The 1,153,433-nt window shown below is 46.2% G+C and overlaps 7 protein-coding genes, 2 long non-coding RNA genes and 1 pseudogene across 21 annotated transcripts; 5 read left to right on the top strand and 5 right to left on the bottom strand.

The window, feature by feature from the left end:
* Positions 1–144,181: 144,181 nt before the first annotated feature.
* On the bottom strand, positions 144,182–209,201 carry HDX (highly divergent homeobox). Of its 4 annotated transcripts, none has more exons than XM_073589907.1 (11): positions 209,064–209,201; positions 208,326–208,435; positions 204,773–204,919; positions 199,493–200,596; positions 197,902–197,955; positions 193,248–193,394; positions 187,304–187,505; positions 168,118–168,200; positions 167,670–167,750; positions 145,379–145,501; positions 144,182–144,606 (listed from the first exon to the last, which is right to left on the bottom strand). In XM_073589907.1, the coding sequence occupies exons 2-11, from the start codon at positions 208,392–208,394 to the stop codon at positions 144,481–144,483; spliced, it is 2,136 nt and encodes a 711-aa protein (XP_073446008.1). In that variant the 5' UTR covers positions 208,395–208,435; positions 209,064–209,201; the 3' UTR covers positions 144,182–144,480. The 4 variants fall into 4 exon arrangements, with proteins under 4 accessions (XP_073446008.1, XP_073446009.1, XP_073446010.1 ...); XM_073589908.1 differs by lacking the exon at positions 209,064–209,201 and adding an exon at positions 208,683–208,702; XM_073589909.1 differs by lacking the exons at positions 208,326–208,435; positions 209,064–209,201 and adding an exon at positions 208,021–208,235.
* Positions 209,202–264,459: 55,258 nt separating this feature from the next.
* Positions 264,460–266,381, bottom strand: LOC141101078 (uncharacterized). The gene is made up of 3 exons (XR_012234881.1): positions 266,024–266,381; positions 265,780–265,939; positions 264,460–265,660 (listed from the first exon to the last, which is right to left on the bottom strand). It is a non-coding gene; the product is annotated as an uncharacterized lncRNA (long non-coding RNA).
* A 28,382-nt stretch (positions 266,382–294,763) lies between these two features.
* On the bottom strand, positions 294,764–295,653 carry LOC141101091 (zinc finger CCHC domain-containing protein 3-like; annotated as a pseudogene).
* A 46,599-nt stretch (positions 295,654–342,252) lies between these two features.
* On the top strand, positions 342,253–869,532 carry LOC141101075 (connector enhancer of kinase suppressor of ras 2-like). Of its 4 annotated transcripts, XM_073589903.1 has the most exons (26): positions 342,253–342,956; positions 593,923–594,086; positions 675,315–675,517; positions 678,971–679,009; positions 681,689–681,776; positions 715,004–715,045; positions 730,936–731,055; positions 745,805–745,864; positions 749,929–749,997; positions 776,904–777,050; positions 781,904–782,037; positions 783,359–783,570; positions 788,258–788,344; positions 792,749–792,996; positions 815,388–815,422; positions 818,159–818,207; positions 828,291–828,339; positions 828,469–828,644; positions 833,289–833,362; positions 835,939–836,010; positions 860,319–860,389; positions 861,642–861,745; positions 862,001–862,508; positions 863,883–864,082; positions 864,974–865,067; positions 865,630–865,800. In XM_073589903.1, the coding sequence occupies exons 1-26, from the start codon at positions 342,893–342,895 to the stop codon at positions 865,656–865,658; spliced, it is 3,138 nt and encodes a 1,045-aa protein (XP_073446004.1). In that variant the 5' UTR covers positions 342,253–342,892; the 3' UTR covers positions 865,659–865,800. The 4 variants fall into 4 exon arrangements, with proteins under 4 accessions (XP_073446004.1, XP_073446003.1, XP_073446002.1 ...); XM_073589902.1 differs by lacking the exons at positions 678,971–679,009; positions 864,974–865,067 and having other exon boundaries at positions 342,257–342,956; positions 861,645–861,745; positions 865,630–869,532; XM_073589901.1 differs by lacking the exons at positions 678,971–679,009; positions 864,974–865,067 and having other exon boundaries at positions 342,257–342,956; positions 865,630–869,532.
* On the top strand, positions 603,589–608,827 carry LOC141101076 (uncharacterized). The gene is made up of 5 exons (XM_073589905.1): positions 603,589–603,840; positions 603,915–604,013; positions 605,796–605,994; positions 606,845–607,004; positions 607,105–608,827. The coding sequence occupies exons 1-5, from the start codon at positions 603,778–603,780 to the stop codon at positions 607,853–607,855; spliced, it is 1,272 nt and encodes a 423-aa protein (XP_073446006.1). The 5' UTR covers positions 603,589–603,777; the 3' UTR covers positions 607,856–608,827.
* On the bottom strand, positions 754,864–756,883 carry LOC141101077 (uncharacterized). Its single transcript, XR_012234880.1, has 2 exons — positions 756,750–756,883; positions 754,864–755,748 (listed from the first exon to the last, which is right to left on the bottom strand). It is a non-coding gene; the product is annotated as an uncharacterized lncRNA (long non-coding RNA).
* Positions 869,533–889,456: 19,924 nt separating the features above from the next.
* On the top strand, positions 889,457–903,161 carry APOOL (apolipoprotein O like). 2 transcript variants are annotated; one of them, XM_073589898.1, is made up of 9 exons: positions 889,457–889,610; positions 895,262–895,366; positions 895,472–895,591; positions 896,000–896,054; positions 898,246–898,344; positions 899,049–899,140; positions 899,334–899,450; positions 901,655–901,790; positions 902,937–903,161. In XM_073589898.1, exons 1-9 carry the CDS (start codon positions 889,599–889,601, stop codon positions 903,032–903,034), a joined length of 834 nt encoding a protein of 277 aa, XP_073445999.1. In that variant the 5' UTR covers positions 889,457–889,598; the 3' UTR covers positions 903,035–903,161. The 2 variants fall into 2 exon arrangements, with proteins under 2 accessions (XP_073445999.1, XP_073446001.1); XM_073589900.1 differs by lacking the exon at positions 902,937–903,161 and adding an exon at positions 902,061–902,517.
* A 112,405-nt stretch (positions 903,162–1,015,566) lies between these two features.
* Positions 1,015,567–1,037,025, top strand: LOC141101073 (uncharacterized). Of its 2 annotated transcripts, XR_012234879.1 has the most exons (8): positions 1,015,567–1,015,707; positions 1,017,507–1,017,612; positions 1,021,202–1,021,396; positions 1,021,734–1,021,824; positions 1,021,919–1,022,007; positions 1,029,845–1,029,983; positions 1,032,902–1,033,031; positions 1,036,739–1,036,877. XR_012234879.1 is itself a non-coding variant. In XM_073589897.1 (7 exons), the coding sequence occupies exons 1-7, from the start codon at positions 1,015,641–1,015,643 to the stop codon at positions 1,036,871–1,036,873; spliced, it is 813 nt and encodes a 270-aa protein (XP_073445998.1). In that variant the 5' UTR covers positions 1,015,567–1,015,640; the 3' UTR covers positions 1,036,874–1,037,025. The 2 variants fall into 2 exon arrangements, 1 of the variants encoding a protein (XP_073445998.1); XM_073589897.1 differs by lacking the exon at positions 1,029,845–1,029,983 and having other exon boundaries at positions 1,036,739–1,037,025.
* Positions 1,037,026–1,037,500: 475 nt separating this feature from the next.
* ZNF711 (zinc finger protein 711) lies at positions 1,037,501–1,070,484 on the top strand. 2 transcript variants are annotated; one of them, XM_073589891.1, is made up of 9 exons: positions 1,037,501–1,037,718; positions 1,053,204–1,053,307; positions 1,053,445–1,053,972; positions 1,059,580–1,059,741; positions 1,061,481–1,061,627; positions 1,062,239–1,062,376; positions 1,063,856–1,063,900; positions 1,064,409–1,064,546; positions 1,065,849–1,070,484. In XM_073589891.1, the coding sequence occupies exons 1-9, from the start codon at positions 1,037,711–1,037,713 to the stop codon at positions 1,067,024–1,067,026; spliced, it is 2,448 nt and encodes an 815-aa protein (XP_073445992.1). In that variant the 5' UTR covers positions 1,037,501–1,037,710; the 3' UTR covers positions 1,067,027–1,070,484. The 2 variants fall into 2 exon arrangements, with proteins under 2 accessions (XP_073445992.1, XP_073445993.1); XM_073589892.1 differs by having other exon boundaries at positions 1,037,502–1,037,962.
* POF1B (POF1B actin binding protein) lies at positions 1,070,462–1,153,057 on the bottom strand. 4 transcript variants are annotated; one of them, XM_073589893.1, is made up of 20 exons: positions 1,152,914–1,153,057; positions 1,149,441–1,149,658; positions 1,136,405–1,136,473; positions 1,135,561–1,135,623; positions 1,117,912–1,117,971; positions 1,109,182–1,109,241; positions 1,108,451–1,108,537; positions 1,106,347–1,106,451; positions 1,105,013–1,105,069; positions 1,096,054–1,096,187; positions 1,095,952–1,095,976; positions 1,095,598–1,095,672; positions 1,095,178–1,095,270; positions 1,094,574–1,094,687; positions 1,094,058–1,094,210; positions 1,093,764–1,093,883; positions 1,078,592–1,078,720; positions 1,078,303–1,078,367; positions 1,073,422–1,073,530; positions 1,070,462–1,073,335 (listed from the first exon to the last, which is right to left on the bottom strand). In XM_073589893.1, the coding sequence occupies exons 2-20, from the start codon at positions 1,149,642–1,149,644 to the stop codon at positions 1,073,330–1,073,332; spliced, it is 1,728 nt and encodes a 575-aa protein (XP_073445994.1). In that variant the 5' UTR covers positions 1,149,645–1,149,658; positions 1,152,914–1,153,057; the 3' UTR covers positions 1,070,462–1,073,329. The 4 variants fall into 4 exon arrangements, with proteins under 4 accessions (XP_073445994.1, XP_073445996.1, XP_073445995.1 ...); XM_073589895.1 differs by having other exon boundaries at positions 1,152,934–1,152,956; XM_073589894.1 differs by lacking the exon at positions 1,152,914–1,153,057 and adding an exon at positions 1,149,747–1,149,879.
* Between the last annotated feature and the right edge of the window lie 376 nt (positions 1,153,058–1,153,433).

The raw sequence follows: 1,153,433 nt of genomic DNA, 5'->3' as shown, positions 1-1,153,433 counted from the left end.
GCACTGTGGCGTAGCTTGCCTCTACCTGGTGCTGACCTAAGAACACACTCTGTCACCAATCGTATTATCCGAGGGAAGGGGTTTCATAATGAGTCAGCCACCAGTCCATGCATCCGTCACCATTCACACACATAGCAAGATAAGTCTACACTAGCGCATCGCCGAGCCGCCCTGCGGGCTTTTTATAGCGATGCGCTTCCGGAACCTTCCATTAGCTTGGGAAGGACCAATCAGATCCGACGCAGGACCTGAGCATGTGACCCCTGCTCTCCAGTGAGAAGTCAAGTTGCGGGCATGCCCAGTAGCACGGCATGAGGACTTAGCCTCAGGAGCGGTTCCCTGCAAAGCAGGTTGCGCTGCCATTGCTGCACCAGAGGTGGCAGCAATATCCAGGCTGCCAGAGCGAGTCTGAGTAGCAAGCCTGGCTCGCCGTGTTTGCTGAGCAACACCCAGAGCGGTCGAGGAAGAATGGGAGACCGCAGGATGTCTGGCTCTGGATTCCTGCTGTGCAGTGCCAGGAATCCGATGCCTAACATTACCCCCCCCCCCAGGGCCCCCTCCTCACTGCGCTCAAAAGCTGCGATCAGGAGCGGTGCATGAATGTTCTCCACCGACTCCCAGGTCCGAGCCTCGGGACCATGACCCTTCCAGTCCACCAAATAAAACTTTTTGCCGCGGACAAACCTGCGCCCCACGATGGCGTTAACCTCAAACTCGTCAGACGATAAGTCTGATGACCCGGTGGATGGTTCAGAAAACCGGACCATGTGAACTGGTTTGAGGAGGGACACATGAAACACGTCCGATATGGCCAAATGTGGAGGAAGAGCCAGGCGGTAGACCACTGAGCTAAGTCGCTCGAGGACCTTGAACGGTCCAATGTAACGTGGTGTGAATTTGGGAGACTCGACCCGCAGTTTGATATTCCGGGTGGAGAGCCACACCATGTCGCCAGGGGAGAAGCTTGGTGCGGGTCGCCGATGCGTGTCGGCAGACGCCCTCATCCTTTCTTTAGATGCCCGGATAGCATCCTGCGTGCGATCCCAAATGTCCCGGGCCTCCACTGCCCAGTCTGCCACCCTGGAGTCAGCGGAGGACACCGGCATTGGGACAGGGACGCGAGGGTGTTGACCATAATTTAGGAGAAAGGGCGTCTGACCAGTGGAATCGGCCACCGCATTGTTTACGGCAAACTCAGCCCAAGGCAGCAAGGATGCCCAGTCATCCTGCCTGGCAGAGACAAAATGTCGTAGATAGGTGACCAAGGTCTGATTGGCCCTTTCGACCAAGCCATTCGTCTCGGGATGGTAGGCGGAAGACAGATTTAGCTCGATGCTGAGTAAGCTGCAGATCTCCCTCCAAAAACGAGACGCAAACTGGGGACCTCGGTCACTTACGATTTTGTCCGGCATACCATGTAAACGGAATACATGCTTAATGAACAGGACGGCCAGACCTCGGGCGGAGGGTAGGCGTGCGAGTGGCACCAGATGTACCATTTTGGAAAAATGGTCGGTAACCACCCAGATGACCGTACTGCCACTGGACTTGGGCAGGCCAACTATAAAGTCCATGCCCACCATTTCCCATGGTCTATCCGCTACTGGCAGGGGAAACAAGAGCCCTGCCGGCCTCTGTCTAGAGGGCCTGTTCCGGGCACACGAGACGCATGCTTTCACGTATGCCTTGACGTCTCGAGCCATATGCGGCCACCAATATGACCTTGCCAGGAGTTCGGTGGTCCGTTTATTACCAAAATGGCCACCTAGCCTGGAGGCATGTGCCCAGGCAAGAACCTCTGGCTGTAGCCGAGGGGGCACTAAGGTCTTGCCTGGCGGTACCGACTCGAGAGCGATAGGAGCCACGGTCGTAAAACTCTCCGGAGGGAGAATTAACCGAGGCTCCGCTTCTCCCTCCTCCGCTGAGACCACCGAGCGTGAGAGAGCATCTGCTCGGACGTTCTTCTCCCCGGAGAGGTAGTGTAGGGTGAAGCGGAAGCGAGAAAAGAAGAGCGACCACCTGGCCTGACGGGAATTCAGGCGTTGGGCCGTCTGAAGATAGACCAGGTTTTTATGGTCCGTGAAGACCTGAAAGGGGAACCAGGCTCCCTCCAGGAGATGTCTCCACTCGGAAAAAGCCAATTTCATGGCCAGCAGCTCCCTGTCGCCGATGGAGTAATTTTTCTCCGTCGGTGAGAAGGTCTTAGAATAGAAGAAGCAGGGATGCTTCCGACCTTGAGCATCCTTTTGGTAAAGGACTGCTCCTGCACCGACGGAAGAAGCGTCTACCTCAAGGATAAACGGCTTATCCACATCGGGACGGTGTAAAATGGGAGCGCCTGCAAAGTGGGACTTTACGGAGGAAAAGGCCTTAGAAACCTGTTCGGTCCACACCTTAGGATTAGCTCCTTTTTTCGTGAGAGCAACCAAAGGAGCTACCAGGGTGGAAAAGTGGGGTATAAACTGGCGATAATAGTTAACGAACCCTAAAAAGCGCTGCACCGCTTTAAGAGAATGGGGTTCCTGCCAGTCCATAACCGCTTGCAGCTTGGCCGGATCCATAGCCAACCCCTGGGCCGAGATGACGTAGCCCAGAAATGGCAAGGACTCCTGCTCGAACTGACACTTCTCCAGCTTGGCGAACAGGGAATTCGCCCATAGGCGGTCAAATACCCTGCAGACATCTTTCCGGTGGGTGGGCAAATCTGGCGAAAAGATGAGGATGTCATCCAGATAGACCACCACCGAGGTAGAAAGCATGTCACGGAAGACGTCGTTGACGAAGTCCTGGAAGACGGCGGGCGCATTACAAAGGCCGAAGGGCATGACCAGATATTCATAATGGCCATCCCGAGTATTAAAAGCTGTCTTCCACTCGTCTCCCTCGCGAATACGGATCAGGTTGTATGCCCCTCGTAGATCTAGCTTAGTAAAGAGTCGTGCCCCACGCAACCTGTCGAACAACTCGGAGATCAACGGGAGAGGGTACTTATTCTTTACCGTGATGGCATTGAGACCCCGGTAGTCGATTCAAGGGCGTAACTCTCCGCTCTTCTTCTGAACGAAGAAGAAGCCTGCCCTGGCCGGTGACACCGACTTCCTGATAAAGCCCCGTGCCAGGTTCTCCCGGATGTATTGGGACATTGCCTCCGTCTCCGGGAGAGATAATGGGTAAACACAACCTCGAGGAGGTTCTGTGCCTGGCAGGAGGTCAATCGGGCAGTCATAGGGACGGTGCGGCGGGAGTGTCTCCGCAGACTTTTTAGAGAAGACGTCCGCATATTGATGGTAAGGTTCAGGGAGCGTGGAGAGGTCTATAGGCAGCTCCGTAGACGCTACCTGAAGACTGTCCCTGAGACACCTACCCTCGCAGTCCTTGCTCCAGCCCAATTTTCTCCCCGAAGCCCAATCAATGTGAGGGGAGTGACAACGAAGCCAGGGAACCCCAAGGAGTACCTGATTGATGCCATGAGGCATAATAAGCAAGGACAGGGTCTCCCGATGTGAGGGGGACATGGCGAGACCGAGTGGGACCGTCTGATGGGTCACTCGAGATGGCAATGGTGCCCCATCCACCACCCTGATGGTCAGAGGTTGTGGGAGTAATACCAGAGGGATAGTGTGACTCTGGGCAAAACTCGAGGACATAAAGTTCCCCTCGGCCCCGGAATCCAGAGTGACCTCTGCCTCCCAGGTGGAGGAACCGTTATCTAGGGTACCCCGGAATACCGGCTTAGGCGAAAAGGACTCCATCTGGGACTGGCCACCACCTACAACCATGGAACGGGGTCGTCCCTTTGGCCGCTGAGGACATGTGCCAGCCGTGTGGCCAAAGTGTTGGCAGTGATAACAGCGCACGGAGCCCCGCACCTGACGTGGCTTAGTGCCGGTGCGAGATACCACCATGGGCTCGGTGGAGGGAGACTCCTGTGCGGAATGGCTCAGCGGTTCGGTAAAGGTGGGAGCCAGGTTAATTTTACGTCTGGATAGAGTCCTCTCCAACCCGCGCTCCGTGAACCGGAGATCAATACGGGTGGAGACGGCGATCAATTCCTCCAGAGTTGTGGGAATATCTCGGGTAGCTAGAGCATCCTTGACGTGCTCAGCTAGGCTTCTCCAGAACACTGGGACTAATTCTTTGTCCGGCCACTCCAATTCAGAAGTCAATGTCCGAAACCGGACAGCATAATGGCTAACCGAGAGTGACCCTTGTGTTAACGACAACAGTTGGAGAGCCGTATCGTGCGTGACCCGTGGTCCTAAGAAGACCTGCTTCAGAGCCGCGAGGAACTGAGCAGGCCCCTGAACCACAGGATCATCACGTTCCCACAATGGCGTGGCCCACTGCAATGCCCGGCCAGACAATAAGGAGACAATGAAGCCCACCTTAGCCCGCTCTGTAGGAAACCGTGCAGCCAGCAACTCCAGGTGAATGGAGCACTGACTGATGAATCCCCTACAGGTGGCGCTTTTACCCGAAAACTTATCGGGGAGCGGGAGGGAAGAGATTGTCGGCGAGGGCAAGAGTGTGGGTACACGTGAGACGGCCTCAGCGTCCGTCTGGGCGGCAGCTAGCGCAGCATTCGCAGCTGAGTTGGTGCTCTCGATAGCCGCCAACCTACTCTCCAGCTGCCGAATGTAGCGCTGCAGCTGCTGCACGTCTGCCATTGCCAGCCAGACCCTGGCGCTAGTGTAATGTTATGGTCAGCGGAACGCACCAGATATAAAATAATAAGAGGTGCGTTCGCCGCCCGGGGTCCACTGTGCGGTAGTTGGTAAGACCGCTGCTGGGCAATGGCAGATGCACCAGAAGGTGAAGTAGTGCGCACGGGTTAACGTCACCCGAACGCTAGGAGCGGCTCTGTTCAGACACAGAGTCGCTTGCCAGAAATATATACAAAGGTGCTGGCTCTGTTATTGTCACAGGAGTCAGTGTGTGGCGTCGCAGCCGCGAACACCAGTAGCTGCTGTTAATGCAGCGCAGCGGCAACTATAGCCGCAAGCGTCGGCGCCGAGGACCGGGCACCGACGGACGCTAGTGTGGGCGAAGGAGCACTGTGGCGTAGCTTGCCTCTACCTGGTGCTGGCCTAAGAACACACTCTGTCACCAATCGTATTATCCGAGGGAAGGGGTTTCATAATGAGTCAGCCACCAGTCCATGCATCCGTCACCATTCACACACATAGCAAGATAAGTCTACACTAGCGCATCGCCGAGCCGCCCTGCGGGCTTTTTATAGCGATGCGCTTCCGGAACCTTCCATTAGCTTGGAAGGACCAATCAGATCCGACGCAGGACCTGAGCATGTGACCCCTGCTCTCCAGTGAGAGGACAAGTTGCGGGCATGCCCAGTAGCACGGCATGAGGACTTAGCCTCAGGAGCGGTTCCCTGCAAAGCAGGTTGCACTGCCATTGCTGCACCAGAGGTGGCAGCAACATTCAGGCTGCCAGAACGAGTCTGAGCAGCAAGCCTGGCTCGCCGTGTTTGCTGAGCAACACCCGGCGCGGTTGAGGAAGAATGGGAGACCGCAGGATGTCTGGCTCTGGATTCCTGCTGTGCAGTGCCAGGAATCTAACACCTGAGCACGTACTGAAGGTCATAGGAAAGAGCGCAAGGAAAGTGAAGAATGTGGACTGTATGGAACACTATGCTAATGTTGTGTCTAATAAGGATGTGCTGCGAAAATAAAGAAGTAAAGTTCTACATTTTAAGTTGCAACTGGACTGTGTCTCTGTGCACAATCGTCTGGAGCGGATCTTCAGTAATCCAGAAGAGATCCTGAAGGTGCAGAGCGCAGAGAGGCAAGTACACTGACAAAAGGACATTGTTTGTATGTGACGGGAGGGCCAAGGTGCGCAAGAGCCATTAGTCTCAGCCATGACTATGGCCCTGGCGCTCCCTCACAGCCCCTATACTCAGTCAACCCAATGTTTCCCAACCCTTTGTTGTGGAGGTTGATGTATCTGAGGTGGGAGTTGGGGCTGTATTGTCTCAGGGTCCATTCCCTGGTAAATGGCGTCCATGCGCTTTCTTTTCTAAAAAATTGTCTTCAGCTGAGAGAAATTATGATGTGGGTAATAGGGAGCTTTTGGCGATTAAATTGGCATTTGAAGAATGGAGACATTGGTTGGAGGGGGCTGTTCATTCTATTACTGTTATCACTGACCATAAGAACCTCTCATATCTTCAATTGGCTAAGCATCTCAACCCTAGGCAAGCTAGATGGTTCCTGTTTTTATCTAGGTTCAATTTTGTTGTCACTTTACAACCAGGGGTCAAAAATGTCAAGGCTGATGCTTTGTGGGTCGCCCTCACACCCAGGGCAGCGGGGTACTCGGTACTGGGTCGGTGTCAGTGGGACGGTGTGTCACAGCAGCGGTGACCTGGCCCGTGGCCCTGGGCCCCAATATCAATGGTGGTGATGCTGATAGTATAGTTTATATGGATAGTAAAGTTCATGACGCCACCCATGGTGTTTGGCAAGTAAGGTGTTAAGCCAACGCTGCTTGCAGATCCACTGGGACTGATGGTGTGGTGCAGCCAAGATGGTATAGCTCCCCACAGGTGGAGCTGTAGCCCCAGGGCAGTGTATAGGTGCGATGGAAAAGTAGGGGCACCGGATGGTGTCGGTGTTAATACCCAGGTGTAGCGGTGCTGACGCGGGAATCAATGGAGGACACCAGGGCTTGCAGTTTCAAAGCTTTACTCACAGTTCGTAGTGCACACTGGTGCCCGCTTTGGTACAGTGTCCTCCGGGACAGAGGCCCAGCCAACCTCCAGGCAAGATAGGGCTCTCCCTGCCAGCACCCCTCCACATGTGCCTTTCCTGAACGACTCCTCTATTGCGCCTTTTAATGTGAAGATCTCCAGTACCATGGTTCCCTGGAGTTCCTCCTGTCAGATGTTCCTCGAACCTCACTTGTATGACAGACAGCTGTAGCCTGCTTCGGGGACTCCCTTCTCCTGAATCCCGGCTCTCTATCCGTTTCGTTGTTGTGTCCCAAGTCTTTGATGGGAGTAGTGCATTTACAGCCAACTACTTCACCGGTGTCTGCTGCAGAACCATAAGTGTCCATACAACCTCGGGGAACGGGCCCCGGCCTAGCGCTGAGAACCTATAGGCAGGGTACTCTCTCTCTACCCACAACTCCTCTCTGTTCTCTTTCTCCTTTGTTCCGCGCTGTTCCTTCTCTCTCTTATGGAAGCTTAGGTTGCAGGTCAATGTCTTTCTCTTTCTCTTCTCCTTCCCGTGCCAGCTGGCTCAGATCACTGAGGCAGCTGCAGCACTCTTTCTAAACTGAACTCAAACTGAACTTAAACTTAACTTCAGAACTGAATTCCTTCTCGCCTGACCTTCTGTCAGACTCCTCTCTCTGGGACTCTCCCCAGACTGACCTGTAATTCTAACCTTTCCCTCTCTTTTATATAACTACACCCACCTCCCAGCACATCTCGTGTTACAAAGCAGGGTTCCACGAAGGGTGCTCTGCTACCCCCAGCCTAGGTGTCCCCGCTGAACTATCCTGTGTGTGGGATGCAGGTGTTGGAGTGTGGCAAGGAGTTCCCACCTTATCTGGATGGTGGGGCACCACACCTTAGGAGAAGGTGCAATACCTCTGTGGCGACCGAGCCTCAGGGGCGACACATTTGTGCTGGATCTTCCCTGGTGGTAGTGACCATGAGAATCCTGCCCCGATTTTGCAGAAGGGGGTAGTCATTTTGGCATTGTACCCTGAGCTGGAGGGTGAGGTATTGGAGGCCCAGGGGGATGTCACTGTCTCCTGCCCTTCAGGAAGGCTATTTGTACCATCTAATCTGTGCCGCAAAGTAATTAAGGAACATCACAACTCTGTGCTTGCTGGTCATCCAGGTGGTAAGGCAACTGCGGACCTCAGGATGTGATTGAACACGTGTCTACTTGTAGAATCTGCGACCGTTCTAAAGTATCACATACCCGTCCGTCTGGTATTCTTCTGCTACCTATTCCTAGCAGGCCATGGACACACTTGTCCATGGATTTTATTACTGACCAACTGGTTTCTGCAGGCAAGACTGTGATTTTTATTATTCAAAATTTTTATTGTTTTATAATACACAACAAAAACAAACATATCAACAGGTTCAAACGAATACACCATATGGCATAGTAACTACGGAAATAGAGAATTGTTTAATAACATGAAAACAAACCATTCCATATTGTATAAACAGTAGTTTGCAAAAGACAATTGACAACCTGTTAAACTAAATAACAAGAAGAAGAAGAGAAAAGAGAAGAAATATTTATATGGACCATAAGGACAGATCACTAAGGCAGACAGAGTATGAACTATGATAGCGGCATATCAAATATCGTAAAAGGTAGCATTTATCTTAGCATATTTCAGTATATTCGATGAGGATAAGAAGAATTCCCAATGAAACCATTTTGCAGCCACTTTATTAGCTCCCTCTTGTGTATGGGCTATCAAAGATTCCATCCAGTGAACTCTAACCACTTCACCAAACCATTCCTCTAGCGAATGCGGGTCTAAGGACTTCCTGTTAGGGCTGGCAGAATGCAACAAATTATAAAATAATAGTAGGTGCTTTCGCAGCCCGGGGTCCACCGTGCAGAGGTGGTACACTGCTGCTAAATAATGGCAGGAGAATCTAGTAGTGTGAAACCAGTCACACGTGGGTTATGTCACCCAATGTGAACAGGGGTGAACTCTGTTAATGCACAGAGCCGCACAACCGCTGAACGTACAGTAGATGCCGGAGCCTGTTAAGCTCACAGAGCCCGGCAAAAAGAGCGCACAGTGTACGGCCACAGAACTCTACCCCAAGGACACGGGGTTAGAGTCCTTCTAGGCCCACTGAACACGAGGCATCTCTACCGCGAACACCGCTATAGACGCTGGCTATGGAGCACGTGCACTGAGGCGTGCTGAGTCCCTGGTGAGGACAGATGCCTGACTCAAACTCTGTCCTACCTACACCTAAGCCTGGGCGCTAGCAGGCTAGGCTGCACAACACATGCGTACCAAGAGTAGGGGTTTCTTAATGAGTCATTCACCAGAGACAATCATACGTGCATACATCACTCACTCCACATAGTCTGTAAATACAGTCTTATCCTAGCGTGTGGCCGAGCGGCCATGCGAACCTTTTATAGCCGCGAGCGTCCGGGACCTGCCTGGCTTCTCGGATGGGCCAATCCGAACAGGAGCAGGACCTGAGCACGTGACCTTCGATCTCCAATGGGAGATCACTCCACGGGCATGCTCAGTGGCCCGACATGGGGACTTAGTCCCTGGGGAATCTCGCTGCTGAGCAGCATGTATTGCCATAGCTGTGCCAGAGGTGGCAGCAGCAAGCAAACCCACGGAGCTGGTCTGGGCAGAGCGCCTAGACCAACGAGTTTTCCTCTGCAGCTGGAGAGGAATGGGAGACCACAGGAAGTAAGGCTCGGGATTCTCGCTGTGCAGCGACAGAAATCCAACGCCTAACACTTCCAGTGTCGTGGAATTACCACTATAGCAGCCTGAAGAAGGTGCCTCACTAGGGATTTCTTAAAAGCATTCGTAAGCATGGGAAACATAAATAGTAGAATTGCTTCTGGGCTTTTAGGGATTGTCATTAATCGCTTTAAGAACACCTTACCAGAAGGCTGCCAATGCCGGGCACGTCCACCTTATATGCGACATCGAACCCACATGAGCCCCATATCGCCAGCACAAGTTGGATACTCCCAGGAACCATTTATATAAGGTCACAGGAACACGATACCATCTAGATAGTATTTTATAACTAGTTTTCTGAGCTTTAGTGGCTATGTTATAGTTATGAGAGAGATGGAAACATTTATACCATTGTTCCTTGTAAAGGTTTGATGGACCTCCCTTTCCCACGCCTTACAAAAAAGGGGGAAGCATATCCGGATCACTATCTAATAGAAGCTTATAGATATCGGAGATTGCATGCCCAGGATTAGTGGGAGCAATACTTAGGGATTCAAATGAAGAAAGGGGGAGCACCCATTCTAAATGATTGGCAAATGTAGAGAAAAAATGCCCTAGTTGAATATATTCAAAAGAATATCTCGCTATCTGTGGACAATCACCTAGAATAGCTGAGAGGGGAAGCAATACACCCTCAGGGGCCACATGATATAGATGCAAGGGGTTTTTCTTGGAGCTACCCAGAAACAGGCTTGAGGAGACACTGGATGGGAATTTTGGGTTATCTGTTATTGGGGATAATGGTCCTATTGAGACAATTAGAATTCTATTTATACTGGGAATGTGGACAGTTTTGAGTATTTGCCTGTGACAAAATGGAATAGGGATGTTATTTCAGGCCAAAATAGGCCAAGTCCATGGTAGAGTGGAAACTGATGTAAGACAAGACTGATAGGCCATACGTACCCACAGTTTAGATTCTCTACAGTGCAGAATGTCTAAGATTCTTGCATGTATTAAGAGACTCAGCACTCAACTTAAGTGATCAGATAATTTAATGTTGTCCGCACTAGTAGTAAGCAAAACGTTTCGGTCTTACATCAGGCCTTTATCAGTTACAGAATAAAGAAAGTTTATTAGGTCAGGTGGACCAATAATCTTGCCAGCTCAGACAACACGAAATGTACCAAGGTATGTGGATTAGTTAAATAAACTAGCAGGTCATCAGCAAATACAGAACACTTATTCTCAGAATCCTCTATTTTGATTCCCCTTATTTCAGGATTAGCACGTATGGCCTCCATAAGATGCTCCATTATCAGGATATACAACATTGGGGGGAGGAGGCAGCCTTGTTGAGTACCACTCTTTATAGTAAAGGGGGCCGAAAAGGAGCCGTTAATTTTTAGCTGTGCTGTGGGGAAGTGGTAGAGGGCTAAGGCTAAGTGCACACATAGCAGAAATTTTCTGCTGAAAAACAGGACTCCCTTCCCAGAAACCGCGCATTTTTACAGCGATTTTTGCGCAATTTTTTGTGTTTTTTTACGCGCGGTTTGTAGACACATGGAAAAAGCCAGAAACGCGGAAAAAAACGCGAAATTAATGAGCATGCTGCATTTTTTTACCGCGATACTTTTTTTCACGGTAAAAAACGCATCAATGTGCACAAAAAGTGCAAAATGCATAGAAATGAATGGGAAGCTTCTTTTTCGCGTTTTTCCAGCGGATTTTTTGGCAAATCCGCGGGAAAAACCGCGAAAGAAACGCTGTGTGTGAACACAGCCTAAGATTTTTGAAGTAAATACAGGACTCAAACTGATGTGGCTCAGTGTTTGTAAGAGAGAAGACCATGAGATCCTACCAAAAGCCTTTTCGGCATAAAGCGATAGGACCATTAAAGGGTTTTTTTGAGTGTGTGCATGATTAATAATATCTATTGTTTTCAAAGTGTTATCTCGCACCTCTCTTGCTTGAACAAAACCCACCTGGTCTTGGTGTATTAAGTGAGGGAGGTGGGATTTAGGCTATGTACCCACATATGCAGAAAAAACGGACTTCTTTCCAGGAAAAACGCACTTTGTTATGCTTTTTTTTGCGCTTTTTTTGAGTTTTCTAGGCTGGTTTCACAGTAGCGCTTTTTAGCGCTGCACTTCTTGCGCGTCCATGTGCATGCGTCCTGCGCCCCTATCTTTAACATGGGGGCGCATGGTCTAGCGTATGCACGCGTTGGTATGTGTTTTCGTGCACATGCGTTTTTTTGTAGTGTGCGCCTAGGCGCTCCAGACGCAACCTGTTGCATTTTTGGTCCGTTCGACCTGTATAAAAAAACACATGCGCACGCTTGTGCACGGAATGCGCAAAAAAACACATTACAGTCTATGGGAACGCAGGCATGCGTACCACTAGTTAACCCCTTTAGTGAAACCCTTAAAAAAAAAACAAGGCAAAAAGCCATGCTTTATCATCATACCGCCGATTAAAAAGACAAATATAAATAAACATGGTACAGCTGAAAACGTCATCTTGTCCCGCAAAAAACGAGCCACCATACAGCGTCATCAGCGAAAAAATAAAAAAGTTATAGCTCGCAGAATAAAGCAAAGCAAAAGGTAGGTACATCAGGGGCTCTCCAAAGGCAACATGACACCGCAGACCATTCCATCAAAGTCTGCATTTCAAAACGTCACTACTTCCCTTCCGAGCCCCGATGTGTGCCCATACAGTAGTTTTCTCCCACACATGGGGTATCAGCGTACTCAGAACAAATTGGTTAACAACTTTTGGTGTCCAATTTCTCCTGTTACCCTTGGGAAAATAAAAAAATTGGGGACTAAAAGATCATGTTTGTGGAAAAAATATGATTTTTTTATTTTCACTCCCGGGCGTTGTAAACTTTTGTGAAGCACTTGGTGGTTCAAAGTGCTCACTGCTATGACTAGGTAACCGAGGAGGATAGCAGGGGATTAGACTAGGCAACCAGATAACCAGAGAGGTTGGTAACTTAGCGGATTGCAGACCCCTAAACTGACGACACAACTACAATTAGCTGTGGGACGTACCTACGATGCCCTAGACGCCTCGGGACACAGCCAAAGAATTAACTAAGCCTAAAGAGAGAAAAAGGAAAGCTAATCTGCCCCGGAGTAGAACCCCAAAGGAATAGATAGCCCCCAAACATATATTGCCAGTGAGACAAGATGAGGCACAAAACACAGGCAGAAAATAGAGTAAGCAAATGATGGGGCCCAAACTGTCTAGATAGAACAGGACAGGAAAGGATACTGTCTGCAATCACGCAAAAAACCCTAAGAAAAAATCCAACATGTCTGATATGCAAAAATACTGAGGCCACACGATCTCTCCCCCACTAAATCAGAACTCTGGTGTGAACTGGATGCAAAACAAAAGATACTGATATAACAGGGGATTAGAAATACTGAAAAGACTGACATGAGCTGTGGCATATGGAACAGAGTCCAGCACAGGTCCCAGCAGGGGACAAGGCTGAACTCACACCAGCAAAGCAGAAATCAGAGGAAAGCAAAAAATGGATCAAATACAAAAAGATTCAAGCAGACAAATATCTTATCTGAAAGATGCAGGACAAAGCAGGAGGCAAGCAGACTTCCAGAATGCTCAGGAAGAAAACCAAATCACCAGCAACAACTGAGGGAAGGTTGCTCACTTAAATCTCTCCAGTCTGTAACACCTGACCTCCAATCATCCTCCTCAGGTGATTGACTTCTGTCAGCCAGACCAGCTCCATTACCAGCAGCAACCACCAGAGGGAACCCAAACTCAGAAGCCAGGTCAAAAGTGTTCACAACAGCTCACCACACATCTAGGTCACTTGTGGGGGGTTTCCACTGTTTAGGCACATCAGCCCCTATGCAAACACGACATGGCGCCTGATCTCAATTCCAGCCAATTTTGCATCTAATGGCGCTCCTTCCCTTCCGAGCTCTGCCATGCGCCCAAACAGTGGTTTGCCCCCACATATGGGGTATCGGCGTACTCAGGACAAATTACACAGTAACTTTTGGGGTCCTGTTTCCCTTGGGAAAATAAAAATTGGAGGTGAAAAGATCATTTTTGTGGAAAAAATATGACTTGTTAATTGTACAGCTGTACGTTATAAACTTCTGTGAAGTCCTTGGGGGTTCAAAGTTCTCACCACATGTCTAGATAAGTTCCTTGGGGGGTCTAGTTTCCAAAATGGGGTCACTTGTGGGGGGGTTTCCACTGTTTAGGCACATCAGGGGCTCTCCAAATGTGACATGGCGTCCGATCTCAATTCCAGCCAATTTTGCGTTGAAAAAGTCAAATGGCGCTCCTTCCCTTCCGAGCTCTGCCATGCGCCGAAACAGTGGTTTCCCCCCACATATCAGGTATCAGCGTACTCAGGACAAATTGCACAATAACTTTTGCAGTCCATTTTCTCCTGTTACCCTTGGTAAAATAAAAAAAATTGGACCTGAAGTAATTTTTTTGAGAAAAAAGTTACTGTATAAGCCGACCCATGTATAAGCCGACCCCCCTAATTTTGCCACAAAAACTGGGAAAACTTATTGACTCGCGTATAATCCTAGGGTTAATGGTGGTCCAAGAAGATACTCCATAAATACCCCAATATGTTGCTGCACAAGGGTTAATGCTGCCCCATAAGATGCTCCATAAATACCCCCTTTTGCTGCTGGACAAGGGGTAATGCTGCCCCATAAGATGCTCCATAAATACCCCCCATAATATGCTGCACAAGGGTTAATGCTGCCCCATAAGATGCTCCATAAATACCCCTTATTTGCTGCTGCTGCCGCTGCAATAAAAAAATGACATACCTATCCGTCGCTGGGGGCCAGGTGCCGGTGTCTTGAGCCCCCGGCACCGGCAATATTTACCGGTCCTGGTTCCATGTCGTCCACCGTTGTGTCTCCCGGGTCTCTGCAGTGACAGCAGAGGGTGCACACTGACTATGTCAACACGCTCTCTGCCGTCACAGCAGGAGGACCCGGCGACACAGAGGTGAACGGCGATGGAACCGGGACAGGTGAATATTACTCTGCCCCCTCATACTCACCTCTCCTGGCGCACGGTCTTCTCTGCAGTGGCAGCCCCTGCTTCTACCTCTGTCATCTGCTTTCTGCATTCAGCTGGTCACCTGGTACCGCTCATTAAACTCATAAATATGCGCATATTCATGAGTTTAATGAGCGGTACCACGTGACCGCTGAATGCAGGAAGCCGACGGCAGAGGGAGAAGCAGGGGCTGCAGAGATGTGCCAGGAGTTGTGAGTATGGTCTCTGATCCCCCGCCCACCCCCTGGTATATGACTCGCGTATAAGCTGAGAGGGGGACTTTCAGCCAAAAAAATTGGCTGAAAATCTCGGCTTATACACGATTAAAAAGACAAATATAAATAAACATGGTACAGCTGAAAACGTCATCTTGTCCCGCAAAAAACGAGCCACCATACAGCGTCATCAGCGAAAAAATAAAAAAGTTATAGCTCGCAGAATAAAGCAAAGCAAAAGGTAGGTACATCAGGGGCTCTCCAAAGGCAACATGACACCGCAGACCATTCCATCAAAGTCTGCATTTCAAAACGTCACTACTTCCCTTCCGAGCCCCGATGTGTGCCCATACAGTAGTTTTCTCCCACACATGGGGTATCAGCGTACTCAGAACAAATTGGTCAACAACTTTTGGGGTCCAATTTCTCCTGTTACCCTTGGGAAAATAAAAAAATTGGGGACTAAAAGATCATGTTTGTGGAAAAAATATGATTTTTTTATTTTCACTCCCGGGCGTTGTACACTTTTGTGAAGGACTTGGTGGTTCAAAGTGCTCACTGCTATGACTAGGTAACCGAGGAGGATAGCAGGGGATTAGACTAGGCAACCAGATAACCAGAGAGGTTGGTAACTTAGCGGATTGCAGACCCCTAAACTGACGACACAACTACAATTAGCTGTGGGACGTACCCCCTGGTATATGACTCGCGTATAAGCTGAGAGGGGGACTTTCAGCCAAAAAAATTGGCTGAAAATCTCGGCTTATACACGAGTATATACGGTAAATGTTCATTTTTTTTAAACATTAAAACAATTCCTCTGAAACACCTGAAGGTGTTGAATGTGGTTTTGAGTACCGTTAGAGGTGCAGTTTTTAGAATGGTATCACTTTTGGGTATTTTCTATCATATAGACACCTCAAAGTGATTCAAATGTGATGTGGTCCCGAAAAAAAAATGGTGTTGTAAAAATGAGAAATCGCTGGTCAACTTTTAACCCTTATAACTTCCTAATAAAAAAAAATTTTGGTTACAAAATTGTGCTGATGTAAAGTAAACATGTGGGAAATGTTACTTATTAAGTCTTTTGTGTGCCATATCTCTGTAATTTAAGGGCATAACAATTCAAAGTTGGAAAACTGCAAAATTTTCAAAATTGTGGCCAAATTTCATTTTTTTTCACAAATAAACGCAAGTTATATGAATGAAATTTTACCACTAACATGAAGTACAATATGTCATGAGAAAATAATTTCAGAATCACCGGGATCCATGGAAGCGTTCCAGAGTTATTACCTCATAAAGGGACAGTGGTCAGAATTGTAAAAATTTGCCCGGTCATTAACATGCAAACCACCCTTTGGGGTAAAGGGGTTAAATCTACATTTAATAAAGATATAGGCCTATAGCTACTACTTAGTGATGGGCGAGCACTAAAATGTCGAGGAAATTGGAATGCTCGGGTGCTCGACCCAAGCAACGAGCCCAATGTAAGTCTATAGGAAAGTCGAGCATTTTTCCGGCGGCCCCACCACCGGAATGCAGAGGGACTAGAAATTGCTGAAATCAATGGGAACAGTGCTCAAGCATTTCTGACTCCCAGGTCACTGCTGTGAACAATGTTGTCAGAGTCTTACGTCACTTTTACAAACTCACAACAAAACATACAAAAACAAATCCAAAATGGATTTTCCTGGGAAATATGTTAAGGAACATCCTTTCCAGAGTAATGACTTGTATATAAGGCAAAATAAAAAAAAAACAAAAACAAAAATGCTCCTCCACACCTTGGGCAATGTTCACACGTAACGTTTTTAATGCGTTTCTGAACATTAGGATTGCTTTCAACCAAGACAAATGCATTCACTCAGAAATGTCATTTTAACATTTTACAATTAGAGTTGAGCGACTTTAGTTGGATCGGGTTTCATGAAACAAAATTGTTTCAGATGAAACTGGTCCGACTAGGGCAAAAAAAGTCGGAGTTTCGTCCGAAACCCGACCCCAATGCAAGTCAATGGGAAATAAAAGTCGGCATTGAGCGGATGACATTCATCCACTCAATGCCGACGTTTATTTCCCATTGACTTGCATTGGGGTCGGGTTTCGGACGAAACTCCGACTTCTTTTGCCCTAGTTGGACCAGTTTCATCTGAAACTAATTTTGTTTCATGAAATACAATCCGACTAAAGTCGCTCAACTCTATTTACAACCTTATCTTGCCATATGGTGTGTGACACATTATCAGAAACATCCTGTTTCATTTATGAAGGAGGAACTCTGAAAGTCACAAAATTTGGACGCACCCCAATACCCCTTTGACGAGATGTACAGGAGGACCTTCTGAAAACAATGTTCCCATTATTAGGAAGTGGGTCTCCCATACTGTTTGCCTATGCAGTGAATGCAAGGACTGCAAAAAATTTGGAGGCACTCCAATGCTTCTTTGAAGAGCCATAGAGTAGGCCCTCTTGAAAACAATGTTCCCATTACTAGGACATGGGTCTCCCATAGTGCTTGCCTATGCAGTGAATGCAAGGGCTGCCAAAAATATGGAGGCACTCCAATGCCCCTTTGAGGAGCCGTAGAGGAGGGCCTCATGAAAAAATGTTCCCATTATTAGGAAGTGGGTCTCCCATACTGTTTGCCTATGCAGTGAATGAAAGGGCTGCCAAAAATTTGGAGGCACTCCAATGCCCCTTTGAAGAGCCGTAGAGGAGGGCCTCATGAAAAAATGTTCCCATTATTAGGAAGTGGGTCTCCCATAGTGTTCACCTATGCAGTGAATGCAAGGGCTGCCAAAAATTTGGAGGCTCTCCAATGCCCCTTTGAACAGCTGTAGAGGAGTGCCTCATAAAAAATGTTCCCATTATTAGGAAGTGGGTCTCCCATAGTGTTTGCCTATGCAGTGAATGCAAGGGCTGCCAAAAATTTGGAGCCACTCCAATGCCCCTTTGAAGAGCCATAGAGGAGGGCCTCATGAAAATATGTTTCCATTATTATGAAGTGGGTCTCCCATAGTGTTTGCCTACACAGTGAATGCAAGGGCTGCCCAAAATTTGGAGGCACTCCAATTTCCCTTTGAAGAGCTGTAGAGGAGGGCCTCATGAAAAAATATTCCTGTTATTAGGAAGTAGGTCTCCCATAGTGTTTGCATATGCAGTGAATGCAAGGGCTGCCAAAAATTTGGAGGCACTCCAATGCCCCTTTGAAGAGCCGTAGAGGAGGGCCTCATGAAAAAATATTCCCACTACAAAGGAGTGGATCTCCTATACTTGTAATGCCCATGCACTAAGTGTATGGGCTGACAAACATTTAGCCCTGGGGGGTATACATGAACATACAGTATATCCATTTTTTTTTTATGGGCATCATAAACACCCTTTAAAAAAATTATGTGGGTGTTTCATCATGGACCACGGTCACCCTAGTGATATGGTGGTGGAGGATGAGGAGGAGGACAACAGCAAATAGCCTGTAATGATAATGTAAAATATCATGTTTGATTTTCCCTATTAATTCACATGCCTCTCTAGAACTTTCTGCTCCCTTCATAGCTGCAGACTCATGCCCCTTCCCCTCGTCAGCAGGCTGCTCTCCCTAGCTTTTTCACTCACAGTCTGTAACATGAGACTACAGCTCTCCTCACTCCTTCCTGCTCTTCCCCCCTCCCCCTCCCCCTAAGTAATGCTAATTAACCAAGAATGTTCTTTGTCTAAGCCCATGTGCTTGCGTATATGTGTGGGAAATATTAAAAAGGCCATAATTCGGGCCCCGTCCGTGACAGAAATATGAAATTACATATTTGGAATGTTCTTCGACGGGACTATTTAGCCGGTGTTTTTCCAAATTCTAGCTTCAACGGAATCCGAGAAGTGGATTCCTGTGCAGCCCGACGCCTCGTGTTTGGTTTTGAATAAACGCCAGTGACAAGCTGAATAAGGTGATACTATGTGCATTTCTATACGAGGTACCCTCTATGAGATATGATTATTATAATCTTCAGAACCAGATCTGTAACTCTGAGCAGGGGGAGGACTGTCACAAGCCAGCCCCTTTAGTGATATCACAAGCCCAGAGGTATATGGTACCTGCATGCAGGACAGCGCTCATTCTAGACTGGGAAACTGCTGCATCCAGACCCCTCAATGCATTGTGACATCTGGCTCCGCCCACCAGCATAGTTTTGCCTGAAATGATCTAACTGACATGTGAGTGCCTCTTCTGTTAATCCCTTTTTTATTTGTAATTGCTGTGTACATAATTTAATTGTCTCATATTGTAAAATCTTTTTATACCTTTTGAAAACACTGCCTACCTTTTGGAGTAAAATATAAAATTATTACTAGTCGTTCTCTATGTTCTATGACGAATTCACGTGCCTAAAGGTTAATTACGCTACTAATTTGGGTTGGCTTTGGAACCCCTGTATTAATTTAAAATATTAATATAGAAATCGGAAGCTGGTGGCAGCAATGTGTGTTTTGGCTAGGTTCGTAGCGCTGGCAGTGACGGAGTGGGATTTATAAGCTGATTGTTTGGCTGCGGCCAAAGCATTTATAATTCCCTCGCTGCAGCGTGCCTAATAGCCAGCGCACAACAAGTGGCCAATCCGGCAACTAATTATCCTAGGTGCAGTTCCCTGACTGACCTGAGGGTAAAGGGGGCGCCGGAGGGCTGCAAGTTTCAAAGCGGAACTGGAAAGTGGGATATACATAAATCCCTGCAGTTCGTGACATATAGCGGAGAGCAGTGGGATAACTCCAATAAACCCCTGCGGTAAATTGTTAGGGCAAGAATAGCTTGCAGTTTTTCATCACATTGTGGCAGCGGTGGAATAACTAAGATAAGCTTCCCTGCACATGTGATAGCCATGTGCTGGCCAAAGGTCAACATATCCCCTATCCCTGACATAGCCAAAATCAGAAAGCGTACACCCATGTGTGGGTGGGAAGAGGTGCATAGGAATAGGCCTTCCAAAAAAACCACTGGATTTGAGTTTATGTTACGCTGCTATCATTCGGTGATGTAGGAGCTGAAATACATGATGTCTGAACTGAATGTACTCCTATCATCTGTAATGTGAAGTGATGACCCCATGAGTGGCTACATGAATTTCTGAGGTAATATTAATCCCATACATGATGTAGGAGCCAGCTATAATGTGAAGTGATAAACCCCCAGTATTATACTTCCCTGTCTGATGTCTTCTCCATTTCATCTGGGGAAAGAAAGAGGTAGAAAGACAATTTAACTCCTCTATATAAACCCCCACCCCCCTCACAGAGAGATACCAGCCCCCCACCATCCTCACAAAAGAGACAGTTACCTCACCTAAATACTGTAAGCCCACCTGTTGTGAATTCACTTTCTGGCCTGCCTCTGGTTGCTAGTGAAGGTAGTGGAGCTGGTTGTATTGACAGAGGAGTCGCGAGTTCTCTTTCCGGGCTCCCTCTGGTTGTTGCAGGAGGTAATGGAGCTGATCTAATTGACAGAGGCCTGCCACCTGATAATGAGGACAACGATTGGACATCTGGAGTCTCTGACTGGATTTAAGACAGCCGACTCCCTCTATCCCTTCTGGTGATTTTTCCTGCCTCCTGAGGTCTTTGTTTCCAGTTCAGTCCCTGCATGCTCAAGCTAAGTGTTCTTTGCTATTGTTCACATTTGATTTGGTTTTGTCTATTCAGTTTTGTGTGGTCAGCCAGCCCCGGCTGGGGCTGTGCTGAATTTCCATCCTTATGTTACTGTTTGTGTCAGTTTGTTATTTGTGCCTTATTAGATTGGCCTCTTTTTGCTCTGCTTTCAGAATATGCCAGAGTGCTGATATAGTGGGAGAAGTCTAGTGACTTCAGAGTTTTTGCTATCAGAAGAGTTGGACATTTTTGCAGGGTTTTTTGCGTGATTGCAGACTGTGTCTTTCCTTTCCTGTCCTTTCTAGTTAGTGTGGGCCCCATCGTTTGCTCAGCCTATTTTCCTACCTGTGTTTGTGTTTTCATCTTGTCTCTCCGACATTATATGTTTGGGGGCTGTCTATTCCTTTGGGGTCTACTCTGGGGCAGTTTAGATTTCCCCTTTTCTTGCTTTAGGCTTATTTAGTTCTCCGGCTGTGTTGAGGCGTCTAGAATCATCGTAGGCACGCTCCACAGCTACTGCTAGCTGTGTGGATAGGATCAGGTGTCTGCAATCCGCTTAGTTACCAAACTCTCTGGCTTTCTGTAGCTTAGCTTGGTCATGTTTTCCTCCTTGGTGACCCAATCATAACACCTACCCTTCTCACTGTGGCACACCAGGCACAAACTCTTGCTTAAAATCTACACCGCTATATACACAAAACTGCAGGAGTTAAAAGATCTGCCCATCCCAAAAGGTATGCCCTCCTGCGCCTATTGCTTCGGTGGTTTCTCTCTCTGGGTGGTTCAGTACCTGAAAGAATAGCTGATGTGGATGTAGCCTTAGCCAAGGTCAGAAAAGCACTGAGGCGTCACAAAGTGGCAGAACTTAAAAATAAATATCCTCAACAGTGTAGTATTCCAATCTGAAGAGTCAAGTTCTGACTCCAGAATTGGGTACTGCCTCCAGGAATTCCAGACCCATTCTGGAAAATTAGTTTAAAAGGCTACCAAAAAGGAATTAAATGAATTTTCAGCCTCTTGGCTAGTGAGAGGTCAATAAAATTATCTGCATTTTAGAAATTAATGAAGGCTTGTCCATAAACTCAAAAGAACTGAAGTAAATTACCATTACCAGTTTGTCTTTTGCAGAGGTGATCCCTCCTTTTTTGCCCACGGCCTGAATTTTCACTGTTTGTGCTTGAGTTTAGAATAATCTATACGTGTCAAGCAGTGACTGTACATGAATAGGGAAATGGGCCCTGAACCGCTATGACTGGGCCCTAACTATCCCTGTTCCCAAAGGTGCCTCTAAAGGTGAGAACTGAGAAGGTTTGGGCCATCAGTCTTACTATTCTAGTTATTCCCTAAGCTGTCCCCTCTCAATCCCACAAGGAGGCCTGGGACAGAAACACTCACCAAAGGTAGTGAGTTATATAGGGAGGGATTGTAATGGATCAACCAAATGGGAATAGAACAATGAGGAAAGTGTAAGGAGATAGACCGGACCGCGGCTACCTGAATGCTGGGTCTGGAACTGAAAGGGCTGCATCCTCTGTTCCCGGGGGAAGCCTGAGAGAGGCGTACCTTCCCTGGAAGCCTGGGGAAGCCCTAGGGAGATGAAGCTTCCTGCTGACAGGAGGGGGTGGGGTGAGCCAGAAAAGGGCACGCAGCAGCAGGGGGATAAAAGAAAAAAGCGCGCAAAGGACTGCAGTCCAACAAACAAGACCTGGAGGACACCACTAATAGGGATCTTCTGTTACATGCTAGAGTAATGCAAGACCAAAAAACAAGAAGAGTAGCATGCAAATCACAGGGATCACCAAATAAATAATATCAAAATCTTTATTAAAGTGACAACACAACAACACTGCAAGGTTAAAAGCATTTTAAAATTGCATGATGCAAAAGAACAAAAAACCATACAATGACCCACAATAGGGCCAAGGACTGCAGTCTGGTGCCAGCGAGGAACAGTGCAGAGAGCAGCGCGCAGAGCAGTGAACAGTGCGCTCTGCATCCCCCACCAGAGAGGACTGACTTGGTGACGGGCTGTATGGAAGTAGCCCCCCTTGTCTGCAGAGCAGAGTTGTGTCAGCAGAGAGAATCGTCCAGAGCCGTGCCAGCAGAGCAGAGCTGTGCCAGCAGAGAGAGCTGTGTCAGCAGAGCCGTGCCAGCAGTGAGAGCCATGCACCCAGAGCGGAGGCAAGCCAGGTGTTGCAGCAGACCAAGAGAGGAGTGCTCCGGCTGGGAGTACCAGCGCCAGGCAGACCAGCATCGCCCACCGCCAACAGCGGGGACCAGGGAGAGTGGGACATGCGGTGTGTGTCCAGTGACAGCCAGAGAGTACCAGGTGCCGTACACGACGTGACCGTGAGTACCGCACACACGCTGCCTAAGAGAAACCACATAGGACTGACACTCGCACCCTGACGTGGACACAGAATGGTTCTCCTGAGCTTTGTGACCTCACTACATCAGTTAAAACAGTTAAGGAGCCACATTGGACTCGTATCGGTCTGTGGCCTGTGCCTTTAATAGCCAGAGCAGTATATAGACAAGGGGCAGTGAAAGGTACCGTATACCGACCACTGTTACCAGAAGACGGGGTATTGTCATCTACCTGACCCCACTAGAAAGGGCACAGCACCAGCCGTTGCACAGCAATTGAGTATTCCCCTGTAAGTAAACCTGTTAACCCTTGCTCTACCTGCATCCCGTCTCTGAATCCCACGTTCCTGCTCGTACTCTTACAAAAGCATGCACCCAAAACAGAATGCAACAATCTCCATTATGAACAACTATCTCCAATTCAGCACAGTGTCTCCAAGGAGCTAGGAAGCAAAGCGTTCACTGGAGGAAGGAAGACAAGGTCTGACAAGATTTTATAGGGAGAGGAAATGGCCAGATCAGGAACAGCTGTGAGTTGGAACTGCAAGATTCTAACCAGCATTAACATCTTCAACACCAAAGGAAACTAAATCCATTTATTATGAAACACAAATATCGCTAAATGGAAGATCTGCGACTGACAATACAGATTAAATTTTTAACCCCAGATCTCCAAAGATGGGACAATATGAGACTGATCTTTTTCATCACAATCTAGACAGAATGTTTTAGTAAGGTGACGGCATCTTTTGGCCAGTGATAATTTATTCTAACCAATCTACATGGGATCCAGTATGGCCTTCAGATTTTAACGCCTTCACCCCCAAGGGTAGTTTGCACGTTCATGACCGGGCCAATTTTTACAATTCTGACCACTGTACCTTTATGATGTCATAACTCTGGAACGCTTCCATGGATCCCGGTGATTCTGTCATTGTTTTCTCGTGACATATTGTACTTCATGTTAGTGGTAAAATTTCATTCAAATAACTTGCTTTTATTTGTGAGAAAAACGGAAATTTGGCGAAAATTTTGAAAATTTCGCAATTTTCCAACTTTGAATTTTTATGCCCTTAAATCACAGAGATATGGCACCCAAAAAACTTGATAACTAACATTTTCCACACGTTTACTTTACATCAGCACAATTTTGGAACCAAAATTTTTTTTTGTTAGGAAGTTATAAGGGTTAAAAGTTGACCAGAGATTTCTCATTTTTACAACACCATTTTATTTTTACGGACCACATCACATTTGAAGACACTTTGAAGGGTCTATATGATAGAACATACCCAAAAGTGACACCATTCTAAAAACTGCACCCCTTAAGGTGCTCAAAACCACATTCAAGAAGTTTATTAACCCTATAGGTGCGTCACAGGAATTTTTTTGAATATTTAAAAAAAAAATGAACATCTAACTTTTTTTCACAAAAAAAGTACTTCAGATTCAATTTTTTTTATTTTACCAAGGGTAACAGGAGAAATTGGACTGCAAAAGTTATTGTGCAATTTGTCCTGAGTACGCTGATACCTGATTTGTGGGGGGGAACGACTGTTTCGACGCATGGCAGAGCTCAGAATGGAAGGAGCGCCGATTGACTTTTTCAATGCAAAATTGTCTGGAATTCAGATTGGACGCCATGTCACGTTTGGAGAGTCCCTGATGTACCTAAACAGTGGAAACCCCCTACAAGTGACCCCATTTTGGAAACTAGACCCCCCAAGGAACTAATCTAGATATGTGGTGAGAACTTTGAACCCACAAGGGCTTTACAGAAGTTTATAACGTACAGCAGTACAATTAAAAAATCATATTTTTTCCACAAAAATGATCTTTTCACCCCAATTTTTATTTTCCCAAGGGTAACAGGACCCTAAAAGTTATTGTGCAATTTGTCCTGAGTACGCTGATACCCCACATGTGGGGGTAAACCACTATTTGGGCGCATGGCAGAGCTCGGAAGGGAAGCAGCGCCATTTGACGTTTTTGGCTGGAATTGAGATCGGACATCATGTCGCGATTGGAAAACCCCTGATGTACCAAAACAGTGGAAACCCCCCACAAATGACACCATTTTGGAAACTAGACCCCCTAAGGAACTTATCTAGATGTGTGGTGAGAACTTTGAACCCCCAAGGGCTTCACAGAAGTTTATAACATAAAGCCGTACAATTAAAAAATCATATTTTTTCCACAAAAATGATCGTTTCACCCTCAATTCTTATTTTTCCAAGGGTAACAGGACCCTAAAAGTTATTGTGCAATTTGTCCTGAGTACGCTGATACCCCACATGTGGGGGTAAACCACTATTTGGGCGCATGGCAGAGCTCGGAAGGGAAGCAGCGCCATTTGACGTTTTTGGCTGGAATTGAGATCGGACACCATGTCGCGATTGGAAAACCCCTGATGTACCTAAACAGTGGAAAACCCCAACAAATGACACCATTTTGTAAACTAGACCCCCCAAGGAACTTATCTAGATGTGTGGTGAGAACTTTGAACCCCCAAGGGCTTCACAGAAGTTTATAACATAAAGCCGTACAATTAAAAAATCATATTTTTTCCACAAAAATGATCTTTTCACCCTTAATTCTTATTTTTCCAAGGGTAAAAGCACCCTAAAAGTTATTGTGCAATTTGTCCTGAGTACGCTGATACCCCACATGTGGGGGTAAACCACTATTTGGGCGCATGGCATAGCTTGGAAGGGAAGCAGCGCCATTTGACGTTTTTGGCTGGAATTGAGATCGGACACCATGTCGCGATTGGAAAACCCCTGATGTACCTAAACAGTGGAAACCCCCCACGAATGACACCATTTTGTAAACTAGACCCCCCAAGGAACTTATCTAGATGTGTGATGAGCACTTTGAACCCCCCAGTGCTTCACAGAAGTTTATAACGCCCGGGCGTGAAAATAAAAAATTTGTATTTTTTCCACAAACATGATCTTTTAGTCACCATTTTTTTTATTTTCCCAAGGGTACCAGGAGAAATTGGACCCCAAAAGTTGTTGTCCAATTTGTCCTGAGTATGCTGATACCCCATATGTGGGAGAAAACTACTGTATGGGCACACGTCGGGGCTCGGAAGGGAAGTAGTGACGTTTTGGAATGCAGACTTTGATGGAATGGTCTGCGGGTGTCATGTTGCCTTTGGAGAGCCCCTAATGTACCTAAACAGTGGAAACCCCCCACAAATGACCCCATTTTGAAAACTAGACCCCCTAATGAACTTATCTAGATGTGAGGTGAGCACTTTGAACCCCCAAGGGCTTCACAGAATTTTATAATGCCAGGGCATGAAAATAAAAAAATCGTATTTTTTCCACAAACATGATCAATTAGTCCCCAATTTTTTTATTTTCCCAAGGGTAACAGGAGAAATTGAGCCCCAAAAGTTGTTGTCCAATTTGGCCTGAGTACGCTGACACCCCATATGTGGGAGAAAACTACTGTATGGACACACGTCGGGGCTCGGAAGGGAAGTAGTGACGTTTTGGAATGCAGACTTTGATGGAATGGTCTGCGGGTGTCATGTGCGTTTGGAGAGCCCCTGATGTACCTAAACTATTGAAACTCCCCACAAGTGACCCCATTTTGGACACTAGACCCCCCACGGAACTTATCTATATGTGTGGTGAGCACTTTGAACCCCCAAGTGCTTCACAGAATTTTATAACGCTCGGACGTGAAAATAAAAAAATCATTTTTTTCCACAAAAATGATATTTTTGCCCCCAATTTTTTATTTTCCTAAGGGTAACAGGAGAAATTGGACCCCAAAAATTGTTTTGCAATTGGTCCTGAGTAGGCTGATACCCTACATGTGGGGGTAAAACACTGTTTGGGCGCATGTCAGAGCTTGGAAGGGAAGGAGCACCATTTGACTTTTTCAACTCAGAATTGGCTGGAATTGAAATCAGACGCCATGTTGCATTTGGAGAGCCCCTGATGTGCTCAAACAGTGGAAACCCCCAATTCTAACTCCAACCCGAACCCCAACACACCCCTAACCCTAATCTCAGCCCTAACCCTAGCCCTAACCCTAGCCCTAACCCTAGCCCTAACCCTAGCCCTAAGCCTAACTCTAACCCTACCCTAACCCTAACCCTAACCGTAATGGAAAAATGGAAATAAATACATTTTTTTTATTTTATTATTTTTCCCTAACTAAGGGGGTGATTATGGGGGGTTTGATTTACTATTTATGGCGGTTTTTATGTTTGGCGGCTGTCGCACGCTAAACGACGCTTTTTATTGTAAAAATAGTTTTTGCATCACCACATATTGAGAGCTATAATTTTTCCGTATTTTGACTCACTGAGTCATATGAGGTCATATTTTTTGCGGTGCGAGTTGACGTTTTTATTGGTACCATTTTCGGGCACGTGACATTTTTTGATTGCTTTTTATTCCGATTTTTGGGACGCAGAATGAACAAAAACCAGCGTTTCATGAATTTCTTTGGGGGGGGTGCGTTTACACCGTTCCGCGTGCGGTAAAATTGATAAAGCAGTTTTATTCTTCGGGTCAGTACGGTTACAGCGATACCTCATTTAGGTTTTTTTTATGTTTTGTCGGTTTTATGCAATGAAAACTATTTTATATAAAAAATAATTATTTTTGCATCGCTTTATTCTGCGAGCTATAACTTTTTAATTTTTTCGCTGATGATGCTGTGTGGCAGCTCGTTTTTTGCGGGACAAGATGACGTTTTCAGCGGTACCATGGATATTTATATGCATCTTTTTGATCGCGCGTTATTACACTTTTTGTTTGGCGGTATGATAATAAATCATTATTTTTTGCTTCATTTTTTATTTTTATTTTTTAAGGGGTTCGCTAGAGGGGTTAACTAATGGGACAGTTTTATAGGGCGGGTCGTTACGGATGCGGCGATACCTAATATGTGTACTTTTATTGTTTTTTTTTTTTTATTTTCAAAAAATGGATTTATTTGGGGGAATATTTTTTTTTTTTTTGTAATTTATTTGGCGATTTTTTTAAAATTATTTTAACACTTTATTTTTATTTTATTTTACTTTATTAAATAGTCCCAGGTAGGACATCACTGTTCTGTGACAGATCGCTGATCTGTCACATCACAGATCACTGTGACAGATCAGCGATCTGTCACAGGCAGTGCACAAGGCTTCCTCATGCCTGCGCTTTGCAGGCACTGAGGAAGCCAGCTTCCTGCAGGCCCCCGAAGGCCCCCGTCGCCATCTTGGATTCGGGGGCCTGCAGGAAAGGAGCCCCCGGCAGCAGCGCTGCACATTGCGCTGCCGTGGGGGGCTCAGGGAAGCACGGAGGGAGCCCCCTCCCTGCCGATGCTTCCCTTTAACCCCTGGTACACCGCGATCATGTTTGATCGCGGTGTGCAAGGGGTTAACGTGTCGGGGGCGGTCCGTGACCGCCCCTGACACATTGTGCCGGGTGTCAGCTGTGATAATCAGCTGACACCCGGCCGCTGATCGCGGTAGACGTACTATCCCGTCCATGGGCATAGGGGCCCGGGTCCCATGGACGGGATAGTACGTCGGATGTCAGGAAGGGGTTAAAGAAGCTCTAAAATGTAAGACACAAGAATCCTGAGTTTTTCCCTTCACATCTCAATAAATGTAAGAAATCAGGTCGTCTAGGGAAGACGGTCTCTACCTACAAGTTCATCTTTAATTTGGCTAGAGGGATCAGAAAATTGTCAGAAGAGTGTCATTGTTCCAGGCCATGTCAGCAGGGTCGCACTGGGGTGCCTAGGGCCCACCAGGGGAATTGACTCTAGGGGCCCACCCTATGGCTACCATAAAGGGTTTTATTACGTGTTCATTTTTTGGGCTCTCCCACTAAAACATGTGCCATTTAGCAAGCTGTACAGTGTACAAAAGAGAACGCTCTCAGCCGCCTATATCGTACACACTGCACTCTTGGCATCCTACAGCACATACAGACCGCACTCTCAGCCTCCTATATATCGTACACACTGCACACTTGGCATCCTATATCACATACAGACCGCACTCTCGGTCTCCTATAACAGATACTTTCTATAAGAGGCTGAGAGTGTGGTATGTACAGTATATAGGATGCCGATACTGTGGTATGTATGGCATATTGGCCTCGTATATGACATGCAGACTGTCGGCCTCCTATTACGCCCCCTATAAGACAGAGTGTCAGCCTCCTATTAGGCCCCCTATAAGACATACAGACTGTCGGCCTCCTATTAAGCCTCCTATGAGATATGCAGACTGTTAGCCTCCTATTAGGCCCCCTATAAGACATACAGAGTGTCGGCCTCCTATAAGACATACAGACTGTCGGCCTCCTATTAGGCCCCCTATAAGACATACTGAGTGTCGGCCTCCTATTAGGCCCCCTATAAGACATACTGAGTGTCGACCTCTTAGATACTGTACAGACCGCACTCTCTGCCTATGTACGGCATACAGGAGGATGATAGTGTGGTCTGTACAGTCGGTATACAGGCCTCATATGAAATACTGTATTAGGCCATTTAAGAAGTGTGGGGTGTGTGTATCTTATATAGGAGGCCCTGGCAGAGATTGTGATCTGTGATGCTGCATCATGTCATGTGTATAAGCAGGGCCGGCTTTAGGAAAAGTGGGGCCCTAGGCCAATTTTAAAATGGGGCCCCAAATGCTAACATATTGCACATCACACAGAAGCATTTCGATTGTAGATATATGCGCTGAGTTCGGAACGCTAAATGAGTGTGATCGACAATATTGAAGTCGTTCAACACTTGTTTCCCGGCCTCTTTCCACCGTCTGAGAAAGAATGATGGGGACAGAACAATCAATAATGGATCAATCTGTCCCCATACAGTATCATGTTATCAGCAGCACATCTACAGTTTACACCCCATAGTCCTCCATATAATATAATGTCCCCATAGTCCTCCATATAATATAATCTTCCCCATAGTCCTCCATATAGTATAATACACTCCTCAGTCCTTCATATATTAAAATACACTGCTCAGTCCTCCATATAGTATAATACACTCCTTATAGTCCTCCATATATTAAAATACACTGCTCAGTCCTCCATATAGTTCAATACTCTCCTCATAGTGCTTCATATAGTATAATACACTGCCAGTCATGCATGTAGTACAATTCACTTCCCATAGTATAATGCACCCCATAGTTTTTCATATAGTATAATGTATTCCCCATAGTCCTCGATACAGTATAATGCAGCCCACATATAATATAATGCAGTCACCCCATAGAGCATAATGCAGCCACCCCACAGAGTATAATTCAGCCCTGCCATACAATATGTAATCCCAATAGAATATAATGCAGCCCCCTCTGATAGTATGATGCAGCCATCCCTTAGAGCATAATGTAGCCACCCCACAGAATACATTGTAACCCCCATAGAATATAATGCAGCCCCCCTCGTATAGTATAATGCAGCCCATCCATAGAATATATTGCAGACCCTTATATAGTGTAATGTAGCCCCTCCATAGAATACAATGTAGCCCTCCTCATCTAGTATAATGCAGCCCCAATAGAATATAATGTAGCCCCCTCATAAAGTATAATAAAGCCCCCCCAACAATATAATCTAGCCCCCCATAAAATATAATGCAGCCCCCTGTAGAATACAATGTAGCCTCCTTAGTATAATGTAGCCCTTTCATGGAGTATGATGTGATTACCACCATAGAATATAATAAAGATAATACAGCCCCCCCATAGAATATAATGTAGCCCCGAATAGAATATAATACAGCCACCTCCCCATAGAATATAATGTAGCCCCCATATTATATAACACAGCCTCCCCCATAAAGTATAATGTATAATGTACCCCCCATGGTATATAACACAGCCACATAGTATATAACACAGCCCCACATGGTATATAGCACAGCCCCACATGGTATACAGCACATCACCATGGTATACAGCACAGCTCCCCATTGGTATACAGAACAGCCCCCATTTGTATATAGCACTGCGCCATGGTATACAGCACAGCCCCCCATTGGTATACAGTACAGCCCCCCATTGGTATTCAGCACAAGCCCACATGGTATAAAGCACAGCCCCACATGATATAATGCACAGGCCCACATGGTATAAAGCACAGCCCCACATGGTATATAGCACAGCATCACATGGTATACAGCACAGCTCCCCATTGGTATATAGCACAGGCCCCATTGGTATACAGCACAGCTCCCCATTGGTATACAACACAGCCCCACATGGTATAAAGCACAGGCCCACATGGTATAAAGCACAGCCCCACATGGTATATGTCACAGCATCACATGGTATACAGCACAGCCGCCCATTGGTATACACCACAGCTGGTATACAGCACTGCCCCCATTTGTATATAGCACTGCGCCATGGTATACAGCACAGCCCCCCATTGGTATACAACACAGCCCCACATAGTATATAACACAGCCCCACATGGTATATAGCACAGCCCCACATGGTATACAGCACATCACCATGGTATACAGCACAGCTCCCCATTGGTATACAGCACAGACCCCATTGGTATACAGCACAGCCCCCCATTGGTATACAGCACAGACCCACATGGTATAAAGCACAGCCCCACATGATATAAAGCACAGACCCAGATGGTATAAAGCTCAGCCCCACATGGTATATAGCACATCATCACATGGTATACAGCACAGCTCCCCATTGGTATATAGCACAGCCCCCATTGGTATACAGCACAGCTCCTCATTGGTATATAACACAGCCCCACATGGTATAAAGCACAGGCCCACATGGTATATGTCACAGCATCACATGGTATACAGCACAGCCCCCCATTGGTATACACCACAGCTGGTATACAGCACAGCCCCCATTTGTATGTAGCACTGCGCCATGGTATACAGCACAGCCCCCCATTGGTATACAGCACAGCCCCCCATTGGTATACAGCACAAGCCCACATGGTATAAAGCACAGCCTCACATGATATAAAGCACAGGCCCACATGGTATAAAGCACAGCCCCACATGGTATATAGCACAGCATCACATGGTATACAGCACAGCTCCCCATTGGTATATAGCACAGCCCCCATTGGTATACAGCACAGCTCCCCATTGGTATACAACACAGCCCCACATGGTATAAAGCACAGCCCCACATGGTATATGTCACAGCATCACATGGTAAACAGCACAGCCCCCCATTGGTATACACCACAGCTGGTATACAGCACTACCCCCATTGGTATATAGCACTGCACCATTGGTATACAGCACAGCCCCCCATTGGTATACAGCACAGCCCCCGATTGATATACAGCACAGCGCCATGGTATACAGCACAGGCCCACATGGTATAAATTTAGAACCATTCTTAGGGGTGCACGCATGTGGGGGTGCACGCATCACAGAAGCAAAGCGTCACGAAGATAAGCATCGGGATACAGCAGTTACTACATGGCAGTTAGTCTGGGCTGGAGTCAGGTAACCCACACTCTGCTGTCCCATTTATCCATGTGCTTTATTCCTATCCTCCTATGTTCTCTTGCAATCCACTTTCACCGACCAATCCCCCCTCCATCACGACTCATACACATCAGCTCCTCTCTCTTTCCTTCTCCCATGTACAGCTCCCATGCACTTCTCTCCTTCTTAAACAACCTCAGCCCATCTTGCCCTAACACACTGCACAAAAAATCTTCATACAATTCCAAAAACTACTTGCTCTTTATCTTCCTGCTCCTACTGATTTCAGGGGACATCTCCCCCAACCCCGGTCCACCATCCCCCAACCTCAACCCCTACCCTACCTCACATCGAAACCTTAATAATCTTACTAATATCATTTGCACTCCTTCATCTCCTTCTTTCAATTGTGCCCTTTGGAATCCACGGTCTGTATGCAACAAGCTTCCTTTCCTACACAATTACTTTCTGAAAAACACTCTGAATCTGCTGGCCCTCACGGAAACCTGGATTCAGGATTCTGACACTGTCTCTCCTGCTGCCATTTCCCATGGTGGCTTACAATTCTCCCATTCCCCGAGACCGACAAACAGACCTGGTGGTGGAGTCGGCATACTCCTGTCCCCACAATGCACTTTCCAGGTCATCCCCACAGTTCCATCACTCTCATTCCCTTCTTTTGAAGTCCACACCATCAGGCTCTTTCGTCCCCTCTCCCTCAGAGTAGCGGTCATATACCGGCCCCCAGGCTCACCCACCCACTTCCTGGACCATTTCTCTGCCTGGCTGCCGCACTTCATGTCCTCAGAACTACCAACCCTTATCCTGGGAGACTTCAACATCCCCATTAACAGCCCCACTTCCACATCTGCATCCCAGCTTCTATCACTAACCACTTCTCTAGGCCTCTCTCAGCTCTCAACCTCTGAAACACACAAAGACGGTAACACCCTGGACCTGGTTTTCGCCCGGCTCTGCTCAATCTCCTACCTAGATAACTCACCGCTTCCCCTCTCTGACCACAACATTCTCTCCTTTACACTCACAAATCCTCGCTCACCCCAGCACCCTCCTACCTACCATTCAGTCAGAAATCTACAAGCCATTAACCCTCATACACTTTCAGACTCCCTACACTCATCATTGTCCCCAATCTCTTCTTTGTCCTGTCCTGATCTGGCTGTACATCACTTCAATGACACTCTTAGAAGCACCCTTGACCAAGTAGCTCCCCTCACCCTCAGAACCTCCAAACACAGAGTGAAACAGCCCTGGCTGTGCTGAACGCTTATGGAGGAAAACACGCACACCAGAAGACTTCATACACTTCAAATTTATGTTAAGGACATATAACTCTGCCCTTCACCTCGCCAAACAGACCTACTTCACCACCCTGATCTCCTCACTATCCAACAACCCCAAGAAACTTTTTGACACCTTTCACTCCCTCCTCAGGCCAAAAGCACAAGCCCCTATCACAGACATTTGCGCTGATGACCTGGCCTCCCACTTTATAGAGAAAATAGACAATATCCGTCAGGAAATCCGCTCCCAATCACCAAGTTCAGTGACTCCCATCCCTCCCTGCATTTCCCCCGGCTCACTCTCCACATTTGCTCCCATCACAGAAGAAGAAGTCTCCAGGCTCCTCTCCTCTTCTCGTCCGACTACATGCACAACCGACCCCATTCCCTCACATCTCCTCCAGTCTCTCTCCCCAGTCGTCACAACTCACCTAACTACAATCTTTAATCTCTCCCTCTCCTCTGGCATTTTCCCCTCCTCCTTCAAACACTCTATCATTCCTCCATTACTAAAGAAACCCACCCTCGACCCATCCTGCACAAACAACTACAGACCAGTCTCCAATCTCCCCTTCATCTCTAAACTCTTGGAGCGCCTGATATACTCACGCCTTACCCGTTACCTCTACACTCACTCCCTCCTAGACCCTTCACAGTCCGGTTTCCGCCCCCTACATTCGACAGAAACTGCACTCATCAAAGTGACCAATGACCTTCTGACAGCAAAACGTAATGGTGACCACTCTCTGCTCATTCTTCTCGACCTTTCTGCAGCTTTCGACACTGTTGACCATCCTCTCCTACTCTCTAGGCTCCAGTCACTAGGCATTAAGGACACTGCTCTTTCCTGGTTCTCTTCCTATCTTTCCGACCGCTCCTTCAGTGTTCTGTTTTCTGGCTCCACTTCATCTCCTCTTCCTCTCACTGTTGGGGTACCTCAGGGCTCAGTCCTTGGCCCCCTTCTCTTGTCTCTCTATACGGCCCCAATTGGACAGACCATCAGCAGATTTGGCTTTCAGTACCATCTTTATGCTGATGACACACAACTGTACACATCATCCCCTGACCTTACCTCCGCTGTACTACAGAACGCCACTGACTGTCTGTCTGCAGTCTCCAACATCATGTCTGCTCTCTATCTGAAACTCAACCTCTCCAAAACTGAACTTCTTCTGCTCCCACCATCTACTAACCTCCCTAAATCTGACATTTCCCTCTCTGTGGGTGGCACCATAATAACACCCCGACAGCAGGCGCGCTGTCTGGGTGTTATGTTCGACTCCGATCTCTCCTTCACCTCCCATATACAATCTCTTGCCCGCTCATGCCGCTTACACCTAAAGAACATCTCTAGAATCCGCCCTTTTCTCACCATGGAAACAACAAAAACTCTCACTGTCGCCCTGATCCACTCCCGCCTGGACTACTGTAATGCTCTATTAATTGGCCTCCCTCTCACTCGACTCTCCCCTCTCCAGTCTATCCTTAATGCAGCAGCCAGGGTTGTCCATCTGGCTAATCGTTACTCAGACGCGTCCGCTCTTCGCCAGTCGTTACACTGGCTGCCAATTCATTACAGGGTACAATTCAAAGTACTTGTTCTCACCCACAAAACTCTCCACAGTGCGGCACCCCTTTACATCTCCTCCCTCATTTCTGTCTATCGGCCTAACCGACCACTGTGCTCTGCAAATGACTTTCGACTAACCTCTGCCCTAATCCGTACCTCCCACTCCCGACTCCAAGACTTCTCCCGTGCTGCGCCAATCCTCTGGAATGCTCTACACCAAGATACTAGGACCATCCACAATTTGCATAGTTTTAGGCGCTCGCTCAAAACACATTTGTTCAGAGCGGCCTATCACATTCAGTAATCAAAGTCATGTTTGTGTGTGTGTAGCCCATTCACTATCTCCATCTAACCCCCACCCCCTGAAGATGGCTGGACCGTCATTGTAAATACATCATTGTAAATACAAACCTGTGCTTTGTATCTCCCCCACCTCATTGTAGATTGTAAGCTCCACGAGCAGGGTCATCTTATTTCGCTTTAATTATTGTATTGTTAACGATGTTACTTATAACTGTTGTGTTTGAAACTGTTCAACTGTAAAGCACTGCGGAATATGTTGGCGCTATATAAATAAAGATTATTATTATTATTATTATAAAGCACAGCCCCACATGATATAAAGCACAGGCCCACATGGTATTAAGCACAGCCCTACATGGTATATAGCACAGCATCACATGGTATACAGCACAGCTCCCCATTGGTATATAGCACAGCCCCCCCATTGGTATACAGCACAGCCCCCCCATTGGTATACAACACAGTCTCACATGGTATAAAGCACAGGCCCACATGGTATATATCTCAGCATCACATGGTATACAGCACAGCCCCATTGGTATACAGCACAGCCCCCCATTGGTATACAGCACAGCCCCCCATTGGTATACAGTGCAGCTGGTATACAGCACAGCCCCCATTGGTATATAGCACTGCGTCATGGTATACAGCACAGCCCCACATGGTATAAAGCACATGCCCACATGGTATAAACCACAGCCCCACATGGTATATATCACAGCATCACATGGTATACAGCACAGCCCCCATTAGTATACAGCACAGCCCCCCTTGGAATACAGCACAACCCCCATTGGTATATAGCACCGCGCCATGGTATACAGCACAGCCCCACATGGTATAAAGCACAGGCCCACATGGTATAAAGCACAGGCCCACATGGTATAAAGCACAGCCCCACATGGTATATAGGACAGCATCACATGGTATACAGCACAGCACCACATGGTATACAGCACCATGGTATACAGCACAGCCCCACATGATATACACAGCACAGGCCTCTTCCTCCTCCGGACCCCTCTGGCCTCCTCTTCCTCCTCCGGACCCCTCTGTCCTCCTCTTCCATCTCCAGACCCCTCTTCTCTCCTTTTCCTCCTCCGGACCCCTCTGGCCTCCTCTTCCTCTTCCGGACCCCTCTGGCCTCCTATTCCTCCTCTGGACCCCTCTGGCATCCTCTTCCTCTTCCTGACCCCGCTGGCCTCCTCTTCCTCCTCCGGACCTCTCTGGCCTCTTCTTCCTCCTCCGGTCCCCTCTGGCCTCCTCTTCCTCCTCCGGACCCCTCTGGCCTCCTCTTCCTCCTCCGGACAACTCTGGCCTCCTCTTCCATCTCCGGACTCCTCTTCCCTCCTCTTCCTCCTCTGGACCCCTCTGGCCTCCTCTTCCTCCTCCGGACACCTTTGGCCTCCTCTTCCTTCTCTGGACCCCTCTGGCCTCCTCTTCCTCCTCCGGACCCCTCTGTCCTCCTCTTCCATCTGCGGACCCCTCTGGCATCCTCTTCCTCCTCCGGACCCCTCTGGCCTCCGTTTTCTCCTGCGGACCCCTCTGGACTCCTCTTCCTCTTCCGGACCCCTCTGGCCTCCTCTTCCTCCTCCGGACCTCTCTGGCCTCCTCTTCCTCCTCTGGACCCCTCTGGCCTCCTCTTATTCCTCCGGACCCCTCTGGCCTCCTCTTTCTCCTCCAGACCCCTCTGGCATCCTCTTCCTCCTCCGGACCCATCTGGCCTCCTCCTTCTCCTCCGGACCCCACTGGCCTCCTCTTCCTCCTCCAGACCCCTCTGGCCTCCTCTTCCTCTTCCGGACCCCTCTGGCCTCCTCTTCCTCCTCCGGACCCCTCTGGCCTCCTCTTCCTCCTCCGGACCCCTCTGGCCTCGTCTTCCATCTCCGGACCCCTCTTCCCTCCTCTTCCTCCTCCGGACCCCTCTGGCCTCCTCTTCCTTCTCCGGACCCCTCTGACCTCCTCTTACTTCTCTGGACCCCTCTGGCCTCCTCTTCCTCCACCGGACCGCTCTGGCCTCCTCTTCCATGTCCGGACCCCTCTGGCATCCTCTTCCTCCTCCGGACCCCTCTGGCCTCCTCTTCCTCTTCCGGACCTCTCTGGCCTCCTCTTCCTCCTCCGGACCCCTCTGGCCTCCTCCGGACCCCTCTGGCCTCCTCTTTCTCCTCCAGACCCCTCTGGCATCCTCTTCCTCCTCCGGACCCCTCTGGCCTCCTCCGGACCCCTCTGGCCTCCTCTTCCTCCTCCAGACCCCTCTGGCCTCCTCTTCCTGCTCCGGACCCCTCTGGCCTCCTTTTCCTCCTCCGGACCCCTCTGGCCTCCTCTTTCTCCTCCGGACCGCTCTGGCCTCCTCTTCCTCCTCCAGACCCCTCTGGCCTCCTCTTCCTCCTCTGGACTCCTCTGGCCTCCTCTTCCTCCTCCGGATCCCTCTGGCCTCCTCTTTCTCCTCCGGACCCCTCTGGCCTCCTCTTTCTCCTCCAGACCCCTCTGGCCTCCCCTTCCTCCTCCGGACCCCTCTGGCCTCCTCTTTCTCCTCTGGACCCCTCTGGCCTCCTCTTCCTCCTTCGGACCCCTCTTCCTCCTCTGGACCCCTCTGGCCTCCTCTTCCTCCTCTGGACCCCTCCTCCGGACCCCTCTTCCCTCCTCTTCCTCCTCCGGACCCCTCTGGCCTCCTCCGGATCCCTCTGGCCTCTTCCATGGAGACTCTTTGTTCCCCCTCCTCTCCAGGGACACAGATCACCCCTCACCCACTCTCTAGACTATACCCTCCAGACCGGAGCAGAGTAGGAGCGGGAGCAGCAGCAGGGAGAGCAGAGCTCGGCGGCGTCCTCGTCTCACAAGCAGGCAGCACAGCCCCCATTGGTATATAGCATTGCGTCATGGTATACAGCACAGCCCCACATGGTATAAAGCACATGCCCACATGGTATAAAGCACAGCCCCACATGGTATATATCACAGCATCACATGGTATACAGCACAGCCCCCATTGGTATACAGCACAGCCCCCCATTGGTATACAGCACAGCCCCCATTGGTATATAGCACTGCGCCATGGTATAAAGCATAGCCCCACATGGTATAAAGCACAGGCCCACATGGTATAAAGCACATGCCCACATGGTATAAAGCACAGCTCCACATGGTATACAGGACAGCATCACATGGTATACAGCACAGCACCACATGGTATACAGCACCATGGTATATAGCACAGCCCCGCATGATATACACAGCACAGGCCCCTTCCTCCTCTGGACCTGTCTGGCCTCCTCTTCCTCTTCCTGACCCCGCTGGCCTCCTCTTCCTCCTCCGGACCCCTCTGGCCTCTTCTTCCTCATCTGGAACCCTCTGGCCTCTTCTTCCTCCTCTGGACCCCTCTTGCCTCCTCTTCCTCCTCCGGACCCCTCTGGCCTCCTCTTCCATCTCCGGACCCCTCTTCCATCCTCTTCCTCCTCCAGACCCCTCTGGCCTCCTCTTCCTCCTCCGGACCCCTCTGGCCTCCTCTTCCTTTTCTGGACCCCTTTGGCCTCCTCTTCCTCCTCCGGACCGCTCTGGCCTCCTCTTCCTCCTCCAGACCCCTCTGGCCTCCTCTTCCTCCTCCGGACCCCTCTGGCCACCTCTTCCTCCTCCGGATCCCTCTGGCCTCCTCTTTCTCCTCCGGACCCCTCTGGCCTCCTCTTTCTCCTCCAGACCCCTCTGGCCTCCCCTTCCCCCTCCGGACCCCTCTGGCCTCCTCTTTCTCCTCTGGACCCCTCTGGCCTCCTCTTCCTCCTTCGGACCCCTCTGGCCTCCTCTTCCTCCTCTGGACCCCTCTGGCCTCCTCTTCCTCCTCTGGACCCCTCCTCCGGACCCCTCTTCCCTCCTCTTCCTCCTCCGGACCCCTCTGGCCTCCTCCGGATCCCTCTGGCCTCTTCCATGGAGACTCTTTATTCCCCCTCCTCTCCAGGGACACAGACCACCCCTCACCCACTCTCTAGACTCTACCCACCAGACCGGAGCAGAGTAGGAGCGGGAGCAGCAGCAGGGAGAGCAGAGCTTGGCGGCGTCCTCGTCTCACACGCAGGCAGCACAGCCCCCATTGGTATATAGCACTACGTCATGGTATACAGCACAGCCCCACATGGTATAAAGCACATGCCCACATGGTATAAAGCACAGCCCCACATGGTATATATCACAGCATCACATGGTATACAGCACAGCCCCCATTGGTATACATCACAGCGCCCCATTGGCATACAGAACAGCCCCCATTGGTATATAGCACTGCGCCATGGTATAAAGCACAGCCCCACATGGTATAAAGCACAGGCCCACATGGTATAAAGCACATGCCCACATGGTATAAAGCACAGCCCCACATGGTATATAGGACAGCATCACATGGTATACAGCACAGCACCACATGGTATACAGCACCATGGTATATAGCACAGCCCCACATGATATACACAGCACAGGCCTCTTTCTCCTCTGGACCCCTCTGGCCTCCTCTTCCTCTTCCTGACCCCGCTGGTCTCCTCTTCCTCCTCCGGACCCCTCTGGCCTCTTATTCCTCATCCGGACCCCTCTGGCCTCTTCTTCCTCCTCCGGACCCCTCTTGCCTCCTCTTCCTCCTCCGGACCGCTCTGGCCTCCTCTTCCATCTCCGGACCCCTCTTCCCTCCTCTTCCTCCTCCAGACCCCTCTGGCCTCCTCTTCCTCCTCCGGACCCCTCTGGCCTCCTCTTCCTTTTCTGGACCCCTCTGGCCTCCTCTTCCTCCTCCGGACCCCTCTGACATCCTCTTCCATCTCCGGACCCCTCTAGCATCCTCTTCCTCCTCCGGACCCCTCTGGCCTCCTCTTTCTCCTCCGGACCCCTCTGGCCTCCTCTTCCTCTTCCGGACCCCTCTGGCCTCCTCTTCCTCCTCCGGACCCCTCTGGCCTCCTCTTCCTCCTCTGGACCCCTCTGGCCTCCTCTTTCTCCAAACCCCTCTAGCATCCTCTTCCTCCTCCGGACCCCTCTGGCCTCCTCTTCCTCCTCCAGACATCTCTGGCCTCCTCTTCCTCCTCCGGATCCCTCTGGCCTCCTCCTTCTCCTCCGGACCACTCTGGCCTCCTCTTCCTCCTCCGGACCCCTCTGGCCTCCTCTTTCTACTCCGGACCCCTCTGGCCTCCTCTTCCTCCTCCGGACCCCTCTGGCCTCCTCTTCCTCCTCTGGACCCCTCTGGCCTCCTCTTCCTCCTCTTGACCCCTCCTCCGGACCCCTCTTCCCTCCTCCTCCTCCTCCGGACCCCTCTGACCTCCTCCGGATCCCTCTGGCCTCTTCCATGGAGACTCTTTGTTCCCCTCCTCTCCAGGGACACAGACCACCCCTCACCCACTCTCTAGACTCTACTCACCGGACTGGAGCAGAGTAGGAGCGGGAGCAGCAGCAGGGAGAGCAGAGCTCGGCGGCGTCCTCGTCTCACACGCAGGCAGCACAGCCCCCATTGGTATATAGCACTGTGTCATGGTATACAGCACAGTCCCACATGGTATAAAGCACATGTCCACATGGTATAAAGCACAGCCCCACATGGTATATATCACAGCATCACATGGTTTACAGCACAGCCCCCTTTGGTATACAGCACAGCCCCATTGGTATATAGCACTGCGCCATGGTATACAGCACAGCCCCACATGGTATAAAGCACAGGCCCACATGGAATAAGCACAGGCCCACATGGTATAAAGCACAGCCCCTCATGGTATATAGGACAGCATCACATGGTATACAGCACAGCACCACATGGTATACAGCACCATGGTATACAGCACAGCCCTACATGATATACACAGCACAGGCCTCTTCCTCCTCCGGACCCCTCTGGCCTCCTCTTCCTCCTCCGGACCCCTCTGGCCTACTCTTCCTCTTCCGGACCCCTCTGGCCTCCTCTTCCTCCTCTGGACCCCTCTGGCCTCCTCTTCCTCTTCCTGACCCCGCTGGCCTCTCTTCCTCCTCCGGACCCCTCTGGCCTCTTCTTCCTCCTCCGGACCCCTCTGGCCTCCTCTTCCTCCTCCAGACCCCTCTGGCCTCCTCTTACTCCTCTGGCCTCCTCTTCCATCTCCAGACCTCTCTTCCCTCCTCTTCCTCCTCCGGACCCCTCTGGCCTCCTCTTCCTTCTCTGGACCCCTCTGGCTCTTCTTCCTCCTCCGGACCCCTCTGGCCTCCTCTTCCATCTACGGACCCCTCTGGCCTCCTCTTCCATCTCCAGACCTCTCTTCCCTCCTCTTCCTCCTCCGGACCCCTCTGGCCTCCTCTTCCTCCTCCGGACCCCTCTGGCCCCCTCTTCCTTCTCTGGACCCCTCTGGCTCTTCTTCCTCCTCCGGACCCCTCTGGCCTCCTCTTCCATCTACGGACCCCTCTGGCATCCTCTTCCTCCTCCGGACCCCTCTGGCCTCCTCTTCCTCCTCCGGACCCCTCTGGCCTTCTCTTCCTCCTCCGGACCCCTCTGGCCTCCTCTTCCTCCTCCGGATCCCTCTGGCCTCCTCTTTCTCCTCCAGACCCCTCTGGCCTCCTCTGGCCTCCTCTTTCTCCTCCAGACCCCTCGGGCATCTTCTTCCTCCTCCGGACCCTACTGGCCTCCTCTTCCTCCTCTGGACCCCTCTGGCCTCCTCTTCCATCTCCGGACCCCTCTTCCCTCCTCTGGCTTCCTCTTCCTTCTCCGGACCCCTCTGGCCTCCTCTTCCTTCTCTGGACCCCTCTGGCCTCCTCTTCCTCCTCCGGACCCCTCTGGCCTCCTCTTCCATCTCTGGACCCCTCTGGCATCCTCTTCCTCCTCCGGACCCCTCTGGCCTCCTCTTTCTCCACCAGACCCCTCTGGCATCCTCTTCCTACTCTGGACCCCTCTGGCCTCCTCTTTCTCCTCCAGACCCCTTTGGCCTCCTCTTCCTCCTCCAGACCCCTCTGGCCTCCTTTTCCTCTTCCGGACCCCTCTGGCCTCCTCTTTCTCCTCCGGACCCCTCTGGCCTCCTCTTTCTTCTCCGGACCCCTCTGGCCTCCTCTTCCTCCTTCGGACCCCTCTGGCCTCCTCTTCCTCCTCTTGACCCCTCTGGCCTCCTCTTCCTCCTCTGGACCCCTCCTCCGGACCCCTCTTCCCTCCTCTTCCTCCTCCGGACCCCTCTGGCCTCCTCCGGATCCCTCTGGCCTCTTCCATGGAGACTCTTTCTTCCCCCTCCTCTCCAGGGACACAGACCACCCCTCACCCACTCTCTAGACTCTACCCACCAGACCGGAGCAGAGTAGGAGCGGGAGCAGCAGCAGGGAGAGCAGAGCTCGGCGGCGTCCTCGTCTCACACGCAGGCAGCACAGCCCCCATTGGTATATAGCACTACGTCATGGTATACAGCACAGCCCCACATGGTATAAAGCACATGCCCACATGGTATAAAGCACAGCCCCACATGGTATATATCACAGCATCACATGGTATACAGCACAGCCCCCATTGGTATACATCACAGCCCCCCATTGGTATACAGCACAGCCCCCATTGGTATATAGCACTGCGCCATGGTATAAAGCATAGCCCCACATGGTATAAAGCACAGGCCCACATGGTATAAAGCACATGCCCACATGGTATAAAGCACAGCCCCACATGATATATAGGACAGCATCACATGGTATACAGCACAGCACCACATGGTATACAGCACCATGGTATATAGCACAGCCCCACATGATATACACAGCACAGGCCTCTTCCTCCTCTGGACCCCTCTGGCCTCCTCTTCCTCTTCCTGACCCCGCTGGCCTCCTCTTCCTCCTCCGGACCCCTCTGGCCTCTTCTTCCTCATCCGGACCCCTCTGGCCTCTTCTTCCTCCTCCGGACCCCTCTTGCCTCCTTTTCCTCCTCCAGACCCCTCTGGCCTCCTCTTCCATCTCTGGACCCCTCTTCCCTCCTCTTCCTCCTCCAGACCCCTCTGGCCTCCTCTTCCTCCTCCGGACCCCTCTGGCCTCCTCTTCCATCTACGGACCCCTCTGGCATCCTCTTCCTCCTCCGGACCCCTCTGGCCTCCTCTTCCTCCTCCGGACCACTCTGGCCTTCTCTTCCTCCTCCGGACCCCTCTGGCCTCCTCTTCCTCCTCCGGATCCCTCTGGCCTCCTCTTTCTCCTCCGGACCCCTCTGGCCTCCTCTTTCTCCTCCAGACCCCTTGGGCTTCTTCTTCCTCCTCCGGACCCCTCTGGCATCCTCTTTCTCCTCCGGACCCTACTGGCCTCCTCTTCCTCCTCTGGACCCCTCTGGCCTCCTCTTCCATCTCCGGACCCCTCTTCCCTCTTCTGGCTTCCTCTTCCTTCTCTGGACCCCTCTGGCCTCCTCTTCCTTCTCTGGACCCCTCTGGCCTCCTCTTCCTCCTCTGGACCCCTCTGGCCTCCTCTTCCATCTCTGGACCCCTCTGGCATCCTCTTCCTCCTCCGGACCCCTCTGGCCTCCTCTTTCTCCACCAGACCCCTCTGGCATCCTCTTCCTACTCCGGACCCCTCTGGCCTCCTCTTTCTCCTCCAGACCCCTTTGGCCTCCTCTTCCTCCTCCAGACCCCTCTGGCCTCCTTTTCCTCTTCCGGACCCCTCTGGCCTCCTCTTTCTCCTCCGGACCCCTCTGGCCTCCACTTTCTTTTCCGGACCCCTCTGGCCTCCTCTTCCTCCTTTGGACCCCTCTGGCCTCCTCTTCCTCCTCTTGACCCCTCTGGCCTCCTCTTCCTCCTCTGGACCCCTCCTCCGGACCCCTCTTCCCTCCTCTTCCTCCTCCGGACCCCTCTGGCCTCCTCCGGATCCCTCTGGCCTCTTCCATGGAGACTCTTTCTTCCCCCTCCTCTCCAGGGACATAGACCACCCCTCACCCACTCTCTAGACTCTACCCACCAGACCGAAGCAGAGTAGGAGCGGGAGCAGCAGCAGGGAGAGCAGAGCTCGGCGGCGTCCTCGTCTCACACGCAGGCAGCACAGCCCCCATTGGTATATAGCACTACGTCATGGTATACAGCACAGCCCCACATGGTATAAAGCACATGCCCACATGGTATAAAGCACAGCCCCACATGGTATATATCACAGCATCACATGGTATACAGCACAGCCCCCATTGGTATACATCACAGCCCCCCATTGGTATACAGCACAGCCCCCATTGGTATATAGCACTGCGCCATGGTATAAAGCACAGCCCCACATGGTATAAAGCACAGGCCCACATGGTATAAAGCACATGCCCACATGGTATAAAGCACAGCCCCACATGGCATATAGGACAGCATCACATGGTATACAGCACAGCACCACATGGTATACAGCACCATGGTATATAGCACAGCCCCACATGATATACACAGCACAGGCCTCTTCCTCCTCTGGACCCCTCTGGCTTCCTCTTCCTCTTCCTGACCCCGCTGGCCTCCTCTTCCTCCTCCGGACCCCTCTGGCTTCTTCTTCCTCATCCGGACCCCTCTGGACTCTTCTTCCTCCTCCGGACCCCTCTTGCCTCCTCTTCCTCCTCCGGACCCCTCTGGCCTCTTCTTCCATCTCTGGACCCCTCTTCCCTCCTCTTCCTCCTCCAGACCCCTCTGGCCTCCTCTTCCTCCTCCGGACCCCTCTGGCCTCCTCTTCCTTTTCTGGACCCCTCTGGCGTCCTCTTCCTCCTCCGGACCCCTCTGGCATCCTCTTCCATCTCCGGACCCCTCTAGCATCCTCTTCCTCCTTCGGACCCCTCTGGCCTCCTCTTTCTCCTCCGGACCCCTCTGGCCTCCTCTTCCTCTTCCGGACCCCTCTGGCCTCCTCTTCCTCCTCCGGACCCCTCTGGCCTCCTCTTCCTCCTCTGGACCCCTCTGGCCTCCTCTTTCTCCTCCAAACCCCTCTGGCATCCTCTTCCTCCTCCGGACCCCTCTGGCCTCCTCTTCCTCCTCCAGCCATCTCTGGCCTCCTCTTCCTCCTCCAGATCCCTCTGGCATCCTCTTTCTCCTCCGAACCCCTCTGGCCTCCTCTTCTTCCTCCGGACCCCTCTGGCCTCCTCTTTCTCCTCCGGACCCCTCTGGCCTCCTCTTCCTCCTCCGGACCCCTCTGGCCTCCTCTTCCTCCTCTGGACCCCTCTGACCTCCGCTTCCTCCTCTTGACCCCTCCTCCGGACCCCTCTTCCCTCCTCTTCCTCCTCCGGACCCCTCTGGCCTCCTCCGGATCCCTCTGGCCTCTTCCATGGAGACTCTTTGTTCCCCTCCTCTCCAGGGACACAGACCACCCCTCACCCACTCTCTAGACTCTACTCACCGGACTGGAGCAGAGTAGGAGCGGGAGCAGCAGCAGGGAGAGCAGAGCTCGGCGGCGTCCTCGTTTCACACGCAGGCAGCACAGCCCCCATTGGTATATAGCACTGTGTCATTGTATAGAGCACAGTCCCACATGGTATAAAGCACATGTTCACATGGTATAAAGCACAGCCCCACATGGTATATATCACAGCATCACATGGTATACAGCACAGCCCCCATTGGTATACAGCACAGCCCCCATTGGTATACAGCACAGCCCCCATTGGTATATAGCACTGCGCCATGGTATACAGCACAGCCCCACATGGTATAAAGCACAGGCCCACATGGTATAAAGCACAGGCCCACATGGTATAAAGCACAGCCCCTCATGGTATATAGGACAGCATCACATGGTATACAGCACAGCACCACATGGTATACAGCACCATGGTATACAGCACAGCCCCACATGATATACACAGCACAGGCCTCTTCCTCCTCCGGACCCCTGTGGCCTCCTCTTCCTCCTCCGGACCCCTCTGTCTTCCTCTTCCATCTCCGGACCCCTCTTCTCTCCTCTTCCTCCTCCGGACCCCTCTGGCCTCCTCTTCCTCTTCCGGACCCCTCTGGCCTCCTCTTCCTTCTCTGGACCCCTCTGGCCTCCTCTTCCTCTTCCTGACCCCACTGGCCTCCTCTTCCTCCTCCGGACCCCTCTGGCCTCCTCTTCCTCCTCCAGACCCCTCTGGCCTCCTCTTCCTCCTCTGGCCTCCTCTTCCATCCCCGGACCCCTCTTCCCTCCTCTTCCTCCTCCGGACCCCTCTGGCCTCCTCTTCCTCTTCCGGACCCCTCTGGCCTCCTTTTCCTCCTCTGGACCCCTCTGGCCTCCTCTTCATCTTCCTGACCCCGCTGGCCTCCTCTTCCTCCTCCGGACCCCTCTGGCCTCTTCTTCCTCCTCTGGACCCCTCTGGCCTCCTCTTCCTCTTCCGGACCCCTCTGGCCTCCTCTTCCTCCTCCGGACCCCTCTGGCCTCCTCTTCCTCCTCCGGATCCCTGTGGCCTCCTCTTTCACCTCCGGACCCCTCTGGCCTCCTCTGGCCTCCTCTTTCTCCTCCAGACCCCTCTGGCATCTTCTTCCTCCTCCAGACCCCTCTGGCATCCTCTTTCTCCTCCGGACCCTACTGGCCTCCTCTTCCTCCTTCGGACCCCTCTGGCCTCCTCTTCCATCTCCGGACCCCTCTTCCCTCCTCTGGCCTCCTCTTCCTTCTCCGGACCCCTCTGGCCTCCTGTTCCTTCTCTGGACCCCTCTGGCCTCCTCTTCCTTCTCTGGACCCCTCTGGCCTCCTCTTCCATCTCCGGACCCCTCTGGCATCCTCTTCCTCCTCCGGACCCCTCTGGCCTCCTCTTTCTCCACCAGACCCCTCTGGCATCCTCTTCCTCCTCCGGACCCCTCTTGCCTCCTCATTCTCCTCCGGACCCCTTTGGCCTCCTCTTCCTCCTCCAGACCCCTCTGGCCTCCTTTTCCTCTTCCGGACCCCTCTGGCCTCCTCTTTCTCCTCCGGACCCCTCTGGCCTCCTCTTCCTCCTCCGGACTCCTCTGGCCTCCTCTTCCTCCTCCGGATCCCTCTGGCCTCCTCTTTCTCCTCCGGACCCCTCTGGCCTCCTCTTTCTCCTCCGGACCCCTCTGGCCTCCTCTTTCTTCTCCGGACCCCTCTGGCCTCCTCTTCCTCCTCCGGACCCCTCTGGCCTCCTCTTCCATCTCCGGACCCCTCTGGCATCCTCTTCCTCCTCCGGACCCCTCTGGCCTCCTCTTTCTCCTCCGGACCCCTCTGGCATCCTCTTCCTCCTCTGGACCCCTCTGGCCTCCTCCTTCTCCTCCGGACCCCTGTGGCCTCCTCTGGCCTCCTCTTTCTCCTCCAGACCCCTCTGGCATCTTCTTCCTCCTCCGGATCCCTCTGGCATCCTCTTCCTCCTCCAGGCCCCTCTGGCCTCCTCTTTCTCCACCAGACCCCTCTGGCCTCCTCTGGCCTCCTCTTTCTCCTCCAGACCCCTCTGGCATCTTCTTCCTCCTCCGGACCCCTCTGGCATCTTCTTCCTCCTCCGGACCCCTCTGGCATCCTCTTCCTCCTCCGGACCCCTCTGGCCTCCTCTTTCTCCACCACACCCCTCTGGCATCCTCTTCCTCCTCCGGACCCCTCTTGCCTCCTCTTTCTCCTCCGGACCCCTTTGGCCTCCTCTTCCTCCTCCAGACCCCTCTGGCCTCCTTTTCCTCTTCCGGACCCCTCTGGCCTCCTCTTTCTCCTCCGGACCCCTCTGGCCTCCTTCCTTCTCCGGACCCCTCTGGCCTCCTCTTCCTCCTCCGGATCCCTCTGGCCTCCTCTTTCTCCTCCGGACCCCTCTGGCCTCCTCTTTCTCCTCCGGACCCCTCTGACCTCCTCTTTCTTCTCCGTACCCCTCTGGCCTCCTCTTCCTCCTCCGGACCCCTCTGGCCTCCTCTTCCATCTCCGGACCCCTCTGGCATCCTCTTCCTCCTCCGGACCCCTCTGGCCTCCTCTTTCTCCTCCGGACCCCTCTGGCATCCTCTTCCTCCTCTGGACCCCTCTGGCCTCCTCTTTCTCGTCCGGACCCCTCTGGCCTCCTCTGGCCTCCTCTTTCTCCTCCAGACCTCTCTGGCATCTTCTTCCTCCTCCGGACCCCTCTGGCATCCTCTTTCTCCTCCGGACCCTACTGGCCTCCTCTTCCTCCTCCAGACCCCTCTGGCATCCTCTTCCTCCTCCGGACCCCTCTTGTTTCCTCTTCCTCCTCTCAACCCCTCTGGCCTCCTCTTCCATCTCCGGACCCCTCTTCCCTCCTCTTCCTCCTCTGGACCCCTCTGGCCTCCTCTTCTTCCTCCGGACCTCTCTGGCCTCCTCTTTCTCCTCCGGACCCCTCTGGCCTCCTCTTTCTCTTCCGGACCCCTCTGGCCTCCTCTTCCTCCTCCAGACCCCTCTGGCCTCCTTTTCCTCTTCGGGACCCCTCTGGCCTCCTCTTTCTCCTCCGGACCCCTCTGGCCTCCTCTTCCTCCTCCGGACCCCTCTGGCCTCCTCTGTCTCCTCCGGACCCCTCTGGCCTCCTCTTCCTCCTCCAGATCCCTCTGGCCTCCTCTTTCTCCTCCGGATCCCTCTGGCTTCCTCTTCCTCCTTCGGACCCCTCTGGCCTCCTCTTCCTCCTCCGGACCCCTCTGGCCTCCTCTTCCTCGTCTGGACCCCTCTGGCCTCCTCTTCCTCCTCTGGACCCCTCCTCTGGACCCCTCTTCCCTCCTCTTCCTCCTCCGGACCCCTCTGGCCTCCTCTGGATCCCTCTGGCCTCTTCCATGGAGACTCTTTGTTCCCCCTCCTCTCCAGGGACACAGACCACCCCTCACCCACTCTCTAGACTCTACTCACCAGACCGGAGTAGAGTAGGAGTGGGAGCAGCAGCAGGGAGAGCAGAGCTCGGCGGCGTCCTCGTCTCACACGCAGGCAGCACAGCCCCCATTGGTATATAGCACTACGTCATGGTATACAGCACAGCCCCACATGGTATAAAGCACATGCCCACATGGTATAAAGCACAGCCCCACATGGTATATATCACAGCATCACATGGTATACAGCACAGCCCCCATTGGTATACATCACAGCCCCCCATTGGTATACAGCCCAGCCCCCATTGGTATATAGCACTGCGCCATGGTATAAAGCACAGCCCCACATGGTATAAAGCACAGGCCCACATGGTATAAAGCACATGCCCACATAGTATAAAGCACAGCCCCACATGGTATATAGGACAGCATCACATGGTATACAGCACAGCACCACATGGTATACAGCACCATGGTATATAGCACTTCCCCACATGATATACACAGCACAGGCCTCTTTCTCCTCTGGACCCCTCTGGCCTCCTCTTCCTCTTCCTGACCCCGCTGGTCTCCTCTTCCTCCTCCGGACCCCTCTGGCCTCTTATTCCTCATCTGGACCCCTCTGGCCTCTTCTTCCTCCTCCGGACCCCTCTTGCCTCCTCTTCCTCCTCCGGACCCCTCTGGCCTCCTCTTCCATCTCCGGACCCCTCTTCCCTCCTCTTCCTCCTCCAGACCCCTCTGGCCTCCTCTTCCTCCTCCGGACCCCTCTGGCCTCCTCTTTCTTTTCTGGACCCCTCTGGCATCCTCTTCCTCCTCCGGACCCCTCTGGCATCCTCTTCCATCTCCGGACCCCTCTAGCATCCTCTTCCTCCTCCGGACCCCTCTGGCCTCCTCTTTCTCCTCCGGACGCCTCTGGCCTCCTATTCCTCTTCTGGATCCCTCTGGCCTCCTCTTCCTCCTCTGGACCCCTCTGGCCTCCTCTTCCTCCTCTGGACCCCTCTGGCCTCCTCTTTCTCCTCCAAACCCCTCTGGCATCCTCTTCCTCCTCTGGACCCCTCTGGCCTCCTCTTCCTCCTCCAGACATCTCTGGCCTCCTCTTCCTCCTCCGGCTCCATCTGGCCTCCTCTTTCTCCTCCGGACCCCTCTGGCCTCCTCTTCCTCCTCCGGACCCCTCTGGCCTCCTCTTTCTCCTCCGGACCCCTCTGGTCTCCTCTTCCTCCTCCGGACCCCTCTGTCCTCCTCTTCCTCCTCTGGACCCCTCTGGCCTCCTCTTCCTCCTCTTGACCCCTCCTCCGGACCCCTCTTCCCTCCTCTTCCTCCTCCGGACCCCTCTGGCCTCCTCCGGATCCCTCTGGCCTCTTCCATGGAGACTCTTTGTTCCCCTCCTCTCCAGGGACACAGACCACCCCTCACCCACTCTCTAGACTCTACTCACCGGACTGGAGCAGAGTAGGAGCGGGAGCAGCAGCAGGGAGAGCAGAGCTCGGCGGCGTCCTCGTCTCACACGCAGGCAGCACAGCCCCCATTGGTATATAGCACTGTGTCATGGTATACAGCACAGTCCCACATGGTATAAAGCACATGTCCACATGGTATAAAGCACAGCCCCACATGGTATATATCACAGCATCACATGGTATACAGCACAGCCCCCATTGGTATACAGCACAGCCCCCATTGGTATACAGCACAGCCCCCATTGGTATATAGCACTGCGCCATGGTATACAGCACAGCCCCACATGGTATAAAGCACAGGCCCACATGGTATAAAGCACAGGCCCACATGGTATAAAGCACAGCCCCTCATGGTATATAGGACAGCATCACATGGTATACAGCACAGCACCACATGATATACAGCACCATGGTATACAGCACAGCCCCACATGATATACACAGCACAGGCCTCTTCCTCCTCCGGACCCCTCTGGCCTCCTCTTCCTCCTCCGGACCCCTCTGTCTTCCTCTTCCATCTCCGGACCCCTCTTCTCTCCTCTTCCTCCTCCGGACCCCTCTGGCCTCCTCTTCCTCTTCCGGACCCCTCTGGCCTCCTCTTCCTCCTCTGGACCCCTCTGGCCTCCTCTTCCTCTTCCTGACCCCGCTGGCCTCCTCTTCCTCCTCCGGACCCCTCTGGCCTCTTCTTCCTCCTCCGGACCCCTCTGGCCTCCTCTTCCTCCTCCAGACCCCTCTGGCCTCCTCTTCCTCCTCTGGCCTCTTCTTCCATCTTCAGACCTCTCTTCCCTCCTCTTCCTCCTCCGGACCCCTCTGGCCTCCTCTTCCTCCTCTGGACCCCTCTGGCCTCCTCTTCCTTCTCTGGACCCCTCTGGCTCTTCTTCCTCCTCCAGACCCCTCTGGCCTCCTCTTCCATCTCCGGACCCCTCTGGCATCCTCTTCCTCCTCCGGACCCCTCTGGCCTCCTCTTTCTCCTCCGGACCCCTCTGGTCTCCTCTTCCTCTTCCGGACCCCTCTGGCCTCCACTTCCTCCTCCGGACCCCTATGGCCTCCTCTTCCTCCTCTGGACCCCTCTGGCCTCCTCTTCCTCCTCCGGACCCCTCTGGCCTCCTCTTTCTCCTCCAGATCCCTCTGGCATCCTCTTCCTCCTCCGGACCCCTCTGGCCTCCTCTTTCTCCTCCGGACCCCACTGGCCTCCTCTTTCTCCTCCGGACCCCACTGGCCTCCTCTTCCTCCACCAGACCCCTCTGGCCTCCTCTTCTTTCTCCGGACCCCTCTTGCCTCCTCTTCCTTTTCCGGACCCCTCTGGCCTCCTCTTCTTCCTCCGGACCCCTCTGGCCTCCTCTTCCATCTCCGGACCCCTCTTCCCGCCTCTTCCTCCTCTGGACCCCTCTGGCCTCCTCTTCCTTCTCCGGACCCCTCTGGCCTCCTCTTCCTTCTCTGGACCCCTCTGGCTTCCTCTTCCTCCTCCGGACCCCTTTGGCATCCTCTTCCTCCTCCGGACCCCTCTGGCCTCCTCTTTCTCCTCCGGACCCCTCTGGCCTCCTCTTCCTCTTCCGGACCCCTCTGGCCTCCTCTTCCTCCTCCGGACCCCTCTGGCCTCCTCTTCCTCCTCCGGACCCCTCTGGCCTCCTCTTCCTCCTCCGGATCCCTCTGGCCTCCTCTTTCTCCTCCGGACCCCTCTGGCCTCCTCTGGCCTCCTTTTTCTTTTCCAGACCCCTCCGGCATCTTCTTCCTCCTCCGGACCCCTCTGGCATCCTCTTTCTCCTCCGGACCCTACTGGCCTCCTCTTCCTCCTCCGGACCCCTCTGGCCTCCTCTTCCATCTCCGGACCCCTCTTCCCTCCTCTGGCCTCCTCTTCCTTCTCCGGACCCCTCTGGCCTTCTCTTCCTTCTCTGGACCCTTCTGGCCTCCTCTTCCTCCTCCGGACCCCTCTGGCCTCCTCTTCCATCTCCGGACCCCTCTGGCATCCTCTTCCTCCTCCGGACCCCTCTGGCCTCCTCTTTCTCCACCAGACCCCTCTGGCATCCTCTTCCTCCTCCGGACCCCTCTTGCCTCCTCTTTCTCCTCCGGACCCTTTGGCCTCCTCTTCCTCCTCCAGACCCCTCTGGCCTCCTTTTCCTCTTCCGGACCCCTCTGGCCTCCTCTTTCTCCTCCGGACCCCTCTGGCCTCCTCTTTCTTCTCCGGACCCCTCTGGCCTCCTCTTCCTCCTTCGGACCCCTCTGGCCTCCTCTTCCTCCTCTGGACCCCTCTGGCCTCCTCTTCCTCCTCTGGACCCCTCCTCCGGACCCCTCTTCCCTCCTCTTCCTCCTCCGGACCCCTCTGGCCTCCTCCGGATCCCTCTGGCCTCTTCCATGGAGACTCTTTGTTCCCCTCCTCTCCAGGGACACAGACCACCCCTCACCCACTCTCTAGACTCTACCCACCAGACCGGAGCAGAGTAGGAGCGGGAGCAGCAGCAGGGAGAGCAGAGCTCGGCGGCGTCCTCGTCTCACACGCAGGCAGCACAGCCCCCATTGGTATATAGCACTACGTCATGGTATACAGCACAGCCCCACATGGTATAAAGCACAGGCCCACATGGTATAAAGCACAGCCCCACATGGTATATATCACAGCATCACATGGTATACAGCACAGCCCCCATTGGTATACATCACAGCCCCCCATTGGTATACAGCACAGCCCCCATTGGTATATAGCACTGCACCATGGTATAAAGCACAGCCCCACATGGTATAAAGCACAGGCCCACATGGTATAAAGCACATGCCCACATGGTATAAAGCACAGCCCCACATGGTATATAGGACAGCATCACATGGTATACAGCACAGCACCACATGGTATACAGCACCATGGTATATAGCACAGCCCCACATGATATACACAGCACAGGCCTCTTCCTCCTCTGGACCCCTCTGGCCTCCTCTTCCTCTTCCTGACCCCGCTGGCCTCCTCTTCCTCCTCCGGACACCTCTGGCCTCTTCTTCCTCATCCGGACCCTTCTGGCCTCTTTTTCCTCCTCCGGACCCCTCTTGCCTCCTCTTCCTCCTCCGGACCCCTCTGGCCTCCTCTTCCATCTCCGGACCCCTCTTCCCTCCTCTTCCTCCTCCAGACCCCTCTGGCCTCCTCTTCCTCCTCCGGACCCCTCTGGCCTCCTCTTCCTTTTCTGGACCCCTCTGGCCTCCTCTTCCTCCTCTGGACCCCTCTTGCCTCCTCTTTCTCCTCCAAACCCCTCTGGCATCCTCTTCCTCCTCCGGACCCCTCTGGCCTCCTCTTCCTCCTCCAGACATGTCTGGCCTCCTCTTCCTCCTCCAGATCCCTCTGGCCTCCTCTTTCTCCTCCGGACCCCTCTGGCCTCCTCTTTCTCCTCCGGACCCCTCTGGCCTCCTCTTCCTCCTCCGGACCCCTCTGGCCTCCTCTTCCTCCTCTGGACCCCTCTGGCCTCCTCTTCCTCCTCTGGACCCCTCTTCCGGACTCCTCTTCCCTCCTCTTCCTCCTCCGGACCCCTCTGGCCTCCTCCGGATCCCTCTGGCCTCTTCCATGGAGACTCTTTGTTCCCCTCCTCTCCAGGGACACAGACCACCCCTCACCCACTCTCTAGACTCTACTCACCGGACTGGAGCAGAGTAGGAGCGGGAGCAGCAGCAGGGAGAGCAGAGCTCGGCGGCGTCCTCGTTTCACACGCAGGCAGCACAGCCCCCATTGGTATATAGCACTGTGTCATGGTATTCAGCACAGTCCCACATGGTATAAAGCACATGTCCACATGGTTTAAAGCACAGCCCCACATGGTATATATCACAGCATCACATGGTATACAGCACAGCCCCCATTGGTATACAGCACAGCCCCCATTGGTATACAGCATAGCCCCCATTGGTATATAGCACTGCGCCATGGTATACAGCACAGCCCCACATGGTATAAAGCACAGGCCCACATGGTATAAAGCACAGGCCCACATGGTATAAAGCACAGCCCCTCATGGTATATAGGACAGCATCACATGGTATACAGCACAGCACCACATGGTATACAGCACCATGGTATACAGCACAGCCCCACATGATATACACAGCACAGGCCTCTTCCTCCTCCGGACCCCTCTTCTCTCCTCTTCCTCCTCCGGACCCCTCTGGCCTCCTCTTCCTCTTCCGGACCCCTCTGGCCTCCTCTTCCTCCTCTGGACCCCTCTGGCCTCCTCTTCCTCTTCCTGACCCCGCAGGCCTCCTCTTCCTCCTCCGGACCCCTCTGGCCTCTTCTTCCTCCTCCGGACCCCTCTGGCCTCCTCTTCCTCCTCCAGACCGCTCTGGCCTCCTCTTCCTCCTCTGGCCTCCTCTTCCATCTCCGGACCCCTCTTCCCTCCTCTTCCTCCTCTGGACCCCTCTGGCCTCCTCTTCCTCCTCCGGACCGCTCTGGCCTCCTCTTCCTTCTCTGGACCCCTCTGGCCTCCTCTTCCTCCTCCGGACCCCTCTGGCCTCCTCTTCCATCTCCGGACCCCTCTGGCATCCTCTTCCTCCTCCGGACCCCTCTGGCCTTCTCTTTCTCCTCCGGACCCCTCTGGTCTCCTCTTCCTCTTCCGGACCCCTCTGGCCTCCTCTTCCTCCTCCGGACCCCTATGGCCTCCTCTTCCTCCTCTGGACCCCTCTGGCCTCCTCTTCCTCCTCCGGACCCCTCTGGCCTCCTCTTTCTCCTCCAGATCCCTCTGGCATCCTCTTCCTCCTCCGGACCCCTCTGGCCTCCTCTTTCTCCTCCGGACCCCACTGGCCTCCTCTTCCTCCTCCAGACCCCTCTGGCCTCCTCTTCCTCCTCCGGACCCCTCTGGCCTCCTCTTCCTCCTCCGGACCCCTCTGGCCTCCTCTTCCTCCTCCGGACCCCTCTGGCCTCCTCTTCTTCCTCCGGACCCCTCTGGCCTCCTCTTCCATCTCCTGACCCCTCTTCCCTCCTCTTCCTCCTCTGGACCCCTCTGGCCTCCTCTTCCTTCTCCGGACCCCTCTGGCCTCCTCTTCCTTCTCTGGACCCCTCTGGCTTCCTCTTCCTCCTCCGGACCCCTCTGGCGTCCTCTTTCATCTCTGGACCCCTCTGGCATCCTCTTCCTCCTCCGGACCCCTCTGGCCTCCTCTTTCTCCTCCGGACCCCTCTGGCCTCCTTTTCCTCCTCCGGACCCCTCTGGCCTCCTCTTCCTCCTCCGGACCCCTCTGGCCTCCTCTTCCTCCTCCGGACCCCTCTGTCCTCCTCTTCCACCTCCGGATCCCTCTGGCCTCCTCTTTCACCTCCGGACCTTTCTGGCCTCCTCTGGCCTCCTCTTTCTCCTCCAGACCCCTCTGGCATCTTCCTCCTCCGGACCCCTCTGGCATCCTCTTTCTCCTCCGGACCCTACTGGCCTCCTCTTCCTCCTCCGGACCCCTCTGGCCTCCTCTTCCATCTCTGGACCCCTCTTCCCTCCTCTGGCCTCCTCTTCCTTCTCCGGACCCCTCTGGCCTCCTCTTCCTTCTCTGGACCCCTCTGGCCTCCTCTTCCTCCTCCGGACCCCTCTGGCCTCCTCTTCCATCTCCGGACCCCTCTGGCATCCTCTTCCTCCTCCGGACCCCTCTGGCCTCCTCTTTCTCCACCAGACCCCTCTGGCATCCTCTTCCTCCTCCGGACCCCTCTGGCCTCCTCTTTCTCCTCCGGACCGCTTTGGCCTCCTCTTCCTCCTCCAGACCCCTCTGGCCTCCTTTTCCTCTTCCGGACCCCTCTGGCCTCCTCTTTGTCCTCCGGACCCCTCTGGCCTCTTCCTCCTCCGGACCCCTCTGGCCTCCTCTTCCTCCTCCGGATCCCTCTGGCCTCCTCTTTCTCCTCCGGACCCCTCTGGCCTCCTCTTTCTCCTCCGGACCCCTCTGGCCTCCTCTTTCTTCTCCGGACCCCTCTGGCCTCCTCTTCCTCCTCCGGACCCCTCTGGCCTCCTCTTCCATCTCCGGACCCCTCTGGCATCCTCTTCCTCCTCCGGACCCCTCTGGCCTCCTCTTTCTCCTCTGGACCCCTCTGGCCTCCTCTTCCTATTCCGGACCCCTCTGGCCTCCTCTTCCTCCTCCGGACCCCTCTGGCCTCCTCTTCCTCCTCCGGACCCCTTTGGCCTCCTCTTTCTCCTCCAGACCCCTCTGGCATCCTCTTCCTCCTCCGGACCCCTCTGGCCTCCTCTTTCTCCTCCGGACCCCTCTGGCCTCCTCTGGCCTCCTCTTTCTCCTCCAGACCCCTCTGTCATCTTCTTCCTCCTCCGGACCCCTCTGGCATCCTCTTTCTCCTCCGGACCCTACTGGCCTCCTCTTCCTCCTCCAGACCCCTCTGGCATCCTCTTCCTCCTCCGGACCCCTCTGGCTTCCTCTTCCTACTCTCAACCCCTCTGGCCTCCTCTTCCATCTCCGGACCCCTCTGGCCTCCTCTTCCTTCTCTGGACCCCTCTGGCCTCCTCTTCCTGCTCCGGACCCCTCTGGCCTCCTCTTCCATCTCCGGACCCCTCTGGCATCCTCTTCTTCCTCCGGACCTCTCTGGCTTCCTCTTTCTCCTCCGGACCCCTCTGGCCTCCTCTTTCTCGTCCGGACCCCTCTGGCCTCCTCTTCCTCCTCCAGACCCCTCTGGCCTCCTTTTCCTCTTCCAGACCCCTCTGGCCTCCTCTTTCTCCTCTGGACCCCTCTGGCCTCCTCTTCCTTCTCCGGATCTCTCTGGCCTCCTCTTCCTCCTCCGGATCCCTCTGGCCTCCTCTTTCTCCTCCGGACCCCTCTGGCTTCCTCTTTCTCCTCCGGACCCCTCTGGCCTCCTCTTCCTCCTCCGGACCCCTCTGGCCTCCTCTGTCTCCTCCAGACCCCTCTGGCCTCCTCTTCCTCCTCCAGATCCCTCTGGCCTCCTCTTTCTCCTCCGGATCCCTCTAGCTTCCTCTTCCTCCTCCGGACCCCTCTGGCCTCCTCTTCCTCCTCCGGACCCCTCTGGCCTCCTCTTCCTCGTCTGGACCCCTCTGGCCTCCTCTTCCTCCTCTGGACCCCTCCTCCGGACCCCTCTTCCCTCCTCTTCCTCCTCCGGACCCCTCTGGCCTCCTCTGGATCCCTCTGGCCTCTTCCATGGAGACTCTTTGTTCCCCCTCCTCTCCAGGGACACAGACCACCCCTCACCCACTCTCTAGACTCTACTCACCAGACCGGAGTAGAGTAGGAGTGGGAGCAGCAGCAGGGAGAGCAGAGCTCGGCGGCATCCTCGTCTCACACGCTGGCAGCCAGAAAGCAGCCATCAAAAACAGCGCTGTCGCGCTGACGTCATGACTCATGCGGCAAGATTCTGTGACTGCGTGAGTCATCAGAGAGAGTCGGAGCCAGAGCCAGCAAGGGGGTTGCCCGATGTCACCTCAGCGCCTCAGACGGGGGTACGCCAGGCCCGCGCCGCGCACTATGGCATGTACACGCGCACATCCCTTCAAATCATGGAACGCGCTTTTAAAGGGCCCACGCACTTAAAGGGGCAGCTTTTTTAAAGGGCTCCCAGCGGCCCCCAGAGTCCACCGGGCATTTACCCGGTACCCCCGCCAGGCCAGACCGAGCTTGCATGTCAGGATGCAGAACTGGATGGTGTTACATTCCACAAAGTCCCTTGTATAAACTGGAGGGTAGAATCAGCAGCAGAATGGCCCTGACTTGACTCATCAAACACTCTATAGAATATAGAATGCAATTGTTCGGGGGCCAATTTAATGCCCTGTGCTCTTTGCATACGTCACTGGTAGAATGTCCTATGGTGTGAAAATATGTTCCTGAAACAGTATATTTCATATGTCGTGTAATATATATATATATATATATATATATATATATATATATATATACTAGCTGAAGAGCCCGGCATTGCCTGGGCATAGTAACCAAGTGTGGTTAGTTATAACAAATTATAATGATTATATTGCACATAAAAACCGTGCATCCAATCCTATCCTGTGTGATACTGACTGCTGAGCCGTGTATCTAATCCTATTCTATGTGATACTGTCTGATGAGCCATGTATCTAATATTCTGTGTGATACTGTGTGCTGAGCTGCGTATCTAATCCTATCCTGTGTGATACTGACTGCTGAGCTGCGTATCTAATCCTATCCTGTGTGATACTGCCTGCTGAGCCATGTGTCTAATCCTATCCTGTGTGATACTGACTGCGGAGCCGTGTATCTAATCCTATCCTGTGTGATACTGGGCTCCCCCTGCAAGTCTGTGTCAGAGGGTGGTCTGTGTTGGCACGGTAATAAATTGTGTTATGTCCAGCTTTACAGAAGGACGATAACACCATAGAAATGATAAGAATAATAGGCCTCTGTTACCACAACTGTCTACAAAGAAAACTGTTGCTGATAGCAACCAATCACAGCTCATTTTTCATCTTTTAAACAGCTCTGGCACAGTGTGGCGAGTTTTGAGTGGCGACTTTTGTGTTTCGACTTTTATGTGGCGAGGTTGGTGTATGTGTGGTGAAATGTGTGCTGAGGGTGGTATATGTGTTGAAGCACGTGGTAGTGCGTGGCGCATTTTGTGTGTGTGTTCATATCCCCGTGTGTGGTGAGTATCCCATGTCAGGGCCCCACCTTAGCAACTGTACGGTATATACTGTTTGGCGACATCGCTCTCATTCTTTAAGTCCCCCTTGTTCACATCTGGCAGCTGTCAATTTGCCTCCAACACTTTTCCTTTCACTTTTTCCCCATTATGTAGATAGGGGCAAAATTGTTTGGTGAATTGGAACGCGCAGAGTTAAAATTTCGCCTCACAACATAGCCTATGACGCTCTCGGGGTCCAGACGTGTGACTGTGCAAAATGTTGTTGCTGTAGCTACGACGGTGCAGATGCCAATACATACACTTTTTCCCCATTATGTAGATAGGGGCAAAATTGTTTGGTGAATTGGAACACGCGGGGTTAAAATTTTGCCTCACAACATAGCCTATGACGCTCTCAGGGTCCAGACGTGTGACTGTGCCAAATTTTGTGGCTGTAGCTGCGACGGTGCGGATGCCAATCCCGGACATACATACATGCATACATACAGTACATACACACCCACATTGAGCTTTATATATTAGATATATTGTATAATGTATATATATGTATATATATATAATGTATTGCAAATGTACATTATAATAATAATCTTTATTTTTTACCTATGTTCATGTGTTGTATAGATATAGGGACTATAGCCCTATAAGGACTTGGCCCTGTAGGGGGAGCACAATAGAATAGAATAGGGATTAGATACACCAATAGGACTAGGTTAGTTAGGAGGGGCTAGAAAGAAAGAGTAGTTGGGGAGCTTCCTTGAGTTAATCAGTGTGAGCCAGGAGCAAGGACCGGACAGTCTTGTCCGGGGTGGGGGAATGCCTTACTACCTACAGTGCTAACACCCAGGGTCCTTGTGTCCACCCTGACATAGAACTACATGAATCCAACTTACCAGATGTACCTAGCACTGTTCATTAATGTAAATGCAGCATGGATCAGAGGATACCAGCAATAAGATGATAAGTGGTGTAGCATGTGTGTGTGTGGGTCACAGGCAGGGCCGGACTGGCCATCTGGCAATTCTGGCAAATGCCAGAAGGGCCTGTCTGGTCGTGGGCCACCTTGCTTGCTATGTTGTTAAAAGAATCGATACTATTAAGACACCCATACTGTTAAGAGTTGTGAGAAAGCACAAAGTGGTTGACTCCGTCACTTAACTCAACAAGCCATGGGTATCATTAGAAATATTGATCTTGTAGTAAATCTTGCTTTTCTTCCTCCAGGATAATATTAGTAATATATCCCATCTGGTGCTTGGGGACAGGGATGGCATGGGCCTGTGCAATTTCAAATGCCAGGGCTGAATTTCAGTCCCAGTCCGTACCTGGTCACAGGGACTCTTCCATAGGCACCAAAATTTATGGTGGTGCAATATTTTTCACTGTCAGATCATCCAGCGATAAGCACTGATCTTTCTTGGAGCGACTGTGCCTGCCTGGTGGCCAGCAAGCTAAATGAGTAAGGCATCCAGCTGCTGCTTTGTCATCTCGAGCACTGCTTCCAGTACATATGCAGACCACGACAGTCAAGATGAATTTGTCTTTGGCTGCTGATGTCTAAAAAGGCAGTGACCCAGATTACAGAGGCTGAGCAAGATGGTATTGAATCATCTGCACTGCACATTCTGCACTGTGCTCTCCCACAGATTCATGCCTCTCCTCACTTGTAATTGTGTAAGATAAGAGATTGAGAGCTGTCTGAAAAAATAAAATCAATTCTCACCATAAAAACATCTCCATATAACATAAATAAATAAAACACTAACATAATAACAAATTCTCTTTTTACATAGCTTTTCCATCCCTAAATTGGGCTAGAGTTAGGATTGTGTCTAGGGATGGGTCTAAGTTTGTGATTATGGATAGAACTAGAGTAATAAAATAGTTCTTAAAAATAATGCATATATATTAGGTACACATGTATATATTTATATAACAACTAGATGGAGGCCCGATGCTATCGCATCGGCAGGACGGTAATGTCACGATGGGGGCACACTTTGCAGCATTGAGAATCTCTCCCCCTATGTGCTCACCCACCTATCCACTCTCTCTTTCCCCATGTGCTGACTTCTCCCATCTGTGCTCTCTTTTTTGACCTGTATATACCACAGCTCCTGGGCAGGGAAGGAAGCAAAAGACATTACTGACATTACAGCAGGAGATCGCAGAGGATACATTTTGTGAGGTAAAATATTGTTTAAAAACAGTCAGTGAAATATTTTATCTCAAAAAATGAATCCTCTGTGATAACCTGCTGTAATGTCAGTATTGTCTTTTGCTTCCTCCCCTGCCCAGGAGATGTGGTATGCTCCGTACGGTCAGACACAGAAAATTTTTAAAATTAACTTTCGTTTGTGGGAAAACCCCTTTAATTTTACCGGCTTCCTCTGCCTGTAGGCACGTCACGCATCTGCCGCCGGGATCAGCCGAGTGATTCACTGTGCCTGTGCGGAATTCGTGCAGGTTCAGTAAATCAGACCGCCGCCATCTTTGTGCAGACAGAGTGGCGGTCACATTAAAACTGCGCATGTGCTCCTCCTGTACAAAGATGACTGCGGTCAGTGAATCATTCAGCTGATCCCGACCGTGGCGTGTTCGGCATATACAGTGTATGTGTGTGTGTGGTGCGTACGTCATATACAGAGTGTGTGTTTGTGGTGCGTACGGCGTATACAGTGTGTGTATGTGTGGTGCATATGGCATATACAGTGTGTGTTTGTGTGTGGTGCATATGGCATATACAGTGTGTGTTTGTGTGTGGTGCGTACGGCATATACAGTGTGTGTGTGTGTGGTGCGACGGTGTTCCACTGGTGGTACCGCACAAGAGGCTGGTACCACCAGCAGTTTCCATATTGAGACACCCATCACTTGGGTGTCCCAATATGGCGGTCGGTGAACTTCCGCTGCTCGGAATTCTGGGATCCGGAGATATCTGAACGGAAAGGATGTGAAGACATTTCAAGGTAATTATATATTAGATGTATATATTTTTTTATTTCCAAAATCAGATTTCAGAAAATAAAAGAAAATAATAAGATGGTCAATGGGCAAACTATACTTCTGTCTGTATTTTCTTAAAATACAATATATGTGTGTGGGAAAAAAGGGTTTCAATTTTGGGCTGATGGAAGGAACTCAGGGATAGCATGCGATACAAAATGTAGGGGTTGCAAAATACTTACCTTGCACTGGGTAGTGGCAACGCATGCTACACTTCTGAAGCATCCAGAAAATTACCCCAATGTGGAAACTGGGAATCAAATAATATAGTAATATTGAAAATTAGAATGACTCCCCAATATATTCGCTTAGGGAATGAAACAATAACACTGCACTTTAGCTTCTTGAAGACGCGTTGATTTTTTTTCTTCCTTGCTTCTAGAAGGCATACATTTTTAATTTTATGTCGACACAGTCATAAAATGGATTGTTCATTGCGGGGCAAGATGTACTTTTAAATGACGTCGATCATTTTACCATACAATGTACTGAAAAACATGAAAACAATTCAAAGTGGAGAGGAATTGGAAAAAAAAAGCAACTTCAGATTTGATTTTCGGGTTTTGACTCATTTTGCAGTAGAATAGACATTTTCATTTTTTTCTATGGGTCAATACAGGTTTGTTGTTACGAAATTTCTATAAGTTTTTATGTTTTACTTAAAAAAAAAAACTAAATGAAGAAAATGATTTGTGTCACCATATTCTGAGATACATAACTTTTCTATTTTTAAAACAGCAGACACAATTCCAGGAATTTTTGTAAAAAAAAAAAAGGTAATTCTTTATTCAGTCGATTAATAACACATACAGCCTTGTGCTGCAGTCAGAAACTTTTTTAATGAATTACCATTACTCCTTGGTCCAGGGGTTTCCATGCATCATAGAATCATAGAATCGTAGAGTTGGAAGGGACCTCCTGGGCCATCTGGTCCAACCCCCTGCTCAAAGCAGGATTCGCTAAATCATCCCAGTCAGATGTCTGTCCAGCCTCTGTTTGAAGACTTCCATTGAAGGAGAACTCACCACTTCTCGTGGCAGCCTGTTCCACTCATTGATCACTCTAACTGTCAAAAAGTTTTTTCTAATATCTAATCTGTGTCTCCTCCCATTCAGTTTCATCCCATTGCTTCTAGTCTTTGCTTGTGCAAATGAGAATAAAGTTGATCCTTCTACAATGTGACAGCCCTTTAGATATTTGTAGACAGCTATTAAGTCTCCTCTCAGTCTTCTCTTTTGCAAACTAAACATTCCCAAATCCTGCAACCTTTCCTCATAAGACAGGGTTTGCAGACCGGTCACCATTCTGGTCGCTCTTTTCTGAACTTGCTCCAGTTTGTTGATGTCTTTTTTAAAATGTGGTGCCCAAAACTGGACACAATATTCCAGATGAGGTCTGACCAAAGAGGAGTAGAGGGAAATAATGACTTCACGTGATCTAGACTGTATGCTTCTGTTAATACATCCTAGAATTGCATTTGCCTTTTTTGCTGCTGCATCACACTGTTGACTCATATTCAGTCTGTGATCTATTAGTATACCCAAGCCTTTTTCACATGTGCTGTCACTTAGCCCTATTCCTCCCATTCTATATATGCTTTTTCCATTTTTATTGCCCAGATGTAGTACTTTGCATTTCTCCCTGTTAAAAACCATTCTGTTAGTTGCTGCCCACTTCTCCAGTTTATTTAAATCTTTTTGAATCCTCTCTCTCTCTTCTCTAGTATTAGCTATCCCTCCTAGCTTTGTGTCATCAGCAAATTTAATCAGTTTACCCTCAATTCCTTCATCTAAATCGTTGATAAAGATGATGAACAATACAGGGCCCAGGACAGAGCCCTGTGGTACCCCACTTGAGACATTCTTCCAACTGGATGTGCAGCCATTTACGACCACTCTTTGGGTCCGATCACTAAGCCAGTTATGAATCCACCTAACAGTTGCCTTGTCCATTCCATACTTAATCATTTTTTCAATAAGGATTGTATGAGAGACTTTGTCAAATGCTTTGCTGAAGTCAAGATATAATATATCTACAGCATTTCCTTGATCTACCCAATCAGTGATACCGTCATAGAAGGAAATTAAGTTAGTCTGACATGACTTATTAGTTACAAACCCATGCTGACTCTGTTTAATCACTTCATTCTTATCCAGGTATTGACATACATGTTGTTTAATAATTTGTTCAAAGATCTTTCCTGGTATAGAAGTCAGACTCACCGGCCTATAGTTACCTGGGTCCACCTTCTTCCCCTTTTTGAAGATAGGAACAACATTTGCTCTTCTCCAGTCTTCTGGCACTTCTCCTGTTCTCCAAGAATTTTCAAAGATTATAGAGAGGGGTTCAAAAATTTCTTCTGCTATCTCCTTCAGTACTCTGGGGTGTAATTCATCTGGACCTGGAGACTTGAATTCATTTAGGCTAGCTAAGTGTTTCCTCACTATCTTTCTGTTTATAGATATCCTGGATTCTTCTATTCCCTTAATAGGACAGTGAATAACAGTTGATGTTACATTTCCTTTCTGAGAGAAAACAGATGCAAAATAGGAATTTAAAAGTTCAGCCTTCTCAACATCCTGTCTTACCATTTCATCATTTTCATCCTGTAAAAATCCTATAGCATCTTTGACTTTTCTTTTACTTTTGACATATCCCCAAAATCCTTTATTATTGCTTTTGACATCTCTTGCAAGCCTCAATTCATTTTCAGCTTTAGCTAATCTGATTTGTGCCCTGCAGGTTCTGCAGACAGCATTATATTCTTCTTTAGATATGCCTCCCTCTTTCCATTTTATAAACATTTTTTTCTTCCTTTTTAGCATGTGCTTAAGTTCTGTGTTCATCCATCCTGGTTTCCTTAACTGCTTCCTATTCTTCCCTCTTTTCGGAATTGTTAACAACTGTGCTTTGAGAATTTCATTTTTCATGATTTCCCATCCTTCCTGGACATTTTTGTCTTTAAGGATATCCAGCCATTGGATCCCTCCAATTCTCTTTCTGAATCCCTTAAAATCTGCCTTTCTGAAATCTAACCTTGACGTCTGAGTCTTCACAGGTCTTCCGCCTCTAGTTATCCAAAATTCTAAAATAGCATGGTCGCTACCTCCTAGGGTCCCAGCCACTTTTACCTCCTCAACCATTTCCTCCCTGTTTATAAGGATTAGATCCAAGGTAGCAGTTCCCCTTGTTTTCTCCCTTACCTTTTGGAAGATAAAGTTGTCAGCAAGAGAGGATAAGAATTTCCTTGACCTGTTAGTTTTGCCTGAGAGAGATTCCCAACAAATGTCTGGATAGTTGAAATCTCCCATGACAACTATGTCATATTTTTTGGAGAACTTGGCCATTTGATGCATAAAGAGTTCATCCATAGCTTCAGCTTGCACAGGCGGCCTGTAGTAAATGCCTACAATGGTGTCCTTTCCATTGTTCTGTCCTTGTATTCTTACCCAAACAGTTTCCACAGAACTCCCAGTCTCTGAAGCTTCAATCTCTGTGCAGATATACGCGTTTCTAACATACAATGCGACACCCCCTCCTCGTTTATCAAGTCTGTTTCTTGCAAATAAGTTGTATCCTTCTAGTCTTGTATTCCAATCATGTGTATTGTCCCACCAAGTTTCAGTGATTCCAATGACATCATATTTCTTTTCCTGTGTTAGTAGTTCCAATTCTCCTTGTTTGTTGCCCATGCTTTGTGCATTAGTATAGAAACATTTTAGTTTGTGATTGGTTTCTCTTTCTCCAATATTTTTATTAATTAGATTCTTTCGTCTTTGTTCTTCCTTTCCACTTCTAATAGCAGAGTTCTCAATAGCATTTGTCAGGTGTATGGCTTTTTCTGGTCTTTTGCTTCCCTTCCCATGTTGTTCTAGTTTAAAGCTCTCCTTACAAGTGTAGCAAGGTGACTTCCAAATACATGCTTACCAGTCTTCGTAAGGTGCACCCCATCTCTAGCAAGTAGTCCATCGTATACAGTAAGTAGTTCACTCCGTGATCCAGAAATCCAAATCGTTGCTGACGGCACCATCGACGTAGCCAGTTGTTCACCTGCAGAATCTTATTCCACCTCCTTGTTCCATGGCCATCCACTGGGAGGATGGAAGAGAAGACCACCTGCGCTCCCAGTTCTTTCACTTTCTTGCCTAAGTCTTCAAAGTCTCTGCAGATGGTTTCCAGGTCGTTTCTTGCAGTGTCATTTGTCCCCACATATAGTAGCAGGAATGGGTAGTCATCTGTAGGTCTGAAGAGTCCTGATATCCTGTCAGACACATCTTTAATTTTTGCACCTGGAAGACAACACATTTCTCTTGAAGTTATATCCGGTCTGCAGATAGCGGCCTCAGTTCCTCTCAACAGGGAATCCCCCATGACCACCACTCTCCGTTTCTTCTTCACAACATTTTTCTTTCTCCATCCAGGAGGACTCTGAAGGCGTACAAGGTTGCTGCTTGTTAGCAAAGTCTTATCCTGATGTATTTCTTCATTGTTTTCCTGCGTGAGAGCCTGGTACTGGTTTCTGAGCAGTATGGGTGCTGACTGCCTCCTGATCCTCCTGCTTCTCTGGGTCACATGTCTACATTTCTCTGTTTCTTCAGGTGCACTTCGAATTTCTTCTCTTTCTGTAACATGAAGAGATAATTCTGCTCTGTCCAAGAACTCTTCACCTTCCTTAATGATCTTCAACGTAGCTAACCTCTCTTCGAGATTTTGCAACTTTTCCTCCAACAGGGACACAAGCTTGCATTTGTGGCATGTGAAGTTTGGCTTTTCCACTGGTAAGTCTGTGAACATGTAGCAAGAAATGCAGCTCACCAAATGGCTCCTGGCCTCTTCCATCTTGAGATTTCTTAAAAACGATGAAAGATGAGCCCAAATTTCCTCTTTTCAGCTGCAACGGCCAAAACCCAGTGATCGTTGAGCTCGCGGAGACTCTTCACTTATCCCAGAAGGCACTGGGAATATGCAAATGATCTCCTCAAGACTCTTCCCCTGGTTTTCCGATTTCCTCTTTTCAGCTGCAACGGCCAAAACCCAGTGATCGTTGAGCTCGCGGAGACTCTTCACTTATCCCAGAAGGCACTGGGAATATGCAAATGATCTCCTCAAGACTCTTCCCCTGGTTTTCCGATTTCCTCTTTTCAGCTGCAACGGCCAAAACCCAGTGATCGTTGAGCTCGCGGAGACTCTTCACTTATCCCAGAAGGCACTGGGAATATGCAAATGATCTCCTCAAGACTCTTCCCCTGGTTTACAGGATTACAACTCAAGACCTTTCAACACACAAGCTGCTAGGCTGGTAAATTTTATCACCAGTCTTCTTTATTCTCAGTTGATAAAGTTCTATGAGGACGTTTTTTTGTGTGATAACAGCAGTTTTTATCTTTAACATTTTGGAGACCATTTAACCCCTTCACAAACTTGGGATTTTCCATTTTTGCATTTTCATTTTTTTGCTTCCTTTCTTCCCAGAGCCATAACTTTTTATTTTTTCCCTCAATATGGCTGTATTTTGTGGGTCGAGTTGTACTTTTTAACAACACCATTGATTTTACCTTAAGTATCGGAAAGTGAGGTGAAATTGCAAAAAATGCTCAATTCGACAATTTATTTTTTTTACCATGTTCACTAAATGCTAAAATGGACCTGCCATTATGATTCTCCAGGTCATTACAAGTTTGTAGACACCAAACATGTCTAGGTTCTTTTTTATTTTCGTGGTGAATAAAAATTCCAATGTTTGTAAAGAAGAAAAAAAGTTTGTCGCCATTTTCCAAGACTTTAGCCTCTCCATTGGGTTCTAGGGCTGAGTGAGGGCTTATTTTTTGCTTGCTGAGCTGATGTTTTTATTTATATCATTTTGGAGTAGATACAATGTTTTAATCTCCCGTTATTGCATTTTATTGCATTGTTGCAGTGACCAAAAAAACGTAATTCTGGTGTTTTGATTTTTTTTCTTGTTATGCCGCTTACCGATCAGATTAATTCTTTTTATATTTTGATAGCTGGGGCATTTCAGAACTCAGCGATTCCAAATATACTGCATGTATTTTTTATTGATGTCTATAAGATGCACCTTTTCTGGCACTTATACTCTCTATTCCCATTGCCCTGTAGCGGTGGCTAATGGGTTAGTATTAATGGGTTAATGTCATCTTGCAATTGGAAGGTGACATTAAGCCGACTAATAATGGAGAGGTGTCAATTAGACACTTATCCGTTATTAACCCTAGACTATTAAGGTACTGTCACACTTAGCGATGCACCAGCGATCCTGACCGGCGATATGACGCGGTCAGGATCGCTGGTGCATCGCTGAGTGGTCGCTAGTGAGCTGCCACACAGGCAGATCTCACCAGTGACATAGCAGGGGTTGGGGGTCGCTACTTACCTGTCAGACGAGGCGATCCTGACATCCTCCCGCCCGCGTCCACGCGTCGCTCATCGGCGCCACAGGAAGCCCAGCAGGAAGCTGACGACGAGAAACGGTCCAGGAAGTTCTTGTGTGATCAGCGATAACCAGCGGGGGAGCTGGTCAGAGGTAAGTATCAGACATAGCGATATCGCTAGCAATATCGCTATAACGTTACAAAATCAGTGACGTTATAGCGATATTGCTAGCGATATCGCTTAGTGTGACAGGCCCTTAAAACGGTTAAAGACACACACAGACCTTAATTAAAAATTATTTTAATGAAATAAAGACACCTAGTTTTTGACAAGATTTATTGCTCTCGTAATCCAAAAATAAATCATCGACCTGTAACAAAAATAAAACAAAAAATCAACCATATCCTTACCTAATGCGACCAGCCCCATGTAAACCACTGCCAGAATGAATTATTTCATCTCTGCGCAGCCTCCCTGGCTGCTCTGAGATGAACTAATGAGTGTGGGAAAGTTTCTGCATTTTTTCCCACGCTCATTAGTTCACCTCAGGTCAGCCAGTGATGTCAGTGAGGCTGCGCGGAGTCCTGGACGGGTAAACCGTTCTGCTTTTTTGCTGTTTTCTACTTTCAAAACAGTAGCAATGATACAGGATGTTGCATGCATTATATGGAGGCTGAGCAATACAACATACACAGCAGTAAAAGAGAAAGAAATATCTGAACAACTTATGGCTGCCAGCCTTGCATTCACTGAACAGAGGATGCATATAACTAACATGCATTGTAATAGCATTACAGAAGCTGAACATGTATTGCAAATATCATAAGGCATGCACTATGGCCAGCTAACACAGATGCATAGCATATTTACATAAATGCATTAAACCCTTACCGGAATCCGCTTGATATAAGCAGTGGTTTTGCAGGGAGTTGAGCACATGTGAACTCCTCAGAGATCCGGCAGAAATGGTTACATGTTGTTGACAACGGAAGGAAGAAGGGGCGGTTCCGAAAAGATGAACCATATAGGGGAAAAGATTCCAAACACATGAATAGGAAAGAGAAGGGCAACTATGACATCTAATGGCCATAGCTGAAACAGCGCTTAAGAAATGTCTTGCTGCTCAGAATGGGTAGAACACTCCCCGTTTGGCATCAACAGATGCCACTATTTGGTTCTTTTGGTTGAGGGTGGTAAACGCATGCTTGCAGTGATGCCATCCTTTACAAGATCAATGGCTTGTAGGTGATGCTGACTTGTAGGACTGGGCCACATGAAGTAGACAGGCTATGGCTCGAACAAGTGACTTCCAAGGTGACAACCTGCTGAACCGATGAAATTCCAGGTGATGGCTTGAAATCCCTGTATGCAGAGCAGACACTCGAGGACGGAGCTTTTTGTCGGCATCTGGATCCACTAGTTCGAACGTATCTGGCCTGTTGATGTGGGGCATCGAACGGTACAAGGAAGCAGGGCCTGTGAACCATGTGGTGTCATTAAGATGACTTGGAGCAACGGATCTAGTCGCATGGTTCGCAGGATTGAGGTGAGTAGGCACATAGTGCCACTGATTAGGGCAGGTGGATCTTCTTATCCTCAGTACCCGGTTGCTGACGTAGACATAAAATGTCGCGTTTCGTTGCAGATGTATCCTAGTACCACCTTGCAATCGTGTAGAATTCTGCATCTTTGATCTCCAGATTAATAGCATCCGAGATAAGCTCGGCCAACTCGACTGCGAGGACAGCAGCACAGAGTTCCAGTCTGGGTATCGTGTGTTCACGGAGTGGTGCCAGTTTAGTCCGGCTCATCACAAACCTGATGTGGCTCTTTTCATCCATGTCTATGGTTTTGAGTTATGCTACTGCTGCGATCACTTTGACTGATACGTCACAGAAGATACAAAGTCTTTGTGTCTTGACTTCCGTGGATGGCACAGGAGTATGCGGTCGTTTCACACGAAGGTTGGTCAAGGCCTCGAGAGAACTCCTCCACTCTTCCCACTGGTCTGCCTTTTCTGCTGGAAGTGGATCATCCCAATTAGATGTGTCTTGGGTGAAGTCTTAGCATCATCTTTCCTTGGATACTTACTGAAGCTACGAATCCCAGGGGGTCGTATAGACTATTCACGAAAGAGAGAACTCCTCTGCGCGTGAAGGGTTTCTCCTCTTTGCTGATCTGGAAGTTGAAGGCATCTGTCTTCAGATGCCAAAGCAATCCAAGGCTCTGCTGCATGGGAAGGGAGTCGATGTTTAGGTCTAGGTCCTTTAGATCGCTGGAATAGTCGAGAGGGAAAGGCTTTCATCAACTCTCGGCTGTTGGAGGAAATCTTGTGTAACCTTAGGTTAGACTGAGTGAGCATTTCTTGAGCCCTTTTTAGTAGACTGATTGCAGCCTCATTTGTCGGTGTGGACTTCAAACAGTTGTCTACGTAGAAATCCTTTTCTATGAAGGATCTGACATGTGACCCATATTTTCTTTGCCTTCTTTGGCGGAATTTCGGTGGCCATAGATAGCGACTGCTGGGGAAGGGCTGTTCCCGAAGATGAGCACCCTCATTCGATATTCTTTGATGTCTTTGTCTGGATTGTTGTCACGGTACCAGAAGAATCTCAAGTAGTTTCTGTGTTCCACTTTGACGAGAAAACAGTGGAACATCTGTTGTATGTCAGCCATAAATGCCACTGTATCTCTGCTGAAAGAGAGTAGTACTTCCAGAAGTCTGTTGTTGAGGTCTGGACCCAACAGTAGGACATCATTTATCGAAACATCTTTGCATTTGGCACTTGAGTCGAATACCACTCATATTTGACCTGGCTTCTTAGGATGGTATACTCCGAAGATGGGCAGGTTCCAACACTCCTCTGAGGGCCGAAGTGCAGGTGCAATCTCTGTGTGGTTGTTCTGGAATATCTTCCCCATGAAGGTAAAGAAGTGTTCCTTCGTCTCAGGTGACTTCTGAAGCTTGTGCCTGAGGGAGATGAATCTTCTGCAGACCAGTTCCCTGTTGTTGGGTAGGCACCTTCTCTGAGGTCAAAATGGTAAAGGTGCGACCCAACTGTTCAATTTGTCTTTGACTATTTGTGTATCCATGATGTCCAGGAACATCCTATCTTCTATGGACATTGCTACCTTGTCGTCTTCCTTTGTCCTGTGGAAGACCGTACATCCCATGTGGTCTTGTTCACCTTTACAGGTGTGGTCTTCGTTGGTAGGTACTGAGAAAGGGCAAGGTAGTGGAGTGCTGTTTGGCAATTCCTTTACCAACAGACAATTGTGACATGGCCGGAAGAGAGATGGACGTCCATTTTCTAGTGTGCTGGTAAGCGTACTGTTGACTGAGGCTGGCTTGTGTGCTCCTCCTAGACAGACGTCTCCTATGATGACCCATCCAAGGTTGAGCCTCTGTGCTTAGGGAGCGTTTCTGGAGCCGTTTATACATTCTCTAGTCTTGTGGACTTGTAGTATATATCTTCCCAGGAGTAGAACTATTGGGGTTCCTGGATCTATCTCAGGTATCAGGTGGGCTATACGCTTTAGATGGGGGTGATGTGTCACCACCTCCCGTGAAGGTATCTCTGACCTGTTGTCAGGAATCTGGTTGCACTCCAGGATGGTCGGTAACGATAGGCAGGTTTGGCCATCTATGGACTCCACCTTGTATCCGGTTGCTTCTCTCCCCGCCGTCCCCGTACCTGAACACGTCCATAGGGTGTAGGGAAAACCAGCGCCTATAATGCTGAAGTTGTCAAAGAAGATGGACCTGGCTAGAGACCTGTTACTTTGGTCATCCAGGATTGTGTATATCTTGAGGGCTTTGTCCTTGCGGCCTGCTGGATAGACTAGATTCGGACAAGGCAGATTTTTGAACATGAACTTCCTCCTGTAAGTCCCTTACAGATCTCCATACATTTAGTGCTTACCTCAGGGGTGTCTTTGTCAGTGTCCTTCTGCTTCCCATCGTGCTCCTCTGCTTGCGACAACACTCGTGGAGGTGATCCAGGGTGCAAGGCTGTATTGTGATCCGTGCTACTGCATCCTGCACACTTCACGATAGCGTTGCAGTTTCTGGCGAAGTGAGAGGTTGTAGCACAACATTTGAAGTAGATGTTGTTCTCCTTGAGGAAACCTTTGTGATCCTTCAAAGTCTTCTCCCTGAAGGCTCTGCATTTTAGTAGAGGATGTAGTTTCTTGTGTAGAGGACAATGTTTACTGACATCCTGAGGCTTGTTCTTGTCTGGAGGGGGTTTATTCACCTTGTGATGAGGGCCTGTGGAAACAATGTTTTGTGGACTGCCACGGGTGTCCTACAGGGTTTGGCACCGGGGGCAGTGGAACATGACAGAGTAAAGTCAAAACTAGGTTCATTTCTAATCCTAGATTGTTTGGTGACAAAATCAACAAATACAGTGAAAGGAGAGAATGGTACACTATGACTTTGTTTATACCGAGAACCACATGGGAGGCTGGTTTCACATTAGCGCTTTTTAAGCGCACGCACGGCCGGGGGTAGCTCCGCCCCCGAGCTGGCTCTCTGCCCGGCGTGCCCGCCCCTTGCTTGTAGCGCCGCCTCCTAGCGCACAGCGGCGCCTGCGATCGGCGCACCCTATCTTTAGCATAGGGTGCGCAGATCGTGCGCAGGCCGTGCGCTAGTTGCGCTTTGACCTGCGCTGCGCACTTTTGACGGTGCGCCGTGCGCGCCAAAATCCGAAAAGTTTGATTTTGGCGCGCACGGCGCACCGTCAAAAGTGCGCAGCGCAGGTCAAAGCGCAACTAGCGCACGGCCTGCGCACGATCTGCACACCCTATGCTAAAGATAGGGTGCGCCGATCGCAGGCGCCGCTGTGCGCTAGGAGGCGGCGCTACAAGCAAGGGGCGGGCACGCCGGGCAGAGAGCCGGCTCGGGGGCGGAGCTACCCCCGGCCGTGCGTGCGCTTAAAAAGCGCTAATGTGAAACCAGCCTAATCCACTTTTTTTGTAGGTTGAAAGGAAGTTTCTGTACTATCGGATTGACACCCTTAGCGATGTCTGAGAATGCCAATCCGGGCAAATCTCCCTCTTCCTGAGCAACCTGTAACTCTATCAATAAATCACTTTAGATAAACTTTAGGTCCTATGTTAGGAAAATCATCAATTCTTTTATATAAAGCATTCTCTATGACTTCTACTGTCCCATAGCATTCATCAAGTCTTTCCCACACTTTACGTAGACCTATGCGTGGATGCTTTACATTAATGTCTCTCAGTCTTTTGGCATGCTCGACCGATTCACTTCAGAACCACTTTACCAGGAGATCTAACTCCTCACTACAAGAAAGGTCCAGACCATGAATGGCATTCCGAATGAGGCTCGCCATGACCAATAGTTCTCGGATTTATCAGTGAACTTTACAAGTCCCTTTGTAACCAGTTCTCAATGGGCAAAGAACTTTGCAAAGTCCATGGTGGCTCAGTCCGTGCTACCACGAGCCGGTGTGTTATAGTCATGTCTAGTGTGTGGTGTATCACAATACCTGTAAGATGCTTCTGACTCCGGATACTCTGTGCGGTACCTTGTCGGTGAAGAAGGTGTTTCTTTAAGGCGGGATGGGAGCTGTACCTTCTGCACAGTGGAACGGTAGCTGTGGTCGAGGAGAGCTGGACGTCTCCTCGCCTATGGTAGTGAAGCTCGGGGTTGGATCGCTGGTAATCGGCATGGGCTGATCGATATGATGCCTCAGAGCTGTCATCAATGCCGGAATGTTGACAGATGTACTCTGCGACGCGCTGCGCTGGATCTTGCTGCTCTAGATCTGGTCCGAGAATGCTGCTGCATCTCCCAGAATCAGGATTCTTCATAGCTTCCAAACACTCAGCCTTAGCTATTGCAGCTGCTGTTTCCTTGTCTGCTGCAAGTCTTTCTAGCTCTGCCTGCAAATGTGTAGTTTTGGCTTCTCTCTCTGCCTGCAAACGTGCGGTTTCGGCTTGCAGGCGTGCAGTTTCCATATCTTGATCTGCTTGTCTCAGCTTTAGATACATCTAATTGATTCCTGCTTTGTTCTGTTCCTGTTCTGTTATGTTTCTGGAATCCCTCTGTGTTTTGAGCCTCGCACCCAGTGACTGAGTCTTTTGTAGCCGGTGTTCCTGCTGAGCATCTACTACCCTGTGCTCTGACTACCATGCAGTGCTCGCTCCATGCAGGCCCAGCAATCCTGCAGTTCTAGCACCATCACACTTGAGTTCCTTCCTAGGTCCAATGCCTGGAGCCTGACGACTGCAGTCTGGAACCTGATGACCGCTGCCTGATGCCTGGAGCTTGATGACTGCATTGGTGCCTGTAGGTCATGTCGGATGTCCAGAACCAAACGACTCCTGTCTGATGTCTGCCGGTGACTCTGATGTCCTGTGGGTGATCCTGTTGTCCAGCCTGTGTCCTGATGTCCAGCATGTGTCCTGAGGTCCTGGTGTCCAGCCTGTGCCCTGATGTTCAGCCTGTGTTCTGATGTCCAACCTGTGTCCTGATGTGTGTCCTGATGTCCTCATATACCCTTATGTCCTGTCTGCATCCCGATGTCCCGCCTATGTGTGCCTCGGTGATCCGTTGGTGCCTTGAGGTCCACTGGGTGGTACCCTTCTGGGAGGTGTGGAATAGGGAACCTGGCATATCTCTGTTTCGTCTATGTACTGTTTGACTTTACTTTAGTAAACTTTACGTTATTTATACCTGAAGTTGTGTGGTGTGATCAAGTCCTATGTGTCTTCTCCTTGTCCACATGCTTAGCTGCCACAGAATCCCGGTCGTTGCCCTTCCCCAGGTTGGGTAGGCTCGGGTCCCCCTCTGTGGTATAGAGGATCCATATTGGGTCCCCAGGGGACGCCTGCCCCCTCGCCGTCGGCATGGAGGTGCCTGCTGGCTGTGTCTGCGGCCGCAGTTTTCGTGACACTGCTATTGATGACCTGCTAGAACTTGCTCATGACCTCGTTTTGAGTGAGGATGTGCTGTTTTGAGACAATGTGCGTTTAGTTGCATACTGCTGAGTGTATTGGCGGGAAACAGTCTATGGCCAGTGGGCTTCCGTGTGGCGGGAATGATGTAGCACTTGTTGGTGGGCTGCACTCTCCTTCTGCAGCTGTATGGCGGCTGCTGTAATACCCATATGCGGTGCAGTCTGGGTGATAGCGGTCCCTTACAGCCTGTGTAACTACCGCCTGCAACCGGCGGTTCCGTTTTTACTAAGCTCTGGGATCTTATTCCTGCGGATGTATAGTGGCTGCTGTAATACCCGTATGCAGAGCAGTTTGGGTGATAGTAGTCCCGTATAGCCTGGGTAATCACCGAGTTCAACCAGTGGTCCGTTTTTACTATTCTGCCTTCTTCCACGTATGATGCTGTATGGATTCCAGCATACAACTAAACCTTTCATCCACTCCCAGTAACAAGACTGTATGGGTGCTTAAGACTATATTTATTGGGATGATATGGACAACAATGGGAGATGATAACAGATGGTATAATAGATGAAATTTGTGAATACAGTAGTAGATGAGATCAGAGGTTGTACAAAGTTATGGATGATTCAGAGATTGTTCTACACAGTTATGGATGATTCAGGTAAAAACTATAAGAAACAGATAATGCAGCATGTTAGTACTGACAGACAATATCAGAGCAATATAGGGTACTATCACAACAGTAGCAATGATACAGGATGCTGTTATATTGGTAGCATGCATTATACAGAGGCTGAGCAATACAACATACACAGCAGTAAAAGATAAAGAAATATCTGAACAACTTATGGCTGCCAGCCTTGCATTCACTGAACAGAGGATGCATATAACTAACATGCATTGTAATAGCATTACAGAAGCTGAACATGCATTGCAAATATCATAAGGCATGCACTATGGCCAGCTAACACAGATGCATAGCATATTTACATAAATGCATTAAACCCTTACCAGAATCTGCTTGATATAAGCAGTGGTTTTGCAGGGAGCTGAGCACATGTGAACTCCTCAGAGATCAGGCAGAAATGGTTACATGTTGTTGTCCAGGGAATGAAGAAGGGGCGGTTCTGAACAGATTGACCATTTAGGGGAAAAGATGAATAGGAAAGAGAAGGGCAACTATGACATAAAATGGCCATAGCTGGAACAGCACTTAACAAATGTCTTGCTGCACAGAATGGGCAGAACACCCACTTTTCCTCATTAAAAATAGAAATAAAAAACTAATTAAACAAATATTCGGTATCGCCGCATTTGAAAAATTCTGCTCTATCAAATTATTTAACCCTAGAGTAAATGCGCTCATGAAAAAAAAATGTTGAAACCCTAGAATCAACACTTTTTGGGGTCTCTGTGTAAGGGGTTCGGGGGGCTAGTTTAATGCCCTGCACGCCTTGCATGTGTTCCTGGTAAAAGCGATATATTACACATGTCGTGTAATGTTGATATAGTGTGTATTGCATTGTACCTATGTTTATGTGTTGCGAAGATATAGGAATAGTGTAGGACTTAGACCAGTAAGGGGAGCACAGCAGACTAGGATAGGGATTAGTTAGACCAATAGGATTTGTCTGGTTAGGAGGGGCACCAGGAACGGGCGCAGTTGTCCTCACGTTCACTGCCTGTTGCATGACCGGGCTCTGTCTCTCCCCTGTTGTTGACGCTGGGGGACATGAAACCTGCGGTGGTATCAGAACTACCATCACCCACTGGAGCACGGGCGCGGAGCCCGATGTGGGACAAAGCGGCATGGAACGTGTGCTGCTGGGACAGTGACTGACAATGACCACTTGAAAGGGAGAGTTGTGCTTATTGCACTTATTGATAAAAAAGGGAGAATGGGACTGTTCCGCGTCCCTGTGGACAGAGGAGCCTGGTGCGGAGTTGAGACCGGTGTGGCCACGGTTGAACGTTAATGTGGAACATTTTTTTTCCCCTCCCCCAGTTCTGTTGCGCCCATTGTGCCTCCCCTTCTGGATTGCAGGATTCTGACCCTGAGGGGTTACGTGCACGTGGATTAAAAATGGACTATACGTGGCTACTGCAAAGGACTGTGTTTTAGCTTGCTATGTGTAACCTGAACTTTATCCCTAGGAAAGAGCAGCACGCATACGTTAAATGGCCATACTCCGTACAAAGGAGGGAGGGGAAGAACTCAACCAGGAAGACCTGATGAACGAGCCGGGTCAGGTCCTAGGGACAAAAAGAACCGGAACCAATTGGATTTGTAGTGTTAGCTGGACAACCCGAGAATCGTGCCAGGTCAAGGTGGACTGTAACCAAGCGCCTGCCCAAAGCATATTGCTGGCCAAAAGGTCAGAGGTGACCGTAAAAAAAAAACGGACTCTCATGTAGAGAAAAGAGAATTTTATTATGGTTAAATACGTTTAAAAAAAAAGTTTCTTATGTTGTGCCAGCACTGTATGATCGGGGCGACCATATTTTGGGAGGGAAGCGTGTAAGGGGTACGGGGGGCTAGTTTAATGCCCTGCACTCCTTGCATATGTTCCTGGTAAAAGCAGTATATTACACATGTCGTGTAATGTTGATATATTGTGTATTGCATTGTACCTATGTTTATGTGTTGTGAGGATATAGGGATAGTGTAGGACTTAGACCAGTAGGGGGAGCACAGTAGAATAGGATAGGGATTAGTTAGACCAATAGGATTTGTCTGGTTAGGTGGGGTTAAGGAAGGGTAGTTGGGGAGCCGGGAGCAAGGACAGTACAGTCGTGTCCGGGGGAACATTTAAGCAGAGGAGCCAAGCGGTCCAAGGCCTAAGCAGGTGGGGAACTCCTGAAGCGGGTTAGTCTGACCGGGAATCTGCAGTATCGGCGGATATGGTACAGAAATGTGATATTCCTGGAGGGTTGAGGGACAATACAGGAAACAGAATGGTTATATTCTGCGAAGAATCTTATGCTGTTTCTGTGACTAAACTGGACGAGCTAAGTAAAGTTGTTTTGCTGAAAATTAACTTGGTCTCTGACTATCATTGTGTGGTGCTAAAAGAAAAGGAGCCCTGGCAGTTTGGAACGGACCCTGATGTACAAGTGAGAGGACTACAATGTGGCGGGGAGCCAGGGTGTGCCAGTACTGCCACCGTCTGCCACGACTACCCCCCTGGCCTCCGTTTCATCTGCACCAATGCAAAAAACTCAAGTAATCAAAACATTGCTGGTGAAAAATGGTTCTAATGGAAACTACAGGTCAGTATGTAAAAATCCAAAGCAACACCAAGCTCAAGAAACATAAAGTTAGGAATCTCATAAAATGGTGACATGAACCAATTGTTTTAAAATAAATTTGGATTTTTTTTTCACCACTTAACTAAAGACGTTTAGTTACTCCATAATTGTACAGACCTGAAGAATCATGTTTGTCAGGTCATTTTTACTGCACAAAAAACACCATAAAAGCAAAAAACATACAACAATGGCAGAGTTACATTTTATTTTTCATGATTTCACCCAACTTGGAGTTCTTTTTTCATTTTTCAGTACCTTATATGGTTAAATGAAAGGTGTCAATCAAAATTATAGCTTATTCAACACAAAAAAACAAGGTCTCCTGGCTATGTATGTAAAAAAAAGAGTTACTGGAAGAAGACAGAAAAAAAATGAAAAAGCAAAAATGAAACATTTTTCGGTCAGGAAGGGGTTAAGCATGCAAAGATATCAAATACTTTTTATTACTATTATTTTCTAGTTTGTCCTATTTACGTTGTGAGAAAAGAGGTGTGATTTAAATGTTTATATATTTGGTGTTTTTTTTATTTTCAAAAAATATTTTCAACTTTTTTTTACATCTTCTATTACTCACCCTTGGGAACTTGAGCCTGCAATCACAGTGTATGGAAATGAGACTGCACTCAGATGTCATCCGAGTGCAGTCCGATATTTCCATGGACTCATTGGTTTGCATGGCTGAGTGTGGTCCGAATGTCGACTCATACTCAGACATGCAGAGATTTTTCCTTCGGACAGGCTATGTCTGATAAAAAAATCAGACATATGCACGGCCCCACAGACTACCATTGGTCTTAGTTGCCGAGTGCAAACCAGTGTTTTGTCGGATTGCACTCAGACCAATAATATGGCAAGAGACCTTAGTCACAGCAAAATAAAAGACGTTTCAAAACTGATCGCACCATAAGGCTGGGGTCACACTTGCGAGTGCAATGCGAGAAATTCGCACGAGTCTCTCGCTTCAATACCGGGTACTGCCGCCGGAAATCAGGACCGCAGCGTTCAGCTGCATAGAAATACATGCAGCCGCACACTCCAGTCCCAAATGCCGGTGGCAGTGTCGGGTATTGAAGCGAGAGACTCTCGCGAGTTTCACGCATTGCACTCGCAAGTATGACCCCGGCCTAAGAAAAGTACTTGTATAAAGCCAGGGAAAAGGAGACAGACAAAAAGTCAAGCTTGCCGCGTCCTTACTCCACCCAGTATTGATTGATTGACATCCCTGAGGCAAGGCACATTGCTCCAAGCTGTTGCCTGCTTCTGGTACATGCACTGTAATAACGTGCAGATGCTGAGGATGTCACCACGGATCCGAGACAGACCAAAAGTTAAAGGGTTTATTTACAGGGGAAAATATCTCCTCGCAGGGGAAAGCAGTGGGGGTTAAACTGACAGAGTAAAAGTGATTTAAGGGTATACTAAAGCTAAGCAGAGTTATCAAACAGTTAAGCAGAACAAAAATGGTTAAACGGGTATAGTTGCAACTTATCAGTCCGATGAAGCCTTGATTTAAGGGTCGTCTTCTCCAACGTAGGCACCATCAACAGCGACACTTGTAGTCTCTGTAGTCTCACTCTTGTGACGGGAACTCCGGGGTTAAAGTGGTAGGCAGGAGGATGCTGTGGAACTGGGTCTCCCCTGTGCTGAGTCTCTGTTTGTCAAACTAACAGTCTCTCCGCAGGAACGATGCTGCGCCCACTGATAAGTCTCTCAGCCACACGCAGGGGCCGATACTGCTTATATCTTTTCATATACTGAAGACAATGCCCTTAGGATACTGTCTGTCACTCCTGATGAGAATTGGTTTTTAAATACACCAACTGTTGATATGCTCAAAAAAAGATTTGAGTCTGAGAAAATGAGACTAATTTCTTTTGAGCTGCATGCCACTACGCTCACAGAATATTAAAAAGTGCGCAGAATCCCTCGTGGTCTGCGACCGCATCTGCGACCCACGTTGCTTTCTGATAATGTACAATTTTGTACTCAGTTTGAAGCAACTACTAATACATTTTCATTTGATCTGATGCTCCAGAATATTGAATTCCTCAAAATGGAGATGGAGTCCGTCAGGAAGAGTGTGGATGGTTTGGAGATCCAATTGACAGCCCAGATGACGGCACAAGAATTGGAGAGTTTTAAAGCCCAGTTGGAGGCTAACCTTACTAAATTCCGTAGTGATATAGAGGTAAAGAAGCGAACAAAATGGTTTCATGACACTGAGGATTATAAGACTGGATGAGTGTTTTCTTGGCATGCTGGTGTCCAATCCTCCCACAACAGGAGGTATAAATCTACTCAAGCAAAAAAGTGGAGAAAACAAACTAATAGAAATGATCAACATTTTGGCTTTACTACAACTGAATCAGATTCCACTTATGACTCTAGTGCGTCTACTAGTTTTTTAGGACAGGAGATTGGAGACTTAGGAACCCTACCAAATAGAGGAGGCGCAGAGGCGGCAGGAAACACAGGTCACCCTCAGAGACTGACACGCAATTTTTCCTTGAGGACGCAGAACATGGACTTGAAACAGAAGGACAATTAGATAATGATAATGAAAAAGAGTTGGTGGTAAATATATCATCTTTTGCATTGACAGATATTCAATATGATGTTTTGGCTAGAGGGTTGTCGTTTTGTCCCTCCAACGTTCCAAATTGGTTTGACATTGAATGTCATTTGTTCTCATTTTTCAGGAGGTTATGACTAATAACTTATTTTTCCGAGAAAGAGGGATGTACTGCCGTATCATCAGTGAATGAGATGCCATGTTTTACACTTAGAGGGGCAGGTCTTTTCAATAAAAGTAATTTTCAACCGCCCTCAAATAATCATTTTGTTGAATCATATGTACATTTGATGGAAAAAGATATGGCTAAATTGAGAAATAAATTTTCTGTTAAGGGTGGTCATAACCTCTCTCTTGAAGAAAGAATTTGTCTAATAATACCACTATAACAATTAAATAAGCCGAAAAAGGCGGGCAGTTGTGATTATGGATAGTGACAAATACAGGGAAAAAAATTTAAATCAGCTTGCTGATCAATCTGTCTATGAGAAATTATTGTCTGATCCAACTATACGTTTTCAGAGGGAGCTACAGCTTATGATTAATGAGTCCCTTTTGGATGGACTGATTGATCAGAAATTGTCAGAAAATGTGATGGTGGAGGCCCTTTTGTTCCTATACTGTACACACTACCAAAGATCCATAAGGATTTGTTAAATTCTCCTGGGCGCCCCATTGTGTTGGGCAGGGGTTTCCTGTTCAATGGTGTTGCCATCTTTTTGGAAAATGTGTTGCGTTGCTTTGCGACATGGGTTGAATCATATATTAGAGATACAAACAATTTTTTAAACAAGATTAGTGGAGTTGAAGTGTCAGAGACGACAATACTGGTATTGTTTGATGTCGTCTCGTTATATACCTCAATTGAACATGAAAAAGGATTGCATGCAGTCGATGTGGTGCTACTGGGCTTGGATGTGGCTCCAAGATGTGCACAGCTGGTCCTCACTCTGCTGGAGTTCATCCTCAGGAGGAATTATTTCTTCTTTGGGGATGACTACTACTGGCAGAGGCGGGGTAACGCCATGGGGTCCAACGTGGCCCCCACTTATGCTAACATCTACATGGCGGTATTCGAGGACCAGTATGTGTACAAGTCCATCTATTGGCGCCATGTCTGGGCTTGGTTGCACTACATTGATGATGTGTTTGTAATGTGGGACGGCAGATATGAGGATCGCCATTGCTTTCAAGAAGAGATTAATGGGATTTTTCTGAATTTAAGATTCACTCTAAGTAGTTCTTCTGAAGAGATACAATTTTTGGATACATTGGTATACAAAAAAGATGGATTTTTTGGTACAGATCTATTTGTCAAGGACACCGATAGAAATAATTTACTGCTATATAACAGCAATCATCCTAGGAGCATGGTGGACTCCCTTCCTTGGAGTCAGTTACTTCGGGTCCGGAGAATAGTACCAGATGAGGATAGAGTGGACCATAGGTTAAATGAAATGTGTAAACAATTTATGATGTGAGGATATCCAAAAAAAGAAGTTATGAGATATAAAGATGAGGTAAGAAATATACCGAGGGAGGCAATTTTTGAGAAACGAGTTGATTCTGCCCCTAAACGGGAACCTTTTGTTTCTACCTATGGCCCTGCCAGTAGGCAGATTGGTAATATTCTGCGACGTCATTGGGGTTTACTCCAAAAGGGTTTTCCATACAGTATATACCGGATTTTGTTTCTTCTCCTATTCTTTCATATAGGAGGGGCAAAAATTTAAAGGACGGATTGGTGAAATCAGATGTGGGATCTTTGAAAAGTTCTGTTCAGACTACTCTATGTTCTCCTAGATGTGGGAATTTTCCCTGCTTGAGCTGTGCGTGCTGTAGCAATATGCTAAAAGGTGCTTGCCTTTTTCATTCCCATGCTGGTAAGAAGTATTATATCAGAGATAGCTATACATGCACCTCGAATTTTGTGATTTATTTATTGGTATGCCCATGTGGGCTTATGTATGTGGGAGAGACGACGATGGAAGTTAAATCTAGAATAAGCAAGCACAAGAGCACAATAAGGACTAGGTTATTAGATCTACCTGTATCAATACATTTTTGCGAGCTTAGGCATTCTGTAAACCAGCTTAGATTTAGGGTGATAGACAGTGTACTGGTACAGAGGAGGGGTGGAGACAGATTAAAGATTCTTAAGAGAAAAGAGATGAGATGGATTTCCACTCTTGATACATTGTAGCCAAGAGGATTAAACTTTGATTACAATTTACAGGTTTGCATATCACATGATCTGTCGTCCCCCTTCCTCTTAGGGTGTTTTTTTATGTATATGTTTTTTGTTTTTTGTTGTTGTTGTTTTCTAATTTTTGTTTTTTCTGTGTTTCAGATATCTTCGCCTTCTATGGGGAGTGAGGAGCTGACATGGGGATTTGGAACCTTGGAGGAAGACTTAGGATGATATTTTTTTGTTTTACCCCATGTCTTCTTTTCTCTCCAGAGTCATCCGGGGGTATAGGGATATGAATTGGTTTTACTAAAGAATTTGTTTTGCATCCTAATGGACTTACCCTTACATTGGTTATTTGTGTAATCTAAATTGATTCTCCAATTCTTTAAATTGTAATAACTCTATATTTGGGAAATAGAGAAATCAGTATAACAGGGATATGGTCAATTGATTACATCACTATGGAAACTTCTTGTTTCTTCTGCTCTGTTTAAAGTTATGTGAATTGTCGTGCCGGAGAGCGGTCATGTGACTTGATCAGGTGGCTGCCCTCTGACGTTGGCATTTTGTTGTGCATGCTTGGTACTGTATATGCAGGAAGTGAAATGGTGAGCGATGAATAGCATTTCCTGCTAGCTGTCAGGCGGTGTCTGGTGATGCCACCGCTTTAGTGTGCACGTGCCATGGGCGCAGGTGATCACATTGTGAGTATCGAATCATATCCACTGTTAAGGTTAATATAGCAGTGTCAACGATTGTGATTTGTCACAGATCCTGGCGTTTTAGGAGCCAATGGGGAAATGGTTGAGGATTGGTTGCAAGCATAAATAAACTATATTGGGGGAGGCCTTGATTGGACTATGGTCTCTATAGCAACAAGACTGGCCGCATTATCTGATTGGGTGCATGAGATATGTTGTATATTTTGTATGCTATTTTTTCTAATTATGAGAAACTTTATGTACATTGTTAATGGTTTTAACAGGTAAATGTAATCTTTGAGATTATTGTGATTTTATTATTTGTATATGATATAAGTGGGTGGTATCTTGTAAGTGATAGGTGTGCTTGTGCCACCACACTATATAAGGCTGCCATTGTATGAATTGTATATGCTTGACAAAGACCTATAAGGGTCGACATTGCATTATGGCAGAATAAAGTCTTCAATAAATTTTCAATCACCCAGATGGAATGTTGTTCTTTTCCTGGTTTGATGGTTTGCTCTCCAATTGGGTTATTGGACTCTGAACTTGCATTCAAATATTGAAGTACTGTTTGCTGTTTCTTCTCTATTACACTCCGGGGCTCTGACCTGTCACTGTGGGCACCGGGGCTGCACAAACGGGTCACCGACTCTGCACCGTCAGGGGGAAAGCCTCCTCTGGTCAACGAGGCTTCCACGTTCACTTACTCACAGACAGCGCTGTCTATGTCACGTCCTTCTGTCTCAGTACTCTGACTGGGAGCCCTCTCTCATCTGGAGCGCGGTGCTGCAGCCTGCTCTCTCCATGGTGCGTGCTGCTCTGCCCCTGACGTGCTCTTCTTTCGCTTCCTCAGCCTGCACCGCTTCCGGTCCACTGCCCCTTCTCTCCCCTCATTGCTCCTGATGGTCACATGGTGCAGTCGGTCCAAGTCCGTAAGTCTTCCCCGCGGCAACCCTGCTGCCCAGCTATGTGGTTCCGGACACGGAGCAGGGGAGGTAACCCCCTTCTGACTCTTCTTGCTCTTCACCCCCTTACATTCACCCTCTCTTTTTGCTCGCCATTCGACAGGCCAGAATTTCTGTAGTTCTCTTTGACAGTCTTCCAATCTCTGCACAATTTGCTGCCAGACGAACTGGTCTTGGTTATAGCAAGCGAGGGGTACACCAGCCGTTGGTCATTCAGAGCATCGCAAATCAGAAGGGGCAGCAGTGTCAGCTGTTGCGGGAGGAACAGGAGTCGGGGTTACTCCCTCTGTGTTGGTAGTTTCAGGCACTAGCCCTGTTTCCGTACCCCCTGGGGGAAGTTGGGAGTCTTCCTCGTCTTCAAAATCAACATCTACCACTGGAACGGCCTGTGAGGGCGCAGGTACTACTTGTACTGGATCAGGATCTCGAGACAAACATAGCCGCAACATATTTCGATGCAGCATGCGAGTGGGGGCCTCTTCCTTCATTTCTGGCTGAACCTCATAGACTGGACCTTTAGCGCTAAGTCAACGCTTCACCCTGTATGGGCTTTTCTCCCACCGGTACTCCAATTTGTTGTGTGGACGTTTTTCTCTCACCAAGTCTCCAGGCCATAGAGCTGTCCCCTTTTGAGGAGTGACTTGAGGATGCTCCAACTCTTGTAGCACTATTCAATGGAGAGTCAATAGCCGACGATGGTGTTCTCGAACCCAGGAGTACACCCCCGTCCATGGGTAGTCCTCCTCGGGCTCTAACTCCAACTCTGTCAACTCTTTTCCGGGCTGTCCGAAGAACAGAGAGTAGGGTGTGAAGCCGGTGGTGCTGTGTTTCCGATTGTTATACACCCATACCAACTCAGGGATCAATTCAGTCCATCATGCCTTCTGGTCCTCTTCCAGGGTTCGCAGCATTTGGATCAAGGTGCGGTTAAATCTCTCGCAGGCTCCGTTCCCCTGTGGGTGATAAGGTGTTGTCCGGGATTTATTGATCTTAGGCTGGGTTCACATTACGTTTAGCAGCCCATTCAACGCATAGCGTTGACGGGCTGCGTTAACGGTATAGCATAATGCGATCGCGTTATGCTATACCCGCTAGCGCAGATGAATCATCTGTGTTAGCACAGATGATTCATCTGCGCTAGCGGTGATGGAGCCTCAGACGCTGCAGGCCGTGTCCAAGGCTTCGTCACTGAATGACGGCACATCGCGAATGCGTGCCGCTTTACGACATGCGTTGCGATGCGCCCAACAATGGGGCTCAATGGCAGCATTAACGGACTGCGTTACACCGCATTATACCATGGTGTAACGCAGTCCATCAAAGGACTGCCTAAAACGCAGTGAGACCCCGGCCTTATACAACTGGTGTAGCTCCTCCATCACCTTTCCAAGAAAACAGACCCCCTGATCGGAGTGGATACGCTTGGGACTCCTGTACACCTGAATGAAATGCTTGCAGATGGCGTGAGCAGCAGACTTGGCAGGTTGGTCCCATGTGGGCGTCGCAATGGCAAATTTCGTAAAGTGGTCTACCATTACTAAGCAGTGCTCATAGTCTTGATGCGCTGGCCCGATCGTCAGGTAGTCTATGGCCAGCAGATCCAAAGGTCCAGATGCCTTCACCGTCTGTGTGGGAGCCCGCTGTTCTGGTGGTTTAACCAGTTCACAACTCCGGCACTGCTGGCAGACTCTTACCACGACATTCCTCAGATTGGGATGGTAAAACAGGCGCTGCAAACATTGGAAGGTTTTTTCCGGACCAAAATGGGCTCCTTTTTCATGAGCTTCCATAGCCGCCTGGTCCACCAAGGACGAGGGAATCACCGTCTGCCAGACAAGACTGAGTTCTGATTGTAGAAACGTCTTTCGATACAGGATGACATCTCTTTCATGAACTCATTTTCTGCTCCACCAGTTGAGAGTTCCCCTTCCGTTCTCCCTCTGGTGGTGACAAGAGGTAGTGCAGTTGGTTTAAGTGGTAATGATCTGCCACCTGATGAGGAAGATAACGATTGGATCTCTGGAGTATCAGACTGGATATAAGACAGCCAACGCCCTATCCAGGTGCTGGTGATTCAGTCTGCTTCTCAGGTCCTGGACTTCAGCTCTCTTCCAGTCTTCTCAAGTTAAGTTTGCTTTTTGCTAATGTTCACACTTGCGCTTGTTGGTCAATTCAGTTTTTTGTGTAATCAGCCTGCCCCTGCTGGGGCTATGCTGAATTTCCACTCCTATTAATCAGTATTTGCCAATCTGCTTTTTGTCCCTTATTAGATTGGCCTCTTTTTTGCTCTGTCTCAGAGTGCTGATATAGGTTTAGAAGTCTAGTGACTTCAGGGTTAATTTTGCTATCAGAAGTGTTGGACAATATTTTTGTAGTTTTTTTTGGGCAGATTGCAGACAGTGTCTTTCCTTTCCTGTCCTTTTTTAGTTAGCCGGGCCCCATCGTTTGCTCAGCCTATTTTCCTGCCTTTCTTTGTATTTTCATCTTGTTTCACCGTCAATACATGTGGGGGGCTGTCTTTCCTTTGGGGTCTGCTCTGGGGCAGTTAGTTTTCCTCTTTTCCTGCTTTAGGCTTATGTAGTTCTCCGGTTGTGATGAGGCATCTAGGATCATCGTAGGAACGCTCCACGACTGCTGCTAGTTGTGCGGTTAAGATCAGGGATCTGCAATCTGCATAGTTAACAACTTCTCTGGTTTTCTGAGACTTAGCTTGCTGTCTTTTTTTCCTCCTCGGTTACCCATTCATAACAGAATCACCAGCCATACCACAGATTCTAGGGTACTCAAAAGCAGGAAAGAATTGTTAGAGAAAGAAAAAAAAAAAGTGTCAGAATTTATTTTCTTTTTATTATGTATTTTTTCCTCTTTTTCTCTGGGGCCGTAGGAGGATTTTTTTCCTAATGGAGATTAAGCAACTGTCTGATGTGTGGAGCAGCTTGCTGCTGAAGTACAGGGAATTTCCCTACCTTATTCAGTCACATGCTGCTGAACCCAAGATTCCTACTCCTGATGTGTTTTCTGGGGATCGGTCTAAATTTCTGAATTTTAAGAATAATTGTAAATTATTTGTTGCTTTGAAGCCTAACTCATCGGGGAGCTCTGTGCAGCAGGTTAAAATTGTCATCTCCTTGCTGCGTGGCAATCCCCAAGATTGGGCTTTTTCTCTGACACCTGAAAATCCTGTACTGACTAATGTGGATGCATTTTTTCAGGCCTTGGGGTTGTTGTATGATGAACCTAATGTAGTTGATCAAGCTGAGAGAACCCTGTTGGCATTAAACCAGGGTCAGGATCCTGCAGAGTTGTACTGTCAAAAATTCCGAAAGTGGGCGGTCCTTAATACATGGAATGATAGTGCATTGGCAGCTCTCTTTTGGAAAGGTTTGTCAGAGACCGTAAAAGATGTTATGGTGGGATTTCCTGTTCCTTCTGGTCTGGATGGCTCTATGTCATTAGCCGTTCAAGTTGATCGGCGTTTACGTGAACGTAAAACTACACGGGAGGCGCTGCCACCTTTTGAACAAATGTCTGAACCTTATGCAATGTGATGGGGTTTTGTCTAGGGCGCAACGCCCGGAGTTTAGAAGGCATAATAAGCTGTGTTTTTTCTGTGGAGACGCCCCTCATACTATTTCTGTCTGCCCTAAACGAGAGAAACGTTTTGCACACACATTTGCTGTGGGCAGTATACAACCTAAGTTCCTTTGGGCAATTACTCTGATCTGCTCCTTGTCCACATTTTCCACTAAGGCTTTTGTGGATTCAGGAGCAGCTCTGAATCTGATGGATTTGGACTTTGCTAAACGTTGTGGTTTGTCCATGATGCCTCTGCAGACGCCTATTCCTTTGAGGGGTAATGATGCCACTCCTTTGGCAGAGAATAAACCTCAGTTTTGGACCCAGGTGATAATGTGAGTTGCCCCAGACCACCAAGAAAATTGTAAATTTTTGATGCTGCATAATTTGCATGATACTATTGTTCTGGGATTCCCCTGGTTGCAAACTCATAACCCAGTTTTGGATTGGAAATCTGTGTCTGTGGTGAGTTGGGGTTGTCAGTGTGTTCTTAGGGACGCTCCTGTTTTCTCCACCTCTCCTCAGTCTCAAGATATTCCAGATTATCTGGCTGATTTCTCTGATGTTTTTAGTGAGAGAAAGTCTGCGTCTTTGCCTCCTCATAGGAGTTATGACTGTGCAATTGAGTTGATGCCTGGGTGTAAATTTCCCAAGGGTCGGCTTTTCAACTTATCTGTACCCGAACATGATGCTATGTGATCCTATATTAAGGAGTCGTTGGAGAAGGGTCCTATTAGACCATCCTCATCACCGTTAGGCGCTGGTTTTTTTTTGTGGCCAAGAAAGATGGTTCATTAAGACCGTGTATTGATTATCGTTCCCTTAACAAGATGACGGTTAAATATCAGTACCCGTTACCTCTGATGTCTGATTTATTCTCCAGAGTTAAGAGTGCCTGCTGGTTTACTAAGATTGACCTCAGGGGATGTATAATCTTATTCGCATCAAGCACGGGGATGAATGGAAGACGGCGTTTAATACTCCAGAGGGACATTTTGAGTACCTGGTGATGCCTTTTGGGCTCTCTAATGCCCCTTCTGTCTTCCAATCCTTTATGAATGATATTTTCCGAGACTTTGTGGATAAGTTTTTGATCATCTATCTGGATGATGATATTTTGATCTTTTCTAGTGATTGGGATTCCCATGTGGAACATGTCCGGACTGTGTTCCGGATTTTGAGGGAGAATTCCCTGTTTGTTAATGGATCAAAGTGCCTCTTTGGTGTACAGAGGATTTCATTTTTGGGATTTATCTTGTCTCCATCGACTATTGAAATGGACCTGGCCAAGCTACAGGCCATTTATGATTGGGTTCAGCCTACTTCTTTGAAGGCTCTCCAGAAGTTTTTGGGTTTTTCTAATTTCTATCGTAAATTTATAGGTAATTTTTGTAGTATTGTCAAACCACTGACTGATCTGACCAAGAAGGGAGCTGATGTGCTGAATTGGTCTCCTGAGGCTGTCTCAGCATTTCAGGAGCTTAAGCAGAGATTTACTTCAGCTCCAGTTTTACGGCAACCTGATGTCTCACTTCCATTTCAATTGGAGGTGGACGCTTCTGAGATTGGTGCAGGAGCTGTGTTGTCTCAAAAAGACCCTGTGACTTCTAAGATGAATCCCTGTGCCTTCTTTTCTCGAAAGTTTTCCCCATCTGAACGCAACTATGACGTGGGGAATCGGGAATTGTTGGCCATGAAATGGGCATTTGAGGAGTGGAGACATTGGTTGGAGGGAGCTAGACATCAATTTGTGGTCCTCACCAATCACAAGAATCTGATTTATCTGGAGTCGGCCAAACGCTTGAATCCTAGACAGGCTAGATGGGCCTTGTTTTTCACGCGTTTTAATTTTGTGATCTCTTTTCTTCCGGGCACTAAGAATGTTAAGGCAGACACCCTTTCTAGGAGTTTCTTTGCTGATTCTCTTAATGTGACCGAGCCTACTACTATCCTAGGTGAGGGGGTAGTTCTTTCTGCCATTTCGCCGATTTGAGACGCGCCCTAGAGGAATTTCAGGAGGATAAACCTGAGCGTTGCCCTATGGGAAGATTGTATGTTCCGGACCAGTGGAGAAAGAGAGTGATGTCTGAAGTCCATTGCTCCGCATTGGCCGGTCATCCGGGTATTTTTGGTACCAGAGATTTGGTGAATCGGTCGTTTTGGTGGCCTGCCTTATTTTGTGATGTCAGGAATTTTGTACAGTCCTGTGGGACCTGTTCTCGGTCTAAACCCTGTTCTCGTTCTAGTGGGTTGCTGATGCCCCTGCCGGTACCCAAGAGGCCATGGACCCATATCTCAATGGATTTTATTTCTGATTTTCCTGTCTCTCAGAGAATGACTGTTATCTGGGTGATTTGTGATAGGTTTTCGAAGATGGTCCATCTTGTACCACTCCCAAAGTTGCCATCTTCCGCTGAGTTGGTGCCCTTGTTTTTACAACAGGTGGTTCGGTTACACGGGATTCCTGAGAACATTGTGTCCGATAGAGGGGTCCAGTTTGTTTCCAGATTCTGGAAAGCCTTTTGTTCCAATTTGGGAATTCAGTTATCCTTCTCCTCCGCGTTTCATCCCCAGACCAATGGGCAGACAGAGAACAAACCAGACCCTGGAATCTTATTTAAGATGTTTTATATCTGCTGATCAAGATGATTGGGTCTCATTTTTGCCCTTGGCCGAATTTGCGCTGAACAATAGAGCTAGTTCTGCCACTCTGATGTTACCCTTTTTCTGTAATTTTGGGTTTCATCCTCGATTCTCTTCAGGGCAAGTGGAATCTTCGTGCTGCCCAGGTGTGGACACTGTGGTTGTGAGAATGCAGCAGATATGGGACCAAGTGGTGGATAAGTTGTCACTCTCTCAGGAAAAGGCCCAGCGTTTTTCCAACCAGCGTAGGACCATTGGTCCCTGGTTTAAAGTGGGTGATATGGTTTGGTTGTCATCTAAGAATATTCCTATGAAGGTTGCATCTCCAAAATTTAAGCCAAGATTTATTGGACCTTATAAGATTTTGGAAATTCTTAATCCTGTTTCTTTTCGATTGGCTCTTCCAGTTACGTTCAAAATCCATAACGTATTTCACAAGTCACTGTTGAAGAGGTTTGTTGAGCCAGTAGTTCCTGTGGCGGCACCTCCTGATCCTGTATTGGTTAAAGGCAATGTGGAATATGAGGTAGAGAAAATATTGGATTCTCGTTTGGTTAGACGGAGATTCCAGTATTTGGTCAAATGGAAGGGTTATGGCCAGGAGGATAATTCTTGGGTCTCTGCCTCTGATATTCATGCCAATAAATTGGTTCATGCTTTTCACCGGGCCCATCCTGATTGGCCTGGTGGCATGGATGAGGGTTCGGTGACCCCTCCTCAAGGGGGGGTACTGTCATGATCTTATTTTCTGCTCCACCAGTTGAGAGTTCCCCTTCCGTTCTCCCTCTGGTGGTGATAGGAGGTAGTGCGGTTGGTTTAAGTGATAGTGATCTGCCACCTGATGAGGAAGATAACAATTGGATCTCTGGAGTATCAGACTGGATATAAGACAGCCGACACCCTATCCAGGTGCTGGTGATTCAGTCTGCTTCTCAGGTCCTGGACTTCAGCTCTCTTCCAGTCTTCTCAAGTTAATTTTGCTTTTTGCTAATGTTCACACTTGCGCTTGTTGGTCAATTCAGTTTTTTGTGTAATCAGCCTGCCCCTGCTGGGGCTATGCTGAATTTCCACTCCTATTAATCAGTATTTGCCAATCTGCTTTTTGTCCCTTATTAGATTGGCCTCTTTTTTGCTCTGTCTCAGAATATTTCAGAGTGCTGATATAGGTTTAGAATCCTAGTGACTTCAGGATTAATTTTGCTATCAGAAGTGTTGGACAATATTTTTGTAGGGTTTTTTTTGGCAGATTGCAGACAGTGTCTTTCCTTTCCTGTCCTTTTTAGTTAGCCGGGCCCCATCGTTTGCTCTGCCTATTTTCCTGCCTTTGTTTGTATTTTCATCTTGTTTCACCGTCAATATATGTGGGGGGCTGTCTTTCTTTTGGGGTCTGCTCTGGGGCAGTTAGCCTTCCTCTTTTCCTGCTTTAGGCTTATGTAGTTCTCCGGTTATGATGAGGCGTCTAGGATCATCATAGGAACGCTCCACGACTGCTGCTAGTTGTGCGGTTAAGATCAGGGATCTGCAATCTGCATAGTTACCAACTTCTCTGGTTTTCTGAGACTTAGCTTGTTGTCTTTTTTTCCTCCTCGGTTACCCATTCATAACACATCTCACAACTGAAGCCTTTCCCATTGACGCAGCATCCACAGCATTCCAGGTGATGCAGTCCTCCTCTCGAGATGGCTGGGCACCTGTTTAGAAGTGACCCACCATTTCAACTGGGCTATCTCCTTATCCTCCTGCTGCTCTCAGACCCACTCATCGTGGGGTTGCTCCAGTAAACTCACACGAGTCTCCTCCTGTTCTGTTTCCCGCATAGCCACCACTGTCCTGGCAGTTTCTCCAAACTCTGGTACTTCCACAGCTTCCAGATCTTCATCCCAAATAGGCGCTGGTTTGTGGTAATTCACTTGAGAAAGGGCATCAGTATGGGTATTCTCTACTCCCTTCTTGTAGGAGACCCTGTACCGGAACTTTGCCATCTGGGCGACCCAGTGTTGTTCTAGGGCCCCTAGCTTCGCGGTCTCTAGATGAGCCAACGGATTGTTATCTGTACGCACGTGAACTTCTGAGACAGCCAGATACTCCGTAAAACTTCTCAGTCATTGCCCACACCAGCGCCAACAACTCCAGCTTGAATGAACTGTAGTTATCTGGATTCTTTTCTGAGTCATGTAGGGACCGACTGGCGTACGCTATGATGCGCCCTTTCCCATCCTGCATCTGTGACAGTACTGGTCCAAGCCCCTGCAGACTCCTATCTGTGTGCAAGATAAACGGCTGCATGAAGTCAGCGTAGGTCAGCACGGGGGCCTCCGTCAAAGCTTTCTTCAGGGCTAGGAATGCTTCTTCCTGGCGCTTTCCCCACTGTATCTCCCTGTTTTTTTCAGCAACTCAAGAAGAGGATTTGCGATGCGGGTAAAGTCTTTTACGAAGCATCAGAAGTATCCTGTGAGTCCCAGAAATGCGCGCACATCTTTCAAGGTCTTTGGGGTCGGCCACTCTTGTGGCAATTTTCTCCTGAGAAGGCCGCACTCCTTCAGCAGAGACAATGTGTCCCAAATACTCGGTCTGGGTACGGAAGAGGTGACACTTTCGAGGCAGCACGGTGGTTCAGTGGATAGCACTGCAGCGTTGCTGCGCTGGAGTCCTGGGTTCGAATCCCACCAAGAACAACATCTGTAAGGAGTTTGTATATTCCCCCTGTGTTTGCATGGGTTTCCTCCCACATTCCAAAGACATACTGATAGGGAATTTAGATTGTGAGCCCCATCGGGGACAGTGATGATAATGTGTGCAAACTGTAAAGCGCTACGGAATATGTTATCGCTATACAAAGATTATTATTATTCACTTTCAGCCCATACTTCTGTAGCCAACTCAGAACCTGCTCCAGTCTCTGCAGATGTTCGTCAAAGGTGGGGGCAAAGATGATGATATTTTCCAGGTAAATCAGGGTGGCTTTAAAGTTCAGGTCCCCTAGACATCTTTCCATGAGGTGCTGAAACATTCCCGTGGCATTGGATAGACCGAATGGCATGTGGTCAAACTCATAAAATCCCATCGGAAGGATGAAAGCTGTCTTGGCTCGGTCTTGTTCGGACATTGGTACTTGCCATTAACCGCTGGCCAGATCTAGCATGGAAAAGTACCTGGTATTCCCTAACGCTGACACGGTGGACCCTGGATACACCGCCTCCAGTTGGGCGAATTTAAATAAGAATAACATGCAGCTGGATACGGCGCCTCCAACAGGCGAATTTCGGAAATACACATATGTCTGGAAACCCCGCCTCCAGTAAGGCGAATTTAAACAATAAAAGGGGAAAACCTGGGTAACAATAACAACGGTGGGCCCTGCGATAGGGAACGGGGGGTTGGAGACCTCCTGCACTCCCCTGAGTCAGTGTCCCTCACACTCCTAGTGCTCCCTATGCCGGTTCCACACCGGGCGCTGCTCAGGATACCTTTAAACCCTAGCTTGCCCTGCACCTACCCCTTTCTAGTGAAGTGGCCGGTGCGGAAACTAATCCCACCACTGCACTAAACACACATAAGGAAAAGAGACAAAACAGGGGAAACACCACTTAGCTTTGCTCTGTTGCTTACACTCTCAGCAAAAGAGCCCACCACCTGCGTGCATCTTTTCCTCCGACCGGGTCCAACACCATAATGCAGCCTTGGATCAACCAGAGTCCACCACCTGCATGCAGCTGTCCAGAGACAGAGTCCAGTAAATGAGTCCAGCTTTTCTGCCAATGAGTCCAGCATTTTGAGTCCAGCATCGTGAGTGCAGCTCTACACCATAACTGCTACTCCACCAAGCCATGCAAGCACTCCTTGCTGACACCATAGCTGTGACTCCACCAAGCCATGTCAGCCCTCCTTGCAGACACCATAGCTGACACTCCAGGACTCTCACTGAGCTGCCTGTGACTCTCCATTAGCTCCATTCTTCCCCCAGGCTTGCTTGCAAATGAGGAACTATCACCAACAGTGATTACCACACCTGAGACTCTTATAGCAGAGCCAGCAATCACACCTGTTTTAATTACGTGCACAAAACTAAAGAAGCAGAGTGCAATGACGCTCACCACCACCGGGGGGGCAAATTTAGAACAAAAGACACCACAGTGCAATAATCCTAACGGCCACCGGGGGCAAAAACCAAACTTTGGCACACAGCCAAAGGAAAAAGAAAAGGTTACTTGAGCGTTTTCTCTGTCATATCCAACCTGGATCATGACACAGGGACTCCTCTATCCTCGGCATTGAGACGGTGGTAGTCCACACAGAAGTGTAAGGACCCGCCCTTCTTCCGCACCAAGACTATGGGGGCAGCCCACGGGCTCTGACTCTCACTATTTACTCCCTTCTTCAACATCTGTGACAGCATCCCCTTCACCTACTGATGCATTTGTGGGGGTATCTGCGATACCATTCCCGGATAGGTGCCACATCCCCGGTGGGTATTTCGTGGGTAATTGCTGTGGTGCATCCAAAGTTGTCTTCGTTTTTGGGAAACACTTCCTGATATTTTCCTAGCAAGGCCTCCACCTGGGGAATCTGTTGAGGGGTCAGTTCCAAGAGTTCCACCCGCATATGTTCCAGTATCCGTCGCCCTTCCTGCAGCAATCTGGGGCTGCTTTAGCCTTTGCAGTCACCAGCCATGGGTCTTCTGGCTTTGCAGTCAGCTGTACTGTTTCAGATGTAGCCAACTCATCGGGCATGCCTAGGATGTGGGCTACTTCACTCCTTGGGGACAAAGTTACGTCATTTTCCCCCAAATTTACACAGCGCACGAGGACAGTTCCATCTCACACAGTAGCCAAGGTCCTTGCGACTAATATCCCTGATGGCAGCTGGTCAGTCTTGCTGGGTTCAACTTGTACCTCCACCCCCTCCAGGGAAATACCAGCTCGGACAGGCAAAGGAAGCATGGTCTGCCAGGGGGCAGCACTCGATTGACAGAGGCTGGTATATTTACTTTGCCGAGTGCCTTCCCGTCGCTGTATGTTTCCTGGACCTGGGCTGTCCGTATCAGCTGCTGGAAGACCTTCCTTTGAGTGGTTTTGTCGCTCCATTGTTGCAGGAACTGTTCTGGGGACTCATTGAAGAGAAGGCTCCCGATCTTTTTAAACACATTCATGCCCAGGGTTACGCTATGGTCTTTAGCTGCTTCCCCATCCACCAGCACTACTCCCCTTTTCCCCATATCTTTACCACAGACCTCTATGTTCATCCATACCACCCCTGCGACTGGATTGGGTAAGTGGTTGGCTGTCGTGAGTTTTATCACTGGGCCTCATTCTGGCTGCAGCGCCTCCGTTAAGTGTCGGCGGAAATATCCTTCAGGCATGGTGGTAACCTGTGAGCCGGTGTCTACCAGGCAGCGCACTGCTCTTCCATTTATTTTGGCCCAGACCAAGGGGCACGTGGAAACGAGGCTGGTGGTACTTTTGATACTCCTCCAATTTTCACCCTCCGGGCGGCGTCCCTCGGGCTCGGAGCTATCTAGTTTAACGGATGTCGCGGGGATGGTCGGCTCCACCGGGGGCACCACTGGGCAATGTGGCCGGGTTCTCCACAGGTATAACATGTAGGTGAGCCTCTTCTCCCGGTGGCACCAGTCTCACGTCAGGGGCTCGCACTTGCGAGCCGGACTCTACAGTCGGGGTTCTCTTGACGCTGCCATTTCTTCACAGACCTGTCTAATCTCCTTCTTCAGGTCTTCTACACATTGAGGGGTAGCGTCCATGGTGGCAGTTACCTCCCTGCTCTGTACCTTCCCCACTGGCACTATCACTCCCTGCTCTTGCTCGCGCGTGCGTGCCTCACTCCCAATTTCAGAGAAAGTCATATCTGGCTTTACGTGCATGTGCTCTCGCAGGGCCTGTTTCATCAAAACATCACGCAAGCCCGTCACCAGCTGGTCTCATAGCACAATGTAAATTGACCCTATGCCTATGCTGCCATTCCATATGATGGCAGTATGGAGCTCCAGCAGGGCATTCCTAAACTGCGTCACGGCCTCCCCCTCTCTCTTTGTACCCGGTGAAGCAGTCACATGGGCAGTTCTCCTATGTCAGTGGGGTCTCCATGCGTCTCCTCAAGTATGCGTAGAACTTTATCCAGGGTATCTCTCGCCCGGGGTGACCTAAGTATAACAGAGTCCGTGCCTCACCCTCCAGGGCCATCACTGCAATCTCTGCCTCCAGTGCCGGCGTCATGGGATGCATCCGCATCATTCCCCTCATGCGGTCTGTTCAACTCCACATTACATTGCTCCCAGAAAACTTTGGCAAATTATTTAACATGGCTCTGAGGGAAATGCTAGACCTGGGGCCTCCCCCAACTGCTTCGTCTGCCCCCTCTGCGCCGTTGTGTGACATCCTGCAGACTATGCCAAGTGTAATAACATGTAGGTGCAAGTGTCAAAAGCTTGAGAAGAATACTACAGTTAAAAGAAAAGGCTTTCTATGCAAAACCGATGTGTGGGATAAAAGGATAAACCAAGATGGTCAGGCTAAACATCCCAATGGTGGGTTCAGTATACATGGAAGACAAGGACAAAAAAACTCCAAAAGACAAAATGGCCTTAAAGACATCAGAAATAATATTTAGTCCAAAGAGTTCCAGGGATTTTAATTTGTAAATCCAGTACACCTCTTTCCTATTAAGTGTCTGGATTCGATTTGGTGTATTGTCTGGTATCTGTTCAATGGGGTAAATAGTCAGTTTCTTGATGTCACGACCATGTATAAGGTCAAAGTGACGTGACAGACCATGCTTCTGAAAGCCAAGTTTAATATTATGTCGGTGGGAATATAGCCGACAATGAAGTGCCTGGGTGGTACGTCCAACATAGATTTTGGGACAAGTGCATGTAATAATATAAATAACGTGTGAGGACAGACATGTGAGGTGATATTTAATAGGAAATTTTTCTTGAGTGATAGGATGTAAAAAAGTGATAGTCTGATGTGCAATATTGTGACAGCAACTACATTTAGAGCTATGACATTTATAGATGCCAGGGGATAAGGAATTGTTGTGCTTATGAGATGGAACAGTGAGCCTGCTGGGTGCCACTGTGTTTTTTAATGATTTAGCCTTCCTGAAAGTTATAGCAGGTTTTTCTGGGATGATTTTGTTTAAAATAGGGTCTCTTTTGACGATATGCCACAGACCTTCTATGATGTTCCTGATAGATTTGTGTTGTGAACTGTAAGTGGTGATAAAATTGGTACAGAATTTATCACCTGAGGGTTTGGGGGTGGGTTTTCTAGATAATAAAAGATCTTGATTAGAATTTTTATACACATTCTCACATGTGGAAGAAACTAATTTTCTAGGGTATTTCTGACTTAAAAACCTCTCTTTTAAAATGTTAGCCTGGTTAATAAAATCAACATCACTGTAATGATACTGTATGGCGGACTATGAGGTGCCCATAATACTGTATGGAAGACTATGTGGGTGCTCATAATACTGTATGGAAGACTATGTGGTTTCCCATAATACTGTATGGCGGACTATGTGGTGCCCATAATACTGTCTGGCGGCCAATGTGGGTGCTCATAATACTGTATGGAAGACTATGTGGTTTCCCATAATACTGTATGGCGGACTATGTGGTGCCCATAATACTATATGGCGGACAATGTGGTTTCCCATAATACTGTATGGAGGGCTATGTGGTTGCCCATAATACTGTATGGTGGACTATGTGGGTGCTCATAATACTGTATGGCGGACTATGTGGGTGCTCAAAATACTATATGGCGGACTATGTGGTTTCCCATAATACTGTATGGTGGACTGTGTGGGTGCCCATAATACTGTATGGCGGACTATGTGGTTGCCCATAATACTGTATGGCGGACTATGTGGAGCCCATAATACTGTATGGCGGACTATGTGGTTGCCCATAATATTGTATGGTGGACTATGTGGTTGCCCATAATATTGTATGGCGTACTATGTGGACCCAATCGGCAGAATGTGGAGCTTTTATCCCCATTAGACTGGAGTGGCATGTCTGACTTGATCACTGATCCATTCATTCCCTCAGTGGCTGAACTTGTTTTTTTATAGAAGCCCCAAACTGAATGAATGGAGCTTCAGTCAGATATCCCACCTGCCGCTCCATTTTAAAATGGGGATAAGTGTCCTATCAGGGATAAAACTTCCTCATTCTTCCAATCAGTGCAGTTTCTAATGGTTGGACCTAAGTGATCACCTATCCTGTGGAGCCCATGGATCGGTGATAACTTGTTTTAACCAAAGAACCCCATTAATGTAAGCTACTGTAATTATACATCCCACTTATGGGGGCGAACAGTAGATGTGCAGGAGCCGCCTGTGTTTTACAGCCGATGCGCCACTATTATGGGGATAACGACTGACAGATATTTGCATATAACTGTATGGTGAGCCCCTAGAGTCCATTCCCCTGGTGGGCCCCAGAGACCCCAGTCCGAACCTGCGCCCACCAGTCAGGGCGTGAGCGTGACAGATAGCATTCAGGCATGACAGAGGCTGATATCAGTTCTGGGCTGGCAAGCTATTGTATAATGGCAGGTACAGAGCATGATAGGAAGGAAAACAGGTAAATTCCTTCAGCTATATTGTAGGCAGAATGCTGATGAAGAAAACCCACATACTTAAAAAGAAATAGATGATGATTTACAGAGTGGGACTATTGGGACTTTTTTCTGGACATATTAGATTGGTATGTGCACCAAAACCAGTTTAACTTGTGGCAACAAGACTATGAGTTCATTTTGGTTTTGGATGAAAGGACTGGTGTATCTCAGAAGAAACCCATCAGATCTGAGAGCAGTATGAAGTCAGGATTGGTTTTACCCACTGAAAGTAAGAAAAATGTTTCTGTGCAAAGTAAGCCTAGGTTCACACCTGGGTCTGTTAGGAGGCTCTGTGGCAAATTCCATCATTATTTTTGCTGATAAAATAATACACTTTACGGGAATCCAAAATACCCTATAATAGTCAATAGGTGCCCGTTTGGCACCATTTGTGTCTGTCATATGACATTTCTTTACTGTATGAGTTACGCTCTCTGTTCCAGTAATGGGAGAGATAAATGCCAGTGTGGCCCCATCCTATCCAGAGATCTTACAAATGTTGACAAACTGGAACAAAGTATATTCTGAGGCTCCATGCTTTAATTCCATACTGATTTATTACACAGACACTGTAATCATGCGGCATCGGATCAGTATTTTGCATCTTGAAACAAATTTTGTCAATTATTTATTTTATATTGCGCATGTATTTAGGATCCAATACAAGGTTTAATAAAGAGAAGCAATATACTGATCAGCTATCCTAGTGTTAATGTCTTTCCCCAACTTCTGACTTACATTAGAGCTCAATATCTCAAAACTACAAAAAGGAAACCATTTGTCTGGTCAGCGATAACATGAGATGTACATGTGAGTAGGAAGTGGCCTCGGATCACTGCGTCTCACACATTTCCCTATGAAAAGACAGAAGACAACGCTGGGTAGATGGCCATATGCTCCAAAATCTGTTGCTGTCAGGAAAATATTGATATTTAACACTGTCATTTGTAAATAATATTTTCCGTTTTGGAATGAAACACCAGATACAGATATTGCAGTCCTGGGGAAATGCTGAGTTGCTAGCAAAGGGCCTGTTGATCGGATTGAGGTTGGTTAAGGCTTAAGCCCCTGTTACACACTGCGATATCGCTAGCAATATCGCTGTAAAGTCACCGATTTTGTGACGTTGCAGCGATATTGCTAGCGATATCGCTGCATGTGATACTTACCTCCGACCGGCTCCCCCGCTGGTTATCGCTGATCGCACGAGAAGCTCCTGGACCATTCCTCGTCGGGCGGCTTCCTGCTGGGCTTCCTGTGGCGCCGACGATTGACGCGTGGACGCGGGCGGAAGGACGTCAGGATCGCCGCGTCTGACAGGTAAGTAGCGATCCCCGACCCCTGCGATGTCGTTGGTGAGATCTGCCTGTGTGGTAGCTCACTAGTGACCACCTAGCGATGCACCAGCGATCCTGACCGCGTCATATCGCTGGTCGGGATCGCTGGTGCATCTAGGTGTAACGGTACCCTTAGTGCGTGATATAGGGGGGACATCACCTAGTGATTGCCTCAGGTGCCAAATTTTACGGGGGAGCAAAGTTTCACCCCACCTCGCCATGCGCTTTTTCTTCTCAGAGCAATACAGTGTGTTGTCTCCAGATACTGTCTATGCAGAGCGCAGCAGTAAGGATGAGATGGTAATCAGTGGCTGCCCTCTGCATAGGTAACGACCGAGATGGCAAAGTTCTCAGTATAATGAAGTGAGCTGTCATCTAAGTAGCTGCCTTCGCAGAGTGCAGTGGATGATGAAAACCTCATCTCGTCTGCTGCGCTCTGCATAAGCAATGATCAAGATGACAGAATATTAGCAGCCATTGAATGAAGACAATAATCAGTCATGTGTTCTACATCTGATGTAATAATGCTGTGTTCCCCTACGTCCACAGCAGCACAATATGGGGTTACCATGCCCCTGCTGCGCTCTAACGGGACAAAGTAGAATATATAATGATTTTTAGTAGTCCCACCCCCTCATCTCCCCCAGGATAAAGGGGGAAGTATCCCAGAAGCCATCAGTTTTTACTTTGTGTGCCTCTGGCGGCGTGAAAGCGACCTCTGTAAGGGAGGGACAGGACTGTAGTCATGACCTGTATTACTGTAGCAGCTGTGTCCAGTCCTTCCCCTACATGAAACAATAATCTTCTCCTCGGCATACCTGCATCGTCAGATTCAGCTTCACCTGGGCACTTCCCAGGTCATAACGGTCCTTCTTCTAGGCGACCCCCATCAATGGAGACACAGTCCGAGTCAACTTTAACACTTTCTTTACTTAGGATTTCACACATTACATCTACAGTTGGTACATCATAACATTTGCTTGCTTCCTCATCTTTCCCTTGCTTGCTGTCACTTCTGTGCAGTACATGCCCATACCGGACCGTGTTAGACTGCTTCCCAGTTCCTTCCTGGCCTGACCTAGCTATAATGATATTTCCTTCAGCCTGTTTCGCCCCAGACACGAATTAATCAGTCGCTATGTTTGGTGGCCCCTGGTGAAGCATCCAGCCCGTCTGTACCAATCTCGTCGAAGCTCCAACTCCCTTCATCTCCTTAGTCCAGCCAGCTTCTGCCCTAAAAGCATTGGCCCAGGCGATAAGATGCCACATCTTTCCTTTCCTGTTCTGACCCACTGCTAAGTCACACAGTGGCCGTGGTTAACGTGGGCTATAATGACTTAACGTTACGTGGCTGCCGAGCTGTCCGGGCCTATAGCCCATGTGGACACTTGGGCACCCTGGCCCCGTCTGACTAAACTACTCTGAAGCACTAACCTTAACTCCTAGCAGCCCCTCCTACACTTAACCCTCTATGAACATCCTATCAGGCCCCGCTAGTATGCCCCCATCTAGTGGCCCTCAACATAATTACATCTACCCGGTCTATGGGGGAACTATGTACTAAGAGTGCCCTCCTCTAATGTCCCAAGAAGGATGCACTAGCTTACCCTAACTATACATAGACAACAGACACATAATATTATACAATACACAATGGTAACACATACATGTGGCAATACCATTAAAGAATGGCAATAATACATATTTCTATGTAGCAGTACCGCAGACGTTAAATCAGAAACATTATAATGCAGCAATATATACATAGTAACATAGGATGGACAACTCTGAGGAAGGAAACAAGAAAACATCACATTTCACTTCCTTACACCTCCAAAAGACATCACCTGGAGTGTGCTTCCTGCAGTCTACCCCTCCCGGATGGTTGGTCTGGGACCATGTGCAATATCTGCATTCCCAGTACTGAGGAACCCATGATTAGAGACTTAGTCATCTGGGTAAAAGACCTAATAGGTGGCTCCGCAAGATCTAATACCTTACCTTCCAGGGCTCGGAAACGTTCCAGACGTTCCCCCTTCCGCAAGGAAGTGACTCCCAGTCTGAAGACCTTATGGTCATAGATGAGATGAGATCTTCAGCATCGGATTCTGAGGAAGAATTGTGTAAGTAAACCTACTTTCCAGCGGAAAAATCAGGCAGGCTTATTAGAGCTGTGCAGAAGGAACTTCACCCATCAGAGCTGTCTACCACCTCTAAAGTGACTAGAGCCTTTACTGTGGATGATAAGGTCATGGACCTTCTGAAGGGTGAATGGCAAAGACCAGAGAAGGCACTGTTTTAATCTAAACGGTTTAAAACACTCTACCCCTTGTATGAGTCTCAGTCTAAAGACTGGGGGTCTCCCCCTAAGGTAAATACAGCAATCGCTAGATTGTCCAAAAAGACTATTGTTCCTTCCGAAGATGCTGCAAGTCTTAAAGATACTATGGACCAGAGGATTGAGGTCTCCTTGAAGGGATCACACAGTCCTCCATTGGAATCTCAGCCCATGAAACATCTAGGCCCCTTAGACGGTGGCTAGCCAGACTGGAAGAGGATATTGAGTCCGGGGTCTCCAAACAGGATCCACTTAAAGGGTTTAAGCACATGAACCTAGCTGTGGATTCTCTGTGTGATGCTTTGGAACATGATAAAGTCGGCGGCTAGGACCATGGCCCTGTCCACTGTGGGGAGGACAGCATTGTGACTTAAGCCATGGTAAGGTGACGTACCTTACAAATACCATCCCTGTAATCTAAAATATTCTCCAGGAAGGTTGTTTGGCCAGAAGTTGGATTCAATTATGGATGACCTAGCCGATAACAAAGGCAAGTCACTTCCTCAAAGACGGTCTTTTCGTGGCTTTGCCTCGTCCCATTGGGATCAATCCCGTACTTCACCCCCTAGATTTAGAGGAAGATATCAGTATGGTGGAGAAAGAGGGGGAACAGCATCTTCCCATCGGGGAGCTTATAGAAACCCCAAAGCAATCAAAAAGACTCCTGACGCCAAAAGGTTACTGGTGGGGAGGAAGGTTGACACCTTTCTTGCAAAACTGGAAAGATTGGTTATATAATTCCTTTAATTTCTTATCCCCAAGAAAGATATTTGGTGTCCAGAACTCTTCTTCCCTCCAGGCAAAAGTTTTTATAGAAGGAGATACAGGATTTAATTCTTCTATCAGCCTTGGAACCTGTTCCAACGTCCCAGGTTGGAAGAGGCGTATGCTAACCTGTCTTTTTGGTTCCGAAACCATCAGGCAAGTGGCGTCTGATAATCGAACTAAGGCACCTGAATCAGTTCATTCAAAAGGAAAGGTTCAGGTTGGAAACTGTAAAGTCCTTCAGGGTCATTCTGGAAAGAGGCGATCTTATGGTGTCCATAGATCTGAAAGATGCATATTTTCATATACCGATACTTCCCTTACACAGAAGATACTTAAGAATCGCAGTCATTCTCAATGGAAACCTTCGACACTTCCAGTTCAAGGTTCTTCCCTTTGGGATAACCACCGCACCCCATGTCTTCACCAAGGTGGTATCTGCGATGATGTCCAGGCTCTGTATTCAGGGCATACGAATAATTCCATATCTGGATGATTGGCTGATTCTTGCAGCATCTCGCCCTCTCCTTCTGGAGCACCTACAGATTACTCTGGACCTTCTTACAGACCTCGGCTGGATAATAAATATGGAGAAGTTGGATCTGTTCCCAGACACCTCCAAATCCTACCTGGGGTTTGTAATCAACTCTCTAGAGGTGAAATTGTATCTCTCTGCCCAGAGGAAGGTGCGTATTCTCAATGGAGCACATTTTCTCTCACGGTGTCACAAATTCCCAATAAGGACTCTCATGAGGTTCTTAGGGGTAATAACTTCCACTGCCGAGGCTGTTCCTTGGGCTTTAGGCCACATGAGAACCCTTCAGACAGAAGTCCTAAGGGCATGGGACAGAAGTCTTTCCAACTTGGATGCCATGCATGTCCTTTCCACGGCAATGAGACAAACCCTCTCTTGGTGGCAACAGCTTCCGGATGGCATGAGTCTGGAAGAACCAACCTGGATAATTCTAACGATTGATGCCTCAGGAACAGGTTGGGGAGCCCACTTAGGAAGCAGTACCATCGCAGGAGCTTGGTCCAGTACCGAATGCCTCCTGGCCTCCAATATAAGGGAGCTAAGAGCCATTTACCTTGCTCTTCAAAACTTCACAGATTCCCTGAGAGGTCAAGCGGTGATGGTCCACACCGACAATATGGCCTGTGTGTGCTACATAAACAAGCAGGGCGGCACAAGATTTCCCCTCTCATGGCAGAGGTGGCTCGAATTTTCCAGTGGGCAGAGTCAACGGTAACCAGGTTATCGGCTACTCATATCCGAGGGAAGCAGAATGTCCTTGTAGACAGATTCAGTCGGAATCTATTTATTCCAGGAGAATGGTCACTGAATCCAGAGGTGTTCAGACTGATTTCACTAAGGTGGGGTCACCCAGAAATCGACTTGATGGCGAACAGGGAGAATGCCAGGTGTCATGGGGCAGTAGTGGGAAGACAGGGGACGAGGAACCTGGGCCCCTGAACTGCCCTTCAGGCTAAGGGGGTGCCCTGACTTTCCTTAACTTGGGGGTACACTTGATGGTAGTGAGGCCCAAGTCACCGACCTGTCCCTATCTCCTGTTTAGCCCTGAGCTAAACCCCCAACCCCCTCCCCAGGAGGTGATAATGGAAATAGGTGAATTGCACCAATATAATAAAAGGAAAGATACGACAGACACCTCGGGGTTAAAACAACTAAACAACAAAACTTAGCTTTCTCTGCTGTAATTATTATTATTAATATTTATTATATATATATATATATATATATTATTTCTCTGTTGTAATGCACCGAATGGCAGAGTTAGGCACCAGATGAAGGTTATAGCTGAAGTTCACCGCACACAGCCAGCTCCTGACTCCAGCTTGGTTGGTTTCTAAAGAGGAAGAGTGTCACCAACCATGAGCTGCCATGAGGCGTCCCCCTGTGTCATTACACTCACTCCCCCACAATGCTCAGAAGGAATCCCCACCCTCCTCTGACCCCTCCTCCTAAGAGTACTCCGACAGCCAGGGTTAGCATGTAGTGAGGGTAGAGACTTGCCCCTACTCCCTGGCAGCACCTCTGCTGCTCCCACTGTAGTAGAAGGGGACGGTTGTAGAAAGACGGCAGAGACAGTAGCCCCTGGGCAGCAGCCCTCAGACGACTGACCCCAGCTGACTACTTCCCTGGATCGCCAATCTATCACCAGGTTGTGTTTTTTCAACCAAGGGAGGCCTAAAACGATGGGTGTTGGCATTCCCCCCAAGACATAGCATGGCAGGGACTCTTCATGATGAGTCCCTATACGCAGATGTAAATTATCCACGACTTGGGTCAACCTCCCCTGGCTAAGTGGAACAGAGTCAATGGCCTGGACGCTTAGGGGTTTAGCTAGCGTCCTACACCTCAGGCCATGGGTCTGGACAAAGTGAGCATCCACCAGATTGATTCCTGCTCCACTGTCCACAAGTACCGGTAAACCCTCAGTTTCCACGCCAAGCACCACTTCCGCAGACAGGGTTCACTGAGGGGCAGAAATGGAGGTAATATACACTCACTAGTCGCCTCCCTCCACACGAGCAGGGGGACGCAGCTTCTTAGCTGGTACAGATGATTTGGCGCGTGCTGGGCAGACTCCAATGAAATGACCAGTCTGCCCTCTGTAAAAATGCCCCCACACCACGGCGAACCACAGGCAACCCCGTTTGGGAGCCAACTACTCCCACCTGCATGGGTTCGTCCATCAGCACCGGTGTGTCCTCCTCCCTAGCAAGGACTACAAGGGGCACATTTGGTGTATGCCTCTCCCTGAGGCGTCTATCCACCCGGATGGCAAGGAACATGGCGGCCTCCAATGACCTGGGGGCAGCGTACTGCACTAGAGTATTCTGCAACTTTGGTGACAGAGCCTGCACAAAAGGACTCCTAAGGGCAGGGTCATTCCACTGTGTGTCAGTGGGACACCTCCTAAACTCTAAGCTGTACTCCTCAGCAGGCCGGTCCCCCTGCTTGATCTTATGGATTCGGGTTTCCGCCAGGGAGACGCCATCAGGATCTCCATACACAAGCGCCAGAGCTGCAAAAAACCCGTCCACCGACCGTAAAGATGACGAATCGGTTGGCAGGGAGAAGGCCCAGGATTGGGGATCACCCTTGAGAAGGGAGACAATAATTCCCACACGCTGTTCCTCACTCCCTGATGAACGGGGGCGTAGCCTGAAGTATAATTTACAGTCCTCCTGAAAAGCCAGAAATGTATCTCTCCCTCCAGAAAACCTGTCAGGGAGAGATATCTTGGGTTCTGGTTGTGCCTGCACCTGAGCCGAGGCGCAGAACCCCACGAACCGCTGTAGTTGCTGCACCACCTCACCCCGCAGCACCTTAAGCTCATCGGTGAGGGTTTGAATCAGTTGGGCAAAGGCCTGCATTTGGGCCATGGCTCACCAGACAAAATTCGACAGTTGGTGATAATGTCATGGGGCAATAGTGGGAAAACGGGACGAGGAACCAGGGCCCCTGAACTGCCCTTCAGGCTAAGGGGGTGCCCTGACTTTCCTTAACTTGGGGGTACACTTGATGATAGTGAGGCCCAAGTCCACGACCTGTCACTATCTCCAGTTTAGCCCTGAGCTAAACCCCCAACCCCCTCCCCAGGAGGTGAGACAGGGAAAAAAGTGAACTGCACCAAAAAACAAAGGAAAGATAAGACAGACACCTAAGGGGTTAGCTTTCTCTGCTGCCAATGCTCCGAGCAGCAGAGTAAGGCACCAGATCAGCATTCAGTTGAAGCACCACTGCTCCTGATAAGCTGAACCACCACTGCACCAGATAGCTCCAGTCTTCACCACGGTTGGTATCAAAAGGAAGTGTATCATCAACAGTTAGCTGCTGAACCTGGTGACCTTTTAAAGGCAGATGGAAGTGGTCACCAGCAACATCAGCAAACTCACCTAGCAATGCAATTACACCAGCGGCCACCGAGGGAAAAAACTGATATTAACCCCCGATGGCCTGAAAAGAAAAAAGGTTTAATATGCAAAGCAAAATCTGCCACAGTTTCAAAAATGGATTGTGACACCAGGACTGTGAATTTCTTCTCCCTATAACTGGAGGACAACCCAATGGCGGTAAACGCCATGACAATTCCATGGAGTTTCAGACTGGCTTATATTTATCCACCAACTTCCATGATTCCAAGGGTATTGATGAAGATCAGGCAGGATTAAGTGTTATGAATGGGTCACCGAGGAGGAGAGCAATCCCAAGCTAAGCCACAGAAAACCAGAGAGGTTGGTAACTAAGCGGATTGCAGACCCCTCATCCTATCCCCACAACTCGCAGTAGCCGTGGAGCATACCTACTGTACAATGATCCTAGACGCCTCGGCACAGCTGGAGAGCTAACTAAGCCTAAAGCAAGAAAGGGGAAATCTAACCTGCCCCAGAGCAGACCCCAAAGGAATAGATAGCCCCCAAACATATATTGTTGGTGAGACAAGGTGAAAACACAAACGCAGGCAGGAAAATAGACTGAGCAAATGATGGTGCCGACACTGACTAGACAGGACAGGAAAGGAAAGACGCTGTCTGCAATCACGCAAAAAACCCTGCAAAAAGTCCAACACGTCTGATGCAAAAAACACTGAAGTTGCACGACTTCGCCCACTATATCAGCACTCTGGTATATTCTGAAAGCAGAGCAAAAAGAGGCCAATCTAATAAGGGACAAAAAAAAAAACTGGCACAAGCAGTAGCATATGGACGGTGATTCAGCACAGCCCCAGCCGGAGATGCCTGACCAACACAAAATTGAGATAGACAAAACCAGATCAAATGCAAACAGAATAGCAAATGAACACTTAGCTGAACATGCAGGGACTGAGCTGGAAACATCAGACCTCAGGAGGCAGAAGAAAATCACCAGCAGGGATAGAGGGAGTCGGCTGTCTTAAATCCCAATCTGAAACCCCAGATCTCCAATCGTCATCCTCATTATCAGGTGGCAAGCCTCTGTTAATCAGATCAGCTCCATTACCTCCAGTAACCACCAGAGGGAGCCCAGAAAGAAAACTTGCAACCCCTCTGTCAATCTGACCAGCTCCACTACCTTCATTAATAACCAAAGGGAGGCTAGAAAGCGATTTCACATCAATTAAGTCTGTCATAGAAATCCTACCATTCTGGCAAAAGAAATCGTGGTTCACTCTCCTCATGACAATGAGCCAGGGCCAGTTCTGGAAGCTCCCCCTCCAACAGAACCTGATTTCACCGGGGCCAGTTCTGTGTCAGACCCTGAGAGCTCTCAGTCTGACAGCATGGAGGTTGACTTCCCCCTATTGAAAACTAAGGGTTTTTCAAATAGGGTGTTGGATATGCTAGCTCAGTCTAGGAGTGTTGAAACCAGCTGGTCCTACGCACGGATAAAGAAAATCTTTTCCTCTTGGTGCTCATGAAAAGGAGAAAGCAGTTTGTTTGATGCAGTGAGTAACCGGAGACAGAGAAAGGGTTGTCAAGTGTTTACTAAACATTCAATGACAGTAATACTCCTCCCAGGGAGATAAAGGCAATGGCAAAAGACTATACAAGATAAACGTAACACTTATTGGTTGAAGTTCTGACAGAGGGAAGGCTGGAATATCTCCAGGCAGCATCTCAAACGGTGCACAAGTCTCTGGCTCTGTTACGAAGAAACAAATAACACTGTCGCCCGACAGTGCCAAAGGATTCAGTCCTCTTTGTAAACAAAACAGTCGTTTGCTTGAATGTCCCAGAAATGGCGCTGAGCACAGGTCGCGAGCACGTGCACTAGCCGCAACAATCCGCGGTCGTTCAGAGTAGTCCTTAAGTTGTTGTTCCGATATCTTGGGTAAAACAGGAACAGTCAGCGGTACAGTTACAGACGGTAATTCAATAGCGTCAAGAGTATTCTCAGAGTCAGCACGTGGAGGTCTGGGAACAGAGGAGTCGTCAGTAGGAGCTGTGGAGAGGGAGTCAACCGTCTACTGTCGCCTTTCCACCAAGTCTGACGCGTTCCCGCGCTCAGGCCCCCTTAAGTACCCTGTGCCCCCTGCTGTCTGACCAGATGGTTTCTCCCTCTCAGAGGAAGTCTCCCCCCCCGCTAGCAGTGGTGACAGCCCCGATAATTCCTCAACTCCTTACACCCAGAAGATCCATCAACCCACGGGAACCATCCATCCCACAGATCTTGGAAATTTTGCAGGATGGATTTCACAGAGGACTTAAATGTAGTACCATCATAGTCCAGGTTGCGGCTATCTCTGCTTGCCTTAAGGTACTGTCACACTTAGCGATGTACCAGCGATCCCGACCAGCGATATGACGCGGTCAGGATCGCTGGTACATCGCTAAGTGGTCGCTAGTGAGCTGCCACATAGGCAGATCTCACTAGCGACATCGCTGGGGACGGGGATCGCTACTTACCTGTCACACCAGGCGATCCTGCGTCCTCCTGCCCGGCTCCACACGTCGCTCGTCCTCACAGCAGGAAGCGCCACAGGAAGCTGACGACGAGAAACACTCCAGGACGTTCTCGCGCGATCAGCGACAGACAGCGGGGGAGCCGGTCGTAGGTAAGTATCACACACAGAGATATCGCTAGCAATATCGCTATAACGTCACTAGTTATAGCGATATTGCTAGCGATATCTCTTAGTGTGACATGCCCTTTAGAAGACGCCTTGCAGAATCTCCAGAGATCAGGGATTATCTGAAGGCCATTTCAAGAATAAGACCTCGAATTTCTAAAGCAGTTACCCAGTGGGACCTCTGCTTGGTGCTCAAACAGTTAACTAAGCCACCATTTGAACCCCTCATCTCAGTAGAATTGAAATTCCTGACCCTCAAGACTGTAAAAAAAGAAGGGGAGAGGGCGCACTACCATATGTAGAAAAAAAATGCAAATGTAACAATGGAGAGGCAAAAGACCAACCAAAAAAAATGGTGTGCACATCCACATAATGACTAAAAATAGAAATCTTTATTTAGACACCTGAGACACAGCAAACATTAAAGCCACTTAAAAAACATGTATAAGAACATGGAAAATAAACCCCACCCCTGAAGGTGGAATAACGAGGGACATAATAAACAATGAACCAGATGGACGAAGCAATGAGAAACACATATGGTATAAATAAACCACAAAATATCCACAATATAACATGCAAAGCGAGACATACACATTCACAAATGGGGCATGATGAAGATCAGAAATATGTCAACAACAAGTATAATGACAAGTATAATGAATAGACTGAAACATTATTCTCCCAAAAATATTAAACCCAAAATTGCAGCACATGCTCCGAGCATATGTGAGATTTAATGTGAACAGTGGATTTAAATCCAGACCACAAGGCATGTGTATCTCTCCAGGTCTGAAGGCCTGGTTAGATGTAGATTGTAAGAATTCCCAAAACTATATGCAAATTGCCTCTTCAGAAAGAAAGAGGACTTTTACTCTACAGCGCCACCTATTGGTAGTAGCGATCCTACAAGTCACAATCAACCCTTTAACGAGTCTTGTAATATGACTTAGGATAAAAGCCAAGCCAAAACTATATGATGTATACAACCTGTAATGTATAATCTGAGGTTGCAGCACAATGCAAACGGAATGGTAGCTGGCTGTATAGTGATGTTGCGGCCGCCTGGTCAGTTCAAAAGAGGCTCATGTATAGAGCCAAAATAAGTATAAAGTCCTAGTGAGAAAGGGGTGTGGGGAAAGCCCCATGCATATCGCTGCTGCAAGCAGCTTCGTCAGCCAGACCTTTGCCAGATCTATTCTAGACTCAGAAAAATTGTATTAAGTAAATATACACTGGCACTTCACCCTAGAAAAAATAGTAGACAGATGGAAGGTGAAAAACTTAAAAGCTGCTGGTGAGTATACAGGTTCTGTGTCAAATCCTGCTAGTGAATAGTGCCTGAAAAAATAGTGTTCTGTCTCCGACATTTAATTAATAATCCCTGATTATCTGCTTGTTAGTGTTTACAGTGTTTTCTGGCTTCATCTAGTGACCAGAGTCATAACCGCAGTGTTATTGTGTTATACTTTCACTTTTCTATTTCCCTCCATTTGCAGTGCATTCTGGTAAGGTTGCAATGCACCCTGCTGGCTCTTTACAGAGGATTATGGTTAGTTCAGCTCAATTTTCCCTCCATTCCACCATTTTCCTTCTGCCTGCATTCAGGAAGCATCTCATTTCTCTTCTCCCCTTGTGACAGCATCGCTGGTAGGTATTTATGTTTCCTGTATCCAATTCATGTCTCATATTAGCCTGCTTAGTTAGTTCTCCCCTGGTTAGCTATTAGTGCAGATGATGTATTATGTATATATGAATCCCTGATGAACCCAGTATTGATTGTATGCATATATGTTTTTGTTTGTAGCTTCACCGCGCCAATATACCATCACGTTCAATAAAGCACAGATTCAACCTACAATCTCATTATTGGACCCTGGTATAGCGGTTTAGCTGCCTGTATAGCTATGTCAAGTCTGCTTCATTTAGTAAGGACAGAACAAATAGATTTAAACACCGTGCTAGAATAAGTTTAAGAGATAAAGGGGGAGGATACCATGCATAAAACAATGGATTTGTTTCAAGGGAGTAAGTAGTGTACTCACTTGCGTAGCTGCAGGTGATAGGATGTTAGATGCATCCAATGCTCATGAGATAAGTTGATCGATTTGAGGGTTATAGATGAGATGCGAGATTATGAACTGATGCTGCTTGTAGGTAGCATAGTACCTTGGTACCTGAAAAATATTAAATAGGTTCAGTGTATTGTCTTGTTAGCATTTAGTGAGCGTGTTTGTACACTTATTTAATATGCCAATTCTGATAGCGTGCTTAGCTGTGGATCCACTGAATAAAAAGTGGGGCCGTAGGTTGCTCGAGACTTAAGATGTCAAGCGTGTTAACCGTGGTTGGTTGATCCTTTGTTGTCTGAAATATAATCAACCAACCGCTGGGTGATATACAAAAAATAAATAAATAATGTGTAATAATAATGATGATGATAGACAACTTTATGTGTTACCCAAAAAGAAAATGGGAGCATATAATTGCATAAATAAATTTGCTAAATTACTTACTTAGGCTGACATTGGTGATGCAGTGTGTTCTAATCCCGGAGGATTGTAAGCTGAAGCAAAACTGAGGTCAGCTGTTGATGCTGAGAAGTTGCTCGCAAGGAGCACATCAAGAGTGCTATGAGCCGCTTGCAGAGAAAGGGGTAGGGTGCCATCTGCCGTGGTGAACTGAGAGCTGCCACTGGGCAGAGAGAAACGCCGGTGCCTCGCATGCTCCGGCTGGAAGTAACTCTGAGGTTCGGGTGAGAGAGGAGAGGGAGGAGCTAAGCGTGACATCACAAAGCTGGGAGGACGGGTGCCAGTGAGATCAACTACCAACGCGTTTCAAGGGACACGTTCCCTCTTCGTCAGGGCTGTGACTCACCAACGCTCTCCGTCCTTATATACTGGCGTCATACCTCATTAATGATTGTGATGTTTGTGGCTGTGGACCCATACATGTTTGGAGGTGAATGCCAAAAAACTGTTGTTCACTTAAAATAACACTTATTTGGCAAAAATGTAATGGAACAATATAAATAAATAAATATGCTTAAAACCAGGTATTTATTAATATTAGTTTAAAACATGTTCCCATAAAAGGGTAAAAAAATCAAAGATAATGATGAAAGGAATGGAGTAGGTGTAGAAAAAATGTTCAATATTTATACTATTTTTAAAAAAAATTAAAATCAAAACTTAAAATCACTATGGTAAATATAATAAATATAATAAATATGTTAAATATAATAAATAGGCCCTCGATGTAGGGGGTTGGTTCTATATACACTTGTTTAAATTGCTCAATCTGTCCAAAAGGCAATATCAGGAATGCGATTGAAATTATGAATTCCTTGATATTCACTTATATATACGGTTGGTTATGCCACCCTACTGATTAATTGAATGCATAGAGGTTTACTTCCATCCCCCTTGAATGGTGAACACAGTACCCCTTTTACTGACGCGTTTTGTTTTGCTCATCAGGGGAGTCAGTTGGGGACAAAATAGCAGTGCATTCTGGGTGGCCATTTCATCATGTGGCAGCTCTGACATGAAACGACCACCCGGAATGCATGGCTATTTTTACCCCAACTGACTCCCCTGATGAGCAAAACGAAACGCGTCGGTGAAGGGGTACTGTGTTCACCATTCAATGGGGATGGAAGCATACCTGATTCAAATCCCGCAAATTGGTGAGACCGTTCCTATACATATGAATGCCAAAAAAGTCTTTGTGTCATGAATATCACCTCTAATAAGAGGAAATGAGGTGTTTATTGCTATTATGAGATATATGTGAATACATCACTTCGACTGTGACACTAATCAATACCTGTGACACTAATGAATATTTGTGCATAAACCAATCCCCTAGGAATCTGCAGAAAGTATATAACTGGGGTCCAAAAGGGTTAAGCTGGTCTGTGGGTTATGGCTTTGTTGTCATAAGTCCGCTATTTTTTTCAGTACACCGATTTGAAGCTAGGGCTATACCAATTGAGGTTTTGGATAGACCCATTGATATGCTTGAGATTAAATACCATGAGATGGATTAATCCTGATATTTTGAATCACAATATTTGATATTAGGCATCCTGGTATAATAGATTTGGTTCTACACTGTATTACTGATTAAGGCCTGTTGGCCAATCTGCAATAATCAGTATCAGGGTATCACTGGTCTTTTGGAACTAAATGTGTATTTGGACCCGATACTTGAGAGGCAGTAGCATTATACAGGACAATGGAATGCAGTTGTCTGTCATAAGGATATGTGATAAGACGGACACCTTCGGTCAAGATTGAGTGGACCGATGCTTTATTACACCAGCTTTCTTTGTTTTGTTATCTGTTTTGAGCACCTTGCACTTGAACCCCTTCGTGATTGGGCCAATTTTTTAAATTCTGACCAATGTCACTTTATGTGGTCATAACTCTGGAATGCTTCAACAAATCCCAATGATTTTGAGATTGTTTTTTGTGGTAAATTTAGATTGATATATTTTGTGTTTATTTATAAAAAATATCAGAAACTTGACAAAATGTGAAAAAAATTGCAATTTTCAAACTTTGAATGATTATCCCTTTAATCCAGATAGACATACCACAGAAAAACATTAATAAACTAGATGAGCATTTCCTGAAGGAAATAAATGGTGCTTGAACAGCGCTGCCAGCTTTACAGCAGTGTATCAGGTGTCGACTGTAAGAAAGTAAAGTTAGAATATGAATGTTGTGTAAAGCCACTTTGGCACATTCGGCTCCTCAGTAACCACTTTGGCCACTTGGTAGCCACTTTGGCACATTTGGCACCTCAGTAGCCACTCTGGCCCCTTGGTAGCCACTTTGGCCACTTGGTAGGCACTTTGGCACATTCGGCACCTCGGTAGCCACTTTGGCCACTTTGTAGCCCCTTTGGCACACTCGGCACCTCGGTAGCCACTTTGGCCACTTGGTAGCCACTTTGGCACATTTGGCACCTCGGTAGCCACTTTGGCCACTTGGTAGCCACTTTAGCACATTTGGCACCTCGGTAGCCACTTTGGCCACTTGGTAGCCACTTTAGCACATTTGCCACTTTGGCCACTTGGTAGCCACTTTGGCACATTCGGCACCTCTGTAGCCACTTTGGCCACTTTGTAGCCACTTTGGCACATTCGGCACCTCGGTAGCCACTTTGGCACATTCGGCACTTCGGTAGCCACTTTGGCCACTTGGTAGCCACTTTGGCACATTCGGCACCTCTGTAGCCACTTTAGTCACTTGGTAGCCAGTTTGGCCACTTGGTAGCCACTTTGGCACATTCGGCCTCTCGGTAGCCACTTTGGCCGCTTGGTAGCCACTTTGGCACATTCAGCACCTCAGTAGCCACTTTGGCCACTTGGTAGCCACTTTGGTACATTCGGCTCTTTAGTAGCCACTTTGGCCACTTGGTTGCCACTTTGGCACATTCGGCACCTCGGTAGCCACTTTGGCCACTTGGTAGCCACTTTGGCACATTCGGCACCTCTGTAGCCACTTTGCCCTCTTGTAGCCACTTTGGCCACTTGGTAGCCACTTTGGCACATTCGGCCCCTCGGTAGCCACTTTGGCCACTTGGTAGCCACTTTGGCACATTCGGCTCCTCAGTAGCCACTTTGGCCACTTGGTAGCCACTTTGGCACATTCGGTACCTCGGTAGCCACTTTGGCCACTTGGTAGCCACTTTGGCATATTCGGCACCTCGGTAGCCACTTTGGCCACTTGGTAACCACTTCAGCCATGTTGACACATGCTGCCACTCTGCCTCGGGGGCCACTTTGGTGCTCCGGGCCCCTCAGGGGCCACTTTGGCACACTGGGCTTCTAAAGCCACTTTGGCATCCGACTGCAGTGATGGCGAACCTTGGCACTCCAGCTGTTGGGGAACGACAACTCCCAGCATGCCTCAACTGCTGCAGGTTGCAAGGCATGCTGGGAGTTGTACTTTTACAACAGCTGGAGTGCCAAGGTTAGCCATCACTGGGTGGGGCTTTTCAGAAGCCATTGGCGCGCTGCGCCTTTAAGACCTTGAATCAGCGATCTGTCAGCTTCTATTAGTTAATATGGATCATGTGTGGAAGCTGTATTTGCATAGCTGCCATCTTTGTAAGGTCACTGCACCTGCGCTGTGGCTTCAATCCTTGTCAGTTGGGGGTCATGGAAAGGTCGTCATTAATTCCTATGGGAAAATTTTGGCTTAAAATGCGATTTTGTAAAAAACTACAAATCGGATCAACTCCAAAAATACATAGCACACCTGTCCCCACCAAGGGCTTTGAAACACCGCCTGAATGGGGTCTCTGCGCCGAGCGGTTCAGGACGCATTAATTGCAGAAAACGCAGAGAAGAAGAAGAATAACTAGATGTGTATTTCCTGAAGGAAGTACAGATAGTGCTTTGAAATGGTGCCTGGGCTGCCCCTTTAAGAGAGACTTGCCTGCTGCCCCTGTAAGACTTTCAACTCAGTATCCGTTTTAACTGTGTGTGCCTCTCAGGGGCCACTTTGGCCTATTGGGCCCCTCAGGGTCTGATTTGGTGGGTGGGGCCCCTCAGGATCAGATTCGATGGCCTGGGCTCCTCAGGGCTTGAATTGGTGGATGGGATCCCTCAGGGTCCGATTTTGTGGCCGGGGACCCTCAAGGTACGATTTTGTGGGTGGGGCCCCTTAGGGTCTGATTTTGTGGGAGGAGCCCCTCTGGATCCGATTTGGTGGGCGTGGCCCCTCAGGGTCCGGTTTGGTGGGCAGGTCCCCTCAGAGTCCGATTTGGTGGGCGGGGCCACTCTGGGTCCGATTTGGTGGGCGGAGCCACTCTGGGTCTGATTTGGTGGGCGGGGCCGCAGAGAGTCCAATTTGATGTGCGGGCCACTCTAGGTCCGATTTGTTGGGCAGGGCCCCATAGTGTCCGATTTGGGGGCTGGGGTGGCTCAGCCTCCGATTTAGAGGCCGGGGTGGCTCAGTCTCCAATTTGGAGGCCGGGATCGATCAGCCTCCGATTTGGAAGCCGGGGTGGCTCAGCCTCCGATTTGGAGGCCGGGGTCGATCAGCCTCTGATTTGCAAGCCGGAGTGGCTCAGCCTCAGATTTGGAGGCCGGGGTGGATCAGCCTCCGATTTGGAGGCCGGGGTAGCTCAGCCTCCGATTTGGAGGCCGGGGTGGCTCAGCCTCTGTTTCTGCGGCCGGGGTGGCTCAGCCTCCGATTTGGAGCCTGGGGTCACTCAGCTTTCGATTTGGTGCGCCGGCCCTTTAAGACTCATTTTGGTGCACCGGCCCTTTAAGAATCACTTTGGCGCGTCGGCCCTTTAAGTGCCAGTTTGGCGCACTGGGCTTCTAAATCCACTTTGGCGCACATTCTCTCTCAGGGGCATGCGTTATGTGATGAAGCTAGATTTGCATTTGTGCTGTGGGTTTCGCTTTAAGAGCTGATAGTATCTGGCAGAAACTCTGCCCTGGTGGGGTCATGTAAAGTTTGTAGGCGTTGGCATAGTAACTGGGTGTGCCTGCGCATATCAATGAGCTTAATTGCCACCTCATGACTGCCCCATGTTTTCCCTATGGCAAAATTTTCCCATTGAAATGCATTGAGACAATGCATTCCAATGACGGGAAAAGGTTTTTTCAAACACAAATTGCGCAAAAACTACAAATCCGATCAACGCGAAAAATACTTAGCACACCACTCGTGAACGCTGGCTTCGAAACGACGCCACAATGGAGTCTGTGCGTGTAGCGGTTCGGGCCACATTAATTGAGGAAATCAAGTGAACAATAAGAAGAACTAGATGTGTATTTCCTGAAGGAAGTACAGATAGTGCTTTGAAATGGTGCCCGGGCTGCCCCTTAAAGAGAGACTTGCCTGCTGCCCCTGCAAGACTTTCAACTCAGGATCTGTTTTAACTGTGGGTGCCTCTCAGGGGCCATTTTGGCCTCAGAGTCTGATTTTGTGGGTGTGGCCACTCAGGCTCCGATTTTGTGGGTGTGGCCCCTCAGGGTCCGATTTTGTGGGTGGGGCTCCTCAGGGTCCGATTTTGTGGGTGGGCCCCTCAGGGTCCGATTTGGTGGGTGGGGCCACTCTGGGTCCTATTTGGTGGACGGGGCCACTCTGGGTTTGATTTTGTGGGAGGGGCCACTCTGGGTCCGATTTGGTGAGCGGGGCCACTCTGGGTCCAATTTGGAGGCCAGGGTGGCTCAGCATCCGATTTGTAGGCCAGGGTCGATCAGCCTCCGATTTCTTTAAGAATCACTTTGGCTCATCGGCCCTTTAAGAGCCAGTTTGGCTCACTGGGCTTCTAAATCCACTTTGGCTCACATTCTCTCTCAGGAGCATGCGTCATGTGATGAAGCTAGATTTGCATTTGTGCTGTGGGTTTCGCTTTAGGAGCTGATATTATCTAGCAGAAACTGTGTCCTGGGGGGGGTCATTTAAAGTTCGTAGGCGTTGGCATAGTAACTGGGTGTGCCTGCGCATATCAATGAGCATAACTGCCATTTGAATCGCCTCAGGGCATGTTTTCCCTGTGGCAACATTTTCCTGTTGAAATGCATTGAGGAACATGTTTTTTCAAACGCAAATTGCGCTAAAACTACAAATCTGATCGACCCGAAAATTACTTAGCACACCACTCATGGACGCTGGCTTCAAAACAACACCTCAACGGAGTCTGTGTGTGTAGCGGTTCGGGCCGTATTAATTGAGGAAAATCAACTGAATAATAATAATAAGAAGAAGCACTTTGGCCACTTGGTAGCCACTTTGGCACATTCGGCACCTCTGTAGCCACTTTGCCCTCTTGTAGCCACTTTGGCCACTTGGTAGCCACTTTGGCACATTCGGCCCCTCGGTAGCCACTTTGGCCACTTGGTAGCCACTTTGGCACATTCGGCTCCTCAGTAGCCACTTTGGCCACTTGGTAGCCACTTTGGCACATTCGGTACCTCGGTAGCCACTTTGGCCACTTGGTAGCCACTTTGGCATATTCGGCACCTCGGTAGCCACTTTGGCCACTTGGTAGCCACTTCAGCCATGTTGACACATGCTGCCACTCTGCCTCGGGGGCCACTTTGGTGCTCCGGGCCCCTCAGGGGCCACTTTGGCACACTGGGCTTCTAAAGCCACTTTGGCATCCGACTGCAGTGATGGCGAACCTTGGCACTCCAGCTGTTGGGGAACGACAACTCCCAGCATGCCTCAACTGCTGCAGGTTGCAAGGCATGCTGGGAGTTGTACTTTTACAACAGCTGGAGTGCCAAGGTTAGCCATCACTGGGTGGGGCTTTTCAGAAGCCATTGGCGCGCTGCGCCTTTAAGACCTTGAATCAGCGATCTGTCAGCTTCTATTAGTTAATATGGATCATGTGTGGAAGCTGCATTTGCATAGCTGCCATCTTTGTAAGGTCACTGCACCTGCGCTGTGGCTTCAATCCTTGTCAGCTGGGGGTCATGGAAAGGTCGTCATTAATTCCTATGGGAAAATTTTTGCTTAAAATGCGATTTTGTAAAAAACTACAAATCGGATCAACTCCAAAAATACATAGCACACCTGTCCCCACCAAGGGCTTCGAAACACCGCCTGAATGGGGTCTCTGCGCCGAGCGGTTCAGGACGCATTAATTGCAGAAAACGCAGAGAAGAAGAAGAATAACTAGATGTGTATTTCCTGAAGGAAGTACAGATAGTGCTTTGAAATGGTGCCTGGGCTGCCCCTTTAAGAGAGACTTGCCTGCTGCCCCTGCAAGACTTTCAACTCAGTATCCGTTTTAACTGTGTGTGCCTCTCAGGGGCCACTTTGGCCTATGGGGCCCCTCAGGGTCTGATTTGGTGGGTGGGGCCCCTCAGGATCAGATTCGATGGCCTGGGCTCCTCAGGGCTTGAATTGGTGGATGGGATCCCTCAGGGTCCGATTTTGTGGCCGGGGACCCTCAGGGTACGATTTTGTAGGTGGGGCCCCTTGGGTCTGATTTTGTGGGCGGAGCCCCTCTGGATCCGATTTGGTGGGCGGGGCCCCTCAGGGTCCGGTTTGGTGGGCAGGTCCCCTCAGAGTCTGATTTGGTGGGCGGGGCCACTCTGGGTCCGATTTGGTGGGCGGAGCCACTCTGGGTCTGATTTGGTGGGCGGGGCCGCAGAGAGTCCAATTTGATGTGCGGGCCACTCTAGGTCCGATTTGTTGGGCAGGGCCCCATAGTGTCCGATTTGGGGGCTGGGGTGGCTCAGCCTCCGATTTAGAGGCCGGGGTGGCTCAGTCTCCAATTTGGAGGCCGGGATCGATCAGCCTCCGATTTGGAAGCCGGGGTGGCTCAGCCTCCGATTTGGAGGCCGGGGTCGATCAGCCTCCGATTTGCAAGCCGGAGTGGCTCAGCCTCCGATTTGGAGGCCGGGGTGGATCAGCCTCCGATTTGGAGGCCGGGGTGGATCAGCCTCCGATTTGGAGGCCGGGGTGGCTCAGCCTCCGATTTGGAGGCCGGGGTGGCTCAGCCTCCGATTTGGAGCCTGGGGTCACTCAGCTTTCGATTTGGTGCGCCGGCCCTTTAAGACTCATTTTGGTGCACCGGCCCTTTAAGAATCACTTTGGCGCGTCGGCCCTTTAAGTGCCAGTTTGGCGCACTGGGCTTCTAAATCCACTTTGGTGCACATTCTCTCTCAGGGGCATGCGTTATGTGATGAAGCTAGATTTGCATTTGTGCTGTGGGTTTCGCTTTAAGAGCTGATAGTATCTGGCAGAAACTCTGCCCTGGTGGGGTCATGTAAAGTTTGTAGGCGTTGGCATAGTAACTGGGTGTGCCTGCGCATATCAATGAGCTTAATTGCCACCTCATGACTGCCCCATGTTTTCCCTATGGCAAAATTTTCCCATTGAAATGCATTGAGACAATGCATTCCAATGACGGGAAAAGGTTTTTTCAAACGCAAATTGCGCAAAAACTACAAATCCGATCAACGCGAAAAATACTTAGCACACCACTCGTGAACGCTGGCTTCGAAACGACGCCACAATGGAATCTGTGCGTGTAGCGGTTCGGGCCACATTAATTGAGGAAATCAAGTGAACAATAAGAAGAACTAGATGTGTATTTCCTGAAGGAAGTACAGATAGTGCTTTGAAATGGTGCCCGGGCTGCCCCTTTAAGAGAGACTTGCCTGCTGCCCCTGCAAGACTTTCAACTCAGGATCCGTTTTAACTGTGGGTGCCTCTCAGGGGCCATTTTGGCCTCAGGGTCTGATTTTGTGGGTGTGGCCACTCAGGCTCCGATTTTGTGGGTGTGGCCCCTCAGGGTCCGATTTTGTGGGTGGGGCTCCTCAGGGTCCGATTTTGTGGGTGGGCCCCTCAGGGTCCGATTTGGTGGGTGGGGCCACTCTGGGTCCTATTTGGTGGACGGGGCCACTCTGGGTTTGATTTTGTGGGAGGGGCCACTCTGGGTCCGATTTGGTGAGCGGGGCCACTCTGGGTCCAATTTGGAGGCCAGGGTGGCTCAGCATCCGATTTGTAGGCCAGGGTCGATCAGCCTCCGATTTCTTTAAGAATCACTTTGGCTCATCGGCCCTTTAAGAGCCAGTTTGGCTCACTGGGCTTCTAAATCCACTTTGGCGCACATTCTCTCTCAGGAGCATGCGTCATCTGATGAAGCTAGATTTGCATTTGTGCTGTGGGTTTCGCTTTAAGAGCTGATATTATCTGGCAGAAACTGTGTCCTGGGGGGGTCATTTAAAGTTCGTAGGCGTTGGCATAGTAACTGGGTGTGCCTGCGCATATCAATGAGCTTAACTGCCATTTGAATCGCCTCAGGGCATGTTTTCCCTGTGGCAACATTTTCCTGTTGAAATGCATTGAGGAACATGTTTTTTCAAACGCAAATTGCGCTAAAACTACAAATCTGATCGACCCGAAAATTACTTAGCACACCACTCATGGACGCTGGCTTCAAAACAACACCTCAACAGAGTCTGTGTGTGTAGCAGTTCGGGCCGTATTAATTGAGGAAAATCAACTGAATAATAATAATAAGAAGCAGAAAAAGAAGAATAAGTTAGCAGTGTTCGGATTACATGATAGTGCTTTCTTCAAAGCACTATAAATATAAGAAATCGGATTACAATATGTTGCTTGAACCTAGAGGTTCAAGCACCATAATAACATTTCCCTTACATCAGCACAATTTTTAAAATGCTAATTTATTTTGTTAGCCTTTTAGGAGGTTTAAAAATGTAGCAGTAATTTTTCATTTTTTCAAGGAAATTTACAAAATTTATTTTTTTGAGGGACCTATCCAGGTTTGAAGTGACTTTAGGGGTGCTATATATTGGAAAACTCCAAACATGATACCATTTTAAAAACTGCACCCCCTGACATATTGAAAACTGCTCTCAGGTAGTTTATTAACCCTTCAGGTGATTTTCAAGAATTAATGGAAAGTGGTATAGCCGGAATGAAAAAGTGTTTGTTTACCATCTAAATGTCACTAACTTCTGAACTGGCCGCTGTAGCCGGGAGACTCTAAAGCCCCCGTCACACACAGCGATCTCGCTAGTGAGATCGCTGTGTGTGACGGGGATCAGCGACCGCCCCCCCCGCTGGGTATCGCTGATCGTTCTCTATCGTCCTGGGCCATTTTTTGATCGCTGGTCTCCTGCTGGCCAGCACGCATCGCGTGTGGCAGCGAGAGACCACGATCAGCGACACTGGGAGCTGGTTTCCAATGTAAACAGCGGGTATCCAAGAGCCGCGGCTCTTGGATACCGCTGTTACCTTGGAAAACAGCGTACACGCTGGTTTCCAAGGTAAGTAGCGGGGAACATATCTACAGTAATAACGCCGCACACAAAGAACCCATATTGTGGCGCCGCTTTATTGATGATATCCTATTCATTTGGGATGGTCCATCAGCATCTTTAAACTCATTTATTTCTGATTTAAATCAAACTAACTATGGTATGGAATTCACACCATCCATCAGTAACACCAGTATTAATTTCTTAGATCTAACGATCTATGTAGAAAATAATAAATTATTGACCAAATGCTTCCGTAAAGACGTAGATTCAAACAGCTTCATTTACATTACAAGGTGTCATTTACCAGTTTGGCTAACAAATATTCCCAAAGGCCAGTATTTGAGGGTCAGGAGAAATTGTACAAATATCAAGGACTATTACAGCGAAACTGATAACCTAACTGCAGAATTTGTAGAGAAAGGCTACCAACTATTGGCATTGGACAAATCAAAACACCAAGTTGAAAATATATACCAGGGAATTTCATTGTAACCCTGACCCATCTACCATCCAAAAGCAAATATTACAACTTCCTATAGTCACACAATTCTATTCTGGATACAGTAAATTTAAAAGTATTATCTACAAACACTGGCCCATTTTACAAGGTGACAAAAGCATTGGAAATCTGCTACCAAACCATCCAAAGTTTGTATATACAAAGGCTCAGAACCTAGGCCTTCGATTAAAGGGGGTTTTACACTAAGCAATATCGCTAGCAATATCGCTAAAACGTCACTGGTTTTGTGACGTTATAGCGATATTGCTAGAGATATCGCTATGTGTGATACTTACCAACGACCGGCTCCCCCGCTGTCCATCGCTGATCGCGCGAGAATGTCCGGGTCCATTTCTCGTCGGGCGCTTCCTGCTGAGACTTCCTGCTGTGACGACCAGCGACGCGTGGAGGCGGGCGGGAGGACGCAGGATCGCTGTGTGTGAATGGTAAGTATCGTGCGCTGCGTCGCTGCTGCATCGCTGTGAGATCTTTCTGTATGAAAGCTCACTAGCGATCATTTAGCGATGCACCAGCGATCCTGACCGGGTCGGATCGCTCGTCGGATCGCTGGTGCATCGCTAAATGTAAAAGGGCCTTAACTCCAACCACGAAGCCAGTTATCTCTAATGTGCATAATAACCAAAGCCTCTCCCTGCCCAGTGGCAGCTCTCAGTTCACCACAGCAGACGGCACCCTACCGCTATCTCTGCAAGCGGCTCATAGCACTCTTGATGTGCTCCTTGCGAGCAACTTCTCAGCATCAACAGCTGACCTCAGTTTTGCTTCAGCTTACAATCCTCCGGGATTAGAACACACTGCATCACCAATGTCAGACTAAGGAAGTAATTTAACACATTTTTTTACGCAATTATATGCTCCCATTTTCTTTTTGGATAACACATAAAGTTATCTACAGTATCATCATTATTATTACGCATTATTTATATATTTTTTGTTCATCACCCAGCGGTTGGTACCCAGGAAAACCCCTTGCAAACACTCCTGACCACGGTCTTGTTCCTAATTTTTGGATCATCAGCATTTCCATACCATCTATAGTGATTTAAGTAAGTTAATTAACTAAGGTGAACCCACTCTTGTTAGGAACATACAATAAACAGGTTGATTATATTTCAGACAACAAAGGATCAACCAACCACGGTTAACACGCTTGCCATCTTAAGTCTTGAGCAACCTACGGCCCCACTTTTTATTCAGTGGATCCACAGCTAAGCACGCTATCAGAATTGACATATTAAGTAAGTGTACAAACACGCTCACTAAATGCTAACAAGACAATACGCTGAACCTATTTAATATTTTTCAGGTACCAAGGTACTATGCTACCTACAAGCAGCATCAGTTCATAATCTCGCATCTCCTCTATAACCCTCAATCGATCAACTTATCTCATCTCGTGCATTGGATGCATCTAACATCCTATCACCTGCAGCTACGCAAGTGAGTACACTACTTACTCCCTTGAAACAAATCCATTGTTTTATGCATGGTATTGTCCCTCTTTATCTCTTAAACTTATTCTAGCGCGGTGTTTAAATCTATTTTTTTCAGGCACTATTCTAGACTCAGCTTCAATCCCTCCCAAATAAAGAATACATGCTAGATCTCATATTGTGCTGCTGTGGACGTAGGGGAATATTGGATTATTGTGTTAATCTGTTTTCCCCTAGTCCAACAGCAGCACAAGATTCCCGCCCTTTAAATTACGTGTTATTAATCTCATGCTATTAAACTGATGGCTTCTGAGATGCTTTCCCCTTTATCCTGGAGGAGATGAGGGGGTGGGACTGCTAAAAATCACTCAATATTCCACTTTGTTCCGTTAGTGCCCAGGAGCATGGTAACCCATATTGTACTGCTGTTGAACTAGGGGAAAACAGATTAACACAATAATCCAATCTTCATTCATCACTAAGGGTACTGTTACACTTAGCGATGCAACAGCGATCCCGACCAGCGATATGGATCGCTGGTGCATCACTAAGTGGTCGCTAGTGAGCTGCCACACAGGCAGATCTCACCAGCGACATAGCAGGGGTCGGGTGTCGCTACTTACCTGTCAGACGCGGCAATCCTGACGTCCTCCCGCCCGCATCTACGCGTCGCTCGTCGGCACCACAGGAAGCGCAGCAGGAAGCACCCGACAAGAAATGGTCCAGGACGTTCTCGCGTGATCAGCGATAGCCAGCGGGGGAGCCGGTCGGAGGTAAGTATCAGACATAGCGATATCGCTAGCAATATCGCTATAACGTCACAAAACCAGTGACGTTACAGCGATATTGCTAGCGATATCGCTTTGTGTAACGGGGGCTTAAGACCTTTAGGTTTCTTACACTTTTTCTAACCTTAATTAGGGTTAGGAATAGCACTACGTTTAAGGATAGGATTAGGGCTTGTGCAATAAAATAGTTACTTAAAAGATGTAAAAGAAAAAAATATCACAAAGTATACATTTTTATTTTTACAATTTTATGTCAGATTTTCAGTAAAAAAAAAATAGAGAGTAAAAAGGGAAACGATAATAACATCAGTATTTATTTTTTTAACCCCTTCATGACCTGGCCATTTTTTGCAATTCTGACCAGTGTCCCTTTATGAAGTAATAACTCAGGAACGCTTCAACGGCTCCTAGCGATTCTGAGTTTGTTTTTTTTGTGACATATTGGGCTTCATGTTAGTGGTAAATGTAGGTCGATAATTTTTGCGTTAATTTGTGAAAAAATCAGAAATTTGGTGAAAATTTTGAAAATTTTGCAATTTTCCAACTTTGAACTTTAATGCCCTTAAATCACACAGATATGTCACACAAAATACTTAATAGGTAACATTTCCCACATGTTTACTTTACATCAGCACAATTTTGGAACCAAAATTTGTTTTGTTAGGAAGTTATAAGAGTTAAAAGTTGACTAGCGATTTCTCATTTTCACACCACTTTTTTTAGGGACCACATCACACTTGAAGTCACTTTGAGGGGTCTATATGATAGAAAATACCCAAAAGTGACACCATTCTAAAAATTGCACCCTTCAAGATGCTCAAAATCACATTCAAGAAGTTTATTAACCCTTCAGGTGCTTCACAGGAATTTTTTTGAATGTTTAAATAAAAATGAACATTTAACTTGTTTTCACAAAAAAATTACTTCAGGTCTAATTTTTTTTTATTTTGACAAGGGTAACAGGAGAATTTGGACCCCAAAAGTTATTGCGCAATTTGTCCTGAGTATGCCGACACCCCATATGTGGGGGGAACCACTGTTTCAGTGCATGGCAGAGCACGGAAGGGATGGAGCGCCGTTTGACTTTTTCAACACAATAGTGGCTGGAATTGAGATCGGACGCCATGTCACGTTTGGAGAGCCCCTGATGTGCCTAAACAGTGGAAACCCCCACAAGTGACCCCATTTTGGAAACTATACCCCCCCAGGGAACTTATCTAGATGTGTGGTGAGCATTTTGAACCCCCAAGGGCTTCACAGAAGTTTATAACGTAGAGCCGTAAAATTAAAAAATCGTATTTTTTCCACAAAAATAATCTTTTCACCCCAATTGTTATTTTCCCAAAGGAAACAGGACCCCAAAAGTTATTGTGCAATTTTTCCTGAGTACACCGGTATCCCATATGTGTGGTAAACCACTGTTTGGGCACATGGCAGAGCTCGGAGTGGAAGGAGCGCAGTTCAACTTTTTCAACGCAGAATTGGCTGGACGCCATGTCACGTTTGTAGAGCCCATGATTTGCTTAAACAGTGGAAATCACCCACAAATTACCCCATTTTGGAAACTAGACCCCCCAAGGAACTTACCTAGATGTGTGGTGAGCACTTTGCACCCCCAAGGGCTTCACAGAAGTTTATAACGTGGAGCCGCAAAATTAAAAAATCATATTTTTTCCACAAAAATGATCTTTTCAACCAAAGTTTTATTTTCCCAAGAGTAACAAGACCTCCAAAGTTATTGTGCAATTTGTCCTGAGTACGCTGATACCCCATATGTAGGGGTAAACCACTGTTTGGGCGCATAGCAGAGCTTGGAAGGGATGGAGCGCCGTTTGACTTTTTCAACGCAAAGTTGGCTGGAATTGAGATCAGACTCCATGTCGCATTTGGAGAGCCCCTGATGTGCCTAAACAATGGAAACCTCCCACAAATTATCCTATTTTGGAAACTAGACCCCCCCAAGGAACTTGTCTAGATGTGTGGTGAGCACTTTGAACCCCCAAGTGCTTCACAAAAGTTTATAATGCCCTGGCGTGAAAATAAAAATCATATTTTTTTCCACAAAAATGATCTTTTAGTCCCCAATTTTTTTATTTTCCCAAGGGTAACAAGAGAAATTGGACCCCAAAAGTTGTTGTCCAATTTGTCCTAAGTACGCTGATACCCCATATGTGAGAAAAAAATTACTGTATGGGCACACATCGGGGCTCGGAAGGGAAGTAGTGACTTTTTGGAATGCAGACTGATGGAATGGTCTGCAGGTGTCATGTCCCATTTCGACATGTTCCTGATGTGCCTAAACAGTGGAGCCCCCCACAAATGACTCCATTTTGGAAACTAGAACCCCCACAAGGAACTTGTCTAGATGTGTGGTGAGCACTTTGAACCCCCAAGTGCTTCACAGAAGTTTATAATGCCCTGGCGTGAAAATAAAAAAAATCAATTTTTTTCCACAAAAATGATATTTTTGCCCTCAATTTTTTATTTTCCCAAGGGTAACAGAAGAAATTGGACCCCAAGAGTTATTGTGCAATTTGTCCTGAATACGCTGATACCCCATGTGTGAGGGTAAACCACTGTTTGGGCGCATGGCAGAGTTCGGAAGAAAAGGAGCACCGTTTGACTTTTTGAACGCAGAATTGGCTGGAATTGAGATCAGAGGCCAAGTCGCATTTGGAGAGCCCCTGATGTGCCTAAACAGTGGAAACCCCCCAATTCTAACTCCAGCCCTAACCCCAACACACCCCTAACCCTAATCACAACCTCATTCATATTTTTTTATGTTTTGCCGCTTTTATACAATAAAAACTATTTTATATTAAAATAATTATTTTTGCATTGCTTTATTCTGCGATCTATAACTTTTTAATTTTTTTGCAGATGATGCTGTATGGCAGCTTGTTTTTTGTGTGACAACATGATGTTCTCAACGGTACCATGTTTATTTATATCTGTCTTTTTGATCGCGTGTTATTACACTTTTTCTTCTTCGGTATGATGATAAAATATTGTTTTTTGCCTCTTTTTTTCGTTTATGGTGTTCACTGAAGGGGTTAACTAGTGGGACAGTTTTATAGAGCATGTCGTTACGGACCCTGCGATAATAAATATGTGTAATTTTTTTGTTTTTGTTATTTACATGAATAAATGTATTTATTGGGAAATATTTTTTTTTCTTTATTTAGAATTTTTTTTTACAAAAATATTTTTATACATTATAATATTTTTTTTTTACTTTATTAAATTGTCCCAGACTGGGACAATGCTTTATAAAGTCAGGTCGCTGATCTGACAGTTTGCATAGCACTCTGTCAGATCAGCGATCTGACACGCAGTGAGGAAGGCTTGCCGTTGCCTGCTCTCTGCAGGCACTGGGAAGCCACCTCACGCCAGGACTCTGAAGGACCCTGAGGCCATTTTGGAGCCGAGGGTCACCATGGAGACCACAGGAACAACACGATCACATCACGTTGTTGCGGTGGGCGCGTCAGGGAGCCTCCTCCCTACCACGATGCTTCTCTATGCCGCTGTCACTACTGACAGTGGCATCAGAGGGGTTAAATGCCCGCGATCAGTGAAAGCACCAATCGCGGGCATTACTATAGGTCCCCACGTACCTTCGGATCGGGTGACCTTTCACTGACCCAGGTCACCCGACCCGCAGGAACCCGATCAATTCATGACGCAGCGTATGCGTCACAGGTCGAATTGGCACCGACTTTCATGATGCATACGCTATGTCACAGGTCGGGAAGGGGTTAATACGATACATATGCTTGGGGAACAAAAAACATCCCAGGGGTTAGGTACAATTTGTGTGGTATTTCCTGAAGAAGAAGTCATTAAGACTTTGAAACGCATTGAATAAACCACCATTCTCTTTATGAAACGTCACATCGTTGGATTTACTATTTATCTGCAGCGCGGACTGTATCCACATTAACCCCTTCATCTATCTATAGTACGGTCAATAGCTGACCCGTGGATCTGCTGCAGTGGATATTTGTACACGCTACACAATAGCTTCATCTGGTGAGTATATTCCCTTTTTTATCTCACTGTACATAGGATAAGACCCTATTTGTGCTGATCTCTCCAGTTTCTTCGATGGGTTAGGTGGCAAAATACCTGCCTTGCCCCGGGAGCTAGTAACTGATGGGTCGCTTAGTCTTCTGTAAGTAAATCATTGTATAGGGAGAAGTTCTGCAATGTTCTGATGTACATTGTGTTTCAATTTCTTATTTTCTAGACAATTGCTTTCTGTCAATGACCGTAAATATACTTGTTTAACTATAGTTGAAGGTCTGTTACAAAGTAGCAGCTGTTAATACTCTTAAAGGGAACTTGTCAGCAGGATTGTGCACAGCAACCTACAGACACTGTCAGGTCGGCGCTCTTATACTGAATAAAATGATACCTTGGTTGATTAAATCCATCTTGTTGTTGTTCTTTATTTTTAGTTAATGATATGCTCATGCCCTAAGGAGGGGTTCATGTATGTTGTGCTCTGATTACCTATTCATAATGCAGACTGCTCACAGGTCACTGATCTCTCACTGACCTGCCCCTAGTTTGCATAATGAATATACTAATGTGCGTATTTGAAAAAAAAACATGTTACTTTATCAAAATGGCAGCGCCTGCGCACTTTCTCTTATTGGTTAGTGCCTATTATCTTCATTTGTTTTCAGAGAAAGAAAAATCATTGTCAATATGGCACCGTCAGGTGCACCTGCACATTAGCATTGATCGTGTTCCGATAGATGCTACTGCGCAAGTGCCGCTGCCGGCTCCTTGTCGATGCAGCCAAAAAAATATACACTACAGCAAAATGGCATTGGCGGTGGCGCTTGTGCAGTAGCATCTCTTGGTACGAGATAGATGCTATTGCGAATGCGCCGCCTCTGGCACCATTTTGTTGTAGTGTAAATTTTCTTTTTCTACTGCAGCGACAAGGAGCTGGCGGAGGTGCTTGCGCAGTAGCATCTATCGGGGGCAGGTCAGTGAGGGATCAGTGACCTATCAGCAGTCTGCATTATGAGTTGCAAATTAGAGCACAACATACATGAACCTCGCCTTAGGACACGAGCATAATATTAACAAAAAACTGAAAATAAAGATTAAGAAATAACAAGACGGATTTCATCAATCAAGGTATCATTTTATTCAGTATAATGGCTTCCACCTGACACTGTGTGTAGGTTACTGTGCACAATCCTGCTAACCGGTTCCCTTTAAGAGCTAAATATAGCCAGAGAAAGTCTGTCCTTTTTCCTTGACTTCAGGTTGATACATTTGACCTGTGCTTACACATCAGAGGAAACTTTAGGAGAGGAGAGATATTTCTTCTTAGATGCTGATGTGGCAGAGCATGGGCAGACATACCGCCTGTGCAGCCTGTGCAGCTGCATCAGGGCCCAGAGGCTCCAGGGGGCCCCTGCAGGCTAAATATGAGGGCAATCTGGCCTGTTTCTCCGGGCCCGAGGCTTCGGGGGACCCCTGGCCAGATTGCCCTCATGTGCGGTGTGCAGGGAGCGATCCCAGCAGCTCTGCTGCCTGCAAAAGAAAATAGCAGGAGCGGAGCTGCAAGGATCTGTCCTGCTTCCTGTCCGGAGCCAGTGTGGGGAAGGTGACTTGACGGACAGACGTGACTGGCAGAAGGAGGGGACGGTTTGTGCACTAGTGGCAGAGATTGACAGGTTAGAAAGGTAACAGCAGGGAAAGACAGAAAAGGGAGTTCAGTACCGTGAAATGACCACAAGATGGCAGGGGAGAGTAGTACAGGACTTAACATCAGCTTAGGAATCCGCTTAGTCATGGGGGGCGGGGAGATAGGAGCCCGGGTGGGAAATTCCCCTGTGAGAGAGGGCATAAATAGAAGAAGGCGGGGCTCCAGGAGAGTTTAGTCCCGGGAGGAGCTCAGAAGAAGACAGAGAAAGTGAGAAGAGCTCGGCCAGTGGGACGGATCAAGGAAAGACAGTCGGGGGGTGGCCCTGACCCGACGGACTGCAGGACAGGCAAGGAGAAGAGGCAGCCAGGGGGGAGACCCTGACTCAACGTACCGCAAGACAGACGAGGCCCCGGGGGTACCGATTGGAAGACGATCTCGGGCAGGTGAAGCGCTGGGGGTAGATTGGTCTAGGACAGCCCCCAGTGAAAGATCCACGAGGTGCGTTACTGTGACTGGAGCTGAAGAATAGGTACCCTGGCCTGGTGATACAGTGGTGTAAAGAAGCTGCGGTGCGTGTTTGGTGGTCGTTAGGAGGACGACAAATAAATCCGGAACTGTTACAAGTGGAGACTGTCTCCGTCTCGTCTTTGCCTCGTCTGGTAAGCAGTGGTCCACCCCCCTAGCCCGGCCCCCCACCACATTTGGCTTAGTCGGCAGGATCGCCGCCGCTAATACGACACCTTCCGCGGCAGGCCTGCGTTTGAAGAACCTAGAAGGACTTGGACTGTTCGTCTCTGGATTACAAGTGCCTGTTGATTACAAACACCTGTGGATTACAAATCTTTGACCTGTGGATTATAAATTGGAGACTTTGTTCCGGATCACCGCTGCCATCAGAGGATCCGGACCGGGAAAGAAACTTCGCAAGATGGAGCCCGCGTGGCATACCAATTGGGGCTGCATTTGGGATCACCAGAGGAAAACCCGAAAAAGGCACTGTGCCTCTCCAGCACTGGTGACCGCCGGGCAGGAGGAGGTTGGCGCTGAATTGGACTACTTAGGGCTGCCGCTGGAGGAACTGTTACTGACCCCCTCTGCGGAGCTGTCGGGCCTGGAGGCTGGTCCTGCCGGACGGCGGGATGAAGAACAACAGCGGACCTCCAATGACGGGACCGGGAGCTGCGGAGGAGCCATGGAGAACAGTGACTCCCCACATCTCTCCCTGGGAGAACGATGGGACGGCCTGGACAGAGCTGCGGCGCCGGGGCTGGTGAGCGTTCCCCCGGCTTGGCCGGCGGCCCCGCAGGCAGGTCCCGTTCCCCCACTCCATGCTCCCGGAGACTGTGCGGCCCGCGCAGGGCCGACCAACGCCCTCGTCAATAACCCCGAGCCGCCGCGTCCGGCGGCACCCTGTCCCACGTCACCGGCGCGGAGCAGACTAGCGGCCATCCCTGCCGCTCTTCACCCCCCGGCAGCGGCCTACCTGTCTCGGCCTGCCGCGACCGTGCTCCAGTCCGCCGCAGAGGCTGGGCCGTTTGTCGCCGCGGCCTCCTTGCTGACAGCCACTGTTGTTCCATCAGCTCCTCCATTAGAAAGGAAGCTTTCCCATGCTCCATCAGCCATTGTTGCATTATACAGCTAACAAGACAGGACGGTATGTAATAAAAAACAGGGCTCTATATAATCCAATATGTAAGGGTCGATACTGTACATAACAAGAGAGGGCACTGTATAAGGGACAGCAATATACATAATAATAGGAAACTATGTAATATATATACATGTATGTGTGTGTGTGGCTATATATGTAGCTTTGTAGCCATAAAAGGAAGGGGGCTCAGACATTTCTTGCACAGGGGCCCCAAGCTGTCAGTGTACGCCCCTGTCGCAGAGTATTGTGTGGACCGATTCTTTGTAACTAATGTAATGCAGTGCTTACTGCATGTGCTGGGGACACTCGCTTGGCAACAGGATTAAGGCACAAGGGACTTTTTTTCACGCAAACAGCCCATGCGGTTTATTGCACACTTATAAACTACTTGAGGCCATGTTTTATGTATCACAGGCTTAACACATAGTCCATAACACTTCTTAGTTCACGGCTTTAATTCACAGACAATAAACACGCCGGACTACTCTTTGTCCAGTAACCGTGGGCGACCGCACACCATGCCAATGTCTCTCACAACTTTACTCGACGACACATGACATTAGGTTGCAGTCTCTAAACATGCTGGCCCTCACTTCGTCCAGTTACCGTGGGTGACCGTACAGTTCATTAACACCCATGGAACATAACAAGCACCAACAGTCTGTTCCAATGGCAGATATTTGTCTGCCCTTACTATAACCCCCATTGTCTGGAGTTACCTTACAGGAGCTCCTGCTCGACGCGCTGACTTCTTGTCAGTCCTAGCTTCTGGAAGCTGCCTGAGATCACCGTCCCATGCGATGACTTGTACCACAGGCCAAACCCGACAATCCAGACCCTCAGAAGGATGGTAGCTTCCCCAAAGCAGTGCCGTCACAGACTCTGCAATTACGTGGTCTCACACTGTGCTATTCAGGAATCCAGTTCACCCGCAGGACCTTCCAACATAGCGACCATCCAGGTCCACAGTCTCTCCATGTGCTATTCAGGAATCCGGTCCACACACAGGACCTTCCAATACAGAGACCTTCCAGGTCCACGGCCACACCATGTGCTCTTCAGGAATCCGGTCCACTCGTAGGACCTTCCAACACACAGGCCATTGTTGTGAACTCATTTTCTGGTCTGCCTCTGGTTTCTAGTGAGGGAACTGTTTGTGCTGACAGAGGAATTGTGAATTCTCTTTCCGGGCTCCCTCTGGTGGTGGCAGGAGGTAATGAAGCTGATCTAATTAACAGAGACCTGCCACCTGATAATGAGGACGACAATTGGACATCTGGAGTCTCAGACTGGATTTAAGACAGCCGACTCCCTATTCCCATGCTGATGATTTTTTCCTGCCTCCTGAGGTCTTGGTTTCCAGCTTAGTTCCTGTCTTCTCAAGCTAAGTTTTCTCTGCTAATGTTCACATTTGATTTGGTTTTGTCTATTCAGTTTTTGTGTGGTAAGCCAGCCCCGTCTGGGGCTGTGCTGAATTTCCACTCTTATGTTACTGTATGTGCCAGTTTGCTTTTTGTCCCTTATTAGATTGGCCTCTTTTTGCTCTGTTCTCAGAATATGCCAGAGTCTGATATAGTGGGTGAAGTCTAGTGACTTCAGGTTTTTTGCTTTCAGAAGTGTTGGACATTTTTTGCAGGGTTTTTTGGCGTGATCACAGACAGTATCTTTCCTTTCCTGTCCTTTCTAGTTAGTGTGGGCCCCATCGTTTGCTCTGCCTATTTTCCCACCTGTATTTGCACTTTCATCTTGTTTCACCGTCAATACATGTGTGGGGGCTGTCTATTCCTTTGGGGTCTCCTCTGTGGCAGTTTAGATTTCCGCTTTTCTTGCTTTAGGCTTATTTAGTCCTCCGGCTGTGACGAGGCATCTAGAATCATCGTAGGTACGCTCCACGGCTGCTGTTAGTTGTGTGGTTAGGATCAGGGGTCTGCAATCCACATAGTTACCAACCTCTCTGGTTTTCTGTGACTTAGCTTGGTTTTGTTTTCCTCCTCGGTGACCCAATCATAACAGGCCATGACCTCATACAGGACCTTACAACCTCGACCATGTGACCCAAACCACGTTCACATTATGTACTGAAGCTGTAACCACCCCCATAGGTGGGAGTTGTGGTTTGCCAGTCCCGCCCAGCTGTCCGGCTAACCCTGTAAGCCGCCCTTTATAAACAAAACAAAGCTCGAGGCACTACAGGTCCCAGAGCAACATTTCAGGCTTACAGCGCAGAGGATCTCTTCCTCTGCGACACATACCGGCCATTTACAACAATGCCAGCCACTGTCTCACACTAGTGATGAATGAACGTGGTCAGATAATGTGCTATCCGAGCATGCTCGAGTGCTAATAGAGTGTCTTCAGTGTGCTTGGATACTATGTTCGAGTCCACAAGGCTGAAGGTCTCAAGGCAGTTCAACAGCCGCAACACATGTATGGGTTTCCTGTTTGTTAGGCAGTTTGTTATCTGTGTTGCAGCTGTTGAACAGCAGTGAGACATGCAACCACGGGGACTTGAACATAGTATTTGAGCACACCACAGGTATTCTGTTAGCACTCAAGCATGGGCAGATAACGCATTATCTGAGCATGTTCGCTCATCACTAATTGTAACAAACACTCAGCTGTGTGAACAGAATAGGTATCTGCAGTCATTGACATCAGGCAGAGATCTCGAGTGAGACGAGTTTAGGGCAGGGATATGATCAAGGGAAACGAAAAGCAACACAACTGGTGGGTGATGGGAATCTCTGGTTTCTTTGAATGTTTCATATCTTGGTGTCACGGGGGCTTAGTTCAACTAAGGCTGAAATACCCGGGGCCCCTGTGGTGTCCCTTTTACTAGGGGAAACCCTGTCTGACCCTCAACCCAGGGTTTTTGCTGAAGGTGCAAATGCCTGAGCCTCCGACCTTTCCTTATCTCCTGCTCAGCCCTGCACTTAACCCTCCACCCTCCACCCAGTGAGGAGTCACACCACCAAAGCTCCCACACAAATAATGACAGACAGGGAGAACTTAAACTGCACTGCACACACACAGGAATAAACAGTAATGTGAACAGGGAACAACTAAACACAAATATGGGAAGGAGAAAGGATAACGACGGATCATACGACACCAGATATGAATCTCTCTCTCTTGAACACCTCCACTCCAGACCGGAACCACTTGGTATGAAACACAAGCTATAATCGGCGACGCCCATATGCCAGTATGACTATTTAAAGACCGTGGGCGTGACTAACCTTCCAACCTGGTCTCCAGCAGGATTAACCCCCGAGAGCCTGAAGATTAAACCGGCGCCACTGAGGCTATAGTGGCTGGAGGTGGAACTACCTCTGCCTGCCGGATGCTGTGGTGTGAACAGCGTCCGACATGACAGTACCCCGTCTTCTACGAGGGACCCCAGGGCCCTCAAGACTCATAGGACCCGGCTTGTCCGGATGACGACGGTGAAAAGAACTGACCAGCCGATCCGCATGTATGTCTGAGGCTGGAACCCAAGACCTCTCCTCTGGACCATACCCCCGCCAGTGCACCAAATACTGAAGAGTACGGCGTACTACTCGAGAGTCCACCACCTTGGCGACCTCGAACTCTAACTCGCCATCCACCATGACTGGAGGTGGCATCGGCGTCGTGTCCACCAAGCCTACCACCTTTTTCAATAAAGCCCTGTGAAAAACGTTACGTATTCTGTACACCGCAGGAAGTTCCAACCGATAAGCCACTGGGTTAATGATGGCAGAAATCCTAAAAGGCCCAATAAACCTTGGACCCAGTTTTAAAGATGGGATTTTGAGTTTTATGTTCTTCGTAGCTAACCACACCCATTCACCCACACACAGGTCCGGACCTGGCACGCGTCTACTGTCAGCCACCCGTTTGTACCTGGCACTCATGCTCAACAAACGCTGTTTCACCCGCCTCCAGACTGATGACAATTGGGCTCCTAGCTGATCCTCCTCCGGGACACCCCCGGAGTCACCCTGACGTAAGGTACAAAACTGAGGATGTTGACCGTACACACAAAAGAATGGAGACTCTCCTGATGACTCTTGGCGGTGATTATTTAATGCGAATTCGGCCAGAGGAAGGAAAGTAGACCACTCCTCCTGGTTGTCGGACACAAAGCATCGTAAATACTGTTCTAGATTTTGGTTCATGCGCTCAGTTTGTCCATTAGACTGTGGATGAAACGCCGATGAATGTGACAACTTGATCCCCAACCTAGAGCAAAAAGCTTTCCAAAACCTCGCCACAAATTGCGTACCCCTATCAGATACTATGTCAGACGGTACTCCGTGGAGTCTGACCACCTCCTTCACAAATACCTGATCCAACGTCTTAGCATTGGGCAAAGAGGACAACGCCACAAAATGCGCCATCTTTGAAAAACGGTCAACCACCACCAGGATGACCGTGTTCCCTGCCGAGGCTGGCAAGTCAGTGATAAAATCCATGGAGATTTCTGTCCATGGCCTATTGGGTACCCCCAGAGGCTGTAGCGTGCCAGCAGGACGGGTTCGGGGTGACTTAGCCCTAGCGCACGTGATGCAAGCTGCCACGTACGAGACCACGTCCTGCCGGATTTTGGGCCACCAGAAACGACGCGATACCAGCTCTAAGGTGCCCTTCACCCCTGGGTGACCAGCCAGTACCGAATCGTGGTGTTCCTTCAACACCTTAGGCCGAAGATGCAGGGGTACAAATGATTTGTTGGTGGGAAGTCCTGGTGGTACCTCCTCTTGGGCCTCGGCAATCTCCGCCTCTACCTCAGTCGTGAGAGCCGAGACCACCACCCCTTTCTGGAGGATGGGTACCGGCTCTTCCCGAGGTTCTCCCCCCGGAAAACACCTAGACAAAGCATCCACCTTGGTGTTTTTAGCCCCGGGACGGTACGTCACAAGAAAATTGAAACGAGTAAAAAACAATGCCCAGCGAGCCTGCCTAGGAGACAGACGCTTGGCCGACTCCAGGTAGAGCAGATTCTTATGGTCGGTGATAACTGTGACCTGGTGAGCCGCCCCCTCCAAGAAGTGTCGCCATTCCTCAAAAGCCAGTTTGATGGCCAACAACTCCCTGTTGCCGATATCATAATTCCGTTCGGCCGGCGACAGCTTCTTGGAGAAGTAGGCGCATGGATGCATCTCGCTCAAGGACGAGCCTTGAGACAGTACTGCCCCCACTCCCACCTCCGACGCATCAACCTCTACCACAAAAGGTTTAGACACGTCTGGTTGCACCAGAATGGGGGCTGAAGCAAAACTATTCTTCAGACGCTCAAATGCACGTATAGCCACCTCAGGCCAGTTCGCCAGATCGGCACCCTTCTTTGTCATGTCCGTGAGCGGTTTGGCGACAGTCGAAAAGTGTTTTATAAATTTCCTATAATAATTCGCAAACCCAAGGAACCGCTGGAGTGCTTTCAGACTCTCCGGCCTCTCCCATTGCAACACCGCTTGCACCTTAGCGGTGTCCATTTTAAAACCGGCTGCGGACACAATATATCCCAAAAAGGGCAACTCCTGGACAAAAAATAAACATTTTTCCAGCTTAGCATAGAGCTGGTTCTCCCGGAGCAACTGTAACACCTGCCTAACATGCTCCAAATGAGTGTCCCGATCGCTAGAATAAATGAGGATATCATCCAGGTATACAATCACAAATCTCCCCAGGACATGAGCAAATACATCATTAATAAAATGTTGGAAAACGGCAGGCGCGGTGGTCAACCCAAACGGCATAACCAGACTCTCAAAATGACCCTCAGGAGTGTTAAACGCCGTCTTCCACTCATCCCCCTGACGGACCCTTATGAGGTTATACGCCCCCCTGAGGTCCAGCTTGGAAAACCATTTCGCCCCCGCTACCTGGTTGAACAAATCCGGGATCAACGGCATTGGGTAGGGATCATGGATAGTAATCTGGTTTAACTCTCGGAAATCCAGACACGGGCGTAACCCCCCATCTTTCTTCTTAATGAAGAAAAACCCCGCGGCTACAGGCGAGGACGAAGGCCGGATGTGACCTTTGCTCAGACTCTCCGCGATGTAGTCTTTCAGAGCTTGTCTCTCAGGACCAGAAATATTAAACATCCTGGCCTTAGGTAATTTGGCCCCGGGTTTTAACCTAATAGCACAGTCATAGGCTCTATGTGGAGGCAGTTCTGAGCAACCCTTCTCAGAGAAAACATCCGCGAAATCCTGCAAAGCCTCCGGCAGGCTGGGCGTCACGGCGGACACACATGTGGCCAAGCAATTGTCTTGGCAGAAACCACTCCATTGTACTATGTCCTGAGTTTTCCAATCAATTACCGGGTTGTGCCTGGACAGCCATGGAAAACCCAGGACCATTTGAGCTGGGAGATTACGGAGGACCCTACATGTAACCGACTCAGAATGTAGGACCCCAATGTGGAGTTTCACCTCTGCCACAAACTCAGTAATCTCCCCTTGAGGGAGGGGAACAGCATTAATGGTCACCACCTGTATGGGGTGAGGAAGTTTTTCGATCTTAAACCCGGCGGTGTGTGCAAACTCCTCATCTATGAGATTGGTGGCGGAACCGCTATCCACAAACACTGATATAGGTAGCTCTCTGCCGGCGATAATAACCTTGGCAGGGAGCATACATTGAGATACCATCATGGAGGATATGCATACGCTCAGTTGGGTCTCCTCCATACCCTCTGAGCTTAACAGTTTTCCGCCGGTGTGACCCTCTTAGGTAGTACCGGGCAAACGTTAACATAATGACCTCCTTTACCACAGTAGAAACATGCTCCGGGCTTCCGGAATCCCGGAGCGCGAGGCTGAACCTGTGCCACGCCAGCAATCTGCATAGGTTCAGGGGACTCATCTACTTCAACCACACCTGCACCTCTGTTTTCCCCCAGAGGTAGCGTCTCCTGTGCCCCCTGACGAAAACGGCGATCAATACGTATCACCAAACTCATGGCAGACTCCAATGATGCCGGAGTCTCATACATCAGGAGGGCTTGTTTCACCCTCCCTGATACCCCATGAATAAACTGGCTCCGCAGTGCTGGGTCATTCCACTGTGTGTCTACAGCCCAGCGGCGAAATTCCGAACAATAGTCTTCTGCCAAGCGCTCCCCCTGGCGGAGGGCGCGGATTTTAGATTCCGCTAGAGCCAGTCGGTCAGGGTCATCGTAAATGAGCCCGAGGGCAGAAAAAACATTATCGACCGAATGAAATGTAGCAGAGTCAGCTGGTAAGGAAAATGCCCATGCTTGGGGGTCACCACTCAGTAATGACAACACCAGCCCTACTCGCTGGGCCTCATTACCTGAGGATATTGGCTGCATGCGGAAGTATAATTTGCAGGCCTCCCGAAATACGACAAATTTGCTGCGATCGCCTGAAAATCGTTCTGGCAGCGGAAACTTCGGCTCTGCACCGATACCTGCAGATGCCGTTTGCACCTTTGCTACTACCAGGCCCTGCTGCTGAACTGCCCCTTTCAACTCGGAGACCTGTATGGACAGCGCCGCCAACTGGCGGGTTATGGAATCTAATGGATCCATGGACTCCTGAAAAAATGTGGGCCGATTATAATGTCACGGGGGCTTAGTTCAACTAAGGCTGAAATACCCGGGGCCCCTGTGGTGTCCCTTTTACTAGGGGAAACCCTGTCTGACCCTCAACCCAGGGTTTTTGCTGAAGGTGCAAATGCCTGAGCCTCTGACCTTTCCTTATCTCCTGCTCAGCCCTGCACTTAACCCTCCACCCTCCACCCAGTGAGGAGTCACACCACCAAAGCTCCCACACAAATAATGACAGACAGGGAGAACTTAAACTGCACTGCGCCGCACACACACAGGAATAAACAGTAATGTGAACAGGGAACAACTAAACACAAATATGGGAAGGAGAAAGGATAACGACGGATCATACGACACCAGATATGAATCTCTCTCTCTTGAACACCTCCACTCCAGACCGGAACCACTTGGTATGAAACACAAGCTATAATCGGCGACGCCCATATGCCAGTATGACTATTTAAAGACCGTGGGCGTGACTAACCTTCCAACCTGGTCTCCAGCAGGATTAACCCCCGAGAGCCTGAAGATTAAACCGGCGCCACTGAGGCTATAGTGGCTGGAGGTGGAACTACCTCTGCCTGCCGGATGCTGTGGTGTGAACAGCGTCCGACATGACACTTGGGTATCACTCTTGAAATGATCGAGATTTCATTCAATGCCCAGGAATTCTCTAAATATTTCCTACATAAATAAAAGAACAACAGTAGCTACAGATTGTCCACATGTGAATCCTGTTGAGCCTCGCACAGCTTCATTGACACATAAAAAGTTTTGGGGGAGTCACACCCTTTTCTCAATTTCCTATGCATGATTATGGTGAATGGAACAGGATATCCGTTCAGTCTCAACAGACGAACAGCTTTAAACTGATGTTACTGATCAGTGATCATCAACTAGTATAATTTCATCCTAAGGCCAGGGTCACACTTGCGAGCGCAATGCGAGAAACTCGGGAGAGTCTCTTGCCTCAATACCCGGCACTGCCGCCTGTGGTACGGACTGGAGCATTTAGCTGGATAGAAAGACATGCAGCCGCACTCTCCAGTCCCGAGTGCCGGCGGCAGTGCCGGGTATTGAGGTGCGAGTTTCTCGCATTGCACTCACAAGTGTGACCCTGGCCTAAGAAATCATTTCACCCAACAAACAATCCTTATACTCATGTGTCAGGTGTTGGCAGTGTGTTTAGACATGCCAATTATCATGAGCGCTCATTCCCGATAATCATTTAGGCTGCACTCACACATTGCACAAGGCAATGTTTTTAAAGGACCACATACTTGTTGTTGACTTTTGAAAATTGTGGTAAGAAGGAGCAATGGAAAAAACACAATTGCACACAATGTGTGAACACAGCCTAAGATTTGTGGTCACCAACAGAAGGCCCTAATTCATTAAAGCGATTAAACGCTTGGAAAAGTAGACACATTTTTGAAACTTTTTGCTTTTTCTCACAAGCTTTGGGCAGTTCCGTTAAAGTTGGGGGAGCTGGGGCAGGATGGGGGTGCAACAGGACATGGTGATACCCGTTCATCAAATTCATGATGAGCTGCGACGTGCCTACAGAAATATTTGTGGTGGGGTGAACGCCACTTTTCAGATGTACCCAGTTCATTAACAGACATGTGTCTCTTAGGCTGGGTTCATATTGCAATTAGGGGGTGCGTTTAACGCATCCGTTACATAGCGGCATTAACGCTATGTAACAGATGCGTTAACGCACCCATACACTGCTATAGACGAGCGCATTGCTAACGCATGTCATAATCGGCATGTGTTAGCGATGTGCCATCAATCTGTGCAGACCGCGTCCGAGGGTCCGTCACTGCTAGCGCAGATGAAGCATCTGCATTAGCGCGATCACATAACTCGATCGCGTTAGGGAGTAGCGTTAATGCAGTCCATCAACGCTTTGAGTTGATCGGACTGCATTAACGCTATGTGAACCTAGCCTTAGTGAATGAGGTGCCCCTGACTCCAGGACGTGAGCAATGCTGGTCATGATGTATCTGCGCCTTTAATTATTTTCAATGCGTCCTTATTGTGGTTTGAACATAGGACCCAATTAATTACCACTCTTCCATTAGATTTTTGCCATGAGTACCTCTCAATTTGCACCTTTTTTCACGAAGTCTTTTGTGGTTTACTTTTCTGCTTTTTATGCCAAATGTGGCTTTTCCAGATGTTTCAGACTGATTGGAGAAATGTGAATTTAAAAAAAAAATTGGTGTAGCTCTACTCCAGAGAGATTTTATGTAAAGTGTATAACTGTTTGTGACATTTTGTAAAATGTGTGAATCACAGGAATTTTTTTTTATGAATGTCGCGTCAAAAAAACAAAGGCAAAAACCATCAGTTAAAAATGAAAAAGTGGCTTAGAAAACCCACAAATGATGGATCGGACCCTTCGTTCATACAAGACCATGAGCACCTGACAAATCTTACCTGTGCAGTGCAGGGAGAACGCTATAAAAAGATGATGATGCCTAACATAATCGCTAGCGTGAGAAAATAGTTGTCATGGAGAAAACAGCCACAAACTGCAACAGCGTAGAAACCAAAATTTCAAGGATTTGGATTAAAGGGTTGTTTGACGTTTAGGGGAGTGGGGAATGCTGCATCTTTATGTAGGGATCTAAATGTGTGTGGGGGGGGGGGGGGAGTATTAGCAGGTAAACTTAAGAGATTTGCTGACACTTCTTTCAGAAAACAGATACAAGTAAAGAAATGGACAGAAGACAAAGACACCACAGCTGATAATTAATGTAAATTTTTGGATTATTGGGAAAAATGTTCTTAAAAGGGACAAATACATTCAAAAACGTTTCATTGTGATCACTGATTGGATAAACGATTCCAGTGATCACAGATCTGCCTGTAAATCTACGGACGCGTTTCCTCAATGCGATAGGTTTATTTCCTCTGTGATTATATTTCCATGATGCAAAATAGATTCTATTTCCATTTGATGAAAATAAGTTAGGGATTTTTTTTTTATTTTTTTTTTATTTCTGTAAAATCCATCAGTTCTTTTGTTTCTGGAGTGTCAGCGTTCACACACTGTCTGGGTTGTTCTTCTCAGACATGGAGGAAATACTGTATGAGGTATCGTCCAGATCGGGAGATGTGTGGCTGTAATCCATTTCTTCCAGTTCTAGAGGAGGCTCTGTGACCAGAATCTGCATTAATAAAGAAAAAGATGCAAGAGCTCAATTTTTAGAATATTAATGAATAGTCGCATTGGATTGTTACAAAGATCCTCAAGTTCCTCATACCATCAACAGCTCTGGAGTATAATATAGGATGTCACTCAGAATCAGTAATCTAATGTATGTACACAGTAACTGCACCAGCAGAATAGTGAGTGCAGCTCTGGAGTATAATACAGGATGTAACTCAGGATCTGTAATGTATGTACACAGTGACTGCACCAGCAGAATAGTGAGTGCAGCTCTGGGGTATAATACAGGATCTAACTCAGGATCAGTAATGTAATGTATGTACACAGTGACTGCACCAGCAGAATAGTGAGTGCAGCTCTGGAGTATCATACAGGATGTAAATCAGGATCAGTAATGTATGTACACAGTGACTGCACCAGCAGAATAGTGAGTGCTTCCCTGGAGTATAATACAGGAGGTAACTCAGGATCAGTAATGTAATGTATGAACATAGTGACTGCACCAGCAGAATAGTGAGTGCAGCTCTGGAGTATAATACAGGATGTAAATCAGGATCAGTACAGGATCAGTAATGTATGTACACAGTGACTGCACCAGCAGAATAGTGAGTGCAGCTCTGGAGCATATTTCAGGATGTAACTCAGGATCAGTACAGGATAAATCTTGTAATATATATAAACAAACTGACAAACTCTTATTTTCGAGAAATCAGTGCAGCCCAGAGCAGTGTCAGGAGCTGAGATGAAGGTAACTTGGGTTATGTCCCTACCTGTTGTTGTTCCCGGTCGTTTGATTTGACGGCACATATCAGGGTTCTGGTGAAGGCCTGCAGCTCCGCATACTGCTGCTTGTATCTTTCCAGCTCGCTCTCCATGTATCTCACTTCTTCATTCTGCATTGACAGAGGAGACTGAGTAAACTGCACCATAACCAGGCAGATCATTGTAACTTAGGACTAGAGATGGGCGGATACCTAGATGTTTGGATCCGGCATCTGCAGTTACAAAGTTTGGATTCGGGTACCAGAACAGTACCCAGACCCGAACCCCATTCACATGAATGTGGGGCCCGAACATCCAGTGTTTGCTTTGCTGTCATGTGCATGACAGCGCAGCAAACACCGCTTCTGATCGACCGTGAAATCATCCCGCCGGTCAGAAAGCCACGGTACCCATTGTCAAAAAACAGCTTGAGCGCGCAGCTGTAATCGGAGGTATAAAGTTTACCTCCGGTCACTGGTGTCAGTTGATAGGAATACTGCTCCCATTAGGCGATGCCTGCTGCCGCTAATAACAGTGAGAGCAAGAGTGGCTGATGGGAGTATTCATCAGCCGGCTTCTGCGCTGTGAGAAACTCTAACGTTGCTAGCGGGGATCTTCCCGAGGTCACCACAGTTCAGCCTGGCTGGAACCGCAACCTCAGTAACCAGAAGTAATCTTGATGACGTCACAGTCGGTCACTGAGGCTGTGCCGCAGCAGCTCATTCAGTTCTTAGCCTAGACGGTCGCATCTTGGCACCATTTACGGCGTGAGACAGAACGACGGACAGGTGAGGGATATGGTTGTTTTTTTATTTTTGTTTTATTCCATGACAACGAGAGCTTTGGTGGAATAGGTGTTAGGTGAGTATAACTGTATTTGTTATTTTTAAATAAAAAAGTAAAAGTGTGTTTAGCTTTATTTTAAATAAAGGGCTTTATTCTGGCTGTGTCTCTATTTACCATGTAACTATATGATTAGTAATGGATAAGTGTCTTATAGACGCCTCTCCATTACTAAGCCATGGGCTTGATGTCACCAGACAATACAAAGGTGACATCAACCCCACAAATATGAACCCCACTTGTCACTGCTACAGGGTAAGTGGGGAGATCCGGGCAAAGTGCCATAATTGGCGCATCTAATGGATGTGCCTTTTCTGGGTGGCTGGGGGCTGCTATTTTTACCCTTGGAGGGCCAATATCCATGGCTCCTTACCAGCCTTAGAATACCAGCCCCCAGCTGTCAGCTTTAGCTTGGCTGATTGTCAAAAATGGGGGGACCCCACACTGGTTTTTTTTAATTATTTATTTACAATGCAGGTGCCGGCTGATGAAAACTCCCATCAGCCGCTCCTGCTCTCGCTGTTATTAGCAGCAGCAAGCTCGGATGATGGGATCAGTAGTCTCATCAGCTGACACCAGTGACCCGAGGTAAACTTTATATCTCCGATCACAGCTGAGCGCTCATGCTGTCTTTTGACAGCATGGGAACCATGGCTCTCTGACCAGCGGGGATGATTTCACTGGCAATCAGAAGCGGTGCTGCCGCGCTGACATGCACATGACAGCACGACAAACACCGGGTGTTCAGGGGGGGAGGGGTGAACCCGAACAGTAACATAGACTTCCTGGTGAAGTCCGTGTTCAGTATGGACACTGAACTTTATTGTTTGGGTTTGCCCATCTCTACTTAGGACACAATTAGCACACAAGTAACAAGCTTTTTTGTCAAAATTTTACAAAGGTTGCAATGACAGATCCAACTACTAGTAACAAACATGTAGGAAAGCCTTCTTTATAAATAATTTCAACCTGACTGAGCCTCTGCGGGTTCACCTAAGCAACTTAGAATTTTTACTATCTCATTCTGTGATTCCCCATATCAGAATTACCACTTGGTGAAGTGCATCACACATGACATGGATGGCAGAAGTGTCCATGATAATTGCTGGCCACATGTTTATCGGACCCCAAAAATCAACAATTTCTCTAGATTTTTTTATTATACCTCTCGATTTTTTATTAAATCTATTTTTGCAAAGCCGTGATATGTTTCAGTGCTGTCACCTAGTGGCCAAACAGGATACATTACAGACTCTACTGTAGAATAATCTCACTTTACAGTATGCAGTGAAATGGCGTGTTATTACCTTATTATTTCCTGTTAGGTTATTGGAGGTAAGAGAGGGTCTACAAAATTCTTCTAACTTGTAGAGCATCTGCTGCACAGAGTAGAGAGCAGCTGCTGCTTCTGCACAGAGTAGAGAGCAGCTGCTGCTACTGCACAGAGTTGAGAACAGCTGCTGCACAGAGTAGAGATCAGCCGTTTCTGTTGCACAGAGTACAGAGCAGCTGCTGCACAGAGTGGAGAGCAGCTGCTGCTGCACAGAGTAGAGATTAGCTGCTGCACAGAGTAGAAAGCAGCAGCTTCTGCTGTACAGAGTAAAGAGCAGCTGCTGCACAGAGTAGAAAGCAGCAGATTCTGCTACACAGAGTACAAAGAAGCTGCTGCAGAGTAGAGAGATGCTGCTTCTGACACACAGAGTAGAGCTGCTGCTGCACACAGTAGAGAGTTGCAGACAGTAGAGCGCTGCAGACAGTAGAGAGCTGCTGCACAGAGTAGAGAGCTGCAGACAGTAGAGGGCTGCTGCAGCAGAGTAGAGCTGCTGCTTGCTGCACAAAGTAGAGAGCTACTGCTGCACAGAGTAGAGAGCTGCATACAGAAGAGACACGCTGCTGCACAAAATAGAGCTGCTGCTGGCACAGAGGAGAGAACTGCTGCAGAGAGAGAGCTGCTGCAACTGCACAGAGTATAAAGCTGCTGCTGCAGAGTAGAGAGCTGCTGCAGCTACACAGAGTAGACAGCTGTTGCTGCACAGAGTAGAGAGCTGCTGCACAGAGTAGAGCTGCTGCTGGCACAGAGTAGAGAGCTGCTGCTGCACAGGGTAGGACCTTGTTCTACAGAGCTAATGTATTGCATGGAACACAATGCTTTGGGTGGATGCCATGCAGGCGACATTCACACTAAGCATTTGATCAGCAGTTTACCTAGGTCCGATAGTGCACGCTCCATCATCCCCGTAAATTCTATTGCTGAAAGCTACTCAACTTAAAGGAAATACCGTAATCAGTTTCCCTTTTATTTGCTACAGATTTGATAAAGAGAAAATGTAATTAATGCAAAATAAACATTGGACTGAAAACCTCAGATTTTTTTCCAGTAAATTTCATATTTATTTGTTTACAATAAAAACTTCCAGAAGGAACTTTATCTCAATAATTTACAAGTCATTTCATTATCACCAGAAGTGTAATAGAGTGATTTTATAAACCATCTGAGGAGCACACGATGTTTGGTAGAGGAGTTCTGCACCAAAAATAACCTGGAAAAATCAGTTTAAAATTACTTTAGAGTCTCCACTTATTCATTTCTATTGCAAAACCACTTTACTGTTCTCAAGTTCAATGTCTTGAATTTTGGGGTTTTGAAAATAAGCCTGATTGGATAAAAGAAAGTGTATGTAACTTGTTCAAAGTGGTGTGAAGGGTTAAAACTAAAATCAAAGCTGAAGTTTCGTTTTGTCCATTCTCTGAAGGTTTCGTTTCTCCATTTTTGTTTGTGTAAGATAAATTTTTGTAATTGGGATGGGCTGTCATGAAACCAGACTGTTCCCATCAGGTGCAAGATAAGGGAACCGGGGGTGTGCTACTCTGAAGAATATGCCATTATACTACTTTCTATTTGGATACGGACATATATGTAGTTTCCGGTTTTCTTGCAATATTATTGGCTTATAAAGTGAAATGATGTTATTGGTAGTTGAGAACTTTGCATAATTAAGCAAAATGTTATAAAAGAAGTGACTAAAATAAAGGGGCTTAGTGATCTGTCTCGATCCTCCCGTACAGAGACCCCCGTCTCCGTGTGGTCATTTGAGTTGCTAGCAACACTCTGTGGAATAATTTGGACATCACTGGCTCAAACGTGAAGGGTTAATTTAGCCCTCCCTCATTAGCTACCCCGACAGCTGGCGCCCAACGTGGGGCCCCCGAATAGGGGCGCCTCTGCCCCCGGAGGACAGCAAGACAAAGGACCCTCAGAGTGGACACAGGTGCTGGAAAATTGGGACTGATCATCCCCCACAACAACCACGGTAAGTTGGCAGTTATATTGTTCAGACTGACCATTGGTGTGGTTTTCCTGTGCTTGATGCTGCAAAGAGGATCTGAGGTTTGTTCCCGTGGTGGGGTGATTCATGTGTGGAATCATATAGAGGTGCAGTCCCGTTGGGGGCCCAGTGCTCGAACCGTAACTCATAAGGGACGGACACCCCGGATTGACCAATGATTGTGGCTCTCTTTATAGTCAAAATATCCAGAAATCCTGAATTCACTTTCAGAGTCAGGCGTGGTGATGTGATCAAAGACTGGGTAGGATACGTAACTTAGGTATATATAGATATATATAACCAGAGGTGTCCGGAGGGATAGTCTGAGACGCCCTCCTCCTTTCACTGAGTACCGCGTTGAATTTTGGGCAATCCCAGAGAGGGATTATTGACCCTGTGGAACAGACTGATACGGCCGCTCCAGAACTGTGCACAACTGAAGTAAGGATATTTAGCACTAAATGAGAGAATCCGTGGAAGGAAAAGAAGAATTTTGTGGCTTGGCACATGAATTGTGTGACGAAGGTGTTAGGAAGAACAGAGGAAGTGAATTCTGATTGTTTCTGTTACTGCTATGTTGAAGAAGGAAAAATTGTCTATTATTATGGCAAGGACTGGATGTACTGTGGTTCAAGAAAGTGACTGTGGTGTGAGAAAGTGATTGGTTAAGAAGGAACTGAGATTGATACTAATGTGTCAGGCAGACAAATAGTTAAAAGTAAGAATTTGAGGTCTCCCTGCTAGATGACAATTGTACAAGGAGACCGGGAGTAGCAGCCCCCACCTTTGCTGATGGTACCTATTATCATCCGCCGCCAGCCTTAGTCCCCGTTATGCCTACTATTGCTAGTGGTTATGAGTATCCACCCCCTTCCATTTCCCAGATCCAGAGAAAAAAAAAAAGTTTTCAGAAGACTGTAACCCGCTCTGTTCAGCAGAGAGAGAGGAAAAAAAAAAAAACAAGCTAGCAGCCGTAGCTGCTCCAGCCCCCTCCCATCGCCCCCACTGCAGCTGTGAACACACAGCTCCCCCTCAAACTCCAGCTCCCGCGCTCCAATATCTCTTCCAATCCTATGACTGGGAACCCTGCTAATTCTCGTCAGCAATTCTGGCGCTGTGCCCGATTCGGACACTTTCAGAGAGATTGTCATACAGGCCGCTGTTTTCATCGGGGTAGATGGCAGACCCAATTAATATACTTTTATAAACCTCATAAAACCCTTCCCCGAGGTTACTATTCAGTTTGTAATCTCTCCCACATGTCCTGTAAATTTACTAGGAGCAGATTTATTATCACAGTTCCGCTCCAGAATACAATTCCAAGATGATGGTCAGATGGCTCTTACGTTATATAATCCCTATGTAGATGAAGACAGTGAGGAAATCTGTATTTTTCATGCCTTTCCCACAGATGCCACAAGGGGCCCAAAACAGTCCCAACCAGTTTGCAAAAAAAAAAAAAATATGAGCAGGTGTCTTTTGCCATTGTTGCCACTGTTAGCCTCCTCAAGCATCTGGCAGCACTGAACTGTTGGGTTTCGGCCTCGAGACTTCAGTTCTGCCTTGGTCAAGTGATATTCTTGGGTGACTGTCTCCTTCAGGGTGCCAGACACCTCGCAGAAGAAAGAAAAATAGCTGTCAGCTCCCTTCCTTTCCCAAAAGATGAAACTAGATGAAACTGAACTCCAGCGTTTTCTTGGACTATGCACTTATTTTTGTCAGTGGATACCGGATGCATCCTGCATAATGCAACCCATTTACAATGCCTTGAAAGACAGTATAATGAACTATAAGGAAAGATGGCACTGATGAGGATTACCTCCAACATGATTGTTCCCAACTTTTGACTGAAGAAACAGCTACTCCACCGAATGTCAGTGAGAATCCACTCCCAAATCCTGATCTGGTGTTATACACGGATGGTTCAAGATATGCTGATGAGTTTGGTAGATTCCACACGGGATATACTGTTACCACAGAGGACACTGTAGTGCACGCAGCTGCACTCCCGCCCTCACAGTCAGCACAAGAAGCAGAACTCCAGCCTCTGTCTACTGTATGTACTTTGGCCAAGAACAGACGGGCTAATATATACACTGACTCACGGTATGCATTTGGTATTGCTCACGATTTTGGGGCTCTATGGGCCAATCGAGGGTTTATTACTACTGCTGGAACCCCAGTGAAAAATGCTGAAGCTGTTAAAACCCTCATGGACTCAATCAAATTACCTACTCAGGTGGCCATTATCAAAATTAAGGCGCACGGTCCTAGGAACAGTCCACAGACTGTTGGCAACACATTTGCGGATATGCAAGCAAAAGCCGCCGCTCTTTTACCCGTTGAACCAACCATACCAACTGTGGTGACCACACACTCTCAACGTAAACAGTTACAAGAAGCATTGACCCTACAAGAACCTGATGATCTACAACAGACTGAAGTTTTCTGTCGGACCCAGCGAGACTGCTTAATGACGATGCAGAGAATGTCTCTAAAGGAAGAGGTGAAGCAATGGAAGACTGATGGGGCACAAATGGATAATGGTCTCTGGAAAAAGGACCGACTTGTGTATCTCCCTAAGCGGATGTACCCTGCTATTGCCATATGGGCACATGGACCTATACATCGAGGAAAGAATCAGGCCCTCGAACTGGTGCAAAAATTCTACTGGGCCCCGGGAATTTCCACAGTTTTGACAGCGCTCAACCGTGCCTGTAATATCTGTCAGACTTGTAATCCCGGTCAACTTCAACGTGTACCCCCGAAGCATCTTGCTAAGCTCGACTATCCTTTCCAAAGGCTCCAGGTGGACCATATCACGTTACCTAAGTCTGGAAGGTATGAATACTGTTCTCCAGTTGGCCGGAAGCATTCCCTGTTACCAACATGACTGCAAAAACCACAGCGAAGAAACTGGTGATGGAAGTCATATGCAGATATGGGGTTCCAGAAGTTGTTGAAAGTGACCAAGGCCCGGCCTTTTCTTCTCATGTGTACCAAGAAGTTCTGACAATGCTTGGATCCACTGTAGCCCTCCATACTCCGTACCACCCACAATCCAGTGGGAAAGTTGAGAGGTTGAATGGCACACTGAAGGGACAATTGACCAAAATGATGCAGGAGACTAAGGCTCCATGGCCAGAGCTCCTACATATTGTACTATACCACATTCGTACTACCCCTATTGCAAAACATAGCCTGTCCCCATATGAGATATTGTTTGGTACTAGGCCCCCAGTTGCAAATTTCCAACCTCAGCAGTTATCAGAAGAGACTGACCGTGCTGTTCAATATGTTATTCAGCTTAGTAAAAATCTTGCTAACACCTACTGTATGTTCTAGTGTTCTTTTCTTTTCCAGATTCAGCAGAAACCGACACATGTCATAACCTGAAGCCTGGTGATTTGGTAGTCGTGAAGAGGCATGTCAGGAAGCACGGACTAGAACCCTTGTATGACGTTCCCTATCAAGTTCTCCTCATCACCCAACAAGCCAATAGCAAATGAAGGGAGCATAATGTTTTGGTTTTCCGCATTTTCCATATTATTATTGGTAGAAGTTAAAGTTAAAGTTAGAAGATATTCAAAGACTCAGAGAGCAATACGATAAAGACAATCATCGTAATAAGGACAGTTGGTGGTCAGACACCTTCTCCTTTCTCAATCCAGCCAATTGGTTTAACGGAATTGGGGGCTGGATAGCTGGGATCTTACAAAGCTTGTTACACATTGCTGCCTGTATCCTTGTTGTATATGTGATACTAAAACTTGTTTTTTGGTGTATTTCTGTATGTATTAGGAAATTCTGCACTATGACAGCTAATGATGATACCAAAGATGTCGTTGCCCCTGCTCTTCTCTGCACCGATCTCAAAAGGCTACTTGATGAAGATGTTGAAGCCAAGCACATGGCTACCTACAAAAGATCTCCACCACCGTCATCAAAAATTGTTATTCGTGAACTGCAGTATACAGGGGGGACGGGTGCGCCGCGACAGCCATGACTAATAACACAGCATCAGCCATGTGAAGACCAGTACCCCTCAAGCTGTTAGCTTGGGATAGCACCTCTGATGCTGCATGTGTTAAAAAAAATTATCTAGGGGGAGTGTGAAGGGTTAAAATTAAATAAAGGCTGAAGTTTCGTTTTGTCCATTCTCTGAAGGTTTCGTTTCTCCATTTTTGTTGCTGTAAGATAAATTTTTGTAATTGCGATGGGCTGTCATGAAACCAGACTGTTCCCATCAGGTGCAAGATAAGGGAACCGGGGGCGTGCTACTCTGAAGAATATGCCATTATACTACTTTCTGTGTGATACCGTGTGCTGAGCTGTGTATCTAATCCTATCCTGTGTGATACTGTCTGCTGAGCCGTGTATCTAATCCTATCCTGTGTGATACTGTCTGCTGAGCCATATATCTAATCCTCTCCTGTGTGATACTGACTGCTGAGCTGTGTATCTAATCCTCTCCTGTGTGATACTGACTGCTGAGCCGTGTATCTAATCCTATCCTGGGTGATACTGACTGCTGAGCTGTGTATCTAATCCTATCCTGTGTTATACTGGCTGCTGAGCCGTGTATCTAATCCTATCCTGTGTGATACTGTCTGCTGAGCCATATATCTAATCCTATCCTGTGTGACACTGTCTGCTGAGCTGTGTATCTAATCCTCTCCTGTGTGATACTGACTGCTGAGCTGTGTATCTAATCCTATTCTGTGTGATACTGACTGCTGAGCCGTGTATCTAATCCTATTCTGTGTGATACTGGGCTCCCCATGCAGTCTGTGTCAGAGGGTGGTCTGTGATGGCACGGTAATAAATTGTGTTATTTCCAGCTTTACAGAGGACGATAACACCATAGAAATGATAAGAATAATAGGCCTCAGTTACCACAACTGTCTACAAAGAAAACTGTTGCTGATAACAACCAATCACAGCTCATTTTTCATCTTTTAAACAGCTCTGGGACAGCGTGGTGAGTTTTGAGTGGCGACTTTTGTGTTTCGACTTTTATGTGGCGTGGTTGGTGTATGTGTGGTGAAATGTGTGCTGAGGGTGGTATATGTGTTGAAGCACGTGGTAGTGTGTGGCGCATTTTGTGTGTGTTCATATCCCCGTGTGTGGTGAGTTTCCCATGTCAGGGCCCCACCTTAGCAACTGTACGGTATATACTCTTTGGCGCCATTGCGCTCATTCTTTAAGTCCCCCTTGTTCACATCTGGCAGCTGTCAATTTGCCTCCAACACTTTTCCCCCCATAATGTAGATAGGGGCAAAATTGTTTGGTGAATTGGAATGCGCGGGGTTAAAATTTCACCTCACAACATAGCCTATGACGCTCTCGGGGTACAGACGTGTGACTATGCAAAATTTTGTGGCTGTAGCTACGACGGTGCGGATGCCAATCCCAGACATACATACATACACACCCACATTGAGATTTATAGATTAGTTTATAGTCTTGTACATAGGAGCAGTATTATAGTAGTTATATTCTTGTATATAGGGAGCAGTATTATAGTAGTTATATTCTTGTACATAGAAGTATTATAGTAGATATATTCTTGTACATAGGAGCAGTATTATAGTAGTTATATTCTTGTACACAGGAGTAGTATTATAGTAGTTGTATTCTTGTACATAGGAGCAGTATTATAGTAGTTGTATTTTTGAACATATGGGCAGTATTATAGTAGTTATATTCTTGCACACAGGAGCAGTATTACAGTAGTTATATTCTTGTACATAGGAGCAGTATTATAGTAGTTATATTCTTGTACATAGGGGCAGTATTATGGTAGTTATATTCTTGTACATAGGGGGCAGTATTATAGTAGTTATATTCTTGTATATAGGGGCAGATATATTCTTGTACATAGGGGCAGTATTATGGTAGTTATATTCTTGTACACAGGAGTAGTATTACAGTAATTATATTCTTGTACATAGGGGCAGTATTATAGTAGTTATATTCTCATAAAATCCTTATTGAAAAAAATGACTAAGTATGGAGTGGACAAGGCAACTGTTAGGTGGATTCACAACTGGCTTAGTGATCGGACCCAAAGAGTGGTCGTAAATGGCTGCACATCCAGTTGGAAGAATGTCTCAAGTGGGGTACCACAGGGCTCTGTCCTGGGCCCTGTATTGTTCAACATCTTTATCAACGATTTAGATGAAGGAATTGAGGGTAAACTGATTAAATTTGCTGATGACACAAAGCTAGGAGGGATAGCTAATACTAGAGAAGAGAGAGAGAGGATTCAAAAAGATATAAATAAACTGGAGAAGTGGGCAGCAACTAACAGAATGGTTTTTAACAGGGAAAAATGCAAAGTACTACATCTGGGCAATAAAAATGAAAAAAGTATATACAGAATGGGAGGAATAGGCCTAAGCAACAGCACATGTAAAAAAGACTTGGGTATACTAATAGATCACAGACTGAATATAAGTCAACAGTGTGATGCAGCAGCAAAAAAGGCAAATGCAATTCTAGGATGTATTAACAGAAGCATACAGTCTAGATCACGTGAAGTCATTATTTCCCTCTACTCCTCTTTGGTCAGACCTCATCTGGAATATTGTGTCCAGTTTTGGGCACCACATTTTAAAAAAGACATCAACAAACTGGAGCAAGTTTAGAAAAGAGCAACCAGAATGGTGACCGGTCTGCAAACCCTGTCTTATGAGGAAAGGTTGCAAGATTTGGGATTGTTTAGTTTGCAAAAAAGAAGACTGAGAGGAGACTTAATAGCTGTCTACAAATATCTAAAGGGCTGTCACATTGTAGAAGGATCAACTTTATTCTCATTTGCACAAGGAAAGACTAGAAGCAATGGGATGAAACTGAATGGGAGGAGACACAGATTAGATATTATAAAAAACTTTTTGACAGAGTAGTTATATTCTTGTACATAGGGAGCAGTATTATAGTAGTTATATTCTTGTACATCGGGGCAGTATTATAGTAGTAATATTCTTGTAAATAGGAGCAGTATTATAGTAGTTATATTCTTATAAATAGGAGCAGTATTATAGTAGTTATATTCTTGTATATAGGGGGCAGTATTATAGTAGTTATATTCTTGCACATAGGGGCAGTATTATTGTAGCTATATTCTTGTACATAGGGGCAGTATTATAGTAGTTATATTATTGTACATAGGGGCAGTATTATAGTAGTTATATTCTTGTACATAGGTAGCAGTATTATAGTAGTTATATTCTTGTACATAGGTAGCAGTATTATAGTAGTTATATTCTTGTACATAGGTAGCAGTATTATAGTAGTTATATTCTTGTACATCGGGGCAGTATTATAGTAGTAATATTCTTGCAAATAGGGGAAGTATTATAGAAGTTATATTCTTGTATATAGGAGCAGTATTATAGTAGTTATAGTCTTGTACATAGGGGCAGTATTATAGTAGTTATATTCTTGTACATAGGGGGCAGTATTATAGCAGTTATATTCTTGTATATAGGAGCAGTATTATAGTAGTTATATTCTTGTATATAGCAGCAGTATTATAGTAGTTATAGTCTTGTACATAGGGGCAGTATTATGGTAGTTATTATTGTAGAGGCGAGCATGGCTTCACGTAGGCTTATTGAGGAATCATCTGTGGATTGGTGTTTTTCTTTGATAGTTTTATGATGGATCAGGAGCAGATAACAAGCGTCCAGAGTGACATATGTGATGGATTGTGTATAGCTCTTGTGTTTCTGTCTCCACCGATCTGTAATGCCTCACTATAAGGTTGCTGGCATATCACGATGATGGTCTGGGCACACATGGTGGCATTACAGAAGAGATTTCACCAGCCTGGCAGCACAAATCTCTAGCTGCTGTTACCATGACATCCATTTAACTTGGTTTAACAAAGAATGAAAACAGATTCTCCCGAAACGCTCGTTATGTAGAAATTTCATCAAAGAAGCGTCCAGCAGCCCAGGAACGCCGCACAACGCCCGAACCCACAACCAGCAGCCAAAAGACGATCGCAGCATTAAGTCTCGTCCTCTAACGTCTGAATATACAGTTTTGCAGAATAAAGACTTTTAGAAAATAGCAAAGAGCTGGGGACTATCAATAATTACAAACGATTGGAGGACTCGTATTTATCACGGGTGTTTAGATTTAGCTGGAAAATTAAGACCATAGATGACAACAGACGTGCCGTTGGAGGTGGCATCTTGTGATTTGACATCGGCTCGGAGTTTTTCATTCGTGTGTCCATTTTTGATTGCTACAACAGAAATTTTGTATACATTCTGGATGTAATTTTTATATGCTTTTTTTTAATATCCCACACCACAGAAATAAACCAACAAGAAAGATGTTTGAAAAAATATCTGTTCAAAGTTTGGATGTTTTTGGGAGATACAGGTCATGGAGCTGATCATTTTGTCTCCCTGATTTCTTCTGCATTTTTCACCCCGACGTCTGAATCCGATTATGTGTGCTACAATATTTTTGTTACTGGAATCCGATTTTCCAATGTTTCCGATTCCAAAACTGTTGGTAGGAATAGGACTGAGAAATCGGTTCTGCAACTAGGTCTTTAAAGGAGAGCCCCACTTTTTAATGGCAAGTAATTAAGTGGCATTGTATGATGTGAACCCATGTCCATGTGCCCCACTAAAGGGTTTAGGGAATTCCTGCACGACAATATAGAACATGCATAGCAAGTCATTTGTGTTACTAGTACCCCCCAATGAGAAAATATAGTGATGGAGGGCGCCATCTGTGCAAGAAAACTCCTTTTCCATAAATTGTAGTGATCTAAGTTTTAGGCTAATGTGCCCACATTGATTTTGAAGCAGAAGATTCGATCGGTTTGTTCCCTAAGGAGTCTTTTCTGATATCTTTCAGGATGTCTTTTGTGACCACTTTGCTGACATTTTTTTTCATTCAATATACAGTGGCTAGCAAAAGTATTCAACCCTCTTGGGATTTTTGTGTTTTGTTACCACACACCATGGAATTTCAGTGTGTTTTTTTTTTTTGCGGGTTTGCATCAGTTCATATAAGGCTGGGATCAGACTTGCGGGACACTCGGACGAGTCTCGCACATCAATCCGAGGCACTGCCACCGGCACTCAGATCGGAGCGTTCAGCTGCATAGAAATACATGCAGCTGAAAGCTCCGATCCGAGTGCCGGCGGCTGTGCCGGGTATTGACGTGCAAGACTTGTTCAAGTTTCTCGCAAGTCTGACCCCGGCCTAAAGAACATTCTGACAACTGTGAACATTTGGTTTTCTTTTTCTTGTGAAGCAAACGACAAATAGGACAAAATAACTGAAAACTTCAGTGTGCATAACTATTCACCCCACTAAAGTCAGTACTTTGTAGAGCTTCCTTTTGTGGCAATTACAGCTGTAAGTTGCTTTGGATAAGTCTCTAGGAACTTTTCATATCTTGCCACTGGGATTATTGCCCATTCCTCACGGCAAAACTGCGCCAGCTCCTTCACGTTAGATGGATTTCTCTGTTGAACAGTAATCTACCAAGTCTGACCACAGATTCTCAACTGGATTAATGTCTGGGCTGTAACTCGGCCTCTCCAAAACATTTACACGTTTCCCCTTAAACCACTCGAGTGCTGCTTTAGCACTATGCTTTGGGTCATTGTCTTGTTGGACGGTAAACCTCCATCCCAGTCATAAATCACTGACAGACTGAAACATGGTTTGCTCACGAATATCCCTGTATTTCACACCATCCATCTTCCCCTTGACTCTGACCATTTTCCCTGTCCCTGCTGCTGAAAAACATCCTCACAGCATGAAGCTGCCACCACCACCACCATGTTTCACTGTGGGGATGGTGTTTTTGGGGTGATAATCTGTGTTGGTTTGGCGATAGACATAGCATTTACCTTGGTGGCCAAAATGTTCAACTTTGGTCTCATCTGACCACAGAACCTTCCTCCATACATTTGGGGAGTCTACCACTTGTCTTTGGCAAACTCAAAATGAGCCTTAAAATTTGTGTGTGGAAGCAAAGGTTTTTTTCTGTCCACTCTTCCTTAAAGGCCACTTCTATGGAGTGCATGGCTTATTGTAAGGAAAAAGAAAAAAGGTCCAGCTTTGCAAATTCAAGTCCAATTTATTGTTAAAAACAAGTCCAAAACAGAGCAAAAAATGGTGTGTTCACATGAGTAACAAGTAGTAGATTACGCGTTTCGAACAATCGCTTTGAGAAAGAACAAGTTATTGTTCGAAACACGTAATCTACTACTTGTTACTCATGTGAACACACCATTTTTTGCTCTGTTTTGGACTTGTTTTTAACAATAAATTGGACTTGAATTTGCAAAGCTGGACCTTTTTTCTTTTTGCTTGGTTACTGCGTGAAGACTGCACGTGGTCCGGGCTATCCACTACACATGCCTTCAGGTGAGCTGGCTTCTTTTTCTCTTTTTTCATGGCTTATTGTGGTCGTATGGACAGATACTCCAGTCTCTGCTTAGGAACTCTGCAGCTCCTTCAGGGTTACCTTTGGGTCTGGGCTGCTTGTCTGATTAATGCTCTCCTTGCCCGGGCTGAGGGTTTTGGTGAGCGCCCTCTCTTGGCAGGTTTGTTGTGGTACCATGTTCTTTCCATTTGATAACTGTGGATTTGATGGTTCTCCAGGGGGATCATCAGAGATTGGGATATTTTTTATACCCCAGTCTTGACTTGTACTTCTCAACAACTTTGTCCCTGACTTGTCTGGAGATCTCCTTGGTCTTCATGGTGATGTTTGGAGCTCTTCCTGGTCTTCATGGTGTTTAGTTAGTGGTGCCTCTTGTTAATGGTGTTGCAGCCTCTGTGGCGTTTCAGAAAAGATAAAGTGTATATACTGACAGACATGTGACACTTAGATTACACACAGGGGGACGTCCTCTCACTAAGCATGTGACTTATGAAGGGAGTTGCCTGCACCAGAAATTTTTAGGGGCTGCATTTCAAAAGGGGTGTGTCATGACCCAAACCGGGTTTTGAGTCCTGTCTTTCCATGTTCCCGGTCTGGTCATTTCAGGGATTAACTTTTCTCAGCCTCAGTCTGGTTTCAAATTTGCTATTTAGCTCTGCTGTATCCTGCAGGCGGTGTCAGCTTTATTTCTGCCTTCGGCATGTGTATCTGACTCTGGTATATCCTGATTTGTCCTGCTGTGATCCCTGACTTGTCCCGTGTCTGTTTATTCCCTCTGTCTGTCCTGACTCAGTGTTTCCCTGTAAGTTTGTTGACTCCCTGGTTTTGACTTGGCTTGCATTCGGACCTTCTGTCTTTGTCTTATCCACTTCCGACTGTTGCTGATCCCCTGGCTTGCTTCTGACCACGTGTACTGCTGTAACCTCTGGGACTTCTGCTCCTGTTTCTGACTCGGCTCGTCTGACCACTCTTTCACCAGCTGGTGGTGCTTGTGCAGCTGCTCAGTGTTGCTATGCAGTGTGTGCAACCTCTCTTCCCTCATCAGCACCCCCTGGTCAAGGTTGCACTATACTTCACTGCAGTAGCATGACATTGTGAATACATATGCACATGTCAATTTTTAGTTACAGTTGTGGCCAAAAGTATTGACACCCCTGCAATTCTGTCAGATAATACTCAGTTTCTTCCTGAAAATGATTGCAAACACAAATTCTTTGGTATTATTATCTTCATTTAATTTGTCTTAAATGAAAAAACACAAAAGAGAATGAAGCAAAAAGCAAACATTGATCATTTCACACAAAACTCCAAAAATGGGCCAGGCAAAAGTATTGGCACCCTCAGGCTAGTTTCACACTTGCTTTTTTTTGCAGCGCGTTTTTCCCGCAAAAAACGCATTGAAAAAACGCATACAAACGCATACAGATGCTGCGTTTTTTTCAAGCATTTTTATGAGCATGCATGAAAAAAACGCAGCGTTTTTATGCGTTTGTATGCGTTTTTAGTGCGTTTTTAGTGCGTTTGCGTTTTTTTCCAACATTAGGTGGCCCCTCACACTAACCCAAACCATGACTTTACTAACCCTAACCCTAACCCTGACCCTAACCCTTAACCAAACCATACCCTGATCCTAACCCTAACCCTGACCCTGACCCTAACCATGACCCTAACCCTTAACCAAACCATACCCTGATCCTAACCCTAACCCTGACCCTAACCCTGACCCTAAACCCCCTTAACTAACCCTAACTCTAACCCAAACCCCTAAATTCCATTGTCTAAACTAATGGTAAAAAAAAAAAACGCATGTGCAAAAAACCGCATACATAAGCATGCCAATGCGCACATATGCTCACCATAGACTTATAATGGGTGTCTTGCTGTAAAAAAACAGGTTGCATTTTGTGCGCCCGAGCGCATACCGCAAAAAAACGCATGCGCGGAAAAACGCGTACAAACGCATGTGTATGCGCACATAAGCGCATCCCATGCAAAGTATAGGAAAAAAAAACGCATGCGCTATTTAGCGCTAAAATACCGCGAAAAAAACGCAAGTGTGAAACCAGCCTCAGCCTAATACTTGGTTGCACAACCTTTAGCCAAAATAACTGCGACCAACCGCTTCCGGTAACCATCAATGAGTTTCTTACAATGCTCTGCTGGAATTTTAGACCATTCTTCTTTGGCAAACTGCTCCAGGTCCCTGATATTTGAAGGATGCCTTCTCCAAACTGCCATTTTTAGATCTTTCCACAGGTGTTCTATGGGATTCAGGTCTGGACTCATTGCTGGCCACCTTAGAAGTCTCTAGTGCTTTCTCTCAAACCATTTTCTATTGCTTTTTGAAGTGTGTTTTGGGTCATTGTCCTGCTGGAAGACCCATGACCTCTGAGGGAGACCCAGCTTTCTCACACTGGGCCCTACATTATGCTGCAAAATTTGTTGGTAGTCTTCAGACTTCATAATGCCATGCACACGGTCAAGCAGTCCAGTGCCAGAGGCAGCAAAGCAACCCCAAAACTTCAGGGAACCTCCGCCATGTTTGACTGTAGGGACCGTGTTCTTTTCTTTGAATGCCTCTTTTTTTCTCCTGTAAACTCTATGTTGATGCCTTTGCCCAAAAAGCTCTACTTTTGTCTCATCTGACCAGAGAACATTCTTCCAAAACATTTTAGGCTTTTTCAGGTAAGTTTTGGCAAACTCCAGCCTGGCGCTTTTTTATGTCTCAGGGTAAGAAGTGGAGTCTTCCTGGGTCTCCTACCATACAGTCCCTTTTCATTCAGACGCCGACGGATAGTATGGGTTGACACTGTTGTACCCTCGGACTGCAGGGCAGCTTGAACTTGTTTGGATGTTAGTCGAGGTTCTTTATCCAACATCCGCACAATCTTGCTTTGAAATCTCTTGTCAATTTTCCTTTTCCGTCCACATCTAGGGAGGTTAGCCACAGTGTCATGGGCTTTAAACTTCTTGATGACACTGCGCACGGTAGACACAGGAACATTCAGGTATTTGGAGATGGACTTGTAGCCTTGAGATTGCTCATGCTTCCTCACAATTTGGTTTCTCAAGTCCTCAGACAGTTCTTTGGTCTTCTTTCTTTTCTCCATGCTCAATGTGGAACACACAAGGACACAGGACAGAGGTTGAGTCAACTTTAATCCATGTCAACTGGCTGCAAGTGTGATTTAGTTATTGCCAACACCTGTTAGGTGCCACAGGTAAGTTACAGGTGCTGTTAATTACAGAAATTAGAGAAGCATCACATGATTTTTCGAACAGTGCCAATACTTTTGTCCAGCCTCTTTTTTATGTTTGGTGTGGAATTATATCCAATTTGGCTTTAGGACAATTCTTTTTGTGATTTTTCATTTAAGACAAATTAAATGAAGATAATAATACCAAAGAATTTGTGTTTGCAATCATTTTCAGGAAGAAACTGAGTATTATCTAACAGAATTGCTGGGGTGTCAATACTTTTGGCCACAACTGTATCTGATCCCATAAATTTAATTTATACCTTTATTTTTCTCATTTCACTAACTTATACTATTACACAGGTTGCCTATTGTCCTGTAACCCATCCCAGCCTTGTGCAAGTTGTGACAAAGTCATTAGTAAATTGCTGGGGTGGAGATACGTTTCATTGAGGCTATTATCTTCAGTGATTTAAAGCCCAGAATTTTGCTCCAGCACACTATGTGTTGAGAGGGGTTAGTCGGCCATTTTAAGGGCTGGGTTTTTGTGGACAACCATAGAGCGGGTTTGAGGTTGTGCACCTTACCTCCACCCCACAGTGTGGTCTGGGGTTTAAATAGTCGGTCTCATGAGGCATTCAGCGTTCTTTGGGTCTGGAGAGGATAATAAACCAGTGAAGATCTTAAAGAGGCAGTGTCCCCGTGTCTACCTCTGTGTACAGCTGAGTGAGCCGATCTACCACAATGTCTACAATTTTGTCCCTGGTGACGTTAGACAGCTCTTTGGTCTTGGCCATGGTGTATAGGTTGTACTGTGATTGAATGTGTGAACAGGTGTCTTTGATACAGGTAACGAGGTCAAACAGGTGCAATTAATACAAGTAATGAGTGCAGAGTAGGAGGCTTCTTACAGAAAAACAAACTGGTCCGTGAGAGCCAGAATTCTTGCTGGTTGGTCGGTGATCAAATACTTATTTCATGCAATAAAATGCAATTTAATTATGTAACAATCATACAATGTGACTTTTTTCTTTTTAGATTCTGTCTCTCACAGGTGAAGTGTACCTATGATAAAAATTACAGGCCTCTCCAGTCTTTGTAGGTGGGAAAACTCACAAAATTGGCAGTGTATCAAATACTTATTTTCCCCACTGTACCTGAAAAAGCAGCCATGTTTACATACCCTTAGAACCATGAGTAGTGACCAGATGCACTGGTTACAATCCACTCTGTTTTACACTCTGAACACCTCCAGAGCTGCATTCACGTTACTTGCTGCTTTCTAGTCACCAGTGCAGTGGATTGTGGGAGTTTAGGTGACCAGCTATTCGGTCACAGGTCAGACAGTGGCGATAATCCCTGTTTCCAAAAACTGCAATTAGGACTGTGCTTGCAGATCCGGATATGTTTGGAGTATAAAATGTGCATCAGTACACATTAAGTAAAGCAAAATATCATCATTACTCTCCGCTTTACACAGAGATGTTGTAAAAACAAAATTACACCTTAATTAAAGCCTTAAAAGCAGCAGTGGAAATCGTAAATATAAACTTTGTTATTGTATCCTAATCCCATAATCTCAGCTATAAAATCACAAGTAGTAAAGTCTTTCCGAGAATCATCCTTCCACGTCTCAGGCTGCCTGCAGGGAATCCGGGCTGTACTGTGATTTAGGTGGGGACTGATGGCAGTCGGCAGTAATGCGGCCAGGCGACTGTTATTTACCATCCTATCCATGTGATATTAACAGGTGGGTGATGTGACCTTCAGAGAAGCCGTTCATGCCGGGTTATAGTCATCTACCTGATATTAATATTGGCGAAAGCAAGCCGGCGCGGATGTGGCACTTTTCACGCAATGCGACTTGGCAGCCATTCCTTTGTTACATATTTATATCTAATTTAATGTATTAAAACGAAACACAGAAAATAAAGAAAAAAAATATCCCAGCACTCCTACATTTAAAACTGAGAGAACAAAAGAACCTTCTGTATGTTTCTCAGGAGCTCAACCATTTCTCCCTCCTTTCTGTTTCTGGCTGTTAGACAACTGTTTGCAGCAGGAGCCTCCGCCCTCTGTCCAGTCTGCAGCAGGAGCCTCCGCCCTCTGTCCAGTCTGCAGCAGGAGCCTCCGCCCTCTGTCCAGTCTGCAGCAGGAGCCTCCGCCCTCTGTCCAGTCTGCAGCAGGAGCCTCCGCCCTCTGTCCAGTCTGCAGCAGGAGCCTCCGCCCTCTGTCCAGTCTGCAGCAGGAGCCTCCGCCCTCTGTCCAGTCTGCAGCAGGAGCCTCCGCCCTCTGTCCAGTCTGCAGCAGGAGCCTCCGCCCTCTGTCCAATCTGCAGCAGGAGCCTCCGCCCTCTGTCCAGTCTGCAGCAGGAACCTCTGCCCTCTGTCCAGTCTGCAGCAGGAACCTCCGCCCTCTGTCCAGTCTGCAGCAGGAGCCTACCCCCTCTGTCCAGTCTGCAGCAGGAGCCTACCCCCTCTGTCCAGTCTGCAGCAGGAGCCTACCCCCTCTGTCCAGTCTGCAGCAGGAAATAAATATTACTAAACTGCTGAAAATAGATTAACCCTGTGTTCTCTACAGAATTTCTAAAATCTTTACAATTAGTTGGGGTGAGATTATCTCCCTTTCACTTGTATCATTACAAGGAGGTTAAAACCTAGATGAGAAAGTAACAATAACAAGTAAGAATTCACAAATGAGATATAAAATTCAACAATACAGCGTCATAGTACTAGATAATATAGAGTAAGAACTAAGTACCGTATATACTCATGTATAAGCCGACCCCCTAATTTTGCCACAAAAAACTGGGAAAACTTATTGACTCGCATATAAGCTTAGGGTGGAAAATGCAGCAGCTACTGGTAAATTTCAAAAATAAAAATAGATGCCAATAAAAGTAAAATTAATTGAGACATCAGTAGGTTAAATGTTTTTGAATATCCATATTGAATCAGGAGCCCCATATAATGCTCCATACAGTTCATGATGGCCCCATAAGATGCTCCACACAAAATACACCCCATATAATGCTGCACAAAGGTTAATAATGGTCCTATAAGATGCTCCATAGAATATGCTGCCCCATAAGATGCTCCATAGATTATGCCCGCATGAGATGCTCCACAGAATATGCCCCCATAAGATTCTCCACAGATTATGCCCCCATAAGATGCTGCACAGATTAGGCCCCCATAAGATGCTCCACAGAATAGGCCCCCATAAGATGCTCCACAGAATAGGTCCCCATAAGATGCTCCACAGAATAGGCCCCCATAAGATGCTCCACAGAATAGACCCCCATAAGATGCTCCACAGAAAAGGCCCCCATAAGATGCTCCACAGAATAGACCCCCATAAGATGCTCCACAGAATAAGCCCCCATAAGATGCTCCACAGAAAAGGCCACCATAAGATGCTCCATAGAATACTCCATAGAATAATCCCCATATGCAGCTGCTAATAAAAAAAAATGACATACTCACCTCTCCTTCGCTGCTGGCTCAGGATCCCAGCACTGGCGATATTCACCTGTCCCCGTTCCCTCGCTGCTTGCTGCTGTCTGCCAAGTCGTCTCTCAGTGACGTTCAGGCAGCAGAGGGCGCGGTGCGCACTAACTACGTCACCGCACCCTCTGACCTGAACATCACAGACAGGACTCGGCGACGGCAGGCAGAGTGGGAACGGGGACAGGTGGATATCGCTATACTTACCCCCTCCTGGCGCGGTGTCTGCAGCCCCGTTCTCCCGCGGCCTCCGGCACCTGCATTCAGCGGTCACGTGATACCGCTCATTAAAGACATGAATATGCGCATATTCATGTCTTTAATGAGCGGTACCACGTGACCACTGAAGGCAGGCGCCGGAGACCGTGGGACAAGCAGGGGGGCTGCAGAGACCACGCCAGGGGAGGGGTAAGCATGATCTCTAACACCCTCGCTCTACCTCCCCCGCCGACTCCCGGTATATGACTCGCGTATAAGCCGAGAGGGGGACTTTCAGCCCAAAAAATGGGCTGAAAATCTCGGCTTATACGCGAGTATATACGGCTGAGTTATACACCAGCACTGTACAAAAAACAAATATGTAACGGAGCCATAGAGCTGAAGTACTCTTCACTGCACCAGGAAGAAAATACCAAGAATTTACATTTAATCATATCTAGAAATATAGAAGAAACAGCAGCAAAGTAATATAGAGAGTCATAAATGCAGCAAATGTGGAATCCCACGTAAGAGGAATATCTATGGATTTTGTTACGGATTCTCGGCCCCAATAAAAACCAATATAATAACACAGTTCAATAAGGTGACGGACGTTTCATTTACGGTAAATGTGCTAGAGAGGAGCCACGAAGCATCACACGGGACCGACACAACTGGAATGCCACCCTGCTTATTCTTATGGATGAGCCCCGTCATGGTACCAGTGCCATCCGCAGGACATGGCGTATTGTACGGGTTTTCACAATTTTACAAAAGCAATAAACAAAAACCACCAATACCTTATAATCCAGGAGCGATCGCATCTGCTCTATGTCAAACGTGCCCAAGGTGTCGCTCATCTCCTCCGGAGCTTCCACTTTCTGAAAAACACCGAAGAACATCAGGTAAAATCAGTGATCGACTCCAAACAAGGTGGATGCTCAGCTTTGGCGGCTTTTACGCTCTGATCAGTGACTGCAGCTCATTGGCACTGTATATGCAAGAGTCTGAAGACCACCTCCTATCACAGCAGAGGCTGCTGCTCTGCATTTTCCCCATGCTTTACACTGCTGCTCTGCTTGTTCAGATTGCCTGCTGAATAAAAGCTCCATCTCCAGGCACACACATTTCTCCCCAGACACTACGCAGGTGGGAGTCCATCTGACAACCCACTCATAGCCTCCTTGCTGTAGTCATGCAGTGGGGGAGCTGATAAATGTGAACTTTTGAGGTTTCCACGGTACTCACCACATTGTGTGGCAGCACCATGTCCGAACTGTCTTCCTTTATGCTCAGGTCCTCGTTGCGCCCAATCTCGTGCACATCGTCAGCTGCAGGACAAGAACAAGATGTGGTCTTATTTTGGCAGGATATTCGGATACATTTATGTCTTAAAGGGAATCTGTCACCTGGTTTTGGCGGGCGATGAAAACGAGGTCGGTCCGGTCCGATGGGCGGTGTTCCCGATGTGTGCCGCCTCCCCATCCTTGGCCGCCGTCCGCAGTTTTTTGAGGAATAGGAGTAGGTGTCCGCCAATTGTTGCGCGTGTGCTAAGCATTCTTGGCTAGCGCATGCGCAGTATGCTTTGCCCAACTGCGGGCAAAGCCGAAAAGCCTGACTGCGCATGCGCCGGTTAACTAAGTCCCGGAACACAGCAAAATACTTCTGGGGCTTAGTTAACCGGCGCATGCGCAGTCAGACTTTTCGACTTTGCCCGCAGTCGGGCAAAGCATACTGCGCGTGCGCTAGCCAAGAATGCTTAGCGTACGCGCAACAAATGGTAGACACCTACTCCTATTCCTCACAAAACTGTGGATGGCGGCCAAGGATGAGGAGGCGGCGCACATCGGGAATACCGCCCATCGGACCGGACCGACCTTGTTTTCATCGCGCGCCAAAAGTAGGTGACAGATTCCCTTTAAGGAATCTCCACATATCCCTGCGTCCTCCCACACAGTGTGTGTCTGACCTCCTCTCCATCACTCCATACAGCCATTGTTACACATCACTGCACCTAAAATCTCCATTGTCTGCCCACATAAGTGTCTGACACCCTTCTTGTGTCATTTCTCTTTACATGTGCACGAGTTGTCAGAAGCATGCAGTTATGTGACAGTTGGACTTGACACATAGCAAATAAACAGAGAAACCATTGTATTATTGTGGAAGGTGCTGAAGGCTTCTTTTTATATCAAAATCCAGAGCAGAATGAGAGGTTGAAATGACTGCTTCACCCTGCCTGCTGACTGACTTCACCCTGCCTGCTGACTGACTCCACCCTGCCTGCTGACTGACTTCACCCTGCCTGCTGACTGACTCCACCCAGCAGTTCTGCTACGAATAAACAGATACGTTCTTTATCTTTCTTACTTAGTGTATCATTTGTAACATGTCATGACCTCAGGGGTTTTGTTACAAATAGATCCAGTCTATAAAGTCTGCGAGATAAATATATTGGGACAAAACTGTCATGTCCGGATCGATACATTCTATCTGCAGCCCAGAACTTGTATCAGTCTAGAGAATCCTTTATGATCTAATGTGACAAGTTATCAGAATAAGGCTGGAGTCACACTAGAGAAAAATACGATTAATGAGTGCTATGCGAGAAAAAAAATCACATAGGACTTGGACCAATGTTAATCTATGGGGCAGCTCCCATCATGTTTTTTTCTTGCCCGTATTATACATGCGGGTGAGATTGCAGCATGCTACGATTTGCACCGTATTAAGCCGGAGACTCGCCAAGGCAAGTCTATGGATGCAAGAAAAAAAACAGATTACACACGGACCATGCGTGTGACTTGCGAGAAATACGCACCGGTGTCCTTTAGAAAAGCCGGCAATTCAGTGCGCTGTACTGTAAAATCACACTGACATGTTAAAATAGGAGAGATACAATACATGTATACACATAGAATAGGTATATATAATGTATATTTATTTATATTTCATAGAGATATAGATAGCAGAATAGGTGAAAATTCAATTGTCGGCATCTGTAAAATCATTACAGAACCCAACAGGATATGAGACTTGGTTTACATACAGTAACCCATTGCATATCCGTTAGATTTATATATCTCCCTCACTAATAATGTTAGTAGTGTATGTGTGTTAAATTTTGGAGCTGTAGGTGTTAAAGAATTCACAGAAAAAACTGGCATGGGCTCCCGCGCAATTAAAAACTGGCATGGGCTCCCGCGCAATTTTCTCCGCCAGAGAGGGCAAGCCAGGGACTGAGGGCAGAAATGAATAGCCTAGAGAGGGACCATTGTTTTTGGTCCCCCCCCCCGGCTAAAAAAAAAAAGTGCCCCCAGCCACCCCAGAAAAGGTGCATCTGTAAAATGCGCCAATTCTGGCACTTACCCGCTGTCTTCCCATTGCCCTGTAGTGGGTGGCATATGGGGTAATAAGGGGTTAATGTCACCTTGCTATTGAAAGGTGACATTAAGCCTGGATAATAATGGAGAGGTGTCAATAAGACACCTCTCCATTATTAATCCACTAGTCTGAAAGGGGTTAAAAAAAACACCACACACACATTAAGAAAAAAGTGCAGCCTGTTTGGCCACTAGATGTCACTGAATTTATTATTAAGATGTGAAAAAGAAGAAATTAAGAAAAAAAAACCTTAAAAATGAAATAAGAAAAACACTTGCACTGCTGTAATAGAAGGGACAATGTAAAACCAACATGGCGATGCCTCATCTTCTTTCCTTGCAGTGTGTGCTTCACGTTTATCAATCGGACAACATTCACAATTGATTTTTGGGTAAAGGGTCCAAGAAAAAATAAAAAGTCCATCAGTCATTCCCCCGAGTACCGGCAAATTCAATCAGCTGCTGGACGGCAGACAGAATAATCTGCGCGGCGTAATGAAGAGCGCTCATAAGCGAACACGGGAGACATCTGTCATTTTAATTAGTAACGAGTAAGTGATCCGGGCCGCGCCTGATTTCCCTGTACAATAATCACAGCGCAGAGATGCCCGCCATGGTGCCAACATCGCTGTGGGCGCAGGTGAGAGATACCAGACCTCAGCCTCCAGTACAGGCACTGCCGGACCAAGACTTACATTAGAAGATGTCAGTGTCCGCTCCGATGCCGGACAAGCAAGGAACACTTTCAGCATCTCTGCTTGCTGTCATTGTATGGGGATAACCCCTTTTCATATTCAGGCCCAAAACCCATCCTGACCGAATGCTTCTCCCTGCTGAGGGTTTGCTACAAGTAGCAGCACAGAAAATCCCATCAGCTGCATATATCAGCATGGCTAATCTGATGGCTCGTTACAATGTTTCAGCGCTAAATATTTAGCCAAGAGAGAATTGTCTAAACTCAATATAGCGTAATTCCAGCAGATTCATGGACAGAGCAGGGGTTTCATGTACAGAAGTCTGCTGCCCTCACACAGATCTGAGGGGCTGATACATTGTAACAGACTATCAGAACAGGAGGGAGATTTGTGCTGCCTGTGAGCTTACTTTACAGGACAGGACTACATCATGGTAGTATTTCAGGACAATTTAAAAAATACGTCTATTCACTGACAGCAAGCAGAAATCTCAAGGCTATATGCACACGTTGCATTTTTAACTCTCGGAATGATGTAAAATATTAATATAAGTAATGCCTTTCCGCTCCCTGGGTCGACTGCTGGTCTTTGTCCTTCTTGCTCCGTCAGGGCGGACACGACTATTGTAAGCGGCGATGAACCTGTCACAATTCCATAAAGACGTCAAAAAAATAGAGAAATTCAGAACAGGCAGCACGTGGGTGAGAAGGGATTGGTTGGGTCTGCAGTACTTATTTTAATACATTTATAAGATTCGGAATTTCTTTTTGATAAATGTTTCCAGATAATTCCTTTAAAAACAAAATTTAGTAGGAAATTTTAGTCCTTTTCGTTGTACAAAGGTTTATGCGTGGTTTCTACATCTCTTGGCAGAAAACGCAGTGGGAAATCCGCCTGTTTTTGATGCATTTTTGTTGCCGATTTGTATGCGTTTTCGTAAATCCATAGCACTAAATAAAGCTATATTATTTAAAAATAAAAGAATTGTGATGTCATTTCCTTGTTCAACCTCTTCTTTTTCATTCTCCATTGAAGACCATAATATCATTACATATCAAATTTATAATGTTTACACACACAAAACAAATATAAGTGAAAAAAAAATAAAAAAAAAATAAATAATATATATATATATATATATATATATATATATATACACACACACTAAAATGGTACATAAAGAATTAAATGAAGACACACACAGCACGCGTGCCTACGTAGGAGCATTAACATAATTAACCTACATATGCTGTAACAAAACAACAACAGTCAGAAGTCTGCGTGAAACGCATTATCTGTTTATTTTTCAAAAAATGCAAAAAAAATAAATAAATTGCGTGGGTTCCCGCATAATTTTCATAACCAGCAGAGGGAAAGCCAACGGCTGAGGGCTGATGTTAATATTCTGGGAAGAAGCCAATAGCCATAAGGTTCCCAGGCTATTAATATTAGCTCACAGCTGTTTGCTTAGCCTTTACTGGCTAGTTTACTGGGGAACCCCAGAAAAAAATTTACATGGGGTCCCCCTATAAAATTGAACCAGCAATGGCTAGGCAGAGAGCTGCGGGCTGATATTAATAGCCTGGGAAGGGGCCATGTATACAGGCACCCTACCAGGTCAAAACATCAGCTCTCAGGAGCACCAGAAATGGCGCATCTTACAGATATTGTATGTCATTATGTCAATGTTTTGATTTTTTTTCACAATTGAGCTCAGGCACCAGTTGATGAGATGATTCAATAACCATCTTAGGCCTCTTTCAGACGTCAGTGTGTCCGGTACATACGGTGACAGTTTTCACATGCTCCAGAGACATTTACACGCAAAGAGACATTCAAGTGAATGGTTCTTTGCACATGTCAATGTGTTTCCACAGACCGTGTGTCTGTGGGCAAAATACGCCGATATGTCAATATTTTTTTAGCAGCAGCATGGGTCACAAAACTTCCCATACACATGAACCCGAATGACACCTCTGTGTCATCAGTGTGACACGTACCGGCGCCTGGGAATCAGCGGTACTGTTCACGCTGGTGACAGCTCACATCATTGTCCCCTGCTCTGACTGCGACCAGCTCAAGCATTTCGTGAAGCCATTGTCCCCTGTAAACAAAACAAATAACAACAATATTCTTCACCTGTCCGAAGTTGAAACTTTACCTCCGGTCACAGGAATCGCGCTGATAAGAGCGACAGCAGGTGGCAGCTGATGGGAGTAGTCATCAGAGAAAGAAAGAAAACGGCATGGGTTGCCCTGTATTTTTGATAACCCGCCAGGCAACCCTCAGCTGTCAGCGTTAGCAAGGCTGGTTATCAAGAATAGTGGGGTCCCCCCCATTTTTGACAACCAGCCAAGCTAAAGCAGACAGCTGAGGGCTGGTATTCTCAGGCTAGTAAGCAGCCATGGATATTGACCCCCCCAGACTAAAAATAGCAGTCCACAGCTGCCCCAGAAAAGGTGCATCTATTAGATGCCCCAATTCTGGCGCTTTGCCTGGCTCTTCCCACTTGCCCTCTGGCAGTGGCAAGTCGGGTTCATATTTTTGGGGTTGATGTCACCTTTGTATTGCCCGGTGACATCAAGCTCACAGCTTAGTAATGGAAAAGCGTCTATAAGACACCTATCCAGTACTAATCCTATAGTTATATTGTAAATAAAGACAGCCAGAATAAAAGACCTTTATTAGAAATAAAAATAAAATGCACTTTTACATTTAAAAATAACAAACAATTATACTGACCTAACGACCATTCCAATGAAACCCTCATCTCCTGTAGAAAAATAAAAAAACAACCATATCCCTAACCTGTCTGACGTTCTGTCCTACACTGTAATCCATGTCTGGGGATAAACAGTTTTAAATCTGGACTGTGCCAAGATGCAACCATCCAGGCTGAAAACCACTGAGAAGAATGAGCTGCCTCGAGGGCATCAGCGGTGATGTAATCGAGGTTACTGCTGGCCTCTGAGGCTGCGTTCCCAGCCAGGCTGATGAACCGCAGTGACCTCAGCAAGAGCACTGCTAGCACTGTGAGAAAAAGTCTCACGGTGCAGTGCTGACCTCAGAGTTCACCGCAGTTCACCATGAGGCCCGGTCTCGGCGAGTCATTCTTCCCTGTTCTTCAGCGTGAGCAGTCGCCTCAGGCCACGGCTCATGCTGATGAACAAATTTCGCACATAAAGATCATGGTGTGGGACGCGATGATTTCTTTCAACTTCGGACATGTGAGGGATATTGCTGTTTTTTATTTTTGTTTGTTTACTGGGTACAATAGTTTCAGGGGATTAGGTGTTAAGAGAAGTATAATTTGATTTTTTTAATTTATTCTTAATTTTACACTCTCAACATTGTCTCCTGCTCGGGCTGATCACAGGTAGAACATGGGGCAATGATGTGTCTTCAGCATCTGTAGCCTGAGAACAGCACGAACTGTGTCAGCTTTTCTCAGGCACCGATACGTGTGATACTGGTGCAACACACGGTGGCTAGCCGTATTGAAACAAATATACACATGGACATCTCCGGTTCTGCTTTTTCCAGTACTGGAAATATCAGGACATGTGAAAGATCCCTCAGACAAATGTCTGTCCAGCCTCCATTTCAAGACTTCCACTGAAGGAGAACTCGCCACCTCTCGTGGCAGCTTGTTCCACTCATTGATCACACTCAATGTCAAAAAGTTTTTTCTAATAACTAATCTGTATCTTCTCCTTTTCAGTTTCATTCCATTGCTTCTCGTGTTTCCATGTGCAAATGAGAATAATGATGATCCCTCTACACTGTGACAGCCCTTTAGATATTTGTAGACCTCTTAGCCTTCTTTTTTTACAAGCTAAACATTAAGCAGACTCTGTAACCATTCCTTGTAGGACATACTTTGCAGTCCGCTCACCATCCTGGTCACTCTCTCTCTCTGAACTTGCTCCAGTTTTTCAATGTCTTTCTTAAAATGTGGTGCTCAGAACTGGACCCAGTATTCCAGATGAGGCCTGACCAAGGAAGAGTAGAGGGGGATAATTACTTCACGTGATCTAGACTCTATACTTCTCTTAATACATCCTAGAACTGTGTTTCCCTTTTTGCTGCTGCATCACAATGTTGACTCGTGCAGTCTGTGATTTATTAGTATACCCAAGTCTTTTTCACACGTGCTGTTGCTTAGTACTATTCCTTCCATTATATAGATGCAATATTTGTTTTTCTTGCCCAGATGTAGAATCTTGCATTTCTCCCTGTTAAATACCATTCTATTAGTCGCTGCCCATTGTTCAAGTTTATATAGATCCTTCTGAATCCTTTCTCTGTCTTCTCTAGTGTTCGCTATCCCTCATAGCTTGGTATTGTCTGCAAAATTGATCAGTCTACCTTCAGTTTCCTTATCTAGATCATTTATAAAAATGTTGAATAACAATGGGGCCAGGACAGAGCCTTGTGGTCGCCACTTGAAACACAATTACAATTGGATGTGTAACCATTTACTCTTTGAGTACGATCACTAGTCAGTTATGAATCCACCTAACCGAAGACCTGTCAATTCCATTCTTGGTCATTTTTTCAATAAGGATAGTATGAGATACTTTATTAAATGCTTGGTGAAGTTGAGATATAATACATCTACTGCATTTTCCTGATCCATCCAGTCAGTGATTCCATCGTAGAAGGAAATTAGATTAGTCTGGCATGACTTGTTTGCTACAAACCCACGCTGGCTCTGGGTAGTTACTGTATTCTTATCCAAGTCCTTACATACATTTGTTCAAAGATCTTTCCTGGTACAGAGGTAAGGCTCACTGGCCTGTAATTTCCTGGCTGCATCTTCTTTCCTTTTTTGAAGATAGGGACAACATTTGCCCTTCTCCAATCTTCTGGGACTTCTGTTCTCCAGGATTATTCAAAGATTCTGGCTAGTGGTTCTGCAATTTCCTCTGCTAACTCTTTCAGTACCATAGGATGTAATTCATTTGGACCTGGAGGTGTACCATATTTTTCAGATTATAAGACGCACCCCAAATTTTGAGGAGAAAAATCGGAATTTTTTTTTTTAATAAAATGGTGGTGCTTCTTATAATACATGCGTATTATTGCTTACCGGAGGTGATGGCTGCGGTGAAGCAGGTTCCCAGGGTCACTTATGAAGGAGGCAGGAGTGGGGTGATGCTGTAGGCCGCAGACTGGGATGAGGGGGTGTTCCAATGTGCGGTGCGCCGCTGGGGTGTCTGATGCTGCGGGTGCCCGGCGGTGCTATGGGGGTGTCCGGTGGTGCTGCCCGATGCTGCTGTGGGTGTCTCCGGCACTGCCGGGGCTCTGCCGACATTTTATGAAAGGCCAGAGCCCTGGCAGTTCCATGGTTTCCTGTGCGGTCTCCGGGTGCATGCGCAGATGGAGATCTTGGCACCAAGATCTCGGGAGATGAGATTTCAGCAGAGATCTCCATCTGTGCATGCGCCGTCCCCGATGGCCATTTTCCCAGAGTCCACCGCTCAGGAAACCATGGAACTGCCGGGGCTCTGGGCTCTCACAAAATGTCGGTAGAACTCCAGCAGCACTGGAGACACCCGCAGCAGCACTGGGCAGCAGCGCCAGACACCCCCCAAACACAGCCAGGCACCCGCAGCACCGCCGGACACCCCCTCATCCCAGCCTGCGGCTTGCAGCAACGGTACGGGTAAGGTATATACGCATTATAAGACGCACCCCCATTTTCCCCCAAAATTTTTTGGGAAAAAAGTGTGTCTTATAATCCGAAAAATACAGTAAATTCATCTAAATTAGCCAAGTGTTCCCTCACCATCTCTCTGTTTATGGGTAGTGTGGATTCTTTTATCCCTTCGATGGCACCATGAAGATCAGCTGATGTTACCATTGCTTTCTTAGAGAACACAGATGCAAAATAGGAATTTAAAAGTTTGGCTTCTCAGCATTATTTTTGACTACTTCACCCTTTACATACTGTAAAAATCCTATAGCATCTTTGACTTTTCTTTTGCTTTTGACATACCCCCAAAATCCTTTTGGTCTCCCTTGCAAGCATTACTTCATTATTGGCTTTATCTCTTCTAACTCTTGCCCTGCATTCCCTTCAGACATACAGTAATTATATTCTTCTTTAGATATGCCCCCTCTTTCCATTAATTACACATTTTTTTCCTTTTTAACAAGCGTTTAACCCTTTCTGACATCTGACGTACTATACCATCCATGTGACCGGACACAATTTGACCATGGACGGTATAGTACCATCATAGCGATCAACCGTGCACACGGGTGGGTATGCAGCCGATTCTCACAGCTGACACCTGGCACTAAGTGCCAGGGGCGGTCACAGACTGCTCCCAGCACTTTGACCCCCAGAGTACTGCGATTTAACACGATTGCAGCATTCTGAGAGCAGGCAGAGGGTAGACAGCCTCTGTATTTGGATCGGAGATCCCGCGGCGTGACGCAGGGTCCCAATCGATGCCATGGTAACCCGATGTTGCTATGACGATATCCAGGTTACCAGAGCTAAGAAACTTCTTGGTCATGCACAGTGCGGTCACAGACTGCTCCCAGCACTTTGACCCCCGGAATACTGCGATTTAACACGATTGCAGCATTCTGAGAGCAGGCAGAGGGTAGACAGCCTCTGCATTTGGATCGGAGACCCCGCGGCGTGACGCAGGGTCCCAATCGATGCCATGGTAACCCGATGTTGCCATGACGATATCCAGGTTACCAGAGCTAAGAAACTTCCTGGTCATGCACAGTGCATGATGAGGAAGTCTCTCAGGTCAGTGTGCAGTAAGTGCAGCGCTGATAGCTTCTATAGCATGCAGGTGCCGCTTCATCTGCATGCTATAAAAGCGATAAGCCTGCAAAAAATGATCGTCCCATAGTGGGACAAACTGTAGAAGTTAGAATAAAGTAAAAAAATGTTTTAAAATAATAGTAAAAATATTAAAAAAAAAATAAAAAATCAATACTTATTCTGTCACTAAATAAATATTTGAATGAAAAAAAAATCTAAACAATGAAAGTCGACATATTTGGTATTGCCACGTCCGTAATGACCCAACCTATAATACTGTCCCACTAGTTAACACCATAAAAAAAAAACAAGGCAAAAAACAATGTTTTATCATCATACCGCCGAACAAAAAGTGGAATAACATGCAATCAAAAAGACAGATATAAATAAACATGGTACAGCTGAAAGCGTCATCTTGTCACACAAAAAACAAGCCCCCACACAGCTCCATCACCAGAAAAATAAAAAAGTTATAGCTCTCCGAATAAAGCGATGCAAAATAATTTTTTTTAAATAAAATGGTTTTTATTGTATAAAAGCACCAAAACATAAAAAAAATTATATAAATGAGGTATTGCTGTAATCGTACTAACCCGAAGAATAAAACTTCTTTATCAATTTTACCACATGCGGAACGGCATAAACGCCCCCCCCTCCAAAGAAATTCATGAATTGCTGGTTTTTGTTCATTCTGCGTCCCAAAAATCGAAATAAAAAAGTGATCAAAAAGTCATGTGCCCGAAAATGGTACCAATAAAAACGTCAAGTCGTCCCACAAAAAACAAGACATCACACGACTCTGTGGGCAAAAATATGGAAAAATTATAGCTCTCAAGAGATGGTGATGCAAAAACTAATTTTTGCAATAAAAAGCGTCTTTTAGGCCGGTTTCACACGTCCTGATATTTCCGGTACCAAAAAAAAGGGTACCGGAGATATCCGTGTCGTGTGTCAATTTTTCAGATTCGTGTGACATCTGTGTGCTATTCGTGTGTAACATCCGTGTGCTGTCTGTGTGTCTGTGTCCGTGTATTGACACAATTTGCTTCAATGTTAACCCTATGACTTTTTAAACGCACACGGATGGCACATGGAGGCCATCCGTGTGCGGTACGTGTTTACACGGACCCACTGCCTTGTATGGGTCCGTGTGATCCGTGCTGTCGCTCAAAAACGGACATGTCAGCGTGTTTTGCACACGGACACATGGTCCGTGAAAACACGCTGACATGTACATAGACCCATTCATTTGAATGAGTCTACGTGTGTCAGTGCCTCCAGTACGTGAGAAAACTGTCACCACACGTACCGGAGACACTGACGTGTGAAACCGGCCTTAGTGTGTGACAGCAGCCAAACAGAAAAACCCGCTATAAGGCCTCTTTCACACATCCTGATATTTCCGATACCGGAGATGTCAGTGTCCATGTGTGTAATAATTGCCAGCTGCTGAACACGGCTCTCATTATTTTTCCCTGCTCTGCTGGTGATCGGCACAAGCAGGGGAGAATGATGAGAGCCATGTTCAGCACCTGGTGCAGGGGAACAGCGCTTACTGTAACGCTTCTTCCCTGGTGCCGATGCGTGTCACATGGATAACATCCATGTGTGTTATGCGTATGCACGTGAGCTGGATGTTTTGTGGCCCGTGCTGATATTAAAAAACGGACATGTCAGCGTGTTTTGCCCTTGGACACACGGTCCGTGGAAACACACTGACATGTGCACAGACCCATTCACTTGAAAAGGCAAATAGCGCTCCATTCCTCCCAAGTCTCTCCCGCATGGCTGCCCAATGGTATCAAATTCTGTACACACCCATGGTGTCAATAAGATCACTGCACCCCTAGACGAATTCATTGAGAGGTGTAGTTCATAAAATGGGGTCACTTATGGGGGCTTCTGCTGTTTGGCACCTCATAGGCTCTCCCAGTGAGTCATGGCACCTGCAAACCATAACAGTAAAATCTGGCGCTCCTTGCCTTCTGAGCTCTGCCATGCGCCCAAGAAGTGGTTTACTCCTACATATGGGGTGTCAGCATACTCAGAACAAATTGCACAATAACTCTTGGGGTCCAATTTCTTCTGCTACCCTTGGGAAAATAAAAAATTGGGGGCGAAAAGATATTATTATTTTATTTTCATGGCTCTACGTTATAAACTTCTGTGACGCATTTGGGTGTTCAAAGTGCTCACCATACATCTAGATAAGTTCCTTAGGGGGTCTAGTTTTCAAAATGGTGTCACTTGTGGGGGGTTTCCACTGTTTAGGCACATCAGGAGCTCTCCAAATGAAACATGGCATCTGATCTTAATTCCAGCCAATTTTGCATTGAAAAAGTAGAATGGCGCTCCTTCCCTTCCGAGCTCTGACATGTGTCCAAACAATGGTCTACCTGCATATCTGGGGTATCAGCCTACTCAGGACAAATTGCACAACAACCTTTGTGGTTCAATTACTCCTGTTACCCTTGGTAAAATAAAAAAAAATGGATCTGAAGTTATTTTTTTGTGAAAAAAAGTTAAATGCTCATTTCTTAAACATTCAACATTTTCAAAAATTTTTCTCAAATTTCCGTTTTTTTTCATGAATAAACGCAAATAAGAAAGAAATGTTATCACTATCATGAAGCACAATATGTCATGAGAAAATGTCAGAATCACCGGGATCCATGGAAGCGCTCCAGAGTTATTACCTCATAAAGGGACACTGGTCAAAATTGTAGAAATTAGCCTAGTCATTAACATGCAAACCACTCTTGGGGGTAAAGGGATTAAGTTCTGTATTCATCCAACCTGTTCTCTTTAAATGCTTCCAATTCTTCCTTCTTCTTAGTATTGTTACCAATTGTGCAGTGAGAATTTAACAAAATCTCCCATCCTTCTTTGACATTTCTGTCCTTTAGAACATCCAGCCATTGAGCCTTTCCTACTTTCTTTGAGTCATTGCTGCGCTCCTCTTGTAATCCTAAATTTGAGGATAGCATACGATCACTTCCTCCTAATTTCCCATCCACATTTACTTCCTCAATCATTTCCTCCCTGTTGGTAAGAATTAGGTCCAAGATTGCAGATCCTCTTGTTCTCTCTTCCACCTTTTGAAAGATAAAGTTGTCAGGAAGAGAAGATAATTTTCTGGACCCAGTACTTTTGCCTGAGAGAGATTCCCAACAAATATCTGGATAGTTAAAATCTCCCATGATCACTATGTCATACTTTGAGAATAGAGAGACATCTGAAGTAAAAAGAGTTCATCTACATCTTCAGTCTGTCCAGGTTGCCTACAGTAAACACATACAATAGTGTCCTTTCTGTTCTTCTATCCTTATATTCTTACCCAAACAGTTTCTACAGAGCTACCAATCTCTGAAGCTTGGAGCTCTGTGGAGATATACGCTTTCCTAACATACAATGCGACACCTCCTTCCCTCTTGTTAATCCTGTTTCTAATTAATAAGTTGTAGCCTTTAAGGTTTGTATTCCAAGCATGTGTATCATCCCACCTAGTTTCAGTGATGCCTATGACATCATATAGTGAAGGAAATAATTATTTGATCCTTTCCAGATTTTGTAAGTTTGCCCACTAACAAAGACATGAACAGTCTATAATTTTAAGGGTATGTTAATTTTAACATTGAGAGATAGAATATCAAAAATAAAAATCCAGAAAATCACATTGCATAAACTATATAAATTTATTTGCATTTTTCAGTGAAAAATAAGTAGACTGTACATGTCTTTGTCAGTGGGCAAACTTATAAACAGTGGGCAAACTTATAAAATTAGCAAGGGATCAAATAATTATTTCCTTCACTGTATCTCTCTTCCTGTGTTAGCAGCGCCAATTCTTCTTGTTCGTTTCTCATGCTCTGTGCATTTGTACAGACACATTTTAGTTTGTAGTCGGCTTCTCTTGCTCCTCTATTTTCATTCAGAGATTGTTGTTTTTAGTCTTTACTTCCACTTTTAATATCAGGTTCTCAGAAGTATTCATTAGCTGTATATTTCGTCCTGACCTATATTTCCCTGGCCTAAAACGCTTTGGAAGAATGTTCTCTGGTCAGATGAGACAAAAGTAGAGCTTTTTGGGCAAAGGCATCAACATAGAGTTTACAGGAGAAAAAAAGAGGCAGTCAAAGAAAAAAACACGGTCCCTACAGTCAAACATGGCGGAGGTTCCCTGATGTTTTGGGGTTGTTTTGCTGCCTCTGGGACTGGTCTGCTTGACCGTGTGCATGGCATTATGAAGTTTGAAGACTACCAACAAATTTTGCTGCATAATGTAGGGCCCAGTGTGAGAAAGCTGGGTCTCCCTTAGAGGTCATGGGTCTTCCAGCAGGACAATGACCCAAAATACACTTCAAAAAGCACTAGAAAATGGTTTGAGAGAAAGCACTGGAGACTTCTAAGGTGGCCAGCAATGAGTCCAGACCTGAATCCCATAGAACACCTGTGGAGAGATCTAAAAATGGCAGTTTGGAGAAGGCACCCTTCTAATATCAGGGACCTGGAGCAGTTTGCCAAAGAAGAATGGTCTAAAATTCCAGCAGAGCATTGTAAGAAACTCATTGATGGTTACCGGAAGCGGTTGGTCGCAGTTATTTTGGCTAAAGGTTGTGCAACCAAGTATTAGGCTGAGGGTGCCAATACTTTTGTCTGGCCCATTTTTGGAGTTTTGTGTGAAATGATCAATGTTTTGCTTTTTGCTTCATTCTCTTTTGTGTTTTTTCATTTAAGACAAATTAAATGAAGATAATAATACCAAAGAATTTGTGTTTGCAATCATTTTCAGGAAGAAACGGAGTATTATCTGACAAAATTGCAGGGGTGTCAATACTTTTGGCCACAACTGTATTATACTATTTGGAGGACTATGAGGTGTGCATTTTACAATATGGAGGACTATGTGGTGTATTATACTAAACAAACAAAATGCTGCATATTCATTGAGTGATTGGATTGTTTATGCCAGAACAAAAATCATTGTTCTCAGCAGCACATCGCCGCTGTAAACTGTAGCTGTGCTGCTGATAACATGATACTGTATGGGGACAGATTGATCTAATAGTGATTGTTCCGTCCTCATGATTCTTCTTCAGCCGGAGGAAAGAGGCCGGGAAACAAGTGTTGAACGACTTCAATATTGTCGATCACACTCATTTAGCCATGAAACCACAAAAACACTAGTGCACGCCCTTATCATCACCCGCCTCGACTGCTGCAACCTCCTACTCTCTGGCCTCCCCTCTAGCACCACTCCAGTCCATCCTACACTCTGCTTCCCGACTAATCCACCTGTCTCCCCGCTATTCCCCAGCCTCCCTCCTATGCCAGGCCATTCACTGGCTTCCTATTGCCCAGAGGCTCCAGTTCAAAACCCTAACCATGACATACAAAGCCATCCACAACCAGTCTCCTCCATATCTGTGACATGGTCTCTAGGTACCTACCTGCACGCAACCTTCGATCATCTCAAGATCTCCTTCTCTACTCCCCCCTTATCTCTTCTTCCCACAACCGCATACAAGACTTATCCCGTGCTTCCCCCATACTCTGGAACTCTCTGCTGCAACACATCAGACTCTCACCATCAACGGAAACCTTCAAGAAGAACCTGAAGACCCACCTGTTCCGACAAGCCTACAGCCTGCAATGATCCTCGGTCTACTGAACCACCGCATGACCTGCTCTACCCTCTCCTACTGTATCCTCACCCATCCCTGTAGACTGTGAGCCCTCGCGGGCAGGGTCCCCTCTCCTTATGTACTTGTGTGTCCCTTGTCTTACACATGTTTATTAGACTTGTCTATATTTCCCCTTTTCATATGTAAAGCGCCATGGAATAAATGGCGTTATATAAATGCATAATAAGAATAATAATAATAATAATTTAGCGGCCTGAACTCAGAGCATGAAAATACAACCGAAATGCTTGTGCGTGATGTGCAATATGTTAGCATTTGGGGCCCCATTTTAAACTTTGCCTAGGGCCCCACTTTGCCTAAAACCAGCCCCGATTGTACCTTTTCCTCTAACAGAGTCACAAGCTGCATTTCTGGCACATAACAATAATAATAATAATAATAATAATAATAATAATAACAACAACAACAATCATCATCTTTATTTTTATATAGGGCCAACATATTCCGAAGCGCTTTACAGTTTGGACACATTATCATCGCTGTCCCCATTGGGGCTCACAATCTAGATTCCCTATCAGTCTTTGGAGTGTGGGAACAAACCGGAGGAAACCCAAGAAAACATGGGAGAACATACAAACTCCTTGCAGATGTTGTCCTTGGTGGGATTGGAACCCAGGACTCCAGCGCTGCAGTGCTAACCACTGAGCCACCTTGCTGAATAAAGTTTGTCTTTTCCTCAGGCAAGTCTGTAAACATACAGCACGGCATGTGGGCGATCTTCTCCATGTGGAACCAAACAAATTTCTATGTAGTCACTGTAAAGATTTTAGCACTGTCAGGGACGATCCAGCTAACCCAAAGATCCTCAGACTTGCGGCGACTCCTAACTCTTCCCAGAATGCACCAGGAATATACAAATTATCTTCCTCGAGCTTCAATTCCTGGTTTTGAACAGTAGTAGGCGAATGGTGCAATATATTTAATGAAATCCAGAATAGGTAACAAACTTCCAGTAGGGAGAAGCATTGATTGCTGGGGGTCCGACTGCTGGGAGAACGAGGCACTTTTATCCCCTTTAGAATAGAATACTTTGCTTGACCACCATAGGAAAGCACTGCGGTCGGGCGTACAAGCTGCCAATCCTTTTTGTAATGGGGATAAAACTGCCACAATCGGGATAAATATTCTGAATTCTGACGATCATGCAGGTCTCAGCGCTCAGACTCACACAATCAGTTATCATCTATCCTGTGGATGGAGTGGAGATATCATATATTTAACTCTTATAAGTTAGTTTCTCCCCGGACTTGGGCACCGATGTGGCAGCTTCTCCTGCCGGGCTTTGGATACATGTGACGCTCCAGCTTTGTGTCACTGCTTTTCACTCTGCATCTCCTGTATTCCTGCCCCGGTGATACACTGTCACAACTCCCCTCCTGTCCTGGACCACGGCTTCCTGACATATAATGAAATGGAAATGTTGGAGGGTGGTCTGGATAAGGGATGGTCTTGTAGAGGTTCCACTATACATTGTGTTTGTATCATTGGTGGAAACGTAAGGAAATTTGACAGTGTGGCGTAGTGACCAATGTGTCCTCTAGGGGGCGCTGTGTGGATGTCCTAGGAGAGGGGATGAGTGGCAGAGTCATGAATGACCATTATGTATCTCAAGGTGGGTGGCCTTGAGATGGAGACTTATGTGTTGATCAGCATCTGCTGACGTGTTGTTTCAATGTGTCAGGGAGAAGTCTCCAGGTAGCTGGGGAGACAGGCGGACCCAGTTACCTACAAAGCCACCCAGGGGGTGTGTTTAAGAACGCTATTGCAAAGTGTGTGTGAAGGGTTCAAGGACCTGTGATGAGGTCATAGCCATGTGACCGGTGGGCGTGGCTACGGACCATGTAAGGTAGCCAGGGTAGGTCTCATGGGGTGAATGCAGGGACCCGGTTGGTCAGTTTGGAAGGTCTCGCTGGGAGATGTGTCTGCCTCCCTGAAGTGCCTGTGTGTAATGGCTGCACGTGTCTGAGAATTCCCAGAGGAGGGAATGGACGTCTGCAGCATGGAGAAGCAGCCATGAGGTAAAACCCTGACGGGGTGAGAACTGTGAGGCTAGAAAGCCTGCGCAAAGGACATTGCATATCCTGTGTGAGTACAGGATAATCAGAGTGTCATGGACGCTATGCCGTTTGATATGAACTTTATGTTGCTGGTCATGGTTTATGATGCGTAAATAAACTGCTTGGACCGTGATTGTTTTATGGAAAACCTGTGCCGGATGTGATTTATTGGCTGCCAAGCGAGTATCCCCTACCCGAATGACAGCGCTATCTCACAACAGCTACAATGATAGAGGTTGTTGAACTCTGTGGCTGCTCAGAAATAGTGAGACTACACCACCCACCATCCCATGACATCCACACGCTGCAGGTTGTGTTCTTTCAAATCTTCACAAAAAGTACCACCCCAGATTATAGTGGGTATGTCGGACTTTTTGCACCCAATGATGCAAATTGGTAATATTTTAGTATTCGGCATCAGAATCGAAGGATTCCTTAAAGGGCCGGTGCACAGTCTTATGGAAATAAAGCTTAAAGATTTTTTCCACTTTGAATGAGACGCTACACACAAGACCAGTTACGTCACCGCTAGTTACTGAGCATGCGCTGGATGCTTCCCATTCATTCCCCAGTAGTTTACAGTCAGAGGGGACGCATAGCAGCGCTCCGGCTGTAAACTGATTAACCCCCCCAGATGGATTTACGCCGTGGGACTGACTAAGCCGGACAAGTATGGATATTGTTGGTTTATTATTTTTTGTTTGTTTTTTTTTACAGGAGAACAATGGCTTTGATATGGGATGAGTAGTATAATAAAGATTTTAAAACTGCATAGTGTATTCTTTCATTAAAATACTTTGTTCTTATTGTGTGTTTATTTAACCCTTGAATATCTCTAGGATTAGTAATGGAGAGGTGTCTAATTGACACCTCTCCATTACTAACCCGGGCTTAATGCCACCTTACAATAGAAAGGTGGCATTAACCCCTTATTACCCCACTTGTCACCTCTACAGGGCAAGTGGGAAGAACCCGACAAAGCTCCAGAATGGGCGCATCTAATAGATGCGCCTTTTCTGGGCACCTGGGGGCTGCTGTTTTTAGGCTGTGGGGGGCCCCTTACCAGCCTGAGAATAGCAGCCCCCAGCTGTGAGTTTTGCCGGGTTGGTTCACAAACAGAGGGGGACTACACGTCAGGTTTTCATTCATTCATCCTCTCCTGCTCGCTGTTGCCGGCAGAGCAGGAGAGAAGAATGACAGCGGCGTTCAGCATCAGCCACCAGGGAACAGCACTTACTGTAGCTCTTCTTCCCCGGCTGCCGTCCGTGTGGTCCTGATGCGGCACACGTGCGGCACACGGTTGCCACACGGATTTATCACGTATCCACGAGGACCTGGATAGCTCCGGGACCGTTTTTTCTGGTACCAGAATTATCTGGACGTGTGAGACAGCCCTAAAACTTGTTATAAGACACTGCATGTAGCAAAATTTCAATGTTCACATTGAACCTGACAATGCATAGACAGAGGGTTTGACCACAGCCCTAGACATAACGGGTATAATAAAGTGTGAACACAGCTCTGGATGTGACTGGAGTGTAGAAAAGTGTGAACACAGCTCTGGATGTGACTGGAGTGTAGAAAAGTGTGAACACAGCTCAGGATGTGACTGGAGTATAATAGTGTGAACCCAGCTCTGGGTGTGACTGGAGTATAGTAAAGTGTGAACACAGCTCTGGATGTGACTGGAGTACAATAGTGTGAATAAAGTTCTGTGTATGATTGGAGTATACGTTGCAGTCCGTTACGCAGACAAGCTGCGTGCCGCCATTGCATTGTGTATTTTCGGGCTCAGACTTCTTACCTTGAGAACTTTCTTCAGAAAGGCAGATAGACACTTCATCGTGCCGGTCGTTTTCTTCCACCACCCCAGCCACAGGATCCTCCGACGGTGTCAAGGAGGAGGCAGATTCCAGCTGTTCAGGGAAGGTGGCGGGACCCCCGCGTGGAGGGGGGACCTCGATGCCCATTAATCGATATTTTCTTCTTCTATTCCCGATCCATGTCTACAGAGATAAGACACTGATGTGACTCCGAGAGAAAGGACAGAAGTCCAGCTGTGCTTCCTACAGACGTGGTTTTATTATTACCGTATACTGTGTCAGTATCAGAGGGATCAGCAGCACAAGGTGCAAAAGGGAGCAATATGGATGGCAAATGACGGCGCACGAATCACTGCGTACAATCCTATCCAGACAATGGTCCCTGCCGACACATACACCGTGCCATACAAGTGTGCCATGGTCCCAGAGCAGATGATGACATGCTTCACCTCCCCATAGGTGGCCGCTCTGCTGACCTGCGCCCCCTCAACCAATCTCAGTCCCCTCCGACGATCTGCGCCCCCGCCAACCTGCGCCCCCCCTCCGCTCATCTCCGTCCCCCCCGCTCATCTGTGCCCCCGCACCTGCAGCCAGCACTATATTTAGCAGCACTGACAGGATGAGTAAGTAGTTTACCAGGATGGTTATTTATTATACAAGACCAAAAATCTATTTCAGGCCTCGCTGGCCGGAGCCTCATACAATATTAACGGCTTTTCTTGGAGAAAAAAAAAATCATGTTCAGCTACAAATCTTCTTTATGTTCCCCAGAGTTCACCGCAGCCTCATAAGCAAATTCCTGCTGTAACTTTCCCTGCGTCCAGACTCCTCAACCGGGAAATCTGCAGCCTGGACATTTACTGATAACTCGAACTATATATTTACCTCCTGCAAAAAAAGAGCAGCTTTATTGGTGGCGTACAGCAGAGCCGACTCGGTTCTGAGTGACCCAAAAACAATGTAGGTAAAACCGAATCTCTGCAATGTCAGTCTTATCTACTGTATATACAGTATATAAAACTCAAAAGCTGTAGTAGCCCGCTCTATACTAATCCACAGTTCTCGCCCGATTTGGGTGAAATTTGGCACGCCCCCTCTCCACCCACAGGAGCAGAATACTGCGCATGTTACATCTCGCTAGCGTCCCCCCCCGTCATGAGATTGAGGCCTCCGAAGTTAGGCCCTATACATATAATGGAGAAATGTGAAGGTGAAAGTAAAAGTGCTGAGGGGAAAACAACAGTTGTGACTGACAAATTGGTAAAATGCCAAAATAATACAAATTTAAAGTAGAAAATTTTTTTTACTGGAGCACTCCGAAAATGTCAATTTCAGGGAGACACTGAAAATTACTTTAGCTACCATAACCAACAATTTAACATATTTTTCAAGAGCGAAGTAGCTAATAAACTGAAAACTGTATAAAATGCAGGAAGCCTGCAAGCATGATGTCTGATACAATACAATAAGCATCATATATACAAGTCATGGACAAAAGAATTGGCATCCTTGGAATTGTTCCAGAAAATAAAAGTACTTATCTCAGAAAATTATTGCAATTACAAATGTTTTGTTATACACAGGTTTATTTCTATTGGGTGCATTGGAACAACACAAAATAACAGAGAGAAAAATGGGCAAATTGCACATAATTTCAGACAAACCCCCCAAAAAATGGTCCGGACAAAATTGTTGGCACCCTCCTTAATATTTGGTTGCGAACCCTTTGTTAGAAATAACTGCAATCAATGGCTTTATAAAATTGTGGATAACTAACTTTGTTCCCAGACTGTGATGTTTGTTCACACTCACCTGTGGCAAGTAACAGGTGTGGGTAATATAATAATAAATAATAATCTTTTTTTATATAGCGCCAACATATTCTGCAGCGCTTTACAGTTAAACAGTTTCAAACACAACAGTCATAAGTAACAACGTTAATAATAATTATTATGCAATAATTATTGCAACATGGAAATCACACCTGAAACCAGATAAAAAAGGGGAGAAGTCGATTCAGTTTTTGCATCGTGTGACTGTGTGTGCCACACTAAGCATGGAGATCATTAAGAGGAGAAGAGAACTGTCTGAGGACTTGAGAACCAAAATTGTTGAACAAAATCAACGATCTCAAGGTTATGAGTCCATCTCCAGGGATCTTAATGTTCCTTTATCCACGATGCGCAACATAATGAAGTTTACAACCCACGGCTCTGTAGCTAATCTCCCTGGACGTGGACAGCAGATAGAAATCGATGAAAGGTTCTTAACGAAGGATAGTCCGAATGGTGGATAAGCCCCAATCAAGGTCCAAGGAAATTCAAACTGTCCTGCAGGTTCAGGGCACATCAGTGTCAGCGTGAACTATTTGTCCACATGTGAATGAAATTAAACACTTTAGGAGACCCCGGAGGACCCCACTGCTGACACAGAGACATAAAAAAGCAAGACTGCAGTTTGCCAGAATGTACACAAGTCAAAATCCTTCTGGGAACGGGTCTTGTGGACAGATGAGACCAAGATCAAGCTTTTTAGTAAAGCACATCATTCTACTGTTTACTGAAAACAGAATGTGGCCTACAAAGAAAAGAACACAGTACCTACAGTCAAATATGGTGGATGTTCACAGATGTTTTAGGGTTGTTTTGCTGACTCTGGAACTGGGAGCCTTGACTGTATGCAAGGCATCATGAAATCTTAAGATTACAAATGATTTTGGATCACAATGTAGTGCCCAGTGTCAGAAAGCTGGGTTTGTGTCCTAGGTTATAGGTCTTCCAGCAGGACAATTACCCCAAACATACTTCAAGAAGCCCCGGAAATGGATGGAAACAAAGCGCTGGAGAGTTCTGAAGTGGCAGCAATGAGTCCAGATCTAAATCCCATTGATAACCAGTGGAGAGATCTTAAAATTGCTGTTGCGAGAAGGAGCCTTCACATATGAGAAACATGGAGCAACTTACACAAGAAGAGTCCAAAATCCCAGCTGAGAAGTGTAAGAAGCTTGCGATGGTTATAGGAAGCGACTGCAGTTATTTATTCCAAAGGGTGAAACCAAATATTAAGGCGGGTACCAACAATATTGTCCGGCCAATTTTTGGGGTTTGGCGTGAAATTATGTCCAATTTGCATTTTTCTCTGTTTTTTTGTGCTGTTCCAATACACACAAAGGAAATAAACCTATGTACAATAAAATGAGTGTAATTGTGATCATTTTTGGGTAGATATACTTCATTTTCTAAAACAAATTTCAGGGTGCCGACACTTATGGCCATGACTACATAACTACTATAATACTGCCCTCTATGTACAAGAATATAACTACTATATTCTTGTACCCAGGAGCAGTATTATAGTAGTTATATTCCTGTACATAGGGGCAGTATTATAGTAGTTATATCCTTGTACATAGGAGCAGTATTATAGTAGTTGTATTCTTGTACATAGGAGCAGTATTATAGTAGTTGTATTCCTGTACATAGGAGCAGTATTATAGTAGTTATATTCTTGTGCACAGGAGCAGTATTATAACTATTATAATACTGCCCCTATGTACAAGAATATATCTCCTATAATACTGCTCCTATGTACAAGAATATAACTACTATAATACTGCCCCTATGTACAAGAATATTACTACTATAATACTACTCCTATGTAAAAAAATATACCTAGTATAATACTGCTCATATGTACAAGAATATAACTACTATAATACTGCCTCCTATGTACAAGAATATAACTACTATAATACTGCCCCATGTACAAGAATATAACTACTATAATACTGCTCCTATGTACAAGAATATATCTCCTATAATACTGCTCCTATGTACAAGAATATAACTACTATAACACTGCTTCTATGTACAAGAATATATCTCCTATAATACTGCTCCTATGTACAAGAATATAACTACTATAATACTGCTCCTATGTACAAGAATATAACTACTATAATATGTCACGTTTCCGCCAGACTTAGGGCCTGCTGTTCCGGTCGCGGCCACTAGGAGGCGCCGGACCGCCACTTTATTGTCAGACTCAGGGACGGCTGTTCCTGCCTCGGCCACTGGAAGGGGCCGTGGTTCTGTCACGTCAGGCTCAGAGCCTACTGTCCCGGCTTTAGCCTCTAGGAGGCGCCGGTCTGTCACGTCGCCGTTAAATTCTGGGTCTGCTGCTCCTGTCGCGGTCACTAGGAGGCGCCATGGCTCGCCCGGGAGTTATGGTGCTGACAGAGTAAGGGCACCTGCGCAGGCATCTGGTGGACGCAGGCTCCACCCCTCTGTCAGTCATCAAGAGGTTACTGCATCTCCATCTGGCCTGGTCCTGGGGGCGGTACTGATGACATCATCAGTCCAGGAACCTATGAGGGGTGACCTGATCCCTGAAATACCTTGGGACTGGTCTTGCAAGCCGCCGGATATATTCTTGGTTCCCCTGTGTGTTGCTGTGTGAATTACTTTCTGACTGACTGACTTTGACCTGGACTTCTGACTCTCCTTCTGCCTAACGATTCTGTACCTCTGCTACTCTCCTGGTTTATGACTTTCGGCCTGAATCTGACTCTGCTTCTGCCTAACGATTCTGTACCTCTGCTACTCTCCTGGTTTATGACTCTCCGCCTGAATCTGACTCTGCTTCTGTCTACCGTTTTTGTACCATTGCTGCCCGACTGGTTTAGACCCGCATATCTCCACGTTTGTGTCCTGTATTGGAACACCTTTCTGACGACCGTCCTGCTCTGGTCACTGCTCCTACTCAGACAGCGCCTCCTGGGCTCTGCTATAAATCCAGATCCCTGTATAGGGGTAAAGGGTATCAGTGTTTCTCGGGGTGTTGCCTGGCTGCAGCCCAGACCCGCAGGCGGACGTCACATAATACTGCTCCTATGTACAAGAATATAACTACTATAATACTGCTCCTATGTACAAGAATATAACTACTATAATACTGCCCCTATGTACAAGAATATAACTACTATAATACTGCCAGTATGTACAAGAATATAACTACTATAATACTGCCCCTATGTACAAGAATATAACAACTACAATACTGCTCCTATGTACAAGAATATAACTACTATAATACTGCCCCTATGTACAAGAATATAACTACTATAATACTGCCCCTATGTAAAAGAATATAACTACTATAATACTGCCCCTATGTACAAGAATATATCTCCTATAATACTGCTCCTATGTACAAGAATATAACTACTACAATACTGCCAGTATGTACAAGAATATAACTACTATAATACTTCTCCTATGTACAAGAATATAACTACTATAATACTGCCCCTATGTACAAGAATATAACTACTATAATACTGCCAGTATGAACAAGAATATAACTACTATAATACTGCCCCTATGTACAAGAATATAACTACTATAATACTGCTCCTATGTACAAGAATATATCTCCTATAATACTGCTCCTATGTAAAAGAATATAACTACTATATTACTGCCCATATGTACAAGAATATATCTCCTATAATACTGCTCCCATGTGCAAGAATATAACTACTATAATACTGCCAGTATGTACAAGAATATAACTACTATAATACTGCCCCTATGTACAAGAATATAACTACTATAATACTGCTCCTATGTACAAGAATATAACTACTATAATACTGCCCCTATGTACAAGAATATAACTACTATAATACTGCTCCTATGTACAAGAATATAACTACTATAATACTGCCCCTATGTACAAGAATATAACGACTATAATACTGCCGCTATGTACAAGAATATATCTCCTATAATACTGCTCCTATGTACAAGAATATAACAACTGTAAAACGGCCATATGGGTAAGAATTTGGTTTGCTTTGGTGAGCGTAGTGTAATATGTTGCATGTATAAGAGGGATATGTTGACATATGTCTTAATCACTTACCCTCACTATTTCACAGTCCACGTTCAGGTCGGAGGCCACGGCTTCGATCTTCTCCCGGCACACAGACCCCAGACTCGTCATCCCATGGTCCCAGTACTTCTTCAGTTGAGCGAGGTCGTGGTCACTGAACTGAGTGCGGTCTTGGAGCTGAGGAAACAGTGGAAGCTCCTATTACATGACAAGTGAGATGTTTTATATTCTAGACTTTGAGAAATCTTCATCCTCATTTTCCTTCTGGTCACAAATCAGATTTCAGTCAGACAAACATAAAAACTACATGACATTTTCCGCTCACTGCAACATTGTAACAGAGCATGTGATATTATGTATCCAGCATAAACAATCCTCTATGTGCTGAGAAGTCTGGTGTATTTTACTTATCTCACGCTGTAGCAAACCCCCAGCTGTGAGTAGTAATCAGCTTGCGCAAATTTGTCAGCATCTGAATGTAAAAGCAATAATGTTTCCATTCACTGGCAGCAAGCCGAGACTTTGAAAAAGGTGAAGGAGTAAAACACAAAGCAGCCAACACATGATGAGGGCTTCTCGCTGATCCGCATTATATTGTAGCGGATGTGACAGTCACGTGAGCTTGGACAATAAAGGCGTCGTTGTGTTCCCCGAGCCCTAACTTTCGGCATTTTTGTGCTCCTCTGTGCGGCTGGATTTCCTCGCTCATCCCACACTCAGCAGAACGTCTGGCAGGGAAATAAGAGATCAGCGGCTGATTGTTCCTGGATAATACACCGAAGCAGCGGGAAGCGTTCTTATGTTGTGGAGGAGCGAGCGGCGGCATAATGGAAGGTGGTGAGCTCGTCTACAACCTGAGACTAATCTGCCTAATCAATGTTTTGCCTCCTGTCACAGTATTTTCCCTTGTCCTCAGTTATTTACACGGATCAGCGGCACTTGAAAGGCAGCCATTAAGTCAGGCGGCTTCCTGGGCACATCGCGCCCGCGTCTGCCACTGCATTTCGCTCGAGCACAAGACACCTGGAGAAATCGACCTCGGAAACTTTCATTGAAGGAATCTGTACCAAATAGTGCATCTATAACATGCAGAATATTTGTTGCATAAAGTTCCACCACGTGTAAATCCATCCTTCTCTTCCACCAATTTTCGTTTCTATCTTGTCGGCAAAAATGGCGCACTTTCCGCCACAGCTATGTTGTTTGCAGCAGTGAAGGGTGACCGCCCATGTTCCTGGAGTAGAGCATTGGACCCTCATCTAATCTGTGCCATGTGTAACAATGGGGTTCACGGCTCCAGGATGAAGCTGCCGCCTCTGCACCAGACAGGTGATACGATATGGCCTCCGTTTCGCCTCATCCCCAGCTCATTTCCAGGTTTTTATTCATGTTAAGGGTAGATTCGCATCCACGTGATTGTGATTCCTTCTGCTGTAAAATTGTTACACTAATTAACTATAAATCCAATATACCCCTCCACACATTTCCTGAGCTCTGATGCAAATATTGGTCATGTCATGTGTCCGACAACACAAAGGGCGACTTCGAACACAGTAGACATGGGCAAATCCAAGGGAAGTCATTACTTCTAGGAGTAGGAAGACACTTTCTAGGAACGGCAGAAGCTGCACATCTGATGTGATATCCATAGTCCTGCTGAGGTGCCAGGATGTGGAGATATCCGGACGCCGCTCACACTGGGGAATTATGGGACTGAGGTCAGGTTTGGGGGTATGCAGAAGATGTAGAGCACACATGACAAACTCTGGCCCGCGACCCAGGGTGGGCACGCCAAGCATCGCATTTTCAACTGTATCAGCATTCTGGATGTTGAGTGAAAGCAGTGATGGAAGAGGGAAAGTCAGCTGATGCACCCTCCGTCATCATTCTCCCTCTGGTTCTGAGGTCTCAGCGTAGCAGCCTTGATGATGTCATTACAACGCCCCTCTGTGCCGAGCAATGCAGAGGATCAGAAGATGTGCTGCAGAGACCTGACGCAGCACGGGACCGAGGAGAGGCAAGTTATTTTTCTTTTTTCTTTTTTTATGTGGGTCCCATTACATTGTATGGAGGTTTATGTGGTGCCATTATACCGTATAGAGTACTATGCGGTGCCTATTGTAATGTATGGAGGACTATGTGGTGCCATTATACTGTATGGAGGACTATGTGGTGCCCATTATACTGTATGGAGCAATATATGGGGCCACTATACTGTATGTAGCAATATATGACATGGGGCCATTATACTGTATGGAGCACTATGTGGGGCCATTATACTGTATGGAGCAATATATGGGGCCACTATACTGTATGTAGCAATATATGACATGGGGCCATTATACTGTATGGAGCACTATGTGGGGCCATTATACTGTATGGAGCAATATATGGGGCCACTATACTGTATGGAGCAATATATGATATGGGGCCATTATACTGTATGGAGCACTATGTGAGGCCATTATACTGTATGGAGGGCTGTGTGGGGAATCATACTTTGTGGGGGATCATAGTATGTTGGGGTCACCATACTTAGCCAGGATGGTTGAGGGTTGCAGTAGGATCATCATACCGTGAATGTGGATGGTACTGTGGAGGAATTCACTGTGGGGATATCATACTGTGTTTGGGGGGCACCTTTGTTATTATTACATATTTATATTAGGCCACTGGGCCATTTGCTTTTTGTTGTTCTTACATGGGACAACCCCTTCAAGTTTGTTTCCATATGAAAACTTCGTTATTTTTGATAAGGTAAAACTTCCTAAATTGTAGACATTTTTATATAAATAACAGGGTTGGCTGTAACATTGTCCAATCTTTTAATTTTGGCCCTCTGTATATTTGAGTTTGACTTCCTTCCTCTACAGGGAGTCATCCGTAGCAGAGGTGATGTTATACTGAGCTGTCCCAGAATCCCCAGGACCGTGATCAGACAAGCGCCATCAGTACACAGCACTCGACATGAAAGTGGGCACTTCAGGGGGCATCTTTACGTCCCACCAGCCAACAAACAAAAATGATGATGAGCCGAGAATAGAAGTCTGAAGCTAAGCGAGAAGCACACAGAGGCCTATAAGACAAAGGCCTGGGCACAGAGGCCAGGAAAAGGGCCCAGAGAGCACGGGCACAGAGGCCAGGAAAAGGGCCCAGACAGCCCAGGCACAGAGGCCAGGAAAAGGGCCCAGAGAGCACGGGCACAGAGGCCAGGAAAAGGGCCCAGAGAGCACGGGCACAGAGGCCAGGAAAAGGGCCCAGACAGCCCAGGCACAGAGGCCAGGAAAAGGGCCCAAACAGCCCAGGCACAGAGACCAGGAAAAGGGCCCAGACAGCCCAGGCACAGAGGCCAGGAAAAGGGACCAGACAGCCCGGGCACAGAGGCCAGGAAAAGGGCCCAGACAGCCCGGGCACAGAGGCCAGGAAAAGGGCCCAGACACCCCGGGCACAGAGCCCATGGAAAGGGCCCGGGCACAGAGGCCAGGAAAAGGGCCCAGACAGCCCGGGCACAGAGGCCAGGAAAAGGGCCCAGAGAGCACGGGCACAGAGGCCAGGAAAAGGGCCCAGAGAGCACGGGCACAGAGGCCATGAAAAGGGCCCAGAGAGCACGGGCACAGAGGCCAGGAAAAGGGCCCAGAGAGGACGGGCACAGAGGCCAGGAAAAGGGCCCAGACAGCCCAGGCACAGAGGCCAGGAAAAGGGCCCAAACAGCCCAGGCACAGAGACCAGGAAAAGGGCGCAGACAGCCTAGGCACAGAGGCCAGGAAAAGGGCCCAGACAGCCCGGGCACAGAGGCCAGGAAAAGGGCCCAGACAACCCGGGCACAGAGGCCAGGAAAAGGGCCCAGACACCCCGGGCACAGAGGCCAGGGAAAGGGCCCGGGCACAGAGGCCAGGAAAAGGGCCCAGACAGCCCGGGCACAGAGGCCAGGGAAAGGGCCCAGACAGCCCGGGCACAGAGGCCAGGGAAAGGGCCCAGACAGCCCGGGCACAGAGGCCAGGGAAAGGGCCCAGACAACCCGGGCACAGAGGCCAGGAAAAGGGCCCAGACACCCCGGGCACAGAGGCCAGGGAAAGGGCCCGGGCACAGAGGCCAGGAAAAGGGCCCAGACAGCCCGGGCACAGAGGCCAGGGAAAGGGCCCAGACAGCCCGGGCACAGAGGCCAGGGAAAGGGCCCAGACAGCCCGGGCACAGAGGCCAGGGAAAGGGCCCAGACACCCCGGGCACAGAGGACAGGGCACAAAACTCCAGGAAACAGCAGTCCAGATACGTCGTGTTCAGCTGATAACAGTCGACAAAAACCTCCATTTCGTAAAAGAAACCTGTAGCAATGAAAAGGCAGCCTGACCTGAGACAGCAGGATAATGGGCAGAATTATATGTATTTATAGTGAAAGCTTTAGAATAATGTGTATTTTATACAAATAAATGTTAATCCTGAGCTTAAGAGTCCAGTTGGCAGTCCTCATCAGTGAATGGCAGCCATCTCTTTGCTATCATACACAGGTGGTTATCGGTCATGGATTAGGAATGCCCACTGGACGCCTAAGCACAACATGCCGCCTGCAGAGCAGAGCCATATGTGATGTGACTTTCCCCCTCCATTTCTGCTTTCCTGCTACCTCCAGGGTCACAGCTCTGATCTGTTCATTATTTGGGGAAATCTCCGAGATAAACTCACTCACTGTTCTTTTCCGCGAGCACTCTGTAATCCAAGGCACGGTGAGGTTTCCTGATATCTGCGGGGAGAAAGGGGCAAGTTACAACCTCCAGACATGGACAATGTTACATAGAGGACAATCATTAGACCAATTTTCCTCTCCTAAAATACTCTGTGATCCTGTGATGACCTTCCTCATGTCACAGGGCAGCATGGTGGCTCAGTGGTTATCACTGTACGGTGGCTCAGTGGTTAGCACTGCATGGTGGCTCAGCGGTTATCACTGTATGGTGGATCAGTGGTTATCACTGTACGGTGGCTCAGTGGTTAGCACTGCATGGTGGCTCAGCGGTTATCACTGTATGGTGGCTCAGTGGTTATCACTGTACGGTGGCTCAGTGGTTAGCACTGCATGGTGGCTCAGCGGTTATCACTGTATGGTGGCTCAGCGGTTATCACTGTATGGTGGCTCAGCGGTTATCACTGTATGGTGGCTCAGTGGTTATCACTGTACGGTGGTTCAGTGGTTAGCACTGTACGGTGGTTCAGTGGTTAGCACTGCAGCCTTGCAGCACTGGGATCCTGGGTTCAAATCCCAAAAAGGACAACATCTGCAAGGAGTTTGTATGTTCTCCCAGGTTAACAAGGGTTTCCTCTGGGTTCTTCCCACACTCCAAAAGACTGATAGGTAATAAAGATTGTGAGCCCCATTGGGGACAGCGATGATGTCTGTAAAGCACTGTGGAATAAATTAATGGCACTATATAAGCAAAAGCATAATAAATAAAATAAATGTCACCGTGCAGCTCTCAGTCTAGGACCTCCCACAGGATCATCTAACTCGTCTCTGAAAATACTCTGTACTGCTGGAGACCGCATAGTGCCGCTGTATAACCAGCCAGTCTGTGACCTCACACAGAATTAGCATTTATTTCCTGACATACTCTGTGCTGCTGGGGAACCCTGCTCCTTGCACTATGTAACTGGCAGTGTGCCACCACCCACTTTTCATTCCACTCCTTACATCACGTCATTTCCAGCACAACACCAGTGCACCCCTCTCCTAAAATACTCTCTACTGCTCGCAGGACTCAGAGCAGAAGTACAGTGATTCTGAGGGCAGAGATTGAAAGTTACCTTCCAGACAAAGCAGGGTCCACAGCAGCACAGAGCATTTCTGGAAACATGATCCTTCGGGAAGTTGAGTTATATAATGGATAGAGGTGGATCCCAGGAGCACAGAGTATTTCAGGTCTTATAGGAGTCACCAGACAGACCGTTACATAGTGGAAGGAAGAGTCCCCAGCAGCACAGAGTATTTCAGGGGGAGTGTACTGATATTATGAAGGCTCACAGAGTTATATAATGGATAGAGGTGGATCACAGGAGCACAGAATATTTCCGGAGCGGTTTGTACTTAGGTCACAGAGTTATATAACACTCACTGACATCAGCACAATATTCTCCTTTAATACTCTGTGGTGTTGTGGATTTTTTAGAAATAATCAGTAACTGGAGACCAAACTAAAACCCGCATCACAACCTCAAAAGGGACTGCACCGCGCCCATGGCAGCATGCTGTCAGCCCCGCTGCTTGCTGGCTCTGGGCCCCTTACCTGGTAGTTGTTTGGGGTGGGCATCATCCCTCCGGGCTGGGCGGATATGCTGTAGTGTCGGTGCTGGCTGCTCCGCGCGGCGTTGTGCCCGGGGTATTGGGTGCTGCTTGTGTTGTGTGCTGAGGTATTTGGGGGCATGTAGAAGTCACTGCTGTGATACATTGTATTCTCGGCTGGGTCTCTCGTGTTGGGTTGGTGGATTTTGGCACCTCCTGTCCGTACAGGGACCGGTGACAGCGCTGACTTTTCGCGTGGTGAACTGTTGGTTTCCCTAAACCTTGAGCAGAGCTGGTTCTGAGCCCCCATGGATGCCAGTTCTTCCTCGCGGGCGTATTCGTCATTGACGTCTCCCGTCTCCATAGCTATGGAGAAGCAGTTACTCTCTGGCGGACGGGGTCTCTCCTCTAGTCCTGCACTCAGCGTTCTGGAGGAATGCTCACCAGGCGCCAAGGAAAACACTTCCCGGATCTCCAGGTTCCTCAGACCACAGGCTGAGTCCCTGGGCCGCTGCCCGGTGGACAACTGAGGAATGGGGCTCACATTTGGCTGCTCGGGTTTGTGCAAGCGTTGCCCCCCAGGAGCCTCTACTACATTTTTAACCGACCAAGTCATTGTTTTTTGAGGGGCAATTCTCTCGATCACCTGACTAGAGCCCCCAAAGTTTCTCTTGGCAGAATACATGGAGTTGGTTGGATTTGCCACATTTTGCAGACGAGGCAACATCACAGTCTTTTCCGAGATCGGCTGCATTGGGGCTTTGACCACAGGAGTTGGTCGCTGCACCGGAGCCTGCAGCTTGTGATACTCAACCTCAGTTCTCACTGGCGCCCTCTGCAGGGTGGGCTTCAGATCAGCCTTCGGAGCGGTGGTCTGAACAGTGGTCCCTGCTCTAGAAGAGCTATTTGGACTGTACACACAAGTCATGATGAGGTCCCCTCCAGAGGAAGTCCGGGGGGGCGGCTGACTACGGGCGATATTTGGTACAGTTCTCACAGTGGCCTCTTGGGGACGTGATGGTGAATTAGACACAGAGCCTTGTAACTGGCCTCCAGTCTCCACGTAATTCTTACTGCTTAACTTCCTCCGTTTGTTGCCCACCCAGGTCTGGAAATAAAGGAAATGGGACTGTTATGTGACAACACGAGAGACATAAAATATAGTCACCAAACTATGGAGACATTAGTGATGGCGCCACAGTGCACTGTAGAAATGTGCAATTACATTACTTATTCTGTACTGACCCTGAGTTATACCCTGTACTATACTCCAGAGCTGCACTCACTATCCTGCTAGTGTTGTCATTATGTAAATACATTACTGATCCTGAGTTACATCCTGTATTATACCCCAGAGCTGAACTCACTATTCTGCTGGTGCAGTCACTGTGTACATACATTACATTACTGATCCTGTACTGATCCTGAGTTACATCCTGTATTATACTCCAGAGCTGCACTCACTATTCTGCTGGTGCAGTCACTGTGTCCATGTATTACATTACTGATCCTGTACTGATCCCGAGTTACCTCCTGTATTATACTCCAGAGCTGCACTCACTATTCTGCTGGTGCAGTCACTGTGTATATACATTACATTACTGATCCTGAGTTACATCCTGTATTATACTCCAGAGCTGCACTCACTATTCTGCTGGTGCAGTCACTGTGTACATACATTACTGATCCTGAGTTACCTCCTGTATTATACTCCAGAGCTGCACTCACTATTTTGCTGGTGCAGTCACTGTATACATACATTACTGATCCTGAGTTACATCCTGTTTTATACCCCAGAGCTGCACTCACTATTCTGCTGGTGCAGTCACTATGTACATACATTACTGATCCTGAGTTACCTCCTGTATTATACTCCAGAGCTGCATTCACTATTCTGCTGGTGCAGTCACTGTATACATACATTACTGATCCTGAGTTACATCCTGTATTACACCCCAGAGCTGCACTCACTATTCTGCTGGTGCAGTCACTATGTACAGTCATGGCCAAAAGTTTTGAGAATGACACAAATATTAATTTTTACAAAGTCTACTGCTTCATTTTTTCTAATGGCAATTTGCATATACTCCAGAATGTTATAAAGAGTGATCAGCTTAACAGCAATTACTTGCAAAGTCAATATTTGCCTAGAAAATGAACTTTATCCCCCAAAACACATTTCAACATCATTGCAGCCCTGCCTTAAAAGGACCAGCTAACATCGTTTCAGTGATTGCTCCATTAACACAGGTGTGGATGTTGATGAGGACAGGGCTGGAGATCAATCTGTCATGATTAAGTAAGAATGACACCACTGGACACTTTAAAAGGAGGCTGGTGCTTGGCATCATTGTTTCTCTTCTGTTAACCATGGTTATCTCTAAAGAAACACGTGCAGTCATCATTGCACTGCACAAAAATGGCCTAACAGGGAAGAGTATCACAGCTAGAAAGATTGCACCTCAGTCAGCAATCTATCGCATCATCAAGAACTTCAAGGAGAGAGGTTCCCTTGTTGCCAAAAAGGCTCCAGGGCGCACAAGAAAGACCAGCAAGCGCCAGGACCGTCTATTAAAAGTGTTTCAGCTGCGGATCGGGCTACCAGCAGTGCAGAGCTTGCTCAGGAATGGCAGCAGGCAGGTGTGAGTGCATCTGTGAGGCGGAGACTTTTGGAGCAAGGCCTGGTCTCAAGGAGGGCAGCAAAGAAGCCACTTCTCTCCAGAAAAAACATCATGGACAAATTGATATTCTGCAAGAGGTACAGGGAGTGGACTGCTGAGGACTGGGGTAAAGTAATTTTCTCTGATGAATCCCCTTTTCGATTGTTTGGGACATCTGGAAAACGGCTTATTCGGAGAAGACTGGGTGAGCGCTACCACCAGTCTTGTCTCATGCCAACTGTCAAGCATCCTGAAACCATTCATGTGTGGGGTTGCTTCTCAGCCAACGGAATGGGCTCTCTCTCAGTCTTGCCTAAAAACACAGCCATGAATAAAGAATGGTACCAGAATGTCCTCCAAGAGCAACTTCTCCCAACCGTCCAAGAGCAGTTTGGCGATCAACAATGCCTTTTTCAACATGATGGAGCACCTTGCCATAAAGCAAAGGTGATAACTAAATGGCTCAGGGAACAAAACATAGAAATTTTGGGACCATGGCCTGGAAACTCCCCAGATCTTAATCCCATTGAGAACTTGTGGTCAATCATCAAGAGACGGGTGGACAAACAAAAACCTTCAAATTCAGACAAAATAAAAGCATTGATTTTGTAAGAATGGACTGCTATCAGTCAGGATTTGATCCAGAAGTTGATTGAGAGCATGCCAGGGAGAATTGCTGAGGTCCTGAAGAAGAAGGGTCAACACTGCAAATATTGACTTGCTGCATTAACTCATTCTAACTGTCAATATAACCTTTTGCTACTCATAATATGATTGCAATTATATTTCTGTATGTGATAAAAACATCTGACAAACACACATAAAAACCAGAGGCCAGCAGATCATGTGAAAATATAATATTTGTGTCATTCTCAAAACGTTTGGTCATGACTGTACATACATTACTGATCCTGAGTTACCTCCTGTATTATACTCCAGAGCTGCACTCACTATTCTGCTGGTGCAGTCACTGTGTACATACATTACTGATTCTGAGTTACATCCTGTATTATACTCCAGAGCTGCACTCGCTATTCTGCTGGTGCTGTCACTGTGTACATATATTACATTACTGATTCTGAGTTACAGCCTGTATTATACTCCAGAGCTGCACTCACTATTCTGCTGGTGCAGTCACTGTGTACATACATTACATTACTGATCCTGAGTTACATCCTGCATTATACTCCAGAGCTGCACTCACTATTCTGCTGGTGCAGTCACTGTGTACATATATTACATTACTGATCTCATACTGATCCTGAGTCACATCCTGTGTTATACCCCAGAGCTGCACTCACTATTCTGCTGGTGCAGTCACTGTGTACAAACATAACATTACTGATCCTGAGTTACATCCTGTATTACACTCTAGAGCTGCACTCACTATTCTGCTGGTGCAGTCACTGTATACATACATTACTGATCCTGAGTTACATCCTGTATTATACTCCAGAGCTGCACTCACTATTCTGCTGGTGCAGTCACTGTGTACATACATTACATTACTGATCCTGAGTTACATCCTGTATTATACCCCAGAGCTGCACTCACTATTCTGCTGGTGCAGTCACTGTGTACATACATTACATTACTGATCCTGAGTTACATCCTGTATTATACCCCAGAGCTGCACTCACTATTCTGCTGGTGCAGTCACTGTGTACATACATTACTGATCCTGAGTTACATCCTGTGTTATACCCCAGAGCTGCACTCACTATTCTGCTGGTGCAGTCACTGTGTACATACATTACATTACTGATTCTGAGTGACATCCTATATTATACCCCAGAGCTGCACTCACTATTCTGCTGGTAGTATTGGAATCAGTCAGTAAGCTTGCAACCATGCACTCTCCTATGAGTTTTGCTGAGCTCCTATAATGTAAAGTGCACTTGCTAAAATGCAAATAATTTCCGCATGCTCCATGCCTTAATGATGACGTGAGGAATGCTGGGATATTACAGCTCTGAAGCCATACTGCTATGGAGTATATTGTGGGCTGTACGCTCAGTAAAGGGATCTAGCTCAGTAATGGGATCTATTTACACAGAGTCTGAACTGAAAGCTTAAATAAATAATTGGTCACAATATTCACTTATTGAATAACTTCACATACACAAGAAATAAACCAAACAATGGCACAAGATTCTCCCTGGCCATAAATAGGAGGTGGAGTGAGTCCCGGCTCTGGGGTGCCACATGTACGTGTCTCCAGCCACTAACATATCTACAGCAGAGGAAAGCGTAAGAACTAAGGGCGGGGAACAGACCATATAGGAGACAACCAGTGTCAATATGACCCAATATTCACCTGCAGCGGATTTGTTACAGTTGCAGCAGTCTTCACAATATTCTGCACTCCAGAATGATACTATGTATCACTGAATGTAGAATGTAACACAGCATCAGGTCAGAAGAGGTTTCCCTCACAAGAGATTGTCTAGAATGGATACAATTGAAACAAGCTCTCATCTGTGATAAGCACTAGATCTGGATGTGCTAACTCTGGATGCAAACAAATATTTCCATTCATTGACAGCAGAGCACTTTGATTTGGATGTACTGGATATTTAGGGTGGGATTGTTCCGCCCACCTTGCCCCCTCTCCAGCCACTTACCCTGACCACACTGAAGTCCAGCTTTGTCTCCTGTGCACACTGTAATATCAGCTGGAAGCAGCTCTTGCTCTGGTTCGTCATACCCTTTTCATAATATTGCTGCAGTATCCTCTGCTGCTCCGCACTGAACACGGAGCGCAGGTTCATCTGTAACAGGAATACAGGAAACTAATGGACCAGCAAAACTGCAGCGGACAATTGCCCCCCCCCAAACCTGCAGCTGTACATCACACAGCAAAGTCCAATCATTTAAAAAAGTTGTACAGAACTAGAAAAACATAGCAAAAAATAGCGCCACCCTGGGTCATAGGTTATATGTGGAATTGCAGCTCAGCCGCGTGCACTTCAATAATGCGGCGATTCTTGGGCCAAATTCACATTACATTCTGGCCATGTCAATGGCTCCTTCAGGACTTCTATCTGAAGACATGAAAAATGGGATTTGGGTGGATCTGCCAATGGGGCCATGGACTTTAGTGAAGCAGATGGAGTCACTTTCTGCTCTGTATAACCTCATTTTTTATAATGTCTGTTTTGTAGAGGCACAGAAACGCAGTCCATCACATTTATGTGCGCACCACAAGAAGACGGACACTGCCGAAGAAGAGAAGCCCTGACGGAGCCGCTGCGATCTGGCCATCTGTCACGCGGCCACAAATAGACAAAAGTTGCACCAAAAGGCTGCGTTTTTTTGACAAGTCATTTTGTGGCAATAAAAGGGCACTATGTAGAAAAGGAAAGCGTTCCAGCTCCTTAAAACTGAATTTTCGTCTTCATTGATCCATGTTAAAAACAGAACAAGTGGTAACAGGACCCGACAGCAGTGCATGAACATAAGCTTCATATTAAAACGCTCTATAGAACTATGCTCTGCGTCCTCACCTAGTTTGCTATCCGATTTCTTTTTCCTGGGAGGAGGGGGGAGATGGAATTTTTTTATACTGTTAGGTCCATATATATTTGGACAGAGACAACATTTGTCTAATTTTGGTTCTAGACATTACCACAATGAATTTTAAACAAAACAATTCAGATGCAGTTGAAGTTCAGACTTTCAGCTTTCATTTGAGGGTATCCACAATAAAATTGGATGAAGGGTTTAGGAGTTTCAGCTCCTTAACATGTGCCACCCTGTTTTTAAAGGGACCAAAAGTAATTGTACAATTGACTCCAAGGCTATTTCATGGACAGGTGTGGGCAATCCCTTCGTTATGTCATTCGCAATTAAGCAGATAAAAGGCCTGGAGATGATGTGATGTGTGGTGCTTGCATTTGGAAGGTTTTTTGCTGTGAAGGAAACATGCGGTCAAAGGAGCTCTCCATGCAGGTGAAACAAGCCATCCTTAAGCTGCAAAAACAAAAAAACCCATCCGAGAAATTGCTACAACATTAGGAGTGGCAAAATCTACAGTTTGGTACATCCTGAGAAAGAAAGAAAGCGCTGGTGAACTCATCAATGCAAAAAGACCTGGGCACCCACGGAAGACAACAGTGGTGGATGATCGCAGAATAATCTCCATGGTGAAGAGAAACCCTTCACAACAGCCAACCAAGTGAACAACACTCTCCAGGAGGTAGGCGTATCAATATCCAAATCTACCATAAAGAGAAGACTGCATGAAAGTAAATACAGAGGGTTCACTGCACGCTGCAAGCCACTCATAAGCATCAAGGATCAAAAGGCTAGACTGGACTTTGCTAAAAAACAACTAAAAAAGCCAGCACAGTTCTGGAAGAACATTCTTTGGACAGATGAAACCAAGATCAACCTCTACCAGAATGATGGAAAGAGAAAAGTATGGCGAAGGCGTGGTACAGCTCATGATCCAAAGCATACCACATCATCTGTAAAACACGGCGGAGGCAGTGTGATGGCTTGGGCATGCATGGCTGCCAGTGGCACTGGGTCACTAGTGTTTATTGATGATGTGACACAGGACAGAAGAAGCCGAATGAATTCTGAGGTATTCAGAGCCATACTGTGTGCTCAGATCCAGCCAAATGCAGCCAAACTGATTGGTCGTCATTTCATACTACAGATGGACAATGATCCAAAACATAAAGCCAAAGCAACCCAGGAGTTTATTAAAGCAAAGAAGTGGAATATTCTAGAATGGCCAAGTCAGTCACCTGATCTCAACCCAATTGAGCATGCATTTCACTTGTTAAAGACTAAACTTCAGACAGAAAGGGCCACAAACAAACAGCAGCTGAAAACCACCGCAGTGAAGGCCTGGCAGAGCATCAAAAAGGAGGAAACACAGCGTCTGGTGATGTCCATGAGTTCAAGACTTCAGGCAGTCATTGCCAACAAAGGGTTTTCAACCAAGTACTAGAAATGAACATTTTATTTACAATTATTTAATCTGTCCAATTACTTTTAGTCCCTTTAAAAACAGGGTGGCACATGTTAAGGAGCTGAAACTCCTAAACCCTTCATCCAATATTAATGTGGATACCCTCAAATGAAAGCTGAAAGTCTGAACTTCAACTGCATCTGAATTGTTTTGTTTAAAATTCATTGTGGTAATGTCTAGAACCAAAATTAGAAAAATGTTGTCTCTGTCCAAATATATATGGACCTAACTGTACATACGTTCTTTACAAGTTCTATAGAGAAGAAGCCTATGAGACAATGCAAAGATAAAATGCCCCGACCCCAATGTGCTGCCAAAAAAGTCATGTCCAGTGCATCTAAAAACGCAACAAAAAAATCTAATCAATAACGCCGGCAGATTCCGGATGCACGGTTCGTGGTGTTTTGGTGACTGCAGTAAATGTCTGTGCAATTAAAAAAAAAAAAATCATAAAACACAATACTAAAAAAACATCCAGGGTAAATTCAACAAAATGGAGGATTTTGTTTTTAAAGACATTTTCCCATCGGCTTCTGCAACATATTTAACAACGCCTGTCTAAAAATACAATAAAAGTCATATATGAAGGAAAGTCTAACGTAGCCCAAACATTAGCGAAAACTCGCCCAATGTGGCCGATCTGAACCAGAAAAATCGACTGATCTCAAATGCCAGGGCTGAATTTCATCCCCATTCCGTACCCGACCAACAAACGTGCGTTATGGTTCATTACCCCATCGGCATGCTGGATTTTTTCTGACAATGAGAAGAACTGGCTGCAACCATTGTAAGAAACAAACCCCAATCAGTTTCTACAGTGTAAGGCTCCATTCACACATCCGTATGAGTCGTCTGTGCGCCGTCCGTTTTCTTCCCGGACCAATCACGCACCATCAGTTTGCGATCTTGTCCTATTCTCGTCTGTATTGCAGATCAGTCGGCCATTGAGGGGTCTCTCAGCACAGACTGATCGCCCGCTGCATCATGGCGGCCGATCACTTCTGGACACCTGCCCCCTGCTGGCTTCCCCCCCTCTTCTTTGATTGACAGCTGAGGCTTCATAGAGCCGGAGAAGGGTGGAGGCAGCAGGTGGGAAGGTGCGGTGACATTGCGGCTGCCATGACAGCAGCGGCACACATGAGCCATCGATTCCATGGAGGTCTGAGCGTTTCCAATCATACTGGGAGAGTTCCCACCTCGGGCTGATACCCCTGAGAGCCGGTGGAGGTGACTTCCCCAACGTTCGGGGCCACAGCTCCCTCCATCCTACGCTCGGCTCAGATCTCCTCGGGGAACTTCGGCCGCACTGATAAAGAAGAACAAAAAGAAACTTCAGTTAATTAAGTTATAGATATGGAAGGAAAAGAAAAGTCAGAAACAGAAGAGGAGCCAGAGGGGTCACTGCAGGGTTTTATATTCATGACGTCACTACTCTACACACTGCAACGTGCACATGACGTCACCAATGCAGATATGTAAATAGCCGGCACGTGACGTCACATCCGTCCAGCCCCTCCCCCAGTAATGACGTCCGCTGGTCACGTGCGCAGTACCAGCGGCGGGTCACGTGCTCCGGATACTTTGCATCAGAGCAGCCGGAGACAGGTGCAGCGCTGCAGAGGAGGCACGCTGTGCGCATGCGCGGGCAGGGGGAGGGGAGACGTGATGCCGCTCCCCCCCACACTGAGGCCGGGGAGGGGGGGAACGGATGAATTCTTATTAACCCTTGCGCTGCTGGAAAGCCGCAGGACGCGCAGATGGCGGTGCAGGGGCTACAGAAACCCCGAGCACCAAGCTCTGCTGGTATACAATGTGGAGGAGGGGGCGTGCGCGACCGCTGAAGTTCCCCAGATCCGCGCGTCCGCAGCCCCCACGATCCCCGCTTCGGCCTGTGGTGCCCGCTCACCTCCCGGAGCTCCCCGGCCTCCACCTACCTCCCCCCGCCGCCGGGATCCCCAGGCTGGGCCGGGTCCGCGCTGCTCCGGCTCCAGACAATGAAATCAGCACGTCCGATCATCAATTCTCATCATGATTGTGACGTCACGGCAGACAGCGGCCAATGAGAGGCCGAGATCAGGGGCTGACATGGGGGGATGGTGATCTGTGACTAATGAGAGCCGCACGGCGACCCTGCCCCGGAGAGCCCCTCAGACCCCAAAGTCCGGCCCTGCTCTTGGACCCCCGAGGGCTGCGTACAAGTGGGCATTGTATATCCAGGGGACTGTGCACTGTCCTGAGAGCGACCACCGTCTTTATATACAGTAATACACAGCCTGTAGTGATGTCACCCCTCCTATATATATATATATATATATATATATATACACACTATATCCGGCCTGTAGTGATGTCACCCCTCCTATATATATACACTATATCCGGCCTGTAGTGATTTCACCTCTCCTATATATATATGCTATATCCGGCCTGTAGTGATGTCACCTCTCCTATATATATATATACTATATCCGGCCTGTAGTGATGTCACCTCTCCTATATATATATGCTATATCCGGCCTGTAGTGATGTCACCTCTCCTATATATATATATATATACTATATCCGGCCTGTAGTGATGTCACCTCTCCTATATATATACTATATCCGGCCTGTAGTGATGTCACCTCTCCTATATATATATGCTATATCCGGCCTGTAGTGATGTCACCTCTCCTATATATATATATACTATATCCGGCCTGTAGTGATGTCACCTCTCCTATACATATTTATATATATACTATATCCGGCCTGTAGTGATGTCACCACCCCTGGATATATACGACTTGTAGTGATGTTACAACTCTTGGATATATACTATATACGACCTGTAGTGATATCACCGTTGCTGGATATATACTATATACGGCCTGTAGTGATGTCACCGTTCCTGGATATATACTATATACGACCTGTAGTGATATCACCGCTCCTGAATATATACTATATACGACCTGTAGTGATATCACTGCTCCTGGATACATACTATATACGGCATGTAGTGATGTCACTGCCCCTGGATATATACTATATGCAGCCTGTAGTGATATCACCGCTGCTGGATATATACTATATACGGCCTGTAGTGATGTCACCGCTCCTAGATATATACTATATGCAGCCTGTAGTAATGTCACCGCTCCTGGATATATACTATATACGGCCTGTAGTGATGTCACCTCTCCTATACATATATATGTATACGGCCTGTAGTGATGTCACCGCTCCTGGATACATACTATATACGGCCTGTAGTGATGTCACCGCTCCTAGATATATACTATATGCAGCCTGTAGTAATGTCACCGCTCCTGGATATATACTATATACGGCCTGTAGTGATGTCACCACTCCTGGATATATACTATATATTGCCTGTAGTGATGTCACTGCCCCTGGATATATACTATATACGACCTGTAGTGATATCACCGCATCTGGATATATACTATGTACGGCATATAGTGATGTCACCGCTCCTGGATATATACTATATATAGCCTGTAGTGATGTCACTGCCCCTGGATATATACTATATACGGCCTGTAGTGATGTTACCACTCTTGGATATATACTATATATACTATATACGACCTGTAGTGATGTCACCGCTCCTGAATATATACTATATGCGGCCTGTAGTGATGTCACCGCTCCTGAATATATACTATATGCGGCCTGTAGTGATGTGACCGCTCCTGAATATATACTATATGCGGCCTGTAGTGATGTCACCACTCTTAGATATATACTATATATAAATATATGGCATATAGTGATGTCACCGCTCCTGAATATATACTATATACGACCTGTAGTGATGTCACCGCTCCTGAATATATACTATATGCCGCATGTAGTGATGTCACCGCTCCTGGATATATACTATATATGGCCTGTAGTGATGTCACCGCTTCTGGATATATATTATATCCGGCCTGTAGTGATGTCATCACTCCTGGATATACACTATATATGGCCTGTAGTGATGTCACCGCTCCTAGATATATACTATATCTGGCCTGTAGTGATGTCATCTCTCCTGGATATACACTATATACGGCCTGTAGTGATGTCACCGCTCCTGGATATACACTATATACGGCCTGTAGTGATGTCACCGCTCCTGGATATATACTATATCTGGCCTGTAGTGATGTCATCTCTCCTGGATATACACTATATACGGCCTGTAGTGATGTCACCGCTCCTGGATATACACTATATACGGCCTGTAGTGATGTCACCGCTCCTGGATATACACTATATACGGCCTGTAGTGATGTCACCGCTCCTGGATATATACTATACTAGCTACTGAACCCGTTCTACGCCTGGGTGGAGAGCATTTATATTGGTCTTCATCCTGGTATGTGCTGCTTCCATCCTGCGCCCTACTCTTGTCATATGCTGCTCCCATCCTGCGTCCCCTTCCTGTCATGTGCATCCCCCCATCCTGCACCCTCAGCCTATTTTGTTTGCCTCCATCTTGTCATATGCTACTCTCTTCCTGTGCCCTCATCCTGTCATGTGTTCCTATCCCGCGCCCCAATCCTGTCATGTGGTGCTCCTATCCTGCGCCCCCATCCTGTCATGTGGTGCTCCCATCCTGCGCCCCCATCCTGTCATGTGCTGCTCCCATCCTGCGCCCCAATCCTGTCATGTGGTGCTCCCATCCTGCCCCCCATCCTGTCATATGCTGCTCCCATCCTGCGCCCCCTTCCTGTCATTTGCAGCCCCCATCCTGCACCCTCAGAATGTTTTGTGTGCCTCCATCTTGTCATGTGGTGCTCCCATCCTGCCCCCCCATTCTGGTATGTACTGCCCCCATCCTGGTATGTGCTACTCCAATTCCGCGCCCCAATCCTGTCATGTGGTGCTCTCACATTGCGCCCCCATCCTGCCATGTGGTGCTCTCATCCTGCATCCCCATCCTGTCATGTGCTGCTCCCATCCTGCGCCCCCATCCTGTCATGTGCTGCTCCCATCCTGCGCCCCCATCCTGTCATATGCTGCTCCCATCCTGCGCCCCCATCCTGTCATGTGCTGCTCCCATCCTGCGCCCCCATCCTGTCATATGCTGCTCCCATCCTGCTCCCCCATCCTGTCATGTGCTGCTCCCATCCTGCGCCCCCTATATTCAGTTAAAAGTGGTTGGATTGCTTCGCTGACGTATTTTCTATATATATATTCAGTAGAAAGTGGCTGGATTGCTCCCCTGACGTATCAATAAAAATGGCGCCGGAAAGCGCGGACTGCGCATGCTCCGATTCCGGCGCCATAACGCTCCCTCTCCTGACATCACGGCCTTATTTCAATAATTTCCGTCCACCAACAAAACGGCGCCTGAAGTGCGCTATACGCATGCGCCATTTCCGATGGAGGAGTCATGTTCCGGCCTCCAGCCTGAAGAGACCCCGCGGCAATACCGGATAGGTAAGTTGTTTTGCATATGCATACCACTTTCTCCTGGGCCACAATCATTCTTGGATGTGTATCTCTGTGGTGTCCAGACAGCGCAGGCGCGTTGCGCTTGTGCAGTCTATAAAGGCTTTGGACAGTGACGCTCCTAGCATTATATTATAACATGCAGCCTGTAGTGATGTCACCGCTCCTGGATATATACTATATATGGCATATAGTGATGTCACCGCTCCTGGATATATACTATATGCAGCCTGTAGTGATGGCACCGCTCCTGTATATATACTATATACGGCCTGTAGTGATGTCACCGCTCCTGGATATATACTATATATGGCATATAGTGATGTCACCGCTCCTGGATATATACTATATGCAGCCTGTAGTGATGTCACCGCTCCTGTATATATACTATATATGGCATATAGTGATGTCACCGCTCCTGGATATATACTATATATGGCATATAGTGATGTCACCGCTCCTAGATATATACTATATACGGCATGTAGTGATGTCACCGCTCCTGTATATATACTATATACTACCTGTAGTGATATCACCGCTCCTGAATATATACTATATGCAGCCTGTAGTGATGTCACCTCTCCTGGATATATACTATATACGGCCTGTAGTGATGTCACCGCTCTTGGGTATATACTATGTGCTGCCTGTAGTGATGTCACCGCTCCTGGATATATACTATATGCAGCCTGTAGTGATGGCACCGCTCCTGTATATATACTATATACGGCCTGTAGTGTTGTCACCGCTCCTGGATATATACTATATATGGCATATAGTGATGTCACCGCTCCTGGATATATACTATACGCAGCCTGTAGTGATGTCACCGCTCCTGTATATATACTATATACGGCCTGTAGTGATGTCACCGCTCCTAGATATATACTATATATGGCATATAGTGATGTCACTGCTCCTGGATATATACTATATGCAGCCTGTAGTGATGGCACCGCTCCTGTATATATACTATATACGGCCTGTAGTGATGTCACCGCTCCTGGATATATACTATATATGGCATATAGTGATGTCACCGCTACTGGATATATACTATATGCAGCCTGTAGTGATGTCACCGCTCCTGGTTATATACTATATGCAGCCTGTAGTGATGTCACCGCTCCTGTATATATACTATATATGGCATATAGTGATGTCACCGCTCCTGGATATATACTATATATGGCATATAGTGATGTCACCGCTCCTGGATATATACTATTTACGGCATGTAGTGATGTCACCGCTCCTGGATATATACAGTCATATGTAAAAGTTTGGGCACCCCTATTAATATTAACCTTTTTTCTTTATAACAATTTTGGTTTTTGCAACAGGTATTTCAGTTTCATATATCTAATAACTGATGGACTCAGTTATATTTCTGGATTCAAATGAGGTTTATTGTACTAACAGAAAATGTGCAATCTGCATTTAAACAAAATTTGACCGGTGCAAAAGTATGGGCACCCTTATCATTTTCTTGATTTGAACACTCCTAACTACTTTTTACTGACTTCCTGAAGCACTAAATTGGTTTTGTAACCTCATTGAGCTTTGAACTTCATAGCCAGGTGTATCAAATCTTGAGAAAAGGTATTTAAGGTGGCCACTTGCAAGTAGTTCTCCTATTTGATTCTCCTATGAAGAGTGGCATCATGGGCTCCTCAAAACAACTCTCAAATGATCTGAAAACAAAGATTATTCAACATAGCTTTTCAGGGGAAGGATACAAAAAGTTGTCTCAGAGATTTAACCAGTCAGTTTCCACTGTGAGGAACATAGTAAGGAAATGGAAGAACACAGGTACAGTTCTTGTTAAGACCAGAAGTGGCAGGCCAAGAAAAATATCAGAAAGGCAGAGAAGAAGAATGGTGAGAACAGTCAAGGACAATCCACAGACCACCTCCAAAGACCTGCAGCATCATCTTACTGCAGATGGTGTCACTGTGCATCGGTCAACAATACAGCGCATGCATAACACCTTTTTGTATGACCAAACAACTCAATCTTTGTTTCATCAGTTCACAGGACCTTCTTCCAAAATGTAACTGGCTTGTCCAAATGTGCTTTTGCATACCTCAGGCGACTCTGTTTGTGGCGTGCTTGCAGAAACGGCTTCTTTCGCATCACTCTCCCATACAGCTTCTCCTTGTGCAAAGTGCGCTGTATTGTTGACCGATGCACAGTGACACCATCTGCAGCAAGATGATGCTGCAGGTCTTTGGAGGTGGTCTGTGGATTGCCCTTGACTGTTCTCACCATTCTTCTTCTCTGCCTTTCTGATATTTTTCTTGGCCTGCCACTTCTGGGCTTAACAAGAACTGTACCTGTGTTCTTCCATTTCCTTACTATGTTCCTCACAGTGGAAACTGACAGGTTAAATCTCTGAGACAACTTTTTGTATCCTTCCCCTGAAAAGCTATGTTGAATAATCTTTGTTTTCAGATCATTTGAGAGTTGTTTTGAGGAGCCCATGATGCCACTCTTCATAGGAGAATCAAATAGGAGAACTACTTGCAAGTGGCCACTTTAAATACCTTTTCTCATGATTTGATACACCTGGCTATGAAGTTCAAAGCTCAATGAGGTTACAAAACCAATTTAGTGCTTCAGGAAGTCAGTAAAAAGTAGTTAGGAGTGTTCAAATCAAGAAAATTATAAGGGTGCCCATACTTTTGCACCGGTCAAATTTTGTTTAAATGCAGATTGCACATTTTCTGTTAGTACAATAAACCTCATTTGAATCCAGAAATATAACTGAGTCCATCAGTTATTAGATATATGAAACTGAAATACCTGTTGCAAAAACCAAAATTGTTATAAAGAAAAAAGGTTAATATTAATAGGGGTGCCCAAACTTTTACATATGACTGTACTATATACTACCTGTAGTGATATCACCGCTCCTGAATATATACTATATGCAGCCTGTAGTGATGTCACCTCTCCTGGATATATACTATATACGGCCTGTAGTGATATCACCGCTCTTGGGTGTATACTATATGCTGCCTGTAGTGATGTCACCTCTCCTGAATATATACTATATACGGCCTGTAGTGATGTCACCTCTCCTGAATATATACTATATACGGCCTGTAGTGATGTCACCGCTCTTGGGTATATACTATATGCTGCCTGTAGTGATGTCACCTCTCCTGGATATATACTATATACGGCCTGTAGTGATGTCACCGCTCCTGTATATATACTATATATGGCATATAGTGATGTCACCGCTCCTGGATATATACTATATGCAGCCTGTAGTGATATCACCGTTCCTGAATATATACTATATACGGCCTGTAGTGATGTTACCGCTCCTGTATATATACTATATATGGCATATAGTGATGTCACCGCTCCTGTATATATACTATATGCAGCCTGTAGTGATATCACCGCTTCTGGCTATATACTATATATGGCATATAGTGATGTCACCGCTCCTGGATATATACTATATACGGCCTGTAGTGATATCACCGTTCCTTGATATATACTATATACGGCCTGTAGTGATGTTACCGCTCCTGTATATATACTATATACGGCCTGTAGTGATGTCACCGCTCCTGGATATATACTATATGCAGCCTGTAGTGATATCACCGCTTCTGGATATATACTATACAGTGGGGAAAAAAAGTATTTAGTCAGTCAGCAATAGTGCAAGTTCCACCACTTAAAAAGATGAGAGGCGTCTGTAATTTACATCATAGGTAGACCTCAACTATGGGAGACAAACTGAGAAAAAAAAATCCAAAAAATCACATTGTCTGTTTTTTTTTCATTTTATTTGCATATTATGGTGGAAAATAAGTATTTGGTCAGAAACAAGCAATCAAGATTTCTGGCTCTCACAGACCTGTAACTTCTTCTTTAAGAGTCTCCTCTTTCCTCCACTCATTACCTGTAGTAATGGCACCTGTTTAAACTTGTTATCAGTATAAAAAGACACCTGTGCACACCCTCAAACAGTCTGACTCCAAACTCCACTATGGTGAAGACCAAAGAGCTGTCAAAGGACACCAGAAACAAAATTGTAGCCCTGCACCAGGCTGGGAAGACTGAATCTGCAATAGCCAACCAGCTTGGAGTGAAGAAATCAACTGTGGGAGCAATAATTAGAAAATGGAAGACATACAAGACCACTGATAATCTCCCTCGATCTGGTGCTCCACGCAAAATCCCACCCCGTGGGGTCAGAATGATCACAAGAACGGTGAGCAAAAATCCCAGAACCACGCGGGGGGACCTAGTGAATGAACTGCAGAGAGCTGGGACCAATGTAACAAGGCCTACCATAAGTAACACACTACGCCACCATGGACTCAGATCCTGCAGTGCCAGACGTGTCCCACTGCTTAAGCCTGTACATGTCCGGGCCCGTCTGAAGTTTGCTAGAGAGCATTTGGATGATCCAGAGGAGTTTTGGGAGAATGTCCTATGGTCTGATGAAACCAAACTGGAACTGTTTGGTAGAAACACAACTTGTCGTGTTTGGAGGAAAAAGAATACTGAGTTGCATCCATCAAACACCATACCTACTGTAAAGCATGGTGGTGGAAACATCATGCTTTGGGGCTGTTTCTCTGCAAAGGGGCCAGGACGACTGATCCGGGTACATGAAAGAATGAATGGGGCCATGTATCGTGAGATTTTGAGTGCAAACCTCCTTCCATCAGCAAGGGCATTGAAGATGAAATGTGGCTGGGTCTTTCAACATGACAATGATCCAAAGCACACCACCTGGGCAACGAAGGAGTGGCTTCGTAAGAAGCATTTCAATGTCCTGGAGTGGCCTAGCCAGTCTCCAGATCTCAAACCTATCGAAAACCTTTGGAGGGAGTTGAAAGTCCGTGTTGCCAAGCGAAAAGCCAAAAACATCACTGCTCTAGAGGAGATCTGCATGGAGGAATGGGCCAACATACCAACAACAGTGTGTGGCAACCTTGTGAAGACTTACAGAAAACGTTTGACCTCTGTCATTGCCAACAAAGGATATATCACAAAGTATTGAGATGAAATTTTGTTTCTGACCAAATAATTATTTTCCACCATAATATGCAAATAAAATGAAAAAAAAAACAGACAATGTGATTTTCTGGATTTTTTTTTCTCAGTTTGTCTCCCATAGTTGAGGTCTACCTATGATGTAAATTACAGACGCCTCTCATCTTTTTAAGTGATGGAACTTGCACTATTGCTGACTGACTAAATACTTTTTTTCCCCACTGTATATGGCATATAGTGATGTCACCGCTCCTGGATATATACTATATACGGCCTGTAGTGATATCACCGTTCCTGGATATATACTATATACGGCCTGTAGTGATGTCACCGCTCCTGTATATATACTATATATGGCATATAGTGATGTCACCGCTCCTGGATATATACTATATGCAGCCTGTAGTGATATCATCGCTTCTGGATATATACAATATATGGCATATAGTGATGTCACCGCGCCTGGATATATACTATATACGGCATGTAGTGATATCGCCGTTCCTGGATATATACTATATACGGCCTGTAGTGATGTCACCGCTCCTGTATATATACTATATATGGCATATAGTGATGTCACCGCTCCTGGATATATACTATATGCAGCCTGTAGTGATATCACCGCTTCTGGATATATACTATATATGGCATATAGTGATGTCACCGCTCCTGGATATATACTGTATACGGCCTGTAGTGATGTCACCGTTCCTGGTTATATTCTATATGCAGCCTGTAGTGATATCACCGCTTCTGGATATATACTATATATGGCATATAGTGATGTCACCGCTCCTGGATATATACTATATACGGCCTGTAGTGATATCACCGTTCCTGGATATATACTATATACGGCCTGTAGTGATGTTACCGCTCCTGTATATATACTATATACGGCCTGTAGTGATATCACCGCTTCTGGATATATACTATATATTTGAATCTTGAATCTATGGCATATAGTGATGTCACCACTCCTGGATATATACTATATATGGCCTGTAGTGATATCACCGTTCCTGGATATATACTATATACGGCCTGTAGTGATGTCACCGCTCCTGTATATATACTATATATGGCATATAGTGATGTCACCGCTCGTGGATATATACTATATGCAGCCTGTAGTGATATCACCGCTTCTGGATATATACTATATATGGCATATAGTGATGTCACCGCTCCTGGATATATACTATATACGGCCTGTAGTGATATCACCGTTCCTGGATATATACTATATACGGCCTGTAGTGATGTTACCGCTCCTGTATATATACTATATACGGCCTGTAGTGATGTTACCGCTCCTGTATATATACTATATATGGCATATAGTGATGTCACCGCTCCTGGATATATACTATATGCAGCCTGTAGTGATATCACCGCTTCTGGATATATACTATATATGGCATATAGTGATATCACCGCTCCTGGATATATACTATATACGGCCTGTAGTGATATCACCGTTCCTGGATATATATTATATACGGCCTGTAGTGATGTCACCGCTCCTGTATATATACTATATACAGTCATGGCCAAAAGTATTGACACCCTTGCAATTCTGTCAGATAATATTCAGTTTCTTCCTGAAAATGATTGCAAACACAAATTCTTTGGTATTATTATCTTCATTTAATTTGTCTTAAATGAAAAAACACAAAAGAGAATGAATCAAAAAGCAAAACATTGATCATTTCACACAAAACTCCAAAAATGGGCCGGACAAAAGTATTGGCACCCTCAGCCTAATACTTGGTTGCACAACCTTTAGCCAAAATAACTGCGACCAACCGTTTCCGGTAACCATCAATGAGTTTCTTACAATGCTCTGCTGGAATTTTAGACCATTCTTCTTTGGCAAACCACTCCAGGTCCCTGATATTTGAAGGGTGCCTTCTCCAAACTGCCATTTTTAGATCTCTCCACAGGTGTTCTATGGGATTCAGGTCTGGACTCATTGCTGGCCACCTTAGAAGTCTCCAGTGCTTTCTCTCAAACCATTTTCTAGTGCTTTTTGAAGTGTGTTTTGGGTTATTGTCCTGCTGGAAGACCCATGACCTCTGAGGTAGACCCAGCTTTCTCACACTGGGCCCTAAATTATGCTGCAAAATTTGTTGGTAGTCTTCAGACTTCATAATGCCATGCACACGGTCAAGCAGTCCAGTGCCAGAGGCAGCAAAGCAACCCCAAAACATCAGGGAACCTCCGCCATGTTTGATTGTAGGGACCGTGTACTTTTCTTTGAATGCCTCTTTTTTCTCCTGTAAACTCTATGTTGATGTTTTTGCTCTAAAAGCTCTACTTTTGTCTCATCTGACCAGAGAACATTCTTCCAAAATGTTTTAGGCTTTTTCAGGTAAGTTTTGGCAAACTCCAGCCTGGCTTTTTTATGTCTCGGGGTAAAAAGTGGAGTCTTCCTGGGTCTCCTACCATACAGTCCCTTTTCATTCAGATGCCGACGGATAGTACGGGTTGACACCGTTGTACCCTCAGACTGCAGGGCAGCTTGAACTTGTTTGGATGTTAGTGGAGGTTCTTTATCCAACATCCGCACAATCTTGCGTTGAAATCTCTTTTCAATTTTTCTTTTCCGGCCACATCTAGGGAGGTTAGCCACAGTGCCATGGGCTTTAAACTTCTTGATGACACTGCGCACGGTAGACACAGGAACATTCAGGTCTTTGGAGATGGACTTGTAGCCTTGAGATTGCTCATGCTTCCTCACAATTTGGTTTCTCAAGTCCTCAGACAGTTCTTTGGTCTTCTTTCTTTTCTCCGTGCTCAATGTGGAACACACAAGGACACAGGACAGAGGTTGAGTCAACTTTAATCCATGTCAACTGGCTGCAAGTGTGATTTAGTTATTGCCAACACCTGTTAGGTGCCACAGGTAAGTTATAGGTGCTGTTAATTACACAAATTAGAGAAGCATCACATGATTTTTCGAACAGTGCCAATACTTTTGTCCACCCTCTTTGTTATGTTTGGTGTGGAATTGTATCCAGTTTGGCTTTAGGACAATTCTTTTTGTGTTTTTTCATTTAAGACAAACTAAATGAAGATAATAATACCAAAGAATTTGTGTTTGCAATCATTTTCAGGAAGAAACTGAGTATTATCTGACAGAATTGCAGGGGTGTCAATACTTTTGGCCATGACTGTATGGCATATAGTGATGTCACCGCTCCTGGATATATACTATATGCAGCCTGTAGTGATATCACCGCTTCTGGATATATACTATATACGGCATGTAGTGATATCGCCGTTCCTGGATATATACTATATACGGCCTGTAGTGATGTTACCGCTCCTGTATATATACTATATATGGCATATAGTGATGTCACCGCTCCTGGATATATACTATATGCAGCCTGTAGTGATATCACCGCTTCTGGATATATACTATATATGGCATATAGTGATGTCACCGCTCCTGGATATATACTATATACGGCCTGTAGTGATATCACCGTTCCTAGATATATACTATATACGGCCTGTAGTGATGTTACCGCTCCTGTATATATACTATATACGGCCTGTAGTGATGTTACCGCTCCTGTATATATACTATATATGGCATATAGTGATGTCACCGCTCCTGGATATATACTATATGCAGCCTGTAGTGATATCACCGCTTCTGGATATATACTATATATGGCATATAGTGATGTCACCGCTCCTGGATATATACTATATACGGCCTGTAGTGATATCACCGTTCCTGGATATATACTATATACGGCCTGTAGTGATGTAACCGCTCCTGTATATATACTATATATGGCATATAGTGATGTAACCGCTCCTGGATATATACTATATGCAGCCTGTAGTGATATCACCGCTTCTGGATATATACAATATATGGCATATAGTGATGTCACCGCGCCTGGATATATACTATATACGGCATGTAGTGATATCGCCGTTCCTGGATATATACTATATACGGCCTGTAGTGATGTCACCGCTCCTGTATATATACTATATATGGCATATAGTGATGTCACCGCTCCTGGATATATACTATATGCAGCCTGTAGTGATATCACCGCTTCTGGATATATACTATATATGGCATATAGTGATGTCACCGCTCCTTGATATATACTATATACGGCCTGTAGTGATGTCACCGTTCCTGGATATATTCTATATGCAGCCTGTAGTGATATCACCGCTTCTGGATATATACTATATATGGCATATAGTGATGTCACCGCTCCTGGATATATACTATATACGGCCTGTAGTGATATCACCGTTCCTGGATATATACTATATACGGCCTGTAGAGATGTTACCGCTCCTGTATATATACTATATACGGCCTGTAGTGATATCACCGCTTCTGGATATATACTATATATGGCATATAGTGATGTCACCACTCCTGGATATATACTATATACGGCCTGTAGTGATATCACCGTTCCTGGATATATACTATATACGGCCTGTAGTGATGTCACCGCTCCTGTATATATACTATATATGGCATATAGTGATGTCACCGCTCCTGGATATATACTATATGCAGCCTGTAGTGATATCACCGCTTCTGGATATATACTATATATGGCATATAGTGATGTCACCGCTCCTGGATATGTACTATATACGGCCTGTAGTGATATCACCGTTCCTGGATATATACTATATACGGCCTGTAGTGATGTCACTGCTCCTGTATGTATACTATATATGGCATATAGTGATGTCACCGCTCCTGGATATATACTATATGCAGCCTGTAGTGATATCGCCGCTTCTGGATATATACTATATATGGCATATAGTGATGTCACCGCTCCTGGATATATACAATATACGGCATCTAGTGATATCGCCGTTCCTGGATATATGCTATGTACGGCCTGTAGTGATGTCACCGCTCCTGGATATATACTATATATGGCATATAGTGATGTCACCGCTCCTGGATATATACTATATGCAGCCTGTAGTGATATCACCGCTCCTGGATATATAATAATAATAATAATAATAATAAATTTTATTTTTATAGCGCCGACATATTCCGCAGCACTTTACATTTCAGAGGGGATTTGTACAGACAATAGACATTACAGCATAACAATAATCACATACAGTAGATTATAACAAATACCAAGAGGAGTGAGGGCCCTGCTCGCAAGCTTACAGTCTATGAGGAAAGAGGTAGACACGAAAGGTGGGTGGTAACAGTTGCCCTGATTGTATGGACCAGCCATAATGTTAAGTGTGTAACAGTACAGACACAGAGGGCTAATGGATGCATAAAGCATGTGGGAACATGATGCTGGGAACCTGGTTATGGTAAAACTTTTGGCTCTGCCACACAGGGATAGGTTAGGTTAATGTGTTGAGGCGATAGGCCAGTCTGAATAAATGCGTTTTCAGGACACGCTTAAAATTGTGGGGATTGGGGACTAATCGTATTGACCTGGGAAGTGCATTCCAAAGAATTGGCGCGGCACGTGTAAAGTCTTGGAGACGGGAGTGGGAGGTTCTGACTATTGAGGATACTAACCTCAGGTCATCAGCAGAACGGAGGGCGCGGGTAGGGTGGTATACTGAAACAAGGGAGGAGATGTAGGGTGGTGCTGAGCCATGGAGGGCTTTGTGGGTGAGGGTAATAAGTTTATACTGAATTCTGGAGTGGATGGGTAGCCAGTGTAATGACTGGCACAAGGTAGAGGCATCGGTGTAACGATTGGTGAGGAATATGATCCTGGCTGCAGCATTCAAGACAGATTGGAGAGGGGAGAGTTTTGTAAGAGGGAGACCGATTAGAAGAGAGTTACAATAGTCGAGACGAGAATGAATAAGAGAAACAGTAAGAGTTTTTGCAGAGTCAAAAGTAAGAAAAGGTCGAATTCTAGAAATGTTTTTGAGGTGCAGATGACAAGAGCGAGCCAGTGATCGAATGTGGGGGGCAAAGGAAAGCTCGGAATCAAGTATGACCCCAAGACAGCGGGCATGTTGCTGGGGAGTAATAGTGGAACCACAGACGGAAATGGCAATGTCGGGTGTAGGTACATTAGTAGCGGGAGGAAACACAAGGAGTTCAGTCTTTGACAGGTTCAGTTTCAGATATAGTGAGGACATGATATTAGACACAGCGTTTAGACAATCGCCAGTGTTTTCTAGAAAGGCTGGCGTGATGTCAGGAGAAGAAGCGTATAATTGGGTGTCATCAGCATAGAGATGGTAATGGAAACCAAATCTACTGATTGTTTGACCAATAGGGGCAGTGTACAAGGAGAAGAGGAGGGGGCCTAGAACCGATCCTTGAGGAACCCCAACAGTAAGGGGAAGGTGAGAGGAGGAGGAACCGGCAAAAGAAACAGTAAAGGAGCGGTCGGAGAGATAGGAGGAGAACCAGGAGAGAACGGTGTCCTTGAGGCCAATGGAATGGAGCATAGTGAGGAGGAGCTGATGATCCACAGTGTCGAATGCTGCAGAGAGATCCAAGAGAATTAGCATGGAGTAATGACCATTTGATTTAGCTGTTAGCAGATCATTAGAGACTTTAGTGAGGGCAGTTTCAGTGGAGTGTAAAGAGCGGGAACCGGATTGGAGAGGGTCGAGAACAGAGTTTTCTGAGAGATAGCGGATAAGACGGGAGTGGACCAGGCGTTCCAGGAGTTTAGAGATGAAGGGAAGATTAGAGACAGGTCTATAGTTAGCGGCACAGTTTTGGTCGAGGGATGGTTTTTTAAGTAGTGGATGTATGATGGCATGCTTAAATGAGGAGGGAAAAATACCAGAAGAGAGAGAGAGGTTAAATATTTTAGTTAGGTGAGGGGTGACAGCAGGGGAAAGGGACTGGAGGAGATGTGACGGAAATGGGTCACTGGTGCAAGTAGTTGGGCGAGAAGATGCAAGGAGCCTGCTTACTTCTTCTTCTGTGACTGGTTCAAAATCAGAGAGTGAGTTAGATGCAGTGGGGGAGGGAGGACAGTGCATGGTATGAGGGGATTTGGAGATAATTTCCTGTTGGATCTGGTCAATTTTTTCTTTGAAGTAATTGGCCAGATCGTCAGCTCGGAGCTCCGTGGTTGGGGCCTGTACTCTTGGATTGAGTAGAGAATGAAAAGTGTCAAAGAGACGTATATACTATATACGGCCTGTAGTGATGTCACCGTTCCTGGATATATACTATATGCAGCCTGTAGTGATATCACCGCTTCTGGATATATACTATATATGGCATATAGTGATGTCACCGCTCCTGGATATATACTATATACGGCCTGTAGTGATGTTACCGCTCCTGTATATATACTATATACGGCCTGTAGTGATGTTACCGCTCCTGTATATATACTATATATGGCATATAGTGATGTCACCGCTCCTGGATATATACTATATGCAGCCTGTAGTGATATCACCGCTTCTGGATATATACTATATACGGCATGTAGTGATATCACCGCTTCTGGATATATACTATATACGGCATATAGTGATATCACCGTTCCTGGATATATACTATATACGGCCTGTAGTGATATCACCGTTCCTGGATATATACTATATACGGCCTGTAGTGATGTCACTGCTCCTGTATATATACTATATATGGCATATAGTGATGTCACCGCTCCTGGATATATACTATATGCAGCCTGTAGTGATATCACCGCTTCTGGATATATACTATATACGGCATGTAGTGATATCGCCGTTCCTGGATATATACTATATATGGCATATAGTGATATCACCGCTCCTGGATATATACTATATACGGCCTGTAGTGATATCACCGTTCCTGGATATATACTATATACGGCCTGTAGTGATGTCACTGCTCCTGTATATATACTATATATGGCATATAGTCATGTCACCGCTCCTGGATATATACTATATTCAGCCTGTAGTGATGTTACCGCTCCTGTATATATACTATATACGGCCTGTAGTGATATCACCGCTTCTGGATATATACTATATATGGCATATAGTGATGTCACCGCTCCTGGATATATACTATATACGGCCTGTAGTGATGTTACCGCTCCTGTATATATACTATATACGGCCTGTAGTGATGTTACCGCTCCTGTATATATACTATATATGGCATATAGTGATGTCACCGCTCCTGGATATATACTATATGCAGCCTGTAGTGATATCACCGCTTCTGGATATATACTATATATGGCATATAGTAATGTCACCGCTCCTGGATATATACTATATACGGCCTGTAGTGATATCACCCTTCCTGGATATATACTATATACGGCCTGTAGTGATGTTACCGCTCCTGTATATATACTATATATGGCATATAGTGATGTCACCGCTCCTGGATATATACTATATGCAGCCTGTAGTGATATCACCGCTTCTGGATATATACTATATATGGCATATAGTGATGTCACCGCTCCTGGATATATACTATATACGGCCTGTAGTGATGTCACCGTTCCTGGATATATGCTATATGCAGCCTGTAGTGATATCACCGCTTCTGGATATATACTATATATGGCATATAGTGATGTCACCACTCCTGGATATATACTATATACGGCCTGTAGTGATATCACCGTTCCTGGATATATACTATATACGGCCTGTAGTGATGTCACCGCTCCTGTATATATACTATATATGGCATATAGTGATGTCACCGCTCCTGGATATATACTATATGCAGCCTGTAGTGATATCACCGCTTCTGGATATATACTATATATGGCATATAGTGATGTCACCGCTCCTGGATATATACTATATACGGCCTGTAGTGATGTCACCGTTCCTGGATATATACTATATGCAGCCTGTAGTGATATCACCGCTTCTAGATATATAGACTAGCTGAAGAACCCGGCGCTGCCCGGGCATAGTAACTAACTACGGTTAGTTATAACAAATTATAATGATTATATCTATATATATATAAAGCTGAGTGTATAATCCTGAATGCTACAGTCATGGCCAAAAGTATTGACACCCCTGCAATTCTGTCAGATAATACTCAGTTTCTTCCTGAAAATGATTGCAAACACAAATTCTTTGGTATTATTATCTTCATTTAATTTGTCTGAAATGAAAAAACACAAAAGAGAATGAAGCAAAAAGCAAAACATTGATCATTTCACACAAAACTCCCAAAATGGGCCAGACAAAAGTATTGGCACCCTAAGCCTAATACTTGGTTGCACAACCTTTAGCCAAAATAACTGCGACCAACCGCTTCCGGTAACCATCAATGAGTTTCTTACAATGCTCTGCTGGAATTTTAGGCCATTCTTCTTTGGCAAACTGCTCCAGGTCCCTGATATTTGAAGGGTGCCTTCTCCAAACTGCCATTTTTAGATCTCTCCACAGGTGTTCTATGGGATTCAGGTCTGGACTCATTGCTGGCCACCTTAGAAGTCTCTAGTGCTTTCTCTCAAACCATTTTCTAGTGCTTTTTGAAGTGTGTTTTGGGTCATTGTCCTGCTGGAAGACCCACGACCTCTGAGGGAGACCCAGCTTTCTCACACTGGGCCCTACATTAAGCTGCAAAATGTGTTGGTAGTCTTCAGACTTCATAATGCCATGCACACGGTCAAGCAGTCCAGTGCCAGAGGCAGCAAAGCAACCCCAAAACATCAGGGAACCTCCGCCATGTTTGACTGTAGGGACCGTGTTCTTTTCTTTGAATGCCTCTTTTTTTCTCCTGTAAACTCTATGTTGATGCCTTTGCCCAAAAAGCTCTACTTTTGTCTCATTTGACCAGAGAACATTCTTCCAAAATGTTTTAGGCTTTTTCAGGTAAGTTTTGGCAAACTCCAGCCTGGCTTTTTTATGTCTCGGGGTAAGAAGTGGGATCTTCCTGGGTCCCTACCATACAGTCCCTTTTCATTCAGACACCAACGGATAGTACGGGTTGACACTGTTGTACCCTCGGACTGCAGGGCAGCTTGAACTTGTTCGGATGTTAGTCGAGGTTCTTTATCCAACATCCGCACAATCTTGCATTGAAATCTCTTGTCAATTTTTCTTTTCCGTCGACATCTAGGGAGGTTAGCCACAGTGCCATGGGCTTTAAATTCTTGATGACACTGCACACGGTAGACACAGGAACATTCTGGTCTTTGGAGATGGACTTGTAGCCTTGAGATTGCTCATGCTTCCTCACAATTTGGTTTCTCCAGTCCTCAGACTGTTCTTTGGTCTTCTTTCTTTTCTCCATGCTCAATGTGGTACACACAAGGACACAGGACAGAAGTTGAGTCAAATTTAATCCATGTCAACTGGTGCAAGTGTGATTTAGTTATTGCCAACACCTGTTAGGTGCCACAGGTAAGTTACAGGTGCTGTTAATTACACAAATTAGAGAAGCATCACATGATTTTTCGAACAGTGCCAATACTTTTGTCCACCCTCTTTTTTATGTTTGGTGTGGAATTTTATCCAATTTGGCTTTAGGACAATTCTTTTTGTGTTTTTTCATTTAAGACAAATTAAATGAAGATAATAATAACAAAGAATTTGTGTTTGCAATCATTTTCAGGAAGAAACTGAGTATTATCTGACAGAATTGCAGGGGTGGCAATACTTTTGGCCATGACTGTATATATGTGTTTTCAACTCTGCAAGCTTATATCTGTTAACAACCTCTTTCAATCTCTGCTCTGAATCAACTCCTCCATTCAATGTCAGCAAGCAGTTAATCCTGAATGCTATATATATGTTTTCAACTATGCAAGCTTATATCTGGTATATAGTTATTTCAACTTACTCTGCTTGTCCCCTTATGTTGTGAGGTCAAGAAACTTTTCAAAGTGCTTTATGATCCATGTAGTGCTGGACTTCTGTTTATCTGACCACAACATTTTATTGGGTCCTGCTGTCTCAATTTAGTTTGATTGATTAACGAGAAGAGAGAGAGCACACACAAAAAAAAAAAGTTCTAAGTCTTAGCCTCCTATATATTCAGACATAGCTTGGGGAAGGCATTTATGCAGGTGGCATTTATGCACATGTATCAAAGCACTGGCAGTATAACATGGCGGTTAGACAGGGCAGGAGACAGGTAAAACATTTATAAACATCTACTCCCTGTACATTTGTATTACAACAAATTTATACCATATGCATTTGTGTAATTTATATACTGGCCGCTGCATTCACACACATCCACCGCCCTGGCATTAACTCTCTACACTCCATCCATATCGGCCCCTCGCTCCTTTCCTCTTCTATGTATAGCACTCACGCCCTTTTCACATTGCTACACAGCACAGATCCATTCAGTCCCACCATTCAACATAAGAGACGCTCTCACAAATCACTTAACCATCTGCTCACTCTTTCTATCCTCCTTCTCCTAGTCGCAGGAGACATTGCTCCCAACCCTGGTCCCCCATGTTATAGAAAGTCAAACGCCCCCCCACTGCTACACTCAGAAACCCCTCTAATCTTATTAATATTCCCTGCATGCCATCTGTCTCTCTTAATTGTGCCCTTTGGAATTCTTGCTCAGTGTGTAACAAACGCCTTCATTCATGATTTCTTCCTTTCTAATTCTCTTAACCTTCTGGCTCTTACTGAAACCTGGATCCAGCAGTCAGACACTACCGCTGCTGCTGCTGTTTCATACGGGGGGCTACACTTCTCTCATACCCCAAGATCAGACAGTAGAGCAGGTGGAGGCGTTGGTCTGCTCCTATCAACAAAATGTACCTTTCAGGTTATCCCTCAACTACCCTCACTTGTCTTCCCTTCTTTTGAGGTCCATGCCGTCAGACTCTACACCCCCTTCTCCATGTGAGTGGCGATGGTGTACCCCTTCCATCAGTTCCTGGATCATTTTGCCACTTGGCTTCCACATTTACTCTCCTGTGACATCCCTACCCTCATCATGGGCGATTTCAACATCCCCATTGCTCTTCCCCTCTCCCCATCTGCTACTCACCTTTTATCTCTAACCTCCTCGTTTCATGTTATGAAATGAGTCACCGAAGGAGGAAAAAACAAAAATACAAGCTAAGTCCAGAAAACCGGAGAGGTTGGAAGCTATCGGATTGCAGACCCCTTATCCTATCCACAACAACTAACAGTAGCCATGGGGGGGTTCCTACGATGCCCTAGACCCCTCGATCACAGCCGGAGAACTAAATAGGCCTAAAGAAATTAAGGGGAAATCTAAACTGCCCCAGAGCAGACCCCAAAGCAGTAGGCAGCCTCCAACATATAATGACGGTGAAGCAAGATGCAAACACTAACACAGATAGAAAGATAGGTTGAGCAAACGATGGGGCCCAAGCTAACTAAAAAGGACAGGATAGAAAAGCTGCTGTCTGCAATCCGTAAAAAACCCTACCAAAAAATGTCCCAACCTTCTGATAGGAAAAACAGGCCCTGAAGTCACTAGGACTTCAAAAAGACTATATCAGCACTCAGGTAAATTCTGAAGACAGAGCAAAGAGACAAACTGATCAGAGACAAAAATGGAACTATGCCCGGGCAGCGCCGGGTTCTTCAGCTAGTCTATGTATCCAGACCGGGGATGGCTAAACTCCAAAAAACAAGGTAAACAAAACTAATAAGTTCAATAGCAGCGCAAAAACTTATCTTTGGGAAGCAGGAATCAGACTGGTCTCCAAGAATCCAGCAGAGAAATCACCATCGACTCAGAAGGGCGTCGGCTGCCTTATATCAAGTCAGAAGTTCCTGCCACCCAGTCATCATCCACCAGATCAGGTGTTTGGTAATCAGCCTCACTACCTTCCTTCACCAGAAGAGGGAGTTCATCAGACATCGATGGTGAAGGGGAAAATGAACTCACAACAGTGTGGCCTTTCGCAGCTTACTAATTCTCCAACGCATGAAGACGGAAACGCCCTTGACTTGGTCTTCTCTCGGCTTTGTGCAGTGGATGATTTTGCAAACTCCCCTCTCCCGCTCTCAGACCACAACCTTCTTTCATTCTCTATCAACTGCCAGGCTGCTCAGGTCACCCCCACTGTCCGTACTTATAGAAACATACAGGCCATTAACACCCAGAAACTTATGAAGAACTTGCAGTCTTCATTGGCCCCTATCTCCTCCCTCTCATGTCCTGATTCTGCATTGAAGCATTACAATGAAACACTTCAAACTGCCCTGGATGAATTTGCACCCCCTATAAATAGAACACCACAACGCAGACGGCGACAACCCTGGCACACCCTGCAAACACGTTTCCTGCAGCGGTGCTCCAGGTGCACCGAACGTCTGTGGAGAAAATCCAGTCTACACAAAGATTTCACCCATTATAAGTTTATGCTTAGAACATACAACACTGCCCTTCACCTCTCCAAACAAACCTATTTCAACACCCTCATCACCTCACTGTCCAATAACCCGAAACGTCTCTTTGACACTTTTCATTCTCTACTCAACCCAAGAGTGCAGGGCCCTACCACGGAGCTTCGAGCTGACGATCTGGCCAATTGCTTCAAAGAAAAAATTGACCAGATCCGACAGGAAATTATCTCCCAATCACCTCATACCATGCACTGTCCTCCTTCCCCCACTGCATCTAGCTCACTCTCTGATTTTGAACCAGTCACAGAAGAAGAAGTAAGCAGGCTCCTTGCATCTTCTCGCCCAACCACTTGCACCAGTGACCCATTTCCATCACATCTCCTCCAGTCCCTTTCCCCTGCTGTCACCCCTCACCTAACTAAAATATTTAACCTCTCTCTCTTCTGGTATCTTTCCCTCCTTATTTAACCCCTTAGTGACAGAGCCAGTTTGCAGCTTAATGATCAGGCCAATTTTTACAATTCTGACCACTGTCCCTTTATGAGGTTATAACTCTGGAACGCTTTAATGGATCCCGCTGATTCTAAGATTGTTTTTTCGTGACATATTGTACTTCATGTTAGTGGTAAAACTTCTTCGATAAGTCTTGTGTTTATTTATGAAAAAAATGGAAATATGGCGAAAATTTAGAAAATTTTGCAATTTTAAAACTTTAAATTTTTATGCCCTTAAATCAGAGAGATGTGTCACACAAATTTCTTAATAAATAACATTTCCCACATGTCTACTTTACATCAGCACAATTTTGGAAGCAAAATTTTTTTTTGTTAGGAAGTTATAAGGGTATGTGCACACTTTGTGGTTTCTGCTGCGTTTCCGCAGCGTTTTTGGCTCTGCAGAAACGCAGCAGATTCTGCTGCGTTGTACAGTACCTTTATTTCCTATGGAAATTAAAAAAAGCTGTGCACATGCTGCGTTTTTTTCCGCGCGGTTTTGCTGCGGTTTTCAAAACGCAGCTTGTCAATTGTTTGGTGCAGAAACGCTGCAGTTTTACACCTCATCCATTATGAGGTGTAAAACCGCAGGGCAAAACCGCAGATAAACCGTCCTGCGAATTTACCTGCTGTTTTCTCTACAAAATCCGCAGAGACAAAAAACTATGTGTGCACATACCCTAAGGGTTAAAAGTTGACCAGCGATTTCTCATTTTTACAACAAAATTTACAAAACCATTTTTTTTAGGGACCACATCATATTTAAAGTCATTTTGAGGGGTGTACATGACAGAAATATACCCAAAAGTGGCACCATTCTAAAAACTAGACCCCTCAAGGTGCTCAAAACCACATTCAAGAAGTTTATTAACCCCTTACGTGCTTCACAGGAACTGAAGCAATATGGAAGGAAAAAACTAACATTTAACTTTTTTTTGCAAAGAATTTACTTCAGAACCAATTTTTTTTATTTTCACAAGTGTTAAAAGAGAAAATCAACCACAAAATTTGTTGTACAATTTCTCCTGAATACGCTGATACACCATATGTGGGGGTAAACCACTTTTTCAGCACACGGCAGAGCTCGCAAGGGAATGAGCACCGTTTGACTTTTTCAACGCAGAATTGGCTGGAATTGAGATCGGATGCCATGTTGCGTTCGGAGAGCCCTTAATGTGCCTAAGCAGTGGAAAACTCCAACAAGTGACCCCATTTTGGAAACTAGACCCACTAAGGAACTTATCTAGATGTGTGGTGAGCACTTTGAACCCTCAAGTGCTTCACAGAAGTTTATAACGTAGAGCCGTGAAAATAAGAAATCCATTTTTTTTCCACAAAAATGATCTTTTCGCCCCCAAATTTTTATTTTTACAAGGGTAACAGGAGAAATCATCCCCACACAGTTGTTGTGCGATTTGTCCTGAGTACGCTGATACCCCATATGTGGGGGGGAACCACTGTTTGGGCGCATGGGAGAGTTTGGAAGGGAAGGAGTGCCATTTTGGAATGCAGACTTTGATGGAATGGTCTGCGGGCATCATGTTGCATTTGCAGAGCCCCTGATGGGCCTAAACAGTGGAAACCCCCAACAAGTGACCCCATTTTGGAAACTAGACCCATTAAGGAACTTATCTAGATGTGTGGTGAGCACTTTGAACCTTCAAGTGCTTCACAGAAGTTTATAACGCAGAGCCATGAAAATAAAAAATCCATTTTTTTCCACAAAAATGATCTTTTCGCCCCCAAATTTTCATTATTACAAGGGTAGCAGGAGAAATCATACCCACACAGTTGTTGTGCGATTTGTCCTGAGTACGCCGATACCCCATATGTGGGGGGGAACCACTGTTTGGGCGCATGGGAGAGCTCGGAAGGGAAGGAGTGCCGTTTTGGAATGCAGACTTTGATGGAATGGTCTGCGGGCATCATGTTGCATTTGCAGAGCCCCTGATGGGCCTAAACAGTGGAAACCCCCACAAGTGACCCCATTTTGGAAATTAGACCCCCTAAGGAACTTATCTAGATGTGTGGTGAGCACTTTGAACCCCCAGGCGCTTCACAAAAGTTTATAAACGCAGAGCCGTGAAAATAAAAAGTCTTTTTTATTTCCACAAAAGTGATTATTTAGACCCCAATTTTTAGACCCCCAAAGTGGGTAAATAGTGGAAACCCCTCAATTCTTGCTCCAACCCTAACCCCAACACACCCCTAACCCTAATCCCAACCCTAACCCTATTCCCAACCCTAATCCTAATTCTATCCCTAATCCTAGTTCACCCTAATTCTAATCCGAGCCCTAACCCTAGCCCTAACCCTAGCCTAACCCTAACCCTAGCCCAACCCTAACCCAACCCTAGCCCAACCCTAACGGAAAACTGAAAAAAAAATATTTTCTTTATTTCATTATATTTGCCTATAAAAGGGGGTGATAAACGGGGGGGTTATGTACTATTTTTTTTTTATTTTGATCACTATGATCGTTTATCATAGTGATCAAAATAATGAATGGAATCTGCCAGCTGGAGCCGGCAGATTCCCAGCGGGCGCACTGCGCATGCGCCCGCCATTTTCAAGATGGCGGCACCCATCGGAAGACACCGGTGGGACGTGGGACCACCGGGAGGGGACGGAGGGCCACGGAGAGGTACCGGGGGGGATCGGGGACCCTATTTCTCTCTCCTCTGATGTGCGATCACATCAGAGGAAAGAGAAATTAAATGTAAAATAGCGGCTTTTTTTTTTTTGCGGTAGCCGTTATAGGGTTAATAACGGCGATCGCAAAAGCGGGGTCGGAAAAAAACGACCGATTAATGTTCTCTGGGGTCTCAGCTACCCCTGAAAGCCGAGACCCCGGAGAAAATCCGACACTGGGGGGCGCTATTCACTTAAATCACAGCGCTGTGAATTAACGGCGCTGTGGTTTTAGTACCCTTAACTACCGCCGTTAAAAGGCGTATCGGCGGTCGTTAAGGGGTTAAGCATGCCATCATACATCCACTACTTAAAAAACCATCCCTCGACCAAAACTGTGCCGCTAACTATAGACCTGTCTCTAATCTTCCCTTCATCTCTAAACTCTTGGAACGCCTGGTCCACTCCCGTCTTATCCTCTATCTCTTTGATAACTCTCTTCTCGACCCTCTCCAATCCGGTTTCCGCTCTTTACACTCTACTGAAACTGCCCTCACTAAAGTCTCTAATGATCTACTAACAGGTAAATCAAATGGTCATTACTCCATCCTAATTCTCTTGGATCTCTCTGCAGCATTCAACACTGTGGATCATCAGCTCCTCCTCACTATGCTCCATTCCATTGGCCTCAAGGACACCGTTCTCTCCTGTTTCTCCTTGTATCTCTCTGACCGCTTCTTTACTGTATCTTTTGCTGGCTCCTCCTCCTCTCATCTTCTCCTTACTGTTGGGGTTCCTCAATGATCAGTCCTAGGCCCCCTCCTCTTCTCTTTGTATACTGCCCCTATTGGTCAAACAATCAGTAGATTTGGCTTCCAGTACCATCTCTATGCTGATGACACCCAATTATACACTTCTGCTCCTGACATCAAGCCAGCCTTTCTAGAAAACACCGGCGATTGTCTAAACGCTGTGTCTAACATCATGTCCTCACTATATCTGAAACTGAACCTGTCAAAGACTGAACTCCTTGTGTTTCCTCCCTCTACTAATGTACCTATACCCGACATTGCCATTTCTGTGTGTGGTTCCACTATTACTCCCCAGCAACATGCCCGCTGTCTTGGGGTCATACTTGACTCCGAGCTTTCCTTTGCCCCCCACATTCGATCACTGGCTCGCTCTTGTCATCTGCACCTCAAAAACATTTCTAGAATTCGACCTTTTCTTACTTTTGACTCTGCAAAAACTCTTACTGTTTCTCGTATTCATTCTCATCTTGACTATTGTAACTCTCTTCTAATCGGTCTCCCTCTTACCAAACTCTCCCCTCTCCAATCTGTCTTGAATGCTGCAGCCAGGATCATATTCCTCACCAATCGTTACACCGATGCCTCTACCTTGTGCCAGTCATTATACTTGTTACCCATCCACTCCAGAATTCAGTATAAACTTATTACCCTCACCCACAAAGCCCTCCATGGCTCAGCACCACCCTACATCTCCTCCCTTGTTTCAGTATACCACCCTACCCGCGTCCTCCGTTCTGATGATGACCTGTGGCTAGCATCCTCAATAATCAGAACCTCCCACTCCCGTCTCCAAGACTTTACACGTGCTGCGCCAATTCTTTGGAATGCACTTCCTAGGTCAATATGATTAGTCCCCAATTCCCACAATTTTAAGCGTGCCCTGAAAACGCATTTATTCAGACTGGCCTATCGCCTGAACACATTAACCTAATCTATCCCTGTGTGGCACAGCCAAAAGTTTTACCATAACCAGGTTCCCCGCATCATGTTCCCACATGCTTTATGCATCCATTAGCCCTCTGTGTCTGTACTGTTACACACTTAACATTATGGCTGGTCCATACAATCAGGGCAACTGTTACCACCCACCTTTCGTGTCTACCTCTTTCCTCATAGACTGTAAGCTTACGAGCAGGGCCCTCATTCCTCTTGGTATTTGTTATAATCTATGTGATTATTGTTATGCTGTAATGTCTATTGTCTGTACAAATCCCCTCTGAAATGTAAAGTGCTGCGGAATATGTCGGCGCTATAGAAATAAAATGTATTATTATTATAGCCCTGCCCATTCCGCATAGCCACATTCACTATAATATCCCACATCATCCCGTCAGCCAGAGCTACCACCACTAATATCCCATATCATCCCGTCAGCCAGAGCTACCGGACTACTACCCCTAATATCCCACATCATCCCGTCAGCCAGAGCCACCGGACTACTACCCCCAATATCCCACCCGTCAGCCAGAGCCACCGGACTACTAATATCCCACATCATCCCGTCAAAGTCACCGGACTACTAACCCTATTATCCCACATCATCCCGTCAGAGCCACCGGACTACGACCCCTAATATCCAACATCATCCCGTCACAGCCGCCCGACTACTACCCCTAATATCCCACATCATTCCGTCAGAGCCACCGGACAGCTTCCCCTAATATCCCACATTATCCCGTCACAGCCGCCGGAGTACTACCCCTAATATCCCACATCATCCCGTCAGCCAGAGCCACCGGACTACTAATATCCAACATCATCCCGTCAAAGCCACCAGACTACTACCCCTAATATCCAACATCATCCCATCAGCCAGAGCCACCGGACTACTACCCCTAATATCCCACATCATCCCCCCCAGCCTGGAGTCAGAACCAGAGCGCTGAGTGGATTTGCCCTGACTTGCATACCAATGATCCTTTTAATAGAATCCTGGGGTCAGATTCAGGACGCTGAGGGATTTGCCCTGACTTCAATACAGGGGATCCCTTTAAAAGAGCCTGGGGTCAGAACCAGAGCGCTGAGTGGAATGGCCCTGACTTGCATACCAATGATCCTTTTAATAGAATCCTGGGGTCAGAACCAGAACGTTGAGTGGATTTGCCCTAACTTCCATACCGAGGATCCCTTTAAGAGAGGCCTGGGGTCAGAACCAAAGCACTGGATGGATTTTCCCTGGACTTCCATACCAATAATCCCTTTAATAGAAGCCTGGGGTCAGAATCAGAGCGCTGAGGGATTTGCCCTAACTTCCATATCAGATATCCCTTTAAGAGAGGCCTGGGGTCAGAACCAGAGCGCTGAGTGGAATTGGCCTAACTTCCATACCAATGATCCCTTTAAGAGACCCTGTGGTCAGAACCACAGAGCTGAGTGAAACGGTCCTAACTTCCTTACCAATGATCCCTTTAAGAGACCCTGGGGTCAAAATCAAAGCTCTGGATGGATTTTCCGTAACTTCCATACCAGAGATCCCTTTAAGAGGGAAGATGTGGCTATGGGATGAAGGATGTGTGATGGGTATATGGGCACAGGAGGGGGGGATTCATTTCTGTCATGTGATCTCCTTTCCGGGGGGCAGACAATGGCTGGGAGCTTATGTTTCCGGGGATGCTAGATTTCTCCCACCATGTCAGTGTCTGCTAAGGTGTTGTCGAGTGGGAAAACTGTTGCTTATAGCAACCAATCACAGCTCAGCTTCTTTTAACCAGCTCTGGTGAAACGAAAGATGCTTAGTGATTGGTTGCAAGGAAAACTTGTTGCGCATAGCAACCAATCATAGCTCAGCTTCTTTTAACCAGCTCTGGTGAAATGAAAGATGCTTCGTGATTGGTTGGTGATACACACACATACATACATACATACTGTACATTCACTTTTATATATAGAGATACTGCCTGTATTGATATCACCGCTCCTGGACATATACTATATATGGCATATAGTGATGTCACCGCTCCTGAATATATACTATATACGGCATGTAGTGATGTCACCGCTCCTGGATATATACTATATACAGTCTGTAGTGATGTCACCACTCCTGGATATATACTATATACCAGTGGCGTAACTACAAAGTTATGGGCCCCGGTGCAAACTTTCAAATTGGGCCCCCCATGCCAATACACATGCACATCTCAGCTCCGTACACCTCGTACACGCATGGCTCTGCTCCGTACACTTCGTTCACACGCCGCTCCACTCCGTACACCTCGTACACCTCGTACACACGCGGCTCCACTTCGTACACCTCGTACACACGCGGCTCCACTTCGTACACCTCGTACACCTCGTACACACGCGGCTCTGCTCCATACACTTCATCCACACAGGTCTGCTACATCCACCCTGTAAACCCCCCCCGACCTCACACATAAACTTATCCTCATCTGGCACCATGGCAACCAGCATAGCATCACGAGGCTTCTGATCATGTGACCTCTGACTCCTTTCCTCCTGTGACCTCATTACAGGTCCTGTGCACACAGAGCAGCCATGACAAAGCACGGAGCTGCACAGCCAATGAGCGACTGTAGCTTCCAGAGCCTGCTACTCCCCTAACTCGCGATCGGGCCCCTAAGCACTGTGGGCCCGGTCGCAGCTGCGACCGTGGTGTTTACGCCCCTACTATATACTGCCTGTAGTGATATCACCGCTCCTGGATGTATACTATATGCGGCATGCAGTGATGTCACCGCTCCTGGATATATACTATATATTGCCTGTAGTGATGTCACCATTCCTGGATATATACTACATACTGCCTGTAGTGATATCACCGCTCCTGGATATATACTATATATTGCCTGTAGTGATGTCACCATTCCTGGATATATACTACATACTGCCTGTAGTGATATCACCGCTCCTGGATATATACTATATATTGCATGTAGTAATGTCACCACTCCTGGATGTATACTATATATGGCATGTAATGATGTCACCGCATGTTCTGTCTCCAACATCTAATTCATAACCTTTGACTGTCTGCTTGTTTATATTTACTGTGATTTACTGGAGAATATATAGAATGTTCAGTTTTCAATAGATTCTGGCTCCCTCTAGTGACCAGAGTCATAATTTCAGTGTTATTGTGTTATTTTACTTTCACTTTTGATGCTCGTATGTTTTCCCTCCGTTGCAGTGCATTCTGGTAAGCTTTTGCAGTGCATTCTGGTAAGGTTGCAATGCATCCTGGTAGCCTTTGCAAAGGATTATGGTTAGTTCAGCCTCCATTTCCCTCCAGTTCTCCATTTTCCTTCTGCCTGCATTCAGGAATCATCTCATTTCTCTTCTCCCCTTGTGATAGCATCGCTGGTGCGTATTTATGCTTCCTGTATCTAATTCCTGTCTCATATTAACCTGGTTAATTAGTCCTTCCCCTGGTTAGCTATTAGTGCAGATGTTGATTTGTAATGTACTGTGTATAATATGCATTTCTGATGTACCCTGTATTGACTGAGTGTATATATATGTTTTTGCTTGTAGTTTCACCGCGCCAATATACCATCACGTTTAATAAAGCACAGATTCAACTACATTCTCCTTATTGGACCCCGGTATAGCGGTTTAGCTGCCTGTATAAGCTACATGAATTCTGCTTCATTTAGTGAGGACAGAACACCGCTCCTGGATATATACTATATGCAGCCTGTAGTGATGTCACCGCTCCTGGATATATGCTATATACGACCTGTAGTGAAATCACAGCTCCTGGATATATACTATATACGGCCTGTAGTGATATCACCGTTCATGGATATATACTATATACGGCATGTAGTGATGTCACCGCTCCTGGGTATATACTATATACTACCTGTAGTGATATCACCGCTCCTGAATATATACTATATGCAGCCTGTAGTGATGTCACCTCTCCTGGATATATACTATATACGGCCTGTAGTGATGTCACCGCTGCTGGATATATACTATATACGGCATGTAGTGATGTCTTTGCTCCTTGATATATATTATATACGGCATGTAGTGATGTCACCGCTCCTGGATATATACTATATGCAGCCTGTAGTGATATCACCGCTCCTGGATATATACTATATATGATATGTAGTGATGTCACCGCTCCTGGATGTATACTATATACGGCATGTAATGATGTCACTGCTCCTGGATATACTGTATACTATATGCGGCCTGTAGTGATGTCACCACTCCTGGATATATACTTTACGCGGCCTGTAGTGATGTCACCGATCTTGGATACAGTGGGGAAAAAAAGTAATTAGTCAGCCACCAATTGTGCAAGTTCTCCCTCTTAACCCCTTCCTGACATGAGACGTACTATCCCGTCCATGGGACCCGGGCCCCTATGCCCATGGACTGGATAGTACGTCTAGCGCGATCAGCGGCGCCCACGTGGTGAGCGCCGCTGATCGCGGCCGGGTGTCAGCTGATTATCACAGCTGACACCCGGCACAATGTGTCAGGGGCGGTCACGGACCACCCCCGACACGTTAACCCCTTGCACACCGCGATCAAACATGATCGCGGTGTACCGGGGGTTAAAGGGATGCATCGGCAGGGAGGGGGCTCCCTCCGTGCTTCCCTGAGCCCCCCACGGCAGCGCAATGTGCAGCGCTGCTGCGGGGGGCTCCTTTCCTCCAGGCCCCCGAATCCAAGATGGCGACGGGGCCTTCGGGGGCCTGAGAAAGCTGGCTTCCTCAGTGCCTGCAAAGCGCAGGCATGAGGAAGCCTTCTGCAGTGCCTGTGTCAGATCGCTGATCTGTCACAGTGATCTGTGATGTGACAGATCAGCGATCTGTCACAGGACAGTGATGTCCCACCTGGGACTATTTAATAAAGTAAAAAAAAAAATAAAAAAAGTGTTAAAATAATTAAAAAAAAAGTCGCCAAATAAATTAGAAAAAAAAAAAAATATTCCCCCAATAAATCCATTTTTTGGAAATAATAAAAAAAAAAAAACAAAAAAAGTACACATATTAGGTATCGCCGCGTCGTAATGACCCGCCCTATAAAACTGTCCCATTAGTTAACCCCTTTAGCGAACCCCTTAAAAAATAAAAATAAAAAACGAAGCAAAAAATAATGATTTATTATCATACCGCCAAACAAAAAGTGTAATAACGCGCGATCAAAAAGACGCATATAAATATCCATGGTACCGCTGAAAACGTCATCTTGTCCCGCAAAAAACGAGCCGCCACACAGCATCATCAGCGAAAAAATAAAAAAGTTATAGCTCGCAGAATAAAGCGATGCAAAAATAATTATTTTTTATATAAAATAGTTTTCATTGCATAAAACCGACAAAAACATAAAAAAATGACATAAATGAGGTATCGCTGTAACCGTACTGACCCGAAGAATAAAACCGCTTTATCAATTTTACCGCACGCGGAACGGTGTAAACGCACCCCCCTAAAGAAATTCATGAAACACTGGTTTTTGTTCATTCTGTGTCCCAAAAATAGGAATAAAAAGCAATCAAAAAATGTCACGTGCCCGAAAATGGTACCAATAAAAACGTCAACTCGTCCCGCAAATAATAAGACCTCACATGACTCGGTGGGTCAAAATACGGAAAAATTATAGCTCTCAATATGTGGTGATGCAAAAACTTTTTACAATAAAAAGCGTCTTTTAGCGTGCGACAGCTGCCAAATATAAAAACCGCCATAAATAGTAAATCAAACCCCCCGTCATCACCCCCTTAGTTAGGGAAAAATAATAAAATGTAAAAAAAAGTATTTATCTCCATTTTCCCGCTAGGGTTAGGGCTAGGGTTAGGGCTAGGGTTAGGGCTAGGGTTAGGGCTCAGATTAGGGTTAGGGGTGCGTTGGGGTTCGGGTTGGAGTTAGAATTGGGGGTTTCCCCTATTTGGGCACATCAGGGGCTCTCCAAATGCAACATGGCGTCTGATCTCAATTCCAGCCAATTCTGAGTTGAAAAAGTCAAATGTTGCTCCTTCCCTTCCAAGCTCTGCCATGCGCCCAAACAGTGTTTTACCCCACATGTAGGGTATCAACCTACTCAGGACAAATTGCAAAACAATTTTTGGGGTCCAATTTCTCCTGTTACCCTTAGGAAAATAAAAAATTGGGGGCAAAAATATCATTTTTGTGGAAAAAAAATGATTTTTTTATTTTCACGTCCGAGTGTTATAAACTTCTGTGAAGCACTTGGGGGTTCAAAGTGCTCACCACACATCTAGATAAGTTCCGTGGGGGGTCTAGTGTCCAAAATGGGGTCACTTGTGGGGAGTTTCAATAGTTTAGGTACATCAGGGGCTCTCCAAACGCACATGACACCCGCAGACCATTCCATCAAAGTCTGCATTCCAAAACGTCACTGCTTCCCTTCCGAGCCCCGACGTGTGTCCATACAGTAGTTTTCTCCCACATATGGGGTGTCAGCGTACTCAGGCCAAATTGGACAACAACTTTTGGGGGTCCAATTTCTCCTGTTACCCTTGGGAAAATGAAAAAATTGGGGACTAATTGATCATGTTTCTGGAAAAAATACGATTTTTTTATTTTCATGCCCTGGCATTATAAACTTCTGTGAAGCTCTTGGGGGTTCAAAGTGCTCACCTCACATCTAGATAAGTTCCTTAGTGGGTCTAGTTTTCAAAATGGGGTCATTTGTGGGGGGTTTCCACTGTTTAGGTACATTAGGGGCTCTCCAAAGGCAACATGACACCCGCAGACCATTCCATCAAAGTCTGCATTCCAAAACGTCACTACTTCCCTTCCGAGCCCCGACGTGTGCCCATACAGTAGTTTTCTCCCACATATGGGGTATCAGCATACTCAGGACAAATTGAACAACAACTTTTGGGGTCCAATTTCTCCTGGTACCCTTGGGAAAATAAAAAAATGGTGACTAAAAGATCATGTTTGTGGAAAAAATACGAATTTTTTATTTTCACGCCCGGGCATTATAAACTTCTGTGAAGCACTGGGGGGGTCAAAGTGCTCACCACACATCTAGATAAGTTCCTTAGGGGGTCTAGTTTCCAAAATGGTGTCATTTGTGGGGGGTTTCCACTGTTTTGGTACATCAGGAGTTTTCCAAACGCGACATGGTGTCCGATCTCAATTCCAGCCAAAAACGTCAAATGGCGCTGCTTCCCTTCCGAGCTCTGCCATGCGCCCAAATAGTGGTTTACCCCCACATGTGGGGTATCAGCGTACTCAGGACAAATTGCACAATAACTTTTACGGTCCTGTTACCCTTGGAAAAATAAGAATTGAGGGTGAAAAGATCATTTTTGTGGAAAAAATATGATTTTTTAATTGTATGGCTTTATGTTATAAACTTCTGTGAAGCCCATGGGGGTTCAAAGTTCTCACCACACATCTAGATAAGTTCCTTAGGGGGTCTAGTTTCCAAAATGGTGTCATTTGTGGGGAGTTTCCACTGTTTTGGTACATCAGGGGTTTTCCAAACGCGACATGGTGTCCGATCTCAATTCCAGCCAAAAACGTCAAATGGCGCTGCTTCCCTTCCGAGCTCTGCCATGCGCCCAAATAGTGGTTTACCCCCACATGTGGGGTATCAGCGTACTCAGGACAAATTTCACAATACCTTTTAGGGTCCTGTTACCCTTGGGAAAATAAAAATTGGGGTGAAAAGATCATTTTTGTGGAAAAAATATGATTTTTTAATTGTACCGCTGTACGTTATAAACTTCTGTAAAGCCCTTGTGGGTTCAAAGTTCTCACCACATATCTAGATAAGTTCCTTGGGGGGTCTAGTTTCCAAAATGGGGTCACTTGTAGGGGGTTTCCACTGTTTAGGTACATCAGGGACTCTCCAAACGTGACATGGCGTCCAATCTGAATTCCAGCCAATTTTGCATTGAAAAAGTCAAACGGCGCTCCTTCCATTCTGAGCTCTGCCATGCACCGAAACAGTGGTTCCCACCCACATATCAGGTATCTGCGTACTCAGGACAAATTGCACAATAACTTTTGCAGTCCAATTTCTCCTGTTACCCTTGGTAAAATAAAAAAAATTGAACCTGAAGTATTTTTTTTATGAAAAAAAGTTAGATGTTCATTTTTTTTTAAATATTCAAAAAAATTCCTGTGACGCACCTAAAGGGTTAATAAACTTCTTGAATGTGGTTTTGAGCACTTTAAGGGGTGCAGTTTTTAGAATGGTGTCACTTTTGGGTATTTTCTATCACATAGACCCCTCAAAGTGGCTTCAAATGTGATGTGGTCCTAAAAATAAAATGGTGTTGTAAAAATGAGAAATCGCTGGTCAACTTTTAACCCTTATAACTTCCTAACAAAAAAAAATTTTGGTTCCAAAATTGTGCTGATGTAAAGTAAACATGTGGGAAATGTTAGTTATCAAGTTTTTTGTGTGCCGTATCTCTGTAATTTAAGGGCATAAAAATTCAAAGTTGGAAAATTGCGAAATTTTCAAAATTTTCGCCAAATTTCCGTTTTTCTCACAAATAAACGCAAGTTATTTGAATGAAATTTTACCACTAACATGAAGTACAATATGTCACGAGAAAACAATGTCAGAATCACCGGGATCCATGGAAGCGTTCCAGAGTTATGACCTCATAAAGGTACAGTGGTCAGAATTGTAAAAGTTGGCCCGGTCATGAACGTGCAAACCACCCTTGGGGGTGAAGGGGTTAAAAAGATGAGAGAGGCCTGTAATTGACATCATAGGTAGACCACAACTATGCGAGTCAAAATGAGAAAACATCCAAAAATCACTGTGCCTGATTTGGCAAGATATATTGTGCAAATTATGGTGGAAAGTAAGTATTTGGTCATTAACAAAAGTTCATCTCAATATTTTGTTATAAATCCTTTGTTGTCAATGACAGAGGTCAAACATTTTTTGTAAGTCTTCACAAGGTTGGCACACACTGTTGGTGGTATGTTGGCCCATTCCTCCATGTAGATCTCCTCTAGAGCAGTGATGTTTTGGGCCTGTCGCTGGGTAACACGGACTTTCAAATCCCTCCAAAGGTTTTCTATGGGGTTGAGAACTGGGGACTGGCTAGGCCACTCCAGGACCTTCATAAGCTTCTTACGAAGCCACTCCTTCATTGCCCTGGCGGTGTGCTTGGGATCATTATCATGCTTAAAGACCCATCCTCATTTCATCTTCAATGCCCTTGCTGATGGGGGGAGGTTTGAACTCAAAATCTCACGATACATGGCCCCATTCATTCTTTCATGTACACGGATCAGTCGTCCTGGTCCCTTTGCATAGAAACACCCCCATGCTTCACAGTAGGTATGGTGTTATTTTGATGCAACTCTGCGTTCTGTCTCCTCCAAGCACGACAAGTTTTGTTTCTACCAAACAGTTCTACTTTAGTTTCATAAGACCATATGACATTCTCCCAATACTCTTCTGGATAATCCAAATGCATAATATATATCCAAGAGCGGTGACATCACTACAGGCCATATATAATATATATATATACTATATATGGCCTATAGTGATGTCACCACTCTTGGATATATACTATATACGGCCTGTAGTGATGTCACCGCTCTTGGGTATATACTATATGCTGCCTGTAGTGGTCACCTCTCTTGGATATATACTATATGCGGCCTGTAGTGATGTCACCTCTCTTGGATATAGGATATATACGGCCTGTAGTGATGTCACCTCTCTTGGATATAGGATATATACGGCCTGTAGTGATGTCACTGCTTTTGGATACATACTATATACGGTCTGTAGTGATTTTACTGCTATTGGATATATACTATATACGGCCTGTAGTGATGTCACTGCTTTTGGATATATACGGTCTGTAGTGATGTCACCGCTTTTGGATATATGCTATATACGGCCTGTATTGATTTCACTGCTATTGGATATATGCTATATACGGCCTGTAGTGATGTCACTGCTATTGGATATCTATAATATAACGGTGGGAGCGTCACTCTGTCTGAAGCCTCTATGGAATGCGCAAGCGCGACGCGCCTGCGCAGTGTAGAATGATGCTCCAAGCGTTATATTATAGAATCACCTCTGGCGCCATCATGGTGGTGTGGTTCACAGGGAACTCCCCAGTGACGTCAGTGACCCGCACCCCTCACTAACAGGTGCCGGAAGCGATGCTCCGGCCGCACTCGCATCGGAGACCTGCACATTAGTGTCTACACTGACCTGTCAGGGTTTCTGTCAGTTGCCGGGGGTGGCATGGTGCCAGGCTCCGGAGCACCAGTGCGCACGGCCTGTCAGGTAGACTATGCGCAGGGCCTGTGTCTCCGCTGCACACCGGGGAGGGGGAGGGGAGCTGCTCCACGTCCTCCCTCATTATGAGCAGCAGACCTGGGGACTGAGTGTCTGGCCAGACTGCGAGGCAGGAGACATGGCAGGGCCCGCCGCGTACCATGCACGCCAGGATAAGGATGAGGGGTACCATGCATACCATTATAGGGATGAGGGGTCCCATGCCTACCATTATAGGGATGAGGGGGCCATGCATACCAGGATAGAGATGAGGGGTACCATGCATACCATTATAGGGATGAGGGAGCCATACATACAGGATAGGGATGAGGGGGGCATGCATACCATTATAGAGATGAGGGGTACCATGCATACAGGATAGGGATGAGGGGGCCATGCATACCATTATAGGGATGAGGGGGGCATGCATACCAGGATAGGGATGTGGGGGGCATGCATACCAGGATAGGGATAAGGGATACCATGCATACCAGGATAGGGATAAGGGGTACCATGCATACCATTATAGGGATGAGGGGGCCATGCATACCATTATAGGGATGAGGGGGGCATGCATACCAGGATAGGGATGAGGGGGGCATGCATACCAGGATAGGGATGAGGGGACCATGCATACCAGGATAGGGATGAGGGGTACCATGCATACCATTATAGGGATGAGGGGGCCATGCATACAGGATAGGGATGAGGGGGCCATACATACCATTATAGGGATGAGGAGGGCATGCATACCAGGATGGAAGACCATAGAACAATAAAAATGTTCCACACCCGGGAGTAGAACGGGTTCATAGCTAGTATAGTCTATGCGGCCTGTAGTGATGTCACTGTCGTTTCTTCACTCTATACACTACTATAACCTTGTACAGGGGCTCTTGTGACAACACATCCTGACTCCTCACCTCTGCACAGGATCGGTGATAACTGATTTGTGGGGTCCTGACCTCTGGGTTCGATCCTGCAGATACTGGCTCATTTCGTTCCAGGGCTGCTCCATCTTGCTGATCAGTTCAGATCTCAGCAGTTGGACCCCCACTGATCAGTGAGTTATCACTTTCCTTGTGATAGATGATTACTTGCATACACTGGACAGCGGATTTAATTCAAACTGCCTAATATACAGATCTTCCCCTCTGACCCCTCGATCCCTGGAGGGAATGTGTGTCACATCCACATGATGACCCTATTTACGCTTTTGTGTCTCCCTCTTTTCTCTGACTATCCACATGATGACAGCAGAACCTCACCCTGTGACCCCTCCCATCATCGCCCGGTCACCCTGCAGCACATCGCCCTATTATAACTGGCCTCCACCAGTTTATATTGTTCCCGCAGTGTGTCCCGGGCCATCTCTCACCAGGTAATGGACGATCCGTCGCGTGATGGAAAATACAGAACACTGTTGATAGGTGCAAATACTACACGGACGTCCATAGAGATCCCACCGCATATTGTGAATTCAAATAGCAAAAGTTAATGACACATTTAAGTGTCAAATAATAAACAAGAAAGAAAAACATTTTTCAACTAATTAATCTCCGAGTAGAGCAATATTTTACCTTCTCCCCAAAGTCTATAAAGACCAAAAACCCCTGGGGCGTCCTATCCTATTGGGGATTGGTTCCTTGACCGGTTGCCGTTCACATATTGAGCTTTTTTACAGATTCTGGTAGTCCAATTGCCTTCATATTTGAGGGGTTGCATCCAGTTAAAGGGCTTTTCCACCTCTAGGACAACCCCTTCTTGGTCTAAATGTTTGGCTCCGATCAAATAAAAAAGCTTATACTCACCTCCCATACCGGAGCCGTTCCAGCAGTGTCGGCACTCGCATTCCCGGGGTTATCATGCGGTTGTTGTTACATGTGAGCTTGGCCCCCAATCAGCGCTGGCGTCAGGGGCCTCGCCTTCGTACAAATCAAACATCAAGAGGAAGTGAGAGCAGCAGGAACGGTGCTGGGTCAAGTTTGGGGTATGAGAAGGGGTTGTCCAAGTAGTGGACATCTTTAATTAATGAGACCAGAGAGATCATTTTCTGTTCATTACCTTAGATGTACTGGCCCTGTATTCTAAGATCAGCCATGAATTGGGTCTTCAAGCCATAGGTCACTGTCTGACAATGAATTTTATTATTAAGTTCGAACAGAAACAGTTTTTATTGAATGGGCCCAAGTTTATACTCAAACATAATTTATTCTGCCAGGAAAAATTCTACTTGCAGTGGTATGGTACAGCGATGGGGACTCCGGTCAGCCCAAGTTATGTTAATCTCTCCATAGGGCAATTTGAGCCGCTATCACATGTGAATATTACTGAAAGCATATTAAATAGTATTGTCGCTATATAGACCACCTTTCCTCATTTGTTGCCGTACCCCTTCAGAAGCTTCCCACTTTGTTTAGATATTAAATACAAATGAGTGGGGAATATCCTAGGATTATTTTACTGTTAATATTTGATAAGTAATTGTATTTCTTAATTTCAAGTTATTTGATGCTAATAAGTAAGTCATGACCAAAACGCATTTTAAATCTGTGGATGGAAATGGATATTTGGACTTTTATAGTGCACATTTCCCCAAGTGGAAAAGAAACAGACATTGTATTTTAACAGAAGATTATGTGTGTACATCAAAAATACTAAAGCAAAAGCATCTCTGAGCAAAGATATAAAAAAAATGATATCGCAAAATGATTGAATGTCTAGTAATAATTTTCCCCCAAAGGTTTCAAAAGCAGAAATAAACTAGCTCAATAGTAATCAACTAAATAACCACTGGAAATGTCACTTCATTACCTCTTATAACAAATTAAATCAAACTGTTACCAATATTCTTCAAAAATATTGGTATCTTTGAAAGAAGAAAGAAAGGGTTGATTCCAGTAGAACCAAATATCACGTTTCGCAGAGATATTATGTACAAAATAGAAAACACCAAATAGAAAAATAGAAAACACCAAATATGAAAAAAATCATATTAGATATACAGACTACAAAGTTTGCTCCACCACTCCACCTGTCTCTGGCCGCGCTGATACAAAGTATCCAGAGCATGTGACACGTTGGTGATACAATGTATTCAGTTAACATGCTCCTGTCCCTCAGATCACTGATGTAGTCCCATATAATGATACTTAACATCTCTTTTCTTTTTTCCATTATCCAGTACTACAATGGACAATGATGTCCTTGATCCTTTGAGCCTCTTCATCTTCTGTCGTAACCACCATATAGCTAGTTTGCATTGCACGGTTATTAAATGGACAATGCTTCTTTCCTTTTCTGAACCTTATCAGCTTCCATCGAATTAGTTTCTCACTCATATATACAGTACGATCCTTTTCATATCTGCAATGAAACTTTTGCTATACTATATCCTCTCTATTTATAGGTGTAAACTGCTAACATTATATGCTAAAAGTTGTATGGAGAAATATATTGCATATTTCTTTCATGTTATTTTCTTTGTTGATTGGTAGCTCCTTCTACCTCTTATGCGGATAAGTACACTGCAAAAAAATAAAGGGAACACTTAAACAGCAGAATATAACTCCAAGTAAGTCAAACTTCTGTAAAATCAAACTGTCCACTTAGGAAGCAACACTGATTGACAATAGTTTCACATGCTGTTGTGCAAATGGAATAGACAACAGATGGAAATTATTGGCAATTATCAAGACACACTCAAAGGAGTGGTTCTGCAGGTGGGGACCACAGACCACATCTCAGTACCAATGCTTTCTGGCTGATGTTTTGGTCACTTTTGAATGTTGGTTGTGCTTTCACACTCGTGGTAGCATGAGACGGACTCTACAACCCACACAAGTGGCTCAGGTAGTGCAGCTCATCCAGGATGGCACATCAATGCGAGCTGTGGCAAGAAGGTTTGCTGTGTCTGTCAGCGTAGTGTCCAGAGGCTGGAGGCGCTACCAGGAGACAGGCCAGTACACCATGAGACGTGGAGGGGGCCGTAGGAAGGCAACAACCCAGCAGCAGGACCACTACCTCCGCCTTTGTCCAAGGAGGAACAGGAGGAGCACTGCCAGAGCCCTGCAAAATGACCTCCAGCAGGCCACAAATGTTCATGTGTCTGCACAAACGGTTAGAAACCGACTCCATGAGGATGGTCTGAGTGCCCGACGTCCACAGTTCGGGGTTGTGCTCACAACCCAACACCGTGCAGGACGTTTGGCATTTGCCACAGAACATCAGGATTGGCAAATTAGCCACTGGCGTCCTGTGCTCTTCACAGATGAAAGCAGGTTCACACTGAGCACATGTGACAGACATGACAGGCTGGAGACGCCGTGGAGAGCGATCTGCTGCCTGCAACATCCTTTAGCATGACCGGTTTGGCAGTGGGTCAGTAATGGTGTGGGGTGGCATTTCTTTGGAGGGCCGCACAGCCCTCCATGTGCTTGCCAGAGGTAGCCTGACTGGCATTAGGTACCGAAATGAGTTCCTCAGACCCCTTGTGAGACCACATGCTGGTGTGGATGGCCCTGGATTCCTCCTTATGCAGGACAATGCCAGACCTCATGTGGCTGGAGTGTGTCAGCAGTTCCTGCAAAATCAAGGCATTTAAGCTATGGACTGGCCCGCCCATTCCCCAGACCTGAATCCGATTGAGCACATCATGTCTTGCTCAATCCACCAATGTCACATTGCACCACAGACTGTCCAGGAGTTGGCGGATGCTTGTCCAGGTCTGAGAGGAGATCCCTCAGAAGACCATCCACCGCCTCATCAGGAGCATGCCCAGGTGTTGTAGGGAGGTCATACAGGCACGTGGAGGCCACACACACTATTGAGCATCTTTTCCTTGTCATGAGGCATTTCCACTGAAGTTGGATCAGCCTTTAATTTGATTTTCCACTTTAATTTTGAGTATCATTCCAAATCCAGACCTCCATAGGATATTCATTTTGATTTACATTGATAATTGTTATGTTTTATTGTTCTGAACACATTCCACTATGCAATGAATAAAAATTTGCAACTGGAATATTTTATTCAGAGATATCTAGGATGTGGTATTTTAGTGTTCCCTTTATTTTTTGATCAGTGTATAAATGAGCACAGTGTGTTGACCAACCTTCAGACATTTGAGGAAGGCTGGATACAGCCGAAACACATTGTGTTTTTAATCAGACCAGGAAACTTTCAATTGCTTCATGGTTCAGTTCTCATCCTTATGAGCCCATTGTATGTGGCTTTCATTGGTGGATGGGGGTCCGCATGTTCTGAGTGTACTGACAAGTTTCTATAATATTCAGCAGTACATTTACCAGTAGTTTGGGGGTAGTTGCTCTTCTACGGGATCAGGCCAGACATCTTCACTCCCTGCACACATCAATGAGCCTTGTGTATTCCTGACCTATTACCACTTTTCTTAGGCATTAATCACTGCATAATAGGAACAACCCACAAGACCATCTGTATAAAAGGACCACCCAACAAGACACCTTATAATAGAAACATCCTACAAAAGTGTCACGCCTGCCATGCCTGTCATGCCACTTTGGCCCCAATGCCGGGTCCCTGCGGGCGCCCTGGAGGTCTCTCATGTCTTATGCTGCAAGATCCTGGAGCAGTGTGCATGCGCACCTCACCTCGTGGCTGTGTGACCAGCTGTCTCTGCTCTGCCTGCGGCAATCCTCTCTGTGTTCCTGAAGACCCTGATCATGTGACCTTTCCAGCACTGTCTGATGCAGCAATCCTCTCTGTTTCTGGAGCCCCTGATCATGTGACCTTTCCTGTGTTCCAGCACTGTCTGACCCAGCTAACCTCTCAGTGTTTCTGGAGCCCCTGATCATGTGACCTTCTCTATGGTCCAGCCCAGTCTGATCTAGCAATGCTCTCTATGATCCTGGAGGAACTGAACCGGAAGTCCCCTCCTGGTCTTGACCCGGAAGTGCAGGTGCTAATGCCCTATATCAGACCACCCCTTCCTATGGTCGGGGCCTGATTACCGCATTGCTTCCCCGCATGGCTGCTTGGTCTTCTTGGTCGCTCCCTGTATTCTGTGCCCCTGCACTCTGCCCTGTCGTGCGTCTCTGCACACGCTCTGTGCTTGTATTCTGCCTCTTGTCCTGTGCCATGTCTTGTGTTGTCCTTTGTGCCATGTTTTGTCTCTGTCATGCTTTGACTTGTAGTCCTTCCTGTGTTCTCTGCCTTGCCTGCTTTGCCATGTCTTGCCTTTGCTCTGCTTGGTGCTCTGTTGTGCCTCCTGGCACACGCACCATTCCTGCTCTGACCTATGGTGCTTCTCAAGCACATTTTCAGGCTAGTTTCAAGGTTCTTCCTTGACCCGGCTCTGAGCTTCGGCCTACGCTTCGCTGCTAGCCCTGTTCTCTGCCTGGTGCTCTGTTGTGCCTCCTGGCACATGCACCATTTCTGCTCTCTGACCTATGGTGCTTCAGCACATTTCCAGACTAGTCTCAAGGTTCTTCCTTGACCCGGGTCTGGGCTTCGGCCTACGCTCCGCTGCTAGCTCTGTATTCTGCCTTGCTTTCTTTCTTGTACTCTCTCTGACCCCGCTCTGTGCTTCTGCCTAGGTTCCGCTCCTTGCTTTGTCTTTTCCTTGCCCTGTCTTGTTTTCCCTTCCCCTTGTCTTGTTGTTTGAGTACCGACCTGTTGGTCGCGTCACACAGGACAGTGTCACGTGTCAGTCTTGTTGTTTTAGTTACCGCCCTTCGGGTCGTGTCACACAGGACAGGCATACGTGACAGATTGCCCCTTGCCCGTCTCCTGTGCCTTAGTGGTGCCGCTTGCTTGTGTCTCAGCCGTGTGCACTGACCAGTGAGGCGTGTCTCCTGTCTTGAACCCTGGCTTGCCTGCCGGATTCCTGAAACCTGCCGACCGCTGCCAGAGGTCCAGAACCATTTGACTGCGGCCTGATGTCCGGAGCTGATTTCCGCAGCCTGATGCCTGGATCCTGTTGGTCGTTGCCTGTAGCCCCGAGGGAGTCCGATGCCATCGCACCCTGCCTTGGACCCTGGCGTGTCTTTTAGTACGCACCCTGCCTTGGACCCTGGAGTGTCTCCTAGCACGCACCCTGTCTTAGACTCTGACGTGTCTCCTAGCACGCATCCTCTCTTGAACTCTGGCGTGTCCCCTAGCACGCATCCTCTCTTGAACTCTGGCGTGTCTTCTAGCAGGCCTCCTGCCTTGAAACCCTGGTCTGTCTCCTAGCACGTACCCTGCCTAGGACCCTGTTATGTTTTCTGGCACGTGTTATGCCTTGAACATTTGGAGTGCCCCTGCATGCACTTTGCTGTGTTTCACTGTTTATGCCTTGCACCTGATTAAAGCTTGAAACCACGTTTATTGAAGAAGCCCAGTGACCTCTCTTTGTTTTGCATCCTGCTCGTTCCTGTTGTTAGACACTCACTAGTGTCCCCCTGAGCTGGCTGTCTGGTCCCAGCAGTCATTGTGGCTCACCCCCTTGGTCTTGCCCCTGACACTACCTGTATAAGGGGTGGTTCCTCACAAGGTCAGCTCGCCCTCGGTGGGTGCCACGACCCAGAGGGTCCACTCAAAAAATCGGCTCAGCAGAAGCTTAGTCTGTCACAAAAAGCCTCCGTATTACAGGAACACCCCATAAGACCCTCTGTACAATAGGAACATCCCACAAGACCCTCCATATAATAGGAACACCCCACAAGACCCGCTGTTTTGAAGATGCTCTAGATGTCTAGAATTATATCACAATTTTACCTGTGATTTGACAATTTGTTCAGTGAAGCACGGTGGGGGCTCAGTGATGTCTATAGTGAAGCATGGTGGAGGATCAATGATGTCTACAGTGAAGCATGGTGGAGGATCAATGATGTCTACAGTGAAGCATGGCGGAGGCTCAGTGGTGTCTACAGTGAAGCACGGTGGGGGCTCAGTGATGTCTACACTGAAGCACGTCAAGGCTCAGTGATGTCTACAGTGAAGAATGGCAGTGGCTCATTGATGTCTATAGCGAAGCATGGCGGAACCTCAGTGATGTCTATTGTGAAACATAGCAAGGGCTCAGTGATATCTACAGTGCAGCATGGCGGAGGCTCAGTGATGTCAGCAGTGAAGCATAGCAGGGTCTCACAGATGTCTACAGTGAATCATGGTGAGGGCTCAGTGATGTCTACAGTGAAATACTGCGTGAGCTCAGTGATGTCTACAGTGAAGCAAGGCGGAGGCTCAGTGATATGTACAGCAAAGTATGGCGGGGGTTCAGTGATGTCGACAGTGAAGCACAGTGGGAGCTCAGTGACGTCTACAGTGAAGCATGGCAGAGGCTCAGTGATGTCTACAGGGAAGCACGATAGGGGCTCAGTGATATTTACAGTGAAATACAGCAGGGGCTTAATGATATCTACAGTGGAGCACGACGGAGGCTCTCTGATGTTTACAGTGGAGCACGGCGGAGGCTCAGTAATGTTTACAGTGAAGCGTGACGGAGGCTCAGTGATATGTACAGCGAAGTACTGCGTGAGCTCAGTGATGTCTATAGTGGAGCATGGCGGAGGCTCAGTGATGTCTACAATGAAGCATGTTGGAGGCTCAGTGATAAGTACAGCGAAGCATGGTGGGGGAGCAGTGATTTTTAAAGTGAAGCACAGTGGGGGCTCAATGATGTCTACAGTGAAGCATGGTGAAGACTCAGTTATGTCTAAAGTGACGTATGACATGTGGAAGACAAGATGACTTCAATCAAGTACCAGTAAATCATAGGACAAAATGGCACATCTGTGAAAAAGCTGCACTATGGACCTTCCCACAGGACTAAGTATTTCTCTCAGTCCACCAAGGCCGGTTTCACACGTCAGTGGCTCCGGTACGTGTAGTGACAGTTTCCTCTCGTACCGGAGACACTGACACACGTAGACACATTAAAATGGATGTGTCTCTGCACATGTCAGCGTGTTTTCACGGACACACGGTCCGTGTGAAAAACATGGAGACATGTCAGTGTTCGTGGGAGTGCATGGTCGCAAAAGTGCTGAACACATGCACACGGAGAACAGTTCACACTGTCCTCCATGCTCATGGACGGCCGCTGGGGAAGAAGTGCTACTGTTTGCGCTGTTCCCTGCGGCTGGTGCTGAGTGCGGCTGTCATTCTTCTCTCCTGCTCTGCCGGCAGCAGCGAGCAGGAGAGAAGAATGAATGAAAACCTGACGTGGGGTCTTCCTCAGTTTGTGAACCAACCAGATGAAACTTACAGCTGGGGGCTGCAGCCCTCAGCTGTCAGCTTCAGCAAGGTTGGTTCTCAAGAATAGAGGGGTCCCGATGCGGTTTTTTTAATTATTTAAGTAAACTTTTTAAAAGCGTGGGGTTCCCCCTGTTTTTGACAACCAACCTGACTAAAGCTGACAGCTGAGGGCTGATATTCTCAGATTGGTAAAGGGCCATTTATCTTGGCCCACCAGCCTAAAAACAGCAGCCCCCAGCTGCCCAGAAAAGGCATCTATTAGATGCACCTATTCTGGAGCTTTGCCCGTTCTTCCCACTTGCCTTGTATTGGTGGCAAGTCGGGTTAATAAAGGGTTAATGTCACTTTTCTATTGTAAGGTGACATTAAGCCTGGATTAGTAATGGAGAGGTGTCAATAAACACCTATCCATAACTAATCCTAGAGTCAGTCAAGGGTTAAATAAAAGCACACAGTAAGAACAGTCTTTTAATGAAAGAATACACTTCACACATTGTTTAAAGCTTTATTCTACTCCTAAATTCAAAACAACGCCATTGTTCTCCTGTAAAAAAGTTTAAAATAATAAACCAAAAATATACATTACCTGTCCTGCGCTCAGTCACGTCCCACGGCGTAAATCCATGTCGGGGGTTACAGGAAAGATGTATATCTTTGTACCGTGTTAACCAGTAGATAGAAAAATATTCAGAATTGAGAGTCCTCAGTGGTTGATACCTTTTAATGGCTAACTGAAAAGATGGTAAGACATTGCAAGCTTTTGAGACTACTCAGGTCTCTTCATCAGGCATTGACTAATACAATATCTGAAGAGTCACATATTTATGCACAACACAGCACAGAAAAAATGCAATAGATAAGACAAGTGACGCAAAGCAGAACTATCATTGTGGGAGAGGGAGAAACATAAATATTGGACCAGGACATAGATAAGGAGTCTGGATGTTTTATTGTCCTCTGATTGGGGTCTCCTAATTTGTTGTGATGCCCCACGAGTTCTTTCGAGCAAATTCCTTAATTGATGTAAAAAGACGTAAATCCATGCGACACATTCATTCCAGCATTGAAAGTGTCAAAGGTTATCATGAGCTTGAACTCCCAGACTATTCTCTCTCTCTGGGATGTGAAGTTACTTTTCAATACGAGTAATTTCATATCCATGGTGTTGTGATCCAGCATACAAAAATGTTTTGCCACAGGTAGATCCATTCTTTTTTTTCTCTTATTGTGTGACGATGAGAATTCATCCTTGTTCTAAGCTTTTGCCCTGTTGCTGTGGTGAAACTTATAAAATTTATCCTCACCCACAATTACTTTGAATTCGACAACAAGATCTATCTACAGGAGACTGGCACAGCTATGGGAAGTAAAATGGCTCCACAATATGCAAATCTTTTCATGGCCAAGCTTGAAAGCGACTTTTTGTCCTCATGTCCCATCAGGCCTCTGGCCTACTACCGCTTCATTGATATTTTAATCATCTGGACAGAGTCTGAGCAACAGCTAAAGACGTTCCACGAACAGTTTAATCAATTTCATCCCACCATCAACTTAACACTCAACTACTCCAGCACTGAGATGAACTTTTTGGACACCATCATTAAGCTGAAAAACAATGAAATAGAGGCATCCCTGTATCAGAAGCCAATCGACCGTCCAACATACCTTAAATGGAACAGTTTCCATCCAAAGCACATAAAGAACTCTATTATCTATAGCCAAGCCATCAGATACAATCGTATATGTTCCAACCCCATGGATAGAGACGAACACCTTGGTCGCCTCAAAAAGACCTTTTTGAATCAGGGCTACCATCCAAGAACAACTGAAAACCAAATTACAAAGCTAAAAAAGAAAATAACCGGGTGCCTCTAGCAATCACCTACAACCCAAATCTGGGAGTGCTAAGGGGAGCTGCACGGAAATTACAACCTTTACTACAAAAAGATGCCCGATTACAATCCATTTTTCCAGACCCACTACTATGCTTTAGGCAGCCCCCAAATCTAAGAAGCATCATTGTCAGAAGCTCCCTTTCCTCTCCAACAGCTGGAGGAACCTTTCCTTGCAACCAGAAAAAATGTAAAACCTGTCCATTTGTAATGACCACGGACAAGATAAAGATCCTCAATTCACATCAGGACTACAAGATCCCAGGTACTTTCAGCTGCATCACATCTAATGTGGTGTACTTAATTATTTGTACTAAATGTTCAACTGGGGGTCTGTATGTGGGGGAGACAGGGCAAAAGCTTAGAACAAGGATGAATTCTCATCGTCACACAATAAGGCTATGTGCACACGCTGCGGATACACCAGCAGATTTTTCCGTTCGGATTCGCAGGTAAAACTGCAGGTAAAGTGACCTGCAGTTTTACCTGCGGATTGGTCAGCGGTTTTCCCCTGCGGTTTTACACCAGGACAATGGAATAGGTGTCAAACTGCAGCGGAATCCGCAGAATTTACATGTCAATTCTTTCTGCGGATTTAAAACCGCAGCTTTTCCGCAGTGAAAAAACCGCAGCATGTGCACTGCGGATTGTAAATCCCATAGACTTACATGGTACTGTACACTGTCTGCAGAACTGCTGCAGATCCGCAGCAGCCCCAATCAGAGGACAATAAAACATCCAGACTCCTTATCTATGAACTGGTCCAATATTTGTTTCTCCTTCTCCCACAATGATAGTTCTGCTTCACGTCACTTGTCTTATCTATTGCATTTTTTCTGTGCTGTGTTGTGTATAAATATGTGATTCTTCAGTATTTGTATTAGTCAATGCCTGATGAAGAGACCTGAGTAGTCTTGAAAGCTTGCAATGTGTTACCATCTTTTCAGTTAGCCATTAAAAGGTATCAACCACTGAGGACTCTCAATTCTGAATATTTCTCCGGGGGGTTAATCATTTTACAGGCGGAGCGCTGCTAACACAGCCGCTCCGACTGTAAACTACTGCAGAATTAATGGTTCAGTCGGTGCATGCTCAGTAACAAGTGGTGATGTCACCGCTCATCACTGAGTCTGCGCCGGCTGCTTCCATTCATTCTACAGTAGTTTACAGTCGGAGCGGCTGTGTTAGCAGCACTCCACCTGTAAAATGATTAACCCCCCGAGATGGATTTACACCGTGGGACGTGACTGAGGGCCAGACAGGTAATGTATATTTTTGGCTTATTATTTTAAACTTTTTACATGAGAACGATGGCATCGCTATGGAATTAGGAGTGTGATAAAGCTTTAAACAATGTGTGTAGTGTATTCTTTCATTAAAAGACTTTGTTCTAATTGTGTGTATGTTTATTTAACCCTTTAATTACTATAGGATTAGTAATGGATAGGTGTCTTATTGACACCTCTCTATTACTAGCCCAGGCTTAATGTCACCTTACAATAGAAAGGTGACATTAACCCCTTATTACCCCACTTGCCACCACTACAGGGCAAGTGGGAAGAACCTGACAAAGCTCCAAAATAGGCGCATCTAATAGATGCGCCTTTTCTGGGCAGCTGGGGGCTGCTTTTTTTAGGCTGTGGGGGGCCAAGATCAATGGCCCCTTATCAGCCTGAAAATAGCAGCCCCCAGCTGTGAGTTTCGTCGGGTTGGTTACAAATATAAGGGGGACCCCACGTCGGGTTTTTTCATTCTCTCCTGCTTGCTGTTGCCGGCAGAGCAGGAGAGAAGAATGATAGCCACGTTCAGCTCCAGCCACCGGGGAACAGCGCTTACTGTAGCGCTTCTTACCCGGCGGCCATCCGTGTGGTCCTGATGCGGCACACGGTTGCCACACGGAGGTACCACGTATCCACACGGAGAGCTCCGGTACTGGTACTGATCGCGCGGCTCCATTTCTCGTCGTCTGCTTCCTGCTGTGTGAGACGAGCGACGCTGGACGCGGGCGGGAGGACGTCAGGATCGCTGTGTGTGAAAGGTAAGTATCGTGCGCTGCGTCGCTGCTGCATCGCTGTGAGATCTTTCTGTGTGAAAGCTCACTAGCGATCATTTAGCGATGCACCAGCGATCCTGACCGGGTCGTATCGCTGGTCGGATCGCTGCTGCTGCATCGCTAAATGTAAAAGGGCCTTTAGTATCTGAAGTAGTCCTGGAAGATTCTGGAACAGCTGTCACAGTTGACTGACTTGATCCCCGTAGAAAATGTTTGATGGGATGTGCAGAATGCGGCTGAAAAATAAAACCCAAAATTATTGGTGACCTGGAGGCCATTGTCCATCAGAAATGTACTCAGAATCTCTGCCAGAGGTTGATGTCTGGCTCAGCATCTGCATCAGGTCGTAACAGCCAGAAGGGCTCTAGTAAGCACTAAAGATTCTGGTCACGAAGGGGTGAATAATCCTGAGACTGCAAGAGTCAGTAAAGTTGTCATTTTGTGGTGAATTTTGCCTATGGCAAACAGCAGGAAGATTGTAAATGTTCCTAATAAACTGAATATACAAAGGGGGTAATTTTTAGTGTATATGGTCATTAATTTTTGTACTCATTCAATAAACAAAGAAATGCACACACATTTATGGGGGTTGAGATTTCTCCATTAAGAAACAGATTCTGCATCTTGCTGGAAACCATCGCAGGAGGATGAGTAGCTGCTGCTGTTCTTTTTACTTGTGTAATCTCCTAGTCTCATATTCCCTCTCCTCTACGTGGATGTTTGGCAGATACTTTATTTTTGTGCTACATTGTAATATCCACTCATATTAATTTGTCGATGATCATGAAAAGCAAAACAAGCTATTAATTAGCAGCGAGCGATATATAAAAGTGTAATAGAAGTCGGGAAAGATTCTCCGCTCTCTGCATCATAATGGCCGGCCTGACACTCTGACAGCTGCAATTAAAATTATTACACCAATTACCCTTTAGGAGAATCTCAATGGGCTCTCGGAAAGACGATTCCGGCACGGAGCCGCTCGCCGCAGAGCGCCAGTGCTTGAGAGACCACGATGAGAACGTGGGAGCATAAAAGTGTATAACATGTCTTCTCACTCCCTATAGAGACAGAGTTTATGAACCCAGTTCATCATTTAAGTCACTTTTCTGTTTTTGTCTTGTGGTATTTAGGTCCTTTTCTTTACGCCAAATTCTTCAACTTGGCACACGTGGTTTATGAATTTTGTGAATGCTCTTTATTTTTACATGTATCCGATTTACGATCTTCAAGCTCAGACTTTGTATGTTCCGCTAAAATGTTACAACAATTGTGCAAAATTCCAAATATTTATAACATCACTCAGCGGACTTGGTTATAAGGTCCAGAGATTACAGCAGCCTCTGCTATGTGACTACCCAAGGGGGCGCACATTCTTCTGCTGAGTCAGTGAGCGGCTGCAGCTCACTTTAACCCCTTCTCAATCGGGCCATTTTCTGATTTGACGCTTTTGTTTTTCACTCCCCCTTATTCTAAGTGCCATAACTTTTCCATCAACTTTACCGTAGGAGAGTTTGCTTTTTTGAAGGACAACTTATTTTGAATTCAACCATTAGCTTTTCTATTTAATATCCAGGAAAATAGATAAAAAACTTCCAAGTATGCTGAAATTACGCGCCCCCCCCCCCAAAAAAAAAAAAAAAAAAATTCAAAATAGTTTTCTGGATAATCACTTTGTGTTACAAATAACTTTTTTGCACAGTTCTCCAGCTCCTTGAGATTCAGTGATTTTCCGTGACATTTTCCTTCGATGGAGCTGTGGGGGCTTGTTTTTGTGTGATGTGCTGATGTTTTTATTGATACGACATTTTTTAAAAATTTTTATTGCATTTTTTTGCAAATTTGCACTTGTTTTTTCTCGTTGCACTGTTTACTGTTTTTTCCTATCGGAGTTAATTAATTTTATATTTTGATAGACCTGACAGTCTTCGATGCGAAATATGCTTTAATTTTCTTCATATCTTAATTCTTAACGGGGAAATAAAGAAATGATTTTACATTTTTATACATTTTTTCTATTTTTAAACATTTTTTTTTTATTACTATTTAATCCCTTTTTCAGTAACAGACAGATTCACAGGAAAATTGTCATGATAGGCACAGGGTCGTTCAGCAGACCCTCGACTGTTATGGCAAAGACCCATTGGCCCCTCGCAATTGTGAGGCACATGGAACAGTGTGATCCCCGGTTTGCGTGCTTAAATGCTGCTGTCAGACATTGATGGTGGCATTTAATGGGTTAACAGCAGCCGGCCTAGAGCTCCTCTCAAATCTGCTGTTGAGGATGATGAAGGCTGTATAGCAGATAGATGCAGGCTCAGGATTTTTCCCAGCAGGTGCACTTTTAGTCATTTTTGGCACTGCTATGTGGGCACTGTATGGCACTGTTATTTGCAGGATTTATATGGCAGCTTTATTTGAGCACATTTATATGGCATTGAGGTGGTGCGCCATCACTAATCAGGTCATTTCTTATGTTCAGCATCATCCAAAGCGCCATCATATTCGCCTTGTTGATGGCCTCCACCACTGCCAATAATCATTTGCCTTGTTTTTCTCGTCCGTATTGTCTTATAGATATCTACAAACAAACCTCTGATACATTGTCCCTAATCATTAGTGCGCTTTATCTGAAGCCTCCATAAATTGGAGAGAACAGGCCGCTGACACAGGCCGCGTGCTGCTCCTCTCCGTTGCATGGGATTTATAATTGCGGTATACAATCAGTGGACTGGACTATTTCTCCCATCATCATGATCACACCCATTATGCGATTAAAATACCATTAATGCATCTCACAAGAATACAAAATATTAAATAGCTTAAAACCCAGAACGACACAAAAGGAAGCAATCGTGACGTTTTGTGATGTGCCGCTGCAAAATAATCCTATAAATCTGCCATACAGTGCGGAAATGATAGTACCATGATACCTGTGTAATTAATAGGACAGTTTGCACATTGGACGATAAGTTACATAGTCTCAGGAAATGTTAGCTCTGCTATATCTGCTTCGACACAGTCATCTGGCCCATAGAATAGCCTTACTCTCCTACAATGGCAATAGAAAATCACATACAAGGAATTGGTCAGAGGAACGAATTATAAGTGCAGAATTCAGAATGCAGCTCTTAGTGTGACTAGGAAATAAGGCATGATAGAACAGCACACTTATGACTGGATGATAGAGCTGAATTGTGATTGCAGCTCTCGAGGTAAGCGCAGAGTACACATGAAGAACAGCACTGTAGCTTAGGCTATGATATAAAGCTGGGTTCACATTTGCGTATGTGTGCAGCGTATCATCTGCATGCACAAACGCATGTGAGAACACATGCTAACGCGTTTTTTATCCGCATCATCTTACACATGACGTAAAAGAAATGCTGAGTTTGCATGCATTATGGCATGCGTTTGCGCTATTTATGTGCATCCGTTTGATAGGACAATGCTTTTCCAGTAGAATTTCCTTGACACAAGCCATGTCCAATGGGCGTGTCTCATGGAAATTCTCTATATAGACCCTCATACAGATGAAATCCTTATCTTTTGCTGCTGTATCCTGCTGCAAGATCTTCGTACATGGAGAGCTTATATTGTAATCTGGATTTGGATTTGAACTTGGCTTATGCCTTTGCTGTGGCTTGTTATGAAGAAAGAAAAAGACGGAGAAGATGTCGTTGTCGCTACTGGTAACACCCCATCATTGAAGTCCGAGAGAGCCATGGAACCTACCACTCGTTGTACACCGAGCTGCGTGCAAACCCTCAGAAGTTTTACAACTACCCGAGGATGTTGGAACAGAGCTTTGATGAGTTGCTGCGACATGTGCGAGGATCCATCACCAGGCACGACACACAGCTACGGCAAGAAATTCCTGCTGAGGAACGTCTGTTGGTAATCCTAAGGTACGCAATTTTGAAAAAGAAAAACCTGTCATTAATATGATTGTTCTAAACGCCATGTACTTTTTTTTTCTTTTTTTTTTCTAAAAGCTATGTACTTTTTTTCCCATTTTTTTCTAAAAGCTATGTACTGTTTTTTTCCATTTTTTTTCTAAAAGCCATGTACTGATTTTTTTTCTATTTTCTGTTCCGTAGATTCCTGGCTACTGGAGAGACATTATCATCTCTCCATTTCCAATTCTGGATTGGAGTGTCCACCCTTTCTGGGATTGTTGCAGACACCTGCTGTGTGTTATGTGACGTTCTGAATCCCTCCCCTAACCCACAACTGATCTGTGGCTGGAAAATGCTGAAAAATTTATGGACATTTGTAATTTTCCAAACTGTTTGGGGGCTGTGGATGGCAAACACATTCGCATTAGGAAACCAGTTGGAAGTGGATCCGAGTTTTTTAATTATAAAAAATACTTTTCTATTCTGATGGTAATTGCAGACTTGTTGCCGTTGACATTGGCTCATTTGAACGAGGAAATGACTCACAGACTTTTAAAAACTCTGACATGGGCTAACGTATATATGGAATTGATTTTAATTTTCCACAGCCACGACCGCTTCCCAACACTGAAGGACCGCCAATGCCGTTTGTTGTGGTTGGGGACGAAGTGTTCCAAATGCGTGCCAACCTCCTAAAATCGGACTCAAGTCGGGACTTAAATTACACAAAAAAGATTTTCAACTACCGACTGACAAGGAGACTGACAAGAACTGTGGCGTGTGCCTTTGGATTGTTGGTCTCTAAATGGTGCATTTTGGGAACAGCCATTAATCTAAAAATTGATAATATTGATGAGGTTGTGAAAGCGTGTGTTGTTCTGCACAGCTACATCCTTTCTAAAATGCGACCAAACTTAGAACTAGAGGAGCCTGTTACTAACACAATGCGTGATTACCAAGATCACCTTCTATGGACTTCAGTGGAAGTTGCCCAAATGAGGGATATATTTGCTGTGTATTTTGTTTCTGATAATGGACGTCTAGCATGGCAAGACGAAATGGTTTAAGCAGCTAAAATGTACCTGTAATGTTAAAATTTACCTGTAATGGTAAAATGTACCTGTAATGTGAAAATTTTCCTGTAATGTTTGCTAACTTTAATAATAAAAAAACTCTAGTGAAACACCTGTTTCAAGTTCCCTGAACAATACAATACACACAAGTGTGTGTTTGCGGCGACGGCGCATACCGAGATAAAGAAGACTGTGAATGTGCAAACAAAAACAATTTTTTATTTAACAATAAAAAATTAGCTTTTGGGAATAAAAAAATTAGCTTTGAGGCATGTGGGATGGTGAAATATTATGGACATGGGGAGTGTTGTGCTTTGATGATTGACTAACATGTGTGGATGATGGAAGAGTTCCAGGGAAAGGGCCTACAAAGTGAGTGGGGTCTGGGACGTAAAGGATGGAAATAGACAGATTAGAAGTTGAAGCATAGGAAGGGAGAGGCAAATTAGAAAACAAGACACATTGGAAGGTGAGGGTGGAGGTGGTAGGATAGTTTTGGGGGCATGTTTGCTGGTCCTAGTCCTTGGTTTGTTGGGCTGAACTGGTACTGGCCTTCTGTTTGCTTTTTTTCTTTGGGAGGGTGGGAGTGCTGGCTCGAGGCTGGTTGCAGCAGGACTCGGCATGGTGGTGGAGGTAGACTGGTGCACAGCAGGACTCAGCATGGTGGTGGGGGTAGACTGGTGTGCAGCAGGACTGGGCCTGGTGGTGGAGGTAGACTGGTGTGCAACAGGACTCAGCATGGTGATGAACCTGGATAGTGGTGGAACAGCCGTAAATGCCATGTGTGGCTGCTGGAAGTACCAAGTCTGCATAGCCTGGCTGTAAGCAGCATGGCAGGCCTGCATCACATTCAGCTGGAGATCAGGCGTAAGGTTTTCCGACATGCTCAGCTCTATAGCATTAAAAAAATGTTGTGCCAGTCTCTGAAGGTCGGCTTCCAGGCGTAGAGAAGTCTGAATGAGACAGATTATTGGAGCGCCAGGCTGGCAGGTCCCGGGGTGCTGGTTAGATTAGTTCTGTGGAATCTAATAAAAGAAGAAAGCTTTTAACTACTCTCCTCGTCCTTTGCGCTCCCCTGTGACCGGGTTATCCTGCATTCCGGCTTCCAGGCATAGGTTGACTTCCTTGAAAAGCGAGTTCACATTCGCAAACCCTCTTTTCAGTCTGTCTCCAACAGCCTTTAGGCTTTTGTGGAAGACCGAGCCTGTGCGAACAAACTCGGGCATGAGTGGCCTGTTCCAGGCCTTCTGCCGCTGGTGAGAAGAGCAAAAAAAAAAAACAGTGGCAGAGGACTGGGACAGGGGAAAACCTGAAGGACCCGCTTCCTGTTCTACCTGTGAAGCCTACCCACTTGCTGCATCGCTGTGGATGACTGGGACTGTTTGGTGGCTGTTCGATGAGAGGCCGCTCCAACAGAGGATGATCCAGGTTCAGCGGTGCTTTTCCAGGTGCTGTTTGAAAAAGAAATGAAAAACATTACTACAAAAAAAAAAAATTAAAGCGCCAACATATCCTGTGGAAAAGAAAAATTCAGATGTTATACCATGGAGTACAACACAAGAATACTTACGCTCGATGACCAACCGCTGGCCTCAGGAAGGAGAGCCTACATCGATGGTACTTGTATTTTGAAATAGTTTGAGCAGCACCACTTCGAACCCGACTCTCCTCTCTAATGTCCTTATTGAAGCGATCCTTCATCAAACGCCACCGGACTTTGACTCTCTTCACTGTGAAGGGGGAAAAGAAAAAGAAAATTGTAAAACAATGCACCACAGGTTCACTGCCGCATCAGACCACATTGCAATACTTACAAAAATCCTTTCTGACTTGTGGCGTGGCGTGGTCCCAATCATCCAACAGCAATCTTGCCATTTCTTCCCATAGCCGCCGAATGACCACAGTGTCCGAGTGCAGCTGATCCCGGGTGTCCCACAACGGTCGTTGTCAATGGTGGCTTCATGATGTGGAACCTAGAAATCAAAGAAACACATTAATATAGTTGTAAAGGTAAAACAAAACATGTTGCGTTCGCCGACCCCCGCAAACGCATGTCCCTGAGTACACCATGTTAAATATATGTACGCATAAGGCATGCGGATCTATGCGGATAAACCGCTGCACGCACAGACACAAATGTGAAACCAGCCTAATTGCAGAATTGTGACTGCGTTTCTGAGTGTTACTGGAATGAAACATGTAATGTTATAGCAGAATTAGGAATGCAGCTCTGAATTTAACTGTAGTATAAAGTATGATATAACAGTAGAATTATGAATGCTGTGTGCAGCAAAGCAAAAGGCATGATATATAGGTACAGAATTGAGAATGCCGCTCTGGATGTGACTGAAGTGTAACATGTATGTAAAAATGCAGCTGCGGATGTGATTGGAGCATAATATACAGTAACAACGGATTTGGAATTTTAGTACTGGATATTAAAAGAAATAATACAATTGCAGAAATGCAAATGTAGCTGTAGGGATGACTGTAGGATAAGGTATCAGAGTAAAGCAGGTTTGTGAATGCAGCTTTTGCAAGAGTTGATTTATACTGCAGCTCTACATGTGAATCAGATGGCATACCTGCAGAATTGTGAATACAGCTCTGGATGTGACTGCAGCATAACACACTGTAACATTCAGGTTGAGAATGTGGCCCCTGATCATAGAGCACAATAGTGCAGCAGAATTGTGAATTCAGCACCGTCATTCTGACAGTGCGGCGCCTGCGCCGAACGCAACGTGTTGCATTTTGGTGCGGTCGCCGCACCATCAAAACGACGGATGCGAAGGCATCCGCATACATCGGCACGGCCTGCGTACCTAATGCTAAAGATAGGGTACGCAGGCCGCATGCCGACGGAGGCGGAGCTGACCGGAGGAGGTGAGGCCGAGGGCGGAGCTTCACGGAGGAAGTCCGCTTCCCTTCGCAGCTACTCCATATGCTAGTGTAAAACTAGCCTAAGAAATTCTTTGTCACCTCAGTTCTGTTCCTAAGTTTAAAACCAAAGGCTAACCCGCTAATTAACTGATTTATTTTTACTGTTGACCACTTAGCATCTGCTGCTTGCCTAATTCCCATCAATAACACCACTACCTGCTCCTCCTCCGTTAAGTGTTCCCTCCCTTGTCCTACACACTGTTCCCAAAGCTGCCATGCCCCTGATGCGCTATCCAGGTGCTACCCGCTAACGACGGCCTGATTAGTGGTTCGACAGCCCTGAGACCACATTCCAGAGTTCGAGAGGACAGGGTAACCCCTCTTCTTCCGTCTCCTGGGTCAGTGCCCAGAACCGCTCCCACTGAAAATGAGAAAGTGCATCAGGTATTGCGTTATATTCGCCTGGTACATGCAACGCGGTAAAACAAGCATTGATGGATAGACATTACAACACCAACCGGCGCAACACTCTGATTACTGGAGGGGAAGAAGCGGTAATATTATTTATGACCATTACCACGCCCATGTTATCACATTTGAAACAAATCTTTCTGTTTTGTAGCCTCTCTTTCCATAATGACACCGCTACTAAGATAGGGAAAATTTCCAGTAGCGCTATGTTCTTGACCAACCCTTCGCGGACCCAATCCTCAGGCCATTTAGCCGCACACCATTGTCCTTGAAAGTATGCCCCAAAACCAGAACTGCAAGCCATGTCCGTGTACAGATCAATATCTGAATTACAACATATGTCATCCATCATCAAGGAACGCTCGTTATAATTCTCTAAAAATTGGCCCCAGACTGCCAGATCTGCTCTGTTTTCAGCTGATAACCGAACGTAATGGATGTGGCGATTGCACACCCTCTGTAGCCCCGGCTAACCTTCTAGAAAACATTCTGCCCATGGGCATTACCCAACATGCAAAGTTTAAGCTGCCTAGCAAGGACTGAACCTCCTGTAGCCTCAATTTTTTAAGCTTCAGCACCCTACCTATTTCCACCTTGAGTGCTGACACCTTGTCTTCTGGTAACCGACATTCCCATTTCACTGTATCTAAAGCGATACCCAGAAAATAAAAGCCGCTGAACGGACCGTTTTATCGGTGCTAATGGGACCCCGAATTTCTTTGCTACCCACTCCAGGCTCCTCAAAATGGAATCAGACCTGCGACTTGGGCGGGCCTATACACTAAAAATCATCCAAATAATGGATCAATGAATCCCAACCAGATATGTATTTTACCACCCACTCCGGAAAGGTGCTAAAAGTCTTAAACACTGCACAAGACAAGGAACAGCCCATGGGTAAACACCTGTCAACAAAGTACTTCCCCTCCCAATAGCAACCAAGCAGTCGCTGACTAGTCGGATGCACCGGCAACAGCTGAAAGGCTGATTCCACATCAGTTTTTGCCATCAGAGCACCTGTTCCACATTTCCTCACCCACTTCAATGCCTCATCAAAGGATGCATATACAACGGAACAAAACTCTGGGTCAACACCATCATTCACAGATTTGCCCCAGGGGTAAGACAGTTGGTGAATCATGCGATACTTATTTGGTTCCTTCTTAAGCCCCCGTCACACATAGCGATCTCATTAGCGAGATCGCTGCTGAGTCACAAGTTTTGTGACGCAACAGCGATCTCACCAGTGAGATTGCTGTGTATGACACTGACCAGCGACCGGCCCCACTGCCGGTTATCGCTGATCGTCCTGGAATAACCAGGACATTTTTTTTTATCACTGGTCTCCCGCTGGCCAGCACGCATCGCTGCGTGTGACAGGCAGGAGACCAGTGATCAGCGCGCTGGTAACTAAGGTAAACGCAGGGTTTCTAAGCACCGGGCGGTGCTTAGAAACCCTCTGTGTACCTTAGTTACCAGCGCGCTGATGCAGGGAGCTGGTAACCAAGGTACACATCGGGTTTCTAAGTGACGCACGCCCCTTAGAAACCCGATGTGTACCTTAGTTACCAGCTCCCTGCATCAGCGCGCTGCTAACTAAAGTACACAGTGACGCCGCACGCTCGGCGTCGCTGGTGCTGATTGCTGGTGAAGCTGTCTGTTTGACAGCTCACCAGCGATCATGTAGCGACTCACCAGCGATCCTGACTAGTTGATATCATTGTCTGGATCGCTGGTGAGTCGCTATGTGTGACAGGGCCCTTAGGCACAATACCCAGTGGACAGACCACCAAGTCTGGAATGGGTGGGGACTTAAATGGACCTGCCATTCGGCCTAGCAGCACCTCTTTACTTAATTTTTCTTTCACAACTTCTGAGTGCTGATAAGCTGAACGTAGATTCTTTAGCCCTCTTTGTATTTGGAATGCCGGGGAGGGAATTATGAAACCACCTCTGAAGCCCCTGATTAGTAATTTAGCCTTGATTCTATCGGGATATCTATTTAGATAGAGCATCGCGTGTAGCTTGATTGATGTTTGCCCCTTGACCATAGCCGTTCCCTCCTGATTTTCAACTATTCCTTCTGAAACATTTGCTGGCCCCATGTGTGGCACCGTTGCACACTGCACATAGGTGCCTGAATCTGCAGTTGGGCAGAAGTTGCACTGGCTATCGTTAAACAGCCAACACAACCCCAATTTCTGTGCGATACCCCGCGCCTGAAAGCTTCCTGACGCCTGAGTCCCCGAACTGTTTCCTGCTTGGCCGGCAAAACTGGCCCACCCTTGAAAGGGGTTACTGTGTCTGTTATTGGGGGCCATAAACTTTAGCCAGAGCCTGATATCCTTTTGATCCCATCTAATGGTCGGGCGAATAGCCTTACGTTGGCGAAACTGCGCATCATATCGCAACCACCCTTGCCTCCCCATATTCTCTATAAGCTTCCCCAATGGAATCCATATAGCAGAACAATTGCGAGCAATTTTTGCGGTGTTTTCTCTCCTATGATGCTGGCCAATATCGCAAAGGCTTGCCACCAGTTTGTGAACATCTGTAGTACTGCCTAACCCTGTCACCCCTCTTCCTCATCTTTTTTACTACCCCCTTTTCCAAACCTCTCAAAACTCGTCTTATCCATTGTCAATAATGAAAAGATATCGATGTACTCATCAAATTTTTTCTTTAACCTCTTTTTTAAGATGGGCGCCTAAGGGGCCGGGGAAACAAATATATACAGTTGTGGCCAAAAGTATTGACACCCCTGCAATTTTGTCAGATAATATTCAGTTTCTTCCTGAAAATGATTGCAATCACAAATTCTTTGGTATTATTATCTTCATTTAATTTGTCTTAAATGAAAAAACACAAAAGAGAATGAAGCAAAAAGCAAAACATTGATCATTTCACACAAAACTGGGCCAGATAAAAGTATTGGCACCCTCAGCCTAATACTTGGTTGCACAACCTTTAGCCAAAATAACTGCGACCAACCACTTCCGGTAACCATCAATGAGTTTCTTACACTGCTCTGCTGGAATTTTAGACCATTCTTCTTTGTCAAACTGCTTCAGGTCCCTGATATTAGAAGGGTGCCTTCTCCAAACTGCCATTTTTAGATCTCTCCACAGGTGTTCTATGGGATTCAGGTCTGGACTCATTGCTAGCCAACTTAGAAGTCTCCAGTGCTTTCTCTCAAACCATTTTCTAGTGCTTTTTGAAGTGTGTTTTGGGTCATTGTCCTGCTGGAAGACCCATGACCTCTGAGGGAGACCCAGGTTTCTCACACTGGGCCCTACATTATGCTGCAAAATTTGTTGGTAGTCTTCAGACTTCATAATGCCATGCACATGGTCAAGCAGTCCAGTGCCAGAGGCGGCAAAGCAACCCCAAAACATCAGGGAACCTCCGCCATGTTTGACTGTAGGGACCGTGTTTTTTTTCTTTGAATGCCTCTTTTTTCTCCTGTAAACTCTATGTTGATGCCTTTGCCCAAAAAGCTCTACTTTTGTCTCATCTGACCAGAGAACATTTTTCCAAAATGTTTTAGGCTTTTTCAGGTAAGTTTTAGCAAACTCCAGCCAGGCTTTTTTATGTCTCAGGGTAAGAAGTGGGGTCTTCCTGGGTCTCCTACCATACAGTCCCTTTTCATTCAGACGCCAACGGATAGTACGGGTTGACACTGTTGTACCCTCGGACTGCAGGGCAGCTTGAACTTGTTTGGATGTTAGTCAAGGTTCTTTATCCAACATCCGCACAATCTTGTGTTGAAATCTCTTGTCAATTTTTCTTTTCCGTCCACATCTAGGGAGGTTAGCCACAGTGCCATGGGCTTTAAACTTCTTGATGACACTGCGCACGGTAGACACAGGAACATTCAGGTCTTTGGAGATGGACTTGTAGCCTTGAGACTGCTCATGCTTCCTCACAATTTGGTTTCTCAAGTCGTCAGACAGTTCTTTGATCTTCTTTCTTTTCTCCATGTTCAATGTGGTACACACAAGGACACAGGACAGAGGTTGAGACAACTTTAATCCATGTCAACTGGCTGCAAGTGTGATTTAGTTGCCAACACCTGTTAGGTGCCACAGGTAAGTTACAGGTACTGTTATTTACACAAATTAGAGAAGCATCACATGATTTTTCGAACAGTGCCAATACTTTTGTCCACCCTCTTTTTTATGTTTGATGTGGAATTATATCCAATTTGGCTTTAGGACAATTCTTTTTGTGTTTTTTCATTTAAGACAAATTAAATGAAGATAATACCAAAGAATTTGTGTTTGCAATCATTTTCAGGAAGAAACTGAGTATTATCTGACAAAATTGCAGGGGTGTCAATCCTTTAGGCCACAACTGTACCTTCCCTCATGCCCTGTCATCTAAATGATCATTCTCCTCTTCCCCCACTATTATTGTTTAAGGCACGACCCCTTCATTTCTGCTCATGTCCACCCTTTGAGGAGTGTAGGGACTAGTCCAGGCAGATAAATGACTCAGCCCAGACTCCTCCAAACGGTCTACCCTATCCTTCAGACTTGATAATAGAGCTGTCAATTTGCTGCTGAGTGAATCAGTGGTGGTTGTAGATGTGTCAAGCAATACCGCTCTCGCTGAGGATCCCTGTCTACCCCCACCCCCTTGCAAAGGGTCAATCAAATGGGATGGACATAACATAGAATCATAATTACCAGGCTGCATGGGAGCTGACCTCCCTCTGGTCGCTGTGGTTCTGGAATCCTTGGTGTCGTCCTCCTGGGCTCGGGTCTGGCGCAAGGCGGGTTCTGCGAGACTTGCTTGGCCGCTCCTCCTCAGGGTGGTGGAGTTGATGCGCATCCTGGCCTGCACCCCTGTCACTGAGGGGGCCCTGACTCCCCCGAAACCAATGTGCTGACAACCCTGTCTCGGGATGGGTGGCCACCGTTTCACCCTCGTGGTAAATTGTCTGATCTGACCATCTGAGGGAACCCGGGCTCCGAATGGGATCCTTCCCTGCCTGAAGCCTGATTCTCCCATCAAAATACGTGCCCTGGGGGTCTCTGCTGCGCCCGTACAGGCATGTCCATAGACAGCCTTTCTGGGGGCCTTGTCCTGCGGGCCGGCCTGCTGGGCCTTTCCTTCCCCGCCGCCACCTCCCAGGACAGTCCCCCTTTTTGTGATTTTCTAGCAGGCGTATCGCTAGACGACCTGCTCTCCAGGGTCCTTTGCGGAGGACCCCAGAAGTAAGATGGCGGCGCCCCTACCACGCGTTCTGGCTGCTCTGCAGGGGGGGTGTCGCTGTGCCCCACTCACGACCTCCACATGGATGACCGCCGGGACTTGTGGCCAGCCCCGCTACCCCCAATGATCCCGGTAATTTCCTCTTGCGGTCCTTCCGTCTTTTTTTGTTCTTACTTAACTCCACTAGCCCTATGTCATTTCCCCTGTAACCTTAGACCACTACCTGTCCATCTTTCTCCCCCTTCCCACTCAATCCTCTTGTCACTCCCGCCCATAGTCATGTCAGCCTACCCTTATCACTGTGTTTCATGTCCGGCTGATACTTTCTATGTTTTTTCACTTGAATGGACGATTATGACTGGTCAATTGGGCAGGACACCAACATGAAACACTGAGGTGTGAACGGTGCATTAAAGACGTGATGGAAAAGCAGAAGTGTGACTGCAGCTCTGCATGTACCTGGTGCATTCCCAGGATGTGTATTACCCCTCTGTACCATACATTATGCGCCTCTATACATATAGTAGTGGATTTCCTGACCATGGGTGGCTCTAATCGGCCCCGGTAAACTCCTCCACAAGCCGAGGCTGATCAGAGCGGTTCGGCCGTGCCCACTGTGCGCTGCACTATCAGTGCTCACTAATAACCGTCTTTATAGCAGAGTGTGGGAGATAACCATTCCCTAATTCGGCAGCTGCTGTGCTCCATTGCTGCTCCGCTGACTGGCGTGTGAAAAGATTCTTGTCTTAATAACACCTGAATACCTCATAATTGTAGAACAGTTTGAGACCCGACGAATATTCAATGCTAAATGATAGTTATTAGCTTTCCGCCGCCGCGCTCGGGCCTGATCTAATCGCAGGTCTCCAGACTCGTAACACTGCTGATGTTCTGGGAATTAGTACAACGACTTCATGTTTGGGGGAGGGGGTCTCATACTTGTCATGTGATTGGTGGGATTGCAGCGCCGACCATGTCTCAGTCACAGCTGTCAGAAGAGACCCCAAAATCAATGCGGGAAAGTTCACTGGTGTAAAATTAAAAGTTCTGTAACTTTCTCATAGACATGTTGATCCACCTCTTCTTGCTGTAAATGAATGGCTTTGTGCTTGTTTACACCAGGACGTTTCTTTTCACTTGATTCTGTTATGGACTAGTGCCGTGGATTGTCTAAGCCGAAGGCCTGGTGCGGGACAGATCATAGCCGACAATGTAGTGTAGACCAGTAGAGCTGGATATGCTGGAATAAACCTGGAGCACTGTGGAATAGTAGAGCTGGATATGCTGGGAAGCACCTGGAGCACTGTGGAATAGTAGAGCGCCAAATATGTGAAAAGAGGCCTTGAAGTAAAACTAAATATGCAGACAGGCACCTTAGCACAGCAGAGGCAAATATGTGGACAGGCAGGCGTGAAGACATGCACCTTGGAGCTGCAAAGCCAAAAATGTGAATCAGTGCCTTGAAACAGCATAGTAGAGTATGCTGACAGGGGCCTTTGAACAGCATAGCATGGTATACAGACAGGCACCTTGATACAGCAGAGCCGGGACCCTCAACCCCTGAGGGGGATGCTGGTGCAGCGGGGTCATTTCTTTCCTCACCTCCATCCATGACAAACACTGAATCCTGCCGACTACGCCAAAAATGTAATGACCGGAGGTCAGAATAAGATCCAGTGGGTCACAAACTGAGATTGAGGAAGAAATCACAAAAGAGTCTTTAATCAAACATAGGAACTTAGTATATGGAAGAAACATATTGAATACCCTTATACAGTATACTCACTCAGCTGGAGCTGAAATCACTATGCCAATCCAAGGTTCCCTGATGAGTGTATTACACTGGGATTTGAAATAAATTTACCTATCAGAATGGTCAATTCAGGTACTCAGAGAACAGGTGTAAATCAGATGTAGTGATATCAAGGGAACCCCTGGAATGGCACACTGAGTATAACCTACACAAATCTACAATAACAATGCATATAAATGTAATACAAAGGTCCTTAAGCGTTTCAACTAGGGATACCCGGGTATCTATGACTATGGTACCTTTAACCTGAGGTGAGTCTCCTCTCAGGCATATAGATTGCGTAGGCTGCAGCCAGTCCCAAATCTTCAGCGCCAATCAGTTGCAGCAACACAAGGTTCCTCATCTTGTCAACCGGTGCCAAGCCCAAACGCTGGGGAATTATAGTTCTGCAGCCTCAAGATGCGTCTCTCCTCCTGTAGTCCTCACAAATTCTCTTAGAAGCAATATGCCTGTTTCTGTATAAAATGTCTGTCCAATATTGCTTCTCAGTTCATCACAACAGGAATTCCACAGAGCTCCACAGTCACAGCTCTCAGGAACGCTCAGTCTTTGTTCCACAGCAACGTCTCAGGCTCCCAAGATGAAGGGTTGCAGTATACAGTCTCTTACAGCGTTCAATCTCTTTGCTTCTCACAAGCTGCTCCACACACAGTGTCTCTCAGGGCAATCTCTCTTCCTCTTCTGGAAGCTTCCCTTACAGCTCTAGACAGCAGACACTAGACCCCGGCACACACAGCACTCACAGCACCTGCTCTTAGCTGCAGCAGGCAAACACCACAAGATCCGAGTGCTCTCCTGATGTAATCACAGTTCACCCTCCTACAAGTATGCAGTATAGTAGAGCTGGGTTTGTGTGGAGATTCACACTTTCCTTGTGAGTTGATGCAGCAGAGCCAAGTAGAGATTTGAGTTGAAGCAGTCATAAGTCACTCAAGTAGCAGAGCCTAGCAGCTCGAATAATCGGTCAGTGTACCGATGCCCGAGAGAGGCTAAAAAGGTCTAAGCAGTGACATCAGAGGTGTGTGCCGGTTTATCTGGGTAACCCGAAATACGGAGGGACCTGTCTGCCGGGTAAGAGACACACAGCCTGGCCTTGGAGCCCCAACAACTGAGGATCAGTCTACCCTTCAGAAGTACAAGTCTTCTCCCTTTTAGTCTGGAGTCTAGGCCATGGGATTGTGCAGGACTTAGATATTGATGGTGGATCCTTTGTTTGGGCTATCAATGTCAGATCAGTGGGGAATGGGGACCACCAAACACCTGGCACTTTCACCAATCAGCTTTTGCAGCCCCTGTAGCCATTGGAAGTACACAAGTGTGACAACGGCGCCATACACTGTGTAGTGGCATTCTGAGGTACTGCATCCCAGATCACATTAGCTGAGCCTCGGTACCCAAGATGGCCACGACACCACATGCAAAGCTGCATGACACTGTGCCCAAGGCTGCACGACACCATGTGCAAAGCAGCACAACACTGATCATTAGATGAAATCACTGCAGCCATAGAAAGAAAACTGCTTCCCCTGCGGCTCATGAGTGACAACTAGGTGGCGCCCTACTGGTGAGAGCTTGTCACCGCGATGTCCGACTGGGTGCTAGAAGCCCCACAGTAACATTGTGTCACAGTGACACATTCTCCATTCATTTCCACTTAACGCTGTTTGCTGCAGTTTTGCAACAAATTGTTGCCATTTTCCAACTCATTGCTGATGGCTGCGACATTATGCCCATAAACTTAAGTTTTACTCACAATTTTGGCAAAATAACAATATAAAAGCCGCATTGTTCAGCAGTGAAAGCCCAGGTCAGTGCAAGTTTAGCCAAGGAGGTTGATACATGAAAACACACTCTGAAGAAACTCTCTTTGTGGAATTAAATCAGTGGAGAAAACTACAGATCCCAGCATGTCCTGGTCTAAAGGTGTCATAGCATTCTGGGTTACAGTTTCCCATTGAGGATAACATGATGACAGGAATTTAAAGAATTAATTTATTTTAATATCCAGAAGAGAGAGTACGCAGGACGTTGTTTTCAGCGTTAGTCTGACGCCTGGTCCTTGCCATGTACTGGGGGTCGTCTTAATTTGGAGCCGGAAGTACAAAGCCATCACACACAGATGGCCACAGGCAGCAGCTAATCCCATCGCTGAGGCAGGAGCCTTCGGTGCCATTTTGAGAAGGTGGGGCGGGGAACGGAGGACACTTTAAAATCATCTCTAATGTGACATTATTGCTAATACTTCTACAGTATATAGGAATAAATGGGTAGTTTTAATTTACTACAAAACTGATGAAATCCTGCCATTGTCTGTATACGATGTATCCAGTATATTGTACCCAGTGCTTCGAGTAGGGAGTGAGAAACGCAGTCTAGCACAGGGGCCCATCCAGGAATTTACCAGCCGTCCTATGGCCCAGTCAAGCCTGGACTACATGAAATCCATGAAGGTTTTAAAGAATCCTTATTCTCTTATTCTTAATCTCTTATGACAGGAACTTGCTGTAAACTAATGAAAAACCAAAGCAAAAGTAATCAACCAATCACCAGTGGCTGAGGAGGACCACGTAGATTTAATATTAAGTGTATGGAGAGTGGGAAGAAAGGTGTGAAAGATGAAAAGAGCAGAAATGATCTACATAACACATCCAGGGCAACTGAGCAGATGCAAAGGTGTATAATTGTACATATTTACATTAGGGTACCATAGTAGTTATATTCTTGTACATAGGAGCAGTATTATAATATTTTCTTGTACATAGAGGCAGTATTATAGTAGTTATATTCTTGTACATAGGAGGCAGTATTATAGTAGTTATATTCTTGTACATAGGGGCAGTATTATAGTAGTTATATTCTTGTATATTGTGGCAGTATTATAGTAGTTATATTCTTATACATAGGGGCAGTATTATAGTAGTTATATTCTTGTACATAGGGGGCAGTATTATAGTAGTTATGTTCTTGTATATAGGAGCAGTATTATAGTGGTTGTATTCTTGTACATAGGGGCAGTATTATGGTAGTTCTATTCTGATACACAGGGGGCAGTATTATAGTAGTTATATTCTTGTACATAGGGGGCAGTATTTTAGTAGTTATGTTCTTGTATATAGGAGCAGTATTATAGTGGTTGTATTCTTGTACATAGGGGCAGTATTATAGTAGTTCTATTCTGATACATAGGGGCAGTATTATAGTAGTTATATTCTTGTATATAGGAGCAGCATTATAGTGGTTGTATTCTTGTACATAGGGGGCAGTATTATAGTAGTTATTCTTGTACATAGGGGCAGTATTATAGTAGTTATATTCTTGTACATGGGGGCAGTATTATAGTTGTTATATTCTTGTATATAGGAGCAGTATTATAGTGGTTGTATTCTTGTACATAGGGGGCAGTATTATAGTAGTTATTCTTGTACATAGGGGCAGTATTATAGCAGTCATATTCTTGTACATAGGAGCAGTATTATAGTAGTTATATTCTTGTACATAGGGAGCAGTATTATAGTAGTTATATTCTTGTACATAGGGAGCAGTATTATAGTTGTTATATTCTTGTATATAGGAGCAGTATTATAGTGGTTGTATTCTTGTACATGGGGGCAGTATTATAGTAGTTATTCTTGTACATAGGTGCAGTATTATAGTAGTTATATTCTTGTACATAGGAGCAGTATTATAGTAGTTATGTTCTTGTACACAGGGGCAGTATTATAGTAGTTATATTTTTGAACATAGGGGGCAGTATTATAGTAGTTATGTTCTTGTACATGGGGCAGTATTATAGTAGTTGTATTCTTGTATATAGGAGCAGTATTATAGTATTTCTATTCTTGTACATAGGGGGCAGTATTATAGTAGTTATATTCTTGTATATAGGAGCAGTATTATAGTAGTTATATGCTTGTATATAGGGGCAGTATTATAGTAGTTATATTCTTGTACATAGGGGGCAGTATTATAGTAGTTGTATTCTTGTATATAGGAGCAGTATTATAGTGGTTGTATTCTTGTACATAGGGGGCAGTATTACAGTAGTTATTCTTGTACATAGCGGGCAGTATTATAGTAGTTGTATTGTTGTCCATAGGAGAGGATAGACGTATGTCTGTGAGCTCCCAGCAGGGCAGAGGCATGGCTTCTGATCCAGGTGGAGGGGAGGGAAGCTGGGCTGATTATTCAGGGAAAGCCCCTAGCCTGGAGTGGCCTGCTGCATGGACCTCATGGTAATGGAAAGCTGGAAATGGTGGCTGGTGAGTCCTAAACCTGCTTGTTATGTTGCTGGATTGAGTGGTAAAGTTACAAGGCAAAGCATTTTTAAGCTGGAAATGCAAATCAACAAATTACAAGATGAGATTAAGAATGAGACTGATCCAATGATAAAACTGATGAAATGTGAGAGCCTGGATGTTTGCAGATGAGAGCTGGACATTCGGAAAGGAAACCTGGATAGACATGTAAACTCTGTGCCCAGAAAGGAAACTTGGGCTATGGAGATAAAGAGAGGAACCAGAGCCCAGAAGGAGAATAGAAAACACTATTAGTAATAAGGATATTAAATCTGAAATTGTGCACAGTGTGGAGGGAGGACGTCTGGTAAGAAATGCAGCACATACACTCACTGGCCACTTTATTAGGTACACCATGCTAGTAACGGGTTGGACCCCCTTTTGCCTTCAGAACTGCCTCAATTCTTCGTGGCAGAGATTCAACAAGGTGCTGGAAGCATTCCTCAGAGATTTTGGACCATATTGACATGATGGCATCACACAGTTGGCGCAGATTTGTCGGCTGCACATCCCTGATGCGAATCTCCCGTTCCACCACATCCCAAAGATGCTCTATTGGATTGAGATCTGGTGACTGAGGAGGCCATTTGAGTACAGTGAACTCATTGTCATGTTCAAGAAAGCAATCTGAGATGATTCGAGCTTTATGACATGGCGCATTATCCTGCTGAAAGTAGCCATCAGATGCCTGTTCTTAGCTGAGAGGAGTGGTACCCAGTGTGGTCTTCTGCTGCTGTAGCCCATCTGCCTCAAAGTTCGACGCACTGTGCGTTCAGAGATGCTCTTCTGCCTACCTTGGTTGTAACGGGTGGCAATTTGAGTCACTGTTGCCTTTCTATCAGCTCGAACCAGTCTGCCCATTCTCCTCTGACCTCTGGCATCAACAAGGCATTTCCGGCCACAGAACTGCCGCTCACTGGATTTTTTTTCTTTTTCGGACCATTCTCTGTAAACCCTAGAGATGGTTGTGCGTGAAAATCCCAGTAGATCAGCAGTTTCTGAAATTCTCAGACCAGCCCTTCTGGCACCAACAATCATGCCACGTTCAAAGGCACTCAAATCACCTTTCTTCCCCATACTGATGCTCGGTTTGAACTGCAGGAGATTGTCTTGACCATGTCTACATGCCTAAATGCACTGAGTTGCCGCCATGTGATTGGCTGATTAGAAATTAAGTCTTAACACACAGTTGGACAGGTGTACCTAATAAAGTGGCCAGTGAGTGTATATCAGTCACACAATGTGAGGGGTCTGAGGCAGCAGACAATGCTGGGAGCACTGCAGAGGGAAAGTGTGTCAGCAACCGAGGGGTTAACAGCAGTGGCCTCTGTGTGCTGCAATGAAGGGAGCGCAGCTCCTGTAAGTGATGAAGTAAGTGCCCCCTGTACTGACACTATGTGCGAGACCCTGCTCAGTGCTGTGAGACTCTACTCAGTGCTGTGAGTGAGACCCCGCTCACAAATGTGTGCGAGACCCCGCTCACTGGTGCTAGTGAATGTATGTCTGCAACAGATACAAACATTATAATGGACTCTGAACTTTCCATGTCAGTGAATGGAAACCACACTGCAGTAATAATGGACTCTGAACCATCAGTGGTAATGGACTATGAACCCTCCATGTCAGTGAATGGAGACCACACTGCAGTAATAATGGACTCTGAACCGTCAGTGGTAATGGACTCTGAATCCTCCATGTCAATGAATGAAGACCACATTGTGCAACAATCAGTAGTGGATCTGGGCATTTTTTCAGCACACGTCAGTGATCATGGCTGTGGAGAGCTCCAGAACCGATCCACCTGCGGCTGGGGAGAGCTCCAGCACTGATCCACCTACGGCTGGCTAAAGCTCCGGCACTGATCCACCTGCAGCTGGGGAAAGCTCCAGCACTGATCCTCATGCTGACCAACATCAATTCAGGAGATTGTTCTCCAATGTCACAAGACTAGTGAACCCTCCACCTCAGAGGAGGAATGCAGTCAGGATAAAGTACACAGGTCCAGAGGAGAGCATCCCATCCAGAATTTATATTGGAAAAGTTCTTCTGAAAGAGTTTATGAAGTTTAAGGCATCTGAGGTCTACACTCTGATCCATGTCCCATCCAGCAGGATCTATGACATCAGCTTTAAGCTCCAGTGTGATCTGGATATGTTCTGGAACATCTATAATGACACTAGAGAAGATGAGATCTGGGATCATCTCCATTGTATCCAGCTGTCTAAGCCGCAGGAAATAACAGCTACTGTCCTGTTCGAGTCTGAGGTGGTGGCGCTGGCAGATCTGCAGCACTGGTTGAGCCGGCAGTGCATGGTGAGAAGTCATCCCCAGAAGATGTATGATGAGGAGCAAATATGGAATGGAGGATATTCTGTGAATATCCAGCTTCTACAAGAGAATGGTGTAATCAGACATCTGCCGCACTCCTTCTACCTGGGCTCAGAGAGGGGGATATACTACTACCCCGGTCAGTCACGTATGTGCCATAGATGTGGGGGCAGGCACCTTGCCATAAACTGCTCTTGTATCACGTGCTCATTGTGTGGACAGTTCGGGTATACAAAGGACAAATGCACAGCTACCTGTGCTCAGTACCCGGGCATGCGTTTCGTGATTGCCCTCATGCAGAGCATAATAAATATAATGGCCAGACCTCCTTGGTAATTATGGAAAAAGATACCACAAGAGGTGCAGATATTGTCCAAGAAGCCGGCACTGATGAGGTGATAAGTTACAGTAACAGTGAGCCTGCTCCAGAGTCTGATATAATATCGATGGATGCTGCACTATTAGGACCACCAGCCACTGAAGAAACCCCTAAAGTACCACCAGCCAGAGCTAAACCACCATTAGCCTGTACAGCAAGATCTAACCAATGGTCAGCTACTAAACTAAGACCTAAAATACTAGTAACTAAGGTGTACAGAAAATGTGTCACCAAAGCATCCAAGCTTCAGCCCAGTACATCTGTAGAAGCAGATAAACTGTCCACAGTGTGCACCGTGGATGAGGAAGGTTTTGTGACCATAAAAAGGAAAAAAAGCCTTTGTGGATTCCTCCAGGAAAATCACAACAGTCCAGAAAACTTCTGAGCCTCCAGTGTTGGCGATAAGTCCAGGACGTTACAATGTACTGGGAGAAGACAAAGAAGATGCAGCCAAGAGAGACTGGAGACTAGGTCCATCATTCTGGTCCCTCGGGCTGGAGAGGAATGACGGTGTGGGAATCCTCTTTAATACCATGGATGTCCAAGTGGACAGAGTCTTGGAGATCTGTCTGGGCCGCTGTCTGATGCTGGACTTTATACTGGACTCCATCCATTATAGAGCAATAAACATTTATGCTCCGCAGACTAGGAAAGAGTGGAGGGAACTGTTTGACCATATGAAGCCATATTGCTTTACTTCTAAAGTGTTCATATTGTGTGAGGATTTTAATAATGTGTCTTGTAATGTGGATAGATCCAGCAGTCACAAGAAACTGAGATATGATGAGACGTTTCTTAATAATATAGTCCAGCAGGGCCATCTAGTAGACCGCTATGGTTCCCACCATACCAGTAAGACGTATACATACCATAAGGGTGGTAATGCCAGCAGAATAGACCGGGTGTATATAAAGAGAGAGATGAGATGCTCTTGTGGGAGGAATGGCACCTGTCGAGTGTCTGGGCCGGAACCAAGGGAGCCGTCATCTGGGTTCTGGGGGAAACTGTCCCCAGGGGACAGAATTCGGGGACGGATCATTGTGACAGACACATGGGCTGGGGGAGGGACCAGTATATAGGAGGCGGGGAATTCCCGGGGCGATGAGTCAGCAGACCGGAACAGAGGCAGCAGGATACCATGGGAGCGACTGAAAGCTAGAGCGACTGACCAGTGCCAGGGAAGACGCTCACAGAGGACTCCAGAGGGACGGTGCCAAGGCAATCATCCGAAACTTGCTGCCCCGCTCCAGCCCGCAGCCACTGCGGCGTCAGTTCAACCCGCGGCCGCTGCTGCCTCCCCTCAGCCCGCGGCTGCAGCCTCCCCGCGGCTGCTGCCTTCTCGCTCCAGCCTGCGGCTGCGGCCTGTTCCCCGCCACCCGCAGCCGCCCCTCTCACCAGTGGCCGCGGCAAGTACAGCGCTGTCGGCGGCCACCACTGTCCCGCCCTGGGGCTCTGCTGACCGCAGACTCCCCGTCGCAGCCGTTAGCTGCGCAGGTGGCCTGTCATTCGCCACCACACATTGCTGCCGCTTGCCCCAGTCCGGGGGCTGCGGCCCATCCATCCAAGGACTCTGCCGGGGCCTGTGGGGCTCCAGTGTCATCAGCGTTCCGGAACGCGCGAAGACTTCATCAACTCCTCAGCAACTGGGCCCAGCAACTACTACGCTGAAAGACCACCATCCCGAGCGGCGAGGGACGTCTGGACAGCTAAGTTGACTATATAATTAGGGACCCGTAGTCGGCCATACCGTGGCCCTATAGTGACCGGCTATTGCTGGAAGTAGTCGTGTTCTACCTGTTTGTGTTTGCTTGTATAGAACCACTGCGAGGGCAACCCGTGTTACCCCTCTTGGTGATCAGGCCAAGACTGAGGAAAGTTCCCTCTAGTTTTATAAACATTATTATAGAAAGCACCAAATTGTCTCACGACTCGTCACTGCATCCTGCATACCTGCGAACACCACACTCTCAGTACAGGATCAGTCCTCTGGAGTTCTCTGACCATTGCATGGTGAGCATGACGCTGGATCTGGCCCAAGCTGTGGTCTGTGGAAAGGGGTACTGGAAGGTGAATAGCTCCGTGATCCAAGATCCATGGTTCAGAGAGGCCTTCACCACCTTCTATAATGATCGCAGGACCACCCAATGTATGTGTGATGACACAGCCGAGTGGTGGGAGACCATGAAAAGTGACATCAAGCAGTTTATTATACGAGCAGCCAGGAGACATAGTAATATGGATTATATGAGATACTCTGCCCTGAGACTGCAACTGAGCCGGCTATACAGCAGGATGAATGGTGGTGAGGTGGATGGATGGAGCGTCAGCCACATAAAGCAGCGAGGGAGCTGCAATATGATCACCTCAAGGCGGAGGGACAGTTTGATAATTGGGGCGTTCATAACCCAGATCCATTTATTGCCTGTAAAAACAGGGTCAGTAAGAAGCTAATCACTGATTTGTTGGATGAAAATGGGGTGGAGCAGTCAGAGCAGGAGAAAGTCCACAAGATCATTGATTATTATAGAGATCTGTATAAAGGGGTTCATATCGATAAGGAAGACATTAATGCCTACCTGAAGGGGGTGTCCCTATCAACATTAGACCTCACACAGACAGATAGTATGGCTGGTCCCATAACTGAGGAGGAGGTGAAGAAGAGCATTGACTCCTTAAAGGCCAACAAGAGCCCAGGGCTGGACGACCTGACCAGCAAGTTTTATAGAGAGTTCAGGAAAGATGTAAATCTTTGTACCGTGTTAGCCAGTAGATAGAAAAATATTTAGGATTGAGAGTCCTCAGTAGTTGATACCTTTTAATGGCTAACTGAAAAGATGGTAAGCTTGCAATGTGTTACCATCTTTTCAGTTAGCCATTAAAAGGTATCAACTACTGAGGACTCTCAATCCTGAATAGAAAGTTCAGGGAGTTATTTGCTCCGGACCTGGTGCAGGTCTATAATGACTGCCTCTCTGCAGGGAAGCTTCTACCATCCCAGTATAAATCTGTTCTGGTTCTCCTGGCAAAGAAAGGAAATCTAAAAGATATAAAGAACTGGCGTCCATTGTCTCTGCTGAACACGGATTATAAAATTCTGGCCAAGATCTTGTATTTTCAGCTGAGTGAGGTGGCGGGTGAGCTTATCATCGCCAACCAGATGTGTGGTGTGAAGGGTCAGACGATAGAGGACTCGTCGTTGGTGAGAGAAGCTGTGACGTACATGAAGCAGCACCATGTGGGGGCTTAGACCAGAGTAAAGCCTTTGATACAGGTAATCATGATGGACTCTATCAGTTGTTACAGTATGGTGTCAGGAACACCGCACTGCACTTGCTCACTGAGCCAGTACGCGTGTCCTGAGTAAGACAAACTGTGCTCAGAGATACCTGTGGAGCGGGTTAGCAGCAGAGAAGGTGCGTGCTTCAGACCAACAGGACCTGAAGCACGTGACTGCTGGGGGCGTGGCCTAGACCTCAGAGAGCTAGGAGCTGCAGGAAAACTCCTAGCAGGGTAACGACGGGACAAAGTTACCAAGGGGCATAGACAGGGACATAAACAGATCAGGCCGGGGGCAAAGCACGAGATAGCATGACAAAACCAGAGGTTTAGACAGAACGGATAGTCAGGACGTAGCCAATGAGTCATACACGGATATAGCTGCAAAGTACAAAAGGGCGAGCAAAGAATAGTCGGGTCACAGGCAATGAGTCATACACAGAGAGGATAACGCAGTACAGAATCAACAGGCAAACTCACAACGGAAGACAGAACGGGGTCAGAACCATATAGCAAGCTAGAAGACAATGCACAGGGGTCAACACACTCGGCCAAAGGCAAAAGTATAACTGACAGGGATTGGAGTTTCTCAGGGCTATAAGAAGCTCTCGCAGAACCAAAAAGAGGCCACGATAATTAAATCCAGGCGTGCAGGTCAAAACCTGCACTGAGCTCAAGACATTAACCCCTGACGTGCAGGTCAAAACCTGCACTGGGATCATGACATGTGGCCTCCCAATGCGGTTTGTGCAGTGGCTGCAATTTCTGTATGAGGAAGCTGTTAGGGCTGGCGGAATGCACCAAATTATAAATAATACTAGGTGCGTTCGCAGCCCGGGGTCCACCGTGCAGAGGTGGTACACTGCTGCTAGGTAATGGCGGAAGAATAGAGCGGCGTGAAAACAGTCACACATGGGTTGCAGTGTGAACAGGAGCAAACTCTGTTGACTCACAGAGCCGCACAGCCACTGAACGCAAATACCGGAGCCTGTTTAGCTCACAGAGCCCGGCCAAAAAGCGCACAGAAAGCGGCCACAGAATTCTACCCCAAGGACACGGGGTTAGAGTTCCTCTAGTCCCTCTGAGCGCACGGCGTCGCTGCCGCGAACACCGCTATAGACGCTGGCTACAGGGGGAGCACGTGCACTGAGGTGTGCCGAGTCACTGATGGGGACTAATGCCTGACTCTGACTCTGCCCTACCTACACCTAAGCCTGGGCGCTAGCAGGCTAGGCTGCACAACACATGCGTACCAAGGGTAGGGGTTTCATAATGAGTCAGTCACCAGAGACATTCATACGTGCATACATCACTCACTCCTCATAGTCTGAAAATACAGTGTATCCTAGCGCATGGCCGAGCGGCCATGCGAACCTTTTATAGCCGCGAGCGTCCGGGACCTTCCTGGCTTCTCGGATGGGCCAATCCGAACACGAGCAGGACCTGAGCACGTGACCCTTGATATCCAATGGGAGATCACTCCACGGGCATGCTCAGTGGCCCGACATGGGGACTTAGTCCCTGGAGAATCTCGCTGCTGAGCAGCCTGCATTGCCATAGCTGTGCCAGAGGTGGCAGCAGCAAGCAAATCCACGGAGGTGGTCTGGGCAGAGCGCCAGGACTGACGAGTTTGCTGAGCAAAACTCCTCTGTGGCTGAGGAGGAATGGGAGACCGCCGGGAGCAGGGCTCGGGATTCCCACTGTGCAGCAACAGGAACCCGACGCCTAACAGAAGCTATAAGCCTGCCGCTGATTAATGGTCACTTGGCCGAGCCCTTTGTGATCATGTCAGGGGTGAGGCAGGGCTGCCTTCTCAGCCCACTGTTGTATGTTTTCAGTCTGGATCCTTTCCACAGAAAACTGCAGGATCATAGAGATTTTACAGGGCTGAGGTGCCACCTCCAAAGTATGGTGGAGGTAAAGTTCTGTGCCTATGCGGACGATGTGTCAGTTGTGGTGTCTTCTAGAGATGACTGTGCAGCTCTACAACATGAGATCACAGCCTTCTCCAATGTATCTAACTCCTCTGTGAACATGAAGAAGAGCGAGGCATTGTGGCTGGTGAGTGACCTTGGTGTCTTCTCTGTGCCCTTCAGAACAGTTCAGGGTCAGATAAAGATTTTGGGAGTTGTGTTTGGTGCTGTAGATGATGGTAAGGTGAACTGGGAGGAGAAGCTGGTGGTGTGTGAGCAGAAGGTGCAGAGCTGGAGACACTGGAAGCTGATATATCTGGAGAAGATCCGTCTGCTGAAGACCTTCCTGCTCCCACTGTTCCTCTATATCAGTGTGGTGTTCCTGGTGCCAGATACGTTTCTCCCCAGACTTACCAATGTCTTCTTTCATTTCTTGTGGGGCAACAGGGTGAATGTGGTCAGGAGAAACATTGTCTATCTCCCTCATAAGGATGGTGGTCTCGCCATGCCTTGTCCGGAGCTCTTCTTTAATCTTTTGTTTCTCATAAAGAACTTTTCATTTTGTAAGAATTCAGAGAAGGTGCCATGGTCTTGCTTGTTTAAGAACCAGATCCAGCAGTTTGTGTCTGTGTGGTCGGTAGGGGACCCCATCAAGAGAATCTCAGGACGACTAAAGAATAATGTTTCTTGATATGGTGTCCACATAATAAGTAAGGTCGTCAGATGGAGGATCTTGTATGATGACGTCAAGCAGCTCAGTAGGAAAGAGCTGTATAAGAATGTCCTGTCATCTCACTTCAGTGTCCAGGTACAACTGAGGGGCGCTCCGAGTCTAGATGTAAAACAGGCTGCAAAAAACGTGCTAGATCCCAGAGTTCCCCCTCATATGAGAGACGTAGCGTGGCTGGCACTCCATGGTAAAATGTACGTTAGAGATAATCTAAAGTGCAGGAATGTATCAGACAGATCCTGTCCCAGAGAAGAGTGCCCCCATATACTGGAGACGATGGACCATCTGCTGTTAGAGTGTCCCTTCAGTATGCAGGTATGGGAGTCTGTGTCTTTGTCCCTAAAGTTACCGCACCTGGTGGGACAGTCGTATGGTCAGCTGCTGTACGGAGACTTCCAACCTGAGCTCAGGGCGTATAACAGAAGCTCTCTGTATATAATAAATGTGGTGACCATCTACCATCTGTGGTGTGCGCGGTGCTGCCTGCTCATCAATATGGAAGTCCTGTCCTGTGATACTGTCAGGTATAAGATCCTAGAAAGTCTCAAGGCTGTATATAAGAAGGATATAAAGGGGAACCCAGGGAATGTGAACTGAAGGAACATCCATGTATCGGGATTTGTCAATGTTTGCTAATGCTATTGTTTAAGTGATGTAACAACACAGTATTTATCTCCTTTTACTATTTATTGCTTTGAGATTTTAATGTAACATTTTTGTAACATATGGTTATCAGTTTTTAAATAAAAAGATCATTATAGCAGTTATATTCTTGTACATAGGGGCAGTATTATAGTAGTTATATTCTTGTACATGGGGACAGTATTATAGTAGTTATATTCTTGCACATAGGAGCAGTATTATAGTAGTTATATTCTTGTACATAGGGGCAGTATTATAGTAGTTATATTCTTGTACATAGGGGCAGTATTATAGTAGTTATATTCTTGTACATAGGGGGCAGTATTATAGTAGTTATATTCTTGTACACAAGGGCAGTATTATAGTAGTTATATTCTTGTACATAGGGGCAGTATTATAGTAGTTATATTCTTATACATAGGGGCAGTATTATAGTAGTTATATTCTTGTACATAGGGGCAGTATTATAGTAGTTATATTCTTGTACATAGGGAGCAGTATTATAGTAGTTATATTCTTGTACATAGGGGCAGTATTATAGTAGTTATATTCTTATACATAGGGGCAGTATTATAGTAGTTATATTCTTATACATAGGGGCAGTATTATAGTAGTTATATTCTTGTACATAGGGAGCAGTATTATAGTAGTTATATTCTTGTACACAGGGGCAGTATTATAGTAGTTATATTCTTATACATAGGGACAGTATTATAGTAGTTATATTCTTGTACATAGGGGCAGTATTATAGTAGTTATATTCTTGTACATAGGGGCAGTATTATAGTAGTTATATTCTTGTACATAGGAGGCAGTATCATAGTAGTTATATTCTTGTATATAGGGGCAGTATTATAGTAGTTATATTCTTGCACATAGGAGCAGTATTATAGTAGTTATATTCTTGTACATTGGGGCAGTATTATAGTAGTTATATTCTTGCACATAGGGGCAGTATTATAGTAGTTATATTCTTGCACATAGGAGCAGTATTATAGTAGTTATATCCTTGCACATAGGAGCAGTATTATAGTAGTTATATTCTTGCACATAGGGGCAGTATTATAGTAGTTATATCCTTGCACATAGGAGCAGTATTATAGTAGTTATATCCTTGTACATAGGGGCAGTATTATAGTAGTTATATTATTGTACATGGGGGCAGTATTATAGTAGTTATATTCTTGTACATAAGGGGCAGTATTATAGTAGTTATATTCTTGTACATAGGGACAGTATTATAGTAGTTATATTCTTGTACATAGGGGGCAGTATAATAGTAGTTATATTCTTGTACATAGGAGCAGTATTATAGTAGTTATATTCTTGTACATAGGGGGCAGTATTATAGTAGTTATATTCCTGTACATAGGAGGCATATTTTTATTAAAAACAAGCAGTACACATTTCTGTACGTTCTGACCATAAATGTCAAAACATTAATATTTCAACAAAGGCAATACAAGTCCAATAAAATAAAATGTTACAATACAGTTAGCTCAAGTCCATTGCTCTGGAAACAGGGAGAAAACAAAAATAAATATAATAATAACCAACACAAATAGTAAATCCACATTAATCCATATGTACATTCCTCCTTACTGCTTTTTTTGTTTTCATTCTTCCTGAACTCTAGGTATTTTATACACCTCATTTCTGACGTGATCAGGTTCACTGCGGTCGTATGATGGAAGGGTTCGCTAATGATGGAGACTCGGGTTCTCGTATGCCAGTGATAGTACTTTATAACTGTTATAATACAAGGTCCCCCATTGATGTTACTTACGTATTTCAGGGACTGCAATCTTCGGACTTTTAACTTGCAGGAAATTTCTTCCCATATTTTCCTCCCACCACTCTCATAAAATGTGCCATTGTCAATTCTTGCTGACAACGCAGAGGACACATTCGATCTGACACACTAAGATACTTCAGGTTACCCCGAACACAAAGCTTACCATGTAACAACAGCCAGGCAATGTAAAAAAACTTAGCTGGGAGCCTCGTTGCATTGAGGAACCTCAGACTTTACTGCAAGGTGGTAGTTGTGCAGTCCCTCAGTGCAGGCTGTACACTAAAGAAAGTCCGGCATTTCCTCACATACAGGTCCTTTCTGGTCTTATTCTCAATAAAACACTTCTCTGCTCCCCATTTCTTTAGACACCTGAGACCGTACTCCAGATACTGGGGGAGATAGTCACCTGTCCGTCTCATTCTCTTGAGACTGCCGCCTCGCACCCAAGACTCTACAAAAGGCAATATCCAATCCCTGACACTATTTACCCACAGGGAAATAGACTCCAGGTTACCAAAATTAACTCAGAAACATGGAGTCAAAGAAGGCCCTTGGATTCAACATACAGTGCCTTGCGAAAGTATTCGGCCCCCTGGAACTTTTCAACCTTTTCCCACATATCATGCTTCAAACATAAAGATACCAAATGTAAATTTTTGGTGAATAATTAACAACAAGTGGGACACAATTGTGAAGTTGAATGAAATTTATTGGTTATTTTAAATTTTTGTGGAAAGTCAAAAACTGTAAAGTGGGGCGTGCAATATTATTCAGCCCCTTTAACTTAATACTTTGTTGCTCCACCTTTTGCTGCGACTACAGCTGCAAGTCGCTTGGGGTATGTCTCTATCAGTTTTGTACATCGAGAGACTGAAATTTTTGCCCATTCTTCCTTGGCAAACAGCTCGAGCTTAGTGAGGTTTGATGGAGATTGTTTGTGAACAGCAGTTTTCAGCTCTTTCCACAGATTCTCGATTGGATTCAGGCCTGGACTTTGACTTGGCCATTCTAACACCTGGATACGTTTATTTGTGAACCATTCCATTATAGATTTTGCTTTATTTGGTATATTTATGTTTGAAGCATAATATGTGGGAAAAGGTTGAAAAGTTCCAGGGGGCCAAATACTTTCGCAAGACACTGTATCTAGCCCACCTTCTCTCCGCAGCAGGTAAGTAATCCCTCTTTTCACTTGGTTCAACCTTTTAACCCACAGCTGGAAGAATAGACTATGGAGTCTCGCTGAGAGAGATTCTGGCAAAGGAAAAATAACAGAGGAACCAGGTAAGTCTTCAACATAGCGACCCTTTCACTGTAGGTCAGCCTCCAGTTCTTCCATTGTTGAACCTTTGCATTTCCGGTTTCTAACTTTTCCTCCCAATTCAGTTTGGTGTTATCCTCCCTCCCGAATTTAACCTCTAGAATCGTAATATGAGTGAAGACTTTAGCAATCTGCGGCAGATCAAAGCCCTGGATCAGAATCCAATGTCAACAGAGCTTGACTCTTCTCAAGGTTGACCAGAGACCCAGAGGCCTCTGAGTAACTTCTGATGGCCGCCGATAACATCTGCACCTCATGAGGATTAGATATCCCCAAGGTCACATCATCCGCTTAGGCGACAACATTTAGAGGCAAGCAGTGGCGGACCAGCAACCCCTGAAAATCGCACTCCTGCAGCGACCTCAAAAATGGGTCTATAGCCAAAACGTACAGGAGGAACTCAGCAGGCAGCCCTGTCTCACCCCTGCCTCAACTCCAAAAGTATCACCCTGCCAACCATTAATCAGAGGAAAGCTCACCACCTTCCTATACAAAGTCTTTAGCCAATTCACAAATTATCCCGGAATTCCGTACTTTGACAAAGTGGCCCACAGATAATCATGATCAACTCTGTCAAAGACTTTAGCCTGGTCCAGACTGACAACATATCTCCCATCTCTCAAACATCTCCCGTATCGAGATGACTGCTCCAGAGATTTTCCGCCCTTTTACGGTGCCAAACTGAGAGCCTAGCTATGGTGTCGGGGACAGACACACTAACCTAGAAAACAGGATCTTTACCAGAATCTTCCTGTTGACATTCAAGAGGGCACTTGGCTTCCATTTCTTAATGTCACTCAGCTCTTTACCTTTAGACAGCAGAATTAACCAAGACACTCATGGATGGAGGCATCAGGTGATTTTGTAGACAATTTCTGTAAACATCCACAAGAATTGGAGCCAGGAGGTCTCTGAATTCCGTATAGAATTCTGCTGTTATAGCATCTGGACCTGGTGCCTTCTTCAGATTTAACTTATCAATGGCCTCCTTAACTTCCTCCACTGTCAATTCTGCTGTCAGTCCAGATCATAAGCATCAGATATTGGAGTTGCCTCCAAGAATTGAATCATCTTGTCTTTATCCAAAACTTTCTTCTGAAACAAGTCAGTGTAATAAGATCTCACGACCCCCAGGATGCCCTCCTGAGATTCCTGCAATACACCCTTGGAGTCAGTGAGACCTATTACCAATTTATTGGCCACCGGCTCCCAGAAATTCTCAAAAGGATCAGGTGCCCCAAAGGTTCCATAATCCAATTCAAAAACCAGGGATTTATACCTGCTGTACTGCCTTATTTCAGATTTCAGCTCGTCAATCCTCTCTTTGCCATCCCCACCCGCCAAATAGAGTGACTCCAATTCCTTATGCAGTCTTAGGTACTGGCCATACTTAAGCCCCCTTCACACATAGCGAGATCGCTAGCGATATCGCTAAAGCGTCACCGATTTTGTCACGCAACAGCGACATCGCTAGTGATCTCGCTACATGTGTCACTAACCTCCGACCGCCCCCCGCTGGCTATCGTTGATCGCGCGAGATCGTCCTGGTCCATTTCTCGTCGTCGGCTTAATGCTGGCGCCGACGAGCGACTCCATGGACGCGGGAGGAAGTCGTCACCAGAGCTGCCGTCTGACAGGTAAGTAACGACTGCCAACCGGTGCTGCATCGCTGGTGAGATCTGCCTGTTTGGCAGCTCACTAGCGACCATTTAGCGATGCACCAGCGATCCTGACCGGGTCGTATCGTTGTCGGGATCACTGGTGCATCCCTAAATGTAACAGGACCTTAACTCCTCACCTTATTAACTGACAGTCTCTTCAAGAGGGATCTGATATCATCCTTGACATCTTCCAACCAGTCAGCCATGTTGTCATAGAATTTCACTCTCTGCAGATGACCCTGAAAAAGGAAGTGGACACAACTCCGAACATGCATGGCATCCAGGAGGCTGGAATTTAGCTTCCACAACCCTCTACCTATGTCAGGATGGTTAGCAGCCCTCAGGCACAAATACAGAGCAAGGTGGTCAGAGTAAGGGATGACCTTCTCACTCATGGCACTGACAGCTTCAGTGGGACTTACAACAGCCAAATCTATCCTACTGCTTCTGTTGGAACATGAACAAGTGAATTTTGGCTTCTAACCTCCCTGTGTGAAAGCGTCAGTCAGTCCAGCCTGCAAAATGATGCTGTTTAAGACTTTGTCAACCCTGACTGAGCAACTGTCACCACATGTCATTATGATATTAAAGTCACCCGCCATTACCACCGGGAGAGAGGTGAAGACATACGTGTTGACATTATTGAACAGCTTGATCCTGTCAGTCACTGTCTGTGGCCCATATATATTAAGAAGCTGGAGCTGTCTACCATGAACTGTGATATCTAGGACCAGACACCTTCCCATAACCACCTTCATCACCCTATGTACAGTCACATTGTGTTAAATAGGACAGCGACCTCAGCGTAAGGCTCTACAGCCAGTGACCAGAACGATGGACCGGACCTCCATTCCCTCTCAGCCTCTCTCATAAGCCCCAGAGATGTCATTCACGTTTCCTGTAGGAAGATGAGATCTGCATCCAGGTATCTAAGATGGTCATGTGCCGGGTGTCTCGTTTTCCTCACCTTAATGCTGTTCACATTAGTTGATGTAATTTTTAAAGAAAACCCAGCCATAACAATACATAAGAGGAACTGAGATGTAGAACCCATCATCATAATTCAGAATTGTTCTACCACCGATCTCCATTAGTGTCTATGGGTAAGGTCTTCTGCTTTGTAGGCGGATGGTACTCTATATCCCTGTCACATTCTGCTTCTATTCTTTTCAGTTCTTGTTCAAAATTTCCATCTGACTCAGACAGAACTTCATAGCTGTTAAGGTACTGTCACACTTAGCGATGTACCAGCGATCCCGACCAGCGATATGACGCGGTCAGGATCGCTGGTACATCGCTAAGTGGTTGCTAGTGAGCTGCCACACAGGCAGATCTCACCAGCGACATCGCTGGGGACCGGGGTCGCTACTTACCTGTCAGACGAGGCGATCCTGCGTCCTCCCGCCCGGCTCCACGCGTCACTCGTCGTCACAGCAGGAAGCGCCGCAGGAAGCTGACGATGAGAAACAGTCCTGGACGTTCTTGCGTGATCAGCGATAAGCAGCGGGGGAGCGGATTGTAGGTAAGTATCACACACAGCGATATCGCTAGCAATATCGCTGTAACATCACTAGTTATAGCGATATTGCTAGCGATATCGCTTAGTGTGACAGTACCTTTAGACACGACCATCACACCAACACCGCTGCTGAGTTTTTTTCTGGCATTTTTGTCACTAGCGTTTCTCAGGTTTACAAGAGGACATGTTTTTTCCCTCTTTTTGGTCTGCTTGATGTTACTATTATCAAGTAGTAATGGAGATACAGATACACAGACTTCCTGTGGCTGCTGGCCTTAGGGGATGACCTCCATAATCCCCTGTGCCTCCTGCTACTCTGGTGTTACATGGTCTGACTCCTGGTGGATTTCTGATTTAGTGAGTATCTCCCCTGACATTAATGGCGCCTCTTCCTGAGCTTCTGCCACCAAATTCTCATCAGGAAAGTCCCTGCAGATGTTATGTGAGGCATTTGGACAGTCCTTGTGAGAGTGGCTAATCTTCCCACACAGGTTGCACCTTATATTTTGGCAGTCTGCAGCTACATGGCCTATATAACCGCACAGGCTGCACTTGACCACAGCACAGGCACTTGCCAGATGACCTGCTCTGCCACATTTAACACACGAGGCTGCCTAGGATAGAAGCAAATGCCCTACTCCCTCCCAATGAAGTAGTTGGGTAAGTGGGCAGTAATGTTATTCTGCCACAGCTTGACCAGGACTTTCCGCCCTCCCGTCCAAATACCATCATCGTCTTGATTATTGGTGAGATCAGAGACAAGATCACAATGTGTCCGGAGCCACACCGCAATGTCCTGGGGGAACAGCCTCATTCCAAAAGATATTTACAGTAACTGTATCTGGCCTGGAAATGAAATGGGAACAAAGATAAAATTGTTCCAACCGTCCGAGTCCCTGAACTTGGGGAAATTGACCTAGAATCTGTCCAGATCAGGCATGAACTTAAAGCTGATGTCATAGCCCTGTCTGTCTGGAAGATTAATCACCGCCAAGATGTTGACTGGTGTAAACCCCATCTGGATCTGGCGGCACAGGAGCTCCCTCACTACAAACCTCCTGTCTGACAGGTCCTCCTTGGCACTTCTGTGCTTAAATCGTACCACATTTCTTCTTTTGAAGTCCTTGCTGGTATGGTTGGCACCGGAGGTGAAGGACGGAGCACCACGGCTCCATGCATTACGGGGGGGAACTTGCCGCATCACACTGGGACGACTGATGGGGTGAGGGTCTGCTGCAGGGGGACCTCTTGTGCATTAGATATTAAATGGGGGAAATCGCACACATTATCCTGCACATTGGTATCAATAATAATACTGTGATCCCTGGAGGACAGGGTCTTCTCTCCTTCTGTACTTGTGTGTGTCTTGTATTGCTCATGTTTATTGTACTTGTCTATATTTGCACCTTTTTACATGTAACGCAAGATTGAAAAATGGCGCTATAAAGATGTATAATAATAATATCACTATCATCAGGCAATGTGACATCCACTATAGAGAGTGTGAGCCCCCTACAGCCTCCAACCCCATGGGTACAGTGTGGTAATCCCCAGTCTCTGAGTCAGTATTAGACTATGTGCACACATCCGGAATTCGCGCCGAAATTTCCGTGGCAATTCCTCAACTCCCTGCCGCGGGAAATCCACGAGAAATCCGCATGTGTAATTCCCGTGTATTTCCCTTGAGAAACTAGCGTTTTGCAAGCGTAAGTAGCTTGCAAAATACTAGAGTTTTCCATGCGATCTGTAGCATCGCTTGGAAAACTGATTGGCAGGTTGGTCACACTCGTCAAACATAATGTTTGACAAGTTTGACCAACTTTTTACTTTTGAGGCTGCCTATCCAGCATCAATAGTAAAAAGATATAATGTTAAAAATAATTAAAAAAAGTAAAAAATTGTGTTATTCTCACCTTCCGACGACCCCCGCAGCGTTTCCAGGCCCCAGCGATGCTCCCGGCAAGTCCCGTTCCCAGCGATGCCTTGCGACAATGACCTTTGATGACATAGCGGTCTTGCAATACCATAGTGGTCTCGCGAGACCGCTACGTCATCAAAGGTCATTGTCGCAAGGCATCGCTGGGAACGTGACTTGCCGGGAGCATCGCTAAGGCCTGGGGACGCTGTGTGGGATGCCGGAAGGTGAGAATATCACAATTTTTTATTTTAATTCTTTTTTTAACAGGGATATGGTATTCAGGGTCTGGAAGAGTCTCCTCGCCTCCAGACCGTGGGTACCATCCGCACATTTTCCGCTTACTTTGCGCATGGTGGGCTTAGCCACATGCGGAAAGTAAGCGGAACAATGCATTCCTATGTGTGCGGAATTCCTGCAATTCCGCAAAAAGAATGAGCATGCTACGTATTTTTCCGTGATGCGATTCTGCCGTGGAAAGATATGCAGCATTAGCACAGCATGTACGAAATGCCATTGAATTCAATGGATTGATTAATTTATGCGTTTTTGCGGTGAAAAAATGCAGCAAAAGCGCATAAAATCCGAGGGAATTCCAGACGTGTGCACATAGCTTTAGGGCTCTGCTGCGCACCATCAATACACACTGTCACATGCAATGTTCTGTACTTTTATTGCACATTCTGGGACTTGTGGTGCCTCTGCTGCATGAACCTGAGGTGCATGTTGCTGCTGCAGTATTTGTCCCTCCTGGAAACAGAAATGTGCAGACTGTAATATGGGCCGTGTATTCTGCTTCTGAAGTTCATCCTGTACAGTCTGTGACCCAAACTCAGCATCAGAGGCCCTGGACTCTACACCAAAATCCGGCTTGTGAGATGTAAACCATTCCTGGTTTCTGAAGGTCTCTGCCAGGTGCCCCATCCTCCCCAGGATACAGTCCATGTCCCTGTAGGTCTGTGCCAGGGGCTCCATCCTCTCCAGGATACAGTTTATGTCCCTAACCACATTGGCCAGCTCCACACCCAGTGAGTAAAGTCTCTGGTCAAACACAGCTTTACTGTCAGGATTAGCAGCCTATAGTTTATAGATCACCTCAGTCACCATTTGCAGCATTTTTTTGTGCTGATGTAACTCCTCTATCTTCACCAGGACAGGTATCTCCTCCGCCATCTGCAGCTCTGGTGCACGCACTGTCTCCCTCTCAGGTTTCGGCTTGTCAATGGCTCTGGGTGTTTGAATGCCGGAGTCTCCTTTGGTTTTACCTCAGATGACTTTCTGGTTTCATCTCTGGCTCCGAGCTCCACAGCACTTTTACTGCTGCCACCCACCTGCGACCTTGTGCGTCCTGAACGCGCCATAATGGTCACCCATATCGTTACTGGAGCTGGTGTATCTTCCATAACTTTACTCGCATTTAGGCTGAGTTCACACGTGGCGTTTTTTTCGCGTTTCCGCGGCAGTTTTAACCGCGCGATTTTGCCGCGAAAACGCGAAAAATAAGCATCCCATGCATTCCTATGGAATTCCGCAATGCTGTGCTAATGCTGCGGTTTTTACCGCGGTGGAATCGCTTCACGGTAAAAACCGCAGCATGCTCATTATTTTGCGGAATCGCGGCGATCCCGCACCCATAGGAATGCATTGTTCCGCTTATTTCCCGCATGTGGCTGTGCACACCATGCGGAAAGTAAGCAGAACAATTGCGGATGGTACCCATGGTCCGGAGGAGAGGAGACTGTCCTCCGGGCTTTGGGTACCATATCCCTGTAAAAAAAAGAATTTAAAATAAAAAATATTGTTATTCTTACCCTCCGACGTCCCGCGCAGGCTTCCCGCTTCTCTTCACGCTCCCGTTCCCAGTAGTCCTTTGCGAAAATGCCCGCGATGGCGTCCGATCTCGCGGGATCGCGAAGTCTCGTGGTAATTCACGCGACGTCATCGTGAATTACCGCGAGACATCGCGTTCCCGCGAGAACTGACGTCATCGCCGGCATTTTCGCAAAGGACTACTGGGAACGCCTGCGCGGGACGTCGGAAGGTAAGAATAACACCATTTTTTTTTTTTTTTTTTACATTCTATCTTTTACTATTGATGCTGCATAGGCGGCCTCAGTAGTAAAAAGTTGGTCACACTTGTCAATCTGTCAATCAGTTCTCCAAGCGATGCTACAGATCGCTTGGAGAACGCTAGCATTTTGCAAGCTAAATACGCTTGCAAAATGCTAGTTTTTCCGCGGGAAAATCGCGGGAAATTAAAATGCGATTTTCCCGCGGACTGGAATTCCGGAATTCTCGCGGTAATTTCCGCGAGAGTTCCGGTACGTGTGCACTTAGCCTTACTCTGCTTTCTTCCTTCATGAAAGCAGTGGAGCTTTGGCTTGTTGTTTTACATTGCTTAATGGTGACAGTGAGATGTGTTTTCCCATTAGAAGAACCCTGGGAGCTTTCTACCAGTGTAGGCCGAAAATCCTGGGTCTTGCTTGGGGAGTTTCCCTGTCCAGGGTGGCCCCTCCCCGGGCTTGCTCCAGACATGAGGAGAACTGCTGAGACACGTCCTCACAGCTAGGAGGCAGTATTATAGTAGCTATATTCTTGTACATAGGGGCAGTATTATAGTAGTTATTTTCTTATACATCCTGCAGGTGGCACCACAGTACCCCAAAGCACACTACCAACACATTTGTAAATATGCACTGCTTTTTCAGGGATTACTTTGCCCCACACACATATGATACACCATTTGAAAGGTAAACTTGCTCCCTTCAGCAAGAAAACAGCCAAACAAACCACACATTTTGTCACTAAATACAGTTTAAACATTCATTTTCATAAACCTGCAGAAAGACACAATGACCTGCAGGTGGCACCTCAACCGGAAAACATTTTTTTGGCCTCTACTTATCAAAACAATTTATTGTATTACCAATCTACATATATAAATACCTGACTGTGTTAATCAGCTCATGAAATATATTTACACTTGACCAGCTTGCTTTTTCTGAAATTGCCTGTGCCCCAACGACCAATGTGCGAAAATATCGCACGGGCCAAGCTAGTAGTAGTTATATTCTTATACACAGGAACAGTATTATAGTAATTATATTCTTTTATATAGGGGACAGTATTATAGTAGTTAAATTCTTGCATATAGGGGCAACATTATAGTAATCATATTCTTGTACACAAGGGGGGTTTCCCACCAACAAAGAATGAATAGGTCTGTAATTTTTATCGTAAGTATGCTCCAACTGTGAAAGACTGAAAATCTTATTTTATTTTTACATAATTAATTTGCATTTTATTGCATAAAATAAGTATTTGATAAAAATGGAAAAACAGAACTTAATTTATGGTACAGAAACCATTATTTGCAATTACACAGGTCAGACGTTTCCTGACCAGGTTTGCACACACTGCAGCAGGGGGTCATGAACCGGGGGTGTCTGGTTGCCCCTAGTTCGTCAGGGTTTTATTATGCCCACTTTCCGGTTTGGAACTTGTAAGTAGTCACCAGAAGGGCTGCCTGGTCGTGTACTGGCTATTGGGCACTCTGCAGGGAGGGCGGTATGTATGTCCCCAGTCTCAGGAGGGTAATACACACATAAAACCTCTGTTCTGTCACTAGCAGAGTCTCCCCAAATACCCCAGTATACACTTTGCTGCCACCAACTCCTAGTTCTGATAATAAAATCATTATTGGGTCAGGAGCCAACCCAACAGTAGCGTGAATTTAGCCCAAAGGATGTGATGGTATGCTTAGAGCAAGGAAAACGAACCTAGTAAATTTTTATAGTTTTACTCCAGAAAAGATAAGCAGTGTTTACAAAAATATAAAAAGATGTTACAAACTAGAAAACTACAATATGTATTCAATTACAAATAAAAAGGGATTAAGGGGTAAACTTCAGTTTTCAGTCAATGGCATGCCATGTGGGAGAGGGGTAGGGGAGTTCCCAACGACCAGGATTCAGTCCACAGCAGGGATGGTATATGCTGTCTCCCCAGGTGTGAACAGCAGCCTGAATGAGCCTCCTAGCCTTAAAATTTTCCCTGGGTGACCTCACTGGGTGGGCAGAACAATGGACTGTACTCCCCTTTTCAAAAGTTACTAAAAACTCATAAGTGTTATAACTGGCCATGAGGCTCGAAGGATGACGGCAGGACTATCATTTTTCTTAATACAAAATTAGCTTTCTATTGATACCAAACAAGAACTTTCTGCCGGCTAGGGGAAGGCAGGAACCCTTTTCTCAGTTTGTGGTGAACGTGGAAGTCGCAGAGCGCTGTGGTGAATAGCTTAACGTATGTATATTCCAAAAATGTAGGCTTCCTGCATATATGAATAATCTGTGCGAGATATATATATATATTTATTTATTTTATTTTTTTTCAAGTTCGCAGGAACAAAGATTTTCCAAAACCACGTGCTCTTGCACAAAGGCTGAGTGAGCTGATCACAAACACATTCCCAAGGGAGGGGGAAAGAGTGAGATAGAATTACACAGTGCTGTCAGGGAGAGAAGGAGGGGTTTGGACCCTTCAGCTTGTGTGTGTGTACAGTACAAACCTAATGGGGGGAAGGGCAGCGTGTGTGTCCCAGTAGATGCAGCAGAAAGTCCTGGAAGTGTACTCGAACCCCTGAAAAATGGTTTGTATGTTCTTGACACAAGGATTTTGGCCCCCTCCTCCATACAGATCTTCTACAGATCTTTTAGGTTTCGGGGCTGTTGCTGGGCAATATTGAGTTTTAGCTTAACTCCCCCGGTTCAGGTCTCCAGGACTAGAAATGCATCTTGCGGAGCCACTCCTTAGTTGTCCTGGTTGTGTATTTCGGGTCATTGTCATACTGGTAGACCAAGCCACGACTAGAGTTCAGCGACTTTTGTTTTTTTTAGGGTCGCGTTTCGTTTCATGAAACCCGACTTTTCCAAAAGTCGGGTCGAGCAAGATCGTCTGATTATAGGGAAAAGTCGGGGTTGTCCCGAAACACGAAACCCAATGTAAGTCAATGGGGAATAAAAGTCGGCAGTGAGAGGAGGACAGGAAACACACCTACAGTGCCCATTTGAATGCCAAAAGCATCAATTCTTCTTACTTAAGCTTGTCAACCTTAATTAACTTCATTATACAAGTTACGCACTGAAAAATGGGGGTTATTTGGCTAAAGTTGTGGGGGGGAGGGCTGGCTGCAGGTTTTCATGTGCCCTGGGTGAAAGAGCGCCCCTTTAACTCATACCACAACTCATCATGCTCCGATACGGCAGAGAAATAGCGGTATAGTACAATGAAAAATACCTCACTTTTTACATCTCATGACGAGGCCCATCTATTTCTCCATACAGAATCATTGGTCCCATATAATGTTTGAAACAGTATATGATGAGCTCCACATAATGCTACAGTATATGTTGGTCCCCATGGATGAAGCTCCACTGTCTTATGGGCCCAAATAATGCTCCAAACATAATGGGCCCCATTTCTAATGCTCTAGTGTATAATGGGCCCTGTAAATGCTGCTCCAGTGTCTGATGTCCACCTTTGGAATGTTCTAGTGTATGGTGGGCCCCATCTATCATTCTCCAGAGTATAGTGCTCCCCAAAAATTGCTGTCCCAACATTGAAAACAATCAGATAAGTCTCCTCGCTAGGGAATCCCTGTACTAGTCTAGACTCCTCGTCGTCCCCATCTTCCATCTCACTGCACAGTATTTCAACTTTGCAAGTGCTGTGATCCTGGGCAAGCAGGGGGGGCCCACTCGTTGGCGACGGCACGGTACGGTGGTGTGTCTGATGGCGGGTGGGCCGAACCTGCACTTTCATCTGCAGCTTCCTCTTTGTCACCGTGTAAGATTCAATAAGGAATATATTCTTGGACTTTGAGTGCGCTGCTAGACGTGTAAGATGGAACTGTATATGGGAAGGGTAACCTGAGTTTCATCAGGGTCAGATTCAGGCCGGGTAGCGTGCGAGAGGAATGTAGTGGTCTGGGTCAATGTACGAGCAGATTCATCGAGCAGTGGCTGGGCATCAGTGCACTTGTGTCGCCCCCAGGAGTACGGTCGCCACAGTGGCATTACCTTCTTCCTAGGGAGTGTGATGTCATGCTTGGGAGCAACGAAGGATCTCTCTAGCAGGTTAACTGATTGGGCGGCGTTATTCCCACGAGTCATGACCCTCCAAACAGCGTTCATGAAGGCAAAGTGTTTGTTTTACGTGGGCAGTATGGTTGCAAAGCTGAACCTTAAAGGAATGTCCAGAAGGGCACCACCAGGAGTGGAGCCTACGGTTAAATTCGACTCCACCTGGGAAACCTCAACCATGCCAGCTACAGAACAGATGCACACATTGCAAGCTTAATTCCGTTAACGAACGAGACTCCGTCATGCCCCGCGGTCCGAATCCGGCTTACTAGAGGGACACGTGAGGCTCTGGCACATGAGATTGGCCAATAACTGGTGTGTCATGCCCTTACATGTCCGTGGCTGCATGTGCGCTACACTGAAAAGGCCAGCGTTTGTCGCTTACAGGTGCAGATAACCCGCTGAACAACGTTAGTGATGGGGATCACTGATTACAATTATTACCCGCGAACAATGATTTCCCAGTAAGTGCAGGTCAACCGCAGTTCCGGAATTAGGCCTAACCGTCATTCCTGAAAAAATGAAAAACTTACGTGTGCAAACCACAGGTGCTGTAGCTTGCTTAACAGCTCGCCAGCCATTCTCACGCCCAGTATGGATTACACGTGATTGCACAAAGGTGAAAAAGGGTACCGTATCCCCGGATAACATGTATGGATAGCGTACACATTCAAAATATATGTCTCAGGAGGCAGGCTCAGAAGGTGTTAGGCCCAGTATGGATTGCACGTGATTGCACAAAGGTTAGAAAGGGTACCGTATCCCCGGATAACATGTATGGATAGCGTACACATTCAAAATATATGTCTATACATCAGGAGGCAGGCTCAGACGGTGTTAGGCCCAGTATGGATTGCACGTGATTGCACAAAGGTTAGAAAGGGTACCGTATCCCCAGATAACATGTATGGATAGCGTACACATTCAAAATATATGTCTCAGGAGGCAGGCTCAGATGGTGTTAGGCCCAGTATGGATTGCAAGTGATTGCACAAAGGTTAGAAAGGGTACCGTATCCCCGGATAACATGTATGGATAGCGTACACATTCAAAATATATGTCTCAGGAGGCAGGCTCAGACGGTGTTAGGCCCAGTATGGATTGCACGTGATTGCACAAAGGTTAGAAAGGGTACCGTATCCCCAGATAACATGTATGGATAGCGTACACATTCAAAATATATGTCTCAGGAGGCAGGCTCAGACGGTGTTAGGCCCAGTATGGATTGCACGTGATTGCACAAAGGTTAGAAAGGGTACCGTATCCCCGGATAACATGTATGGATAGCGTACACATTCAAAATATATGTCTCAGGAGGCAGGCTCAGACGGTGTTAGGCCCAGTATGGATTGCACGTGATTGCACAAAGGTTAGAAAGGGTACCGTATCCCCGGATAACATATATGGATAGTGTACACATTCAAAATATATGTCTCAGGAGGCAGGCTCAGACGGTGTTAGGCCCAGTATGGATTGCACGTGATTGCACAAAGGTTAGAAAGGGTACCGTATCCCCGGATAACATGTATGGATAGCGTACACATTCAAAATATATGTCTCAGGAGGCAGGCTCAGACGGAGTTAGGCCCAGTATGGATTGCACGTTATTGCACAAAGGTTAGAAAGGGTACCGTATCCCCGGATAACATGTATGGATAGAGTACACATTCAAAATATATGTCTCAGGAGGCAGGCTCAGACGGTGTTAGGCCCAATATGGATTGCACGTGATTGCACAAAGGTTAGAAAGGGTACCGTATCCCCGGATAACATGTATGGATAGCGTACACATTCAAAATATATGTCTCAGGAGGCAGGCTCAGATGGTGTTAGGCCCAGTATGGATTGCACGTGATTGCACAAAGGTTAGAAAGGGTACCGTATCCCCGGATAACATGTATGGATAGCGTACACATTCAAAATATATGTCTCAGGAGGCAGGCTCAGACGGTGTTAGGCCCAGTATGGATTGCACGTGATTGCACAAAGGTTAGAAAGGGTACCGTATCCCCGGATAACATGTATGGATAGCGTACACATTCAAAATATATGTCTCAGGAGGCAGGCTCACACGGTGTTAGGCCCAGTATGGATTGCACGTGATTGCACAAAGGTTAGAAAGGGTACCGTATCCCCGGATAACATGTATGGATAGCGTACACATTCAAAATATATGTCTCAGGAGGCAGGCTCAGAAGGTGTTAGGCCCAGTATGGATTGCACGTGATTGCACAAAGGTTAGAAAGGGTACCGTATCCCCAGATAACATGTATGGATAGCGTACACATTCAAAATATATGTCTATACATCAGGAGGCAGGCTCAGACGGTGTTAGGCCCAGTATGGATTGCACGTGATTGCACAAAGGTTAGAAAGGGTACCGTATCTCCGGATAACATGTATGGATAGCGCACACATTCAAAATATATGTCTCAGGAGGCAGGCTCAGACGGTGTTAGGCCCAGTATGGATTGCACGTGATTGCACAAAGGTGAGAAAGGGTACCGTATCCCCAGATAACATGTATGGATAGCGTACACATTCAAAATATATGTCTCAGGAGGCAGGCTCAGACGGTGTTAGGCCCAGTATGGATTGCACGTGATTGCACAAAGGTTAGAAAGGGTACCGTATCCCCGGATAACATGTATGGATAGCGTACACATTCAAAATATATGTCTCAGGAGGCAGGCTCAGACGGTGTTAGGCCCAGTATGGATTGCACGTGATTGCACAAAGGTTAGAAAGGGTACCGTATCCCCAGATAACATGTATGGATAGTGTACACATTCAAAATATATGTCTATACATCAGGAGGCAGGCTCAGACGGTGTCAGGCACAGTATGGTTTTGACGGCCCAGATTACACAGCGGAGGAGCAGGGAGAGGTAAAGATTGCAAATGCTGTGGCCCTGCCCAAGCAAGGGGGGCCCACTCGTGGGCGTCGGTACTGGCACTGGGCCCCTCATAGTACAGCGGTGTGTCTGACGGCGGGTGTGCACCACCACCGTCAGAGACACTTGATTGCACTATGAGGGACCCTGTGCCAGTGCCCGCGCCCAAGAGTCGGCCTACCCACCTGTCCAGGGCAACGGCACTCGCACGGTATCGTGCGCTAGGTGGTGACCCCGGCCATGGGGGGGGAGGCAGCACAGTTAGGGAGTTTTAGAAAGTGGCATATGTTGATGTTGGACATTCAGCTGATGCAAAAGGCGAAATAGGTGAAGTCCCAGGAAGAAGTGGACCAAAGCAAGCCATTTTTCTGTCACCCTATGTGTCATCAGGGGAAGGTGGGACAAAATCCTTGGAAACCCATGCATGGTTCATTTTAATGAAGGTTAGATCATCCACATTTTGGGTTGACAGACGGGTCCTTTTTTCTGTCAGGATTGATCCAGCTGCACTGAAGACTCTTTCCGATAGCACACTTGCAGCTGGGCAAGCGAGCTCCTGTAAGGCATATTGGGCCAATTCAGGCCAGGTGTCCAGTTTAGCGGCCCAATAGTCAAAGGGGAATGACCTGTGTGGGAGAACATTGATATGGGAGGAAAAGTAGTTTGTAACCATAGTTGACAACTGCTGTCTCCTGTCACTTTCCATCGATGCAGTATTACCAGTTGTGTGAGCGGTATTTGAAAAATCAGTCCACAACATTGTCATGAAACCCCTGTCTCCAACGCCACTTCTGCTGTGTGCACCACGAACACCTCTGCCAAGCTGCCCCCGGCCCGTACGGCTCGTGTGAGAACCATCACCGCTGCTGTGTGCTGGGAATGCCTCAAGCAACCGATTTACCAGAGTTGCTTGTTTATTAGCCGATATTAGGTCAAGGTTCTCCTGTGGCATGATGTTTTGTAATTTGCCTTTATAGCGTGGATCCAGGATGCTGGCCAACCAGTAGTCGTCATCGTTCATCATTTTGGCAATGCGGGGGTCCCTTTTTAGGATCTGCAAGGCATAATCTGACATGTGGGCCAATGTTCCCGGTGTCAATGATGCACTGCGAGTGCTGGGTGGAGGAGCACTTTCTGGCAAATCCACATCCCTCCAGTCACGCACAAACCCTGTACCAGACCTTGCCACGCCAACATTTTTACTTGCCCCACGAGATGCATCCTCCTCCCCTAAGTAATCATCCCCATCATCATCCTCCTCCTCCTCTTCCTCCACCTCGTCCAGGAGAGGTCCCTGAGCAGACAATGGCTGAATGTCATCAAGGATTCCCTCCTCCTCTTCCTCCTCATCAACATTGGCTGCAGACGCCTGCTCCTTAAGGTGCGTCAAAGTTTGCATGAGCAGACGCATAAGTGGGATGCTCATGCTTAGGATGGCGTCGTCTGCGCTTACCAGCCGTGTGCATTCCTCAAAACACTGAAGGACTTTACAGAGGTCTTTCAGCTTCGACCACTGCACACCTGTCAACTCCATGTCTGCTCTCAAAGTGCCTGGCCGTGTATCCTCCCACAAATGCATTATGGCCTGCCTCTGCTCGCACAGCCGCTCCACCATGTGCAGGGTGGAGTTCCACCTTGTTGCAATGTCGATAATGAGGCGGTGGTTGGGAAGGTGGAGCAATCGCTGTAGCTTCTGCATACGAACGGAGTGTACAGGCGACCGGCGGATGTGCGCACACAGTCTTCGCACCTTCTGGAGCAGGGCTGTTAACTCCAGATAATTTTTGAGGAAGCACTGCACCACCAGGTTCAAGGTGTGAGCCAAGCAAGGTATGTGGCTGAGTTTTGAAAGGGCTATGGCTGCCACAAAATTACGGCCGTTATCACTAACTACCTTGCCTGCCTCAAGATGTACACTGCCCAGCCATGACTCAGTTTGTCGCTTCAAGTACTCGGCCAGCACCTCGGCGGTGTGTCTGTTGCCCAAACACATCATCTGCAACACAGCCTGCTGACGCTTTCCACTAGCTGCTCGATAGGGGGACACATCGTGTGCAACAGTGGCAGCTGCAGATGGAGTGCTCGTACGACTGCGCTCTGTGGACGAGCTTTCGCTTCTGGAGGAGGAGGAGGAGGACGAGGGTCGAACGCCTTCAGCCAACTGTTTCCTATACCGTGGGCTAGGCAGCACTGTCCCACCACCGCTGTCCCCTGTGGACCCTGCATCCACCACATTAACCCAGTGCGCAGTGATGGACACGTAACGGCCCTGGCCATGCCGACTGGACCATGCATCAGTTGTGAGGTGCACCTTTCCGCTCACTGACTGCTTGAGTGCATGGACAATGCGTTCTTTCACATGATGGTGGAGGGCTGGGATGGCTTTGCGAGAGTAGTGGCAACTGGGTAGGTCATAGCGTGGTACTGCATAGGCCATGAGTTCGCGGAAAGCTGTGCTTTCCACCAACTGAAAGGGCATCATCTCAAACGAGATTAGTTTGGCAATGTGGGCGTTCAAACCCAGTGTACGCGGATGAGAGACTGAGTACTTTCTTGACCTACTCATAGTGTCTGGGAGGGTGAGCTGGACTTGAGAGCTGCATATGGTGGAAGTAGCGGTGGACAGGGCGGACTGAGAGAGGGTTGATGATGGTGATGGAGTTGGTGTTCTTTCTGATGGCCTAGAATCAGTCTTTCGTTGATATAACAGTGGGATTCCCTGACTGCTGTGGCCTTGCAACGACACCTCAACATTTGCTGCTGTGCTAACCAGTGGGCTTACAGTGGGGGAAACAATGTAGCGTTGCTGACTACCTTCGTTGTGATCAGTTGCACATGTGGCACTTGAGGTTTGGTGTTGTGTCCACGCTTGCAAGTGCATGCTGGTTAAATGTCTAAGCATGCAACTGGTATTCAAATTTTTCAGATTTTTCCCTCGGCTAAAGGTCTTTGCGCACTTCTTACAGATAACCTTGGCCTGATCATGAGGATTTTGTTCAAAAAAGTGCCACACTGCACTCTTCCTACTTTAGCAGACATTTTGCGGCCTAGCACGCTGTGATCTTTTGACCCTCTGGACAAGCTGTCCAACAACTCTTTTGATGTTTGGAACCTGTCTTTGGAGTGCTCCGGGCCTGCCAGATAACAGCTGTTGCGATGTCGATGTCTGCTGTGGATGCTCCTCATCTGAGCTATTGGAAGCAGCACCCTCTTCCCCCAATGTATGCCAAACTGGGTCATCCATCACCTCCTCTTCTATGTCATGTGCACCTTCCTCTGTGTCACCGTGTATGGTGGTATAGTGTGCGGGAAGGGGCACCTCATCAGGGTCAGAATCTGGCTCTGTACACTGCAAGGACAATGTAGTGCTCTGAGTGAATGTACCAGCAGAATCATCCATCAGCAGCTGTGCATCAGTGCACTCCATGTCAGATTCATCTTGGCCTGGGTAATTCACCATTTGACTTGATAATCCAGGCATGGTATGTGAAAACAGCTCCATGGAGTAATCAGTAGTATGGCCTGCGTCATCCTTCAATCTTGGTTGGGGTGAAGGACACAAGGAAAGGTGTGGTTCATGAACATGAGCCTCCAATGACGACTCAGTGCTTTTACTTTTTACAACTGAAGAAGAGGAGGCGATAGAGCTGGAAGCTGAGTCAGCAATGTAAGACAAAACTTTTTCCTGATGCTCTGGCTTTAAAAGCGGTTTGCCAACTCCTAGAAAACTAAGCGTTCGAGGCCTTATGTAGCCAGACGATGATGCAGGCTCAACACCTCCTGCATTCGGTCCTATTTTGCTCTTGCCACTACCATCAGATCCACCACCAACACCATCATTACCAGCTGCCAACCCCCGCCCAATTCCACGGCCTCTTCCACCAGCCTTCCTCATTTTTGGTAGAAATGTAGACAAAATCCAACAAACTATATAGTAATGTAAAACAAGGTACAAGGTGTCTATAGGACAGGGGAGATTTTGAATTTCTGCAGACACTTGTGGACACTGGACACTTTTGGATTGTGTGAGGCCCAATGAATATCTGAGCGCTATGTGACAGGCTCGATGGCACACCTGTGACCAAAGTGACTAGAGGATAAGAGAGATTTTGAATCTCTGCACACACTTTTGGACACTGGACACTTTTGGATTGTGTGAGGCCCAATGAATATCTGAGCGCTATGTGACAGGCTCGATGGCACAGCTGTGACCAAAGTGACTAGAGGATAAGGGAGATTTTGAAACTCTGCACACACTTTTGGACACTGGACACTTTTGGATTGTGTGAGGCCCACTGATATCTGAGCGCTATGTCACAGGCTCGATGGCACAGCTGTGACCAAAGTGACTAGAGGATAAGGGAGATTTTGAATCTCTGCACACACTTTTAGACACTGGACACTTTTGGATTGTGTGAGGCCCAATGAATATCTGAGCGCTATGTGACAGGCTCGATGGCACAGCTGTGACCAAAGTGACTAGAGGATAAGGGAGATTTTGAATCTCTGCACACACTTTTGGACACTGGACACTTTTGGATTGTGTGAGGCCCAATGAATATCTGAGCGCTATGTGACAGGCTCGATGGCACAGCTGTGACCAAAGTGACTAGAGGATAAGGGAGATTTTGAATCTCTGCACACACTTTTGGACACTGGACACTTTTGGATTGTGTGAGGCCCAATGAATATCTGAGCGCTATGTGACAGGCTCGATGGCACAGCTGTGACCAAAGTGACTAGAGGATAAGGGAGATTTTGAATCTCTGCACACACTTTTGGACACTGGACACTTTTGGATTGTGTGAGGCCCAATGAATATCTGAGCGCTATGTCACAGGCTCGATGGCACAGCTGTGACAAAAGTGACTAGAGGATAAGGGAGATTGGATTGCTTTTAAAAAAGCAGTTTGCGGAGCAGTGGGTAAACAGCAATGCCAGCCTGTCAGGAAGCCTTAAAAGGCAGCCCAACAACCAACACCACTGATACACCACAATATAGCCTCCCCTTGCACTGCACACACAGTGACTGGTGTGTTGTGCAGGCCAAATTGCTAGCAGCAGAAGCAGTTTTTTTTTCTTCTCAGCAGGACAAAAAAAAAAAATTGGGATTGCTTTTAAAAAAGCAGTTTGCGGAGCAGTGGGTAAACAGCAATGCAAGAATGTCAGGAAGCCTTAGAAGGCAGCCCAACAACCAACACCACTGATACACCACTATATAGCCTCCCCTTGCACTGCACACACAGTGACTGGTGTGTTGTGCAGGCCAAATCGCTAGCAGCAGAAGCAGTTTTTTTGTCTTCTTCCCTGCCTAACGCTCTCCCTACAGAATCAGCAGCAACCTCTCCCTATACTGAGATCGGCAGAAGTAAGATGGCGGTCGGCGTGCACGCCCTTTTATACCCCCTGTGACGCCCACCAAAGCAAGCCAATCACTTGCATGCCCTTCTGAAAGATGGTGGTGACCCCTGCCTATGTCATCACGTTGCCCACAGTGTCCGTGGATCCTGATTGGCTGAAAAAGAGCGCAAAACAAACTTTTGAAACGCGACTTTGGCGCGTAAGTCGCCGACCTCGTGGCCGACCTCATCCTAGGGTCGGGTTTCGTTTCATGAAACCCGACTTTGCCAAAAGTCGGCGACTTTTGAAATTTTTCGACCCGTTTCGCTCAACTCTAGCCACGACCCATCTTCAATGCTTTTACTGAGGGAAGGAGATTGTTGGCCAAAATTTCACAATACTTGACCCCATTCATCCTTCCATCAATACGGTGCAGTCGTCCTGTCCCCTTTGCAGAAAATCACCCCCAAAGTATAATGTTTCCCCCACCATGCTTCACAGTTAGGACAGTGTTCTAGGGATTGTACTCATCCTTCCTCCTCTAAACAAGGCAAGTGGAGTGGACACCAAAATAGAACGTTTTGGTCTCATCAGACCACATAACTTTCTCCCATGCGTCCTCTGGATCATCCAGATTGTCGTTTGAGAACTTCAAATGGGCCTGGACATGTGCTGGCATGAACAGGGGGACCTTGCGTGTCCTACAGGATTTTAATCCATGACAGTGTAGTGTGCTACTAACAGTAATGTATGAGACTGTGGTCCCCGCTCTCTTCAGGTCATTGACCAGGTCCTTCCATGTAGTTCTGGTCTTATTCCTGACCTTTCTCAGAATCATCCTTACCCCATGAGGTGAGATCTTGCACGGAGCTCCAGACCAAGGAAGAGTGAGAGTCATCTTGTGTATCTTCCATTTTCTAATAATTGTGCCAACAGTTGTTGCCTTCTCACCAAGCTTCTTGCCTATTTTCCTGTAGCCCATCCCAGCCTTGTGCAGGTCTACAATTTTGTCTCTGGTGTCCTTAGACAGTTATTTTTTCTTGGCCATGGTGGAGAGGTTGGAGTGTGATTGTGTGGACAGGTGTCTTTTATACAGGTAACAAGATCAAACAGGTGCAATTAATACAGGTAATCAGCAGAGTAGAATCATAGAATCATAGAGTTGGAAGGGACCTCCTGGGCCATCTGGTCCAACCCCCTGCTCAAAGCAGGATTCGCTAAATCATCCCAGTCAGATGTCTGTCCAGCCTCTGTTTGAAGACTTCCATTGAAGGAGAACTCACCACTTCTCGTGGCAGCCTGTTCCACTCATTGATCACTATGTCAAAAAGTTTTTTCTAATATCTAATCTGTGTCTCCTCCCATTCAGTTTCATCCCATTGCTTCTAGTCTTTCCTTGTGCAAAAGAAAATAAAGATGATCCTTCTACAATGTGACAGCCCTTTAAATATTTGTAGACAGCTATTAAGTCTCCTCTCAGTCTTCTCTTTTGCAAACTAAACATTCCCAAATACTGCAAACCTTTCCTTATAAGACAGGGTTTGCAGACCGGTCACCATTCTGGTTGCTCTTTTCTGAACTTGCTTCAGTTTGTTGATGTCTTTTTTAAAATGTGGTGCTTCTTAGGCCAGGATTACACATGCGAGGAATACGGCCAAGTCTCGCATGTTAACACCTCTCACTGCCGCCGGCACTCTGTGTATTGCTATGCGGCCGCACGCTCTGATCCGCGTGCCGGCGGCAATGCCGGGTGTTAACATGCAAGACTCGGCCGTATTCCTCGCATGTGTGATCCTGGCCTTACAGAAAAACTAACAGGTCTGTGAGTGCCAGAATTCTTGCTGGTTGGTCGGTGATCAAATAATTATTCCATGCAATAAAATGCAAAATAATTATTTAAAAATAATACAATGTGATTTTCGTTTTTTTTATTTTTAGATTCTGTCTCTCACAGGTGAAGTGTAGTTATGATGAAACTTACAGACCTCTCCATTCTTTGTGGGGGGGAAACTGGCAAAATTGGCAGTGTATCAAATACTTATTGTGCGGATCTGATGCTGTGGATTGTAAAAAAAAAATCACCTAGGTTAACGATGCAACTATTTTTATTCCATACATCCATGGTTGTACAACAAATCCATGTAGATGGCCAACACAGTGTCCTCAGTCCACAGGTTCCCAATCTGAGCTTATTAGTTCCACTGGCCCCTCACCAGGTGATACCTGCATCTCCTAACCTTTGGTATCTCCAGCTGGTATAGTGTGCAGTCACAGTTCCTCCAGAAGATAGATATCACGACCAGAGCTCATGGATACCCCTCCAACCAACAATCTCCCAAATGCCATAGATCATCCATCCATCCATCCCAGCTTGGATCCTCTCCCATCAAAGTCACTCCAATCACTGCCTGATTCAACCCATGTGTCTTTTTCTTCCTCCCCCTTAAATATTTTTCTTTAGCTCACAGAATGAAGAATATTCCATCACCTGGGGCTGATGTGAGACTCCCTGTGGTGACGGCTCCCCTGGGTCTACTATCTCCAGCCACACAATGGGCCTAGGCTGGTAGAACAATGGATTGATAGGATGATTGCTTTACATTTACCTTTAGCAATCTCCTGTCTGGCCTTAGGGTACCGTTACACATAGCGATGCACCAGCGATCCCCACAACGATATGGATCGCTGGTACATCGCTAAGTGGTCGCTAGTGAGCAGCCACACAGGCAGATCTCACCAGCGACATTGCTGGGGTTGGGGGTCGCTACTTACCTGTCAGACGCAGCGATCCTGACATCCTCCCGCCTGCGTCCATGCCTTGCTCGTCGGCGCCACAGGAAGCGGCCGACGAGATGATCCAGGACCTTCTCGCGCGACCAACGATGAGCAGCGGGGGAGCGGGTCAGAGGTAAGTATCACATGCAGCGATATTGCTAGCAATATCGCTGCAACCTCACAAAATCGGTGACTTTACAGCGATATTGCTAACGATATCGCAGTGTGTAACGGGGGCTTTAGGTTTACATAAGATCTAGCCTGCTCCTCTTCCTCTGCTTACTGAGGATGAACTGACAAGTAAGCAAATCACTAATAAAACACAGCAAGAAAATATCTAATAAAACACAAGAATATCGACGCAACCGTTGCTGGAAAAAGTCTCTTATCTCATACAGCTGTGGACTCTGCTCTACGTTCATTTATCCTACAGTCGTAAGAGGCCATATCCTCACACTTATTTTCCCCACTGTATATAGCAGTTGTTTAGTTAGTGTGACTACATCAGCAGAATAGTGAGTGCAGCTCTGGAGTGTAATACAGGATGTAACTCAGGATCAGTAATGCAATGTATGTACACAGTGACTGTACCAGCAGAATAGTGAGTTCAGGTCTGGAGTATAATACAGGATGTAACTCAGGATCAGTACAAGATCAGTAATGTAATGTATGTACACAGTGATTGCAGCAGCAGAATAGTGAGTGCAGCTCTGAGGTATAATACAGGATGTAACTCAGGATCAGTAATATAAAGTATGTACACCTTGAGTCCATCAGCAGAATAGTGAGTGCAGCTCTGGGGTATAATACAGGATGTAACTCAGGATCAGTAATGTAATGTATGTACACAGTGACTGCACCAGCAGAATAGTGAGTGTAGCTCTCTTCAGCTGCTGCTCATTGTGGTGATTGTGGGTGCAGTTGACACTGATCCTGCTGTGTGTTCCTGAGCTCCAGAGAACCAACACCTCTCCACCCAGGGACCTGCTCTCTCTCTCTTACCCAGGGAGGAGTGGGTTCCCTGGGATGAGTGAAGGAGCCAAGTCCCAGGCTTCTGTTTCCTGATCCAGGCCGGCGGGGGGCAGAAGAAACCAGCATCCGGCCTGCACATCAGAGGACTCGGGGGTGAGACTCTCCACCAGGAGTCGTGGCAACATGGCTCCTCCTCCCCCAAAGTCAGCAGAGACCCAGAGAAGCCGTAAGGCTTCCAACATGGAGGAGAAGCCTACTGGCAGCGTGCAAGATGGTAGTCCTTCTGGAGAAAAGCTGAGTGCTCACGGAGGTGAGGCCGACCTCACTGAGGAAGGTTGGGGGCTGCAGAAACTAAAGGAGTCTGTGTCCACCTATGCCTCCTGGGTCATGAGCTACCTCCGTGAGTATGATGAGGCGAGTAAGACCACCAGGAGGCTCCGGGAGAAGCTGCGCTGCACAAGCGCCAAAGCTGCAGGTTCCTCGAAACCCAGGAAGAATCAGCTCCAGGCGGAGGTAAAGAGACTGAAGCTTGATATTAATGAGCTGGAGGGGAGGAAAGCATTCCTTAGAGAAAAAGTGGACCATTTAAAGAAAAACTACTGAATGAAGAATGTTCTGTCTCCAACTTCTGATTTATTATCTGATTGTTAATGTTTTCAGTGTTTTTGGCTCCATCTAGTGACCAGAGTCATATCCGCTGTGTTATTGTGATTTACTTTCACTTTGCTTAACTTTCCCTCTACTGCAATGCATCCTGGTAGCCTTTTGCAAAGGATTATGGTTAGTCCAGCCCCCATTTTCCCTCCAGTTCTCCATTTTCTCTCAGCCTGCATCCTGGAAGCATCTCATTTCTCTTCTCCCCTTGTGACAGCATCGCTGGTAAGCAAACATGCTTCCTGTGTCCATCACGTTCAATAAAGCACAGATTCAACTACAGTCTCCTTATTGGGCCCTGATATAGCGGTTTAGCTGCCTGTATAAGTGACATGAATTCTGCCTCATTTAGTGAGGACAGAACAAAGACCGATTCAGAGAAATGGCTGATAACAGAGAGCAAAGGCAGATGGGGCTGCAGCCTGAGAGCCAGGTGGATGATGATGATGATGAGGATGATGACCAGCAGAAAGCCCCACCTGGCAGCCTGCAAAGAGCTCCATCGCTGCTTGTAGTAGCGGGGATGTAGCAGCAGGTGCATCAGCCGAGAGGCTGGACAGTGAGGGCGGCCCAGTGGCGGGCATACGGTTAGGCCATGATGCTGTGGTGCGCTCCTCAGTGGGAGGGGGAGTGGCCCAGTGTCGAGGGCAGCTCCGGTAGCCACGGCACCCCTGAATGCTGTTGCCGCTGATCACTTAGTTGACAAGCAGCCACAGTGTGAGGGGGTTGTCAAGGTTGGGCGTTCCGATCCTCCCAAGGTCCTGTTCTGCGTTGGCGGAGCTGGTCAGCAAGATTCACCACGCCAATATACCATCACGTTCCATAAAGCACAATAAAGCACAGATTCAACTACAGTCTCCTTATTGGACCCTGGTATAGCGGTTTAGCTGCCTGTATAAACTACATGAATTCTGCTTCATAAATTGAGGACAGAACAGTGAAACAGCGGCTATCCAGCTAGTGGGAATTCAGGGAAGAGACAGTCTTTCATCTTGCAGGACCGCAGTGAAACAGCGGCTATCCTGCTAGTGAGAACTCAGAGAAAGAAGAGTCTTCCATCCTGCAGAGGCCAGTTACACAGCGCCCTTCAGCTAGTGCAATTCAGGGAAAAGACAGCCCTTCATCCAGCTTGCAGGAACTAGTGAAACTGCAGAAATCCATCTAGTGAGATTCACGTCACCGGCTACACAGAGACTAATACAGCTACAGCAATCTCTGCATAGCCAAGCATCCTTCCAAGACACAATGTCCCACAAATCACACAGGACAAAATCTGCTACATCCGTCTCCTCAAATGCTGAAGCCGCAAAAAATGCGAGCAAGCTATGCTGAAGAAGAGATGCAACTTAAATTAGAGAAAGCACGCCTAGAAGATCAAGAGAGAAAGTCCCACATAGACAGAGAGAAGTCACGCTTAGAAAGAGATGAGCAAGAGAGGTTATGCATAGAGAGAGATGAGCAAGAGAGAAAGACGCAGTTAGAGAAGGCACGTGTGGATGTCGCCTTAGAGAGCCTAGCAGTAAAAAGAGAAGCTGCTACAGCAATAGCCAAAGCAGAATCGCTAGAAACCGCGCACAACCCTGAGCTGCATAGCCGAAGCAGTGCATCAAGTCTGAAGTTGCCGCTGCAAAATTCACCACAACGCACATCTCAATATGTTAATGAGCTTCCTGATCCAAACTACAACCAAGAACACCACATCTCCAGTGAAACGAGTGAGAGTCATCATGAGGCTCAGCTCCAGGAAAACGTGGAGTGAAACAATTCTGCTAATGACTACCTTGCCCCTCACCAGGTAACCAAAGTGAATCACCTTTCTGACACACCGCAGACCAAAGCAACATGACACCGGCTGGCACCACCCTGAGGATATTAACAGGTATGAACGCACCTCACATCACTATCAGGGTGACCCATCACCAGTATACGCTGCTGACAACCGGTTCACAACAGAATTTGCTAAGTTCTTCACATGACGTGATCTGGTTGCCAAGGTTGCTCTGAAGGTTACAGAGCTTGGAAAGCTTCCTTCAAAAATGTCACTAGAGACTTGGGGCTACAACACAGGGAAGAGATAGACCTCTTAGTCAAATACCTAGGAGAAGAGTCAGTCAATCACGCAGTAAGGATTAGAGACAATATAAACCACCCTCAAATTGGCCTCAAAGATATCTGGAAGAGGCTGGATGAGTGTTATGGCTCAGCAGAGGTAATAGAGAGAGCCTTGTTCAAAAGAATCGATGACTTTCCTAAAATATCTAACAAAGGTCTCCAGAAACTTAGAGAACTAGGAGACCTGCTAAAGGAAGTCCTAGATGCCAAATGTGAAGGTGACCTACAAGGACTTGCATTCTTTGACACAGCCAAAGGTGTTAACCCTATTGTCCAAAAGTTGCCCTACAATCTACAGGAGAAGTGGCTCACACATGGTTCCACGTACAAATACAAACACAGTGTTCCATTTCCTCCCTTCTCCGTTTTTGTAGACTTTATACACGAACAAGTGACAATCAGAAATGATCCCAGCTTTGATTTTGCAATGTCATATGCCACACTGTCACCAGCTGCAAACCCACGCAGAACATCTGTGGCAGTGCACAAGACTTATGTTTTTTCTCCAAGTTCCAATTACAGGTCTGCTGGCCGCTCTCCATCATAGACAAAGGTTCAGGAACCTGGCAAGCAGTGCCCGCTCCATCAAAAGCCTCATCCTCTCCTGAAATGCAGAGCCTTCAGAGGAAAACCTATGCCAGTTTGCAGAAGCTTCCTGAAAGAGAACGGTATCTGCTACAAGTGCTACTCATCCACAACTCTTCTCGCCAAGGATTGTAAGGTCAGTGTAAAATGCACAGAATGTGGCACCACAGATCATAACACTGCTCTACACCCTGGTCCAGCTCCATGGAGTACACAAAACACACCAGCTGACAGTGAGCATGGCGGGGAGGAAAGGAACACTGATGCAGCTACACCAGAGCTTACTTCACAATGTACTGAAATCTGTAAAGGGACAATAGACAGTAGGTCCTGTGCAAAGATATGCCTCATCAGAGTGTACCCAAAGGGTCATAGAGACAAGGCTGTAAGACTGTATGCTATCTTGGTTGATCAAAATAATTGATCCTTGGCTAGATCAACATTCTTTGACCTATTCAATATCAAAGGGCCAAGCACCCCCTATTCATTAAAGACATGTGCAGGTACTGTGACAACAGCAGGCAGGAAAGCTACTTACTACCAAACTGAGTCTTTAGATGGACGATTCTGCCTACCTCTAGCTACAATCATCGAGTGTAATCAGATCCCAGACAGCAGATCTGAAATTCCTACACCAGATGTGGCAATCCATCATGCTCACTTGAAACGCATAGCACACCTTATACCGGAACTTGACCATCAGGCTCAGATAATACTGCTGTTGGGAAGAGATATCCTACAGGTTCATAAAGTGAGAAGTCATATCAATGGACTCCACAATGCTCCCTATGCCCAAAAGCTAGAGCTAGGATGGGTCATAATAAGAAACGTATGCTTGGGACATATGCACGCCCCATCTTCTGTGACAAGCATGTTAACAAATACATTGGAGAAAGGACGCCCATCTCTGTTTCAACCTTGCAACAACGAGTTCCATGTCAAGGAACTACCACACAGCATCCAACTACCCAATCATTTAATAGACTTTACTCATGACAGCAGTATGGTGTCAGGAAGCTATGAGGATCGGTTGGGGTGCACAGTCTTCCAGAGAACTAAGCAAGACAACCAAGTGGCAATGTCGGTAGAGGACAAGTTGTTCTTAGAGGTAATGGACAAGGGACTTGTTAAAAATGAGACCAACAGCTGGGTCGTACCTCTTCCCTTCAGAACCCACAGACCGCGTGTACCGAACAACAGAAATCAGGCATTAAAACGTTTCTCCTTTTTTAAACATAATCTGCAGAAGAAATCGGAGATGAAAGATCACTTTTTCTCCATGTCAAAGATTTTTGACAACTGCCATGCAGAACTAGCTCCCACTCTCAAAGACTCTGAAGAATGATGGTTCCTACCCATGTTTGGAGTATACCACCCCAAGCAACCGGGCCAGATTAGAGTGGTGTTTGACTCCAGTGCTAAGTTTGATGATGTCTCCCTGAATGATGTTCTACTGACAGGACCAGACCTCAATAACAAACTGCTGGGAGTACTTATGCGCTTCTGTAAGGATTTCATTGCCTTCATCGCTGACATCCAGCAAATGTTCCATTGTTTCCTTGTGAGAGAGAGACAGGAACTTCCTAAGATTCTTCTGGTACAGAGACAATGATCCTACTAAAGAGGTCACAGAGTATTGCATGAGAGTGCACATCTTTCGCAATAGTCCTTCACCTGCAGTCACCATTTAAGGACTCAAAAGGTCAGCTCAAGAAGGAGAAACAGAATATGGATCAGATGTCAGGCAAGTCATAGAAAAAGACTTTTATGTTGATGACTGTCTGAAAGCCATGCCTTCAAATGAGACTGCCATCAGTCTTCTCAGGAGAGCCCAAGAGATACTTGCTTGCTCTAATCTCAGGCTTCACAAAATAGCCTCAAACAGCCAAGAACTCATGAAAGCATTCCCTTCACAAGACTTGTGTAATGGTCTCAGACACTTTGACCTTGGGTCAGACCCCACACCAATGCAACGCAGCCTCGGGTTTCTCTGGAATCTACAGTCAGACACTTTTATCTTTCAGGTCAGCCAGGAAGAAAAGCCTTTCACACGCAGAGGTGTCCTGTCTACCATCAACAGCCTGTACGATCCCTTGGGTTTTGCAGCTCCTGTTACTCTACAAGGCAAAGCCTTACTAAGAGACTTAATTAAGGAAACATCTGACTGGGATGCACCTCTGCCACCTGATAAGAGAAACCAGTGGGAAGTATGGAAGAACTCTTTAGCAGCACTCTCCAACCTGAATGTTCCAAGACCATACACCCCTGTGCCGTCTACAAGAATACAAAGCCAAAGACTGTATGTATTTGCAGATGCTTCTGTCAAAGCAATTGCCGCAGTTGCCTATCTCAAAACTGTAGACTCCAAATGTCAGAGCCAAATTGGATTTGTTATGGGGAAGGCCAAACTTGCTCCACATCCAGAGCTCACTATACCCAGGTTAGAGCTTTGTGCTGCAGTCTTAGCAATTGAATTAGCAAAGTTCATCGCATCCAAGATGGACATCGACCTGACACAAGCCAAGTTCTACTTAGACAGCAAAGTAGTCCTGGGATACATCCACAATGAAACTAGATGATTCTACGTTTATGTCAACAACAGAGTGCTGCGAATTAGGAGATCAGTTCATCCAAAACAGTGGCATTACATTCCCACGGACCAAAATCCTGCAGATCACGCAACTAGAGCAATTGACGCAAGTCAACTAGGAAGCACAACATGGCTCTCAGGACCAAAACTATTGTACACTGAGGAACGTTTTCCAGACACCTTTGAACTAGTGAAAGAGAAATCAGATGCTGAAATCCGCCGTCAGTTGTCTACACTTCATACAATGACTCCACCTATTCTCCTCACCCAGAAAACAGGACTAACCAGTGCCCCTCCAGGAGGATTCGACATTAAGGACCTCTACAAGCGCCAATGGAGACAGGTGCGAAGTCTTGCCAATACATTCTGGGACAGGTGGAGCAAACAATATTTGTCTACCCTGCAGCCACGGACAAAGTGGCAGTCTACCAGGCTTAATCTAAGCATTGGTGACCTCATCATTGTGAAAGACTGTCAAGCCCATCGGAACCAGTGGCCACTTTGTCTAGTGACCGCAACATTCCCGAGTAAGGATGGCAATGTCTGCAAAGTCGAACTGAGGATGGCCAAAGGGAATGAACTTAAGACATTCTCCAGACCAGTAACTGAGCTGGTCCTATTGTTGTCTTCGGAAAAAAAGAATAGTGACATCCATTTGATGACAGAGTCTTCTGTCTCCAACATCTCATTTATTATCTGCTTGTTAATGTTTTCAGTGTTTTTGGCTCCATCTAGTGACCAGAGTCATAACCGCAGTGTTATTGTGATTTACTTTCACTTTGCTTTACTTTCCCTCCGCTGAAATACATCCTGGTAGCCTTTTGCAAAGGATTATGGTTAGTCCAGCCCCCATTTTCCCTCCAGTTCTACATTTTCTCTCAGCCTGCATCCTGGAAGCATCTCATTTCTCTTCTCCCCTTGTGACAGCATCGCTGGTAAGCAAACATCCTTCCTTTGTCTAATTCCTGTCTCAGATCAGCCTGCTCAGTTAGTTTCCCCTCCTCAGCTAGTAGTGCAGATGTTGATTTTTAATGTGCTATGTATGATATGTATTCCAATGTACCCCGTACTGACTGAGTGTGTATATGTTTGTATTGTAGTTTCACCATCACGTTCAATAAAGCACAGATTCAACTACAGTCTCCTTATTGGACCCTGATATAGCGGTTTAGCTGCCTGTATAAGCTACATGAATTCTGCTTCATTTAGTGAGGACAGAACAAAGACCGATTCAGAGAAATGGCTGATAACAGAGAGCAAAGGCAGATGGGGCTGCAGCCTGAGAGCCAGGTGGATGATGATGATGATGAGGATGATGACCAGCAGAAAGCCCCACCTGGCAGCCTGCAAAGTCATCCTCAGACCATGTGCAGCGAGCTCCCTGCTGGACAGGCGACATTGGCATCTGGTCGCAGTTCTGATGGCTCTGGGGAGGACAGTGACAACAGCACCCAGGGAGGGGCACTAATGGCAGAGATCAAGCTCCTGGAGTCCCCAGTGTGCCCTTAGAACTTCCATCTTGGTGATGATTTACCAGAGGAGGCATCTGGGGGCCAGAAGAAAAAGGGAAAGACCACCAAACCAAAGCTCCAGGAAGTGGTGAGCTATGTATATGCCTTCCTCCCTCTACCCCCTGAGTCAGCTGCAGGGTCAGCTTGCTGTATAAGCCCTGTTGCCCAGCCCTGCCCGAGTTCTGCTGTGGATCCAGTGCAAAGGCACGGGGAGAGTACAGAGCATGGTAGTAAGGCGCAGAGCTCCATCTCTGCTTGTAGTATCGGGGATGTAGCAGCAGGTGCATCAGCCGAGAGGCTGGACAGTGAGGGCGGCCCAGTGGCGGGCATACGGTTAGGCCACGATGCTGTGGTGCACTCCTCAGTGGGAGGGGGAGCGGCCCTGTGTCGGGGGCAGCTCCGGTAGCCACAGCATCCCTGAATGCTGTTGCCGCTGATCACTTAGTTGAGAAGCGGCCGCAGTGTGAGGGGGTTGTCGAGGCTGGGCGTTCCGATCCTCCCAAGTCCTGTTCTGCGTTGGCGCCGCTGGTCAGCAAGATCTTGATGTAAAGGATCAGCGGCGCCTCACAGTGGCAAAAGATCAGCGGCGCCTAGTGAAACCACGAAAATTACCAACTGATGATACGGAGGGCACCCATAAGTCCAGGGGTGAGGTGTTATGAATGGGTCACTGAGGAGGAACAACAAAAAGCTAAGCACCAGAAAAGCAGAGAGGTTGGTAACTATGCAGATTGCAGATCCCTGATCTTAACCACACAACTAACAGTAGCAGTGGAGCGTTCCTACGATGTTCCTAGACGCCTCATCACCGCCGGAGGACTACATAAACCTAAAGCAAGAAAAGGGAAAACTAACTGCCCAGAGAGCAGACCCCAAAGGAATAGACAGCCCCGCACATGTATTGACGGTGAAGCAAGATGAAAACACAAACACAGGCAGGAAAATAGGCTGAGCAAACGATGGGGCCCAACTAACTATAAAGAACAGGAAAGGAAAGACACTGTCTGCAATCTGCCAAAAAACCCTACAAAATAATGTCCAACACTTCTGATAACAAAATTAACCCTGAAGTCACTAGACTTCTCCCACTATATCTGCACTCTGAAATATTCTGAGACAGAGCAAAAAGAGGCCAATCTAATAAGGGACTAAAAAGCAAATTGGCAAATACAGATAAATAAGAGTGGAAATTCAGCACAGCCCAGTAAGAGCTGGCTGAATACACAAAAAACTGAATAGACCAAAAAAATCAAGTGTGAACATTAGCAAGAACACTTAGCTTTGAGAAGGCTGGAACAGAGCTGAAAACCAAGACCTGAGCAGCCTGAAGCAATCACCAGCACTGACTTAGGGCGTCGGCAGTCTTAAATCCAATCTAAGATTCCTGAGGTCCAATCGTCATCATCACCATCAGGTGGTAGATCTCCACAGACCAAATCAGCCTCACCACCTTCTGTCACCACGAGAGGGAGTCTGGAAGATGATCTCACCACTGGTGGACCAGAGAATGAACTCACAACAGTACCCCCCCTTGAGGAGGGGTCACCAAACCCTCATCCACGCCACCAGGCTGATCAGGATGGGCCCGGTGAAAAGCACGAACCAATCTATTGGCATGAATATCAGAGGCAGAGACCCAAGAATTATCCTCCTGGCCATAACCCTTCCATTTGACCAAATACTGCAGTCTCCGTCTAACCAAACGAGAATCAAATATTTTCTCTACCTCATATTCCATATTGGCATTAACCAATACAGGGTTAGGAGGTGCTGCCATAGGAACCACTGGCTCAACAAACCTCTTCAACAGTGATTTATGAAATACGTTATGAATCTTGAACGTAACTGGAAGAGCCAATCGAAAAGAAACAGGATTAAGAATCTCCAAAATTTTATAAGGTCCAATAAATCTTGGCTTAAATTTTGGAGATGCAACCTTCATAGGAATATTCTTAGACAACAACCAGACCATATCACCCACATTAAACCGGGGACCAATGGTCCTACGTCGGTTGGAAAATCGCTGGGCCTTTTCCTGAGAGAGTGACAACTTATCCACTACTTGGTCCCATATCTGCTGCATTCTCTCAACCACAGTATCCACACCTGGGCAGGACGAAGATTCCACTTGCCCTGAAGAGAATCGAGGATGAAACCCAAAGTTACAGAAAAAGGGTGACATCAAAGTGGCAGAACTAGCTCTATTGTTCAGCGCGAATTCGGCCAAGGGCAAAAATGAAACCCAATCATCCTGATCAGCAGATATAAAACATCTTAAATAAGATTCCAAGGTCTGGTTTGTTCTCTCAGTCTGCCCATTAGTCTGGGGATGAAACGCGGAGGAGAAGGATAACTGAATTCCCACATTGGAACAAAAGGCTTTCTAAAATCTGGAAACAAACTGGACTCCTCTATCCGACACAATGTTCTCAGGAATCCCATGCAACCGAACCACCTGTTGTAAAAACAAGAGCACCAACTCAACGGAAGAAGGCAACTTTGGGAGTGGTACAAGATGGACCATCTTCGAAAATCTATCACAAATCACCCAGATCACAGTCATTCTCTGAGAGACAGGAAGATCAGAAATAAAATCCATTGAGATATGGGTCCATGGTCTCTTGGGCAACGGCAGAGGCATCAGCAACCCACTAGAACGAGAACAGGATTTAGACCGAGAACAAGTCCCACAGGACTGCACAAAATTCCTGACATCACGAGATAAGGTGGGCCACCAAAAAGACCGACTCACCAAATCTCTGGTACCAAAAATACCTGGATGACCAGCCAATACGGAGCAATGAACTTCAGACATCACTCTCTTCCTCCACTGGTCAGGAACATACAATTTTCCCATAGGACAACGCTCAGGTTTATCCTCCTGAAATTCCTCCAGGGTGCGTCTCAAATCGGGCGAAATGGCAAAATGAACTACCGCCTCACCTAGGATGGTAGTAGGCTCGGTCACATTAAGAGAATCAGCAAAGAAACTCCTAGAAAGAGCGTCTGCCTTAACATTCTTAATGCCCGGAAGAAAAGAGACCACAAAATTAAATCGCGTGAAAAACAAGGCACATCTAGCCTGTCTAGGATTCAAGCGTTTGGCCGACTCCAGATAAATCAAATTCTTGTGATCGGTGAGGACCACAACTTGATGTCTAGCTCCCTCCAACCAATGTCTCCACTCCTCAAATGCCCACTTCATGGCCAACAATTCCTGATTCCCCACGTCATAATTGCGTTCAGATGGGGAGAACTTACGAGAAAAGAAGGCACAAGGATTCATCTTAGAAGTCACAGGGTCTTTTTGGGACAAAACAGCTCTTGCATCAATCTCAGAAGCATCTACCTCCACCTGAAATGGAAGTGAGACATCAGGTTGCCGTAAAACTGGAGCTGAAGTAAATCTCCGCTTAAGCTTCTGAAATGCTGAGACAGCCTCAGGAGACCAATTCAGCAAATCGTCGTCCTTCTTGGTCAGATCAGTCAGTGGTTTGACAATACCAGAAAAATTACCTATAAATTTACGATAGAAATTAGTAAAACCCAAAAACTTCTGGAGAGCCTTCAAAGAAGTAGGCTGAGCCCAATCATAAATGGCCTGTACCTTGGCCGGGTCCATTTCAATAGTCGACGGAGACAAGATAAATCCCAAAAATGAAATCCTCTGTACACCAAAGAGGCATTTCGATCCCTTAACAATCAGGGAATTCTCCTTCAAAATCCAGAACACAGTCCGAACATGTTCCACATGAGAATCCCAATCACTGGAAAAGATCAGAATTTCATCCAAATAGATGATCAAAAACTTATCCACAAAGTCCCAGAAAATATCATTCATGAAGGATTGGAAGACAGAAGGGGCATTAGTGAGCCCAAAAGGCATCACCAGGTACTCAAAATGTCCCTCCGGAGTATTAAACGCCATTGTCCATTCATCCCCGTGCTTGATGCGAATAAGATTATACGCCCCCCTGAGGTCAAGCTTAGTAAACCAGCAGGCACTCTTAACTCTGGAGAATAAATCAGACATCAGAGGTAACGGGTACTGATATTTAACAGTCATCTTGTTAAGGGAATGATAATCAATACACGGTCTTAATGAACCATCTTTCTTGGCCACAAAAAAAACCCCAGCACCTAAAGGTGACGAGGATGGTCTAATATGACCCTTCTCCAATGACTCCTGAAAATAGGATCGCATAGCATCATGTTCGGGTACTGATAAGTTGAAAAGCCGACCCTTGGGAAATTTACACCCAGGCATCAACTCAATTGCACAGTCATAACTCCTATGAGGGGGCAAAGACGCAGACTTACTCTCACTAAATACATCAGAAAAATCAGCCAGATAATCAGGAATATCATGAGACAGAGGAGAGGTGGAGAAAACAGGAGCGTCTATAAGAACACTCCGACAGCCCCAACTCACCACAGACCCAGATTTCCAATCCAAAACTGGATTATGAGCCTGCAACCAGGGAAAACCCAGAACAATAGTATCATGCAAATTATGCAGCACCAGAAATATACAATTTTCTTGGTGGTCTAGGGCAACTCGCATTCTCACCTGGGTCAAAAACTGAGGTTTATTCTCCGCCAAAGGAGTAGCATCAATACCCCACAAAGGAATAATAGGCGTCCGCAGAGGCGTCATGAACAAACCACAACGTTTAGCAAAGTCCAAATCCATCAGATTCAACGCTGCTCCAGAATCCACAAAAGCTTTAGTGGAAAACGTGGATAAGGAGCAGATCAGAGCAATTGCCAAAAGAAACTTAGATTGCACACCACCTACAGCAAATGTGTGTGCAAAACGTTTCTTTCGTTTAGGGCAGACAGAAATAGTATGAGAGGCGTCTCCACAGAAAAAACACAGCTTATTACACCTTCTAAACTCCTGACGTTGCACCCTTGACAAAACCCCATCACATTGCATAGGTTCAGACATTTGTTCACAAGGTGGCAGCGCCTCCCGTTTAGTTTTACGTTCACGTAAACGCCGATCAACTTGAATGGCTAATGACATAGAATTATCCAGACCAGAGGGAACAGGAAATCCCACCATAACATCTTTTATGGTCTCTGACAAACCCTTCCGAAAGAGAGCTGCCAATGCACTATCATTCCATGTAGTAAGGACCGCCCACTTTCGGAATTTTTGACAGTATAACTCTGCAGAATCCTGACCCTGGCTTAATGCCAACAGGGTTCTTTCAGCTTAATCAACAGCATTAGGTTCATCATACAACAACCCCAAGGCTTGAAAAAATGCATCCACATTAGTCAAAATAGGATTTTCAGGTGTCAGAGAAAAAGCCCAATCCTGGGGATCGCCGCACAGGAAGGAGATGACAATTTTAACCTGCTGCACAGAACTCCCCGATGAATTAGGCTTCAAGGCAATAAATAATTTACAATTATTCTGAAAATTCAGAAATTTAGACCGATCCCCAGAAAACACATCAGGAGTAGGAATCTTAGGTTCAGCCGCATGTGACTGAATGAGGTAGGTGGAAATTCCCTGCACTTCAGCAGCAAGTTGCTCCACACGATCAGACAATTGCTTAATCTCCATTAGGAAAAAAAAAAATCCTACGGCCCCAGAAAAAAAAATATTAAAAAAAAAAAATAAATTCTGACACTTTTTTTTTTCTTTATCTTTTAAAGAATTTTTCCCTGCTTTTGAGTACCCTAGAATCTGCGGTATGGCTGGTGATTCTGTTATGAATGGGTCACCGATGAGGAACAACAAAAAGCTAAGTCCCAGAAAACCAGAGAGGTTGGTAACTATGCAGATTGCAGATCCCTGATCTTAACCACACAACTAACAGTAGCAATGGAGCGTTCCTGCGATGTTCCTAGACGCCTTGTCACCGCCGGAGGACTACATAAACCTAAAGCAAGAAAAGGGAAAACTAACTGCCCCAGAGCAGACCCCAAAGGAATAGACAGCCCCCACACATGTATTGACGGTGAAGCAAGATGAAAACACAAACACAGGCAGGAAAATAGGCTGAGCAAATGATGGGGCCCAACTAACTATAAAGAACAGGAAAGGAAAGACACTGTCTGCAATCTGCCAAAAAACCCTACAAAATAATGTCCAACACTTCTGATAACAAAATTAACCCTGAAGTCACTAGACTTCTCCCACTATATCTGCACTCTGAAATATTCTGAGACAGAGCAAAAAGAGGCCAATCTAATAAGGGACTAAAAAGCAAATTGGCAAATACAGATAAATAAGAGTGGAAATTCAGCACAGCCCAGCCGGGGCTGGCTGAACACACAAAAAACTGAATAGACCAACAAAATCAAGTGTGAACATTAGCAAAAACACTTAGCTTTGAGAAGGCTGGAACAGAGCTGAAAACCAAGACCTGAGCAGCCTGAAGCAATCACCAGCACTGACTTAGGGCGTCGGCAGTCTTAAATCCAATCTAAGATTCCTGAGGTCCAATCGTCATCATCACCATCAGGTGGTAGATCTCCACTGACCAAATCAGCCTCACCACCTCCTGTTACCACCAGAGGGAGTCTGGAAGATGAACTCACCACTAGTGGACCAGAGAATGAACTCACAACAGTGAGGTCTCCTTCAGTTCTGTGGAGGAGATTGAGCCCCCTTGCGCCTGATGATGCCGAGGTCAAAATGCCACCCCCTGTTGTCACTGATCCAGCAGGAGTGAATGTTGTGAGAGGTGTGGATGAGTTTTCTTTGTCTAGTGGTGTGGTTGCTGGTTTGGTGGAGGGAGAGGGGGTTATTGAGGGGGGTAATAGTGGTGTTGATGTGGTCACTGGTCCAGTTGCCTCCCGTCAGGAGTTATGCCACTGTCGCCTCCGGGGGAAATCCTTCTCATCTCCGGCCTCTGGGGATGGCATGTTGCAGCAGCGTCTCCTGGAGGCTCTAAAGAAGGGTGAGAGATTACGAATGGTAGAGGGATGAGAGGTTGATCTATCCTTCTGGATAGAGAGACATGGCCTCGGGCCTTTCGAGAGCAAAATGGGGAAATGCAGTTGGTCCCTCCCGACAGCCGGGCCAGGTAGTGTGTGTAGGAATGTGGTCCGTCTTCGGTGGAGGTGCAGTGATGCATGTCCTCCAAGGTCTAAGGTTATGGAGCTCCTGCTGAAGATGGGCTTAAAGGCTATTGACATCTACCCCTTGAGACATCCCTATTCCATGCCTGAGTTTGATGTCAGCTTTGTTCGGCCAGAGGGGCTTGAGCTGTTCTGGTCAAATTATGAGTTAGCAAAAAATGAGCCCGGCTGGCGAGACTTTGCCATCCAGGCGGTGTCTCGCCAAAATCAAGTCAAGAAAGTGATCGTGATGACTTGTAACAAGTCGCTTTCTTGTTATGGCATCATGACGTGGCTTGGCTGATATGGAGAAGTGGTGGAGATGGCAAAGAAAAACCGTGAGGAGTATTGTATCTGGTCAGGGGCCTGGACGTTTATGGTAAAACTTAAGCATTGAGGTGGTACGGTTGCCCACATTTCATCATCTGCCTTCCTGGGTAGGGATTGTATCCAGGTCTTCCACCAGGGGCAACCGAAGCTCTGTCACAAGTGCGGCGACTTCACACACTTCAGTGCAAACTGCACTGTGCAGAAATGTGCATTGTGTGGGGATATCGGCCATCTTGCTGCATCTTTTGTGGAGATTAGGTGCCACCTGTGTGGTGACTTAGGTCATCCATTCAGCCATTGTCCTCGCTCCTTCATTAATGGAGTCGTGACCCCAGTGGGAGAAAGCCGTGAGGCTGATTCTGCTGGGGAAGGGACTAGCAGGGGTGAGGGAGCTGAGGGGCCAAGGAGGAAAAGCAATAAAAAGATGCCTGCCCAGCTGAGGTGTCTAGACAAGCGCAGAGAGGAGAGGGAGCTGGGCGAGCCCCGGGCTACTGAGGTGACCCCTGTCCTGGATGCCAGTCTTGCTGCTGAGGCCCCGAGGGATGATGAGTTGGACAAGCGTAAGCTCGGCACCAAAAATAAGAGAAAGAAGGGAGATAAAACATCTTCTCCTGCTCTGACCAAGGTACCTAAGGAAGGAAAAACTGACTCCCCTCTCGTTGGTCTTTCTAACCAGTTCCAAGCCCTTGAGAACATCTCTTCCTCTGAGGAGGAAGCTGAAGGTGAGGTTCCGGCTTTGGCAGAGCTTACAGGGGGTGCCGAGTCTCCTTCTTCTGGGAATGTAAGGTCCTTGGAGGGAGGGACTGGCCCAGAGTTCGGAGATGAGGACGACAAAAAGAAAAAACACATGGGAATGGACACCTCTGTGTCGTTAAAGAGGGGGAAGGATTCCTCCTCTGAGGCAGAGGATAAGGGGAGAGGGAAGAAGAAAGCCATCTAACTCAATCACCAATGATGGTGGTACCCACTCCGTTGACGCTGGCGTCCATTAATGTCCCCAGCATAAAGTCAAATACAGCCAGATTTGCGGCCTTTGATTTTCTCAGCCGTGTTGAAGCTGACATTTTCTTTTTGCAAGAGACCAGACTGCCAATCATGGCAGACATGTTTAAAGCCAAGAGGGAGTGGAGACTCGGGCCCTCCTATTGGTCTCTTGCGGCCGAGCTGTATAGCAGAGTGGCGGTCCTTTTTACCACATCAGTGGAATGATGACGGGTTATTGAGTTAGAAATGGGGAAATGCCTGATCTTAGATGTCCTCATGAAGGGACAAGAGCTCCCGCTTATTAACATCTATGGTCCCCAATCTAAATTGGACCAGAAGTGTCTCTTTATGAGGATCAAGCCCTACCTTTGGTACTACAAATAACCTGTTCCATTTAAGTTGAGTGCCAGGTTTTCATTATACTATATATGGTTTGGGAACCTACCTCGGCACCACCACAGTTGTGCACACGGTGTTTTTTCCAGTTTGACCGCTATCACCCGACAGAGGGTCAAGTTGACAACCTGACCAAGGAGGTACACATGTGGAAAGAGCGAGTTGACAGTTGTCACTATGTAGAAACACACCTATGAGACTTGGAGCAAGGGTGCGAAGAGAGGTGTCAACAGCTGGCGAGGGAGTGTCTGAAGGTGGCGAGTATGGAAGTCACCAACTCCGTGCAGGTGGAGCGGCTGCGCCACCTAGAGTCCGAGTTCTCAGCAGTCAAGGCCCTGAGACAAACGGCCGAGCACAGAGTGGAGGAGCTCGAGAAAGAAGTCTTGAAGCTCAGAGGTCACCTGTCAACGTGGCACAGGGTGAACAACACCTTAAGAGAAGATGTGGAAGTGCTCAAGGAAACTGTAAGAGGTCTTCTGCGGGAGAAGAAGTTGGTGAATGAAAACTTACAGCGGCCTGACCCGAGTGAGAACAAGACGGAACTGCCAGTACCCATCTTGGCAAGGGGTCTCAAAGAGGTAAAATCTCCTGAAGATTTGGAGCGGAAAGCTGAACAAGATATTCCCCCGGTCGGGACATCTGTATTAACCCCTTCACCTCCAAGGGTGGTTTGCACGTTCATGACCGGGCCAATTTTTACAATTCTGACCACTGTCCCTTTATGAGGTCATAACTCTGGAACGCTTCTATGGATCCCGGTGATTCTGACACTGTTTTCTCGTGACATATTGTACTTCATGTTACTGGTAAAATTTAATTCAAATAACTTGCGTTTATTTGTGAAAAAAACGGAAATTTGGCAAAAATTTTGAAAATTTCGCAATTTTCCAACTTTGAATTTTTATGCCCTTAAATCACAGAGATACGGCACACAAAAAACTTGATAACTAACATTTCCCACATGTTTACTTTACATCAGCACAATTTTGGAACCAAAATTTTTTTTCGTTAGGAAGTTATAAGGGTTAAAAGTTGACCAGCGATTTCTCATTTTTACAACACCATTTTATTTTTAGGACCACATCACATTTGAAGCCACTTTGAGGGGTCTATAGGATAGAAAATACCCAAAAGTGACACCATTCTAAAAACTGCACCCCTTAAGGTGCTCAAAACCACATTCAAGAAGTTTATTAACCCTTTAGGTGCGTCACAGGAATTTTTTTGAATATTTAAAAAAAAATGAACATCTAACTTTTTTTCACAAAAAAAGTACTTCAGGTTCAATTTTTTTTATTTTACCAAGGGTAACAGGAGAAATTGGACTGCAAAAGTTATTGTGCAATTTGTCCTGAGTACGCTGATACCTGATTTGTGGGGGGGAACGACTGTTTCGGCGCATGGCAGAGCTCAGAATGGAAGGAGTGCCGTTTGACTTTTTCAATGCAAAATTGGCTGGAATTCAGATCGGACGCCATGTCACGTTTGGAGAGTCCCTGATGTACCTAAACAGTGGAAACCCCCTACAAGTGACCCCATTTTGGAAACTAGACCCCCCAAGGAACTTATCTAGATATGTGGTGAGAACTTTGAACCCACAAGAGCTTTACAGAAGTTTATAACGTACAGCGGTACAATTAAAAAATCATATTTTTTCCACAAAAATTATCTTTTCACCCCAATTTTTATTTTCCCAAGGGTAACAGGACCCTAAAAGTTATTGTGCAATTTGTCCTGAGTATGCTGATACCCCACATGTGGGGGTAAACCACTATTTGGGCGCATGGCAGAGCTCGAAAGGGAAGCAGCGCCATTTGACTTTTTGGCTGGAATTGAGATCGGACATCATGTCACGATTGGAAAACCCCTGATGTACCAAAACAGTGGAAACCCCCCACAAATGACACCATTTTGGAAACTAGACCCCCTAAGGAACTTATCTAGATGTGTGGTGAGAACTTTGAACCCCCATGGGCTTCACAGAAGTTTATAACATAAAGCCGTACAATTAAAAAATCATATTTTTTCCACAAAAATGATCTTTTCACCCTCAATTCTTATTTTTCCAGGGGTAACAGCACCCTAAAAGTTATTGTGCAATTTGTTCTGAGTACGCTGATACCCCACATGTGGGGGTAAACCACTATTTGGGCGCATGGCAGAGCTCGCAAGGGAAGCAGCGCCATTTGACGTTTTTGGCTGGAATTGAGATCGGACACCATGTCGCGATTGGAAAACCCCTAATGTACCTAAACAGTGGAAACCCCCCACAAATGACCCCATTTTGAAAACTAGACCCCCTAAGGAACTTATCTAGATGTGAGGTGAGCACTTTGAACCCCCAAGGGCTTCACAGAAGTTTATAATGCCAGGGCATGAAAATAAAAAAATCGTATTTTTTCCACAAACATGATCAATTAGTCCCCAATTTTTTTATTTTCCCAAGGGTAACAGGAGAAATTGAACCCCAAAAGTTGTTGTCCAATTTGTACTGAGTAAGCTGACACCCCATATGTGGGAGAAAACTACTGTATGGACACACGTCAGGGCTCGGAAGGGAAGTAGTGATGTTTTGGAATGCAGACATTGATGGAATGGTCTGCGGGTGTCATGTTGCCTTTGGAGAGCCCCTAATGTACCTAAACAGTGGAAACCCCCCACAAATGACCCCATTTTGAAAACTAGACCCCCTAAGGAACTTATTTAGATGTGAGGTGAGCACTTTGAACCCCCAAGTGCTTCACAGAAGTTTATAACGCTCGGACGTGAAAATAAAAAAATCATTTTTTTCCACAAAAATGATATTTTTGCCCCCAATTTTTTATTTTCCCAAGGGTAACAGGAGAAATTGGACCCCAAAAATTGTTTTGCAATTTGTCCTGAGTAGGCTGATACCCTACATGTGGGGGTAAAACATTGTTTGGGCGCATGGCAGAGCTTGGAAGGGAAGGAGCACCATATGACTTTTTCAACTCAGAATTGGCTGGAATTGAGATCAGACGCAATGTTGCATTTGGAGAGCCCCTGATGTGCCCAAACAGTGGAAACCCCCAATTCTAACTCCAACCCAAACCCCAACACACCCCTAACCCTAATCTCAGCCCTAACCCTAGCCCTAACCCTAGCCCTAACCCTAACCCTAGCCCTAACCCTAGCCCTAACCCTAACCCTAATGGAAAAAATGGAAATAAATACATTTTTTAAATTTTATTATTTTTCCCTAACTAAGGGGGTGATAACGGGGGGTTTGATTTACTATTTATGGCGGTTTTTATGTTTGGCGGCTGTCGCACACTGAAAGACGCTTTTTATTGTAAAAATAGTTTTTGCATCACCACATATTGAGAGCTATAATTTTTCCGTATTTTGACCCACCGAGTCATGTGAGGTCTTATTTTTTGCAGGACAAGTTGATGTTTTTATCGGTACCATTTTCGGGCACGTGACATTTTTTGATCGCTTTTTATTCCGATTTTTGGGACGCAGAATGAACAAAAACCAGCGTTTCATGAATTTCTTTTGGGGGGGTGCGTTTACACCGTTCCGCGTGCGGTAAAATTGATAAAGCGGTTTTATTCTTCGGGTCAGTACGGTTACAGCGATACCTCATTTAGGTCATTTTTTTATGTTTTGTCGGTTTTATGCAATGAAAACTATTTTATATAAAAAATAATTATTTTTGCATCGCTTTATTCTGCGAGCTATAACTTTTTTATTTTTTCGCTGATGATGCTGTGTGGCAGCTCGTTTTTTGCGGGACAAGATGTCGTTTTCAGCGGTACCATGGATATTTATATGCATCTTTTTGATCGCGCGTTATTACACTTTTTGTTTGGCGGTATGATAATAAATCATTATTTTTTGCTTAGTTTTTTATTTTTATTTTTTAAGGGGTTCGCTAAAGGGGTTAACTAATGGGACAGTTTTATAGGGCGGGTCATTATGGACACGGCGATACCTAATATGTGTACTTTTATTGTTTTGGGTTTTTTTATTTTCAAAAAATGAATTTATTGGGGAATTTTTTTTTTTTTTTTTTTACTAATTTATTTGGCGATTTTTTTAAAATTATTTTTACACTTTTTTTTTTTTTTTTTTTTACTTTATTACATAGTCCCAGGTGGGACATCACTGTCCTGTGACAGATCGCTGATCTGTCACATCACAGATCACTGTGACAGATCAGCAATCTGTCACAGGCATTGAAGAAGACTTCCTCTTGCCTGCGCTTTGCAGGCACTGAGGAAGCCAGCTTCCTGCAGGCCCCCGAAGGCCCCCGTCGCCATCTTGGATTCGGGGGCCTGGAGGAAAGGAGTCCCCCGCAGCAGCGCTGCACATTGCGCTGCCGTGGGGGGCTCAGGGAAGCACGGAGGGAGCCCCCTCCCTGCCGATGCTTCCCTTTAACTTCCGGTACACCGCGATCGTGTTTGATCGCGGTGTGCAAGGGGTTAACGTGTCGGGGGCGGTCCGTGACCTCCTCTGACACATTGTGCTGGGTGTCAGCTGTGATAATCAGCTGACACCCGGCCGTGATCAGCGGCGCTCACCACGTGGGCGCCGCTGATCGCGGTAGACGTACTATCCCGTCCATGGGCATAGGGGCCCGGGTCCCATGGACGGGATAGTACGTCTCATGTCAGGAAGGGGTTAAGGGAAGTGTCCATGGGGAACCCAGAGCCGTCTGTCCAGGATGAGAGCAAGTCCACGACCTTCAAGTGCGTGATGGAGGTACCCGAAGACGTGCGAGAAGCATGTGCCAGCGAGGGTGTGCATGAAACCTTTAAAAAGGCAGTAAAGGCCTATAGTGTGAACTGGGCACCAGAGACAGACCAGTTAGTGATACTGGCAGAAACGGAAGACACAGAGAAGAGGGTGGCTGTCCTGAAGGAGATGCACCTACAATGTCTCCGCATGAAACAGATGCTCGTGTTGCGTAATAGGAAAGCCGCTCGACGTCTGGAGCTTGCGAGGGAAGCTCAAAGTCGGCTGGGCTTTGTGGAAGACATAATTCCGGTACCCAGAAATCTGTTGGGGAAAGTCATTGGCAGACTTGGAAAGGTGATGCATGAGATGGTAAATCGATTCAGTGTGAAGAGAGTGAGGATCCCACCTGCTGGGGAAATCCAAGTAGCTGTTGAAGAGGACATGGTTCCAATCATTGTGGTTGGCTTGATGGAAAGCATTGGGAACCTTCGCATGCTCCTGGAATATCGGGTAGCGTACCTGAAGGAAATAGAGCACATAAGACAGGACCGACTGCAGATGAATAAGCAGATACAGAACGTCAGGTGGCATCCACCTCCAACCCAAGGTTTAAGGACCCAAAGGGATCCTCCAAATAATGAAAGGACAGGTAGTCAAAGGCAAGAACATTGAGAGTCTGCAAGTGGCAGTTCTAATCTTAGTAGCATAGGCACGAGACCCGGTGGTGGACGTAGCGACAGAGGGTCAGACTCAGACCAGCCAGTTAGCCCAACTGGACATTGGACTCATGACTGTACGAACCGGGAGAGCCGGCCAGTGAGAGAAAGGTCGGGTGACAGAGCGCACTGCAGACAGGTGGAGACTAAAGAGTGTCTGGTCACGCTGACGGACGTTGACGGGAAGGCCAAAGTCCAAGGCCGAGATACTGACCGCTGGGGGCGGGAGAGGCCTAACGTAAATATGTTGCAGTATGACTACCGAAACAGACGGAGATGGTCTTCTCGACTTGTAGGGCAAGGTGACATGGGTGCCCAGTCTCGAGATCCCTGGGTGATGTCATGTGTTCAACCTCACAAGTTTGAACAGAGAGGGGAGGTATGTGATGTAGTGACCACTATGTCTGCTAGGGGGCGCTGTGTGGGTGTCCCAGGATGAGCCTACAGGCATATTCATTGTGGTAATGGGTATAGGATGCTGAATGACCGTTATGTATTCCAAGGTAGGTGGCCTTGGGATGGAAGCTTGAATATATGTGTTGATCAGCAGAGGCACTGCTGAGCTGTTGTTACACTGTGTCAGCGAGAGCTTTCCAGGTAGCTGGTGAGACAGGCGGAACCAGCTACCTACAAACCCACCTAGGGGCGGTGTCTAGAACGCCTTAATAGAGTGTATGCCATGTGACCCGGTGGGCATGGCTACGGACCATATAAGGTGGCCAGGGTAGGTCACATGACAGAGAGCGCATAGATCTGATTGGGCCATGTGGAAGGTCCCTGCCGGCCTAGCTGTGCTACCTTCCTGAAGACCATGTGCTGAGGCTGCTGACCCGGTGAGGCTTATGTATATTGGCTGTATGTGAGGAGGGATAAGCCTCCTGTGTTTTGCTGAGGCTCCAGGACTGAGCCTGAAATAATGGACATTTATACTTGCTTTCGCCTGAGCTAAAGTCTATTCCTTGTGTTATGTGCCGCTTTATGGGTTATGAAGCAATAAACCCTATGAACTTTTAAAGGAACGTGCCTCCTGATTGACTCCCGTTGCTCTGGAGTGAGTTGAATACCTACAATCTATAATAATAAATGCCCTAAGCAGCTTCCGGTTGTAATAATTTCCGTCCAGTTGTAACCGGTGACGTCACAGCACACCTCTTTCCATGTTAACCCTCAACACACCACTCCTCCTCAACACACACTCCTCTCACCTTTCACCATCTCCACTCACGCCCACTCACTCTTTCACTCCACATACGACCCCTTCTCTCACTCCGTCTCTCATACTCACGCCGTCATCGTCGCTGATCCACGATCCCCGACATCTTCCGCCGGCGCCATCCTGGATCCAGACGTCCTCCACGCCGGCGACATGTTCTTGCGGCAACGCCATCTTGAGTATCGTGAAATCCCGCGATACTCAAGATGGCGTCGCTGCAAGAGCATGTCGCCAGTGTGGATGCAGTCGGGATCCAAAATGGCATCGGCAAAATCTCGCGAGTTTCGCCGACGCCATTTTGGATCCCGACTGCATCCACGCCGGCGACATGTTCTTGCGGCCACGCCATTTTGGATCGGCGAAATCCTGCGATACTCAAGATGGTGTCGCCGCGAGATTTCGCCGACGCCATTTTGGATCCCGACATCGTCCACGCCGGCGACATGTTCTTCCGGCGACGCCATCTTGAGTATCGCGGGATTTCACGATACTCAAGATGGCGTCGCCGCAAGAACATGTCGCCGGCGTGAAAGGACGTCTGGATCCAGGATGGTGCCGGCGGAAGATGTCGGGGATCGTGGAGCAGCGGCGATGACGGCATGAGTATGAGAGACGGAGTGAGTGAAGGAGTGAGTGGACGTGAGTGGAGATGGTGAAAGGTGAGAGGAGTGTGTGTTGAGGGTTAACATGGCAAGAGGTGTGATGCTATTGCATCCTCCCGATGCGATAGCATCGGGCCATAATCTAGTATGTACAGTCATGGCCAAAAGTTCTGAGAATGACACAAATATTATATTTTCACATGATCTGCTGGCCTCTGGTTTTTATATGTGTTTGTCAGATGTTTTTATCACATACAGAAATATAATTGCAATCATATTATGAGTAGCAAAAGGTTATATTGACAGTTAGAATGAGTTAATGCAGCAAGTCAATATTTGCAGTGTTGACGCTTCTTCTTCAGGACCTCAGCAATTCTCCCTTGCATGCTCTCAATCAACTTCTGGATCAAATCCTGACTGATAGCAGTCCATTCTTGCCAAATCAATGCTTTTATTTTGTCTGAATTTGAAGGTTTTTGTTTGTCCACCCGTCTCTTGATTGACCACAAGTTCTCAATGGGATTAAGATCTGGGGAGTTTCCAGGCCATGGTCCCAACATCTCTATGTTTTGTTCCCTGAGCCATTTAGTTATCACCTTTGCATTATGGCAAGGTGCTCCATCATGTTGAAAAAGGCATTGTTGATCGCCAAACTGCTCTTGGACGGTTGGGAGAAGTTGCTCTTGGAGGACATTCTGGTACCATTCTTTATTCATGGCTGCGTTTTTAGGCAAGACTGAGAGAGAGCCCATTCCCTTGGCTGAGAAGCAACCCCACACATGAATGGTTTCAGGATGCTTGACAGTTGGCATGAGACAAGACTGGTGGTAGCGCTCACCTGGTCTTCTCCGAATAAGCCGTTTTTCAGATGTCCCAAACAATCGAAAAGGGGATTCATCAGAGAAAATGACTTTACCCCAGTCCTCAGCAGTCCACTCCCTGTACCTCTTGCAGAATATCAGTCTGTCCATGATGTTTTTCCTGGAGAGAAGTGGCTTCTTTGCTGCCCTCCTTGAGACCAGGCCTTGCTCCAAGAGTCTCCGCCTCACAGTGCGTGCAGATGCACTCACACCTGCCTGCTGCCATTCCTGTGCAAGCTCTGCACTGCTAGTAGCCCGATCCCGCAGCTGAAACACTTTTAAGAGACGGTCCTTGCGCTTGCTGGTCTTTCTTGGACGCCCTGGAGCCTTTTTGGCAACAAGGGAACCTCTCTCCTTGAAGTTCTTGATGATGCGATAGATTGTTGACTGAAGTGCAATCTTTCTAGCTGCGATACTCTTCCCTGTTAGGCCATTTTTGTGCAGTGCAATGATGACTGCACGTGTTTCTTTAGAGATAACCATGGTTAACAGAAGAGAAACAATGATGCCAAGCACCAGCCTCCTTTTAAAGTGTCCAGTGGTGTCATTCTTACTTAATCATGACAGATTGATCTCCAGCCCTGTCCTCATCAACACCCACACCTGTGTTAATGGAGCAATCACTGAAACGATGTTAACTGGTCCTTTTAAGGCAGGGCTGCAATGATGTTGAAATGTGTTTTGGGGGATAAAGTTCATTTTCTAGGCAAATATTGACTTTGCAAGTAATTGCTGTTAAGCTGATAACTCTTTATAACATTCTGGAGTATATGCAAATTGCCATTAGAAAAAATGAAGCAGTAGACTTTGTAAAAATTAATATTTGTGTCATTCTCAAAACTTTTGGCCATGACTGTATAATATGTGTGTGAGGAGAGAATGAGAAGCTGGACCAGTGTTCAGTATGCGGATTATTTTCTGGCTGATATTCTTGTTATGTTTCTGTTATTATTATTGTTATGTTTTTCATTTTTATAATAAAAGATCTACAGGATGTAACTCAGAATCAGTTATGTATGTACACAGTGACTGCACCAGCAGAATAGTGAGTGCTGCTCTGGAGTATAATACAGGATGTAACTCAGGATCATTAATGTAATGAATGTACACAGTGACTGCACCAGCAGAATAGTGAGTGCAGCTCTGGAGTATAATACAGGATGTAACTCAGGATCAGTACAGGATCAGTAATGCAATGTATGTACACAGTGACTGCACCAGCAGAATAGTGAGTGCAGCTCTGGAGTATAATACAGGATGTAACTCAGGATCAGTAATGTAATGTATGTACACAGTGACTGCACCAGCAGAATAGTGAGTGCAGCTCTGGAGTATAATACAGGATGTGACTCAGGATCAGTAATGTAATGTATATACACAGTGACTGCACCAGCAAAATAGTGAGTGCAGCTCTGGAATATAATACAGGATGTTAATCAGGATCAGTAATGTAATGTATGTACACAGTGACTGCACCAGCAGAATAGTGAGTGCTGCTCTGGAGTGTAATACAGGATGTAACTCAGGATCAGTAATGTAATGTACGTACACAGTGACTGCACCAGCAGAATAGTGAGTGCAGCTCTGGAGTACAATACAGGATGTAACTCAGGATCAGTAATGTAATGTATATACACAGTGACTGCACCAGCAGAATAGTGAGTGCAGCTCTGGAATATAATACAGGATGTTAATCAGGATCAGTAGTGTAATGTATGTACACAGTGACTGCACCAGCAGAATAGTGAGTGCTGCTCCGGAGTATAATACAGGATGTAAGTCAGGATCAGTAATGTAATGAATGTATGCAGTGACTGCACCAGCAGAATAGTGAGTGCAGCTCTGGAGTATAATACAGGAGGTATCTCAGGTTCAGTACAGGATTAGTAATGTAATGTACGTACACAGTGACTGCACCAGCAGAATAGTGAGTGCTGCTCTGGAGTATAATACAGGATGTAACTCAGGATCAGTAATGTAATGTATGTACACAGTGACTGCACCCGCAGAATAGTGAGTGCTGCTATGGAGTATAATACATGATGTAATTCAGGATCAGTAATGTAATGTATGTACACAGTGACTGCACCAGCAGAATAGTGAGTGCTGCTCTGAAGTATAATACAGGATGTAACTCAGGTTCAGTAATGTAATGTATGTACACAGTGACTGCACCAGCAGAATAGTGAGTGCAGCTCTGGAGTATAATACAGGATGTAACTGAGGATCAGTAATGTATGTGCAGAGTGACTGCACCAGCAGAATAGTGAGTCCTGCTCCGGAGTATAATACAGGATGTAACGCAGGATCAGTAATGTAATGAATGTATGCAGTGACTGCACCAGCAGAATAGTGAGTGCAGCTCTGGAGTATAATACAGGAGGTATCTCAGGTTCAGTACAGGATTAGTAATGTAATGTATGTACACAGTGACTGCACCAGCAGAATAGTGAGTGCTGCTCTGGAGTATAATACAGGATGTAACTCAGGATCAGTAATGTAATGAATATACGCAGTGACTGCACCAGCAGAATAGTGAGTGCTGCTATGGAGTATAATACATGATGTAATTCAGGATCAGTAATGTAATGTATGTACACAGTGACTGCACCAACAGAATAGTGAGTGCTGCTCTGGAGTATAATACAGGATGTAACTCAGGATCAGTAATGTAATGAATGTACACAGTGACTGCACCAGCAGAATAGTGAGTGCAGCTCTGGAGTATAATGCAGGATGTCACTCAGGATCAGTAATGTAATGTATATACACAGTGACTGCACCAGCAGAATAGTGAGTGCAGCTGTGGAGTATAATACAGGATGTAACTCAGGATCAGTAATGTAATGTATGTACACAGTGACTGCACCAGCAGAATAGTGAGTGCTGCTCTGGAATATAATACAGTATGCAATTCAGGATTAGCACAGGATATGTAATGTATGTGCAATATTGTTCTACAGGTGGCCTTTAATATAAGTTTCATTGGTGATGTAGACATTAAATATACAGTATGAAAAATTGTAAAAGATGACGCGTTTGCTTTGCTCCATATATGTCTTTCATCATATTTATTGCCCCATAATATATATTTAATTGTAATCTAACTATTCAGGGAAGGGTCGTTCCGCCGTCTTCTCTATGGCAATGAGTTGGTCACATACAGAGTTTTAGGATGTAAACATTTGAATCAATGAAGTTTATCATAGCAGATATTATGGGTAACTTAGCGATGACGTGAGAAGTTTATTTGCATTTTATTACATTTACATTTCACAATGTTTCATCTTGTAACTTTTAGCATCGCCTCTCACCCACGTCGCGGCATTCCTATACCTACTTCTTGGCCACTTTGTATCTATTTTTTTTTTTTTTTACGCTTTCTTAGATCTTTTTCGGTTTGTTACTTTTCGCCTAATTGGTAGGACTCCAGCTATGTGTCTCCCCTTGGAGTTAGAGAAGTATCAGGATAGAAGCTGGAGTGTCCGCCTGGCCACCTAGCTTTTTCTTCTGCCATCCTCAGCATCAGCCAATGCTCTCCAGCTCCATCTTCCCTCCTTCTACTGGGCAGGGTAGAGTGTAGACCCCCTCCGCATCTTTCCCTCCTTTTCTGGGGGTGCCTGGTATCCATCCTTGTAGGGGAGGAGGGGGGCTGAGCGGCGGCTGCCATGTTCCTCTCCCCTGCATGGGTCGCACACACATGCACTGGGGGGCAGTAGTAGTAGTAGTAGGAGATGCTGCTGTGACTGTGGGAAGCATGAGCACACACACTGGCACTGTACTGCAGCACTGCTCCCCTCACTCCCTGTGCTCCAGGCTGCCTGTGTGCAGTGGGGGAGGTGCTAGAGCACATCAAGCAGTGTAATCTTATACATTACTGAATCAGTGCAGGCGAATCCTGGAGGGACAGGGCTGCATCTTGGCTGTAGACTGCATCCTCTGTGCATCCCCATCCAGCCATGCTCTGAAGAAACCCCTTGAATTCTGTGCATTGCTGCTGCTGCTGCTGCTGCTGCTGCTGCCGCCTTTCTCCCTGCATCTGGGTGACTAAAACTCACAGTGGGATGGCTTTAGTAATGGAACCCATAAGCAAGTGGAGCGCCAAGCAAGTGGTGGACTGGATGAAAGGTACAGTACCATTTTCTTCTGCTGTGAGCAGGCAGCACCCTTTGGATCCTGCGATGTGGGGATATATATGTATACTGGCTGCTGGGGAAGCAGGCAGAGCTGGAGTTGGTGCCCCCTGAGCAGAATGTGGGCAGGGATATATATGTATACTGGCTGCTGGGGAAGCAGGCAGAGCTGGAGTTGGTGCCCCCTGAGCAGAATGTGGGCAGGGATATATATGTATACTGGCTGCTGGGGAAGCAGGCAGAGCTGGAGTTGGTGCCCCCTGAGCAGAATGTGGGCAGGGATATATATGTATACTGGCTGCTGGGGAAGCAGGCAGAGCTGGAGTTGGTGCCCCCTGAGCAGAATGTGGGCAGGGATATATATGTATACTGGCTGCTGGGGAAGCAGGCAGAGCTGGAGTTGGTGCCCCCTGAGCAGAATGTGGGCAGGGATATATATGTATACTGGCTGCTGGGGAAGCAGGCAGAGCTGGAGTTGGTGCCCCCTGAGCAGAATGTGGGCAGGGATCCTGCATGCACCATAGGCAGCGCCTATGGATCAGCACCCTGGACAGGGACTGTGGATGGAGGCATTGTAGCAGCAATCACAGGGTTGCGCTGGGTGATACAATAAGTGGCAGGTGATAATTGGCAGCTCCCTTCATTGGATACATGACATATCACATAGTGATTACAGCCGCTGCCATTGGCTGCTGCTGTGTGGGAATCTCCAGCTCCAGGAGAATGTATCCAGGAATGGCTCCATCTAGATCCTGGTGTAACCGGGGTACCGCGCTGCACAATATGTTGGTGCTATATGGGAAATATGTATTTTACAGTATATATGTCTAGGAGTGACGTGGAACATCTGTAACAAGGAGATACATTGTATATATCGATATATATCTCATAGCTATGGAATAATGTCTAAGTAAGAAGATCTACACACAGGATGGAGGAGAAAGAGCTGAGATAATAAATAAATATATGTGTGTAATGGGATGAGACATGTGGGTTCAGCACTATGTTGTCCCGAGTATATGGGGAACATATCCTATGGATGGTATACATACAGATGTGTTAGCTACCAGTGACTGTCACCCCAGCTGTAGATCTGTAGATGAGGGGTCCGGGTGTCCACACTGATGATGGTGGTGCGTGTGAATATAGAAGATATATATATATATTTTAGAGGGGGTCTAACCCACTTGTATTTTCCTCTGCAATGACCACTTCACCACTTACTGTCTCCATATTCTAGATCTAGTTCTCATGTATGTTTGGATAGATTTATTGTATCTCTCACACTGTATTCTGCTATATTTAATATTTCCTCCCTGCCATTATGTGCTGGATATATTATATATCACATGTGCTCGGTGTAGTGATTACATTACAGTATATATTAGATATCACTTACAATATCTACTCATTAAAAATAAATACGGCTTTATAGTGTTATATTAGTCAAATTTATACAAAGAAAGTTTATACTATGTGATATTTCATGAAATGTTTGCTCTCTATGTACATTATATCACAGGTTCATACTTGATCTGCAGATATTATATTACAATATATTGGGTGTATTTCCTGCTCTATGTGGATATATTATGTTACAGTACATTATAGCGGTGTATGAACAGCTGGTAATGTCTGCCCCATGGGGCCTTTACCTTCCTCTGGATCAACATTTTAGGCTATAGATTGAACTCAATGGAATTAAGTCTACAACAGAATTAAAACTACGAAACAATTTTTTCCTCTGTGTGCACATGTTATATTAAAGTATGGTATATTATATCACTGTATTATCTGCTCTCTGTACACACTTTACAGTGCATTATATCAGTGTATTATCTGTACACACGTTATGGTACATTATATCCGTATATTATCTGTACACACATTACAGTACATTATATCCGTGTATTATCCGCTCTCTGTACACACGTTACAGTGCGTTATATCAGCGTATTATCTGGACACACGTTACGGTACATTATATGTATGTATTAAAGAGAGCAGATAATACACGGATATAATGTACTGTAACGTGTGTACAGAGAGCGGATAATGCACGGATATAATGTACTGTAACATATATACAGAATACACTGATATAATGTAACGTGTGTAAAGAGAGCGGATACCCATGTTACAGTACATTATATCAGTGTATAATCTGTACACACCTTACAATACATTATATCCGTGTATTATCCACTCTCTGTACACACGTTACGGTACATTATATCTGTGTATTATCCGCTCTCTGTACACACGTTACAGTGCATTATATCCGTGTATAATCTGTACACACCTTACAATACATTATATCCGTGTATTATCCACTCTCTGTACACACGTTACGGTACATTATATCTGTGTATTATCCGCTCTCTGTACACACGTTACAGTACATTATATCAGTGTATAATCTGTACACACCTTACAATACATTATATCCGTGTATTATCCACTCTCTGTACACACGTTACGGTACATTATATCTGTGTATTATCCGCTCTCTGTACACACGTTACAGTGCATTATATCCGTGTATTATCCGCTCTCTGTACACACGTTACGGTACATTATATCGGTGTATTATCCACTCTCTGTACACAGGTTACAGTGCATTATATCCGTGTATTATCCGCTCTCTGTACACACGTTACAATACATCAGTGTATTATCTGTACACACGTTACAGTACATTATATCCGTGTATTATCCGCTCTCTGTACCCACGTTACAGTGCATTATATCAGTGTATTATTTGTACACACGTTACAGTACATTATATCCGTGTATTATCCGCTCTCTGTACACACGTTACAGTACATTATATCCGTGTATTATCCGCTCTCTGTACACACGTTACAGTGCATTATATCAGTGTATTATTTGTACACACGTTACAGTACATTATATCCGTGTATTATCCGCTCTCTGTAGACACGTTACAGTACATCAGTGTATCATCTGTACATACGTTACACTGCTCTGTACACATGGTACAGTACATTATATCAGTGTATTATCTGTAAACACGTTACGGTACATTATATCTGTGTATTATCAGCTCTCTGTACACACGTCACAGTACATCAGTGTATTATCTGTACATACGTTACAGTACATTATATCAGTGTATAATCTGTACACACGTTACAGTACAATATATCCATGTATTATCCGCTCTCTGTACACACGTTACAGTACATCAGTGTATCATCTGTACATACGTTACAGTACATTATATCAGTGTATAATCTGTACACACGTTACAGTACATTATATCCATGTATTTTCCGCTCTCTGTACACAGGTTACAGTACATAAGTGTATTATCTGTACACACGTTACAGTACATTTTATCCGTGTACTATCCACTTTGTACACACGTTACAGTACATTATATCAGTGTATTATCCGCTCTCTGTACACGTTACGGTACATTATATCCGTGCATTATCCGCTCTCTGTACACACGTTACAGTGCATTATATCTGTGTATTATCCGCTCTCTGTACACATGTTACGGTGCATTATATCACTGTATTATCTGCTCTCTGTACACACTTTACAGTGCATTATATCAGTGTATTATCTGTACACAAGTTACAGTACATTATATCCGTGCATTATCCGCTCTCTGTACACACGTTACAGTGCATTATATCCGTGTATTATCCGCTCTCTGTACACACGTTACAGTGTATTATATCCGTGTATTATCCGCTCTCTGTACACACATTACAGTGCATTATATCCGTGTATTATCCGCTCTCTGTACACACGTTACAGTACATTATATCCATGTATTATCCGCTCTCTGTACACATGTTACAGTGCATTATATCAGTGTATTATCCGCTCTCTGTACACACTTTACAGTGCATTATATCCGTGTATTATCTGTACACACGTTATGGTACATTAAATCCGTGCATTATCCGCTCTCTGTACACATGTTACAGTGCATTATATCAGTGTATTATCCGCTCTCTGTACACACTTTACAGTGCATTATATCAGTGTATTATCTGTACACACGTTATGGTACATTATATCCGTGCATTATCCGCTCTCTGTACACACCTTACAGTGCATTATATCTGTGTATTATCCGCTCTCTGTACACACGTTACAGTGCATTATATCCGTGTATTATCTGTACATACGTTATGTTGCATTATATCCATGTATTATCCGCTCTCTGTACACACGTTACAGTACATTAAATCCGTGTATTATCCGCTCTCTGTACACACATTACGGTACATTATATCCGTGTACTATCCACTCTCTGTACACACGTTATGTTGCATTATATCCATGTATTATCCGCTTTCTGTACACACATTACAGTGCGTTATATCCGTGTATTATCCGCTCTCTGTACACATGTTACGGTGCATTATATCCGTGTATTATCTGTACACACGTTATGTTGCATTATATCCATGTACTATCCGCTCTCTGTACACACGTTACAGTGCATTATATCCGTGTATTATCCGCTCTCTGTACACACGTTACAGTACATTATATCCGTGTATTATCCACTCTCTGTACACATGTTACGGTGCATTATATCCGTGTATTATCTGTACACACGTTATGTTGCATTATATCCGTGCATTATCTGCTCTCTGTACACACGTTACAGTACATTATATCCGTGTATTATCCGTTCTCTGTACACACGTTACAGTGCATTATATCAGTGTATCATCCGCTCTTTGTACACACGTTACAGTGCATTATATCCGTGTATTATCCGCTCTCTGTACACATGTTACGGTGCATTATATCCGTGCATTATCCGCTCTCTGTACACACGTTACGGTACATTATATCCGTGTATTATCCACTCTCTGTACACATGTTACGGTGCATTATATCCGTGTATTATCTGTACACACGTTATGTTGCATTATATCCGTGCATTATCTGCTCTCTGTACACACGTTACAGTACATTATATCCGTGTATTATCCGTTCTCTGTACACACGTTACAGTGCATTATATCAGTGTATCATCCGCTCTTTGTACACACGTTACAGTGCATTATATCCGTGTATTATCCGCTCTCTGTACACATGTTACGGTACATTATATCCGTGCATTATCCGCTCTCTGTACACACGTTACAGTACATTATATCCGTGCATTATCCGCTCTCTGTACACACGTTACAGTACATTATATCCGTGTATTATCCGTTCTCTGTACACACGTTACAGTGCATTATATCAGTGTATCATCCGCTCTTTGTACACACGTTACAGTGCATTATATCCGTGTATTATCCGCTCTCTGTACACATGTTACGGTGCATTATATCCGTGCATTATCCGCTCTCTGTACACACGTTACGGTACATTATATCCGTGTATTATCCGCTCTCTGTACACACGTTACAGTACATTATATCCGTGTATTATCCACTCTCTGTACACATGTTACGGTGCATTATATCCGTGTATTATCTGTACACACGTTATGTTGCATTATATCCGTGCATTATCTGCTCTCTGTACACACGTTACAGTACATTATATCCGTGTATTATCCGTTCTCTGTACACACGTTACAGTGCATTATATCAGTGTATCATCCGCTCTTTGTACACACGTTACAGTGCATTATATCCGTGTATTATCCGCTCTCTGTACACATGTTACGGTGCATTATATCCGTGTATTATCTGTACACACGTTATGTTGCATTATATCCATGTACTATCCGCTCTCTGTACACACGTTACGGTACATTATATCCGTGCATTATCCGCTCTCTGTACACACGTTACAGTACATTATATCCGTGTATTATCCGTTCTCTGTACACACGTTACAGTGCATTATATCCGTGTATTATCCGCTCTCTGTACACACGTTACAGTACATTATATCCGTGTATTATCCGCTCTCTGTACACATGTTACGGTGCATTATACCCGTGTATTATCTGTACACACGTTATGTTGCATTATATCCATGTATTATCCGCTCTTTGTACAAACGTTACAGTACATTATATCCGTGTATTATCCGCTCTCTGTACACACGTTACGGTACATTATATCCGTGCATTATCCGCTCTCTGTACACACGTTACAGTGCATTATATCTGTGTATTATCCGCTCTCTGTACACACGTTATGTTGCATTATATCCGTGTATTATCTGTACACACGTTATGTTGCATTATATCCATGTACTATCCGCTCTCTGTACACACGTTACAGTGCATTATATCCGTGTATTATCCGCTCTCTGTACACACGTTACAGTACATTATATCCGTGTATTATCCGCTCTCTGTACACACGTTACGGTACAATATATCCGTGCATTATCCGCTCTCTGTACACACGTTATGTTGCATTATATCCGTGTATTATCTGTACACACGTTATGTTGCATTATATCCATGTACTATCCGCTCTCTGTACACACGTTACAGTGCATTATATCCGTGTATTATCCGCTCTCTGTACACACGTTACAGTACATTATATCCGTGTATTATCCGCTCTCTGTACACACGTTACGGTACAATATATCCGTGCATTATCCGCTCTCTGTACACACGTTACAGTACATTATATCCGTGTATTATCCGTTCTCTGTACACACGTTACAGTGCATTATATCCGTGTATCATCCGCTCTTTGTACACACGTTACAGTACATTATATCCGTGTATTATCCGCTCTCTGTACACATGTTACGGTGCATTATATCCGTGTATTATCTGTACACACGTTATGTTGCATTATATCCATGTACTATCCGCTCTCTGTACACACGTTACAGTGCATTATATCCGTGTATTATCCGCTCTCTGTACACACGTTACAGTGCATTATATCCGTGTATTATCCACTCTCTGTACACACGTTACTGTACATTATATCCGTGTATTATCCGCTCTCTGTACACATGTTGCGGTGCATTATATCCGTGTATTATCTGTACACACGTTATGTTGCATTATATCCATGTATTATCCGCTCTTTGTACACACGTTACAGTACATTATATCCGTGTATTATCCGCTCTCTGCACACACGTTACGGTACATTATATCCGTGCATTATCCGCTCTCTGTACACACGTTACAGTACATTATATCCGTGCATTATCCGCTCTCTGTACACACGTTACAGTAAATTATATACGTGTATTATCCGCTCTCTGTATACACGTTACAGTGCATTATATCTGTGTATTATCCGCTCTCTGTACACACGTTATGTTGCATTATATCCATGTATTATCCGCTTTCTGTACACACATTACAGTGCATTATATCCGTGTATTATCCGCTCTCTGTACACATGTTACGGTGCATTATATCTGTGTATTATCCGCTCTCTGTACACACGTTATGTTGCATTATATCCATGTACTATCCGCTCTCTGTACACACGTTACAGTGCATTATATCCGTGTATTATCCGCTCTCTGTACACACGTTACAGTACATTATATCCGTGCATTATCCGCTCTCTGTACACACGTTACAGAACATTATATCCGTGTATTATCCGCTCTCTGTACACACGTTACGGTACATTATATCCGTGCATTATCCGCTCTCTGTACACACGTTACAGTGCATTATATCCGTGTATTATCCGCTCTCTGTACACACGTTACAGAACATTATATCCGTGTATTATCCGCTCTCTGTACACACGTTACAGTACATTATATCCGTGCATTATCCGCTCTCTGTACACACGTTACAGTACCTTATATCCGTGTATTATCCGCTCTCTGTACACATGTTACGGTGCATTATATCCGTGTATTATCTGTACACACGTTATGTTGCATTATATCCATGTATTATCCGCTCTTTGTACACACGTTACAGTACATTATATCCGTGTATTATACGCTCTCTGTACACACGTTACGGTACATTATATCCAGGCATTAACCGCTCTCTGTACACACGTTACGGTACATTATATCCGTGCATTATCCGCTCTCTGTACACACGTTACTGTACATTATATCCGTGCATTATCCGCTCTCTGTACACACGTTACGGTACATTATATCCGTGCATTATCCACTCTCTGTACACATGTTACAGTACATTATATCCGTGCATTATCCGCTCTCTGTACACACGTTACAGTGCATTATATCCGTGTATTATCCGCTCTCTGTACACATGTTACGGTGCATTATATCCGTGTATTATCTGTACACACGTTATGTTGCATTATATCCATGTACTATCCGCTCTCTGTACACGCGTTACAGTGCATTATATCCGTGTATTATCCGCTCTCTGTACACACGTTACAGTACATTATATCCGTGCATTATCCGCTCTCTGTACACACGTTACTGTACATTATATCCGTGTATTATCCGCTCTCTGTACACACGTTACGGTACATTATATCCGTGCATTATCCGCTCTCTGTACACACGTTACAGTACATTATATCCGTGTATTATCCGTTCTCTGTACACACGTTACAGTGCATTATATCTGTGTATTATCCGCTCCTTGTACACACGTTACAGTACATTATATCCGTGTATTATCCGCTCTCTGTACACATGTTACGGTGCATTATATCCGTGTATTATCTGTACACACGTTATGTTGCATTATATCCATGTACTATCCGCTCTCTGTACACGCGTTACAGTGCATTATATCCGTGTATTATCCGCTCTCTGTACACACGTTACAGTGCATTATATCCGTGTATTATACGCTCTCTGTACACACGTTACTGTACATTATATCCGTGTATTATCCGCTCTCTGTACACATGTTGCGGTGCATTATATCCGTGTATTATCTGTACACACGTTATGTTGCATTATATCCATGTATTATCCGCTCTTTGTACACACGTTACAGTACATTATATCCGTGTATTATCCGCTCTCTGTACACACGTTACGGTACATTATATCCGTGCATTATCCGCTCTCTGTACACACGTTACAGTGCATTATATCCGTGTATTATCCGCTCTCTGTACACACGTTACAGTGCATTATATCCGTGTATTATCCGCTCTCTGTACACATGTTACGGTGCATTATATCCGTGTATTATCTGTACACACGTTATGTTGCATTATATCCATGTACTATCCGCTCTCTGTACACACGTTACAGTGCATTATATCCGTGTATTATCCGCTCTCTGTACACACGTTACTGTACATTATATCCGTGTATTATCCGCTCTCTGTACACACGTTATGTTGCATTATATCCGTGTATTATCCGCTCTCTGTACACACGTTACTGTACATTATATCCGTGTATTATCCGCTCTCTGTACACACGTTACGGTACATTATATCCGTGCATTATCCGCTCTCTGTACACACGTTACAGTACATTATATCCGTGTATTATCCGTTCTCTGTACACACGTTACAGTGCATTATATCCGTGTATTATCCGCTCTTTGTACACACGTTACAGTACATTATATCCGTGTATTATCCGCTCTCTGTACACATGTTACGGTGCATTATATCGGTGTATTATCTGTACACACGTTATGTTGCATTATATCCATGTACTATCCGCTCTCTGTACACACGTTACAGTGCATTATATCCGTGTATTATCCACTCTCTGTACACACGTTACAGTGCATTATATCCGTGTATTATCCGCTCTCTGTACACACGTTACTGTACATTACATCCGTGTATTATCCGCTCTCTGTACACATGTTGCGGTGCATTATATCCGTGTATTATCTGTACACACGTTATGTTGCATTATATCCATGTATTATCCGCTCTTTGTACACACGTTACAGTACATTATATCCGTGTATTATACGCTCTCTGTACACACGTTACGGTACATTATATCCAGGCATTAACCGCTCTCTGTACACACGTTACGGTACATTATATCCGTGCATTATCCGCTCTCTGTACACACGTTACTGTACATTATATCCGTGCATTATCCGCTCTCTGTACACACGTTACGGTACATTATATCCGTGCATTATCCGCTCTCTGTACACATGTTACAGTACATTATATCCGTGCATTATCCGCTCTCTGTACACACGTTACAGTGCATTATATCCGTGTATTATCCGCTCTCTGTACACATGTTACGGTGCATTATATCCGTGTATTATCTGTACACACGTTATGTTGCATTATATCCATGTACTATCCGCTCTCTGTACACACGTTACGGTACATTATATCCGTGCATTATCCGCTCTCTGTACACACGTTACAGTACATTATATCCGTGTATTATCCGTTCTCTGTACACACGTTACAGTGCATTATATCTGTGTATTATCCGCTCTTTGTACACACGTTACAGTACATTATATCCGTGTATTATCCGCTCTCTGTACACATGTTACGGTGCATTATATCCGTGTATTATCTGTACACACGTTATGTTGCATTATATCCATGTACTATCCGCTCTCTGTACACGCGTTACAGTGCATTATATCCGTGTATTATCCGCTCTCTGTACACACGTTACAGTGCATTATATCCGTGTATTATCCGCTCTCTGTACACACGTTACTGTACATTATATCCGTGTATTATCCGCTCTCTGTACACATGTTGCGGTGCATTATATCCGTGTATTATCTGTACACACGTTATGTTGCATTATATCCATGTATTATCCGCTCTTTGTACACACGTTACAGTACATTATATCCGTGTATTATCCACTCTCTGTACACACGTTACGGTACATTATATCCGTGCATTATCCGCTCTCTGTACACACGTTACGGTACATTATATCCGTGCATTATCCGCTCTCTGTACACACGTTACGGTACATTATATCCATGCATTATCCGCTCTCTGTACACACGTTACGGTACATTATATCCGTGCATTATCCGCTCTCTGTACACACGTTACGGTACATTATATCCGTGCATTATCCGCTCTCTGTACACACGTTACAGTGCATTATATCCGTGTATTATCCGCTCTCTGTACACACGTTACAGTGCATTATATCCGTGTATTATCCGCTCTCTGTACACACATTACAGTGCATTATATCCGTGTATTATCCGCTCTCTGTACACATGTTACGGTGCATTATATCCGTGTATTATCTGTACACACGTTATGTTGCATTATATCCATGTACTATCCGCTCTCTGTACACACGTTACAGTGCATTATATCCGTGTATTATCCGCTCTTTGTACACACGTTACAGTACATTATATCCATGTACTATCCGCTCTCTGTACACACGTTACAGTGCATTATATCCGTGTATTATCCACTCTCTGTACACACGTTACAGTGCATTATATCCGTGTATTATCCGCTCTCTGTACACACGTTACTGTACATTACATCCGTGTATTATCCGCTCTCTGTACACATGTTGCGGTGCATTATATCCGTGTATTATCTGTACACACGTTATGTTGCATTTTATCCATGTATTATCCGCTCTTTGTACACACGTTACAGTACATTATATCCAGGCATTAACCGCTCTCTGTACACATGTTACGGTACATTATATCCGTGCATTATCCGCTCTCTGTACACACGTTACAGTGCATTATATCCGTGTATTATCCGCTCTCTGTACACACGTTACAGAACATTATATCCGTGTATTATCCGCTCTTTGTACACACGTTACAGTACATTATATCCATGTACTATCCGCTCTCTGTACACACGTTACAGTGCATTATATCCGTGTATTATCCACTCTCTGTACACACGTTACAGTGCATTATATCCGTGTATTATCCGCTCTCTGTACACACGTTACTGTACATTACATCCGTGTATTATCCGCTCTCTGTACACATGTTGCGGTGCATTATATCCGTGTATTATCTGTACACACGTTATGTTGCATTTTATCCATGTATTATCCGCTCTTTGTACACACGTTACAGTACATTATATCCAGGCATTAACCGCTCTCTGTACACATGTTACGGTACATTATATCCGTGCATTATCCGCTCTCTGTACACACGTTACAGTGCATTATATCCGTGTATTATCCGCTCTCTGTACACACGTTACAGTACATTATATCCGTGCATTATCCGCTCTCTGTACACACGTTACAGTACCTTATATCCGTGTATTATCCACTCTCTGTACACATGTTACGGTGCATTATATCCGTGTATTATCTGTACACACGTTATGTTGCATTATATCCATGTATTATCCGCTCTTTGTACACACGTTACAGTACATTATATCCGTGTATTATACGCTCTCTGTACACACGTTACGGTACATTATATCCAGGCATTAACCGCTCTCTGTACACACGTTACGGTACATTATATCCGTGCATTATCCGCTCTCTGTACACACGTTACTGTACATTATATCCGTGCATTATCCGCTCTCTGTACACACGTTACGGTACATTATATCCGTGCATTATCCGCTCTCTGTACACATGTTACAGTACATTATATCCGTGCATTATCCGCTCTCTGTACACACGTTACAGTGCATTATATCCGTGTATTATCCGCTCTCTGTACACATGTTACGGTGCATTATATCCGTGTATTATCTGTACACACGTTATGTTGCATTATATCCATGTACTATCCGCTCTCTGTACACACGTTACTGTACATTATATCCGTGTATTATCCGCTCTCTGTACACACGTTGCGGTACATTATATCCGTGCATTATCCGCTCTCTGTACACACGTTACAGTACATTATATCCGTGTATTATCCGTTCTCTGTACACACGTTACAGTGCATTATATCTGTGTATTATCCGCTCTTTGTACACACGTTACAGTACATTATATCCGTGTATTATCCGCTCTCTGTACACATATTACGGTGCATTATATCCGTGTATTATCTGTACACACGTTATGTTGCATTATATCCATGTACTATCCGCTCTCTGTACACGCGTTACAGTGCATTATATCCGTGTATTATACGCTCTCTGTACACACGTTACTGTACATTATATCCGTGTATTATCCGCTCTCTGTACACATGTTGCGGTGCATTATATCCGTGTATTATCTGTACACACGTTATGTTGCATTATATCCATGTACTATCCGCTCTCTGTACACACGTTACAGTGCATTATATCCGTGTATTATCCGCTCTCTGTACACACGTTACTGTACATTACATCCGTGTATTATCTGCTCTCTGTACACATGTTACGGTGCATTATATCCGTGTATTATCTGTACACACGTTATGTTGCATTATATCCATGTATTATCCGCTCTTTGTACACACGTTACAGTACATTATATCCGTGTGTTATACGCTCTCTGTACACACGTTACGGTACATTATATCCAGGCATTAACCGCTCTCTGTACACACGTTACGGTACATTATATCCGTGCATTATCCGCTCTCTGTACACACGTTACTGTACATTATATCCGTGCATTATCCGCTCTCTGTACACACGTTACGGTACATTATATCCGTGCATTATCCGCTCTCTGTACACATGTTACAGTACATTATATCCATGTATTATCCGCTCTCTGTACAAACGTTACAGTGCATTATATCCGTATATTATCCGCTCTCTGTACACATGTTACGGTGCATTATATCCGTGTATTATCTGTACACACGTTATGTTGCATTATATCCATGTACTATCCGCTCTCTGTACACACGTTACTGTACATTATATCCGTGTATTATCCGCTCTCTGTACACACGTTACGGTACATTATATCCGTGCATTATCCGCTCTCTGTACACACGTTACAGTACATTATATCCGTGTATTATCCGTTCTCTGTACACACGTTACAGTGCATTATATCTGTGTATTATCCGCTCTTTGTACACATGTTGCAGTGCATTATATCCGTGTATTATACGCTCTCTGTACACACGTTGCAGTGCATTATATCCGTGTATTATCCGCTCTCTGTACACACGTTACAGTACATTATATCCGTGCATTATCCGCTCTCTGTACACACGTTACAGTACATTATATCCGTGTATTATCCGCTCTCTGTACACACGTTACAGTACATTATATCTGTGCATTATCCGCTCTCTGTACACACGTTACAGTACATTATATCCGTGTATTATCCGCTCTCTGTACACACGTTGCAGTGCATTATATCCGTGTATTATCCGCTCTCTGTACACACGTTACAGTACATTATATCCGTGCATTATCCGCTCTGTACACACGTTACAGTACATTATATCCGTGCATTATCCGCTCTCTGTACACACGTTACGGTACATTATATCCGTGCATTATCCTCTCTCTGTACACATGTTACGGTACATTATATCCGTGTATTATCCGCTCTCTGTACACACGTTACAGTACATTATATCCGTGCATTATCCGCTCTCTGTACACACGTTACAGTACATTATATCCGTGTATTATCCTCTCTCTGTACACACGTTACAGTACATTATATCCGTGTATTATCCTCTCTGTACACACGTTACAGTACATTATATCCGTGTATTATCCGCTCTCTGTACACATGTTACGGTGCATTATATCCATGTATTATCTGTACACACATTATGTTGCATTATATCCATGTACTATCCGCTCTCTGTACACACGTTACAGTACATCAGTGTATTATCTGTACATATTGTACGTTACGGAGCATTATATCAGTGTATTTTCTGCTCGCGGGGTTTGAGTATTTTTGCCCGTCTTTTCTGCTATAAATAGATTCTTGTGCTGACCGTGTGACCTGGAGGGTCGTGGTCTTCGCTAGTTCTTGTTGCTCGCACTGAGATTATGGTTGTACTGGGCTCACAGTGTTGCTTGTGCTGGGCCTTGCAACATGTGCTTTGACCCTTTTTGACTATGAGACGATTTTTTACCAAACCGTCCATCACTCCAGAGACTGTAGGCATCAGAGGGGCAGGGTGGTCCGATGGGGGCTTTCCGGAGCCCAGAGAGAAATGCTGATTATCTTCAGTCTATGAAAAGTAAGATTAGAGAAGAGTAGGAATATGGAGTTAGGTGGGGATCACTGTGATCTGTCACTTTTACTACAGCTCATCCTGAACCCCCTGGTTCATGAATGTAAAACAGTATCATATTCTCTTTGGACACAGAAATCTTACTGGAATAAATGAATGACCCCTCTGTGCACAGGCAGAAGGGGCACAGACCGTCCAACCCGCCAAGCACGACCCTCAGTGTTCAACCTGAGCCTGCTGATAGCAGGCATGCAGCATTGTGACCACAGCTTTGGATGTGACTGGAGAATTTGATGTTACTAAATTATTGATCCAGGGAAACATGAGCAATCTACTTTTCAGGATTAGTTTGTTATTATTTACTTAGGTTTAATTTAGCGCCAATTTCTGAGGTCTCTTCTAAAGGGGTGTGGCTCACAAGGTGTCCTTAGGCTGCTTTGCATAATTACCCTGTAGGGCCACGCCCTTTGGAAACAACCTGAAATTACTAGCACCAAATAAAAAGGCCCAAATCTAAGGAACTGTATAACCAGTGTCGGACTGGGTGCCAAGGGCCCACCAGTAACATTCACTTTGCGAGGCCCACTTTTCACCTGCATACAAATATTACACTCCCCTCATTCTCAAATTTACCTCTATACAATAATAAGCTGGGTAGTTTGGTTAATGAACAAGATGCTGTTTTTTTCTGTACAGAGTGAATCAAGTGAATTATGCCAAGTACTGCCCATACATTGTGGTTGGGGGCTCAGATCTGCACAGGGGCCCACCGGGGGATTCCTCTGTTACCCTGTGGGCCAGTCCAAGCATGCGTACAGCCGATAAAGAAAACAAACAAACAAAAAAAGCCACACACAGCCCAGGAGCAGCCATTCACTTGCCCATTCCTATCAGAAGAGGGGGCTTGGGACCCTGGGTAGTGCCAAGAGAGGAGCTGTAGGGGAGTGGGGGAGTAAAGATTTATTTTTTTAGACTATACTTATGCCTGCATTACAAAAAGAGGCTGAACGTGCCTGTACAGCCGGTCTGTCACCAATTTTAGATTAATAATGGCGTACATTACTACTAGACCTGATGTAAGGCTGGTTTCACATTTGCGTTTTTTAGCGCTGGAAAAAAACGCACACCTGCGCATGCGTTTTTTCCCCTATATTTAACATGGGTGCGCATACCTGCGCACTGGTCAGCGCATGTATGCGATTTTCATGCGCTGCGTTTTTTTGGGGTGTGCGTTGTGATTTTCCAGACGCAGCATGTTGCATTTTTTGACCCTGCAAAAAAGCGCATGCGCACATATGCGCACGTTTTGCGCTAAAAATGGCCATTATAGCCTATGGATGCGCATATGTGCGCACTGGCATGCTCATGTATGCGTTTTTTTGCATATGCGTTTTTTTTTTTTAACCATGGAATTTAGGGGTTTGGGTTAGAGTTAGGGTTAGTTAAGGGGGTTTAGGGTTAGGGTTAGGGTCAGGGTCAGGGTTAGGGTTAGGGTTGGGGTTTGGGTCAGGGTTAGGGTTAAGTATGGTTTTGTTAAGGATTAGGGTCATGGTTAGGGTCAGGATTAGGGTTAAGTATGGTTTTGTTAAGGGTTAGGGTCAGGGTTAGGGTTAGGGTCAGGGTTAGGGTTAGGGTCAGGGTTAGGGTCAGGATTAGGGTTAAGTATGGTTTTGTTAAGGATTAGGGTCAGGGTTAGGGTCAGGATTAGGGTTAAGTATAGTTTTGTTAAGGGTTAGGGTCAGGGTTAGGGTTAGGGTTAGGGTCAGGGTTAGGGTTAGGGTCAGGATTAGGGTTAAGTATGGTTTTGTTAAGGATTAGGGTCAGGGTTAGGGTCAGGATTAGGGTTAAGTATAGTTTTGTTAAGGGTTAGGGTCAGGGTTAGGGTTAGGGTTAGGGTTAGGGTCAGGGTTAGGGTTAGGGTCAGGGTTAGGGTTAGTAAAGTCATGGTTTGGGTAGTGTGAGGGGCCACCTAAAAATGTTGGAAAAAAACGCAAACGCGGTAAAAACGCGCTAAAAACGCATACAAACGCATAAAAACGCTGCGTTTTTTTCATGCATGCTCATAAAAATGCTTGAAAAAAACGCAGCAGTTGTATGCTTATGTATGCGTTTTTTCAATGCGTTTTTTTGCGGGAAAAACGCGCTGCAAAAAAAAGCAAGTGTGAAACTAGCCTAACTGGTGTATTTACTGTAAAAAATTAGGATTAGCATTTTCATCCGTCCGGCTAGATGTCAGCTCCCTGCTTCTTCAGAGGTGTCAGTAGCTATCAGAAGCCCCAGTCCTAGTGACGCAGATGGAGAGAGTCCCCTGGATCGGGTGGGCTTTATGTGGATAAATATGTAGTGAAGCAAGTTACAGAGAAGCAGGTGAGGGACCAAGCCCAACCCCTCCGAGACGCCGATATTTCACATTTTCTTCATTACCACTGAAGAGACAAAGCCTTTTTTTTTATTTTTTTACTTTTTTGTTGACATAACTGAATTAGGGCTTTTAGAGTTTTTTTTTGTGGGGGGGCGCGAGTTGTCTTTGAGAATAATTCCATTATTGGATGAAAAAGAGGACCAACTTTTATTGGGGCGGAATAGAACTAGAGCTGAAATGTCGCCATTGTTATTTTAGTTACACCTGGGATTTCTGTCCTATAAGTCAGTAGAATAAAGCTGACACCAAACTGATTTGATTTGTTTCACGTCTTGAAAATAAAGAAATACAAAAAAACCCTTGCCATCAGTCACCTAATGTTGAGAGCTATACTTTTAATTTTTTATTCAATAGCGTTATTTGAGGCGGTTTTTTTTTTTCAGGACGCGCTGTAGTGTTTATTAAAAGCCTTTAGAGGTTCTCACGACTTTATGTTCTTTTTATTCCATTATAAATTTTGCTATATCATGTATAATTTATTTTATCGTTTTCATTTTATCATTAACACTGTGAGATAAATATTTTTCAATTTTACTCGTTCGGACAATTACGGTAAATGACGGCTGATACTAAATAGCTTTTGTTGTTTTCTTATTCTTTTGATATTTGATATTTTTGTTTGAAAGAAAACAATTTAATACTGTATATAAATTAAAATAAAATAAAAATAAATCTTTATTTTTATATAGCGCTAACATATTCCGCAGCGCTTTACAGTTTGCACACATTTTCATCACTGTCCCGGGTGGGGCTCACAATCTATATTCCCTATCAGTATGTCTTTGGAGTGTGGGAGGAAACCGGAGTACCCGGAGGAAACCCACGCAAACATGGGGAGAACATACAAACTCCTTGCAGATGTTGTCCTTGGTGGGATTCGAACCCAGGACTCCAGCACTGCAAGGCTGCAGCGCTAACCACTGAGCCAGCGTGCTGCCCGATTAAATTCTATATAAAAGACATTTTTCACATGTCTCAAGGGGACTTGAACCTGTTATCATTGATATTATACCCTAGTATTACATTGTATTGTAATATTGACCATCTCTAATGACGCTAAGATGTTAAACTGTTGCGAAGGGAGCCATCATCTTTTCCAGAGCCGGCTGTGTGACACGGCTGACAGCCATGCTTCTGAACCCGCTCCATGCAGTAATTGCACTTATTTGCTGTAAAAGTCCAGCAGATAACCAAAGGGTTAATGACAGAAGTTTTATTCACTTTCATAATGAAAACTGATAAAAATGCATGAAATATAGAGTTGTGTCTCACTTATAAATATGGATGCAAAGTTATTAACAAAAGTCTTCGAGAAACGACGTCCCTCAAAGAAACATACAGCCAGGCGCAGATTTATGTAAAGTAGGGTGACTGCAGATAAATTAGGAGGTCGCTCACAGATCTTCAGATGCTGTTGGAGGTTCAGTAATTGGGTAAAGTTGTTACTTGTTCAGTCTATTGCTGGAGGCGTGATACAAGGACAAGTATCCAATGTTTCCAGATACAACGGAGCAAGGAGCCTCTCCCTTTTACCAGAGTTCTGGAGTTTTTCACCATGTCTGTTCTGCGAGAAAATGTGATGTGATGACTGGACATCTATGATTCAATCAGATGGTTTTGGGGAGTGGGGGTTATATTCTGGACTCAGCATTAATTGGAATAAATCAGCGAGTATTCTTGGATTGTCCTGTGTGACGGCACATAAGTGCGCAGTCTGACGCACGGTCGGCCGCTGCTCACTATTTTCACCCAAAAATATAGTGGACTGCACATCCAGTGGATGCTTTAGGGGCAAAATCTGAGTCTGGGCCGCCTATCAGCATGTTTCTTAGATACATTGACCACAGTAGTTTAGCTAAAGTCTATAAAAAAGGGAAAAAAATACAATGGAAAGGGAAAACATACGAATAAAATGTACAGATCCCTTGGAAAACGTAGCAATAAGATCATTTTCTTAATAATACAGAGTTACCGAATAATAAATTATCCCCATCCTGTTACTCAGCAAAGTCCAATATACCAATACTACCACACACAAGGGACAAGTAATACTGCCACACTGCTGGAAGGTAAACCTATGCCCCAGTCTCAAGTATATTGCAGCCACTGTTTTTTTTTTTTCTCCAGGATTGCCCTTTATTTAGCTCCCATCACTTCTGACCAGCTTCTCTCCTCCTGCTAAAGAAAAGAAAAAAGAAAAGCCTCCCCACAGCATGTTGCTGCCACCACCATGTGCAACGGTGGGGACGGCATTTTCCAAGTGATGTGCAGTGTTAGTTTTCTGCCACACATACAGTTGTGGCCAAAAGTATTGACACCCCTGCAATTCTGTCAGATAATACTCCCAGAAAATGATTGCAAACACAAATTCTTTGGTATTATTATCTTCATTTAATTTGTCTTAAATGAAAAAACACAAAAGAGAATGAAGCAAAAAGCAAAACATTGATCATTTCACACAAAACTCCAAAAATGGGCCAGACAAAAGTATTGGCATCCTCAGCCTAATACTTGGTTGCACAACCTTTAGCCAAAATAACTGCGACCAACCGCTTCCGATAACCATCAATGAGTTTCTTACAATGCTATGCTGGAATTTTAGACCATTCTTCTTTGGCAAACTGCTCCAGGTCCCTGATATTTGAAGGGTGCCTTCTCCAAACTGCCATTTTTAGATCTCTCCACAGGTGTTCTATGGGATTCAGGTCTGGACTCATTGCTGGCCACCTTAGAAGTCTCCAGTGCTTTCTTTCAAACCATTTTCTAGTGCTTTTTGAAGTGTGCTTTGGGTCATTGTCCTGCTGGAAGACCCATGACCTCTGAGGGAGACCCAGCTTTCTCACACTGGGCCTGACATTATGCTGCAAAATTTGTTGGTAGCCTTCAGACTTCATAATGCCATGCACACGGTCAAGCAGTCCAGTGCCAGAGGCAGCAAAGCAACCCCAAAACATCAGGGAACCTCCACCATGTTTGACTCTAGGGACCGTGTTTTTTTCTTTGAATGCCTCTTTTTTTTCTCCTGTAAACTCTATGTTGACGCCTTTGCCCAAAAAGCTTTACTTTTGTCTTATCTGACCAGAGAACATCCTTCCAAAATGTTTTAGGCTTTTTCAGGTAAGTTTTGGGAAACTCCAGCCTGGCTTTTTATGTCGTGGGGTCTTCCTGGGTCTCCTACCATACAGTCCCTTTTCATTCAGACGCCGACGGATAGTACGGGTTGACACTGTTGTACCCTCGGACTGCAGGGCAGCTTGAACTTGTCTGGATGTTAGTCGAGGTTCTTTATCCAACATCCGCACAATCTTGCGTTGAAATCTCTTGTCAATTTTTCTTTTCTGTCCACATCTAGGGAGGTTAGCCACAGTGCCATGGGCTTTAAACTTCTTGATGACACTGTGCACGGTAGACACAGGAACATTCAGGTCTTTGGAGATGGACTTGTAGCCTTGAGATTGCTCATGCTTCCTCACAATTTGGGTTCTCAAGTCCTCAGACAGTTCTTTGGTCTTCTTTCTTTTCTCCATGCTCAATGTGATACACACACGGACACAGGACAGAGGTTGAGTCAACTTTAATCCATGTCAACTGGCTGCAAGTGTGATTTAGTTATTGCCAACACCTGTTAGGTGCCACAGGTAAGTTACAGGTGCTGTTAATTATACAAATTAGAGAAGCATCACATGATTTTTTGAACAGTGCCAATACTTTTGTTCCCCCTCTTTTTTATGTTTGGTGTGGAATTATATCCAATTTGGCTTTAGGACAATTCTTTTTGTGTTTTTTCATTTAAGACAAATTAAATGAAGATAATAATAACAAAGAATTTGTGTTTGCAATCATTTTCAGGAAAAAACTGAGTATTATCTGACAGAATTGCAGGGGTGTCAATACTTTTGGCCACAACTGTAGCATTTCGCATTTAGCCCAAAAAGTTTTTCTTTCGTCCCATCTGATCAGAGCACCTTCTTCCACACGCTCACTGTGCCCCCTCCATGGGACTTTTTGGCCTGCTAGCAAATATTGCTTTCTTCTTGCCACTCTTCCCTAAAGGCCAGATTTGTGGAGTAAACAACTAATAGTTGTTCAGTGGACAGCTTTTCAACTGAGCTGTGGATCTCTGCAGCTCCTCCAGTGACCATGGGCTTCTTGACTGCTTCTCTAATTAGTGTTCTCCTGGCATGGGATGTCAGGTTAGGTGGACAGGCATGTCTCGGTATAAATACCCCTTCTTGCCAGTATCCAACCAACCACCTCTGGATGAAGCATTTCCAAGCGAAATGCGCATCAGGTGTGGTGGGTCCCTGGGTGTTTCAGGTAACTATTCCTTGCTATGTGTATCATGCCGGCATTCCTCATTGTGGTATTATTTTGGTGCTTTGTGCATACTATATGCTGTTATTAACCCCTTAGTGACAGAGCCATTTTGCAGCTTAATGACCAGGCCAATTTTTACAATTCTGACCACTGTCACTTTATGAGATTATAACTCTGGAACGCTTTAACGGATCCTGCTAATTTTTAGTGACATTTTACTTGATGTTAGTGGTAAAATTTCTTCTATATGACTTGTGTTTATTTATGAAAAAAACAGAAATATGGCGAAAATTTGGCAATTTTCAAGCCTTAAATTTTTATGTCCTTAAGTAAGAGAGATATGTCACACAAGTTTCTTAATAACATTTCCCATATGTCTACTTTACATCAGCAGAATTTTGGAAACAAATTTTTTTTTGTTAGGAAGTTATAAGGGTTAAAAGTTGACCAGCGATTTCTCATTTTTACAACAGAATTTACAAAACCATTTTTTTTAGGGACCACCTCATATTTAAAGTCATTCTAAAAACTGGACCCCTCAAGGTGCTCAAAACCACATTCAAGAAGTTTATTAACCCCTTACGTGCTTCACAGGAACTGAAGCAAGGTGTGTGCCTTTACAAATCAAGTCCTATCAGTTTAACCCCTTAACCCCCAAGGGTGGTTTGCACGTTCATGACCGGGCCAATTTTTACAATTCTGACCACTGTCCCTTTATGAGGTAATAACTCTGAAACGCTTCCATGGATCCCGGTGATTCTGACATTGCTTTCTCATGACATATTGTACTTCATGTTAGTGGTAAAATTTCATTCATATAACTTGCGTTTATTTGTGAAAAAAACGGAAATTTGGCAAAAATTTTGAAAATTTCGCAATTTTCCAACTTTGAGTTTTTATGCCCTTAAATCAAAGAGATACGACACACAAAAAAATTAATAAGTTTTGGAACCTAATTTTTTTTTTGCTAGGAAGTTATAAGGGTTAAAAGTTGACCAGCGATTTCTCATTTTTACAACAAAATTTACAAAATTATTTTTTTTAGGGACCACATCATATTTAAAGTCATTTTGAAGGGTGTACATGACAGAAAATACCCCAAAGTAACACCATTCTAAAAACTGGACCCCTCAAGGTGCTCAAAACCACATTCAAGAAGTTTATTAACCCTTTAAGTGCTGCACAGGAACTGAAGCAATGTGGAAGGAAAAAATTAACTTAACTTTTTTTTGGCAAAAAATGTACTTCAGAATCAATTTTTTTATTTTCACAAGTGTTAAAAGAGAAAGTGAACCACAAAATTTGTTGTGCAATTTCTCCTGAATACGCCGATACCCCATATGTGGGGGTAAACCACTTTTTAGGTGCACAGCAGAGTTCGCAAGGGAAGGAGCGCCGTTTGACTTTTTCAACGCAGAATTGGCTGGAATTGAGATCGGATGCCATGTTGCTTTTAGAGAGCCCCGATGTGCCTAAACAGTGGAAACCCCCAACAAGTGACCCCATTTTGGAAACTAGACCCCTTAAGAAACTTATCTAGATGTGTGGTGAGAACTTTGAACCTCCATGTGCTTCACAGAATTTTGTAACGTAGAGCCGTTAAAATAAAAAACAATTTTTTTTCCACAAAAATGATCTTTTTGCCCCTAAATTTTTATTTTTACAAGGGTAACAGGAAAAATTAGATGCACAAATTTGTTGTGCAATTTGTCCTGAGTCCGCCCACACCCCATATGTGGGGGTAAACCACTGTTTGGGCGCATGGCAGAGCTCAAAAGGGAAGGAGCACCATTTGACTTTTTCAATGCAGAATTGGCTGGAATTGAGATTGGATGCCATGTTGCGTTTGGAGAGCCCCTGATGTGCCTAAACAGTGAAAAAAACCCACAAGTGACACCATTACTAGACCCCTTAAAGAAATTATCTAAATGTATGGTGAACACTTTGAACCCCCAAGTGCTTCACAGAAATTTATAACACAAAGCAGTGAAAATAAAAAATCATTTTTTTTCCTCAAAAATGATTTTTTTAGTCCACTATTTTTTATTTTTACAAGGCTAACAGGAGAAATTGGACCACAAAAGTTGTTGTGCAATTTGTCCTGAGTACGCTGATACCCCATATGTGGAGGGGGAACCACTGTTTGGTCGCATGGGAGAGCTTGGAAGGGAAGGAGCGCCATTTTGGAATGCAGACTTTGATGGAATGTTCTGCGGGCGTCATGTTGCATTTGAAGAGTCCCTGATGTGCCTAAACAGTATAAACCCCCCACAAGTGAACCCATTTTGGAAACTAGACCCCCCCAAGGAGCTTATTTAGATGTATGGTGAGCACTTTGAACCCCCAAGTGCTTCACAGAAGTTTATAACTTAGAGCCGTGAAAATAAAAAATCTTTTTTTTTCTTCAACAAAAGTGATTTTTTTAGCCCTCATTTTTTTATTTTCCCAAGGGTAACAGAAGAAATTAGACCCCCCAAAGTTGGTGTGTAATTTGTCCTAAGTATGCTGATGCCCCATATGTTGGGGTAAACCACTGTTTGGGCACACGTCTGGGCTCGGAAGGGAGGGAGCACCATTTGACTTTTTGAACACAAAATTGGCTGGAATCAATAATGGCACCATGTCGTGTTTGGAGACCCCCTGATGTGCCTAAATAGTGGAAACCCCTCAATTCTAGCTCCAACCCTAACCTTAATCCCAACCCTAAGCCTAACTCCAACCCTAACTCTAATTCCAACCCTAACCCTAATGGAAAAATGAAAATAAATATATTTTCTTTATTTCATTATATTTCCCTAACTAAGGAGGTGATAAAGAGGGGGGGTATTTACTATTTTTTTTATTTTGATCACTGTGATAGGATTTATCACAGCGAATAAAATGTACATTGAATGAATGGAATCCGCCAGCCGATTCGGTGGGCGCACTGCGCATGGCGCCCGCCATTTTCTTCCTGGACCAAGATGGCGGCGCCCACCGGAGGAGGCAAGAGGGCCCGAGAACCACCGGAAGGTACCAGGGGGGGATTGGAGACCCTATTTCTCTCTCTGATGTGCGATCACATCAGAGGAGAGAGAAAGTGAAAGCAAAATCGTGGCTCTTTTTTTTTTTTTTTAGTGGTTTAAGTACCCTTAACTACCGCCGTTAAAAGGCGTATCGGCGGTCGTTAAGGGGTTAATATACTTACTGAGCTATGTGAATATGATTGGATACTTATATATACCTTATGTTATATAATTTAACTATTTATTTGATTATATTAAGGTATGCAAGATGGTAGCATTCTAGCTTTATCCTTTCTGCCCCCAAGTGTATTAAATAATAATAATCTTTATTTTTATATAGCGCTAAAATATTCCGCAGCGCTTTACAGTTTGCACACATTATCTACACTGTCCCCAATGGGGCTCACAATCTAAAATTCCCTATCAGTATGTCTTTGGAATGTGGGAGGAAACCGGAGTACCCGGAGGAAACCCACGCAAACACGGGGAGAACATACAAACTCCTTGCATATGAGGACGGTATTGAGGACTGATTGTCATTTTTTACATTTAATACTGTGGACAATGCAATATGATTATTGAATTATGGCCTGTATTTACTTGCCTGCGTAGTAATACTATGTATTAATCATTACCCCTTGGGTGATCCACCCTACAACTATGCTGTACCTGTGGTATTTTGTTCTACCGTTTAATATTTTTTTTAATAAGTTGACTTAATAAAATTATTATTTTAATCTATACATGGTGGTATATAAAGCTTTTTCTCTTTTGGTGTTATACACTGTTCCATAAAGGCCAGATTTGTGGAGTATACAACTAATAGTTGTTCAGTGGACAGATTCCCACCTGAGCTGTGGATCTCTGCCACTCCTCCAGTGACCTTGGACCTCTTGGCTGCTTCTCTATTAAGGGCCTGTCACACTAAGAGATATCGCTAGCAATATCGCTATAACTTGTGATGTTATAGCGATATTGCTAGCGATATCGCTGTGTCTGATACTTACCTACGACCGGCTCCCCCGCTGGTTATCGCTGATCGCGCGAGAACAGGCTGGACTGTTTCTCCTGTTTCAGCTTCCTGCGGCGCTTCCTGCTGTGACGACGAGTGACGCGTGGAGCCGGGCGGGAGGATGCAGGATCGCCTCGTCTGACAGGTAAGTAGCGACCCCGGTCCCCAGCGATGTCGCTGATGAGATCTGCCTGTGTGGCAGCTCACTAGCGACCACTTAGCGATGTACCAGCGATCCTGACCGCGTCATATCGCTGGTCGGGATCGCTGGTACATCGCTAAGTGTGACAGTACCTTAAGTGCTCTCCTGGCTTGGGATGTCAGGTTAGGTGGACGGCCATGTCTCGTAGGTTTTCATTTTTACCATAGTTCTTCCATCTCTGGATGATGGATTGATGCTCCGTGAGATGTTCCAAGCTTGGACTATTTTTTTTTTTAACCGATTCCTGCTTTACTCTTTTTCACAACTTTATCCCTGACCTTTCTGGTGGACTTGTAACAAGGTGGCACGAGTGGTAGTCATTGGCAAGTTCACCAAGTCAAAGTCAGTGAGTACCTTGCACATAAAATGACAGGTGAAGTCTCAGTCTTGCGGTACTGTCAGTTATCTTCATCACACGCTCACTTCAGTCGCTGGGTACTCAGGAAACACCACAGGCCACAGTTCTGTTCCAACGGGAAAACTTTACAGCAAACAACACAATGCTTCCTGCTCTGTCCCTGTAACTTCAGTAGGCTGCACAACTTCAACGGCTCCCATCCAGGTTTGGGAACCCACACTCCTTCTGGGGACATTCCCAGAATAGCAGGGCCTGTCCACACTGCCCGACTGTCTGTGGCAGCTTTTATCCCCTCAACCGGGGCACCCCCTGTTCCTGGCTATGGAGAGCGTCTTGCCCTGGGTAAGTCTGCCCGGGCTCTGCCCTTAGAGCAGGAAGTCCTCTTTTTTTGTAAGCCAGCTGTAGAGCCTCTCTGAACGCCTCCCAACAATTTAACTCATTCTATCCCTGAGCTAAATATATATACAGATGCAGTCACATTACACATCAATACACCACACATTAATATATGACACAACTGTATAAAACATTAGTGAGCCATTAGGATGCTGCATGTGACACACATGCTTGGTATATAGGAGAGAGAGGAGGCAATTGAGGGTCCTTGCCACCTCCTTACAGGCTCCTTGGATTTTAGGATGCCGTTTAATCCCTTATGTTCTCACACAGACCTCTGTGATCTTCACAGAACAGCTGTAGTTATACTGAGAAGAAATCACACCCAGGAGGACATAATGTACTAATTATGTGACTTCTGGGGGCCATTCGTCACTCAGGATTCTATTTAGGGGCATCAGACTACAGGGGGCTGAATCCAAATGAACGCCACAATTTTCAGATTTGTATTTTTAAAATAATTTTAAAACCCTGTATCGTATCCTTTACACCCCACAGATACTTGCTACTTTGTGTTGGTGTCACAGAAAGTGCCAATAAGATACATTTAAGATTGTGGGTGTAACATGGAAGAGTTGACAGGGTATGAATACTCCTTTAAGGCACTGTATATGAAGAGTGTCCATTATTTAACATTTTCAGTATATGGCAGTGTCATTTATCTGCAGTATATAGCAGTATTATTGCTGTGAATAGTGGCTTTTTATGGGTGTACTATATATAGCTGCTTTGGTACATGTATGGACTGTGTACAGCAGAGAGATTTCTGCGCATGACGTAGGTCAATATTATTTCTGAGGGCCATGTATTGTAGTATTCACTCTTATTTATCTGTAGCGTATGGAAGTAATATCCACTCATCCTCTGGGGTGATATTCTGTGGCTATTTTCTCTCATACCGAAAAGCGCGGTATTATTCATCCTGTGCCATTTATCAGACCAACTTCTCCAGGACCGAAAACTATTTACTGCCTCATGGGGAATAAACTAGTTCCATGTATGGAATCATTAATGCAGATGTGTCAGATCCTCTAGTCTGGTTCTAAGCTGCTGCCAAAGTTCATCTTGTAATGTGATGCTCTTGTCCCATTATGCTGTGCTCTTGTAATAGCCAGCAAACTGAATTGTGAATGCAGCTCTGGATGTGCCTGTAAAACGTGCGGCTCTCGCTTTTTGCCCCCGTGGCGATATCGATGCCGTCGGCTTTACTTTTAATAATGTCATTTTCTTACAGATTTTATATCTGGATTTTGAGAAAGTTTCAGTTTTGATTGTGTGGGGGAGCGGGAGTAAAGTTGTAATGAAGCCCCCAGGACGCGGTCAGTTATTATATCCAGCTTTTATGTAGGAAATTGGAGGAGAAGGACGGAAGTGCAGCAGATAATTACTGGACACAGCACGATTCACCTTCCTATACTGTATATAGTGACAGGGAGCATGCTGGTATAACCTGGACATCCCCTGTATATAATTATATATGTACAGCTGGTATAACCTGGGCATCCCCTGTATATAATTATATATGTACAGCTGGTATAACCTGGGTATCTCCTGTATATAATTATATATGTACAGCTGGTATAACCTGGACATCCCCTGTATATAATTATATATGTACAGCTGGTATAACCTGGGCATCTCCTGTATATAATTATATATGTACAGCTGGTATAACCTGGGCATTGCCTGTATGAAATTATATATGTACAGCTGGTATAACCTGGGCATCTGCTGTATATAATTATATATGTACAGCTGGTATAACCTGGGCATTGCCTGTATGTAATTATACATGTACAGCTGGTATAACCTGGGCATCTCCTATATATAACTATATATGTACAGCTGGTATAACCTGGCCATCCCTCGTATATAATTATATATGTACAGCTGGTATAACCTGGGCATCTCCTGTATGTAATTAAATATGTACAGCTGGTATAACCTAGGCATCGCCTGTATATAATTATATATGTACAGCTGGTATAACCTGGGCATCTCCTGTATATAATTATATATGTACAGCTCGTATAACCTGGGCAGCTCCTGTATATAATTATATATGTACAGCTGGTATAACCTGGGCAGCTCCTGTATATAATCATATATGTACAGCTGGTATAACCTGGGCAGCTCCTGTATATAATTATATATGTATAGCTGGTATAACCTGGGCATCTCCTGTATGTAATTATATATGTACAGCTGGTATAACCTGGGCATCTCCTGTATATAATTATATATGTACAGCTGGTATATCCAGGGTATCTCCTGTATATAATTATATATGTACAGCTGGTATAACCTGGGCATCTCCTATATATACAGTTGAGGCCAAAAGTATTGGCACCCCTGCAATTCTGTCAGATAATACTCAGTTTCTTCCTGAAAATGATTGCAAATACAAATTCTTTGGTATTATTATCTTCATTTAATTTGTCTTAAATGAAAAAACACAAAAGAAAATGAAGCAAAGGCAAAACATTGATCATTTCACACAAAACTCCAAAAATGGGCCAGACAAAAGTATTGGCACCCTCAGCCTAATACTTGGTTGCACAACCTTTAGCCAAAATAACTGCGACCAACCGCTTCTGGTAACCATCAATGAGTTTCTTACAATGCTCTGCTGGAATTTTAGGCCATTCTTCTTTGGCAAACTGCTCCAGGTCCCTGATATTTGAAGGGTGCCTTCTCCAAACTGCCATTTTTAGATCTCTCCACAGGTGTTCTATGGGATTCAGGTCTGGACTCATTGCTGGCCACCTTAGAAGTCTCCAGTGCTTTCTCTCAAACCATTTTCTAGTGCTTTTTGAAGTGTGCTTTGGGTCATTGTCCTGCTGGAAGACCCATGACCTCTGAGGGAGACCCAACTTTCTCACACTGGGCCCTACATTATGCTTTAAAATTTGTTGGTAGTCTTCTGACTTCATAATGCCATGCACACGGTCAAGCAGTCCAGTGCCAGAGGCAGCAAAGCAACCCCAAAACATCAGGGAACCTCCGCCATGTTTGACTGTAGGGACCGTGTTCTTTTCTTTGAATGCCTCTTTTTTTCTCCTGTAAACTCTATGTTGATGCCTTTTCCCAAAAAGCTCTACTTTTGTCTCATCTGACCAGAGAACATTCTACCAAAACGTTTTAGGCTTTTTCAGGTAAGTTTTGGCAAACTCCAGCCTGGCTTTTTTATGTCTCTGGGTAAGAAGTGTGGTCTTCCTGGGTCTCCTACCTTACAGTCACTTTTCATTCAGACACCGACAGATAGTACGGGTTGACACTGTTGTACCCTCGGACTGCAGGGCAGCTTGAACTTGTTTGGATGTTAGTCGAGGTTCTTTATCCAACATCCTCACAATCTTGCGTTGAAATCTCTTGTCAATTTTTCTTTTCCGTCCACATCTAGGGAGGTTAGCCACGGTGCCATGGGCTTTAAACTTCTTGATGACACTGCGCACAGTAGACACAGGAACATTCAGGTCTTTGGAGATGGACTTGTAGCCTTGAGATTGCTCATGCTTCCTCACAATTTGCTTTCTCAAGTCCTCAGACAGTTCTTTGGTCTTCTTTCTTTTCTCCATGCTCAATGTGGTACACACAAGGACACAGGACAGAGATTGAGTCAACTTTAATCCATGTCAACTGGCTGCAAGTGTGATTGAGTTATTGCCAACACCTGTTAGGTGCCACAGGTAAGTTACAGGTGCTGTTAATTACACAAATTAGAGAAGCATCACATGATTTTTCGAACAGTGCCAATACTTTTGTCCACCCTCTTTTTATGTTTGGTGTGGAATTATATCCAATTTGGCTTTAGGACAATTCTTTTTGTGTTTTTTCATTTAAGACAAATTAAATGAAGAGAATAATACCAAAGAATTTGTGTTTGCATTCATTTTCAGGAAGAAACTGAGTATTATCTGACAGAATTGCAGGGGTGTCAATACTTTTGGCCACAACTGTAACTATATATGTACAGCTGGAATAACCTGGCCATCTCCTGTATATAATTATATATGTACAGCTGGTATAACCTGGGCAGCTCTTGTATATAATTATACATGTACAGCTGGTATAACCTGGGCATCTCCTGTATATAATTATACATGTACAGCTGGTATAACCTGGGCAGCTCCTGTATATAATTATACATGTGCAGCTGGTATAACCTGGGCATCTCCTATATATAATTGTACATGTGCAGCTGGTATAACCTGGGCATCTCCTGTATATAATTATACATGTATAGCTGGTATAACCTGGGCAGCTCCTGTATATAATTATACATGTGCAGCTGGTATAACCTGGGCATCTCCTGTATATAATTATATATGTACAGCTGGTATAACCTGGGCAGCTCCTGTATATAATTATATATGTACAGCTGGTATAACCTGGGCATCTCCTGAATATAATTATACATGTACAGCTGGTATAATCTGGACATCTCCTGTGTATAATTATACATGTAGAGCTTTTATAACCTGGACATTTTCTGTAAGCACCCATATTCACGCTCACTGCATACACCCAAGCACCCATATGCACGCTCACTACAGACACCCCAGCACACATATGTATGCTCACTACATACATGCAAGCACCCTTATGCACACTCACTACAAACACACAGTTTGCCAGGGTAAGGTGCGGGTTCCTATTTATTGTTCTTTTAATGGGACCTGCTCTCCGTGATATCTGTTGTAGCGGGGGTCTCATGTTCCCTGTGTGAATAGTGCACCTGTGCACATCCATGACCAGTGCTCCATTCACTCTCTATAGGAGGCTCCCACAGACCTTCAGTTGTGGCCAAAAGTATTGACACCCCTGCAATTCTGTCAGATAATACTCAGTTTCTTCCTGAAAATGATTGCAAACACAAATTCTTTGGTATTATTATCTTCTTTTAATTTGTCTTAAATGAAAAAACACAAAAAGAATTGTCCTAAAGCCAAATTGGATATAATTCCATACCAAACATAAAAAAGAGGGTGGAGAAAAGTATTGGCACTGTTCGAAAAATCATGTGATGCTTCTCTAATTTGTGTAATTACCAGCACCTGTAACTTACCTGTGGCAACTAACAGGTGTCGGCAATAACTAAATCACACTTGCAGCCAGTCAGGGGCATAACTAGAACTGATTGGGCCCCATAGCAAACTTTTAAACGGGGCCCCCCTCAAAGACACACCCCCTCAAAGACACACACCCTTCAAGACACCCCCCCTTCTAGACGCACCCCCTTTAAGACGCACCCTCTTAACGATAATGCATACTAGAGTTGGCTGAGTGGCTGGCCTGGCATTAATTAAGCTGAGACAGTGAGGGCTGCCTGCTTTCCTCCGCGCAAACCGACCTCCAGGAACTACATTTCCCAGAGGTCCATGTGGCAGGCAGCTCTGCAAAGAGCTAATAGACAGCGAGGGCTCATGGAAGGGGCGGGACTGAACTAGTCTGAAGCAATACACTGGCTGCAGGCAAGGAGGCGGGCCCAATATTTGCTTCGCTCCGCACAGCAGGCACAGAAATGCAGCATAGGCTGCAAAATCACAGTGTACATTTTTTTCCACCGGGGCCCCGGATCCCCTACACTACACGCACCGGGCCGGCGGGTCCCCAAGACAGCGTTGGCCACAGCACCCGCCGGAGCTCCGCAGTAATGTACCGTATATGCTCGTGTATAAGCCGACTCGTGTATAAGCCGACCCCCCTAATTTTGTCACAAAAAACTGGGAAAACTTACTGACTCACGTATAAGCCTAGGGTGGAAAATGCCGAAGCTACTGTTAAATTTCAAAAATAAAATGGGCCCCATAAGATGCTCCATAAAGTTCATGATGGGTTTCATAAGATACTCCATACAAAAATATGCCTAATAATGTGGCACAGTGAATAATGGTGGCCCTATAACATGCTCCATAATAACATATGCCCCATATAATGCTGCAGTGATTGGTGGCCCCTTATAATGCTGCACAGTGATTGGTGGCCCCTTGTAATGCTGCACAGTGATTAGTGGCCCCTTTTAATGGTGCAGTGATTGGTGGCCCCTTATAATGCTGCACAGTGATTGGTGGCCCCTTGTAATGCTGCAGTGATTGGTGGCCCCTTGTAATGCTGCACAGTGATTGGTGGCCCCTTGTAATGCTGCACAGTGATTATTGGCCCCTTGTAATGCTGCAGTGATTGGTGGCCCCTTGTAATGCTGCACAGTGATTGGTGGCCCCTTGTAATGCTGCAGTGATTACTGTCCCCTTGTAATGCTGCACAGTGAGTAGTGGTCCCTTGTAATGGTGCACAGTGATTAGTGGTCCCTTGTAATGCTGCACAGTGATTGGTGGCCCCTTGCAATGCTGCAGTGATTAGCCCCTTGTAATGCTGCACAGTGATTAGTGGCCCCTTGTAATGCTGCAGTGATTAGTGGCCCCTTGTAATGCTGCACAGTGATTGGTGGCCCCTTGTAATGCTGCACAGTGATTATTGGCCCCTTGTAATGCTGCAGTGATTAGTGGCCCCTTTTAATGCTGCACAGTGATTAGTGGCCCCTTGAAATGCTGCACATTGATTACTAGCCCCTTGTAATGCTGAACAGTGATTATTGGCCCCTTGCAATGCTGCACGGTCATTAGTGGCCCATTACAATGCTGCTGCCGCTGCCTCAATTAAAGAAAAAAAAAAACCTATATACTCACCTCGTCTCTGCAGCTGCTCCTCAGCGTTGCTGGCCCTGCACAGTGACTGTTCAGGCAGAGGGCGCCTGCTAACTACGTCATGGCACCCTCTGACCTGAACGTCACTGCCAGAGGAAGCAAGACAGAAGAGCGATGCGCAGCGGTGGAATGGGGGACAAGTGAATATGGCTCCCTCCGTTATACTCACCTCTCCTAGCATGTGTCTTGCAGCCCCCCGTGCTTATTCCATCTCAGCGCTGCTCTTCCTGCTTTCAGTGTCCACGTGGTGCCGTTCATTACATATGTGCATATGTAATGAGCGGCCGCTGAAAGATGGAAGAACAGTGCTGAGAAGATGGAATAAGTGGGGTGGCTGCAAGAGACATGCAGGAGAGGTGAGTATGTACTTCATTGCACAACCCGGGTAGCGCCGATCGGAGCCGGGGACCCAGGCCCCTATATAGGCTGGGCCCCAAAGCAACCACTTCGGCTGCTACCCCGGTAGCTACGCCAGTGCAGCCAGTTGACATGGATTAAAGTTGACTCAACCTCTGTCCTGTGTCCTTGTGTGTACCACATTGAGCATGGAGAAAAGAAAGAAGACCAAAGAACTGTCTGAGAACTTGAGAAACCAAATTGTGAGGAAGCATGAGCAATCTCAAGGCTACAAGTCCATCTCCAAAGACCTGAATGTTCCTGTGTCTACCTTGCGCAGTGCCATAAAGAAGTTTTAATCCCATGGCACTGTGGCTAACTTCCCTAGATGTGGACGGAAAAGAAAAATTGACAAGAGATTTCAACGCAAGATTGTGCAGATCTTGGATAAAGAACCTCGACTAACATCCAAACAAGTTCAAGCTGTCCTGCAGTCCGAGGGTACAACAGTGTCAACCCGTACTATCCATCGGCGTCTGAATGAAAAAGGACTGTATGGTAGGAGACCCAGGAAGACCCCACTTCTTACCCAGAGACATAAAAAAGCCAGGCTGGAGTTTGCCAAAACTTACCTGAAAAAGCCTAAAACGTTTTGGAAGAATGTTCTCTGGTCAGATAAGACAAAAGTAGAGCTTTTGGGCAAAGGCATCAACATAGAGTTTACAGGAGAAAAAAAGAGGCATTCAAAGAAAAGAACACGGTCCCTACAGTCAAACATGGCGGAGGTTCCCTGATGTTTTGGGGTTGCTTTGCTGCCTCTGGCACTGGACTGCTTGACCGTGTGCATGGCATTATGAAGTCAGAAGACTACCAACAAATTTTGCAGCATAATGTAGGGCCCAGTGTGAGAAAGCTGGGTCTCCCTCAGAGGTCATGGGTCTTCCAGCAGGACAATGACCCAAAACACACTTCAAAAAGCACTAGAAAATGGTTTGAGAGAAAGCACTGGAGACTTCTAAGGTGGCCAGCAATGAGTCCAGACCTGAATCCCATAGAACACCTGTGGAGAGATCTAAAAATGGCAGTTTGGAGAAGGCACCCTTCAAATATCAGGGACCTGGAGCAGTTTGCCAAAGAAGAATGGTCTAAAATTCCAGCAGAGCATTGTAAGAAACTGATGGTTACCGGAAGCGGTTGGTCGCAGTTATTTTGGCTAAAGGTTGTGCAACCAAGTATTAGGCTGAGGGTGCCAATACTTTTGTCTGGCCCATTTTTGGAGTTTTGTGTGAAATGATAAATGTTTTGCTTTTTGCTTCATTCTCTTTTGTGTTTTTTCATTTAAGACAAATTAAATGAAGATAATAATACCAAAGAATTTGTGTTTGCAATCATTTTCAGGAAGAAACTGAGTATTATCTGACAGAATTGCAGGGGTGTCAATACTTTTGGCCACAACTGTATCGAAGTGAATGGAATGGTGGTTTTCTGTGCTCACTACTGCTGCAATCACAGACAGGTCCATCATTCTCATGATCAGCGGGTGTCCTACTAGCAATCATACATTTATTACCTATCCTGTGGATAATGATGAATGCCATTCAAAGGATAACCCTATAAAAACCTGCAACATGATTGATATCTTGGATACAGCATTAGTAATAAACCTATTTATTTTGAAAAGTGCAGAATTGTTCCTATAAATTTACCAATGTTTAAAGAGAATGAAAGAAAAGTTACATACAGCAGCAAGAAATCCCTGTATTCCCTAGTTTGACCTCCAGGGGTGCCATTCCATTTAACACTACAGATAATGATCGAGTTTTGGGAATAAGCGGCCGTTAGCGCCCCCATAAATTCTGATATGAAGAGGAAGTGCGTCTGTGCGTGCCGCTCCAGTTCTGCTAATTTCTCCTCTGAACATTTATGGAGCTATAAAATTAAAATACACTTCACTTATCACCGCGGCCGCGCCTGGAAGTGCCACATACGTCTTCTGGAAATTTGATCAGCTCTTACTAAACAGAAGCTTTACTGTTAATTCTATTTATCCGAATTTCTCCGGTTGCTGGTTTCCATTCATTACAGATTTCATTCTCTCTATGTGAAATCTTACTGCTGCGTCTACAGAATTCATACAAAATCTATGATATGGGGGAGAAATAACAAACTCTGAGCTTTGTGTGCAGCAGCATAATTAAGGCTAAGATACAGCAACTCAGCAGCACCTGATGGGGAGTGAAGAATATTGCACTTCTGTTACACTGTATCACCTTGAGAACCCAAGAGCAACTACAGTAATTACAGACATTAGTGCATCAAAGGCTCCACATCACTGAGATAAATAATATATGTGACATAATCGGCGTGATCAACATTAATGACACAGTCCAGCACTTACTCCCCTCGTTATACAGCAAACGGTACTTCAACTGAGCATTCTGAGTGACAGCAAGACAGAGCCTACCACAGAGTGACATCATTATTCCTGCACATAACCACAGATATTTACTTTCCCTGCTAACAACTCTTAGGGCTCATACCCATTTGCGAGAAATACGGATGAATGCAACCCGTTAAATAATCGAAATAATCGGATTGCACTCGGACCAATGTTATTCAATGGTTTACATCTCATCTGTGATATTTTTCTCAGCTGAAATAGGACTGAGAAAAAAATCTCAGCATGCTGCGTATTGCTCTATATCTCGGATGAGACTCACCAATGCAAGTCAGCGGGTGCGAGAAAAAAATCACACAGCACTATGCGAGTGCTGTCCAATTTTTACGCAGCGGTGTCCTTTGAAAAGCCGGCAATTCATATGCAGTTACTATAAAATCACACTGGCAGCTTACAAAACAATAGATATATACACATAGAATACATATGTATAGATACATACAGTATAGTATATAGATGTCAGTGACACACACACATACTTATATATAATAAAATGCACAAAATACAGTTTAAGCATTAATTTTCATAAACCTCAAGTAAGGAACAATGACCTGCAGGTGGCACCACAGTACCCCAAAGCACACTACCAACACATTTGTATACATGCACTGCTTTTTCGGGGATTACTTCGCCCCACACACACATGATACACAATTTGAAAGGTAAACTGCTCCCTTCAGCAAGAAAACAGCCAAACAAACCACACATTCACGATTTTATCACTAAATACAGTTTAAACATTCATTTTCATAAACCTGCAGAAAGACACAATGACCTGCAGGTGGCACCTCAACCAGAAAACATTTTTTGGCCTCTACTTATCAAAACAATTTATTGTATTACCAATCTACATATATAAATACCTGTCTGTGTTCATCAGCTCATGAAATTTACATTTGACCAGCTTGCTTTTTCAGAAATTCCCTGAGCCCCTGACAACCAATGTGCGAAACATATAAACATACATATAATATATAATATCTACATATAAAATATATATATATATATATATTTTATACTAGCTGAAGAGCCCGGCTTTGCCCGGGCATAATAACTAACTGTGGTTAGTTATAACAAATTATAATGATTATATCGCACATAAAAACAATTCACAGCATATATTCAACACTACAGACTTGCAACACAAATGAACTAAATGATTACCCAAGTATTGATAGTATTTTATTTTCAACTCAATCAAGAGCCTTTTGATAAACAAGATTTTTTGGTTTTTCCTTTCGGTGCAAAGATGAACAGATTTTTGGCAGTTCCAACAGGGCAGTGGGAAGAGCAAGGCCATGTGCCAGAATTTCTTAGGGGGGTGGAGAGCTGATGTTTTTAGCCATGGGGTGGGGATGCACTATCCACGGTCCCTTCTTTGGCTATTAACATCAACCCTCAGCTGTCTGCATAGCCATTGCTGGCTATAAATTATAGGGGGACCCCACGCCATTTTTTCTGTTAAATAATCATTTATTAAATGTCCAGAATTTTTCACACACGTTATACTACTTGTATTTGTCACTGACATGTATAATATATTATATATACAGTGTATATATATATATATGATATATTGTATATATATATATATATATACTGTATATATTATATATATATATGTATATATTATATTATATACAGTTAGGTCCATATATATTTGGACAGAGACAAGATGGAGCTGAAACTCCTAAACCCTTCATCCAATTTTAATGTGGATACCCTCAAATGAAAGCTGAAAGTCTGAATTTCAACTGCATCTGAATTGTTTTGTTTAAAATTCATTGTGGTAATGTCTAGAACCAAAATTACAAAAATGTCTGTGCCCAAATATATATGGACCTAACTATATACAGCTCTGGAAAAAATTAAGAGACTACTGCACAGTTTTATAAAAATCAGCTTCTCTACATGTCTGACAGCCATTCCATTCCAGTGTCAGTTGAATTCCAACCACCTCGTTCTACTTAATGTGTCCTTTAACAAAGGAAAGTATAAAAAAAAACCCTGCTGTGGTGTTCACAATCCTCTTGCAATAGGACATGCTGGATGGCAAAACAAGTGCTAGTAATATCCCAAAAGTAATAGGAATGAGAAAATAACTTTTATCCATGCCAAAGGAGATGAAAAGAAAAGTCTCAAGTGAGGAAAAGAAGTGCTCAATTCTGGCTTTACTAGCAGAGGGATACAGTGAGAGTCATGTTGCCTCCTTCCTTAAAATTTCTAAGACAGCAGTCCATTACAACAAGGTCAAGCAGCAGACATTGGGGACAACAAAGCTACAGACCGGCAGAGGGTGAAAACAACTCTCTACTGACCGGGATGACCGTAAAATTATTCGTATGTCACTCAGCACCCGCAGGATGACATCAAGTGACCTACAAAAGGAATGGCAAATGGCAGCTGGGGGTGAAGTGCACAGCAAGAACAGTTCGTAACAGCCTCCTGGAGGCAGGGCTCAAGTTATGTAAAGCCAGAAAAAAGCCTTTCATCAATGAGAAGCAAAGGAGAGCCAGGCTAAAGTTTGCCAAAGACCATAAGGATTGAACCATAGAGGACTAGAGTAAGGTAATTTTCTCTGATTTTCTCTGATTCACCCACTGTGAATTTTGGTGGTGGATCGGTGATGATCTGGGGATTTTTCAGCAAGGCTGGAATTGGACAGGTTCATCTTTGCGAAGGATGTATGAATCAAGCCGCATACAAGGTTATCCTGGAAAAACAGTTGATTCCTTCTGCTCAAGCAATGTTCCCCAACTCTGAGGACTGGTTTTTCCAGCAGAACAATGCACCATGCCACACAGCTAGGTCAATCAATGTGTGAATGAAGGACCACCACATCCAATCCCTGTCATGGGCAGCCCAATCTCCAGACATGAACCCCATTGAAAACCTCTGGAATGGAATCAAGAGGAAGCTGGATAGTCTCAAGCCATCAAACAAACGCTTAAATTTTTCTACCAGGAGTGGCATAAGGTCACCGAAAAACAGTGTGAAAGACTGGTGGAAAGCATGCCAAGACGCATGACAGCTGTGATTAAAAATCATGGTTATTCCACAAAATATTGATTTCTGAACTCTTCCAGAGTTAAAACATTAGTATTGTTGTTTCTAAATGATTATGAACTTGTTTTCTTAGCATTATTTGAGATCTGCAATCACTGCATTTTTTTGTTCTTTTGACCACTTCTTATTTTCTGAAAATAAATACAAAATTTAGTTCTTGGAAATTCGAAGTCATATTGTCAGTAGTTTATAGAATAAAAGAGCAATTTACATTTTACTCAAAAATATACCTATAACGAGAAAAATCAGACTAACTGAAAATTTTGCAGTGGTCTCTTAATTTTTTCAGATCTATATATATATATATATATATATATATATATATATATATATATATATAATTGCCTTGTAATGTTTTCATTTCCGTTCTGTCCAGATGTCACCGTATCCCAGAATTGCAAGCAGAGGAAGTTCACCGACCCCCTTATTGGGACACCCAAGTGATGAGTGTCTCAATATGGAAACTACTGCTTTTACCAACCTATTGTGCGGTACCACCAGTGGAACACTGTCGCACCACACACATCCACATGCACACTCTATACGCCTTATGCACCACACACACTCACGCACTCACTCTCAATCACACTCACACACACTCTCACCCTCACACACTCTCACACTCACACACACTCACGCAGCCTCTTGCACGATACCACCAGCGGAACACCATTGAACTGCGCCTGCGTGAATTCCACGCAGGCGCAGTGAATCATTTGGCTGATCCCGGCGTCAGATGCACGACGTGTCTACAGGCAGAGGAAGCCGGTCACATTAAAGGGGTTTTCCCACAAATGAAAGTTCATTTTAAAAATTGTCTGTGTCTGACCGTGTACAGAGCATACCACATCTCCTGGGCAGGGGAGGAAGCAAAAGACAATACTGACATTACAGCAGGGGATCACAGAGGATTCATTTTGTGAGGTAAAATATTTTACTGACTGTTTTTAAACCATATTTTACCTCACAAAATGTATCCTCTGCGATCTCCTGCTGTAATGTCAGTATTGTCTCTGGCTTCCTCCCCTGCCAAAGAGATATGATATGTTCTGTACACGGTCAGACACAGGGGTGAGAGAGACAGAGCACAGGGGGGAGACAACTCAAATGGGACAGCATATGAGGGGAGAACACAGCACAGGAAAGAGAGAGACAGCAGGCAGGGGGGATAGCACATGGGGTAGACAGGCTAAAGAAGAGAGCTCAGATGGGAGAAGTCAGCACATGGGGAAAGAGAGAGCGGATAGATGGGTGAGCGAGCACATGGGGAAAGAGAGAGCGTGGATAGGTGAGCGAGCACATGGGGGGAGAGATTCTCAACTCTGTAAAGCCTGCCCCCATCGTGACATTACTGCCCTCCCGATGCAATATAGATATATAATATATATATTATAAATATGTGTTTTGAAGAATATTTTGTTTTACAACGATGTGTAAAAGACAGAGAACTGCTGTATGTAAAAGCTCATGTTAAAATCGCATTGCATACAGATTGCATATGCATGTCATACGGATGTTCCGTTTAAAAATCGCACAGAAATCGTATGACACTCGCATGGCACTCGTCCATTTTTTCGGTTCGGAAATCGGACTGTTTTTTTTCTTGCATATGGGTATGAGCCCTTACACTGCCCCTATTTACAAGAATCCATTATAATACTGCCCCTATGTACAAGAAACCACTATAATACCGCTGCTATGTACAAGAATATAGCTACTATAATACTGCTCCTATGTACAAGAATAAAACTACTATAACTGCCCCTATGTACAAGAATATAACTACTGTAATACTGTCCCCTATGTACAAGAATATAACTACTATAATACTGTCCCCAATGTACAAGAATATAACTATAATACTGCCCCTATGTACAAGAATATAACTACTATAATACTGTCCCCTGTGTTCAAGAATATAACTACTATAACACTGCCCCTACGTACAAGAATATAACTACTATAATGCTGCCCCTATGTTCAAGAATGTAACTACTATAATACTGCTTCTATGTATAAGAATATAACTACTATAATGCTGCTCCTACGTACAAGAATTTACTATAATACTGCCCCTATGTACAAGAATATAACTACTATAACACTGCTCCCTATGTACAAGAATATAACTACTATAATACTGCTCCCTAGGTACAAGAATATAACTACTATAAAACTGCTCCTATGTACAAGGATATAACTACTATAATACTGCCTCCCCTATGTACAAGTATATAACTACTATAATACTGTCCCTATGTACAAGAATATAATTAGTATAATACTGCCCCTATGTACAAGAATATAACTAATATTATACCGCCCCTATGTACAAGAATATAACTACTAATACTGCTTCTGTGTACAAGACTATAATTACTATAATACTGCGCCTATGTGCAAGACTATAACTACTATAATACTGCTTCCTATATACAAGTATATAACTACTATAATACTACCCCTATGTACAAGAATATAATTACTATAATAATGCTCCTATATACAAGACTATAGCTACTATAATACTGCTCCTATGTACAAGAATATAACTACTAATACAACTCATGTGTACAAGACTATAACTACTATAATACTGAGCCTATGTACAAGAATATAACTGCTATAATACTGCTCCTATATACAAGAATATAATTACTACAATACTGCCCCTATGTACAAGAATATAACTACTATAATACTGCCCCTATGTACAAGAATATAACTACTATAATACTGTCCCCTATGTACAAGAATATAACTACTATAACACTGCCCCTATGTACAAGAATATAACTACTAGAATACTACTGCTATGTATAAGAATATAACTACTATTATACTGCTCCTATGTTCGAGAATATAACTACTATAATACTGCTCCTATGTACAAGAATATAACTACTATAATAATGCCCCTATGTACAAGAATATAACTACTAATACTACTCCTGTGTACAAGACTATAACTACTATAATACTGAGCCTATGTACAAGAATATAACTGCTATAATACTGCTCCTATATACAAGAATATAATTACTACAATACGGCCCCTATTGCTCAAGAATATAACTACTATAATACTGTCCCCTATGTACAAGAATATAACTACTATTATACTGCTCCTATGTACGAGAATATAACTACTAAAATACTGCCCCTATGTTCAAGAATGTAACTACTATAATACTGCCCATATGTACAAGAATTTAACTACTATAATACTGCTCCTATGTACAGTCATGGCCAAAAGTTTAGAGAATGACACAAATATTATATTTTCACATGATCTGCTGCCCTCTGGTTTTTATGTGTGTTTGTCAGATGTTTTTATCACATACAGAAATATAATTGCAATCATATTATGAGTAGCAAAAGGTTATATTGACAGAATGAGTTAATGCAGCAAGTCAATATTTGCAGTGTTGACCCTTCTTCTTCAGGACCTTAGCAATTCTCCCTGGCATGCTCTCAATCAACTTCTGGATCAAATCCTGACTGATAGCAGTCCATTCTTGCAAAATCAATGCTTTTATTTTGTCTGAATTTGAAGGTTTTTGTTTGTCCACCCGTCTCTTGATGATTGACCACAAGTTCTCAATGGGATTAAGATCTGGGGAGTTTCCAGGCCATGGTCCCAAAATCTCTGTTTTGTTCCCTGAGCCATTTAGTTATCACCTTTGCTTTATGGCAAGGTGCTCCATCATGTTGAAAAAGGCATTGTTGATCGCCAAACTGCTTTTAGACGGATGGGAGAAGTTGCTCTTGGAGGACATTCTGGTACCATTCTTTATTCATGGCTGTGTTTTTAGGCAAGACTGAGAGAGAGCCCATTCCCTTGGCTGAGAAGCCACCCCATACATGAATGGTTTCAGGATGCTTGACAGTTGGCATGAGACAAGACTAGTGGTAGCGCTCACCTGGTCTTCTCCGAATAAGCCGTTTCCAGATGTCCCAAACAATCGAAAAGGGGATTCATCAGAGAAAATGACTTTACCCCAGTCCTCAGCAGTCCACTCCCTGTACCTCTTGCAGAATATCAGTCTGTCCATGATGTTTTTTCTGAAGAGAACTGGCTTCTTTGCTGCCCTCCTTGAGACCAGGCCTTGCTCCAAGAGTCTCCGCCTCACAGTGCGTGCAGATGCAATCACACCTGCCTGTTGCCATTCCTGAGCAAGCTCTGCATTGCTGGTAGCCCGATCCCGCAGCTGAAACACTTTTAAGAGACGGTCCTGGCGCTTGCTGGTCTTTCTTGGGCGCCCTGGAGCCTTTTTGGCAATTAGGGAACCTCTCTCCTTGAAGTTCTTGATGATGCGATAGATTGTTGACTGAGGTGCAATATTTCTAGCTGCGATACTCTTCCCTGTTAGGCCATTTTTGCAATGATGACTGCACGTGTTTCTTTAGAGATAACCATGGTTAACAGAAGAGAAACAATGATGCCAAGCACCAGCCTCCTTTTAAAGTGTCCAGTGGTGTCATGCTTACTTAATCATGACAGATTGATCTCCAGCCCTGTCCTCATCAACACCCACACCTGTGTTAATGGAGCAATCACTGAAACAATGTTAGCTGGTCCTTTTAAGGCAGGGCTGCAATGATGTTGAAATGTGTTTTGGGGGATAAAGTTCATTTTCCAGGCAAATATTGACTTTGCAAGTAATTGCTGTTAAGCTGATCACTCTTTATAACATTCTGGAGTATATGCAAATTGCCATTAGAAAAAATGAAGCAGTAGACTTTGTAAAAATTAATATTTGTGTCATTCTATAAACTTTTGGCCATGACTGTACAAGAATATAACTACTATAATACTGCCCCTATGTACAAGAATTTAACTACTATAATACTGCCCCTATGTACAAGAATATAACTACTGTAATACTGGCTCTATGTACAAGAATATAACTTCTATATTACTGCCCCCTATGTACAAGAATATGACTACTATAATACTGCTCCTATGTACAAGGATATAACTACTATAATACTGCCCCCCTTGGTACAAGTATTTAACTACTATAATACTGTCCCTATGTACAAGAATATAATTAGTATAATACTGCCCCTATGTACAAGAATATATCTACTATAATACCACCCCTATGTACAAGAATATAACTAGTAATACTGTCCCTATGTACAAGAATATAACTACTATAATACTGCACCTATGTACAAGAATATAACTACTATAATACTGCTCCCTGTGTACAAGAATATAACTACTATAATACTGCCACTATGTACAGGAATATAACTACTATAATACTGCTCATATGTGCAAGAATATAACTACTATAATACTGTCCACTATGTACAAGAATATAACTGCTATAATACTGCCCCCTATGTACAGGAATATAACTACTATAATAATGCTCCTATGTACAAGAATATAACTACTATAATACTGTCCACTATGTACAAGAATATAACTACTATAATACTGCCCCTATGTACAAGAATATAACTACTGTAATACTGGCTCTATGTACAAGAATATAACTTCTATATTACTGCCCCCTATGTACAAGAATATGACTACTATAACACTGCTCCCTATGTACAAGAATATAACTACTATAATACTGCTCCTATGTACAAGGATATAACTACTATAATACTGCCCCCCCTATGTGCAAGTATATAACTACTATAATACTGTTCCTATGTACAAGAATATAATTAATATAATACTGCCCCTATGTACAAGAATATATCTACTAGAATACCACCCCTATGTACAAGAATATAACTAGTAATACTGCTTCTGTGTACAAGACTATAACTACTATAATACTGCGCCTATGTACAAGAATATAACTACTATAATACTGCTCCCTGTGTACAAGAATATAACTGCTATAATACTGCCTCTATGTACAGGAATATAACTACTATAATACTGCTCCTATGTGCAAGAATATAACTACTATAATACTGTCCACTATGTGCAAGAATATATCTGCTATAATACTGCCCCCTATGTACAAGAATGTAACTGCTATAATACTGTCCTCTATGTACAAGAATATAACTAGTAATACTGCTTCTGTGTACAAGACTATAACTACTATAATATTGCTCCTATGTACAAGAATATAACTACTATAATACTGCCTCCTATGTTCAAGACTATAACTACTATAATACTGCCTCCTATGTACAAGAATATAACTACTATAATACTGCCCGTATGTACAAGAATATAACTACTATAATACTGCTCCTATGTACAAGACTATAACTACTATAATACTGCTCCTATGTACAAGAATATAACTACTATAATACTGCCTCCTATGTTCAAGACTATAACTACTATAATACTGCTCCTATGTACAAGACTATAACTACTATAATACTGCTCCTATGTACAAGAATATAACTACTATAATACTGCCTCCTATGTACAAGAATATAACTACTATAATACTGCCTCCTATGTACAAGAATATAACTACTATAATACTGCCCGTATGTACAAGAATATAACTACTGTATATACATTTCTTATGTGATTTATGTCCTTTTTCTGTTTCCCTTCTTGATCTTTTTCTGGAATCATTTTTCTTTCTATAACTCAGTAATTAATTGTGGAGAATAATTCACTGTAGATAAAAGGTAGTAAATGGATTCCCTTTCACATTGTGCTGATTTCACTATTTTCCAAATCAGATTGTCTGGAGAACACCGGAGCTCTTTGTTGTATTTCTTGTCGGTGATTATATCAGTATTACAGATCACGTGACCGAGTAGCAGATTGTTATATATGTGACATACATATAAGAGCAGACATATATACAAGTATATCTTCATTCCTCTAATTTTCTAGTGGACGGAGTAGTAATCTGGGATGCACAAATCTATGACAACAGGAGGTTTCATTTATACTCTAGATACATTCCTAGATGTAATTGTTTAAATAGAACTACAAATCATCCAAATATTCACATTATTTTGTAAATAAAGGTTTCTCATTGTGTTTTGAAAAGTTCTGCAACTTTGTAATGTAAATTGTTTTTGTAAACAAACACCAGGGCCCCAGTTCCTTATTCGTTTTGTATCTTTCTACTGGAGTAAAAGTGGTTCTAGTCTTGTTATTTGCATCTTATTCATTATTTAGTTTGCACATTTTTTTCATTTTCTATGCATACAGTAGTTCTGTCATCTTTTTGTCTCAGCCAAAAGGCCATGGTTTTCGTTATCCAGATGTTTTCTTTCGCATTCATAAATCCGTGTGTCCCATGTGTGAACCGTTGTGCACGGACTGGCCACGGGTCTCTTGATCCAAACTTGACAGCCTCATGTATGCCTAAGAGGCTGTAACTTGCCGGTCAGAAGTCCCGGCCGGTCCATGCACCACGATCAGTCATTATGGTCGTACCCGAACCATGACACAGTGATGTATGAATGCAGCAATAGCCTCATTCATAATATGTATCTTTTTGAAATGTGTCAATTTTTGCGCAATTGTACTCTATTACCCTGAGTATAAAATCCATCTTTCACTTTTTTTTGGCGCATATGAAGATTTTTTTAAAGAAATTTTTAGCTTTAAAAAGGCGCAAAGAGTAAAAAAATAGGCATCTTTTAATTTGTGACAATTTATCAAACATTGTGCTCCCAGTTTCATATATTTGGTGCAAAGTCCACAAGCACAAATAAAAGGAAGGAAAAAGAAGAGACAAAAATTACTTAAAAGATCTGAAATTGATTAATTGGAGCCAGAGCTATTTCTTATATTACTATTTGGCTACATACAGTGCGTGCGGAAAGTATTCAGCCCCTTTAAATTTTTCACTCTTTGTTTCATTGCAGCCATTTGGTAAATTCTAAAACGTTCATTTTTTTCTCATTAATGTACACTCTGCACCCCATCTTGATAGAAAAAAAAACAGAACTGTAAAAAATTTTGCAAAATTATTAAAAAAGAAAAACTGAAATATCACATGGTCATAAGTATTCAGACCCTTTGCTCAGACACTCTTATTTAAGTCACATGCTGTCCATTTCCTTGTGATCCTCCATGAGATGATTCTACTCCTTCATTGGAGTCCAGCTGTGTTTAATTAAACTGATAGGACGTGATTTGTAAAGGCACACACCTGTCTATATAAGACCTCACAGCTCACAGTGCCCATAGAATTGTGGCAAGGCACAGATCTGGCCAAGGTTACAAAAGAATTTCTGCAGTACTCAAGGTTCTTAAGAGCACAGTGGCTTCCATAATTCTTAAAGGGAATCTGTCACGCCATTTTAGCGCTATAAGCTGCGGCCACCGCCATCAGGGGCTTTTCTACAGCATTCTGTAAAGCTGTAGATAAGCCCCCGATGAAACCTGAAAGATAAGAAAAACACGTTAGATTATACTCACCAGGGGGCGGAGTCGGGTGCGGCGGGTGTCGCGATCCAGTCCGGCGCCTCCCATCTTCATACGATGATGTCCTCCTCCTTGCTTCTCCCTCGGCTCCTGCGCAGGTGTACTTTATCTGCCCTGTTGAGGGCAGAGTAAAGTACTGCAGTGCGCATTCGCCCAGACAGGTCAGAGAGGTCCGGCGCCTGCGCACTGCATTACTCTGCTCTGCCCTCAACAGGGCAGATAAAGTACGCATGTGCAGGAGCCAAGGGAGAAGCAAGGAGGAGGACATCATCGTATGAAGATGGGAGGCACCGGACGGGACGGCGGCACCCATCGGACCGGACCGGACCGAACATCAAGGTGAGTATCATCTAACTCTTTTTTCTTATCTTTCAGGTTACATCAGGGGCTTATCTACAGAATTACAGAATGCTGTAGATAAGCCCCTGATGGCGGTGCCGGCAACTGATAGGGCTAAAATGGGGTGACAGATCCCCTTTAAATGCAAAAAGTTTGGGACCCCAAAAGTCTTCCCAGACCTGGCCGTCCAGCCAAACTGAGCAATCGTGAGAGAGGAGCCTTGGTGAGAGAGGTAAAGAAGAACCCCAAGATCACTGTGGCTGAGCGATATGAGCGTGTGTCCTCCATGCTCCTGTAAACACAAGCATTCTACCATTTAAAATGCATCAAACTTCATCTGAGTCACTTACGCCGCTCAATAAAATTTGTGCTGCGAAATAATGGCCCATTACAGGAATTGTCTCCGCTGATAACGCTTTATATATCTGCAATCAAAATCAAATGCTCGGCCGCCATCATCTGAGGGATCTCAGCAACTGATGTAGGGGCAATCGTCTGTGAAATCAGATTCCGAAATGAGTAAAATGAGAAAAGTCCGATCCACAGCAAGAACCAACCCTGAGACATGGTGGCATATCCCTCCTATATACCATGTAAGCCAGTAATGAAGTGAGATTTGCAAGGGAGACCAAAAGCAGTAAAAAAGAATTTTGGGGGTATGTCAAAAGGAAAAATAAAACGTCAAAGATAGGATTTTTACAGGATGAAAAGGGTGAAGTGGTCAAAAATGATGCTGAGAAACTGAACTTTTAAATTCGTATTTTGCATGTGTGTTCTCTAAGAAAGTTAATGTAACATCAACTGATCTTCATGGTGCCATCGAAGGAATAAAAGAATCCACACTATCCATAAACGGAGAGATGGTATAGGAACACTTCCCTAATTTACATGAATTTATATATCCTGGTCCAGATGAATTACGTCCTAGGGTACTGAGTTAGCAGAGGAATTTGCAGAACCACTAGCCAGAATCTTTGAATAATCCTGGAGAATAGAAGTAACAGAAGATTGGAGAAGGGTAAATGTTGTCCCTATCTTCAAAAAAGGAAGAAGACGGAGCCAGGAAATTACAGGCCAGTGAGCCTTACTTCTATACCAGACAAGATATGTGAACAAATTATTAACCAGCATGTATGTAAGTACTTGGATAAGAATACAGTAATTAACCAGAGCCAGTATGGGATTGTAGCAAACAAGTCATGCCAGACTAATCTAATTTCCTTCTATGATGGAATCACTGACTGGGTGGATTAGGGAAATGCGGTAGATATACAGTTGTGCTCAAAAGTTTTCATACCCTGGCATAATTTTTGTTTTCTTGTCCTTTTTTTAGAGAATATGAATGATAACACCAAAATTTTTCTCCACTCATGGTTAGTGGTTGGGTGAAACCATTTATTGTCAAACTATTTTGTTTTCTCTTTTTAAATCATAATGACAACCCAAAATATCCAAATAACCCTGATCAAAAGTTCACATACCCCTTTTCTTAATAATGTATTGCCCTCTCTAACATCAATGACAGCTTGAAGCCTTTTGTGGTAGTTTTGGATGAGGTTCTTTATTTTCTCAGATGGTAATGCTGCACACTCTTCTTCTCCAGTTCCTGTAAACTCCAGGGCTGTCTAGCATGAACTGCGCGCTTGATATCTCCCCAGAGTGGCTCAATGATATTGAGGTCAGGATACTGAGATGGCCACTCCAGAACCTTCACTTTGTTCTGGTTGTGAAGCAGTGACCCCTGTTACAGCTAGGGGGCACTGTATTTTCTCCTCAAGATACACACGGAGGTGTATTGAGGCCATGGGAGTGCGTGGCAGTTGCAGGAGTCATTGTGAATGGCCGGTATGTGTCGCAGAGATGGAGGATGTCCTCTGCGCTGTAAGCCTGAAATGTTGTTGTTCTGGGACTTGTACTCCCACAAGTGTTTCATTAGTTTTAAGGGAGGCTTACAGGGTTAGTCAGTGAGCTGGGCGAGACTGGCTAACCACACACACCTCCCAACTATGGGGGTGGCTACAGTGATATAAAGTGACTGAGGACTGGTCACATGGTCTGAGAGTGTATGGTCATGAATGGCCTCTGTGTTGGAAGGTCCTGGGAGTAGTACCGGATTCCTGAAGAGCATGGGGTGAGGCCATGGACCTGCAGAGCCTGAGACGGCTACTGTGTTCGGGAAGCTACTGTCCTTCTGAGGGTCTGGAACTGTCGGTTGGCCTGGTGAGCAAAGTATTGTCCGGGATGGTGATTCCAGTTAGGCAGCTTCCCTGGGAACCAGGACTGATGAGGAATCAGCATGTGGATCAGGATCTCCTGTAAGGTAACTGCAGACAAAAGGGGTTACTATGAACTGTGTGATCACCCATGGTAACTGGACAAAGTGAGGTCCAGTGTGATAAGAGACTGCGATTTAATATCGGGAATGCCATGTGAGTAGAGACATTGATACGGCGCACGGACACCCCCGGGAACTAGTCAGAGGAGGACTAGTGGGTGTAGTGTCTGTCAAATGAAGGAAGCCGTGTACTATGAACCACTGTATATGTGACGTATGTGTTGTATAAACAGTGGTTTATGAGTGAATAATAACCCGCATGGACTGTTTAATGGAGAAAATCATTCCTGTGTGACTGAATCCCGTTGCCAAGCAAGTGTCCCCCAACACATGCAGTAAGGCTGTCTCACATGCTGTAGACAATGACAGGTCGACTTGGCCTTGTGTTTTGGTGTTATCATTCATATTCGTTGAAAAAAGGCCAAGAAAGCAAAAATTCTGACAGGGTATGTCAAATTTGAGCACAACTGTAGTATATCTGGACTTCAGCAAAGCATTTGATAAAGTATATCATACTATTCTTATTGCAAAAATGACCAAATATGGGATTGACAAGGATCCGGTTACGTGGATTCATAACTGGCTCAGTGATCACGCTCAAAAAGTGGTGATAAATGATTGCACATCTAATTGGAAAAGGGTTAGTTAATTAGGAAGTGGGGTACCAAAAGGCTCTGTCCTGGCTCCAGTGTTGTTCAGCATTTTAATAAATGATCTAGATAAGGGAACTGAAGGTAAAATAATCAGATTTGCAGATGATACAAAGCTAGGAGGGATAGCTAACACTAGGGAAGACAGAAAGGATTCAGAAGGATCTAGATAAGTTTGAACCATGGGCAACAACTAATAGAATGGTATTTAGCAGGGAGAAAGTCAAGATTCTACATCTGGGCAAAAAAACGAAAATTATATCTACAGAATGGGAGGAATAAAACTAAGCAACAGCACGTGTGGAAAAGACTTGTGCATGCTAATAGATCACAGATGGCACGAGTCAACAGTGTGATGCAGCAGCAAAAAGGGCAAACACAGTTCTACGCTGTATTAAGAGAAGCATAGAGTCTAGATCAAGTGAAGTAATTATCCCCCTCTACTCCTCCTTGGTCATGCCTCATCTGGATACCGAGTTGAGTTCTGGGCACATTTTAAAAAAAGACATTGAAAAACTGGAGCAAGTTCAGAGAAGAGCAACCAGGATGGTGAGCGGACTGCAAAGTATGTCCTACAAGGAATGGTTAAAGGATCTCAATGTTTAGCTTGTAAAAAAGAAGGCAAGGAGACTTAATAGCTGTCTACAAATATCTGAAGGGATGTCACATTGTAGAGGGATGGAATGAAACTGAAAGGGAGAAAATACATATGAGATATTAGAAAAAACTTTTTGACAGTGAGAGTGATCAATGCATGGAACAGGCGACCACGAGAGGCGGTGAGTTCTCCTTCAATGGAAGTCTTCAAACAGAGGCTGGATAGACATCTGTCTAAGATGGTCTAGTGACTCCTGCATTGAGCAGGGGCTGGACACAATGCTCCTGGAGATCCTGATAACCCTGGAGGTCCCTTCCAACTCTAAGGCCGGGATCACACACAGCGAGATACGGCCGAGTCTCGCAGGTTAAAACCAAGCTCTGGCGCCGGCACTCCGGAGGGGAGCGTGCAGCCGCACAGTAATACATGGAGCTGCACGCTCTGCTCCGGAGTGCCGGTGCCAGAGCTTGGTTTTAACCTGCGAGACTCGGCCGTATCTCGCTGTAGTGTGACTCCGGCCTAACATTCTATGTGTGGGGGGTTGACTGCCCAGCCCCATGTTACTGACAAACAGCCTGTATACAATATGTGATAAGTTGTCAACCCCACCCCCTGTTACTGACAATCTCCTTGTATACATGTGTGAGAGGTTGTCAGGCCCGTGAGGTCATGTCTCAGGAGGGTCTCCCTGGATTATTTTGATTCTCTTTGCTTGTGCTCGTTAGGAAGTGTCTTCCCTACATTTGGGGACATTTAGGCTACGTTGACACGTTGCGTTTTTGCTTTGTTTTTTTTTTTCTGCAGACAAAACGAACTCAAAGAAGCTGCTACAAAAAACAGGATTTGTTGTTTTTTTTTTTTTTTTACTGCGAATTTGATGCGTTTTGTTGTTTTTTGTGCATGCTTATAAAGTTTAGTGCCCACCAAAATATGTTGATGCAACTTCCTTAGGTTTTTGCTCCAAAAACGCCACAAAACCTGATAATTGCATTTATCCACTTACTCATTGCTTTTTCTGGGTGAAAAAAACGCTAAAAGAAGCGACATGCTGCAGTTTTAAAAAGTGCAGCAGTTTTCCAAATCAGTGAGGAAAATAACCCAATGTGTGTGCATGGGATTTCTGAAATCTCATAGCCTTTGCTGGTACTGTAAAACATAGCTTAAAATTTGCATTAAAAAAACGCAGCACAAACGCAATGTGTGAACATAGTGTTACAATCCTCCAACATAATCAGGATTCTGCTTTTCATCCTTCGCCTTCTCCCACTGCTGCTGGCTGTTGTGATGTGACGCTCCCCATGGAGGGCCATGATTATTCTGTGCCTGACCCTTATGTCTCAGTGTCTGTCTGGATACAATGTAACAATTTATCGTATTTGCATATTTCCTGTATATATAGCGTTCAGACCCCATGTCCCTCGTCTCCTACCAGTTGCTGTCGGGGGTCAGAGGGCAAACAAACATCCAAATACATAACAATATATGGGGGATATCGCTGACCCCCGGCCGCTCTAATTAGCTCCTCTGCATTGATCCTGTTGAAAGTAATTATATGTTTAGCTCGAGGATTTTCCAGAGGAAGTAATTCCCTGATTTAAAGCCGGTTGATCACAGAGGGTGAGGGAAGGGGGGGTTTATCTGGACTGAAGGAGCCACTGACGTCATGGACCCGCTTTGCAGTCAGATCACGGACATTGCAGGCAAACCCCTTCCAATCTCCCGGATTTCCATTAAATAATTTCCTGCTTTGTATAAACGACAGATACGGTTAATCTTATATTACATGTGGCAACAGTAAATAGACCTCATCTGGAGGCGCCAACATATAATCGGCAGATCCGCCACCCCACAACAATCACAGCAGCAGCAGCTGCCCCCTGCCATAAACCAAGGCTGCTGCAAGCAGGGGAGCAGGGGAATCCCTCATGCACAGCATCAGGCAGCTGCCAATGAGCCCTCCATCCACTTTTCTCATGTATTAGACGGATGGGAACCCTTTTCTCATGGTGCCTGTGCAGGCGGCAGATACGGTATATAGATAATGTTCAGGGTGTTACAAGAGCCAAAAGGAGCTCTGTCCTGATCCATGAGTCATCTCAGGATAGGAGAACCCAAAATGACCCCCCACATGGTCCCTTCACCCTTGTTTCCTATCGCCGAGGTTCCTGGGGAGCAGAAAAGCTGATGAGATTTGTCCCCTTTACAGCACCCCCAAAGTCATTAGCAGATATCTCCAGGCCGATATTACTTTTATCTAGGAGCAATTCACTTGGTTTTCTTACAGATCATCTTCTAAGATAGTTAAGAAGGTGGTGCATTCACCTTTAATGAATAATGCCACTAGTTCACACACTAGTGGCACAACGTCTCAACAGATGGAAACATTTGCAAAAATCAAACTTTTTGGTTACGGTACACCTCAACAAGACGCTGGTGCAAATAGTTCACAGTAAATGGCGCTATATGCTTGGTGGTTGGAGTACACTCTCAATGGCTCTGTGTGCTTGGTGGTTGCAGTACACTCTTGATGACGTTGTGTGCTTGGTGGATGCAGTACACGCTTGATGATGCTATGTGCTTGGTGGTTGCAGTACGCTCTCAATAACACTGTGTGTTTGGTGGTTGCAGTACATTCTCGATGGTGCTGTGTATTTGGTAGTTGCAGTACACTCTTGATGGTGCTGTGTGCTTGGTGGATGCAGTACACTCTTGTTGGTGCAGTGTGCTTGGTGCTTGCAGTACACTCTCAATAACACTGTGTGTTTGGTGGTTGCAGTACACACTCGATGGTGCTGTGTGCTTGGTGGATGCAGTACACTCTCGATGGTGCTATGTGCTTGGTGGTTGCAGTACACTCTCAATAACACTGTGTGTTTGGTGGTTGCAGTACACACTCGATGGCGCTGTGTGCTTGGTGGATGCAGTACACTCTCGATGGTGCTATGTGCTTGGTGGTTGCAGTACACTCTCAATAACACTGTGTGTTTGGTGGTTGCAGTACACACTCGATGGCGCTGTGTGCTTGGTGGATGCAGTACACTCTCGATGGTGCTATGTGCTTGGTGGTTGCAGTACACTCTCAATAACACTGTGTGTTTGGTGGTTGCAGTACACACTCGATGGCGCTGTGTGCTTGGTGGATGCAGTACACTCTCGATGGTGCTATGTGCTTGGTGGTTGCTGTACACTCTTGATGACGCTGTTTGCTTGGAGGTTGCAGTACACTCTCGATAATGCTGTGTGTTTGGTGGTTGCAGTACACTCTCAGTGGCGCTGTGTACTTAGTGGTTGCAGTTTACGCTCAATGGCACAGTACGCTTGTTGGTTGCTGATCACACCTGGTGGTACTGAAGGCTTGAATATTGTGTGTTAACTCCACACTGACCACTGCAATTAAAGGGTTTGGAACAAAAGTTATCACTCTCCTGCCGAATCATCCCGAGTAGACTTATGTGTCTTCTATCAATTAAAAGAAAATGAATGCGTCTAGTCGGTAAGTGACTGCAAGTATGCAAATCTATCAGCTGCTCGTGTAAGGGGAAGGAACCAACTAGGCATGTCTCCTCCATGAAGGGTCCGGAACCGTCGGGGCTGTCACCAATATTGCGGGGTAGAAAGCTTGAGACTCCAGTCCGTACTCTATGTTTGAGAACTGGGGGCGTAGCTAAGCGGACAGAGCTGCAGCTCGCGAGAGACCAGACAGTTTGGGCGGGAACTTCGGGTGCACAGGATGCCTGTGGGGTAAAATCAGCTGAAAGGCATCTGGGCAGAGCAGAGCCTGGGACGGCACAGCACTTTGACAGGAGACCGCCGACTGAGTACCGCTCAGACACCGCTGTCCCAGCCGACATCACTGCCCTCGCTGAGACCGCTGACACAGCCGACAACGCTGCCACAGCCGCCCCCCGCTGACAATACTGACCATGAGAGACAAGGTCTGTGAACGGGACTTAGGCGCGTGTCGATTCGGCACAGCGAACCAGGCTGGCCATTGTAAACTGTGTTTGGGCAGTGCTGCAAATCTCTCTTGTGCCAGCGCGCACAAACCCCTTTGTCCCAAAAACCTGGGTAACACACATCAACTAACTTCTGCAGTTTTAGAAAAGGAGTTTCTCTTTCAACTCACTGCTGTATTCCTGAGGACCCTCTCTGGCTGCCCACCCCGAACACTACAGTACTGAACCATCCAGGTGACTTCACAGACTTTTTGTAAGATAATCTACCACCCATATGCCATCACTGGTTCCCCCAAAGTTGAGGTCTGTCCCAGCTCCCTCCTGTGTGTGTGCTCTCCAGCAGGAGTAATCAGCTCCCACCAGTGGACACACGGACTTGTACCGCACCCTACTAAAGCTCCGGCTTACTGCAGGGTATTGATAGATATACAGTACGTATGTACTGACCCTGGTAAACTCTGTTGCTCTGACATCACACTCGGCTGCTTGATTCCTGTAGTTGACCTGAGACAGCAAAATTCTCTAAACGGTAACAGGAGGGCCTCTGTTTGGCACGCGGCTTCAACCACATGGAGGGCTCGCTCACATTAGCGTGTAAAAAATAACTCTGATGTTGCTCCAGAAAAGGATGAATGGGATCAACTTACCGTATATCAGGCTAGTGCTAAGCGAGTGTGCGACTGTTTCCTCACCTACCTTCAGTATGACATCAGTATGACATGCGTTATTACCATCAGCTTTTACATACCGTAATGCTCTATGTAATTTAAAGCTACTTCACAAACTAATAAAGTAATCCTATATAGATAGATAAATAGATACATAATAAATAGATAATAGATGATAGATAGATAGATAGATAATGCATAGATGATAGATAATAGATAGACAGATAATAGATAGATAATATGTACATCGATATTAGATAGATGTTGATAATAGATAAACAGATAATAGATCGATATCAAAGAAGAAAAAATAAGAACAGTACAGATAAGAGCTATTTGGGTGCAGAGCCCCCCAGGTATTTACTAAACCTTCAATATAAATCCAGAGATTGGAGGCAGCACACCATTCCAGTGAAAAAAGCTTCTTATTTAATGGCCCAACATGGCGATGTTTCAGTTCCTTTTTATCTATTATCTATTCTACATATCAATTATCTATCTATTATCTATCTATATATCTATCTTTGATTTATATATCTATATATCTTTTTGATTTATATATCTATCTATATATCTATTATCTATCAAATGTATCTATCTCTCTGCCTATCTATTATCTATTATCTATCAATCTATTATCTATCTATTTATCTATTACCGTATTTTCCGGCATATAAGATGACTTTTTAACCCCTGAAAATCTGCTTAAAAGTCGGGGGTCATCTTATACGACAGGTTTCGTCTTATTCGACGAGTGCATATATGGGGGGAGTGGTCCCGATGAACAAGGGAGGGTGTAAATGGTGTTATCATCCCCCTTTTACCTCATTGGTGGCAGCGGTGTGGCGACTCCTCCTTCAGCAGTGTGGCGGCTCTGTGCTGGGGGTCAGCGGCGGCTCCTCTTTGTTCAGCGTGGGGGCGCTGTGCTGGGGGGGCGGCTGCAGAGGCTCTCTGTCCAGCGTCGGGGCTCCGGCATTTCCTCAAAGCCCAGAGGTCCAGGCAGCTCCATTGCTACGATGCGGTGGCCTCCGGGAAAATGGACACCGGAGCCCACGCATGCTCAGATTCAGATCTCGTCCCGAGATCTCGGGAGACGAGATCTGAATCTGAGCATACACGGGCTCCAGCGGCCATTTTGAGGGAGGCCACCGCATTGCAGCAATGGAGCTACCTGGGCCTCCAGGCTTTGGGGAAATTCCGGAGGAGCCCCGATGCTGGACAGAGAGCCTCTGCAGCCGCCCCCCAGCACAGCGTCCCCACGCTGGGCAAAGAGGAGCCGCCACAGTGCAGATGGAGGCGCCGCCACACCGCTGCCACCAATGAGGTAAAAGGGGAATGATAACTCCACGTACACCCTCCCTTTGTCATCGGGACTACTCCCCCGCACCCGGCATATAAGATGACACATGGCATATAAGAAGACCCCTGACTTTTAAGAAAATTTTCTATTTTAGCTGTAAAAGTTGGGGGGTCGTCTTATGCACCTGGTCGTCTTATACGCCGGAAAATACGGTATTTATCTATTATCTATCAGATAGATAGATGATAGATATATAAAAAGGTAATAGATGAGAGATAGATAAGAAATAGATAGATAATAGATGGATAATAGATAGATAATAGATAATAATAATAAGAATTTTATTTCCATAGCAAAAACATATTCCACAGCACTTTACATTTCAGAGGGGACTTGCACAGACAATAAAAGACATTGCACTTAACAATAATCACATAAATCCACAGATACCAAGAGGAATGAGGGCCCTGCTCGCAAGCTTACAATCTATGATAGATAATAGATACAGTATATAGATAATAGATAGATAATAGATAGATATTAGAAATATATATTGTGGTGTAGTAACCACTGTGTCTGCTAGGGGGCACTGTGTGGATGTCCCAAGAGAACGGATGAGTGGCAGAATCCTGAAGGATGGTTATGTATCTCAAGGTGGGTGGCCTTGAGATGGAGACTTAGGTATGCGTATTGATCAGCAATGATATTGCTGAGGTGTTGTTTCAAAGTATAAGGAAGAAGTCTCCAAGTAACTAGAGAGATGGGCGGGCCAGTTACCTACAAACCCACCCAGGGGGTGTGTTTAAAGCACGGTTGTAAAGAGTGTGAAAATGCCTGAAGGACCTGTGATGAGGTCAGTCATGTGACCCAGTGGGCGTGGCTATGAATAATATAATGTGGCCAGGGTGAGTCACAAGTGGTGAATGCAGGGACCTGGTTGGTCCAGTGTGGAAGGTCCTGCAGAGATGGAGCTTCCTGCCTGACAGCACGTATGGACGCTGTGAGCAATGGCGATGTGTGCCTGAGAGTTCCCTGGAGGGAATGAACGTGTGCGGGATGCTGAAGCCGCATGAGGAGCCCTGACGTGGGTGAGATAATTGTGAGGCTAAGAGTGCCTGCGTACTGGATGCTGATAATCAGAGTGAAGCACTATAATGGACGCTATGCAGATGTTATGAAGTTATGTTGCTTCTATGGTTTATGATGGTGAATAAACCGCAAGGACTGTTATGATTTGTTGGAATATCCGTGCCGGATCTGGTTTTGTTCGCTGCCTAGCGAGAATCCCCTACTTAGATGACAGCGCTACCTCACAATATAGATAGATAATAGATAGCTAAATAGATAGAGATAATAGGTAGATAGATAATAGATACACGATAGAGAGATATAGATAGATATCAAAGAAGAAAAAATAACAGTACAGATAAGAGCTACCTTTTTTTTTTTTTGGACTATAAGACGCACCGGACCATAAGATGCACCTGGGTCAGTGATGGGGAACCTTTTAGAGACCGAGTCCCCAAACTGCAGTCTAAAACCCACTTATTTATCGCAAAGTGCCAACACGGCAATTTAGCTGGAATACTGAGGTGTTAGATTAGAAAAACAACTCCTACATTAGCGCGCTATAGCAAAGAGCTTGTAAGCCCTGCACTCCAAGCCTAAGATACTAGCCACCGATTGCAGTAGAGATCTGTTCTTGAGAATACATGGGATTTTTATTCAAAAGTAAAATTGCCACATATGATTCTCCATACTGCATAATGGCCCCACATAATGCTCCATGCTGTATAATGTCCATATATGATGCTCCATACTGTATAATGGCCACACAGTGCTCCATACTGTATAATGGTCCCGCATGATGATGCATACAGTATAATGGCCCCACATGACGCTGCAAGCAGTATAATGGCCCCTTATGATGCTCCATACTGTATAATGGTCACACATAATGCTCCATTCTGTATAATGGCCACCCAGTGCTCCATACAGTATAATAGACCCACTTGATGCTCCATACTGTATAATGGCCACACATGATGCTTCATACTGTATAATGGCCCCACATGATGCTCCATACTGTATAATGGCCCCACATGATGCTGCATACAGTATAATGGCCCCACATGATGCTGCATACAGTATAATGGCCCCACGTGATGATGCATACAGTATAATGGCCCCACATGATGCTGAATACTGTATAATGGCCCCACATGATGCTCCATACTGCATAATGGCCCAACATGATGTTGCATACAGTATAATTGCCCCACATGATGATGCATACTGTATAATGGCCCCACATGATGTTGCATACAGTATTATGGCCCCACATGATGCTGCATACAGTATAATGGCCCCACATGATGCTGCATACTATATAATGGCCCCACATGATGCTGCATACAGTATAATGGCCCGACATGATGTTGCATACAGTATAATGGCCCCACATGATGATGCATACAGTATAATGACCCCATATACTGCTCCATACTGTATAAAGGCCTTGCATTAAAAGCTACTCACCTCTGCCCCTTCCAACGCTGATCTGGTCTTATCATCTATCAATGCTACATGTGGGCACGCATGCAATCTCGGCAATAGCACCGCCGCCACTCTCCTCAGCCCGCGCGCCATCCCTGTCTTGAGCACGCACGAGATCTCCGTCCTCAGCACATGCGCAGACTGATGGAATGGCACGTGGCCTGATGGGAGAGTACAGAGGAGAGTGGCCGCGGCGCCGGCACTAGTGATGAGGTTCCAGGAGATTACGAGCGGGCTGAGGAGAGTGGTGGCGGCACTAGTTTTGGGGAGATGGCGCACGTGTCCACCGGGAGGGCTCTGCGTGACCCCTCTGGCACGTGTGCCATAGGTTCACCACCATTGACCTAGGTTTTAGAGGAGGAAATTAGGGAAAAAAATGTGGTCAATTCTGTACTTAATTTCCCCTATCCTGGTATATATGGTCCCCCTCATCCCCATCCAGATACACATGGCCCCCTCATCCCTACCCTGCTATGCATGGCCCCCTCATCCCTTTTCTGGTAGGCATGGATCTCTCATCTCTATCCTGGTATGCATGGATCCCTCATCTCTATCCTGGTATGCATGGATCCCTCATCCCTATCCTGGTATGCATGGATCCCTCATCCCTATCCTAGTATGCATGGATCCCTCATCCCTATCCTGGTATGCATGGATCCCTCATCCCTATCCTGGTATTCATGGATCCCTCATCCCTATCCTGGTATGCATGGATCCCTCATCCCTATCCTGGTATGCATGGATCCCTCATCCCTATCCTGGTATGCATGGCCCTCATCCCTATCCTGGTATGCAAGCCCCCCTCATCCCTATCCTGGTTTGCATGGCCTCCCTCATCCCTATCCTGGCAGGAATGATCACCCTCATCCCTATCCTAGTATGCATGGCCCCATCCCAATTCTGATGTGATTGGCCCTCATCTCGGTCCTGGTATGCATGGCCCCATAGGGCAGCACGGTGGCTCAGTAGATAGCACTGCAGTCTTGCAGCGCTGGAGTCCTGGATTCGAATCCCACCAAGGACAACATTTGCAAGGAGTTTGTATGTTCTCCCCGTGTTTGTGTGGGTTACCTCTGGGTATTCCAGTTTCCTCCCACATTCCAAAGACATACTGATAGGGAATTTAGTTTGTCAGCCCCATCGGGGACAGTGATGATAGTGTATGCAAAAAACTGTAAAGCGCTGCGGAATGTTAGCGCTATATAAAGATTATTATCCTTATGCATGGCCCCATCCGAATACATAAAAAAAAATTTACACTTACCTTCCCGGTGCTCCCTTGCAGCATCTTGTTCCGATGCCATCAGCTGCTTTATGCTTATAAGCAGCTCATGGCAGGCATGTCATGCGCTGATAGCAAGCCAAAGGACAGCTGCCAGAGTACTCACTGCTCGGCACGCAGGGACTGTGTGCGCAGAGAACAGTGAATATGCATTGCTCTTTAATAGTAAGCACAGTGTCAGCGGAACCTTCCTGCAGCTGCCGAGCGGTCACTTGTGCTGTTACTTAAGAGATATGAATATACACCTCTCTGGGAGTGGAATGCAGTGAATATTCATTTCTCTTTAGCAGCAGGTACAGGAGTTAGCCGAAGCAGCCGCTCCAGCCTCTGTGACCCGCTGCTCCGCCGATGCCGTTCCCCCACCTCCTCACCACCCCACCACAGCCAGAACCGGTACATCTGGACTTTAAGACGTACTTCCCATTTTTCTCCTCATTTTGGAGGAAAAAAGTGCATCTTATAGTCCAAAAAATACAGTATTTGGGTGCAGAGCCCCCCATGTATTTACCAAACCTTCAATATAAATCCAGAGATTGGAGGCAGCACACCATTCAAATAAAAAAAAGCTTCTTATTTAATGGTCCAACATGGTGACATTTCGGTTCCTTTTTATCTTTTATCTATCCTAGATATATCTATCTAGGAGTCCAAAAGGATCAGAGGCAGCACACCATTCATGATTAAAAATGGAAATATTTAATAAACCCAAAGTGGCGACCTTTTCTGTATTGTTAGGACTGAAACATCGCCTCTTTGGGCTGATTAAATGGCTCCATTTTTCATCATGAATGGTGTGCTGCCTCTGATCCTTTTGGACTCCTATTATTAAGGTTTGGTATTTGCCTTGGGGGCTTTGCACCCGCTTTTCTCTTTTTCTTCTTTTTTTGTGCTCCTTTATTTTTCCTTCTATCTATCTATCTATCTATCTATCTATCTATCTATCTATCTATCTACAGTGCCTTGCGAAAGAATTCGGCCCCCTGGAACTTTTCAACCTTTTCCCACATGTCATGCTTCAAACATAAAGATACCAAATATAAATTTTTGTTGAACAATCAACAACAAGTGGGACACAATTGTGAAGTTGAACAAAATTTATTGGCTATTTTAAATTTTTTTTGAAATTCAAAAACTGAAAAGTGGGGCGTGCAATACTATTCGGCCCCTTTTCTTTCAGTGCAGCAAACTCACTCCAGAAGCTCATTGTGGATCTCTGAATTATCCAATGTTGTCCTAAATGACTAATGATGATAAATATAATCCACCTGTGTGTAATCAAGTCTCCGTATAAATGCACCTGCTCTGTGATAGTCTCAGGGTTCTGTTTGATGCACAGAGAGCATCATGAAGACCAAGGAACACAACAGGCAGGTCCGTGATACTGTTGTGAAGAAGTTTAAAGCTGGATTTGGATACAAAATGATTTTCAAATCTTTAAACATCCCAAAGAGCACTGTGCAAGTGATCATATTGAAATGGAGGGAGTATCATACCAATATAAATCTTCCAAGACCCGGCCGTCCCTCTAAACTTTCATCTCAAACAAGGAGAAGACTGATCAGAGATACAGCCAAGAGGCCCATGATCACTCTGGATGAACTGCAGAGATCTACAGCTGAGGTGGGACAGTCTGTCCATAGGACAACAATCAGTCGTACACTGCTCAAATCTGGCCTTTACTGAAGAGTGGCAAGAAGAAAGCCATTTCTAAAAGATATCCATAAAAAATGTCATTTAAAGTTTGCAACAAGCCACCTGGGAGACACACCAAACATGTGAAAGAAGGTGCTCTGGTCAGATGAAACCAAAATCAAACTTTTTGACAACAATGCTAAACTATATGTTTGGAAAAAAGGCAACACAGCTCCTCACCCTGAACACACCATTCCCACTGTCAAACATGGTGGTGGCAGCATCATGGTTTGGGCCTGCTTTTCTTCAGCAGGGACAGGGAAGATGGTTAAAATTCATGGGAAGATGGATGGAACCAAATACAGGACCATTCTTGAAGAAAACCTGTTGGAGTCTGCAAAAGACCTGAAAAATGAGGATAAATGAACTCTTGGAGACCAACACTGCGGAGACACCATCACATGTTTCTCAGCGCAGTGATTCTAGAGCAATGCCCCCATCCCTTAAGGGAAATATGTAAAATATGCAAAACACAAGCTGCGGAGACACCATCACATGTTTCTCAACGTAAGCAATGACTAGCCAGGTCTTTCCCCAGGAAGGAACAACCACGGGAAGGGTAGTCTCCAATGAAGAAAACCATCTATGCCAAAACATGGTATCCATCCACAGACAGCTGTTTCGGGGTATTGCCCCTCATCAGTGTGTAGTAGGAAACTGGCCAGTAGGAGCAATGCCTAGTAGAAGACTGTGAAAAATGAGGATGAATGAACTCATGGAGATCAACATCCAACACTGCGGAGACACCATCACATGTTTCTCAACGCAGTGATTCTAGAGCAATGCCCCCATCCCTTATGGGAAATACGTAAAATATGCAAAACACAAGCCGCGGAGACACCATCACATGTTTCTCAACACAAGCAATGACTAGCCAGGTCTTTCCCCAGGAAGGAACAACCATGTTGATCTCCATGAGTTCATTCATCTTCATTTTTCACAGTCTTCTACTAGGCATTGCTCCTACTGGCCAGTTTCCTACTCCACACTGATGAGGGGCAATACCTCGAAACAGCTGTCTGTGGATGGATACCATGTTTAGGCATAGGTGGTTTCCTTCATTGGAGACTGCCCTTCCCGTGGTTGTTCCTTCCCGAGGAAAGACCTGGCTAGTCATTGCTTGCATTGAGAAACATGTGATGGTGTCTCCGCGGCTTGTGTTTTGCAAAAGACCTGAGACGGGGATGGAGATTTGTCTTCCAACAAGACAACGATCCCAAACATAAGGCAAAATCTATAATGCAATGGTTCACAAATAAACGTATCCAGGTGTTAGAATGGCCAAGTCAAAGTCCAGACCTGAATCCAATCGAGAATCTGTGGAAAGAGCTAAAAACTGCTGTTCACAAACAATCTCCATCAAACCTCACTAAGCTCGAGCTGTTTGCCAAGGAAGAATGGGCAAGAATTTCAGTCTCTCGATGTACAAAACTGATAGAAACATACCCCAAGTGACTTGCAGCTGTAATCGCAGCAAAAGTTATTAAGTTATAGGGGCCGAATAATATTGCACGCCCCACTTTTTAGTTTTTGACTCTCCACAAAAATGTAAAATAACCAATATATTTAATTCAACTACACAATTGTGTTCCACTCGTTGTTGATTCTTCACCAAAAATTTACATTTGGTATCTTTGTTTGTAGCATGATATGTGGTAAAAGGTTGAAAAGTTCCGGGGGACCGAATACTTTCGCAAGGCACTGTATCTATCTATCTACAGTGTGTATTGAAAGTATTCAGACCCCTTTAAAATTTTCACTCTTTGTTTCATTGCAGCCATTTGGTAAATTCAAGAAAGTTAATTTTTTTCTCATTAATGAACACTCTGCACCCCATTTTGACTGAAAAAAAAAACAAACATGGAAATTTTTGCAAATTTATTAAAAAAAGAAAAACTGAAACATCACATAGTCATAAGTATTCAGAGCCTTTGCTCAGCATTGAGTAGAAGCACCGTTTTGAGCCAGTACAGCAATGAGTGTTCTTGGGAATGATGCCACAAGTTTTTCACACCTGGATTTGGGGATCCTCTGTGAGTCTTCCTTGTAGATCCTCTGTGGTTCCAGCAGGTTGCATGGTGAACATTGGTGGACAGCCATTTTCAGGTCTCTCCAGAGATGCTCGTGTAGGGAAGGTGACCTGACGGACGGATGTGTCAGTAGGGAGAAGGGATGGTTTGTGCACTGTAGACGGATGTTGGCAATGACAGAAGGGAAACAGCTGGGCAAAATGGAATAGGAGTGCAATACCTAACTTTGACCACAAGATGGCAGGGGGGAGCGTTGTTCAGGACTTGACAGCAGCTTAGGGCTTTAGAAACCGTTTAGTCATGGGGGGTGGGGAGATAGGAACCCAGGAGGGAAATTCCTGAGGAGGGCGATAAATAGGACAGGAGAGGGTTCCAGAGGGTTCCAGTCCTGGGAGGAGCTCAGGAGGAGAAGAGACAGTGAAGGAGAACGAACAGCAGTGGGGAGCTCGACCAGGGGACTGAGGAGAAAAGAAGTCAGGGGGGTGGCCCCGACACAAAGAACTGCAGAACAGATGAGGCCCCGGGGGTACCAAATTGATGACGACCTCAGACTGGTGAAGCCCCAGTGAAAGAGCCGCAAGGAACGTCACTATGACAGAAGGAAGGTGCAGGTACCTGGACCTGACTACAGAGAGCTGTAAAGGTGCTGCGGTGTATTGCTACGGTCATCAGGAGGACGGCCAATAAACTCGGACCTGTTGTACCCCGAAATTCTGCCTCCGTCTCGTCTCTGTGTCGTCTGTGCGTGGTAAGCAGTGGACTACCCCCCCCAATCCGGGCCATTACCACACTCAATTAGGTTTAGGTCAGGGCTCTGGCTGGGCCAGTCAAGAATGGTCACAGAGTTGTTCTGAAGCCACTCCTTTGTTATTATAGCTGTGTGCTTAGGGTCATTGTCTTGTTGGAGGGTGAACCTTCGGCCAAGTCTTAGGTCCTCTCCATTATTAACCCGGCTTAATGTCACCTCTCAATAGCAAGGTGACATTAACCCCTTATTAACCCATGAGCCACCGCTAAAGGCACTGGGAAGAGAGAGGTTAAGTGCCGGAATTGACGCATCTATTTCTGGGGTGGCTGGCGGCAGATTTTGTTAGCAAGGAGGGCCCAAAAACAATGGACCCTCTTTAGGCTATTAATATCTGCCCTCACTTACTGGCTTTCCTTTTTTGGCAGAGAAAATTGCACGGGAGCCCACGCAATTTTTTTCCACGATTATAGCCTTAAATTTAACCCCTAGAGTTCCAAATTTTTCCTAATGCAAACTAATAAATTTAGTAAACACTGACATATATAAATCGTTTTGATATGACATGGTTTACTATATGTAAACCATGTGTCATATCATGTCGGGTTCTGTAATGATTTAACAGAAGCCGGCAATTGATTTAGCGGCTTTTATGCTATGTAGAACTCTATGAAATATAAATATATATATATACTGTGTGTGTGTGTGTGTATATATATATATATATACTGTATATATATATATACTGTACAGTATATATGTGTCTCAATGAGATATATATATGTGTATTATCTGTGTATATATCTATTTTTTTCTATTCTTTATTAAACATGTCAGTGTGATTTTACTGTATTGTGCACTGAATTGCCGGCTTTTGTAAAGGACACCGGTGCGTATTTAATGCAAGTCACACGTATGCTCCGTGTGTAATCCGTTTTTTTCTCGCACCCCTAGACTCCCATTGGCGAGTCTCGGGCGCAATGCGGTGCAAATCGCAGCATGCTGCGATTTCCTCCATGCGTATAATCAGGCTAGAAAAAAAATCGGATGATGGAAGCTGCCCCATAGATTAACAGTGGGACGAGTGCTATGCGATTTTTTTTCTCGCTAGTGTGACTCCGACCTTACCCAAAGTATTGTACCTTACCCAAAGTATTGTACCTTATCATTAAATAAATGAAAGACAATAAAGTTTTTTTTATAATTTTTTTTTTATTTATTAAAGAATTATAAATTAAGATAGTTTGGGGTGGAGATAGTAATTGGAGCATGCCCAGTTAAAAAAAAATCCATCACCGGATTCCGTCATTTGATGGATTACGACAGATCCTGTGCCCATAGGCTTCCATTCTAGCAAATGACGGACGGCGACCGATTCGTCGCTGTCTGATTTTTCGACGTTGACTAAAAACGTTACTTTGTCCATCGTCTCCGGATAACGGACAAAGAATTTTCGACGGAATCGTGAGGCCATCCGTCGCAATCCTTCACTAATACAAGTCTATGAGAAAAAAACGGATCCAGCGGCATCAGTCGCCGGATCCGTTTTTTTCAAAATTTGACGGATTGCGACTGATGGCAAAAAACTGATGTGTGAAAGGGGCCTTACTGTGGAACAGCAAAGACCAGGACATGCAGGGCGGAAAATGGAGAAGCAAAGTAGGAAGCACAAGATGCAGCAGAGTCAAATGTGAATAAAATAGAATGGAAGATAAGTTGATTATCAGGTACCTTGTTGCAGTAGAGATGTAAGTGTGAACAGGGCCAGAATTGCAGGACTGAGCTTGGTGGTTGCAGCTGGTTGCAGATAATGGTTGGTTGGTACTCCTCGAAACCATGAGGTAGAAAAGTGCACATAAGCTGAATACTCAGGCAACACGCAGCCACCCGAGACGGCCTTAAAAAGCCTTGGATGATGATGACAGAAGAGTCTGCTTAGAAAGTAAATGTACCTCCCTAGTGTGATCTAAAAAGCAATGATCTGAAAGTGAATGATGGTCAAAGGAGCACAGGAATAAGACCCTGGTCTTATTCCTGCGCTCCTCTGACTGTCATTCACTTTCGGTTCACAATCATCCTCTTTGAAGGCATACGGCTGGAGCTGCGGTGGACCTGCACTTTAAATCACCTTCCTTGCCACATCTACAGCGCTCCTGCTCGACCGCTATTCTTTATCAATCCTAAAAAGCAATGATGGCTCTTATCATGATCCTAAAATCATACACCATGAAATTAATGTATGCCCCTGAGTGTCCAACAGAAAACAGACCTGTACTCACCTAAATGAAGACCTGAGCGTGGCCACGGGGGCTTGTAGGACGCAGGATATGGCCGATAAGATGTAGATTATTAGGGCAAGGAGCCTATAGCTCTCTGTTCCTCCATCAGTTTCAATCCAACTGCTTCATGTGGATGACGATTACATGGACACTGGTGCTTGGCTGTGGGACCCATCATGTAGTTGGGCCCTGGGCAACCTAAGCCCCCACCCACCCGGTAGCCTCACTACTGTTCCCTGCGGTTCCACCTGTTCTTCCTTTACGGCAGGTTCCCCTCCCCCACACTGTAATGTTTATTGCATTGTTGATGTTCCCGTTGTAAATGATAACAGCTCTTTACATTATTAAATCATGAGATGACGGATGTTCAGGCCTGGGAAGTTTGCAATCAACAATCTCTCTCCAGAGCCGACATTAGAAAAGTGCAGACTCAGCAGCTCCAACCATTTCATTACTGCAAAGTGCAAGACCCACGAAAATATCCTGCGTCTGCGGCTTGTGTACAGCGGGAAACGGAGAGGAACTGAATATCTCTATCAGCCCCCTGTCATGGTCCAGAGTAGAGCGGGGAGAAGGGTCATGGCCCCCAATCCATCAGCTCCAAGGCTCTTGATTTCCCTCCATAGACCATATAACGGAGGGGACATAGACAGTATAAGGGGTCATAGACTGTATATGGGAAGCCATAGCCAATATAAAGGGGGCCATAGACAGTATATGGGGGGGCCATAGTCAATATAAGGGGGGCCATAGACTGTATATGGGAAGCCATAGGCAATATAATGGGGCCATAACAAATATAAAGGGGGCCATAGACATTATATGGGTGAGGGCATAGACTGTATGTGGGGGGCCATAGACTGTATGTGGAGGGCCATAGCCAATATAAGGGAGCCCAAAGACTGAATATGGGGGGCCATAAACTGTATGTGGGGGCCATAGCCAAAATAACGGGGACCATAGACTGTACAGGTGCTTCTATAACACCTCAGCAGTGCCACAGGCTGATCGCCTCCATGCCACGCCGCATAGATGCTGTAATTGATGCAAAAGGAGCCCCGACCAAGTATTGACTGCATTTACTGAACATACATTTCAGGAGGCCAACATTTCAGATTTTAAAATAATTTTTCAAGCTGGTGTTATAAAATATTCTAATTTACTGAGATAATGACTTTTGTGTTTTCATTGGCTGTAAGCCATAATCATCAACACTAACAGAAATAAACACATGAAATAGATCACTCTGTGTGTTATGACGCTATATAATATAGGAGTTTCACTTTTTTGTATTTAAGAACTGAAATAAATTATCTTTTTGATGATATTCTGATTTTGTGAGAAGCACCTGTATATCGGGGACATAGACCATAGAACAAGATGCCATAGAATGCATATGGGGGAAGATGGTCCATATAATGGAGACATAGCACGTAAACGGAGGGACATGATGTCATTCTGCCAGCTGATGTACTATACTGTCCATGTGACCCGGCACAATTTGACCACTGACGGTATAGTACGTCATAGCGATCGGCTGCACACAGGGTGGTGTGCGGCTGGGTGTCAGCTGATTCTCACAGCTGACACCCGGCACTAAGTGCCAGGTGTAGGGAAGGTGACCTGACAGACAGATGAACGTGTCAGAATAGAGAAAGATAGGTTTGCACAGTTTAGATCAGTGACAGTTACTACAATGGGGAAACAGCCAGGAAAGTGTAGTGGACGTGCAGTACCTTGGGTTGACCATTAGATGGCAGGGAGGAGTGTGAACAAAGGACTTGACATCAGCTTAGGGCTTTAGAAACCGTTGGTCATGGGGGGTGGAGTTACAGTGACAGGGGACCGGGAATGCTATAAATACTGAGGGAGGGTTCCAGAAGGTTCCAGTCCCCAGGGGGAGCTCCAGTGACAGGAGGACTATGACCGTCTGTGTGCTGTGAGGAGAATCCAAACCAGGGGGACTGAGGAGAGAGAACGTCAGGGGGTTGGTTCTGACAGGAATACCGCAACAGAGATGAGTAAAAGAGAGTAGGCATACCGTGTTAAGGACGACGTTTGACCAATGAAAGGACTGTCGGTGATTAGGTCTATGGCAGCCACAGTGTTGGAAGCTGTCAGTGCGTCAGCAAGGAAAAAGGGACAGGACGTATATATACGTCCCAGGTGGAAAACACTGTGTGTGAAGCGGCCCTGGACACGGAGGGCCATGAGTGAGGTACCTTTGTTGTAATGTGAGGGCCGTCAGTCGGACGGCGAGAGCACGATTAAACTTGGACCTGTTGTACCCGAAAATGGCCTCTATTTGTCTCTGTTCATCTCTGCGCGGTATGATGAGGGACCACCCCCCCAGCTCGGCCACCGACTCTACGCAGGAGCGGTGACGGACCGCTCCTGGCACTTTAACCCTCGAAATGCTGCGATCGAACACGATCGCAGAATTCTGGGAGCAGGCATAGGGCTGACAGCCCCTCTGCCTTTTTGACGCGAGATCCCGATCGCTACCATGGTAACCCAATGTCGTCATTTCAAAATTTTCGCAAAATTTCCATTTTTTCACAAATAAATGCAAGTCATATCAAAGAAATTTTACCACTAGCATGAACTACAATATGTCACAAGAAAGCAATGTCAGAATCACCGGGATCCATGGAAGCGTTCCAGAATTATTACCTCATAAAGGGACAGTGGTCAGAATTGTAAAAATTGGCCCGGCCTTTAACGTGCAAACCACCCTTGGGGGTGAAGGGGTTAAAGGGCTTGTGCCAAGTTTGAAAGTTATTACATATATAAAACATAGTATATAACTTTCTCTGAGGAAGCCCTACTGACCCTGAACTTGGGGCTCTTTGTAAAGAGATCAGAAGTTCAGTATGTGCACCTCCGCTCAATTCATTCTCAATGGGACTGCCAGCTTCCGGGCATCCTTTTAAGAATGAATTGAGGGGTGCATACTTTACCTCCGATCTATGAAAAAGGAGCCCCATTTTTTGGATCAGTGACCCTTCCAGCAATCAGAAAGTTATCCCTTATCCTATGGTTGCTATAGATAGGGAATTACTTCCAACCCGGCACAACCCATTTATTATCAAGGTTTTTTTTTTAGCATAAATTGTATTTGCAACCTTTGTATCCAGTTTAGAGAATCCTCTCATGTTCTGATAGTTTGTTACAATGTATCAGTCTGGTGGCTGTGTTACCTCCCAGAGAACTGACTACACTGAACCCTCAGCTGTGAGAAGTGTAAGGTTTCAGCATTTGATGAAAAACAATCATTAAATTATGGACAGCAAGCAGAGATCTTGAAAATATTTAGAAATGGAAACCCAGACTGTAATTTTATTATTATTATTATTATTATTATTATTATTGTGTCTTTTCCCAAAAAAAAAAAAAAAAATGCCAGAAAAGCTGACTGAATTTCCTGCTGGAATTGGCTCCAATCCAAAGGCTTCAAGAAACTCGGGATATGAAAAACTCCTGAAAGACGGAGCGTTTCCTGAAGAGTTTGTCGGCGTCGTCTCTGCGGGTTTCATATCCTGAGCTTTCCTCAGTGACCGGCACAAGCTCGCTACATCTCTTCCCTCCTCGGAGTGGGGGTTGCCGGTCAGACCGATGTATGGCAGCACAGCGCCCATATGTAGCCATCAGGACCCCATGTGCAGCCCCTCCAGTTTTGCCTCCAGCGAGAAGCCCGGACTGAGTACATCAGTTCCAAAGACAAGGGGGCGATCCTCAGAAGACCCCGTACGTCGCCCCATATAACGCTGATGACGCCGTGTGTATAATCAGGTTGTCAGGGCAAGAGATTTCATAAATCGGATAGTAAGATTTTTGTAATTAACATAATCTTCAGTCCCAACGACAAAGAAAATGAGAAGCAGAGGGAGGACATGGCGGCTGCGTAGCCCCGGGACGTGTCCTCAGGATACCGGGGGACCTATAAACCAGAACTGATGACAAGCCCCCATACAGATGAGAACCGCGGCCAGGGAGGACCCATGAACAGTGCCAGACTGGGGTGGCAAGGGCCCACCAGAAACATGATCTCTGGGGGCCACTGTTCAGCTACATGCAAATATCACATTACCCTCATTCACAAGTTCACCTCTGCTTCTGTACAATAATATACTTGGTCGTTTGTTGGGTGAACAATGAGATGCTGCTTTTTTTCTCTACATAGAGAACCAACAATATTGGGCAAAGCTGCTTATTTTGGGGGGTAAGTGGCTTACTCCTGCAGAGAGGCCCACCGGAGAATTCACCTGTTCACCCGTGGGCCAGTCCGAGCTTAGGCATCAACCACAATCCCATGAGTTCATCTCCAGAGCCACAGAGTCAGGAAATCTCAATCTTCTCCATGTAATAAGTGGAAATTTGTTTATAATTGTGCGCTTATATTTTCTACAGCTGAGGATTTGTCACAATGTATCAGGGCAGATTTTTTGTAACAAATATCAGGTCGCGTGGCTGGTGCTCGGCCCCGTGGTCTGCAGCTGCCTCTCCATCCTCGTTGTGTGTCGGTCGGACTCTTGTCTGTAGTTTCTGCTGATTTCTCGGAGAATCTCGGAAGATTTTCTCTCCAGTTTGTCCCTGGGCCGCAGCCAATTTCTCGCGATGTTCCTCCGTTTTGTTTTTTCATCACCGCATCGTTAGTTTTGCAAACTGTGAAATAGAGCGGAACAACGGGAACCTGCTCATCTCCAGCAAAATCTGCAAGAAGTAATATCTGTTCTACTCCCCCACTACTGATAATAGAGGCATTCACTGTATAATTAGGGGGGACCCCGGGGAGCACAGGGGCCACATAACCTAGGGCCATTCTTAATTGGATGCACTGCTGCAGAAAACTAACCCTGGGATTGGGATACAATGGAGAGAACATCTAGGGCACAGGAACATACACGCAAGCTCGTAGGGCCCTGCAACACTGCGTCTCCCTATACTCAGGCGCTCTGCTTCATGTCAGTGAACAGTCACTTATCTATGGCAGCTCATGGCTAGAGTTCAATAAGCCATGGGGGATCAGGGATGAAAGGAGGGAAGACTGGAAGAAGGACCACAATGTATAAGCCCTGACTACATCAGTTACGTGCTAGTTACAATGTATACAGTCCATAAGCCTAAATGCAGAGCTGTGCAAAAGTGTTAGGCGGGTGTGAAAAAAATGCAGCAAGGTAAGAAGCGTCATCCATAGGAGGGATAATAGATTATTCTTATCAACTAACAAAATACAAAGAAAAGAGAAATGCAATCCCATCAGTATCTGGTGACCGCCCGTCACCTCCTCCATCAGTATCTAGTGACCGCCACCTGGGCCGTCACCAGTTACTGATGATGGAGGTGACGAGCGGTCATCAGATACTGATGATGGAGGCGACGGGCAGCCACCAGATACTGATGATGGAGGCAGTGTGTAGTCATCAGATACTGATGATAGAGGTGACAGGCAGCCACCAGATACTGATGATGGAGGCGATGAGCGGTCACTAGACACTGATGATGGAGGCGATGGCCGGTCACCAGATACGGATGATGGAGGTGAAGGGCGATCACCAGATACTGATGATGGAGGCGACAGGCAGCCACCAGATACTGATGATGGAGGCGATGGCCGGTCACCAGATACTGATGATGGAGGTGAAGGGCGATCACCAGATACTGATGATGGAGGTGACAGGCAGCCACCAGATACTGATGATGGAGGCGATGAGCAGTCACCAGACACTGATGATGGAGGCGACGGGCAGTCACTAGATACTGATGATGGAGGTGAAGGGCGATCACCAGATACTGATGATAGAGGTGACGGTAGGTCACCAGATACTGATGATGGAGATAACTGGCGGTCACCAGGTACTGATGATGGAGGTGATGGGTGGTTACCAGATACTGATGATGGAGATGACGGGCAGTTACCAGATACTGATGATGGAGGTGATGGGCGGTCACCAGATACTGATGATGGAGGCGACGGGCAGTAACCAGGTACTGATGATGGAGGTGATGAGCGGTCACCAGATACTGATGATGGAGGCAGTGAGTAGTCATCAGATACTGATGATAGAGGTGACGGGCGGTCACCAGATACTGATGATGGAGATAACTGGCAGCCACCACGTACTGATGATGGAGGCGACGGGCAGTCACCAGGTACTGTTGATGGAGGCGATAGGCGGTCACCAGTTACTGATGATGGAGATGATGGGCAGTTACCAGATACTGATGATGGAGGTGATGGGCGGTCACCAGATACTGATGATGAAGGTGACGGGCAGTAACCAGGTACTGATGATGGAGGTGATGGGCGGTCACCAGATACTGATGATGAAGGTGACGGGCAGTAACCAGGTACTGATGATGGAGGTGATGGGCAGTCACCAGATACTGATGATGGAGGCGAAGGGCAGTAACCAGATACTGATGATGGGAGGTGATGGGCGGTCACCAGATACTGTTGGTATTTACATTTCTGTTTTCTTCATTCACTTTACATTTTGTTAATTGATAAAAACACACTATTATCCTTCCTATTTCTGAATGCTTCTCACTGCTCTGCATTATCTGCGCACCTGCCTGTGCAGTACAGTTTATCACCATTTGTGCGAATGTAAAGGCCCCGTCACACTAAGCGACTTACCAGCGATCCCGACACTGATATCAAGGTGTCAGGATCGCTAGTAAGTCGCTATGTGATCGCTGGTGAGCTGTCACACAGACAGCTTCACCAGCGATCCGCACAGCGATGCCGAGCGCCCGGCATCGCTGGCTATCGCTGTAGAAAATAGAATCAAAATAAAAAATATAGTTATTCTCACCTTCCGACGTCCCGTTCAGCCATCCTGCCTCTCTCCACGCTCCGGTCCCAGTGATCCTTTGCGAGAATGACCGCGAGATGTCATGGTCTCGAGGGATAACAAAGTCTCGCGGTCATTCGTGCAAAGGATCACTGGGACCGGAGCGTGGAGAGAGGCCGGATGGCTGAACAGGACGTCGGAAGGTGAGAATAACTATATTTTTTATTTTTTTTATTATTTTTACACCTGATCGCTGGTCTCCCGCCTGTCACACGCAGCGATGCGTGCTGGCCAGCGGGAGACCAGCGACCAAAGAAATGTCCAGAGGTTTCTTCCAGCGATCAGCGATACCGGCAGGGGGGCCGCTCGCTGATCGCTGTCACACACAGCGATCTCGCTGGTGAGATCGCTGTTATGTCACAAAAGTTGTGACTCAGCAGCAATCTTGCTACCGAGATCGCTTAGTGAGATGGGGCCTTAAGACTTTTTAATCTCACTATCTAAACTGATACATTATAACAAACCCTCAGCTGTAGATAGTATGAGGTTAGGAGTCACTTCAATTTAATCCAATTAGAAAAATGTAGAGAAACAACATTGCTCCAGGTGAATAGAACTGTGGATGCAATGATATTGTGATATGGAAATATTAGTATAAATGCGGAGTCCTCACCCTGTGAGCAGCGGAGCAGAGCCCTATGAGGACTGCAGCCATCTCATTGCTGAATCTCTATAGCGGCCCAAGACATACAGTATGTGATAACCAATGGGGAAAATTGGGGTTTATTCAGCGTTACATAATGAAATCTTCTTGTTTCCGGTAGTTTTAAAAGCATTTTATTGGTCAAACGAAAAGCAGAAATAAAATCTGTGGTGACAGAACAGGCGTCTTTGTGGATCTTCCAGATGTTATTTCCTGACAGTTTATTGTGTGGTTTAGTGAGGACAGTAAAAATAAATATATAAATATTAGCCTTTTAGTGTCAATAACACCGTGGGTTCATAATTAGAGTTGAACGACTTTGGTCGGATCGGGTTTCATGAAGCAAAATTTGTTTCAGATGAAACTTGTCCGACTAGGGCAAAAAAAGTCGGAGTTTCGTCCGAAACCTGACCCCAATGCAAGTCAATGGGAAATAAAAGTCGGCATTGAGTGGATGAATGTCATCCACTCAATGCCGACTTTTATTCCCCATTGATTTGCATTGGGGTAGGGTTTCTGATGAAACTCCGACTTTTTTTGCCCTAGTCAGACAAGTTTCATCTGAAACAAATTTTGCTTTATGAAACCCGATCCGACCAAAGTCGCTCAACTCTATTCATAATAATTATAGTTATCAATAATATTGTGGATTTTATATCTATACGTTGATTTTTAGATTCACTGACAGCAAGCTGGGATTGTGAAAATTGTAACAAATAAAGCACCAAGTGTAGAAGTTGCAGAAGTTTTCACGATGCAATGATTGAGCTTTATTTACGTCCCGAGTCAATAAATAATATGCTTTATATTGGAGCTATAACCAGATGAGTGGGGTCTGCTCTCTGCTCTCCATGTAGGGGGGAGGAGAGATTTCCAGGAAACGTCAGTGAGTTACAGAGAATAATCTACATCGGCGTCCATGTTCATTTCACACCTGAAAACCGTCTCCAGAGAGCTGACGGCTGAGCCTGGCGCTGCCAGCTCGGATTAACAAACGGGCGGCTTGTAATAACAGCTTCTTACACTTTGCCAGGGGACAATAAAATGTATTTTGCTTCTGAGACTGAAGCTAAAGCCAATTTATTCCAGTGTGTGAATATAATTTCTGCTTCTTCATGTCAAATGGCGAGAGGGGGAGGAGCACAGAGCTGGATGGCGGTCAGGGGAGGGGGACATGGTGCTGGATGGCGGTCAGGGGAGGGGGACATGGTGCTGGATAGCGGCGATCAGGGGAGGGGGACATGGTGCTGGTTGGAGGTCACAGGAGGGGGACATGGTGCTGGATGGCGGTCAGGGGAGGGGGACATGGTGCTGGATGGCACTCTGGGAGGGTGACACGGTGCTGAATGACGGTCTGGGAGGGGGGCATGGTGCCACAGTGCAGTGACCGCTGAACTTATACAATTATGGCCTCAATTCCAAGAGACATAACCAGGAGAGGAGGCAGAGTCCGTGTAGCTGTGCATCCTATATGCAGGTAAATCACCTGGCAGCATCTTTAATATGAGAAAACTTGTTCTTGATTATATTGCTTCTAAATTATTTTATCTTATTTATGCCCAATGCTCCTGCTCTTGTTCCTCCCTTTTGGTGCCCAGGCTCCGGTTGCCCCTCATGTGCCTTCTCAGTGCCCTGGCTCCAGTTGCCCTTCACATGCCTCCTCATTAGTGCCCTGGCTCCAGTTGTCCTTCACATGCCTCCTCCTTAGTTCGCTTCCTACAGTCGCCTCTCATGTGCCTCTTCCACAGTGGGCTAGCTCCAGTTGACCCTCATGTGCGTCTTCCTTAGTGCCTTACCTCCTGTTGCCCATCATGTTCCTCCTCCACAGTGCCCTATCTCCAGTTGCCCCTTAAATAATCCTCCGCAGTGCCCTTGCTCCAGTACTCTCTCATACGCCTCCCCCGCAGTGCTCAGGCTCTGGTTGCCCCTCATGCACCTCCTCCGCAGTGCCCTAGCTCCAGTTGCCCCTTAAGTACTTCCTCCGCAGTGCCCTTGCTCCAGTCCCCTCTCATGCGCCTCCCCTGCAGTGCTCAGGCTAAAGTTGCCCCTCATGCACCTCCTCCGCAGTGCCCTGGCTTCAGTCGCCCCTCATGTACCTCCTCCTTAGTGCCCTGGCTCGAGGGGTGGGGGCCGCGGATTGCGCTCCATTATTGATGCGCTCTATTAAATCTTCCTAAAGACAAAATTTGTAAAATATGATGAATCTTTGTTGTCTCCAGATTCATTTTTTCTCGTTTGTTATTTAACCTGTTTTCCTTGAGATATCGGATGGTTAAAAGCTCCGATTGCATTGACAACCATGATAATTAATGAGTAGTTGTCATAGCTTCACCTCCTGTTACCATAATTAATCACTTGTGGGAGGGGTTAAGATTGGTCACATTATTTCATTTATTCGTCCTTATAATGTATTCACTGCCAGAAGTAGAAATACATGGCTGCTGTCTTGTAGAAACAGCGCCACATCTGGTTGTGTGTGGTATGGAGACGCAATACCTGACATAACCTGTGGACAGGGGTGGCGCTATTTCTAGAAATAAGCAGCTATGTTTTTCTATTCCTTGTTATTGATGTGCCCCCATTGTCTCATTCTCGTGGGTGCTATAGAAGATTCTTTGACAATAAATACGATCCTTCTCTCCGGGAAACATATTGCCAGGCTCCTGGAACGATCTTCCTTCCAGCTCCAAACAGACTGCTGAATGTGCACCAGCTGCCAGCCGAATACATGACTTATAAATTACACACTAAAAATATCAAAAAGATTAGAGGTGACCTAATTTTCTCCAACAGCCGAAAGATAATCCCACGTCTCAGTGTTTGTTCATCTTACAAGCAGCGACGAAGCTAAGACCTGCCGATCCCGGAGTTATTACATCCGAAGACTTCAGTGCTGCAGAGCAACAATGGCACCCGGTGCTCTGCATAATGCACCTTCATATGGCTCTGATGGGGGCATATAGCGGGGGCTTCACTCCAAAGTGTCCAAGGAGGGAATGGCCTAACTAGAGTTCTAGTGTCCCAATGCAAAATATGGACCTCCCCATCACACGATGGGCAGATGTATGGGACCTTGTAGAGTTCTAAATCCTAGAAGGATAAATGTGTTGTCCCCTCCCCCATTATCTACTGATGTCATCCTGACCCCATCCTGGTATATACCGTATGTCCCCCATCCTGGTGTACACTATATGACTCTCAACCTGGTATACAGTGGGTTCCCGAAAGTATTCAGACCCCTTTAAATTTTTCACTCTTTGTTTCTTAGCAGTCATTTGGTAAATTCAAAAAAGTTCATTTTTTCTCATTAACGTACACTCTGCACCTCATCTTGACTGAAAAAAAATGTAGAAATTTTTGCAAATTTATTAAAAAAGAAAAACTGAAATATCACATGGCCATAAGTATTCAGACCCTTTGCTCAGTATTGAGTAGAAGCACCATTTTCAGCTAGTACAGCCATGATTCTTCTTGGGAATGGTGAAACAAGTATTTCACACCTGGATTTGGGGATCTTCTAATTCTTCCTTGCAGATCCTCTTCGTCAGGTTGGATGTGAATGTTGGTGGACAGCCATTTTCAGGTCTATCCAGAGATGGTAAATTGGGTTTAGGTCAGGGCTCTGGCTGTGCCAGTCAAGAATGGTCACAGAGATGTTCTGAAGCAACTCCATTGTAATTTTAGCTGTGTGCTTAGGGTCATTGTGTGACGACTGCTGGAGTGGACCCTCTGGGTCTTGGCACCAACCCTCCCAGAGCGAGCTGACCTAGTGAGGATCACCCCCTATACAAGGAGTGTCAGGGGCAAGCCCATGGGGGTAAGGTACCACGACTGCTGGCACCAGGTGGCCAGCTGCCAGGAGACACGAGTGAGTGTGTCTGCAGGAACGTGCAAAGCGTGGATACAGGGACACGCAGGGTACAGTACGGTACAGGGCGAGAGTATGGAGGCACGGAGAGTACAGGACAGTACAAGGCATGTACACGGGAGTGCGCTAGATACAGGATAGTGCAAGGCGGGTACACGAGAGCACAGACAAGCACGCCAGGGTGCGAGCAAAGCAGGACACGTGCAAAGGAGCACGTCAGAGTACAGAGTTAGACAGAGCGTGCGCAGAGAAGCACACCAGAGTGCAAGGCTAGGCAGAAGGCATGCCAGGAGGTACAACAGAGCATAGAGTAGAGCATGTGCCGAGAGGCACAACTGAACACAGTGCACTAGGCCGAGTACAGGAACAGAGCATGCGTCTGTCACGATCCATTTTTGGATCTGTGTCAGAGTCTGGACTCTCTTATATAAACCTTTTTCCTTTCTGGCCCTCGGGGGTTAATATGGGTTTTTGCCCCGGTGGCCGCTGGTGTTACTGCAATGTTTAGTCAGTCAGCAGGTGTGACCACTCCCCCCTTCCTATAAAGGGTCATCAGGTGCTGCACTCACTGTTGGTGATATTATTCATTTGGAGACCAACCAAGCTGGACTCAGGAGCAGGCTGTGTTGCAGTAGAGCTCCAGCTATCCCATTTTCTGGTGTCTTACTCTGCTGCTTGGAGCATTAGCAGCAGACAAAAGCTAAGTCTTGTTTTTTAGTTTCTTTTACCCTTAAATGTCTGTCGTATCTTTCGTTATTTGTTATTTGGTGTAAGTACACGTTTTCCCTGTCTCACCTCCTGGGGAGGGGGTTGGGGGTTTAGCTAAGGGCTAAACAGGAGATAGGGACAGGATGGGGACTTGGGCCTCACTACCATCAAGTGTACCCCCAAGTTAAGGAGAGTCAGGGCACCCCCTTAGCCTGAGGGGCAGTTCAGGGGCCCAGGTTCCTCATCTCCAGTTTTCCCCCTACTTCCCCGTGACAGCGCCAGGAGGCACAACAAAACACAATGCAGAATATAGAAACAGAGCATGTGCCAGGAGGCACAACAGAGCATAGAGCAGGGCATGTGCCGAGAGGCACAACTGAACACAGTGCAGGAACAGAGCACTAGACCGAGTACAGGAACAGAGCATGTGCCAGGAGGCACAACAGAGCACAAGGCAGAATATAGGAACGGAGCATGTGCCAGGAGGCACTACAGAGCACAAGGCAGAGGACCCGAATACAGACAACAGCCAGGCAAGGACAAAGCAGATCAAGCCAGGAAGCACAACAATAATCAGGCACCTCCCATAGGATGAGGTAGCCTGATATAACACATGAGCACTAGGACTTCCAGGTCAGGTCCTCCAAAACCATAGAGAGGACATGACCGGAGGCAGAACAGAGAAGAATGTTGTGCAGACATGGCACTAAGTACGAGAAGTGCGCGTGCGCACCCGACGGGACCCCAGGGGCGGCCGCGACACCGGAAGAGGTGATGTCGGGCCCGAGGTCCCGCCCCCAGGTGAGAGCGACGTGACAGGCGGCGTGACACATTGTATTGTTGGAAGGTGAACTTTCGGCCAAGCATGAGGTCCAGGGCACTCTGCAAGAGGTTTTCATCCAGGATATCTCTGTACTTGGCCGCATTTGTTTCCTTCAATTGTAACCAGTTGTCCTGTCCCTGCAGCTGAAAAACACCCCCATTGCATGATGCTGCCACCACCATGTTTCACTGTTGGGATTGTATTGGGCAGGTGATGAGCAGTGCCTGGTTTTCTCCACACATACAGCTTAGAATTATCACCAAAAAGATCTTTATCTCATCTGACCAGAGAATCTTATTTCTCATAGTCTGGGAGTTCTTCATGTGTTTTTTAGCAAACTCTATGCAGGCTTTCATATGTCTTGCACTGAGGAGAGGCTTCTGTTGTGCCACTGAGCCATAAAGGCCCGCAGGTGGAAGGCTGCAGTGATAGTTGACTTTGTGAAACTTTCTCCCATCTCCCTACTGCATCTGTGGAGCTCAGCCATTGTGATCTTGGGGTTCTTCTTTACCTCCCTCACCAAGGCTATTCTCCCACGATTGCTCAGATTGGCTGAACTGCCAGGTCTAGGAAGAATTCTGGTGGTCCCAAACTTCAGAGGTGCAGTGCAATGTTTTCTCACATTGGATTCGTCCCATTTATACCCCAGTGCGATCCCTAATGCTGCTCCTGTAGATCATTCTTCTTTCTGTTCTCAGTGTCTTCATTCATCTGGCTACTCCCAGTATCACTTCTCACCCCCCTTCAGGGGTTGTCACCCATCTTTCCTAGAGACAGACAAGGGCTGGGCATTGGAGTCAGGCATTGGAGACAAGCTTTAGGGCTGGACATTGGAGTTGGGCATTGGAGCCAGGCATTGGGGCGGGGCATTGGGGCCAGACATTGGAGCTGGGAATTGGGGCCAGGCATTGGGTCTGGGCATTGGAGCTGGGTAATGGAGCCGGGCATTGGGGCCGGGCATTGGAGACAGGCATTGGAGACAGGCATTGAGACCGGGCATTGGAGCCGGGAATTGAAGCCAAGCATTGGGCCGGGAACTGGGGTCAGGTATTGGAGACATGCACTGGGGCCTGGCATTGGGGCCGGGCATTGAGGCAGGCATTGGGGCCGGGTATTGAAGCCGGGCACTGGAGTCAAGCATAGGTCTGGGCACTGGGGTCGGGCGTTGGAGCCGGGCACTGGAGCCAGGCATTGGGGCCGGGCATTGGGGCAGGGCCTTGGAGTCAGGCATAGGGCCGGGCATTGGAGCTGGGTATTGGAGACGAGCACTGGAGCCAGGCATTGGAGCCAGACATTGGGTCAGGCACTAGAGCCAGACATTGGGTCTGGCACTGGAGTCGGGCATTCGGACTGGGCATCTGAGTTGGGCATTGGAGCTGGACATTGAGGCTGGGCGTTGGAGCTGGGCATTGGGGCTGAGCTTTTCCACTGTGTGGGGTGGAGGCTGTAGGATGTTTGTATGGTTCTCACTTCCAGTCTTTCCCTGTGATAATTGATGTTTTTTGCACCCGCATACAGAACGCGTTTTTACCTTCTCATTAGAGCCGTGTCGTCTTGTCCCAGACACATTTAGCTGCAATAAATATGTACAGTAATTAGGTGATTAGCTCTGATTTGCATACGTGGAGTCATGGCTGCCAGCAGTCTCCAGCATCTACATCCATTGCTCGGTCTGTGCTGCTCCTGATGTCTGGAGCTGCAGATCCGTCATCAGTAATTACACAGAGGGGGTTAATTATCATTTTCCTGCATACACTATCCTAATCCCTTATCACTGACTAACATTAAGTCTAGGTGTGAATGGCGCTTTATGCTGGGCGTATCCTGAACCCATTCAGGAGACTGACAATGGTGAGAATATTAACAATTATGCCCAGTAGGCAGAAGGCTATGGCAGATTATGCTCTGGTGCCCAGGAGCCTCCAGCTTATGGAATCTATAATCAGACTTGTCATCGGCCATAAATGTAATTTTCTTTACCCGGTGTATAAGCCACTGTTCTCCTGAATCCGGAGATGTTTTTCATTTGATCCTGCGCCTCTCAGTTCCTGAGATAGGCCTTCACTTTCCTGTATATTAATCTAGTCTTTTAGCCAAGTGGGTGTGGTCTGAAAAAATTCACCCACATTGAATTGTTTAAGACCATACCCAGTTGGCAAAATGACTAGACTGACATACAGTAAGAGAAGGCGATATCTCAGGACTGGAAAGGAGCTGAGACAAAAGGATCACGGCGCCGGATTTAGGAGAACAGCGGCTTTTACACCCGGTATTAAAGTGACATGTTTATCGTGAATGCCAGGTTGTCATTGTGCCATAAAAATAATAATAATAATAATAATAATAATATGTTTGTACTGTCCTGAATGTGAACATCAATCACAACCTGACACTTCATGTAATTAAAGAATCAGCTCGCCATTCTTTACATTTCCGTTTTTTTTTCTCTCTTTAGTCTCTTTGTCCAGATTCTGGTTTCTGGCAGGGGTGTGATGTCATTGTGGCGGGACTAGGTCTGGTACCCAATGTAGTGTCATCGTGGCTGAAAGGGGTTCACAGTGCGGCTGCCAGCGGAGCATAAACTTACTCCGTGCCCCAAGCTGCGGACCCCACTGTCTCCGTAGGGCAGAAGGGGAGACCCTTGACGGAGTAACAAGGCATTTGAGGGTTTATCCAGTGCATGTCACCATGTGCAGAGGAGGAAAGTGCGGCTCCAGTGAGTTGCTATTGCCCTGGCACAGCTGCATTCACCACGATGGTCCAACGGCAGCGTCCCGGTGAGTGGCTGTTGCCCTGGCACTGCTGTATTCACCACTGAGGGTCCCCCCGGCACCGTCCTGGTGACCGGCTATTGCCCCTGCACTGCTGTATTAACCCCCGAGGGTCTCCCAGCACCGTCCTGTAAGTGGAGGGATTGCAGATGCTCCCTGTATTATATCGGCGTACATACAAGCACCACTCACGGTCAAGCAGCTGCATCATCTCCTCTTCGCCCGTTATTACCCACAGCCTCAGTCTCTTCATGGATGCAGCGAGCCCGCAGGTCCCTGTTGTGAGTCCCACAATGAGTTTTTGGGGGTTTTTTACGCTGTGTATTATTAAAAACGTGCAAGTTACCTATTTTATACAAAGGGAGCAGAAAATCTGCAACATCAAAAACTCACCGGAAAGCTCAACGTGGGAATATAGGACGGCGCTTTATAACATTTCTGGCTGCACTTCCTGAGATTCCAGTGGAGAATTAAAGGCTCCAGACATTCCACTCCATTAGAGTTTGGCCGCCGTTCAGAATCTGCCGGAACGTGAAACTACACCAGGGTCAAAGCGGTAAAAGCCGCTATAACATCAGCTCCATAATGATGTAATAAAGACAACTGCACCTGCCGAGGCAACAATACAGACTGCTGCAGAGCATCGGATCAGTAATGTCTGTACACGACGACTGCAGCAGCAGAATAGTGAGTGCAGCTCTGGAGTATAATAAAGGATGTAACACAGGAATAGTACAGGATCAGTAATGTAATGTATGTACACAGTGACTGCACCAGGAGAATAGTGAGTGCAGCTCTAGAGTATAATACAGGATGTAACCCAGGATCAGTAATGTAATGTATGTACACAGTGACTGCACCAGCAGAATAGTGAGTGCAGCTCTGGAGTATAATACAGGATGTAACTCCAGATCAGTAATGTGATGTATGTACACAGTGACTGCAACAGAATAATAGCCAGTGCAGCTCTGGAGTATAATACAGGTTGTAGCTCAGGTTCAGTACAGGATCAGTAATGTATGCACACAGTGACTGCACCAGCAGAATAGTGAGTGCAGTTCTGGAGTATAATACAGGATGTAACTCAGGATCAGTAAAGTAATGTATGTACACAGTGACTGCACCAGCAGAATAGTGAGTGCAGCTCTGGAGTATAATACAGGATGCAACTCGGGATCAGTAATGTAATGTATGTACACAGTGACTGCACCAGCAGAATAGTGAGTGCAGCTCTGGGGTATAATGTATGTACACAGTGACTCCACCAGCAGAATAGTGAGTGCAGCTGTGGAGTATAATACAGGATGTAACTCAGGATCAATACAGGATCAGTAATATAATTTTACATACATTATATTACTGATCCTGTACTGATCCTGATGCACTGTGACTGCACCAGCAAAATAGTGAGTGCAGTTCTGGGGTATAATACAGGATGCAACTCAGGATCAGTAATGTAATGCATGTACACAGTGACTGCACCAGCAGAATAGTGAGTGCAAATCTGGAGTATAATACAGGATGTAACTCAGGATCAGTACAGGATAAGTAATGTAATGTATGTACACAGTGATTGGACCAGCAGTATAGTGAGTGCTTCTCTGGATATACAATATACTCTTTTTTTTAATCTTCAAAGGAACCATTTATTTGCAAAGCCAAGGAACAGCGATGGGGGCAACTTTTGCCCCCTCATACGTAAACATCTTTTTGGGGCTATGGGAGAGATCCATCTTCTTCATTAGACCCATTGCATTTATAGAGAAGGCCCTGTTCTGGGTACGCTTTATTGATGACATTTTCAAGATTTGGCAGGGTACAGAACAGGACCTTCTTGCTTTCTTGGAGATACTAAATAATAACAAGATAAATCTTAAACTCACATGCAAATATAGTCAAACTAATCTTGAATTCTTTGATGTTTTGATCACTAAAGGTGAATAAAGATCAAATTGAAACCAATGTATATCACAAGGAGATAGCTGTCAACTCATTGCTACATGCCTCATCGTCACACCCTTTGCCTTTAATAAATGGCATACCAAGAGACCAATGCTTGAGAATAAAAAGAAAATGCAATCCTTTAATGAACACGCGGAGCCTCTTACTTTAAGATTTAAGAACAGAGGTTGCTCAAATCGTAGCATAAAAAGAGGAATGAAAAAAGCAATCTTGGGTAAAAGGGAAGACTTACTACAACCTAAGGTGAAACCTTCCATGGATCAAAAGGTGAGATTTATGTCTACGTACTATGATAAGTGGTCTGCTGTCGGACAAGCATTAGAAAAATATTGGCCGATGCAGAAGATGGATCAGACACTATCCAAATATCTAAATAACCAGCCTTCAATTACATATAAAAGATCACTTAACTTTTGAGATCTATTTGTCCATAGTTACTATGCTGGACCCCATGAGGACAAAGCCTTTGGATCCTTAAGGTCCTAAATGGGGATTTTTTACCATGCAATGACTGCATAGCTTGCCCCAACATGTCCCGAGCTTCTACTTTTCAGTCTAGTGATGGTAAACAAACGTTTACCATCACACAAAATATCAATTGTAATAGCATTGGCGTAGTCTACTACGTTGTATGTCCGTGCAAAAAGATATATGTGGGTTTACCCTCTATACTACTAAAAACACGTGTTAGAGAACATTATAGGGATATTGCTAATTCTAGGGACATCACCGTTATTGCGACCTTGAAACCAATAGCCAGACACTTCAATCTTAATCATGATTGCAATGCTAAATGCTTGAAAATGACAGGCATTGACAAGGTCTTTATTGACTGAGATGTGGCAACTGGCGAAAAACCTTAGCCCAGCCTGAGGCAAAGTGGATTTCCAAAATAAATTCTGCTCAACCCTATGGTTTAAATGAAATCCTAAGTTTTGCTCCTTTTCTTTAAGTCTTTTTGTATTTTTTATTTAATTTTAATTATTCAGTATAGGTCTTTTTGTGTTAGTCTGTATGTGTCTTATATTGCTTTTACTTTGTTTTTATTTATTTCCTCATTTCCAATTCTTTCAGTCTTGTATTTATTCGTAATCATGATACTTACCATGGGTGGATGGCCTGGCTTGGGATAGATACTGGATCTGTGGCCTTTGACTTGCTGTTACTTCTCCTTGTTCCCGTTTGTAATCATCTTCAGCATATATATCTACTATGGATGGATGGGGCGGCTTGGGATGGATACTGGATCTTTGGCCTATGACTCACTGTAGTTCTTTCTCGTGTGTTCCCGATGTGATATCTATAGAGACATGTTATGTGATATTGGCTTTTTTTGAAAAATTTTTGATTTAGAAAAAATTAAAAAAAAAAAAAAATTAATCTTGGCATTTGCACTTTATATATAGTTATCTATATTGTAGGCTGAAAGATCAATGTATTTCACAAAAGTATTTATTAAATATATTTTTTCACCTTAATTCACTATTTTCACTTTTTCTCACCAATTGATGAGTAATTGTTTTATATTATTTTTTACTAATCTATTTCCTTTTTTCCTTACTAATTTAATTATATTTATTTTACTAGTTTATTATTATAATTATGAATTATGTATTTATTTAATTTTACACACCAGATTTTCACAATAGTTTATATTCACTTTTATAAACTATCACATGCCATATAAATCTCTGAATGGATAGAGTTTACAGAGTTTTCTAATCTTATAGACACACTGTGCACATTAAGAAAGCAGCCTTTAAACACATCAGCTACTTTTACCTGTCATATCATTTATCCAGTCTCTCATGCCTGAGTGCCTGTCTTATAGTGGCATTCGCTTCCTGGATCTTGCCGGAGTGCGGGTTTCCATGGCAACGCGTCCTAGCCATCACTGACTCCGTCCCCTCTCTGATGCGTCGTTGAGGGGAGTGGAACAGTGACATGACACGCCAGCCTGTGGTGACATTGCTTCCGGTTTAAGATGACGGAAGCACAGAAACCATGCCACTGCCACCACTGATAAAACAAGGTATAAAAAGACCATCCAATCTGTCATTCCCCACATGAAAAAGGAAGAAGCAATCGTGAAACGCGCGTCGGGGCTCTGTGCTGGATCCACAGGTCATGTATTGTATATTTCTCTAAGCCCTCTCCTTGCTCACACTATCTGCCTATGTATACAGCATTATTTATTTTATGGGTCATCATAAGCACTTTAGTTACATACAATAATGTAGATTTGATACATATTATTTTATATTAATCCTGGCTTGGTATTTCACCTTAATACTCTTTGTAATTTTTTGCTGGGAAATAATGGCTGATCTAGTGCCTTCATATGAATATCATTATCCTCTGTACTCAATATCTATACTAATTCTCTGGCTCTGGCATTACACCTCTATTATGCACTGAGTACTTTTTAAGTCAGAGAACTGATTGAATTATCTCTCACTTTACATTTTTTCCCATTTAGTAGGGTATTTATTCATATATTTTTCAGTTTTGAGACAGTATAGTGTTATCATTTAATCCATACTGATTTATAGGGTGGCCTATCTTATATAAAACCGGTTCTCTCAGGGGTTGGACTATATATGTATACACGTATATACGGTAATTCTTTTTATTATTTGTCACTTAAGGCTTTATTTATCATATATGTATTTTTCGCTTGGGTTTACCGATTTTTTTTGACAATTTTTTTTTACTTTTTGAATTTATTATTGCACATGTGGTTTATGTAAAAAAAGAATTTAGAGTTATATGATCACCTGTGTTTATAGCTTTTTGTGTCTATATCCCCATTTTTCAATATGTGATGCAATTTTAAATCTAATATATAAAGCTCAAGTGTGTGTATGTATGTGTCATGATCCAGTGTTGGATCTGGCGGTATTAAAAGCACAAAGTGAACTTTTTTTACTTTGGCTAAGTTCAAAGGTGTTTTGACTGTCCCCGGTGGTGGTTTTGATATTGCACTTTAGGTTTTGTGCACTTAATCATGTATCAGGTGTTACACCCTATAAAGGTGTGCTAGAGGTGTGCAATCACTGCCTGTGATATTGTGAGTTTGTGTTCACTCTGTTTTTGGAGAGCCTGGAGGAAGGATGGAGCTGGTGAGGAGTCCTGCGCAGCTTAGCCAGGGGGGATGTGTTTCAGCTATGGTGTCTGGACGAAGGGCTGGCATGGCGTGGTGGAGTCGCAGTGATGGTGTCAGCGGGAAGTGTCTGCATGGGCTGGTGGAGTGGCGACTATGGAGTGTGGCACTCACCATGTGGGACTTGGCCGCTGAGCTGGACTCAAGCATGCTCGACTTCGTGTCAGCAGCTGAACTCATCCTTGGGACTCTGGTTCTAAGCAGCTGCAACTGGTGTTGGACTCTGCTCCAAGGCTGCACTAAGGTGAAGGGTCCTGTTATGGTGATGGATCCAGGTGGAGAAGATGCACTCAGGTGGAGGGCTCTGTTGCTAGGAGCGCACGCAACAGAGCAAAGCTAAGTGGTGTTTCCCCTGTATTGTCTCTTTCCTCATGTGTGTTATTAGTGCAGTGGTGGGATTAGTTTCCGCACCGACCTATTCCCTAGTGAGGGTTTAGGGTCAGGGCGAGCTAGGGCGTTGAGGTACGCGTGCGGCGCCCGGTGCGAAACCAGCATAGGGAACATTAGGAGTGCAGGGACACTGGCTCAGGGGAGCTCAGGAGGTCTCCAATTCCCTTTTCCCTATTGCAGGGCCCACCATTGTTAAAGTTACCCAGGTTCCCCCCTTTATTATTTAAATGCGCCTTACTGGAGGCGGTGTTTCCAGATATTGTATGTATAACGTGTAATACCTAAATTCGCCAGGTGGAGGTGGCGTATCCACCTGCACGTTTTTATTATTTAATTGCGCCCCACTGGAGGCGGTGTATCTAGGGTCACGTGTGTTATGGGTCCGCCTTGCGGTAACATCTGCGTCCTGACACACGTGATGACAGTATGTTTGTGTGTATGTGTGTGTATGTCCGGGATTGGCATCTGCACCGTCACAGCTACAGCCACAAAATTTGGCACAGTCACACATCTGGACCCCGAGAGTATCCTAGGCTATGTTGTGAGGCGAAATTTTAACCCCGCGCATTCCAATGCACCAATTTTGCCCCTATCTACATAATGGGGAAAAAGTGTGTGTGCATCAAGCCCCGCCCCTCACTATGTCATAATGGTTGACTATGGGATGGAGGATGTGTGATGGGTATATGGGCACTGGACTATGGGATGGTGGATATGTATGACGGGTATATGGGCACGGGACTATGGGATGGCGGATAAGTATGATGGGTATATGGGCACGGGACTATGGGATGGAGGATATGTATGATGGGTATATGGGCATGGGACTATGAGATTAAGGATGTGTGATGGGTATATGGGCACTCGACTATGGGATGGCGATTATGTATGATGGGTATATGGGCATGGGACTATGGGATGGAGGATGTGTGATGGGTATATGGGCACTCGACTATGGGATGGCGATTATGTATGATGGGTATATGGGCATGGGACTATGGGATGGAGGATGTGTGATGGGTATATGGGCACTCGACTATGGGATGGAGGACATGTATGATGGGTATATGGGCACTGGACTATGGGATGGAGGATATGTATGATGAGTATATGGGCACGGGCCTATGGGATGGAGGATGTGTGATGGGTATATGGGCACGGGACTATGGGATGGAGGATATGTATGATATACCCAAGGCCAATTGTAGGCCGAAATGTCTTGCTGTGACTGCCAAATAAAAACCTTGTCTTGAAAAGGATCAGTCAGTTGAGTGCCAAGTTTCTTTATTAATAAAATTTGTATCGCTTATTTCTACTTTTTGGCTTTTTTACTTCCATTTTTTGTAGGATGTATTATTGGAAGTGCCAACTATTTAGGCCTAGTAATTGGTCACAGGATGTGACTTCAGCTCTGGAGGGTCTCTATTATTTGTATTTTTCCATTAGTCTCCTTTTCTTCTAGGCTGCTGCTGTCCTTATTCTCGATGCATTCTTGGTGTCTCTGATCCTTAGTATTAGAATATTCTGGTGCCATCTTGCTGTCCTGGTGGGTCTTCAATTCCTCTTTGACAGCGCCAATAACTCACCCTGGACGGGAAAATAGCGGTTCTATCTGGGTGATACAGATGACCGCACCTGTCAGCACTGAGTCTCCTTGGAGCTCGGGCATGGACTGAGACTCTCGTCCTTCTTGGCTTTTCCTCCAGTTGTTGTTTCTCAGAACCAACTGCAGATATTTCTGCTGTTATAAATGAAGTGAAGTAATTTAGGACTCGGACTATAGACAGATTATTACATGGTGGTCACTGCAGATATTCACACTGAGAAACAGTGTATACGTATACTCCCTGCCCTGCTCCCCTGCAATGTGTTATCTGTGGTGTCACATAGGACTACAGGTGACATCTACTACATTATCTGTACTCAGAGAGTTATCACTCTTACCTGTGCTGTTACATGGGACTGCAGGTGATATATACTACATTATCTGTACTCAGTTATCACTGTGCTATCTGTCGTGTTACATTGGACTGCAGGTGACATCTACTACATTATCTGTACTCAGAGTTATCACTATTACTTGTGCTGTTACATGGGACTGCAGGTGATATCTACTACATTAACTGTACTCAGTGTAGGGATTCGCTCTGGTAGGTAATGGCAGGGCTGCAGTAACGAGGCAACACACAGGCTTAAAGTCCAATTTCAGTGGTTTAATGTCACTTTGCAAACAGCAGGTTAACAGAAAATAAGGGAAAAACGTAAATGTACTCCAGCTTGGAGAACCACTAGTCCTAGACTCACCACTTGCACGGGATGGGCTTAACTAAGCGGCTGCCAGGTCCTGCGGCATCCACCAGGTGCCATTCCCAGGGTTGTTTGGAGTCTTGCTGCAATAGCTCTGCAGCACGTGCAGTCCAGCAAACAGATTCAGGCTAACTCCAGCCAAGTTCCTGTATTTTCCACATACTCACCATGTACCAAATACCAACCTCCTTTACATAGCCCATAACCCCTTCCACCGGTCAGGTAGACATCACATGGGCTGATCACGTGACCATGACATCATCGCAGGTCCTGTCTTTAGGGAAAAACCTGGCCAAACATTAATCTGCTGGGAGAAATGTATCTCCCATCCAGTAAAGCACCCTTTACTGTACCACATCAGTGATCACTGTGCTATCTGTGGTGTTACATAGGACTGCAGGTGACATATATTACATTATCTGTACTCAGAGAGGTAACACTGTGTTAAGTGTGGTGTTACATAGGACTACAGGTGACATCTATTACATTATCTGTACTCAGAGTTATCACTGTGTTATCTGTGGTGTTACATAGGACTGCAGGTGACATCTACTACATTATCTGTACTCAGTTATCACTGTGTTATCTGTGGTGTTACATAGGACTGCAGGTGACATCTACTACATTATCTGTACTCAGTTATCACTGTGCTATATGTGGTGTTACATAGGACTGCAGGTGACATCTACTACATTATCTGTATATAGAGAGTTATCACTGTTATCTGTGGTGTTACATAGGACTGCAGGTGACATCTACTACATTATCTGTTGTGTTACATAGGACTGCAGGGGACATCTATTACATTATCTGTACTCAGAGAGATATCACTGTGTTATCTGTGGTGTGACATAGGACTGCAGGTGACATCTGCTACATTATCTGTACTCAGAGTTATCACTCTTACCTGTGCTGTTAAATGGGACTGCAGGTGATATCTACTACATTATCTGTACTCAGTGTAGGGATTCACTCTGGTAGGTAATGGCAGGGCTGCAGTAACAAGGCAACACACAGGCTTAAAGTCCAATTTCAGTGGTTTACTGTCACTTTGCAAACAGCAGGTTAACAGAAAATAAGGGAAAAACGTAAATGTACTCCAGCTTGGAGAACTACTGGTCCCAGACTCACCACTTGCACGGGATGGGCTTAACTAAGCGGCTGCCAGGTCCTGCGGCATCCACCAGGTGCCATTCCCAGGGTTGTTTGGAGTCTTGCTGCAATAGCTCTGCAGCATGTGCAGTCCAGCAAACAGATTCAGGCTAACTCCAGCCAAGTTCCTGTATTTTCCACACACTCACCATGTACCAAATACCAACCTCCTTTACATAGCCCATAACCCCTTCCACTGGTCAGGTAGACATCACATGGGCTGATCACGTGACCATGACATCATCGCAGGTCCTGTCTTTAGGGAAAAACCTGGCCAAACATTAATCTGCTGGGAGAAATGTATCTCCCATCCAGTAAAACACCCCTTACTGTACCACATCACTTATCACTGTGCTATCTGTGGTGTTACATAGGACTGCAGATTACATATATTACATTATCTGTACTCAGAGAGATAACACTGTGTTATCTGTAGTGTTACATAGGACTGCAGGTGACATCTACTACATTATCTGTACTCAGTTATCACTGTGCTATATGTGGTGTTACATAGGACTGCAGGTGACATCTACTACATTATCTGTATATAGAGAGTTATCACTCTTACCTGTGGTGTTACATGGGATTGCACGTTACACCTATTACATTATCTGTACTCAGAGAGTTATCACTGTGTTATTTGTGGTGTTACATAGGACTGCAGGTGACAGCTACTACATTATCTGTATTCAGAGAGTTATCACTGTGTTACATAGGACTGTAGATGCAGGTGACATCTACTACATTACACAGGTCTGCAACTAAAAAGCTGTTTGATTATTTTCATCTAATTTCCATGTATTTTGGTGTGCTGAAAACGAAAAAAATATTGAAAAAAATCCTGAACGTCAGGATTTGCCACAAAATGCAAAATTCTCTTCAAATTTAGTAAATTTTTCTCAATTTTTGTTTTTTTTATCTTAGGGTTTTGAAAGTCAAAATGACTATTAATTAATTAACATCAATGCATTGAAGATATACAATGCCAAAAAAATATAACTTTCAAAGAAAAGAACTTACAGAGTGAGCTAATGAAACCAGCATCAACATGTTGCAAGCTGAACGAGCGGGCTCTGACACGCCCGGGCTTGTTTCAATTGTTTTATCTTGGTTCTCGCCTGTTCACACTTTTTAATCTCAGTTCGTGTTAGCTCGTCATATTCAACCATGTTTCCCAAAATTAGCATTATGGCTCAGCGGAAGTGTATTAATTCGCCTGACAGTTTCTGTTACATTTGTGGTGAATATACAGTGTTGAAGCAACAGCTGAATATTACACAATTTGTGAAAAAAGTATACTTCGCATATTCCAGACTAAAGCTTGGAGATCAAGATAAAGCTTGGGCGCCTCATAAAGTGTGCAAACGGTGTGTTGAGGACCTCCGAAATTGGTTCAAGGGTAAGAAAAAAGCTTTCCGTTATGGGATTCCTATGGTATGGCGAGAGCAAAAGAACCATAGTGACGATTGTTACTTTTGTTCATGCGATGTGAAAGGGTATAATTCAAAATGGAAGCATTCCATTTCATACCCAAATATTCACTCAGCAATTCGTCCCATCCCCCATGGCACAGATATACCAGTACCCAAGGCCCCTGCTACCTTGGAAGAGATAACTAGCTCCGATGAAGGTGGAGTCATACCTGAACCAGATGATGAATCAAGTTCTGACTTTGAAGATGATACAAGACCAAAATTGTTTTCCCAGGAGGAGATGAATGATTTGGTAAGAGACTTGAATCTTCGCAAAGATGCCGCTGAGTTACTCGGATCAAGGCTCAAAACCAGGAATTTATTGTTGCCAGGAGTGTCTTTTTCATGGTTCAGACATCGTGAAGACGAGTTCGTTCCTTACTTTGCCCAGGAAGATAAGTTGGTTTATTGCATTGATGTTGAAGCTTTGATGGGTCAATTCAAAATTCAATATGATTCAGCGCAATGGCGTCTTTTTATAGATTCTTCAAAAAGAAGTCTCAAAGCAGTTTTACTCCACAACGGTGGGTTTTATGCTTCCATCCCTGTAGGTCATTCCGTACACCTCAAGGAAACCTACGAGAACTTGGAATTGGTTCTTTGTAAACTTAAATATGAAGACCACGGTTGGCAAGTGTGCGGGGATTTGAAAGTCTTGTGCATGCTGCTCGGGCAACAAGCTGGGTATACCAAATACCCTTGTTTTCTGTGTCTATGGGACAGTCGAGACCGACAAAATCACTGGTCCAAGAAGAATTGGCAGCCGAGGGTGCTCACAGTTGGTGAAAAAAATGTCCTCCGAGAAACTTTGGTTCCTTCTACCACCTCTCCACATCAAATTGGGATTGATGAAGCAATTCGTAAAATCACTTCCAAAAGATGGAGAATGCTTCAAATACTTGGTCACCATGTTTCCAGGCCTCTCGGAGGCAAAATTGAAGGAAGGTGTGTTCGTCGGACCAGACATTAGAAGGCTTATAACTGATCAAGAGTTTATCAATACCAAGACTCATCCTCAAAAAGAAGGGTGGATTGCATTTAAAATGGTCGTAGAGAAATTTTTAGGCAATAACAAAGACCCTGACTGCAAAAAAATCGTCGGATGAATGCAGAAAGCATTTCAAGCTTTAGGCTGCCTGATGAGTTTGAAAGTGCATTTCCTCCATTCCCACCTTGACAACTTTCCTGAAAATTTGGGAGCTGTGAGTGAAGAGCAAGGTGAACGATTCCACCAGGACATTAAAGAGAAGGAAAGAAGATACCAGGGAAGATGGAGCATTACAATGATGGCAGACTACTGTTGGACGATTCAGAGAGACATTACAGATGCTACTCACAAGCGTAAATGTACCAAGTGAAGCCTCACAGGGAAGAAGAATCGATTTTAGTGTGTTAGGCTGGTTTCACACTAGCGCTTTTTAAGTTTGATTTTGGCGCGCACGGCGCACCGTCAAAAGTGCGCAGTGCAGGTCAAAGCGCAACTAGCGCACGATCTGCGCACCCTATGCTAAAGATAGGGTGCGCCGATCGCAGGCGCCGCTGTGCGCTAGGAGGCGGCGCTACAAGCAAGGGGCGGGCACGCCGGGCAGAGAGCCGGCTCGGGGGCGGAGCTACCCCCCGGCCGTGCGTGCACTTAAAAAGCGCTAATGTGAAACCAGCCTTAGTGAGCTCATTGCAGTTAAAAAAATGATTTTCATGAAACATTTGTAATAAAAAATTTATGAATCTATTTTCATTTATTTTGAGGTATTGTCTTATTTAACATAGTTACTTAAATTGTCAGAAAAGTGATATCCTATGACAAAACGGAGGTAATTTTCGTATTCAGCGCAGTCAAAAACATGAAGATTACGTGGAATAACCAAAACAGCTCTTCTGTATACAGAGTTATCACTGTGCTATCCGTGGTATTACATATGACTGCAGGTGACATCTACTACATTATCTGTACTCAGTTATAACTGTGCTATCTGTGGTGTTACATGGGACTGCAGGTTACATCTACTACATAATCTGTACTCAGAGAACTATCACTGTGTTATTTGTGGTGTTAAATAGGACTGCTGGTGACATTTACTACATTATCTGTATTCAGAGAGTTATCACTCTTACCTGTGGTGTTACATAGGACTGCAGGTTATAAGAGACTGGTGTCTGATTACTGATAGTCCTCAGTGCCGCTGATTGATCAGTAATTATTTGGGGAGTGTAGTGCAGCGGAGTTGGTGCAGTGTGACAGATAGGCAGAGACCACAGGAAAGTTCACAGCAAAACGTGTTTAACTCCTTCATGACCAAGCCTATTTTGACCTTAATGACCAGGCCATTTTTTGCAATTCTGACCAGTGTTCCTTTATGAGGTAATAACTCAGGAACTCTTTAACGGATCCTAGCCATTCTGAGAATGTTTTTTTTGTGATATATTGGGCTTCATGTTAGTGGTAAATTTAGGTCAATATTTTTTGCGTTTATTTGTGAAAAAATCAGAAATTTGGCGAAAATTTTGCAATTTTCAAATTTTGAATTTTTATTCTGTTAAACCAGAGAGTTATGTGACACAAAATAGTTACTAAATAACATTTCCCACATGTCTACTTTACATCAGCACAATTTTGGAAACAAAATGTTTTTTGTTAGGAAGTTATAAGGGTTAAAAGTTGACCAGTGAACAAAATTTACAAACCATTTTTTTTTAGAGACCACATCACATTTGAAGTCACTTTGAGGGGTCTATATGGAAGAAAATGCCCAAAAGTGACACCATTCTAAAAATTACACCACTCAAGGTGCTCAAAACTACATTCAAGAAGATTATTACCCCTTCAGGTGCTTCACAGGGACTAAAGCAACGTGGAAGGAAGAAATGGACATTTTAATTTTTCCAACAAAAATTTTCTTTTATCATTAATTTTTTTCATTTTCACATGGGCAACAGGATAAAATGGATCCTGAAATTTGTTCAGCAATTTCTCCTGAGTACACCGATACCTCATATGTGGTCATAAACTACTGTTTGGGCGCACGGCAGGGCTCAGAAGGGAAGGAGCGCCATTTGACTTTTTGAATGGAAAATATGCTGCAATATTTAGCGGTTGCCATGTCGCGTTTGGAGAGTCCCTGTGTGCATAAACATTGGAGCTCCCCCACAAGTGACCCCATTTTGGAAACTAGACTCCCCAAGGAACTTATTTAGATGCATAGTGATCACTTTGAACCCCCAGGTGCTTCACAAATTGATCCGTAAAAAAAAAGTACTTTTTTTTCACAAAAATTTTCTTTTAGCCTCAGTTTTTTCATTTTCACATGGGCAACAGGATAAAATGGATTCTAAAATTTGTGGGGCAATTTCTCCTGAGTACACCGATACCTCGTATGTCATCATAAACCACTGTTTGGGCGCACGGCAGGGTCCGGAAGGGAAGGAGCGCCGTTTGACTTTTTAGCTCCAATTGTTATCGGACACCATGTCGCGTTTGGAGAGCACCTGTGTGCCTAACCAGTGAAAACCCCCCACAAATGACACCATTTTGGAAACTAGACCCTTTAAGGAACTTATCTAGATGTGTAGTGATCACTTTGAACCTCCAAGTGCTTCACAAAAGTTTATAACGCAGAGCAGTGAAAATAAAAAAATCATTTTTTTCCTCCAAAAAATGACTTTTAGCCTGCAATTTTTTTTCCATAAGGGTAACAGGATAAATTGGACCCCAAAAGTTGTTGTCCAGTTTGTCCTGAGTACGCTGGTACCCCATATGTGGGGGGAACCACTGTTTGGGCAAACATCGGGGCTTGGAAGGGAAGTCGTGAGGTATTGAAATGCCGACTTGATGGAATGGTCTGTGGGCGTCATGTTGCTTTTGCAGAGGCCCTGATGTGACTCAACTGTGGAAACCCCCCACAAGTGACCTCATTTTGGAAACTAGACCCCACAAGAAACTTATCTAGATGTATGGTGAGCACTTTGAACCCCTAAGTGCTCCACAGAAGTTTATAAAGCAAAGCTGTGAAAATAAAAAATCATTTTTTTTCTTCAAAAAATGATTTTTTAGCTCGCAATTTTTACTTTCACAAAGGTAAGAGGAGAAATTGGACCCCAAAAGTTGTTGTCCAATTTATCCTGAATACGCTGATACCCCATATGTGGGGGGAACCATTGTTTGGGCACACGTCAGGGCTCGGAATGGAAGTAGTGACATTTTGAAATGCAGACTTTGATGGAATGGTCTGCTGTCGTAGTTGCGTTTGCAGAGCCCCTGAGGTGCCTAAACAGTAGAAACCCCCCACAAGTGACCCCATTTTGGAAACTAGACCTTCCAAGGAACTGACCTAGATGTCTGGTGCACTTTGAACCCCCAAGTGCTTCACAGAAGTTTATAACGCAGAGACATGAAAATAACAAAAACATTTTTTTTCCTCAAAAATAATTTTTTAGCCCCAATTTTTTATTTTCCCAAGGGTAACAGGAGAAATTAGACTCCCAAAGTTGTTGTGCAATTTGTCCTGAGTACGCTGATACCCCATATGTTTGGGTAAACCACTGTTTGGGCACACATCAGGGCTTGGAAGGGAGGGAGCACCGTTTGACTTTTTGAACGCAAAATTGGCTGGAATCAATGGTGGCACCATGTCGCGTTTGGAGACCCCCTGATGTGCCTAAACAGTAGAAACCCCTCAATTCTAACCCCAACACACCCCTAACCCTAATCCCAACCCTATCTATAACCCTAACCACAAGCCTAACCCTAATCTTAACCCTAATTCCAACCCTTACCCTAATCGTAACCCTAACCCTAATTCCACCCTAACCCTAACTCCAACCCTAACCCTAATTCCACCCTAACCCTAACTCCAACCCTAACCCTAATTCCACCCTAACCCTTATTCTAATCCTAATTCCAACCCTAACCCTAGCCCTAACCCTAATGGAAAAATAAAAATGTTTTCTTTATTTTATGTGCCTACCTATGGGGGTGATAGAGGGGGTTTTTATTTACTTTTCATTTCATTTTGATCACTGTGAGAGTGATCAAAATGAATGAATCGAATCTGCAGCCGGCATATTCGGGCGGTTTTCCAAGATGGCGGCGCCCATGATCCGGGACACCGGGAGTGACAGCGGCACTCAGTAGGCACCAGGGGGTGGGAAGGGGGGGTGATCGGACTGCAGGGGGGAGTGGAGGGAGGCGGGAGGAGCTGATGACAGCGGCGGCACATCGCCGCTGTCATTCAGAGGCGGGGGCTGATCGCCCCCGCCAGCCGGTGTGTGGGGGGTCACATTACTGTCTCCAGCCATGGCCGATGCTACTGTAGCATCGGCCATGGCTGGCTTGTAATATTTCATCAATTTTCATTGATGAAATATTGCTATCGCTCTGGCTGTTTCACTTTTAACAGCCAATCAGAGCGATCGTAGCCACGTGGGAGGTGAAGCCACGCCCCCTGTGGTGAAGAACAAAGCCCCCTGTATCTGCGGGTCAGGTGACCTTTTAGTGACCCCGGTCATCCGACCCGCAGAGGGGCTTTAAAGTCATGACGCCTCATAGGCGTCACTGGTCAGATTGGCACAGGTTTTCATGACGCCTATGTGGCATCATTGGTTGTGAAGGGGTTAATGTGCAAAAACTCACAGGGTGCACAGCACACAGTATCCTACGGATTGCAGCCTGGGCGCCAAACACTGACACCCAAAACCCTATACTGCAGGGTTTTTAACTGGAATCTGGTCATGGCCACTTGTAAGACCCGGCTTGGAGGAAGCAGACCGCCCCACTACTATCCTGTAGTCCCCTTCAAAAATAAAAGCCCTTACCGGGTTTTCCTGAACATTGCCTTGGCCAAATAGCTTGACCAGATCCATACTTACTTTTACTTTGCTTTGTGACTCACAGGCATCCTGCTGTTAATACAAGGCACTCCAGCGGGTCTAATAGGACCCTGTCCACATCTTGGGGGATACATATTGATCCTCGTATATGATCCCTCTCTCTGCCTCACATATCCCCCCCCTCTGTTCAAACTTGTGGGGTTGAACATTTATCATACAGGTGACCCGTGACAGGGCATCCGCATTTCCCTGCGATTTCCCAGCCAGATGTTCAACGGTGAAATTAAAATTCTGCAGGGATAGAAACCATCTGGTGACCCAAGCATTCCTCTCCTTGGCATTCCTCATCCATACCAAGGGTGAATGATCTGTTACCAAGCAAAATGGTCGACCGAGCAAATAGCGTAGGGACTCCAAGGCCCACTTAATGGCCAGGCACTCCTCCACTACGCTATAATTTTTCTCAGTTAGGGTGAGTTTTCTGTATGTTCCTTTCAGTTCACCTCCTGTGACAGGACTGTTCCTAGAGCAACATTAGAGGCATCTGTCTGCACAATGAAGCGTTTCTGAAAATAAAGTTGGGGTTAGTGAGAACGGGCTGTCCACACAGCGCCACCTTCATAGACAGGTACGCTTCCTTCGCCTGGGGATTCCACCGAAACATGACCAATTTCTTTCCTTTGAGGAGATCAGTAAAGTGTGCTGTTCTTCCTGAAAAATTAGGTAATACCCACGATTCCGAGTAACGCTCTCACCTGTTTGGTGGTATCAGGTCGGGGCCAGATTTGTATGGCCTCAATTTTATTTATTTTGGGTTTGATAACCCGACGGCCAATTATGCATCCCAAGTACCATGCTTCATCGAGCCCTATCGCACATTTCTTGTAATTTGCTGTCAAGCCAGCGGTTCTGAGTGAATCTACTGCACCTGCTACAAGTGGCTATGCCAATCAGCACTAAAGATGATGATGTCATCCAAGTTTGGGTTTCTAGCACTATGTCCATCAACCTCTGGAACGTGGCAGGGGCTCCATGTAGGCCAAAGGGCAGGACGACATAGTGGTACAGACCCTTCGGTGTTATGAAGACGGTCTTTTCCTTTGACGACTCTGTAAGAGGCACCTGCCAATAACCTTGGTCAAATCAAGCATGGTAAAGTACTGGACCCGACCCAGTCGCTCGATCAGCATCGGGTACAGGTTGAACGTCGACATCTCATTTAATTTACGGAAGTCATTACAGAACCGTAATGATCCGTCCGGCTTCGGGATTAGCACAATAGGGCTAGCCCAGTCATTTTGGGATTCCTCGATTACTCCCAGTTGGAGTATTTGTTTTACCTCACTCACGATGGCTTGTCTCCGGGCATCGGGCATACGGTACGGTTTAATTCGTACCCTTATGTGAGGCTCGGTGACAATGACATGCTGGATGACAGATGTATGACCGGGTAATCCCGAGAACACATCCGTATCCTGTACCAATTTCAGCACATCTCACCGCTGCTATTTCAAGATGGTGTCTCCTATCTTTACCTCTTTCTCAGCCTCCGTCCGGACCGACATCGGAGACTCCCCAGATAACATGTCGGGAGTCACCTCAGTAAGCATACACTCCCGATCCTTCCACACTTTCAACAAATTAACATGATACAACTGTTCAGGTTTCTTGTTCCCGGACAGGTAAACTTGGTAGTTTACGTCCCCCCACTTTTTTCCCAACTACATATGGCCCTTGCCACTTGGCCATAAGCTTGTTTTCAGAGGTTGGCACCAAAACCAACGCCCGGTCTCCTGCTTTAAAGTAGCGAGCCGTTGCCTTTTTTGTTATATACGCTGCCATGCACTGCCTGAGCCCCCACCAAAATGCTCTTTTACTATAGGCATGACTTCTGCAATTCGGTCCTGCATATTGAAGATTTGCTCAATGACACTATTATGTGGCATAGGTTCCTGCTCACACGTCTCTTTGGCTACATCCAGCATACCCCTAAGATGTCTGCCATACAGTAGCTCAAAGGGTGAAAATCCCGTGGAAGCCTGCGGAACCTTGTGAATGGCGAACATCAAGTAGGGCAACAACTTGTCCCAATCCCTTCCATCCTTGGAGACTACCTTCTTCAATATGGATTTGAGTGTTTTGTTGAAGTGCTTAACTAGTCCGTCGGTCAGAGGGTGGTACACCGACGTGGGCAACTGCTTTATCTTGAGGAACCTGCACAGTTCTGCACAGTTCCTTCGTCACCTTGGACATGAAAGTGGTCCCCTGATTACTGAGGATCTCCTTCAGTAGCCCACGGTGACAGAACATGGCAATCAACTCCCGGGCGATAAGCTTAGCCGAGGAGTGCCGAAATGGAATGGCCTCCAGGTATTGGGTGGCATAGTCTACGACTACTATGTGTTGGTGGCCCCAGGCGGATTTTACTATTGGCCCTACCAAATCCATCGCAATCTGCTCAAAAGGTACCTATCACGCTGCTGCAAATCCAGGTAGAAGCTAGCTCTGCTAGGTGGCGAAAGAGTGGAGCGAGGTGCAGCACAAAGATGAAGCAGACCTGCCATGCAGCAGCGAAGCTACCACCAGGTGGCAGCAAAGAAGTAAAAAAAGCCGGGTCAAAGCCTAGACTGTAGTGCAGTACCAAAGGAATAAGCAAACTCAGGGTCAGAGACAAGCCAGGGGGTCAGTAACAGTCAGCAGCGGATATGCCAAAGAAAAGAGAAAAAAGCAAGTCAGGGTCCAAGCCGAGTTCAAGTACCAAGAAGTTCAGGCACAAAGGGGACACACAGTCGGGACAGGGATAACAGCAGGACAAATCAGGGTGTAACAGAGTCAGCTACTCATGCCGTAGGCAGAACTGTAACTGACATAGCCTGCAGGAAGCAGGGGCGATAAATAGCAAACCTGAACCCAGACAGAGGCTGAGAAAGGCTAATCCCTGAAATGACCAGACCAGGTTTTGAGGCCTGTCTTTCCATGTTCCCTGTCTGGATCATGGCAGTTCCTCTATAATGGGCAGAGGCACCATGTATCACAGTACCTCTGGACGTCAGCGTAGACCCCAGGCCAAAAAAAATGCCACAGTATGTGCTCTTGAGTCATTTTGGCCCCCAAGTGCCCTCCTAGCATGTGGGTGTGAGCAATGTCGAGCACCGCCCGATGGTAGGATTGGGGCACTACCAGTTGTTCTACCACCTCATTCCGGATTTTATCAACACTGTATAACTCCTGGTTGATCGCAATACGTCGGAACACCGTCTCCACACCGTCTCCGCACCCGGTTGCTGAGCCACCCCATTTACCTTGATTACTCTTTCCCGTGCCTGGGTCAGAGTGGGATCCTAGAGCTGAGCTGTTCCAAATTTACCAGGGGACACTTCCACCTCTGGGATCGGTGGGGTCTCCTTGACCTCTCCTGCCAATATCTCTAGGGGAAACCTATCAGGGTTACACGCTGTCCCTAGGTTGGCGACACCTACGGCAGGTATCCCTGACTCTGGATCTTCGGGTTCCGCACCCGGTATAGCATTTATCTTGGGATGGTTAACCCTGGTCTCCCACAGGAACCAGAACAGGGATAAGTCTCTTCCCAATACAGTCACATATGGAAGTCTTTACCACTCCCATCACATCTTCTTTCTCCACACGGGGTGGAAAACGTAATCTCTGCGGTCGGGTACTCTCAGAGTTCCACATGTATGCATACCACCCACACTTTCCATCCATTGGGGTTGTCCCTGGCAACAAGGGACTCATGGACCAGAGTCATTAAGCTCCCCGAGTGGAAGAGAGCATCCGTTTGGTACCCGTGGACGAGTACTTGGCACAGTTGTGGTTCTCTGCCGGCAGTGCTTACAGTGCAGACTGGCTGGGCGTACATAGACACTTGGTGAGTATACCCACAGACCATGGGTTCAGCTGTCAGGGGGCAGTTGGCAGCCACATGTCCGGGGCCCTGGCCATTGATTTCTGTCAGTTTCAACCTCTACCATTCTCAGCAGGTTTTCTGATTTTATTGTTTACCGGATGGTCTGCCATCCATTGTTCTGGAGGGGGCACATTAACCTAAATATATACATACAGTATATTACGTTTTTACATGGTGGTATTAAAAGTGCGCCCTCTTGTTTAATTTCATATACGGTGAGGAAAGCTTCCACCTCATCTACCAGACTCAGCTTCCTCAAAACTGATCGAACCTTGTGTCGGTCCTCATGACATTCCGGGGTCGGCGCTGGCAGTGCCTCACGCAGTGCTGCAGTTTGCTGCAGCAACACGTGGTCTGTTGCTGTTGTTGCTACATGAGGACCAGCTGCCTCAAGACTTCCTCCATTTTGTCCGCAGGCCTGGGTTTCAGCGTGGCAGGCCTAATGACAGACATGCAGCTGGATTTGGGGTATGCCTCAATTCACACTGCCCGCATTCTCCACCATATGTAGTGCAGCGGGGTTGGTGCAATGTGACAGATAGGCAGGGACCACAGGAAAGTTCACAGCAAACATGTTTAATGTCCAAAAACTCACACAGTGCACAGCACATGGTATCCTCCGGATCGCAGCCGGGGCGTCACAATAGTCCATACATGAGACCAATTGCCGAGGGTGACTGCACCGCTGTATAACACTGTCGGGTGTCAGGCATTCGCTGCTCTGGCCTCTGTGTTTCCTCACACAGGCTGGATGCTACAGAGCCACCTCTGCTACTTGCAAGCAAACGCTGACACACCCCAAACCCTATACTGCAGGTTTTTCAACTGGAATCTGTAAGACCCGGCTTGGTGGACTGCCCCACTACCATCCTATAGTACGCTTCAAAAATAAAAACCCTTACCGGGTTTTCCTGAACATTGCCTTGGCCAAATAGCTTGACCAGGTCCTCACTTATTTTTACATTGCCTTGTGACTCACAGGCGTCCTGCTGTGAATACAAGGCACTCCAGCGGGTCTAATAGGACTCCGTCTGCATCCTGGGGGATACATATCGACCCTTGCATATGATCCCCCTCGCTGCCTCACAGGAGTGATTTTCTCCAATCTTCGGGTGAAGGATAATTCTATAAATATAGACGTGAAATCAGCGACGTCTCGTGATTATTCCCAATATCCTTCTCGTGCTCAGAGACTAATTTCCGAGGGTCTCAGTTGTTGTATTTGGGGCACTGGGCTGCGGACATGAGGTATATGTATAAGATTCATCTGACAGTATTATCACCATAGTATTGCCTCTGATTCACCACTCACAGCCCCATGTAAAATAAATGTCCTCATTGTAGAATGAAAACTCTTTGTAATATACTTTGTAGCCTTTTTCTGTGTATTAGGCTGTGTGCACACACAGCGATTTTTTTTTTTTTTTTTTTTTTTTTTTTTTTTAGCAGATTTGCCAATAAATCCGCTATAAAAACGCTAAAAATAAGCTTCCCATTCATTTCTATGCATTTTGCACTTTTTGTGCATATTGATGCGCTTTTTACTGCGAAAAAAACGCTTTGCGGTAAAAAAACGCAGCATGCTCATTAATTTTGCGGATTTTTCCGCATTTCTGGCCATTTCTATGGGTCTGGAACCGCGCTGAAAAAAATGCATAAAAATGCTTGTTTTTTGCGTAAAAAACACGCAAAAAAAGCGCAGAAGAAACCGCGCGGTTTCTGGGAAGGGCGTTCGGTTTTTAAGCAGAAATTTTCTGCTGCGTATGCACATAGCCTTACACGCTTGATTCTTCTGATTTCTCACAGCTGTTTGTTACAATGTATCAGTCTCGGCAATCTGAGCTGTGCATTGCAGTGACACATTGTAACGGATGCTGCAGTGATGCATTGCTGAGAGTTTTAGGGTGTATGCACACGTTGCGGATTCTGCTGCGGTTCCGCAGCGGATTTGGCCGCTGCGGGTCCGCAGCAGTTTTTGCTGTGGTGTACAGTACCATTATTCTCTATGGGAATAAAAAAACGCAGTGCAGACGGTGCTGATTTTTCCGCGCGGTTTTCCTGCGGTTTTGAAACCGCAGAAAGAAGTGACATGTCAATTTTTTCTGCGGATTCTGCAGTGGTTTCCTATCTCCACCATTGTGGAGATAGTGAAACCGCAGGATAATCCGCAGATAAACCGCAGGTCTTTTGACCTGCGGATTTTACAAAATCCGTGCGGCCAAATCCGCACCCCATTCCGCAGTGTGTGCACGTAGCCTTACTTTATGTAATATATTCCTGTCCTACTCCACAGCTCTGCAGCTGTGTCCCTATGTGGAGGGGCCCAGAGTTCTACTCATTCAGAGCCTTATGGTTCATGAATATAATGCCAGTGTTGCAGTGAGGATTGACAATTACACAGGCAGGGCAACAGCTGATGTAACTCTGCATACAATGTATCTTGCAGTACCTGGAAAGCTGGGTTATTAACTCTTCGGGTCTCGCCATCATCCTGCACGGATGTCTCTGCTCAAGGTTTCTGGTCAAATACGAAAGAAGCTTTTCGTGCAGAGAGAGATGAAGACAATTAAATCCGGAGAACGCGTCCTATTATCCCAGCGTCTCGGCTCAGCTGGTCACAGGGCCGCTCGCCTACGTGTGATGACTGCAGCAGACTGGCAGAGTCATGTGACCGCTGCAATGAGTCACTGGGGAGCACTGGGCAACCCTGGCTCTTATAATACCTTTATGAGTACGGCGCCTGGATCATAACTGCAGAAATCAACTTCAGCAACAGGAATAAACACGGAGCTTGCATCTTGTGTAAAGAACTCAGCTCACGGATGGCTGCGAGAAAACATCCAGAAAATTACCAAAAATGCATAAATTAGCATCTCTGTATAAAAGGGATGGAACAACCTAAACGCGGTACACAGCCAATTTATTCATCTACGGAAGGAAAACAACACAGCCCCATCAGGTACTTGGACTGGCTGAAAATAATGCTGACATACAAAGCTCATATAAAAGCCCCACACATGGCCCATATAATCATGTCTTTCAATGTGTAAAATTAGTGCAAACATACAATGTCACCAAAATGGCAACTTATACTGGTGAACTAATGCTGCTATATAGTGCATAATATTGCATTACTCGGACCTCGCACTGGATCCATCCGGCATCCACATAATACAGTTAAAAAAATACATTACAGTCAAAGGAAAATAACAAAACCTAGTACCTACAACTCAATTCCAAAAAAGTTGAGACGTTGTGAAATGTAAAGAAACAAGATTGCCGTGAACTGGAAATTTGGTATCACCGTATTTCCTTCCCAACAGATCGCAGGCCTTCTCTACCATTATCCCCGGGCTGTGTCCACCATTGTGCCCAGGCCTTGTTGACCATTGTGTCCGGGCCATGTCCACCACTGTGTTCAGGTTGTGTCCATCATTGTGCCCAGGTCGTGTCCATCATTGTGCTTGGGCTGTGTCCACCACTGTTCCTGGGCATTGTCCATCATTGTGCCCGGGCCCCGTACACCACTGTGCTACTGTGCCCGGGCCGTGTTCACCATTGTGCTTGGGCTGTGTCCATCATTATCCCCGGGCTGTGTCCACCATTGTGCCCAGGCATGTCAACCTTTGTGCCTGGGCCCTGTCCATCATTGTGCTCGGGCTGTGTCCATCATTGTGCCTGGACCATCTCCTTCATTATGTCTAAGCCCTCTCCAGCATTGTCCCCAGGCCTTGTCCACCATTGTGCCTGTGAGCTGTGTTCATCATTGTGCCTAGACCTCGTCGACCATTGTGCCTGGGCCCTCTCCATAGTTGTGCCCGGGCCTTGTCCACCATTGTGCCCACGCCGTATCCATCATTGTGTCCAAACTGTGTTCACCATTGTGCCCAAATCGTGTCCACCATTTTGCTCGGGCCGTATCCATCATTATCTCCGTTACAGGACACAATAATGAATGTTCCCACATCGTCATAATCATTTCACCATGTGTTAATGGATAGCAATGGAGAAAGCAGCTGGTCTGCATCCACCTCAGTGCACTCCCTCCGCTACTGCACTAGTGCCACTCATTGAGTCAGCCTGAAGCCTCCGCAGGAGAGGCGTCACTACAGTGGTGTCAGGGATAGCTCGCCGGCAGAGGTGATAGAGGAGCGGCCTCCGGTGACAGTCTCTCACGTCTAAATTGTCGATCAGCGTGTAACTTTTTCCTCACAGACACACCGCCCGTTACCTCAGCTCCCTCTATGTCACACACCTTCCTGTCTCATGTCAGGCACTCTGCCAACTGCCACTTCAGCGCGCCCCCCTGCTCCTTTTACCGTTGCCCCGCCCCGTTTCCCTGACAACTTCAGTTAAGTCTCTCCCTTTACTGTTCTCCCAGTATCGTTCCCTCAGGAACCCTGATGGCGGTCCCCTGGGTACCTGCCCGGTCACTGCATGGGAGTCCTCCTCCCCACACTTCCACCGCAGAAAGAAGCGTTTTTAAAATTTGTCACTCATGCCTGAAGTTTGTCCGGGGGGCAGGTCTTTCCTCAGATCCATCAGTCATTTCCTCTTGGCGCCGACCCCGCAGCGTTCATTTATTTTCCTGGCCCCTGCGCTGTTATTTTTTTTTTTTGGGGCATGCGCAGTTAGCACTGCCCGTCCACGGACATCACATGATGTCGTCTTTATCGCGCCTGCGTGGACGCGCGGCCCAAGATCCCACCCCGCAGTGTGAATAAATCAGAAGAGACTGCGGGACGGGATCTCGGGCCGCGCATCCACGCAGGCGCGACAAGGAAGACATCCTGTGATGTCAGTGGACGGGCAGCGCTAACTGCGCATGCCCAAGAAAAAAAATAACAGCGCAGGCGCCAGGAATATAAATGAGCGCTGCGGGGGCGGCGCCAAGAGGAAATGACTGATGGATGTGAGGAAAGACCTGCCCCCGGACAAACTTCAGGTATGAGTGACAAATTTTAAAAAGTCTTCTTTCTGCGGTGGAAGGGGCGCCAAATAAAAGAGCCACCTTGACAGAATGCAGCATTAGTGCTCTTTTAGTTAAAACCGCCTGGAGGGGGTGACAGGTTCCCTTTAAAATAAAGTGGCGAAGATGGTAAGAATAAATAACATAGTACAAGACTGACAATCAAAACAACACAATGCACCCTATGTAAATATAAGTTACAGGATATGAGTGAGAAATTTGGTCAATTAATGGACATAGTATTATACCACTCACCGCATATCCAGTAAAAGGTAAACATAGAGGGTAATATATAAATAAACCAGCTTGGTAGCTGCCAAACAGAATAAACAAGAGATAGGTATCACAAGTGCCAATACAGTGAATAATACAGTGCCAAATACATTATATATTAATTAAGGATCACATATTGGTTAAATAGTTATTACCTAATAGGTGCCACTGGTATGAGCGTCCACCACACCCGACGTACGTTTCACATGAAAATGCTTCATTCTGTCTCTCCACCAAATATTTCCTTTTGTGGTTTTCCCTTGTTTTAAACCAATTTAAATGATACCATGTTTATGCTTTTATAGTTTATTCAATAAAATGTGATTTTAATTTGTACTCTGGTTTGTATTTAAAATATGTTCTTTTTTGGTGATTATATCATTTATACTTTAAGACCTTAAATTATAAGACTGGTTTATAGATGTGTCCACTCTTCCATGAAGGCCACTTCTGTGAAGTGTACAGCTTATTGTGGTTGTATGTACAGACACTCCAGTCTCTGCTTTAGAACGCTGCAGCTCCTTCAGGGTTACCTTTGGTCACTGTGCTGCATCAATGATTAATGCCCTCCTTGCCCAGGCTGAGAGTTTTGGTGGGCACCCTCTCTTGCCAGGTTTGTTGTGGTACCACGTTCTTTCCATTTGATGATGATGGATGTGATGGTGCTCCAGGAGATCATCAGAGAGACTTTTTTTCTAACCCAACCCTGACTTGTACTGCTCAACAACTCTGTCCCTGAATTGTTTGGAGATCTCCTTGGTCTTCAAGGTGCTGTTTGGAGATCTCCTTGGTCTTCATGATATTGTTTGGAGATCTCATTGGTTTTCATGGTGGTGTTTGGAGATCACATTGGACTTCATGGTGGTGTTTGCAGATCTCCTTGGTCTGCGTGGTGTTGTTTGGAGATCTCCTTGGTCTTCGTGGTGTTGTTTGGAGATTTCCTTGGTCTCCATGGTGGTGTTTGGAGATCTCCTTGGTCTTCATGGTGGTGGTGTTTGGAGATCCCCTTGGGCTTCATGGTGGTGGTGTTTGGAGATCCCCTTGGGCTTCATGGTGGTGTTTGGAGATCTCCTTGTTCTTCATGGTGTTGTTTGTAGCTCTTCTTGGTCTTCATGTTGTTGTTTGGTTAGTGGTGCCTCTTGTTAATGGTGTTACAGCCTATGTGGCCTTTCAGAGAAGGTAAAGTGTATATACTGACAGATATGTGACAGATTGTGTAAGGGTCAGGCTGAGGGAGGCGATTAGGTGGTGCTGATCCAACAGGACTGGGGGGTGACCCACTTCGTGGCACCGGCAGATATGAGACTGAGACAAGGGTTGTGTTCAACAGTTCAGATTTTATTTGCCACTTTTTGGACGACCACCGTACTTCATCACAGGATTTGACCACAATTCACTTTTTACACAGACCCGGGTACCTTCTCTTCCTTCCTCAATGGCTCTTCCCCACTGTGCCTGCCCTAAGCACTTTCACAACAGCGTTTCACCCTTTAGAGTATGCCGTCCACCTGATACTCAGTCTGTCTCTGTCCGCAGCCACTGTCCTTTTGGGTCACCCTCCGTGACCGTCTCCACTGTCAGTAGCTCTCTGTAGGCCTTTTCCGTCTTTCTACCTACAGCAAACTCTCCTCTCTAGTGAGCTTCCCTGGCTGACTGGAACTTCCAGAACCTTCCCTGACCTCTTATACTCCCAGTCCCAGTAGCTCCGCCCACTATCACCTGACAGTAATGTGGCGCCCCTGAGGGTTCAGTTGCCACAGAGGTACTGCACCTCCTCCTGAGGTGTGGTGCCCCACCATCCAGGTGAGTTGGAGGCTCCTAACCACGCTCCAACACTCGCATCCCACACAACACGGTAGTTCAGCAAAGCCACATTGCGGCTCCCTGCTTGGAGTGTAGCAGAGCACCTTTGGTGGCTCCCTGCTTGGAACACGAAACGTGCTGGGAGGCGGGTGGAGTTTAGAATACATAAAAGAGTGGGAAGGTTTAGAATTTGAGTCAGTCAGTGGGTCGGAGAGTCACTCGGAGAGGAGTGAGGACAGAAGATCCCTGGGAGAGGGATGGAGGAAGGAGGTGCTGCAGCAGACCTCAGTGACCTGGGTCTGCTGGCACGGGAAAGGAAAGAAGGAGAAAGACATTGAACTGAAATCTGATCTTCCATGAGGAGATATTAGTACGGAACGAAGGAGTAAAAGGGAACAGAGGACGTGGGTTAGAGGAGAACCCTGCCTAAAAGTTCTAAGCACAAGGCCGGGGCCGGGTCCCTGAGGTTGTATGGACACTAATGGCGCTGCAGCAGACATCGGTGGAGTAGTGGGCTGTAAATGCACTACTCCCATCTAAGACTTGGGGGCAGAACAGCAACATTAATAGTGAGCCGGGACTCAGGAGTAAGGAGTCCCCAAAGCAGGCTACAGCTGTCTGCCATACAAGTAGAGTTCTTGGGAACATCTGTCAGGAGGCACTCCATTGTAACTCAGTACTAGGAGTACTTCACACTTAAAGGCGCTATAAGAGGAGATGTTCAGAGAGGTACATGTTGGCGGAGCGTTGGAAGGGAGCATTCCATCTGACCTGGAGGTTGATTGAGCCTCTGACCCGGAGGACACAGTACGGAGGCAGGCACCTGTGTGTACTACAGACTGTGAGTAAAGCTTTGTAACTACAAGCCCTGGTGTCCTCCATTGATTCTTGCGCCAACACACCCAGCACTGCTACATCTGGGCACCAGCTACTACACAGCTTGTGCCTCTCCTCTACCCCTACATCTACACTGCTCTGGGGCTACAGCTTCACCTGTGGGGTGCTTCACCATCTTGGCTGCAACACACCACCAGTCCCAGAGGATCTGCATGCAGCGTCGGCTTAACATCTCCCTTGCCAAACACCGCAGGTGGCGTCACGAACTATTCATGAATTCTATTTCATTGTTCTTTCACCCCCTTTTTGCCATGGAGCGGCAGGGCCACAGACCGGGTCACAGCTTCCGTGACAACTCCCATTGAGATCAACGGGCCCGGTGCCGAGTACCCCGATAGCCCTGGCTGGGCGCCCCATTCTTGCATCATGAACAGGATGACGAGACCCGATGCCATTGGGTTCTGTGTGCCTAAGATTTGTTGGACTTAAAACTTTTGAGAATGTGCAGAAGACCCAATTTGATAGACTGTGAAATGAATACTAAAAATAGCCGACAGCCTGGAGAAGGGCGTGATCATATGGGTGGTCCTAAGAAAAGAGCGCGGACTGTCCTGGGCCTCCCCTGTCTAAACTTCTATGCGACAGCAACTTGGCCCACCCCCCGAGGGGTTTGTGTGCTGGCTTGTTATGGAGGAGTTGGAAAAAGACGCTGCCCCAAGAAGGAGGAGCGGAAGCCAGTGGCGGGAAAAGAGCCAAGACAGGAAGAACACCATGAAGGAAGAAGAGGGAAGGAGGCCTGTGGCGCGCGGGGAGGTTGAGCTGGATCTCCCCGGCGCCATGGCTGAAGGCTCGGACCCTGCTTCTAGGCTAAATCGACTGCAGCCGGAGGAGGAGATTGCCCGGCTGACCCAATGTTTGCGGCTGAGGCAGGAGGCCTTGTGGAGGCTGAACTGGCAGCACGCCCGGGAGGGACCAACACCTGCGGTAACCGCCACTGCTGCACTGGAACTTCCCCAGGCAGATTCCACGGAGCCTGCAGCTGCCATCACGCTACCAGCAGCATAAGGAGCCCCTTCGCTGCCGCCACAGGAAGAATTGTATGAGGCCCCGGGAGCCGAAGCGGAGGAAGAGGAGCTCCCGCCCGGACCTGACGCGGCCGTGCAGGTCCCTCCAGAGACCCCTCCGGACCCGGAGCCACCATTAGCTCCACCGCCGTCCCCGGTGTCCCACCGAATGGCATCCACCACCACTATGCCTGCAGCGGAGCAGAGACCGCACCGCCGGGAGGCACCAGGTGTTTACCCTGGCCCTCCTAACGGGTTGCCCCCCTGAATTCACGTTATCAGAGGCTGGCTTGCGGGAACTTGAAACGGGGCAGTTGGAAAAGTCAGCTGGGGGCACTAGACTGTCGGAAATGGGGAGGTGGAAGAGGTCCTTACTGAGAAGGGTACGGCTGAAACAGGCGCGCACAATTCGGCATCTTCGGGGATTGGAGGAGTCTAGGCCGCTTTGGGATAGTGACCTCGGGATCCCTTGGCTGCCGAGTCCCCATGTAGTCGCCTATCAGCGCCAACAAGCTGCGGCATCCCTCGGTGCTAGGCCACGCACCAGAGCAATGGAGCCACCCACCCATGAGGAACAGTTGATGGGTATCGATATGCATCATGGGTTCACTTTACCACAGCTACAAGACCCTATGCAGCAATCACACCAGCTGCCAAAACCATGCCCTATGGCAAGCAACCAGCAACAAGATGAAGACCCCCAAAGCTTCACATCTGGTAGCAGTTCTAGTCCAGAAACTCCAGGAGGGAACAATCACTAGTCAAGATGCCTCTTCACTTTAACTCTCGTTACCCAGGAGGGTATTTGCACAGTTGTGCTTTGTTTCCTGTTTTTGTACCAGTTTTCTATTTTTTGGCTATCATGCTTTAGTTCTGTTTTTCCAGTGTTGCCCAGTTGTATTGGCAGCCTTCACATTTGAACTGTGGAGATCATGAACGCTGAATGGTCCAGAACTGTTATTGTATATAGTTTGCACCTCTTTAGGTGCTCTCTCTTGGTTTTACATAGGACTCTCTTTGTAAAAGAAGACCTACCTCGTTATAGGGACATTTCCAGATGCGATGGCCAGACCAGTGTCTACTTTTGCACTTAATGATGATGCTTAATGTTATTTCCTGAATAGAAACTAGAAAGTATTAGTATATGATGAAAATCCTGATGACAGATTTTATGGAAGTATCTTGAGAAAAACATAGTGAATGTTTACAGAACTTTGAATAAAGATGTTGAGGATGTGAATATAGAATCGAAAGTACAGGTGACGAACCAGGTATCCACGGTTGTCATCCTATGTCTATAAGAGTCAGTAGAAAGCGGAAAATGTGAAAGATAGTAGAAAGGAGATGTGTTGCTAGCAAATGTGAATTGATATTGAGTTTGCTTATATAGCACTTTAAATTAGGTAGCATAATGTAAAATTTAGACAGTTAATTTGTCTGTAACGTTCAAGAAACCGTGCCTCCTATATTAGGAAGTTTAGTATAAGACATGTTTATCCAGCATTACAACATTTTGTATGTTCCTGTATTGTTAACTCTGTTTAACTTGCAGCCCGCGGACGTGCTGTGTTTAACAGGGGGGACGTGGTGCCCCTGAGGTTTCAGTTGACAGAGGTACTGCACCTCCTCCTGAGGTGTGGTGCCCCACCATCCAGGTGAGTTGGAGGCTCCTAACCATGCTTCAACACTCGCATGCCACACAACACGGCAGTTCAGCAAAGCCACATTGCGGCTCCCTGCTTGGAGTGTAGCAGAGCACCTTTGGTGGCTACCTGCTTGGAACATGAAACGTGCTGGGAGGCGGGTGGAGTTTAGAATACATAAGAGTGGGGAGGTTTAGAATTTGAGTCAGTCAGTGGGTCAGAGAGTCACTCGGAGAGGAGTGAGGACAGAAGATCCCTGGGAGAGGGATGGAGGAAGGAGGTGCTGCAGCAGACCTCAGTGACCTGGGTCTGCTGGCACGGGAAAGGAAAGAAGGAGAAAGACGTTGAACTGAAACCTGATCTTCCATGAGGAGATATTAGTATGGAACGAAGGAGTAAAAGGGAACAGAGGACGTGGGTTAAAGGAGAACCCTGCCTTGAAGTTCTAAGCGCAAGGCTGGGGCCCGGTCCCCGAGGTTGTATGGACACTAATGGTTCTGCAGCAGACACCGGTGGAGTAGTGGGCTGTAAATGCACTACTCCCATCTAAGACTTGGGGGCACAACAGCAACATTGATAGTGAGCCGGGACTCAGGAGTAAGGAGTCCCCAAAGCAGGCTACAGCTGTCTGCCGTACAAGTAGAGCTCTTGGGAACATCTGTCAGGAGGCACTCCATTGTAACTCAGTACTGGGAGTACTTCACACTTAAAGGCGCTATAAGTGGAGATGTTCAGTGAGGTACATGTTGGCGGAGCGTTGGAAGGGAGCATTCCATCTGACCTGGAGGTTGATTGAGCCTCTGACCCGGAGGACACAGTACGGAGGCAGGCACCTGTGTGTACTACAAACTGTGAGTAAAGCTTTGGAACTACAAGCCCTGGTGTCCTCCATTGATTCTTGCGCCAACACACCCAGCACTGCTACATCTGGGTACCAGCTACTACACCGTTTGTGCCTCTCCTCTACCCCTACATCTACACTGCCCTTGGGCTACAGCTTCACCTGTGGGGAGCTTCACCATCTTGGCTGCAACACACCACCAGTCCCAGAGGATCTGTATGCAGCGTTGGCTTAACATCTCCCTTGCCGAACCGGACCGGGTCACAGCTTCCGTGACAACTCCCATTAAGATCAACGGGCCCGGTGCCGAGTACCCCGATAGCCTTGGCTGGGCGCCCCAGTAACCCTTAACCAATGGCAGTGACCTTGACCCCTAGCAGTTACATAACCACTCTCTCCTACGCTCCCCACTGCCCTCTAATGGTCAAACGGCCACATGTCGCCCCTGGCTCTATATCTCAGCCTACACTGCGCTGCTCCTCTGCCTCTCTCCTTAGGCAGATCCATCCATCAGACCAACCTCCCCACAATTGCACACAGGGGGAAGTCCTGTCACTAAGCATGGGACTTATGAAGGTAAGGTTATTGCTTGTACCAGAAATTTTTAGGGGCTTCATAGCAAAAGGGGTGACTACATATGCACATGCCAATTTTTAACAGTTTGATCCCTTAAATATAATGTGTGCCTATATTTTTCTCACTTCACTTCACCAGCTTAGACTATTCAGTGCTGATGCATCACACACAAGTCGGATTACAAAAATATTTACACCCAGGTTATAATTTAACAAAATAGGTAAGAGGAGGGGGTGAATACTTTTGCAAGCCACTGCATATACAAGTCATCCTGCTTTGCTGTCTTTCTTGTAACTGATGTCAGCTCAGACAGTGCTACCTTTCAGTTTCTTCTTGTAAGTAATGTAACGCAGATAATGTACCTAATACAGATGCCAATAAGAAAACCAGTGTGTGCCGTGCTCGGAAATGAGACATGGATGTTTCCAGCAGTGCCTGGACTGTACTATAAGTAAGATGATTGTGTGTGAACACATACGTGGGTAAGGGACTTTCTCAAAGCTGTATACGCGTATATCAGAATTATGGAGCTGCCACAGAAGACAACTTCTACATTTAATGACAGCTGAAATCTTTCTGTTGAAAGCAAAGTTTATAGAGAAAACAATACATCATCTGGTCATGAGCCGCCGCAATGTAAACCGCTACACCGCCTTTACTGACGTTCGCACTTTTATGAATGGTCTTAATAGGCTTCTTTCTCCCAAACAAAACATGGCATCCGCCCCTTTAACTGGAGCCTAGAATTACCTCCATTAACACGCTTTGTTTCAAAAACTATAAATGACTAGAGAATTACAATACTCTCCATGAAAGGCCAATTACGGAGCTGCACTCTGCTCCTTATCCAGGGAGTTCTGGTGAAATACAGAAGTTGTCAGCATCTAATGTCATCTGGTTCTACCACATGTCTATAAGCCCCTATTACCCATGACAGTAATGTACGTACACAGTGAGTGCAGCTCTGGAGTGTTATACAGGATGTAACTCAGCAGATGTAATGTATGTACACAGTGACTGTACCAGCAGAATAGTGAGTGCAGCTCTGGGGTATAATACAGGATATAACTCAGGATCAGTAATGTAACGTATGTACATGGGTCGCCCTCCCAGGGCTGCGGGGTACTCTGTACCGGGCCGGTGTCAGGGGAATGTGTCACAGCAGCAGTGACCCGGTCCGTGGCCCTGGGCGCCCAAGTAATGGGGAAATGTAAATGGTGGAATGTAGTTAATGGAATAGTTCGTGATGCCACCTGTGGTGTTCGGCAAGGGAGGTGTTAAGCCGACGCTGCATGCAGATCCTCCGGGACAGATGATGTGGTGCGGGGAGGATGGTATAGCCCTCCACAGGCAGGGCTGGTGTCCCAGGGCAGGGTAGATGTGGGGACACTTAGGTGGTGGTGTAGTGTCCGGCGCAGGGGATGTAGCAGTGTCAGGCAGACGGATGCAGGAAGGAATGGGGACACCAGGGCATGTAGTTCCAAACTTTACTCATAGTCAGTAGTGCCCGCTTCTGTGCCGTGTCCTCCAGGTCAGGGACCCAGTCAACCTCCAGGCAAGATGGAAAGCTCCCCTCTAACACTCCGCCAACTTATGTGCCTTTCCTGAATGTCTCCTCTATAGCGCCTTTAAGTGTGAAGATCTCCTGTACCGTGGTATGCTGGAGTTCCTCCTGGAAGATGTTCCCAAGAACCTACTTGTACGGCAGACAGCTGTAGCCTGCTTTGGGGACTCCCTTCTCCTGAGCCCCGGCTCTCTATTCAATTGCTGTTGTGCCCCAAGTCTTAGATGGGAGTATTGCATTTACAGCCAACTACTCCACTGGTGTCTGCTGCAGAAACATAAGTGTCCATACAACCTCGGGGACCGGACCCCGGCCTTGCGCTGAGAACCTATAGGCAGGGTTCCTCTTCTAACCCACTTCCTCTCTGTTCTCTCTACTCCTTCGTTCTGCACTTGTCTTTCCTTCTTATGGAAGCTTAGGTTTCAATTCTACATCTTTCTCCTTCTGTTCCTTTCCCGTGCCAGCTGGCTCAGATCACTGAGGCAGCTGCAGCATTCCTTTTGTCCATCCCTTCTTCCAGGGATCCTCACTCCTGTCTGAGTGACTTCCTACCCGACTGACCTTCTGTCAGACTGAACCTCACATCCTACACTTTCTCACTCTTTTATGTATCTTAACTCCACCCACCTCCCAGCACGTCCAGTGTTCCAAGCAGGGAACCACCAAAGGTGCTCTGCTACTCTCTAAGCACTGAGCCGCAATGTGGTTGTGCAGAACTACCCTGTTGTGTGGGGTGCGAGTGTTGGAGTGTGAAAAGGAGTTCCCACCTTACTTGGATGGTGGGGCACTACACCTCAGGAGAAGGTGCAGTACCTCTGCGGCGACTGAGCCTCAGGGGCACCACATACCCCCCCATTAAACGCAGCACGTCCACGGGCTGCAAGGTGAACAAAGTTGACAATACAGGAACATACAAATTTTTGCAATGCTGAATAAACATTTCTTACACTATACTACCCAATATGAGAGGCACTCATTCTTGAACGTTGCAAACAATTAACTACCTACAATTCTAAGTCAAAAAGTGCAATTTTTCATACTTTACATAATTCTAAGTGCTATTATCTGTGACTCACTATCACTTCAGTATTCTTCATCTTCTTCTCTTTCTGGTGCAACACCCGTGATACCTGGTTCACCATTTACATTTTCAACTCTTTATTCAAATCTCTCATCTCTGTATCAAAAACATTTCTCATTCTATATAAAAGCTAGCATAAGACACATTATGAAATACTTCACATTAAGGCTAAGTGCACACGTACCGGAACTCTCGCGGAAATTACCATGAGAATTCCGGAATTCCAGTCCACGGGAAAATCGCATTTTAAATTCCCGCGATTTTCCCGCGGAAAAACTAGCATTTTGCAAGCGTATTTAGCTTGCAAAATGCTAGCGTTCTCCAAGCGATCTGTAGCATCGCTTGGAGAACTGATTGACAGGTTGGTCACACTCGTCAAACACAGTGTTTGACAAGTGTGACCAACTTTTTACTACTGAGGCCGCCTATGCAGCATCAGTAGTAAAGGATGGAATGTAAAAAAAAATAAAAAACGGTGTTATTCTCACCTTCCGACGTCCCGCGCAGGCGTTCCCAGTAATCCTTTGCGAAAATGCCCGCGATGATGTCAGTTCTCGCGGGATCGCGACGTCTCGCGGTAATTCGCGATGACGTCGCGCGAATGACCGCGAGACTTCGCGATCCTGCGAGAACGGACGTCATCGCGGGCATTTTCGCAAAGGATTACTGGGAACGAAAGCGTGAAGAGAAGCAGGAAGACTGCGCGGGACGTCGGAGGGTGAGAATACAATATTTTTTATTTTTAAATTCTATTTTTTACAGGGATATGGTACGCAAAGCCTGGAGGACAGTCTCCTCTCCTCCGGACCGTGGGTACCATCCGCAAATGTTCTGCTTACTTTCCGCATGGTGTGCACAGCCACATGCGGGAAGCAAGCGGAACAATGCATTCCTATGGGTGCGGGATCGCTGCGATTCCGCAAAATTAATGAGCATGCTGCGGTTTTTACCGCGAAGCGATTCCGCCACGGTAATAACCGCAGCATTAGCACAGCATTGCGGAATCCCATAGGAATGCATGGGATGCTTATTTTTCGCGTCAAAATCGCGCGGTTAAAACCGCCGTGGAAACGCGAAAAAAACGCCACGTGTGAACTCAGCCTAAAACTTTCAACAATTATTCTTGTAAGTGTTGGACACCGCTCCCAGCCGGGATCTCTTGCAGTGTCCTTTGAGGTAGACATCATCTTCACAAAGTGTGCTTATGTAAAACCAGGAGAGGGCACCTAAAGAGGTGCAACTATTTACAAGTAAAAGTTTTTGGATCACTCCAAGTTCATGATTGCTAGTTCAATTGTAGAGGCTGCCAACAACATAGGGCAACACTGGGAAAGCAAAACGAACCATGATGGTCAAAAATAAAACAAGAGCACAACGGTGCAAACAAACCCTCCTGGGTCATGAGAGTTACTGCAAGTCATTAGTGCTGGTCCCCTCCTGGGGTTCTGGAAGCTGAGATAGAACTGCTACCAGATGTGGTATCTTCATCTTGATTCTGGTTTCATGCTAAACGCATGTATTCTGCCTCCCACAGGGTGAGATAGGGACTGGTATCCCGGTCCCAGACCAGATCTAGCACGACCTGGCCAGCCACTGCGACCATGGTGCACCCCAGGGCCTTCCCAGGTGTTGGGGCATCAGACGTACCTGGAGCCTCCTGGCTGTGGGGTCTCTGCTCCGGTGCCGGTGGAAGTGGGCCGGTGGCAGCGGGTGGTGGCTCCGGATCCGCGGGGGCCTCTGATGGGACCTGCATGGCCGCGTCGGGTCCAGACGGGAGCTCCTTCTCCTCCGCTTCAGACTCCCAGGGATCCATACAATTCTTCTTGCGGCGACAGCAAAGGGGCTTCGGATACTGCCGGCGATGCGACGGCGGCGGCAGGCTTCACAATCTGCCTGGGGAAGCTCCGGTGCAGCGGCGGCGGTCACCGCAGATGTAGGCCCCTCCTGGGCGTGCGGCCTGCTGAGCCTCCATAAGGCCTCCTCCCTCAATCGCAGATGGCACGTCAGCTGGGCGATGTCATCCTCCAGCTGCTGGCGGTTCATCTCCACTACGGGGTCGGAGCCTTCAGCCATGGCGCCGGGGAGATCCAACTTAACCTACGTGCGCTCTACAGGCCTCCTTCCCTCTCTCTCCAAAATGGCATTCTGGCGTTCTTCTCCCCGCCTCGGCCCCTTTCCCGCCACTGGCTTCGTCTGCCCCTCCTTCCTGGGGCGGCGTCTTCTTCCAGCGCCTCCATATCAAGCCAGAACACGAACCCCTCGGGGGGTGGGCCATGTTGCTGTCACATAGTAATTCAGGCAGGGGAGGCCCAAGACTCTTCGCAGTCTTTTCCTAGGATCTCCCATCTCTTCATGCCCTTCTTCTCCGCGCCAGTGGCCATTTTTAGCATTCATGTCACAGTCTATTAAATTGGGTCTTCTGCACATTTTCAAAAGTTCAAAGTCCAACAAATCTCAGGCACACAGAACCCGATGGCATCGGGTCTCGTCATCCTGTTCGTGACGCCAAGTTGGGTCCTCCTCCCAGGGCAGCGGGGTATTCGGTACCGGGCCGAGGTCAATGGGATGTGTCACAGCGGCGGTGACCCGGTCCGTGGCCCTGGGCGCCAAAATCAACGGGGAAATGTAAATGGTGGAATGGAATAGTTCGTGACGCAATCTGTGGTGTTTGGCAAGGGAGGTGTTAAGCCGACGCTGCAAACAGACCCTCCGGGACAGATGGTGTAGTGCAGCAATGATGGTATAGCCCTCCACAGGCAGGGCTGTTGTCCCAGGGCAGATGTGGGGACACTTAGGTGGTGTAGTGTCCGGCGCAGGGGATGTAGCAGTGTCAGGCAGACGGACGAAGGAAGGAATGGAGGACACCGGGGCATGTAGTTCCAAACTTTACTCAGTCAGTAGTGCCCGCTTCTGTGCCGTGTCCTCCAGGTCAGGGACCCAGTCAACCTCCAGGCAAGATGGAATGCTCCCCTCCAACACTCCGCCAACTTATGTGCCTTTCCTGAATGTCTCCTCTATAGCGCCTTTAAGTGAGATCTCCAGTACCGTGGTACGCTGGAGTTCCTCCTGGAAGATGTTCCCTAGAACCTACTTGTACGGCACACAGCTGTAGCCTGCTTAGGGGACTCCCTTCTCCTGAGCCCCGACTCTCTATTCAATTGCTGTTGTGCCCCAAGTCTTAGATGGGAGTAGTGCATTTACAGCCAACTACTCCACTGGTGTCTGCTGCAGAACCATAAGTGTCCATACAACCTCGGGGACCGGCCCAGGCCTTGGCATGAGAACCTATAGGCAGGGTTCCTCTTCTTACCCACGTCCTCTCTGTTCTCTCTACTCCTTCGTTCCATACTTGTCTTTCCTTCTTATGGAAGCATAGGTTTCAGTTCTACATCTTTCTCCTTCTGTTCCTTTCCCGTGCCAGCTGGCTCAGATCACTGAGGCAGCTGCAGAACTCCTTCCTCCATCCATTCTTCCAGGGATCCTCACTCCTGTCTGAGTGACTTCCTACCCGACTGACCTGCTGTCAGACTGAACCTCACATCCTACACTTTCTCACTCTTTTATGTATCTTAACTCCACCCACCTCCCAGCACGTCCAGTGTTCCAAGCAGGGAACCACCAAAGGTGCTCTGCTACTCTCTAAGCACTGAGCCGCAATGTAGTTGTGCAGAACTACCCTGTTGTGTGGGATGTTGAAGTGTGGAAAGAAGCTCCCACCTTACCTGGATGGTGGGGCACTACACCTCAGGAGAAGGTGCAGTACCTCTGCGGCGACAGAGCCTCAGGGGCGCCACATACACAGTGACTCCACCAGCAGAATAGTGAGTGCAGCTCTGGGGTATAATACAGGATATAACTCAGGATCAGTAATGTATGTACACAGTGACTGCATCAGCAGAATAGTGAGTGCAGCTCTGGAGTTTAATACAGGATGTAACTCAGGATCAGTAATGTAATGTATGTACACAGTGACTGCACCAGCAGAATAGTGAGTGCAGCTCTGGGGTATAATACAGGATGTAATTCAGGATTAGTAATGTATGTACACAGTGACTGCACCAGCAGAATAGTGAATGCAGCTCTGGAGTATAAAATAGGATGTAACTCAGGATCAGTAATGTATGTACACAGTGACTGCACCAGCAGAATAGTGAGTGCAGCTCTGGAGTATAATACAGGATGTAACCCAGGATCAGTAATGTAATGTACACAGTGACTGCACCAGCAGAATAGTGAGTGCAGCTCTGGGGTATGGACAACCTTCATGTTTAGTACAAGAAGTAGTGCTCTACTTTTCAGTACTTTGCTGTTGCCCATTTAAGATGCAGTCTCGTCTTATGCTGTGAATATGTCGGCTTTGAGCTTCTTGTTATTCTGATGCTTAATTCACTTTAAAGGTTACATTGGCATCTTAAGTGATAGAAGATACAGTAACGACTCGTTAATTCTCATACAGCAACAAACCTCTGAATCTTCATTCTCGTTAATATGCACAATCTGCAAATCTACTAAATAATTCACAAGCTGAAAGTAAAATTCTCTTCCAGAAAGAGGAATTCGCAGTGAGGCCGGAGTGCAGACCTGATACTACAGGATTCACTGTGACCCTTGACAGGAACGCTGGACCGGACCATGCTGCCGTTATACCCTACAGATAGAGGACTACAGCAACCATCATGTATTGCATCCATGCAGTGATGAGGAGTTTGAAGTCTTATTTCTGTGCTTCGGATAATGATGTGTAAACCTCCTGGTAACAGCCGGTGCCGTCTTTGGCTTTTGGGGTTAATTTGAGATGTGACACAATCTGCCGCGGATCCGACACTGGAATGTGCAGATAAGATGTGAGATTCCGGCTGTGAGACCGGACCCGGGGTAGCAGAGTGTGGGGCCAGGGCTGGTGGGGTCTATGGCGGCTCCACACATCAGGACTGAACTCTATCTGCTGACAGATTTTTGAGAATGTTTTTGTATTTTGCCATTTGTCACTCAGCTTTTCCAGACCCCGGAGTGACCAGGCGATCGATCGCACCTTTACCTACATGCTTGGGGTTCTCCTTACAGAGCTGATGTGATGGCTGCATGGTGTCTGCAGCAGTCAGAAATCCTCCTGCAATCTCTTTAGAGGCTCAGGATGCTGATTTGTATCCCTATGCTTTACACAGCAGCTCTGCTCTATTAGGGCACAGCTCTGGCTCTAGCTTATGACCATTGGGTGTGAAGCAGTCTGAATTCCTTCTACTCTTCTCGAGTTGCTGCGTTGTATCCCTATGCTTTACACTGCAGCTCTGCTCTATTAGGGCACATCTTTGGCTCTAGCTTATGACCATTGGGTGTGAGGCAGTCTGAATTCCTTCTATTCTTCTGGAGCTGCTGCTTTATGTCCCTATGCTTTACACTGCAGCTGTTCTCTATTAAGGCACAGCTCTGGCTCTAGCTTATGACCATTGGGTGTGAGGCAGTCTGAATTCCTTCTCCTCTTCTTGAGTTGCTGCTTTGTATCCCTATGCTTTACACTGTTGCTCTGCTCTATTAGGGCACAGCTCTGGATCTAGCTTATGACCATTGAGTGTGAGGCATAGAGTTGAGCGAAACAGGTCGAAAAAATTCAAAAGTCGCCGACTTTTGGCAAAGTCGGGTTTCATGAAACGAAACCCGACCCTAGGATGAGGTCGGCCACGAGTTCGGCGACTTACGCGCCAAAGTCGCGTTTCAAAAGTTTGTTTTGCGCTTTTTCAGCCAATCAGGATCCACGGACACTGTGGGCAACGTGATGACATAGGCACGGGTCACCACCATCTTTCAGAAGGGCATGCAAGTCATTGGCTTGCTTTGGTGGGCGTCACAGGGGGTATAAAAGGGCGTGCACGCCGACCGCCATCTTACTTCTGCCGATCTTAGTATAGGGAGAGGTTGCTGCTGATTCTGTAGGGAGAGCGTTAGGCAGGGAAGAAGACAAAAAAACTGCTTCTGCTGCTAGCGATTTGGCCTGCACAACACACCAGTCACTGTGTGTGCAGTGCAAGGGGAGGCTATATTGTGGTGTATCAGTGGTGTTGGTTGTTGGGCTGCCTTTTAAGGCTTCCTGACACGCTGGCATTGCTGTTTACCCACTGCTCCGCAAACTGCTTTTTTAAAAGCAATCCAATCTCCCTTATCCTCTCGTCACTTTGGTCACAGGCAGCTGTGCCATCGAGCGTGTCACATAGCGCTCAGATATCAGTGGGCCGCACACAATCCACAAGTGTCCAGTGTCCAAAAGTGTACGCAGAGATTCAAAATCTCCATTATCCTCTCGTCACTTTGGTCACAGGCAGCTGTGCCATCGAGCGTGTCACATAGCGCTCAGATATCAGTGGGCCGCACACAATCCACAAGTGTCCACTGTCCACAAGTGTACGCAGAGATTCAAAATCTCCATTATCCTCTCGTCACTTTGGTCACAGGCAGCTGTGCCATCGAGCGTGTCACATAGCGCTCAGATATCAGTGGGCCGCACACAATCCACAAGTGTCCAGTGTACGCAGAGATTCAAAATCTCCATTATCCTCTCGTCACTTTGGTCACAGGCAGCTGTGCCATCGAGCGTGTCACATAGCGCTCAGATATCAGTGGGCCGCACACAATTCACAAGTGTCCAGTGTCCAAAAGTGTACGCAGAGATTCAAAATCTCCATTATCCTCTCATCACTTTGGTCACAGGCAGCTGTGCCATCGAGCGTGTCACATAGCGCTCAGATATCAGTGGGCCGCACACAATCCACAAGTGTCCACTGTCCACAAGTGTACGCAGAGATTCAAAATCTCCATTATCCTCTCGTCACTTTGGTCACAGGCAGCTGTGCCATCGAGCGTGTCACATAGCGCTCAGATATCAGTGGGCCGCACACAATCCACAAGTGTCCACTATCCACAAGTGTGTGCAGAAATCTAAAACTCCCCTGTCCTATAGACACCTTGTACCTTGTTTTACATTACTATATAGTTTGTTGGATTTTGTCTACATTTCTACCAAAAATGAGGAAGGCTGGTGGAAGAGGCCGTGGAATTGGGCGGGGGTTGGCAGCTGGTAATGATGGTGTTGGTGGTGGATCTGATGGTAGTGGCAAGAGCAAAATAGGACCGAATGCAGGAGGTGCTGACCCTGCGTCATCGTCTGGCTACATAAGGACTCGAACGCTTAGTTTTCTAGGAGTTGGCAAACCGCTTTTAAAGGCAGAGCATCAGGAAAAAGTTTTGTCTTACATTGCTGACTCAGCCTCCAGCTCTATCGCCTCCTCTTCTTCAGTTGTAAAAAGTAAAAGCACTGAGTCGTCATTGGAGGCTCATGTTCATGAACCACACCTTTCCTTGTGTCCTTCACCCCAACCAAGATTGAAGGATGACGCAGGCCATACTACTGATTACTCCATGGAGCTGTTTTCACATACCATGCCTGGATTATCAAGTCAAATGGTGAATTACCCAGGCCAAGATGAATCTGACATGGAGTGCACTGATGCACAGCCGCTGATGGATGATTCTGCTGGTACATTCACTCAGAGCACTACATTGTCCTCGCAGTGTACAGAGCCAGATTTTGACCCTGATGAGACTCAGGTGCCCCTTCCCGCACACTATACCACCATACACGGTGACACAGAGAAAGGTGCACATGACATAGAAGAGGAGGTGATGGATGACCCAGTTGTTGACCCAGATTGGCATCCATTGGGGGAAGAGGGTGCTGCTTCCAATAGCTCAGATGAGGAGCATCCACAGCAGACATCGACATCGCAACAGCTGTTATCTGGCAGGCCCGGAGCACTCCAAAGACAGGTTCCAAACATCAAAAGAGTTGCTGGACAGCTTGTCCAGAGGGTCAAAAGATCACAGCGTGCTAGGCCGCAAAATGTCTGCCAAAGTAGGAAGAGTGCAGTGTGGCAGTTTTTTGAACAAAATCCTCATGATCAGGCCAAGGTTATCTGTAAGAAGTGCGCAAAGACCTTTAGCCGAGGGAAAAATCTGAAAAATTTGAATACCAGTTGCATGCTTAGACATTTAACCAGCATGCACTTGCAAGCGTGGACAACACCAAACCTCAAGTGCCACATGTGCAACTGATCACAACGAAGGTAGTCAGCAACGCTACATTGTTTCCCCCACTGTAAGCCCACCGGTTAGCACAGCAGCAAATGTTGAGGTGTCGTTGCAAGGCCACAGCAGTCAGGGAATCCCACTGTTATATCAACGAAGACTGATTTTAGGCCATCAGAAAGAACAACAACTCCATCACCATCATCAACCCTCTCTCAGTCCGCCCTGTCCACCGCTACTTCCACCATATGCAGCTCTTAAGTCCAGCTCACCCTCCCAGACACTATGAGTAGGTCAAGAAAGTACTCAGTCTCTCATCCGCGTACACTGGGTTTGAACGCCCACATTGCCAAACTAATCTCGTTTGAGATGATGCCCTTTCGGTTGGTGGAAAGCACAGCTTTCCGCGAACTCATGGCCTATGCAGTACCACGCTATGACCTACCCAGTCGCCACTTCTTCTCTCGCAAAGCCATCCCAGCCCTCCACCATCATGTGAAAGACCGCATTGTCCATGCACTCAAGCAGTCAGTGAGCGGAAACGTGCACCTCACAACTGATGCATGGTCCAGTCGGCATGGCCAGGGCCGTTACGTGTCCATCACTGCGCACTGGGTTAATGTGGTGGATGCAGGGTCCACAGGGGACAGCGGTGGTGGGACAGTGCTGCCTAGCCCACGGTATAGGAAGCAGTTGGCTGTAGGCGTTCGACCCTCCTCCTCCTCCTCCTCCTCCAGAAGCGACAGCTCGTCCACAGAGCGCAGTCGTACGAGCACTCCATCTGCAGCTGCCACTGTTGCACACGATGTGTCCCCCTATCGAGCAGCTAGTGGAAAGCGTCAGCAGGCTGTGTTGCAGATGATGTGTTTGGGCGACAGACACACCGCCGAGGTGCTGGCCGAGTACTTGAAGCGACAAACTGAGTCATGGCTGGGCAGTGTACATCTTGAGGCAGGCAAGGTAGTTAGTGATAACGGCCGTAATTTTGTGGCAGCCATAGCCCTTTCAAAACTCAGCCACATAGCTTGCTTGGCTCACACCTTGAACCTGGTGGTGCAGTGCTTCCTCAAAAATTATCCGGAGTTAACAGCCCTGCTCCAGAAGGTGCGAAGACTGTGCGCGCACATCCGCCGGTCGCCTGTACACTCCGTTCGTATGCAGAAGCTGCAGCGATTGCTCCACCTTCCCAACCACCGCCTCATTATCGACATTGCAACAAGGTGGAACTCCACCCTGCACATGGTGGAGCGGCTGTGCGAGCAGAGGCAGGCCATAATGCATTTGTGGGAGGATACACGGCCAGGCACTTTGAGAGCAGACATGGAGTTGACAGGTGTGCAGTGGTCGAAGCTGAAAGACCTTTGTAAAGTCCTTCAGTGTTTTGAGGAATGCACACGGCTGGTAAGCGCAGACGACGCCATCCTAAGCATGAGCATCCCACTTATGCGTCTGCTCATGCAAACTTTGACGCACCTTAAGGAGCAGGCGTCTGCAGCCAATGTTGATGAGGAGGAGGGAATCCTTGATGACATTCAGCCATTGTCTGCTCAGGGACCTCTCCTGGACGAGGTGGAGGAAGAAGAGGAGGAGGAGGAGGAGGATGATGGGGATGATTACTTAGGGGAGGAGGATGCATCTCGTGGGGCAAGTGAAAATGTTGGCGTGGCAAGGTCTGGTACAGGGTTTGTGCGTGACTGGAGGGATGTGGATTTGCCAGAAAGTGCTCCTCCACCCAGCACTCGCAGTGCATCATTGACACCGGGAACATTGGCCCACATGTCAGATTATGCCTTGCGGATCCTAAAAAGGGACCCCCGCATTGCCAAAATGATGAACGATGACGACTACTGGTTGGCCAGCATCCTGGATCCACGCTATAAAGGCAAATTACAAAACATCATGCCACAGGAGAACCTTGACCTAATATTGGCTAATAAACAAGCAACTCTGGTAAATCGGTTGCTTGAGGCATTCCCAGCACACAGCAGCGGTGATGGTTCTCACACGAGCCGTACGGGCCGGGGGCAGCTTGGCAGAGGTGTTCGTGGTGCACACAGCAGAAGTGGCGTTGGAGACAGGGGTTTCATGACAATGTTGTGGACTGATTTTTCAAATACCGCTCACACAACTGGTAATACTGCATCGATGGAAAGTGACAGGAGACAGCAGTTGTCAACTATGGTTACAAACTACTTTTCCTCCCATATCGATGTTATCCCACACAGGTCATTCCCCTTTGACTATTGGGCCGCTAAACTGGACACCTGGCCTGAATTGGCACAATATGCCTTACAGGAGCTCGCTTGCCCAGCTGCAAGTGTGCTATCGGAAAGAGTCTTCAGTGCAGCTGGATCAATCCTGACAGAGAAAAGGACCCGTCTGTCAACCCAAAATGTGGATGATCTAACCTTCATTAAAATGAACCACGCATGGGTTTCCAAGGATTTTGTCCCACCTTCCCCTGATGACACATAGGGTGACAGAAAAATGGCTTGCTTTGGTCCACCTCTTCCTGGTACTTCACCTATTTCGCCTTTTGCATCAGTTGAATGTCCAACATCAACATATGCCACTTTCTAAAACTCCCTAACTGTGCTGCCTCCCCCCCCATGGCCGGGGTCACCACCTAGCGCACGACACCGTGCGAGTGCCGTTGCCCTGGACAGGTGGGTAGGCAGACTCTTGGGCGCGGGCACTGGCACAGGGTCCCTCATAGTGCAATCAAGTGTCTCTGACGGTGGTGGTGCACACCTGCCGTCAGACACACCGCTGTACTATGAGGGGCCCAGTGCCAGTACCGACGCCCACGAGTGGGCCCCCCTTGCTTGGCCAGGGCCCCAGCATTTGCAATCTTTACCTCTCCCTGCTCCTCCGCTGTGTAATCTGGGCCGTCAAATCCATACTGTGCCTGACACCGTCTGAGCCTGCCTCCTGAGACATATATTTTGAATGTGTACGCTATCCATACATGTTATCCGGGGATACGGTACCCCTTCTAACCTTTGTGCAATGACGTGCAATCCATACTGGGCCTAACACCGTCTGAGCCTGCCTCATGCTGTATAGACATATATTTTGAATGTGTACGCTATCCATACATGTTATCCAGGGATACGGTACCCTTTCTAACCTTTGTGCAATCACGTGCAATCCATACTGGGCCTAACACCGTCTGAGCCTGCCTCATGCTGTATAGACATATATTTTGAATGTGTACGCTATCCATACATGTTATCCGGGGATACGGTACCCCTTCTAACCTTTGTGCAATGACGTGCAATCCATACTGGGCCCAACACCGTCTGAGCCTGCCTCATGCTGTATAGACATATATTTTGAATGTGTACGCTATCCATACATGTTATCCGGGGATACGGTACCCCTTCTAACCTTTGTGCAATGACGTGCAATCCATACTGGGCCTAACACCGTCTGAGCCTGCCTCATGCTGTATAGACATATATTTTGAATGTGTACGCTATCCATACATGTTATCCAGGGATACGGTACCCTTTCTAACCTTTGTGCAATCCATACTGGGCCTAACACCGTCTGAGCCTGCCTCATGCTGTACAGACATATATTTTGAATGTGTACGCTATCCATACATGTTATCCAGGGATACGGTACCCTTTCTAACCTTTGTGCAATCACGTGCAATCCATACTGGGCCTAACACCGTCTGAGCCTGCCTCATGCTGTATAGACATATATTTTGAATGTGTACGCTATCCATACATGTTATCCGGGGATACGGTACCCCTTCTAACCTTTGTGCAATGACGTGCAATCCATACTGGGCCTAACACCGTCTGAGCCTGCCTCATGCTGTATAGACATATTTTGAATGTGTAGGCTATCCATACATGTTATCCAGGGATACGGTACCCTTTCTAACCTTTGTGCAATCCATACTGGGCCTAACACCGTCTGAGCCTGCCTCATGCTGTATAGACATATATTTTGAATGTGTACGCTATCCATACATGTTATCCGGGGATACGGTACCCCTTCTAACCTTTGTGCAATGACGTGCAATCCATACTGGGCCTAACACCGTCTGAGCCTGCCTCATGCTGTATAGACATATATTTTGAATGTGTACGCTATCCATACATGTTATCCGGGGATACGGTACCCCTTCTAACCTTTGTGCAATGACGTGCAATCCATACTGGGCCTAACACCGTCTGAGCCTGCCTCATGCTGTATAGATATATATTTTGAATATGTACGCTATCCATACATGTTATCCAGGGATACGGTACCCTTTCTAACCTTTGTGCAATCACGTGCAATCCATACTGGGCGTGAGAACGGCTGGCGAGCTGTTAAGCAAGCTACAGCACCTGTCCAGACAAGTACAGGGATTCCCTAGCGAGGAGACTTATTTGATTGTTTTCTATGTTGGGACAGCAATTTTTGGGGAGCACTATACTCTGGAGAATGATAGATGGGGCCCACCATACACTGGAACATTCCAAAGGTGGACATCAGACACTGGAGCAGCATTTACAGGGCCCATTATACACTAGAGCATTAGAAATGGGGCCCATTATATTTGGAGCATTATTTGGGCCCATAAGACAGTGGAGCTTCATCCATGGGGACCAACATATACTGTAGCATTATGTGGAGCTCATCATATACTGTTTCAAACATTATATGGGACCAATGATTTTGTATGGAGAAATAGATGGGCCTCGTCATGAGATGTAAAAAGTGAGGTATTTTTCATTGTACTATACCGCTATTTCTCTGCCGTATCGGAGCATGATGAGTTGTGGTATGAGTTAAAGGGGCGCTCTTTCGCCCAGGGCACATGAAAACCTGCAGCCAGCCCTCCCCCCCCCCACAAATTTAGCCAAATAACCCCCATTTTTCAGTGAGTAACTTGTATTATGAAGTTAATTAAGGTTGACAAGCTTAAGTAAGAAGAATTGATGCTTTTGGCATTCAAATGGGCACTGTAGGTGTGTTTCCTGTCCTCCTCTCACTGCCGACTTTTATTCCCCATTGACTTACATTGGGTTTCGTGTTTCGGGATGACCCCGACTTTTCCCTATAATCGGACGATCTTGCTCGACCCGACTTTTGGAAAAGTCGGGTTTCACGAAACGAAACGCGACCCTAAAAAACCAAAAGTCGCTCAACTCTAGTGAGGCAGTCTGAATTCCATCTACTCTTCTGAAGCTGCTGCTTTGTGTCTTATGATATACAGGAGCCCCATTGGTAGTTTGAGACCCTCGTTATTTCTCATCAGGGGCTCCATGGGGTGGTTTCTATCTCTTTGCTATATTCTGCTGCTCTGCTCTTTTATGGTGTAGATATAATCAGTGGCTCTGATGTATCTTTATTAGGGTGTGTGCACACATTGCGGATTCTGCTTCGGATCCGCAGTGGATTTGGCCCTGCGGATCCGCAGCAGTTTCTGCTGCGTTGTACAGTACCATTTTAGTCTGTAAAAAGAAACATGGATATTTGTGATAACTCACCGTTAAATCCTTTTCTCCGAGACGCTCATTTGGGGACACAGGTACTGTGGGTGTATGCTACACTGCCGCTTGGAGGCTGACACCAAGTGAAAAAAGAGGTTAGCTCCTCCTCCACCGTATACACCCTCACCCCTATTGCGAGCGGAAACCAGTTTGGTGCAAAAGCAGTAGGAGATCAAACAAAAATCAGACATCAACCTTAATACAGGTAACAACATGTCTAGAAAATAGCCACCCTAGTTTCATACAGAAAGCATACTAATTAAATAAACAGAAGCCACTTGGCTAATAGGGTGGGTGCTGTGTCCCCCAATGAGCGTCTCGGAGAAAAGGATTTTACGGTGAGTTATACACAAAAATCCATGTTTCTCCTTTGCCTCATTGGGGGACACAGGTACTATGGGATGTCCTAAAGCAGTCCCTGGGTGGGAAGTTGACTCACCGATCCAAGCTACCTGCACCTCATCTAAAGGTGCGCAACTGCTGCTTGGAGAATCCTTCTACCCAGGCTCGCATCCGCCGAAGCCTGAGTATGGACATTGTAATGTTTAGTAAATGTGTGCAGGCTGGACCAGGTTGCTGCCTTGCAAACCTGTTCCGCCGAAGCCTGGTGTCGAAGCACCCAAGCGGCGCCCACTGCCCGAGTAGAGTGTGCTCTGATCCCTGCTGGAATCGGCGCGCCTCTGACGCGGTAGGATTCCTGAATAACAAAACTAATCCATCTGGCTATGGTCGATTTTGAGGCAGCGTGTCCCTTCCTGCGACCCTCAGGGAGCACGAACAGCAGGTCTGACTGACGAAAGGGTGCCGTCCGTCACACGTACCTCCTGAGAGCTCTCACCAGGTCCAACGTATGAAGAGCCTTTTCCACACGGTGCACCGGTGCTGGACAGAAAGAGGGCAAGACAATATCCTCATTAATATGAAACGTGGAAACGACCTTTGGTAAAAAAGGAGGAGCTGGTCTAAGAACCACCTTGTCTTTGTAAAAGGACAGGAACGAGGCTCGGCAAGATAACGTTGCCAGCTCCGAGACCATCCTGATCGATGTTATGGCTACCAGAAACACCACATTCCAGGAAAGGTATGACAAAGAGACATCCTGCAGCGGCTCAAATGGAGCTTCCTGCAGAACACTTAGGACCAGGTTAAGGTCCCAGACGTCCATAGGTGCCTTATAAGGAGGTACCAAGTGGGAGACCCCCTGGATGAAAGTCTTAACCTGCAAGTTGGTAGCAATCCTGCACTGAAAGAGGACTGATTATCTTTATTTTTTTTTTATTTTTATTTATTTTTTATTTTTATATTTATATAAAGCCGATATCTGTCTTCTGAGAGAACTGGGAACCAAGCCTGAGTCTAAACCAGACTGGAGAAAAGCCAAGATATTAGGGATGGAGAATCTCAGTGGCGAACAACCGTTGCCCCGGCACAATGCAAAGAAAACCTTCCAGGTATGGTGGTAAACTCGTGCCGAGGTAGGCTTTCGGTCTCTAACCATCGTAGCAACCACCTTGCGCCCGAACCCTGCCTGGGTCAGGATCCAGGATTCAACGGCCAAGCCATCAAACACACGGCCCCTGAGTTCGGGTGGCAGATCGGCCCTTGAGACAGTAGATCTGGGCGCTCTGGCAGGCGCCATGGCACGTCGACAAGCAGCTGCACTAGATCTGCGTAGCACGCCCGACGAGGCCAGTCTGGGGCCAGCAGAATCACTGGCACCCCTTCTGCCTTGATTTTCTTGATGACCCTCAGAAGCAGAGGCAGCGTGGGAAACAGGTATGGGAGGCGAAACTGATTCCACGGCAGAACCAGTGCATCCATGGCGATTGCCTGCGGGTCCCGGGACCGCGCGATGAACATGGACACCTTGGCATTCACCCTGGACACCATCAGATCCACATCCGGAGTTCCCCACCGTTGGCAAATCTGCTGAAAAACCTCTGGCTGAAGTGACCATTCTCCGGACGCAAGCCCCTGCCGGCTGAGAAAGTCTGCCGCCCAATTCTCTACCCCCGGGATGTGGACCGCTGATATCAGCGAGCGGTTCCTCTCGGCCCTCTCTACTTCATGCATGGTTTCCCTGCTGCGGGTGCCCCCTGGTGATATATGTAAGCCACCGCCGTGGCGTTGTCCGACTGAATCCGGACGGGGCGGCCTGCTAGAAGGTGATGGAATCGATGCAGAGTCCGCCGGATCGCCCGTATCGCTAACAAGTTAATCGGGAGGGCTGCCTCCTGCGGTGACCACCGTCCCAGGGTCGTATGGTGGCAAAAAACCGCTCCCCAGCCGAAAAGGCTGGCGTCGGTTGTGACCACCAGCCACTGATCTGGGGGGGGGGGGGAAGGGTTTCCCCTGAAGCAGGGAGGAACTGAATGTCCACCACTCTAGTGACTGCCTGACCTGAGAGGACAACCGGCACTGTTGATCGAGCGTGAATGGGTTCTTGTCCCAGGCTGACAAGAGGGCGTGCTGTAGGGGGACGAAGATGAAACTGGGAGAACGGGATCGCTTCTATCGCTGCCATCATTTTCCCCAGAATCCTCATACCGAAACGGATGGTGTGAGGGACTGGTTGACGCAGTCCTCGCACCCCCTGCCGGAGGGCTAGGGCCTTGTCTCGAGGGAGACCTACCAACCCTCGGCAAGTGTCAAAGGTCATCCCTAAAAAGGAAATTCTCTGAGCTGGAACAAAGGATGACTTCTTTACATTGACCAACCACCTTAAGCGGGCAAGAGTATCTAGTGTAATGCTGACACTTTCCTCGCATGCCTGCCTTGAAGGGGCTTTGACCAAGAGGTCGTCTAAGGAGGGGAATGCTACTATGCCCCGGGAGTGCAGGATGGCAGTGGGGACTGCCATGACCTTTGTGAACAGTCTGGGAGCCGTGGCTAGCCTGAAGGGCAGCGCTGCAAACTGAAAATGTAGACCATTGATGATGAAGCATATAAACCTTTGATGCGGAGGGAAAATGGGAATATGCAGATAGGCGTCCTGGATATCGATAGAGGCCAAATACTCTCCCTGCCTCACTGCCGCTATGGCTGAACGGAGAGATTCAATCTGGAAATGTCTGATCCTGATAAATCTGTTCAGGAACTTTAGATCCAAAACGGGCCTGACCGTCCCGTCCTTTTTGGGAACTGCAAACAGGTTGGAATAGAAGCCCTGCGCCTTTTCGTTTTCCGGTACTGGAATGATAACTCAGTTGTGAGAGAGCAAATCGATGGCCTCTAGTAGAGCCCTTGCCCGGGTATCCACTTTGGGAAGCCAGGAAAGAAAAAATCATCTTGGGGGGTACCTGACAAATTCTATCTTGTACCCTGTGGACACCAGCTCTCTCACCCATGCGTTGTGTGTAAAATTGAGCCAGGCGTGGTGAAACCGGAGTAGGCGGCCGCCTATCCTGCTGGTGCCGCCTGACAAATGCCCCGAGTCATTTGGCTGAAGATCTTTGGGACCTGGATCCTCTCGACCTAGACTGGTTAGCACGCATCCTCCCCAATGGGTTGGCTCTATATGAGACCTGCCGGTCCCTATTGTGATTGGGATGTCCTGACGCAGCGGATTTAGCCATTGTCGTCCACCTGGGGTTGCGAAAGGTCCGAAATCGCGCCTGCAACTGGTGATGAAACGGCGGCTTGGTCTTTTGTTGAGGAAGAAAGCCGCTCTTGCCTCCTGTGGAGTCAGAGATGAGCTAATTTATCCTCTCTCCGAACAGGCGGCCACACTGGTAAGGTAGCGCTGTCAAGGACTTTTTTGAGGCTGAATCAGCCCGCCATGTCCTTAACCATAGCGCTCTCCTAATGGAGATTGCATTTGCGGCTGCAAGTGCCAAGCAGTTGGCCGCATCTAAAGATGCATTAAGTAGTCCACCGCCATGGCTATTTGATTTGGGATTTCTGATACTTTCGCTGGTAGGCCTAGGTCCTGCAAGGCTCTATTCAAAGTTTCTGACCAAGAAATCATGGCCTTGGCTACCCACGTTGCTGCGAACGAGGGAGAAAGCGCTGATCCTGATGTCTCAAACATTGAGCGAGCCAAGTTCTCTATGAGACGATCAGTGGGATCCTTAATAGAAGAACCACTAGGCACAGATAGTAAAGTTCTTGTAGTCAAGCGTGACACCGGTGGGTCCACCGTTGGGGATTCCGTCCACTTTTTACGGAGATCCGGGGAAAAAGGGTACTTCGCCTTGAGTGCCCTCTGACCCGAGAACCGCCTGTCCGGCCGTTCTCTGTGTTTTTGCACTATGTCCTCAAATTCAGGGTGAGCGCAAAATACTCTATGGAGACGCTTGACACGCTTAAATGACAACTTACGGCCCGCAGCCAGAGTGGAATCATCCTCAATCCCCAGAGTCTGGTTGACAGCTTCTATAAGACTGTCAACCATTTCCTGACCACCTGGCATATCTAGGTCAACGGGTGTACCCAAGTCGTAGCCCGAACCTTGTTCGCTATCGACTGCTGGCAACGGGGAGCGAGAAGCAGAGCTCATGGATGCTGAGGCACCGGATGGACCGGGTGACGCCGTGTGGGTTCGTTTCCCCCGGGTCTGCCTGGAGTGAGAGCGGCCCCTGCAGGCCGGAGTCTCATGTGAGGTAGAGGACCCCTCTAAGACAGGGGAGACACTGTCCCTGCCCCTATCTGGGGCTCGAAGGGACTCGATTGCTCTCGTAAGTGACGCCATAGATTGCGAGTGATAACGCCCATTCCGGGGGACCTGTTACACTGGGCTTGGTCGCAGGGGAGGGCTCCTGAGCACGTTCGGACTCGCAGGCTTCACATACCCGTTTGGTCTGTGCCCGCGGAAAAGCCGACTGACAGGAGATGCATGCAGCGTATTCGAACGTATGTGTCTTAGATTTTCCTGACATGTTGTACCTGTCAGGTCTCCGCTGCTGACAAAAAAACCGCCGGGGGAAGGCGCTCTTTGTTTCTGATAGCGTGGCCTGTCCGTGGGGCTGGGGGGCAGCACTTACCCCAGTCCTGTGTCCCCCTGCGTCCTCAGCGTGCGAGGCGCCGCTTTAATCTGCACGCCAGTACTGCAGGCTGGTCCCCGGAAGAAAAAGAAGGATCCTGGGGGCGATCTTTTCTTTGCGACCTAGTTCCGGCCTAAAGCCGAAGACTAAATTTCCTCCGGCGCAAGCCCAGGCTACGGGGGGCGGGGCCACCGTGACACGATGCCGGGCCGGGGACTTCCAACCGCGGCCTAGCGCTGGCTGAAGCCGCGGCCTCGATTTATTCCCCCCATCCACCCTGGGGTGGGCGGGCGAAACAGCCGGATCTCCAGAAACCGGATCCCTGGATGCGGCAGGAGCCCTCCCTGGCCATCATTCCTCAGGTAGAGGTGTGGTATTTGCAGGTACGCAGGATGCAGTGACAAGTCGCGAGACAATTTGGTGCTTTCTAAAATAACGTTTAGAAGACTAGAGGAAACCTTCCTCGGTCACGGCCTGATCGCCAACAGGGGTAACACAGGTTGCCCTCGCAGGGGCTCTAGACAAGCAAACACAAATGGGTAGAACAAGACTACTACCGGCAATAGCCAGTCACTATAGGGCCGCGGTATGGCCGACTATGGGTCCTTAATTGTAAAGTCAACTTAGCTGTCCAGACGTCCCTCGCCATTCGGGTTGGTGGTCTTTCGGCGTAGTAGTTGCTGGGCCCAGTTGCTGAGGCGTTGACGGAGTCTTCGCACCCTCCGGCGCGCTGGTGACACGGGAGCCCCACATGCCCCAGCGGAGTCATTGGATGGGTGGGCCGCAGGCCCCGGACTGGGGCAAGCGGTAGCGATGGGAGGTGGCGAATGACAGGCCACCTGCGCAGCTAGCGGCTGCGACGGGGAGTCCGCGGTCAGCAGAGGCCCAGCCCCTGCTGCGGACCAGAGTGGGACAGTGGTGGCTGCTGACGGCATGGTATTTGCTGCGGCCACGGGCGAGAGTGGGGCGGCTGCAGGTGGCGGGGAACAGGCCGCAGGCTGAGGGGAGGTGGCAGCGGCCGCAGGTGACCGTGGGTAGGCTGCAGCCACGGGCTGGGAGGAGGCAGCAGCGGCCGCGGGTTGAACTGAGGCCGTAGTGGCCGCGGGCTGGAGCGGGGCAGCAAGTCTCGGCGGGTTGCCTTGGCACCGTCCCTCTGGAGTCCTCGGTGAGCGTCCTCTCTGGCACTAGTGGATCGCTCTAGCTTCCAGTTGCTCCCACGCTATCCTGCAGTCTCTGTCCCGGTCTGCTGAGTCATCGCATGGGGGATTCCCCGCCTCCTTTATACTGGTCCCTCCCCAGCCCATCTGTCTGTTAGAACAGTCCGTCCCCAAATTCTGTCCCCCGGGGACAGTTTCCCCCGGAACCCAGATGACGGCTCCTTTGGTTCCGGCCCGGACACTCGACGGGGGCCGTTCCTCCCACAGAGGGGAGGGGGCCCTAAACGATCAGGACGGTGCAAGCACCCTAGCTCCATCTAACCCCCTGCAGTGAGGAGATGGACCGTCCGCCACCTTGCCCCCCGCAGTCTTTAGCATTGGTGGGGCAGCGGGGCTGCGCAGACTACGCTTGTTCCTCTGTGCAGCCCAGGGTTTCAATACCCTGGGGTGGAGAGGACTAAGTCCGGCATCATGTCCCATGGTGCGGGAGAGGATACGTGGAGGGACACTCACACGTGCTCGCCCATTGTTGGTTTGGGGAGATCAGACCCCTTCGATAGGATTCGTCGCCCGTATCTCACCTCCGTAGTCTGAAAATATCCCACGGTGTGGGAGAGGATATGTGGAGGGACACTCACACGTGCTCGCCCGTTGTTGGTTTGGGGAGATCGGACCCTTTCAATAGGGACCGTCGCCCCTATCTCGTTTTCATCGTGAAAAAAATGGAACATCCGGAAAAAATCCCCATCGCAGGAGAGGATACGAGGAGGGACACTCGCACGTGCTCGCCCGTTGTTGGTTTGGGGAGATCGGACCCTTTCAATAGGGTCCGTCACCCGTCTTATCTTCATGGGGAAAAAAAAAAAAAATCAGTCTTGAGACAGACCAACGTGTGCCTCCAACAGACACTAAGCAAAAAACTGGTTTCTGCCCGCAATCGGGGCGAGGGTGTATACGGCGGAGGAGGAGCTAACCTCTTTTTTTTCACTTAGTGTCAGCCTCCAAGCGGCAGTAGCATACACCCACAGTACCTGTGTCCCCCAATGAGGCGAAGGAGAAAAACGCAGTGCACACGTTGCGGATTTTTTCATGTGCATTTGCTGCGGATTTAGATCCTCAGCATGTCACTTCTTTGTGCGGATTCCGCAGCGGTCTGGCACCTGCTCCATGACAGGTGTCAAACCGCAGGGCAAAACCACAGGCTAATCCGCAGATAAACCGCAGGTCATTTGACTTGTGGATTTACCTGCGGATTTAGACAAATCTGCGCGGAAAAATCCGCAGCAGAATCTGCAACGTGTGCACACACCCTTAGGCTATGTGCCCACGTTGCGTGTTAAAACGCACACTGAAAACCGGACTCCTTCCCAGAAGTCGCGCGTTTTTTTCAGCGCGATTTCACCGCGATTCTGTTCGCGATTTTGCCGCGATTTTCTCAAGCACTTGCCAAGCGATTTGAAGCATCGCTTGGAAAGTGATTGACAGGTTGGTCACACTCGTCAAACATAGTGTTTGAAAAGTGTGAGCAGCTTTTTACTATTGAGGCCGCCTATGCGGCATCAATAGTAAAAGATAAAATGTTAAAAATGATAAAAAAAATAAAAAATCGGGGTATATTTACCTTCCGACGTCCCGCGCTGCCATCCCAGGGGCCTCAGCATTCCCAGTAATGCCTTGCGAGACCTGTGATGACGTTGGTCTCACGTTGCTATAGCGATCTCACGAGACCGCTAGAGTCACCCGAGACTAAGTCATCACAGGACCTTGCCGCAAGGTATTACTGGGAACGCTTAGGCCGGGAATGCAGCGCGGGACGTCGGAAGGTAAATATACCCCGATTTTTTTAATTTTTATTCTTTTTTTTTTACAGGGGTATGGTACCCAGGGCCTGGAGGACAGTCTCCTCTCCTCCACAACGTGGGTACCAACCGCACATGAGACGCTTAACTTCCCTCATGGTGGGCATAGCCACAAGCGGGAAGTAAGCGATTCTCATGCATTCCTATGGGTGCGGAATCGCGGCAATTCTTTGCACAAAAAGAATGATCATGCTGCGATTTTTTTCCGCGATGCGATTCCGCCACGGAAAAAAGCGCAGCATTAGCACAGCATGTGCGGAATGCCATAGGAATGCATGGGGGGCGTTCTGTACACAATTTTTAAACGTTTTCGTGCCGAAAATCGCGACAAAAACGCTTAAAAATCACATCGTGGGCACACAGCCTTAAAGTTTGTGGTGATCTGAAATCCTTTCCCATTAAAGACTCAGGCTCCTTCTTTGCATCCCTATGCTTTACACAGCAGCTTTGCTCCATTAGGGCACAATCATTTACCCCAACTTAGCTGCATTCTCTCCTAGAGCTTGAAGTTGTCTGACATTCTCCTTCTGTTTCATCATGGGCTCAGGCTGCTTCTTTGTCCACCCCCATGCTTTACACTGCAGCTCTGCTTGCACAGATTAGCTTCTGCAGATAAATCCAAGGTATTACAGCAAGCACAAAAATGGGGAAAATGCTGTAAATGCCTACTTCAGTAAATCACACCGGAGACCCTCTTTTTTTTCCCCCCACATTAGAGGGATTCAGGTTTCCTTTAAAGGAACGGATTAGCGGCTAAAGGTTTCCCCTTTAAGTCTTGAAGATTTATTGTTTCAAGAAAAACGGCCGCCGTCTGGCGACCCAGAAAATGTTTCCAACGAGGAGAACACACCTGTGCTTGTGTCTTGAGAAACGATGTATCGGTGCGACCTACATTAAAGTTTTGCCTTATTAGCAGACGCGGCTCCTACAGCTGCCGGGCGGTGCAGGATTAAAGGCCCTCGATGGAAGCCGACGGCAACGCTTCTTCACAAATAATTGGAATCTTTTCAGAAATGAAACCTTCCAGGTGGATCCAGTATGAAGACGAGAACAAAAAAAGTCTATTGCTGGTCTGTGATTGAGGAGATGTGTAGAGGAGAGGACCGGGCTTCAAGTGCTGCTAAAGCGCCGGGTCCGGAACTGCTAGGGCTGATCCTCCTGTTCCCTCCAACAACAAGATTGTAGACGGAGCTGGCCTGTAACTTGGGTGAGGGGGGTGTGGCCAGGAGTGGGTTAAAAGGAGATGCGCGGGAGTGGAAGGGGTCTTCCCACCAGAGCGCTGAGCAGGTGCGGAGCGAGCGGAGCAATAGGCCACAGCGCGCAGATCCAGGCGCGATAGAGACTCACCAGTATCAGCAGGTGTGCAGGGAGACGCGCGTCGGGCAGAGCATTGTGGTGCGTCCATCCATGTATCGGCTGCCGCACAGAGGCGCATACCGAGCAGACCGTTGTGGTGCGGACATTCATGTAACGGCGGCTGCGTAGAGAGACACACGTCGAGTGAAATCTTGCAGAGAGCTTCACTCTCCTGCTCCGCAGTTAAATGGACTAGGAGCTCAGCGAGCTGAAGCGGTGACCGTCCGCTGCCGCCAGAAGCGAGACCGTGTGTTGGACTGCATCAGCCTCCATCGGTATCCCTTCACCTTTCAGACCCTCAGAGAGTGACGGACATCGGAGCTATGATAAGTTGAACCTGGTAAAAGATGGTCTAGTTAAATATCCGTTATACAGTTTATTCTGCGCCCCTTTTCCCCTGTTGTCTCCCTGCCAGGAGTTCATTACTATTGAACAATTAAATAATATTTAACCTCTGCTCTGCATAATGACTGGAGGTCCAAATAAGATCCAGTGGGTCACAAATCGAGACTGAGGCAGAAATCCCAAAAAAGAGTCTTTACTCAAACAGCATATAAAGTAGAACTTAGTATGTGGAAGTAACAGATTGAATACCCTTATACAGTACACTCACTCAGCCGGAGCTGAAATCACTATGCCAATCCAAGGTTCCCTGATGAGTGTATTACACTGGGATTTGAAATAAATTTACCTATCAGAAAGGTCAATTCAGGTACTCAGAAGAGGTGTAAATCGAATGTAGTGATATCAAGGGAACCCCTGGAATGGCACACTGAGTATAACCTACACAAATCTACAATAACAATGCATACAGTATAAATATAATGCGAAAGGTCCTTAAGTGCTTCAACTAGGGATACCCAGGTATCTATGACTATGGTACCTTTAACCTGAGGTGAGTCTCCTCTCAGGCATAAATAGATTGCATAGGCTGCAGCCAGTCCCAAATTTTCGTTGCCAATCAGTTGCAGCAACACAAGGTTCCTCGTCTTTTCGGCCGATGCTGAGCCCAAACACCGGGGAATTATAGTTCTGTAGCCTCAAGATGCGTCTCTCCTCCTGTAGTCCTCACGAATTCTCCTAGAAGCAATACGCCTGTTACTATATAAAATGTCTGTCCAATATTGCTTCTCAGCTCATCACAACAGGGACTCCACAGAGCTCCACAGTCACACAGCTCTCAAGAATGCTCAATCTTTGTTCCACAGCAACGTCTCAGGCTCCCAAGATGAAGGGTTGCAGTACACAGTCTCTTACAGCGTTCAATCTCTTTGCTTCTCACACGCTGCTTCACACACATTGTCTCTCAAGGCAGTCTTCTTCTTCTGGAAGCTTCCTTTAACAGCTCTAGACAGCCGACACTGGGCCCCACCCCCCAGCACACACAGATTCCCAGGCACTCACAGCACCTGCTCTTAGCTGCAGCAGGCAAACACCACAGGGTCCTAGTGCTCTCTGGGTGTAATCACATTTCACCTTCTTACATCTGTGTGACTGCATCCAAGCACCTGTGCATAACAGATGTGAGAATGGCGCAGTCAGAAAATCACCTGATCTGTACCGTCCGAGCTCTGCCAGATCTGGAGAGATCAACCACACCTCTGGATGTGACTAAGTACAAGCTGTGGGGTCCACTGGAGTTAACCATTTGCTGCTCTGTATATAAATCCATTATTGCACTCCTTTCTCCTAGTGCATTGTTAGCTCTGTTGTTCTCTGGTGTCACCTAAATCTGCAGCATTTTCAGCCCGTTCTTTGGCACCGTCCGTTCCCGGTGAGAAAAGTCTCCTTTCTCTTGAATAAAGTAACCGAATAATGTGACATTTCTCCAAACATTCTCACTTTTCCGATTATTAGACACATTAGCTGGGCGCTCAGCCTGTAATGAGTTGTAGCTGAGACCAGATGGTGCCGTGCAGTTGGCACTGAAAAAAAAAAAAAAATCAGCAAATCTGTTTAAAACTCGATGTCTGTTCTGCGGCGCCTGTGCCAGGTTAGGATCCTGGGCGCCAAATCTGCAAACAGAGCGGCGAAAACACAGAACAACATGACAGCACCCCCTCCCCAGGCAAGGATTAATCCACAGATAAGACTCCATCTTTATCACTTGCCACAGAAGCCTGGGAAAGCCAGTGCCAACTCCCAAGACTGGCATGGCAGCCATACTGGATGTCACCTAACTTTTCCAGGAAAAGATATTATAAAATAGAATTTGTAACAAATGTTCTCGTAAAATTAGAATCTAAATTATTACCAATGTTTGTATTCTATTCATGAACCAGTAGGCTCAGGATGAGTGAAGCTTCAGCCGATGACCCTAGATATGGAGGTATAGGAGTAGCTTAGCATTCAGCATGCTGGGAAAGCTGGATGACATACAATCAGGAGGCTGGGAAAGCTGGGCGATGGACAATCAGAAGGCTGGGAATGCTAGGTGACATAATCAGGAGGCTGGGAAAGCTGGGTGACAATCAGGAGGCTGGGAAAGCTTGGTGACGGACCTGTTGATGAGACCGACGACATGCAGCAGGTCCGTGCCATTGTCAGATTATTGCTGATGAGACCTTCTGTATTCTTCGGTCCGGTCGGTGCCAGGTGCTGTGGATGTGCTCAACAGCCGCCTCCATGGTGGCTTGATCCGGTGCCAGCTGAAAGTTTGGATGGCAAAGGATCTGAAACACGTCATTTAGATTTCTGGGCAATGTGGCACCTAGGGACTGCAGAGACACTGGCCCCAGATATGAGGACATATGGAGCAAAGTCGCCTGCTAAAAATAGAAAATGCAGCCGCCGAGGAGGACGAGGACATAAAATATTCACAGCAACCAACAATTTGCACATTTTCAAGATGTTCGGAAATTAAAGAGGCAACAAGAGAAAGCGGAAAGAAGAAAGAGGGCATTAAAGGGCCTGTCCTACAGTCACCTCCCCCAGTAATGGCTGATAACAGGGAGTAATAGATTGTAGTCTTCTGTCCTACGGTCGTGGGTCGCCCTCCCAGGACCGTGGGGTACTCGGTACCAGGCCGATGTCAGCGGGATGTGTCACAGCAGCGGTGACCCAGTCCGTGGCCCTGGGCGCCCAAGTAATGGGGGAAGATTGAGTGGTGGAATGTAGTTAACGGAATAGTTCGTGACACCACCTGTGGTGTTCGGCAAGTGAGATGCTAAGCCGATGCTGCATGCAGATCCTCTGGGGCTGGTGGTGCGTTGCAGCCAAGATGGTGAAGCTCCCCACAGGTGAAGCTGAAGCCACAGGGCAGTGTAGATGTGGAGTTGGAGGAGAGGCACAAGCGGTGTAGAAGCCAGTACCCAAAGGTAGCAGTGTTGGGTGTGTTGGCGCAAGAATCAATGGAGGACACCAGGGCTTGTAGTTCCAAAGCTTTACTCACAGTTTGTAGTACACACAGGTGCCTGCCTCCGTACCTTGTCCTCCAGATTAGAGGCTCAATCAACCTCCAGATCAGATGGAATGCTCCCTTCCAACGCTCCGCCAACATGTGCTTTTCTGAACGTCTCTTATAGCGCCTTTAAGTGTGAAGTACTCCTAGTACTGAGTTACACTGGAGTGCCTCCTGACTGATGTTCCCAAGAACTCTACTTGTATGGCACACAGCTGTAGCCTGCTTCGGGGACTCCTTGCTCCTGAGTCCCGGCTCACTATCCAAGTTGCTGTTGTGCCCCCAAGTCTTAGATGGGAGTATTGCATTTACAGCCCACTACTCCACCGGTGTCTGCTGCAGGACCATTAGCATCCATACAACCTCGGGGACTGGGCCCCGGCCTTGCGCTTAGAACTTCTAGGCAGGGTTCTCTCCTAACCCACGTCCTCTCTGTTCCCTTTTACTCCTTCGTTCCGTACTAATCTCTCTCTCTCTTATGGAAGATCAGGTTTCAGTTCAATGTCTTTCTCCTTCTTTCCTTTCCCGTGCCAGCAGACCCAGGTCACTGAGATCTGCTGCAGCACCTCTTTCCTCCATCCCTCTCTCATGGATCTTCTTTTCCTCACTCCTCTCTGAGTGGCTTCCTCTCCCAGACTGACCTGTAATTCTAAACCTCCCCAGTCTTTTATGTATTCTAACTCCTCCCGCCTCCCAGCACGTTTCGTGTTCCAAGCAGGGAGCCACCAAAGGTGCTCTGCTACACTCCAAGCAGGGAGCCGCAATGTGGCTTGCTGAACTACTCTGTTGTGTGGGGTGCGAGTGTTGGAGCATGGTCAGGAGACCCCAACCTACCTTGATGGTGGGGCACCACACCTCAGGAGGAGGTGCAGTACCTCTGTGGCGACTGAGCCTCAGGGGCGCCACATACCACCCCATTAAACACAGCACGTCCACGGGCTGCAAGGCAAACAAAGTTGACAACACAGGAACATACAAAATTTTTGTAATGCTAAACAAACGTTTCTTATACTAAACTTCCCAATGTGGGAGGCACTCATTCTTGAACGTTGCAAACAATTCTTAATTAACTATCTAAAATCTTAAGTCAAAAGTGCAATTTTCAATACAATACATAATTCAAAGTGCTATTGTCTGTTACTCACTATCGCTTCAGTATTCTTCATCAACACATTTCTTTCCATCTTTAGTGCACATTTTCTACTTTCTTTTAAACCTGAGTGACAACCATGGTGTCTGGTTCATCACCTACATCTTCAATTCTTTATTCTTTATTCAAATCTCTCATCTCTCTATCAAAACATTCCTAATTCTATATGAAAGCCATTTCCTAGTTACCAATACTCTCATAAGACACATCATTATCAAATACTTCACATTAAAACTTTCAACAATCCTTGCAAATGCTGGACACCGCTCCCAGCCGGGATCTCTTGCAGTGTCCCTTGATCGGAGTCATACTCCAGATGAGGTAGACCCTATCTTCGAAAAGTGTCTATGTAAAACCAAGAGAAGGCACCTAAAGAGGTGCAAACTATTTACAATGGCAGTTCTTGACCATTCAGCGTTTATGATCTCTGCAGTTCAAGTATAAAGGCTGCCAACAAAACTGGGCAACTCTGGGAAAATAAACTAGGACATGATAACCAAAAATAGGAAACTGGTGCAAAAATAGAAAACAATGGCACAACTGTGCAAATACCCTCCTGGGTAACGAGAGTTATTAACTAATGGTTGTTGTTCCCTCTTGGGGTTTCTGGACTGGAACCGCTACCAGATGTAAGAAACCCATGGGCAGTCCTCAGGTACCCTTCCTCCAGTGGGGTGAAACGTGCGGCTTTCCGTATCTTTGGCTGTGGGGCTGGTACTGGTACAGACACAGTCTTTTCAATAGCTGTTGCTGCAGGGGTAGCAGATGGCTGCTGCCTGTAGGTCTTTATGAGATCCTCCGGGACTCGCCTAACGTTCATAGCGTACCAGCCTCTCAGACCTTCGTGTCTGGTGACGGTCACGTGATCTCCCGGGCTCAGGTTCCTGGCAGGGTGCCCTTTTCTCAAATGAGGTTCCACGTCTCTCCGGTTGAAAAACAGGTCGGAGATTCGGCTAGGGTCATGGATAAAGCTGAACCCCCTCTCGTAATTCACATTCAGGATGTGGCCCCAACCTGCCGCATCTCTGGGACCGTAGTGACCGGCTCTGACCTGTTCCTTCCGGTCCAAATCTGGACCTAGTACCGCTAGCCGGCACTGCTCTCTCTCCCGGTGTTCAGCTGCCAGTTGCTGGATGGTAGCTTGACAACTAGCCCAGTTCTCATCATCCTCCTGTTCCTCCCGGGACCGATCCAGGCTGGTTTTGTACTGCGGCGCCACCGTCAGGGGTTCCGGTGTTTCCCCCCGGGGACAGGTATCCCAGTCCCAGACCAGATCTAGCACGACCTGGCCAGCCGCTGCAACCATGGTACACCCCAGGGCCTTCCCAGGTGTAGGGGCATCAGACGTACATGGGGCCTCCGGGCGGTGTGGTCTCTGCTCCGGTGCAGGGGTAGTGACGGTGGGTGCTGCCCGGTGTGACACCGGGGACGGCGGTGGAGTTAACGGCGGCTCCGGGTCTGCAGGGGTCTCTGGCGGGACCTGCGCAGCCGCGTCAGGTCCAGGCGGGAGCTCCTCTTCCTCCACTCCGGCTTCTGGGGTCTCATACATTTCCTCCTGTGGCGGCAGCGAGGGGGCTCCGGATGCTACCGGTGGTGTGATGGCAGTGGCAGGCTCCATGAAATATGCCTGGGGAAGCTCCGATGCAGCAGCGGCGGTTACCGCAGGTGTAGGCCCCTCCTGGGCGCGCTGCCAGTTCAGTCTCCACAAGGCCTCCTGCCTCAGTCGCAAATATTGTGTCAGCCGGGCAATCTCCTCTTCCAGCTGCCATCGATTCAGCCTAGAAGCAGGGTCCGAGCCATCAGCCATGGCACCGGGGAGATCCACCTCCCCGAGCTCCGCAGGCCTCCTTCCCTCTTCTTCCATCATGGCGTTCTGGCGTTCTTCTTCCTGTCTTGGCTCTTTTCCCGCCACTGGCTTCCGCTCCTCCTTCTTGGGGCGGCGTCTTCTTCCAGCTCCTCCATACCAAGCCAGTATACGAACCCCTTGGGGGGTGGGCCATGTTGCTGTCGCATAGTAATTCAGGCAGGGGAGGCCCAAGACTGTTCGCGGTCTTTTCCAAGGACCTCCCATATCGTCACGCCCTTCTTCTCCGCTCCAGCTGCCATTTTTAATGTTCATTTTACAGTCTATTAAATTGGGTCTTCTGCACATTCTCAAAAGTTTTGAGTCCAACAAATCTTAGGCACACAGAACCCGATGGCATCGGGTCTCGTCATCCTGTTCATGACGCCAAGTTGGGTCGCCCTCCCAGGGCCATGGGGTACTCGGTTCCGGGCTGGTGTCAGCGGGATGTGTCACAGCAGTGGTGACCCGGTCCGTGGCCCTGGGCAACCAAGTAATGGGGGAAGATTGAATGGTGGAATGTAGTTAATGGAATAGTTCGTGACGCCACCTGTGATGTTCGGCAAGTGAGATGTTAAGCCGACGGTGCATGCAGATCCTCTGTGGCCGGTGGTGCATTGCAGCCAAGATGGTGAAGCTTCCCACAGGTGAAGCTGTAGCCCCAGGGCAGTGTAGATGTGTATTTTGAAGGAGAGGAACAAGCGGTGTAGAAGCCGGTACCCAAAGGTAACAGTGTTGGGTGTGTTGGTGCAAGAATCAATGGAGGACACCAGGGCTTGTAGTTCCAAAGCTTTACTCACAGTCTGTAGTACACACAGGTGCCTGCCTCCGTACCGTGTCCTCCGGATCAGATGCTCAATCAACCTCCAGATCAGATGGAATGCTCCCTTCCAATGCTCCGCCAACATGTGCCTTTCTGAACTTCTCCTCTTATAGCGCCTTTAAGTGAGAAGTACTCCTAGTACTGAGTTACACTGGAGTGCCTCCTGACTGATGTTCCCAAGAACTCTACTTGTATGGCAGATAGCTGTAGCCTGCTTCGGGGAATCCTTGCTCCTGAGTCCCGGCTCACTATCCAAGTTACTGTTGTGCCCCCAAGTCTTAGATGGGAGTAGTGCATTTACAGCCCACTACTCCACCGATGTCTGCTGCAGGACCATTAGCATCCATACAACCTCGGGGACCAGGCCCCGGCCTTGTGCTTAGAACTTCTAGGCAGGGTTCTCTCCTAACCCACATCCGCTCTGTTCCCTTTTACTCCTTCGTTCCGTACTTATCTCTCTCTCTTATGGAAGATCAGGTTTCAGTTCAATGTCTTTCTCTTTCTTTCCTTTCCCGTGCCAGCAGACCCAGGTCACTGAGGTCTGCTGCAGCACCTCCTTCCTCCATCCCTCTCTCAGGGATCTTCTTTTCCTCACTCCTCTCTGAGCAGGGGCGTAACTAGAACTGATTGGGCCCCATAGCAAACTTTTAAACGGGGCCCCCTCAAAGATACACCCCCTTCAAGACACACCCCCTTCAAAACACGAGAGCTCAGGGAAGGGGCGGGACTGAACTGAAGCAATACACAGGCTGCAGGCAGGGAGGCGGGCCCAATATGTGCTTCACTCCACACAGCAGGCACAGAAATGCAGCGTAGGCTGCGAAATCATAGTGTACATTTTTTCCGCCAGGGCCCCGTATCCCCTACACGCACTGGGCCCCCAAGACAGCGTTGGCCACAGGACCCGCTGGAGCGCCGCAGTAATGTACTTAATTGCACTCAGGGCTGCCACTAGGAATTTCCGGGCCCCATACTGGTAAAATTTTCAGGGCCCCCGTGAGACTCCGCCCAAGCTCCACCGCTGCCTCGCCTCCACCCCTCGAACTGTCCAAAGCCCCACCGCTCTCTCTTGGAAAAACTCCACTTCTCACCAATCACACATTAACAGTTCCCATCACCAGATCACAGATATAGCCGGCAGCTTTTGTTTTGGCCAAAAGATTTTTTAAGCCGCCACCATAACACGGTAGACTCTTTTGGCCGAGCCCTACTCTACTGTAACCTATTAAATATTTGTTAAAATATGTGATACAATTTAGGTTTTTTCTATTTTTCAATTTTTAAAATGACCAATAATATCACATACAAGGGAAAAATACCGTCACACCATGTCCAGACCACATAGTGACCTATAATACCACACACAAGGAACAAATACCGCCAGACCATGACCAGACCACATATTACCACCACAGTGACCGAATAATATCACATACAAGGAACAGCACCGCACCATGAGCAGACCACATATTACCACCACAAGTGACTGAATACTACAATACTGATCAGTAATAAAAAAAACACGATACTATCGCCGTAAGTGCCATTATACACAGGAGATCTGTACTTAGTATGCAGTGTCTGTGTACAGGTAATACAGTGATCAATGACATTATACACAAGGCCTCATACACTGTATAGTGTCAGTGTACAGGTAACACACTAACTCACCAGTGACGTCTCTGGGTGAAGTCCTTAATCTTTGATTTTCATCTTTCATCCAGCACAGATCGACATCACGTCTTCCAGCCAGGGCTCGTCTCAGCAGGAAATAGCGCATTACTTATTTTTCCCAACTTCTACATTACATCACATGAACAAAAAAAGGCGACATAGTGTCACTCTACACAGTAACAGGACCGCCCCCCCCCCCCCCCATTTAAAACAGTATACTCAAAAAATAAAATAAATACATCACTGCAGTAATAATATCCCTTAATTAGACCCTGTGGTAATAATATCCCCCATCCTGACCCCAGTGTGTCTCATTCCTGGCTTCAGCCCGTTCTCCCATCCCGCTCTCATAAGTATCCATTCTGCCTCACATGATCTCCCCATCCTGCCTCATCTGTCTCCACCGTATCCATCCTGCCTCATGATCCTGCACGATCTGTCTCCAACCCTGCCCCATCTGTCTCCAATCCTGCCCCCAGTGTCTCCAGTCATGCCCCCATGTCTTTGATCCTGCCCCCTGTGTCTCCAATCATGCCCTGTATCTCATTGTGCCCCTTCCTGTGTCTCACCATCACATTCTGCCCCTATCGTGTCCAGCATTGTGCCCCATCGTGTCCAGCATTCTGCCCCCCATCGTTTCCAGCAATCTGCGCCATCGTGCCCAGCATTCTGCCCCAATCATGACCAGCAATCTGCCCCATCGTGTCCAGCAATCTGCCCCATCGTGTCCAGCAATCTGCCCTATCGTGCCCAGCAATCTGCCCCATCGTGCCCAGCAATCTGCCCCATCGTGCCCAGCATTCTGCCCCCATCATGCCCAGCATTCTGCCCCCATCATGACCAGCAATCTGCCCCATCGTGCCCAGCAATCTGCCCCATCGTGCCCAGCAATCTGCCCCATCGTGCCCAGCAATCTGCCCCCATCATGACCAGCAATCTGCCCCATCGTGCCCAGCATTCTGCCCCCATCGTGTCCAGCAATCTGCCCCATCGTGCCCAGCATTCTGCCCCCATCATGACCAGCATTCTGCCCCCATCATGACCAGCATTCTGCCCCCATCATGACCAGCATTCTGCCCCCATCATGACCAGCAATCAGCTCCATCGTGTCCAGCCTTTTGCCCCATCATGACCAGCAATCTGCCCCATCGTGTCTAGCATTCAGCCCCATCATGACCAGCAATCTGCCCCATCATGTCCAGCAATCTGCCCCATCGTGCCCAGCATTCTGTCCCAATCACAGCCAGCATTCTACCCCCATCGTGCCCAGCATTCTACCCCCATCGTGCCCAGCAATCTGCCCCATCGTGCCCAGCAATCTGCCCCATCGTGCCCAGCAATCTGCCCCATCGTGCCCAGCAATCTGCCCCATCGTGCCCAGCAATCTGCCCCAGGCCCCCAGCATTCTGCCCCATCGTGCCCAGCATTCTACCCCCATCGTGTTCAGCAATCTGCCCCATCGTGTTCAGCAATCTGCCCCATCGTGTTCAGCAATCTGCCCCATGTCTAGCATTCTGGCCCAGGCCCCCAGCATTCTGCCCCATCGTGCCCAGCATTCTACCCCCATCATGACCAGCAATCTGCCCCATCGTGTTCAGCAATCTGCCCCATCGTGCCCAGCAATCTGCCCCATCGTGTCCAGCATTCTGCCCCATGTCTAGCATTCTGGCCCAGGCCCCCAGCATTCTGCCCCATCGTGCCCAGCATTCTACCCCCATCATGACCAGCAATCTGCCCCATCGTGTTCAGCAATCTGCCCCATCGTGTTCAGCAATCTGCCCCATCGTGTTCAGCAATCTGCCCCATCATGACCAGCAATCTGCCCCATCGTGCCCAGCAATCTGCCCCATCGTGTCCAGCATTCTGCCCCATGTCCAGCATTCTACCCCCATCGTGTTCAGCAATCTGCCCCATCGTGTTCAGCAATCTGCCCCATCGTGTTCAGCAATCTGCCCCATCGTGTTCAGCAATCTGCCCCATCGTGTTCAGCAATCTGCCCCATCGTGTCCAGCATTCTGCCCCATGTCTAGCATTCTGGCCCAGGCCCCCAGCATTCTGCCCCATCGTGCCCAGCATTCTACCCCCATCGTGTTCAGCAATCTGCCCCATCGTGTTCAGCAATCTGCCCCATCGTGCCCAGCAATCTGCCCCATCGTGTCCAGCATTCTGGCCCAGGCCCCCAGCATTCTACCCCCATCATGACCAGCATTCTACCCCCATCATGACCAGCAATCTGCCCCATCGTGTTCAGCAATCTGCCCCATCGTGTTCAGCAATCTGCCCCATCATGACCAGCAATCTGCCCCATCGTGCCCAGCAATCTGCCCCATCGTGTCCAGCATTCTGCCCCCATCATGACCAGCAATCTGCCCCATCGTGTTCAGCAATCTGCCCCATCGTGTTCAGCAATCTGCCCCATCATGACCAGCAATCTGCCCCATCGTGCCCAGCAATCTGCCCCATCGTGTCCAGCATTCTGCCCCCATCATGACCAGCAATCTGCCCCATCGTGTTCAGCAATCTGCCCCATCGTGTTCAGCAATCTGCCCCATCGTGTTCAGCAATCTGCCCCATCGTGTTCAGCAATCTGCCCCATCGTGTTCAGCAATCTGCCCCATCGTGTTCAGCAATCTGCCCCATCGTGTTCAGCAATCTGCCCCATCATGACCAGCAATCTGCCCCATCGTGCCCAGCAATCTGCCCCATCGTGTCCAGCATTCTACCCCCATCGTGTTCAGCAATCTGCCCCATCGTGTTCAGCAATCTGCCCCATCGTGTTCAGCAATCTGCCCCATCGTGTTCAGCAATCTGCCCCATCGTGTTCAGCAATCTGCCCCATCGTGTCCAGCATTCTGCCCCATGTCTAGCATTCTGGCCCAGGCCCCCAGCATTCTGCCCCATCGTGCCCAGCATTCTACCCCCATCATGACCAGCAATCTGCCCCATCGTGTTCAGCAATCTGCCCCATCGTGCCCAGCAATCTGCCCCATCGTGTCCAGCATTCTGGCCCAGGCCCCCAGCATTCTACCCCCATCATGACCAGCATTCTACCCCCATCATGACCAGCAATCTGCCCCATCGTGTTCAGCAATCTGCCCCATCATGACCAGCAATCTGCCCCATCGTGCCCAGCAATCTGCCCCATCGTGTCCAGCATTCTGCCCCATGTCCAGCATTCTGGCCCAGGCCCCCAGCATTCTGCCGCTCTCATAAAAATAAAAAAAAAATTTCTTGTTACCTGGCCGTCCCTCTCCAAGTCCCACGTGGCACTCACTGACCGAATGAGGAAGTGGAGCAGAGCAGTGTGTGACGTCAGGTGAGGGCAGTGCTGTGGCTGGACCATGGAGTGGGGGGATTGCAAAGCTGGCTGGACCATGGTGGGGGGGGTTCGGCAGGCGCTGGGTATTCACTGAAAATAAAGCTGCAGAGCAGATGCCTGAATAAAATGTAGGGGGGGCCCTAGCACGGACCGGGCTGCCAGCGTGGTCGGGAGCTGGGGACCCGGGCCCCTATATGGGCCGGGCCCCAAAGCAACGGCTTCGGCTGCTACCCCAGTAGTTACGCCCCTGTCTCTGAGTGGCTTCCTCTCCCAGACTAACCTGTAATTCTAAACCTCCCCACTCTTTTATGTATTCTAACTCCACCCGCCTCCCAGCACGTTTCGTGTTCCAAGCAGGGAACCACCAAAGGTGCTCTGATACAATCCAAGCAAGGAGCCGCAATGTGGCTTTGCTGAACTACTCTATGGTGTGGGGTGTGAGTGTTGGAGCGTGGTCAGGAGGCCCCAACCTACCTGGATGGTGGGGCACCACACCTCAGGAGGAGGTGCAGTACCTCTGTGGCGACTGAGCCTCAGGGGTGCCACAGTCACCTCCCTCAGTAATGGCTGATAACGGGGAGTAATAGATTGTAGTCACCTCCGCCAGTAATGGCTCATAACCGGGAGTAATAGCTTTGTGTTTAGCCGGGTGATGACTTTTGTGGATTTTGGATTTGTCCCAGAATTTTTCTGTTCCTTGGGATCTTTCATGGTTTGGGCGCTGACTGTTTCCTTCTCATCATCCTACAATCACTGTGTCATCTGCTGCCGCACTACAAAGAGTGAGTGTTTTCAGAACACCTGCATGCTGATGGTTGACGGCACACTGTGTCTCGTCTGCTACCCTGCCTTCTCTGCCACTTTATACTTCAAAGGACTAGAAAGCTGAAGCCGCGATCGGATGTCTCCGTCATCTCCGGTGTTGGCTTCGTCCAGACTCATAACTCGAATTGTGGCCCACTACTGTCAGATGCCAACACATCCCACCTGGAACGGAGCTTGTCCCCCCCAACAGTGAAGTATGAGCTGATGGCTGCTGCCCCTCATCACATTGTAACATTGCTGTGATTGTGGGGTCCTCTGTAGGGCCACAAGCATCAAGGACCAGACTGGACTCATCTCATCTACTCACCAGCCCCATTTATCATTTCCACACTGGGTCAAAACCACAATACCAGCTCTATGTAGTCACAGTTTAAGGACCCCCAAGAATGCCAGGAATAGGGCTCATACTTGCAAAAAATACGGACGAGTGCAATCCGATAAAAAATCGGATTGCACTCTGACCAATGTTATTCAATGTGTGACATCTCATCTGCGATTTTTTTTCTCAGCTGAAATCGGAGTGAGTAAAAAATTCCAGCATGCTGTGATTTGCTGCGATTCTCAGACAAGACTCACCAATGGGTGCGAGAAAAAAATCGGACAGCACTCACACCATGCGAGTGCTGTCCGATTTTTACGCACCGGTGTCCTTTGGAAAGCCGGCAATTCATATGCACTGACATGTTATAATAGAAAAGATATAATACATGTATACACATAGAATAGGTGTATATATATATGTCAGTGACACACACACATATATATACGGTATCTTTATATTTCATAGAGAGATACATAGTAGAATAGCCAATAATTCATTTGTCAGCTTCTGAAAAATCATTGCAGAAGCCGACAGGATAGGAGGCATGGTTTACATACAGTAAACTATTGCAGAACAGTTAGATTTATATATATCAGTGACTAATACTGATAGTAGTATATGTGTGTAACATTTGGGAGCTATAGGTATTTAATAAAAGAATGTATTCATGGGAAAAAATTGCTCGGGCTCCCGCCCAATTTTTTGCGCCAGAGAGGGAAAGCCAGTGACCGAGAGCAGATATTAATAGCCGAGAAAGGGACTATGGTTATTGCTACCCCTCCCTGGCTAAAAACATCTGTCCCAGCCACCCCAGAAAAGGCGCATCTGTAAGATGCTCCAATTCTGGCACTTAGCCTCTCTCTTCCCATTGCCCTGTAGCGGTGGCATATGGGGTAATAAGGGGTTATTGCACCTTTGTATTGTAAAGTGTCATTAAGCCTGGATTAGTAATGGAGAGGTGTCAAGAAGACACCTATCCATTAACCCCTTCATGACCCAGCCTATTTTGACCTTAATGACCTGGCCATTTTTTGCAATTCTGACCAGTGTCCCTTTATGAGGTAATAACTCTGGAACGCTTCAACGCATCATAGCGATTCTGAGATTGTTTTTTCGTGACTTATTGGGCTTCATGTTAGTGGTAAATTTAGATCGATAATTTTTGCGTTTATTTGTGAAAAAATCAGAAATTTGGCGAAAATTGTGAAAATTTCGCAATTTTCAAATTTTGAATTTTTATTCTGTTAAACTAGAGAGTTATGTGACACAAAATAGTTACTAAATAACATTTCCCACATGTCTAATTTACATCAGCACAATTTTGGAAGCAAAATATTTTTTTGTTAGGAAGTTATAAGGGTTAAAAGTTGACCAGCGATTTCTCATTTTTACAACAAAATTTACAAAACCATTTTTTTTAGGGGCCACCTCACATTTGAAGTTACTTTGAGGGGTCTATATGGTAGAAAATACCCAAAAGTGACACCATTCTAAAAACTGCACCCCTCAAGCTACTCAAAACTACATTCAAGAAGATTATTAACCCTTTAGGTGTTTCACAGGAACTAAAGCAACATGGAAGGAAAAAAAGGACATTTTAATTTTTCCAACAAAAATTTTCTTTCAGCATCAATTTTTTCATTTTTCACATGGGCAACAGGATAAAATGGATCCTAAAATTTGTTGGGCAATTTCCCCTGAGTACACCGATACCTCATATGTGGTCAAAAACCACTGTTTGGGCGCACGGCAGGGCTCAGAAGGGAAGGAGCGCCATTTGACTTTTTGAATGGAAAATATGCTGGAATATTTAGCGCTTGCCATGTCGCGTTTGGAGAGTCGCTGTGTGCCTAAACACTGGAGCTCCCCCACAAGTGACCCCATTTTGGAAACTAGACCCCCCAAGGAACTTATCTAGATGCATAGTGATCACTTTGAACCCCCAGGTGCTTCTCAAATTGATCCGTAAAAAAAAAAAGTACTTTTTTTCACAAAAATTATCTTTTAGCCTCAGTTTTTTCATTTTCACATGGGCAACAGGATAAAATGGATCCTAAAATTTGTTGGGCAATTTCTCCTGAGTACACCGATACCTCATATGTGGTCATAAACCACTGTTTGGGTGCACGGCAGGGCCCGGAAGGGAAGGAGCGCCATTTGACTTTTTGAATGGAAAATTGGCTCCAATCGTTATCGGACACCATGTCGCGTTTGGAGAGCCCCTGTGTACCTAAACATTGGAGCTCCCCCACAAGTGACACAATTTTGGAACCTAGACCCCTTAAGGAACTTATCTAGATGTGTAGTGAGCACTTTGAACCCCCAAGTGCTTCACAAAAGTTTATAACATAGAGCAGTGAAAATAAAAAATCATTTTTTTTCCTCAAAAATGATTTTTTAGCACGCTATTTTTTATTTTCACAAGGGTAACAGGAGAAATTGAACCAAAAAAGTTGTTGTCCAGATTGTCCTGAGTACGCTGGTACCCCATATGTGGGGGGGGCACTGTTTGGGTGCACGGCAGGGCGCAGAAGGGAATGAGCGCCATTTGACTTTTTGAAATGAAAATTAGCTCCAATCGTTAGCGGACACCATGTCGTGTTTGGAGAGCCCCTGTGTGCCTAAACTTTGGAGCTCCCCCACAAATGACCCCATTTTGGAAACTAGACCCCCTAAGGAACTTATCTAGATGCATAGTGAGCACTTTGAACCCCCAGGTGATTCACAGAAGTTTATAATGCAGAGCAGTGAAAATAAAAAAACTTTTTTTTTCCTAAAAAAAAATTTTTTAGTTGCCAATTTTTTATTTTCACAAGGGTACTAGGATAAATTGGACCCCAAAAGTTGTTGTCCAGTTTGTGCTGAGTACGCTGGTACCCCATATGTGGGGGGAACCACTGTTTGGGCACACGTTGGGGCTCAGCAGGGAAGTAGTGACATTTTGAAATGCTGACTTTGATGGAATGGTCTGCGGGCGTCATGTTACATTTGCTGAGCCCCTGTGTGCCTAAACAGTAGAAACCCCCCACAAGTGACCCCATTTTGGAAACTAGACCCCCCAAGGAACTTATCTAGATGTGTGTTGAGCACCTTGAACCCCCAAGTGCTTCACAGAAGTTTATAATGCAGAGCCGTGAAAATAAAAAATCATTTTTTTTCCCTCAAAAAAAAATGAATTTTAGCACGCAATTTTTTTTTCACAAGGGTAACAGGAGAAATTGGACCCCAAAAGTTGTTGTCCAGTTTGTCCTGAGTACGCTGATACCCCATATGTGGGGGTTGACCACTGTATGGGCACACGTCAGGGCTCGGAAGGGAAGTAGTGACGTTTTGGTATGCAGACTTTGATGGAATGGTCTGCGGGCATCATGTTACATTTGCAGAGCCCTTGATGTACCTAAACTGTGGAAACCCCCCATAAGTGACCCCATTTTGGAATCTAGACCCCCCCAAGGAACTTATCTAGATGTGTGGTGAGCACCTTGAACCCCGAAGAGCTTCACAGAAGATTGTAACGCAGAGCCATGAAAATAAAAAATCTTTTTTTTTCCTCAAAAATGAATTTTTAGCTCGCAATTTTTTATTTTCACAAGGGTAACAGGAAAAATTGGACCCCAAAAGTTGTTGTCCAGTTTGCCCTGAGTATGCTGATACCCCATATGTGGGGAGGGACCATTGTTTGGGCACACGTCGGGGCTCGGAAGGGAAGTAGTGACGTTTTGAAATACCGACTTGATCGAATGGTCTGCGGGCATCATGTTACGTTTGCAGAGCCTGTGATGTACCTAAACAGTGGAAACCCCCCACAAGTGACCCCATTTTGGAAACTAGACCACCAAGGAACTTATCTAGATGTGTGGTGAGCAGCACTTTGAACCCCCAAGTGCTTCACAGAAGTTTATAATGCAGAACCGAGAAAATAAAAAATCTTTTTTTTACTCAAAAAATGATTTTTAGCCCGCAATTTTTTATTTTCACAAGGGTAACAGGAGAAATTGGACCCCAAAAGTTGTTGTCCAGTTTGTCCTGAGTACGCTGGTACCCCATATGTGGGGGGGAACCATTGTTTGGGCACACGTCAAGGCTCGGAATGGAAGTTGGGGCCTTTTTGAAATGCAGACTTTGATGGAATAGTCTGCGGTCGTCATTATGTTTGCAGAGCCCCTGATGTGCCTAAACAGTGGAAACCCCCCACAAGTGACCCCATTTTGGAAACTAGACCTTCCAAGGAACGTATGTAAGATGTGTTGTGAGCACTTTGAACCCCCAAGTGCTTCACAGAAGTTTATAATGCAGAGACGTGAAAATGAAAATATCATTTTTTTCCACAAAAATAATTTTTTAGCCCCCAATTTTTTATTTTCCCAAGGGTAACACGAGAAATTAGTCCCCAAAAGTTGTTGTGCAATTTTTCCTGAGTACGCTGATACCTCATATGTTGGGGTAAACCACTGTTTGGGCACACGTCAGGGCTTGGAAGGGAGGGAGCACCGTTTGACTTTTTGAACGCAAAATTGGCTGGAATCAATGGTTGCACCATGTTGCGTTTGGCGACCCCCTGATGTGCCTAAACAGTGGAAACCCCTCAATTCTAACTCCAACCCTAACCCCAACACACCCCTAACCACAGCCCTAACCCTAACACATCCCTAACCACAAGCCTAACCCTAATTCCAACGCTAACCCTAATTCCAACCCTAACCCTAACCCTCTTTCCAACCCTAACCCTCTTTCCAACCCTAACCCTCTTTCCAACCCTAACCCTCTTTCCAACCCTAACCCTCTTTCCAACCCTAACCCTCTTTCCAACCCTAACCCTAACCCTCTTTTCAACCCTAACCCTAACCCTCTTTTCAACCCTAACCCTAACCCTAATGGAAAAATAAAAATAAAAATATTTTCTTTATTTTATTAGTTGTGCCTACCTATGGGGGTGATAATCGGGGGGTTTATTTACTTTTTCTTTCATTTTGATCACTGTGAGAGTGATCAAAATGAAAGAATTGAATCTGCAGCCGGCAGATTCGGGCGGGCGCACTGCGCATGCGCCCGCCATTTTCTAAGATGGCGGCGCCCATGAACCGGACCCGCCGGACACCGGGAGCGACACGGGGACTTAGAAGGTGCCGGGGGAGGTGAGATGGGGTGAGGGGGTTATCGGAAGCTGGCGGGGAGCAGAGGGAATGGGAGGGGGGCAGATCATGACAGCGGCGGCAGATCGCCGCTGTCATTCAGTTGCGGGGGGGGCGATCGCCGGTGGGGGGGTGGAATCGGTGTCTCCAGCCATGTCCGATGCTACAGCAGCATCGGCCATGGCTGGATTGTAATATTTCATCAATTTTCATTGATGAAATATTACTATCGCTCTGATTGGCTGTTTCACTTTTAACAGCCAATCGGAGCGATCGTAGCCACGTGGGGGCGAAGCCACGCCCCCTGTGGCGAAGAACAAAGCCCCCGTATCTGCGGGTCGGGTGACCTTTCAGTGACCTAGGTCACCCGACCCGCAGGGGGGCTTTAAAGTCATGACGCCACATATGCGTCATAGGTCGTTCTGGCACGACTTTTCATGACGCCTACATGGCGTCAAAGGTCGTGAAGGGGTTAATCCTGAAGTTTGTAAATACCTATAGCTCCCAAATTTTACGCACATATACTACTAACAGTATTAGTCACTGACATCTATAAATCTCACTGTTCTACAATGGTTTACTGTATAAAAACACAAAAATTGAGCTTGGTTTGAGTCGTTATACATGCAGCATATAAACGCATGTTCACATTGGCCATAAAACATACAAAACCTACAAAAGGCAAAATGAGAAAAACCCTGCTGTAATTAAATAAATAAAAAGCAAAAGTACATTTAAGTAATACAGAGTTCTTAGTAATACTGTGCTTGATCAAATATAGCATAAAAGCCGTCCCACCATCGACAAACTGGGGTGTGGATGTCATCAAGGATGATATCAAGAGCATGTCATCGCTAGAAGATGGGAGGCACCGAATCATTTGACGGCTTTTAATCTAACTATCTAATATATATACAGTATATATATTTATTCAGGGGTGCTCCTATAATGAGGCAAGTTGAGCCAGCTGCCTCAGGCGGCAGGCAGGTGCTGTGCACATGGAGCGGCATTATGCGCTCTGCTACCCGCAGCACCTACAATTTAGCCTCTGCACACTGGTACTGCGGTAGCATGCAGAGGCTTGTAATTGATGCGGTCACTTCCTGTGACCTCATCACAGGTCCTCTGGCACAGCCCTCAGTGTGTGCAAGACTGTGCTGGTTGCCATGGTGCTGGATGAGTAAGTTTATGTGTGGGGCGGGGGGGTGGGGTTTACAGGTTGCATGTAGCAGTGCCACGCATGTGCGAGTTGTACGGAGCAGAGCCGCACGTGTGCGAGGTGTACGGAGCAGAGCCATGTTTGTACAAGGTGTACGGAGCAGAGCACGCGTGTACAGGGTGTACAGAGCGGAGCCGCGCGTGTGCAAGGTGTACGGAGCAAAGCCATGTGTGTACAAGGTGTATGGAGCAGAGCCGCTTGTGTGTGAGGTGTACGGAGCAGCCATATGTGTACAAGGTTACGGAGCAGAGCCGCACGTGTACAGGGTGTACGGAGCGGAGCCGCGCGTGTACGAGGTGTATGGAGCGGAGCCGTGTGTGCGAGGTGTACGTAGCAGAGCCATGTGTTTGCAAGGTGTACAGAGTGGAGCCGCGTGTATATGTGGTGTATGGAGCGGAGCCATGTGTGTACAAGGTGTACGGAGCAGAGCCGCGCGTGTACGGAGCAGAGCTGCTTGTGTGTGAGGTGTACGGAGCAGAGCCATGTGTGTGCAAGGTGTACAGAGCAGAGCCGCTTGTGTATGAGGTGTACGGAGTGGAGCCGCGCGTGTACAGGGTGTACGGAGCAGAGCTCCTTGTGTGTGAGGTGTACGGAGCAGAGCCAGATGTGTACAAGGTGTACGGAGTGGAGCCACGGTCTACAGGGTGTACGGAGCAGAGCCACAGGTGTACAGGGTGTACGGAGCAGAGCCGCGTGTGTATGGGGCATACAAAACGGAGCCCTGTGTGTACAGAGTGTGGCCACGTGTGTAAAAGGAGTACGGAGCAGAGCCGCGCCGCATGTGTACGAGGTTTACGGAGTGGAGCCATGTGTGTACTGAGTGTGAGGAGATTGTGACGGAACCATGGAGGCACTTCAGGGAATGCTTCAGATCCATCACCGTGTCCTCCTCCAACAGCACGGACAGCGGGATCGCCTTGGACTCGGGGATGCCAGCCATGTGAGCGGATCATGATATGTCCTGCATCGGGAGGCTCAGGTGGGCATTACAATGGGAGCCGGGCTGCTATAGTATGTTTATAGAATCTTTCTTTCTCTCTGTTCTTTCTTTCTCTCTGTAATCTTTCTTTTTTTTTCTTCCTTTCTTTCCTCTCTCTCCCTTCTTTCTTTCTCTTTCTCTCTCTCTTTTTACTTTCTTTCCCCTCTTTGTTTCTCTCTCTGTTCTTTCTTTCTCTCTGTTTTCTTTTTTCCCTTTTTTCTTTTTTCCCTTGTGACTCCTGATCTCCAATGGGAGATCGTCTCATGAGCATGCCCAGTAGCGCGACGAGAGGACTTAGCCTCTGGAGCGTTTTGCTGCATAGCAGCCTTCATTTCTATTGCTGACCCAAAGGTGGTAGCAACAGCCAGACCCACAGAGCAGGTCTGTGCAGAGCGTCTGGGACACTGAGACTGCTGAGCAATCTCCTGTGCGGTCGATAGACAGTGAGAGACCGCAGAATGTGAGGCTCTGGATTCCTGCTGAGCTGCTGAGGGGAACCCGACACCTAACAATAATACTGTATGGAGCATTATATGGGGATAGGGGAGATGACCGCTGGGATCCCCATGATCCTGGGAAACGTAGCTTTGAAGAGCACCATGTAAATGGAGCTGTGGTCGATCATACGCACTGTGGTGCCATTCACATGTGGCTCTTCAAATAACTCCTTAAAGAGAGTGATGAGGGGATGACAAAATATAGCAAAAATTCACTGATCAGGGCAGATGAGTGTTATAGTTTGTGGGCTGGTGAGATTTGTGTGGCAGGGCTGCTTTTTAGTCCCAGTCCGGCCCTGTGCCAGGCCTACCATTGCCATTAATGACCCTTGTTCTGGATACTTCTGTGTCGGTCTTATATGTGCGTGTGATGGTGCTGACATCCTTGTGTTTGGACACCTTTTTTTTCTATTTATCTAAATCAAAATGTCCACTATTGTACTCAGTTTTACAGGATAGATATAAAAATCTACTTTGTGTGCGGGGGGGGGGGGGGCGTCATTTTGCTGTTCGCTTCAGGCAGCAGAGAGGCTAGCTTCACCCCTGTATATATTATTACTGAATATTATTGCATGCCCCACTTTTCAGTTTTTGAATTTCCACAAAAATTTAACCCCTTCACTACCAAGGGTGGTTTGCACGTTAACTCCCGGTCCAATTTTTACAATTCTGACCACTGTCCCTTTATGAGGTAATAACTCTGAAACGCTTCCATGGATCCTGGTGATTCTGACATTGTTTTCTCGTGACATATTGTACTTCATGTTAGTGGTAAAATTTCATTCAAATAACTTGCGTTTGTTGAAAAAACGGAAATTTGGCGATAATTTTGAAAATTTCGCAATTTTCCAGCTTTTAATTTTTAGGCCCTTAAATCACAGAGATACGGCACACAAAAAACTTGATAAGTAACTGTCATGATCCAAGACGGATCCCAAACGTTTTCCATAGGGCCCTTTTGAAACCTGTGAGGTCCGGTGGGGAGGGACCATCAGTTTCCCCGCCACCGGTTTTGGTAGACGGGCAGTCCGAGTACGAGGTGGAACGAATTGTCGACTCCAGGTTGGTCCGTCGTGCCCTTCAATATCTGGTACATTGGAAAGGCTACGGTCCAGAGGAACGCTCGTGGGTTCCTGCTCGATCGGTTCATGCGGATCGGTTGGTCCGGGCCTTTCACGCCAAGTATCCTGAGAAACCTGGGGGTCCGGTGGCCCCCCATTGAGAGGGGGGTACTGTCATGATCCAGGACGGGGTTTTGCTTTGGCCCGTCCTGGTCAGACAGGGGGTTAATTGTTTCTGCCTCTCTGGCAGAGGGTGGCTATTTAATGCTCACTGGACCTAGGTCCGGTGTCAGTTATACTCCTGCCCTCGGCTGAGTTAAGTGACCTCCTGTATACGTGTGCCTTGTGCCTGATAACTTGCTTGCTTGTTTGGTTGTGATCTGATTCTTTCCCTGTTACGAGTTCTGCCTGACCCCCTTGTACTGCGCTACCTCTCGTGTATAACCCTCTGCCTGTGACTCGACTACTCTCTGCTCGTCCCTTTGGTACCGCACTGCCCTCTTGTGTATGAACTTTGGCTTCGTCTGACCTCCCATCTGCTTGTCCCTTCTGTACCTCGTTCGCCTGTATTGTGTATGATCTCTGGTTTGCCTGACTCTGAGTGTTCTTCCATCTTAGCAAGCAGGACGCTAAGCCCCGCCCCCTTGTGGTCACATGACCGTAGGTCCCGTGCCTGCTTGCTAATACGTCAGCGTGCAGGTCCTGTGCGTCTGTACTTTCCAGCTGTTACTGTCCCCGGGACCCCTACAGCACTGGTGAGTACCTGCTCAGCGGAGGCTGCATGCCGGCGCTGTCAGGATCCTGACAGTAATATTTCCCACATGTTTACTTTACATCAGCACAATTTTGGAACCAAAATTTTTTTTTGTTAGGAAGTTATAAGGGTTAAAAGTTGACCAGCGATTTCTCATTTTTACAACACCATTTTATTTTTACGGACCACATCACATTTGAAGCCACTTTGAGGGGTCTATATGATAGAAAATACCCAAAAGTGACACCATTCTAAAAACTGCACCCCTTAAGGTGCTCAAAACCACATTCAAGAAGTTTATTAACCCTTTAGGTGCGTCACAGGAATTTTTTGAATATTTAAAAAAAAATGAACATTTTAACTTTTTTTCACAAAAAAAATACTTCAGGTTCAATTTTTTTTATTTTACCAAGGGTAACAGGAGAAATTGGACTGCAAAATTTATTGTGCAATTTGTCCTGAGTACGCTGATACCTGATCTGTGGGGGGGAACCACTGTTTTGGCGCATGGCAGAGCTCAGAAGGGAAGGAGCGCCGTTTGACTGTTTCAATGCAAAATTGGCTGGAATTCAGATCGGACGCCATGTCACGTTTGGAGAGCCCCTGATGTACCTAAACAGTGGAAACCCCCCACAAGTGACCCCATTTTGGAAACTAGACCCCCAAGGAACTTATCTAGATATGTGGTGAGAACTTTGAACCCACAAGGGCTTCACAGAAGTTTATAAAGTACAGCGGTACAATTAAAAAATCATATTTTTTCCACAAAAATTATCTTTTCACCCCCAATTTTTATTTTCCCAAGGGTAACAGGACCATAAAAGTTATTGTGCAATTTGTCCTGAGTACGCTGATACCCCACATGTGGGGGTAAACCATTATTTGGGCGCATGGCAGAGCTCGGAAGGGAAGCAGCGCCATTTGACGGTTTTGGCTGGAATTGAGATCGAACACCTTGTCGCGATTGGAAAACCCCTGATGCACCAAAACAGTGGAAACCCCCCACAAATGACACCATTTTGGAAACTAGACCCCCCAAGGAACTTATCTAGATGTGTGGTGAGCACTTTGACCACTCCAGTGCTTCACAGAAGTTTATAACGCCCAGGCATGAAAATAAAAAAATCGTATTTTTTCCACAAACATGATCATTTAGTCACCAATTTTTTTATTTTCCCAAGGGTACCAGGAGAAATTGGACCCCAAAAGTTGTTGTACAATTTGTCCTGCGTACGCTGATATCCCATATGTGGGAGAAAACTACTGTATGGGCACACGTCGGGGCTCGGAAGGGAAGTAGTGACGTTTTGGAATGCAGACTTTGATGGAATGGTCTGCGGGTGTCATGTACGTTTGGAGAGCCCCTGATGTACCTAAACTATTGAAACTCCCGACAAGTGACCCCATTTTGGAAACTAGACCCCCCACGGAACTTATCTAGATGTGTGGTGAGCACTTTGAACCCCCAAGTGCTTCACAGAAGTTTATAACGCCCGGGCGTGAAAATAAAAAAATCATTTTTTCCACAAAAATGATATTTTTGCCCCCAATTTTTTATTTTCCTAAGGGTAACAGGAGAAATTGGACCCCAAAAGTTGTTTTGCAATTTGTCCTGAGTAGGCTGATACCCCATATGTAGGGGTAAAACACTGTTTGGGCGCATGGCAGAGCTTGGAAGGGAAGGACCACCATTTGACTTTTTCAACTCAGAATTGGCTGGAATTGAGATCAGACGCCATGTTGCGTTTGGAGAGCACCTGATGTGCGCAAACAGTGGAAACCCCAAATTCTAACTCCAACCCTAACCCCAACACACCCCTAACCCTAATCTCAGCCCTAACCCTAGCCCTAACACTAGCCCTGGTCCTAACCCTAGCCCTAACCCTAATGGGAAAATGGAAATAAATACATTTTCTTTTAATGTTATTATTTTTCCCTAACTAAGGCTAGTTTCACACTTGCTTTTTTTTGCAGCGCGTTTTTCCCGCAAAAAAACGCATTGAAAAAATGCATACAAAAGCATACAACTGTTGCGTTTTTTTCAAGCATTTTTATGAGCATGCATGAAAAAAACGCAGCGTTTTTAAGCGTTTGTATGCGTTTTTAGTGCGTTTTTACCGCGTTTGCGTTTTTTTACAACATTTTTAGGTGACCCCTCACACTACCCAAACCATGACTTTACTAACCCTAACCCTGACCCTAACCCTAACCCTAACCCTGACCCTAACCCTTAACCAAATCATACTTAACCCTAACCCAAACCCTAAACCCTAACTAACCCTAACCCTGACCCTGACCCTGACCCTAACCCTAACCCTAACCCTGACCATAACCCTTAACCAAACCATACTTAACCCTAATCCTGACCCTAACCCTGACCCTAACCATAACCCTAACCCTAACCCTGACCATAACCCTTAACAAAACCATACTTAACCCTAATCCTGACCCTAACCCTGACCCTAACCCTTAACAAAACCATACTTAACCCTGACCCTGACCCTGACCCTAACCCTGACCCTAATCCTGACCCTAACCCTGACCCTAATCCTTAACAAAACCATACTTGACCCTAACCATAACCCTAACCCTAACCCTAACCCTAACCCTGACCATAACCCTTAACAAAACCATACTTAACCCTAATCCTGACCCTAACCCTGACCCTAACCCTTAACCAAACCATACTTAACCCTAACCCTGACCCAAAACCCAACCCTAACCCTGACCCTAACCCTAACCCTAAACCCCCTTAACTAACCCTAACTCTAACCCAAACCCATAAATTCCATGGTTAAAAAAAAAAAATGCATATGCAAAAAAACGCATACATGAGCATGCCAGTGCGCACATATGCGCATCCATAGGCTATAATGGCCATTTTTAGCGCAAAACGTGCGCATATGTGCGCATGCGCTTTTTTGCAGGGCCAAAAAATGCAACATGCTGCGTCTGGAAAATCCAATCGCACACCCCAAAAAAACGCAGCGCATGAAAATCGCATACATGCGCTTACAAGCGCGCAGGTATGCGCACCCATGTTAAATATAGGGGAAAAAACGCATGCGCACATGTGCGTTTTTTTCCAGCGCTAAAAAACGCAAATGTGAAACCAGCCTAAGGGGGTGATAACGGGGGGTTTGATTTACTATTTATGGCAGTTTTTATGTTTGGCAGCTGTCGCATGCTAAAAGACGCTTTTTATTGTAAAAATAGTTTTTGCATCACCACATATTGAGAGCTATAATTTTTCCGTATTTTGACCCACTGAGTCATGTGAGGTCTTATTTTTTGCGGGATGAGTTGACGTTTTTATTGGTACCATTTTCGGGCACGTGACATTTTTTGATTGCTTTTTATTCCGATTTTTAGGACGCAGAATGAACAAAAACCAGCGTTTCATGAATTTCTTTTGGGGGGTGCGTTTACACCGTTCCGCGTGCGGTAAAATTGATAAAGCGGTTTTATTTTTCGGGTCAGTCCGGTTACAGAGATACCTCATTTTGGTATTTTTTATGTTTTGTCGGTTTTATGCAATGAAAACAATTTTATATAAAAAATAATTATTTTTGAATCGCTTTATTCTGCGAGCTATAACTTTTTTTAATTTTTTCGCTGATGACGCTGTATGGTGGCTCTTTTTTTGCGGGACAAGATGACGTTTTCAGCGGTACCATGGATATTTATATGCGTCTTTTTGATCGCGCGTTATTACACTTTTTGTTCAGCGGTATGATAATAAATCATTTTTTGCTTCGTTTTTTATTTTTATTTTTTAAGGCGTTTGCTAAAGAGGTTAACTAATGGGACAGTTTTATAGGGCAGGTCGTTACGGACAGGGCAATGCTAAATATGTGTACTTTTATTGTTTTTTGTTTTTTATTTCCAAAAAATGAATTTATTGGGGGAATATTTTTTTTTTTGTAATTTATTTGGCGATTTTTTTAAAATTATTTTAACACTTTTTTTTTTAACTTTATTACATTGTCCCAGGTGGGACATCACTGTCCTGTCACATCACAGATCACTGTGACAGATCAGATCACTGCTGCAGACTTCCTCATGCCTGTGCTTTGCAGGCACTGAGGAAGCCAGCTCCCTGCAGGCCCCCATCGCCATCTTGGATTCGGGGGCCTGCAGGAAAGGAGCCCCCCCGCAGCAGCGCTGCACATTGCGCTGCCGTGGGGGGCTCAGGGAAGCACGGAGGGAGCCCCCTCCCTGCCGATGCTTCCCTTTAACCCCCGGTACACCGCGATCATGTTTGATCGCGGTGTGCAAGGGGTTAACGTGTCGGGGGCGGTCCGTGACCGCCCCTGACACATTGTGCCGGGTGTCAGCTGTGATAATCAGCTGACACCCGGCCGCGTTCAGCTGCGCTCCCCCCGTGAGCGCAGCTGATCGCGCTAGACGTAATATTCCGTCCATGGGACTTAGGGCCCAGGTCACATGGACGGAATATTACGTCCAATGTAGGAAAGGGGTTAAAATAACCAAACTTTACAATTGTGTTCCACTTGTTGATTCTTCACCAAAAATTTACATTTGGTATCTTTATGTTTGAAGCTTGATATGTGGGAATAGGTTGAAAAGTTCCAGGGAGCCGAATACTTCTGCAACGCACTGTGTGTGTGTGTATATATATATATATATATATATATATATATATATATATATATATATATATATATATATATATATATATATATATATATATATATATACATACAGTGTGTATATATATATATACACACACACAGTATATAGATGTTTTGCAGAATATTTGTTTTTGAAGCGATGTGTACAGTTGTCTATTACAATGCGATTTTAACATGAGCTTTTACATACAGAGAACTGCTGTAAGTAAAACCTCATGTTAAAATCGCATGGAAATCGCATTACACTTGCATGACACTCGCGTAGCACTCATCCTTTTTTTGGTTGGGAAATCGGACCTTTTTTTTTCTCGCAAATGGGTATGAGCCCTTAGAGTCCTTTCCATGACGCCCTATAGAAGTGTTGTATTAGCAGGAGTGGACAAAGACAGATGAGGCCCCTGTGTAGTAGTAATATATGGGTCCCTGTGCAGTAACAGTATATGGTCCCCTGTGCAGTAAGAGTCTATGGGCCCCTGTGCAGTAAGAGTATACAGGCCCCTGTGCCATAACAGTCTATGGACCTCTGTGCAGTATCAGTATACGGGCCCCTGTGCGTAACAGTATGTGGGCCCCCTGTCCCTTAACAGTAAATGGGCCCCTGTGCCATAACAGTTTATGGGCCCCTGTTCGATAACAATATACAGGCCTCTGTGCAGTAACAGTCTATGGGCCCCCGTGCCGTAACAGATAATGGGCCCTTGTGCTATAACAGTCTATGACTCCCTGTGCAGTAACAGTCTATGGGCCCCTGTTCGATAACAATATACAGGCCTCTGTGCAGTAACAGTCTATGGGCCCCTGTGCCGTAACAGAAAATGGGCCCTTGTGCCATAACAGTCTATGAGCCTCTGTGCAGTAACAGTCTATGGGCCCCTGTGCCATAACAATCTATGAGCACCTGTGCAGTAACAGTTAATGGGCCTCTGTGCAGTAACAGTCTATGGGCCCCTGTGCAGTAAGAGTATACAGGCCCCTGTGCCATAACAGTCTATGGACCTCTGTGCAGTAACAGTATACGGGCCCCTGTGCCTTAACAGTATACGGGCCCCCTGTCCCTTAACAGTAAAAGGGCCCCTGTGCCATAACAGTCTATGGGCCCCTGTTCGATAACAATATACAGGCCTCTGTGCAGTAACAGTCTATGGGCCCCTGTGCCGTAATAGAAAATGGGCCCTTGTGCCATAACAGTCTATGAGCCTCTGTGCAGTAACAGTCTATGGGCCCCTGTGCCATAACAATCTATGAGCACCTGTGCAGTAACAGTTAATGGGCCTCTGTGCCGTAACAGTCTATGGGCCCCTGTGCCATAACAGTCTATGAGCCCCAGTGCAGTAATAGTTAATGGGCCCTTGTGCCGTAACAGTCTATGAGCCCCTGTGCCATAACAGTCTATGAGCCCCAGTGCAGTAATAGTTAATGGGCCCCCGTGCCGTAACAGTCTATGGGCCCCTGTGCCATAACAGTCTATGAGCCCCAGTGCAGTAACAGTTAATGGGCCCCCGTGCCGTAACAGTCTATGGGCCCCTGTGGCATAACAATCTATAAGCCCCAGTGCAGTAACGGTTAATGGGCCCCTGTGCCATAACAGTCTATGAGCCCCAGTGCAGTAACAGTTAATGGGCCCTTGTGCAGTAACAGTCTATGGGCCCCTGTGCAATAACAATCTGTGAGCCCCTGTGCCATAGCAATCTGTGAGCACCTGTGCAGTAACAGTCTATGGGCCCCTGTGCCATAACAATCTATGAGCCCTTGTGCCGTAACAGTTAATGGGCCCCAGTGCCATAACAATCTGTGAGCCCCTGTACAGTAACAGTCTATGGGCCCTTGTGCCGTAACAGTCTATGAGCCCCAGTGCCATAACAATCTGTGAGCCCCTGTGCAGTAACAGTCTATGGGCCCCTGTGCAATAACAATCTATGGGCCCCTGTGCAATAACAATCTATGGGCCCCTGTGCCATAACAATCTGTGAGCCCCTGTGCAATAACAATCTGTGAGCACCTGGGCAGTAACAGTCTATGGGCCCCTGTGCCATAACAATCTATGGGCCCCTGTGCCATAACAATCTGTGAGCCCCTGTGCAGTAATAGTCTATGGGCCCCTGTGCAATAACAATCTATGGGCCCCTGTGCAATAACAATCTATGGGCCCCTGTGCAATAACAATCTATGGGCCCCTGTGCCATAACAATCTATGGGCCCCTGTGCCATAGCAATCTGTGAGCACCTGTGCAGTAACAGTCTATGGGCCCCTGTGCCATAACAATCTATGGGCCCCTGTGCCATAACAATCTGTGAGCCCCTGTGCCATAACAATCTGTGAGCCCCTGTACAGTAACAGTCTATGGGCTCTTTACAGTCCAATAACTGCACAATTCCACCTACTGACACAAGGCAGTAGTGGGCCCCTGTATTTCTTGGGCCCCTGCCCGTCTGCACAGGTTGCATCGGTGGTCTGTCCACCCCTGGGTTCACTTTCACAGGTGTCACCTTTCTCTCAACTATCAGCAAAATCACGATTCTTCCTTCCATTTCTTTGCTGGCGTCTACATCCGGATTGAAAACTTTTCCGCTCTAATAATAGGACATTATGGGAAATCATGGCTGAATGATCGAGCCGGTGGTGGAGGATCCAGCAGAGACACATTATTAACAGTCCGATCAATAGCGACCCCCGCTGGGCATCAATAGGCACACAGACGTGATTGCCTTATATCCTAGAATGTTTTAAAGGGACAGAAAAAGGAACTGCAGCCCAGAAGTGAGGACACAAGCCAAACGCCCCCATTATACAGGCAGCTCAGGACCCGCACAAGAGCAAAAGATTTAGGGTATGTGCACACGCAGTGAAATCTGCTGCGTTTCCACAGCGTTTTTGGCTCTGCAGAAACGCAGCAGATTCTGCTGCGTTGTACAGTACCTTTATTTCCAATGGAAAAAAAAAAAGCTGTGCACATGCTGCGGATTTTTCCGCGCGGTTTTGCTGCAGTTTACAATCCGCAGCATGTCAATTGTTTGGTGCAGAAACGCTGCAGTTTTACACCTCATCCATTATGAGGTGTAAAACCACAGATAAACTGCAGCACTTTGTCCTGCGGATTTACCTGCGGTTTTCTCTCCAATATCCGCACACCCAAAAAAACTACGTGTGCACATACCCTTACAACTTCTTAGATTCCGAATCTTAGATCTTGTGTAATATCTGTAGAATTACTCTGCTATTTACACACATAGGAATATTGTTGGGGTTTAATACTTTTGCAAACATTGTTGCTGTTCCAGCAAAGCCCTAATAATAATGATTTAATTCTGCCTCCTCTGCCACTTGTCCACTTGGATAGGACAGCGGCTGTAATGATTATTGACCCTTTCATAGCCGTCGTCCCATCTGCCAATACATCTCGTTACAGGAGACCACTAGGAGGCCTCTGTCAGTGACGTCTGGAGGGGCATCGCATGACCCCCTGCGTCCTCTCAGTACGGGAATTATGTATTTCCCACATAATGGAATCTGATTGGAGGATTTGCATCTTGTCTCGCTCGCTGCTGTGTGTCCTGAATTTATTTCCATGGACAATTTGTAATAATTCTGTGCTGGAAGCTTGAGAGTTGCCCGGATATTGTCTGCAGCAGGGATATACTGAGGGTGCAATATATGGGAGTCTGCATGGACTATAGGGTCCTTGGATAGGTGGGGCCCCTGATGACATTTGTTCTGCCCCATGTGCAGGGCCCTCTCTCCCAAATATGGAATCGCAGATATTAAGGTCAAGTTCCCACACTGCGGATTTGCCATACATTCTGCATCACAAATCTACAGTAATTTGCAGCACAAAGTAAATAAATGGCTTTCTTTCTCAAAACCTCATTCACATGGGTGAACATGGCCTAAGAAAGCAGCGCTGTGCAGAGTGTGAATGTTGCAGATAAATGCATACAATGTTAGAGGCTTTGCAGTCCGGACGACATCACAATTCGGAGATTATGTCGCAAATAGATTATTTGCTTCTCAGAACTCAAGGGATTGATAAATCCCTTCTGAAAATGGACGAGTGAACAAAGACGCCATATACTGCCACGTCCTACCTGTAACTCAATGATTTATGGCGCTGAGGTTATCTGTAACTGTAGGTGATGCATTGCCGTGTTCATCTCTTGTAGAGTACATTCTGCTCCTCGTATATACTCAGCCTGTGACTAGTCAGCAGATTATAATATAGATGGATATTACCGCAGTATCGGCCGTTATATCCGTGTAAAACAATGATGGATCCAGACCACCACTGCTATACAGATCCTATATGACTTCAGCCAGACTGCAGATAGACTTTGACTTACTCTTACAATTTATAGGAGGTCAATTGTGTCTCTGTCTACATGGTTTACAAGGAAACACTAGGATGCATTATCTGTACCTTCATCAATTTCTGGTCCAGGCAAGAAGGCAGTACTATCTGTATCTACAATATTTATAAGTAGAGACAGGAAGGCAGTACTATCTGTATCTACAATATTTATGGGTAGAGACAAGGAGGCAGTACTATCTGTATCTACAATATTTATGGGTAGAGACAGGAAGGCAGTACTATCTGTATCTACAATATTTATGGGTAGAGACAGGAAGGCAGTACTATCTGTATCTACAATATTTATGGGTAGAGACAAGGAGGCAGTGCTATCTGCAGCTACATCATTTACAGGAAGAGATAAGGAGGCAGTACTCTCTGTAGCTATATTACCTACATTATTTATAGGTAGCGACAGGGGCAGTACTATCTGTAGCTACATCATTTACATGAAGAGACAGGGAGGCAGTACTATGTGTAGCTATATTACCTACATTATTTATAGGTAGAGACAGGGAAGCAGTACTATCTGCAGCTACATAATTTACATTGAGAGAAAGGGAGGCAGTACAAACTGTATCTACATAATTTGCAGGAAGAGACAAGGAGGCAGTACTATCTATAGCTACATCATTTACATGAAGAGACAGGGGGCAGTACTATCTGTAGCTATATTACCTACATTATTTATACAAAATGAGGGGAGAGGGAAAAGGAAAGTCAGCTGACCGGTATGCTGTGCACCTTGTTCGTGGAACTCTTCTGCCCGGAGCTGCCCCAGTCTAGGGTATAGTCAGAATAGCAAGGGAAAAATAGGGTTGTCTCCAGCGATGAATAACTCCACTTTGTAATGAAAAAAACCCTTTACTTTTAGTGGAATCCACTAAAATCATGTAACCAGAGTAAGTAACAATACCAGATAGTCCACACATATAAAAGCCTATGTGGCGCCCCTGAGGCTCAGTTGCCACAGAGGAACTGCACCTTCTCCTAAGGTGTATTGTCCCACCATCCTGGTAAGTTGGGAACTCCTTTCCACACTCCAAGACCTGCACCCGCACACAGGATAGTTCAGCAAAGGACCAGATTGCAGCTCCATGCTTAGAGGGTAGCAGAGCACCTTCTGTGGGTCCTTGCTTCGTAACACGAGATGTGCTGGGAGGTGGGTGGAGTTTAGATTCATATAAAAGGTTGGGAAGGTTTAGAATTACAGGTCAGTACCTTAGGGGTTCACTCTGACAGAAGGTCAGCGGAGTAGGAAGCCACTCAGTGAGGAGTGGGGATCCCTGGAAGAAGGGACGGAGGAAGGAGTGCTGCAGCTGCCTCAGTGACCTGAGCCAGCTGGCACGGGAAAGGAAGAAAGGTGGAGAGACGTAGACCTGTTACCTAAGCATCCATACGAAGGAGAGACAAGTACCGAACAAAGGAGTGGAGAACAGAGAGGAGGAGTGGGTTGGATAGGAACCCTGCCTATAGGTTCTCGGCGCAAGGCCGGGGCCCGGTCCCCCAAGTTGAATGGACACTTATGGTTCTGCAGCAGACACCGGTGGAGTAGTTGGCTGTAAATGCACTACTCCCATCCAAGACTTGGGACACAACAGCAACACGGATAGAGAACCGGGATCCAGGAGAATCCCCGAGCAGGCTACAGCTGTCTGTCATACAAGTAGAGTTCTAGGAACATCTAGAAAGGAGGTATTCCAGGGTAACTAAGTACTGGAGTGCTTCACACCACAAGGCGCATTGGAGGAGTCATTCAGGAAAGGTATATGTTGGCGGAGTGTTGGAGAGGAGCGCCCTGACTTGCCCGGGAGGTTGATGGAGTCTCTACCCCGGAGGACACGGCACGGAGGCAGGCACCAGTGTGTACCACGAACTGTGAGTAAAGCTTTGAAACTGCAAGCTCTGGTGTCCTCCATTCATCCGTTGCTAACACCTTCAGCACCGCTACATCTGGGTACCAGCATCCACCCCATCCAGCACCTATCCTCATCCATAGCGCCTAAACTTCCCTGGGACTACAGCTCCACCTGTGGGGAGCTACACCATCTTTGCTGCGTCACACCATCAGTCCCAGTGGATCTGCAAGCAGCGTTGGCTTAACATCTTACTTGCCAAACACCACGGGTGGCGTCACAAACTATTCCATTAACCACCAAAACCACCACCATTGATATTGGGCGCCCAGGGCCACGGACCGGGTCACCACCCCGCTGTGACACATTCTCCCCCTGACACCGGCCCGGTACCGAGTACCCCACAGCCCTGGGAGGGCGACCCACCAACACGTTTCAGCATCTAGCCTTAATCATGGTGTCATATGTGTGGACTATCTGGTATTGTTACCTACACTGGTTACATGATTTATTGGATTCTATTAAAACTTACGTTTTTTTTACCTTACAAGTGGAGTTATTCATCACTGGAGACAACCCTCCTTTTTTCCTTACATTATTTATAGGTAGAGACAGTTAGGTAATACTATCTTTAGCTATATTACCTGCATTATTTATAGGTAGAGACGGAAGCAGTACTATATGTAGCACCGTCATTTGCAGGTAGTAGGTACATCATTTAAAGGGAGAGACAGGGAGGCAGTACTATCTGTACCTACATAATTTACAAAGTGGGAGGAGAGGAGAAGAGAAACTACAGCAAAGTGGCAACCACATTACACAGGTTGTTGCCACTTGCCACACAGTTGTCACTTTTCCTGTAGTATTTGAAAAATGTGAAATTTAAAATGAAGCTAAAATATTACTGCATTTCTGCTAAAGTCAGGAGTGATTTTCCTTGTGTCCATCATTTTCTTGCCTCTCACTATGACATCGCATCCCGGAGATGGATGTGATGATGTCACTGAGAATTGCTCAATTCATATTTGTATAGTTTTCATTTCTATATAAATTTACAGAGTAAATATAAACTATTTCTTGTACAGCCATATCATTAATATAAGCAAGACAGTCTATGGAGACAAAAAAAGACAAAAAAATGTAATTATCAGAAGAGGTCCAGAAAAGAGACTAGGGGTGTACGGAGGAGGTCAAGCGCTGACTTATTATTAGACGTACCTGCAGCTATTGTACTCTACAATTCTGTCGACGAGATGGAAATTAAGTGACTATCAGCTTTGTATTTACTGATGAAACATTCCAGGACGATAATACATGATGGACCTGGAAAGCGGGATCCAAAGGCTCCAAGGCTTGTGGAAGTATACAATGTAACGTTCAGGCGTCCAGTCATATAATGGTTGTACAAAGACTGATAATGTTCAAAGAGTTATCACAATAATCTCACATTCACCTCCGAATACGCCCATATAGACTACATACCTGGAGATTTGGAGGACCTTTACCAAAGCATTAGAGCCTGCAATCCTGCCTCTATGTAAAACAACACACTTCAATAATACTGTTTCCTACAAGTATATTAAAGAGTAACTACTGCTATAATACTGCTCATATGAACAAGAATATAACCACTTTAATACTGCCCCTATGTAAAAGAATATAACTACTATAATACTGCCCCTATGTAAAAGAATATAACTATTATAATACTGCCCCCATGTACAAGAATGTAACTACTATAATACTGCCCCTATGTACAAGAATATAATTACCGTACTATAATACTGCCCCTATGTACAAGAATATAACTAATATAATACTGCCACTACTGTATGTACATGGAAATAACCACTATAATACTTCCACATATACAAGAATATAATTCCTATAATACTGCTCCTATGTACAAGAATATGACTGCTATACTACTGCCACTATGTACAAGATTATAACTACTACACTACTGCTCCTATGTACAAGAATATAACTACTATAATACTGCTCCTATGTACAAGAATATAACTACTATAATACTGCTCCTATGTACAAGAATATAACTACTATAATACTGCTCCTATGTACAAGAATATAACTACTATAATACTGCCCCCTATGTACAAGAATATAACTACTATAATACTGCTCCTATGTACCCTATGTACAAGAATTTAACTACTATAATACTGCTTTCTATGTACAAGAATATAACTACTATAATACTGCTCCCTATGTACAAGAATATAACTACTATAATACTGCTTTCTATGTACAAGAATATAACTACTATAATACTGCCCCCTATGTACAAGAATATAACTACTATAATACTGCTCCTATGTACCCTATGTACAAGAATTTAACTACTATAATACTGCTTTCTATGTACAAGAATATAACTACTATAATACTGCTCCCTATGTACAAGAATATAACTACTATAATACTGCTTTCTATGTACAAGAATATAACTACTATAATACTGCTCCTATGTACAAGAATTTAACTACTATAATACTGCTTTCTATGTACAAGAATATAACTACTATAACACTGCCCCCTATATACAAGAATATTGCTACTATAATACTGCCCCTATGTACAAGAATATAATTACCGTACTATAATACTGCCCCTATGTACAAGAATATAACTATTATAATACTGCCACTACTGTATGTATATGGAAATAACCACTATAATACTTCCACATATACAAGAATATAATTCCTATAATACTGCTCCTATGTACAAGAATATGACTACTATAATACTGCCACTATGTACAATATTATAACTACTACACTACTGCTCCTATGTAGAAGAATATAACTACTATAATACTGCTCCTATGTACAAGAATATAACTACTATAATACTGCTCCTATGTACAAGAATATAACTACTATAATACTGCTCCTATGTACAAGAATATAACTACTCTAGTACTGCTCCTATGTACAAGAATATAACTACTCTAGTACTGCTCGTATGTACAAGAATTTAACTACTATAATACTGCTTTCTATGTACAAGAATATAACTACTATAATACTGCTCCCTATGTACAAGAATATAACTACTATAATACTGCTTTCTATGTACAAGAATATAACTACTATAATACTGCCCCTATTTACAAGAATATAACTACTATAATACTGCCCCTATGTACAAGAATATTACTACTATAATACTGCCCCTATGTACAAGAATATAACTACTATAATACTGCCCCTATGTACAAGAATATAACTACTATAATACTGCTCCTATGTACAAGAATATAACTACTATAATACTGCCCCCTATGTACAAGAATATAACTACTATAATACTGCTCCTATTTAAAAGAATATAACTATTATAATACTGCCTCCTATGTAAAAGAATATAACTACTATAATACTGCTCCTATGTAAAAGAATATAACTACTATAACACTGCTCATATGTACAAGAATAAAACTGTGTAAGGATTGTACTCAGGTGCGTAGGAGGAAACAGGTGTCACATTCTCTTCAACATCCATGTGGGTTTATTTACTTCATAAACCATCAAGTCAGCAACAAAAAGGTAAACAGACTTTACATAAGGCAGACACAGCATCAATGTCCATAGCAGAGCTCTGCTCTTTCAGGCCTGTGGGCACACAGGCTGTGCAATGTCCAGCACTCAGGCTCTATCTGGAGCCACAGACACAGGAAGGCTACTCCCTCTCAATACACAGACCCAGGGTCGGACTGGGGTGCCTAGGGCCCACCAGGGGAATTGACTCTAGGGGCCCACCCTATGGCTACCATAAAGGGTTTTATTGCGTGTTCATTTTTTGGCCTCTCCCACTAAAACATGTGCCTTTTAGCAAGCTATACACTGTGCAAAAAAGAACACTCTCAGCCTCCTATATATCATGCAGACCGCACTCTCACCCTCCTATATATCGTACAGACCGCACTCTCAGCCTCCTATATATTGTACAGACCGCGCTCTCAGCCTCCTATATATCGTACAGACCGCACTCTCAGCCTCCTATATATCGTACACACCACACTCTCAGCCTCCTATATATCGTACAGACCGCACTCTCAGCCTCCTATATATTGTACAGACCGCACTCTCAGCCTCCTATATATTGTACAGACCGCACTCTCACCCTCCTATATATCGTACAGACCGCACTCTCAGCCTCCTATATATTGTACAGACCGCGCTCTCAGCCTCCTATATATCGTACAGACCGCACTCTCAGCCTCCTATATATCGTACAGACCGCACTCTCAGCCTCCTATATATTGTACAGACCGCGCTCTCAGCCTCCTATATATCGTACAGACCGCACTCTCAGCCTCCTATATATCGTACAGACCGCACTCTCAGCCTCCTATATATCGTACAGACCGCACTCTCAGCCTCCTATATATCGTACAGACCGCACTCTCAGCCTCCTATATATCATACAGACCGCACTCTCAGCCTCCTATATATCGTACAGACTGCACTCTCTGCCTCCTATATATCGTACAGACTGCACTCTCAGCCTCCTATATATTGTACAGACCGCACTCTCAGCCTCCTATATATTATACAGACAACACTCTCAGCCTCCTATATATCGTACCGACCGCACTCTCAGCCTCCTATATATCGTACCGACCGCACTCTCAGCCTCCTATATATCGTACCGACCGCACTCTCAGCCTCCTATATATCGTACAGACCGCACTCTCAGCCTCCTATATATCATACAGACTGCACTCTCTGCCTCCTATATATCGTACAGACCGCACTCTCTGCCTCCTATATATCGTACAGACCGCACTCTCAGCCTCCAATATATCGTACAGACCGCACTCTCAGCCTCCTATATATCGTACAGACCGCACTCTTAGCCTCCTATATATCGTACAGACCGTACTCTTAGCATCCTATATATCGTACAGACCGCACTCTCAGCCTCCTATATATCATACAGACCGCACTCTCAGCCTCCTATATATCGTACAGACCGCACTCCCAGCCTCCTATATATCGTACAGACTGCACTCTCACCCTCCTATATATCGTACAGACTGCACTCTCACCCTCCTATATATCGTACAGACTGCACTCTCACCCTCCTATATATCATACAGACCGCACTCTCAGCCTCCTATATATCGTACAGACCGCACTCCCAGCCTCCTATATATCGTACAGACCGCACTCTCAGCCTCCTACGGTATATATCATAAAGACCGCACTCTCAGCCTCCTATATATCATACAGACCGCACTCTCAGCCTCCTATATATCATATTGATCGCACTCTCAGCCTCCTATATATCGTACAGACCGCACTCTCAGCCTCCTATATATCATACAGACCGCACTCTCAGCCCCCTATATATCATACAGACCGCACTCTCAGCCTCCTATATATCATATTGATCGCACTCTCAGCCTCCTATATATCGTACAGACCGCACTCTCAGCCTCCTATATATCATACAGACCGCACTCTCAGCCTCCTATATATCATACAGACCGCACTCTCAGCCTCCTATATATCATATTGATCGCACTCTCAGCTCCTATATATCGTACAGACCGCACTCTCTGCCTCCTATATATCGTACAGACCGCACTCTCAGCCTCCAATATATCGTACAGACCGCACTCTCAGCCTCCTATATATCGTACAGACCGTACTCTCAGCCTCCTATATATCATACAGACCGCACTCTCAGCCTCCTATATATCGTACAGACCGCACTCTCAGCCTCATATATATTGTAGAGACTGCACTCTCAACCTCCTATATATCGTACAAACCGCACTCTCAGCCTCCTATATATCGTACAAACCGCACTCTCAGCCTCCTATGTATCATACAGACCGCACTCTCAGCCTCCTATATATCATACAGACCGCACTCTCAGCCTCCTATATATCTTACAAACCGCACTCTCAGCCTCCTATATATCATACAGACCGCACTCTCAGCCTCCTATATATCTTACAAACCGCACTCTCAGCCTCCTATAACATACTTTCTATAAGAGGTTGAGAGTGTGGTATGTACAGTATATAGGATGCTGATATTGCAGTATGTACGGCATATTGGCCTCGAATATGACATACAGGCTGTTGGCCTCCTATTAGGCCTCCTATAAGACATAGAGACTGTTGTCCTCCTATTAGGCCTCCTATGAGAAATACAGACTGTCGGCCTTCTATTTGGCCTCCTATAAGACATACAGACTGTCGGCATCTTATTAGGCCTCCTATGAGACATACAGACTGTCGGCCTACTATTAGGCCCCCTATTAGACATACTAAGTGTCGGCCTACTATTAGGCCCCCTATAAGACATACAGAGTGTCAGCTTCCTATTAGGCCCCCTATAAGACATGCAGACTGTCAGCCTCTTATTAGGCCTCCTATAAGACATACAGAGTGTCGGCCTCCTATTAGGCCCCCTATAAGACATACAGACTGTCGCCCTCTTAGATACTGCACAGACCGCACTCTCTGCCTATGTACGGCATACAGGAGGATGATAGTGCGGTCTGTACGGTCGATATACAGGACTCATATGACATATTAGGCCTGTGATAAAACACTCCGGGATCGCCTTTGCTGGGGTCAAAGGTCACGTGCGTTCAGCATGAAACTCAGGCGCAGAGCTGGGATTTGGGTGTAACTGACCCTGAGTCAGGTTTATTAACGGTGAAAGCAATGCAAAAAGGAAATAAAACATAAAACAAATCCTTGCCTGTCCGGGACTAACTAAACAATGGACAACCTAACTACCAACTGGCGGGCTTCTCCCGTCCAGCCAAACCACAGTTGCAGTGGGCACTGCTTCCACTCACGTGTGTCTCTCACACAGACAGGCTCTCTGTGTTCCCAGGCTGAGACCCTCACACAACCACCTGGCATCCTTTTATATCCACCTCCCATTATTCATCAGCAAGCAGGTGTGATACTGACCAGACTAGGCCACATAGGAAAGGAATCTGGGCGAGATATACCTGCCCTCATCCACTATTCCCACATGATTCTCACATATCCCCCCCCCTCTGCTCAGACCACTCCGGTCGAGCAATGACACCCGCCAAACAGTGCACTCGGGACAGGGCATCTGCATTTCCCATCTGTGCCCCTGGGCGGTGCTCCACCGTAAAAGTGTAGGCCTGCAGGGCAAGGAACCACCGGGTCACCCGGCTATTCCGTTCCTTGTTCAAGTGCATCCACTTGAGAGGGGCATGGTCAGTGATCAGCCTGAACTTTCGGCCCACCAGGTAATATTTGAGGGCCTCTAGAGCCCACTTAATGGCGAGGCACTCTTTTTCTACGACTGCATACCTTTGCTCATGTTTATTCAGCTTCCTGCTGAGATAGAGGACTGGGTGTTCCACTCCGTCCCTCACTTGTGAGAGTACGGCCCCGATACCAGTATCAGAGGCATCTGTTTGTACCACAAACTCGCTGCAGAAGTCCGGAGTCACCAGTACGGGCTGAGAGCAAAGTGCCCGTTTTAGGCTATGGAAGGCTTCTTCAGCCGCTAAACTCCATTTAATCATGACGGAGTCTTTCCCTTTTGTAAGATCCGTAAGGGGGGTAGCGATGGCTGCAAAATTGTGTATGAACCGGCGATAATAGCCGGCGATCCCCAGGAAGGCTTGTACCTGCTTCTTGTTGACAGGTTGCGGCCAGTCCTGAACTGCCTGAATCTTATCAACCTGGGGTTTAACAACACCCCTCCCAATTACATACCCCAAATACCGGGCTTCTTCTAGCCCGATGTGACATTTCTTGGGGTTCGCGGTTAGACCTGCCTCCCAGAGGTCGTCAATCACAGCTTGTACTTTCTGGAGATGAGTCTCCCAGTCCAAGCTGTAAATGACAATGTCGTCCAAATAGGCCGAAGCGTACCGCCTATGTGGCCTCAGGACTCGATCCATCAGTCTCTGGAAGGTCGCCGGTGCTCCGTGCAGTCCAAACGGCATATACACATACTGAAATAGACCTTCTGGGGTAGCAAATGCCGTCTTTTCTCTGGCAGCCTCCGCCAGAGGGATTTGCCAATACCCCTTTGTTAGATCTAGGGTCGTAATATACCGGGCTTTTCCTAACCGATCTATTAACTCGTCGACCCGGGGCATAGGGTAGGCATCAAATTTTGAGACCGCATTCAGTTTCCTGAAGTCATTGCAGAACCAGATGGTGCCGTCCGGTTTAGGAATTAGCACAATCGGGCTGGACCAAGCACTGTGCGATTCCTCAATGACACCTAACTCTAACATTGCCTTCACTTCTCGGGAAACGGCTTCACGGCGCGCTTCCGGGATTCGGTAGGGCTTTACGTGAACTGTGACACCAGGTTCCGTTATAATGTCATGTTTCATTAGCGTAGTCTGCCCGGGTTTTTCTGAGAAAAACTTTTGGTTGTGAAGAAGAAACTGCCTGACCTCAGTCTTTTGCCGCTCCGAGAGAGTCTCTACAACCCGTACCTCCGGTACGGTATGTGAGCAGACGGGACGGGCCAGCTCCGCTGACAAGGCAGACCGATCTTTCCAGGGTTTTATCAGATTTACATGATAAATCTGTTCAGGTTTCCGTTTACCTGCCTGGTATACTTTGTAGTTTACTTCACCAACTCTTTCCTTAATCTCAAAGGGGCCCTGCCACTTTGCCAGGAACTTACTGTCCACCGTGGGGACCAGGATCAACACCCTATCTCCGGGTGCAAACGTACGGATCTTGGCGCCCCTATCATAGATTCTTTTTTGGGCTCCTTGAGCCTGTATCATGTGTTCTTTGACGATAGGCATAACAGCCGCAATACGGTCCTGCATTTGTGTGACGTGATCTATCACTGTTTTAAACGGTGTGACCTGACCCTCCCAGGTTTCTTTTGCAACGTCTAACAGTCCGCGAGGACGTCGGGCGTACAATAACTCGAAAGGCGAGAATCCCGTGGAAGACTGGGGTACTTCCCTGATGGCAAAAAGCAAATACGGAAGTAAATAGTCCCAGTTCTTCCCATCCTTGTCTATCACCTTTCTCAGCATCTGCTTCAGAGTTTTATTGAACCGTTCGACCAACCCGTCTGTTTGAGGGTGATACATGGATGTGCGTAACAGTTCGATTTGTAACAATCGGCAGAGCTCCTTCATTACCCTGGACATAAAGGGGGTCCCCTGGTCGGTGAGTATCTGTTTTGGTATACCGACCCGACTAAACACATGCACCAGTTCCTTGGCAATCGTCTTGGTGGCCGTGTTACGCAAAGGGATGGCCTCCGGGTAACGAGTGGCATAATCCAAGATGACCAGGATATGTTGGTGTCCACGTGCAGACCGTGGAAGGGGCCCAACTAAATCCATCCCAATCCTCTCAAACGGGACTTCAATAATAGGTAGGGGTACCAAAGGGCTACAGAACCGGGGCTTAGGTGCAGAGGCTTGGCAGTCAGGACAAGACTCACAATATACACGAATATCGTGATGCATGCCTGGCCAAACAAAACAGTGTAATATCCTTTCGGTGGTTTTCTGGACTCCCAGGTGACCTCCCATCACATGTCCGTGGGCCAGGTCCAGCACCTGCAGCCGGTAGGGTTTTGGCACGACTAATAGTTGCACCGTATCTTCCCCCTTTTTCTCTATCTGATAGAGTAAATCATTCTCCAGAACCATGTAAGGATATGCCACCTAGAGCCAGGTTCTACGGGTACCCCATTTATCACTTTTACATTTGTCCTAGCCTGAGAAAGGGTAGGATCCTTTATTTGCTCGCTTTGGAAGTCATCTTTCTGAACTTCTAAATCCGGCAAACGGGGAGGTGGACGGCTGTCGGCCTCCTCCTCTTCCCCGGTCTCCTCCGTATCACCCGCCATGACTGAAAACGGGAACTGCAGGTCATTTCCCGCAGGCTCTTCCCCCGAGTCTTCCGGGGAGACATCTTCCAGGGGTTCGAGACCCCCACGCGCCCTGGGAGAAGAATCATGTACACTATTACCCGAGGGCATCAACTGATTCTCCCACAATTGCCAGAAGTGGGGAAAATCCCGGCCCAGGATAACATCATGCAATAACGCCGGGACGAGTCCCACTTTATGTTGCACAGACCCATAGGAAGTAGTAATGCATATGACCGTGGTGAGGTACGAACAGGTGTCTCCATGCACACACGTTACAGAAAATTTGTCTGATGGTCCAGTCGGGGCTGACACCAGACTGGCCTTCACCAGAGTCACCACACTTCCCGAGTCTAACAATGCCACCACATTTTTGCCATCAACAGTTAAATCACACAAGTGTTTTTCCGCATCCTGTTGACCGGCATTCACACTCACTACTCGTGCAACCATAGACATGCGGTTTTTAGAGTCTGTGACGTCGCACTGCATGGGTTCAGTAGTGACCGGACAGTTCGCAGCAATATGTCCCATCTCTTGGCAGCGGAAACACCTAACGGGCCCCTTGCTTAGACCATAGTTCGTTACTCTCGGCCTCGCAGTGCGGGCAGTCCTGTTTTCCTCCCCCACTGTCTTAGGGATTTTTCCATCTCCCCTACTCCCTGGAACAGTCTTACCGGTTCCACGTGGAGATGATGAAGAACGAGGTGGGGTAGCGTCGTCTCGGAGTCCTTCCGCCTCGGAGTAACGTTCAACCAGATCCACCAGTTGATCTGCCGTCGTAGGATTTCCATGGCTTACCCACTTCCTCAGGGCTGGCGGTAGAGCTCTCAAGTACTTGTCCATGACGACTCTCTGGATTATCTCTGGCGCTGTCAACACCTCGGGTTGTAGCCACTTCTTCGTCACGTGGATCAGGTCGAACATCTGTGACCGCGGTGGTTTATCCGGCTGATAAGTCCATTGATGCACTCTCTGTGCACGGACAGCGGTCGTCACTCCCAGCCGGGCCAAGATCTCGGCTTTCAGTTTGTCAAAGTCCTGTGCGGCTTCAGGCTCTAAGTCATAATAAGCCTTTTGGGCCTCACCGGAAAGAAACGGGGCAATCAGGCCGGCCCATCGTGCCTTCGGCCATTTTTCTCGCACCGCCGTCCGTTCAAACATGGTCAGGTATGCCTCGACGTCATCTTCGGTCGTCATCTTCTGCCAGTACCGACTCACGTGAATCACTCTTGACTCGGCTTCCAGGTTAACCTCATGTAGGCTTGCCAGGCGCTGCGCCACCTGCTGGAGAAGCGAACGATTGGTAGCTGTCATGTCCACCAACTCCTTCAGCTGGGCCATCATCACCCGATTAGCTTCTTGCTGGACGGCGGTGGACTGTACCAGCGCTTTCACCACATCCTCCATGCTCATGCTTGCAACGTGATGCCCGCGTTCTCCACCACAATGTGATAAAACACTCCGGGATCGCCTTTGCTGGGGTCAAAGGTCACGTGCGTTCAGCATGAAACTCAGGCGCAGAGCTGGGATTCGGGTGTAACTGACCCTGAGTCAGGTTTATTAACTGTGAAAGCAATGCAAAAAGGAAATAAAACATAAAACAAATCCTTGCCTGTCCGGCACTAACTAAACAATGGACAACCTAACTACCAACTGGCGGGCTTCTCCCGTCCAGCCAAACCACAGTTGCAGTGGGCACTGCTTCCACTCACGTGTGTCTCTCACACAGACAGGCTCTCTGTGTTCCCAGGCTGAGACCCTCACACAACCACCTGGCATCCTTTTATATCCACCTCCCATTATTCATTAGCAAGCAGGTGTGATACTGACCAGACTAGGCCATATAGTAAAGGAATCTGGGCGAGATATACCTGCCCTCATCCACTATTGCCACATGATTCTCACAGGCCATATAAGAGTGTGGTGTGTGTATCTTATATAGGAGGCAAAAATGGGGCCCCAAATGCTAACATATCGCACATCACACAGAAGCATTTCGATTGTAGTTACATGCGCTGAGTTCAGGATGCTAAATGAGTGCGATCGACAATATTAAAGTCGTTCAACACTTGTTTCCCGGCCTCTTTCCACCGTCTGAGAAAGAATGATGGGGACAGAACAATCACTAATGGATCAATCTGTCCCCATACAGTATCATGTTATCAGCAGCACATCTAAAGTTTACACCCCATAGTCCTCCATATAATATAATGTGCCCCATAGTTCTCCATATATTATAATACTCAGTCCTCCATATAGTATAATACACTCCTCATAGTGCTCCATATAGTATAATACACCGCCAGTCATCCATGTAGTACAATTCACTTCCCATAGTATAATGCACCCCATAGTTCTTCATATAGTATAATGTATTCCCCATAGTCCTAGATACAGTATAATGCAGCCCACATATAGTATAATGCAGCCGCCCCATAGAGCATAATGCAGCCCCGCCATACAATATAATGTAACCCCCATAGAATATAATGCAGCTACCCCTTAGAGCATAATGTAGCCACCCCACAGAATATAATGCAGCCCCTCCATAGACTATATGGCAGCCCTTTATATAATATAATAATAATAATAAATTTTATTTCTATAGCGCCGACATATTCCGCAGCACTTTACATTTCAAAGGGGATTTGTACAGACAATAGACATTACAGCATAACAATAATCACATAGATTATAACAAATACCAAGAGGAATGAGGGCCCTGCTCGCAAGCTTACAGTCTATGAGGAAAGAGGTAGACACGAAAGGTGGGTGGTAACAATTGCCCTGATTGTATGAACCAGCCATAATGTTAAGTGTGTAACAGTACAGATACAGAGGGCTAATGGATGCATAAAGCATGTGGGAACATGATGCGGGGAGCCTGGTTATGGTAAAACTTTTGACTGTGCCACCCAAGGATAGATTAGGTTAATGTGTTGAAGCGATAGGCCAGTTTGAATAAATGCGTTTTCAGGGCACGCTTAAAATTGTGGGGATTGGGGACTAATTGTATTGACCTAGGAAGTGCATTCCAAAGAATTGGCACAGCACGTGTAAAGTCTTGGAGACGGGAGTGGGAGGTTTTGATTATTGAGGATGCTAACCTCAGGTCATCAGCAGAACGGAGGGCGCGGGTAGGGTGGCATACTGAAACAAGGGAGGAGATGTAGGATGGTGCTGAGCCATGGAGGGCTTTGTGGGTGAGGGTAATAAGTTTATACTGAATTCTGGAGTGGATGGGTAGCCAGAGTAAGGCCTCGCCCAAGGTAGAGGCATCGGTGTAACGATTGGTGAGGAATATGATCCTGACTGCAGCATTCAAGACAGATTGGAGAGGGGAGAGTTTGGTAAGAGGGAGACCGATTAGAAGAGAGTTACAATAGTCAAGACGAGAATGAATAAGAGAAACAGTAAAAGTTTTTGCAGAGTCAAAAGTAAGAAAAGGTCGAATTCTAGAAATGTTTTTGAGGTGCAGATGACAAGAGCGAGCCAGTGTTCGAATGTGGGGGGCAAAGGAAAGCTCGGAGTCAAGTATGACCCCAAGACAGCGGGCATGTTGCTGGGGAGTAATAGTGGAACCACACACCAGAAATGGCAATGTCGGGTATAGGTACATTTGTAGAGGGAGGAAACACAAGGAGTTCAGTCTTTGACAGGTTCAGTTTCAGATATAGTGAGGACATGATGTTAGACACAGCGTTTAGACAATCGCCGGTGTTTTCTAGAAAGGCTGGCGTGATGTCAGGTGGAGAAGCGTATAATTGGGTGTCATCAGCATAGAGATGGTACTGGAAACCAAATCTACTGATTGCTTGACCAATAGGGGCAGTGTACAAGGAGAAGAGGAGGGGGCCTAGAACCGATCATTGAGGAACACCAACAGTAAGGGGAAGGCGAGAGGAGGAGGAACCTGCAAAAGATACAGTAAAGGAGCGGTCAGAGAGATAGGAGAACCAGGAGAGAACGGTCTCTTTGAGGCCAATGGAACGAAGCATAGTGAGGAGGAGCTGATGATCCACAGTGTCGAATGCTGCAGAGAGATCCAAGAGAATTAGCATGGAGTAATGACCATTTGATTTAGCTGTTAGTAGATCATTAGAGACTTTAGTGAGGGCAGTTTCAGTAGAGTGTAAAAAGCGGAAACCGGATTGGAGAGGGTCGAGAAGAGAGTTATCAAGGAGATAGCGGATAAGACGGGAGTGGACCAGGCGTTCCAGGAATTTAGAGATGAAGGGAAGATTAGAGACAGGTCTATAGTTAGCGGCACAGTTTTGGTCGAGAGATGGTTTTTTAAGTAGTGGATGTATGATGGCATGCTTAAATGAGGAGGGAAAGATACCAGAAGAGAGAGAGAGGTTAAATATTTTAGTTAGGTGAGGGGTGACAGAAGGGGAAAGGGACTGGAGGAGATGTGACAGAATTGGGTCACTGGTGCAAGTGGTTGGGCGAGAAGATGCAAAGAGCCTGCTTACTTCTTCTTCTGTGACTGGTTCAAAATCAGAGAGTGAGCTAGATGCAGTGGGGGAGGGAGGACAGTGCATGGTATGAGGTGATTAGGAGATAATTTCCTGTCAAATCTGGTCAATTTTTTCTTTGAAGTAATTGGCCAGATCGTCAGCTCGGAGCTCTGTGGTTGGAGCCTGTACTCTTGGGTTGAGTAGAGAATGAAAAGTGTCAAAGAGACGTTTCGGGTTATTGGACAGTGAGGTGATGAGGGTGTTGAAATAGGTTTGTTTTGAGAGGTGAAGGGCAGTGTTGTATGTTCTAAGCATAAACTTATAATGGATGAAATCTTCGAGTAGATTGGATTTTCTCCACAGACATTCAGCGCTCCTGGAGCACCGCTGCATGAAACGTGTTTGCAGGGTGTGCCAGGGTTGTCACCATCTGTGTTGTGGTGTTCTATTTATAGGGGGTGCAAATTCATCCAGGGCACTTTGAAGTGTTTCATTGTAATGCTTCAGTGCAGAATCAGGACATGAGCGGGAGGAGATAGGAGCCAATGAAGACTGCTAGTTCTTCATAAGTTTCTGGGTGTTAATGGCCTGTATGTTTCTATAAGTATGGACAGTGGGGGTGACCTGAGCAGCCTGGCAGTTCTTGATAGAGAATGAAAGAAGATTGTGGTCAGAGAGCGGGACAGGGGAGTTTGCAAAATCATCCACTGTACAAAACCGAGAGAAGACCAAGTCGAGGGAGTTTCCGTCTTCATGCGTTGGAGAATTAGTAAGCTGCGAAAGGCCAAATGAGGAGGTTAGAGATAAAAGGTGAGTAGCAGATGGGGAGAGGGGAAGAGCAATGGGGATGTTGAAATCGCCCATGATGAGGGTAGGGATGTCACAGGAGAGAAAATGTGGAAGCCAAGTAGCAAAATGATCCAGGAACTGATGGGAGGGGCCGGGAGGACGATACACCACCGCCACTCGCATGGAGAAGGGGGTGTAGAATCTGATGGCATTGACCTCAAAAGAAGGGAAGACAAGTGAGGGTAGTTGAGGGATAACCTGAAAGGTACATTTTGGTGATAGGAGCAGACCAACGCCTCCACCTGCTCTATTGTCTGATCTTGGGGTGTGAGAGAAATGTAGTCCCCCATATGAAAGAGCAGCAGCGGTAGAGTCTGACTGCTGGATCCAGGTTTCAGTAAGAGCCAGAAGGTTAAGAGAATTAGAAAGGAAAAAGTCATGAGTGAAGGAGAGTTTGTTACACACTGAGCGAGAATTCCAAAATGCACAATTAAGAGAGACAGATGGCATGCAGGGAATATTAATAAGATTAGAGGGGTTTCTGAGTGTAGCAGTTGGGGGGTTTGAATTTCTATAACATGGGGGACCAGGGTTGGGAGCAATGTCTCCTGCAACTAGGAGAAGGAGGATAGAAAGAGTGAGCAGATGGTTAAGTGATTTGTGAGAGCGTCTCTTATGTTGAATGGTGGGACTGACTGGATCTGTGCAATTTAACAATATGAAAAGAGCATGAGTGCTATACATAGGAGAGGAAAGGAGTGAGGGGCCGATATGGATGGAGTGTAGAGAGTTAATGCCAGGGCGCTGGATGTGTGTGAATGCAGCGGCCAGGATATAAATTACACAAATGCATATGATATATATTTGTTGCACTCCAAATGTACAGGGAGTAGATGTACATAAATGTCTTACCTGTCTCCTGCCCTGTCTAACTGCCATGTTATAGCTGCCAGTACTTTGATACATGTACTTCGATTACATGTGCATAAATGCCCCATGCATAAATGCCTTCCCCAAGCTATGTCTGAATATATAGGAGGTTAATGCTTAGATTTTTTTTATTTTTGGCCTCTCTCTCCTCGTTAATCAATCAAACTAAATTGAGACAGCAGGACCCAATAAAATGTTGTGGTCAGATATACAGATGTCCAGCACTACATGGATCATAAAGCACTTTGAAAAATTTCTTGACCTCACAACATAAGGGGACAAGCAGAGTAAGTTGAAAAAAACTATATACCAGATATAAGCTTGCATAGTTGAAAACACATATAGAGCTTTCAGGATTAACTGCTTGCTGACAATGAATGGAGTGGAGAAGCACAGGTTGATTCAGAGCAGAGATTGAAAGAGCTGGTTACCTGTATGAAGAGAATACAGATGCATGTCACATTCATCCATGTTATAACTGCCAGTACTTTGATACATGTACTTATATAGTATAATATATCCCTATCCTGGTATGCATGGTACTCCCTCATCCCTATCCTGGTATGCATGGTACCCCTCATCCCCTAATCCTGGTATGCATGGTACCCCTCACCCCCTATCTTGGTATGCATGGTACCCCTCATCACCCAATCCTGGTATGTATGGTACCCCTCACCCCCCTATCCTGGTATGCATGGTACCCCTCATCCCCCAATCCTGGTATGCATGGTACCCTTCATCCCCCAATCCTGGTATGCATAGTACTCCCTCATCCCCCAATCCTGGTATGCATGGTCCTCTCACCCCCCCATCCTGGTATGCATGGTACCCCTCATCCTCCAATCCTGTATGCATGGTCCTGTCATTCCCCAATTCTGGTATACATGGTACCCCTCATCCCCCAATCCTGGTAAGCATGGTCGTCTCACCTCCCCTATCCTGGTATGCATGGTCCTCTCACCTCCCCTATCCTGGTATGCATGGTCCCCTCACTCCTATTAAAACTACACACATACAAAAAAAAACAAAACATTTATACTCACCCTTCTTTCCTGTGCTCCAGCGCTGTCACCACGTTCTGCAGGAGGCCGAGGGAGGAGTCTGGCGCCGGAGTACACGCATGCCCATAGCGCTGTCCAGTGCCATATTGCTGAAGACACACTGCAAGTGTGTCTTCAGTAAAATGGCGCCGGATCGCACTATCCGCATGCGCGATTCCGGCCGCACTCCCACCCCGGTCTCCGGCCGAAGAGAAGCGCCGTGGCAACGCTCCTCCTGGTCAGGTAAGTATGTAAGTATGCCGTCGGGGATGGCGGTATGCAGTGTGTACGGTACCGCCATCTCCGGCGTCATACACACTCCTCACCGCTAGCTGCCTCATTCTGTCTGGAGTCAGACTGCGCTGGCACGTCGAGCTTGTGCAGTCTATAAAGGCTTCGGACAGAGTGACGCTTACAGCGTTATATTATAGATGTAACCTCTTTATAGAGCATGATGCGGTCACCTCTCATAGAATATAAAGATAATACAGCCCCCCCATAGAATATAATGTAGCCAAGAATAGAATATAATACAGTCCACCTCCCCATAGACTATAATGTAGCCCCCCATATTACATAAAACAGCCTCCCCATAGAATATAATGTATAATGTACCCCCCATGGTATATAACACAGCCACATAGTATATAGCACAGCCACAAAGTATATAACACAACCCACATGGTATATAACACAGCCCCACATGGTATATAACACAACCCCACATGGTATATAGCACAGCACCACATGGTATACAGCATAGCACCAAGGTATACAGCACAGCCTCACATGGTATTTAGCACAGGCCCATGGTATATAGCACAGCATCACATGGTATATAGCACAGCCCCACATGGTATACAGCACCATGCTATACAGCACAGCTCCACATGATATAGAGCACAGGTCCATGGTATACAGCACAACCCCACATGGTATATAGCACAGCACCAGGGTATATAGCGCAGCCCCACATGGTGTACAGCACAGCACCACAGGGTATACAGCACAGCCCCCATTGGTATACAGCACAGCCCCACATGGTATACAGCACAGCCCTACATGGTATACAGCACAGCGCCATGGTATACAGCACAGCCACACATGCAGTGGCGTAACTACAAAGTTATGGGCCCTGGTGCAAACTTTCAAATGGGGCCCCTCCATGTCAAAATACACGCACATCTCCGCTCCTTACACCTTGTACATGCGTGGTTCCGCTCCATACACCTCGTACACGTGCGGCTCCGCTCCGTACACCTCGTACACACACAGCTCCGCTCCATACACCTCCTACACACACGGCTCCGCTCTGTACACCTCGTACACACACGGCTCCGGGCTCCGCTCCGTACACACATGGCTCTGCTCTGTACACCTCGTACACACATGGCTCTGCTCCGATCACCTCCTCGTACACACACGGCTCCCCTCTGTACACCTCGTACATAGCACGGCTCCGTTCTGTACACCTCCTTATTGATGAGCAGGCAGCACCGCGCACACCACAGATGGTAGATGGTCACCAGATTTATTATATACAGAGAGCTTCTGTCATATGCCCTGAGCTCAGGTTGGAAGTCACTCTCCGTACAGCAGCTGACCATACGACTGTCCGACCAGGTGCGGTAACTTTAGGGACAAGGACACAGACTCCCATACCTGCATACTAAAGGGACACTCTAACAAGAGCAGATGGTCCATCGTCTCCAGTATCTGGGGGCACTCTTCTCTGGGACAGGATCTGTCTGATACATTCCTGCACTTTAGATTATCTCTAGCGTACATTTTACCATGGAGTGCCAACCACGCTACGTCTCTCTTATGAGGGGGAACCCTGGGATCTCGCACGTTTTTTGCAGCCCGTTTTACATCCAGACTCGGAGCGCCCCTCAGTTGTACCTGGACACTGAAGTGAGATGACAGGACATTCTTATACAGCTCTTTCCAACTAAGCTGCTTGATGTCGTAATACAAGATCCTCCATCTGATGACCTTACTTATTATGTGGACACCTTACCAAGAAACATTATTCTTTAGTCGTCCTGAGATTCTCTTGACGGGGTCCCATACCGACCACACAGACACAAACTGCTGGATCTGGTTCTTAAACAAACAAGACCATGGCACCTTCTCTGAATTCTTACAAAAGGAAAAATTCTTCATGAGAAACAAAAGATTAACCCCTTTCTGACATCAGACGAACTATCCCGTCCATGGGACCCGGGACCCTATGCCCATGCGCGCTCACGGGGGGAGCGCAGCTGATCGCAGCCGGGTGTCAGTTGATTATCACAGCTGACACCCGGCACGCCGCCGCCCGACACATTAACCCCAGGCACATTGCGATCAAACACGATCGCGGTGTGCCGGGGTTTAGGGAAGCATCGGGAGGGAGGGGGCTCCCTCCGTGCTTCCCTGAGCCCCCCACGGCAGCGCGATGTGCAGCGCTGCTGCGGGGGCCTACTTCCTTGTAGGTCCTCGGATCCAATATGGTGCCGGGGATCTTCGGGGGCCTGCAAGGGAGGCGTCTTCCTCATGCCTGCTCAGCCCAGGCATGAGGAAGTCTGCTGCAGTGTCTGTGACAGATCGCTGATCTGTCACAACGATCTGTGATGTGACAGATCAGTGATCTGTCACACGACAGTGATGTCCCCCCTGGGACATTGTAATAAAGTTAAAAAAAAAGTGTAAAAATAATTTATAACAAAAATCGCTAAATAAATTTAAAAAAAAAAAATACTCCCTAATAAATTCATTTTTTGCAAATAAAAAAACAAAACAATAAAAGTACAAATATTTGGTATCGCCGCGTCCATAACGACTCTCCCTATAAAACTGTCCCACTAGTTAACCCCTTTAGCAAACCCCTTAAAAAATAAAAATAAAAAAAAGCAAAAAATAATGATTTATTTATCATACCGCCGAACAAAAAGTGCAATAATGCGCGGTCAAAAAGATGGATATAAATAACCATGGTACCGCTGAAAACGTCATCTTGTCCCGCAAAAAACGAGCCGAGTTATAGCTCGCAGAATAAAGCGATGCAAAAACAATTATTTTTTATATAAAATTGTTTTCATTGCATAAAAGCGCCAAAACATAAAAAAACGACCTAAATGAGGTATCGCTGTAACCATACTGACCCGAGGAATAAAACCGCCTGATCAATTTTACTTCATACGGAACGATATAAACGCACCCCCCAAAAGAAATTCTTGAAATGCTGGTTTTTGTTCATTCTGCGTTCCAAAAATCGGAATAAAAAGCGATCAAAAAAAGTCACGCGCCCGAAAATGGTACCAATAAAAACGTCAACTCGTCCCACAAAAAATAAGAAATCACATGACTCTGTGGGTCAAAATACGGAAAAATTATAGCTCTCAAAATGTGGTGATGCAAAAACTATTTTTACAATAAAAAGCGTCTTTTAGCATGTGACAGCTGCCAAACATAAAAACCCGCCACAAATAGTAAATCAAACCCTCCTTTATCATCCCCTTAGTTAGAGAAAAATAATAAAATTAAAAAAATGTATTTATTTCCATTTTCCCATTAGGGTTAGGGCTAGGGCTGAGACTAGGGTTAGGGATGTGTTGGGGTTCGGGTTGGAGTTAGAATTGGAGGGTCTCCACTGTTTGGGCACATCAGGTGCTCTCCAAGCGCAAAATGGCGTCTGATCTCAATTCCAGCCAATTCTGCGTTGAAAAAGTCAAATTGTGCTCCTTCCCTTCCAAGCTCTGCCATGCGCCCAAACAGTGGTTTACCCCCACATATGGGGTATCAGCCTACTCAGGACAAATTGCAAAGCAACTTTTGGGGTCCAATTTCTCCTGTTACCCTTAGGAAAATAAAAAATTGGGGGCAAAAATATCATTTTAGTGGAAAAAATATGATTTTTTTTTTTATTTTCACGCCCGGAAGTTATAAACTTCTGTGAAGCACTGGGGGGTTCAAAGTGCTCACCACACATCTAGATAAGTTCCTTAGGTGGTCTAGTTTCCAAAATGAGGTCACTTGTGGGGGGTTTCCACTGTTTATGTACATCAGGGGCTCTCCAAAGGCAACATACACCAGCAGACCATTCCATCAAAGTCTGCATTCCAAAACGTCACTACTTCCCTTCCGACCCCCCACGTGTGCCCATACAGTAGTTTTCTCCCACATATGGGGTATCAGGGTACTCAGGACAAATTGGACAACAACTTTTGGGGTCCAATTTCTTCTGTTACCCTTGGGAAAATAAAAAAATTGGGGACTAAAAGATCATGTTTGTGGAACAAATATGATTTTTTTATTTTCATGCATGGGCGTTATAAGCTTCTATGAAGCACTGGGGGGTTCAAAGTGCTCACCACATATCTAGATAAGTTCCTTAGGGGGTCTAATTTCCAAAATGGTGTCATTTGTGGGGGGTTTCCACTGTTTAGGCACATCAGGGGCATCCAAACGCGGCATGGCGTCCAATCCCAATTCCAGCCAAAAAAGTCAAATGGCGCTGCTTCCCTTCCGATCTCTGCCATGCGCCCAAATAGTGGTTTACCCCCACATAAGGGGTATCAGCATACTCAGGACAAATTGCACAATAACTTTTGGGGTCCTGTTACCCTTGGAAAAATAAAAATTGAGGGTGAAAAGATCATTTTTGTGGAAAAAATTTGATGTTTTAATTGTACGGCTGTACGTTATAAACTTCTGTGAAGCCCTTGTGGGTTCAAAGTTCTCACCACACATCTAGATAAGTTTCTTGGGGGGTCTAGTTTCCAAAATGGTGTCATTTGTGGGGGGTTTCCACTGTTTTGGTACATCAGGGGCGCTATAAACGTGACATGACGTCCGATCTGAATTCCAGCCAATTTTGCATTGAAAAAGTCAAACGGCGCTCCTTCCCTTCTGAGCTCTGCCATGTGCCGAAACAGTGGTTCCCCCCCAAATATGAGGTATCAGCGTACTCAGGACAAATTGCACAATAACTTTTGCAGTCCAATTTCTCCTGTTACCCTTGGTAAAATAAAAAAAATTGGACCTGAAATAATATTTTTTGTGAAAAAAAGTTAAATGTTCATTTTTTGTAAACATTCAAAAAATTCCTGTGAAGCACATGAAGGGTTAATAAACTTCTTGAATGTGGTTTTGAGCACGTTGAGGGGTGCAGTTTTTAGAATGGTGTCACGTTTGGGGATTTTCTATCATATAGACCCCTCAAAGTGACTTCAAATGTGATGTGGTCCGTAAAAATAAAATGGTGTTGCAAAAAATGAGAAATCGCTGGTCAACTTTTAACCCTTATAACTTCGCAAGTTATTTGAATGAAATTTTACCACTAACATGAAGTACAATATGTCACGAGAAAACAATGTCAGAATCACTGGGATACATCGAAGCGTTTCAGAGTTATTACCTCATAAAGGGACAGTGGTCAGAATTGTAAAAGTTGGCCCGGTCATGAATGTGCAAACCACCCTTGGGGGTAAAGGGGTTAAAGAAGAGCTCCGGACAAGGCATGGAGAGACCACCATCCTTATGAGGAAGATAGACAATGTTTCTCCTTACTACATTCACCCTGTTACCCCATAAGAAGTGAAAGAAGACATTGGTAAGTCGGGCACCGGGAACACCACACTGATATAGAGGAACAGCGGGAGCAGGAAGGTCTTCAGCAGACTCATCTTCTCCAGATATGTCAGCTTCCAGTGTCTCCAGCTCTGCACCTTCCGCTCACACACCACCAGCTTCTCCTCCCAGTTCACCTTAGGCTACTTTCACACATCAGGTTTTCGGCGTCAGGCGCGATCCGGCGTCGTGCCGGAGCGCCGGATCCGGCAAATGTTTCGTAAAACCGGATGTGACGGATCCGGTTTTCTGCCGGATCCGTCTTTTTCTTGACAGACAGAACCGGATCCGTCTCATCCGGTTCATCCGTTTTTCTATCCGTTTTTCGACGGATTACGCCGGATCCGGTTTTTAAAATTGACCCTTGTGGCCTTCCGAACGGGATTGGCTACTGGAAAACTATATATAGCATGTTCCTACAGCCCTTCTTTGACAGGTTGTAGAGGAGATAGTGCAGGTTGGAGAGAAGAGCAAGTTACTGGCGAAGATGGATGTTGTCATTGGAAATATTTTGAAGAATTTGGCGGATTTTACAGCGGAGGCAAATCGTTTGAGGGTGATTGTTCTGGAGAAGGAGAGAGCGAGACAGCAGCGCATCAGGCATCGTAGACGACGTTTGTGGATCCACCCCATCACAGCCAAGAGAATGACGCATGGGGTCTATTCTACACTATGCATGGACCTTCGACGAAACCCGGATAAATTTTTTGGATATGTTAGGATGAAAATGGAGAATTTTGATTACTTGGTGGAGCGCATTGCACACCTCATAAGAAAAGCGGACACCTATTGCCGCTTCTCTGTTTCACCCGCAGAGCGTCTGATGGTGACTTTAAGGTAAGCCACATTTATTGGATATGATCGCATCAGAGCACACTTTCACTGCAATCTTGTTGGTGGTAGTTTGTATCTCCAAGTGTTATAGGTCAGTTTTGGTATGTAATGCTGTGATTTAAAACTAATTTATTGTTTTTTAATTCCCCACAGATTTCTTGCAACTGGAGAATCCCTTTCGTCACTGCATTTCCAGTACAGACTCGGGATTTCCACCATATCTGGAATTGTGAAGTACACATGCCGTGCACTGTGGGACTCCTTAGCTGAAGAGTTTTTACCAGAGCCCACAACAGAGAGGTGGATTGAAATTGCTGACAAGTTTCAACAGATATGTCAGTTTCCAAACTGCTTGGGCGCTGTGGACGGGAAACATATCCGCATTGTAAAGCCAGCTGGATCGGGATCGGAATATTTCAATTACAAGAAATATTTTTCAATTGTCCTCATGGCCATCGCTGACGCGGAATACAAATTTATTGCGGTTGATATTGGGGCCTATGGCCGCTCCAATGACTCTCAAGTTTTCAAACTGTCTGCCATGGGGCGTAAACTGTATGGAAACACCTTCCAGTTCCCACCACCTAGACCGCTGCCGCAAACATCTGGTCCACCTATGCCATTTGTCTGTGTAGGGGATGAAGCCTTCCAGCTGTCAGAACACCTTTTGAAACCGTACTCTAGCAGAGGATTGACAAGACCAAAACGCATTTTTAATTACCGCCTCACAAGAGCAAGAAGAATGGTTGAATGTACCTTTGGTATTCTGACAGCCAAATGGCGGGTCCTATTGACTGCGATCAACCTCAAGACAGAAACTGTGGACGAGGTGATCAAAGCGTGCGTGGTACTCCACAATTTTGTTATCTGCAAGGAACCCATTTCCATTGAGGACACCTCTGAAGAAACCACCTTGCAAGATTACCATGACATTACCACTAGAAGTTCTGTGACGGTTTCAGTAATGAGGGACAATTTTGCACTATACTTTATGTCACCTCAAGGCAGAGTACACTGGCAGGATGACAGAGTGTGAAAGATTTGTGCCCAACCAAACTTGTGTACCTTCTGTACCAACAGTATATACCTTTGCCAACCAAAGTTGGCTATCTTGTCATGGTCTCTATTTTTAGCTTTAGGCCACAGGTGTGTACCTGGTTGTGTTTTATGCAAAGTATTTCACCTTTTAACAAAAGTTGTGTACATTGTTAGGAAATCACCAACAATAAACACAACTTTTTATTTGAAATACTTTGCTTCAAACACAACCAGGAACACAACTGTGGCAAAAAGCTAAAATTTACCCACAGTTATATACCTAGTTTTGAATACCATTTCACCTTTTAAATACCCTGTATTTAACCTTTTTCGCCGCAGAAAGAAATGACAGACAACCAGTGTAAAATAATTTAACTTTTATTGAAAAATGTTTTTTTTAGTAAACTTTTTTAAAATTTTAATAAACTTGTTTAATAAAACTTTGAAACTATAAAACTGAAACCATAAAACTGGTCATTTTTATTTAAATACACACATTATAAATCTGTGTAGTGTGTGGTGGAAATACTGCTGTAGGGGCTGCGGGACACTTCGACACTGGGAGTGTGGAGAGAGGACTGGGATCGTGGTGGGGAAGGAACAGTTAGAGGTGAAGGTGTGGAAAAAACTACAGAATGGGTGGACATGTGGGAAGCAGAAGAGGTGGTGGGTGGTGGAGTGGAGGGTTGGGCAGGGACTGTAGGAGCAGATGATGTTGATGGCAAGTTGTATGGGGAAGGAGTTTGGTACGGGGCAGGTTGCTGGAAGTGGGGAGATGTCTGGTACGGGGCACGTTGCTGGAAGTGTGGAGATGTCTGGTACGGGGCAGGTTGCTGGAAGTGGGGAGATGTCTGGTACGGGGCAGGTTGCTGGAAGTGGGGAGATGCTGGTACTGGGGAGTTTGCAGGTACTGTGGAGGTTGCTGGTGCTGGGGAGGTTGCTGGTGCTGGGGAGGTTGCTGGTGCTGGGGAGGTTGCTGGTGCTGGGGAGGTGGCTGGTGCTGGGGAGGTGGCTGGTGCTGGGGAGGTGGCTGGTGCTGGGGAGGTGGATGGTGCTGGGGAGGTGGATGGTATGTAATAGGAGGGGGAGGATGGAAAGTGGCTGGAGGTGGATGGTATGTAATAGGAGGGGGAGGATGGAAAGTGGCTGGAGGGGGTGTAGATGTAATAGGAGGGGGAGGATGGAAAGTGGCTGGAGGGGGTGTAGATGTAATAGGAGGGGGAGGATGGAAAGTGGCTGGAGGGGGTGCAGGTGGAGGAACTACTGTGGTGGGAGGAGGAGGTTGGGAGGTAACTTGCTGGAGAGCAGCGTGGCATGAATGCATTACATGCATCTGCTGGGCAGGAGAGAGCGTTTCCATGCGCTCCACAACAGACCTGAAAAAGGTGTGGTTTGGCGAAGATCTTGCTTCTGAATGCATGGTTTGCAGAAGTGTTTTCACCTCCAGAATGCTGGAGTTGATCTGCTGATAGCCTGCGGAGATTTGCTCTGACAAGACTTTTAGACAGTTCTGGAAAGATGCATTCAGATGCAAGAACTCTGGCGCATAAGTCTTTTCCTGACCCCTCTGCCGCTGCCGCCCAGTACCCGCAGGTGTACTAGAGGTGGCAGGGGCAGAAGGGTGGGGTAAAGGGAAAGCGATCTCCTCACCAGCAGCTTCATGTAATGTAGGCGACCACGATGCTCCTGTGCTGGTGGATGGGACAGATGGGTCGAATGTGTGGGAAGGCTGGGAAGGTGCAGATGTACCGGGGCGGTCGAAGTGTCCCTCGGTGCCGGTCTCCTCAGGGATCGCCTCAGAAGGGTCCAATCGTGCAGGCTCCCGAGTGCTGCTCACCGTGCTGTGGAATAAAGAGAAAAAAAACAATTAAAATACTGACATGGTATGGCCCTGGCTGAAAAAAAAATTTACATCTAACATTTTTTTTCACATGTGGTGTGTAATATTTACCTTCTGGTGACCATTGTTTCCCGGAGGAACGACAGGGCTTCTGCGTACTTGTACTTGCTCCTGCGTCCTCCAGATCCACTCGGGGCCCGCATCTCTTTATTGAACTCCTTCTTGAAACGATCCCTCACAGACCGCCACCGATTCACAATTCTGTTCCCTGAAACGAGAAAGGAGTGGTTAGTATACAACATCAGTGTTTCCCAAACTCCAGTCCTCATGGTCCCCAGGGGTCATGTTTTCAGGATTTCCATAGTAAATAGAAATCCTGAAAACATGATCCGTGGGGACCACGAGGACTGGAGTTCGGGAAACACTGGTTTACATCAAGCAACCGGTACTGTATATACTTACGCTCTTTAATCTGGGCCCGAACATCGAGGTCCTCCCAGCGGCCCACAAGGAGCGAACAGATTTCCTCCCAGAGTCGTCGGGTAACGATCAGGTTGGCGTGGCGGCGGTCAGCCATATTCCAGAGCGGCTCCCTTTCTCTGACGAGATCGATGAGGCGGTCCACATCAATCCCTCCATCCTCACCGTCAGAGTCGGGAGCACGCTGTGAAGGCTGTTAAAGAAAAAGACAAAAATAACATAATTAGCCTCCACAAAAGAAATGAAATAAAAAGTGCAAAAAAACAAAGCAAAAATATTTATACTTACACGCTGGTGACCGCCGCGTTGCTGTCGCCGACGACCCTGGGAGGCACTGCGAGGACCTCTTGGCCGAGCACCAGATTGGGAAGACTAGAGAAGAAAACAAAAAATGTTATGTCTTTGGATGTAGGCATTTGTTTGCTGTGTGTGGTCTGCAGAACATTGTTTTCTATGTGTTGTGTGTAGTGTGATGTTGTGTTTCTGCGTTTGATGCAAAAAACTTACCAATTGTGAGCCCACTCCAGGTGTCTGTCCACCCCTTCCTTCTTCTTCTGGGAGCTCCTCTTCATCTTGTGATTCCTGTTTTGAAATAAAAGGCAATGAATAGACATATATTACAGAGAAGATGGATTTTGGAAATAAAAACTTACCGTCAAACGCTGACGATGCGAGGGAGGGCTCCCAGAAGATGATGTGCTGTCTTCCTGGTGGCCACACTCCATGCCTGTGGGTGGTGTTCCAGCTGCTGCCATTGCTGCTGCTGCATCTATTGGGCGGCTGTTGAATAAAGAGAAACAAAGGGCCAATGAATATCTTGATATTCAATAGCCCTAGTTTTGGAGGAATGGGTGATTTGATAATTACCGTCTCTCATCTGCTGCTGTCCTCCCCTCCTCAGCATGTTCTATTTGCTGCTCCATTTGGGGTGGTGGTGGTGCTGATGGTGCTGCAGTGGTCTCCTGCCTTCTCCTGCTTCGCTTGGTTGCTTTCTTGGGTGGCATGTTGGGTGTGGCTGTGGGTCCCACTGTCTTGCTTTTATATATGTCTTGTGGGCAGAGCTACTGAGCATGCTCAGACCAAAAAACCGGATCCGGCGCATTGCGGCGCTCATAGGCTTTCATTGTGTGAAAAAGCCGGACGCGCCGGATCCGGCGTGTCCGGCTTTTTCGCCGGAGACAAAAAACGTTACAGTAGCCGTTTTTTCCAGACGCCGGATCGCGACACATTGCCGGATCCGGCGAAAACTGGATGAAACGCATGGCCATCCGGCGCGATCCGGCGCAAATGCAAGTCAATGGGGGGGAAACCGGATCCGGCATTGCATTTCGCCGGATCCGGTTTCTGTCAAAAGCGCCGGATCGTGCCTGACGCCGAAAACCTGATGTGTGAAAGAGGCCTTACCATCATCTACAGCACCAAACACAACTCCCAAAATCTTTATCTGACCCTGAACTGTTCTGAAGGGCACAGAGAAGACACCATGGTCACTCCACAGCCACAACGCCTCGCTCTTCTCCATGTTCACAGAGGAGTTAGATACATTAGAGAAGGCTGTGATCTCATGTTGTAGAGCCGCACAGTCATCTCTAGAAGAACCACAACCGACACATCGTCTTCATAGGCACAGAACTTTACCTCCTTCACAAAACTTTGGAGGTGGCACCTCAGCCCTGTAAAGTCTCTATGATCCTGCACTTTCCTGAGGAAAGGCTCGAGACTGAAAACATACAACAATGGGCTGAGAGGACAGCCCTGCCTCACCCCTGACATGATCGCAATGGGCTCGGCCAAGTGACCATTAATCAGCGGCAGGCTTATTGCTTCCTCATACAGAAATCGCAGCCACTGCACAAACCGCATCTGGAGGCCATTCTGTAACAACACCTGATACAGGTAATCATGATGGACTCTATCAAAGGCTTTACTCTGGTCTAAGCCCTCAATATACTCCCCCACATGATGCTGCTTCATGTACGTCACGACTTCTCTCACCAACAACGAGTCCTCTATCGTCCGACCCTTCACACCACACGTCTGGTTGGAGATGATGAGCTCAACCGCGACCTCACTCAGCCGAAAATACAAGATCTTGGCCAGAATTTTATAATCCGTGTTCAGCAAAGACAATGGACGCCGGTTCTTTATATCTTTTAAATTTCCTTTCTTTCCAGCAGAACCATAACAGATTTATACTGGGATGGTAGAAGCTTCCCTCCAGAGAGGCAATCATTATAGACCTGCACCAGGTCTGGAGCTAATAAGTCCCTGAACTCTCTATAAAACTCGCTGGTCAGGCCATCCAGCCCTGGGCTCTTGTTGGCCTTTAAGGAGTCGATGCTCTTCTTCACCTCCTCCTCAGTTATGGGACCGGCCATACTATCTGTCTGTGTGAGGTCTAATGTTGGTAGGGACACCCCCTTCAGGTAGGCATTAATGTCTTCCTTATCGATATGAGCTCCTTTATACAGATCTCTATAATAATCAGCAATGATCTTGTGTACTTTCTCCTGCTCTGACTGCTCCATGCCATTTTCATCCAACAAACCAGTGATTAGCTTCTTACTGACCCTGTTTTTACAGGCAATAAAAGGATCTGGGTTATGAACCTCCCAATTATCAAACTGTCCCTCTGCCTTGAGAGACTTAAGGCGATCATACTGCAGCTCCCTCATTCGCTGCTTTATGTGGCTGACGCTCCGTCCATCCACCGCCTCACCACCATTCATCCTGCTATATAGCCGGCTCAGTTGCAGTCTCAGGGCAGAGTATCTCATATAATCCATATTACTATGTCTCCTGGCTGCTCGTATAATAAACTGCTTGATGTCACTTTTCATGGTCTCCCACCACTCGGCTGTGTCATCACACATACATTGGGTGATACTACGATCATTATAGAAGGCGGTGAAGGCCTCTCTGAACTGTGGAACTTGGATCATGGAGCTATTCACCTTCCAGTACCCCTTTCCACAGACCACAGCTTGTGCCAGATCCAGCCTCACGCTCACCATGCAATGGTCAGAGAACTCCAGAGGGCTGATCCTGTACTGAGAGCATGTCACCTCTCTCTTTATATACACCCGGTCTATTCTGCTGGCTTCACCACCCTTATGGTATGTATACGTCTTACTGGTGTGGTGGGAACCATAGGGGTCTACTAGATGGGCCTGCTGGACTATATTATTAAGAAACGTCTCATCATATCTCAGTTTCTTGTGACTGCTGTATCTATCCACATTGCAAGAATTATTAAAATCCCCACACAATATAAACACTTTAGAGGTAAAGCAATATGGCTTCATATGGTCAAACAGTTCCCTCCGCTATTTCCTAGTCTGCGGAGCATAAATGGTTATTGCTCGATAATGGATGGAGTCCAGTATAAAGTCCAGCATCAGACAGCGGCCCGGACAGATCTCCAGGACTCTGTCCACCTGGACATCCATGGTATTAAAGAGGATTCCCACACTGTCATTCCTCTCCAGCCCGAAGGACCAGAATGATGCACTTTATCTCCAGTCTCTCTTGGCTGCATACACATGGGCATTGCATTTCTGATACGTCTCCTGTATGAAGAAGACGTCAGATCTCTCATCAGACAATCGCTGGTAGATCGCCTGCCGCCGGCTACCGGTCCTCACACTGTTCACATTAATGGAGCTTATTCTCAGCCGCATCCTGATCACTTAGACTTTTTAGTCTTCTTCCTCCTTCCACTGCTGTCACCTGCAGTGCCCCATCTCTTTGTGGACACGGGAGGGTCAGGATCCACCTCATCAGAGACATTTTCTATAATGTATGAAGAACCTTGTTCCATTTGTGCCTCTTCTTCTTTGTCTTCTCCCAGTACATTGTAATGTCCTGGACTTATCGCCAACACTGGAGGCTCAGAAGTTTTCTGGACTGTTGTGATTTTCCTGGAGGAATCCACAAAGGCTACTTTCCTTTTTATGGTCACAAAACCTTCCTCATCCATGCTGGACACTGCGGACAGTTTATCTGCTTCTACAGATGTACTGGGCTGAAGCTTGGATGGTTTGGTGACAGATTTTCTGGACACCTTAGTTACTAGTATTTTAGGTCTGAGTTTAGTAGCTGACCATTGGTTAGATCTTACTTTACTGGCTGTTGGTGGTTTAGCTCTAGCTGGTGGTACTTTAGGTGTTTCTTCAGTGGCTGGTGGTCCTAATAGTGCAGCATCCATCGATATTATATCAGACTCTGGAGCAGGCTCACTGTTACTGTGACTTATCACCTCATCAGTGCCGGCTTCTTGGACAACATCTGCACCTCTTGTGCCATCTTATTCCATAATTTCCAAGGAGGTCTGGCTATTATATTTATTATGCTCTGCATGAGGGCAATCACGAAACATATGCCCGCGTCCTGAGCACAGGTTACAGATGACGGTTCTTGTGCATTTGTCCTTTGCATGCCCGAACTGTCCACACAATGAGCACGTGATACAAGAGCAGTTTATGGCAAGATGCCTGCCCCCACATCTATGGCACAGACGTGGCAGACCGGGGTAGTAGCATATCCCCCTCTCTGAGCCCAGGTAGAAGGAGTGCAGCAGATGTCTGGTTACACCATTCTCTTGTAGAAGCTAGATTTTCACAGAATATCCTTCATTCCATAGTTGCTACTCATCATAGATCTTCTGGGGATGACTTCTCACCATGCACTGCCGGCTCAACCAGTGCTGCAGATCCACCAGCACCACCACCTCAGACTGGAACAGGACAATGGCCGTTATTTCCTGCAGCTTAGACAACTGGATACAATGGAGATGATCCCAGATCTCATCTTCTCTAGTGTCGTTATAGATGTTCCAGAACATATCCAGATCATACTGGAGCTTAAAGCTGATGTCATAGATCCTGCTGGATGGGACATGGATCAGAGCGTAGACCTGAGATGCCTTAAACTTCATAAACTCTTTCAGAAGAACTTTTCCAATATAAATTCTGGATGGGATGCTCTCCTCTGGTCCTGTGTACTTTATCCTAACTGCGTTCCTCCTCTGAGGTGGAGGGGTCACTAGTCTTGTGACATTGGAGAACAATCTCCTGAATTGATGTTGGTCAGCATGAGGATCAGTGCTGGAGCTTTCCCCAGCTGCAGGTGGAACAGTGCTGGAGCTTTCCCCAGCTGCAGGTGGAACAGTGCTGGAGCTTTCCCCAGCTGCAGGTGGAACAGTGCTGGAGCTTTCCCCAGCTGCAGGTGGAACAGGGCTGGAGCTTTCCCCAGCTGCAGGTGGATCAGTGCTGGAGCTTTCCCCAGCTGCAGGTGGATCAGTGCTGGAGCTTTCCCCAGCTGCAGGTGGATCAGTGCTGGAGCTTTCCCCAGCTGCAGGTGGATCAGTGCTGGAGCTTTCCCCAGCTGCAGGTGGATCAGTGCTGGAGCTTTCCCCAGCTGCAGGTGGATCAGTGCTGGAACTTTCCTCAGCCGCAGGTGGATCAGTGCTGGAGCTCTCCCCAGCCGCAAGTGGATCATTGCTGGAGTTCTCCCCAGCCGCAGGTGGATCATTGCTGGAGTTCTCCCCAGCCGCAGGTGGATCAGTGCTGGAGCTCTCCCCAGCCGCAAGTGGATCAGTGCTGGAGCTCTCCACAGCCCTATGATCACTGACACGTGTTTGTGCTGAAAAAACGCCCAGATAAACTACTGATTGTTGCACAAAGTGGTCTTCATTCATTGACATGGAGGGTTCAGAGTCCATTACCACTGATGGTTCAGAGTCCATTATTACTGCAGTGTGGACTCCATTCACTGACATGGAGGGTTCAGAGTCCATTATTACTGCAGTGTGGTCTCCATTCACTGACATGGAGGGTTCAGAGTCCATTACTACTGACGGTTCAGAGTCCATTATTACTGCTGTGTGATCTCTATTCACTGACATGGAAAGTTCAGACAAGAATATAACTACTATAATACTGCTCCTATGTACAAGAATATAACTACTATAATACTGCCCCTATGTACAAGAATATAACTACTATAATACTGCTCCTATGGACAAGAATATAACTACTATAATACTGCTCCTATGTACAAGAATATAACTACTATAATACTGCTCCTATATACAAGAATATAACTACTATAATACTGCCCACTATGTACAAGAATATAACTACTATAATACTGCCCCTATGTACAAGAATATAACTACTATAATACTGACCCTATATACAAGAATATATCTACTATAATACAGCTCCCTTTTTACAAGAATATAACTACTATAATACTGCTCCTATGTACAAGAATATAACTACTATAATACTGCTCCTATGTAGAAGGATACAAGAATATAACTATAATAATACTGCCCCCTATGTACAAGACTATAGCTACTATAATACTGCCCCCTATGTACAAGAATTTAACTACTATAATACTACCCCCTATGTACAAGAATATAACTACTATAATGCTGCTCCTATGTACAAGAATATAACTACTATAATACTACCCCCTATGTACAAGAATATAACTACTATAATGCTGCTCCTATGTACAAGAATATAACTACTATAATACTGCTCCTATGTACAAGAATGTAACTACTATAATACTGCCCCTATGTACAAGAATATAACTACTATAATACTGTTCCTATGTACAAGAATATAACTACTATAATACAGCCCCTATGTACAAGAATATAACTACTATAATACTGCCCCTATGTACAAGAATATAACTACTATAAGACTGCCCCCTATGTACAAGAATATAACTACTATAATACTGCCCCTATGTACAAGCATATAACTACTATAATACTGCCCCTATGTACAAGAATATAACTACTATAATACTGCCCCCTATGTACAAGAATATAACTACTATAATACTGCCCACTATGTACAAGAATATAACTACTATAATACTGCCCCTATGTACAAGAATATAACTACTATAATACTGCTCCTATGTAGAAGGTTATAGCTACTATAATACTGTCCCTATGTACAGATCACTGTCAGCAGCTCATCCTTTGATCCTTCTCTCCTTGTACATCACCAGTGTCTCAGATCAGAAGATTAATATTTAAACAAAGTAAATTGCAGAGTTATTTATTATTTACTGCTCAGTGAAAGTAGTGGGAGCATTATCTTTACCATCTGAGATTATAGGGAAGGATCTGCTTAATTTCCATAATCAGATCCTCTCCTCTCTGTGTGTCTGAGCTGCAATGCCAGATATTCCCATTAACCTGATTACATTCATTTCTGACTGATATGTTTTACATGCACTTACTGTAGAATGTCAGACATGTGCTGATGATCAGCTTAGCTCACTGACAATTGGCAACACAGGGGCATTGTAACAAACCTTCAGCTGTGAGAAGTGTTAAGTCATGGTAGCTTTCAGCCTCTGGATATACTGGAGCGTTATAAGAGGCAAATATCAATCATATATGATGTAGTCTCTGGAGGTTATATCAGTACTGGAGCGTTATAAGAGGCTGATATCAATCATGTATGATGTAATGTCTGGAGGTTATATCAGTACTGGAACATTATAAGAGGCTGATATCAATCATGTATGATGCAGTCTCTGGAGGTTATATCAGTACTGGAACATTATAAGAGGCTGATATCAATCATGTATGATGCAGTCTCTGGAGGTTATATCAGTACTGGAGCGTTATAAGAGGCTGATATCAAGCATATATGATGTAGTGTATGGGGGTTATATCAGTACTGGAGCATTATAAGAGGCTGATATCAGTCACATATGGTGTAATGTCTCCAGGTTATATCAGTACTGGAGTGTTATAAGTTGGGGCTGATATCAGTCACATGTGGTGTAATGTCTGGAGGTTATATCAGTACTGGAGCATTATAATAGGCTGATGTCAGTCACATATGATGTAATGTCTCGGGGTTATATCAGTACTGGAGAGTTATAAGTTGGGGCTGATATCAGTCACATATGATGTAATATCTGGAGGTTATATCAGTACTGGAGCGTTATAAGAGGCTGATATCAAGCATATATGATGTAGTGTATGGGGGTTATATCAGTACTGGAGCATTATAAGAGGCTGATATCAGTCACATATGGTGTAATGTCTCCAGGTTATATCAGTACTGGAGTGTTATAAGTTGGGGCTGATATCAGTCACATGTGGTGTAATGTCTGGAGGTTATATCAGTACTGGAGCATTATAATAGGCTGATGTCAGTCACATATGATGTAATGTCTCGGGGTTATATCAGTACTGGAGAGTTATAAGTTGGGGCTGATATCAGTCACATATGATGTAATATCTGGAGGTTATATCAGTACTGGAGCGTTATAAGAGGGGCTGATATCAGTCACATATGGTGTACTGTCTAGAGGTTATATCAGTACTGGAGCGTTATAAGAGGGGCTGATATCAGTCACATATGATGTAATGTCTGGAGGTTATATCAGTACTGGAGCGTTATAAGAGGGGCTGATATCAGTCACATATCATGTAATGTCTGGAGGTTATAACAGTACTGGAGCGTTATAAGAGGGGCTGATATCAGTCACATATGGTGTAATGTCTGGAGGTTATAACAGTACTGGAGCGTTATAAGAGGGGCTGATATCAGTCACATATGATGTAATGTCTGGGGGTTATATCAGTACTGGAGTATTATAAGAGGGGCTGATATCAGTCACGTATGATGTAATGTCTGGAGGTTATATCAGTACTGGAGCGTTATAAGAGGTTGATATCAGTCACATATCATGTAATGTCTGGAGGTTATAACAGTACTGGAGCTTTATAAGAGGGGCTGATATCAGTCACATATGGTGTAATGTCTGGAGGTTATATCAGCACTGGAGTATTATAAGAAGGGCTGATATCAGTCACGTATGATGTAATGTCTGGAGGTTATATCAGTACTGTAGCGTTATAAGAGGGGCTGATATCAGTCACATATGGTGTAATGTCTGGAGGTTATATCAGTACTGGAGCGTAAGAGGGGCTGATATCAGTCACATATGGTGTAATGTCTGGAGGTTATAACAGTACTGGAGCTTTATAAGAGGGGCTGATATCAGTCACATATGGTGTAATGTCTGGAGGTTATATCAGTACTGGAGTGTTATAAGAGGGGGATATCAGTCACATATGATGTAATGTCTGGAGGATATATCAGTACTGGAGCATTATAAGAGGCTGATATCAGTCACATATGATGTAATGTCTGGAGGATATATCAGTACTGGAGCGTTATAAGAGGAGCTGATATCAGTCACATATGGTGTAATGTCTGGAGGTTATATCAGTACTGGAGCGTTATAAGAGGGGCTGATATCAGTCACATATCATGTAATGTCTGGAGGTTATAACAGTACTGGAGCGTTATAAGAGGGGCTGATATCAGTCACATATGGTGTAATGTCTGGAGGTTATAACAGTACTGGAGCGTTATAAGAGGGGCTGATATCAGTCACATATGATGTAATGTCTGGGGGTTATATCAGTACTGGAGTATTATAAGAGGGGCTGATATCAGTCACGTATGATGTAATGTCTGGAGGTTATATCAGTACTGGAGCGTTATAAGAGGGGCTGATATCAGTCACATATGGTGTACTGTCTAGAGGTTATATCAGTACTGGAGCGTTATAAGAGGGGCTGATATCAGTCACATATGATGTAATGTCTGGAGGTTATATCAGTACTGGAGCGTTATAAGAGGGGCTGATATCAGTCACATATCATGTAATGTCTGGAGGTTATAACAGTACTGGAGCGTTATAAGAGGGGCTGATATCAGTCACATATGGTGTAATGTCTGGAGGTTATAACAGTACTGGAGCGTTATAAGAGGGGCTGATATCAGTCACATATGATGTAATGTCTGGGGGTTATATCAGTACTGGAGTATTATAAGAGGGGCTGATATCAGTCACGTATGATGTAATGTCTGGAGGTTATATCAGTACTGGAGCGTTATAAGAGGTTGATATCAGTCACATATCATGTAATGTCTGGAGGTTATAACAGTACTGGAGCTTTATAAGAGGGGCTGATATCAGTCACATATGGTGTAATGTCTGGAGGTTATATCAGCACTGGAGTATTATAAGAAGGGCTGATATCAGTCACGTATGATGTAATGTCTGGAGGTTATATCAGTACTGTAGCGTTATAAGAGGGGCTGATATCAGTCACATATGGTGTAATGTCTGGAGGTTATATCAGTACTGGAGCGTAAGAGGGGCTGATATCAGTCACATATGGTGTAATGTCTGGAGGTTATAACAGTACTGGAGCTTTATAAGAGGGGCTGATATCAGTCACATATGGTGTAATGTCTGGAGGTTATATCAGTACTGGAGTGTTATAAGAGGGGGATATCAGTCACATATGATGTAATGTCTGGAGGATATATCAGTACTGGAGCATTATAAGAGGCTGATATCAGTCACATATGATGTAATGTCTGGAGGATATATCAGTACTGGAGCGTTATAAGAGGAGCTGATATCAGTCACATATGGTGTAATGTCTGGAGGTTACATCAGTACTGGAGCGAAAGAGGGGCTGATATCAGTCACATATGGTGTAATGTCTGGAGGTTATATCAGTACTGGAGCTTTATAAGAGGGGCTGATATCAGTCACATATGGTGTAATGTCTGGAGGTTATATCAGTACTGGAGTGTTATAAGAGGGGGATATCAGTCACATATGATGTAATGTCTGGAGGATATATCAGTACTGGAGCCTTAGGCCATGTGCACACGATGCAGATTTGCAGCGGATCCGCAGCGGATTTTACCGCGCAGAAACGTTGCATATCCGCATTGTGATGTACAGTAGCTTTAAAATGAATGGAAAAAAAAACCGCTGTGCAGACGCTGTGGATTTTTCCGCGCGGTTTTCCTGCGGTACAAAATCCGCAGCATGTTACTTCTTTTGTGCGGTTTTCTATCTCCCCTGTCACCAAATCCGCAGGGGGAAAAACGCACAAAAACCGCATGAAAACCGTGTGAAAAATGGAAGAAATCCGCAGGAAAAATGCAGGTCATTTGACCTGCGGTTTTCTTCCATTCTGCACGGAAAAATCCGCAGGGCTCAAAACTCCGTCTGCACTCAGCCTTATAAGAGGGGGATATCAGTCACATATGATGTAATGTCTCTGCAGGGTTTCAGTAGTGGAGGTTTCTCTGGCTAATTTATCCCATAGATGAATGATATATTTAGCTCTTTAGGTGCTGTCACACTTAGCGATGCAGCAGCGATCCCGACCAGTGATATGACGCGGTCAGGATCGCTGGTACATCGCTAAGTGGTCGGTTGTGAGCTGCCACACAGGCAGATCTCACCAGCGACATCGCTGGGGACCGGGGTCGCTACTTACCTGTCAGACGAGGCGATCCTGCATCCTCCCGCCCGGCTCCACGCTCGTCTCTCCACAGGAAGCGCTGCAGGAAGCTGACGACGAGAAACAGTCCTGAACGTTCTCGCGCGATCAGCGATAACCAGCGGGGGAGCCGGTCGTAGGTAAGTATCAGACACAGCGATATCGCTAGCAATATAGCTATAACGTCACTAGTTATAGCGATATTGCTAGCGATATCTCTTAGTGTGACAGGCCCTTTTGTGTAGTCGTTGATAACAGAGAACAATGGATTGCTTTATCCTGTACAGGAAATGTAGCGCAGACTAAAAGTGTACTATCGCTTTATGAAAGGAAAGCTTGGGTCAGTGAAAGGGGTCTTGGCATTTCTCTGAATACCTGTGCACAGGAATGTGTGGTCTTTGGGACCCTTCGGTGATCACTATTATGTGGTTCTCCATCTTTAGTTCTTCCTCTACAATCAGCACTGCACAGACTGCACACGGCTCCATTCTCTGTCTATGGGACTGATGGACTTAGCAAAGTACAGCTCTGAAGACCCCCAGCGTCCACAGATACCTGTTACTGTGGATAGGTTTTGGTGATCGAAGGGAAGCACCTTTAAGAAAACACTTGGCTTTGGTGTGTGAATCCGTGTTTCCTTGGTTGGACCCTCCAGTGAGTTGTGTTCACGTTCAGAATCGCTGCAATACAATGTGCTGAAACCCAACTGTCCTCTTACAGCTCCGGCAGCTGCTTTGTGACGTCCGGCAAACGCTTCGGCTCCGTCAGTCACTGCGCAACAACAGATCTGCAGCTTGGAGTCTGATGACATTGTTTATTTCTCAGGATTGTAGTTGTGGATGATGAGGAGTTGGAGTATTCGGGGGTCATACAGCTGTATGATGTAGCAGAGCTCAACTTCATAGAATCAGTGAGCTCCATCAGTCATGGTGACACCTCTGCACTCCGCACTACAGTCCGCTCCATCACTGATGTGAATGCAGCCGCTGAAGAAAAGTAACATGAAGCTGAATTCTTTATCTTCTTTTTTTTTTCTTCCTCTTCTTTTTTTGTCTTTTTCCACTTTTATTTCTTAGCCTTGTTCATCTTCTTGCTATTCGCCTTCTTATTCTACTACTTCTTCCTCTTCTTTACTTCTTAATTAATTTATTTATTTCTTCCCTTTTCATTCTCTAAAACTTTTCTTTGTATTCCTCTTTTTCTTCCTTTTCTTGCTTCTTATCACTTCTGCCTCTTTTTCATTTTTCTCTCTTTCTTCATTATCATCTCCTTCATCTTAATTTCCTTTTTTTGTTTTTCTTCTTTTTGGTTCTGTTTGTACCTCTTCTTTGTCTTCCTCATTGTCTTTCCTTTCTCTCCTTCTTCCTCATCCTCTTCTTTTTTTCTACCTCCTTTCTATGCCCCCCTTCTTCTTTCTAGTTTTATCACACTTCTTTTTCTTCCTTTTATCTCTTTTTTCCTATACTTTGTTCCATATAAATATTTTTCTATTCCGTATCCTCTACCTTTTTCTACTTTTTTATGTTTGTCTTCTTTTTCGTCATTTCCATCTTTCCTTTATCCTCTGCTTCTCCCTTTTCCTTGCTTTTTTCTTATTTTTTCCTTCTTCATTCTGGAGTTTGCAGAGCTGCTCAGTGATGTCACCGGACTGTCCCGTACAATCTATTTACACAAACATCAGCAGAATTACTATTGATGGATGAAGGTATCAGAGCTGCGTCTGAGCTGGACAATACATCAGCCCCAGTCAGAATAAATGATGAAAGGAGATGAAGCAAGAGAAGAGCAGCAACAACTGTTATAATGTAACATGCATGCGATCCTTTGTGACTGGAGCACGTGTCTCTGTAGAGTGTGATAGTTTAAGGGTATGTGCGCACGTTGCGGATTTGCTGTTGTAAAATTCTGCGTAGATTCTTCCTGTCTTGGCAGAAAACGCACTTGAAAATCCGTGCGGTTTTGATGCGGCTGTGATGCGCCTATTCATGCAGTTTTCTCTGCAGATTTGTCTGCGGATTTGGAAGCTAAATAAAGATTGATTTATTTATTTATTTAACACACACAAAAAAAGAATTGTGATGTCATTTCCTTGTCCAACCTCTTCTTATACATTCTCCATTGAAGACCATAATATCATTACATACTGTGTTCAAATATAATGTTTACACACACAAAACAAATAAAAGTGAATATAATATATATACAGTGCCTTGCGAAAGTATTCGGCCCCCTGGAACTTTTCAGCCTTTTCCCACATATTATGCTTCAAACATAAAGATACCAAATGTAAATTTTTGGTGTAGAATCAACAACAAGTGGGACACAATTGTGAAGTTGAACGAAATTTATTGGTTATTTTACATTTTTGTGGAAATTCAAAAACTGAAAAGTGGGGCGTGCAATATTATTCGGCCCCTATAACTTAATACTTTGTTGCGCCACCTTTTGCTGCGATTACAGCTGCAAGTCGCTTAGTTGGTAGTTGTATTAGGCTATATAGCACACTGTGGCTTCCTCTGACATTCTACAGCCAGACTACATATTATCACTAAGAGACCTATACGCATTATAGGCAGGTAACACCTGCGAGTATTTGTGTGTCTTCATGTTTTTTTGTGGTTTCTGTCCTGTTGGAGTTTTTTCAATGGGGTGATTGTTGTTGTTTTTTAATGAGACTTTGATTAAAAGTTAAATTTTATCCATTGCTATTTATATTAATCCAATTGGTGGATTCACAATCCCGCTAATATTATAAGTCGCTTGGGATATGTCTCTATCAGTTTTGTACATCGAGAGACTGAAATTCTTGCCCATTCTTCCTTGGCAAACAGCTCGAGCTCAGTGAGGTTTGATGGAGATCGTTTGTGAACATCAGTTTTCAGCTCTTTCCATAGATTCTCGATTGGATTCAGGTCTGGACTTTGACTTGGCCATTCTAACACCTGGATACATTTATTTGTGAACCATTCTATTGTAGATTTTGCTTTATATTTGGGATCATTGTCTTGTTGGAAGACAAATCTCTGTCCCAGTCTCAGGTTTTTTGCAGACTCCAACAGGTTTTCTTCAAGAATGGTCCTGTATTTGGCTCCATCCATCTTCCCATCAATTTTAACCATCTTCCCTGTCCCTGCTGAAGAAAAGCAGGCCCAAACCATGATGCTGTCACCACCATGTTTGACAGTGGGGATGGTGTGTTCAGGGGGATGAGCTGTTTTGCCTTTACACCAAGCATATCGTTTGGCATTGTTGCCAAAAAGTTCAATTTTGGCTTCATCTGACCAAAGCACCTTCTTCTACATGAAAGTTCGATTTTGGCTTCATCTGACCAAAGCACCTTCTTCTACATGTTTGGTGTGTCTCACAGGTGGCTTGTTGCAAACTTTAAACAGCACTTTTTATGGATATCTTTGAGAAATGGCTTTCTTCTTGCCACTCTTCCATAAAGGCCAGATTTGTGCAGTGTACGACTGATTGTTGTCCTATGGACAGACTGTCCCACTCAGCTGTAGATCTCTGCAGTTCATCCAGAGTGATCATGGGCCTCTTGGCTGCATCTCTGATCAGTTTTCTCCTTGTTTGAGATGAAAGTTTAGAGGGATAGCCAGGTCTTGGTAGATTTGCAGTGGTATGATACTCCTTCCATTTCAATATGATTGCTTGCACAGTGCTCCTTAGGATGTTTAACGTTTTGGAAATCATTTTGTATCCAAATCCAGCTTTATACTTCTTCCACCACAGTATCATGGAACTGCCTGTTGTGTTTCTTGGTCTTCATGATGCTCTCTGTGCTTCAGATAGAACCCTGAGACTATCACAGAGCAGGTGCATTTATACGGAGACTTGATTACACACAGGTGGATTATATTTATCATCATTAGTCATTTGGGACAACATTGGATCATTCAGAGATCCACAATGAACTTCTGGAGTGAGTTTGCTGCACTGAAAGTAAAGGGGCCGAATAATATTGCAGGCCCCACTTTTCAGTTTTTGAATTTCTACAAAAATTTAAAATAACCAATAAATTTTGTTCAACTTCACAATTGTGTTCCACTTGTTGATTCCTCACAAAAAAATGTACATTTGGTATCTTTATGTTGGTAGCATGATATGTGGGAAAAGGTTGAAAAGTTCCAGGGAGCCAAATACTTTCGCAATGCACTATATATATATATGTATGTTTCAGCCATATAACCTCATTAATAAAATAGTACATAAAAAGTTAAATAAAAGAGACACACACACATAAAATTTTGTGAAACACTATCTGTTTATTTTTCAAAATAAAATTTTAAAAAAATTGCGTGGGCTCCTGTGTAATTTTCATAACCAGCAGAGGGAAAGCCAACGGCTGATGTTAATATTCTGGGAAGGAGCCAATAGCCAAAAAGGTACACAGTCTATTAATATCAGCTCACAGATGTTTGCTTAGGCTTTACTGGCTAGTTTACAGGGGAACCCCAGAAATAAATTGACATGGGGTCCCCCTATAAAATCGAACCAGCAAAGGCTAGGTAGATAACTGCGGGCTGATACTAATAGCCTGGGAAGGGGCGATGTATATTGACACCCCCAGGCTAAAAACATCAGCTCTCAGCTGTCCCAGAAATGGCGCATCTTATAGAAGCACCAATTCTGTCACTTAGCCTCACTCTTCCCACTTGCGCTGTAGTGGTGGCAAGTGGGGCATTATTTGTGGGGTTGATGTCACCTTTGTATTATCCAGACTCCTTTATTGAATCTTAATTTACCATACTGCATCGCCTAATCCCCGACTCCCTCGTTTCCTGCAACAAAAATAAAATAATAAACCAACATATAATACTCCCTGTCCGATGTAGTCCATTTACCGAGTGTCCCAAGACAATCTCACATGTATAACAGTCACATCGGGAGACTGTCGCTCCGGCAGTGTATCACTGAGAGTTCACTGGATTTTGTGCTTTCACTTACGGCACTACCCGCTGTGTGAGAATTTTCACGCAGCGGTGCCGCAAGTGACAGCACGAACTCCGGTGACCTTTGACGGCGGCGCAGTGATACTGTGGGAGGATCATCTCCTGACAGTGTGTCACCGGATCCGTGTAGAGTGGTCACATCTCCCGATGTGACTGCTTTACACGTGAGATCGTCGTGAGACACTCATTAAATGGACTATGGCAGACAGGTAAGTATATGTTGGTTTATTATTTTATTTTTGTTGCAGGAGATTGAGTGCACCAGGGATTAGGTGTTTGGTGAGTATGAATGTCTTTTTTTTGTTTTACAATTGAACACAGTCGACGGATGATGGGACTACTACCATCTCATCATCGGGTCATGCTGTCACTGTTATAAGTGACAGCAGACATAGCAGGATGGGAGTAGTAGTCTCATCAGACGATGCCTGGCTACACACAGACACCCATAGACTGACACAGACACTCGCAGACACCGACAGACGCGCACATATTCTCCGCTCACACACTCTTCCTCCTTTCTTTCCTTTTTTTGGCATGCAAATCCACAGCTAATCTGCAAACCTTTTTACACCGCAGCATGTGCACATAAATTCTGGATTCCCCTTGATTAACATTGCTTGAGCTACCCTTTGCGGATTTTGTGCAATTCCACACGAAAAAAACACTGCGGATCCGGAACAAAATCCTCAACGTGTGCAAATAGCCTTAGTGCTGATTGGTCTCCCCTTGTTTATGGACACTTCACCATCTGGTAACATCCACATATTGATACATTTCTAGGAGGAATAACAGGAGAACAGCACAACATCAAGTTCTACAACAGAAGCTCCTGAATTGTTTTACTGTGAGAAATATAAACATTTAGTAAAAGGACAAATCCGGAGAGGAGATAAATCCCTTCAAGTAAAATAAACTGACTATTGCGTAGATGTGACTATTTATCCACAATTTATACATTTCTTGCAATATTGGTCATCGTTTTTAGGTGACAGTCTGCAGATTTATGACATGAGTTCATTTGAGAGCGACTGATAAATTATGATCTCTGTATAATGTCCTTGTGATGTGGTCGGTAACTTATTCCTCTCGAATGTTTTTGATTGATTCCCACTCTAGTGGATCGTTACGTTGCGAGGATAATTAGTAGAGGATACGGAAAGCTTGGTGAGATTATCATAAATTGTCCTCTCTCCTCTCGGTGTAATCCCAGGAAACGCCATGTTATCACCGCGCCGCACGCACTGGAGAAGCGCAAATGTGATGCAGCGAGCAGGCCACGGTCACACGAGGCGCCTTCTACACTGGTACCGTGCCAGGAGTGGGAATCAGAGCATGAAACCGGAATCGTCAGATCTTTGAGGATTACTGTAGGTCTCACTCCCAGCATCCTCCCTACAATCAGCTGAAGCCCATGAACCACCCAAAGACGCTTCTGTGCTCTCACTGCATGAAGCATATAAATGGGAGCAAAAATATTCACACCCCAGCGGCTCTTGCGTAAACATATATAATGAGAAAGTATCTGCCTCCTCCAAAAAGCTGGATGCATTAAATAAACAGTGCAGACTGCGGTCCACTAGCTCCCCATAGTCCAGATCCTTGTGTTGCCCCCAGACATTGGCCTTGTCAGCCCCTTGTCCCAGAATGTATTATCCAGATTCTAGCAGGAATCTACAGGAGAATAATAAGCAGAAATCTGCGGATCTTTGTTCACCTTGTCGCCGCTTCCACTTCTTCTCACAGGTTTCATGTCGTTGCCAACGGAAAAGAAGAAAATCAATATTTTTGATAGATTTTAAAATACCAATTTCCTATTGATAGAAGATTTGATGTCACTGGTTAGGAAAGAAGGATCAGACAAAATTGTGACTGTCAGGAGGCAGAAAGACATGAAACCGCCTGCACTTAAGGGAACGTGTTACCCTGTTAGGTCTGTGAGGTGTCAGCCGGAGATAAGACAGCGGGTGTCACTTCTAGCGGAGTCCTCCGTGTCTTATCACCATCCACTCCAGCAGAGTCGCCCTCCGCACACCCAGAAGCTTCCAGAGCGGAGGCGTCATAAGACGAGGACACCAGATATTCATCCAGATATTTATAGAGCTGGGGGAAAACGTAGCCGAGCTGAGCGTATCACATACATGTCCTAGAAAATCATTTTACATAGGACTGCAGGTGACATCTACTCCATTATCTGTACTCAGAGAGTGATCACTGTTATCTGTGGTGATACACAAGACTGTAGGTAACATCTACTACATTATCTGTACTCAGAGAGCTACCACTGTGTTATTTATGGTGTTACATAGGACTGCAGGTGAAATCTACTACATTATCTGTACTCAGAGAGTTATCACTGTGTGATCTGCGATGTTACATAGGACTGCAGGTGACATTATCTGTACTCAGAGAGCTATCACTCTGTTATCTTTAGTGTTATATAGGACTGCAGGTTAGATATTTTACATTAGTAATGGTGTGTCGGTAGCCTTTGTGTAAATATACTTTGTTTAAACTTTGTATAAGCTTATTACCCTCACACACAAAGCACTCCCTGGCTCAGCACCACCCTACATCTCCTCCCTTGTTTCAGTATACCACCCTACCTGCGCCCACCGTTCGGCTGATGACCTGAGGTTAGCATCCTCAATAGTCAGAACCTCCCACTCCCGTCTTCAAGACTTGACACGTGCTGCGCCAATTCTTTGGAATGCACTTCCCAGGTCAATACGATTAGTCCCCAATCCCCACAATTTTATGCATGCCCTGAAAACTCATTTATTCAGACTGGCCTATCGCCTCAACACATTAACCTAATCTATCCCTGTGTGGCACAGCCAAAAGTTTTACCATAACCAGGTTCCCCGCATCATGTTCCCACATGCTTTATGCATCCATTAGCCGTCTGTGTCTGTACTGTTACACACTTAACATTATGGCTGGTCCATACAATCAGGGCAACTGTTACCACCCACCTTTCGTGTCTACCTCTTTCCTCATAGACTGTAAGCTTACGAGCAGGGCCCTCACTCCTCTTGGTATTTGTTATAATCTATGTGATTATTGTTATGCTGTAATGTCTATTGTCTGTACAAGTCCCCTCTGAAATGTAAAGTGCTGCGGAATATGTCAGCGCTATAGAAATAACATTTATTATTATTATTATTATTATTATTTGTTTGTGGGAGGTTTAATAATCTTTTTTGCTGTCCCCATGTAGTAATGATAAACTGCTGATTCAGTAAGAATATGAAGTCGGTGCATGGGGGTCTGCATGCGGAGGAATCCGTCTCTGTCATGTCACCTCAACCAGCCACCCGAAATGATGTCTCTGTGCTGGATTATTGGTGTTCCATGTGTCTTTATGACTCAGCCATAAATATATCTATCTAAATAGAAAAAATGAAGCAGCACAATATGCAGTGTTAAAAAACTCAACGTGCAAAACCACCTGGACTAACAATCCCATCATTCGTCACTTATATAAAGAAAAGAGGAAGCAGCACATGGACTAATAAAGTCCACACTGTTTGCCTAAATAATCTGTATCTATCTATTTTATATCTATTTATCTAAATAGAAAAAAACAGACAGCAGCACAAACTTGAGCAGATTTTGGGTGTAATACTTCCTGAGTAATGCGGTTGTCCAACGCAAAATATAAATGGAAAAAAAATCAGGCAGCACTCCAGTTCAAGGAAAAATTGTGGACTTTAATCCAGCACCAAGTGGTGCAACGTTTCGACCTCACAGCACAGTGTTACCACAGAATAGTGCACTTCTTATACATATCTCTTCAATTTGCCAATATGCAAAAATTAGCATATATTAAATATAAATCATAATCAAAGTGTGTGAAAATTACATTGCAGTAAATATAAGAACCATCATAGTGTTTACATATATACTAGATGGTGGCCCGATTTTAACGCATCGGGTATTCTAGAATATATATGCAGTTTATTTTTGAAGATTTAATAATAATAATGCAATAATGCACCCCCCAATCCTGATATGTATGGTTCTCTCACCCCCATGTCCTGATATGCATGCTACCCCTCAACCCCCTATCCTGGTATGCATGGTCCCCTGACCCCCCCAATCCTGGTATGCATGGTCCTCTCACCCCCCAATCCTGGTATGCATGGTCCTCTCACCCCGCAATAATGGTATGCATGGTCCTCTCACCCCCCAATCCTGGTAAGGATGGTCCTCTCACCCCTCTTTCCTGGTATGCATGGTCCTCTTACCCCCCTTTCGGGGTATGCATGGTCCCCTCACCCCCCTTTGCTGGTATGCATGGTCCTCTCACCTCAATCCTGGTATGCATGGTTACCTCACACCCCAATCCTGGTATGCATGGTATCCTCACCCCCCTTTCCTGGTATGCATGGTCCCCTCACCCCCCTATCCTGGTATGCATGGTCCCCTCACCCCCCTTTCCTGATATGCATGGTCCCCTCACCCCCCAATCCTGGTATGCATGGTCCTCTGACCCTCCTTTTGGGGTATGCATGGTCCCCTCACCCCCCAGTCCTGGAATGCATGGTCCTCTCACCACCCAATCCTGGTATGCATGGTCCCCTCATCCCCCAATCCTGGTATGCATGGTCCCCTCACCCCCCAATCCTGGTATGCATGGTATCCTCACCCCCATTTCCTGGTATGCATGGTCCCCTCACCCCCCCTATCCTGGTATGCATGGTCCCCTCACCCCCCTTTCCTGATATGTATGGTCCCCTCACCCCCCAATCCTGGTATGCATGGTCCTCTTACCCTCCTTTTGGGGTATGCATGGTCCCCTCACCCCCCAGTCCTGGTATGCATGGTCCTCTCACCCCCCAATCCTGGTATGCATGGTCCTCTCACCCCCCAATCCTGGTATGCATGGTCCTCTTACCCTCCTTTTGGGGTATGCATGGTCCCCTCACCCCCCAGTCCTGGTATGCATGGTCCTCTCACCCCCCTATCCTGGTATGCATGGTCCCCTCACCCCCCAATCCTGGTATGCATGGTCCTCTTACCCTCCTTTTGGGGTATGCATGGTCCCCTCACCCCCCAGTCCTGGTATGCATGGTCCTCTCACCCCCCTATCCTGGTATGCATGATCCCCTCACCCCCCTTTCTTGGTATGCATGGTCCTCTCACACCCCAATCCTGGTATGTATGGTCCCCTCACCCCCCTTTCGTGGTATGCATGGTCCCCTCACCCCCTATCCTGGTATGCATGGTCCCCTCACCCCCCTTTCTTGGTATGCATGGTCCCCTCACCCCCCAATCCTGGTATGCATGGTCCCCTCAACCCCCTATCCTGGTATGCATGGTCCCCTCACCCCCCAATCCTGGTATGCATGGTCCTCTCACCCCCCAATCCTGGTATGCATGGTCCCCTCATCCCCCTATCCTGGTATGCATGGTCCCCCCACCCCCCCCTTTCTTGGTATGCATGGTCCTCTCACACCCCAATCCTGGTATGTATGCTCACCGTCACCCCCCTTTCCTGGTATGTATGGTCCCCTCACATACCACATGCATGGTCCTCTTACCCTCCTTTTGGGGTATGCATGGTTGCCTCACCCCCCAGTCCTGGTATGCATGGTCCCCTCACCCCCCAGTCCTGGTATGCATGGTCCTCTCACCCCCCAATCCTGGTATGCATGGTCCCCTCACCCCCCTATCCTGGTATGCATGGTCCCCTCACCCCCCTTTCTTGGTATGCATGGTCCTCTCACACCCCAATCCTGGAATGTATGCTCACCGTCACCCCCCTTTCCTGGTATGTATGGTCCCCTCACATACCACATGCATGGTCCTCTTACCCTCCTTTTGGGGTATGCATGGTTCCCTCACCCCCCAATCCTGGTATGCATGGTATCCTCACCCCCCCTTTCCTGGTATGCATGGTCCCCTCACCCCCCTTTCCTGATATGCATGGTCCCCTCACCCCCCAATCCTGGTATGCATGGTCCTCTTACCCCCCTTTTGGGGTATGAATGGTCCCCTCACCCCCAAGTCCTGGTGTGCATGGTCCTCTGACCCCCCAATCTGGTATGCATGGTCCCCTCACCCCCAATCCTGATATGCATGGTCCCCTCACCCCCCTTTCCTGGTATGCATGGTCCCCTCACCCCCCTATCCTGGTATGCATGGTCCCCTCAACCCCTTATCCTGGTATGCATGGTCCCCTCACCCCCCAATCCTGGTATGCATGGTCCTCTCACCCCCCAATCCTGGTATGCATGGTCCCCTCACCCCCCTATCCTGGTATGCATGGTCCCCTCACCCCCCTTTCTTGGTATGCATGGTCCTCTCACACCCCAATCCTGGTATGTATGCTCACCGTCACCCCCCTTTCCTGGTATGTATGGTCCCCTCACATAACACATGCATGGTCCTCTTACCCTCCTCTTGGGGTATGCATGGTTGCCTCACCCCCCCAGTCCTGGTATGCATGGTCCCCTCACCCCCCAGTCCTGGTATAAATGGTCCTCTCACCCCCCAATCCTGGTATGCATGGTCCCCTCACCCCCCTATCCTGGTATGCATGGTCCCCTCACCCCCCTTTCTTGGTATGCATGGTCCTCTCACACCCCAATCCTGGTATGTATGCTCACTGTCACCCCCCTTTCCTGGTATGTATGGTCCCCTCACATACCACATGCATGGTCCTCTTACCTTCCTTTTGGGGTATGCATGGTCCCCTCACCCCCCAATCCTGGTATGCATGGTATCCTCACCCCCCCTTTCCTGGTATGCATGGTCCCCTCACCCCCCCTTTCCTGATATGCATGGTCCCCTCACCCCCAAATCCTGGTATGCATGGTCCTCTTACCCCCCTTTTGGGGTATGCATGGTCCCCTCACCCCCAATCCTGGTGTGCATGGTCCTCTCACCCCCCAATCTGGTATGCATGGTCCCCTCACCCCCAATCCTGATATGCATGGTCCCCTCACCCCCCTTTCCTGGTATGCATGGTCCCCTCACCCCCCTTTCGTGGTATGCATGGTCCCCTCACCCCCCTATCCTGTTATGCATGGTCCCCTCACCCCCCTTTTGGGGTATGCATGGTCCCCTCACCCCCAAGTCCTGGTGTGCATGGTCCTCTCACCCCCCAATCTGGTATGCATGGTCCCCTCACCCCCAATCCTGATATGCATGGTCCCCTCACCCCCCTTTCCTGGTATGCATGGTCCCCTCACCCCCCTTTCGTGGTATGCATGGTCCCCTCACCCCCCTATCCTGGTATGCATGGTCCCCTCACCCCCCTTTCTTGGTATGCATGGTCCCCTCACCCCCCAATCCAGGTATGCATGGTCCCCTCACCCCCCAATCCTGGTATGCATGGTTCCCTCACCCCCCTTTCCTGGTATGCATGGTCCCCTCACCCCCCTTTCCTGGTATGCATGGTTCCCTCACCCCACTTGCCTGGTATGCATGGTCCCCTCACCCCCCAATCCTGGTATGCATGGTCCCCTCACCCCCCAATCCTGGTATGCATGGTCCTCTCACCCCCCAATCCTGGTATGCATGGTCCCCTCACCCCCCAATCCTGGTATGCATGGTCCCCTCACCCCCCTTTCCTGGTATGCATGGTCCCCTCACCCCCCTTTCCGTGTAGCCGTGACCAATCAGCGTTAAGTTATTCTCACTTTCCGACGGCCTCCTGTGAGGTGAGAATAACTTTTTTTATTTTAATTCTCTTTTTTACAGAATAAGGCCTGCACCTGCCGCTGATTGGTTGTGGCCTGGCAGGGGCCTGGTGGCCGCGACCAATCAGCGGCCCGCGATTTTGGTTACAGTCAGACACGATAAGGCGTTTATATATATATATAGAAGGTGCATGTTAGAGTGCAAAACATTATATCCAACCGTACCTACAATCATTGGTAGAGCTAGATTAACAATAATTAAAAGATGTGAAACACCTATGTGATATTTAAAATGCATAAACATTATGAATCACCTGGAAAACTCAGACCCATGTTGTAGTTCCAACATGATAGCATTCTCAGATCACAACTGAGCATGTCAGTAATCGGAGACTCCCGATTGGCCACTCGACAGTGATGTCAGCGATGATGTCAACGCACACGCTCACTAGGCAGGTGCATTTAGCCCATAGTGCATAGTAGTGACACAGGGGGTTAATCCCCTCTGTGATTGCTGGCTGTGTGCTGCTACTCCACCTCTGGCCTCTAGGGGGCATGTGGTGTAGTGCTTGTGGCTTATGCACAGCCATTGGTTTGAATGTTTTGGGTGTCCAGTTCATCACTTAATACGATCACTACAAGTGCTCCATTCCATTTAAGTATTGAGACTTATCTTTTGTGAATAAATGCTGTTTTTTCTTATGAAATACTGTGTGGGCATAGTTGCCAGCACTTGTAATGGTGGAGCAGGGTGTGGAAATGCCTAGTGAGCGTGTGCGTTGATATCATCGCTGACATCACTATCAAGTGGCCAATCGGGAGTATCATTTATATTCTCTGGAAAAAGGCCAAGAAAGCAAAAATTCTACCAGGGTATGTAAACTTTTGAGCACATCTGTATCTAGATCTATTATCTATCTATTATCTATATATTACCTATTATCTATCTATCTATTATCTATCTATCTATCTATCTATCATCTATCTATCCCATATCTATCTATTATCTATCTATTATTTATCTATCATCTATTTTCAATTTATTATCTATCTATCTGTCTATCTGTTATCTATCATCTATTATCTATATATTTACTATTTATCTATTATCTATCTATTATCTATCTAATCTATCTATTATGTATCTATTATTTCTCTATCATCTATCTATTATCTATCTAGCTATTTATCTATTATCTATTTATTTATCTAGCTATCAATCTATCTATCATCTATCTTCTATTATCTATCTGTTATCTATCTATCTATTACCTATAAATCTATCTATACATTTCTATATTATCTATCTATCTATCATCTATTATCTATCTATTATCTATTAACTGCCTATCTATTATCTCTCTATCATCTATTGTCTATCATCTATTGTCTATCATCTATTATCTGTCTGTCTGTCTGTCTATCTCTTTTTATCTCTGGGCTATGGAGGACGATTCCTCTTCCAGCTGCACTTTCGCTGCGGATTCCTTTATATTCCAGCTGAGCGGCGAATGATGACAGGGGGACCGTGCGATTTTCTGAGCCGTGATTATCTTAATCATTATTTACTCTTATAGATGGGAGCGTGAATGCCGATGATTGAACCTCCAGCACCCAAGCTCCAGGCTTTACGCACATAATTGTGTTAAATGGTTTTGTGATAAAGCAGAACCCAGATGATCCGGAACAATTACCGGATTCTTAAAGGTCAGAGAAATTTCTTACTATAAAAAGCCTGAAATCTACAGCAAACTCTCATTATGGAGACGCGTCTTGTGTTCCGCTCCAGTTCTTTCCGTTTGTTGCTATTTCCACGTCTGTGAAGTTTTCTTACTCTGCTTTCTGTGCTCCTGGTGCACTAGCAACTTTAAGGGGCCCATACAATTATAGCTGCTTAGACGCCAGATATTCTACATCCCCCTCCCCTCCATACCTGACATACAGTGGGTATGGAAAGTATTCAGACCCCTTTAAATTTTTCACTCTTTGTTTCATTGCAGCCATTTGGTAAATTTAAAAAAGTTCGTTTTTTTCTCATTAATGTACACTCTGCACCCCATCTTGACTAAAAAAAAGAGAAATATAGAAATTTTTGCAAACTTTTTTAAAAAAGAAAAACTAAAATATCACATGGTCATAAGTATTCAGACCCTTTGCTCAGGATTGAGTAGAAGCACTCTTTTGAGCTAGCACAGCTATGAGTCTTCTTGGGAAAGATGCAATATGTTTTTCACACCTGGATTTGGGGATCCTCTGCCATTCCATGGTGAACATTTGTGGACAGCCATTTTCAGGTCTCTCCAGAGATGCTCAATTGGGTTTAGGTCAGGGCCCTGGCTGGGCCAGTCAAGAATGGTCACAGAATTGTTCTGAAGCCAATCCTTTGTTATTTTAGGATAGCTCTGTACTTGGCAGCATTCATGTTTCCTTCAATTGCAACCAGTCTTCCTGTCCCTGCAGCTGAAAAACACCCCCATAGCATAATGCTGCCACCACCATGTTTCACTGTTGGGATTGTATTGGGCAGGGGATGAGTAGAGCCTGGATTTCTCCACACATACCACTTAGAATTATCACCAAAAAGTTCTATCTTTGTCTCATCAGACCAGAGAATCTTATTTCTCATAGTCTGGGAGTCCTTCATGTGTTTTTTAGCAAACTCTATGCAGGATTTCATATGTCTTGCACTGAGTAGAGGCTTCTGTCGGGCTACTCTGCCATAAAGACCCAACTGGTGGAGGGCTGCAATGATAGTTGACTTTGTGGAACTTTCTCCCACCTCCCTACTGCATCTGTGGATTTCAGCCACAGTGATCTTGGGGTTCTTCTTTACCTCTCTTACCAAGGCTCTTCTCCCACGATTGCTCAGTTTGGCTGGACAGCCAGGTGTAGGAAGTCTTCTGGAGGTCCCAAACTTCTTCCATTTAAGGATTATGGAGGCCACTGTGCTCTTAGGAACCTTGAGTACTGCAAAAATTCTTTTGTAACCTTGGCTGATCTGTGCCTTGCCACAATTGTCTCTGAGCTCCTTGGCCAGTTCCTTTGACCTCATGATTCTCATTTGGTCTGACATGCACTGTGAGCTGTGAGGTCTTATACATACAGGTTTGTGCCTTTACAAATCAAGTCCTATCAGTTTCATTAAACACAGCTGGACTCCATTGAAGGAGTAGAAGCATCTCAAGGAGGATCACAAGGAAATGGACAGCATGTGACTAAAGGTGCTGTCACACTTAGCGATGCACCAGCAATCCCGACCAGCGATATGATGCGGTCAGGATCGCTGGTACATCGCTAAGTGGTCGCTAGTGAGCTGCCACACAGGCAGATCTCACCAGCGACATCGCTGGGGATGGGGGTCGCTACTTACCTGTCACACCAGGCGATCCTGCGTCCTCCCGCCTGCGTCCACGTGTCGCTCGTCGTCACAGCAGGAAGCCCAGCAGGAAGCTGACAACGAGAAACAGTCCAGGACGTTCTCGCGCGATCAGCGATAACCAGCGGGGGAGCGGGTTGTAGGTAAGTATCACACACAGCGATATCGCTAGCAATATCGCTATAACATCACAAGTTATAGCGATATTGCTAGCGATATCGCTTATTATGACAGTACCTTTAAATATGAGTGTCTGAGCAAAGGGTTTGAGTACTTATGACCATGTGATATTTCAGGTTTTCTTTTTTAATACATTTGCAAAAATTTGTACTTTTCTGTTTTTTCCAGTCAAGATCGGGTGCAGAGTGTACATTAATGAGAAAAAAATGAACTTTTTCTGAATTTATCAACTGTCTGCAATGAAACAAGCAGTGAAAAATTTAAAGGGGTCTGAATACTTTCCATACCCATTGTATGTTCTCACTGGATTGTCACTGACTTGGTGTCATAACAAGAGGAGTCGGATACATGCAGCAGATTGGATATAAATAAGCCATCGTGCATTGGTGCTGGGATTTCCTGTTGAGAAAGGGGAGAGGGAGCAGTGTGATCACGGCTCTGTTAATTAAAAGCCCATTCTGCCTGCACAGTACAGAGCAAAGTTTAGACAGATTGGTGGAGGTCTCAGGACCTGGACCCCAACTGATTGTAATGACATAGCAGCCTCCAGTGGTGTAACTAGAGTCTGATGGTCCTCTGTGTAAACTTTGTACCTGGCCCCAACCTACTTGTTGGTCAGATGTATGGGCCCTTGTAGCATTGTTTCATCCTCCATAGCATGTTTTCATCCCCCATTCAATAATGTCCCCCAGTCCTATCTCCTTTTTGTAATAATCTCCACCAGCTTGAGCCCCATGCTATAACATTTTCCCCCCCATCCTGGTATAATGTTCCTCATTCTGATATGATGCCCCCTTCCTGGTGTAATGTCCCCCGTCCTGGTGTAGTGTTACCAACATCGAATAATGTCACCATTTTGGTATAATGCCCCAATTTGGTATAATGTCCCCCCCCCTGGTATAATGTCCCTATTCTGGTATAATGTCTCCTATTCTGGTATAAAGTTCCTCATTCTGATATGAAGTACCCCATTCTGGAATAGTGTCACCCAACCTGGAATAAGTCCTCATACTGCTACAAAGTCCCCCATCCTGTTGTAATGTCCCTCATCCTGGTATAATGTCCCCCATCCTGGTATAATGTCCCCCATCCTGGTATAATGTGTCCCATCCTGGTATAATGTCTTCCATCCTGGTATAATGTCCTCATTCTGGTATAATGTCTCCCATCCTGGTATAATGTCCTCATTCTGGTATAATGTCCTCATTCTGGTATGATGTCCTCATTCTGGTATAATTTCCCCCATCCTGGTACAGTGTCCCCATTCTGGTATAATGTCCTCATTCTGGTATAAAGACCCCCATCCTGTTACAAAGTTCCCATTCTGGTATAATGTTCCCATCCTGGTATAAAGTCCTCATTCTGGTATAATGTCCCCCATCCTAGTATAATGTCCCCCCCATCCTGGTATAATGTCCCCCATCCTGGTGTAATGTCCCCCATCCTGGTATAATGTTACCCATTCTGGTATAAAGTCCTCATCTTGGTATAATGTCCCCAATCCGGTATAATGTCCCCCATTCTGTTATAATGTCACCCATTCTGGTATAATATCCCCCGTTCTGGTATAATATCCCAATCTTGGTTTAATGTCACCCATCCTAGTATAATGTCCCCCATCCTGGTATAATGTCCCTTATCCTGATGTAATGTCTCCTATTCTGGTATATATGTCCCCATTCCAATATAATGTCCCCCATTCTGTTATAATGTCACCCATCCTGGTATAATATCCCCATCCTGGTATAATGTCCACCATCCTGGTATAATGTCCCCATTCTGGTATAGTGTCCTCTATGTTCGGCACCTTCCTTTCTTCTCCAGCACTGAACAAACCATTCTCACCTTTTCCGCTCCCACGCAGTGCGGCATGATATCACTACCATTGGCAGGCCGATGTCTGCTGTCAACTTATAACTGGCTGGTGGTGTGTATTGCAGCGCAAGGACCCGGCGGATCTCTGTACCCCAAAACATTTTACCTGAATTTACGTACACAGATACAGTTGAAATAGGCATTTGCGGGCCCCTCTCTCGGGCTCAGTCGCATCCTCTGCGACCGTGATCGTTACACCTCTGGCAACCCCTAAAAATAGCTAAAAAAAATAATGTAAATGATAATTACTTTTCATACACTCTGTGTTTTCAAAAAGACAATGGGCCTGAGACTTAATTTGCGTCCCTTTTTTATAAAATTCACTTTTCTGTTTCTGTCTTGTGATATTCATTTGTGTATTGTTTCACCAAATTCTTCAAATCGGCGTGGGTGGGCCTTGAATGTCACGTAAAATCAAACATTCTATGTTTTAACTTATCCTATTTTGTAATGATTTAGCACAAAAAGAAGCATTTTATGCTAAAATGACACAAAATGTGAGCACAGATTTCAGGAGTACACAAAATCACAAGAGGGGAGGACTGGAATATTTTTGCACAAATCATATTGTGACTTTTTCAAAAGTCACAAAAGAGGCCTCAGTGAAAATATCTGTTAAACCCCAAATATTGGCACAATGGTGAGCAAAAACAAAATAAAACAGAGGGGCAAATATAGAATAGACTTAAAAAAAAAAGAGAAAATTAAAGGAAGAATAAGGCTCAAATTTAAAACACCAAAACTGGACAGAAAAAAGGCACAAAAATAGTGAATCGGGTTCATTGTGTTTCAGTTCCGCATGATTTCCAGAATTTCTTCTGGTTGTCAGTGAATTGAAGCTCTGCTTTGGTTACAACTGGAGACATTCTCACGGCTGATTGATCATATTTTTCACAATTGTAATCTGCACAATCCTCTCTGAGCTCAATCCAGACCTGAGTTACAATGCATCACCCATGTGCAGTGCAGGGTGGACACAGTTATCAATCCTCAGCACTGAGCAGGACGAGTAAACAAGACTGATAGCAGCAGCGTCGTGTGAGCCCATTATATCCGCACCTTGCCGACCAGCACCTGATCCTCTTCTTATGCAAGTTACATTGCATCAATATGAGGAGTGAGGAATGGATGGGTCTGGCCTTTCCTGTGAAATGTTAGGTCTCAGCAGATACATCTTTATAACATTTAATAGTCCTGCCCTTCAGGCTTACTGACTAAAGGCCCCTTTACATTTAGCGATGCACCAGCGATCCCGACCACGATACGACCCAGTCAGGATTGCTGGTGCATCGCTAAATGGTCGCTAGTGAGCTGCCACACAGGCAGATCTCACAGCGATGTAGCGACGCAGCAGCGGTCGTTACTTACCTTTCAGACGCGGCGATGCTGACATCCTCCCGCCCGCGTCCACGCGTCGCTCGTCGCCGCCAGCAGGAAGCCCAGCAGGAAGAGCCCGACAAGAAATGGAGCTGCATGATCTCGCGCGATCAGCGACAGACAGCGGGGGAGCCGGTCGGAGGTAAGTATCACACATAGCGATATCACTGCTGCGTCACCAAATCGGTAACGTTATAGTGATATTGCTAGCGATATCACTATGTATAAAACCCCCTTTACACTTGCCAGGCTGCAATGTTCTGGGAAATTGTACACCATAATATACTGTAACACTCCTTAGTAAATGTGTGGCCAAAGATCTCGCCACCATATGAAACATTACCAATTGTGTATCAGTGTCAGGGGAGTAACATGTCTGAGGTGAGGAAAAGACTAGAACAGGAAAGATGCGATACTGGATACAAAGTGAACAATAAATCACTGAAATAATAAACAATATGATAAAAAAGAAACAATAACATAAAATAAGTAAGGTAATGTATGTACACAGTGACTGCACCAGCAGAATAGTGAGTGCAGCTCTGGAGTATAATGCTGGATATGACTTAGGATCAGTAATGTAATGTATGTACACAGTGACTCCACCAGCAGAATAGTGAGTGCAGCTCTGGAGTATAATACAGGATGTAACTCAGGATCAGTAATGTATGTACACACTGACTGCACCAGCAGAATAGTGAGTGCAGCTCTGGGGTATAATACAGGATGTAACTCAGGATCAGTAATGTAATGTATGTACACAGTGACTGCACCAGCAGTATAGTGAGTGCAGCTCTGGAGTATAATACAGGATGTAACTCAGGATCAGTAAGGTAATGTCCTGATCCTATCTACACTTGCTCAGACTATGCAGTAGAGGTTTCCATTGCGGACACCCCCTGTAGGCTCCACCATATAATAATGGCTGCTTGTTGGACTATCTGTAGTAATGTGTTTTCTCCCTCGATCCCTCCGGTGAAGCTTCATTCTCATTACAGCGGATGGTTTGTTAATGTCAGTAAGTGAGTGAACATTTACGGTTGCTCTTGTGTAAGTTCACGCTGTGCGTCTGCACTCTGTCGCTGTCTCTGCTGCCTGCATTTAAAGGGACAGCCTCTGATCTCTTTATTGAGATTTTTATAGACTGCTTCCTTATGGGATTTTTTTTTAATCAGCTTTAAAGTCCGCGTCGTCTTTCTGTGGGAATCTGTTGCTAAGAAACAGACGGAAAAGTCTCTTAGGCCTTTAGTGATAGTGAAGATAAAAGGCAATGGAGCCGAGCAGAGGGTCTCTGCTTCTTCTTTACAGGAAAATATGGCAACTTCACAGTGGCGCAATGCAGACATTGTGTGCGGAAGGATGGGGATTGGTGCCTTTTGGGTTTTAGTGACAGATTTATTTCTCCTCTTACCTGGCGTGAGTACAATACAAGATGCCCTGTAGGGACCAAAGGGGATAATTCCCTGCTGGGAAGCACCATCTCTGGTTGGTGGGCAGTTTATGTCTTTTAGGAAGTGGGTGGGGCTTAGAGAACTTTTGTCCAACTGTAGAAAGGGCTGAGGGGGGAGGCTCCTGCTGCAGACAGTGCAGAGGGGGAGGTTCCTTCTGCAGACAGTGCAGAAGGGAGAGACTCCTGCTGCAGAGACAGTGCAGAGGAGAGGTTCCTGCTGCAGAAAGTGCAGAGGGGAGAGACTTCAGCTTCAGAGACAGCGCAGAGGGGAGAGGCTCCTGCTGCAAAGAGTGAAGAGGGGGAGGTTCCTGCTGCAGACAGTGCAGAAGGGAGAGACTCCTGCTGCAGAGAGAGAGTGCAGAGGGGAGAGGCTCCTGCTGCAAACAGTGCAGAGAAGGGAGGTTCCTGCTGCAGACAGTGCAGAGGGGAAAGGCTCTGTCTGCAGGCAGTGCAGAGGGGAGAGGCTCCCGCTGCAGACAGTTCAAAGGGGAGGCTCCTGCTGCAAACAGTCCAGAGGGAAGTGGCTCCTGCTCCAGGCATTACAGAGGTGGAGGCTCCTGCTGCAGATAGTGCAGAGGGAAGTGGCTTCTGCTGCAGGCAGTACAGCGGGGGAGGCTCCTGCTGCAGACAGTCCAGAGAGAAGTGGCTCCTGCTGCAGGCATTACAGAGGTGGAGGCTCCTGCTGCAGATAGTGCAGAGGGAAGTGGCTCCTGCTGGCAACTGTCTTACAACCACACCTCAGACAGGTAGGAGGCGCTATTAATGTGCAGGCATTGGCACTGCCGCAACCCATGTTTATATCATGGATATTGTTAGAATCTTCCTGTAGAGACAAGATGAAAAGATAAAATTCTCTGTTATCTCGGTGACTAGAGATGAGGAGTGTAGATTCGCTTCCTTCATTGTGATCGAGGTCATCACAAATGGGGTTAATTGTGATAATTAGGGGATAGAAGGACGTTCTTTAGAGGGATAAGATATCACTGGCAATTATCCCTCAATATCTGATAATGGGATAGAGGAGTGGGGGAGGAGAGTCCCATCTATAGAAGAGGTGACTTTCTCCTCCTATGGATGCCTCTTCATGATTTATAGTCGGGGCCATTACTTCCTTTAACTTTCCACTAACCTCGAGAAAAATTTGTACTTAAAGGGAATCTGTTCTTAGGTTTTTGCTTTGTAATCTGAGCAGCATGACGTAGGGATAGATACCCTGATTCCAGCAATGTGTCACTTACTGGACTGCTTGCTGTAGTTTTGATAGAATCCTTGTTTTCTCTGCTGTTGATGTAACAGTGCTTGAAATGCTGAGCTGTGTATAACCCCGCCTACACCACTAATTGGCAGCTTTTGTGCACATCCTGTATGGGGAAAAAAGCTGCCAATCACTGAAGGGGGCGGGGTTACACAGACTGGACTACTTAGCATGTGACAACTAGTCATGCAGTGATAATGTCCTGCTGATAAAATACTGATTGTATTGAAACTATAGCACACAACCCAATAAGTGACACATCCCTGGAATCAGAGCCTCTGCCCCTGCATAATTGCAAAAACCTGCTGACAAATTCCATTTAAAGAGCAAAATGATCTCGCCCTAACTGAAGAGCTGACATTTTATTCATGCACCAGGAAGCTTTGGATAAACTGGACTTTATAAATCTCTGTCATACCGAAGGAATTGCAACCGGTAGTCTCATTAGACATCCTGCACTCCAGACTGTCTGAGTGGAGTGGGAGCCTTCTCTTCTCACTCCAGCACCTGGTCCCTTTCCATGTTCACAGCAGATTATGGCTCCTGGAATATAAAGGGGCCTCTGTAATTACAGCAGCCGGGGATTCTGGTGTACTGGTAATGGAGAGCACTCTTGTGTTCTACAGTCCTGGTCTGTGTCCTCTGGGGAGGGAGAACTACTCTGATATTATGGTACCATTTCATTTTATCACCTTGCAGCAGATTTATCGCAAATGCAGAACACTGTAATTGTTATCACCCTTGTGCTTTCACCAAAGAAACCAGAATGCAGCACTAAACTGCAGGGAGGAGGGGTGTGCAGCTGCAGTCTTCACCTTCCTCTGTCACTGCACTCTCCGTAAGCAGAAGGGTCAGCACTCAGCAGGACTCTGACTGGCTTAGAGCACAGAGCTAGGCTATGACATCATATTAAGGAGCCCAGCACTGCTGTGGGAGAGTGAGAGTTTCCTTTTTTTTGTGATAGGTAAAATACTGTATCTGTCTTCAGATTTGTCTTTACTTAGGAGGAGTGTAAAAAATAGTGTACAATGTCCGAGCCCCAATTACCGTCTCTTATGTCAGACAGCTAATGAGAGATGTATGAGCTCCGGCAGGTCGTGTCTGCGCCTGTAAAGAAGCTGTTGTAGCTAGCCTTAATCATCGGGGAAGGAGCTTATGAGCAGGGACTGTCTTTATCAGACTGTGATCTTTCATTAGTAACTTTGTATTAGGAGATTGTTATATACAGTGGGTACGGAAGTATTCAGACCCCTTTACATTTGTCACTCTTTGTTTCATTACAGTCATTTGGTAAATTCCAAAAAGTAATTTTTTTTTTCATTAATGTACACTCTGCACCCCATCTTGACTAAAAAAAACAGAAATGTAGAAATTTTTGCAAATTTATTAAAAAAGAAATATCACATAGTCATAAGTAGTCAGACATTTTTCTCAGTATTAAGTAGAAGCACCCTTTTGAGGTAGTACAGCCATGAGTTTTCTTGGGAATGATGCAACAAGTTTTTCACACCTGGATTTGGGGATCCTTGGCCATTCTTCCTTGCAGATCCTCTCCAGTTCCATCAGGTCGGATGGTGAACATTTGTGGACAGCCATTTTCAGGTCTCTCCAGAGATGCTCAATTGAGTTTAGGTCAGGGCCCTGGCTGGGCCAGTCAAGAATGGTCACAGAGTTGTGTTCTGAAGCCAATCCTTTGTACTTGGCCGCATTCATGTTTCCTTCAATTGCAACCAGTCGTCCTGTCCCTGCAGCTGAAAACACCCCCCATAGCATGATGCTGCCACCACCATGTTTCATTGTTGGGATTGTATTGGGCAGGTGATGAGCAGTGGCTGGTTTTCTCCATACATACCGCTTAGAATTATCACCAAAAAGTTCTACCTTCGTCTCATCAGACCAGAGAATCTTATTTCTCATAGTATGGGAGTCCTTCATGTGTTTTCTAGCAAAATCTATGCGGGCTTTCATATCTCTTGCACTGAGGAGAGGCTTCTGTCGGGCCACTCTGCCATAAAGGCCTGACTGGTGGAGGGCTGCAGTGATAGTTGACATTGTGGAACTTTCTGCCATCTCCCTACTGCATCTGTGGAGCTCAGCCACAGTGATCTTGGGGTTCTTCTTTACCTCTCTCACCAAGTCTCTTCTCCCACGATTGCTCAGTTTGGCTGGACAGCCAGGTCTAGAAAGACTTCTGGAGGTCCCAAAGTTCTTCCATTTAAGGATTATGGCGGCCACTGTGCTCTTAGGAACCTTGAGTACTGTAGAAATTCTTTTGTAACCTTGGCCATATGTGTGCCTTGCCACAATTCTGTCTCTGAGCTCCTTGGCCAGTTCCTTTGACCTCATGATTCTCTTTTGGTCTGATATGCACTGTGATCTGTGAGGTCTTATATAGACAGGTGTGTGCCTTTACAAATCAAGTCCTATCAGTTTAATTAAAAGCAGCTGGACTCCAATGAAGGAGTAGAACCATCTCAAGGAGGATTACGAGGAAATGGACAGCATGTGACTTACATATGAGTGTCTGAGCAAAGGGTCTGAATACTTATGACCATGTGATGTTTCAGTTTTTCTTTTTTAATAAATTTGCAAAAATTTCTACATTTCTGTTTTTTTTTTCAAGATGGGTTGCGGAGTGTACATTAATGAGAAAAAAAAGGAACTTTTTTGAATTTACCAGATGGCTGTAATGAAACATAGAGTGAAAAATTTAAAGGGGTCTGAATACTTTCCGTACCCACTGTAAGTACTTGTCATAGTGTAGCATATCAGGTAGTGTCGCACCCCAGCTGTTCCCATTGGGGTTTGATTATGTCTGACCATAACAACGGACAGGGGCCACAACCTAAATTTTGTGCTATGCTACATAAGACTGGAGGAAGACAAGCATTGGCTGCTTCCAGGTTGTGAAGTCAAGCCTGAAGTAAATCCAGATTGGGGCCCCTTCTGGTTCATTTTTTGGGCTCCTCGTCTCTGTAGCGCCCCTTTTTGTATTAGCCCGGGCCAAGGACAGTGATTCCCATCTCAATCTTTTCTGCATCCCGTGGACTTAATGTAATTGCATTAGTGCCGCTGCCGGCGCTTGTGTAACCTGCGTGCTCGGCGGTGGTGTCCGCAGCCATGAAATCTTTGTAAGCAGATAATCCATTTCATGCTCAATTCCAAGGATCCTCGTTCTTTCTGTTCTTTAATTTGAAGACAGAAGTAAAATCATTTCTTACTTCTGAGCAGAAGAGTTTGTATTTCTAAGGGGTATTCGTGATCCTATCACCAGGGTCCGGTGTCGTGACCCTTGGCTCACACTGCATCCTGGGGTCCCATACACATCACAAAGGTCACATTGCCGTAGACATAATATAATCCAATTCTGACAACCACATTCCCACAGACATAGCATTGGTGTCAGATGGGTGGTCCCTCCCCCTTGTGATCGGGGGCGCTGCAGAGCCAGAATCACTTTATATTGCCGGAGAGAACAATCACATAAGGAAAGGAGTCAGAAAGAAAGTCTGTGTCAGTGATATCAAAGTATCAAATGCTACAAAGTAACAACCACAGAGTGACAGTGATCTCAGGGGGGCACGAGGGGCCGTACAGGCGCTGTGGGAGCGGGGGTCCTCCACTGTCCCTATAGAGTGATATTCTCCATCCACAGAAGCCAGATGTGTACAAATGACTGATTTCCCGGAAAATCAGCGTTTTGTGTATTTGCTGAGGACTTGCAGGTTCTGATGTGTCTGCCGCTCTCAGCGGCTCATAAATCAGTTTGCTGATGTCACTGCGCATTCTCCATGGTCCAGGATGGAGGATGATGGAGATGCTGCTGCCACATGATAGATGGAGCATTCAGGGGCATTGTACTGTACAGAATGGGAACCAGCGCAAGCCGGCGTGATAATCAGTCCCCGCACCCGAGTGACAGTGACAAATCACATGACCTTCACGTGTTCCGCTGCGGCGATCACAGGAATCACGAGAACGTGGACACCGCCTCTGTATCAATCTGAAAGTAGCAAAGACCCCAGAATGTAAATGTTTAATAGAAACGAAAAAGAGGAACCGAGGCATAACCAACCCTCGTATAACAGCACTGTGCAAAAGTGTTAGGCAGGGGGGAACACATGCTGCAACGTCAGAAAACGTAAAAAATGCAAGTTATAATACATTATCTTATCATTTAACAGAATGCAAAGTGAACAAAGAAAAGAGAAATGTAAATCCCATCAGTATTTGGTGACTGTTCATCACCTCCATCATCCGTATCTGGTGACCACCCGACGCCTCCATCATCAGTATCTGGTGGCCACCCGACGCCTCCATCATCAGTATCTGGTGGCCACCCGACGCCTCCATCATCAGTATCTGGTGACCGCCCATTGCCTCCATCATCAGTATCTGGTGACCGCCCGTTGCTTCCATCATCAGTATCTGGTGACCGCCCGTCACCTCCATCATCAGTATCTGGTGACCGCCCGTTGCTTCCATCATCAGTATCTGGTGACCGCCCGTCACCTCAATCATCAGTATCTGGTGACCGCCCATTGCCTCCATCATCAGTATCTGGTGACCACCCGTTGCCTCCATCATCAGTATCTGGTGACCACCCGTTGCTTCCATCATCAGTATCTGGTGACCGCCCATTGCTTCCATCATCAGTATCTGGTGACCGCCCATCGCCTCCATCATCAGTATCTGGTGACCGCCCTTCACCTCCATTATCAGTATCTGGTGACCGCCCATCACCTCCATCATTAGTATCTATGGACTGACCGTCACCTCTATCATCAGTATCTGGTGACTGTCCATCGCCTCAATCATCAGTATCTGGTGACCACCCTTCAGCTCCATTATCAGTATCTGGTGACCGCCCTTCAGCTCCATTATCAGTATCTGGTGACCGCCCTTCAGCTCCATTATCAGTATCTGGTGACCGCCCATCACCTCCATCATTAGTTTCTATGGACTGACTGTCACCTCCATAATCAATATCTTTGGCCGCCTATCGCCTCCATCATCAGTATCTGTTGACTGCCCATCGCCTCCATCATCAGTGTCTGGTGACCACCCTTCACCTCCATCATCAGGGTCTGGTGACCGCCGTTCACCTCCATCATCAGTATCTGGTGACCTCCAGTCACTTCTATCATCAGTATCTATGGACCGACCGTCACCTTCATCATCAGTGTCTGTGGCTGCCTATCGCCTCCACCATCAGTATCTAGTGACCGCCTGTCACCTCCATCATCAGTATCTAGTGACCGCCAGCCACCTCTATCAGTATCTGAGGACTGCCCATTGCCTCCATCTGGAGTATACTGATGATGGAGGCGACGGGCAGCCACCAAATACTGATGATGGAGGCGACAGGTGGCCACCAGATACTGATGATGGAGTTGACAGGCGGCCACCAGATATTGATGATGGAGGCGATGGGCAGTCACAAGATACTGATGATGGAGGTGGCAGGCAGTCACCAGATACTGATGACGGAGGTGATCAGATAATGATGAGGAAAGTGACGGTCGGTCACCAGATACTGATGACGGAGGCGACTTGCTGCCAGCACATGCTGATGATGGAGGTGACAGGCAATCACCAGATACTGATGACTGAGGCGACGGGCAGCTAGCAGATGCTAATGATGGAGGCAACGAGCAGTCACAAGATACTTGTGACAGAGGTGACGGCGATCACCAGATACTGATGACGGAGGTGATGGGCGATTACCAGATAATGATGACGGAGGTTACGGGCAATCACCAAATACTGATGACGGAGGTGATGGGCGATCACCAGATTCTGATGATGGAGGTGATGGGCAGTCACCAGATACTTGTGACGGAGGTGATTGGCAATCACCAGATACTGATGATGGAGGTGATGGGCAGTCACCAGATACTGATGATGGATTTGGCGGGCTCTCACCAGATACTGATGGGATTTACTTTTCTCTTTTCTTCGTTCACTTTGCATTTTCCTAATTGATAGATATAAACCATTAACTCTTGTTTTTGATATTGTTACTGTGCAGCTTTGTTTCCACAGCGCCATGTTCTGTACCTTTCTCCTTTCTTTACGGAGCGCGGGCTGCACGCTGTGAGTGTATCGGGAGCAGATGGCGTGTATAGAGTTAAGTGATGAAATTTGGGTTTATGTTTTGGAGCCCCCTCCGCCGCCTCTTCACACAGAAGTGATCTGGAGTATCCTGTTGACATTATCTGGATCACGATTCTGATTTCGTCAGCGTCTCACGAGGAGCGATGGAGAAGTGGAATTACGATAAGAACTTTCATTAATCACAGAATCATCTTCATCAAATCTGAACCTAATAATTATAATTCCCTTCATGTTCATCTTGGAAAAGCAGAACACGGGGGGGCCGCGCCCTGACCCCGAAAAATCCTTGTGTCATTACATCATATCAGTGATGTCACCACCAGGGGGCGCGGGCTGACAACCTCCCACACAGGGCAGGCAGGAGGGTTGTCAGCACTGAGCTCTGTGTATGGAGGTTTTGCTGCTTTTTTCTGATCAGTACTGAATAGTTTATATTTAATTGTAAGATTCATTTTTAACAAGTAAATTCCTAAATGACTGTCAGATATAAGTATGTACCCCCGCTCCTCACTGCTCTTCCTTTAGTATGCAGCTGAACACGACCTGAGGGAGTTGGGCTTATTTTTAGCATTGTTCAGAGAGCCAACTCTACAGATCTGCAGAGCATTGCTCCTCCACCTCCTGACAGATACATAGTAATATATCCTGCTGATTATTACACCCCATATACAGTATCCTGTAGATCATTACCTCCCTATCCTCTCTACAGATCTGCAGAACATCGCTCCTCTACCTCCTGACAGATACATAGTAATATATCCTGCTGATTATTACACCCCATATACAGTATCCTGTAGATCATTACCTCCCTATCCTCTCTACAGATCTGCAGAGCATTGCTCCTCCACCTCCTGACAGATACATAGTAATATATCCTGCTGATTATTACACCCCATATACAGTATCCTGTAGATCATTACCTCCCTATCCTCTCTACAGATCTGCAGAACATCGCTCCTCCACCTCCTGACTGATACATAGTGATATACAGTATCCTGTATATTATTACACCCCATCCTTTTTACAGATCAGCAGAGCATCGCTCCTCCACCTCCTGACAGATACATAGTGATATACAGTATCCTGTAGATTATTACACCCCATCCTTTCTACAGATCTGCAGAACATCGCTCCTCCACCTCCTGACAGATACATAGTGATATATCCTGCTGATTATTACACCCCATATACAGTATCCTGTAGATTATTACACCCCATCCTCTTTACAGATCAGCAGAGCATCGCTCCTCTACCTCCTGACAGATACATAGTGATATACAGTATCCTGTAGATTATTACACCCCATCCTTTCTACAGATCTGCAGAACATCGCTCCTCCACCTCCTGACAGATACATAGTGATATACAGTATTCAGGATATTATTACACCCCATCCTCTTTACAGATCAGCAGAGCATCGCTCCTCCACCTCCTGACAGATACATAGTGATATACAGTATCCTGTAGATTATTACACCCCATCCTCTCTACAGATCTGCAGAACATCGCTCCTCCACCTCCTGACAGATACATAGTGATATACAGTATCCTGTAGATTATTATCCTGCATTGAAGCATTACAATGAAACACTTCAAAGTGCCCTGGATGAATTTGCACCTCCTATACATAGAACAACACGAAAAAGACAGCGACAACCCTGGCACACCCTGCAAACACGTTTCCTGCAGCGGTGCTCCAGGTGCGCCGAACGTCTGTGGAGAAAATCCAATCTACACGAAGATTTCATCCATTATAAGTTTATGCTTCGAACATACAACACTGCCCTTCACCTCTCAAAACAAACCTATTTCAACACCCTCATCACCTCACTGTCTAATAACCCGAAACGTCTCTTTGACACTTTTCATTCTCTACTCAACCCAAGAGTGCAGGCCCCAACCACAGAGTTCCGAGCTGACGATCTGGCCAATTACTTCAAAGAAAAAAATTGACCAGATCTGACAGGAAATTATCTCCCAATCCCCTCATACCATGCACTGTTCTCCCTCCCCCACTGCATCTAGCTCACTCTCTGATTTTGAACCAGTCACAGAAGAAGAAGTAAGCAGGCTCCTTGCATCTTCTCGCCCAACCACTTGCACCAGTGACCCATTTCCATCACATCTACTCCAGCCCCTTTCCCCTTCTGTCACCCCTCACCTAACTAAAATATTTAACCTCTCTCTCTTATGGTATCTTTCCCTCCTCATTTAAGCATGCCATCATACATCCACTACTTAAAAAAACATCCCTCGACCAAAACTGTGCCGCTAACTATAGACCTGTCTCTAATCTTCCATTCATCTCTAAACTCCTGGAAAGCCTGGTCCACTCCCGTCTTATCCGCTATCTCTTTGATAACTCTCTTCTCAACACTCTCCAATCCGGTTTCCGCTCTTTACACTCTACTGAAACTGCCCTCACTAAAGTCTCTAATGATCTACCAACAGCTAAATCTAATGGTCACTACTCCATGCTAATTCTCTTGGATCTCTCTGCAGCATTCGACACGGTGGATCATCAGCTCCTCCTCACTATGCTCCGTTCCATTGGCCTCAAGGACACCGTTCTCTCCTGGTTCTCCTTGTATCTCTCTAACCGCTTCTTTACTGTATCTTTTGCTGGCTCCTCCTCCTCTCATCTTCCCCTTACTGTTGGGGTCCCCCAAGGATCAGTGCTAGGCCCCCTCCTCTTCTCCTTGTATACTGCCCCTATTGGTAAAACAATCAGTAGATTTGGTTTCCAGTACCATCTCTATGCTGACGACACCCAATTATACGCTTCTTCTCCTGACATCACGCCAGCCTTTTTAGAAAACACCGGCGATTGTCTAAACGCTGTGTCTAACATCATGTCCTCACTATATCTGAAACTAAACTTGTCAAAGACTGAACTCCTTGTGTTTCCTCCTGCTACTAATGTACCTATACCCAACATTGCCATTTCCGTGTGTGGTTCCACTATTACTCCCCAGCAACATGCCCGATGTCTTGGGGTCATACGTGACTCTGAGCTTTCCTTTGTCCCCCACATACGATCACTGGCTCGCTCTTGTTATCTGCACCTCAAAAACATTTCTAGAATTCGACCTTTTCTTACTTTTGACTCTGCAAAAACTCTTACTGTTTCTCTTATTCATTCTCGTCTCGACTATTGTAACTCTCTTCTAATCGGTCTCCCTCTTACCAGACTCTCCCCTCTCCAATCTGTCTTGAATGCGGCTGCCAGGATCATATTCCTCGCCAATCGTTACACCGATGCCTCTACCTTGTGCCAGTCATTACACTGGCTACCCATCCACTCCAGAATCCAGTACAAACTTATTACCCTCACCCACAAAGCTCTTCATGGCTCAGCACCACCCTACATCTCCTCCCTTGTTTCAGTATACCACCCTACCCGTGCCCTCCGTTCTGCTGATGACCTGAGGTTAGCATCCTCAATAATCAGAACCTCCCACTCCCGTCTCCAAGACTATACACGTGCTGCGCCAATTCTTTGGAATGCACTTCCCAGGTCAATACGATTAGTCCCCAATCCCCACAATTTTAAGCGTGCCCTGAAAACTCATTTATTCAGACTGGCCTACCGCCTCAACACATTAACCTAATCTATCTCTATGTGGCACAGCCAAAAGTTTTTACCATAACTAGGTTCCCCGCATCATGCTCCCACATGCTTTATGCATCCATTAGCCCTCTGTGTCTGTACTGTTACACACTTAACATTATGGCTGGTCCATACAATCAGGGCAACTGTTACCACCCACCTTTCGTGTCTCCCTTTTTTCCTCATAGATTGTAAGCTTGCGAGCAGGGCCCTCATTCCTCTTGGTATCTGTTATGATCTATGTGATTATTGTTATGCTGTAATGTCTATTGTCTGTACAAATCCCCTCTGAAATGTAAAGTGCTGCGGAATATGTCGGCGCTATAGAAATAAAATTTATTATTATTATTATTACACCCCATCCTCTCTACAGATATGCAGAACATCGCTCCTCCACCTCCTGACAAATATATAGTGATATACATTATCCTGCAGATTATTATACCCCCATCCTCTCTACAGATCTGCAGAACATCGCTCCTCCACCTCCTGACAGATACATAGTGATATATCCTGCAGACTATTACACCCTATGCTGTCTGCAGCGGTCCATGGTATGTCCAGCACTATGGTATATGCTGGTGCTGACCGTCTTGTGCATAGTCTTCCTCGATACACCTCGTGGTTTCTGGTATGCAACAGCCGTCAGTTTTTCCCGTTGTTGTCACTCGCCGTCCTGTCTGCGTCATTAGGTACATTTCCTGAGAACGTTGCTCGGGGAGCTCAGAGGAACGAGCCATTAAACAGCCGGCTGAGTGCTCCACACATGATAGCAGTCCGCAGAGTGACACAACCAGTACTCTCATTATTCACCGCATCACAGCAGAACTGACAGATATTTTGTGTTACCTTGACTTAACACTAAGGCTGTGACATCACTACGGAGAGGGCGGTGACATCACTACGGAGAGGGCGGTGACATCAGTACGGAGAGGGCGGTGACATCACTACGGAGAGGGCTGTGACATCACTACGGAGAGGGCTGTGACATCAGTACGGAGAGGGCGGTGACATCACTACGGAGAGGGCGGTGACATCACTACGGAGAGGGCGGTGACATCACTACGGAGAGGGCTGTGACATCAGTACGGAGAGGGCGGTGACATCACTATGGAGAGGGCGGTGACATCACTACGGAGAGGGCGGTGACATCACTACGGAGAGGGTGGTGACATCAGTACGGAGAGGGCGGTGACATCACTACGGAGAGGGCTGTGACATCAGTACGGAGAGGGCGGTGACATCACTACGGAGAGGGCGGTGACATCACTACGGAGAGGGCTGTGACATCACTATGGAGAGGGCGGTGACATCACTATGGAGAGGGCGGTGACATCACTATGGAGATGGCTGTGACATCAGTACGGAGAGGGCTGTGACATCACTACAGAAAGGGCTGTGACATCACTACAGAAATGGCTGTGACATCACTGCAGAAAAGGATGTGACATCACTACAGAATGGCTATGACATCACTACAGAAAGGGCTGTGACATCAGTACAGTGAGGGCTGTGACATTACTACAGTGAGGGTGGTGACATCACTACAGTGAGGGTGGTGACATCACTACAGTGAGGATGGTGACATCACTACAGTGAGGGCGCTGATATCACTACGGTGAGGGCGCTGACATCACTACGGTGAGGGCGGTGACATCACTACGGTGAGGGCAGTGACATCGCTACGGTGAAGGTGGTGACATCACTACAGAGTGAGTGGTGACATAACTACAGTGAAGGTGGTGACATCACTACAGTTCGGGCGGTGACATCACTATGGTTAAGGTGGTGACATCACTACAGAGAGAGTGGTGACATAACTATGGTGAAGGTGGTGACATCACTACGGTGAAGATGGTGACATCACTACAGAGGGAGTGGTGACGTCACTACGGTGAAGGTGGTGACATCACTACAGTGAGGATGGTGACATCACTATGCAGAAGGAGGTGGCATCACTACGGTAAAGGTGGTGACATCACTACAGTGAGGACAGTGACATCACTATGCAGAAGACAGTGACACCACTACAGCGAGGGTGGAGACATCACTATGGTGAGTGTGGTGATATCACTACGAAAAGGTTGATGATATCAATACAGTAATGCTAAGGACGGTGACATCACTACGCTGAGGATGGTGACATCACTATGGTGAGGGTGATGACATCACCTGACATCCTGTACATGGTATCCCCATAGACATAGCTCCCAACCATCTCAGATTCAGCATGACTGTTCCAATTTGAAGGTTCAGTCCCGTGTCCCGTCACATCAAGGCACATCAGAGCCTTTGTCCCTGCTTCTGATACTCACCTCTCTCCAACGTCTTCATCGCTCCATAGCGCCTCCTCGGAGGGTGGGGCCACTTCTTTCTGTCCAGTGCATAAATTAAATGATTTTTTTTTTCATTGCTTCTTCTCCTGCGCTTGGGTCTCCATGTTCGCAAGCTGCAGCTCTACCAATGAGCCACAGCTTATAATGATGTAGATAGGAGAATTAGGTAATCTTGACCTCTATTGCAGGCAGTGAATCCAGAAGCAGGTTATACAAGTCCATAGATATATGTTGCATATATATATAACAATGTATTTCTATGGTCCCTGTATACTGAGGGTAATAAAAAACATTTTTTTGCTCTTATAAAAGTAGTAAAAATAATAACCAGTGTCATAGAAAATATTAAGATCCCTAAAGCCAATAGTAAGGGGGCATTCACCCCCTCCCTCCTCCTCTTACACAGATTTCTGGTAGGATTTATGTAGAATTGCACAATAGACATAGGGAAGTAGGAAATTGCATATAACTAGGAAATGGCAATTCTAATTAAATTTATTTTGAAGCTTAAACTCCCTGGTATGGACAGGTAATTAAGACAGGATACCTTTAGTGATGAAGTTTGGCGTTTGTTGTATTAGAGTAGGGGCAGGGGGCTCTCTCCAGGATAAAGCTGCTATGATGAAAGTTATAAATATTGGGATTTGTATGGATCCAGTACTGATGGGACATACATTTCCAACTTCAGGATTAGTAGGGGAAGAATATGCATATTTTTTTCATAACTGTGACACCTGCCTATAAGCCCCAAATAAATAGTGGCCAGATCACTGACAACAGACATGTCATGTTTGTTCTCTGGGTAATGAAAATAGTAAAATCCTCATAAAAAATATGGCAGCGATCTCGAACTTCTGTGATCATCAGGAGGGAAAATATTGTTAATGTTGGGTATTTCATAAAATCCTGAAGTAAGTAAGAAATCAGGTGCTGATAAAAGGTCAAGACAAATTATGTTCTGTGTTCATGTAGAGAGATACTTACCAGTGTATGCACGATCCCATCACTGGATGTCTTCCATCATAGCGCTCTCCTTTGCTAAGCCATCTCTGTGGTCAGCATAGTACGTTTATTAGATAATCTGGTTTATTTTATGTAATTATATATGCTGTATTGTTTTGTCACCTTTGTAAAATATTTGGTATATTTTTATAAACACTGCCTATCGTTCTGGATTAAATATACAATTTAATAGTTCGGTTCTTTTTGTTCTGTAAACCGTACCCCGAAGTCATACGCCACCAAAACCAGGCATCCAGTCAGCCTGTATAAAAACGACTGGAGGTGGCAGCAAACAGGTCTTCAGTTATTGTGGAGCTAGCAGTGACTATATCGGGGATATATACACAAATTCCATATGTGGGAATTGGAGATGTATATACCATATACTGTTACTGTTAGTTTCCTAATAACCGGCCTAAGTGGAAACAGTCGCAGCCTCCTCCGTTAATCATTGGTCAATTGTCCAGATGATAAGGGGCTGATTGTGACAAAAAGATTAAGGCTATGTGCCCACGTTAGCGTTTTTAAATGCTCAGAAAACCGGACTCCATCCCAGAAACCACTCGTTTTATTTCCGTGAGTTTTTTGCGCGATTTTTGCACAAAAACCACGCATTTATGATGCGTTTTTTTCCGCGTGGTTTCTGGTAAGCTTGGAAATATCTAAAAACGCGGACCTATGCGGAAAATAATGAGCTTGCTGCGTTTTTAGCCGCTAAGTGTTTTCTGAGCGGAAAAAACGCATGCATTGGCACAAAAAGCCAAAAATGAATTAAATTGAATGTGAAGCTTATTTTAAGCGTTTCTGAGGCGTCTGATCTGGCACAAATGCTTCAAAAACGCTTAAAAAAACGCAACGTGGGCACACAGCCTAAAGCAAGGGTGGTTCAGCATGCCTCCCCTGGCCATGATCATTGACTAGCAGCAAATACAAAAACTTAATTTTCTCTATTTTTGAGAGTCTCGCCAGGTGTTAAACTCACAAACTCAACATTACAGGCAGGAGCCTAAGCTACTGAGCCACAAACTCTGATGATGTAAAATTTTGTGTACTTGATCTGTACTGCAGGCTCTAATTCTATAGGCAGATTATACTGAGACTGAGATACATTGTACAGTGTGTATGTATTTTTATTCTAAAAGGAAAATACCGTAAATGATTTTTTCCATCCTATAAAATTACTAAAAAATAATAATAAAAAACATTTGATAATGAAAAAAAAATGTCATTTTAATGCTTTATTTTTTTTCAATAATAAACATCACAAATCAGCAAATAACTCGGACATATTTGTGTCCCTGTAATCGTTACGACCCGCACAACACAGCGATCAGTTTATTTATGGAAATTGGAAAATTCCATTTTAAAAAACAGCATGATTGATATTTCTCTATTAAACCTATAAAAAAATGTAATAAAATTGTAATTCTGAGGCCGTGTTCACACATAGCATAAATTCTGCGTTCTGTCTGTTGCTTTTTTTTTCTGCAGGTGTCCGAAGCACACAATGCAATACCAATCTCATCTGATTTTTTGTGTGTTTGCTGCATTTCTTTTATGTGTTTTCTCGCTTATTTTATGCGGTTTGGGGGCAGATATGAGGCAGAGTTTTTAATGCTTTTTTACTAATACAGAAAAGCTTTGATTCTGAGCTTAAAAATGCAACAGCGTTTTTTTTAATGCGTCTTTTTAGAAGAAGCCTAAAGAGAAAAAAATGCACCAAAACCTCAGAGCTCAGCAGCGCCTTTAGATGCTCTGGCCCTGGGTGATAAAAAGCCATGTTGGGGACGTCGGAAGGTTAGAGAATCGTGGCCCCCCATCCAGCCTCCAGGTAACACTGACCTGGGCATGGATTGGATGTGGCCAGGGACATAGCCAAAATTGGCCACACTGCATGATTTAGCCCTCTTTCTGTTCTTCAAAAGTTGGGAGGTCTGCACATAGGTCTTTGGTGGTCCTCCATAGCTGGCTGGTGACACATTACATTGAGCAGCTGTCATGGTTGCAGTGTCTGGCTTGTGCCTACACGCAGATGATGAGAGTGATCCCTGATCTCGTTCTTTAATGTTGCACTTTTGCTCTTTGCAGGATTGGATGATTGTTTGCAGCAATACATCAAAAACTTTGAGAGGGAAAAGATCAACGGAGAACAACTACTGCACATCACCCACCAGGAGCTGGAGGAGCTGGGCGTCACCCGCATCGGGCACCAGGAGCTGATTCTGGAAGCCGTGGACCTGCTCTGTGCCCTGGTAAGCAGCAGCAAATCAACAAGCTGTGATCTGGGGAAGATTCTCATAGAGGATTATGGCGCACTACTGATGAGGATGATGGGAGTCACACTGTCTTAACCTGAGAGGAGACAGCAGAGTGAAAGGGAAAATAGACTGTGCTTATGTTGAGTGGTCGGTAATGTTGGGGGTTGTAGTGTTCTTTGTATAGTGTATTGTATCAGGTCCATGGGTCGGTAATGTTGGGGGTTGTACTGCTCTGTGTATAGTGTATTGTATCAGGTTCATGGGTCGGCAATGTTGGGGGCTGTAGTGTTCTGTGTATAGTGTATTGCATCAGTTCCATGGGTCGGTAATGTTGGGGGTTTTAGTGTTCTGTGTATAGTGAATTGTATCAGGTCCATGGGTCGGTAATGTTGGAGGTTGTAGTGCTCTGTGCATAGTGAATTGTATCAGGTCCATGGGTCGGTAATGTTGGAGGTTGTAGTGCTCTGTGCATAGTGAATTGTATCAGGTCCATGGGTCGGTAATGTTGGAGATTGTAGTGCTCTGTGTATACTGTATTGCATCAGGTCCATTGGTTGGTAATGTTGAGGGTTGTTGTGCTCTGTGTATACTGTATTGCATCAGGTCCATTGGTCGGTAATGTTGAGGGTTGTAGTGCTCTGTGTATAGTGTGTTGTATCAGGTTCATGGGTCGGCAATGTTGGGGGCTATAGTGTTCTGTGTATAGTGTATTGCATCAGGTCCATGGGTTGGTAATTTGGGGGTTTTAGTGCTCTGTGTATAGTGCATCAGGTCCATGGGTCGGTAATGTTGGAGGTTGCAGTGTTCTGTGTATAGTGTATTGCATCAGGTCTATGGGTCGGTAATGTTGGAGGTTGTAGTGCTCTGTGCATAGTGAATTGTATCAGGTCCATGGGTCAGTAATGATGGAGGTTGTAGTGCTCTGTGCATAGTGAACTGTATCAGGTCCATGGGTCAGTAATGATGGGGGGTTGTAGTGCTCTTTGTATAGTGTATTGCATCAGGTCCATGGATCGGTAATGTTGGAGGTTGCAGTGTTCTGTGTATAGTGTATTGCATCAGGTCTATGGGTCGGTAATGTTGGAGGTTGTAGTGCTCTGTGTATAGTGTATTGCATCAGGTCTATGGGTCAGTAATGTTGGAGGTTGTAGTGCTCTGTGCATAGTGAACTGTATCAGGTCCATGGGTCAGTAATGATGGGGGGTTGTAGTGCTCTTTGTATAGTGTATTGCATCAGGTCCATGGATCGGTATTGTTGAGGGTTGTAGTGCCCTGTGTATAGTGTATTGTATCAGGTTCATGGGTCGGTAATGTTGGAGGTTGCGGTGTACTGTGTATAGTGTATTGCATCAGGTTCATGGGTCGGCAATGTTGGGGGTTTTTGTGCTCTGTGTATACTGTATTGCATCAGGTCCATGGGTCGGTAATGTTGGAGGTTGTAGTGTTCTGTGTATAGTGTATTGCATCAGGTCTATGGGTCAGTAATGTTGGGGGTTGTAGTGTTCTGTGTATAGTGTATTGCATCAGGTTCATGGGTCGTCAATGTTGGGGGTTGTAGTGTTCTGTGTGTAGTGTATTGTATGAGGTCCATGGGTCGGTAATGTTGGGGGTTGTAGTGCTCTGTGTATAGTGTATTGCATCATGTCTATATTGGGGGTTGTAGTGCTCTGTGCATAGTGTATTATATCAGGTCCATGGGTCGGTAATGTTGAGGGTTGTAGTACTCTGTGTATAGTGTATTGCATCAGGTCCATGTTGGGGGTTGTAGTTCTCTGTGCATAGTATATTGTATCAGGTCCATGGGTCGGTAATGTTGGGGGTTATAGGGCCCTGTGTATAGTGTATTGCATCAGGTCCATGAGTCAGTAATGTTGAGGGTTGTAGCGCTCTGTGTATAACGTATTGTATCAGGTTCATGGGTCGGCTATGTTGGGGGTTGTGGTGTTCTGTGTATAGCGTATTGCATTTGGTCCATGGGTCAGTAATGTTGAGGGTTGTAGTGCTCTGTGTATAGTGTATTGCATCAGGTCAATGGGTCGGTAATGTTGAGGGTTATAGTGCTCTGTGTATAACGTATTGTATGAGGTTCATGGGTCGGCAATGTTGGGGGATGTGGTGTTCTGTGTATAGTGTATTGCATCAGGTCAATGGGTCGGTAATGTTGGGGGTTGTAGTGTTCTGTGTATAGTGTATTGCATCAGGTCCATGGGTCGGTAATGTTGGAGGTTGTAATGTTCTGTGTATAGTGTATTACATCAGGTCCATGTTGGGCGTTGTAGTGCTCTGTGTATAGTGTATTGTATCAGGTCCATGGGTCGGTAATGTTGGGGGTTGTAGGGCTCTTTGTATAGAGTATTGCATCAGGTCCATGTTGGGGGTTGTAGTGCTCTGTGTATAGTGTATTGTATCAGGTCCATAGCTCGGTAATGTTGGGGGTTGTAGTTCTCTGTGTATAGTGTATTGCATCAGGTCAATGGGTCAGTAATGTTGAGGGTTGTAGTGCTCTGTGTATAACATATTGTATCAGGTTCATGGATCAGCAATGTTGGGGGTTGTGGTGTTCTGAGTATAGTGTATTGCATCAGGTCCATGGGTCGGTAATGCTTGGGGTTGCAGTGCTCTGTGTATAGTCTATTGTATCAGGTCCATGGGATGGCAATGTTGGGGGTTGCAGTGCTCTGTGTGTATTGTATTGTGTTAGGTCCATTGGTCGGTAATGTTGGGAGTTGTAATGCTCTGTGTATAGTGTATTGTATTAGGTTCATGGGTTGATAATGTTGGGGGTTGTAGTGTATCTTGTACAGAGGACATTATACATTGGGTATACATGCCTGGTCACAAACCCCTGCTCTTGTATTCCGCTTGCTCACATCCTCTGCTTTCCCGCACACAATATGTAACAATGTCGTTACATCGCGCACCTTTACACCAAGGGCTTTCAGGACAAGACGTGGATCTTGCGCGCGGCTATTTTTAGTCGGCTGCGCTTGCAGTTTTATTTATAGGAGAATATTAGACATGTCATGTAGCCACATCTCGGTCAGTCAGCCGCTGCACGCAGAACTCGCGGGAAGAGAAGCCGCGTCCGGCCCCAATGTGTCTCCTCCATAATTCAGGGCTGGGAGTAAATGATCAGAAAATCACTGTAATTCATAGAGCGGTACTGCAGCACCCTGCAGAATAATGTGATGGTAAATAACAGCTGATAACAGGGAGCAAATGACAGGATAGATAATGAACCCCCATGCCACCCACAGCAGAGGTCTGGTGGTCGCTGGTGTCTGGTGCATTATGCAGGACAGATTGTGGAAATATATAATGTACATAGTGAGAGAGCGGAAGAAAATGCTGAATGTTTCTACTGGGAGGGTGGAGAGTATACTGTCATTACTTCTTCATGTTGATGCCTCCCCATAGCAGCGCTTCATATGGTCATCAGTGGTATTACAAGTATTGGATATCAATGGTTCTACCACATGACAGCGCTCCATGTGGTCAGCAGTGGTATTACAAGTATTAGATATCAATGGTTCTACCACATGACAGTGCTCCATGTGGTCAGGAGTGGTATTACAGGTAATGGATATCAATAGTTCTACCACATGAAAGGGTCCACGTGGTCTGCAGTGGTATTACAGGTAATGGATATCAATGGTTCTACCACATGACAGGGCTCCATGTGGTCAGGAGTGGTATTACAATTATTTTCAATGCTTTCTGGGGTCTAAGTCAGACATCTGTGTTTTATTTATGTGATCTGTCCATGACTTTCACAGATACAACACGTACCAATTATAGTCAATGAAACTGTTCACATGTCCATAATTTTTTTGTCAGCCAAGTGTCAATTTTTATACTGGCATTAAGGATGAAAAATACCAATCACTGTGAAGATCACTGACAGCACACAGATGGCATCAGTGTGGGATCCAAGCGCTGTCTCTGATTAACCCTGTAAAGTACAGGAGAAGCTGTGAAAACTGACACATGGAGCAAACAGAGACAACTCAGATCCAAAACGCTAAGGACCCGCAGATCCTAAGCACAGAGGACCTTGAGATCCACAACACTGAAGACCCTTAGATTCAAAACACTGAGAACCCTCCAATCCAAAACACAGAGGACCCTCAGATCCAAAACACTGTGGAACCTCAGATCCTAAACACAGAGGACTCACAGATCCAAAATGCTAAGGATCCTCAGATCCTAAACTCTGAGGACGCTTCGATCCTAAACACCGAGGACCATCAAATACAAAATGCTGAGGACCCTCAGATCCAAAGCACAGATGACCCTCAGATCCAAAAGGCCAAGGACCCACAGATCCAAAACACTGAGGACCCTCAAATCCAAAACACAGGGGACCCTCAGATCCTAAACTCTGAGGACCCTTTGATCCTAAAGACCGCGGACCATCAGATACAAAATGCCAAGAACCCTCAGATCCAAAACACTGAGGACTCTCAGATCCAAAACACAGAGGATCCTCAGATCCAGAACACCTAGGTCCCTCAGATCTAAAACGCTGAGGACCCTCAGATCCTAAAAACCACGGACACTCAGATCCAAAACACTGAGGACTCTCAGATCCAAAGCACTGCGGACCCTCAGATCCTAAACACTGAGGACCATCAGATTCTAAACAATGAGAACCCTCAGATCCAATACACTGCAGACCCTCAGATCCTAAACACAGAGGACCTTCAGATCCTAAACACCAAGGACCCTCAGATCCAAAACTCTGAGGACCCTCAAATCCTAAACTCTGAGGACCCTTCAATCCTAAAAATCGAATACCCTCAGATCCTAAACACTGAGGACCCTCAGATCATAAAAACTAAGGACCGTCCGATCCTAAACACTGATGACCCTCAGATCTAAAACACTGGGGACCCTCATAATCTAAACACTGAGGACTCGCTGATACTAAACACCGAAGACCCTCAGATCCTAAACACTGAGTACCCTCAGATCCTAAACACTGAGTACCCTCAGATCCAAAACACTGAGGACTCTCAGATCCAAAACGCCGAGGATCCTCAGATTCGGAACACCAAGGTCCCTCAGATCTAAAACGCTGAGGACCCTCAAATCCTAAACACTGAGGAACCTCAGATCCTAAACACTGAGGACCGTCAGATCCTAAATACTGAGGACCTTCAGTACCTAAACACTGAGGACCATCAGATCCAATACACTGAGGACCCTCAAATCCTAAACACTGAGGAACCTCAGATCCTAAACACTGAGGACCATCAGATCCTAAACAATGAGGACCCTCAGATCCAATACAATGAGGACCCTCAGATCCAAAACACTGCGGACCCTCAGATCCTAAACACTGAGGACCCTCAGATCGTAAATATTAAGAGTGCTCAGATACAAAACACTGAGGACCCTCAGATCCTAAACACTGAGGACCCTCAGATCCTAAACACTGAGGAACCTCAGATCCTAAACACTGAGAACCCTCAGATCCTAAACACTGAGGACCCTCAGATCCTAAACACTGAGGACCCTACCAAGTTAAACACTGAGGGCCCTCAGATCCTAAACACCGAGGACCCTCAGATCCTAAATACTGAGGATGCTCAGATACAAAATGCTGAGGACCCTCAGATCCTAAACACTGAGGACCCTCAGATCCTAAACACTGAGGACCCTCAGATCCAAAACACTGAGGACCCTCAGATCCAAAATACTGAGGACACTCAGATCCTAAACACCGAGGACCCTCAGATCCTAAACACTGAGGACCCTCAGATCCTAAACACTGAGGACTCTCAGATCCAAAACGCCAAGGATCCTCAGATCCAGAACACCAAGGTACCTCAGATCTAAAACGCTCAAATCCTAAACACTGAGGAACCTCAGATCCTAAACACTGAGGACCCTCAGATCCTAAATACTGAGGACTTTCAGTTCCTAAACACTGAGGACCATCAGATCCAAAACACTGAGGACCCTCAGATCCAATACACTGAGGACACTCAAATCCTAAACACTGAGGAACCTCAGATCCAAAACACTGAGGACCCTCAGATCCTAAACACTGAGGAACCTCAGATCCAAAACACTGAGGACCCTCAGATCCTAAACACTGAGGACCATCAGATCCTAAACAATGAGGACCCTCAGATCCAATACAGTGAGGACCCTCAGATCCAAAACACTGCAGACCCTCAGATCCTAAACACTGAGGACCCTCAGATCCAGAACACCGAGGTCCCTCAGATCCAAAACGCTGAGGACCCTCAGATTGTAAATATTAAGAACGCTCAGATACAAAACACTGAGGACCCTCAGATCCTAAATACTGAGGACCTTCAGTACCTAAACACTGAGGACCATCAGATCCAATACACTGAGGACCCTCAAATCCTAAACACTGAGGAACCTCAGATCCTAAACACTGAGGACCATCAGATCCTAAACAATGAGGACCCTCAGATCCAATACAATGAGGACCCTCAGATCCAAAACACTGCAGACCCTCAGATCCTAAACACTGAGGACCCTCAGATCCAGAACACCGAGGTCCCTCAGATCCAAAACGCTGAGGACCCTCAGATTGTAAATATTAAGAACGCTCAGATACAAAACACTGAGGACCCTCAGATCCTAAATACTGAGGACCTTCAGTACCTAAACACTGAGGACCATCAGATCCAATACACTGAGGACCCTCAAATCCTAAACACTGAGGAATCTCAGATCCTAAACACTGAGGACCATCAGATCCTAAACAATGAGGACACTCAGATCCAATACAATGAGGACCCTCAGATCCAAAACACTGCGGACCCTCAGATCCTAAACACTGAGGACCCTCAGATCGTAAATATTAAGAGCGCTCAGATACAAAACACTGAGGACCCTCAGATCCTAAACACTGAGGACCCTCAGATCCTAAACACTGAGGAACCTCAGATCCTAAACACTGAGGACCCTCAGATCCTAAACACTGAGGACCATCAGATCCTAAACAATGAGGACCCTCAGATCCAATACAGTGAGGACCCTCAGATCCAAAACACTGCAGACCCTCAGATCCAATACAATGAGGACCCTCAGATCCAAAACACTGCGGACCCTCAGATCCTAAACACTGAGGACCCTCAGATCGTAAATATTAAGAGCGCTCAGATACAAAACACTGAGGACCCTAAGATCCTAAACACTGAGGACCCTCAGATCCTAAACACTGAGGAACCTCAGATCCTAAACACTGAGGACCCTCAGATCCTAAACACTGAGGACCATCAGATCCTAAACAATGAGGACCCTCAGATCCAATACAGTGAGGACCCTCAGATCCAAAACACTGCAGACCCTCAGATCCTAAACACTGAGGACCCTCAGATCCAGAACACCGAGGTCCCTCAGATCCAAAACGCTGAGGACCCTCAGATTGTAAATATTAAGAACGCTCAGATACAAAACACTGAGGACCGTCAGATCCTAAATACTGAGGACCTTCAGTACCTAAACACTGAGGACCATCAGATCCAATACACTGAGGACCCTCAAATCCTAAACACTGAGGAATCTCAGATCCTAAACACTGAGGACCATCAGATCCTAAACAATGAGGACACTCAGATCCAATACAATGAGGACCCTCAGATCCAAAACACTGCGGACCCTCAGATCCTAAACACTGAGGACCCTCAGATCGTAAATATTAAGAGCGCTCAGATACAAAACACTGAGGACCCTAAGATCCTAAACACTGAGGACCCTCAGATCCTAAACACTGAGGAACCTCAGATCCTAAACACTGAGGACCCTCAGATCCTAAACACCGAGGACCCTCAGATCCTAAACACTGAGGACCCTACCAAGTTAAACACTGAGGGCCCTCAGATCCTAAACACCGAGGACCCTCACATCCTAAATACTGAGGATGCTCAGATACAAAACACTGAGGACCCTCAGATCCTAAACACTGAGGACCCTCAGATCCAAAACACTGAGGACCCTCAGATCCAAAACACTGAGGACCCTCAGATCCAAAATACTGAGGACACTCAGATCCTAAACACCGAGGACCCTCAGATCCTAAACACTGAGGACCCTCAGATCCTAAACACTGAGGACTCTCAGATCCAAAACGCTAAGGATCCTCAGATCCAGAACACCAAGGTACCTCAGATCTAAAACGCTCAAATCCTAAACACTGAGGAACCTCAGATCCTAAACACTGAGGACCCTCAGATCCTAAATCCTGAGGACTTTCAGTTCCTAAACACTGAGGACCATCAGATCCAAAACACTGAGGACCCTCAGATCCAATACACTGAGGACCCTCAAATCCTAAACACTGAGGAACCTCAGATCCTAAACACTGAGGACCCTCAGATCCTAAACACTGAGGACCATCAGATCCTAAACAATGAGGACCCACAGATCCAATACAGTGAGGACCCTCAGATCTAAAACACTGAGAACCCTCAGATCCAAAATACCGAGGACCCTCAGATCCTAAACACCGAGGACCCTCAGATCCTAAACACTGAGGACCCTCAGTTCCTAAACACCGAGGACCCTCAGATCCTAAATACTGAGGACTGTCAGATACTAAACACTGAGGACCCTTAGATCTTAAACACTGAGAACCCTCAGATCCTAAATACTGAGGACGCTTAGAAACAAAACGCTGATGACACTTGGACCATTTTTTTGCGCACATGAACAAACAGATGTGTGATTGAGGCCAGACACAGTGCTTGTAGGATGAAATGAAGCCCACGTTAGTCTTCACACAACTTTCCCCAAATCGACACTGTATTTGATCTTATTAACAACTACTGTACATAGGAAAAGACAATGTAAGGACGTGATGTAGATTTCTTACTGGAGTCAGTGCTGTATAAAGCTGAGCTTCATCTCATTGGAGAGATGACACATGACGTATGATCGGAGCTTGGGGCTTTATATGGCGATATGGTCAGCAATCATCACAGTAAGTGCAGAGACATTGAGAAATCCTCGTAATCCTGGTTCCTTTTGCAGTTATGTATAGGGGGCCATTTTCTTTCCTTTAAAGCAGGGATGTCAAACTCAAATACACAGATCGCAACAATTAAAAGCTTGGATAAATTCACGGCCTACCCTGTTATTTATTTAAATAAAGGCTTAGGCTGGTTTCACACTAGCATTTGATCGTGCACGCGCAATGTTCCCCTATCTTTAACATAGTGGTCGCAGGGTCTTGCGATTGTACGCGCTCATCAGCGTTTAGTGTGCGCTGCGCATTTTACAGGTGTGCGCCTAGACGCGCCGTACGCTACATGTTGCATTTTTTGTTCCGCCTACATCGTTAAAAAAATCGCGCTCGCACGTGTGCGAACGGTATGCGCAAAAAAATAGCATTATAGTCTATGAGGTCGCTGACGTGCGCTTGGATGCACGCACATTTGAGTAAACAATGTCTAGACACTTGTCTAAACCTCCCCCTAAACAAACAACATTGTTTGGAAGGAGTGTTGATAAAAGAAGGTGTCTTCAGGGTCAGACCAATACTCTACAGACAGCCTTGCAGAGACCAGACAAGAACATAGAAGAGCTTTTCTACTGTGGATTCAAGATTCAGAAGCCAAAATGTGAGTATTCTTCAACATAATGTCTGTGTGTCCTGTACAATTTTATAATGTACTAATGTATTGTTTGTTTACATTTCTGCATGTCTTCTTCTGGATCGGTGTATTCGCCATCTCGGCAAGAACTGGCCCAAGCTGATCGTGAGGTGAGGATGTTGCTGCCTTTGGGTAAGTTTAGCTGCCTCTAGAAATGTGTTATAATTTTTTTTTTTCTTTACAGACCTCGGACACGGCCAGTGAAGGTGAAGTGCGGGAGCAGTCTGAGCGGGAGCAGTCTGAGCGGGAGGATTCTGAGCAGGAGCAGCGTAGTCAAGTCGTGGTGAGGAGACGCAATGTTAGTATATACAGTGGTGGCCAAAAGTATTGACACCCCTGCAATTCTGTCAGATAATACTCAGTTTCTTCCTGAAAATGATTGCAATCACAAATTCTTTGGTATTATTATCTTCATTTAATTTGTCTTAAATGAAAAAACACAAAATAGAATGAAGCAAAAAGAAAAACATTGATCATTTCACACAAAACTCCAAAAATGGGCCAGACAAAAGTATTGGCACCCTCACCCTAATACTTGGTTGCACAAACTTTAGCCAAAATAACTGCGACCAACCGCTTCCGGTAACCATCAACGAGTTTCTTACAATGCTCTGCTGGAATTTTAGAACATTCTTCTTTGGCAAACTGCTCCAGGTCCCTGATATTAGAAGGGTGCCTTCTCCAAACTGCCATTTTTAGATCTCTCATGGGTGTTCTATGGGATTCAGGTCTGGACTCATTGCTGGCCACCTTAGAAGTCTCCAGTGCTTTCTCTCAAACCATTTTCTAGTGCTTTTTGAAGTGTGTTTTGGGTCATTGTCCTGCTGGAAGACCCATGACCTCTGAGGGAGACCCAGCTTTCTCACACTGGGCCCTACATTGTGCTGCAAAATTTGTTGGTAGTCTTCAGACTTCATAATGCCATGCACACGGTCAAGCAGTCCAGTGCCAAAGGCAGCAAAGCAACCCCAAAACATCAGGGAACCTCCGCCATGTTTGACTGTAGGGACCGTGTTTTTTTCTTTGAATGCCTCTTTTTTTCTCCTGTAAACTCTATGTTGATGCCTTTGCCCAAAAAGCTCTACTTTTGTCTCATCTGACCAGAAAACATTCTTCCAAAACGTTTTAGGCTTTTTCAGGTAAGTTTTGGCAAACTCCAGCCTGGCTTTTTTATGTCTTGGGGTAAGAAGTGGGGTCTTCCTGGGTCTCCTACCATACAGTCCCTTTTCATTCAGACACCGACAGATAGTACGGGTTGACACTGTTGTACCCTCGGACTGTAGGGCAGCTTGAACTTGTTTGGATGTTAGTCGAGGTTCTTTATCCAACATCCGCACAATCTTGCGTTGAAATCTCTTGTCAATTTTTCTTTTCTGTCCACATCTAGGGAGGTTAGCCACAGTGCCATGGGCTTTAAACTTCTTGATGACACTGCGCACGGTAGACACAGGAACATTCAGGTCTTTGGAGATGGACTTGTATCCTTGAGATTGCTCATGCTTCCTCACAATTTGGTTTCTCAAGTCCTCAGACAGTTCTTTGGTCTTCTTTCTTTTCTCCATGCTCAATGTGGTACACACAAGGACACAGGACAGAGGTTGAGTCAACTTTAATCCATGTCATCTGGCTGCAAGTGTGATTTAGTTATTGCCAACACCTGTTAGGTGCCACAGGTAAGTTACAGGTGCTGTTAATTACACAAATTAGAGAAGCATCACATGATTTTTCGAACAGTGCCAATACTTTTGTCCACCCTCTTTTTTATGTTTGGTGTGGAATTATATCCAATTTGGCTTTAGGACAATTCTTTTTGTGTTTTTTCATTTAAGACAAATTAAATGAAGATAATAATAACAAAGAATTTGTGTTTGCAATAATTTTCAGGAAGAAACTGAGTATTATCTGACAAAATTGCAGGGGTGTCAATACTTTTGGCCACAACTGTAATCTGTCCTTTTTTTTTTCTGTCGTTATTTTCATCTTTTATCTTGCTTCGTCTCTGTTTCTTTTTCTATCTTTTTCATTCTCCAAAATTACAAACATTCTAATAGTTTTTTTTTTCTAGGTTCCACAACGGGATGACGAAGAAGTGTACATAGACAGCGAGCACCTGGTCCGCCATGTTGGGGAGCGTATCCCGTTGTGGTACAGCCATGACCAGCAGTACAAAGTCACAGTGGTGACCCGGCAGCTCTGGAATGAGGTGGCCGCAGCGATGATGGATGGCTGGGACAGCGCCTCTCCAACTTCAAAAAGGGCGTTCAGTAAGTATAAAGATGCTCTGTGATACTGCATTGATTTTTGGTCCAGATGGTGCTGATGTGTTTGTGGCAAGATATATTATTGCATCAAACACACCAATGCCTTGTGGGAAACAGTGATTGCTTTTTGTTTTGAACTGCTGTCTTGAAGCTGCATCGATTTATGGTCCTGATGGTGCTGATGTGTTTGTGGCAAGATATATTCTTGCATCAAACACACCAATGCCTTGTGGGAAACAGTGATTGCTTTTTGTATTGAACTGCTGTCTTGAAGCTGCATTGATTTATGGTCCTGATGGTCCTGGTGTGTTTGTGGTAAGATGTATTCTTGCATCAAACACACCAATGCCTTGTGGAAAACATTGCTTTTTGTATTGAACTGCTGTCTTGAAGCTGCATTGATTTATGGTCCTGATGGTGCTGGTGTGTTTGTGGCAAGATATATTCTTGCATCAAACACACCAATGCCTTGTGGAAAACAGTGATTGCTTTTTGTTTTGAACTGCTGTCTGGAAGCTGCATTGATGTGTGGTCCTGATGTGCTGGTGTGTTTGTGGCAAGATATATTCTTGCATCAAACACACCAATGCCTTGTGGAAAACAGTGATTGCTTTTTCAACTACTGTCTTGATCCTGTTTTCACTCTTGCTCCGGATGATACTGTTGTTTTGGCTGCTACATATATTCTAGCAGGAAACATAACAGTGTCCTCAGGATTAACAGTGACTGCATTGTGTCTACAATTTTTTTGTGCTGCAGCATTGACTGTTTGCAAAGTTCTATCAGGTGTGTGCTCATAATTATCTTCCCTTCAGTGCATTGTCTAACGTTTTTTATTTTTTTTTCCCAACAGTGAACAAAATCCGCACACGTTGCCGCTCGATGAAGGACCGCTTCAACACTGATGTTCGTGCTGAGGGACAGGTTCGCAGTGGTTCAGCGGCAAGGCGCAGAAGAAAGTACCGCTATCATCGCGAGTTGACTTTCCTGAGACCAGTCCTTGCCAGCAGAGCGTAAGTTTTTTTTGTTTTTTTATTACTATGTGCTTTTCTATTCCACAGCTGATGCTTCTTGTTAATGCATGATACTAATGTTTTCCCTTTCTTTCCACAGCACTTGGAGCAGCACCCTGCAACCTGTCCCGGGAGCGGTTCTTCATCGATCGACCTCGGACCCGTCCCAGCCATCCGACAGCCAGGAAGCATCTTGCAGGTCAGCAACGCAGACAGCTGGTGACCAGGAAGCTGGTCCATCAGGTGTTCCCCTGTCCCAGGTCTCTGTCACTGGTTATGCGGGCACTACCTGCCAGTGGCAGAGGGCCTCGGACAGGCCTGTCATGCCCGAGTTCATGCACTTGCGTGAGGCCTTTCAGGGCAGCCTCAAGGCGCTGTCCGCCAGAATGGAAAGCGGTTTTTCCCTGATGGAACGTGGTTTTAACCACATGGAACACCACTTCCACTCTGTTGACCAGCGCCTTGACCGTCTGGAGGCCGACCTCAACAGACCAGCGCACCATTTTTTCAGTAAAATTGAACAGGGCATGGCGGAACACCTTAGTCCTGAGCAACAGCTGAGTGTGTTACAGGCCTGCAACACTGCTTCCTTGCAGGCTATGCAGCAGAATCGGTATGTGCAGCAGTCAGTGGTGTCATTTCCAACAGTTCCACCGTTGACTCGCTACACCACCCTACCGACTTCTGCTGCATACCACTGCACGGCCACCTGCATTCCTAGCGAAGCCGGACACCACTACACCACCCCAAGTCTGAGTGCTGCTGGACACTCCTCCGCCACCACCACTATGGCAAGCGCTGCTCCTGTATGGAGCACCACCACCGCCACAGCACCACCAGCTTGGAGCTAAACCACCACAGAACCTGCTTGGGCCACCGACACCACCAGTCAACATCAAAAGAGCACCGCCAGCACACCTCAGCAAAAGAGCACCACCAGCACTCCTCAGCAAAAGAGCACCGCCAGCACTCCTCTGCAAAAGAGCACCGCCAGCACTCCTCATCAAAGGAGCACCGCCAGCACTCCTCATCAAAGGAGCACCACCAGCACGCCTCATCCAAAGAGCACCGCCACCAATTCTCCCCATAGTCCCGCCAGAACTTCTGCTCAGATCCCAGACAGGCAACCTCCTTCTAGGAGCACCGACACGACAACATCTCCAAGGATCACCGCCACCTCCACTTCTTTGAGCACCGACCTAACTTTGTCCCCTTCTAGGAGCACCGACACTGCCACTTGTAGGAGCACCGCCACTGCCACTTCTAGGAGCACCGCCACCGCCACCACAGAGCAGCAAATTGGTGACCCGCATTCCATCTTTTACAGGGCAACGCCACGGTCCACCATCACCAAGCGGTCAAGCAAAGTACGGCGGTCACGCGGTGCAAGTCGGTCCAGGCAGGATATTCCTGTCCCAAAGAAAAGAAAAACAAAAACTTTGTTCGTCCATCCACCATCTCCTCCTAATGTGTCTCAACCTGCCTCCATGTCCATTCCAGAGCTCCCTTCCCCCAGTACTTTCGTTGCCCCTTCTCCTACAACCCCTTCCTCAACCTCCAGTCGTTCATCGTCTCTCAACACCCACAAAGTATCCCAATCTACCCCAAAACGTCATTCCAAATAAAACTTTTTTTTTTATTTTAGTTTTTGTGAAAAAATAAATGTGCAATTGTGCTTTCAAAATATTTGGATTGGTTACTGTGTCAATCACCGAGTACACACACTGCGCCGTACACGTTTTTGCCACCAGATATCTCCATTACTGAGACATGTTTCTTGTGTCAGTCTTGGAGATTCTTGTGTCAGTCTTGGAGATATGTGTTGTCAACTAAACCAATCTACATGACTTGTCTTTTCCACAGCAGTCTCTACATTCTTGTAATATTGCACAGACTGGATCCAGCAGGGTTCCCCAACTCCAGTCCTCAAGAGACACCAACAGATCATGTTGTATGGAATCCTTTTTTTTTGGCTCTTGTGAAGCAGTTATCAATGGAGCTATGGATTTCATTACAACATGATCTGTTGGTGGACCTTGAGGACTGAAGTTGGGGAACCCTGCTGGATCCAGTCTGTGCAATATTACACGAATGTAGAGAGTGATGTGGAAAAGACAAGTCAGAATTTGTCCTATACTCACACAAGAAACATCAGTAATGGAGATATCTGGTGTATTGCACACACTGAATTGAGCAGGGTTCACCAACTCCAGTCTTCAAGGCCAACAAACAAATCATGTTTTAAGTAATTCCATTACTCTGGTGATAACAGTATCACCTGAGGGAAAAAAAATTACATCCTTAAATCATGATCTGTTGGTGGATATTTAGGAATAGATTTTGGAAACCCTGGCATAGAGGATGGTGTTGAGTGCAAGGCATATCTATTGTTTCCTTGCATTTTTTGTACCGTCCTCATTTAACTATTATAGAAAAGGCAAGGAATTATAGATATACCTTGTAATTAACCACATACTCTTATTACGTGTGTATTGAAGAAACTGATTAATGATGGTGAAAGTAAATGTTATATATACTTCACAAATACCCTGACCTTGGATCATTATAACACCTGGGCAGGTGAATACACATGAGTTTGAACCTGCAGCGTTGCTTAACTCTCCATATATTTTGCAGATGATTATAGTGATGCTGCAGTTTAATCTGTATTGTAATGCCCATTTGTGTTTTATTATCTCCACAATCGCTGTTAATTGAACACAGACTGTAGAGATTATAAAGGTAATACAACTTGTGTGTGTATATATAGTTACCTACTCAGGAGTATTAGTGAATTCATGATGCACAAAACACAGCATCATAAATTCACTGAGACACCTGGCTACTTGCTAATGGTATTGGGAGTGTAAAAACAGAGAATGCACTCAGTACAGGTATCAAAACAGTGTTTTTATTAACATACCAACAACAGGTATCAAAACATTTTTTTTATTAACATACCAACAAGAAAATTTTTTTAAACCATTTGCTCTTGCCATTCCACCCGTCCAACATCTGAGTTGAAGTAGGCCGCAAATTGGTCCCTCATTTGGCCAACTTCAGCGGATGACCTGAGAGGCTGCTGTGTAAATTCAGGCAATGGATTAGGAGCAACATCATCAAGATCTAAGTTCGGGTGCTCTCGAGCAATTACAAAGTTATGTAGAACAACACAGGCCTTCACCACCTCATCCTCAGTTTCCAGTTTCAGATTAATAGCTGTGCCAAGAATGCGCCATCTAGATACAAGTATACCGAAGGCACACTCTACTGTTCTTCTGGCCCTGGTCAGCCTGTAATTGAAAATTCTTTTGTTGTGGTCCAAGTCCCGGCTGGAGTAGGGTTTGAGCAGGTTTTGGCACATCTGCAATGCTTCATTACCAATCATTACAAAGGGCTGTGGCGGACCTTCGGTGTGGGGAAGAGGCCGTGGCATGGGGAAATTGAAGTTGTTGCCATACAACCTCCTGCCCATGTCCGAGGTCTTAAAAGCCTGGGAGTCATTCTCACGGCCAAATGCCCCAATGTCCACTGCAATAAACCTACAGTCTGCATCCACAATGGCCATGAGTACAGTAGAAAAGTAGTTTTTATAGTTGTAGTACTCAGAGCCTGTTCTTTTGGGCTTGATAATCGGGATGTGTTTCCCATCCACCGCTCCCAAACAGTTAGGGAAATTGCAGACAGTCCAGAATCTTTCGGCAATTTCCAACCACTTTTCTGCGGTTGGCAGGGGCATGAATTCTGGACAAAGAACGTTCCACAAAGCAAGGCAGGTGTCCGCTACAATTCCAGACAACGTGGAGATTCCAATCCGGTACTGGAAGTACAGTGACGAGAGGGTCTCTCCAGTAGCCAGGAATCTGTGACACAAAGAAAAAAAAAATAATATTTGTGTTTAGGGATTTTTGTACACACGTAAAAGTAAAAAAAAAAAATTATATATCTGCAGCCTTTTGTTCAATACATGCCATAAAAAAAATACCGCTGCCTTTTGTTAACTACATGGCAGAACTATAATTCTGCCAGATTTGGAAGAGGTCATGTCACAACCAATAAAATTCTGCAGGCATTGGTTTTGCAAAACTTCATACCTTAATGTGACCAGGAGCCGTTCCTCAGGAGTAATCGCACGCCGGAGCTGCGTGTCCTGTCTCCGGATGACTTCTTGTACCCAACCAAGCAAATAGTTAAAGGTTTCTTGGGACATCCGGGTATAATCCGTAAATTTCTCCGGGTTTGCCTGTAGCTCGCTGTAGAGGGTGTGGTACGCTCCACGGCTCTCCCGGAGTTCAATAATGGGATGTATCCACATACGCCGCTGCTGCCGTCTTCGCTGTATCTCTCTCCCTCTGTTCATGGCAAGCAATTGCATAAGCCTGAGCCGTCCTCATGTCCAGATCCAAGTCAAAGTAAAAGCTCTAACAGCGCAGATCCATGTTTCACAAGGCAAATGCAAGCAAATGTGAAGAATTCATCTGTAAACAGGGTCTATATAAAGAATTTCCATAAGACACGCCCACTGCTGTCCCATTGGTGGAGTGTGTTGCAAGAATTTTTCAAGGATTTTTTCTCCTGTGAAGTGACACCATTGCGCATAAAAAATGCAAACGCATGAAAAACGCTGTTAAACGCATAAAAACGCTGTGATTTTTTGTCATTATGCGCACAATAATGCTACAAAAAACGCAGCGTTTACAAGCGTTTGTATGCGCTTTTGACATGCGTTTCTTGTGCGCTCGATACGCTGCGCAAAAAGGCGCAAGTGTGAAACTAGCCTTACAATTGAGGACGTTTTTCCATATCATCAAATATAACATTGACATTTTTCATATGGAAACAAACTTAAAGCGGTTGTCCCACGAACAAAGTACATTTCAATTAATAGATCTTAGAATAAAATATTATTCCAATAATATAAAATTTTATGTAAGAACAATAAAAAGCAAATGGCCCAATGGCCTAATTTAAATATGTAATAACAAAGGATAAACAACCTTGAATAATACAGATAATAAAGTATGATGCCAACAAAAGTGCCCCCAAACACAGAATGATACCTCATCAATTAATTAATTCCTCCACAGTACCATCAACATGCATGGTATTATGGCTCTACTTTACCTCCCTCCCTCAATCCCCCCAACCAGGAAAGGTGACCCCAGCACAATATGATTCCCCAACTGTAATCCCCACACAGCCCTCCATACAGTATAATGGCCACAAAAGTGCTCAATACAATATAATGGCCACAAAAAGTGCTGCATACAATATAATGTGCCCCACATAATCCTCCATACAGTATAACGAGGCCCTGCATTGTTTTCCATCCAGTATAATGGGCCCCACATAGTGCTGCATACAGTACAATGGCCCCAAATATTGCTCCATACAGTAGAATGAGCCCCACATAGCGCTCCATACAGTATAATGGCCCCACATAATGGTCCATACAGTATAATGAGCCACACATAGTGCTCCATACAGTATAATGGCTGCACATAGTGCTCCATACAGTATAATAGCTCCACATAGTGCTCCATACAGTATAATGGGCCCATGAAGTTTTTCATAGAGTATAATGGCCCCACATAGTGCTCCATACAGTATAATGAGCCTCAGATAGTGCTCCATACAGTATAATGGCCCCAGTATAATGGCCCCACATAGTGCTCCATACAGTATAATAGCTCCATATATTATACTCCATACAGTATAATGACCCCACATTGTGCTTCATACAGTATAATGACCCCCACATAGTGCTCCATACAGTATAATGGCCCCACATAGTGCTCCATACAGTATAATAGCTCCACATAATACTCCATACAGTATAATGACCCCACATTGTGCTCCATACAGTATAAAGACCCCACATAGTGCTCCATACAGTATAAAGGGCCCATGAGGTGTTTCATATAGTATAATGGCCCCACACACATAGTGCTCCATACAGTATAATGAGCCCCACATAGTGCTCCATACAGTATAATGGGCCCAAATAGTGCTTCACAGAGCATAATGGCCCCACATAGTGCTACATACAGTATAATGGGCCCACATAATGTTCCATACAGTATAATGGCCACACATAGTGCTCCATACAGTATAATGGGCCCAAATAGTGCTTCATAGAGCATAATGGCCCCACATTGTGCTTCATACAGTATAATAGGCCCCACAGTAAAATAAATACCTCTGCTCTCCCATTCCCCCTCTGCTACTGTTTCTTCATGGTGTCTGCAGATAGTCTGAACATCTCAGTACAGGGGGCGCATTGTAATGACGTTATTTCGCTCACTGTGCTGAGACGTCAGATGCAGAGGGGAAATTATGGGAGAGGATGCCGATATATTTGAAAGTGTGATGCCAGGCAGGGGACCCACCCGGCACTGCGGATCAAATGTACTTGGGGGACCCATCCAGCACTGCGGGTCAAATATACCCACCCTACTGACCAGAATTTGACATATGTGCTTTAAAGCATTGCCTTGTCCTGAAGGAGTTAATTCTTGGCTCAGAGCCCTGGAGAAAGTGGCTCCTCCAGATCAGGCAGATTCATCTATTTGCCTTGTGCCACTATTATTCTGGACTGCAGGAATTCATTGCCATTGCATAACAGAAATGGTTTACAACTGAGAGCCAAGGTCCGGGGAGTGGAAGCCGGAGGCTCTTATTCTACTTATCACTAATGGCGCTGCAAATGGCGAACACTTAGAATACTGACCTGTCACTCCGGAGATCATGAGAGGACAAACCGAGATCTTTCCTCCATTACCCATCAGATTATACAAAAAATGTAGAAAGCAAAATCGATGGAAGCATAATGTGCTGATGCCTACTGCGAGCGCTTGTGACTGGCATCAGCAGTTATCCATGTCTCTACTGGCCCTGCCACTAGGTAGCAGTCTATTATTTACTTATATTAATGGACCAGGTAGCTCAGGATGAACACACCTATTAACCCCCTTGCCCAAGTTCACCCCTCTATAATTTATATTACTTTCCATCAGATGTGAATTGTGTCACTGCTGAAAAAATGTTACATAATACAGGATGTAATTCAGGATCAGTAATATAATGTTTGTACACATTGACTGCACCAGCAGAATAGTGAGTGCAGCTCTGGAGTATAATACAGGATGTAACTCAGGATCAGTAATGTATGTACACAGTGACTGCACCAGCAGAATAGTGAGTGCAGCTCTGGAGTATAATACAGGATGTAACTCAGGATCAGTAATGTAATGTATGTACACAGTGACTGCACTAGCAGAATAGTGAGTGCAGCTCTGGAGTATAATACTGGAAGTAACTCAGGATCAGTAATGTTAATGTATGTACACAGCGACTGCACCAGCAGAATGGTGAGTGCAGCTCTGGGGTATAATACAGGAGGTAACTCAGGATCAGTAATGTATGTACACAGTGACTGCACCAGCAGAATAGTGAGTGCAGCTCTGGAGTATAATACAGGATGTAATTCAGGATCAGTAATATAATGTTTGTACACATTGACTGCACCAGCCGAATAGTGAGTGCAGCTCTGGAGTATAATACAGGATGTAACTCAGGATCAGTAATGTAATGTATGTACACAGTGACTGCACTAGCAGAATAGTGCATGCAGCTCTGGAGTATAATACAGGAGGTAACTCAGGATCAGTAATGTATGTACACAGTGACTGCACCAGCAGAATAGTGAGTGCAGCTCTGGAGTATAATACAGGATGTAATTCAGGATCAGTAATATAATGTTTGTACACATTGACTGCACCAGCCGAATAGTGAGTGCAGCTCTGGAGTATAATACAGGATGTAACTCAGGATCAGTAATGTAATGTATGTACACAGCGACTGCACCAGCAGAATGGTGAGTGCAGCTCTGGGGTATAATACAGGAGGTAACTCAGGATCAGTAATGTATGTACACAGTGACTGCAACAGCAGAATAGTGAGTGCAGCTCTGGAGTATAATACGGGAGGTAACTTAGGATCAGTACAGGATCAGTAATGTAATGTATGTACACAGTGACTGCACCAGCAGAATAGTGAGTGCAGCTCGAGTATAATACAGGATGTAACTCAGGGTCAGTAATGTAATGTATGTACACAGTGACTGCACCAGCAGAATAGTGAGTGCAGCTCGGGAGTATAATACAGGATGTAACTCAGGATCAATACAGGATCAGTAATGTAATGTATGTACACAGTGACTGCATCAGCAGAATAGTGAGTGCAGCTCTGGAGTATAATACAGGATGTAACTCAGGATCAGTAATGTAATGTATGTACACAGTGACTGCACCAGCAGAATAGTGAGTTCAGCTCTGGAGTATAATACAGGATGTAACTCAGGATCAGTAATGTTAATGTATGTACACAGTGACTGCATCAGCAGAATAGTGAGTGCAGCTCTGGAGTATAATACGGGAGGTAACTTAGGATCAGTACAGGATCAGTAATGTAATGTATGTACACAGTGACTGCACCAGCAGAATAGTGAGTGCAGCTCTGGAGTATAATACTGGATGTAACTCAGGATCAGTAATGTTAATGTATGTACATAGTGACTGCACCAGCAGAATGGTGAGTGCAGCTCTGGGGTATAATACAGGAGATAACTCAGGATCAGTAATGTAATGTATGTACACAGTGACTGCACCAGCAGAATAGTGAGTGCAGCTGTGGAGTATAATACAGGATGTAACTCAGGATCAGTAATGTAATGTATGTACACAGTGACTGCACCAGCAGAATAGTGAGTGCAGCTCTGGAGTTTAATACAGGATGTAACGCAGGATCAGTAAAGTATGTACACAGTGACTGCACCAGCAGAATAATGAGTGCAGCTCTGGAGTATAATACAGGATGTAACGCAGGATCAGTAATGTAATGTATGTAGTCAGTGACTCTGCTGATTATGACGGTTATTGCTATGATAAGCCTACAAGCTTTATGTCACTTGAGGTTCATCTTTGGCATTCAGACAGAATTTGTGAGATTGTGTTTATATATAAACATTTGTCGCTTTTTCCCGTACATCGTATTTCAGATAAAACAGAACCTGTCATTTTCACAGCATCTAAACTATAACTGGAATATTCTCGGAAGAACAGTTATCATCCTCCGGCTGCGCCTCGTTCTATTCCTTCCAGACAAAAGTGGTGCGCAGAACTTGCAGTGAATCACAATGGCAGCATATTGTCAGGCCGGCACTCACAGTCGTGTGGATCACAGCCATCCCACAGGAGGAGCTGATGGGAAACAGTCATCAGGAATATTCAGCTACATAAAAGCCCAGGAAGCACGGGACATAACACCGACTATATATCTGTAGCTGCCGTATCCCATCTACCTGCTGACGGGCTCCGTCCAATCAGAGCAAGTCAAATTCCGCCTTCATCATAAACACATATATCCATTATATGACATAATTATCCTTTAATAATAGCGTCCTACAGGCCTCAAGTAAAACTACCCTACACTGACCACATAACACTGCCATACAGTCTCCTGAAAATCCAGGTATATAAAATATTGTGCCGACACGTGGCTGCTGTCTAAGAGTGCTGCCATAGTGCAGACACAGCACACCTACCAACTCTGAAAGTTAGGAAAGAGGGCACAAGCTAAGCAAGTACCCAACCTCGCCCAGTCTTTTATATGTGCCCAAAAAGAGATATTGTCCTAGTGAGGCCCAGTAGTGCTCGCACATTGTACAATACCACTGTACAACACAGTGTGATATCCACAGACCTCCCTGTACAGTATGAAGCCCCCACATTGGCCCAACACTCAGTATGATGCCCCCCACATTGCCCCCATACTCTCTAATGACACAGTCCCTCCTCCCAGCATGATGCCCCATAACATGATGACCCCCTACATTTCCCCCATACTCCCAGCATAATGCCCCATAACATGATGCCCCCACCTTGCTCCCCAAACAAGCAGTCTGATGTCCCCACAGTATAATGCCCCCCCACAAGCCTCCTACTTGCTGGTGTGTCTTTCACATTCCTGCTCCTGATTGGCTCTGTGCTGCAGTCCATGACCTAAGGTCCTTGCATGTCCTTCGGTGTGGAGCAGGGAATGGCAGCTCCCTTCACCACCACTTATGCAGCTGGAGTTGAGACATACCCCTGACCTCCCAGGACAGTGGGTTACCTCCCCAAATTTAGAACAATACTGTTGGATCCAGGACGGCCGGATGGTATGAAAATAGTAAAGTTGCCACATTGTCCCCACACATGTAAATACAAACATTCCTACCTAATAGAATGTTTTAAAAGTTGCCATAAAGTGTCCTTCCCAGTGCCCACATAATACCGCCTGTCACTGCATACGTGCACAATGCTGCATATACTGAATTATGACTTTGTGTGTTTCTGATCACGAGAGCGGTGTCTGTGCTCCGGATTATCAGTTCTCTGTTGAAGTTTCGTTCCATTTTTTCTTTTTCTTGAATTTGGAGTAACAGATGGGTAATTGCATCTTGCCTGTGTGTAATTAATACCTCTGCCCTCCATTGTGACATTGTGCCCTCCACCCCTCGTCTGACGTGCACAGCCTGGCATCGGAGGAGCCTTTCAGGTGTAATAACACCGTAGATTAAATATGGGCTGTGGTGATCGCACTGCAGTGCTCTGTTATCTCAAGGTAATTGTTGGCTTCAGCGCACAAAGTATCTGCTGGAAAGTTCTATAGTGTCCATTGTATGTGCTGCTGTCTGCGTGACATCAGCACCAGGTGAACATTGTAGGGCCCCGATCCCATCAGTGACGACCTCCCCTGGACCCGTATCATGGATTCTTATCACCATTCGTAGTCATTGTTGTCCCTCTATCTCATATATGGCAGCACTCCCCTGTCGGGGAGTGGAAGCTGCTCATGCTGAGCCTCCTGGTTCATGATCAGAATGACAATGAAGACTGTCTCTGTATGATAGCAGTCATGAGGGAGATGACAGTCGCTTTACCCATGACACGCTTCAGGCATATTGCTCCAACCCGGTCATACTGAGCATGCCGTGACCTTTGGGCACCAGGATGCAGAGAAGTAGAGTGGATTTATGTAAAGCTCAGTGTGTAATTTACTGAGATAATGACTTGGGTTTTCATTGGCTGTAAGCCATAATTATCAACATTAACAGAAATAAACACGTGAAATAGATCACTCTGTCTGTAATGACTCTATATAATATATGAGTTTCATTATTTGTATATTGTAGAACTGAAATAAATTAATTTTCCAGTGATATTCTAATATTGTGAGAAGCATCTGTGTTATCATATCATATTAATACCTATAGAGGACGTATCACAAAGGTGTTGGGGCTTTGGGCAACTACCAGGTCCCTAGAGTTAGGGGTTCCATGGTCTATCCCTGGGCCCTGGATTACTCCTGAATGTGGAGACTCTGTGTTCTCTTGCCTTGCTGTGCTCTTATATCTACCCTGATCTGTACCTACCAGTGAAGTGGGAAGTTGAAGTGTATGGTAACATACTAACCAGACAAACAAGGGAAGACGGACAGGGATAAATGAAAATAGCAATACACTCACCAAACAACGGACTGGGACAAAGGGGAGTCAAAGGAAGGATAAACAAAATAGGATAGGATGAGAATGTGCACACAAACAAAATTCCAAGCAACAATCACCTGAACATTCTCCAAACACCAACTCCTACCATAAACTACACCTCTAACTCCAGAACCAGGCAGAAATAACTAACACTGGCAATCCTTCAGAGCCAAAGGTGAAAATATTGTTGGGGTCACACTATAGTAGGGGGAAGTGTCCAATACTGAACAGCTGAGACAATCCAGATAGGAAAGCTCCAGGAATCTCAACTGAACAGATTAACTCTTCCACTGCCAGCAAGGAAAACCTGCTATGTTTAATACGATTGTGAAGTACTTCTAATCAGTAAAGGATTTCGTGAAACCACACGCTGCGGACTTCTGGTTCCTCTCTGTTTCGGTAAACCTGTAAAATGGGGCAGTATTATAGTAATTATATTCTTGCACATAGGAGCAGTATTATAGTAGTTATATTCTTGCAGATAAGAGCAGTATTATAGTAGTTATATTCTTGCAGATAGGAGCAGTATTATAGTAGTTATATTCTTGTACATAGGAGCAGTATTATAGTAGTTATATTCTTGTACGTAGGGGGCAGTATTATAGCAGTTTTATTCTAGTACATAGGAGCAGTAGTATAGTAGTTATATTCTTGCACATAGGAGCAGTATTATAGTAGTTATATTTTTGTACATAGGGGGCAGTATTATAGTAGTTATAATCTTGTACATAGGGGCAGTATTGTAGTAGTTATATTCTTGTACATAGAAACAGTATTATAGTAGTTATATTCTTGTACATAGGAGCAGTATTGTAGGTATATTCTTGTCCATAGGGGCAGTATTATAGTAGGTATGTTCTTGTACATAGGGGCAGTATTGCAGTAGTTATATTCTTGTACATAGGAGCAGTATTATAGTAGTTATATTCTTGCACATAGGAGCAGTATTATAGTAGTTATATTTTTGTACATAGGGGCAGTATTATAGTAGTTATATTCTTGTACATAGGGGCAGTATTATAGTAGTTATATTCTTGTACATAGAAACAGTATTATAGTAGTTATAATCTTGTACATAGGGGCAGTATTATAGTAGTTATATTCTTGTACATAGGGGGCAGTATTATAGTAGTTATAGTCTTGTACATAGGGGCAGTATTATAGTAGTTATATTCTTGTACATAGAAACAGTATTATAGTAGTTATATTCTTGTACATAGGAGCAGTATTGTAGGTATATTCTTGTCCATAGGGGCAGTATTATAGTAGGTATGTTCTTGTACATAGGGGCAGTATTATAGTAGTTATATTCTTGTACATAGCGGCAGTATTATAGTAGTTATATTCTTGTACATAGAAACAGTATTATAGTAATTATAGTCTTGTACATAGGAGCAGTATTATAGTAGCTATATTCTTGTACATAGGGGCAGTATTATAGTAGATAATTCTTGTATATAGGAGCAGTATTAAAGTAGATATTTTCTTGTACATAGAAGCAGTATTATTGTAGCTATATTCTTGTACATAGGAGCAGTATTATAGTGGTTATATTCTTGTACATAGGAGCAGTATTATAGTAGTTATATTCTTGTACATAGCAGCAGTATTATAGTAGTTATATTCCTGTACATAAGGGCAGTATTATAGTAGTTATATTCTTGTACATAGGGGGCAGTATTATAGTAGTTATATCCTTGTACATAGGGGGTAGTATTATAGTAGTTATATTCCTGTACATAGGGGCAGTTTTATAGTAGTTATTTTCCTGTACATAGCAGCAGTACTGGAGAAAGCTCCACTTTGGATATTAAGATGATTCTGTCTCTGCTCCATGGTGGGGGGGGAGACATCTGGAATAACAAAGCAGTATTAAGTAGAAGAATGAAAGATGTTTGTGCTGGGTTTTTTTGCCATCAGAGGAGCCATTACAGTGTGCAGTAATAGGGGATTAGATGACTTTGCAGGTTGGGATTTTACGGTTCCGTCCGTTCCCTTTGATTCAATAAAACATCTTACTAACACAGTATTCCTGGGGGTAACTGGTGTCTCCTCATTCAGCTTCTTCTTCATCTTTATTCATGATATGGAAGAATTTTAATCTAAATTTCGAAGACTCGTTCCCAAGTTTCAAAAACAAATTCATAAATGAATTAAAGGGAAAACAGCCCTTGCAAGTAAAGAGAGAAGAGCAACAATTTGTGACAATTGTCTGTCCGTCTCTGGATGAATGTGACAATCTGGACACGGAGGTGACCGCTGCCACCAGGTCCCTCATCCTTGGTCATTACCCTCCTGATCCCATGAAAACACGTGAACCTTGTGACATTTCATGATATTATGGTCACATTTACTTAACCACACCATGATGTGATGTTGGTTGAAATATTGATCTAGAGCTTTAACCTTGTAATTAAGGCTACTTTGTCCAGAGAAAGCGGATTTCATGGACGATAAACCCCAGCCCTTACATATTAGAAATAGATCTGCCCTCAGTGCAGCCATCAAGCCCTAATCTCATTAGTCGCTGCCAAGGTCTCGGACCGACGTTTCTTCTCGAGTGCTTTTAGGTTTAGTGGCTTCTTTATGACTTAGATTAATGTATTTATGGCCTGAGCTCAGGACACAAAGCTCCCAATCGTAAAAAAAAAAACCCTCCTACAGTGCGGACTTCTGCTTTAGCGTCAGAAATGTGAAATGTTTACCTCTGGTCACAGGCATCAGCTGATGAGACTACTACTAACATCAGACTACACCTGCTGTCACTGATAACAGTGAGAGCAGGAATCAGCTGATGGGAGTATTCATCAGCCGGCGCCTGCATTATAAATAAATTTAAAGAAAATTGACGTGGTTCCCCTGTATTTTTGATAACCAGCCAGGCAAAACTGACAGCTGTGGGCTGTAGCCCTCAACTGTCAGCTTCAGCAAGGTTGGTTATCAAGAATAGATGGCTCCTCTGCCCTATCTTTTAATTATTTAAATGAATAATTTAAAAAAGCATGGGGTCCCTGCCATTTTTGACAAGCAGCCTTGGTATAGCATACAGCTGGTGACTGGTATTCTGAGTATATTGCCCCTCCCAGCCTAAAAATAGCAGCCCGCAGCCACCCACAAAAGGCACATCTATTAGATGAGCCAATTCTGACGCTTTGCCCATTGCCAATTGCACTGTAGCGGTGGCAAGTGGGCTTCATATTTGTGGGATTGATGTCACCTTTGTATTGTTCGATGGCATCAAGCCCATGGGTTAGTAATGGAGAGGCGTCTATAAGACATCTATCCATTACTAATCCTATAGTTATATGGTAAATAAACACACAGCCAAAATAAAGTCCTTTATTTGAAATAAAAGACCAAAACACATTTTTGCTTTTTTTATTTTAACAATAACTAACAGTTATACTCCCCTAATGCCCATTCCGTTGAAGCCAACGTGCCCCGTAATAAAAGAAAAATAAAAAACAATATGCCTCACCTGTCCATTGTTCTGCCCCACGTCATAATCCAAAATCCATGTAAATAGTTTTTAACTTGGACGGTGCCAAGATGCGACCATCCTTGCTTAGAACCATTGGTGAATGAGCTGCTGCGAGCGTAGCCTCAGTGACCGGCGGTGACGTTATCGAGGTTACCGCAGGTCACTGAGGCTGTGTTCCCAGCTGGGCTGAGAAAAAGTTTGCCGTGCAGCACCGAGGTCAGTGAGACCTGCTGTGTATGGGAAACACCCCACAAGACCTGCCTTATATTGGAAACACTCCACAAGACCCGCCGTATACGGGGAACACCCCACAAGACCCGCCGTATACTGGGAACACCCCACAATACTCCCCCTATTTAAGGAACAGCCCACAAGCCTTGCCATATACAGGAAACACCCCACAAGACCTACGGTATACTGGGAACACCCCACAAGACCCGTCGTACACTGGAAACACACCACAAGACCTGCTGTATTCCAGGAACACCCCACAAGACCCTCCGTACTCCAGGAACAGCCTACTTGACCTGTTGTATACCGGGAACTACCCACAAGACCTGCTGTATACCGGGAACACCTCACAATACCTGCCGTATACTGGGAACACCAGGGAAGATCCTCTATATACTGGGAACACCCCACAGACTCTCCATATTCTGGAAATACCCCACAAGACCTGCCTTATACCGTGAACACCACACAAGCCAATTCCCAAAACAAGCAACAGGAGAATGATGAATGCAGCTCTAGATGGCACTGGAGTATACAAATAAGTCATGATGTAGCTCAGTGCAAGAGACATGGAGAAGTGGATTTATATCATCATGACATGCAGATAAATCATGTAAATCGCTGTACACCGTTCCTGTGCCAGTAAAATTACGACTGAGAGGAGGCACCGTCTTATATCAGACATCACGGCCGTACGACTCCTCGGCAGAAATAGTGGCTTGCAGCCTCATCATGTCCTGATGATGGAGGTGCATGAGTCTAAGCGTTCGCTGCTATGACCCTGGCAACATATTTCACTTGTCACATTTTACAATTGATGTGTGACCGGCGGAGAAGAATTTTTCATGACATTTCATTAATATTCTGATCATCAGGCATCACTCTGAAAAGCCACAAGACAGACACTGAGTCAAATAGTGGCGCCAAGATGGCTTCCGGCAATATTTATTTATGTCGCTGGAGGTTTGTCTTCCGGGAAACACAAGGGCACCTTCTTCATGCTGCTTGTTGTGACTTCTCATAGTTTTCTAGGTGATTCTGGAGTTTTCTTTAAGCCATTCCCTGTATCGGACTCTTAGACTCTAATTTCTGTTATATTTCACCAACATTTGCAATAACACAGCGGCTCATTTATAAGGGAAAGTGATCTGAGATCTTTGCAATTACTTCTTTAAATATTTATGTATAAATCATCAATATCATTGTTGTTAATTGCTCCATAACCAATGCTCTATCCTCTATTAATTGTACTCATTCATACATAGTGTTAATTAAAGAGAAAATGTGTTATTGAGAAACATGGTGCCATGATATATAAAAATAAGCTTGTAATAATTGTCAGTAAATCTCACACCAATTACTAAGAAATGAGATGCAGGAAATGCAACATTATACTGCAGGTTATATGCCTAAATTCTACTGAAAATCCTGGCAAGAATATATTCACCAACACAGCAATAATTATATACAAAAACCATTATAACATAACTACTATAATACTGCTCCTATGTACAAGACTATACAGTGGGGAAAAAAAGTATTTAGTCAGTCAGCAATAGTGCAAATTCCACCACTTAAAAAGATGAGAGGCATCTGTAATTTACATCATAGGTAGACCTCAACTATGGGAGACAAACTGAGAAAAAAAAATCCAGAAAATCACAGTCAGTTTTTTTTTCATTTTATTTGCATATTATGGTGGAAAATAAGTATTTGGTCAGAAACAAAATTTCATCTCAATACTTTGTGATATATCCTTTGTTGGCAATGACACAGGTCAAAAGTTTTCTGTAAGTCTTCACAAGGTTGCCACACACTGTTGTTGGTATGTTGGCCCATTCCTCCATGCAGATCTCCTCTAGAGCAGTGATGTTTTTGGCTTTTCGCTTGGCAACACGGACTTTCAACTCCCTCCAAAGGTTTTCTATAGGGTTGAGATCTGGAGACTGGCTAGGCCACTCCAGGACCTTGAAATGCTTCTTACGAAGCCACTCCTTCATTGCCCTGGCGGTGTGCTTTGGATCATTGTCATGTTGAAAGACCCAGCCACGTTTCATCTTCAATGCCCTTGCTGATGGAAGGAGGTTTGCACTCAAAATCTCACGATACATGGCCCCATTCATTCTTTCATGTACCCGGATCAGTCGTCCTGGCCCCTTTGCAGTGAAACAGCCCCAAAGCATGATGTTTTCACCACCATGCTTTACAGTAGGTATGGTGTTTGATGGATGCAACTCAGTATTCTTTTTCCTCCAAACACGACAAGTTGTGTTTCTACCAAACAGTTCCAGTTTGGTTTCATCAGACCATAGGACATTCTCCCAAAACTCCTCTGGATCATCCAAATGCTCTCTAGCAAACTTCAGACGGGCCCGGACATGTACAGGCTTAAGCAGTGGGACACGTCTGGCACTGCAGGATCTGAGTCCATGGTGGCGTAGTGTGTTACTTATGGTAGGCCTTGTTACATTGGTCCCAGCTCTCTGCAGTTCATTCACTAGGTCCCCCCGCGTGGTTCTGGGATTTTTGTTCACCGTTCTTGTGATCATTCTGACCCCACGGGGTGGGATTTTGAGTGGAGCACCAGATCGAGGGAGATTATCAGTGGTCGTGTATGTCTTCCATTTTCTAATTATTGCTCCCACAGTTGATTTCTTCACTCCAAGCTGGTTGGCTATTGCAGATTCAGTCTTCCCAGCCTGGTGCAGGGCTACAATTTTGTTTCTGGTGTCCTTTGACAGCTCTTTGGTCTTCACCATAGTGGAGTTTGGAGTCAGACTGTTTGAGGGTGTGCACAGGTGTCTTTTTATACTGATAACAAGTTTAAACAGGTGCCATTACTACAGGTAATGAGTGGAGGAAAGAGGAGACTCTTAAAGAAGAAGTTACAGATCTGTGAGAGCCAGAAATCTTGATTGCTTGTTTCTGACCAAATACTTATTTTCCACCATAATATGCAAATAAAATGAAAAAAAAACAGACAATGTGATTTTCTGGATTTTTTTTTCTCAGTTTGTCTCCCATAGTTGAGGTCTACCTATGATGTAAATTATAGACGCCTCTCATCTTTTTAAGTGGTGGAACTTGCACTATTGCTGACTGACTAAATACTTTTTTTCCCCACTGTAACTACTATAATACTGCCCCCTATGTACAAGAATATAACTACTATAATACTGCCCCTATGTACAAGAATATAACTACTATAATACTGCTCCTATATACAAGAATATAACTACTATAATACTGCTCCTATGTACAAGAGTATAACTACTATAATACTGCCTCCTATGTACAGGAATATAACTACTATAATACTGTCCCCTATGTACAAGAATATAACTACTATAATACTGCCCCTATGTACAAGAATATAACTACTATAATACTGCTCCTATATACAAGAATATAACGACTATAATACTGCCCCCTATGTACAAGAATATAACTACTATAATACTGTCCCCTATGTACAAGAATATAACTACTATGATACTGCCTCCTATGTACAAGAATATAACTACTATAATACTGCTCCTATGTACAAGACTATAACTACTATAATACTGCCCCCTATGTATAACTACTATAATACTGCCCCTATGTACAAGAATATAACTACTATAATACTGCTCCTATATACAAGACTATAACTACTATAATACTGCTCCTATGTACAAGACTATAACTACTATAATACTGCCCCCTATGTACAAGAATATAACTACTATAATACTGCCCCCTATGTACAAGAATATAACTACTATAATACTGCCCCTATGTACAAGAATATAACTACTATAATACTGCTCCTATATACAAGAATATAACTACTATAATACTGCCCCCTATGTACAAGAATATAACTACTATAATACTGTCCCCTATGTACAAGAATATAACTACTATAATACTGCCCCAATGTACAAGAATATACAGTCATATGTAAAAGTTTGGGCACCCCTGTTAATGTTAACCTTTTTTCTTTATAACAATTTTGTTTTTTGCAACAGCTATTTTAGTTTCATATATCTAATAGCTGATGGACTCAGTTATATTTCTGGATTCAAATGAGGTTTATTGTACTAACAGAAAATGTGCAATCTGCATTTAAACAAAATTTGACTGGTGCAAAAGTATGGGCACCCTTATCATTTTCTTGATTTGAATACTCCTAACTACTTTTTACTGACTTCCTGAAGCACTAAATTGGTTTTGTAACCTCATTGAGCTTTGAACTTCATAGCCAGGTGTATCAAATCATGAGAAAAGGTATTTAAGGTGGCCACTTGCAAGTAGTTCTTCTATTTGATTCTCCTATGAAGAGTGGCATCATGGGTTCCTCAAAACAACTCTCAAATGATCTGAAAACAAAGATTATTCAACATAGCTTTTCAGGGGAAGGATACAAAAAGTTGTCTCAGAGATTTAACCTGTCAGTTTCCACTGTGAGGAACATAGTAAGGAAATGGAAGAACACAGGTACAGTTCTTGTTAAGCCCAGAAGTGGCAGGCCAAGAAAAATATCAGAAAGGCAGAGAAGAAGAATGGTGAGAACAGTCAAGGACAATCCACAGACCACCTCCAAAGACCAGCAGCATCATCTTGCTGCAGATGGTGTCACTGTGCATCGGTCAACAATACAGCGCACTTTGCACAAGGAGAAGCTGTATGGGAGAGTGATGCGAAAGAAGCCGTTTCTGCAAGCACGCCACAAACAGAGTCGCCTGAGGTATGCAAAAGCACATTTGGACAAGCCAGTTACATTTTAGAAGAAGGTCCTGTGGACTGATGAAACAAAGATTGAGTTGTTTGGTCATACAAAAAGGCGTTATGCATGAAGGCTAAAAAACACAGCATTCCAAGAAAAACACTTGCTACCCACAGTAAAATTTGGTGGAGGTTCCATCATGCTTTGGGGCTGTGTGGCCAATGCCGGCACCGGGAATCTTGTTAAAGTTGAGGGCCGCATGGATTCAACTCAGTATCAGCAGATTCTTGACAATAATGTGCAAGAATCAGTGACGAAGTTGAAGTTACACATTGGATGGATATTTCAGCAAGACAATGATCCAAAACACCGCTCCAAATCTACTCAGGCATTCATGCAGAGGAACAATTACAATGTTCTGGAATGGCCTTCCCAGTCCCCAGACCTGAATATCATTGAACATCTGTGGGATGATCTGAAGCGGGCTGTCCATACTCGGTGACCATCAAACTTAACTGAACTGGAATTGTTTTGTAAACAGGAATGGTCACAAATACCTTCATCCAGGATCCAGGAACTCATTAATAGCTACAGGAAGCGACTGGAGGTTGTTATTTTTGCAACAGGAGGATCTACAAAATATTAATGTCACTTTTATGTTGAGGTGCCCATACTTTTGCACTGGTCAAATTTTGTGAAAATGCAGATTGCACATTTTCTGTTAGTACAATAAACCTCATTTGGATCCAGAAATATAACTGAGTCCATCAGTTATTAGATATATGAAACTTTAATAGCTGTTGCAAAAACCAAAATTGTTATAAAGAAAAAAGGTTAACATTAATAGGGGTGCCCAAACTTTAACATATGACTGTAACTACTATTATACTGCTCCCTATATACAAGAATATAACTACTATAATACTGCCCCTATGTGCAAGAATATAACTACTATAATACTGCCCCTATGCACAAGAATATAACTACTATAACACTGCTCCTATGTACAAGAATATAACTACTATAATACTGCTCCTATATACAAGAATATAAGTACTATAATACTGCTCCTATGTACAAGTGCAAAGATTTAACTACTATAATACTGTCCCCTATGTACAAGAATATAACTACTATAACACTGCCTCCTATGTATAAGAATATAACTACTATAATACTGCCCTATCTGCAAGAATATAACTACTATAATACTGCCCCTATGTGCAAGAATATAACTACTATAATTCTGCCCCTATGTGCAAGAATATAACTACTATAATACTGCTCCCATGTACAAGAATATAACTACTATAATACTGTCCCCTATGTACAAGAATATAACTACTATAATACTGCCTCCTATGTATAAGACTATAACTACTGTAATACTGCCCCTATCTGCAAGAATATAACTACTATAATACTACCCCTATGTGCAAGAATATAACTACTATAATACTGCCCCTATGTACAAGAATATAACTACTATAACACTGCTCCCATGTACAAGAATATAACTACTATAATAGTGCCCCTATGTGCAAGAATATAACTACTATAATACTGCTCCTATGTACAAGAATATAGCTACTATAATACTGCCCCTATGTACAAGAATATAACTGCTATAATACTGCCCCTATGTACAATAATGTAACTACTATAATACTGCCCCATGTGCAAGAATATAACTACTATAATACTGTCCCCTATGTACAAGAATATAACTACTATAATACTGCTCCCTATGTACAAGAATATAACTACTATAATACTGCCCCAATGTACAAGAATATAACTACTATTATACTGCTCCCTATATACAAGAATATAACTACTATAATACTGCACCTATGCACAAGAATATAACTACTATAACACTGCTCCTATGTACAAGAATATAAGTACTATAATACTGCTCCTATGTACAAGTGCAAGAATTTAACTACTATAATACTGTCCCCTATGTACAAGAATATAACTACTATATCACTGCCTCCTATGTATAAGAATATAACTACTATAATAGTGCCCTATCTGCAAGAATATAACTACTATAATACTGCCCCTATGTGCAAGAATATAACTACTATAATTCTGCCCCTATGTGCAAGAATATAACTACTATAATACTGCTCCCATGTACAAGAATATAACTACTATAATACTGCTCCTATGTACAAGAATATAACTACTATAATACTGTCCCCTATGTACAAGAATATAACTACTATAATACTGCCTCCTATGTATAAGAATATAACTACTATAATACTGCCCCTATCTGCAAGAATATAACTACTATAATACTACCCCTATGTGCAAGAATATAACTACTATAATACTGCCCCTATGTACAAGAATATAACTACTATAATACTGCTCCCATGTACAAGAATATAACTACTATAATAGTGCCTCTATGTGCAAGAATATAACTACTATAATACTGCTCCTATGTACAAGAATAAGGCTACTATAATACTGCCCCTATGTACAAGAATATAACTGCTATAATACTGCTCCTATGTACAAGAATATAAGTACTATAATACTGCCCCCATGTACAATAATATAACTACTATAATACTGCCCCTATGTGCAAGAATATAACTACTATAATACTGCCCCTATGCACAAAAATATAACTACTATAACACTGCTCCTATGTACAAGAATATAACTACTATAATACTGCTCCTATGTACAAGAATATAACTACTATAATACTGCCTCCTAGCTGTGAGGTTGTGTGTTTGTAGCTCTCCTGATGTCTGGAGCAAGCACAGGGGGAGGCCACCCTGGGCGAGGTAACTCCCCAAGCAAGGCCCAGGCTTCCAGGCCTACACTTGGAAGTAACGCTCAAGTTGTGTCTAAGGCGGATGCAAGTCCCAAAGTTGTTTCTGAGGGAAAGAAAGCTCAGAATGGAAGTAGCAGCAGCAAGAAAGATGATGCTGTGAAAGTGCAAAAAGTAATGGAACAAGGAAAAGCCATGGCTGTGGGTAAGAAAGTTCCAGTTAAGCAGTCGGCCAGCCAAGGCAAGCAGAGTGAAGGACAACTAGGAGAAATCCAAAAGAAATCTACTGGTGAGAAGCTGAATAGAGGAAAGCAGCCTACAGCTCAGGAGGTGTCATCACCATCTTCAGGTGTGCAGCTGACTCCCAGCAGACAGAGGAGAACCTCACTGGAGAGACAGACACTCCAGGAGAACCTGCAGCAGAAGCATGTGGTGACCAGCATGGCGAGCTCTGGGCGCACAAGGTCGCAGTCAGGTAGCAGCAGTAAAAGTGCTGTGGAGCCTGGAACCACGAAACCAGCGGTGGTGAAAGTTAAGGAGACATCTGGTTTCAAGCAGCCGGGGAAATTGCTGAAAGCAGGATCCCAGGAGGAGACGCCATGTGCACCCGAGCTTCAGGTTGCAGAGGAGATCCCAGGACTGGTCAAGAGGCTCGGTGAGTTACAGCAGCACAAAGACTTGCTGCAGAAGCAAATAGAAATGGGCTATAATGTAAAGGCTGCTAATCCTGGTGGAGATCACACCTTTTGTGATCAGACTCTGAACATGCTTGGCATACAGCTGGCAAAAGTGGTGACGGACATGGACTGTGTCCTAGAGAAAATGGGGCCCCTGGCAGAGACTTATAGGAACCAGGAACTGTTTATGTCACACAAGCAGGACTCTGCAGGTTCCAGCTCAGACATTGTCCCAGGTGGGCCCCAGAAGCCGGTGCTGCCAGTGCTGCAGCCTGCAAGTTTCTGCTTCCAAAAGGGCCAAATACTGCAGCCGCAGCAGCCTGCGGCAGACCCCAAGCAGCAGCATGTTATGCAGATTCCAGCAGGTGTACACAAGTCTCAGAATGCCCAGCACAGCAGCCTGCAGCAGACTCCAAGCAGCAGCATGGACTGCACTTTCCAGCAGAGGGACTACAAGTCTCAGAATGCCAAGCACGACAGTTGGGCAGTGGACATGTGCTGGTCATTACTGATGGTGCCCAGCAGGGCTCTGATGCTGGGGATAACCGCACTATATCTGGGGGGGTCGGGGGCTTGGGGGAGCACAGTATCTTTGGTGGACGCTGCACAGTCTGATAATGACATTGATGCTGATGATAACAATGTGCATGATAATGTCTGTGATTTACCCCCTTTAATTTCAAGCACACAAGGTGTGGCTGCCCCTCCTGCTGCAGACCTTCACCCCGTCAGTCATCCCAATGTGACCCCGCACGGTCCCCCCAGTAATGCCTGGAGTCGTGGTGCTCCGTCCTTTACCTCTGGTACCAATTATACAGGCCAGGCGTTTAAACGGAGAAACGTTGTGCGTTTCCGGCACAGAGGTGCCAAGGAGGACCTGCCAAACAGGAGGTTTGTCATCAGGGAGCTCTTGTGCCACCAGATGGGGTTTGTGCCAGTCAGCATCCTGGCAGTGATTAATCTTCCAAACAGGCAGGGCTATGATGTCAGCTTTAAGCTCATGTCTGACCTGGACAGATTCTGGTCTAGTTTCCCCAAGTTTAGAGACACGGAGGGCTGGAGTAAGTTCAGCTTTATTCCTATCTCTAAGCCAGATACTGTCACTGTAAATGTCATCTTCTGGAATGAGTCTGTTCCCCCGCAGGACATTGTGGTGTGGCTCCGGAGGCACTGTGACCTGGTCTCGGACCTCACCAAAAGCAGAGACAGTGATGGGATCTGGACGGGAGGGTGGCGGGTTTTGGTGAAACTGCGCCAATGCAATAACATCACTGCCCACTTACCCAACTCCTTTATTGGGAGGGAGAGGGGGGGTGTTTCTATCCTGGGCAGCCTCGTAAGTGCTTTAAATGTGGCAAGGCAGGTCACCTGGCAAATATCTGTACTGTGGTGAAGTGCAGCCTGTGTGGGGAGGTCGGCCATCTAGCTGCAGACTGCCAGAACATCAGGTGCAACCTCTGTGGGAAGATCGGTCACCCTCACAGGGAATGTCCAGATGCCTGGCACAATATCTGTAAGGACTTTCCTGACGAGGATTTGGTGGCAGGGGCAGAGATTCTGGAGGAGGCAGCTTTACTGTCAGGGGAAATACTGACCAGACCAGAGGTCCACCAGGGGTCTACTCAGCTAACACCAGAGCAGCAGGGTTCAGAGAGTGAACAGGGGAGTATGGAGGTTGTACCTCAGGGGCAGCGGTCACGGGAAGGCATTACTTCAGTGCTACCATCTGTGTCTGAAGAGTATAGCAATAATCAGAAAAGGAAGAAAAAGGACAAGGCCTCCCGTAAACCTGAGGGGTATGACACTGGCCAAGGAGCCGGGAAGAAATTCCAGAGTTCTGCTGGTATCTAACAGGTTTGATGTTCTGTCTGAGTCTGACGGCGATTTTGAAGATGATCTTAAAAGAATTGACGCAGAGTGTGATAGGGACGCAGAGGACTGTCCTCCGTCAAAGCGGAAGCCCTTACCTGAGGGCACTCGGGTAGAGTCTGAGATGGAGACCGGAGGTGAACAGAATAACTCCGACTCAGATCTGTGACGCTGTCAACCAGATAATGTCTGAACTCAAATAGGGAAAATCATTAGGAGAAATTAGGAAATGTTAAGATAGTGAAGGATGAGTCACTGGGTAGGAACATGATGAGCTCTGTTTGCAAAGTGTTTTTTTTTTTTTTCTCTCTCCTCAAACTAGGAGTATGGACTCTAAGTTAATTTGATATGTATAAACTGGATATGTAATGAATGTATGTACAATCCTAGTGAATTCAGTTTTGTATTATTGGAGGAATGTTATTTGTATTTGTTTGGTTTTTACAATAAAAATTGCCCCTATGTACAAGAATATAACTACTATAATACTGCCCCCTATGTACAAGACTATAAATACTATAATACTGTCCCTATGTACAAGAATATAACTACTATAATACTGCTCCCATGTACAAGAATATAACTACTATAATAGTGCCTCTATGTGCAAGAATATAACTACTATAATACTGCTCCTATGTACAAGAATATAGCTACTATAATACTGCCCCTATGTACAAGAATATAACTGCTATAATACTGCCCCTATGTACAAGAATATAACTACTATAATACTGCCCCTATGTGCAAGAATATAACTACTATAATACTGCCCCTATGCACAAAAATATAACTACTATAACACTGCTCCTATGTACAAGAATATAACTACTATAATACTGCTCCTATGTGCAAGAATATAACTACTATAATACTGCTCCTATGTACAAGAATATAACTACTATAATACTGCCCCTATGTACAAGAATATACTGTAGCTACTATAATACTGCCCCTATGTACAAGAATATAACTACTATAATACTGCTCCCTATGTACAAGACTATAACTACTATAATACTGCTCCTATGTGCAGGAATACAACTATTATAATACTGCTCCATATGTACAAGAGTATAACTTCTATAATACTCCCCCTATGTGCAGGAATATAACTGCTACAATACTGTTCCTATGTACAAGAATATAAGTACTATAATACTGCTCCTATGTACAAGAATATAATGTGGTGTAGTAACCACTGTGTCTGCTAGGCGGCGCTGTGTGGATGTCCCAGGAGAAAGGATGAATGGCAGAATACTGAATGGCCGTTATGTATCTCAAAGTGGGTGGCTTTAAGATGGAGACTTATGTGTTGATCAGCAGTGATACTGCTGAGGTGCTGCTTTAATGTGTCAGGGAGAAGTCTCCAGGTAACTAGGTAGATGGGCGGGCCAGTTACCTACAAACCCACCCAGCGGTGTGTTTAAGAGTGTCATAATAAAGTATATGTGTATGAATGCTTGAAGGACCTGTGATGACTGATGAGGTCATAGCCATGTGACCCGGGGGGCGTGGCTACGGACCATATAAGGTAACCAGAGTAGGTCACATGAGAGAGAGTGCATGGATCTGATTGGGCCATGTGGAAGGTCCCGGCAGGCCTATGTGGAGGAAGGTGTGCTACCTTCCTGAAGACCACGTGCTGAGGCTGCTGACCCGGTGACGCCTGTGGATATTGGCTGTAGGTGAGGACGGATAAGCCTCCTGTGTTTGCTGAGGCTCCAGGACTGAGCCTGAAATCATGGACACTTATACTTGCTTTCGCCTGAGCTAAAGGCTATTTCTTATGTTATGTGCTGGTTTATGGGTTATTGGGCAATAAACCCTATGAACTTTTAAAGGAACGTGCCTCCTGGTTGTCTCCCGTCGCACCTAAGCGAGTTGAATCCCTACAGTTGGTGACAGACTGCGGGCAGCGGTTCCAAGAAGCACATGATGCCGTACTGGCGGCTCTGAGCCAGGAGAGCAGACGGTATGGAAAATCGTGAGTAATACTGACCGAGGTCAGAGAAAGTGACTGTATTGAGATTTGTGGGATACCTCTGAGGGGAAGAGGCGTCCAAGAACCTGTGTGGCTGTCACCAGCAGGTAACAGACAGGAGTCTGTGTTGTGCTGACCGGGGTCAGTGAGAGAGACTGTGTACCTGGAGGGTTCAGTGAGCAAGGTCCTGGTGAGGCCGGTGTGTTGGGAAACCCTGGGAGGAGGGCCGCTCCATGAATAGCACCCTGTGCGCCCTGTGTGTTGGATGGTCTCAGGCGGAGACGGAACATCCTGAATAGCGCACAGACAGGACACGTGAGTTTTGTGTGGTGTGTTGGTGTGGCCGGTGTGTTGGGAAACCCTGGGAGGAGGGTCACTCCCTGAATAGCACCCGGTGCGCCCTGTGTGTTGGACGGTCTCAGCAGAGGAGATGGAACGTCCTGAATAGCACACAGAAAGGACACGTGAGTTTTTTGTGTGGTGTTTTTTTTTCTTTTCTCGACTCAGCCTGTGGTGGCTCAGTGGGAGTCAGGAAGGTGACAAGCGGCTTCCTGTAACTCGGCGGGGTTACAAAGGGGACAAGCGGCTTCCGGTAACTTGGCGGGGTTATGAAGGGGACAAGCAGCTTCATGTAACTCGGCGGGGTTACGAAGAGGACACCAGCCGCATGTATTTTCCGGATAATGACAGGCCACAGGTGTGTACCGTGATGCTGCACCGGGAAGGAGTCTCTGGTAGACTGGACTCAAAGAGTTAGGTGACTCTGACAGGAACTCCTCTCGTTTTATCTCTGACCGAGAAAAACGCCAGGGTTCGCTGTAAACACGGGGTCACGGTGAACTATGCCGTAGACAGAGTAATGTTTGAGGGGACCAAAGGTGGTGAGTGCCAAGGGGGTGGGATACCACGTGACTTAGTCTATGCCTTGGAGAGGGGCCGGGACTTTGTGTTGTTTGATGATGTATGGTTGAATGAGGGAGACGTTTCTACTGTTGTATTAACAGACGTTGAGATGGTGACGCCTCCTAAAGTGGACAGGTCTGATGTAGAAGTGACTGGAAGAAGAAGTACATCTGCCCAACTGACGGACCTGACGTCTCGTGATAAGACAGATGGTGGGCTGGGAGATGAGGTGACTGGAGTGGACACACGGTCAGAGGGTAACTGGAGGGTTGATTCGGATGATCGGCGTGACTCAGACTCTAGGGGTGACTGTGGCTCTGAGGGAGAAAGGGAGCACAGACTAGATGACCTAGAGAAAGAAGTCTGCCCAAAGGTCACCTGGCATCATGGCAAGGTCTGAATAAGTCCCTCAGAGAAGAAGTAGGAGTACTAACAGAAACTGTAAGAGGTCTTCTGCGGGAGAAGAAGTGGGACGAAGACTTACAGTGGCCAGGCCTGAATGAGGAACAGTGTGAAGACAAAAAGAAACTGAAAAGTATGGAAACAGAGGTGATTCGTTTGCAGATGGAGCTTGCTGCTGCAGAGTGTGCTAAAAGACAAGCACAGCAGGAAAGAGATGAACTGGCTGATGTGATTGCCAACAACAGAGGTGAAGGTGCTCTGGCTTTGGAAGAAAAGAGGCGGTTAGAGTCTCGTGTTGTTCAGCTTGAAGAAGAAGTGGAGGAAGAACACGGCAACGTTGAATTAGCCAATGACAAGCTGAGAAAGCCCACACTTCAGGTTGACCAGATGAATGGTGATCTGAAGACAGAAAGTAATGCTCAGAAGAATGAGAGTGCCCATCAGCAATTAGTTCACCAGAATAAGGACTTAGAAGCAAAGGTTGCACTACTGGAGGAACAGCTTGATGCAGAAATTAACGTGCGACAATCTGCTAGCAAACATGTACGTCGTACGGAGAAAAAACTGAAGGTTGTACTAAGGCAAATGGATGATGAAAGGCGTAATTCTGAGCAGTACAAAGGCCTGGCGGAGGGAAATGATGTGCGTCTGAAACAGTTGAAATGCCAGGTGGAAGAAGCAGAGAAAGAGGCTCAACATGCCAATACGTTGCACCGTAGATTACAGTGTGAACTGGAGGTTGCTACGGAGACAGCAGATGCAAAGAACTGTGAGGTTAATGCACTGAAAAGTAAAACTAGATGTGGTGGGGTACCATTTCTCACAAGACGCTTAGATAGAGAAAGGATGGTGACTAACCAGTGTCTGACGACGCAGACAGACCATGACTGGGGGGTCAAAGCCAATGACCGATATTCTGACCGCTGGAGGCGGGGGAGGTCTAACGTAGGAACGAGGCCGTATAACAGATGGAGACGGTTCTCTCGACCTGTGGGGCAAGGTGTAGTGAGTGCCCGGTCGCGAGACCCTGGTGTAATGTTGTGTGTTCAATCCCACAAGTTTGAAAAGAGGGGGGAGGTATGTTGGGTAGTAACCACTGTGTCTGCTAGGGGACGCTGTGTGGATGCCCCAGGAGAAAGTATGAATGGCAGAATACTGAATGGCCATTATGTATCTCAAAGTGGGTGGCTTTGAGATGGAGACTTATGTGTTGATCAGCAGTGATACTGCTGAAGTGCTGCTTTAATGTGTCAGGGAGAAGTCTCAAGGTAACTAGGGAGATGGGCGGGCCAGTTACCTACACACCCACCCAGGGGTGTGTTTAAGAGTGTCATAATAAAGTATATGTGTATGAATGCTTGAAGGACCTGTGATGAGGTCATAGCCATGTGACCCGGGGGGCGTGGCTACGGATCATATAAGGTAACCAGAGTATGTCACATGAGAGAGAGTGCATGGATCTGATTGGGCCATGTGGAAGGTCCCGGCAGGCCTATGTGGAGGAAGGTGTGCTACCATCCTGAAGACCACGTGCTGAGGCTGCTGACCCAGTGACGCCTGTGGATATTGGCTGTAGGTGAGGACGGATAAGCCTCCTGTGTTTGCTGAGGCTCCAGGACTGAGCCTGAAATCATGGACACTTATACTTGCTTTCGCCTGAGCTAAAGGCTATTTCTTATGTTATGTGCTGGTTAATGGGTTATGGAGCAATAAACCTTATGAACTATTAAAGGAACGTGCCTCCTGGTTGTCTCCCGTCGCATCTAAGCGAGTTGAATCCCTACAATAAGTACTATTATACTGCTCCTATGTACAAGAATATAAGTACTATAATACTGCCTGCTATGTTCAGGAATATAACTGCCATACGATATCCTCTAGTTATGATGTATTGCGGGATTTGAGGACAGCTGTAGGTCTGAGACTCCCTGGCTAGTTTTGCTCCCTGTCTACATTGATGTGACACCAGTTTGCGGTGACGTCACTCCAGCTGCTCTCGGCGTTTTGTACACATCAGCTGGAATGAAGCGCCCGGGTCAATTTACTGTGGTCTTTGTGAATATAATCATTGATGAATACGAGTCGTTTCTATTTGAATACCATTTTTGCTTTGCCAGCAGAGAACTACAGATATACAGCAGAGAAATCTGGGGCCGAGCGCAGAGACAGTGCAGGCGAGCATCAGCAAATGAAATATTGATTCATTCATATTTAGGCGCACAGCTTAGAGCAGATGAATCATTAAGTCTATTTAACCAGGAGCAGAGCAGCGCCGCTTGTTAATCAGCTCGGGATTGATTCTTGAAATAAAAGAGAAATAGAGAATTTGAAGTAAAATTGCGATGAAATACAATTTCATTTTTAATCAGACAGTAAATACTGCATGTAAATATATGGAATAAAATAAGAAAACACAAAATGACAAATTTGCAAAAATACTATAAATACACTCACTGGCCACTTTATTAGGTACACCATGCTAGTAACGGGTTGGACCCCCTTTTGCCTTCAGAACTGCCTCAATTCTTCGTGGCAGAGATTCAACAAGGTGCTGGAAGCATTCCTCAAAGATTTTGGACCATATTGACATGATGGCATCACACAGTTGGCGCAGATTTGTCGGCTGCACATCCCTGATGCGAATCTCCCGTTCCACCACATCCCAAAGATGCTCTATTGGATTGAGATCTGGTGACTGAGGAGGCCATTTGAGTACAGTGAACTCATTGTCATGTTCAAGAAACCAATCTGAGATGATTCGAGCTTTATGACATGGCGCATTATCCTGCTGAAAGTAGCCATCAGATGTTGGGTACATTGTGGTCATAAAGGGATGGACATGGTCAGCAACAATACTCAGGTAGGCTGTGGCGTTGCAACGATGCTCAATTGGTACCAAGGGGCCCAAAGAGTGCCCAGAAAAAATTCCCCACACCATGACACCACCACCACCAGCCTGAACCGTTGATACAAGGCAGGATGGATCCATGCTTTCATGTTGTTTACGCCAAATTCTGACCCTACCATCCGAATGTCGCAGCAGAAATCGAGACTCATCAGACCAGGCAACGTTTTTCCAATCTTCTACTGTCCAATTTCGATGAGCTTGTGCAAATTGTAGCCTCAGTTTCCTGTTCTTAGCTGAGAGGAGTGGTACCCAGTGTGGTCTTCTGCTGCTGTAGCCCATCTGCCTCAAAGTTCGACGCACTGTGCGTTCAGAGATGCTCTTCTGCCTACCTTGGTTGTAACGGGTGGCAATTTGAGTCACTGTTGCCTTTCTATCAGCTCGAACCAGTATGCCCATTCTCCTCTGACCTCTGGCATCAACAAGGCATTTCCGGCCACAGAACTGCCGCTCACTGGATTTTTTTTCTTTTTCGGACCATTCTCTGTAAACCCTAGAGATGGTTGTGCGTGAAAATCCCAGTAGATCAGCAGTTTCTGAAATACTCAGACCAGCCCTTCTGGCACCAACAATCTTGCCACGTTCAAAGGCACTCAAATCACCTTTCTTCCCCATACTGATGCTCGGTTTGAACTGCAGGAGATTGTCTTGACCATGTCTACATGCCTAAATGCACTGAGTTGCCGCCATGTGATTGGCTGATTAGAAATTAAATCTTAACACACAGTTGGACAGGTGTACCTAATAAAGTGGCCAGTGAGTGTATATGGGTATGGGAGTCAGTGTGCAGAGGGCCGAGTAGAGCAAACAAGCCTGGGGCCCTTCGGTCGATACATATAGACGGGCCCTTTCTTATGAGTCTCAGCTCACTAGCCCAAGAGGCCGGTCCTCGGCATGTTCTCCCTAGACTTACAGGTCTCCCTATACACACACACATGCGGAGAGACCTGTGAGTCTATGGAAGCAGGGTAAGGATTGAGAAGGTGGCAGGGACCGACCTTGCCATACTTACCAGACGCATAGTCGGACGAATTTTTAAAAAAACATTTTCTCTGACTGTATTTGGGGTAGGATTTATTTATTTTACTCATTTATATAGTGCCATTAATTCCACAGCGCTTTACATACATTATGAATCCAATAGCAGGTTCCCTTTAAAGAGTAATTAAAAACTTATAGAATTAAAATTTGAAATTGCAAATTGTTTCCATGCCAAAACCTGAAAAGCATCGCTTACTGGCACAGGTTTTTTAACCTCAGTATCTTCAGCACCCGTTTTATCTGACAGTGTTCGGAGGAAGGTAGCAGCCAGGTCATAGGAAACTCAGGATAAGAGCACCCTTGGTTTTTCTGCTAGACTATGACTCTTTTGTTAGTATTTGGGGAGGGTTTTTTGCAATCTGGGATTACACCTAGTTACAGATAAGTGTAAGGTTATGTACATGGGAAGAAGAAACAGATGCTACAATTACTTACTAAATGGGAAACTGCTGGGGAAATCAGACATAGAAAAAGACTTAGGCATCTTAGTCAATAAGAAGCTAAATTGGAGTGCTCAGTGTCAGGCAGCTGCCACCAAAGCAAATAGGGTCATGGGATGCATTAGAAGAGGTCTGGGGACACGAGATGAAAACATAATTCTCCCTCTGTACAAATCACTCATCAGACCACACTTGGAGTATTGTGTGCAATTTTGGACGCCGGTGCTCAAGAAAGACATTACTGAACTTGAAAGCGTTCAAAGGCGGACTACTAAAATGATAAATGGAGTTGGTTCACTACGATACCCAGAAAGGTTATCAAAATTAGGTCCATTTACTCTAGAAAAGAGAAGACTTAGGGGAGACCTAATATATATGTACAAGTATATCAGAGGGCAATACAGAGATCTCTCCAATGAACTGTTTGTACCAAGGACTGTGACAAGAACAAGGGGACATTCTCTTTGTTTGGAGGAAAGACAATTTCTGCACCAGCATAGAGGAGGGTTCTTCACGGTAAGAGCAGTGAGGCTCTGGAATTCTCTTCCTGAGGAAGTGGTGATGGCCAACTCACTGAATGAATTTAAGAAAGGAATGGATCCTTTTCTTGTGAGTAACAGTATAGAAGGTTACGAATAACAGAATATTATAGGTAGATGGTTGACCCAGCTTAGGGGAAGGAATTTTTTTCCCTATGGAGAAAATTGGCTTCTACTCTGTGGGTTTTTTGCCTTCCCGAGGATCAACAATGCAGAACAGCTGCACTAAATATAGGCTGAACTAGATGGACATAAGGTCTTCCTTCAGCCTTCAAAACTATGTTACTATGTATGTTACTAGTTGGTTCCATGGTAATTGCAGGGTTTGTGTATATTGTAGTTTTGGGCAGTGACCGGCTTGTCTAGGAGAAGGGTAGTATGTCGGCGGGTGGTAGTTGCAGCTGAGCGTACTGCAAGGGAGGGACCACATTTTCACTTTTGCTGTTAGTCATTCCTAGGTAACGCCCCCACTTAAGTAGAGACATATCTGTAAAGAATATGCTCAATGTTGCTCTTCTGTAGGGCATTGTGGGTAATGCAAACACTGGACTTTATCTATTAATATTCTGTAATGTGACATAGGGTTATATACTATGTATAATGTGAAAGAATTATGAATGCAGCTCTGGATGGGACTGCAGTATAAGAAATCATGTGACCAGAGTATGTATGATGTGAAAGGATTATGAATGCAGCTCTGGATGGGACTGGAGTATAAGGAATCATGTGACCAGAGTATGTATAATGTGAAAGAATTATGAATGCAACTCTGGATGTGACTGGAGTATAAGGAAGAATGTGACCAGAGTATGTATGATGTGTAAGAATTATGAATGCAACTCTGGATGTGACTGGAGTATAAGGAAGAATGTGACCAGAGCATGTATGATGTGTAAGAATTATGAATGCAGCTCTGGATGTGACTCGAGTATAAGGAAGAATGTGACCAGAGTATGTATGATGTGAAAGAATTCTGACTGGAGTATAACCCGTGAGCAGGTGTTGAGGTACAGTACCTGGTAAAATGCTGTTTTTGTAACTAGGAATAGCAGCTAATTCCAGAGGAGGTGACGGCAGCGCCAGTGTCATAGAACAAGGCAGCCTGGATTTCAGGGAAGGAGCTGTGACGTTCAGTTCCATCTTTTAGTAAATTGGGTCAATTGAGTCGTCTTGTGTGGATCTCTGGAGGTTGCGGGAGATTGATCTATTTCTGCCGCTAACTAGACTTCTTCCATAAATCCAGCGTTCTGCCTCCACTTTGTCTGGAACGCTGATGGATGAACACTCAATCACTTCTTTCTTTTGCCCCAGGATCCAAATGTGCTTTTTTTCATTTAATAATAAGAAGTTGTCTGATGTTTTCTGAAGGCTCCTCGGGGCTGTGACAGGCACAGGCAGCGCTCTGCTACTCTACAAGACGTGTTAATGGCTCCAGACTCCTACAAAACAATCGCTACATAATATCAATATGTATCTGACAAGACAGAAAGCCCATGGGGAAGGGAAGACCCTTCTTATGTCTGGAGACCCTCACATCAGCTAGACATGTAAAATCTCTATATGGGTTGGAAACGGTGGACCCTCAGTTTAATTGGACATGGATAACCTGTATCTTAGCCAGATAAGAAAAATCCTTATGGGGCTGGACAAGGAGGACCCATATACTGGATAGACATTAAAAACTCTGAGACAATATGTCTGTACACGGTGCAATACAACTATAGCAACCAGTGTTATATTGTATAGACAAATTGTCCTGGTCTAGTTTAAACATTGGATCATGGTCTCTCCTCCACATTGGATCTTGGAATGACCTGGACATTGGATCTTGGACTAACCTGGACATTGGATCTTGGACTGGCCAGAACATTGGATCTTGGTGGACATTGGATCTTAGTCTGGTCTTGACATTGGATCCTGGACTAACCTGTACATTGGACCTTGGTTTAGCCTTGACATTGTATCCTGACCTAAACTTGACATTGGATCCTTGTCTAACCTGGACATTGGACCTTGGTCTAGCCTTGATGTTGGATCTTGGTCTGGCTTGCCATTGACCTTGGTCTTGTCTGGACATTGGATTCTGGTCTAGACTGTACATTGGACCTTAGTCTGGCCTGTACATTGGACTTTGGTCTGACCTTGACATTTTATTTGAGTATGACTTGAATATTGGATCCTAGTCTGCCCTGCAACCAAATTTGGCACATACTTTGGAAATCCTCATATTAGCCAAACATGGGAGATTTTGTTAAAGAGCTCAATTTTGGGTGAACATAGGTGATCTTGTTCTGGCTTGGAAATTGCACCTTAGTTTTGCCTGGAACTCCAATTTGGCCTGACCACAGGATACAACTGGATTTATAAGACTTAATCTCACTTACCTTTAATGGCCATATATAGTCCTTTACACCAGAATCAGTAGAACATGATAGATACTAGATTATCAAATATTTTGGATTATCAGACCTCCGTAGAAAAGAAGATAGACATAAAGGTCAGAGAATCTGCAGGAAGGTCGCAGTGTTATCATTTTACCTTTTTGAAAAGATACATTAATCATTTACATATATAATTGCTGGTTATTATGCATTTGTTGTGCATCTTGCTTCCATTGAGACACATCTTGGCCTTTGATACCAGGCAGGTTCCATCTCTTTCCTATCTACAGAATATGTGACTAGTATGGATCATGCCGACGTGTCAGGTTTTACTGTAAGTCAATAGTAGCCATAACAGACGCTAATGCCTTTCCTAGAATAGCCGGACCTTGCTGTGGTGGAATGGAAACAGCTTTGATTATGTCTGCTGGGGTCCTTTACCTATGGGAAATCAATAGCAGTTCATTGGCCTTTGCTTTGTTACTATTGATCCCCTGCAGATGCTGAGGCCTCTGGTCGCTGATGGTTTCTGCAGCAGTGAAGGCTGAATCCAGCAGTGGTGGACACAAGGCAGAACTGTTTGCCTTCATCCTGCTAAAGGCTCAGATACTTTTATTATATCCTCTAGATCATGTCTGCATCATATCTTATACTTCAGTCACTTCCAGAGCTGAGATCACAGTTCTACTGCTTTCCAGTTACCGCTCAGGCTGCAGATTCTCACACATGATTTATAGCTTACTGTGCGTGTTTTAATGTTGCAGAGCTGTGCGTGTGTTGATGTCGCAGAAATTGAACTTTGTGTTTTGATGTAGCAGAGCTGCTTGTGTCTGTGTGTTTGTATAGATAATACTTTGCTGCTTACACGTTAACACTCATCCTGCAGGATCTCACACCTTATTTATAGCTCAGCGTGTTTTAATGTTGTAGAGCTGTGTGTGCGTTAATGTAGCAAAGTTGTGTGTTTATGCAGAAGAGCTGTGTGTCCATTGTGTGTGTGGTTTTATAGATAATGCTATGCTGCTTTCCAGTTACCTCTCAGGCTGCAGGCTCACTGTATTGTCAAGTTTTTAACACTAAGGTTCAGATACGGCTTTAAAGAAGGCTGCTACTTGAAATATAATGCAATTTTATTTCAAAGTACAAAATTAAAGGAATAGTATGATTGCGTACACATTTGCATATTTCAACATACAAATGTTAAGTACATATAAAGATTAAATACATATAAAGATTAAGTACAACTGAAGATTAAATACATACTCACATCATCACGAAGGAGCAGGGCCGTTTTTAGGGGGGGACGGGGGGTGCGATCGCCCGGGGTGCCACCCAAGCCAGGGGGCGCCTCCCTAGTAGCAGGGCCGCCATCAGGGCATTACTGCCCTGTGTCATGATCTGAAGTGATCTGACAGTTTTAAATCACTGGGTGAACTTTTTTTACTTTGGAAAGTTCCAAGGTGTCTTGACTGTCCCCGGTGGTGGTTTTGATATTGCACTTTAGGTTTTGTGCACTTAATCATGTATCAGGTGTTACACCCTATAAAGGTGTGCTAGGGGTGTGCAATCACGGCCTGTGATATTGTGAGTTTGTGTTCACTCTGTTTTTGGAGAGCCTGGATGAAGGATGGAGCTGGTGAGGAGTCCTGCGCAGCTTAGCCAGGGGGGACGTGTTGCAGCTATGGTGTCTGGACGAAGGGCTCGCATGGCGTGGTGGGGTCGCAGTGATGGAGTCAGCGGGAAGTGTCTGCATGGTCTGGTGGAGTGGCTACTATGGAGAGTGGCACTCACCATGTGGGACTTGGCCGCTGAGCTGGACTCAAGCATGCTTGACTTCGTGGCAGAAGCTGAACACTTCCTTGGGACTCTGGTTCTAAGCAGCTGCAACTGGTGTTGGACTCTGCTCCAAGGCTGCACTAAGGTGAAGGATCCTGTTATGGTGATGGATCCAGGTGGAGGAGAAGATGCACTCAGGTGGAGGACTCTGTTGCTAGGAGCGCACGCAACAGAGCAAAGCTAAGTGGTGTTTCCCCTGTATTGTCTCTTTCCTCATGTGTGTTGTTAGTGCAGTGGTGGGATTAGTCTCCGCACCGACCTATTCCCTAGTGAGGGTTTAGGGTCAGGGTGAGCAAGGGCGTTAAGGTACGCGTGCGGCGACAGGTGCGGAGCCTGTTTAGGGAATGTAAGGAGTGCAGGGACACTGGCTCAGGGGAGCTTAGGAGGTCTCCATTTCCCCATTCCCTATCGCAGGGCCCACCATTGTTATAGTTTCCCAGGTTCCCCCTTTATTATTTGATTATTGTATGTATAATGTGTAATACCTAAATTCGCCAGGTGGAGGCGGCGTATCCACCTGCACGTTTTATTATTTAAATTCGCCCCACTGGAGGCGGTGTATCCAGGGTCACGTGTGTTATGGGTCCGCCTTGCGGTATCATCTGCGACCCGACACACGTGATCATGACATTATCACAGGCCCTACAGTTTTTTTTTCTGGTGAGCTTTGGCCATGTGGAGACCGCTGAGTAATTGCTACCGGGCCTCACTGATGTGAGTGGGGAGCGGCAAGGTGTTTAGAGCCGCTGCAGCAGCAGTTTTCACGGTCTGGGGCCTCTGCTCAGGTAACCAGGAAATTAAAATGGCGGCTTTGGCAAATTGCGGGTCTGGCAAAAGCCCCTGGAGTCGCTGCTGGGGAGCGGGACTTGCTCATGCATGTGGGCGTACCCAGGCAGGTGGGAGGAATGGTGCCCCACGGAGCTGCTTGGTGTTCCCCGAGGTGAAGGGGTGCGTTCCAGTGATGAGCAGACTGATGTAGAGTCCGCGGGGTTTACGCCAAATCTTCAAATACCACCGTAGAAGCCGCCCCTCCTGGCCGTGTGGAGGCGGCCAGTGAGTGTATATTTCCTCCATATGCGTTCCCTCTCCTCCTGGTGTGTGCAGCAGGTGTGCTGCGGGGGAGTAGGGACAAATCTCAACCCTCGCCATTAAACCAACCCTGGGAGGCGCAGACCTCATGGTGAAGAGGGTTGGAGGGTGGTGATCCTTTGGTGAATAGCGGGGGTGTGAGTGTGGTGACACAGGGGGACGCCTCTGTGATCAGGTCCTGAATGAGTTCACCAATTTTTTGACAAACGAATGTGTGTAATAAATGTTCAGGTCCGGACCTGTGTGTGAACGAGCGTGTATGTGTGCCACCAAAAAACATCTTGTGGAAGTGTGTTGTGGAGCCTGATCAGCTCATAACAAACAAACATACACATACATAAACTCGTTCCCCAGGTCGGCGCTGTGGAGATGCGTGGTGCCTCCAAAATGAACTTTATTGCCAATACCAGCGGTGCGTTTGTCATAAACCTCAAGTGTCAGGTAATGGTGGGGTGAACTCAGGGTCTGGGCGTCCCCGCTGTGGGTGTTTCCCTAATGAGGGGTGGTCTTGAGGGTCCAGAGGCCCCTCATTAAGGAGGGGGTACTGTCATGATCTGAAGTGATCTGACAGTTTTAAATCACTGGGTGAACTTTTTTTACTTTGGAAAGTTCCAAGGTGTCTTGACTGTCCCCGGTGGTGGTTTTGATATTGCACTTTAGGTTTTGTGCACTTAATCATGTATCAGGTGTTACACCCTATAAAGGTGTGCTAGGGGTGTGCAATCACGGCCTGTGATATTGTGAGTTTGTGTTCACTCTGTTTTTGGAGAGCCTGGATGAAGGATGGAGCTGGTGAGGAGTCCTGCGCAGCTTAGCCAGGGGGGACGTGTTGCAGCTATGGTGTCTGGACGAAGGGCTCGCATGGCGTGGTGGGGTCGCAGTGATGGAGTCAGCGGGAAGTGTCTGCATGGTCTGGTGGAGTGGCTACTATGGAGAGTGGCACTCACCATGTGGGACTTGGTCGCTGAGCTGGACTCAAGCATGCTTGACTTCGTGGCAGAAGCTGAACACTTCCTTGGGACTCTGGTTCTAAGCAGCTGCAACTGGTGTTGGACTCTGCTCCAAGGCTGCACTAAGGTGAAGGATCCTGTTATGGTGATGGATCCAGGTGGAGGAGAAGATGCACTCAGGTGGAGGACTCTGTTGCTAGGAGCGCACGCAACAGAGCAAAGCTAAGTGGTGTTTCCCCTGTATTGTCTCTTTCCTCATGTGTGTTATTAGTGCAGTGGTGGGATTAGTCTCCGCACCGACCCATTCCCTAGTGAGGGTTTAGGGTCAGGGTGAGCAAGGGCGTTAAGGTACGCGTGCGGCGACAGGTGCGGAGCCTGTTTAGGGAATGTAAGGAGTGCAGGGACACTGGCTCAGGGGAGCTTAGGAGGTCTCCATTTCCCCATTCCCTATCGCAGGGCCCACCATTGTTATAGTTTCCCAGGTTCCCCCTTTATTATTTGATTATTGTATGTATAACGTGTAATACCTAAATTCGCCAGGTGGAGGCGGCGTATCCACCTGCACGTTTTATTATTTAAATTCGCCCCACTGGAGGCGGTGTATCCAGGGTCACGTGTGTTATGGGTCCGCCTTGCGGTATCATCTGCGACCCGACACACGTGATCATGACACCCTGACTGGCGTATGGGGCCCGGTGGGCAGAGGGGACCCGCATCGGGCCCGGTCTCCTCTGGTCACCGGGCCCCTACCGCTAGGTAAACCGGGCTATTGGCGCTGCCGCAGTTAAACGCTATTGACAATGCGGGCCCACCGGCCCGCACGTCAATAGTTATCAGCCGCCAGCCAATAGGAGGCTGGCAGCGGACGTCAGCCGCAGCGCGCACCTCGCCTGCGTCTGACGTCACTGCAGAGTGTGGAGGGAGCGCGAGCGTCACCCGCCGCTGGACTGTGGCCAGGTAAGAAGAACTTTTTTTTAAATTTTTAAGAGCGGCAATCCGGGGGCCCGGGGGAGACTGAGACATGGGGGCAGAATGCTGGACATGGGCAGAAAGCTGAACGCTGGGGCAGATTGCTGGACATGGGGCAGAATGATGAACACTGGGGCAGATTGCTGGACATGGGGCAGAATGTTTGGCACGATGGGGCGGATTGCTGGACACGATGGGGCAGATTGCTGGACACGATGGGGCAGATTGCTGGACACGATGGGGCAGAATGCTGCACACGATGGGGGCAGATTGCTGCACACGATGGCGCAGATTGCTGGACACGATGGCGCAGATTGCTGGACACGATGGCGCAGATTTCTGGACACGATGGGGCAGATTGCTGGACACGATGGGGGCAGAATGCTGGACACGATGGGGTCAGATTGCTGGACACGATGGGGCAGATTGCTGAACACGATGGGGCAGAATGCTGGACACGATGGGGGCAGAATGCTAGACATGATGGGGGCAGAATGCGGGACATGATGGGGGCAGAATGCTGGGCACTATGGGGCAGATTGCTGGACATGATGGGGCAGAATGCTGGACACGATGGGGCAGAATGCTGGACATGATGGTGGCAGAATGCTGGACACAATGGGGGCAGAATGCTGGACACAATGGGGCAGATTGCTGGTCATGATGGGGGCAGAATGCTGGGCACGATGGGGCAGATTGCTGGGCACGATGGGGCAGATTCCTGGAGACGATGGGGGCAGAATGCTGGACACGATGGGGCAGAATGCTGGACACGATAGGAGCAGAATGTGACAGTGAGACACAGGAGGGGGCTGAATGGATATGGGGGCAGAATGTGACAGTGAGACACAGGAAGGGGCAGAATGTGAGGCACGGGGGCAGAATGTGACAGTGAGACACAGGAAGGGGCAGAATGTGAGGCACGGGGGCAGAATGTGACAGTGAGACACAGGAAGGGGCAGAATAAGATACGGGGCATGATTGGAGAAACGGGGCAGGATCAAAGACATGGGGGCATGACTGGAGACACTGGGGGCAGGATTGGAGACAGGTGGGGCAGGATGGATACGGTGGAGACAGATGGGGCAGGATGGGGAGATCATATGGGGCAGAATGGATACTTATGAGGGCGGGATGGGAGAACGGATCGCTGAAGCCAGGAATGAGACACACGGGGGCTATGATGGGGGATATTATTACCACAGGGTCTAATTAAGGGATATTATTACTGCAGTGATGTATTTATTTTATTTTTTGAGTATACTATTTTAAATGGGGGGAGGGCGGTCCTGTTACTGTGTAGAGTGACACTATGTTGCCTTTTTTACTTCATGAGATGTAATGTAGAAGTTGGGAAAATTAAGTAATATGTTCTGCAAACGGAGCTCTAGGTAACTGTTTTATTTCCTGCAGAGACGAGCCCTGGCTGGAAGACGTGATGGCAGTCTGTGCTGGATGAAAGATGAAAAGCAAAGATTAAGGACTTCACCTAGAGACGTCACTGGTGACTTACTGTGTCACCTATACACTGACACTATACAGTGTATGAGGCCTTGTGTATAATGTCATTGATCACTGTATTACCTGTACACAGACACTGCATACTAAGTACCGATCTCCAGTGTATAATGGCACTTATGGTGATAGTATCGTGTGTTTTTTTTATTACTGATCAGTATTGTAGTATTCAGTCACTGTGGTGGTAATATGTGGTCTGGTCATGGAGCGGTGCTGTTCCTTGTATGTGATATTATTCGGTCACTGTGGTGGTAATATGTGGTCTGGTCATGGTCTGGCGGTATTTGTTCCTTGTGTGTGGTATTATAGGTCACTATGTGGTCTGGACATGGTGCGGTGGTATTTTTCCCTTGTATGTGATATTATTGTTCATTTTAAAAATTGAAAAATAGAAAAAAACCTAAATTGTATCACATATTTTAACAAATGTTTAATAGGTTACAGTAGAGTAGGGCACAGCCAAAAGAGTCTACCCTGTTATGAAGGCGGCTTAAAAAATCTTTTGGCCAAAATAAAAGCTGCCGGCTATATGTGTGATCTGGTGATGAGAACTGTTAATGTGTGATTGGTGAGAAGTGGAGTTTTTCCAAGAGAGAGCGGTGGGACTTTGGACAGTTCGAGGGGTGGAGGCGGGGCTGGGGTGGAGCCTGGGCGGAGCCTCAAGGGGGCCCCGAAAATTTTACCAGTATGGGGCCCCGAAATTCCTAGTAGCAGCCCTGCTGCCTAGTGCCTAGCTGTCTGTGTCTGTCTCCCTACAAGACCAGGCAAGTGCGAGATAACCCCCCCTCCCTGAAGTGAAACAGCCGGCAGAAAATAATCATTCACAGTGACAGGCAGCAGCTCAGCCAGCAGGGCGCCGCGCACAGAGATAGTGTAAGTGAGTGACGTCACACTCACTCCTATAATTCACTTGCCTGCTCCTGAGCTCCTCTGCTTCTGCGACTGGCCGAGGAACGCCCCCACGCTCTCACACAGGAAGGATAGTGAGAGACGGACGCTGCCTGATCGCTGCTATTTGGATCCAGCGTCTTTGCTGCTATATCAATGAATGATCAATCCGAGCCTGGCCCGGATTGAAGTATTCTGTATTGCGGTATTTTGTGGCATGATCTGGGGTGCTTAGCCTGATGTTTTTTCTTGTAATATCAGGGGGTTGTTTGCTGGCAGTGTGCTTAGCTTAGCCTGCTGTTTTTTTGTGCAATATGGGGGAGGGTTGTGGCACTGGCAATATCTGGGGTACTTAGCCTGCTGTCTTTGTGTGTAATATTGGGGGGGGAGTTTGGGGGCAATATCTGGGGTGCTTACCCTGCTGTTTGTGTTATATTGGGGGGGAGGGGATTTTGTGGTAATATCTGTGGTGCATAGCCTGCTGTTTTTTTGTGTAATATTGGGGGGGGGTTGAACTTGTGGCAATAGCTGGGGTGCTTAGCCTGCTGTCTTTGTGTGTAATATCGGGTGTTTGAAGGCAATATCTGGGGTGCTTACCCTACTGTTTGTGTTTGTTATATTATATCGGGGCGGGGGAAAGGATTTTGTGGTAATATCTGTGGTGCTTAGCCTTCTGTTTGCGTGTGTGTGTAATATCGGTGGGGTGGCGGTTGGTGGTAATATCTGGGGTACTTGGCCTGTGTGTGTGTGTGTGTGTGTGTGTGTGTGTGTGTGTGTGTGTGTATTATCGATGTTCGGGGGGGGCGCTTTTTCGATGTTCGCCCTGTTGGCAAAATTCCCTAGAAACTGCCCTGCCAAGGAGCTTTTAAATATCATCCATCTGGAATCTCAGAGAAGCAACACTAAGACAGAGAACCCTTGGAAATTCACAACACTGCACGGGGGTCCCCACATATACAGGTATCACAACACTTTACATGTATAATTACAGATATCCAACTTTCTGCTTCTATCTTAAGGCCCTGTTACACACAACGATATTGTGAGTGATATCGTTGCAACGTCACTAGTTTGGTGACGTTGCAGTGATGTTGGAACGACATTGTTGCGTGTGACATGTAGCAACGATCAGTTGGCTGATCATTAATCGTTGCCTAATGGTCTGGGCCATAAATCTATCGTTGGTCTCCTGCTGGGCAGCACACATCGCTGCATGTGACAGCGAGAGATCAATGATCAGCGAGCTCCCAGTGCCATACAGATGCTGTGAGCTGGTATCCAGGGTAAACAGTGGGTAACTAAGCGCCGTGCGGCGCTTAGTTACCCGCTGTTTACCCTGGAAACCAGCATGCTCGCTGGTCTTGATCGGGTATCCAGGGTAAACAGCGGGTAACTAAGCGCCGCGTGGTGCTTAGTTACCCTCTGTTTACCCTGGATACCAGCTCACCAGCGATCAGCTAACTATGTCCCAGCGATCCCATCCATGTCGGAGCATTGGTGGGATCGCTGGGACATTGAAGCGTGTAACGGGGCCCTTAGTTATGTTTCTCTGGCCTTGTATAGTGATTTACACTATGTAGTAACTCTGGTTTCACCAGAGATACCAGGCAAACATCAGACAATGGGCAAAAAACCCATAGAATATAAAAGCCCACAAGGATTAGATAAGTCCACCACAGACACACAGTTAATTAAATATTCATGTTTTACAATAACAAAAAAAACAACAAATATAGAGAAAAATGTATGTCCAGCAATGCTGCACTGTCACGGTCTGAATGCATCCTGTATATTTAAATATGGACTCAAAATATCCATTTTTTATTCACACTACACTCTCACGCCTTATTTATAGCTTAGTGAGTGTGTTTTAACATTGTGTGTGTGTGTTGATGTAGCAGAACTGTATGTGTTCAAGTCGAAGAGCTGCATGTGTCTGTGAGTTTAATACTTTGCTGTTTGCCTGTTAACACTTAGACTGCAGAATCTCCCTCCTGTACCTTAGCGTGTGTGTGTTATAATGTTGCAGAGCTGTGCTTGTGTTGGTGTAGCAGAGTTGTTTGATGTCTGTGGAGCGTGTGGTTGTATAGCTAAGACTATGCTGTTATCCTGTTGACGCTCAGGCTTCAGGATCTCACATCTCGTTTCCATCTGTCTCAGATTGTCATCCTATAGATTATACTCGGCTGTTTTACATTGAAGGTGATGAGGCGTTTACACTGAGAACTATACGCCTTCTCGCAGAAGAACAGCGCCCCTAGTGGTCACTTCTTAATAATATCAGAAAATTCCTTGTAAGACTATCTATAAGGCAGAATGTATCAGTCTGATCCATTATGTGATTCATGGGGAATGTGTCATTTTATAGTTAACATTAATAGAAAGCTGAAGATCCGGCAGTAAATCTCTGATACGGGGGTGCGGCGTTGGCTGGCAGGAGCGGTGACTGCTGAAGCCCCCTGAGTGCAGCTTCTAATTATCCTCATTGATGACACTGAGTATAAAGTAAGAGATGAAAGTCAAAAAGATGTGAGAGGATAAATTGCCGATTCCTGGTAAAATGGCTTCTTGCGGTGTTTATAGCCCTACTTTTACCTTTTGAACCCTCAGATCAGTACTCAGCTCTCCTGCAGAGCAACTGTAATTACCCTGCTGGAGAAATGCCTCCCCCTGCACCCCACCGAGGAGAGGCGGCTGCACGAAAACATTGACTTTACATCCACTGCAACTGATAGCTCTGTAATCCCAGAAATCACCCGGATTTCGGTAATCAGTGATGGTCGTAGTCCGCCCCGGCCAATGAATAATGATACTTCCGGTAATTACCAGAAAGCTGCATCCCCCCCACACTGCTATTACTGCCCCACATGGAGTAAAATACCCAAGGATTCTGTGTGGTCTGGGAAAAAAATCATGTTTGGATTGATACATTGTAACAAACTAAAACTAAGGTGAGATTGGTGATGCTGGAGCGTCCAGCTCAAAGGTTTGTTAGAACTGGATACAAATGTAGCAAAACTTCATATGTGACAAATGTTACGTCTCTGTGGGTATTCAGCCTAAATATAAACATCAATAATAAGAAAGGTATGTACACATTGACTGCACAAGCTGAATAGTGAGTGCAGCTCTGGGGTATAATACAGGAGGTAACTTAGGATCAGTAATGTAATGTATGTACACAGTGACTGCACCAGCAGAATAGTGAGTGCAGCTCTGGAGTATAATACAGGATGTAACTCAGGATCAGTAATGTAATGTATGTATACAGTGACTGCACCAGCAGAATAGTGAGTGCAGCTCTGGAGTATAATACAGGATGTAACTCAGGATCAGTAATGTAATGTATGTATACAGTGACTGCACCAGCAGAATAGTGAGTGCAGCTCTGGGGTATAATGCAGGAGGTAACTCAGGATCAGTACAGGATAAGTAATGTAATGTATGCACACAGTGACTGCAACATCAGAAAAGTGAGTGCAGCTCTGGAGTATAATACAGGATGTAACTCAGGATCAGTAATGTAATGTATGTACACAGTGACTGAACCAGCAGAATAGTGAGTGCAGCTCTGGGGTATAATGCAGGAGGTAACTCAGGATCAGTACAGGATAAGTAATGTAATGTATGCACACAGTGACTGCAACATCAGAAAAGTGAGTGCAGCTCTGGAGTATAATACAGGATATAACTCAGGATCAGTAATGTATGTACACAGTGACTGCACCAGCAGAATAGTGAGTGCAGCTCTGGAGTATAATACAGGATGTAACTCAGGATCAGTAATGTAATGTATGTACACAGTGACTGAACCAGCAGAATAGTGAGTGCAGCTCTGGGGTATAATGCAGGAGGTAACTCAGGATCAGTACAGGATAAGTAATGTAATGTATGCACACAGTGACTGCAACATCAGAAAAGTGAGTGCAGCTCTGGAGTATAATACAGGATGTAACTCAGGATCAGTAATGTAATGTATGTACACAGTGACTGCACCAGCAGAATAGTGAATGCAGCTCTGGGGTATAATACAGGATGTAACTCAGGATCAGTAATGTATGTACACAGTGACTGCACCAGCAGAATAGTGAATGCAGCTCTGGGGTATAATACAGGATGTAACTCAGGATCAGTAATGTAATGTATGTACACAGTGACTGCACCAGCAGAATAGTGACTGCAGCTCTGGGGTATAATACAGGCTGTAACTCAGGATCAGTAATGTAATGTACAGTATGTACACAGTGACTGCACCAGCAGAATAGTGAGTGCAGCTCTGGAGTATAATACAGGATGTAACTCAGGATCAGTAATGTAATGTATGTACACAGTGACTGCACCAGCAGAATAGTGAGTGCAGCTCTGGGGTATAATACAGGATGTAACTCAGGATCAGTAATGTATGTACACAGTGACTGCACCAGCAGGATAGTGACTGCAGCTCTGGGGTGTAATGCAGGATGTAACTCAGGATCAGTACAGGATCAGTAATATATGTATGTACACAGTGGCTGCACCAGCAGAATTGTGAGTACAGCTCTGGAGTATAACACAGGATGTAACTCAGGATCAGTAATGTAATGTATGTACACAGTGACTGCACCAGCAAAATAGTGAGTGCAGCTCTGGAGTATAATACAGGATGTAACTCAGGATCAGTAATGTAATGTATGTATACAGTGACTGCACTAGCAGAATAGTGAGTGCAGCTCTGGAGTATAATACAGGATGTAACTCAGGATCAGTACAGGATAAGTAATGTATGTATGTACACAGTGACTGCACCAGCAGAATGAGTGCAGCTCTGGAGTATAATACAGGAGGTAACTTAGGATCCGTACAGGATCAATAATGTAATGTATGTACACAGTGACTGCACCAGCAGAATAGTGTGTGCAGCTCTGGAGTATAATACAGGATGTAACTCAGGATCAGTACAGGATCAGTAATGTAATGTATGTACACAGTGACTGCACCAGCAGAATAGTGAGTGCAGCTCTGGAGGATAATACAGGATGTAACTCAGGATCAGTACAGGATCAGTAATGTAATGTATGTACACAGTGACTGCACCAGCAGAATAGTGAGTGCAGCTCTGGAGGATAATACAGGATGTAACTCAGGATCAGTACAGAATAAGTAATGTAATGTATATACACAGTGACTGCACCAGCAGAACAGTGAGTGCAGCTCTGGAGGATAATACAGGATGTAACTCAGGATCAGTACAGAATAAGTAATGTATGTATGTACAAAGTGACTGCACCAGCAGAATAGTGAGTGCAGCTCTGGAGTATAACACAGGATGTAACTCAGGATCAGTAATGTAATGTATGTACACAGTGACTGCACCAGCAGAATAGTGAGTGCAGCTCTGGAGGATAATACAGGATGTAATTCAGGATCAGTAATGTAATGTATGTACACAGTGACTACACCAGCAGAGTAGTGAGTGCAGCTCTGGGGTATAATGCAGGAGGTAACTCAGGATCAGTACAGGATAAGTAATGTAATGTATGCACACAGTGACTGCAACATCAGAAAAGTGAGTGCAGCTCTGGAGTATAATACAGGAGGTAACTCAGGATCAGTACAGGATAAGTAATGTATGTATGTACACAGTGACTGCACCAGCAGAATGAGTGCAGCTCTGGAGTATAATACAGGATGTAACTCAGGATCAGTACAGGATAAGTAATGTAATGTATGTACACAGTGACTGCACCAGCAGAATAGTGAGTGCAGCTCTGGAGTATAATACAGGATGTAACTCAGGATCAGTAATGTAATGTATGTATACAGTGACTGCACTAGCAGAATAGTGAGTGCAGCTCTGGAGTATAATACAGGATGTAACTCAGGATCAGTACAGGATAAGTAATGTATGTATGTACACAGTGACTGCACCAGCAGAATGAGTGCAGCTCTGGAGTATAATACAGGATGTAACTCAGGATCAGTACAGGATAAGTAATGTAATGTATGTACACAGTGACTGCACCAGCAGAATAGTGAGTGCAGCTCTGGTGTATAATACAGGATGTAACTCAGGATCAGTAATGTAATGTATGTATACAGTGACTGCACTAGCAGAATTGTGAGTGCAGCTCTGGAGTATAATACGGGATGTAACTCAGGATCAGTACAGGATAAGTAATGTATGTATGTACACAGTGACTGCACCAGCAGAATGAGTGCAGCTCTGGAGTATAATACAGGAGGTAACTTAGGATCCGTACAGGATCAATAATGTAATGTATGTACACAGTGACTGCACCAGCAGAATAGTGAGTGCAGCTCTGGAGTATAATACAGGATGTAAGTCAGGATCAGTAATGTAATGTATGTACACAGTGACTGCACCAGGAGAATAGTGAGTTCAGCTCTGGAGGATAATACAGGATGTAACTCAGGATCAGTACAGAATAAGTAATGTAATGTATGTGCACAGTGACTGCACCAGCAGAATAGTGAGTGCAGCTCTGGAGTATAATACAGGATGTAAGTCAGGATCAGTACAGGATAAGTAATGTATGTATGTACACAGTGACTGCACCAGCAGAATAGTGAGTGCAGCTCTGGAGTATAATACAGGATGTAACTCAGGATCAGTAATGTATGTACACAGTGACTGCACCAGCAGAATAGTGAGTGCAGCTCTGGAGTATAATACAGGATGTAACTCAGGATCAGTAATGTAATGTATGTATACAGTGACTGCACTAGAATAGTGAGTGCAGCTCTGGAGTATAATACAGGATGTAACTCAGGATCAGTACAGGATAAGTAATGTATGTATGTACACAGTGACTGCACCAGCAGAATGAGTGCAGCTCTGGAGTATAATACAGGATGTAACTCAGGATCAGTACAGGATAAGTAATGTAATGTATGTACACAGTGACTGCACCAGCAGAATAGTGAGTGCAGCTCTGGTGTATAATACAGGATGTAACTCAGGATCAGTAATGTAATGTATGTATACAGTGACTGCACTAGCAGAATTGTGAGTGCAGCTCTGGAGTATAATACAGGATGTAACTCAGGATCAGTACAGGATAAGTAATGTATGTATGTACACAGTGACTGCACCAGCAGAATGAGTGCAGCTCTGGAGTATAATACAGGAGGTAACTTAGGATCCGTACAGGATCAATAATGTAATGTATGTACACAGTGACTGCACCAGCAGAATAGTGAGTGCAGCTCTGGAGTATAATACAGGATGTAAGTCAGGATCAGTAATGTAATGTATGTACACAGTGACTGCACCAGCAGAATAGTGAGTTCAGCTCTGGAGGATAATACAGGATGTAACTCAGGATCAGTACAGAATAAGTAATGTAATGTATGTGCACAGTGACTGCACCAGCAGAATAGTGAGTGCAGCTCTGGAGTATAATACAGGATGTAACTCAGGATCAGTAATGTAATGTATGTACACAGTGACTGCACCAGCAGAATAGTTAGTGCAGCTCTGGAGTATAATACAGGATATAACTCAGGATCAGTATTGTAATGTATGTGCACAGTGACTGCACCAGAAGAATAGTGAGTGCAGCTCTGGAGTATAATACAGGATGTAACTCAGGATCAGTATTGTAATGTATGTACACAGTGACTGCACCAGCAGAATAGTTAGTGCAGCTCTGGAGTATAATACAGGATATAACTCAGAATAAGTAATGTAATGTATGTGCACAGTGACTGCACCAGCAGAATAGTGAGTGCAGCTCTGGAGTATAATACAGGATGTAACTCAGGATCAGTAATGTAATGTATGTACACAGTGACTGCACCAGCAGAATAGTTAGTGCAGCTCTGGAGTATAATACAGGATATAACTCAGAATAAGTAATGTAATGTATGTGCACAGTGACTGCACCAGCAGAATAGTGAGTGCAGCTCTGGAGTATAATACAGGATGTAACTCAGGATCAGTAATGTAATGTATGTACACAGTGACTGCACCAGCAGAATAGTTAGTGCAGCTCTGGAGTATAATACAGGATATAACTCAGGATCAGTATTGTAATGTATGTGCACAGTGACTGCACCAGAAGAATAGTGAGTGCAGCTCTGGAGTATAATACAGGATGTAACTCAGGATCAGTATTGTAATGTATGTACACAGTGACTCCGTTTTTTATGTAGATGAATTGTATAAGTGTGTACAGTATGTGAATAATACAGGTGCTTCTCACAAAATTAGAATATCATCAAAAAGTTAATTTATTTCATTTTTTCAATACAAATATGAACCTTATATATTCTATAGAGTCATTAAAATCAGAGTGATGTATTTCATGTGTTTATTTCTGTTAATGTTGATGATTATGGCTTACAGCCAATGAAAACCCAAAAGTCATTATCTCAGTAAATTAGAATACTTTATAACACCAGCTTGAAAAATGATTGTAAAATCCAAAATGTTGAAATGTATGTTCAGTAAATGCACTCAATACCTGGTCGGGGCTCCTTTTGCATCAATTACTGCATCAAAGCGGTGTGGCATGGAGGCGATCAGCCTGTGGCACTGCTGAGGGGTTATGGAAGCCCAGGTTGCGTTGATAGCAGCCTTCAGCTCGTCTGCATTGTTGGATCTGGTGTCTCTCATCTTCCTCTTAATAATAATAATAATAATAATAATAATCTTTATTTTTATATAGCGCTAACATATTCCGCAGCACTTTACAGTTTGCACACATTATCATCACTGTCCCCGATGGTCCCCTTTGGGCTTGATAAATAGATCAGAGAAACGGGGGCACCACAGTAATATTAAAATCAACCTTTATTGGACATATAAAGACAAGCACAAAACATTAAAAACATTAAAAATAGTCACACATGTGACATACAAATAAACTAGGCTCATAATACAGCCAACCACATGTAACAGAACACTCCACAGATGACAGTTTGAATAAAACTCCTAGGTACATATAAACAGCATACCACCAATACAATATGCCTAATAACCCACCACAGAGTGGGCAATAAATACCCACTTAGTTATTGATGCCTTGGTACATAATACACAACCCTTCTACAAAATAGACAAGCCAGTGTCCAAGTAACTGGACAGAGAATGAACAAAGGTACTATAAGCGTACCATATGGTCAAATAATTATGGGTACCTAAAAGTGTAGAATATAGGCTAAATAGCCACCTGTAGAGAATAGCACAGCCTATCATAGTCTGTGGAAGGGACCCAAGTGGAGTGGAGCCAGGCAGGACAAGGACCCGATGCGTGTCGCCACCCTATGTCCAATAAAGGTTGATTATTTGTAGCTACATCCTGCCACGGGTGATCTCCTGTTTGTGGCCTACTCCTTTTTCTCTCTTTATATTGCTGCTTTGGTCTTGATAAAACACAGTGGACCTACACCATCATGACATGGCTCCCCAAACCATCACTGACTGTGGAAACTTCACACTAGACCTCCAGCAGCTTGGATTGTGGCCTCTCCACTCTTCCTCCAGACTCTGGGACCTTGATTTCCAAATGAAATTCAAAATTTACTGTCAGCAGAAAACAACACCTTGGACCACTGACAACAGTCCAGTTCTTTTTCTCTTTGGCCCAGGTAAGATGCTTCTGGCGTTGTCTATTGGTCATGAGTGGCTTGACACAAGAAATGTGATACTTGTAGCCCATGTCCTGGATACGTCTGTGTGTGGTGGCTCTTGAAGAAATGACTCCAGCAGCAGTCCACTCAAAGTGAATCTCCCCCAAGCTTTTGAATTGCCTTTCAAGGCTGCGGTTATCCCGGTTGCTTGTGCACCTTTTTCTACCACACTTTTTCCTTCCACTCAGCCTTCCATTAATATGCTTGGATGCAGCACTCTATGAACAGCCAGCTTCTTTAGCAATGACCTTTTGTGTCTTACCCTCCTTGTGGAGTGCATCAGTGACTGCCTTCTGGACATCCGTCAAGTCAGCAGTCTTCCCCATGATTGTGGAGCTACTGAAACAGACTAAGGGATCTTTATAAACATTTATAAACACTTAGGAAACCTTATATAGGTGTTTTTGAGGTAATGACTTTTGGGTTTTCATTGGCTGTAAGATAATCATTAAGGCTATATTCACATACTGCACGTTCTCGTCTGTGAGATCCGTGATGCGGACGGTCGGCTGTTTGGCGTACAGCATCTTGTCAGGAGAAGCAGCAACCGGAAGTGAGAGCTGGCGAGGACCATAGAGAGGAGACCTAGGAGGAGCGCCAAGGGTAGATAGAGCTGCGGTGGAGGACAGAGTGTCTCCAGAAGCACGTGGTGCAGCTGTGAGGAGCCGCCGTGTGGAGGAGCAGTATGGCGGAGTTTGTCCAGCGCCTCGCGGAGGATCACATGCGTTTTCTCCGCACAGAAATGTTGGGCACATTATCAGTAAGTTTCCATGTGTATTTGCAGTGCGTTTTTTTCTGCAGCATGTCAATTCTTTTTGCATTTCTGCAGTGTTTCTGTACCCAATGACATCAATTGAGTCAGTCAAAAACACAGGTATAAAAATGTTTGCGGATTTGCTTAGATTTTGTATTGCATTTTACAAGCTTCCTATGGTGGTTTGTTTCCTACGCTGTCATCTGTGTGACAGCGTGGGAAACATCGGCGCAGTAGTTCTTATCGGTGGTAATGCTACCGCCGATCAGAGCGATGTGGGGTAACACTGTCAGATGTCAGCGTGACCCCGCAGCTGTGACTGCAACCCACGGTAATGTTACTGCAGACCATTGGTCAGAGTGCTGCGGGATCATGCATTCAGATGTCAGTGTGACCCCACAGGTGTTACTGCAACCCGCAGTAATGCTATCGCCGATATGACCGTCAGTCAGAACGCTGCGGGATCATGCTATCAGATGTCAGCGTGATCCCGCAGCTGTGTCTGTGACCCACAGGAGTGGGCTGATGAGACTACTTCTCCTATTGGGCTACGTATATTATCACTGACAACAGTGACAGCAGATGCCGCTGATGAAAGACGTATTATTATCTGCCGGCACCTGTGGTTACAGTTGAAAAAAAAAGTTAAATTACATACACATTCAAATAAAAATAAAAACCTGTTATACTCACCTAACACCAAATCCCCGATGACCTTGTCTCCTCGAAATAATGTAAAATAATTAAACAACGTATATTCACCAGTCCGTCAGGTAATCCCGAGTGTCCCACGGTGATCTCATGTGTAGAACAGTCATATCGGGAGATGTGACCTCTCTACCTGGGCCTGGCATACATTGACAGGAGGTAATTGCTTCCGCAGTGTATCACTGAGCTGCCGTGAGAGAGGTCACCGGAATTCATCTGCTCCGGTGCTCTCACTTACGGCACCGCTGCATGAGAACTTTCCCACGCAGCAGTAGTGTCATAAGGGAGATCACCGGAGCTGATCAGCTGATGAACTCCGGTGAACTCTCACAGCAGCTCAGTGCTACAATGCGGGAGCGATTACCTCCTGTCAGTGTATCGACAGCTGTCTTTAACAGCAGTCACATCACTAATGTGATTGCACTCAAAGTGATCAGGATTGTCATGAGACATTATGGATTATCTTCTATGCGGACAGGTGAGGAATATTGTGGTATATTATTTTATTTTTGTTGCAGGAGACGTTGGCTTTGGTGGATTAGGCATTCAGTAAGTATGGTTTAATTAAGTTAAACTTATGGTTTAAGTATGGTTTAATTAAGATTATGAAAGGAGTCTGTGTCATTATTTCAGATAAATGACTTTATTCTGGGTGTCTGTTTTTATACAACGTCACTATAGTATTAGTAATGGATAGGTGTCTTATAGCTGCCTCTTCACTACTAACCTGTGGGCTTGATATCACCTGACAATACAAAGGAGACGTCAACTCCACAAATATAAACCCCACTTGCCACCGCTCCAGGGCAAGTGCGAAGAGCAAGGCTAAGCGCCATATTTCGCACATCTTATAGATGCACATTTTCTGGGGCGGCTGAGAGCTGATGTTTTTAGCCTAGGAGGGGTCAATATCCATGTCCCCTTCCTAGGCTATTAATATCAGCCCGCAGCTGGCAGCCTAGCCTTTGCTTTTGCTAGTTAGATTTTACAGGGGGACCCTATGTCAATATTTTTCTGGAGTCCCCCTTTAAACTAGTCAGTAAAGGCTAATCAAATAGCTGTGAGCTGATAGTAATAGCCTAGGAAACTTTATCGCTATTGGCTCCTTCCCAGAATATTAACATCAGCCCTCAGCCATTGGCTTTCCCTCTGCTGGTTATTAAAATTACGTGGTAGCCCATACAATTTTTTTATTTTTTTTTTTCTTTAAAATTAACAGTTGCTGTCTAGTTACAGCCTATGTATGTTTGTTCTATTAATGCACATACATAGGCTGGTAACAAAGTGTGTGTTTGTGTTTACTTATCAGCTTAGTATTGAGAGTGTTGGGCTGACACCTTTTCATTACTAAGCCTAGGACTAGGTGTCAATGGCAGCTGCTGACACCAAGTCCTAATCCCATTATTCTGATACTGCTGCAGCAGCATGAAAAAGGTGGTGTTGAACCAAGGAACTACATCACAAAACTTTAAAAAAAAAAATCTTTATTTAGCTCAAAAAAGCCTTCATTGCTGTATAAAAATACGGCAAAAACGCATGTTTTTTTACGCAGCGTTTTTCCTGCCAAGAGATGTAGAAACCTTGCAGAAATATCTGCAAGGAAATACTTAATGTGCGCACATAGCCTAACAGAAATAAACACATGAAATAGATCACTGTTTGTAATGACCCTGTATAATATACGAGTTTCACTTTTTGTTTTGAAGAACTGAAATAAATTACCTTTTGATGATATTCTAATTTGTCCATTCTGCATGTTGCTTGTTCCTTTCGGTGATTCAGCTGCACACATATATGCCGCAGGTATTCAGGGAAATCCTTTATATATTTTCGTGTTTATTGCTGCAGTAAAATGTAAAATCATTTTTATGGCTTCTTCATCTACTTTCACTTATCATGAATCTCTATAAATCGCTGAGAGCGATCTGTGCAGTGACAGGATATGAGTCTTTGGAAATAGTTATATGTAAATTTGCAGATGGAGCCGAGGTTTAGTATGATCTTGTGCTGCTGGTGAATGATCCGGGTTGTGTTCAGGTTCTCTGTGTGGGCTGTCATGTGGCTGTACTGCTGGAAAATACATTGCTTAACATTCACAATTCAAATACTGTATCATGTCCTGTACTCCAGTCACATCCAAAGCTGCATTCCCAATTTACTAAATTTACATTCAAAGTAGCAGTCACAAATTTGATTGAAGTACATCCAGAGCTGCATTCACAATTCTGATACTAACCCCTTAATGACTACCAATACGTCTTTTTACTGACCTGAGATATAAGAGCATATCATCCCCATACAGGTGACAATCCAGTAGCTGTCGGCTGTACACTATAGCTGACAACTTGCTGCATCAGCCACGATCAGTGTTATCACCGTCCATATCTGTTTAACCCCTTAGATGCTGCTGTCAATAATGACTACATCATATAAATGGTTAACAGAGTGTGGGGGCTTCCTCTTTAACCCCATTGGCATCCTGAGATCATGATTGTGTGGTCCTGATGTTTGCCTTGGCAATTCACAGACAAATAGCGGCCTTAGAGTCTACCGGCTACAGTGGCTTGTTCAGAAGTTAGCGACATTTAAGTGGTAAAAATACATTTTTTTCATTCCTGTCATGCCACTTTGCATTCATTCCTTAACAGAACCTGAAGGGTTAATAAAATACCTGATAGCAGTTTTCAATATGTCAAGGGGTGCTGCTTTTAAAATGATATCACGTTTGGAAGTTTTCCTATATCTAGGACCCCAAAGTCACTTCAAACCTGGATAGGTCCTTCAAAAATAAATTGTACTTGTAAATTTCCATTGAAAAAATGAAAAATTACTGCTACATTTTTAAAAGGCTAAAAAAAAAAATAACATTTTACAAATGGTGCTGATGTAAGGCCTACATGTGGCAAGTGTTATTTATGAATCTTTCTGTGGTATGACTATCTGGATTAAAGGGATAATCATTCAAAGTTTGAAAATTACAAATTTTTTTACATTTTTGCTAAATTTCTGATGTCACGAAAAAAACATTCTCAAAATCATTGGGATCTTTTGAAGCATTCCAGAGTTATTACCATATAAAAGGACACTGGTCAGATTTCAAAAAATTGGCCCCATCACTAAGGGGTTAAACCAATTCTTATTTTTACAATTCTGATATTGCATTATACTCTCTACTCCAGTCACATCCAGAGCAACACACACAATTGTAATATTGCATCGTGTCTTAAATTCCGGTCACATCCAGAGCTGCATTCACAATTTATTTCATTCAGATTCAAAGCATTATTCACAATTCTGGCATAACCTTATGTCTTAAACTTCTTGCAGATTTTGTCCTTGGTGGGATTTAAACTTCAGCACATGCTGTTCTATGGTGCATTATGGGCAGTACATACAACAGGCCATGGATGATGGGAGTAACAAATCTATCTCCTTGAATGTAATGCAGCATAGTGTGTGATTTTAGCGGCGCTGTTGTTGATAATTGTCAGCAGTTTGCTTTTGTGTTCTCTGTTGGGGTACACATATTATCATATTATATTGCATCTGTGGAGACACGGGGTTAAGCAGGTGCCCTGGTCCGCTAGCCGAAACCGCATGCACCAGGGCCCATCCCACTGATCGCCCGCTCTCTTACCGAGGGCTTAATATTACTCAGACAACACATGGTGAGGGTAAAACAGTGTGGCAATAATTTATTGAAACACAAAACAGGCACATAACACATAGGACAGTCATTTCAAATGCCCAAGATGGTGCACATTGCAGAGTCTCACCCTTCCGCTAACTCAACAGGATAAGAGCAGCTGTGACTTCAGAGCTTCCAGGGCCGACTACCCCACCTGTAGCACACACAGAGAGGACATAAGGACAAGCTTAGGACGATGACAGTCTATTCGGGTACAAGGCCAGTTGACCGAAGGGTCACAACCTGGCTTCTCTGAACATCTCCATGGAGCCAGGTGATCGATGGGTCCCAATCATGGACCCCACAAACTTATCCATGGGGCTCAGGCGACTGGTGGGTCTACATCCTTATCTCCCCAAATGTATTCATGGTTCAGCGATGGTCAATAGAGCAGATCTGTATTCTTTCAGCCTGGGCTGTGGTCCCCTAAGCTGGAATCCTGTAGAAAGATAAATCTGTGTCCCTCGTGATGGAGCCATGATGTCTTGGCTGCTGTCCTGTAGAGAGTCTCTGGTTCTTTGGATGTCTGGATGTCTTGGCTGAATCTCAGTATGTCTGGATGTATTGATGTATCTCTCTCTATGTAGGTGTATCGATCCTTTTTATAGTTAACAATTGTCCTTCAAGTTAGCATTCACAGGTAAAGGGGAAGAATGGTGATAAGCCCAACTCGCATTATTTGATTATGTAATCTATTTGCATAGTTTTTCCTCCTCTGTTTTGCAAGTCAGCAAAGTAGCTGGCCTGGATAATGTGTCATCAGCATATCAGCAAACATCATTGTTCTGTGACCCTGCATGACTGCTTTACAAAGATAGCAGACAATAAGTTGTTGGAGCTCATATTAGACACAAATCTTAAGCATCAAAAATAGAATTTTAACACAAGAAGAGTCAACATTTCAGACTCTTGAAAGAAACACATAAATTCAAAAGTCAACATATAGACAACAGTCAATGACTCCTGGGTTACTGAAAATAGACGTCTGGTTAATTAAGATACAATACTGTGTCGCCACAATGTCCATTCTGTTTTGCATTGCAGGAGATTTATTGTCAGCCATTTCAGGATCTCTGCCTCATGTCAGCGAAATGGTAAATTCATTGCTTATACAGAGACTTACATAATAAACCAGGTATCAGAATGTTAGTTCATCATCAGCAGGAATCTCTCTGTACGTGGCACCAGGCCGATCGCTCGTATCTTCACTGATACGTTGTAAGAAAAAAAGAAAAAGGCAGAGTAACCATAAACCACAACAAAAAATATGTGAAAAGGATAAGAACAAATCTTTATTAAATTACATTAAAAAGTATCAAACATTTATCAATACATATGAGGTGCAATAGGGAAAAAGATCATTCCAGAAAACAGAGCAGGTAATCACCCCTACAATTAAAGAGAGTGATAATAAACCTAAGGACCACAAATTAAATACATATTACTGCGCTCCAAGTGCCCTAAGTAGTGTCTCATTATCTCATAACAAGCCCAAAGGTGCTGCATGCAAAGTAATGCTACAGATAACGGTGAGATGTGTCTCAAAGAAGTCCCAATTATTCAAACCAGGATAATACCCGGCATCTAACCGCCAATATCACTCACCCATAATAAAGATGTAAAGTAGGGGAGATGTCCCGCTCAACCCCGATGCGCGTTTCACCACGGCTTTCTCATATTGTTGTGAGTTCTCCACTTTTATTATTAGTTTTTACTATTGTTGGGGGAACTATTACTATTTATGGGTTCCTGGCCGCTGGGGAACAATTTGAAAAAAAATTTTCTGTTGAGTTAGGTTTTTGAGCTGATTTATACTAAAATTGGCACGCTGATTCCAAAAATGTAGTCAGTTTTTTTCTATCACGTCAAGTTTTTCCTCCTCAACTTACCTGCCATAGAAGCACAATTGCACTGATTTCTGTAATAAGACTTGTTATCTGAGTACAATTCGACTCATATAGAGCTACGTGGCAACTTGTAAGAGTAGTCACAACTGAGACAGTGTGGTGAGAGGTGTGTACAGCTCCCAATACGTCATAATTATCAATATCTTTACACAAAAAATGTATCATAGTAGGAATAAATAGGATTTGTGATAGCTTTTCTCTTTACATTGGGCGCTTAGTTGTAATTTATATATCTTTTATGATTTTTTTCTTTGTTAGTTTTCAAAGCTTGTAACTTTCCATCTCAGTGTTTTATTTACTTATGTACATATTTCCTTTGTTTCAGATCATGTCTGCTCCTTTTTCCTCTCGTCGTAAATGCCTAAACAACCCTGACTCCTTCTGCTATATTTGTGGTGTTTTCACCATTCCAGTTCAAAGGGCAAACATCAGTGCATTTGTCAAACAAGCATATTTTGCATATTTTAAAGTAAAACTCGGTGATCAAGATAAGCCATGGGCCCCTCACATAGTGTGCAAGCAGTGTGTCGAGAGTTTACGGATGTGGACCAATGGAACACGTGAAAAGTTGGCATTTGGTATCCCCATGGTGTGGAGAGAGCAAAAATGTCATTCCACAGACTGTTACTTCTGTTTAGTGAAAACATCAGGCTTTAACAGGAAAAATAAAAGTAAAATAGAATATCCAAATCTACCGTCAGCTATCAGACCAATGCCTCATTCAGCTGAAATTCCAGTGCCAGTTTTCGAACAGCTACCATCTCTAGAAGTTCTGAGTGATGTTGACGAACACAGTGACAGCAATGATGCAGAATTTGAAAGTCACAAGGATTCAGTTCGTAAGGGATTTGATCAGCACGAGTTAAATGATTTAGCACGTGAATTGGGCTTATCAAAAAAAGCTTCAGAATTACTAGCATCAAGGCTGAATGAGAAACAGTTACTTGAACAAGGAGCGAAGGTATCATACTTTCATACTAGACAAAGTACATTTTTGCAGTACTTTCGGTGTGACAGCGGTTTTGTGTTTTGCCATAATATTCCTGGTTTACTACAAGAATTAGGGCTTTCAATGTACAATCCAAATGAATGGCGACTGTTTATTGATAGCTCAAAGCGGAGTCTTAAGTGTGTCCTTCTACACAATGGCAATTTATTTGGTGCAGTCCCTATTGGGCATTCTGTCTCTCTTCGTGAAGAACATGGAGATGTAAAGAGAGTTATTGAGTTATTGAAATATGACACACACAATTGGATCATCTGTGTTGACCTTAAAATGGTTTGCTTCCTTCTTGGTCAGCAACGTGGGTACACAAAGTATCCCTGCTTTCTCTGTATGTGGGATAGCAGAGCTCGAGAAAAGCATTGGGTTGAGTCGAATTGGCCTCCAAGATCTGGTCTTAAACCTGGAAATCCTAACATTCTACATCAGCCACTTGTTGACAGGAAGAATATACTATTCCCACCTCTGCACATAAAACTAGGTCTCATGAAGCAATTTGTAAAAGCATTGCCAACTGACGGCGACTGTTTTAAGTACATCATGTTGGCACTTCCTGGACTGTCCATTGAAAAAATCAATGCTGGTGTGTTTGATGGTCCACAAATTCGACAGCTCATCAAAGATGAACATTTCACCGGGACTATGTCAGATCTTGAGAAGAATGCTTGGTTATCATTCAAAGACGTCGTCAAGAACTTTCTTGGAAATACACGTGCAAGTAATTACAAAGAAATTGTTCAGAAACTATTGGAGAGCTACAAAGCGCTTGGTTGCAACATGAGTATTAATCTACATTTTCTGCATTGCCATCTTGCCAACTTTCCGGAAAATCTTGGTGCTGTTAGCGATGAGCAAGGTGAACGATTTCACCAAGATTTCAAGGTTATGGAAGACCGTTACCAGGGTAGATGGGATGTACATATGATGGCTGACTATTGCTGGAGCATCAAACATGATTGTCCTCAAGTTAAACACTCCAGAAAAAGCTATAAATGTACATTTTTACCTTAAATACTTGCATATATATATCCTTTGTAAAAAACATGATAGTGTTAAAAAACATATTTGTCATGCCTATTTCATTTTTTGTTCATATTTGTACTATTTAAAAAAAAAAAAACTTTTTAGGTACAGTAGTTTACATATTTTTGAGAAGACAAAAATCCTATAGTTCAAAAACTTGACGTGATAGAGAATCATAGAATCATAGAATCATAGAATCGTAGAGTTGGAAGGGACCTCCTGGGCCATCTGGTCCAACCCCCTGCTCAAAGCAGGATTCGCTAAATCATCCCAGTCAGATGTCTGTCCAGCCTCTGTTTGAAGACATCCATTGAAGGAGAACTCACCACTTCTCGTGGCAGCTTGTTCCACTCATTGATCACTCTAACTGTCAAAAAGTTTTTTCTAATATCTAATCTGTGTCTCCTCCCATTCAGTTTCATCCCATTGCTTCTAGTCTTTCCTTGTGCAAATGAGAATAAAGATGATCCTTCTACAATGTGACAGCCCTTGAGATATTTGTAGACAGCTATTAAGTCTCCTCTCAGTCTTCTCTTTTGCAAACTAAACAATCCCAAATCCTGCAACCTTTCCTCATAAGACAGGGTTTGCAGACCGGTCACCATTCTGGTTGCTCTTTTCTGAACTTGCTCCAGTTTGTTGATGTCTTTTTTAAAATGTGGTGCCCAAAACTGGACACAATATTCCAGATGAGGTCTGACCAAAGAGGAGTAGAGGGAAATAATGACTTCACGTGATCTAGACTGTATGCTTCTGTTAATACATCCTAGAATTGCATTTGCTTTTTTTGCTGCTGCATCACACTGTTGACTCATGTTCAGTTTGTGATCTATTAGTATACCCAAGTCTTTTTCACATGTGCTGTTGCTTAGGCCTATTCCTCCCATTCTGTATATGCTTTTTTCATTTTTATTGCCCAGATGTAGTACTTTGCATTTGTCCCTGTTAAAAACCATTCTGTTAGTTGCTGCCCAGTTCTCCAGTTTATTTATATCTTTTTGAATCCTCTCTCTCTCTTCTCTAGTATTAGCTATCCCTCCTAGCTTTGTGTCATCAGCGAATTTAATCAGTTTACCCTCAATTCCTTCATCTAAATCGTTGATAAAGATGTTGAACAATACAGGGCCCAGGACAGAGCCCTGTGGTACCCCACTTGAGACATTCTTCCAACTGGATGTGCAGCCATTTACGACCACTCTTTGGGTCCGATCACTAAGCCAGTTATGAATCCACCTAACAGTTGCCTTGTCCATTCCATACTTAGTCATTTTTTCAATAAGGATTGTATGAGATACTTTGTCAAATGCTTTGCTGAAGTCAAGATATACTATATCTACAGCATTTCCTTGATCCACCCAATCAGTGATTCCGTCATAGAAGGAAATTAAGTTAGTCTGACATGACTTATTAGTTACAAACCCATGCTGACTCTGTTTAATCACTTCATTCTTATCCTGGTACTGACATACATGTTGTTTAATAATTTGTTCAAAGATCTTTCCTGGTATAGAAGTCAGACTCACCGGCCTATAGTTGCCTGGGTCCACCTTCTTCCCCTTTTTGAAGATAGGAACAACATTTGCTCTTCTCCAGTCTTCTGGAACTTCTCCTGTTCTCCAAGAATTTTCAAATATTATGGAGAGGGGTTCAAAAATTTCTTCTGCTATCTCCTTCAGTACTCTGGGGTGTAATTCATCTGGACCTGGAGACTTGAATTCATTTAGGTTAGCTAAGTGTTTCCTCACTATCTTTCTGTTTATAGATATCCTGGATTCTTCTATACCCTTAATAGGACAGTGAAGAACAGTTGATGTCACATTTCCTTTCTGAGAGAAAACAGATGCAAAATAGGAATTTAAAAGTTCGGCCTTCTCAACATCCTGTCTTACCATTTCATCATTTTCATCCTGTAAAAATCCTATAGCATCTTTGACTTTTCTTTTACTTTTGACATATCCCCAAAATCCTTTATTATTGCTTTTGACATCTCTTGCAAGCCTCAATTCATTGTCAGCTTTAGATAATCTGATTTGTGCCCTGCAGGTTCTACAGACAGCATTATATTCTTCTTTAGATATGCCTCCCTCTTTCCATTTTATAAACATTTTTTTCTTCCTTTTTAGCATGTGCTTAAGTTCTGTGTTCATCCATCCTGGCTTCCTTAAATGCTTCCTATTCTTCCCTCTTTTCGGAATTGTTAACAATTGTGCTTTGAGAATTTCATTTTTCAAGATTTCCCATCCTTCCTGGACATTTTTGTCTTTAAGGATATCCAGCCATTGGATCCCTCCAATTTTCTTTCTGAATCCCTTAAAATCTGCCTTTCTGAAATCTAACCTTGACGTCTGAGTCTTCACAGGTCTTCCTCCTCTAGTTATCCAAAATTCTAAAATAGCATGGTCGCTACCTCCTAGGGTCCCAGCCACTTTTACCTCCTCAACCATTTCCTCCCTGTTTATAAGGATTAGATCCAAGGTAGCAGTTCCCCTTGTTTTCTCCCGTACCTTTTGGAAGATAAAGTTGTCAGCAAGAGAGGATAAGAATTTCCTTGACCTGTTAGTTTTGCCTGAGAGAGATTCCCAACAAATGTCTGGATAGTTGAAATCTCCCATGACAACTATGTCATATTTTTGGGAGAACTTGGCCATTTGATGCATAAAGAGTTCATCCATATCTTCAGCTTGCACAGGCGGCCTGTAGTAAATGCCTACAATGGTGTCCTTTCCATTGTTCTGTCCTTGTATTCTTACCCAAACAGTTTCCACAGAACTCCCAGTCTCTGAAGCTTCAATCTCTGTGCAGATATACGCGTTTCTAACATACAATGCGACACCTCCTCCTCGTTTATCAAGTCTGTTTCTTGCAAATAAGTTGTATCCTTCTAGTCTTGTATTCCAATCATGTGTATTGTCCCACCAAGTTTCAGTGATTCCAATGACATCATATTTCTTTTCCTGCGTTAGTAGTTCCAATTCTCCTTGTTTGTTGCCCATGCTTTGTGCATTAGTATAGAAACATTTTAGTTTGTGATTGGTTTCTCTATCTCCAATATTTTTATTAATTAGATTCTTTTGTCTTTGTTCTTCCTGTTCTTCCTTTCCACTTCTAATAGCAGAGTTCTCAATAGCATTTGTCAGGTGTATGGCTTTTTCTGGCCTTTTGCTTCCCTTCCCATGTTGTTCTAGTTTAAAGCTCTCCTTACAAGTGTAGCAAGACGACTTCCAAATACATGTTTTCCAGTCTTCGTAAGGTGCACCCCATCTCTAGCAAGTAGTCCATCGTAAAGTTACCTCACTCCGTGATCCAGAAATCCAAATCGTTGCTGACGGCACCATCGACGTAGCCAGTTGTTCACCTGCAGAATCTTATTCCACCTCCTTGTTCCATGGCCATCCACTGGGAGGATGGAAGAGAAGACCACCTGCGCTCCCAGTTCTTTCACTTTCTTGCCTAAGTCTTCAAAGTCTCTGCAAATGGTTTCCAGGTCGTTTCTTGCGGTGTCATTTGTCCCCACATGTAGTAGCAGGAATGGGTAGTCATCTGTAGGTCTGAAGAGTCCTGATATCCTGTCAGACACATCTTTAATTTTTGCACCTGGAAGACAGCACATTTCTCTTGAAGATATATCCGGTCTGCAGATAGCGGCCTCTGTTCCTCTCAACAGGGAATCCCCCATGACCACCACTCTCCGTTTCTTCTTCACAACATTTTTCTTTCTCCATCCAGGAGGACTCTGAAGGCGTACAAGGTTGCTGTTTGTGGGCAAAGTCTTATCCTGATGTATTTCTTCATTGGTTTCCTGCGTGAGAGCCTGGTACTGGTTCCTGAGCAGTATGGGTGCTGACTGCCTCCTGGTCCTCCTGCTTCTCTGGGTCACATGTCTCCATTCCTCTGTTTCTTCAGGTGCACTTCGAATTTCTTCTCTTTCTGTAACATGAAGAGATAATTCTGCTCTGTCTAAGAACTCTTCGCCTTCCTTAATGATCTTCAACGTAGCTAACCTCTCTTCGAGACTTTGCAACTTTTCCTCCAACAGGGACACAAGCTTGCATTTGTGGCATGTGAAGTTTGGCTTTTCCACTGGTAAGTCTGTGAACATGTAGCAAGAAATGCAGCTCACCAAATGGCTCCTGGCCTCTTCCATATTGAGATTTCTTAAAAACGATGAAAGATGAGCCAAAATTCGGCGCGCGGCTTTCCGATTTCCTCTTTTCAGCTGCAACAGACCAGTGATCGTTGAGCTCGCGGAGACTCTTCACTTATCCCAGAAGGCACTGGGAATATGCAGATGATCTCCTCAAGACTCTTCCCCTGAGATCATTTCTGGATTCAGCATCCAAAAATTAATTAAAAACAGTTGTCTGACCTAACTCCTAAAAAATTGCGTTCCCCAGTGTTATGATTGTTTTGAACTTTGTTTCAATACTGATACGTTGTAATAGATTCTCAGCAGTTAGGATATGAGGTCAGGACTGGATTTCAGCCTTTGGATGCTCACAAGAATCCTGCCCTTAACTAGCAGCAAACAAAGGTCCTGATAATTGTGAGGAGCCTATTAGAATATTACGAAGGTTTTAATTACACGATATTATAAACCAGGAGGAGCATCTGTGCCCCTCAGTATAGCGAACCACCGTATATAAAGTGTATCCGACCTCTCAACATACAAATCCAAACGTGAATTCAACAAACATTGCATAAATCAATACTACAGACGAATATAAGAAACTGTGTAATATATATTATCAGAGAAATCTTCTTCTTTCTTCACTTTTGAGCCACTTTTCCTCCTGAACTGAGCTGCTAAAATCTATCTTTGTAATATATTTTTGTATTTAGTAATTTTGTATTCTTACTTATTTAGCGCCATCAAATTGCACCTGGCACAGAGAGGTGTCAAGTTACAGCTCCCAGCACAGAGAGCTGTCAGCATACAACTCCCAGCACAGAGAGGTGTCGGGATACAGCTCCCAGGATGGGGGAAGTTGTACGGCCCCTGAAGAATGGTAAAAATATCCACAATGCCCTTGGCAGAAAAAATGTTCCCCGCCCCTGCTTTAAAAGATCATGCTGAGCTTTGTAACAAGTCGCCTACCCTAACCCCGAGCTGGATTCACATCTACACTGCATCATGCGCCATAGAAGGCTGTTTCTGTACCGCTTTTCCCTTCCCTTTCTTATTGGCTGTCTGCCTTATAAATATTCAGATACCACTCACCCTGACAAGCCCCCGGAAGAAGCTGGTGGCGAAACACACGTCGGGGTGAGGGGATGCTGAGCAGTCACGTTTCTTACATCAGGTAATAATCTTTCTGTCTCATGCTGTGTTCACGCTGTCATTTTGTCCTTGTTATTAGGTGATTAAAATATTACTGCTGTCACATCCTTTAGCCTTGTTATAATACCCCTATATGACTATATTTCTTTTATAGGCTCCTCTGCCTTAATCACTTATATGCTGTGAGCGCTAGTGATTTACATCTTCATGTAGATACTTTTATACTTATGGCACATTGAATTGCACTTTATATCTACATATATGAGGTATATATATTTGTTACTTTCATAGCAGTTTGTGACTGTATCTTCTGTGAACTATTTTCATGGCTAGCTATGTGTTATACACCATTTTTGGTACTTTTCTCTGCTCAGTGTGCCTTGGACAGCATTGTGCTTTTTAATATATTTTTAATATTGTATTTTACTTGAATCAATAAAGTTTATTGTTTTTATCATTTATTTTGGGATCTCTTCCTTTTCCCTCATCACAGTTGTGTACGGGATAATAGTGTTATGATTATTGTGTGAAGTGCCCAGTATATATTGGACATTCTTTGTTGTAATAAAATCTATCTTTGTAATATATTTTTGTATTTAGTAACTTAGTATTCTTACTTATTTAGCACCATCAAATTGCACCTGGCACAGAGAGGTGTCAAGTTACAGCTCCCAGCACAATGAGCTGTCCGCATACAACTTCCAGCACAGAGAGGTGGTGGGATACAGCTCCCAGGACGGGGGAGATTGTACGGCCCCCGAAGGATGGCAAAAATATCCAAAATGCCCTTGGCAGAAAAAATGTTCCCCTCCCCTGCTTTAAAAGATCATGCTGAGCTTTGTAACAAGTCGCCTACCCTAACCCCGAGCTGGATTCACATCTACACTGCTCTGTACAGCTGTATAATTTCCTTCATGCTGTTGTTTCTCTCTGTGGATTAAAGAATTAAGAGCAGAAATCCATCCCTTTGTGCTGTGCATAGGAGACATGATAGCACCTAGTTACCTCTCATCAGCTCAGAGTCAATTACAAATTAAGAGCTAGAACCTGCAACAGAAGAAACTGGTGAACATGCAGGACACAATCATCTTATGACTCTTCTTTTCTTCTTGCAGAATTATGGCCTGGAGACGGAGAACCTGCGGACGCTCTCTCACAAGCTAAATGCATCAGCCAAAAATCTACAAAACTTCATAATGGGTAGAAGGCGGAGCGGACATTATGATGGGAGGGCCTCCCGCCGACTTCCAAATGACTTCCTTACCTCCGTAGTGGATCTGATTGGTGCTGCCAAGAATCTTTTAGCCTGGCTGGACAGGTAATGTCATCCGGTGTGTCTATATGTGAGTACATGTGTCTGCAATCATTGTTACTTTGTAGCGACCTGCAGGTTTATTCCTCTGACAGATATTTTCCCACACAACAAATAGATGTCAGACTCCACCCCTTACATTATTCCCTCAATCATGTGACCACTAAACTCCACCCAGGAGGAACTGATGCATCATGAGAAGAAGCTAAAAGAAATACAACAAAGGATTTATACAATTTAGATGTTCTGCACGTTGATACATTTGTGGAATTATTTAGCTTTACTTATCTTGTACTGATCTGAATCCTATCATGTTTTATCTACTAGTCACATCCAGAGTTGCAGGGAGACTTCTACTGGTTTTCTGCAAGATGTCACATTTTACTCTTGATGCAATGCATTGTGGGCGATATGATAAATTAGAGTATTCTGACTCAGGGAAAGGATTGAACTCAGAGCTTGGATTATAATAATAAATTTTATTTCTATAGCGCCGACATATTCCGCAGCACTTTACATTTCAGAAGGGGACTTGTACAGACAATAGACATTACAGCATAACAATAATCACATAGATCATAACAGATACCAAGAGGAATGGGGGCCCTGCTCGCAAGCTTACAATCTATGAGGAAAAAAGGGAGACACGAAAGGTGGGTGGTAACAATTACCCTGATTGTATGGACCAGCCATAAGTGTGTAACAGTACAGGCACAGAGGGCTAATGGATGCATAAAGCATGTGGGAACATGATGCGGGGAACCTGGTTATGGTAAAACTTTTGGCTGTGCCACACAGGGATAGATTAGGTTAATGTGTTGAGGCGATAGGCCAGTCTGAATAAATGCGTTTTCAGGGCACGCCTAAAATTGTAGGGATTGGGGACTAATCGTATTGACCTGGGAAGTGCATTCCAAAGAACTGGCGCAGCACGTGTATAGTCTTGGAGACGGGAGTGGGAGGTTCTGACTATAGAGGATGCTAACCTTAGGTCATCAGCAGAACGGAGGGCGCGGGTAGGGTGGTATACTGAAACAAGGGAGAAGATGTAGGGTGGTGCTGAGCCATGGAGGGCTTTGTGGGTGAGGGTAATAAGTTTATACTGGATTCTGGATTGATACATTTTCCATGCGCTGATACACTGTAACAAACAAATGAGGACAGCAGAAAGATTTCTCAGGCTGTGTGCCCATGTTCAGGATTTTTTGCGTTTTTTTAGCGTTTTTCTCTGCAAAAACACTTAAAAAATGCATACATTAAGCATCCCATTATTAGAATGCATTCCACAATTTTTGTGCCCATGCTGCGTTTTTTTCTGCCAAAAAAAACGCATTGTGGAAAAAAACGCGGCATGTTCATTAATTTTGCGGAAAATCTGCGGATTTGCCAATATGTTCCTTGTATTAGGATGCTCCAGAAAAATCCGCACAAAAAACGCACAAAAAACACGATAAAAACAGGAAAAAAATGTGGATTTCCTGCGAAGGAGTCCGGTTTTTCTCAGGAAAATTCTGCTTACGTGGGCACATAGCCTTAAAGCTTGACTTCCCGACTGATACATTTTACCTGCACTGATTGATACATTGTTACAAATTATCAGGACAGAAGAGAGATTTCTGCCAATGATGTTTTTAGCTTTCCAACTGCCAAGACAATGTAACAAACCCTCAGCTGTGAGCTGTAAAATGTCTACTGACTACTGGCTTTTAAGTAGATGGCGGTTAATTCTGAGATAGGTGCTATCTCTTAGAAATACTTAAGGTTGCAGGAAGATCCCTGACTCCAGCTCCTCTGTCCGTCACTCCACCAGCTGCTTGTGGTCGTCTGGATTCTCGTCATCCACAGATCGTTTTCCCTGAAGCCAATCACTTCCACAGATGATTCCCTCAAAAGAAGACAATAATGTGAGTGGCGCCCATTTCCCAGGGTTGCTCCATACAGAGATGTGAATGGGAGCACGGACGCTGGAGAGGACGCATTCATGATTCCCGCTGATGACACGTTAGCTGAGCCGCAGGCGCTCGGCCTGACCTGGTTCCGTCCGGTCTGATTACAGTCACAATGCCATTAGACGAATGCCCTTCCCACATCATTGCTGCGGCACGGCCACAGTATCCCAGAAGTAACGGCTCAGAAATGTAACGTGAAGGGGAAACGGTTCCAGTATCAACTTCCCGAAGAGCAAATGAAGCCGAAAACAAAATGTAATATCTCTGCTGGGAGTCCTTGTAGGAAAAGAGAAGTGGCCGCTCACCCTGTGCACAATGATGGCAGCATAAGCGTAGACCCAAGGCTAAACCTTCTCCAGCATCAAAAATGTGATAAAATCTCTCATTATTGAATCTTCTGAAAGACACAGACCATAAAAGACAAAGGAGGACAAGAAGCCGTTCGACCACGCGTTTCAGTCCGGTCACGAACGGCTGAAAATCCATTGTAGAAATAGTGATACAAAGAAGCAATCACACGTAACAGCCGCACCTCCTGCTAATGACTCATTGATCGCCTCCTATGTTGGGTACACAAATAGCACATGAAAGATAAATCCAATAAATACAATATAGGAGGACGAAAGAAGAAAAGTGTTAAAGTTTCAGAATAAATTCTGCCTTTTTTTAGACCTCCGGATGATCATGTTTTCAGTACAAGCATCCAATAAGGTTCCCTGTTGTAAAGTTTGCGCCATGAGTCCGCACCCCACAGTGTCTTAGAAACCTGTCCAAAGTGCCATGAAACAGATGTGGCCTAATGCAGGTCTACGATGTGCAGCTGATGTACTGCACCTGACACAGGGTGCATGGGGATGAATCACATGTCATGTACTTTCATTCATTTAATGTTTAACCTCTTCCTGACTGGTCGATCTTCCATTTTTGCCCGTTCGTTTCTTCCATCCCTTCTTCCACATAGCAGTATGAGGGCTTGTTTTTTTGTGGGACGAGTTGTTCTTCTGAATGACACCATCCATTTTATCGTGTGATGCCTTGTAAAGCAGGAAAAAAAATTCCATGTGCGGCAAAATAGTAAACCCCCCCACAATTCTCAAATTGATTTTGAGGGTTTATATTTACCATGTTCACTATATGGTAAAACTCACCAGGCAATGTGATTCTCCAGGTCGGGACGAGTGCGCAGATACCAAGCATGGATAGTTGCTTTTTTTTATATAGGTGGTGAAAAAAATGTGGAAATTTATTAAAAAAAATTCTTGCGTCACCATATCCTGAAATCCATAATGTTTTCAATTTTTAGTCAATGGAGCTGGATGAGGGCTTAGCTTTTGTGCCCTGAGCTGACGGTTTTATTGATACCATTTTTAGGGAGATACAATGTTTTGATCACCTCTTATTGCATTTTCTTGTAACATTGCAGCATCCCAAAAACTGTAGTTTTGGTGTTTCAATTTTTTTCTCATTATGCCATTTACCAATCTAGCTCATTTATTTTATATTTTGATAGATCGGACTTTTACGAACACAGCGATACCAAGCAAATACCGTATGTGTTTTATTATTATTTCTTTTTTAATTATTTATTTTATTAATTATTTATTTTTTAGCTCACATTATTAAAACATTTTCTTCTCACTTTATACTGGAGTTTTTAGTGCCCTTAGGGGACTTGAACCTGCCATTGTCTGTTCGCCTCCAGCTCCCCCTCCCATCTACATAGAATCTTATTGTAACAATCTGAACGCCGGTCTCAGTAACGTAACAATGTGTCTTCACTGAATACAGATTTTACCCGTGAATTGAGAATTTTGAGAATGAATGACCCATCCTCATGGAGAAAGAAGCGGATTTCTCTGATAAGATTTATTACAAAGTTTCTTATCTTCTTTTGTGTTATTGATTTATGAAATAGAAATTAATATGACGGTTACGATTTGATTTGATGTTGGCAGTAAGTAACACATAGTTCAAAGACCTGGGAAACATTTAGAGCACTGCACCATGTACCTTGTAGTTCCATCTCTCTCCTGTCCCATCTGTGATCTGCCTGTGTGTCAGTCCTGGGATTTTGTTCATGAATCAGTAGGCTCAGGATGAACAGGTAGTCTGCAGGACATAAGTCGCAGCGTGCACCACTTTGGCCCGTATACTACTCCATGATAAGTCAATGGGAGCATAACATTGTGTCTTTCATGGATCCATTACAGCTATACAGATAAGAAATTGTATTTCACTTTTTATTATTTATAAAATTGAAAAATGAACACAGAGTCATCAACAAGAAGGACAAATCCACTATTTCTGGCTGAAAAACGGACGATTTTGCATGCGCCTGTGTGAACCCGAGCTCACCCTCGGTGTCCAGGAGTCTTTCTTGGCCACTCTTCTGTCTAATAGGACCACGGTCAGCTCTGCTGCCGCCATAGCTTTCACGCCAGGTTCCTCTGATGCTCACCAGCCGCACTCCCTGCCGCCCTCCCACCTCCTCTTTAGGCCTCATTCACACATCAGTATTTGTGCAGTATTTTCATCATTGGTTTGTGCGCCAAAATCAGGAGTGGAACTTATAGAGAAAACTATAAGTGAAAGATTCACATCAGTTCTGTGTTTTGATGGCACTCATGGCTTTGCCATACAAATACTGATGAAAAATACTGATGTGTGAATGAGGCATTATAGTACCTGTATGCGGCACCAGAATGCAGTGCTCACCGCTGTCATCCTATTATTGGTATCTCCCAGACCTTCACTAGACATCAGGCTATCTACCACCTGGGTGGACACCAGGATACCCCATGACACAAAGTGTTCAGCCAGGACCCATTCACAATGGACACTGAACAGAGAGCAATCGCTAGACATGAGGGTAAATCAGAATCCAACACAGTGATGGAGGTATCGGTCTACCCCTCCTACAACCTGGTCACAGTGATGGTGTTCTCGGTCTGCCCCTCCTACAACCTGGTCACAGTGATGGTGTTCTCGGTCTGCCCCTCCTACAACCTGGTCACAGTGATGGTGGTCTCGGTCTACCCCCTCCTACAACCTGTTCACAGTGATAGTGATCTCGGCCTACCCCTCCTACAACCTGGTCACAGTGATGGTGTTCCCCGGTCTGCCCCTCCTACAACCCGTTCACAGTGATAGTGGTCTCAGTCTACCCCGCCTACAACCTGGTCACAGTGATGGTAGTCTCGGTGTACCCCTCCTACAACCTGGTCACAGTGATGGTGGTCTCGGTTTACCCCTCCCACAACCTGGTCACAGTAATGGTGATTGCAGTCTACCCCTCCTACAACCTGGTCATAGTGATGGTAGTCTCGGTTTACCCCTCCTACAACCTGGTCACAGAGATGGTGGTCTAGGTCTATCCCTCCTACAACCTGGTCACAGTGATGGTGGTCTCGGTCTACCCTTCCTACAACCTTGTCACGGTGATGGTGGTCTCGGCCTACCCCTCCTACAACCTGGTCACAGTGGTGGTGGTCTCGGTTTACCCCTCCTACAACCTGGTTCACAGCGATGGTGCTCTAGGTCTATCCCTCCTACAACCTGGTCACAGTGATAGTGGTCTTGGTCTACCCCTCCTACAACTTGGTCACGGTGATGGTGGTCTCGGCCTACCCCTCCTACAACCTGGTCACAGTGGTGGTGGTCTCGGTTTACCCCTCCTACAACCTGGTTCACAGCGATGGTGCTCTAGGTCTACCCCTCCTACAACCTGGTCACAGTGATAGTGGTCTTGGTCTACCCCTCCTACAACCTGGTCACAGTGATGGTGGTCTCAGTCTACCCTTCCTACAACCTGGTCACAGTGATGGTGGTCTCGGATTAACCCTCCTTTAACCTGGTCACAGTGATGGTGGTCTCGGTCTACCCCTCCTACAAACTGGTTACAGTGATGGTGGTCTCCGTTTACCCCTCCTACAACCTGATCACAGTGATGGTGGTCTCGGTTTATCCCTTCTACAACCTGGTCACAGCAATGGTGCTCTGGGTCTACCCCTCCTACAACCTGATCTCCGTGATGTTGCTACTCACTTGTAAAGTGTCAGTCATAGTAATGGTGACATTTTCCGACAACTGTTAGACAACAAAATGACCTCCTGAGCCCAAGCCTAATTATGTTGCACTACGGTGCTAAGTATCTCAGCCTTTCAGTTCTTACATTGTAGATGCCGGTTGCTAGCAGTTGTATGTAACGCGTTGTGCTCTTTTTCACCAGGTCTCCATTTGTCAGTGTGACGGAATATTCACTGCTGAAAAATAACATCGTTCAATTGTGCCTGGAGCTCACCACCATCGTGCAGCAGGTAAGACTGCGAGCTCTGGTGTCACGGTGTGGGCTGGTGTCATAGCGTGGGAAGGACCTTGTGGTTATTCGCCATGATTGTGCAAGTGGTGTTTATATCAGGGAATGGCCAGACATTAGAGAGAGACTTGACTTCTATGGGATTCGGGTTCAAGTTCAGGTAGAGTTCTGGTACCCGAACCAAACAATTTGATCAAAGCCGATGAACCCAAACATCCAGTGATCTGCTCATCCCTACTATTCTATGCTAACGGCTATTTCATTGAAGACATTTTCCACTTGTAGACCCTTCTGCTCCTTCCTCCTGCCACCTGAACTTATCAATCACTCTGAAAAACTGCTCAATTTTGTCATGGTAAAGTCCGGAGAGCCTGGCAGCTCACTGAGGGATCAGATTGCAGCTGTCTTTTGAAGTCTATGGAGAAGATAGGGGAACGAGGAGGGAGGGACATAGTAAGAGAGATACACACACACACAATGCTTTATCTCACACCAAAGATGGATTTACAGCTACACTGCCCAGTACTGCTGAAAAAAGTCCTCCATGCAGCTGACACTTTCTAATATGAGTTTATGTCATCTCTGGATTCACAGCTATACTACTTTGTACTGATGTGTAATGCTATCCATGTGAGAGATGCTTTCTGGCAAGTGTTTTATCCAACTTTAAAAGTGGATGCACAGTTACCCTGTTCAGAACTGATGTATAATGTCCACTATGTTGGTGCCAATTTTTAGTAAGTGTTTTATCTCACTGTAGCTCTTTATTCACTACAGTGAATTGTGCAGTAAAGTTATGACCATGCTGCTGATGCTTTCTATTTTGTCTTACCGCAGAGCTGAATTTACATCTGTGCTAGTCAGTACTGATGTGTAATCTTCTCCATGGTGCTGTTTTATAACTAATGTAGCATCTCACCCCAGAGCTGGATTCCTGACTACACAGCCCAAAACTGCTGTATAATGGGATCCATAATGCTGTTGTTTAGTAAATGTGTCATCATAGCAAAGAGAGGGATTCACAGCTACACTACTAAGTGCTATTGTATAATGTGTTCTATGCTGATGCTGCTTCCGAACATGTGCTGTATAGAGCCAGAGAGCAGGAATCCACCATATCTGTGTGTGCTGTGTATGGAAGACATCACAGCAGGTCATCTCTACCAACTAGCTCAGGGAAAACTGAAAATGAGAGAAAATGAGAGAGAGAGAGTCTGCAGAGGGGAAAACTGGTGAAAAATGTAGGATAGAGATCATATAATGGCCAATGCAGACAATATCCTCAACAAGGAGCGTCTGTATATATACTGTATATATTACTGGGAACAGTGCCATTTTATAGACAGCCATTAGGTTCCCTATGAGGGATGATATAGCAGCGTAACCTATATGTAAAAGAGTATAGGCTCCCTCAGCCAATCATACTATTTTTGGGGGATCAATGACTCAGACCGTACGCATAATGTTATAAAGGCTAACGTAATATAAATGGGGAAATAATAGGAAGTTTCTTTAATATAAAGAGTTGAAAGGTAAATTCCATGCCCAGCCGGTGCTCCACTTCTTGTATTACACTCCAGTAATGAGATGTTAAAAGGAGCACGTTTACTCGATGGTGCTTTAGCTTCAAAGGTGTCATACTTACTGGATGATAAAATAGGTAATAATGTATCAAGTGGGAGAAATTCCTTCCGGACCAGAAGGTTCTAATATGAGATTATAGTAAAAAGTGGGAAAATGTGAAAGATACAAAAGCAGCATTAACACAGCAAAGATGAAAGTGAAATATTCCAGAGACCATTTCCACATCTCACTGTGCAGATTATGAAGCTTAATGGATGCTGAAATCCCCAGAGCAAAAATTATAATGCGCTGCGTTACATTGTCCCGTGTAACATTCATTGACATACATGATGTATTCCCAAAGGAAAACCCTCAGCAAAACAGAAGTCCAACACTGGGTCCTAATATCCCGACAGATCCATTCCTGAGTCAATATCCAATGTTCTATAAAAAGGAAAAACAAAGGAAGCAAAATAGCAAAAATCCGACAAAACGTCAGTACAAGGAAGGAAGTGATATAAACAGTATTCGATGTCTGATGATGGGGAATGTCCTCAAAAGTGCTCACACCATCCTGCTGGTGGACACGCCGTGAGGTGGTTTCTGCAGCGTCTCTGCTCCCTTATGTGAAACTTTTCAAAAGGTCATTTAAGGTAAGCGTCTCAAGGTTTTCAGATCACTGAAATAAATCTAAAACCTTTGTAATAATTAGTTGCCAGCTGCCCAATTAAAGGGAAAATCCTTAAGAAGGACCTTCCACATTATTAAGCAGCCTCAGGTTTCAAGCAATATGGGAAAGAAAATGGATGTCTCTGCTGCTGAAAAATGTCACATAGTGCAATGCCTTGGACAAACGTATGAAAACATTATATATTTCATGAAAACATAAGCAGTGTGGAGACACGGAGGTCAGCGAGCGCCCCAGTCCACTAGCCGAAACCACATGGACCAGGTATCATCCTGCTGAACACCCTCTCTCAATTCCTTGTGGGCATAATACTACTCAGACAACACAGTGTGAAAGTAAAACAGTGTGGCAATACTTTATTAAACCACAAAACAGGCAGAACAGTCACAGCAAAATATCCAGCGTGCAACAAATCTACAGAGTCACACTTTCGCTGACTCGCCGGCATAAGAGCAGCTGTTACCTAAGTGCTTCCTGGGCCGACTACCCCCACCTGTGGCACGCAGAGAGAGAGGGGGTAATGACAAGTGTAAGAAGATGACAGTCCATTGAGGCACAAGGCCAGTTGACCGGAGGGTCACATATGGCTTCTCCAAAAATCTCCATGGAGCCAGGCAACTGGCAGGTCCCATTCCTGGCCCCCACAAATGTATCCATGGGTTCAGACGACCGGTGGGTCCAAATCCTGACTACAAATGTATCCATAGATTTGCGATGGTCAGTGGAGCAGATCTGTATTCTTTCAGCCGGGGCTGTGGTCCCCTAAGCTGGCATCCTGTAGAGTGACAAATCTGTGTCCCTCGTGATGGAGCCATGATGTCTTAGCTGCTGTCCTGGTTCTTTGGATCTCTGGATCTCTCGGCTGTCTGGAGGTATTTCTGTATGGAGGTATCTATACTTTTATCATGGGGTTACCATGACAAAGAGGAGCTAGAAGACTGCAGTGCCTGATTTTTCCTACTCCTGCGCTGAATAGAACCACTTCAACTTACTTCATATTAAACGGTATAAATTTATTTGGGCAGTGAAGGAGTTAATCTGCTCTGTTGAGAGCTCCTGGAGCTAAGGCTCTCAGCTGTGCACTGTTAGCCACTCCTATCCCCAATATCATAGGGGTCCTGACTAACAGACAACCTCAGAGCTAGCTTTTGCTGCATGGCTGGAGGTTGTTGGTGATGGTGGTTATTAGAGTAGGCATTTGGTGGATTTATCTGTGACTGTTGCTTGGTTTTGAGTGTGTGATAATTCCCTTTCTTCTCCTACTATGATTTAACCCCATCCTTCACTACCCGGCGCATACCTCTGTTATATGTGAGTATATTTGTATGATTGGTATTTTCCTTTATCCCTGTCTGTATTACCTTGTTTATCTGGTTGGTTTACTGTGGTACACTACTACTCCATTGTTCTCTGGGTGGGAGTAGAGTATAGATGGAGTGCAGATTCAGGAGATAAGGCAAGGTACGTGGCCCTGACGTCTTCACCATCAGAAGTAATCCAGGGAGAAGGGCAAGCTAGAGCGCCCCCTGGTCCTGGGACACCTGACAACAGAGTCATGACCCCTTTTTATAGTTAACAACTGTCCTTTTTCCAGCATTCACAGGTAAAGGGGAAGAATGGTGATGACATCAACTTGCGTTGTTTGATTATGCAATCTATTTGCATAGTTTTCCTACTCTGTTTTATAAGTCAATAAACTAGATGGTCCGGACAATGTGTAATCAACATATCAGCAAACATCTGTCACGATCCATTCTTGGATCTGTGGCAGAGTCTGGATTCTCTTTTATAAACCATTTTCCTTTCAGGCCCTCGGGGGTTAATGAGTTTTTGCCCCCGGTGGCCACTGGTGTTACTACAACTGTAGTTGGTCGGCTGCTGGGTTTTTCCCCCTCCAGTGGCTGCTGGTGTTACTACAGTTTTAATTAGTCAGCAGGTGGTGACCTCCCCCCTCCTTCCTATAAAAGATCATAAGCTGCTGCAGCTCCCTGTTGGTAATATTGGTCATTCACTAACCAACCTTTTTGAAAAGAGGTGCTATCTGGAGCAGTGCTGTTACAGCTTATCTGGAGCCTTGGTGTTTCTGCTGGAAGCTGTGTCCGGGTGCCTTACTATGCGGTCCTGTGCTTGACTGCAGAGCAAGCTAAGTGTTGTTTGTTTTTCCCTGTCTGTTGTTTTCCCTGGTGTTTTATTAGTACAGCGGTGAGGACCAGTGTCCGCACTTGCCAGTTCCCTAGTAAAGGATAGGTGCAGGGCAAGTGAGGGACTGAGGTATCCTGGTCGGCAACAGTTTGAAAGAACCTGTATAGGGAACGTGAGGAGAGTTCAGGGCTCTTCCTTAGGAGAGTGCAGGAGGTGTCCACTTCCCCGTTCCCTATTATAGGGCCCACCGTTGTAATTGTATCCCCGGTGTCCCCTTGTCTGTCTTGTGGTTTTGTGACCGACCGATCATCGGGTCGTGTCATGCAGAGCCAGACATATCATGACAACATCATTGTTCAATGACCCTGCATGACTGTCTTACAAAGATATCAGATAACAAGTTGTAAGAGCTAATATAAGATGCAAAACATTAGTCATTCATCCATTTAGAACTATCAATTTTACCTACAAGAAGAGTCAGCATTTCAGACTCTTGACCAACAAGAAAGAAACACATAAATTAAAAAAAATCAGCATATGGAAATCAGACTATTGCTCCTGGATTGCTGAAAATACACATATGGTTAATTAAGATAAAATGTTGTGTCTTCACACATGGTTATCGCAATGTGAAGAGATTTGTGACTGATACAGAGCACAGACTGATTCATGCAGATAAAGGCAGAATGTGGAAGTATTCTGCCAGACAAAAGCATCGGATTAGGACATCAGCTGCTAAGATACCATTACAAAGCAGAAGACAGAAATTTGAAGCTGATGGAGCCTCTGGAGTCCAGGAACCTCAAGGAGGAGGATCCTTCAGTGGTTGCAGTTGTGCATAAACCTAATATTCGGCTGCCCCGATATACATGAACACTAATTATAAAACAGTCTTGTTAACTGACCATGTCATTGGCTATTTTATTCTTTTAAGGACACTTTTCATCACAAGACATTTCTCTCAATATGAAAGGAGACCACTACCCTTATTCCTCTGTCTTCAGATGTCCTGAGCAGCCGTGTATGATTCATGGGAGGCTGATAATAAGATTTTCCTGAATCTCCAAGCTGGAATAGACGACATCTAAGTCAGACCCAGGAATAGCGGCCGCCTCTTCCACTCTGCACTTTGAGTTTGTAGGTTAATTTCTCACTTGGCAGAATTTCTTCTAAAATAATGAACAGACTGAAGAAAAAAATGAGTAAATGCGTGGAGCAGTGAGAAAGTGAATACCTGGGGAGATGGGAAGCTCCATGTTAGCACTTCATGGCCAGAATAGCCTTTGATGTTCTTGCGGCATCCTTCCTCTGTTTTCTGCAGCTACAATGCCATTCAATTAGTCAGGTCTGCTTTGCCTCTGGCAATTTTTGAACGTGTTCAGCCGACTTAAAAAGAACGCGTCCTGTCTTCTTCTGCTCGCTGCATGTTAACTCTTCTGTCCAATTTAGCTGCAGATTCTTCTGTAATAACAGATCAAGAATATAGCACCCCATACATCAATCCACAGATAAAGATGAGGAGACCACAAAGGATGGCATGAAAGTACCATGTACAAGGAGCAATGATGGCGTCTGCTGCACGGGAATGCTGTTTGCATGACATGTTGTAGGAGTGGGGTATGCTTTCATTCTGGAGATGATGTTATACTGAAAAGATTCACCCTACAGCCAAAATACAGTCTAAAAATAAAAATCCACAAAGAATAATGGCCAATAACTCAATAGGCGGAACATCACTTACATAACTTCTGTAATTCTACCTCCCTAAGTACAAGAATATAACTACTATAATACTTCCTCCTATGTACAAGAATATACCTACCATAATACTGCCCCTATGTACAAGAATATAGCTATTATAATACTGCCCCGTATGTACAAGACTATAACTACTATACTACTGCCCCTATGTACAAGAATATAACTACTATAATACTGCTCCTATGTACAGGAGTATAACTACTATAATACTGCCCCTTATATACAAGAATATAACTGCTATAATACTGCCCCCTATGTACAAGAAAATGACTACTATAATACTGCCCCTTATATACAAGAATATAACTGCTATAATACTGCCCCCTATGTACAAGAATATGACTACTATAATACTGCCCCTATTTACAAGACTATAACTACTATAATACTGCCCCTTATGTACAAGAATATAACTGCTAAAATACTGCCCCCTATGTGCAAAAATATAACAACTATACTACTGCCCCATATGTGCAAGAGTATTATTACTATAATACCGCCGCTATGTACAAGAATATAACTACCATAATACTGCCACTATGTACAAGAATATAACTACTATAATACTACCCCTTATGTACAAGAATATAACTGCTATAATACTGCCCCTATGTGCAAGAATATTATTACTATAATACTGCCCCCTATGTACAAGAATATGACTACTATAATACTGCCCCTATGTACAAGAATATAACTGCTATAATACTGCCCCCTATGTGCAAGAATATAACTACTATACTACTGCCCCATATGTGCAAGAATATTATTACTATAATACTGCCGCTATGTACAAGAATATAACTGCTATAATACTGTTCCCTATTTACAAGAATATAGCTACTATAATACTGCCCCTATGTACAGGAATATAACTACTATAATACTGCTCCTATGTACAAGAATATATCTACTATAATACTGCCACTATGTACAAGAATATAACTGCTATAATACTGCCCCCTATGTGCAAGAATATAACTACTATACTACTGCCCCATATGTGCAAGAATATTATTACTATAATATTGCCGCTATGTACAAGAATATAACTACTATAATACTTCCTCCTATGTACAAGAATATACCTACCATAATACTGCCCCTATGTACAAGAATAAAGCTATTATAATACTGCCCCTTATGTACAAGACTATAACTACTATACTACTGCCCCTATGTACAAGAATATAACTACTATAATACTGCCCCTTATGTACAAGAATATAACTGCTATAATACTGCCCCCTATGTACAAGAATATGACTACTATAATACTGCCCCTATGTACAAGGCTATAACTACTATAATACTGCCCCTTATGTACAAGAATATAACTGCTATAATACTGCCCCCTATGTGCAAGAATATAACAACTATACTACTGCCCCATATGTGCAAGAGTATTATTACTATAATACTGCCGCTATGTACAAGAATATAACTACCATAATACTGCCACTATGTACAAGAATATAACTACTATAATACTGCCCCTATGTGCAAGAATATAACTACTATACTACTGCCCCATATGTGCAAGAATATTATTACTATAATACTGCCCCCTATGTACAAGAATATGACTACTATAATACTGCCCCTTTGTACAAGAATATAACTACTATAATACTGCCCCTATGTACAAGAATATAACTGCTATAATACTGCCCCCTATGTGCAAGAATATAACTACTATACTACTGCCCCATATGTGCAAGAATATTATTACTATAATACTGCCGCTATGTACAAGAATATAACTGCTATAATACTGTTCCCTATATACAAGAATATAACTACTATAATACTGCCCCTATGTACAGGAATATAACTACTATAATACTGCTCCTATGTACAAGAATCTATCTACTATAATACTGCCACTATGTACAAGAATATAACTGCTATAATACTGCCTGCCCCCTATGTTCAAGAATATAACTACTATACTACTGTCCCATATGTGGAAGAATATTATTACTATAGTACTGCCCCCTATGTACAAGAATATAACTACTATAATACTGCTCCCTATGTACAAGAAAATAACTGCTATAGTACTGCCCCTATGTACAAGAATATAACTACTATAATACTGCCCCCTATGTACAAGAATATAACTACTATAATACTGCTCCTATGTACAAGAATATAACTACTATAATACTGTTCCCTATGTACAAGAATATAACTACTATAATACTGCCCCTATGTACAAGAATATAACTACTATAATACTGTACTGCCCCCTATGTAGAAGAATATAACTACTATAATACTGCTCCCTATGTACAAGAATATAACTACTATAATACTGCCCCCTATGTACAAGAATATAACTACTATAATACTGTCCCCTATGTACAAGAATATAACTACTATAATACTGCTCCTATGTACAAGAATATAACTACTATAATACTGTTCCCTATGTACAAGAATATAACTACTATAATACTGCCCCTATGTACAAGAATATATCTACTATAGTACTGCCCCCTATGTACAAGAATATAACTACTATAATACTGCTCCTATGTACAAGAATATAACTACTATAATACTGGTCCTATGTACAAGAATATAACTACTATAATACTGCTCCTATGTACAAGAATATAACTACTATAATACTGCTCCCTATGTACAATAATATAACTACTATAATACTGCCCCTATGTACAAGAATATAACTACTATAATACTGCTCCTATGTTCAAGAATATAACTACTATAATACTGTTCCTATGCACAAGAATATAAATACTATAATACTGCCCCTATGTACTGTCATGGTTTGAACAGGGTTCTTGCCCTGCACTCACAGGGTTAAGTGTTCGTGGCCTCTTTCTGGATCTGGGAGGGGTATTTATACTCACTCTTTACCAGGGTTCTCTGTCAGCTATACTGTTGTTCTGGTGTGTCTGACCCCTGGTGTGCGTGTATTCTGCATTGCTTGTTTGCTTCCCGTGTATGACCCAGCCTGTTCCCTCACTCTGTACTCCGTCTCTCGCTTTGGTACTATTGTCTTCTCCGGTTCTGACCTCCTGGCTTGGCTATCGTTACTCCGTTACAGTTTGTCCCTATTGTACCATCTATTGCCCGTTCTGGTTTTCTGATCTATTGCTACGTCCTGACTATCCTTTCTGTCTAAACCCTGTGGTACTGTATTTCTATCTTGTTCTTTGACCCTGGCTTCATCTGGTTTCTGTCTCTGTCTATGCCCCTTGGTAACATTGTCCCGTAGTTACCTTTCTAGGAGTTTCCCTGCAACTCCTAGATCTGTGGAGCTTAGGCCACGCCCCCAGCAGTCATGTGCTTTAGGTCCTGATACTCTGAAGCACGCATCGTCACCGCTGCTGCCCTGCTCCACAGGTATCTTTGAGTACTGTCTTTGTACTCAGGACACCCGCACTGGCTCAGTGAGCAAGTGCAGTGCGGTGTTCCTGACATTATAGCTGACCATTTCAGTTTTTTTTTCCCCCTCTGAGGAAAAAAAAAAAAAAAAGTGTGTTATCCTCATGGATCCCATAGAAGCTCTGGCTGATCAGGTCACGCACCTGACCCAAATGTTCCACAAACTTAATGTGGAACAGTGCACGATGGCCCAGACCCAGCAACAGTTGGTGGATACTGTGCAGGGGGCTGTCGCTGCAGGGGCTCCTAGTGCTGGGGATAGAGATGTGTCATTGGCATTCCCAGAATCTCCGGTCAAATTGCCAGACCTTTTCTCAGGGGATAAAAAGGAGTTCAGGTCTTTTAGAGAAGGATGCAAGCTTTTTTTTTCTCTGAGGCCCCGCTCTTCCGGGGATGAGTTCCAGAGGGTCGGGGTCGTCATTTCCCTACTTCGGGGGGCTCCACAGGCATGGGCTTTCTCTCTCTCTTCCTCTGCTCCTGAACGCATGTCTGTGAATTTGTTCTTTGAAGCTCTGGGGCACATTTATGATGAGCCTGATAGAGTGCGTCTGGCAGAGGATATGGTGATGAGTGTGACACAGGGAAGGAACTCTGCTGAATGGTTCTGCTCTGAGTTCAGACACTGGGCAGCGGAGGTCTCCTGGGATGATGCTGCCCTCCGGGGTTTGTTCTGTAGAGGCCTGTCCGAACGTTTGAAAGATGCCCTAGCCCTTCATCCTCCACCGGATTCTTTGGAGGACGCTATGATCCAGGCTGTCCGCATGGACCGTAGGCTGCGGGCAAGAGGGGTCATGCTGCAGGAGACCCCTTTATTCTCCAATCTGAGAGACTCTGCATCTAGTCCTGAGCCCATGGAGGTTGGTGCCACGTCATTGGAGGAAAAAGAGAGGAGACACCGAAGAAACAACCAATTGTGCTTTTACTGTGGATCCGCTGGACATTGGAGAAGGAACTGTCCTTCTTGCCCTTCTTCAGTGAAGCCGTCAGGAAAACGACTGAGTCTGGGTAACAATCGAGGAGGTTGCCCAGACTCCCAGGTACCCTTTTACTCACTTACTAAAATTCTGCTTCCGGTGGAACTGGAACTTACAGGCGGTCCGGTTGGGACTACCGCCTTTGTTGACTGTGGTTCTTCTATTAATCTGATCGATTATGTGACTTTTCATAAGATAGGGACAGTCAGGTTAAAAAATCCTGTTAAAATCGTGGCAATTGATTCTTCTCCTATCACCCAGGAGGGAATTTGTTTCATGACTGATACCTTTTCTCTGAAAGTGAGTTCCACTCACGTGGAAAAATTAAGATGTTTTGTCATAAATAATCTGCCGGCTGGACTGATACTGGGTATGCCTTGGCTTCAACGTCACAATCCTACTATTGACTGGGTCACAGGGGAGATCATTCAGTGGGGTTGTATGGCTAACGGTCTATGTTGTAACTTGACAACCCTTGTCACCCCAGTAAAATCTGTGTCAGTGTCGTCTGTCGATCTGGAAGGTATTCCGGAGTGCCTGAAAGATTTTGAAGACGTATTTTCTGAAAGTGAGGCTGAGGCGCTACCACCACATAGACCCTTTGATTGTGCCATTAATCTAGTCCCTGGAGCCAAGTTACCCAAGGCTCGCCTGTTCAATTTATCCGGGCCCGAACGTCTAGCCATGAAGGAGTATATTACTGAGAGTCTCCGCAAAGGGCATATTAGGCCTTCTGTTTCACCTGTGACAGCGGGCTTCTTTTTTGTTAAGAAAAAAGATGGTGGTTTGTGGCCGTGCCTCGACTTTCGGGAATTAAACAAAATTACTGTGAAAAATACATACCCTCTCCCCCTAATTCCTGATCTATGTAACCAACTCACCGGGGCCAAGTGGTTCTCTAAACTGGATTTACGTGGGGCATATAACCTTATAAGAGTCCGTGAAGGGGACGAATGGAAAACAGCATTCCTGATGACTGAAGGGCTGTTCGAAAACTTGGTTATGCCCTTTGGTCTCACCAACGCTCCTGCTGTTTTTCAGAATTTTATTAATGTAATTTTCTCTGATTTAATCGGTCGTTTTGTGGTTATCTATTTGGATGACATTCTGGTTGACTGTCCACCGAGTACATCTCACTTGCACCATTTGCGGATGGTTCTCATGAGACTGAGGGAGAATCATTTGTATGCCAAGCTGGAAAAATGCTCATTTTTCATGCAAGAAGTATCCTTTCTGGGGCTGATTGTGTCAGGGGAGGGGTTCCGCATGGATCCTAAGAAAGTCCAGGCTGTTATGGAGTGGGTGCAACCTCATGACTTGAAAGGGTTGCAACGATTTTTGGGCTTTGCCAACTTTTATAGGAAATTTATTAAGGGCTTCTCGCAGGTGGTAAAGGCGCTAACGGACCTCACTCTCAAGGGAGCTGATGTAAAAAATTGGTCTGTAGCTGCAAAAAACTCTTTCATGACATTAAAAAAGTGCTTTTCTTCAGCCCCTGTATTGGTACAACCCGACCCGTCAAGACCTTTTGTCGTGGAGGTTGACGCCTCGGAAGTGGGGGTGGGGGCAGTTTTGTCTCAGGGCCCTCCTACCCTTACTAACCTGAGGCCTTGCGCCTTCTTCTCTAAAAAATTTTCCTCTGCCGAGAGAAATTACGATGTCGGCAATAGAGAGTTGTTGGTGGTAAAGTTGGCTTTTGAAGAATGGAGGCATTTCCTGGAGGGGTCTGTTCATCCCATTACAGTCATCACTGATCACAAAAATTTGGCCTATATCGATAGCAATAATAAAGGATTTTGGGGATATGTCAAAAGTAAAAGAAAAGTCAAAGATGCTATAGGATTTTTACAGGATGAAAATGATGAAATGGTAAGACAGGATGTTGAGAAGGCTGAACTTTTAAATTCCTATTTTGCATCTGTTTTCTCTCAGAAAGGAAATGTAACATCAACTGTTATTCACTGTCCTATTAAGGGAATAGAAGAATCCAGGATATCTATAAACAGAAAGATAGTGAGGAAACACTTAGCTAACCTAAATTAATTCAAGTCTCCAGGTCCAGATGAATTACACCACAGAGTACTGAAGGAGATAGCAGAAGAAATTTTTGAACCCCTCTCCATAATCTTTGAAAATTCTTGGAGAACAGGAGAAGTGCCAGAAGACTGGAGAAGAGCAAATGTTGTTCCTATCTTCAAAAAGGGGAAGAAGGTGGACCCAGGCAACTATAGGCCGGTGAGTCTGACTTCTATACCAGGAAAGATCTTTGAACAAATTATTAAACAACATGTATGTCAATACCTGGATAAGAATGAAGTGATTAAACAGAGTCAGCATGGGTTTGTAACTAATAAGTCATGTCAGACTAATTTAATTTCCTTCTATGACGGTATTACTGATTGAGTGGATCAAGGAAATGCTGTAGATATAGTATATCTTGACTTCAGCAAAGCATTTGACAAAGTCTCTCATACAATCCTTATTGAAAAAATGACTAAGTATGGAATGGACAAGGCAACTGTTAGGTGGATTCATAACTGGCTTAGTGATCGGACCCAAAGAGTGGTCGTAAATGGCTGCACATCCAGTTGGAAGAATGTCTCAAGTGGGGTACCACAGGGCTCTGTCCTGGGCCCTGTATTGTTCAACATCTTTATCAACGATTTAGATGAAGGAATTGAGGGTAAACTGATTAAATTTGCTGATGACACAAAGCTAGGAGGGATAGCTAATGCAAGAGAGAGAGAGGATTCAAAAAGATTTAAATAAACTGGAGAAGTGGGCAGCAACTAACAGGTTTTTAACAGGGAGAAATGCAAAGTACTACATCTGGGCAATAAAAATGAAAAAAGCATATATAGAATGGGAGGAATAGGGCTAAGTGACAGCACATGTGAAAAAGACTTGGGTATACTAATAGATCACAGACTGAATATGAGTCAACAGTGTGATGCAGCAGCAAAAAAGGCAAATGCAATTCTAGGATGTATTAACAGAAGCATACAGTCTAGATCACGTGAAGTAATTATTTCCCTCTACTCCTCTTTGGTCAGGCCTCATCTGGAATATTGTGTCCAATTTTGGGCACCACATTTTAAAAAAGACATCAACAAACTGGAGCAAGTTCAGAAAAGAGCGACCAGAATGGTGACCGGTCTGCAAACCCTGTCTTATGAGGAAAGGTTGCAGGATTTGGGAATGTTTAGTTTGCAAAAGAGAAGACTGAGAGGAGACTTAATAGCTGTCTACAAATATCTAAAGGGCTGTCACATTGTAGAAGGATCAACTTTATTCTCATTTGCACAAGGAAAGACTAGAAGCAATGGGATGAAGCTGAATGGGAGGAGACACAGATTAGATATTAGAAAAAACTTTTTGACAGTTAGAGTGATCAATGAGTGGAACAGGCTGCCACGAGAAGTGGTGAGTTCTCCTTCAATGGAAGTCTTCAAACAGAGGCTGGACAGCCATCTAACTGGGATGATTTAGCGAATCCTGCTTTGAGCAGGGGGTTGGACCAGATGGCCCAGGAGGTCCCTTCCAACTCTACGATTCTATGATTCTATGATTGACCCCCAGACAGGCTCGGTGGGCGTTTTTTTTTTCTCGATTTCAGTTTACCATCACATTCCGCCCGGGATCTAAAAACATCAAGGCTGATGCCTTATCCCGAAGCTTTGATTCGGTGTCCCCTCCAGAACCTCCCTCCTCCATTCTTCAGCCAGGAGTAGTGGTGGCCGAAATCTCATCTGAGTTACAGAGAGGGATTTTGGAGGCCCAGACTCGGGCTCCTGGTGGTAAACCCCCAGGTAAATTGTTTGTACCGGAATGTTTCCGTCTCGGACTTATGCAGGAATTTCACGATTCGGTGTTGAGTGCTCATCCTGGGATTGCAGCTACCCGGCGGGCAATTGCGAGGGATTTCTGGTGGCCCTCTATGGTAACAGATATTAAAAAGTTCGTGACTGCATGTGGGGTGTGCGCTCGTTTTAAAAGTTCTCAGGTCCGGCCGGCCGGGGAATTGGTGCCTTTGCCAATTCCGGATAGACCATGGACACATTTGTCCATGGATTTTATCACAAATCTTCCTCCTTCCAGGGGCAACTCGGTGATATGGGTGGTGGTGGATAGGTTTTCAAAACAAGCTCACTTTGTACCTCTCCCCGCGTTACCATCTGCTGAAACCCTGGCCCGCTTATTTATGCAGCATATAATTAGGTTACATGGAGTGCCTATGAATGTGGTGTCAGACAGAGGGGTACAGTTTGTTGCCAGGTTCTGGAGGGCTTTTTGAAAAAAGCTGGGGATTTAGTTGTCCTTCTCCTCTGCCTACCACCCAGAGTCTAATGGACAGACGGAGCGCACGAACCAATCGTTGGAGCAGATTCTGAGATGCTTGGCCTCTTCCAGGCAGGAGGACTGGTGTGAGGTATTGCCCATGGCAGAGTTTGCATTCAACGGTCGTGTGAGTCAGTCTACTGGGAAGTCTCCTTTTCAGGTCAACTATGGGTTTAACCCACATTTTGGAGAGTTTTCCCGTATGGATTCAGGTTGTCCTGGTGCTGAGGATGTGACACAACGTCTTAGAATTCTTTGGAGGGAGGTTCAGAGGAATATTTCCAAGGCCCAGGAGAACTATAAGCGGTTTGCTGACAGGAGGAGGGGGCCAGGTCCAGCATTTGCAGTAGGGGAGAAGGTGTGGCTATCCACCCGCAATATCAAGCTTAAGATACCTTCTATAAAGCTGGGCCCCAAGTTTATTGGCCCATACAAAGTTTTGGAGGTTGTTAACCCAGTAGCCTACCGACTGCAGCTGCCCACCTCCTTTAAAATTTCTAATGTCTTCCACAGGTCCCTGTTAAAGCCTGTGGGGACGGTGAGAGAGGATCCCTCATCAAATGCTCCGCCAGTGCTGGTAGAGGGGCAGCTGGAGTATGAAGTAGGGCGCATTGTTGACTCCCGGTGGGTGCGCCGGAGACTCCAGTGTCTGATACACTGGAAGGGGTACTCTCTGGAGGATCGGTCATGGGTTCCGGCCAGTTCGGTGCATGCCGATCATCTGGTGCGGGCTTTCCACGCCAGATACCCAGACAAGCCTGGGGGTCCAGTGGCCCCCCATTAAGAGGGGGGTACTGTCATGGTTTGAACAGGGTTTTTTGCCCTGCACTCACAGGGTTAAGTGTTCGTGGCCTCTTTCTGGATCTGGAAGGGGTATTTATACTCACTCTTTACCAGGGTTCTCTGTCAGCTATACTGTTGTTCTGGTGTGTCTGACCCCTGGTGTGCGTGTATTCTGCATTGCTTGTTTGCTTCCCGTGTATGACCCGGCCTGTTCCCTCACTCTGTACTCCGTCTCTCGCTTTGGTACTATTGTCTTCTCCGGTTCTGACCTCCTGGCTTGGCTATCGTTACTCCGTTACAGTTTGTCCCTATTGTACCGTCTATTGCCCGTTCTGGTTTTCTGATCTATTGCTACGTCCTGACTATCCTTTCTGTCTAAACCCTGTGGTACTGTATTTCTATCTTGTTCTTTGACCCTGGCTTCATCTGGTTTCTGTCTCTGTCTATGCCCCTTGGTAACATTGTCCCGTAGTTACCTTTCTAGGAGTTTCCCTGCAGCTCCTAGATCTGTGGAGCTTAGGCCAAGCCCCCAGCAGTTATGTGCTTCAGGTCCTGATCTCTGAAGCACGCATCGTCACCGCTGCTGCCCTGCTCCACAGGTATCTTTGAGTACTGTCTTTGTACTCAGGACACCCGCACTGGCTCAGTGAGCAAGTGCAGTGCGGTGTTCCTGACATGTACAAGAATATAACTACTATAATACTGCCCCTATGTACAAGAATCTAACTACTATATTACTGCTCCTATGTACAAGAATATAACTACTATAATACTGCCCCCTATGTACAAGAATTTAACTACTATTATACTGCTCCTATGTACAAGAATAGAACTACTATAATACTGCTCCTATGTACAAGAATATAACTACTATAATACTGCTCTCTATGTACAAGAATATAACTACTATAATACTGCCCCCATGTACAAGAATATAACTACTATAATACTGCCCCTATGTACAAGAATATAACTACTATAATACTGCCCCTATGTACAAGAATATAACGACTATAATACTGCTCCTATGTACAAGAATATAACTACTATAATACTGCTCCTATATACAAGAATATAACTACTATAATACTGCCTCTATGTACAAGAATATAACTACTATAATACTGCTCCTATGTACAAGAATATAACTACTATAATACTGCCTCTATGTACAAGAATATAACTACTATAATACTGCCCCTATGTACAAGAATATAACTACTATAATACTGGTCCTATGTACAAGAACATAACTACTATAATACTGCTCCTATGTACAAGAATATAACTACTATAATACTGCTCCTATGTACAAGAATATAACTACTATAATACTGGTCCTATGTACAAGAATATAACTACTATAATACTGCTCCTATATACAAGAATATAACTACTATAATACTGCCTCTATGTACAAGAATATAACTACTATAATACTGCTCCTATATACAAGAATATAACTACTATAATACTGGTCCTATGTACAAGAATATAACTACTATAATACTGCTCCTATGTACAAGTATATTACTACTATAATACTGCTCCTATGTACAAGAATATAACTACTATAATAGTGCCCCTATGTACAAGAATATAACTACTATAATACTGCTCCTATGTACAAGAATATAACTACTATAATACTGCTCCTATGTCCAAGAATATAACTACTATAATACTGCACCTATGTACAAGAATATAACTGCTATATTACTGCCCCCATGTAAACGTACATTATTACTTGTCTCTATTGACCATATAATTTTCATCTTCACATTTCATTATATATTTTAGTCTTGTTTTTGGGTGAAGCGCTGGATATCTCTGAGTCTTTTGAATCCCACCTTCACCCATTTGTCAGACAGATTTATAAGTTAGTGACTTCATTTTCTTCGAGATCTTGAATAAATCACAGATGTTAAGGTTTTCTGCTTGACACGTGAGAAAACTGTCAAAGCAAAATTCTCAGATCTGCTCCATTAAATCACATTATTTAAATTCTTGTCCTGGCGTACGTTTTAGAGCCAACGATTTTGTAATAAACTGTTTCTTTTAGAGATAGAGAATCATAGAATTTCATAGAGACAGAGAAATGATTGAGAGGTGGAATGCAGGAACAGCCCGGAAGATTAACTCTGTTTCTTTTATGCTTTGACTTAAAATTCTGGTATCAGATCTAAATATCTGAGCTGCCAAATGTGAAAATCTCCAGACACGTGGCAGCTCCGTCAATCACACTTCTCCTCTGCTCAGATGTTACATCTGATATTAATGTATCCATAGTCCTCATTTTGATAAGTACAATGGAGAATGTGACAGACACTCCATTCTCCACCAGTCAGAGGGCTTCATCCCAGTGCAGGTTCTGAACCACAGCTGGACCTCATACTGACCCTGAACCCCTGTAATTCTGGCCCATCACTTGCATCAGTCCAAGCCCCAACTCAATCTGTCATATCACCTACTGCATACATTGTTGGATTCTTTTTCATTACCACCTTATGGGAGACTCAGCTTCTTTTCTGTCTGTATCTATGCAAATTGTCTCTTCAGAGAGGAAGAGGACTAGAACTCTAGTGCCGCCTATTGGAAGTAGCAATCCTAAAAGTCAATGTTGACCCTTTAACGAGCCTTTTTACATGACTTAGGATAAAAGCCAAGCAAGAATCTCAATTTGCAGACACTGTGTTTCGGGGTACTGCCCCTCGTCAGTGCAAAGTGTGAGATCTGGTTTGGCTTTGTGAGAGGCGTCTGACCGATATCTAACCTATATCTGTCTGTATGTAATATTGTTTTGACCTTTCCTATTGTATGAGCAGGATCTCCTTACTGACTGTCACCAGGTGCTATAATAAAATGTAATAGAGTATTACCCATGTGATGGTGAAATACAGCAGGATACAGAACCTGCAGGAACTGGAACAGACTCCACACTTCTCCTGCACCAAGGATGATGCAAGAAGGGAGGATTTCAGAATATGTTGTTGTGACATCGGCGGTTATGCCCGCCGATGCCCCTTTCGCTGCGGCGGCCGCTGCGGCATCCTCTCACCTGCGCGCTCCCGCTCGGTCACGTGCCCGCCGTCAGTTCCTCTTCTCCTCGGCTCCTCCCCGCCCCCTGGTTCGCGCTCGCCGCCGTCTTTCCTCTCTCTCCCATGATGGGCGGCGCTGAGGGGCGGGCCTGGTCTCCCCTGCGATGGGCGGCGCTGAGGGGCGGGCCTGGTCTCCCCTGCGATGGGCGGCGCCGAAGGGCGGGTTTTGGTGACGAGCATCCGGGGGCTGCTGTACTTCAGGCGTCCTCGCAGTTAGGAGGACGCCTGACGATCGTGTAGTTTCCCTGCACTCTCTGGCCTCTACAGTTCTACTGTAGCTTTCCGCGTTCCGCCTGACACTCCCTGTCGCTCCCCTTCTCCTGCGTCCTTCCCTCCCAGCCTGCCTGTGCACTGTCTCCCATCTCGGTGCCGTCCTCCTCCTTCTGCCCGTCTAGGTCCTCCCACGTACCATTGCCTTCCCTCTCCTTCTGTCCGTGGAGCCGTCCCTCTTGGTTCCGGCTGTCGCGCCTCCGTCCTCTGTGGTCCTGCCCCAAACGATCCCTGTATAGGGGTCGGTCTTCACCTGGTGTGCTCGACCCTGGGGCTCCGGATCCGCGATCCAGAGGGTCCACTCTCTATCTTAGGTACCCCTAGCGTTACAGTATCGTCAGGCCATGGACCCCGCCGGTGCCGCGGCTGCCACTCAAAAGGAACTGCTCTTCCTTAGAGAAAATCAGAACCGTATCATGTCATTCATGAAGTCCATGGACACCCGGCTCTCCGCTCTTCAGACCGCAGACCCAGCACACGCACCCCTATTAGTCAGTCTCCAGCAGGAGCTCGCACAACAGCGCGATGCCCAGTCTCACATTTTGGGGTATATGGCCTCCGTGGATGATAGGCTGCTTTCTTTGCAGTCCTCCACGGCCGCTTCCACCCTAGCCCGGGACACCGTCTCTACTCCCCCTCCCCGTCTCGGTAAACCACCCAGGTACTGTGGGGACCCAAAATTGTGTAGGGGATTTTTAAATCAGTGCAGGTTGCACTTTGATCTTTCGCCCCAACAGTATCCTACGGACCGTGCTAAAGTGGCCTTTATAATCTCCCACCTTGAGGGGGAGGCGTTGGCTTGGGTGAATCCATTATGGGAGAGGGATGACCCGGTGGTGACCAACATCCAGTGTTTTTTGGAGACATTTCGCAAGGTTTTCGATGAACCTGGACGCCTTGCTTCCTCCACTGAGGCCCTTTTTAACCTCTGCCAGGGGTCCCTTACGGTAGGGCAATACGCCATCCGTTTTCGGACCTTGTCCTCGGAGCTGGGGTGGAATAATGAAGCCCTGGTTGGTGCGTTCTGGAGAGGACTTTCTGGTAAAATCAAAGACGAGTTGGCCGGGCGTGACCTCCCTACCACCCTGGAGGATCTCATCTCCTTGGCTACTCGTATTGATCTGCGTTTTCAGGAGCGCGCCCGAGAGTCGGCTAGGGAGAAGAGGTCCTTTAGGTTATACCAAGCTCCTATTCCGCGCACCGTTGCCCCTCCTAGTAACACCGCTCCTGAGCCCATGCAAGTTGATCGCATCAAGTTGTCTGAACAACGGCGTAGGGAGAGAATGTCCAAGGGACTCTGTCTCTATTGTGGAGGGGCCAACCACTTCATACGCACTTGTCCTGAGAGACCGGGAAACGCATCCGCCTAGGCCAGGTAGGAGAGGGCCCCCTAGGTGATTCTACCCCCTCTCTTCCACTTACTGTTTCAGCTCTGCTTATTTCAGGACGGGGGCGTAGCTCTGTGGAGGCGTATGTGGACTCGGGCGCGGCAGGCAACTTCATCCACCAGGAGGAGGTGGACAGGCTCCAGATTCCCGTGGTCGTCCTAAGTAATCCTCGAGCAATCACCTCCGTTGACGGCAAACCTCTTCCTGGGCTCGTCACCTCGGTAACCACTGAAGTAAACCTGCAAGTTGGCGCCCTCCACTCTGAAAGGATTGCCTTTTATGTCTTGCCTCAGTTGTCCCACGCCATTCTTTTGGGGCTACCTTGGCTCAGGCGGCATGAGCCTGTTATCGATTGGCGCTCCGGAGAGATCCTGCGCTGGGGGCACGCCTGCCATGCAAGCTGTTTACGTAACCTGGTTCGTCCCCAGCCTCAGCGCAAGCCTACAGACCTCCCTGGTCTTCCTGTGCCATATCACGCTTATGCTGATGTTTTCTGCAAAAGAGAGGCGGATTCCCTGCCACCGCACCGGTCTTATGACTGCCCCATCGACCTGATGCCTGGAGCGATTCCTCCCAGAGGTAGAACATACCCTCTCTCTCCAGCCGAGACCACTGCCATGACGGAATATATCCACGAAAACCTCTCCAAGGGGTTTATCCGAAAGTCTTCCTCTCCTGCAGGCGCAGGTTTTTTCTTCGTCCGGAAGAAAGATGGATCACTGCGGCCTTGCATTGATTACCGGGGCCTGAACAAAATCACCATCAAGAATCGTTACCCTCTTCCGTTGATTCCGGAGCTTTTTGACCGGTTGAGAGGAGCCCGGATCTTCACGAAGTTAGACCTGCGGGGAGCCTACAATTTGGTCCGAATCCGTGCTGGGGACGAGTGGAAAACGGCCTTCAATACTCGTGACGGGCATTATGAATATCTAGTCATGCCATTTGGCCTTTGCAATGCCCCCGCTGTGTTCCAAGAATTTATCAATGAGGTATTCCGGGATCTACTCTATTCTTGTGTTGTCATCTACCTGGACGACATCCTCGTTTTCTCCCCCGATCTGCCTTCTCATCGCAGGAGTGTACGCTTGGTCTTGCATCGTCTCCGAGAGAACCAACTCTACGCCAAGATCGAGAAATGCCTTTTTGAGCAGTCGTCACTACCCTTCTTGGGGTATGTCGTTTCCGACTCCGGTCTAAGCATGGATCCCGAAAAACTCGATGCGGTTCTCAAGTGGCCTCGTCCTGTGGGGATTAAGGCCATCCAGCGGTTTCTTGGGTTCGCAAACTATTACCGCCAGTTTGTGCCTCACTTTTCCACGGTTACCAAACCCATCACGAACCTGACCCGTAAAGGAACGAAGACCAACAGCTGGTCCCCTGAAGCGGAGGAAGCTTTCCAGACTCTGAAACGTTCTTTTGCCTCAGCACCCATTTTGCATCGGCCTGTGGCCAGCAGACCCTTTGTCCTGGAAGTGGATGCCTCCTCCACTGGAGCTGGGGCGGTCTTGTCCCAGCAGGCTTCGTCCGGACGGCTGGTTCCATGCGGTTTTTTCTCTAAAATCTTTTCACCGGCGGAGTGCAACTACTCCATTGGAGACCGTGAATTACTGGCCATTAAGATGGCCTTAACTGAATGGCGGTATTTACTCGAGGGAGCTGTACATCCCTTTACCATCCTCACAGACCACAAAAACCTGGCCTATCTGCAATCCGCCCAAAGGCTCAATGCCCGACAAGCCAGGTGGGCCTTGTTTTTTTCCCGCTTTGACTTCCAACTTCACTTTCGACCGGGTAATAGGAACATCAAGGCCGATGCCCTTTCCAGGTCGTTGCAGTCTTCAGAGAGGGACGAAATCCCATCCTGTATCATCGAGCCTTCCAGGATGATCACCGTGGCTCCTGTGAATTTTGCTACTCCTCCGCCCGGTAAGACCTTCGTCCCTCCAGGCAAACGTATAGAGGTGTTGTGCTGGGGACATTCCTCCAAAATTGCTGGACACGTGGGGACCAAGAAGACCCTCTTCCTGCTTTCCCGGTATTATTGGTGGCCTACGCTTCGCCAGGATGTGATGGACTACGTGGCCTCTTGCACAATCTGTGCCCAGAACAAGGTGGCTAGGACCTTGCCCGCCGGTCTTCTTCATCCGTTACCAGTTCCTGAAGCCCCCTGGCAACAGATCGCCATGGACTTTGTGACCGATTTGCCCCGCTCGGCCGGATGTACCACCATCTTAGTCGTGGCTGATCGCTTTTCTAAGATGGCCCATTTTATTCCCTTATCGGGACTACCGTCCGCCCCAAAGTTGGCTGAGATCTTCATCCACCAGGTCTTCAGGCTGCATGGTCTTCCTCAGCGGATTCTGTCGGATCGGGGGGTCCAGTTCACCTCCCGCTTCTGGAGGGCACTTTGCCGGCTTATGGGTACATCTCTCGACTTTTCCTCCGCATATCATCCTCAGACCAACGGGCAAGTGGAACGAATTAATCAGGGGTTAACCACCTTCCTACGTCACTTTACCAACGCTCATCAAGACGACTGGGTTGCGCTCTTACCTTGGGCTGAATTCTCACACAATAATCATCCCAGTGAATCTACCACCAGGTCTCCTTTTTTTGTGGTAACCGGTCAGAACCCAAATATTCCATTGCCTTTTTCTACCTCTACCGAGGTACCCGCAGCTGATTCTCTTGCTAAAAAATTCTCGCAGATTTGGAGAGAGACCCGGGATGCGCTCAAAAGTGCCAACGACCGAATCAAGAAGCATGCAGACAAGAGACGGAAGGACGTACCCCCGTACCATCCTGGTGACAAAGTCTGGCTTTCAACTCGACATATCCGTCTGAGAGTTCCCTCTTACAAGCTGAGTCCTCGGTACATTGGACCGTTTGAGGTGATTGGACCTATTAATGCCGTGGCTTACAAACTAAAGTTGCCTGCTTCGCTCCGGGTGCCCAACGCCTTCCATGTCTCGCTCCTGAAACCCGTAGTCCTGAACCGGTTCCAACCGGTTTCCATCGTTCCTCCTCCAGCCATCTCTGATAACGTCTTCGAGGTCAAGGACATCTTGGCTATGAAAAAAGCCCGGGGTAAGACCCTTTTTCTTATCGATTGGGTGGGTTTTGGTCCCGAGGAGAGGTCCTGGGAGCCCCGGGAGAATATCAACGCCCCTCGCATTCTAAAAAAGTTTTTGGCCAATCTCGCTAAGGGACGCCGTAAGGGGGGAGGTACTGTGACATCGGCGGTTATGCCCGCCGATGCCCCTTTCGCTGCGGCGGCCGCTGCGGCATCCTCTCACCTGCGCGCTCCCGCTCGGTCACGTGCCCGCCGTCAGTTCCTCTTCTCCTCGGCTCCTCCCCGCCCCCTGGTTCGCGCTCGCCGCCGTCTTTCCTCTCTCTCCCATGATGGGCGGCGCTGAGGGGCGGGCCTGGTCTCCCCTGCGATGGGCGGCGCTGAGGGGCGGGCCTGGTCTCCCCTGCGATGGGCGGCGCCGAAGGGCGGGTTTTGGTGACGAGCATCCGGGGGCTGCTGTACTTCAGGCGTCCTCGCAGTTAGGAGGACGCCTGACGATCGTGTAGTTTCCCTGCACTCTCTGGCCTCTACAGTTCTACTGTAGCTTTCCGCGTTCCGCCTGACACTCCCTGTCGCTCCCCTTCTCCTGCGTCCTTCCCTCCCAGCCTGCCTGTGCACTGTCTCCCATCTCGGTGCCGTCCTCCTCCTTCTGCCCGTCTAGGTCCTCCCACGTACCATTGCCTTCCCTCTCCTTCTGTCCGTGGAGCCGTCCCTCTTGGTTCCGGCTGTCGCGCCTCCGTCCTCTGTGGTCCTGCCCCAAACGATCCCTGTATAGGGGTCGGTCTTCACCTGGTGTGCTCGACCCTGGGGCTCCGGATCCGCGATCCAGAGGGTCCACTCTCTATCTTAGGTACCCCTAGCGTTACAGTTGTATGGGGCAGAAGAGGTATGACCAGTATACAGATGAGCTATGGGAATACTCCACAGTAGTCGTGGATATAATATGACGTTAATTCCAACATTGACTAGCCCCAAGGTCTCCAGACTGTAGTATCTGTCAGCCCAGTGCAGTGGCATAGTTAAACCTACCTGTTGTTTCAGGTGACTGTTCAGAATAAGCTTTCCTGTGTGAACATGAGGAATAACTCTATTTTCTGCATTATATGACTTGTTTCCTGCATTTTATTCCTGTGCACGATCTGCTTATAATCTCCAGTTGCCTGTTATCTAAATGGAAGAAACAGCTGCTATGACATCTCCTACACACAGCACACACAGACAAGAGGGATTTTTCCTCTCCTGACTCTGTGCATCTGATTTAGCAGCAGAATGGAGGAGATTGTACTTTACTGAGCAGTACAGCTGTGAATCCAGCACTGTGGTGAGATATAACACTTTCCAGAAATCTGGAGCTGCATGGAGGTGGTTATAAAGCAATGCTAAATATTTAACTTTTATTACAACTACACAAACGTTTCCTAAATGCAGCAGCATGATCTATCTGTGACTTTGCCTTTTTCTTTCACTTATCCAACCCTCATCCGTCACTTTCCAATTATTTCAATGAGCAGCTGTGATCTGATCCCGCAGTCCATCATCTTTTGCGAAGGGCGGATTTTAGCAGTTCTTTTACTTTGAATGGTGACTTTGTGACTTTTTCTTTGATAATATGTAATATAAAGTTTCTTCTATTCACTTATACTATTGATTTAATGTAAAGTTTTTTTAAACAAATGTGAACATTTAATGCAGCTTTCGGGTTTTGTTAGGGGAGGGTGAAGGTGTAATGTGAAATGCTTGTATCAGAACATCCACTCTTTATGGAAGAAAACATTGTATTTCCTTTGTTTGCTCAGGTCCCTGAAATGTTACATTGTATCCACATAGATTCCGTGTCCTTCCGAACCTCAGGGGCTGACCCCTCTGGGACGCTCATGGGTCAGCGCTGATCGATGCCTCGGGCTCGTCTCTTATGGGACTTTGGAGACTTGTAAAATGCGAATGTTTAACCTCCTCACCTGTGACTTTTACTCCAGGAAAATCTCATCAGGGACAATTGTTTTTCGTTTTCATTCTCCAACTGCAATGACGACAGTGAAGCTTCACTTTTCAGATTTGTTGCGCAATGATGAGGAGCAATTTTTAGCTGTTAGTGAATCTGGACATTTTGCGCAGACGACAATCCCTTATCAATTTTTATCTACCGCTTTCTCATTCCCCCTTCTCTTCCTAATTTGTAAAGTCACACTTCCCGATGTTCCAGGATTGGGTTTTCGGTGAATCAGGGCTCAGGGACTCTGTATCAAAAGTCAGTAGGACATTAAAGCGATCAGTCAGCAGGTTCTCAGTGACAGGTCCACTCTCCGCTCCATCCACGCTGCAGGTCTCCTGCCGTCATCCCAATGATCCTGAATGAAATTAATCTGACAGATAAATTAGGAAGATTAAAGACGTCCGTTCTGAACACACGAGTCAAAACCAATCTGATCCCAGTGCAGATGACGCAGCGAATACATTGTGACATCCCATACAGCGAGCGTGACGAAGAGAGATGATTCACCAGCAAACACCACCATATACCGAGACTGATAAATGGGATTTATGGGGAAATGTACAGGGGCCGATAGACAGCACTGTGCAAAAGTGTTAGGCAGGTGTGGACAAAATGGCGAAAAGAAGCTTCATACATGGAAGTGATAATAGATTATTTCTAACAATTAGAAAAAAAGCGAAATGATGAACAAAAGAGAATGTAAATCCAATCAGTATCTGGTGACCACCCAGCACCTTCATCATCAGTATCTGGTGACCACCCAGCACCTTCATCATCAGAGTCTGGTGACCACCTTGCACCTCCATCATCAGTATCTGGTGACCACCCAGCACCTTCATGATCAGTATCTGGTGACCACCCAGCACCTTCATCATCAGTATCTGGTGACCACCCAGCACCTTCATCATCAGTATCTGGTGACCACCCAGCACCTTCATCATCAGTATCTGGTGACCACCCAGCACCTTCATCATCAGTATCTGGTGACCGCCCATCATCTACATCATCAGTATCTGGTGACCGCCCAGCACCTTCATCTTCAGTATCTGATGACCACCCAGCACCTTCATCAGTATCTGGTGACCGCCCAGCACCTTCATCATCAGTATCTGGTGACCGCCCAGCACCTTCATCTTCAGTATCTGATGACCACCCAGCACCTTCATCATCAGTATCTGGTGACCGCCCAGCACCTTCATCATCAGTATCTGGTGACCGCCCAGCACCTTCATCATCAGTATCTGGTGACCGCCCAGCACCTTCATCATCAGTATCTGGTGACCGCCCAGCACCTTCATCTTCAGTATCTGATGACCGCCCAGCACCTTCATCATCAGTATCTGGTGACCGCCCAGCACCTTCATCATCAGTATCTGGTGACCGCCCAGCACCTTCATCATCAGTATCTGGTGACCACCCAGCACCTTCATCATCAGTATCTGGTGACCACCCAGCACCTTCATCATCAGTATCTGGTGACCACCCAGCACCTTCATCAGTATCTGGTGACCACCCAGCACCTTCATCATCAGTATCTGGTGACCACCCGATGCCTCCATCACCAGTATCTGGTGACCACCCGATGCCTCCATCACCAGTATCTTGTCTGGTGATGATGGAAGTGACGGTATTAACAGATATTAATAATGAAGGAGGCGATGGACGGTAATAAGATAACTGATGATGGAGGCAACAGGAGGTCACCAGGTACTGATGATGGAGGCGACGGGCAGTCACCAGATACTGATGATGGAGGTGAAGGGCGGTCACCAGATACTGATGATGGAGGCGTCGGGCAGTCACCAGATATTGATGATGGAGGAGACAGTCGGTCACCAGATACTGATGATGGAGGCGACGAGCGGTCACCAGATACTGATGATGGAGGCAGTGGGCGGTCACCAAATACTGATGATGGAGGCGACAGGCGGTCACCAGATACTGATGATGGAAGTGTCGGGCAGTCACCAGATACTGATGATGGAGGCGACGGGCGGTCACCAGATACTGATGATGGAGGCGATGGGCGGTCACCAGATACTGATGATGAAAGTGACGAGTGGTCACCAGATACTGATGATGGAGGCGATGGGTGGTCACCAGGTACTGATGATGGAGGCAATGGGCAGTCACCAGACACTGATGATGGAGGCGTCGGGCAGTCACCAGATACTGATGATGGAGGCGTCGGGCAGTCACCAGATACTGATGATGGAAGTGAAGGGCATCCAGCAGATACTATTGATGGAGGCATTGGGCAGTCACCAGATACTGATGATGGAAGTGAAGGGCAGTCACCAGATACTATTGATGGAGGCATTGGGCAGTCACCAGATACTGATGATGGAGATGGACAGTCACCAGATACTGATGATGGAGGCGGTGAGTGGTCACCAGATACTGATGATGGAGGCGGTGAGCGGTCACCAGACACTGACGGGATTTTCATTCTTTTTTGTTCATCACTTTGCTTTTTGTTAATTGATAATTAATCTATTATCACTTCTACATATGAAGTTTTTTTTGCACAGCCCTGTAGATGTATAATACATGGGGTTATATTCAGAGTCTGATGTTGATCCTAGTAACCCTTAGTGTTACCTGAATGCCGTAAACCCTCAGTAACCTATAGAAGAGCTGAAGACTGGTGGCTGCACCATGTCCTAGGGTCTTTTATGGTTTTGATAGAATACACCCAATTTGTGCTCTCCAAGGTCCTGAAATCGTCTCTATGTCCCCACAATGCACTAAAAAGTAAATATTGTATTTTATTCACACAAAAATTAAGTAACACCCCCCCCCTCAAACACCTGGTTGTGTCTAATTTTCACCATTTGTGAACATACTGTATCAATACTCGCACAGTTTATAAAGGTTCCTCCTAAAAACCAGAGCAGACGAACTTTACAATTATTTACAAAACACACAATTTACTTTTTCAAAAATGTGAAGATCAGATATTGATTGATATGTCTGTCTATGTTAAAATATAACAATTTGCATTGGGGCGGGGTACTTATGTCGCTATACAGCAGCACGGTGGCTCAGTGGTTAGCACTGTTGTTTTTCACAGCTGAAGTTGTTGGTTCAAATCCCACCAAGGACAACATCTGCAAGTAGATTGTATGTCCCTCTGTGTATTTCCTCCGCTTTCCTCCCACATTCCAAAGACTGATAGGGAATGTAGATTGTGAGCCCCAACTGGAACAGTGCTGATAATATCTGTGGACTATGATTGTTGGAGTATAAGTATAATAAATAAATATGACTGTAATACAAGATTCACTTTGCAGTGAGGAGATTTCAGGACCTTGGAGAGCACAGTCTGTGTCTTGTATTCCAACCATGCAAGACTCCAGGACATGGAGCAAATGGGACTAGTCAGAAAAAGACAGTGATGATGGAGACAGAGACTCACAGAAGACCACAAACGTGAAGATCGCAAATATAACTGACAAGTGAATGTTCTTGTGTTCAGGGTCCGGTGGTCAGGGGATCGGAAGCCTCGCACCCACACATTTTATTTTGGACTAATGCTGCTTTACTTTGTAATTTCTTGGATAACTAAAAAAAGATAGATATGGGGCAATGTCAGTGGTTTTGATAAATGTCAAGAGTATGGGCAGCACAGTGGCTCAGTGGTCAACACAATGTTATATATAGGGCAGCACGATGGCTAAGTGGTTAGCATTGTACTACATAGGGAAACATGGTAGCTCTGTGGTTAGCACTGTACTATATATAGCGCAGCACAATGGCTCAGTGGTTAGCACTGTATTATATATAGGGCACACAATAACTCAGTGATTAGCACTGTGCTATATATAGGGCAGCACAGTGGCTCAGTGGTTAGCATTGTACTATATAGAGAAACATGGTGACTTAGTGGTTAGCACTGTACTATATATAGATCAGCACGGTGGCTCAGTGAGTAGCACTGTACTATATATAGGGCACACGGTGGCTCAGTGGTTAGCACTGTGGAATCTATAAGGAAACATGGTGGCTCAGTGGTTAGCACTCTACTGTATATAGGGCTGCACTGTAGCTCTGTAGTTAGCACTGTACTATATATATAGGGAAGCATGGTGGCTCAGTGGTTAGCACTATGCTATATATAGGGTAGCACAATGCCTCAGTGGTTATCACTATACTGTATACAGGGAAAGGTGGCACAGTGGTTAGCACTGTACTATATATAGGGCAATATGGTGGCTCACTGGTTAGCAATTTACTATATATAGGCAGCACAGTGGCTCAGTGGTTATCAGATTACTATATATAGAGCATCACGGTAGCTCAGTGTTTAGAACTGTATTATATATAGGGCAGCACGGTGCCTCAGTGGCAATATTTACAACACTGGGTGCCTGGGTATAAAACCAACCAAATACGACATTTGCAAGGAGTTTGTATGTTCCCCCTCTGTTTGCGTGGGATTCCTGCAAGTTCTTGGGTTTTCTCCCACAAGGACTAATAGGGACATTAGATTGCCAGCCCCAATGGGGACAGCGATGATGATGTTTGTAAAGCTGCGGAATATGATAGGAAGATATTAATAAATATCTGTATTTTGGTCATACAGTTCTCCTACGTTTCTTCCTCCTGTCCACAACAAACTTTTGTTCATGTGTTACTAGATACATAATATCAGTTTTCTCTTCTGGCTTTGGGATCATCTTTGTTTCTTTTGCTCTCTGTTTAGTCCCCCTCTTAGTTGCACTGTGCCGTTTATTCTTTCTTTCTTTTCTTTCCTTCTCTTTATTATTCTGCCTTTGATCTTATCTTTCTCTTTTGGTTTTTCTACTTTTTTCATGCCGTCACTATTTTTTCTCTCTTTTTCACACTCTGTTCTGTATTTCCTAACTTCTTTCTCCCTCCCTTTTCATTTCTTTTTCTTTCCTTTTTTTCTCTCTGCGGTGTTTTCTGACCTCTTTATTCCCCTCTCTCTATCTCTGTCCTTTCTACTTCTTTGTTTCTTTTCTCTCTTTATATTTTTCTCTTTCATATTCTCCTATTTTTTATCTTTCTCCCCTTACTTTCTACTTCTTTGTCTTTGTTTCTCCCTCATTTGTCTCTTTTTATTTCATCCACTCTCTTTTCTCCTCTAATCTCTTTCTCACTCCTCTTTTCTCTATCTCTTTCTCCTTCTCCATTTTCCCTCTATTTCTTTCTCCATCCTTCCTCCTCACTCCCTCTTTCTATGTAGTTTTCTGACCTCTTCCTTTCTCTTAATGCAGTTTATTAGGCTGTCATCAAGCTGACATTTCCCACTGCTACATTATAGGGAAGCCAGGATAATTATAGATTTGCGCTTCATTCACCGCGGTATAAATATCACATGGACTTGTGTCACCAGTTCACAGAATCCTGTACTGGAGGCTTTATATAGAAGTGAATCTGCTCTTATTATTGTATTCTGGGGTTAATATTAAATTGCCCTAAAGAATAAGGAAGAAACAACAGTGCAAATTCTGTGTGCAGTCTAATCCCATGTGCAGTCTACTCCCATGTGCATACTCATTCTGTGTGCAGTCTAATCCCATGTGCAGTCTACTCCCATGTGCATACTCATTCTGTGTGCAGTCTAATCCCATGTGCAGTCTAATCCCATGTGCATACTCATTCTGTGTGCAGTCTCTTCTTGCATGTGCAGTCTCATCCCATATGCACTCTAATCTCATGTGCAGGCTCATTCTGTGGGCAGTCTTATCTCATGTGCAACTGTATTTCAAAATGAGACATTTAGCAAAAAATTGATCAATTATTTGAGTCACCCCGCCACGCCAAGGCATTCTCATATGGGGCAGTCCTACTCTACATTTTTTATATTCGCTGTGCCATTTTTTTATCTCATGTGCAGTCTAATCCCATGTGCAATCTCTTCTTACATGCAGTCTCATCCCATATGCAGTCTCATCCCATATGTAGTCTAATCTCATATGCAGGCTCATTCTGTGTGCAGTCTCATCTCATGTGCAGTCGCTTCCTACATGCAGTCTTTTCTTGCATGCAGTCTCATCCCATGTGCAGGCTCATTCTGTGTGCAGTCTCTTCCTGCATGCAATCTCATCCCATGTGCAGGCTCATTCTGTGTGCAGTCTCTTCCTGCATGCAGTCTCATCCCATGTGCAGGCTCATTCTGTGTGCAGTCTCTTCCTGCATGCAGTCTCATCCCATGTGCAGGCTCCTGTGACCAGCAGAGAAGCCCTTTTTCAGGGGTGACTGTGGCTATAAGGGGGTTCAGAGGTAGTGATCGCCAGGCCCTGATGACTGGGACCCCAGTGTCTCCTCTGCTACATTGGATGACAGCAGCTTTATTAATGCAGGGGGCAGGCGGGGGTCTTGTAATGTATCAGAGAACATGCGAGTAAAGTTAGCGCTCCAGCCTCCCCGTGTCTCAGACCCTCACTTCTCACCCTGTAATTCACGGATGCTCCGGAATGTTCTGAAATTGCTGTGATTTAAGATCATCCTTTGTAGAATTCATTTCATCGTTCATCTCATTACAAATGGACGGAGCGTTCCATCTTCAGACAGAATTGGGCGAGCAGTGAAGCCGTGTTCTGCCCGGCTGCGGCTGCAGAATTAAAGGGCAACTCCATCTTAGGTTATAGTGGAAGAAAATAAATCTGAGGCCACGGCAGGGGGTAAAGCACCCGAACCCCCCGAGACCCCATATTAAAGGATCGTCCAGTGACACCTCCCAGAGGCGCCAGAACACCTAGAGACACATCTGCACCTCCGTGCTTACTGCGGGGTGACGCCATCAAACTCAATGACATGCGTAAAGTATCTTGTCTGAGTTTCTAAGTTTTCTGATCTGTGAGTTACACAAGGTCCCTGGAAATAGGTGGGAGCCCCGGGATCTTGGCGTCCCATAAGACTCACTATCAGTTTACATTTTTGTACCAGGAGTGGCAAAAGGTCACCCAAAAGCAGTGTGAAAGACTGGTGGAAAGCATGCCAAGACTCATGTAACAGTTCTTTTAGCATTTTTCACCCATTCAAATGAAAAGTAAAAAATGCATCAAAACGCACGTAAAAATGCATAAAAAATGTGTCAAATATGTGTATATTTCTGCAGCATTTTTCCTGCAAACATTCTAGTTTTTGGGGCAGAACATTCTGCTACAAATTCTAAACTAAATCCAATACTTATTCAACCATTGTGCTGACGTTCTCTCCCACTGTGGACATTTATCTGATCCCTGAGGGTCCCATTGATCACTGGATCAGCGATCCCAGTGAGGAAAAGTATGAATACCGCAGCTTCACACAGTCTGTGCAGCCGATGGGATCGGCCGGGGTCGCAGTTCACAATAGTCTCATTAACTTTGATATAGCCGTGGGGCTTATTCTCTATCATGTCAATTTTTTGATTGCGCAACTAAATCTGGACTTGTGGCTCCTCAGATTCCTCCAAGATCTGACAATAAAAATCCAAAGCATCAAAGGGATCTTCGGAGAAAAGATGAATGAATCGGCGGGCATCTTTGTATGGGAGAGGGACGGTTGTAGGATGGTCGTCTGTGTTGATAGCAGAAATAATACTTGGAAGTTAATAGCATTGCAGAAGGTCAATGATAATTAATTTTGCTAATTAGGTGTCACGCTGGTCTTATCTCCAAGTGACATTGTACATACTGAATATTCTCAGAATATCAATATCTGGGGAAAATGCAGGAAATCAGGAATATACACATCAGTTCTGATCCTTTTTTTTTTGTCTTTTCCCAGGATTGCACTGTCTATGAAACAGAAAATAAAATCCTCCATGTGGTAAGTGGCGTCCTGTTCAGATCTGACGCTGTCGTTCATTGTCTGTCCTGATGTTTAATCACACGAAGCTACAAAATGTCTGATGTCATCTGCAGGGGTGGGGTCAAGGTCTATGCAGGTCACTCCCGTGCTTAGTGCTGGGAGATTCTATTTATATGATCGATTATTGGGATATTTCAAACATAGTAATTGATGGCACATGTAGAGAATATAGCAAAAATGTGAGTCCCAGGGCCAGCGCCAGCACCTGAAGGATCCTGGCGAGAGCTGGGGCCTAACATTCCCAGGCATAAGCTGGCAATATCCTCTGTACATGTACTCTAGATGTGAGCAGGCTCAGGAGATGAGCCTGCTCCACACTTCACAGATGTGTTATGTCTTACTGCTGCCATCCCAGCTTTGTTGCCTCATAGATGCCATGAGGTATAATCATGGCCGCAGTATTTAAGAGACTGGAAATGGGGGGAATGTGTCCATTCTGACCTCTAATGACCACCCCCACAAGACTGTTATGGCAGTCCGGGGGTGCTCCCGAATGCCCCCGTGTCTGCCATGTTTATATGCCTGCAGCTGGGCTCCATAAGAGATTGGTTATTTTGTAACACCTTGTGTTGCTGGGAGAGCGGTTACTTTGTAACACCTAGAAATAATACAGTGTTGCAGTGTATTATATATTATCAGGTTCAAGTCCCCAGATAAAAAATAAAAGGAAGTAAAGCAAATGGAAAATATTTTTTATAGACACAACGATATAATCATTTATCTCCTTTTATTTGTAAGCAAATAAAATCACCTGGGATTGTGGGTCCGAACCAACAAAGTATTAACGGAGAAACAGAAAGAAAAAAAAAATGAAATGGTACAATTGTTGTTTTATGGATAGTTCGCCTCCAAAAAAAATGTAATAAAAAGAAAACAAAAGGTTGTACGGGTCCCAAAATGACAGTGATGAAAACTACAGCTCATAGCAGAAAAACAAGTCCTGAAACAACTCTATAGACCAAATACTAAATACAAGGGGAGAAGCGGGAGACAGCGAGCGGGCGGGCACGGTGCGGCCGGCAGACCTCAGGTTTTCAGCCCCACGGCTATCTCGGTCCGCGGCCCGTACTGAGACAGCCAGAGGGCCGGATGTGGCCCGCTGGCTGCACTTTGCCCAGGTCTGCTCTAAATGATGCTTCAATTCACTGACAGCGAACAGAGATCTTGAAAAGGATCCCAAATTGAATCATAAAGACTATTAACAGTTGGAGAACTTAAGTAATGGTGTTATTTTATCACTACTACTCCTGTCTGAGCAGAAAGAATCAATCTGTCAGGTCCCTTTAATTCTGGATTAAGGGACTTTAGCTGTAGATGCATGATTTGTGCGCTACGTGGTGCCCTGGATGCTGCCCACATCGAGGCCGATAACCCCCATCCTCCACTCCACTTCGCTCTAATACTCCTGAAGCCGTTTTATGACACTTAAGTTAACAAAGAACGTGAGCCACGATTTCTAAGTAGGTGTTATTTTCCGTGTCGCCTGTCAAGCGGCGTATTTTCATAAACACGTCCCGCTCACTCATTGTGCGCCGACCGTGAATGTAAACAAACATCGCTCGCTTAAATGGAAAATTCTCCGCTCAAGCTGTGTCATTCACTGCTGCTGCATGGAGGCAGCCGCTCACCTCTCCGGAGAGCGCACTTCAGGGCCCACCTGCCGCCCCACTCTTTACCCCCAATATCAGCGCGGCGTGTTATTACCGCAGGTTAACACTTCACGCGAGGCGATGGAAATGTTTCCTGTCATTACTTAGTGCCGGGAGGATCAATTCTAAATACAGAGATATGTGACAGCCCCACCGTCGCCCACACACAGCCGCCTCTAAAAGGGACGGTAAACTCCTGCTCTCTAAAACTAGAGAGATTTACAGTGCCTTGACAAAGTCTTCATACCCCGTGATATTTTCCACATTTTTTCACATTGCACCCATAATCTTTAATGTATTTTATTGGACGTTTATGTGACATAACAACACAAAGTAGCAACTAATTGTGAAGGGTAAAGGAAATGATACAGCGTTTTTTTAAATGTTTTAAACATATAAATCTGCAAATTGTGAGGTGCATTTATATTCAGTCCCCTTGTCAGTACTTTGTACGACCACCTTTCACTGAAATTACTGCTGCAGTCTTTTGAGGGTCTGTCTCTCTAGCTTTGCACATCTAGAGGGGACATTTTGCCCCTTCCTCTTTGCACACTCGCTCTCGCTCAGTGACAGATCAGAAATGTCAACGTCTTGTCACAGATTCTCTGGGTCTTTGGGTTTGGTCTATGAATGGGCCTTTCACACACATGTATAAACTTTGATCACACTGAAAACCCTATCCTCACAGTCACACATGGTGGTGGTGGCAGCATCATGCTGAGGGGAGGCTTTTCTTCAGCAGGGGCAGGGAAACTGGTCAGAGGTGATGGGAAGATGTATGGAGCTAAACATAGGGCAATCCTGGAGGAAAAACTGTTAGAGGCTGCAGAAGACATGAGCTTGAGGTCAGTAGCGTAGCTACCGGGGAGGCAGAGGGGGCGGTGGCCCCGGGACCCGCGCTCTGAGGGGGCCCACCTGGGCTACGCTGCTGTAACTGTATCTGTGGCAGAGCAAGGAGAATCGATCATCTCCCTGCTCTGCTGCGCTATGTTCTCTTCTCTGCCACATGACCAGTGATGAGGTCACAGGAGGGGAGGAGTCAGGGGTCACATGATCAGGACCCTCTGTGTATGCAGGACTCTGCTGTGCTGGATGTCATGGTGCTGGATGAGGGGAAGTTTATGTGTGGGGTCAGGAGGGGTTTACAGGGTGCATGTAGCAGAACTGGGTGTGGTCAAGGTGTACAGAGCAGAGCTGTGTGTGTTCGAGGTCTGTGTTTGAGGTCTACGGAGCCATGTGTGTACGAGGTGTACGGAGCAGAGTCGCGTGTGTACGAGGTGTGCGGAGCAGAGCCGCATGTGTACGAGGTGGAGTCGAGTGTGGTCGAGGTGTACGGAATGGAGCCGCATGTGTATGAGGTGTACGGAGCGGAGCCACATGTGTACGGAGCGTAGCCACGTGTGTAGGAGGTTTACGGAGTGGAGCCGCGTGTGTACGAGGTGTACAGAGCGGAACCGCATGTGTGCGATGTGCGTGGAGCAAAGCCGTATGTGTACAAGGTTTACGGAGTGGAGCCATGTGTGTACAAGGTGTACAGAGTGTGGCTGCGTATGTACAAGGTGTACGGAGCAGAACCGCATGTGTAAAAGGTTTATGGAATGAACTCATGTGTGTAGTGAGTGGAGCCGTGTGTGTGCGAGGTGTACGGAGCGGAATCATGTGTGTACGAGGCGGTGTGTAGAAAGCGGAACCGTGTGTGTATGAGGTGTGCGGAGCTATGCGTGTACAAGTTGTATGGTGGGGAGCATTCACACCTCCCAACCGTCTCGATTTTGAGAGAGTCTGCCCCGGTCAGGAGCTTTTCCCGCAGATACAGGAGTACACAGCAGAGCCCCAAGGAGCACTTTAAAATTCGCACGTGACGTTCTACCGGAAGTGACGTGCTGGAAGCTGACTGGAAATTAGGTAATTTCGGGAGGAGATTGTGACGGAACCATGGAGACACTTCAGGGAATGCTTCAGATCCATCACTGTGTCTCTTCCAACAGCGCAGACAGCGGGATGACCTTGGACTCGGGGATGTCGGCTATGTGAGCGGATCATGATATGTCCTGCATCGGGAGGCTCAGGTGGGCACTATAATGGGAGCCGGGCTACTATAGTATCTTTATAGAATCTTTCTTTCTCTGTTTCTTTCTCTCTCTCTGTTCTTTCTTTCTCTCTCTCTGTTCTTTATTTCGCTCTGTTCTTTCTTTATCTCTCTTTATCTCTCTCTGTTCTTTCTTTCTCTGTGTTTTTCTCTCTCTCTCTCTGTTCTTTCTTTCTCTATAATGTAGCCTGTTATGAGCTCATTTTCTCCTTCACCTTTGATGTCCGATGAACTCCCTCTGCTGGTGAAAGGAGATAGTGAAATCATTTGGATGGGAAAAACCTGTCATTTGGACATCCGGAGTCTCTGAGTGGATATAAGGCCGCCGACGCCCTGCTGGGTTGCTGGTGATCCTCTCTGCTCTGAGCTCTGGCCTCCAGTTTAGTCCTGTCTACTAAAGCTAAGTTTTTGCTCTGCTATTGTTCCATGAGATTATGTCTGGTTTACTTAGTGTTTGTGTTCAGCCAGCCCTGGTTGGGACTGGCTGAACTCCATTTTTTGTCTCTGATCAGTTGATCTCTTTGCTCTGTTTTCAGAATATACCTGAGTGCTGATATAGTGATTTTGAAGTCTAGTGACTTCAGGGCCTTTTCTATCAGACGTATTGGACATTATTTTTGGCAGGGTTTTAGCGTGATTGCAGACAGTTGCATTTCTTTCCTGTCCTATCTAGTTAGTGAGGGCCCCATCGCTTGCTCAGCCTGTCTTTTTGTCTGTGTTTGTGTTTTCATCTGTTTTCACCGTCAATACTTGTTGGGGGCTGTCTATTGCTTTGGGGTCTGCTCTGGGGCAGTTTAGATTTCCCCTTTCTTTCTTTAGGTTTATTTAGTTCTCTGGCTGTGAACGAGGTGTCTAGGACCACCGTAGGAACACCCCACGGCTACGGTTAGTTGTTGTGAATAGGATCAGGGGTCTGCAATCCGCTAGCTACCAACCTCTCTGGTTTTCTAGACTTAGCTTGTATTTTTGTTTTTTCCTCCTCCGGTGACTCATTCATAACAGTAGCCCCCTTCATATGGTATAATACACCCCCCCAAAGAATATAATGTAGCCCCTTCAGAATATAATGCAGCCCCCCTCATGGGGTATCATGCTGTTCTCCCTTATATGGGGTGTCATGCTGCCCCCCTTATACGGGGTATCATGCTGCCCCCCTCATGCGGGGTATCATGCTGCCCCCCATCATATGGGGTATCATGCTGCCCCCAGCATACGGGGTATCATACTACCCCCCTCATATGGGGTATCATGCTGCCCCCCATCATACAGGGTATATCATGCTGCCACCCCCCCATACGGGTTATCATAATCATGCAACCAGGACTCACTATATAAATTTAAAAAAACTATACTCACCTCTCCTCCTCGCTCCCACGTTGATTTCGGTGGTGGCTCTGCTCTCATGTCAGGAGCTGCGCTGCAGTCAGACCGGCACACGGCAGGGATGAGATGAAGTGACATCATCGTGCACCCGCTGTGTGCACTGGGGGGGCCGCACTGATGCTGCAATAATGGAATATACACTGCTCAAAAAAATAAAGGGAACACTTAAACAACAGAATATAACTCCAAGTACATCAAACTTCTGTGAAATCAAACTCTCCACTTAGGAAGCAACACTGATAGACAATCAATTTCACATGCTGTTGTGCAAATGGAATAGACAACAGATGGAAATTATTGGCAATTATCAAGACACCCTCAATAAAGGAGTGTTTCTGCAGGTGGGGACGACAGACCACATCTCAGTAGCAATGCTTTCCGGCTGATGTTTTAGTCACTTTTGAATGTTGGTTGTGCTTTCACAATCATGGTAGCATGAGACAGGCTCTACAACCCACACAAGTGGCTCAGGTAGTGCAGCTCATCCAGGATGGCACATTAATGTGAGCTGTGGCAAGACGGTTTGCTGTGTCTGTCAGCATAGTGTCCAGAGGCTTGAGGCGCTACCAGGAGACAGGACAGTACACCAGGAGATGTGGAGGGGGCCATAGGAGGACAACAACCCAGCAGCAGGACCGCTACCTCAACTTTTGTGCAAGGAAGTACAGGAGGAGCACTGCCAGAGTCCTGCAAAACGACCTCCAGCAGGTCATAAATGTGCATGTGTCTGCACAAATGGTTAGAAACCGACTCCATGAGGATGGTCTGAGTGCCCAACGTCCACAAATGGGGGTTGTGCTCACAGCCCAAGACAGTGCAGGACGCTTGGCATTTGCCATGGAACAACTGGATTGGCAAATTTGCCATGGCACCCTGCGCTCTTCACAGATGAAAGCAGGTTCACACTGAGCACATGTGACAGACGTGACAGAGTCTGGAGAAGCCGTGGAGAGCGATCTGCTGCCTGCAACATCCCTCAGCATGACCAGTTTGGCAGTGGGTCAGTAATGGTGTGGGGTGGCATTTCTTTGGCGGTCCGCACGGTGTTGGGCTGTGAGTACAACCCCCATCTGTGGACGTCGGGCACTCAGACCATCCTCATGGAGTCAGTTTCTAACCATTTGTGCCGACTTATGCACATTTGTGGCCTGATGGAGGTCATTTGGCAGGGTTCTGGCAGTGCTCCTCCTGTTCCTCCTTGCACAAAGGCACAGGTAGCTGTCCTGCTGCTGGAATGTTGCCTTCCTACGGCCTCCTCCATGTCTCCTGGTGTACTGGGCTGTCTCCTGGGAGCGCCTCAAGCCTCTGGACACTACGCTGACAGACACAGTAAACCTTCTTGCCACAGCTCACGTTGATGTGCCATCCTGGATGAGCGGCACTACCTGAGCCACTTGTGTGGGTTGTAGAGTCCGTCTAATGCTACCACGAGTGTGAAAGCACAACCAACATTCAAAAGTGACCAAAACATCAGCCAGAAAGCATTGGTACTGAGATGTGGTCTGTGGTCTCCACCTGCAGAACCACTCCTTTATTGAGGGTGTCTTGATAATTGCCAATAATTTTCATCTGTTGCCTATTCCATTTGCACAGCAACATGTGAAATTGCTTGTCAATCAGTGTTGCGTCCTAAGGCTAGTTTCACACTAGCGCTGTTGAGCGCAGCGACGGCCTGCACACAGCCGCCGCTAAGCCCCGCCCCTGCCGCGCCTCCACCGGTAGCTCCGCCTACCGGCGCATGACGCTGCATGCGTCCTGCGTCCCCTATCTTTATCACTGGTGGCGCAGGCCGTGCGCAGTATGCGTTTGGCGGCGCATGCGTCCTTTTGACAGTGCGCAGACCTGCGCCAAACGCAACCTGATGCAGTTTGGTTGCGCTCGGCGCACCGTCAAAAAGGCGCATGCGCCACCAAACGCATACTGCGCACGGCCTGCGCCCCCAGTGACAAAGATAGGGGACGCAGGACGCATGCAGCGTCATGCGCCGGTAGGCGGAGCTACCGGTGGAGGCGCGGCAGGGAGCGGGGCTTAGCGGCGGCCGTGCGCAGGCCGTCGCTGCGTTCAAAAGCGCTAGTGTGAAACAAGCCTAAGTGGACAGTTTGATTTCACAGAAGTTTGATCCACTTGGAGTTATATTCTGTTGTTTAAGTGTTCCCTTTATTTTTTTTGAGCAGTGCATATATATATATATATATATATATATATGTATATATATAGAGAGAGAGAGAGATTATATAGATTATTTTGGGCAACAGCGCAGTCATCTGCTGAGGTTCTCTGGTTAGGGGCCCACTCAGAAGTTTCTCCCCCCCCCTGAACCAAAACCCTAGCTATGCCTCTGCTTGAGGTGTAGGCTCACCTTCCAGCAGGACAACTCTAAACATCCTGACAGAGCCATAATGGATGGTTTAGATCATTTAGAGTATAGAGCATATTCATGTGTGTGTAAATGGCCCAGTCACAGTCCAGACCAAAACCCTATTGAGATTCTGTCATAAGACGTGAAAACCATCCAATCTCACTCAGCGAGAGCAAGTGTGCAAAGAAGAATGGGCAAAATGTCACCTCTAGATGTGCAAAGTTGGTAAAATGTGGCTTCAGTGAATAAAGACTTTCCCATTGCTAAGATAGAACATGGCAGTTGGTATTCATTAAGTTCTATAGAAAAGTTTCAAGGAAAATCTGCAGCAGAATATCTGTGTCTGCCTTCCCCATTGAACTTTATAAGCACCAACTGGCATATTCCATACCAGCAATGGGAATATTGGTCTTCATTGAATACAGATTTCAACCGTGAATTGCGAGCGAATGATCAGTCCTGTAGGAAAAAGAATCAGATTTCTCTAATAAGGTATATTATGTTTCTTATTTTCATGTGAACTATTGATATATTGAAATTATTAAAAAAATTAGAACAACGGATATTCTTTGGGCATCTTCTATATGGAGAGAGGCAGAAGGTACCCTGAGAAGCAACAATGTTGCCACATTTCCCACATTGGAATTTCCAGGGTAAAGGAATGGATGGATATTTTGTTACTTTTTGCACTTTTGTTCTTTCATTTTTGCGTCTTTTCATTTTTTTTTCCTCTGGGTCAACAAATCTTTGAATGTTTGCGGTAACTACACTAAACTGAGGAGAGGCTCAGTAAGTCACTTCAGCCACGGCATCTTCTCCGAAACGACCGCAATCTCCCCTCAGATATTATTGTCCCACTGAGAGGCCAAAACTGAGACGCATCAGACGACCGGCGGCTCCACCGACACTAAAACTCTACCGCGTCTTATTTATACTTTTAATAAAAGTTATTTCCTGCGCCGCATTCTTCAGGAGAGGGCAGCCGTAATTACAGATCACTGGTTATGAGGTGGTCAGGAATAAACCAAAACCCAAAGCAACATGGTGGAACAAACAGCGCCGCCGACTGCTAAACTTTCGTGGTTTTAGGAATTATTTGGTCTGTTACCACTTTCTTTGTTAACATCCTAGTTGGGCTGTAGGGAGCCATCATTAAAGGGCCGGTGTCCAGTCTTATGGTTCTGGCTTGGTGCTTATTAATCATTGACAACTTGGGCCAAACTATTTTTAGGGAAGGAGATGAATATAATTCCTGAAAAAAGAAGAATAGCAGCCTTCAATTGAGGATTATGTAATGCAATGTGCCAGTGTTTGCTGAGGGATTGTTTTATTACTCTGCACATGGAGCTGTAAGTAGATGTGAAGTTGACATTAGGAGGTTGACATTGGTCAGACCCATAGAGTCTTTCCATTCTAGGTACTAAACAGACATTTTGACTCAGGGAAAGAGCTCCTCGGTAGGGATGACCGAATTTGTTCGGATTCGGTTCCGAATACAATCGGAATCGAACATTGTTTTTGCAACATATTTTACCCTATCACCGCATAGCCGGGCAATGCTCTGTGTGCAAGGGAATATTTGGTTTCGTTTCCTGTAGACATGTTATCAGTTCTGCCATCTTGCTGACTGTTTTCAGTCTTCTGCCCTCTTGCTGATTGTTTTCAGTCTTCTGCCCTCTTGCTGATTGTTTTCAGTCTTCTGCCCTCTTGCTGATTGTTTTCAGTCTTCTGCACTCTTGCTGATTGTTTTCAGTCTTCTGCCCTCTTGCTGATTGTTTTCAGTCTTCTGCACTCTTGCTGATTGTTTTCAGTCTTCTGCCCTCTTACTGAGTGTTCTTGTTCTCTTCCCTCTGACTGTCCTCTGCCCTCTTGCTGACTATTCTCAGTCTTCTGCCCTCTTGCTGACTGTTCTCAGTCTCCTGCCCTCTTGCTGACTGTTCTTCTTCTCTTCCCTCTGACTGTCCTCTGCCCTCTTGCCGACTGTTCTTGTTCTCATCCCTCTGACTGTCCTCTGCCCTCTTACTGACTGTTCTCAGTCCTCTGCCCTCTTGCTGACTATTCTCAGTCTTCTGCCCTCTTGCTGACTGTTCTCAGTCTCCTGCCCTCTTGCTGACTGTTCTTCTTCTCTTCCCTCTGACTGTCCTCTGCCCTCTTGCTGACTGTTCTCAGTCTCCTGCCCTCTTGCTGACTGTTCTTGTTCTCGTCCCTCTGACTGTCCTCTGCCCTCTTACTGACTGTTCTCAGTCCTCTGCCCTCTTGCTGACTGTTCTCAGTCCTCTGAGGGGCTCCTACACTCCTCACAGGCAGTTCATTGACTTTTGTGATCACTCAGACCCTCCCCCACCTTACAGCAGCTGCAGTCTCTTAATGCTTTACTTTCTGTCACTCCAGAGCAGCGCTCTGTCTAGGTGGATCGGCTGCTCTTCTTCTCCTGCAGTGATTTCCCGTCTTGCTGCTGATTGTGCTCAGACGTTTCAGGAAATATAATAATAATAATAAATTTTATTTTTATAGCGCCGACATATTCCGCAGCACTTTACATTTCAGAGGGGATTTGTACAGACAATATACATTACAGCATAACAATAATCACATAGATTATAACAAATACCAAGAGGAAAGAGGGCCCTGCTCACAAGCTTACAGTCTATGAGGAAAGAGGTAGACACGAAAGGTGGGTGGTAACAGTTGCCCTGATTGTATGGACCAGCCATAATGTTAGGTGTGTGACAGTACGGACACAGAGGGCTAATGGATGCATAAAGCATGTGGGAACATGATGCGGGGAACCTGGTTATGGTAAAACTTTTGGCTGTGCCACACAGGGATAGATTAGGTTAATGTGTTGAGGCGATAGGCCAGTCTGAATAAATGCGTTTTCAGGACACGCTTAAAATTTTGGGGATTGGGGACTAATCGTATTGACCTGGGAAGTGCATTCCAAAGAATTGGCGCGGCACGTGTAAAGTCTTGGAGACGGGAGTGGGAGGTTCTGACTATTGAGGATGCTAACCTCAGGTCATCAGCAGAACGGAGGGCGCGGGTAGGGTGGTATACTGAAACAAGGGAGGAGATGTAGGGTGGTGCTGAGCCATGGAGGGCTTTGTGAGTGAGGGTAATAAGTTTATACTGAATTCTGGAGTGGATGGGTAGCCAGTGTAATGACTGGCACAAGGTAGAGGCATCGGTGTAACGATTGGTGAGGAATATGTTCCTGGCTGCAGCATTCAAGACAGATTGGAGAGGGGAGAGTTTGGTAAGAGGGAGACCGATTAGAAGAGAGTTACAATAGTCGAGACGAGAATGAATAAGAGAAACAGTAAGAGTTTTTGCAGAGTCAAAGGTAAGAAAAGGTCGAATTCTAGAAATGTTTTTGAGGTGCAGATGACAAGAGCGAGCCAGTGATCGAATGTGGGGGGAAAAGGAAAGCTCGGAATCAAGTATGACCCCAAGACAGCGGGCCTGTTGCTGGGGAGTAATAGTGGAACCACACACAGAAATGGCAATGTCGGGTATAGGTACATTAGTAGAGGGAGGAAACACCAGGAGTTCAGTCTTTGACAGGTTCAGTTTCAGATATAGTGAGGACATGATATTAGACACAGCGTTTAGACAATCGCCGGTGTTTTCTAGAAAGGCTGTCGTGATGTCAGGAGAAGAAGCGTATAATTGGGTGTCATCAGCGTAGAGATGGTACTGGAAACCAAATCTACTGATTGTTTGATCAATAGGGGCAGTGTACAAGGAGAAGAGGAGGGGGCCTAGAACCGATCCTTGGGGGACCCCAACAGTAAGGGGAAGATGAGAGGAGGAGGAACTGGCAAAAGATACAGTAAAGGAGCGGTCGGAGAGATAGGAGGAGAACCAGGAGAGAACGGTATCCTTGAGGCCAATGGAACGGAGCATAGTGAGGAGGAGCTGATGATCCACAGTGTCGAATGCTGCAGAGAGATCCAAGAGAATTAGCATGGAGTACTGACCATTTGATTTAGCTGTTAGCAGATCATTAGAGACTTTAGTGAGGGCAGTTTCAGTGGAGTGTAAAGAGCGGAAACCGGATTGGAGAGGGTCGAGAAGAGAGTTTTCTGAGAGATAGCGGATAAGACGGGAGTGGACCAGGCGTTCCAGGAGTTTAGAGATGAAGGGAAGATTAGAGACCGGTCTATAGTTAGCGGCACAGTTTTGGTCGAGGGATGTTTTTTAAGTAGTGGATGTATGATGGCATGCTTAAATGAGGAGGGAAAAATACCAGAAGAGAGAGAGAGGTTAAATATTTTAGTTAGGTGAGGGGTGACAGCAGGGGAAAGGGACTGGAGGAGCTGTGACGGAAATGGGTCACTGGTGCAAGTAGTTGGGCGAGAAGATGCAAGGAGCCTGCTTACTTCTTCTTCTGTGACTGGTTCAAAATCAGAGAGTGAGTTAGATACAGTGGAGGAGGGAGGACAGTGCATGGTATGAGGTGATTGGGAGATAATTTCCTGTCGGATCTGGTCAATTTTTTCTTTGAAGTAATTGGCCAGATCGTCAGCTCGGAGCTCCGTGGTTGGGGCCTGTACTCTTGGATTGAGTAGAGAATGAAAAGTGTCAAAGAGACGTTTCGGGTTATTGGACAGTGAGGTGATGAGGGTGTTGAAATAGGTTTGTTTGGAGAGGTGAAGGGCAGTGTTGTATGTTCTAAGCATGAACTTATAATGGATGAAATCTTCGTGTAGATTGGATTTTCTCCACAGACGTTCGGCGCACCTGGAGCACCGCTGCAGGAAACGTGTTTGCACCGTGTGCCAGGGTTGTCGCCGTCTGCGTTGTGGTGTTCTATTTATAGGGGGTGCAAATTCATCCAGGGCAGTTTGAAGTGTTTCATTGTAATGCTTCAATGCAGAATCAGGACATGAGAGGGAGGAGATAGGGGCCAATGAAGACTGCAAGTTCTTCATAAGTTTCTGGGTGTTAATGGCCTGTATGTTTCTATAAGTCTGGACAGTGGGGGCGACCTGAGCAGCCTGGCAGTTCTTGATAGAGAATGAAAGAAGGTTGTGATCAGAGAGCGGGAGAGGGGAGTTTGCAAAATCATCCACTGCACAAAGCCGAGAGAAGACCAAGTCGAGGGAGTTTCCGTCTTCATGCGTTGGAGAATTAGTAAGCTGCGAAAGGCCAAATGAGGAGGTTAGAGATAAAAGGTGAGTAGCAGATGGTGAGAGGGGAAGAGCAATGGGGATGTTGAAATCTCCCATGATGAGGGTAAGGATGTCACAGGAGAGAAAATGTGGAAGCCAAGTGGCAAAACGATCCAGGAACTGATGGGAGGGGCCGGGAGGACGATACACCACCGCCACTCGCATGGAGAAGGGGGTGTAGAGTCTGACGGCATGGACCTCAAAAGAAGGGAAGACAAGTGAGGGTACTTGAGGGATAACCTGAAAGGTACATTTTGGTGATAGGAGCAGACCAACGCCTCCACCAGCTCTATTGTCTGATCTTGGGGTATGAGAGAAGTGAAGCCCCCCGTATGAAAGAGCAGCAGCAGCGGTAGTGTCTGACTGCTGGATCCAGGTTTCAGTAAGAGCCAGGAGGTTAAGAGAATTAGGAAACACATTTATATGTCACAACAATTGATCCTAACTGCTGAATGTAAAATGAGGGAGAAGTACCAGCAACAGCAGCACAGAGTATTTAAAGGGATAATCCCACCTAGGACATAAACGTCTTATAGATGTGGGTCACATCTCTGAGCCTGAACCTGTGCGGAAAATGGGGGTCTCCAGACCCTCGCAGTGAGGCGGACACTGTTCTGGCTGTGGATACATTGCTTGTTACATACAGTAGAAATATCCCTTTAAGAAGACGAATCATAAAAAAGTTATACAGTGGAAGGAGCAGAATCCACTTGAAGAACCCATCACTTCTGAATAACTCTTTTATAAATCCTGTTGGTCTAATCACTTCCATTTATTACCTGAGGCTGTCCTGCTCCGGAGCACTTAATGCAGCTTTGTATCACTTGGTTAACCATAGACTTCACAGCGTTGTGGCGTTAATATCATTATTTGTGGCCATTACATGAAGTTTAGTTCCGTTCTCTCCACCCAATTATCATCTTGTTATTTTGGTGTTTTCTGCCGGAGATGAAAGTTCTCTCGATTCTTCCATTTCCAGATCGTTTCTTGTAATCACTGGAAGTGACTCCTGATTCGGCCTCATGAATATTCATTCTCAATCATTAAATATTCTTTGTTGTGCTCAGAATTTTATCTTTATTTATTGCACTGATGAAGATTTACTCAATACGGCATCTCTGGGAAGAAGGGATAAGCGATGGCGCCTGTAATGAGCAGATGCTCCAGGAGACGTGATAATCCGCGGACTCCCTCAAGTGAGGACTGATCCCTCAGTAAAAACACGGAGGTGGCGATCTCTGCTCCGGGGCTTTATGAGATGGATAACACCCGTGTACAAAGTCAGCTGCTTGAGCAGCAATGAGAGAGCGCCACCTCATAGTGCTACCTCTACCACCGCCACCACCTCATAGTGCTACCTCCACCACCTCATATGGCTGCCACCCCTGCCACGTTATAATGTCACCACCACACCACCTCATACAGCTGCCACCACCGCCACCTCATAGTGTTGCCACCACCACCTCATAGTGTCGCCACCACGCCACTTTATATGACTGCCACCACCACCACCGCATAGTGCTGCCATCACCACCACCTCGTACTGCCGCTATCACCGCCGCCTCATACTGCTGCTACCACCACCACCTCGTATGGCTGCCACCACCGTCAGATCGTACTGCTACCACACCACTTTGTACTGCTGCCACAACCGCCACTGTCACCTCATATTGCTGCCGCCACCCCCACCTCATAGTTTCGCCACCACCACCACAACGTACTGCTGCTACCACCACCACCTCATCAGCTACTTCCACTGCCACCTCGCACTACGGCCACCAACGCCACCTCATACTGCTGCTACAACCGCCATCTTGTACAGCTGCCACCACTGCCACCTCATAGTGTCACCAGCACCGCCACCTCGTACTGCTACCACCGTCACCTCATACAGCTGCCACTGCCACCTCGTACTGCTGCTATCATCGTCACCTTGTACAGCTGCCACCACTGCCACTTCATAGTGTCGCCACCTCTGCCACTTCATACTGCTACCTCTGCCACCTCATGCTGCTGCCATCACCACCACCTCATAGTATCGCCACCACTGCCACTTCATACTGCTACCACCGCCACCTCGTACTGCTGCCACCACCGTCATCTCGTACTGCTGCCACCTCCGCCACCTCGTACTGCTGTTACCACCACTGCCTCATACTGCTGCTACCACCACCACCTTGTGTGACTGCCACCACGACCACCAACTAGTACTGCTATCACACCACCTCATACGGCTGTCACCACCACCACCTCGTACTGCTGCTACCACCGTCACATCGTTCTGCGGCCACCACCACCACCTCGTACTGCTGATACCACCTCCATCTTGTACAGTTGCCACCACCGCCACCTTGTGCAGCTGCCACCACTACCACCTCTGCCACCTCGTACGGCCACCACCGCCACCTCGTACTACTGCTACAACCGCCACCTTGCACAGTTGCCACCACTGCCAACTTATAGTGTCGCCACCACCATCTTGTACTGCTGCCACCATCACCTCATTCAGCTGCTACCACCACCGCCACCTCGTACTGCTGCTATCATCACCTTGTACAGCTGCCACCACTGCCACCTCTGCCACTTCGCACTGCTACCTCTGCAACCTCATACTGCAGCCATCACCGCCACCTCATAGTATCGCCACGTCATACTGCTACCACCGCCACCTCGAACTGCGGCCACCACCATCACCTCGTACTGCTGCCACCACCGCCATCTCGTACTGCTGCCATCACCTCCACCTCGTACTTCTTCCACCACTGCCACTCATACTGCAACCCCCACCGCCACCTCGTACTGCTGCAGCCATAACCGTCACCTCATACTGCTGCCACCACCGCCATCTCAAACTGCTCAGAGGCTCCATACTAAATAATTAGAGATGTTGTGAGAATTGTTTCCATTTCCTCATCGTTTGCAGATGAGCGACGTCTCCACCCGGTGATTTCCATCTTGACACGTCTTTTCTTTCTTCGTGTTACATTGTAAGTACTGGGCAGTGTACCCCTACGTGTGATTTCTAAAGCTGTGAGATTCTTGCATATTTCTGTGCAGTGATGAACGCTGCGGAGTCTTTATGTTCCTGTCTCTAGAATTTGCTGAGGTTACAATGTATCGGGGTGTTACTTTCTCTTGTGTAATGTGATTTGCAGATATTTGCTCTCATTGCTGCTTTCTTTCATATTTTCTAGTGTAAAACGCTGTCGGGAATCTGTGATCACATCATCTCTCTGTCGTCGGACTCATTGGTGTCGCAGTCGGCTCACTTGGAGGTCGTCCATCTCACCAATATCATGCCCAGTGAAGGACTGGTGAGTGATACAATGATGGCGTCCGGAAAAGATCTTCTGTGGAAGTTTCTAGATTTCTCCAGTCATTTTCCTTACACAATGGTGACAATCTCAACAAAAATACATTCAACATCTGGACTTTAAGGGTATGTGCAGACGCTGCGGATTCCGCTGCGTTTCCGCAGCGGTTTTGGCCGCTGCGGACCCGCAGCAGTTTTAGCTGCGGTGTACAGTACCATTCAAATGAATGGTAAAAAAAAAAACGCTGTGTAGACGTTGCGGAAAAATCCGCGCGGATTTGCTGCGGTTTTGAAACCGCAGAAAGAAGTGACATGTCAATTCTTTCTGCGGAATCCGCAGCGGGTTCCTATCTCCACCATTGTGGAGATGGTGAATCCGCAGGACCAAACCGCAGGCAAAACCGCAGATAATCCGCAGGTCTTTTGACCTGCGGTTTATCTGCGGTTTTTGCAAAATCCGTGCGGATTAATCCGCAGCGGATTCCGCAGCGTCTGCACACACCCTAATGAACACAATGACATGTAAAATCCAAACGTCACTGTAGGGGGCGTAATATTCTCAGGGTCTTGTCTATTTTGGGGCTTAATTCTCAATTGTTGCAAAATGAACAAACTGAATAATAAATTAATTTTTAATAACGAATACACAATAATGTTTGGTCACATCAGCGCTGTTACTCAGTCTGTCACCATCCCACGCCCTGCTCCCACCAGGTGTCAGTCATGCTCATGGGCCACCTGTGACCTTGTGTGTGGCCCACAGTCATCATTGGCACCCCTCAAATTTGGGAGTCATCTTTGATCAGTACTATGGAGAGGAAAAGATGAGCGTGGCTCTCTTCATTGTAGTTTGAGGGAGTTGAAACGCTCGGCTGTTGTCACATCTCTCATATACTACAATGGAGATGTCCGCCCTTCTTTGTGGCCATCTTGGCACCTTTTATCTGGAGTGTCAAATGCTCAGGGGTCGCAGATTTTCTGTGTTAGTGTCTCCAGTGGTCCAACCACTTTGGCTGACGATGCAGTGCCAGACACAGACAGAAGAGGCCCGGGTGCAAGAACATTATATGAACCCTTTGCAGTCCAATAGGTCATCAAAATGTGCAATTTCACCTGCTGTGGAGATGGAAATGGGCCCCCTTACCTCTTGGGCCCCTGTGCGGCTGCACACGTTGCACCAATGATATGTCCACCCCAGCGACGCACCATCACCTGTCAGGCGGACGTCCACATTAAACACTCGCAGGTCACACGGCACAAAGTGGTCATTTTCTTAGCTCCATGATTGTTCATCAGGACCCACTACTCTCTAATCTGTGGTCAGCCCCTCACAGGCCCCATCCCGTCTCCTGACCACCGGAACAGGACCTCCACATCAGTCACCTATCTGTATCCCTCCTCGTGTCTTCAATACTTCGGTCCAGCACACCTTATGCGGGAAGTCCGCACTCTCCGAACATGGCCCCCAGCTTTCTTCTGCCCCACCTAACAGTGGCCCATTGGATCAGCATCACTGTGCTCGTGTTAGCAGCAAGAGCCCACATACCACTGGGCCCTGACAGTCGTCCATATTGGTTCTGTAGAAGCCCATCATTCCACCATCCAGTCTCTGCATCACACACATAATGGTGCCACAGGGGGCCACGACCCATTCTCCAAATCACATATAACACAACACACATACCGGTACATGGCACTTCAGGAACCTTAGAGAAACGTGCAACATTAGAGGTTACAGCGGACAATCCACAGGCTGCAAATAAGGGGAGATCTCACGGTGTCCCATCCTGAGAGGGGATGAGCAGACATGGGGCGAGTCTGGAGAGGCTCAGATGTCACATTCTGTTTTTCCATCATTTCACCATAAACATTTTCCATAGCTCTACTTGTTTCCAGTGAATGAGAAAATGTTTCTTTTTTCTACATTCAGAGGCTAAAAATCCGGGATCGTAAGAGTTGTTAAAATATATCCGGAGTGTAAGACTGTGACAAACCCCAGAATCTGAGACTAGCATTCAGTGACAGCAAGCAGGGATCTCGAAAACTCCTCTACATCCTGTGACATTAACTCCCAGAGCTGAACGCACATCATTATACAGTAAATACTCTCAGAAATGATGGGACATCGATCTGGTTCCTTTTATTTCCTGAAGCCAAAATGTAATTACAGATTCAAATATAATAATTGTTTATTAGCGGCAGTCACTATAATGTTATTGTGTGATATTTAAAGGGCTCGGGAGCTGCGTCACAGGTCACAAAATGCAGGTTATGGTAGGTGCCCGGTGCTTATTTCTCATCTACAATCCAAACATAATTCATTGATCACTACAGATCTAACAAGGGATTAAAGAAAAAAAAATATGTACAAAATATGGCAAAGATAAGCCACCATCTAGAGACCGGATATACTTATTGTACATAAACAACCCAGTCACTGTCTACATACATTACATTACTGATCCTGAGTTACATCCTGCATTATATTCCAGAGCTGCAGTCACTGTGTACATACATTACATTACTGATCCTGTACTGATCCTGAGTTACATCCTGTATTATACTCCAGAGCTGCACTCACTATTCTGCTGGTGCAGTCACTGTGTACATACATTACATTACTGATCCTGTACTGATCCTGAGTTACATCCTGTATTATACTCCAGAGCTGCACTCACTATTCTGCTGGTGCAGTCACTGTGTACATACATTACATTACTGATCCTAAGTTACATCCTGTATTATACTCCAGAGCCGCACTCACTATTCTGCTGGTGCAGTCACTGTGTACATACATTACATTACTGATTCTGAGTTACATACTGCATTATACTCCAGAGCTGCAGTCACTGTGTACATGCATTACATGACTGATCCTGTACTGATCCTGAGTTACATCCTGTATTATACTCCAGAGCTGCACTCACTATTCTGCTGGTGCAGTCACTGTGTACATACATTACATTACTGATTCTGAGTTACATACTGCATTATACTCCAGAGCTGCAGTCACTGTGTACATGCATTACATGACTGATCCTGTACTGATCCTGAGTTACATCCTGTATTATACTCCAGAGCTGCACTCACTATTCTGCTGGTGCAGTCACTGTGTACATACATTACATTACTGATCCTGGGTTATATCCTGTATTATACTCCAGAGCTGCACTCACTATTCTGCTAGTGCAGTCACTGTGTACATACATTACTGATCCTGAGTTACACCCTGCATTATACTCCAGAGCGGCACTCACTATTCTGCTGTTGCAGTCACTGTGTACATACATTACATTACTGATCCTGAGTTACACCCTGCATTATACTCCAGAGCTGCACTCACTGTTCTGCTGGTGCAGTCACTGTGTACATACATTACATTATATTACTGATCCGGAGTTACACCCTGCATTATACTCCAGAGCTGCACTCACTATTCTGCTGTTGCAGTCACTGTGTACATACATTACCTTACTGATTCTGAGTTACAACCTGCATTATACTCCAGAGCTGCACTCACTATTCTTCTGGTGCAGTCACTGTGTACATACATTACATTAGTGATACAGAGTTACACCCTGCATTATACTCCAGAGCTGCACTCAAGAGTGTGTGGGCAGAGACTATGTGTGAGCGGAGAAAATGTGCGTGTCTGTCTGTGGGTATCTGTGTGTCTGAGAGTCTGTGTGTATCTGTGTGTGTGTGTGCGTGTGTCTGTGTGTGTGTGCAGGTCTGTGTGTAGGCAGGCATCGTCTGATGGGACTTCTAATCCCATCCAGCTATGTCTGCTGTCACATAGGACAGTGACAGCATTAGCCGATGATGGGATAATAGTCCCATCATCTGGCGACTGTGTTGAATATTAAAAAAAACAGAAACACACATACAGTACACATACTCATCAAACAGCTAATCCCCGATGCCCTTGATCGCCTGTAAAAAAATAAAATAATAAACCAACAGTATACTCCCTGGTCCGATGTAATCCATTTAATAACGATTGTCCCACGACGATCTCCCGTGCAGAGCTGTTACATTGGGAGATGTGACCGCTCTACACGGCTTCAGTGATACAGTGACTGGAGGTAATCCTCCGCAGTGAATCCCTCCGCCACCTAGAGGTCACTGGAGTCCATGCTGTCACTTGCAGCACTGCTGCGTGAGAAAATTCACATGTTACGGTAGTGCCGTAAAGTGAGAGCACAAACTCCGATGAAGTACACGGCGGGAGTATTATCTCCTGTCCGTGAATCATCGGAGGCCCTGTAGAGCAGTCACATCTCCCGATGTGACAGCTCTACACGAGAGATCGTCGCGGGACACTCATTATTAAATGGATTACATCGGAACATTTGTGTTGTGTTGGTTTCTTATTTTATTTTTTTGCAGGAGAACAAGAGCGTTGCAGGAATTAGGTGTATAAAAAAATGGGAAACTGTGTTGTGTTTTATTTCATTAAAATATTTTGCTCTGGCTGTGTTTTTATTTAACATATAATAACTATAGGATTAGTAATGGAAAGGTGTCTTATTGGCATCTCTCCATTACTAAGCCGTGAGCTTGATGTCACCTTACAATACATAGGTGACATCAACCCCACAACTATTACCCCACTTGCCACCGCTACAGGACAAGTGGGAAGAGAAAGGCTAAGTGCCGAAGTAGGCGCATCTTAGAGATGTGCCATTTGTGGGGTGGCTGAGAGCTGGTGTTTGTAGCCAGTGAGGGGCCAATATCCATGGCCCCTTCCTAGGCTATTAATATCAGCCCACAGCTGTCTGCATAGCCTTTTCTGGTTATTAATTGTAGGGGACCCCACGTCATTTTTGGGGGGCTCCCCTATTTTAATAGCCACTAAAGGCTAGATATACAGCTGTGAGCTGATATTAATAGCTTGGGAAGATCCATGGGTATTACCCCCTTCCCAGGCTATAAACATCAGCCCCCAGTTGCTGGCTTTCCCTGTTCTGGTTTTAAAAATTGAGCGGGAGCCCACGCAATTTTTTTCTCTTTTTTTTAAATTAAACATATTGCATTTAAGGCCAGGGTCACACTTGTGAGAAACTCGCACGAGTCTTGCACCTCAATACCCGGCACTGCCGCCGGCACTCGGAACCGGAGTGTGCAGCTGCATGTATTTCTAGGCATGTTTCTCGCAAGTTTGACCCCAGCCTAACGCAGATTTTGTGTGTGTGTGTCTTTATTTAACTCTTTATTTACCATTTTATTATGTTCCTTTCTAAACATCGGTCTTGGTATTATATATCTATCTCTCTATAGATATACAGTATCTATCTCTCTATAGATATATCTATCTATCAAGTTTATGAAAAATTTTTTAATAGACTTAAAATCAGTCCTATTAACCATGTTCCAGTAAATGTTCCAAATAGGACCTTAAAACTTAATAGGAAAGAGGAGTACTGGATATATAAAATGGGTAGTTTCAAACCACAGAGTCTGAATGAGATCACTGAGGTTTTCGGTTAAAATAATTTTTAAAAATAAGAATTTTTTAATATTTAGGTTTTAGATATTAATTGGTGATAATTATTCATTTATATTTGTATGGCACTTTGCACTTTGTGTGTATTAAGCTTTTTGATTGCATACTATGTACAGTGCCTTGCGAAAGTATTCGGCTCCCTGGAACTTTTCAGCCTTTTCCCACATATTATGCTTCAAACATAAAGATACCAAATGTAAATTTTTGGTGAAGAATCAACAACAAGTGGAACACAATTGTGAAGTTGAACGAAATTTAAATTTTTGTGGAAATACAATAACTGAAAAGTGGTGTGTGCATTATTATTCGGCCCCTTTAACGTAATACTTTGTTGCGCCACCTTTTGCTGCGATTACAGCTGCTTGGGGTATGTCTCTATCAGTTTTGTACATCGATAGACTGAAATTTATGCCCATTCCTCCTTGGCAAACAGCTCGAGCTCAGTGAGGTTTGATGGAGATCGTTTGTGAACAGCAGTTTTCAGCTCTTTCCACAGATTCTCGATTGGATTCCGGTCTGGACTTTGACTTGGCCATTCTAACACCTGGATACGCATATTTGTGAACCATTCCATTGTATATTTTGCTTTATGTTTGGGATCATTGTCTTGTTGGAAGACAAATCTCCGTCCCAGTCTCAGGTCTTTTGCAGACTCCAACAGGTTTTCTTCAAAAATGGTCCTGTATTTGGCTCCATCCATCTTCCCATCAATTTTAATTGTCCCTGCTGACGAAAAGCAGGCCCAAACCATGATGCTGCTACCACCATGTTTGACAGTGGGGATGGTGTGTTCAGGGTGATGAGCTGTGTTGCCTTTACGCCAAACATATCATTTGGCATCGTTGCCAAAAGTTCAATTTTGGTTTCATCTGACCAGAGCACCTTCTTCCACATGTTTGGTGTGTCTCCCAGGTGACTTGTTGCAAACTTTAAACAACACTTGTTATTGCACTCATTATTCTGCTGGTGGCACATATTACTTTACTCATCCTTCACTACAGTTCCCTCTTGTGAAATCACTTTATATCTAAGACTATTCTCTAATGTTCCCTGATATTGAGATGATATTTGTGGGTTTCCAGCTCTGTCTGATGTAGAGGCCTCAGCAGTGACCCTGTAGGCTGTATGATATAAGTAGTAACTGTACTCAGATCTTCCTCCCTCTGTTATGTAGCCACTGGTGCCGTTTTCACACTCTTCGCACAATACCGGTCACTGGTTCTTCGGTTTGATGATTTTTTTAGGACAAGATCAATTTCCATTTTCCTTCCATCTTTGTTTAGTGAATTATCAAATATGAATTTTCTGCTTTGGTTTCCAGTCTGAGAGTAAATGTCAGTGTCTGGAGCGTGCAGCGGTGCAGCAACTGTGTGATACAATGTAACTGAAGGGGAAACAGCATCAGACGAGTCATCGTATTCCTCTGTGATGTGAATGATCCACAAACTGAGAAGAGGATAGAGGATTGGGAATAAAGTGAACCCCTGACCAGAGGAGAGCTGGAGAATAATACATAATAAAACCCCGGAGAATATGGAGCGAAGCTCCTGGGGGTTTGATTAGTTCTGTGAATGTTTCTAATAATATGATTGTTTCGGCAGTCTGGCAAAAGTGCTCTTTAACCATCTCTATGGGGTCCTACAGGCTATCATGCCCATAGGCAGCTGTCTTCCTATGTAAACCAGAAAGATCCAAGAAAACAAGCAATGATGGCAAGTGTAGTCCAAGGTGACATGATCATCGGTGGGAACATTAGCTTCCTTGCTTTTCAAGAGGACCTTACTACTTTTTGCTACGTTGTATCCCTTGTAGACCACCTACAGACAGATACATTGTCTCAACCTCCGTGCTGCTGATGTGATTTACTCACAGAGGATTGTGCACGTTGGATACATTGTAACAAACTGTGAGGTCTGAGCAGGTTGTTAACTACAGCAAGCAGAGATCCTGAAAATGGAGCAAACCTGAAACAGAAAACCTAATTTCATTATAAAATGATGGTTTATATAAAACTGCTCCACGTAGGAAGCTCTACACAGAAAGGATTGGGCTCACACCAAATGGCTAGAAACTCTATCGCCACCATCAGCACTTCATCTTGAGACACTTATTCTTCCTTGAGTGCAGAGACCTTGGAGATATTAAAGAGAACTTAGATCATAAAGGTGAAATCCGCTGTTCTCGTCTCAGGTGTCATTTCTCGAGCGCCATTGATCCCAGTGATTCCTTATCTTTCCATTATAAAACCAGGCGCTGCTGATTAGGACATATTTGAAGATGTTTTTAAGGGTGAACTGGAAAATCATAAAACAGGAAATCATCTGATAACAGAGAACAACATGACTCATAAAAGACCGGTGACATCTGACACTCAACAGCCAAATAGTGAGGAAACAAGTACAGAGGGAGGGAGGGTATATGGGGGCAGGCGAACGGAGAAAACAGCAGCCGTAAGCCAGGCACACTGAGAGCGGCGAAATATAAGAATGTTCTGTGCTAAGAGCAATGGAAATCACAAGGTTCTCTACTGGGAACAGAGGAGAACACAAGGATCTGTACTGGGAACAGATGAGACCACAAGGATATGTACTGGGAGTAGTGGACACCAGAAGGATCAGTACTGGGAGTAGAGGAGAACACAAGGGTCTCTACTGGGAACAGATGAGACCACAAGGATATGTACTGGGAGTAGTGGACACCAGAAGGATCAGTACTGGGAGTAGAGGAGAACACAAGGATCTGTACTGGGAACAGATGAGACCACAAGGATATGTACTGGGAGTAGTGGACACCAGAAGGATCAGTACTGGGAGTAGAGGAGAACACAAGGATCTGTACTGGGAACAGATGAGACCACAAGGATATGTACTGGGAGTAGTGGACACCAGAAGGATCAGTACTGGGAGTAGAGGAGAACACAAGGATCTGTACTGGGAACAGATGAGACCACAAGGATATGTACTGGGAGTAGTGGACACCAGAAGGATCAGTACTGGGAGTAGAGGAGAACACAAGGGTCTCTACTGGGAACAGTGGGGACCACAAGGATCTGTACTGGCAACAAAAGAGAATACAAGGATCTGTACTGGGAGCAGAGGAGACCACAAGTATCTGTACTGGAAACAGAGGAGAACACAAAGAACTCAAGGATATGTACTGGAACAGAGGAGACCACAAGGATCTGTACTGGAAACAGATGAGAACACAAGGATATGTACTGGAACAGAGGAGACCACAAGGATCTGTACTGGAAACAGAGGAGAACACAAAGAACTCAAGGATATGTACTGGAACAGAGGAGACCACAAGGATCTTAACTGGGAGCAGATGAGAACACAAGGATATGTACTGGAACAGAGGAGACCACAAGGATCTTAACTGGGAGCAGATGAGAACACAAGGATCTGTACTAGGAACAGAGGAGAACACAAGGATCTGTACTGGGAACAGAGGAGACCACAAGGATCTGTCCTGGGAACAGAGGAGACCACAAGGATCTGTACTGGGAACAAAAGAGAACACAAGGATCTGTACTGGGAGCAGAGGAGACCACAAGGATCTGTACTGGGAACAGAGGAGAACACAAGAATCTGTACTGGGAACAGAGGAGAACACAATGATCTGTACTGGAAACAGAGGAGACCACAGGGATCTGCACTGGGAACAGAGGAGAACACAAGGATATGTACTGGGAACAGAGGAGATCACAGGGATCTGCACTGGCAACAGAGGATAGCACAAGGATCTTAGACTTACGTCCTAGATGCGCTGTCCCCTGGGTCGGAGGTGACAGATGTAATGTAGAAATATCGCCCCATGACTGTACGTTCATTAACTGCTTAACTGTGGTGGAAACATCGATATGGAGGATAGAAGCGATATCATTGTATTGGAGGCTTCAGTCTGGGACAAACGGCAGTAAATATAAATATAGTAAAAAGTGACATTAAACCAAAAAACTAAAAGTTCTGCAACTTTTGGAATATATCTTGTGTTTCAGTTTCTGCTTTCTGTTAGTGAATATAGATATTTACAGAGTTTGAAAAATCAGGAAATCTGTTGCGATCTGCACCCGCACACAAAGATATGCAAAACTAATGCAAATAAGTTCCATTTCTCAACATGTCTGCTTGCTGTCAGTGACTAGAAAGATAAATATTTGCATTGTGAAGTTGAAACCTCCACCTGCCCGCCCCAGCTCCCATGTTCTCCTCCTGCCATGATACTGCATCCAGTACTGACAAACGCTTAATACATTAGCGCCACAAATCTCATTGTTCTGCTCATAATTTGTTACAATTCATCAGTGGAGGGAAAATGTATTGATTTTGAGTCAGGAAAGATGTATATCTTTGTACCGTGTTAGCCAGTAGATATAAATATATTCAGGATTGAGAGTCCTCAGAGGTTGATACCTTTTAATGGCTAACTGAAAAGATGGTAACACATTGCAAGCTTTCCAGACTACTCAGGTCTCTTCATCAGGCTAGACTAATACAAAATCTGAAGAATCACATTTATACACAACACAGCACAGAAAAAATGCAATAGATAAGACAAGTGACGTGAAGCAGAACTATCAATATGGGAGAGGGAGAAGCATAAATATAAACATTGGACCAGTTCATAGATAAGGAGTCCGGATGTTTTATGGTCCTCTGATTGGGGTCTAGTTCTGTGTTGTGATGCCCCCACACGGTTTTAAAAGGAAATTCCTTAATTGATGTAAAAAGACATAAATCCATGTCGCAGAGACTTTGTTTAACCCCTTCTTGCCATCCGACGTACTATCCCGTCCATGGGACCTGGGCCCCTATGCCCATGGACGGGATAGTACGTCTCAGCGATCAGCGGCGCCCACGTGGTGAGCGCCGCTGATCGCGGCCGGGTGTCAGCTGATTATCACAGCTGACACCCGGCACAATGTGTCAGGGGCGGTCACAGACCGCCCCCGACACGTTAACCCCTTGCACACCGCGATCAAACATGATCGCGGTGTACCGGGGGTTAAAGGGAAGCATCGGCAGGGAGGGGGCTCCCTCCGTGCTTCCCTGAGCCCCCCACGGTAGCGCAATGTGCAGCGCTGCTGCGGGGGGCTCCTTTCCTGCGCTTTGCAGGCACTGAGGAAGCCAGCTTCCTGCAGGCCCCCGAAGGCCCCCGTTGCCATCTTGGATTCGGGGGCCTGCAGGAAGCTGGCTTCCTCAGTGCCTGCAAAGCGCAGGCATGAGGAAGCCTTCGGCACTGCCTGTTACAGATTGCTGATCTGTCACAGTGATCTGTGATGTGACAGATCAGCGATCTGTCACAGGACAGTGATGTCCCACCTGGGACTATTTAATAAAGTTAAAAAAAAAATAAAGTGTTAAAATAATTTTAAAAAAATCGCCAAATAAATTAGAAAAAAAAAAAAAAATATTCCCCCAATAAATCCATTTTTCGGAAATAAAAAAAACAAAACAATAAAAGAACACATATTAGGTATCGCCGCGTCCGAAACGACCTGCCCTATAAAACTGTCCCATTAGTTAACCCCTTTAGCGAACCCCTTAAAAAATAAAAATAAAAAACGAAGCAAAAAATAATGATTTATTATCATACCGCCAAACAAAAAGTGCAATAACGCGCGATCAAAAAGACGCATATAAATATCCATGGTACCGCTGAAAACGTCATCTTGTCCCACAAAAAACGAGCCGCCATACAGCATCATCAGCGAAAAAATAAAGAAGATATAGCTCGCAGAATAAAGCGATGCAAAAATAATTATTTTTTATATAAAATAGTTTTCATTGCATAAAACCGACAAAACATAAAAAAAGACCTAAATGAGGTATCGCTGTAACCGTACTGACCCGAAGAATAAAACCGCTTTATCAATTTTACCGCATGCGGAACGGTGTAAACGCACCCCCCCAAAAGAAATTCATGAAACGCTGATTTTTGTTCATTCTGCGTCCCAAAAATCGGAATAAAAAGCGATCAAAAAATGTCACGTGCCCGAAAATGGTACCAATAAAAACGTCAACTCGTCCCGCAAAAAATAAGACCTCACATGACTCGGTGTGTCAAAATACGGAAAAATTATAGCTCTCAATATGTGGTGATGCAAAAACTATTTTTACAATAAAAAGCGTCTTTTAGCGTGCGACAGCCGCCAAACATAAAAACCGCCATAAATAGTAAATCAAACCCCCCGTTATTACCCCCTTAGTTAGGGAAAAATAATAAAATAAAAAAATGTATTTATTTCCATTTTTCCATTAGGGTTAGGGTTAGGGCTAGGGTTAGGGCTAGGGTTAGGGCTAGGGTTAGGGCTGAGATTAGGGTTAGGGGTGTGTTGGGGTTCGGGTTGGAGTTAGAATTGGGGGTTTCCCCTGTTTGGGCACATCAGGGGCTCTCCAAATGCAACATGGCGTCTGATCTCAATTCCAGCCAATTCGAGTTGAAAAAGTCAAATGGTGCTCCTTCCCTTCCAAGCTCTGCCATGCGCTCAAACAGTGTTTTACCCCCACATTTAGGGTATCAGCCTACTCAGGACAAATTGCAAAACAATTTTTGGGGTCCAATTTCTCCTGTTACCCTTAGGAAAATAAAAATTTGAGGGCAAAAATATCATTTTTGTGGAAAAAAATGATTTTTTTATTTTCACGTCCAAGTGTTATAAACTTCTGTGAAGCACTTCGGGGTTCAAAGTGCTCACCACACATCTAGATAAGTTCCGTGGGGGGTCTAGTGTCCAAAATGGGGTCACTTGTGGGGAGTTTCAATGGTTTAAGTACATCAGGGGCTCTCTAAACGCACATGACACCCGCAAACCATTCCATCAAAGTCTGCATTCCAAAACGTCACTGCTTCCCTTCCGAGCCCCGACGTGTGTCCATACAGTAGTTTTCTCCCACATATGGGGTGTCAGCGTACTCAGGACAAATTGGATAACAACTTTTGGGGTCCAATTTCTCCTGTTACCCTTGGGAAAATGAAAAAATTGGGGACTAATTGATCATGTTTGTGGAAAAAATACGAATTTTTTATTTTCACGCCTGGGCGTTATAAACTTCTGTGAAGCACTGGGGGGTTCAAAGTGCTCACCACACATCTAGATAAGTTCCTTGGGGGGTCTAGTTTACAAAATGGTGTCATTTGTGGGGGGTTTCCACTGTTTAGGTACATTAGGGGCTCTCCAAAGGCAACATGACACCCGCAGACCATTCTATGAAAGTCTGCATTCCAAAACGTCACTACTTCCCTTCCGAGCCCCGACGTGTGCCCATACAGTAGTTTTCTCCCACATATGGGGTATCAGCATACTCAGGACAAATTGGACAACAACTTTTGGGGTCCAATTTCTCCTGGTACCCTTGGGAAAATAAAAAAATGGTGACTAAAAGATCATGTTTGTGGAAAAAATATGAATTTTTTATTTTCACGCCCGGGCGTTATAAACTTCTGTGAAGCACTGGGGGGTTCAAAGTGCTCACCACACATCTAGATAAGTTCCTTAGGGGGTCTAGTTTCCAAAATGGTGTCATTTGTTGGGGGGTTCCACTGTTTAGGTACATCAGGGGTTTTCCAGTCGCGACATGGTGTCCGATCTCAATTCCAGCCAAAAACGTCAAATGGCGCTGCTTCCCTTCCGAGCTCTGCCATGCGCCCAAATAGTGGTTTACCCCCACACGTGGGGTATCAGCGTACTCAGGACAAATTGCACAATAACTTTTAGGGTCCTGTTACCCTTGGAAAAATAAGAATTGAGGGTGAAAAGATCATTTTTGTGGAAAAAATATGATTTTTTAATTGTACGGCTTTATGTTATAAACTTCTGTGAAGCCCATAGGGGTTCAAAGTTCTCACCACACATCTAGATAAGTTCCTTAGGGGGTCTAGTTTCCAAAATGGTGTCATTTGTGGGGGGTTTCCACTGTTTTGGTACATCAGGAGTTTTCCAAACGCGACATGGTGTCCGATCTCAATTCCAGCCAAAAACGTCAAATGGCGCTGCTTCCCTTCCGAGCTCTGCCATGCGCCCAAATAGTGGTTTACCCCCACATGTGGGGTATCAGCGTACTCAGGACAAATTGCACAATAACTTTTAGGGTCCTGTTACCCTTGGGAAAATAAAAATTGGGGTGAAAAGATCATTTTTGTGGAAAAAATATGATTTTTTAATTGTACCGCTGCACGTTATAAACTTCTGTAAAGCCCTTGTGGGTTCAAAGTTCTCACCACATATCTAGATAAGTTCCTTGGGGGCTCTAGTTTCCAAAATGGGGTCACTTGTAGGGGGTTTCCACTGATTAGGTACATCAGGGACTCTCCAAACGTGACATGGCGTCCAATCTGAATTCCTGCCAATTTTGCATTGAAAAAGTCAAACGGCGCTCCTTCCATTCTGAGCACTGCCATGCGCCGAAACAGTCGTTCCCCCCACATATCAGGTATCAGCGTACTCAGGACAAATTGCACAATAACTTTTGCAGTCCAATTTCTCCTGTTACCCTTGGTAAAATAAAAAAAATTGAACCTGAAGTATTTTTTTTATGAAAAAAAGTTAGATGTTCATTTTTTTTAAATATTCAAAAAAATTCCTGTGACGCACCTAAAGGGTTAATAAACTTCTTGATTGTGGTTTTGAGCACCTTAAGGGGTGCAGTTTTTAGAATGGTGTCACTTTTGGATATTTTCTATCATATAGACCCCTCAAAGTGGCTTCAAATGTGATGTGGTCCTAAAAATAAAATGGTGTTGTAAAAATGAGAAATCGCTGGTCAACTTTTAACCCTTATAACTTCCTAACAAAAAAAATTTTGGTTCCAAAATTGTGCTGATGTAAAGTAAACATGTGGGAAATGTTAGTTATCAAGTTTATTGTGTGCCGTATCTCTGTGATTTAAGGGCATAAAAATTCAAAGTTGGAAAATTGCGAAATTTTCAAAATTTTCGCCAAATTTCCATTTTTCTCACAAATAAACGCGTTATTTGAATGAAATTTTACCACTAACATGAAGTACAATATGTCACGAGAAAACAATGTCAGAATCACCGGGATCCATGGAAGCGTTCCAGAATTATGACCTCATAAAGGTACAGTGGTCAGAATTGTAAAAATTGGCCCGGTCATGAACGTGCAAACCACCCTTGGGGGTGAAGGGGTTAAGAACTTTCCAATTGCGGAGGTAGAATGCTGAATAATTGAATAAATCCGGCCACATTTCTGTTTCATTTGATTGATGTTTCTCTCTTCCAGGGAATGTACATCAAATCCACATATGACGGACTCCACGTCATCACGGGGACCACGGAAAACGTAAGTGCAGAGCGCCTATAAGAGTGGACAGAACATAATTAGATGATATCGTTGCTTATCTTTCTATTTATTATTGATCCTCTCGCTACTATGTAACATGTAGGTGACTACATCTAGCGCTTGCCGTGGTCGGACCCTGTGTATCCTGCTGTCCGTATATGAGTGACTTAAATGCCGCAGCCAAAATTTATTTCAATTTGCCGCTCGGTGAATTTCAATTATATCCGGGCCCCGGGGGATGACAGTAATAATGAGCGGCACTGGATACATTGTATCTATGTGCAAGATGGAGGAATTCAGAAATGGCAGCAGCCGAAGATGTGGATATTTGTCCGGATACTAATGGTTTATTTTAGAACATCAGCAAACACAGCAGATTTTATAAGCTTCCATATATAATATAAGTGAGAAGAGGGATTAGCCTCGAACTATAAGTGAACTCGCACAGAATACTAATCTCCTGCAGTCCAGTCCCTCCACCCCGCGGGAACACTGTCTAAATTGGTACTGGAAACTGGATGGATTTTTAGTCTTTAGGTGTAAAACAGTAATGTTCTTATTCACTGACAGTAAGCAAAGACATGAAAATGGAGAGAAATTTATGCTCAGGGGACCTTTCATTATGCAGGAGCATGGGGTCCCACAAGATTACCATAGTGTACCATAGTGTTATTCCTAGCTATGCATGAAAGAATGGGACAGGTGATCAGTCTTATTGTAGGGGATGATCATGAAGAACAGGACAGGTGATAGTGAGGATCAAGTCATGTGATTATGAGGCACAGGGTAAGTGATGTTGATGCACAGAGCAGGTGATGGTAATGATGATAATGCATTGAGCAGGTGATGATGCTGAGAGTAGTTAGATATCGAAATGAGGAAATGGTTGCACTCAATTGCGTTAAGACATGTCATTGTGAAATACATGAAGTGTGAATAGCGTAATGGCTTTTGAAATTTAGGAAAAACACATGAGTTGCTTAGTACAAAATTTGGCCAAAAAAATGTGAGCCCATTCACCAACGTCAAGGTAATCTCATGATCAAATGGGTCCCTAATCTAACTGCCTAGTGTGAACACTTACCTCTGGCTAATATCTTGGTAAAGCCTATATTTATAGGAAGATAGGAACCAAATGCAATTGGATGTAATTAAAATCACAGCATGGTGAAGGGCAGAGTGCTCAGTCAGAAAGCTAGCATACAAATAGGGTAGTTAATTAAGATGTAGGGGGCAGGCGATTTGTGATGGTCACTGGTCACGGTGGTTGATGATGCATAGGGCAGGTGATTGTGATGGTCAGGGTGGTTGATGATGATGCACAGGGCAGGTGATCGTGATGATCAGGGTGACTGATAAAGATGCACAGGGCAGGTGCTTGTGATGGTCACAGAAGTTGATGATGATGCATAGGGCAGGTGATTGTGATAGTCAGGGTGGTTGATGATGATGCACAAGGCAGATGATAACTGTCATGAACCAGGGATGTGTAGTTGCCCCCAGTTCATAAGGGATTTATTATATCCCACTTTCCAGTTCCGGTTTAGGAACTTGCAGCTTTCTGGCACCCCCTTACCCTCAGATCAGTCAGGGAACTACACCTAGGATAAGTAGTCACCAGAAAGGCTGCCTTGCTGTGTACTGGTTATTGGGCACTCTGCAGCGAGGGCGGTATGTATATCCCCAGTCTCAGGCAGGGAATACACATGTAAAACCTCTGTTCCATCACTGCCAGAATCTCCCAAATACCCCAGAACACACTTTGCTGCCACCAGTTCCTCCTTCTACAATAAACTCAATATCGGGTCATGAGCCAACCCACATAGTAGAGTAGATTCAGCACGGTGGACGTGGTAATACGTTTATAGAGAAATGAAAACGAAACTAGTAAATTTTATATATTTACTCCAGGAAATATAGGCAGTGTTTACAAAAATATAAAAGATGTTACAAACAAGACAAGTTACAGTATATACAGGCAATTACAAAATAAAAATGGATTAAAAGATGAACTTACACTTAACAGTCAATGGCACGCCATGTGGAGGAGAGGGGAGGGGTTCCCAAAGGCAAAGATTCAGTCTACAGCATGGATGGTAAATAGCTGTCCTATCCCAGGTACTGAACAACCTGCAAAATGGCTGTTCCTGTTTAATAGTTAGCCCATAAACTTAGGGACTTCCGCCGTGCTGACCTCATTGGGTGGCTGGATATGCCCACTTTGGAAAGTTATGAAAACCCTTCTTTTGGCCATAACTCTTGGGGGGAAGCTCGTAGAGGGACGACAGAAGTATTATATGTCTGCTTACAAAATCATCTTTCATTTGAGACTAAACATCATATCTCTAGGTATTACGGGGAGGCATATACCTGTTTCTCAGTTTCTGCTGTGCGAGGAGATCGCAAAACGCTGTGGTGAATAGCTTTGATCATGCAGATTCCAAATATATACATTTCCTGCATCGATGCCCAATCTGCGTTATTATATTCAAGTTTGAGGGAACAAAGGAACTTCCAAAACCATGTGCTTTTAAACAAAGGCTGGTTTAGCTGATACCCAAACCAAATTCCCGAGGGAGAGGGAAAGAGTGGTATAGAATTTCACAAGCAGACTGAGGGGGGCATGCAGCTGTGAAGGGGGGATGTTGGTGAGCTCAGTGTACTTTACAAACCAATGGGGGGAAGGGGCCGCATGTCATTCAGAAACCAAGGAGCTGCAGCCAAAACTCTGTAGGTGTAATTGGAACAATAAGAATTATGTCATATTTCCTGACAATAATTAAGCACAGAGCAGGTGATGATGATGCTGAAGGTGGTTGATTATGATGCACAGGGCAGGTGATTTTGATGCTCAAGTTGATTGATTATGATGCAATGGCCAGGTGATTGTGATGGTCAAGGGGGTTGATGATGATGCACAGGGCAGGTGATGATGATGCACAGGACAGGTGATAATGATACACATGACAGGTGATGATGCACAAGGCAGGTGATGATGCACAGGGCAGATGATGATGATGAGGCATAGGGTGAACTGTCTCCTCTTTATCTGTCTCATCTATGAGGGGGATAGGCAGGCAGGTGGGCTTGCGCAGCTGCTATGCACTCTTTCTGAACTCTGCGCTCTCACATTCTGGGTGATTTTGTCACTTTTAATCTGTGCACTTGGTGGGATCTGGAGACGTCTCGGGGCTCCTTGGGCTTGGTAATTTACGATGCCTTGAACTTCCCTCACAGAAACATCTTAATAATCCTGCAGCTCAAAGCATCAAACCATCAAACTCCGGGATCTCCGGATGAACTTTACCGAAGATGAGAAACATTTAATTGCGGTGAAATCCCGGTGTGAAGGCGCCGAGGACACGATAACAATTGAGAATCACCATCAGTGCGAGAGAAACGTCTCTGAATAATGCTGGGATTCTTCATTTAAAGGGGAACTCTGACAGTATGAAAGCCTTTTATAGGGAATTAACTTTTTCATATACTTGTGTTTAAATTCCTCTCCATTTTCAAGACCTCCACTTGCTGTTAGTCAATGGAAATATTTTTTTGCAGTTTGAGGCTGAAAACCCATTCTAAACTTTTCACAGCTGAGTATTTGTTATAGTTGCATCTAGAGAGCAAACACAGCAGCACAATTCTGTCATTTGGCCTGAGACATTTTACCTGTGCTGATACACTGCTACCATTCACTGACAGCAAATAGAGATCTTAACAATTGTGCATAAAAGCATTCAACTGAAATATTGGGAAGTTGCAGAATCTCATTTATTGAGCCATATACTTCTCTTAATGCGTACTTTACCATAAATGTAGTGATAGGGGGCCCTGTTTGTGGATAATAACTACCTGTATTTCCCAGCACGTGGCAAATAAACAGTAAACTAGACCATCAGCTGCTCTGCCTAACCAGGGGTGCCGCTCTGCCCGGTTAGGGGAGCCGCTCTGCCCGGTCAGGAATCTCAGATGCGGGCATGGGACAGAGAGCTGAATCCTTGCCCCAGGCCGCTGGGCGATCTGTTCACCCCTTTAGGATTATTTTCTCTTTTCCTTTCCTGCAGTCTCCGGCCGATCAGTGCAAGAAGATCCACGCGGGGGATGAGGTCATCCAGGTGAACCATCAGACGGTGGTGAGTGTCCTGCTGGGATTTATCCTAGAATAATGTAAAATGGCAGAAAATGAAGCAACCAATAAGAAGTCATCCTCACATTACCCCAGTGCAGGATCTCTGCTGTCATCTGTAAATGGTCCACTGCCCACTGGGTAAATTCTCTCTTGTTTCAGTACTACCCTGGTGAACAATGTTAAAGCCCTGCAACATTGCAGTGCTATGCTGGTGCGCAGGGTAAATGTTCCTTTACATTCCAGTACTATCCTGGAGCACTGGGTAAATGCTCCATCACATCATGGTACTATCCTGGAGCACTGGTTAAATGCTTTGTCACGTTGTGATATTATTTCTGATGCAAAGGATAAATGCTCCATCATGTTGCGGTTCGATCCTGGAGCACTGGGTAAAAGTTTTATTACATTTTAACACTATCCTGGTGCATGAGCCAAGACTTAATCACATGACTGGTGCACAGGATAAATTGTCTATCACATTGCATTGCTATCCTGGTGCACAAAGTAAAGCTCCAAAACATTGCAGTACTATCCTGGTGCACTAGGCAAGACTGTCACATTGCAGTAATATCTTGGTATGAAAGGTAAATGCTCTATCACATTGCAAAAAACATTATAGTGAACAGGGTAAATGCTCCATCATACTGAGATTTATCCTGGTGCAGAGGGTAATTGCTCCATCACATTGAAAATTATCCTGGTGCAGATGGTAAATGCTCTATCATGTTGAGCATTATCCTGGTATAAAGGGTACATGCTCCATCATACTGAGAAATATCCTGGTGCAGAGGGTAAATGCTCCATCATACTGAGAAATATCCTGGTGCAGAGGGTAAATGCTCCATCATACTGAGAAATATCCTGGTGCAGAGGGTAAATGCTCCAATATATTGAGAATTATCCTGGTGCAGAGGGTAAATGCTCCAATATATTGAGAATTATCCTGATCCTGGTGCTGTGTAAATGCTTCATGATGTTGTAGCTCGATCTTGGTACATGGGGTAATGGCTCCATTACATTGCACTTCCATCCTGGTGCACAGGGCAGGACTCTGTCACATTGCAGTTCTATCCTGGTGCGCTGGGTAAATGCTCCATCACGTTATGGATTCATCCTGGCGTTTCCGCATGGCTGGGAAATCGGCACAACTGTTCCACATTTGTATTTCATTGCGGTACATGAGCTTCATTTATCACAGATGGTTAAAATGCAAAACTCGATTTCCTCAACCTCTTGTTCATGTCGAGTCTCAGTCTGTGAGCGGCTTTTTGGAGAGATTTCAAGAATTCCTAATTATGGCTGTGTTGTCAAAATACCCGGCTCATGGTGTCCAAATGAATGCGCCTCTAATATGAAAATACGCTCTGTTTCCTGCAAACATGTTCGGATATGGAGCTTAATTAGCGACTTCAACAGTAAAACGCGTCTTCCAGCCGCACATTATCTGCTGTTCTCCTGCAGTCTCATTAAGCACTTCAGTGGAGGAGGCCGGCGGTGCAGCCGTATCCACTGCTCGGCACCAGGAGACCGGGCCGGACGCCGTCTCAGGGGCCAAATACTGTGTAACCCTTCTCTGCCACCCTGTGCATCGGGGCGAGGGGGTTCATAGAGTCTGGGAGGATAGTGCTGAAGAATTGGAGGGCAACTAGTGATCCTACTAGTCCCCTGCAAGGATCTCCTGACGTTTCCCTACATGCTGACTGCTCTCCACTCGACAACTTCACCGTACAGACACAACGTCTGCAATCCTTTCCCCGCACCGTGTACGTATTGCAATACCACCCAGTAGCCAGTATGCTGGGAGTTGTAGTGCTGACCCCTAATTTGTAAGGTTCCCTGCTGGACTACGGCCATGTTCATGTTAGAGATGAGCAATTTTATTTGATTTATGCCAATTGCATACACAAGATTATAGATTCACCAGAATCAAAATATGGGGGAAAATATTAGAGTAACTATACTTTCATTCATTTTTATTATAATTTGTTGAGTGTTGGTAAGTTAACAAACTTATTATTAGGCTCACCTGGTAAGGTGCGTCATCAAAACCCAAGGTCCGGGTGGGCACATGTGCCACGGTCATCGGGGCAGCAGGCAGGCTTGTGAGAAGCAGGTAGCAGAGGTCCTGAAGGCCGCAGACAGGTAGCAGAGGTTATGGAGACTGCAGACAGGTAGCAGAAATCCTGGAGACCGCAGATAGGACTCTGGAGTCTTGAGTATTTAGAAGTCACCATACCAAGACACAACTGTGTCTTTGTGAGCCTTATATAGACCCAGGTAGATGATCATATGGGATCATGCCGTGCCATCTGCAAAGCCTGATGTGGAGCACAACAGAGTTCAGTGGACTGGGGAGAGGGGAGTAAAGCGGGATCAGAGACAGGTGCATAACACTTTGTAAATTACTTTCTAGGAGAATTTGTCTTCATTTCTGTAACAAAAGTAGCATGTAAGTTGCTTCCAAACTCCTGATTTTCCCCAGTCTATTCCCTTCCTGCTGCTGCATTGATATCAGAATATAAAGATAACATAGTAACATAGTTATTAAGGTTGAAGGAAGACTTTAAGTCCATCTAGTTCAACCCATATCCTATCCTAACTTGCCCTAACATGTTGATCCAGAGGAAGGCAAAAAAAACCCATGTGGCAAACAGTGAGCTTCACATTGGGGAAAAAAATTCCTTCCCGACTCCACATACGGCAATCAGACTAGCTCCCTGGATCAACACAATATTAAGGAAACTAGTGTATATACCCTGTAATATTATACTTTTCAAGAAAGGCATCCAGTCCCTTCTTAAATTTTAGTAGTGAATGACTCATTACAACCTCATATGGCAGAGTGTTCCATAGTCTCACTGCTCTTACAGTAAAGAATCCGCGTCTGTGATTATGCTTAAACCTTCTTTCCTCCAGACGTAGAGGATGCCCCCTTGTCCCCGTCACAGGTCTAAGAGTAAAAAGATCATTAGAAAGGTCTTTGTATTGTCCCCGCATATATTTACATTGTACTAAGATCACCCCTAAGCCTTCGATTTTCCAAACTAAATAACCCCAAGTGTAATAACCTGTCTTGGTATTGCAGACCCCCCAGTTCCCTAATAACCTTGGTCGCTCTTCTCTGCACCCGCTCCAGTTCAGCTATGTCTTTCTTATACACCGGAGACCAGAACTGTACGCAGTATTCTAAGTGTGGTCGCACTAGTGACTTATATAGAGGTAAAATTATGTTCTCCTTCATGAGCTTCTATGCCTCTTTTAATGCATCCCATTATTTTATTTGCCTTTGCAGCAGCTGCCTGATACAGGCCACTAAATGTGAGTTTGTCGTCCACCCATACAACCAGGTCTTTTTCAGTGACAGTTTTGCCCAGTGTTTTACAATTAAGCACATAATTGTACATCTTATTTCCTCTACCCAAGTGCATGACCTTACATTTATCCCCATTAAAGCTCATTTGCCATTTATCAGCCCAAGCTTCTAGTTTACATAAATCCTCCTGTAATATAAAATTGTCCTCCTCTTTATTGATTACCCTGCAGAGTTTAGTGTCATCTGCAAATATTGAAATACTACTCTCTATGCCCCCTACAAGGTCATTAAAAAATATGTTAAAAATAACCGGGCCCAATACTGACCCCTGTGGTACCCCACTGCTAACCGTGATCCAGTCCAAGTGTGCTCCATTAATGACCACCTTTTGTTTCCTATCCCTGAGCCAGCTCTTAACCCACTTACACATATTTTCCCCTATCCACATTGTTCTCATTTTAAGTATCAACCTTTTGTGTGGCATCGTATCAAAAGCTTTTGAAAAGTCCATGTACACCACGTCCACTGCATTCCCTTGGTCCAGTCCGGAACTTACCTCTTCATAAAAGCTTATCAGATTAGTCTGACAGGAACGGTCCCTTGTAAACCCAGGTTGATATTGGGTCATGAGGTTATTCTTCTCCAGATACTCCAGTATAGTATCTCTTCCTCCAGGATTTTACCCACAGTTGAGGTGCTTCTCACAAAATTAGAATATCATCAAAAAGTTTATTTATTTCAGTTCTTCAATGCAAAAAGTGAAACTCATATTATAAGGAGTCATTACAAACAGAGTGATCTATTTCACGTGTTTATTTCTGTTAATGTTGATGATTATGGCTTACAGTCAATGAAAACCCAAAAATCATTATCTCAGTAAATTAGAATTATTAACAAAAAACACCTGTAAAGGCTTCCTAAGCATTTAAAAAGGTCCATTAGTCTGTTTCAGTACATTCACTTCTTGATTCAAACAAGAATATATATATGTAAGGTATTGTTCAACCACAGCTAAAGCATACATTTTTTCCTGTGATTTCAGCTAACCAAACGTTTAAAGATACCTTAATTTCAAGAGGCCTCATACTCATATTGAAGGCAGAAAAAATCTGCGAGTATTTTTATGTTCTGTTTCATCATGGTCTTGTGGTTTTGCTGTTTTTTGAGTTTATTCATTAGGGTGTTTGTCAAATTATTTTAATGAGAATTTTATTAAAAGTTAAATTTTATCCATTGCTAATTGCAACTGATCATTTTGGATACATAATCCCGCTATTATTATAGAAAAAGGTTCACAAGCAACCGGGATAACCGCAGCCTTGAAAGGATTGTTAAAAAAAAGCCATTCAAAAATTTGGGGGAGATTCACAAGGAGTGGCGTGCTGCTGGAGTCATTGCTTCAAGAGCCACCACACACACACGTATCCAGGACATGGACTACAAGTGTCACATTCCTTGTGCCAAGCCCCTCATGACCAATAGACAACCTCAGAAGCGTGTTACCTGGGCCAAGGAGAAAAAGACAACCTACATAAGAGAAAAGATCCTCCAATGGACTTTTCCATATAAAAACATGAATTTTATTGAACTATGTCATAACATTTTTTTGTAAAAGGGATGATAACATACAAAAAAAAAACAAAGCAAACATTGTGTGGAAGGATGAGTTTTTACCCCATATACAGTAGAAACAATTAAATCAAAATTCCTGAAGATAATAAGAACAAGTTGTGAAATAAATCAGGTAGAATTAATATCATATAAATAGATAGAGGCGCAAAACAAATCCTAAAGGACACAAATGGGTTAAATAATTGTGTAGGCTTTCAAAAATCTTCTCTAGGATTTACAGGTTAATACTAAACAGATGTGGGGGAGAGAGAGAAAGCCAGAAATAAATGTGAAGCTAGATTTTTTTGCACACCATAGCCAAACCAATCAATATTACATAAAAAATCAGATAGTAAAGGAATAGATAATCAATAACAGAAAATACATGGCTGAAAGGAGGCTAAAGAGTGCATACAGTATATTTACCCATGGTCCAAGACCACCACAATGAACCCCTTGACGCGCGGTTCGGTTTCTTCCTCAGAAGGGGTGCACCAAGAAAAAGAACAGGACTGTTGTCAGTGGTCCAAGGTGTTGTTTTCAGATGAAAGTAAATTTTGCATTTCATTTGGAAATCAAGGTCCCAGAGTCTGGAGGAACAGTGGAGAGGCCACAATCCAAGCTGCTGGAGGTCTAGTGTGAAGTTTCCACAATCAGTGATGGTTTGGGGAGCCATGTCATCTGCTGGTGTAGGTCCACTGTGTTTTATCAAGACCAAAGTCAACGTAGCCGTCTACCAGGACATTATAGAGCACTTCATGCTTCCCTCTGCCGACAAGCTTTTTGGAGATGGACATTTCATCCTCCAGCAGGACTTGGCACCTGTCCACACTGCCAAAAATACAAATACCTGGTTTACAAACTACAGTATCACTGTGCTTGATTGACCAGCAAACTCATCTGATCTTAACCCCATAGAGAATCTATGGGGGATTGTCAAAAGGAAGATGAGAGACACCAGACCCAGCAATGCAGATGAGCTGAAGGCTGCTATCAAAGCAACCTGGGCTTCCATAACCCCTCAGCAGTGCCACAGGCTGATCGTCTCCATGCCACGCCGCAATGATGCAGTAACTGATGCCAAAGGAGCCCAGACCAAGTATTGAGTGCATTTACTGAGCATACATTTCAGTAGGCCAACATTTCAGATTTTACAATCATTTTTCAAGCTGGTGTTATAAAGTATTCTAATTTACTGAGATAATAACTTTTGGGTTTTCATTGGCTGTAAGCCATAATCATCAACATTAACAGAAATAAACACGTGAAATAGATCACTCTTTGTGTAATGACTCTATATAATATGAGTTTCACTTTTTGCATTGAAGAACTGAAATCAATTAACTGTTTGATATTCTAATTTAGTGAGAAGCACTTGTACTCATTTGGAGTACAGATGATGGCAGTGATGGGTCAGCCCCAATCTCCTTCTCCGAGGTTGGTGCTAGTTAAAACAATCTCCTGCAGCTTCTCCCCAAAGTGTCACACTGTGATGGTCTTCGGTAAGGAAGGGGAGCCTCAACCTGACCCTGGAACTGGGACCCTAACTATCCCTAGCTCGGGGGTACTCTTAAAGGTAGAGAAGCCATAGTCACCGACCTTACTATGCTCCTGTTAATCTCCTAAACTGTCTCCTCCCCAACCTCAGGAGGCCTGGGACAGATATGTTAGTGTTTGTGTATATACAAGTAAGACAAACCAGAATAACAAAAAGCAATTTACATACAAAACAACTCACCAAGACTAGAGAAGAATAAAGGGAAAGATAGGAAAGTACAAACCAAATGGGAATAGGATAATGGAGAAAGCATACACCCAAAAATAGCACCCACACAATCTCCAGCAGTAACTACGAACTCCAACTCCAGCACAGCAACTCCAGCAAGCAAAACTTTCACAGGCAGGGATGAGAATGTCTGGCCAGGTTTTATAGAGAGAAAATGAGCAGGTCAGGAGCAGCTGTGAGATGGAGCTGCACGTCTGTAGCCAGCATACAAGGAGTCGTTAACCTCTTTAGCGCCAAAGGAAATGAAGTCCATTTATTATGAGGAACAAAACACACAGGCTAAATGGAAGACCTGAGACTTACAATATGTAAAGATCACCTATTCCCAGATCTCCCAGGAGGACGTGACACACTTGTGACACAGTTAGTCACAGAGGAGCTGAGCTGACCCATCACTGCAATCATCTGTACTCCAAATGAGTACGATCTGATATCAATGCAGTTTCAGGCAGAAAAATAGACTGGGCAAAAGCCAAGGTATGGAAGGCAATTAGATGTAATTTTATTGCAGGAAAGAAGACAAATCCCCTAATAAAGTGATTTGCAATGTTTCATATCTTTCCTCTCTGGAAAAAATTATATAAAAAATAAATAAAGTTTGTGTTACTGTTTAGCAAATTTGATTTGTTGAGGTTGATGTGTTGTCTTTAGTTCAGATCTTTTGGGATTTACTAGAGATTATCTGGACCCACTTGGTCATTATGGATCTGGTTTGTGTCTTCACTCGGAAGCAGAGTCTGGGGGCTTCTGTTCTTTGATCTTACACACCTGTAAAGTGTTTCTTAGCAAGTGGAGCAGCGATTGTGGCAGGCGGTGGATGGTCAGCAGCGGTCAGTCAGCATTGAGCAGGCAGAGCCCAGGGAAGGCATCAGACTAATGGACTTGTTCAGCAACATGAAAGCAACAATGCAACAAGTACAGAAACCTAACGGACCTTGTTTTTTTACACCCAGCGCGGCTGAGGGGTCCGATGAGATTTGGTGCCACTACACACAGTATGCTCAATGTGCAAAGGTCCCAAAACAGTAAAGGAGATCAGCGGTGACTAAAAGACCCTGAAGCAGGATAGCCCTAGACCACTGTGACATCTCCAGCCAGGGTCTGCTGCCCTCTGCTCCTATTTCTTGTTCACGTCCTCTCCTGTAGATGCAGTGATGCTGGGTGAGCTGAGCGGCTGTGACACAGTTGGGGTGTAAAAGAGAAACATTTTAATAATGTAATTGTAGAGAAATATTCAGGGGACGCTTAAAGCAGCTCCAGCTCTCTACACTTAGCCTGCAGTGTAACGAATAGCGGATCAAGTACCATCCTACATTTCCTATGATCTGCTGTAGTGTACACTACATCTCCCACAATGCAGCAGTGCTCACTCTGTAAAGACACTGAACCAGTGAGGAACTACAGGAAGAAATTGCTGTGTATGAACTAGCAGAATTATGAATGCAGCTCTGGATGTGAATGAAGATTTGATGCAAATACAGTAGGAGGATTACTGTGTTACTAGGCGTTATGTGGAGATGTGAAAGCGAATGACATGAGGTTAACCCCCCGGATACCTGCTGGGGGCTGACTGCTATCAGTCATTGACTTCCAGATTCGGCAAGTGGCAGCCACCACTTTAGCATTTACCCTGGATATACAGGACAGGACCCCCGATCTCTGGCAGGGGGTGCGAGTTGCTGGATAAGGAATTCCATTTTTAGCAGCCATGTGATCACTTAGCTGGAATCAATAAAGTCTTTAGAGTTCTCGTCATTTCCATTAGAAGGTACAAAATAATTTGCTGGCTTCAGCTGGTGAGACCGGAGAGTGATCGATATCTGCTGAAACACTGGCATTAGTAAGTCACAGCCCGCACCGATAATATATGACTCAAGAGCTTCTCGTCATTATCTCAAGATCGTGCTCATTATTATATCACAGAGCTCGATGGACATGAGAAAATAAAGACACCAAATCGCCGAGATAGAGGAATCCCATCTACTGCTCAGCAAACCCCCCGCTCCAATATGTAACCTCCCCGAGAGGAGCAAATACCACACTGCATAGGTTTCCTGTACAAGTGTGTAGAAGAATTAACTACTGCTCCCTATGTACAAGAATATAACTACAGTACTATAATACTGCCCCCTATGTACAAGAATATAACTACTATAATACTGCTCCAATTTACAAGAATATAACTACTATAATACTGCCCCCTATGTACAAGAATATAACTACTATAATACTGCTCCAATTTACAAGAATATAACTACTAAAATACTGCCCCTATGTACAGGAATATAACTACTATAAGGCTGGTTTCACATTAGCGCTTTTTAAGCGCACGCACGGCCGGGGGTAGCTCCGCCCCCGAGCCGTCTCTATGCCCGGCATGCCCGCCCCTTGCTTGTAGCGCCGCCTCCTAGTGCACAGCGGCCCCTGCGATCGGCGCACCCTATCTTTAGCATAGGGTGCGCAGATCGTGCGCAGGCCGTGCGCTAGTTGCGCTTTGACCTGCGCTGCACACTTTTGACGGTGCGCCGTGCGCGCCAAAATCCGAAAAGTTTGATTTTGGCGCGCACGGCGCACCGTCAAAAGTGCGCAGCGCAGGTCAAAGCGCAACTAGCGCACGGCCTGCGCACAATCTGCGCACCCTATGCTAAAGATAGGGTGCGCCGATCGCAGGGGCCGCTGTGCGCTAGGAGGCGGCGCTACAAGCAAGGGGCGGGCACGCCGGGCAGAGAGCCGGCTCGGGGGCGGAGCTACCCCCGGCCGTGCGTGCGCTTAAAAAGCGCTAATGTGAAACCAGCCTAACACTGCTCCTATGTACAAGAATATAGCTACTATAATACTGCTCCTATGTACAAGAATATAACTACTATAATACTGCCCCTATGTACAAGAATATAACTGCTATAATACTGCCACCTACAGCTCTGGCAAAAATTAAGAGACCATTGCACAGTTTAATAAAAATCAGCTTCTCCACATGTCTGACAGCCATTCCATTCCAGTGTCAGTTGAATCCCAACCAGAGTACACCTCATTCTGCTTAATGTGCTTCTGATTAGGTGATCACCTGAACCAAATCTTATTTAACGAAGGAAAGTATAAAATACCCTGCTGTGGTGTTCACAATCCTCTTGCAATAGGACAAGCTGGATGGCAAAACAAGGGCTAGTAATATCCCAAAAGTAATAGGAATGAAAAAATAACTTTTATCCATGCCAAAGGAGTTGAAAGAAAAGTTTTGAGTGAGGATAAGAAGGGCTCAATTCTGGATTTACTAGCAGAGGGATACAGTGAGCGTCATGTTGCCTCCATCCTTAAAATTTCTAAGACGGCAGTCCACTACAACAAGGTCAAGCAGCAGACATTGGGGACAACAAAGCTACAGACCAACAAAGGGTGAAAACGACTCTCCACTGACCGGGATGACCGTCATCTTATTCGAATATCACTCAGCAACCGCAGGATGACATCAAGTGACCTACAAAAGGAATGGCAATTGGCAGCTGGGGTGAAGTGCATGGCAACAACAGTTTGTAACAAGCTCCTAGAGGCAGGGCTCAAGTTATGCTAAGCTAGAAAAAAGCCTTTCATCAATGAGAAGCTGTCATGATCTCAGTGCGGGTTTGACTCGCACACGTGGGGTTAATGTCTGGAACCAGTGCTGATGACTGGCATTTCTGGGGTTAAAGGTTGTGATCCCAGTGCAGGCTTACCTGCACACCTGGGGCTTATGATTGTGGCCTCTCCCTGGGTCTGGGATAGCTTCTTATAGCCTCAGGATGCTCCCATCCCCGTCAGTTATACTTTCGCCCGTGGCATAGTGTGGTGACCCCTGAGTGTGTTTGTGCTTTGTTCTTGTTTATCTGATACTCTGTGTATGACTCGGTCTGTTCTCTGGATACTGCTTGTTGGATTCTGCTTGGTACCTTCTATGTCTATTTGGTTTTGATCTCTGCTTGGCCCCGACTCTCCGTTCTGTCTCATCCCTGGTACTTTACTGTTATCTCTGTGTATGACCCGGTTTGTCTGACTTTGAGAATTCCTGCATTAGTGTTCTGCCTATCTCTGATAGCAGGACGCTAAGCCCCGCCCCCTTGTGGTCACATGACCGTAGGTCCTTCACTGCTCACTGACTTTAGCTTCTCCAGGTCCTGTTTCCTTGAACTATCCAGCCGTGTCTGACCCCGGGCCCCTCTGCAGTGTGGGCGAGTCCTTGCTCAGACGTGGCTGCACGTCGACCTTAACAGGACCTTGACATTATGACTGACCGTTAAGTTTTTGGGGGTTTTTTTTCTCTTTCTCTGCTGAGAAATATGGATCCCATACAATCTCTGGCTGAACAAATGAAAAATCTTAGTCAGATGTTTCAGGGTTTATCTCTGGAGCAGCAAGCTCTGGCTCGTTCTCAGCAGCAGGTTTCTGAGACAGTGCGAGGGGCTTTAGCTGCTGGGTCTCTGGGGGCTGGGGCGAGTGATGTTGTTTTGGTGTCCCCAGAACCACCTGTTAAACTGCCTGATTTCTTTTCTGGGAACAAAAAGGAGTTCAGGGTTTTCATGGAAGGTTGCAAACTCTTCTTTAGTTTGAGGCCACATTCCTCTGGGGACGAAAGTCAGAAGATTGGGGTCATTATGTCTTTATTAAGAGGGTCCCCACAAGCTTGGGCTTTCTCCCTTCCTCCCACTGCCCCTGAGAGTGTCTGTGAATGCGTTTTTTGAGGCCCTCGGGCACATATATGATAAGCCGGACCGAGTGCGATTGGCAGAGGACATGCTGTTGAGTGTCTGTCAGGGGAAACACTCGGCTGAGTGGTTTTGTACAGAATTCCGCCGCTGGGCCGCAGATGTCTCTTGGGACGACGCCGCACTTCGAGGACTCTTTCGCAGAGGCTTGTCAGAGCGGTTACAGGATGCCTTGGCATTACATCCCCCACCTAACTCACTCGAGGACGTTATGACCCAGGCCGTCCGGATGGACCGCAGGCTGCGGGCCAGGGGGGTGATGCAGACGGAGACTCCATTGTTCCCTAGTGGAAAAGAGACTGTTTCTGTGCCCATGGACGTAGGTGCTCTCTCCCTGAAGGAAAAGGAGAGACAACGCCGGAGAAAAAAGCAGTTAAGATTCTACAGTGGTAAAACGGGACATTGGAAAAGGGAGTGTCCTGATTGTCCATCCTCAACCCGGTCGACGGGAAACGACTAGGTCTGGGTAATCAGCGGGGAGACTACTCAGACCCTCAGGTACCCTTTTCCTCGTTTTCTAAGGTGTTGCTTCATGTGGAACTGTTAGTGGACGGTTGTTTTTTTTCTCTCTACAGCTTTCATGGACTGCGGATCATCCATCAATCCTATTGACTCCCAATTGGTCACACGCTGTAAGATAGGGACAGTTAGACTTTTGGTTCCAATCAAAGTGGTGGCCATTGACTCCTCCCCCCTCACTAAAGAGGGAATTCTCTTTATGTCTGACTTGTTTTCGCTCAAAGTGGTTGCTGCTCATGTGGAAAACTTAAGTTGTTTGGTTCTGGACAATCTACCTGCAGGATTGGTGTTGGGCATGCCCTGGTTACAACGCCATAACCCAGTCATTAACTGGAAAACGGGGGAGATTGTTCAGTGGGGGTTTAATGATTCGATGTTATGTGATAAGTCTGCACTATTGGTTGAACCTGTTAAATCTGTATCTGTGTCATCTGTCGAGCTGGAAGGTATTCCGGAGTACCTGAAAGAATTTGAAGATGTCTTCTCTGAAAGCGAGGCCGAGACGTTGCCGCCACATAGACCCTTTGACTGCGCTATCGAGTTAGTCACGGGGGCTAAATTACCTAAAGCCCGTCTGTTTAATTTGTCTGGCCCTGAGCGCTTGGCATGAAAGATTACATTGCTGAGAGTCTTCGCAAAGGACACATACGTCCCTCAGTCTCACCTGTGGCGGCAGGGTTTTTTTTGTAAAGAAAAAAGATGGCGGTTTACGTCCCTGACTCGATTTTCGTGAGCTCAACAAGATTACTGTACGAAATATGTACCCCCTTCCGTTGATTCCCGATTTGTGTAACCAACTTTCAGGGGCAAAATGGTTCTCCAAACTGGATCTTTGGGGGGCATATAATTTGATAAGGGTCCGGTAGGGGGATGAATGGAAAACCGCGTTCCTCACGACCGAGGGACTGTTTGAAAATGTAGTGATGCCGTTTGGTCTTACCAATGCCCCAGCCATATTTCAGAATTTCATCAACGTGGTATTCTCGGATCTCATTGGTCGTTTTGTTGTCATTTACTTAGACGATATTCTGATATACTCTCCCGACAGTCAATCTCATCTGAATCATGTTCTCCTAAGACTGAGGGAAAATCATCTGTATGCCAAATTGGGGAAATGTGTGTTTTTTGTTCAAGAATTGTCTTTTTGGGATTAATTGTGTCCTGTGAGGGTTTTTGCATGGACCCCAAGAAGATGCAGGCCATTTCGGATTGGGTGCAACCCCAAGACTTCAAGGGTCTTCAGCGCTTCTTGGGATTCGCCAATTATTACCGCAAATTTATTCGGGGGTTTTCACAGGTGGTCAAACCACTCACAGATCTTACATGTAAAGGTGCGGATGTGAGAAACTGGTCCTCGCTTGCAAAAGAGGCCTTTGCGACCCTGAAAAGAAGCTTTATGTCTGCTCCCGTGTTAGAACAGCCAGATCCGTCCAAACCATTTGTCGTGGAAGTGGACGCCTCTGAGGTGGGGGTGGGGGCGGTGTTGTCCCAAGGGCCTGCCACTCTAACCAACCTCAGGCCATGTGCTTTCTTTTCCAAGAAGTTCTCTGTTGCGGATAAGAAATTACGACATAGGCAATAGAGAGCTTCTTGCGGTCAAATTGGCGTTTGAAGAATGGAGGCACTTTTTGGAGGGGGCCAGTCACCCGGTTACGGTGATCACGGATCACAAAAATTTGTCATACATTGAGTCTGCTAAAAGACTAACGGCCGTTTTCAGTTTACGATTACATTTCGTCCAGGGTCTAAGAATGTCAAGGCTGACGCCTTATCGTGCAGTTTTCAGCCGGTGTCTCCCCCTGAGCCACCGTCCTCCATTCTTCACCCTGGGGTTGTGATAGCAGAGGTCTCGTCTGAATTGGAACGGGAGATTCAGGGGGCCCAGTCGCGGGCCCCGGCGGCCAAGCCGGGGGGAAATTGTTTGTCCCAGAGCAACTTCACCTGAAACTCTTGCAGGAGTTCCATGAATCCAAGCTGAGTGCTAACCCTGGTATTTCAGCCACGCGTCTGGCGGTGGCTAGGATCTTTTGGTGGCCTACCCTTGGTTCGGACATAAAAAAATTCATTGCTGGTTGTGGGGTCTGCGCTCATTCTAAATGCTCTCATAGCCGGCCAGCAGGGGAGCTGATGCCCTTGGCAGTGCCTGAAAGACCATGGACTCACTTATCCATGGATTTTGTTACCAATCTCCCTCCATCTAAGAGTAATACAGTGGTATGGGTAGTGGTGGACAGGTTTTCTAAGCAGGCTCATTTTGTGCCCCTGTCCGCACTACCGTCAGCTGAGACGTTGTCCAGGTTGTTTGTGCAGCATGTGATCCGGTTGCATGGGGTACCCCTGAATGTGGTGTCTGATCATGGTGTGCAGTTTGTGGCTACGTTTTGGCGTGCTTTCTGCAAAAAATTAGGGATGTATCTGTCCTTTTCGTCTGCATACCATCCTGAGAGCAATGTCAGACGGAGCGCACTAACCAGTCCCTGGAACAGATCCTCAGGTGTCTAACCTCTGCTAGACAGAATGACTGGTGCGATGCACTGCCGTTGGCTGAATTTGCCTTCAATAGTCGGGTGAGTCAATCCACGGGTATGACTCCTTTTTTGATCAATTATGGGCTCAGTCCTCATTTTGGTGAGTTTTCTCATCTGGACTCGGGGTATCCCGGGGCTGAGGGCTCTGTTCAGCGATTACAGAATACATGGGCAGAAGTTCAGCGGAGTATATCTAGGTCTTAGGGCAGGTCTAAGTTTTTCGCGGACAGGAAACGAACACCAGGGCCCACGTTTCAGGTTGGAGACAAGGTTTGGCTCTCCACGCGAAACATTAAGTTGAAGGTTCCTTCAGCCAAGTTGGGGCCCAAATTCATTGGCCTATACAAGATTGTGGAAAAAATCAATCCAGTCGCGTATAGGCTGTGCCTTCCACGCTCTTTCAAGATCCCTAACGTCTTCCACAAATCTCTACTGAAACCTTTTGAAGAAGTCCGGGGAGACTCTGAGTCTGCTGCTCCTCCAGCTTTGGTCGAGGGGCAGGTGGAGTACGAGGTTGATCATATCGTAGATTCCAGGTTGGTACGGCGGTTGGTACAGTGCCTGGTTCATTGGAAGGGGTATGGACCGGAAGACAGGTCCTGGGTACCGGCCCGGTTGATGCATGCTGATCGTCTGGTGCCGGCTTTCCATGCTAAGTATCCGGGCAAGCCTGGGGGTCCAGAGGCCCCCCGTTGAGAGGGGGGTACTGTCATGATCTCAGTGCGGGTTTGACTCGCACACGTGGGGTTAATATCTGGAACCAGTGCTGATGACTGGCATTTCTGGGGTTAAAGGTTGTGATCCCAGAGCAGGCTTACCTGCACACCTGGGGCTTATGATTGTGGCCTCTCCCTGGGTCTGGGATAGCTTCTTATAGCCTCAGGATGCTCCCATCCCTGTCAGTTATACTTTCGCCCTTGGCATAGTGTGGTGACCCCTGAATGTGTTTATGCTGTGTTCTTGTTTATCTGATACTCTGTGTACGACTTGGTCTGTTCTCTGGATACTGCTTGTTGGATTCTGCTTGGTACCTTCTATGTCTGTTTGGTTTTGATCTCTGCTTGGCCCTGACTCTCCGTTCTGTCTCATCCCTGGTACTTTACTGTTATCTCTGTGTATGACCCGGTTTGTCTGACTTTGAGAATTCCTTTATTGGTGTTCTGCCTATCTCTGATAGCAGGACGCTAAGCCCCGCCCCCTTGTGGTCACATGACCGTAGGTCCTTCACTGCTCACTGACTTTAGCTTCTCCAGGTCCTGTTTCCTTGAACTATCCGGCCGTGTCTGACCCCGAGCCCCTCTGCAGTGTGGGTGAGTCCTTGCTCAGCGGTGGCTGCACGCCGACCTTAACAGGACCTTGACAGAAGCAAAGGAGATCCAGGCTGAAGTTTGCCAAAGACCATAAGGATTGGACCATAGAGGACTGGAGTAAGGTAGTCTTCTCTGATGAGTGTAATTTTCAGCTTAGTCCAACACCTGGCCGTCTAATGGGTAGACGAAGACCTGAGAGGCGTACAAGCCACAGCGTCTTGCACCCACTGTGAAATCTGGTGGAGGATCGGAGATGATCTGGGGATGCTTCAGCAAGGCTGGAATTGGGCAGGTTAATCTTTGCGAAGGACGTATGAATCAAGCCGCATACAAGGGTATCCTGGAAAAACAGTTGATTCCTTCTGCTCAGGCAATGTTCCCCAACTCTGAGGACTGTTTTTTTTCCAGCAGGACAATGCGCCATGCCACACAGCTAGGTCAATCAATGTGTGGATGAAGGACCATCACATCAAATCCCTGTCATGGCCAGCCCAATCTCCAGACTTGAATCCCATTGAAAACCTCTGGAATGTAATCAAGAGGAAGATGGATAGTCACAAGCCATCAAACAAAGAAGAACTGCTTACATTTTTGTACCAGGAGTGGCATAAGGTCACCAAAAGCAGTGTGAAAGACTGGCGGAAAGCATGCCAAGACGCATGAAAGCTGTGATTAAAAATCATGGTTATTCTACAAAATATTGATTTCTGAACTCTTCCTGAGACAAAACATTAGTATTGTTGTCTCTAAATGATTATGAACTTGTTTTCTGAGGCTGGTTTCACATTCGCGCTTTTTAAGCGCACGCACGGCCGGGAGTAGCTCCGCCCCCGATCCGGCTCTCTGCCCGGCTTGCCCGCCCCTTCCTTGTAGCGCCGCCTCCTAGCGCACAGCGGCGCCTGCGATCGGCGCACCCTATCTTTAGCATAGGGTGCGCAGATCGTGCGCAGGCCGTGCGCTAGTTGCGCTTTGACCTGCGCTGCGCACTTTTCACGGTGCGCCGTGCGCGCCAAAATCAAACTATAATACTGCTCCTATGTACAAGAATACAACTACTATAATACTGCCCCTATGTACAAGAATATAACTACTATAATACTGCTCCTATGTACAAGAATATCACTACTATAATACTGCTCCAATGTACAAGAATATAACTACTATAATACTGCTCCTATGTACAAGAATATAACTACTATAATACTGTCCTCTATGTACAAGAATATAACTACTATAATACTGCCCCTATGTACAAGAATATCACTACTATAATACTGCTCCAATGTACAAGAATATAACTACTATAATACTGCTCCTATGTACAAGAATATAAATACTATAATACTGCTCCTATGTACAAGCATATAACTACTATAATACTGCTCCTATGTACAAGCATATAACTACTATAATACTGCCCCTATGTACAAGAATATAACTACTATAATACTGCCCCTATGTACAAGCATATAACTACTATAATACTGCCCTATGTATAGGAATATAATTACTATAATACTGCCTCTATGTGCAAGAATATATCTACTATAATGCTGTCCTCTATGTACAAGAATATATCTACTATAATGCTGTCCTCTATGTACAAGAATATAACTACTATAATACTGCCCCTATATACAAGAATATAACTACTATAATACTGCCCCTATATACAAGAATATAACTACTATAATACTGCCCCTGTGTACAAGAATATAACTACTATAATACTGCCCCTATGTCCTCCATGTACAAGAATATAGCTACTATAATACTGCTCCTATGTACAAGAATATAACTACTATAATACTGCCCCTATATACAAGAATATAACTACTATAATACTGCCCCTGTGTACAAGAATATAACTACTATAATACTGCCCCTATGTACAAGCATATACAGTTGAGGCCGAAAGTATTGACACCCCCGCAATTTTTTCAGATAATACTCAGTTTCTTCCTGAAAATGATTGCAAACACAAATTCTTTGCTATTATTATCTTCATTTAATTTGTCTTAAATGAAAAAACACAAAAGAGAATGAAGCAAAAAAGCAAAACATTGATCATTTCACACAAAACTCCAAAAATGGGCCAGACAAAAGTATTGGCACCCTCACCCTAATACTTGGTTGCACAACCTTTAGCCAAAATAACTGCGACCAACCGCTTCCGGTAACCATCAATGAGTTTCTTACAATGCTCTGCTGGAATTTTAGACCATTCTTCTTCGGCAAACTGCTCCAGGTCCCTGATATTAGAAGGGTGCCTTCTCCAAACTGCCATTTTTAGATCTCTTCACAGGTGTTCTATGGGATTCAGGTCTGGACTCATTGCTGGCCACCTTAGAAGTCTCTAGTGCTTTCTCTCAAACCATTTTCTATTGCTTTTTGAAGTGTGTTTTGGGTCATTGTCCTGCTGGAAGACCCATGACCTCTGAGGGAGACCCAGCTTTCTCACACTGGGCCCTACATTATGCTGCAAAATTTGTTGGTAGTCTTCAGACTTCATAATGCCATGCACATGGTCAAGCAGTCCAGTAACCAAAGGCAGCAAAGCAACCCCAAAACATCAGGGAACCTCCGCCATGTTTGACTGTAGGGACCGTGTTTTTTTTCTTTGAATGCCTCTTTTTTTCTCCTGTAAACTCTATGTTGATGCCTTTGCCCAAAAAGCTCTACTTTTGTCTCATCTGACCACAGAACAGTCTTCCAAAACCTTTTAGGCTTTTTCAGGTAAGTTTTGGCAAACTCCAGCCTGGCTTTTTATGTCTCGGGGTAAGAAGTGGGGTCTTCCTGGGTCTCCTACCATACAGTCCCTTTTCATTCAGACGCCAACGGATAGTACGGGTTGACACTGTTGTACCCTCGGACTGCAGGGCAGCTTGAACTTGTTTGGATGTTAGTCGAGGTTCTTTAGCCAACATCCGCACAATCTTGCGTTGAAATCTCTTGTCAATTTTTCTTTTCCGTCCACATCTAGGAAGGTTAGCCACAGTGCCATGGGCTTTAAACTTCTTGATGACAGTGCGCACGGTAGACACAGGAACATTCAGGTCTTTGGAGATGGACTTGTAGCCTTGAGATTGCTCATGCTTCCTTACAATTTGGTTTCTGAAGTCCTCAGACAGTTCTTTGGTCTTCTTTCTTTTCTCCATGCTCAATGTGGTACACACAAGGACACAGGACAGAGGTTGAGTCAACTTTAATCCATGTCAACTGGCTGCAAGTGTGATTTAGCTATTGCCAACACCTGTTAGGTACCACAGGTAAGTTACAGGTGCTGTTAATTACACAAATTAGAGAAGCATCACGATTTTTCGAACAGTGCCAATACTTTTGTCCACCCTCTTTTTTATGTTTGTTGTGGAATTATATCCAATTTGGCTTTAGGACAATTCTTTGTGTTTTTTCATTTAAGACAAATTAAATGAAGATAATAATAACAAAGAATTTGTGTTTGCAATCATTTTCAGGAAGAAACTGAGTATTATCTGACAAAATTGCAGGGGTGTCAATACTTTTGGCCACAACTGTAACTACTATAATACTGCCCCTATGTATAAGAATATAATTACTATAATGCTGTCCTCTATGTACAAGAATATAACTACTATAATACTGTCCCCTATGTAAAAGAATATAACTACCATAATACTGATCCTATGTACAAGAATATAACTACTATAATACTGCCCCTATGTACAAGAATATAACTACTATAATACTGCTCCTATGTACAAGAATATAACTACTATAATACTGCTCCTATGTACAAGAATATAACTACTATAATACTGCTCCTATGTACAAGAATATAACTACTATAATACTGCCCCTATGTACAAGAATATCACTACTATAATACTGCTCCTATGTACAAGAATATAACTACTATAATACTGCCCCTATGTACAAGCATATAACTACTATAATACTGCCCCTATGTACAAGCATATAACTACTATAATACTGCCCCTATGTATAAGAATACAATTACTATAATACTGCCCCTATGTATAAGAATACAATTACTATAATACTGCCCCTATGTATAAGAATACAATTACTATAATACTGCCCCTATGTACAAGAATATAACTACTATAATACTGCCCCTATGTACAAGAATATAACTACTATAATACTGCCCCCTATGTACAAGAATATAACTACTATAATACTGCCCCCTATGTACAAGAATATAACTACTATAATACTGCCCCTATGTACAAGAATATAATTACTATAATGCTGTCCTCTATGTACAAGAATATAACTACTATAATACTGCCCCTATGTACAAGAATATAACTACTATAATACTGCTCCTATGTACAAGAATATAACTACTATAATACTGCCTCCTATGTACAAGAATATAACTACTATAATACTGCTCCCTATGTACAAGAATATAACTACTATAATACTGCTCCTATGTACAAGAATATAACTACCATAATATTGCTCCTATGTACATGAATATAACTACTATAATACTGATCCCTATGTACAAGAATATCACTACTATAATACTGCTCCTGTGTACAAGAATATAACTACTATAATACTGCCCCTATGTACAAGCATATAACTACTATAATACTGCCCCTATGTATAAGAGTACAATTACTATAATACTGCTCCCTATGTACAAGAATATAACTACTATAATACTGCCCCTATGTACAAGAATATAACTACTATTATACTGCCCCTATGTACAAGAATATCACTACTATAATACTGCTCCTATGTACAAGAATATAACTACTATAATACTGCCCCTATGTACAAGCATATAACTACTATAATACTGCCCCTATGTACAAGCATATAACTACTATAATACTGCCCCTATGTACAAGAATATAACTACTATAATACTGCCCCTATGTACAAGAATATAACTACTATTATACTGCCCCTATGTACAAGAATATAACTACTATAATACTGCCCCCTATGTACAAGAATATAACTACTATAATACTGCCCCTATGTACAAGAATATAATTACTATAATGCTGTCCTCTATGTACAAGAATATAACTACTATAATACTGCCCCTATGTACAAGACTATAACTACTATAATACTGCTCCTATGTACAAGAATATAACTACTATAATACTGCCTCCTATGTACAAGAATATAACTACTATAATACTGCTCCCTATGTACAAGAATATAACTACTATAATACTGCTCCTATGTACAAGAATATAACTACCATAATATTGCTCCTATGTACATGAATATAACTACTATAATACTGATCCCTATGTACAAGAATATCACTACTATAATACTGCTCCTGTGTACAAGAATATAACTACTATAATACTGCCCCTATGTACAAGCATATAACTACTATAATACTGCCCCTATGTATAAGAGTACAATTACTATAATACTGCCCCTATGTACAAGAATAACTACTATAATACTGCCCCTATGTACAAGAATATAACTACTATAATACTGCTCCTATGTGCAAGAATGTAACTACTATAATACTGCCCCCTATGTACAAGAATATACCTACTATAATGCTGTCCTCTATGTACAAGCATATAACTACTATAATACTGCCCCTATGTATAAGAATATAACTACTATTATACTGCCCCTATGTACAAGAATATAACTACTATTATACTGCCCCTATGTACAAGAATATAACTACTATAATACTGCCCCCTATGTACAAGAATATAACTACTATAATACTGCCCCTATGTAAAAGAATATAACTACTATAATACTGCTCCTATGTACAAGAATATAACTACTATAATACTGCCTCCTATGTACAAGAATATAACTACTATAATACTGCCTCCTATGTACAAGAATATAACTACTATAATACTGCTCCCTATGTACAAGAATATAACTACTATAATACTGCTCCTATGTACAAGAATATAACTACCATAATATTGCTCCTATGTACATGAATATAACTACTATAATACTGATCCCTATGTACAAGAATATCACTACTATAATACTGCTCCTGTGTTCAAGAATATAACTACTATAATACTGCCCCTATGTACAAGCATATAACTACTATAATACTGCTCCTATGTATAAGAGTACAATTACTATAATACTGCCCCTATGTACAAGCATATAACTACTATAATACTGCTCCTATGTATAAGAGTACAATTACTATAATACTGCCCCTATGTACAAGAATATAACTACTATAATACTGCCCCTATGTACAAGAATATAACTACTATAATACTGCTCCTATGTGCAAGAATATAACTACTATAATACTGCCCCCTATGTACAAGAATATAACTACTATAATACTGCCCCTATGTACAGGAATATAACTACTATAATACTGCCCCTATGTACAAGAATATAACTACTATAATGCTGTCCTCTATGTACAAGAATATAACTACTATAATACTGCCCCTATGTATAAGTATATTGAATCTCCTATGTTTGTGGTCTAGGATTTCTTCAGTCTCCTCTTTCTTTCATTGCTTTTATTCTGATTTTAGTTGATGTTCTGAGTTCAGTATCTCCCCCTTGTGTTTTACTATGGAATCTCTCAGTTTCCATTTTGCTCTGTGACTGCAGTTGTGCCTGCTGCATTATTCTTGCTCTCCTTTTCCATATCAGTTTGTTTTATAAAACTCTTAGTGCGTGCTGTAAAGAAGAGCCACATAGAATAGAGGGCATGCTCTTAATAACTGTAGCATGACATAGTTGTTGCAGATTTGTTTCTGTCAATGGCAGTGTTAAAAACTTCCCGCAAAATCTGTATGTAAATGTTGACTAAGGCATAACAGAACAGTAGAATTCTGATTGCAGCTCTAGATGTGAATTTCATATACTGTTCTGGATGTCACTGAAGTATTAATGTTTACTATCCCAGCAGAAGTTGTTATTGCAGCTTTGAATGTAAACGGAGCATTGTGAGAACATTGTGAGTAGTAGAATTGTGAGTACAGCTCCGGATGTGATTGGTGTTTAATGGGTGCTTTTTCAGCAGAATTGTGATAGCAGATGGGAATGTCATTGGAGTATAAATTGCAGTAATAGCAGAGTTGTGATTGCAGCTCTGGATGTGATTGGAATTTAAACTGCAATGTAACTTCATAATTATGATTGCAGCTCTGAAAGTGAGAGATGTTATTTCGCACTGACTTGCTATTGCTGCTCTGGAAATGAATGGGGCTGTTAGCTGAGTAGTAAAGCCGATGTATTGACTGATTTCTTGTTTCCTAGTTTGTTTTTATCCGTGTGTTGTTTGATGTAATGAAGTATCCTGTCTTGTTACAATGTAGCGGTGTGAATTGTTCCGATGCGTCTCCCTATAGATGGACAGTGCGGGGCGCCGCTGTGCACGGCCGGGACGCATCAGCGCATTAGGAGCAGAATGGGTTTTTTTTATTTGTAGTTTCTGGAGTTTTTTTGTTTTTGTTTTTTTTTCTTCTTGTTCTAATTATTCCCACAACAGACGGAGCAGATCCAGCGGCGGCGACTTTCATGTTTAATTCCGAACATATTTCGTCTTTTTCCTGGAATATTCCACCTGTCACAGACCAGAAATCTCGCTCCACCTCGCCGCCTATCTGGGGAATTTTCTTTGAAGTGTGCCTTAATTATTTTCTGCGTCTCTGTAGAGCGATGTCTCAGGGATCCCACATTACAGGCAGAACGTCGCTTCTTCATCTCCTCTACTTCATTATGACACGTCGCGTCCGCCGTGCCGCCATCCTTTATCTTCTAACGCCGCCTTAGTCACGACTCCTGTTATATACATATTAAATATGGAGCGCAAACGACGTACGAAGAAATGAATCTGGATGGAAATCCGAGAAGGACATGCCCAGACAGAGTAATCCGACACGGTATCTAAGCAGTACATCTAAGCTCTATGTATGGTACTGTCTGATGAGAAGCAGTATCCAAGTCTATCACCTGTGATACCATCTGCTGAATCACTGTACCTTATCCAATCATGGGAGATGCTGTCTAATGAGATACAGTATTTAATCCAAGCATATGTAATACTGTATCAATGAGATTCAGTATCTAATCCTATAATGTGTGATACCATCTGCTTAGTCACCTTTTCTAATCCAATCATGTGTGATACTGTCTGATGAGATGTAGTATCTAAGCCTAGCATGCGTTATACCATCTACTGAGCCACGGTCTTTAATCCAATCACATGTGATACTGTCTTGGGACATTCAGCATCTAATCCTATCATGCGTGATACTGTCAGTGAGCCACTGTACCCAAGCGTTTCACATCTGATACTATCTGCCGTACCGCTGTATCTAAGCCTATAACATGTATGATGTGACTTTGTTTCCTGAGCTGCTGCATCTACTCCTTTTCTGATGGGCTTATGTATCTAATCCTATCATGTGAGATACTGGCTGCTGAGGTAGCGTATCTAAGCCTGTCACACGTGATACATTTTTCGGCAGTATAGGAGAAGGTGCTGAGCTTTTCATTATACATGTGGTACCTTCCTTAGATACATTTCGTCCCCTCTGTGATTAATCCTTTGTGCGGTATTTATCATCATGCCATGGACGCTCACGTTTGCAGATCACCGCTGTGATTTCTCGTACTGTATTTTCAGCAGTGGATTCTGCGTTCTGCTAAATATCACTGATAATTTTACTAAAAGTGATCAGTCTCATTGTCAAGTGAGCGGTGAAATATCTGCGACCCTAACAGCAGCCGGGTCTGTATACATCTATATAATCTGCACCCATAAGACTCCAGTGCCCGGTCCATACACAGGAACCGATACATATCATCATAAAGAGGAGGAATAACTGCACCAAACTGCATAGAAGTTTCTAATCCAGTTACAGTGGGTACGGAAAGTATTCAGACCCCTTTAAATTTTTCACTTTGTTTCATTACAGCCATTTGGTAAATTCAAAAATGTTCATTTTTTTTCTCATTAATGTACACTCTGCACCCCATCTTGACTGAAAAAAAAACAGAAATGTAGAAACGTTTGCAAATTTATTAAAAAAGAAAAACTGAAATATCACATGGTCATAAGTATTCAGACCCTTTGCTCAGTATTGAGTAGAAGCAACCTTTTGAGCTAGTACAGCCATGAGTCTTCTTGGGAATGATGCAACAAGTTTTTCACACCTGGATTTGGGGATCCTCTGCCATTCTTCCTGGCAGATCCTCTCCAGTTTCGTCAGGTTGGATGGTGAACGTTGGTGGACAGCCATTTTCAGGTCTCTCCAGAGATGTTCAATTGTGTTTAGGTCAGGGCTCTGGCTGGGCCAGTCAAGAATGGTCCCAGAGTTGTTCTCCTTTGTTATTTTAGCTGTGTGTTTAGGGTCATTGTCTTGGTGGAAGGTGAACCTTTGGCCAAGTCTGAGATCCAGAGCACTCTGGAAGAGGTTTCCATCCATGATATCTCTGTACTTGGCCGCATTCATGTTCCCTTCAGTTGCAACCAGTCATCCTGTCCCTGCAGCTGAAAAACACCCCCATAGCATGATGCTGCCACCACCATGTTTCACTGTTGGGATTGTATTGGGCAGGTGATAAGAAGTGCCTGGTTTTCTCCACACATACAACTTTTTGGTAATAATTTGAAGTGGTATCTTCATCTCATCAGATCAGAGAATCTTATTTCTCATAGTCTGGGAGTCCTTCATATGTTTTTTAGCAAACTCTATGCGGGCTTTCATATGTCTTGCACTGAGGAGAGGCTTCCGTCTGGCCATTCTGCCATAAAGACCCGACTGGTGGAGGGCTGCAGTGATAGTTGACTTTGTAGAACTTTCTCCCATCTCCCTACTGCATCAGCCACAGTGATCAAGGGGTTCTTTACCTCTCTACCAAGACTCTTCTTCCACAATTTCTCAGTTTGGCTGGATGGCCAGGTCTAGGGAGACTTCTGGTGGTCCCAAACTTATTCTATTTAAGGATTAAGGAGGCCTCTGTGCTCTTAGCAACCTTGAGTACTGCAGAAATTCTTTTCTAAGGGTACAGTTACACCTAGCGATGGACCAGCGATCCCGACCAGCAATATGACGCGGTCAGGATCGCTGGTGCATCGCTAGGTGGTCGCTAGTGAGCTGCCACACAGGCAGATCTCACCAGTGACATCGCAGGGGACGGGGATCGCTACTTACCTGTCAGACGAGGCGATCCTGCGTCCTCCCACCCGGCTCCACGCATCGCTCGTCGGCGCCACAGGAAGCGCAGCAGGAAGTGGCCGACGAGAAATGATCCAGCAGCTTCTCGCGCGATCAGCGATAACCAGCGGGGGAGCCGGTCGGAGGTATCACATGCAGCGATATCGCTAGCAATATCGCTGCAACGTCACAAAATCGGTGACTTTACAGCGATATTGCTAGCGATATCGCAGTGTGTAACAGGGGCTTAACCTTGGTCAGATGTATGCCTTGCCACAATTCTGTCTCTGAGCTCTTTGTCCAGTTCCTTTGACCTCATGATTCTCATTTGGTCTGGCATGCACTGTGAGCTGTGAGACAGGTGTGTTGCCTTTACAAGTCAACTCCTATCTGTTTAATTAAATACAGCTGGACTCCAGTGAAGGAGTAGAACAGTGGTTCCCAAAACTCCAGTCCTCACCGACCCCAACCGGTCATGTTTTCAGGATTTCCATAGTGATACACATGTGAGAGAATTCCTGATGCCTTGATGATACTTCCATCACCTGTGAAATACTACGGAAATCCTGAAAACATGACCTGTTGGGGTCCGCGAGGACTGGAGTTTGGGAAACGCTGGAGTAGAACCATTTCAAGGAGGATCACAAGGAAACGGACAGCATGTGACTTACATATGAGAGTCTGAGCAAAGGGTCTGAATACTTATGACCATGTGTTATTCTGAATTGTTCTGTCAAGATGGGGTGCAGAGTGTAAATTAATGAGAAAAAAAATAACTTTTTTGAATTTACCAAATGGCTGCAATGAAACAAAGAGTGAAAAATATAAAGGGGTCTGAATACTTTCCATACCCACTGTATATGAGATACCGTCCTCTGAGCTGTGTAACTAAGCCGATCATCTATGACATGTATTTAATATTTTTCCTTCTTCAGGTCGGTTGGCAACTAAAGAATTTAGTCAATGCCCTAAGAGAAGACCCCAGTGGAGTTATCTTGACCCTGAAGAAAAGACCTCAGAACACATTAGCATCAGCCCCTGCACTTTTAAAGAACGTCAGATGGAAACCCCTCGCTCTACAGGTACGAGAACCAGAACACTCACTATTCAGCTGGTGCAGTCACTGTATTATTCTCCAGAGCTGCACTCACTATTCTACTGGTGCAGTCACTGTGTACATACATTACTTATCCTGTACTGATCCTGAGTTACATCCTGTATTATACTCCAGAGCTGCACTCACTATTCTGCTGGTGCAGTCACTGTGTACATACATTACTGATCCTAAGTTACATACTGTATTATACTCCAGAGCTGCACTCACTATTCTACTGGTGCAGTCACTGTGTACATACATTACTGATCCTGAGTTACATCCTGTATTATACTCCAGAGCTGCACTCACTATTCTGCTGGTGCAGTCACTGTGTACATACATTACATTACTGATCCTGTACTGATCCTGAGTTACATCCTGTATTATACTCCAGAGCTGCACTCACTATTCTGCTGGTGCAGTCACTGTGTACATACATTACTGATCCTGAGTTATATCCTGTATTATACCCCAGAGCGGCACTAACTATTCTGCTGGTGCAGTCACTATGTACATACATTACTGATCCTGAGTTACATCCTGTATTATACTCCAGAGCTGCACTCACTATTCTGCTGGTGCAGTCACTGTGTACATACATTACATTACTGATCCTGAGTTACCTCCAGTATTATATTCCAGAGCTGCACTCACTATTCTGCTGGTGCATTCATTGTGTACATACATTACTGATCCTGAGTTACATACTGTATTATACTCCAGAGCAGCACTCACTATTCTACTGGTGCAGTCACTGTGTACATACATTACTGATCCTGAGATACATCCTGTATTATACTCCAGAGCTGCACTCACTATTCTGCTGGTGCAGTCACTGTGTACATACATTACATTACTGATCCTGTACTGATCCTGAGTTACATCCTGTATTATACTCCAGAGCTGCACTCACTATTCTGCTGGTGCCGTCAATGTGTACATACATTACTGATCCTGAGTTACCGCCTGTATTATACTCCAGAGCTGCACTCACTATTCTGCTGGTGCAGTCACTGTGTACATACTTTACATTACTGATTCTGAGTTACATCCTGTATTATACTCCAGAGCTGCACTCACTATTCTGCTGGTGCAGTCACTGTGTACATACATTACTGATCCTGAGTTACATCCTGTATTATACTCCAGAGCTGCACTCACTATTCTGCTGGTGCAGTCACTGTGTACATACATTACATTACTGATCCTGAGTTACATCCTGTATTATACTCCAGAGCTGCATTCACTATTCTGCTGGTGCAGTCACTGTGTACATACACTACATTACTGATCCTGAGTGACATCCTGTATTATACTCCAGAGCTGCACTCACTATTCTGCTGGTGCAGTCACTGTGTACATACATTACTAATATTTCCGTGTTGTTATCGGTCATTATGATGTAATCAGATAAATGCGTTTTGCGTTCGTCGCTCCCGCTGGGCACAGACTCGGGAAATCGCTCTTGGATATTGTCTGTGGACTTATCTTGATTCTCGGCATTGGTATTTGCCGGTTTTCGTCTTTGCTGCAGCTTCTTCCTGAGATTACTGGACATTTTCCTCTCGCTGTCAGAGCTGCAGATTAATCTTTCATTCCCTGTGACTCGCGCTCGCTCCTCGTGGTTATATTTAGCAGCGGGATCTCGTCTCCTTTTTATCGTTTATTCAACTGAAATGGGAGACAATTTACTGATTGTGCAGGAGGAGATGAAGCCGAGGTGCAGAACCTGTGCTGGTTTATTTACCCCTGTGTGAGACAACTGCACCGGCCTGCGCCTGAGGCGACCTCGCCGGCCTGCGCCTGAGGCGACCTCGCCGGCCTGCGCCTGAGGCGACCTCGCCGGCCTGCGCCTGAGGCGACCTCGCCGGCCTGCGCCTGATGCGACCTCGCCGGCCTGCGCCTGATGCGACCTCGCCGGCCTGCGCCTGATGCGACCTCGCCGGCCTGCGCCTGATGCGACCTCGCCGGCCTGCGCCTGAGACGACCTAGCCGGCCTGCGCCTGAGACGACCTCGCCGACCTGCGCCTGAGACGACCTCGCCGGCCTGCGCCTGAGTCAACTATACTGGCCTGTGTGTGGCACCACCACACCAGCCTCTGCCTGAGACAACCGCGTCGGCCTCTAACTGAAACGATCGCACCAGCCTGGCATGGGACGACATTGCCAGCCTTTGCCTGAGATGACCTTGCAGGCCTGTCCATGAGATGACTGGACCGGCCTCTGCCTGAGAAGACCGCGCCGGCCTCTGCCTGAGAAGACCGCGCCGGCCTCTGCCTGAGAAGACCGCGCCGGCCTCTGCCTGAGAAGACCGCGCCGGCCTCTGCCTGAGAAGACCGCGCCGGCCTCTGCCTGAGAAGACCGCGCCGGCCTCTGCCTGAGAAGACCGCGCCGGCCTCTGCCTGAGAAGACCGCGCCGGCCTCTGCCTGAGAAGACCGCGCCGGCCTCTGCCTGAGAAGACCGCGCCGGCCTCTGCCTGAGAAGACCGCGCCGGCCTCTGCCTGAGAAGACCGCGCCGGCCTCTGCCTGAGAAGACCGCGCCGGCCTCTGCCTGAGAAGACCGCGCCGGCCTCTGCCTGAGAAGACCGCGCCGGCCTCTGCCTGAGAAGACCGCGCCGGCCTCTGCCTGAGAAGACCGCGCCGGCCTCTGCCTGAGAAGACCGCGCCGGCCTCTGCCTGAGAAGACCGCGCCGGCCTCTGCCTGAGAAGACCGCGCCGGCCTCTGCCTGAGAAGACCGCGCCGGCCTCTGCCTGAGAAGACCGCGCCGGCCTCTGCCTGAGAAGACCGCGCCGGCCTCTGCCTGAGAAGACCGCGCCGGCCTCTGCCTGAGAAGACCGCGCCGGCCTCTGCCTGAGAAGACCGCGCCGGCCTCTGCCTGAGAAGACCGCGCCGGCCTCTGCCTGAGAAGACCGCGCCGGCCTCTGCCTGAGAAGACCGCGCCGGCCTCTGCCTGAGAAGACCGCGCCGGCCTCTGCCTGAGAAGACCGCGCCGGCCTCTGCCTGAGAAGACCGCGCCGGCCTCTGCCTGAGAAGACCGCGCCGGCCTCTGCCTGAGAAGACCGCGCCGGCCTCTGCCTGAGAAGACCGCGCCGGCCTCTGCCTGAGAAGACCGCGCCGGCCTCTGCCTGAGAAGACCGCGCCGGCCTCTGCCTGAGAAGACCGCGCCGGCCTCTGCCTGAGACACCCGCGCCGGCCTCTGCCTGAGACACCCGCGCCGGCCTCTGCCTGAGACACCCGCGCCGGCCTCTGCCTGAGACACCCGCGCCGGCCTCTGCCTGAGACACCCGCGCCGGCCTCTGCCTGAGACAACCGCGCCGGCCTCTGCCTGAGACAACCGCGCCGGCCTCTGCCTGAGACAACCGCGCCGGCCTCTGCCTGAGACAACCGCGCCGGCCTCTGCCTGAGACAACCGCGCCGGCCTCTGCCTGAGACAACCGCGCCGGCCTCTGCCTGAGACAACCACACAGGCCACTTCCTGAGACGACCACACAGGCCTGTGCTTTAGATGACAGTGCTGGCCTCTGCCTGAGAAGACCGCGCCGACCTCTGGCTGAGAAGACCACGCAGGCCTGTGCTTGAGACGACTGGGCCAGCCTCTACCTGAGACAACCACACCCGCCTGTGCATGGGACACCCGCGCCGGCCTCTGCCTGAGACACCCGCGCCGGCCTCTGCCTGAGACACCCGCGCCGGCCTCTGCCTGAGACACCCGCGCCGGCCTCTGCCTGAGACAACCGCGCCGGCCTCTGCCTGAGACAACCGCGCCGGCCTCTGCCTGAGACAACCGCGCCGGCCTCTGCCTGAGACAACCGCGCCGGCCTCTGCCTGAGACAACCGCGCCGGCCTCTGCCTGAGACAACCGCGCCGGCCTCTGCCTGAGACAACCGCGCCGGCCTCTGCCTGAGACAACCGCGCCGGCCTCTGCCTGAGACAACCGCGCCGGCCTCTGCCTGAGACAACCGCGCCGGCCTCTGCCTGAGACAACCGCGCCGGCCTCTGCCTGAGACAACCGCGCCGGCCTCTGCCTGAGACAACCGCGCCGGCCTCTGCCTGAGACAACCGCGCCGGCCTCTGCCTGAGACAACCGCGCCGGCCTCTGCCTGAGACAACCGCGCCGGCCTCTGCCTGAGACAACCACACAGGCCTGTGCTTTAGATGACAGTGCTGGCCTCTGCCTGAGAAGACCGCGCCGACCTCTGGCTGAGAAGACCACGCAGGCCTGTGCATGAGACGACTGGGCCAGCCTCTACCTGAGACAACCACACCCGCCTGTGCATGGGACACCCGCGCCGGCCTCTGCCTGAGACACCCGCGCCGGCCTCTGCGTTACACAACCACACAGGCCACTTCCTGAGACAACCGCGCCAGCCTCTGCGTTACACAACCACACAGGCCACTTCCTGAGACACCCGCGCCGGCCTCTGCGTTACACAACCACACAGGCCACTTCCTGAGACAACCACACAGGCCACTTCCTGAGACACCCGCGCCGGCCTCTGCGTTACACAACCACACAGGCCACTTCCTGAGACAACCGCGCCGGCCTCTGCCTGAGATGACCTCACAGGCCTGTGCTTTAGATGACAGTGCTGGCCTCTGCCTGAGCAGACCGCGCCGACCTCTGGCTGAGACGACCTCCCAAGCCTCTGCGTGAGACAACTGCACCGGCCTGTGCGTGAGGCAACCTTGCCAACCTCCCTCCATGAATATTTTGGGGAGCCACACACCTCGCCTTTCTTTCATACATTGTTACCATAAAGTATTGTTTTGGGGGTTCGCATACTTTACAGTTTGGTAGTTACTCTGTGCCTGACGTCTTCTACTTTGTTTTCCTCAGCCTGTAATTCCCACCAGTCCAACCAGCGGTAACACCACCCCGACGGGCACCATGGGGATGTCCTCTAAGCTGGACGGTTCCGCCCTCCATGACGTCTTCATTCTGTCTCCGGTGTCTGGACTCTATGGCCCCAGGTAAAGAGCGGGAGAGATTTCCTGAATATGACACCTGGTGAGGAATCATTTATCATCCACCATCGAACATCACGAGGGCTCCTACTTCAGGAGACATGGACTTCAGGGGGCTCATACTTCAGGGGGCACATATTTCAGGAGGCTCATAATTAAGGGGGCTATTACTTCAAGGATTTATACTTTATGGGGCCAGACTTCAGGGTTCAGATATTTCAGGATGCTCAAAATTTAGAGGGCTCTTACTTCTGGGGGCACAAACTTCAGAGGGCACATACTTCAGGGGGCACAGACTTCAAGAGGCTCATAATTCAGGGGGCTCCCACTTCAGGGGCTAATACTTTAGGGGGACAGAGTTCAGCGGGATGACACGTTATAATGATGTCCTGCACACAGGGATTAGAATGAGTTCGATGATGATGGATATGAGGATGACGACGATAAATCTCACGGTAATGAGGATGATGTGTAATCTGATTATCGTGCGATAATTCTATATATTCTTTTAGAATGAGATAATGAGGTGTATTATGGCGATGAGGATGATGTATAACATTAACAAACCAATATCCAGAACACAAAGGTAATTAGCTTTTCAAAATAACAATAAATATCCTCCTCTAATGACCATTAGTCATTAGAAACAAGAAGAGATCCAAAAATATTAAAATAACATGTTTGTTGATATTCAATTAAAAGAAATATATAAAATAAAAGGGCAAAAAATGTCTCACCACAAGGAGGAGCCACAATGAGTCAAAGACCCAACACTACGATCATAAATCATCCATATAAACAAAAATTTTTTGCATAAAATATATACCCAGTTGCTAACAAATATATCTGGTGCCATAAAAAAAACCTTCATTATTGCTCAAATTGCATAGTACGCTTCAAAGTGAAGAGAAGGAGGAAGAACGCAACCAAAATAAATAATAAATAATGGGTAACCACCTGGAGATCAAGAGATGTGGCGGCTGCCCACCCCAGCGCGCGTTTCACCACTGGCTTCTTCTGGGGGCGTGATGAGGATGATGTGTAATCTGATAATCGTGCGATAATTCTTTATATTGTTTTAGAATGAGGTGTATTATGGTGATGAGGATGGTGTGTAACATGTATGATGTACAGTTATTTAGTAACGAGATGATGATACATATATATTAATGATGTGTATTATGGTGATGATGAGTATGATGTGTAATATTAGATACAGTTACATTATAATGATGCAATGTATATTTTGAAGGATGATGATGATACATTTTTGCGATACTCCCACCCTCTGTGTGTTACGTTATTGGTCCCTGTTTCCTTCCCACAGGGACGACATTGGTATTGTGCCGTGTGATGACATCAATAAATATGGCGTCAGCAAATCTGTGATGAAAGGCTCCGAGTCTCCCAGCTATTATCTTGAGCACGAGAGCGGCAAATATTACACTTTCATGGAAGGGGAGGGACACGAAGTTGGCTCAGAATATGAGAGGGGGAGAACGACCGGAGTGCGGAGAAGAGAAAAGACGCCAACGCATGGTACTAAGCGCTAAATACCGGTCCACCAGAGTATATATTGTATACTGTGGATGTCACTGCAGTGTAAGATGTGGTGTAAAAGCAGAGTTATGAATGCTGCTCTGAGTGTGACTGGAATATAAAACATGATGTAACCACAGAATTATGCATGCAGCTCTGGTTGAGACTCAAGTATAAAATATGATGCAATAGCAGAATTATGCATGCAGCTCTGAATGAGGCTAAAGTTTGAAATTTGATGCAATGGCCGAATTGTGCAAGCAGCAGTGGATGTGACCGGAATGTAAGATTTGATGTAAAAGCAGCGTTATGAATGCTGCTGTGAATGTGACTGGTGTAAAAATGTAACTGCAGAATTATGCATGCAGCTCTGAATGAGACTACAGTAAAAATGTGATGTAATAGCAGAATTGTGTTTTCAGTTGTGGATGTCACTGGAGTATAACATATGATGTGAGAGCAGAGTTATGAATCCAGCTCTAATTATGACTGGCATATACATGACAATAAAGCCAAATTGTGAATGCAGCTCTGGAAGTGACTAGAATATAAAACTTCATGTAAGAGCAGAATTGAAGATGGACCACTAGATGTAACTGGGTATAGAGCAGAATTATACATGCAGCTTTGAATGTAACAAATATAAAACATGAAGTGAGAGCAGAATTGTGCATGCAGCTCTGGATTTGACTGGAGCATCAGACATGGTGTCAATCAAGGTCAGTACAAGACAAGTAAAGCAAAACTACTCTCCTTTAAGTTAGTAGACGTTCTGCCTTGACCCATGTCTCCTCATAAGATCCCGTCTCTGTTGGACACTTTTTCATAAATATTTGTGATCGTAAATGTTATGTAAATTTCTACAAAATCAAAATTCAAAAAATGTCACAGATTCGGTGACTTTAGAGCAGCGAGCGACGCCGGTAACAGCCGGAGTGTGAAGCACATGTGTCCCGGCCGTGCAGTCAGAGTAGACGATTCACTCATCTGTTCAGAATCGTGTAACCTCATCGGCCTCTCTGAGCGGGAAGCAACTGCGCTAATTAGGGCGCGTTATTTGCATTTAACATATGCCCTCTCTATAAATAGTCGCCAGCGTCGCCTCCATCTGCTCCGACACACGGACGGAGCTAAATACAGCATGAAGCCAAAAAAGAGAGGAGATAATAATGAGCACATCAGACAGGGCAGCGGATATCCTGCAAGACGATGAAGGAGAAATTCATACAGCAGACCTCACAGATGACCTATTATCTCCGAATGTGACCTCATATCTCAGCACTGTGCTATTATCTCCGAATGTGACCTCATATCTCAGCACTGAGCTATTATCTCTGAATGTGACCTTATATCTCAGCACTGAGCTATTATCTCTGAATGTGACCTCATATCTCAGCACTGAGCTATTATCTCTGAATGTGACCTCATATCTCAGCACTGAGCTATTATCTCTGAATGTGACCTTATATCTCAGCACTGAGCTATTATCTCTGAATGTGACCTCATATCTCAGCACTGAGCTATTATCTCTGAATGTGACCTCATATCTCAGCACTGAGCTATTATCTCTGAATGTGACCTTATATCTCAGCACTGAGCTATTATCTTTGAACATGACATCGTATGTCAGCACTGAGCTATTATCTCCGAACATGACATCATATCTCAACACTGAGCTATTATCTCCAAATGTGACCTCATAACTCAGCACTGAGCTATTATCTCCAAACATGACATCATAACTCAGCACTAAGCTATTATCTCCAAATGTGACCTTATAACTCAGCACTGAACTATTATATCCAAACATGACATCATAACTCAGCACTAAGCTGTTATCTCCAAATGTGACCTTATAACTCAGCACTGAGCTATCATATCCAAACATGGACATCATAACAGCACTGAGCTATTATCTCCAAATATGACATCATAACTCAGCATTGAACTATTATCGCCAAACATGACATTATATCTCAGCAGTGCGCTATTATCTCCGAACTTGACATCATATCTCAGCACTGAGCTATTATCTCCGAACATGACATCATACCTCAGCACTGACTTATCGCAGAATATGACATCATAACTCAGTACTGATTTTTTTATCTCTGGATATGACATCGTATCTCAGCACTGAGCTGTTATCTGCAAATATGACATTTTATCACAGATCTGACTTATTATCTCACAATATGACATAATTACTCAGCACTCACTTATGATCTCCGAATATGACATCATATCTCAGCACTGAGCTTTTATCTCTGAATATGACGTCGTATCTCAGGACTCACTTATTATCTCAGAATGACATCATATTTCAGCACTGAGCTTTTACCTCAGAATATGACATCATATCTCATCATTCACATATCTCTGAATATGGCATCATATCTCAGCACTGAGCTATTATCTCCGAACTTGACATCATATCTCAGCACTGAGCTATCATCTCCAAACATGACTTCATACATCAGCACTGAGCAATTATCTCAGAATATGACATCATATCTCAGCACTGACTTATCACAGAGTATTACATCATAATTCAGTTCTGATTTTTTATCTCTGGATATGACATCATATCTCAGCACTGAGCTGTTATCTGCAAATATGACATTTTATCACAGAGCTGACTTATTTCCGAGTATGACATAATTACCCAGCACTCACTTATGATCTCTGAATAGGACATCATATCTCAGCACTGAGCTTTCATCTCCGAATATGACGTTGTATCTCAGGACTCACTTATTATCTCTGAATATGGCATCATATCTCAGCACTGAGCTATTATCTCCAAATGTGACCTCATATCTCAGCACCAAGCTATTATCTCCGAATGTGACCTCATGTCTCAGCACTGAGCTATTATCTCCAAACATGACATCATATCTCAGCACTGAGCTATTATCTACGAACATGACATCATATTCAGCACTGAGTTATCATCTTTGAACATGACATCATATCTCAGCGCTTATCTCAGAATATGACATCATAACTCAGTACTAATTTATTATCTCTGAATATGACCTCATATCTCAGCATTCACTTATTATCTTATCTCTGAATATGGCCTCATATCTCAGCACTGAGCTATTATCTCCGAACATGACATCATATTCAGCACTGAGCTATCATCTCCGAACATGACACCATATCTCAGCGCTTATCTCAGAATATGACATCATAACTCAGTACTAATTTATTGTCTCTGAATATGACCTCATATCTCAGCATTCACTTATCTTATCTCTGAATATGACATCATATCTCAGCAGTGAGCTATTATGTCTAAATAATACAACATAACTCAGCAATGACTTATCTCAGAATGACATATTATTTCAGCACTGGCTTATTATCTCAGAATATGACATCATAACTCAGTACTAATTTATTATCTCTCAATATGACCTCAAATCTCAGCATTCACTTAATATCTTATCTCTGAATATGGCATCATATCTCAGCGCTGAGCTATTATCTCCGAACATGACATCATATTCAGCACTGAGCTATCCTCTCCGAACATGACATCATATCTCAGCGCTTATCTCAGAATATGACATCATAACTCAGTACTAATTTATTTTCTCTGAATATGACCTCATATCTCAGCATTCACTTATTATCTTATCTCTTAATATGGCATCATATTCAGCACTGAGCTATCATCTCCGAACATGACATCATATCTCAGCGCTTATTTCAGAATATGACATCATAACTCAGTACTAATATCTCTGAATATGACCTCATATCTCAGCATTCACTTATTATCTTATCTCTGTACTCCCTCAACTGTCTTAGAATTTGACATCATTTTCCACATCTGACTTGTATTAGAACTGAGCTTTCATCTCAGAATGTGACATCTATGCAGGGACAGTGCCCCCCATGGACACCCCCCACCGTGACTGCTGCTGTCTGATATCTTAGCTTGCAATTACTGTCTGAGTTCCCCTATGTGTTGGCGACTTCCACCTTGGGGGTCTCACCGATACAACATATGACTTCATATAAAACCATCATCGGAGAAAACATGGAAAACACAGAGATCTCCTGCCGAGAAGCCAAGTTCACAAGAAGTAGAACATGTGACACATTTATTAGTAATGGCAGATTTAGCAGCAGTGAAATTGGAGGATCATTAATGAGAATTGTGCACATTTTTGTGCCGTTTGAGATATTTGAATTTTACATTTATTCCTCCCAGAAATGCATGAATAAAGTGACAGAAAGGCATGATCTTGCAGATTAGGTGCATTCCTCCAGTCTGTGCCCAGTTCCCATACTGGAAACCAAACGGTGACAATTTATACTTACATTTCCAGGAGGAATTACAGAGGGGCGGCACAACAAAATCATTTTTTTTGGGGGGGGGATGCAAGAATTTACTAACTCGGGACCAGTCAGAATAGGTGAGGGATCCTCTTTGCCATTAAAGCCGTGGATTCCTGAATGGTCAAGAACCTCCTGAGATTTCACCTTGCTGCAGTTATGGGGTCTCAGGGTAGAGGGTTTCGGATTTCCCTGAGCAGGACACTGTTCTGCAGATAGCAGAACCTTCAAGCCTCTTCTAGCAGTGTCTATAATGGAAACATGGTCTTTGGCCCCTTCTCTTCCATGTGACATTTTTTTTTCTTCCATATATAACCTGATATTTTTCTCCCTGCAGGGGACCTGAGACCGGTGTCAATGCCGACAGAATACAATTGGATCGGAGACCCCAAGGAGCCCAATATGTATAAGAGAGGAAGCAGAGGTGAGTGTCAGCTCTTCAGCCCAGACTGTGACGAGTGGCTGTGATGACTTGTGGAGAAGCAGCTTGTATAGGGGACTGGGGAAGAGATCTCCAAATGTTCTATGCTGAGCAGTGGCTCAGGTAACATACTGCTACTGATGCATCGGAAAACTGCAGGTGCTATCCCTGCACCTGAGGAGCAGACACGGGATGTCCTAAAGATCCTGTCCTGTTCGCCTGGCGGTGTCCAAGAGCTCTGCTTTCTGTCAGTGAATTAGTTAATAGTAATTTTAATGACCAGGGGCACTACATTACTCTGCAGCATAACATTAACCAGCGTGGCGGCTCCTTCAGAATAAAGCCATAGCTGATGGCGTAAAGGGAATCTAATGGGCCACAGTGCAAATTTTGGACCCCCCCCCGCATGTTGGTCAGATGTGTGGTCCCTTGTTGTGTTCTAAATCCTGTAAGGACATTTGTGTTTACCCCCCTTCATTATGAAGTAATGTCCCCCATCTTGGACCTCTTACGGCTATATATGTCCTCCTCCTGGAATATATGTCCTGTATCCCCATACTTTGTGACCCTTTCCTAGTATAAATGTTCTCCGTCCTGGTAATATGACCCCTTTCCTTGTATATATGCCCTCCATCCTGGCCCCTTAATAGTATTAATGTTCCCCGTCCTGGGCCAGTTCCTGGTTTTTATGTCCCCCATTCTGGGCCCCTTAGTAGTATACATGTCCACCATCCTGGGCACTTTCCTGGTTTATATGTCCCCCATCCTGGGACCCTTCCTGGTATATATGCTACCCATCATGGGTCCCTTTCTGGCTTATATGTCTTCCTAATTAGGGGCCACTTACTAGTATATATGATCCTCCATCCTGGGCCCCTTCCTAGTATATATGTGCCCCATCCTGGGCCATTTTCTGGTATATATGTTCCCCTATCTTGGGCCCCTTCCTAGTATATATATGTGCCATCCTGGGCCCCTTCCTGGTATATATGTCCCCATCCTAGGCCCTTTTCTGGTATATATGTCCACCATCCTGGGCCCCTTCCTGGTGTATATGTCCCCCATCCTGGACCCCTTCCTGGTATATATGTCCCCCATCCTGGACCCCTTCCTGGTATATATGTCCCCCATTCTGGGCCCCTTCCTGGTATATATGTCCCCATCCTGGGCCCTGTTCTGGTATATATGTGCCCCATCCTGGACCCCTTCCTAGTATATATGTGCCCTATCCTGGGCCCCTTCCTGGTGTATATGCTACTCATCCTGGGCCCCTTCCTGGTATATATATCCCCCATCTGGGGCCACTTACTGGTATATATGTTCCTCCTTCCTGGGCCCCTTCCTAGTATATTTGTGCCCTATCTTGGGTCCCTTCCTGGTATATATGTCCCCCATCGTGGGCCTCTTCCTAGTATATATGTGCACCATCCTGGGCCCTTTTTTGGTATACATGTCCCCATCCTGGACCCCTTCCTGGTATATATGTCCCCCATCCTGGTATATATGTCCCCATCCTGGGCCCTTTTCTGGTATATATGTGCCCCATCCTGGACCCCTTCCTAGTATATATGCTACTCATCCTGGGCCCTTTCCTGGTATATATATCCCCCATCCGGGGCTACTTACTGGTATATATGTTCCTCCTTCCTGGGCCCCTTCCTAGTATATATGTTCCCTATCTTGGGTCCCTTCCTGGTATATATGTCCCCCATCGTGGGCCTCTTCCTAGTATATATGTGCACCATCCTGGGCCCTTTTTTGGTATACATGTCCCCATCCTGGGCCCTTTTCTGTTATATACAGTGGGGCAAAAAAGTATTTAGTCAGTCAGCAATAGTGCAAGTTCCACCACTTAAAATGATGAGAGGCGTCTGTAATTTACATCATAGGTAGACCTCAACTATGGGAGACAAACTGAGAAAAAAAAAAACAGAAAATCACATTGTCTGTTTTTTTTTCCTTTTATTTGCATATTATGGTGGAAAATAAGTATTTGGTCAGAAACAAGCAATCAAGATTTCTGGCTCTCACAGACCTGTAACTTCTTCTTTAAGAGTCTCCTCTTTCCTCCACTCATTACCTGTAGTAATGGCACCTGTTTAAACTTGTTATCAGTATAAAAAGACACCTGTGCACACCCTCAAACAGTCTGACTCCAAACTCCACTATGGTGAAGACCAAAGAGCTATCAAAGGACACCAGAAACAAAATTGTAGCCCTGCACCAGGCTGGGAAGACTGAATCTGCAATAGCCAACCAGCTTGGAGTGAAGAAATCAACTGTGGGAGCAATAATTAGAAAATGGAAGACATACAAGACCACTGATAATCTCCCTCGATCTGGTGTTCCACGCAAAATCCCACCCCGTGGGGTCAGAATGATCACAAGAACGGTGAGCAAAAATCCCAGAACCACGCGGGGGGACCTAGTGAATGAACTGCAGAGAGCTGGGACCAATGTAACAAGGCCTACCATAAGTAACACACTACGCCACCATGGACTCAGATCCTGCAGTGCCAGACGTGTCCCACTGCTTAAGCCTGTACATGTCCGGGCCCGTCTGAAGTTTGCTAGAGAGCATTTGGATGATCCAGAGGAGTTTTGGGAGAATGTCCTATGGTCTGATGAAACCAAACTGGAACTGTTTGGTAGAAACACAACTTGTCGTGTTTGGAGGAAAAAGAATACTGAGTTGCATCCATCAAACACCATACCTACTGTAAAGCATGGTGGTGGAAACATCATGCTTTGGGGCTGTTTCTCTGCAAAGGGGCCAGGACGACTGATCCGGGTACATGAAAGAATGAATGGGGCCATGTATCGTGAGATTTTGAGTGCAAACCTCCTTCCATCAGCAAGGGCATTGATGATGAAACGTGGCTGGGTCTTTCAACATGACAATGATCCAAAGCACACCGCCAGGGCAACGAAGGAGTGGCTTCGTAAGAAGCATTTCAAGGTCCTGGAGTGGCCTAACCAGTCTCCAGATCTCAACCCTATAGAAAACCTCTGGAGGGAGTTGAAAGTCCGTGTTGCCAAGCGAAAAGCCCAAAACATCACTGCTCTAGAGGAGATCTGCATGGAGGAATGGGCCAACATACCAACAACAGTGTGTGGCAACCTTGTGAAGACTTACAGAAAACGTTTGACCTCTGTCATTGCCAACAAAGGATATATCACAAAGTATTGAGATGAAATTTTGTTTCTGACCAAATACTTATTTTCCACCATAATATGCAAATAAAATGAAAAAAAAACAGACAATGTGATTTTCTGGATTTTTTTTTCTCAGTTTGTCTCCCATAGTTGAGGTCTACCTATGATGTAAATTACAGACGCCTCTCATCTTTTTAAGTGGTGGAACTTGCACTATTGCTGACTGACTAAATACTTTTTTGCCCCACTGTATGTCCCCGATACTGGGCCCCTTCCTGGTGTATATGTCCCCATCCTGGGACCTTTGCCTTTTACTTGCCTTCCTCTGATCCCACGATGCGCGACTTCTTCTTCTGTAGCCGGTGCAGAGGCCTCTGATTGACCAACAGCATGTATTGCAGTGCAAGGTGCCAGTGGTTCCCTGCACTGCAATACAATTCAGCTGGACCTGCATGGACCCAATTATGGATGTACACCCTTGCTGACAGCACCAGAAGATTCAGTTCGACAATTGCACGCAGTCAGGGGCAGGCATACTATTGGAGAAACCTCTGCAGCCGGCTGGGGCCCAAGAGGTCAGGGGGCCACTGTCACCTCCATTGTGATGAGATATTGGACTGCAGAGGGGCCTCTTCTGCCTGTGTATGCCTCTGCATGCAGTAGATTAACGAAGATAAATAATAATATTAATAATAATAAAAATGAGGAATAAATAATTAATAAAATCTGAGGCTATAGACTGAGACATCCAGCTGGGGGTGTTCATTGCTTGGACTTGTAGTTCTCCCATAAACCCTGAATACATCTCTGTATAATGTGACATTTGCCATTTCCTGCTGCACTAGATGCCACTTCCTCTGCTGACTGCGAGGGGCACAGGGCTCTGTGGTGTGTGCAAACCGTGAACGCTCCACGCACCATATCACCAGGGCGGATGCCAATGTGATCATAATGTGGCAGATGTAGAGTTGCATGCTAGAAGGGGTTGGGGCACCAGCAGCACAGAGGGTTTCAGGACTTAGTTCAGCCTATAGGTGGTGTTTGGGTGGTCTTGTTGTTTGCAGCCAGTCTTGGTCCTAGGATTACGGGGTTTTCTCTCTGAACGTCAGCCTTTGCTTCTGTGGGTGGAGCAGAAAGGTCACAGACATATTGCATTGCAATATGCAGGTTTAGGAGCACCCACCCCCTGCTGCGGTGCCACTCTGCTTACCTTTCATTTTTTCGTCTTTTCCATCCACCTTTATGTAACAGACTCTGAGAATTCACTTCTGCGCTACCTGAGTGATGACAAGATCCTGGTGATACAAGAAGAGCCGGTGACCCAGAAAGACAACAAGAGGGACACGGGGCGGCGATCCAGGAAAAAAGGCAAGAACCCGGGCAGCCCCAGTTACCCCATCAGCCCATCTATGCTAACCTCAACGGGGAGGTTAGACCCCACACAGCAGGATGCCCTGACCTTCTCCCTCGCCGAAAGTAACACGGTCCCACTATACCACGTAAGTACCTACCATCACCTTGCTGCGGTCTGTGGGGTTCGTCCCTGATGGATAATGAGGAGGAGGATGGTGAAGCAGGTTTCACCTCCCGTGTATACAGAATATTCTGCCTCCTCTTTGGCTTGTTAGCCGCATCCTATACACATTGCTCTCACCCTCTTCTTCCTCCATTATCTCTTCTCTAACATTCTTGGTCATCGTGTCTTTATTCTGGTGGTATTTATGTGCGGCCGATGTGTCACAGTTTTTGCCACATTTTGCACATACCGTAACTGTAACAAAATCATTTTACAAAAACATAAAGCTCAATATGAGCGATACATATCGACCTGTAGGCCGGGGTCACACTTGCGAGAAACTCGCACAAGCCTCGCGTCTCAATACCCGGCACTGCTGCCGACACTCGGGACAAGAGTGTGCGGCTGCTTGTATTTCTATGCAGCTGAGCGCTCCGGTCCCAAGTGCCGGTGGCAGTGCCGGGTATTGAGACGCGAGGCTTGTGCGAGTTTCTCGTGTGACCCCGGTCCTAGACAAACTCTTACCTGATCTGTTTTGTTTTTCTTTTTGGTTTATTTGTATCATGTGAGTAAAAATCAACAACAAATTGTTACATTGTTTCACGTGTCCTAATTCTTTCAGAAAGGCAACAAAATGGCTGGATCAAACTGTTAATTACTCTGATTTTCATGATCTCATGACTTCTGCAATGGGATAACCCCCGACCCTCCCTGTACAGAATTGAACAAATTATGTCATCCGGCTGTTCCACAGCTACTTCACTTCACTCCACTGCAGGCCAGCACTCCCCATTATGTGGGTCCCAATGTCTTTCACAAATAAAATCAGGGTTTTCTGATCACAGACCTTTATTTCATGGCCATTTTCAGAACTCCCTTAATAGTGAATGGAGAAGACGTTCATGTGCAGCCGCAATACTCATTTATAGCAGCACCGTTCTGCAGATTAAAACAAATCCCGCGTCTCAGACTTTCCTGCCATCCATAAAAGTTTCTGAAGTTTCCACGCCTCACGTTATGGTATCATGAAGAGGATCTATGTCTTTCTGTTCGTAATCATTATGAGATCTCTGTTGCTGTTAGTAAATAGAAACATTCTTGAAACCCATCATAAGTTTTAGCAGCTATAGGTTTGTTACAATGTATCCATCCAGGCAACCCTCTGCGATTTCTGTGTCTCTGATTATTCGTTACTATGTATCAGGGCAGCTCAATTTTCTGGCCTCTAAGCAGTTTAGCCGACAAGTTTTCATGCTTTGAATGTAAACAAGGTTTTTTTCCATTCACTAACAGCAAGCGGAGGAGGACGGTTGTGGTAGAATCATAGAATCATAGAATCGTAGAGTTGGAAGGGACCTCCTGGGCCATCTGGTCCAACCCCCTGCTCAAAGCAGGATTCGCCAAATCATCCCAGTTAGATGTCTGTCCAGCCTCTGTTTGAAGACTTCCATTGAAGGAGAACTCACCACTTCTCGTGGCAGCCTGTTCCACTCATTGATCACTCTAACTGTCAAAAAGTTTTTTCTAATATCTAATCTGTGTCTCCTCCCATTCAGCTTCATCCCATTGCTTCTAGTCTTTCCTTTTGCAAATGAGAATAAAGTTGATCCTTCTACAATGTGACAGCCCTTTAGATATTTGTAGACAGCTATTAAGTCTCCTCTCAGTCTTCTCTTTTGCAAACTAAACATTCCCAAATCCTGCAACCTTTCCTCATAAGACAGGGTTTGCAGACCGGTCACCATTCTGGTCGCTCTTTTCTGAACTTGCTCCAGTTTGTTGATGTCTTTTTTAAAATGTGGTGCCCAAAATTGGACACAATATTCCAGATGAGGTCTGACCAAAGAGGAGTAGAGGGAAATAATTACTTCACGTGATCTAGACTGTATGCTTCTGTTAATACATCCTAGAATTGCATTTGCCTTTTTTGCTGCTGCATCACACTGTTGACTCATATTCAGTCTGCGATCTATTAGTATACCCAAGTCTTTTTCACATGTGCTGTCACTTAGCCCTATTCCTCCCATTCTATATATGCTTTTTTCATTTTTATTGCCCAGATGTAGTACTTTGCATTTCTCCCTGTTAAAAACCATTCTGTTAGTTGCTGCCCACTTCTCCAGTTTATTTAAATCTTTTTGAATCCTCTCTCTCTCTTCTCTAGTATTAGCTATCCCTCCTAGCTTTGTGTCATCAGCAAATTTAATCAGTTTACCCTCAATTCCTTCATCTAAATCGTTGATAAAGATGTTGAACAATACAGGGCCCAGGACAGAGCCCTGTGGTACCCCACTTGAGACATTCTTCCAACTGGATGTGCAGCCATTTACGACCACTCTTTGGGTCCGATCACTAAGCCAGTTATGAATCCACCTAACAGTTGCCTTGTCCATTCCATACTTAGTCATTTTTTCAATAAGGATTGTATGAGAGACTTTGTCAAATGCTTTGCTGAAGTCAAGATATACTATATCTACAGCATTTCCTTGATCCACCCAATCAGTAATACCATCATAGAAGGAAATTAAATTAGTCTGACATGACTTATTAGTTACAAACCCATGCTGACTCTGTTTAATCACTTCATTCTTATCCAGGTATTGACATACATGTTGTTTAATAATTTGTTCAAAGATCTTTCCTGGTATAGAAGTCAGACTCACCGGCCTATAGTTGCCTGGGTCCACCTTCTTCCCCTTTTTGAAGATAGGAACAACATTTGCTCTTCTCCAGTCTTCTGGCACTTCTCCTGTTCTCCAAGAATTTTCAAAGATTATGGAGAGGGGTTCAAAAATATCTTCTGCTATCTCCTTCAGTACTCTGGGGTGTAATTCATCTGGACCTGGAGACTTGAATACATTTAGGTTAGCTAAGTGTTTCCTCACTATCTTTCTGTTTATAGATATCCTGGATTCTTCTATTCCCTTAATAGGACAGTGAATAGCAGTTGATGTTACATTTCCTTTCTGAGAGAAAACAGATGCAAAATAGGAATTTAAAAGTTCAGCCTTCTCAACATCCTGTCTTACCATTTCATCATTTTCATCCTGTAAAAATCCTATAGCATCTTTGACTTTTCTTTTACTTTTGACATATCCCCAAAATCCTTTATTATTGCTTTTGACATCTCTTGCAAGCCTCAATTCATTTTCAGCTTTATCTAATCTGATTTGTGCCTTGCAGGTTCTGCAGACAGCATTATATTCTTCTTTAGATATGCCTCCTTCTTTCCATTTTATAAACATTTTTTGCTTCCTTTTTAGCATGTGCTTAAGTTCTGTGTTCATCCATCCTGGTTTCCTTAAATGCTTCCTATTCTTCCCTCTTTTCGGAATTGTTAACAACTGTGCTTTGAGAATTTCATTTTTCAAGATTTCCCATCCTTCCTGGACATTTTTGTCTTTAAGGATATCCAGCCATTGGATCCCTCCAATTCTCTTTCTGAATCCCTTAAAATCTGCCTTTCTGAAATCTAACCTTGACGTCTGAGTCTTCACAGGTCTTCCGCCTCTAGTTATCCAAAATTCTAAAATAGCATGGTTTTCTGGCCAAGTTTTTATTTTCTATGCAGCCAAGAGGCAGCATCTTCCCAGAACAGGCGCCCATGCTCCGGGCCATGAGGGGTGACCGCAGGGTTTCCTCTATGTTGGGATGGAAAAGTCTGTTCACAGAAGAGCAGCAGGTCCTGCAGTTGTAGGGAGGAGGATCGTCCGGAGCCTCACACTACGCTCGGGTCTTCCCCTTGCAATAAGTTATGAGGCACATAATCAGCAGTCTGAAACTTTTTAGAAAACTTTGAAAGTCAGTTTTGCTGCATACACTGGTGGTTTCATCATACAGGTAATTAAATGATGAAATTGAGAGGTAACTGGAGCAAATGAAGGTTCAGCAGGGATGGAGGGAGCACTTGGATAGGCAAGGAACTCATGACACCCCACATTCACCTATAGTCTATAGAATTAGACACATTGATGGATGACTAGAAAGAGCCATCAATGTACACGACTAGACATAAAACAATATTTCTCTTTCGTCTCATTGGGGGACACAGGTACTGTGGGTGTATGCTACCGCCATCTGGAGGCTGACACTAAGTAAACAACACAAGGTTAGTTCCTCCGCCGCCGCATACACCCTCGCCCCGATTACAGGCGGAAACCAGTTTTATGCTTATTGTCTTTGGAGACACACGTGTCTGGTTTCTCCAGACTTTTTTTTTTTTCCCCTTTCCATGAAGATAAGACAGGGGCAACGGGACCCTATTGAAAGGGGCCGATCTCCCCAAACCAACAACGGGCGAGCACGTATTGAGTATCGTCTCCAAGTATCCTTTCCCGCACTGTGGGATATATCTGGGCCATTTTCCCCAGACTTTTTTTTTTTTTTTGGTTTTGCTATGAAGATTAGACAGGGACAACGGACCCTATTGAAAGGGTTCGATTTCCCCAAACCATCAATGGGCGACTACGTGCGAGTATCCCTCCACGTATCCTCTCCCACGACATGGGACAAGATGCCGGACTTAGCCCTGACCACCCCTAGGTATGGAAACCTTGGGCTGTACAGAGGCACAAGATTAGTCCGTGTGGCCCCCACTGCTCCACCAACGCTAGACGGCGATGCTGCAAGGCGGCGGACGGTCCCTCTCCTCATCCCTGGAAGGAGACAGGGGCAACGGGACCCTATTGAAAGGGGCCGATCTCCCCAAACCAACAACGGGCGAGCACGTGTTGAGTATCGTCTCCAAGTATCCTTTCCCGCACTGTGGGATATATCTGGGCCATTTTCCCCAGACTTTTTTTTTTTTTTTGGTTTTGCTATGAAGATTAGACAGGGGCAACGGACCCTATTGAAAGGGTTTGATTTCCCCAAACCATCAATGGGCGACTACGTGCGAGTATCCCTCCACGTATCCTTTCCCACGACATGGGACAAGATGCCGGACTTAGCCCTGACCACCCCTAGGTATGGAAACCTTGGGCTGTACAGAGGCACAAGATTAGTCCGTGTGGCCCCCACTGCTCCACCAACGCTAGATGGCGGTGCTGCAAGGCGGCGGACGGTCCCTCTCCTCATCCCTGGAAGGAGGACGGAGTTAGGGTGCCTGCACCATCCGGGATACCACCCCCCTCTACCTTATCGGAGAAGTGCAGTGTCCGGATGGTATGGATGTGATGGTCGGGGAGGGCCCTACGGCGTCCAGAGGGGCGGAGCTGGTCAGCAGAGGCAGGAGTTCCAGCGCTTCCCTTCCCTTTCCCGGCCCCCCCTTCCTCCCCCCCTCATGGTAACATGACTGCAGCGGTGGTGGCGGAACAGACGCCGCTCCTGATGCGGTATGACGCCGGCTCCGGCCTTAGTGTGCGGCACCCTGCCCGCCCGCCACCACCCCCATCGCGGGCAGACATTAAAAATCCAGGCCGCGGCTTCGGCCGGTGGTAGGCCGCGGCCGGAAGTCACGCCCTCCTGGCGCGATGTCACTTCCAGCGGCCCGCCCTCCAGCCTGGGCGGGCGCCGGATAAATTGAGACCTCGGCTTCGTGTCAGCATAGGCCACGACCAGGAAAGAACGGTCGGGTAGCCCTCAGCAGGACGGCACAGCAGGAGAAGCAGCACGCGTGGGGGACACAGGACCTTGTAAGTGCGGTCCCGACCGCGAGTGGCAACCAAGGGTACTCCCCTCCCCCCTCCTCCCCCTCCACAGCCCCTAGCAGGGCAGCATTAAGACCTGGTGGATACAATATGGCTTGAAAAGGAAAGACATGCATGTTTCTTTACGCTGCATGCATCGCCTGTACGGCGTCATTTCCGCGGGCACAGAGCAATAAATTATGCGAAGCTTGCGACTCCGAACAAGCCCAGGAGCCCTCCCCCCGTGACCGAGCCCGGGAATTCAAATCCTCCAGAATGGGCCTTATCGCTATCGCAATCTATGGCTTCGCTAACAAAGGAGATTGAGTCTCTTCATGCCCCAGATAGGAGCAAGGATAGTGGCTCGCTGATCTGGGAGGGGTCCTCCACCTCACAGGACCCTCCGGCCTGCAGGGGCCGCTCTCATTCCAGGCAGACGCAAAGTAAACGAACCCTCAAGGCGTCGCCCGGCCCATCCGGGGCCTAGGCGTCAGTAAGTTCGGTGTCACGCTCGCCTTCACCAGGTGTTGGGAGCGGGCAGAGTTCAGACTATGACTCAAACGAGCCACTGGACCTGGATACCCCAGAGTGTCGGGAAACAGTTGACAGCCTCATCGATGCCGTTAATCAGACACTGGGGGTTGAGGATGACGTCACCTTGGCCTCAGGCCATAAGGTATCCTTTAAGCGGGCTAATAGACTGCATGCATAGAGTGTTTGGCACTCACCCAGAGTTTTAGGACATAGTGCAGCATCACGGGGAACTGCCGGATAGGTGTTTCTCGGGGCAGAAGACGATAGGGGCAAGATATCCATTTGCCCCGGAGCTCTGTAAGAAATGGACGGAGTCCCCAGTGGTGGATCCACCAGTGTCACGCTTGGCCTCGAGATCCTTGTTATCGGTACCTAGTGGTTCTTCTATCAAGGACCCCACGGATTGGTTCATAGAAGGGTTGGCTTGCTCAGTTTTTGAAGCATCAGGATCAGCACTCGCTCCCTCGTTCGCGGCAACGTGGGTGGCCAAGGCCATGATGTCATGGTCAGAGTCATTGAGCAAGGTCTTGCAGGATAGAGACCTGCCTACAGAGGTAGCAGAGATCGTGAGTCAAATCTCTATGGCCGGTGACTACTTAATCAACGCTTCCTTGGATGTAGCCAATTGTGCGGCTCTTGAGGTCGCAAATGCGGTAGCCATTAGGAGGGCCCTATGGTTAAGGACATGGCGGGCCGATTCAATTTCCAAGAAGTCTTTGACTTCCCTGCCTTATCAGGGTGGCCGATTGTTCGGGGAAAAATTAGACCAGCTCATCTCCGATGCTACCAGGGGAAAAAGCAGCTTCCTCCCAAAACAAAAGGTCAAGCAGCCGTTTCACCAGGCTCAGGCATGGTTTTGGGCCTTTCGCAACCCTGGGTGGACGGCAGCGGCCAGCTCTGCCGCTCCAGGGTGCTCCAACCAGGATAGGAAGCGACAGGTCTCATATAGAACCAACCCATTGGGGAGAAAGCGTGCTCGCCAGCCCTGGGCGAGGGGAGCCAGGGCCGAGAGACCCTCAGCCAAATGACTCAGAGCACTTTTTAGGCGACATCAGCAGAGTGGGCGGCCGCCTGCTCTGCTTTCGCCAGGTCTGGGTCATGATAGCACGCGACTCATGGGTGGCGGAACTCGTGCCCGCAGGATACAAGATAGAGTTTTTCAAGTTTCCCCCAAAACGATTTTTCTGTCCCGACTTCCCAAGGTGGAGCCCTGGGCAAGGGAGTTGCTAGGGGCCATCAACTCACTCCAGCGCAAAGGAGTCATTATTCCCGTACCAGTGCACGAGAGGGGGCAGGGTTTTTATTCCAATCTGTTTGCGGTCCCCAAAAAGGACGGGACAATCAGGCCGGTTCTGGACCTGAAGCTCCTGAACAGGTTCATCAGGATCAAATATTTCCGAATGAAATCTCTCCGTTCAGTTGTATCGGCCATGGGCCAAGGGGAATACTTGGCCTCGATCGACATCCAGGATGCCTACCTGCACATCCCCATTTTTCCTCCGCATCAAAAGTTTCTGCATTTCGCCATCAATGGCCGACATTTCCAGTTTGCAGCACTGCCCTTCGGGCTAGTCACCGCTCCCAGAGTGTTCACAAAGGTGATGGCAGTCGTGATGGCCGTCTTACACTCTCGGGGCATAGTCGTCTTACCATATTTAGACGACCTCTTGGTGAAGGGCCCCTCGTTTCGGGCATGCAAGGAGAATGTCAGCATCACGCTGGATACCCTCTCCCGCTTAGGGTGGTTGGTCAACAGGAAAAAAATCATCCCTTGTCCCAGCTCAGAGGATTTCTTTTTTAGGGATGATTTTCGACACCTCCCGGGGGTTGGTAATTCTCCCTCAGGACAAGGCGCTAGCGCTCCGGCAAGGAGTCCAGAAGCTTCTGCAGCCAGTCACGCACACCATTCGGTTTGGGATGAGAGTGCTAGGGAAGATGGTGGCAGCAATAGAAGCGATTCCGTTTGCCCAATTTCATCTTCGCCCCCTACAGCACGCGCTCTTGTCAGCCTGGGACAAGAACCGATTCACGCTCGATCATCGATGCCGGCTATCCTCGCAGGTCAGACAGTCTCTGGAGTGGTGGACGAGCAGGTCCTCCTTTCTGCAGGGGAAACCCTTTCCCCAAGATCACTGGCTAGTGGTCACGACTGACGCCAGCCTCCTCGGCTGTTGAGCGGTTTTTCGCCACCACACCACACAGGGATTGATGGTCACCGCGGGAGGCACGCCTCCCGATCAACTTGTTGGAAATACGGGCGGTCCGGCTGGCACTGCAACATTTTCAGCACCTTCTAGCAGGACGTCCCATCCGGATTCAATCGGACAACGCCACGGCGGTGGCTTACGTAAATCGTCAGGGGGGCACGCGCAGAAGTGCAACCATGCGCGAGGTAGGACACGTGCTTCACTGGGCCGAGAGGAACCATTCGGTAATATCGGCAGTCCACATCCCGGGCGTAGAAAATTGGGCGGCAGACTTCCTCAGTCGGCAGGGTGTCGCGGCGGGGGAATGGTCTCTACACCCCGAGGTCTTCCAGCAGATTTGCGAATGGTGGGAAACACCGGATGTGGATCTGATGGCCTCCAGGGTGAACGCCAAGCTGCCCGTGTTCGTCGCTTGGTCTCAGGACCCGCGAGCGATCGCCGTGGACACGTTGGTTCTGCCATGGAACCAGTTTTGCCTTCCATACTTGTTTCCCCCGCTGCCACTACTTCCGAGGGTTATCAAGAAGATCAAGACAGAAGGGGTTCCAGCGATTCTGCTGGCCCCAGACTGGCCCCGTCGGGCTTGTTATGCAGATCTAGTGCAGCTACTCGCCGACGTCCCATGGCGACTGCCAGAGCGCCCAGATCTACTGTCCCAGGGCCCGATCTTCCACCCGAACTCAGGGGCCCTGTGTTTGATGGCATGGCCGTTAAATCTTGGATTCTGACCCAGGCTGGGTTCAGTCGCAATGTGATAGCTACAATGATTAGCACCCGGAAGGCTACCTCGACGAGGATTTACCATCATACCTGGAAGGTCTTCTTCGCTTGGTGTCGAGATCGTGGTTCTTCTCCACTGACTTTTTCGATTCCCAACATCTTGGCCTTTCTCCAGTCAGGCCTAGACTCAGGATTGGCCCCGAGCTCCCTTAGGAGACAGATATCGGCGTTGTCCATCCTGTTTCAGCGAAGGATTGCTACCAATATGCAGGTGAGGGCTTTCATCCAGGGAGTCTCCCACTTGGTACCGCCCTATAGGGTGCCCCTGGACGCCTGGGACCTTAATCTGGTCCTGAGTGTTCTGCAGGAGGTGCCTTTTGAACCACTTCAAGATGTTCCTTTGTCGTACCTTTCCCGGAAAGCAGTATTCTTGGTAGCCATAACTTCCATTAGGCGAGTCTCTGAGTTGGCAGTCTTTTCTTGCCAAGCAACGTTTCTCACCTTCCACAAGGATAAGGTGGTGCTCAGACCAGCTCCCCCCTTTCTGCCGAAGGTCGTGTCCTCATTTCACGTTAATGAGGATATTGTCTTGCCCTCATTCTGTCCGGCGCCAGTATATCGTGTGGAAAAAGCTCTTCACACGTTAGACCTGGTGAGAGCACACAGAAGGTACGTGGCGCGGACGGTATCCTTCCGTCAGACGGACACGCTGTTCGTGCTCCCCGAAGGGCGCAGGAAGGGACTCGCAGCCTCAAAGTCGACCATAGCCAGATGGATCCGTCTATCGATTCAGGAGGCCTACCGCATCAGGGGGGCACCGGTCCCAGCAGGGATCAGAGCACACACTACTCGGGCAGTGGGCGCCTCTTGGGCGCTTAGGCACCAGGCTTCAACGGAACCAGTGTGCAAGGCAGCGACCTGGTCCAGCCTGCACACGTTTACCAAACATTATAATGTTCATACTCAGGCTTCGTCAGATGCGAGCCTGGGTAGAAGGATTCTCCAAGCGGCGGTGGCGCACCTTTGAACAGGAGGTGCATGTAGCTTGGATCGGTGAGTCAATCTCCCACCCAGGGACTGCTTTAGGACGTCCCACAGTACCTGTGTCCCCCAATGAGACGATGGAGAAACATGGATTTTTGTAGTACTCACCGTAAAATCCTTTTCTCCGAGACTCTCATTGGGGGACACAGCACCCACCCTGTTAGCCAAGTTGGCTCTGGTTTATTTAATTAATGTACTTTTTTTTATGTCAGGGTGGATCTTTTCCAGACATATTGTTAATTGCATTAAGGCTGTTTTTTTCTCGTTATTCTCCGACTGCTTTTGCACTAAACTGGTTTCCGCCCGTAATCGGGGCGAGGGTGTATGCGGCGGAGGAGGAGCTAACCTTGTGTTGTTTACTTAGTGTCAGCCTCCAGATAGCAGTAGCATACACCCACAGTACCTGTGTCCCCAATGACAGTCTCGGGGAAAAGGATTTTACAGTGACTACTCACAAAAATCAATGTTTTATCTTTAAATACCTGTAGTTTTAATCTCTGCTTGTTGTCAGTGAATGTAAACTTTATATTTTACACTGTACAATCCTGTACAGAAATTAATAGCTGTGTTTGCCCATCGTTATACCTCATGGCACATTATAGTGTCTGTTTCCTGCGCTGTATATCTCCTTGCATTATGCTTTCCTGTCCCTGCCCCCACTCCGCAGCACCCACATAAAAGCAAAGTGAAACTTCACCTACAGGTAACGAAAAGAACAAGATCTGAAAACTGGAGTGATGAGAATGAGATGTTTCTACAGAATGTGACGGTTGCAGTCAGGTAACTAGTCTACACCGAAGGACTTGATAGAGACTTTAGCACCAGTGCACAGACCGGATGACATCACTAGTGCGCAGACCGGATGGCGTCACCAGTGCGCGGACTGTATGGCATCACCAGTGCGCAGACCGGATGGCGTCACCAGTGCGCAGACCGGATGGCGTCACCAGTGCGCAGGCTGGATGTCAGCACTAGTGCGCAGACTCTATGACATCATCAGTGCACAGACCGGATGGCGTCACCAGTGCTCAGACCGGATGGCATCATCAGTGTTCAGACCAGATGGCGTCACCAGTGCACAGACCGGATGGCGTCACCAGTGACCAGACTGGATGGCGTCACCAGTGCACAGACCAGATGGCGTCACCAGTGCACAGACCGGATGACATCACCAGTGCACAGACCGGATGGCGTCACCAGTGCTCAGACCAGATGGTGTCACTAGTGCGCAGACTGTATGGCATCACCAGTGCGCAGACTAGATGGTGTCGCCAGTGCGCAGACTGGATGGCATCACTGCCCCTATTATGTGACCTCTGCAGAGATGCAAGAGAAACAGTGAGATCCACAATGTAAGCAGCTGATCGCGGGGCACCCCAGATTCTGAGAAAGAGATTAGCTCTTGTATGAGTATAACCCTGTATTGTAATTTGGTGAGTGCTGTGTGCACTGTGCAGGGTCTGCAGAGGAGCAACATAACCCCCCAACTCTTCAGATTCATAACCAGAATCTGTGATTCTGATAATATGATATTCCTATATAGATCTAGAATTGTTCGCAGAGCTGTGGTTTTGTTACAGTTGTCCAGTCTAGACAATCCTCCAACCAGGGACCTCTTTCCCTCCCTGATATCCAGGCTGATAGCTCTTTTAAGTGATGTCCGGGACGGAAATATTGAGGATCTCTCCTTATAATTGGTCATCAATATCAGATCAGTAGGGGTCTGACAATTGCATAGGAGATGAGCTGCAGTACGAGAGTGGCCACTACGCAGGTTGTGGAGCTGTGCTGTTCCGTCTCTGTCCACTGTTCACATTCAGTGACTGATAACAGAAGATAGATCATCAGTATGTCAGTCATAGACAACCCTGTAACTACTTTCATACATTGTGACAGCCCTACAGTTGTGTGAGCAGGCCTAGGTTATTGTGTTTCCATTCAACGACAGCATGCAGAGACCTTTGCATTTTTTATTTTTGCCATTTTATTTTATATCTTCATATATGCTTAAAATGTCCACATGTATCACAGTTATAATGAGCCCTGCCGTTCGCCTCTGGATGCAACAAGGTGTTTTCATTCCCTGACAGCAGGCAGATATCTGGACCACGGAGGTGATGAATCACATTTCATTTTACAATGAAGCTTTTATTTTGATAACTGCAGACAGGACCCCGGCCCTTTACATTCTCAGGCTCCTGATAAACTTCCTGCGTGAGAACCCCAGGATTGTGGCCCTGGAATATATGGACATTATTCCCCCGCTGACACCGGCCCCTTCTATTTCCGCTCCCTGCGCGGTTTCCCCTTGGTGCCGCGCAGCTGATCACAGACACATGAAAAGTCCAATCTGTCAGAATGAATGTCAGTCCTCATCTGCTCATGGCCGCCGCCGTCCTGTGACACAGATCCGTCCTGACAGCTTTTATGTGTCACTAAAAGAGCCATTAATGAAACTGTAATCATCTGCGCTGCGGCCGGGACACAGAAAACCAGCGAAAACTGAATTCTGTGATGCATCCGGCGGGGATGTCAGCCGCTCTCAATCATGCCCTGAAGACCATGACTCTATGTTACGTGCGGAGAGAAAACACCAAAGTAATACAGAATGTAAAGGGAAAATGACTGGATCCTAAAGGTCACAGGATGGAAAGGACACAAAGAGGAAACAAAGTAACAAAAGGACAAACAGTCATGTTAAAGGAAAAGTTCTAGAAAAGTAAAAAAACGATTTCTTTAAGTCCTTAAATTCAAGATCTCTACTTTCTGTTATCGAATGAGAAGATTATTATTTCCATTCAGTGGCTCAGGCATCTGCCTTAATCACAGAGCTGAGGGTCTGTTACAGTGTTAGCTGCGATCAGCCTAAACCTCAGGGGGGGATTATCTGATCTGCTATATTGTAACAATCTATCAGATGTGTAAGTAGGACTCTCTGGCAAAACAAGCTCACTGCTCGCCTGAAATGCTATGTGCTCCTCGAGGACCCTGCTCCTTCCACTGTGTAACTTTCAGTCTGTTACAAGATCAGCAGGCTGCTCTCCTGACATACGTGCTGCAGGGACCCTGCTCCTTCCATTATCTATGATCTCACAAGATCAGTAGCCTCTTTTCCAGAAACACTCTGCTGTGGAATCAGCAATGTGATGGGGTAACAATGTATTTTGGAAGTTGTAATTTTCTGTATTTGTGTAACCCACTATATGCCATAATGACAAGACCTCATAATACATATGTTGGCATCTGCCGGATTATTACACTGCGCTGCCGTGCACTGGATACACAATCCTCATAGTCCTCATATTTCCATCTGACGCCGTCACCTGTAATATTCATTCAGCTTTATAGCATCAAGGTCAATGTGGTAAATATGGCGGCTGCGGAGACGTCTTCACTAGCGCCTGTTCATCATAGTTATGGGGCAGCGCTGCCCCCCGCGTCTGAGCATCATCCCCACAACAATTCATATCGACCCTGTAAATGTAACATATCAAGTTGGACAGCACGGTGGCTCAGTGGTTAGTGCTGTAGTCTTGCAGCGCTGGGGTCCTGGGTTTGAATCCCACCAAAAACAACATCTGCAAGGAGTTTGTATGTTCTCCCCGTGTTTGCGTGGGTTTCCTCCCACACTTTAAATACATACTGATAGGGAATTTAGATTATGAGCCCCATCGCGGACAGTGATGAAAATGTGTGCAAACTGTAAGTAACTGAGCGAAGTGAACACGGCCCCATTATATACAGCATATACTAGCCTCAGACTAATGGCACGAAATACAGTGTTCTGTAATGTTACACAGACCGGACTGTACTCATTATAGAGCTGCGCCCACTATTCTGCTGGTGTACATACATTACATTACTGATCATGTCCAGATCCTGAATTACAACCTGTATTATACTCCAGAGCTGCACTCACTATCCTGCTGGTGCAGTCACTGGGTACATGCATTACATTACTGATCCTGAGTTACATCCTGTATTATACTCCAGAGCTGCACTCACTATTCTGCTGGTGGAGTCACCGTGTACATACATTACATTACTGATCCTGAGTTACATCCTGTATTATACCCCAGAGCTGCACTCACTATTCTACTGGTGCAGTCACTGTGTACATACACTACATTACTGATCCTGAGCTATATCGTGTATTATACTCCAGAGCTGCACTCACTATTCTGCTGGTGCAGTCACCGTGTACATATGCTACATTACTGATCCTGAGTTACATCGTGTATTATACTCCAGAGCTGCACTCACTATTCTGCTGGTGCAGTCACCGTGTACATATGCTACATTACTGATCCTGAGTTACATCCTGTATTATACTCCAGAGCTGCACTCACTATTCTGCTGGTGCAGTCACTGGGTACATGCATTACATTACTGATCCTGAGTTACATCCTGTATTATACTCCAGAGCTGCACTCACTATTCTGCTGGTGGAGTCACTGTGTACATACATTACATTACTGATCCTGTGTTACATCCTGTATTATACTCCAGAGCTGCACTCACTATTCTGCTGGTGCAGTCACTATGTACATACATTACATTACTGATCCTGAGTTACATCCTGTGTTATACTCCTGAGCTGCACTCAATATTCTGCTGGTGGAGTCACTGTGTGCATACATTACATTACTGATCCTGAGTTACATCCTGTATTATCCTCCAGAGCTGCACTCACTATTCTGCTGGTGCAGTCACCGTGTACATATGCTACATTACTGATCCTGAGTTACATCCTGTGTTATACTCCAGAGCTGCACTCACTATTCTGCTGGTGCAGTCACTGTGTACATACATTACATTACTGATCATGTCCAGATCCTGAATTACAACCTGTATTATACTCCAGAGCTGCACTCACTGTTCTGCTGGTGGAGTCACCGTGTACATACACTACATTACTGATCCTGAGTTACATTGTGTATTATACTCCAGAGCTGCACTCACTATTCTGCTGGTGCAGTCACCGTGTACATATGCTACATTACTGATCCTGAGTTACATCCTGTATTATACTCCAGAGCTGCACTCACTATTCTGCTGGTGCAGTCACTGGGTACATGCATTACTGATCCTGAGTTACATCCTGTATTATACTCCAGAGCTGCCCTCACTATTCTGCTGGTGGAGTCACTGTGTACATACATTACTGATCCTGAGTTACATCCTGTATTGTACTCCAGAGCTGCACTCACTATTCTGCTGGTACAGTCACTGTGCACATACATTGCATTACTGATCCTGAGATACCTCCTGTATTATACTCCAGAGCTGCACTCACTATTCTGCTGGTGGAGTCACTGTGTACATACATTACATTACTGATTCTGCGTTACATCCTGTATTATACTCCAGAGCTGCACTCACTATTCTGCTGGTGCAGTCACTATGTACATACATTACATTACTGATCCTGAGTTACATCCTGTGTTATACTCCTGAGCTGCACTCACTATTCTGCTGGTGCAGTCACTATGTACATACATTACATTACTGATCCTGTACTGATCCTGAGTTATATTCTGTATTATACTCCAGAGCTGCACTCACTATTCTGCTGGTGCAGTCACTGTGTACATACATTACATTACTGATCCTGAGTTACATCCTGTGTTATACTCCAGAGCTGCACTCACTATTCTGCTGGTGCAGTCACTGTGTGCATACATTACATTACTGATCCTGAGTTACATCCTGTATTATCCTCCAGAACTGCACTCACTATTCTGCTGGTGCAGTCACTATGTACATACATTACATTACTGATTCTGCGTTACATCCTGTATTATACTCCAGAGCTGCACTCACTATTCTGCTGGTGGAGTCACTGTGTGCATACATTACATTACTGATCCTGAGTTACATCCTGTATTATCCTCCAGAGCTGCACTCACTATTCTGCTGGTGCAGTCACTATGTACATACATTACATTACTGATCCTGTACTGATCTTGAGTTATATTCTGTATTATACTCCAGAGCTGCACTCACTATTCTGCTGGTGCAGTCACTGTGTACATACATTACATTACTGATCCTGAGTTACATCCTGTGTTATACTCCTGAGCTGCACTCACTATTCTGCTGGTGCAGTCACTGTGCACATACATTACATTACTGATCCTGAGTTACATCCTGTATTATACTCCTGAGCTGCACTCACTATTCTGCTGGTTCAGTCACTGTGTACATACATTACATTACTTATCCTGTACTGATCCTGAGTTACATCCTGTATTATCCTCCAGTGCTGCTCTCACTATTCTGCTGGTGCAGTCACTGTGTACATACATTACATTACTGATCCGGAGTTACATCCTGTATTATACCCCAGAGCTGCACTTACTATTCTGCTGGTGCAGTCACTGTGTACATACATTACATTACTGATCCTGAGTTACATCCTGTGTTATACTCCTGAGCTGCACTCACTATTCTGCTGGTGCAGTCACTGTGTACATGCATTACATTACTGATCCTGTACTGATCCTGAGTTACATCCTGTACTATACTCCAGAGCTGCACTCACTATTCTGCTGGTTCAGTCACTGTGTACATACATTACATTACTTATCCTGTACTGATCCTGAGTTACATCCTGTATTATCCTCCGGTGCTGCACTCACTATTCTGCTGGTGCAGTCACTGTGTGCATCCATTACATTACTGATCCTGAGTTACATCCTGTGTTATACCCCAGAGCTGCACTCACTATTCTGCTGGTGCAGTCACTGTGTACATACATTACATTACTGATCCTGAGTTACATCCTGTATTATACCCCAGAGCTGCACTCACTATTCTACTGGTGCAGTCACTGTGTACCACTCTATTTAGTGTATGATGTATAACTTCAAGAAGCCACTGCAGCAGCAGGAAAAATGATATGTGAGGTGTACAAAACCAGGAGAATATTGATTGCAGCTTCAAAGAATATGAGTAGATTTAGGCTGTGCGTCCACGTAGCGATTTTTAAGCGTTTTTGCCGCGATTTTCGGCGCGAAAACGCTTAAAAATTGTGTACAGAACGCCCCCCATGCATTCCTATGGCATTCCGCACATGCTGTGCTAATGCTGCGCTTTTTTCCGGGGCGGAATCGCATCGCGGAAAACATCGCAGCATGGTCATTCTTTTGTGCGGAATCGCAAAGAATTGCCGCGATTCCGCACCCATAGGAATGCATGAGAACCGCTTACTTCCCGCATGTGGCTATGCCCACCAAGCGCGAAGTTAAGTGTCTCATGAGCGGTTGGTACCCACGGTGTGGAGGAGAGGAGACTGTCCTCCAGGCCCTGAGTACCATACCCCTGTAAAAAAAAAGAATAAAAAATAAAAAATCGGGGTATATTTACCTTCCGATGTCCCGCGCTGCATTCCCGGGCCTCAGCGTTCCCAGTAATACCTTGCGGCAAGGTCCTGTGATGACGTAGTCTCGCGTGACTCTAGTGGTCTCGCGAGATCGCTATAGCAACGCGAGACTACGTCATCACAGGTCTCGCAAGGTATTACTGGGAACGCTGAGGCCCGGGATGGCAGCGCGGGACGTCGGAAGGTAAATATACCCCGATTTTTTTTATTTTTTTAGCATTTTTAACATCCTATCTTTTACTATTGATGCCGCATAGGCAGCCTCAATAGTAAAAACCTGGTCACACTTGTCAAACACTTTCCAAGAGATGCTTCAAATCGCTTAGAAAGTGCTTGAATATCGCACGCGAAAATCGCGGCAAAATCGCGATCATAATCGTGGTGAAATCGCACGGAAAAAAACGCGCGATTTCTGGGAAGGAGTGCGGTTTTTAGTGAGCGTTTTAAAACGCTACGTGGGCCCACAGCCTAAAAGTGGTGGTCCACGGGGACTTTCCCCAATTAAAACTTTGGCAAGTTTGTATCATTGGATTTGGGGGAATGATGGGCGCTGTAGTCGGAGTTCTGCTTACTGTATGACTTCTAAGATGCAGAATTGAAATTTGTTACAAATTTAAGGTGGAAAGTTCCAAAAATAAAACCAGCTGCAAACCCATGCAGAATGCGGGGTAACGCTCAAAGTGGCAGGTCCCCAATGTACATCTCTGTTGGGAAGGGGAAGTGAGGACGCTCACCAGGAGCAGAATGGTCAGCGCAGAGTCATGCCGAGATCCTGGGGGTTAGTGCTTCGCTCAGGAGTTTGCAGTCACGATGCTCATTAACTATTTCAGTGCTGCGGCTTCTGTCCTCTTCTTGTTCCCCTTTGGTTGCATAAAGTTATCCTAGTGCAGCTAACAAGGAGATCTGATCATAAGACCTTTAAGAAGTCATGTACTGAGTGCCTTCTTAAAGGGATTGTCCACTAACCATTAAAATATTGTTTTGAGACGTTAACTTCATTCCAAATGTTGGAAATTTCACCTTTGATGATAATATAATGCTGGTGATGAATCACAACCCTGTGTCACCGTGTAATGTATGGCTGCAGCAGTCCATCAGAGAGAGACTATACTGGACATGGAGAAAAGTCAGAGTGCGAAGAAGGCAGAATATTACTAAGGACAGGAATTTAGATAAACCGCTGGTGGAGCTCAGATTATCACCTGAGTAGTCAGGGCTGCCACTACTAATTTTGGGGCCCCATACAGGCAACATTTTCGGGGCCCCCTTGAGACTCTGCCCAGGCTCAACCCCAGCCCCGCCTCCACCCCTCGAACCGTCCACAGTCCCACCACACTCTCTTGGAAAAACTCCACTTCTGTACCACATCCTCACCAATCACACATTTACAGCTCCTATCACCACATACATAGCCAGCAACTTTTGTTTTGGCCAAAAGAGATTTTACTCCGCCACCATGACAAGATAGACTCTTTTGGCCGGGCCCTACTCTACTCCAACTTACTAAACATTTGTTAAAATAGCCAATACAATTTAGGTATATTTTTATTTATTTTTAAATTTTTAAAATGACCAATAATATCACAAACAAGGAACAAATACCTCTACATCATGACCAGATCACATATTACCACCATATGGTGACAGAATAATACTACATACAAGGAACAAATACCACCACACCATGACCAAACTACGTATTACCACCACATAGTGAAAGAATAATACCTCATACAAGGAAGAAATACCATCACGCCAGGACCAGACCACATATTTCCACCACAGTGACCGAATAATAGCACATACAAGGAACAAATACCACCACACCATGACCAGGTCACATATTACCACAACATAGTGACCGAATACTACAATACTGATCATTAATACAAAAACACAATACTAATATTACCATTATATACAGGAGATCTGTACTTTGTATATGTCCGTGTATAGGTAATACAGTGATAACATGTGACATTATATACAGGAGCTCTGTAAATAGTGTATAGTGTACAGGTAATACAGGGATCACAGTGGAATTATACATAGGAGCTCTGTATATATTGTCAGTGTACAGGTAATAGTGATCACCAGTGACATTATACCCAGGAGCTCTGCTTATACGTAATATATGTACACAGTGACTGCTCCAGCAGAATAGTGAGTGCAGCTCTGGAGTATAATACAGGAGGTAACTCAGGATCAGTAATGTAATGTATGTACACAGTGACTGCTCCAGCAGAATAGTGAGTGCAGCTCTGGAGTATAATACAGGATAAAACTCAGGATCAGTAATTTAATAAATGTACACAATGACTGCACCAGAATAGTGAGTGCAGCTCTAGTATAATACAGGATGTAACTCAGGATCAGTAATGTAATGTATGTACACAGTGACTGCACCAGCAGAATGGTGAGTGCAGCTCTGGAGTATAATACAGGATGTAACTCAGGATCAGTAATGTAATGTATGTACACAGTGACTGCACCAGCAGAATAGTGAGTGCAGCTCTGGAGTATAATTCAGGATGTAACTCAGGATCAGTAATGTAATGTATGTACACAGTGACTGCACCAGCAGAATAGTGAGTGCAGCTCTGGGGTATAATACAGGATGTAACTCAGGATCAGTAATGTACAGTATGTACACAGTGACTGCACCAGCAGAATAGTGAGTGCAGCTCTGGGGTATAATACAGGATGTAACTCAGGATCATTAATGTAATGTATGTACACAGTGACTGCACCAGCAGAATAGTGAGTGCAGCTCTGGGGTATAATACAGGATGTAACTCAGGATCAGTAATGTAATGTATGTACACAGTGACTGCACCAGCAGAATAGTGAGTGCAGCTCTGGAGTATAATACAGGATGTAACTCAGGATCAGTACAGGATCAGTAATGTATGTACAGTGACTGCATCACCAGAATAGTGAGTGCAGCTCTGGAGTATAATGCAGGAGGTAACTCAGGATCAGTAATGTAATGTATGTACAGTGACTGCACCAGCAGAATAGCGAGTGCAGCTCTGGAGTATAATACAGGAGGTAAATCAGGCTCAGTAATGTAATATATGTACACAGTGACTGCACCAGCAGAATAGTGAATGCAGCTCTGGAGTATAATACAGGAGGTAACTCAGGCTCAGTAATGTAATATATGTACACAGTGACTGCACCAGCACAATAGTGAATGCAGCTCTGGAGTATAATACAGGAGGTAACTCAGGATCAGTATTGTAATATATGTACACAGTGACTGCACCAGCAGAATAGTGAATGCAGCTCTTCTGGAGTATAATACAGGATGTAACTCAGGATCAGTAATGTAATGTATGTACACAGTGACTACACCAGCAGAATAGTGAGTGCAGCTCTGGAGTATAATACAGGATGTAACTCAGGATCAGTACAGGATCAGTAATGTAATGCATGTACACAGTGACTGCACCAGCAGAATAGTGAGTGCAGCTCAGGAGTATAACACAGGATGTAACTCAGGATCAGTAATGTAATGTATGTACACAGTGACTGCACCAGCAGAATAGTGAGTGCAGCTCTGGGGTATAATACAGGATGTAACTCAGGATCAGTTATGTAATGTATGTACACAGTGACTGCACCAGCAGAATAGTGAGTGCAGCTCTGGGGTATAATACAGGAGGTAACTCAGGATCAGTATTGTAATATATGTACACAGTGACTGCACCAGCAGAATAGTGAATGCAGCTCTTCTGGAGTATAATACAGGATGTAACTCAGGATCAGTAATGTAATGTATGTACACAGTGACTACACCAGCAGAATAGTGAGTGCAGCTCTGGAGTATAATACAGGATGTAACTCAGGATCAGTACAGGATCAGTAATGTAATGCATGTACACAGTGACTGCACCAGCAGAATAGTGAGTGCAGCTCAGGAGTATAACACAGGATGTAACTCAGGATCAGTAATGTAATGTATGTACACAGTGACTGCACCAGCAGAATAGTGAGTGCAGCTCTGGGGTATAATACAGGATGTAACTCAGGATCAGTTATGTAATGTATGTACACAGTGACTGCACCAGCAGAATAGTGAGTGCAGCTCTGGGGTATAATACAGGATGTAACTCAGGATCAGTAATGTAATGTATGTACACAGTGACTGCACCAGCAGAATAGTGAGTGCAGCTCTGGGGTATAATACAGGATGTAACTCAGGATCAGTAATGTAATGTATGTACACAATGACTGCACCAGCAGAATAGTGAGTGCAGCTCTGGGGTATAATACAGGATGTAACTCAGGATCAGTTATGTAATGTATGTACACAGTGACTGCACCAGCAGAATAGTGAGTGCAGCTCTGGGGTATAATACAGGATGTAACTCAGGATCAGTAATGTATGTACACAGTGACTGCACCAGCAGAATAGTGAGTGCAGCTCTGGGGTATAATACACGATGTAACTCAGGATCAGTAATGTAATGTATGTACACAGTGACTGCACCAGCAGAATAGTGAGTGCAGCTCTGGGGTATAATACAGGATGTAACTCAGGATCAGTTATGTAATGTATGTACACAGTGACTGCACCAGCAGAATAGTGAGTGCAGCTCTGGGGTATAATACAGGATGTAACTCAGGATCAGTAATGTAATGCACTTTTTTGCCTCCTCTATATATTACTGGATGATGGGCGTTAGACAGTTATAGTTCTGTTACATGTGACTTCTTTGTTGGTTTCTGTCTTTCGGTTCTTCACTTCCTGACTTTGCAGACCCCCCTCGGCCTGTCACTTTGTATCTATGATTCTGCTTCTTTTTCTCCTCCCATCACGTTACTAAATGTTTTTTCATTTTCTCCTTCACAGAGAGCGGGTGACACAATCGGGGGCGACTCTGATAGGTAATTTATCTTTATTATTATTTATCAGCCGCTTGCAGGATGTCAATTCAATGTATTACGGTCGAGAATGCGGGGGAAGGGGATGGAACAGAAGGGAAATAAATGACCTAATGCACAGATCCGCGGTGAAATAAATGGCATCAATATCCAGCTGTATAATAATGTAATCCTGGAGGGCCGAGCGCTGTCTAAATGTGGTACATTGTATCTAACCCGCCATCAGTAGATACAGGGGTATGTCTTGTAAGTGTGAGGTGGTCCTGGGGCTCCACTTCTCTTATTTTGGGGTTACCCCAGGACAGACACTCTTGGCCTTGGCTCATTCTGTTCCATTTCTCAGGTGTCCATCACTTGCCAGAAAGTAAATGTAAGGAAAGATACTATTCAGGGACTGCAAGCAGAGATCTTGAAAACTAGAAGGAATTACAACAGAAAATCTGTCGGGAAATTGAACAACTTTTCATGATACAAAGAATGATCTTTGTTTGATGGATCCGGGCAGAATTCTCCTTTAAGTGAAACTGGTCCAGATCTGCTGTCGGTTACATTGTACATAAATGGGGCGGATCTGACCATGAAATATTCATTGCGCCCATGATGACGGCCGTTCTTTTATTGTCTCACTGTCCCTGGGGAGATCACAAGTAGCCCAGATACGGCAGGATACGACAGTCGGAGGAGGCACCGTGGATTACAATGTTACAGCGGCACTCTGCATCAATTATGGATCCCATCTGCAAGAGGTTTTCTCATTTCTGTAAACTTTATCTAATTCATTATTCATCCGATTTTCATGAAACATTGACATTCCAGCAGAAATAGGGCATTAAAGTCCTAACCAGACCGAGGGTCACACTGGGGGGAGAGGGATAAAGGAGGGGTCCGACAGCACATGGTATACACGGGGACAGGGATGAATGTCTCTATGAGATAAATAGAAAAAGTTCTGAAATGTAATTTATGTTTTAATTTATCACCATATTCAAGATCTCTGCTTGCTGTCCGCGACTTGTAACATACTTGTATATATTGAGAGGCTGAAAACCCATAGTCATCTAATGCATCTCACAGCTGAGGGTTTGTCACAGATGAATCCAGTTCATACAATGCACAGCCTGAACCCTGGACTGATATGTTGCTGCACCGATACATTGTAACAAACTATCAGCACAGGAGGGAGATTTGCAGCTCTGATGTATGTAGCAGAACAGTGTTGTGTCTGAGTACAAGGAGAGAATTTGGGCATGATAGGTCGATGTCGCTCAGCGGATTAACACTTGGCGGGGTGGAATTCCCCTTTAAGCTCAGTGATGACCGAGCAGCAACTTCAAGGTTCGAGAAGGAACGGATGGTAACCTCTCAGCCGACAGAGCTGGTGACTACGGACACAAGAAAGCAGAAGTTCTCACTAAATCTTTGATGTCCTGGGAAAGTTTTAGCAGAACTCAGGTCATTACTCTCATCAATATACAAGGATGATGGTGGTGAGGATGTGGATGATGATGGTGGTGAGGATGTGGATGATGATGTGGATGATGGTGGTTATTATATTGATGGTGATAACTATTGTAATTATGATGATGGTGGTGAGGATGATGATGATATTGAAGATGATGATGGTGGTGGTGGTTACTTTATTAATAATTGTGATGTAGATAGTGATTATGAGGATGATGTTCTTGGCGCTGACCAGTCACAGATCTCAGCAGTTTCTGGATGTCAGGGATGTGACCTGGAGGATTTTCCTGACGAGCTCCAGATCTAAACTAATTCTTATAGAATTCCTCTGTTTTTTCCTCAATACATACATGTATTTCATGCAAAGAGAAAAGGTCGCACTCATCGAGATTGAAGTTTCACTGATTTATTGACATATCAGGAACATGTCAAGTCGGGGGAGTGACATAAGGAGTGCAAGGTAGGCTGACAACTGCCGTTTCGCGCTGCTCGAGCGCTTCAACGGGTCTTGTTTGACCTGTTGAAGCGCTCGAGCAGCGCGAAACGGCCGCTGTCAGCCTACCTTGCACTCCTTATGTCACTCCCCCGACTTGACATGTTCATGATATGTCAATAAATCAGTGAAACTTCAATCTCGATGAGTGCGACCTTTTCTCTTTGCATGGATTCCCAGAATTGACTGTTTCCAGGTCTGGCACCCGAGATTCCCAGCTGTTGGGCTTCTGCATGCCGCACATCATTTGAAGTCACACGGTAACAGCGGTGCCATCCGCTTTTTATCTTGAGTTTTGTGACATACATGTATTTATCATTGAGGAGTCGGATGAGACGACCACTTGGAAGGTCCTGTGTCACATTCCTCATCCATAGACAAGACAACAATGTGGAGGGTCCCTTGTCACCTCCTCATCCATAGACGGTGCCCTGTACACATCTCCATCCATCAACTCAGTCACAATGAAGAACTTATACTGACAGATAACAGAGAACAGCAGCTGAGACTGGCGGAGAATAGAAATCAAACGTTTTATCTTGCACTGCACTCTGTAATTATACATGAAGTTTAGTAACTTTGTCATCGCTGTGTCTATACTCCAGTCACATCCAGAGCTGCTTTCAAAACTCCACTCCCATAATGCATAATGGTGACAGCTAAGAAGTGGGATATTTACTGCATCTTTGGATGTAACTGGAGACAGGAAAAGGAAAAAAAAATATTGCTGGGGGTCATTTCTCTGGATGACGATTTATTTACTTATTTTTTTCTTTTGATTTAAGGTACACGAGTTCTGCAGTAGAGCGACAAGGAACCACATCCATGAGGAAGGTATAGAGGACGTGTGCTGTAATGGTTCAGTGATTATAATGATCTGGTCAGGAGCAGACTCAGATAAGGGCCCCTGTGCAAGAAGAGTATATGGACGCCTGTGCAAGAGCATTTATGGGCCCCTGTGCAAGAGCAGTAGATGGTCCCCTGTGCAGTAACAGTATTTGGGCTCCTGTACAAGAGCAGTGTATTGGCTCCTGTGCAAGAACAGTATATGGACCCCTGTACAAGAGCAGTATATGAGCCCCTGTACAAGGGCAGTATATGGGCCCCTGTACAAGGGCAGTATATGAGCCCCTGTACAAGAACCATGTATGGGCCCCTGTGCAAGAGCAGTATATGGGCCCCTGTACAAGAACAGTATATAGGCCCCTGCGCAAGAGCAGTATATGGGCCCCTGTACAAGAACAGTATATAGGCCCCTGCGCAAGAGCAGTACATGGGCCCCAGTACAAGAACAGTATATGGGCCCCTGTGCAAGAGCAGTATATGGGCTCCTGTATAAGAGCAGTATATGGGCTCCTGTGCAGTTTAATATCTCATCATAATGCATAATTCCACTTGCTTTGGAGATGGTAGCGGCCCCATGACCTCTTTGGCCCCTGGGCAGCTGCACAAGTTGCATCAATGGTCTGTCCGCCCCTGGGTGATTATAATGACCCGCTAATTACAATGGTCCGGCAATTACAGTGATCCGGCGATTCCAATGATCTGGCAATTCCAGTGATCTGGCAATTACAGTGGTCCGGTGATTACAATGATCTGGTGATTATAATGATCCAGCGATTACAATGATCTGGTGATTACAGTGATCCGGTGATTACAATGATCAGGCGATTACAGTGATCCGGTGATTACAATGATCTGGTGATTACAGTGATTCCATGACTACAGTTATCCGGCGATTACAGTGATCAGACGATTACAGTGATCCCGTGATTATAATTATCTGGTGATTACAGTGATCTGGTGATTACAGTGACCCTGTGATTACAATGATCCTGTGATTACAATGATCCGGCGATTACAATGATCCTGCAATTACAGTGATTCGGTGATTACAGTGATCTGAAGATTAGAATGATCTGATGATTACAGTGATCCAATGATTACACTGATCCAGTGATTACAATGATCCGGTGACCATATTCGCACAGCATTGGATACTTGATTGCTCATCCATGTCCTTCAGCCTCACTGTCGCACCTCTGCGTCCAGCTGTGATCGGACGCTGTGCAGGGAACGGCTCATTATGTTGGCGCGTCCTCGGCCTCCATTGTGAAGCATGCGGGCGGCACTAATGTACTAAGTGCTACTCCGCTCCACACATCAGCTCATGCAGAAGAAGTTCAGTCTCGCTGGAAGGTCGACTAAAGGGAAGGAAAAGAACGAAATCACAAGTGTTTTATGTAACCAGAGCGGCAAGTTCAGGGGACGCAAAGAGTCGGCAACGATCAGATCTAATCTCCATCACGGCTCAAAGGGACACACATCGGAGAGTCAGGACCTGGTATATCAGTGATGTCATCAACAGGGGGCGGGGCTGACAACCTCCCACACCATGTACAGGCCAGTTGCCGTGGGTGTAATTGAGTCCTGATGCCGGGTTCCCCTTGTTTTCAGCCCCTCGTGGATGATTTGGTGTTGGCCCTCGCGTTGTAAGTTATTGTTATTAGCGCATCTGGGTCGCCCTCCCAGGGCAGTGGGGTACTCGGTACCGGGCCGGTGTCAGGGGGATGTGTCACAGCAGCGGTGACCCGGTCCGTGGCCCTGGGCGCCCAATGTCAATGGGGAATGGTGTAATGGAATAGTTCGTGACGCCACCTGTGGTGTTCGGCAAGGGAGATGTTAAGTCGACGCTGCAGACAGATCCTCTGGGACAGATGGTGGGATGCAGCAATGGTGGTATAGCCCTCCACAGGCAGGGCTGTTGTCCCAGGGCAGTGTAGACGTGGGGACACTTTGATGGTGTAGTGTCCGGCGCAGGGGATGTAGCAGTGCTGGCAGACGCAAGAAGGAAGGGAGGACACCAGGGCTTGCAGTTTCAACGCTTTACTCACAGTTCTTGGTAACCACTGGTGCCCGCTTCCATGCCGTGTCCTCCGGGGCAGAGACTCAATCAACCTCCCGGGCAAGTCAGGCTTCTAATCTCCAACACTCCGCCAACATGTACCTGTCCTGAACGACTCCGCTATTGCGCCTGTTAGTGTGAAGAGCTCCAGTACCGTGGTTACTCTGAAGTTCCTCCTGTCAGATATTCCTAACAACTCCACTTGTATGACAGACAGCTGTAGCCTGATCAAGGACCTCCTTGATCCCGGCTCTCTATCCATGTTGCTGTTGTGTCCCAAGTCTTGGATGGGAGTAATGCATTTACAGCCAACTACTCCACCGGTGTCTGCTGCAGAACCATAAGTGTCCATACAATCTCGGGGACCGGGCCCCGACCTTGCGCTGAGAACCTATAGGCAGGGTTCCTCTTCCAACCCACAACTCCTCTCTGTTCTCCTACTCCTTCGTTCCGCGCTGTTCCTTCTCTCTCTTATGGAAGCTTAGGTTGCAGTTCTACGTTTTTCTCCTTCTGTTCCTTTCCCGTGCCAGCTGGCTCAGGTCACTGAGGCAGCTGCAGCACTCCTTCCTCCATCCCTCTTCCAGGGATCCGTCCTCAGACCCTCCTGACTGACTGACCTCCAGACTGAACTGATCTCTAATTCTAAACTTTCCCACTCTTTTATATCTAACTCCACCCACCTCCCAGCACATCTCATGCTACGAAGCAAGGACCCACGAAAGGTGCTCTGCTAACCTCTAAGCATGGAGCCGCAATCTGGTCCATTGCTGAACTACCCTGTGTGTGGGTGCAGGTATTGGAGTGTGGAATGGAGCTCCCAACTTACCTAGGTGGTGGGGCACTACACCTTAGGAGAAGGTGCAGTACCTCTGTGGCGACTGAGCCTCAGGGGCGCCACACATCTCTGCTGTAAAGGTACTGTCACACTAAGCGATATCGCTAGCAATATCGCTATAACTTGTGACGTAGCAGTGATATCGCTGTGTGTGATACTTAGCTACAACCCGCTCCCCCGCTGGTTATCGCTGATCGCTCGAGAACGTCCTGGTCCGTTTCTCGTCGTCAGCTTCCTGCGGCGCTTCCTGCTGTGACGACGAGCGACGTGTGGAGCCGGGCGGGAGGACACAGGATCGCCTGGTGTGACAGGTAAGTAGCGACCCCCGTCAGCAGCGATGTCGCTGGTGAGATCTGCCTGTGTGGCAGCTCACTAGCGACCACTTAGCGATGTACCAGCGATCCTGACCGCGTCATATCGCTGGTCGGGATCGCTGGTACATCGCTAAGTGTGACAGTACCTTAATTCTAGGACTAGCGCAGCGAGCGGCTCCTGCAGTGGGATCACTTTATTTCCATTAGTTTTTGTGCCGGTCGCCAGATTGATGTTCCCATAATGTATTTTGTAGATTAGGTGGAAAGGCGCAGATAACGCCGGATAGATGGAGGGGAGATATAATGTTGTGTCTGTCCACCCCGGGCAGCGACATAATGAAAAGCGCAATAATATATCAGCGGGAAACAAGAATAAAGGGTTGATAAGAACAATATACTCTGCACGGAGTGTTACACCGATGTCCGAACATCCGGATAATCCTGAGGCCTGTGGGGCGCGCTAAACTCACTTAACAGCCACAAGGAGATCTCAGCAACCACACACTACAGCTCCCCGACAACCTCATCTACAGACTGTGGTACAGAACGTGTCCAGATTGTCAGGAGAGAAGACGAAGTGTTAAAGCATCACAATATTTCAGAATCTGATCCACACTACAGAACAAGGAGGTCAACCCCGACATGTCCTGATGGTCAGATGGTGCAAGGCCATAGTGCATCATACACAAATAAACTTTAAAGAGATCTGACTCCCTTCAATTCAGATCGAGCGACCACTTTGTCACAACATAAAAAGACTCTTAGGCTGGAGTCACACTAACCTGCGCAAAATACGGTCAGTATTTTACATGTGTTATACGGATGAATGACCCCTAAACAGTGCTCCGTATGTCATCCGTAATCAAGGTGTGGTCGCGTATTTTGCGCATTTAAGCATCCGTATGCAATCCGTATGGCATCCGTATAACGAGATTTTCTCGCAGGCTTGCAAAATGGACATATAATGGAGCCCTATGACAGGGTTTCTAACAGAAACCAAAGAATAGATATAGACACATAGAATGCATATATATATATATATATATATATATATATATATATATATATATATATATACATATATATATATATATATACATATATATATATATGTATTCAATGTGTCTATATCTATTCTTTCATTTCTTTATTAAACCTGTCAGTGTGAGTTTACTATATAGCGCACTGAATTGCCGGCTTTGGTAAAAGACACCGGGTGCGTATTTCTCGCAAGTCACATGTGTGGTCCATGTGCAATCCGTATTTTTTGCGCACCCATAGACTTGCATTGGCGTATTACGGCCGTAGTACGCTGACAATCGCAGCATGCTGCGATTGGCACGGACCGTAGAATACGGATGAGAAATATACGGCTGGTGCGAGGGACCCCATAGAGAATCATTGGTCCGTGTGTAATGCGTGCTTTTTGCGCCTCTCACTCTCCCGTATTCCTCACCAGTGTGACTCCGGCCTAATAGGAAAATGCTAACCTATGATGCCCCCTACCCATACTCCCCCCTTACTTCTTCCCTTCTTATCCCTATCACTCTTTACTCTTGTATTTAGAATGCTAATAAGATATATGCTTGTTATAATAGGTTAAAAGCAAAGTCTATTTGTACAATGACAATGATTTGAAACTGACCTTTTATACGCTAAAATTGATTGTTAATAACTTACTTTAAAATTTAATAAAAAGACCATTGAAAAGAAAAGGTGGTGCAAGGCCATGCTGGGAGTTGTAGTTTCACAGCAGCTGGAGAGCAGTAAAGGATAATGTGGTGACACGCAGTGTTGTCATAGCCCCAGCAGCTGTTCTTAGTATATGACCATTGACTGCCGGGGCCTGATGGCTGACCAAGACCAATACCCGCAGGAGCACTTTGAGAAATGCTCTCGTAATTGCGCCACTTTGCACGACTAAACTGTATCAGTAATTAACAGCGGCTTCATTGTTTGCTGTAATGAGCGGAGGCTCCGCTGGAGATGAAGGCGGATAATTAGTTGCATCCGAAACGGCAAGACTCAGAAGAGACTCAAGATTCTGCAAAAGATACTGAAGACTTCAAGAGCAGCGCTCCTCACCGCTCCCTCTGATCAGTCAGTCGCTGACAGTAATCTCCATGTAATGCGCAGTAACTGTGCCCCTCAAACCCCCCGTGCTCCCCTCATCTTGTACTGGTCCCAAGATGCGTCACATCTAAGGCCTGTTTCACACTTCCGTTTTTGTGTCCGCCAAACGGATCCGTTTCCGTTTTTTTGACGGAAACTGATGCAAACGGATCCGTTTTTTAAAAACGGATCCGTTTTTTTGACGGATCCGCGGTAACCGTAATGGAAGTCTATGGGACAAAAAAAACGGATCCTGCAAAAAATGGCGGATCCGTTTTTTTACGGAAAACAACGGATTTTGACGGATTTGAAAAAACGGAAGTGTGAAACAGGCCTTACACTGCAGTCATAACCAAAGCTCAAAGCTGCATTCACAAATCTGCTGTTATATCAAGTCTTAGGCTGGAGTCATACACAATGTATAAAAATACAGTCCGTTTTACATGGATGAGAATTGCCGAAATATTCCCTGAACAGTGATCCATATGTCATCCGTGTGCAATGCGAGGATGCGATTTCATGTAAGCATCCGTGTGACATCCGCATGGCATCCGTACGGCAAGATTAGACTTCCCGCCTACCCCGCTGTGAACTGACAGCGTGGGAAAATGTTCAGAAGCCTTCCCACGCTAATCAGTTCATCTCCGGTCAGGCGGGGAGGCTGCGCAGGCAGCTTCTCATTCATTCCTCCGTGGTTTACAGCGCATTAGCACAGCTCCCGGTTGTAAACTATTTAACCCCTTCAGATGGACTGCAGCGTGGGACTTGACTGTATGGTGGATAGGTATGGGATATTGTTGCTTTTTTATTTTGGATTTTTTACAAGAGAACGATGGCTTCGATTGGATTGGAAATTAAATAAATATGGAAAAAATGTCTGTTCAATTATTTCATTAAAAGTCTTTATTATTAATGTGTGTGTTTTAACTGTTCAGACAAGTGGATTAATAATGCATCTTTTCTGGAGAGGCTGGGGGCAGATGTTTTTAGCCGGGGGGGGGGGGGCAAAAATAATGGTCTCTCTCTAGGCTATTAATTTCTGCCCTCAGTCACTGGCTTGCCCTCTCTGGCGGAGAAAATTGCGCGGGAGCCCAAGCCAGTTTTTTCCGTGAATTAATCCTTTAATTTAACACCTACAGATCCAAAATTTAACACACATACACTAATAATATTATTAGTGAGGGACATATATAAATCTAACAGATATGTAAACCAAGTCTCCTGTCGGGTTCTGTAATGATTTTACACTTGCCGACAATTGAATTTTCACCTATTCTGCTATTTATATCTCTGTGAAATATAAATATATATATACTACCAGGAGACAGGCCAGTACACCAGCAGACTTGGAGGGGGCTGTAGGAGGGCAACAACCCAGCAGCAGGACCACTACCTCCGCCTTTGTGCAAGGAGGAACAGGAGGAGCACTGCCAGAGCCCTGCAAAATGACATCCAGCAGGTCACAAATGTGCATGTGTCTGCACAAACAGTTAGAAACCGACTCCATGAGGGTGGTATGAGGGCCCGACGTCCACAGATGGGGGTTCTGCTCACAGCCCAACAAAGTGCAGGACGCTTGGCATTTGCCACAGAACACCAAGATTGGCAAAGTCACCACTGGTGCCCTGTGCTCTTCACAGATGAAAGCAGGTTCACACTGAGCACATGTGACAGACGTGACAGAGTCTGGAGACGCCATGGAGAGCGACCTGCTGCCTGCAACATCCTTCAGCATGACCAGTTTGGCAGTGGGTCAGTAATGGTGTGGGGTGGCATTTTTTGGTGGGCTGCACAGCCCTCCATGTACTCGCCAGAGGTAGCCTGACTGCCATTAGGTATTTGATCCTCAGACCCCTTGTGAGACCATATGCTGGTGCTGTTAGCCCTGGGTTCCTCCTAATGCAGGACAATGCCAGACCTCATGTGGCTTGTATGTGTCAGCAGTTCCTGCAAGATGAAGGCTTTGAAGCTATGGACTGGTCTGTCCGTTCCCCAGACCTGAATCCGATTGAGCACATCTGGGACATCATATTTCGCTCCATCCACCAACCTTACATTGCACCAAAGACTGTCCAGGATTTGGCGGATGCTTTAGTCCAGGTCTGAGAGGAGATCCCACAGGAGACCATCCACAACCTCATCAGGAGCATGCCCAGGCATTGTAGGGAGGTCATACAGGCACGTGAAGGCCACACACAATACTGAGCGTCATTTTGACTTGTTTTAAGGACATTACAACAAAGTTGGAACAGCCTGTAGTGTGTTTTTCCACATTAATTTTGGGGGGGACTCCAAATCCAGGCCTCCATTGGTTAAGAAATTTGATTTCCATTGATGATTTTTGTGTGCTCTTGTTGTTAGCACATTCAACTTTGTAAAGAACAAAGTATTCAATGAGAATATTTCAGTGATTCAGATCTAGGATGTGATATTTGAGTGTTTTTTTGAGCAGTGTTTTTATATATATATATATATATATATATATATATATATATATATATATATATATATATATATACCTATACTATGTGTATACATGTATTCTATCTATTCTATTTTAACCTGTCAGTGTGATTTTACAGTATAGCGCATTGAATTGCCGGCTTTTCTAAAGGACACCGGTGCGTATTTCTCACAAGTCACACGTACTGCCCGTGTGTAATCCGTTTTTTTCTCGCCCCCGTAGACTTGCATTGGCGAGTCTCGGGCGTAATACAGCATGCTGCGATTTCACCCGCACGTATAATACGGGCGAGAAAAAACAGATGATGGAAGCTGCCCCATAGATTAACATTGGTCAGAGTGCTATGCGATTTTTCTCGCATAGCACTCGTCCGTATTTCTCTCTAGTGTGACTCCGGCTTTATACCCAGTCACCTTCAGAGCTGCACTCATAATTCAGCTGTTATATGATTTCTTATACTTCAGTCACCTTCATTTACCATCCTGATATATTATATGGTCTTACACTCCAGTCACAACCAAAGCTGCATTTAGAATCCTGTTGTTATATCAAATCTTATACTGCAGTCACCTTTAGGCTGGAGTCACACTAGCGTATGGCATCCGATGCGAGAACATCAGATGCGATATGCTAATGTAATGACCCTTGGCTTGACAAGTGGAAGCCGAGTGTCATGTGTCTGTGCTCCGAGCATCTTGCACAGAGAGGATCGGAGCACAGCTGCAGAGGAGGCGGAGAAATGAATTTCTCCATCTCCTCCATTGCCGGCGTCGGCGAATATCGCACCGCACTTGAATGATATCTGAGTGATGTGCACTGTGTCACTTGCACTCATAGACTTATATGGGTGCAAGTGAGCCAAGACTCGGCCGAGTGTCTATGACAATTGCAGCATGCTGCGACTGTTCTCGCATGCCGATTCAGCATGAGAAAATAATCGCAGATGTGAGCTGCCCCATAGATTAACACTGGGCCGAGTACTATGCAATGTTTTCTTACATAGCACTTGTCCGTATTCTACGGTAGTGTGACTCCGGCCTTAGAGCTGCACTAATATTTCAGCTGTTATATGATTTCTTATACTCCAGTCACATCCAAAGCTTTGTTTACCGTTCTGCTATTATATGGTCTTATACTCCAGCCACAACCAAAGCTGCACTTCCAAGTCAGCTATTAAAGGGAACGTGTCAGCAGTTTTGGCCGCTATAAGATATGGCCACCGCCTTTCAGGGCTTATCTACAGCATTCTATAATGCTGTAGATAAGCCCCCGGTCCGACCTGAAAGATAAGAAATATAAGTTTTATTTTACTCACCCGGGGGGGGCGGGGTCCGATGCAGTCCAGTCCGATGGGTGTCGCAGGTCCGAGTCCATCTTCTTGCGACGCCGCCCTCCTGCTTGTTTTGTTGCTCCCCAGCATCACGCTCCTGCGCAGGTTTACTTATCTGCCCTGTTGAGGGCAGAGCAAAGTACCAAAGTACCGCAGTGCACAGGCGCTGGGCCTCTCTGATCTCTGATAAGTACGCCTGCGCAGGAATGCGATTCCGGGATGCGATGAAGCAACAGGAGGGCGGCATCGCAAGAAGATGGGAGGCGCTGGACTCAGACCTGCAACACTCATCGGACCGGACCCCCCCGAGTGAGTATGATAAAAGTTATTTTTCTTATCTTGTAGGTCGGACTGGGGGCTTATCTACACCATTATGAAATGCTGTAGATAAGCCCTGACAGGCAGTGGCCGTATCTTATAGCGTCCAAAACAGATGACAGGTTCGCTTTAAATCAAGTCTTGTACTCCATTCACAATCAGAGCAGCATTTACAATTCTTCCACTTCTGACACCATACCATGTCTTATCTTTTACTGATGCTAAATTACCTTATGCTTTACTCCAATCCCTTCCAAAGCTGTGTTGAAACGTTTGCCGCTTGCCTCTAATTAATTTTACTCGATATCTGTACAGATGGCTGCACAATGCCATCACTTTGGAAACTTTTTAGAAACTTTTTGCCTTTTTTAAAAAGTCTCTAGAAAAAGTGGCGTCGTTACATGGATGCGGCAGATTTATTACAACGTGCGTCATTTTTTGTAATGCTGAGATCAGGACACCGCACAACTCAGCTTCAATCTATACTGTAATGCTCTGGTACCGAGAAAGTGATAGCATTATGAATGCAGCTCTGGGAGTGACTAGAGCATAATGTAACATATGTCACGATCAGCAATAGCGAAGTAAAGTGTAACATGTCATTATGTTATTACGGACGCGTTTGTTTCTCTCCCACAGTCTTTCCATTATGCATCGCTGAGGGTCAAAACCAAAAAAAGATCAAAAGGTAAAAAAAACTTTATAAAATTTCTTTAAAATAAATTTGGGAGGAGCGAGGACGCACGACTGGTAATCGGCCGGGGGAGGGGATATGTCCAATATCTGAGAATGAAGCACAATCTCACCTTTGTTTTAGGAGGGTCGCTCACAAGTGGCAGCCGGCGGCGAATTTCCTGCAAAGACCTTGGACACGGCGACTGTGAGGGCTGGCTATGGAAAAAGAAAGACGCCAAAGGATACTTCACACAGAAGTGGAAAAAGTACTGGTTCATCCTGAAGGACTCGTCCCTGTACTGGTACACCAACCAGAACGTGAGTCGCTGCCGCAGAAAGGGCCAGCGCTGCACTGCTGCAGGAAGGGCTGACACTGTGCTACGGCAGGAAGGGCCAACGCTGTGCTACCATATGAAGGGCCAACACTGCGCTGCCACAGAAATGCCTCACACTGCACTGCGGCAGGAAGGGCCAACACTGCGCTGCAGCAAGAAGAGTCGACACTGCGCTGTGGCAGGAAGGGCTGACACTGCTGCGGCAGGAAGGGCTGACATTGCGCTGCCCCATGAAGGGCTCACACTGCGCTGCTGCAGTATGGGCTCACACTGTGCTGCTGCAGGAAGGGCCGACACTGCGCTGCGGAAGGAAGGGCCGACACTGCGCTGCCGCATGAAGGGCCGACACTGCGCTGCCACAGGAATGGCTCACACTGCACTGCGGCAGGAAGGGCCCACACTGCGCTGTTGCAGGAAAGGCTGAGAATGCTGCGGCAGGAAGGGTCGACACTGCGCTGCCGCATGAAGGGCCGACACTGCACTGCCACAGGAATGGCTCACACTGCACTGCGGCAGGAAGGGCCCACACTGCGCTGTGGCAGGAAGGGCCGACACTGCGCTGTGGCAGGAAGGGCCGACACTGCGCTGCCGCATGAAGGGCCGACACTGCGCTTCGGAAGGAAGGGCCGACACTGCGCTGCGGAAGGAAGGGCCGACACTGCGCTGCGGAAGGAAGGGCCGACACTGCGCTGCGGCAGGAAGGGCCGACACTGCGCTGCCGCATGAAGGGCCGACACTGCGCTGCCACAGGAATGGCTCACACTGCACTGCGGCAGGAAGGGTCCACACTGCGCTGTGGCAGGAAGGGCTGAGAATGCTGCGGCAGGAAGGGCCGACACTGCGCTGCCGCATGAAGGGCCGACACTGCGCTGCCACAGGAATGGCTCACACTGCACTGCGGCAGGAAGGGCCCACACTGCGCTGTGGCAGGAAGGGCTGACAATGCTGCGGCAGGAAGGGCCGACACTGCGCTGCCGCATGAAGGGCCGACACTGCGCTGCGGAAGGAAGGGCCGACACTGCGCTGCCGCATGAAGGGCCGACACTGCGCTGCCGCATGAAGGGCCGACACTGCGCTGCCACAGGAATGGCTCACACTGCACTGCGGCAGGAAGGGCCCACACTGCGCTGTGGCAGGAAGGGCCGACACTGCGCTGTTCCAGGAAAGGCTGAGAATGCTGCGGCAGGAAGGGCCGACACTGCGCTGCCGCATGAAGGGCCGACACTGCGCTGCCACAGGAATGGCTCACACTGCACTGCGGCAGGAAGGGCCCACACTGCACTGCGGCAAGAAGAGTCGACACTACGCTGCGGCTGGAAGGGCCGACATTGCACTGCCGCATGAAGGGCTCACACTGCGCTGCTGCAGGAAGGGCCGACACTGCGCTGTGGCAAGAAGGGCTGACAATGCTGCGGCAGGAAGGGCCGACACTGCGCTGCCGCATGAAGGGCCGACACTGCGCTGCCACAGGAATGGCTCACACTGCACTGTGGCAGGAAGGGCCCACACTGCACTGCGGCAAGAAGAGTCGACACTGCGCTGCGGCTGGAAGGGCCGACATTGCACTGCCGCATGAAGGGCTCACACTGCGCTGCTGCAGGAAGGGCCGACGCTACGGAAGGAAGGGCCGACACTGTGCTGCGGCAGGAAGGGCCAACGCTGCGCTGCGGCAAGAAGAGTCGACACTGCGCTGCGGCTGGAAGGGCCGACATTGCGCTGCCGCATGAAGGGCTCACACTGCGCTGCGGCAGGAAGGGCGGACGCTACGGAAGGAAGGGCCGACGCTGCGCTGCAGCAGGAAGGGCTCACACTGCGCTGCTGCAGGAAGGGCCAGCATTGCACTGCTGAGGGGCAATTTCACCACGTTTTTCTGCAATCATCACAAATCTGCAACAGTTTTAGGGAGTTGTAACAAAGTCACTGGAGTTTTGCGACAGGTGAACCTCAGGGGGGATTTGCTGGCTCGGAGTTCTGCAGATCCAAGCAAGGTGAATGGGATAAGTGCTGAAATTTCAGCATCAAATCCATTGCCTGTAAATTCTCCTACAAGAGTATGTCAGATACATTGTTACAAATCACCTGCAATGTGCATTTTGCTGCAGATTTGTATTGGATTTTGCTAAAGATCTATATACAGCTCTGGCAAAAATTAAGAGACCACTGCACAGTTTTATAAAAATCAGCTTCTCTACATGTCTGACAGCCATTCCATTCCAGTGTCAGTTGAATTCCAACCAGAGTACGCCTCATTCTACTTAATGTGCTTCTGATTAGGAGATCACCTGAACCAAATTTTATTTAATGAAGGAAAGTCTAGAATACCCTGCTGTGGTGTTCACAATCCTCTTGCAATAGGACAAGCTGGATGACAAAACAAGTGCTAGTAATATCCCAAAAGAAATAGGAATGAAAAAATAACTTTTATCCATGCCAAAGGAGTTGAAAAGAAAAGTCTTGAGTGAGGAAAAGAAGGGCTCAATTCTGGCTTTACTATCAGAGGGATACAGTGAGCGTCATGTTTCCTCCATCCTTAAAATTTCTAAGACTGCAGTCCATTACAGCAAGGTCAAGCAGCAAACATTGGGGACAACAAAGCTACAGACCGGCAGAAGGCAAAAACGACTCTCCACTGACTGGGATGAACGTCATCTTGTTTGAATGTCACTCAGCAACCGCAGGATGACATCAAGTGACCTACAAAAGCAATGGCAATAAGCAGCTGGGGTGAAGTCCACAGCAAGAACAGTTTGTAACAGGCTCCTAGAGGCAGTGCTCAAGTCATGTAAAGCTAGAAAAAGGCCTTTCATCAAAGAGAAGCAAAGGAGAGCGAGGCTGAAGTTTGCCAAAGAAAATAAGGATTGGACTATAGAGGACTGGAGTAAGGTAATCTTCTCTGATGAGTTTAATTTTCAGCTTTGCCCAACACCTGGTCGTCTAATGGTTAGACGAAGACCTGGAGAGGCGTACCAGCCACAGTGTCTTGCACCCACTGTGAAATTTGGTGGAGGATTGGTGATGATCTGAGGATGCTTCAGCAAGGCTGGAATTGGGCAGGTTAATCTTTACGAAGGACGTATGAATCAAGCCGCATACAAGGTTATCCTGTAAAAACAGTTGATTCCTTCTGCTCAGTTAATGTTCTCCAACTCTGAGGACTGTTTTTTCCAGCAAGACAATGCGCCATGCCACACAGCTAGGTCAATCAATGTGTGGATGAAGGACCACCACATCCAATCCCTGTCATGGCCAGCCCAATCTCCAGACCTGAACCCCACTGAAAACCTCTGGAATGTAATCAAGAGGAAGATGGATAGTCAACAAACCATCAAACAAAGAAGAACTGCATACATTTTTGTACCAGGAGTGGCATAACGTCACCGAAAAACAGTGTGAAAGACTGGTGGAAAGCATGCCAAGACGCATGACAGCTGTGATTAAAAATCATGGTTATTCCACAAAATATTGATTTCTGAACTCTTCCTGAGTTAAAACATTAGTATTGTTGTCTCTAAATGATTATGAACTTGTTTCCTTAGCATTATTTGAGGTCTGCAAGCACTGCGTTTTTTTGTTATTTTGACCATTTCTCATTTTCTGAAAATAAATACAAAATGTAGTGCTTGAAAATTCGGAGACATGTTGTCAGTAGTTTATAGAATAAAAGAGCAATTTACATTTTACTCATAAATATACCTATAACGAGAAAAATCAGATAAACTGAAAATTTTCCAGTGGTCCCTTAATTTTTGCCAGAGCTGTTAAAAAGGGGAAGTCCGCAATATAAATGCATGACAGGCTGCAAGTGTGACAGTCTGCAGCAGAAAAATCATAAGGTTTTGTAAAATCCCCGTCATTGGCGTTGTGATTTGTTGGTGCAGATTTGAAGTGGAGAGTTTTCCAGAAATCCGCCACTCCTGAATGTGTTCTCGGGGTTAAGCAGTGGACTGCATTGTTATTGGGGGGATTTACATTGGGCTTTTTTGACCGGAGTGGCACACAGTTTTACCGTCACATTTTTTTGATGCATTTTTCTTTGATTCCGTTTTTCCAGGTGACGTGCGGAAGAGAAATGTTCGTCACCTGGAAACATCAGTGACCATTGATTTTGATGGATTTGGATGCACATTTTGTGCAGGTTTCACCCCAATGTTGCAGCCAAAACAATTATTGGATTTTATGGCAGAAAACTGTCGCACATCAGATAGTAAATTCCCTACTACGAACTCAAAGAGAAACTCAGAATAAACTGAATAGATCAATATCAGCCTGCTGACAGTTTCCACATATATTTTCTTTTATGCTGCAGTCAAGTTTCTGCAAAAAAAAAAAAAAAAGCAATTTGACCACATTGAATAATTATATTTTGTGAGTGCAGCAAAATTAGCTGTAGTATGTCTGAAAATTTCATGAGGCTCAAACTCCTCCATGCTGACTGATCCCCTCCATGCTGACTGACCCCCTGTGCACAAAGCACACTCTGCGGTCAGATTTTATCAGCCTTGCATTACTCTAGTTACATCCAGAGCTGCATGCACAATCCTGCTGGTTCCTGGTTGTGGTCACCGGTATTTGATGAGAGCGATGCTCCCTATTTCCGCAGCTGATACATTTTGCTTTCTTCCTCCAGGATGAGAAGGCGGAAGGTTTCATCAGTTTACCAGAATTCAGGATAGACCGAGCCATCGAATGCAGGAAGAAACAGTGAGTACCGAGTGATATCACTGTGATCACAGGCGCAGTGAGAGGAGCAGGCTCCCCAGCAGCACAGAGTATTTCAGGAGAGGAGTATGCCGCTGTTGTCAGATCTCATACACAAAGTAAGGCCAGTTTCACATGTCAGTGTCTCCGGTACGTGTGGTGACAGTTTTCTCACGTACCGAATACACTGACACTCGTAGACCCATTCAAATGAATGGGTCTATGTACATGTCAGTGTGTTTTCATGGACCCTGTGTCCGTGTGCAAAACACGCAGACATGTCCGTTTTTGATCGACAGTACGGATCACACGGACCCATACAAGTCAATGGGTCCATGAAAACACATACCGCACACGGATGGTGTCCGTGTGCCATCTGTGTGCGTTTTAAAAGTCATAGGGTTAAGATTGAAACAAATTGTTTCAGCACACGGATCACACACGGATGGTACACACCGACACACAGATGTGACAAATGGTCACACGGACACAGACATATCCGGTATCGTTTTCCGGTACTGGAAATATCAGGACGTGTGAAACTGGCCTTATGTAGTGATGAGAGTAGGATTATAAACAGCACAGAGTATTTCAGGAGAGCTGTGAACTGATTTGTGGGGAGGTCTGAGATGGAATAATATATAGTGAAAGTGGCGGGGAGCGATTATTGAAAGGAATGCGGTCTGCAGCAGCACAGAGTATTTTAGAAAAAGAGTGTAATGATCTCTTGGAGGTGGGGTGATTATTGGAAAAATCAGGGAACCTCCTTTTATATCAGTACACAAATATATAAAGTATTTACAGTACAGTAAAATTGAGGGTACGGCCGTATATAAGGGGCGCCGGATCCTGGGCCGTATATAAGGAGAGCCAGATCATGGGCCGCATATACAGGGCACAGATTCTGGGCCGTATATAAGGAGGGCCAGATCGTGGACTCTATATAGGGGGCACCGGATCCTAGACCGTATATAGGGGGCACCGGATCCTAAGCCGTATATAAGGGGCGCCGACTCCTGAGCTGTATATAGGAGGTGCCAGATCCTGAGCTGTGTATAGGTGGTGCACGATCCTGAGCTATATATAGGAGGTGCAGGATCCTGAGCTGTATATAGGAGGTGCCAGATCCTGAGCTGTATATAGGAGGTGCACGATCCTGAGCTATATATAGGAGGTGCAGGATCCTGAGCTGTATATAAGAGGTGCCGGATCCTGGGCTGTATATAGGAGGTGCAGGATCCTGGGCTGTATATAGGAGGTGCCGGATCCTGGGCTGTATATAGGAGGTGCAGGATCCTGAGCTGTATATAGGAGGTGCCAGATCCTGAGCTGTGTATAGGTGGTGCACGATCCTGAGCTATATATAGGAGGTGCAGGATCCTGAGCTGTGTATAGGTGGTGCACGATCCTGAGCTATATATAGGTGCAGGATCCTGAGTTGTATATAGGAGGTGCACGATCCTGAGCTATATATAGGAGGTGCAGGATCCTGAGCTGTATATAAGAGGTGCCGGATCCTGGGCTGTATATAGGAGGTGCAGGATCCTGGGCTGTATATAGGAGGTGCCAGATCCTGGGCTGTATATAGGAGGTGCAGGATCCTGAGCTGTATATAGGAGGTGCCAGATCCTGAGCTGTGTATAGGTGGTGCATGATCCTGAGCTATATATAGGAGGTGCAGGATCCTGAGCTGTATATAAGAGGTGCCAGATCCTGGGCTGTATATAGGAGGTGCAGGATCCTGGGCTGTATATAGGAGGTGCAGGATCCTGAGCTATATATAGGAGGTGCAGGATCCTGAGCTGTATATAGGAGGTGCCGGATCCTGGGCTGTATATAGGAGGTGCCGGATCCTGGGCTGTATATAGGAGGTGCAGGATCCTGAGCTGTATATAGGAGGTGCCAGATCCTGAGCTGTGTATAGGTGGTGCACGATCCTGAGCTATATATAGGAGGTGCAGGATCTTGAGCTGTATACAGGAGGTGCAGGATTCTGAGCTGTATATAGGAGGTGCACGATCCTGAGCTGTATATAGGAGGTGCCGGATCCTGGGCTGTATATAGGAGGTGCAGGATCCTGGGTTGTATATAGGAGGTGCAGGATCCTGGGCTGTATATAGGAGGTGCCGGATCCTGGGCTGTATATAGGAGGTGCAGGATCCTGAGCTGTATATAGGAGGTGCCGGATCCTGGGCTGTATATAGTAGGTGGTGCCGGATCCTGAGTTGTAAATAAGGGGCGCGGATCCTGAGCTGTATATAGGAGGTGCCGGATCCTGAGCTGTATATAGGAGGTGCCGGATCCTGAGCTTTAAATAGGAGGTGCCGGATCCTGAGCTGTATATAGGATGCTGGATCCTGAGCTGTATCTAGGGGTGCCGGATTCTGGGATATGTACTTTATATCAGGCACAGGATCCTAAGCCGTATATAAGAGGTACCAGATCCTGAGCTATATATAGGGGGAGCCGGTTCCTGAGCTGTATATTAGGGGCGCCGCATCGTGACCATGAATTCTGTGTTTCCCGTGGTTCCTTTTGTAGAGACTCAGATAACAAGGATTTTGTGTTTCTTGTTCCAGTGCCTTTAAAGCCTGTCATCCGAAAATAAAGAGCTTCTTCTTCGCCACAGACTGTGTGGAGGAGATGAACAGGTGAGGCACAGAGCGTCCTGTCGCTCTTCTCTTGGTTCCGTGGGTTTGCTGCTCCGGATTTCATCCTCATTTTGTATTTGGCAGCCTGTTGCATGTGCGCGGCCGGAGATGATGCCGGCGTTTATACGGTACATTACTTATTCCATAGACTCCATATTTGGGTACAATCTCCCTTTAATGAACCCCAATAATCACCTTTTTCCATGCAGCCATTTAACCCTTATGCTGAATCATGGCGCTAATCTCTGCACAGCGGCCTTCTCTGTGATAGGAAGTCGTGTTACCGGAGCAGCGGCTGCCATGCGGGATCCGAGACACAGAATGAATGTGTCTTGCTGCTTCTCAGCTCTATATCAGAGCCACACTCCCGGGCTTATAAATAATTGATTTCCCCAATGTATAATTGTAGAATTATCATTTCATAGAAAATCTAATCATTATATTTCATGGATTTTGCAACAGAAAATGGTCAATGGGCAGTTACTTTACAATAGCTAAATATCGTGTATTATCCCCCAGAGCTGCACTTAAAATTCTGCTGGTGCAGTCACTGTGTATATATAGTCATGGCCAAAAGTGTTGGTACCCTTGAAATTCTTTCAGAAAATTGAGTATTTATCCCAGAAAATTATTGCAATTACACATGTTTATTTCCTTTGTGTGTATTGGAATAAGCCCCCAGAAAAAAAGATAAATTGGACATAATTTGTCAAAAAAATAAGCCAAACAAAATTGCTGGCACCTTTCCAAAATTGTGGGTAAACAACTTTAATTCAACCATGTGATGCTCGTTCAAACTCACCTGTGGCAAGTAACAGGTGAGGGCAATATGAAAATCACACCTGAAAACAGATAACAAGGGTGGAAGTTGACTCAATCTTTGCATTGTGTGTCTGTGTGCTAAACTAAGCATGGAGAACAGAAAGAGGAGAAGAGAACTGTCTGAGGACTTAAGAATCAAAATTGTTGCAAAAGATCAACAATCTCAAGGTTACAAGTCCATCTCCAGAGATCTTGATGTTCCTTTGTTCACGGTGCGCAACATAATTCTGAAGTTTTTAACCCAATGCACTGTAGGATAGTCTTGATGGTGGATAAGCCCCAATTAAGGTCTAAAGAAATTCCAGCTGTCCTACTGGCTCAGGGTGCATCACTGTCAGCACAAACTATCCGTCCGCATGTGAATGAAATGAAACGCTCTAGCAGGAGACCCCGAAGGACCCCACTGCTGACACAGAGACATAAAAAGCTAGACAGCAGTTTGCCAAAATGTACATCAGTAACCCAAATAAAATCCTTCTGGGAAAGCATCTTGTGGACAGATGACACCAAGATAGAGCTTTTTGGTAAAGCACATTGTTCTACTGTTTACCAAAAAACGGCATGAATCCTACAAAGAAAAGGCAGTACCTACAGTCAGATATGGTGGAGGTTAACAGATATTTTGGGGTTGTTTTGCTGCCTCTGGCACTGGGTGCATTCCGTTTGTGCAAGGAATCATGAAATCTGAAGATTACCAAAGTATTTTGGGTCACAATATAGTGCCCAGTGCCAGAAAGCTGGGTTTGTGTCATAGGTCAATGGACAATGGCCCCAAACATGCTTCAAGAAGCCCCCAGAAATGGATGAAAACAAAGCGATGGAAAGTTCTAAAGTGCCAGCAATGAGTACGGATTTAAATTCCATTGATCACCTGTGGAGAGAGCTTAAAATTTTCTGTTGGGAGAAGATGCCTTCACATATGAGAGACCTGGAAAAGTTTGTGAGAAGAGTCGTCCAAAATTCCAGCTGAGAGGTGTAAGACGCTTCTGATGGTTATAGGAAGTGATTGATTATTTATTACAAACTGAGGGTGTCAACAATTTTGTTCGGCCCATTTTTGGTGTTTTGTGTGAAATTTTGCCCAATTTGCCTTTTTTTCTCTGTTTTTTTGTGTTGTTCCAATACACAGAAAGGAAATAAAAAGGTGTATAAAAAAGCATGTGTAATTGTGATAATGTTCTGGGAGAACTACTTCACTTTCTGGAACAATTTCAGTGGTGCCGACACTTATTGCCATGACCGTATAAATATCAATAGCCATAATCAGCCCAATTAATACCAGTATACAATGCCATACTAGTGCCATACAGAGCCTACATAATACTGCCATATCGTGCCCTCATACATCCACATCGGGTCAGCATAATACTGCTATATTCCGCATATTGGATACCGAATGTAATGCCAAGATAAAACAGTAAGTGCTTTTATCATCCTGCCACCCCATACACTGCCAGATATCGCCATACGCCATAATACTGGGAGCTTTTTCTGCTCATGGACCTCTCAAGTTGTGGGGGCCGATTTTCGGCTCCAGCTTCTGGTCTTATATGAATGTGACATTGTGGGGGCATCATCTGCAGGCAGTAACAGACTGGGGTAGAGCGGGCATGGCGGCGCCGGGTTGTGAGCAGAATATGAATCCAGATGATTGGCGCACCAGATGAATTCTCCTGTGAAGAATGGGGCAGATGGGCCGGGGGCTGTCACCATTGTGGGTCCGCTTTTGTGTTCTGTCATTTTAATCATTTACTCTTGTGTGGGGACGTGCGGCTGGCGCTCTGTATTTACGGCTGCGCCCACTGCATTGTGTGCGGCGGTGCAGGGGGGCGCAGCTGATCCGCAGCCTCGGCGGCTTATTATTTGCAGTTACACGATAATATCTGTCCTGATCCAGAGGACTCGGCACTGAGGAGCAGCAGCAGCAGTAATGACATCCCGAGCCGTGCCCACCAAACGCCACCTGTGTCCTGCCGCCTCACACCTGGGGGCATAATGGCTTTACCTTCTGACAAAATAGGAAACGCAGCAAAAAGCGACCAAACTATTTAACATCCATTGACATCACCGGAAATCAGGAGTGAAGACCACAACCTCTATCAGGAGCAGAGAGCATAGGCTGGCTGTGCATGGGAGGCAGCACTCTTCTGGCACTGTATGTGGGGGACCACTCCAGGCACTGTATATAAGGAAGCACTCTCCTGGAGCTGTATATGGGGGAGCACTGGTGGCACTGTATGTGGGGGACCACTCCAGGCACTGTATATAAGGAAGCACTCTCCTGGAGCTGTATATGGGGGAGCACTGGTGGCACTGTATGTGGGGGACCACTCCAGGCACTGTATATAAGGAAGCACTCTCCTGGAGCTGTATATGGGGGAGCACTCGTGGCACTGTATGTGGGGGACCACTCCAGGCACTGTATATAAGGAAGCACTCTCCTGGAGCTGTATATGGGGGAGCACTTGTGGCACTGTATGTGGGGGACCACTCCAGGCACTGTATATAAGGAAGCACCCTCCTGGAGCTGTATATGGGGGAGCACTCGTGGCACTGTATGTGGGGGACCACTCCAGGCACTGTATATAAGGAAGCACTCTCCTGGAGCTGTGCATGGGAGGCAGCACTCTTCTGGCACTGTATGTGGGGGACCAATCCTGGCACTGTATATAATGAAGCACTCTCCTGGAGCTGTGCATGGGTGGCAGCACTCTTCTGGCACTGTATGTGGGGGACCACTCCAGGCACTGTATATAAGGAAGCACGCTCCTGGAGCTGTGCATGGGAGGCAGCACTCTTCTGGCACTGTATGTGGGGGACCAATCCTGGCACTGTATATAAGGAAGCACGCTCCTGGAGCTGTATATGGGGGAGCACTGGTGGCACTGTATGTGGGGGACCACTCCTGGTACTGTATATAAGGAAGCACGCTCCTGGAGCTGTGCATGGGAGGCAGCACTCTTCTGGCACTGTATGTGGGGGACCACTCCAGGCACTGTATATAAGGAAGCACTCTCCTGGAGCTGTATATGGGGGAGCACTCGTGGCACTGTATGTGGGGGACCACTCCAGGCACTGTATATAAGGAAGCACTCTCCTGGAGCTGTGCATGGGAGGCAGCACTCTTCTGGCACTGTATGTGGGGGACCACTCCAGGCACTGTATATAAGGAAGCACGCTCCTGGAGCTGTGCATGGGAGGCAGCACTCTTCTGGCACTGTATGTGGGGGACCAATCCTGGCACTGTATATAAGGAAGCACTCTCCTGGAGCTGTGCATGGGTGGCAGCACTCTTCTGGCACTGTATGTGGGGGACCACTCCAGGCACTGTATATAAGGAAGCACGCTCCTGGAGTTGTGCATGGGAGGCAGCACTCTTCTGGCACTGTATGTGGGGGACCAATCCTGGCACTGTATATAAGGAAGCACGCTCCTGGAGCTGTATATGGGGGAGCACTGGTGGCACTGTATGTGGGGGACCAATCCTGGTACTGTATATAAGGAAGCACGCTCCTGGAGCTGTGCATGGGAGGCAGCACTCTTCTGGCACTGTATGTGGGGGACCACTCCAGGCACTGTATATAAGGAAGCACTCTCCTGGAGCTGTATATGGGGGAGCACTCGTGGCACTGTATGTGGGGGACCACTCCAGGCACTGTATATAAGGAAGCACTCTCCTGGAGCTGTGCATGGGAGGCAGCACTCTTCTGGCACTGTATGTGGGGGACCACTCCAGGCACTGTATATAAGGAAGCACGCTCCTGGAGCTGTATATGGGGGAGCACTGGTGGCACTGTATGTGGGGGACCACTCCAGGCACTGTATATAAGGAAGCACTCTCCTGGAGCTGTATATGGGGGAGCACTGGTGGCACTGTATGTGGGGGACCACTCCTGACACTGTATATAAGGAAGCATTCTCCTGGAGCTGTATATGGGGGAGCACTGGTGGCACTGTATGTGGGGGACCATTCCTGACACTGTATATAAGGAAGCACTCTCCTGGAGCTGTATATGGGGGAGCACTGGTGGCACTGTATGTGGGGGACAATTCCTGGCACTGTATATAAGGAAGCACTCTCCTGGAGCTGTATATGGGGGAGCACTGGTGGCACTGTATGTGGGGGACCATTCCTGACACTGTATATAAGGAAGCACTCTCCTGGAGCTGTACATGGGGGAGCACTGGTGGCACTGTATGTGGGGGACCACTCCTGACACTGTATATAAGGAAGCACTCTCCTGGAGCTGTGCATGGGAGGCAGCACTCTTCTGGCACTGTATGTGGAGGACCAATCCTGGCACTGTATATAAGGAAGCACTCTCCTGGAGCTGTGCATGGGTGGCAGCACTCTTCTGGCACTGTATGTGGGGGACCAATCCTGGCACTGTATATAAGGAAGCACTCTCCTGGAGCTGTGCATGGGAGGCAGCACTCTTCTGGCACTGTATGTGGAGGACCAATCCTGGCACTGTATATAAGGAAGCACGCTCCTGGAGCTGTATATGGGGGAGCACTGGTGGCACTGTATGTGGGGGACCACTCCTGGTACTGTATATAAGGAGGCACTCTCCTGGAGCTGTATATGGGGGAGCACTGGTGGCACTGTATGTGGGGGACCACTCCTGACACTATATAAGGAAGCACTCTCCTAGAGCTGTATATTGGGGAGCACTGGTGGCACTGTATGTGGGGGACCACTCCTGACACTGTATATAAGGAAGCACTCTCCTGGGGCTGTATATGGGGGAGCACTGGTGGCACTGTATGTGGGGGACCACTCCAGGCACTGTATATAAGGAAGCACTCTCCTGGAGCTGTATATGGGGGAGCACTGGTGGCACTGTATGTGGGGGACCACTCCTGACACTGTATATAAGGAAGCACTCTCCTGGAGCTGTATATGGGGGAGCACTGGTGGCACTGTATGTGGGGGACCATTCCTGACACTGTATATAAGGAAGCACTCTCCTGGAGCTGTATATGGGGGAGCACTGGTGGCACTGTATGTGGGGGACCATTCCTGACACTGTATATAAGGAAGCACTCTCCTGGAGCTGTATATGGGGGAGCACTGGTGGCACTGTATGTGGGGGACCACTCCTGACACTGTATATAAGGAAGCACTCTCCTGGAGCTGTATATGGGGGAGCACTGGTGGCACTGTATGTGGGGGACCATTCCTGACACTGTATATAAGGAAGCACTCTCCTGGAGCTGTATATGGGGGAGCACTGGTGGCACTGTATGTGGGGGACCATTCCTGACACTGTATATAAGGAAGCACTCTCCTGGAGCTGTATATGGGGGAGCACTGGTGGCACTGTATGTGGGGGACAATTCCTGGCACTGTATATAAGGAAGCACTCTCCTGGAGCTGTATATGGGGGAGCACTGGTGGCACTGTATGTGGGGGACCATTCCTGACACTGTATATAAGGAAGCACTCTCCTGGAGCTGTACATGGGGGAGCACTGGTGGCACTGTATGTGGGGGACCACTCCTGACACTGTATATAAGGAAGCACTCTCCTGGAGCTGTATATGGGGGAGCACTGGTGGCACTGTATGTGGGGGACCACTCCTGGCACTGTATATAAGGAAGCACGCTCCTGGAGCTGTATATGGGGGAGCACTGGTGGCACTGTATGTGGGGGACCACTCCTGACACTGTATATAAGGAAGCACTCTCCTGGAGCTGTATATGGGGGAGCACTGGTGGCACTGTATGTGGGGGACCACTCCTGACACTGTATATAAGGAAGCACTCTCCTGGAGCTGTATATGGGGGAGCACTGGTGGCACTGTATGTGGGGGACCACTCCAGGCACTGTATATAAGGAAGCACTCTCCTGGAGCTGTATATGGGGGAGCACTGGTGGCACTGTATGTGGGGGACCACTCCTGACACTGTACATAAGGAAGCACGCTCCTGGAGCTGTGCATGGGAGGCAGCACTATTCTGGCACTGTATGTGGGGGACCACTCCTGGCACTGTATATAAGGAAGCACTCTCCTGGAGCTGTAAATGGGGAAGCACTGGTGGCACTGTATGTGGGGGACCACTCCTGACACTGTATATAAGGAAGCACTCTCCTGGAGCTGTAAATGGGAGGCAGCACTCTTCTGGCACTGTATGTGGGGGACCACTCCAGGCACTGTATATAAGGAAGCACTCTCCTGGAGCTGTATATGGGGGAACACTGGTGGCACTGTATGTGGGGGGACCACTCCTGGCACTGTATATAAGGAAGCACTCTCCTGGAGCTGTATATGGGGGAGCACTGCTGGCACTGTATGTGGGGGACCACTCCTGACACTGTATATAAGGAAGCACGCTCCTGGAGCTGTGCATGGGAGGCAGCACTCTTCTGGCACTGTATGTGGGGGACCACTCCTGGCACTGTATATAAGGAAGCACTCTCCTGGAGCTGTATATGGGGGAGCACTGGTGGCACTGTATGTGGGGGACCACTCCTGGCACTGTATATAAGGAAGCACGCTCCTGGAGCTGTGCATGGGAGGCAGCACTCTTCTGGCACTGTATGTGGGGGACCACTCCTGACACTGTATATAAGGAAGCACGCTCCTGGAGCTGTATATGAGGGAGCACTGGTATCACTGTATGTGGGGGACCACTCCTGGCACTGTATATAAGGAAGCACTCTCCTGGAGCTGTATATGGGGGAGCACTGGTGGTACTGTATGTGGGGGACCACTCCTGACACTGTATATAAGGAAGCACTCTCCTGGAGCTGTATATGGGGGAGCACTGGTTGCACTGTATGTGGGGGACCACTCCTGACACTGTATATAAGGAAGCACTCTCCTGGAGCTGTATATGGGGGAGCACTGGTGGCACTGTATGTGGGGGACCACTCCTGACACTGTATATAAGGAAGCACTCTCCTGGGGCTGTATATGGGGGAGCACTGGTGGCACTGTATGTGGGGGACCACTCCAGGCACTGTATATAAGGAAGCACTCTCCTGGAGCTGTATATGGGGGAGCACTGGTGGCACTGTATGTGGGGGACCACTCCTGGCACTGTATATAAGGAAGCACGCTCCTGGAGCTGTGCATGGGAGGCAGCACTCTTCTGGCACTGTATGTGGGGGACCACTCCTGACACTGTATATAAGGAAGCACGCTCCTGGAGCTGTATATGAGGGAGCACTGGTGGCACTGTATGTGGGGGACCACTCCTGGCACTGTATATAAGGAAGCACTCTCCTGGAGCTGTATATGGGGGAGCACTGGTGGCACTGTATGTGGGGGACCACTCCTGACACTGTATATAAGGAAGCACTCTCCTGGAGCTGTATATGGGGGAGCACTGGTTGCACTGTATGTGGGGGACCACTCCTGACACTGTATATAAGGAAGCACTCTCCTGGAGCTGTATATGGGGGAGCACTGGTGGCACTGTATGTGGGGGGACCACTCCTGGCACTGTATATAAGGAAGCACTCTCCTGGAGCTGTATGTGGGGGACCACTCCTGACACTGTATATAAGGAAGCACGCTCCTGGAGCTGTGCATGGGAGGCAGCACTCTTCTGGCACTGTATGTGGTGGACCACTCCTGGCACTGTATATAAGGAAGCACTCTCCTGGAGCTGTATATGGGGGAGCACTGGTGGCACTGTATGTGGGGGACCAATCCTGGCACTGTATATAAGGAAGCACGCTCCTGGAGCTGTGCATGGGAGGCAGCACTCTTCTGGCACTGTATGTGGGGGACCACTCCTGGCACTGTATATAAGGAAGCACGCTCCTGGAGCTGTGCATGGGATGCAGCACTCTTCTGGCACTGTATGTGGGGGACCACTCCTGACACTGTATATAAGGAAGCACTCTCCTGGTGCTGTATATGGAGGAGCACTGGTGGCACTGTATGTGGGGGACCACTCCTGGCACTGTATATAAGGAAGCACTCTCTTGGAGCTGTATATGGGGGAGCACTTGTGGCACTGTATGTGGGGGACCACTCCTGACACTGTATATAAGGAAGCACGCTCCTGGAGCTGTATATGGGGGAACACTGGTGGCACTGTATGTGGGGGACCACTCCTCACACTGTATATAAGGAAGCACGCTCCTGGAGCTGTATATGGGGGAGCACTGGTGGCACTGTATGTGGGGGACCACTCCTGACACTGTATATAAGAAAGCACTCTCCTGGAGCTGTATATGGGGGAGCACTGCTGGCACTGTATGTGGGGGACCACTCCTGACACTGTATATAAGGAAGCACTCTCCTGGAGCTGTATATGGGGGAGCACTGGTGGCACTGTATGTGGGGGACCACTCCTAGCACTGTATATAAGGAAGCACTCTCCTGGAGCTGTATATGGGGGAGCACTGGTGGCAATGTATGTGGGGGACAATTCCTGGCACTATATATAAGGAAGCACTCTCCTGGAGCTGTATATGGGGGAGCACTGGTGGCACTGTATGTGGGGGACAATTTCTGGCACTGTATATAAGGAAGCACTCTCCTGGAGCTGTATATGGGGGAGCACTGGTGGCACTGTATGTGGGGGACAATTCCTGGCACTGTATATAAGGAAGCACTCTCCTGGAGCTGTATATGGGGGAGCACTGGTGGCACTGTTTGTGGGGGACAATTCCTGGCACTGTATATAAGGAAGCACGCTCCTGGAGCTGTATATGGGGGAGCACTGGTGGCACTGTATGTGGGGGACCACTCCTGGCACTGTATATAAGGAAGCACACTCCTGGAGCTGTATATGGGGGAGCACTGGTGGCACTGTATGTGGGGGACCACTCCTGGCACTGTATATAAGGAAGCACACTCCTGGAGCTGTGCATGAGAGGCAGCACTCTTCTGGCACTGTATGTGGGGGACCACTGCTGGCACTGTATATAAGGAAGCACTCTCCTGGAGCTGTATATGGGGGAGCACTGGTGGCACTGTATGTGTGGGACCACTCCTGAAACTTTATATAAGGAAGCACTCTCCTGGAGCTGTATATGGGGGAGCACTGGTGGCACTGTATGTGGGGGACAACTCCTGACACTGTATATAAGGAAGCACTCTCCTGGAGCTGTATATGGGGGAGCACTGGTGGCACTGTATGTGGGGGACCACTCCTGACACTGTATATAAGGAAGCACTCTCCTGGAGCTGTATATGGGGGAGCACTGGTGGCACTGTATGTGGGGGACAATTCCTGGCACTGTATATAAGGAAGCACTCTCCTGAAGCTGTATATGGGGGAGCACTGGTGGCACTGTATGTGGGGGACCACTCCTGACACTGTACATAAGGAAGCACTCTCCTGGGGCTGTATATGGGGGAGCACTGGTGGCACTATATGTGGGGGACCACTCCTGACACTCTATATAAGGAAGCACGCTCCTGGAGCTGTATATGGGGGAGCACTGGTGGCACTCTATGTGGGGGACCACTCCTGACACTGTATATAAGGAAGCACTCTCCTGGAGCTGTATATGGAGGAGCACGGCTGGCACTGTATGTGGGGGACCACTCCTGACACTGTATATAAGGAAGCACTCTCCTGGAGCTGTATATGGGGGAGCACTGGTGTCACTGTATGTGGGGGACAATTCCTGGCATTGTATATAAGGAAGCACTCTTTTGGGGCTGTATATGGGGGAGCACTTGTGGCACTGTATGTGGGGGACCACTCCTGGCACTATATATAAGGAAGCACTCTCCTGGAGCTGTATATGGGGGAGCACTGGTGGAACTGTATGTGGGGGACCACTCCTGACACTGTATATAAGGAAGCACTCTCCTAGAGCTGTATATGAGGGAGCACTGGTGGCACTGTATGTGGGGGACAATTCCTGGCATTGTATATAAGGAAGAACTCTCCTGGAGCTGTATATGGGGGAGCACTCGTGGCACTGTATGTGGGGGACCACTCCTGGCACTGTATATAAGGAAGCACTCTCCTGGAGCTGTATATGGGGGAGCACTGGTGGCACTGTATGTGGGGGACCTCTCCTGGCACTGTATATAAGGAAGCACGCTCCTGGAGCTGTGCATGGGAGGCAGCACTCTTCTGGCACTGTATGTGGGGGACCACTCCTGGCACTGTATATAAGGAAGCACGCTCCTGGAGCTGTATATGGGGGAGCACTGGTGGCACTGTATATGGGGGACCACTTCTGGCACTGTATATAAGGAAGCACTCTCCTGGAGCTTTATATGGGGGAGCACTGGTGGCACTGTATGTGGGGGACCACTCCTGACACTGTATATAAGGAAGCACGCTCCTGGAGCTGTATATGGGGGAGCACTGGTGGCACTCTATGTGGGGAACCACTCCTGACACTGTATATAAGGAAGCACTCTCCTGGAGCTGTATATGGGGGAGCACTGGTGGCACTGTATGTGGGGGACCACTCCTGGCACTGTATATAAGGAAGCACGCTCCTGGAGCTGTATATGGGGGAGCACTGGTGGCACTGTATGTGGGGGACCACTCCTGGCACTGTATATAAGGAAGCACGCTCCTGGAGCTGTATATGGGGGGAGCACTGGTGGCACTGTATGTGGGGGACCACTCCTGACACTCTGTATAAGGAAGCACGCTCCTGGAGCTGTATATGGGGGAGCACTGGTGGCACTGTATGTGGGGGACCACTCCTGACATTGTATATAAGGAAGCACTCTCCTGGGGCTGTATATGGGGGAGCACTGGTGGCACTGTATGTGGGGGACCACTCCTGACACTCTATATAAGGAAGCACGCTCCTGGAGCTGTATATGGGGGAGCACTGGTGGCACTGAATGTGGGGGACCACTCCTGGCACTCTATATAAGGAAGCACGCTCCTGGAGCTGTATATGGGGGAGCACTGGTGGCACTGTATGTGGGGGACAATTCCTGGCACTGTATATAAGGATGCACGCTCCTGGAGCTGTATATGGGGGAGCACTGGTGGCACTCTATGTGGGGGACCACTCCTGACACTGTATATAAAGAAGCACTCTCCTGGAGCTGTAAATGGAGGAGCACTGCTGGCACTGTATGTGGGGGACCACTCCTGACACTGTATATAAGGAAGCACTCTCCTGGAGCTGTAAATGGGGGAGCACTGGTGGCACTCTATGTGGGGGACCACTCCTGACACTGTATATAAGGAAGCACTCTCCTGGAGCTGTAAATGGGGGAGCACTGGTGGCACTGTATGTGGGGGACCACTCCTGACACTGTATATAAGGAAGCACTCTCCTGGAGCTGTATATGGGGGAGCACTGGTGGCACTGTATGTGGGGGACCACTCCTGACACTGTATATAAGGAAGCACTCTCCTGGGGCTGTATATGGGGGAGCACTGGTGGCACTGTATGTGGGGGACCACTCCTGACACTCGATATAAGGAAGCACGCTCCTGGAGCTGTATATGGGGAGCACTGGTGGCACTGTATGTGGGGGACCACTCCTGACACTGTATATAAAGAAGCACTCTCCTGGAGCTGTATATGGAGGAGCACTGGTGGCACTGTATGTGGGGGACCACTCCTGACACTGTATATAAGGAAGCACTCTCCTGAAGCTGTAAATGGGGAAGCACTGGTGGCACTGTATGTGGGGGACCACTCCTGACACTGTATATAAGGAAGCACTCTCCTGGAGCTGTATATGGGGGAGCACTGGTGGCACTTTATGTGGGGGACCACTCCTGACACTGTATATAAGGAAGCACTCTCCTAGAGCTGTATATGGGGGACCACTGGTGGCACTATATGTGGGGGACAATTCCTGGCATTGTATATAAGGAAGCACTCTCCTGGAGCTGTATATGGGGGAGCACTCGTGGCACTGTATGTGGGGGACCACTCCTGGCACTGTATATAAGGAAGCACTCTCCTGGAGCTGTATATGGGGGAGCACTAGTGGCACTGTATGTGGGGGACCACTTCTGGCACTGTATATAAGGAAGAACTCTCCTGGAACTGTATATGGGGGAGCACTGGTGGCACTGTATGTGGGGGACCACTCCTGGCACTGTATATAAGGAAGCACGCTCCTGGAGCTGTGCATGGGAGGCAGCACTCTTATGGCACTGTATGTGGGGGGACCACTCCTGGCACTGTATATAAGGAAGCACGCTCCTGGAGCTGTATATGGGGGAGCACTGGTGGCACTGTATGTGGGGGACCACTCCTGGCACTGTATGTAAGGAAGCACTCTCCTGGAGCTGTATATGGGGGAGCACTGGTGGCACTGTATGTGGGGGACCACTCCTCTCACTGTATATAAGGAAGCACGCTCCTGGAGCTGTATATGGGGGAGCACTGGTGACATTGTATGTGGGGGACCACTCCTGGCACTGTATATAAGGAAGCACTCTCCTGGAGCTGTATATGGGGGAGCACTGGTGGCAATGTATGTGGGGGACAATTCCTGGCACTGTATATAACGAAGCACTCTCCTGGTGCTGTATATGGGGGAGCACTGGTGGCACTGTATGTGGGGGACAATTCCTGGCACTGTATATAAGGAAGCACTCTCCTGGAGCTGTATATGGGGGAGCACTGGTGGCACTGTATGTGGGGGACAATTCCTGGCACTGTATATAAGGAAGCACTCTCCTGGAGCTGTATATGGGGGAGCACTGGTGGCACTGTATGTGGGGGACAATTCCTGGCACTGTATATAAGGAAGCACTCTCTTGGAGCTGTATATGGGGGAGCACTGGTGGCACTGTATGTGGGGGACCACTCCTGACACTGTATATAAGGAAGCACGCTCCTGGATCTGTATATGGGGGAGCACTCGTGGCACTGTATGTGGGGGACCACTCCTGGCACTGTATATAAGGAAGCACGCTCCTGGAGCTGTATATGGGGGAGCACTGGTGGCACTGTATGTGGGGGACAATTCCTGGCACTGTATATAAGGAAGCACTCTCCTGGAGCTGTATATGGGGGAGCACTGGTGGCACTGTATGTGGGGGACAATTCCTGGCACTGTATATAAGGAAGCACTCTCCTGGAGCTGTATATTGGGGAGCAGTGGTGGCACTGTATGTGGGGGACCACTCCTGACACTTTATATAAGGAAGCACTCTCCTGGGGCTGTATATGGGGAGCACTGGTGGCACTGTATGTGGGGGACCACTCCTGACACTCTGTATAAGGAAGCACGCTCCTGGAGCTGTATATGGGGGAGCACTGGTGGCACTCTATGTGGGGGACCACTCCTGACACTTTATATAAGGAAGCACTCTCCTGGAGCTGTATATGGGGGAGCACTGGTGGCACTGTATGTGGGGGACCACTCCTGACACTGTATATAAAGAAGCACTCTCCTGGAGCTGTATATGGAGGAGCACTGGTGGCACTGTATGTGGGGGACCACTCCTGGCACTGTATATAAGGAAGCACTCTCCTGGAGCTGTATATGGGGGAGCACTGGTGGCACTGTATGTGAGGGACAATTCCTGGCACTGTATATAAGGAAGCACTCTCCTGGAGCTGTATATGGGGGAGCACTGGTGGCACTGTATGTGGGGGACAATCCCTGGCACTGTATATAAGGAAGCACTCTCCTGGAGCTGTATATGGGGGAGCACTGGTGGCACTGTATGTGGGGGACCACTCCTAGCACTGTATATAAGGAAGCACTCTCCTGGAGCTTTATATGGGGGAGCACTGGTGGCACTATATGTGGGGGACAATTCCTGGCACTGTATTTAAGGAAGCACTCTCCTGGAGCTGTATATGGGGGAGCACTGGTGGCACTGTATGTGGGGGACCACTCCTGACACTGTATATAAGGAAGCACTCTCCTGGAGCTGTATATGGGGAAGCACTGGTGGCACTGTATGTGGGGGACCACTCCTGGCAATGTATATAAGGAAGCACTCTCCTGGAGCTGTACATGGGGGAGCACTGGTGGCACTGTATGTGGGGGACCACTCCTGGCACTGTATATAAGGAAGCACTCTCCTGGAGCTGTATATGGGGGAGCACTGGTGGCACTGTATGTGGGGGACCACTCCTGACACTGTATCTAAGGAAGCACTCTCCTGGAGCTGTAAATGGAGGAGCACTGGTGGCACTGTATGTGGGGGACCACTCCTGGCACTGTATATAAGGAAGCACTCTCCTGGAGCTGTATATGGGGGAGCACTGGTGGCACTGTATGTGGGGGACCACTCCTGGCACTGTATATAAGGAAGCACGCTCCTGGAGCTGTATATGGGGGAGCACTGGTGGCACTGTATGTGGGGGACCACTCCTGGCACTGTATATAAGGAAGCACGCTCCTGGAGCTGTATATGGGGGAGCACTGGTGGCACTGTATGTGGGGGATCACTCCTGACACTGTATATAAGGAAGCACTCTCCTGGAGCTGTATATGGGGGAGCACTGGTGGCACTGTATGTGGGGGACCACTCCTGACACTGTATATAAGGAAGCACTCTCCTGGAGCTGTATATGGGGGAGCACTGGTGGCACTGTATGTGGGGGACCACTCCTGACACTGTATATAAGGAAGCACTCTCCTGGGGCTGTATATGGGGGAGCACTGGTGGCACTGTATGTGGGGGACCACTCCTGACACTCTGTATAAGGAAGCACGCTCCTGGAGCTGTATATGGGGGAGCACTGGTGGCACTGTATGTGGGGGACCACTCCTGACACTGTATATAAGGAAGCACTCTCCTGGGGCTGTATATGGGGGAGCACTGGTGGCACTGTATGTGGGGGACCACTCCTGACACTCTATATAAGGAAGCACGCTCCTGGAGCTGTATATGGGGGAGCACTGGTGGCACTGAATGTGGGGGACCACTTCTGGCACTGTATATAAGGAAGCACGCTCCTGGAGCTGTATATGGGGGAGCACTGGTGGCACTGTATGTTGGGGACCACTCCTGACACTCTATATAAGGAAGCACGCTCCTGGAGCTGTATATGGGGGAGCACTGGTGGCACTGAATGTGGGGGATCACTCCTGGCACTGTATATAAGGAAGCACGCTCCTGGAGCTGTATATGAGGGAGCACTGGTGGCACTGTATGTGGGGGACAATTCCTGGCACTGTATATAAGGAAGCACGCTCCTGGAGCTGTATATGGGGGAGCACTGGTGGCACTCTATGTGGGGGACCACTCCTGACACTGTATATAAGGAAGCACTCTCCTGGAGCTGTATATGGAGGAGCACTGCTGGCACTGTATGTGGGGGACCACTCCTGACACTATATAAGGAAGCACTCTCCTGGGGCTGTATATGGGGGAGCACTGGTGGCACTGTATGTGGGGGACCACTCCTGACACTCTATATAAGGAAGCACGCTCCTGGAGCTGTATATGGGGGAGCACTGGTGGCACTGTATGTGGGGGACCACTCCTGACACTGTATATAAAGAAGCACTCTCCTGGAGCTGTATATGGAGGAGCACTGGTGGCACTGTATGTGGGGGACCACTCCTGACACTGTATATAAGGAAGCACTCTCCTGGAGCTGTAAATGGGGGAGCACTGGTGGCACTGTATGTGGGGGACCACTCCTGACACTGTATATAAGGAAGCACTCTCCTGGAGCTGTATATGGGGGAGCACTGGTGGCACTTTATGTGGGGGACCACTCCTGACACTGTATATAAGGAAGCACTCTCCTAGAGCTGTATATGGGGGAGCACTGGTGGCACTATATGTGGGAGACAATTCCTGGCATTGTATATAAGGAAGCACTCTCCTGGAGCTGTATATGGGGGAGCACTCGTGGCACTGTATGTGGGGGACCACTCCTGGCACTGTATATAAGGAAGCACTCTCCTGGAGCTGTATATGGGGGAGCACTAGTGGCACTGTATGTGGGGGACCACTCCTGGCACTGTATATAAGATAGCACTCTCCTGGAACTGTATATGGGGGAGCACTGGTGGCACTGTATGTGTGGGACCACTCCTGGCACTGTATATAAGGAAGCACGCTCCTGGAGCTGTGCATGGGAGGCAGCACTCTTATGGCACTGTATGTGGGGGGACCACTCCTGGCACTGTATATAAGGAAGCACGCTCCTGGAGCTGTATATGGGGGAGCACTGGTGGCACTGTATGTGGGGGACCACTCCTGGCACTGTATGTAAGGAAGCACTCTCCTGGAGCTGTATATGGGGGAGCACTGGTGGCACTGTATGTGGGGGACCACTCCTGACACTGTATATAAGGAAGCACGCTCCTGGAGCTGTATATGGGGGAGCACTGGTGACACTGTATGTGGGGGACCACTCCTGGCACTGTATATAAGGAAGCACTCTCCTGGAGCTGTATATGGGGGAGCACTGGTGGCAATGTATGTGGGGGACCACTCCTGACACTGTATATAAGGAAGCACTCTCCTGGAGCTGTATATGGGGGAGCACTGGTGGAACTGTATGTGGGGGACAATTCCTGGCACTGTATATAAGGAAGCACTCTCCTGGAGCTGTATATGGGGGAGCACTGGTGGCACTGTATGTGGGGGACAATTCCTGGCACTGTATATAAGGAAGCACTCTCCTGGAGCTGTATATGGGGGAGCACTGGTGGCACTGTATGTGGGGGACAATTCCTGGCACTGTATATAAGGAAGCACTCTCTTGGAGCTGTATATGGGGGAGCACTGGTGGCACTGTATGTGGGGGACCACTCCTGACACTGTATATAAGGAAGCACGCTCCTGGAGCTGTATATGGGGGAGCACTCGTGGCACTGTATGTGGGGGACCACTCCTGGCACTGTATATAAGGAAGCACGCTCCTGGAGCTGTATATGGGGGAGCACTGGTGGCACTGTATGTGGGGGACAATTCCTGGCACTGTATATAAGGAAGCACTCTCCTTGAGCTGTATATGGGGGAGCACTGGTGGCACTATATGTGGGGGACAATTCCTGGCAATGTACATAAGGAAGCACTCTCCTGGAGCTGTATATGGGGGAGCACTGGTGGCACTGTATGTGGGGGACAATTCCTGGCACTGTATATAAGGAAGCACTCTCCTGGAGCTGTATATGGGGGAGCAGTGGTGGCACTGTATGTGGGGGACCACTCCTGACACTTTATATAAGGAAGCACTCTCCTGGAGCTGTATATGGGGGAGCACTGGTGGCACTGTATGTGGGGGACCACTCCTGACACTGTATATAAAGAAGCACTCTCCTGGAGCTGTATATGGAGGAGCACTGGTGGCACTGTATGTGGGGGACCACTCCTGGCACTGTATATAAGGAAGCACTCTCCTGGAGCTGTATATGGGGGAGCACTGGTGGCACTGTATGTGAGGGACAATTCCTGGCACTGTATATAAGGAAGCACTCTCTTGGAGCTGTATATGGGGGAGCACTGGTGGCACTGTATGTGGGGGACCACTCCTGACACTGTATATAAGGAAGCACGCTCCTGGAGCTGTATATGGGGGAGCACTGGTGGCACTGAATGTGGGGGACCACTCCTGGCACTGTATATAAGGAAGCACGCTCCTGGAGTTGTATATGGGGGAGCACTGGTGGCACTGTATGTGGGGGACAATTCCTGGCACTGTATATAAGGAAGCACTCTCCTGGAGCTGTATATGGGGGAGCACTGGTGGCACTGTATGTTTTGACCACTCCTGGCACTGTATATAAGGAAGCACTCTCGTGGAGCTGTATATGGGGGAGCACTGGTGGCACTGTATGTGGGGGACAATTCCTGGCAATGTATATAAGATAGCACTCTCCTGGAGCTGTATATGGGGGAGCACTGGTGGCACTGTATGTGGGGGACAATCCCTGGCCAGTATATAAGGAAGCACTCTCCTGGAGCTGTATATGGGGGAGCACTGGTGGCACTGTATGTGGGGGACCTCTCCTAGCACTGTATATAAGGAAGCACGCTCCTGGAGCTGTATATGGGGAAGCACTGGTGGCACTGTATGTGGGGGACCACTCCTGGCAATGTATATAAGGAAGCACTCTCCTGGAGTTGTATATGGGGGAGCACTGGTGGCACTGTATGTGGGGGACCACTCCTGACACTGTATATAAGGAAGCATTCTCCTGGAGCTGTATATGGCGGAGCACTGGTGGCACTGTATGTGGGGGACAATTCCTGGCACTGTATATAAGGAAGCACTCTCCTGGAGCTGTATATGGGGGAGCACTCGTGGCACTGTGTGTGGGGGACCACTCCTGACACTGTACAGTATATAAGGAAGCACTCTCCTGGAGCTGTATATGGGGGAGCACTGGTGGCACTGTATGTGGGGGACCACTCCTGGCACTGTATATAAGGAAGCATTCTCATGGAGCTGTATATGGGGGAGCACTGGGGGGACAATTCCTGGCACTGCATATAAGGAAGCACTCTCCTGGAGCTGTATATGGGGGAGCACTGGTGGCACTGTATGTGTGGGACCACTCCTGACACTGTATATAAGGAAGCACTCTCCTGGAGCTGTATATGGGGGAACACTGGTGGCACTGTATGTGGGGGACCACTCCTGACACTGTATATAAGGAAGCACTCTCTTGGAGCTGTAAATGGGGGAGCACTGGTGGCACTGTATGTGGGGGACCACTCGACACTGTATATAAGGAAGCACTCTCCTAGAGCTGTATATGGGGGAGCACTGGTGGCACTGTATGTGGGGGGACCACTCCTGGCTCTGTATATAAGGAAGCACTCTCCTGGAGCTGTATATGGGGGAGCACTGGTGGCACTGTATGTGGGGGGCCACTCCTGGCACTGTATATAAGGAAGCACGCTCCTGGAGCTGTATATGGGGGAGCACTGGTGGCACTGTATGTGGGGGACCACTCCTGACACTGTATATAAGGAAGCACTGTCCTGGAGCTGTATATGGGGGAGCACTGGTGGCACTGTATGTGGGGCACAATTCCTGGTACTGTATATAAGGAAGCACTCTCCTGGTGCTGTATATGGGGGAGCACTGGTGGCACTGTATGTGAGGGACTACTCCTGGCACTGTATATAAGGAAGCACTCTCCTGGCACCGTGTATAAGGGAGTACTCTGCTGGTACTGTATGTGGGGGACAACTCCTAGCACTGTGAATAGGGGAGCATTCTGCTGGTGCTGTATATAGAATCATAGAATCGTAGAGTTGGAAGGGACCTCCTGGGCCATCTGGTCCAACCCCCTGCTCAAAGCAGGATTTGCTAAATCATCCCAGTCAGATGTCTGTCCAGCCTCTGTTTGAAGACTTCCATTGAAGGAGAACTCACCACTTCTCGTGGCAGCTTGTTCCACTCATTGATCACTCTAACTGTCAAAAAGTTTTTTCTAATATCTAATCTGTCTCCTCCCATTCAGTTTCATCCCATTGCTTCTAGTCTTTCCTTGTGCAAATGAGAATAAAGTTGATCCTTCTACAATGTGACAGCCCTTTAGATGTTTGTAGACAGCTATTAAGTCTCCTCTCAGTCTTCTCTGGAGGAGCACTGCTTGTACTGTATATGGGGGAGCATTCCTGACACTGTATATAAGGAAGCACTCTTCTGGTGCTGTGTGTGGGGGAGCTCTCTGCTGGTGCTGTATATGGGAGAGCACATTGCTGGTGCTGTATATGGGGGACTATTGCTGGCGCTGTATATGGGGGAGGTCTACTGGTGCTGTATATGGGGGAGCATTACTGACGCTGTATATGGGGGAGCGCTTTGCTGGGACTATATATGGTGGAGCTCTCTGGTGGCGCTGTATATGGGGGAGCGCTTTGCTGGGGCTATATATGGTGGAGCTCTCTGGTGGCGCTGTATATGGGGAACTTCTCTACTGGTGCTGTATATGGGGGAGCATTGCTGGAGCTGTATATGGGGAAGCTCTCTACTGGTGCTGTATATGGGGGAGCATTGCTGGTGCTGTATATGGTGAAGCACACTCTGCTGGTGCCGTATATGGGGGAGCCCTCTGCATGTGCTGTATATGGGGGAGCAATGCTGACGCTATATATGGGGGAGCACTTTGCTGGGGCTATATATGGTGGAGCTCTCTGGTGGCGCTGTATATAGGAGAGCACTCTGCTGGAGCTGTATATGGGGGAGCTCTCTGCTGGTGCTGTATATGTGGAAGTTCTCTACTGGTGCTGTATATGGGGGGAGCATTCCTGGCGCTGTATATGGGGAGCTCTCTGCTGGCGGTTTATATGGGGAATCTAGAATATGTCCTCAATGAATAAATAGAAAAGCAAAGATCTGTTGCCACCTACTGGACTAGTTTCAGAATACATTGATAACCGCCCACCACTTAATGGATATATCTAGTAGCAATCAGGACACCAATAAAGACAACACTTTTCTAAACGAGACCAAGTGCTCAGAAAGTGCTAATATCTGATTACATGTAAATCATGGTAATATCACAGGAGAATGCGACTGGTGCAACATCAATATGGCAGGCGACCCTGGCAGATAGTCTTAGGCCGGAGTCACACTGGAGAGAAATACGGATGAGTGAGAGGCGTAAAAACCACGCATTACACACGGACCAATGATTCTCTATGGGGCAGCTCCCATCAGCCGTATATTTCTCGCGCGTATTCTACGGTCCGTGCCAATCGCAGCATGCTGCGATTGTCCACATACTACGTCCGTAGTACGCCAATGCAAGTCTATGGATGCGCTAAAAATACGCATTACACACGGACCACACATGTGACTTGCGAGAAATACGCACCAGGTGTCTTTTAGCAAAGCCGGCAATTCATTGCACTATACAGTAAACTCACACTGACAGGTTTAATAAAGAAACAAAAGAATAGATATAGACACATAGAAAACATATATATATTTCATAGAGTTCTACATAGCAGAATAGCCCCTAATTCAATTGCCGGCTTTTGTGAAATCATTCCCCAACCCGACATGAAATGACACATGGTTTACATACAGTAAGCCATTTCACTTCATGTTTTTTTTTTATATGTCTTTCACTAGTAATTAGATGAGGGTTTGTTTGTAAAATTTGGCAGGTGTTAATTTAAGGGGTTAATTCATTGTAAAAAATTACGTCGGCTCCTGCGGTAATTTGTCAACCAGAGAGGTAAAGCAGGTGATTAGGGCAGATTTTAATAGCCTTGAGAGGGACCATTGTTTTTGCCCCCCCCCCGGCTACAAAAATCTGTCCCCGACACCCCAGAAAAGGATCTTTAAGATGCGCCTTTTCTGGCACTTATCCTCTCTATTCCCATTGCCCTGTCAGGGAGTCCTCAGCTGACCTGAGGTGAACTGATGAGCGTTGGAAAAAAAGTCAGAAACTTTTTGTGTCTCTATGACATGTATGTATGTATGTATGCGTATATATATATATGTGTGTGTATATATATATATATATGCATTCTATGTGTCTATATCTATTCTTTCATTTCTTTATTAAAACTGTCATAGGGCTCCATTATATGTCCATTTTGCAAGCCTGTGAGAAAATCTCGCCATACGGATTACATACGGATGCTTACATGCGCAAAATACGCGACCACACCTTGCTTACGAATGACATACGGAGCACTATTTAGGGGACATTTCTCCGTATTACGCATGTAAACTACGGACCGTATTTTGCGTCGGTTAGTGTGACCCCGGCCTAATACTAAAGAAATGACCCGTCAGTTATTGAAAATACAAAATATATCAATATAAGGCCACATGCACACTTTGAGTATTTGGTTAGTTTTTTACCCCAGTATTTGTAAGCCAAAACCAGGAGTAGGTGATAAATACAGAAGTGGTGCAAATGTTTCTATTATGCTTTTCCTCTGACCGTTCCACTCCTGGTTTTGGCTCACAAATACTGGGGTAAAAACTCACCAAATACTGGATGTGTGCATGTGGCCTTATAAGCTGAGACATATGGCGCAGATACAAGTCTGTTGTTGATGTGTATATATATTGTATCGTGTTGTCACAGTAATCCACGTACAGTCGCTATAACTTTAGAATGAGCCCTGGTTGGCACATCCCAATATTCACACTGTGATCTAACGCCCCCAACATTTACAATCTGAGCATGAGGTTCTTAGTGTAACATCCAGCTCAGACTGTGTGAAGCCGCTGCCATATCATGGCAAACCTCTCAAGGGGCTTGGGAATGAAAGGTCCCCACGACTCTGGGCCGCACCACCTCACAGCACCCATATCCACACGACTTCGGTCCACTCCGCCCCACAGCACCCATGTCCCCATGACTCTGGGCCGCGCCGCTCCACAGCACCCATATCCATTCCCCACGACTCCGGACCGCGTCGCCCCACGGCACCCATGTCCCCACAACTCCGGGCCATGCCGTCCCACAGCACCCATGTTCCCATGACTCCAGGTCACTCCACCTCACAGCACCCATGTCCTCACGACTCCAGGCCGCACCGCCCCACAGCACCCATGTCCCCACGACTCCAGGCCGCTCCACCCCACAGCACCCATGTTCCCACGACTCAAGGCAGCACCGCCCCACAGCATCCATGTCCCCATGACTCCAGGCCCTCCACCCCACAGCTCCCATGTCACCAGACTCCAGGCCGCTCCACCCGACAGCATTCATGTCCTTACGACTCCCGGCCGCACCGCCCCACAGCACCCATGTCCCCAAGACTCCGGGCCATGCCCCATAGCACCCATGTTCCCACAACTCCAGGCCACGCCACCCCACATCACCCTTGTCTCCACGACTCCAGGCCGCGCCGTCCCACAGCACCCAGGTCCGCACGACTCCAGACAGCGTCGCTCCACAGCACCCATGTTCCCACGACTCAAGGCAGCACCGCCCCACAGCATCCATGTCCCCATGACTCCAGGCCCTCCACCCCACAGCTCCCATGTCACCAGACTCCAGGCCGCTCCACCCGACAGCATTCATGTCCTTACGACTCCCGGCCGCACCGCCCCACAGCACCCATGTCCCCAAGACTCCGGGCCATGCCCCATAGCACCCATGTTCCCACAACTCCAGGCCACGCCACCCCACATCACCCTTGTCTCCACGACTCCAGGCCGCGCCGTCCCACAGCACCCAGGTCCGCACGACTCCAGACAGCGTCGCTCCACAGCACCCATGTCCCCACGACTCCAGGCCACGCCACCCCACATCACTCATGTCTCCAAGACTCCAGGCCATGCCATCCCACAGCTCCCATGACTCAAGGTCGCGTCACCCCACAGCATCCATGTCCCCACAACTGCAGGCCACGTCGTCCCACAGCACCCATGTCCCCAGGACTCCAGGTCACTCCGCCCAACAGGCACAATACCACAGCACCCAAGGCCGCCACACAGCACCAACACCAGGGTATGGATGTACTACGCTCACCGTCCAAATCTCTCAGAATGTGAACTGAGGGGCTCGGAGGCAGAACCCCATGTGCACTCTCCTGATAATTTATTAACAATGAGACCAAATAAAACAAAATGAGAGGGCGCCATGTGCTACAAGCGGATAGCGGTGCAGGGAGCGAGCACGGCCTTGTGCGCTTACAATCTAATGGCTTCATCATGTCCCCTGTAGATGGATGAATCGCCTCGGCCTCGCTGCCATCGGGTACACACCAGATGAAAAGGACATCAGACCCAATGAAGGTAAAATAATCCTTTACACATCATTCCAGAAATGTTCGTGCTTGTCACTGACTACGGACATGTCTACAACCGATGTCCCCGGAGCTGTCACTGCAGATTCTGCCGCTCACGTCTCCTCTGATGGGTCTATAACAGCGGGAAGCAGCACAGTCATTACTCTGAAGTCATTTAGCCGGGGAGGGCAACCTTTGGCCACTGTTTAGCCCCCACCCATCTCTTGTAATTATTACAATGTGGCCCTCCGACCTGAAGAGCGTGCGCGGTTCTGTTTTACTGTGGATCGATCACCAAATTTCACAATACGAACTGTATAAATTATTAAGTGGACATCTTGGCCCTGATGGGGCTGGTACACTTACTTTGAAAGACCATGTGATAATGGTTCAATAATACTGATCACAAAATGGGCATTTGACAAGTCCAACTAGAACTCAATATTAGGGGAACCTTTTAAAAAATAAATAAATAAGCAGCTCTTTTATCATGGTAAGTACACAAGCCTCTCAGGTCTAAGGCTACTTTCACACTTGTGTTTTTTTGCGCTGCGTGCACAATGCAAACGCGCATAAAAAAACGCATCATGCGTTTTTAATGTGTTTTCTTGTTTTTTTGCGCATGGTTTTTACCTAAAAACCTATGCGTTTTTAAACGCATGACCATGCGCACGTCAGCGCCCCCATAGACTTTAATGTGTTTTTGGGTGAATTCCGTGCGCATTGCATGTGCATGCGTTTTTTTGAGACAGGTCGGACACACAAAAAATGCAACAGGTTGCATTTTGTGCGCCTGGGCGCACACTAAAAAAAAACGCATGCAAAGGCATGACAATGCGCACCCATGTTAAATATAGGAAAAAACCGCATGCGCATGTTTGCGCAAAAACGCAGCGCAAAAAAACGCAAGTGTGAAACCAGCCTAAGAGACCTATTTAATAACAAAGACAATTTCTATTCTTAAAGGGTTTTCCACTTTTAGAAAATTGGACACCAAACATTTCCATTAAAGTAAAATATGCATTTGCTCCTCTCCAGTGCTATGGTCTCTGTGTTTGGCTGCAGAGGTTATGTGGAAATCAGCACTGCAGCCAAACAAAGGCCTGGAACAGTGACAGGGAGCTCGCAGTAAAGCAGGGGAGGGCCAACTTTTCTAAATGTGGAATACCTCTTTAAATCTGGTGACCTATCAACTTTACTGTCCATCCAGAGGTTCATCAGGATGACTGAACATGCAGTAACGCTGTCTCTGTCATTAGCAGATTATTGGAGTGAAAGTGACCAGGACGACATCGATGGGTCCATGACTTTAAAACAAGAACCTCAGACGACCGTGAGCGACAACTACCATCGCAACTCCTCAGTGAGTGCACAGGATTATGAGGGTGGATGTGCCAGTGAGCCTTTTATCAGACATAATGGGGGGTCTCTATCATTATCTCCATGTCATGCTTCATATCGGACCCTTGGTTTGGCAGGATCTGATTTCTGTCACTGCTGATACAATGTATCAAATGTGTATACGATTATACATGTGTAGTGGTTGTCTGGGCACCGCTGGGTTTTGGGTGCAGTTGCTCTGTTTCCAGGATAATTTCTTCTTCTTCTGGTTTTCCAGGTGAATTCCTCTAGTCCGTTTCCAGAACAGAAGCATGGACGCCACTTCTCCAGTGAATCCACCTACTCCCACTCCTCCGCTGAAGACTCCAGGCCGGACGCACTGAGCAGCACACACTCCTCCGGCTGTCGGCCCACGTTCCGGGAGCGGCGGTCCTGGCAGGATCTTATAGAAACCCCTCTGACCAGTTCAGGACTCCACTTCCTCCAAACCGTCCCCCCAGACCCTGAATATGTAGCTGGACGGACAGGAATGTCCCCGGAAAGGAGAAGACAGGCGACGCTACCGGTCCAGAGGCGCCACAACCATGAACGAGATGGGCCCTTTCCACTGGCAGAATGTCCCAGGGGCCACATGGTGCACACAAGGACGCAGAAACAGCGCAGCCAAAGTCTGCCCAGAAATCGAGACGCCAGAGGGAAAAACCGTAACAAGAACACGGGCCTGTTAGAGGAGAAGCCTGAGGAGGAGCAACTGAAGAGGAAGCACAGCAGCTCCAGCAAAGAAGGTGAAGAACAACAACCTGTGTATATGGCCGCCTGTACAGGGTGTATGGCAAAGGCCTGGGAGCACGCATCACCGGGTGACACTGGAGCACCGGCCCGCCATATCATATGGGATTATCCATTATGTGCCTTATAAAAGGGCAGGGCTGGTGATATTTATACTTCCAATATCAAGAAGACCTAAGACCAGATCACAAAATTAACTGAAGACCCCAGACTAGACCTACTAAAATTAAAAAGGCCCCAGAGCCTTTATATCAGAACGTTTAAATATATTCAGACTCCAAACTGGAGTCTTATATTAATATCAGACCCCAGACTAGATTACAGACCCCTCCTTGCTCACACCGCTGGTCCTGGTCCTGGACCTGGACAATGATCGGAGTCAGAACCAGCGCTGAGTAAGGCCGGGGTCACACTGGCGAGGAATACGGGAGAGTGAGAGGCGCAAAAAGCACGCATTACACACGGACTAATGATTCTCTATGGGGTCACTCGCACCAGCCATATATTTCTCATCCGTATTCTACGCTCCGTGCCAATCACAGCATGCTGCGATTGTCAGCGTACTACGCCCGTAGTACACCAATGCAAGTCTATGGGTGCGCAAAAAATACGCATTACACACGGACCACACATGTGACTTGCAAGAAATACGCACCAGGTGTGTTTTAGCAAAGCCGGCAATTCAGTGCGCTATACAGTAAACTCACACTGACAGGTTTAATAAAGAAACAAAAGAATAGATATAGACACATAGAATACATATATATATATATTCTATCTATATATATGCATTCTATGTGTCTATATCTATTCTTTCATTTCTTTATTAAAACTGTCATAGGGCTCCATTATATGTCCATTTTGCAAGCCTGCGAGAAAATCTCGCCATACGGACGCCATACGGATTGCATACGGATGCTGACATGCGCAAAATACGCGACCACACCTTACTTACGGATGACATACGGAGCACTGTTTAGGGGCCATTCATCCGTATTACGCATGTAAAATACTGACCGTATTTTGCGTTGGTTAGTGTGGCCCCGGCCTAAGAGTGAGGAGTGAGGAGAGTACACAGGGCACTATAGGTGGGAGGATTCATATTTTTTTTGTAAAGGGGTCCGTGCTGCACCCCTTTCCCAAGACAATTGAGTACAAAATATGTACACAGGGCTCGCAATAAAACCAGACAAGGTGTATGTTCTCAGTAGAATCCAGTCCTAGAATAAGTGGTGGTGGTGATACAATTGTATCGTATGGACCAGACTCCAGGGCTGCACAATGTCTCATTAATCCCCTCGTTCTCACGTCGTGCAATATCGGGAGCTCTCAGGCCATGTAACCCCCTCACATTCCTATCTCTGCCCTAGAGAACAAGAAGGAGACGTGGTGCAGCACAGATGGACTGCAGGAGCTTTACAAGACGCTGGAGCAGGCCAGTCTGTCGGCCTTTGGGGAGCAGAGACTGTCCACCAAGCAAGAGTTCAGGAGATCCTTCATAAAGAGGAGCAACGATCCCATCCTCAACGAGAAGCTGCACCGCATCCGAGTTCTGAAGAGCACTTTAAAGGTAAGAAACCCCCAAATGACCCCTCAGGTGACCCACGACGAGACCCTAGAGAGCAACTGCATCCAAACTGTGTCCACCTCACAGCAGCATTACATCCAATATTGAAAATCCTCACACACTCTGCATTTTGTTAGGCCGGTTTCATGCTCCCTGATATTTCTGGTACTGGAGACATCAGTGTCCATGTGTGTAATACTTGTGGCACAAGTGTGGCAACCGTGTGCCGCATCAGTACCACACGTACCAGTGTCTGAGAAACAGCAGTACACTTTGCGCTGTTCCCAAACGCCCGGTGCTGTAGACGGCTCTCATCATTCTTCCCTGCTATGCTGGCGATACGCCTCTCCATCACTAAGCCATGGGCTTGATGTCACCTGACAATACAAAGGTGACATCAACCCTACAAATATGAACCCCACTTGCCACCACTACAGGGCAAGTGGGAAGAGCCGGGCAAAGCGCCAGACTTGGCGCATCTGATAGATGTGCCTTTTCTAGATGGCTGCAGGCTGCTATTTTTAGGCTGAGGGGGCCATATCCATGTCGCCTTACTAGCCTGAGAATACCAGCCCCCCACGCCATTTTTATTTATTTGTTTGAATTCTATTCTTGATAAACAGCCTTGCTGAAGCTGACAGCTTAGGGTTGCAGCCTGCAGCTGTCAGTTTTGCCTGGCTGATTATCAAAAATATAGGGGAACCCACGCCGGTTTATTTATTTATTTTTATATAGCGCTGGTGGCGGGTGATGAATACTCCCATCAGCCGCTCCTGCTCTCATTGTTATCAATGGCAGCAGGTGTAGGCTGATGGGAATAATAGTCCCATCAGCCGCCGCCTGCTGTTGCTGTTATCAATTGAATATAACTTTCATTATCCCCTGCTCACGCAGATCGCCGGCAGAGCAGGGGAGAATGATGAAAGCCGTCTTCAGCACCTGGCTCCGGGGAACAGCGCTAACTGTACACTCCGCTTCTCAGGTGACGGTACGTGTTACAAGGATTACATCCCTGTGTGTCATCCGTGTGTACGTGTATGGGACGTTTTGCTGCTGTGCTGCTGATAAAAAACGGACATGTCTACGTGTGGGTCCATGGAAACACACTGACATGTGCACAGATCATTCACTTGAATGGGTCTAAGTGTGTAAGTGTCTCCAGTACATGTGGAAACTGTCACCACAGGTACCGGAGACACGGACATGTGAAAGAGGCCTTACAGTGTATCCGTATAAATCAGTGGTGAAACTACAACTCCCAGCCGCACAGTAAAGGACATCCTGGGAGATGTAGTGTTGCCACAGGTTGGAGATCCTGCAGTCGTCATCTGTTCCCTGCATTGATATATTGTATCAGTCTGGTGCAGCCTGACACATTTGTCTACGCTGGATACAAGCAAGCTCTCATCTGTCAGAATCTGGACAAGGTTTCTGCCTTTTGAGGTTCTCATTCACTGACACAAGCAGAGATCTTGGGTCCATTAGAAACGAGCAGAACTTTTTATTACACATAGCTTGCACTTCCTAAAGTTTCTCTCTTCCTGTTCCAGGCGAAGGAAGGCGACCTCTCAGTCATTAACACTCTCTTCGATGACCCCACCTTGACGGCCAAGAAATTCAAAGACTGGAAGCTGAAAAACTTTGAATTTTTTATGGATATTTGTGAGTACAGTGGAACCCTGAAACCTCAGAACGGAGCGTCCGACTCTGCTGCACCGGCGGCTCAGATCTCACACACCCACTCCTTCATTGAGACGCACGTCTGACCGGCGGAAGCTGAGGCGTCCATGATATGCCCCCCTGATGCCGCCATGACTTGTGACCCCAGAGAAGCACTATAATATTTGTACATAATGTAATCAATGGATTGTAAATAGATTGGATACGAGAATAGCGCCACCAGATGCCTATGACATTGCATGATCAAGCAGAATTCTTTTTTTTTTTTTTTTTTGCGGATTCTCTTTGCTTTGCTGTATGTATCAGGGTTGGCATCCTTCCTGAAATGTCAGGAGCTCCCGGATATCCAGTGAGCAGCCATTGTGTGAACTGCACCAGCCGCAATCATGTGACCAGTGACTATCCTACATCAGTGGCGCCCAGTGCACAAAATGGCAGCATCCAGCCTGTGTAGATGGGGAACCTCCACTATGAAGGCCATCGATAGGTGACAACCCCGGTGCCATTTCTTAGATACGTAGATAAGCTGTCCGCTGAGGACCCCCTATCTATGTATAGATCAGACCCCCATCTCATTATGAGATTTTCCTGGCCGTGTTCCCCATTTTCATCCTCATTATTTCTGAATTTCCTGGTAGCAGAGGATGAGGTTCCAGGCTGCACACGATACGGCTCAGCCCCTTAGTGCCTTACGATGTCTGTTGTGCATCCTGCAAACGGCGGTTTTCTTGCACGAAAGCTTGAAATGCGAAACCGCCGAGCGACAGAGATCCAGGGATGATCCGTTTACAGGATGCTTCAGCTTAAGGTGGACTTGCAGGATGATTGCTCCCTCCACTGTGATTACTGCGCCACGAGACTGTGACTTTACGTACCACACGTCTATAGACTGGAAGGGAAACGCGTCGGTTCAGTCATATTCATGTGCATCCTACAAGTGCAACAAGAAGGAATCCAGCTATGGACTGAAAGGGAAAAGCCAAGAGTAAGTCCATTGAATCTGATGTATGCAAAATGCGTCGCACTGCGAGATGGAAATCCAATATATGCGGACAGCAAGCTCCGGATTCTTCCAGCCTCTGTAATATCTGATGATTGTGCTCAAGGTTTGTCTTACACTTTCCAGCATAGATATCACTTTCATGGAAGCTTTCTTTTACGATCGTCCTGGTCTGGTGGGAAAGAGACAGTTCTCGCATTTCGCTTGTGATTTGTTCTGCAGCGACGGGTGGAGGAGTGATCCGATTTATCACACTTTCTCCTATATTGATGGTGGACACAATGTATCAGGTCTAATTAATCTGCCGATCATAATTGCCATCATGAATGACAAGTCCAGTCCCCAGATCTTGTGCAGCACACAGTACAGACGTGATGATGCAGAGTTTAGACGTCAGCGCTGGTCTCTCAGCCCTGTATGTCCCACTTCAGACCCATTAAAAGCGACAGCCCCACGTGTGATTGAATTAGGGAATTGCTAGTCATGCAGTAGTTGAATAAGTTTTCTGTTCTCCGCTCCTGATTATTCATCCACACTAATATTACGCCATCGCACGTTTCCAAGGCTCACGGAGTAGCAGCAACGGGTCAGATGATCACATCATGGTGTTAATGACGGCATCACACATAAACCGAATCCTGTTCTTAGTTTCCAAAGTGAGAATCTCAGGCTCCCCCCAGATCCGTTCTCATTCCTTCTATTTGCTACAATGTTTTCCTGGGAATTTTAGGTTATTGACCCGTGCACTGATACTGCAGTAATTAAAGGGTTGCTCCTCATTAGAAAATGACACATATTTAAAATAACGACTCGTTGAGTCCATTTTGCAGAACTTCAGGAGCCGCTCATCTATGTGGAGCGTCACAAGTCTCCATCATGTGGCCACACCGCCCAGTATACAATGTGCTGATCGCTCTGGGACTTGTATGGGATCACACGATCACAGTGATGCGAGGGTGCACAAAGGGCGCAGGATGGACCAGGCAAATACAAAAGGTCACATAATCCGCAGAGATAATCAGAAATCCTCAATTATGGGGTACATTTCATTCTTCATTTTTCATTCACAAATACTTAGGATTTCCAAAGTATCAGCTGATGGAGTAATGGATGTCACTATACGATATATGTATCTATAGGCGGAGTTTCCCTTTAAATCTGAAAGTAAAGCTATGTAGCATCCTTTGTAGACCTTCAGCCGAGGAATACACGTAGATTCGTCCTCCCCAGCGCCCCCAAGAGGCTCCTCTGGTCCACATCACTGTGAGTGTGGAGCCCCCTTATGCCCCTGAACAGGTCACTGTGATTCCCCCCCGCTGTTCTCAGGGGACTGACCCTTCCACCATCACCGACTGTGAGTCACTGTGATCGAACGTTACTCCTACGGGGAAGCAGTCACTAATATTATTGCATGTTTGTACTTAATGGAACTGACCCCCAAAAACATGTAAACCTGCCGCTCACTGAGCCCTGGGGCGTAGACTGGGCACCGCCACCCGGTTCTAGGTGGAAAAAGAAGATGTGAGATCTTATAATTGAACGGGTCTGAGGTCACGGTGATAAAAATCGCTCTGACGGAGCTTCCCGCAATTGCACATTGAGCGGGTGCCATCACCAAGACGTCACCTTAAGAGGAACTCCACCTAGATCTTATAAATGTCCATCTGGGCTAAAGCTGAATGCGAGTTCTGGAGATTCGCTCCGATGTGGCCGTGAAATTCAATTTGTTCTGAAGTTATTAGATATGAATTGAATGTTCCTTATTATCCAGAGCGGAAGAAACGAAGGACGGAAGAAATCTCACCTCACCACTCCGCTGTCCTCACCGCTCCGCTGTCCTTTCTGTGTGCTCCTCTGTGTGGCTCGCTCTACAGCCGAATCCCACCACGTCCACTTCAGCCCTTCCAGGACCTTTAATATGATGGATGCCATGACATCAGAGGTCTGAAAAGTAAAAAACAGAAGAGCGGAAGTGAACAAGGCATGCGTGTTATTGGGGGGCTCCGCTGAGGACGGCTGAGGGACTGCGGCTGCAGGACAGGTGAGCGGCCAGGTGAGAATTTTTCTTCCCTAGCTCTCTACAAAATAAGGAAAATGATCAGCCGCCATTTCACTGAATTCGTATGAAGCAGATCACAAAAACTTCAGATTTAGGAAAATGGGAATTTTTTTTTTTTTGCAAAACTTGAGGCCAATTCAACCGACAGCCTAAATGGCGGGTAGGACAATTACATCTTGTAATCCACTGATACGGTTATTTCTACGTTTTAGCCGGAAATCCTCTTTAATATGGTGCGCCCATGTGAGCGGCTGGCACAGTGTTACTAATCAGTGATGCTGATCCACCATGGAGGTCATTACTCCACCCGACGCCCCACTATGGGCAGTGACCAGCGCCCGCTCTGCACTGTACAAGTAATGGATGGAGGTTACCCCAAACTGGGAGGCGAGACTTTCGGCCGGGGGTCAGCGAGGACTGTAAATATCGCTTGTCAATTTGTTACCTATATAAACCTATAAATATATATAAATACATAGATCTATATAGAGGCACATATATACCGGAATATTTTTTATAAATGAGTTACTCCGTGTCGCCGTGGGAGGAGAGTGACGCGATAGAGGAGGGGTGAATACTGATGTACAGAATATGACGACTGGAAGCGATTATTTATTGTTCTATATGTAGGAAGATACAAAATTATATTAAAAAAACAAACATTTTGTTAACGAAAGAAATAATAAAAACTGTTTTGCAAAACTCAGACATTGAGACGGAGCTGCACTGAGACTTTATTCTCCTGTCCATATCTGGATTCACGTGATTGCACCAAATCTACAGGCGCCAGGGACGCAGCCGCCATCCGCTGGAGGCCGCGGACACATTGCTGCTATATGTGATATATTGTCCAATCCGAGATTAAGGCTGCGCTCTTACCCACATGGGGGCGCTCTCAGCCGTGTGTCACATCGGTAATACAATATCACTGTGTGATCAAGAACAGGATCCGATACTTCTCACAGTGGAGGGTTTGTTACAAGTGTCTCCAGTCCAGGCAATCCTCTGTGACTCTGCGCTGATACATTGTAACAATCAGTAGTGAGATTTGTGCTGCGGATGTTTTTGGCTCACAGAGGATTGTCTAGACTTCATACAGTAACACATACCGAATGGAATTGTCCTCACTGTCATTGGGAGGTGAGCGCCGCTGATGACATTGCATTGACAGGTGCCCGGCACGGCAGCATGGGCGCAGCCAACTGTGCAGCTGTGAACGGATGGCCATCAGCGCCGCTCACCCCCGAAGGACAAGGAGCATTATCGGAGAACATGTTTAAGTCCACATTGGTTTTTAGAATGTAAGCAAGAATGATCCCAATTACTGACAGCAAGCAGAGATCTTGAAAATGGTGAATTTCTCTTTATACATTGATGGATGGACATCATACTGGCAGAAGGCCTGAATTTTGTACATTTGTGTCATTCCCGAGTCCATCTGGCAGATTTACAACAATAGAGAGGAGAATGAGATTAGTGACCTGAAAGTGTCAAGAATGAGCCGAAATCTGTGTCATTACTGAGATGGCGCAGTGCAGAGGAGACTCGTGTTATATGCGGGGTAGTAAGGTGGGAAAGTCACCACTGTGGCTGCAATGAACGCTCCTACGGGGTTTCCATCACAGGTGTATAGTGATACGTCTCTCAGAGCTCTGATACTCATAGGGTTATTCCAATCTTCGTAAACTGGTAACATTTCAGCCATTCTTGAGATGTTAACACTTTTCTTTTGTTTACAGCTCATTTCCTTGGAAACCGACCGCCACTGCTAAACAGCAGCAGTTGTGCAGTGCGTACAAGCTCTCTTCTATTGAGCTTGTAAACACTGCACTGAAGCTGTGCAGGATCGCCGTTACCGCTCAAGCCCGGCCATCTTCAGCACACTGCTTATAAGACACAAAGCCGCAGAGGTCGGTCTCCTTGGCAATGAGTTGTAAGCAAAAGAAAAATAACAAAATCTCAAGAACGGCCTCAAATTTGAATGAGTAGTAAATTGCAAAAGTGATTGTTTTTACAATGTCCATCTAGGAAGATAGAAATAACCCTTGAAGAGACAAGAAAAGGAGGGCGATGGGAGCAGTAATGTCTGGCAGAACCAGAGCCAGCTGTAAAGGATGTGAACACCTTCGGAGACTTTCTTTTAAAGATTTGGGTATTTTTTGCATTTGGTTTTTATGAAATATTAATTGTCTTCTACAACCTGTATGTATAACTGTACATAGCAGTTACCAGTGAATCTGTCAGCGAGCTCGCTCTCTGGGGTGTAACTCTTATTTCTGTTCTCCCGAACTCTTCTAACCTGATTTATGACAAGCGCAGAGGAATTAAGAAGAAGAGAAAGAAGGAACGTACAGAAAAAAACAGAAACGGATGATAAGAATGGACATTAGTGTTTCCCTGTGGGAAGGACTCGCCGAGTGTGTTCGGGCTTTTCAGTGACTTTTAACCACTTTGGTTTTCTTAAAATGCCAAGTGGGGGTAAGAAGTGACCGCGCCATTCTTCTGGAGTTATCAACACTGTACTTTATAAGTCAGTGGGAAAGGTCGGCAGACATTTTTTTGAGAAGTTTGCAGTCATTTTTGCTTAAACTCCCACTCGAGGTTTCTTCTTTGTTGAATGAATTAAAAAAGAAAAAACGACAGCACAAAAACAACAATAAAACCTCCAAAACCCACTGCCGGCTAGAAGCGTTAAAAGTGTTACAGAAACAACCGTGAAATGCTACAAAAGACGCATCAGAAAAAATCACCAGTTTTCTTCGGCTTGAAAAGCTCGTCGGGCTCCCCTTAGTTTAGAAGATGTTGTGTGCAGTTGTGCACACATGCCGAGGGTTGTACCCCAGAGATGAGCTCACTGACAGATTCATAGGTAACTCATTCTGCAGCTTGCTACGTGCAGGAACACAGGGGAAGGAGAACATAAACCATATATAATATCTACAAATTGAAAAATACCATTTTTAACCAACAAATACCTGCTGACGGCACCACCCAGCATTAGCTCAGCATTGTCAGCCAGCTCTGCAGTCCCTATTCTGCTTTTACTTCCTAGAATATACCTCCAGAGCTGCAGTTACTATTCTGCTGTTACATCCTGTCTTATCCTCCAGTCACCTCCAGAGCTGCAGTCACTATTCAACTGTTACATCCTGTCTTATCCTCCAGTCACATTCAGAGCTGCAATCAGTATTCTGCTGTTACCTCATGTCTTATACTTCAGTCACCTCCAGAGCTGCAGTCACTATTCTGCTGTACATCATGTCTTATCCTCCACTCACCTCCAGAGCTGCACTCACTATTCTCCCGTTACATCATGTCTTATCCTCCAGTCACCTCCAGAGCTGCAGTCACTATTCAACTGTTACATCCTGTCTTATCCTCCAGTCACATTCAGAGCTGCAATCAGTATTCTGCTGTTACCTCATGTCTTATACTTCAGTCACCTCCAGAGCTGCAGTCACTATTCTGCTGTTACATCATGTCTTATCCTCCACTCACCTCCAGAGCTGCACTCACTATTCTCCTGTTACATCATGTCTTATCCTCCAGTCTCCTCCAGCGCTGCAGTCATTATTCTGCTGTTACACCATGTCTTATACTTCAATCACCTCCAGAGCTGCACTCACTATTCTGCTGTTACATCATGACTTATCCTCCAGTCACCTTCAGAGCTGCAATCACTATTCTGCCTTTACATTATGCCCTATATACCCTTCAGAGCTGCATTCTCTATTCTGCTTTTATATCCAAGCTTATAATTTATACAACTCCAGAGCTGCAGTCACTATTCTGCTGTATCATGTCACAGAAAAATGAATAGCGTGACAGAATAGTGAATGCAGCTCTGAAGGAGAAGAATAATACATGATATAACCTGGGAATGATGTGAGATTCTGTAAAGACAATGAGCCAACGTGTAGTGAAATGTGAAATTCAGGAGCAGCAGAATTGTGAATGCAGCTCTGGTGTTGACTTAATGAGGAGTCAAGATGTAAGTTAGTATTGGTATAGCAGAACAGTGAATTGTGGGGTCTTGAAGTCTAGATGTTAATAGGAAATCAGCAGAACTGTGAATGCAGCTGTGGAGGTGACTCAAGGATAAGACATCATGCACTTGAAGAATTATAAATGCTGCTCCTTAAGCAAATGAAGTGCAGCACATGATGCTCTTAGGTCAGTAAAGCAAAGTATTTACAAAGTAGCTGACGTGTTCTGAGGTCCAGCCCTGATCTGACACGGTGTATGGGAACCACTGCTCATACCGACTGTCAATTGTGACAAAGGAGCTGACAAGTCGCGGCCTTATGAGACCCCACAATGCAGCAATGTAGCTGTGTAGCTTCCCCCATAGTCACCCAGCCTGCAAATGCACTAACAGGACTGCACATTAGTGAGGAGCCCGGGGGCGACTATGACAATGCATCACGATGAATGGAATATTTACCCTGTTCTATGGTTTGCACTTTATAAACTGTGAAGTATAATGCGTTCCGTTAGGTTTTTACTCCTTATTATTCTTATTAAACACCAAAGCACTAACCTGGCCGGTGTGCAATCCATGTACAGTGTATAGACCAGTACACACCAGTGTTCCCAGTGTAAATATCATACTCCACATTCTAGCAGCAATATGACCATGAAACCAAACTGCATCAGACTGTTGGGAAGCATTGGCAGGCCTCTGTGTAATGTAGCGCTACTCCACCAGAGGGCGCTCTTCCTGTGTACTGATCGACAATGGCAGAACTGTTACTTTGTAAACATTCAGAATAGTTTTTCATTCTTTTTTTTGTTGAGTGATGGGGGGTTGGGAGGGCGTAAATCCTATATTGTCACGAGAGCGTGGTGTGTCTTGCGCATGTCAGGTCATAATGTTTACTTTAAGTGATGACCATGAATAATGACGACACTACATTCACGCCATTATTGTTTCATGTCATTATTATATATTATTATTATACTTTTTTAATCGCTACCATGTGTACCCAATAAACTGATTAAAGGGGAACTTATGTCTTCTTTTCTTGGTTACGGACGCGGAGTCTGGTGGTGCACAGTTTTGTCAACCTTTTCCGGATTTTACTAGAATTTCAGTTTGGCTAGAAAGGATCATTCAGATGGAGGACAGGATAGTCATAGCAGGAAACACTTTACTTGGTTCATCTGCATGGCACATTTACCACCTTCAAAATGTAGAATGTAATAGTACATCTGACGCTGACTCTGTGTGTTTGGCACAGGATCAGGAGCTGTGTATATAGCTGTCATTCGCCTATAACATCAGCGATAGGATCCTGAGCTGTGAATGTAGCCAACATCTACCTATAACAGCAGCGACCGGAACTTTTGTCTCATCTGACCAAAGAACATTCTTCCAAAACGTTTTAGGCTTTTTCAGGTAAGTTTTGGCAAACTCCAGCCTGGCTTTTTTATGTCTCGGGGTAAGAAGTTGGGTCTTCCTGGGTCTCCTACCATACAGTCCCTTTTCATTCAGACGCTGACGGATAGTACGGGTTGACACCGTTGTACCCTCGGACTGCAGGGCAGCTTGAACTTGTTTGGATGTTAGTGGAGGTTCTTTATCCAACATCCGCACAATCTTGCATTGAAATCTCTTGTCAATTTTTCTTTTCCAGCCACATCTAGGGAGGTTAGCCACAGTGCCATGGGCTTTACACTTCTTGATGACACTGCGCATGGTAGACACAGGAACATTCACGTCTTTGGAGATGGACTTGTAGCCTTGAGATTGCTCATGCTTCCTCACAATTTGGTTTCTCAAGTCCTCAGACAGTTCTTTGGTCTTCTTTCTTTTCTCCATGCGCAATGTGGTACACACAAGGACACAGGACAGAGGTTGAGTCAACTTTAATCCATGTCAACTGGCTGCAAGTGTGATTTAGTTATTGCCAACACCTGTTAGGTGCCACAGGTAAGTTACAGGGGCTGTTAATTACACAAATTAGAGAAGCATCACATGATTTTTCGCACAGTGCCAATACTTTTGTCCACCCTCTTTTTTATGTTTGGTGTGGAAATATATCCAATTTGGCTTTAGGACAATTCTTTTTGTGTTTTTTCATTTAAGACAAATTAAATGAAGATAATAATACCAAAGAATTTGTGTTTGCAATCATTTTCAGGAAGAAACTGAGTATTATCTGACAGAATTGCCGGGGTGTCAATACTTTTGGCCATGACTGTATGAGATGTGTATATAGCCGTCATCCACCTGTAACAGCAGCGACTGGAGCCGGAGCTGTGTGTATAGCAAGGATCTGCCTGTAATAGCAGTGACTGGGGTCTGAGCTGCGTATATGGCTGTCATCCACCTGTAACAGCAGCGACCGGAGCCTGAGCTGTGTATATAGCTGTCATCTACCTGTAACAGCAGCAACCGGAGCCTAAACTGTGTATATACCTTGTGTCAATCTGTAACAGCAGCGACCGGAGCCTGAGCTGGTCCCACACAAGGGTCAATCAACATATTATCAAACATTGTTCAATGGTCTCTGTATTGCAGACAATAAGAAGTAGGAGCTGATATAAGAGGCAAACAGCATCCATTAAAAAATAAAATTTTAACACTCATATGACAACAGACTATGGTTTTTGACCAACTGAAAATAAATGTCTGTATAATTAAGATTACCTGATGTGTCGTCACAGACGGCATCTGTCTGTAACAGCAGCAACCAGAGTCTGAGCTGTGTATAAAGCCGGCATCTGCCTGTAACAGCAGCGAACGGAGTCTGAGCTGTGTATATAGCTTTCATTTGCCTGTAACAGCAGCGACCGAAGCCTGAGCAGCATATATAGCCGGCATCATTCAGTATCAGCAGCGACCGGAGCCAGAGTTGTGTATATCGCTGTCATCTGCCTGTAACAGCAATGACCAAAGCCTGAGCTGTGTATGTCTAGCACCTGCATGTAACAGCAGCAAACTAAGCCTGAGCTGTGTATATAACCGGCATCTGACAGTAACAGCAGCAACTGGAGTCTGAGATGTGTATATAGGCGTTATCTACCTGTAACAACAGCGACCGGAGCCTGAGCTGGTCACAGATAATGGTCAATCAACATATTATCAAACATTGTTCAATGACTCTGCATCACTGTATTACAGATAATAAACTGTAAGAGCTGATATAAGAGGCAAACAGCAGCCATTCAAAAATAAACTATTAACACTCATATGACAACAGTCTACGGTCCATGACCAACTAAAAATAGATAAACACCCGAAATGTTTCCAACCTCAAATCCGTGCCCTTCACGCCCACCCTGCTCCCCCTCTCTTGATCACTCTGAAATGCCAGCTCCATCTGCAATAAACTCCATGTGATTCACGACCTCTTTACCTCTCGCAATTTTTCCTTCCTTGGCCTCACTGAAACATGGCTGACACCCTCTGACACCGCCTCCCCTGCTGCACTATGCTATGGCAGCCTAAACTTCACCCACACTCTTCGCCCTGGCAACAGACATGGAGGAGGAGTGGGCCTTCTCCTTTCTTCCAACTGCACCTTCAACCCAATCCCACCTCTTCCCTCCCTCATCCTCCCCTCTTTTGAAGTCCACTCTGTCCGCATCTACTCTCCCTACAACCTCCAAGTGGCTGTCATATACCAATCTCCAGGCCCAACCACTGCTTTCATCGACCAATTCTCTACCTGGCTTCTTCACTTTCCCTCTGCAGACATTCCCACCATCATCATGGGTGACTTCAACATCCCCATTGACACCCACCAGTCAGCAGTCTTAAAACTCCTGTCCCTTACTTCATTCTTTGGACTTACTCAGTGGTCCTCCTCAGCCACCCACACAGATGGACACATATTAGCCCTGGTCTTCACCCATCTCTGCTCCCTATCTAACTTCACAACCTCCCCTCTCCCTCTATCTGATTACCATCTACTCACTTTCTCATCCCTGTCCTACTCACCTGTCACCCATGTCCAGCAACACACGCACCCCCGCAGAAACCTTACACATCTAGACACTTGCACACTCTCTGACTCTATCCTACCACTGTCCTCCATATCTTCATGACACAGACACTGCCACTAGTTTCTACAATTCCACTCTTGCATCAGCCATCGACTCGGTCGCCCCTGTCATGCATAACATAGTGGGACGAATCAATAGACAACCCTGGCACAATAACATCACTAAAAAGCTTTGGCAAGCATCCAGAATTGCTGAACGGCGCTGAAAGAAAACGCATTCACAACACGACTTCACTGCACTCAAACAAGCAACACTTGCATTCAAATCAGCTCTCACCTCTGCTAAACAGGCCTTCTTTACATCCCTTGTATCTTCCCTATCCCACAACCCTAAACAGTTGTTCAATACCTTTAACTCCCTCCTCCACCCACCACTACCCCCTCCAACTTCTCTAATCTCTGCTGAAGACTTCACCACGCACTTCAAAAACAAGATAGATCAAACACGACAAGTCTTTATTATTCAACCACCACAACCCCTTTGTATACCAGACCAATGCCCAAACCCCATAATCTCCTTATCCAACATCACTCAAGGGGAGCTTGCTCATCTTCTCTCCAAATCACACCTCACCACTTGTGCACTCGACCCCATCCCATCCCACCTCCTCCCCAACCTTGCCACCACTCTAGCCCACCTCTTCAACCTATCACTAACTTCCAGTACCTTCCTTTCTGCTTTCAAACATGCCACAATCACGCCTATCCTCAAAAAGCCAACCCTTAACCCAACCGCTATGTCCAGCTATCGCCCAATATCGCTGCTCCCATTCGCTTCCAAACTCCTGGAGCAGCACGTCCACACTTAACTTTCCTCCCATCGCTCATCTAACCTGCTCTTCAACAATCTACAATCTGGTTTCCGCCCCCATCACTGTACTGAGACAGCCCTGACCAAAATTACTAACGACCTACTTACAGGCAAAGTGAACGGACAATACTCTATACTCCTGCTCCTAGACCTGTCCTCTGCCTTCGACACAGTTGACCACTGCCTCCTACTACAGATCCTCTCTTCCTTTGGCATCAAAGACCTCACCCTATCCTGGATCTCCTCATACCTCTCCAACCGCACATTCAACGTCTCCCACTCCCACACTACCTCCTCATCCCACCCTCTCTCTGTTGGAGTCCCCCAAGGCTCTGTTCTAGGACCCCTACTCTTCTCAATCTATACACTTGGCCTGGGGCAACTCATAAAGTCCCACGGATTCCAGTACCACCTTTATGCCGATGATAATCAGATCTACCTCTCTGGCCCAGACGTCACCTCTGTGATCTCCAAAATCCCGGAGTGTCTATCAGCCATATCCTCTTTCTTCTCCTCCCACTTCCTCAAACTGAATGTGGACAAATCTGAAGTGATCATCTTTCCCCAATCTCACAGATCTCCCTCACCCGACCTATTTATAACAATTGACGACATCACGATTTCCCCCATACCGGAGGTCCACTGCCTCGGAGTAACCCTCGACTCTGCCCTATCCTTCAAACCGCACATCCAAGCTCTCTCCACCTCCTGCCGCCTCCAGCTCAAAAATATTTCCAGAATCTGTCCCTTCCTCAACCCTCACTCTACTAAAATGCTTGTACATGACCTCATCATCTCCCGTCTCGACTATTGTAACATCCTTTTCTGTGGCCTCCCTGCTAACACCCTCGCACCTCTCCAGTCCATCCTTAACTCTGCTGCCCGACTAATTCATCTCTCTCCTTGCTACTCCTCCACGTCTCCCCTCTGCAAATCTCTTCACTGGTTCCCACTCTTTCATCGTATCCAATTCAAATTACTAATACTGACCTACAAGGCCATCTATAACATGTCTCCTCCATATATCTCTGAACTAATCTCCTGATATCTTCCCTCACGTAATCTCCGATCCTCCCAAGACCTCCTCTCCTCCACACTTATTCGCTCCTCACCCAACCGCCTCCAAGACTTCTCCCAAATAGCCCCCATCCTCTGGAATTCTTTGCCCCAACACATCCGGCTATCAAACACACTCAGATCCTTCAGACAGAACCTGAAAACCCATCTCTTCAGGAAAGCCTACAGCCTGCAATGATTCCCACTGCCTCCTCACCACTACTGGATCTACCGCCTCACCATCACTGGTTTTTCAGCTGCAGGGACAGGACGACTGGTTGCAACTGAAGGAAACACGAATGCGGCCAGGTACAGAGATATCCTGGATGAAAACCTCTTCCAGAGTGCTCTGGACCTCAGACTTGGCCATAGGTTCACATTCCAACAAGACAATGACCCTAAGCCCACAGCTAAAATAACAAAGGAGTGGCTACAGAACAACTCTGTGACCATTCTTGACTGGCCCAGCCAGACCCCTGACCTAAACCCAATTGAGCATCTCTGGAGAGACCTGAAAATTACTTTCCACCAACGTTCACCATCCAACCTGACCGATCTGGAGAGGATCTGCAAGGAAGAATGGCAGAGGATCCCCAAATCCAGATGTGAAAAACTTGTTGCATCATTCCCAAGAAGACTCATGGCTGTACTAGCTCAAAAGGGAGCTTCTTCTCAATACTGAGCAAAGGGTCTGAATACTTATGACCATGTGATATTTCAGTTTTTCTTTTTTAATATATTTATAAAAATTTCTCTTTCTGTTTTTTTTCAGTCAAGATGGGGTGCAGAGTGTACATTAATGAGAAAAAATGAACTTTTTTAATTTACCAAATGGCTGCAATGAAACAAACAGTGAAAAATGTAAAGTGGTCTGAATACTTTCCGTACCCACTGTATGTCTCCAGACTTTGGTTTAGGTGTTCAGTCTAATTATTAGGCCGGGGTCACACTAGCGGTGAATATGGACGAGTGCTATGCGATAAAACATCGCATAGCACTCGGACCAGTATTCATCTATGGGGCAGTTCCCATCAACATTTTTTTTCTCGGCCGTTTTCAACGTTCGAGTGAAATCACTGCATGCTTCGATTGTCCCCGACACTCGGCCAAGTCTTAGCTCACTCGCAAACATATAAGCCTATGGGTGCGAGTGAGATAACGCACATCACTCGGATTTCATCGGAGTGATGTGCGATATACAGTACGCTGACCACGGCAATGGAGGAGATGCAGAAATTAATTTCTCCGCCTCCTCCACAGGTGTGCTCCGATCTTCTCTGTGTGACAGGCTTGGTGCACAGACGCATGACACTCGGCTCCTGCTTGCAGCAGAGCAGGGGCCGAGGGTCATTAGCATATCGCATCTGATATTCTCGCATCGGATGCCATACACCAGTCTGACCTCGGCCTTAGTTTGAAGATGGAACGCCGAAGAAAGGGAGAGATGCATTCCTAAATGAGAACAAAAGGCCCTCCAAAATTTAGATACAAATTGGTTCCCCCAATCTAACACCACATCGGAGGAAACCCCCTGAAGCTTCACGATCTCAGTGACGAACACACGACCCAGGGTCTTGGCGTTAGAGAGAGCAGGTAAAGCAATGAAGAGCGCCATTTTACTAAACCTATCCACCACAACTAATATAACCATTTTACCAGAGGACGAAGGAAGATCCGTAATGAAATCCATGGATAAATGAGTCCATGGTCGGTCAGAAATGGTAATGGAAAAAGAGCCCCAGACAGACAAGTGTGCAGAATCTTGGAACACGCACAGACACTACATGAGATCACAAAGTCAACTACATCCTTACGCAGCCTTTGCCACCAAAAACGAAGAGAAAGGAAGTCCAAGGTCGCCTTAAGACCTGGGTAACCAGCCAGAGCCGAGTCATGATGTGTCTTCAAAATTTTGAGATGCAGATGAACAAATACAAACAATTTCCCTGAAGGACCAGCAGGGGTGTCCCCCTGAGCCTTCAATACATCACTCTCAAGATCAGAACACACTGCGGAGATGAGCACCCCTTCTTGTAAAACAGGGACAGCATCATCAGTACTCCTACCCCCCAGAGAATCTCCAAGACAAAGCATCTGCTTTGACATTCTTAATCCCAGGACAGTCATACACACGATCGGGAGGCAGTTCTTGACACATCTTTTCAGAGAACACTTCCTCAAAATCGGGCAAAAAAGATGGAGTGATTTTAGTGGAGACACTAGAGATAGTAGTACCTACGCAAGTATTTTTTGCAAAAATCACTCCACTTAACTATTTGTCTGGACTGCCAGTCTATAACCAGATTAAGTTTCGTAAACCAGGGAAGACCCACCATAATAGTAGGGAGACCGTCCAAGATATAACAAGAAAGGAGCTCCCTGTGAAGAGCCCCTATACGCAGCTTCACACCATGCACTACTTGCGTAACATTTCCCTGACCAAGAGGAGCAGAGTCAATTGCAAGTACAGTGGGTTCGGAAAGTATTCAGACCTCTTTAAATTTTTCACTCTTTGTTTCATTGCATCCATTTGGTAAATTCAAAAAAGTTCATTTTTTTCTCATTAATGTAAACTCTGCACCCCACCTTGACTGAAGAAAACAGAAATAGAGAAATGTTTGCAAATTTATTAAAAAAGAAAAACTGAAATATCACATGGTCATAGGCATTTGCTCAGGATTGAGTAGAAGCAGCCTTTTGAGCTAGTACAGCATGAGTCTTCTTGGGAATGATGCAACAAGTTTTTCTCACCTGGCTTTGGGGATCCTCAGCCATTCTTCCTTGCAGATCCTCTCCAGATCCATCAGGTTGGATGGTGAACGTTGGTGGAAAGTAATTTTCAGGTCATTCCAGAGATGCTCAATTATTTAGGTCAGGGCTCTGGCTGGGCCAGTCAATAATGATCACAGAGTTGTACTGAAGCCACTCCTTTGTTATTTTAGCTGTGTGCTTAGAGTCATTGTCTTGTTGAAAGGTGCACCTTCGGCCAAGTCTGAGGTCCAGGGCACTCTGGAAGAGGTTTTCATCCAGGATATCTCTGGACTTGGCCACATTCATGTTTCCTTCAATTGCAACCAGTTGTCGTGTCCCTGCAGCTGAAAACACCCCCATATCATGATGCTGCCACCACCATGTTTCACTGTTGGGATTGTATTGGGCAGGTGATGAGCAGTGCCTGGTTTTCTCCACACATACCGCTTAGAATTATCACCATAAAGTTCTATCGTCGTCTCATCAGACCAGAGAATCTTATTTCTCATAGTCTGGGAGTTCTTCATGCTTGTTTTTTTTTAGCAAACTCTATGCGGGCTTTCATATGTCTTACACTGAGGAGAGGCTTCCATCGGGCCACTCTGAAATAAAGGCCCAACTGGTGGAGAGCTGCAGTGATTGTTAACTTTGTGGAACTTTCACCCAGCTCCCTACTGCATCTCTGGAGCTCAGCCACAGTGATCTTGGGGGTCTTCTTTACCTGTCTCACCAAGGCTCTTCTTCCACGATTGCTCAGTTTGGCTGGACGGCAAGGTCTAGAAAGACTTCTGGTGGTCCAAAACTTCTTTCATTTAAGGATTATGGAGGCCACAGTGCTCTTTGAAACTTTGAGTACTGCAGAAATTATTTTGTAGCCTTGGCCAGGTCTGAGCCTTGACACAATTCTGTCTCTGAGCTCCTTGGCCAGTTCCTTTGACCTCATGATTCTCATTTGGTCTGACATGCACTTTGAGGTCTTATATAGACAGGTGTGTGTCTTTACAAGTCAAGGCAACACAGCTGGACTCCAATGAAGAAGTAGAACCATCTCAAGGAGGATGACAAGGAAATGGACAGAATGTGCCTTAAATATATGTGTCTGAGCAAAGCATCTGAATACTTATGACCATGTGATATTTCAGTTTTTCTTTTTTAACAAATTTGCAAAAATTTCTACATTTCTGTTTTTTTCAGTCAAGATGGGGTGCAGAATGTACATTAATGAGAAAAAAAATGAATCTTTTTTGAATTTATTAAATGGATGCAATGAAACAAAGAGTGAAAAATTTGAAGGGATCTTAATACTTTATGAACCCACTGTATTGGGACAGGGGACAGGTTTTATCAGAAAAGTACATGTAAGACCAAGGTCCTGTGCAAACCGAGCATCCACTATATTGGCTTCCGTCCTACTATCCAAGAGGATGGATATTTTCTCAGGTAAGAAAAACTGAGCTACATATGTGGAGGAGACATGTACACCCAGGTGGTTATCCTCTACACAACCTGGGGTTAGAAGTTTTCAGACGACTTTTTGTGCTTTGGTAAAGAAGGACAGACCCCAATGAAATGCCGAAACACGCCCTGACAAAACTGACTCCTAAGAGCAGGATCGTTCCACCGGGTATTAGTGCCTCTGAGCAGAATTCCTCTGCCGTACAGTCTCCCTGCTTGAACTTACTTAGCTTAGACTCAGCAACGGAGACACGGTCCGGATCATCATACACGAGGCCTAGAGGCTCAAAAAAACCATTAACCAACAAAAAAAACAGTGAATCTGCCGGAAATGAAAAGGTCCAAGATTGAGCATCTCCTTGAAGGAGAGCAAAAACAATCCCAACCCGTTGCTCCTCACTCCCACATGAACGAGGACAAGGTCTAAAATAAAGCTTGCAGGCTTCACATAACACCATAAATTTATCCCATTCCCCAGTAAACCTATCCGGAAGGGCCACCTTAAGTTCCGATTCAGCCTGACTGCCCACCAGACCCTCAGTCTGCTGCTGTGAGATCCTAAATTGCAGGTCTGACACTTCAAGCGACAGGTCCTGCAATGGTTTGGCAAGGACTATAATGGGATCCATACTAGGATACAAAAGGTCTGGGCCAATAATAATGTCAAGTAGGGCAGTGGGGGCCTCATACTGTCCCTGGAAGTGGGACCACAACTATCCCTCTCCAGGGGTACTCTTCATGGTAGAGAGGCCTGAGTCTCTGACCTCACTTTGCTCCAGTTAATCCCTGGTATATCCCCTCCCCAACACCATGAGGAATGGGACAGAAATGTAATGTGAACAAGACACAAAGACAAAAAAAGGGATAACAGAAAACCTCCATCATACAAAAGCACCAACCAACTATAAGGAGGACAACTATAGGACAGAGAGGAATAAACTGAATGGGAAAAAGGACCAAGAGATAAACACACACGTACTACAGAACACCTCTACAACAACTTCTCTCCATACACAGCTTTAACACACAGCATCGGAAGACGAATCTCCAGTACCAACAACGAACTCCTATTCAGCACAGTGTCTCTGAACAGCACGAAATCAGAGCTTTCACCGGCATGACAGGGAGGGTCTGACCAGGTTTTATAGGAAGAGTTATCAACCAGATCAGAAGCAGCTGAAATGGAGCTGCATGCTTCTGACCAGCATAGAAAGGGTCGGTAACCTCTTCAGCATACAAGGAAACCAAATTAATTTAACATGGGATCTAAACACAGGCTAAATGGAAGATATGCGATTCACAATGCATAGTAATCCTCTACCCCCAGATCACCCAGGTGGGCATGACACACTCGCAACATAGAGCGGTCCCGAGAGCATGCGTTCACTAGCTCCATCCCGAGGATGTGCGGTTACTATGTGAGGTGCTGGAGATATCCCAAGAGCGTGTGGTTACTGTGTGAGGTGCTGGAGATGTCCCGAGAGCGTGCGGTTATGGTGTGAGGTGCTGGAGGCCTCCCGGGAGCATGCGGTTACTATGTGAGGTGCTGGAGACATCCCGAGAGCGTGTGGTTAATATGTGAGGTGCTGATGACTTCCAGAGAGAGTACAGTTATTGTGTGAGGTGCTGGAGACGACCCAGGACCGTGCGGTGACTGTGTGAGGTAATGGAGACGTCCCAGGAGCATGCGGTGACAGCATGAGGTGCTGGAGACGTCCCAAGAGCTTGCGGGGACGCTGAGAAGTGATGGGAGATGTCTCGGAAGCGTGTGGTGATGGTGTGAGGAGCTGGAGACGTCCTGGGAGTGTGCGGTCATGCTGTGAGATGTTGGAGATGTCTCAGAAGCGTGCAGTGATGGTGTGAGGAGCTGGAGAAGTCATAGGAGTGTGCGGTGACAGTGTGAGGTGTTGGCGATGTCCCGGGAGTGTGCGGTGACAGTGTGTGAGGAGCGGGAGACATCCCGGGAGTGTGCGGTGACGGTGTGAGGAGCTGGAGACATCCTGGGAGTGTGCGGTGACGGTGTGAGGTGCTGGAGATGTTTCGGGAATGTGCAGTGATGGAGTGAGGAGCTAGAGACGTCCCGGGAGTGTGTGGTGACAGTGTGAGGTGCTAGAGACGTTTTTGGAACATGCGGTGATGGTATGAGGTGCTGGAGACGTCCCGGGAGTGTGCGGTGATGCTGTGTGTTGGATACGTCTCGGGAGCGTGCAGTGACTCTGTGAGGTACTGGTGACGTCTCATTACACTGTGTTCCAAATTATTATGCAAATGATATTTTTCTATGATTTTCCTAAATAGTCAGTACAAATGACAGTCAGTCTAATAAAAGTCATCACCCGTTAGAGTATGCATCAAATTTTATTGAAGAAACCTCCCAATGATAACAGTATAATCTCCAAAATGAATAAAAACTCAAATTGCACTGTTCCAAATTATTAGGCACAGTAGAATTTCTAAACATTTGATCTGTTTTAAAGAACTGAAAATGTTCATTTGTGGAATTTGCAGCATTAGGAGGTCACATTCACTGAACAAAAAAGCTATTTAACTCCAAAACATCCTAACAGGCCAAGTTACATGCTATCATAGGAACCCTTCTTTGATATCACCTTCACAATTCTTGCATCCATTGAACTTGGGAGTTTTTGGAGAGTTTCTGCTTGTATTTCTTTGCATGAAGTCGGAATAGCCTCCCAGAGTTGCTGTTTTGATGTGAACTGCCTCCCTCATAGATCTTTTGCTTGATGATACTCCAAAGGTTCTCTACAGGGTTGAGGTCAGGGGAAGATGGTGGCCACACCATGAGTTTATCTCCTTTTATGCCTATAGCAGTCAATGACTCAGAGGTATTTTTTGCAGCATGAGATGGTGCATTGTCATGCATGAAGAGGATTTTGCTCCTGAAAGCACATTTCTGCTTTTTATACCATGGAAGACAGCTGTTAGTCAGAAACTCTATATACAGTACTTTGTAGAGGTCATTTTCACACCTTCAGGAACCTTAAAGAGCCCTACCAGCTGTTTCCCCATGATTCCAGCCCAAAACATGACTCCTCCTCCTCCTTGCTGAAGTCGCAGCCTTGTTGGGACATAGTGGCCATCCACCAACTATCCATATGGACCATCTAGGGTTGCTCGACACTCATCAGTAAACAAGACTGTATGAAAAATAGTCTTCATGTATGTCTGGGCCCACTGCTACAATTTCTGCTTGTGAACACTGTTTAGGGGTGGCCGAATAGTAGATTTATGCACCACAGCAAGCCTTTGAATGATCCTACACCATGAGGTTCGAGGGACTCCAGAGGCACCAGCAGCTTTAAATATCTGTTTGCTGGTTTGTAATGGCTTTTTAGCAGCCACTCTCTTAATCCGATGAACTTGCCTGGCAGAAACCTTCCTCATTCTGCCTTTATCAGCACAAACATGTCTGTGCTCAGAATCAACCACAAATCTCTTAACAGTACGATGGTCACGTTTAAATTTTTGGGAAATATCTAATGTTTTCATCTCTTGACCAAGGCATTGCACTATTTGATGCTTTTCAGCAGCAGAGAGGTCTTTTTCCTAAATTCCTTGAAACCTGTGCCCTGCTTAATAATGTGGAACATCATTCTTAAGTAATTTTCCTTTAATTGGGCTCACCTGGTAAGCTAATTATCACAGGAATTTGAGATTGATTTCAGTGATCCAAAGAGCCCTGATACACAATACCATCTATGAGTTTATTTGAAAAACAAAAAATTACATCTTTATGACACTTAAATCCAATTTGCATAATAATTTGGAACGCAGTGGTGTGCGGTCACGGTGTGAGGAGCTGGAGATGTCCCGGGAATATGCAGTGATGGTGTGAGGAGCTACAGACGTCCCGGGAGTGTATGGTGACAGTGAGAGGTGCTGGAGACGTTCCAGGAACGTGCAGTGATGGTGTGAGGTGCTGGAGACGTCCCGGGAGCGTGCGGTGACGCTGTGAGGTATTGGAGACGTCTAGTTAGTGTGCAGTGACGCTGTGAGGTACTGAAGACGTCTCGGTAGTGTGCAGTGACGCTGTGAGGTACTGGAGATGTCTCGGTAGTGTGCGGTGACGCTGTGAGGTACTGGAGACGTCTCGGTAGTGTGTGGTGACGGTGTAAGGAGTTGGAGATGTCCCGAGAATATGCAGTGATGGTGTGAGGAGCTACAGACGTCCCGGGAGTGTGTGGTGACAGTGCGAGGTGCTGGAGATGTCCCGGGAATGTGCGGTGACGCTGTGAGTTGTTGGAGACGGCTCGGGAGTGTGCGGTGACGCTGTGAGGTACTGGTGACATCTCGGTAGTGTGCAGTGACGGTGTGAGGAGTTGGAGATGTCCCGGGAATATGCAGTGATGGTGTGAGGAGCTACAGACGTCCCGGGAGTGTGTGGTGACAGTGCGAGGTGCTGAAGACGTTCCGGGAATGTGCAGTGACGCTGTGAGGTGTTGGAGTCGACTCGGGAGTGTGCAGTGACACTGTGAGGTACTGGTGACGTCTTGGTAGTGTGCAGTGACGGTGTGAGGAGCTGGAGATGTCCCGGGAATATTCAGTGATGGTGTGAGGAGCTACAGACATCCCGGGAGTGTATGGTGACAGTGAGAGGTGCTGGAGACGTTCCAGGAACGTGCAGTGATGGTGTGAGGTGCTGGAGACGTCCCGGGAGCGTGCGGTGACGCTGTGAGGTATTGGAGACGTCTAGTTAGTGTGCAGTGACGCTGTGAGGTACTGAAGACGTCTCGGTAGTGTGCAGTGACGCTGTGAGGTACTGAAGACGTCTCGGTAGTGTGCGGTGACGCTGTGAGGTACTGGAGACGTCTCGGTAGTGTGTGGTGACGGTGTAAGGAGTTGGAGATGTCCCGAGAATATGCAGTGATGGTGTGAGGAGCTACAGACGTCCCGGGAGTGTGTGGTGACAGTGCGAGGTGCTGGAGATGTCCCGGGAATGTGCGGTGACGCTGTGAGGTGTTGGAGACATCTCGGGAGCGTGCGGTGAAGCTGTGAGGTACTGGTGACGTCTCGCTAGTGTGCGGTGACGGTGTGAGAAGTTGGAGATGTCCCGGGAATATGCAGTGATGGTGTGAGGAGCTACAGACGTCTCGGGAATGTGTGGTGACAGTGCGAGGTGCTGGAGACGTCCCGGGAATGTGTGGTGACGCTGTGAGGTGTTGGAGACGGCTCGGGAGTGTGCGGTGACGCTGTGAGGTACTGGTGACATCTCGGTAGTGTGCGGTGACGGTGTGAGGAGTTGGAGATGTCCTGGGAATATGCAGTGATGGTGTGAGGAGCTACAGACGTCCCGGGAGTGTGTGGTGACAGTGCGAGGTGCTGAAGACGTTCCGGAAATGTGCGGTGACGGTGTGAGGAGCTACAGACGTCCCGGGAGTGTGCGGTGACGGTGTGAGGTGCTGGAGATGTCCCGGGAATATGCAGTGATGGTGTGAGGAGCTACAGACGTCCTGGGAGTGTGTGGTGACAGTGAGAGGTGCTGGAGACGTTCCGGGAACGTGCAGTTACGGTGTGAGGTGCTGGAGACGTCTCGGTAGTGTCCGGTGATGCTGAGGTACTGGAGACGTCTCGGTAGTGTGCGGTGACGGTGTGAGGAGCTGGAGATGTCCCGGGAATCTGCAGTGATGGTGTGAGGAGCTAGAGACATTCCGGGAGTGTTTGGTGACAGTGCAAAGTGATGGAGACGTTCCGGGAATGTGCAGTGACGGTGTGAGGAGCTTGAGACGTCCCGGGAGTGTGCGGTGACGGTGTGAGGTGCTGGAGATGTCCCGGGAATATGCAGTGATGGTGTGAGGAGCTACAGACGTCCTGGGAGTGTGTGGTGACAGTGAGAGGTGCTGGAGACGTTCCGGGAACGTGCAGTTACGGTGTGAGGTGCTGGAGACGTCCAGGGAGCGTGCGGTGACGCTGTGAGGTATTGGAGACGTCTCGGTAGTGTGCGGTGATTCTGTGAGGTACTGGAGACGTCTCGATAGTGTGCGGTGACGGTGTGAGGAGCTGGAGACGTCCCAGGAGTGTTTGGTGACAGTGAGAGGTGCTAGAGACGTTACGGGAACGTGCAGTTACGGTTGTGAGGTGCTGGAGACGTCTCGGTAGTGTGCGGTGACGGTGTGAGGAGCTGGAGATAGCCTGGGAATGTGAAGTGATGGTGTGAGGAGCTAGAGACATGCCGGGAGTGTGTGATGACAGTGTGAAGTGATGGAGACTTTCCGGGAATGTGCACTGACGGCATGAGGAGCTTGAGACGTCCCGGGAGTGTGCAGTGACGGTGTGAGGTGTTGGAGACGTCCCAATATTTTCGTTATCTCTGATTATAACGGATCAGGTAGATGAAAAATCGCACTGAACGCACAAAAGGCCATGGATGGCCGGACTCTGATGTGCGTGCGTTCTCTGTGATCAGCCCTCCTAGGCTCAGACTGACATAACTGCGGCCATGAGCAACATCCGAGGAGCGAATAATCCAGAACATACAGCAAATAGTTAACGCGGGGTACCGGACTGGTGACACAACCTCTGCTGTCAGCGGCCACTAATCCCGCCTCCTGCCGTGAGTGACAGCTCAACCCGGTGACGTCATCAGTCGGCGTCGCGCTGACAGGAGATTTGGTCCGTGCTGCTTTCCGTACTGACCTGTCTCCGACCCCGTGCGCAGGAGGAAGAGGGGAGGGGGGCCCATGGTGTCCAAGGTGAGTGTAGGAACCTAGACAGACTGTGCAGCCGGGGGCGGGAATGCTGGGATTTGTAGTTCCGTCACTGTAATATCATTGTGGTGTGTATATCTCACCTCTACAGACAGTTACAGTACAGTGGAGATACTTCATAGACCCATGTGAAGTGTATAGTTCAGAGCTCTCACCCCATCATGCAGTGCGGCTGTCACTGCTCTCCTCACATTACAGCACCAAGGAGAAGTGATGGAGATCACAAGACGAAGACGGCACGGATCTGCGGGAGATGGAATCAACAGGATCACGACCTCTGGATTCATCCAGTCCTGAGTCTGAGCTTTGTGCAGAAATCTTGGCACCTCCGGCCTTGGCTGCCATCGCTGAGGTCAATGGTCGCCTGAGAAAGGAAATCATCATGATCAGCTGCCAGCAGCTCCTGTGTGATCACGGACCATTGACCCCCGATGTACTCGATGGAGACAAGTTAGGTTCCGCTGCCGGCAGCTCCTGTGTGATCACTGGCCAATAACCCCCTATGTCAGTGATTGTGAACCTTTCTGAAACTGAGTGCCCAAACTGCAACCTAAAACCCAATTATTTATGACGAAGTGCTGACATGTGCCAAATGCCCCATCATGATCCCCTTCATGTAGAAATATGCCCATCATGATCCCCTTCATGTAGAATTTTGCCCCATCATGATCCCCTTCATGTAGAAATATGCCCCATCATGATCCCCTTCATGTAGAAATATGCCCCATCATGATCCCCTTCATGTAGCAATATGTCCCATCATGATCCCCTTCATGTAGCAATATGCCCCATCATGATCCCCCTTCATGTAGCAATATGCCCCATCGTGATCCCCCTTCATGTAGCAATATGCCCCATCGTGATCCCCCTTCATGTAGCAATATGCCCCATCGTGATCCCCCTTCATGTAGCAATATGCCCCATCGTGATCCCCCTTCATGTAGCAATATGCCCCATCGTGATCCCCCTTCATGTAGCAATATGCCCCATCGTGATCCCCCTTCATGTAGCAATATGCCCCATCGTGATCCCCCTTCATGTAGCAATATGCCCCATCGTGATCCCCCTTCATGTAGCAATATGCCCCATCGTGATCCCCCTTCATGTAGCAATATGCCCCATCGTGATCCCCCTTCATGTAGCAATATGCCCCATCGTGATCCCCCTTCATGTAGCAATATGCCCCATCGTGATCCCCCTTCATGTAGCAATATGCCCCATCGTGATCCCCCTTCATGTAGCAATATGCCCCATCGTGATCCCCCTTCATGTAGCAATATGCCCCATCGTGATCCCCCTTCATGTAGCAATATGCCCCATCGTGATCCCCCTTCATGTAGCAATATGCCCCATCGTGATCCCCCTTCATGTAGCAATATGCCCCATCGTGATCCCCCTTCATGTAGCAATATGCCCCATCGTGATCCCCCTTCATGTAGCAATATGCCCCATCGTGATCCCCCTTCATGTAGCAATATGCCCCATCGTGATCCCCCTTCATGTAGCAATATGCCCCATCGTGATCCCCCTTCATGTAGCAATATGCCCCATCGTGATCCCCCTTCATGTAGCAATATGCCCCATCGTGATCCCCCTTCATGTAGCAATATGCCCCATCGTGATCCCCCTTCATGTAGCAATATGCCCCATCGTGATCCCCCTTCATGTAGCAATATGCCCCATCGTGATCCCCCTTCATGTAGCAATATGCCCCATCGTGATCCCCCTTCATGTAGCAATATGCCCCATCGTGATCCCCCTTCATGTAGCAATATGCCCCATCGTGATCCCCCTTCATGTAGCAATATGCCCCATCGTGATCCCCCTTCATGTAGCAATATGCCCCATCGTGATCCCCCTTCATGTAGCAATATGCCCCATCGTGATCCCCCTTCATGTAGCAATATGCCCCATCGTGATCCCCCTTCATGTAGCAATATGCCCCATCGTGATCCCCCTTCATGTAGCAATATGCCCCATCGTGATCCCCCTTCATGTAGCAATATGCCCCATCGTGATCCCCCTTCATGTAGCAATATGCCCCATCGTGATCCCCCTTCATGTAGCAATATGCCCCATCGTGATCCCCCTTCATGTAGCAATATGCCCCATCGTGATCCCCCTTCATGTAGCAATATGCCCCATCGTGATCCCCCTTCATGTAGCAATATGCCCCATCGTGATCCCCCTTCATGTAGCAATATGCCCCATCGTGATCCCCCTTCATGTAGCAATATGCCCCATCGTGATCCCCCTTCATGTAGCAATATGCCCCATCGTGATCCCCCTTCATGTAGCAATATGCCCCATCGTGATCCCCCTTCATGTAGCAATATGCCCCATCGTGATCCCCCTTCATGTAGCAATATGCCCCATCGTGATCCCCCTTCATGTAGCAATATGCCCCATCGTGATCCCCCTTCATGTAGCAATATGCCCCATCGTGATCCCCCTTCATGTAGCAATATGCCCCATCGTGATCCCCCTTCATGTAGCAATATGCCCCATCGTGATCCCCCTTCATGTAGCAATATGCCCCATCGTGATCCCCCTTCATGTAGCAATATGCCCCATCGTGATCCCCCTTCATGTAGCAATATGCCCCATCGTGATCCCCCTTCATGTAGCAATATGCCCCATCGTGATCCCCTTCATGTAGCAATATGCCCCATCGTGATCCCCTTCATGTAGAAATATGCCCCATCGTGATCCCCTTCATGTAGCAATATGCCCCATCGTGATCCCCTTCATGTAGAAATTGTCCATTCCACCACCTCCATCATTTCCTCCCCATCATTGTCCCTCCCCCATTATTGGCCCTCTTCCCATCACCCCCATTATTGGCCCTCTCCCCATCACTGGCCATCTCCCCATCAATGGCCCCCTCCCCATCACTCGCCATTTCCCCATCACTCCCATCATTTGCCCTCTCCACATCATTGACAAACACACACCACACCCACACACCACAGCGGCCACACTCACCACACACTCGCCTCTCCGCGCGCCGGCAGCTTCCTCGGCTCTCACTTCCTCTCACACATTGAGAGGTGCGGCCACGCCACTCAATGTGTGAGAAGCAGGAAGCTGCAGCTCCGGATCAGTGAGGCGAGGCCGCGTGCCCTAGGTTCGCCATCACTGCCCTATTTGCTCAATGGAGACAAGTTAGGAAGCGCTGCCAGCAGCTCCTGTGTAATCTTTGACCAGTGACATCCCCGATGTGCTCGATGGAGACGCTGCTGGCAGCTCCTGTGTGATTGTAAGGAGGACCGCAATGCGGGCACCTGTACTGCGCCGGTCCGTAACTGTCGAGGCTGCGCCCCAGGTTGTCCGAGGGGAAAGAATAGGGAACCAGACAGATCTTTTCACCCGGAAGCAGGGGACATTGGTAAACAGAAAAGCCCGCCTAGCCACAGGCAGTTTTCCGCTGGCGGTGACAGAGCAGGTGTGCACGCAGCTTGCTCCGCTTACCGTGCAGCAGCACCGCAACGTACCGCGGGCGACTTCACACGAGCACGCCACTGAGACCAGCAGCAGAGGAACGTCCGTGGGCTCCGTTAAACTGAATGCCTCCATGCCAGGAGCACTAACAGTGGTGCGGCTATCTCTCCAAAGTGTCCCAGTAGCCAGTTTTCAGCAAAACACCCGGCCGCATGATGAAGTTCAGCAAAACACCCGGCCACATGATGAAGATCAGGGGTCAGTTCTCCAAGATATTTGGAACAACCTCCTGAAGAGATCTTACACTGTGTGCAAGTGCTGAGAAGATGTGATGGAGGCAGATGGGAACTGCTAAAAATATACTAGTAACGCTTCTATGTATGAAGCTTCTTACTCTGCTGCATTTGTTATGCACCTTCGTGTGTGTGTGTATATATATATATATATATCTATACAGTCATGGCCAAAAGTATTGACACCCCTGCAATTCTGTCAGATAATATTCAGTTTCTTCCTGAAAATGATTGCAAACACAAATTCTTTGGTATTATTATCTTCATTTAATTTGTCTTAAATGAAAAAACACAAAAGAGAATGAAGCAAAAAGCAAAACATTGATCATTTTACACAAAACTCCAAAAATGGGCCGGACAAAAGTATTGGCACCCTCAGCCTAATACTTGGTTGCACAACCTTTAGCCAAAATAACTGCGACCAACCGCTTCCGGTAACCATCAATGAGTTTCTTACAATGCTCTGCTGGAATTTTAGACCATTCTTCTTTGGCAAACTGCTCCAGGTCCCTGATATTTGAAGGGTGCCTTCTCCAAACTGCCATTTTTAGATTTCTCCACAGGTGTTCTATGGGATTCAGGTCTGGACTCATTGCTGGCCACCTTAGAAGTCTCCAGTGCTTTCTCTCAAACCATTTTCTAGTGCTTTTTGAAGTGTGTTTTGGGTTATTGTCCTGCTGGAAGACCCATGACCTCTGAGGGAGACCCAGCTTTCTCACACTGGTCCCTAAATTATGCTGCAAAATTTGTTGGTAGTCTTCTGACTTCATAATGCCATACACACGGTCAAGCAGTCCAGTGCCAGAGGCAGCAAATCAACCCCAAAACATCAGGGAACCGCCGCCATGTTTGACTGTAGGGACCGTGTACTTTTCTTTGAATGCCTCTTTTTTCTCCTGTAAACTCTATGTTGATGCTTTTTCCCTAAAAGCTCTACTTTTGTCTCATCTGACCAGAGAACATTCTTCCAAAATGTTTTAGGCTTTTTCAGGTAAGTTTTGGCAAACTCCAGCCTGGCTTTTTATTGTCTCGGGGTAAGATGTGGAGTCTTCCTGGGTCTCCTACCATACAGTCCCTTTTCATTCAGATGCCGACGGATAGTACGGGTTGACACCGTTGTACCCTCGGACTGCAGGGCAGCTTGAACTTGTTTGGATGTTAGTCGAGGTTCTTTATCCAACATCCGCACAATCTTGCGTTGAAATCTCTTGTCAATTTTTCTTTTCCGGCCACATCTAGGGAGGTTAGCCACAGTGCCATGGGCTTTAAACTTCTTGATGACACTGCACACGGTAGACACAGGAACATTCAGGTCTTTGGAGATGGACTTGTAGCCTTGAGATTGCTCATGCTTCCTCACAATTTGGTTTCTCAAGTCCTCAGACTGTTCTTTGGTCTTCTTTCTTTTCTCCATGCTCAATGTGGTACACACAAGGACACAGGACAGAGGTTGAGTCAACTTTAATCCATGTCAACTGGCTGCAAGTGTGATTTAGTTATTGCCAACACCTGTTAGGTGCCACAGGTAAGTTACAGGTGCTGTTAATTACACAAATTAGAGAAGCATCACATGATTTTTCGAACAGTGCCAATACTTTTGTTCACCCTCTTTGTTATGTTTGGTGTGGAATTATATCCAATTTGGCTTTAGGACAATTCCTTTTGTGTTTTTTCATTTAAGACAAATTAATTGAAGATAATAATACCAAAGAATTTGTGTTTGCAATCATTTTCAGGAAGAAACTGAGTATTATCTGACAGAATTGCAGGGGTGTCAATACTTTTGGCCATGACTGTGTATATATATATATATATATATATATATATAAAATCACACTCGTCTCTGCTGTACCCCTTATTATGGAAGATTTCTGTTCTGTTAACCCTTTTTCTTCCATCCAGATGTTGAAGGTGGCCGCGGTACCAGTGGGGTTGGTCGTCTCCTCCTATGGCCTTTATGCAGTGTCTGACCGAGAGGCTAAAGGTGATCGTGTGAACCCCCGCCAGGTAACCAGGGTACAGCGTCAGCCATGGTGGGGGGGAGCAGATCTGCTGTTATTCGTTTACACAGTGTTGCCTCCGCTCATCAACCTGACCGCTCTTTTTTTTCAGTTGTCAGTTTACGCCATTCCTCCACAAGATTCCAGATTTATTGAAGCATCGCCGGGCCGAGTACAGTGCGTGTTCTCTGCTTTACGGAAAACAGTGTGGCCTGCGGTGACTTGGACTCAGGTAAGTTATGGAGCAGTGTGTCCTTTTAAATGATCTATCGTGCAAAAAAATAAAAACATTAAAAAAATATATTAAAAATTATACTTGCCTTATGGATTTCCCACAGTTTTTCTCACAGAACTACCTTGGTGCTGTGTCATTCTGTGTTGCTTTTGAGCCTGCAGCTGATCACTGGCTGAAGTAGTGATGACCTGGTTATTGCTGCTGCCGTGATTGGCTGCAGGCTGTGATTAGGCCTAGCATATAAAATTATGATGTAAGTGCTTCTCCTGTACTGAATTTTTCTGATTTTACTTACTTATCCTGTAATAACCTTTCGTTGTTTGCCAATATGGTGACTGTCATATATCCGGGCGGGGGAGGAGGCCTGAATGCTCTGGTTACGTTATATTGCTCTGCTTCCTTCAGAATGCCTGCATCTCAGTCTGGAATGGAGTAGAAGAAACCATACAGTTTGGAAAAGGTAAGTTCCCGGCAGCAGATTCCCACTGTGCTTCACTCGCTGTTTTCTGCACATTTTCTCCACTGAATGTAATAATGGTGAAGAATCTGATGGAAACCTATTGGAACAGTTTTAATCATTTTCATTCATATGCAAATGAGATGGTAAGTGCTCTGGGCATGGTGAAGCACTTGTCAAGCTTCCACCTCCCAAGGTTGTTACCCTGCCCAGCACCAACCTGTTTGAGCCATCAATGAAACTCGTCAAGCTAAAGAGGCGCAAAACAACTTTGGGGAGGGGGGCTCCTTAAGTGGTTTTTCCCACTCAGAGCACTTAATGCATCATTTATGTATGAAAGAAAATGCTAATTACTCAGAAATGCAGCAATAGATGCACAATTTAAGGGTCATGACGGATTTACATTTTTAAGACATGCATGCCCATACATATGGTTTGTGGGGGGGGTTTCTTACCGACAGGTTTCCTTTGAATACATGTGTAATAAATATAGTTCTTGTGATTGGGTTTCATTCAAAATGTTGCTCCTTTTACCTTCTGCAGCTGCTCTGTGGCACTATCTTATTGCTGACTGCAGAATGAGGTAACTGAGAATCTGTCAGTCAGTTCACCCTGACAGGCTGGCCAGGGAATTTGTACCTATTTTGTTTTTTTCTGAGCTTCTGTTAGCTGATGTATGACAATATCAGCATTGAATATCCAAGGAAATAGAGTCTCTAAAAGCAAAATGTCACAAAAGTATGCTCCAGATGACTTCATCCTTTGTGTATGGGGGCTTCCAAACACTGATATTGGGGTAGTGCAGGATCAAGCAGTTGGATTTTCAGGGAAGAGGAGTGGAGCGGTAGCTTTCTTCTCTCCCTTTTGGAAACTCGTGAATACACAGCCTTGCACTGATGTGTATGGGGAAGTTTAGAGAGGCAGAGGTCGAACCTCTATCTCGTTTATGTAGAGGCCAAATCCTGGACTGTTCCAGCAGAATCGCGACATAACTGCGTGTAGACAAGGCAACTGTTAGGCGGATTCATAACTGGCTTAGTGATCGGACCCAAAGAGTGGTCGTAAATGGCTGCACATCCAGTTGGAAGAATGTCTCAAGTGGGGTACCACAGGGCTCTGTCCTGGGCCCTGTATTGTTCAACATCTTTATCAATGATTTAGATGAAGGAATTGAGGGTAAACTGATTAAATTTGCTGATGACACAAAGCTAGGAGGGATAGCTAATACTAGAGAAGAGAGAGAGAAGATTCAAAAAGATATAAATAAACTGGAGAAGTGGGCAGCAACTAACAGAATGGTTTTTAACAGGGAAAAATGCAAAGTACTACATCTGGGCAATAAAAATGAAAAAAGCATATACAGAATGGGAGGAATAGTGCTAAGCAACAGCACATGTGAAAGAGACTTGGGTATACTAATAGATCACAGACTGAACATGAGCCAACAGTGTGATGCAGCAGCAAAAAAGGTAAATGCAATTCTAGGATGTATTAACAGAAGCATACAGTCTAGATCACGTGAAGCCATTATTGCCCTCTACTCCTCCTTGGTCAGACCTCATCTGGAATATTGTGTCCAGTTTTGGGCACCACATCTTAAAAAAGACATCAACAAACTGGAGCAAGTTCGAGCGACCTAAATGGAGACCGGTCTGCAAACCCTGTCTTATGAGGAAAGGTTGCAGGATTTGGGAGTGTTTAGCTTGCAGAAGAGAAGACTGAGAGGAGACTTAATAGCTGTCTACAAATATCTCAAGGGCTGTCACATTGTAGAAGGATCAACTTTATTCTCATTTGCACAAGGAATGACTAGAAGCAATGGGATGAAACTGAATGGGAGGAGACACAGATTAGATATTAGAAAAATCTTTTTGACAGAGTGATCAATGAGTGGAACAGGCTGCCACGAGAAGTGGTGAGTTCTCCTTCAATAGAAGTCTTCAAACAGAGGCTGGACAGACATCTGTCTGGGATGGTTTAGCGAATCCTGCTTTGAGCAGGGGGTTGGACACGATAACCCAGGAGGTCCCTTCCAACTCTACGATTCTATGATTCTAGATTATTCGTTCATTCATGCACGTGACATCTATAGATGGATGCAGCTACTCACAGACTGGACATCATGTAAGAAGCGTTATCGACTACCCTCCTATGAAATCACTAACGCTATTATTTTCCATCTCCCCCTTTCTAGATAGTTACATTTACCTGAAGAATCCGCCCCCAGAGTTTCTTCCACGAGTGGGGATAATCTCAGTCAGTGGATTGGCCGGATTGGTGTTGGCAAGGAAAGGTGAGCTCTGGCTGCACAATGTCATGTATTCCTATAAAGGGGATATAGGAGATCGTGGGTGTGCTTAATAACGTAACATGCTGCAGTGAGGGATGTAATGGCGCAGGGAGGGAAAAAAATATGCATGTCTAAAGTGTTCACCCCAGGTAGGAAAGCAATGATAGAAGTGGGGGCAGCCACATTGCTTTCCACCTAGCTTTCTCCAAAACCTAATAGGTTACTAACGTACATTTAATGGAGGCCAGATGTGAGGGTAAGGGGATGTCCACGTTCACAATTCACTGGCCAACACACTTGAGCTTGGAAGAACCCCGTCGTCCATATTTACGTCATGTCACAGCCCTCCACCGATCCTTGGGTGCAGTGATCACATCTCGTCTACAGCATGTTCTCATGCCACCAATCATTGGGCTCAGTGGTCATGGCACAAGACAACTGAGACCAGTGATTGCCTGCAGCGGTCATGTGCTAAGTATTACACTGAGCCTAGTGAATATCTGGCTGTCCATTAATTGAATGTGCCCTCTGATGCCCCAGTATTTGGGATGTGGGACTATGCGTCATCGAACCAGACAATCAATTGTTAATCCTAGAAACTTGTTACATTATATCTTTTATGAGTCGTATCAACGTCACAAAGTATCATGAATATAAATTAAATTGACCTTTGTGCCCTATCTCGCCCTCTGCCCCTCATTTTATAGGCTCCAGGCTGAAGAAGCTCGTGTACCCAGCGGGTCTGGCTGCCCTTGGCGCGTGCGTCTGTTATCCCGCACACGCAGTTATTTTTGCCAAGGTAAAGATGTTGTCATCCTCGGTGTGTATTTAGCACATGTTGGACACAGAGGGGGGGTTGTGCTAGGACTGGTAATCCTGACATAAGAGAATTCAGCACATTTAAGATCTCTGCTTGCTGTCAGTCAATAGTGAGATACATTGTAGCAGATATGATTTTATTTCCGTCTTGACGCCTGCTTGCGATTCCTCAGGTATCCGGTAAGAAGTTATACAGCGCTGGTCATCGGACGTATGATGGCGTGAGCTCTTTGTGGAGGACGAAACCTCAGAATGAAGTAACTGTGCCAGTCCAATCAGAGGACACAAAGGTAAATGGAGCATTAAAGGAGCCGTCCACTGTTGGAGGTACTTTTTTATTGCCATATTTTTTGGACTATAAGACACACCAGACCATAAGACGCACCTAGGTTTTAGAGGAAGAAATTAGAAAAAAAAATTGAAGCAAAAAATGTGGTAAATTCTGTACTAATATCCCCTATTTTGGTATATATGGTCCCCTCATCCGCATCCTGGCATACATGGCCCCCTCATCCCTATCCTGGTATACATGACCCTCTCATCCATATATTGATATGCATGGTCTCCTCATCCCCATTCTGGTACCATGGTCTCCTCATCCCCATCCTGGTATGCATGGTCTCATTCCCATCCTGGTATGCATGGTCTCCTCATCCCCATCCTGGTATGCATTGTCCACTCATCCCCACCCTGGTATGCATGCCCCCCTCATCCCCATCCTGGTATTCATGGTCCCCTCATCCCCATCCTGGTATTCATGGTCCCCTCATCCCCATCCTGGTATTCATGGTCCCCTCATCCCCATCCTGGTATTCATGGTCCCCTCATCCCTATCCTGGTATGCATGGCCCCCTCATCCCTATCCTGATATGCATGGCTTCTCATCCCTATCCTGGTATGCATGGCCTCCTCATCCCTATCCTGGTATGCATGGCCTCCTCATCACTATCCTGGTATGCATGGCCTCCTCATACCTATGCTGGTATGCATGGTCCCCTCATCCCCATCCTGGTATACATGGTCTCCTCATTCCCATCCTGGTATGCATGGGCTCCTCATCCCCATTCTAGTATTCATGGCCCCCTCATCCCCATCCTGGTAAACATGGCCCACTCGTCCCCATCGTGGTATGCATGGCCCACTCGTCCCCATCGTGGTATGCATGGCCCACTCGTCCCCATCGTGGTATGCATGGCCCACTCGTCCCCATCGTGGTATGCATGGCCCCATCTGAAAAACATAAACCATGCTACTTACTTTCCCTGTGTTCCCTCGGAGCGTCTGGTTCCGGTGCCAGCAGCTACTTTATGCTTGTAAGCAGCGCATGGCAGTGACGTCATGCGCTGCTTACAAGCCAAGGTCAGCTGTCGGAATACTCACTGCTCTCCATGCCGGAACTATGTGCGTGAGAGCCGTGAGTATTCATTGCTCTTTAATAGCGCCCACAGTGTCTGATGTTTCTGTTTAATAGCACGCTTTTAGCCACAGCCGCCATCTTCTTGCAGCTGGCTGGCGATCACGGGTGCCCGCTACTAAAGGGAATGAATATTCACTGCATTCCACTCTTATGGGAGTGGAGAGCAGTGAATTTGCTTTGCCTTAAGTAGTGGCAAACGCGACCGCTCAGCAGCTGCAGGAAACAGGCGGCTGTGGCTAACAGCGTGTCCGCTATTAAACAGAAATGAATATTCACTGCTTTCCACTCCCATGGGCGTGGAATGCATTGAATATTCATTTCTCTTTAGCAGCGGGCACAGGAGTTAGCCGCAGCAGCCACTCCTGTCTCTGTGACCTGCTGTTCCTCCACACCACAGCCAGAGCAGATGTAGCCAGACTAAAAGAAGCACCCTCATTTTCCTCCATATTTTTGGAGGCAAAAAGTGTGTCTTATAGTCCGAAAAATACAGTAAATGTATTTATTTATTTGAGGCTCAAAATAAGATTTGCAACTGGGTTTCATTTAAAAATGTTGCACCATTTAACTTCTATAGCCTCTGTGTCGCACCGTTTATTGCTGTCTGCAGAATTGTTAACTGAGGATCCGTCAGCGAGCTCATTCTGCCGGGAGAAATGGTAACCCGTTTATCTGTCTTTTTCTGAGCTCCCCTCAGCTGATTTATGGCCATAGACCACATTGAAGTTGAATGTGCAGCAAAACAAAGAGCCTACAAGAACAAAACTGTGAAAAAGTTTTAATGAAACCAAATTGTAAAAATTGTTAGCCCTAATAACATAAGTGGAGGGGAGGAGTCACCAAAGGTGGACACCCCCTTGAAGGGCAGGTGTACACTATACACTGATCTTAAACTTTTGCAGCTAATTGCACAGTGAGTCCTTTTTAGGATTTGCCCCCTTGTAGTTCCGTGGTGTTAATTTGTGGCCTTTTACCCCAGAATCTGAAGCGATCGTGGACATGGCGCAGAGTTTACCACCTGCAGCTCGCTCAGTATTGCTCAGCCTGTACTGATCCGAATATTGCTCCCATTCCTGACAGGAGGTTCTGAGAGAAGAGGACCGCGGTACAGCAGAGTCCTCCGCAGAGCACCATGAAGCGACCAGCTCACCGGCACTGCCGAACTCATCATTACCTTTAGATCCAGCAGAACCCAGTGCCACGAGTGTTCCCACAGGTAAATTTACCACCACCGCCTGCATAAGATGAGCCGATTATCGGCTTGTGTAAACCTCAGCTGACTTACCAGCAAAACGCTTGTTCTTTAGGTGATTGGATCAATCATGGTGGCATTAAAGCAATCGCTATAGCCACCATGTGCATTACCGACTGCGATGATGATCTGTGTGCATTAATCTGCTTGTATGTAGCCGTACGCCATGGACCTGCAAGCATCCCAAGCTCCTCTTTTCGTTTGTTTCCTTGTTGTGACTTGATGCCATGCCAGAACCATAAATGAACAGAGGAGCCAGGATGCCAGCAGGTTGGAGACGTTTTACAGGGCTCTGGTGCCTGTGAACGCTGACAACTGACTTCGTCAAAATACCAGGTTTGTGAATAATAGTGATCAAAACAAAAAAAATTCCCAGCCCAGGGAATCCTAGATGTTCCTGTTGGTATCCCTAAATGAGTACCCTACCTGGCCTCAGAGGTTGTCACCCCCTCTCAGCGATGCCTGGCCCTAGCACAACATTAATAGGCCCCTTTTTTAAATTCTCAATGTTGCTAATAAAATAAATCCAGGGACCACTAGTAATTAATTTCAGTATACATCAGGGCTGTGTATTCGGTAAGCCAAACCTCCGACTCCTCCAAAATGGGTACCGACTCCACAGCCCTGGTATACACATGAATTCTCAGTTTAGTGTGAACAATTGTTTCGGTGAATATTGTTCTCTTTGCCAAGTTTCTGGAAAATAACCTTTTTTTTTTTTTTTTTTTTTTTTTTTTTGAAGAATGTGATGTAATGATATACCACAAGACAAAAAAAAGGAACGTGAAATAAAACCAGCACATGACAGATCAGGCCCTGGGCTATTAAATAGTTGCAGAAAAGTTTTTGCTCTCACTGCAGTGACAAAATAATATTTTTTTACTAAAAAGTTCAATTTTTTTGCTAAGTGGCAAAAAAAAACACATTCTATAAATTTTGTCACTTTTTTTTGGGCATTCTATACATTACACTAACCACAAAATGGGGTCCCTAACAAATCCAAATTGTCTCATAGAACACATGTCGATGAGAACATAAAAAATAACATAATAAGGGTAGGTAGATGGCATCCTTAAAGGTTTAATTTCCCACAATCACCTCCTATTACAGAGCAGGCAAAGGACGTGAAGTTTCAACCTCCACCAGAACTTGTGGACCACGGACAGTCCAACCCGGAGGATGTGGATCTGTACAGCACCAGAACTTGACGAGGACGTCACCTCCAGCTCTGGAGTGCGAGGCTTCTCTTACGATTTTATGAACTTTATTAACCCTCCACACTCAGGTGCCTCACTTTGTCACGTTTCTTAAAATAAATGGGAGATGTGTTCCACATGTGATGAAGTCCGGTCCTGTTCATTACTTTTGATCCTGGGAAGATCTTAGGTGAAAATGTAGCTTCTTGCTGGGACTTCAAAAGTGTAAATGGGTCACTTAAACAAAGTTGGTGGACAGCCCAGAGGTGATATTCCCAGACCTGCTGCTGGGCAGTCCTACAACTCCTGCGTCAGACTGGCTGACGCTTTATCTCTGAGTCATGGAGGCTACTGGAGAGGAGAACAAGATGGAGGTGATGCTAGTAAGTAAAGAGGCTTATGAGTCCTCAGACTTTCCAGTGCTAGTGGATTTTAGAGTTCGTTTTACTAGCGTCCTGTTGATATGTCCATCCACCCGGGGTGACCTCGCGGCTGTTATTTCTGTTCTTGTGTCTTTAATGGGCTGAGACCGATTTCCATCAGATGATCGTCCCCTCCTGCCAATATCCGCGTACAGACACCCTTTTTTTCTAACATGTTTGGTGGGTTTTAGGCTCCTACGGTGCAGATTTGCAGCGCTGCGGCCTGGTCGTCTCCACAGATTTTCCTTCATCCCTCTCAGTTGGACATGTCTGATCTCTCCTTTGAAGGAAAGTCCTTCACTCTGCGGTCCGAACCCGGTTCTGACGTGTTGTTTTCCGTCGGTGTCATGGAATGTCGCTTATAATGGAAAATGACTACACGAATCAAGGACCTGTCTCTGGGCGTTCAGTCTCCTTTTTATTTCCAGATTCACTGTCACAATTAACAGAAACAAAACGCTCTGCATGTGTAATGGCTGTGGAGTTACAGACACCCTGTGCCCATCTGGCAGTCGTGGCTGCAGATGCGTCTTCTTATTACCGGCACCAGGATCGGGCTCAATCTGCCATCTGCTTCAGGTTGTCCTGAGAGAATCTGAAGAGGTGCCAGCCGTCCTCCTCCGTTAAGTCAGCAGCGCCTCTCCTCTTGTAGAACTGGATGGAGGCCGCATTCGAAGACAAAACCAGAAAGTCGATGTCACTGCAGCGTTGTCCTATGGCCTCCTACTGACAGACAGGAGTAACAAGAACTGTAACTGCACCTCCAAACATCATGTGATGGGTTATACCATAGTCTCCATTACATTACTTATCCTATATTTTACTCCAGAGCTTCACTCGCTATTCTGCTGGTGCAGTCACTGTGTGCATACATTACATTACTGATCCTGTACTTATCCTGTGTTACCTCCTGTATTATATTCCAGAGCAGCAATCACTATTCTACTGGTACAGTCACTGTGTACATACATTACTGATCCTGAGTTACATCCTGTATTATACCCCAGAGCTACACTCACTATTCTGCTGGTGCAGTCACTGTGTACATACATTACTGATCCTGTACTAATCCTGAGTTACATCCTGTATTATACCCCAGAGCTGCACTCACTATTCTGCTGGTGCAGTCACTGTGTACATACATTACTGATCCTGAGTTACATCCGGTATACTCCAGAGCTGCATTCACTATTCTGCTGGTGCAGTCACTGTGTACATATATTACAATACTGATCCTGAGTTACCTCCTGTATTATACTCCAGAGCTGCATTCACTATTGTGCTGGTGCAGTCACTGTGTACATATATTACATTACTGAGCCTGAGTTACCTCCTGTATTATACTCCAGAGCTGCATTCACTATTCTGCTGGTGCAGTCACTGTGTACATATATTACATTACTGAGCCTGATTTACCTCCTGTATTATACTCCAGAGCTGCACTCCCTATTCTGCTGGTGCAGTCACTGTACATACATTACATTACTGATCCTGAGTTACCTCCTGCATTATACTCCAGAGCTGCACTCACTATTCTGGTGATGCAGTCACTGTACATACATTACATTACTGATCCTGTACTGATCCTGAGTTACATCCTGTATTATACTCCAGAGCTGCACTCACTATTCTGCTGGTGCAGTCGCTATGTACATACATTACATTACTGATCCTGAGTTACCTCCTGTATTATACTCCAGAGCTGCACTCACTATTCTGCTGATGCAGTCACCGTGTACATACATTACATTACTGATCCTGATTTACCTCCTGTATTATGCTCCAGAGCTGCACTCACTATTCTGCAGTTTCAGAACTGAAATTTTCCCAGCAACCCCTGCTTGTCCAGCATTTGCTCTGCTCATCTATTCCAGGCTCCATAGAGCCAGCTGGTGTCCGTGTTGTGTATAAGTAAGTGCACCCACCTGACTTATCCTCTTTAGTATTTCTGATCCGATCCCCATACCTGTGGAGAAGCATAGATGTAGCGTGTGATACAGGATGAGGCACCGGGTGGTCGTACGGTAACAGGACTGGGCAGGAGAAGGTCTCACCTCGATGCGGCTCCTTCACGTAGAATTCCTCTAGATGAAGTGATTTTCCGGTCCATGGGTCATACGTGAAATAATACATGGCGAATCCGACTTTTGCGCTGCCTGTAAGGAGACCTCTATGAAGTACAGATTATATGGGTGGCATCGCTGTGCTCTGCCCACACGGCCCCACTTACCCTCGCTGCACCCGTTCTTCGGCACCTCCGCTATTAGGCAGTGGTAATAAGGGTGTGCTCCAAAGCCGTCTTCTAGTAAATCTAGTAAAGGAAAGGGGGACAGGACTATAAGGGGGATGTCCACAGGAGATGCGATGTGTGAGGATAAAATCCGCATCAGATTCTGCTCCGGATCTCGCTTTCTGCATGGCAACAGTTGAAATCCACTGCGAAAATCGGTAGTGGATTTAAAAAGATTGAATGATAGCAAATCTGATTTTTCAGGAATCGAAATATATCTGTAATATTCTTAAAGTGTGTTTTTTCTTTTCTAACCTTGCTGTAGGGCGCTTAATCGCTTCTCCAATGTCATACTCGGGTTGGGGCTTTTTACTTTTCTGCATTTTCACCTCCCTTAAAGCTGAGCACACATGAGACCTCTCACCAGCCCGGCTGCCTGCATCTGAACCACTGCTTTCTCCTCCTGGCCATTGGAAGGAAGATCATGTGAGCCGAGCTGTACTGAGCATGTGTGGCCAAAGGCCATCTGCACATGCTCAGTCTACATTATAGGTCAGAGGCTCCCGATGCTGGACACTTGTCCGCGTGTATTTCATTGGGTGAGTGGTGAATCCATAATGGAGACCCTGGACTATGCATTCATCAGAATAGTCACTATTAGACAACCCCTTTAAATCTGTACTGCAGGTCCTGGTGAAATTCACAGAGTATCTATTGCATTAGAATGTATCCAAATCCTGGAAACGGTTACATTGTATCTGTCTCATCACAACATCCACTTTATCCTGACGGGGCGACAGATACATGGATACATTGTATCACTTCACAGGTCATTAGTAACCTCTCATGTCGTCCTCTCACCTTTCTCCGTTAATTCCACAGCGTCCAACATGTTCTCATAATCCGCAAGTTCCTATAAAATAAGCATATTGCACATTTTATCACAATGCTCCTAGGAGCACAAAGTATTTCCGCATAAACGTGCCCTGCTCAGTTCAATCATGGGGTCATGTTAGTGAGGACCATATTTTCACTTTTTGGGATTAAACGAGACATAGTCCATGTCTGGTGTTGAATAGGGCTGACTGCAGTACCAGACCCAACCATGGATGAAAGTGGCGCTGTTTCCTGCAGAGAACAATCAGATCCTTTTATCTTTTCACTTATGACCTTTTTAACTATATGATGGGAGGCAGTTGATTGTGAATGCTGACTGTATAGAGATGTATGTATGGTTGTGCTTGTCTTAATGCTTTAATGCCCAGTGGACCCCAAGGGCTCTCACTTTGATCATCTGCAGCAGCTCAGGACAGTCGTCCGGTTTGGCATTTCGAATGGTAAATGTGGCCTTTTCTGCACCATTGTGACAGGTGCCGCCCTCCTCTTTCCTCTGAGAATGGTCTTTGCTAGGACCTGGACATGGACTGCATGACTTCGGGAAGCTGTGATTCTCCATCTTGCGGCTTCTGATCTTGAGCCGTCGTCCAGATGTTGTCTCCACGGTCCTGCCCTCTGACACTTTACATCATTAATGGAGACCGGAATTGTCAGGATATCCAGAACCTGATTATGACATAAGCGACAACTCACAATGGAGGCTGCGTCACACCAGGCATGAATGTTGCCACCATTGGCTCATAATGGGTTGAGCACTCAACTCTGTTGAGGGAAAAACTGCAGTAAAAGTGAAAATAGTTTTGTCCAGGTACTGGAATGTCAAATTCTCGGAGTCCAGGTACATTCATGGCCGAAATTGTTGGCACCCTTTGAAATAGTTCCAGAAAATGAAGTATTTCTCCCAGATAATTATTGCGATTACACGTTTTTTATACACATGTTTATTTTCTTGGAACAACACAAAAAAACTGGAAAAAAGGCAAACTGGACATAATTTCACATAAAATCCTAAAAATGGCCTGGACAAAATTGTTGGCACCTTTCCAAAAATGTGAGTAAATAACTTTCAAGCATGTAATGTTCATTCACACTCACCTGTGACAAGTAACAAGTGTGAGCAATATGGAAATAACACCTGAAACCAAGTAAAAAGGGCTGAAGTTCACTCAATCCTTGCATCGTGTGACTCTGTGTCACACTAAGCATGGAGAATAGAAAGTGGAGAAGAGAACTGTCTGAGGATTTGAGAACCAACATTGTTGAAAAATATCAACAATCTCAAGGTTATAAGTCCATCTCTTGATGTTCTTTTATACACGGTGTGTAAGATAATCAAGAAGTTTACAACCGATCGCATTGTAGCTAATCTCCCTGGACACGGACGGCAGAGAGAAATTGATGAAGGATTGTAAGGCAGGATATTTCTTATGTGGGATAAACAGCCTCAATCAAGGGCCAAAGAAATTCAAGCTGTCCTGAAGGCTCAGGGTGCATCAGTGTCAGCACAAAATGATCTGTCCACATGTGAATGAAATGAAATGCTATTGTAGGAGAACCACGAGGACCCCACTGCTGCTTGACTGCAGTTTGCCAAAATGTACAGTATGTGAGTAAGCCAAAATCCTACTAGAAAAGCATCTCGTGGATGAGACCAAGATAGAGCTTTTGGTAAAGCGCATCATTCTACTATTTTCTGAAAACAGAATGAGGCCTACAAAGAAAATAACAGCACCTACAGTCAAATATAGTGAAGGGTCAAAGATGTTTTGGGGTTGTTTTGCTGCCTCTGGCACTTGGTGCCTTGACTGTGTGCATGGCATCGTGAAATCTGAAGATTACGAAAGGATTTTGGGTGGCAGTGTAGTGCCCAGTGTCAGAAAGCTGGGTTTGCGTTCTAGGTCATAGGTCTTCCAGTAGGACAATGACCCCAAAGACACTTCAATAGGGACCCAGGAATGGATGGAAACATAGTGCTGGAGAGGTATTAAGTGGCAGCAATGGGTCTGTATCTAAATCCCAGTGATCACCTGTGGAGAGAACTCAAAATTGCTGTTGGGAGAAGGCGAAATATGAGAGTGGGAGCAGTTTGTGAGAAGAGTCATCCAAAATTCCAGCTGAGAAGTGCAAAAAGCTTGTGGATGGTTATAGGAAGCGATTGATTGCAGTTATTTGTTCCAAAGTGCAACTACGTATTAACCCCTTCCCGACCAGTGACACAGCGTATGCGTCATGAGTCAGTGCCAATCCGACCAATGACGCATACGCTGTGTCATGAGTTTAAAGCCCCCCTGCGGGTCGGGTGACCGGGGTCAATGAAAGGTCACCCGACCCGCAGATACAGGGGGCTTTGGACTTCACCACGGGGGGGGGTGGCTTCGCCCCCACGTGGCTACGATCGCGCTGATTGGCTGTTAAAAGTGAGACGGCCAATCAGAGCGATAGTAATATTTCATCAATGAAATTTGATGAAATATTACAAACCAGTCATGGCAGATGCTGCAGTAGCACCGGACATGGCTGGTGACACGGATCCGACCCCCCCCCCCCACCGACTGGAGGCGCCGATCGGCTGCCGCCACCGACTGACGGCACCAATGGGCAGCCGCCGTCATAATCTGCCCCCCCTCCCCTTCCCTCTGCTCCCGCCACCTTCCGATCCCCCCTTACCCTCCACAGTGCCTCCGACGTCCCTCTTGCCGTCCTGGGGTCCCGCCGTCTTGGAAAATGGGGGCGCATGCGCAGTGCTCCCGCTCAGTCTGCAACGCTGCAGATTCATTAATTTATTTTGATCACTGTGATAAACTCTCACAGTGATCAAAATAAAAAAAAGTAAATCACCGCCCCCCTTATCACCCCCATATGTAGGGACAAATAATAAAATAAAGAAAATATTTTTATTTTTCCATTAGAGTTAGGGCTAGGTTTAGGGTTATAATTAGGGTTAGGGTTGGAATTAGGGTTAGAATTAGGGTTAGGGTTGGAATTAGGGTTAAAGTTAGGGGTGGGTTAGGCTTGTGGTTAGGGTTAGGGTTGGGATAAGGGTTAGGGTTGTGGCTAGGGTTATGATTAGGGTTGGGATTAGGGTTAGGGGTGTGTTGGGGTTAGGTTTCCAAAATGGGGTCATTTGTGGGGGAGCTCCAAAGTTTAGGCACACAGGGGCTCTCCAAACACTACATGGTGTCCGCTAACGATTGGAGCTAATTTTCCGTTCAAAAAGTCAAATGACACTCCTTCCCTTCTGAGCCCTGCCGTGCACCCAAACAGTAGTTCCCCCCACATATGGGGTACCAGCGTACTCAGTACAAACTGGACATCAACTTTTGGGGTTTATTTTATCCTGTTACCCTTGGGAAAATAAAAAATAGCGGGCTAAAAAATCATTTTTGAGGAAAAAAAAAATTATTTTCAGGGCTCTGCGTTATAAACTTCTGTGAAGCACTTGGGGGTTCAAAGTGCTCACTACACATCTAGATAAGCTCCTTGGGGGGGTCTAGTTTCCAAAATGGTGTCACTTGTGGGGGGTTTCTACTGTTTAGGCACATCAGGGGCTCTGCAAATGCAACATGACGCCCGCAGAACATTTAATCAAAGTCTGCATTCCAAAATGGCGTTCCTCCCTTCTGAGCTCTCCCATGCTTCCAAACAGTGATTCCCCCCCACATATGGGGTATCGGTGTACTCAGGACAAATTGCACAACAACTTTTGTGGTCCAAATTCTCCTGTCAGCCTTGTGAAAATAAAAAATAGTGGGCTAAAAAATCATTTTTGAGGAAAAAAAATTATTTATTTTCACTGCTCTGCGTTATAAACTTCTTTGAAGCACTTGGGGGTTCAAAGTGCTCATGACACATCTAGATAAGTTCCTTCGGGGATCTAGTTTCCAAAGTGGGGTCATTTGTGGGGGAGCTCCAATGTTTAGGCGCACAGGGGCTCTCCAAATGAGACATGATGTCCGCTAACGATTGGAGCTAATTTTCCATTCAAAAAGTCAAATGGCGCTCCTTCCCTTCCGGGCCCTGCTGTGCACCCAAACAGTGGTTTATGACCACATATGAGGCATCAGTGTACTCAGGAGAAATTGCCCAACAAATTTTAGGATCCATTTTATCCTGTTGTCCATGTGAAAATGAAAAAACAGAGGCTAAAAGAAAATTTTTGTGAAAAAAAGTACTTTTTTTTTTTACGGCTCAATTTGTGAAGCACCTGGGGGTTCAAAGTGCTCATTATGCATCTAGATAAGTTCCTTGGAGGGTCTAGTTTCCAAAATGGGGTCACTTGTGGGGGAGCTCCAATGTTTAGGCACACAGGGGCTCTCCAAACGCGACATGGCCACCGCTAAATATTCCAGCATATTTTCCATTCAAAAAGTCAAATGGCGCTACTTCCCTTCTGAGCCCTGCTGTGCACCCAAACAGTAGTTTATGACCACATATGAGGTATCAGAGTACTCAGGAGAAATTGCCCAACAAATTTTAGGATCCATTTTATCCTGTTACCCATGTGAAAATGAAAAAATTTATGCTAAAAGAAAATTTTTGTTGGAAAAATTAAAATGTTCATTTTTTCCTTCCACGTTGCTTTAGTTCCTGTGAAGCACCTGAAGGGTTAATAATCTTCTTGAATGTAGTTTTGAGTAGCTTGAGGTGTGCAGTTTTTAGAATGGTGTCACTTTTGGGTGTTTTCTGCCATATAGACCCCTCAAAGTGACTTCAAATGTCAGGTGGTCCCTAAAAAAATGGTTTTGTAAATTTTGTAAAAATTAGAAATCGCTGGTCAACTTTTAACCCTTATAACTTCCTAAGAAAAAAAAATTTGTTTCCAAAATTGTGCTGATGTAAAGTGGACATGTGAGAAATGTTATTTATTAACTATTTTGTGTCACATAACTCTCTGGTTTAACAGAATAAAAATTCAAAATTTGAAAATTGCGAAATTTTCAAAAATGTTTGCCAAATTTCCATTTTTTTCAAAATAAACGCAAAAATTATCGACCTAAATTTACTAACTAACTAACATGAAGCCCAATATGTCATGAAAAAACAGTCTTGGAATCACTAGGATGCGTTGAAGCGTTCCAGAGTTATTACCTCATAAAGGGACAGTGGTCAGAATTGCAAAAAATGGCCTGGTCATTAAGGTCAAAATAGGCTGGGTCACGAAGGGGTTAAGGGAGGGTGCCAATAATTTTGCATGGCCCATTTTGTGGTTTTGAGTTAAATTATGTCCAATTTGCCTTTTTTCCTCTTTTTTATGTTGTTTTAGTACATACAAAAGAAATAAACATGTGTATAACAAAACATGGGGAATTGTGATAATATTCTGGGAGAAATACGGTACTTCATTTTTTTTTAAACAATTTCAAGGGTGCTAACACTTTCGGCCATGAAGGTAAATCTATAAGGGTATGTGCACACGCTGCGGATTCTGCTGCCTTTCCGCAGCGTTTTTGGCTCTGCAGAAACGCAGCAGATTCTGCTGCGTTGTACAGTACCTTTATTTCCTATGGAAATAAAAAAAAGCTGTGCACATGCTGCGTTTTTTTCCGCGCGGTTTTGCTGCGGTTTACAATCCGCAGCATGTCAATTGTTTGGTGCAGAAACGCTGCGGTTTTACACCTCATCCATTATGAGATGTAAAACCGCAGGGCAAAACCGCAGAAAAAACGCAGATAATCCGCAGAAAAACCGCAGCACTTTGTCCTGCAGATTTCCTGCGGTTTTCTCTACAAAATCCGCAGAGACTAAAAACTACGTGTGCACATACCCTTAGTCTCTGTTCAAACATTATGCCTGAGGCCACAATGCTCTGCTGGATCCACTTCAGGTGAGATACCAGCATTGTCTGATCCCATTGAATGGCTGGATTACATTTCTTGTGACACCCAGCAGCTGAGAGATGCGACAAATTCATTAAGTACAAAGACCAAAAAAGCTTCTGTACCAAATGCCAGTAATGCTCAGCTAAAAGGATTCCCAATGCTTTAACCCCTTAGTGGCCACCAACACGTCTTTTTACTGACCTGTCATATAAGAGGATAGAATCCCCCCTGAAGGGTGGAAATGCAGCAGATATCGGCTGTACGCTATAGCTCACAACCTGCTGCATCAATCACTGGCCATGACCGTTTAACACCTTAGATGTCACTGTCAATAGTGACTATGGTATCTAGATGGTTAACAGAGTGTGGGAGCTCCCTCTTTAACTCCACTGGCACCCTGAGATTGTGATTGGGTGGTCCTGAGGTTTGCTTTCGGAATTCATGGCTAAATAACTGCTTTAGAGTCTGAGGCTATAGTGACTTGTTCAGACATTACTGACATCTAGGTGGTAAAAATAACGTTTCTTTCTAATGCCACTTTGCATTAAGTCCTGGAAAGCACCTGAAGAGTTAATAAACCACCTGACAGTTTTCAATTTGTTGAGGGGCGCTGTTTTAAAAACGGTATCACTTTTGGGGGTTTTCCAATATATAAGTCCCTCAAAGTTACATCAAAACTGAATAGAGATCCCTAAAAAAATAAGTTTTGAAAATTTGCTTGAAAAAATGAAAAATTGCTGCTACATTTTCAAACCTTGTAACATTCTAAAAAATAAAAGAATATTTTACAAATGATGCTGATGTAAAGCAGACCCAAAGTAAAAATTAATTATTTTGAGTGATTTGACTATCTAGATTAAAGGGATAATCAAAGTTTGAAAATTGCTAATTTTTTAAACATTTTTGTCAAATTTCTGATATTTTTATAATAAAAACGCAAAACGTATCAACCAAATTTTACCAATAACATATAGAATAATGTGTCACTTTCCAGAGTTATTGCTACTAAGTACAAATTAGGCCTGATCACTAAGGGGTTGAAATTAAAAAAAAAATACCCGAAACACGTGGTAGGATTATAACTCACCACAGTCTTCATCTCACCCCTAACCCACCTCTTCAACCTATTGTAAAGTGCTGCGGAATATGTTGGCGCTATATAAATAAAAATTATTATTATTATTATCACTAGCAACTGGTGTTTTCCCCTCAAGCTTTAAACATGCCTCAATCACACCTATCATCAAAAAGCCCTCTCTTGACCCATCCTCTGTATCTAGCTATCGCCCTATATCACTTCTCCCCTGTGCCTCAAAACTACTGGAACAACACGTCCATCTTAAACTGTCCTCCCACCTCTCTTCTTGCTCCCTCCTTGACCGATTACAATCTGACTTCCGGCCACACCACTCCACTGAAACTGCCCTAAATAAGGTCACCAATGACCTGCTAGCCACCAAAGCCAAGCGACACTACTCTGTTCTTCTCCTGGACCTGTCCTCTGCCTTTGACACAGTGGACCATTCCCTATTACTACAGACCCTCTCATCTCTTGGTATCACAGACTTGGCCCTATCTTGGATTGCGTCATACCTAACAGACCGGACATTCAGCATCTCCCACCCACACACCACCTCCTCACCTCGCCCCCTATCCGTCGGAGTCCCGCAAGGTTCAGTTCTAGATCCCTTGCTCTTCTCCATTTACACCTTTGGCCTCGGACAGCTCATAGAATCTCATGGCTTTCAGTATCACCTCTATGCTGATGACACACAGATCTACATCTCTGGACGATATTACCTCCCTACTAAACAGAATCCCTCAATGTCTGTCTGCTATTTCATCCTTCTTCTCCTCTAGATTTCTAAAACTTAATATGGACAAAACAGGATTAATCATCTTTCCCCCATCTCACGTGACCCCCCCCCCAACGGACCTATCCATTAAAGTAAGCGGCTGCCCACTCTCATCAGTCCCACAAGCTCGCTGCCTCGGGGTTATCCTTGACACTGATCTCTCTTTCAAACCACATATCCAAGCCCTTTCCACTTCTTGCCAACTTCAACTCAAAAATATTTCACGGATTCGTACATTCCTCAACCAAGAATCTGCAAAACCCTAGTCCATGCCCTCATCATATCCCACATTGACTACCGCAGCCTCCTACTCTGTGGCCTCCCTTCTAACACTCTCGCACCCCTCCAGTCTATTCTAAACTCTGCTGCCCGACTAATCCACCTGTCCCCCCGCTGTTCCCCGGCCTCTCCCCTCTGTCAATCCCTGCACTGACTCCCCATTACACAAAGACTCCAGTTCAAAACCCTAACCATGACATACAAAGCCATCCACAACCTAAGTCCTCCATACATCTGTGACCTCGTCTCCCGGTACTTACCTGCACGAAACCTCCGATCCTCACAAGATCTCCTTCTGTACTCCCTTATCTCCTCTTCCCACAATCGCATACAAGACTTCTCCCGCGCATCCCCCCTACTCTGGAACTCTCTACCACAACATATCAGAATCTCGCCTACCATGGAAACCTTCAAAAAGAACCTGAAGACCTACATCTTCCGTCAAGCCTACAGCCTGCAGTAACCACCAATCCACCAAACCGCTGCACGACCAGCTCTGCCCTCACCTACTGTATCCTCACCCACCCCTTGTAGATTGTGAGCCCTCGCGGGCAGGGTCCTCTCTCCTCCTGTACCAGTCGTATTGTTTAAGATTTCTGTACTTGTATGTATTATGTATACCCCTCCTCACATGTAAAGCGCCATGGAATAAATGGCGCTATAATAATAAATGATAATAAATAATACCATCCATATAGATAATACTGTAGAATCATAAGATGGCAAAGAAGCCTCCAGTGATCAGCTGCAGGGATATCAGAAAAGATCGAGATCAAAAGAGCTTCAGTTACCGGTGAGTCCTGCAACCTTCAGAAGACGCCTACATGAAGCCAAACTATTTGCAAGAATCCCTCGTAAAGTACCATTGCTGAAAACAGATGTGTTGAAAAGGTTACAATTAGCCCCAGAACACATTGATCGGTTTAAAGAGAAGTGGCAGAACGTTCTATGGACAGATAAGAGCAAGATTGTTTTTATTGGGTCTAAAGACTACGGACAGTTTGTGAGACCACCCATAAACACTGAATCCAGGCCACAGTAACTGTGAAAACTGGAAAACATGGAGGTGCAAGGAGAATGGTCTGGAGATGTCCTCATACTGTGGAGTTGGGCCCATTTATCGCATGCCAGGCACCATGGACCAGTGTCAAAATAGAGCTCAACTGACTCGATTAATAAGAAATATTATGATTATACTTTATTTTCTTACATAATAACTAGCATTTAAAACCAAACCAACAAGGCAGAAAGAGCAGGGGGGGGTAACCCTAAAAATATCATTTTTAGACCCAGTCAAAGCTGTTTGGCGAAAACACATCCTTCTTGATTGGTGTCCCTGTATTACTCTTTCTAATTTTTTCTGGTCATACATGACATTACATCCTGAACATGTGGTTCTGGCGTTGTGCTCTTGTACTTTGTTCTGCTTAGACTTGCTTCCTGTGAGTTTACATATCACATTTGTATTTATGATCTTTATGTCTTGTATTATTTCCCACATTTGTAACTTGTCTCTTGCCTATCCTTGTTCTGCCTCTATTAATTCTCAGGTGACCCCAGTGATACTTGATTCACACTTGGGCCTTCCTTTTCTCTTCCTATGTACTTAGCTTGGAGCCGATATATCGTTCTTGTTTTTTAAGTGTTCCCGTCCCGTTCTTCTTTCTGTCTTTTTTATCTGTTTATCTGGTGTTTAATGCTGTTTTACTATGTAAGACAATAAAGTATATTCGTATATTTATTTAATTGTGTTCTTCACATGTTTATTTAGCAAATGAGTGTCCAAATAAAATAAAAAAAATCAAGTTACCCTTTATGAATATGATGGGGGGAGTAACTTGCTGAGCACTGGGAATCCAACCTCTCAGACCCCCAGCAAGGTTGAGATCGGGACTTTGTCTAAAACCAGCCCTGTCTCCAAGTTTCAAAGTGAGGCAAAGTTTAAAGAGAGGCCCTAAATGCTCTCATATTGGGGCCCCACTGTTCAGGTGATTAAACAAGTGTGACCGACAATATTGAAGTCGTTCGACGCTTGTTTCCCGGCCTCTTTATACCAACTGAGGAAGAATGATGGGGACAGAACGATCTGTCCCGATGCATATCATGTTATCAGCAGTATATCTGCAGGTTACACCGGGCGATATGCTGCTTAAAGCAATATTTCTGTTCCAGCATAAACAATCCAATCACTCGATGAATAGCCAGAATTTTGGTCCTTTAGTATAATGCACCCTATAGTCCTCCACATAGTATTATGAAGCCCCCACAGTCCTCGACAGAGGTATAATGCAGCACCCCGCAGGCGTATAGTGCAGCCCCCACAGGAGTATAATGCAGCCCCCACAGGAATATAATGCAGTCCCACAGGGTATAATGCAGCCCCCATAGGGGTATAATGCAGCTCCACAGGAGTATGCTGCAGCCTCACGGGTATAATGCAGCCCCCACAGGAGTATATTGCAGTCATACAGGAGTATAATGCAGCCCCACAGGGGTTTAATGTAGTCCCAAACGGGTATAATGCAACGCCCACAGGAGAATAATGCAGTCTCACTGGGGTGTAATGCTGAACCATAGAGTATAATGGAGCCTCAGAGAGAATAATGCAGCCCCATAGAGTATAATGCAGACCAATAGAGTATACTGCAGCCCCACAGGAGTATAATGCCTCATAGAGTATAATACAGACCCATAGAGTATAATGATGACCCCACAGGGGTATAATGCAGCCCCATAGAGTATAATGCAGACTCATAAAGTATAATGCAGCCCCACAGTAGCATAATGCACCCCCAGAGAGTATAATGCAGCTCCATAGAGTATAATGCAGACCCATAGAGTATAATGCAGTCTCACAGGAGTATAATGCAGCCCCCTAGTCCTCCAGTATTATGGCCATCACGTACTCACTGATTTAAAAAAAATACATACGTCTCCTTGTTCGCCCGCTGCTCCAGTCTATGCAGCGCGTCTCCTCATCTCAGCAGCTCCATTGCTCGGCACAGCGTGGTGCATGATGCAGCGACTTATTATCACCACCGCTGCGTCAGCGGCGGAATGATGGAAGAGGGAGTGTCACCTGACGCTCTCTTCTCCATCATTGCTTTCAACTGTATTGGCATCTACGAATGTTGAATGTACGATGCGGGGGGGAGAGGAAGACCGTAGCCGGCTCTGGCACTGGACCCCCTTGACTCACGGGCCCTATTGCGATTGCGTGATTGCCTTTATTAGTGATACGCCACTGGCTGAGGCCCCTGGGGTAGTGGGGGCCCTAGGCAAATGCCTAGTTTGCCTGCCCCTAATGCCAGCCTTGTCAGGCAAGATGGAGCTCGCAGTGCCGGAGGGAGCTGACGGGACTGTGCGACCGCCGGTTTACAGGACCTGTGGCACGTGACCGTAGGAGGAGGGACCGGGGTGGGGCCAGCCACAGCACTCCAGGAGGGTGTCACGGACCGCGGTGGGGACCGGTCGGAAAGCAGGGAAGACGGGCGAACCGACAAGCGTAAATGAAGAGAGTAGTATAGCAAAGGGTCAGAACCTTGAGGACAGTAGAAATACTAGGGGCATAGACAGGAGAGTGGTCAGGTACGTAGCAGAAGTTAGAAAACCAGGCGAACGAGCAGAGAATACCAAAACAGAAGGAAAATGCACAACGGGGGGGACAGACCGGGTCAGAATACAGGAGATCACACAACAAATCAGGCACAGACACACAGGGTCAACTAACTTAGCCAAGGGCAGGAGTATAACTGACAAGGAGCGGAACCCCATAACAGCCCTATAAAGCCCTTCCACCTCCAGAGAGAGGCTACAAGATTTAACCCCTGGAGCACCGGCCTACAGAATCAGAATAGAGCATGACAGTACCCCCTCTCAATGGGGGGCCACCCGACCCCCAGGCCTTTCAGGATGCCTGGCATGAAACGCCCGAACCTGGACCAGACGGTCAGCGTGTACCGAGTACCCATGACCGATCCTCTGGCCCATAGCCCTTCCAGTGAACCAGATACTGCAAGGAGCAGCATACCAGGCAGGAATCTACAATGTGTCCAACCTCATACTCACTGTGACCCTCAACCAATACTGGGGGAGGACCTGCCACGGAATTCTCCTCCACCGACCCCAAGGGTTTCAAAAGAGATCTATGGAACACATTGGCAAGCTTCAAAGAGGCCGGAAGGTGTAACCTGTATTCTACCGGATTGACTCTCTGCACTCTCTCCACAATCTCGTATGGACCAATGAACTTTGGACCCAATTTAGCCGAGGGAACCTTGAGGTTGATATTCCATGTGGAAAGCCAAACCTTCTCCCCAACCTGAAAAGCATGACCCGAGGCTCTCTTTTTGTCAGCGAAAAATTTATACCTCCCCTGAGCTTTGGAGATATTGCAACGGACCTCAGCCCACAATTCTTTCATATGCTGAACAGACCCCTCCGCCCCAGGACAACCAGAATCCAAGCGAGAGAATTCCTCAAAATGTGGGTTAAACCCATAGTTAACCAGAAATGGGGACCTCCCGGTGGACTGACTCACCCGATTGTTAAAGGCGAATTCAGCCAAAGGCAACGCATCACACCAATTGTCCTGCCTAACTGAGGTCAAACATCTAAGAATTTGTTCCAGAGATTGATTGGTGCATTCCGTTTGCCCAATACTCTTGGGGTGGTACGCAGAAGAGAAAGATAACAGAATACCCAATTTCTTACAGAAAGCCCTTCAAAACTTAGCCACAAACTGCACACCTCTGTCAGACACCACATTCAGGGGTACCTCATGCAAACGGACCACATGCTGTACAAACAATCTGGACAAGGTTTCCACCGAGGGTAGGGCAGCTAAAGGTACAAAATGGGCCTGCTTAGAGAACCTGTCCACCACCACCCACACCACAGTGTTACCCCTGGACAGAGGGAGATTGGTGATGAAGTCCATGGACAGGTGAGTCCATGGCCTTTCAGGAACTTCTAAAGGCACCAGTTCCCCGGCCGACCGACCATGAGAGCTCTTGGAATGAGCACAAACCCAACATGCAGATACAAATTTTTTAATATCCGAACGCAGTGAGGGCCACCAAAAAACCCTAGCCACCGCCTTTAGTGTGATGGAACTACCTGGATGAGCACTCAGGCAATCAGCCTGGACTCATGAAACTCCTAAAGAACTACGCAGAAATTGTTCCAGGACAAATAATTTACCCCCCCGCTTGGAGGCAGGAGCAAGAGACTGAGCCCCCACAATCTCTCACTCCAACTCTGACGAAGAATGCAGGACAGCGGCTCAGGGGGTGACACAGGATCAAAACTACGGGACAAAGCATCCGCTTCAACATTTTTGGACTCAGGACGAAAAGTAATGGAAAACTGAAACCGAGAAAAAAAAAAGCGACTAGTGGGCCTCTCTGGGAGTCAGTCTTTTAGCAGAATCAATATAGACCAAATTTTTATGATCTGTAATCACAGTGATTGGATGAGCCGCCCACTCCAAAAAATGCCTCCATTCTTCAAATGCCAATTTGACCGCCAGAAGTTCCCTATTGCCCACATCATAGTTTCTCTCGGCTGAAGAGAACTTCCTGGAAAAGAAGGCACATGGCTTAAGATTGGTCAAGGTGGCAGGTCCCTGGGACAACACTGCTCCCACCCCCACCTCAGAAGCGTCCACCTCCACAATGAGTGGCTTGGACGGATCTGGCTGTACCAGAATCGAAGCGGACATAAAACATTTTTTCAATCTCAAAAAGGCATCCTTGGCAGCCACAGACCAATTTTTTACATCCGCCCCCTTGCATGTAAGATCAGTAAGTGGCTTAACCACCTGCGAAAACCTCCTAATAAATTTACAATAATAATTGACGAACCCCAAGAAGCGCTGAAGTCCCTTGAGATCCCGGGGTTGGACGCCTGCACCTTCTTGGGGGTCCATGCGTAACCCTTTACAGGACACGATCAGGCCCAGAAAAGACAGCTCCTGCACAAAAAACATTTCTTCAACTTGGCGAACAATAGATTTTCCCTGAGTCTTTGGAGAACAGTTCATACATGTTGCAGATGAGTGTGACTGTCAGGGGAATACACCAAAATGTCATCCAGATAGACAACAACAAAACGGCCTATAAGGTCCGCAAACACTACATTAATGAAGTTCTGAAATATGGCAGGAGCATTTGTAAGATCAAATGGCATCACCAGATTTTCAAAGAGTCCCTCCGAGGTGAGGAACGCCGTTTTCCACTCATTCCCCTCCCGGACCCCTCTCAGATTGTAGGCTCACCGAAGATCAAGTTTAGAGAACCATTTGGCCCCCGACAACTGGTTACACAGATCAGGAATCAGGGGAATTGGGTATGTGTTTCTTACGGTTATTTTGTTGAGTTCCCGAAAGTCGAGGCAGGGACGTAGACCGCCATCTTTTTTCTTTACGAAAAAAACCCAGCCGCCACAGGAGAAACAGAGGGACGTATATGCCCCTTGCGGAGGCTTTCCGCAATATACTCCTTCATGGCCAAACGTTCAGGGCCGGACAAATTAAACAACCGGGCTTTAGGCAATTTAGCCCCAGGAATTAACTCAATGGCACAATCAAAGGGTCTGTGTGGTGGTAAGACCTCAGCCTTGCATTCGGGGAAAAAAAACACGTCTTCAAAGTCTTTCAGGTATTCCAGAATACCCTCCAGATCGACAGACAACACAGAGACAGATTTCACAGGTTCGGACTATAACGCAAATTTACAACATTGATCGAGACAGTTAGGACCCCATTGAACAATTCCACCCGTCTCCCAGTTGATAACTGGGTTGTGGCGTTTCAACCAGGGCATCCCCAACACCAACCCAGCAGGCAGATTATCCAGAACAAAACAGCTTATTTTTTCCACATGCCCCGCACCACTTTGAGCAAAAAGGCCTCTGACACATAGAGAATCCCTTCTTTTGTGAGGGGCGAAAAGGCAATGGCCACCACTTTAATCAAAGTCTTTAGCCTGACTGTTCCTATCTTGCATTGTGATATTAACTGAGGGTTGACCAAGTCGATGGATGAACCGCAATCCACAAAAGCTGTAGAAAAAGAAGAACATCCGTCCACCAACAGTTCCACTTGCAGCAAAATTTTAGAAAATGAGGAAATGTGTACCTGAAGGTCTGGGTAGTCTCCTCGACAACTACCCAGACCTAGTTGCTTTCCGCCACCTTGGCCAAAGCGGGACAAGAGGGGCAGTGCTTCTTCCAGTGTCCAGATTCCCCACAGTAAAAGCACAACTGCTTCTCGCGACGGCGTCTCCTCTCTTTCTCCTTAAGGGTGACAGTGCCAACCTCCATGGCCTCAGCAGTGGGAATGGCTTCACTTCCACTGAGGAACAACGGGGTCTCCAATTGCAATACCCCTCTTGCCCGCAACCTCATGGCATCCTCCAGTGAGTAGGGTGGAGGATGAAGGGCCAATGCATCTTTCAGGCGCTCAAACATGCCTCTATGGAACAAGCCCCGGAGGGCAGCGTCATCCCATGAAACCTCAGCGGCCCAGCGTCTGACCTCAGTGCAAAACCACTCGGCCGAGTGATTCCCCTGACAAACACTCATCACCATGTCCTCAGCCAGACGCACACGGTCAGGTTCATCGTAGATATGCCCGAGGGCCTCAAAAAATGCATCTACCGACGTTCTCTCAGGGGCCGAGGAAGGGAGAGAAAAAGCCCAAACCTGCGAGGCTCCCCTTAACAGAGGCATAACAAACCGCACCCTCTGACTTTCATCCCCAGAGGAGCGAGGTCTCAAAGAAAAGAAAAGCTTGCATCCTTCCTTAACAACTTTAAACTTCTCTTTGTCCCCAGAGAAATTGTCCGGCAATTTAACCGGAGGTTCAGGAGACACTAAAGCAATATCACTGGCAGCTACCCCCTGAAGCCCTGTGGACAGAGCCCCCTGCACCGTGTCAGTCACCTGAGACTGGGCAAGAGCCTGCTGCTCCAGATTCAACTTTTGCAGCATCTGAGTCAGGTGCTTGACCTGCTCAGAGAGGGTGTACATGAGATCCATAGTATCCCCAACCGCCAAGGGAAGGGAAAAAAAATATATACGGTCAATTATAATGTCAGGCAAGACGGAGCTCGCAGTGCCGGAGGGAGCTGACGGCACGGTGTGACCACCGTCTTACAGGACCTGCGGCACGTGACCGCAGGAGGAGGGACCGACCGTGGCACTCCCTGAGGGAGTCGCAGGGACCAGTCGAAAAGCAAGGAAGACAGGTGAGCCGACAAGCGTAAATCAAGAGATTAGTCAAGTATAGCAAAGGGTCAGATTCAGAACAGAGAATGACATTCCTGCTTGGAAACAGTGTCTCTGCACCCCCACCCTATATGGAGAGGGCACGCGTGAGCAGATTATGCTCCATTCATTGTGCGTCCGAATGGGTAGCACAGCTCTACACTATTTCCTGCAGTCCGGTAGACAATGAATGGAGTGCATCTTGTCTTCATACCGGATGGGGCTCCAGAAACCCGTTTTCATGGCTCCATAGCCCTGATCTCGAGATCTATGGGGGTCTCATCAGTCAGACTCCTGATGACCAGCAAGTTACCACATATCCAATGGATAGGGGATAATTTTTAATTTTGTCGGGAATAACCCTTTAATTGGACACATCTTACTCCAGGAGTACATCATGACTGGAGTACCAAACGCTAGTCCTAAGGAATCAGGGGGCCATAGTATCCAACACTAAGAAAGTGCCTATGGTGCTTCTGACCTTGCAGAGAGCAGAATGAGGCAACTCAGCACTACGAGTCATATAGACACGTATGTCGATATCTATCAGTCTCTTGATGAAGCATGCACTGGAGTAAGGTGTGCCAAGGCCATTACGTGCTCCTTTTCATGAATGTGCCGCATCTCCCACCTGTTGTGCTCAGGACCTGGATTACACTTCTGTAACAATTCATACCACTCTTATGGTGTAAAGTAGGATTAATTTGTACACCACGCTGGCTCCAGCTAAACTCTGCCCACTTAAAAAAACAGTTTTCGGGACTGATATAAAAAAATAAAAGTTAAAAAATGTTTGAGCAGCTATGATTTGCACTAAAAATTTTGTAACTTTTCCAACAGATTTACATCAGAATTCTGTTTGAATCGAAGTTTATGATTTTTTTGTTTTTGTTTAGGGCTCATTCTGATGTCTGTGGAAGTTGTAATCTGTACATAAGATATAACCAGGGTCTTAAACGGAGTATCATATAAACACCCTATAAAAACTATCCTTTATTGTTAAAACGAACCTGAAAAAGGGGGTTCACACCACAAAGTGAACAAAACAAAAACAAAAAGTGCCCAAGAAAAACATAAAAATGGGGGTCTACTATGAGTCCCTGATGCAAACTAACACTCACGCCTTCCTTGCTGCGGAGGTTGGCACCCTAGGGGGGAACGTTGTGGCGCCCCCGCTCAATGATGACTCTCCCTAGGGACCCTATTACACCCTGCAGCCACTAGGGAAATCTCTTCCCCGATGCTAAAGGGACCCCTGTCACTATACAAAGGCAATCCTACGATAAGGAGGACCCTGAGCCCCAGTAGCTGGATCGCCTCGATACATCCCTCCCTTTAAGCATACCACTTCAATAACGCCCGCCAGCCACGGACGTCATTAGAGGACACACCCCTTATCCTCATTGCGCATGTCAGTACCGGCGTGCATATACTTTTTCTCCAATCCCAGCTACTGTACCACATCAGGACACATCTTATTGTGACATCAGGCCTCCTGATGAGCCCATATGGGGCGAAATGCGTTGGGGCGCAATAATCTGACTGGCAGATGGCGGGCGATATGATGAGTACGCAGACTATCTATATCTGAGCATTTTTTCTGATGCATGTATACTACTGGTTGGCCCTGAATGTGCTGATATCTGTATCCGTAGTGAGAATGCACTTTGAGGCAATCTAATCCTTATGGGTCGAAGTGTATCATTCTTGTGAGGCTGACCCCCGTCGCCGTACATTTATTGTTGGGGTTAAGCCAGAGCTAGTGTGTATGATGGTCATGATTTATGCCTATTCTGGTTTACCTGTTTTCTGTATGATGGTTTAACTGCCACTATATCATCAAAGCTTTTATTTAAGGAGGATTGGTTATCTTGCACTCATCTTCACCACAATAAGCCAATATACTGCCGTTGTGTTCCTATACATGTTTTTTATTTGGGGCTCAGGGTCCTCCTTATCGTAGGATTGCCTTTGTATAGTGACAGGGGTCCCTTTAGCATCGGGGAAGGGATTTCCCTAGTGGCTGCAGGGTGTAATAGGGTCCCTAGGGAGAGTCATCGTTCAGCGGGGGCGCCACAACGTTCCCCCCTAGGGTGCCAACCTCCGCAGCAAGGAAGGCGTGAATGCTAGTTTGCATCAGGGACTCATAGTAGACCCCCATTTTTATATTTTTCTTGGGCACTTTTTGTTTTTGTTTACTTTGTGGTGTGAACCCCTTTTTTTCGGGTTCGTTTTAACAATAAAGGATAGTTTTTATAGGGTGTTTATATGATACTCTGTCTGTGAAAGTTAGTCCGATCACATACTTTCCTCAGGTGTTCCGATCCAAGTGTGCCAGTGTAAGAAGGTTGCGGGATGCTGTGACGCAAAGGAGGCTGAGTAAGGGTTAACAAATTTTGCAATTTAATTAACAGGGTAGATAAACTCCTCGCAGGGAGATGGATAGTTAAATGGTGAAAAGCAAGTGCAGAATAATAAAAGTCCAATTATCAAACTTATTGTGTCCTTTATGTTCCTCCACCGCAGATGATCCCGTGGGAGTTGTAGCAACGGCCAGGGAGATGTCCACAGATGGGGTCCCTCAAACGATGATCCGTCTTCTGGCGTCAAAGGGCGGTCTCCGGTTTTACCCTTTGAGCCCCTAGTCCATGAGCCTGTGCAGCCAAAGCAAACAGAGCTGCAGCAATCCCGGGGTTAAACGTGGGCTGATGTGTAACAGATGGCAGAGAGGGCCACAAGCTACTGTCCTTTACCTGGCCCACACTTCTCCACACATGCATGGTACTCACAGTCACTGGGCGCACGGTGCTCTTTACTCTCACTGTCTCGCTAGTGGTACCGGGAGCCGTCAATTGCAGCCCATCACAGCACCAGTGCTCGGGGTGTCGAGCACGCTGCTCACCCTGCTGTACTCTGCCTAACGGCAGGAAACTCTGTCTTACTTCGTGCGCTTTTCCCTTGGTTTCCAGTTTAACCGGGCCCCTTCTTTCCAGGTCATGGGACCCGTCCGGTCCCCTATTCCTTCCCCCGGGCAACATGGGACGCAGCCTCGACAGTTCTGGACTCGGCTCAGTACAGATACCCACAGCCTGGTCCTTCTCTTTACACTGTCCACAGGTGTCCTGATCTGAGCGTGCCAGCATCATAGAAATACATGGAGCTGACATGTTTCTGAAATCAATAGAAAAGCAGGAGCCCGTGACCTTTAAATCCCAAGGGGCCAGTTAATTTCAATTGTTACATATTAATATCAATGTAATCACAATAAACAGGAAGTAGGAAGAGAAACAATAATCCGAGGCCAAAGTTCTATGAGACAAAGTCCATCCAGATATGAAGATTCCCGGGAAGGAGGAAGCTCAGGTTATCTATGATTACACCTACTGCAGCTACCTGACACATATCAGTGAAAAGAGACAAAGAGATAACGAGTCATCCACCCAGTGTGCGGTGGTGTTAGGAAAGGACCCCACAATATCGGACCCCAACTGCAAGAAAGAAGGGAGAGGACTCATCCTGGCCAAGGGCCCTAGAGCAGCCTCCATGGTTATATACGTGGGGGGTCCAGAGGGGAAAATGAGGAGTCTCCTTCAGATCCATATTCTAAAATTTATTGTAAAAACTAATATCTAGGCACAAAATGTGGCTGAGCTGCTGTATCTAAGCTGAGCAGATCATAAGAAAAACAGAGTTCAGTACATATTCCCCCTTGTCTTCTGCCCTACCTGCAAAATAGTGAGTGCAGCTCTGGAGTATAATACAGGATGCAACTCAGGATCAGTAATGTACAGTATGAACACAGTAACAGCACCAGCAGAATAGTGAGTGCAGCTCTGGAGTATAATACAGGATGTAACTCAGGATCAGTACTGTATGTACACAGTGACTCCACCAGCAGAATAGTGAGTGCAGCACTGGAGTATAATACAGGATGTAACTCATGATCAGTAATGTAATGTATGTACACAGTGACTGCACCAGCAGAATAGTGAGTGCAGCTCTGTTCAGCTGCTGTTGATTGTGGTGATTGTGGGTGCGGTCAACACTGATCCTGCTGTGTGCTCCTGAGCTCTGAGATGGAGCCAAGTCCCAGGCTTCTATTTCCCGGACCAAGGCGACGGGGAGCAAGAGAAACCAGCAACCGGCCTGCACATCAGAGGACTCGGGGGATGAGACGCTCCACCAGGAGTCGCAGAAATGTGGCTCCTACTCTGCCCGGGTTTGCAGAGACCCAGAGAAGCCGCAAGGCTTCCAACATGGAGGAGAAACCTTCTAACAGCATGCATGATGGCAGTCCTTCCGGAGGAAAGCTGAGTGCTCACAGAGGTGAGGCCGACCTCACTGAAGAAGGTTGGGGGCTGCAGAGACCCAAGGAGTCTGTGTCCACCTATGCCTCCCGGGTCATGAGCCACCTCCGTGAGTACGAAGAGGCGAGTAAGACCCTGAGGAGGCTCTGGGAGGAGCTGCGCTGCACAAGTGCCAAAACTGCAGGTGCCTCCAAACCAAGGCAGAATCAGTTCCAGGCGGAGGTAAAGAGGCTGAAGCTTGAAGTTAATGAGCTGGAGGTGAGGAGGTAAGCATTCCTTAGAGAAAAAAGTGGACCATTTAAAGAAAAACTGCTGAATGAGAACAGATTCAGAGAAATGGTTGATAACAGAGAGCAAAGGCAGATGGGACTGCAGCCTGTGAGCCAGGTGGATGATGATGATGAGGATGATGACCAGCAGAAAGCCCCAACTGGCAGCCTGCAAAGTCACCCGCAGGCCACGTGCAGCGAGCTCCCTGCTGGACAGGCAACATTGACATCTGGTCGCAGTTCTGCTGGCTCTGGGGAGGACAGTGATAACAGCTTCCAGGGAGGGGTGCTAATGGCAGAGATCAAGCTCCTGGAGTCCCCGGTGTGCCTTCAGAATTTCCATCTTGGTGACGATTTACCAGAGGAGGCATCTGGGGGCCAGAATAAAAAGGTAAAGATGACCAAGCCAAAGCTCCAGGAAGTGGTAAGCTACGTGTATACCCCCCTCCCTGTTCCCCCGAGTCAGCTTCAGGGTCAGCTTGCTGTATAAGCCCCGTTGCCCAGCCCAGCCCGGGTTCTGCTGTGAATCCGGTGCAAAGGCGCGGGGAGAGTACAGAGCACGGTAGTGAGGCGCAGAGCTCCGTCTCTGCTTGTAGTAGCGGGGACGTAGCAGCAGGTGCATCAGCCGAGAGGCTGGACAGTGAGGGCGGCCCGGCGGTGGGCATACGGTTAGGCCACGATACTGTGGTGTGCTCCTCAGTGGGAGGGGGTGCGGCCCAATGTCGGGAGCAGCGCCGGTAGCCTCGGCGCTCCTGAATGCTGTTGCTGCTGATCACTTAGTTTAGAAGCGACCGCAGTGGGAGGGGGTTGCCGGAGCTGGGAGTTCCGTTCCTCCAAAAGTCCTGTTCTGCGTTGGCGCTACTGTTCAGCAAGATCTTGATATAAAGGATCTGCGGCGCCTCACAGTGGCTAAGGATCAACAGCACCTAATATCAACAATAAAGCAGCGGAAAATATCAACTGATGATGCGGAGGGCACACGTAACACCAGGGGTGAGGTCACCTCCAGTTCTGTGGAGGAGACTGAGCCCCTTGTGCCTGATGATGCGGAGGTCAAAATGTCACCCCCTGTTGCCACTGGTCCAGCAGGAGTAAATGTGGTGGGGGTATGAATGTGGAAAATTCTTTGTCTAGTGGTGTGGTTGCTGGTTTTGTGGAGTGTGAGGGTGTTATGGAGGTGGGTTATAGTGATACTGTTGGTGTTGATGTGGTCACTGGTCTGGTTGCCCCTCCGGTGGAGCAGAACCCATCAGTAGTTATGCCGCTGTCACCTCTGGGGGAAATAGGGCATCTTCCTCGTCTCCATGCTCTTGGGATGGCATGTTGTAGCAGCATCTTCTGGAGGTGCTAAAGAAGGGGGAGAGATCACTAATGGTAGAGGGTCGAGAGGTTGATCTATCCTTCTGGATAGAGAGGCATGGCCTCGGGTCCTTACGAGAGCAAAATGGGGGAAATACAGTGTGGTCCCTCCTGACAGCTGGGCCAGGTAGCATGCGTAGGAATGTGGTACGTCTTCGGTGGAGGGGCAGTGATGCGTGTCCTCCAAGGTCTAAGGTTGTGAAGTTCCTGCTGAAGATGGACTTCAAGGCTATTGACATCTACGCCTTGATACATCCCTATTCCACGCCTGAGTTTGATGTCAGCTTTGTTCGGCCAGAGGGGCTTGAGCTCTTCTGGTCGCATTATGAGTTGGCAAAAAATGAGCCCGACTGGCGAGACATTGCCATCCTGGCGGTGTCTCACCAAAATCAAGTCAAGAAAGTGACCATGATGACTTGTAACAAGTCGTTTTCTTGTCATGACATCATGACGTGGTTGGCTGATATGGAGAGGTAGTGGGTATGCTACCTCTACCGTGAAGAAATACCGTGATGACTTTGGTATCTGGTCAGTGACCCGGACGTTTATGGTAAAACTTAAGTGTTCAGGTGGTACGGTTGCCCACATACCATCATCTGCCTTCCTGGGTAGGGATCATATCCAGGTCTTCTACCAGGGGCAACTGAAGCTCTGTCACAGGTGCGGCGACCCCACACACTTCAGTGCAAACTGCACTGTGCAGAAATGTGCATTGTGTGGGGATATGGGCCATCTTGCTGCATCTTGTGTGGAGATTAGGTGCCACCTGTGTGGTGACTTAGGTCACCCATTCAGCCGTTGTCCTCGCTCCTTCGCTATTGCAGTCGTGACCCTGATGGGAGAAAGCCGTGAGGCTGATTTTGCTGGGGAAGGGACTAGCAGGGGTGAGGGAGCTGACGGGCCAAGGAGGAAAAGCAATAAAAAGACGTCTGCCCAGCTGAGGCCTCTAGACAAGTGCAGACAGGAGAGGGAGCTAGGTGAGCCCCGGGCTACTGAGGTGGCCCCTGTCCTGGACGCCAGTCTTGTTGCTGAGGCCCCGAGGGATGATGAGTTGGATGAGGAGGTGAGGATGATTCACAGGGAGGAAAGCGCCACTGCCTCTGAATCTTCCCATTATGAAAGTATGGATGAGGATAATACAGTAGGCAGTGGCTAGAAAATAAGCGTAAGCTTGGCACCAAAAAGAAGAGAAAGAAGGGAGATAAAACATCTCCTGCTCTGACCAAGGTACCTAAGGAAGGAAAAACTGTCTCCCTACTGGTTGGTCTTTCTAACCGGTTCCAAGCTCTTGAGAACATCTCTTCCTCTGAGGAGGAAGTTGAGGGTGAGGTTCCGGCTTCAGCAGGGCTTACAGGGGGTGCCGAGTCTCCTTCTTCTGGGAATGTAAGGTCCTTGGAAGGAGGGACTGACCCAGAGTCCAGAGACAAGGACGATAAAAAGAAATAACACGCGGGAATGGACACCTCCGTGTCATTAAAGAGGGGGAAGGATTCTTCCTCTGAGGCAGAGAATAAGGGGAGTGGGAAGAAGAAAGCCATTTAACTCAATCACCAATGATGGCGGTACCCACTCCGTTGATGCTGGCGTTCATTAATGTTGCCAGCCTAAAGTCATATACAGCTAGATTTGCGGCCTTTGATTTTCTCAGCCGGGTTGAAGCTGACATTTTCTTTTTGCAAGAGACCAAGCTGCCAAACATGGCAGACATATTTAAAGCTAAGACACAGAAAAAACACACAGTATGACAAACGTGCATAAATACTCTGTTGTAAAATATATGTAGCAGTAAGCAGCAAGTGCTAGTAAAAGATGTTAACAAAACCAGGGTATTTAGTTGATATGATTTTTGCAAAAAAATGTACGCTAAGCCACTCCACCACGTCACGGTATACCCTTCTCGGAGAAGTCTTATCTAATATATGTAAAACCTGATCATGTGAACAATACCTTCATGAGCAGGGTTCAGAAAGGTGCTGCCGGTATGGGCTCGCTGGGCAGAATGGCTTTTTATGTGCATGTCCCACAAGAGAGAGGCAGGGATCTCCTAAAGCTTGCATAAGCAAGAAATCAATAGATTCAGAACACATGACACATGCACAAAAATGAACAGGTCAGTAAGATATTTAAAGCTATGAGGGAGTGGAGACTCGGGCCCTCCTATTAGTCTCTAGCGGCCGAGCTATATAGCGGAGTGGCAGTCCTTTTTACCGCACCGGTGGAATGCCGACGGGTTATATTGAGTTAGAAATGGGAAGGTGCCTGATCTTAGATGTCCTCATGAAGGGACAAGAGCTCAGGCTCATTAACATCTATGGTCCCCAATCTAAGTGGGACCGAAAGTCTCTTTATGAGGATCAAGCCCTACCTTTTTACAAGTCAGCAGGTTGTCTTTGGAGGGGACTTCAATACTGTCACGAGGCCCCGAGATAGAGGAGGTTCCAGAGACAGGCTGACTTATGATAGTGTCACCCTTAATAGTATAGCTAGTGAGGCTCGCCTGGTGGATGTCCACATTCGGCACACCCCAGCCCACGTGGGGTTCACCTTTCATAGAGGTAACTGTAGGTCCATAGTAAATAGGTTTTATTTAAAGGAGGAAGCTGTCTCTTCAGCAGTGTCTGTTGTTGATGCGGAGTTCTCTGACCACTGTTTAATTTTGTTTTCTCTGAATGTTACAGAGACCCTCCGGATGGGAAAAAGCTTTTGGAGGCTCAATTCATCTCTCTTGGAAGAAGCGGAGATAAGACAGTCCTTTGAGGATTTTCTTCAGAGCCAGGTACCCTTACTAGATCTTTGTAGTAATTGATGTGGAAATTTATAGTTGGGTAAATTTACCCCTGTGCGTACTGTGGCCTGCCCAAATTAGACAGAGTCTTATTGAGCGCTCAAAGAAGGAAAGACGCCAGACTTGGTTGGCAGCAATACCTCCCAGCAAAACTCAGCAAGTTTATTGAATATACTTGGTTTCATCAGTTGTACAGAAAAGGAGTGGTTACTCATTAACATAAAGGCTGACCTTCTAGTGTAATTGGTCAATTTGAATACATGAACATACTGTATATGGAAGAGTTTACCAAAAAGCTGATTCTAGCAATATAATTTACAGCCTATTGTTTCTACAGTGTCAGCATGTTCTGGTATCGGCTGGCACATCTGGCCTAAACTTCCTCTTTCTATGTCTGGGACAAATATCACAAGACAATGCTATCATAAGATACCATCTGCTCCCCAGACTCTCTCATGGGGGGGGGCAGTAGTTCATTTCCACCAACTAGTTACAAGGTTCAAACTGTGAATATGTATCTGTGTGCAGTATATCTGAGTATATAGCAGTATATAGCCTATAGCAGAGTACATGAGTATATAGCCTATAGCAGGCAAGTGAGATCTATATGAAATACATATATATTTCCATAACAATCCCCCCTTAGATATCACTTGCCCTAAAACCCTGCTCCTGGCCCAAAGCGCTGCAACTCTTTTATGCTGCCAGTGGACTGACATATGCCTAGTGCATACATCCTCTGTACAGACTTTTGCTAATGGGCGGTCAGGAGATCTGTCCCTAAAGGGGGTGTGGTGCAATGTAATCAAAGTCTCTTAGTTAGCAGTCTATGCAGTCAGTGCATGTGTATTCTCCGTCAGGTAGGTAATTTATTCAGTCAGTCAGGGAGGTCATCCACATCATCATTCCAGCTCAGGTGTATCTTCTGGTATGAAGGCCTTTTCCTGCAATGCGATGCGTGGATCCAGGTGGGGTTTCCCTCCAGGTCGGTGGCGTCAGCACTTGGAGAAGGGCCATCGGATCTGGGATCGAGTGCTTCTCTTTACAGACTTTTTTCACCAACACTCAGCAGTCTCCTGACTTCAGGACGTGCATACCAGGCACCGAATCTGGACCTGGCAATGAAGGAGAAAAACTCGAAAATGGACATTAGCAAAATTTTTGATAAATTCATTTACACATGCAGACAAAGTATCATATTGCATAGTCAACTGCTAAGTAAAGAATACCCCTAAACTGGGTTTTTTACCCAAATAAAGTTTCATATTGGTGACAGCTTTTTCTGAGCCTATGGGAGTGTCTAATGCCAGGGTTTGTCTGTCTCTTGGGCAAAATTTTTTTTAGCATGCTGCTCTTAAGTGTCCCACCTAGTCTATGGTGTGGGATGGTGATTAGTGTGTAGGCCTAAGTCTAACCCTACTGCTGATCAGGTCTCTTGTGTTAGGTTTGCTGTGTATGCGGGTCCCTGATCACTTGCTATTGCTTCTGGAAACCCCATATCTGCACACTATTTTTGGGAGTAGCTTCTTTGCAGTAGTCTTCGCCAACTGGTTCCTTACTGGGAAGTCTTCAGGCCAGATGATGTGGGGGAACTTTTCCCGCTTGTCCGATGTTAAATTTGTCGGTGGCCGAACAGCTGCTGGGAATCTTCGCTGTTTAGGTGTGAGTTGAGTCCAATCAGGTCATTCATCTGTGTCTTCAATTCTGTGTGGGGGCCATGTGCCCATTGAACCACCGTAGGGTACACACTTTGAGATAGACTGGGTTTGTCTTGAGATAGATGTTTTGAGGTAGACGGTTTGAGGTAGACGGTTTGAGGTGGACTAGGCCTGTCTTGAGGTAGACGTTTTGATGTAGACGGTTTCTTGGAGCCCAGTGCTTTTGGCCTTCAGCATCCAGCTTTCCTTCTCCTCCTTCCGAGTCTGATCCTGTTACTTCTTGTACAGGTTTCAGGAAGTCATTTTATCAGGTTTAGTGACTGGGCTGTGGTAATTGACATTCTCTGAGCTGATTGTGGGATTTTAGCTGAGGTTTCGTCTCTGTCCGCGCCTCCCTCTGTATGAAGACTCGGGTTAGACTGTGTCAGAGGAGGACTTGGGACTCTTTGCATTGGTACCGATCCCTCCGGGGATGAGGGGGAAGGTCAAACTGTTGTACCCTTGGGATGCCTTCGGACTCATGCAGCTCGTCTCGGGGGGACAGGGTAAGTGTTGCCGTGGACTGCTGACCGTAGGACTGTGCTGGAGAAGAAGCTTCCCCACGAGAGGGTGGTGGAGGACAATCTTCTGGAATGTTCTCCATCAAATACGTCCTTTCTGGAAAGGTAGGCACCATTCTTCTGCCTCAGAATTCATATCCACGTCAGAGTCTTCGTCCTGGAAGTGATTCAGCTTGTTGGCTGGTGGAGGAGGAGGCAGCTCTTCTGTCCAATTCAGAGATGGCATCTTCAACGGTTTTCCCATTGACTTCTGTTTGCCAGGTTTTCTCGTCTTCGGTCGTCATGTAGTAGCCGTCCGGCTCTACGACCTCTCCCATTTTCCATATTGTCTTCCTCTGGCTGCTTTTTTGGCTGCCACGTCTGCCATACTGATACCCCGTGTCTCTACTGTGTTCAGTTTTCTGTGTGCCATGGCCTTCAGCACTGCCCCCACTTTTAGTAGTTGAAAGGCGTCCAGCAGGTCTCTGATGGCTCCATGGTGCTTCACGGTCGATCCGCTTGCTGTGATGAAGTTTCTTGCAGCCCAGATGGGTCCGAAGTCAGGTGTCATGTCATGCGAGTACCTGGAAGTTTTCGTTCTTCGCAATCTGGCAGGTCTTTCGTCAGCTCTATCAGCTCCGCTTCTTGGGCTCTTGGGCTGACAACCTTCTGGACCATAGAATGTCTTGATTGCTGGTCGCTGCACATCCCGTGTGGAACTTTCCTTCATCATTTGCAAGACTGGAGCCATGTACGGAATCTTGCAGATTTTTCATCTGAGGGTCCGTATGCGCATCCCCCTTTGGGAGTGGGAGTAGAGACAGGTAACGGCTGAGAGCACTGAAGAGTGGTGGAGAGCAGCCTTGTCAGGAGGACGTGTGCTGCAGGTATTGCTTTCCAGGGATCCAAGTTCTGCAGTACGAGACTAGACTAAGGAAGGACTGCATCTTCGGAGTTGTTGAGGGAGCCATCTTCTCCTCCGCGGCCCTCCGGTCATCTGTCAAGTGTTTCGTCTAGTGGGCGATACAGTGTCTTCAGGAACTTGCTTTTGACACCACTGGACTCTGTTTTGCAGAACTTACGTTGCTGCTCTGCCAGGCAGAGTAGAGGAGACATGGAAAGCGCTGTGCAGGTAGCGGTGTCGATGACTTCTGCATGCTCCGCAATCCAGTTGGTGGGGACGGAGGGCAATGCTCTTGCGAGCCGTGAAAAGCTGTTCTGGGCCCTCTTGGGTCTCACTGTCTATTTGTTCCGCACCCCTCTTGTGCGTTTTCAGGAACTGGTCGTCCAGGTGAGGGGGAGCATTGAGGGAAGCTTCGGGCAGATCCATTGCCGTGAGGACCGTTGCTGTGGCTGGCACGTTTGTCAGCAGAGTGTGCAGATCTGGCACAACTGGGGTTTCAAACACGGTTGCTTCGCTCACAGTCCTCAGGTTATACACCATTCAATCTGGTCTGGTTCTCCTTTCACAGTCTTCCTTTTGATCGAGAGAAGCTGGGACCGCATGATGATTCCCGTGGGTGAGGCGGCTGAATCTGGCCTTGCTCTTCACAGTGCCGTGAGTGACTCCCATCTTCTGGCACAGGGCTGGCAGGAAACCAAACCGTTTGCTGGCGTCCTCTTCGTCAGAGATGACGTCCAGCTGAGCTTTCTTGCTCTCACAGGGGGTCTTCTTGCTGGGGTATATTCTTTACCAGCCAGCAGCAGTTCCTTTCACCCAGCTTGATTTCAGTTCAGCATCTTGTTAACCAATTTGAGGAGCTGAGTGGCTGTCTTCAGGTCCAGGGCCTGGATTAACTTCAGGGAGCACCTTCAGAATCTTGTCCAAGATGATCCTCTGGCGCTGGAGCCAGAAGCGGTGCAGCCATTTCACGAAGCGGGTGTGGTCCCTCTAGGTTGAGAGTTTTCCTGGTCCATGGCAAAGTTCTTAGGCCGTTTCTTGAACAGCAGCTCCACTTAGACCTCCAGTTGGTCAGAGGCAGTTTAGCTCTGGGTGATGAACTGCGGGTGCTGGGCCTTCGGAGCGTCCGGGGTTGTAGACTTGGCTCTTGTAGGGCCACCAGCATGATTGATTCTTCCTGGGTCTGAGGTGGAGAAGAGGTCAAGGTCACATCTTCATGGGACACTTTGGTCACCTTCAGTTCCTACAGTAGGTCTGCGCTCATCAGGTGGGGCGGGCAGGTCTCCACCGTAAACTGGAACAAGATGGAGTGTCCTGGCTGTGTCCACATGCTCAGGGGCTTGCAAGCTGGGGAACGTCTGTCTTGACCTTAAATCCCCATACAAGACACAGAGTGTTCTGATAGACTGGTGGGGTCGGGGATTTTCACTTCTGACTGCACCAGTGTCCACAAGGAAAGATATGACAGCCCCCCAGTGATTTGAGGTATTGGGTCCGCTGATGGGGTTTCACATGTCAGGGGCGTGACGTCTGGCGGACCTGGTTTGCCTCTGTCCTATGGACAGGGTTCTTCATTGTCTTCTGTGTTTTTTTTCTTGGCCTACTCCTCTGCGGGATGACCTGGGTTGCCGGGGTGCTGTGAACTGGTTCCGGAAATGGCCAAAGTTGCCACAGTTGAAACACCTGACAGGTCTTCTGTCTCTGCAGGGTGGTTGCTCCTCCACGTCAGTGGCCATTACGGGAGGTCCTGTCCTCCGTACTCCTGGGAGGGACTCAATTCTTCTGGCTACTGTAAGCAGGACATCTACTGCTATTGTCCTGTACTCAGGTCTGGCCACTATCAGTAGTTTCTTGATTGGTTCTCTTAGTCCATGCACAAAGGCCTGTGCCAACATCTGTCCGTGTATCTGATCATGAACAGTGAAGCCTAAAATTTGGAATACTTGCCTCACTCTGCCATGAAACTCGTCTACAGACTCTGTCTCGGCTTGGCTCATGTTATGCAGGCTGAGTGCTTGTGTGGCGTTGGCCCACTCTCTAAGCTGTTCAATTAGCTTTGATCCTGATTCCCAGGAATGCACATCTAATTCTGATGGAAGCTTGAAGTGTTCCCTCATGATTGGCCAGAGTGTTTCACCTGCTTTAATCTCCATTATGGACCAGAGATCACTCCAGGTTGCAGCATATGTCTGCTGGCTCTGCTGCATTCTTCGGTAAAATGGCATGGGGTCCATAACTGGGTCTGGCAGGTTTTTTAGAATACTGAACACTTGACTAGGGGTGAAGGGCACATAGTGTAAGAGTTTTGGCTCTATCTGCCCCTGCCTACTCGGTGTCTGTGAGTTTCTTCTTGTGCTAGGTAGCATGTCTGTCCCTCCTTCATTTTCATCAGAGGAGGAACTGTGCCATTGTGTCATTGTCTTTCTGTGTTTGTGTAGCACTCCCCCCTTCTGAGACTGCAGCTCCGTTTGGCACGTAGGATCTCCAGTCTCAGCAAGTGCAGTGTCTGATAGCCCACACCTCCCTTCTGCCATCTGTTGTATCGGGAGGGCACCTGTGTTGTCATGTGTGGGGAGTGATTCACTTTCTTCTCCCGGTGTCATAACTGTCTCTTTATAGAGAGTCCCCTGTGGAACTAGGGACACTTCATTGTCTGAATCTGGCACTAGGCCAGCAGGTGACGATGAACTGAGAGATGGGTGAGAAAAAGGAAGAGGGGGAAGGATGGAGGAGAGGTTTGGAATAGGAGGAGAAATGAGAGATAGTGAAGGAGAGTGGGGAGGAGACAGAAGAGGAGGGGATGGCGAAGACAACGAGGAGGAGGAGGAAAGAGGAGGGGGATGAGAGGTGGGCGTTGGTGTTGAAGATGGAGAGGGGGGAGAGATAGGAGAGAGAGATAGGAGAGAGAGAAGGAGGAGGAGGAGAAGGGATAGGAGGAGAGATAGGCGGAGGTGAAGAAGATAGAGGAGGGAGAGTGTTATGATTGAGTCACCGTAGGAGGCAAAAACAGAAATACAAGCTAAGTCCAGAAAACCAGAGAAGTTGGCAACTATCAGATTGCAGACCCCTGAACCTATCAACACAACTAGCAGTAGCCGTGGGGGGTTCCTACGATGCCCTAGACCCCTCGAACACAGCCGGAGAATTAAATAGGCCTAAAGAAAGAAAGGGGAAATCTAAACTGCCCCAGAGCAGACCCCAAAGCAATAGGCAGCCCCCAACATATAATGACGGTGAAGCAAGATGAAAACACTAACACAGACAGAAAGATAGACTGAGCAAAGCCGGGGCCAAAACTACCTAGATAGGAAAGGACAGGAAGGCTGCTGTCTGCAATCTGCCAAAACCCTATCAAGACATAAGCCAACAAGCTGATATGAAAAAGACCCTGAAGCAGCTAGGCTTCAAAAACTAAATCAGCACTCAGGTATTTTCAGAAGACAGAGCTAAAGGAATTCAGCACACCCCAGCAGGGAATGGCAGAAATCCAGAAAAACAAAGCAAACAAAGTCAAAGCGCAAATGCAAAAAGCCGAGCAGCAAACTTAGCTTTAGAGGAGCAGGAATTCAGACTGGTCTCCAAGGATCCCACAGAAAAATCACCCGCAGGACAGAAGGGCGTCGGCAGCCTTATATCCAGTCAGTAACTCAACTCAGCCAGTCATTATCATCAGCCTCAGGTGTTTGATAATCAGGCTCACTACCTTTCTTTACCAGAAGAGGGAGTTCCTCGGGCCTCAGTATTGAAGGGGAAAATTAACTCACAACAGTACCTCCCCCTTGAGGAGGGGTCACCGAACCCTCAACCACGCCACCAGGGCGATCAGGGAGAGCCCGATGAAAGGCACGCACCAATCTTTTGGCATGAATATCAGAGGCAGAGACCCAGGAATTATCCTCATGACCATAACCCTTCCACTTAACCAAATACTGGAGTCTCCATCTAGCCAGACGGGAATCCAGTACTTTCTCTACCTCATATTCCATGTTACCTTCAACCAATACAGGGTCTGGAGGTGCCACCCCCGGAACAACAGGTTCAACAAACCTCTTCAACAAAGATTTATGGAACACATTATGGATTTTAAATGTGACAGGAAGAGCGAAACGAAAAGAGACCGGATTAATAATCTCCACAATCTTGTAAGGTCCAATAAATCTAGGCTTAAACTTAGGAGAAGCCACCTTCATAGCAATATTTTTTGATGATAACCACACCATATCACCAATCTTAAACTGGGGACCAATGGTCCTATGTCGATTGGAAAACCGCTGGGCCTTTTCCTGGGAGAGAGATAACTTATCCACCACTTGGTCCCAGATCTGGTGCATTCTCTCCACCACAGTGTCAACACCTGGGCAGGCAGAAGGCTCCACCTGCCCTGAAGAAAATCGAGGATGAAACCCAAAGTTACAAAAAAAAGGTGACATCAAAGTGGCAGAACTAGCTCTATTATTTAAAGCAAATTCGGCCAAGGGCAAAAATGAAACCCAATCATCCTGATCAGCGGAAATAAAACATCTCAAATACGACTCCAAGGTCTGGTTTGTTCTCTCTGTCTGCCCATTGGTCTGAGGGTGAAAAGCAGAGGAGAAGGACAACTGAATTCCCAGCTTGGAACAGAAAGTTCTCCAAAATCTAGACACAATCTGGACTCCTCTGTCAGATACAATGTTCTCAGGAATCCCGTGCAAACGAACCACCTGTTGTAAAAACAGGGGCACCAACTCAGAGGAAGACGGCAACTTAGGGAGTGGTACAAGATGAACCATCTTAGAGACCCTATCACAAATCACCCAAATAACAGTCATCCTTTGAGAGACAGGCATATCAGAGATGAAATCCATTGAAATATGGGTCCATGGCCTCTTGGGGACAGGCAAAGGCATCAACAACCCACTAGAGCGAGAACACGATTTAGACCGGGAGCACGTCCCACAGGACTGCACAAAATTCCTGACATCACGAGACAAGGAGGGCCACCAAAAAAACCGACTCACCAGATCTCTAGTACCAAAAATACCTGGATGACCAGCCAAAGCAGAGCAATGAACTTCAGACATCACTCTCTTCTTCCACTGGTCAGGAACATACAACTTTCCACTGGGACAACGCTCAGGCTTGTCCTCCTGGAACTCTTCCAGAGCACGTCTCAAATCGGGCAAGATGGCAGAAAGAACTACCCCTTCGCCTAAGATGGTAGCAGGCTTGGTCACCACAGGAGAATCAGCAAAGAAGCTCCTAGAGAGGGCGTCTGCCTTGACATTCTTCGTTCCAGGAAGAAAAGAAACCACAAAATCAAAACGTGTAAAAAACAAGGCCCACCTAGCCTGTCTAGGGTTCAAGCGCTTAGCCGACTCTAGGTAAATCAAATTCTTGTGGTCAGTGAGGACCACGACTTGATGCTTAGCTCCCTCCAACCAATGTCTCCACTCCTCAAATGCCCATTTCATGGCCAACAGTTCCCTATTCCCCACATCATAGTTACATTCAGATGGAGAGAACTTTCGGGAAAAGAAAGCACAGGGATTCATTTTAGATGTTACAGGATCCTTTTGGGACAAAACAGCTCCTGCACCAATCTCAGAAGCATCCACCTCTACCTGGAATGGAAGTGAGTCATCAGGTTGCCGCAAAACTGGGGCGGAGGTGAATCTTCACTTCAGCTCCTGAAAGGAAGAAACAGCCTCCGGAGACCAATTTAACACATCAGCACCCTTCTTAGTCAAATCAGTCAATGGCTTGGCAATACTAGAAAATTTTGCTATAAATTTCCGATAAAAATTAGCAAAACCCAAAAACTTCTGGAGGGCCTTCAAAGAAGTGGGCTGAACCCAATCGTAAATGGCCTGTACCTTGGCCGGGTCCATTTCAATAGTTGACGGGGACAAAATAAATCCCAAAAAAGAAATCCTCTGTACCCCAAAAAGGCATTTAGATCCTTTGACATACAGGGAATTCTCCCTCAAGATCCGGAACACAGTCCGAATATGTTCCACATGAGAATCCCAATCCTTGGAGAAGATCAAAATATCATCCAGATAGATAATCAAAAATTTATCGACAAAATCTCGGAAAATATCGTTCATGAAGCACTGGAAGACAGAAGGGGCATTAGTGAGCCCAAAAGGCATCACCAGGTACTCAAAATGTCCCTCCGGAGTATTAAACGCCGTCTTCCATTCATCCCCATGCTTAATGCGAATAAGATTATACGCCCCCCTGAGGTCAAGCTTGGTAAACCAGCAAGCACCTTTAACTCTGGAGAATAGATCAGAAATCAGGGGTAACGGATACTGATATTTAACAGTAATTTTGTTGAGGGCACGATAATCAATACAAGGTCTTAATGATCCATCCTTTTTGGCAACAAAAAAAAAAACTGGCACCTAAGGGTGACGAGGATGGTCTAATATGACCCTTCTCCAACGCCTCCTTAATATAGGATCGCATAGCCTCGTGCTCGGGTACAGATAAATTGAAGAGCCGACCCTTGGGAAATTTACACCCCGGGCTCAGTTCAATTGCACAGTCATAACTCCTATGAGGAGGCAGAGACGCAGACTCATTCTCACTAAATACATCATAAAAGTCCACCAAATAATCAGGAACATCATGCGACTGAGGAGAGGTGGAAAACACTGGAGCCTCACTAAAGGCACACCGACAACCCCAACTCACCACAGACACAGATTTCCAATCCAAAACTGGACTATGAATTTGTAACCAGGGAAACCCCAGAAAAATAGTATCATGCAGATTATGCAATACCAAAAATCTGCAATTTTCTTGATGGTCTGGGGCGACCCGCATTACCACCTGGGTCCAAAACTGAGGTTTATTTTTAGCCAAAGGAGTAGCATCAATCCCCCTCAAAGGGATAGGCGTCTGCAGAGGTGTCATCGGAAATCCACAACGTTTAGCAAAATCCAAGTCCATTAGGTTTAGGGCTGCTCCCGAATCCACAAAAGCCTTGGCGGAAAATGTGGACAGGGAGCAGATCAGAGTAATAGCCAGAAGAAACTTAGGTTGAACACCCCCAACAGAAAACGTGTGTGCAAAGCGTTTCTCTCGTTTAGGACAGACAGAAATAATATGCGAGGCATCTCCACAGAAAAAACACAACTTATTACGCCTTCTGAACTCCTGACGATGCTCTCTGGAAAAAACTCTATCACATTGCATAGGTTCAGACATTTGTTCAACAGGTGGCAACACCTCTCGTGCAGCTTTGCGTTCGCGCAAACGTCGATCAACCTGAATGGCTAATGACATAGAATCGTCAAGACCAGAGGGAACAGGAAATCCCACCATAGTATCTTTTACGGCTTCTGACAACCCCTTCTGAAAGAGAGCAGCCAAGGCATTATCATTCCAGGTAGTAAGTACTGCCCACTTTCTGAATTTTTGACAGTACAATTCTGCAGAATCACGACCCTGGTTCAATGCCAGCAGGGTCTTTTCAGCCTGATCAATGGCATTAGGTTCGTCATACAACAACCCCAAGGCCTGAAAAAATGCGTTCACATTAGTCAGAATAGGATCATCTGGTTTCAAAGAAAACGCCCAATCCTGTGGATCGCCACGCAGCAAAGAGATGACAAATTTAACCTGCTGCGCGGAGCTCCCTGACGAGTTAGGCTTCAAGGCAAAAAATAATTTACAATTATTTTTTAAATTGAAAAATTTAGACCGATCCCCAAAAAATACATCAGGTGTAGGAATTTTTGGTTCAGCAGCATGTGAATGAGCAAGGTAGGCGGAAATTCCCCGCACTTCCGCAGCGAGCTGCTCCACACGATCAGACAATTGCTTTATCTCCATTGAGAGAAAAAAAAAAATTCCCCCCTACGGCCTCAGAGATATAGAGGAAAAAATATACACACCTTTTTTTTTTTTTTTTTTACAATTCTTTCCTGCTATTGAGTACCCTAGGATCTGCGGTATGGCGGGTGATTCTGTTATGATTGAGTCACCGTAGGAGGCAAAAACAGAAATACAAGCTAAGTCCAGAAAACCAGAGAAGTTGGCAACTATCAGATTGCAGACCCCTGAACCTATCAACACAACTAGCAATAGCCGTGGGGGGTTCCTACGATGCCCTAGACCCCTCGAACACAGCCGGAGAATTAAATAGGCCTAAAGAAAGAAAGGGGAAATCTAAACTGCCCCAGAGCAGACCCCAAAGCAATAGGCAGCCCCCAACATATAATGACGGTGAAGCAAGATGAAAACACTAACACAGACAGAAAGATAGACTGAGCAAAGCCAGGGCCAAAACTACCTAGATAGGAAAGGACAGGAAGGCTGCTGTCTGCAATCTGCCAAAACCCTATCAAGACACAAGCCAACAAGCTGATATGAAAAAGACCCTGAAGCAGCTAGGCTTCAAAAACTAAATCAGCACTCAGGTATTTTCAGAAGACAGAGCTAAAGGAATTCAGCACACCCCAGCAGGGAATGGCAGAAATCCAGAAAAACAAAGCAAACAAAGTCAAAGCGCAAATGCAAAAAGCCGAGCAGCAAACTTAGCTTTAGAGGAGCAGAAATTCAGACTGGTCTCCAAGGATCCCACAGAAAAATCACCCGCAGGACAGAAGGGCGTTGGCAGCCTTATATCCAGTCAGTAACTCCACTCAGCCAGTCATCATCATCAGCCTCAGGTGTTTGATAATCAGGCTCACTACCTTTCTTTACCAGAAGAGGGAGTTCCTCGGGCCTCAGTATTGAAGGGGAAAATGAACTCACAACAGGAGAGGTCGAGATGATGAGGGAGGACGAGGTATCCTGCAGATTTTTATCTGAGGGGTCCAGATCCGTATCCCCCCTAGGGAGAGGGAGTAGAGTGGCTGGATTGAGGACTGTGCATCTGGAGATGGTGACATTGTCAGGCAGCAGTAGAGAGCACTGGAGGCGGAGGTGTCTGGCGGAGGTGTCAGATATACTGCACACAGATACATATTCACAGTTTGAACATTGTAACTAGTTGATGGAAATGACCTACTTCCCCACGTTGGGCGCCAAATTGATATGGAAATTTATAGTTGGGTAAATTTACCCCTGTGCGTACTGTGGCCTGCCCAAATTAGACAGAGTCTTATTGAGCGCTCAAAGAAGGAAAGACGCCAGATTTGGTTGGCAGCAATACCTCCCAGCAAAACTCTGCAAGTTTATTGAATATACTTGGTTTTATCAGTTGTACAGAAAAGGAGTGGTTACTCATTAACATAAAGGCTGACCTTCTAGTGTAATTGGTCAGTTTGAATACATGAACATATATGGAAGAGTTTACCAAAAAGATGATTCTAGCAATATAATTTACAGCCTATTGTTTCTACAGTGTCAGCATGTTCTGGTATCGGCTGGCACATCTGGCCTAAACTTCCTCTTTCTATGTCTGGGACAAATATCACAAGACAATTTTATCATAAGATACCATCTGCTCCCCAGACTCTCTCATGGGGGGGCAGTAGGTCATTTCCACCAACTAGTTACAAGGTTCAAACTGTGAATATGTATCTGTGTGCAGTATATCTGAGTATATAGCAGTATATAGCCTATAGCAGAGTACATGAGTATATAGCCTATAGCAGGCAAGTGAGATCTATATGAAATACATATATATTTCCATAAAATACGAAGTCAGAGTGGTGGGAGATGTTCAAAAAAGGGTGGTGAGATTCTTCCACCAGCTCTCAAGCCTCAGGAGTCTGAGCAGGTATCGGCTGTATCAGGGTCTGAGGCGGAAACTCGAGCATCTTGTCTCAACTGGAGGTAGCCGCGAAGAGATCTCCAGAGTGAAATCTTTGCTTTTTATGTGTCAGTGCGATAGACACGCATCTATGGTTTTTGAGAGGGATTATGGGAAGTACCGCTCGCCCGACCCTTACAGAAACTGCAAGATGTCAGTGAATAGTAAAGTGGTTACAGAACTGGTTGACACTACGGGGTCCCTGAGGCGATCCAGATCAGGGATCCTGAAGGTTGTCAGATCCTTCTACTCGCACCTCTTTGGGAAGAGGGATCTTGATTGGGATGAGATGTCGGCTTTCCTGGCTGAAGCCATTCTCGAACCAGGGGTAGACCCCTCTCTTAATGTTTTGACAGAGATGATCAGGGAAGAGGAAGTTAAGTTGGCATTGAAGGGATTGCCCAAAAAAAATCGCCCGGTCCAGATGGCTTAACATCTGAGTTCTATAAGACCTTTAACGGACGCTTTGATTCCTCTCTTGACTGAGGTATTCAAAGAGTGTCTTTCCTCGGGCACTCTGCCAAAGTCAATGAGGAGGTCTGCCCTGATCATATTGTCAAAGGGTAAGGACTAGAGTTGAGCGACTTTTGGCTTTTTAGGGTCGCGTTTCGTTTCGTGAAACCCAACTTTTCCAAAAGTCGGGTCGAGCAAGATCGTCCGATTATAGGGAAAAGTCGGGGTCGTACCGAAACACGAAACCCAATGTAAGTTAATGGGGAATAAAAGTCGGCAGTGAGAGGAGGACAGGAAACACACCAACAGTGCCCATTTGAATGCCAAAAGCATCAATTCTTCTTACTTAAGCTTGTCAACCTTAATTAACTTCATAATACAAGTTACGCACTGAAAAATGGGGGTTATTTGGCTACAGTTGTGGGGGGGGAGGGCTGGCTCCAGGTTTTCATGTGCCCTGGGCGAAAGAGCGCCCCTTTAACACATACCACAACTCATCATGCTCCGATACGGCAGAGAATTAGAGGTATAGTACAATGAAAAATACTTCACTTTTTACATCTCATGACGAGGCCCATCTATTTCTCCATACAGAATCATTGGTCCCATATAATGTTTGAAACAGTATATGATGAGCTCCACATAATGCTACAGTATATGTTGGTCCCCATGGATGAAGCTCCACTGTCTTATGGGCCCAAATAATGCTCCAAACATAATGGGCCCCATTTCTAATGCTCTAGTGTATAATGGGCCCTGTAAATGCTGCTCCAGTGTCTGATGTCCACCTTTGGAATGTTCCAGTGTATGGTGGGCCCCATCTATCATTCTCCAGAGTATAGTGCTCCCCAAAAATTGCTGTCCCAACATTGAAAACAATCAAATAAGTCTCCTCGCTAGGGAATCCCTGTACTTGTCTGGACTCCTCGTCGTCCCCATCTTCCATCTCACTGCACAGTATTTCAACTTTGCAAGTGCTGTGATCCTGAGCAAGCAGGGGGGGCCCACTCGTTGGCGACGGCACTGGCACAGGGCCCCTGATAGTACGGTGGTGTGTCTGATGGCGGGTGGGCCGAACCTGCACTTTCATCTGCAGCTTCCTCTTTGTCACCGTGTAATATGGAACTGTATATGGGAAGGGTAACCTGAGTTTCATCAGGGTCAGATTCAGGCCGTGTAGCGTGCGAGAGGAATGTAGTGGTCTGGGTCAATGTACCAGCAGATTCATCGAGCAGTGGCTGGGCATCAGTGCACTTGTGTCGCCCCCAGGAGTACGGTCGCCACAGTGGCATTACCTTCTTCCTAGGGAGTGTGATGTCATGCTTGGGAGCAACGAACGATCTCTCTAGCAGGTTAACTGATTGGGCGGCGTTATTCCCACGAGTCATGACCCTCCAAACAGCGTTCATGAAGGCAAAGTGTTTGTTTTACGTGGGCAGTATGGTTGCAAAGCTGAACCTTAAAGGAATGTCCAGAAGGGCACCACCAGGAGTGGAGCCTACGGTTAAATTCGACTCCACCTGGGAAACCTCAACCATGCCAGCTACAGAACAGATGCACACATTGCAAGCTTAATTCCGTTAACGAACGAGACTCCGTCATGCCCCGCGGTCCGAGTCCGGCTTACTAGAGGGACACGTGAGGCTCTGGCACATGAGATTGGCCAATAACTGGTGTGTCATGCCCTTACATGTCCGTGACTGCATGTGCGCTACACTGAAAAGGCCAGCGTTTGTCGCTTACAGGTGCAGATAACCCGCTGAACAACGTTAGTGATGGGGATCACTGATTACAATTATTACCCGCGAACAATGATTTCCCAGTAAGTGCAGGTCAACCGCAGTTCCGGAATTAGGCCTAACCGTCATTCCTGAAAAAATGAAAAACTTACGTATGCAAACCGCAGGTGCTGTAGCTTGCTTAACAGCTCGCCAGCCGTTCTCACGCCCAGTATGGATTACACGTGATTGCACAAAGGTGAGAAAGGGTACCGTATCCCCAGATAACATGTATGGATAGTGTACACATTCAAAATATATGTCTATACTTCAGGAGGCAGGCTCAGACGGTGTTAGACCCAGTATGGATTGCACGTGATTGCACAAAGGTTAGAAAGGGTACCGTATCCCCAGATAACATGTATGGATAGCGTACACATTCAAAATATATGTCTATACATCAGGAGGCAGGCTCAGACGGTGTTAGGCCCAGTATGGATTGCACGTGATTGCACAAAGGTTAGAAAGGGTACCGTATCCCCAGATAACATGTATGGATAGCGTACACATTCAAAATATATGTCTATACATCAGGAGACAGGCTCAGACGGTGTTAGGCCCAGTATGGATTGCACGTGATTGCACAAAGGTTAGAAAGGGTACCGTATCCCCAGATAACATGTATGGATAGCGTACACATTCAAAATATATGTCTATACATCAGGAGGCAGGCTCAGACGGTGTTAGGCCCAGTATAGATTGCACGTGATTGCACAAAGGTGAGAAAGGGTACCGTATCCCCAGATAACATGTATGGATAGCGTACACATTCAAAATATATGTCTATACATCAGGAGGCAGGCTCAAACGGTGTCAGGCACAGTATGGATTTGACGGCCCAGACTACACAGCGGAGGAGCAGGGAGAGGTAAAGATTGCAAATGCTGGGGCCCTGCCCAAGCAAGGGGGGCCCACTCGTGGGCGTCGGTACTGGCACTGGGCCCCTCATAGTACGGCGGTGTGTCTGACGGCGGGTGTGCACCACCACCGTCAGAGACACTTGATTGCACTATGAGGGACCCTGTGCCAGTGCCCGCGCCCAAGAGTCGGCCTACCCACCTGTCCAGGGCAACGGCACTCGCACGGTGTCGTGCGCTAGGTGGTGACCCCAGCCATGGGGGGGGGAGGCAGCACAGTTAGGGAGTTTTAGAAAGTGGCATATGTTGATGTTGGACATTCAGCTGATGCAAAAGGTGAAATAGGTCAAGTCCCAGGAAGAGGTGGACCAAAGCAAGCCATTTTTCTGTCACCCTATGTGTCATCAGGGGAAGGTGGGACAAAATCCTTGGAAACCCATGCGTGGTTCATTTTAATGAAGGTTAGATCATCCACATTTTGGGTTGACAGACGGGTCCTTTTTTCTGTCAGGATTGATCCAGCAGCACTGAAGACTCTTTCCGATAGCACACTTGCAGCTGGGCAAGCGAGCTCCTGTAAGGCATATTGTGCCAATTCAGGCCAGGTGTCCAGTTTAGCGGCCCAATAGTCAAAGGGGAATGACCTGTGTGGGAGAACATCGATATGGGAGGAAAAGTAGTTTGTAACCATAGTTGACAACTGCTGTCTCCTGTCACTTTCCATCGATGCAGTATTACCAGTTGTGTGAGCGGTACTTGAAAAATCAGTCCACAACATTGTCATGAAACCCCTGTCTCCAACCCCACTTCTGCTGTGTGCACCACGAACACCTCTGCCAAGCTGACCCCGGCCCGTACGGCTCGTGTGAGAACCATCACCGCTGCTGTGTGCTGGGAATGCCTCAAGCAACCGATTTACCAGAGTTGCTTGTTTATTAGCCAATATTAGGTCAAGGTTCTCCTGTGGCATGATGTTTTGTAATTTGCCTTTATAGCGTGGATCCAGGATGCTGGCCAACCAGTAGTCGTCATCGTTCATCATTTTGGCAATGCGGGGGTCCCTTTTTAGGATCTGCAAGGCATAATCTGACATGTGGGCCAATGTTCCCGGTGTCAATGATGCACTGCGAGTGCTGGTTGGAGGAGCACTTTCTGGCAAATCCACATCCCTCCAGTCACGCACAAACCCTGTACCAGACCTTGCCACGCCAACATTTTCACTTGCCCCACGAGATGCATCCTCCTCCCCTAAGTAATCACCCCCATCATCCTCCTCCTCCTCCTCCTCTTCTTCCTCCACCTCGTCCAGGAGAGGTCCCTGAGCAGACAATGGCTGAATGTCATCAAGGATTCCCTCCTCCTCTTCCTTCTCATAAACATTGGCTGCAGAAGCCTGCTCCTTAAGGTGCGTCAAAGTTTGCATGAGCAGACGCATAAGTGGGATGCTCATGCTTAGGATGGCGTCGTCTGCGCTTACCAGCCGTGTGCATTCCTCAAAACACTGAAGGACTTTACAGAGGTCTTTCAGCTTCGACCACTGCACACCTGTCAACTCCATGTCTGCTCTCAAAGTGCCTGGCCGTGTATCCTCCCACAAATGCATTATGGCCTGCCTCTGCTCGCACAGCCGCTCCACCATGTGCAGGGTGGAGTTCCACCTTGTTGCAATGTCGATAATGAGGCGGTGGTTGGGAAGGTGGAGCAATGGCTGCAGCTTCTGCATACGAACGGAGTGTACAGGCGACCGGCGGATGTGCGCGCACAGTCCTCGCACCTTCTGGAGCAGGGCTGTTAACTTCGGATAATTTTTGAGGAAGCACTGCACCACCAGGTTCAAGGTGTGAGCCAAGCAAGGTATGTGGCTGAGTTTTGAAAGGGCTATGGCTGCCACAAAATTACGGCCGTTATCACTAACTACCTTGCCTGCCTCAAGATGTACACTGCCCAGCCATGACTCAGTTTGTCGCTTCAAGTACTCGGCCAGCACCTCGGCGGTGTGTCTGTCGCCCAAACACATCATCTGCAACACAGCCTGCTGATGCTTTCCACTAGCTGCTCGATAGGGGGACACCTCGTGTGCAACAGTGGCAGCTGCAGATGGAGTGCTCGTACGACTGCGCTCTGTGGACGAGCTTTCGCTTCTGGAGGAGGAGGAGGAGGAGGAGGGTCGAACGCCTACAGCCAACTGTTTCCTATACCGTGGGCTAGGCAGCACTGTCCCACCACCGCTGTCCCCTGTGGACCCTGCATCCACCACATTAACCCAGTGCGCAGTGATGGACACGTAACGGCCCTGGCCATGCCGACTGGACCATGCATCAGTTGTGAGGTGCACCTTTCCGCTCACTGACTGCTTGAGTGCATGGACAATGCGGTCTTTCACTGATGGTGGAGGGCTGGGATGGCTTTGCGACAGAAGTGGCGACTGGGTAGGTCATAGCGTGGTACTGCATAGGCCATGAGTTCGCGGAAAGCTGCGCTTTCCACCAACCGAAAGGGCATCATCTCAAACGAGATTAGTTTGGCAATGTGGGCGTTCAAACCCAGTGTACGCGGATGAGAGACTGAGTACTTTCTTGACCTACTCATAGTGTCTGGGAGGGTGAGCTGGACTTGAGAGCTGCATATGGTGGAAGTAGCGGTGGACAGGGCGGACTGAGAGAGGGTTGATGATGGTGATGGAGTTGGTGTTCTTTCTGATGGCCTAGAATCAGTCTTTCGTTGATATAACAGTGGGATTCCCTGACTGCTGTGGCCTTGCAACGACACCTCAACATTTGCTGCTGTGCTAACCGGTGGGCTTACAGTGGGGGAAACAATGTAGCGTTGCTGACTACCTTCGTTGTGATCAGTTGCACATGTGGCACTTGAGGTTTGGTGTTGTGTCCACGCTTGCAAGTGCATGGTGTTTAAATGTCTAAGCATGCAACTGGTATTCAAATTTTTCAGATTTTTCCCTCGGCTAAAGGTCTTTGCGCACTTCTTACAGATAACCTTGGCCTGATCATGAGGATTTTGTTCAAAAAAGTGCCACACTGCACTCTTCCTACTTTGGCAGACATTTTGCGGCCTAGCACGCTGTGATCTTTTGACCCTCTGGACAAGCTGTCCAGCAACTCTTTTGATTTTTGAAGATGTCTTTGGAGTGCTCCGGGCCTGCCAGATAACAGCTGTTGCGATGTCGATGTCTGCTGTGGATGCTCCTCATCTGAGCTATAGTAAGCAGCACCCTCTTCCCCCAATGAATGCCAATCTGGGTCAACAACTGGGTCATCCATCACCTCCTCTTCAATGTCATGTGCACCTTCCTCTGTGTCACCGTGTATGGTGGTATAGTGTGCGGGAAGGGGCACCTGAGTCTCATCAGGGTCAGAATCTGGCTCTGTACACTGCGAGGACAATGTAGAGCTGGAGGCTGAGTCAGCAATGTAAGACAAAACTTTTTCCTGATGCTCTGGCTTTAAAAGCGGTTTGCCAACTCCTAGAAAACTAAGCCTTCGAAGCCTTATGGAGCCAGACGATGACGCAGGCTCAACACCTCCTGCATTCGGTCCTATTTTGCTCTTGCCACTACCATCAGATCTACCACCAACACCATCATTACCAGCTGCCAACCCCCGCCCAATTCCACGGCCTCTTCCACCAGCCTTCCTCATTTTTGGTAGAAATGTAGACAAAATCCAACAAACTATATAGTAATGTAAAACAAGGTACAAGGTGTCTATAGGACAGGGGAGATTTTGAATTTCTGCTCACACTAGTGGACACTGGACACTTTTGGATTGTGTGAGGCCCACTGAATATCTGAGCGCTATGTCACAGGCTCGATGGCACAGCTGTGACCAAAGTGACTAGAGGATAAGTGAGATTTTGAATTTCTGCTCACACTAGTGGACACTGGACACTTTTGGATTGTGTGAGGCCCACTGAATATCTGAGCTCTATGTCACAGGCTCGATGGCACAGCTGTGACCAAAGTGACTAGAGGATAAGTGAGATTTTGAATTTCTGCAGACACTTGTGGACACTGGACACTTTTGGATTGTGTGAGGCCCACTGAATATCTGAGCGCTATGTCACAGGCTCGATGGCACAGCTGTGACCAAAGTGACTAGAGGATAAGTGAGATTTTGAATTTCTGCAGACACTTGTGGACACTGGACACTTTTGGATTGTGTGAGGCCCACTGAATATCTGAGCGCTATGTCACAGGCTCGATGACACAGCTGTGACCAAAGTGACTAGAGGATAAGTGAGATTTTGAATTTCTGCTCACACTAGTGGACACTGGACACTTTTGGATTGTGTGAGGCCCACTGAATATCTGAGCGCTATGTCACAGGCTCGATGGCACAGCTGTGACCAAAGTGACTAGAGGATAAGTGAGATTTTGAATTTCTGCAGACACTTGTGGACACTGGACACTTTTGGACTGTGTGAGGCCCACTGAATATCTGAGCGCTATGTCACAGGCTCGATGGCACAGCTGTGACCAAAGTGACTAGAGGATAAGTGAGATTTTGAATTTCTGCAGACACTTGTGGACACTGGACACTTTTGGATTGTGTGAGGCCCACTGAATATCTGAGCGCTATGTCACAGGCTCGATGGCACAGCTGTGACCAAAGTGACTAGAGGATAAGTGAGATTTTGAATTTCTGCAGACACTTGTGGACACTGGACACTTTTGGATTGTGTGAGGCCCACTGAATATCTGAGCGCTATGTCACAGGCTCGATGGCACAGCTGTGACCAAAGTGACTAGAGGATAAGTGAGATTTTGAATTTCTGCTCACACTAGTGGACACTGGACACTTTTGGATTGTGTGAGGCCCACTGAATATCTGAGCACTATGTCACAGGCTCGATGGCACAGCTGTGACCAAAGTGACTAGAGGATAAGTGAGATTTTGAATTTCTGCAGACACTTGTGGACACTGGACACTTTTGGATTGTGTAAGGCCCACTGAATATCTGAGCGCTATGTCACAGGCTCGATGGCACAGCTGTGACCAAAGTGACTAGAGGATAAGTGAGATTTTGAATTTCTGCAGACACTTGTGGACACTGGACACTTTTGGATTGTGTGAGGCCCACTGAATATCTGAGCGCTATGTCACAGGCTCGATGGCACAGCTGTGACCAAAGTGACTAGAGGATAAGTGAGATTTTGAATTTCTGCAGACACTTGTGGACACAGGACACTTTTGGATTGTGTGAGGCCCACTGAATATCTGAGCGCTATGTCACAGGCTCGATGACACAGCTGTGACCAAAGTGACTAGAGGATAAGTGAGATTTTGAATTTCTGCTCACACTAGTGGACACTGGACACTTTTGGATTGTGTGAGGCCCACTGAATATCTGAGCGCTATGTCACAGGCTCGATGGCACAGCTGTGACCAAAGTGACTAGAGGATAAGTGAGATTTTGAATTTCTGCAGACACTTGTGGACACTGGACACTTTTGGACTGTGTGAGGCCCACTGAATATCTGAGCGCTATGTCACAGGCTCGATGGTACAGCTGTGACCAAAGTGACTAGAGGATAAGTGAGATTTTGAATTTCTGCAGACACTTGTGGACACTGGACACTTTTGGATTGTGTGAGGCCCACTGAATATCTGAGCGCTATGTCACAGGCTTGATGGCACAGCTGTGACCAAAGTGACTAGAGGATAAGTGAGATTTTGAATTTCTGCAGACACTTGTGGACACTGGACACTTTTGGATTGTGTGAGGCCCACTGAATATCTGAGCGCTATGTCACAGGCTCGATGGCACAGCTGTGACCAAAGTGACTAGAGGATAAGTGAGATTTTGAATTTCTGCTCACACTAGTGGACACTGGACACTTTTAGATTGTGTGAGGCCCACTGAATATCTGAGCGCTATGTCACAGGCTCGATGGCACAGCTGTGACCAAAGTGACTAGAGGATAAGTGAGATTTTGAATTTCTGCTCACACTAGTGGACACTGGACACTTTTGGATTGTGTGAGGCCCACTGAATATCTGAGCGCTATGTCACAGGCTCGATGGCACAGCTGTGACCAAAGTGACTAGAGGATAAGTGAGATTTTGAATTTCTGCAGACACTTGTGGACACTGGACACTTTTGGATTGTGTGAGGCCCACTGAATATCTGAGCGCTATGTCACAGGCTCGATGGCACAGCTGTGACCAAAGTGACTAGAGGATAAGTGAGATTTTGAATTTCTGCAGACACTTGTGGACACTGGACACTTTTGGATTGTGTGAGGCCCACTGAATATCTGAGCGCTATGTCACAGGCTCGATGGCACAGCTGTGACCAAAGTGACTAGAGGATAAGTGAGATTTTGAATTTCTGCAGACACTGGACACTTTTGGATTGTGTGAGGCCCACTGAATATCTGAGCGCTATGTCACAGGCTCGATGGCACAGCTGTGACCAAAGTGACTAGAGGATAAGGGAGATTTTGAATTTCTGCAGACACTTGTGGACACTGGACACTTTTGGATTGTGTGAGGCCCACTGAATATCACAGCGCTATGTCACAGGCAGAAATTGGCTAGTGTATCACAAACTACAAGGTGTATGTAGAATTGGGCAGAGTAGGAATCTCCCTAGAGTGCAGGTCTGTAAGAACGGAACATGTCCTCGACTTATTCTCACAGAGTGACACAGATAGCTTCACTGTGGCTGTGATAACAGCCGTTACACGGTACTGTGTGAGGAGCATACACCGCTGTATGGTGTGAAAACATGCACGCTCAGTACCTCAGCAGGACAAAAAAAAAAAATTGGGATTGCTTTTAAAAAAGCAGTTTGCAGCTCAGTACCTCAGCAGGACAAAAAAAAAATTGGGATTGCTTTTAAAAAAGCAGTTTGCTTTGCAGTGGGTAAACAGCAATGCAGCTGTCAGGAAGCCTTAGAAGGCAGCCCAACAACCAACACCACTGATACACCACAATATAGCCTCCCCTTGCAGTGCACACACAGTGACTGGTGCGTTGTACAGGCACAATCGCTAGCAGCAGAAGCAGTTTTTTTTCTTCTTCCCTGCCTAACACTCTCCCTACAGAATCAGCAGCAACCTCTCCCTATGCTAAGATCGGCAGAAGTAAGATGGCGGTCGGCGTGCACGCCCTTTTATACCCCCTGTGACGCCCACCAAAGCAAGCCAATCACTTGCATGCCCTTCTGAAAGATGGTGGTGACCCGTGCCTATGTCATCACGTTGCCCACAGTGTCCGTGGATCCTGATTGGCTGAAAAAGAGCGCAAAACAAACTTTTGAAACGCGACTTTGGCACGTAAGTCGCCGACCTCGTGGCCGACCTCATCCTAGGGTCGGGTTTCGTTTCATGAAACCCGACTTTGCTAAAAGTCGGCGACTTTTGAAATTTTTCGACCCGTTTCGCTCAACTCTAGTAAGGACCCATCTTGCATTGAGAATTGGCGTCCCATAGCGCTTCTCAATGCAGACAGGAAGGTTCTGGCAAAGGTGCTGTTTAATTGGCTTGTGAAATTTGCACCCTGACTCCTTTCGGAGGCCCAGCATTGCTCTGTTCCAGGTCGCAGCACATTTAGTGCTGTGCTTTGTGTCCGGGAGGCAGTTGAGCAGGGTAGGGCTGGTCACTGGAAGGGATACATGCTGTCACTGGACCAGGCAAAAGTGTTTGATCGGGTTAATCAAGAGTACCTCTGGTCTGTCCTTCTCAGATATGGCCAGCCAGGGGGGTTTATTGATTGGCTTAAAACCTTGTACGGTGGGGCAGAGAGCTTCCCGCTTGTGAATGGTTGGATTAGCAGCTCTTTTGAGGTTGGATCTGGTGTTCGCCAGGGTTGTCCCTTGAGCCCAGGGTTGGACTGGCCCACTGGAGAACCGGAGGATTCTCCGGTGGGCCCTGACTCTGACACCTGCTGGCATATTGGCCAGCAGCTGCCTAGGGCCCCCACTGCTCCAGGGGCCCCCAGCCAGTGGTGGGTCGCTAATAGCGGCACACCCAGCTGCTATGGGGCCCCTGAGTCAAGGGGGGGCCCTCCCGCTGCCAGGAGCAGCAGCTGGAGACAAGCCCCTGTCCCCGCTGCTAAAGATAAATGAATATTCACACCTTACCATGCCCCCATGGGCGTGGAGAGGCGTGAATACCATTTCTCTTTAACAGCCGGCAGTGTTAGCCATCAATCTGCGGCTAACACTGCCCACTCGTGCTGCTGAATCGAGGCCCCGGAGGTGGGCCCCCCTAAAGGGGGGCAAACTCTTATTGCGATCCCTGCGGCTTTTGACCGGAGCGGAGCTGCAGGGATCCGATCATCCGAGTCATGATCTGACACTGTCCTCCTTCCTGCTGGCCTGCCCAGCACTTCCTGTCTGACTCAGCGAGGCTGGATGACATCATCATTCAGCCCGGCTGTTTCAGAGAGGAAGCTGCCAGGATGTGCTGCGGGGCACCTGCGGAGAGGTGAGTGTGTGTGGTGCGGTGCTGTGGTGTGTGTGTGTGTGTGTGTGTGGAGCGGTGCTGTCTGTGTGTATGTGTGGTGCGGTGCTGTGTGTGTGTGTGGAGCGTTGCTGTGTGTGTGTGGTGTGGTGCTGTGTGCGTGCGTGTTGTGCGGTGCTGTGTGTGGTGTGGTGCGGTGCTGTATGCGTGTGTGGTGCGGTTCTGTGTGTGTGGCGGTGCTCTGTGGTGTGGTGCAGTGCTGTGTGTGGTGCGGTGCTGTGTATGGTTTGGTGCTCTCTGTGTGTGTGTTGTGCTGTGTGTGGTGCTGTGTGTGTGTGTGGTGTGGTGCGGTGCTGTGTGTGTGTGTGTGGTGCGGTGCTGTGTGTGTGTGTGTGTGTGGTGCGGTGCTGTGTGTGTGTGTGTGGTGTGGTGCTGTGTGTGTGTGCGGTGCTGTGTGAGTGTGTGTGAGAGTGGTGCGGTGCGGTTTGTGAGGTGCTGTATGTGTGATGGTGTGGTGTGGAGGAGGCAATAATGATGGTGAGGAGGCGATGATGATGGTGATGGGGGGAGGCAGTGATGATGGTGAGGAGGCGATGATGGTGGTGGGGGGAAGGCAATGATGATGATGGTGGTGAGGAGGCGATGATGATGGTGGTGGGGGAGGCGGTGAGGAAGCAATGATAATGGTGATGAGGAAGTGATGATGGTGGTGGGGGGAAGGTAATGATGATGGTGGAGAGGATGCGATGATGGTGGTGGGGGAGGCAATGATGGTGGTGAGGAGGCGATGATGATGGTGGTGGGGGGAGGCATTGATGATGGTGGGGGGAGGCGATGATGGTGGTGGGGGGAGGCAGTAATGATGGTGAGGAGGCAATGATGATGGTGGTGAGGAGGCAATATAATGGTGGTGAAAAGGCGATGATGGTGGTGGGGGAGGCAGTGATTATGGTGAGGAGGCAATGATGATGGTGGTGGGGGGAGGCAATGATGGAGATGTTGGAATGGGCAATGATGGGGGTGTTGGGGAGAAAGCAATGATGGTTGTGGTGTAAAGGACAATGATGGTAGTGGTGAAAAGGACAATGGTAGTGGGGGAGGAGGCAATGATGGAAGTGGTGATGAGGACAATGGTGGAGGGGTGCTGCATTATCCCCTTTGAGGGGGGCTACATTATACCCATTGAGGGGGGTTACATTATATTCTGTGGGGGGCTGCATTATATTCTGTGTGAGGGCTGCATTATACTATATGAGATGGGCTGCTTTATGCCATATGAGGGTGCTACATTATATTCTATGAGGTGGTGGCATTATAACTTATGAGGGGGTTGCATTATAGTTTGTGGGGTGCTGTATTATACAATATGAGGGGGATGCATTATATTCTATGAGGGGGCTGCATTTTATTCCATGAGGGAGGCTACATTATATTCTATGAGGGGGGCTACTTTATATTCTATGAGGGGGCTACCCCAAACCGTGCTACATAACTAAGACGTGTACTACCATATATCATACCCTGATATTAGCGTATTTTACCACAAAATTGGTGGTCTTGTATTTATTTCTATGTGGTTACATAGTGGGCCCCAAGAATGATTTTCTCTGGTGGGCCCACGGTGCTCCAGTCCGACGCTGCTTGAGCCTGCTGCTGTTCGTGTTTGCGATTGACCCACTTCTTTGGAGGGTGGAGCGTGGACCGTTGGCCAGGATCGGGATGGACCAGGTAGCACCGGAAGCCACTCTGAGTGTGGTGGCGTATGCTGATGATGTCATTCTTTTTGTTTCCTCTCACGAGGAGGCAGGGTGGCTGATGTCAGAGGTAGATCGCTACTCGGAGGAATCCAGGTCAAAGATCAACCGGGATAAGGCTGAGTTCACACGTGGCGTTTTTTTCGCGTTTCCGCAGCGGTTTTGCCGCGAAAACGCAAAAAATAAGCATCCCATGCATTCCTATGGGATTCCGCAATGCTGTGCTAATACTGCGGTTTTTACCGCGGCGGAATCGCTTCGCGGTAAAAACCGCAGCATGCTCAATAATTTCGCGGAATCGCGGCGATCCCGCACCCATAGGAATGCATTGTTCCGCTTACTTCCCGCATGTGGCTGTGCACACCATGCAGAAAGTAAGCAGAACATTTGCGGATGGTACACATGGTCCGGAGGAGAGGAGACTGTCCTCCGGGCTTTGGGTACCATATCCCTGTAAAAAATAGAATTTAAAATAAAAAATATTGTTATTCTCACCTTCCGATGTCCCACACAGCCTTCCCACTTCTCTCCACGCTCTCCTTCCCAGTAATCCTTTGCGAAAATGCCCGCGATGGCGTCCGTTCTCGCGGGATCGCGATGTCTCGCGGTCATTCGCGCGACGTCATCGCGAATAACCGCGAGACTTTGCGATCCCGCGAGAACGGATGTCATCGCGGGCATTTTCGCAAAGGATTACTGGGAACGGCTGCGCGGGACGTCGGAAGGTGAGAATAACACCATTTTTTATTTTTTTTTGCATTCTATCTTTTACTACTGATGCTGCATAGGCGGCCTCAGTAGTAAAAAGTTGGTCACACTTGTCAAACACTATGTTTGACGAGTGTGACCAACCTGTCAATCAGTTCTCCAAGCGATGCTACAGATCGCTTGGAAAACGCTAGCATTTTGAAAGCTAAATACGCTTGCAAATTGCTAGTTTTTCCGCGGGAAAATCGCGGGAATTTAAAATGCGATTTTCCCGCGGAATGGAATGCCGGAATTCTCGCGGTAATTTCCGCGAGAGTTCCGGTACGTGTGAACTTAGCCTAAGTGTGAAAGTCTTTGGCTGGGAGGAGGAGATCCTGGTTTTGATCTCCCGAACACCCTTCCAGGACTCAAAGTCTCTGCAAAAGTCCTTGGCATCGAATTTGGCCAGGGGGTTTACCCCAAGCAAAATTGGGACAGCAGGCTAGAGATCGCCACTCAGAAGGTAAACCAATGGAAGGGTTGGTCTTTGACCCAAAGGGAAAGGGTAAACCTGATCAAAACTTACCTGCTCCCTTTACTGATCTGGGCAGTGTGTGCATCTTGCCGGAGTCTCTCTGGACTCGGGTCTACAGTTTGTTCTTCCAACTGTTATGGGGGAATAGACTGAACCTGGTCAAGAGAGAGGTTACTTACCGTACAAGGAAGCTAGGAGGGTTGGGTATGGTCAACCCTGTGGTATTTGTTGTGGATACCTTCATTAAGATCAATATTGCAAACCTCTGGAAAGAGAGGGCTCCTCCGTGGGTATTCTCCTGTAGGGGATGGTTTCAGGCTTTCTTCCAGGAATGGTAGATAGGAGGGCAAGTGAAAGATCTTCGCACACCGCATGGACATCTCCCGGCTTACGCTACCTTGGATCTGAAGGTAATTCACTGGTGGGGTCTGGGAATGTGGGAGATCAGGACTCTGCCAAGGAAACTCCTTGATGGTAGGGTTCTGTTGACACATTTCCAGAGGCTTCTGGTGCTCAGGGATTGCCCAAGTCGGGATCTTGGGGTGGGTTTGCATCTTTTGAATTCTATCAGGATCCCCTCGAAGTTTTGGGACTTACCTTGACGCTGCTTCCCTGGGAAACTGTGTGTGAGGGACAATCTGAAGTGTAGGAGCTCTGAGGACAGGAACTGTCCTCGGGAGCATTATGGTACCGTGCTGGAAAGCATGGACCATTTCCTGCTTTCCTGCTTCATTGTCCATTCAACACAGAGGTGTACAACAGGGTGGGCGCCTCCATTGGCTGGTCTCGGCTGCCAGTCTCTCCTATGCGGAATGGGCCTATGGAGCATTCAGAGACCTTGGTAGTCGGGACCATTGCACCTTATTTCTAGTTAGTGCAGTGGTTAGGTATCACACATGGAATGCACAGTGCTTAGTATCGACGCAACAGAAAATCCTCCCAGTGAACGACGTGTTTAGGACCATACTCGGTGACCTGGTGAAGGTGCGCTCTCTGGAGTATGAGAGACTGGGCACACGTAGGGCCACTCTCCTCTGGAGGGGCTTTTCTTTTAGTGTACCCTAGTCTGGTCATCTCCTTTCCTGGTAGTGGGCTGCTGCTGATACTGTAGATTTTTGTTTTGTTTGATCAGTATAGAGTGATGTAGGGCTGCAGGCGCCGAACTTGGGCTTTGTGATTTGTGGGGATTGTAGTGTTTGTTTCTTTATATATTGTATATAGGAATATAGATTTGGGTGTAGGTGTTAGGTTTGGTGGTGGGAAAAGGGGGGAGGTGGGTTTACCTTGTGGGACTATGGGACACTGAGGTGTTTGGGGGAAACACTGGCACTGCCTGATCTGGCCTATGGACGTTGAACATGGAATGAGGCATGAGACGCAGGACCAGCTCTCAGGTCAGTGCGGGGGTTGGAAATGGTGGGCTTGAGTGTGGGATGGTTATTAGCTAAGGCCTGTTTCACACTTCAGTTTTCTAGCGTCAGTCAAAATCCGTCATCTTGACGGAACAACGGATCCGTCGAAAATAGTGAAAAACGGATGCAAATTATCAGCTTTTTCGACAGATCCGTCTAGCGGATCCGCCGAAAAAACGGATCCGTTTAATCAGTCGCATGCGTTTTTTTTCATCCGTTTCTTCTGTTTTTTTTGATGGATCTGTTTTTTCAGAAGCCAGATGGGAGGCTCCCAAAATGTGATTGGCTATTGGAAATTACTGGAAACATATATCTTGATTGTTTGAACAATTGGTTGGCAGTGATTGTTCATGACAAGGAGGAAGCAAGAAAGCGCATCCTGCGTCAGCGGCGGCAGAGACGTCTTTGAATCCATCCGATCAATGCAAGGCGAATGACACATGGGGTCTATTCAAAGCTCTATATGGAGTTGAGGCAAAACCCTGAAAAGTTCTTCATTTATTTACACATGAGACCTGAATACTTTGACATTTTGTTGGAACGGGTTGGAGAATGAATCAGGAGAAAGGACACCTATTTGCGCTTTTCCATTTCACCGGCAGAATGTCTGATGGTGACTCTTCCGTAAGCCTTTTTTTGTATTTTCTGCTATCTCATTCTAACTGTCATGTTGTTGCTGGTAGTTTTTATTAATTATTGTCTTTGCCTTTTTTAACAGATTCCTTGCAACTGGAGAATCCTTTTCCTCCCTCCATTATCAATTCCGGCTTGGAATTTATACAATCTCAGGGATTGTAAAACAGACCTGCTGGGCATTGTGGGATTGTTTACAGGAGGACTACATCCCACATCCAACACAGGAGAGGTGGCTGGAGATTGGCGATAATTTTCAAGAGATATGCCAGTTTCCAAATTGCTTGGGTGCAGTTGATGGGAAGCACATAAGGATTGTTAAACCTGCTGGATCGGGCTCAGAATATTTTAACTATAAAAAGTATTTTTCAATTGTACTGATGGCCATTGCCGACGCCCAATGCAAATTCATCACGGTGGATATTGGTGCCTATGGCCGCTCAAATGATTCCCTGGTTTTTAAAATGTCTGCAATGGGGCGTTGTTTATACAGACCAATCCCTCCAAGACCACTCCCTGGAACCTCTGGGGCACCCTTGCCATTTGTGTGTGTCAGAGATGAGGCCTTTCAGCTTTCACCACACCTGCTCAAGCCATATAGAAGTAGTGGATTGACGCAAAGGAAAAGAATATTTAACTATCGTTTAACACGAGCGTGAAAAGTGGTTGAGTGCGCCTTCGGGATTCTAACAACAAAATGGCAAGTCCTGCTGACTGCTATCAAACTGCAAACTGAGACTGTGGATGAGTTGGCGAAGGTTTGTCTGGTCCTGCACAATTTTGTCATGTCCAAGGAACAGGTGGAGACAGCTGGAAGGGCGGACCACGTCGATAGGGGGGAAAAGGCGACCGGGTTGGGATTGATCAGAAGTGGAAGGTGGGGAGAAAACAGGAGGTTGAGCAGGGAGGACAGGTTGGGCGGGGGGGGTTGGGGTAGATGGGAAATGATATGGTACAGGCAGGGGCGCACACAGGCTGTAGTGGGCCCTTGTGCAAGAAATTTCTCGGGCCCCCCAGTCCTTCATAGGGCAACAAAGTTATATAAACATATAGATAGGTAATATATATAGGCACCCCCGTTTCCCTTTGTTTCATAATGCTCTCACCCATATGTGGTCTACTTTTGGCATAGTGCTTCTCACCCTATGTGGCCCCCCAGTTTATGCTGCTTCTCCCCATGTGGCCCCCCAGTTTATGCTGCTTCTCCCCCTATGTGGGCTGCCCGATTCATGTTTCTTCTCCCCCCATGAGCCGTCCCATTCATGAGCAGCCAAGCATCTCCCCCAGGGCCCCCCCATTCACGAGCAGTCATGCTTCTCCCCAGGGCTCCCCCCATTCATGAGCAGCCAAGGCCATGCTTCCCTTTTCCCCAGGCCAGGGGCCCCCCATTCATGAGCAGCCAGCCCATCATGCTTCAGTTCTCCCCCAGGACGGAGCCCCCCAAAATCATGCCTGCCATGTTCAGTTCTCCCCCATCCCAGGAGCCCCCCAAAATCATGCCTGCACCTCGGTCCCAGTCCTGCTCAGCTCTGGTAGTACTCTTACCTGGAGCAGGCAGGGCAGGCCAGACCAAGAGGATACATCCATTCCACACTGTCCAGTGTCCGCACTCCGCACATTCCTGAACTGCTGCAGCATATGAGCAGGGCTGCCACTAGGAATTTCGGGCCCCATACTGGGAAAATTTTCGGGGCCCCCGTAAGACTCCGTCCAGGCTCCACCCCAGCCCCGCCTCCACCCTTCAAACTGTCCACAGTCCCACCGCCCTCTCTTGGAAAACTCCACTTCTCACCAATCACACATTAACAGTTCCCATCATGAGATCACACATATAGCCGGCAGTTTTCTTTTTTTTCCCCAAAATATTTTTTAAGCCGCCATCACAACACTGTAGACACTTTTGGCCGGGCTCTACTCTACTGTAACCTATTAAATATTTGTTAAAATATGCATTACAATTTAGGTACATTTGTATTTATTTTTCAATTTTTAAAATGACCATTAATGCCACATAGTGACCTATAATTAATACCACATACAAGGAACAAATACCGACACACCAGGACCAGACTATATATTACTACCACAGTGACCGAATAATATCACATACAAGGAACAAATACCACCACACCATGACCAGACCACATATTACCACCACAAAGTGACCAAATAATAGCACATACAAGGGACAAATACCGCAACACCATGCCCAGACCACATATTACCACCACATAGTGACTGAATACTACAACACTGATCAATAATAAAAAAAAAACATAAGTGCCATTATACACACGGGATCTGTACTTACTATTCAGTGTCTGTGTACTGGTAATACAGTGATTAATGACATTATACACAGGAGTTCTGTATATAACGTACAGGTAATACAGTGATCACTGGTGACATTATACACAGGACCTCTGTATATAGTATTGTTAGGCGTCGGATTGACTGCAGTGGCACGACAGGAATCCAGAGCCTCCCATGCTGCTCTGCAGCAAGCCATTCCTGAGGCTAAGTTCCTCTGCCTCTCCACTGAGCATGCTCACGAGACGATCTCCCATTGGAGGTCGGGAGTCACGTGCTCAGGTCCTTCTCCAGATCTGATTGGTCCATCTCAGAGATCTGAAAGGTCCCGGCAGTGCACGGCTATAAAAGGCCCGCATGGCCGCTCGTATAGGCTCTTCTTGCCAGATGTGTGAATGGTGATGGATTTATGACTCTGGTCTAACAGGCTCGGCGTTTATATTTATGGTACAGCTCCTCTGTGAGCTAACAGAGCCCGCTCTGCGCACATCGGGTGACGTTGAACCCGTGCGCGTTATACCACCATATAGCGCATCTGCCATTAATTAGCAGCAGTGTTTTCACTTTCTGCACGGTGGACCCCAAGCGGCGAACGCACTTTATTATTTATTTATTAAGTGCGTTCCGCCGTTCCTAACATTATACTAGCGCCAGGGTCTGGCTAATAATGGCGGACCAGCAGCAGCTACAGACGGTACATTCGGCAGCTAGAGAGCAGGTTGGCAGCCCTCGAGAGTTCCACCTCAGCTGCGGATGTTGCTGCAGTCGCTGCCCAGACAATTGCAGAGGCTGTCTCCCGGGCATCCATGTCCACGCCCATGCCAACAATTTCCCACTTCCCGTTGCCCGATAAATTTTCTGGTGACAGCGCCACCTGTAGGGGTTTCGTGAGCCAGTGCTCTATCCAGCTCGAGTTACTGGCCGTGCGATTCCCTACACAGCGGGCTAAAGTGGAGTTTATCGTCTCCCTCCTGTCAGGCAGGGCGTTGGAATGGGCTACGCCACTATGGGAGCATAATGACCCTGTGGTACTGAGCGCTGCTCAGTTTCTAAAATCACTAAAGCAGGTCTTTTTGGGGCCCCGGGTCACTCACAACACCTCTCTCCAGTTACTTGCATTAACGCAGGGACCCCTGTCGGTCAGTCAGTACGCCGTTCGTTTCCGGACACTGACTTCCGAGCTGGAGTGGCCTGATAAAGCACTCGTCCCTGTGTTCTGGAGAGGGTTGGCTGAGCATGTCAAAGATTCTTTATCTACCAGAGAGGTCCCCATAAGCCTGGAGGAGTTGATTGCAATTTTCACCCATATTGATCTCCGTTTTACGGAGCGCAGGCTGGAGCGTACTCAATCCAGACAGAAGCTTAGAGTGGCCCCTGACTTCTCTGAATTTCTTGAACCCCCTGATCTGGAAGTTTTACCTCCTGAGCCCATGGCTGTGTCTCGTACCGCTCCTAAACCGCATCTGGCACAGGGCTCCACATGCTGCTACCTGTGTCGACAGTCTGGCCACCTGGCTAACAGGTGTCCGCAGCGATCGAAAAAACGTTCACCTCCAGTAGTAGTTGGTGGGGATCTACCTAATATGAAAACTTTCTCCTCCAAACCGGTATTCCGAGGGACGTTAGACAGCGGAGCTTCCACCTGGGAGGTAGAGGTCACGGTGGACTCTGGGGCAGAAGGAAATTTTATGTCTTCAGCCTTCGCCCAAAAGCACGCTATTCCACTGGTGCCACTTCCTCACCCCGTGACCGTCAAGGTAGTCAACGGATCTACCTTACCATCTTAGAATACCCACCAGACAGCACCCCTGAGGTTCTCAATCTCCCCGTCTCATCGCGAGACTCATTATGCCAAAGGGCATCGACCAGGTGCTTCTCGGACTCCCCTGGCTCCGTTGCCATTCCCCTCATATAGAGTGGTCTTCGGGGCATGGCCGGCGTTAGGGGCAGGCAGACCAGGCAGCTGCCTAGGGCCCCTGCTCCTCCAGGGGCCCCCAGCCAGCGGCATATCACACAGCCGATATGGGGCCCCTGTGAGGCAGGGGGCCTGCCTGCCCCCAGCGCCGACTTCCGCCGCCACCGCATTGAAGGAGGCAGTGATGGAGGAGAGAGCGACAGCTGACGCTCCCTCTCCCATCATTCGCCGCTCTGCCTCTGACACAGCGGGGGCGCGATGACGTCATCGTGCTCTCACTGTATGCCAGACAGAGCAGGAGGAGACAGGAGCATCCAGCAGCGCGGGCACGAGGAGAAGGTGAGGAATGTTTTTTTTTTTAATCAGTGTGAGTGCTGGACTGTGGGGCCATTCTGGGGGGACTATATACCATACTCGGCTGTATCATACCATGCTGGGCTGTATTATACCATGCTGGGCTGTATTATACCATGCTCGGCTGTATCATACCATGCTGGCGGGCCTATATACCATGCTTGGCTGTATTATACCATGCTCGCCTGTATCATATCATGCTGGGGGGGCTATATACCATGCTGGGCCGTATTATACCATGCTGGACTGTATTATACCATTCTGGGGGGCTATATACCATGCTGGGCTGTATTATACCTTGCTGGGCTGTATTATACCATACTGGGGGGGCTATGTACCATGTTGGGCTCTATTATACCATGTTGGGCTGTATTATACCATTCTGGGGGGGGCTATATACCATGCTGGGCTGTTTTATTTCGTGCTGGGCTGTATTATACCATTCTGGGGGGCTATATACCATGCTGGGCTGTATTATACCGTGCTGGGCTGTATTATACCATTCTGGGTGGGCTATATACCATGCTGGGCCGTATTATACCATGCTGGGCTGTATTATACCATTCTGGGGGGCTATATACAATGCTGGGCTGTATTATACCTTGCTGGGCTGTATTATACCATTCTGGGGGGGCTATGTACCATGCTGGGCTCTATTATACCATGTTGGGCTGTATTATACCATTCTGGGGGGGGCTATATACCATGCTGGGCTGTTTTATTTCGTGCTGGGCTGTATTATACCATTCTGGGGGGGGCTATATACCATGCTGGGCTGTATTATACCGTGCTGGGCTGTATTATACCATTCTGGGGGGCTATATACCATGCTGGGCTGTATTATATCATGCTGGGCTGTATTATACCATTCTGGGTGGGCTATATACCATGCTGGGCTATATTATACCATTCTGGGGGGGGGCTATATACCATGCTGGGCTGTATTAGACCGTGCTGGGCTGTATTATACCATTCTGGGGGGGCTATATACCATGCTGGGCTGTATTACACCATTCTGGGGGGGGCTATATACCATGCTGGGCTGTATTATACCATAGTGGGCTGTATTATTCCATTCTGGGGGGCTATATACCATGCTGGGCTGTATTATACCATGCTGGGCTGTATTATACCATTCTGGGGGGGGCTATATACCATGCTGGGCTGTATTATACCATGCTGGGGGGCTATATACCATGCTGGGCTGTATTATACCATACTGGGCTGTATTATTCCATTCTGGGGGGCTATATACCATGCTGGGCTGTATTATACCATGCTGGGCTGTATTATGCCATTCTAGGGGGGCTATATACCATGCTGGGCTGTATTATACCATTCTGGGGGGCTATATATCAAGCTGGGCTGTATTATACCATTCTGGGGGGCTATATACCATGCTGGGCTGTATTATACGATGCTGGGCTGTATTATACCATGGTGGGCTGTATTATATCATGCTGGGCTGTATTATACAGCCCATCATGGTATACAGCCCAGCATGGTATACAGTCTGTATACCATGGTGGGCTATATTATACCATAGTGTGCTGTATACCATGGTGGGCTGTATACCATGTGGTGCTGGGGTATATACCATGTGGTGCTGGGCTATATACCATGTGGTGCTGGGCTATATACTGTGCGGCTGTGTTATATACCATGGAGGGTACATTTGACATTATATTCTATAGGGGGAGGCTGTGTTATATAATATGGGGGGCTACATTATATTCTATGGAGGTGGGCTGCATTATATTCTATTTGGGGCTACATTATATTCTATGGGGGGCTGTATTATATTTGATGGGGGCTGCATTATATTATATGAGGAGGGCTACATTATATTCTATGGAGGGGCTACATTATACTATATGTATAACAATCGGATTCTTCAGACGAAACCTGAAAACCCATCTCCTGCAATGATCCCTGCTGCCTCCTCACCACTACTGGAACTACCGCCTCACCATAACTGGAGCTGTTGCAACCCCCCAACCTACTGTCTCCTTCCCCGCCATCCTGTAGAATGTAAGCCCGAAAGGGCAGGGTCCTCTCTCCCCTCTATATCAGTCTGTGATTGTTAGTTTGTTTATTGTAAGTGATATCTGTACTTTGCATGCTACCCCCTCTCATGTACAGCCCCATGGAATCAATGGTGCTATATAAATAAATAATAATAATAATAATATAAGGGGCTGCATTATATCCTATGAGGGGGTTGCCATATATTCTATGGAGGGGCTGCATTATACTATATGGGGGGTGGGGCTGCATTATATTCTATGGGGGTTACATTATATTCTGTGGAGTGGCTGCATTATGCATTATACTGTGGGGTAGCTGCATTATACTATAAGAGGGGGGCTGCATTATATTCTATGGGGGTTACATTATATTGGATGGCGGGGCTGCATTATACTCTGTGGGCTGGCTGCGTTATGCTCTATTGGGTGGCTGCATTATACTATATGTGGGCTGCATTATACTGTATCGAGGACTATGGGGAATACATTATATGAAGAACTATGGGGTGCATTATGCTATGGGAAGTAAATTGTACTACATGGGTGACTATGGCGGTGCATTATACTATATGGAGAACTATGAGGAGTGTATTATACTATATGGAGGACTGAGCAGTGTATTTTAATATATGGAGGGCTATGAGGAGTGCATTATACTATATGGAGGACTGAGGAGTGTATTATACTATATAGAGGACTATGGGGGAGATTATATTATATGGAGGACTATGGGGTGTAAACTAGATGTGCTGCTGATAATATGATACTGTATGGTGATCTGTTAGGGTGTGTGCACACGTTGCAGATTAGTCTGCGGCTTTTTCTGTGGAGAATCCATATCTCTTGGCAGAAACCGCAGGGTAAAACACATGCATTTTTCCTGCGGATTCCTAACATGTGTACAGCGGATTTGATGCAGGTTCTAGTGCGGTTTGGCAGTGCAGATGAGAGAGATTGATTGATTTGTATGTCCCGGAACGTACACTGCAGCTGCGGTTCCGGAAAAAAGAAGTAACATGCTGCGGAAAATAAACCGCAGCAAATATGCGCGGAATTTTCCGCAGCATGTGCACAGCGGATTTGATTTTCCATAGGTTTACATGGTACAGTAAACCGCATGGAAACTGCTGCAGATCCGCAGCAAAAACCGCAACGTGTGCACACAACCTTAGTGATCCATTAGTGATCGTTCTGTTCCCATCATTCTTTCTCAGACGGTGGAAAGAGGCCGGGAAACAAGTGTTGAACGACTTCTTCAATATTGTCGATCACACTCATTTAGCGTCCTGAACTCAGTGCATGTAAATACAATCGAAATGCTTCTGTGTGATGTGCAATATGTTAGCATTTGGGGCCCCATTTTAAACTTTGCCTAGGGCCCCACTTTGCCTAAAACCGGCCCTGCCTCGGGGAGTATACTGGGCTGGAGCAAGGACTGTGTGGGAAGGTGCATGGGGGGCAGTGTCCAAGTAGCCTCTGCGGAGGTGCCCGCGGATCATTCTGCGCCCCTCACTGGGAATCTGAGGTCCATGGTTCCGGTCGTCCCTGAGCCAGTGCCGCCGGGCAAGACCTTTATCCCGCCTCACCTGCGGTCCAAGGTTCTCGCGTGGGCACACACGTCCAGGGTGGGTGGTCACTTTGGTTACAAGTGGACCACAAAACTCCTGGCTAGCTCTTATTGGTGGCCGCACAGGGATCGGGACACTAAAAAATACATTCAGGCATGCACCTCTTGTGCTCGGAGTAGCTCCTCTAAACAGAGGTCGGCTGGGTTACTGTATCCCTTGCCGATGGCAGACCGGGCAGTGGAGGTCCGCGACAGTCTGGGTCGCACTCCGCATTTCACTCAAATCTCTAAAATGAGAATGAAGACGCCCGCCGACACACTTCTGCGCCCCGCTCCAACGTCTGCTCCTGGCGATTTAGCCATCCCTGACGCCTTCCACGTGTCCCTTCTCAAACCTGTTCACATGTCCCAATTTTTCAAGTCATCTGCCGGGGCATCAGACTTGTCTTCGGATGAGCCTGAGGCCTATGCCTCTGTGGGACACAAGATGGTATGAGGCAAAAAACTTTATTTGGTGGATTGGAAGGTTCAGGAGGGGGGCCCTAGGAGGGGGGGTAATGTTAGGCGTCGGATTCCTGCAGCGGCACGACAGGAAACAAGAGCCTCACATGCTGCTCTGCAGCAAGCCATTCCTGAGGCTAAGTCCCTCTGCCGCTCCACTGAGCATGCTCACGAGACGATCTCCCATTGGAGGTCGGGAGTCACGTGCTCAGGTCCTTCTCCAGATCTGATTGGTCCATCTCAGAGATCTGGAAGGTCCCGGCAGCGCACGGCTATAAAAGGCCCGCATGGCCGCTCGGCCATGCGCTAGTATAGGCTCTTCTTGCTAGATATGTGAATGGTGATGGATGTATGACTCTGGTGAGTGAGTTATTAAGATTCCCCTCCCTCTAATATTACGCATGTGGATAGGGAACTAGGGAAAGAGTCAGCGCCAGTCAGTGGCAAGCCATAGGCCACAGTGCACACCGCACCTCTACACTAGCGTCCGATGGTGTCACGTCTCACACGGCACTATCACTTAGCGGCTGTGTCTGCTGCCACGATGCAGCCAGCAGCACTTACCGGCATCCGCAGTAGCGACGCCACACGCACGGTAGGTCTAGACGGACACTGACCCCAGTCTTGGGCCCGTGTCCTGTGACCGGATACCGAGCGTGCAATTTCGCTGAGACCTGTGAGTCTAACAGGCTCGGCGTTTATGTTTATGCCACACAATTTGCTAAATTTGCTGAATCATGTTGCTGCATACCTTGCTGCACACATCTTGCTGTACCACCTGGGTTGTTACACCTGCATTTCTGGAGAAGTACTGCATTACCAATCATACCCTGTATGTCCAGATTTCCAATAAACAAGTCTGGACTTCACAATGTCTGGTGTGTATCATATCTCCGGACGCATGAACAGCAAAACAGCAACAATGGTCCTGTCTGCTCTGCATCGAGGAAACGGAAGGTAGGAATCTCTCCCAGCCCCACTCAACTACAACTCCATTCGCCTCATGTGGGGACAGAACAGTCAAAAAACTGCCTGGAAGCCCAGCAAAAAATCACATACTGCAGCCCTGCTCTGCTAAGAAACTGCAGCGTCACACCAGCCCGCATTGTGCATAGAGACTCTCCGTATATTATACAACATGCTGCAGATTGTCGGACTGCAAAACCCCACAATTCTCTAAAAACACATTGGGGATCTCGTCAGGACGTCTTAACTAAGCTGCACTGCGATTTCCAGCCCCCAATTCAAAAGTTCAGCTTCTTAAAGAGACACTGCACCTTAAATCAAAATGACTGAAAATGACCCTGCACAGTCTCCCACTGCTGAAACAGCCCGATACTGTCCATTATGAAAAGGAGGAAACAGAGACAGCTTCAGAAACAGACCAAGACTCATGACAAAAACGCTCTGTCAAATCAACCATAAAGGCTGTCGAAAACTATCACAGTACAAAGGATGAGTTCAATGACAACCTGGACGACCTATGGGAACGAGTCACCTCCCTTATGTCAAGCATCCAGCGCCACAAAAATGATGCAGCGAGTCTACAGGACACTATAAAACGGCTAGACACGGCCCACGGAAGATACAAGAGACTGTCCGCAAGGTACGTTGCCTTCCTAAAAGACTCTAATATTGATGAAGCCTCATCAGAATTAAGCAAAGTGGATTCCACAGACAGAGAACGGGACGTCGCCGTGCAAGACGCCAAAGATAAAGCGGAGTTCCGTATTGCTCATCGGCAAGAATCAAGATCCCGCAGGTCAGGCTCATCCAGACACTAGTATTGAGCATTCCGATACTGCAAATATCGGGTATCGGCCGATATTCGCTGTATCGGAGTTCCGATATCGAGTTCCGATATTTTTACAATATGGAATACCGGAATCGGAAGTTCCCATAATGCAATGAGCCAGTTGTGTTAGCCATGTTAACTAATGGCATGGCTGTGATTGGCTGCTGAAATGATGTCATCATGATGCGCGGTCTGTACGGCCCTGCCGGGGGTCTGTACGGGCCTGCCGGGGGTCTGTGCGGGCTGCCGGGGGTCTGTGAGGGCCTGCCGGGGGTCTGTGCGGGCCTGCCGGGGGTCTGTGCGGGCCTGCCGGGGGTTGTGTGTGTGCAGGCATCTTCCGATGGGACTACAAGTCCCATCAGGCTCTATTCCTGCTACAATGACAGTGATTGACACATTAGCCAATGATGGGACAGTAGTAGTCCCATCATCCGGCTAATGTGTTGAATGTAAAAAAACAAAAAAAAACAAACATATATACTACATACATACTACATATATACAACATTCATACAATATACATACATACTACATACATACTTCATATATACTACATTCATATAACATACATACATACTACACATATACTACATTCATACAGCATACATACATACTACATAACACATACATACTACATATATACTACATTCATACTACATATATACTACATTCATACAACATACATACATACTACATACATACTACATACATACAACATTCATATAACATGCATACATACTACATACATACTTCATATATACTACATTCATATAACATACATACTACATATATACTACATTCATACAGCATACATACATACTACATAACACATACATACTACATATATACTACATTCATACAACATACATACATACTACATACTTACTACATACATACAACATACATACAACATGCTACATACATACAACATACATACTACATTCATACATTCATACAATACATACATATAGACATACAGTACATATAACATAGAGTACATACTCACCATCACTTGTCACTTTGATCCCCAAAGCCAGTGTCATCTCACTGTAAAAAATATTAAAATAACAAACAACCAATATACTCCCTGATCCGCAGAAATCCACGAGTGTCCCACGACGATCTCCTGCAGTGCATCACTGAGAGGTTACTATAGTTCACTGGTCTCACTTTATGGCAAAAGCTGCGTGGGAACTTTCTCACACAGCAATGCCAAAAGTGAGACTAGGGACTATTTTTTTACAGTGGCGGAGGAATACAGTGCGGAAGGATACCTACCTCCCATCATTGTATTCCTGGAGCCCCTAGAGAGCGGTCGCATCAGCTGATGCTGCTGTTCTCCATGGGAGATCGTCGTGGGACACTCGTGGATTTCTGCGGATCAGGGAGCATATTGGTTGTTTGTTATTTTAATATTTTTTACAGATGACACTGGCTTCGGGGATCAAAGTGACAAGTGATGGTGAGTATGTACTCTATGTTATATGTACTGTATGTCTATATGTATGTATTGTATGAATGTATTGTATGTAGTATGTATGTAGTATGTATGTTGTATGTCTGTAGCATGTTTTATGTATGTTGTATGTATGTATTATGTACTATGTATGTATGTATGTTGTATGAATGTAGTATATACAGTTGTGTCCAAAAGTATTGACACCCCTGCAATTCTGTCAGATAATACTCAGTTTCTTCCTGAAAATGATTGCAAACACAAATTCTTTGGTATTATTATCTTCATTTAATTTGTCTTAAATGAAAAAGCACAAAAAGAATTGTCCTAAAGCCAAATTGGATATAATTCCACACCAAACATAAAAAGAGGGTGGACAAAAGTATTGGCACTGTTCGAAAAATCATGTGATGCTTCTCTAATTTGTGTAATTAACAGCACCTGTAACTTACCTGTGGCACCTAACAGGTGTTGGCAATAACTAAATCACACTTGCAGCCAGTTGACATGGATTAAAGTTGACTCAACCTCTGTCTTGGGTCCTTGTGTGTACCACATTGAGCATAGAGAAAAGGAAGAAGACCAAAGAACTCTCTGAGGACTTGAGAAACCAAATTGTGAGGAAGCATGAGCAATCTCAAGGCTACAAGTCCATCTCCAAAGACCTTAATGTTCCTGTGTCTACCGAGCGCAGTGTCATCAAGAAGTTTAAAGCCCATGGCACTGTGGCTAACATCCCTAGATGTGGACGGAAAAGAAAAATTGACAAGAGATTTCAACGCAAGATTGTGCGGATGTTGGATAAAGAACCTCGACTATCATCCAAACAAGTTCAAGCTGCCCTGCAGTCCGAGGGTACAACAGTGTCAACCCGTACTATCCGTCGGCGTCTGAATGAAAAGGGACTGTATGGTAGGAGACCCAGGAAGACCCCACTTCTTACCCCGAGAGATAAAAAAGCCAGGCTGGAGTTTGCCAAAACTTACCTGAAAAAGCCTAAAACGTTTTGGAAGAATGTTCTCTGGTCAGATGAGACAAAAGTAGAGCTTTTTGGGCAAAGGCATCAACATAGAGTTTATAGGAGAAAAAAAGAGGCATTCAAAGAAAAGAACACGGTCCCTGCAGTCAAACATGGAGGAGGTTCCCTGATGTTTTGGGGTTGCTTTGCTGCCTCTGGCACTGGACTGCTTGACCGTGTGCATGGCATTGTGAAGTCAGAAGAATACCAACAAATTTTGCAGCATAATGTAGGGCCCAGTGTGAGAAAGATGGGCCTCCCTCAGAGGTCATGGGTCTTCCAGCAGGACAATGACCCAAAACACACTTCAAAAAGCACTAGAAAATGGTTTGAGAGAAAGCACTGGAGACTTCTAAGGTGGCCAGCAATGAGTCCAGACCTGAATCCCATAGAACACCTGTGGAGAGATCTAAAAATGGCAGTTTGGAGAAGGCACCCTTCAAATATCAGGGACCTGGAGCAGTTTGCCCAAGAAGAATGGTCTAAAATTCCAGCAGAGCATTGTAAGAAACTCATTGATGGTTACCGGAAGTGGTATTAGGCTGAGGGTGCCAGTACTTTTGTCTAGCCCCTTTTTGGAGTTTTGTGTGAAATGATCAATGTTTTGCTTTTTGCTTCATTCTCTTTTGTGTTTTTTCATTTAAGACAAATTAAATGAAGATAATAATACCAAAGAATTTGTGTTTGCAATCATTTTCAGGAAGAAACTGAGTATTATCTGACAGAATTGCAGGGGTGTCAATACTTTTGGCCACAACTGTATGTAGTATGTATGTATGTATGTATGTATGTTGTATGAATGTAGTATATATGTAGTATTTATGTTGTATGAATGTAGTATATATGTAGTATGTATGTATGTATGAATGTAGTATATATGTAGTATGTATGTATGTTGTATGAATGTAGTATATATGAAGTATGTAGTATGTATGTTATATGTATGTAGTATGTATGTATGTTGTATGAATGTTGTATATATGTAGTATGTATGTAGTATGTAGTATGTATGTATGTTGTATGAATGTAGTATATATGTAGTATGTATGCATTATGTAGTATGTATGTATGTTGTATGAATGTAGTATATATGTAGTATGTATGTAGTATGTATGTGTGTTGTATGAATGTAGTATGTATGTATGTTGTATGAATTTAGTATATATGAAGTATGTATGTAGCATGTATGTATGTTGTATGAATGTTGTATATATGTAGTATGTATGTAGTATGTATGTTTTTGTTTTTTTTTACATTCAACACATTAGCCTGATGATGGGACTACTACTGTCCCATCATTGGCTAATGTGTCAATCACTGTCATTGTAGCAGGCATCGCCCGATGGGACTTGTAGTCCCATCGGACGATGCCTGCACACACACACAACCCCCGGCAGGCCCGCACAGACCCCCGGCAGCCCGCACAGACCCCCGGCAGGCCCGCACAGACCCCCGGCAGGCCCGCACAGACCCCCGGCAGGCTCGCACAGACCGCCGAGAGGCCTGTACAGACCCCGTCCACACACACACACGCACAGTCTCCGCCCACGCACCGCCCACACTCTTCCCCCCTCCGGAACTGGATGTGCAAGGAAAGAAAGGGTTTATTTTCATTCCGGTATTTGTGCCCCATCGACTTGCATAGGTTTCCGGTATCGGAATCGGCGATACCCGATATTTTTGGGGTATCGGTCCGATCCAATCCGATCCGATATTTCCCGATATCGGAAGGTATCGCTCAACACTACCAGACACTCTTCTCGGTCATACAAATCATCCTACTCAAGAACTTCAGCCCTCAGCAACAGAATCCTAGAGGCCCGTTTAAACGCAGAGCGATCCAAACTAAGACGTTCCTACACGGAAAAGAAAGCAGAGGCAGAAGTCAAGAAAGCTGAAGTGGAGGCAGAAGCCAAGAAGGCAGAGGCTCAATCAAAAATTTTTCAAACACAAATGGAGGAAGAAATCGCGCTAGCCGAAGTAAAAATACTCGAGCAAGCAATGAATCAAAACCTCGACCCAATTTGCCTACCACCACTGGAAGAAGAGGACCCAGCCATCCGTACCAGTGATTACGTGCAGAAACAGATATCCGCAGCACACACCTTCTCCAGCGACGTTCAACCCAACAATGTGGAAACTTCCAAGTCAGCCCAGCTTACGGTGCCAGTGTTACCCACAACATCTGCAGAGACCCAAGACCAACGCCATAATGTGTCCCCTCAGGAGCAGCAATCATCACAAGACGACCACAAGATGCACTCCAGTCCATCTCCACAGTTCACGCCACAGTCATCGAAATTTCCAGAGGTTAAACCACAGCTCAACCCTGCAGCAACATCATTCTACCCGGGAACAATTCACCCTTCCACACCACACAGCTTATACGCCAGAGAGGCAACACAAGCTAACATGGTAACAAGGAGTGAAGGATCAGATATGCCCTAGTTAGCCAGGTTTATGGTGAGCAAAGATCTAATCAGCACCAGCTTCTCAAAGTTTGACGACTGTGCAGAGAACTACAGAGCCTGGAAAGCAACCTTCAAGGCCACCATTGCTGACCTCAATCTATCTGCAGAACGGGAGCTCGACCTCATGGTAAAATGGTTGGGTCCTGACTCCACAAACCGTATCAAGAGTCTTCGGACCGTCTATGTGGGGCAAGCTGAAGCAGGTCTCGCTGCTGCCTGGCTGAGACTCGAAAGAACCTATGGCAGCGCTGAAGCCATAGAAAAGTCCCTATTCAAGAGACTGCAGAACGTTCCAAGGATCAACCTTAAGGAAGCCCACAAGCTTCTGGACTTAAGCGACCTGCTTATGGAGCTGGAACTTGCAAAAAGAGACCCTCGTCAGTCTGGATTATGCTACCTGGACACTGCCCATGGGGTGAACCCAATCGTCACAAAGCTGGCGCATAGTCTGCAAGAGAAGTGGGCAGTATGCGTTTCCAGGCACAAAAGATCACATGATGTCACCTTTCCTCCGTTTAATCGGTTCTGCAAGTTTGTCGACGAACAGGCCCAAATGAGGAGCGACCCTAGCCTAGACTTCCTGGAGTCTTACACTACAGCTCCAGCAACACCGTCATCAAGGTATGAAAGCGCCTCACATAGACACAAGGACTTGAGGAGCAGTATAAGTGTCAGAAAGACTTACCTGCCACCACCTGCAGTAACTGCCGATAAACAGTACACTATTCCATCGAGAGATAAGTCTTTCAATCGTGAGTGTCCCATTCACAAAAAAACGCACTCACTGAATAAATGTAAAGGCTTCTGGGCCAAAACCAGGCAGGAGCACAATAAAATCCTCAGCGAACTTGGGGTATGTTTCAAGTGCTGCGCCTCATTAGAACACATGGCCAAGGACTGTAAATCTGCCAGAGTGTGAAGAGTGTCATAGTGACAAACACCCTTCAGCTTTGCATCCAACCTCATCCACCAGCGATTCAGCAGTCGCAGTTACCCCTAGTCTGGCTACAAGCCATGGCAGGGAGCCACAGAGTAACACCAATCCTACCACGGCTGTCTCCTGCTCATGCTCAGAGGTATGTGGGGAGAGCCAAAGTGATAAATGCTGTGCCAGGATATGCCTAATCAGAGTTTATCCAGAAGGGCAACCAGAGAAGGCAGTAAAAATGTATGCCATCATTGACGATCAGAGCAATCGATCCCTAGCTGGACCTAAGTTCTTTAAAGCCTTTGGAATCAAGGGACCAGCGACGCCATATACTCTGAACACTTGCTCAGGCCGCATAGAGACTAGTGGCAGAAGGGCACAAGGTTTCATTGCTTCTCCTGTCAACGGAGGCGTAGAAATACACTTACCTACGCTAATCAAATGCGATCAAATACCCGACCAAAGGGATGAGATCCCTACCCCAGAAGCTGCGTTCCACCAACCAAACCTAAGGCACCTAGTCAGCGTTATCCCACCTATGGACTCAGATGCTGAAATCCTACTTCTGCTTGGCAGAGACAATTTAATAATACATAAGGTCCGCCAACAGTGCAATGGTCCTGACTATGCCCCGTACGCACAGAGACTCGACTTGGGGTGGGTAATCATAGGAGATGTGTGCTTGGACCGAACAAGAGTCGATTCCTTTAAGACCTATGTACGCAGAGACGGATGAGCTACCTTCTGCAAACCATGCCCTCATCACTTTGAGGTGAAAGAGAAGCCTCCAGATCCAGTACTTCTGCCTGATGTCATTCCTTCTCCCTATGCAGATGACTTGGGAAGATCGGTGTTTCATACAACTAAGGATGACAACAATGTAGCCCCGTCAATGGAAGAAAAGAAATTTGTTAGGATAATGGACAATGAGTTCTTTAAGGACGAGACCAATCACTGGGTTTTTCCCCTACCCTTCCGAGCTACCAGGGTAAGACTCCCGAACAATCGTGAACAAGCCTTGTCCAGATTCAACTCTCTCCAGCGCACACTTAGCAACAAACCGGAGATGAAAGAGCACATTGTCACCTTCATGAGCAAGATATTCCGGAATAACCATGCTGAGCCAGCGCCTCCCTTAAAGGAAAACGAGGAGTGCTGGTACCTACCCTCATTCGGAGTATATCACCCACGGAAACCTAAGCAAATTAGAGTTGTCTTTGATTCAAGCGCCAAACATCAAGGTGTATCTCTCAACGATGTCCTCCTCACGGGTGCCAACCTTACGAACAACCTAGTAGGAGTGTTGATGAGGTTCTGGAAAGAACCCATTGCCATCACCGCCGACATTGAACAGATGTTCCACTGTTTCATAGTCAGAGAGGACCATAGGAATTTCCTCAGGTTCCTATGGTACAAGGACAATGAACCCAGCAAAGAGATGGTGGAGTATCGCATGAGGGTGCACGTATTCGGGAACAGCCCTTTCCCAGCAGTGGCAACCTATAGCCTGCCCCACTCCCTCCTGAGAAGGAACCGAAATGGGAAACCTGGAAGCAGTCTTTGTGTGCCTTGGATGAAATCCATATACCAAGATGCAACACCAGAACCTCACTTGTTGCCAGCACTAGGACGGAACTCCATGTGTTCTCAGACGCATCCACAGAAGCCATTGCAGCTGTCGCCTACTTGAAGGTGACGGGTCCCGACAATCAAGATCACGTTGGGTTCGTTTTCGGCAAGGCTAAGTTGGCTCCCAAGCCCGATCACACTATTCCCAGGCTTGAACTCTGTGCGACCGTGCTTGCAGTAGAACTCGCAAACTTTATACAGCACGAGCTTGAAACCAACATAGACGACGTACAATACTACAGTGACAGTAAGGTTGTCTTAGGTTACATCTACAACCAAACAAGGAGCTTCAACGTGTACGTCAGTAACCGCATCGAAAGAATAAGGAGGTCTTCCAAGCCTGAACAATGGCACTATATCCCATCTGAACTTAATCCAGCTGACCATGCCACTAGACCTATGTCTATAAGGTCCTTTGCTAACTCTTCTTGGCTTTCAGGTCCTAAGTTTCTGTTGGAACAGAAGGGAAGTGAATGTGTCCAGGAAGTCTTCAGCATCCAGGATCCGGATGGTGATCCTGAAGTCCGCTCCAAGGTCAGTGCTTTGGCGACGAACACTAAACCAACCTCCAGCCTCGGTTGCCAGCGCTTTGAACGCTTCTCCAATTGGATGAGACTCGTCAAGACTATAGCAAGGTTAGTCCACATTGCGAGATCGTATCACAACTCACTTGGAGACAAAGACTGTCACGGCTGGCACGTCTGCCGTAAACCACTCTCTGCTGAGGACAATTCTCACTGTGGTTCCCTTATAATACGCTACATCCAGCAGAGCATATTCAGTACTGAATGGGAATGCCTACACCACAAACAGCAGATCCCTCTGAAAAGCCCCATTGCCCACTTGAATCCAGTAACGGATGGCTTCGGTTTGCTGAGAGTCGGTGGTCGTTTAAATCAAGTCAAGATTGCGGCTTCAGAGCAACATCCTTGCATCATTCTCACTAAACATATCACTGATCTACCGATCCGGCACTTTCATGAAAAAACCGAGCACCAAGGCAGGCAGATCACAGAAGGCAAGTTACGGTCTGCAGGGCTTTGGATCATAGGTATGAAAATACGTGTAGCAGGATCACTACATTGCTGTGTGCAATGTCGGAAAATAAGAGGAAAACAGGTACATCAACAAATGGCCGACCTGCCCTCTGACAGATTGAGTGCTGAGCCACCTTTCACCTACGTTGGCCTAGATGTCTTTGGGCCATGGATGGTATCTGCACGCAGAATTCGAGGTGGTCATGCCAACAGCAAACGATGGGCTGTACTATTCACTTGCATGAGTGTCCGTGCCGTCCACATAGAGGTAATAGAGACTATGAACACATCCAGCCTGATCAAGCCCTCCGGCGGTTTCTAGCGATTAGAGGACCGGTGAAACAGTTGAGGTCTGACCGTGGAAGCAACTTCATCGGTGCATGTCGAGAGCTGGATATTGACATCAAGCCAATTCAGGATCAACTGGCAGAAAGAGGTTGCACCTGGATCTTCAATCCTCCGCATAGTTCTCACATGGGAGGTTCCTGGGAAAGGATGATCGGGATCTCACGCAACATCCTGAATTCTATGTTTATGGACGTAAACTCTTCAAGGCTTACGCATGAGACCTTGGTTACTCTTCTGGCTGAAGTTTCTGCCATAATCAACTGAAGACCACTTGTCCCAAGTGTCCATGGATCCCGAAAAACCAACCATTATTACGCCAGCTACTCTTCTCACCCAAAAGATCGGGAACCCGCTAACAGTTAGTGGAGAGTTTACTCACGCAATCACCTACCAGAAACAGAGGAAACGTGTGCAGTACCTCACTGACTACTTCTGGAACCGGTGGAGAAAGGAATATCTCGTGACTCTCCAAGGAAGAAGAAAATGGCGACAGAATAAACCGAACTTGAAAGAAGGAGACGTGGTACTAATGAAAGAACAACAAGCCCGAAGGATCGACTGGCCTATGGGAATCGTTACAAAGACTTTTCCTAGTAAAGATGATAGGGTCCGGAAGATGGAGCTGTAGGTCCTTAGGAAAGGTGAGCCTAAGACATTTCAGAGGCCAAGCCACGAGCTCGTATTGATACTACCAATTGAGGACATTCCGGTAGGATGAACCATGAACAGAACAATGCCCTACTATTTCATCCATTGGATTACCGTTGGGTCGGAGGCAGTTTGGCCTAGTGCGGCTTCTCCGATCCAAAGATGGGTACCATTAGATTGTCTCAGGAACTGACTGTCATCTACCTCGTTTTGAAGTTGTTATTATTGCATGCATATTTGTGTTTCCTTTCTAGATTATTGAACTTTACTTAAACAAAAAACATTAATATAGTGAAATCCCGTACGGAATTTCAGACGGGGAGTGTGCTGTTCCAGCTAAGGTTATGATTGTATGCTTATATAATAGTGTTATGTTACCTTTCTTTGTATTCAGTTTTACATTTGGTCTTCTGCCACCTGCTGTCCTTTTTCTGTATAGCAGACTGCAGCTATTTAATTCTAGTACATGCCTCCCACTTCCAGGTCAGATGACTCCTTCTCTTCCTGCCGGTGGCCATTACTAGTTTCCTTTTCACCCGGGAGAGACACGCTTACCAGGCTGTGGAAGGCATCAGTTTTTTGACCACACACAATTTGCTAAATTTGCTGAATCATGTTGCTGCATACCTTGCTGCACACATCTTGCTGTACCACCTGGGTTGTTACACCTGCATTTCTGGAGAAGTACTGCATTACCAATCATACACTGTATGTCCAGATTTCCAATAAACAAGTCTGGACTTCACAATATCTGGTGTGTATCATCTCTCCGGACGCATGAACAGCAAAACAGCAACAACGGTCCTGTCTGCTCTGCATCGAGGAAACGGAAGGTGTTGTGATTGAGTCACCGTAGGAGGCAAAAATAGAAATGCTAGCTATGTCCAGAAAACCAGAGAAGTTGGCAGCTATTGGATTGCAGACCCCTGAACCTATCAACACAACTAGCAGTAGCCGTGGGGGGCTCCTACGATGCCCTAGGCCCCTCGATCACAGCCGGAGGACTACATAGCCTAAAGACAGAAAGGGAAATCTAAACTGCCCCAGAGCAGACCCCAAAGCAAAAGGCAGCCCCCAACATATAATGACGGTGAAGCAAGAAGAAAGAACAAAACACAGACAGAAAGATAGACTGAGCAAAGATGGGGCCCACGCTAGCTTAGATAGGAAAGGACAGGAAGGCTGCTGTCTGCAATCCGTGAAAAACCCTATGAAAATAAGAGCCAACAACTGACAGTAAAAAAGGCCCTGAAGACGCTAGGCTTCAAAAAAGCTATGTCAGTACTCAGGAATATTCTGAAGACAGAGCAACAGGCAAAAGGAGATTCAGCTCACCCCAGCAGGGAATGGCAGAATCCAGAAAAGCAAGGAAAACAAAACACTAATGAAAAAAGGCAAAGCAGAAATCTTAGCTTTAGATGAGCAGGAATCAGACTGGTTTCCTAGAAGTCCACAGAGAAATCACCCGCATGCCAGAAGGGCGTCGGCAGCCTTATATCCAGTCATAAACTCCACTCAGCCAGTCATCATCATCAGCCCCAGGTGTTTGACAATCAGGCTCACTACCTTTCTTCACCAGAAGAGGGAGTTCCTCGGGCCTCAGTAGTGAAGGGGAAAATGAACTCACAACAGTACCTCCCCCTTGAGGAGGGGTCACCGAACCCTCAACCACGCCACCAGGGCGATCAGGGTGAGCCCGATGAAAGGCACGCACCAATCTTTTGGCATGAATATCAGAGGCAGAGACCCAGGAATTATCCTCCTGACCATAACCCTTCCACTTAACCAAATACTGGAGTCTCCGTCTAGCCAGACGGGAATCCAGTACTTTCTCTACCTCATATTCCATGTTACCTTCAACCAATACAGGGTCTGGAGGTGCAACCCCCGGAACAACAGGTTCAACAAACCTCTTCAACAAGGATTTATGGAACACATTATGGATTTTAAATGTGACAGGAAGAGCCAAACGAAAAGAGACCGGATTAATAATCTCCAAAATCTTGTAAGGTCCAATAAATCTAGGCTTAAACTTAGGAGAAGCCACCTTCATAGCAATATTTTTTGATGATAACCACACCATATCACCAACCTTAAACTGGGGACCAATGGTCCTATGTCGGTTGGAAAACCGCTGGGCCTTTTCCTGGGAGAGAGATAACTTATCCACCACTTGGTCCCAGATCTGGTGCATTCTCTCCACCACAGTGTCAACACCTGGGCAGGCAGAGGGCTCCACCTGCCCTGAAGAAAATCGAGGATGAAACCCAAAGTTACAAAAAAAAGGTGACATCAAAGTGGCAGAACTAGCTCTATTATTTAAAGCAAATTCGGCCAAGGGCAAAAATGAAACGCAATCATCCTGATCAGCAGAAATAAAACATCTCAAATATGACTCCAAGGTCTGGTTTGTTCTATCTGTCTGCCCATTGGTCTGAGGGTGAAAAGCAGAGGAGAAGGACAACTGAATTCCCAGCTTGGAACAGAAAGTTCTCCAAAATCTAGACACAAACTGGACTCCTCTGTCAGATACAATGTTCTCAGGAATCCCGTGCAAGTGAACCACCTGTTGTAAAAACAGGGGCACCAATTCAGAGGAAGACGGCAACTTAGGGAGTGGTACAAGATGAACCATCTTAGAGAACCTATCACAAATCACCCAAATAACAGTCATCCTTTGAGAGACAGGCATATCAGAGATGAAATCCATTGAAATATGGGTCCATGGCCTCTTGGGGACAGGCAAAGGCATCAACAACCCACTAGAGCGAGAACACGATTTAGACCGGGAGCACGTCCCACAGGACTGCACAAAATTCCTGACATCACGAGACAAGGAGGGCCACCAAAAAGACCGACTCACCAGATCTCTAGTACCGAAAATACCTGGATGACCAGCCAAAGCAGAGCAATGAACTTCAGACATCACTCTCTTCTTCCACTGGTCAGGAACATACAACTTTCCACTGGGACAACGCTCAGGTTTGTCCTCCTGGAACTCTTCCAGAGCACGTCTCAAATCGGGCGAGATGGCAGAAAGAGCTACCCCTTCGCCTAAGATGGTAGCAGGCTTGGTCACCACAGGAGAATCAGCAAAGAAGCTCCTAGAGAGGGCGTCAGCCTTGACATTCTTAGTTCCAGGAAGAAAAGAAACCACAAAATCAAAACGTGTAAAAAACAAGGCCCACCTAGCCTGTCTAGGGTTCAAGCGCTTAGCCGACTCTAGGTAAATCAGATTCTTGTGGTCAGTGAGGACCACGACTTGATGCTTAGCTCCATCCAACCAATGTCTCCACTCCTCAAATGCCCATTTCATGGCTAACAGTTCCCGATTCCCCACATCATAGCTACGTTCAGATGGAGAGAACTTTCGGGAAAAGAAAGCACAGGGATTCATTTTAGATGTTACAGGATCCTTTTGGGACAAAACAGCTCCTGCACCAATCTCAGAAGCATCCACCTCTACCTGGAACGGAAGTGAGACATCAGGTTGCCGCAAAACCGGGGCGGAGGTGAATCTTCGCTTCAGCTCCTGAAAGGAAGAAACAGCCTCCGGCGACCAATTTAACACATCAGCACCCTTCTTAGTCAAATCAGTCAATGGCTTGGCAATACTAGAAAATTTTGCTATAAATTTCCGATAAAAATTAGCAAAATCCAAAAACTTCTGGAGGGCCTTCAAAGAAGTGGGCTGAACCCAATCGTAAATGGCCTGTACCTTGGCCGGGTCCATTTCAATAGGTGACGGGGACAAAATAAATCCCAAAAAAGAAATCCTCTGTACTCCAAAAAGGCATTTAGATCTTTTGACATACAGGGAATTCTCCCTCAAGATCCGGAACACAGTCCGAATATGTTCCACATGAGAATCCCAATCCTTGGAGAAGATCAAAATATCATCCAGATAGATAATCAAAAATTTATCGACAAAATCTCGGAAAATATCGTTCATGAAGCACTGGAAGACAGAAGGGGCATTAGTGAGCCCAAAAGGCATCACCAGGTACTCAAAATGTCCCTCCGGAGTATTAAACGCCGTCTTCCATTCATCCCCATGCTTAATGCGAATAAGATTATACGCCCCCCTGAGGTCAAGCTTGGTAAACCAGCAAGAACCTTTAACTCTGGAGAATAGATCAGAAATCAGGGGTAACGGATACTGATATTTAACAGTAATTTTGTTGAGAGCACAATAATCAATACAAGGTCTTAATGATCCATCCTTTTTGGCTACAAAAAAAAAACCGGCACCTAAGGGTGACGAGGATAGTCTAATATGACCCTTCTCCAAAGCCTCCTTAATATAGGATCACATAGCCTCGTGCTCGGGTACAGATAAATTGAAGAGCCGACCCTTGGGAAATTTACACCCCGGGCTCAGTTCAATTGCACAGTCATAACTCCTATGAGGAGGCAGAGATGCAGACTCATTCTCACTAAATACATCATAAAAGTCCGCCAAATAATCAGGAACATCATGCGACTGAGGAGAGGTGGAAAACACCGGAGCCTCACTAAAGGCACACCGACAACCCCAACTCACCACAGACATAGATTTCCAATCCAAAACTGGATTATGAATTTGTAACCAGGGAAACCCCAGAACAATAGTATCATGCAGATTATGCAATACCAAAAATCTGCAATTTTCTTGATGGTCTGGGGCATTACCACCTGGGTCCAAAACTGAGGTTTATTTTTAGCCAAAGGAGTAGCATCAATCCCCCTCAAAGGGATAGGCGTCTGCAGAGGTGTCATCGGAAATCCACAGCGTTTAGCAAAATCCAAGTCCATTAGGTTTAGAGCTGCTCCCGAATCCACAAAAGCCTTGGCGGAAAATGTGGACAGGGAGCAGATCAGAGTAATAGCCAGAAGAGACTTAGGTTGAACACCACCAACAGAAAACGTGTGTGCAAGGCGTTTCTCGCGTTTAGGACAGACAGAAATAATATGCGAGGCATCTCCACAGAAAAAACACAACTTATTACGCCTTCCGAACTCCTGACGCTGCTCTCTGGAAAAAACTCTATCACATTGCATAGGTTCAGACATCTGTTCAACAGGTGGCAACACCTCTCGTGCAGCTCTGCGTTCGCGCAAACGCCGATCAACCTGAATGGCTAAAGACATAGAATCGTCAAGACCAGAGGGAACAGGAAATCCCACCATAGTATCTTTTACGGCTTCTGACAACCCCTTCCGAAAGAGAGCAGCCAAGGCATTATCATTCCAGGTAGTAAGTACTGCCCACTTTCGGAATTTTTGACAGTACAATTCTGCAGAATCATGACCCTGGTTCAATGCCAGCAGGGTCTTTTCAGCCTGATCAATGGCATTAGGTTCGTCATACAACAACCCCAAGGCCTGAAAAAATGCGTTCACATTAGTCAGAATAGGATCATCTGGTTTCAAAGAAAACGCCCAATCCTGGGGATCGCCACGCAGCAAAGAGATGACAATTTTAACCTGCTGCGCGGAGCTCCCTGACGAGTTAGGCTTCAAGGCAAAAAATAATTTACAATTATTTTTGAAATTCAAAAATTTAGAGCGATCCCCAAAAAATACATCAGGTGTAGGAATCTTTGGTTCAGCAGCATGTGAATGAGCAAGGTAGGCGGAAATTCCCCGCACTTCCGCAGCGAGCTGCTCCACACAATCAGACAATTGCTTTATCTCCATTGAGAGAAAAAAAAAAATTCCCCCTACGGCCTCTCAGAGATATAGAGGAAAAAATATACACACTTTTTTTTTTTTTTTTTATACAATTCTTTCTTGCAATTGAGTACCCTAGGATCTGCAGTATGGCCGGTGATTCTGTTGTGATTGAGTCACCGTAGGAGGCAAAAATAGAAATGCTAGCTATGTCCAGAAAACCAGAGAAGTTGGCAGCTATCGGATTGCAGATCCCTGAACCTATCAACACAACTAGCAGTAGCCGTGGGGGGCTCCTACGATGCCCTAGGCCCCTCGATCACAGCCGGAGGACTACATAGGCTACTAAAGACAGAAAGGGAAATCTAAACTGCCCCAGAGCAGACCCCAAAGCAAAAGGCAGCCCCCAACATATAATGATGGTGAAGCAAGAAGAAAGAACAAAACACAGACAGAAAGATAGACTGAGCAAAGATGGGGCCCACGCTAGCTTAGATAGGAAAGGACAGGAAGGCTGCTGTCTGCAACCCGTGAAAAACCCTATGAAAATAAGAGCCAACAACTGACAGTAAAAAAGGCCCTGAAGATGGTAGGCTTCAAAAAAGCTATGTCAGTACTCAGGAATATTCTGAAGACAGAGCAACAGGCAAAAGGAGATTCAGCTCACCCCAGCAGGGAATGGCAGAATCCAGAAAAGCAAGGAAAACAAAACACTAATGAAAAAAGGCAAAGCAGAAATCTTAGCTTTAGATGAGCAGGAATCAGACTGGTTTCCTACAAGTCCACAGAGAAATCACCCGCAGGCCAGAAGGGCGTCGGCAGCCTTATATCCAGTCATTAACTCCACTCAGCCAATCATCATCATCAGCCCCAGGTGTTTGACAATCAGGCTCACTACCTTTCTTCACCAGAAGAGGGAGTTCCTCGGGCCTCAGTAGTGAAGGGGAAAATGAACTCACAACAGGAAGGTAGGAATCTCTCCCAGCCCCACTCAACTACATCGGGTGACGTTGAACCCGTGTGCGTTATACCGCCATATAGCGTGTCTGCCATTAATTAGCAGCAGTTTTTTCACTGCGAACGCACTTTATTAGGCTACTTTCACACTTGCTTTTTTTTGCAGCGCGTTTTTCCCACAAAATAACGCATGGAGAAACGCATACAAACGTATACAAATGCTGCGTTTTTTTCAAGCATTTTTATGCGCATGCATGAAAAAAAACGCAGCGTTTTTATGCGTTTGTATGCGTTTTTAGTGCATTTTTACCGCGTTTGCATTTTTTTAAACACCAAAAAAATCAAGATACGGTTAGGATTAACACTAACCCAAACCATGACTTTACTAACCCTAACCCTTAACCAAACCATACTAACCCTAACCCTTAACCAAACCATACTAACCCTAACCCTAACCCTTAACCAAACCATACTAACCCTAACCCTAACCAAACCCTACTAACTCTAACCCTAACCCTAAACCCTAACTATCCCTAAACCCTAACCCTTAACCAAACCATACTAACCCAAAGCCTAACCCTAAACCCCCTTAACTAACCCTAACTCTAACCCAAACCCCTAATTTCCATTCTCTAACCAATGGTCCACAAAAAAACGCATGCGCAAAAAAACTCATACATGTGCATGCCAATGCGCACTTATGCGCACCCATAGACTTACAATGGGTGTCTTGCTGTAAAAAAAAATGCATTGCGCGCACATGCGTTTTTTTGTGGCAAGTCGGACGCCCAAAAAATGCAACAGGATGCATTTTGTGCGCCCGAGCGCACACCACAAAAAAACGCATGCGCGTAAAAACGCATACAAACGCATGTGTATGCGCACATAAGCGCATCCCATGCAAAATATAGGGGGGAAAAGCGCATGCGTTTTTTAGCGCTAAAATACAGCGCAAAAAACGCAAGTGTGAAACCAGCCTTATTTAGTGCGTTCCGCCATTCCTAACAAGTATACAGCGTATAGTGTCAGTGTATAGGTAACACACTAACTCACCAGTGGCGTCTCTAGGTAAAGTCCTTCATCCTTGCTTTTCATCTTTCATCCAGCACAGATCGCCATCACGTCTTCCAGCCAGGGCTCATCTCTGCAGGAAATAACACAGTTTTGTAGAGCTCCACTTGCAGAACACATTACTTATTTTTTTCCCAACTTCTACATTACATCACATGAAGAAAAAAAGGCAACATAGTATCACTCTACACAGTAACAGGACTGCCCCCCCCATTTAAAACAGTATACTCAAAAACTAAAATAAATACATCACTGCAGTAATAATATCCTTTAATTAGCCCCTATGGTAATAATATCCCCCATCCTGGCCCCCATGTGTCTCATTCCCGGCTTCAGCCATATGTTCTCCCATCCCACCCTCATGAGTATCCATTGTGCCCCATATGATCTCATCTGTCTCCATCGTATCCATCCTGCCCCATGATCCTGCCCCATCTGTCTCCAATCCTGCCCCATGTCTCCATTTTGCCCTGTTTCCAATCATGCCCCTTGTGTCTTTCATCCTGCTCCCTTTGTCTCCAATCATGCCCCCTGTGTCTGCAATCATGCCCCCTGTACCTGCAATCCTGCCCCCTGTGTCGCCAGTCCTGCCCGTTTTGCCAGTCCTGCCCCCATGTCTCCAGTCCTGCCCCATGTCTCCACTGCTGCTCCCGTGTCTCCAATCATGCCCCTTGTGTTTGCCATCCTGCCCCCTGTATCTCCAACCCTGCCCCTGTATCCAATCCTGCCCTGTCTCCACCCTGCCCCCAATCCTGCCCCAATGTTTCCATCCTGCCCACTATGTCTCCATCCTGCCCCAATGTCTCCAATCCTGCCCTGTCTCCATCTTGCCCCCAAAGTCTCCAATCCTGTCCCCGTCTCCATCCTGCCCCCAATGTCTCAAATCTTGCCCTGTCTCCATCCTGCCCCATCTCCATCCTGCCCCCATCTCCAATCCTGCCCTCGTCTCCAATCCTGCCCCAATGTCTCCAATCCTGCCCCGTCTCCATCCTGCCCCGTCTCCATCCTGCCCTGTCTCCAATCCTGCCCCTGTCTCCAATCCTGCCCCCATCTCCAATCCTGCCCCCATCCTGTCCCATCTCCAATCCTGTCCCATCTCCATCTTGCCCCCAATGTCTCCAATCCTGCCCCCAATGTCTCCATACTGCCCCATCTCCATCCTGCCCCATCTCCATCCTGCCCCAATGTCTCCAATCCTGCCCCAATGTCTCCAATCCTGCCCAAGTCTCCAATCCTGCCCAAGTCTGCATCCTGCCCGTCTCCAACCTGCCCCCAATGTCTCCATCCTGCCTCCAATGTCTCCATCCTGCCCCCATCTCCATCCTGCCCCCATCTCCATCCTGCCCCCAATGTCTCCAATCATGCCCCGTCTCCAATCCTGCCCCCGTCTCCATCCTGCCCCTGTCTCCAATCCTGCCCCTTCTCCATCCTGCCCCGTCTCCATCCTGAACCCATTGTCTCCAATCCTGCCCCCAATGTCTCCAATCCTGCCCGTCTCCATCTTGCCTCTCCCCTGTCTCCAATCTGCCCTGGCAGGATAGAGACACATGGTCCATGTGTCTTCATCCTGCGAGGAAACATAATAATTAAAACCTTCTTACCTGGCCGCGCTCCTGCTGGAAGATGCAGCTCCTGTGTGAGCTGAAGGACCTGTGGTGATGTCATCGTCATGTGATCAGGGGGCGGAGCTGATCAATGGTGAAGGCCTGTGATCAGCTCCGCCCCCTGATCACATGACAATGACGTCACCACAGGTCCTTCAATGCTTAGGCGCTGCTCTTCTCTCCTCTCCTCCTGCGCTCCACATGGCTAATTTGAAAATTGAATAATTAGCCATCCGGTGCAGGAGGCTGGAGGGGCCCCCCTCTCCCCCGGGGCCCTGTTCAATGAACCGGCTGCACGGGCGGTAGGTCCGCCCCTGAGTACAGGAAACTGGGCCGGGGAAGGAATATGTAACGGGGAAGGAAACTGGGGAAGGCATCTGGTACTGGGACGGACTCTGGACCTGGGATGGATTCTGGACGTGGGACGGATTCTGGAATTGGGACGGATTTTGGTAACGGCAAGGAGTTGGGTACTGGGAAGGATTTGTGTACTGGGAAGGATTGGAAGGAGGGACAGTGGCTGGGGGGGGAGAGGTGTGGAAGGAACTATTGTGGTAGGTCTAGGGGCTTGGGAGATGGTCTGTGCTAGAGCAGCTTGGCACCCTTGCATTGCATGCATCTGCAGGTCAGGAGTTAGATTCGCCATGCACGCGAGGACCGATTGAAAATATAGGCGCTCTAATTGCATTTTAATGCATCCTATCCATACGACTGCCGAGTTCAAGGATGCTGGTGTTCAACATGTTGAACCCAGCAGTCACTTGCTCGGCCAAAAGTTTTATTGCGTTCTGGAAGGCTGCATTCAGATGCAAGAACTCGGAAGCATAGCTCCTTTCCTGACCCCTCAGGCGCTGCCAGCCAGAACTCAAAGGTGTTCTTGAAGTGGTGGCAGTGTCAGAGGGGTGTGGTAAAAGGAAAGCTACCTCTTTACCTGCAGCTTCATGTAACAAAGTCTGCCCAGATGCTCCAGCACTGGTGGATGGGGCAGAGGGACCAGAAGTGAGGGAAGGGGCAGACAAAGGGTCAGAGGGGTCGGGTCGCTCAACATAGCCCACCCTGGCAGACTCCTGTGGGATCTCCCCAGAGGGGTCCAACTCTGCAGCAGGGTCCCGAGTGCTTCAAATGGTGCTGTGAAAGGATATTAAAAAAAATTAATATATTGATCTTGCATAGCCCTGGCTGAAACCCAAAAATAAGGTTAGATATGCAAACATTGTGACTTCATAAATTGGTCGGGGAATATTTACCTTCTGCTCACCATCGTCGCCCAGAGGAACGACAGGGCTCTTGCATATTTGTATTTGCTCATGCGTCCTCCAGATCCACTCGGGGCCCGCATCTCCTTGTTGAACTTCCTCTTGAAGCGATCCCTGTGTGACCGCCACCGCGTGATTACCCTGTCACCTGTAAAGTGAAAACACAAATTGGTTACAACACATTCCGTTCTGCAACCTAAAATCCATAACTGTGAATACTTACGCGCTTGAATCTGCTGCAGAAAATCGAGGTCCTCCCAGTTGTCCAAAACTATAAAACATATTTGGTCCCAGAGCCGATGGGTGATATATTGATCTGCATGGCGTCGGTCAGCCATGTTCCACAGCGGCTCCCGTTCTCGTAGCTCTTCAATGAGGCGGTCCACATCCAGACCGCCGTCCTCAACATCAGAATCGGGAGCACGCTGTGAAGACTGTTAAAAAAAACATTAAACTGCAAACCACATCTAATTTAAAAAAAATAAATAAGTACTTACTGTAGCCTGACCGCCGCGAAGATTGTGACGCCGACCCTGGGAGCTACTGGGAGGACCTCGATGGCGAGAATGTACAGCAGACTAGAAAAAAAATTTTTGTTGGATGTACGCATATGTTTTGTGCATACTGTGATGTGTGATGAAACTTACACTCTGCGTGGCCGCTCCGGGCATTTCTCCACCCCGTCCGTCTCCTTCTGGGAGACCCTCTGCTGCTTCAGCTTCCTGTGAAACCATAATTAATGCATATAGTGTTACCATAAAATTAACCATCAGCAAAACAAAAAAAAAAAAAATTTATTACCTCAGTATGCCGACCCTGTGAGGGAGGGCTCCCAGAAGAAGACATGGCCTGGTCCCTGTTTGGATCTGCAAGTAAAGACACTTGTTAGTAACTGTACAAATTATATGTTAGCTTTCTGACCTTTAATACTTACATCAGGAGTTTGACTGGTGGCCTCGTCCCTGGTGTCATGGTCTCTGGTGGCCTGGCCCCTGGTGGCCTGGACCCTGTTGGCCTGATCCCTGGTTGGATCTGCAAGTAAAGACACTTGTTAGTAACTATAACTTTTTGGCAACAGCTGAATTTGAAATTAAAAGGTAGCTCAAGAAGTAGTAGGATTTCAAAACATAAAAAGAATCTCCATAGGATCCCCACCCTAACAAACAAGGCTAACTACTTAATAGGTTTATAATGCACTCCGCTCAAATTATATATCTGAGCAATGTTCAAACAGGGAAACCATCACCCTTCTGTAACCCCAAAAAATCTACCAAGGCTCACAAGTCTGACCTTGATATCCTCCTTCCATAATATGCACGATGTGCAAGCTGCCAAACCCTCCAGCTCCTGTTCCCCCCCAAAAAAAAGACCTTGAAAATGATACCTTCTTTCAAACCCGCCACTTGAAGATCTATTGACCACAGATGCGATTTGAAAATACCCCTTTTAAAAATTTAAATAGTATACCCAATTTAGGCTGATTTCACACGTGGCGTTTTTTTAGCGTTTCCGCGGCGGTTTTAACCGCGCGATTTTGCCACGAAAACTAAGCATCCCATGCATTCCTATGGGATTCCACAATGCTGTGCTAATGCTGCGGTTTTTACCGCGGCGGAATCGCTTTGCGGTAAAAAACGCAGCATGCTCATTAATTTTGCGGAATCGCGGCAATCCCGCACCCATAGGATTGCATTGTTCTGCTTACTTTTCGCATGTGGCTGTGCATACCATGCGAAAAGTAAGCAGAACAATTGCGGATGGTACCCACGGTCCGGAGGAGAGAAGACTGTCCACCGGGCTTTGGGTACCATATCCCTGTAAAAAATAGAATTTAAAATAAAAAATATTGTTATTCTCACCTTCCGACGTCCTGCGCAGCCTTCCCGCCTCTCTCCACGCTCCCGTTCCCAGTAATCCTTTGCGAAAATGCCCGCGATGACGTACGTTCTCGCGGGATCGCGAAGTCTCGCCGGTCATTCGCGCGACGTCATCGCAAATTACCGCGAGACGTCGTGATCCCGCGAGAACGTACGTCATCGCAGGCATTTTCGCAAAGGATTACTGGGAACGGGAGCGTGGAGAGAGGCGGGAAAGCTGTGCAGGACGTCGGAAGGTAAGAATAACACCATTTTTTATTTTTTTTAATATTTTTTACATTTTATCTTTTACTACTGATGCTGCATAGGCGGCCTCAGTAGTAAAAGTTGGTCACACTTGTCAAACACTATGTTTGATGAGTGTGAACAACCTGTCAATCAGTTCTCCAAGCGATGCTACAGATCGCTTGGAAAACGCTAGCATTTTGCATGCTAATTACGCTTGCAAAATGCTAGTTTTTCCGCGGGAAAATCGTGGGAATTTAAAATGCGATTTTCCCGTGGAATGGAATTCCGGAACTCTAGCGGTAATTTCTGCTAGAGTTCCGCTACGTGTGAACCCAGCCTTAGGCTCTCCACTTTTTTAGACACCTTTTATTTAAACAAATAGACCCTAAACCAACTTTAATTGCATGCTGTGCTTTCCTGATTTTCATGAACCAAACTATCAAAGTTACCTTGTTGAAATGATACTACAGACAGTTTTGGGCTAAATTTTAATTAAATTTTTTTTTATTATTTTATTTTTACTTTTTTTGGAAAAATAAGTAGGAGCTACACTGCTTTTTATTTTAAATACGAGTACGTGGAAATTTAGAAAAAAAAAATTATAGGCACACACAGGCCACACACAAACACAGCCATCACACACACCGCAGAACTTTGTTTAACCCCTTAGTGACAGAGGCATTTTACAGCTAAATGACCAGGCCAATTTTTACAATTCTGACCACTGTCACTTTATGAGGTTATAACTCTGGAACGCTTTAACGGATCCCGCTGATTCTGAGACTGTTTTTTCGTGACATATTGTACTTCATGTTAGTGGTAAAATTTCTTCGATATGTCTTGTGTTTATTTATGAAAAAAATGGAAATATGGCGAAAATTTTGAACATTTTGCAATTTTAAAACTTTAAATTTTTATGCCCTTAAATCAGAGAGATGTGTCACATAAATTTCTTAATAAATAACATTTCCCACATGTCTACTTTACATCAGCACAATTTTGGAAACAAATTTTTTTTTGTTAGGAAGTTATAAGGGTTAAAAGTTGACAAGCGATTTCTAATTTTTACAACAAAATTTACAAAACCATTTTTTTTAGGGACCACTTCATATTTAAAGTCATTTTGAGGGGTGTACATGCCAGAAAATACCCAAAAGTGACACCATTCTAAAAACTAGACCCCTCAGGGTATGTGCACACGCTGCGGATTCCGCTGCAGTTCCGCAGCGGTTTTGGCCGCTGCGGGCCCGCAGCGGTTTTGGCCGCTGCGGACCTGCAGCAGTTTTAGCTGCGGTGTACAGTACCATTCAAATGAATGGTAAAAAAAAACGCTGTGTAGACGTTGCGGAAAAATCCGCTCGGATTTGCTGCGGTTTTGAAACCGCAGAAAGAATTGACATGTCAATTCTTTCTGCAGAATCCGCAGCGGGTTCCTATCTCCACCATTGTGAAGATGGTGAATCCGCAGGACCAAACCGCAGGCAAAACCGCAGATAATCCGCAGGTCTTTTGACCTGCGGTTTATCTGCGGCTTTTGCAAAATCCGTGCGGATTAATCCGCAACGGATTCCGCAGCGTCTGCACACAGCCTCAAGGTGCTCAAAACCACATTCAAGAACTTTATTAACCCTTTACCTGCTTCACAGGAACTAAAGCAATGTGGAAGCAAAAAATTAACATTTAACTTTTTTTTTGCAAAAAATTTACTTCAGAACCAATTTTTTTTATTTTCACAAGTGGTAAAAGAGAAAATAAGCCACAAAATTTGTTGTGCAATTTCTCCTGAATATGCCAATACCCCATATGTGGGGGTAAACCACTTTTTCAGCGCAAGGCAGAGCTCGCAAGGGAATGAGCGCCGTTTGACTTTTTCGACGCAGAATTGGCTACAATTGAGATCGGATGCCATGTTGCGTTCGGAGAGCCCCTAATGTTCCTAAACAGTGGAAACCCCCAACAAGTGACTCCATTTGGGAAACTAGACCCCTTAAGGAACTTATCTAGATGTGTGGTGAGCACTTTGAACCTTCATGTGCTTCACAGAAGTTTATAACGTAGAGCCGTGAAAATAAAAAATCATTTTTTTTCCACAAAAATTACCTTTTGCCCCCAAATTTTTATTTTTACAAGCGTAACAGGAGAAATTATACCCCCACAGTTGTTGTGTGATTTGTTCTGAGTGCGCTGATACTCCATATGTGGGGGTAAACCACAGTTTGGGCACACGGCAGTGCTCAGAAAGGAAGGAGCACAGTTTGACTTTTTCAATTCAGAATTGGCTGGAATGGAGATTGGATGCTATGTCGCTTTTGGAGAGCCCCTGATGTGCCTAAACAGTGAAAAAAAAACAAGTGACACCATTTTGGAAACTAGACCCCTGAAGGATCTTATCTAGATATGTGGTGAGCACTTTGAACCCCCAAGTGCTTCACAGAAGTTTATAACGCAGAGCAGTGAAAATAAAAAAAATCACTTTTTTTCCTCAAAAATGATTTTTTAGCCTGCTATGTTTTATTTTATCAAGGGTAACAGGAGAAATTGGACAACAAGAGTTGTTGTGCAATTTGTCCTGAGTATGATGATACCCCATATGTGGGGGGGAACCACTGTTTGGACGAATGGGAGAGCTCGAAAGGGAAGGAGCGCCATTTTGGAATGCAGACTTTGATGGAATGGTCTGTGGGTGTCATGTTGCGTTTGCAGAGCCCCTGATGTGCCTAAACAGTATAAACCCCCCACAAGTGACCCCATTTTGGAAACTAGACCCCCGAAGGAGCTTATCTAGATAGTGGTGAGTAGAGTTGAGCGAAACGGGTCAAAAAATTTCAAAAGTCGCCGACTTTTGGCAAAGTCGGGTTTCATGAAACGAAACCCGACCCAAGGATGAGGTCGGCCACGAGGTCGGCGACTTACGCGCCAAAGTCGCGTTTCAAAAGTTTGTTTTGCGCTCTTTTTCAGCCAATCAGGATCCACGGACACTGTGGGCAACGTGATGACATAGGCAGGGGTCACCACCATCTTTCAGAAGGGCATGCAAGTGATTGGCTTGCTTTGGTGGGCGTCACAGGGGTTATAAAAGGGCGTGCACGCCGACCGCCATCTTCTGCCGATCTTAGCATAGGGAGAGGTTGCTGCTGCTGATTCTGTAGGGAGAGCGTTAGGCAGGGAATAAGAAAAAAAAACTGCTTCTGCTGCTAGCGATTTTGCCTGTACAACACACCAGTCACTGTGTGTGCAGTGCAAGGGGAGGCTATATTGTGGTGGATCAGTGGTGTTGGTTGTTAGGCTGCCTTCTAAGGCTTCCTGACAGCTGCATTGCTGTTTACCCACTGCTCTGCAAACTGCTTTTTTAAAAGCAATCCCAATTTTTTTTTTTGTCCTGCTGAGGTACTGAGCGTGCATTTTTTCACACCATACAGCGGTGTACGCTCCTCACACAGTACCGTGTAACGGCTGTTATCACAGCCACAGTGAAGCTATCTGTGTGTCACTCTGTGAGAATAAGTCGAGGACATGTTCCGTTCTTACAGACCTGCACCTACTAGTTTTGTCTAGCTTTCAAACAGTTAAATATATTTGCTATTTGATCACATTCAAAACTATAGAGAGACAGCGTGTGTCAGTCCGTATACTTAAAAAACACGGAGCTTGACAATTTTACGTACACCGGACAGCCGTGTAGGTGCACGCTCCTCTCAGTACCGTGTAACGGCTGTTATCACGGCCACAGTGAAGCTATCTGTGTGTCACTCTGTGAGAATAAGTCGAGGACATGTTCCGTTCTTACAGACCTGCACCTACTAGTTTTGTCTAGCTTTCAAACAGTTAAATATATTTGCTGTTTGATCACATTCAAAACTATAGAGAGACAGCGTGTGTCAGTCCGTATACTTAAAAAACACGGAGCATGACAATTTTACGTACACCGGACAGCCGTGTACGTGCACGCTCCTCTCAGTACCGTGTAACGGCTGTTATCACGGCCACAGTGAAGCTATCTGTGTGTCACTGTGGAAGGATAAGTGGAGGACTTGTTCCGTTCTTACAGACCTACACTCTAGGGAGATTCCTATTCTGCCCAATTCTACATACACCTTGTAGTTTGTGATACACTAGCCAATTTCTGCCTGTGACATAGCGCTCTGATATTCAGTGGGCCTCACACAATCCAAAAGTGTCCAGTGTCCACTAGTGTGTGCAGAAATTCAAAATCTCCCTTATCCTGTAGTCACTTTTTTCACACCTGTGCCATCGAGCCTGTGACATAGCGCTCTGATATTCAGTGGGCCTCACACAATCCATAAGTGTCCAGTGTCCACAAGTGTGTGCAGAAATTCAAAATCTCTGTGATCCTGTAGTCACTTTTTTCACACCTGTGCCATCGAGCCTGTGACATAGCGCTCTGATATTCAGTGGGCCTCACACAATCCAAAAGTGTCCAGTGTCCACTAGTGTGTGCAGAAATTCAAAATCTCCCTTATCCTGTAGTCACTTTTTTCACACCTGTGCCATCGAGCCTGTGACATAGCGCTCTGATATTCAGTGGGCCTCACACAATCCAAAAGTGTCCAGTGTCCACTAGTGTGTGCAGAAATTCAAAATCTCCCTTATCCTGTATTCACTTTTTTCACACCTGTGCCATCGAGCCTGTGACATAGCGCTCTGATATTCAGTGGGCCTCACACAATCCAAAAGTGTCCAGTGTCCACTAGTGTGTGCAGAAATTCAAAATCTATGTGATCATGTAGTCACTTTTTTCACACCTGTGCCATCGAGCCTGTGACATAGCGCTCTGATATTCAGTGGGCCTCACACAATCCAAAAGTGTCCAGTGTCCACTAGTGTGTGCAGAAATTCAAAATCTCCCTTATCCTGTAGTCACTTTTTTCACACCTGTGCCATCGAGCCTGTGACATAGCGCTCTGATATTCAGTGGGCCTCACACAATCCAAAAGTGTCCAGTGTCCACTAGTGTGTGCAGAAATTCAAAATCTCCCTTATCCTGTAGTCACTTTTTTCACACCTGTGCCATCGAGCCTGTGACAGCACTCTGATATTCAGTGGGCCTCACACAATCCAAAAGTGTCCAGTGTCCACTTGTGTGTGCAGAAATTCAAAATCTCCCTTATCCTGTAGTCACTTTTTTCACACCTGTGCCATCGAGCCTGTGACATAGCGCTGTGATATTCAGTGGGCCTCACACAATCCATAAGTGTCAAGTGTCCACAAGTGTGTGCAGAAATTCAAAATCTCCCCTGTCCTATAGACACCTTGTACCTTGTTTTACATTACTATATAGTTTGTTGGATTTTGTCTACATTTCTACAAAAAATGAGGAAGGCTGGTGGAAGAGGCCGTGGAATTGGGCGGGGGTTGGCAGCTGGTAATGATGGTGTTGGTGGTGGATCTGATGGTAGTGGCAAGAGCAAAATAGGACCGAATGCAGGAGGTGTTGAGCCATAAGGCTTCGAAGGCTTAGTTTTCTAGGAGTTGGCAAACCGCTTTTAAAGCCAGAGCATCATGAACAAGTTTTGTCTTACATTGCTGACTCAGCCTCCAGCTCTATCGCCTCCTCTTCTGAAGTTGTAAAAAGTAAAAGCACTGAGTCGTCATTGGAGGCTCATGTTCATGAACCACACCTTTCCTTGTGTCCTTCACCCCACGCGGTGACACAGAGGAAGGTGCACATGACATTGAAGAGGAGGTGATGGATGACCCAGTTGTTGACCCAGATTGGCATCCATTGGGGGAAGAGGGTGCTGCTTCCAATAGCTCAGATGAGGAGCATCCACAGCAGACATCGACATCGCAACAGCTGTTATCTGGCAGGCCCGGAGCACTCCAAAGACAGGTTCCAAAAATCAAAAGAGTTGCTGGACAGCTTGTCCAGAGGGTCAAAAGATCACAGCGTGCTAGGCCGCAAAATGTCTGCCAAAGTAGGAAGAGTGCAGTGTGGCACTTTTTTGAACAAAATCCTCATGATCAGGCCAAGGTTATCTGTAAGAAGTGCGCAAAGACCTTTAGCCGAGGGAAAAATCTGAAAAATTTGAATACCAGTTGCATGCTTAGACATTTAACCACCATGCACTTGCAAGCATGGACACAACACCAAACCTCAAGTGCCACATGTGCAACTGATCACAAAGAAGGTAGTCAGCAACGCTACATTGTTTCCCCCACTGTAAGCCCACCGGTTAGCACAGCAGCAAATGTTGAGGTGTCGTTGCAAGGCCACAGCAGTCAGGGAATCCCACTGTTATATCAACGAAATACTGAATCTAGGCCATCAGAAAGAACACCAACTCCATCACCATCATCAACCCTCTCTCAGTCCGCCCTGTCCACCGCTACTTCCACCATATGCAGCTCTCAAGTGCAGCTCACCCTCCCAGACACTATGAGTAGGTCAAGAAAGTACTCAGTCTCTCATCCGCGTACACTGGGTTTGAACGCCCACATTGCCAAACTAATCTCGTTTGAGATGATGCCCTATCGGTTGGTGGAAAGCGCAGCTTTCCGCGAACTCATGGCCTATGCAGTACCACGCTATGACCTACCCAGTCGCCACTTCTTCTCTCGCAAAGCCATCCCAGCCCTCCACCATCATGTAAAAGACCGCATTGTCCATGCACTCAAGCAGTCAGTGAGTGGAAAGGTGCACCTCACAACTGATGCATGGTCCAGTCGGCATGGCCAGGGCCGTTACGTGTCCATCACTGCGCACTGGGTTAATGTGGTGGATGCAGGGTCCACAGGGGACAGCGGTGGTGGGACAGTGCTGCCTACCCCACGGTAGAGGAAACAGTTGGCTGTAGGCGTTCGACCCTCCTCCTCCTCCAGAAGCGAAAGCTCGTCCACAGAGCGCAGTCGTACGAGCACTCCATCTGCAGCTGCCACTGTTGCACACGAGGTGTCCCCCTATCGAGCAGCTAGTGGAAAGCGTCAGCAGGCTGTGTTGCAGATGATGTGTTTGGGCGACAGATACACCGCCGAGGTGCTGGCCGAGTACTTGAAGCGACAAACTGAGTCATGGCTGGGCAGTGTACATCTTGAGGCAGGCAAGGTAGTTAGTGATAACGGCCGTAATTTTGTGGCAGCCATAGCCCTTTCAAAACTCAGCCATATACCTTGCTTGGCTCACACCTTGAACCTGGTGGTGCAGTGCTTCCTCAAAAATTATCCGGAGTTAACAGCCCTGCTCCAGAAGGTGCGAAGACTGTGCGCGCACATCCGCCGGTCGCCTGTACACTCCGTTCGTATGCAGAAGCTGCAGCGATTGCTCCACCTTCCCAACCACCGCCTCATTATCGACATTGCAACAAGGTGGAATTCCACCCTGCACATGGTGGAGCGGCTGTGCGAGCAGAGGCAGGCCATAATGCATTTGTGGGAGGATACACGGCCAGGCACTTTGAGAGCAGACATGGAGTTGACAGGTGTGCAGTGGTCGAAGCTGAAAGACCTCTGTAAAGTCCTTCAGTGTTTTGAGGAATGCACACGGCTGGTAAGCGCAGACGACGCCATCCTAAGCATGATCATCCCACTTATGCGTCTGCTCATGCAAACTTTGACGCACCTTAAGGAGCAGGCGTCTGCAGCCAATGTTGATGAGGAGGAAGAGGAGGAGGGAATCCTTGATGACATTCAGCCATTGTCTGCTCAGGGACCTCTCCTGGACGAGGTGGAGGAAGAAGAGGAGGAGGAGGATGATGATGGGGATGATTACTTAGGGCAGGAGGATGCATCTCGTGGGGCAAGTGAAAATGTTGGCGCGGCAAGGTCTGGTACAGGGTTTGTGCGTGACTGGAGGGATGTGGATTTGCCAGAAAGTGCTCCTCCAACCAGCACTCGCAGTGCATCATTGACACCGGGAACATTGGCCCACATGTCAGATTATGCCTTGCAGATCCTAAAAAGGGACCCCCGCATTGCCAAAATGATGAACGATGACGACTTCTGGTTGGCCAGCATCCTGGATCCACGCTATAAAGGCAAATTACAAAACATCATGCCACAGGAGAACCTTGACCTAATATTGGCTAATAAACAGGCAACTCTGGTAAATCGGTTGCTTGAGGGATTCCCAGCACACAGCAGCGGTGATGGTTCTCACACGAACCGTACGGGCCGGGGGCAGCTTGGCAGAGGTGTTCATGGTGCACACAGCAGAAGTGGCGTTGGAGACAGGGGTTTCATGACAATGTTGTGGACTGATTTTTCAAGTACCGCTCACACAACTGGTAATACTGCATTGATGGAAAGTGACAGGAGACAGCAGTTGTCAACTATGGTTACAAACTACTTTTCCTCCCATATCGATGTTCTCCCACACAGGTCATTTCCCTTTGACTATTGAGCCGCTAAACTGGACACCTGGCCTGAATTGGCACAATATGCCTTACAGGAGCTCGCTTGCCCAGCTGCAAGTGTGCTATCGGAAAGAGTCTTCAGTGCAGCTGGATCATTCCTGACAGAAAAAAGGACCCGTCTGTCAACCCAAAATGTGGATGATCTAACCTTCATTAAAATGAACCATGCATGGGTTTCCAAGGATTTTGTCCCACCTTCCCCTGATGACACATAGGGTGACAGAAAAATGGCTTGCTTTGGTCCACCTCTTCCTGGGACTTGACCTATTTCGCCTCAGCTGAATGTCCAACATCAACATATGCCACTTTCTAAAACTCCCTAACTGTGCTGCCTCCCCCCCCATGGCCGGGGTCACCACCTAGCGCACGACACCGTGCGAGTGCCGTTGCCCTGGACAGGTGGGTAGGCCGACTCTTGGGCGCGGCCACTGGCACAGGGTCCCTCATAGTGCAATCAAGTGTCTCTGACGGTGGTGGTGCACACCCGCCGTCAGACACACCGCCGTACTATGAGGGGCCCAGTGCCAGTACCGACGCCCATGAGTGGGCCCCCCTTGCTTGGGCAGGGCCCCAGCATTTGCAATCTTTACCTCTCCCTGCTCCTCCGCTGTGTAGTCTGGGCCGTCAAATCCATACTGTGCCTGACACCGTCTGAGCCTGCCTCCTGATGTATAGACATATATTTTGAATGTGTACGCTATCCATACATGTTATCCGGGGATACGGTACCCTTTCTCACCTTTGTGCAATCACGTGCAATCCATACTGGGCCTAACACCGTCTGAGCCTGCCTCCTGATGTATAGACATATATTTTGAATGTGTACGCTATCCATACATGTTATCCGGGGATACGGTACCCTTTTACCCTTTCTCACCTTTGTGCAATCACGTGCAAGCCATACTGGGCCTAACACCGTCTGAGCCTGCCTCCTGATGTATAGACATATTTTGAATGTGTACGCTATCCATACATGTTATCCGGGGATACGGTACCCTTTCTCACCTTTGTGCAATCACGTGCAAGCCATACTGGGCCTAACACCGTCTGAGCCTGCCTCCTGATGTATTGACATATATTTTGAATGTGTACGCTATCCATACATGTTATCCGGGGATACGGTACCCTTTCTCACCTTTGTGCAATCACGTGCAATCCATACTGGGCCTAACACCGTTTGAGCCTGCCTCCTGAGACATATTTTGAATGTGTACGCTATCCATACATGTTATCCGGGGATACGGTACCCTTTCTCACCTTTGTGCAATCACGTGTAATCCATACTGGGCGTGAGAACCGCTGGCGAGCTGTTAAGCAAGCTACAGCACCTGTGGTTTGCACACGTAAGTTTTTCATTTTTTCAGGAATGACGGTTAGGCCTAATTCCGGAACTGCGGTTGACCTGCACTTACTGGGAAATCATCGTTCGCGGGTAATAATTGTAATCAGTGATCCCCATCACTAACGTTGTTCAGCGGGTTATCTGCACCTGTAAGCGACAAACGCTGGCCTTTTCAGTGTAGCGCACATGCAGCCACGGACATGTAAGGGCATGACACACCAGTTATTGGCCAATCTCATGTGCCAGAGCCTCACGTGTCCCTCTAGTAAGCCTGACTCGGACCGCGGGGCATGACGGAGTCTCGTTCGTTAACGGAATTAAGCTTGCAATGTGTGCATCTTTTCTGTAGCTGGCATGGTTGAGGTTTCCCAGGTGGAGTCGAATTTAACCGTAGGCTTCACTCCTGGTGGTGCCCTTCTGGACATTCCTTTAAGGTTCAGCTTTGCAACCATACTGCCCACGTAAAACAAACACTTTGCCTTCATGAACGCTGTTTGGAGGGTCATGACTCGTGGGAATAACGCCGCCCAATCAGTTAACCTGCTAGAGAGATCCTTCGTTGCTCCCAAGCATGACATCACACTCCCTAGGAGGAAGGTAATGCCACTGTGGCGACCGTACTCCTGGGGGCGACACAAGTGCACTGATGCCCAGCCACTGCTCGATGAATCTGCTGGTACATTGACCCAGACCACTACATTCCCCTCGCACGCTACACGGCCTGAATCTGACCCTGATGAAACTCAGGTTACCCTTCCCATATACAGTTCCATCTTACACGGTGACAAAGAGGAAGCTGCAGAGGAAAGTGCAGGTTCGGCCCACCCGCCATCAGACACACCACCATACTATCAGGGGCCCTGTGCCAGTGCCGTCGCCAACAAGTGGGCCCCCCCTGCTTGCTCAGGATCACAGCACTTGCAAGGTTGAAATACTGTGCAGTGAGATGGAAGATGGGGACGACGAGGAGTCCAGACTAGTACAGGGATTCCCTAGCGAGGAGACTTATTTGATTGTTTTCAATGTTGGGACAGCAATTTTTGGGGAGCACTATACTCTGGAGAATGATAGATGGGGCCCACCATACACTGGAACATTCCAAAGGTGGACATCAGACACTGGAGCAGCATTTACAGGGCCCATTATACACTAGAGCATTAGAAATGGGGCCCATTATGTTTGGAGCATTATTTGGGCCCATAAGACAGTGGAGCTTCATCCACGGGGACCAATATATGTGGAGCTCATCATATACTGTTTCAAACATTATATGGGACCAATGATTCTGTATGGAGAAATAGATGGGCCTCGTCATGAGATGTAAAAAGTGAAGTATTTTTCATTGTACTATACCGCTATTTCTCTGCCGTATCGGAGCATGATGAGTTGTGATATGTGTTAAAGGGGCGCTCTTTCGCCCAGGGCACATGAAAACCTGGAGCCAGCCCTACCCCCCCACAACTTTAGCCAAATAACCCCCATTTTTCAGTGCGTAACTTGTATTATGAAGTTAATTAAGGTTGACAAGCTTAAGTAAGAAGAATTGATGCTTTTGGCATTCAAATGGGCACTGTAGGTGTGTTTCCTGTCCTCCTCTCACTGCCGACTTTTATTCCCCATTGACTTACATTGGTTTCGTGTTTCGGGACGACCCCGACTTTTCCCTATAATCAGCCGATCTTGCTCGACCCGACTTTTGGAAAAGTCGGGTTTCACGAAACGAAACTCGACCCTAAAAAACCAAAAGTCGCTCAACTCTAGTGGTGAGCACTTTGAACCCCCAAGTGCTTCACAGAAGTTTATAAATGCAGAGCCGTGAAAATAAAAAATCATTTTTTTTCCTCAAAAATGATTTTCTAGCCCGCTATGTTTTATTTTCCTAAGTGTAACATGAGAAATTGGACCACAAAAGTTGTTGTGCAATTTGTCCTGAGTACGCTGATACCCCATATGTTGGGGGTGACCACTGTTTGGGAGCATGGGAGAGCTCGGAAGGGAAGGAGCGCCATTTTGGAATGCAGACTTTGATGGAATGTTCTGTGGGTGTCATGTTGCATTTGCAGAGCCCCTGATGTGCCTAAACAGTATAAACCCCCCACAAGTGACATTTTGGAAACTAGACCCCCAAGGAGCTGATCTAGATGTGTGTTGAGCACTTTGAACCCCCAAGTGCAGAGCCGTGAAAATAAAAAGTCTTTTTTTTTCACAAAAGTGTTTTTTTAGCCCCCAATTTTTTTATTTTCCCAAGGGTAACAGGAGAAATTAGACCCCCAAAGTTGGTAAATAGTGGAAACCCCTCAATTCTTGCTCCAACCCTAACCTCAACACACCCCTAACCCTAATCCCAATGCTAACCCTAATCCCTAATCCTAATTCTAATCCTAATCCAAATTCGCCCTAACCCTGATTCTAACCCTAGCCCTAATCCTAGCCCTAGCCCTAACCCTAATTCCAACCCTAACCCTAATTCTAGCCCTATCCCTAATTCCAACCCTAATTCTAACTCTAACCCTAGCCCTAACCCTAGCCCTAATGGAAAAATGAAAAAAAAAATATTTTCTTTATTTCATTATTGCCACGCCGCCATCGGATACAGGGACTGCTGTTCCTGCTTCGGCCACTAGGAGGCACCAGACTGGCACGTCGCCGTCAGACCCGAGCTCTGCTATTCCGGTCTCGGCCTCTGGGAGGCACCGGACTGTCATGTAACGGTCAAACTCGGGGACAGCTGTTCCTGCCTCGGCCACTGGGAGGCGCCATGGTCCACCTGTGGGTACTGCTAACAGGGAGGAGCCTCCTCCGCAGGCATCTGGCGGCCGCAGGCTGCGCTCCTCTGTCGGTCATGAAGGGGTTGGTGCATCACCATCTGGCCTGGTCCTGGGGGCGGTCCTAATGACGTCATCAGACCGTGAACCTGTGAGGGATGATCTGATCCCTCAAATACCTTGGGGCTGGGCTTGCAGGCCGCCAGATATAGTCTTGGTTTCCCCAGTGTGCAAGTTTGTTATTTGCTATCTTTAATTCTGACCTTTGCCTGGATTTCTGACTCTGTTCCTGCCTGACGATTTTGTACCTCTGCCTCCCTCCCGGTTTATTACTCTGACCTTGGCCTGGATTTGACTCTGCTACTGTCTGCCGTTTTTGTACCTCTGCTGCCCGCCTGGTTTAGACTTGGATTCCTGACTACGCTTTTGGTCCCGTTTTTTAACCCCTTTCTGGCGACCGTCCTGCTCTGGTCCGCTGCTCTTATTCAGACAGCTACCTCCTGGGCTCTGCTGTAAATCCAGATCCCTGTACAGGGGTAAAGGGTATCGGGGTTGCTCGGGGTGCTGTCTTACTGCAGCCCAGACTCACAGACGGACGTCACAATTATGTTTGCCTATCTAAGGGGGTGATAAACGGGGGGGCTATTTACTATTTTTTTTATTTTGATCACTATGATAGTTTATCATAGTGATCAAAATGAATGAATGGAATCTGCCGGCCGGAGCCCACAGATTCCTGGCGGGCGCACTGCGCATGCGCCCACAATTTTCTCCGAATCCAAGATGGCAGCGCTCACCGGAGGAAGCCGCAGGGACCCAGGACCACCGGGATGGGACAGAGGACCACCGGGCGGTACGGGGGGGGGATCGGGGACCTTATTTCTCTGTTCTCTGATGTGCGATCACATCAGAGGAAAGAGAAATTAAATGCAAAATCGCGGCTTTTTTTTTTTTTCGGTCGCCGTTATAGGGTTAATAACGGAGATCGCAAAAGCGGGGTCGACCTGATTCATGTTTTCTGGGCTCTCGGCTACCCCCAGCAGCCGAGACCCCCGAGAAAATCCGACACTGGGGGGGCGCTATTTACTTTCTCCACAGTGCCATGAATTAACGGCGCTGTGGTTTAAGTACCCTTAATTACCGCCGTTAGAAGGTGTATCGGCGGTCGTTAAGGGGTTAAAATACATGTACAGTATTACAAAAAAAAACATGGCTGAACACACACACACACCGCCATCACACACACATGCCACACAGACACACACACGCCGCACTACTTTGTTGGAAATACATGTACAGTATAAAAAAACTAAACAACCACGGCTGGACACAGACACACACACAAACACACACACCCCACACCTCACGCTGGCTAGCAGTCCTCTGGCTGGCAGTCCTCTGGCTGGCAGGCAGGCAGGTTGCTAGCAGACAGGTTGCTGGCAGGCTGGTTGCTGGCAGGCAGGTTGCTTCTACGCTTCTTGCTGGCACAGTGAGGACTGAAGCCACATGGCTGGTTTATGTAGATTTTGGTGCTGTCTGGCCAATTGGCTACTAAATACAGATTTGGAGCATGCTCAGTGTAAAAAAACGTAATCCGTCGCCGGATTCCGTCATTTGACAGACAGCAATGGATCCTGCTCCCATAAGCTTCCATTCTAGCCAATGACAGACGACGCCGGATCCGTCGCTGTCTGTCTTTTCGACGCAGACAAAAACGTTATTTTGTCCGTCCCCTCCAGACGACGGACAAACAAATTCCGACGGATCCGTCGCACGACGGACGAAACGCAAGGCCATCCGTCGTAATCCGTCGCCAATACAAGTCTATGGGGAAAAAGACGGATCCGCCAGGCAAATCCGTCTGAACCGTTTTTTTCTGCTAGCAACGGATTTTGACTGACGCCAGAAAACTGAAGTGTGAAACAGGCCTAAGTATTGTATATATTTGTATAGTTTGTGGTTATTTTATTTAAAATTTAAAAAAAATGTATATATGTAGTCATGTTTTCTAATGTTTATTTTTTTGTTTTGCTATTAGTTTGTTTGGTGTAAGTACTTAATATAATTATTTATTATTCTGTATATATGTATAATATGTTTGAGAGGCGAGAATGAGCAGCTGGACCAGTGTTCATTATATGGATTATCTTTCTGGCTGATATTTTTGTTATGTTTCTGTTATTATTATTGTTCTGTTTTTCATTTTTATAATAAAAGACCTACAGGATGTAACTCAGGATCAGTAATGTAATGTACACAGTGACTGCACCAGCAGAATAGTGAGTGCAGCTCTGGAGTATAATACAGGATGTAACTCAGGATCAGTAATGTAATGTATGTACACAGTGGCTGAACCAGCAGAATAGTGAGTGCAGCTCTGGGGTATAATACAGGATGTAACTCAGGATCAGTAATGTAATGTATGTACACAGTGGCTGCACCAGCAGAATAGTGAGTGCAGCTCTGGGGTATAATACAGGAGGTAACTCAGGATCAGTAATGTAATGTACACAGTGACTGCACCAGCAGAATAGTGAGTGCAGCTCTGGAGTATAAAACAGAATGTAACTCAGGGTCAGTAATGCGAGAGCAGCTTTGGAGTATAATACAGAATATAACTAAGGATCAGTAATGTAATGTATGTACACAGTGACTGCACCAGCAGAATAGTGAGAGCAGCTCTGGAGTATAATACAAGATGTAACTCAGGATCAGTAATGTAATGTATGTACACAGTGACTGCACCAGCAGAATAGTGAGTGCAGCTCTGGAGTATAATACAGGATGTAACTCGGGATCAGTAATATAATGTACTGTATGTACACAGTGACTGCGCCAGCAGAATAGTGAGCGCAGCTCTGGAGTATAATACAGGATGTAACTCAGGGTCAGTAATGTAAAGGTATGTACACAGAGACTGCACTAGCAGAATAGTGAGTGCAGCTCTGGAGTATAATACAGGATGTAACTCAGGGTCAGTAATGTAAGGTATGTACACTGAGACTGCACCAGCAGAATAGTGAGTGCAGCTCTGGAGTATAATACAGGATGTAACTCAGGATCAATAATGTATGCACAGTATGTACACAGTGACTGCACCAGCAGAATAGCGAGTGCAGCTCTGGATTATAATACAGGATGTAACTCAGGATCAGTAGAGGATCAGTAATGTAATGTATGTACACAGTGACTGCACCAGCAGAATAGTGAGTGCAGCTCTGGAGTATAATGCAGGATGTAACTCAGGATCAGTAATGTAATGTATGTACACAGTGACTGAACCAGAAGAATAGTGAGTGCAGCTCTGGAGTATAATACAGGATGTAACTCAGAATCAGTACAGGATCAGTAATGTATGTACACAGTGACTGCACCAGCAGAATAGTGAGTGCAGCTCTGGAGTATAATACAGGATGTAACTCAGAATCAGTACAGGATCAGTAATGTATGTACACAGTGACTGCACCAGCAGATTAGTGAGAGCAGCTCTGGAGTATAATACAGGCGGTAACACTGGATCAGTAATGTAATGTATGTATACAGTGACTGTACCAGCAGAATAGTGAGTGCAGCTCTGAGGTATAATACAGGATATAACTCAGGATCAGTAATGTAATGTATGTACACAGTGACTGCACCAGCAGAAGAGTGAGAGCAGCACTGGAGTATAATACAGGAGGTAACTCAGGATCAGTAATGTAATATACACAGTGACTGCACCAGCAAAATAGTGAGTGCAGCTCTGGAGTATAAAACAGAATGTAACTCAGGGTCAGTAATGCGAGAGCAGCTTTGGAGTATAATACAGAATATAACTAAGGATCAGTAATGTAATGTATGTACACAGTGACTGCACCAGCAGAATAGTGAGAGCAGCTCTGGAGTATAATACAGGATGTAACTCGGGATCAGTAATATAATGTATGTACACAGTGACTGCACCAGCAGAATAGTGAGCGCAGCTCTGGAGTATAATACAGGATGTAACTCAGGGTCAGTAATGTAAAGGTATGTACACAGAGACTGCACTAGCAGAATAGTGAGTGCAGCTCTGGAGTATAATACAGGATGTAACTCGGTCAGTAATGTAAGGTATGTACACAGAGACTGCACCAGCAGAATAGTGAGTGCAGCTCTGGAGTATAATACAGGATGTAACTCAGGATCAATAATGTATGCACAGTATGTACACAGTGACTGCACCAGCAGAATAGCGAGTGCAGCTCTGGATTATAATACAGGATGTAACTCAGGATCAGTAGAGGATCAGTAATGTAATGTATGTACACAGTGACTGCACCAGCAGAATAGTGAGTGCAGATCTGGAGTATAATGCAGGATGTAACTCAGGATCAGTAATGTAATGTATGTACACAGTGACTGAACCAGCAGAATAGTGAGTGCAGCTCTGGAGTATAATACAGGATGTAACTCAGAATCAGTACAGGATCAGTAATGTATGTACACAGTGACTGCACCAGCAGAATAGTGAGTGCAGCTCTGGAGTATAATACAGGATGTAACTCAGAATCAGTACAGGATCAGTAATGTATGTACACAGTGACTGCACCAGCAGATTAGTGAGAGCAGCTCTGGAGCATAATACAGGCGGTAACTCTGGATCAGTAATGTAATGTATGTATACAGTGACTGTACCAGCAGAATAGTGAGTGCAGCTCTGAGGTATAATACAGGATATAACTCAGGATCAGTAATGTAATGTATGTACACAGTGACTGCACCAGCAGAATAGTGAGTGCAGCTCTGGAGTATAATACAGGATGTAACTCAGGATCAATAATGTATGCACAGTATGTACACAGTGACTGCACCAGCAGAATAGCGAGTGCAGCTCTGGATTATAATACAGGATGTAACTCAGGATCAGTAGAGGATCAGTAATGTAATGTATGTACACAGTGACTGCACTAGCAGAATAGTGAGTGCAGATCTGGAGTATAATGCAGGATGTAACTCAGGATCAGTAATGTAATGTATGTACACAGTGACTGAACCAGCAGAATAGTGAGTGCAGCTCTGGAGTATAATACAGGATGTAACTCAGAATCAGTACAGGATCAGTAATGTATGTACACAGTGACTGCACCAGCAGATTAGTGAGAGCAGCTCTGGAGCATAATACAGGCGGTAACTCTGGATCAGTAATGTAATGTATGTATACAGTGACTGTACCAGCAGAATAGTGAGTGCAGCTCTGAGGTATAATACAGGATATAACTCAGGATCAGTAATGTAATGTATGTACACAGTGACTGCACCAGCAGAATAGTGAGTGCAGCTCTGGAGTATAATACAGGATGTAACTCAGGATCAGTAATGTAATGTATGTACACAGTGACTGCACCAGCAGAGTAGTGAGTGCAGCTCTGGAGTATAATACAGGATGTAACTCAGGATCAGTAATGTAATGTATGCACACAGTGACTGCACCAGTAGAATAGTGAGTGCAGCTCTGGAGTATAATACAGGAGGTAACTCAGGATCAGTAATGTAATGTATGTACACAGTGACTGCACCAACAGAATAGTGAGTGCAGCTCTGGAGTATAATACAGGAGGTAACTCAGGAGCACTGCAGGATCAGTAATGTAATGTATGTACACAGTGACTGCACCAGCAGAATAGTGAGTGCAGCTCTTGAGTATAATACAGGATGTAACTCGGGATCAGTAATGTAATGTATGTACACAGTGACTGCACCAGCAGAATAGTGAGTGCAGCTCTGGAGTATAATGCAGGGTGTAACTCAGGATCAGTAATGTAATGTATGTACACAGTGACTGCACCAACAGAATAGTGAGTGCAGCTCTGGAGTATAATACAGGAGGTAACTCAGGAGCACTGCAGGATCAGTAATGTAATGTATGTACACAGTGACTGCACCAGCAGAATAGTGAGTGCAGCTCTTGAGTATAATACAGGATGTAACTCGGGATCAGTAATGTAATGTATGTACACAGTGACTGCACCAGCAGAATAGTGAGTGCAGCTCTGGAGTATAATGCAGGGTGTAACTCAGGATCAGTAATGTAATGTATGTACACAGTGACTGCACCAACAGAATAGTGAGTGCAGCTCTGGAGTATAATACAGGATGTAACTCGGGATCAGTAATGTAATGTATGCACACAGTGACTGCACCAGCCGAATAGTGAGTGCAGCTCTGGAGAATAATACAGGATGTAACTCGGGATCAGTAATGTAATGTATGTACACAGTGACTGCACCAGCAGAATAGTGAGTGCAGCTCTGGAGTATAATACAGGATGTAACTCGGGATCAGTAATGTAATGTATGTACACAGTGACTGCACCAGCAGAATAGTGAGTGCAGCTCTGGAGTATAATGCAGGGTGTAACTCAGGATCAGTAATGTAATGTATGTACACAGTGACTGCACCAGCAGAATAGTGAGTGCAGCTCTGGAGTATAATACAGGATGTAACTCAGGATCAGTAATGTTATGTATGTACTGTTGTGAGTTCATTCTCCCCTTCACCTTTGATGTCTGATGAACTCCCTCTGCTGGTGAAAAGAGGTAGTGAAATTGATTGGGATGGGAAGAACCTGTCATCTGAACAGGCGGAGTGTGATTGGACATCTGGAATTACTGAGTGGATATAAGACAGTCGACGCCCTGCAGAGCTGCTGGTGATCCTTTCTCCTCTGAGCTCTTGCATCCAGCTTAGTTCCTGTCTACTAAAAGCTAAGATTTTGCCCTGCTATTATTCCTTGAGATTTTGTCTGGTTTCCTTAGTGTTTGTATTCAGCCAGTCCTGGTTGGGACTGGCTGAATTCCATTTTTGTCTCTGATCAGTTGATCTCGTTGCTCTATTTCAGAATATACCTGAGTGCTGATATAGTGATTTTGAAGTCTAGCGACTTCAGGGCCTTTTTCTCTATCAGACGGTTGGGACATTTTTGGTAGGGTTTTTTGCGGATTGCAGACAGCATCGTTTCTGTCCTGTCCTATCTAGTTAGTTGGGCCCAATCGTTTGCTCAGCCTGTCTTTCTGTCTGTGTTTGTGTTTTCATCTGTTTTTCACCGACAATACATGTTGGGGGCTGTCTATTGCTTTGGGGTCTGCTCTGGGGCAGTTTAGATTTCCCCTTTCCTTCTTTAGGCTTATGTAGTTCTCCGGCTGTGACGAGGGGTCTAGGGCACCGTAGGAACCCCCCACGGCTACTGTTAGTTGTGGTGTATAGGATCAGGGGTCTGCAATCCGATAGCTACCAACCTCTCCGGTTTTCTGGACTTAGCTTGTATTTTTGTTTTCTCCTCCTCCGGTGACTCATTCATAACAATGTACACAGTGACTGCACCAGCAGAATAGTTAGTGCAGCTCTGGAGTATAATACAGGACATAACTCAGGATCAGTAATGTAATGTATGTACATAGTTACTACAGCAGCAGAATAGTGAGTGCAGCTCTGGAGTATAATATAAGGCCATGTGCACACGATGCAGAATTCCAGCGGATCTGCAGCGGATTTTACTGCGCAGAAACGCTGCATTGTGATGAACAGTAGCATGTTAATCAATAGAGAAAAAAAAACGCTGTGCAGACACTGCGGATTTTTCCGCGCTGTTTTCTTGTGGTTCAAAATATGCAGCATGTCACTTCTTTTGTGCAGTTTTCTACCTGCTCCATTCTCCAAATCCGCAGGGGGAAATCCGCAGGGGAAAACCGTAAGAAAAAAGGAAGAAATCCGCAGGAAAAATGCAGGTCATTTGACCTGCGGATTTCTTCAATTCTGCGCGGAAAAATCCGCAGGGCAAAAAAGTACGTGTGCACTTAGCCTAAGATGTAACTCATGAACAATAATCTATGTATATACAGTGCCTACAAGTAGTATTCAACCCCCTGCAGATTTAGCAGGTTTACACATTCGGAATTAACTTGGCATTGTGACATTTGGACTGTAGATCAGCCTGGAAGTGTGAAATGCACTGCAGCAAAAAAGAATGCTATTTCTTTGTTTAATTTTTTTTTAAATTGTGAAAAGTTTATTCAGAGGGTCATTTATTATTCAACCCCTCAAACCACCAGAATTCTGTTTGGTTCCCCTAAAGTATTAGGAAGTATTTCAGGCACAAAGAACAATGAGCTTCACATGTTTGGATTAATTATCTCTTTTTCCAGCCTTTTCTGACTATTTAAGACCTTCCCCAAACTTGTGAACAGCACTCATACATGGTCAACATGGGAAAGACAAAGGAGCATTCCAAGGCCATCAGAGACAAGATCGTGGAGGGTCACAGGGCTGGCAAGGGGTACAAAACCCTTTCCAAGAAGTTGGGCCTACCTGTCTCCACTGTTGCGAGCATCATCCGGAAGTGGAAGGCTTATGGAACTACTGTTAGCCTTCCACGGCCTGGACAGCCTTTGAAAGTTTCCTCCCGTGCCGAGGCCAGGCTTGTCCGAAGAGTCAAGGCTAACCCAAGGACAACAAGGAAGGAGCTTCGGGAAGATCTCATGGCAGTGGGGACATTGGTTTCAGTCAATACCATAAGTAACGTACTCCACCGCAATGATCTCCGTTCCAGACGAGCCCGTAAGGTACCTTTACTTTCAAAGCATCATGTCAAGGCTCGTCTACAGTTTGCTCATGATCACTTGGAGGACTCGGAGACAGACTGGTTCAAGGTTCTCTGGTCAGATGAGACCAAGATCGAGATCTTTGGTGCCAACCACACACGTGACGTTTGGAGACTGGATGGCACTGCATACAACCCCAAGAATACCATCCCTACAGTCAAGCATGGTGGTGGCAGCATCATGCTGTGGGGCTGTTTCTCAGCCAAGGGGCCTAGCCATCTGGTCCGCATCCATGGGAAGATGGATAGCACGGCCTACCTGGAGATTTTGGCCAAGAACCTCCGCTCCTCCATCAAGAATCTTAAGATGAGTCGTCATTTCATCTTCCAACAAGACAACGACCCAAAGCACACAGCCAAGAAAACCAAGGCCTGGTTCGAGAGGGAAAAAATCAAGGTGTTGCAGTGGCCTAGTCAGTCTCCTGACCTTAACCCAATTGAAAACTTGTGGAAGGAGCTCAAGATTAAAGTCCACATGAGACACCTAAAGAACCTAGATAACTTGGAGAAGATCTGCATGGAGGAGTGGGCCAAGATAACTCCAGAGACCTGTGCCGGCCTAATCAGGTCTTATAAAAGATGATTATTAGCTGTAATTGCAAACAAGGGTTATTCCACAAAATATTAAACCTAGGGGTTGAATAATAATTGACCCACACTTTTATGTTTAAAATTTATTAAAATTTAACTGAGCCACATAATTTTTTGTTTTTTAAGATTTATGCATCTGTTAATAAATCCTGCTCTTGTTTGAAGTTTGAAGGCTCTAACTTATTTGCATCTTATCAAACCTGCTAAATCTGCAGGGGGTTGAATACTACTTGTAGGCACTGTAAAGTGACTCACTTGGCTTTGGAGCTGACATGGCATTCCCCTTTTACTATTGCAGAGCAGATTGATCTCGGTGTTATCTGCTGCAGTTAATCAGTAATTTGCACTAAACATAAGTTCTTCCTTCAGGATAAGACTCCTCATAATTTCCTGCAATTTGTTTAGTATAAGATGGCCTTCTTGAAACTCGGCCTGGTTTCTGCTCTCCTGTACTTGGTGACAGTGGCGACTGGAGAACGTAAGATTCACTCTGCTTTATTATATTCCAATTACACACATTGTATCAGTGACACATTACGAGGAGCGCAGGGTCAGGGCAGAGGCTGCGGATCGATGGGCTCATGGATGTCTGGGATCATCTCAGGTGGATACTGTCAGGAGGCAGCCGGACGGGAAAACAATAGCGATCAGCAGTGATCCGTTTCGGCAGACATTGTCCGCGGCTTGTACAGTCGGTCAGATCTGGTGATCGTCCGTTTTCTTATTATTGGGTGCAATGGTTATAATTCTGTAAAAGTTCTACAATTGGTTATGTACAGTTTGTGCATCAATCGCTCGGCACAACCGGGATTTCTGCTTGCTGACAGTGAATGGAGAATCATCTCACAATAAATAAACCTATCCTGACCTTCTACTTCTCACAGCTGAGGGTTTGTGACAATGAAGTGCAGTCTCCACAATCTTCCCTGTTACTGTATCCTGCATTGATTGCTCTGTTGCTATACAGGTATTCCAGGATTTTCTGCAAGAAAAAAAATAGACATTTCACATTTCCTTCCCGGGTTCAGCCGATCCAGTACCATGGATCAAACACCGATCATAAGTGATCTGATCTGTGTCCGGCTTTACCTGTGCCGATACATTGTAAAGAACTCTCAGCAGAGCATTACATCTGTAAGCCTCTGGATATGAAGAATGTTCTCCTTAACTGACAGGAAGCAGGGATCTTAGATTGTAAGCTCTCACGAGCAGGGTCGTCTTATTTTACTTTAATTGTTGTATTGTTAACGATGTTACTTATGACTTGTGTTTTGGAACTGTTAAGGGGGTTTTACACATAGCGATATCGCTAGCAATATCGCTATAACGTTACCGATTTGGTGACGCAGCAGCGATATCGCTATGTGTGATACTTACCTCCGACCGGCTCCCCCGCTGTCCATCGCTGATCGCGCGAGATCGCGCAGCTCCATTTCTCGTCAGGCGCTTCCTGCTGGCACCGACGAGCGACGCGTGGACGCGGACGGGAGGACGTCAGGATCGCCGCTTCTGAAAGGTAAGTATCGTCCGCTGTATCGCTGCTGCATCGCTGTGAAATCTGCCTGTGTGGCAGCTCACTAGCAACCATTTAGCGATGCACCAGCGATCCTGACCGGGTCGTATCGTGGTCGGGATCGCTGGTGCATCGCTAAATGTAAAGGGGCCTTTAAACTGTAAATCGCTGCGGAATATGTTGGTGCTATATAAATAAAGATTATTATTATTATTATTATCTTGATGGACACATGGAAAAAGTTGTGACATTAGTTTGTTTTAAAGGAGTTGTCTAGGACCTTTACAGTGATGACCTGTCCTTGGGATTGATAATAAATATCAGATCAGTTGGGGGTCTGACACCCGGTCCCGCAACCAATCAGGTGTTTGCAACTCCTGATATTGTCGGCATTGCACAGTGTATAGAGCCGGGCACCATAGCACCACACACAGTGTAGTGGCCATTCTTGGTACTGCCAGGCACCAAGCAGTGAACAACGTTGTGGGGTCCGCTTCCGTACACTTCCGACCGCAACAGGAGCTGTACACATCTGATCAGTGGGGAGATTCTGGTGTTGGACCCCCCCACCTAACTGATATTGATAATGGGTCATCAATATACAAGTCCAAAGTCTATTACTATTGCACCATAAACCTAACACGTGGCCTCCGATATCACAAATATCCACTGTGCCAGGAATTTATGGGGAAATTACGGCATGTGAGTGGTTTATATGGTGGGGCTGAGTCCTGGCAGTCACGGCTTCTTTTCTACCATTGCAGCAAGCTGCGCGGATGTGGAGGATTTCGGCCACTGCACTGGAGATACCGGCGACTTCTGCCCCAGTGGCATCGCATGCAGCTGTAGGAGCAGCCGCCCCTTCTGCAGGTGACTGGGGTCCGGATTGTGCCCTCTGCGACTGGCGTGAAAACGCAGGAATTCTTGCCCTAAACACTTTATTGAATCGAGAACGATGAGTTTTTCAAGTTGAAATCACATCAGGAAAACCTCTCTCTTTGGACTCATACTCACTTGTGAGAGACTAGCCCGATTCTTGTGAGAGTCTCTTGCATGAATACCCGGCACATGTATTTCTATGCCGCCACACACTCCGGTCCGAGTGCCGAGTATTCATGCAAGAGACTCTCACAAGAATCATAGTGAGTATGAGCCTTTTGGGGCATTTTTGGAGGAGTTTTTTGTCCTTTTTTTCTGAAGCAGAGTTTTATCCCAGCAGTGTTTTTTTTTTTTTTGCAGCCTTTTAATTGAACAGTTTTTATTCTGGAGCATTTTCCATCAGGATCTACTTCAAACGAGCGTCTTGCACATTTTTTTAAAATCCCATTTAATTAATAAAAAGTATTTTTTTTTGTTTTTTTAGGTGATTCTTCTGGTGTTTTCAGCAGATTTGCAAAAATAAACCCCCTCAAAAAAACAGTGTGTGCACAGCCTCAGACTATGTTCACATGGAGTTTTGTTCAGGAACATTTTTAGAGCCGATCTGCACAAAAATCCTTTCCCAAAAACTGCTCCTATGTAATATAGGAAATCCACTTAGCTCTTCATATGATTGTTTTATAAATTTTCCTGAAAAACACACTGCTGGGGAAATGAAAGCGCTGTCATTTCTTTGAAGCGGCTCCTTATGGAATTTGCTGCGAACTCTCTTCAAGAAACCAAAATCTCATCCACAAACTACCCAAAGATGGAGCGTTTCCTGAGGTGGTTTCCACTATAAAACTTGTCCTTTCTGAATGCCTCTGGGGGTTTTTTATGCACTGCATTCCAGGTTTCTGGATACAGGTGGCTGTGTAAAGAATAGAGGATTTTTTCTTCTGGATTTCCTGCTTAGGACCGATATATATTACGGTTTTAGTGATATAATGTGTGAGTGTAGTAATTTACCTTGTAAAGACCAAAGGATACATTATATTACATGCATATGCAGGAAACCTGACCTTCCCCTGAAAACCATACTGAAAACCCCTGTTCTTTAGGCTATGTGCACGTTGCAGAATTGCCATGGAAATTTCCGTGGGAATTCCTGAATTCCATTCCGCGTGAAATATGCGAGCAAATCACATTTTAATTTCCGCCTATTTCCCGCAGGAAAATTAGCGATTTGCAAGCGTAATTAGCTTGCAGAATGCTAGCGCTTTCCAAGCAATCTGTAGCATCTCTTGGAAAACTGATTTGACAGGTTGGTCACACTCGTCAAACATAGTGTTTGACGAGTGTGACCAACTTTTTACTATTGAGGCCGCCTAAGCAGCATCAGTAGTAAAATGATCTAATGTTTAAAATATTAAAAAAAAAATAAAAATCGTGTTTTTCTCACCTTCCGGCATCCTGCGCAGCGTTCCCGATCATCGCGATGCTCCCGGCAGGTCCCTTTCCCAGTGATGCATTGCGGCAATGACCTTTACAGACGTTGCGGTCTCGCGAGACCACTACGGTATTGCGAGACCGCAACGTCATTAAAGGTCATTATCGCAATGCATCACTGGGAAAGGGACCTGCCGGGAGCATCGGTGAGGCCTGGGGACACTGCGGGGGACATCGGAAGGTGAGAATATGACGATTTTTTAATTTTAATTCTATTTTTTACAGGGATATGGTACCCAGAGCCCTGAGGACAGTCTCCTCTCCTCCACCCCCTGGGTACCATCCGCAAATATTCTGCTTACTTTTCGCATGGTGGCGACAGTCACATGCGGAAAATAAGCAGAACAATGCATTCCTATGTGGGCGGAATCGCCGCAATTCCGCAAAATTAATGAGCATGCTGCGTATTTTTCCGTGATGCGATTTCGCCGTGGGAAAATCCGCAGCATTAGCACAGCATTGCGGAATCCCATAGGATTGCATGGGATGCTGTTTTTTTGCATTTTCGCAGCAAAATCGCGCGTTAAAAAACGCAGCGAAAACACAAAAAAAAACGCTACGTGTGAACACAGCCTAACACTGCAGACTGCACTCAGAAAAAAATAATATGTGCAGCACAATTTATTTTTAATGAAAAACATTAATTTTAACTTTAGGTGCCCTAAAGTGGGCACCGAAATGATACCATCCCTTTAATGGTGCAAACATCATTTTTTGCACTTTTCTCTTTTGTCTCCCATTCTAAAACTTTGGAACTATTAGGGACGTGTCCAGCCAGACAGGGAAACATACAAAACAATCATGGACAAAAGTGTTGGCACCCTTGAAAATGTTCCCCAAAATGAATTATTTTGGATAAGGGAACTGTCTGAGGACTTGAGAACCAAAGTTGCTAAAAAATATAAACAATCTTAAAGTTACAAGTCCATCTCCAGAGATCTTGATGTGCCTTTGTCCACGGTGCATAACATAATTAAGAAGTTTACAACCCAAGGGACTGTAACTAATCTCCGTAGACCTGGACAGCAGAGAGAAATTGATAGCCTGGATGGTGGATAAGCAGCCCCCATCAAGGTCCAAAGACAATCAAGCTGTCTTGCAGGCTCAGGGTGCATCAGTGTAAGCACAAACTATCCGTCCACACATGACTGAAATGAAACGCTATAGTACACTCTGGAGGACCCCACTGCTGACCGAGTCATAAGAAAGCTAGACTGCATTTTGCCAAAATGTACGCGAGTAAGCCAAAATCTTTCTGGGAAAGTGTCTTGTGGACAGATGAGACCAAGATAGAGTTTTTTGGTAAAGCACATCATTCTACTGAGGCCTACAAAAAAGAACACAGTACCTACAGTCAAATATTGTGTAGGGTCAAAGATGTTTTGCTGCCTCTGGCACTGGTTGCCTTGACTGTGTTCAAGGAATCATGAAATCTGAAGATTACCAAAGGAATTTGGGTGGCAATGTAGTGCCCAGTGATAGAAAGCTGGGTTTGTGCCCTAGGTCATTGGTCTTCCAGCAGGATAATGACCCCAAAGGCCCTTCAAGGAGCCCCCAGAAATGGATGGAAACAAAGTGCTGGAAAGTTCAGAAGTGGCAGCAATGAGTACGGCTCTAAATCCCATCACCTGTGGAGAGATCTTAAAATTTTCTTTTGGGAGAAGACGCCTTCACATATGAGAGACCTGGAGAAGTTTGGGAGAAGCGTCATCCAAAATTCCAGCTGAGAGGTGTAAGAAGCTTGTGGATGGTTATAGGAAGCGATTCATTGCAGTTATTTATCACAAAGGTTGTGCAACCAAATATTAACCAAAGGGTGCAAACAATTTTGTCTTGCCCATTTTTGAGGTTTTGTGTGAAATTATGTCCAATTTGCCATTTTTTCTCTGTTTTTTTTGTGTTGTTCCGATACACAGAAAGGAAATAAACAGGTGTATAACAAAACGTGTGTAATTGTGATAACTTTCTGGGAGAAATACTTCATGTTCTGAAACCATTTCAAAGGTGCCACCACTTTCCGCCATGACATTTCTGATCCTTACATTACCCTTTCACATACGCAGTACTAACGCCCGGCCATTTTGCTCCACAGCTGTCCCTACTATACAGGCCCCAATGGAAACTACTGGTACTTGGGTGAGAAATGTGACCAGCTATGGAGCACCCTGGACATGATCGTCATCTGCGTGTTCCCCGCGGTGGCACTGGCTTTTATTGTTGCAGTCACAGCGCAGCTCATTCACTTCTGCAAGATGAAACCGTACAGCAAGACGGTAAAAGTGGCAAAGTAAGTGAAAAATGTCAGTCCTGAATATCTGCCACTTACTGCAATACTGCAAATATGGGTCTAATGTCCATAAAAGAAGAAAACGATTGTGTCTGATCAGTGAAATGTCATCACATGGAGAAGGAAGTGCTATAATATTATATTCAGCGGCGACGGGGGGGCTGACAACCTCTCACACACCGTATACGGGCTGGTTGTCAGCAGTAATACATGAGGAACTGCTGCTGTAATATAAGGTGCGTGGTCTCAGGTTTTATCACGTCACTATATTGCTATACACAGAGGCATCTCCTTTTCAAGTTTCTAATTTTTTAATATTTATAAATTTAATTATTAGAAATTTAGAGATAAAGAGGACTAGCACGTATCCGAACCGGACGTATGTCCCTGATCTGGAGGAGGTTCGTCAGTATAAAGATCAGTCAATGGTAATTAGATTTTTATAGTAACAGCATATTATTATGTCAGGTTCAGAACCAGAGAAAAACCATCATCGCTCATCTCTTCTTATCACTTTCTAAGGTCAATGTCCAAGAACAAGTGCAACCGAAAATACAAACTGCACAATGGATGGCGCCTAGAGCCGACCCTCCAAAACCTCGCAGACTGAAGTGAGTATGAGAGTGAGAGTATGGACTGTCATGAGTGGGAAAAGCTTTTGGACCCCAATATCTTCTGGTCACAAATACACTTGTTATTTATGAGCACTCTCCATAAAAAAACAAATCACTAGTTTACCCAGAACTGATCCTGAGTTACATCCTGTACTATACTCCAGAGCTGCACTCACTATTCTGCTGGTGTAGTCACTGTGTGCATACATTACATTACTGATCCTGTACTGATCCTGAGTTACAACCTGTGTTATACTCAAGAGCTGCACTCACTATTCTGCTGGTGAAGTCACTGTGTACATACATTACATTACTGATCCTGAGTTACATCCTGTATTATAATCCAGAGTTGCACTCACTATTCTGCTGGTGCAGTCACTGTGTACATACATTACATTACTGATCCTGAGTTACATCCTGTATTATACTCCAGAGCTGCACTCACTATTCTGCTGGTGCAGTCACTGTGTACATACATTACATTACTGATCCCAAGTTACATCCTGTATTATACCCCAGAGCTGCACTCACTATTGTTCTGGTGCAGTCACTGTGTACATACATTACATTACTGATCCTGAGTTACATCCTGTTTTATACTCCAGAGCTGCACTCACTATTCTGCTGGTGCAGTCACTGTGTACATACATTACATTACTGATCCTGTGTTACATCCTGTATTATACTCCAGAGTTGCACTCACTATTCTGCTGGTGCAGTCACTGTGTACATACATTACATTACTGATCCTGAGTTACATCCTGTTTTGTACTCCAGAGCTGCACTCACTATTCTGCTGGTGCAGTCACTGTGTGCATACATTAAATTACTGATCCTGTGTTACATCCTGTATTATACTCCAGAGCTGCAGTCACTATTCTGCTGGTGCAGTCACTATGTACATAAATTACTGATCCTGAGTTACATCCTGCATCATACACCAGAGCTGCACTCACTTTTCTGCTGGTTCAGTCACTGTGTACATACATTACATTACTGGTCCTGAGTTACATCCTGTAGCTCTTTTTTATTATAAAAGTATCAAAAACACATAACAGACTACATAATACAAAACACAATACATAGCAGACAAACAATGCTCCCGACATAAATATTTGTGCAAAACTCGCAATTTTACCTGATCCCCCAGGCTTTCCAGCCTAGAGGGCCCCAGCAGAATCCCTCCACCCCTATACAACTTAAAATAAAGAAACCCCAATATAAAACATTCATCCCCTATGCACACCCTTTCACACTCCATTCGCACTCTGCACCCATACCTATATACAAGTAATAAAGAAAAAAAGAACCATCCGGCCCTTCTGCCTTAAAAAAAACCATAGCCACTTATACTGGCAAAACCCCAGCACCAGCCTAACACCTCTACGAAAAAAATTTTTTTTTTTTTTTTTTTTTAAATTTTAATAATTTTTTTTTAATTTTTTTTTTTTTTTATATTTATTTATCATCCCCCCACCACACCCAAGGTCCAAAAGTCCATGGCCCATTACACGAAACACACAAGGTCCATCAATGTTCATGGCCTATCACATCTATCTCTTGGCAACAACAGTTTATGCTCCAAGAGGAAAACCCTCACCCGGCTCCACCCAAAACCTATGCTATTTACCACGTGGTCCATTCTTCTTTTCCTTTCCACGATTTGTCCATCCACTTTCCCTTTGGATAAAGGTCCTCTTTTCCCATTCTCACCCCCCATTCACCCCCCTCCCAACCTCACTACACCCTCCCATGCACTCCTAACTAAAACAAAAGAAAGTATGTACATATGCATAATACACAAAAATAATACAAATATACAATATATAGTATCTACATATACACCACATAACATTATTACCATATTTGTTTTGGCTTGCCACCAGACTCTTTCCTTTGCAGACCCAAGATCAGTGCCTGCAAGCCCAATATCCATTTTGCCTTTATCTCAAAACAAAAATGTAGGCGTGCCATGCAGTAGCCCACCACCAGGAAATGGGAGTTCAAAAGGCCCCGTCCCTCACTAACTCATTCACCCTGTCCCTTAAAACTAAAACTGTCCCTACCTCTGTCCCTAAAGAAAACTGTCCCTGTCTGTCCCTTCCTGTCCCTACTCTACCTAACTTAACATAACTAACTCTCTATCTGTCCCTCAGTGCCTGTCCCTCCCTGTCCCTATCTGCCCCTACTTCTGTCCCTAACACACCCAGTGAAACTTATGCTATCCCTACCCTCATTCACACGGAGATAGCTCTCCCTTGAATGCGTTTTTAAAAGGAGAGGCCTCTCCAAAGCCAAGAGGCCTTCCTCACACCCAACCTTTCGAACTCCAAGGAACGGACCTTCACCAGGTCACCCAAGATGTTTCCTACCACCTCATCCCTTGGGAGGGTTTTTTTCTGCGTCGAAACTAGGCACCGTGCATTCCAAGTGTAGAACCTAACCACTACACTGACTAGGAATAAAGTGCATGGGTCCCGGCCACCCAGGGATCTGAACGCTCCATAGGCCCACTCAGCGTAGGAGAGGGACGCCAGCCGCGGCCAACGTATGGAAGCACCCACCCTGTTGTACACCTCTGCATTAAAGGGACACTGAAGCAGGAAGTGCTCCATGCTTTCCAGCACGTCGCCACACTCCTCACGGGGACAACCCCGATCATCGGATTTCCTGCACTTCAAGTTATCCTTTACATACAGCCTCCCGTGGAAGCAACGCCAGGTCAAGTCCCAAAACTTCATGGGGATCCGCTTAGAATTTAAAAGCCCCAGCCCGACCTCCAGATCCCGGCCTGGGCAATCCTTAAGGGCCAGGGGCTTCTGGAAATGGGTCAACAGGACCCTCCTGTCAAGGCATTGCCTCGACATGGTCCTGATTTCCCACATTCCCAGACCCCACCGGCGGATCACCTTCAGAACCGGGGTAGCGTAAGCCAGGAGATGCCCATGAGGTGTGCGTAGGTCCTTCACCTGCCCTCCTGTCTTCCATTCCTGGAAGAAAGGCCAAAGCCAACCCTTGCAGGAGACTACCCACGTAGGAGCCCTCTCTAGCCAGAGGTTGGAGATGTTAGTCTTAAGAAAGGTGTTTACTAGAAACACCACCGGGTTGACCATACCCAACCCGCCTAGTCTCCTCGTACGGTATGTAACCTCCCTCTTGATTAGGTTAAGCCTATTCCCCCATAACAATTGGAAGAACAGGCTATAGACCCGTGTCCAGAGAGGTTCCGGCAAGATGCACACACTGCCCAGGTATATTAATAAAGGTAGCAGAAAGCCTTTAGCCAGGGCAACCCTTTCCCTCAGGGTTAAAGACCAACCCTTCCATTGGTCCACCTTTTGGGCGGCGATCTTAAGTCTGCCCTCCCAATTTTGCTGGGGGTAATCCCCGGGGCCAAATTCGATGCCTAGAATTTTGGCGGTGGCCTGGGGCCCTGGAAGGGTGTCCGGGAGATCAAACCTGGGATCTCCCCCTCCCAGCCAGAGACTTTCACACTTATCCCGGTTGATCATGGACCCAGATGCCTCCGAGTAGCGCACTACCTCCGACATGACCCAATCCGCCTCCCCTCTCGAGGACACGAAAAGGGAGACATCATCGGCGTATGCCACCACCCTCAGAGAGGACCCAGAGCCCGCCTGGTCCATCCCGACTCCCGCCAACGGTCCACGATCTACCCTCCTTAGGAAGGGATCGATTGCGAACACGTATAAAAGCGGGCTCAGCGGACAGCCCTGACGGACCCCAGAACCCACCTCAAAAGGGCGACCTGACCAACCGTTTACCAGCGGAAAAGTCTCAGCCCCTTGGTACAAGATCTCTAACCATTTTACAAACCTCCCAGGCACACCATACCTCAAAAGGACGGACCAGAGGTACTCGTGGTTGACCCGGTCAAAGGCTTTCGCTTGATCTAATGACAGCAAGTACCCCTTCCAGTGACCTGCCCTACCCTGCTCCACTGCCTCTCGGACACCGAGCACAGCACTAAAAGTACTGCGACCTGGAACAGAGCAATGCTGGGCCCCTGAAAGGAGCCGGGGTGCAAACTTCACCAGCCGATTAAACAGCACCTTGGCCAGAACCTTCCGGTCCGTATCGAGAAGCGCTATGGGACGCCAATTCTCGATACGGGACGGATCCTTACCCTTTGACAGAATAATGAGAGCTGACTTCCTCATTGAGTCGGGAAGAGTGCCCGAGGAGAGACACTCATTAAATACCCCTGTCAAGAGGGGGACCAAGGAGTCCCTGAAAGTCTTATAGAACTCGGATGTTAAGCCATCCGGACCTGGCGATTTCTTGGGCTGAAGCCCATCAATGGCCAGTCTCACTTCCTCTTCCCTGATTTCTTCTGCCAAAACACCAAGAGAGGGATCACCCCCTGGCTCAGGGACGGTTTCGACCAGGAAAGCCGACATCCCGTCCCGATCCAGATCTTTCTTCTCCAAGAGGTGTGAGTAGAAGGATCTGACCACCTCCAGGATCCCTGATTTGGATCTGTTCAGGGACCCCGTACTGTCGATCAGTCCTGTTACCATCTTACAATTCACTGACATCTTACAGTTTCTGTAAGGGTCGGGCGAGCGGTACTTCCCGAAGTCCCTCTCAAAAACCAAAGATGTGTGTCTATCATACTGACACCTCTTGAGTAAAGATTTCACTCTGGAGATTTCCTCACGGTCACCTCCAGTCGAGACAAGCTGCTCGAGTTTCCTCCCCAGAGCCTGATACAAGCGGTGCCTGTTCAGACTTCTGAGGTTCGAGAGCTGACGGAAGAACCCCGCCACCCGCTTTTTGAAGATCTCCCACCACTCTGACTTACTACTACAGAGATCCAACAGCGGTACCTGGCTCTGAAGAAAATCCTCGAAGGATTGTCTCACCTCCGCTTCTTCCAGCAGGGACGAATTGAGCTTCCACAGCCCTCTTCCCATCCGATGAGTCTCTGCAACATTCAGAGAAAAGAAAATTAGACAGTGATCGGAGAACTCCACCTCAACGGCGGACACAGCAGAAAAGATGGCGTCCTCCTTCAAAAAAACCTATCTATTCTAGACCTACTGCTACCCCTATGGTAGGTGAAACCTCCGTGACCTGCGGTGTGCCGGATGTGGACGTCCACCAGGCGAGCTTCACTGGCTATGCTATTCAACGCAACGCTATCATAAGCCAGGCGATCTCCGGGACCCCCCCCCGGTCACGGGACCTCGTAATGGTGTTGAAGTCCCCACCGAAGACCACCTGCCGGCTCGTAAAAAGAAAGGGCTTGATCCTCAGGAAGAGACATTTGCGGTCCCACTTGGACTGCGGGCCGTAGATGTTGATGAGCCGGAGCTCTTGTCCCCTCATGAAGACATCTAGGATCAGGCACCTCCCCATTTCCAACTCAGTAACCCGTCGGCATTCAACAGCTGCAGTCTTAAAAAGGACTGCCACCCCGCTATACGGCTCGGCCGCAAGAGACCAGTATGAGGGCCCGCACCTCCACTCCCTCCGTGCTTTATAGATGGCCCCCATGTCTGTTAGTCTGGTCTCTTGCAAGAATAAAATTTCTGCCTCAATCCGGGAGAAAAAATCAAAGGCCGTGAAGCGAGCCGCATCTGACTTTATGCTGGCAACATTAATAGATGCCAGCGTCAACGGGGCGAGTTCCGCCATCATGGGTGATCAAGTTGGATGGCCAACTTCTTACCACTGCTATCACCTCCACCTGGGGAGGGGTCGGACACCTTCCTTTTCAGGGAAGCTCCCGTTGTGTCCATCCCACCCCCCCCGGTGTCCTCGCCCCCGGGTTCCAGGTCTGTCCCCCCCAGGAGGAACACTGCCCCCTGAGGGACGGACCCCACCATCCCCCAAAGGACCCTCCGGTGGTACCCCCGGCCCAGCATCCTCGTCTTGCGGCCCAGCATCCGAGCCTCCGAGGACGCTGAACCGGTTGGAGAGATCAATCAGAGGGGGGTCAGCGGGCCCTTCCGTGCGCACCCTGGTGGTCGGGGGCGGGGGAGATTTTGAAGGCTTGCCAGCCTTCTTCCCCCCCGATTTGTTACGATTGGCACGTTTGCTTTTGCCAACCGCTGCTGTAGGCTGCTCCTGGACCTCCTCATCAACACTTTCATACTGTGAGGACCCGTCCGAGTCAGCCGCTTTATCCTCCCTCTCCATCCTCCTGATCTCCTCTCACCACACTCTCCCTCAGGACCTCAGAGGCTTTTGCCACGGGCCTGGAGGGAGGAGCAGGCATCGACCCGGTTGCCCGAGACTTCACCTGCCCCCCACCCCCATGGCGTTTTTCTTGCCTCCGCACATACGCGGGGCCCCTCACCTTGGCATGGCCCTTCCTCACCGGTCCCTCAGCCCCTTCCTCTCCGCCACCACCTACCACAGCTGCAGGAGCGCCGCCAGAGGTTTCTCCCTCACGGACTCCTCCTGCCGTCCCTGCAGCGGCATTAGAAAAGGAGCGAGGGCAGCGGCTGAGAGGGTGACCTAGGTCACCACACAAGTGACACCGAATGTCTTTACACGAGGCGGCCAGATGACCTACCCCACCATACAAGGCACATTTCTGTACCTTGCAGCTAGCGCTGAAGTGAGTGGGGTCGCCGCACTTGTGGCAGACCTTCGGTTGCCCCTGGTAGAAGACCAGGATCCTGTCCCTTCCCAGGAACGCCGAGGAAGGGATGTGGGTGACCGTGCCGCCGGAAATCTTCAGTGTAACCATGAAGGTCCAGCCCCCCGACCAGATGCCGAATTCGTCCCTGTTCTTTTTGGGGACCTCGGTGACTTCCCCGTAACGGGAAAGCCACGTCATAATGTCCACGCCGGCAAGTGACTCGTTACAAGTGACCACGGTCACTCGCTTGACGGAATTTTGGCGAGACACCGCTTGCGCAACGAAGTCTCGCCATCCGGGCTCTTCCCGCACCAGCTCATAGTTAGACCAGAAGAGCTCAAGCCCCTCTGGCCGCACAAAGCTGACGTCGAAGAAGCGGGACGCCGAAGGATGTATCAGGGCAAAGATGTAATTCGCCCCGAAGCCCATCTTAAGGAGCTCCACCACCTTGCTCCTAGGTGGAAAGCTTCACTGCCCCCCCACCTAAGACGGACCACATTCCTCCTTTGCAGCCCCTGCCCGGCTGTGGGGAGAGACCAAACAGTCCCTCCCTCCCTTTGATTTTGGAAGGCAGCAAGGCCGTGTCTCTCTATGCAGAAAGACAAGTCCACTGTCCTCCCCTCTACCACTATCGACCTTTCTCCTTTTTTGAGGGCCTCCAGGAAACGGTGGTGCAAAGCGCCGTCCCTGGAGCCCGGAGGCGAGGAGACCCCCCCAGGACCACCCCGACCCCCAGCCGCGGCCCCCGCATAACTATGTTGGGGTCTTGCGGCCGGGGGGGGCAGATGGGCCAGCCCTCCCACCACCACTCGTGCTTGCACCCTCATTTATCTGCCCATTCACTCTTTTATTATTGCCATTCACTCCAGCACTTTCAGACCCATTCACACCCGCACACACTCCCTCATCCATGTCACTCATATCTCCATTCACCTCTGCAAACATCTCTTCAAAAATATCCACGCCACTCTCATACTCACTATCACTCACACAAATGGTGCTTGCATTATTTACAGTATTAGTTTTTTCCCCGCAGTTCTCCCTCCCTCCTGCTGGGGGCCCTCTCTGGCTGCCCGGTGCTCCTGGTCTGGACAGTGCTGCTGGCCAGGAGTGCTGCTGCTCCTTTAAGGGCCTCCATGTTAGCCTGCATGTTACTCTGGCTGGGCCTGGGAGCAGCAGCTCCTGGTTTCCCCAGCTCATTTTTTTTTTCTTTTGTCCAAGGCACCACAGTCGTCCTTTCCCGTCTGTACTCTCTGGGCAGGGACGGCCACTGGCACCGCTCCCTGCCCTGCATCTCCTCTCTCCGCCCCCGCCACTGGCATCCCAGGAAGAGCCGGAGCCCCCGCACCCCCAGATGACGGTAGGTGGGCCGGGGACCCCGACAACTCCCCACCAGTTTCTGGGGGCCTTGCTACATTGCTGGGAAGGGTGGGTGGGACAGAGGGCAGCGGGCCCGCCGTGGCCACGCTCCCCCCGCCGGTCGCAGTCACTCCAGGCTGGGCAGTGACCCCTTGCGAGACCACTCCCCCCGGGTGACGCAAGCACAGCGGGCGGAGCCGCGACCGCCGAGGCCATGCCCCCCCGCCAGCCACAGCCACCACGGGCAGAGCAGCGGCCCCTTGCAAGGCCACGCCCCCGGGTGATGCGGACATAGCGGGCGGGACTATGGCCGAGGAGGATACGCCCCCCCGCACGCTGCAGCCTTTGCAGGCCGGGCAACACTCGGGGAGGCCTCGCCCCCCTCACGGACCACCGCCGCCACCCTGTGCCCACCGCTCGACATGGGCAAGGCCGGCCACTCCCCCTCGTCACCCAATGGCGGCGGAGCCCCCTGCACGGACCCCTTTTTGGGTCGACGTGCCGGAGACCCCGCTCTCACCACGGGCGCCGATAGGGGAGCTACCAGCACCTTGCACCGCTTGAGCTGCGATTTAATTGCTGGATCGCCCTTTCTTGGCTTCTGGACCCCCACCAGCGATCCAGACCTAACGGATCCGTACGTGGGGGGCCCAGAAGCCCCAGCACTCGCCGTCGGAGGTGCGGCCCTGGCTGTACCAACTTTACCTGGTGCCAGGCCAGCCCCCCCTGCCACTGAGGGCTGAGCCTGGACACCACCACCAACACCACAACCAGCACCGACCTCCATGTCACTGCCCTGGTCTGAACTGTCACCAGATGCGACAGTCAGGTCACAACAGTCATCTCTCTCCCCGCTCCCTCGCTGCGGACCCACCACAGGGCCCGAGCCGGGGTGGATAGCGGGTTCCACACAGCGGGACAGAGGGGCCCCGGGAAGAGGAGCAAAAACCAGTTGTTTCTCCACGCCTTCAGAGGCCTTACGCCTGCGCCTCCTGTTTCTCCTCCTCCAGGTTGCCTCATCCTCTGGGCAGACTTCATACCCAAACAACAGCGTGCCAAACCGTGCTGGGGATTCCGTCTGCCGTACTTGTTTAAGGATGAGGCAGCCCCCCTCAGAACTACTCCCGCTCCCTCCTTCCTCCCCCTCGCTCCCGCTTGCCTCCGCGTTACTGGAGTCCAGCGGGAGGGCCACCTGCTCGGGGGCTATCCCACTGCATGTTACCTGGCTCACGCTGGTGTCCGCCAGGTCTTCAGGTGGAGGTGGCCCGGGTGTGGTGTGGGCGCCATCTTGCTCTTCCTCCTCCTCGCTTTCCTCCACCTGGATGGGGACTCCTGACCCCCCAGGAGACCCACCGGCCATGGCCCTGAACCGGTCCTCGTTTTGAAGCTTTTCCTGCTGGCCATGATGGTACTTCGCCGGTCCTCCAGGGCCCGAATCTCCCCTTTCAGCCGCTTGACTGTGGTGGTGACCTCCGCTCTCTTTGAGGCAGGGAGCCTGTTTTTACTTATGACCCGGGCTCCCTCCAGCTCCCCCCGGAGTCTCCTGAGCTGCGTGCCGGCCTCCTCGTACTCGGAGAGGTGGGCATGAATGCGGGAGGCATAGGTGGTAGCTGGCTCTCCCACAACCTTGGAGCCCCAGATGTTAAGGAGGGGCCCTGCCTCACCTCTGCCGGCTGCTGCACCTCCGGGGGAAGGGCCTGCCACAGCCTTCACTTCAGGGGTCCCGGACCCTGGAGCCTTACGGCCCCCTGGGGTCCGCTTTTTCCCCATCCCTGGGACTGGCTGTGCCTTGGGCCTCCTGATGGTGGATGAGGCCCCCCCACCCCCAGCTGGCTTGCCGGGGGGTGGGAGCCAGGGGCCCAGCCCCGGCGCTCAGTCACAGGTAGAGTCCTCTTTCCTGGGAAGGGGGCAGATGGAAAGTCCTTGCAGGAAAAAAAAACTCCCTTCCCAAAAACCCCAGCCTGCAGACGCTCAGCACAGACGCTCCTCCTCTTCCTGGGCGTGTACAGGGCTGCACTCAGTATGCTGCTGGTGCAGTCACTGTGTACAGACATTACATTACTGATCCTGAGTTACATCCTGTTTTATACTCCAGAGCTGCACTCACTATTCTGCTGGTGCAGTCACTGTGTACATACATTACTGATCCTGTACTAATCCTGAGTTACATCCTGTATTATACTCCAGAGTTGCACTCACTATTCTGCTGGTGCAGTCACTGTGTACATACATTACATTACTGATCCTGAGTTACATCCTGTTTTATACTCCAGAGCTGCACTCACTATTCTGCTGGTGCAGTCACTGTGTGCATACATTACATTACTGATCCTGTGTTACATCCTGTATTATACTCCAGAGCTGCAGTCACTATTCTGCTGGTGCAGTCACTATGTACATAAATTACTGATCCTGAGTTACATCCTGCATCATACACCAGAGCTGCACTCACTTTTCTGCTGGTTCAGTCACTGTGTACATACATTACATTACTGGTCCTGAGTTACATCCTGTATTATACTGCAGAGCTGCACTCACTATTCTGCTGATGCAGTCACTGTGTACATACATTACTGGTCCTGAGATACAGCCTGTATTATATTCCAGAGCTGCACTCACTATTCTGCTGGTGCAGTCACTGTGTACATACATTACTGGTCCTGAGTTACATCCTGTATTATACTCCAGAGCTGCACTCACTATTCTGCTGGTGCAGTCACTGTGTACATACATTACTGGTCCTGAGATACATCCTGTATTATATTCCAGAGCTGCACTCACTATTCTGCTGGTGCAGTCACTGTGTACATACAATACATTACTGATCCTGAGTTACAGTATATCCAGTATTATACTCCAGAGCTGCACTCACTATTCTGCTGGTGCAGTCATTGTAGAGTAACATCTCTTGTATTGCAGCTATTACTCTGATGTTCCTCCTGTCGGTCGATCCTCCAATTACTTTGAAGGAAGGCAGCAATCTCAGAATTATGGTCACCGACTCCCAGAGCAGGACTTTCATGGCTACGACCAACAGCAGCAATATTCTGTAAGTGTCAGCTTCCGGCTGTGCCGCATCGTCACTCCTATCCGTTATACTACTGCAATACTCAGAATACAACTCAGCGCTCAGGTATAATTGACGCTATGACACCTGCACTATAGTCAGTATATCAAGCGTGCAGTCATCACATACAGGTGCTTCTCACAAAATTAGAATATCATCAAAAAGTTAATTTATTTCAGTTCTTCAGTACAAAAAGTGAAACTCATATATTATATAGAGTCATTACAGACAGAGTGATGTATTTCACGTGTTTATTTCTGTTGATGATTATGGCTTACAGCCAATGAAAATCCAAAAGTCATTATCTCAGTAAATTAGAATAATTATCAAAAACCCCTGCAAAGGCTTCCTAAGCATTTATAAAGGTCCCCAAGTCTGATTCAGAAACTCCACAATCATGGGGATGACTGCTGATCTGACAGATGTCCAGAAGGCAGTCATTGACACACTCCACAAGGAGGCTAAGCCACAAAAGGTCATTGCTATAGAAGCTGGCTGTTCACAGGGTGCTGTATCCAAGCATATTAATGGAAAGTTGAGTGGAAGGAAAAAGTGTGGTAGAAAAAGGTGCACAAGCAACTGGGATAACCGCAGCCATGAAAGGATTGTTAAGAAAAGGCAATTCAAAAGTTTGGGGGAGATTCACTTTGAGTGGCGTGCTGCTGGAGTCATTGCTTCAAGAGCCACCACACACAGACGTATCCAGGACATGGGCTACAAGTGTCACATTCCTTTTGTCAAGCCCCTCATGACCAATAGACAACGCCAGAAGCGTCTTACCATGGCCAAGGAGAAAAAGAACTGGACTGCTGTCAGTGGTCCTAAGTGATGTTTTCAGATGAAAGTAAATTTTGCATTTAATTTGGAAATTAAGGTCCCAGAGTCTGGAGGTAGAGTGGAGAGGCCACAATCCAAGCTGCTGGAGGTCTAGTGTGAAGTTTCCTCAATCAGTGATGGTTTGGAGAGCCATGTCATCTGCTGGTGTAGGTCCACCGTATTTATCAGAAACAAAGTCGGCGCAGCCGTCTACCAGGAAATTTTAGAGCTCTTCATGCTTCTCTCTGCCGACAAGCTTTTTGGAGATGGAAATTTCATTCTCCAGCAGGACTTGGCACCAGTCTACACTGCCAAAAGTACCGATACCTGGTTTACAAACAACAGTATTACTGCGCTTGATTGGCCAGAAAACTCGCCTGACCTTAACACCATAGAGAATCTATGGGGGATTGTCAAAGCTGCTATCAAAGCCACCGGGCTTCCATAACCCCTCAGCAGTGCCACAGGCTGATCGCCTCCATGCCACAACGCATTGATGCAGTAATTGATGCAAAAGGAGCCTCGACCAAGTATTGAGTGTATTTACTGAACATACATTTCAGTAGGCCAATATTTCAGATTTTAAAATCATTTTTCAAGCTGGTGTTATAAAGTATTCTAATTTACTGAGATAATGACTTTTGGGTTTTCATTGGCTGTAAGCCATAATCATCAACATCAACAGAAATAAACACGTGAAATAGATCACTGTTTGTAATGACTACATGAGATTCAAAATAATTGAAAAAGCCGACAGGATAGGAGACATGGTTTACATATAGTAAACCATTGCATATCCGTTAGTTTTATATATGTGCCTAACAAATAATGTTAGTAGTGTGTGTGTGTAAAATTTTGGAGCTGTGATAAATTAAAGGATCAATTCACGGAAAAAACTGGCGTGGGCTCCCGCGCAATTTTCTCCACCAGAGAGGGAAAGCCAGTGACTGAGGGCAGATATTAATAGCCTAGGAAGGGACCATGGTTATTGGCCACCCCCTGGCTAAAAAAAATCTGCCCTCAGCCACTCCTGAAAAGATGCATCTGTAAGATGTGCCAATTCCGGTACTTAGCCTCTCTCTTCCCATTGCCCTGTAGCGGGTGGCATATGGGGTAATAAGGGGTTAATGTCACCTTGCTATTGTAAGGTGACATTAAGCCTGGTTAATAATGGAGAGGTGTCAATAAGACACCTCTCCATTATTAATCCAATAGTCTGAAATGGTTAAAAAAACACACACAATAAGAATAAAGACTTTTAATGAAATAAACACTGTTTTTTCCATCTTTATTTAACTCCCAATCCAATCGAAGCCATCGTTCTCCTATAAAAAATCCAAAATAAAAACGCAACAATATCCAATACCTGTCCGTCGTACAGTCTCTCCGACGCTGCAGTCCATCTGAAGGGGTTAAATAGTTTACAGCCAGGAGCGGTGTTAATGCGCCCAGCCCGGCTGTAAACCATCGAGGAATGAAGGTAAAGCTGCCTGTGCAGCCTCCCCGCCTTTCTAGAGATTAACCGATTAGAGTGGGAAAGTTTCTGAACATTTTCCCTCGCTGTCAGTTCACCGCCGGTCAGGCTGGGAGTCTGTGCAGCCTTAGTGACTCCCTGCTCAGTTCATCTTCGGTCAGATGGGGAGGCTGCGCAGTCAGCTTTTCCTTCATTCCTCCATGGTTTACAGTCAGTTGCATTAGCACTGCTCCCGTTTGTAAACTATTTAACCCCTTCAGATGGATTGCAGCGTCGGACATAACTGTACGGTGGACAGGTATGGGACATTGTTGCTTTTTTATTTTGGATTTTTTACAGAATGATGGCTTTGATTGGATTGGAAGTTAAATAAAGATGGAAAAAACTGTGTTTATTTCATTAAAAGTCTTTATTCTTAATGTGTTTTTTTTAACCCTTTCAGACTAGTTGATTAATAATGGATTCCATTATTAGCCAGGCTTAATGTCACCTTACAATAGCAACGTGACATTAACCCCTTATTACCCCATATGCCACCCGCTACAGGGCAATGGGAAGAGATACAGGGCAATGGGAAGAGATATGGTAAGTGCTGGAATTGACGCATCTTACAGATGCGCCTTTTCTGGGGTGGCTGGGGCAAATTTTTTTAGCCGGGGGGGCCAAAAACAATGGTCCCTCTCTATGCTATTAATATCTGCCCTCAGTCACTTGCTTGCCCTCCCTGGCAGAGAAAATTGGGCGGGAGCCCACGCAAGTTTTTTTCCGTGAATTAATCCTAATTTAACACCTACTGCTCCAATATTTTACACACATACACTACTAACATTATTAGTGAGGGACATGTACAAATCTAACGAATATGCAATGGTTTACTGTATTGTAAACCATGTCTCATATCCTGTCGGGTTCTGTAATGATTTTATAGATTCCGACAATTGAATTATCGGCTATTCTGCTGTCTAGCTCTGTATGAAATATATATATACCTATTCTATGTGTATACATGTATTTTTTCTTTTCTATTATAACATATCAGTGTGATTTTTTTTACTGTAGCCGAACATGAATTGCTGGCTTTTCAAAGGACACAGGTGTGTAAAAATCGGACAGCACTCGCATCGTGCGAGTGCGGTCCGATTTTTTTCTCACACCCATTGACTTGCATTGGTAAGTCTCATCCGAGATACACAGCATGCTGCGATTTTTTTTCTCAGTCCGGTTTTGGCTAAGAAAAAAATTGCAGATGAGATGTCACCTATTGAATAACATTGGTCCGAGTGCGATCCGATTTTTTATCAGATTGCACTCGTCCGTATTTTCTCACTAGTGAGTATGGGCCCTTATGGCTGTTATTTATCACATTCACCTCAGTCGTCGGCTCTCATGTCTGTTACAGAGAATTTCGAGGGCTGCGCCTGCTCCTGCTGACTATCTGCAGCGGTCTCCAGAGCCGTCCAGCCCGAACACCGCCTGGGACTCCCGGCCTTTTAGTTTTGCACGTCCGCAAGTTAAAGCTGTCTACGACTATTAATAACCATTATAGTGTGCCGCGCTCTGACCGCCTCAGCGTACACGACCGTTGTCTGAGGACGTCACTGTGATATCCTGCAATGGACCGCCGCGGGCCTCGTCATACACCATAATCCTCCATGTTTTAATAAAATTGAACTTTGTTTAGCGGTATCTGCCGCGTCCGGCTGTTCTGGGGTTTGTGTTACTGATTAATGTACGTTTTACCTCATGTATAAAAACACAGAACATGGCGGTGATGCCCATAGCAACCATATTATGGAGGACAGCAACCAATCAAATCACTGCTTTCATTGTATAGAGCGCAGAAGTGAATAGTAACCAATCAGACCACTGCTTTCCATCCCTTCATAGGTATAGTAACCAATCAGATCATTGCTTCCATCCCTTCTAGGTATAGTAACCAATCAGGTCATTGCTTTCCATCCCTTCATAGGGATATCAACCAATCAGAAAATTGCTTTTAATCTCTTCATAGATATAGTAACCAATCTGATCACCGCTTTCATTGTCTATAACTGTGACCTTATAACCAGGTTGGTGGGTGGAAGAGGGCGCAACCAATGAAATTAGTGTTTATAGCCGTTCGCCAATAGCAACCAATCAAATGCTCGCTTTGTTTACAGGTGGGAAAATAGAAGCGGTGATCTTGCTGGTTGCTATGGGTAACTGTTCGGCTCTCGGTCGCTGACCCCTATAGACTGGTCTCTGTTCCTGGTAACGCGCCGGACAATGGAGGCCCCGGTACACCAGCACACGGCCGGGGCCTGCGTGTGAGGAGAGATGCTGGGGCTTGTAGTACCTCACCACCCCGTGACACCCGCAGGGCCCGGCAGTGATGAGCAGGTGACTGTCAGTCCTCGTCCTGGGGTCTGTGCTCCGACGTGAGGAGGGGAGGGCGGTGCTGCGGCCTGCAGCTGCCGGTTCTCCGCCGCCAGTGACGTGCGGTGTGGAGGGAGGAGGCCGCTCCGGGCCGGGGGGAGGAAGAGGAGGCCGCGCCCGCTCCCCGCGCTCATTGGCCGAGGCCTCGCAGCCCCCTGATCCGGAGACCCGAGACCCCGGCGGAGAGAGGACGCCCGGAACCTGGCAGGTAAGCGGGGGGATGAGGAGGACAGGCCGCGGCCCAGGGACGCCGGAATATCCATCTACAGGCCGTAGCTATGCGGAGAGGCGCCGGGCACAGTGAGGAGGACAGGAGACCCCCGGGTCTGTCACAAGGGAGACCCCTCCCCTCACCCATATACAGCTCTGGTCTGTCACACGAGAGACCTCCCCCATATACAGGTCTGTGTGACACGGGAGACCCCAGGTCTGTCACAGAGAGACCCCCCCCAGGTCTATGACACTGGAGGACCCCCATGTACAGCTCTGGTCTGTCACACGAGAGACCTCCCCCATATACAGGTCTGTGTGCCATGGGTGACCCCCTGGTCTGGGACACGGGAGAACCCCCCATATACAGCTCTGGTCTGTCACACGAGAGACCTCCCCCATATACAGGTCTGTGTGCCATGGGTGACCCCCTGGTCTGGGACACGGGAGAACCCCCCATATACAGCTCTGGTCTGTCACACGAGAGACCTCCCCCATATACAGGTCTGTGTGACACGGGAGACCCCAGGTCTGTCACAGAGAGACCCCCCCCCCCCAGGTCTATGACACCGGAGACCCCCCATATACAGCTCTGGTCTGTCACACGAGAGACCTCCCCCATATACAGGTCTGTGTGCCATGGGTGACCCCCTGGTCTGGGACACGGGAGAACCCCCCATATACAGCTCTGGTCTGTCACACGAGAGACCTCCCCCATATACAGGTCTGTGTGACACGGGAGACCCCAGGTCTGTCACAGAGAGACCCCCCCCCCCCCAGGTCTATGACACCGGAGACCCCCCATATACAGCTCTGGTCTGTCACACGAGAGACCTCCCCCATATACAGGTCTGTGTGCCATGGGTGACCCCCTGGTCTGGGACACGGGAGAACCCCCCCATATACAGCTCTGGTCTGTCACACAGGAGACCCTCCATATACAGCCTGTTAGGAACGGCGGAACGCACTAAATAAAAATATAATAAAGTGCGTTCGCCGCTCGGGGTCCACCGTGCAGTAGGTGTTACACCGCTGCTAGGTAATGACAGAAGAGCGATATGGCGGTATAATGCGCACGGGTTCAACTTCACCCTAAGTGCGCAAAGCGGGCTCTGTTCACACACAGAGGTGCTGTAACATAAACATACGAAAACGCTGAACCTGTTAGTGTCACAGACCACAGGGAAATGCACACACAGTATCTAGTCACAGGAGCAGGACCCGAGGCAGAGGAGCTGCGTCCGTCTAGACCTACCGTGTGTGCGGCGTCGCTACTGCAAACGCCAAGGAGGGCTGCAACTGCAGCGCAGGGCACGGCCGCTAGCTGACAAAGCTAGGAAGCAGGCGCAATGTCGGACGCTAGCGTAGAGGTGCGGTGTGCACAGTGGCCTAAGGCTTGCCACTGACTGGCGCTGACTGCTGCACTAATTCCCTATCCACATGCGTAATATCAGAGGGAAGGGGTTTCAAATGAGTCAGTCACCAGAGTCATACATCCATCACCATTCACACATTAGCTTGAAAAGTCTATACTAGTGCATGGCCAAATGGTCATGCGCGCTTTTTATAGCCGTGCGGGACCTTCCAGATCTCCGAGATGGACCAATGAGATCTGGAGCAGGACCTTGGCACATGACTCCCGATCTCCAATGGGAGATCGCCTCGTGAGCATGCCCCAGTAGGAGCACAGAGGAACTTAGTCTCTGGAGCGGTCTGCTGCAAAGTAATCTTCTCTGTAGTAGATAGACAGCAGGAGACCGCAGAATGTAAGGCTCTGGATTCCTGCAGAGCAGACGCAGAACCCAGACGCCTAACACAGCCCCAGCCTGTCTCACAGGAGACCCTCCGTCCACAACCCCGGACTGTGACCCAGGAGACCCTCCGTCCACAGCCCCGGCCTGTGACCCAGGAGACCCTCCATCGCACATATATACACAGATCACCCGTTTATCCTCCTGCTGTTACGTAAAGTCGTTGTGCCTGTCGCTAACCCCCATACCTTGCGCCTGTTGCCACGCCCCAACCCATACTGCGTGTCTGTAGAACCCACATACCGCTCTCCTGTCGCCTGCCCCTCCCCCCCCCCATACCGTGCGCCTGTCTTGTACACCCCCATAATCTATACTGGTCACCCCCTGCCCAGCATTCATCACACACAAGCATTTCCGCACCTCCATGCCACGGGTAAAACGCATGCGGAATTCGTATGCATTTTCCCGCAAAACACAAGCGTTTTGCAAGCGTTTTTAGCTTGCAGAATGTTAAAAATAATAAAAAAACATAAAACATAGGGATATACTTACCCTCTGTCGGCCCCCGGAGCCCTCCCAGTCGTCATTGTCGCTGGCGGCAAGTTCTGTTCCCTGGGAACGGAAGTTGCTGCCAATATCGATGAGGGCTGGGAGGGCTCCGGGGGCCAACAGAGGGTAAGTATATCCCTATGTTTTATTTTAACTCTATTTTTTACAGGGCTATGGGTACCCAGGGCATGGAGCAGAGTCTCCTCTCCTCCAGACCCTGGGTACCATCCGAACATGAAGCGCTCCCTTTACGCATGGTGGGCATAGCCACATGCGTAAAGTGAGCGTTTCAATGCAATCCTATGGCGGCGGAATCGCCGCGATTCCGCATAAATAATGGACATGCTGCGGATTTTACCGCTATGCGATTCCGCAGCGGTAAAATCCACAGCATTTGACACAGCAACTGCGGAATCCCATAGGATTGCATGGGAATGTGTTTTTAATTGTTTCTGTGGCCGCAAAAACGCTTACAAAACGCAACGTGGGCACACAGCCTAATACTACAGTGGATATAAAAATTAAATCACAAATATGTCCCAAAATATATTCATATATCCCTTTTACCTTGGGAAAAATATATACCTCAGAATCAACTAATCACATTTATGGCAACCATATAGTGAAAAAATAAGGTACCACAAGATGGTATATAGAGTTAAAATATGATACTTTTATTAACAATAATTTAAAACACATAAGATAAGGTGCAAGATATAATGAAAGAGGGACTATTCAGCCATGGGATACCCACTAAATCAATTTCCACCAACCAAAAATACAACCGGTTTCATATGCCAAAATTTGTCAAGTACTAATAATACTCGTTTATGAGATCAGCTACCACACATCCTTATACATAAGTACACTTTACCCGAATGGGCATAGAAAATACCAAGGACAAATAAGCAGGAATTTCTCTACAAACTACCAATAATATATGCACAAAAAGTGCCATATGCGGTTTAAGGCAAAGATATCAAGATGCAAGTAAACATCCCCGGACGTCCCTCTGCCCCTTTCCTTGTGTTATTTTAACCCTCTTTCCTAAGCAAGTTTCCTATTCTATTTTTCATTTCCATCCCCAGGCTATATCACAACAAAACTTTCATTAAGATTAATATTATAAAGCCTGATTCTTTGCATGTAAATAAGTAAAACCTTTTAAAAAAAAATATTAAAGGTGGAAAAACTCGAGAAATCATTATTCTTGTTAGGAATTTTTTTTTTTTTACGTGACTAAAACCTGAGATATTATCAGAGGAGTGTAGACTTTTTATATCCATTATATACCGTGGCTTGCATAAGTATTCACCCCTTGAAATTTTTCTATTTTGTTACATTACAACCTGTTTAAATATATTTTTTTTTTATTCAATTTGTGTGTGATGCATCAGCAATAAATAGTCTAAGCTGGTGAAGTGAGAAAAATATAGGCATAAATTAAATTTATACTATCAAATAACTAAGAATTGCTATGTGCATATGTATTCATCCCTTTTACGATGAAGCCCCTAAAAAAATTTTGCGCATGCAATTCCCTTCATAAGTCCCATGCTTAGTGACAGGACGTCCTCCTGAGTGCAATCTAAAGGGCCTGTCACACTAAGCGATATCGCTAGCAATATCGCTATAACGTCACTGGTTTTGTGACGTTATGGCGATATTGCTAGCAATATCGCTATGTCTGGTACTTACCTCCGACCGGCTCCCCTGCTGGTTATCGCTGATTGCGCGAGAACGGCCTGGGCCGTTTCTCGTCGTCAGCTTCCTGTGGCGCCGAGCGTCGCGTGGACGCGGGCAGGAGGACGTCAGGATCGCCGCGTCTGACAGGTAAGTAGCGACCCCCGACCGCTGCTATGTCGCTGGTGAGATCTGCCTGTGTGGCAGTTCACTAACGACCACTAAGGCTGTGTGCAGACGTACTTTTTGGCCCTGCGGATTTTTCCGCGCAGAATGGAAGAAATCCGCAGGTCAAATGACCTGCATTTTTCCTGCGGATTTCTTCCATTTTTCATGCGGTTTTCAAGCGTTTTTTGTGTGGTTTTCCATCGCGGTTTTCCCCCTGCGGATTTGGTGACAGGGGAGATGGAAAACCGCACAAAAGAAGTAACATGCTGCGGATTTTGTACCGCGGAAAAATCTGCAGCGTCTGCACAGCGTTTTTTTTTTTTCATTGATTTTAAGGCTACTGTACATCACAATGCAGAAATGCAAATTTTCTGCGCGGTAAAATCCGCTGCGGAACCGCAGCAAATCTGCATCGTGTGCACACAGCCTTAGCGATGCACCAGCGATCCTGACCGCGTCATATCGCTGGTCGGGATCGCTGGTGCATCGCTATGTGTGACAGTACCCTAAATGTCACATATCTGTAAGTATATACACTTTACCTTTTGTGAAAGGCCACAGAGGCTGCAACACCAATAACAAGAGGCACCACTAACCAAACATCATGAAGACCAAGGAGATCTCCAAACACCACCACACAAGTCAAGGATAAAGTTGTAGAGAAGTACAAGTCAGAGTTGGGTTATAAAAAAAAAAAAAAAAAAAAGCACAAAATCTCCCAATTTCTGATGATCCTCCTGAGCACCATCATATCCATCATCATCAAATGGAAAGAACATAAAAAAAACCTCCCCAGAGAGGGCACCCACTAAAACTGTCAGCCCTGGCAAGGAGGGCATTAATCAGAGAGACGAACGGGACAGAGACCAAAGGTAACCCTGAAGGAGCTACAGAGTTCCCAAGCAGAGTCTGGAGTATCCGTCCATATGACCACAATAAGCCGTACACTCCATAGAGGTGGCTTTTATGGAAGAGTAGGGAAAAAAAGCCTTTACTTGCACCCAAAAAATGTAAGGCTTGTTTTGACTTTTCTAAAAGCCATGTGGAAGACTCCCCAAATGTATGGAGGAAGCTGCTGTGGTCAGATGAGACCAAAATTGAACTTTTTGGCCACCAAAGTAAACGCTATGTCTGACGCCAAACCAACACAGATCCTCACCCTAAGAACACCCTCCCCACAGCGAAACATGGTGGCGGCAGCATTATGCTGTGGGGATGTTTACCGTCAGCAGGGACAGGGAAAATGGGCTCAGTCGAAGGAAAGATGGATGGTGCAATATTTTTGAGCAAAACCTGTTCGTCAGTGATTTGGGACGGCGGTTCCTTCCAACAAGACAATGACCCAAAGCATACTGGTAAAGTAACACTCGAGTGTTGTTGGGGAAATGTGTAAATGTTTTTGAGCAACCTAGCTAAAGCCCAGACTTTAACCCCTTTGAGACGAAGCCTGTTTTCACTTGATGACTAGGCCAATTTTTACAATTCTGACCAGTATAACTTTTTGAGGTCATAACTCTGGAACACTTCAACGGATCCCGGTGATTCTGAGATTGTTTTCTTGTGACATATTGTACTTTTATGATAGTGGTAACATTTCTTCGATTATAACTTGCGTTTATTTGTGAAAAAAATCTCACAAAATAGTTCATAAATAACATTTCCCACATGTCTACTTTACATCAGCACAATTTTGGAAACATAATTTTTTTGTGAGGAAGTTATAAGGGTTTAAAGTTGACCAGCGATTTCTCATTTTTACAACAAAATTTGCAAAACCATTTTTTAGGGACCAAAAATGACACCATTCTAAAAACTGCACCCCTCAAGGTACGCACAACCACATTCAAAAAGTTTATTAACCCTTCAGGTGCTTTGCAGGAATTTTTGGAATGTGGAAGGAAAAAAATAAACATATACTTTCGCAAAAAATTTCCTGTAGACCTAATTTTTTTTTTTTTACTTTCGCAAGGGTAATAGGAGAAAATGGACCATACATTTTTGTTGTGCAATTTCTCCTTAGTATGCCGATACCCCATATGTGGAGGAAATTTACTGTTTGGGTGCACGGCAGGGCTCGGAAAGGAAGGAGACCCTGATGTGCCTAAACAGTGGAAACCCCCAACAAGTGACACCTTTTTGGAAACTAGACCCCTTACGGAACTTATCTAGATGTGTATTGAGCACCTTGAACCCACAGGTGCTTCACAGAAGTTTATCATGTAGAGCCGTGGAAATAAAATCACATTTTTCCCACAAAAATCTTTTATAGCTCCAAATTTTGCATTTATATAAGGGTAAAATGAGATATTGCACCATATAATTTGTTGTGCAATTTCTCCTGAGTTCAGCGATACCCCATATGTGGTCGAAAACTACTTTTGAGGCACAGTGCAATGCTCAAAAGGGAAGTAGCGCCATATTACAGTACGGATTATGCTGCACTTGTTTGTGGGTGCCATGTTACATTGGCAGAGCCTCTGAGGTGCCAGAACAGCAGAACTCCCCCACTAAAAAATGATAGTGTTGGCCCCCTTAAAAATAGTCTGGCTGAATTGGTGGATGAGGATGAGGAAAAAGCCAATATGCTAAATGTTTTTTTTTTTTTCAACAGTACTGTATTTACACAAGAAAATCCCATGACGGATAACATGATCAGTGATAAAAATTCTCCATTAAATGTCACCTGCTTAACCCAGCAGGAAGTACGGCGGCATCTAAAATTCACTAAAATTTGAAAAATCCCCGGGCCCGGATGGGATACACCCCCGAGTACTGCAGGAATTAAGTACAGTCATAGATAGACCATTATTTTTAATCTTTAAAGATTCCATAATAACAGGGTCTGTACCACAGGACTAACAAAAAGACACGTCACTCCGATAATTCGATAAGGGGTGCTCAGAACAGGATACCAGTCCCAATAAATCATATAAGAAAAAAATCCGGCACTCCCAAATGCAAAAAGAAGTCCTTTTTATTTTTCACAGCTTAATAATCCACATGATGTACATTCAATAACGTTTCGGTCTCTATAATGGACCTTCTTCAGACATGTGGAGCTGTGAGGATCGTCATGTGCAGGAAAACATGCGCTGTCAGTTGTATGCTGCCATTAGAAAAAGCGCACTTTTTCTAATGGCAGCATACAACTGACAGCGCATGTTTTCCTGCACATGACGATCCTCACAGCTCCACATGTCTGAAGAAGGTCCATTATAGAGACCGAAACGTTATTGAATGTACATCATGTGGATTATTAAGCTGTGAAAAATAAAAAGGACTTCTTTTTGCATTTGGGAGTGCCGGATTTTTTTCTTATATGTACCACAGGACTGGCGTATAGCAAATGTGGTGCCAATATTCAAAAAGGGGACAAAAACTTAACTTGGAAATTATAGGCCAGTGAGCTTGACCTCTACGGTAGGTAAAATCCTGGTGGGTTTTCTAAGAGATACTATACTGGAGTATCTGGAGAAGAATAACCTCATGACCCAATATCAACATGGGTTTACAAGGGACCGTTCCTGTCAGACTAATCTGATAAGCTTTTATGAAGAGGTAAGTTCCGGACTGGACCAAGGGAATGCAGTGGATGTGGTGTATATGGACTTTTCAAAAGCTTTTGATACGGTGCCACACAAAAGGTTGATACATAAAATGAGATCAATGGGGATAGGGGAAAATATGTGTAAGTGGGTTAAGAGTTGGCTCAGGGATAGGAAACAAAGGGTGTTATTAATGGAGCACACTCGGATTGGGTCACAGTTAGCAGTGGGGTACCACAGGGGTCAGTATTGGGCCCGCTTCTTTTTAACATATTTATTAATGACCTTGTAGGGGGCATAGAGAGTAGAATTTCAATATTTGCAGATGACACTAAACTCTGCAGAGTAATCAATACAGAGGAGGACAATTTTATATTACAGGAGGATTTATGTAAACCAGAAGCTTGGGCTGATAAATGGCAATTGAGCTTTAATGGGGATAAATGTAAGGTCATGCACTTGGGTAGAACAAACAAGATGTATAATTATGTGCTTAATTGTAAAACACTGGGCAAAACTGTCACTGAAAAAGACCTGGGTGTATGGGTGGACGACAAACTCACATTTAGTGGCCAGTGTCAGGCAGCGGCTGCAAAGGCAAGTAAAATAATGGGATGCATTAAAAGAGGCATAGATGCTCATGAGGAGAACATACCGTATTTTCCGCTTTGTAAGACGCACTTTTTTTCCCCAAAATTTGGGGGGAAAACAGGGGTGCGTCTTACAAAGCGGACATGCCTTACCTAGGCTGTGATCGGGGGCGTCCGGCGGTTGCTGGCCGCTGCTGCGGGTGTGTCCGGTGCCGCGTTGTGTGCCCGTCGATGCCCGGGGCTCTGCCAACATTGTGCGACAGGCCAGAGCCCCGGCATTTCCTCAGTTCCCTGTGTGCCGGTAAAAAGATGGCCGCCGGCGCGTGCGCAGATGGGATCTCGGGACCCAGTTCTCGAGAGATGAGATTTGAAATCTCATCTCTCGAGAGGTGGGTCCCGAGATCCCATCTGCGCACGCGCCGGCGGCCATTTTCCCTGGGTTCCCTGTGTGCGCGCGGTGGTGCCTGCAAAAAAATGGCCGCCGCGCGTGCGCAGATGGGATCTCGGGACCCAGCTCTCGAGAGATGAGATTTCAGATCTCATCTCTCGAGAACTGGTCCCGAGATCCCATCTGCGCACGCGCCGGCGGCCATTTTTTTTTTACCGGCACTTCAGCGCACATATACAGGGAACCAAGGAAATGCTGGGGCTCTGGTCTGTCAAACAATGTCGGCAGAGCCCCGGACATCGATGGACACACAACGCCGCACCGGAGCACCTGCAGCACCGGCCTCCAACCGCCGGACAAGTGGAGAAACCTGACACAAGCACAAGACTCTGCAGCAGCAACAGCACACATCGGAGCCCCCCCTCATCCCTGAATGCGGCCTGCAGCATCACTCCACGCCTGCCTCCTCCAGCAGCGAGCCTGGGACCCCTCTACACCGCAGCCACCAACCCCGGTAAGCAATAAGATGCAAGGATTATAAGAGGCACCACCATTTTATTAAAAAATATTTTTTTCTTATTTTTCTCCTCAAAAATTGTGGTGCGTCTTATAATCCGGAGCGTCTTATAAAGCGAAAAATACGGTAATTTTACCTCTATATAAGTCACTAGTGCGACCACACTTAGAATACTGCGTACAGTTCTGGTCTCCGGTGTATAAGAAAGACATAGCTGAACTGGAGCGGGTGCAGAGAAAAGCGACCAAGGTTATTAGGGAACTGGGGGGTCTGCAATACCAAGACAGGTTATTTCACTTGGGGTTATTTAGTTTGGAAAATCGAAGGCTTAGAGGTGATCTTAGTACAATGTATAAATATATGCGGGGACAGTACAAAGACCTTTCTAATGATCTTTTTCCACTTAGACCTGTGACTGGGACAAGGGGGCATCCTCTACGTCTGGAGGAAAGAAGGTTTAAGCATACTCACAGACGTGGATTCTTTACTGTAAGAGCAGTGAGACTATGGAACTCTCTGCCATATGAGGTTGTAATGAGTGATTCACTACTAAAATTTAAGAAGGGTCTGGATGCCTTTCTTGAAAAGTATAATATTACAGGGTATATACACTAGTTTCCTTAATATTGCGTTGATCCAGGGAGCTAGTCTGATTGCCGTATGTGGAGTCGGGAAGGAATTTTTTCCCCCAATGTGAAGCTTACTGATTGCCAGATGGGTTTTTTTTGCCTTCCTCTGGATCAACATGTTAGGGCAGGTTAGGATAGGATATGGGTTGAACTAGATGGACTTAAAGTCTTCCTTCAACCTTAATAACTATGTTACTATAAGTGACTCTATTTTACCAATTAAACCTCGCAATAAATTCATCTAGGGGTGCAGTGATTAAATTAACACCTCAGGTGTTTCACAAACTTTTATATCATTGGGTAGTGAAGTAAAAATAATTACCACCAAGATTGTGTGTTAACCCAAGTTTTACTTTTTCACACTGGGAAATGGGTAAAAATGGCACCAGAATTTGTCCCACAATTTCAGCTGAAAGTAGAAATACCCCATACACACGTGGTCAAAATTGTTAGTACCCCTATTTTAATGACAGAAAAACCCACAATACTGACATAACTAACTTGAATCTGACAAAAGTAATAATAACTAAAAAATCTAGGAAAATGAACAAATGAAATTCAGACATTGTTTCATTGCTTTTCAACCATGCTTCCACATAATTAAAAAAAAACAAAAATAGGCCTGGACAGAAATGAAGGTACCTCTGAAAATAATGTGACAAAAGGGATGTGTTACATCAAGGTGTGTCCACTAACTAGCATCACGGGTGTCTACAATCTTGGAATCAGTGAGTGGGCCTGTATAGAAGGCTACAGATACTCACTGTGCTGTTTGGTGACATGGTGTGTATCACACTCAACATGGACCAGAGGAAGCGAAGGAAAGAGTTGTCTCAGGAGATTAGAAAGAAAATGATAGACAAACATGTTAAAGGTAAAAGTTATAAGACCACCTCCAAGCAGCTTGATGTTCCTGTAACTACAGTTGCACATATTATTCAGAAATTTAAGATCAGTGGGACTGTAGCCAACCTCCCTGGACGTGGCTGCAAGAGGAAAAACTGATGACAAATCAAAGAGACGGATAATACGAATGGTAACAAAAGAACCCCAAAAAACTTCTAAACAAATTAAGGCTGTGTGCCCACGATGCGATTTTTAAGCGTTTTTGCCACGATTTTCGGCGCGAAAACGTTTAAAAATCTTGTACAGAACGCACCCCATGCATTCCTATGGCATTCCGCTATGCTGTGCTAATGCTGCGCTTTTTTCCGCAGCGGAATCGCATCGCGGAAAAAATCGCAGCATGCTCATTCTTTTGTGCGGAATCGCAAAGAATTGCCGCAATTCTGCACCCATAGGAATGCATGAGAATCGCTTCCCGCATGTGGCTATGCCCACCATGCACGAAGTTAAGCATCTCGTGCGGTTGGTACCCACGGTGTGGTGGAGAGGAGACTGTCCTCCAGGCCCTGGGTACCATACCCCTGTAAAAAAAAAAGAATAAAAAATCAGGGTATATTTACCTTCCGAAGTCCCACGCTGCCATCCCGGCCTCAGCGTTCCCAGTAATGCCTTGCGGCAAGGTCCTATAATGACCTAGTCTCGCGTGACTCTATCGGTCTCGTGAGATCGCTATAGCAACGCGAGACCAACGTCATCACAGGTCTCGCAAGGCTTTACTGGGAGCGCCGAGGCCCGGGATGGCAGCGCGGGACGTTGGAAGGTAAACATACCCCGATTTTTTTTATTATTTTTTACATTCTTTCTTTTACTATTGATGCCGCATAGGCGGCCTTAATAGTAAAAACCTGGTCACACTCGTCAAACACTATGACGAGTGTGACCAACCTGTCAATCACATTCCAAGCGATGCTTCAAATCGCTTGGAAAGTGCTTGAATATCGCACGTGAAAATCGCGGCAAAATCGCGCGGGGAAAAAACCGCGTGATTTCTGGGAAGGAGTCCGGTTTTCAGTGTCTGGATTTAAACGCTACGTGGGCACATAGCCTAAAGGTGAACTTCAAGCTCAAGGAACATCAGTGTCAGATCGCACCATCCGTCGTTGTATGAGCCAAAGTGGACTTCATGGGAGACGACCAAAGAATGGCTAAGGAGAAAACATGGGACTATTCTGAAGTAGCCTTCTATGAGCCCTAACCCTAAATCCTGTTGAGCATCTTTGGAAAGAGGTGAAACATGCCATCTGGAAAAGGCAACCTTCAAACGCGAGACAACTGGAGCAATTTGCTCTTGAGGAGTGAGCCAAAATACCTGTCGAGTGGTGCAGAAGTCTCATTGACAATTACAGGAATCATTTGATTTCAGTGATTGCCTCAAAAGGTTGTGCAATAAAATATTAAGTTAAGGGTACTATCATTTCTATCCAGGCCTAGTTCATCAGTTTTATTTTTTTTTTTATTCTGTGGAAGCATGGTTGAAAAGCAATGTCTGACTTTCATTTGTTCATTTCCATAGATTTTTGATTTATTACTACTTTTGTCAGATTAAAGTCATTTCTGTGACCATTGTCGGTTTTTCTGTCATTAAACGAGGGGTACCAACAACTTTCACCACGTGTGTATGTGGCTGTACAGTCGTGTTTTGCCATACAGAGTGACTCGGGAGGGACAGAGCGCTATTTGTCTCCTGGAAAGCAGATTTTCCTAGACTAGTTTGTGGATTCCATATAAAGAGCCTCTAAGTGCTAGAAAAGCAGACTCCCCCCCCCCCCCCCCCCCCCTCAAATGACCCCATTTTGGAAATTATAGCCCTTTGGGTATTTATCTACAGATGTATTGATGATTTTGACTCCATGGGTGTTTTCCAGAAACAGGCAGCAGTGGATGTTGCTGAGTGAAAATTGCAAACTGCCGTTGTAGTGTGACCAGTACGTTGCAGTCACCAGTACATTATGCCCAGCTCATGCTTCTGGTGACACACACCTGTAAATTAGGTGGGCTTTCATCACTACAGAAACGACAAACTTGTATGTACGTAATGTTGTTTAGGTACATTGGGACTCAGAAGGGAGGGGGCATTTGGATTTGGGAGCAGAGAATTTGCTGAATTTCTTTTGGGGGGTGAGGAGCCAAAGTAGCTTTTTCAAGGACTTTTTGCTACCAGTAACGTGGAAGTCACCTGTATTTCCATTAACAGATGACAGACATGAGTGGAGACTTGCTTTTTTTGTGGATTAAGTGGAAGCTTTTAAATGGGAACATTTTACATAACGTTTGAGATCAGTTATCCTGAGCTCTACGCTGAGCACTTTGGGGTTTCCATCTAAATCTCTGTGTGAAGTGATTCAGATGAAACCCTTGAGAGATCCTTTCAGTATTGTGAGGCAGCAGAGTTACTCTGGACTTCATCTGGCCTTTGTCCCGCTGTTTCCTTCTTTTCAGAAGTGCACAAAACTGTGGCCGCCGGCACTTTTATGCAATCCTTAAAAGACAGACACCGCCGGGTCACAGGTCCTATGGCTTCTACTATGCCTCCATCTGCTGCCTCATTATAGAAAATCTTTCAGTGGGGGTTCTGTGTGAGTCAAGTATTTCAGAGATTTACAAGAAAACCACGATGTAAGCGCTCAGCACGGAGTGCAGGATAAATGTTCGCCGATCCTTACTGCGATCTTTGGGAGGCAGAATGAAAAAAAATCAGCATGTGAAGAATTGGATTTATGTATTTTTTTATGCCGTTCCTCGTGCGGTATAAGTGATTAGGCGACTTTATTCTTCAGATCAGTGCGATTCTAGATTTATATCCGGTTTTTATGTTTGGCTGCTGTCACACACTAAAAGACTTTTTATTGTGAAAACTAGTTTTTGCATCACCATATTCTGAGAGCTATAATTCTTTCATGTTTCGGCCGACAGTCATGTGAGGCCTTGCTTTTTGCGGAACAAGCTATCTTTTTTATTGGTACCATTTTTGGGCACATGACTTTTTTTTATTTTATCACTTTCTACTCCGATTTCTGGGAGACAGAATGAAGAAAAACCAGCAACTCGGGAATTGTTTTTTTTTTTTTTTATACCATTTCGTGTGTGGTAAAATTGGTAAGGCAGTTTTATTCTTCGGGTCGGTACAATTACAGCGATACCTCATATCATTTTTTTATCTTTTGGCGCCTTTACACAATAAAAACTATTTCATCGAAAAAATTATTTTTCCATTGCTTTACTCTGAGAGCTATAACTTTTTTATTTTTCTGCTGATGAAGCTTGTTTTTTGCGGGACAAGATGACGTTTTCAGCGGTACCATTTTTATTTAAATCTGTGTTTTTGATTGCGTTTTATTGCACTTTTTTTTTCGGCGGTATGATGATAAAGCATTGTTTTTTGCCTCGTGTTTTTTTTTTTTTTTTTTTACGGTGTTCACTGAAAGAGTTAACTAATGGGACAGTTTTATAGAGCATGTCCGTTACCTACCGAGGGACGCAGTAGCAGTTTTGCCTTGAGGAATGGGCAAAAATCCCAGTGGCCAGATGTGTCAAGTTAACCAAAGCGACTTTCAGCTGCAATTGCCACAAAATGAGGCTCTACAAAGTACTGACTTTAGTTGGGTTAAATAGTTATGCAAACTGAAGTTTTCAGTTAATTTGTCCTATTTGTTGTTTGCTTCACAATAAAAAGAAAACCAAATGTTCACAGTTGTAGGCATGTTCTATACAGGAACTGATGCAAACCCTGCAAAAACAGTGAAATTTCTGGTTGCGAGGCAAAACACGAAAAATTCCAAGGTAGTGTGAATACTTTCGCAAGCTACTGTACATCGGAGGTGCTGTAGGTCCTTTATTTGATAGTACTGTGAACTCTGTGCAATCAGGTGGATTGAGATGACTTACTAGGAACAATTGCTTTTTTTTTCGATAATCTTGCAGTGTAAATCGGCTGCCATTCACCAGATTAACGGGTAAAACTCTTGTTCATCAGGAGGAATTATCTTTTGTGCTGCACAAGCGTTCAGGGTTTTTTGCAGTGCGTTGTCCTGTGTAAAAAGGACCTGCGCTGTCAAGAACAATGGCGGCCTATATGCACTGAGCGGTCTATACGGATTGTGCAGGGATTATTGTTTACCCTGGTCTCCATGTGTGAATGGGCAATTAAACATTGCTGATCCGTGGTTATTAGATGGAAACCCACCTAAATGCAGCCATATACATAATTCAGCCTGCTCTCCCATACGCAGGTGGGCTTGTTGGGCTGAGCGCTCCTGTGTTCTCTATGAGAAAGCTGCTGACGGACATGTCGGACGGAGCTTATGTTCAGGAGAACAATGTATTCGGCAGTCCGAAATCAGATGTGCAATCAGCGTCTCTCCCCGACCACCAGTCGGCCGGCACCTCATGTAGCAGCAAGGGCCGATATTGGCGAATTAGTCCTTTTCCCTGTACTAGGACTGTAATCTGGAATAAACCCCTCTGAACACCGCACTCCCATTCATCCATTAATATGTGGCTTTATGTTCCGCAGGTTTTGTGAATGCTTCGGTATAATCATGGATCCGGGAGGTGGAGGACTGGAGCTCCAGATACAAGAAGCCAAAATTCCTCACACCATGATCATGCAGGACTTCGGTACGTTCATCCTATATATATTTTTTATTTCCCTACTCCATACATTTAATAGTAATGGCTGAATGTGAGGCTGTGATATGTGCTCAGGACCTTGCTAAGGTCTAAACCTCTTGTATCTTCTTTGGTTGTCTCCACAGTGGCTGGGATGACCAGCACAGCCCACGTCGAAGGTGACCACATTGTCGTCTCTGTTCCAGAGGGCATGTTAGTTTCCGATGTCATCACTGACGATGACATCACCTTGGCGCAAGAGGAGCTGTCAGATGACGTAGTTCAGGGTCCGGACATTATCAGTGAGGATGACGTCGTTACAGAGAACGATATTGTGCCGGAGGCTGTCCTGGAAACTGACGTCGCTCTTGAGGAGGAGCTGGAAAGCAGCCATCAAGTATTAGAATCTGACATTATTACCGAGACTGTAACGGACCAAGTGTTTGTGGCCGATCTTGTGGCTGCAACTGATGGTCACTTGGCCCATGTGGTGCAGGACGTGATGTCAGGCTCTCACTCCCCAACTATGGTGTCGCAGGAGGTTCTGGTGGCCAGCTGTGACTCTGATGCCATAATTCATTCTGCTAACATCCAGGCTGCCGGATCCTCTGTAACCATTAAAACAGAGGACGTTGATCTAAAATGTCCTCCTGAGGATTACCTGATGATATCTTGTAAGTAAAGGTCTATTTATTAAGGATATAGTTAGAGAAAAAAAGCTGTAGTTTATAATGGATCTCCACACTTGAGCTGCCGGTGGACTTTTCTATAGTCTCAATTTAGTCACATTGTGTCATAGCTGTGGTCTGCGGTCATCAGTGCAATAATGGTAAAGTTGATGGACATTTGCATATATCATATACTTATCTGCTTCTTGATGCATTTACATCATCGTTCAGATTCTCAAAGACACCATACACCTGTCAAGTGCTGGCGTATCCGGTATATCGAATATGCTGCTGGACTATTGGGCTTTCTAGATGTAGAATTCACCTATGTATGTTGCTTGGGAGGGGTAGTAACAGCTAATCATTATATACATTATTGCCTTTCTAAACCCTGCCCTTGTTTTCTTTTATTTACAGCGTATTTGATTGAGGTTTCAAACTCAGAGAGCCCAGATTTCATGTCGGGCTCCTTAAGCTTGTATTCCTCAAGAGACCCCATAACTAAGAGCCTGAAAAGTTATTGTCTTTCTGTCATCACATTGTACGTTGGTTGTGTAAGTACCTGCACATGTAGTTTACTATTCAAATAGAGCTCAGTAAGTTACCTGTTACATATACTGATGTAGAGATTCTGATACAGAGCTTCAAATCCCCTGCTCCCACCAGCTGTAAAGAGACACTTATAAAAGTTTTAGTCTGCAACCACAACTATGGGGATCTTCCTGCATTTATCTATATTATTGGCTTCTATAGGAAGTGTCATTCTGTATGTAGTGAGCGCTCACTACTGGTGGCTGCAGGGTGGAGGTTGGTCATATAGTTAGTATATGGTGGTCATATATGGGAGTCTCTGAATATGTCATAATGCGTATCTTATATATTTGGGTCTTGTGCTGACCATGTATTATACTCCAGAGCTTGCACTCACTATTCTGCTGCTGCAGCTACTGTGTACATACATTACATTACTGGTCCTGAGTTACATCCTGTATTTATGCTCCAGAGCTGCACTCACTATTCTGCTGGCGCAGTCACTCAGTACATACATTACTGATCCTGTATTATACTCCAGAGCTGCACTCCCTTTTCTGCTGGTGGAGTCACTGTGTACATGCATTACTGATCCTGAGTTATATCCTGAATGATACTCCACATCTGCACTCACTATTCTGCTGGTGCAGTCACTGTGTACATACATTACATTACTGATCCTGAGTTACATCCTGTATTATATGCTAGAGCTGCACTCACTATTCTGCTGGTGCAGTCACTGTGTACATACATTACATTACTGATCCTGAATTACATCCTGTATTATACCCCAGAGCTGCACTCACTATTCTGCTGGTGCAGTCTCTGTGTGCATACATTACATTACTGATCCTGAATTACATCCTGTATTATACCCCAGAGCTACACTCACTATTCTGCTGGTGCAGTCACTGTGTACATACATTACATTACTGATCCTGAGTTGCATCCTGTATTATACGCCAGAGCTGCACTCACTATTCTGCTGGTGCAGTCACTGTGTGCATACATTACATTACTGATCCTGTACTGATCCTGAGTTACATCCTGTATTATACCCCAGAGCTGCACTCACTATTCTGCTGGTGCAGTCACTGTGTACATACATTACATTACTGATCCTGAGTTACATCCTGTATTATACCCCAGAGCTGCACTCACTATTCTGCTGGTGCAGTTACTGTGTATATACATTACATTACTGATCCTGAATTACATCCTGTATTATACTCCAGGGCTGCACTCACTATTCTCCTGGTGCAGTCACTGTGTACATACATTACATTACTGATCCTGAGTTACATCCTGTATTATACGCCAGAGCTGCACTCACTATTCAGCTGGTGCAGTCACTGTGTACATACATTACATTACTGATCCTGAGTTACATCCTGTATTATATGCTAGAGCTGCACTCACTGTTCTGCTGGTGCAGTCACTGTGTACATACATTACATTACTGATCCTGAATTACATCCTGTATTATACCCCAGAGCTGCACTCACTATTCTGCTGGTGCAGTCTCTGTGTACATACATTACATTACTGATCCTGAATTACATCGTGTATTATACGCCAGAGCTGCACTCACTATTCTGCTGGTGCAGTCACTGTGTACATACATTACATTACTGATCCTGAGTTACATCCTGTATTATACGCCAGAGCTGCACTCACTATTCTGTTGGTGGTCACTGTGTACATACATTACATTACTGATCCTGAGTTACATCCTGTATTATACTCCAGAGCTGCACTCACTATTTTGCTGGTGCAGTCACTGTGTACATATATTACATTACTGATCCTGAGTTACATCCTGTATTATACCCCAGAGCTGCACTCACTATTCTGCTGGTGCAGTCACTGTGTACATACATTACATTACTGATCCTGAGTTACATCCTGTATTATACCCCAGAGCTGCACTCACTATTCTGCTGGTGCAGTCACTGTGTACATACATTACATTACTGATCCTGTATTGATCCTGAGTTACAGCCTGTATTATACTCCAGAGCTGCACTCACTATTCTGCTGGTGCAGTCACTGAGTACATACATTACATTACTGATCCTGTATTGATCCTGAGTTACAGCCTGTATTATACTCCAGAGCTGCATTCACTATTCTGCTGGAGTCACTATGTACATACACTACATTACTGCAAATCGAACGAGAGTGTGGAAACCACAAAACAATGCGACCAGAGATCCCATATTATCGTGTATAAATATATCTTCTTTATTAAGTAGAGGACAGAATTGGACAAATGGGGGACATGTGCAAACAGCAAACAAAGTGCAGCAGTGCAAAAACGCGCAGGACTAGCCACAGCCAAACACAGCTATTATCAGGGTATTCAAATCAATTGACATGAAAATTAAAGGAGGCAGATAATGTGTTAAATATGCTCACAGAAAATAGTTGGCAATTGTGGTCCACCTAAGGTGAACAACAATGGAACACCAAAAAACAGCTAACAGCTGCATATGCAATCAGATCACAATATTAAACAGATTTATATAACGCCCACCCAAATGGGGTTAATACTCCAAGACAACATTACCTCCAAAAGAGCCTTCGAATGACCGGGCGGTCCGCACGTGACGTGACGTGACTCCAAAGAAGGCTCTTTTGGAGGTAATGTTGTCTTGGGGTATTAACCCCATCTGGGTGGGCGTTATATAAGTTCCCCAGCGGGAGGGATTACAAGTCTCTCCGATGTAATGTATGCACACAGATAAAATTTCTTGGCTTTGTGGCAGCAGCACATAATGGTTTTATTGGCATCTAGCCGAACAATGTATTGGAGCATATGTAGATTACATTCTATTGGCACATGTCTGTTTAACCCCTTAATGTCCAATGACGGACTGTGTCCGTCATTAGACATCTCCCCTGCTTTGATGAGGGCTCCGGCGCTGAGCCCGCTTCAAAGCCGGGACATGTCAGCTGTTTTGAACAGCTGACGTGCCCGCAATAGGCACGAGCGGAATCGCCGTCCTCCCGCGCCTATTAACTAGTTAAATCCCTCTGTCAAAGCTGACAGCGGGCATTTAAATAGCACTTCTGGACGCCGGGCCGGAAGTGAGCTCATCGCCGACCCCGTCACGTGATCAGGGGTCAGCGTCATGTTGCCTGGACAACCAGAGGTCTCATAGAGACCTCTATGGTTGTTCCATGCTGAAAGCACAGGAGTAAATCTGCTACATATGGGTGATCTGCTCATCGCCCATATGTAGCAGAGCCGATCGAGTTGTGCATGCTTCAAGCCTCCTATGGAGGCTATTGAAGCATGCCAAAAGTAAAAAAAAAAAAAAAATGTTTTAAAAAAAAAAAAATGAAAAAAAAACTAAAAGTTCAAATCACCCACCTTTCTCCCCAATCAAAATAAAACAGTAAAAAAATAATCCCTCATACACATATTAGGTATCGCCGCGTTCAGAATCGCCCGATCTATCAATAGAAAAAAGCATTAACCTGATCGCTAAACGGCGTAGCGAGAAAAAAAGTCAAAACCCCAGAATTACGTTTTTTTGATCTCTGTCACAATGCATTAAAATGCAATAACGGGCGATCAAAAGAACGTGTCTGCATAAAAGTGGTATCCTTAAAAACGTCAGCTCGGCATGCAAAAAATAAGCCCTCACCCGACCCCAGATCACAAAAAACGGAGACGCTATGGGTCTCGGAAAATGGTGTTGTTTTTTTGGGGGGATTTTTTTTTTTCCACTTAGATAAAAAAAGAACCTAGACATGTTTGGTGTCTATGAACTCGTAATGACCTGGCGAATCATAATGGTGGGTCAGTTTTAGCATTTAGTGAACCTAGCAAAAAAGCCAAGCAAAAAACAAGTGTGGGATTGCACTTTTTATGCATTTTCACCGCACTTGGAATTTTTTCCCCGTTTTGTAGTACACGACATGGTAAAATCAATGGTGTTGTTCAAAAGTACAACTTGTCCCGCAAAAAATAAGCCCTCACATGGCCATATTGACGGAAAAATAAAAAAGTTATGGCTCTGGGAAGAAAGGGAGCGAAAAGCAAAAACGAAAATAACCCCGGTCCTTAAGGGGTTAATATTGTGATCTGATTGCATATGCAGCTGTTAGCTGTTTTTTGGTGTTCCATTGATGTTCACCTTAGGTGGACCACAATTGCCAACTAGTGGGCATATTTAACACATTATCTGCCTCCTTTAATTTTCATGTCAATTGATTTGAATACCCTGATAATAGCGGTGTTTGGCTGTGGCTAGTCCTGCGCGTTTTTGCACTGCTGCACTTTGTTTGCTGTTTGCACATGTCCCCCATTTGTCCAATTCTGTCCTCTACTTAATAAAGAAGATATATTTATACACGATAATATGGGATCTCTGGTCGCATTGTTTTGTGGTTTCCACACTCTCGTTCGATGAATTGTAGCGATTGATCCTTGACTGTCCAATAATAATGGCATCGATGTGTTAAAATATACATACAGGATGCTTTTATATACCTTTGCTATTGTGTTTTATTACATTACTGCAGTATTTTGCAGACTTTAGAGCTGCATGGAGCCGTTTCTGGCATTTTCTCCGGCTCTGCCGTCCTCCCATGTAGCAGTGAGCTCCCTGCCCTCGTGTTTTGTAAACGCTCAGTGAATATATTACAGACCACTGCTCAGGAGTTTGACGATTCATCAGAACGAGTTCTGTGTAGACAGCGATCACACAGGGAATGCTGGGGGATTTCAGCTGAGAGGCTGGCAGAATGCAGCTGCAGCAGGCTGCAACTTGTGTAAAATTGTGTGAAGGTTCATGTCTGGTATAAGACTGCCCTTTTCTTGGCCAGCCCCCCTAGCACTGTGGATTGTCCCTCCAGACAGAAGTGCTTGCCTGTTGTGAGCATCTTTCTGGTGCGTCTATGGTGGTCTCTGCATTATTAAGGTTCCATCCACTGCAAGTGGTGAGATGCAGAGACCACCGCGATGCCCAGATTAAGACCCCATCAGGTAAGATGGTGATGTCCTGCTCCTGTCTCTGCACGTCATCTTTTCACAGTTAATTAACATCATGTAAATACATTTTCTTCCTGCAGTAGACGACGTCGGGGACAAGTTAGAACGCATCGGCAGCACTCCTCTCAAAATCAGCACCGAGGTTTCCCATGGGGACGCGGCGTCTAAAGAAAATGGGTTTGGTTCAGAGGTGATTAAAGTTTACATATTCAAAGCGGAGGCAGATGATGATGTGGAAATAGGTCAGTACACTTCACACGTGGCCATCAAACCATCTCACCGTGAAATGCTAGATTGTGAATATGTATGAACATGTATCCGCTCGGTGCTGCTCATCACCTTGTTTCCACACTGAAATGCATAATGCGCTTTGTGAAGACTAGTGTGCGAGCGGGAGAAACTAGTACAGGACCCCTGACCGCGGCGTCACTAGCCAGACTGAAAACACTCTGAACCTACGTGTAGAGTTCCTGGGATTGTTAAATGCTGGAGTCCTCCAGACAAAATCAAAACACATGCGTCCAGAACCGGCGCGATTCCAGTGAGGTCAGCGCTGTCTCCCGGAGGTCATGTGATATCATGTCGCATGAGCGCTGCAGACAGTCATCCTCAGACGGAACTATGATGGCTGCAGCGCTCACAGGACATGACAATGTCACATGAGACCCCATTGCTGGAAGGACACCAGTCCTGGAGGAGAGGTATGTTTTTTTATTTATTTGGATTTATCCAGTAATAGATCTTGTAACAAGCGTAGGCAGTCCTATCCATAGGAGAAGTGATAACTTACTGATCGCCAGAGTCACGAGCACAGGATTCAGTTGGAATGGAGAAACAGTGGAGCATGAGCACCGCGTCACAATTCACTGTCCATAGTACTGCCATAGAAAGCGAAGCTGTACTTGGCTGTTTCCAGTAGCCCCATAGACAATGAGAGGGAGACGTGCTGTGCATGGTCTATCTCCACTGTATGCAGATCCCCAATCTCAGGATCATTGGGGGTCACAGATCTCGTCCCCCAAAACATGTTGTATTGCTGCCACATTGCAGTGTAATGTGAATGAATGTTACTGCAAAAACCCCTATGTCACAACGCAAGCCGCCACTTGAAGGAGGCCACAGCTACTTGACACCATCTTAGTGTTACGGTGTGCCCCAGCCCAAAAATGACTTAATGTCCTTGGACACAGAAAGCCATTCTCTGGAGGCAGGAAGTCAGCAAAGCTGCTTTTTATGTGACTAGAGGCAGAATATAAATGTAGACGAGAAGGAAAACATTTGTAGAAGTAGACAACACTTTGTTTTGTCTTTCACGTGTCGGTGTCTCCTTTCTGGATTTTCTTTATTTAACCTCATATCTATCTCCTACAGGAGCATTATTAGTTGTGACATTGCATTAGGAATTACTGTGTAAGCAATTTGCTCACATTGGAAATGGAAAAAATCTTAGGAATGCAAAATAAATTTAAAAAAAATTTTATAGACTGAACCACGACAAAACCAGTCCTACCGCAGATGACCTGGGGGTGACGAGCATCATGGCCCGGTGGCCAGGTCTGCAGCCTTGATCCTAGGGTCTTATCCCCTTATACAGCCCCCTGAAGTCACTTTCAAGCATCCTGAAGACGTGTCCTATGGATTTCTATATGGAGTATATTTTTGCAGATATGATGGCTCAGATATCTGATAATACGGCACAGAGGATGCTGGATTATTGGATTTTTGTTGTGGAGCTGTAAAGTGTGTTAGCGTTCAGTGAATGTGAGACACAAAGACAACATTGAACAGCCTGGACATCTACCATATTACATCGGGCCTGTTTCTGTTGTACAGCGCCTTCCTAGTGGACGCTATTAGATAATGTTTCATTGCATTGATGGGAACTTTTCTGCTACTGGCCATGTATCACTTCATCAAATTGAAAGCTTTTGGTAAAGCCGTTGTCTTATGACGTTTTACTAATTATTAAGTCTTCTTCCAGGGGGGACAGAAATTGTTACAGAGAGTGACTTCCACAACGGGCATCCCATCGCCGGAGTCCTCGAGCAGAGCGGTCTGGCTCGAGTACAGAGAGAGAAGATGGTGTACATGACTGTCAAAGACTCCACTCAGGAAGATGAAGATATCGGTAAGGAAACACACCTCTTTATTCTTCCCTAAACGGGAGTCACCCTGAAGACTTTACAAGGGGTCGTCCACTGGACAAGAAAGCTGAAGTACTTGTTGTAACAGGTGCCCCAGGCTCAAATTGTCTGCATAGATCAGGGGTCCCGGCAGCTCCATTTTTCACCTTTTTGCTTGACACTGATGTGTTTGGAGGGGGCTGGCTGCCTCATTTTACTAGCTGAGCCAGCTCCCTTCCTGATACACAGCACTGATGACCGGATACGAGAAGATTCTTCCTTATCACAAGTGTATCAGTCATTTCATTATAGATTAAATGCACCCCAGGCAGACATCCCCCAGAAAATAACACAATATTCATGTATCTTGGTTACTTTTGTATAAAATGTCCTGACTTTGTAGATTTTACATCCGGTCTGATACTCTAGTTACCTCTAGAGCTGCGTAGAAATGCTGATGGTACACATTCAGTACTTGTGGGCTCATTCCCACCATTTCTTTAGTTTGTGGGCCGCTGTATTAGTGTATTAGACAGTGGCTTATCCTGTAATATGGCACCTACTCATCCAGAAATCTGTGATATGTGATAGTCAAGGACTTCTCCATTATACCCAGGCTGCGCGGAAATCGCAGATGAAGTTTACATGGAGGTGATCGTGGGGGAAGAAGAGGCGTCTTCTCTTCCAGAAGCTCAGACTGAGGACTCCAACCTGAGCAAGACCTTTGTTCCTGTGGCCTGGGCAGCTGCTTATGGTGGGTGAAATATCTGCAGTCCCTGAGGACTTGTATAACAAACTAGGGGAGATATCTGGATGAAGCCGTAAACCAAATCACTTGGGGCTCATGCACGCGAACGAGTGCGATCCATACTTGATATTCTATGGGGCTGTACACATGTTCCATCTTGTTGTTTTTTTCTTCCTTGGACCAATTGGTTTTCAGAAAAAAATAGAAGTCCACAATTTTTGATCCAAGTGTCGGATCAAAATCAGCAATGCAAGTCTATGGGTCTGTAGAAAAAAATGGACCATATTCAATAGAGAATGTGGAAAAACTTTTTTTTTTTTTTTTTTTTTTTTTAGCTTTTCTCTTTCCATGTCTGAAAAAAAAACTGATGACAGCCTGATCAGACTAATTGGACCATTTTTCTCAGATGTAGAGAAATCGGTCTTGTGAACCTGCCCTTACAATGAGGCGTCTAGTCTGTTAATGAAAACCTCCACTTTTGGATGATGGATACATCCCCCGTCCAGCGTAACGCTGTACACACTGTGCTCTTCCCATCTTGTGCTGGATTGGTCCCGCTTCTGCGATTTCTAAGCTTGGTTATCACTGCTGCTGATTGGTGGCAGCGTTTTTGCATTCCACCAGAATGGAAGTCTGATGTGATGGAATAGAGAAGGCTGCAGACGATCTGCGGCCACTGAGTGTTGTCATTATACAACTCTGTAAATTTGCATAAATAATCCATTACTACTGAATATTTAAAAAAATATATATTTTATTTTGTGTTCAGCGATTCTAAAAGTCATAATCCCTTGTTGAAACATCAGGCTCTGACTCTTATATTGGATGTGGACCCGTCGTGGTCGGGTGCTAGTGATAGAGCAGCGATTAATATTCATTGCCATTAATCTCCTTTACAGTGATAAGTGGGAACTTAATTACCTTACTGCACTCTATTATAGTATGTCTTTGGTTTCCGTGCTATTCAGTTTGTGGGACCTGGGGTCCCGCAGGGGAGGCATTCGGGGTGCGGGTTTCCAGCCCAAACATCAGGCCTCACAAAGAACGCTCCTGTTGTAGGAACCCATTGATTGTGGCTCTTGTAATCGCTGCACATATGTTTCCTCAAACAAGATAATCCCATGGCACCGTAAACCCAGAGGAGCAAGATTGCAGACGTGGCGAGCTGACTTCATTTAGTGCAACTATGAAAATTTTGTTCAAGAAAAAAAACTAAAGAAAGAAAACAATTGCAAAAGATTGCATTTGCGTCTTTTTTTAGTATTTTTTTTATGTGTTCGCCTGATTTCTATGTTCATCATGGTTAGTGTGATTTTTCAGCTTTTTCTTCAATTTTACAAAGTTGCAGAATGTTAATGCAAATGACCTCCAGTCTCCTCATCACGTAGTGCCAGAAAGCTCCAGGACAGATGTACTCAGAAGTTACTACTTTGACTTTCTATGTAGTTGTTGATTATAAAATTCTTTTTTTTTTTTTTCCTGTAGATGAGCGGGAGCTGCCCAGAAAATACGGAGACTGGCAGGAGACTGGTAAGTCTTCAGAGTGAAATTAAAAATTGGAGTCTTACATTGTGATTGTGTCACCTCTCCAGAGGAAAAATGTGTCTGTCCCCATCAAGCTCAAGAACGAGGGTCGAGTGTCCCTCTTCAGTGGATCACGCTCTATTAATGATCTATGGGAGTCGTGAAGATCAATATTGGATTGCTGCACACCAATGCCTCCTTCAGGCTTATTGACAATGGTGGGAGACACAGGACCGGATTCTTGTGATTCTTTTGAGTATCACAAAATGTATATGAGGATACCGAGCCAAAAACGTACACGTAGGTAGATAGACAATAACCTACAGGGAGCCAAAGGACCCGTAAAGTGGCATTAATTTGTCTCCGCACAATTTTGCATTCAGCTCTGTGACCCTTGTGTTTTACGACCATACAGTGCATTTATTAACGAGCACAGGGTCAGTGAACCGCCTCATCAATGGGACACAATCCAGTTTTTTTGTTTTCTTCTCCTTATGACATTTTATTTCAACAGGAAACTTGGAGCCTCGACAAAACAAGAACGGACCAGCCACCCAGTACCTGCAGATCTGTGACAGTATTGCCACCAGCAGAGCACTGAAACAAAAAGCCAAGAAGAGGAGGAGAGGTGACGCCAGGCAGTGGCAGACAGGTACAACAAGATCTAGAACTTGGCACACAAAATGGCCCGGAAAAATAAACCTGTGTGTGAGCTGGGTTTGGTGATGGATACTGCTTAACAATTTATTATGTATTAAAATCTACATGGATGTAATATTAAGTATAAATCCTACAGTGACGCTGCACATCACTGATGTACAAATCACACAGCAATACTTGGAGATGGCAGCATCCTTCTGCTGGAGGTCCTTGAAGACTTCGGTATTTATTGGAAGTTTTTTGTTTTGTTTTTTGCACCTTGTATTAGATTGACCTAAAACATCTTGAGCCCTTGGAAGGAAAACCTGCCTAGTAGTGATGAGTGAACGTGGTCAGAAAGTGTTATCTGAGCATGCTCATGTGCTAATGGTGTCTTGGGCATGCTCGAATAATATGTCTTAGTCCCCGCCACTCAGGGACAGCCACAACACATGCAGGGATTGCCTAGCAAACAGAAAATTCCTGCATATGTCGGGGCTGTCGAACAGCCGCGAGCCATGCAGCCACAGGACTCGAACGTATTTTTCGAGCACACTGAAGGCACTCTGTTAGCATACAAGCATGCTCGGTTAGCACCTTATCCGAGCACGTTCGTTCATCACTATTGTCTAGGTACATTGTCACACCTGTGGAGAAATCCTCCATGATAGTAAACTCTGGCTGCTGGGCTGGAGTCAGGAGAATCGCCATTTGCGTATCTACTGTTGATTAGTTGACCTGGCAAGAAGTCAATGTTGTGATTTTGTTCCAGGTCAGCTAATCAAACGAAGAGCCGCAGATGCCGACAGGTAATTGGTGGGCTCACAGCTCCCACCCAGAGGCCAGAATTTACTGTTGTGGCCAATTTCTCCACCTGTGGTGTAGTGTGACAATGTCCCTAGGCAATTTTTACATCTCAGCCATCAAGATGCTTTAGGCCAGTCTAATACAAGGTGCAGAAAAACAAAGCACTAAATGCTGAAGTCTTCCACGACCTCCTATAGAATGATGCAGCCAGAGATTACGGTCAGGGTGATGGTTTGGGTTGTGCTAACCGATTCACACCAACTGTTCATGGGAAGCTGCTGACCCCATGTGTCATATGGGTAGAAGACATTATTGTGGGGCTCCATGATCCTGCAGCATTATTATTTCTGGTCACAATTTTTCATGACTTCCATAGTATTTCTTTATAGTTTTGGGGTCCCCTGAAGTTGGGGCTTTTGCTATAGGTTAGTTAATAATGTCATGGTTTCTTCACATGATGATCCTCTGCTGCAATATTTACTGTTTTTTTTCTTTGTTTTCTGCTCAGCCGTCATTATCGGTCCAGACGGACAGCCACTGACTGTCTACCCTTGTCACATATGTGGCAAGAAGTTTAAGTCCAGAGGTTTCCTGAAACGGCACATGAAGAATCACCCCGACCACATGATGAAGAAGAAATATCAGTGCACAGACTGCGACTTCACCACCAACAAGAAGGTCAGTTTCCACAACCACCTGGAGAGCCACAAGCTGAGCAGCAAACTGGACAAGACGCATGAGTTCACCGAATACACGCGGAGGTACCGGGAGGCGAGCCCCCTCAACTCCAACAAGCTCATCCTGAGAGATAAAGAACCCAAACTCCACAAGTGCAAATATTGTGACTATGAGACCAGCGAGCAGGGACTGCTGAACCGTCACCTGCTGGCCGTTCACAGCAAGAACTTCCCCCATGTGTGCGTTGAATGCGGAAAGGGTTTCCGGCATCCCTCTGAACTAAAAAAACATATGAGGACGCACACAGGCGAGAAGCCATACTTGTGCCACTATTGTGAATTCAGGTGCGCCGACCAGTCCAATCTAAAAACTCACATTAAAAGTCGCCATGGGACGGACTTGCCCTACAAATGTGAACAGTGCCCGCAGGCATTTACTGATGAAAAGGAACTTTTAAGGCACACTGAGCTTTTTCAAGGTCACAAAACACACCAGTGCCCTCACTGTGACCACAAGAGCACCAACTCCAGTGACCTTAAACGGCACGTCATATCCGTTCACACCAAGGACTTCCCCCACAAATGTGAGGTGTGTGAGAAAGGGTTTCACCGTCCTTCAGAACTCAAGAAGCACAGCGAGACCCACAAAGGCAAAAAGATTCACCAGTGCCGCCACTGTGACTTTAAGACGTCAGACCCCTTCATACTGAGCGGCCACATCCTCTCCGTTCACACCAAGGACTTGCCCTTTAAATGTAAAAAGTGCAAACGAGGCTTCCGGCTTCAGCTCGAGCTCAAGAAGCACATGAAGACTCACAGCGGCAAGAAGGTGTACCAGTGTCAGTACTGCGAGTACAGCACCACCGACGCCTCGGGGTTTAAGCGGCACGTCATCAGCATTCACACCAAGGACTACCCGCACCGCTGCGAGTTCTGCAAGAAGGGATTCCGCCGGCCATCAGAAAAAAATCAGCACATCATGAGGCACCACAAAGAGGCCGTCATGTAGCAACAGCTGCCGCAGAGGATGACCACCGCTTCAGAGTCGGGAACCGCAGACTTTTCATAATTTTTTTTTTTCTTTATTTCTTGCACTTTGCTGTGCGTTCCTCGGTCATGAAGGGGTTATTCTTTAATTGTGCACTACAGTACGTGACACGTGTAACTGACCAACTCTGAAAATAGAAGGGCAAGGCGGGGAGGAAAGAGGCTGCAGGAGAACCACAAGAACCAGCACTCTGCAGCCCGCCCACCTCTGCTTAGACCTGGATATAGGACTGATCGAGGGTTCACAAACGCTCGTTTTCAACTTTGTGCCTGAACGTTGCAATTTCCATGTGCTGCAAAACGAAGCGATTGTGCCCTTCTGGAAACCGCCATGGCGGCGGATACCGTGTGTAATGAGTTTACAGCGCTGCTAACAGGACGAGGTGACGGGGTTCAGTATTGATCCAGTAGCATTTTTATTATTTCCTGATCCTAAAGGTGGAATGCAGCCAGATACAAGGTGCTAGATAAGGCGGCGTTGCCCTCCAGACACAGCTTCTTATCGTTATTACAGTGGAGTGTGGTTTTATTGTACGTATGAGTCTGATGGAGTTTTGTTATTTTAAATATATGTAAATAAGTATATATTATATCTATAAATGGAAGAATATACCAGAAAATTAGCACTTTTATCTCTGATACGTCTGCAATTTAGGGACGGCAGGAGACGGTGGCGCTTCTGGACAACTGCTGCAATGCTGAAAATCCCAAGAAATGCAGGGTGTGTGTATGTACCAGGGGCACCACAGCGATACAGCGGAGGATCCGCACTGGGATCTTCATTAGGGGCTCTGCCCTCTTTGTTTTTATCCCACAGCCAATGTCCTGTCCATTGGGAACAAGATAGTATATGGGGGGGGGAACACCCACTCATCTGGCATCTTTAGATGCCTGCAGGGTCCCCCCGTTAAATGCAGAAGTTTAATTCACAGTATTTAAAAAGTCGATTTTTCTGTGCTGAAAATGTCCATGGCGCGTTCGAGATTTGTTATATCTCAGCCACTCTCCTATTAATATTCTGTATGGCGGGTTTTCCATCACTTGTGGACACACCCTAAATCATTTTACACTCAGCGGATTTGTCATGGATTTTTTTTTTAATTTTAGCAAAGTACCAGCTATGTAGATGAAATTTCATAAATTCTACTGTCCATGATGCCGAGTTTCCGTATGGGAGTTGATCTGTAGAGCAGATATTTTTCCTTCGCACATGCTAGCACGTGGTGCATATTGCTGTGGATTTGCAGCAGCGTGTCAATTTTTCTTCTGCAACATCCACGTGTTGTGCATGGACATTGTGCTGTGGATTGTAGCCTGTATGGATGTTCTGTTGTTTCTTACTGGGGATTTCAAATCTGTAACTAATTTCCTATGTTTTACTGCTGATTTTGCAGCAAAGTGCAGGTAGCAATACAGTGTTAAAGAATTGCTCAGGCCTGGCCGAGCCTTTACCTGCAATGCTGGAGCAGGCACAACGTTTTGGGTTGGCGCATTTCTTTATTTCGTACGTCAAGAGGAGGGGAACATTTTTAGGATCAGATTCTTCCCAGTTGCTTCCGTTTGTATGTATATAGAGCAATGGCCGCTCATGTAGGCCTCAGAGATGAAGTTCTCTTTTGTTGGGGGATGATGACATGGGAGCTGTGTACAAGTATAGAGGCACTGACTGCTTATGGCTGGACCCACAAGCTGACACTTCACTGATACATGCGCTTTCCTCTGTTGTTCAGAGCAGTTTTGCAGTAGTTGTCCTTTAAGCTTCACCAGGACCGGATCTGTTCAACAGCCTCAATTCTATCAGTGGATGGAATCGCCCATAATCCCATGCTGTGGCATACCCCAAACAGTGTGTGTATTTTTCCAATCAGCCTCTGCTGCCCCCCAGTAAGGTGGTCCGCAGATCCTCCAGTTTACAGCGAACATATACGCACCTCTCGAGTGCCGCTGTGTGTTAGCATGCCGCTGACCATAAACCTAGTACGCGAGGGCAGGCATACTGGAGTATTAAGCGTTTTATGTGATTTTTTATATTTGTTTGTGGGACTTCCGTAACTGGTGCAGATTCTTATGACTGGAGGTGAAAAATCCTACTTAAGGGGAACCTGATTGTGCACAGTAACTACAGACAGTGTCAGGTCGGCGCCGTTATACTGAGAACACTGATATGTCAGCAGGATTGTGCATAGTAACTACAGTGTCAAGTCAACGCCGTTATACTGATTACAATGAATACCCGGTTATGAAATCCGTCTTGTAGTTGTTTAATCTTTATTTTCAGTTTTGAGTTAAATATGCTCGTGCTCCAGTGCGGCGGCCTGTGGTGGGCGGGTTCTTCATGTAGTGCTCTGATTAGGTATTCACCAGTATAGCTAGTGATAGATCACATTCATAATGTGTAAGTAATTATTTTTTTTAATGTTATCCATAAATTCCTAACAAAAAAAATCAGTTTGAAAATGGCGCCGGCCGCACCTGCACAGCAGCAGTTATCAGCGATCCCATAGCTGATACTACACAGGTGTCGGCAGCACAATTCTAGTGGAGATAATTTTTTCCTTTTTCTCTAGTAAGATGGCGCCTGCACAGTAGCATCTATCGATCGCCAATAGCTGCTACTGTGCAGGAGCGGCCGGCGCATTTTTCAACCTGATTTTTCTTTTGGGGAATTTATGGATAACATGAAAGAAGAGGATTACATACACATTATTTATGTGATTATTCTGCAGTACTGGTGCCTGCAGAAGTGGATTTTTTTTTTTTCAAGAGATAGATGAAGACCCCAGCAGCCCTGGAGCACGAGCATATCATTAACTGAAAATAAAGATTACACAACAACCAAAAGACGGATTTCATCACCAAGTAGCAGTGTAATCAGTATAACGGTGCCGACCTGACTGTCTGTAGTTATTGTGCACAATCCTGATGACAGGTTCCCTTTAAGCATGTGGAACAGATTTTCACAAAAGCTTTCTGTAGAACATATGCCCCATGTGAACTGACCCTAAAGATCACAATCCAGGTTGTAACGTGAGGTTCCATAATTCTCGGCAGCACTTGGGGAACCTTCGCTGCATTCTGTAACCAAGCCTCCAATATAGGCATATGTCCTGGGACTGCTCCCAGCAAGTGGCTACTTTTTTTTTTTTTTGCACAATTGTATCAAATGAAAAAAAAATAATTTTGTTTTCTGTATTGACTTATGTGTTTTTGTCGTCAGTTTTTTTTAAAGAACCTGTTCTATTTTTTTTTTCTATTAATGAATTTCAGGTAAAAAGTTCCTCGGAAATGAGCCGGTAACGTGGCTGTATGTGGGTGTAAATGACGTACACGTTGTAAGATAAGATTATTCATGTTCACGTGCGGATATTTGTGTTTCCTCATCATAATGAGCATCAAATAAAGAGCAGATCTTGCATTTTATTTTTTACAATTTCTATAAACAATTACTAACCAGGTGTGATCAGCAAGCAGCTATAAAAGGTTTCTTCTTCTCTGGAAATCTCAATATTCTGCTGGGGCAGCTTCCCAATCCTTCAGCTGTAAAGGGTTGTCCAGGGCTTATTCTAGGAGAGGCCAAAGTCCTGGGCAATCCCTTTAATTTTACGCCTGCATTAGAGTTTTATAAGGTCATATGCTCCAGTTGTACCCAGAGCTGCAATCACAGTTTTGCTAGAAGTTAAGTTGATTATATGCAATGCGTGTCCTGTACTAATAGGCGACCAGTCGACAGATGCACAGCGTGCCCTGTACTGATCGGTGAGGTAATGCAAACTGATAGTAATGAGCAGTCTGTATAATATTAAATGCAGCTCTGGCTGTGACTGGAGTATGACATTAAATACTGTTACTTTTTAGTGCAGAATTTTCCAGTCTGGACACAATTCTCATGGTTTTTATCTATTTTATTCTAGAATAAATTCCACAGCGGCTTTTATTCTTCAGCCTACAAAATGCAAACTATACACCGTACCAGCAAGAAGAGGCGACCGAGGGTTTAGTCACACCATACCATCCAGGTATCAGATGCTTCCACCATCAGCCCCAATAGACCCTGTGATTCTCATCTCTCAGGATCACCCCATGTAATGTCTGGAGTCGTGTAACATTCAGAAACGTGAATGCAAAGTGTGAAAGCTTAATGCTACTCGTAAAGAGATCTTTTGCTTTAAATTGTCTTGTGCCAAGTTACATTATGGCTGAGGAGCTTCCTCACATGCCATGATGCAAACAGTGGTGAATGCAGGTCTGGATATGAGTGGAATACACTCCAGTCACAGGTAGAGCTGCATCAACAATTGGTGGTGGTTTCACACTTAAGGCTATGTGCGCACGTAGCTGAACTCTAGTGGAAGTTACTGCGAGAATTCCAGAATTCCATTCCGTGGGAAAATCGCATTTTAAATTCCCGTGGAAAAACTAGCGATTTGCAAGCGTAATTAGCTTGCAGAATGCTAGCGTTTTCCAAGCGATCTGTAGCATCGCTTGGAGAACTGATTGACAGTGTTTGACGAGTGTGACCAACTTTTTATTATTGAGGCCGCCTATGCAGCATCAGTAGTAAAAGATCGAATGTTAAAAATAATAGAATAAAAAATGGTTTTATATTCCCCTTCCGGCATCCTACGCCGCCTTCCCGGGCCTCAGTGATGCTTCCGTTCACAGTAATGCCTTGCGAGACCTTTGATGACGTTGCGGTCTCGCGAGGAATAGGGACCGCTACATTATCGCGAGACTGCGACGTCATCAAAGGTCTCGCAAGGCATTACTGGGAACGGAAGCATCGCTGAGGCCCGGGAAAGCTGCGCGGGACGCCAGAAGGTGAATATAACACCATTTTTTATTCTATTTTTTACAGGGATATGGTACCCAGAGGACAGTCTCCTCTCCTCCGGACCGTGGATACCAAACGCAAATGTTCTGCTTACTTTTCGCATGGTGGGCACAACCACATGCGGGAAGTAAGCGGAACAATGCAATCCTATGAGTGCGTTTTCACGTCGAAAACGCAAATAAAAGCGACATGTGAACGCAGCCTTACTCTCCAATAACGTGGATGGGACTGGACCAGATCAGTAAAGCAGAGATAACCCACAATGTCTGTATATTGACCCCAGGAGATTTTTTTTTTTTTTAATTTTTCCATTTTTATATCTGAATGTTTTTTCCCCCGCTATAAAAATAACAAAACTAGAAAACTGAATAACCACATCCGACAGGTATTAGCATTTCATGTAAACCGCTGTAATAAGTCTGTCCCCATCATGATATACAAGATGCGAGCAGCCGGTTGGATCTCTGCATGATCCGCACACGGCGGCTTCACACCATAGAATTATAGGCTTTTATAAGGAAATACTATGATACACCCATAACATAAGGCCTAAGTCTGCGCTTCCATGGAGCCTCACACACACAAACACCGCACCCAGCCGTCAGATCCACAACATTAAAGGGGGTTTTACACATAGCAATATCGCTATAATGTCACCGATTTGGTGACGTTATAGCAATATCGCTATGTGTGATACTTACCTCCGACTGGCTCCCCCGCTGTCCATTGCTGATCGCGCACTTCCTGCTGGCGCCGACGAGCGACGCGCGGACGTCATGATCGTCGCTTCTGAAAGGTAAGTACCTTCCGCTGTATCACTGCTGCATCGCTGTGAGATCTGCCTGTGTGGCAGCTCACTAGCGATCATTTAGCGATGCACCAGCAATCCTGACCGCGTCATATCGTGGTCGGGATCGCTGGTGCATCGCTAAATGTAAAAGGGCCTTTACTCCGGATGGGAGGGAGCAGTTCTACCCAGATAAGGGGTGCTGTATGCTGGGTCCTGTAAGGACTGGATCTATGGATACAGTTCAGGCCCTGGGCCACTACATCCATGAGTCCTTCAGATAGCACCCCACATACAGCGACATGTATCTCAGCTTCCAGGTATTCCAGAAGGCTGTAGTTTAGGAGTCAGTGTGCTAATCTTTATCCAGTTCTGATAATTTATATACATCCAATCTTATAGACACTGTGGTAAATGTAACAGCAGAGTAATATACGCTCCTCGCTATCAGCGCACACAAGGACGTCTAAGACTCTGCCCGAGCCCAGGGCAATTTCCCCCTATACGGCCATACGATGCTTGCTGTCAGTAAATGTGTGTGTGAGGGCCGAGCCTCATGTCTGAACTACTGATAGATTGGATGTCTTGCGTTTCGGATCACACACAGGCGACCTGGCAGCAGCCCCGTACTGGCAGCTGCGGCTCATTCATTCCTGAAAGGGAGAAGTAATAATATAAGTGTTAGGCACTAATACCACGTGGCCCTATAGTCAGTGCCGGCGCAACGGTCACCGCTTACATATTTGGACGTTTGTCGCCGCTCTATGACGATGGTCTGTGATCCCATTGATGGAGATGTGTCCTTATAGTCGGAGAGCAGCCGGAGAATGGGGTAATGATTACTGTAACTGAAACAAAGGGATGAGGACAGGTTACTTATAAAAGCTCAATATACAGTAGAAGGTACCATTAGCTTGTTGTGACAGCAACATTTTTAGTGTCGTGCCAATTCAAACCCCTTAAACCCACAGTGCCAGTGGTTTGACATAGCGCCACCGTCTTTGTACTCCCATTAACTAGTGATCATTTGATCGAACTTTAACCCCTTCACGACCTTTGATGCCACATAGGAGTCATGAAAAGTCGTGCCAAAACGACCCATGACGCCTATGTGGCGTCATGACTTTAAAGCCCCCCTGCGGGTCGGGTGACCTAGGTCACCCGACCCGCAGATACAGGGGGCTTTGTTCTTCACCACATGGCTACGATCGCTCCGATTGGCTGTTTCACTTTTAACAGCCAATCAGAACGATAGTAATATTTCATCAATGAAAATTGATGAAATATTACAATCCAGCCATGGCCGATGCTGCAGTAGCATCGGACATGGCTGGAGACCGTGATCCGACATCTCCCCCCCCCCCCATCGACTCACAGGGCCGATCGGCCCCCGATACCGACTGACGGTGGCAAGGTGCCGCCACCGTCCTCATCAGCTCCCCTCCCCCTCCGACCCCCCCTCACCCCCCCCCCCCCCCCTCCGCCTCCCGGTGTCCCGCTTCATGGGCGCCGCCATCTTGGAAAATGGCGGGTGCATGCGCAGTGCGCCCGCCGGCTGCGATTTCCCTTCATTCATTTTGATCACTTTGATAAACTCTCACAGTGATCAAAATAGAATCAAAAGTAAATAAACCCCCCGTTTATCACCCCCATAGCCAGGATCAACTAATAAAATAAAGAAATTATTTTTATTTTTCCATTAGGGTTGGAAAGAGGGTTAGGGTTGGAATTAGGGTTGGGGTTATGGGATGTGTTGGGGTTAGGGCTGTGGTTAGGGGTGTGTTGGGGTTAGTGTTGAAGTTGGAATTGAGGGGTTTCCACTGTTTAGGCACATCAGGGGGTCTCCAAACGCGACATGGTGCAACCATTGATACCAGCCAATTTTGCGTTCAAAAAGTCAAACGGTGCTCCCTCCTTTCCAAGCCCCGACGTGTGCCCAAACAGTGGTTTACCCCCAACATATGGGGTATCAGCGTACTCAGGAAAAATTGCACAACAGCTTTGGTGGTCTAATTTCTCCTGTTACCCTTGGGAAAATAAAAAATTGGGGGCTAAAAAATTATTTTTTGGAAAAAAAATGATTTTATTTTCATGTCTGTGTGTTATAAATGTCTGTGAAGCACTTGGGGGTTCAAAGTGCTCACCAGACATCTAGATAAGTTCCTTGGAAGGTCTAGTTTCCAAAATGGGGTCACTTGTGGGGGGTTTCTACTGTTTAGGCACATCAGGGGCTCTGCAAACGTAACGACGACCGCAGACCTTTCCATCAAAGTCTGCATTTCAAAACGTCACTACTTCCATTCTCAGCCCTTACGTGCGCCCAAACAATGGTTCCCCCCCACATATGGGGTACCAGCGTACTCAGGACAAACTGGACAACAACTTTTGGGGTCCAATTTGTGGGGGGGGGGGGGGGGGGGGTTCCACAGTTTAGACCATTCCATCAAAGACAGCATTTCATAATGTCACTAATTACGTTCCGAGCCACGACATGCGCCCAAACAGTGGTCCCCACCCACATATGGGGTATCAGCGTACTCAGGACAAACTGGACAACAACTTTTGGGGTCCAATTTATCCTGTTACCCTTGTGAGAAAAAAATTGTGAGAGCTAAAAATCTTTTTTTCTTGAGGAAAAAAAATGATTTTTTGTTTTCACGGCTCTGCGTTATAAACTTCTGTGAAGCACTTGGGGGTTCAAGGTGCTCACCACACATCTAGATAAGTTCCTTGGGGGGGGTGGTCTAGTTTCCAAAATGGGGTCATTTGTGGGGAGTTTCCACAGTTTAGGTACATCAGGGGCTCTGCAAATGTAACATGATGCCCGCAGACCATTCCATCAAAGTCTGCATTCCAAATTGTCACTACTTCTCTTCCGAGCCCCGACGTGTGCCCAAACAGTGGTCCCCCCCCACATATGGGGTACCAGCGTACTCAGGACAAACTGGACAACAACTTTTGGGGTCCAGTTTCTCCTGGTACCCTTGTGAAAATAAAAAATTGCGCACTAAAAAATAACTTTTTGAGGAAAAAATTTTTTTTATTTTCACGGCACTGCGTTATAAACTTTTGTGAAGCACTTGGGGGTTCAAAGTGCTCACTATGCATCTAGATAAGTTCCTTAGGGGGTCTAGTTTCCAAAAAGGGGTTATATGTGGGGGAGCTCCAATGTTTAGGCACACAGGGGCTCTCCAAACACGACATGGTGTCTGCTAACGATTAGAGGTCATTTTCATTTCAAAAAGTCAAATGGTTCTAATTCCCTTCTGAGCCCTGACGTGCACCCAAACAGCGGTTCCCCCCCACATATGGGGTACCGGTGTACTCAGAACACATTGCACAACAACTTTTGTGGTCCAATTTCTCCTGTTACCCTTGTGAAAATGAAAAATAGCGTGCTAAAAAATCATTTTTGAGAAAAAAAAATATTTTTTCTTTTCACTGCTCTGCGTTATAAACTTCTGTGAAGCACCTGGGGGTTCAAAGTGCTCACTACACATCTAGATAAGTTCCATAAGGGGTCTAGTTTCCAAAATGTTGTCACTTGTGGGGGAGCTCCAATGTTTAGGTACACAGGGGCTCTCCAAACGCGACATGGTGTCCGATAACGATTGGAGCTAATTTTCCATTCAAAAAGTCAAATAGCGCTCCTTTACTTACGGACCCTGCCGTGCGCCCAAACAGTAGTTTATGACCACTTATGAGGTATCTGTGCACTCAGGAGAAATTGCCCAACAAATTTTAGGATCCATTTTATCCTGTTGCCCATGTGAAAATGAAAAAACTGAGGCTAAAAGAAAATTTTTGTGAAAAAAAAAGTACTTTTTTTTTACTGATCAATTTGTGAAGCACCTGGGGGGTTCAAAGTGATCACTATGCATATAGATAAGTTCCTTGGGGGGTCTAGTTTCCAAAATGGGGTCACTTGTGGGGGAGCTCCAAAGTTTAGGCACACAGGGTCTCTCCAAACGCGACATGGCAACCGCTAAATATTCCAGCATGTTTTCCCATTCAAAAAGTCATATGGCGCTCCTTCCCTTCTGAGCTCTGCCATGCACCCAAACAGTGGTTTATGACCACATATGAGGTATCGGTGTACTCAGGAGAAATTGCCCAACAAATTTTAGGATCCATTTTATCCTGCTGCCCATGTGAAAATGAAAAAATTGATACTAAAAGAAAATTTTTGTTGTAAAAATTAAAATGTCCATTTTTTCTTTCCACGTTGCTTTATTTAGTTCCTGCAAAACACCTGAAGGGTTAATAATCTTCTTGAATGTAGTTTTGAGTAGCTTGATGGGTGCAGTTTTTAGAATGGTGTCACTTTTGAGTATTTTCTGCCATATAGACCCCTCAAAGTGACTTCAAATGTGAGGTGGTCCCTAAAAAAATGGTTTTGTAAATTTTGTTGTAAAAATGAGAAATCGCTGGTCAACTTTTAACCCTTATAACTTCCTGACAAAAAGACAAAAAAAAAAAAAAAAAAAATTGTTTCCAAAATTGTGCTGATGTAAAGTAGACATGTGGGAAATGTTATTTAGTAACCACTTTGTGTCACATAGCTCTCTGGTTTAACAGAATAAAAACTCAAAATTTGAAAATTGCGAAATTTTCTAAATTTTTACCAAATTTCTGATTTTTTCACAAATAAACGCAAAAATTAACAGCCTAAATTTACCACTAACATGAAGCCCAATATGTCACGAAAAAACAATCTCAATCGCTAGGATCCGTTGAAGTGTTCCTGAGTTATTACCTCATAAAGGGACATTGGTCAGAATTGCAAAAAATGGCCAAGTCATTAAGATCAAAATAGGCTGGGTCATGAAGGGGTTAAGTAAAAAATATATACATTCATACACACACACACCCTTCTTGAAAGTCTTGATGTATGACTATTTAAAATCAACCCTTACAGTTATATGCAAATTGCCTCTTCAGAAAGAAAGAGGACTTTTACTCTACAGCGCCACCTATTGGTAGTAGCGATCCTACAAGTCACAATCAACCCTTTAACGAGTCTTGTAGTATGACTTAGGATACAAGCCAAATCCTAAGTCATACTACAAGACTCGTTAAAGGGTTGATTGTGACTTGTAGGATCGCTACTACCAATAGGTGGCGCTGTAGAGTAAAAGTCCTCTCTTTCTTTCTTAAGAGGCAATTTGCATATTTTCCCAGAGGAGCATTGCACGGCGAATAAGTCTCCTTACCTTGACAAGCCACAGCTGGCATGTCACTCTCCGCAAGGAGAAACCTTACTTCTTAGACCCTTACAGTTAGTGAGAAATAAAACGCGATAGTTTCTGGTTTTCGCTTGGTGCGACTCCCCCCAATAAATAACGATAGGTGCGACTCCCCCCATAAATAACGATAATGTCGGGAGAACTGAATCGTGGCACCAATAAACACATCAGCTCAGCCGGCTCCACACAGCAGCGCACCCCAAGATGGTCCCACAGCGCATACCCCCCTCCTCCCAATCCCGCAGCTCTCAGCCACGTGTCTGCCTGCAGCTCACAGGTGTGCAGCAGCTTGTCTGACTGCACTTGGTTTTATCATGTTCATGGTTTGGGCTCCTCAAGCTTCATGGCCCCTGCCCGCCCTGTCCTCCACTCACTTTCTGGTGATGACCTCCTGGCTGACGCTTTTAGAGTCTCTCAGCTGGCGCAGCCTGAAAAGCTCCTGAGGAGAAAGTAAGATACAAATCAATCTCTGGACAACAAACTCCAGACTGCGGCGATGAAAATCTGGGTGGCCATCAGCGGTCTTGCACCACTGTGATCCTTTGTCCGAGGGGGCACTTCCAACCTTCCACCTCTATGGGATGAGACCCAAGCCCTGACCCCTGTATACCAGCAGGAGCCAACTCTCCCCCCCCATAGTATTAGCTTCTTTCTAGGATTTACCTCTTGCTGCCTCCTGATTTGAGAGTCTCTCTCCTCCAGGGACGATGTCAGCTCCTGCAGCCTCATCTGTAAATCGCTGCTGCTTCCTTCCCGAGAAATCACTTCATGCTGGAACTTAGAGATCTGGGACTGGAATACACAATTCATCCACACGTCACCTGCACATCCCACACCCAAAACAATCACATCAACCTGTCGGTGAACTCTGATTAGAACTGAAAATATTTTACATTTCTTTGGAATCTGAAGCAGTCATTGGGTGGTGCTATGCTAATTGGATGCCATTTGGTGGCGCTGTACTAATTGGATGCCATTGGGTGGCGCTGTACTAATTGGTTGCCATTGGGTGGTGCTGTTCCATAAAAGATCAAATCAGCTGCTTCTGTCCTATTTGTCATGACATGCAGCCACTAGGTGGCCCTGTTCTATGAAGGATAGATAAGCTGCTTACAGCCTGGGTTTACTAACACACAATTAAATGAAGGCATCGTGTTGTAGATAACCAGATAGGCCAGAGGTCCTCAAACTACTTCACTGCAGATCAATGCCGGCGGGCCCTGTAAACACGGGCAGCACAAAGTGCTGAGGAAAGGCGTTGCGCAGCCCTCCGTATGCAGCGAGCACACACAGACGACGTGATTGTTGTCACGCCGCCTGTGCCGGAAGAAGACGGAGACGAGTGGGCGCCTCTTCAGAGCAGCAGGGGACATAGGTGAGTACTGTTTTTTTTTTTTTTAGTGCTGCCTATTGGGGGCTTTTACCTACCTATTGGGGACCTGTGCTGGCTATTGGGGACCTGTGTTGCCTATTGATGGCATTTACCTGCCTATTGGGGACCTGTGCTGCCTATTGAGGACATTTACCTGCCTATTGGGGACCTGTGCTGCTATTGAGGGCATTTACCTGCCTATTGAGGACCTGTGCTGCCTATTGGGGACTCTCGCACCACACCAGTCTGAGCCTGAGGTTAAAGCAGAGTTCCCCCAATATGGGCACTGGTGAGGCTGCAATCTGTATGTCTCTGAGAGCAATTTTATTGGTGGTATATTGTTTTTGTAGCGCTGTGTGTATATCACTGGCGTATGGGGCGTGGTGGGCAGAGGGGACCCGCATCTCTCACCAGGCTCCTACTGGCAGGTAAACTGGGCCCTCAGCGGCGCTGTGGCAGCTGAACGCTATTGACATGCGGGCCCGTCAACAGTTAACTGCCAGCCAATCGGAGGCTGGCAGCTGACTGTCAGTTGCCGGCGAGTGCGCGCTTCAGCTGCGTGGAGGGACGGAGCGAGGCCAGGTAAGAAGAACTTTTTTTTTTTTTTTATTAAATTGAAAGCGGCGATCTGGGGGGCCCAGGGCAGAAGGCGAGACATGATGGGGACAGAATGTGAGATATGGGGGCAGAATGGACACAGGGGCAGAATGTGAGACACATGGTGCTGGGGCAGGATGGATACGATGGAGACAGATGGGGAGATAATATGGGGCAGAATGGATACTCATGAGGGCGGGATGGGAGAACATATAGCTGAAGCCAGGAGTGAGACACACGGGGGCCAGGATGGGGGATATTATTACCATAGGGGCTAATTAAGGGATACTATTACTGTAGTGATGTATTTATTTTGTTTTTTTGAGTATACAGTTTTAAATGGCAGCATGGTGGCTCAGTGGTTAGCACTGCAGCCTTGAAGCGCTGGAGTCCTAGGTTCGAATCCCACCAAGGACAACATCTGCAAGGAGTTTGTATCTTCTCCCTGTGTTTGCCTGGGTTTCCTCCCACATTCCAAAGACATACTGATAGGGAATTTAGATTGTGAGCCCCATCAGGGACAGCGATACTGTGTGCAAAAACTGTAAAGCGCTGCAGAATATAATAGCGCTATATAAAGAAATGGGGGAAGAGTAATACTATGTTGCCTTTTTTTTCTTTATGTGATGTAATGTACTGTAGAAGTTGGGAAAAAAATAAGTCATGTGTTCTGCAAGCGGAGCTCTTTAACTTATTTCCTGCAGAGAAGAGCCCTGGCGGGAAGACGTGATAGCGATCTGTGCTGGATGAAAGGTGAAAAGCAAGGATGAAGGACTTAACCTAGAGACATCACTGGTGAGTTAGTGTATTACCTATACACTGACACATCACTGGTGAGTTAGTGTGTTAAATATACACTGTATACTATATACAGAGGTCCTGTGTATAATGTCACCAGTGATCACTGTATTACCTGTACATTATATACAGAGCTCCTGTGTATGTCATTGATCACTGTATTACCTGTACACAGACACTGCATACTAAGTACAGATCTCCTGTGTATAATGCCACTTAGGGTGATAGTATTGTGGTTTTTTTTATTACTGATCAGTTTTGTAGTATTCAGTCACAATGTCGTGGTAATATGTGGTCTGGACATGGTGTTGTGGTATTTGTCCGTTGTATGTGCTATTATTTGGTCACTTTGTGGTGGTAATATGTGGTCTGGTCATGGTGCAGTGGTATTCCTTGTATGTGATATTATTTGGTCACTATGGTAGTAATATGTGGTCTGGTCATGGTGTGGCAGTATTTGTTCCTTGTATGTAGTATTATAGGTCTCTAGGTGGTGGTAATATGTGGTATGGACATGGTGCGGTGGTATTCCTCGTATGTGATATTATTCGGTCACTATGGTAGTAATATGTGGTCTGGTCATGGTGTGGCAGTATTTGTTCCTTGTATGTAGTATTATAGGTCTGTATGTGGTGGTAATATGTGGTCTGGTCATGGTGCAGTGGTATTCCTTGCAGGGCTGTGGAGTCGGAGTCGTGGAGTCGGAGTTAGTTTTGGTTGAAGTCGGAGTCGGTAGAAATGTACCGACTCCAGCTTTAAAAAAAATGTATTAATATTTCATAATTGAACTTTCATATGAATTTTATAAATGTTACTCAAATATATATGTTCTATCAAACTATGAACAACAGTGATAAGCAGTTCTGCTGGAGATAGACATTTCTTACTTCTTGTGTGTCACTGTTCTCCACTGCCCTTATCTAATCTTATACTTGGTTAACCTCATGCTGCCCCAACCCCCCTACTTACAATGTAGGAAACTGAAAGTGAAAATGTGTTGCAAATTCTTAGTAGTAAAGCTCCTCCTCTAGACTAGATCATATTAGGTGTGCGTCTTCCAAGCATCTCACAGCTGCCTGCTACTCAGAAGAGGAAGACTGTAAGAAGTATTATCCTTTCAACAAACTTTGCATCAGTTAACTGTGAGTACATGAGGAATAATAACAGTATTACTGACCACTATATCAGTTGTACGACCTGGCAATAATTTTGTACAATTGTTTTTAGGAAAAACAATTGTCATTTGGATTGTGAATGCAGAATTAAAAACCTGAGAATGTCAAAGAAGCATCACATTAAATCAGCTGTATTTGAACATTTCACCATCACTCAAGATAGAAAACATTATGTCTGTCAGTGTATGACAAATGATCCAGACGAAAACAAATGCTGTGAAGCCAAGATGAGTGCATATTCAGGCAAAAATAAAAATGCTCCTACTAGAGCTTCTAATCTAAAGAGACATTTACAGCGCTTTCATCCAGAAGTACTGAAAGCAGTGGATGAGAGACTGCATCCAAACCAATGAACCAGTGCCCAGCTCTTCCAGCCAAACAAAGGAGCAGAGAACTTTGCAGCCATCAGTTGCAAGATATTTTGTCAGTGACAAAGTTACTGTGACAATGACAGTAGATACATTTAAAAAGCAGATCATACAGCTTGTCGTAAAGGATAGTGTGCCTATTTCATTATTTTCACGACCAGCTTTTGTGTGTCTGAATGGGGAAATGGCCTGCAAGCTTGGTGTTTCTCTGGAGAGAGAGAGTATTAGAAAATTAGTAATCGAAGAAGCTTTTAAACAAAAGGAAGAACTTAAAAAACTCTCAAGGGACGCTTTCTGTTTCTTAAAATGGATGCCTGCACACGTCACAGAGTGAACTATTTTGCCATCAATGTCCGATTTGTTTGTGACAAAAATGAAATAGTTACCAAGACATTGGCAGTAAAAGACACCAAAGCTCATCACACCAGTGAGTTTCTCCAGGTCTTGGTGGAAAAGGTTCTGCAAGACTATGAACTTAAAAAAGAGCAGGTTCTTTCTGTCGTAACTGACAATGCTTCAAATATGATAAGTACTATTAAGCTAATGAATGAGAGTAATGATGGTGACCAGCAGCTAGAAGAACATTCTGGGTCCACAGACACAGAAATGTTTGAAATAGAGGAACACAGTATTGTAACTGAGGAGCAAACTGAAGTTGCTTCAGATGAACAGCAACATGATAGTTTAGATGATCTTGTTGAAACTGTGTCAATATGTTCTTTCATTCATCACATGCGCTGTGTTGTGCATACGCTACAGCTGGCTATAAGAGACAGTCTGCAAGAAGGACATGCTGCTGCACTGATTGGCAAGGTGAGAAAATTGGCTACTGTTGCCAGAACCCCTAAAGTTGACTCAATTTTGAAGAGACATGCTGGAAAAGGGGCAATTATTGATCAAGCCACACGATGGGGCAGTACTTACTTAATGATTCAGCGCTTGGTTGAACTGAAAACCTTTCTTGTAGACATGGCTAACCCTCAACTGACGCTAAATGAAAGTCAGTGGAATCAGGTGACTGAGCTGGAAAAATTGCTAGAGCACCCATTTACAGTGACTAAAAAATTACAAGCAGAGGACTTAACTCCAGGTATTTTCTTAAAGGAGTGGAAGAACCTGATGTTTCGCCTGTCTCAAAGAGGAGGGTTAATTGCAAGTGGCATTGCTACATCAATGAAACGGAGAGAGGAGCTACTATTATAAAATAACATTCTTTTGGCAGCTGTTTATGTAGACCCAATGCATCGGATTCTTCTAGATGATCAACAGCTAAGTAAAGGAAAAGAAGCTCTGTTTGAAATAGCAGTAAGGATGAAAGGGTTGCAGAACAGTCAGGAGGAACAAGAAGAATTTGGTCGTCCTGCCACATCTTCACCCTCATCATCAACTGATGAAGAATTTAATTTCGAAAAATATTTGGATCACAAGGACCGTGCAAAGCGTTCCCGCATAGAAGAGTCATCCCCATCAAGGAACACAGCCAGTACATTTCAGCAGAATTTTTCATGTGCACTAAAAGAAATTGAGAAATTTGACCGTTCATCAAAAATAACAGTGCAACAAGCGATTCCTCTGTATCCTGACATTGTCAGAGATGTTGCCCGAGTGGTTACTGCTTTGCCACCAACACAAGTTAGTGTAGAGAGGTTGTTCTCTGCTCTCAAAATAATTAGCTCAGATTTGAGGGCATCCATGAAGGAGGATCTGACAGAGGCAATACTTTTTCTGAGGACAAATTTATAGATTTCTTCTTATTAACTGCATAAAAGTGTTTATTGCATATTTACTTACAGTTTAGAAACCACCATGGTTACTTACCGGTAGCCGGTTTTTCCGGAACCCATGACAGCACCACCTGAGAGAGGGATCCGCCCCGCCAGGACAGGAACCTACTGAGACATAAGGGGCGGCACCTCTCCCCCGCTTCAGTTGGGTTACAGAGCATTGAGAGGACTTCCCGGTTAGTTACATGTTTAATCCAACACCACAACACTCAAAACACCCTACTAATTGTGCACACCATACAGTGAAAAAGGGGGGGAATGTACGGGTGCTGTCATGGGTTCCGGAAAAACCGGCTACCGGTAAGTAACCATGGTGGTTTTCCCTTCACCCATGACAGCACCACCTGAGAGATTTTTGGAGACTTCGAAACACCTTAGGGAGGGACCACCGCTTGCAGCACCCTTCTACCAAAGGTTAAGTCAGCAGAGGAGGATAGATTTAATCTATAGTGCTTAAAGAAGGTTGAAGGTGAGGCCCAGGTAGCGGCCTTACAAATTTGTTCGATTGATACCTCTGCCTTTTCAGCCCAGGAGGTCGCCACGGCTCTGGTGGAATGAGCCTTGATGCCGTCAGGAATCGGGATACCACTAGCTGAATAGGCTACACTAATGGCTTCCCTGATCCATCTAGCAATAGTCCCTTTTGAAACCCCATAGCCTTTCCTGGCACCCTGAAAAGCTACGAATAGGGACTGTGACCTCCTCCACTGGCTAGTGGCAGATATATATTCTACAAGAGCTCTTTTAACATCCAGACTATGGAATTTTTCCTCCCCCAGATTTTTTGGATTTTCGCAAAAGGATGGAAGAACAATTTCCTGACCCCGATGGAAATCTGACACTACCTTGGGCAGATAACTGGGGTCTGTTCTTAACACTACCCTATCCTGAAAGACTTGCGTATAAGGAGGATTTACTGAGAGAGCCTGTAAGTCGCTTATCCTGCGGGCTGATGTGAGGGCTACTAACAGGATCGTTTTTAGGGTCAAAAACTTTAGGGGTAGCTGATGTAATGGCTCATACGGTTCTTTTGTAAGGGCTTCTAACACCAGGTTTAAATCCCAGGGGGCTATTCTAGGTATTGGAATAGGCCTAGCTCTATGGCAGGATTTAATAAATCTGGCTATCCACCTATCTGATGCCAGTTTGCAATTGTAGAGCGCCCCTAGTGCCGACACCTGAACCTTAAGTGTGTTTACTGCTAACCCCATCTGCAACCCAGATTGTAAGAACTCTAGGATGTCACTAATCGGGGGTTCTTTCCCTAACGGCTTACCCAAGAACTGTAGGAACTTATCCCATGTTCTGCCGTAGATGTTAGTAGTCACCGGTTTCCTGCTTTTTAGCAGAGTGGCCACCAGCCCAGGGGAGAACCCCCTATCTATTAAAAGCGACCTTTCAAATTCCACGCCGTCAGATGGAATCCTTTGACCTGAGCGTGCAATATTGGACCCTGAACTAGTAGGTCCGGGATTTCTGGCAGAACCCAAGGATCGGAGAGGGACATCTTCCGTAGCAGAGCGAACCAGGGCCTTTTTGGCCAAAATGGAGCTATTAGAATCACCCTGGCTTGATCGTTTCTGATTTTTCTTACCACAGTCGGGATCAGAGCTACTGGGGGGAACGCGTAAGCCAGTCTGAAGTTCTACTGGATGTGCAATGAGTCCACTGCCCATGGGTTTTCTCTTGGGTTTAGAGAGCAGAACCTTTCTGTTTGCCTGTTGTGCTTGTTTGCAAAGAGGTCTATCACCGGTTACCCCCAAAGCTGAATTAACTTTTGAAAAATGGATCGGTTTAGCGCCCATTCTCCTTGCCTCAGGGTATTGCGACTCAGGAAATCTGCCTCTATGTTTTCTGCCCCTTTTATGTGTAGGGCTGTCACGGAGTGTAGGTGATCCTCTGCACTGCTCAGAATGTCTGTTGCTGCTTCCATTAAGGAGTGTGATCTTGTCCCTCCTTGGTGGTTGATGTATGCCACTGCTACCTTGTTGTCTGACATGATGCGTACATCTCGACCCTGGAGTAGCGGAATGAAGTGGTTTAGGGCCTTGCCCACTGCCCACAGTTCTCTCAGGTTGGAGGATGCCTTCCTTTCTTGAGGTGTCCAGGAACCTTGACCTATGAGGCCCCTTAGGTGTGCCCCCCACCCCGAGGAGCTTGCATCTGTTAAAATTATATCTGTCGCCTGTCTGTCCCATGGTATTCCTAAGGTCAGATTTGTCTCGTTCAACCACCAGTTGAGAGAGTCTCTGGTTTTTAAGGAAAGCTCCAGCTTTCCTTCCAAACGCCCTCTTAGCGATCTTTGTGCTCTTAGTATCTCCCCTGGAGTTGCCGGGTGTGAAACTGAGCCCACCTGACCGCCGGAATACAGGATGTTAGGGTACCTAGCAGGGACATTGCTTTTCTTAATGTCATACATGGTTGGTTTCGGCCCGCCAAGGCCAGATTTTGCACCTTCTCTATCTTGGACTCTGGGAGCAGACACTCTTGCCTTTCTGAGTCCAGTATAAATCCCAGGAAGGTCTGTTTCTTTAGGGGTTGTAATTTTGATTTTTTGAAATTGACTATCCACCCTAACTCTTGCAAGGTGTTGATCACCTGAGTCAGCTGTGCTGTACAGTGGTCCTCTGAACTGCCCACTATAAGAAAATCGTCCAGGTATGGTATTATGACCGTATCGTGAATCTGGAGAAAGGCTGTCACTTCCGCTATGACCTTGGTGAAGACCCTCGGGGCTATGGATATGCCAAACGGAAGAGCCCTGAACTGAAAGTGCCTTAGTGTGCCCTGAATATAAAGCGCTACCCTCAGGTATTTCTGGTAATCTGGATGGATAGGGATGTGGTAATACGCATCCTTTAAATCGACTACGGCCATGAAGCAATCTTGATGTAGCAGCTTCACTGCCGTAGTTACTGATTCCATCTTGAAGGTCGGGTTCTTTATCCATAGATTGAGGCGTCTGAGATTTATGATTGTCCTGAACGACTGATCCGGTTTTTTTATTAGGAAAAGGGGTGAATAAAACCCCTTTCCTTCCTGTAAGCGTGGCACCTCGGACAGTACCCGCTTGTCTATCAGGCTCAGGATTTCTGTTTCTAAGGCCAGTTGTTCTTCGGTCATCTTCCTGATAGGTGTGATGACGACCACGGATTTTGGCTGACGAATAAAGGGGATTTTCAGGCCTTCTTTTAGGATGCTCAGAATCCAGGTGTTGGAGGAGATCTTTTCCCAGGCCTGGAAAAAGAGTGCCAATCTCGCTCCTACTGGAATACTGGCGTCACTGTGGTGACTTTTTGGAGGTGGAGGTGCCTCCACCAAACATAAACCCTGATTCTTTTTTCTTTTTATCCTCCCATCTTCTTCTGTCAGCGGGAGGACGCCCCCTATTGAATCTCCCCCTCCGAAAGGGCTGTCTCCTCTGATCCATAGGAAATCTGGGGAAGCCTTTTTTCTTATCGCCTGCTTTCTCCAGAATATCGTCCAAGTTCTTGCCGAACAGGAATCGGCCATCGCAGGGGAGAGAGCACAATTTGGCCTTGGACTGAAGGTCACCCGGACAGCCCTTAAGCCATAACGCGCGTCTAGCAGCATTTGATAGTGACGCTGCTCTGGCTGTCAATCGCATAGAGTCCGCCGAGGTATCTGCCAGAAAAGCCGCTGCCCCGTGCAAGAGATACATGTCTGATAAGATCTTCTCTCTTGGGACCCTTGACGCCAGCTTCTCTTCTAACTGCTGCAGCCAGATCATGAGGGAGCGTGCCGTGCAGGTGCCCGCTATCGCCGGCTTAAGACCTCCTGCTGTCGCTTCCCATGCGTGCCTCAAATATGAGTCCGCTTTTTTGTCTAGCGGGTCTCTAAGAACCCCTGCGTCTTCCAAGGGCAGGGCCGACCTTTTGGAAGACCTGGACACCGCTGCATCTATTTTTGGGACTTTGTCCCATATTTCCGTATCCTTGTATTCAAAGGGGTATCGTCTCTTAGAGGCGGATGGAAGGGCCCCCGATTTTTCAGGCTTTTTCCACTCCTTCTCAATAAGCGCCTGGATTTTCGCGTTTACTGGAAAGGTTCGTTTTTTCCTCTCCTGAAGCCCCACAAACATGACGTCCTCTAGGGTTTTAGCCGCCCTTTCTTCCTGTAGGCCCATTGTGGTTCTAATGGCCTTTAGGAGGGCATCTGTATCTTCTACAGGGAAACATGGCTTTCCCCCTGTGTCACTATCTGAGGAGTCTGAGGAGGATGATTTTTCCGCCTGAGATGATACTGATGCGGAATCTGAGGGGGAACTAGGGAAATCCTTCCTGCTTTTTTTCCCTTTTTTCAATAAGGACTTAATTGAGCCTTCCATTTCTGACCTGAGGGCAGATATTAGATTGGCTGCGAAACTAGGCGCTTCCTCCGCCATAGTCCGCTGAATGCACGAAGCACAGAGATCTTTTTGCCAGTCTCTTGCTAGGGGAGATTTACATATAGCACAATCCCTATTGTTCTTCTTGCTTCCTGCTTTTCTGGGCCTTTCCTACAGGGTGAAGCATACAATAGAAAAACCCCCTATTAATATACTGCTGACATTCACGAAGATCACTCACCACCCGTAATCAAGGGTACCGGATTTGGAGGCTGCGTCGGAGCACCTGACCCGCGCTCTTTGGACCTTGAGGAGTGCCCCGACCTGCGGCTGGGGCGACTGCTGCTTGAATGGCTTCCATGCTTTCTGCCAGAGGGCTGTGAGGGAGGCAGGGACGCTGAACGTTCCTGCTCGGACTCCATCTTGCACCGCCGATCTACAGCTGTCTTTCCTCTTTTAAATTGCATGCCTCCGCCTGGTGAGCGTCTTCCTCCCCTCCCCCCTGCGACCGCCGGCCCAGCGCTTCCGAAAGCCGGCCGGCGTCGCACCCGGCGCCATTACACCGTCGCCCTCTGCTGACGTCAGCCGGCGCACCCAGCATTCCAAGCGCCGCTGACGTCAGCGGCCGGAAGACGCCAGCGTCTCTCCCCTACCACGGGGATCGAGATGCGGCGTGCGCGAGGGGAGGGCGGCGCGGTGGGGGCTTCCCGGAGCCACCGGGATCCCATCCACGCCCGCACGAACCCGGAGCCCCAGGGACCCCGGGGACTGCGCTTCCAGGACCCGACGGCCGGCGCTACAGGTAAGCTACCTGTTCTTCCCGCGCCGGGACGGGCCTGGGTCTTTATCTTTTCTCTTCGCCCATGACAGGCACCGCCACAGTGGGATTCCTTCCAGGACAGGAACCCAACTGAAGCGGGGGAGAGGTGCCGCCCCTTATGTCTCAGTAGGTTCCTGTCCTGGCGGGGCGGATCCCTCTCTCAGGTGGTGCTGTCATGGGTGAAGGGAAAAAGTTTATAAAAGTTATTTGCTATATTCTAGTTGTATTCTAATAAATGTAGTTTTTGCTCTAAGTGGTCTGATTACTTATATGATGGTGAGAAACTGAATAAGCACGATGTTTAATATTTTACAACAGTAAATTTGTTGTTATGAATTGGCCATTTATGAAGGAGCCGGAGTCGGAGCCTGATAAAATCCAGGAGTCGGAGTCGCAACTGTGGCTTACCGACTCCACAGCCCTGATTCCTTGTATGTGATATTATTCGGTCACTATGATAGTAATATGTGGTCTGGTCATGGTGTGGCGGTATTTGTTCCTTGTATGTAGTATCATAGGTCTCTATGTGGTCTGGACATGGTGCGGTGGTATTTGTCCCTTGTATGTAATATTATTGGTCATTTTAAAAATTGAAAAATAAAAAAATATACCTAAAAATTGTATTGCATATTTTACCAAATATTTAATAGGTTAGCGTAGAGTAGAGCTCAGCCAAAAGTGTCAGTGTTGTGATGGCGGCTTAAAAAATCTTTTGGTCAAAACAAAAGCTGCCGGCTATATGTGTGATCTGGTGATGGGAACTGTTAATGTGTGATTGGTGAGAAGTGGAGTTTTTCCAAGAGAGGGCGGTGGGACTGTGGACAGTTTGAGGGGTGAAGGCAGGGCTAGGGTGGAGCCTGGGCGGAGTCTAAAAGGGGCCCCGAAAATTTTGCCAGTATGAAGCCCCAAAATTCCTAGTGGCAGCCCTGTATATTATATATCAGGGTGCCAAGGAAATGCATGGTAAAAATTAAGTCGCAACTTTTTGAAGGTCTTGCCTCCTAATTTTGTTCCTTTTTGGTCATATTTTATTTATTTTTTTTTTTTTTTTTTTTTTTTTAAGATTAGTTATCATTTACTGGTTGCTCAATGGCACATCATATTGCAGTTTTAAATGTTTGTTTAGTATTTATAGTTATGCATATCCCACGTTATGTATGGTATGTTATGCCGTTTACCGATCAGATTAATTGATTTTATATTTTGATAGATTGGGCGTTTTGAACGCGGTGATACCAAATGGGTGTGTATAATTATATATACATACACACACACACATACAATACAGACCAAAAGTTTGGACACACCTCATTCAAAGAATTTTCTTTATTTTCATGACTATGAAAATTGTAGATTCACTCTGAAGGCATCAAAACTATGAATAACACATGTGGAATTATATAATTAACAAAAAGGTGTGAAACAACTGAAAATATGTCTTATATTCTAGGTTCTTCAAAGTAGCCACCTTTTGCTTTGATTACTGCTTTGCACACTCTTGGCATTCTCTTGATGAGCTTCAAGAGGTAGTCACCGGAAATGGTTTTCACTTCACAGGTGTGCCCTGTCAGGTTTTATAAGTGGGATTTCTTGCCTTATAAATGGGGTTGGAACCATCAGTTATGTTGTGCAGAAGTCTGGTGGATACACAGCTGATAGTCCTACTGAATGGACTGTTAGAATTTGTATTATGGCAAGAAAAAAGCAGCTAAGTAAAGAAAAACGAGTGGCCATCATTATTTTAAGAAATAAAGGTCAGTCAGTCTGAAAAATTGGGAAAACTTTGAAAGTGTCCCCAAGTGCAGTGGCAAAAACCATCAAGCGCTACAAAGAAACTGGTTCACATGAGCACCGCCCCAGGAAAGGAAGACCAAGAGTCACCTCTGCTGCGAGGATAAGTTCATCAGAGTCACCAGCCTCAGAAATCGCAGGTTAACAGCAGCTCAGATTAGAGACCAGGTCAATGCCACACAGAGTTCTAGCAGCAGACACATCTCTACAACAACTGTTAAGAGGAGACTTTGTGCAGCAGGCCTTCATGGTAAAATAGCTGCTAGGAAACCACTGCTGAGGACAGGCAACAAGCAGAAGAGACTTGTTTGGGCTAAAGAACACAAGGAGTGGACTCTACATGCCTGGTTCCCACCGTGAAGCATGGAGGAGGAGGTGTGATGGTGTGGGAGTGCTTTGCTGGTGACACTGTTGGGGATTTGTTCAACATTGAAGGCATACTGAACCAGCATGGCTACCACAGCATCTTGCAGCGGCAAGCTATTCCATCCGGTTTGCGTTTAGTTGGACCATCATTTATTTTTCATCAGGACAATGACCCCAAACACACCTCCAGGCTGTGCAAGGGCTATTTGATCAAGAAGGAGAGTGATGGGGTGCTACGCCAGTTGACCTGGCCTCCACAGTCACCAGACCTGAACCCAATCGAGATGGTTTGGGGTGAGCTGGACCGCAGAGTGAAGGCAAAAGGGCCAACAAGTGCTAAGTATCTCTGGGAACTCCTTCAAGACTGTTGGAAGAACATTTCCGGTGACTACTTCTTGAGGCTCATCAAGAGAATGCCAAGAGTGTGCAAAGCAGTAATCAAAGCAAAAGGTGGCTACTTTGAAGAACCTAGAATATAAGACATATTTTCAGTTGGTTCACACTTTTTTGTTAATTATATAATTCCACATGTGTTAATTCATAGTTTTGATGCCTTCAGAGTGAATCTACAATTTTCATAGTCATGAAAATAAAGAAAACTCTTTGAATGAGGTGTGTCCAAACTTTTGGTCTGTACTGTGTGTGTGTGTGTGTATATATTATACACATATACACACACACACACACACACATATACCCTTTTAATGATAATTTGAACTTTTAGGTTTTCTTTTTAATAAAAAAAAATTTACTTTTTTTTTTTTTTTTACTTGGTCAGAGCTCCTTTAACATCAATTACTGCATCAATGCGGGGTGGCATGGAGGCGATCAGCCTGTGGCACTGCTGAGGGGTTATGGAAGCCCAGATGGCTTTGATAGCAGCCTTCAGCTCATCTGCATTGCTGGGTCTGGTGTCTCTCATCTTCCTCTTGGCAATACTCCATAGATTTTCTATGGGGTTAAGGTCAGGCGAGTTTGCTGCCAATCAAGCACAGAGATACTGTTGTATGTAAACCAGGTATTGGTACTTTTGGCAGTGTGGACAGGTGCCAATTCCTGCAGGAGAATGAAATTTCCATCTCCAAAAAACCTTGTCGGCAGAGGGAAGCATGAAGTGCTCTAAAATTTCCTGGTAGACGGCTGCGCTGACTTTATACTTCATAAAACACGGTGGACCTACACCAGCAGATGTCATGGCTCCCCAAACCATCACTGATTGTGGAAACTTCACACTAGACCTCAAGCTGCTTGGATTGTGTGCTCAACATTCCATCTGCTTGGATACAGCACTCTGATCAGCCAGCTTCTTTAGCAATGGCATTTTGAGGCTTACCCTCCTTATGGACATCTGTCAGGTCAGCAGTCTTCCCCATGATTGTGGAGCTGCTGAAACAGACTAAGGGACCTTTATGCTTAGGAAGCCTTTGCAGGTGTTTTTTGTATTCAAATTTCCTGAGATAATGACTTTTGGGTTTTCATTGGCTGTAAGCCATAGTCATCAACAGAAATAAACACGTGAGATAGATCACTCTGTAATGACTCTATATAATAGAGGAGTTTCACTTTTTGTATTGAATAACTGAAATAAATTAACTTTTTGATGATATTCTAATTTTATGAGAAGCACCTGTATATCTACACAGCACTGTGCAAAAGGCAGGTGAGGAGAAAATTCTGTGAAGTAAGAAGCTTTCAGAAAAACAAGTGATAATTATTGTATTTAACAATTAACAAAATGCAAAATGAAGAAAACAAATGTTATTCCAATCAGTAGTTGGTGACCACCCGTCGCCTCAGTCATCGGCATCAGGTGACCGCCCATCGCCTCCATCATCAGTATCTGGTGACTGCCCGTCGCCACCATCATCAGTACCTGGTGGTGATAGAGGCGATGGGCGGTCACCAGATACCAATGGGATTTACATTTCTCTTTTGTTCATTCACTTTGTATCTTGTTGATTAATAAAAATAATCCATTGAAGCTTCTGATTTAGGCTGAGTGCAGACAGACTTTTTAGCCCTGCGGATTTTTCCGCGCAGAATGGAAGAAATCCGCAGGTCAAATGACCTGCGTTTTTCCTGCGGATTTCTTCCATTTTTCCACTGCGGTTTTCCCCTTGCGGATTTGGCGACAGGGGAGATGGAAAACCGCACAAAAGTAGTAACATGCTGCGGATTTTGTACCGCAGAAAAATCTGCAGCGTCTGCACAGAGGTTTTTTTTTCTCATTGATTTTACGGCTACTGTACATCACAATGCGAATATGCAACGTTTCGGTGCGGTAAAATCCGCTGCAAATCTGCATCGTGTGCACACAGCCTTATAAGCTTCTTACTGTGCAGATTTGCTCCACGGCGCCCTCCATCTTGCACAGCGCTGTACGTATATGTATATATTTTCTATGATTCGGACTCACCCTTAATATGCGGATCTCCTTATCCTTCTCGTCTCGGAGGCTGTCGATCATATCCTTGTACTGCCTGGTGATCTCGTCTGTCTTGGTCTGCAGCATGGGGTTGGAGACCGTTTCAGTGACCTGAGGTGAAAAGTGAACCAGTGACTGAATATAATATAAATATAATGGCGGCTCTCTTCTTGGCCAAAATAGCGTGATAAGAGTGGTCAGCGTCCTGAGTGAGAGGATCAGCGAGAGCTCCACACCCATAGAAAGATCGTCTAGGATCCCCCGGTGTGCACCGGCCCAGCCCACCTGTACTCGCAGGTTCTTGTTCTCCTGCTGCAGGGCGTTCCTGGCGTATTCCAGCTCCTTCAAGCGATAATCTTTGTCACTCTCTGCATTGCGCATAGACAGGATGTTTTCCTCCACTCCGCGCAGCTTCATCTGACCATCCTTAATTTCTTGCTGAATACACAAAAAAAGGTCACCAGACAAATAAACCGATGTAGCAGAGCCAAGAATGTTACATGGGACTGCAGGGAGTCTCACTGTGCACAACACAGACGGAAGAAAGTGCAGGTACAGCGCCTCAGAAAATGTACAGAGAAACTGCCGGAAAACTTCACATCCATAGACAGTAATATGGAGAAAAGTATGTGCCCCCCACATCTACCTTCGGGGGCTTCTCTGTCATCCACATCCATAGACATTAATATGGAGACATTATGTGCCCCTTCCCAGGCCGGACGTCATACACCGGCAGAGTGATGAGACTTTCTCCGCACACTGCGCTTGCCACCTCCTTATGTCTCAGATTCGGATGTGTACCTGCTGCTGACGATTCTTTTCCCGTAAAGAAGCCAACATGGTTTCGTATTCCTTGATCTGCTCGTCCTTAAAAGTCAAGTCCCGCTCCAGACTTTTCTTATCAATTTCTAATTTCTTTAGGAGAAAACAAATGAAATCAATCACTTCATTCATGACCGTTGAAAAGAGGCGTGGCTGAGAAGCAGTAACACGGGTCACCAACACTGGGGGCATGGCCAAGAAGCAGCAACACATGGGTCACCAACACTGGGGGGTGTGGCAGAGCAGCAGCAACACACGGGACACCTACACTGGGGGCGTGGCAGAGCAGCAGCAACACATGGGTCACCTACACTGGGGGCGTGGCCGAGCAGCAGCAACACATGGGTCACCTACACTGGGGGCGTGGCTGAGGAGTAGTAACAAAGGTCATCTAGACAAGGAGGCGTGGCTATTAACATTGTAACACATGGATCATCTAGATTGTTTTAATGGCTGATTAATGATGACTACACACAAGGCTTGTTATCTTTGACCACAGTAGGGTACAAGTGTATTAATGAAAGCAAAATCATGGCCAAAAAGCATTACCCTTCTGTTTCCCATTCATTCCAGTGCGTCTTACATTTAAATCATTCTGTAAATGCCCCAGGTCATCCCGCAGACTGCTGAATGTGGATAAGACCAGTCTCATTGACTTATCTGAAGTTTGTCGCATCTGGGGAGGGGAGATAAAAAAAAGAAATCAATATGTACCACCCACATATGGGGAGGTGATAATATACAGCACCCATATAAGGAGATGTGATAACATACAGAGCCCATATAATGAGATGTCATAATATGCAGCGCCCATATAAGCAGATGTGATAATATACAGGGCCCTTATAAGGAGTGTGACAGTGTACAGGGTCCAAATAAGGAGATGTGATAATATACAGCGCCCATATAAGGAGATGTGATAATATATAGCGCCCATATAAGGAGATGTGATCATATATAGCGTCCACATAAGAGGCGGTGATAAATGTCAGCCTCGTCTGACCTGGAGGAGGTAGCGGATTTGCTGCTTGGTGAGTTCTGAGACTCCTTTAGGAATCAGTGATTCAATATCTTCTGACTTTAAAGAAAGAAAAAGCATCATAATAACAGTAAGTATCTATAATGACAATCATACATTGTAATAAGCTCTCAGCTGGGAGATGTTCTCTTCAAGGATAACATTTTAGTTACTGACTATAAACAAGTATGTTACAATTCACTGAAACAAGCAGACAACACGATATAAAGATAATGGGACCTGCAGACTGACAGAAGCCGATCTGTCCCGTTACTTTGTATGAGGCAGTGCAGCAGGGCAACATTTGTAGCAGTTGTCAGGAGCTGCTCATGGACTTACCGAACATTCAGAGTCTGACGGTTTCCTGAGAAAAGAAGAAAAACAGTCGAATTAGAAAATCTCCAGATCGAAAGAAATAACGTGAGTCGGAGCGGACGTTACCTGGCGCCAATCTTCTCCACGTGAGTCATCAAACAGCTGTACAGATCATTGTTCTTCCTGCTCAACTCGGCCAAAAGCTCGCCGAAATAACGGGCGTCCAGCTGCTCTGGGCCCGAACTGCTGCTGCTGCGGCGCTGAAACCACATAAGGAGACAGGAGGAGGAATGGCCTCAGTGCTACAGACCGGGCTGGACCAGAACCAGAGATAATCACAAGGGAGAAATCCACTTCCAAAACCTCACTGTCAGCTGTGTCTGTGCTATGATCTATTTTCAAAGGTTCCTCAATCAACAAATAGAAGAATTGGCCTCGGCAGGCCCATTACCAGCGCAGCGTGTGGCGGGGGTTGACTGGCTCATTAGAATAGTTCAGCCAGTTCTCGTCTCTGCCTGTACATTGTCCATGATAGAGAAGGGGCTACCCTAGATATTTCATTGAGACAAATAGCCAGCCCCCTTCACACACTGCTTTGATGAGCAGTCTGGAGACACTAATAGTGTGAAAAACTATATTAGTAAGGTCTTTAAAATCACATCATAAACACATCTAGCAGTGAGCCTTGTACTGGGCTAGGCTAATTAAAGATGTGGTCCTGCATTTAAAAATAAAAAAAAATATATCTATATCATACACACACACACACTACTGTTCAAAAGTTTAGGGTCACTTAGAAATTTCCTTATTTTTGAAAGAAAAGCAGTTTTTTCCAATGAAGCTAACATTAAATGATTCAGAAATGCACTATATGCATTGTTAATGTGGTAAAAAAAACTTTCATGTGAAACTCGACAGTCTATTCTTGTTCTTAGAAATTAAGGCTATTCCATGTGAGAAATTGCCAATATCCAAGAAGTATCATTTCTCCTTGCGGAGAATGACATGCTAACCATGTCGAGGTGAGGAGACTTAAAGCCGCAATGCTCCTCTGGGAAATATGCTAATTATGCAAATTGTCTCTTCAGAGAGGAAGAGGACTAGAACTCTAGTGCCACCTATTGGAGGTAGCAATCCTAAAAGTCAATGTTGACCCTTTAACGAGCCTAGTTACATGACTTAGGATAAAAGCCAAGCCAGAATCTCCATTTGCAGACACTGTGTTTCGGGGTACTGCCCCTCATCAGTGCAAAGTGGGAGATCTGGTTTGGCCAAACCAGATCTCCCACTTTGCACTGATGAGGGGCAGTACCCCGAAACACAGTGTCTGCAAATGGAGATTCTGGCTTGGCTTTTATCCTAAGTCATGTAACTAGGCTCGTTAAAAGGGTCAACATTGACTTTTAGGATTGCTACCTCCAATAGGTGGCACTAGAGTTCTAGTCCCCTTCCTCTCTGAAGAGACAATTTGCATAATTAGAAATTGCCAAGAAACTGAAAATTTCCTACAACGGTGTGTACTACTCCCTTCAGAGGAGAGCACAAACAGGCTCTAACCAGAGTAGAAAGAGAAGTGGGAGACCCCGCTGCACAACTGAGCGACAAGTATATTAGTTTGTAGTTTGAGAAATCAACACCTCACAGGTCCTCAACTGGCAGCCTTATTAAATAGTACACGCAAAACGCCAGTGTCAATGTCTACAGTGAAGAGACGACGCCGGGATGCTGGACTTCAGGGCAGAGTGGCAAAGAAAAAGCCATATCTGAGACTGGCTAATAAAAAGGAAAAGATTAATATGGGCAAAAGAACACAGACATTGGACAGAAGAAGATTGGAAAAAAGTGTTATGGACAGACGAATCCAAGTTTGAGGTGTTTGGATCACACAGAACATTTGTGAGTCGCAGAACAACTGAAAAGATGCTGGGAGAGTGCCTGATGCCATCTGTCAAGCATGGTGGAGGTAATGTGATGGTCTGGGGTTGCTTTGGTGCTGGTAAAGTGGGAGATTTGTACAAGGTAAAATAGATTTTGAATAATTAAGGCTATCACTCCATTTTGCAATGCCATACCCTGTGGACAGCGCTTGATTGGTGTCAATCCTACAACAGGACAATGACCCAAAGCACACCTCCAAATTATACAAGAACTATTTAGGGAGGAAGCAGGCAGCTGGTATTCTATCTGTAATCGAGTGGCCAGCGCAGTCACCAGATCTCAACCCCATTGAGCTAGAGTTGAGCGAAACAGGTCGGTCAGATTCAAAAGTCGCCGACTTTCGCCAAAGTCGGGTTTCATGAAACAAAACCCGACCACAGTGTGAAGTCAGCCATGCGGTCGGCGACCCAAGCGCCAAAGTCGGGTTTTGCCGAATGCTTGCACGTGACTTTTTTCAGCCAATGAGAGAAGCATAGCGTAGCTGGAGTGGGAGAGAGAGAGAGATTTCGCCGCCTCTAGGGTTAAAATTCATGCCAGGTGTGTTTACAGTCCTCCACTCACTGCCGACTTTTCTCCCCATTGACTTGCATTGGGTTTCATGTTTCCCAACTTCTCCCTATAGTCGGTCGATTTAGTTCGACTCGACTTTTGAGAAAGTCGGGTTTCATGAAACCCGACTTGACCCTAAAAAAGGCAAAATCGCTCATCTCTAAAAGGGATCATTATTTCACCAAAGCAAAGTTTGAAGGAGAAAATTATTATTTCAAATAAAACTTTTTTTTTGAACCTTGTCAACGTCTGGACTAGATTTTAAACTCATTTGATTAATAAAAGTATGAGTTTTCATGGAAAACACAAAATTGTCCGGGTGACCCCAAACTTTTGAACGGTAGTGTATATACATTATATATACACACACACCTTCTTCCAAAATCAGCACCACTCTTGTCTGCAGGCTGTTCGCAGTATTGCAACTCAGCCCCACTGACACAATAATCCAAGGCAGAGACTCCACATACGGCTCCGTCCCTCAGCTGCTCTAGAGCAGATACCGTACAAAGTATCAGAATTCCAGCTCTACCACTGAACGATCCACGTGTCAGTCTACACTGACCAGGTCTGGTTCTGTTCATGAAGCAGGAGGCTCAGGATGAAAAAGCAAAACACAAATCCTCACAGAATAGGAAGATGCTCCGGTATATAATTATAAGCAGCCAAAGAAACATTATCATCCCTGTGAGGAACAGCTGATAACAGGGAACAATAGATTGTTTTACTTCATATACAAAACTGATGGGAGGTAAGATGCCTATAGGTCCTGGGTCCGATTAAGATCACCCCCTAGGTGCAGGTTGCATTCCTAGTATAAGAGGTGACAAATAGATGTTTCCATACAGAAATAAAACTGTAACAAAATGCAATGAAAGCAGAAATTATGGCCGGAGATTTTGATGCCAGCAACCATTTCACATGTGTCTGGCGGTGCATTGACTTCTTGGCGGCCGCACCTTCCTCCTGGTTGTGACTTGTTCATACACAAGAAAACGACTTCATGGGAACTTAAATGGTTGATGAAGATTTCATCCGAAAAACCCTGGGGCTTCTCGATTGAGGGATCTCCACCTGACTCTATACTTAGTGAATCTACAACGTATCCTAACGTATCGAGAGAATAAAGGACCCGGGTCTGAGCTGCAAATAAAGCTGCTGCAACTTTCTGATAGACTTTATGTAGCTAGCATTAAACATTATCAAGATCTTCTTCTTGTCAACGATCATCATTTTAGAACCCGCGTCCTGTCCTAATACTTCCTGGAATTTATTACAATGTACCATTACAGACAATCAACTAAACTGGATACAACTGCACACGGAGGGCTAAGGCTCTGTTCACACATCCAGTAGTTTTCATTTTTGGATCATAAATTAATCCAGGATACGACCTATTCATTTATATAGGAACAGAAGCTCCTAGCAGTTTTTCAGCCAGAACAAAAAGTCTGCAAAATGTTTTTGAGTGGCAAAAAAAAAAAAAAAAAAAAAAAAGACAGCACTAAAGTCTATGGGAAATGGATCGCACCCCGTGGATCATTAATGAACACATCCTAATTTTAAGCATTGTTCCTGCAGAACATTAGAGATGACAGAGCCACAGCTAATAAAAATGGAGCTGATACAAATGAAACAAAAGCAGATGAAAACCAGAAACCAAAGTGTCTGTTGTTAATATGATCCTTTTTTTTTTTTTCTTTTTAAAGAGTGATCAATTCAAAAAACAGAAACTTTGGTTTCCACTTTGCATTCGTTTTGCTCCATTTAAAAAGGAGCTGGACGCGCCTGTAGGAATACACTTCTCTAGACCTAGACACAGCTTGGCAGATCAAAAAGTCCAAATATTGAAAGGTCATTTTAATAGTGACAGAGAAAGAAAAATCTGGGAGTTCAAGTTTATAAATAGGTTTCAATCTCTTAACAATAGGACTGAATTTGATACCTGGATTCATGACTCATTACATGGACACAGTTCACACCTCCACAAGAAGGTCCTCAGATCTCTAATAGAACACTTCCACCTCATTTGCATGTCTTAACAAAAACCTTAAATTGATTTCCTTGGCCTGTATCACCTTATGTCCTGTTGTAATTCCTATTTAAATGGTGCCATCTCTTCTCAGTAATTCACTTATAATATAGCCTGATGAAGGGGCCTTCTGAGCCCTGAAAGCTTGCAAATATAAAAATATAATTTTTGGGGGACATAAGTATTTAAAACATCTATTTTTCTGTCTAACATAGTACCACAATATTATTTTGTATTGCTCCATTTGTAACTATTTTTTCTTAAGCATCTGTTATAAATGGATGACAACCGGTTATGTGAACAGAACCATGCCTGCACTGATACAATGTAACAGTTTAAGCAGCTGTGAATTAGATCAGGGAGGGATTTCTAGCTTCTAGATCAGGGTTCCCCAACTCCAGTCCTCAAGGCCCACCAACAGATCATGTTTTCACGATTTCCTTTGTATTGCACAGGTGATGGAATTATCACCTGAGCAATACTAAGGAAATCCTGAAAACATGATCTGTTGGTGGGCCTTGAGGACTGGAGTTGGGGAACCCTGTTCTATATGCAAATAACATTCCCAGTCACTGACAGCAAGCAGAGATCTTGAAAATGGAAGTGGAATGCAAAGTTTATCAAATGTTGCAGAACTTTCCTTGACACAATGAAGCTTTAGTTATAGAAGACCGAGTGCTGCAGACTAGGCACGGTGCAGCAGCCATGGTGCTTTACGTCCCGACTAACTGTGGCCGAGGCGTGGTGCAGCAGCCATGGTGCTTTATGTCACTGTTCTCCCTGGTTTGCACTGTGGCCGAGGCGCGGTGCAGCAGCCATGGTGCTTTATGTCACTGTTCTCCCTGGTTTGCACTGTGGCCGAGGCGCGGTGCAGCAGCCATGGTGCTTTATGTCACTGTTCTCCCTGGTTTGCACTGTGGCCGAGGCGCGGTGCAGCAGCCATGATGCTTTATGTCACTGTTCTCCCTGGTTTGCACTGTGGCCGAGGCGCGGTGCAGCAGCCATGGTGCTTTATGTCACTGTTCTCCCTGGTTTGCACTGTGGCCGAGGCACGGTGCAGCAGCCATGGTGCTTTATGTCACTGTTCTCCCTGGTTTGCACTGTGGCCGAAGCGCGGTGCTTTATGTCACTGTTCTCCCTGGTTTGCACTGTGGACGAGGTGCGGTGCAGCAGCCATGGTGCTTTACATGACGGTTCTCGCTGTGTTGCACTGTGGACGAGGCGTGGTGCAGCAGCCATGGTGCTTTATGTCACTGTTCTCCCTGGTTTGCACTGTGGACGAGGCACGGTGCAGCAGCCACGGTGCTTTAGGTCACTGTTCTCCCTGGTTTGCACTGTGGACGAGGCGCTGTGCAGCAGCCATGGTGCTTTATGTCACTGTTCTCCCTGGTTTGCACTGTGGACGAGGCGCGGTGCAGCAGGCATGGTGCTTTACGTGACGGTTCTCGCTGTGTTGCACTGTGGACGAGGCGCGGTGCAGCAGCCATGGTGCTTTGTGTCACGGTTCTCGCTGTGTTGCACTGTGGACGAGACGAGGCGCGGTGCAGCAGCCATGGTGCTTTACGTCACGGTTCTCGCTGTGTTGCACTGTGGACGAGGCGCGGTGCAGCGGCCATGGTGCTTTACATCACGGTTCTCGCTGTGTTGCACTGTGGACGAGACGAGGCGCGGTGCAGCAGCCATGGTGCTTTACGTCACGGTTCTCGCCGTGTTGCACTGTGGACGAGGCACGGTGCAGCAGCCATGGTGCTTTACGTCACGGTTCTCGCTGTGTTGCACTGTGGACGAGGCGCGGTGCAGCGGCCATGGTGCTTTACGTCATGGTTCTCACTGTGTTGCACTGTGGACGAGGCGCAGTGCAGCGGCCATGGTGCTTTACATCACGGTTCTCGCTGTGTTGCACTGTGGACGAGACGAGGCGCGGTGCAGCAGCCATGGTGCTTTACGTCACGGTTCTCGCTGTGTTGCACTGTGGACGAGGCGCGGTGCAGCAGCCATGGTGCTTTACGTCACTGTTCTCCCTGGTTTGCACTGTGGCCGAGGCACGGTGCAGCAGCCATGGTGCTTTAGGTCACTGTTCTCCCTGGTTTGCACTGTGGACGAGGCGCAGTGCAGCGGCCATGGTGCTTTACATCACGGTTCTCGCTGTGTTGCACTGTGGACGAGGCGCGGTGCAGCAGCCATGGTGCTTTACGTCACTGTTCTCCCTGGTTTGCACTGTGGACGAGGCGCGGTGCAGCAGCCATGGTGCTTTATGTCACTGTTCTCCCTGGTTTGCACTGTGGCCGAGGCGCGGTGCAGCAGCCATGATGCTTTATGTCACTGTTCTCCCTGGTTTGCACTGTGGCCGAGGCGCGGTGCAGCAGCCATGGTGCTTTATGTCACTGTTCTCCCTGGTTTGCACTGTGGCCGAGGCACGGTGCAGCAGCCATGGTGCTTTATGTCACTGTTCTCCCTGGTTTGCACTGTGGCCGAAGCGCGGTGCTTTATGTCACTGTTCTCCCTGGTTTGCACTGTGGACGAGGTGCGGTGCAGCAGCCATGGTGCTTTACATGACGGTTCTCGCTGTGTTGCACTGTGGACGAGGCGTGGTGCAGCAGCCATGGTGCTTTATGTCACTGTTCTCCCTGGTTTGCACTGTGGACGAGGCACGGTGCAGCAGCCACGGTGCTTTAGGTCACTGTTCTCCCTGGTTTGCACTGTGGACGAGGCGCTGTGCAGCAGCCATGGTGCTTTATGTCACTGTTCTCCCTGGTTTGCACTGTGGACGAGGCGCGGTGCAGCAGGCATGGTGCTTTACGTGACGGTTCTCGCTGTGTTGCACTGTGGACGAGGCGCGGTGCAGCAGCCATGGTGCTTTGTGTCACGGTTCTCGCTGTGTTGCACTGTGGACGAGACGAGGCGCGGTGCAGCAGCCATGGTGCTTTACGTCACGGTTCTCGCTGTGTTGCACTGTGGACGAGGCGCGGTGCAGCGGCCATGGTGCTTTACATCACGGTTCTCGCTGTGTTGCACTGTGGACGAGACGAGGCGCGGTGCAGCAGCCATGGTGCTTTACGTCACGGTTCTCGCCGTGTTGCACTGTGGACGAGGCACGGTGCAGCAGCCATGGTGCTTTACGTCACGGTTCTCGCTGTGTTGCACTGTGGACGAGGCGCGGTGCAGCAGCCATGGTGCTTTACGTCATGGTTCTCACTGTGTTGCACTGTGGACGAGGCGCAGTGCAGCGGCCATGGTGCTTTACATCACGGTTCTCGCTGTGTTGCACTGTGGACGAGACGAGGCGCGGTGCAGCAGCCATGGTGCTTTACGTCACGGTTCTCGCTGTGTTGCACTGTGGACGAGGCGCGGTGCAGCAGCCATGGTGCTTTACGTCACTGTTCTCCCTGGTTTGCACTGTGGCCGAGGCACGGTGCAGCAGCCATGGTGCTTTAGGTCACTGTTCTCCCTGGTTTGCACTGTGGACGAGGCGCAGTGCAGCGGCCATGGTGCTTTACATCACGGTTCTCGCTGTGTTGCACTGTGGACGAGGCGCGGTGCAGCAGCCATGGTGCTTTACGTCACTGTTCTCCCTGGTTTGCACTGTGGACGAGGCGCGGTGCAGCGGCCATGGTGCTTTACGTCACTGTTCTCCCTGGTTTGCACTGTGGACGAGGCGCGGTGCAGCGGCCATGGTGCTTTACGTCATGGTTCTCACTGTGTTGCACTGTGGACGAGGCGCAGTGCAGCGGCCATGGTGCTTTACATCACGGTTCTCGCTGTGTTGCACTGTGGACGAGGCGCGGTGCAGCAGCCATGGTGCTTTACGTCACTGTTCTCCCTGGTTTGCACTGTGGCCGAGGCACGGTGCAGCAGCCATGGTGCTTTAGGTCACTGTTCTCCCTGGTTTGCACTGTGGCCGAGACGCGGTGCAGCAGCCATGGTGCTTTATGTCACTGTTCTCCCTGGTTTGCACTGTGGCCGAGGCGCGGTGCAGCAGCCATGGTGCTTTAGGTCACTGTTCTCCCTGGTTTGCACTGTGGCCGAGGCGCGGTGCAGCAGCCATGGTGCTTTACGTGACGGTTCTCGCTGTGTTGCACTGTGGACGAAGCGCGGTGCAGCGGCCATGGTGCTTTACGTCACGGTTCTCGCTGTGTTGCACTAAACTGGATTTTTTTCTTTATTGGAGCCAGAATAATCCTTGTTGGACACAAACAGATCATTATTGTCTGGGAATAAAAGCAGGATGATACACCATCTGCTCTGCTGCAGATCACAGGACTCGCTGAATGCACAATCACCAGGACAAACCCACAGAGCGGTAACTGTGCCGCTAACAGGAGGCGGTAAAGAGGAACAGCCGCAGTGAGATCTGGCACGCGGACAGAACACATTCCTCATAGGATTTGTCACTGAGGTCCCATTATTGCCTCATTGCCTGGACACAACAGCAAGTCCAGAAACTGCAGAGCCAGGAGAAACGCTCTGCAGAGCGCTCTACTGTCATGCCCCCCAGGTGCCCAGCAATATTAACTTTGGCAATTAGGGTGGATTTGCAATATAGACTCAAGATTCTCCATGTCGTACCTGTTCGATGCTCTGCACCGACGACACCTTCTGAATATTCTGCTCAGATATCACCTCCTGTATGGAGAGAAGCAACCATAGGTGAAGAGGAAGAAACACTGTCTCCAAACAATCTTCATGTTAATTCACGTTAAATCTTAACATATTATTCCAATATTTTATTCTATGTAAGAGCAATAAAAAGAAAATGGCTCAATATAGAAATATGTAATAACAAAGGATAAAAAAACCTTCAATAATGCAGATAATAAAGTGTGATGCCAACAAAAATGACCCCCAAACACAGTAAGACACCCCCACAATATGATGACCCTACTGTACTCCCTGTCTCGCAACCATCCCAGCAAAGTTTGGTAACCCTAACCCAACATACTATGATTAACTGTGACCCCCACACAGTACAGTTCCTCAACTGTAATCCTAACATAGAGCTCCACACAGTATCTTGGACCCCACATAGTCCTCCACACAGTATAATGGACCTCACAAAGCTCCACACAGTATAGTGGACTCCACATAGCCCTGCAACAGTATAATGGACCCCACATAGTCCTCCGAACAGTATAATGGACCTCACATAAAGCTCCACAGTTTAATGGACCCCACATAGCCCTGCAATAGTATAATGGACCCCACATAGCCCTGCAATAGTATAATGGACCCCACATAGTCATCCATGCAGAATAATGGACCCCACATAGCTCTGCAACAGTATAATGGACCCCACATAGTCATCCATGCAGTATAATGGACCCCACATAGTCCTCCACACAGTATAATGGACCTCACATAAAGCTCCACACAGTATAATAGACCCCACATAGTCCTCCATAGAGTATAATGGGCCCAAATAGTCCTACATACAGTATAATGGACCTCACATAAAGCTCCACACATTATAATGGACCCCACAGTCATTCACGCAGTATAATGGACCCCACATAGTCATCCACACAGTATAATAGACCCCACAGAGCTCCACACGGTATAATGGACCTTACACAGAGCTCCACACAGTATAATGGACCCCACATAGTCCTCCATAGACTATAATGGGCCCAAATAGTCCTACATACAGTATAACGGCCCCATATAGTGCTTCATACATTATAATGGCCACACATAGTGCTCCATACAGTATGATGGGCACCACATAGTGCTCCATACATTATAATGGCCATACATTAAAAAAAAGAAAAAATACATCTCCAGTATAAAGTGCGATGCCGGCAGGAGGCACGCCCAGCATCACAGGGCCAAATATACTCACCCTTTGTCTCGCGAGGAAGAGTTTGACATGTGTTCCCTACATGAACACAGGGGGCGCCACTCACCTCTGAAGACTGGATGGAAACTTTTTTCTGGTTCTGGTTGCTCTCAATAACTTGGTCATTAACCGAAGAGACGCTCGTCCCTCTGATCACCTGCGTCTGCCGCTCCTGGGAGGGAAAGGCAAGCAGTTTAAGCAACACCATGGGATTCGTGATTAATACACCGATTGGGACTGTATGTTATGTGCAGATTCCGGACTACCGAAACTTTAGTATCTATTATAGCGGGATTCTCTGGAATATCGATGCTCCTAAAGGGAAGAAGGGCACACATTACGTGCAGATTCCGGTAAATCGGAAATTCACATTACAGTGGGTGTCTCTCGGCATCCTTTGGATTATGGATACTCCTATTGGGAGAAGTGTGCGGACTACGAGCAGATTCCGGACTGTCAGACCTTCCTGCCCCCATACAGCAGAAGCATTGATATTTCTACTGGGAGAAGTGTACAGACTACGAGCAGATTCCGGACTGTCGGACCTTCCTACCCCCATACAGCACAAGCATTGATATTGCTACTGGGATAAGTGTGCGGACTACGAGCAGATTCCGGACTGTCGGACCTTCCTACCCCCAATACAGCACAAGCATTGATATTGCTACTGGGAGAAGTGTGCGGAGTACTAGCAGATTCTGGACTGTCGGACCTTCCTGCCCCCATACAGCATGAGCATAGATCCTGCAATTGGGACAAGTGTGCGGACTACGAGCAGATTCTGGACTATCGACCCTTCCTGCCCCCACACAGCACAAGCATTGATACTCCTATTGGGAGAAGTGCACAGACTATGCGCAGATTCTGGACTATCGGACCTTCCTGCCCCCATACAGCATGAGCATAGAGTCTGTTATTGGAAGAAGTGTGTGGACTATGAGCAGATTCCAGACTATCGGACCTTCCTGCCCCCATACAGCACAAGCATTGATACTCCTATTGGGAGAAGTGCACAGACTATGAGCAGATTCTGGACTATCGGACCTTCCTGCCCCCATACAGCACAAGCATTGATACTCCTATTGGGAGAAGTGCACAGACTACGAGCAGGTTCTGGACTATCGGACCTTCCTGCCCCCATACAGCATGAGCATAGATTCTGCTATTGGAAGAAGTGTGCGGACTATGAGCAGATTCCGGACTATCGGACCTTCCTGCTCCCATACAGCACAAGCATTGATACTCCTTTTGGGAGAAGTGTGCGGACTACGAGGAGATTCTTTACTCTCGGACCTTCCTGCCCCCATACAGCACAAGCTTGTCTCCGTCTGTGTGTATTTCTTATTAATTAATGGCAGCGTGAGCCATCACTCCCATCATCAGCGCAGACATCTCACATAATAAGTATTCACGCCCCCGGTGCTGAGTGACAGAGTGGCTCAACCCGAAGATCTTGGCAGGAACCTTGAGAAATATTAATTACAAGGCCGGTTACAGAAGGAGCTTTGTGCTGGGAGAGGATCCGCCTGCAGGAGCTGCGCCTCCATCACCTGGTGCCCGCACTCCCCCAGGACCTGACTCACTACCTAGACAGATCATCCGCCTCGCATTATATTCACCCCTTACCTGTCATTCACTACAAGAAACAAATCTGCTGCAATCCGGAACCTCCAGAGTAATCGACAAGAACCATGAAGACAACACGGGGCCCTAGGAGTCAGGGGCCCAGCAAGCAGCTGTGTGACCCAAGGGCAGAGCTATGTAGTCCACATCCGCTACCTCATGTTACAGGCTGATTAAAGCCTTCAACATTGTCAAATTGTGCACCGAGAAGCTGAAATCTGTGACAACTTCGTCCTGTTCGTACCTGTGGGTACGTTAAATGGTCACCCAGTCCTGTGAGATGAGCAGCCTGTACCCCGGGGGACACATTGTGTAAACCCTCATCAGGACTGGCGACATTTGTGCAGCTGCTGATGTTAACATCTTGATATAAATCAGGGTGTGAATATTCACTGACAGCAAGCAGAGATGTTAGGCTTCAGTTCCACAACCTCTACGTCTCTCAGAGAGCTGGAGAATTGCTTTATACCTCTAATGGTTACGAAGACGACGAGGTCTTTAATGAAGGACAGAACGTGTCGCCACTGGGCGACCACACCGGCACTCACCTCCGGGTTCCCCATCTCCACTCTACGGACGGTTTTCTCATAGATGACATTATTGGACGGGATGTAGTTCACTCCTGACACGTAGTTCTAAAGAAATCACAAAAATACAAAGAAAACTAAAAATCCTCATGACCCGTACAGGTGATACATGAGTCATCAGTGCAAAACCCAAACTGGCCCACTGATTGATAAAATAAATGTGCAAACTCATGAGCTGAAACAGGTCAATGGGCCAAAGACTGAAGGACAAGACAGCGACCTCCAAAGAACGGCACCAGCCAGCCAGATTTACATGGGACTGCTCTCAATACTCAGCTCTGACGCACAGTGGGAGGTTGCGTTTCTGCAAGGAACGGACAGACTGACATTTACATGACGACGTTTCTAAAGGGTCATCTTCGGACGTCACTTTAACACTTTCTGTGCTGTATTATATAAAATGCACCGAGAACAATCACAGAACTGACCCCTGATGAAGACAAGAACGGTTTGTGTGTTTATAAAGAAATGATGAAAGCAGTAGAGTTACACAGAGCGACATTTTCTGGGATGTTCTAGGCCACTTGTATCAACCGCAACCACCTACATAATTGACTGGAGCGACACAATGTCTGTCCATAATCATCCTGCCAGCAAATTGGGAACGGTGTTACGTTTCAGCTTACTCTATGTGATCTCAGTGTAGTAAGAGACACGACGGTTCTCCACCGACAAATAACTCAGTCACTCACCTGCTCTGGGTTCTGCACTATGTATCTGCGCACTGTCTCATGGGGATATGTCTGTATCTCCTGAAAATATGCGTTAAAATAGGATTAACTACAAAGTATCCATTATACAAACACAGAACTACAGATTCTTCATTCTTCAAAACAGATACTGATATAATGAGGGAGCAGTATTATAGTAGTTATAGTCTTGTACATAGGGGCAGTATTATAGTAGTTATATTCTTGCACATAGGGGCAGTATTATAATAGTTATATTCTGATACATAGGGGCAGTATTATAGTAGTTAAAATCTTGTACATAGGAGCAATATTATAGTAGTTATATTCTTGTATATAGGGCAGTATTTTAGTAGTTATATTCCTGTACATGGGGCAGTATTATACTAGTTATATTCTTGCACGTAGGAGCAGTATTATAGTAGTTATATTCTTATACATAGGGGCAGTATTATAGTAGTTATATTCTTGCACGTAGGAGCAGTATTATAGTAGTTATATTCTTGCACGTAGGAGCAGTATTATAGTAGTTATACTCTTGTACATAGTTATTGTCTTGTACATACATTGTCTGACCACTCCTCTCAGCTTCACACCTGAATGCACTTTGTAGCACATATATTGCATAGCACAAGTCTGCAGTGTGTATCCTAGAAGTGTGTATCTTAAAAGTGTGAGATGATATGAATATATGAATTAATCCAGAATTGAACCAGAAGGGAACTGAAGGTAACTGGAAAAAGACACTGTAAACAATGTATGTTTGTTTTCACTCTGACCCCTATAATCGTTCACTTTCTGATAACCCCACTAATCCCTACACCAAGCAAGGAACTGTTCATCTCTTCTTTAATCCTTCCAATCCATCTCTCCTCAGATCTGTTCCTCAACATACAATCCTCTGTCTCCAAACACAAAGAGCCCCCTCATGCCCTCGCCTGCTCCCATCTGCTAACACTCTCTCCTCCTCACTGCCTGCGATATCTCTCCAAATCCTGGTCCTCCTCACCACATTCCCACAGTCATTTCTACCTCCCATCCATGCCCAATCACAACTTTACGTAACCACTCCAACCTTATACACATTCACCCGGCCCCAGCTTCTCCAGTCCCACTACCAGGAGCTCTGTGGAACGCTCGCTCTGTCTGCAACAAACTTTCCTTCATCCATGATCTTTTTATTACTAACAAACTTTCCTTCCTCGCCATCACCGAAACCTGGCTCACCCCTCTGACACAGCCTCTCCTGCTGCACTCTACCTTTCCCACAACCCCAGCCCCAGCAGCAAGCATGGTGGAGGAGTTGGTTTTCTCCTGTCAGATAACTTCTCCTTCACCCCAATCCCACTGCCACTCTCTGTTACCCTCCCTTCCTTTGAGGTGCACTCTGTGTGCATCTACTCCCCCTCCAACTAGCTGTCATATACCGCCCTCCAGGGCCAGCCACCACCTTCTTTGACCACTTCACCACCTGGCTACTTCATTTCCTTTCCACGGATATCCCCACTATCATCTTGGGCGACTTCAACATCCCCATTGACACTTCCCTCTCAGCTGCCACTAAACTTCCATCTCTCACTTCCTCCTTCGGCCTCTCTCAATGGTCAGCTGCAGCCACTCACAAAGATGGTCACACACTAGACCTCATCTTCACCCGCCTCTGCTCCATATCTAGCTTCTCTAACTCACCTCTTCCTCTCTCTGATCACAGCCTACTTACATTCTCTTCCCTCTCCTCCTCAGGTCCACAATCCCCACCTCAAAAACTTGCACACCCTCGCGGAAATCTTCAACACCTCGATCTACACTCATTGTCTGAATCCCTCCTCCCTCTTACAGACATAAGTTCCCTACACAATGCGGACGCCGCTCAATATAACACCACAATAGCTGTAGCTTGGGAATCAGTTGCCCCTCTCAAACATACCAAAGCTTGCAAAATCAACAGACAGCCCTGGCACACCAGTCTGACCAAAGAACTGAGGCGGGCTTCCAGGGCTGCTGAGCGGAGATGGAAAAGATCCCAATCCAATGAGGACTTCATCGCATTCAAAACAGTCCCTCACTATTTTCAAGGACACACTCGCTGCAGCAAAACAAACCTACTTCTCATCTCTCATATCCTCCCTGTCTCACAACCCTAAACAGTTATTCAACACCTTCAATTCTCTCCTCCGCCCCCCAGCACCTCCTCCCTCCCCACTCATCTCAGCTGAAGACTTTGCCTCATTTTTCAAGGAGAAGATTGACAACATCAGAGACAGTTTTGGTCAACAACCCCCAGTGCCCTTCCTCCTAACTGCCCTGCCCTCCTCCTCCAAAACCAACTTCTCCACCATTACAGAAGATCAACTCTCCACTCTACTCTCAATATCACATCTCACTACCTGTGCACTTGACCCGATCCCATCCCACTTTATCCCAAGCCTAACCACAGTATTCATCCCAACCCTAACCCACCTCTTCAACCTATCACTAACAACTGGTGTTTTCCCCTCAAGCTTTAAACATGCCTCAATCACACCTATCCTCAAAAAGCCCTCTCTTGACCCATCCTCTGTATCTAGCTATCGCCCTATGTCACTTCTCCCCTATGCCTCAAAACTACTGGAACAACATGTCCATCTTGAACTGTTCACCCACCTCTCTTCTTGCTCCCTCCTTGACCGATTACAATCAGGCTTCCGGCCACACCACTCCACTGAAACTGCCCTAACTAAGGTCACCAATGACCTACTAGCCGCCAAGGCCAAACGACACTACTCTGTCCTCCTCCTCCTGGACCTGTCCTCTGCCTTTGACACAGTGGACCATCCCCTTTTACTACAGACCCTCTCATCACTTGGTATCACAGACTTGGCCCTATCTTGGGTTGCGTCATACCTAACAGACCGGACATTCAGTGTCTCCCACTTGCACACCACCTCCTCACCGCGCCCCCTATCCGTCGGAGTCCCTCAAGGTTCAGTTCTAGGGCCCCTGCTCTTCTTCATTTACACCTTCGGCCTCGGACAGCTTATAGAATCTCATGGCTTTCAGTATCACCTCTATGCTGATGACACACAGATCTACATCTCTGGACCAGATATCACCTCCCTACTAAACAGAATCCCTCAATGTCTGTCTGCTATTTCATCCTTCTTCTCCGCTAGATTTCTAAAACTTAATATGGACAAAACAGAATTAATCATCTTTCCCCCCATCTCACGAGACCACCCCCCCCCCCCCCCCCCAACGGACCTATCCATTAAAGTAAACGGCTGCCCACTCTCTCGAGTCCCACAAGCTCGCTGCCTCGGGGTTATCCTTGACACTGATCTCTCTTTCAAACACATATCCAAGCCCTTTCCACTTCCTGCCAACTTCAACTCAAAAATAATTCTCGGATCTGCACATTCCTCAACCAAGAATCTGCAAAAACCCTAGTCCATGCCCTCATCTCCTGCCTTGACTACTGCAACCTCCTGCTCTGTGGCCTCCCCTCTAACACTCTCGCACCCCTCCAATCTATTCTAAACTCTGCTGCCCGACTAATCCACCTGTCGTCACGCTATTCCCCAGCCTCTCCCCTCTGTCAATCCCTGCACTGGCTCCCCATTACCCAAAGACTCCAGTTCAAAACCCTAACCATGACATACAAAGCCATCCACAACCTGAGTCCTCCATACATCTGTGACCTCATCCCCCGATACTTACCTGCACGAAACCTCCGATCCTCACAAGATCTCCTACTGCACTCCCCTCTTATCTCCTCTTCCCACAATCACATACAAGATTTCTCCTGCGCATCCCCCCTACTCTGGAACTCTCTACCACAACATATCAGTCTCTCGCCTACCATGGAAACCTTCAAAAAGAACCTGAAGACTCACCTCTTCCAGCAAGCTTACAACCTGCAGTAACCACCGATCCACCAAACCGCTTCACAACCAGCTCTACCCTTGCCTACTGTATCCTCACCCATCCCCTGTAGATTGTGAGCCCTAGCGGGCAGGGTCCTCTCTCCTCCTGTACCAGTCGTGACTTGTATTGTTTAAAAATTCCTGTATGTATTATGTATACCCCTCCTCACATGTAAAGCGCCATGGAATAAATGGCGCTATAATAATAATAATAATAATAATGATGATAATAACATCAACAACATAGGGGCTGTATTATAGAAGTTATATTCTTATACATAGGGGCAATATTATAGTACCGTATTTTCCGGCGTATAAGACGACTTTTTAACCCCTTCTTAAAAGTCGGGGGTCGTCTTATACGCCGGGTGTAGTCTTATACGCCAAGTGCATATTGTGGGGGAGTGGTCCCGATGAAGAAGGGAGGGTGTAAGTGGTGTTATCATCCCCCTTTTACCTCATTGGTGGCAGCGGTGCGGCGGCTCCTCCTTCAGTAGTGTGGTGGCTCTGTGCTGGGGGTCGACGCAGCTCCTCTTTGTCCAGCATGGGGGCGCTGTGCTGGGGTGGCTCTCTGTCCAGCGTCGGGGCTTTTCCGGCATTTCCCCAAAGCCCAGAGGCCCAAGGCAGCTCCATTGCTGCGATGCGGTGGTCTCCGGGAAAATGGCAGCCGGAGCCCACGCATGCTCAGATTCAGATCTTGTCCCGAGATCTCAGGAGATGAGATCTGAATCAGCATGCACGGGCTCCGGCGGCCATTTTCCCGGAGGCCACCGCATCGCAGCAATGGAGCTGCCTGGGCCTCCGGGCTTTGGGGAAATGCCGGAGGAGCCCCGACGCTGCCCAAAGAGCCACCGCAGCCGCCCCCCAGCACAGCACCCCCACGCTGAACAAAGAGGAGCCGCTGCCGACCCCCAGCACAGAGCCGCCCGACTGCAGATGGAGGAGCCGCCGATCCCCAGCACAGAGACCCACAGATACTGTAGCACCGCTGCCACCAATGAGGTAAAAGGGGGATGATAACTCCACTTACACCCTCCCTTCGTCATCGGGACTACTCCCCCGCCATATGCAGATTGCTCCGCACCCGGCATATAGGACGACACACTGCATATAAGAAGACCCCCCGACTTTTAGGAAGATTTTCTGTTTTAACTGGAAAAGTTGGGGGGTCGTCTTATACGCCCGGTTGTCTTATACGCCGGAAAATACGGTAGTTGTAGTCTTGTACATAAGAGCAATATTATAGTAGTTATATTTTTGTACATAAGGGAAGTATTATTGTAGTTATATTCTTGTACATAGGGGGCAGTATTACAGTAGTTATATTCTTGTACATAGGGGCAGTATTATAGTAGTTATATTCTTGTACATAGGGGCAGTATTATAGTAGTTATATTCTTGTATATAGGAGCAGTATTATGGTACTTAAACCCTTGTACATACAGTGGGTATGGAAAGTATTCAGACCCCTTTAAATTTTTCACTCTTTGTTTCATTGCAGCCATTTGGTAAATTCAAAAAAGTTCATTTTTTTCTCATTAATGTACACTCTGCAACCCATATTGACTGAAAAAAACACAAATGTAGAAGTTTTTGTGCATTTTTAAAAAAAGAAAAACTGAAATATCACATGGTCATAAGTATTCAGACCCTTTGCTCAGAAACTCATATTTAAGTCACATGCTGTCCATTTCCTTGTGATCCTCCTTGAGATGGTTCTACTCCTTCATTGGAGTCCAGCTGTGTTTAATTAAACTGATAGGACTTGATTTGTAAAGGCACACACCTGTCTATATAAGAGCTCACAGTGCATGTCAGACCAAATGAGAGTCATGAGGGCAAAGGAACTGGACAAAGATCAGAGACAATTGTGGCAAGGCACAGATCTGGCCAAGGTTACAAAAGAATTTTTGCAGTACTCAAGGTTCCCAAGAGCACAGTGGCCTCCATAATCCTTAAATGGAAGAAGTTTGAGACCTCCAGAAGACTTCCTACACCTGGCTGTCCAGCCAAACTGAGCAATCGAGGGAGAAGAGCCTTGGTGAGGGAGGTAAAGATGAACCCCAAGATCACTGTGGCTGAGCTCCACAGATGTAGTACGAAGATGGGAGAAAGTTCCACAAAGTCAACTATCACTGCAGCCCTCCACCAGTCAGGCCTTTATGGCAGAGTGGCCCAGCAGAAGCCTCTCCTCAGTGCAAGACATATGAAAGCCCGCATAGAGTTTGCTAGAAAACACATGAAGGACTCCCAGACTATGAGAAATAAGATTCTCTGGTCTGATGAGACAAAGATAGAACTTTTTGGTGATAATTCTAAGCGGTATGTGTGGAGAAAACCACATACAAAATAGGGTTGCACTCTATCATGCTAAAGCATGTCAATGTGGAATATATGAAATTTGAATAGAGTATTAGGAAAAAAAATATGAGATGCTTAGCATATAACTTGGCCAAATTATATCTGCCCATCAACCATCGTCAAGATGGCCTCAAAGTCTGATGGGTACCTACACTGTGTGACGATGGTTGATGGGCAGATATAATTTGGCCAAGTTATATGCTAAGCATCTCATATTTTTTTCCTAATACTCCATAGCCGTATTGCTATTCAAATTTCATATATTCCACATTGATACGCTTTAGCATGATAGAGTGCAACCTTATTTTGTAAATGGAGGTAGCTCCTCCTGGTATGCACCTATTCACACTAGTCTGGATGTGCCAGTCAGTTTTTTGTCTTATGGAGAAAACCAGGCACTGCTCATCACCTGCCCAATACAATCCCAACACTGAAACATGGTGGTGGCAGTATCATGCTATGGGGGTGTTTTTCAGCTGCAGGGACAGGAAGACTGGTTGCAATTGAAGGAAACATGAATGCGGTCAAGTACAGAGATATCCTGGATGAAAACCTCTTCCAGAGTGCTCTGGACCTCAGACTTGGCCGAAGGTTCACCTTCCAACAAGACAATGACCCTAAGCACACAGCTAAAATAACAAAGGAGTGGCTTCAGAACAACTCTGTGACCATTCTTGACTGGCCCAGCCAGAGCCCTGACCTAAACCTAATTGAGCATCTCTGGAATGACCTGAAAATTACTTTCCACCAACGTTCACCATCCAACCTGATGGATCTGGAGAGGATCTGCAAGGAAGAATGGCAGAGGATCCCCAAAGCCAGGTGTGAAAAACTTGTTGCATCATTCCCAAGTAGACTCATGCTGTACTAGCTCAAAAGGCTGCTTCTACTCAATACTGAGCAAAGGGTCTGAATACTTATGACAATGGGATATTTCAGTCTCTTATTTAATTAATTTGCAAAATTTCTACATTTCTTGGGGGTTTTTCCAGCAAGATGGGGTGCTGAGTGTACATTAACGAGAAAAAAAAAATGAACTTTTTGAATTTACCAAATGGCTGCAATGAAACAAAGAGTGAAAAACGTAAAGGGGTCGGAATACTTTCCGTATCCATTATAGGAGTAGTATTATAGTAGATATATTTTTGTACATAGGGGACAGTATTATAGCACCGTGTATACTTGTGTAAAAGCCGACCCCCCCTAATTTTGCCACAGAAAACTGGGAAAACTTATTGACTCATGTACTGTATAAGCCGAGGGTGGTGCTGCACAAGGGTTAATGGTGGTCCAAGAAGATGCTCCATAGATAAATACACCTCATAAAATGCTGCATAAGGGTTAATGGTGGCCCAAGATGCTCCATAGATAACCCCCCCCCTTATGCTGCTGCACAAGGGTTAATGCTGCCCCATAAGATGCTCTACAAATACCCCCCATGCTGCAATAAAAAAAAAAAAAAAAAAAAAAGACATACTCACCTCTCAGTCGCTGGGGGCCAGGTGCCGGTGTCCTGAGCAGGCGGTGACAGGTTCTGATGTCACCGCTGGCTCAGGCCCCCCGACACTGGCGATATTTACCAGTCCTCGTTCCATAGCCGTCCACCGCTCTGTCTCCAGAGTCTCTGCAGTGACGTTCAGCAGACGGCGCGCACTGACTACGTCATCGCGCCCTCTGCTGAACTTCACAGCAGGAGGACCCAGAGACACAGCGGTGCACGGTGATGGAACGGGGACAGGTGAATTTTGCTCTGCCCCCTGTCATACTCAACCCCTCCTGGCGCACGGTCTCCTCTGCAGCCCCTGCTTCTCCCTTGGTCCTCCTCTTCCTGCTTTCAGCAGTCACGTGGTACCGCTCATTAAACTCATGAATATGCGCATATTCATGAGTTTAATGAGCAGTACCACGTGACCGCTGAACACAGGCGCAGAAAACCTACGGAGAAGCGGGGGGGCTGCAGAGACGTGCCATGAGGGGGTGAGTATGATCTCTGACACCCCCGCTCCCCCTCTCCCGCCGACCCCCGGTATATGACTTGCGTATAAGCCGAGAGGGGGACTTTCAGCCCAAAAAAGTGGGCAGAAAATCTCTGCTTCTACGCGAGTATATACGGTAGTTATATTCTTCTACATAGGATCAGTATAACATGGCTGAGTGCTATCCATACGTTATCGGATAGCATTTGACCCAGCTATGGGGCAGTGTGGATAAGGAATTATTTTCTCATGCCGAATCAGATTGCTCGCACTCTGGCCTTATACAGAGCGACAATTTCTACTGGGACCTTCTAGGCCATTTCTATAAAACACTCATCACCTACTTAAATCGGATGCAGCAACACAATGTTTCTAATCCTCCAAGCACAAAATCAGTAACGTTGGTAAGTTTCAGTGACAATTATTCTACGTGATCTCAGTTTAGTCAGTGACACAACCCTTCCCCCAACTACATAAATAATTCAGTCACTCACCTGCTCCGGATTCTGCACTATGTATCTTCGCACTGTCTCATGGGGATATGTCTGTATCTCCTGAAAGCAGGGGTAAAAATATGATTAACTACAAAGTATCCATTATACAGACACAAAACTACAGATCCCTAACAACAGATAGTGATATAATGAGTGAGCAGTATTATAGTAGTTATATTCTTCTACATTGGGGGCAGTATTATACAGTTGTGCTCAAAAGTTTACATACACCAGCAGAATTTTTGCTTTCTTGCCTTTTTTTCAGAGACTATGAATGATAACATCGAAACTTTTTCTCCACTCATGGCTAGTGGTTGAGTGAAGCCATTTATTGTCAAACTACTGTGTTTTCTCTTTTTAAATCATAAGGACAACCCGAAACATCTAAATGACCTTGATCAATAGTTCACATAACCCATTTCTTAATACCATGTATTGCCCCCTCTAACATCAATGACAGCTTGGAGTCTTTTGTGGTAGTTGTGGATGAGGTTCTTTATTTTCTCAGATGGTAAAGCTGCCCACTCTTCTTGGCAAAAAGCCTCCAGTTCCTGTAAATTCCTGGGCTGTCCAGCATCAACTGCGCGCTTGAGATCTCCCCAGTGTGGCTCAATGATATTGAGGTCAGGAGACTGAGATGGCCACTCCAGAACCTTCACTTTGTTCTGCTGTAGCCAATGACAGGTCAACTTGGACTTGTGTTTTGGATCGTTGTCATGTTGGAACGTCCAAGTACTTCCCATGCACAGTTTCTGGGCTGATGATTGCAAATTTGCCTTCAGTATATGCTGATAATGTGCTGCATTCATATCCCTTCAACTTTGACCAAATTTCCTGTGCCTCTGTAGCTCACACATTCTGAAAACATCAGTGATCCACCTCTGTGCTTTACAGTAGGAATGGTGTTCCTTTCATCATAGGCCTAGTTGACCTCTCTCCAAATGTAACGTTTATGGTTGTGGCCAAGATGTTCAATTTTGGTCTCATCACTCCAAATTACATTGTAACAGAAGTTTTCAGTTTTGTCTCTGTGTGGTTTTGTGTATTGTAGGCAAGATACTTTGTGGCATTTGTGCAGTAATGGCTTTCTTCTGGTGACTCAACCATGCAGCCCATTTTTCTTCACGTACCTCCTTATTGGGCATCTTGAAACAGCCATACCGCTAGTTTTCAAAGAGTCCAGTTCAGCTGCTGTTATTTGTGGGTTTTTCTTTGCATCCCGAACAATTTTCCTGGCAGTTGTGGATGAAATATTTGTTGGTCTACCTGACCATGGTTTTGTTTTTTACAGAGCCCCTGATTTTCCATTTGTTAATCACAGTTTGAAAGCTGCTGACTGGCATTATCAATTCCTTGGATATCTTTTTGTATCCCTTTCCTGCTTTATACAGTTCAGCTACCTCTTCCCATAGATCCATTGACAATTCTTTTGCTTTCCCCATGACTCACAGTCCAGAAATGTCAGTGGCTGGATGAAAGATGCAAGAGTCTGTCTGGATGCCAGAAACTCAATGAGCTTTTATGCAAACAGGTCACAGGTCTGTGACCTTTACTAGCCATTCAAACCCATTTGTCAACTTCTGTGCATGTTCTCAGGCCAAAATCAGCAATGTATGTGAACTTTTGATCAGGATCATTTGGATGTTTTGAGTTGTCATCATGATTTAAACAGAGAAAACAGTAGTTTGACAATAAATGGCTTCACCCAACCACTAACCATGAATGGAAAAAAAGTTTTGGTGTTATCATTCATATTCTCTGAAAAAAGGCCAAGAAAGCAAAAATTCTGCTGGGGTATGTAAACTTTTTAGCACAACTGTAGTAGTTATATTCCTGTATATAGGGACAGTATTATAGTAGTTATATTCTTGTACATAGGGGGCAGTATTATAGTAGTTATATTCTTGTACATAGGAGCAGTATTATAGTAGATACAATGAGTACGGAAAGTATTCAGACCCCTTCACATTTTTCACTTTGTTTCATTGCAGTCAATTGGTAAACTCAAAAAAGTTCTTTTTTTTTCTCATTAATGTACACTCTGCATCCCATCTTGACTGGGAAAAAAACAAATGTAGAAATTTTTGCAAATTTATTAAAAAGGAAAAACTGAAATATCACATGGTCATAAGTATTCAGACCCTTTACTCAGTATTGAGTAGAAGCACCCTTTTGAGCTAGTACAGACATGAGTCTTCTTGGGAATGATGCAACAAGTTTTTCACACCTGGATTTGGGGATCCTCTAATTCTTCCTTGCAGATCCTCTCCAGTTGTGTCAGGTTGGATGGTGAACGTTAGTGGACAGCCATTTTCAGGTCTCTCCAGAGATGCTCAATTGGGTTTAGGTCAGGGCTCTGGCTGGGCCAGTCAAGAATGGTCACAGAGTTGTTCTGAAGCCACTCCTACAGGATATCTCTGTACTTGGCCACATTCACATTTCCTTCAATTGCAACCAGTCGTCCTGTCCCTGCAGATGAAAAACACCCCAACAGCATGATGCTGCTACCACCATGTTTCACTGTTGGGATTGTATTGGGCAGGTGGTGAGCAGTGCCTGGTTTTCTTCACACATACCGCTTATAATTATCACCGTCTCATCAGACCAGATAATCTTATTTCTCATAGTCTGGGAGTCCTTCATGTGTTTTCTAGCAAATTCTATGCGGGCTTTCATATGTCTGGCACTGAGGAGAGGCTTCAGTCAGGCCAGACTGGTGAAGGGCTGCAGTGATAGTTGACTTGTGGAACTTTCTCCCATCTCCCTACTGCATCTGTGGAGCTCAGCCACAGTGTTCTTTACCTCTCTTACCAAGGCTCTTCTCCCCCAATTGCTCAGTTTGGCTGGATGGCCAGGTCTAGGAAGACTTCTGGTGGTCCCAAACTTCTTCCATTTAAAGATTATGGAGGTCACTGTGCTTAGGAACTTGAGTACTGCAGAAATTCTTTTGTAACCTTGGCCAGATCTGTGCCTTGCCACAATTCTGTCTCTGAGCTCCTTGGCCAGTTCCTTTGACCTCATGAGTCTCATTTGGCCTGACTTGCACTGTGAGCTGTGAGGTCTTATATAGACAGGTGTGTGCCTTTACAAATCAAGTCCTATCAGATTAATTAAAACACAGCTGGACTCTAATGAAGGAGTAGAACCATCCCAAGGAGGATCACAAGGAAATGGACAGCATGTGAATTAAATATGAGTGTGAGCAAAGGGTCTGAATACTTATGACCACCGGATTTCAGTTTTTCTTTTTTAATAAATTTGAAAAAAAAATTATACATTTTTGTTTTTTTTCAGTCAATATGGGGTGCAGAGTGTACATTAATGAGAAAAAATTACTTTTTTAATTTAATGGATGCAATGAAACAAAGAGTGAAACATTTAAAAGGGGAGTGAGTACTTTCCGTACCCACTGTATATTCTTGTACATAGTGACATTATTATAGTAGTTATATTCTTGTACATAGGGGGCAGTATTATAGTAGTTATATTCTTGTACATAGGAGCAGTATTATAGTAGCTATATTCTTGTACATAGGGGCAGTATTATAGTACTTATATTCTTGTACATAGGGGCATTATTATAGTACTTATATTCTTGTACATAGGGGGCAGTATTACAGTAGTTATATTCCTGTACATAGGGGCAGTATTATAGTAGTTATATTCTTGTACATAGGAGCAGTATTATAGTAGTTATATTCTTATACATAGGAGCAGTATTATAGCAGTTATATTCTTATACATAGAGGGCAGTATTATAGTAGTTATACTCTTATACATAGGAGCAGTATTATAGTAGTTATATTCTTGTATATAGTGGCAGTATTATAGTACTTATATTCTTGTACATAGCAGGCAGTATTACAGCACTTTCATTTTCTAGAGCAGGCGTCACTTTCTCTCTCTACCAGGCCCTTATATAAAGATATTGAGCACATCGCTTTTCTTCCAGCATAAAGCAGATGAGAGGTGGAGACATTACAGTAAGGTGATAAAATGCTGAATATTTTGCTGCGCAGGGTTCTTAATTAGTATATGTCCAGCTCCTGGAATCTTTCTGTCTGAGATAATCAGGTTGGTGTTTATAGAAACATGGAGATTAGTGAAATTCCTGGTTACATTGTGACTAGTGCTGTAACCTTCAGGACATGCAGTTGTGATGTTACATTGTGTCACATTCTTTATCTCCTGTTTGATGGAGGAAAGTATTGCAGTAATCAGGATTCTTCATTAATAGTTGAGAAGCTGTGATTAGAGTTGAGCGAAACGGGTCGAAAAATTTCAAAAGTCGCCGACTTTTGGCAAAGTTGGGTTTCATGAAACGAAACCCGACCCTAGGATGAGGTCGGCCACGAGGTCGGCGACTTACGCGCCAAAGTCGCGTTTCAAAAGTTTGTTTTGCGCTCTTTCAGCCAATCAGGATCCACGGACACTGTGGGCAACGTGATGACATAGGCAGGGGTCACCACCATCTTTCAGAAGGGCATGCAAGTGATTGGCTTGCTTTGGTGGGCGTCACAGGGGTTATAAAAGGGCGTGCACGCCGACCGCCATCTTACTTCTGCCGATCTTAGCATAGGGAGAGGTTGCTGCTGCTGATTCTGTAGGGAGAGCGTTAGGCAGGGAAGAAGAAAAAAAAAAAACTGCTTCTGCTGCTAGCGATTTTGCCTGTACAACACACCAGTCACTGTGTGTGCAGTGCAAGGGGAGGCTATATTGTGGTGGATCAGCGGTGTTGGTTGTTAGGCTGCCTTCTAAGGCTTCCTGACAGCTGCATTGCTGTTTCCCCACTGCTCTGCAAACTGCTTTTTTAAAAGCAATCCCAATTTTTTTTTTTGTCCTGCTGAGGTACTGAGCGTGCATTTTTTCACACCATACAGCGGTGTACGCTCCTCACACAGTACCGTGTAACGGCTGTTATCACAGCCACAGTGAAGCTGTGTGTCACTCTGTGAGGACATGTTCCGTTCTTACAGACCTGCACCTACTAGTTTTGTCTAGCTTTCAGTTAAATATATTTGCTATTTGATCACATTCAAAACTATAGAGAGACAGCGTGTGTCAGTCCGTATACTTGAAAAACACGGAGCTTGACAATTTTACGTACACCGGACAGCCGTGTACGTGCACGCTCCTCTCAGTACCGTGTAACGGCTGTTATCACGGCCACAGTGAAGCTGTGTGTCACTGTGGAAGGATAAGTGGAGGACTTGTTCCGTTCTTACAGACCTACACTCTAGGGAGATTCCTATTCTGCCCAATTCTACATACACCTTGTAGTTTGTGATACACTAGCCAATTTCTGCCTGTGACATAGCGCTCTGATATTCAGTGGGCCTCACACAATCCAAAAGTGTCCAGTGTCCACTAGTGTGTGCAGAAATTCAAAATCTCCCTTATCCTGTAGTCACTTTTTTCACACCTGTGCCATCGAGCCTGTGACATAGCGCTCTGATATTCAGTGGGCCTCACACAATCCAAAAGTGTCCAGTGTCCACAAGTGTGTGCAGAAATTCAAAATCTCCCCTGTCCTATTGACACCTTGTACCTTGTTTTACATTACTATATAGTTTGTTGGATTTTGTCTACATTTCTACAAAAAATGAGGAAGGCTGGTGGAAGAGGCCATGGAATTGGGCGGGGGTTGGCAGCTGGTAATGATGGTGTTGGTGGTGGATCTGATGGTAGTGGCAAGAGCAAAATAGGACCGAATGCAGGAGGTGTTGAGCCTGCATCATCGTCTGGCTCCATAAGGCTTCGAAGGCTTAGTTTTCTAGGAGTTGGCAAACCGCTTTTAAAGCCAGAGCATCAGGAAAAAGTTTTGTCTTACATTGCTGACTCAGCCTCCAGCTCTATCGCCTCCTCTTCTGAAGTTGTAAAAAGTAAAAGCACTGAGTCGTCATTGGAGGCTCATGTTCATGAACCACACCTTTCCTTGTGTCCTTCACCCCAACCAAGATTGAAGGATGACGCAGGCCATACTACTGATTACTCCATGGAGCTGTTTTCACATACCATGCCTGGATTATCAAGTGAAATGGTGAATTACCCAGGCCAAGATGAATCTGACATGGAGTGCACTGATGCACAGCCGCTGATGGATGATTCTGCTGGTATATTCACTCAGAGCACTACATTGTCCTCGCAGTGTACAGAGCCAGATTCTGACCCTGATGAGACTCAGGTGCCCCTTCCCGCACTCTATACCACCAAACACGGTGACACAGAGGAAGGTGCACATGACATTGAAGAGGAGGTGATGGATGACCCAGTTGTTGACCCAGATTGGCATCCATTGGGGGAAGAGGGTGCTGCTTCCAATAGCTCAGATGAGGAGCATCCACAGCAGACATCGACATCGCAACAGCTGTTATCTGGCAGGCCCAGAGCACTCCAAAGACAGGTTCCAAAAATCAAAAGAGTTGCTGGACAGCTTGTCCAGTGGGTCAAAAGATCACAGCGTGCTAGGCCGCAAAATGTCTGCCAAAGTAGGAAGAGTGCAGTGTGGCACTTTTTTGAACAAAATCCTCATGATCAGGCCAAGGTTATCTGTAAGAAGTGCGCAAAGACCTTTAGCCGAGGGAAAAATCTGAAAAATTTGAATACCAGTTGCATGCTTAGACATTTAACCACCATGCACTTGCAAGCGTGGACACAACACCAAACCTCAAGTGCCACATGTGCAACTGATCACAAAGAAGGTAGTCAGCAACGCTACATTGTTTCCCCCACTGTAAGCCCACCGGTTAGCACAGCAGCAAATGTTGAGGTGTCGTTGCAAGGCCACAGCAGTCAGGGAATCCCACTGTTATATCAACGAAATACTGAATCTAGGCCATCAGAAAGAACACCAACTCCATCACCATCATCAACCCTCTCTCAGTCCGCCCTGTCCACCGCTACTTCCACCATATGCAGCTCTCAAGTCCAGCTCACCCTCCCAGACACTATGAGTAGGTCAAGAAAGTACTCAGTCTCTCATCCGCGTACACTGGGTTTGAACGCCCACATTACCAAACTAATCTCGTTTGAGATGATGCCCTATCGGTTGGTGGAAAGCGCAGCTTTCCGCGAACTCATGGCCTATGCAGTACCACGCTATGACCTACCCAGTCGCCACTTCTTCTCTCGCAAAGCCATCCCAGCCCTCCACCATCATGTAAAAGACCGCATTGTCCATGCACTCAAGCAGTCAGTGAGTGGAAAGGTGCACCTCACAACTGATGCATGGTCCAGTCGGCATGGCCAGGGCCGTTACGTGTCCATCACTGCGCACTGGGTTAATGTGGTGGTTGCAGGGTCCACAAGGGACAGCGGTGGTGGGACAGTGCTGCCTAGCCCACGGTATAGGAAACAGTTGGCTGTAGGCGTTCGACCCTCCTCCTCCTCCTCCAGAAGCGAAAGCTCGTCCACAGAGCGCAGTCGTACGAGCACTCCATCTGCAGCTGCCACTGTTGCACACGAGGTGTCCCCCTATCGAGCAGCTAGTGGAAAGCGTCACCAGGCTGTGTTGCAGATGATGTGTTTGGGCGACAGACACACCGCCGAGGTGCTGGCCGAGTACTTGAAGCGACAAACTGAGTCATGGCTGGGCAGTGTACATCTTGAGGCAGGCAAGGTAGTTAGTGATAACGGCCGTAATTTTGTGGCAGCCATAGCCCTTTCAAAACTCAGCCACATACCTTGCTTGGCTCACACCTTGAACCTGGTGGTGCAGTGCTTCCTCAAAAATTATCCGGAGTTAACAGCCCTGCTCCAGAAGGTGCGAAGACTGTGCGCGCACATCCGCCAGTCGCCTGTACACTCAGTTCGTATGCAGAAGCTGCAGCGATTGCTCCACCTTCCCAACCACCGCCTCATTATCGACATTGCAACAAGGTGGAACTCCACCCTGCACATGGTGGAGCGGCTGTGCGAGCAGAGGCAGGCCATAATGCATTTGTGGGAGGATACACGGCCAGGCACTTTGAGAGCAGACATGGAGTTGACAGGTGTGCAGTGGTCGAAGCTGAAAGACCTCTGTAAAGTCCTTCAGTGTTTTGAGGAATGCACACGGCTGGTAAGCGCAGACTACGCCAGCCTAAGCATGAGCATCCCACTTATGCGTCTGCTCATGCAAACTTTGACGCACCTTAAGGAGCAGGCGTCTGCAGCCAATGTTGACGAGGAGGAAGAGGTGGAGGGAATCCTTGATGACATTCAGCCATTGTCTGCTCAGGGACCTCTCCTGGACGAGGTGGAGGAGGAGGAGGAGGAGGAGGAGGAGGATGATGATGATGGGGATGATTACTTAGGGGAGGAGGATGCATCTCGTGGAGCAAGTGAAAATGTTGGAGTGGCAAGGTCTGGTACAGGGTTTGTGCGTGACTGGAGGGATGTGGATTTGCCAGAAAGTGCTCCTCCAACCAGCACTCGCAGTGCATCATTGACACCGGGAACATTGCCCCACATGTCAGATTATGCCTTGCAGATCCTAAAAAGGGACTCCCGCATTACCAAAATGATGAACGATGACGACTACTGGTTGGCCAGCATCCTGGATCCACGCTATAAATGCAAATTACAAAACATCATGCCACAGGAGAACCTTGACCTAATATTGGCTAATAAACAAGCAACTCTGGTAAATCGGTTGCTTGAGGCATTCCCAGCACACAGCAGCGGTGATGGTTCTCACACGAGCCGTACGGGCCGGGGGCAGAGGTGTTCATGGTGCACACAGCATAAGTGGCGTTGGAGACAGGGGTTTCATGACAATGTTGTGGACTGATTTTTCAAGTACCGCTCACAAAACTGGTAATACTGCATCGATGGAAAGTGACAGGAGACAGCAGTTGTCAACTATGGTTACAAACTACTTTTCCTCCCATATCGATGTTCTCCCACACAGGTCATTCCCCTTTGACTATTGGGCCGCTGAACTGGACACCTGGCCTGAATTGGCACAATATGCCTTACAGGAGCTCGCTTGCCCAGCTGCAAGTGTGCTATCGGAAAGAGTCTTCAGTGCAGCTAGATTAATCCTGACAGAAAAATGGACCCGTCTGTCAACCCAAAATGTGGATGATCTAACCTTCATTAAAATGAACCATGCATGGGTTTCCAAGGATTTTGTCCCACCTTCCCCTGATGACACATAGGGTGACAGAAAAATGGCTTGCTTTGGTCCACCTCTTCCTGGGACTTGACCTATTTCGCCTTTTGCATCAGCTGAATGTCCAACATCAACATATGCCACTTTCTAAAACTCCCTAACTGTGCTGCCCCCCCCCCCATGGCCGGGGTCACCACCTAGCGCACGACACCGTGCGAGTGCCGTTGCCCTGGACAGGTGGGTAGACCGACTCTTGGGCGCGGGCACTGGCACAGGGTCCCTCATAGTGCAATCAAGTGTCTCTGACGGTGGTGGTGAACACCCGCCGTCAGACACACCGCCGTACTATGAGGGGCCCAGTGCCAGTACCGACGCCCACGAGTGGGCCCCCCTTGCTTGGGCAGGGCCCCAGCATTTGCAATCTTTACCTCTCCCTGCTCCTCCGCTGTGTAGTCTGGGCCGTCAAATCCATACTGTGCCTGACACCGTCTGAGCCTGCCTCCTGATGTATAGACATATTTTGAATGTGTACGCTATCCATACATGTTATCCGGGGATACGGTACCCTTTCTCACCTTTGTGCAATCACGTGCAATCCATACTGGGCCTAACACCGTCTGAGCCTGCCTCCTGATGTATAGACATATATTTTGAATGTGTACGCTATCCATACATGTTATCCGGGGATACGGTACCCTTTCTCACCTTTGTGCAATCACGTGTAATCCATACTGGGCGTGAGAACGGCTGGCGAGCTGTTGAGCAAGCTACAGCACCTGTGGTTTGCACACGTAAGTTTTTCATTTTTTCAGGAATGACGGTTAGGCCTAATTCCGGAACTGCGGTTGACCTGCACTTACTGGGAAATCATTGTTCGTGGGTAATAATTGTAATCAGTGATCCCCCATCACTAACGTTGTTCAGCGGGTTATCTGCACCTGTAAGCGACAAACGCTGGCCTTTTCAGTGTAGCGCACATGCAGCCACGGACATGTAAGGGCATGATACACCAGTTATTGGCCAATCTCATGTGCCAGAGCCTCACGTGTCCCTCTAGTAAGCCGGACTCGGACCGCGGGGCATGACGGAGTCTCGTTCGTTAACGGAATTAAGCTTGCAATGTGTGCATCTTTTCTGTAGCTGGCATGGTTGAGGTTTCCCAGGTGGAGTCGAATTTAACCGTAGGCTCCACTCCTGGTGGTGCCCTTCTGGACATTCCTTTAAGGTTCAGCTTTGCAACCATACTGCCCACGTAAAACAAACACTTTGCCTTCATGAACGCTGTTTGGATGGTCATGACTCGTGGGAATAACGCCGCCCAATCAGTTAACCTGCTAGAGAGATCCTTCGTTGCTCCCAAGCATGACATCACACTCCCTAGGAGGAAGGTAATGCCACTGTGGCGACCGTACTCCTGGGGGCGACAAGTGCACTGATGCCCAGCCACTGCTCGATGAATCTGCTGGTACATGGACCCAGACCACAATCTGACCCTGATGAAACTCAGGTTACCCTTCCCATATACAGTTCCATCTTACACGGTGACAAAGAGGAAGCTGCAGATGAAAGTGCAGGTTCGGCCCACCCGCCATCAGACACACCACCGTACTATCAGGGGCCCTGTGCCAGTGCCGTCGCCAACGAGCGGGCCCCCCCTGCTTGCTCAGGATCACAGCACTTGCAAGGTTGAAATACTGTGCAGTGAGATGGAAGATGGGGACGACGAGGAGTCCAGACTAGTACAGGGATTCCCTAGCGAGGAGACTTATTTGATTGTTTTCAATGTTGGGACAGCAATTTTTGGGGAGCACTATACTCTGGAGAATGATAGATGGGGCCCACCATACACTGGAACATTCCAAAGGTGGACATCAGACACTGGAGCAGCATTTACAGGGCCCATTATACACTAGAGCATTAGAAATGGGGCCCATTATGTTTGGAGCATTATTTGGGCCCATAAGACAGTGGAGCTTCATCCATGGGGACCAACATATACTGTAGCATTATGTGGAGCTCATCATATACTGTTTCAAACATTATATGGGACCAATGATTCTGTATGGAGAAATAGATGGGCCTCGTCATGAGATGTAAAAAGTGAAGTATTTTTCATTGTACTATACCGCTATTTCTCTGCCGTATCGGAGCATGATGAGTTGTGGTATGTGTTAAAGGGGCGCTCTTTCACCCAGGGCACATGAAAACCTGGAGCCAGCCCTACCCCCCCACAACTTTAGCCAAATAACCCCCATTTTTCAGTGCGTAACTTGTATTATGAAGTTAATTAAGGTTGACAAGCTTAAGTAAGAAGAATTGATGCTTTTGGCATTCAAATGGGCACTGTAGGTGTGTTTCCTGTCCTCCTCTCACTGCCGACTTTTATTCCCCATTGACTTACATTGGGTTTCGTGTTTCGGGACAACCCCGACTTTTCCCTATAATCAGCTGATCTTGCTCGACCCGACTTTTGGAAACTTTTGACGAAACGAAACTCGACCCTAAAAAAACAAAAGTCGCTCTACTCTAGCTGTGATACCTTGGCTCCATCTTGTTAAGCTACATTCACATGTCTAGTAATCAATCATCCATTAGAATGGATCTAGCAGTAATCTGCGAACAGAAAAATTGTGCAGACAATTTTTCTGTGCAGCTAACAAAAACAGATTTCAACTGGATCCGTTTTTATCATTGAAGTCTATGGAGAACTGATCAGCTAGTTAGCCATCAGTAATAAAAAGCGCATCTTTTCAAATTAAAGAAAACCTGTTAGATAATTAATGGATCAGTTTCCCATAGATGTCAATGTTATTAAAACAGATCCAGGTGAAATTAGTTTTTTTTTTTTTTAGTTGGACAAAAAAAAAAAAAAATTATGGTCTGCAGAACTTTTTTTCGTTAACGACTGCTACTAGACCCGTTCTAAGGCCGGTTTCACACGTCAGTGGCTCCGGTACGTGTAGTGACAGTTTCCTCATGTACCGGAGACACTGACACATGTAGACACATTAAAATGAATGTGTCTCTGCACATGTCAGCGTGTTTTCACGGACACACGGTCCGTGTGCAAAACACGGAGACATGTCAGTGTTTGTGGGAGCGCACGGTCCGCAAAAGTGCTGAACACGTGCACATGGAGAACAGTTCACACTGTCCTCAGTGTTCACGGACGGCCTCCGGGGAAGAAGCGCTACTGTAACAGCAAGCAGGAGAGAAAGAATGAATGAAAACCCAATGTGGGGTCCCCCTTTTATTTGTAACCAACCCAGCAATCACAGCTGGGGGCTGCTATTTTCAGGCTGGTAAGGGGCCATTGATTTTGCCCCCTCCAGCCTAAAAATAGCAGCCCCCAGCTGCCCAGAAAAGACGCATCTATTAGATGCGCCTATTCTGGAGCTTTGTCGGGTTCTTCCCACTTGCACTGAAATGGTGGCAAGTGGGGTTAATAAGGGGTTAATGTCACCTTGCTATTGTAAGGAGACATTAAGCCCGGGTTAGTAATGGAGAGTTGTCAAAAAGACTACTGGGGAATGAATGGAAGCAGCCGGCCATACCGCGATCCATAGCGGCTGCAGCCCAGCACATCACGTGCTTCTGATGTCACGCAGGTCCTTTGCTGATGAGCACAGCGTGACGGTCGGGCACAGCGTTCAGCACATGCAACTTTTTTCAGCCTGCATATAGCGCTTGCTGCCGTCGGCCGGGGCAGCACCGCTACCGTGACTATTGCAAGCGATAAGGAGAAAGGAATCATTTGATTATTTAATAGAGGAGTGATATCGATCCTAAAAGGACCTGTGGAACCTGTAACATGGAATCAGCGGCGGCTTCATTCAAGTCTGTAGCCGCCTACTTCACTTGTGGTAGCCTCAACCCTTACTCCTGGAGGAGGTAACTTTGATCCATGTGCAATATCTGTTACTGGGCACCTTGATTCCAGACTGAGTTCATTCCTTTTAGTTTTTTTTTGTTGTGTGGTAGTTTAACCCCTACTACAATAGGAGACAAGATCCAAAGGGATTTATATGACTAGTTTTGTGCTAACTATACTGTTTGTCCTAATTTGGTTATTCATTACTGGCTCATATACCGTATATACGCCGAGATTTTCAGCCCATTTTTTTGGGCTGAAAGTCCCCCTCTCGGCTTATACACGAGTCATATACCTGGGGGTCAGCAGGGGGGGAGGGGGTGTCACAGATCATACTCACCCGTCCTGGCACCCTCTGCAGCCCCCTCGCTGCCTTCAGCGGTCACGTGGTACCGCTCATTAAACTCATGAATATGCGCATATTCATGAGTGGTAATGAGCGGTATCACGTGACCTCTGAAGGCAGGAAGGGAGACAGTGGAGAAGCGAGGCTGCAGAGACGTTCCAGGACTGGTGAGTATAGCGATATTCACCTGTACTCGTTCCCACGCTGCTCACCGCCGTCTGCTGCTTCCTGTGTCCGTGATGTTTAGCCAGCAGGGGGTGCGGTGACGTGGTTAGTGCGCGCTGCGCCCTCTGCTGGCTGAAGAGTCACTGATAGAGGACGCACAGACAGTGGTGAGCAGCGATGGACTCCGGACAGCTGAATATCACCAGTGCCGGGTCCTGAGCAGGAGAGGTGCGTATGGCAGTTTTGTTTTTTTTTTGCAGCATAATATATGGAGCAGCATATAGGGGCATATTCCATGGGGCAGCATAATCTATGGAGCATTTTATGGGGGCATATTATTCTATGGAGCATCTTATGGGGCCATTATTAACCTTTGTGCAGCATTATATGGGGTGTATTTTGTATGGAGCATTAAATGGGGCTCCTGATTCAATATGGATATTCAAAAACATTCAACCTACTGATGTCTCAATTAATTTTACTTTTATTGGTATCTATTTTTATTTTTGAAATTCACCAGTAGCTGCTGCATTTTCCACCCTAGGCTTATACACGAGTCAGTAAGTTTTCCCAGTTTTTTGTGGCAAAATTAGGGGTGGAGGGTGTTTAGTCGGCTTATACACGAGTATATACGGTATTTGTTTTTCCATTTTAATTTTACGGTGACTCCAAGCGCAATAGTAATATTTTTTAGTTCTATTGATTTTATTCTGACACCGACGGTGACTGGTGTATTTTACATATGCTGCTGGAGACCGTGTGTATACTTGAGCGCCACTGATCGTTTGCATTATTATAAGTAAGGTATATTGTTGGTTTATTATTTTACAATTATTTACAGGAGAACGATGGCGTCGATATGGAATTAGGAGTGTCATAAAGATTTAAACACTGTGTGTGGTGTATTCTTTCATGAAAATACTTTGCTCTTATTGATATAGGAAAGATGTATATCTTTGTACCGTGTTAGCCAGTAGATTGAAAAATATTCAGGATTGAGAGTCCTCAGTAGTTGATACCATCTTTTCAGTTAGCCATTAAAAGGTAACACATTGCAAGCTTTCGAGACTACTCAGGTCTCTTCATCAGGCTAGACTAAAACAAAATCTGAAGTCACATATTTATGCACAATACAGCCTAGAAAAAATGCAATAGATAAGACAAGTGACGTGAAGCAGAACTATCAATATGGGAGAGGGAGAAACATAAATATAAACATTGGACCAGTTCATAGATAAGGAGTCTGGTTCCTTAAAACATCCAGACTCCTTATCTATGAACTGGTCCAATGTTTATATTTATGTTTCTCCCTCTCCCATATTTATAGTTCTGCTTCACGTCACTTGTCTTATCTATTGCATTTTTTCTAGGCTGTATTGTGCATAAATATGTGACTTCAGATTTTGTTTTAGTCTAGCCGGATGAAGAGACCTGAGTAATCTCGAAAGCTTGCAATGTGTTACCATCTTTTCAGTTAGCCATTAAAAGGTATCAACTACTGAGGACTCTCAATCCTGAATATTTGCTCTTATTGAGTGTGTTTATTTATACCCTTTAATAACTCTAGGATTAGTAATGGATAGGTGTCTTATTGACACCTCTCGATTACTAACCCGGGCTTAATGTCACCTTACAATAGCAAGGTGACATTAACCCCTTAATAACACCACTTGCCACCGCTACAGGACAAGTGGGAATAACCCCACAAAGCTCCAGAATAGGCGCCTTTTCTGGGCAGCAGGGGCCTGCTGTTTTTAGGCTGGGGGGGGGGGGGGGGGGGGGGGGGGGAGAGCAAGATCAATGTCCCCTTACCAGCCTGAAAATAGCAGCCCCCAGCTATGTTTTGCCAGGTTGGTTACAAATATAAGGGGGACCCCACGTCAGGTTTTTATTCATTCTTTCTCTCCTGCTCGCTGTTGCCGGCAGAGCAGGAGAGAAGAATGACAGCCGCATTCAGCACCAGCCGCCGGGGAACAGTGCTTACTGTAGCGCTTTTTCCCCCGGCGGCCGTCCGTGTGGTCCTGATGCAGCACACTTTTGCCACGCGGATGTACCACGTATCCACACGGACATCTCCGGTACCGGAATTATCTGGACGTGTGAGACCACCCTAACGGATGATTACTGGACATGTGAATGTAGCTTTACTGTACTCATATTGTTTGCTGTTCTTGTTTTGTTCCCTAACATTCCTAACTACATAAGCATGTTGCTGCCCAGAGCGGAGGTTACATTCCTTCTGGAAACTAGATATCATAATGGACTGGGGGGGGGGGAAATATTTAGAAGACAAGAAACCTATTGATTCCTTAGTAAAACTTGATGGATACGATTCTTACCATCCAACGTAACAAAGAAAATAGAATCTACAAACAAGCCGCCACGCAGAGAAGCGAAGAGTACAGTCATCTACTGTATCTAATCCCATCATGTGTCATTCTGTCTGCTGTATCTAATCCCATCATGTGTCATTCTGTCTGCTGTATCTAATCCCATCATGTGTCATCCTGTCTGCTGTATCTAATCCCATCATGTGTCATCCTGTCTGCTGTATCTAATCCCATCATGCGTCATCCTGTCTGCTTAGCTGCTGTAACTACACTGTGTCCAGAATTGTTAGCAGCTTGTTCTCAAGAAAAACAAGACAGCAAAAAAAAAAAAAAGAGATTAAACTAAGTCTGAGAAGTCTCAAAGTGTTCCCAGCCTACAGTAGACGCAGCTCCTTTGATTGTTAGATATTGGGGCAATCACAGACCAGAAATAGTTTTATTACGAATAATTGCCAGGTGCAAAACACAAGAGAAAAAATTACAGAAAAGACTGTCAAGAGATACAAGAATAAGATGTGAAGCCACCAGGAGCCATTATCCTACAGTCATATTCCAGAGCTATAAACTCCCTCACAGACACGACCTAGGTGAGGAGGATGAACCCGACCACCACTGGGCAAGACACAAGTGTAAGGTGCTCAGTGCTCAGAGACACGGCCAAGGTGAGGAGGCTGAGCCCGACCACCACTGAGCCAGACACAGAAGTGCACGGTGTGCTGTGCTCAGAGACACGGCCAAGGTGAGGAGGCTGAGCCCGACCACCACTGAGCAAGACACAGAAGTGCAAGGTTTGCAGTGCTCAGAGACTCAGCCAAGGTGAGGAGGCTGAGCCCGAGCACCACTGAGCCACGGCCAAGGTGAGAAGGCTGAGCCAGACATAGAAGTGCAAGGTGCTCAGTGACACGGCCAAGGTGGGGAGGCCGAACCCGACCACCACTGAGCCAGACACAGAAGTGCAAGGTGTGCAGTGCTCAAGACACGGCCAAGGTGGAGAGGCCGAACCCGACCACCACTGAGCCAGACACAGAAGTACAAGGACCAAATTGCGCTCTGACTTTCTTAACCTTCTGGACTGATGACAGCACTGGAGATGTGTAACAATAACATTAATATTTAAATTAACAAATTGCTTAATAATTCTGTACACGGTGTAATCGTATAATGTGATACAGTCTGCTGAGATGGGTAGCTAATCCTCTCCTGTGTGATACCGTCTGCTGAGATGTGTAGCTAATCCTCTCCTGTGCGATACCATCTGCTTAGTTGTGTACCTAAGCTTATCATGTGAGAAGCACCCTGCAGCACCCGTCATGTTATACTACTGCACCCCTCCTCTCCTGTCGGCAGGGGCTGATGGGAGTGTTACCCTAGAATTCTGCATGATCCCGACCTGCAGGAATGGGAGGTTCCTCCTCCTGCAGATAATGAGGAGTCCCCCTGGTCAGACTGGTTTCTCATGAACAATGTGCAGAATAATCTCGGCCCCAGGCATATGTCAGAGCGAAGTACAGGATGATGAACTGTCAGTCACCAACTACAACCTCCAGTATGCTCAGACGGCTGCAGGAATACAGCGGTGAGATGCATCACGTCCATTACTCCAGTTACACCCAGAGCTGTAGACATCAGGTGCTGCTTCCAGTCCATGCTCTGATGTCATTGCGCACAGCTGACATTCTATGACAACATCAGACAAAAATTACATCTCCCACAATGCAATGCTGCAGACCCCGAGCTCAAACCCTCTACCTCCCGCTCATGAATAACTGATCCCTGCGGCAGAGGCTGCTTAGGAACCTCTTGGATTCACTACAAGTCAGATTTAGGCATCACGTTTTCGTACCGGTTCAGGGTTTTGGACAATGTAGCGTCGTATCGTTCCCTGAGTATACGGAGCCTGAAGGTCCTGAAAGACAAAATATATGTTACTATGAAGCTGCTACAGTCACATTCAGCATCATAAAGGAGAACTCCACCTCGGATGGAAACAGTCAGCATGTCATCTTATAGGACGACAGTGCCATGGCTGAACAGACACTTGTCCTCCAATAGGAATGATACCTTTTATGCAGAGATCGGATGTGCAATACATGAGATATGCAAAGCAGGATGGAAATGCACTGGGGGTGTGTCAGAGCACTTAGATAGCTTCTTCCACGCCCACAGGCACTTCTGCATATGACCTCTTCACTAGATAGCTCATGACTGGCACAGTAACATTTCTGATGGCCAAAGCACTACTGCCAGATGTAACAATGAGGTGGTATTAGATGGAAACTGCTGCTGTGTCGCTAAAATGTATGCAAAGGGAAGTTCACATGTAACAAATCTAGACTAGAGACCGGATGTGCGGATATCACGCACCCAGCTCTCCCACTAACCCCCCCCCCCCCCCCATGTACTCAGCTCTCCCGCCGACCCTCCCCCCCCCCCCATGTACTCAGCTCTTCCGTCGCGCCCTCCTATGCATTCAGCTCTCCCGCCAGCCCCCCCATCTACTCAGCTCTCCCACCAGCCCCCCCCCCCCCATCTGCTCAGCTCTCACACCAGCCCCCCATCCGCTCAGCTCTCCCACCAGCCCCCCCCCCCCACCCCATCTACTCAGCTCTCCCGCCAGCCCTCCCATATACTCAGCTCTCCCGCCAGCCCCCCCTTTCAAGTAGATGGCTTCTCCTCCTGTCACTCACCTGCTCTGGGTTCTGCACGATGTATCTTCTGATCGTTCCTTGTGTGTACGGGCCGGGAGACTGCACCTCCTGCAACAGACAGATCCAGTTACCACCAGTACTGCAGCTATACATGTTCACACAACCTGAAAATACTGAAATCCAATATCAGCCACATCGACCCACGTGGGATCTCATTTAAGATAAAGGATTGGTAGTTTAATATAGAAGAGCGGATGTAGCCAACATCTCCATCCTACATCAGTGTGAACCACAACCTGGGACGGGAAGGCAGAAAGAAACATTTGTTACAATTTCATATTTATCAGCTTTATTGTCATGAAATTCTATGATTCTATGAAATAAATTGTTATAGTCAATGCACATATAGGATATAATCAGCGCTGGAGCGTAATACGAGACTGATATCAGTCACATATGATGTAATGTCTGGAGGATATATCAGTACTGGAGCGTTGTAAGAGGCTGATATCAGTCACATATGGTGTAATGTCTGGAGGTTATATCAGTACTGGAGCATTATAAGAGGCCGATATCAGTCACATATGGTGTAATGTCTGGAGGTTATATCAGTACTGGAGCATTATAAGAGGCTGATATCAGTCAAATATGGTGTAATGTCTGGAGGTTATATCAGTACTGGAGCACTATAAGAGGGGCTGATATCAGTCACATATGGTGTAATGTCTGGAGGATATATCAGTACTGGAGCGTTGTAAGAGGCTGATATCAGTCACATATGGTGTAATGTCTGGAGGTTATATCAGTACTGGAGCATTATAAGAGGCCTATATCAGTCACATATGGTGTAATGTCTGGAGGATATATCAGTACTGGAGCGTTGTAAGAGGCTGATATCAGTCACATATGGTGTAATGTCTGGAGGATATATCAGTACTGGAGCATTATAAGAGGCCGATATCAGTCACATATGGTGTAATGTCTGGAGGTTATATCAGTACTGGAGCATTATAAGAGGCTGATATCAGTCAAATATGGTGTAATGTCTGGAGGTTATATCAGTACTGGAGCACTATAAGAGGGGCTGATATCAGTCACATATGGTGTAATGTCTGGAGGATATATCAGTACTGGAGCGTTGTAAGAGGCTGATATCAGTCACATATGGTGTAATGTCTGGAGGTTATATCAGTACTGGAGCATTATAAGAGGCCTATATCAGTCACATATGGTGTAATGTCTGGAGGATATATCAGTACTGGAGCGTTGTAAGAGGCTGATATCAGTCACATATGGTGTAATGTCTGGAGGATATATCAGTACTGGAGCATTATAAGAGGCCGATATCAGTCACATATGGTGTAATGTCTGGAGGTTATATCAGTACTGGAGCATTATAAGAGGCTGATATCAGTCAAATATGGTGTAATGTCTGGAGGTTATATCAGTACTGGAGCACTATAAGAGGGGCTGATATCAGTCACATATGGTGTAATGTCTGGAGGATATATCAGTACTGGAGCGTTGTAAGAGGCTGATATCAGTCACATATGGTGTAATGTCTGGAGGTTATATCAGTACTGGAGCATTATAAGAGGCCGATATCAGTCACATATGGTGTAATGTCTGGAGGTTATATCAGTACTGGAGCATTATAAGAGGCTGATATCAGTCAAATATGGTGTAATGTCTGGAGGTTATATCAGTACTGGAGCATTATAGGAGGGGCTGATATCAGTCACATATGGTGTAATGTCTGGAGGATATATCAGTACTGGAGTGTTATAAGAGGGGCTGATATCAGTCACATATGGTGTAATGTCTGGAGGTTACATCAGTACTGGAGTGTTATAAGAGGGGCTGATATCAGTCACATATGGTGTAATGTCTGGGGGTTATATCAGTACTTGAGTATTATAAGAGGGGCTGATATCAGTCACATATAGGTTCTCCGCCTGAAGATATGGGATATATAGTTCTGATTATGGGGGTCAAAGGGCTTTATTCATTACATATTTCTCATCCCATTGTAGAACACAAAAGTCGTTCCTCAGCCTGAACGTCTGATAACAGAGAATAAATATCACAAAGAAAATAGAGGGAAAGTGACTACAAGTCCATACAGCTTCACACCTGCAATATTCATGTAACCTGTCCGGATGTGGAGAATTACCTCCCAGCCGCGCTCATTGTAAGTGTGTCCTGATACTCTGAGTACATTGTAAGAAGCTGGAACAGGAGTTATCCCCGAGCAAATACTGAGACCAAAGAGGAGAACGATTCAAGAGCCTCCTCACCTGCTCCAACCTGGAGGACGGCGTGGCCCAGAGCCAGGAGGCTTCTGATAATGAGTCACAGCCTGGACAAACCCTGCACCATGCTCCCCTGAGCCTCAAGCCCCCGTCCAGGAGGTCCATAGCAACAAAAACTCCGGGGTCACCCTGATCGTGGCCTCATGTGTTATCAGGGGCCCAGACTAATGAAGGACATCTACGTACTCCCACCCAGAGGCCGGCGCTCCACCAGACACCAATGAGTGCCAACAGTGTTACTATTTATGTGTTATATTTATCAATATTACATTATGTGATTATTTACATCTTTACAATATGACGCTCGGGGGATTTTATAGATTTCCTGCCTTGTCTGTGACTTTCATCTTGGAATTACGCAAATATTTCATGTTGCCCGGACCCGTGCCCTGGGAGCCCAGTCACGACAAGCTGTGGCCTGTGCTGTAATGACTGCTTACTGCTTCAGTACTCTGAGGACAACTCCCCCCCCCATCCTCCTTAATACGGTCACAATGATTTATGAAGTTAGTAACACAAACAATGAGGACATTTCATTCATTCAAGTCAAAAGCAAGAGCAAATCCTGAAAAACCAAACCCCAGAACTGTGTCGTTCAGTGAAAGTCAGCTCCGGAGTCCCCAAATCCCAATTCAGCCCTTTTGTAGTAGTGTCTACATCTGGGAAAGCTGGGTGACCCTCCAGTATGGCCTCATTACAACTCCAGCTTTCCCAGATCCCAGAAAAGGCAAAACTCTCTCCTGTCCTGGACATCACCTGCCCCAATACATTGTAACAAACCCTCAGCTGTGAGAGGTAATGTCTGTGTAGGTGTTCAGCTGCTGGATAGAAAAATATTCTGTACATTCCTATTCTACGACAGCAAGTAGAGATGTTGAAAACCAGCAACAGTTTTAATAAATTTGAAATGTTTAATTTTACAATCACAATTTAATATGAACTGGAAAACCTGTAAATGGGGACAAACAACAGATTCTCCGTTACAATGCTTCACCAACTTTACAGAACACTGCTAAATACTAGTAAATTAATTATTAATATAGCGCCATTGATTCCATGGTGCTGTACATGAGAAGGGGTTACATACAAAGTTATAGACATCGTTAACAGTAAACAAGTTTACAATGACAGACTGGTACAGAGGGGAGAGAGGACCCTGCCCTTGCGGGCTTACATTCCAAATCAGCAACAAAGATTAAAACATCACAAACAAGCAAAAAAATAAAAAAAGTTGCAAAATAGTTGACACCTCCATTTCCCATACTTAAGAATTCACGCCCTGAAAATAAAAGCTGATGTCATGAGATGAAGCAATAGACAGCGATTACTGAGGATTCACAGGCACGTGCTACATACTGCGGCCGAGCGCTGAATATTCCTGTGTAAGGAGAGGCTGAGAAACCCGGGCCCAGGGCAGCCCAAATGCTCCAACCGGCAACAAATACAAAGTGAAGGGGCAACATTGCGACTGATTCATGCCTTTATTCAGAATGTAACAGGAAGAACCAATTTATTATTGCTCTTGGGGAAAAAAAAAAACAAAAAACGGTGCCATTTTGCAAAATGTGTTATCAAACCTATCTTCTACCGTTCTGTGTCTACAGCGCCCATGCAGACCCATGTGTCTCCAGACTACAAGCACACCTTGTGTAGTCCGATCCGACAGAGGAAGAGAGCCATAACAAATGGCTGCACAATCACACTGCACGCGTGTAGCCTGGAGATGCAGAGATCGGCATGAGAGCTGTACACCCAAAACAGTACATGATAGCTTGGGCAAAATTGTTTACAACATGGCACCTTTTATTTTTTAACTGGAGCAATAACAAAATGGTACTTTTTGTATTTTACATCAGTATTAGTAAGCAAAACCCAGGAGTGGGTGATTAATCCAGAAGTGGTGACGTGTTTCTATTGTACTTTTCCTCTGATTGTTCCTCTCCTGGTTGTGGCTACAAATAACAATGTAAAATACTGAACAAATACTGAATGGGTGAACACGGCCTCTGATACTTTGTAGCCCCCTCACACAGGTCTCTGCAGGATGAGCATGGTTGTATCTGTTACTGTTTGTAATCATGGAGACACATTACAGCTATGGGTTTGGAACAGAAATAATGCAAGAGAAAAGATCAGGGGTGCCATGTTTTAGTAGCATGGAGACCACTTAAATCTAGTGATCAGTTGGCTTCCCCAAGACTCCCCACTGATCGGTATTACCCTGACGTCACTGTTGGGAAAACCCCACTAATCGTATAAAGAAAAGTAATAGGGAAGACAGATTGCAAGCAGTCGCCCCCTTCAGATCCCTTAGGTCCATTCTGTAGAACTTCCATTCATTCTGCCACATGATTTGGCTCCTGCCACAAAAGAGGCAGAACATCATCCAGGGTTTGAGCTGCCAAGCAACCAGAGAACCCGGCCCGGGAATCCCTGCAAGGTCAAGAAATCATTATCATCCTCTCCTGGAGACATGACGACAACATACAAAAATGTCAGCGTCCAGAAAAGTGTCAGTTCTTGTGAAATCAGGCACCATAATATAGAGGTATACTATCCCAAACAGATTTTCTTCTAGAAAGAATGAGGAAACCATTGGCCGCCCCTCACACTTGGGGCACAACTTGCAGAGGCACACACACCGTGCAGAACCCCCCCCCCCCCCCGCCACACACACATACACTGTGGGCACAACGTGCAGAGGCCCCTACAGTTTCCTATTATCCAGCCCCCACTTTCTGTTCACTGTCGGACATCATTATGTGCTTACATTACTGAAGAGACACAAATATGAAGAACAGATCTGGAAACAGCAGCTTGTTAGTAGTAACTGAAAAGGTAAAATGTGGAAAAAAAAAAAAAACAAAGAAACAGGGAGGTTGCATGTTACGGGTGATGACTACACAGTCGGTGTCAAAGGTGGAGCCCGTCAGTATTAGTGTGAATCGCCCAGCAGCTGCACGGGTGATCGTGGATCAGACAGGAAACTGCTTACTCACAAGTAAAAGGATTTAATTTTAGCTTTTTATCTTATTTTGACTTCGGCTCCACCTTAAAGGAACCTAAAAATACTCGGTGCACAGAGACGGAGGCTGCGCCCGGCATTAACCGCCCTTTTATTACCAGGATAATTATGGGGTGTCATGCCTTAAGCCCCACATTAAACAGGAAACTGCGGACTAGGAGGTGAGTAAACCGTGCGGGGAGCAGGCCCTGCCGGAATAATGGAGCCCATTCATCTGCAAATAAAACCTAATGTACCGAGCCGGGGACACTCCCCCAAAATCTACTCTTGGGTCCTAAAGCAAAACCTCAAACTGATCCCCATGTATAATAGTGGGGTCCAATGTGGCAGAGGGGGCTTCTCAGTCACCAGGACTTTCCCTGACACCATGTGCCCCCCATATATTCTGTAGCACAAAGAAAGGCTTTACAAGGACCCCCACTAGTGTCACTGTGATCATAACCAAAGTGTGATCCCTGTACTGTGCCGCACATACTGCAGGCGACACCTCTACTCGGATCTACCGCCTGATCATTGTGTACACTGACGTTAAAAGCCGTAACTGATGGAAACACGGATCATTCTGTCTGACTGTGATCTCAAACACCGATCACTGCACCTCCGGGAATGATGGATGACAGGTCAACTACAAGGAAACCTCTTCTGCTTTACAAATCCTTCTCTTGCGCTGATCCCAAGTTATAGCATGTCTCCACTTACATCCAGAGCTGCAATCCCAACACAATTCTGCTGTTATATTAAGTCCTACATGACAATCACATTCGGAGCTGCATTCACAATTCTGCCCTTACAGCGTATGCTGTACTCAGGTCATCTCCACAGCTGCATTCAGAATACTCTGGTTATATCCATCATGTTTTAGGGGCTCATCTAAGCAGTTAAGTTGGGGTTGTCGATGGGAGAGCAAACACAGGACTATGCTGTCCAGTTCGAGACAGCAGAATTCATTCATGATCTGCTGCACAGTAATGGTGGCAGCCATGTCTGTGTCACCCAGCTTTCCCAGAAATTGATAAAGCAGCTGAACAGAAAGTGTTAGAGGACAAATCAAGACTTGTAATTATGGGATTGTGACACCAGCACCCGAAGATTTGGGACCCGCTGATCTCAGAGTCAAAATTCTCTTCCAGGGAAGTTTCTGGGGCCAAAAAACAGAAGCACAGAGGAGATGAAACCTTGTTGTGATTACGGGCAGTGAAGCAGACGAGAGTGACAGTCCAGAGCAGGATTCCTCCCCAGCTGCCGCCCTGGGGTCACCCAACCCATCAGTGTTTAACATTCCAGCAGTGACCGTGAAGGTTCCCATGGAATAACACAGGCATTTAACATTGAAGTTCACTGGGCCCAATGTACAGCAGTACCTGATTACATTGGCCGGTACATCGCCTGCCTGACCCCCACTAGCCCCCTATGATCCCCCTGCAGACTGATACATTGTAGAAAATACCAGATGTGCATGTTACAGAGCATTGTAGCAAATACCATATGTGCATGTTACAGAGGCTTGTCTGATACATTGTAACAATCATTGCTCACTTTTAGCCTCCGGATATAATTTATTTTACACGAGTTAAGAATTATTTATACCAGAAATCCTAATAACAGAAGCGTCACTTCTCCAGCACATAAGACCCTGTTGCTGGATCCGGACCACCAAAGTCATCACTCACTGCCAGGAGACCCTACCCCATAGAGCTGCAGTGGGGGAAGGGGAGTGTTTGCCTCTAGGTATAGGGGATCAGCAGCAATCCCAGGCCCGGCGCCCCTTTTCTTCACAGTTCCATTTGATTCTATCTACGCAGAAGTATAGATATAGTTAATGATCTACAGGACACGGCGGGAGGAGATCCCTGTGGACTTTACACCCACGATCATCTCACGACAGGACGGTGCAGGAACTTATCCAAAAAAGGCGTCAATAACGTACTGAACTGACAGCAATGAAAGAACAATCTGCACGTGAATGGTCTCCACGGGCATGGAACAATAGTTTGATGTCACCAATCCCCGTATACAGCAGAGCGCAATGTCACCGATCCCACTATACAAAACAGCTCGATGTCACTAATCCCCATACACAGCACAGCTCAATGTCACCAATCCCCGTATACAGCATTATGATGTCATTAATCTCCATATACAGCACAGCTCAAGGTCACCGATCTCCGTATACAGCAGTATGATGCCACCAATCCCCATACACAGCTCGATGTCACCAATCCCCGTATACAGCAGTATGATGTCATTAATCTCCATATACAGCACAGCTCAAGGTCACCAATCTCCGTATACAGCAGTATGATGCCACCAATCCCCATATACAACACAGCTCGATGTCACCATGTCACCAATCCCCGTATACAGCAGTATGATGTCATTAATCTCCATATACAGCACAGCTCAAGGTCACCGATCTCCGTATACAGCAGTATGCTGCCACCAATCCCCATATACAGCACAGCTCGATGTCACTAAACCCCGTATACAGCACAGCTCGATGTCACCAATCCCCATACACAGCACAGCTCAATGTCACCAATCCCCGTATACAGCATTATGATATCATTAATCTCCATATACAGCACAGCTCAAGGTCACCGATCTCCGTATACAGCAGTATGATGCCAATCCCCATACACAGCACAGCTCGATGTCACCAATCCCCATATACAACACAGCTCGATGTCACCAATCCCCATATACAGCACAGCTCGATGTCACCAATCCCCATATACAGCAGTATAAGGTCATTGATCTCCGTATACAGCACGATGTCACCGATCTCCGTATACAGCAGTATGATGTCATCAATCCCCATTTACAGTACAGCACGATGTCACCAATCCCCATATACAGTATAATGTCAACAAACCCTATACAGCACAGCTTGATGTCACCAATCCCCCTATACAGCACAGCTCAATGTCACCAATCCCCATATACAGCAGTATGTCATTGATCTCTGTATACAGCACAGCACGATGTCACCGATCGCCGTATACAGTAGAGTGTGATATCACTGATCCCCGTATACAGTAAAGCGTGATGTCACAGCTCCCCATACCCAGCACAGTGCGATGTCACAGCTCCCCATATACCGTACAGCGTGATATCCCTGATCCCCATAAACAGTAGAGTGTGATGTCATCACGGGTGCACCATCCATGGCAGCTTTGCTTTGGGCTCATTGTTACGGGACAGAAGGGGGCAGATTAAAGCAGACATACACACAATCCATTAATGCTCTCACCCCTCCAAAAGCCCAGTTGCCCCCTGGATGTTACTGGAGACTGGTAGTTGACACCAGGTGCACCCAGCAGCTCCCAGTCACAGCTCCGCGGTGGACACCTGTAATCCACGACCAGTGGCCTCACGACCAGGAACTGTCACCCCACAAGTGCCGAGTCCTTACCCGTCGCAGCCCTTGCCAGTCCATTGCCGCGCCCTCCACCTGGGTTTAGACAGTGAAACAGGTGTAATCAGCCGATAACCTGCACTGAGCAAACACTGCTCTGCACAGAGCCACCACTGCTCGGGAGATGGGCACACCCAATCACCGCTGACAGCTTCTTAAAGGGAAAGGAACTTTTAAGAAGAGATGAGCTTAGGAAATACAGACTACAATACACCTCAGCCTGATAATACTATGGGCGTCATTAATAGGTTGCAAGCCAGACACTTTGCATCACACTTATAGGTGTGACTGACGTCCTATGCAAATCTTATCTATGTGCATTTTTCCTACTAGGCAGCCAACCCCACCATGGTTTGTTAGGTGTGGGGTGGTTGTTTTTATCAGTAGTTTGCACCTGAGCTGCCCCTTGCCTTTATTAGTGGAGGCCCGCTGCATCCTGCTATATGTGCATTTGTCATCAGACAGGGTTTTGGTAAGGCCATATCTTGTTGTGTGAGTTTTTTTGAATTTTGTCTATATTACTGTAGCTGTTTGACATTAGTGTTAGGGACCTGCAATATTATGAGGAGCCTTGACGTTGGATTGCAGGCTCTATCTATTTTGGCCAAAATATTAACCAATACCTCATTTAATGTACTCATTGTATGCATTAATTTTTTGCACTTATATCATTTTTTGCAGGATGCAGCCGGGCCTCTTTCTGTTGGCTTGGTCTATTGGGGCGTCTGTCACTGTGTGTTGCATATTATAGTGCTGTAGCAGCCCGCCTGATAATACTATGGGCGTCATTAATAGGTTGCAAGCCAGACACTTTGCATCACACTTATAGGTGTGACTGACGTCCTATGCAAGTCTTATCTATGTGCATTTTTCCTACTAGGCAGCCAACCCCACCATGGTTTGTTAGGTGTGGGGTGGTTGTTTTTATCAGTAGTTTGCACCTGAGCTGTCCCTTGCCTTTATTAGTGGAGGCCTGCTGCATCCTGCTATATGTGGATTTGTCATCAGACAGGGTTTTGGTAAGGCCAAATCTTGTTGTGTGAGTTTTTTTGAATTTTTTCTATGTTAGCTGTTCAAACACTGCTCTGCACAGAGCCACCACCGCTCGGGAGATGGGCACACCCAATCACCGCAGACAGCTTCTTAAAGGGAAAGGAACTTTTAAGAAGAGATGAGCTTAGGAAATACAGACTACAATACACCTCAGCTCTGTCACCCCCTCCCCAAAGTATAACATCCGTCCATGGGGTCCCCCCCCCCCAGAGTATAACATCCGTCCATGGGGTCCCCCCCCCCCAGAGTATAACATCCGTCCATGGGGTCCCCCCCCCCCAGAGTATAACATCCGTCCATGGGGTTCCCCCCCCCCAGAGTATAACATCCGTCCATGGGGTCCCCCCCCCCCCAGAGTATAACATCCGTCCATGGGGTCCCCCCCCCAGAGTATAACATCCGTCCATGGGGTCCCCCCCCCCCCCAGAGTATAACATCCGTCCATGGGGTCCCCCCCCCCCCCAGAGTATAACATCCGTCCATGGGGTCCCCCCCCCCCAGAGTATAACATCCGTCCATGGGGTCCCCCCCCCCCAGAGTATAACATCCGTCCATGGGGTCCCCCCCCCCCCAGAGTATAACATCCGTCCATGGGGTCCCCCCCCCCCAGAGTATAACATCCGTCCATGGGGTCCCCCCCCCCCAGAGTATAACATCCGTCCATGGGGTCCCCCCCCCCCAGAGTATAACATCCGTCCATGGGGTCCCCCCCCCCCCCAGAGTATAACATCCGTCCATGGGGTCCCCCCCCCCCAGAGTATAACATCCGTCCATGGGGTCCCCCCCCCCCAGAGTATAACATCCGTCCATGGGGTCCCCCCCCCCCAGAGTATAACATCCGTCCATGGGGTCCCCCCCCCCCAGAGTATAACATCCGTCCATGGGGTCCCCCCCCCCCAGAGTATAACATCCGTCCATGGGGTCCCCCCCCCCCAGAGTATAACATCCGTCCATGGGGTCCCCCCCCCCCAGAGTATAACATCCGTCCATGGGGTCCCCCCCCCCCAGAGTATAACATCCGTCCATGGGGTCCCCCCCCCCCAGAGTATAACATCCGTCCATGGGGTCCCCCCCCCCCAGAGTATAACATCCGTCCATGGGGTCCCCCCCCCCCAGAGTATAACATCCGTCCATGGGGTCCCCCCCCCCCAGAGTATAACATCCGTCCATGGGGTCCCCCCCCCCCAGAGTATAACATCCGTCCATGGGGTCCCCCCCCCAGAGTATAACATCCGTCCATGGGGTCCCCCCCCAGAGTATAACATCCGTCCATGGGGTCCCCCCCCAGAGTATAACATCCGTCCATGGGGTCCCCCCCCAGAGTATAACATCCGTCCATGGGGTCCCCCCCCAGAGTATAACATCCGTCCATGGGGTCCCCCCCCCAGAGTATAACATCCGTCCATGGGGTCCCCCCCCAGAGTACAACATCCGCCCCTGTCACCCCCCCCGGAGTATAATGTCCATCCCGGTCACCGTGCTGGACCGCAACCCGATCCCTTTGGGTTGAACTAGAATGGATATTGTGAGGCCGGGCCTACCCCTTCATCAGTCTTACCCCACAAATGTTCAGGATGAAGGGGAAAAAATGCCCACAGACAAAACCTTGCAGAAAGAAGAAGAGCAGAGATGTTATGTCTGCAGAGGATAACGCCATATTAATGTCTATGGATGTAGATGAGGACAGAGAAGCCCCGGGAGGTGGATGTGGGGGGGGCACATACTTTCTCCATATTAATGTCTATGGATGTAGACGAGGACAGAAGCCCCCGGAGGTGAATGTGAGGGGCACATACTTTCCTCCATATAGTGTATATACGTGGCTGATTCTTCGTGGTTGTATCAGTATCCCATATCCCTCAGTAATGGAGGAACAGGATAATGATGGCTGTCACCTGTCCAGCTTTCCTCTCATAGACCTAACCACACTGCGCCCCCAGTGGCCTTTTCTGCACATTGCACCTCCCCTCCCCTTATTGCCTGCGGGTCACAATGTAGCAAACACTTCACAACAAGCGTAAAGGAAAACCGGAGAACAGCAGATTATGTACAGACATCGTAATAACCAGGATGATTACTGTATAAATACAAGATCCGACTACAGAGAGCGGAGCAAAGAGCAGCACAGATCCAGGCATACTGTGCAAAGCATCACACCACAACCGGAAATACAGCGGCGACCTGCACTGCACAGACTGTATTTACACAGGAGTATACAAGTACAGATAATGTCACCTGCAGTCCTATGTAACACCACAGAAAACAGTGACAACTCTTCGAGTACAGATAATGTAGTAGATGTCATTGATGTCACCTGCAGTCCTATGTAACCACAGTTATAACCGAGTACAGATAATGTAGTAGATCTCACCTGCAATCCTATGTAACACCACAGATAACAGTGATACTTCTGCGTACAGATAATGTAGTAGATGACACCTGCAGTCCCATGTAACACACAATGATGTGGAGATGAACCACACTCCCAGCTCTGCTCCATCTGCACATTTCACCCCGTTATCATTACCCACATTACAGAGAACGTCACTGATCTTGGATCGGTTGGTCCAGGATCCTATAGGTAAGGGATCCCCTCCCCCACTATGATTAACCCCATCTTCCTCGGTGCATTCGCTTTTTACCCAGCAGTTGGGGCCCATAATAAACCCTATATTGGGCTCATTGCTCCCTTCTGGCTGGAGCACTGGTCCGGACCTTGGAGGGTTAATAGTTGTGTGCGGCGGTGCTGCGAACGTTGCTGACACAGGGCGCGGCGCTTTAGTTTTGAACTGTCAAATGATCAAAGAGGGTGCGAGTTCTCCGAACCAAGTGAGGGGCCCGGGACCTGCAACTCCAGGAAATAGCAAAAAAATCCCAAGATGTCTTCAGGGTACATGTGACACCTGAGGAGGGCAGTGTTTGCATGGACCAGGATGGGCAAAGCTCCCAACTGATATGTCTCCTATCCAATCACTCCTTGCAGACTGGGGAGTGAACTGTGCAGGATCCTCTCATCTCAGGGATGGTGCAGTGACTACTGGCTGATAACAATTGATTAAACACAATATAGTTGAATGTTAAACGACAGGACGGAAGATGGCGGATAATGAACCAGTCCTCAGTGTCAGTCTTTACTATGGGGCTGGAATTCAATGCATGAACCGACACCACAATCTAACAGAAATCCGGCAGCACTCCACACTATAAATCCCAGCAAGTTCTCCCAGCCACCGGACCATAATACAGAGGCGACCCCCGTCCCCTCCTCACCTGGATCTGCTGAACCTGCTGCTCCTGGGCCCAAAGCCTGGACTGCACCCCAGAACCCACGGATATGGGGGACAGGGGGCCGGAGTCATCCCGGACATGGAAGGACTTGGTGATGGGACTGTAGGTTCTCACTCGCTCAATGAAGACGTTGTCCTTGTCCGAGGCGCTGCCGTTCTCCGACACCCAGTAGCTGGAGGTGGACATCTCCGCGGTTACACCTGAGGACAAGACTCAAATGTGAATATCCAGAGAAACCCGACCAAGACTACGCCAAAAGCAGCCGCATGCTAGGAGTTGTAGTCTCACCAAAGCACAGCAGAGACTGAGCGATTGTGTGCAAGTTCGATCCACTCCTCACACCTCCGGCAAAACAATCAGGTTCTCGTCAGGTTACACCACACATCATCCCTCGCGTCTTATATAATATACGGCGAAAAAGGGTGGGGGGCGGCAACACCTTAAAATCATTTGTGACACTCTGAGCCCGAGCTCACACTGATATATAGAACATGAACATTGCTGCAGTCTGCTAATGGTGGCAGCTAAACACCAGGTCTCCTGCTGCAGAGTGCAGCTCCCACCCCATCACGGAGCAGAGACTCTGCAATTCTCCAGAAAGCTGCAGATTTTCTAGTTTTCATGCGTTTGTGCAGCAGATTTGGCAATGCAGAGGGTAAAACCGCAGGGAACTCCCCAACTAGCCTTCCAATGGTGCTGGGGCGTTATAAGACGAGGGCCGATGCCAAAGAGGTAAAGGTTTCACCAGGTTCTCAGCCCAGCTGATAACAGCAAGCAACAGCTTGTGCACACATAATATTCCAATGCACTTTGCTTTTCTTGTCCAGGGGCCACCTCCACATGCACAGGATCCTCAGATCAGAGGGGCCCCACAGGGAATTGTAGAAATAAGACTCTGTGGGGACGGGGCCATCAGCAATATGCAGGCCCTGGAGCGAGACCCTATAATATTCAGAAACCTGCAGAGCATTGCACCCGGAGGATGAGGTCTCCTGCAGGGAAGTGTCAGCCGTCAGACTCTACACTGACCGCTGCCCAGCCCCCTGCTGCTGATCACACTAAATCATCTACGGACCCCTATAATGGGGCAACAATGACAGCTCCGTACCTATATATACACGGGACCCCACGTACCTGCACACAGCCCCCTATATATACGCGGGACCCCACGTACCTGCACACAGCCCCCTATATATACGCGGGACCCCACGTAACTGCACACAGCCCCCTATATATACGCGGGACCCCACGTAACTGCACACAGCCCCCTATATATACGCGGGACCCCACGTACCTGCACACAGCCCCCTATATATACGCGGGACCCCACGTACCTGCACACAGCCCCCTATATATACGCGGGACCCCACGTACCTGCACACAGCCCCCTATATATACGCGGGACCCCACGTACCTGCACACAGCCCCCTATATATACGCGGGACCCCACGTAACTGCACACAGCCCCCCTATATATACGCGGGACCCCACGTAACTGCACACAGCCCCCTATATATACGCGGGACCTCACGTAACTGCACACAGCCCCCTATATATACGCGGGACCCCACGTACCTGCACACAGCCCCCTATATATACACGGGACCCCACGTAACTGCACACAGCCCCCTATATATACACGGGACCCCATGTATAAGTGGGACCCCAGGTACCTGCACACAGCCCCCTATGTATAAGTGGGACCCCATGTACCTGCACACAGCCCCCTATATATACGCGGCACCCCACGTAACTGCACACAACCCCCTATATATACACAGGACCTCACGTAACTGCACACTGCCCCCTATATATACACAGGACCTCACGTAACTGCACACAGCCCCCTATATATATACACGGGACCCCACATAACTGCACACAGCCCCCTATATATACACGGGACCCCATGTATAAGTGGGACCCCACGTACCTCCACACAGCCCCCTATATATACACGGGACCCCATGTATAAGTGGGACCCCACGTACCTGCACACAGCCCCCTATGTATACGCGGGACCCCACGTACCTGCACACAGCCCCCTATGTATACGCGGGACCCCACGTAACTGCACACAGCCCCCTATGTATACGCGGGACCCTATGTATAAGTGGGACCCCACGTACCTGCACACAGCCCCCTATATATACGCGGGACCCCACGTACCTGCACACAGCCCCCTATATATACGCGGGACCCCACGTAACTGCACACAGCCCCCTATATATACGCGGGACCCCACGTAACTGCACACAGCCCCTATATATACGCGGGACCCCACGTAACTGCACACAGCCCCTATATATACGCGGGACCCCACGTAACTGCACACAGCCCCTATATATACACGGGACCCCACGTAACTGCACACAGCCCCCTATATATACACAGGACCTCACGTAACTGCACACAGCCCCCTATATATACACGGGACCCCATGTATACGCGGGACCCCACGTACCTGCACACAGCCCCTATATATACGCGGGACCCCACGTAACTGCACACAGCCCCGTATATATACGCGGGACCCCACGTAACTGCACACAGCCCCGTATATATACGCGGGACCCCACGTAACTGCACACAGCCCCGTATATATACGCGGGACCCCACGTAACTGCACACAGCCCCGTATATATACGCGGGACCCCACGTAACTGCACACAGCCCCCCTATATATACGCGGGACCCCACGTAACTGCACACAGCCCCTATATATACGCGGGACCCCACGTAACTGCACACAGCCCCTATATATACGCGGGACCCCACGTAACTGCACACAGCCCCCTATATATACACAGGACCTCACGTAACTGCACACAGCCCCCTATATATACACGGGACCCCATGTATACGCGGGACCCCACGTACCTGCACACAGCCCCTATATATACGCGGGACCCCACGTAACTGCACACAGCCCCGTATATATACGCGGGACCCCACGTAACTGCACACAGCCCCGTATATATACGCGGGACCCCACGTAACTGCACACAGCCCCGTATATATACGCGGGACCCCACGTAACTGCACACAGCCCCCTATATATACGCGGGACCCCACGTAACTGCACACAGCCCCTATATATACGCGGGACCCCACGTAACTGCACACAGCCCCCTATATATACACAGGACCTCACGTAACTGCACACAGCCCCCTATATATACACGGGACCCCATGTATACGCGGGACCCCACGTACCTGCACACAGCCCCTATATATACGCGGGACCCCACGTACCTGCACACAGCCCCGTATATATACGCGGGACCCCACGTAACTGCACACAGCCCCGTATATATACGCGGGACCCCACGTAACTGCACACAGCCCCGTATATATACGCGGGACCCCACGTACCTGCACACAGCCCCCTATATATACGCGGGACCCCACGTAACTGCACACAGCCCCCTATATACACGCGGGACCCCACGTACCTGCACACAGTGTCCGGTACCTGCTCAGCCGCCGCTGTCTCTTCTCTCCCGGTTTCTATTCCTCTCTGAGTCAGAGCGTTTATTGGCTGCGTGCGGAGCCGTCAACTCTGAAAAGGCGGGGCACACACACCGGGGGGCGGGGCCCACATAGCGGGGGGCGGGGCCCACACGTGACAGGTGACACCTTGCGCGCCCCCCGTGCCCGTGAGTCTGTAGAATTCGTGCGATGTCGCAGCGACAATTCCAGCGCAATGTGTACGATATCGCAGACTTGTGTGTGCACAGAATGTTCTAGCAGTGATGAGGGTCGCACTGTGCGGCAGTGTCAGTCTGTGCCAGAGCGCCCCCTACTGGTAACACCATGCTTTCAGATTAGGCAAGAATTTGTGAGGAACCACACGGATCTGCATCTGCTCCAGGCCTCCTGCCTCCTGCCACAGCTCCGGACAGAGGCGTATCTAGGCTTCCTGGCACCCGGGGCAAGAATTCGGTTTGGCGCCCCCCCGCCCAAGTACATATG

This window comes from Dendrobates tinctorius, unplaced genomic scaffold, assembly GCF_039654945.1.
Source record: "Dendrobates tinctorius isolate UK_male_01 unplaced genomic scaffold, ASM3965494v1 ptg000114l, whole genome shotgun sequence".
Taxonomy (NCBI): Eukaryota; Metazoa; Chordata; class Amphibia; order Anura; family Dendrobatidae; genus Dendrobates; species Dendrobates tinctorius.
The sequence above is the reverse complement of the archived record's forward strand: the minus strand, read 5'-3'. Positions and strand labels throughout refer to the sequence as shown.

Excerpts from the sequence above, each read along its gene's own strand:
- HDX (XM_073589907.1), bottom strand. The coding sequence starts at position 208,394 with ATGGAGGGAGCTGTGGCCCCGAACGTTGGGGAAGTCACCTCCACCGGC. Across the intron at positions 193,395-197,901 it reads AGTGCTCGCGGAAAAGAACA|CTCCAAGACCGCACTCAGTT; the intron begins GTGAGTGAGTTT and ends CTGTTTCCTCAG. Across the intron at positions 168,201-187,303 it reads TTCTGAAGAAAGTTCTCAAG|CTGACGATGTGCACGAGATT; the intron begins GTAAGAAGTCTG and ends CTTGTCCTGCAG.
- LOC141101075 (XM_073589901.1), top strand. The coding sequence starts at position 342,893 with ATGGCTTTAGTAATGGAACCCATAAGCAAGTGGAGCGCCAAGCAAGTG. Across the intron at positions 675,518-681,688 it reads CTTTTAGCCTGGCTGGACAG|GTCTCCATTTGTCAGTGTGA; the intron begins GTAATGTCATCC and ends CTTTTTCACCAG. Across the intron at positions 815,423-818,158 it reads ATCGGGGGCGACTCTGATAG|GTACACGAGTTCTGCAGTAG; the intron begins GTAATTTATCTT and ends TTTTGATTTAAG.
- LOC141101076 (XM_073589905.1), top strand. The coding sequence starts at position 603,778 with ATGTCTTCTTCTGGATCGGTGTATTCGCCATCTCGGCAAGAACTGGCC. Across the intron at positions 605,995-606,844 it reads AACTTCAAAAAGGGCGTTCA|TGAACAAAATCCGCACACGT; the intron begins GTAAGTATAAAG and ends TTTTCCCAACAG. Across the intron at positions 607,005-607,104 it reads CCAGTCCTTGCCAGCAGAGC|CACTTGGAGCAGCACCCTGC; the intron begins GTAAGTTTTTTT and ends TTCTTTCCACAG.
- APOOL (XM_073589898.1), top strand. Across the intron at positions 899,141-899,333 it reads ACGCAGTTATTTTTGCCAAG|GTATCCGGTAAGAAGTTATA; the intron begins GTAAAGATGTTG and ends GCGATTCCTCAG. Across the intron at positions 899,451-901,654 it reads TCCAATCAGAGGACACAAAG|GAGGTTCTGAGAGAAGAGGA; the intron begins GTAAATGGAGCA and ends CATTCCTGACAG.
- LOC141101073 (XM_073589897.1), top strand. The coding sequence starts at position 1,015,641 with ATGGCCTTCTTGAAACTCGGCCTGGTTTCTGCTCTCCTGTACTTGGTG. Across the intron at positions 1,017,613-1,021,201 it reads AGCAGCCGCCCCTTCTGCAG|CTGTCCCTACTATACAGGCC; the intron begins GTGACTGGGGTC and ends TTTGCTCCACAG. Across the intron at positions 1,033,032-1,036,738 it reads ACCAACAGCAGCAATATTCT|AGAATTTCGAGGGCTGCGCC; the intron begins GTAAGTGTCAGC and ends TGTCTGTTACAG.
- ZNF711 (XM_073589891.1), top strand. Across the intron at positions 1,059,742-1,061,480 it reads AGATGATGATGTGGAAATAG|GGGGGACAGAAATTGTTACA; the intron begins GTCAGTACACTT and ends GTCTTCTTCCAG. Across the intron at positions 1,064,547-1,065,848 it reads CGCCAGGCAGTGGCAGACAG|CCGTCATTATCGGTCCAGAC; the intron begins GTACAACAAGAT and ends TTTTCTGCTCAG.
- POF1B (XM_073589893.1), bottom strand. The coding sequence starts at position 1,149,644 with ATGTCCACCTCCAGCTACTGGGTGTCGGAGAACGGCAGCGCCTCGGAC. Across the intron at positions 1,135,624-1,136,404 it reads TCGTGCAGAACCCAGAGCAG|GACCTTCAGGCTCCGTATAC; the intron begins GTGAGTGACAGG and ends TTTGTCTTTCAG. Across the intron at positions 1,095,673-1,095,951 it reads CGTCAGACTCTGAATGTTCG|TCAGAAGATATTGAATCACT; the intron begins GTAAGTCCATGA and ends CTTTCTTTAAAG.